The sequence below is a fragment of the Pan troglodytes genome, chromosome 22, assembly GCF_028858775.2.
Source record: "Pan troglodytes isolate AG18354 chromosome 22, NHGRI_mPanTro3-v2.0_pri, whole genome shotgun sequence".
In the NCBI taxonomy this organism is placed as follows: Eukaryota; Metazoa; Chordata; class Mammalia; order Primates; family Hominidae; genus Pan; species Pan troglodytes.
In genome coordinates, this window is record NC_072420.2 from 21,722,372 (window position 1) to 22,875,804 (window position 1,153,433).

General features: G+C 34.8%; 2 protein-coding genes and 5 long non-coding RNA genes across 17 annotated transcripts; 3 read left to right on the top strand and 4 right to left on the bottom strand.

Annotated features, from left to right (window-relative positions):
* Positions 1 to 52,605: 52,605 nt before the first annotated feature.
* Positions 52,606 to 109,980, bottom strand: LOC104005663 (uncharacterized). 7 transcript variants are annotated; one of them, XR_008541424.2, is made up of 6 exons: positions 109,665 to 109,980; positions 89,931 to 90,068; positions 88,973 to 89,112; positions 88,238 to 88,329; positions 88,013 to 88,142; positions 52,606 to 53,532 (listed from the first exon to the last, which is right to left on the bottom strand). It is a non-coding gene; the product is annotated as an uncharacterized LOC104005663 (long non-coding RNA). The 7 variants fall into 7 exon arrangements; XR_010154580.1 differs by lacking the exon at positions 88,973 to 89,112 and adding an exon at positions 66,932 to 67,038 and having other exon boundaries at positions 109,665 to 109,976; XR_008541423.2 differs by lacking the exon at positions 88,973 to 89,112 and adding an exon at positions 92,696 to 92,748 and having other exon boundaries at positions 109,665 to 109,972.
* Positions 109,981 to 140,272: 30,292 nt separating this feature from the next.
* LOC134809223 (uncharacterized) lies at positions 140,273 to 274,550 on the top strand. The gene is made up of 5 exons (XR_010154399.1): positions 140,273 to 140,370; positions 168,508 to 168,646; positions 256,699 to 256,740; positions 270,447 to 270,484; positions 271,610 to 274,550. It is a non-coding gene; the product is annotated as an uncharacterized LOC134809223 (long non-coding RNA).
* LOC107970212 (uncharacterized) lies at positions 175,447 to 184,936 on the bottom strand. Its single transcript, XR_001712598.4, has 3 exons — positions 183,182 to 184,936; positions 179,409 to 179,490; positions 175,447 to 176,765 (listed from the first exon to the last, which is right to left on the bottom strand). It is a non-coding gene; the product is annotated as an uncharacterized LOC107970212 (long non-coding RNA).
* Positions 234,279 to 235,142, bottom strand: LOC134809229 (uncharacterized). Its single transcript, XR_010154421.1, has 2 exons — positions 234,656 to 235,142; positions 234,279 to 234,498 (listed from the first exon to the last, which is right to left on the bottom strand). It is a non-coding gene; the product is annotated as an uncharacterized LOC134809229 (long non-coding RNA).
* Positions 274,551 to 305,618: 31,068 nt separating the features above from the next.
* NCAM2 (neural cell adhesion molecule 2) lies at positions 305,619 to 853,791 on the top strand. 5 transcript variants are annotated; one of them, XM_016938439.4, is made up of 19 exons: positions 448,375 to 448,521; positions 512,090 to 512,240; positions 589,974 to 590,048; positions 593,580 to 593,786; positions 595,658 to 595,801; positions 601,506 to 601,643; positions 633,744 to 633,861; positions 645,163 to 645,323; positions 648,043 to 648,188; positions 683,573 to 683,723; positions 719,925 to 720,112; positions 728,067 to 728,163; positions 741,709 to 741,882; positions 777,382 to 777,501; positions 779,438 to 779,559; positions 788,048 to 788,228; positions 819,523 to 819,727; positions 844,967 to 845,086; positions 848,281 to 850,621. In XM_016938439.4, exons 2-19 carry the CDS (start codon positions 512,111 to 512,113, stop codon positions 848,390 to 848,392), a joined length of 2,589 nt encoding a protein of 862 aa, XP_016793928.2. In that variant the 5' UTR covers positions 448,375 to 448,521; positions 512,090 to 512,110; the 3' UTR covers positions 848,393 to 850,621. The 5 variants fall into 5 exon arrangements, with proteins under 5 accessions (XP_009444495.3, XP_054531088.1, XP_531397.4 ...); XM_054675113.2 differs by lacking the exons at positions 448,375 to 448,521; positions 512,090 to 512,240 and adding an exon at positions 305,628 to 305,938 and having other exon boundaries at positions 844,967 to 845,122; positions 848,281 to 853,791; XM_531397.8 differs by lacking the exons at positions 448,375 to 448,521; positions 512,090 to 512,240 and adding an exon at positions 305,628 to 305,938 and having other exon boundaries at positions 848,281 to 853,791.
* On the bottom strand, positions 772,373 to 773,327 carry LOC107970109 (small ribosomal subunit protein uS5-like). Its single transcript, XM_054675115.1, has one exon. The coding sequence runs from the start codon at positions 773,303 to 773,305 to the stop codon at positions 772,424 to 772,426; it is 882 nt and encodes a 293-aa protein (XP_054531090.1). The 5' UTR covers positions 773,306 to 773,327; the 3' UTR covers positions 772,373 to 772,423.
* Positions 853,792 to 1,058,844: 205,053 nt separating the features above from the next.
* On the top strand, positions 1,058,845 to 1,108,941 carry LOC104005712 (uncharacterized). The gene is made up of 5 exons (XR_679149.2): positions 1,058,845 to 1,058,903; positions 1,060,250 to 1,060,539; positions 1,096,724 to 1,096,804; positions 1,098,032 to 1,098,124; positions 1,108,703 to 1,108,941. It is a non-coding gene; the product is annotated as an uncharacterized LOC104005712 (long non-coding RNA).
* Positions 1,108,942 to 1,153,433: the final 44,492 nt, after the last annotated feature.

Sequence of the window (1,153,433 nt, forward strand, 5' to 3'; positions counted from 1 at the left end):
TAAAAATATACATTTTTTTCTTAATCAATTATTTTGGCCAGGCATGGTAAGAAGCATAGCTAAACAGCATTTTGAGCAAAGCAAACAGGGGACCTACCCTGAAGGAGCTTAAATATAGTTAAAGGAGAAAGATAATAAACAAAATAGAGAAAAATAATTGTATTTAGTCTGTTCTTGCCCTGCAAATAAAGGCATGCCCCAGACTAGGTAATTCATAAAGGAAAGAGGTTTAATTGACTCACAGTTCCACGCAGCTGGAGAGGCCTCACAATCATGGCAGAAGAGCAAGGGACATCTTACATTGTGGGAGAAGGGAGAAGGATGAGGGCCCAGTGAAGGGTGAAGCCCTTTATAAAACCATCAGATCTCGTGAGAACTAACTCACTATCACAAGAACAAGATGAGGGAAACCGCCTCCATGATTCAATTATGTCTACTTGGTCCTTCCCACCACACTGGGAATTATGGGAACTACAATTCAAGGCGAGATTTGGTTGGGAACACAGAGCCAAACTGTATCAATAATACAAATAAAAACTGAAATAACAAACCAGATGATCCAATAAAGGAACATGGTCGGGAAAAACAAGCGTGGCAGACAGATATAAGCTGAGGCCTGAAGGTAAGAAGAAACCACACAGGCAGGAAGGAATACAAATAACAGACCATGTCAGGAAGAAAACAAACTAAACAAAGTTGATGAGGGTTGGAAAGATCTTGGGCTTTCTAACAATTGGTAGGTGGCAGATTTGCTGTCTTGTAGCATGATCAGGAAATAATGATATAGAATGTAGTTGACATGAACGAAAGGAAAACATTCTTCATTGGAACCTATGATGGTTAATTTTATGAGTTAACTTGACAAGTACATAGTACCCAGATATTTGGTTAAGCATTATTCTCAATATTTCTGTGAAGGTATTTTTGAAATAAAATTAATATTTAAAGCAGTAGACTTTTTAAGTAAAGTATATTCTCCTTCATAACGTAGGTAGGCCATATTCAATTAGTTGAAAGCCTTAACAGAAAAAGACTGAACTCTGCAGAATAACAGGGAATTCTGTCAGCAAATTGCCTTCAGACTTAAACTTCAACTCTTTCTTGGGTCTGTAGCCTGCAGGCCTAATTTGCAAATTTTGAACTTGCCAGCCTCCACAATCATGTGAGCTAAATTCCTAAAATAAATTTCTCTATCTATTTATCTATCTACATCCTGATGTTTCCGTGTCTCTGAAGAACCTTGACAAATACAAAATCTCTAAAGATAACCTGAAATTTGAATAATAGCAAAGTGCACGTAGATCCTTCCATTGGAAAGAGGTGAGATGGCTCTGGGACATAGTACAGGATCTGGGAGGCAAGTTGACCAAGACTCACAGAAGATGGGACTGATTTTTTTGGACTTTGAGTTATGAAAATGGCTACATTTTTTGAAACTTACTATTTATTTACAATTCTATGATTCATTTCTTTTATGCCTCAATGATATGGTTTAGCTTTTTGTCCCCATCCAAATCTCATCCCCAAATTTAATCCCCACCTGTCGAGGGAGAGACCTGGTGGGAGGGGATTGGATAATAGAATCAGGCTTCCCCCTTGCTGTTCTCATGACAGTGAGGGAATTCTCACAGGATTTGATGGTTTAGAAGTGTGGCACTTTCACCCGCGCTCCTGTTGCTGCCATGTAAGACATGCCTTGCTTCCCCTTCACCTTCTGCCGTGATTGTAAGTTTTCTGAGGCTTCCTCAGCCATGTGGAACTGTAAGTCAATTTTATTAAACCTCTTTTTTAAATAAATTACCTAGTCTTGGACAGTACTTCATAGCAGTGTGAGAACTGACTAATACACGAAATTTTAATACATTATTATTTAAAGTCTAATTTTGACACGTACATCCACATAAAACAGAAAAAAAAGTCTAATTTCTTTTATCACTTAAGACATTAAGAAAAATTTATGTGCTATGTTTACGAAGATAGTACTTGGAAGGAGAAGAGCAGCCCAAAGAGTGTTGATTGTGAAGTATCAAGAAATATATTAGAGCACCGTCCAATAGATAGAGCTGAAAACAGCTGTCTGGATCATAAAGCAAGAGAATAAAAAGTAGGACTGAGATAACAGATTTTTTTATATATGTGAACATTACCTGAGGATTCCAGAAGTACCTGGAGATGAAGGAATTTCACAAATACTAAGCTACCAGTAGAAAAACTGAATGGTCTCTCAAGCCATCATACTTTGTCATTAGAAGGAAATAAGAGTTCTGGTATCTGATCTAGCAAAGGAGACTAGAAGCTTTCATTTAGTCCTAACAATGAGGGAAAAGCTGTACAAACTAGATCACAATCACAATTTTTAAATACATCACAGAAGTGAGGTCACAGGAAATGACAATTTTCCTGAACAGAAATCCAAAATCAGAAACCTCCATGAGAACCAGTGCTGAAACCATAACTGTAATTGAGGAATTGCTGGAAGCTCCATTTGGACAAATAAAAACTCCATAGGGATGAAGTCGTAGGAGGACCCCACGCTTCTGTGAGTTTACCTCTAGGAGCTCCACCAGAGTCTCAGAGACAGTGCTGGAGAAAAATTCCCTTGTGCTTCCAGGAAGAAGAGGAGAAAAGTAACCATTTTGAAATACACTAGAGCATTCTATTCTTCTTACCAAATCCTGCCCTCGAGAGAAACCGTTTTACCAGAGCCTGTGGGGGACCTTTGACAGAAAAGAAACACACTGTTACTATCAGACTCATCTGCATGAACTTCCAGCAATGATTATAAGCAAGCTTGGGGGCAATGTGAGACTAGAAAATTATCCCCCAGCTGTGAGAATGGCACAAATCTTCACCCGCTGTTCAGACATATTTTTATGCAGAGCAAGAGACTTAATCCACTAGAAGAGGTGCACCAAATCCCCTTGTCCTCCAGGCATAGTTAAAGAGTAAAAAGGTAGAGAAAAAACGGCCTAGCACTGGGAGAGAGAAAAGAAAAACTGTTGAAGTCAAGATTCTAAACTGTTACTAATAGAAATGACTAACCACTGGAGGAAGGGAAGAGAATTCTGTGCCATGTAAGCTCTAACATAGACACAAGGCAACATCTGGATGACCTGGGTAGAAAAAGAGATGAATGCTGAGAAAATTTAACCCCAGGTGCACAGGACTTACCTAAGACTGCGGTCAAAGACAATTGAGATATCTCTATATTCCCCACTATCAGCCTAGCAAGCACTGAGTAATAATAAGCAAAAAATAAAGTATTACTATGTGACAGGGCAAGACAATGGATATAAACGTCCTCTGAGGAGAAAACTTACAAGGACACCTTAAACCAGAGGGATGGGAGGGGGGAAGTATGAATAATTTAAAATTATATGCTCTGAAGACATCATCTTAATCACAGAGCAGCACTGGAGAACTTTGAAGCCAGTAGAATGTTAAAGATAACCATGTTAAAATCAAAGCAAAAAGAAAAAAAACAATAATTTTTAAAAACTCAACTTGAGATAAAATTGTTTCCAATCTCTTCTACCATGTGTGCAAGTACATGTGTGTGCATATGCACACATACCCTTCCCCCCACACACACACAAATGACCTGACAGAAGAGTTATTTCCACATTCGTTCAAATAAATACTATTTACTTCAGTCTCTACCTCATATATCCAAAATGTCCAATATTTCATTAAAAATTTTGAGATGCAGAAAAACAGAATAAAAAATGCTACATATTTGGAAAAATTAGAGCAATCAACAGAATGGATTCTGAATGTACCAAGATGTTGGAACCTTTAGAGAGGCATTTAAAATAACTATGATTAATATATAAAAGACTTAGTGTAAAAGGTTGACAACATGTAGGAAGGCACAGCTATTTTGGCAGAGAGGGAAGCTATAAGAAAGAATTGAATGGAAATAGTATAATTAACATTCATAATATCAACAGTAAATAATTTCCTTGACCATCTCAAAAGTAGACTTGATAGGCCAGGCGCAGTGGCCCACGCCTGTAATCCCAGCACTTTGGGAGGCCGAGGCGGGCAGATCACAAGGTCAGGAGATTGAGACCATCCTGGCTAACACAGTGAAACTCCGTCTCTACTAAAAATACAAAAAATTAGCCAGGCGTGGTGGCGGGCGCCTGTAGTCCCAGCTACTGGGGAGGCCGAGGCCGGAGAATGGCGTGAACCCAGGAGGTGGAGCTTGCAGTGAGCCGAGATTGTGCCACTGCACTCCAGCCTGGGCAACAAAGCGAGACTCTGTCTCAAAAAAAAAAAAAAAAGAAAGAAAGAAAAGAAAAAAAAGTAGACTTGATATATATATATGTGTGTGTGTGTGTGTGTGTGTGTGTGTAGGCTGAAATTATGCAAACTAAAACACACGAGAAAAATATTGGGGAAAAAAATTTTTAAACTGTGGGACAGTAGTAAACAGTCTAACACCATGTAATTTGGAGCCAAAAGCAGAAAAGAGTAATTAATAAGACACTTGGACAGAAACTCAGTAAGGATACAAAGATCTGACAACAGTAAAAAAAAGAAGAAAATAGAATTAAGAACAGATAGGACTCATAGAAACAAACTGCAACAAAGAGACTTAAATACTGTAATATCAATAATAACATTAAATATAGGGCTTGGTGCAGCGGCTCACTCATGCCTGTAAACCCAGAAATTTGGGAGGCTGAGGCAGGTAGATCACTTGTGGCCAGAAGTTTGAGACCAGCTTGGGCAACATAGTAAGCCCCTGACCCTAAAAGAAAAATTTAAAAAGTAGCTGGGCATTGTAACATGGACCTGTTGTCTTAGCTTCTTGGGAGGCTGAGGTGAGAGGATTGTTTGAGAAGTTTGAGGCTGTGGTGAGTTATGATTGTGCCACTGTACTCTGGCTTGGGCAACAGAGTGAGACCCTGTCTCAAAAAAATAATAAATAAATAAAAATGTTTTACCATCCCAATTAAAATCAGAGTTTGCCAGATTGAATAAAACAGTATATCCCAATTAATTAATTAATTAATTAATTAAAATGGTTTACCATCCCAACTAAAATCAGAGTTTGCTGCATATAAAAGAATTCACTTTGGAGTAGAATGGTTGACATCAGATAAAATGGAGGAATAAGAAATTTACAACTTTACTCCTTTATATAAGTAACGGAAACACCGGCCAAATGATTGGAATCATCTTTTTTTCTTTTTTTGAAATCTGGATACTAACCAAAGGCTTGCCGTAAGCTAGGGAGTGCTTATTCAAGGAAAACAGCTGAATGTCAGTAAACATGGTGAGCTGTGCAGTGTTTTAACTTAACCTACTTTTGTCCTCTATTCCCTAGTTCGGCAGTAGCTGTGAAAATAAGAGCTCACATTTCCAATACTAGAGGGAACAGATAGATCTCATTTGCAAATGTTTGTAAACATTTTTTTGACCAGTTTAGTCACCCCTTGGAAGGCCAACTCAAATTCTTAACAATATTTCGCCTTGCTTAGAACCAGGTCAGTGCTAAAGCTGCTTCCAAGGGTATTTGTCAAACACATTTACAGAGTAATGTTTTAGTCACTGCTTCCAGAAATAACGGATAACAATTGAGACAACTAAAGGACTAACAAGATATTCCCAACACACAGAGAGAACTCCTCAGCAAAGACTAGAAGAGTTTTTGATTCCAAGTGTTTAAGGAAATCCTGTCCAAACATTAGCTGATCACTAAGCTAATGGAACAGAGACTTCAGTGACCAGAACAACAAAGAATACAGACTTTACAGAATTAGTTCAGAAGAGTCAATAAACAAATAAGCAAAAACAGCTATATGGACCAACAACAATAGTGAAGCAACAAGCATGTGTCTCATTCCCAGAGTGGCCACAATATAATATTTTAAATTTTCAGTTTTCAAGAGAAAAGAAGTGTGCAAAATAACAAGAAAATATGTCCCATATACAGACGAGTAAAAGCCATCAATAAAAACTATATTTGAGGAAGCCCAGATATAGGAATTTCCAGAAAAATACTTTAAAACAGCTATTTTAAGTATGTCCAAAAAGCTAAAGAAAGTCATCTCTAAAGGAATAAAAGTATGTGAATCATATCTCACCAAATAGGGAATAACAATAAAGATATAGAAATAGTTTAAGTGAACTAAATATAAAGGTTAAACCTTTGAAGTACAATAACTGAAATTAAAAATTCAATAAGAGGTTCAATGGTAGATTTGAGAAGGCGGAAGAAAGAATCAGCAAACTGAAGATAGGACAAACAAGATTATTCAGTCTGAGAGAGAAAATGTAATGAAGAAAATGAACAGAGCCTCAGAGAGTTTGATGGGATACCATTAAGCATATCAACATGCACATAAAGAGAATCCCAGAAGGAAAGGAGAGAGAAAGAAGAAAAAACTATTTACAGAAATTACCCAAACTTTCCATATTTGATGGAAAATATTAACGTTGCCTGCACATCTGGCAAACCTAAACCAGCAGCACACAGAAAGAATTTTACACTATTACCAAATGGGACTTATCACAGAAATGCATACTTGTTTCACCATAGAAAATTCATCAATTTTAAATACATGTTAATAGAATAAAGGAAAAATATTTCAATAGATGCAAAAAAATTTGACAAGATTCAATATGTATTCATATCAAATACACTCAACAAACTAAGATTAGAAGGTAACTTCCTCAATCTGATAAAGGGCATCTGCAAAAAAACCTCACAGATAACATTATAGGTAATGGTGAAATATGGAAAGCTTTTCAGCTAAGATCAAGAACAAGACAGATGTCTGCTGTTGCCCCTTCTATTCAGTATTGTACTACCTGTTCTAGCCAAGTCCAGATTAGAAAGGAAGAAGCAAAATTATTTGTAGATGACATGACCATAAGGAATACACACACACACACACACACACACATACACACCCCTCACATAAAACTATTAATATTAAAGCTAATAAATGATTTCAGCAAATTTGCAAGATTCAAGATCAACATCCAGAATTAGTTGCATTCCCCTATATGAGCACTGAACAATGTGAAAATAAAATTAAGAAAACAAGTCCATTTATAATAGCATCAAAGGGAATAAAATCCTTAAGAATAAATTAACCAAAAAAAAAAGACTTATATACCGAGAGCTATGAAACATTATTTAAATAAATTAAAGATCTAAATAAATGAAAAGATGTTCCAGATTTATGGTTTGGAAAATGATATTGTTAAAGGCACTGTATTTCCCAAGATGATCTAGAGGTTTAATACAATCCCTAACAAAGTTCTAACTTCTTTTTCTTTTGCAGATATGGATGAGCTAATTCTAAAATTAATTTGAAAATCCAGTAAACCCTGAATAGCCAAAATAATATTGGGAAAAAAGAGCAAATTTGGAAGAGTCCTACATTTCAATTTTAAAACTTACTATAAAGCTACAGCAGTTAAGGCAGTATAATACTGACATAAGGAATAGAATAGAGAACCTAGAAATAAATTCTCACATCTGTGGTCAATTGATTTTCAATAAAGTTTCCAAGACCATTCAATGTGGAAGGAATAGTCTTATGACTGGATCAATTACACATATATATGCAAATGAAACCCATTTTTTAAAAGATACCTGATATGCTTTGGCTATTTCCCGACCCAAATCTCTTCTTGAATTGTTGCTCCCACAATTCCCACAAGTTATGGGAGAAACCCTGTGAGAGATAATTGAATCATGGAGGTGGTTTTCCTCATACTGTTCTCATGGTAGTGAATAAGTCTCAGGAGATCTGATGGTTTTATAAGAAGTTTCCCCTTTTGCTTGGCCCTCAGTCTTACTGCCACCAAGTAAGACATGGCTTTTGCCTTCCACCATGATCATGAGACCTCCCCAGCCACATGGAACTGTGAGTTCATTAAACCTCTTTTACTTCATGAAGATCCCAGTGTCAGATATGTCTTTATCAGCAGCATGAAAACAAACTAATACAATAAATTGGTACCAGATAATGGGGTGCTGCTTGTAAAGATACCTGAAAATGTGGAAGTGACTTTGGAACTGGGTAACAGGAAGAGGTTGGAACAGTTTTAAGGGCTCAGAAGAAGACTGGAAAATGTGGGAAACTTTGGAACTTCCTAGAGACTTGGAGGGCTCAGAAGACAAAAAGATCTGGGAAAGTTAGGAACTTCCCAGAGACTTGTTGAATGGCTTTGACCAAAACGCTGATTGTGATATGGACAATAAGGTCCAGGCTGAGGTGGTCTCAGATGGAGATGAGAAACTTATTGGGAACTAGAGTAAAGGTCACTCTTGCTATGCAAAGAGACTGGCAGCATTTTGCCCCTGCCCTAGAGATCTGTGGAACTTTGAAACTGAGCGTGATGATTTAGTGTATCTGGTGGAAGAAATTTCTAAGTGTCAAAGCATTTGAGAGGAAGCAGAGCATAAAAGTTTGGAAAATTTGCAGCCTAAAAATGTGATAAAAAAGAAAACCCCATTTTCTGGGGGAAAATTCAAGCCAGCTACAGAAATTTGCATGAGCAACAAGGAGCCAAATGTTAATCACCAAGACAATGGGGAAAATGTCTCCAGGGCATGGCAGAGACCTTTGCAGCAGCCCCTCCCATCACAGGCCAGAGGCCTAGTAGAAAATATGGTTGTGTGGGCTGGGCCCCGGGCCCTCCTGCTATATGCAGCGTAGGCATTTTTGCCCTGCATCCCACCTGCTGCAACCTTGGCTAACAGGGGTAAAGGTACAGCTCAGGCTGTGGCTGAAGAGGGTGCAAGCCTTAAGCCTTGACAGCTTCCATGTGGTGTTGAGCCTCTGAATGCATAGAAGTCAAGAATTGAGGTTTGGGAAACTCTGCCTAGATTTCAGAGGATGAAATCTCTGAATGGAAATGGCTGGATATCCAGGCATGGAAATGCCTGGATATCCAGGCTGAAGTTTGCTGCAGGGTCAAGGCCCTCATGGAGAACCTCTGCTAGGGCAATGCAGAAGGGAAATGTGGGATTGGAGCCCCCACACAGAGTCCCTATTGGGGCACGACCCAGTGGAGCTGTGAGAAGAGAGCCACTTTTCTCCAGACACCAGAATGGCAGATCCACTGACAGCTTGCACCATGCACCTGGAAAAGCCGCAGACACCCAATGCCAGCCAGTGAAAGCATCCAGGAGGGGGCTGTCACCTGCATAGCCACAGGGGCAGAGCTACCCAAGGCCATGGGACCCCAGTTCTTGCATCAGTGTGACCTGGATATGAGGCATGGAATCAAAGGTGATCATTTTGGAGCTTTAAGATTTGACTGCTCTGCTGGATTTCTGACTTGCATGGGGCCTGTAGCCCCTTCATTTTGGTCAGTTTCTCACATTTGAAACAACCGTATTTACCCAATGCCCGTACCCCCATTGTATCTAGGAAGTAACAAACTTGCTTTTGATTTTACAGGCTCATAGGCAGAAGGGACTTGCCTGGTCTTAGATGAGACTTTGGACTGCGGACTTTTGAGTTAATGCTGAAATGCATTAAAACTTCGGGGGATTGTTGAGAAGGCATGATTGGTTTTGAAATGTGAGGATGTGAGATTTGGGAGAGAGGGACCAGCAATGGAATGATATGGTTTGGCTGTGTCCCCACCTAAATCTCATCTTGAATTATAGTTTTCATAATCCCCACATGTTGTGGGAGGGACCTGGTGAGAGATGATTGAATCATGGTGGCAGCTTCCCCCTTACTGTTCTCCTGGTAGTGGCTAAGTCTCATGAGATCTGATGGTTTGATAAGGGATTTCCCCTTTTGCTTGGCTCTCATTCTTCCTGCCACCATGTAAAACGTGCCTTTCACCTTCTGCCATTATTGTGAGACCTCTCCTGCCAAGTGAAACTGTGAGTCCATTAAACCTTTTTTTCTCTATAAATTACCCAGTTTTGAGTATGTCTTTATCAGAAGTGTGAAAATGAACTAATACAATACCCAAAATGGAAAACATCTCAACCCATAGCTTGCACCATATAAAAACTTAACTCAAAATGAATGACCTAAAGATACAAGCTAAAACTATAAACTCTTAGAATAAAACATAGGATATAATAAAAATACAAAAATAGCAATAATGAAACCTTTGTGACTTAGTTTAGACCATGATTTCTTAGAATTAATACAAATTCATGAATCAGAGAAAAAAATTGATTAATTTGAGTTCATCAAAATTAAAATTTTCTGCTCTTCGAAAAATAGTTAAGAAAATACAAGTTACGCATTTCGTGTACAGAATATGTAATGCATTTTTAAAATTCAACAATAACAATCCAATGTTTAAAAATGGAGAAACATTTTGAGCAGATATTCCAATAAAGAAACTATCCTAATGGCAATAAGTACACAATAAAATGCACAATGCAATTAGTGATATGTAAATTAAAATCACTATAGGAAATCCCTTCACAACTCTTAGAATTAATTGGGGAAAAAAACCTGGCAATACCACATGATGGCACAGATGTTGAGGGTAACTGGAATGCTCATACATTACTGGTAGGAATGCAAAATGGCACAGCCATGTTGAAAAAACAGTTTGGCAGTTTCTTATAATGTAAAAACATGTATATATATATATTCACTATAAAACCCAGTAATCACATTCCTAAGCACTTACCCAAAAGAAAGAACCAAAAACATATATCCACACAATAACCTGTATTTGAATATTCATAGCAGTAATATTTATGATCACCCAACACTGGAAACAGCTTCCTAGGTTCATCAAATTTTTAATGAGTAAGCAAAATGTTATACAGGAATATACAATGGAAGCCTACTCACCAATAAAAAGGAACAAATCATTGATAAACACAAGATGAATGAATCTGTGATATTATACTGTGTGAATAAAAATCTCTCAAAATGTTACCTGATGTATGATTCGCATTAATGTATGAAACATTGTGTGAAATATAAAATTCTAGGAAAAGGTGAAAGTTTGGATGTGATCCAGGGGCTAGGGTTGGGGAAAATGATTCATTACACAGAGACACATATAAACTTTTTGAAGTGATGGAAATCCCCTATATATTGTCTGCATTGGTGATGACACAACTATATGCATTTTTTTTTCAAATTGAGTAGAACAGTATGCCTAAACTAGGTGACTCATATTGTATGTAAATTATGCTTCAGCAAACTTGACTAAAAATAAGTACCACTAAATAATTATTTTCACCACCACCACCACCACCGAAACCACAGTAGGTCCTGTGTTACAGGTAGATAGACATGAGCGTGGCAGGGGAGGGCTCTCCCCACCCACTGGAAACGTCGGGTGATGGTTCAGCAATTATTGCATTGCCTCTCTAAAAGTAATGCATTGGCAGCCAGCACCAAGGAGAGGCCATTTCCTGATGGTCCACGCTTGTTAACATTAAAGTGTTAAAGGTAGACACCCCCCACTCCCCCGAACACACACACACACACACACACGCCTCCCCGGAGTACCAACTTCCCGGGCACTCACATTAAGAGACAAAAATGGTGATGTATGATCTTCCGGGTACACTCCACCAGAAAAAGGAAGACAGCCTTAGAATGGCACTCGTGTAACTCCCTAAACACACTGCGGGTGCTTACTTCCCGAGGGTAAGGAGGGCTCTGTGCATGCGGGCAGCCCACCCTAAGCTAAGGGAAGAATCATGGAAAAGAGGAAGACCTCTCCTAAGATCGTGGTTAAACAGGGCACCTGACCTTCTCTCTCTTCTTTTTTAATCTCTTGCTCTTTTTTTTTTTTTTTTTTTGAGACGGAGTCTCACTCTGTCGCTCAGGCTGGAGTGCAGTAACCAATCTCGGCTCACTGCAAGCTCCGCCTCCCGGGTTCACGCCATTCTCCTGCCTCAGCCTCCCGAGTAGCTGGGACTACAGGTGCCCACCACCACGCCCAGCTAATTTTTTGTTGTTGTTGTATTTTTAGTAGAGACGGGGTTTCACCGTGTTAGCCAGGATGGTCTCGATCTCCTGACCTCGTGTTCTGCCCGCCTCGGCCTCCCAAAGTGCTGGGATTACAGGCGTGAGCCACCGCGCCCGGCTCCCTTTTTTATCTCTTGGACGTTGGTGCCCACTCGGATCTCTTCCAAGCAAACTTTCCTTTCTTTCCTGTTCTAAAGTCTTTTTAATAAACTTCCATTCTTGCTCTGAAACTTGCCTCAGTCTCTTTTTCTGCTTTATGCCCCTCAGGGGAATTCTTTCTTCCGAGGAAGCAAGGGCTGCAGACCCTCACGGACACACCGCAGGTCACTTGGGGTAACTCAGATTCCTGCCAACAGTAACACTTCTTTTGTATTCACCTGTTGTCAAAGTAAGATGTGCTTATTCAAATCTTCACGTTTTTGAGGTTTATGCCCAGGTCAAATAATTTTTTCGAGCTTCTCACCCACGTATCCAACTGCCTACATGTGATTTTACTTTATGTGTCCTATAAGTATTTCAAATTTATGATATTCAAAACAGAAATCATTCTCTCTGCCACCCCTTCCTGAAATGTTTCCCACCCTTTCTTTCTCATCTCATATCACAGAATCAGTTATTCAAACTGGGATTCTGGATACTAGGATTGTTTCCTTTTTCTCCCTTTCTCTGTATTTAATCAGATCCAATCTGTACCTAATACATAGTAGACACTCAAAATATGTTTCTGAATGAATAAATAAAGAATTCTGTTCCTGGGAATAGAACAAATGTTTGAATGGTACTAAAGACAGCCTGTGCTTTCAGAAAAGCATCATGAAACATTAGCTCTGCGTTTAGGAGCAAAACCGTGCAATTAAGATCAGAGTGTGGGGGAAGGGGGTCAAAGTTACTCCGCTGCTGAGATGCACGAGTTAAATACTATTAGAGAAATAAGAATAAATTGATTGAGGCAAAAGTGTCATAAACTCTTCCGTGTTTATCTCCTTAGGTTTTATGCTCTGCATCCTAGGTCTCATTTATAATTCTTATATCTGTCTCTACTTATGAATTCATAACTGCTTTGTTCTCTCAAAGGCACTCCATTTCTCTACATTTTATGCCTGGCTTTGCTAAATCAATTAAGTTCAATTGAATTTAGCTAAATAAGTCACAAAACTAAACCCACAAGACCACACTAACAAAGACATACTGCTGCATTCACTCTCAATGAATATTTAGTAGTATCCATATTTCCTCAATCTGAAAGCTGACCTGATTTATTATCTAAGTCCGTAAATAGAATAAAATTGATTAGACTTAAAATAATAGCCACTATTATCTAAAGGGAAGAAAAATGTAGTAAACCGAAGAGTGGTATTCATGAGTCTGTCCCAGTCACTTGAAAATAAAATTTCAATAGGTGTCCAAGCAGGATGTGACAAGCCTTCCCTGCCTTCCCTCCCCTGTCCTTGTTTCAGCAGAGATCAGTCTGCACTTTGAAGCTGCAAATGGCATGTGAGTTGTTTTCACAAACGCATGATGGATAATGGCTAATGGGTAGTACTGTGGTAACAAAGCACTAAGTTTTGAACAAAATAGCTGTGGGACTTGAGGATATTTTAGTGCTTCTTTTGCTTCACAAATGCACCAAGTTTCCCAGAAGAACTGGCCAATAAAACTGCCAGAACAGGGAAGGTCAAAGCACAAAAGAACTAATAGGATCTCAAGGGAAGAGTGGTACAGCTGGTGGTTATTACCACTCATGCCTAGACCAGGAGGTCTGTTAAAAAAACAGAACTCTTTGCAGCAGGCAGAATAAATAAACTTACTCTACTCCATGTTGATGCTTCTTTCAGTTGATCAAGATGGCATTTTCCATTTTTTAAATTAATGTATTTTTATTGATACATATTAGATGTATATATTTTCAGGGTACATGTCACAATTTTATAATTCATATAACCAAATTGGGGTAGTTGTGATGTCCATCACCTTAAACATTTATCTTTCCTTTCCACTAGGAACATTCAAATTATTCTTTTCTAGCTATTTTGAAATGCACAATTGGTTAATGTTCGCTATAGTCACTACTGATCTATGGGACACCAGGTCTTATTTCTTTTAAGTGTATATTTGTACTCCTTAAGGCTGCACCATTTTCTTCCTTTAGACTGAATTAAAATAGCCATCCTTTCAAACTTTTCTAAACGTTCCCTCAGGGGAGGGCATCTGTAATTTGGGTCATTAATGGCTAAAAAAATCCAAATTAACAAACATTAGATAATGCAGCGGACAATTTAAACTAATTTAAATTATCAGATTATTATTTTATTACAGGCTATGGTCTATATTCATAGATTTCCATGGACAGTTAATAATAATATATTTTAGGGACCTCTTTCTATAGGTTAGATTTTGCATGGATTAATTAATCTTTTCCTTTGGCTATGTATTATTACTTTTTCTTATTTAAAAAAAAATAAGATACTACTAGCTACTGTGTCTCACACCTGTAGTCCCAGTGCTTTAGGAGGCCAAGATGGGAGCATCACTTGAGGCCAGGAGTTCAAGACCAGCCTAGGCAATATAGCAAGAAACCTGTCTCTATAGAAAACATAAGTAAATAAGTTACTAAGAAAGATCTCTAAGAGAGAAAGAATAAAGTCTGCCAATTAAAGTGATACAATTTCTTATTACTTAAAGCTTTTTATAAAAAAATACACTGATTTTATTAATCAGCCATCATCATTGTACACATATAAAATAGAAATATAATTCAAATTAATTAAAGTATTACTAAAATGCATTACTATTCAAAATCTAATTGTTAATTACTTTTCTGTCCTGGTCTGTCATGTGAGTTGACACTATCGTCTTCTCTGCCAATAAGAGTTTTAGTTGTAGGATTTATGAAAATGCATTATGATATAACCAAAAGCCAGTAATGGTGAGCTCTTAAGATAACTTCATCAAAATCCCACTTTGGGATTATTGCTCAACTGCTTGATTCATAATCGCCAGCCTGCCATGCCTTCCCCTGTAAATTCTGAAAATAAAAAGAAAATTCCAGTGTCGTCATTTAGATTTTCTTTAATGCCTCTGCCATCCACATCACAAACTTTGAAACTGGATATTTATTATTTTTAAAAAATTTATAGGCAGTGACAACTATGCCATTATTACTCTCCAGCTGACATCAATTTGAAGACAGTATGAATTCTAACATGCATCCAAGCTGGGCGAGGTGGCTCATGCCTGTAATCCCAGCACTTTGGGAGGCCAAGGTGGGTGGATCACCTGGGGTTGGGAGTTTGAGACCAACCTAACCAACATGGAGAAACCCCGTCTCTATTAAAAATACAAAGTTAGCTGGGCATGGTGGTGTGTGCCTGTAATCCATGCTGCTTGGGAGGCTGAGGCAGGAGAATCGCTTGAAGCCAGGAGGAGGAAGTTGCAGTGAGCCGAGATTGTGCCATTACACTCCAGCCTGGGTAACAAGAGCAAAACTCCAACTCAAAAAAAAAAAAAAGTTCTATCCTTATATCAGATGTTATGTTTAGTGTACACATACGTTAATGCCTAGAGATAGGTAGTTAGTGAAATGGTCAAGTCAGGGTTCAAAAAGAGGCCATCAAGCCCAAGCCCAAGCCCAAGATTAGAGCTATCTTTACACTTGCATATTCAATATTCTGGATGGGGGGAGGGGAATGGGAATTTTAAATAGAATTGGCCTCCATCTCCTTTCCCATAATAATTTCTTCTACACTTCTTAAATGCTATCCTACTACCGTCAGGTACAGAGCACCAGAATATTCCAGCCATGTGAGATTTCCTGTTTTCAACTCACAAGTTCTTCCTTGCTTCAGGTACAATTGCCTTAGACAGGGTATTGCTTGCTGTAATAACAAATAGATCTTTAAAATAAAATAGCTTCCAAAAGAGTTTCATAGAATGATCTTGGTTGGAATTCTATAAAAGTCTTCAGGAGTCACAGATGATGAAACAAATCTGCAACCGATGGTTTCCAAGGCTGTTTTTATCTTATAAATCAGAACAATGGGTGATTCCTAGTCACAACACTTATGGAATTAATTATTAGGCTGGTGCAAAAGTAACTGCGCTTGTTGTCATTAAAAAGCAATGGCAAAAAACTTTGTTCATTTATCCTGAATAAAATACAAAAATGTTATTCTTGGTGAATCAACTCTCTATAGAAGTAAAAAATAGCCCCTCATCTCCACTATAATTAGCATGTTGAAAGCATTTGCCTTTCAATGAATAATTCCTGCTGATCCAGTTAAACCAAAGTAAAATTAGGAATCAATTGCTACTTTCCTTTTTATTCAAGAACATGTCCTCTTAGAAGACAGAAAGGGTTATTTCATTTTTAGTAGATCGGTGAAGATGAAAATGATGGCAATATATGAATGTGTACCTAATTGAAATGATTTAATGAAAAAAGAAAGATTTCTAAAGATATGAAAGACATCTTCATTCTCACGTTTATTGCAACATTATTCACAATAGCAAAGACATGGGAGCAACCTAAATGTCCATCGACAAATAAACGAATAAATAAATGTTATATATATACGCAATGGAATATTATTCAGTCTTTAAAACGAAGGAAAGTTTGGGAGGCCGAGGTGGGCGAATTGCCTGAGGTCAGGAGTTAGAGACCAGCCTGGCCAACACGGCGAAACCTCATCTCTACTAAAAATACAAAAAAAATTAGCTGGACCCGGCGGTGTGTGCCTGTAGTCCCAGCTACTTGGGAGGCTGAGGCAGGAGAATTGCTTGAACCCAGGAGGCAGAGGTTGCATTGAGCTGAGATCCCACCATTGCACTCAAGCCTGGGCAACAGAGCCAGACTCCGTCTCAAAAAAGAAAAAAAAAAAAGGAAATTCTGTCAGCTGCGACAACATGGATGAACCTAAAGGACAGGATGCTAAATTAAATAAGCCTTACACAGAATAACAAATACTATATGATACCAATTATAAGAGGAATGTAAAATAGTAGAGCGTCAGTTTCCAGGGACAGGGGAAGGGGGAAATGGGGAAGCATCAATTAAGCAGCATACTGTTTCAGTTATACAAGATGAATAAGTCCTAAATCTACTGTACATTATAGTGCCCATAGTTAATAGTACTATATTGTATAACTAAAAATTTGCTAAGGTGATAGGCTTTTTAAAAGTGTTCCTATCACACATACACAAATAATAAAGAGTGTAGTGGGAAAAAAATGACATCAAAGAGTATGCCATTCAAGGATATCATAGATCATATAAAAGATATCATATATCATACAAGATCATGTAGATGACAGATGGAAAGATGGGGATTCCTAATGTAGTGATCTCACCCCAAATCAATGAACACTTCTAAAGTTTCTACATAAAAACAGGTTTTCAGGGGATACTCAGGATTGTATACAATTATGTTCTTCAGGGTCTGACAACAGATAAAAATGCTATCTAATAATAATAAAAACAACAGAAATCTATGCATTTTAGAGTACATTCACATATAACATCTCACCCTGGATTCACATCACAATTTTTTTTTTATGTTAGGACAAGTGTTATTTTTATGATTTTACAAATAAGGCAGCTCTGGCTCAAGTCAAACCATGACTGACAAGTTCAAGAATTCAACTCCAAGGTTTTCCCCGACATCATTTCTATCACTACTTCTTAGAGGAGTAAGTCATGGGTGAAGTCATTCATTTGCTTCTGGGAGAGAGCTGTGAAAAAACTGCATGCATCAAGAATCGTCTAATTCCTGAAGCCAATAATACCTGAAGTCATTTTATATAGTTTACTCACCCAGATGTTACCTGCAGTATATGCACCTTGTTTCACGATGGTCCCTGGTAAAGTAATATGCAGTATACAACCATGGTCCCCCAAAACTTGGAATTAGGCCTTGCTTCTTTTCCTGGCTTTAATGGCCTTTTGACTATTTTTCTCCGGCATTGTTTCACATTTACTTCAGTTCTACTCTGCATTCCAAACAAAAAATGTTCTCCCTAATCCCTCTGTTTCTTTGTTGGAAATTTAATGCTTCTATGTTTTCAAGACACAGAGGTAGCATAAAAGCTTAAAACCTCATATTGGTCCATACCTCTTTAGGAAAGTATCATGCCTCTATAAAATTGACCTATTCTGATCCTTCTGACTATTCTTCAAATGAAAGAGGTTGCCATATCATGAACTTTTTCATTGAAAAACTTGGCTTGGTTTAAATGCCCCCTTTCAGTAATTTTGTGGTAAAATGAATTGAATTGTCCAAAAATGACCACAGGAGCTCACTCTAGATTTCTTGGACAAAGAGCCAATTAAGATAGTTGGGAATAACACTCCAGTCTCACCCTATTCTCTCATCAGAAGGAACTACACCCAAATCTCAGCTTCCCACGTAAGAAGTCGCTGCCTTTTCTTAACAAGGGAAATTATAACATCTCATGGGCCCCAAGCCCTCAAGGAGTGTGTGGCTGGTATTCCCAAACAACTCCTATCAATGGCTGGCATCAAAATTCCAGACTGCCTGAGACCAGGTTCCCTTTGTTTTCCCCATGTACAAGATAACTTTCTCACATTTGCTTCATAAAATGAAAATTAAAGGGAAGGCGATGTCTCTCCCCTAGAACATAAAATACCCTGTGGGCCCATGAGCATCCCAGGCCCTGACAAGCCTCTCTGTCGAGGGACCAGGAAAATCTGGGGTTTCTCTTTCTTTGCTGACCTGGCCTTGCAAATAGGACTTCACGGAATTCATCCAGAATCCTACCCACATGAGAAAGTTGAGAGACCCAGAAGAAACCTATTTTGCACAACACAATGGTTTGCAAGCTTTTACTTCTGATAGCTAAATGATCGTGCAACACAGCCAGGCACAGAGTGAGTGATGCAGAAGCAGTACACACTAAATGTTATGGCTTTCACCTTCTAACCAGTATATGGTTACCAAAATAAAAATAAAACTAGCAAATCTCACCGTTTCTCCCTAAGCTACCAATTCCTTTTATTTGCCTAGCTTCTCTAGAATAGTGGCTTAATTAATTAGAAATAATTACCTTTACTTAAGCAGATCATACAGATGTTTTTGAATACTTCCTTCTTCAAATCCTATAGCACTCTGTTACTTTTTTTTTTTTTTTTTTGTTTGAGATGGAGTCTCGCTCTGTTGCCCAGGCTGGAGTGCAGTGGCGCTATCTCGGCTCACTGCAAGCTCCGCCTCCCTGGTTCACGCCATTCTCCTGCCTCAGCCTCCCCAGTAGCTGGGACTACAGGCACCCGCCACCACGCCCAGCTAATTTTTTTTTTGCATTTTTAGTAGAGACAGGGTTTCACTGTGTTAGCCAGGATGGTCTCGATCTCCTGACCTCGTGATCTGCCTGCCTCGGCCTCCCAAAGTGCTGGGATTACAGGCGTGAGCCACTTATTGGGACATTTAAAACACTCATTGGGAAACATTTCATGTTAAGTGCTATTTATAAAAAATTTATGCCATTATTTCTATCCAAAGTAGATGCTTCCTATCACTAGAGAATACATATTTCAACTTGTCATAATTATTACTATTACTATAATAATTTAATTTTGTAAATTTATACATTTTAGTGCTTAGATGCTTTTTGTTATATTTTCTATGTTATATCCTGATTTCTGAAAAAGAATATTACCCAAAATACTAAGAATAGAGAGCTAGAACTGAATTTACACTTTTATAACACATTAATGATACTGTATTTTTGTACTCTTAAATTCATAATAAATTTTTATTGCTACTTCATTTTTAATATGTAATTGATTTTTGTATGCATTTTGAAATAGTTTTAAATTATTTTAAATAACTATTTATCATTTAAGAACATTAAAAAATGATTTAAAAATCCAAAGCTGGCGTCTGGACAGTTTTGAAAAAGATGAAGGCTTTTTCACCAGTCATTATCAAACAATTTATACGAAAATAATGTCTTGACTCAGGGGCTCTGGGAGGAAAGTAACACAGAATATTTAAAAACTAGGACACACCAGATAACTTAACTTTTTTTTCTTTTTTCCTTAAATCTTAACCGAGAGGAGTCAACCACTTTAACTCCCAGGGTTTTAATTTTCTTATTTAGGTACTCACCAAGTACATTCACTACTTTATCACTTTTTAATATCTGAATAATAAAATTGCGATGTTCTTTTTACTTGAAAGAACTACTCTCTTATTACCCATGATTGCATCTAGGTCTTTGCAAAGTAGCACGTATATAACTATAACTCATTGTTTCCTATGTACCAGGAAATAGTGTTTCTACTTGTCAAAAGTACCAAGTTTTGCTTTAATTAGCCTAATTTTAAGGCTAATTAAGATAGGTGTCATTACAATAATTTGCCCAAGGTCACCTACAAGTGAGCAAAAGAATTAAAATTCAGATCTCGTTCTTTCTCCAGGGTCACCACCTGCCAGCTCCAGAGAGTATCCTTCACCCAGTAGCCTAAAGGACAGGGCACCCCCATTCCATCAAACACGACTGCCCTCTGCTCTGACTGTAGAATTGCTGTAAATCCCCTCTCAATATGCCAGGTTGCCTCCTAATTGCAGACAGGCAAATGTGGTAAATGGTCTTGCCTTAGAGCATACTGCTAAGTGGCCAAGTGAGCATAGACTTATCTGCTCCTCCTGTGAATTCATCAACGAACAGACAGCTGCATTATTGTTGATATGAGAGAGGAAGCCACTGATTTAAGGTTGAATTTGCCATTACTCTCTTTCTGACTGACTCAGAAAAATAACATAAAAATAAGAAAGCTGTTTTGTTTGTGAATTCATTTTTGCACAATTTTCTTTTAGGAAAGCCACAATCAATAAAAGTTCTAACATTCGTATTTCCAGCTACTAGCAGGTAGTAAGGTTGCTTAATCTCTGCTGACCGTGCTGTGTGAGAGGCTACGTTCCCTGAGTTCAAACTATCCTGGCAATTTAGCATAATGCTGAGGCTACAGGTCTAGACCCCAGGGAAATTTGCTTTTACTTTGATAAACTGAGATTTCTCAATACTCCTGTAACAGCTGAGTGACTTCCCTCGTTCTAGAGAGAAAGCGCCCTTCTTTAATTTCTTCAGGGGATTTTCCCATTGGGTTAAATGAGAGCCTACTATCTCCTTCAGATAACACCATGTAACTGGCAGTGGGGGAAGTGGGGCCAGAGAAGAAAAGTAAATGGCATTTTTGGCATCAAATAGAGCCTCCAGTAAAAATACTAACCACTTTTTGCTGAAGTATTTACAGAAAAAGACCATTGTTTCAGGAAATTACTTGTGTTGAAAAATGAAAAAAATCTGTATATAGCAGCTTAATACTGCTCTTACTGTTTACTGAACTAATGTATTTTTGTCCCAGAATTTTACTTCTAAAGAATATACTCTAAATATTGCCATCTTTTCTATTCTGACTGCATTGTACATAATGAAATCACATTGGACTAAGAATTAGTAACATTAACAAATTCTAAGATGTTTCAGTACCTCTTATTGATCCTTTTTATATTAAAAGTGATTTTTTTTCATTACAGGGGATTGTAGAAATTATACAAACAGTAATATCAGTAAAATGAGTTTAAAATATTATTTGAAAAAACTACAACTTTCCTCACAACTAGTTACCTCCACTGAAGAGAATTTATTCATACTTTCTGTGGCAATGTGTTCTCTAGGCTCCCAACAGGATAAAGAATCTAGAACAAAAATATTTTTTAAAGTGGCAGAAAGATATACCCACTTTGAGCATTCATCACAATGTTACATTCCATGGGGAAAAAAAAAAGGGATTACACTAAATTTTAATGCACCTGATACCAAGCAACTTCAGCCATGCTAAACAAATGTAGGTAGGGGATGGGGCTGTCTGGTATTGGCAAAGACAAGTGAGCAAAATATCTCACTTTACAGAAACCCTTATTAACCGGTATTGGTGTCTTCCTAACTTAGATGACTCTTTCTCTAATGTGTGTTTGTCACATGACTTTCCTTACCCAGTGGGTTATCCTAAACTTCAGTACAATGCACTGTCCAGCTCATCTCAATATTTCCAACAACAAAAGTTAAAAATGTAAGACCATGATTTTTTCTGTTGTTCTCTATTTCACAAGTAGTCTACTTGGAAAGGGTCAAAACATATCTGGATCAGTTTCCTTCTAATCTGTCCACTTAGCTCAATAAAGTGCTCTGCATTTTTACCAGATCGAACTTTGGAAACAAAAATGGCTCTTACCAAAGTCTAAAATGGAGATTTTAACTAACATCAAGGGTTGCTCCAAGCAGACTCTCATATTTAGAGGTATCCAGGAGGCCGGGTGTGGTGGCTCACACCTGTAATCCTAGTAGTTCCAGCACTTTGGGAGGCCGAGGCAGGTGAATCATCTGAGGTCAGGAGTTCAAGACCAACCTGATCAACATGGTGAAACCCCGTCTCTACTAAAAACACAAAAATTAGCTAGGCTTGGTGGTGGGAGGCCTGTAATCCAAACTACTCAGGAGACTGAAGCAGGAGATTTGCTTGAACTCTGGAAACGGAGGTTGTAGTGAGCCAAGATCACGCCATTGCACCCCAGGCTGGGCGATAAGAACAAGACTCTGTCTCAATAAAAAAAATGATGAAATAGATGTATCCAGGAAAAATTTAGGCCTTTTTTGTGCTCCCCAAATCCCAATAGTTTAAGTTGACTTCTGAAATCTCTTACACTGCTCTACTCTTGTCCCATAGCCCTATTAGACTATTGCTAAAGAAAAAAAAAATCAATGATATCTAAAGCATGGTTAGACTAACTTTTTTCAAGACCATCACAATAGATACAGGGACTATGGCAATGGGGTCTTGCAGTGGGGAGTGAGATTGGGCTTCACTCCAAATATAGGAAGGGAAAATAAAAATTTATGGACAAAGAGAAGGGTGGGGGTCAGTGGATGGAAAATTACTAAGAAATGTCAGGGTTAAGGGGATTCTGATTCAGCTGACCTAACAGGATTCTTGCTGAAGACAGGCCCAACATGATTAGACACCACCTCAGGGAAGGTGGAAGATGAGGAGCCCAACTAGATATCGAGCGTGATTTGATATTAAGTGTGCAGGGATCTTGCTAAACTGACTTAGCAGGATTCTTGCTAAAAGTGAATTTTAGAAGAAAGCAAACCTAGGTGAATACTCAGAGCTTGACTAAAGTTTGGTAAAGGAAGAACCTATGTCACTGCACAAGTCAGTGAGTATCCAGCTTCTTCCTACCTGGTAGGCACTTCTAAATTTCACTGTAAACATGTGCGACTTGAAGTTACAGAAAGGATAGAGGTGCAGCAATAGCTACCACTGTCTTCAAAGAAATAGTACCCTCTGTCCCAAACCTCATTTTTGGTTGTATATACTGGCTAGAAGTGGTTGGTGGATGAGAGTCAGAGAACCTGCTTTTAGCCACTGTTCAGCAAGTCCTGCTATTGATGCTTAAAGAAACTCTCTTGAGAATGTCATTGATTGTCCCTAGCTTTGGAACTTCAGCCAATATTCTGAGTTATTATGAAAAATTTGTCATTTTTTTTACTTGAGAGAAAGACTGAAGCTATTCAAAAATGAACTGGTTCTTAAAAATATATTAGGAAGTTTGAAAATGCACCTATGCCGAAGGCTTTATGCCTCACATTTCAGAGCGAAAAAAATCAGAGTGTTTAGGCACAATCTCTTCTCTCAAAGACAAGACAGTTTAAAACTAACAGGAGTGCTAATAGCAGGAATGAAGGAGACACAGAAAGTCAAAGGAAGCAAAGCAATCTTTTCATTGATCTATGTATAAAATCGTGATTGAATCCCTAAAGTAAGAAACATGATTGACATGGGTATAGAGCTTACTGGTAAAATGCAATTCATACCCTTCATATATATATATATATATATACCCTTCATATATATATATATATATATATATATACCCTTCATATATATATACCTTCATATATATAGCTTCATATATATATACCTTCATATATATATATATCTTCATATATATATACCTTCATATATATATATGTATGTACACACACACATATATATATGAAGGGTATGAATATATATATATATATGAAAGGTATGAATGTATGTGTATATATATATATCTATATATATGCACACGCACACAATATTTTTGCATCAGATTCCACCTCAGAGACAAGAGTCTACAATTGTTCACATCTGTAAAAAAGCTGCAAAATCAGTCATAAGGCAAAATTGAAAAAGTAAAACCCGCTTAATGGTGAAGTGAGGTTGAGGGTAGAGAAGAAAGAGAAGTCAGTTGAAACTGAGATATAAGAACATTTGTATAAAGTCAGAACTAAGAATACAGGGAGAAAAAAACAAAAGTTAGAATTTTCTTAAGTGATGAGACAGTTATCATATCTCAAAGATAATTTAACACAACGGTTCTTTAGATTTGGATTTTTCACTTTGGTAACATTAAGCACTATTCACTGCCTGCCAAAGAAAGAAAAGCAAGTTGACTATTCCTTCAGAAAAAATAGTGTCTACTAAAAAGAATGAAAATAATACTAAAATGCATACTGTGCCCAGATAAATAAGAAGACTTATCAAAGGAGTATTTTGAAGAAAGTTATTTTGGGTCCTGGGATTTATTTTAAAAATCTAAGCCTTTCAACAAACTGCTTTTCCTAAAATTCAGATTTTTTTTTTTTAATGTGATACAGGTTAGAAATTTTAGAAAATCTTTCTCTCTCTCTCTCTCTCTCTCTCTCCATCCACATTTATTCCAAAATGTTGTCCATATTTATCTCTACATCTGGGTCTCTGGAAATTCTGGACTCTATGTTACCGGAATGAGGTATTTAGAACAGCTGAAAAGATAAAAATTAACACATTTTATATAATAACATGAAAGGATAGTCCCTTCATTCATGAATTCATGTATTGAGAGTCGATTGTAAGCTGGATATATGTGAGGTACTGAGAATTCAGTGGTAAATAAAACCAGACTTTTTTCCATCCCCATGGAACCCAGGATTTAGTAAATAAAACAATATTCAGATAATCACACAGAAAAAAATACAAAATTGCAAACTATAGTATCGCTAGAAAAGAGAGATGAATTATGCCAATAGAGTCTTAATAGTAGGATTTGACTTGGTCATAGCCGTCATGGAAGACATCACAGAAGAAGCAACAACTGAGCTAAAAAATAAAGAAAGAATAAATATGAACTAGAGGGAAAGTTGTTCTAGTGTAAGATGTGCTGGGGTAAAGGTCCTGTCTCAGAAGACACATAGAGTGTTTGAGGAACTGAACGCCAACAGGAAGGTGGGAAATATTTGACTGAGGTTGATGACATCATTAGATGCTTGTTTCAAAATGAACAATCTGTTTTGTGATGTGTGGACAATTGATTTTATTGGGCTAATACTAGATGGAAAGTTATTGTTTAGGAAGGTATTGCAATATACCAGGTGAAGAAGATGTTAATAGCAGAGAAAGAAAGATAACTGGAGATACAATTCTGATGTAAAATTGAGAGAACTTAATAAAGAGTTTACTATCAAGAAATCTGAGAAAGGAAAATGTCAAAGAAATCATCTAGCATTCCAGCTTGTTTTTTTAAAAAAATTGACAATGTTACATTAAAGTAAGTTCATATTGTGAATAAAAGGGACAATCATAATTTCAACTGAAAACATGTTGAATTTGAGCTACTTTTGCTCAAACCAAGCAAGGATTTCATACATAATTGACATGCAGATTACAAAATGAGAGTAGAGATCAGGTGCAGTGATTTTTTTTAAAAAAGGGTCTCATGGATATAGGCAAGAGTTTAATTTCTCAGTATTAATGCTATAACTTAATCAATAAAAACTATGGAAGATTTAGATTTTTGAGAAGGACTACGAAAAACATTTTTTGTTTACGCTCTATTTCCCTAAACAGAAACAGAATCTACTTTCTACCACAGTCCCCCCGGTTCAATGGCAAAAAAATGTGATCGAGCCAAATGAAATGGAATGGAATGGACTGAGAGAAATAAAGAAAGAAGAAGCATTTCCTATTGCAAAAACTGAGTAGAAAGGTTTGAGACAATGAAGAAAAAGAGAAAGAGATCATAGATAAGGGACTTCTTTATATCTATATTGGGTTGCATGTAGATATGGATGGATAGGATTTTAAAAATAGAATGATTTCTGTACTTTAAGTCAGAGCAAGAAAGGAGGATAGTTTGATCATCCAATGAGATCTATAGACTATACTTTGCTTTCTTCTAAACTTTAAGGATCAATCTTTAGGGCAAGAATCTATAGGAAAATTGATCTGAAATGTGGTATGTAAATTTAAACTTGAACTCAAGCATACTATAGATCTGAGTTTGATTCAAAGCTCATTATAGAATTAAGTCAGTTAGCAGGCCAGGACATCAACAAAACTGTTACTTATATAATGTCAAAGCAGAAAAGGCCAAAGTAATACTGGTCCCTGGAGTAACTGTCTTTGGAGATGGATATCAATGGAGGACAGTGATTGCAACTATAGAGCTTTGTTGATTGGTGGGCCATATTCCGAAGATATCATTGAACAAAAGTGAATCTTTTGCTTTGTTATGTGATTTTATCAAATAAAGCCCTGGAGGAGACACCTAGGGCAAGGCAGCTAATAGACAATGGTTCACATACATGTATTGTCCAGAACATAACTATTAAAAAGAATACAGTTGCCTCTGCAGAAGGAAGGATGATTCTGAGCAATATTGTGAAGTTGTGGGAAGGACTCAGAGCAACAGATATGGCACAGGAAGTGCCAGGTTTCTGGACTGATATTCTGGAACAAAAGATTGATCAAGTGAAGCAGCTTCACATGGGTCTCCAATATTGACCCCCAGTTTAGTTGTGATTCACTAGGGGAACCCACAGTGCTAAGCATGTAGTCACACTCATGGCAATAATTTATTACAGCAAAAGAATGAAGCAAAATTAGCAAAGGGAAGATGTGCACAGAGCCTATTATTGGCCAAATATTTGTACTTCCCCAAAATTTGTATTTTAAAGTCGTAACCCTCAATGGGATGGTATTTGGAAATGAGTCTTCTGAGAGGTAATCAGGATTTGATGAGGTTGTGAGGATGGGGCCCTGGTCTGGTGGGATTAGTGCCCTTAAAATAAGAAATACCAAAGGGTGCTTTCTTGCTCTCTCTCTCTCTTTCTCTCTCTCTCTTTCTCTCTCTGTCTCTCTCTCACTCTCACTCTCACTCTCACTCTCTCTCCTTCTATCTCTGCCACATGAGGATATATTGATAAGGTGGCCATCTTCAAGCCAGAAAGAGGGCCCTCACTAGAACCTGACTATGCTAGCACCCTAATCTCAGACTTCCAATCTCCAATACTGTGAGAAAATAAATTTCTGTTGTTTAAGTCACCCATTTTATGATATTCTCTTATGGCAGCCCAAGCTGACTAATACAAGGCTTTTCCAGAGTAAGCCAGGTGCAAGCTTCCAAGAGTCCTCCCTTAATTGAGTCACACAGTATATGCTTAATTCCTCCAGCAATAAGCTATGACAACACATGTAAAACATTGTCTACCAGAAAAAAAACTCATTAAAGACTCAGTGCCTAGGGTTTTAATTGAGGGATGCTCATGGAAGCACCCTCTACCCAGTATGTTCCAAAATTTCAGACTCCTAGTAGGAAAGCAGGTGTTCAGCTATTGTTTGTACAAACAGATTAGGCAGAGTAAGCCATTCTTATTAGTTCTGCGAACGGTGGAAAGCCTCCCTAAATCCCATATGCCAGCTAAGGGCCACTCTTTCTAGCAGGCATTTCCAAAGATAGCAGTTTCAAGCCTGTTATGTTAACTCTTTTCTCCATATAGCCCAATCTAGACCCTGCCAGGTACAGAAATCCAAGGAATTTTTAAGGGAAGCAAAGTGAGTGTTGAAAGATGAAGCATTTGAATGGTGCATTGAAGATAAAGAAGAAAAAAAATGACAGCATAAAATCTATAAGAGCTTGAGAAACACAGACAGTTTTTTGTAAGCTTCAGTGGCCTTGCTTTGAGGTGGTACCTGGGGTGAAAGCCAAGACTGCAGTGTTACCTGTACTTGACTGGTTACTGGCATTAGATGAAGAGTTCGACAGCATAGAAATTGCCAAGGAAACATATGTGTATTGTGAGGCCATCTGGCATAAGAAGTTGAAAAGAATTTCAGCTTTGTAATAATATGAAAATATTGTTTGCAAAAGGCAGTGAAAAGGAAGTCTGGGAAATATGGCTCAGAAAGTTAAGCAATGATCACAAATATGTAGGTGGAGCTTACTTCATTTAAAACTTGGTTGTTTTCGCCTCATCCCCAGGCTTTCAAGGAACCTGGGAGCTTCTCTCCAAGATCTCCTTTATTGTTACAATTAATTCGGGTGAAATATTGCAGGAGAAAGCCATAACACACAAACACATTCCAGTCTTGGGATGACAGTATTTTCACTAACTAATAGATACTTTAAGAAAGTACAGGCCGGGCACAGTGGCTGATGCCTGTAATCCCAGCACTTTGGGAGACCGAGGCGGGTGTATCATGAGGTCAGGAGATCGAGACCATCTTGGCTAACATGGTAAAACCCCGTCTCCAAGGAAAAAATACAAAAAAATTAGCCAGGCGTTGTGGCAGGCACCTGTAGTCCCAGCTACTTGGGAGGCTGAGGCAGGAGAATGGCGTGAACCCGGGAGGCAGAGCTTGCAGTGAGCCGAGATAGTGACACTGCACTCCAGCCTGGGCAAGAAAGCAAGACTTCTTGCTCATAAAAAAAAAAAAAAGGACAGTACTTCAGTACTTTATACTGGAGACAGGGAACCACAGCCTCAGGGATACTTTATGATGGAGACTGTGGATGGAGACTGAGGACATTGGAGAAATTGTCTAGCATGGGATTCTCTGAATTCAGGCACATTCCAAACAAGGAAAATGATGCTGAATTTGTTATTTTTAGAATTATTCAAATTGATGGAAGACAAAAATTCAAAGGCTATCCCCGGTAATGTTCAAGGATATTCCTAAACAAGTTATGTAACAGAAATTTAAAAAGCAGAGAATTTTCAATACAGAACAGAGCAGTGAAGTTTTCAAGTGCATTTTCTTCTGTAATCATTCAAAACCGTAAACAATTGGAAGCATCAGTTTCATACTTCATCTCTTCCAATTCAGGAGAGAGAGTGCCCTAATACCCACGCAGAAGTATATAACAAATTTAGGAACTATTTTTTAATTGGTTTATGTTAAGTGTCAGCTTTGGCAGCATAACAATGACTTATATCTATGTGTAAATTCATATGAATAGAGAAATCACGTATACATATTTGTGTATACACATGCACACATATATATATATTTTAAAAATTATTAATACATTGGGTCAGAGAATGAAAAGTTTTGATACAGAAACTGATAGTAATAAGTAGATATAAACTACCAGGCTGCTACTGTGCTGAAAGGTCAATTTTTATGTCATTATGGACTCATTCATTTATATATTAAAAAAATGAAGCCAAAAAGCATAACTAGAACCAGAGTCACGGTTGGAGCTTTCAATTGTTTTCAATTGCTTGTTCAACTGCATATAATCAGTCAACTAGGCAGTTGGCTTGTAGGGAATCTCCTAGGCTTTAGGACACTTATGATAATAGCTATGGTCTGATTGGCACTTGCCCTACCCTACAAAGATTGCACTTGAAAGTCAAACTTTGAGATAATGGAGGTGGAAGCAACTGGCACTACTCAGTGTAAATGTGTGTTTCATACAACCACTACTTCAGGAATGGTGAATCCCTTCTATAACCTGCTATTGAAGGTATAATGATCAAGAGTATGAGGCACAGTCAATGTGTCTAAGTCGAACAAAAGAAAGAACAATTGAATTATGTGAATGGAGGAGGTAGAATTTTAGAGAAGCACAGGAATATCTTCTCACAAATACAGACACAAATATATATATATATATATATACACACACACACACACACACCTACACATACATGTAGCCCAAAACATCAACAAATAAAAATACACAAGTATTTATATCATTAGTCAAATTTGCATTGGAACTGGTTTACAAAAGCTAAATTGAAGTAGAAAAATATATTACATGCTCAGAGAAAAATTGAGAAGTACCTGGGATTTATCTTTGGTTCTTTGTGGATTTTACATATAATGCTTGAATAAAAACTCTTCTTTCTTTTTCTCCCTAACATAATGTAGAAAAGGGATAAAAACGAAAATGATAGTTTTCTAAAAATACATTCTTTAGAATCATAATGTCTTTGGGCTAGTTAATAGGCATTATGCAAGCATACAAAAATTGCTATGTTTAAATATGTGAAAAACGTTAGATCAAACAATTACACAGATTTTCTTGGTGCAGATATGGAAAGAGCTATAATATAACATTGTATACACAATCAGCAAAGAATAATGAAGTTTTATTTTCCAAAATGAAATCTGATGTAGGGAACACTAATAAGCTACAAAAGACATTTGGAAAAATGTTAATCTCAGAAGGTTTTCTCAGGTCTTTTCATACACAGAATGTTATTTTTAGGGCACGTGGTATAAAAATATGTGTTTAGTCATTGTGGTCAGCTTCTGACACAGAGTTCCAAAAGCCCTTGGAATTCCGTGAGTGATAGGAAGGTCTTTTGTTATTCATAAAGAACCCTTTTAGACACACCTGAGTTTCTACTTGAGTTTATACCTTGTTGAGGTCCCTAGTTAGCTTCAGGATGAGGACTGGTCACCAGAAAGACCAATCACATGATTAGAGAACTGGAAATTTCAGCCCTACCCCCTGACTTCTGGAGAGAAGGAGGGGGCTGGAGACTGGGTTATAAAAACTCCTGAACAACAAGATGTGGGGAGCCTCCAGGCTGGTGAACACATTTATGTGCTGAGAAGGTAGAGAGTACGGAAAGGGTATGGCAACTGTGCCACCGTCTGCCTCCTATACATTGTTTTATGTCTTCCATTTGTCTGTTTCTGAATTAATCCTTTATAAAAACCTGATAATTTCAAGGAGAGCACTTTCCTGAGTTCTGTGAATCATTCTAGAAAATTGTGGAACCTGTGGAGTAGGTCCTACGGCTGACTTCTCAATTTTTCTCTGAGCACGTAGGAAGCCCTGAACTTGTGATTGGCTGGACTGGACGAAACCATGGGGAGGCTGAGAAGCCCATTTGCAGCTGCCAGCTGAAGTGGGGGTGGCTTCGAGAGACTGAGCCCTTGACCTGTGAGTCTGCACTAGGTCCAGGACTTAGAGTCAAACTCGAGTTGTTAGACACTCAGTTGATGTTGAATAATTAGAGCATTGGTTGTTGGTGTGGGAAAATGCCATACATTTTGTGTCATAGAAAAAAAGTACCGCCCAGGCGGAGGGAAGCAAAATAAAGAAGCTGATGCTGCCCAAGGTGATCAGTCCCAGCCACCAGTTCTCAGCCAGTCCTCACTGCCTTAAGAACTGGGAATGGTGACTCTTAACCCTGGCAGCACGGAAGCACCATTTCTCCAGGCCCCATTTCAGAAAATGTTACTTTTAATTCTAAATGTGATTGTCCCATAGTATATATAAAGGCCACATTTTATAGTGTACAACTTGATCAATTTTCGCAAGCTATCTCATGCAATCTAGGAAACAGCTTTTCCTTGATTTGTAAGTTTTCTTTATTTGTTCTGGCTATGAGATTTCTACTGGATATATGAAATGTGAAAATCGTTTTGCACTTTGTAGTTTGAATTTTCACTCTCTTCATGTTTTTGATGAATCAATGTTCCTAATTTTAATATAGTTTAATTTGACACTTTGCAAGTTTTGGACCCTGCTTCAGAAATTATTGCCTATTCAGAGGTCAAGGTTATCCCACATTTCCCTCTCAAACCATCACCCCTCAAACCATGGTAATTTTATTGTTAAAAGCATACATGCTATTTTTTCTTTTAAATATTAAGATCTGCACTCCATTTAGATTTTATTTTTGTCTATGGTATGGGGTTGGTGTCCAGATACTATTGCCTGCTCCAAGATTAAAACAAATTTTTCTTCTTGAATCTTTATTATTATTATTACATTTAGATCTGCAATTCATCTAAATTTTTTTTTGTGTACAGTGTGAAGTAGGGGTAAAGATACTACCTTTTCATATATCAATGTCTAATTTACATATATTGACAACACAATTATTTTCTGACTTCATTGAGGTGCCACTATTATCATAAATTAGATGACATTACATGTCTTGAGGTACCTTTAGAATCTATATTCTGTTCTATTTTTTTCTATCCTTTGTCGGAATCATAACGTCTTAGTACAGCTTTATAATTTTATAGTAGAATCACAGTTGTTACTACAGTTTCCCTGGGTTTGTACTTCTATTGGAGATTACTTTGTCTTTTCGTGGCACGTTGTATAAATATATGGATTCATAATGTGTCAATGTCTGAGAAAAAAAGTCTATAAGTATCTTGATGGTTTTGCAAATTTATAGATAAATTTGAGCAGAACTGACATCTTTACAACATTCAGTCTCCAGAATATACATGGTATTTGCTTTGGTCATCATTAACTTATTTCAATTATATTTTATAGATTTTAATGTGATCTTACAAACCTTTGTTTTATTTTTAGATATTTAATTATTTTATTGCTTTGTAAATAGTATTACAGAACTTGTTTACCCTTTATTCTTATCTTAAATTTCCAACTGTATTGTTTTATTTGTGGTAGAAATACAATCGCTCTTTTTTAATATTGACTTGGACCCTGTGATAATTGTAAATTTGCTAATTTAGTGAAATCATTTATAGAATAATTTTAGAGTTTTTTGTTGCCATGTTATAGTCAAGAAATTAAGTTTTGTTTATTTCTTTCCAATCCTTATGTCCTTATATATCCCCCTCCTTTTTTTACTTATTTATTTTTGCCTTATTGCAACGGTTAGTTTCTCCACCACAATATTACAATGGAAATAGTGAATATGCTCATTTTCTTCCCCCTCTACAGGGAAAATATTTTCTATTTTTTTCTTTTAAATCACTGAATGTATACTCACTCTAGGTTTTCTGTAGCTATCTCTTGCCATTTTAAAAAGTTTACTTTTTCTCCTAATTTGCTAAAAGATTTTTCATGAAAGCGTGTTAAATTTTAGTCTAATGCTTTCTTTTGGCTTCTATGATATATTATTTTTTCTCGAATGTTCTTGACAGGATTTAGAATCATGGTTTTGTTAGCCACCAAAAAGTAGTTAGGAAAGGTTACCTTCATTATTCTATGTTTTGTACAAGATTGCGGTTGTAGCTTTCTTAAGTGTTTGGAAGAATTCACTAGTCTTCACCATCTGCTTCTGGAGTTTTCCTGTGGAAACGTATCTAAAATAACAAATTTAATTTCTTTGACATATGCCTTACTACTGAGATTGTATATGTCATCTCTTAACTTTGGTAAGTTTTACTTATGGAGTAACGTGCTCATTTTAACCATATTATCAAATTTCTTTGCTTAAAGTTGTTTGTAGTGTTCTTTTTTATTTATATGTATAGAGCTTGTGTTTATGTGCCCGTTTTTATTTTTGTAATTCTGTTCTCTTTCATCCTGATCAATATTAGATATTTATAAAATTGATTAATCTTTAAAGTTTCAATCATTGCTTTGGTTACATTCTCTATTCTGCATTCTTTCTTTCTTTCTCTCTTTTATTTTTTTGAGATGAAGTCTCACTCTTGTCCCCCGGGCTGGAGTGCAATGGCACAATCTCAGCTCACTGCAACCTCTGTCTCCTGGGTTCAAGCGATTCTCCTGCCTCAGCCTCCTGAGTAGCTGGGATTACAGGCACCTGACACCACGCCCAGCTTACTTTTGTATTTTTTGTCGAGATGGGGGCTTCACTGTGTTGTCCAGGCTGGTCTCGAACTCCTGACCTCAGGTGATCTGCCCGCCTCAGCCTCCCAAAGTGCTGGGATTACAGGCACAAGCCACCATGCCCGGCCTATTTATTTCATTCATTGCTGTTCTTTATTATTTATTTTTCCTTTACGTAGTTTTGATTCTTTAGATGAAAAATTAAATTGTTGATTTTTACCCTTTGTTCTTTCTCATATATGCAAACTGGCTATCATTTTTTTCTTTAAACAATGCTCTAGCTGCATCTCACAATTTTTTATCTTAAAATTTAGTGGAATAATTTTATAATTTTATACTGATTTATTCTTTTATCCTTGAATTGTTTACAAGTATATTCTTTAATTTCCAGGAAGTAGAACTGTTTTTAGTTATAATTTTGTTGGGATTATAATTAATCCCATAATTAGAGGACATATTTTAAATTATTTTGGTATCTTAAATTTTGGTGAGGCTTTGTTATAGCTTATTGCATAGTTGATTCTTATTAATCTCATAATTAAATAACATATTTTAAATCATTTCAGTATTTTAAATTTTTGTGAGGCTTTTTTATAGCTTATTGCATGGTTGATTCTAGTTAAGCTCAGATGTACTCCTAAAAAAAAAGATAAATTCTGTTTTTCTTAGGTGCAGTGTTCTATGTTCTAAATATATCAATTAGTTCAAGTGTATTAATTGTGATGTTCAGATCCATTTTTCTTTTGTCTTATTTTTGTATGACTTTCTATCAACTATGTAAATACTCCAAAGTCAAAAATCCTTCCAGGTGGGCTTCAAGCAAGTGAATGTTTCAATATTGCCTCAGGTGCTTCTAATTTTCAGCCAGCTTTGAGAAGCTTCAGTTGAGAGATTAATGTCTTGGTCATTGATGTAATCCTTAAATAGATGACAGTAATCCATTTAATGCACAAGTTTATACTAAACACACATCTCAGGATGTTCTGCAGAATAATCCATAATCTGTCTTATTTTTTCAGTAAGACAGTTTTCCTGTAAATTTAATAATGCAAAGGCATACTTCCTTCATAGAAAAACATTATTTTCTCTCTAACATTACAACACTTCCTAAATGGTTAAAATAGTAAGGGAGCCTAATTCCATAAAATCTATCTTGAAAATTTCAACTGTTGGAAAAAAAAATTCAAATACAGTATTCTTCTGTTGCTAATTATTCAATAAATCACAAAAGGAATTCTTTATTGTGATTTATTTTTCACACTAAATATTCTCAGCTTATGTTTGGTAGTAGCAACTCATCAAAAAAAAATTTTAAAAGGGAGAGTAAAAGAAGCAAAATGAAATCCCCAAATCAGGCAGGTGTAACTGGTAGCCTAACAGCAAAATTTGGCCCTGGGAATTTTTTGTTTGGCCTATAGAATTTTTTAAAACTTTGCCAATATTTTTAAACTGAGAGAAGTTATATAAAAATGAAGATTCACATTTTTTGAGATGTTAGAAACTTGATGGGACCACTACCATGATTTTATCAGCACCCCACTGCCTCCCATGTTGGAGGAAGCATCTGCATCCTAGTAGTTTTATCCACATAAGGATCTTGGTTGGCAGTGTGGGTAGATTATTTGCAAGCCCAGCTATAAATAAGTTCTATAATTTTAAGCATCCTAATTATCACCATTCATTCCACACTTTGTCAAGTGGAGTGTGTTTGGGGTGCTGATTGGGTGGAAGATATTATAGATCAATCTGTAGTAGAGATTGTCAGAGACAACTGCAAATAATATATGGAGAAATCTGCATCAAACTTGTAAAATCATATGATTGGAGATATTTCTAACAAAGTTGTTAGTGGAATTTTAATTAGATAGATGTTAAATCTGAGGGTTTTTAATTAAAAAAATACAGATATTAACACAATCCTGGTAGGCGGAGACATGGTGTTAGAAATAGGAGTAACAGTGCAAAATAGACCTAGAAGAAAAAACTGGGACCTAGTTGTTGCCTTCTAAGAAATCTCCCTCCCTTCCCCAAGCTCCATGCCATTGAAGCAGAGCAGAAATAAAGAATTTCCCACAATAACCAACATACGTACATATTATATGGGTTTCTTGAAGTAGCCAGGAAGTTCACTATTTAAAATCCAGGGTCAATGTCATGTAGCATTTACTGTTAATAGAACTTAATGAACGTGTTTGGAATGATGACTATCGTAAAAGCATGACATTTCATGGAATCAGAAAATTAGTTCAGAGAGAACTTGTAGGGAAGCTGACTTGATTATAAGCTTCTGAGTTATGTGGAATCTGTTTATAACATCATTCTGCCTAAAAATATTGCTAGTCCCAATATCTAAGATAGAAATACATCTTCAGGGAGGAAGGGGTTAAACTGCCCAACAGCTGTGGCAAAATAAATAGTTATTCACATTATTTTCCAAGATGAGAGAAAGAATTTATTTTGGATTCTATTGCTTCTTTAGATCCAGAGAAACACAGAGGACAACAGAATTTGGATATGCTTTAGAACTAAAAGAAAATCCATAACCTGATTCCTCTGAGTCTGTGTAGATTCTAGAATGTATGTTAACTGGAAAAAAAAAAAAAACAAACAGAAAGCAATATTGTGAATACCAACAACTCTCTCTTTCATTAAGAAAAATGGATGAGATCAAGTCAGGGTTTAAGTGTAAGACAGAGAAAGAAACCTAATTAACACGAGTGTAAAAGCATTCTAGATAATTCGACAAAAGTGTTGAAACACGGAAGAGGGTTTCTCTTTATGAACCTTACAGATAAAGAATAATTTCTTTCCTAACTCAATGCAATTAACTTTAGCTGACAGGAAGGGAAAAAATAAAAAAAATATATGTAGTACAAAAACATTTGAAAAAATACTACAGTTAATCTTTGGATAACAGCACCAATGTAGCTTTAAAATTTGTTATAATACAGAATTTTTCCACCTTAATTTTATATAATTTACTAACATATATAGATAAGAAAAGTCTTTATAATCCTCCAGCACTCTGTTTACTCACCCAGATAGTTCCAGGATTAACTATTGGAGGCCTCCACAGATGTCTATATCTTATTCTTTACCTTCCTTGAAACTGGAAACCATTCCCTGTGAAGAAATATTATGAAAAGTTACACAGATGGCCTTGAAACTTAAATATATAATTGGAATTTCTCTTTTCCTCACCAAGGAAAAGAAACAGTTCTGGTTGGAGGTGGGAATAGCTAGTTATCCATGACCCAATTTATAGCTCTATTTCTAGCCCATTAAATTCTATATAGGCAAAAGTTTAAAACTAGTCCAAGAAGGCAAATGACATACTTTTAAGCACTTAAGAGAAATTACCAAGTTGTCTACTTTCTCAGTGTAGGACTATTATTTTTTGGGTTGTCTTTTTGTAAAAATTTTTAGTGTTGAACAAATAATAAAAGCAATTAAACAATGAGTGAGCATTCCCTTAATCTATTCCTAAGAAAAATAATTTCTTGTGGTACAGCTTCATTTTCATATGAAAAAATTTTACTGATTTTTATAGGCCTTTTATAAATGAACATTTTGGAGAGAAAATGTGGAGCCCGGGGAAGCATGTCTCCAATAATGCAAACAGTCTTTATTATAATATCTTCCTGGATTTTCTCATAGCTTAGACCCCTTTTTGTTTTTAATTGATGTTCTATTTATATTATGCTAACATAATTACTCTTTGATATGATGAAAATTTGATGGCTGTTCTCTTTATCAAGATGTCAGGATTTTTTGGTATATAACACTTTATCATACATACTTTAAAAAATGGATACATGCCCACAGTCAACATGTAAGTCATTTTATTAGGAACACATTTGTTCATTAAGCCAATATTTATTGAGATCTTTTAATGAATCATAAACAACTCTAAAGAATTGCATGATCTAGAAAAGTAACCAGACAAGAAATATAAAATGAAATATACACATGGTATAGTACAGAAGAGATATTATTTGTTCAACTGGGCATGCCTCCCAAAGGGCATGTCTATGCTGAAATTTTAGAGTTGAGTGGTAATTAACACAGGAAAGATTTGGAGAGGCTGTTTGTGGTGATGAAGGCACAGAGGTGCAGGAGGATGGAATAGCTGTATGAATAACAAGTAGTCTGCTATGTATGGCTGGCACAAGGGTCTGAGTGGTGGATTGGTAAGATCTGAGTTAACTAGGTCATCCGAGACCAGCTCTCTAAAGACCAGGTGAAAAGTTTACACGGAAGCTGTTGAAGAATTTTAAACAGAGAGTAACCACCTAAGATTGTATTTAAAAACTAATCCAACAGCTGTCTTGAGAATTAACATTGGAGGAGTTTGAGACAGTAGGCAGAGAAAAATAAGGCAGTGAAAAGGAGAGAAAGAGGGAGTGAGGTTTATTACAGGGATGACAAGCACAATGGAAAGGATTTGGGTAGGGAGAAGAGAGAAAACTATACAAAATATTTATTGGGCAACAGACTGGGCTTAGTGGTGACTTCCTCTGAGGCAGAATATAAAAGAGGAAGAATAGGGTCTGGAGGGAAGACAGAGATGGGTTTTGGGGATACTAATGGATGTTTCAGTATGACCCCTAAGTGGATAATTAATCAGTTGTGATATTAAAAATATTTAATAACTAATGCAACAAAGGCAATGCTTAATACCGTGGATGTTGGCAAATTCCCTACCGTAAAATGCTGGAGGCTTCCTGACTTGCCAAGCAGCAGGGAGGGAGAAAGAAACTTAACTGCTGTAAGGTTGGAAGGTCCATCACACCAGAGCTGGAGAACTGCCAGTCCAGACGGAAGGTACTTAAAGGGTGTGACAGCAGCTTTAACTGACTTGTTAGTGCAGTTGACACCTTCGCAGCCATACCAGTACACCGGGGTGAATATCAGCCTTGTACATGTGCATCTGCGTATCAGGAGAGCAACCTGTATTAGACATTGAGTTTTGGGAGCCTTTTCCCTTTGTGCCAGTTCCCAGAGTTCTTTGTAGGAAGACACTTCCTACTATTTCCATTTTATTATTCAATAATAAATGCTTTTACTCCATTTCTTACAGGTTTATTCCTAAAGAACAGGAGTTTCCCCTTTCTCCATGTTCATATTAAATTAATTAAGTGGTTCTTTTTTATCATAGTATCAAACACAGATTCAAAAATAAAACAAAGACAGACATTGATATGGCATTTTAAAGAGGATTCTTTTAATTTTCTATTTAGAATAATATTAAATAATGACTAAATATTATCTACATTGTTTCTTACTATGTTCTTGATAATTTCTTTTATTTTTTTCATTTTCTCTCTTTTTTAGAAAATCAAAACTGGTATAACCTAACAGCATGTTTCAGAAGCACCGAGTACTGTAAAGATTCTGAGATTGTATTCTTCTTGCAAGCTAACAAGTTAGACTGCCACTGTTTCATGAATTCTGGCAGAAGATATGACACTCTTGAGTGAGGCACAGATACCTTTATGAGTCACAACAATTCCAGTAGCCAGAATATCAGCATTTTCTTGAGCAAGTTTCTCAAGCTCCAATTCCCAGAGGGCAAGCCAAAGACAGTAGGTGAAGCTCGCACACGAAGTGAGTTGTGTTAACAGCAGAAAAGCACAGAGTTTAGGGGAGCTAATTCTTCTATAAAAGCAGTAAGCATGCCTTCACCTTGCTCCAGAGGTAGACATTATTTTACTTTACTGGACAGTAAACAAATCTGCCCTTTGTGCTTGAGGGAGATATTATTCCTATCTTCCAAGGCTGTGCATTGTACAAACATCATTGGAAGGAGTCCAGACCAACATGTACAGAAATAAAAGAGATCATAGGGGGATTGTCTTCGTATGTTATCTGCACATTCCTTTACTATCCTGACTTCTGGACAATTTCTCTGTAAGTACACCTCTTCATTGACCACTTCAGTTAAACTGTCCATTAGTAGCTGGGACCAAATCTGTTCAATTTGTTTCATTTAGCATTTAACTTAGGCCACTATCAACACCACCTCAAGCAGCAGGATGAGGCCGTTCTGCATATTTAAACCACTCCCCAGCATCCTGGTCTTAACCAGTTGAACAAATCCCATAAGCCATCAGGGTCTACCTTGGAAAGCCATGCAACTTTCTCCTTAGGTTTCTGAATTGACTATTCCATAGGGCTGGAGACCTTAATCCCGAACAACAGAATATATTAACAATTACGGTCTCCACCTTTGCATGCAAGAAGGAATTTTAGGGCATTTTTAAATCTAAAATAGGTCACTGAATTGAGGCTGACCTGAAAATCTTCTAGGGCCAAGTAATATTTCCTTATACACTTGAAGTTCTCTTATGACCACATCTAACGAGCAAGACATCTTGTTTGCAGAAAGAAAAAAGTTAACAACTGGCTTCTACTCAAGAAATATAGTTGAGTAGTTCTCAGGGTTCCCAGTTTAGCTTGAATAACTCGGTTTAATCCCTGTTTGCGGACAGCCTGCTGGGGGCATTCAGTTCAAGCTATACCGTATACTGTATTCTATATTATCAGCCGGATGGCATGCTTCTCCCCGGAGAATGACTAAGGAGCAGCTGTAAAAGTAGGCATGAAGCAGAGACAGTACACCTGTGTTGACAAGTTGCTTAGAAGATTCAGAAGAAGGAGCCATTCTTTGCAGTTTCTGTAGATTTCTCCATAAGATTAAGGCAAACAGTGATCAAATTGTGGACAGAGATGTCTGCTGGGCATAGCTAACCCAGCAGGCGGTTAAACTGAAACTTCTTGCAACGGTTCCAGAGAGAAGCCCCACAGTGATTCCTTCATGAGGAAGGCTCCAAAGGCAGATCTGAAAGATGAAGGTCACCGATATTCCTCCTTCCCCTACACCTCTCTCAGGATCTGATATACTTGTTATCTGGCACATTAGGTACCTGGTTGTTGCTCTCCCTCTACTACCACAAAGCCCATGTGCCACATTTCAGTAGAAATAATTTTACCTATTTTCTTGTGAGAATTTTTCTCTGGAAGAGTCAGGTGTACGAAGAGCAGGGACAGTTTTATAGAATTTACAGAGATTTGTTGTGTTCTCTACATTGGCCCACATTGCCAATAGTAGTGTATTGGACCAGATGATCACTATCTTTGTGATCTAGGATTATGCCAGTATTACAGGAGAATACAGGCAACTGAGCCAGAATTAAGCCTAATTTCCCTAGGCAGGCTCAGTGTGCATTCCAATCAGGCTGAATTGGTGTTACTTTTGCAGGAAAAAAAATGAAGCATCAGATCCAGAAATGGTAATGGCAGAAACCTGAAATGCTTATATATAACTTCTGACTTGTTTTGTCCTGATGATTACCCAGAAAGCACTTGAGAGTGGATTATTTCTTTCTGGTGATAGCTACATTCATTCACAAAACTGCCCTGTATGTGAACCAAAAAGAGGTAAGGATGGTGGCAAACTTCTAATGTCAATTTTTAAAGAGGCCTTTGTAATGCTCAGAAAATACTAGATGACTGTGGATGAGAACCATGGATGACCCATTGAATACCTTGACAATCACTTATTTTTTCAGTAGGTTTTGTGATAAAAGGCCCACCACTGCCAAATTTCAAATGGTCCAGAAAATTGAAAATGTGACCCATATTAGTTTCAGGAGCTACAGCGATTTGGCCTGAGCCAGCAGTTGGACTAGAGCTGCAACTCTCTAACCTAAAAAAGTGTCACTGATGCTGAGGCATGACTGATAGTTCCATATGGGGTTAAATGCCTGATATATTCATTCCGCCAAGAATGGGCCAGTGCAATACTGCATGCCATGCAGCTTCGTTACCTTGAGATAAAAGAAAAAGGTCAACACTTCTGGGGAGTCACAAATGTTGCATGTAGTGGTAGCCTCTGCAGTAGAAACACAGAGTTTTTATTTTGTATCTAGTCTACAATGGTGGATGTGTTGTCACGCACATGCATACAGGAAGCAATGGTAACAGTCTAGGTGGTTGTTGATTCCAATTGTTCTTATAAAAAATAGACCCTTATCGGGGGTATCTAGATGACTTACCCAGATCAGCATTCATGATTTGTTTTGGTTTGTGGTTTCAAAGAGGAGTGACTTTAAAATACTAGTCTGCAGCTTTCCAAACAGCAGATCCAACACTAAGCTATTGGAATGGACCTAAGAGTCAGTGCTGGAGAAAGACATTATGTTTAAGATAATGAACTATAAATAACCCTGCACTGTGCTCCAGAAGGAGACACTATCTCTGTCTTCCAAGTCTGTTCACACTACAAACTTCATGAGACAATAGTCCAGAAGAAAGGCAGTCAGATGTGTAGAGATTTCCCGAGGAGAAATAGTGGACAGAGGCTTAACTATTCTAAGGACATAATCTATTAACTGCTTCATATGGTTGAAGTGCCCTAATTCCTTTTTTAACCAAGATAAGTGACAGTGACAACCACCAATTACAGCCTTTTATTCTCTAATTAGACCAATGACAAGTGGGCATCCTCTATTTTCTAAGAGAATTTATTACAAGAGCTGAGCATATACTTTTAAATATATATAACTAAAAGAAATAATTTTGGCCGGGCGCAGTGGCTCACGCCTGTAATCCCAGCACTTTGGGAAGCCGAGATGGGTGGATCACGAGGTCAGATCGAGACCATCCTGGCTAACACGGTGAAACCCCATTTCCACTAAAAATACAAAAAATTACCCAGGCATGGTGGCGGGCGCCTGTAGTCCCAGCTACTTGGGAGGCTGAGGCAGGAGAATGGCGTAAATCCGGGAGGCAGAGCTTGCAGTGAGCCGAGATTGTGCCACTGCAGTCCAGCCTGGGCAACAGGGCGAGACTCTGTCTCAAAAAATAATAATAATAATAATAATAATAATAATAATTTTTTTCAGAGCTTACCATCTATTCGTCCTCTCTGTTTGTTATTATTTATATAAATTATCTTTTGCAAACTTAATATTTGAGTTCGTTTAGTAATATTTGTTCAAGGGTATAGTTGAACAAGCACAACATATCCAGAGGAAGAAAGAATTGTCACATGAGGATGACCAAAAGACTTTCTAGAGTGAAAATAAAGGATTTTCCATGGATATCTAAGACATTCACTCATGCTAATAGTAGGTGTTCTATATTTCAAAGCAATAAATATTTTACATAATTAATGCTAAAATGGTTATTGTGCAACCATTCCTAGCTCCTGAGGTCTCCTATATTATTTGAGCACGGGTCTTCTCATTTCAAAGGTAATTGGATGCTGATAGTTATTACAGAAAGGATGAATAAATTATCTCTTTCCAATGCAGTCATAATTTCAGCTTCCATCATGAACTTCCCTATTTAGCATCTACATTAGTTTGCTAGGGTTGTCATAACAAAATACTACAGAAATTTATTTTCTCACAGTTCTAGGGGGTTGAAGTTGAGAACAAGCTGTCATCAGATTTAGGTCCTTCTGAGGCCTCTCTCTCGGGTTTGCAGATGGCTGCCCTCCTGCTATGTCTTTACATGGTTGTCTCTGTGAACACGTGTACCTTTGATGTTTCCTTGTGTGTCCAAATTCTTATTATGTGGACACTAGTCAAATTGGAGTAGGGCTCACATTAACAGCCTAATTCAACCTTCATTACCTTTATAAAGACGCTGACTCCAAATATAGTGACAGACTGAGGTACTAGAGAGTTAGGACTTCAACATCTGACTTTTAAAGGGACGCAATTCAGTCCATAAAGCATGTTTTTTTTTTTTTTTTGAGATGGAGTCTCACTCTGTCACCCAGGCTGGAGTGCAGTGGCCCAATCTTGGCTCACTGCAAGCTCCACCTCCCGGGTTCACACCATTCTCCTGCCTCAGCCTCCCAAGTAGCTGGGACTGCAGGCCCCCACCACCACGCCCGGCCAATTTTTTTTGTATTTTCAGTAGAGACAGGTTTTCACTGTGTTAGCCAGGATGGTCTCGATCTCCTGACCTTGTGATCCACCCGCCTCGGCCTTCCACGGTGCTGGGATTACAGGCGTGAGCCACCGCGCCCAGCCCATAAAGCATGTTTCTTTAAACATTAGCATTTGAGGTATTCATTTCACCGGTGTTACCACCTCTCACACACTAGGTATCAGGGCAATTTCTGTAACTGCAATGCACGGTCTCAGAGAAAGGACAATTAGAAGCCAAGATTCAGCAAAGAAAGAAAAGGTGTGTTTTGCCCATCTTCCCATGATCCCTCAGAGAGACATGGGGAGTGGAGGCTGGGTGAGCTCCTGATCACACACATGGCTTTCTAGTCGAGTGAAGGGACCTTCGATAAGGTAAGCATGAGAACAAACTGATTCAAAGAGGGATACACACGAGTTTCGGATTTGAGAGCCAGGCTGTCTGCATTGGTTGATAGCTTTTCTTTACAGTTATCTGAAAGCAGGGGTATCTGGGAAATTTAATCCCTCTCAGCATCACAGCAAAATCAATGTCGGTGTGGTTGCTTCCAGGAGAAGAGGAGCGGTGGCTGAGGTCCTGGGAAGCACACTTCAGACGAGGCCAAGGTCAAGGCCCGACTGATTCAGCCAGTGAAAACACAATGGCCTTTTTAGATTCAGACACTTTTATCACTTACATAGACCATGCAAGTAAGTATAGCCAAAGATGCCAGCTCCCTAGCTCCCTATCCCACACACCAAACAGATGACACTGACATAAAAGTCACAGAATCATCACAGTACCAGTTGTGGAAAACTCTGCTGAGATTCAGTTCTTGAATGCAAAATTCCTTTTATGATCTGCAGCTATACCCCGAGATGGAGTGGGGACATAAACCCTCAGAACCCCAGAAACAATGAGAAACTATTTCAAAATAGCCTCCCAGGGAAAAAGAGGATGATTTGGAAATGGCCCTGAGATAGAGCCTCACAAGCCTTCGACCTTTGCCTGTTGAGGGAAAATCACAAGCTATTCCTCCAAGACTCGAAGAACAGTGTTTTAAGCCTTTGCCTGTATGGATATGTGGATAGGTGTAAGGTCTCCAGGCCACCATGCTGATGCTGTTCCCCTACAGATCTCCCTGGCTGACTGTCCATGCAGCACAGAGTGAAGATTCAGGGTCATTTTTAGACAACCCTACCCTTTTATCACAGTTAGATATAGTAAATCAATAGTAAATACAAAATCAACATCCACCCTGAATCATATGCAAAAGAAATGATTTCTGGGTATTGGTTTGAATTGCAAAATGCAATTTAAATATTCTGTAGTCATAATTTGATCCCCAGGTCACAACATAATTCATTTTAGGAAAAAAGAAATCAAGTGTAAGACTGAAAGCAAGGATGCATTAATCGGGGTTGCCTATTATTTCTCCCTTTGATTTCCCTGACCATAATATTACTGACAGGAATTTGGTCATGCAGTGGGAGGTTACAGGGCCGTTTGTAAAAAAACAAGTTTTGTAGATGTTTTAAATTTTAAAACACCACAGTCCTTTTAAAGTCATTTTGCACTTAAATTATTCAATGTTGGCAGATAGTTTAAGTCATCTCATTAATGGCTGTATCTGTGGGTTGTTTTTCTCCCCTTTCATGTAAATTATAACACATTGTAATGATAGGTTAGGTCATGTAGGGTTTCTGGAGGCCAAAAACTTTGAAAGAAACACAAGAATTTTTAGAAATGGAAAGCTTCATTTTACATTTCACTCTGAAATATATATTTAAAAAAACATGAGATTGGCATCCTCATACTGTGATTAAAATAGATTCTTTCAACAAAATATCATTTTAGTTATGATGTGTATATTATCTGATTTTTTTCAAAATATAAGAAACTTCAATTTATTTCCTGCCGTAACAGTATGTGATTTTTTAAAATACATATTCACACTGATAAATTAATATCATTAATCAAATGATCATATAATTTTCATTCATCACCTTTGCAAGTTAAAAAGAAAATATATTGCATCCTAATACCTTTCACTAAAATACTGCAGAAGTAGACAATTTTAATAAGTATAGTGCTCAGGAGACATGAAAAGAGAGTACTGGGAGTCAGCTTGAGAATGCACAATGAGGATTAGTCACATTGCTTATTCTGCCTCATACTCCACAGCAGCTAACTAAATCTGTACTGTATTTGTCATTAACAACAAAACAAGCTCACAGTAGAAAAAGGAGAGAATCATTAAATAGTAGGAAAAGATATGTATTGGTCATCTAATACAACAGTTTGTAATGAGAGGAGCAGAAATTCAAGGAATCTGCAGTATGATCCAGTGATTTGCTGAAAGAAAGTATTAGATATTTCAATCACTTGTGATACATTGATTCCATTTTCATCTTATTTTTTATATTTTAAATGTGTACATTTGTTTGTAGAGGTAGTACATGAATATGATTATACATTATATAGTTGCACATGAATATAATTTATAAAGAATATAAATATGTTATATGTGTATGCTGAATTACTTTCGTTCTTGAAGATGAGAAAACAAGTAAGTTTAGGAACTGAAGGGATAATATATTTCTCTTCTTTTCGGCAAATCATTGAGTTATTCTTCATGTTGTGCCTGGAGAGGGAAAGGGCAAAAAAGGTCACGCTACTTATATTACTTAGGACTGAGTATTCAAAGTGTATTAATGACAAAAATGTTTTTAACCTCCAGTGAGCACAAAAGCCAATTGTTAACAAAATAAATACTTAACTGGCTTCTCACAAAAGTCAGATTTCCAAATAGCACATGGTATTCATTTTTTACTGCTGCTATAACAAATGCCCACTAGTTTAGGGGCTTGAAAGGACACATATTTGTAGAATTTGATCCTTCTGGAGGGTAGAAGTCTGAAATGCATCACCAGGGCTCTGTCCTCTGCAGGATCCAGGGAGACTTTGCTTCCCTGCCCTTCCCGGTTTCCAGAGACTGCCTTTCTAGACATCTTCAAAGCTAGAAGTGCAACATCTTCAAGTCTCATTCTCTACCCCTTTGCTTCTGTAATTACATTGTCTTCTGACTTCAGAGGGGCCCACCTGGGTAATCTTGGTTAATCTCCTCGTTTAACTTTATCACAACTGCAAAGTTCCTCTTGCAATATCAACTAACAGTCACAGATTCTGGGGATTAAGACATGAACATCTCTGGAGACCATTATTCAGTCTCATAAGTCATTTTTAGCTTTCTGAAATCTTCCTGATCAAAAATATTTTCATTTTGTTCTAATATCCACTCAAAAACCTGTCTTTACTCTCTTCCTTCCATTAATCTCTTCAACAGTCATTTAAAAATCAAGTTACTTTTCTACACTGAAAGTGTAATCAAAGTGTCAGTAATCAAAGTGTCAGCTTCAACATTTTCATTTCTTTGAAAATCCCAAGAAGACTTTGTTTGAACAAAGCATTCTTAAGTGATGGAAAATTTACTGAAGCTTTTGTAGAAAAGAAAGAAAAAGTTTACATTATACCTGCCCATTATGCAGCAAAAAACCTTAAATGTGTCTCCTAAAAGGGAAGCTCACCAGAAATCTGTGGCTTTCAACACTGTTGTACCCATGCTCTTCTTTCAACTCTTGCCTGGATGTAGGAGCACTTTAAGAAAGGAGCAAAATGCCCATTTAAATTACAGATGAGCTGGCTCAGTATGTGTTTACAAATCAAAAATAGATAGCAGCTTCTGTATGCTTCTTTCTGGGGTGATCATGAAAGACAGAGCTGGGGAAAATGCTCCCAGTGGGCAGAGTTTCAGGAGCAGCATCTTATCGTATACTTTATACACACAAAAAAGGACCATGGTATTAGCAAGTCTATGGCCTTATGGCCAGAGGGTAAGGCCTGGCTAGTTGTTCAGAGGCTTAGAAAGAAAAGGATAGGAAAATATGAGGCAAGGAACTCAGGGTTAGAGGCATGAAGACAGACACGTGGGAGTGGGCACAGACTATGATGATCTTTTTATAACATATTAACAGATACCAAAGAACATTTTGTCTCAGATGTTGAATTAAATAACCAACTAGACAAAATGACTGGTAGGTTGACATCCATCAGCCTCTGCTGTTGACTGCTTCAGAATTAACACAATAGGCACACAAAAGAAGTGGTCACTGTAGTAGACATGGAGAATAGGAATGGGCCCAACAGAGTGGATTCTCACTTTTCATGGATAATCTAGCTATTTCCATTGCCAAACAGCCAACCTGATAGCAATAAGCACTAAGGCTGACCCCTCACCACGGCACTATTCTTCTAGGCCACCATCCAGCCACTTGCTTGGAAAGTGACCACCTTAGGCTCTTTCATATAAGGATAGCCACCAGTCTATTCTCACAGAAATATTAAAAAAATTCTGGATATCGATTTCTCTTGCCCTAAGAGCCTCAACAAGCACCACTATTTTACCATTTACGGTGTTTAATTTACTAGCCAGGATCCTGTCTAATATCACCTGAGATCAATGGACCCACTTTTCAGGATATAAGTAGGCCCTGAACGTGAGATCCACTGCTCAGATCACATAAGATCACTACCCAGGACCTGCTGACCTGATACAGAACTGAAGCAATGGCGGATACATTTCTGAATCCCCAGTCTAGAGGCCATATTCTGTGGAGATGAGATGCTGATATGGTCTGGGTCTGTGTCCCCACCCAAATCTCACCTTGAATTGTGGTAGTCCCCATATATCATGGGAGGCACCTGGTGGGAGGCACCTGGTGGGAGGTAATTGAATTATGGGGGCGGGTTTTTCCCATACTGTTTTCGTGATAGTGAATAAGTCTCATGAGATCTGATGATTTTATAAACAGGAGTTCCCCTCCACATGTTCTCTCTTGCCTGCTGCCATGTAAGATGTGCCTTTTGCCTTCTGCCCTGATGGTGAGGCCTCCCCAGCCATATGGAACGGTGAGTCCATTAAAACTCTTTTTCTTTATAAATTACCCAGTCTCTGGTATGTCTTTATTAGCAGCGTGAGAACAGACTACTATAGATGCCATCCTCTAGGAGGTAGGATATACATTGCATCAAACACCATTATGTGATTCTGTGGCCTAAAGAAAGAATACATGGTTTTGTGATATAAGGAAGGGAAGCAGAGGTCATTATTCTCATGACCCACCATGGGACTTTGTACTTCCCATGCCTGCGACTCTGGACGCTTTCGAGTAGACATCCAGGTTCCCAAAGGGGTTAGAAAAAGCAAGTTTCCAACTGAGCTAGAAACCGGGCACAGCTGTCCCCTGGGCACTCTGAGGTTTTTGTTTCAAGGACAAGCAGACAAGAAGTGGAGTCACAATCTTGGCAATGGTAATTGACCTTCATGTTGAGGAAAAGGCAAAAGTGGTGTTACGCAATGGAGCAGTGAATATTCGTGGCACCCAGATAATCTAGTTAAGTAGGTCTTGGTAATTCTTCACCCAATTGTGACAATTGCAAAAAGACAGATACAGCAATCTGGCCCGAGAAGCTGTGATGAACAGGAAGTCACACCCTCAGGGATGATGGTCTCAGTCTCATCAAGAGGTAAGTCATCCATGAGGCCAGCAGAGGGAGTAGCTGAGGATAAAGGGGAAAGAAAATGAAAAGTGGAAGAAAGAGTCTATAAGTATCACTTGGTCCCTGAGAATTAAGTACAGCACTAGGGCTATAGTTCACTTAACTAATCTGTTATACTTTTACTCTTCAAAGAAAAGAGTGTCGTGAATTCATGGAGAGCTAATTGCTGAAAGTATATGAAAAAGTGAATCCAAGAGGCAAAGGGAGTGCATTGTGGTAGTCAGGGGGATGTTCCTTCTAGATGCCCCTTCGAGAAAGTGCTCGCTGCCAGGCTTCAGGGAATGCAGTCTGTAGACATCTCCAACTGTCACCTTTCTGTGGTTTGTCTCAGCGGCAGACAGCTGCCTCCCTGAAGGTCACATGTCACCCAGGACAGTCCATATCCAGTTACAAGCGGAGGTGAGGATGTAAAGGCCTGGACATTTCATCTCGATAGGGAACAACACTGGCAAGCGATGTTTGCTCTGGAGTTCCAGATAACATTGCCCAGAACATTGTCAGGCTTGCATTGCTTGTGCAGCTGCCCAGTGGACAGAAAACTGAGGCAAATGCAAAGACATATACCTAAAGGAGCAGTGCTGTGACTTCACGCTAGATTCCCAGAGATTTTCCATTTTCTGCAGAGTCCCTTTAGAAGATTGGTTACCCTTGAATTCTGTGGCACAGCCCTGGATACTTTCATAAAAGCTCCCTGTTTCCCTACTCCCTCCTTTCCATCTTGGTAGAAATGGATTTCTACTAATTTCAACCAAAAATTCTTAAATTTAGGCAAACAGCCTATTTTTCGCTTACTCATTTATATTTTTCTTTCATAAAGTCCACTTTTTATATGAAAAAATATACCAATTTATTTGGGTTTCTGAGGTAGATAACTTTCAGGTATTTGCTTTTTTCATGCATTTTTATGGTATCACTTTCTTCACTTTATAGAAAATTGTATAGGAACTGTACTGCCTTTGTTTTATTATATTAAATTATTTATTACAGATATAGCAAGAAAAATATTTTATTCATATCCATTATTTTCACCAACCAAGAATATATAAGAATATCCCCACCTGGGCATACTTTTTACATAAGCACTGGTTAAATCTAGGCTTGCCCATATCTACACTTGACAAGCTTATCTTTAGAGTACGGTATTCTGTTCTATTCTCATAAGACAATTGCATTCATAGAACACAGGTTTCTTGTATGCAGCCTCAAATAAGATTATTGCTTAGTTTTCTGATAATTTAAAATAAAGAACAACATGATGTTGAGAATTCACTATTTCCAAGAATATTCTCATATCCACCCTGCTGAAAGTGATTTTTTTTTTTATAAAATTGCTTACAGGTTGCAATACTGTAACTTCTACACCATTTTCAGTCTTTCTGACTCTCTGCAGCATTGATTTCTTAGAATTGAAATCCCCAAATGGCTGTAAAACTATGGGCAAGGGTACAAAAACCTCCTCAGAATGTATCAACTGTCCATCATAATGGTAACTATCTGGTTTTCCAGTTAGTAGAAACCTGGGTTCTCTGGGTCAGACTTTAAATGAAATTTATTTCTGTCTTTTGTTGTGGACTCTGCTCCACTACATAAGTAAACTATTTCCAAGTGCATAATTACTTTTCCCAACCTAGTTCCATTAACCTTATAGTTAGTGGAAATATCTTCCAACTTCCAAATTCTGATGTCAGTTATCTCAGTGTTTCTATGCTGGTGTTTGGTTTGTTTGTTTGTTTGTTTGTTTGAGCTAGCTTCTGGTCTGAGGCTACCACAGCTATTTTGAAGTCACCAATTGTTATAATAACCTTTATATTTACCTCTTGGCTTGTGCCAGTTCTTAAGCTATTGTGTCTCTGCTTCAAACTCAGCTTTCTGTATTCAGCTTTGTTATTCTAGGAACTCTACAAACCATCCTTCCCAATTAGCTAGCTGGTACCTCCGAGTTATGAGGAAACATGGATGAAATTTTGAAATGACATCTTTTTGCGAAAGAAGTCAGACTCCCCCAAAATATGCATGCTACATGATTTCATTTATGTGACAGGCTAAAATTGGGCAAAATAAATTTAAGGTAATGGAAATCAGAAAACGTTTTTGTCTGTGATGTGTATGGACTGGCTGTAATAAGAAAGCACAAGGAAATTTTCTTGGATGACTCTATCGCAATTGAGATATGTATGGAGGTATGTACATTTGTAAAGCTCATCAAATTGTATACTTAATATTTGTACATTTCACTGTGTTCAGATTTTAATTCAATTTTAACAATGCCTGATATAATTGAATCAGGGCCAAGAGAAAAATAAATTACAGAAGGTAAAAAAGGCAAAAATTCAGAGTAATAGTTTTTTTGTTTGTTTGTTTGTTTTCTTAAGACCAGGTCTTGCTGTGTCGCCTAGGCTGGAGTGCAGTGGCACAATCTCGGCTCACTATAGCCTCTGCCTCCCAGGTTCAAGCAGTTCTCCCACCTCAGCCTCCCAAGTAGCTGGGATTACAGGTGTGCACCACCACGCCCGGCTAATTTTTTTTTTTCATGTTTAGTAGAGATGGGGTTTCACCATGTTGGCCAGGCTGGTCTCAAACTCCTGATTTCAGGTGATCCACCTGCCTCGGCCTTCCAAAGTGCTGGGATTACAGACGTGAGCCACCGTGCCTGGCTGTAATGGTTATCTTTTGAGCAGGCAGGTAGTGATCTGAATGAAGTATTAAAGAAACTTCTGGAATGTTGGCAGTATTTGCATTCTTGATTTGGATGCTAGTTTTGTGGGTATGTTCAATTTGTGAAAATTAAATATATATATTATATATATATATATATGAAGTTGAAATGGCCTATAAATACTTGTTTTCTAAAGCCAATGATGCAATATTCAAATACTTCTTGAATTATTGTACTAAGGTAATCATTCAATAATACAGTCATCCACAGATTTTATTATTAATAGTAAAAGAAATAAAAAGAGCACACTAGGGGAGATGAGTGACAAACAAGAGGAAAATAAAAGGTAACTTTGTGAGAGGCAAAGTTTTGAATCTCAAGGAGTAGCGGAGTCTGTTCTATGCTTCATGTGATGTGGCAATAAATTTCAGCTCTGCCCTCCTGGCTGACAGCTGTTTTCAAGATGAGAGAGAGAAATAAGAATGATTTTTTCTTGAAGAAAACAGATGGTTACTTAGGTGTGTAAATTTTTTCCAACGGAAGATTACAAAAGCAGAAAGACACGTACTTTGTACACAGTCTTTTGTTTTATACTTTTATTGAAACTGTTAGCTGCATTGCCAACTGTCATTTTCAGTTGTCAGTAAAGTAACCAATGTAAAAATGAGAAATAAATATTGTGGTCACTAAAACTGCTGTTGTGTTTAATGTGTATGTATATTGTCTGTTCGATAGATGTTTCTCTCTTGTTATATGTTTATTTTTCAATTTTACACATCTGTCTATACACATTGTCTTTCCATACATATTAACATATGCACTGTTAAACGATTATTGGCATAACTATTAATAATTGCAAATCTGCTATAAAACCACAGCCAACCAATTTTTCTACACAAGAGAAATTATTTTACTCCAGTTTAGTAACTGAGCTACATTGGTGTATAGTTGTAAGCCCTTACGTTATTGCAAAGGTGTTTTAGCGATTTAGCAATATTCTTTGTGATCTTTACTGGAGAGGAACCAAAAATACTGAGGCTGTTATTCTATTGTAAATCTGTTACCCTTACTCTCTAGATTTCTAGCTAATTCCTTCCTCAGGAGCAGTCCTAAATTGTACTCTGGTACAACAAGAGACTTAGGTGTAGGCCCTTGTTGAACCAGGTTCCTTTAATTCCCAAAAGACAAAAAATAAAGAAGCCATCTCAAACCCTCTCTTCAGCTCTTTCTAATAACATGGAAAATATGTCAGCAACGGGCTTACTTAAATGACATACCAGACAGTTCACACTATCATAAAATTCTCAATATCTGAGTCCCCTCCCTTTATGACAGGAGTAGTGATGGGAACATCAAGTCATTGAGAGTAGTGTTTAAAGTTCATCTTCTGGTTGAGCCAGGGAGATGACCAGTTTCTCAGTGTTTAAAGTTCATCTTCTTGCTGAGCCAGGGAGAAGACCATTTTCTCTGGAAAGTTTAGAAAATCTGGGAAAGACTGAAAAAACAAGGTTAATATCAGAGTAATGCCCTTTAATCTAACCCACAGGCATATAGGATACCTTAATTTGAACAGAATGATCGCATCCATTCTGTCTTTATTAAGCATGACCTATTGAAAGTTCTGTTTACGTTGGCTTATATACCAGGAGACACATCCAGTCACTCTCCAAAAAAACCAAGCACACAAACCAAAACAGAGAAGAAAGAATCCAGTAAACTACAATGGTGTCATCCTACCCAAGGAATTTGAAATGTAGCAAGAGTAACACAGCTGCCATAGGTACCTCAGTGTTGAAACAAACGAATGCTCCCATCTTAATTTGGGAAACATTATATTCTCCTGTTCTTAAAAATAAAGGTTGTTTTCAGTAATTTTCTGTTGCATTATCTCTAAATACTGAAGCATAGTTGGGGTATATATCTACTATATATGTGATAAATATACATATATACTTAGCTTTATGCATATACATACATTCACCTGTAAAAAAATATATACATATATATTTTATATATATGTATATAAAGTATGTATATATACTAAACTTGAATTGGGAACACGATCTTCTAAGAATGTACATAACTAAAGATATCTATGTGCCTAAATACTTCTCTAGATACTTAAATATATATTTCCCTTTTTTTTTGCATTGTGATTACTATAACTCTAGACAACTTCCAGCAAGAACAAATGTTACATGCAGTATAACGATTTCACTTTCAGTATGAAGATTTGAGACTATATTAGCTGAGGAATTATGTCAACTCTTCATTTTATTTTGAATAGAAGTATCAATCACTACATGAACATTTACATGAAAACAGTGTAACTTAATTTCTTTCTGAAACAGAATGTTTTTTATATTAGAGCATTTCATTTGAAATTTAATATCTGTGTATAACTGAGTCACTTTTATAAGCTATATTAAACTTGTATGTCATGGAAATAGACATGAAAAACCATGAATAAAATACAGAAAATAAATTATTATCAAATTTCTTTTTACAAGAATGGAATATTAATAACTAATAATTGAAGACAGATAACCTTTAATCATTATTTAATATGTGCTATGTGTTTTTCTAAGTAATTTATATCTCATAATTAATTTAATCTTTACTACACTCCTGGCAGATAGATGATTTTACAAATGAATGACATAGGGCAGAGAGAGAAAAAATATTTTTCTCAAGTTTACAGCTGATTTGTTGCATAACAGGAATTTGGATCCTGACTTTGCAGCTAGTTTAAATCACAGGCTTAATTCTGTGCCGTGTACTTTCTTTACTTCTCTTGTAGCTGATTATGTTTCTCCAGATTTGTATTTTTTAATCTATATTAGATTTACTTTCTACATCTTTCAGTTAACATGTTATTAAACTTTTCAAAAGTTTTAAAATTATGTGTAATTATATGTCACTTTCAAATTTGGGGAAATAAACTTGGAATGTAAATAAGTATATAATACAATTGGAAACAACCTTGTTATTTAAATGACTTCACTACTATGGATCAGAATTGTTTTTTCATCTTTGAGACAAATATATTAGAGGAAGTGGCAAATGCCCTACTATTTAGATTCTGAAAAATTCAAAAGCAATGACTCAAAACCAAAAATTCAAAACCAATAATTTCCTTAACATGATATGAGGAAATTTTCTGACTTTGCTTTCTGTTTTCGATGATTGGTGATATGTTGGGGAAGATGAAGTTTATGCAAACTGATTCCTGACACTGTCCTATGACTTTAGAACTATTCCTCATCTAGATCTTGCTTTCAAAACACTTTGTAAATTATAAATAGCGACACAATGCCCCAAATAGTAAGTACAATGTAGAGACTTACATGATATGTATTCCCTCAAAATAACAACTACAAATAAAATACCAAGATGAATCATAAGTTTAGCTATTCTTTCTGGAAACTCATTCCAGAAAGGAAATGTAAAGTTTTCGACCTTTAATCTCACCCTATTGCACTCTGTGCTTGAAGTTTCAATAAGTTTCAAGTGACACATGAGACTAGCTAGGAGACACCGTTAAGTGATGTTCACATCTCAGTTCTTAATGGGGACTTTGTTTTTCTTTGGATCTTATAAATGGCATTTCTTTCTTATTCTTCCCTCAGTGATGGCTCTAAATACTTTGAAAGACCCTCTACCAATCACTCTGGTCATACTTCATGCCGAATAGCACTGTGCTGCCCAGAAAGGAAGAAACCAAATGTGTTTGCGGCACCGACATAGAGGCATATGTCAAAATATATATGTACAAAGCCACAAGACTTATTAAAGTCATTGTCAATTTTTTGCCCTTGAAAATTTACAATTAGCTACATGGGAGTATAAAGTCATTCATCCAACTCTTTTGACTCATTCTTCTATATTGCTTTCTCTTTCTCTCTTTTTCCCTTAATGAGAAGGATAAAAATATCGTAATTTAGATGTAATGCAACATTTATCTTTGTAAGGAAAGAGACTGATAACACCGACATTTCAAGTAAAGTCTATAATTTCTTCAGAAAAAAAAGACAAATGCCATATAAACACAGCCTGTCACCAATCTTAATCTTTAGAAAACAAGGCATTAAATTCCACCAGAAAATGATCAATTACACTTTTCCTATTGAGAGACATTAATTTTATTATCATTCATCTGTGTTCTATTTATCTAATTAATATTTAAAATATTACTATTTTTAACAATTAAGTTTCCTGTACACACATATACCCAATTTTCTCTATTTTTGATATTTTTTACCTCTTGAATATCCAAAAATGAGCTTAAGTTAGCATACTAAGATTATGCAACCTTGTTTCAATTTCTCTTGATAATTATCCATGACCAATTCAACAAAATTTATCTCTAAAATATTTGCCTGCTTTCACGATCGTCATCAACGCTGTCCTATAACAATCTCTCATTGGCTTTCACTTGGACAGCCTCATAATTGTTCTTTCTCCATTTGGCCCCCTTAAATAAATTTTCATCAAGCCTCAAGGATGATACACCGAAAAGGATATATACACCTAAAAGGATATAGGTGATACACCTAAAAGGATGATACACCAAAAAGGATATATTTCCATCAAGCCTCAAGGATGATACACCTAAAAGGATATATGATACACCTAAAAGATGATACACCTAAAAGGATGATACACCTAAAAGGATATATATACACCTAAAAGGATATATATACACCTAAAAGGATATACACCTAAAAGGATATATGCCATAACCCTGATTTAAATGTCTAACTGTCACCCTGGCACATATTATGATAGTTCATCAGTGGAAAGGCTTAGTCGGAGAAACTTTTCTTTTTTTTTTCTTTGAGATGGAATCTCACACTGTCGCCCAGGCTGGGTTGCAGTGGTGCGATCTCCGATCACTGCAACCTCCGCCTCCTGGGTTCAAGCGATTCTCCTGCCTCAGCCTCCTGAGTAACTGGGATTATAGGCACCCGCCGTCACGCGTGGCTAATTTTTTTTTTTTTTGTATTTTTAGTAGACACAGGGTTTCACTATGTTGGCCAGGCTGGTCTTGAACTCCTGACCTTGTGATCTGCCCACCTCAGGCTTCCAAAGTGCTGCAATTACAGACGTGAGCCACTGCATCTGGCCAGCTGAAGAAAGTTTTTTCCACTTGAATTTTCAGCCTACCCTACTCCTTTCTCTATTATTATATAGCATAAGCTTAGAAGCTATTCCTTTCAGTAGTCTCCTAGGCAATTCTGCTTCTAATATCATCACTATAACCCTTTAGCCATCCTTTCTCACTCTGACTTTACTGACAACAGTCAATCTGGTAATAGTGACAAAGTTTTTCATTCTTCCATCTCTTTGTATCACCTAGTGTAACTCTCATCACTCTCAAACTGCCACTTTACACATTATTAATAACCAAAGAAGTGGTTATTAATAGGGTTAGGGTTAATTTTCTTAGCAATGGTTATTAATACGGTTATCAATGTTGGCACAATGATAACCAAATAATTAGCTGTTAATAATTTGTAAAGTGGAAGTTTGAGAGTGATGAGAGTTAAACTAGGTGATACAAAGAGATCTCTCTGCAAACCATATTTATCTACCCTTTCATGTTAATATATTTGCCTACAACAAGAGTCAGTCCTCTGCCTGTGTGATTTTGTTAGAATACAGTTACACTTATTGCCACATATGTTGTTAATGTCTATTTTTGCACTACAAGAGTAAGGTTGAAAAATGTAAAGACCAACACATGGTCTTCAATGCCTAAAATATTTGCTATTAGGCCTATTATAGAAAAACTCCCAACCCCTGACCTACAATGTACTTTTATTCCTTCAACTACCTAATCTCTACTTACATTCAAGATCAAGATGCATTAGTTCTACATGAAAACAAAAGAATATGCATACTGCCCATTGAAATGGGGTTACCACCACTTCTCTAAGCAAGCCTTTTTTTCCTGAACAGTCATACTCTTTAAGCACACATTTATTCTATAGAAATTTCCTGTTTATTTTTCTGTCTTTGCTGTATTCTCCTTTGTAAGAGATACTTTTCAATTTTCTATCTGCATCACAAATACCTAGAGCATAGCAAGCAGGTAATATTGTTTGCAGACTTGAAATGGCAGGAATAGTGCTGGCAAGTGAAGATCCCACCATTATTATCTGCCTAAAGTCAAAGGGATGACAAAGTAGTAGGAAAAATGTTGTGATTACAATTTCTTACAATACAGCATTATAATGGCACTGGTTGAAATAACGAGTAAAAAAACAATGGAAGTTAATAAAGAGAAAAAATCTGATTACCAAAAAGTAAGTCTGTCAGGAAAGTTTTGTTCTAAGAGGAAAAAATAGATTTGAGATCCCAACCATGTGCCAAATGCATCTTGCTAGGATGGCATTAATGATCCAATTTTCTTATTTAGCTAAAACCCTAAGAAAAGGAATAATAATATCTATGCCCCCAAACTAGGAAATAGATGAATGTTACATTCTGTCACTTTCTGAAGTTCATGGCTTTTTAGACTAGATGAGAACAAGTTGCCCAAAAATCTCTTTTCCCAAAGCAGTGATGTGGGATCTGAATGGCTATTAAACAAGCTCAAGTGTGGAATGTACACATGCAAAATAGTTCGATTTATCTCTTTTTACTGCCCTAGAATGTACAGTTTTACATTTTCCTTTCCTAATGGGAAGCCGATTCCTTAATGATATCTTAGGATGCTACCATTACTTTTCATTCACTTTGATATTCTAAGGATTCTGCCCAGCCTGGATGAAAATACTAACCTCAACCCTTCTCAAATCCTATCTCCTACCCTTCCCTCAGTAGGCTCGTACTTGGGATTGTGAAGTGGATGAGGAAAGGTAGCTGGGTTTTCACTAGGTTTTGAACTACAGATTGTTAGAGTGGTGGATGAGGGGTGGGGAGGGCATGATTTGGTTCTAGGACAAACTTTTCTCTGTTAACTTCCAGTATCCAGTTCTCTCTTTTTTATATAACAGCATTTTAAGTATTGTTAATATATCTCTATCCTATCTCTCAGTTCCTGCATTAAGAGAAAAAGACTATATACAAATAATATATCCCTCCTAAGTATCAAACTCAATAAATAAATGTACCCAATAAATACAGCATTGGAATATAAGAATATATTTTTAGTATATTTGTTAACTATGTAATTTGAATAGATTAACTGAATACATTTTTAATGTATTCAGGAATGTGAAGAATACATTCACAGAAATACATTTTGAAATGTTCTGCCATATTTTCAATAAAAGACATATGAACAATAATACATCTGCAGGGAAAATAGTCTTGAGTTTTTTTGTTTTTGAATAAGGAATTTATAAGGGCTTTTTACATCCTCTATTGGTTTTTGAAGGCTGTTAATAACTCTGGGTTTGAAGGTATTCTCTCCTCCTTTTTAAGCATACAACTATCCCTTCTCATTCTGGAGACATGGGCTGCTTAAACCAGCATTTCACCCTCAAATATTTCCAGCAAAGAAAGAACCAGGCTCTGTGCTCACAGTTGTCCCCAACAAACAGGTGATACATGTCAAGTTTTCCTATGAATAGTCTACCCATACTGTCCCCAGCCTGGTTATATTGCTAATTCCACAATTTAGCAAACTCCTTGCCAGAGATCAAGATCTCAGTGTCCTCTACCTGTATACAATGCAGCCCTCAAAAAGAATGAGATCATGTCCTTTGCAGGGACATGGATGCAGCTGGAGGCCGTTATCCTGAGCAAACACACGCAGGAACAGAAAACCAAATACTGTATGTTCTCACATGTAAGTGGGAGCTAAATGATGAGAACACATGGACACGTACAAGAGAACAACAACACACACTGGGGCGTTTTGGAAGGTGGAGGGTTGGAGGAAGAGGGTCAGGAAAAACAACTGATGGGTATGAGGCCTAATACATGGGTGATGAAACAATCTGTACAACCAGCCCCCATTACAGAAATTTACCTATGTAACAAACCTGCACTAATACCCCTGACCTATTAATAAAAGTTGAACACATATAAATAATAAATATACATATGTATATAATCTCTTGATACTGAAGAGTGTGTGTGTATATAATATATATTTTATATGTATATATATATATATATTATATATACACAAAGTGTGGCAGTCAGGGCCATAAGAATGCTCAGGGGAACTCAGGACAGAGCAGGGATCTCTGCAATGAGGTGAGACAAGGGATAAAATTAAGGAAATTATGTTATTTCAATGTTAAATGGTGACCCAGAAGGCACAGAGCTTGAGGATGCTCAGATCGCACCAGTTATTAAACTCTAACTCAATATGAACATATTTTCCTCCATCTTAGAGGCTCAGGATCCTTTTTTGTTTTAAGAGAGAAAGTCTTGTTATGTTGCTCCGGGCTCAAATGATATTCCAGCCTCAGCGGAATACATTTTAGTGGCTCATTTTCAAGTCTTAAGAGTTTCTCAAGTGATCATCTATTCTGTTCTGCTACCCTACACACACACACACACACACACACACACACACACACACACACTCTTACTTCAAAATCAAGAGATTGCCCCCTTCCTTGGTTTGGGAAATGGAAAATAAAACATCTCAGAAATCCCAAAGCAACATAATTCTTCATTTACTTTTCCCTAAAGGCTATATAGATGGAGATAGATAGGTGGGGACCTGGGGTGATGGTTGTGGAATACCAGAACCAGCGTGGCCATCTGTTAATAAATTCTCAGAAACAATTATGCTTATAATTTTTATAGTTTCTTGGTCATGTCTTTGGAATATGAAATATTGAGTGTCTCTTTTTCTTCATTCTTGAATTCTAGTTGAAAAAGCCAAAGCAACTGGAAAGATCCATTCAAAATTACATCTTATAAGTATTAACAATACTTAAAAAGAGAGGGGACACTGGTTGAGAAAGTCACATGAATCTGAATAGTAAAATGTACGGAGACACAAAAGGACATGGTGTGTTGAACAACCCTGAATGCTTACAGTTTTGGAATGTAAAAATCAAAAAGTAAAGAGGAGAAGGTGAAGAGGGAAAGGTTTTCAGGAAACAGATGAGCAAGTGTCTTACATGCTCTATTTAAAGTTTCAAACATAGTCAAGAAATTTGTTTTTTTATATTAAAGCATATTCTCATCTAGATATGAGAGAAATTTTCAGAAATGTGTCTCACATTATTTACTTTAAGCAATTCTACCAAAATTGAATATCGTTATCCATTGGATCTAAAGAGACTCATGGCTGGGCGAAGTGGATCACACTTGTAATCCGAACACTTTGGGAAGCCCAGGAGGGAGGATCCTTTGAGCCCAGTAGTTTGAGGCCAGCCTGGGCAAAATAAGGATACCCCAGCTCTACCAGAAAAAAAAAAAAAAAAAAGTAACCAGGCGTGGTGGCTCATGTCTGTGGGCCCAGCTACTCAGGAAACTCAGTGGGGGAGGATCTCCCAGGAGGCTGAAGCTGCAATGAGCTATGATTGTGCCACCGCACTCCAGCCTGGGCAATAGAGCAGATTGTCTCAAAAGATATAAATAAATGAATAATTAAATGAATTATAAAGAGCTTCACAAGTATAAAGGGTAAAATTTATGTAAAATATATTTTTATTATTTTCACAATGTCTTACTTAAAACAGGAAAGATTCTCAACATGATTTTTATACACTTTAAATTTTAGCATCGAAATTTGAATAAAGATGTTGAAAATAGTTCAGTTTACAGCTCTGTGGGGAAACTCCCGAGAACTAGATGGTTGGAACAAATATCAAATCAGAAAGATATTAAAGATGGCTGAACAAGAGCAGACCATTAGGTGGAATATATAGAAATCAGTTAACACCAAAAAAAGTAAGTGTGCTGCATGTTCTGAAGCTATAAATTACCCTGAATTACTCACCTATCTAAAGAATATGATCTCTGTGGGTTTTTAAGTGGATATTAAAAGAAGTCTCATTATGCAAAGAGCAGATTTTTATAACTCTGGAAAGAATATGCCAAATAGTATAAAAATCTGGAGGCATGGTTGAATAACATTATCAGTTTCCAAAGATAAAATAGGAAATTCTAAGAATAAAAGTGTTGTCCATTTTTATGCTACATTCTCCAGTAAAAATAGCCAATGTTTCAAGTGATGACAATAAGTAGGGACTGAGAAGTATAAATTTATTCTATTAGTAAATGATATTACATTGTCAAAGTGAACAATGTATATTTGATTAAAATGTACAAATATGAAGAATCACAAAGTGGAATCTTTATAATAAGACTCAAATATTGAAATTTGATTAAAAATAAATGAAGCATGAACATGATTTTTTTCTTTTTTATTGATAAATATTCTCTGATGGGAAATATCTATTGAAATTTTTTAATGTCTAAAAAGTTGTTTTCATTTGTAATAAAATGAATATTATATAAGCATAAATATTTTAAATATTAAATTAAAAATTTTTATATGCTTCAATATTACATTCATAAAAGTTGTTTAAAGAATCTACTGACAAGATAATCAGTAGAGATACATTTATATTTTACAAATTAAAAAAGGGCCAGGTAAAAGGTAATTTTAACATGCAGATAAGGTTTTGAAAAGAGGTGAATAAGTCTAAATACGTATGCCAATGAAATTGTCTACTCTAATTGGATAAATTTTATTTTGAGATGTTAATATAAACTTTGTTTAACTCAGGAGAAAAACATATTTAGGCAAACACTACAAAGCATAAAACTTGCTGCTCAAAAAATCTAGATGGAAAGCTAGCCTTTAGAGAAGTATTCAATTAAAGTATAATTTTCTTTTTTTTCTTTTTTTTATTATACTTTAAGTTCTAGGGTACATGTGCACAATGTGCAGGTTTGTTACATATGTATACATGTGCTATGTTGGTGTGCTGCACCCGTTAACTCGTCATTTACATTAGGTATATCTCCTAATGCTTTTCTAGTGTGTTATATTTTAGCTGAGAGTAAGAACCTAATTTCTTAGTGGAAAAAAGCAAATGTAGACAGTCAAGGTAAAGTGTTTCAAGTAAAGGAGAAAGGAAAAGGCAAGCATCATGGCCTTTGTATCACTTGGAAGTCATACTTTATGTCATCATCACTAGTGACGACACACGTCTCTTAATATCACTAAGTTCTCTGGCTCTACTTTGTATGTATGGCATGTGGATATCAATCATTTCTAATATTTGAGTTTTGGAAACAACCTTACACATTAAGTTTATGTAATCTCTAATCATCAAAAATTGCAAAGTCTTCATTGTGCCCTGCAAGCCTCTGCTAATCTTCAGGTTTTCACTAGCTCTAAATTTACTCTTATGGTAATTTATATAAAACCATTTCATATAATAAACTGCATATATAATTGAAAAGGATTTGCAATTATGATAAAATAATTATCTAATTGCTTTAATTCTCCATTATTTTCCTAGTATACTACTGAATTCCTGAATTTCCAATTCAATGTGTGCCCTAACTTTAACAGTGTTACTTTCAATGACTTACTCTCCACATAGATTCTCATGCTATTTAATTTTAGTTATGAGCAAATATAACTATCTTTATTGAATCATGTAGGATGTTGATATAAAATTTGTTTGCAGCTTATCTATTATATTTTGAGAATTATAATACAAATCATAATACAAGAGGTATGTGCAAGACATGAAGATCAAAAAATAAACACAAAAGTAAAGTTTTAACCCACAATTTCACAGTCTTACAGGGAAGATAGACACATATCAGGTAGTATAATAATGTGTGAAGTGCAATAACAAAGATTCAGATAACACTGTGAGTCCACAATGAAAATACACTACTCAGACTTGGGAAATCAGAGGCGGTTTTCTAGGTAAGGTGATGACTAAGCTGGCCCTAAAAGAACACACTAGGAGAAGTGTAATGTGGGACTGGAGAGATGAAGGAAAAGGTGTTTCAGGCTGAAAGAGCCATAGGAACAACAAGAAATAATTATATACATGGAAAATGTTCAGGAAATTAAAAGCAGGAACAGAAGCATAAATTCTAGAGGAAAAAGATTCACATAATAAGATAGAAGAGTGCAGTCATGAAGATTCCTCTCAACTGAAGTGGTTTTAGAAACTGAAGGATTGGAATATAGAAAGATATTTGATGTGGGGAGTTAGGGAGGGCAAGGTGATAAACATTACTCCGAGATTTGGACTTTGGGTGGAAGATCATAATGGCAAAAAACCACATAGGAATACAGAACAAAAGGGTACTGCTTACATAGTTTATCCATTAGAGTTGTAAGACTGCAATCAATAGAGGACAATGTTGGCTATCTTAGGTAGAAAGGAAACTTGTTGGGAATAGTAGGCAGCCTCTAAGATGTTTCCCAATCATGTGAATCCCCTAGGATTCACAGCCTTGTGTAATCCCCTTCCACTGACTTGGGCTGAATTTATTGACTTACTTCTAATGAATAGAATAAGCTGAAGTGATGGGATATTACCTCAGGGATTAGGTTAACAAGAATGCTGTGGTTTTAATCATGGATGTTCTCTCTTTCCCTCTTAGATCACCAACCCTCGTAAAACCCAGCTGCCATGCTGTAAGAAAACCTTGCAGAGAGGCCCACATAGCAAATTTGGAAACAAACTTTCTGAGGTCTGCCAACAGCCACATGAGTGAGCTCACCTGCCCCAGCTGGGGCTGGCAATAGCTGCAGCCCCACCAACAGCATGATTGCAATCTCATTAGAAAACTAGAGCTGGAGGAAACCAGCTAAACCACTCCCAAATCCCTGAGCTACGGACACTGTAAGAAACAATCAACGTGGTCATTTTGAGTTGTTTGATTTCGAGGTAATTTGCTTTATATCAACAAATAACTAACACAGGAAGATATCAGACGGGGCATAGTTAGAATAGTAGCCATGAAAATAGGACAGCATCCAGAAAAGAAACCAAAGCAGCAAGAACTGCTCAACCATGCAAGCGGGATGCCATCGTTGAAATAAGTGGACTTCAAGTTTTTGGTCCTTGTATTACAATATCCAGAATGATGGAGAGAGAATCCAGTTGTCTGTTTCAGAAACATGCTCACCCTTAGACCACAATATGGTAAATTAAAATACCTGCGAAAATAGCCTTTTACATTCTCTAAACACTCCTTTTGCATCTGCAGTGAGAGGGCAGAGCTCCTGGACTGACAAAAATGCATTCAAATGAGAGAGAGAGATTTTTCCAAAATGAAACCAAGCAGCCGTCCAGAAAGACAAACTGGTGTTGGGTATACAACACACAGTGAATGCCCACTGTCTGGGGATGAAGGAATCTACTATTGGACAGAGTAACGTTTTTATGACATCTAGGTGAAGATGTGCATGAACAGTTTAATATATGGGTCTAAGCTTAAATGAGAGAAGCCAGGACATAGTTGAGAGTCATCAGCACTTAGCTGGCATTACAGTAAAGATAAATTTATTGTTTCATTTGTGGGAAGCAGGTCAAATAAGAAAAGACTTTAACTGATGGTGGGATGCTATGAAGTACCAACAATGCAAAGAAATATTTCAAAGAAATATCAACATTTTAAAGAAAAAGAGAAGCACATAGAGGTAATAAGAAATAACAGTAACTTGAGAAGAATCAACAGAATCTTGGGCACCAAAGTCAAGGAGAAGAGAATTTCAAAGAAGTGACTGGCAGTATCAGTTGTACTAGAATATTTCAGTAAAATATCAACTACAAAATGGCCTTTACTTTTGGAAATCAATGTTGATAGATACCTTTCCTGAAAACATGTCAGTCATATCAATATCAATATCAAAATCGTGTTCATAAAAGTTGGTGGCTATTCCTTGCACTTAGAATCAAGTTCCAAATTCTAGGCTTACTTTCAAAATTCTCACATAATATATCTGCTCAATTTAGCACCTGTAAAGACTGCTTATCTCCCTGGCAAGATTATATTTCACTTCAAAGATGGAGACTGTATCTTGCTTTTCTATCTACTGTAATATCTACCCTAATATGAAGAATATAGGAAGTTATCAATAAATCCATTTTTGATAAAAGGTGTTTACATTGTTCATTCTATTACATATCACTTATCTTCCTCTCTATTGTTATAAAATCTAGACTGTTAATAAGCCAACTTGAATACAGTTTAAATTAAAAGCTGACACTAAACAAAGTCTTTCTAGTTCACTTGCTCTCTCTCAAGCATGTGTGTCTGAATTTCCATGGAGTCAATAAAACAGAGTTATAGAGTTCACTATATCTTTAATCTTTTCCCTCTTGTCTACTAATTGCAAAGAAAGCAGACTGAGTCTAGATACTGTTAGGCTGTTTATAATTATCCACCTTTGCTTGACTATGTATCCTTTCTAGTACAGAAAACCAATCAACAAACAAACAAAAAAAAACAACCAATTGTCACTGTGTGATTTATTTCCTAAACTAAACCACCATCAAACAGATAACTACACAAATATAAACACAACTTTTTAACAGGCAACATTAAGTAATGTGTGAAAAATAAGCTTTAATATTGAAAAAAAGAAGTAAGCCTAAAAAAATGTTGTAATGTGTGCAATGTACACCATTTCTGCTTTTAATTTAAGAGGTGTTATGTTTGAAGATTTACTGGTCCATTGTAACAGCAGAGCAAAAGGGTTAGAGGAGTACTTGGGGTCAACAAGATTCCAGTTTTTCTTTACTCTTTAAGCCACTTTTCTAATAATCACGCAAACTTGGGGAAAATATTTCATAAACCTAGTTTTAAAAGTAAACTCTTTTTAGTATTTGTTTTAGTTACTTTGGTTATATATTTGGCAGATCTTTTCGCAGTTTAATAGAAATACTGATTTGTTTCAGTGTCTCCCAACGTTAATATTTTATAAGTCTTACATGCAATTTGTGACATGACTTATTTAAAGTTAGCGGGAGAGCAGCCATCGTCCTTTGCCAATTCCAGTTCGCATACTAAATGCAGGCATTCTCATGCAGTACAGCACCTGCATAAATTTGAAAAATTGAGAATCATGAAAATGGTATTTCAATAGCAGTTCAGTTCAGCAAATGGACAAAATTTATCATGCGACATAACACCTTGAACAAGGTTAGTGCCCTGTGGAAACCATATTTCCCTGAAAAAGATTTTGTTGTTGATGATGATGATTTTCAATAAATACATACATAATCCTTCAATTGCACATTTTTTTCTCTCATATCTAGATAGTGCTAAATTATAGGTCAATATCATAAAAAGAAAGAAAAAACTATAGCTACAGTAAAAATAATGTATAAGAGGCATGTAAACAAATAACACACATACACAGCTAAATGGGAGAGAGCCAACAACTCTTTTTAAATAGTGAGTATCTGATGGAATTTTATTTTACAAAATGTGTTAATGCTTGCTAATGTTTTTAATATTTTTATCCATTCCCAAATTCAAAGGTAATGACAATTCTGACAAGACAAGAAATTAGAATATAGTTACATGAATTATACAGCTAATAGTCATTTTGTGCTCTTTCTTTTTAAACAGGGAAAACTGTCCCATTTTAGTACACACAAAGAGAGAGACACACAGAAAGAGTGAGAGACAGACAGAGAGAGGTACACACACACACACACACACGGAGTAAAATAGTCTGCCCCTACTGTCAAGTTAAAAATTATCAATTATGAGGAATTTGGCAAGTGTGGATACTTTGCAGAACTTGAAAACGTGTAATAAACTTTAAAAGTTTGTCTGTAATAAATGGTTTCTTCATCTGTGCTCCCATCCCATACTCATCCTCTTTCTCTCTCTCTCGTACACAAACCATAGAGTTCTTTTCACAAGGAATCAAAGCAAAGCAAATTACTGAAATTTCTGGAAGAGCTCAATCTTTCTTAGCACTGAAAATAACAGATATGGGCAGAAAACTTTATAGGGGACTCAGGAAATAAAATAAATATATTTTTGAACATAGCAATAATTTTTACTTGGCCTGTAAAAATTTGTAAAGTTTCTATTTTGTTTGATTGTGATGGAAGGGTTCATATGGTATAATTGGCCCCTATGTTTAAAATTGCACCTATATAAAATTATAATCTGCAAGGTAATTAACGTAGTACTTTGTAATTCCTATTTTTACAATTTTTTTTTTTTTTTGAGACGAAGTCTACCTCTGTTGCCCATGCTGGAGTACAGTGGCGTGATCTTGGCTCATTGCAACCTCCACCTCCCAGGTTCAAGCTATTCTTCTGCCTCAGACTCCTGAGTAGCTGAGACTACAGGTGCCCGCCACGATGCCCCGCTAATTTTTTGTATCTTTTAGTAAAGACTGGGTTTCACCATGTTGGGCGGGCTGGTCTTGAACTCCTGACCTTGTGATCTGCCTGCCTCAGCCTCCCAAAGGCGTGAGCCACCGTGCCCTGCCTTAAAAATTAATTTTTAAGATGCATGTTAAAAAATAAGCTTAAAGCAGCCGTTTTTCAAAGGAGAAGTCAAAATTCTTTAGGGGGATATAGCAACTACAGTTGTCCCAGTAATTGAGGGGAACGTCTTCCTCTTCAGCTTGATGACTACCAGGGAGATGACAAAAGAAAGTCTGGCAGGCTTTCTACGACCCTTATGCTTGATTTGATTTAACAATTATTTAAACGTTGATAAGTATCTCTGGAACTATTTTAGGAAATTATATATGAACTTTGAATCTTTTTATTGTGCAAGAATGTATCTGTGATAGTATATATAATTTTCTATACATATGTATCTTATGTGTATATATATGAATACACAAATGTATACAGATACATTCATGGGGGATATTGGAACTGCCTCAAGTGCACATATACACACACACTCTCACTTTCTCACACACACAAACACACATGTAAGCCTTCATTCAATGGTTTAAATTTCCTGTGGAATCTTGTTTAAAGGATTTTATGGCATAATTTTTGCACATTAAAATGGCATAAGATTTTGTTTAATAACATTTTATTTAGATACTGTGAACTAGGTAGTATGAGAATATGATACATTTCTCATATTCAACTAATACAGGCATGTCTAATCTTATTAACACTGCATAATTGAATGCCTATGACATACTAATAGGTAAATGTATTATTGCTATTAATACAAAAGTGACCTGAACTCTTATTACATGTGTAGCTTATCATCCTGCCTATCTAAGAAGAATATAGCTTATTATCCTGATGACATAGAATAAATATAAAAATAAAAACAATTTTATAGTTTGATAGATAGTGGAAAGACAGTATTTTGCTTTGGAAGTACTAAGAGATATGAAAATCAATAGTGCCATCTTTGTACCATTTATCTTTAACTATTTCTTCTGTCAGATACTGGTGACAGAAAAAATGATCAAGATGTCTTTCTTCCCTCAGAAAATCTAGAGTCTTATTTTCATGTTCCCTATTTTCTGTCCTTCCCTCCCAAACATATTTTCCCTGCTTGCCAATATTTCACCTTCGTTTCTGGCAACAGACACAAGCACATTCATACAGCAGCATTGTAGAATTTCCTTAAAGTGACCTTGATTGTGTCAAGCATGTCAATGACAATACTTTTGTGGTAGTCTCTTTACATCCTAAGTAATCTAGGACTAGCTGTAGTCAGAGATAATTCATTTATAAGAATAAGAAAATGCTTAGGAGTCAATGTGTTTTCTCTAATGAATAGTTCAAAAATTCATTTGTTTTAGAAATAGATGTGTTCATTTATGCCTTTATTCACTTTAGAAATATTTATAATCTGATCTATCTGGGCTGAACACTCTGCTATGAATTTAAAAATCAGAGGATATAAGAGTCTAAAGTAGAGACAACTAAGTGAACAAGTAAAATATAAAGAAAAAACGGCTACAGAAAATAATTTCAGACAGGGAGAGTGTGCCAACTCTTTCTGCAGTGTTGCAAGAAAGCTTCTGTGAGGAGGTCATAATTGAGTTGATTATTTAAGGTTGAGTAGGATTTTACCAGATGGTACCTCACACTGGGGATGTGGGAGGGGAAGTCACTTCTGCCAGAGGAGAAATCACATGAAAAAGCGTAGAAGAGAGAAAGGATAAAAATTTTAGAGACTTGAAGTATTTAAGAAGAGACTTGTGTGTTAACACTAAGATACATAAATCCTAGACAATAGGAGGTATTTAAAACATAAAGTAAGGAAATGTCATCCTTAATTTTTGTTTTATATTTTAACTTTTAAATGCTTGAGTGAGCATTTTAATTTCGTGTTTTTAGTTATAATCCTCACACTTTATAGGGAAAATATTTTGAGTCATATAAGATTGGCATTCCTCTGGAGTGTTTTCATAATATACTGAATCTCATTTGTCCTTTAATTTGTCAGACTAAATTGTTATTTCTTGCTTATAGCTTTACATCCCTTGTGATTCAAGGATAAGAATGATATTTCTTATACACTTAGAGGGCCCCTAGGATTTCAAATACAATAAAATTGTAACAATTATTTGGTGTATAAATGAATGAATGATCCACTCTTCCTCTCTCTTTGCTCCTGGGAAGTACTTGCTCCTTATCCAGTATCTTACATCTCAGTAAAGGTCACCACAATTTAATCAATTGCTTGGGACATTTACCTGGAATTTTGTTTTTAACTCCTTTCCTTCACAACACACATTAATCCATGAGAAAATCCTATTAGTTTTTTTCTTCATATTATGTCATGAATTTAACAACTTTTCACATGCTCAACTATTGCCTGAACTATTACAATTTCTTACTGACTGATGTTCTCAGGTTACACTTGACAGTTCCCGTAGAGGAGTGTTATCTTTTAATATAAATGTAAATCTGATCACATTGCTGTGTTCCTCAACATGGTTTTTTTGGTTCCACATCTGTCTATGATGTAGAAAACTGAAAAGAGCATCATTCCCACTTAAACAATTAAAGGCCAGATACACTACAAAATTAAAGCTTTCTTTGAACCCATAAGTCAATTTCTACTATTCCACATATAATATTTAACATTCAATAACAAAATAAGCAATAATTAAAACACAAAAAAAGGAAGAAAAAAGGATTACTAACAGACAAAGCAATCACTGGAACCAGACTCAGGAATGACCCCATGTTGGAATTCACAGAGAGACAATTTATAATAACTATAATTAATATGGTAAACTACCAAGTGCAGCATGGAAAAATATATGGGGAATTTCAAAAGATACAGAAAAGATATTTAAAAAGGTGAAATGGGGATGCTAGGCAAAACACAGACACTAGACACTGACAAACACACACACACACATCAGCACTACTGAGAATAGAATTACTTAATTGGAAGCCAAAGCAATATACGTTACACAAACAAAACATGAGAAATATAGTATCTAAAATAAAAGAACTGTGGGACAAAAACACACAGCGTAAAACACACAGTATAATCTGCATGTAATTTGACAGAGAAGAGAAAGGATGGATGAGAAAAACAGGACACCAGACTCCCCCATAAAAGCGCATTCACACACACACACAAAAATAAAACTCTGTGGAAACCACTAATATAAAAGTAAATATAAAAATATTTGTTTTTCTTATGTTCAATGACTCTAAAACAGAGGTCCTCAAGCAGGAAAAATTTTGCCCCTCAGGGCGCATTTGGAAATCTCTGTAAACACTTTTTATTTTTAAGTTGGAGAGTAGGGGGTGCTACTAGAATCTAGTGGGTAGAGACAAGAGATGTTGCTAAACTATATATAGTACTATAACACAGGACAGCTCCCAACAGCAAAGAATTACCTGATCCAAAATGTAAGTAATGTTGGTACTGAGAAACCCTGTTAAAATATAGTGGATGTTCTAAAGGAAAATGGTAGTGTATTATGTGGCTTTATAACATAGTTAAAATTAAAATGTGTGAATATAATAGCACAAAATTGGGATAAATGGATTGGAAATAGAAATCTGTGAAGTTTTACAATAAAGGTAAGATGACATAATATTATTTGAAGAAAGCCTGTAATATTAAAGATGATATTGTAAATCCAAAGGTAACCATTAATATTGTTTTTGCAAAGATAATGTGTGGGTCCAAATAATAAGGAAATATTGGAAATAATATTTAATAAAAAATAAACACACACAACTAATCCACAAGTGAGAAAAAATTTTTAAATGGAGGTCAGGGGATGGAAAAAACAGATCGAATAGAAAGAAGTTACTAAGATGGTGGATTTAAATTCAACTATGTCAAAAATTATATTAAATGTAAATGGTCTAAATACAACAATTAAAAAATATAGATGGTCAAATCAGATAAAGCCATATTAAATACAAAGACATATACAAGATAAAAGTACAAGGATAAAAAAATAAATACTATGCAAACAATAAACAAAAGAATGCCATAGAGGCAAATTTTTAACTGACAAGCTTGACATTAGAACAAGGAATGTTATTAGCAATGAATTGCAACATTACATAACAATAAAAAGGTTAATTCACAAATAAAAATGTTTAAACTTTATAAATGAATAGAACTGAAACTAGAAATAGAAAAATGTACAATTATTGTTGAAAACGTGAACACTTCACTCTTAGTAACTGGTATACCAAATAAAGAGAACATCAGTAAAAATATAGAAGACCTGAACAATGCTCTCAATCAATTGACCTAATTAATATTTATACCATACTCATTCTAAAATATCAGAGTATATATTATTTTTATCTATACAGATCATATTTAAAAGATAGATGGCTTTCTCAACCAAACAAAACCACAAAAATGTCAAAATAATTAAAATTAGAGCAATTGATGTTCTAACTTTAAAAGAATTTAACCAGAATTCAATAGCAGAAATCTGAAAAATCCCCTCAAATTTAGAAGCTGAACAATTTATTTTTAAATGGCAGATTTGTCAAAAAGAAAGACACCAGGGGAATTGATAAATACTTATTTGAATGAGAATAAAAACATATCAAACAATATTAATTTAGTGTTTAGGGAAAATTTTACAGCCTTAAAAGTTTACAATAGAAAATAGGAAGGATAACCTCTCAAATAGAGGTTTAAATGTTCACCTTAAAAAACTTTAAAAAGAAGAGAAAATTCACTAGAATAAAGTGAAAATATACAAACAATGAAGAAAAGAGATAAACTAAATTAATTTTGTAAAAGAAAAATGATAGAGAAAATTTTGTTTAAAATCTGGTTATTTGAAAAGATCAACAAAATTTATAATCCCCTAGCCTAAAGTGAAAAAAATAAAGAAAGAATACATAAATCATCAATACCAGGAATGAAACAGTGGCCACTGTTATACATCATAAAGACACATTAGAAGTATAACAATACACTATGATAAAAAATCAATACCCCTAAACTTGACAACTGAGGTGGAACAGCAAATTTATTGAATGACAAAAATTACCAACGCTCACTCAAGAAGAAATAGGTATACTAAGTAGTCATAAGCCTATTACAGAAACTGAATTATTAAAATATTTTCTATAAAGAAAACTTTAGGCTCAGATGCTGTGAAAGCATTTGCCACCAAATTTTAAAGAAAAAATAATATAAATTTTCCAAAAACTTTTCTAGAAAATACAAGCAAGGAAAATACCATTCACCTCATTTAATGAGGCCATAATTATCCTAATAAAAAAAACTAACGCCATCTACCAAAAACATACAAATACCATATTGTACAAATATTATATGTAATGAAGAAAGACTGAATTCTTATACACAAAGATCAGAAACAATACAAAGATGATCATTCTATACATTCTTACCACTTGTATTCAAAACTGTACAGTGCAAAACATTGATGAGAGAATTAAAGAATATTTAAATAAAACATATTTGTGGATTTGAAAATTCAATATTGTTAAGATGGCAGTTCTTCCACAACTTGTCTATCCATTCAATCCAAATACAATAAAATTACAAAAAATTGTTTGGCTTTTGTTTTTAGAAAACAACAAATGGATTCTAAATTTTATCCAGAAAAAGAAAGGAATTATAATAGGCAAAACAATTTTGAAAAATAATAAATAAGAGTAATCTCTTCAAAGACTCCCTTAAAAAATAAAGTAACAAGCCATTGACTGGAGTAAATTATTTACAAAACAAATTTCAACATGAACCTCTAACCAAAATATATAAGATATTCTCAAAAGTCAATAATAAGACAAAAAGTAGTTCAATTAATAATGGGCAAAATATTTAAACAGAGAATTGATTTCAGAAAAAGATACATGAATTGCAAATAAGTTTTTAAAAAGAGGTTCAATATCATTAACCTATATGGAATTACAATGAAATATCAATATGCTTGCAAGTTCACACAAAATTTTGGCTTGTGGTTTCTTCTAGAAATGTTAGCCTTAACTTTCCCACTGAATTTAGTGATCCATTTTGAGTAAATTGATAAAAGACACGGGTCAAGTCAATGCTTTTTAGTTTTCCATACTGAGATCAAATTTTCTGAGCACCACCTGTTAAAAAGGCTATTGTATTTCCATTTGAATTGCCTTTGCATCTTTATTGAAAATTACTTGACTAAATATATCTGGTCTATTTCTGGAATTTCTATTTATACCATTGTTTTAAGCTTCAATCTTTTTGTCAATACCACACTATCTTAAATATTGCAGCTTTATAATATGTTAGAATCAATTGTCATGACTCCTTTAATTTTATTATACTATTTGCTTTTATGTTTTACTTATTTTTTTCTCATGTATTAAAACACAAAATCCATAATGGCAAAGGCAAATATTGTCTATTTATGTTGATTTTGTTCACTCCATTTTTTCTAGTCACTAGAATAATGCTAGGCATATGACAGATGCTCAATGAATATTTGTTGAATGAACAACAACATATGAAAAGCATTTTTAAATTAGAAGCACCATATGAATGAAGATATTTGTTATCATTGTAATTTTTTAAGAATATCAAGAATCTAAGACTGCTTAGACTTCTAAAGTTTTATGCTGCATGTTCTTCGAGTTTGTTTGTATGGACTCTTTTGGCAGTTGTATGACAGCTTTCATGCCCTTCTCAGAATATTTTTAAATCCTTATAATAAACTTTTAAGAAAAAAACTACAAATACGTTGAAATAAAGACACATAATAATTTATAAATATTTTTGTTATACTAATATGAGTGTCTCACTCTTAAGTACATTAATATGTTTTAGCAAGATGCAGTCTAGTAATCATGATTGCAAAGTAGTGATGAATGTAATTACATGTATATACAATATCTCTAATGGGATAGTACAAGGAAAATATGTATGATTTTCATTGGTAACAAAGTACTCCAAATACCACTGTGATCTGTTATCCTCAGTTATGATTGAAATAAAAAAGATGTTAAATTTCAGTTGAAGAGTGGAGAAGGCAAATGTATAATGTTTTTATTATTTTCCCATCTGAGTTTACGAACTCATGCAGGCGTACCTGGAAGATATTGCAGATTCAGTGCCAGACCATCTCGGTAAAGCAAATATCTCACTAAAGCAAATCACACAAATCTTTTGGTTCCTGGTGCAAATAGAACTCATGTATACAATATATAGTAGTCTAATAAGTGTACAATGGCATATGTCTAAAAATGTATATACCTTAATTTAGAATATTTTATTCATACAAATTATTTAATAATCATGTGAGCCTTCAATGAGTCTTTTGTTGTTGTAGTTGTTGTTGTTGATGGAGTGTGTCAACATAGATGGCTACTGACTGATCAAGGTGATGTGCTGAAGGTAGGGGTGGCTGTGACAATTTCTTAAAGTAACACAAAAATGATGTTTATCAGATCAATTGACTCTTCCTTTTAGGAAAGATTTGTCTGTGGCACACAATACTGTTTGATAGCATTTTACCCATGGAAGAACTTTCAAAATTGGAATCAATCTTTGCAAATCCTGCCTCTGCTTTATCAACTACATTATGGACTATTCTTAATCCTTTGTTGTCATTTTAACAATGTTCACAGCGTCTTTACCAGGAATAGATTCTGTCTCAAGAAACCACTTTCTTTGCTCATCCATAAGAAGCAATTCCTCATGTGTTCAAGTTTTAGAACGAGATTGCAGCAATTCCTTCACATCTTCAGGCTACACTGTCAATTCTAGTTCTTTTGCTATTTCTACCACATCTGCTGTTAATCCCTCTACTGAAGTTTTGAAGCCCTCAAAGTCATCCAAGAGGGTTGTGATCAACTTCATCCAAACTCCTGAAAATATCAATATGAATCTATCTCCCATGAATCACTAATGTTCTGAATGGTGTCTAGAATGGTGAATATTTTCCAGGAGGTTTTCAATTTACTTTTCCACAATCCATCAGAGGAATCACAATCTATGGCAGCTATAGTCTTACAAAATAAGACTTGAACAGAGAAATTACTCCTTGGTCACGGGCTGCAGAATGGATGTTGTGTTAGCAGGTATAAAAACAACAATCTCCTTGTACATTTCCATTAGAGCTCTTGGGTGACCAGGGACATTGTCAATGAGCTGTATAATTTTGAAAGGAATCTTTTTTCTGAACAGTAGGTTTCAACTGTGGACTTAAAACATTCAGTAAAGCATGTTGTAAACAGATGTACTGTCATTCAGCCTTTGTTTCATTTCTAGAACACAGGATATGTAAATTTAGCATAATTCTGAAGGTCCCTAGGATTATTGGAAAGGTCAATGAGCATTAGCTTCAACTTAAAGTCAGCAGTTGCATTAATCCCCACCAAAAGAATCAGTCTATTCTTTGAAGCCAGGCATTGAATTCTCTTCTGTAGCTATGAAAGTCCTAGGTAGCATCCTCTTCTAATAGAAGATTATTTTCATCTACATTGAAAATATGTTGTTTAGAATAGTCACTTTTTATCAATTATCTTACTAAATATTTGTAATAACTTTCTACAATTTCCACATCAGCACTTGCTGTTTCATCTTGCCCTTTTATGATATGTAGACAACTTATTTTCTTAAACCTCATTAACTGATCTTTGCTGGCTTCCAGCTTTTTTTTCTGCAGCTTTCTCGCCTCTCGCAGCCTTCACAAACTGAAAAGAGTTAGGGCCTTGCTCTGGATTAGGCTTTAGCTTAAAGGAATGCTGTGATTTGTCTGATCTTTTATCCAGACCACTAAAACTTTCTCAATATCAGCAATAAGGCTGTTTTGCTTTTTGATCATTTACATGTTAGTGAAATAGCGCTTCTAATTTTCTTCAAGGACTTTTCCTTTGCATTTACAAATTGGCTGTTTCACACAAGAGCCTTGGCTATCAGCCTGCCTTGGCTTTAGACATGCCTTCCTCACTAAGCTTTATTATCATTTCTAGTTTTTTATTTAAAGTGAGAGGTGTGTCCTTGCCTTTCACTTGAACACTTCGAGGCCGTGGTATGGTTATCAATTGACCCAGTTTTAATATTGTTGTGTGCCTCAGGGAATAGAGTAGTTTGAAGAGAAGGAGAGTGATGGAGGATATGACAGTTAGTAGAGCAGGCAGAACTCACACATTTATCGATTAAATGTGCCATATTATATACACACAGTCTGTGGAGCCTCCTCCCTCCCAAATTATAATAAAGCATCAAAGTTCACTGATCATAGTTTATCATAACAGGTGATTTTCATAATGAAAATGTTTGAGCTATTACAGGAATTATCAAAATGTGGCGCAGAGACATGAAGTGAGCATACGCTGTAGGAAAAATGTCACCAACAGACTAGCTCAATACAGAGTTCCCACAACCCTTCAATTTTCAAGGAAAAAAAAAAAAAAGAAAGAGGAAAGAAAAAATCCCACAATAACTTCAAAGGGTAATAAGGCTAAGTTCGTTAAAACAAGATATGCCTATATTGTATTCATAAAACTATTTTTAATATATAATAGAATTATGTAATTCATAAAACTCTTGAATGACTTGAGACTCCAGATTAAGATTCCCTGTCTAATGAAAATGTGTATTTCTTGAAATGCTACTCATTTGCAAGAGTAGAAGATACTGTGTTTAAAAATTTAGCAACAATGATCGATATCATAGAATATCTGGCTATATATATATCCACAGGAATTTTATGAAAGAATACAAGATAGTAGAAATAAAATTCATACAAATTTTCTTACTGTGAGTGAATCAGGGAGACTTCTCTTTCCCTACAAAATGGTGTTTGCTTTTAAAATAGGTATCTTGGGAACCGTAGCTATTTCACAGAAGAAAGATCTGAAACAGTCTAGTGCTTAGGTTTCCAGAGTTGGCTGCAAAACAGCTCTCTTGAAAGCTTCTGATAGAATCCAGAGATAAAGAGCCAAAGGTAACAGAGAGGTCTGCCAAAAGTGTCTATAGAATTGAAAGTATTTGTAGAGAAGTGTCCCTAAGGTCATTGATAAAAACTAGAGGATAGTCCACTGAGATAAGAAACTACCAAGCATAAGAGAATAAAAAATTTCTGCTGAGAAATACCGAGCTAATCCATCAACTTTATTTTTTTTAGTCCTTTTCCATTTCACTTTTCTTCAATACAGTCTTTGTTTTGACACTGTAGAAAGGTTTTCACAAACAGTTAGTAATGGAAAAATAAAACAATCCTTAAATTTACTTTCTAAGACAAGTTTATGCGCTACAAAAGAAGGTAGAAAGTTGACAATTTTTACTATATTTGGGCTAACTATAAGCAAGTAGAGTTTACAAAACCATGGTGGGGATTTATGTAGTTGGTTCAACTAAGTGGAATTCTGGCTTTTAGTGGAGAAAAAAGTAGAGGATACATCAGACAACCAAAATTTATTTCTAGGCGAAGTATGGTGGTTCATGCCTATAATCCCAACACTTTGGAAGGCCAATGAGGGCAGATGGCTTGAGTCCAGGAGTTTGAGACTATCACGTGCAACATGGTAAAACCCTTCCTCTACAAAAAAATATAAAAAATTAGCCAGGCATGGTAGTGTATGCCTATAGTCCCATCTACTCGGGAGGCTGAGGCAGGAGACTCACCTGAGCCTAAGAGTTTGAGGCTACAGTGAGCCATGATCATGCCACTGCACTCCAGCCTAGGTGACAGACTGTGACCTCATCTCAAAAAAATAAAACACAAAATTTATTTCTCTCATCCAAAAAATATGGCTTCATACAATATAACTCATTTAATAAAAGTTTATACATTAAAACTACTTTCTACTTAGATAGGATGGATTATAGAATTGTGAGGGAAATAATCAATATTTCTTGATCACTAATGTTTACCAGATATTTTACTTGGTGTAAACAAATGTACCATAAAAACTAATTGCTGAAGAATGATAGAAAAGACACTTTAGATACTTAAGAATCATAGAAAAGTCACTTTAGATGTTTGCCCCTAATATTCTTGGATCACTGGACACCACCTACCAAAAACAAAAACCTCAGACCATAACTCTGCTTAGGACTCCAGGAATCCCCAAAGTTAGAAATTTCTCATAAAAATCCTACTGTTTGATGGCCTATAGATCTCTGACCTAATTGGTTTTTTTATCATGCTATTGACTCTTCAGTTGCTTCTATTCTGTATTAATTCATCTGCAGCAATCTGCTATGTGAAGAGTGTTTCTGTTGTTTTAACATCACTGAACTATACTTGATCTCTGACAACCTAAGAGAAATTAGTCACTCTGCAGCCACAGCTTTGAGCTCGCCACCATCTTTGCCCATTTCTGTATCTCTGGGTTTACTTCTCTCTTCAGAGCATAGGAAAACAGATTCCCTTTACCATGCTTGACTAGTGTAGGAAAACATTAGAAAGCAGAAGATCTTACCACGCAGTTACACAGGTGTTACAGATCTTACTATGAAGTATTCTTTCCAGGATTCCCAAGGTAAGAATGTCGACAGGTTCAGGAACAACCTTATACTCTATCCAGAATGGCTGCTTCATGCTAGCATGCGGGCCCTCTGCTGAGTCTAGCTCCCTACCCCAGCGTTCTTTCTCATTAATAGGCAAATTTTCTCTAAGGCAGCTCATTGTCTTTTCCTGTAATCCACATTTTATGGCATTTTATTCCCACCATCATTCTGTCAGATGTTTGTTTGTTTGTTTTGAGATAGAGTCTCACTCTTCTGCAAGATCTTGGTTTGCCCTGGCTGGATCTTGGTTCACTGCAACCTCTGCGTCCTGGATTCAAGCGATTCTCCTGCCTCAACCTCCCGAGTAACTGAGATAAGAGGCGTTCCTCACCATGCCTGGCTATTTTTTTTTTTTTTTTTGTATTTTTAGTAGAGATGGGGTTTCACGATGTTGGCCAGGCTGGTCTCGAACTCCTGACCTCAAGTGATCCGCCTGGTTCGGCCTCCCAAAATGCTGGGATTACGGGCATGAGCCACCGCACCCAACCATCAGATGGGTTCTGAGTCTCTCTTTTCCATATTTCATGAGGACCTGTGACTAAATCTGGGAGGGTTGGGGTTAGATACAAGCCTAAAAATTATTACACATTTTATAATAAGGAGTTTGTGCTTGCCCAGAAAAATATTTGGTAATTCTTAGGAGGCAGACTAATGACATTGACCAGCTTAACCAATTTATCTCAAACTCAGGGCAACCTGTTCCACAGTCCCTGACACACACATCATTTCACCAAAGTTCTTGCTATAACTCAGTGTTGTTCTTTAGAATTGTCATCTTATGTTTAATAATTTAAAAGATTGAAATCAAATAAGAAATGGCAAAATTTGAGCAAATAAGTTAGATGTAAATCCCCAAATACAGATACCATCATTCCAAATGTCATCAGCATCATAACAATTAATTGACTAAAAAGAATAATACGTGCAATGTTTTTCTTTGTAACCTCAGCACACGGACTAACACTATCAAATAAACTCAGACTGAGAATCTTTTTTCCTGAGTTAAAATCAACATAATTTTGCTTTTAATTTTGGAAACTCAGGAGAAAAATGACCTTCCTTATTCATCCTGACTCTTTATCAAACTGTTCGATCTCTTTTCAATATTTTGTGGTAGGCTAGTAGTTATATTCATGGTCTCTGGAAACCACAATCAAACCTTATCCAAATTCCACGTCAACTACTGACTGAATGATTTGAGATGAAGTATTTAATATCTTTACCTTCACTATCTTTTTTTTTTTTTTGAGACAGAGTCTCACTCTGTCACCTAGGCTGGAGTGCAGTGGCGCCATCTTGGCTCATTGCAACCTCCACCTCCCAGGTTTAAACGATTCTCCTGCCTCAGCCTCCTGAGTAGCTGGGATTACAGTCAAGCACCACCACACTCAGCTAATTTTTGTATTTCTAGTAGAGATAGGGTTTTGTCAAGTTGGTCAGGCTGGTCTCGAACTCCTGGCCTCAAGTGATCTGCCCACCTCGGCCTCCCAAAGTGCTGGGATTATAGGCATGAGTCACTGTGCCCAGCCAAGTCTTGTTTTTGAAGAAAGAAGATGATATTTATCATCCCATTACTGGGTATATACCCAGAGGAGTATAAATCATTCTACTATAAAGACACATGCACACATATGTTTATTGAAGCACTATTTACAATAGCAAAGACAGGGAACCGACCCAAATGCCCATCAATGATACACTGGATAAAGAAAATGTGGTACATATACATCATGGAATACTATGCAGCCATAAAAAAGGAATGATATTATGTCCTTTGCAGGGACATGGATGAAGCTGGAAACCATCATCCTCAGGAAATTAACACAGGGACCAAGCACCACATGTTCTCCCTCATAAGTGGGAGTTGAACGATGAGAATGCATGGATATGAGGAGGGGAACATCACACACCAGGGCCTGTTGAGGAGTGGGGATTGAGGTGAAGGAACTTAGAGGATGAGTCAATAGGTGCAGTAAACCACCATGGCACACATATACCTATGTAACAGCATAACAGGTGTATACCCCTGCACATTCTGCATGTGTCTCCCCTAACTTAAAATAAATGTTTGGGGCTGGGCTTGGTGGCCCACGCCTGTAATCTCACCACTTTGGGAAGCTGAGGCAGGTTGATCGCAAGGTCAGGAAATCGAGACCATCCTGGCTAATAAGGTGAAACCCTGTCTCTACTAAAAATTAGCCCAGCGTGGTGGTGGACGCCTTAGTCCCAGCTACTTTGGAGGCTGAGGCAGCAGAATGGTGGGAACCTGGGAGGTGGAGCTTGCAGTGAGCCAAGATCGCACCACTGCACTCCAGCCTGGGATTCAGAGCGAGACTCCGTCTCAAAAAAAAAAAAAAAAAAAAGGAAGAAAGAAAGGAGAGATGACCAGAAATCTATAAATAAGAGCAAAAAAGAAGGAGAGATGGGTAGTAAAATCTGACGAGAAATGTTTGAAAGCAGTGATGGGGAGGAGAGTAGGGAACTTGAGGGGTCAGATAGGTGGAATAATAAATTTGCAGAAATGAGGAGCAGAAAAGGAATTGTTCGCTTTCAGGTTTAGTTTTTCAAAAACTTCAGGTGAAAACCATGATCTCAGGTGAAAGCCAAGTATCATTGGAACAAAAATGCGAGGGAAAGATGAGGGGAGATTTTTTTGGCTAAAAACATGTCACTATTTAATAGCAAATCATGCGATTTAAAAATACAATGGAAGAATTTCAGAATTTGGGGTGAAAGTCAATGGGGTCAGGTTAAGCAATTTAAAGATCCACGTAGATATGTGTTTCCAGGAAATGAAGCATAACAGAATTTCATGGTGTTTTATGATACCCGATAGGCAAAAACAAAGGACATAATCAGATTTTTCTTCATGCCTTCTAAGGCTGATTGTCATGGTGACATTGTGGGAAGAAGAAAGAGGCTTTTGCTTGGAACACGGAGAATGTATTGGTTCCATCTAATCTTTATCGTCTTCTCCATCACAAGTGTTGAAGAAGTCAAAAGGGTGTGCGGAGTTATAGGATTTGCGCTATGGTACCAACAAATTCAAACAATAAAATCTTGGGAAGCATTCAACCTTCCATGTAAGATAGCATTCCAGTTTACTAGCAAATCTTACCAGAGTTTATTTTCTATGTGGATGAAGAGCCTAATAAAAGTCCCAATTAGCTTGGCATTCACTTCCGTGAAATAAGCAATGCGTATGTACATAATTAGATGTTAGACTAGAGAAATTACTGGAATCATGTATATGATTCCATTGCTAAAGATTTGTTACAGAGATGAGGTTTTTGCCTTTATATTTTATCTAGCAGAAAGGTTGAGTAGGTAATTATTTTAAAAAATGGATCTATTCAATTAACGGATTAGAATGAAAAGCTGTTAAAGAAGATAGTGATGCAATTGGTTTCTAACCCACTAAATGGAAACTTGAGGAAATAAAAAATTTTTAATCATTTAATTTATCACATAACTTTCTTTATTTTCCTATAATTTAAAAGCCTCATTTTCCCTATATTTACTTTTTAAAAATTATCTACTGATTAAATCAATCTGACTCTTCCTCTAAATTTCAATTATTAGATGTTTATACAGTAAGCATATCCATTGTATATTTCACATGATCAATTAAAAAGTCTACTATAAAATAAAAGGTTTTGAATTAAGGAACTTTTAAAAGAGGAACATTGTACAGTAGCCTTGGAATAAAAGTGTTGTAGTATCTTAAAATTAATTAATCATTTGAAACAGTCCCTATAAATAATATAAAAATGGATATGTTTTATTAATATCCAGGAACGAATCTCAATAAATCATTTCTAAAACTTAATGGTAAAAGAACAAAAAACTGAATAACAATTATTCTGGCTTTATAAATAACGGACATTTTCAAGTCACTTTCTATTTGCCTCTGAAAATCAACCCACAGTGAGATTTTGGTTGGCAATGTGGAATCACCAGGCAGCCTCTCCTATACTTCCAAGACAAAAAATGAGGTTATTTAACAGGTAACCCTTCAGCAAATTTAATCTGCGTGACCACTATATTTCACCTGATTTCTATTTTTAATAAGTGTGTGTTTGCCTGATTAGCTTGTTTATCTAATAAGAGAAGGTCTTAACCACCTTTAAGTAAAAAACATTTAGAAATAGCTCAAGTGGGACATCTGAAATGTACAAGAAAATTAGGTTCATATCAAAAGAGTAAGTGTACTAGGCATCTTCTGTGTGCTTTATTATAGAAGTTTGTGTTCTATGTTTGTAAATCAGATTCACTGCTAGCTGTGAAAAAAATTTAAAAAGAAATAAACATTTTGATATTTATACTCTTTAAAACAGATTTTAGGGAGAATTTGAAGATGATCATGAATATTTTATTTACTTAATTAACTAAATATGCTCACTTGTGGTTAACAAAAATATAATTTATTTCATCTTGAACAAGAGATATAAACCCATTAAACTTAAAACTGCTGAGAAAAAATTCCATTGTTGATTTTTTAAGAGATTGAATGTCTTCAGCATTAGACTTGATTGACATGTGGGTAGGTTGATATTGTACTAATTTTCCATGGCTGAAATGCCATCAACTCAATAAAATCACACTTACAAGAACTGCTGAGTCATTTGTTGGTAATTCAATCACAATTTCAAAAGTGATTCCCTGATTTAGATGGGGAAAATTGTTTAGAATATGTGTCAATGAATTATAAAGCTTCTCTCCTGTATATGTACTTTAGATTCAAGTGTAACTGTTTGAACTAAGAGAAAACTTTTGCCCCAAAACTGATAGCTTATCGGTAAGGTTTGGGGGATAAGCTCATGAATTGAAGAGCTATTTGGAAATTTTTAAACAACTCTGGCTCAGTTTGGAGCTTCTTAAACCTGTTTAACTTTTGATCACATAGAGGTCACTAATGTATATTTCTTATTTTTAAAAAATCCTCCAATTCTCACATACCAGATTATTAAATACCTTAAAGTTTCTTAGATTCTTAAATACTGTCATTTTTCAATGAAATTACTGGTAAGTACCTTTACTCTCATTGAATTAATAAAAACCTATCAATGATTAATATAAACCCTAAAACCACGTCATTGCTAAAAAGGTTACATTTTGAACAGTAAAAGCTATATTTATCCCTGCATCTTACGTAGTTGATTTTGAGTTCTACAACGTTATGTTGCAAACCAATCATGAGTTGTACCTACCCATGCGTTCTAAGCTTATCTCTTCTATATCCCACCTTATTCTTTATATACTACCAATTCGAATTTATTATAATGTCCAGAATCAATCTGATGCAGGATTTTTTGCTCCTTCATTCAGCTAATATCTGGGTTCTTGTCTCATGACCAGGAAAAATTAGGCCCACAGACAATTGAAAGGTGAGGAGAACAGAATTTATTAAAAGAAAGCTCTCAGGAAAAAAGAGGGGGTCTTGCCAGCAGACTCCCACCTCACAGAGTGAATGCCAGGCCACCACACATGAGCAGAAGATGCCAGGCTCCTCCCCACTGCATAAGGCACAAATTCCTGTGGTTCCACCCCATTCTCCCAGTGCACAGGTGGGCCCTTAGTCTGAGCCGTTCCACATTGATTTATTTCACTTACTGTGCATGTGTTAAGGGACAGAATTTTTCACCAAGGGCATATTTAGGCAAGACCCTATGCAGGTTCTCTTATCTGCCTCCTGCCTCTATCATTCCCCCCTCTAAAGAAGTACATCTAACTTCTGTTAGAATAAGGATAAGGATGAAGACTGATCTTAACTGCTTCCTGCTGAAAGCGGGCACTGTTTGGGGAAAACAGCTGTCAGAGCTCCCTCAGAGGCCTAAGCAAGGGTCCCTGGCAAAAGAAGCCATTGTCTGAGGCTCTGGTTGCATGACTGCTTGGAGTTTTATGGCCTGAAGGCAAGAAAAGACAAACCGGGTCATTAAAAAACATGTATCAAAATAAAACAAGGGGGTGCAGTGGCTCACGCGTGTAATCCTAACACTTTGCGAGTCCAAGGCGGGCAGATCACTTGAGGTCAGGAGCTCAAGAACACCCTGGCCAACATGATGAAACCCTGTCTCTACTAAAAAAAATACAAAAAATTAGCCAGCCATGGTGGCATGCACCCGTAATCCCAGCTACTCGGGAGGCTGAGGCAGGAGAATTGCTGAAACCTGGAAGGAGGAGGTTGCAGTGAGCTGAGATCGCACCACTGCACTCCAGCCTGGGTGACAGAGTGAGACTCCATCTCTGAAAGAAAAAAAATTAAACAAGATCAAGGTAAAGACTGCTTGAAAATCTTGAGAACTTTTACCAGTTTGCACAGAGAGAGGGAGTCCAAGAGCCCAACTGATTAAAAAACACTTTTACCCTTTTTGCCAGCAGGTCAGTCTTCTGGGTTCCCTTCCCCTGAGCCCAATCCTAAGTCAACCAGTTTAATGTTTGGGAAATTAACTTTTCCCAGTTTGGAGGATGCATCTGAGGGGAGTGTCCCATAGTACAGAGACACAATTACCTATCTGTGAAGAGAGAACTGAGGAGGAGAAACTAAAAAAGAAGGCTTTTTTTTTTTTCAAAGGAGTCCCAGGGGTTCAGGATGCATTTGAAAGTGGTACAGACTGAAGATGGACGGCTACTCATGTAGAAAGAGGGGAATGAGGCAAGTCAGGTTGCCTTCTCTTCCTAGTGAATACCTGGGGTATGTGAGAAAGTGAGGCACCCTTCTTTCTTTTTTCTGTCCTTACATCTCCGAGTTCTGGCAACTGCCACAAGGGTTTCACCCATGGGTGTCAAAGCAGCTTTCATCCATGTTAACAGGGGAGCTTAGGAGATGGGAATATCTGCTCTTACCCATGTACACCCTATCTCCTCTGTTGTCAGTAGCCTTTGAGTTCCCTAGATCTTATTTATGCCACGGATACTAGCATGAACTTTATCCATGAAACAGGAAGCTTGGCTCAATCGGCAGGAATTAGTCATACTTACCTATGTTGTACATTTTAACTTCTGTTATCATCTGCCTCTGGATCCCTCAGATGCAAGTTTTTTTCCTAGGGCTTTGATCTGAAGCTAGGAATTGAGTTTGAGACAAAAATGTGTCTCAGGGGGTTGCATGGACTCCTTAACATAAGCCAAATGCTGAGATGAGGCTGTGGAATTGAGTTGTGCTCCAACAAGGGAGAGAAAAGGATGTCTTGTGACATGCCCAGGTAACTGGTGGCTGTAGTTATGCTTGCTAAGATTCGGGTGCATGGGGCTTTGCTTTGGTTAGTTCCCTTGGTCTTACTTTCCCAAAAAAGAAACCTCTGGGTGATGGGCACCTTATTTATTCCCATTACCTGACTGGATTTGCAGAATAATTGCTCAGAATTAAAATATTGATCCAAAGTTTTACATTACCTATCCCTTTTGTTCCTTGTGAGCTGCAGCCAGAGATCACTGGTTGGCTCACAGAAATTAGCAGGGTTAGTCCAAAATGTAGACAATAACTTTAAAACAGCTAATGAGTCTAGAATTTAATGACAAATGTATAATAAGTTTTGAAACATAATTTCTTTCTCCAGTCTTCATCTTTGTTAAAAACAAATCATGATAGGACTAAGCTGTTTGCAAAATAAACTTTAGTCCTGTACTTGGCCTGATTATTTGCATAGAGTGTAGCAAGAATAATTATTTAGACATAGGCTTTTTAAATTGGCTTTGATGGAATGCTGTTCCACAAGGAATCTCAGATAGGACTTCCTGAAGCTGAAATCACCTATGGGTTTTTACCCTCGAATACCTGTGAATTGGTAAACTCCACTCTTCTTGAGGTCCCAAGAACATGGGGTTCCTGGACCTGTTAGAAAGTGACATGCTTTACTCACCACAGGTTAGGAACCCTGCATGGGGACTGTGTAGACAAGGTATGAGGCCAGTTTTCCCAAAGGGGTTTTATCAGCTCTGTAAATTGAGCTTGGTTCCTTAAAGGGAAGTATATCCTTCCAGTCAAAGCCTTGGTAAAACAACCAGTTTCTCCAATTGCATCCTGTTGCAAATGAAAATGGATTCTTATTGTACTGATGCAAACAATTATACTGCCATAAGTTAGGAATACTTACAACTAGTTTCCAAATTCTGTAGATGCCAGGCAGACAGAGAGAGACAAACATGCTCCAAATTTTGTTTATAGGAGTATAGCTTGCTCAATTATTAAACGCTGTAAATAGCTCAAAATAAATTTCATTGACTCTGAAAAAGAAAATAAGGATCAGCAATGTTCCAAGCAAGTGTCAAAAAGATTACTTCAGTTTTATATTAGTTTAGTCTGTTTAGTTAACTCTTACTTTGCTTGATATTTGTGAACATTTCAGCTCTTCATGAGTCCTGTACGTTTTTCCTTTATTCCAATGTCACAATCTCCAAAGCTGTCAGAAGCCTGCGTTTGAGAGCACGTGTCAAAATTATATAGCTGATTATAAATCATCTTTTAAAGAGGATAAAAATAAGACAACAATTTTCTGTGGATAACAAAATGTCTAAAATAGTTACAGTCAGAAACATGATTGACAAATTTGAGTATCTCCGTGGTTTACAATAACTTAACGTAACAACCTGCTACGAGAGATCGAGACCATCCTGGCTAAAATGGTGAAACCCCGCCTCTACTAAAAATGCAAAAAATTAGCTGGGCTTTGTGGCAGGGCGCCTGTAGTCCCAGCTACTTGGGAGGCTGAGGCAGCAGAATCGCTTGCACCCGGGAGATGGAGGTTGCAGTGTTAAATATGAATTCTAAATTTCTCTTCAAAGAATTAATATGTCAGTATGTGCAATTTTTTGCCTTCTACTTTTAAACTTAACTTCCTCGTAAAGCAACCTTTTTCGATTACCTACTCCACCCTGACTCATTCCGATCACCTGATCACCTGCTCCACCATAACTCATTCCGGTTACCTGCTACCTGCTCCACCCTGTCTCATTATTCTCCACCCTGTATAACCATTTTTTTCCCGCCAAAGCACTCACTCCGTCGCTCTCTTTAAATTAGCCAATCGGAATTAGTTTAGCCTGTGTGGTCTAACCTTAGCCAATAGGGGAAGGACACAGCAGCAGGGGCCACATGCATCAGGGATAAGAACTCCTTCCCCTCCCTTGTTCAGGTGTGCATGCACCATTGCTCCATCTGTGAGGGCTCACCCTTCTATAGAAGTACCTTGCCTTGCTGAAAATCAAAAAGAACACTTTATATTAGGAGGATATCTCTTTTGCGGCACCGAAACTTTATATATAACAGCAGTGAGCCGAGATTACGCCACTGCACTCCAGCCTGGCACAGAGAGAGACCCCATCTCAAAAAAAAAAAAAAAAAAAAAAGACAGGGTTGGACAGAGGCCAGCCTTCTCAGCGCCGATTTCCTCATGTAATACTTTCTCTTGTATCCGCAGGTGGGTCACTTTAGCCTAAATCTCCTAAGTGGTACATACTATTTTGTTATAATTCTAATTTTATGTTTAATAAAATTTTATTATTTACGTTTTTTGCTATGTAGCTCATTTTTAGATAATTAAATTATTAAACTAAGGACTCCATTTTTATCCATATATGACCAAAATATTTCCTGTACAAAGCTATATGCATAATAACAATTTATCACTTGAATGCATAAAGTTTACCAACAAAAAATCAGGCACGACAAATCCACATGGTTATATCATTGAAAAAAAGCTTTTCTGTAGTTCTAAACAAACATTCCACTGTAACAGGAATGCAAATAGTTGACATTGTGGGCAAAAACATTTTTGTATAAAATATGTTATGTTATCTTTCCATGAATTTTATTAATGTATTTTCCTCACTATTTATATTTTCCAAGACTTTACTAAACATAGTTTCTACGTTATAAAACGAAAACGTCTATTTTCAGTTGCAATTTTTTAAACAAAAATATATATAGGCTTCCAAAAAAAATCAGTTAGCTTTTATTTCACCTCTATCCTTGTGGAACTGATAAGAACATAGTAATTCTAATATTTTACGAACCAGAATATTTGAGAAACAACTGGTCCTCCATGTGTAAGCAGAAATCCTTCAGGGATATTGAGTTCATCCGCCAACATGATTGGAATACAACTGATAAATCCTCATGGAAAATAAATGTGTTGTAGTCTCTGAAATATACTAAAAGTTGTAGAAGATACTGAGTTAGCATCAAAGTAGTCACAATCTATTTGGGAAGCCAACATGTACTAACCTGGGACAAAAGTTTTAGGTAAAATAGAATGCAAAATTTGAAACATAAAGAGATATAACATCGAAGGAAATAGTGATTGAATAGATTATTGTACCATATATACTCTCTCATAGTAGACTTATACATTCCCACCCACTATCGTACAACTTTTTCAGACATTCTGTGGGAAGAAATTATGCACTTATCTCAGTGGTTTTTAGCTTTTTATCATGCAGTGTGCTTTGATCAATGGAATGTGAGTGAATGTGATATTTATGTCAGAACAGACTTTTAAATATGACTGCGCGGTCTGACTCAGCCCTTCTCTTAGTTCTGTATTTTTCCAGGACAGAATACCATGTTCCAGATAGGGGCTGCTTCATTCATTCCAAGAATGGGAAGACACGGGGGAACAGAGCTGAGCGGCACAGCTGCCAACTTGTCATCCTTATTGTACCATGAGTGAGACATAAGTGTTGTTGTAAAATGCTGATATTTTCAGACTGTTGTAATCGCAGGACTCATACAGAAGTTAATACAACAGTAAGAGTGCTACCATAGCACATATAAAATCAATAGGTGTGACTGCCTTTGGGCTGACTGACGGGCAGTGTGAAAACCCTGAACAAAGTTTAGACAAATGACAATCCATGTATTCAAGCCAAAATATTTGATAAGACTGTTGCCTATCATAAAAACACGTAATGGATGTCATGAATTTGTGTTCCTAGATTTGTTACTGGCTGTGTTTGCTATGATACCACAGGAAGGAGACAGGTTTGTAAAAAAGTTAAGCTGTGGGCAGTCAGAGATGAAAGAGACAAGAAGACAATCCACACAATTCAGGACTTGTACATTTGAAAGATGCACTCAACTCCAATCAGTAAGAAGTAAACTTGAGAAAAGACATGAGCCACAAAAGCCAATGAAGACAAACTCTGGGACAAACATCAAATCAAGGCAGCGGTGGTGAGAGGTCATCAAGCTCCTTGCTAAGATTTCCCATTTACTTATGATCAAGGGAAAGAGACCAGATATGTCGTCCCAAAGAAGCCTGTTAAGATCACCATACCTATCACAAAGTTTAGACAAGAGATGTCATATGTCTCAAAAAGAACTGTGGGTGTGACTATTGGCATAAGGAGCTGACTAAAATCAAATAGCTAAAAGCCAACAAGGTTTTGCAAGGTATATATTTTCAAAAATGCTATAAGCCTAGTTTAAAAGGGACTATCATTAGAAGGCAAAACAATCCTTAGGCCCTCAATTTCCTAATGGCAGAAAACAGGCAAAGTTGCTCACCTGCCATGATTGACATATGCTCCATATGCCTTTCTGATATGGCCAAGGAAGGTGAGGAAAAAAGAAGACCTCTCAGAGAGAAGAAATAAAGTTTTGAGAAACAAGGATGGGTAATCAACAGGCAGGGATTGGGACTGGAGTCCAATCAGGAAACATTTCCTACATTCGGAGATTGCAGACTTTTAATTGTCACAGGGGGATTAATTGCAAAGGAGCAGTGACTTTGAGTATCATTTCTTCTTCCTCTATTTGACTGGGAATGTTTATTTTAGTATCCCTGTTTCACAATCAAATATTGGGAATAGATAGAGAATACACTTATATTATTATTTCATGTTTCCAGATCAAAAAGAGCTGCATCTGCACCCGATTGAGATAATGAGCTACAGGACCTCACATATAATGTCTTGATTGAAAGAGCTATTTGCTTTATTCCTAGGGAAGTATTGGGTGTATTTTTCATGCAGGGAGAAATCAATTATGTGCCATCACGAGCACAGATAGGGGTAATTGGCATTATTATTTGAATATTGATTCTCTCTTCTTTAAGAGTATTACATAATAGTATCTCCCAGAAAGTGAAGTATACTTTACTACTGCAATTTGATTAAATTACTCGTTTGGGAGTGAAATAAGAGTAGACCTGCCATTTAACAGGACAGTTCAGCAGGATCTTTGGGTGCAACTATGTAATATATTTCAAGCATTTGCCTTAAGAGCAATAGGTCCCAGATAGTAGTCAGTCCTAGATTGTGTTCTGGAACTAGAAGATACATGGAGACAATCAGTCCAGTCAAATCCAGCCTAATCCAGTAGACCGCAGTTAACCCAGAGTTAACCTCTAACTTACCTTCAGTCAATACATATATAAACACATAGAGTTTTTTTACTATAACAAAAATGAATCCTTCCTTTTACAGTAAAGAAAAAAATAATCAGGAACAATTTGGTAGAGCAGGTGAAACCTAAGCCATATTGTGAAGAATCGTCATCTAAATAAGAAGGAAATGAAGCAAAATATATTTGAAGCAAAAATAAGAGCAATTGCAAAGGCAAGGGACTAGGTATAAAGTTGGCCTGTTAGAGACAAAATACAGAAATAATTCTGATTAGAGAGCCAACCGCATAAGGGAGAACAAAAAGAAATAGATTAAAATGCTAAGTAAGTTGGTAAGATTCACAATCTTGGGGCTTTATGAAACGCACAGTAATATAGCATAGCCAGCCTATATTATATTCATATGTTTCTAGCTTCTGTAGTCTTATGACTTACTGTGGTGGGATGTGTTTTCCTCTTAGAGTGCTCTTAATTGTCGCAGATAGGATCTAGAAAAGGAAGCATATTTCCACTGTTTTCACGTTCATATTGCAATTTGTTAGTACCTGTTCGAATCTGAATTTGTTAATGTGAAATCTTTTAAGCTTTCGTTGACTCTGAGTTCATGTGCTTGGAAATTGGTGTCAATATTGATCTGAACATAGAAAAAACAGTAATGAAGTGGCAGAAAGCAATATTACAGTTATCTCCAGCATTTAACTAGATTTTTACACCTCAATTTAAGTATATATTAGTTTGTGTAACTGTAGTAGTAGTATCTTATTCAGTAAGAGAATAGCACTGTCAGCTACTGAGAAAGGCTATATTTGAACTATGTGACCTAAGACACATAGTCCAGAGGGGAGAGAAATCAGTGACATTTCTTTCCATCTTAATGTCACCAGAGCCAAAGTTTGGGGGACAAGAGTTTATTTCAAAATGACAGGTGAACATTGTAGCAATTTTTCCTTCTCCTTTTCTGAGAAATAACTTTCAGTACAGTTACATTGTTTAATAATAATGTAATAATACTTATAGATAGTAAGTAGCCTACAATAGAGAATTGTATGTTCGTTTTTATTTAACCTGTAAACTCTCTATGCCTTTGACCATTGAACTCATCTTCTAAAACATGCAAATTTATCTATTGCTACAAAGAGGAGTTTTAATATGGACAGACATTAAAGTATTTGACAATGTGGCTCATTGCAATAATTCAGTGATTCATTGATTCAATTTACTTATTTTTTTTATCTCCGACTGAGTGGCATCAGTTCTCTAGATTAAGAGGTTACTTTACAGAAAAATGAGCTGTTTATATTTTCCTTTTCTGTCCAACTGTAAATCTGAGATTGGCTTAGCAAACTACATTTGAAAACTAACAATGCTACTTTAAGCCTCATATAGATATTTACATATATATGAACTAAAAAGTAATTTTTAGAGTACTTATCTAGGCAGTGAGTGTTAAAAATATACTGCATTGGTTTAATGTGCTTAGTAATATAATTTAGGATTTTCATTGTGTAATACTACAATAGACAAAATGCATTTAGATTTTCAGGAGCCCCCTTCAAATGCTTGTTCCTGACTCAAAAAGAGATATTTCCAGAGAGCTAGCCATGCAACTCAGAAAATTCCTTCCTACATCTTCCTGATACCTGCCTGCTCCTCTTACCATTTATCCTGATCCTGTTCTGTGGAGGAAATATGTGAAATTCCAGTATTATAATTTCTATTTAGTGTTTGGATGCTTACATATCTTTAAATTAATACCTTATTAAAACACATATCAGATATTTTAGTACCAACAAAGACTACCCTTGACCAAACTCTGCCAAGCTCCTGTAAGCCCTCTAGACTTTAACCTTAGGATCGATGATTATTGAGCCTGCATTGCTCAACTGTAGCAAGAATCTTGGCTGGGTGTGGTGGCTCACTCCTGTAATCCCAACACTTTAGGAGGCCAAGGCAGGAAGATTGCTTAAGCCCAGAATTTAAATAAGAGCCTAGGCAACAAAATGAGACCCTGTCTTAAAAACAATATAAAAAATTAGCAGGGCATGGTGACACACAACCTATAGTCTCAGTTACTTGCAAGGTTGAGGTGGGAGAATCCCTTGAGCCCAAGATTTCAAGGCTGCAGTGAACTATGATTGTGCCACTGTATTCCAGTCTGGGTGACAGAGCGAGACCCTATCTCAAAAAAAAAAGAAAAAAAAAAAAGTTTAGGAAACTTCACCACCCTTGATACCTGATCACTTTCAGTATATGATCAAAGTTCTCATCCCCCACTACTTCCTGAGCGTTTTCTGATCATCCTGCCCTGCCTTCAGCAAAGAATCCACCTAATTGGTAGAGCCAGAGTCTCCCCTTAGGCATAATGTTTCTGCTTATAAATATTTGATCCACCAACCCTGACCCACTTGGCTATGAATCCCCACTCTTCCTATTATATTCAGATTTGGGCCCAGTTCTAAACCGAGGTCCCTTTTCCCTATCGCAATAGCTCTGAGTAAATCTGACTTCACCACTTTGACTACTGTCCAGCTCTGATTTTCTTTAACAGGACTTATCAAGTGCTATTTAGAACTTTCAGACATTTTCCTTGCTTGTAAGATATATGCCATCCTCCATATAATCTTACTAAAATAAATTATTTAATGATATTTGTTAGAGCAAAGTAAGGATGACTTTATTCAGGACCATCATGATAAGTATATGGACCACCGCAACAGAATCTTGCAGTGCAGGAAGAAGATTGGGTTCAACTTAGAATGTAGCATGGGCAAGTGGGAATTTATAGCAAGGAGCAGGGTAGGGGTCAGTGGATACAAAATTACTAAGAAACTTAACAGAATTTTTGCTGAAGACAGGCCGGAGTGATTAGACATTACTTAGGGGACAGTGGAGGATGAGAAACTTGATCAGATATCAAGGATTAGTGTTCTTGCTAAACTGACTTAGCTGGGTTCTTGCTAAAACTGGATTTTACAGATGGGCCTAACATAAGAGTGAGAAGGCTGCCTGAAGTTTGGCCAAGCAAAGAATTTATATCAACCTGAAATGTCCTGTACAGCCCTGTCTTTGTATCTTTCGTTAGATGTATTCCATGCCACACATCGAGTGGTCCTTTGGGTCTTCTTTTCGTTCCTGGAAATTTTCACATATCACAGAGTCTCCAACTGCTGGAACATTACAGGTCCACCACACTTTGTCTCACTAATATTGCCTCAATCTTTATTTCTCAAAACCCATGTCACTTTTTCTATGAAACTTTTACTCAAGTTTCAGACTAATTTAGGTAACCTTATTACATACACTCTCAGCAAAAAATATCTTGGCTCAGAAAATGATAACCCTAAATATGGTGCTTTGACATGCTAAGTACTTTGGAATAAAGAAAATTGAAAGACCTCAGAAATAAGCCTCAGGATCAACAGCTCTCTCTAAGCTTCTCCTGTCTCCCCATCTCTCTGATTTTTTTTTTCCATAGAAGTAGGAGGGGTTCTCTCTGAACACTACCTTATCTGACTGAGGAAACTTCTTTCCAAAAGAAATGCAATTTTCTAAAGACCTCTTCCTATGTATCTCATCAAATAACCAGAAAAGGTTAACCAGTGGTGAAGAGAAGAAACTGGAAATTATCATCATGACCAGATAGGCTTTTCCTCTATTTTTCTGAGGGTAATTCCTAGAGATTACCTGGAAGAATGTATCTGCATAATAAGATAACCTTGGTTCACAAAGTAGTTCTGCCCCTCATATTCCTGTAACTTGTCTAAAGCTGCTATTTGTCCTTTGGCCCCATTCAGCATCCAAAGAGAAATTGTTTACAAACCATTGTCTGGTCTTTTGGTTCATTCATTTACAATCTCCCCACTTTCCTCACCCCAATGAAAAGGGTATTTAAGTGTCAATTATCTGGTCCTTCCCTGAGTTTGCAACTTCTTTATGTGGCCATCATGCTTATACATGTTAATAAATTTGTTATGCTTTTCTGTTGTTAACCTGACTTTTGTTAGAGAAGTGTTGGCTGTGACCCTTATAATGAAGAGAAAAGGGATCATTCTCTTTCTGAGCATAGACAGTACATCTTCCTAATGTTTATATTTTAATCTTAATTAATTTGTTTATTTATGTTTAACAATATAATAAAGCATAGTATGCTTGTCAATTTCTTCTTATTTTTTTATATCTGGGAAGAATTGCAGGCATCATTAATTCATCTGGAAGTAGTTACCTAAGTTGAAGAAAAGGTTTCTGGCTGAAATGGAAAGGTTGCTAAATTTTAGAATTACAAAATCAAACATGACTCAGGAGAATGTCTAGCACATAGGCAAAAAACATGTGACTAACTCTGCCAAGTATTTTTGGAATTAAGTAAATGCCTTATTTCATTTAAGAGTGATATTTTCATTGAATGCAAACTCTTTACTAGCCCACTCTAATTGCCTATCTTGGAATATATGATAATTGCAATGCATAGGTCAAATAAACTTCCTAACCTGTTCTTGAGCAATTTCAGTAGGCTTCCTGCAAGTTAAGTGAAAGTATCAAATAAAAAATTGTAATACCCTTTTTTTTTCTAATTGGAACATAGTTTTTATTACCACTTTGAGCATTGCTATTTCATCTGTGATCTTGAAGTAACTACTGCTTGATGACTCTGATAAAGGATAAAGGTCATGGCTAACTTTGTATTAGCATCTTGCTTTTGTCTAGTAACAGCGTGACCCCTTGCTCTCTGGCATGTTTAAAGAAAAGAAGAGATCTGTGGTATTTATGATGATTGAGAAACTGTAACAATGCCTGGGTAGGGGGTTAATTAGGAATGAAAATGGCTTGACATCTCTCCAAAACATCTCTTCTGGGAGGTCATTTTCAGAGGAATGCAGACTTATGCATCTCTGAAGTGCTTTATAAAAAGCATATTCTTTTAGAAAATGAAGAACCAGTCAAGAACTAGAAAGGATGCATAATGAGTGAAAAGTAATTTCAAAAATACATTAAGAAATCTGGTAATTCCTGTCTGTTAAATCATGCAATTTGCATGTATTTTACTGCAGATTTGAAAAAATAATACTAATTTATGGAAGATATGTTGTAATTGATTGTTTCAGTCATTTTTCTCAGTTTGCACTAAATGAGAGACACTATTTTGCTTGTATTTATGATTAAATTGTGTTCAGAGTAATGAAAGATAATTATAAATTGTCTACCACAGAGTCAGTTAATTTTATCCTATTCACATCACAAAATATAGACACAGCATTGTTGTGACTACTAAAGAAAGTTTGTTTATCCACTGATTGTCAAGTGAGTATAGGGTATGTTAACCACAAGAGAAAATTAAAATAAAATATAAATTTACAAAAAAATACTTTCTACCTTATAGGATCTTACAGTCTACTAGAGGGTATATGATAGTTTCAAAAATTAATATAAGATAATAGTTGTTTATTTCCAGCAGTTGATGCTAAAAATACTGTCAAAATAACCAGCGTATAAATCAAATTCAAATTGACTCCTTCTGCAATAGGGGAAACCACTACCTTGACCATCTTAGTAAAGTTGCAGATGGGACACATCAATGGTAATATATTCAAAAGATATGGAAGATCTCATTTAAGATGGGTCTTTTCTAAGGACAGACACAATTTAAAAGTAAGAGGCATAATCTTCCATGTTGAAAATAAGGAAAGAGATTTCCCTCCCCTCCTTTTACTTTGAGCATTTTGTTTATAAAACATGTAATGTTAAGTAATTACTTCCCTCTTTGAAATGTATATATATATCATTTTGAAGACCAGATTGGCATTTTGTCAGCTTTGTGATCTAGGTTTGTATGTCTAAAAGACCAAGAACCGTCTCTTTGAAAGGTAGCAGCACCTTCTCCCAGCTTCTGTGGAAAGTTAGGAGAATATCTTTAGTGGGCACCTTGTTCCAAGTTGCAAAACTACCTCTTGTCATGAAGATATGAAAAGTTTGTTTCTTCTTATCTAAAGGTCACCCCAATTATCAAGTAAAGTCAAGAAGAACTCTGTGTGACAAATCATGCTGTCAAGTTCTCTGATTTCAGAACTAGTTATTGTTTATCTTGAAACATGTAGAAACGTTCTCTGACTTACAACAGTTCAACTGACAATTTTTTGACTTTACTATGTGTATATTAATGGTGAATACTCATATAAATATTCTGTTTTTCACTTTCACTGCAGTATTTAATAAATTGCGTGAGATATGCAACACTTTATTATAAAGTTGGCTTTGTCATAAAATGTTTTGTCTAAATGTAGCCTAATGTAAGTTTTATGAGCATGTTTAAGGTAGGTTAGGCTAGGCTATGATTCAGTAAGTAGCTAGTCAGACGTAAGTGTGGCAGGAGAGGTCCCCCTACACACCAAACAGGAATGTCAAATGACCATCTGGTGATGGTCAGGTGGTTGTTACATGATCTCACTAACATAATAATTGGTCACAGCTGGAACCAGGGAAAGGCAGTCTCCCAAAAGATAGAAACACCTAAAACTAGTAATTAGCAGCTTTCTGATGAGATCTCAGGAGCTGGATGAGTGGGCTCAAACATGTGCACTAAGAAGCAACATGGAGGCATTTAACTGGTATATGGCCTTCTACTTGACTAGTAAGGGAAGAATGCCGCAAGTGAGCATGCGTCCAACTCCAGTAAATATACTGCACATGCGGCTCCTCCCAAGTGCTGGAAGGCCACTACGTATACAGATTACCAATGTACAAGACCCCAAGTCAAAGGTCAAACTGCACTCGATCTCTCAATTGTCCACTTGGCCCTCTTCCAAGTGTACTTTACTTCCTTTCATTCCTGCTCTAAAGCTTTTTAATAAACTTTCACTCCTGCTCTAAAACTTGCCTACATCTTTCACTCTGCCCATGCCCCTCAGTGGAATTCTTCCTTCTGAGGATACAAGAATTGAGATTGCTGCAGACCCATACAGATTCACCACTGCTAACAGGTTAGCTGTATTAAGTGCATTTTTGACTTATAATGTTTCCAACATATGATGAATTATTGGAACGTAACCCCATTAGAAGTCAAGGAGTATGTGTATATAATGATATGTGTGTTCTTGACTATACAAAAGGGTGAGATTTCTTTTTGTCTTTGAAATCTTTTAATGGATTGTCTGTAATGCGCATCACATTCTTGTTCAATGCTTATTCGATAATAAAAGTTGTGTCTTTCCCTACTACCTTTGAAGAAAGGAATTCTGGCTGGGCATGGTGGCTCACGCCTGTAATCCCAGCACTTTGGGAGGCCGAGGCAGGCGGATCTTAAGGTCAGGAGATCGAGACCATCCTGGCTAACACGGTGAAACCCTGTCTCTACTAAAAATACAAAAAATTAGCTGGATGTGGTGGCAGGTGCCAGTAGTCCCAGCTACTCGGGAGGCTGAGGCAGGAGAATGGCATTAACCTGGGAGGTGGAGCTTGCAGTGAGCTGAGATTGCACCACTGCACTCCAGCCTGGGTGACAGAGCGAGACTCTGTCAAAAAAAAAAAAAAAAAAGAAGAAGAAAGAAATTCTAAGTTGAGAGATGATTTTGTTTTACTTATATTTCCCCAGAGCTTCCAACGCACAGGGCCTGTTTGGAACTGGGCAAAGTTTGTTATATGACATTTTAGAATTCATGGGCACAATGAAAGAACAGCTCTAAGTAAATTTGGAACTGTAAAGATTTGTTTATTCAGCTGATTTGAGCATATGTTGTTCTGAGGAGGTAAAGTAGACTTGTCTATTGTTCAGATAAATGGACAGTCAGGAAGTTTTTAAGCAAATCATAAAGTTATTACAGTGCTGGCTCAGAAAACAATACTCACAAGTGTGACACTTTGACATGCTGAGCTAAACAAGCAGTTTCGAGGTCTCTCTCTGACCTTCCCCCGCCTCCCTGTCTCTCTGATCTTCTTTATGGAAGCAGCAAGATAAACCCTTCTTGGAATTTCTTTAAGAAAACTTCTTTCCAAAAGAAATGCTATTGCCTTAACATCACCTCCCTAGGGATCTCATCAAATAACTAGGAAAGATTACCCACAGGAGAAGAGAAGACTAGGAGTTTTCACCATACCCAGACATATTTGTATCTATTCTTCTTGGAGCATCTCACTGAGAGATTACCTGGGAGGCTTTATCTGCATAATAAGAAAACCTTTGTTCCCAGTGAAGTTTAGCCCCTCACCTACCTGCCACCTCCTTCAGTGCTGAGAAATATTTTGTCTCATGTCATTGTTCTTTGGGCTTATTCATTTCCCCTGAATCATTGATGCCTACATGCCTCACCTATCTCCTCTTGCCCTATGAAGGAGAGTGCAAAAGCATCTGGAGCTCACTGGGTTATTGAATAACCATTCTTCTGTGATTTTCTCATGCTCTGCATGTTAAATCAATCTGTATTCCCTTTCTCTTATAAATCTCTGTCTGTCGTCAGTTCATTTTCAGTGAACCTTCACAGGGCAAAGGGGAAGCTTTCCCTTGGCCCCTGCAACATCTTCATCTTCCTGGGTTAAAAACTTTTGGACAATTAAATTCTTGTCAATTGCAGGCAGTAGAGTAGTAAATTCATGTTAGTTTAGACAGCAAACAGTGTCTGTGTGTAATGGTTTTAGTCCTCTTCTGTGAAATTGTCATTTGAATGATGGAAGCCAGATGATGTTGGTGTTCAGGGTAAAGAGACATTGTGAGATAGAGCAAGGACCCCCTTTTTAGGAACCTGAAGCCCCCAAAGCATGGAAATAACAGAAAATCCTGAGTTCCTTAAGGATAACTTCAGGTACCAAGCTAGCCCCAGAACTAAATAAGTAACTTGTTAAACAAGAAGGTAATAGTAGCTTAAAACAATAGCCAAGGAAGTTAGAGTTCTGGAGATACTTGCTTTCCTCATAGAAACGAAGGATAGCATCTTAACATATGTCCCTGACTTGTCTTTCAGAAACTTGGACCCCCACTGAGGACCTTCAGCAAAGGGATTCATGGGCACAGATAAGGGCGAAGTGAAGATGAACTTTAACTATTGTCTTTTTCTCTAAATTTCTTCCTGAGGGAATTGGAGAAATCACTCCTCACCCCCAGGCAGTTAATGTTTTTCTACTGACCCCAAATTTTTAAACAAAACTTCTCTTCCTTAACTAATTGCAAATCAGCAGATCTTAGAATCTGTCTACGACCTGTAAGCACCACCATCCCTGCTTCAAGATATCCTGCCCTTTTAGGCCTAAACCAGTGTGTAATCTCCATGTACTGATTTACTATTTTGCCTGTAGCTTCTGCTTTCCTAAAACTTATACCTGCCTTTAAAAACACTTGCCTGCAAGCCATTGGGAAGGTTAGGATTTGAGCACTTAGCTGCCTGGTCCTCCTTGCTGGGTTCCTTGCAATAAATGCCTTTCCTTCTTTTGCTGCAAAACTCCATGCAGATACCTGGTTTTACTGTGCTAAGCAAGTGGACCCCCGTTATGTTCTATAATACAACAATTGTATTTCAGTTATGCTGTGATAAGTATGTTCACAAATTATTGGAATGCATGACTGTTCTTGAAGACTAGAGAGAATTTCAATAGGAAGGAATGAGTAGGAAGGATGTCCCTGGTAGAAATGGCTATTTGGATGACAAATAAAACTATATGGAATGAAAAGGAGGTAAATTTGAATATGCAACTCCACAAAAAAAATAGCCAGAAATTAGGCTGGAAATAAGAGAGAGAACCTGATGTTGACCTAAGAATGTTGGCCTTTACTTGGTAGAAATCAGGGGAAAATTTAAATTAAATGTTGGCTCAATAAAGACATGTTAGTTTAATAAAATCAGTAAATAAACCAGCTAGGATGCTCTTAAAAGCTGGATATATTTTATTGGTTTTAATTATCCAATATTAAAAGATACCTATAGTAGGGGGTTTAAGGGTTAGATATTTCAGCTTCTCAACAATTCCAGGATTCTGGGGCAGCTTCATACTATTCTCCTGTTCACAGAACAGCTATCCTGTAGACCTGGCATACTATACTCATAAAATTAAGTCAAATCCAATATTTAAAAATGTGGATCTCTGTCTGCTTCTCTCTCTCTGCCTTTGTTGTTGTTATTGTTAATCAGGAAGGTAAATCTTTTCAGAAATCTTCCAGAACACTGAACTTTAGGTCGTAAGATGGACAGGATTAGGACACATGCCTATGTCCTTGTAAGGAAAGGAGTATGAAAGTAAAAGGAAAGAAAAAGGAATGAGAAAAAAAAAATTATCCTTTTCAGAAATCAAATTATATTCTACAAAGATAGAATAATATTAAAAAGTTTTATTTTACCTTCAGAAATGTTATTGAATTGATAGACAATGATACAGTCATGATAAGAGAGAAACAAATGATAATGATTAAATAAAATATTAGAGAGGTTGTGATAATAGTTTAATTAGGAAACAAGGTCTGCTCTAATCTCGTATCTTATTATTGCGCAGATTCCAGAGAGATTAGCATAATTAATTGAATAACCTGAAGCCATAAAATAGATTCAAATGAATATATTTTTGATATTGAGATCAGAAATGTCTAATGATAAAAGTGAAATCACAAATGAAAAGAGAGATCACAAATGAAAAAATATCTATCTATCTATATATATATATGGTTTAATGACATGATAAAAAGATTTAAAAGAAAAATGCTCCAAAAATATTTGCCATTTATTTGATGAGTGATTGTATATTATTGCTAAAGTCAAAGAGCTTTACAGAATAATTTGTTTTTAAAAACCCACATAATTTTCCCATAAAGGGGCAAAGAGCAGAGAAATGCAAACCAAAACCACAATGAGATACCACCTCACACCAGTCAGAATGGCCATTATTAGAAAGTCAAAAAATAGCAGATGCTGGTGAGGTTGTGGAGAAAAATGAATGATTTTAAACTGTTTGTAGGAGTGTAAATTAGCTCAACCATTTGCGGAAGATATTCCGCAAATATCTAGAGGCAGAAATACCATTCAATCCAGCAATCTCATTACTGGGTATATACCCAAAGGAATATAAATAATTCTATTATAAAGACACCTGCACATGTACGTTCATTGCAGCACTATTCACAATAGCAAAGGCATGGAATCAACCAAAAAGCTTTTCAATGATAGAATGGATAAAGAAAATGTGGTACATATACACCATGGAATACTATGCAGCCATAAAAGGGAATGAGATCATGTCCTTTGCAGGGACACGGATGCAGTTGGGCGCCATTATCCTTAGCACACTAATGCAGGGACAGAAAACCAAATACCACGTGTCCTCACCTATAAGTGGGCACTGAATGATGAGAACACATGGACACATGGGGAGAGCAACACACTCCAGGGCCTGTCAGAGGTCAGGGAGTGGAAGGAGGGAGAGCATCAGGAAGAATAGCTAATGGATGCTGGGCTTAATACCTAGGTGATGGGATGACCTGTGCAGCAAACCCCCATGGCACATGTTTACCCATGTAACAAACCTGCACATTCTGCACATGTACCCCTGAACTTAAAAGTTGGAAATTAAAAAAGAAAATAAATTAAAAGAATAAAGAATATTTGTACCTCTATTTTTATTTTGACAACTTTACAATACATAGTACTGCAAATGAAAAAATATGTGTAAAGAATAAATTATGAAAGAAAAACTACTAAAACCAAAAATTACAAATTTGAACATGATTATATTTTCTATCATATTGTAAAAGGAGAATAAACATGAATATATAAGGGGTGTTAAGGATGTTAAAAATTGGTCCTTCATATTTAGCATGTTGAAACCAATTACAACTACCACTGTAATCTCAGCACTTGGGAGGCCAAAGCAGGAAAATAGCTTGAGGCCAAGAGTTTGAGACCAACCTGGGCAACATAGTGAGCCCCTGTCTTTACAAAAAATTTAAAAATTACCCTAGTGTGGTGGCACACACCTGTAGTCCTAGCTACTCAGGAGGCTAAGGTAGGAGGACCACTTGAGCCCAGGAGTCTGAAGCTGTAGTGTGCTATGATCACACCACTGCACTCCAGCCTAAGTGACAGATAGGCTGTCTCAAAAATCTAGGAAAAAAAATTTTTAAATTTGTTAAAAAGGTAGCACTACCTCAACTAGTTTCTGGAACATGTTTCAGTAACACATATATTAAAATATTAAAATATGCTTTTGACTTATTAATACTGTGGTCAAAATACTACTCCACATGCTTCGTAAATATTAACCTGTATAATCTTACAAGTCTATAAACTAGTTATTTTCATTTCTCTTCCACAGATGAGAAAACTGGGTTACTGAGGGGTTAAGTAAATGAACTCCGGGCTCACAGTTGATATGTATTAGAGCCAGATTTCAACACCGTGGTGTCTGTCTCAAGAGCTCACATGCAGTTTGCCTCTCTACCTTTAATAATCTCACTTACAGAAATATTTAGAGGCATTATGAAGATGTATGTAGAAGGTATTTGCATAAGGAATTTTTAATGCAGCTAAAACTTTGATATGCAGTAAGTTCCAAACACAGGAGAATTTTGTTTAAAATGTTTACACTCATCATAATTGCCAGTGGTAATCTTATGCTTCCAGCTGGTGATTAATCCCATCAGCACTTTCTATATCTTAAGTAAATGACAAAATCCATGTTCCAAAAGCATCTGATCTGTAGTCGTTTTTAGCAAGAGTTTGGCAAATTCTTGGCAGTATCAGCAAAAGTGTGAATCTCTGGACAGAGGAGGTAGGCTATAGGAAGAAGGAAGTGTTCAAATTGTATGATTGCTTGGAAGACATCTCCCTTTCAGTCTTCATCCTTATCTCTTCTTACCAGCCAAAAGATTTCATTGCAAAATTCTCTTTCTTTCTCTCTCTGTCTCTTTCTTTCGTTCATTCATTCATTTTTTAGATGGAGTCTCACTCTGTCACGCAGGCTGGAGTGCAGTGGCGCAATCTCTGTTCACTGCAACCCCACCTCCCAGGTTCAAGTGATTCTCCTGCCTCAGCTTCCTAAGTAGCTGGGACTACAGGTGCGTGCCACCATGCCCGGCTAATTTCTGTATTTTTAGTACAGATGGGATTTCACCATGTTGGCCAGCATGGTCTCTATCTCCTGACTTCGTGATTCACAAGCCCAGGCCTCCCAAAGTGCTGGGATTACAGCTGTGAGCCACCACACCCAGCCACAGAGTTCTATTTCTGCATTGTCTTCTATTCAGAAAAGATTTTGTCACTTTCAAGTAGGGATCATAGATTCAGTCTGTTTCTCTGCCTAGTCTCTCTTTTACCCTAACCTCTCTTTAGGAGATAGACCAAAAGATAGATAGACCGACAATGAGAGAGAATGAGTGATAGTCTAGAATAGAGAAGGAGAGCAGGAGAACATGGGAGAGAGAGCAAGGCAATTTTTTCTTATGTGCTCTAACTTGATCCCTCTGTTTTATGGACTTTCTGTGTATGCTCTGCTGTCTAAAGTTTAGGAAAAAAACTTTACCATGTTCAGCTTAAGTTAAACATGTTTAATCTCTTAATCTATGTCAAGTGGTAGAACTGATAACCCCAAGAGATTAACCGTCATCTCCACTTTTCCAGCTCCTGGAATACTATATATCCTGAATCACCTAAGACAGGGGTCCCAAACCCCCAGGCCATGGACCACACAGCAGGAGGTGAGCTGCGAGTATTACTGCCTGAACTCTGCCTCCTGTCCGATCAGTGGCAGCATTAGATTCTCACAGGAGTGCGAACCCTATCGTGAACTGTACATGTGAGGAATCTGGATTGTGTGCTCCTTATGCCAATCTTTTAATAATGTCTGATGATCTAAGGTGGAAGAGTTTCATCCTGAAACCATCCCCACCCTCCTAATCTAAGCAAAAATCTGAACAAATTTTATGAACAGATGGGAACACTGTCTTTTGCAGAAGATGGGGATTATAAAAGACACATCATCATGAATTGATCCCCTCACATGTGGAGAGTGAAAATATTAATAAGAAACTGTAGGAGAAAACATGAAAGAGAGAGAGAAAAAAATTCAGAGAAGTAACCATAGATACCAAAACAAAAACAAAAACTCCTCTGTAATGATTAAAATGTCTTGGCAAAAATATAGACGTTGCCCCTTTCCTGGACTACTCTCCGTCTTATGCCCAGAGTATAACAGCTCCAAAGAAGTAAAATAAATATTATGTTTGAAATGCAGATGAAGTTTAACAAAGGGGCATTTAATGGATGCAGAGAATTCTAAAATGTTTGATTCCCTATTAACTTGTTGGGTGATCTCATTTACAAAGAGAGGATTTGTGTTATTTTTGAAGAATTTAGAATGTCACAGAATTTAAAGTTGTAAGCTTGTTACATTAGAATGATGATCATTGATATCAAGGTTTAAGAGTCTTCTGTTTGGGAGACTTCCAAGAAAACATTTACTATATAGAGGGTTAAATTACAGAGCCATATGAAGAAAATTCTAAGTTTTTGAAACATTAGTAAGAAGATTTTAAGCAAAACCTCAAAGCCTAACTTTGCATGCCTTTGTTTTTGTTAACTATGTGGGATTCTAAATTACCTTAAGATTATCTCCTTGATCCCAGTAGGAAAATGCAAGGTTTTGATTGGTATTTGTCAAGATGATACTTAATGTTTATATTACATGTCTTATTTTAAAAATATGCAGCATGATGTATTAGGTTTGTAGGAGAAAGCGGTATAAAATACATAAGCCATATATAATCTATCTGATATGGTTTGGCTGTGCCCTCACCCAAATCTCATCATAAATTGTAATTCCCACAATTCCCACGTGTTGTGGGAAGAACCTGGTGGGAGGTCATTGAATCATGGGGGCGGGTCTTTCCCATGCTATTCTGGTGATAGTGAATATGTCTCATAAGATTTGATGGTTTTAAAAAGGGGAGATTCCCTCAGAAGCTCTCTCATCTTGTCTGCTGCCATGTGAGATGTGCTTTTCATCTTCCGTCATGATTATAAGGTCTCCGCAGCCATGTGAAACTGTGGAACTACGGAAATTTAAGTCAAAATTGTAAGGAGGGGATTTAGAAGTTTTTTTAAAAATGCAAAAATTGTGGTTTTAAAATTAAATAATTGGGAGGTAAATTTGTTTACGGAGCCAGATATCATGTATATACAACTTGTATTTGAAAAATGAATTACGGAATTATAGAATAATACGTGTGCAGCCTTTTGGAGAATGCGTTATTACAGCTTTTCTCATCATCCCTAGGTGGAAAAGAGCCTTATCTCCAGGTGGCTGATAATCTCCACCAACACAAGCCTAGTAATAGAATATTCACTTTTTGTAATACTTTGGAAACCTTCATTTTTTAATATTTTAATGAATTCCAATGCCCTTCAATTAAAAATAATTGAATTAATGCTATCCATCCCCAGTGTGAAAATACGATGAGAAATTCATATGCCACTTCATCAACAGAACTTTAAACATAGGTTTAAAAATATAACATTCAGCTACCAGAAAAATTCCTCAATGTATTACTTTTTGATTGCGATATTACCCTTTGTTCTTCTGAAGAACTTATTTTTTCTTTTTTTTTTTTTTGCAACTCTGTATCTGAATTACCTTTCAGATGATTGCCATGCTGTCTGTGATTTCCCTTATATCTAAACACTTTATAAATATGTGTTTTACGTTATGAACTCAATCTCCATATTTTCAAAATCTACATTTTTGCTTTTCAAATGTGTATTATTATCTTTTTTAAGTTTGTCAACTTGTGAATACAGAACTTTTTCCCCAAAGGGATCCTTAAAGTCCTGGAAGTGTGTGTATTGTGTGCTGCAAAGGCGAATTTACATCAATGTATTAAAGAGAAACTATAAAATTGATCCATTAAGAATTAAAGTTGGAGCCGGGCGTGGTTGCGGCCACCTGTAGTCCCAGCTACTCGGGAGGCTGAGGCAGGAGAATGGTGTGAACCCGGGAGGCGGAGCTTGCAGTGAGCCGAGATCGCGCTACAGCACTCCAGCCTGGGCGACAGAGCTAGACTCCGTCTCAAAAAAAAAAAAAGAATTAAAGTTGGAAACCCCCCAGTTTATGGACAGTAGTAAATTCCCCTAATTTCTTCTTGTATACATATCTTAAATGTTGGGAACAGGGAGGTAGGAGGGAGAATCTTGCTAAAACTATAAAAAGAAAGAAGAGAAAATTTATGGGTTTATTGTTAAATTAATCGTCTTTTAAGAGTATTTAATATGATAGAAGACATTAGTTGTATTTAAGCTTTAAAAAGAGCATAAAATCTGTGTATATTTCCCATTTAATAAAATTTAATGTATATTCACACATGAACATTATGCATTTGGTAATGTTCTATTACTAAAATCCTATGTGTAGAAACAAGTTCATTAACTGATTTGGTTTGGCTCAGGAGCCCAGTTGCAGGGTAACAGAAACACATAAATGAACAATTAACTAAATCAATGATGTTTAAACATCTGTTTTAAAAACTAGGCTTGGGTAATAAAGCCATAAGTAATTCTTATTATTTTTAAATAAAAATGCTTACTCAGTTGAATTTCTGCCCTTCCTCTAGCACTTCTCTAAGATGGGTTTTGGGATATCATTGAGAGCCTTGTACAACCGTAAACACTGTGAGCCCTACCTCCTCTTTGATTTTCTGAGCAGTTGTGTGCTACTAAATGATTCAAAATTGTCTCTCTGAAAAACAGGCAAACAAATAAAAATCTGACTTGTCGCATTTGCCAGTTTCCATGGTGTAAATACTCTTATGATCACTTCTAAAACTTCCAATATGCAATTGTTGAGAACAGATGTGCACAGTTGGCCCCAGGAAGCCAGCGGAAACCTCTGTCATACTTCACTGCTTCTCAGGCACAGTCTGCTCCAAGAATACCTCTCCCATTTCTGGCAGTTTTTGGAGGTGGTTTAATGTGTGGCCTGTTCTTTCTAGGCTTGCTCAGGACTGCTATATTGGACCTTACCTTGTGCCCTGTCAAAGCTCTAGAATAGAGGTTAGAAACGTTTTCTTAAAGGTCTAGAGAGTAATTAATTTTAGACTTGCAGGCAAATGGCTTCTGTTGCAAAAAAAATTAACTCTGCCCTTGAAACTCAAAGGCAGCTGCATAAAATGATGGATGTGGCTGCATCCCGGTAAATTTTCATTTATAGAAACAGGCCCTGCAGCTCTTAACTGTCCCTTGTTCACAAACTCCTGAATTTCTGCTACAGCCTTCGACCAGCTCTGAACCGCAAGCTGTTGACACCATGGCTTCTGTGCAGGACTACCATGAAAAGTTATCTCATCCCTGTATTCGACTGCACTGTATAGTCAAAACCACTCTGCTTTCTTCCTCAGCTCGAATTATCAAACACCAAACCAAGAGCAGAAATAAAAATTTTGGCCACTTACCTTCTCTCTGTTTTCTTGTATTTTCTTTTCTCTTGATCCATGCCAGAAAGAAAAGGCAGTATTATTCCTGCTATGTCATGTTATCCTTCTACTAAAGAACAAAAATCACACAGTCCAGCTGGCATAGGCATCATGCCAGGGTGCAATTCTCTGCTCTGAATCCTTCAAACTTGTTCTTCAGGAGCTTGAAATATCTTTTTGTCTAAACCTGAATTTCAAAATCACTGCCTTGCTGAAGGGATCAAATACTCCACCTGCTTGGAGATGGTATCCTCATGATTCAGCTTTCAATGGGAGATGATTGAAAAGGGAAATTAAAATTCATTTAAATAATTCCTATGATATATGCATATTAATATTAGAAAAACATCAAAATAACAACAGTGCTTATATTTTTCTGGAGTAAGTAACTTTTAAAAATTACACAAGTAATCACACAAATAACTGCAAATTATTTTAAAATCAGAATAATTAAAATCTTAAAATAGTTGAAATTGAGAAGGCTATGAGAAGCCTATACAAAATATTCTACAAGTTATTCCACATTATTTTCATGATAATTAAGTGGAAATTTAGGTAGTAGACTAATTAGCAAATTAAAAAAAGAAAATATGGTTATAGCAAAATGAAATAGATTCTCATGCCAAAGCTTGCCTGAGAGTTTTAGCCACAGACAAGGGGGAATATCTGTGTAATAGGGATGTTGCAGATGGTCCGATTTCCCTGAACCTAAACTAATCACTGCTCCTGCTTTGGTCTAAGAGAAAAAAAGCATCCTTTCAAAAGCATTAGAATGTGTGTTACATAAACCACTAGTTCTTTCTAATTCTTTTGCTCAGTCCTATCATTTAAAGCCTGAATAGATTAGAAATACTCTATTTAAATTTTTACATTTAAACAGTAGTCAAATGTATTTCACTATTGTATGAAGCTTGATATTTACATGCGAATTGAGTTTCATGAGATATCAAAGAATAACGATGTAGAAGATAATCTGTTACATACTCTTTTGAAGTATATTTTTTATGAAAAAATCTCTTGCATTTGGCTTTGTTTGTCTGTGTTTTATTTCAGGGTCATTATATTTTATCCACATGGAACATATTCTAGAACACATTTTCCTTTAACTTTATAAGAGACAGATAAGTATTATATGCATCATTGATATCTGAACATGATTAAGAAAATTAAATTGCCCGGGCCTAAATAATTCTTTAAAAGTATCCCATTAGAAAAATCAGAACATATCACATTGTAATTATTATCTTTTATAAAACATCACTATATTTAGAAAAATAAGTACATTATGGTGAAATAGCAAGGAAAAACCTACACTAATATAATATATGCATACCGATGATATTTCTAACTGAATATTTTTAAATCACATTTATTAAAGGCAAGTTCGGATAAGTACTACTAATATTTTTATTTCAAAGAGTATTCTTCAACTGATGATATTTTTAAGTCTAGAGATACTGTGGCATTTTTTTGAAATATCAATATCAATGAGTACATGTCACAACTTACTAGCATCAAATTAACTGAAAGAAAAAACATAGATAAATAGAAATTTAAAAATTCAAAGATTTTTAACTCATCTATGCACATTTTCTCAATTTATAATTGAGGAAACTCAGGCACCTATGTTCCCTGAACTCACAAGTACTAGCAAAAATAGATATAGCACATGAGTTTAGATTCTTTACATGAGGGTATTGGGGTATAGAAAAAAAAAAGGCATATGAAAGAAGAGGTAAAATTATAGCCAGTAGCATTTTATTGTCATTGTTCAAAGATAAAGAGGTAGGGGCTGCAATGCAGCCCTTTATTTTCTTGGCATGCTTGATTTTGAGATTTTAATTTATCTAAACTGAAGAGAAACCACTGGCTCAGGGGAAACCAAGTTTGTCATTTGATTGCTTGTCTGCTTGCTTGCTTGTTTTCCTAAGACTAATACCTGGGGGAAATATCTCCAGGGAGCACCTAATGATGTAGAGATATTTGTCCCCAAGGGTGTTCCTTCAAAACACTAAAGTGAGTGCTCTTTACTATTTTATATCACTTTTCCTCAGTGAAAGACAATTTTCCAAATGGCCAATCACTTCTCAGCATTCTAATTGTTTAATCTGATTGAAGAATAAAATTGAGACTAGCTTGAGAAGTGATCATTTGATCAAGGCCAGTCACACAATCTTTACAAGACTCTAACTCAGATCTCTGGAATCATAGGTAATAATATGACCAGTACTGAATTTTAGATGTAATTGAGAATTTCTTGAACTACTGTGTAGGTTCAATCTTATTTTGCTTTCATTTTCCTTTATTCCTATATTTATCAGGATAGTCTCTGGTAATTTTAATTTTTTACTTTAGAAGGTTTATTCTTTGTTATTCTTCAAAAGCTCCTTATAGATTTCCCATGTGTCAAGTAAGTAAATATATGCTATCTAAAAAATAAATTGACTGAATATTCAGTTCAATCAAACAACTACATGTAGACAGATTGAAAGGAATACATTTGCTAAGAATAAATGTACAAGTTTCTTGCATTATCAGTCTTGAGACCAAGGTTACCCACAGCTCAAGTACTTCTTTGCTATAATTTTACAACCTCACTTTATCATGGTTTTGAGTAGAGACAATTTCTTTTTTAACCCTTTATTATTTATGGTAGTTACAAATAATGTATAACATAGTACATGTGCTATGTTTAATGGATTTTGTGTGAATAAATGATACATATAATTTCATAAATAAGTTTATATGATTACATAAATTATAAAAGTCTTAAATCAATCACCCTGTTTTACTCTGTCTATAATTTGGTCCATTAATTAATTAATTATTAAGATGCCATTCATCTAAAATTTCAGTAATGGGAGTAAGTCTTCTTATTGGTGTCTTTTAACAATGAAGATGATTTTGGGTATGAAGTTATGGAAGAAATAACAGTTGTATAAAACAGTAAGGAGATTTATTTATTCAAGTAACACGAATATATTTTTGGAGGCTGAGGCGGGAGGATGGCTTGAAGCCAGGAACTGGATACCAGCCTGGGCAAGAAAGTGAGATCCCCACCTTTACAAAAAGAAAAAAAATAAAAGAAGGTAACAAGAAGAATGATCCAGGGAAGGATGACTTTTCTATTGGTTAATTCATGGGCCCAGTGATATCATTAATTACCTGACTCCATTTCACCTTTCTGCTCGGTCATTCCTAGTGTTTTTCCAGTGTGCCTCATGGATGTAAGAGGGCTGCAGCGGCTCCACACAACACATACTCACATTCTAGTATGTAGAATGGCATGAACTGTCTAATCCCTAATGACTGGAACGGAACCACCCATCATGATTCTCCTCTGGACCTGGGGCTAGTTATTGGCTGTAGCGAAGGATTGTAGGGTTAAATACTGTTAGCTGGGAGCATAACTAAGAGTCTGCTGCATATCTGCATTGTACTGAGTTAGAAAGTTATTTTAATTTTCATAGATTGAGGCACAATGAGTGATCACTGCTTGATGAGGAATGATGAAGGCGGCATTCAATAAATGATTTAAGGAAGGTGCAGAGACCAAAAGTTCTGTATTGTTTCCATTCAAACAGGCTGAGAAAAGCCATGTTATTATGTGCAGTCACAATATTAATACCAATTTTTCAAGGTGAGACTTATGAAATTAGCAAGAAATGGGACATTTGACAATATATAATATGAAATGATGATCCGTTGGCCTGAATAAGAAAAGATGAGTTAGAATGCTACAAAGAATCTTTCTGTTCATTGATGGGACAATTATCAAATGCATGAATACCCCTTTCCTACCCATTAATTTAAATCCTCTTTAAGGCCAGGCACAGTGGCTCATGACTGTAATCTCAGCACTTTGGGAGGCTGAGGCCAGCAGATCATTTGAGGTCAGGAGTTCGAGATCAGCCTGGCCAACGTGGTGAAACCCCATCTCTACCAAAAAATACAAAAACGTACCTGGGCATGGTGGCGCATGCCTGTAGTCCCAGCTACTCAGGATGCTGAGGTGAGAGAATCGATTGAACCTGGGAGGCAGAGGTTGAGCCGAGATCATGCCACCACACTCTAGACTGAGCGACAGAGTGAGACCCTATCTCAAAATAAATAGATAGATAAATAAATAAATAATGTTTAATGTAATGTAAATCACTTTATTTCACATGGGTTCATGCAAATTTTAATACATCTTTAAAAAATCAGATTACGTATATATATAAAATTTGCTTATAGTCCACATACATTTGGGTCAGTCCTGCCCAGAAATATGAAAATGGCACTGCATGATCAATAAAATCATATTATCTGGAATCTGCTTTCTAATTTCCACTTCATACTCCACTGCTGTGAGATTCTAGACAAATTAACTGCTTTGTATTTCATTTTTCCTGTCTTCAAAATGGAGACATAATAGTACTTACGTCATTGGAATAGTGCAAAAACTAATAATTCACATAGAGTGCTTAGTAATTATTGGCTATTATTACTCGTTCTACTAGCCTGGTGCACTGATTAGTATGATTAATAGCAATAGTGATGTGGATGGGAGGTTGGAACTTGAAGAGTTGATCAGGGAAAATTTCCTAGAGGCAGAAAAGTTTGAGGAAATTTTAAGAACACATTCTTTACAGTTTAATATGAGACTGCCACTTTTCCAAACTCCTTTGTAAAATTCCTCTGTTGCCTAAAAGTTGAGTAAAGTCTGGTAAACACACAGCCTTGGGTCCAGATCCCTGAGCAGAGTTGGCTTGTGGGAAGTGACACTATGGAGAAGTTGACTTCTGGGGAATGATACCATTTAGAAAACGGAGTGTAGGTGCAGAAGAAAAAAAAATCCAGAAGACAGATAAAGAAGCGCAGGTATGAATTTAGAGGTTGAGGTCAGGAGAAATATATGCAGATGATCCTTCATCCATATAACCAGGGACTTCTAGGAGAATGGGAAACAAAGTATTCCCTCCACCCCCACCATTTATGGAGAGTTGATTTAAGCAAATTTTACTTAAATAATAAAGGAAAAGGTGACACAAGCAAGCAACCTGGAGAACTTGGGAACATACAGCAAGTTGGCATATTGGTTACATATTGAATTATCTTCTGTATTGTCAGAGTGAACAAGCCAGCATAAAGCAACTCTCCACTTGTAAAACAAATGAAACACATATTTGCTATTCTGTGATAAAACATTTTGATAATGTTGAAGGTTGAGTCATGAGCTCAGTTAAGCTTTTTAAATAGTTCAGTCTGATACTTATGACGTTTGTTTCATTAGCATTAATTTGCTTCTGCAATAAAACCTCCCTGAACATTATTTTGTTGCTACTATATATCATGAGGCACCTCTGTGGGTGCAAAGTGTAAGCATTTCAAGGTTTTGGAACGGCTAATCTCTAAGCCAGCATATCATTAGAAAACCTACAAGTTACAACTTGTGACCCTGCTTGAATTTGTCTTATTACTAGCAACAGATATACACTTTTCAGTGGCCCACTCACTGTCCACAGTCTACTATCTGCATTTACAGGTCTAGTTCCTCAATATGCCACCCTGACCTTGTGAAATGGCCCTTCTATTCCTCTGCATTTCTCCACTCTTCATATTTAAAGGCTACTTCCAAACCCTATTTGTCAGATAGTTATTTCTGATTATATCTGTGCACTCATTCATTTATCAACACATACCACTTAGTTTCTAATATGCTAATGCAGGGGTGGCCAACCCCTGGGCTGCCAGCTGGTACCGGTCCGCAGCCTGTTAGGAACTGGGCTAACAAGTGAGCATAACCACCTGCGCTCTGCCGCCTGTCAGATCAGCAGCAACATTAGATTCTCGTAGGAGCATGAACCCTATTGTGAATTGCACATGTGAGGGATCTAGGTTGCACACTCCTTATGAGAATCTAATGTCTGATGATCTGAGGTGGAACAGTTTCAACCTGAAACCGTCCTCACCTGTTCCTCCTGCCACACACACCATCCATGGAAAAATTGTATTCCATGAAACCAGTCAATGGTGCTAAAAGGATTGGGAACTGCTTCACTAATAGTGCTCATTAAACGAATATTTTCTAATATTTTAATAGTGCCGACTTGTGTCATTGTTATTTTTCTCTGCACCTAAAAGTGTTGTGTTCCTTAGCAGATTATGACTTCAGAAGGGTTAAGGTCGTTTTATTAGATTCCTTTGCTTAGCACAGTATTGAACAGATAACACTAATGATGGAAGCCTGATTTCATATCTTCCAGTAAATTATATTGTTTATAATAAGAATGGGGAAAAGCTCTAGCAGGGTCACTGGTGATAGTTCATTAATATGGAATTTAAATCAAATTTTTAGAAATTAAAAAATAAAATATAGATGGGAATTTATGATACAGCACAGTTATATTTTAGAATTAACTATAAGTTCTTTAATAATAAAAAATGCATAAACATTCTCCAGGCATTTCATAGATGAGATGATGAATGTCTTGTCATGTTAATTAACAAATAAGCTAATAAGATGCTGATGAACAAATATTCATCAATTGGAATAGAGATTGGTAAAAATATTGATGGTCACTTAATTGGGAAAAAATGGACAGTTTTGATCTGGAATCTGAGACTGTTTGCAATGGAGCATCTACAAGATGTGTCAAATGTGAATATCAGTAACATGTTTTGTTTTGAAAAAAAGAAAATGTTTTTTATATTTGCAGACTTTTCCTATGATGGCAAAAGGATGTCAGAAGTACAGCAAGCAGCAAATTTATTTGAACATGTCTTATTCAGTATATAAATAATACTATAACAATATGTGAACAAGAAATATCTCTGAAAGAGATATGCTGTGGTGAGAGTATTTTGAAACCAGAATTTGGAATTTCTTTACTATGTGAATTTTATTGTTTAAAATTTTATGTGTATAAGGATATCATATTAAAATTCTAATTTGTGAAGAGTAAGTACTTAAAAATCATATTTTACAGCCTGTTGAACATTTTAATATTTGAAGGGCTTCAGTGTGTTTTTCATTTATTCGTGAAACAAAGAATGATATATATGAAGTGTTAAAATAGCCGATACAATAAGCTATTAAGAATAACTTGTGAATATTTAAAAAGATAGAAATATCATAGTTAAATTACAACTAAAGCCTTTGTTAAATTTTTACTATTTTAGAAATCTAACTGAATCAAAATTGGTTTTCAAGAATTTGACATTTTCTTTCACGTATCCATCTTTGATAATGATGGCCTAAATTAACCAGGCCCCACTGTCCTTAGAAAATAACAGAAATAGATTGTCTGAATTACATGGTCTTGATTCAAAGAAACTATTTGGTAAATTTAAGAAATAAAGATGCAATGCCTTGGCCATATAAGAGGAATTCTTTAAAAGTATCTCAAATGATACATAAACATATCATCAACTCCTGCAAATGCCTACTTGACATCACAAACAATTCAGTCATTACATTTGTTCATGACTCTATATGTTTGGGGCTATGTTAATACCATGAAACCATAAATAGTAAAATCATAAAATCTTGATGAAAAGAAAAATCAGAAAAATGTACAGCTGATCACAGATTGAATATTCATATTGGCAAAATTGAGAGTTGAACAATATAGGATGCTCTAACTTAAATAATATCAATTTGTTATTTAATTACTAAATTAAAACTTTTAAATATATTTCAATAAAAAGTATCCTATTTAGTATGCTTTGGGCTACAAATAACAGAAAACTCAAATCATGTCTTAATGATATGGTTTATTCTCAGAACAAGAAATATTAATACAAGGACAGGGTATAGTTTGCCTCTGTGGTGTACATAGTTCTGAGCAAATATTTTTGGCAGAGACCTTGTCCGTATGAACAATCTGATTTTAAAAAAATAAGTCTTAAAATATCATGGTCCACATGAGGTGTGGTGATTTATGGATGACTGTGTATCCTGATAGAGAAGAGGTCCATAGGTATTTGTTTATTGTACCAACAATGCACTTGAAGATTTGTCGTAATGTCCAGGCACTATCTCTTCTTATGCAGGTCCATAAATCATTTCATCACATAGTTCATCAATTATGCTGTTCCTGGCTATATTATTTTCTATTGCTGTGTAACAAACTGTTGCAAACTTATCAGCTTAAAACAACATAAGTTTATATCTCTGTTTCCAAAGGTCAGAATTGCAGACACATTATGACTTCGTTCTCTGCTGAAGCTGTGGCTAGGCTGAAAGTAAGGTGTTGGCTGAGACTATGGCTCTCATCTGGGGCTAAGGGTCCTCTTCCAACTCACAGGATAATCGCAGAATTTATGTTCTTGCAGTTACAGGACTGAGCTCCCTGTTTTACTGACAAATGTTAGGTATAGATGGCCCTATGCCACTAGAAGCCACTTGGAGTTCAGTACCATGTGACTTCCATAGACAGGTCACAGCATGGATATCTGCTTTTTTCCAAGGCAACCAGGAAATCTCCCTTACTTCCTCTTCTGCACCCAGCCAGAGAAAACACTCAACATAAAGGGCTCACCAGTTTATGTCAGGCCCACCAATAACAATCTCCCTTTTGCTATGTAATGTAACATAATTGTAGGAATAATAATATCTCCTGTGTTCACAGGCTCCACTCACACTCAAAGAGGAGGGGATATTTTAAGGGCAAGAGTCATTGGGGTTCATTTTAGAATTCTGCTTACCACACTGCTTGACTTTATATCCACCACAATGAGAAAAAGGTAGTGATAATATGTGACCACTCTGTAGAAGTGATTTGTATTAAAACAGTAGTGATCTTATTGCCTCTACAGTTCCCTAAAAGCATATTTTTAAATGTTTGACTTCATCATTTTGCATGGTGCTGCATCAAGCATTGTGCCACCCACGAACACTGGCCTCTAGTGACTCCTTCAGAGGTTGCTATTGTGCTTTGTTTATGATGGCCACAAATAAAAGTCTCACCAAGATTATGCAGAAAAATGTGAATGATAGTACAGTTTTAGATCATGTTAAATATAACGCTCTGTATTTTATAGCAGTAAATCTCAATGACACATTTGTCATCTGTATTTTCTCTTGAACTCTTTAGGTCACAATCATTCTATTTCTAGAATTTGATCTTTCTCAATGTTGGCCACATATCTGTCTACCACTACCAGCGGAGAGGCTAAAGAAAGAATGTATGATGCTTATCTATATCTGTCACATGTTGGGGCTTTTTTGTGTTACAGCAATGATCTCAAAAACTCAGAGGACATAGGTGCAGCCACCCTTGGAGAACTGGTAGATATGTCATCAGGAGCCTGAAGCAGTAGTGAGGTCACTGCCCAGGTGCCAGCAGTGGTGGCCCACAGGGTAAGGGATGCTTACTGCTACTCCTGTGCCCTCCAGTGTCAGAGACCAGAGATACAATCATGGTGAACACACACCTTCACTCCCTAACTCATCACTCAATCCATAGATCAAGAGATGAAATGTCAATAATCCAGAGCCCTGCACTGTGAGTCACCTAAATGAGCAGTCAGCACCATTTTGGAGTATCCCCATCACTTGCGATCCTGTGGAATAATATAGTTTTGACTAGTGGACTTATTGGTTCCCTGTGCCACCCCCTGGAACCCAGCTGTCCAAAGGACTTCATGTCTCCCCATAGGGATGAGCCTGGAGCTCTTCTGGGCATCTGGCTGACTCTACTGAGGGGGTTATGAGCATGCCAGAGAGGCTGTAAAGGGGAGAAAAGGAACTTGGACCCATGCAGATCCTTCTCAGTCGCCACAGGGCTGCATGAAAAAACTGCAGGTAATGGCAGGACCCAGACGTTGGAAAAGGCCTTGGAACATTTCAAGGAAGGGCAGGGGAATGCTGAGGACAAGGCAAGCAGGACACATACGCTGATCCTGGGTCTATGCAGGTTCTGGGTCCCCTTTCTTCCACTTAGACTCTCCCACCCGTTCCCTGACTGATTTGCAGTTCATCCAAATGTCTTCCTGGTGATCTGTGTACTTGCCTCATTCTTGGACCACAGGGATTATTCTGTCTGTTAGCTTTCTAAAACCAAAGTGGACCACGAAAATATTTTGCTAAACCCAGACAGTCTTTCTGCATAAGAGAAATTCTGTTACCACTTTCTTTTTTTCCCCCCTCTTGGCTGCATACACTTGTATGTAGCCACGATATTTTTTCCCCACAATATTTCACAAGTGTTATTGGAATTTAAAACTCTTGTTTTGTATATGGTAGAGACTGACTGCGTTAACGTGAAGTAGACAATAATTTCCTTTCATTTTTCTTGCTCAGAAATATCTCAAAATCAAATTCCTCCTCTAGCTGGATTTTATAATGAGGTATAACTTTTAAATCTGATTTTATCATAGCCTACAAAATAAATCTTAAACCCACAGAGTTAGAAAATGTCATTTATATTCATCAGATCTATTATTTTGCCTTTAGTCATAATCTCACCCAAACCATCACCTGTAGTGTAGCTAGGAGAATATTTTATTTTTCTAAAATCCTCTAGTTCTACAAACTCCTTTAGGAACTTACATATTTAACAAGCTCTCCAGTCAAGAAATTCATTTTCCTATTTCTCCCTTTTTTAACCTTGGTTATTTGTCCTTTGAAAATCTCTGTAAAACTTTAGCTTAGCCATTTTTTTTTTTTAGTTTAACTACACATATATTGAACATAGTTAAATGGAGGAGGAAACTACAGTGTCAATTTTAAATTCCTCGAGATTTGATTTGATAGTACTAACCTGAATAAAAACAAAAAGATAAATCCAGCATATGTGATAAAATATTCAGAAAGTTTCTTCTCTCCTTTAATTATCCTTCTATTTGAATACAAAAGTCATATTAAATTGCTGTAATAATGTAACATTAAGGTTGCATTGCAATTTCAGACCATATAATTATTAAACTATGAAAAATTGTAAGACATATATATTTAAGGTAAGCTAAAATACATCATTATTTTACTTATTATGCAGGCAGAAATGTTATATCTTCAACTTACATGTCTGAGTTCTAAAATAATATTTTCCAATTTTCTGTTGATTAAAATGGACACAATCTATTGCAAATAAATAAGATAAAGTAAATATGTGTTAGCTGTTTAGATTTACCTCATACTAAAGGTAAATGAATAGGAAGTTTTCAGGTCCAATGATCTCATTTTATGAAAAAAAAATTAATAACTTGAGGTGTTATGTGATTTGTATCCTGAAATGTACTTGCAATTTAAATCAGGCAAAAACATCTCATACTTCTGTGCTGACACAGCAAATCGAATTATTTGTAAATATATTGACATAAATATACTTTTGTCATTTTCTGATACGTTGTAAAAAAAAAAAAAACCCTGGATTTCATGGAAAAAGCATGAAATTCTCAGCCTTTTTTGTTTCACAACATCATTTGCTTGTACAAGTATTTTATGACCATGTAATTCTTGTTTCATTCCTAGAAAAGCCAGTACTAGATTGGAGTATTTGGGTAAGTGGTAGGAAATTGAAAGTCTCTAGGGTGAAAAGGCAGAGCTAGAAAACAGCAATGGGCTGTGTGAGAAGGACAACCAGAGAGGAACAATGATCCAGAAAATGGTAGATATGGCTAAGGTTGGCCTGGTCTACTTCTCACTGTGTTACCCAACTGCCGGCATCATATATACACTGAGGAAGACGGGAAATAAACACAACTTCCACAAACTTGGACTTGTCAGTTGCCAATTCATTAAGAATATTGATCAGCAATGTGACATACTGATTATAATTGTTCATGATATGAATAAAGAGTGTTTTTGTTATAATAACTAAGTGCTAAGGGTAAACATTTTGTTACTGTTCCAACTTTTCAGTCTACTGGGTCCCTACTCCAAACTCTACCATCATCACATGTGCACATATGGAAAATAAATAAAAATCCAAACAACAGAAATTTTAAGCTTATGAGAGGCTAGAATATCATAAAGATACTTTCAATTTCTTGGAACAAGATAATTACACAAACAGGATTTGCTATTTTTGCCATAGAAAGAATTTTACAGTTAGCTATGAGAAACGAACAATAAATAGCCTAAAATAATACTTCACTGGAGAGCTGTGAGTCGAGTTTCCCAGAGCTGTGTATTCCTACTCACATAGAGTGGGTACTTCGTTAAGACTATGTTGAACCAGACTCAATGTGCTTCCCCTGTCATTATAGCATTGGACAAGCCTGCATTTTATTGTTATTGCTCCTGTGGTTTTTCGGTCTATACAATTTTCCTTTCTTCTCACTTTCCTACGAAAGTTAAAAGAAGGTAGAAAGAACATAAACAGAAGCAGAGGGTATGATGAAAACTGTGTCTTAGTCCATCTGGGCTGCTATAACAAAATGCCACAAACTCAGTGGCTTATAGACAGCAAAAATCTATTACTCACATTTCCTAAGGCTGAGAAGTCCACAGTCAGGGGCCCAGTAGCTTCAGTGTCTGATGAGAGCCTGTTCCTGGTCATAGATGACACCCTCACGGAACCCATGTCTCTATTACTTCAAAGCTTTGGTTAACATGTCTTATAATCCAACTCTAGCTAGGGAAGCAGTTAAGATTTATTTACAAATAACATGTTACACAGAATAGAAAATGGTGGGAAAACTGCTTTGAAGAAGAGGAAATTTTAAAAACACAACAGACAAATGTAAAGGAACAAGTACGCTAATTGTTTCAAAGGTTAAAACACCGTAAGAGGTTGACAGGTGCTATGGGAATGGGACAGTCTCAGAGTGGGATCTTCCTACTTCGAGACTCAGAGTATGTGGGGATGACATGCTTTCTTACTTCTTTTTTATTTTTATTTTTTCTTCCTCATGTACTCCTAAGCATCAAAAGGGAGATGCAATGAGAGTTTGTTCCAAATGGTCATTCAGGAATCCAGGATTCTTCCATCTTGTGTTTTTGTTGTTGTTGTTGTTGTTTTGTTTTGTTTTTTTCTCCTTGGGCTTTTTAAATTACTTTTCACCTGATCAGTTAATTAGACATGAAAATAAGGATTGGGTGAGGGAAGCTTTTGTGATCTAGGCCTGCAAATGTCACACTTCAACGCATAGTCCATTCCACACACCTAATTTTGGGTGAGGCTAAGGCAAGTAGATTAGTTGTGTGTCTGTTTCTACCAATATATTTATACTGTAAAATATCATTTCCCATCTAGGCCACTTCAACAGCCTCCTCACCATACTCCCCTCCTCAAATCTCTCCCCTCTCCAATATCTTCTCCAAAGAGTATTTAGGTTTGGAATCCTTAATATTGACCTGTGATTCCCTGTATGTTCTCTTTTAATCTAATTTCTTACTACACTGCCCTTGCTTTCCAGAACTCAGGACCCTGCGCCTTTCCTGCACATGCTCTTCTCCCACCACAAGTCCTACATTTCATTGGTTAACTTCTACTGACATTCAAATCACATAAAGTAATAATTAGCAAAGTGAGGTTATTAATAGTAATAATACATTTATAGAGTATATACTATTATAATACATGCCAATGCTAAATACTTTACAAATACTAACTCATTCGATTTTCCCAATAACTCTATGGGCAGGTACTGTTATTCTCCCCATTTGATGAATGAGGTACCTGAGTATTAGTAAAATGAAAAATCTACCAAGGTCACTAGACTCGTATGTGGCAGATCTACGATTCTTGAACACAGGCATTCTGGTCTCTGATTCCAAATTTGCAGTAGTTGTGCTATATTGCCCAAAGGATGCTTTCTTGGGTAAGTCTTCCTAATATTCTAGTTCAGGACAGATTTCCATGGTATACATCCTTATGATGCTATACACTTTTGCTTCCTAGCACTAAAGCAAGTAAAGTTTTTACTTAATCGATTATTTGATTGTTGTCAATCTGACCTTTTAAACAGTTTTTTTTTTTTTTTTTTTTTTGAGACGGAGTCTCCCTCTGTTGCCCAGGCTGGAGTGCAGTGGCGCGATCTCGGCTCACTGCAAGCTGCGCCTCCCGGGTTCACGCCATTCTCCTGCCTCAGCTTCCCGAGTAGCTGGGACTACAGGCGCCCGCCACCACGCCGGGCTAATTTTTCCTATTTTTTTAGTAGAGACGGGGTTTCACCGTGTTAGCCAGGATGGTTTCGATCTCCTGACCTTGTGATCTGCCCGCCTTGGCCTCCCACAGTGGTGGGATTACAGGCGTGAGCCACTGCGCCCGGCCTTCAACAATATTTTTTATGGCATCTAAAACCGTCAAACACTTTGGCTAACTTGTATTTTCCTGACACATTAGCACAGTGGCTGACACATAGTATATGCACAATAAATTTATCTATAGCTAACAGTAGCTCCAATTTTCTAAGTTCTAGGTGGATATCATTTCACTGATTTAGAATTTTTAAAATTAAAATAACATGTCAGCCAATAAATAGATAAATATCTAAGAATCACTTGGAAGTCAAACCTGGTTAACTTTTTAAAAATATGTATAAGAATATGTTGTTATTAAGAACATAACTAATATTTCATTATTTGATTTATTTTTTATATTATGGATTGCCATAATTTATGCTTTTTTAATTTTATGGATTTAGAGTGTGCCTGTGCAGGTTTGTTACATGGACATATTGTATAATGGTGAGGTTTGCACTTCTAGTGTATCCCTGATCCTAATAAAGAACATTATACCCAACAGGTAGTTTTTCAACCCTCATCTCCCTTTCATCCTCCGTTTTTAAGAGTCCCCAGGGTCTATTATTCCCCTCTGTATGTCCATGTGTACCCATTATTTAGCACCCACTTACAAGTGAGAACGTGCACTATTTGATTTTCTGTTCTGAGTCATTTCACTTAGAATAATGACTTCCCACTCCAACTATGTGGCTGCACAAGACACAATTTCAGTCTTTGTTTTTTGACTGTATAGTGTTCCATGATGTATGTATACCACATTTTCTTTATCCAGCCGCCTGTTGATAGACACTTAGGTTGATTCCATGACTTTGCTATCATGAATTGTGCTGCAATAAACATATGAGTGCAGGTGTCTTTTTGGTATAATGGTTTCCTTTTTGGTGGTGCATGGGGTTAGATGCCTAGTAATAGAATTACTGGATTGAATAGTAATTCTATTTTTAGTTCTTGGGGAAATTTCCATATTGTTTTTCATTGAGTCTATACTAATTTACATTCCCACCAAGGGTGTGTATGTTTTCTCTTTTCTCTACATCTTCTCCAACGCCTGTTGTTTTTTGACTTTTTAATGATAGCCATTCTGACTGGTGTGAGATGGCATTTCACTGTGGTTTTATTTACATTTTGTGATGATTAGTGATGTTGATTTTTTTTTCATATGTTTGTTAAACACTTTTATGTTTTTTTTTTTTGAGAAATGTCTGTTCATGTCTTTTACCCTCTTTCTAATGGGGGTTGTTTTTTATTTGTAGAGTTGTTTCAGTTCCTTGTGGATTCTTGATATTAGTATTTTGTTGGACGCATAGCTTGCAAAGATTTGTGTGACACTTTAGTTAAATGGATTTTTCTTATTTAATTTTCATAGGAAATTATGATATAGATACATTCTCTTATTAACCCCTTTTTCCTGATTAGGAAATATGGTTAGTTTGGGTAATTAAATTGTTTAAGTTCACATAGACACTAAAGTAAGACAGGGAACACAACCAGTATAGCCAAAATCAATGTGCTTTTTGCCCCTTATTAGCCTTTACTTGCAAAGATCTGGGAGAGAAGACTAGGGCCTGGGGACCTTTCAGATACAAACAAAGATTTGCGCATGAAACACTTGAGGGAAATAGAATCCACGTCATCTAGAACCTAAGCACAATTTCCCCCTCACCCAATCACACCCTGTTTCTTACCACTACACTTAACCCCTGTCTGAGGAGCATCCCAAATGGGGAGGAAGCAGATATTGATATTTGTCAGAAGTGGGCTAAGAACAGATTCCCCCTCTCCTGAGTTTTGGGAGGCTTTTTTAAGCCTCTCATCAATCATGTTCACACACATTCAAAGTCTGATCAAATCGAAGCGTAAACAGGAGATTTGTTTCCAGGCCAAGAAGAAAGCACGGGAAAAGCATAAAGATATTTCTCACCCTCTGAATAACATGTATGTTTTGAATATTCCACTGCCATCTGAATAGAGAGCCCTCTCTGGAAAGACTAACAGCTCAGAGACTGTCCATTCTGAATGTACTAGCCACACAGACATGCTTAGAACATAAACTGACAGTCAGACTTGTCTCAGGAAGAGTAACCTTTCTGAAGGATGGTTCTCTCTAGATATTCTGAATGTCCTAATTCTAATGCATACACACTGAAAACTTCATACACTCCAGTATAGCCATCTCGGATCATGAACATCTCTGGCACATTGGCTTCTTCCTCAATCCCAGCCATCTCCATGATGGTGTGAATGGAGGAAATCTTTACCTAATCCTCATGGGTAACTTATGAATGTTGAAAAAAGTTAGCAGCCCTACTTAGGAGAAGAATAACATAGGATTACAAAGTTTGGTCCACTTACAAAGTCTCATACTACTTCATCAGCTGCAGTTTTGGGTTATTTACATGTTTTGCTGTCCAAAAAAGCATAGAAACTGGCTATGATAAACTAGACTGACCAAATCATACAGCTGTGTGCACATTGAATCTCTTGCACATATTTCACATTTTATGTGGATTCAGCTTACACCCTAAAAATAAAAAAATTAAGATTAAGATCTCTACTTTCGATGTTTACTTGATTTTTTTTTGTTCAACACCTTTTAATATTTAGCTCATTCTTTTATATGGATATTAATTTTTTGCCTTTTCTTTTTAATACAGATACAAATTTTGGCTACTGACAGATACATGTAGTCAATATGTCCCATCAGAAGAGATATTTTAACATAATTCTTCAAGGATATTAGTTCAGTGAAAACTCGCAGGGTCCCTTTTTTTTTTTTTAGATTTTTAAATGACACATTTGACCTAAAAAAAAGATTTTCTTTATATAGAGTTTTTAAAACACATATAATTTTACAATAATGTCATTTCTAAATATATATCTAGAACACTTAGTCATCGGATGTACAGTTAATATAGCTCTCTCACATGGATCTTAGAAAGAACTGAAATTGTACGGATTTGCCTAATCTTAAAAATACTCACTGGGTAGCTTTGAGATATGTATAATATCTCAGCTCAAACTTTTACAAGCTCTAAATCTTTAATAGGATTCTTAAACCTACTCGCTTAAATATACAAATTTATTGAGGATACATTTAACTAAAATAAGACAGTAGTTCTTTAAGGTTAAAATATTAATTGTGCAAAAATTAAGCCTCATTTGAGAACAAATTTGAAAAGTTTACAGTAAAAGTTCAAAACCATGTCTTCTCTCTTGTAATGTCTCTCAGAAGGTGAAAGAAATCTCAGAGACTTTGACTGGATGATGTTCAGTGCATGTGAAAAATGGAAAACAGGGAGTGTCACTGCCCCTGAAGAAACTCCACTTTTTTTTTCCTGGTATTCAAAATCAAGAACCGAAGCTGCACAAATACAGGTATAGCTTTCAGTTCATCAGAGTAATGATTTTCTCTGAACTTTGCAATGGGGATTTTGCCAAACAAAAATGAGTCAAGGGAAGTTTTATTTTAAAAAGTTTAGAAAAAAAAGATAGTCCAAGTAATCGCAAGACATTACTTTGGGTTGCTTTGCAAAAGACCAACAAATCTGTGAAAAGTATTCCTTTGAAACTCTATTTTCTCTTGATTACAAAGAGAGTTTATATATTACAGTAATATTACCACCCAACCTCTGACTTTCCCCAATTTTTCTTTCCAGCCAAATATTTCTCAAATATTTCTACTTATCTTATTCCTCCATGTTCTCGTTCACGATGTTCCTTCTGCCTGAAATACTAATCTCCTAAATACCTCTCCTTCCTTTTATCTCTGTCATTTTTTATTTAGTGTCTTGTCCTCCTACCCTAGCCTTTTTAGGAACTTTTAAATCTTATGAATACAAAATAGTTGTACATATTTAGGGAGTACATGTGATATATTGATACAAGCAAGCAACATGTAATGATAAAACCAGGGTAATTGGGATGTCCATAATCTCAAGAACTTATCATTTCTTTGTGTTTAGAATATTGCGATTCTATTATTTTTACCATTCTGAAATACATAATAAGTTATTGTTAGCTATAGTCATTCTATTGTGCTACTGAACACTGGATCTTATTTCTTCTAACAGTATTTTTGTACCCATTGACCAACCGCTGTTTATCCTCCCTTTTCTAGTACCTTTCCCAGCCTCTGGTAGCCATCATTTTATTCTGTCTCCATGAGTTTGATTTAGTTTTTAGCTCCCACATATGAGTGAGAACACATAATATCTGTCTTCCTGTGCCTGGAGTATTTCACTTAACATGTCTTCCAGTTCTATTAATGTTGCTGCAAATGGCAGGATTTTCTTTTCTAGGGCTAAAAGATATTTCACTGTGGATGTGTACTACATTTTCTTTATCCTTTTGTCTGTTGATGGACACTTAGGTTGATTCCAAATCTTGGTTATTTGAATAGAGCTGCAGTAAACATGGAAGTGCAGATATCTCTTTGATACACTGGTTTCCTTTTTTCTTGATATACACCCAGTGGTGAAATTGCTGGATCATATGGTAGTTCTGCTTTTAGATTTTGAGGAACCTCTATACTGTTCACCATAGTGGCCGTAATAATTTACATTCCCACCAACAGTCTATGAGGGCTTTGCTTTCCCACATCCTCACCAGCATACGTTATTGAATGTCTTTTGGATAAATCCCGTTTTAAAAGGGATAAGTTGATATCTCATTGCAGTTTTTATTTGCATTTCTCAGATTGTTAGTGCTATTGAGCATTTGCGCACATACCTGGCCTCTTGGAAAGCGTATGCTTACATGTCCTAATGACTCCCTTAATTATCATTACACTTGTAAACCGTAACTCTCCATGTTGCATTTTCTATACTCTTTTACAATCTACATTCCCAATTTAAGCTTTTAGTATTTATTTAAACACATTTTTATGTTATTCTAGGATGGGGAATATTTTACGTATCTTTATACTCCCACCCAATGCCCGTTCCCACTGTAACCCTAAACATACAGTGCACATATTCAACATTTAGTAAATATTTGTTTCCATTTACAGACTAAATGACAGTTCCTTTTTACTGTCTTTTTTCCTGTGCTGTTTTCTTTACCTTTCTCTTTTTCCATCACAGTAATTAATATTTTTTAATATAAATGCCATATTGAAGCAATGCAAATAACTTGGGGCTCTAAGAAGCAAGAGTCCTAATTATTAATGTGAAAGTTTCAGAAGCAGGAAGTGACAGGAGTACATTCCCCTTATCAAACAGGGCTGGGATTACAACCAGCAGTTTCCAGCTCATCTTGTTCACATTTGCATTTTCATTACATGACTCTGGAAATCTGGTAAGAATAAGTTATTATTCGTTTCTTTCCCTTCATTCGTATGTTCACTCAATACGGTTATGCATGCATCTCTATTAAGCTTTGCATTTGAAACCAATTGTCCCCTGTAAAAGCTCAAGTGGACAGACATTCCCCCAACCAATACTTTTTATGAAAAGATCAATGTCCTATTATGCTCTACAGAGAAGAAGTATCTAAGCACATTCTCGTTTTTAACAAGCAGTGGGAAAATTACAAACTAAATCAATATGTCCAACAGAATGCCTGCTCATTTGCCACTGACTCAGGCTATTCCTGGAGATTCTTCTGCAGCTGTCTTTTTTCTACATTTTGTTTTCGGAACTGACACATGGAAACTTGAGGACTGAAATACTAAGACTTCAAAGCTCCCACTCTGTGTGGGCAACATCTTTCACTGGCAGCAGGGATGACACAAACACTTTCATCATTGGGCTGAATAATAAGCCTTCCTCCAGGGGGTAACTCTATGGAGAAAGCTCCCTGCACCCATTATGTCAGACTACAATTGAGCAACTTGAGGAATGCTGGCCCACTTGCACATACGATATTTGTATATTTTGCAGGCTTTTGTCCCAGTGATTATCGTAAGGCTATATTTTGAGGTTAAAAAAATAGTCATTGAAATTTCTGTTCTGGGCATTTAAAAAATACTCTGAGTTCTACAAAATGAAATTATTGTTTTGTGCTAAAATATGACTCTTAATTTAGATTTTCCTACAGAGACTATTACAACCATAGAAAAATTAAAACTATTTCTCAAGCCTTTGAAGCCGAAATATTCAGTTTCTTTCTTTCAAAAGCATCAGTTTGGTGAAAAACCGACTTTTTAAAATCCAAATACAACAACAAAAAGCATGCACCACTGCTCGTAAACATTTATGTTTATATCACAAATGGCAATTAGGGTAATAAGAATTTCTGAGTTGTTATATTGTGTTCACATTTTTGGATTATACAAATATAGGTACTGCTTTTAAAGAACTACATTCAAATATATTATTCACAAAATGTCTCAATAATGTAGCTTTCTCTGGACATGGTAAATGCTTTCATTTAAACATTTTGCAGTCTATTTGTAACATTACAATCTTTTACGTAAACCTAAGTCTCCAAGGCAATGGTTTCTGCTACCTTCTTGCCACGTAAGCCAATTGCCTGCAAACTCATTGTACCTTTGATTCAGGATTGAAATATAACCTTGAATTGCAAGACACAGTCAATCTCCCTGTGGCAGGTAGAGGCTTAGCCCTTGTTACACAAGTCTACCTAAAAAGCTCCCTTACAGATTCATTACTTGAATTATTTTCTTTTAATATGAAAGAAAATCACAAATGGTTCTGGAAGTTCTGTGGCTTGTTTTCCACAGCAAATACAAAGCTTTTCTAAGACTACCAAGAGATGAGAAGAGTGCCTGTAATTCTAGTATTATGTAAACATTTGATATGCTAAGGAATTTCCATTTAAAAAACCATAGAACCATTTCAACACCCTATCAAATTGGAAAACCTTTTGGAAACAGTTACTACAGAAAAACAATGCATGGAAGTGAAGTCACTCACCACCTAGAATGAATAAATTAGTATTTATGTAAAGATGTGATGCAAAATACGAAGTTAAAAAATAATAATTCACGTATTTTGGCTGTTGGATCTGAGTTAAATGTAACATAACTGGGATTGAATTGATGCAGAGAATGAGTTTGTGGTTGCCATAAGCAGTAGTAACAGTATTTTTTTTTTTTTTTTGAGAAAGGTCTTTCTCTGTCTCCCAGGCTGGAGTACAGTGGCACAATCACAGCTCACTGCAGCTTCAACCCTGCCTGGTAGCTGCCAAGGGTAAACTTCCCTTTTACCTCCTGAATTTTTGCGAAAAATCAATTCACAAAGGCAGATTAATAGAAGAAAAGGCATTCAAATGTATTAGCATGCCTGGGGGTGGGTGTGGGAGGGAATTACAGAGTGATTTTCCCACCATGCAATAGGAAACCAATGGTTATATAGCTTCCTTCTTAGAGAATAAGAGATGGAGAAGTACGGATGATTTTAGGGGGTAGTAAATAATTTTCAGGGGAATTCAATGGGCTTAAACAACATACAGTGATGTGGGATAAAGTCTGTTGAGCCCAGACAACGGTTTGTAACAAAAGTCTGTCTGGATGTGTTGACAGACTTGAGTCTTTCTTCCCACCATATGATTTCGGTTAATGAAAATTCAGGGAAGAGACCAGAGGTAATTGTTTTCTTATTTAGTAAGTCCAAATTTTAGGCAGATAAGGGAACTTCAGAGAACAATTTGATCCTGTGATTTGGGAGAAACAGAAGATTGAGAGCCAGGAAGTGTGGTGTGGGCAGAGAGATATTGAATCCTTTTCTGTTCAGCATGTCAAATAACCCTATTTTGGGGTATTGGTTTTTGAACCCCAACACTAAAAATGGAAACTTATTTGAAAATAGGGTCTTTGCTTTCCTCTTCAGATATGATTAGTTAAGGATCTCAAGATGATATCGTACTGGATTTAGGGTTATCCCTGAAGTCAAAGTTGCTGTCAACCACCAGAGGCCGGGAGAGAGAGAGGCTTGGAATGGTTTCTCCCTCAGAGCCTCCAGAAGGAACCAACCTTGCCAACAATTTACTTTCAGACTTCCAGCCTTCTGAACTGTGAGAAAATGCATTTCCTTTTTCTTAAGCCATCTAGTTTGTGGTATTGTTTTGAAGGAAGCCCTAGGAAACTAATACAGCATGTAAGTAAGGTGAAAGCTAATAAGAACTATATTAATCCGTTCTCATGCTGCTATAAAGAACTGCCCAAGGCTGGGTAATTTCTAAAGAAAAGATGTTTAATTGGTTCACAGTTCCACATTGCTTGGGAGGCCTCAGGAAACTTACAGTCATGGACGAAGGCATAGGAGAAGCAGGCACCTTCTTCACAGGGTAGCAGAATGGAGTGGGTGTCGACGGAAGGGGAAAGCCCCTTATAAAACCATCAGATCTCTTGACAACTCACTCACTATCACAAGAACAGCATGGGGGATTCTGATAATTCTGATACAGTTATCTCCACCTGGTCCTGCCCTTGACACTCAGGGATTACTGGAACTACAATTCAAGATGAGATTTGGGTGGGGACACAGCCTAGGTCCCCCAAGGGACCTAGGTAATTATAATTAAAGAACCTAGGTAATTATAAAGAAATAAAGTTAAATATTACAAAAATAGAGCTGTTTATAATGAACATCAAAATCTGTGATTTAATAAGGCAGTAATGTTTTATTTGTGTTTATTTTATATTTTTAAATATTCAAAGCTAGGAGTATATTTCTTAATTAAGGTTTTTAAGTGCAAGAACTATATGTTATTCCAAGCATAAACTATGATGTTTGTTGATATATTTTCATAGGTTCATAGAATTTTTGAGCAGTAAGGCACTTTGTAGTTATCTCTTCTGAACTCTTAATTTTGGAGAAAGTTCTGTGACTTATTTCAAAATTACACATCTAGACAGAGTACCTGGTTATGAATCCTTACCCTCAATTTCCAGTCCCATAACCACATCATCAATTAAAATAAGCCTGAAAAATTATTAAAGTCTAGTTAGTAGGTAATAACTCTGGTTCTGGTTGTAGTTATATACTAGGAAACAGCATTTGATTTTTTACTTTGGGAAAAATAAGGTTCATTGGATATTTTTAAATTTCAGTGTATATTAGTCCAGTCTCATGCTGCTAATAAAGACATAACTGAGACTGGGTAATTTATATAGGAAAGAGGTTTAATTGACTCACAGTTCAGCATGGCTGGGGAAGCCTCAGGAAACTTATAATCATGGTGGAAGGGGAAGCAAACACGTCCTTCTTCACATAGCAGCAGCAAAGAAAAGTGCAGGGTGAAGCAGGGTTGGGGAAGCCCCTTATAAAACCAACAGATCTTGTGAGAACTCATTCACTATCACAAGAAAATGATGAAGGTAACTGCCCCCATGGTTCAATTACCTCCCACTGGGTCCCTCCCACAACAATGGGGATTATGGGAACTACCATTCAAAGATAAGATTTGAGGGTGGACACAGTCCAATAATATCACAGTGTTTTGTTGCTTTTTCTCCTTTTTTCTCTCTCCCTTGCCTTCTTTCTCTCTTCCATTTAAAAATTTTTTTCTTTCTACTTCATAGGAACAGCATTTTCCATATATATATATACACACACATATATATACATATATATACACATATATACATATATACACATATATACATACATACACATATATACATATATACATATATACACATATATACGTATATATACGTATATACATATATACATATATATACACACATATACGTATATATACATATATACACATATACGTATATACGTATATATACATATATACACATATACATATATACGTATATATACATATGTACACATATGTATATATACACACATATATACATATGTGTATATATGTATATATGTATGTATATATACATATATACACATATGTATATATATACACATATATACATATGTATATATGTATATATGTATGTATATATGTATGTATATATGTATATATACATATATGTATATATACATACATATATATGTATATATACACATGTATACATATGTATATATACACATGTATACATATGTATATATACACATGTATACATATGTATATATACGTATGTATACATATGTATATATGTATACATACGTATGTATACATATGTATATATGTATACATACGTATACATATGTATATATACATATGTGTATATATATACACATATGTGTGTGTGTATATATATATATATTTTTTTTTTTTTGAGACGGGAGTCTCGCTCTTTCACCCAGACTGGAGTGCAGTGGCGCTATCTCGACTCACTGCAAGCTCCGCCTCCCGGGTTCAAGCCATTCTCCTGCCTCAGCCTCCCAAGTAGCTGGGACTACAGGCACCCGCCACCGCGCCTGGCTAATTTTTTGTATTTTTAGTAGAGACGGGGTTTCACCGTGTTAGCCAGGATGGTCTCGATCTCCTCACCTCGTGATCTGCCCGCCTCGGCCTCCCAAAGTGTTGGGATTACAGGCATGAGCCACTGTGCCCAGCCCATTTTCCATATTTTTTTAGAACTGTTGAGACTATTATGCTAGTTTGCCTGCTCAGTGGCCCCTTAATCAAAGAGACTTAGGCAGAGTAAAGAAAGATCAGGAGGTAGTAAAATTATAGGCACAACAACAGATTTGATGGCTACCAGTGAGCATAAAGTCTGAACTACACTAGATGTTTTTGCAACCTGATAGACAGTAGTCTGAAGAGGCACAACATCTCAGTTCTACAGACAAAACACTATGGACATTACCCAGGTTTCCAATATCACTCTGTATAAGTCTGTTCTCATGCTGCTGATAAAGACATACCCGAGACTGGGTAATTTATAAAGAAAAAAAGGTTTAATGCGCTCAGAGTTCCATGTGGCTGGGGAGGCCTCACAATCATGGTGGAAGGAGAAAGGCATGTCTTATGTGGCAGCAGGCAAGAGAGAATGAGAATAAAGAGAAACGGTTTCCCCTTATAAAACCATTAGATCTCATGAGACTTATTCACTACCACGAGAACAGTATGGAGGAAACCTCCCCCATGATTCAATTGTATCTCACTGGGTCCCACCAACAACACATGGGAATTCTGGGGGCTACAATTCAAGATGAGATTTGGGTGGGAACACAGCCAAACCATATCACACTCAAATTGAAAACATGTATATACCAATTTTCTAGAGAATTATTTTTTGTAATGGCTATGCAAAATACACTCTGCTAATTAAGTTTAAATAGGCCCAACCAAATGTGATTCTGCCCTCCTTCCTCAACCCCATCAGTAAAGAGAAGGAAAGATATTGATGGTCTTCACTGATATGTAATTTTTATGTATTTTTATCTACCAGAATATGCATTCTTTTTGCAGTAATTCTTTTTTGTTGTTATTTAGTTTTTATTTTATAATCATAAACTTAACTCTACAATCCAGCTAGGCATGGAAGGGAACAAGGAAAACATGGAACCCAAAGGGAACTGCAGCAAGAGCACAAAGATGATGGGATACTGCGAGCAAGTGGGGTAGAGGGGTGCTCTCCTGAGCAACAGAAGGAATGGTCTGGTGGTTAAGATAAAACACAAGTCAAACCTATTAGAGTTGTCCACAGTCAGCAATGGTGATCTTCTTGCTGGTCTTGCCATTTGTGGACCCAAAGCACTCCATGGCTTCCACAATTCTCACGCCTTCCTTCACCTTGCCAAAGACCACGTGCATGCCATCCAAACACTCAGACATGGCAGTGCAGATGAAAAACTGGGAACCATTTGTGTTGGGTCCAGCACATTCTCCACGGACAAGATGCCAGGACCTGTATAATTTAGGACGAAGTTCTCATCATCAAATTTCTCCCGGTAGATGGACTTGCCACCAGTGCCATTATGCTGTGTGAAGTCACCACCCTGACACATAAACCCAGGAACAATTCTGTGAAAGTAGGAACCTTTATAACCAAATCCTTTCTCTCCAATGATTAGAACACAAACATTTTCTGCTATCTTTGGAATCTTGTCTGCAAACAGCTCAAAGGAGACACGTCCCAAGAGCTCACCATCCACGGTGATGTCTAAGAACCTGGTGGGGTTGACCATGGCTGATAGAACAGAGCTCCTGGCAGCGGTGGCATCTGCAAAGCCATAGTAATTCTTTTAATTTGTTGGCAATAATTAAGTAAAGTTAAATTTGGCATTACTTATGTTTTATATGAGAAAACAGAAGCAAAGTTAGGAAGGTCATTTACGTTATTTTTTTGAGATTTTCTAGTCACCATATTTATGGATTGTTTTGCTGTTAATTCAGTCTAAAATACGCTTCGTAGCTTTTTTATTCACCATATTATATGGAAAGTACATTGACTACTGTTTCAAATTAATCACTAAGATTTTAGAAAACAGATTGTTGTATGAACAATATTCACATTTAATATTTTACATAAGCCTCATTTTGTCTAAAAGCTGATAAGTAGGAAAGTTATAATTAGAACATTACAAAATACTATCTTAAAATTCAGGTTGAGCTGTCCTTTGAATTCATCTCCACAATATCTGCATACATTCATTAACTTCAGATGTAATTGGAAGGCACATAATTAATGCAATGGTTCTGAATGTTTATCAAATTACCACCAATCATCACGGTTTCTGGATGATGCTCGGCAACAGGGTGCATGGACATCAATAAAATTCTAATTATGAATTACTAATTGTAATGACTCCACCAGGCCTAAAATACAGCATCACTGTTTAAATTAAATTAAGTTAGTTTTATTGACTTCTTTATTGAAGGATGAGCTGTTTCAAGCAGTAAAATTTTGAACTGACATTTTAAATGATTTCTACTGTTATAATGAATGTCAATTCTTCTCAAAGAGGGTACAACAAACAGAAAGATGCTGAGGATAATAGGTCACACGAATTAACACATGCTTGCTTATCAGATGCCGGGAAGAGAAAGGAGTGTTAAAATATATTCATCCATTTTTATTTCAGCTGTTCATTTTAAAAAGAAGAAGCATAAAAATATAGAAGCAATGACCTACCAAGAATTTCTAGACAAACCTTGTTTACATTCCATGAATGTAAATATACATAACATTTATTAAAACAGCAACAAAGACTACCACCCATTCTGTATTGTTTTCGCGTACAGCACTGTTATGCTGAGTCTGCATCTCTCCAAGTTTGAATTCCTCTGCTCTCCATCAGCGAAGCGATCATTCTCTAGTAAGTCTTTTCATATTATAAACTCTAGAAGAGTAATCTTTTAATCAATTAAATTATGAATTTAAGGAACAACTCAAAATTAATTAATTTCAGACCCCATCATATTGAAACTTGCCTCAGAAACACAGGCAAACCCAAATTGTTTCCAACTTCAAACTATTACTTTTAGTTGGAAACACATGTTAATTGTTTAGGTATACCAAAATTAACATCTTAATTATATTTTTCACATTCTTTCTGACAAGTAGAGTACATGTGCCATAGAAGATACTGCCTGTATTAGCAAATACCTTCTGTCTGATATTCACATACTCAGCTCACTTCAGAGGTGATTTATTCATGTGATCTCCAGCTATGAAGCTTTGGGTAAAAATAAGAACAAAACAAACAAACAAGAAATAACTTCAGTACTGATCAGCCTTCGTGGTTTTATTCTTGGCAGTTTCACCACTGTGAAATTTAAGTAAATATTTTCTAGACCTTGTAAAGTTGAAAAAGGCCTCCTAGTTTATATGAAATATGCCCTCCTTCCTCATCTAAATAGTTTTCACTTTGCAGCAAAGCTACCGTATTTACCGACTGTATGTGTTCTTAGTGGTAAAATCAGTCTAAAAATAACAATGTTTTATCTTTCAGATTGAAGTAATCTACCCCTAAAGCTGAACCCATTAGAATTCTGGATCATAATCTTGGTGATTTCTTAAAGCTTCATTGCAAATTTTCCAAGGCAGCAATTTTGACTATAATAAATGCCAGCTGCTATCGTCTTTAAAAGCATAAAATGCTTCAACTTCTCAAACAGCATATGTCTTTTAAAATCTACATTACCCTATTTGCTAATTTGTTACTTCTCTCTTTTGTTGCATCATATTGAGAGAGGAAGGGAGCTTAAATATTCCAAACACAATTGATATCATCATCCTCTGGCCCTGCTTTTTCTTTTCTCCTTTGTTCACAGAAGGCAATGGATAAACCCATGTCTATATCACAATTCCAAAGTAGCCAACTCATCATTGACGCTCGTGGTTCTCTCAACAAGTATCATTCCTTACCAGTCCTTGTGTTGCTAAGCTTCTAGCTATTATTCCTTCTGATTATTTTTCTTACAAAAGAGGATATAGTGGCATTTATACGAAGGCTATTTCATGAAAATTTACCTTGGTGCAAGTGATATGAGCTATTAAATCCATCTTTTGGCCAGATATTCCATTCTGCCTTAGAAAGCCCAATACTAATCCAAGAAAGACATGGAAACATGAAATTCACACTTATTTCTAAGAGTTGTAATTGCTGTGAGTTTTCAGCATATCTTAGCCCATTTGGAAGAATAGCATTTTCTTGAGGCTTTCTTGAACCCAGAGAGCTTTTGGAATAGTACTTTCCAAGGAGTCTGAGATATTTCTTTATTTTATTTTAGGATAGCTTTGGTGCTTTCTCTGAGGGTGGCTTAGGGTAAACGGCATTGAACAAGATGGCCTTAAAATTCCCCTTAGCTTGTCTGAACTTTATACAGGCTTCTTTTTGTCTCCAGGTAACTGACCTCCCTCTCACTCTGGACCAGGTGGGCTAACCACCCAGGAGGATCCTGACCTTCCTTCCCCCTATCCCTTACAGAACCCAGGTTACACAATCACAGAGCAAAACATTCCAAGCAAGAGTCCCTAATCACAAACTTAATATATAACTTAATGTACTTGACACACCCCATTGATCAACCTCCCTGCAACATCCTATGTTACTTTTCCACTAACTCACTACAGCCCTTAAAAACCCTACCATTCTTTGTTACAGAAGAGGTAAGTTCAGACTTCATTATTGCCTCTCTCCCCATTGCAATAGTCTTGAATAAAATAATAATTGCCTGTTTGAGATTGTCTGATGAAATTTTTCTTGACAACCATGAATAAAGGCAGTGATGTTACCATACCTGTTGCATGCAATGCTTGAACAATGATATACAATAGGAGGATTTGAGTGACACCTTGCCAGTGATCACTTCAATAAATATGAAGTGGTGGCTTCTTTGTAATAATTTTAATTCACTTTAACAGATAACTGGAAGTTGTATTAAAAGATAGAGACTGAGAAACACAATAAAAGGATAATAAGAAAGTAATAAGTTTGCCAATTAATAGAAATTCTCTGTATTAAGCTCTTACAGGACCCTTCAAAAGTGTTGAAATGGGAGCTGCAACAATGGACATGCACATCAAATAGAATGTCCTGCTGTAACTCTTATTTACTAATCTCTGCAGTTAATATCAATTACTACACAGCATCAAACCTGTTCTGCACTATATTGTTGATGATAGGACACCTGTATTCTAATTATTTTTGAAGTTAGAGACATGTCCAATGTTTCCTTTCAACAAACCAGTATACTCTGTGTGGACATGCTCCCACTGGCCTACTCTCAACAGGGTTCATAAAATAGGCTTACAACTGAGATTTATTTTTCTCTGTTCAAATGAAAGACATGCTGTATTCTGGTATTAATACCAATGAAGACTTTGGCTCTATTCACTCTGCAAATGATGCCCCCAGGGTAGATGAGGAAGAATCTTCAATCAATGTGTGCATAGTTTTGTATTGGCTTATTTATTTTAATTTCAGTGTCCATAACTCCTGGCACTATTAGAATATTCAATTATAATTTAGTCCAAAGTGCTATAAAAATAATTTTCTCTTAATTACACTATGTCCTTTTATCTGCACATTATTTTAAAAAAATAACTCAACGTATTCCACTTATGGTTATACTGAACAACAATATGACTTTTCGAGTCTTTGGCAAGTCAATGCATATTTTCTAAAGAAACCTTAATGTAATTATTATTTCAAATGTAAGTATAATTTCTTCCAGAGAAACCCAGGGAAGAACTGGAATAAAGTATTAATGAGAAAACCTCAACGAAAGTACACACTAAAATATTCTAATAAATAAAATATAATCAAATTATCAAGCTGGACAGTCTGACTCCACAGTCCTTGCTCTTAATTATTTTGTTCAGAAGATACGTTAAGAAAATGCGCTTTCCTTCAAAAAAACTCAGACGGGGCGCGGTGGCTCACGCCTGTAATCCCAGCACTTTGGGAGGCCGAGGTGGGCGGATCACGAGGTCAGGATATCCAGACCATCCTGGCTAACATAGTGAAATCCCGTCTCTACTAAAAATACAAAAAATTAGCCGGGCGTGATGGCGGGCGCCTGTAAACCCAGCTACTCGGGAGGCTGAGGCAGGAGAATGGCGCGAACCCGGGAGGCGGAGCTTGCAGTGCGCCGAGATCGCGCCATTGCACTCCAGCCTGGGCGACAGAGGGAGACTCCGTCTCAAACAACAACAACAACAACAAACTCACAGATACGTAGGTAATAAAGATAATACTTGGTAACAATGAATGGTAGTAAGTGATTATGGGACATTTACATTTGGTAAGCCTAATATGAGTTAACTAACAACAATAGTAATATCAAAACTAATAATAGTTCTGGAAATAGTAAAAGCTAACGTGTGATTAGCACTAATCATGTGCTGGGCCTTTTTCTAAACACCTTCCCTAAAGTATTTTTATGTAATTTTTATTTAATCCTTTTTAAAGGATACATGAGATTTACGATGAAAAAATGGAAAAAAAGATATGTAGTTTGTCCAAGGTCATATTTGCAGTAAGTGAGAAAACACCTCCTATATTTTCCGTTCATTATTATTACTTCTTTGCAGAATATTGATCTCAGCTTGGGGAAAATTTATACCACACTTTTGTTTCTTTTCCAAGAGTTCATAATTTGGTGTACAGCCACCCTTATGTGTGTGTCTGAAATAGTCTTTAAGAATTATCTCTGGTAAAGTAAAACAAGAATTAACTTACTGAATTCTAAGAAAACGTGCTATTGTCAAAAGTTTAAGGAGATTCTTCCTAACAATCTTCTCACACAAAGACACACACACACAGAGACACACAGAACACACACCACAAAAACACAAACATACACATGTTTGGGATTCTTACATCTCTGCAATCTTCTCACACAAAGACACACCCACACAGAGACACGCAGAACACACACCACAAAAACACAAACATACACATGTTTGGGATTCTTACATCTCTGCAATCTTCTCACACAAAGACACACACACACAGAGACACGCAGAACACACACCACAAAAACACAAACATACACATGTTTGGGATTCTTACATCTCTGCAATCTTCTCACACAAAGACACACACACACAGAGACACGCAGAACACACACCACAAAAACACAAACATACACATGTTTGGGATTCTTACATCTCTGCACTTATAGATTAAGCTATTATTTTTATTTTTAAAAGCATTTTTAATATGTAGCACCAAACACAGTGTCACTAAATACATTTTCTGGATTGAAAAATTGAACTAAAGCCTAGGTGTATTTCACTCAGACTAGAATATCATCAATGACCCAATGAATTTTGCGTTTGTGCCACTCATCACTTACCATTTTCCTTTAAATGTTTTGGAATTCACTCTGAAAATATACAGAGGTTGCATGCTACAGTAATTTCTGCAACAGATAAGTTTTTACTTGATCCAACACATTTTCGGTTTTGTTTTAGTTTTAGTTGTTGCTGTCTTGTATAATTTTGGTAAAGGAGTTACCATGAGAATTCATTAGAGATTTTTTTTCTTGTCAAAATTGTTGCAGGCTAGGTTCTCTCATGCTGATTCATGTTAGTTTTCTCATATTAGAGGAGATGCATAACACATGTGTTTTGAATTGTATCTTCTCTACTACCTAGAAATGCTTTTGTATCTTAAAGGGGGGTAATAGCTCCCCCTTTCACATTATCTATTAAGTCTCTTTTGTGGCTGTTACAGGTATTCTAAAGGCACAGACTTTGATGTACCATATTAGGGCTAACCTCTCAGAAGTGGAGTTTTTTTTTTCAAGAAAGCACAGTTTGAAAAGGCAAAGAAATATAGCTTCAGTCAAAATGGTTTGATAAAGAGCCAATGATTTTCCTTTTAGTGAAACAATCTGAAAATCTTAGAAAATCACATTCTGAATGTCTGAGTGGTTATATTACTATTTATCTCACTCTAATTAAACAGACTTATAAGAATATTTACTACTCTCTCTACCAGATTAAACCAACCAGACCTTATTAGTTCAATATATCTAGAGAAATATCAAACAAGTATATGTATACACACACACACATATTTAACTTTTATTTCAGGTTCAGGCGTACATGTGAAAGTTTGTTACATAGGTAAACTCATGTCATAGGGGTTTGTTATTTCATCACTCAGGAATTAAGCCCAGTACCCAATAGTTATATTTCCTGCTCCTCTCCCTCCTCCCACCTTCCACCCTCAAGTACTCAAGGACACCCCAGTGTCTGTGGCTTTATGTTCATACATTGTCATCATTTATCTCCCACTGTTAAGTGAGAACAACGAGCAAATGTATTTTATCAAAATTAAGACCAAAACATCTTGTTTTAAAATATATGCAAATAGTTACTGGCATTAATTATGATTAGACCTAATGGAATCTTTTTATAATTTTGTGTCTGTTTTAATTTGCATTGCCACTTTCAAAATAATGGTTGTTCTCCATACCTTCTGGTCTGATAGCAAAACTTTTTCTTCTATACTAAAGATCAGCATATAGAGAATATCCTGTATGACAAAATGTGTTACTTCATCTTAGGTTCTCAACCCCATACACTCTTGTCACCTTTGTAAAGTGAGAGAGCTGTTAACAGCAGTGGTCTAAGAGATGCTGACTGAATGAAACTTCATTTTCAAGTGCATTTCACAGCACTTTGTCATGACAAGTCCTTTCTTATTTGATGTGCTCTCAGAGACTGCCAGACAGGCCAAAATGGTAACAGTTCATTATCATTTGGATAAAACTTCCCTAATTATTAAACAAAGTGAACGATACCTAGAAATGTATGGCAAGAAGGGAGAGGAAATGAACAAATTAAGAACTCTAAATAGAACAATCTAATGTGGGGTTTTAATTTGAAAGCAACAAATGACGGGCCAGCGTTTTCAATTAACAAATAATTTTGTTACAATAATTCTTTTCTTATAGTATTTGTTTTGGTTGTTCTTACTTGATTGGGAAAGATGAACCTAATAATTATGTAAAAATTACGAACACCTGAAAATATACACTTCTATTTCACAGGCAGATTTTAGAGTTGTTGTACAAACAGGATTTTAAAAATATATTGCATAGTCGGGTGCTGTGACTCACTCCTGTAATCCCAGCACTTCGGGTGGCCGAGGCGGGTGATCACCTGAGGTCAGGAGTTTGAGACCAGCCTGACCAACATCGTGAAACCTCGTCTCTATTAAAAATACAAAGATTAGCTGGGCGTGGTGATGGGCACCTGTACTCCCAGCTACTCAGGAGGCTGAGGCAGGAGAATTGCTTGAACCCAGGGGTGGAGGTTGCAGTGAGCCGAGATTGTATTGCATACAAGCTAATACTTTTATAGCTTCTCATTGAATATTCTTCATATTCTTGCCCAATTTATGTCCCATTAAAAAAAAAAGTCTTAAAATCCTTCGAGGTTGCCATATAGATTTACAATGTGAGCTTACACGTGTTAGAAAGTGATTATTTTGTAGATTTGTTTTGTTTTGGTTTGATTGCCAGTCATGCAGAGTATTCTGTGTATGAAATACCTTTTGCAAATTGAAGCTTACTAAGAATTAATAGAATCTTAGCACAATAGGCTTGGAATACATATTTACTTTTCCATCAAGGTCAGTTTTCTCAAGGCCTTACTAACAAGTGAGATTCAACTTACAATTGCATAGACAGAAAGTGATCTGTCCTTTTTTTGTGAAGTTTCATTATTCAATATTTGAACAGATAGAACTGCACATGGAATAAATATCAAAAGGCACCAACAGGGCTATATCAACATGCTGGAGTCTCTTCATCGGTATCCCACAGCTTCTAGACTCTAATATCATAGATAAATTTTATTATCAATTCCTCTCTATTTTTCCTGAGATGTAATATGCTTTTATAAATATATGCCTAAGTACTATAATATTTAATGCTTTTTAAGTATCATAGCTTAGATATAATATACTATCAGTATGTAGAAAGCTCTGTCATTTATTTTAAAGGAAGCTTAGTATTTCATTGAAAGAATGAACTTTAATGTGTTTTAAATAAGCATTTAAATATTTTTGCCTCAGGAGGCTGAGGCAGGAGAATTACTTGAACTCAGGAGTTTGAGAGTATCCTGAGCAACATAGAAAGACTCTTTATAAATAAAATAATATGAAGTATTTTTCCCAAAGTTTTCTTTTTACAGACAAAATTGCAATGGATATCTACATTAGTTTGGATTCTACCAGAACCTGATAAAAGGACTAGGGTACAAATAATTTATTTGGTAGTCGTCTCAGAATCACATGAAAGGGATTGAGGAAGACACATGCGGAAAAGAGAGAATCTAATAAAGAGTGTAGTTTCAAGACACTTACCACTGTGGGAAACTGCAGCTCAGTGTTGCTGGGGAACTGAGGCAGACAGGGTAGAACATGCCTTAGGATTATTCCAACTCAGTGGCCAGAAAGCTAAGCATGTATCCAATAATTCCCCATCCACTACAACATTAATTAAAGGAGGCCTACAGGAGGTTTGCTCTCTAGTAGTTTTGGATTTCTTTGTGTATGGTCTGACCATGCTCTCAGAGTCAGAAAAAAATCCTCAGAAATAAAATGCAGACTTTCACATGAAGTAGCCTTCTTCTTGTAAAGATGTAGAAAGAATATAAATAGGGAAATTGAAACTGTCATTTACATTATCCTTATTGATATGTCTTTTTGTGCAGGGGTAGGGCATGTCCATTTTTGGTTTTGCAAATGACCCTCTGTACTCCCACTGGCAATGTATGATTCTTTCCATTCATTTTTCCAATCACAGAAATTTAATCAATTTCTTGATATTTGTTAATCTAATAACTGAAACAAATGTTCTTTTACTTTAGTTTCAATTTTCACTAATTTCATTAAGGTTGACGTCAAGCTATTTTTTTTTAATAGTCTGGGTCACTTTTTTTTTTTTTTTTTTTTTGAGATGGAGTTTCACTCTTGTTGCCCAGGCTGGAGTGCAATGGCGCAATCTCTGCTCACTGCAACCTCTGCCTCCCAGGTTCAAGTGATTCTCCTGCCTCAACCTCCCAAGTAGCTGAGATTACAGGCATGCGCCACCACATCCGGCTAATTTTTGCATTTTTAGTAGAGATGGAGTTTCTCCATGTTGGTCAGGCTGGTCTCGAACTCTGGACCTCAGGTGATCCGCCTGCCTCAGCCTCCCAAAGTGCTGGGATTACAGGTATGAACCACTGCACCCGGCCGGAAGTCTGAGTCACTTTGTTTTTCCATGAACTGTCTGTTCACATATGTGACAATTTTAGAAGTCAGATGGTTGGTCTGTTCCTTACAATTTGTACAAGCTCCTCACATATTGAATAAATGAAATATTTATGATATAAAAGGAATTATAGTTAACTAGCATCATTCAAGTGTTTCAGGTGTTTAAGACTGCAGAAAAAGAGCACGGACTTTCACAAACTGATTGGTACATGGATATTATTCAGCTCAGGGGATAAACTTTCAAATTTATAATATACAAAGTCCTATCACTTTACATTATCTCCAGCAACTTGCATGGTTTAAAAAATTATCTCATACTATTTCCCATGCTCTAATTTTTTAAATTTTATTTTTAATTGACACGTAATAATTGTCCATATTTATGGGATACATAGTGATATCTTCATACTATGTATATATGCTTAGTGATTAGATCAGAGTAATTACCATATCCGTCATCCAATTGTACACTTAATCATCTCAAACATTTATCATATATTTGTGTTGGGAACATTTAATATCCTCCTGCTAGCTATTTGAAACTATATATCATTGGTAACTATAGTCATATAACAGTGCTATGAAAATTAGAACTTATTTCTCCTATCTAGCTATAACAGATCTTTCCCTATCCTGTTGGGAACAAGCCCCCCCCCAAAATCTGGCCATAAACTGGCCCCAAAACTGGCCATAAACAAAATCTCTGCAGCACTGTGACATGTTCGTGATGGCCATAAAGCCCACGCTGGAAGACTGTGGGTTTACCGGAATGAGGGCAAGGAATACCTGGCCCGCCCAGGGTGGAAAACCGCTTAAAGGCATTCTTAAGCCACAAACAATAGCATGAGTGATTGTGCCTTAAGGACAAGCTCCTGCTGCAGTTAACCAGCCCAACCTATGCCTTTAATTCGGCCCACCCCTTTGTTTCCCATAAGGGATACTTTTAGTTAATTTAATATCTATAGAAACAATGGTAATGACTGGCTCACTGTTAATAAATACGTGGGTAAATCTCTGTTCAGAGCTCTCAGCTATGAAGGCTGTGAGACCCCGATTTCCCACTTCACACCTCTGTATTTCTGTGTGTGTGTCTTTAATTCCCCTAGCACCGCTGGGTTAGGGTCTACCAGACTGAGCTGGTCTTGGCACTATCCCCCTTTTCCCCTATCTTTCCAGACTCCAGCATATTGTGTTTTACTTTTTGCTTCTACAAATTCAACTTTGTTTAGCTTCCACATGAGTGACACCATGCATTGTTCATTGTGTTCCTGGCTTTCGTATTTAACACAATGGCCTCCAGCTTCACTTCTGTTATCTCAAATGATGGAATTTTGTTTTTATGGCTACATAGTATTCAAATGTGGTGTATATGCCACATATATTTCATTTGTTGTTGGATCCCTAGGTTGATTCCATATCTCAGCTATTGTGACTAGTGCTGCAATAAACACTGAGAGGCAGGAGTCTCTTCGATGTACTGATTTCCTTTTCTTTGAACCAATGTTCAGTGCTTTGGTAATGGATGATATGGTAGTTCTATTTGTAGTTGGCAGAGGAACCTCCATACTTTTCACCATAGTGTCTGTATTAGTTTACATTTCCACCCATAGTGTGTAAGAGTTCCCTATTCTCCACATCTTCACTAGTATTTGATATTTTTTGTCTTTTTGATAGTATCAATCTTAATTGGGGTGGGATGATATCTCATTGCAGTTTTGATTTCCATATCTCTGAAGATTAGTGAAGTTGAGCATTTTTTAATATATTTGTTGGTCATTAGTATGTCTTCTTCTGAGAAATGTCTGTTCAGATCTTTTGCCTATTTTTTAATTGGATGCCTGGTTTGTTTGTATTTTCTTTTTTTGAGATGATTAAGTTCCTTGTATGTTCAGGATATTAAATTCTATCAGATAAATAGTCTGCAAATATTTTATCCCATTCTGTATGTTGCCATTTTACTCTGTTGATTGGTTTCTGTGCTTTACAGAAGCTTGTTAGTTTGATAAAATCCCATTTGTTTAATTTTGCTTTTGTTGCCTGTGCTTTTGAGGTCTTATTCATAAACTATTTCCCCAGACTGATGTCTTGAAGCCCTAATTTTTAATATCAGAAATATTTGACAATTTAATAGAGTGCTTACTATTACAATAAAGTGGTACTAAAGAATAAACATCATTGCAGAACAACGCAATACAAAAGAAGCAGGGAGAATAGAGGTGTTTGGCCTGCAAAAACCTTAGAAGACTCTGTGGAAACAGTAAGAATTCAACCAAGACTTGAAAGGAGTAAGATTTAAATGGGAAAAGAAAAGTATTTAGAGCATGACTCTTCTAAGAATGGCATAAGAGAAATCATGACTATAGATGGATTAGTATGTTGTACTAGTGAGAAGACCAGTTGGGCATCTATTAAAAATACTGATGAATGATAATGAATTCTGAAGACCTTGAATATATTAATGCTTTGGGCAATAGAAGGTCATTGGAGATTCTTGAATTATGCAGAAGAAAGGTGTTTTAAAGGATATTCTCCAAAACTAACCTGGGATATCAATGTGATTTGTATTGAAAGAAGGTGAAAAAGGAAATAGAGACACCAGATAAAATAATGTATTATAAAATATCTACTTAAAAGAATTGCTAAAGAACCAGGTGTGGTGGTGCATGCCTGTAGTCCCAGCTACTTGGGAGGCTGAGGCAGGAGAACTGTTTTAACTCAGAAGTTCAAGTCCATCCTGGGCAACATAGTGACACTTTATCACTGAAAAACTTTTTTTTATTTTAATAAATAAAGTCCTATGTCACTTAATTATACACTTAAAAATTGTAAAGATCGTAAATGTTATATGTGTATTTTACCTTAATTAAAAAATTGGCCGGCCATGGTGGCTCACGCCTGTAATCCCAACACTTTGAGAGGCCAGGGTGGGCGGATCACCTGAGGTCAGGAGTTTGAAACCAGCCTGGCCAATATAGTGAAACCCCGTCTCTACTAAAAATACAAAAATTAGCTGGTGTGGTGGCAGCCACCTATAATCCCAGCTACTCAGGAGGCTGAGTTAGAAGAATCGCTTGAACCCAGGAGGCAGAGGTTGCAGTGAGCTGAGATTGCACTACTGTACTCCAGCCTGGGTGACAAAATGAGACTCTGTCTCAAAAAAAAAACAACAAAAATTAAAAATAAATGAATAAATAAAAATACCTCAAGATAGTGAAAAGAAAAAAGACTTGGTAAAATTCAAGTGGCTCCGTGATATGTGTACAAAACAATAAACTGAATGTCTTTTAAAATACACATTTCAGAATGATCAGGAAAGATCGCATCATTGTATAATTATTTTATTTAAACTTTCAGTCAAAAACTCAAGGATTATTCTAAGAGTATAATTATAGAAAAGCATTAAATATATATTTGTCATCCCCTTAATATTCCAATATCTCATTGTAAGTGTAAAACACTGTCAAAATTTAATACTCAAACTGAGATTTAGTACCTGTATGCTGGTTTGATTAGGCAGATAAAAAAATGTATTCTGTAAAACTTTATAATGGGGATTTTGAGAAGTATAGTTTTCTAACCTAATTTTGCCTCTGCAACATTCAATCTGCAATAGAATTTTGGGATGATTTCAGTAACCTCTTTCTCATTAGAGAATGAAATATTCAGTCAACTAGAACATTAAAAGAAACTATTGCGCTCTTCCTCTAATGAGAGGAAGAACTTCGACCACTCTGGTTTGAGCTGGATTAATGAACAGATCCCCTTTTCCTTACTGAAGTAGCTGTGATTGACCCTAACTTTTCTTGCCCTAATACAAAATCATGGAGATGTGATTTTCGGGGCATCCCAATTTGCTGGCTCATTAATTCTTATTTTTATTTGATGGGTTCCTAGGCACTAGTGCCTCTGCTTCTTTCATCAATACTACCCTCTCTTTAACTTGATCTTGGTGCTGGCCACTTGAAGTTTTGTACCACATGAGTGTTGATGAAAGCTCATGGAAATAAATCAATTCATCAGAACTGTTGTAATCAGATATACAACATCAACTTTCTCTTTTTGTGAAAAACTAATGGGTTTGGTAACAAAGTGGCTATGAAAGGCAATTGAATGAGATTTTCAGTTTATATTTCTCATTTAGCCCAATGCTTTTCTTTAAAGTATGTGTCACTGAAAGACAGTGTTCAATATAAAATTGCGTTTGTCATACCATTGAATATGTATACTCAAAGTTCTATTGATGATGTAATAATTTGTTTTAATGTTAACTTTATGTTTGAGAAAAATAGTAAGAATATTTAGTTATTTTAAGGTAATTACGCATTATCAACTGGAATCAATGAATATTTCAAAGCCACCAGAAATCATAGAAAATTGAACAGTTGTAGGGGATTAGTTTAATATCAAATAAGAACCAAGAACTTTGACACAATTATTTTTGGTGTGGCAAAGATTGCTAGCTAACCATCAATCCCATTTTTCTTCATTTTGGGCACACAAGCTATATTTTACATCCTCTCTTACAGTTAAGAGGAGCAATATGGTTAAGTTCCAGCCAATTAGTTCTAGCATTAGCAGCTTCCATGTGGTGTTAAAACTTTCAACGCAGACTGCAAGAATTGAGGCTTGTGAGCCTCCGCCTAGATTTCAGAAGATGTATGGAAAAGCCTCAATGTCCAGGCAGAATCCTGGAGAACATCTATTAGGGCAGTGCAGAGGGGAAATGTGTGGTTGGCATCCCCACACAAAGTCCCCACTGAGGCACTGCCTAGTGGAGCTATGAGGAGAGGGCCACTGTCCTCCAGACTCCAGAATGATAGATCCACCAGCAGCTTGCACCCTGCACCTGAAATAAAACGTAACGTGACACACACCAAAAAACTTCCCACAAACTAGAATTCACCTCCACCCCGACTTTGTGACGTTGGAAGCCAGGCTTTAAAGATGAGGAGGCCAAAAATACAAAGGGTGACACAAGCCTTAACTTGCCACTTGAAGTCAATCTGCCTGTCAATGATGCATATTAATTCCGAGCTTTCCATGAGTGAGAGTTTACATTGTTTTAAACGGTTGGGATTTTGCAATTTATTGTTAAACAACTAGTTTAATCTTAATTAAAATACTCAGAAAGAGTTCTTAGAAAAGCTGTCTTAATATATTTAGGCTGCTTTAACAAAATACCTTAGATGGGGTAATTTTTCAATAATAGAAATGTATTTCTTCAGTTCTGGAGGCTGGGACATCCAAAAACGAGGCTCTAGTAGATTTGGTGTCTGGTGAGGGCTTGATCCCTGCTTCATAGATGATGCCTCTTGCTGCATCCACACATGACGGAAGCGATGAACAGCTCCTAGTTCCTCTTTTATAAAGTTGTTAATCCCATTCACGAGAGCTTCACAATCTATGTATTTTTAACAAATTTAGCATTTACACCTGTAATCTTAAAGGTAACTTATTACCTGCAGTCTTTGTCTCCACATATGCACAAATTAAAAGTATACATTCCCTGTTCAAATTACTATGTAGTTTCTGTCTCCTAATTAGACCCTTATTGAAACAATAAGATTAAGTGGATATTCTCTGAGATACCCAGACATAATTCTACAGGATACCTTAATTGTCAGCAGTCATAACTGTTCTCTACAGATAGGAAATATCTGAATGCGCTGCTGGGATATCTAATCAGCCCCAATGACACTGATAACTAAGTTTCTCCAACTAAATAGTTGAACCACATTACCCTACAGTGAGGCACACAGGAGGCAAGTGACATCCACAAGCCTAGGATTTAAACTCAGGTTTTCATTCTTCACTTTAAATGTAAACAGACAACAAAGGATTACGAAATATCTGAGGAAAACTTCTTTAAGAAAAAGGTGAACAAAACAAAGAGAAAACAATTTGAGAAGTGAAAATTATGTAAAAAGGAGAAAAGTTAAAAATAAACTAGCATTAATACTATGAGAGTTAAGAAAACATAACACATGGCAACCATGAAAAAAATGATACTATATAAAAGATCAAAGAACATTTTGGTAATTGAAGCATAAAAACATAAAGCAAGGGTAAAATAATTAATAAATTAAACAGACAAATTGGAATATAAAGTAGACAAAATCTCCCTGAAAGAGAAAACTTTTTAAAATAAGAAAAATAGAAGATTTGATATCAGAAGACTGCTCCAGGTAACCCAGTATTTAAGCATGTGCCATTTCAGAAAGAGAATAGAGAGGGGAGAATAATATACATAAAATAAAACAGAATGTCTCCATAATACAAGAACATAATTTGACATGTCCTGCATAATGTTTGGAAGTGGAACTATATCGGGACCGTCACGGTGGCTCACACCTGTAATCCCAGCACTTTGGGAGGCAGAGGCGGGTGGATCACCTGAGGTCAGGAGTTCGAGACCAGCCTGACCAACATGGTGAAATGCCGTCTTTACTAAAAAATACAAAAATTAGCCTGGCATGGTGGCACGCACTTGGAATCCCAGCTACTCGGGAAGCTGAGGCAAGAGAATCACTTGAACCCAGGAGGCAGAGGTTTCTGTGAGCCAAGATCATGCCATTGCACTCCAGCCTGGGTGACAGAGCAAGACTCCATCTCAAAAAATAAAAAAAAAATAGAACTACAATCAAATGATGAAGTTCCAGGACATTGTGGACAAAGAGAAAATGCCGTAAGATATGAGGGGAAAAAATAGTCACATACAAATAACAAGGGAGCACAATGCCCTCAGGCTCCTCAGTGGTGACACTGGAAGCTACAAACAATGAAACAGTGCCTTCAAAATGTTGGATCCAAGTTGCTTTCAACTTTAAATATTAATCCAAAACTAAACACTCAGGAAAGAATAATTACATTTTTATTTCACATTTCTAAATATCTTTCTCCCATTTGTCCTTTTAGATGGTTCTGGTGTATGTGATCCAGTAAAACAAAGTAGCTAAAGAAGAAAGAGGAAACGTTGGGGTATATGAACTAGATATTAAGTCCCCAGGATAATTCTTAAAGGAAACCTCAAGATTTCATCTGTGCAACAGACATGGAGGGTAACCAGGTCAGAACAGATCAGCCCCAAGTGCTCCAAGAGGCATCTTTAGAAAGATGAAATTGATGAAACGTCTGATGGGTAGGAATGTTGCAAGAAGAGATTTAGATATAAACAAGTGCTGTGGAGCATGTACATTACAAGCTAAGCAAATCACCACCACCAACACCACAAAAGATAACTATGAATTACAGAAATCATAGAAAATTTACAGAAAAATAAAAGTATAATTTACTTCATAACTAGTTATGAATAGTGTTTGCATTGTTTTCATAATATAAACATTGATCTAACCAAAATTACCATGTAACAGGATTGAGAAGACGAGAGCATTTAAGTAAGTAATGGGCGAGGAAGACTAAAATTTAATTATTCTTCTATGTCAAAAATCAATAATGTTTAAACCTAAAAAATCAAAAGTTACCAACCCAATCACAAAATTTAGCAGTGAGGAGGTAAATTGAAAGACTGAACTGATGGAGAAGGAATGATAGAAGAGAAAGGAAAAAGAAGTGGAGAAACAAACCACTCTCTCTTTCTTTCTTTCTTTCTTTCTTTCTTTCTTTCTTTCTTTCTTTCTTTCTTTCTCTCTCTCTCTCTCTTTCCTTCCTTCCTTCCTTCTTTCTTTCTTTCTTTTTTTTTTTTCTGACGAAGTTTCACTCTTGTCGCCCAGGCTGGAGTGCAGTGGCATGACCTCGGTTCACTGCAAGTTCCGTCTCCTGGGTTCAGGCCATTCTCCTGCCTCAGCCTCCCGAGTAGCTGGGACTACAGGCGCCCGCCACCACGTCCAGCTAATGTTTTGTATTTTTAGTGGAGACGGGATTTCACCGTGTTAGCCAGGATGGTCTCAATCTCCTGACTTCGTGATCTGCCCACCTCAGCCTCCCAAAGTGCTGGGATTACAGGCGTGAGCCACTGCGACCGGCCTCCACTGGTTTTCATGAGAAGCCTTGCGGAGTTATTTTACGCTTTGAATTATATGAGTGCATTAATGTCATAAAAAACACTTTAAAAATATTAATGTCTCTGTACTTGTGGATTAAATTTGAAAAATGTTGTTCTAATCACCTGTTAGATTATTTCACATTTATCATACATTTTGTAGCAGCAGTTTGAGGAAATATTGATTATGTTAACTAACTTAAAATATATAATATAATGAAAGAAAAATTATTCGTGTGGTATAGGAATAGTTTTGCTATTTACTGTAAACACCTTTTTCTCTACAATTCAAAGATAGTCTGGCCATCATTTAGCCAGAATGTCAGGTTCTTTAAAATGTGACCTGTAATGACAGAAAAATATATTTAGCTATTCTTCATAAAATATGTTCATCTTTACTAGAGTTTCACTTTTTGTAACCAACAGCTTCATTTTATTATTAGCATAATCTAATTTCATGATAAAATAGGTAATGTCTTCAAGGGGTATACTTTCTATTTTTATTTTTTATTTTTTTCTGGAGATGGAGTCTCTCTCTGTTGCCCAGGCTGGAGTGCAGTGGCGTGATCTCAGCTCACTGCAACCTCAGCCTCCCAGGTTCAAACGTTTCTCCCACCTCAGCCTCCTGAGTAGCTGGGATTACAGGTGCCCGCCACCATGCCCGGCTAATTTCCCTATTTTTAAGAGAGACGGGTTTTGCCATGTTAACCAGGCTGGTCTCGAACTCGTGACCTCAGGTGATCCGCCCACCTCAGCCTCCCAAAGTGCTGGGACTACAGGCATGAGCCACCGTGCATGGCCGCGGTATACTTTTGAATGCCCTTGTTTCAGTCAAATGTTGATGGTATTACGTAAATTGGAGACACAATTTTTTTAAGAGCTGAACTTAATGTGTTTCCCATTACAAAGGTCAATTAATAATAATTCTGTAAGAGATTAGTGGGTATAGTGGGTATACCAGCATAGTAAGCATAGTACCTATATCAGCACACAATTTGTCAATCTCCTCAAACTACTGATCTGGAATTCACTTATAAATTGCCTCTTTATCTATGGCTGTTTATGTTTTAAACTTTTATTTGTCTGGCCTGTGAATTAGTAGTCTCTAGTTAAAAACACATACTTTTAATTTGTGCATATGTGGAGACAAAGACTGCAGGTAATAAGTTACCTTTAAGATTACAGATGTAAATGCTAAATTTGCTAGGATACTATTTATTATTGTAGTTCTTCTATTTCACTTCTCATTTAAAAACTACAAAACCTCTATCCACATGTTGCTTCAAATTAAATTTGGTTGCAGACTAAAAAAAAGTTTACCAGTTAGGTAATGTAAATAGGATTTTTTCCTGTTTATGAGGAAAGAAAGGACAGTTTTACTGCTTTCGCTTTATCCAGTCACACTTTATCTAGGAAATGGATTTCATTAAAAATACTTCTAGGAAAATAAGAGGGGGCTTGTTGCCCTTTATAGCTCCTCCTGAATCGAAAGTTTTTTTGTCTTCTCCACAGCTATTTCTTTTCTGTCCCATTTCTGGCTTCCAGATTTTAAATTAGTAAAACAAAAAAAATGATTCTAGCAACTTGGGTTTTCAAACAATTTAATAAGTTGCCTTAAATATTCTTTATCTTCTTTTCATTGGACTTATTCAAGTAAAGATTGGATAAGTTTTTTTGTCAGAAATCTTTAAGGAAGAGTTCCCATATTTGAAAGGAAACCAAATCACAGTAACTCCAAAATTCCTTCTAATTCCACATCATTATGGTTTTGAAGTCACCAACATTCTTACAAATATTTCCGTATATCAGATGAACCTAACATGATGAGTTTAGGGTGGCAATAAAGTCTAGAATAGATGAATATACACAAGTGGTTATATTACAAAATGTACACTACAACATAGCTACAATACAAGGTGATATTACATGCTTTATGTTTTCAGACTTTAAGTTCATCCTACATAATTTCAATAATAATGAACTTTTAATTTTGGCCAATTAGTACTGTGCAGGATATAGAATAATTTGAAATTATCAGCCATTATCCTTAAGGTTCATTCTACATGAATGTTAGATAATTATGCTTTTTAGCTAATTACAACTGCGGTAATTGAATTTTGGACATCAGTGTCCATATAAAGCATTTTATAAAGAAATAATGGATCCTAAGGTCTTACGAGCTGTTGGACAAAAATCACTGTGGAAAGTTCGATATTTAATCTCGCTACAAGCAAAAGTTGGAAGTAGAGAATTCCGTTGAAAGAGCAGCAATATCTTAGCAGTTCATCTGAATAGAGAATCAAAAATGATCTTGATCCAAGTTGTGTACATCTAAATATAACAACGTCTTGCCACTAACTAGAGACTGCGCAAAATAAATACACATAACCGGTGAGATGAAATCTCATGTTTGTATTGAGACATGCGCATCATGGGCCTGGAAAGGTTTCAGCAGGACTAGTAATATTCTGATATTATACAAAACCTGTGTTCACCTGTTAACCTGACTGAATATGTCATGGCTTGTTGTTTGTTTGTTTGTTTGTTTGTTTGTGGTGAAGAAAATATGTGATTTGTTCCCTTTGTCTTTGCCTTTTTTTAAAAATGTAAACAATGGGTCTATCATTTGGTATTTAAACCCTCTCTCTTTTATTAGCTCACGATTTCTTTTTTAATAGTACAGATGTTTTTGTTTTTCTGTAATGTTTCCTTCAGGGATTTTTTTTTCCACATTTCATTCATTTCTTACTCCTTCAACCCTCGTGCTGATGCTGACCATTCTCAAAGGTAAATCACCTGACATCTAAAACTGCTTGACAACATCGAGAGCATTTCTAAAATCTATAAGAACAGCACTTTAAATTTTAAAGGATTTTTCCCTTCTTTCTGAGTAACGGTAAATCTGGTTGATGTCAATCTTGGACTGATAGTGTTGAAGTCACTTGGAAGACTGCATTCATTAAGTAGTTTTGATGAGAACAGAGTTCTCTTAATGCATTTTCAAAATGGATAAATGCAACATACACAACAGAAACTAAGTATTATTCTCAAAGAAAAGGAACTACTTTTTTTGGAGTTCAAAGAATGTTTGCTAGATTTATGTTTTAGGTCTTTATTGACAAAAAATATATTAAATATTTTTGAAACCTCTTTTAGTTGAAAACAGAATGATAGTTGAATATTCAAGCAGGTAACTATTCATATAAATAGTTTTATTCATAAAAATACCTGATGGCAAACATATATTTCAAATAAAAGGGGTGCAAAATGTTAATTTTCTTGAAACGGAGAATAACTGCTAATGTTGTTACATTATTTATGACATTTATAGTCCAAAATATTTTCTGTGAATTTGGACTTTAAAACACGTAGGAGTCCCGCTGGAAATTCACACTTAATAATTTGCACCCAAACTCCATAAATCTACGGTTTCCACAAAAGCCAGAGTTCATTTGTGTTGCCATAAAGGAATACCCGAGACTGGTAATTTCTAAGGAAGAAAGGTTTATTTGACTCATGGTTCTTCTGCAGGCTATACAAAAAGCATTGCAGTGGTATCTGCATCTGGTGAGGGCCTCAGACTTCTTCCACTCATGGTAAGGGGAAAGGGAAGCTGGTATGCAGAGATTATTTGGCAAGGGCAGAAGCAAGAGAAGGGAGGGAGGAGTCAGGATCTTTTTAACAATCAGTTCTTGTGGGAACTAATAGAGCGATAACTCACTCATTACCTCAAGTACAGCACTAAGCCATTCATTAGAGATTCCCCTCCCATGACCTAAATACCTTCCCTCAGGCCCCACTTTTAACATTGGAAATCAGATTTCAATATGAGATTGGAGGTGACAAGTATCCAAATTATATCACCAACCTTACTTATGCTGATATTTGTTTAATTAGAGTTATATTTGTGCTTCTGTTTTAAAATGTAATAGTTGCTCAGTTAAACTGCAGACCTTACCCCTGAGATGCAATTGTTACCTCTGAGGTCTTAAGTAACTTGTTCAAGATCATGCAACTAGCACATCATCAAAATAAGGATAGAAGTCCAGGCATCTACCTGATGTTTATGCTCATAATGACTTTGCTCTAATCCACGGATTTAAGAAAAGGAAGTTCAGAGTTTTCAGCCTATATAAGCAGAACTCAGTATCAAAGTATAGTTTGATAATGCATGATTTTATAAATTTAACTATACATCAGGTGAAAGATACCTCACTTTAGAGTAGAAAACTCAAATGCTCAGAGAATATGGGAAGCATTCCAAGAACAATCTAAAACAAAATTAAATACAGATCAAGCAAATTTTATCTTTAAAGTAAAATTAAAAGTGAACCAGCTGTCAAATAAAATGTAAGAATGAAGTAATGATTAGTGATATTCATACGGTTTAGTCAGTGGTTGTCACCATAGCTGAAGACTTTACTCATAATTCTACAAATAGTGTTGGAAGTGTGTCTCTTGAGAAAGAGGTAAAGCCAAGTGGTGATTTTTTTTCCTTCAATTTAGGATAAGAAAGCAATGGATGAGGAATTAAAATTATAAAAAAAAGTAATTGATGGCAGAATTTCCCAGTGCAGGCATTAGCATCAATAACCTAGGATTCTGGATTATATTTTCAAAGAGTAATATGGAAGAAAAGAAGAATGAATAAGAATTGAGGAGATAAAGGGGAGCAAATTGTGAATTGCTCAGGCTTGATGTGGATATGTTCAATTAGTTAAAGCGATGTCTTTCATCCTGTGAAATTGTCATGACAGCGAATTGAGTAATCCTTCAAAAAGGAAAAAAAGCTTCTTAATGAATATTTAATTTTTCTCTTGAAAAATGCAAAATCCTTCTGATGTACACTGTTATGGTTAAACCGATAAGTAAGAACAACAGCAACGGAGAAAGGAACATCAAATTTCCATTTGATGATTGCTTTTAAAAATGTGTGTGAACTATCATATAATAGATCTGCTGCCATAGGCATCATTTTGTTTCTATGATTATTTTAAGCAGGTTTAATAAGTTCTTCTCTTTACTTGATAATTACCAGCAGTAGACATGACAAAGTTATTAAAAAGTCAGCAAGGTTGTGTATGAAATCTGACATCTTTGTGGAATCCCAAGAGTATTTCCACCCCATTTGTAAAGTTTGTTTAGCTTCTATTACATAAAATCTTAAAAAAAACTGCTTAATCCATTTTTAAAAATAACAAATAATACATGTTATATGACAGATTAACACATATATATTTCTCGTTTCTCCTTGATTTAAGAATAAAAGTATTTATGCAGCAGGAGTCAGCAGCATGCTGTAATGTAGTAACGATCTGATCAGAGTGAAGTACATATGTTTTCATCCTTAGAACTTGCTCTGTCTAGGCAAAGTGGACTTACATGGTTTTCACTCCTGTGTGGTGGCCCTCATTAGTGGCCACCATAATTTATAATATGTGCAATTATAATATTTATAATATGTGTGATTTGTTTATATGACTGGACCCTCCCAATAGGTTCACTTGCCGCTGCCCAAATAGAGCTGATTTATCAAGACAGAGGAATTGCAATAGAGAAAGAAAGAGTTTAATTCACGTAGAGCCAGCTGAACAGAAGACCAGAGTTTTACTATTACTCAAATAAGTCTCCCTCAAAATTTAGAGAGTGGGGTTTTTTAAGGATAATTTGGTGGGTATGGGGCCAGGGAATGGGGAGTGCTAACTGATCGGGTTGGAAATGAAATCATAGGAAGTCAAAGCTGTCCTCTTGCACTGAATCAGTTCCTGGGTAGGGCCCCAAGACCACATGAGCCAGTTTATTGATCTGGGTGGTGCCAGCTGATCCATGGAGTGTAGGATCTGAAAAATATCTCAAGCAACAATCCTAGGTTTTGCAACAGTGATGTTTTCCCTAGCAGCAATTGGAGAGGTTTTGAATCTTGTGGCCTCTAGCTGCATGACTCCTAACCCATAATTTCTTCTCTTGTAGCTAATTTGTTAGTCCTACAAAGGCAGTCTGGTCCCCAGGCAAGAATGGGGGTGGTTTCAGGAAAGGGCTGTAACCATCTTTGTTTCAAAGTTAAGCTATAAACCAAATTCCTCCCAAAGTTAGTTTGGCGTACTCCCAGGAATGAACAAGGACAGCTTGGAGGTTACAAGCAAGATGGAGTTGGTTAGGTCAGATCTTTTTCACGGTCATAATTTTCTCACTGTTATAATTTTTGCAAAGGCGGTTTCATGACCACCTCTATTTTTGAAAGACAAAACATACAATTTTAAAAAGAGAACATTTTCAAAAATAACTTCTAGTCAGGATTTTTTAAAGCAAAGATGATAAGAATCTACATATAGAACTCAATCTTGTTTGAAATTAGGAACCCAATATTATAAATAGCATGATTTATTAATAAATGTAAGTTCTTGATTAGGTTGGGCCCGACATCTCTAACTTGTATAATAACTTCCCAATTCTTCACATGAAAACTTTATTTTCATTCAAATGAAAAGCGGGCTTAATATAGTTTTGGATCAAATTTTTCCCCAATCTTGGAAGCTCTGAGGCTATTGTATCATGCATGATAGAATCATGTACACTTTATCTGTTCCTGCAAGCAAATTATTAGTATTTTTTTGAGAAACCATTACAGAATGTGTTAATAATGATAAATTACTTAAAATTCTGATTTAAAGGCATACAACATATTATGGATAATAAGAGCTAACATATATTGATTATTCCTGTGTGACAGCCATTCTTCTAAATGTTTTATGTGTATAACTCGTGTAATGCCCACAGCAACCCTGTGAGATAAAGTGCTAGTTCCTGTTGCTGCTGTAACAGATTACTATAATCCTAATGGCCTAAAATAACACAAACTGATTTTCTTATAGTTTGGGAGGTCAGAAGTCTAAAATGATTCTTATGGGGCTGAAGTCAGGGTGTTGATAAGGATGGTTTCCTTCTGGAGGCCTCCCTATAGAATCTGCCTCAGGCCTCTTCCAGTTTCCAGACGCTGCCAACATTCCTTGGCTTCCAGCCACATACCCTAAATCCCCTTCTACTGTCACATCACATTCTCCTCTTTTGTAGTACAGTCTCCTTCCGTCTCCTTCTTATAAGGACACTGTTGATCCAATAGGCCCACCCAGATAATCCAGTGTAACTTCCCTATCTCAAGAACCTCAACTTAACCACATCTGCAAAGTCCCTTTTACCATGGAAGGTAACACATTTACAGATCCTAGGGATTCTGATGTGGGCATCTTTGGGGCACTATTATTCTGTCTATCACAGATAATTATTATTCTCATTTTATAAATGAGAAAACTGAGGTTCAGCTAGAGATCAAATAACTTGTTTAAGATTATACAACTAGTGAGCAGTGAAGCCTGAAATCAAATACAGTGAGTCTCCCACTCTTGGCCACTGTATCATTCTGCCTTTATGTTAGTTGGAGGGGAATAAAAGCACCAAATGTAAAATCTTGGATTATCCAGTGTAGCTCTTATTTCCAGAAAAAAGGATCCTAATACTGAGTCCAGCCTGAAATGGGCTCCCTAGGTGTGGATGACCTGCGGCCCTCATTAGTGTGTACATCAATAATAATGTTAACAATGTCTATGTCGGTTGTCCCCAGGCTCCTTTGGTGACAGAAGTATCTTTCTGGCTCAGGTGTCCTCGATAATGTGCAGCCACCAAGGCAAACTTCCTATGATGCCTTCATTGCTGAGAGTCTACCTTGTGTTCCTGTAATAGCAGAGCTGTGTGTTCCCTCTTCTCTGTGGCAGCCTTTTCAGACTCCCGTGTGTTCCCAAATCACCTGAGGAACTTAGTATGAAAGTGACTCTCTGGACCCATAGCAGACCTACTCGTTCAGAACATTCAGAATCTCCCAATATGGGGCCCAGATAGGGGTGTTATAGCAAGGTTTTCCTGTTTATTCTGATGCATGCCAAATTTTGATTGTCACTCTTGGATTATGTCCTGATTCGTAATCTAAAGCAGTTGTTCACAATATTTTCCCCAGGGAACATTTGCCAACATTTTTTGGAGATAATTTTTGCTCTCTCAAATGGGAGCATGCTATTGGCATCTAGTGAGTAGAGGCCAAGGATCTTTCCAAACATCCTACAATCCACTGAACAGCCCCTGATAACAAATAGTTATCCTGGCCAAGGGGAACCTTCTTAAAGCATGTGAAGAGATGAGGAGATAGTTTATTCTTTAAACTAAATCCAGTATTCTCTGTGTAAATGTGTTTCTTCACATCAATACCATTTAGTTTTGAGTCTGAAGTGAAAAAAAGGAAACAACACGATAAAAATTGAGAAACTTTCTACATGTATAGTGTTAGGAGATATTAAGCTTTCCATGCTAATATTTTTTAAAATGTTTTATTAAAAGTAACTCTGTAGTCTACTGTCCCCCAGAATGGACTCTAGGAAATAGCTGAGCAATCTTTACTCTAATTGTGGTTCACTGTCATTGTATGAATGGTTTCAGGTCTCTGATATAATAAGCAAGAGATTGAGGCTGGGCACGGTGGCTCACGCCTGTAATCCCAGCACTTTGTGAGGCCAAGGCAGGTGGATCATGTGGTCAAGAGATCGAGACAATCTTGGTTAACATGGTGAAACCCCATCTCTACTAAAAATACAAAAATTAGCTGGGCATGCTGGCGTGCACTTGCACTCCCAGCTACTAGGGAGGCTGAGGCAGGAGAATCACTTGATCCCAGGAGGCGGAGGTTGCAGTGAGTCGAGATTGCGCCATTGCACTGCAGCCTGGTGACAGAGTGAGACTCTGTCTCAAAAAAAAAAAAAAAAAAAAAGCAACAGATTGAGAGTGGTCATTTACAAATTTGTACCATTAGTCATTGCCAGAATACCTCAGCTTGATCCCTACAAGCTGTGTGTCCATGGACAGGTTAATTAACCTCTCCAATCTCAGTTCCCTTGTCTATAAAATGAATGCCAATTCAGGAACTCAAATAGCACACAGATTCTTGCATCTGTAAATGACAAAGGAGACGAATATATATATGGAACCCTATCTGTTTTATGGGGAAGTCTTTTTATTGAGAACTTATTATGCATCTAGCACTGTGTTTAAGAATGTATAAACATTCCTCCTCCATTTTTCCCTCAGCCTCATTTTTTAAAATAGCAAACCTAAGAGAAGACAGTATTTTTTAAATTAATTCTGAGAAGCTCTACACATGTGCTTGCTTCCAAGAGACGTAAGGAGATTTAAACCGTAACAGTGGGGGAAAAAAAAAAAATCTCTGTGCTGCTGACTTTCTGGTGTCAGGACAAGAGAAGACATTAGGATTTTATATACGTTGCCATTATCTTACACTGTTAAAAAGTGAGATCTTCAGTAATGAATATTTGTATTTTGAACAGCTAAGAGACTGAAGAATCTAGACATATAAAGTTCGTTAATTAAATTATCCAACAAAATTTCTATTATTGATTTACATTATTCTAGACTATTGGAAATACAAAAAGAGAGGAGAAAAAGCCCATGATTGGTTCGGTTTCTCATCTGAGGCAACTAATCTTTTCTCTGAATACCCACAAAAGTACCAGAAGTAAGATAGTAACCCAGGTCTGTAGGTTGTGAAAGATAAGAAACGATAGCTTTGGATTTTGAAATATGTATGTTTAAAATCTGTGTATTTTAGTCAATGCTGCCATTTTCAACCTTAGGAAACAAAATAATACTTAGGAAACAAAATAATAAACTTTTGTTATTCAAAATTTATAACACTAGATGAAAGTAAAATCACAACTTTCAAATTTTTAAGGTTATAGTATTTCTACTTCTAAAGTTATTCAAACTTAAATCTGCACTAAGACTTTTGGAACATGGATATTACTGTTTCACCCTACTGGCCAGAGTAATAATTGATAATCAAGTATTGCTCTTGACGGAAGTAGAGAAAAAGAAAAGTACTAGAATATACTGAAGTGTATCCAAACAACCTGGTCACTTAACCTCCCCAAGGATTTCTTCCTACCTGTGACTTTATTTTGACACTTGACTCTAAGTCATTTTTGAAGTCATAGCATTGCCTGTTGTGTCTTTAATAGAAGCCATAATAAATGATTCTCATTTTTAATTGTTTTAGGCTCACAGAAAACCTGGGTACCTGAAATACCTAACATTTTATTTATTTTAATTAGGCGGAAGCTGCAATTCATCCCTTGCAAAAATATGCCACAGGCAAAAGCTATTAAAAATCTCTGTGACTCTGCACACCCTACTCTTGTTTGTAAAGGTGGACCATTAAAAGGCAATTTGCTACATGTGGGGTGAATTGCAAGGCACATAACATTTACAAATATAAGCAATTAAATTGAAAACCACTCATTTCTGTTATAATACTCAACCATATGACATTCAATCTATAAATACTAAACTTAAATTATATTTAAGGTACAACCAAAGTTTAAGATGAAGGGGCAATTCCCTAGAATGCAATTTGAAAGTAAAATTTAGAAAAGTAAATAAGAAAACAGACTTGAGGAAAAACTATTTATTAAGCACAATACTCTGCAATTTAAAGTAGAAAATGTATTTATAGTTTGCGGTGTGGACCTCAGTGGATTTCAAATGCTGTCAGTGTAAACATAAACAGAAGTCATACCCTTATGTTTTAAACACCAGAGTGTGGAGAAGCAACCTCAATTTAAAAAAATCGCAGGAAATTCTTCAATGCAACTTTCTTGGTATGGGATAGTCCCTTCAAAGTAAAAGGCATATTTCTCTTTGTATACTGGTTACTGTTATTTAATAATTTTGATAAATTCAACAAGTAAAGTATCTTGATAACTGACAAGGAAAAATAATTCTTACTGAAAAACTTTATCCCATTCTTCGCACCTCATCCCCAATCATATTGGTTGTTAGTTCCAAGTCTTTTTGTTCATGCTTTTATTTTAATACAAAATTATCCTCCTCGTTAAGATGGTTGCTTGTATTACCAAAACTATTGTTGGTAAGATGAAAACAGAGATGCCGGGGGTGGAGTAAAGCATCTGCTTCCAAGAATGACCCTTATCTTATTTGCACAGTACTCTGCAAACATCACGATCCCCATGCAGTCCCTGATTGCTCTGTCTTTGCAGAGACGTTTGTTTTACATGTTGAAATATCTGTTGTGCGTGTTTCTCTATTTCCTGTTTGCAATTAAGGCGATCTCAACAGTGTCCACTTTAGAAATATTACCTCTGCCACTTTCTCCCACATCAGACCTGTTAAGCAACTGTTACAGGAAATTTTAAAACACTCGGTTTTTACCTGTATGATAATGGTAATTACACTGTGTTATAAATAAATATTTATTTATAAATTATTATAAATAATTGTTAAAGGTATATGAATTAAAATAAAAAACTTTCTAAGATTGAAAAAATATTGAAGATGAAGATTGTTTATGTTTATTAGAATCATTAGCAGCCTATCACAATAGCTGATGCTTGGAAATTTAGGATTAATGATGACATTTTTATTTTTTGCCTTCGATGTTGTTGCATTGCCCAGGCATTTAACAAATACGCAAATAGGTGTCTATGTAGATAGATGCACACATGTATACCTGTCTACATAGACAACTATTTGCATATACACGTATATATGCATATACACGTATAGGTACACGCATAATGAGTAAATGCAAATATATGTCTATTTGTGTTTATGTAAAATTATGTATTAAGTAGTCTTTCTTCCATGCTCGATATTTCTTTTTTGTTCTTGTTAAATCAGAACACCTATAGCTAGAAGAGAAGAATTGTAATGTTGCCAACACAAAGAAAAAATAAATGTTTGAGGTGATAGACACCTCAATTGCCCTGATTTGATCATTACACATTGTATACATGCGTCGAAATATCACATATACCCTCACAATCTGTACAACTATGACATAGCAATAGAAGATCTTGAAGAAATTCAGAATATCTAGCTTCTGCTTGGTCTTTGAATGGACTTCACAAAAGAAATCAAAAGTATGGTGGAAACTTATTTTTTAAATATTAAATAAATTTTAGAAATGTACCATACTGCACATAAAAATTGAGTATTCACCTAGATGAGAATATGAATTATTATTTTTCTGCTGGTGAACAAATTTATTCAGTAGGATGAGATGTGTGGGAAATTGCCATTCACTATAAAATTAATGAAACAGAAAAAATTTCCTTTTACAATCTAATGCTTTTTTAACTTAACACAGACATTGAGATTCAAGTTTTTATTAAGTGCAGCTTGATCAAATTTCAGCATGCATACATCACTGTTGTTCATCAATAACTGAAGAAGATTTTGTTGACTACATTTTTATCAGATATTTCATGTGAACATGAAAACAGAGAGAATGAGTGTGGGTTGATATAATGCCACGGGAGGGTGCCAGGCTTTTCGTTCTCATAAGCACTTATTTTCAGATGCTTTGAGAAGGTTAAACGGTTTTCAAAACTTCATTATAATTTGGATTTCAGAAAGCCTATCCTAGAAATAAACGTTTCAATTAAATCTTCTTAAACCCTATGGTAAAAGAGTTTAAGGTCCCCTACCTTATGATTGTAGAAATTAAAATCATCTTATAGGTGGGCTATGAAGAGAAAATTATTATTAGATGTAGTCAAAAAAGTAGAATTTTTTACATGAATAAAAATAATTAAGATTTGTTATGTTTTTAGTTTGTATGGGAGTATGTATGTGTTCCCTTGGGCTTAATTTTTATGATTAATATTTTTACAAAAGATTACATTTTTTTCTTATATGGGACTTATCACAAAATTAAAGCTGAAGAATAGAGACATGATTTGTTTACCATATGCAAGCATTTGGATATTTGTTCTAAAATGGAAATACATTTTACAGAATTCTTAAGGTAGCATGAAAGCTAAGTTTATGCAAAAGAAAAATAACAGGTTCTAGTGGCTCGTAAGAAATGTTTGCTATTTCAGCGCTATTCCAAAAAGCTAATCAAGGGTTCAACTTGTTCCTTCACCATCATATAGGGCATGGTCCTATTCTTCATCTTTGAGTATCAGTATAGCCATATTTTAATTCCAGGCCACAACAAGACAAAGAGAGAATGGAAGACCTCACACATAATGCTTTAAAGTTAAAGCCTGCAAGTGTTACACATTATTTCTGCCCACCCCCAACTGGCCTGAGCTAATTTACGTGACTGTTCATGACTGCAAGGAAAGTTGTGAAGCACAGTCTCCGGCGATGTCAGTTCAAACTCTGGTGGGAGGTTCATTGATTAAAAGGAGGAAACAGAGAATACATGGTGGGAGATGGGAAGATGTATCTGTCACCCAGATGTCTGGCAAAGGTTTTGTTATTTTAATCTCGTGAAAGAGGCTAAAGAAAAACAGAATGAGTTGAATTCAGAATGTTATAATTTGTGCTACAATCAGTTGTCTAAAAAGTTATGTTTATACCTATGCCTATTTCTTTTGTGACTTAAATCTTGGAGGCCAGCCATATTTAGTTATTTTTTGTAAAAGTTACCAAATTACAATATTAGGCACATTTTTCAAAATGATGCTCTTGTCTTCTTATTATGCTTGGATCGTTTATAATATATTGAGGTTTTGCAAAAACAAACTGATGTAAGATACAGTATGTATTGTCTTACATCATACATGCATACATACATATATATGAAAAGGAGAGAGAGAGAGACAGTAATAGAGATATATATGAAATTGGAATCAGGTTAAACATATTTCAACTGACCCCAAATTCCTTAAAAATGTTTCTTGTAGGTATTCTGATTTAAACCACTAGTTTAATGAAATGCAACCACTAATTAGGGTTACTCTGTGTTATTCTTACAGTGATTCATTCTTCTAAGTTCCAAACTCCTCAAGATATTTGTGTGTCTATGTATTTTTTCTCTGTAAGAGACAATTTTGAGTATTCTTAATTAAAAGCAGCCACTGTCACAGTAAGAATAAACACTATCAGAATGTTGGGGAGGGAGGAGAGAGAGTGTGAAGATGCTGGAGCTTGAAGAAGGGCTTATGATTGTGATCTGAAGAACAAGCTCTAAGACCTAAGACAGGTGGAAGGGACTCGGGACCATAATGAAACCACCTGAGCCAAACCCATGAGAAATGATGGAAGTGGCAAGAAGAAAAAAAAAAAAAGAAAAGAAAGAAAGAAAGAAAGAAGGAAGAAAAATATAGACAGTGGGTTTCAGAATAAGTAGGAGTCTGCAACTGACAATGAAAAGTAACAGAATTTTTTTCACAATCATTCAAAGCAAATCCAAACTATTTACGATGCTTTTTGCTATGACAGAAAACCCTTCTCAAACTAACTTAAATCGTAAGGAACTTTTTAATGCAGATGTGTGTGCTGGAATATTTTTGAGATTAAAAACTGATTTATTTTCATGCCTCTAGCTCTATTTCCCTGATTCTCCCCAAGTGCCCACTTCATCTTCAGGTGGTAACAAAACGATAACACCTCTTAACATTTTCACAGAGGGCTAGAGGGAGAAAATGTCCAGAGGAGAATAAGAAGAAAAAAACTTTCCTAAAGTCTCCAGTAAATACCTTTACAATCCACTGTCACGTATTGGACCACAGGCTCATTTTTTACCCAAACGTGACAAATAGTGACCTTACATCCCAGTTTGTCCAAAAGTGTTGTTACCTATTACTCTGTTGTAATTAAATAGTACCTTCTTTCACTTTCAAAACTGACCCAGTTTAAATAATAAATTATGTCACTATTCCAACTAACATCAATCTGGTCAAACCCTGAAATGTGAGATGTGATCAGCCATTTTGGGGGCACATGTGCAAGATGAAGAAGGGATAGAGCTGAATGAAATCAAGGTTCTTTATGAAGAAAAAGAAGATGTCTCTAACAATCAGAAATGTCATACATGGAATCTTTTCCTGAATTTCCTCCCAAATTCAAATGTTGAAGCCTGACCTCCAATGTGACTGTATTTTGAAATAGGGCCTATAAGGATGTAATAAGAGTTAAGTGAGGTCATGAAGGTAAGATCTTAATCCCATTGGAGTGGTGTCTTTATAAGCAAAGAAAGAGAGTCTAAGTGTTTTTCTCTCTCCTTGTTTGCAGAGAAGAGACTACGCAAGGACATAGTGAGAGGGCAGCCATCTGCGAGCCACAAACAGAGGCCTCACCAGAAACCAACCCTGCAGGCACCTTGATCTTGGACTTCCAGCTTGCAGACTGTGAGAATATACATTTCTGTTGGGTAAGCCATCCAGTCTGTAGTACTTTATTATGACAGCCCTCATCAGACTACTACATAGAGTATTCGGGCATTTGTAGGCACTTACCTGCCATGCCGGCTAGTTTCAATTGCGAGTGCTTGGGAGAAACATGAGCTTTACTTTTCTTTTTTTTTTTTTTTCACTCCATCTGCCTCTGTGTTTAGAATTCTCTGTTTTTCTAATTATGGAGCTAACCTCTCAACTCCTTGAATGAAGAGGCTGAATGCCACACAGTCCCCGGGCTTTTAAAATGCCATATGCTATGTGTATATTCTTGGATAATTGTGAACCACTTTAGACTTCCCCTGTGCCCCACTTATGGGTTGACTGATGTGTGGTAACTTGAATGGGCTCAATATAAAATCTCTCTGGCTTGTACAAGGAAAAAACAGAGAAAACAGAGAAGCTTTTAATAAAAGATGAAAGAATGTTGAAGAGGGCTTAAAAGGGAAAGATTCAATCAGAATTATAGTAAACTTCATGGTCCAAATTTGAGAGAGAGGTGATTTTTAAGCCTAACCCCAGCTTGGATTTTCCTCGTGTTTGTTCTAATGTACCTACTTCTACTCACTTTTTTCTCTCCTAATTGAAAAGGCTTTTTGATGGAAAAGATCATTTTTCATATGCTGTCTTTGTCCTTAAATAAACAGAGAACCTCAGGTTAAATCCCCTTAGAGCTATGTTAGATTTGCTTTCCATCAAGTTTGTTATTAAGGCATATTTACCAAGATAGAGAGTACCTGATCTAGGCCCTCATTTTAAATTTAATGTACAAGTTCTGGAAAATGCAGGGCCAGAACGGGTGGAAGATATCCTGGGTGTACATATTTCGGCTGGGCTGATACTGTCACCACCAAATTGTTCGGGCTGCAGAAACATTTGTTTACATATCACTATAGAGGATGCAAAATTGCATTTTTTAAACATGTTCAGGAGAATCTGGGAGAGCAAAATGTAAGTTAACGAGTAATTTTTGCATTAAAACATAAATATTAACGCTAAGTATGCACAGTTCAAGTCAGCTTTTTCTTCCGAAAGAGCTAAGGTGGGGCAGAATTTGCAGCTCTTTGAATTGCAAAAGAAGCTTTCATTTTTCTGAGAGTTTTGGATTTCAGAATTGGATAAGGGGTTATAGATCTGCAATATCTTCACCACCGAGATTTATGAGGAAGAAACTGAGACAGAGAGTAAAGTAACATACTTACAGCTGGTACCCGAGGAAGGCATGATTCAAATCCCTGCAGTGCAGATTCATTATGCCATCTCGGTGAATTGAATAATGAAGCAAGAGAAAGTCTCTCTTTGATGGGGTGAGGAATATGTCTTGGAGGAGGTGGCATTTGAGCTTTACTCTGTTCGATTTTTACAAGTGTTTTAGTTACTCTATGCTTTTTCTCACCAAGTAAATTTAACAGGTTTAGTAAAGGCACGAAGGAAAGAAATTCAAAGGTGACCTGTGAATGAGTTTAACTGGGATAGTTGGAAATAGGACCTAAAAAGAAAAGGGAGCCAAATCTTGGATTAGTGCTTGGAAATTCAAATACTATTCTGAAGTAACAGGAACATAATTGAATGATGAAATGGTATAGTCAGAGTTGCAGGAGGTTAACGAGATAACAATACATGAGGAGAGAGAATGGTAGTGACTAATTGAAATGCCCTCACAATATGTAACTTCCATAACTAAAGCAAAATAATTACTGCCCTTCACCCTGCTCTGTAGGTCATTGCAAAATTCACATGAACTTTTGTTCCTACGTTTCTTTTAACAAAACAAATTTGAACTAGGTCCATGAGTATTAACATATGACATGGTCCTGTTCTCACCACAGTTGAGTCCAACCTGTGGCTCAGGTAGTATTAGAGACACAATATGTACTTCTGGAAATTTGTAAGTTCAAAACTAATTTGAGAGATATTTTTAATAGAATACTAGTCAACATTTGGTATTTAGTTAATACTTTGATGAGTTTAAAGATTCACTATAAAAGACTTTAGAAATGGCAATATTAAGAAGAAATATTTTGAGATACATGGTTATCTCACACTGTTCCAAGTTGTAATTCTATAATATAAACACAACCTACTACATTGAGCCAAGGGTCCTATCTAAAGATATCACTTGTCGAGTGAGTATAATGCATTGAGGTAACTGAAAATGGAATGTTCCTATAAGAGAAGAAGGGAGGAGAATGTAATATAATTAAATAGAAAATATCCTTTCTCAATGTGTTGAAATAAAACAACATTGACTACAGAAAGGGAATCAACAAAATAAGATGTCAAAATCTATAGTAAAATATCAAAAATATAGAAGTAAATAGAAACATGTTAGCTGTAGGTTAAAAGTTACTGTTGCTTCTGTTATCAGTATATAAGAGAATTAACTACAATAGCACTCAAATGACACGAGGGTTATTAAAATTCTGTCAAATTCCTTATTACGAAGCTCATAGTTTCATACTCAGCCATATAACTTGCCTCACAGCTGAAATTTAGGGCACAGCTGAAGAATAAGAAATTTCACTTTCTAAATGGATACCTTGGATAAAAATGTACACTCTCTATGTATGTAGGTGTGTGTATCTATGTATCTGTATGTGTATTTCTATACACACATATACATATCAATTTGAAATAAAAATAATTATTTTAATATAAAGTTTTCAAAAGTTAATTTGATGTCAACACTTTAGAAAGTTTAGTCTGTTACTCAGTAGTCAACACTGTTTATGAGCTACTGATTCTCATTTTTTGTGTTTTTTTTAACTTTTAATTGAAGTTCGGGGGTACATATGTAGGTTTGTTATATAGGTAAACTCATATCACAGAGGTTAGTTGTAGAGATTATTTCATCACCCAAGTACTAAGCCTAGTACCCAATATTTATTTTTTCTGCTCCTTGCCCTCCTCCCATCCTGCACCCTCAAGTAGTCCCTATTGTCTATTGTGTCCATGAGTTTTCATCATTTAGCTCCCACTTATAAGTGAGAACATGTGGTGTTTGCTTTTCCATTCCTGCATTAGTTTGCTAAGAATAATAGCCTCCAGCTCCATTCATGTTCCTTCAAAGGACATGATCTCATTCTTTTTTATGGCTGCATAGTATTCCATGGTGTATATATATTTTTTCTTTATCCAATCAGTTTTCTTTATCCAATCTGTCATTGATTGGCATATAGGTTGATTCCATGTCTTTGCTATTGTGCATAGTGTTGCAGTGAACATTCATGCACATGTGTCTTTATGGTAGAATAATTTATATTCCTCAGGGCATATACTCAGTAATGGGATTGCTGGATTGAGTGGTAGTTTTGTTTTCAGCGATTTGAGGAATCACCATACTGTTTTCCACAATGGTTGAACTACTTTATCCTCTCACCAGCAATGTTTAAGTCTTCCCTTTTCTCTGCAACCTTGCCAGCATCTGTTATTTTTCACTCTTTAATAGTAGCTGTTCTAACTGGTGCAAGATGGTATCTTTATGTGGCTTTGATTTGCATTTCTCTAATAATAAGTGATGTCTAGCTTTTCTTCATATTCTTGTTGGCTGCATGCATGTCTTCTTTAGAAAAGTGACTGTTCATTTTCTTTGTGCACTTTTTAATGGGGTTTTTTTTCTTGTAAATTTGTTTAAGTTTCCTATAGGTGCTAGATATTAGACCTTTGTCAGATGCATAGTTTGCCAATATATTTTCTCCCATTTTGTAGGTTGTCTATTTACTCTGCTGATAGTTTCTTTTGCTGTGCAGAAGCTCTTGAGTTTAATTAGACCCCATTTGTCAATTTTTGCTTTTGTTCATTTTTTTGTTTTTCACCAGAACACTCTCTTTTCAGTGGTGTCACTTTCCTTAAACATTATATTTACAGAAATTTATCGTACATGATTTATAGTCATGCTTTTACCAAGTTTTCTATTTACTTATTACTTGTTTCACTTTTCCCATCAACTCTAAAGGGCATTTTTGAGTTTAAATATTTAATTGTGGGTATTTTTTAATATTTTAAAGTTAAGATCATCCACAAAGGCTGACTACAACAGACCTTGGACTAATCCACCATCAGTCATGCTTATGTGTAAGTCATTGAAAAAAATTCTTAGTCCCAATTTTATCTTCATTTGTGTACTTTTCATTATTGTCCTTTGTTTTACTGATATTTTTTTAAAAAAAGTAAAACAAGAAATGCATAGAAAATTAAAAATATAAACTTTAGTGGTAAAATTGATATGGGTAAAACAAGAAAAAGGAAGATCATGCTGAGCAGGTTTTCCTGGACACTTTTACGTTTATTGTATGTCCCAGCCTCTACAACAGGGATGTTGGAAGAAGCAAGAGACTTTTCTATGCAACATTCTTACAGAAATCATGTTTTGCAAAGTTAAGCTACTTGATTATGTTGAAATTCAAGTACTAGCTAAATATAATTCCCAGATGAGCATATTTATGCATATCATCCATTATTAACTTCTGTACAATATTAAATATAAACTACTTCCAGGCAGCCTGGCATGAATTAAAAATATGAATGCCACCATACTATTGATTATTGTTCTACATGGTTACACTTTAATATGCATAGTAATGCAAAATAAATATGCTAAGAGTTCTTCAATAATAAACATGCCATTCCTCTGAAAATGCTAGGATATATATGCAGTACAAAATTCATACACTATGTTAACTCTTAAATGAAAGAGTTCATAAAACGGTCTACTATTTCAAATATAGTTCTCTATCACAACATATTTCAAATTATTAGGTGTTTTCTCTGTGGAGTATTTTCAATATTTTACAGATGTTGGAATAATCGTGAGATTTCTGTAATACAGAATGCATTCCATTGTTATTATTAATAATAGTCTCTACTATAAATCACATCAATCACTGTGTGAGCATTTTGCACATGTAATCTCAAATTCTCATAGAGAAATACTGTTGGCTACACAGACTCAGTAATTTCAATCATGATACTATTGTTTTAAACCCATCAATATGCTAATCCATTCTGCCAGGTGCAAGAGAAACCAAAGAGTAATAAAGTAATTTCAGAGCCTTCTGACCTCAAAAAGACTATCATTCAACTAAGGAGATAGATTACAAACAAACAAGATGTCGACTAATTCAAGGCTTCTCTATCATGAGTGAAATATTTTCATAGTCTGCTACCTAATAGTTTCACTCTTAATTGCCAAAAAAAAATTACGTGATCTGTATGGGTGTGTGTGAATTCATACACAAACTTAAAAAATAATTACATTTATTATCTTATTAGAATCAATAGATGGAACTACATTAATCTAAAAGAAAAATGGGAATTTCATCAGATTCAATATCAAAGTTAAATTAATCTTTCTTAAATAAAACAAGGCACAAGCATTCAGAGTTTATAATTGGAGTTGCTAGGCTAAAGGATTACTATAGGGAAGGAATAATTTCTAAATACAACCATCTTTATTTCCAGTCAGAAAGCAATGACTATTTCCAAGCTACATTGGGCTGAATTTCCTGCTAACAAATGTGATAATATAGAACTCTATGAAAATTAATGTTCCAATGAGAGCTCCTAAAATGATGTCCTCAAAAAATAATATTGGTGCATTAAAATAAAGAATTACACATTAAGTTCAAAGTTAAAACTCTCATAGCATTAGTGCAAAAATAGGCTGGGATGTATTTACTTAATTTTTTCCTTTTAAACACTTTTTAAAGTGTTAGAGATGTTTATAGAAATTAATCTACACAAAGATGAAGAATGTAGTGAGGCTCATTTAGTAGAAACTTTCAGAGGTATTTCAAGCAAATACAATGAAGAATTTCAGAAATAGTATTAAATTACTATTATTGATACAAGACAACCCTTTTCACTGTCATTCATTCTATAGTAAGTTTCTTGATGAGAGTTTCATGCCACTATGGTACTCAGTTTGATTATACCTGAGCCATCATACGTCAAATTACTTTTGTGTCTCAGAAACCAACCTCCCTCCCTCCCTCCTTCCTTCCTTCTTTCTTTCCTTCCTTCCTTTCTCCCTCTCTGTCCCCCTTTCTTTTTTTCATCTTTCTGCTTTTATTTAGACTTTGAGGCCCTATTAGGTGTCGTAAAGAACATTCTGTGCAGTTAGGAAATGAGCCAACTGTGAAAAACACATATCTTGCCACTACCCTTACTATACCACTACCAACATGTATGCACATACTTCTGTCCAGGTTGATCCTGCTTTAGGATCATATTTGAATAAAAAGAAAATGAATATAAATTAGTGAACAACTTGTGTTAAGTATATCGGTTGTGTTTATTATACAAGTATGTACAAGTAGGGTAGGTGGCGAACATGTTGAGGTGGAGCCTAATAATCAGCAGCATCATGAGCTGCATAGTTATGGTTCCACCTCTATTCAAAGGTCCATATTTAGGCTCCACGCACTGGCATGACTGTGTTCTGACTGACCCATGCCCATTCTGAATGAGTAATGTTCGTTTTGACTGGATGATGCCTTGCTTTACAAGTTGTTAAATATTTTGAAATATCACCCCCTCCTCCGCTAGGTGATATTGGGCAAACCAATTATCTCTCAACCTCAGTTTTTCAACTGTGAAATGACATTTGAACTGTAGAGTCTCCAAAGTCTCTTTCAGTCATTACGATCTATCATTTAGGGCTTAAGTCCACACAGCAAATAGGAGTAATGATGCAGAATGAGAATGTCAGAGAGTAAAGTTTTCAGAATATTCTAATAAAACTAGTAGTTTAGGAAGGTACAATATCAACTCTTTTTTTATGGGAGCGTTTTTATTTTTTATTTACAACTTTTATTTCAAGTTCAGGGGTACATGTGCAGGATGTGCAGGTTTGTTACATAAACGTGTGCCATGGTGATTAGTGCCACAGATTTTCCCCTCATCTAGGTATTAAGACCAGCATCCATTAGCTATTTTTCCTCATACAACATCAACACTTAAACTAGCAATTGAGAGGAGATGTTGCAGGGTCTTCTGGAGATTATCTTCTCAATTAGTTGACTTGGGTCTACATGGAGCTGGGATTTCTCTGGTTTTGTAAAACTAAGCCTAAAGAATATAAAAACTGATGCTAAATATGCTCTAATTCTACAAACTTGCCAAGCAAATTCTGCTTTCTTGAAACAGAGCTGCATAGCTGGAAATTTCCAAAATAATGTCTACATTTTCATTTTTAATTTATTAGTTTTCCTTAAATAAAAGGGTGGAAATTGACTTCAACTGGTTTAATTGATATGGTACATGTAAAAACACTTTAGTAATAATATAAGTACACTAAGCAAACGTTAGTAAGGTATTGTTAGCTGCCATAGTATGCTATCATTCTTGGTTCATAAATATATGGTGTATCTCATCTAATATATTACAGGCATTGAGTTACCTCTTGAGGACACAAATAAACTACTTGCACTCATATCCTTTTCTCAGAATCTGCTTCTGGGAAATCCCAACATAAATTAATATGTGTGCATGCATGCACATGCACACACACACACACACACACGTGTACATGCTAATACATTGAGGGACAGTGTATGACAGTAAGACATTATGGGCAGCTGGAACACCATGTACAAAAGCATATAAGTGACAAATAGAGAGATGAGTTATTGGAAGATGTAATGTTTTACAGAAAAACTAGAGAATACAACATATACAGGGAATGCTAAGAGAACATTCTGTGTTGGATGATATGAGCAAGAACTTAAATGGATTTGTATAGCTCATTAAAAGTATTTTATAATTTCTCATGAAGGGCATTGGAAACCCACTGAGAAAGCATTTTCCAATCAAAGGGACTAGCTTAGGTACAAATCCTATTGCTTAAAGAAGTTTTGTATATTATTTTAAAATAACAGAGTGATCTAAATAGGTTAATGGGAAGATGTTAGATGAGCAATGTATGGATACCACAGTTATTACAATTGTTTAATATTCATTTTTTTGGGTTTATTAACACATACCCGTTACCAGTGGGGGAAAAAACCTAAACTTTTGCTCTTTCTTCTCTTCTTCAAATCCTGCTACACCACTGCCATGGAATCCCCGTCTAAGTCAATAGCAGCTCCATGCATCCAGCTGCTGGGGATAAGAAACCTGAAGTTATCATTTATGTCTCTCTTTTACACTCCATCTATAACCTCCCAGAAAATTTTATTCTTTCCACTTTCAAAATGTAGTAGAATTTAATTGTTTCTTGCCACTTGCACTGACTCAGCCTGTTTCAATCTCCAGTATTCATCTGTCTGTGTACAAGGGAATGGTGGCTTGGACCAGTAACTTTGGAGGCCGAGGACAACCGCTTGAGGCCAGGAGTTCAAGACCAGCCTGGGTAACACAGCAAGACCCAGACTTCGTCTCTAAAAGACTAAAATTAAAAATAAATTATTTTTAACAAGTTCCCCAGCTGCTACCCATGCCTTTCAGTCACTCGTCAACACACTGAAATGAAACCTGAAGTCACGATAACATCATAGTTGACTTAATTTGTTTTTATTGGAGCAGAGCGCTTTCTCCAATTTTACTTTTCTTTACACCCAACTGAAGTTTTCTTAAGCTGTTCAATTCTTTTAAACACCTAGCATATTAGATATTGCTTAAAAGTTAATGTTATATGCTCCTTTTCTCAAAACCCATGAATCATTCCCCACTTTACTCAGTAAAAGCCAAAATCATTACAATTACCTACAACGCCCTCTGTTTCTTTTTATCTTCATTCCTGCTATTCTCACTCCATCCCAGCCACATGGGCCTCCTTGCTTCTGTTTGAACAGACATCTCCCAATGTTAAGGTCTTCTGAGATGATCCCCACGGTGGGGTCCATAATATTCTCTTGGCTAAGCTCTGATGATGTTCTCTTGGCTAATTATTTTTTTCCCCGTGATGTTCTCTTGGCTAAGCCCTGACTGTTCTTCACGTTTATGTTTAAATATCATTTTTTATATAAGTATTTTGGAGTAAGACTTAAATGACAGAAAATCAACACACTGATTTTTTTAAATAACTCAGTATTATTCTCCTTGGGGGATCATTGTGTTGTAATTATGCTTTCATGCTCTTTTATTAAAGATACCTATGGAGAACTTTATCCTTTCCTTCATAAGCCTGCCATGTTTTTCAGTCAATCTTTGATAGATCTTTAACTGATCATTACCATTATTGGAAATAAGTATAGATCTGGGATATAAAATGACTAGGGAAGGATTAAAAGAACAGCGACTCCCAATTTTAAACATACCAGCATAACTTTTTCCTTTAAAAACCACACATGATGTTTTTGGATTAAAATAAATGTATTTTAATACCTTTTTATGGAGGGACCTCTAGGAATGTACAAACAAGTTTAGAATCTGGGGGCTTAACAAGATATATGATTAGGTATAGCCATGTAAGACTACCATTAAACTCTACTCATTATTTATTTTTAATTTAATAAGCAAACTAAAAACTCACTGTCCAACTAGTCATAGTTTTTTATCATTTTATTTATGATTAAGTCATAAAACACTTAACGTATATCAAGACTTGAATTTGGTTTATTAATAGATTAAATTGATGTAACCGAACACTGCACTCGAATTAACTTAATTCCAATAACCATAAACTTGGCCTGCGTGATTTCATTTGTAACCATTTTTTACCTTGTTAACTCAGTGTCCTCTCACTAATGTGGATCAATGGCAATGTACGGGCATATTACCTTTATAAATTCATGTATTTTTTCAATGTAGTAACTGTTTGGTAATTTCTGTTAACCCTTTCTCCTTTCTTTAAATGAAATTAGAGAAATGTCGAATACAACTCCTTTATGTAAGCATATCTTCGAGGGCAATATACAAGATAGTAGGAAAATATCCTAACCCTACTTGGAAGCCCAATGCTAATGTCAATCTCTGTCATCACAGTCTTGTGGGATAATTGTTCGTAACTTTCCACTGCGTCACTGAGATAGGCTCATGTCAATTTATACCAGCTGGTATTCCATGGCTGTGGGCTAGCCACCATCTTTCACACCTCATTGAGTTCCCATCAGACTGTAAAGTACAGTAACTAAGTAATCTCTTGCTCGCTCTCCTTTTTGTTAATGTGTTGCACACTCTGCCAGTGTAAAGATGTATATGAACTGGGGTTTTCTCTAGAAATCAAGAAAGAACATCCCACTGCTCACACCAGCTAAACCACACTGTAAGCAATTGCTTGTCTCCTAATTATAACTATAAAACAATATTGGATACACTGGGTTTTAAATGTCTAGCCCAAATTCATATATCTACTGAGTTTTGAAAAATTACTAGGACAGAGCTGGCACTTAAATGTTTTTGAACAATACCATAATACCATAAAGATATTCTTAAGCTGAGATTTTCTTTTTCTTAAATGAAGCAGTAAGCAAAAATCTCAGTGTACCATGTAAAATGAATTAATTTTAGCATGGTCCTTTGAATCTATTTTAAATATTATATCCATTTATAAATGGGCTGCTGAGCTGATGGGAAAATAAGAAATGGCCTCCCAGGCATTCAGAAATAAAACCAAGAATAAAACTCAGCAGCTTTGTTTGAAAAATAAGATGTAGTACCTCAAAATAATTTCAAAATTTAGTATGAGAAAAAAATTGTTTAGAAGATTTTGAATGAAACATGCAAAATTGGTCTTTGGAGTTGTTACGAAGCTATATTATGAGTAAACTTACGATAAGGATATAGCAGATATACTATTACCTGGACTTTTTCTCCATAATCTTACTATCACACCCTTAAATCTCTAAGGCTGACATTTCTGGAGGAAGGATTTATGAATATCCTGCAGAAGCAAGAATACAGAAGAAAGATTACCTACTTTCAACACAACACTAATAGACTTTTGACATTCTGTTTCCAATCCTCCAGGCACCCTCCACTCCCAATTTCTCTGCTCATAATGTCTTCATTCCAAAATTAAGTTGATACTTCCCCAATTCCCTTCCCACTTTTTACCTAATTATCTACCTATAAAAATATGTTGGAACAACAAAATATAGCTACAAGGGAAGCACATACACATATACAGACACACACTCACTCCAACACTCTTAGGTAAAACAAACAACATTTAGAGAAACTATGTTATTCTCTTAGGTTTTAAAAGTAAAATGAAAATCTCTGTTGGTTTGATTTTGTTTTCCTGAGAGTTTTCCAGAGTGGTTAGCACATCGTTCGCATTTAGGAATCAATATTATTTATGTTATTGGAATCATACTAAATGGTAGACATTGAAGATGCCATAGTCAGTAATGGAATACCAAATATAATATCCTGTCAAATGGTCCTCTGATGGTCACAAGATAGTCTATTCAATTTTTATTTCTTTATTATTATTATTATTATTAAGAGACCAGGTCTCGCTCAGCTGTCCAGATTGGAGTGCTGAGGTGCAATTACGGCTCACTGCAGCTTTGACCTCCTTGGCTCAAGTGATCCTCCCGCCTCAGCCTCCTGAGTAGCTGGGACTACAGGCACAAATCCATGCCCAGCTAATTTTTAATTTTTAGTAGAGATGAGGTCTCGTTATGTTGCCCAGGCTGATCTGGAACTCCTGAGCTCAAGCAATCCTCCCATCTCAGCCTCCCAAAGTGCTGGGTTGACAGTCCATGTTAATTTTCCATTTGCAGAACATTTTTCTTCCAAATCAAAAATGAGTATTATTATCTTCCACTTACCCATATAGTAATATTTGTGCCTTAATGAAACATACAAAACAAGATTTTGTCTGAAAAATATGTTCAAATATTTGAAATGTACTATTATTTCTTATATTAACATTTTCTTTTAAGCTGGTATTCACAATTCAGTGAACTATTTTCATGAAATGTTTCCCTCTGAGTTCAGTAAATTAGTGAACCCTAATGCCATGTTTAATCTTTATTGTCAAATAGTTTTTCCTCTCTGTACAGTATCTAGAACTATGATAATTATTTTTATTACTTATTTATTGTCTCATTTCATACATTGAAGTAAGTTCCCTGCAAAATCAAAATCATCTACTGTCTTCATGATTGACTCCCTAGTATATACAACAATTCTTGGCGCATAGTAGATATTCAAGACATAGCAGTGAAATTAATGAATAAACAGATGTATTGTGTAGCTCCAAATGATCTCATGTCACTGTACACTTAATATAAAGCTCTTATTTGATATGTGATACTGAGCCACAAGACGATAGTGAATTATTTTAAACCACTTAGATAGTTTGCAGCCAGGTTTGTACTAAAATGCAAGCCAGTTAACTGATTCCAGTGCTTCTTGCCTTTTTCCTACACAGCCTCTCCCCTGATAACCAGAACCTGCATAATCTCAGTTAAAATATGACATGTATAATTAGATATGATTCCATATATCATTTCATGCAGCCCAAAATAATAATCACTGCTATGATTGCAATATTTTGTATATAGTCTTCTAAAATTTTGTCAATTTTCTTTTAGCAATTTATGTTCCTGTTGCCACATACTTGTGACTAGCAAACACTCCACGATTTTTAACATCATTTGGAGTTTGTGCATTTTCACACTTCATTTATCCCCATTAAGATGATAGTTATTAGTTTCAACCCATGTTTCCAGGTTCTTGAGATAATTCTAAATCTTGATTCTGACATCTATGATATTACGCAGCAATTTCAGATTTCTGTTAAGCACAAACTTGAATAAAATGCATCTTTGCTTAAGGATGCAAAACAAAGTCTTGAGGGCTAAATTAGATCCACGTAAGCATTTTCATTAGCCAGTATAGGCTTTTTAAAAAAATATATATGAAGGTGTATTAATTTCCTGGGGTTGTCATAAAAAAGTACCAAAAGCCAGGTGGCTTAAAATAACAGAAATTTATTTGCTCACAGTGTGCAGGCTAGAAGTCTGAAATCAAGGTCCCAGCAGGGCCATGATCAATCTGACTGCTCTTGGGGGAAATTCTTCCTTGCCACTCTTAGCTTCTGCTGTTTATCTGCAATCCTCGCCTTCTCTTAGTTCGTAGATACATTAGTCCACTTACATGGCCATCATCTTCTCCCTGTGTGGCTTCAAGTCATTTTCCCTCTGTGTGTGTCATCTCATGTCCCAGTTTTCCCTTTTTATAAGGATACTAGTCATATTGGATTGGGGCTAACTTTAATGATCTCATCTTAACATGATTATCTCTGTAAAGACCTTATTTCCAAATAAGATCACATTCTGAGATATTCAGCATTAGGATATTATAGGTAGCAAAGACACTATTCAACCCCAGACCAAATGCATTTGGATTAGTGATTTCTGTGCAAAGTGGTAGATATATTACAATACTGATAATATTATATGTAATGTGTCATACATATCATATATGTCATACATACATACCTGTTCTAAATGCATGATGTCCATATATATGCACACATATATGACAAGTTTGTGTGTGTGTGTGTGTGTGTGTGTGTGTTAGTGCAAAGTTTTAAACTTTCTAGTCTCCATAAAATTCTTCTTGCTTTGGCAAAAGCCATCGGTTGGTAATTTAAGGTAGTTACTCAGGACATAGTATCTTATCTGATCAACATTTTTTTTTTTTTTGAGATGAAGTCTCACTCTGTTGCCCAGGCTGGAGTGCAGTGGTGTGATCTTGGCTCACTGCAACCTCTGCCTCCTGGGTTCAAGCGATTCTCCTGCCTCAGCCTCCCGAGTAGCTGGGACTACAGGTGCGTGCCACCATGCCAAGCTAATCTTTGTATTTTTAGTAGAGACAGGATTTCACCATGTTGGCCAGGATGCTCTCAATCTTTTGACCTTGTGATCCGCCCGCCTTGGCCTCCCAAAGTGCTGGGATTACAGGGGTGAGCCATCGCACCTGGCCTTGATCAATTTATTTTTGAACTCAGTCTATATGACTTCACTTTATATATCATAATATCACAAATCCTAATGCTTCTTTTCAGTCTTGTAGCAGATTTTAAAGTGGGGCAAAAAGAGGAATCCATTATCCTCACAATGCTGGAGTACTGATGTGACGTAATGTCTAGTAATGTTTTTATAGATCCAATAGCATCCAACAGAAAACACAATTTTGTTTGCATGACTCAACTTGAGAGAAAATAATTCATACATTAGTGTGACTGAATCCAGATATTTTCCAGTTAAAATAAGTCATTTCTCATTTTACTTATTTATAGCTTAATATTGGAAAAAGCAGAGAGCATTAACTTGCATATATGTCTCAGTTAAAAATATAGTAGAAAACAGCATATTCGATTAAGACCTTGCTATTCCTCTTACCAATGGTACACATGGGAAAACACTGGAAAATGGAGCATCACGTCCTAAATCTTTTAAGCAGAATAATATATTTGTCTAATAAATCTGTGAAAAGTATTTTAAATAACATATGGGTTACCATGGGATTTTCTGTGATAGGATAGAATATAATAATATATAGTGGAAGTCCTACATGCTAGAAACTTAGTTTAAATTCCAAACATATTTACTTACCTCATATCTATTAAAATCAAAGTGCCAATCTGTTATTCCCACTCCTGGCAGGTGGTTCTCTGTCACATTGTTCAACAGCAACATCTACTGGCTGCAACGTCCACATCTAACTTCTGTTGTTTGGATTTCTACTGTTTGGTATGTTTCAAATGTTATTCCAGGGAGTGGTTTGAATAGGAAGGTTGGATTACATTGGGAGAAAGAAGAGATCATCAAAAGTTCTTGAAAGCAGATTTCTTTAATAATTTAATTTTTATTAGGTACTTAGAGAAAACAAAATCTATCCATTCAGGGTTTCCAGAGTCTCATTGCTTGAGCCATACATGGAAACCAGCTTGTGGATAGTTGTACATCAGAAAACCATTTATGATTACTGTCTCCGAGTAGCTACCTTACTGAGAGATATGAAACATAGCTATACATGGAAGGAACCACAGACTTTATAGAATGATTAAAATCAAAATACACTCTATCATATAAATTTGTATTTAAAGGATATACTTTACTATTTAATGGTGATTATCACAATGAGCACAAGATTTGGGGGAATTACTCATAACTTTATTCTTTTTCATTATTTTCAGCATATTAACTTTGAGTTCCAAACATAAACTATACAAATTATCTAAAAACATAATTGGTACCTTTTGATATGGTACCTCTCCATGTACAGAATGACTGCACTGCCCTCTGATTTGTATTCCCTGCCAACACTCTTATATAATCAATAGCTTTAAAAATTTTCAATTTGGATATTCAGCTTGTTAGATTCCAACCTTCTGCTTCATTGACATTCTTCAATAATGAACTTTCATTTCTTTTAGGCAGGATGAAATGAACTTGGCATATGACTTTAGCTTTAAAAATTGTATTTAAGGAGAATAAACATAAGCATTTAATATTCTGGAGTTTCTTACTACCACAGTGTAATTTTCATACCACACATTTATAAGGTTTTCCTTTTCTACTTCTACCAAGTTATCATATAGTTAGTTACTTCAGATGGTTTTAAGAAAAAGTTATAGCAATAGATATTACTGGAAAAGTTATTTAATTCACAAGTGATCACTGGTTTACTCATTTATGCATTTTAATGTACAAATTATTTTTTCAAAAATAGAGACACAGGTCTCACTTTGTTGCCCAGGCTGGTTTCAAACTCCTGGGCTCCAGCAATCCTCCTCTCTTGGCCTCCCAAAGTGCTGGGATTACAGGCATGAGCCACTGAGACTGGCCAAGAAAATTGTTACATACCATGTTTTGGGTCAGGTGCTGCCCTACTAGGCCAAAATATTAATTCATTTAATTATCTAAAAACACTAGAATCTCTGGAATAATTCAGATTAATTTTGCTCAGCAAATATTCCCTCCCTCCTCCACCCATTGTGAATGAGAATATGATCCAGTATATGATCCCACCCAACTGAAACTGGGCTTGAATTTAAGACTTGCTTTGGCAAGTACAACACATTGACCAGAAAAGAGATCTTCAGTGTGCTTGCATGTTTTGGCTTACTTCTTAGGCTTTTATGATATATCAGTCACTGTCCCTGTTTGGGTTCCAGAATAAACAAATAAAGACCTGGTCCCAACCTCTAAGTACAGAGCCTGGCCACGCAGAGACTTCCAGCCAAACCCATCCTAGGTCAACTAAACCTTGTGTAGAATTTCACTAAATATAACGTTAATGGTGCTTCCTGGTCATTTGGCCCCAATATTATAGTGAAACAGCAAGCACAAAAAAAGTTATCATTCTTACAGGTACAATTGACTCTGATTATCAAGAGAACAGTGAGTCATTGTGACACAATAGGTGCAGGAGAGAGGATTGTTGGAACTGAGGTGATTCTCTGGTAACCTTGGCATGTCTATGTCTGGTAAAAATAATAAGAAATCATAGTCTGACAAGGGCATGGTAACCAAGTTCTCAATTCCTTGAGAATGAAAGTCTGGGTTGTCTTATGAGATGAGCAACCCAGACCTGATCAAATATAGAGGAAGAATATATTGAGTATTATTGATAGCCTTAGTACCAGTTTCAGCCATGGTTACTACAGATTGGCCTGCTACTTCTCCTTTCACTTTTTTCCCCCTTAGAAATTATGCCTTACCACTCTCACAAAGAAGCATTGTCAGCACAGAGAGAATATGTTGTGAGACACAAGTGGATATAAGGGGGGGTATAAGTGATGAACTTGTCAGCGCCCTAGCATTAATGTGGGATATTCATTACAGTTGATGAACCAATATTGATATATTATTAGTTAATAATAAAGAATTATTATTTGTTATAATTATTAGCTATTAATGATTAGTTAATAATAATGTATCAATATTGGTTTATCAATTGTAATAAATACAGTTTATAGTTTACATTAAGGTCCAATCTTTGTGTTGTATAGTCTATGGATCTTGACAAATGTATCCTGCATACATCCATCATTACAGTATTATACAGAATAGTTTCACTGCCCTAAAAATCTCCCTTGCTCTGACTGTTCAATTCTGTCCACTGAACCCTTGGCAACTACTGATTGTTTTGCTATATCTTTACTTGTGCGTTTTCCAGAATGCCATATTGTTGGGCCCACCATTTCCTTATTTTTAGCTGCTAAAGTTGCTATCACAATGAGTTCAGGGACTCGAGTGGTGACAGCATTTATCCTGGGTTGTAGAGTTGGCTCCTCATGGCACGTCTTTGGAGGCTTGGTATGAGCCGCTGTAGAAAACTGGGAAAATCTTTCTTTTATCTCTAGCAAGTAAGTTATTTATAACTTATTAACTCGTTTTATAAATCTTTAATATTTCAACTGCAGTTGACAACCTGAGCAGCTTGCCTCCATGAAAACAAATATTGAACATATATAAAATATATGTGCGTGTGTATCTACAAATCTACTCAAAATTATAAGTAGAAAAAAATTACAATTAAGAGTCATCGGGAATAGGAATAGGATCCACTATACATAAACAAATCAAGCCTTTAGATTTGCTGCAAATACTGCTTTGAAATTTATTCTTTTCATAAATATGTAAGTTAAATTTATTCTTTTCATAAATAAGTAAATTAAATATTACGATTATAATATTTTTCCTAAAATACATGTTTCATCAATATTTCCTGAGGGTGTTCTCCAATATACCCTGTAGCTACACAGCTGAAATGGCCATGGTCATCCTGCTACGTGTAAAGTACTTTAAGTTTTTAAGTGGTCTTATGTTGTGCTACTTTAAAACATAATTATTACTTTTATTGTTACTTTACCTTCACATTTGGAAAAATACAACAAACAAATCCTGTACCTCTGTCTAGTTTCTTTTTGTTAGTATTATAACCACAAGCAAAGGAAACAGATGTTTTTATCACAAAAACATTTTGTAAATATGCAAGACCAAGAAAGCAACAATAAGCATGTTGTGCAGTTAGTACCATTTTCTCTGATCCACTAAAGTCAGTTGTCCAAGAAAGGAGCTGTTTATACTACTCCTATATTGCTAGGGCAGTTGCAGACTGATGACTTATGATCAAGAAAAATTAATTTTCTCTTGTAATACTGAAATCCCCAAAAGCATGAGTTTTGTATCGATGCCTGAATTTCTGAAGTCATATTTTTGAAATAACATGTAATATGTAATTTGAATTCAGTTACTCCAAACATTATTATCAGTTATTTTCCAAGAAAAATACATACATTGCATTTGATATTGCCTAATTTCTGAAATTGGTTGAGTCTAAAATAATAATGTCAAATATGATTTTCTAACAAACATGTAAAATTAGCTGCAAGCTATATGAACAATTTCATACGCTATAATCTTATTAGGGGAAAAAGTTTTGTCTATATCTTTTTGATTGCCTTTGGATAACAATTATATGTTAGAAGGCAAGGTCTAAGGTTAGCAAGGTATAAGTGAATAATAAAAAATTGTGATGTAATAATTTGAATAAAAATTTAAAAAGTATGAAAATTAGCCATTTTTGATACAATCTATACTTCACTTTGTGAATAAAATCCACATCCATCATATGCAATACTTTTACACACAATGTACCAACCAGCAATCAGTGAAGAAATATGCCATCTCTTTATGTTTATTACTAATTTTCCTGAAAACTAAACCCCTTTCAGATTATAAATTTAATAGTCTACAAATTTATATTGTTAAATACACTTAATATTTTCTTAGGAAAATTCTTATAAATACAACTATCATCCAAAATTTGATTGTATATTTAAATATTTGGTTCACATGGCAAAGAATCTTTCCATAAAATCTTTAGCAATTGAGATGCTTTCCAGAGATCTAAAGACTCCTGATTCCTCCACAAATATACTGATATTTAGCATTATTATTCTTCAATTAGATTCCAACTTAAGAGATAAACACATATTTTACATTTAGTTCAATCATATTTTCTTTGATTAGAATTTGCATCCATATATTCTGTATATGACTATACTTGTCTATGTATTTATGCATCTATCAATCTATCATCTATCATCTCTCTAGTCTTCATTGCAAAGTGCATGACAATATTTCCCACCCACTTGTATCTTCCACTGCTTTTATTTACTATTGATTTAAATTAACTCCTGCATTAGTGATTAAAGCTTTGTATGTCATAAATGTGTCTCTTTTTTTCTCAATTTTTAGTTACCTTTTAATTTTGCTTATTGATTATTATTTAATGCTCAAAGTTAAAATATTTGTTTGACTAAATCAGTCAACTTTTCCTTTATAGTTTTTGTGTTTGGTGGTAAAGATGAATTTTAAAGCAAAAGATTTTCTTTTCGATAAACTTTTATTAAGCGCTTACCATAGCTTAGGAACACAGAGAGTCAATTAAGTGCTTGTCCGGCATGCAATTTCAACCAAGTTGTGGAGATAGAAATGCAAATGTACATTCACACAACATTAAGAAATATTTTATCAACAGCAATCTACCAATAAATGCAAATTGGTATGGTGCAAATTGAGAACATATGTGCTGAGAATAAAGGAATGTGTAATTGAATGGAACTTCTCAAGGGAGGGAAATTAGAGATAATAAAAATCCAAGGCTTTCAGAATTTTTATGACATCTTTTTGTCAGTGATTGTTCTATGCATCTATGAATTATTCTACTTTGCATATATTTGAAGAAGCTGGATCTTGCTATATACATTTTATATATTTCTTCTAGGACAAGAGGAGTTGAAGTTGATATGTTATAAATGCTTAAGCATAAATGCAATTTTCAGCATTATTTTTCTGGGAAATTGAAAGTGAGACAGGAATGGTTAGGAAATAAGAATTAATTATTTTCTTTACTAGCCATGAATGCACTCTACACCTTCAAATCCAGCTATGCCTTCCCACCCTGTTGTCACCTAGTACTTTTGAAGTTTCATTTCAGAAGTAAAGGTATAATAAGAGAGAAAATTATGGAAGTGGTGATAGTATTGTGAGGTTATCAAAGGAATAACAACCACAAAATAAGGAAATAGAACTGCTCATTTTCACTTTCAAATATATACATAATAATCTAGTTATTATTGGAAGTTTGATGCTCATTTTGAGTAGGAATTTAAAAACCTCAATTTTGGAGAAATATGTTAGTGAAAATTTCTCAGTACTTTGTAGTTAAAACTTGATTTTGTTCTAATGCCTTAAAATGACTTCCTGGGAGCTGTTTCTGCTCTCTCTCTCTCTCTCTCTGCAGTTGTCCTCAACACTGATCACTGATATAAAATGAAAAAAGGAAGAAGTGATGACATTGTAACCATGGTTTTCCCTATAGTTCCTGTGTCTGCTGTGCATTTTACCTTCTAATTTTCCTAGAGTTGGATTTTAAATGATCCAGTTCTAAAGCATAATTTTCACTCCTACTTGAAATATCTCTCTTGAATACTTAACTTCCATATTACTCTGATGAGCAAGACAGGCCATGCTAGGGAAAACTCTCAAGTGCATTCATGTTCCTTTCTTAAACCAAAAAAATTCAAATCATGTTTCCCTTCCTTGGGAGTGAATCTACTCCATACTAAGGTACGCGCAAAGCAGATCTTTTCAAGATAAAAATGTATTCAGAACCCATAAAACTATTTTCTTATATTTATATCTTTTCTTCTTTCCTGAAGTTCATGGTCTACAGTTTTTTTTCTCCTCTTCCCCAAACATACAATGAAAAAGGGAAAAAAGACTTTTGTAACTATGAGGTTGCAAATTCACTGAAGAACCAAGTCATTATTCATTTCAGCATGTCTCTTTTGTGATGACTAATGTATGCAATTCCATCATTACCAATAAACATTGGTCCCATGTTGAATTTTAGTTTTTTATAAGATAGTATGCAACAGTAAAACAATTCTCAGTTAACGAAACAGAAGACTAACATTCCGAGAAATGAATATAAATAAATTTTAAGAAAAACCTTCTAATTTTTGAAAGTAACGTTAGTGCAGGATCTGTGTATGAAGTTATAAAATAAACAACACTGGAATTGTTATATAGGGTAATATACAAATATATAGCCCTTAGGAAAAAAATAAAATATTCTTGCTCTTCGCTCCTGCTGACTAAACACTATTTGCCATTTTGGTCTTATTTCTGGTAACTAAACTCTTAAAATCAATGGTCCATTTAATTTTAACTCTTTTCTGTTTCTGAAAAACCCTACACCTGCCCACCTACACTGTGTTCTACCTAGCACACTTTTTTGTTTCCCTTTAATTATTTAGTTCCTGCTTAACCTATTAGTTTGGTATTTCAGGATCTTGAGCCTTCGAATCTGGGTCCGTTCCCATTCCCATTGCACCCTCTGGTGGCCATCTCCATATCCATCTTAGTTAATTAAGCCAATTTTGATTAATTCCATACTCTTACACTGGTGGCAGGTTGGTTCAGAAAAAGGTAACTGATGCGATTCTAACCAATAGAACCAGAAGTAAATTCTACAGGAAGCCGCCTAAGGAAAGTTTTCTTATTCACAAAATAGAGTCACAGGAAACTATAGTATCTCCTCTATTTTCCAAAATGCAGTATTATTATCACTGTTGCTGCTGCTGTTGATGTTGTTTAATTTTGTTTTGTTTGACATAGTTCTGCATCTGCTATTACCATAGTTATAACAGCTTAACATTAAAATTTTTTTAAATGGAAAACTGAGACATGAGAAGAAAGTCTGTTTCTGTTCACTTTGTGACATCAGTGAATCAGCCGGTGTTAGAGGTCAACTTCAGCAGTCATTTTACATTTATTTTGTCCATCCAGAATGTGAATTGCCTTCTACGTTTGCAGAATCTTCCGCTTCTTGAAAAACAGCCTGAAACTCGTTATGAAATCTGAAATGCCTTATATTCACTTTCCTACCCCTCCTTGTGTTGGAAGACATTTCCCCATGGATTTCTTGCATTCCTACATAGTCTGAGTACTCTGAGTAAAAGCACTTACGGCCAATCATTGTATATGGAAACATTCCAAAACAGTAAAGTAGATTTTTTTGGAGGATTTTTTTTACATCTCGGGGTAACAAACATAAAAAATCCTTTCCCTTCTCCCCCAAAGATATTTGCTTATATTCTAGATTAAACCGAATATTCCAGTCTCTCTTTTTCTCTTTGGAGGGGAGGATCGGCAGGACATCAGGGGCCCTACCTAAAATCAGAGTTTCCTAATTTTGAGGATTTTTTTTTCTGTGATGTATTCCACTGAATGTACACATAACATCTGGCTCTCGTTGTGTTGCCCTGTGTGAACTGATGTACAGAGAACCAACATAAGATAAATGGTCTTTGTTTCTGACTAAGGAGTCATCTGTATTATATTAGCCTGCTAAGGTTATATATTCAACAAAGCAGCTACTGTCATAACACTTAGCAGAACGGATTCAGCATGGCAGCATGGTCTGTGTTTTCTGTGACAGACTGACTTGGTAGTTTACAATAGAGTAAAATCACAGATCTTTTACAGTCTTAGTTAGACTTCATACTTAGAACCAGTGTATTGTCCACATGACTTTGAATTCAACAATTGGCATCGCTTGCCCTATATTTTCAACTGGAAATATTGATATGAAAAATCAGGTACCACGCTGAAATTATAAACACATTGGTTGAATTCTCCAGCATCCATCGGTGGTTATGTCTGCAGTGCTGTCTGCCCACACTGTGCCTATGAGCTTTGTCAGCCCTGGGGATTCTAGTAAACATAAGTCAGCTCATGTCACTCCTAAGCTCTTCCCTATCATAAAAGAATTTGTTATTCTCAATAACACCTACTGCAGTTTTGTTTACTTCATTGTATAGTTTCTATGTTCCACACTGGAATGCAGTCTACAAAAAGGAAGGGATCGTATATCCCTCTGTCAACACATGATAGACTCTCAAAACTATTTCTGAGGAAATAAATATCAGGAATTTGAAGAAAAACATTATTGACTTTTAACAGTTTTTGAGGAAATTATCTACTGTGAGGAGTGTATAGATACTTTAGCATCTATAAATTAAAATTTTCACTCAAATATCTGAAGAATAAGTAGAAATGTTATTATGAAGAATAAAATATAACAATATAGAGAGTATATAAAAATTTTAGTACTAAAGTGCCAGTATGATTAGCTGTTGCATTAGTTACCTAGCTGCACATAGATTATTCAAAAACTTAGCATCTTAAAACAGCAAACATTTCATTATCTCACACAGATTTTGTGGTTGGGGAATCCTGAAGTGGCTTAGCAGAGAAATTCTGGCTCCAAATCTCTCATGTGGTTGTCATGATTTGGTTGTGGCTGCTGTCATTTGAAGGCTTGGCTGTGGCTGGAGGATTCGTTTTCATGATGGGCTCACTCCCAGAACTACCAAATTAATCTGCCTGTTGGCAGGAGTACTCACTTTCTCATCATATGGACCTATCCATTGCAGTGTTGCAGTGTTGCAGTGGACTTAATCATAGTAGCTGCGTTCCCCCAAAGGGTGATCTGATAGAACAACGCAATACCAAAATGTCTTCTATGACTTAGCCTTGGAGTCATATTCTGTAATTTCCCTGGTATCATGTTGGTTACACCATTTAGCTTGATTCCACAATGGAAGGGACCTAACCAGGGCCTGACCACTGCAAGGTCGCAAGGTGAGAATGGAGGGGGGCAACAATGGAGGCTGCTTACCACTGCAATAATGCCAGTCTTGGAAGTTCCACCTCCTACCAAGGAAAGCGTGGATCTTACAGGCTCTGTTAAGCATGTTTATATTAATTGACAAAGGGAATGACAAGGACAGGCCAAATAATGAGACTAGCGGATTTAGTTTTGTGGTATTATGTGAGATTTTTAATTTCTCTAGGCATTATTTTTCTTTCATTCCTACTTAAAAGAGCTGTTGTGATAATGAAATTGAACATGTATTGAAAGACTTGACAACTCTAACGTAGTAGTAGTAGTATGTACATAGGATTGATTATTTTCATCATCAAGAACACCCCTTATCCACACAATTTCCAGCAGAGATAATTTAACTGACATGGAGATTGAATTAGTACTATATTCTTGCCAAATGATTTTTTGGATGTCGGCAGGTTATATGTATGATAAACTGACTGAAAACTCAAGACTTCCACACATACAGTAAGTGTTCCTGGTACTTACTTACTAATTCTAATCCCTAGCAGATGTTTTCATTAAAATAATCATAGTGAAAACTAACATATGAGCATTGGTTAGGAGCAACCATCCTGTATTTACATTTTGATCAGTATCAGAAGAATTGCACAGACTCTCATAAAGCATGTTGAAAAGAGACTTTAAAGTGCATTGTATAATTTATGGTATGTTACAAAGAATTTTTTTTCTCAATTTCTAGAAAGTATCTGAAGAAAGAGTATCTGGGGAGAAAATCATTTGTCTTGGATAAACTTCTGTCTCACAATATTTATCTTCCAATTTGATCTCTTTTAGAAACTGTTACTTGAGCTCCATTTTTCCCACTTGGTTACTTAGGTTCTATTTTCCCTACTGTACCAGGGCCAACTGAATCTATTACAAAAGCCCCTTAGCATTTTCTTCTGATTCTGTTATCAAACTTCTTGTAACCTCCAATCATTAATATGTTTCTGAATTTTTAGTGAGAATATTGCTCTACATAGTTAATTAAAATTTAAAAGTACACCTAAACTTATGCCTAATATGATATATATTATATATATTTTAAATTTCAATTTTACTTTAGATACAGTGGGTACATGTGCAGATTTGTCATGTGGGAATATTCCATGATGCTGAGGTTTGGAGTATGGATCCCATCACCCAGATAGGAAGCATAGCATCTGATATTTTGTTTCTAACCCACCCCACCTCTAGTAGTCCACAGCATCTGTTGTTCCCATGTTTATGTGTATGTGTGCTGAAAGTTTAGCTCCTTTTTATAACTGAAAATTGTGGCATTTTGTTTTCTGTTTCTGCCTTAATTTGTTTACAGTTACAGCCTCCAGTTCACTCCATTGTTGCTTCAAAGGACATGATTTCATTCTTTTTTATCGTTGCATGGCATTTCATGGTGTATATGTACTATATTTTCTTTATTCAGTTTACCATTGATGGGCACCTGGGTTCATTCCATGTCTTTGCTATTGTGAATAATGCAGCAATGAACACATGAGTGCATGTGTCTTTTTGGTAGAATGATTTTTTTTTGGTATTTTTTATTAGATAGGTAGATGTAGATACAGACATAGATATACATAGGTATATAAAATACAAGTAATGGGATTGCTGGGTCAAATGATAGCCTTGTTTTAAGTTCTTTGAGAAACCTCCAAACTGGTATCCACAGTGGCTAGACTAATTTACATTCACACCAGCAGTGTATAAGTGTTCCCTTTTCTCTGCAGCCTCTCCAGCATCTGTTGTTTTTTAACTTTTTAATAATAACCATTCTGACTCATGCGAGATGACATGCCATTGTTGTTTTGATTTGCATTTCTCTAATGATTAGTGATGCTGAGTATTTTTTCATGTTTGTTGACCACTGGTATGTCTTCCTTCGAGAAACATCTGTTCATGTCCTTTGCCTATTTTTTAATGGGGTCATTTGTCTTTTGTTTGTTGATTTGAGTTCCCTATAGATTTTGGATATTAGGCCTTTGTTGAATGCGTAATTTGCAAATATCTTCTCCTATTCTGTAGGTTGCTTGTTTGTTCTGTTGATAGTCTCTTGTGCTGTGCAGAAGCTCTTTATTTAATTAGGTCCCACTTGTGTATTTTTGCTTTTGTTGCAATTGCTTTTGGTGACTTAGCCAAAAATTCTTTGCCAAGGCTGATGTCAAAAAGAATATTTCCCAGGTTGTGATCTGGGATTTTTATAGTTTTAGGTTTTAATATATAAATCTTTGCTCTATTTTGAGTTAACTCTTGTATATAGTAAAAAGTAGGGGTCCATCTTCAATCTTCTGCATATGGCCAGCCAGTTATCCCAGCATCATTTATTGAATAAAGAGTCCTTTTCCTAATGCCTGTTTTTGTCAGCCTTGCCAAAGATCAGATAGTTGTAAGTGTGTGGCTTTATTTCTGAGATCTACTCTATTCCATTTGTCTATGTGTCTGTTTTTGTACCAGTTCCAAGTTGTTTTGGTTACTGTGGCTTTATAGTATAGTTGGAAGTCGGGTAGTGTGATGCCTCCAGCTTTACTTACAAAGGTATTCTCACTCATGTCTTAAGGTACTTAAGAGTAAATGTTCTAAAATATCACATATATTTTAAAGATATTTGAAGGTCTTTAATTGCTACTGTTAAAAGTACAGTGATTGTGTTTCTAATACTTAAAACATTAGTTGTGTTAAAATATAACAGATTATCTGAATTTTTTTTCTCAATTTGAATGCATACCCTCATGTAGACCAAGGGCCTATGTAAATTTCCAATTTTATATAGAAGATATTTGGGGCTTAAACCTTTTATCCTTTTACAAATTCACATAGCTGAATTTAAAATTTTTACATGATTCTAAATACATTTGAAAGGAAAATTCAAAACTGAAGTGTTTAATCCTTTTTTTAAAAAATCACATTATGTCTAATGTCTAATTCACTGTCTGTGACTATTAGGTATCTTCTGGCACTGTAATATTCCAGGTTGTTCCCTCCCACTGAAAATCTGTTCTCATATTATTTTTCCCAGATAGCAATGATATTTCATTTTTCAAAGTTCAATCTTGTTTTTCTCACAGTTTTTTAAAATAAAAGTTACTCGTCTTACAAAACTACTTAACAGTTTACCTCTATCCTCATAGTTCACATTTTATGTTGTCTGTCTTATAACTAATTAATTAAAATGTGATAAAAATGCCCCCAAAATAAAACTATTCAAATACGTGACTTGAAGTAACAAGAAAGAGGACAAACATTTAAATTTTCTTCAAAGCAACTTCAAGGTATGAACTTTGTTATGATTCTCTATGTATTCAATAAAACACTGCTCTATACAACTAATTAAACATTTCACACCATGACCTTTCTTTGTGGGATTAATCTATGTACTAAGAGATTTAATTGGATACTGGGTCAAGCATTGGATGATATATAGAAAAACATGTTATTAAGCTACTATTGCGCACACACAGAAATTCATGAAACCAAACAAACAAAGACATCGATTATCTAGAAATTTCAGGTTAAAAATGACCTTCTCAGTTTTAAATAATAGGTTTGTTTTCAAAATTAGGTTGACTTCAAAGTTTTAGATATACTGGCATTATCCTTATTTTAATGTTGGTTATTCATAGAAAGAGCCAAGAGCTATTTTTTTAAAGGGGTTAAATATGTCTCATATGACATCTTTAGATTTCAGGCTCTATTATTACATTTATGAAGTATATTGCAATTATCTATTTCTAGCTACTCAGCTAAATGTTCAGCTCTCAATGTCTATTCATTTAGTATCATCTATGTTAAAAATGCAAAACAATTATTATCTTTCAATTAAACTGTTCTACACTTTCTAGAGGCTGATTTCTAAGCAAATAAGATTACTAAAGAATAGTATTCATTCAAGGTTAGAAACGGATTGTGAAATTTAAGTGAATTTCTTACTTATATATGAGGCCAATTTTATCAAGCATTTTTCATGGTCATATGGCTTATTAATAGAAGGCAAGCTAAAGTATATCTCAATCACACAACAAATTAAGTACCATGCAATATTTAATTGGTGGTACTCGTGAGGTGTAATAATAAAATTAACTTTATTTCTGTCTTCCAACTTAAATCTCTCAGTCTGGATTTTCTTCCCCTTAAACAAACTTGAAAAGGTAGAATGACTCCATGGCATTTCTGATCACAATTAAATAACAAAAAGTCCAACAGCCATTTAATAATAGAAACACAGTTTCAATTCGGTAATTAAAAACATCCAGTATATTAATCGACACTACAATGATCATTCAATGATAAGACTTTTTTTTTCTCAGCTAAATCCAGCTGTAATGGTTGTCAGCTGCTTTAAGGTAAAGGAGGCGTCATGTTTTGTCTCTCACTCATTACTCGTTAATTTTTCTTTCTTCTACTATTTAACCCCAAGGGAACAAAGAGATTGGAGAGAAGAGAGGTGAGGAAATCAAAGAGTTTAATTCACTGGTGCTTTGTAAGATGGCTTTGCAGTCTTCTCATTATTAAATATTTAAAGCTTATTCTTTCACAGGTACTTTCATAAGTCCTTTGCTGAATTCTTCAATTAAGACATGGCCTCCACTTTTCCTTTAGCCAGCTGCTATGGTTTGAGTGTGTCCCCCAGGTTTCATATGTTGAAAATTTGGTCCCTGGTGTGGTCATTTTGGGAGGTTGGGTCTTTAAGAAGTGATTAGGTCATTAAGAGGAATAATGCCACTCTCTTGGAACTAAGTAATTTCTCACAGGAGTAAATGAGAGCAGATAAGTTACCTTCTCCAGAGACCAGATTAGCTACCTTGAGAGAGGGTTGTTATAAACTAAGGCCACCCTTTGCGTTTTGCCCCTTTCAAACACACCCACTTCCTTCTTCCTCTTCTCTGCCTTGTTACAATGAATTATGAAAGCCCTGGCCAGAAGCTCCTGCCATGCTTTTGGACTTTCCAGCCTCCAGAACCATGAGTGAAAACAAACCTCTTTTTTATAAATAACTGATTTCAAGTATATTGTTACAGCAACAAAAAACAGGAAAAGTCAGCAACCACTTCAGATTTTTATTCTTCAGCGTCTGCTCCACAGGGGTCCTATTATTGCTGGGGTCCTACTATTGCTGGGGTCCTACAGCCACAGCAGACTATCTCTTGGGCTGCCTTTCCTACAGTGGTTGCTATTGATTTCAGGAACCACACATCTTTGGTCCACTGTCTGACAGTAGTGTAGCTGCTTTCAAGTTTTTAGGCCCCCTTTCTGATGACTTTGGTCATTACTTTCCACAAGTGCGAATTAGAATTTCATTGTCTGTGCCCTTCTAACTACATAAAGTACGATGTAAGCTCTAGGAATGACCTAGTTAAAACCTTATATGGTCTGAATATTTGTGTCCTGCAAAAGTTGTATGTTGAAACCTAATCACCAATGTGCTGATGTTAAGAGGTGATTAGGTGATGGCAGTACAGCCCTCATTAATAGGATTAGTATCCTTATAAAACTAGGCCAACAGAGCTCCTTAGTCTTTTTAGCTATGGAGGACACAGCTGGAAGACACCATCTGTAAATCAGAAAGCAGGCCCTTGCCAGACACCAAATTTATTGGCACTTTGTTCTTGGGTTTCATAGCTTCTAGAACTATGAAAAATAATTTTCTGTTGTTTATAAGCTACCAAGTTTATCGCATTTTGTTATAGCAGCCTGAACCAGCCAAGATAACAGCCCTCTGACTAGGCTTAAGGTTAGAAAAAGAACCTTATCACCTCCTCTATACTCTTTTTTCAGTGGAGAGGAGGTTAAGGCTAACAGCACTTCCTGAAAATGTGGCTCAAAACTCATCCTTTTCTATCCATACTCTCAAACACTTCACATCATAGATATGAGCAAGGGAACCATTTATCAGTCAACAGCTTTAAATCTCCATATGGAGGAGCAAATCTTTTGAGATAAAACAAATTTTGGACTTTGATAGTTTAGCTAAGAGTTTTGAGTTTAGCTTTTTTTTATAGGTGCTACATATTAGACATTATCATGGAGATGCAATTCTGAACACAAATAATTATGGTGTCTGTGCTCATGGAGCTTAGTGTCTATTAATTGAAGGGAAATTAGACATTATTTAAATAATAATAAAGTGTATAAGTATGGGAGGTGCTTGGAAAGGGAAGCGAATGTTGTTGTGAGACATATTCTAAAGATGGTTGGACGAGTAGAAGGATAAGTGGAGCCTTCTCTAGGTAAGGAAACATTTCTTTGAGATTTAAATGTTGATAACAAATTAATTCCATAGCAGGAAAAGTGGGGTATAGGGAGAGTTATGAATAACATCTGAGGCAGAGGAAACTTCTCTGTAATGTTTTAAGTTGTGACAGACAGAACAAAAATGGTCTATGGGGCTTGTTTGAGAGAGCGAGGAGTTCTTGCGGGAACGATATGAGGACTGAGATTTTCACAGAGAGCAGAAAGTTATGCAGGGCACAAGGGGCCATGTTAAGGGTTTTTTTTTTGTCCTAAATGCAGTGCAAATCCAGCAAAGGGTTCTGAGCTGAGGGTAGAAGTTGAGGATGAAATTAATATTTTGAAAAGAGGCATTGGTTGTAATTGGAAAAAAATAGATTTTTTGTAGAGAAGCATGCAATAGTGGATGAGGAAGACAAAGAGGCAACTGCAACACTCTGTGTGAGATTTGTTTCAACTAGAGTGAGACAGCAAGATCTTGCAACTTCACCATACAGCTTATAACCTCACTTGCCCAGCTTTACTTTTTAGACTGTCTGGTTGCCTGGTTGCTCGAACAGACACATTTTTGACAAGGTTTAGAGTGGCACATTTTATAAAATGATAGGAGGCAAATGTAGCCCAGCAGCGAAAGTCTGCCTAATGGCTGATGCAGAAAGTTCCACTGACTCTATACACTTCAGGTTCAAGTATCATCTATGGTACTTTACTAAATTTGATATTGTTTAGACATTAAAGGAGATTCACATTAGATAACTACTTAAAAACAAACTAAATGGGTGCTGCCTTTATCTTCGTGTCTTTCTTACAAAATGCTTGCATGACTTATAAGGTAATAGCATGCATAGAATAACTCCTTAGTGCAAAAGAGTGTATCTGCAATGATATTTTGGGAAGTTTCCACTACCCACTCTTAAACCTTGCAGAAAAGGGCTTTCATGACATGGATGCTTTCTATTACTAAAACATGCTGTAATCTTCCACTAGTCCCCACCTCACAGTTTATACTCCAACTTTGGTAAGCTATTTTTGTTCCCATGACCCACCATGTAGTTTCATGTTGGTAGAGTTTTCCAAGTCTCTTGGCTTAAAAAAAGTTGTGTCCCTCCCATTCTCTTGGATTTAGATTTCTTCTTCTTTAGCATTTAGCTCAGATGCCATCACAATCAGGAAGCCCCAATATCTCTTGTCACTACTCCAATTCCAACCTCAAAGCAGGTTTAAATATCCTCCTCTTGTCTTCTCTAAAGCCCATTAAAGTTTTATTCATTTCACTTGTCATGTGTAATTAGAATTTTCTCTTTGAATATCTGATTTTCCTACTTCAAACTCTTTGATAGGTTTGCTTTTAATTCGCTTGTGCCTGCTTAGAACTTAGTACACTGTGTAAATGATAGATACTCGGAAAATATTTGTTGGAGTAAACTAAGCTGGTGTCCCATAAAATCTTTTCAGTGTTCACTATGAAAACACTTCTTTGAAAAATGTGCCTCGTTACGTGTATATTGGCTCTAATGGTTATTGTTGAGTGCAATCTTTCATTCAGGACATGCACCTCGACTTTGACACTAATTAGATTGAATCAGTTAATAAGATTGCCATGGCATATTTATGACAACAGTTGTGGAAATAAGTTATTACCCCTGTAGAGATATTTCAAATTAATCTTATATTTTCTCCAGTTTCTTCATATTTAGATATGCCAAATAAGGCAATTGAGCATTCACTTTTTTTCAGAATGCATTTTAGGAGTAATTTTAAAATGTGAAGTGTTGAAATAATATGCATTTATCTTTTTCCTTTTATCTCAGAGCTCAAAATGATAATTTATTATATTGAGATTGTAGGAGCTAGCACTATGGAAATGCATAAAAATAAAGAACATAAAACTTTTTGTAATAATTTGCTTTTTGGCAAACAAAGTTTAAATTGTCTTTAAATCCTAAAAGTATATTTGTAACAACAAGCTTTATAGTATTAATATTTTATGTCAGTATGCATTTGCAACTGATAAAATCTCTTCAAATATAATATTATTTCATTCAGAATAATATTTTTTGTATTTGTGGATCTTTGTGTTGTGCTAGGAACTGAGGCTACAAATAAAAATGAGACATAATTTCTATTCTCCTGGATATTTCATTCTAATTAGGGAGACATATAACAATTAGGATGATGAGAATTAATGGCACAAAGTGCTTGTTAGGGTTAAGGGCAGTGACACTGAGGGTTTTCCTAAAATTTTTGAGGTAAGACAAATAACATTGTCTTTTGGTTGACAAATGAATTCGCAAAGAAATAATGGTAAAAAACCTGAAGATATAAGGAACAAGTTACTGAATGTAGAGATCATATTTAAAGAAGTGGCTACTCAGAACAGAGGTTGGACAGTGGAAAAAGAGGATCATAGAAGCACGCATAGTTTTAATCAAAGGGCTATTTAGAGAAATGAGGATTTTAGTAAAATTGTTTTAAATATTCTAGCTCAATGGCTGTTTAATTATATCATTAAAAGTTATGCAAGAAGTTCATGCAAAAAAAATTTTAAGAAGACCACACACTTTGTAAAGATGAAAACCATAATATATGTTATTTTTTCAATTCTCTTCATTATTGTTTCATGCTAACCAAACACACTTTTTTTTTTCTGAGATATTGGAGACAGGATCTCTCTCTGTTGCCCATACTCGAGTGCAATGAGGCAATCATAGCTCACGGTAAACTTTAACTCCTGGGCTCCAGCGATCCTCCTACCTCAGCCTCCCAAGTAGCTAAGACTACATCCATGTACCACCAGGATCAGCTAATATTTGTATTTTTTTTTTTTAGAGACAGGGTCTCACTGTGTTGCCCAGGCTGGGCACAAGTGATCCTCCCACCTCCTTAGCCTCCCAAAGCAATGGGACTACAGGTATGAGCCACTGTGCCTGGCCTAACCAAGGAAACTTTCATTGTTATGTGGTTTCTAGGTCTCCTACAGGGCAAAAAGTAGTGCTGGTTAGGCCAAGATAAATATTCCTATCTCAATGAAAATTACACATCTCTTTATGTTGACAGATGATGTTCTGATGTGAGCTAATGTGAGCTAGTTTAATATAAAGCTACCATTAGAAATAGATAGGTCCAAAATGTTCTAAAGGAATCAAGTTGCAATACCTGCAGAAGTGGAGACTATGGCAAATTTGACAACATAGAAAAGATTCTAAATGGCAGAGATTTAGGTAGAATTAGAGAGAGATTAGGTAGAATTTGAGAGAGAATGCTTCTTAAGTTCATTTCCTGGGTTAACTACTTGTCATCTTGAAAGATTTGCTTTCTGTTCATCTGTTTCTTTATCCATGTAAAGTGGGGGAGTATGTTATTTACCTTCTATCATTCTTGTCAAGTTATTAATCTATTTTAAAACAGAAAACTATGTTTACAGAATTATAAACAGCAATATATTCTAAAGTCTATTTACAACTTTTAAAAACTTGGAAGGCTGAGCCTCCCTGTGCCTCAATCAGAAAGCTAGGGAATCAATAAGCCATTGATACAGCTGTTGTCTCCAGAAACACACCGTTGTCACTTCGGCCTATGGATCAGAGAGCAACTGCTTCAGTATTTGGTTCTAGAGCCACACCCTCTCTTTTAGATCATTAATTACAAATTGTTATGGTTTGGATCTGTGTTCATGCTCAAATCTCATATCCAGTTGTAATCGCCAATGTTGGAAGTCGGGCATGGTGGGAGGTGATCAGATCATGGGGGCGGTTTTTCATGGTTTAACACCATCCCCCTTGGTGGTGGTGTGGTGATAGTGAGTTCTCGCGAGATCTGTTTGTTTAAAAATGTGTGGCACCGCCTTTCTCTCTGTCTTTATCCTGCTCCTACCATATAAGACACCTGCTACCATGTGGCCATCTGCAATGAGTAAAACCTCCCTGAGACCTCCTCAAAAGAGATGCTGGCATGCTTCCTGTACAGTCTGCTGAACCATGAGTCAATTAAACCTCTTTTCTTTATGAATTACCTAGTTTCAGGTATTACTTTATAGCAACGCGAGAACAGACTAATACACAAATCCTACAAAGTATTGGCATTCTCTGTTTTCTTAAACAGGCTCCAAATTCAGATACTGTGAAATTGCATCTGATTAGCAGATCCTCAATAACACCCATAACCCCAGTCACAGGGGCGTCTACGGAATGAAATTTAGCTTCCCAGACTTTGTAACAGAGGAAGAGAGAAAATTTACTACAGGGGTTTGGTACCCCAATCTACTATAGCAGATGGTACCCTTCTATCTTCTTTTAGTCTTTAAAATTTATATAGATTGGGTAGCCAAAGAGGTCTGCTATCAGTGGATACATATAAAATGAACTTTTAAAAATACATGAATAACCAAAAACTCCATCTCGAGTTACTAGGGTAGCCAAAAACTCTTAGGGACCCCCCAGACAAAGAGAAAAACAGGAATAAAATTGCCGAACCAACATCTTGTGGTATATCTGTTTATTTCTAAGCTAGTTGTATTCGTATGGCTAGAGAGCAGAATTTGAAAACGAAGTGGTGAATTAAGGTTGGAACTGTGCAAATAAGCCAAGGCAAAGCAAACCTTGTAGTCAGAGTAAGAATATAAATTTCATCCTGTAGTCATTAGGGAGCTACTAGAATTATTTTAAGTAGAGAATAACTAATTATATTTGCATTCATGAAATAACACTCCACAGCAGTAGGAAGCATGATTTGGGGTGAGAGGAGAGTTTCCCATGCAGAAGGTAGGCAAGACAAGGGCCGAGACGATCAGGTGAGTATTTACAAATACTGAATCCAAAAAAAAAAAAAAAAGAAAAAGAATGATGAGAATATCAGTGAAGGGTACATAAGTGGTAATGGGGATAGGAGATTTTGTACATTTAGGGAGCTTTAATTTTATAACAGTAAATATTTGGGTGGGTAAGGTATTATAAGTGATAATTTCAAGGTTAGAATAATTTTTCAACATTGGAAACATTCATACCTAGTGGGATGGGTTTGGGGAGAACAAGATGATTTAATTTCCCTGTGCTTAATATATTTATCTGCCCAAAGGGTCTTTCATAAGAAGATACTTTACATACAGTTAATTTTATAGGCAACATCCAGTGGACAAGGGGAATAACTGATGTTACATAAGTACTTGTGAATCTTAAACATAAGCAGAAAATAATGCCATGAGCGTATGTAAGGTTTTACATATGAAGCTGTGCAGAAGGAGCAAATCGGGGGATGAAACCCTCCAGAAAACCAGCTTTTCAGTACAGAAAAAAAGGAGCCTCCAAAAAGACTGAAAAGATGTGGGAGGAAATAAAAGGAAAACACCGCTGCAGTAGCAGAGAACACTAAAGGTTACAGAGAAGTCAAAGAAGATAATATTGGAAAATATTTATAGGGGTAAACACTTGCTATTGCAAACACTGGCAAGAGTAGTTAGTATAAAATGACAAAGGAAGAAACCTGAATTCACGGTTGGAATTGAGGATGGAATGATTAATAAGTGAAAACTAACACTAAAAATAAAAGATTTTCCCAAAATGTTTGACTCTAAAGCAAAAGAAATATTTGGTAATGGCAAGTCAAAGGTCCACGCAAAAGTAAAAGGGCTGTGTGTGTGTGTGTGTATGAGTGTGTGTGTGTATGCGTGTGTATCCGTGTGTGTGTGTATGCATGTATGTGCATGTGTGTGTGCATGGATGTATGTGTTTTATTTGCTTTGTTGATTTGTTTGTTATGATTAGAGAGAATTCATATATTTACACAATAGAAACATAAGTATTCAAGGCTATAAATTCATGGTTTGTCTTGTTGGGTTGGTGTTGCTTTTTCTGGGTTTGTGTTTGGGATAATCATAGGTTGAGAGAAAAATAATCAGGAGGAGGAAAATCAGAACAGTTGATTTTCTTTTTATTTTTTTGAGACAGAGTTTCACTCTTGTTGCCCAGGCTGGAGTGCAATAGCACAATCTCGGCTCACCACAACCTCTGCCTCCCAGGTCCAAGCGATTCTTCTGCCTCAGCATCCTGAATAGCTGGGATTACAGGCATGTGCCACCAAGCTTGGCTAACTTTGTATTTTTAGTAGAGACAGGGTTTCCCCATGTTGGTCAGGCTGGTCTCAAACTCCCAACCTCAGGTGATCCACCCACCTCGGCCTCCGGAAGTGCTGGGATTACAGGCTTGAGCCACTGCACCAGGCCTGAACAGTTGATTGTTATTAGGGAATAGATTGAGAAAGACAAACTGTTAGATGGATTAAGGAATAAGTAAGAGAGAATGAGAAGGTCCCTCTGTTTTTAGCATTTTAGGGGCCAGGGGGTGGCACACAGTTAACACAGTAGAAATTGTGAAGTATTGAAAGGGAGTATTAATATATCAGAAAGTAATAAAATTGCAGTGTAAACTCCCTGTTGCCAAATTTTTAAGTATTTTGGGGTAAGATTTTATTCATATTTCAGAGGCATATCATAATGATATTACTCATTACTCAAGGAATGAGCAAGCTTTTTCAAGTTTTAGCAACATGATAATGGTAAAAAGATAGGAAAAGGGTGAAATTGAAGAAACCGCTCTCTCATTGAATCCTTGCACTGAATTTCAGGTAGATATGGACCTCTGTAAACTATAAATGAGAAAATAGTGACTAGCATAGTTATTAAAGAGGCACAGCCAGGATTAGAAAACAGTGCTTAAAAAATAAAATTAAAACTTTCTCATTTTAACCCATTCATCAATGTAAGACAGACAAAAAATACATTTAGAAATGGCATAATGGAGGCTGTAACTAGTACAGAAAACTTCCTATTCTTTTTTATGTTCTTAAAAAAGGTAAAATGAATCTTTACATATCTAGCAAAATCCCCAAGTTTTACTCCAAAACGTTATTTTTCAGGAACAATGATTTATTGAAAGAGAGGAGTAATAATGGATTGAATAGAACAACTTTGAAGCTGTTTGTAATTTCCTCTGAGGCAAAGACGTTGTTCAGAAAACATTCACAGAATAAATAAATCTTTGCTTATCTAAACGCACGCATGATGCTTACTACACTATGTTCTCCTGAAATTGCAAGCATTAATTCATTTATTCTTTCAAGCGTCTGGGTCTATTGACTCTTTCTCTTATGGGAAAAGAGACTCAATTCAGTATTGTAAATGAAGATAATTTAATCGAGGGAATTTATTACAAACGGAAGTGCTAAGAACCTCAACGAGGGAAGATGAGGCATCCCAGTAAGCAACGGCAGAAACCTGCACTAGTTTTTGAGTGGAGACAAAAACAAGAGGAGCAGAGATTGCCAGAGCCTAGGGCCCAAGTCACCCAACAGAAGCTGGAACAACAGAGGGACTATCCAGCAGTAGCTAGAGCCACGGCCCGCAGCCATTGTCCAGGGGTAGATGCAGCCATGAATGATGCACAGTTGTTAGAGAAGTCAACAAAGGAAGAGAGAGTGTTAAGGGCTGAATCATGGTCCCTTGAAATTCATACGTTGAAGTCCTAACACCCAGTACTTCAGAATGTAACTGTATTTGGAGATAGGGTCTTTAAGGAGGTAAATATGATAAAATAAGGTTATGTGGACAGGCCCTAATCCAGTAGGACTGGTGTCTTTATAAGAAGGAGATATTAGGACACAGACAACACATAGGCTGAGAGGCCACCATCTGCAAGATGGTAACAGAGGCCTTAGAGGAAAAAAATAATAATAAAAATAAAAAGAAAACCACCTTGCTGACACTTTGATCTTGGACCTTCAGCTTCCAGATTTGTGAGAAAATAAATCTGTTATTAATAAGTATTTTGTTGTAGCAGCCCTAGCAATATAACAGAGAGAAGCTAGAACTATACCCTGGCTTCTGCTTTCCTCTAGCCCGACAGCCCCCGATCTTTGCCTCCCGTTGGCAAACAGAAAAGTTGACCTGGATCCTGGAAAGTGTAGCCTACAGGAGTAGATCCCCTGTGTGAGATGAAGCAGAACAGCTAAAAGCACAGGGAAAGCATACATCGTAACAACCTTACATACTGTGCTACGCCTATTTTAAAGAGAAGCAACTGTGAGGCTCAGATAGGTCAAGCTACACACCTGAAATCACAGCTAGTTATGGCTCCAAGTCCATGCCTTAATCAATATCTATGCTGACTCTCAGGGTTAATAAGCTCCAGGATTGTTACAAGTTGATGGGGTTACACCTTTCCTTTGCTACCCCTTTTACCATTTTCAGTAAAAATATTTAATTAGGAAAATCTCAGAATACTAATGTAATGTACAGCATCAAAATGTGTGTGTGTGTGTGTGTGTGGTGTATAATAAACTCTCCAGAATGTTTTGCCAAACTGATTCCACTAAATCAAATATTACCAAATGTTTAAAATGGCTAACATTCTAAATGTTATATCTTGTTTCCTTTTTTTTCTTTTTTTAAATCAATGAGTTGATTATCATGAGTTGATTTTTTTTTTGAGATAGGATATCATTCTGCTGCCCAGGCTGGAGTGCAGAGGTGCCATCATGGCTCATTGCACCCTTGACCTAATGGAGTCAAGCGATCCTCCCACCCCAGCCTCCCAAGTAGCTGGGACTACAGATGCACACAACCACACCCAGCTAATTTTTTTTGTAGAGATGGGGTCTCACTTTGTTGCCCAGGCTGATCTGTAACTCCTGGGCTCAAGTGATCCACTCACCTTGACCTCCTAAAGTCCTAGTTTCTAATCTTTTTCTTTGTTAAGTGCTATGTAGTATGCATTTATTTAAATTGGGAGTGTGTGTGTGTGTGCGCACGTGCGTGCGCGTGTATGTTTGGAAGAATTTAACAGCAGCTTAAAATAAGACTATTAAAATTAGATGTTCTGTGGGATAAAAATTATATTGTTTAAATTTGCCCAAGGGTATTTTATTATTCCTTTCATTGGCTAACCAGATTATCAGATTATTGATGCTTTCACTTCTGTACACACATCTGACTGAAATTAGTCAGTCTTAGTTTTGCCAGAACAATTGGTTAATTAGGAAGGAAACTCATAAATTGCTGAGGGTTATAAAAAGAAAGAAACTAGATGATTATATAACTCTTTTTTTATCTGATCCAAGATTATGAGTGGCTTATAGACAGGGGATCCGTCTTAAGTGTTAAGTGTTTTGTTCATAACAGACCATCTGAACCTACTCTTCCATGATTTATCATAATTCATCAGGGTCTCCTAACTCACGCTTGAGTGGCAGTTTTATTGCTATTAATTCCAATAATTTGGAATTCATGCTTTAAAAGCATTAATGAGACATCTAATAAATGCACTGATTTCTGCCAGATAAGTAAATACAAATTGTTATTGGGTAATATGTTGTGCATATTAATGAAAACGTTTTCAAAGTACATGCTCTATCCAATGATATCATTGATGCAGTCGGGCACTTCATAAATTGTTCAAAAGTACTTATAAATAGTGTTTTTGAACAAATGAGTGGCCTACTGAATAAATAATTTGATTACTTCATCAAAAATGTTTTTTTCTGGAGCATTTCTCTTCTACCAGCATATAATTTGCAATATATCCTCACTATCCTACTTCTATTTAAAACTTTCAGACTCTGAGGAATTCTGATAACTCCATAATAACCTTGAGAGGAAAGCTCAAATGGTCTTTCATGTCTTAGGATCCTGAAGATGTATCACCTTTTTAATAGAATCTCTTGGTTGTTTTGCATAATTCATGGCTCACATAAGACTTAAACAAGGAGAAATGCATACTTTATATGATGTTTTGCTGGCATTCTGCATATTGATTGTCTATTATATTTTATGTCTTGATTGCAATATTTTTCTGAAATAATTCACTTTTAACTGGTAAGACTATAATACTAAGAGTGACTCGAAAATATATATACTAGTAGTTTTTGATATTTGCGTACTCTAATCCTTTGTCATTTCAGATTTCAAAGCTGAGGCAATTCTAGATGCTATATGATTTATAAGACATTAAGAAAGACCCCTTTTGGATAGAGCTTCATGATCATCTGTCAGTGATACTAGAACACCAATGCTTTAACCAAATCTTGCATCAGACCCTCCCCAGAAAAGCACTGGGGCCTGTCAGGGGGTCTTGGAGATGTTAGTGGGAGGGAGAGCATCAGGAAGAATAGCTAATTGATGCTGGACTTAATACCTAGGTGATGGGTTGATCTGTGCAGCAAACCCCCATGGTACACGTTTACCTATGCAATAAACCTGCGCATCTGGCACATGTTCCTGGAACTTAAAATAAATGTTGAAGGAAAAAAATCATTTAAGAGCAAAGCCTTAATAATGTTTATTATAAACTATTGTTATTTCCCCCCAAATTGCAATTATAGTACAATGCAAATAAATATTCATGCAATAAGTTTCAAGATAAAGAAATAATATTTTCATTGATATTTTAAGCATACCTCACTCTTCATTTTCACTTTAGAGGGGAAAAAAACAAAGCAATCAACCTATAAACATAGATAGAATGACTTTCAAAGTACTTGATTCTTTAAAAATGAACTTTAGGCCGAGTGCGGTGGCTCACACCTGTAATCCCAGCACTTCGGTAGGCCGAGGCAAGCGGATCACGAGGTCAGGAGATCGAGACCATCCTGGCTAACACGGTGAAACCCCGTCTCTACTAAAAATACAAAAAATTAGCCGGGCGTGGTGGTGGGCGCCTGTAGTCCCAGCTGCTCAGGAGACTGAGGCAGGAGAATGGTGTGAACCCGGGAAGTGGAGCTTGCAGTGAGCCGAGATAGCGCCACTGCACTCCAGCCTGGGCGACAGAGCGAGACTCCGTCTCAAATTAAAAAAAAAAAAATGAAGTTTAAGTTTTTTTATAATCTACTTTTACTAGTTGAATAATCTAAGCCCCTTTGTATGTGGTTGAAACGGCTATTTCTTATTAGTCATTTTCTTTGTTTCCACTAATAAACAATGTGTAGAAATAGTGTGAAATTCATAGTCGTCTTTCCTACTCTAACCTTCATTTCCCGGTGCAAATATGTTTGCTTTGGAGTTTTCTGAAATTTGATTCAGAATGAATTTATCTTGAATGACAGAAAATAGGGATATGTTAAATAAAGGCTAGTCACAAGGAGACTCAAAAATAGAAAATATATTTATAAAAGATGTATGTAATTCAACCTTTACTGAAAATATATCTAAGCACATTTCTAGGTCACACAATAAATAGAATTGAATCCTTCCAAATGACCACTTAATTTATCCCTTACTCTTCAAGAATAATACTGTGATTGCTTCACCCTTTGAAGGTAAACTCGATGATAAACATAAAAGATTCAGGAATCTGAGCAAGTAGGCAGCATAAAAAAATCAGTAAAAATGGTTATTCTTCATTTTTATGCAGCTGTTTGATTTTTTCTTTTGTTCAAATGATGGTATTGTTAAGTAGATAGAGCCTGAGATGACATGATTGTACGAATATGTGTGAGAAGTAAACAGATATTCAGCTCTGAAGACAATGCTGCCTTTCTTACCCATTTTGGCATGTAAAAGAGAACATTTTGACCTAGTACAGTCTGCAATATGACAATGACAATGAAAGTAATATTTGAGTTAACATGCTAAGGCACAACTCCAGGACACATCGTTTTCAAAGTCACTCTGTTTAAATTTAATATAAAGAATAAACACATTCATAGTACTGGGAAAACTTGTTATTATATCAAAAAATAAAATCTCTACTTTATTTGTCTAATGTGATTTGTCCAGATAGACTTATAGATCATTGCATAAAAATTCACCAAGCTCCTTTGGGAAATACAAATGAAAATTCAACCTGAAAATCTGATATATTTGTTTTAGAGTTGTGGCAAAGCAGTGGTTTTCAACTAAAGGTGATTTTTTTTCCCTCCAGGGGACATTTTGCAATGCCTGGAAATATTTTTGTTTTTCACAACTGGGAAGGTGTAACTGTCATCTAGTGGGTAGCAGCCTAGGATGCTGGTCAACATCCTAAAATGTACAAAGCCCTCTTATAATTATTCAGCCCAAGATGTCAATCATGCTGAGACTGAGCAGCCCTTTCAGAAATAAGTGTTGTTTTGCGGAATGTGAAGATGTGTCTCTCCTTGAAAACTCTGTTGTCATTGTGCTCAGATGTCTCTATAATCTCTAAGTCAAAATTGTACCTCTATCAAATCTCTATGGATCTGTGTTGAGAAAATAATTATATGGCTCTTTGCTCTGTGACCAGATTATGATTTATGGGTAAGATTAAAAAATTCTGAACTACTGCTGCCAGCCAGATGTTAAAAAAAAAAAAGTTTATTTGTAAAGAGTCCACTGTTGATGATTACTTGGGTAGGATGGGTATAATGTAAGAGGGAGAAGAAAAAAAGTAATCAAAACAGTAAATTTGAGAGGTATATCCTAATATTTTGAAATGAATGACAGTGACAGCAAGCATGCCCAGCAACAGTACCCTGTTAGGAAACACTGTGAAGCTGAAATAAGTCCATAGAGCCAGAATCTAACCTCATAAGCTCTGATGTTCTAAGAAATAAAAAGATTAAAATCCACTGGCTAATATCGATAGGCTGGGGGATGCTGAGGGAAGAAATAGATCATTATTTCTCACTATCAGTATTCTAACCACTGTCAATGGAGCATTTGTGCAAATGATGCCAAAGGGCAAGCTCCAAGGTCTGTATGAGGTGTTTTCCCCTTGATGGATAAGAGGAGATAATGAAACAAGTGTCCATGTGTATGTTAGGTGTTTTTTACATTATTCTTCTGGGTTTTCTTTTTAAAATAAAGAGAAATTTCACATTAGTGCTTTTAGTTTTCCACATGTTTTAGATCTTTTTTAAAAAATCAAAAAATAATATAAATGGTAATGTTGACCCAATTAGCAGAATGCTGTAAATTAAAGTTGTCTTTCTAAATAATACTATTTACTGTGGAATCAAAAATAATCTATCATTCAGCCTTCTGAGTGAGTCTTTATAAAATTAACTCCTTGTAAGTTAGCCTCCTACTACTGATAGGGCATCGAGGAGCAATTCATGCCCAACTCGTGTATGACCTATGCAGTCCCATGGGACTCTGTACTCAGTTTAATATTATGCTGACATTGTCTTGAAATTATTAATGATATTTGAAGAAAGAGCCCTGCATTTTTATTTTCCACTAGGCCCTATACATTTCTATAGCCAGTCCTATGGGAAATATTTGGGAGAAAGGATAGTGAAGAGCTGTCTTTGCTCTCATGAACACATCCTGGTAGAGAAGTAACCATAAGGAAGGGTCTGAGTCCTGGTCCTAGCAGATGGGGGCCACTGTAGTCAACGTGACATCCATCCCATTAAACAAGATTCTTTACATGAAGCCATTAAAAAAATGAAACCAAGTCCTTTGCAGCAACATGGTTGGAGCTGGAGGCTGTTATTCTAAGTGAAATAACTCAGAAACAGAAAATCAAATATCACATATTCTCACTTATAAGTGGGAGCTAAACAATGGCACACATGAAAGTAAAGATGGAAATAATAAACACTCAGGGCTTCACAAGGCAGGAGAGTGGGAGGGAGGTGAGGGTTAAAAAATTACCCATTGGATACTATATTCAATATTGGGGTGATGAATACACTAAATGCCCAGTCCCCACCATTATACTACATACCTGTGATGGTTAATACTGAGTGTCAACTTGATTGCATTGAAGGATGAAAAGTATTGATCCTGGGTATGTCTGTGAGGGTGTTGCCAAAGGAAATTAACACCTAAGTCAGTGGACTGGAAGAGGCAGACCCACCTTCATTCTGGGTGGGTACCATCTAGCCAGCTGCCAGTGAGGCTAGAATATAAAGCAGGAAGAAAAATGTGAAAAGACAAGGCTGGCCTAGCCGCCCAGCCTACATCTTTCTCCCGTGCTGGATGCTTCCTGCCCTCGAACATCAGAGCCCAGGTTCTTTAGTTTTGGTGCTGGGACTGGCTCTCCTTGCTCCTCAGCTTGCAGACGGCATACTGGGACCTTGTGATCACGTGAGATAATACTCACATGCACACACACGCACACACATACACATTACTTACTCTGTGTGTGTGTGTGTATATATATACACTACATACTTATATATATTAGCTATACAATTATTTATATTTATTATGTATAATTATATATTTATATATAATTATTTTATATAATTATTATTACTTATATATAAACACATAATTATATATATATATATAATTATTTCTGTCCCTCTAGAGAACCCTGACTAATACAATACCCATGGAACAAACATGCCCATATATCCCCTGAATCTACAAACAACAATAACAATAACAAAACACATGGCGCTTAATATGGGCACTATTAATTTAGTTGCCTTGTTGCGGGGGCTTTCCTGAACACTGTAGAATGTCCAGAAACATTCCTGACCTCCTTCCACCTCACACAAGTAACAACAGCCTCCTCTCCTCCTCTATCCCCAGTGAATTTGTGGGTCAGGTTTGGAACCAGACCCACTTACTGGATGTATGATCATACATACTTGATGGACCTGATGTGGTAAACACCATTGCAGTGTACTAAATAGTTCCAAACAAGACTAGAGAGTAGTTGAATTTTAAGTAGCACCTATCTGTCGCCAGAAGATACATACATAGCTATAGGAGATGTGATGAGAATGTTATAATTCTAGAAATAAGATTTGAGCTAGCTATTTCTTGCTTTTAATTTAATGGAAATTTGCTTTTGTTGCATCCTCAAGTCTTCTAAGCAATCAAAATGTGCGTCTACTAAGTAAAAGATATTTCAACCCTTGCAATTCGGTTTTGTTAGAAGGGTAAATATGGCTATAGAAATAAAACAATTTATATCAGCATAAAGAGGTATATATTTGAGGTATCAAATGAGTGGTAAGAGTGATGAATTCTAGAAAAGTTTAGAGATTTAGAAACTAGAGTGTCGTCAGTTCTTCCAGTCTACCTGCACCCCCACCCCCAAACTTCCAATAAATGTTTGAGTCTTATGGAAAAAAAAGTTATTTGAGGCCGGCCATGGTGGCTCACACCTGTAATCCTAGCACTTTAGGAGGCCAAAGTGGGTGGATCACCTGAGGTCAGGAGCTCGAAACCAGCCTGGCCAACATAGTGCAACCCCGTCTTTAATGAAATACAAAAATTAGCCGCTAGGCATGGTGGCGAGTGACTATAATCCCAGTTACTTGGAGGCTGAGGCAGGATAATCGCTTAAACCCGGGAGGCAGAGGTTGCAGTGAGTTGAGGTCCCACCACAGCATGCCAGCCCGGCGACAGAGTAAGTCTCCGTCTAAAAAAGCAGAAAAAAAAAAAAAGAAAAAAAGGCAGTTGAGTATGGTAATAGTTCTTGAAGTTCTGCAGTCAAAGCAATATTTGTTTTTATTGAGGGTTATATAAGCATGTGTTGGGGGCCATGTGGGTTTGCATATATTTGTATGTGAAAGAAAGAGAGGGAGGAAGTAGATTAATGTCTTTCACACATGTCCAACAGAATCTAAGAAACAATGCTATGTTTCATGATTTTGATATACATTGTGGACATATTGAATATTTTTCTTTTGCCCATTCATTTATTCACTAATGAATTTTTTCATTTATAATTTAATTGTCTGTTGTGTGTCAGGTATGGTTCTAGGCTTACAATAATAATGGCAAAAAATGTACTGACACTTTTGGAATGTTCCATATGCCTTTTAGATTAAACTGGTGTGTAGCAGAAGTAGCATTTGATTAGCATACCCAGAAAGAGTCAAATTCAGTTCAATTTATGGCAGAAGAAATATTTAATACATGCCATTTATTTTGTCATTTTTATGCTAATTGTGTCATAAGACATAAGTTAATGCATTCTATGTTCATTAATACTGCAATTCCTAATTATTCACTCTTATTCCCAGAAAAAGAAAAAATAATTTTTCTAATGGAATCTACTTCACAGCAAGTCAGGTGTTTACACTGAAATGCAGCATCTGTTCATTTTTCTGAAAGAAAGTTACAGATAAATTTTCCCTAGTTTCAGACATCCATGTACATTTCTCTTGAGCAATATTTTGATTGTTATTTTGTATACATTGTGCATACATTGTATCCCTGCTGTGTATTATACACATTATGATTCAGTAAATTAAGTTCGCTGAAAAAGCTCTTCTGAAAATACAAATACTGTCCGTACAATTTTTTGTTTCATACCAGTCTATATATCACATTCTAGGATTTCTTATACCTTGAACCATAAATTAACAACATATGGAAGAATCTATATGGAGGGGCAATGTTGGGGCTATTTTACACACAAAACTGGTTTTCGGCTAATGATATCCAGAACCCAGAAATCACATCTCAGTTTATCCTGGGCCTGGGTTGAAGAGAGAGTACTATTAGCTTACTTACAAATGTTTCTAAACATTGTTGAAATAACAATGTAAAATCATCTAAAAACAAATAAATCTGTATCTTTTAAATATAATTTAAAAATATTTCTGCTTAATTTTTTAAATCTAGACAATGCATCAAGAATATTTATTATATTTCTGCAAATAGTTGGTACAATAGTGATTCCACATAGTCCAATAATTCTTTAGAGGTACCATAGAGGCAACGCTAGAATTCCTGTGGAAAATACAATGGCTAGTTCTGCATGCTACATCTCCAGCTTTTAATTGGCTTAATCTGAATATTACAAGCACACACATACACCTACATGCACACACTAATATCTAGTGTTTTAAGTAAAAATTAATATGAAAAATAGTACAATGATCATAAAGGTTTGAATAAATATTACAATATAATTTCAAATTAATTTGGAAATATCACTTTATGAATATTTTAATGACAAAATAATCAGAATCATTGGAATTGTAGTTGACGTTCTAGCTTATGTTATAATAAAGCTGCTGGGAATCTGAAAGCTGAGTTCTTCCCTATATTTAGGATTATACTTTGAGTGGATTTGGTAAACACTAAGCAGTTGTGTGTGTGTGCAAGTGCATCCACGAGTGAAAAAATAACAATCATGAGTAATTTTTTCAAGTAGCGAAAGTGAAAAAATTACCAATCAAAAATTAGTGTTGTAACCAAAATCGTGTGAGAAAGAAAAGCCTTACCCTTGACGTCTTTTATTTCGAAAGTTTAAAAAAGGAAAATAAGGGGCCTGGCGCGGTGGCTCACGCCTGTAATCCCAGCACTTTGGGAGGCCGAGGCGGGCGGATCACGAGGTCAGGAGATCGAGACCATCCTGGCTAACACGGTGAAACCCCGTCTCTACTAAAAATACAAAAAATTAGCCGGGCGTGGTGGCAGGCGCCTGTAGTCCCAGCTACTACAGAGGCTGAGGCAGGAGAATCGCTCGAACCCGGAAGGCGGAGGTTGCAGTGACCGAGATCACGCCCCTGCACTCCAGCCTGGAGTGCACTCTGGGTGACAGAGGAAGACTCTGTCCCGAAAAAAAAAAAAAAAAAAAAAAAGGAAAACAAGGAAAGCATTCATTCATTTCACGAAGGTAAAATAATAATAAAGTCCATAGTAGAGATGTACTTGTTAGAATGCACTTTTTGAATCTATAAAGTTGCAAACAGAAAAGTTGAAGAATGACAGTTATCTATAAGTTATTGAACTCATCTGGTGTCTGATTTTGTGTTCGGTATTCTGAAAACCTCATTGTTTGAATCTTTTTAACAGTCCTGTGAAGCTGACACTTATCTCCGTTTCACTAAGGAACGAAGACATAAAGATATAATGGAAGTGCCCAAGGTTAAAGAGACAGTAAATACTAGATGTGGGGTTGGAATAAGTTCTACTAGAGTACCTACTCTCTATAAATAAATTATAATGTTTATAATATACAAATATAATGAAGATTCTTTCGGGAGGTCAATGAAATAAAATTGTTTCTGGATAGATTTTAAACAAAAAGTGTTCCTGCTGCTCCCAACCACCTTATATATGTTTTATATCTTCTGCGCCTTTAGAATTAAAGAAATATTTAGGCACTCCTGAAGAATCGAAAGGAGAAAATTATGGAAAAAAAAATATGAGAGAGGGTTGAATAGCAAGCAGCAGATTGTCGAGAGGTCTTGGTTGCAAAGATTTGTAGACTTAGCATAGGTAAATGTATTTTACAGAATGAGAAAATTAGAAGTAGCTGATTCCCCTCTGCTCAGTGCAGCTGGGGAATTGGAGCTTTTGCCCACATTGGCAACTGAGCAGATAGGTTGGAGGAAAGATTCCAAAAATACCACTGCCTAACTAAACCAATTGCAAGAGACTGCGGTACTTCTGAACATGGTACCTCTGTTATTCCCACCAGCTAATTCTGCGCCTTACTGAGAAGGCAGAAAGAATAACATAACCAATAAAAATATTACTGGTAAAAAAATATAGTATCTAAGTTGGAAGAAGTGGTCCTGTGTTCTTTGAGATGAATGTAATTATATAAAGTAATTTTATAACTGTTAATTATATATTTTAAAATAAGCAAGGAACCAGCAAACTGGTAGAAGGGGGAAGAGTGTATAAAACAATTAGGATGAAAAAACTCAGCCAATTAAACACATACAAGAAAAGAAGTGAGCAAAAATGAGACTGAAAAAGTGGGACAAAGAAGAACATAAAATAAAATGTTCAAAATTATCCATATAGATAAGAATTCACAATATATTACATGAAATAAAATTTCTTACTAACAGACTAATAAGGTGAGGTTGAATAGACAAAGAAAATCCAGCTGTATGCTGTGTATAAAGATATACTGACAATATAAGGAAAGAGAAACGCTGAAAGGTAAAGGATAAAAAATGCATGCTAGAGAAATGATAACAAAGGAAAGCTGGTTTAGCTTCAGTAATATAAAAAGAAATGACTTTCATAAGCGGAAATTATTATTAAAAATAATACTATCATATTAAATTCACAGCAATGAGATAAAGATTCAAAAATTATCTGCAAAGGATCACATAGCTCCAAAACACATGGATAAAAATTTGATAGAAAATGGAAGAAAAAAATAGATAATCTAACTTTTTTTCTTTTTCTTGAGAGGAAGTCTCACCCTGTCACCCAGGCTGGAGTGCAGTGGCGTGATCTCGGCCCACTGCAACCTCTGCCTCCCAGGCTCAAGAAATTCTTGCGCCTCACCCTCCCAAGTAGCTGGTATTACAGACGTGTGCCACCATGCCAGGCTAATTTTTGTATTTTTAGTAGAGATGGGGTTTTGCCATGTTGGCCAGACTGGTCTCGAACTCCTGGCCTCAAGTGCTACGCCCTCCTTGGCCTCCCAAAGTTCTGGGATTACAGACGTCAGCCACTGTGCCCAGCCCTAACTTTGTTTTTTAAAACATATTTCTCTCTTATTAAGCAGATAAAAAAATAAAGGCACATATAATAAAACCAACACAATAAAAATTAGAAATTATCTGGTGAATAAATGTAGACTATGACATCAAATGATTTGATAGTACATATTTTTCTCCAGCACAATTACAATATTTGTTTTTAAAGACTATATGTTAAGAGTTTTAGAAGGAGACTTTACAATAGAAACAAAAATACAAAAAGTACACCCACATTAAAAGAGGATTTAAGTCAATGGTTAGATGTACCAAATTCTCAACTAAGAAATATAAACTCAATTCAAGTTTGTTAGAAATTTTACTTGGTTCATAATAGTATATGGTAAGTTAATTCTAAAATGTTTATGAAACAACTACAATAAAAGACCATGAATACACCAAGTACTTTTGAAGGAGTAGAAATAAAATGGTTGGCTTGCTTTAAAATATTTTGGTTTATTGTGGAAACAGAGGTCGGATTTCTTAGACGACAATTAAAAACTCATATATATAATCTAGGGTTTAACTTTTTTCCTGTTTTCTTTTCCTTTTCCTCTTTCTTTCTTTCTTTCTTTCTTTCTTCTTTTTTTTTTTCTTTGAGACAAGTTCTCACTCTTTCACCCAGGCTGGAATGCAGTGGTACAATTTCAGCTCACTGCAACAACCTGCACCAACCGGGCCCAAGAGATCCTCTCACCTCAGCCTCCCATGTAGCTGAGACTACAGGCATGTGCCACCACACCTGACTAATTTGTGTATTTTTTGTAGAGATGAGGTCTCACCATGTCATCCTGGCTGGTCTTGAACTCCTGGGCTCAAGTGATCCTCTCACCTCGGCCTCCCAAAGTGCTAGGATTACAGGCATAAGCCACTGTGCCAGTCCTAGGGTTTAACTTTCTTATCAACACAGGAAACATAGAAGCTATAAAAGAAAAAAAGCATGCTTAGGTGTATAAAATTTAAAACTTTTGTAAGACAAAAGATATGACAATGAAAGCTAGGATATACAAATAAATAGAAACAATATTTGAAACTTAGGGATCAGATAAAAGATTAATATGTTTACTGTATAAAAAGCATATGCAATTAAATCCAACCCAGAATACAAATGGGTAAATTATATGAAAAAATCACAAATAGCAAAACCAAACAGCCAGTTAATAAATGATGTCGAATGGTGGGTCAATCTTCTTGACGGTTAAGGAAATAAAAACCAAATTCGCAATAAAATATCAGTATGCTTCCAGCTTACTACCAAAAAAGAAATAATTCAATAACATTTACATTTGGCAGAGATGGTGAGGGGCTGAGGACTATTTGAGATAGCTAAAAAAAGAGAGTTTAAAAAAATTAAATTTTTACGTAAGCATTTAAAAAATTATGTAAGTGTATCACACAAATGATTTTGCATCAAATAACATAGCATCTGCATCCATAACAACTCCATGGGACAAGGAAAAATAAAACCTGAGGGAATGGAAAAAGAAAACTTTAACCTTCACTATTCTATGACAAAACCAATGAGATAAAAATAGATATAAAAACAGCGAATCAGATCCAATTATAATATATTGTATTATACTTACTGAAAATAGAGATTAGACAGTCTTTTCAAATGTACATGAAACATTTAAACAGTGATTATATATTTTCCTTTAAAAATCAATATATTTCAAAAAGAAAAAATAGTACATAAATCATTCTTTAATCTCAGTGGAATAAAACTGGACATTGTATTAGTCCATTCCTGCACTGCTATAAAGATATCCCTGAGATTGGGTAATTTATTAGGAAAAGAGGTTTAATTGGCTCCCAGTTCTACAGGTTGTACAGGATGCATGATGCTGGCATCTGCTCGGATTCTGAGGAGGCCTCAAGAAACTTACAGTCATGGCAGAAGGCACAGGGGAAGCAGGCTTGTGTTACATGGCTGAAGCAGGAGCAAGAGCAAGAGAGGGCGTTGGTGCCACGTACTTCTAAAGGACCAAATCTCACAAAAACTCACTCACTCACTATCACCAGAACAGCACTAAGGGGGAAATTCACCCCCATGATCCAATCACCTTCCATCAGGCCCCACCTTCAATACTGGGGATTTATGATTTGACATGAGATTTTGGTGAGGACACAGATCCAAACTGTATCAGACATGGATAACAAATCAGAAATAAAAAAGCCCACCACATGAAAATTGTTTGAAAATTCTTTTTCAAGTATCTTAAGTCAAAAGAAAATAAAAACTGAAATTTCATCTGGGATACGATAAAAGTAATTATCACAGGGACAATTGATATTTACAAAAGGTTATATTAAATTAAAAATAAAAATTAACATATAACTCGAAAGCTTAGGAAAAATACAAAATGAAGGTGGAAGAAAAAATAGAAATTAATAGATCAGCATCAAAATAGTGTTACATTTAGTACCTTAATTTTAAAGCCAGTTATTTAAGTAAAACACTAGAATAATTAAACAGCCATAATAATCAGAAATAAGAAAGAACATATAACGCAAATACACAATTATTATGACAAAGTAACCACTTATATTTTAGATGTTTAAAGAAGCTTAGCAACAACTTTGCTGAAAACTACAAAAACAAATTGATATCCTGAACGAAACAGACAATTTTGTATGAACATATACTCCTCTAAGAACTTCTAGTAAAATAAAAATAATAACTATTTAAACCATTCATTAAAAAAAGAGAATTTTTTCAATTCCACAAAACCCTCAAGGTGCAGATAGTATTCACATTTTGAGATAATATTGACATTTTAAGAAACATAAATTTCTACAGCTATTCAAACCATTTGGGAAAAGAAAAAGAAATAATTTTTCATTTTTTTCTGAAGCTTGCATAGCATAGATGCCCAAATTCTTCAAGTTGTAAAAAAATAGAAAACAATAAACCAATTAATTAATATGTCAGAAAAATGCCAAGCATTGACAAATATAAACCAGAAGCATATTAAAACAATAATGACAAGGAACAATTTTTTTCTCCTCACCAATGCAAAATAGATTAATATTTGGCTAAGAAAATATACAAAATTTACATATCTGTCTATCCCATTTTAATAAAAATTTAACATCCATTCATAACAAAATAAAATTAATCAAATATGAATAAATAGTTCTGTAATGAAATTAAATTATTAGAAAATATGATAATGTGTATGAACAGACAGGTAAATGGGTGAAAATGGTACATCCAGAAATGTACCTAAATAGCTATAGGAATTTAGTATATGGTAAAGGTCAGGAAGTAGATTGTTATAAATGGAGGATAGTTTTCTAGAAAAACAAATAAACTCGAATTCCCTATCCATTCCAAATGGAAGAAAACTTGAAAGGTAGAAAATAGAGTCATAAAAGTGACAGAAGAAATCACGAGGACTGCTTCGTAATCTCATAGTGGATGAGACTTTCTTAACTATAACCAAATGGTGCAAAGCTAAAAATGACACGTTTGCCTATATGCAAATCAAACAGTTTATGACCTTACAAAAATCAAAATATTCTACATGAGAACACAAGTCATCAAAAGCAAGGACAATTTGTAAAATGATAAAATTATTTGTAACACATAACCGAGACAATCATGTAATTATAAAAACCTCCTTGGCCGGGCGCGGTGGCTCACACTTGTAATCCCAGCACTTTGGGAGGCCGAGGCGGGCGGATCACGAGGTCAGGAAATCGAGACCATCCTGGCTAACAGGGTGAAACCCTGTCTCTACTAAAAATACAAAAAAATTAGCCGGGCGTGGTGGCGGGCGCCTGTAAACCCAGCTACTCGAGAGGCTGAGGCAGGAGAATGGCACGAACCCGGGAGGCGGAGCTTGCAGTGAGCCGAGATCGCGCCACTGCACTCCAGCCTGGGCGACTGAGGGAGACTCCGTCACACAAAAAAAAAACCTCCTTCAAATTATTAAGAAATAGAAAAAGAAACCCAACAGAAAAAAATAGGCAAAAGGGTAAATAAATAGTTTACAGAAGTGCAGACACAATTAGCTTTTAAACAAAGAAAACATGTTCAACCTCCTAATAACAAATAAATAAATGGAAAAAACTGGTATGATTTTCCACCTATCAGATAGACAGAAACACCAGTGTTGGGTATTACTACGTTGACAGTATGTAGTAGAAGATGCACTCTCATATACTGGTGATGGAATTGCAAAACGCTGCCAACACTTCAAAGGCAAAACATCTTTATTCCTTTTGTTTCCACCTTTATTTAGGTTCGGGGGTACATGTGCAGTTTTGTTACATGGGTAAATTGCATGTTGCTGAGGCTTAGTGTATGAATGATCCTTTCACCAAGTTAGTGAGCATAAGAGCCCATAAGTAATATCCCAACTCATGCTCCCCTCCCACCCTCTCCCCTTAAACAGTCTGCGGAGACAATTGTTCCCATCTTTGTGCCCACGTGTATTCAATGTTTAGCTCCCAAGTATAGGTGAGAACCTGTGGTACGGTATTGGATTTCTGTTCCTACATTAATTTACTTAGGATAAGGGCCTCCAATTGCATCCATGTTGCTGCAAAGAACATGATTTTGTTATATTTTGTGGCTGCATAGTAGCCCATGGTGTATACGTACCACATTTTCTTTATCCAGCCCACTGTTGATGAGCATCTTGGTTGAATGCGTGTCTTTGCTACTGTGAATAGCATTGTGATGAACATACACGTGCATGTGCCTTTTTGATGGAACAGTTTATTTTTCTTTGGTATATACCCAGTAGTGAGATTGCTGGGTCAAGTGGTAGTTGTTTTCAATTCTTCAAGAAATCTTCACACTGCTTTCCACAGTAGCTAGACTAATATACATTCCCACCAGCAGTGTATAAGTGTTTCCTTTTCTCTGCAGCCTTGCCAGCATCTGTTGTTTTTGACTTCTTGATCATAGCCACTGTGATTGGTGTGGGATGGTTTCCCATGGTGATTTTGATTTGCATTTCTCTAATGATTGGTGAGGATGAGCATTTTTTCATATATTTGTTGGCCACATGTACATTTTCTTTTCAGAAGTTTCTGTTCATGTCCTTTACTCATTTTTCAATGGGGTTATTTATGTTATTTTGCTTGCTGGTTTAAATTCTTTACAGATTCTCGATATTAGACTTTTGTTGAATGCATACTTTGTGAGTATGTTCTCCCATTTTGTAGGTTGTCTGCTTGTTTGATTAATAGTTTATTTTCTTGTGTAGAAGCTCTTTTGTTTAATTAGGTCCACTTGTCAATTTTTGTTTTTGTTGCAATTGCTTACGGAAACTTAGTCATAAATTCTTTGCCAGGGCCAATTTTTGGAATGGTTTTTCCTAGGTTTTCTTCTACAGTTTCTATTGTTTTCAATCTTACATTTAAGTCTTTACTACATTTTGATTTAATTTTTGTATATGATGAAAGGTAGGGGTACAGTTTCAATCTTCTGCATATGGCAAGCTAGTTACTCCAGCACTGTTTATTGAATAGGTAGTCCTTTCGCCATTGTTATTTTCAACCTAGAAGTAATGAATAAATTCCTGGAAACACACAGACTCCTAAGATTGAACCAGAAAGAAATTACAGACCAATAACATACTCCAAAATGGAATCAATAATGACAAGCCAGCCACGCCAAAAAACAAAAACAAAAACAAAAACAAAAACAACCATGGACCAGAAGGATTAACAGCCAAATTCTACCAAATGTATAAAGAAAACCTAGTACCAATCCTACTGAAATCATTCCAAAAACCCAAGGAGTAGGGGCTCCTCCATAAATCATTCTATGAAGCCAGCATTATTCTAATACCAAAGCCTGGCAAAGACACAATGGAAAAAAGAAAATTTCAGGCCAATATCCCTGCTGAAGATAGACCCAAAAATTCTCAACAAAATTGAGGATCTGGAAGCACATCAAAATTTAATTCACCATGAATCAATAGGCTCAATTCCTGAGATGCAAGGTTGGTTCAATATATGAAAATCAATAAATGCTATTCACCATATAAATAGGATTAGCAACAAAAATTTCATGATCATCTCAATAAACACAGAAAAGGCCTTCGGTAAAATTCAATATCCCTTCATGTTAATAACCCCCAACAAATCAGACATTAAGGGAACATACCTCAAAATAGTAAAAGCCATCTATAACAAACCCACATTCAACACCATACTAAATACAGAAAAGCTGGAAGCATTCCCTTTGAGATCTGGAAAAAACAAAAATGCCCAGTTTCATCACTCCTATTCAACGTATTATTGGAAGTCCTTGCCAGAGCAATCAGGCAAGAGAAAAAAAATAAAAGAATTTCAAATAGGAAGAAAGGAAGTTGAACTATTTCTCTTTGCAGACAATATAATTCTATACATAGAAAACATCACAGACCCCACCAGAAGGATTTTAGAACTTATAAACAACTTCAGTAAAGTTTCAAGATACACAATCAATGTCCAGAAATTAGTAGCTGGTCTACACACCAATAACATCCAAGCTTAGAGCCAAATCAAGAATGCAATATCATTTATAATAGTCATAAAGAAAATGAAATACCTAGGAATACAGCTACCCAAAGAGGTAAAAGAGCTCTACAAGGGGAGCTACAAAACACTGCTGAAAGAAACCCGAGAGAACACAGACAAATGGAGAAACATTCCATGCTCAGGAATAGGAAGAATCAATATCATTAAAATGGCCATACTGCCCAAAGCAATTTACAGACTGAATGTTATTCCTACCAAACTACCAATGTCATTTTTGAGAGAACTAGAAAAAACCATTCTAAAATTCATATGAAACCATGAAAGAGCCTACATCACCAAACCAATGGAAAAGACACATAGACCAAAGGAAGAAGATATAGAACCCAGAAAAAAGTCACAGACGTACAATTACTTGATCTTCAAAAAAAAAATCTTTCAAAACAACAAATACACCCTTTGACTCAGGCAAAACCCATTGGGGAGTGTATAGTTAAATTATATTTACAGTTTTGAAAGGATACATGAGCATATCAACAGAAGTAAAGACAGAGTAGAAGGGATATAGGAATAAGCTGCATGTAACTACAGAGAAGACAGGGAAATAATGAGGGAATCAGAAAAAATAAGCTCCAAAATATTGCTAAAGGAAAATGAAAGGATAACGACTATTGTATATAGTATGCTTTTTTATATAAAAATACAAATATATGTATCTATGTACCCATCATCCATCCATTATCTATCTATCCATGAATGTCAATAAAATATCTCTGAATAAAACCATAAAAGAATAGATCTTTATTTACCTTTTGAATTTTAATGTGTCACCTCATTAAAATTAGGAAGGAAGTCAATAAAATTTAGTCAAAACTTTTCTATAATTTTTTTCTAGATTGAGCAAATGAAATGCAATACAAATGATTTCTGTTTCGATGACATTACAGATTATTGCTTGATGACAGTTGTGCATCCAATTCTGCCAAGAATATGTTCCTCATATTTCACATGCTTTATTCCTAGAGTTTCATATGGGAATAGGAAAACAGCAAGTGCAGATGTTGAATCAGATATAGGGAGACACAGAGTCACCTTGAGACATGTGAAGCCAAGGGTGAGCCTACAGGCCTCTAGATCTTAGGGTTGACTTATCAAGCCGAAGAAGTGTGACTGTGTGACTTAGTCCTAGTCACATGTCCTCTCCAACAACTTCAGTTTCTCCATCCGATAATGAAGATTATACCCCGCCCCCAACACACACACATAGTCAAATCAATGTCGAGCTTATAGGGAGGCTGAGCAGTATCCCAATGAGTTACAGCAGTCAGAGGCCCTGAGGAGGCAGAGAAGAGCAGGAAAGAGCTGAACGTGAAAGCTCAGGAATCCATTAGGCAGTACAAATTTAAGTATAAGAAACTGGAGAGTTGGGCTGGGTGTGGTGGCTCACGCCTGTAATCCCAGCACTTTGGGAGGCCATGGCAGGCAGATCACGAGGTCAGGAGATCAAGACCATCCTGGCCAACATGGTGAAAACCCGTCTCTACTGAAATACAAAAAATTAGCCAGCCATGGTGGCATGCGACTATAGTCCCAGCTACTCAGGAGGCTGAGGCAGGGGAATCACTCGAACCTGGGAGGCAGAGATTGCAGCTACCCAAGATCGCACCACTGCATTCCAGCCTGATGACAGAGCAAGACAACATCTGAAAAAAAAAAAGAAAAGAAAAGAAAAGAAAAAAAATAAAAGAAATTGGAAAGTTGGAGGAACAATCTGAAATTCTTGATTAACAGACAGATGAGTGTAATCAGGTATAAAAGTCAAATTCCTAAGGAATGGTTTTTTAATGACCAACAACTCATTTACCCATCTTTTGAGCAAACACTTGGGTGTCAAAGAATCTTTGTCTTGGCAATTTCAAAGTTAAAAAATTATATATACACATAATTTTTCTGTCAAGTAGCTGATAAAATATAATTACATATACAATTATAATTAACATTTAATTATAATTATATATAATTATATATATTATATATAATTTATATATTATATATTATATAATTATATATATATACAGTATTTATATATGCATGTATTATCTTTTTAAAGCCTCTTTAATAGCTTAGCATTCCATGGCTTTTCACCGTTCATCCTCAAAATAGATTCCCGGTTTTAACTACAAATTCTCTAAATTGATATTATTCTTTAGTACTTTAAAGAAAATTACTACGTATTTATTACATCACATGACTTTTCCTTCAATGCATGTATTTTTTCTCACTTTTTTTATTTTTGATATAATATATTGTTCTACATTAAGCAAATTAGTCATGGGGAATGTGTTTGAAAGCTGTGTTTTCTGCTTTCTATACTACATGAATTAATGTAAAATATACCAATCTAAAATGTAACATGTTACAAAAATTACATTTATCACATGAAGCCATAAAAAAGTTATATTTATTATTCACCTAAGAAATATTTTATAAACTTGTGCCTGCAGGAGCCCAGTATTTTGTATACTAAGAAGCAAATGTGAATTACTGAAAGGCAGACAACTGTGAAAATATTTTTCTCTTATGATTGAGTTCTGTTCACATCACTGATTTATTTGTAGCATAAAGATAAAGAAGAATTCAAAATCCATATCAAATGAGAATCAACTGGATCTAGTTAAGGTGAAAAACAAAAAGTATTTAATAAACAAATTGTTTCAAGGGCACACAAAAAAACAGGAGAAAATTCTCATGAGATTTACTTCTTTTATTCATTTTGTAAATTGAGTACTAATCTTCTTTGTATATATACCACGTTCTTAGAAAACAATGGTTTCATTTCAGAGTGTGGGCTTTTTTTCGTTTAAATTTGAATGTGTAAAATTTTTTAGGGTCTTATTTTCACAAAGATACTTCAGCAGAGTTAAATATATGATAAATATCCAATGAATTCCTATTTTACTCAGATCTTTTGAAATGTGTAGCTTCTACATGAGGAGGTCAATATGTCAATATTATGAGAAGAATTGTGATATGATTGGAGATCAACAATTTTGAGTCAAACTCCCCAACAACTTCAATTTCTCTATTTAAGAGTGGAGATGAGAATATCATAGGTAGATCAATGATAGATAGATAGATAGATAGATAGATAGATAGATAGATGAGATATACACACACACACTCAAATCAATGTCAAGTACATAAGCAACTATAAAGAGGCTATAACAATAACAATCAAAAAATTGACAAATATTTATTAAATGCCAGTTATGTGTCAGGCATATTATTATAATAGTCACTATTATTTGGCATAAATTAACATTTTACACAAAATAGATGTCACTTTTTAAAGGTATTATCAGTGAGAATTTCCTTTTGGAAAAGCTAGGGAGTTTATTTTTATGAGAACTCTTAAGAATATCAATTGTGTTTTAGCAAATAAATTGTTCTGGGCATCCAAATTCAAAGTAAAATGTGAAAGATTTGATAATTCATTGAATTATAATCAACAAATTATGTCCAGAACACATAAAGGAAGGGAAGAGCAAATTGGAAGCAGTAAGTATGGTAGTTGTTGAAGAAATAAGCAAATGCACGTTGGACTGAAATGTTAAGCACTGATTACTGGAAACAATATGGAAGTTAATTAATTTATTTAGAACATTGTTAAAATGATTCAGATTACAGAGGAACAGTGGGTAAATTTTAGTATTTTTTTGTTATATTTTAAGATCTGGGAAACATGTGCAGAACGTGCATGTTTGTTACATAGATATGCACGTGCCACGGTGGTTTGCTGCATCCAGCAACCTGTCATCTACATTAGGTATTCTCCTAATGCTAACCCTCCCCTAGCCCCCCACACCAGACAGGCCCCAGTGTGTGATGTTCCCCTCCCTGTGTCCATGTGTTCTCATTGTTCAACTCCCACTTATGAGTGAGAACATGTGGTGTTTGGTTTTCTGTTTCTGTGTTAGTTTGCTGAGAATGATGATTTACAGCTTCATCCATGTCCCTACAAAGGACATGAACTCATCCTTTTCTGTGGCTGCATACTATTCCGTGGTGTATATGTGCCCGTATTATTAATGGGCATTTGGGTTGGTTCCAAGTCTTTGCTATTGTGAATAGTGCTACAATAAACATATGTGTGCATAAGTCTTTATAGTAGGATGATTTATAATCCTTTGGGTATATACTCAGTAATGGGATTGCTGGGTCAAATGGTATTTCTTGTTCTAGATCCTTGATGAATCACCACACTGTCTTCCACAATGGTTGAACTAATTTACACTCCCACACACTGTGTAAAAGTCTTCCTATTTCTCCACATACTCTCCAGCATCTGTTGTTTCCTGACATTTTTAATAATCGCCATTATAACTGGCATGAGATGGTATCCCATTGTGGTTTTGATTTGTATTTCTCTAATGACCAGTGACTCTGAGATTTTTTTCATATGTTTTTTGGGCACATAAATGTCTTCTTTTGAGAAGTGTCTGTTCATATCCTCCCACCTTTTGATGGAGTTGTTTTTTTCTTGTAAATTTGTTTAAGTTCCTTGTAGATTCTGGATAATAGCCCTTTGTCAGATGGATAGATTGCAAAAACTTTCTCCCATTCTGTAGGTTGCCTATTCACTCTGATGATAGTTTCTTTTGCTGTGCAGAAGCTCTTTAGTTTAGAGTTGCTGGCAAGATGGCCGAATAGGAATAGCTCCGGTCTGCAGCTTCCGGCGAGATCAACACAGAAGACGGGTGATTTCTGCATTTCCAACTGTGGTGTCCGGCTCATCTCTTTGGGACTGGTTAGACAGTGAGTGCAGCCCACAGAGGGTGAGCCAAAGCATGGTGGGGCATCACCTCACCCTCCAGGAAGTACAAGAGGTTGGGGAACTCCCTCCCTTAGCCAAAGGAAGCCGTGAAGTACTGTGCCCTGAGGAGCCGTGCGCTCCAGCCCAGATACTATGTTCTTCCCACGGTCTTCACAACCCACAGACCAGGAGATTCCCTCGGGTGCCTACACCACCAGGGCCATGGGTTTCAAGCACAAACTGGGTGGCCGTTTGGACAGAAACTGAGCTAGGTGCAGGAGTTTTTTTGTTGTTGTTGTTTTTTCATACCCCAGTGGCACCTGGAACACTAACAAGATAGAACCGTTCACTTCCCTGGGAAGAGGGCTGAAGCTTCACCAGAGAGCCAACTGGTCTAGCTCAGCAGATCCCACCTCCACAGAGCCCAGCAAGCTAAGACCCACTGGCTTGAAATTCTCGCTGCCAGAACAGCAGTCAGAAGTTGACCTGGAATGCTCCAGCTTGGTGGGAAAAAGGGTGTCCGCCATTACTGAGGCTTGAAATAGGTGGCTTTTCTCTCACAGAGTAAACAAAACCACTGGGAAGTTCAAACTGGGCAGAGCTCACCACAAGCTCAGCAAAACCAATGTAGCCAGACTGCCTCTCTAGATTCCTCCTCTCTGAGCAGGGCATCTCTGAAAGAAAGGCAGCAGCCCTAGTCAGGGGCTTATAGATAAGACTCCCATTTCTCTGGGACAGAGCACCTGGGGGAAGGGACAGCTGTGGGCACAGCTTCAGCAGACTTAATCATTTCTGCCTGCTGGCTCTGAAGACAGCAGCGGATCTCCCAGTATAGTGCTGAAGCTCTGCTAAGGGACAGACTGCCTCCTCAAGTAGGTCCCTGTCTCCTGACTGGGAGACATCTCCCAGAAGTGGTTGACAGATATCTCATACAGAAAAGCTCCAGCTGGCATTTGGTGGGTTCCCCTCTGGGACGAAGCTTCCAGAGGAAGGAACAGGCAGCAATCTTTGCTCTTCTGCAGCCTCTGCTGGTGATACCCAAGCAAACAGGGTCTGGAGTGGACCTCCAGCAAACTCCAGCAGACCTGCAGCAGAGGGCCATGACTGTTAGAAGGAAAACTAACAAACAGAAAGGAATAGCATCAATGTCAACAAAAAGGATGTCCACACAGAAATCCCATTTGAAGGCAACCAACATCAAAGACCGAAGGTAGATAAATCCACAATGATGAGGAAAAACCTGCACAAAAAGGCTGAAAATTCCAAAAACCAGAACACCTTATCTTCTCCAAAGGATCACAACTCCTCACCAGCAAGGGAACAAAACTGGACAGAGAATGAGTTTGATGAATTGACACAAGTAGGCTTCAGAAGGTGGGTGATAACAAACTCCTGTGAGCTAAAGAAGTGTGTTCTAACCCAATGCAAGGAAGCTAGGAAACTTGAAAAAAAGTTAGAGGAATTGCTAACTAGAAAAACTCATTTAGAGAAGAACATAAATGACATGATGGAGCTGAAAAACACAGCACGAGAACTTCGTGAAGCATACATGAATATCAATAGCCAAATCGATCAAGTGGAAGAAAGGATATCACAGATCGAAGATCAACTTAATGAAATAAAGCATGAAGACAATGATAGAGAAAAAAGAATGAAAAGGAATGTACAAAGCCTCCAAGTAATATGGGACTACATGAAAAGATCAACCTTATGTTTGACTGGTGTACCTGAAAGTGAGGGGGAGAATGGAACCAAGTAGGAAAACACTGTTAGGATATTATCCAGGAGAACTTCCCCAACCTAGCAAGACAGGCCAACATTCAAATTCGGGAAATACAGAGAACACCACAAAGATACTCCTCAAGAAGAGCAACCCCAATACACACAATCATCAGATTCACCAAGGTTGAAGTGAAGGAAAAAATGTTAAGGGCAGTCAGAGAGAAAGGTCGGGTTACCCACAAAGGGAAGCCCATCAGACTAACACTGGATCTCTCTGCAGAAACGCTACAGCCACAAGAGAGTGGGGGCCAATATTCAACATTCTTAAAGAGAAGAATTTTCAACCCAGAATTTCATATCCAGCCAAACTAAGCTTCATAAGTGAAGAAGAAATAAAATCCTTTACAGACAAGCAAATGCCAGGCAATTTTGTTTCCACCAAGCCTGCTTTACAAGAGCTCCTGAAGGAAGCACTAAATATGGAAAGGAAAAATGGGTACCAGCTACAGCAAAAACATACCAAATTGTAAAGACCATCGACACGATGAAGAAACTGCATGAACTAATGGGCAAAATAACCAGCTAGCATCATAATGACAGGATCAAATTCACACATAACAATATTAACCTTAAATGTAAATGGGCTAAATGCCCCAATTAAAAGACAAAGACTGGCAGATTGGATAGAGTCAAGAACCATTTGTATGCTGTATTCAGGAGACCCATCTCACATGCAAAGAAAAACATAGACTCAAAATAAAGGGATGGAGGAATATTTACCTAGCAAATGAAAAGCAAAAAAAAGTAGGGGTTGCAATCTTAGTCTCTGATAAAACAGACTTTAAACCAGCAAAGATCAAAAGAGACAAAGAAGGGCATTACATAATGGTAAAGGGATCAATGCAACAAGAAGAGCTAATTATCCTAAATATATATGCACCCAATACAGGAGCACCAAGCTTCATGAAGCAAGTTCTTAGAGACCGACAAAGAGACTTAGACTCCCACATAATAATAGTGGGAGAATTTAACACCCCACTGTCAATATTAGACAGATCAACAAAACAGAAAACTAACAAGGATATTCAGGAGTTGAACTCAGCTTCGGACCAAGCAGACCTAATAGACATCTACAGAACGCTCCACCCCAAAACAACGGAATATACATTCTTCTCAGCACTACATCACACTTATTCTAAAATTGACCACATAATTAAAAGTGAAACATGCCTCAGCAAATGCAAAAGAATGTAAATCATAACAAACAGTCTCTCAGACCACAGTGCAATCGAATTAGAACTCAGGATTAAGAAACCGAGTTCTACATGGAAACTACATGGAAACTGAACAACCTGCTTCTCAATGACTATGGGGTAAATAACGAAATTAAAGCAGAAATATAGAAGATCTTTGAAACCAATGGAAACGAAGACACAGTGTACCAAAATCTCTAGGACACAACTAAAGCAGTGTTTAGAGGGAAATTTATAGCACTAAATGTCCACAGGAGAAAGCAGGAAAGATCTAAAGTCTACACCCAGAAGCAAGAGCAAACAAATTCAAAAGGTAGCAGAAGACAAGAAATAACTAAGGTCAGAGCAGAACTGAAGGAGATAGAGACACGAAAAATACTTTAAAAAAATCAATGAATCCGGGAACTGGTTTTTTGAAAAGATTAACAAAATAGACCACTAGCCAGACTGATAAAGAAGAAAAGAGAGAAGAATCAAATAGATGCAATTAAAAAATGATAAAGGGGATATCACCACTGATCCCACAGAAATACAAACTACCATCAGAGACTGCTATAAACACCTCTATGCAAATAAACTAGAAAATCTAGAAGAAATGGATAAATTCCTGGACACATACACCCCCCCAAAACTAAACCAGGAAGAAGTTGAATCCCTGAATATACCAATAACAAGTTCTGAAATCAAGGCAGCAACTAATAGCCTACCAACCAAAAAAATCCCAGGACCAGATGGATTCAGAGCCAAATTCTACCAGAGGTACAAAGAGGTCCTGGTACCATTCCTTCTGAAACGATTCCAGACAATAGAAAACGAGGGACTCCTCCCTAACTCATTTTAGGAGGTCAGCATCATCTGGATATCAAAACATGGCAAAGACACAACAAAAAAAGAAAATTTCAGGCCAATATCCCTGATGAACATCGATGTGAAAATCCTCAATAAAATACTGGCAAACCAAATCCAGCAGCACATCAAAAACCTAATCCACCACATTCAAGTTGGCTTCATCCCTGGGATGCAAGGCTGATTCAACGTATGTAAATCAATAAATGCAATTTGTCACATAAACAGAACCAATGACAAAAAACCACATGATTATCTCAATAGATGCAGAAAAGGCCTTCGATAAAATTCAACACCTCTTCATGCTAAAAACTCAATAAATTAGGTATTGATGGAACGTATCTCAAAATAATGAGAGCTATTTGTGACAAACTCACAGCCAATATCATACAGAATGAGCAAAAGCTGGAAGCATTCCCTTTGAAAACTGGCACAAAGACAAGGATGCCATCCCTCACCACTCCTATTCAATTTCTGTATTTTTGAAGGCATTTCACACAACAGCAATGTTAATATATGTGCAAATTTAACAATAATAAGTTAGTAAGGTACAACCACATGTACAGAATTTTGGCATAGAAGGTTGGGAATTACCATTGCTAAAATAAAGTATAGCTAAGAGTATAATGTAAATTACAAACAACTTTCTTCACTACAGTATAAGTTAAGCTTAATGGTGGAACAAATTTTAAATAGTCAGTATCTTTAAGAACTTTAATAAAACAACAAATAATACATAAAATGCATTAAAATTTACATGTTATATATTTTGAACTAGTTTAGTGAAAATATATAAACAAATCACTGGTATACTGTGACGTGTGCATAATTGTGTGTGTGTGTGTGTGTGTGTGTGTAAGCCTTCTTGTATATCCATCATTAAATGTTAACAAATATCTTGTCTGATCCACATATTTTGACAAGATAGCATAACACAATAATATGATATTTTATCCATATAAAGTTTCAGTTTCTGAAATACAGATGAAAACTACTATCTTGATGTAAATTTGAGTAGAAATTCCTCCATATTGAGCTCTTGGAAGGCTTCCTTCTGTGGTTATAATCAATCAATGAAGAACATTCCCCAACTGGAGTGCACATAACTGAGATCTCTACATGTGTAATGAAATAACAACCAAATGTACATTTGTGATTCTCTACACAAGTGTATATTCATCACCATAAGTTTTACACTTTAATACCCATTGTGTGATTTTCAAGACTGACTTCTGAGAAGACAATAAAAAAAGAAATTGCTCTAATAGAACATTTATTCTGGAACAAAGTAAGGGTTATTGGTTTTTTGCTTCTTTTTCATTTATATTCTGCAGCCTTTACCAAGTCACCTCTACTTTTCCCAAGCCTCTTGTTTTTCTGTGAGGTCCTCTTTGTGGCGAGTAGTCTAGCCATAGAAGGCTAGTCGAATGTCTAGCATGGCATTTGCGATGTCACAGGTTTCCTTTCTCCTCTGAAGAATCTAATGAAAGGGGAAGTCGTTCTTTAGTACAAACATTTCTAATCTATTTAATTATAATAATAAAGTGAATCATAGTGGAATAAGTGAGAGACAGGACTAGTTGGATTTCCTAGGCTAAGAATTCCTAAGCCTAGCTGGGGAAGGTGACCACACCTACCTTTAAACACGGGGCTTGTAACTCAGCTCACACCTGACCAATCAGGTAGTAAAGAGGACTCACTAAAATACAAATTAGGCTAAAAGCAGGAGGTAAAGAAATAGTCAAATCATCTATCAGCTGAGAGAACAGGGGGAGCAACAATGATGGGGATATAAACCCAGGCATTTGAGCAGGGAGCGGCAACCCGCTTTGGATCCCCTCCCATCGTATGGGAGCTCTGTTTTCACTCTATTAAATCTTGCAACTGCACACTCTTCTGGTCAGTGTTTTTTACAGCTCTAGCTGAGCTTTTGCTTGCAGTCCACCACTGCTGATGGTTGTCATCGCAGACCCGCGGCTGATGTCCACCACTCCAGATCCGGCAGGGTGTCCTCTGCGCTCCTGATCCAGCGAGGCACCCATTGCCACTCCCAACCAGGCTAAAGGCTCGCCATTGTTGCTGCACAGCTAAATGCCCGGGCTCGTCCTGATGGAGCTGAACACTGGTTGCTGGGTTCCACGGTTCTCTTCTGTGACCCACTGCTTCTAATAGAGCTATAACACTCACCAAGATTCCATTCCTTGGAATCCGTGAGGCCAAGAACCCCAGGTCAGAGAACAAAAGACTTGCTGCCATCTTGGGAGCGGCCTGCCCCATCTCAGGAGCCCTAAGAACAAAGATCGTCCAGTAACATAAGCACTTTTAATTCACCCATAGCTTTTATTATAACATATTTAATAACATAATAACTTTGTATCAACTTAAAAAGTGCAGTGCTATACAATTTAGAAATAAACTTTAGTTTCTCGGTTTACTTAACAATTCACTCTTTTTAACTTAAAATATCCTCTAAAATCTCTATGATTCAGAGATGCTGAGTATTATATTTCAGCTGGAAAGAATTTAAAACTATTTATGAAAATCTATTTAAATAAATTTAGTAAGTTCAATTGCCAAAATGAAGAAGGTTGCAAAATAAACAGCTTAGATGCTTATTCTATGAATAATTTTAGCTTTGTCTTCAAGGGCTATGTTTTAAACATCGTTTTGTGGACACTCAGCAATCCGTTTTGATTTAGTCATTTATTGGTGATTACCTCTTGATTCATCAAAGTAGAAATCCTGGTTGGTTCTGGCGTGCTTCATTTATGCAAAATTTGGTTAAGTCAAAAAGGACCATTCTTGCAGTGTGGTTACCATCAACATTATTAGCCTCATATGTTTAGGAAAATTACCTGTTTCATGGCTAAAATTTTTGCAAATTATTATACCCATGTGAAATCATATGAAATATACAGTGGTATGTGTGGGGATACAGGGAGACTTATCTGGATCATGGTGACTAACATATAAATATTAGCCATTTCAGTGAGCCTCCACAGATTCAACAGATGTATTTTAACAAGTTGTACTGACATTAGTATTATATATAACATTATATGTAATATATAATGATATATATGATGTTATACATCTAACCAAATAAAACAAAGTAATTATAAATAGAGAGAGAGAGAGGGAATGTACTCAAAATAGAATGAAAAGTAGGTGTAGAAAAAAATCAATGAAATCAGAAATCTCCATTTGGCAATCATGTTAGTAATAATTAACTCAAACATCTATGGATGTTATCACTAGTATACAAAAGTTGGATGAACATTGAAATACTTGCATAGTTTTAAAGTACTTCCCTCCAGAATTCTTATCAATTATAAAGAGGGCAAGAGTAACATCACAGCAGAGATAGCTAGCACACTAGTATAACTGAGTGATCAAAGTCAATATTCCCAGAGATGCGATAGATTGACAGGCAATGATAAGAACACAGAATTACTTCTGTGATATTCCTGCCAAAAATGCGTAACATGAATCTCATCAGGAAAAAACATCAGATAAACCCAAATCGAGGAATATTTTACAAAATAACTGGCTTATAGTCTTCAAAAATATAAGGTCATAAGAATCAAAGAAGCATTGAGGAATTATTTCCTCAATGCTAAAGAGACATGACGATCAATGCAAGGAGTGATCCAGGATCAGATTTATTTTAGGATATTATTGGGACATTTGGCAAATTTGAATGGGATGTCTTGGCAAGGAGTTTTGTGGGACTACTTTGTACTGTGCTTGTAATTTCTCATAAAGCTTGAAATTATATCAACACACACAAAAAATTGAACTGATACTATTATTAATATGTCAAGTGACTCCTAGCCTATTGGAGGGTATACTAATAAAATAAAATTGTGATAAAAATTTGGGACTGAGGGTTATTTATTGTTCAATCCTGTGTTAGGCATATTTCTTTTCTTACATAAAGTAAGTGTTCCAATTTCTTGACTGAAACACAGATACACTAATTGGGGAGAGTTAGAATTGTTCTGTGATTAACCACAGTGCTGACAATCCAAAGGAAAATGTATTAAATTCATTTCTGCCAGATTTTTTAATGAATTACTCATCTGCATCACAATGCTATCCAATTGTATGTCTATTGCACATGAAATATATTTGATTATCTTTTATTTAAAATTATTAGATTCCACCATATTTAGCCATATAACTATGATGACATTTTCTAGCATTTTACTGTTTCACATTTGAAGCAGTCTGAGTAAGATAATATGATTCATAGTATCATTGTTCTGATTAGGATGTTGAGACGAGATTTTCTAACACAAACTTAAAATCACCTCTTGTCACAAATATTACTTTAAATGGGAAAAACTGCAATTACTTTTGCACTAACCTAATATAAATGACCTTACATCACATGTCCAGCAGTTTATTACTTATCAACTTTAAAATAATTGTGAAATTGTAAATGATTGCCATATTGCTTTTTTTATAGACTGTCTCAGGTATAGAGAGATATATAACAATTTGAAAAGACCCAATGAAATGTAAGTGTGTTTATTGTACAATAAGCTTCACCCCATGAAATTTTACTCAGATCACAATGAAATGTATTTTATTCACCATTTCAGGAAAAGAAATTACCAGTAAACCTTCTGAATGTTATGTTTATTCAAGTTCATTATGGTTGAAAAGAAAATAGGTTTCCTTTGTAGTTGCATTTTTTCAATTTCAGTAAAACAAAATGAGATTATATTAGTTGTATGAAAACACCTGAGTTCATGTATACAAATCTTGTTTTCAAGATTAAGTATAAGTGAAAAGTTATTTAAAGAATATTATTATCTTTTGCACTCTACCAGGAATGGTGAAGAAAGGGATACGTAGAAATTTATTTTTAGAATCTGTGCTGCACAATTCTTGTTAAAGCCTAAGATTTACATTTGGAGAAAGAAATCTCATAATCACAAATTCTAGCCATCCCTTGTATTACTTTTTATAAATTATAGTAAACAGATGTGAGGTATTTATTTAGAGAATGTTTCAGATATTGATAATGACAAATTTGATGTACTTTTCTAAAATTTCAAATATAGTTGTAATAATGGACTTTTATGATAGATGCAATGCCATAATTTGATTGGACTGTTTCATTTTTCCCCCTGGCACATAAAAGACTCCATTTTGTTAGTCCCCTATCAGCTGGCTGGGACCATGTGGCAAGTAGAATATGGGCGGAAGTTATATAGTGCACTTCCAGTTCTGGCACTATGATATCATACACATTCTTCTTATACTTATTTTTTAGTAGCAGGAGGCAAAAGACTCAGTGGAGGATGGCAAGAGCCAAAGTGGTCCCAGAACCAATATATGGAAAGTATCTCCTTCCCTATTCACCCCTTGAAGGAAGAATCAGAATGTCCTGAATGTCCTGGATGGATAGAGATGTCCTGTAGATTGTCTGACCAAGAACATCCACATTGAACTTTGCATGAGTGAGAAATGAACTTTAATGATGTTAATCCATTGTGATTTGGGATTGTTATAGCAGCTCATGTCTGTCTAAAGCAGCTTTCTACTTTAATCATGAGGTTACCTGGAAACAAATGGGGTATGTTTGTACAAAAGTACGTCATAGTGTATAAATTTCTCATTAATTGTCAAGCATAGAGTAACTGCATTTTCCCTCCCATTTTTTGCAGGTATTTTGTAAGGATGATATACATTAAAAGCAAAGTATTCTGATGTTGATTTATTTCTAAAAGGAACTTGAATCAACACAGATTTGGCCAAGGTTTCTAACCATCTATATCTATAGTAGCATGCCACCAATGCATATAAGACATTTAACCCTAGGGACAAGACATTATCTGAGATCCAAATTATGAAAATATTAGGTCTAATGTGCCAAATATTATCTTTAGATATTAATACCCACATAAATTATATAAAGTTTAATCTGTAGAGGTTGATGGTTGGCAAGTTCCTCACGCATTGATCCTTCAGAGAGCAATTTAAGGTCTCTTACCACACTAACAGAATACACAACTAATATTTACACAGTGCTGGGCAGTACAGAGAACATTTTCCATAGATTATCCAGTTTACTCCTCACAGCCAAGCTAGAAACTGAGAATTCCGATCAGTTCTATATTACAGGTTAAGAAACACAGCCAAGTGGTAGTTATTCTGAGACAGTCTTATAAGGAACTGCTTTACTTTATTCACCAAAGTAGCTTCAATACTTATTCCAGTGTCTGTTAAATGGTAAACACCAGAAAGAAATTCTCCAAAGAGCTAAATAAGCAAAGAACTAAATAAACAAGGATATCTTTCATGTCCTCTGATCCTACACCCATTCTGTGTGCCCATAACTCCCCTGGTATTTTAGTTGTATATCTTTCCTGGGGCTCTTACTGTACTTTTTTCTTGCATCTCCAAGAAATGTAGACTATATGCCCTATAATGACTCGATGAATAACTTAATTCTCCTCCTAAATTGAGGAAACTGGAACTCAAATGAACTCTTGGAACTTGTTCTAATTTTGTACTGGAGCAACCATAAACTGACAGATAAAGTATCCCAGTGCTTAGCAAACCCCACTACTCAATTTCAACCTTATGAATATTTTCTAATAGTAAGAGATGAAAGTAAGAAAAATTAAAAACATATCTCAATTTCCAACTCTAAAAATTAATGTTCACTCCTATCCAATCTCAAAATGTTGCCTCAGCCTGGCTAGGAAAAACAATGATCTCAGTAGAACCTTCAAGATTAAAAGAACACTGTATTGTCTGAGTTAATCAATCATGTTCTAAGGAGAAACTTTCTTAGTTATTCACTGTTATCTAAGCAGAATTCCTCATCCCATTAATGTTTCAAGAATGGGATTTCAGGTTTATAAGTAAAGGTTATAATGTAAACGCAGCTTTTTAATACATTTAACATTTAGTGGCTTCCTATGCTTAAATATAGGGGAAAAACAGTAGAATGCATTACTTTTCCAGCTTTACTTATTTAGGGAAAAAGAAGAGAAGGGATGCATCTTCAGCAATTGGGGGACATCAAAATAATTGACATTGATAGTAAATCTAGTAGCTATAATTGTAGACAGACATATAGGGAATTGTTTCTTTCAGATCAAAAATTCAATTTCTTTTAACACATCAAAGTTATTAATTTATGTTCAATTTAGTTTGAAGTCTAGCTTTAGTTTTGTATTGGGGTCTTTTTAAAATTTACAATTTATGAAAGGTCTGTAGCCCTATTCTCATCCAGTTAATTCAACAGGAGCTACTTATGTTGTCTTATTTTCCATGCATTAAAGATGGATGGGGATCTACCCCCTACCTAAATGTTAAACTGCACCAGAAGGTGATGTGTACAATTCAAATTAAAAGAAACTCCATTGTCAGTTTGTTTCTATGTGACTGGAAGATAAGGTAGAAAGAAGTTAAAATTCATTTGTATTTTGAGAATTTTACAAGAGTGGCTAATTTAACTCTCAAGATAACATCATATGAAATATATACTGGTTCTCTCTCTTTCTCACCATCTCCCTTGCCCCATTTTAGTGTAAGTTTAGGAAAGTGAAACTTTAAAACTTTAATTATGTCAATAATTACTCAGAGCTTTTTCTGCCTGATTCCAAAGTCACTAGTTTATTTTTTTATATAAGAAAATAAGGAGTTTCATCAATTAGATCCCTGCACTGGGGGCTCCTTCTTATAGGATGACATTGAGGAAAATAGCACAACCTGCTTTGAGAGAATAACTCCTCCTAAATATAACTGATTAATCCTTCTCTTTTGAAGACCAAAAAAGGGATTAAATCAAGATTCAATAGAGAATTCCGATAACTATTTGCATCTTTTACTTGTCCAATCTTTGATAGTATGCTTGTATCTGTTATTCTGGATGTAAAACGTATCATTAAATTGTACTTACATAAAACACGAATTGTGACCTAAACTTCAACTAAACTTTGTCTCCCATCGTCTCTTTAAACAGCATTTGGTGAATATAATCTGACTTGCTCCTTCATGGAAACTCCTATAGATTGATTGGCCTTTCTGCTCTCTTATAGGAAATAAACAAATGTATGATTCTCATTGCCTCAAGAAGTCTGATTTAAGGACATTAAATGTTCAGTCCAAGATGTGAATCAATACTATGAATCTTATTTAATATAAAATCTTCCTCCCTTTTAAGATAAGAACTTGATTGAATTTGAAAGACTGCTGTATAAGACAAGAAGATTTAAGGGTCAGACAGTTGGGTTCAGTGATTTGCATTTATTTTCCTTTTTGTTCACTCCCTCCCCCAAATTAACTAGCCAGCATATCTGTGCACCAGTGTTGGTTGAGTGGGACCAGCTACAGGTAAGGGGACAGGCAACCTTTTATTTGATTGGGTCTCACTATGACTTGGCTGCACTCTCACAGAATCTGGCAAACATTTCTTTAGAAATCTCCTTCTTAGGCTCCTCTCTCCTGCAGTTATCTCACTTTGAAAGGAAACATCTCTGCATCTTTAATAAAAGTGGTTACGTACAACACTCCTTAACCCTAGGCACCTGGTAGCCCCCTGCAGTTTCTTTTTGTTGAGATTTCCCACCTATCTAGGCAGCCTTGTTGGACAGGACAAGAGGTAACTGCTCCCCAGATTACCCCCTCCTACATGGCATGTGTCTGAATCGTGAGAAAAACACACCTTTTGTCTCACCACTCTGGAGTATCAGGGCAGTCCAGGGTACTCCAGGGTACTAAGACTCTCTTGGCCCTGCCCTACTAGAAATCCACAGACCAGAATGATCCCAAATGCAGATGGAGCCGCTGAAGCTCTAGAGAATCCCGCTGCCCTTTAACTGAAAGGGGGATTATCACTCCCTTCTCCTTCCTGGGAGACGAGATGGAAATAACAGTATTCCTTTCTGCAGAATAGCCTCCCACAATCATTCAGCTTTTCTAATTTTTTAAATGTTAGTTGAAAGAGAAAGAAATGCTTAAGAGTCATGAAATAAGTTTAGATGTGTTTTTGTTGTTGTTATTGTTGTTGTTAACTATGCATGTTGATTTGTCTGTTTTGGACTCTCATAAAGGATACTGGCACCTCAATTGAAACTCAGACCACGAGAGTTAAATTTAAGCATTCTATTACAGGTATTTGATAATTTTACCATTTGTCAAGATATCATGGCTAGCCATAAAAAACATGGGTCATAAGTAGAAAAAGCAGGGAGTGAACATATCTGAAGACTGTTTTATGCTAATGTGAAGGATAATAAGGTATTAGATCTCAAACCTACATGTAAATATTAAAACAGGCACTATATATGCCAGGCAAACAAATAACACTCTGCGTATATTTAATAGGAAGAAATATAATGCAGAGAATTAGAAGCTTACATGATATTTTGGAAGAGCTGGGGAATCCAAGTCCCGAGAAACACCTCGCATATTATCTCAACTGCTGGTAGAGCCAAAATGAATAATTTGCTCATCTGGAAACAGAGAGCAACATCTTTCATCTAATGTCTATAGATCTCCTAGTACTTACCTCCATGGAGAATGCACTAAAGAATAATGGCTTTCTTTCTCTTTTTTTTTTTTTCCTTCAATTTTTGAGATGGAGTCTAGCTCTGTCTCCCAGGCTGGAGTTCAATGACGCAATCTCAGTTCACTGCAAACTCCACCTCCTGGGTTCAAGAGATTTTCCTGCCTCAGCCTCCCAAGTAGCTGGGATTACAGGCGCCCACCACCAAACCCAGCTAATTTTTGTGTTTTTAGTAGAGACGGGGTTTCACCAGGTGCCTGGCTGGTTTTGAACTCCTGAGCTCAGGTGATCCACCTGCCTTGGCCTCCGAAAGTGCTGGGATTACAGGTATGAGCCATTGCACCAGCAGGAATGATGGCTTTCAATGCCTCTCATCAGCAAAGCCTAACTTACAGCACAACTAAAAGGGATTACCCTGTGTTCCCCAGGGAAGAGTGTAGGAGGGGGAGAAAATAGTGCTGAGTGAACAACAGACATTCCCACACAGAGATGAACATAACTTCAGTTGCTAAAACCTAGCAAAGATAAAGTGGAAAAAATTCTTAAAACCAAGTTTGGCAGTAGGAGTGAAAAATTATAAATCATCACAGCAACATGTGACCTCAAATAAACACATGAATTAACAAAAACTCTGCAAAAATGCTCCCATACTTTGATATGAAAGAACATAGAATTGAGTTAGTTCTAAGAAAGTCTGTGTACATGTGGATACATAGATAAAATTATCTGAAGGATAATTGCTGTGGATGTCAATCTATCATCTTCAAAAACATGTGAACTGAATTAACCAATTATCATAGTACTTTTCAATTTTCCAGTAAAAGTGATCTTCCTTTAGAGAAAGCACATTATCAGATTTATCTTTTATGAATCTGAGATATGATGAAGGAGAATGCATTGTAACAGGCTTAAACTCATCTACTTTTAATTTTTTTTTGAAAATATTTAATGTGTCATTACTTATCCTGTTCAATATGTTGACTTAAATCTTTTTTTTTTTTTTTTGTACTTTAAGTTCTGGGATACATTGTCTCAGCCCAAAATCTCCTTAAGCTGATGAGCCACTTCAGCAAAGTCTCAGGATACAAAATCAATGGGCAAAAATCACAAATATTCCTATATACCAATAATAGACAAACAGAAAGCAAAATCATGAGCAAACTCCCATTCACAATTGCTACAAAGAGAATAAAATACCTAGGAATACAACTTACAAGGGATCTGAAGGACCTCTTCAAGGAAAACTATAAATCACTGCTCAAAGAAATAAGAGAGGACACAAACAAATGGAAAAACATTCCATGCTCATGGATAAGAAGAGTCAATATCGTGAAAATGGCCATACTCCCCAGAGTAATTTACAGATTCAATGCGATTCCCATCAAGCTACTATTGAGTTTCTTCACAGAATTAGAAAAAACTATGTTAACTTTCACTTGGAAGCAAAAAAGAGTTTGTGTAGTCAAGACAATCCTAAGCAAAAAGAACAAAGCTGGAGGCATCGCACTACCTGACTTCAAACTATACTACAAAGCTACAGTAACCACAACAGCATGGTACTGGTACCAAAACATATATAGACCAATGGAACAGAACAGGGACCTCAGAAATAACACAAAACATCTACAACCATCTGATCTTTGACAAACCTGACAAAAACAAGCAATGGGGAAAGGACTCCCTATTTAATAAGTGGTGTGGGGAAAACTAGCTAGCATATGCAGAAAACTGAAACTGGACCCCTTCCTTACACCTTATACAAAAATTAACTCAAGATAGATTAAAGATTTAAATGTAAGACCTAAAACCATAACAATCCTAGAAGAAAACCTAGGCAATACCATTTAGGACAAAGGCATGGGCAAAGACTTCATGACTAAAACACCGAAAGCAATGGCAACAAAAGCCAAAATTGACAAATGGGACCTAATCAAACTAAAGAGCTTCTGCACAGCAAAATAAACTATCATCAGAGTGAACAGACAACCTACAGAGGGGGAAAATTTATGCAATCTATCCATCTGACAAAGGGCTAATATCCGGAATCTACAAGGAACTTAAATTTACATGAAAAAAACAAACGACCACATCAAAAAGTGGGTGAAGGATATGAACAGACACTTTTGAAAAGAAGAAATTTATGGGGCCAACAAACAAATGAAAAAAGTTCATCATCACTGGTCATTAGAGAAATGCAAATCAAAACCACAATGAGATACCATCTCACACCTGTTAGAATGGTGATCATTAAAAAGTCAGGAAACAACAGATGCTGGAGAGGATGTGGAGAAATAGGAATGCTTTTATACTGCTGGTGGGAGCGTACATTACTTCAACCATTGTGGAAGATAGTGTGGCTATTCCTCAAGGATCTAGAACTAGAATTACCAACCCAGCCATCCCATTACTGGGTATATACCCAAAGGATTATAAATCATTCATTTAATTTTTTTATACTCACCAAACACTTCAGCAAATATCTCAAGTAAATAAAAAAATGTTTTAACAGAAAATGACATAAAAACTTGCTCCTGATAGCAGTGCTTGTGTGTTAGTTGTCTCTCTATTAACTGGCAACACATAGCAGATATTCTTTAAAGCATACCAAAGTAATAGAATAGCAGAGACATCTAACAATTTAACATAGTGCACACTTCATTAACTTTATCAAGGAGCCAGTGACATACACCACAGTATATTCTGGAGTGTTTATTTTACACACACACACACACACACCATGACAAATGGCGTTTAAGAAATGAGACATTCTGATTTTTAAAAGCTATTGCCCTGCTGGAGAACCGCTCAAACCCAGGAGGTGGAGGTTGCAGTGAGCTAAGATTGCACCATTGCACTCCAGCCTGGGTGACAACAGTGAAACTCCGTATTAATAATAATAATGATAATAAATAAAAGCAATTGCCCTGAAAGCAGAATATTTTGTATTCTATTGTTCACAATATTAAACCCAGAAACTTGTATTTGGCAAATGTAAAGCCAAGTGTAACATATTATTTATTGCTCTCTTCAGACTGGTGTAGGGACTTAGCTTTCACTTAAAATGCTAATAGTACCGTTTCTTCAAACAATGTAAAATGAGCTTTCAAGTAAAAAAATGTGTTTTTCTTGGGTGACTGCTATCCTTTAAAAAAAATAAACAGGGAAATATGTCTGCAATTGAAAAAAAAAATTGATTCGGACAGATTTTAAGCATTTTTTGCCAAGAGCTATATTTTGTATCAATGTGTATGTAGAATAATAAATATTATAAGAGTTAAAAAAACTATTGTTTGAAGTTATGCTTTTTAACTGACAGCAATTTCAAAGAACAGTAAATAAGAAAAAAACTTTCTAAGCACTGTGTGTCCTTTTGTTTTATTCTCTCATTTTGCTAGTTTCTTCTGTTCATTATTAGTTTCCATAATTCACTTCTAGCAGGTCCTCATTCCTCTAATCCTTTGCAAAAGTGGTGGGATTTATCTCTGGTTATTGTGTTAGTCAGGTTTCTCCAGAGGAATAGAAAGAAACATTTGGATGTACGTATATACTACTCAACTTACTATGAAGTTATGTCCTGACAAATCCGTCATGAGTTGATAATATCATGTCAAAAATACATTTAATACACCTAACCTATGGGACATCATAGCTTAGCCTAGCCTATCTAAACGTGTTCAGAACACTTAGCATACACTTAGGCAAAATCATGTAACACAAAGCGTATTTTACAAAAAAGTGCTGAATACCTCATGTAATTTATTGAAAACTGTACTAAAGGTGAAAAACAAGATGATTGTATGGTATTTTAGTCCATTCTCACACTGCTATAAAGAGCTACCTGAGACTGGGTAACTTATGACGAAAAGAGGTTTAATTGATTCACAGTTCTCAGGCTGTACAGGAGGCATGGCTGGGAGGCCTCAGGAAACTTACGATCATGGCGGAAGGTGGAGGGGAACAAAGCAGGTCATACCTTGGCAGAGCAGGAGAGAGAGAGAGCGAAGAGGGAGGTGCTACACACACTTTAAAAAACCAGATCTCATGAGAACTCACTCACTATCCTGAAAACGGCAAGGGAGAAATCTGCCCCCATGATCCAGTCCCCTCCTGCCAGGCACCTCCCCTAACACTGAAGATCATAATTCAACATGAGATTTGGGTGGGGACATAGAGCCAAACTGTATCATATGGGTACTCCCAGCATGATTTCTACTGAAAGTATACTGCTTTTGCATCATTAGAGTGTTGAAAAATAATTAAATCAAATTGTCCATAAGTCCATGTTTTTTGTATGTACGTATGTACGTATTTGTTTATTATAAGGAATTGGCCCACCTGGTTATGGAGGCTGAGAAGTTCAGACTCAGAAGAACTGAGGATATAGCTGTCCTTGGTCTGAAGGTCTGAGAACCAGTAGAGCCAATGATGTTCCAATCTGACTCAGTTCCAATCTGAGTCTGAGTGTGAAAGCAGGAGAAGACTAATATCCCAGATCAAAGACAGCCAGATGGACAAATAATTTTTTATTATTCAGTCTTTTATTGTATTCAGGCCTTCAATGGATTGTAAGAGGCCCACCTGCATTGGGGAAGGGAATGTGCCTAACTGTGTCTGCTGATTCAAATGTTAATCTCATCCAGAAACAGCCTCACAGAAACATCCAGATGTTTAACCAAATATCTCGGCAGCCTACAACCCAATCAAGTCAACACACAAAATTAAATATCACAGTTACCCGTATAAAAATACTTGCATTTGTCTGAAAGAACTTTGAATATTAAAATTAAACTTGTCAGGGGGAGCCTGTCAGCCTGACAGTTGACTAAGTGGTGTTTGTGAAGTTAAGCACCTTGTTGTCCCTGTAGTGGGTAAATTGAGAACCAGCATCATTTATCATGAGATATAGTATGATGTTGCCACCTTTTGTACAGTTTAACTCTGCAGTTGTAATAGAATTCCAAAAGTTATGTTCCCTGTGTTCTCCTCACATCTGGGAGATGAAGGAATAAAAGCATTAAATATAAGTATAAGGCTTCTACTTATACTTTAAGTATAATAAAAGCCTTAAGCATAAGGCTTTTATTTGAAGGAACTGTCTGAAACATACATAGAATCCATAATAATTATTACCACTTACAGGCACATTGTTCAGTAAATATTTAGTGAGTGTCTATTATGTTCCAACCACAATTCTAGGGTCTAGACATAGGGTAGCCCAGAATAGAAAATGGCTTTGAGGAGATTGGAGTTTTGCCACACATTTTCTGTAATGAAATAAGTTTAATTAAAATGAAAAATACCACAACTATCGTCGTATTCTGATGAGTTGACAGTTGTACAGAAGGCACTAAGGTCAAATAATATTTGACCAGTACTATTTTTTACAATGTCAGGTTTTAAAATAATCCTAATTCCAACAGTCTTCACTTCTATATCAGGGGGAATGCAGTAAATCACATGTCCTCTTGAGTCCTTTGAACTGGATCACTATACTTTTGTCTACCACTTACAGGTTACTTAATTCTAAAGACCAAGGGCCTTTTCTGTCACCAATACATCACACAAACCTGGTGTTGGGAGTTCAGTATCCACCATCTCTCTATCTTGTGATTCAAACCTATTTAACAATACATGAGAAAGTTTGGCCATGTGCTAAATCAACACTTCCTGACGGGGGAATAAATAAATTCTGGGGTTGGGAAGCTTTGTCAGCTTCTACACGACTTGTGTTGCAGTGGGGACTAGGAGAGCATTGTCAGCAATTTGTCTGACCTGGCCCACTCAGATGTGACTATACTTCCTCAGCTTATCTGTGAGGTGGGAAAAATCATACCAGATAGGGTTATATTTACAACCAGAAATTAAATCACCTACTATTGCATAGAATCTAGAAATGGAGAAATAGCGTCTGTGGAATAGTGGTGTTAGTATGAAATGCAGATGGGACAGTGAAGGCTACAGGTGACGAGGCACTCTATGGTTACATTGAAGAAGTGACAGCAGGACTCTTGCAGTTGTCAGGACTAAAAATAACCCCCACTCCAGAATATTTAAGCAGCACAGAGAAGCTTCATAACCAGCTCTTTCATTTCATAGGAAGAGTTCCAACTAGCATAAACATCTGCCTAAAGTGATTTTTAGGTTATTTATGCCAGTGATTGAAATGAAAAAAGAGTCGACTGTAACTCTGTCTACAAACATTAAGGGGTAATGCACAGACAATTGCTTAGATTATATAATTTATATTCCCAGTTACAGATAAAATGTTGCTCCTGGTTTCTGCTTTAAGGTTCACACATATACATACAGGTACATGTATACATTTAAATTCATATGTGTCAATTCAAATATTTAAAATGTAATGTGACTTGCCCCAGTATCCCAGAATGTCAACTACTTGATTGATTTATAATCTAGTTAATTCTACATGAACAATAGTAGTTGAATTTCAAAGATGATGGCATTGTTTTCACAGCAGATGGCATTTTTGTTTTATTAAGCACCACAGTTCAGACTGCTATGAATCTGAACAATGTATCTGCAGTTACAAATCAACAGTTATTTCAGATTTTTTTTCAAATGTATTTCAGGACTCTTCTCTGGTTTCTTGATGTTTATGGGGTTTTGTTTTGTTTTGTTCTGTTCTGTATTGTTTTTCTGGCCAGCTTACTTATCCAATTTCATGAAGACTTCTGTATATTTACTTTGTATTGACATACAGCTGAGCAATGACAAAAAGAGGTAAAAACATTTTAAATATCCACCAAAGCATGTTTTTACATATTGACAAAAATAGGGACTGGAGAAATAACGGCATACAGATCAGTTCGTGGCTTAGATATCTGAACTGTTTCTTTTTACTGTTAAGCAGGCCGAGAATAGGAGAGCTATTTCAGAATCTTTGTTCAATAAAAGGGATCATGATCCAAATCAAACGCTGTCTCATATTTTCAACAAAGCTTCTTGGCTTTTACAATGTAAGCATTAAATACATTTATTTGTAAGGTATTTTGGTGATCATTTTTTGGTCATGACACACATATGAACTCACATGTAGCTGAGGGTCAAAATACTAGACTGTATTTTTGAAAGGAGCAGAGGCCTCAACTGTATTGTTCACACTTATTTTACAGACTGATGTATCAACCAGGGAATGACTCTCAGGCACAGTTACTTTCTCAATGTTCCTCAGATTCTTCTTAGAGTCAAGGTTGAAACCAATGGGCTAGAGCAGTGCTTCCAAATTTTTAATATGCATGCAAACCAGCTGAGTATCTTGATAAAATGCAGATTCTGATTTAGTAGGTATTGGTTGGTTCATGAGAGTGGGAATTTCTACAAAGTTCCTTGGTGATGCCAAAATCACTGTTCCATATACTTCAAGTTGTATAGTGGGGATCAAAAAAATATGGCAGCAATAATTGAAAGCTCAGCAAAATGCCACACTTTAAACCATAGCTATATTGTCCAATATTCTTTTGAACAATGCAATACAGAAACCTCGACATTTCCAATTACAAATAGATGTATATTACAGTTGTTTGTTTTTTCCAATGGAGATTTATGATGCATTGCCAAATTGGCCTTTAATTGGTTATGCTACCTACACTCATTTTCCCAAGATCCAATTGTTAATAAATATGCATTCTGAATAACTGTTACATGAAAACCTATAAATGTTTAAATATATTATAAAGCCCATTACACTAAATATGCTGTAAGGTAAAAATATAACAAAAATTAACTGGTGTATTATAATAAGAGCAGACTTGGTTAGTTGCTTGGGAGTATACTCCCTGAACAATTATTGCATAAAATTATTACATAAAACATTTAAAAAATTATTGCTAATCAAGATGTTGTCTATTATTTCTTTTGCATTTTCCAAAATATACAACTGCTATACATTTCTAAGTGAATTCTGAAGCATCTTAATCATTTTGTGAATGTAGAAACCATTAGGCATCACATCGAATCTAGAATTTTTCCTCGCATTGATAGCTTTACAGTCACAATCTTCCAAATCCACCAAGGGTTTGCTTTGATTTCATGTTGTGGGAACATCTATTTGGTACAATACAGGAAATAACAAATGTGGTAGTTTGCTCTTATCCATTTCTCAAAATATTTTTTACCCCATATTATGTTTTGCTAGGAGCAAGGCCAAAGTCCTCATTTGTTGCATTTTGGCAATGTGCATTTGGCAAGTTCATTTTATTGCTTGGTTATGACAAGATGTGTTCAGAAAAGTGGTGAAGTTTCATGCTATTTGTGCAGAATTCCTTCTTTGTTAGTGGTGTGTGCAAAGCCATCTGTTCTCTGTAGAGCTGCAGTGATGGCTTGTGTAGGACAGTAAGCACTTGTCAGCGCCTGGAAGATGGTCCTCTGCATAAATCATTATCCTGTCTTTATGTCTCACAAGCAGTGAACCCTTTTTAGGCTGCATTTCTGGCTGAGGTTGGCATACACTGGGGGAAGAGTATCAGAGTCAAGGAGAGTTGCTTATTAAATTACTCATCTCACTTTTACAGAACAGCTGCTAAAGCAAACTGGCTAAAATATCTTCGTTATCCACAGCATATGTTTGAATACAGATGCTCACTCTTAGCAATTCAAAGAGCCGAGGCTGTGGAGGTCGATAAATGTTCAGCTTTTAGATACGAAGCGGAGGTTAAATGGATATGTCAAGATGCTTAGCTTGCCCTGCTTTACTTTTAGCTGAAGAATAAATGGTGGCAAACTTCCGACTAGGCTACCATCTAATCCTAGCATGTGAAAAACATAGTGAAAGTATTCATCTATTGCTTTTAATAATGTCATTGGCCCCATTTTATTGTATTAGTTTTTTAAACGACAAAAACACCTTTAAATACTAGTCAAATCAGGACAAATCATAGAGTGATATATTTATTCGTGCAATAAGATATGCAAGCACATAAATCCCTAATATAATTTCTTGTGGGGCTTACCATATTGGAGGCAGACAGTTCAGTACAAAGGACTACTTATTAAAGGCTAATGCATTAAATTATATAACTGTCACAAGATATGGCAATTTGCCTTCTGGAACTTGAAATCAGACCACTAGCAAATTCTCATGGGTCACTGAATATCCATCAAATTACAGCAACTTTTAGTCATGCTTTATCTTGACAGTGTTTGTATCAGTGACCTAGAGATGAAAGGTTTTATAACTCATTACAAATCCCCAATCAATCAAGTGATTCTGATTTGAGGAAAGAAGCTTCATTTTCTTTTTTTATTTTTAGTCAATACCTAAATTAATTCCTGAGTTGATTTTAGCCCCAAAATGAAGGATAAAGAAAACCTAGTTTTCACTTTGAACTGTTTTTTTTCCTACATAAAGAATTGGCTCAGTTAAAAATTATCATTATTCTTAGCAAATTAAGAAAACATTGAAAATTATGCTGGCATAGGCTGTTTGAGTTAAAACTCTTTTTCCTGATAGGTCTTTATTAAATGCATTTGATGGAAGGTCCTTATTTTTAATACTTATGGTTGCATAAGTATTCAAATCTACAACAATTCCCTAGGGCATATATAAGCCCGTGCAGTATTTAACATATTCTTTGATTAGCTAGATGCTTAATCATTCTTATCCATATTTACTGCTCAATCCACAATATCACTGCTAATTTAAACAAAATTCTGCATCTGATTTCTTTTACACGGTCAGATTCAGTTCATTCTCAATTCTCAGTATTAAGAGAAAGGGGAATAAAGTAAAGCTCAGGGAAAGTTAAAAATAATCAAAGACTGCATTATTCTTCAAAGGAATTCTTAAGCCATTCTTTCAAATATTGTGAGAAATTCTTTTGTGAACACTGAATTTATCATATGTACAAGTTACTGATATTACAGAATATATGGGAATGTGACCTAATACTAGCAAGAAAGATGAACGTAGAAAATTCGAGTGACAAAGGTCCATTCTTCTGTTAAAATATTGAAAACTGGATCACTTTCAAGAAATTGCAACATGAAACTAATTGTCACAAAGCAGGCATAAGATGTGAAGAGGCATAAAGTTTTATAGAATTTTTTAAAAATAATAATCTGTGTAATTTGGAAAATGTCACTTAAAAACATGAGGTGCAGAAAAGATTCTTACTTTTCTTATTTTTTAGAGCTGTTGAGAGAATTCCAGGTATGTGCAAAGAAAGCACTTTTGATTTAAAAAATATGTACAAATGGGAAGAATTTTACCTATTCTACATCTACCTTCATTCTAAGTGTTATATGGACATATTCTCAATGATTAAATGATGGAGTTGGCTACTCATTTCTTCTACTGTTCTTTTCTAGACTAGAAAAGTAACCTCATTGGCTATTGGCAATGTTTGTTTAGCCTGCTCTGTGAATCACTTTTGTTCTAACTCTTCTCTTAATTCCTGAAGGCTGTTTACAATCTGTCTTCTGATGACTGAAATTTTGTGTTTTATACAGTTATTTATTTTTCCTTTAAATTATACTTACCTATTATCTTATAATATTTTTAAAAGAATACAAATACAAAATTATTTTTTCTTGTATTCTCTGCAGTACATCATTTTTTATAATGAAAAATATTAAATTTATGAACTATATACACTATGTTTCCATGACAATTATTTTATGATTGCAAAAATGTTTCTAAAATTTACTATATAATATTCTGTTTTACAGATACATGATAGGTTCAAGTATCACTTCTCCATTGTTAGAGAGTTTTTTCTTTTACTTTTTTATTTTTGCATTTTTAAAATAGTAGAATTATGAATGAACATCTAAGAGACTAAATCTTCATCTGCCTTTGCAAACATTACCTATAGGATATCTTTTAAATTAGTGTATTATTTTTCCACTTCATTGAATCTGTCATTTCAAGGCTTATCAATTTAATTTAGACAAATTCAATGTCATTTTTGAAATCCCATCTTCACTGACTTCTCTGGAGAATTGATTCCAGTCAGTGAATTGACCTTCTTGAGTCTCTCAACTCTTTCACTTTCAGTGGTTAATATTTGATCTAGGCTTGCATACTTCATTTAAGCAGTTGCAGAGGCAACAACTTCCTTTCAACTCAAACTCTAGGGTTGCTCTCTATGTGAAATGAAAGCAAACACTATGAATCTTAGCGTAATAAAATATTGCCTCAAATTTTTATCATTGTGGAACTTCATCTTTCCTAATAATTCACCTCCTGGTCTCTAAATACTAGCATCTAGTATATTTTGTTTAGCCTTATGAATATACATTCATGATTATCCTGACACTTTTTTTTTGTCTTCTTTGTCTTTCTTGATTAGTTTATTTTCCACTTTTTGAGGGTTATCTGTTAGGTGAATCTTACAGACAGAAATGTGCATAAGTCATAAACATACAGCTTGAGGAATGTGGCAGGCAGAATAAAAGATGGTCCCCAAGATCCCCACGACTATGTGCCCTCTCTTGAGTGTAAGCAGGACTTGTCAACTTGAAGAGATTCGCTCCTGTGATTACATCATTTTAAATAACAAAGCTGATATTAAGGTCCAAAATCAGTTGACTTTGAGTCCAAAGGAGATTATTTCAGGTGAGATAACCTAATCAAATTAGCCTCTAAAAAGAGTCCAGACCTTCCCTGAAGGGAGAGCTTTGAGGTCAGGGAGATTTTCCTACTGCCCGAAAGATTCAAAGAGCCAATCTTCAAAGGGCCTTTGGGAATTGTGGGAGGCTTTTTGAACAGCAACCTCCAGATGACCCTTAACAAGAAATCGGAGACACGAATGCTACATCTGCAAGGAACTGAATGCTGCCAACATCCATGTGACCTGGGAAGAGGAACCTCGAGCTCCAGAAAGGAACACAGTCCAGCCAACACCTTGACTGCAGCAAGACCTGGGAAAAGGACCCTGAGAAGTGAACCAGCTAAGCCATGCCCGGACTGCTGGCCTAAGAAAACTGGATGATAAGAAATCTATGTTGTATCACACCACTTAGTTAGTGGGATATTGTTACACAGCAATAAAAGACTAATATAACACACAGGTAACAAACACTCAGATCAGACCACCTGAGAGTTTCAGCACTACAGGAGCCCTTCTCTTGCCCTTTAGTTGCTACACCCCTAGACATATTAATAATGATCCTGCTTAGTACAACAAAGGAATTTTGCCTATTTTTGAACTTTATATGATTGCAATCATATGCTACACACTTTTTATGTTAAGCTTCTTTCACTCAGTATTTGAGATATTTCTTCATTTTCTGTGTAGCAACAGTTCATTCATCCTCACTGCTATATGGTATATAATTTTATGAATACAGAACAATTTATTCATTTGGCAATTGAGAGGAATTTTGGATGTTTCTAATTTGGGGTCGTTGAACATATTATTCTTTAACTTGTCTTGTTTGTGAACATATTGTGTGTTTCTGTTGTATATCTAGGATTAAAATGCCTGGATCATAGGGTTTGCACATTTTCAGCTTTACTAATCAATGCCCAACAATTTTCCAAAAAGTCAGAACAATGTACATCCTTAAATCCTTTTGTCTTATTGAACTGTAGGAATTCTTTACACGTGTTGGATATTCTTATTTTATTGTATCTGCAAATACTTTCTCCCAATGGCTTTCCTTTTCATTCATTCAAAGTTGAATTTTGGTTAATAGAAGTATCAAGTTTTAGTGCAGTCTGCTTTACCTCTTTCTTTCAAATTTAGCTCTCTTTGTGCCCCACTCGAATATCATTTGCCCACTCAGTGTCTCAAAGATATTATTATATAATTTTTTTCTAAACTCTCATTTTTTTGTGGTTTACATTTAGATAAAAAACCCATCAAATACTTTGAGGGGAGTAGTATGGTGGGAAGTAGAGCTCAGGAAATGTTTTATTTTCGGTGTGAATACCCGATATATCTAGCCCCAGTTATTGACAGCATACCTCCCCATTATGCCACAGTGTCAACACTCTCATTGTCAGGGAGCTGTTTATGTAAGGGTATGGTTCTGCAATGTATTCTGGTCCGCTTTTCTACCTATGTATGTACTATGCTATCCCAATTACTATATTTTTCTAATAAATAATGTATCTGTTTATTTCTTCTTCAAGATGGCCTTGATTATCCTTGGCCTTTGCAGGTCTATATAAATTTAGATGGGAACTTGTTTATACACACACACACACACACACACACACACACACACACACAGAGTACAAAACTTGCTGGAATATTAATTGGGCTATCATTGAAACTGCTTATCAAAGCATGCAAAAATGACATGTTTATATCATTGAGTTTTCCCATCCCTCCATTTTTTTGTCTTCTAATTTTACCCAGATATTTTTAAATTTTTATTTATTTTTTTCTTTTTTTAATGTTAGGGAGGGACTAAGCAGAAGTCAAAAACAGGTGCTTAGTCAGAAAGTAAGACTTGGGCATAAGAGAAATAAAAACCTCAATTGAAGATCTGATCTTCAGCTTCTACAGAACAAACTCCCTTTAGAAATTTCAATAATTAGAGAAGTTTCTCCTATTTGTATGTTAAAGAATAAGACACTGTCTGATACAATGACTTCAGGGGGTTGCCATGACCTTCTAAGGGTTATTTTCTGTTTGCATGCAAGGACTAGTTCCCTTCCTTTCTAATTTCTTAGTCAGCTTGCTTAGTTTCCTTTGCTTTTTTCTTTCTTTATCTTTCACTTTTAAAGTAAGCTAACCCAAATTTCCCCTGAGATCTACTAAAAATTTGGTCCCTTCTACCAAATTCCATCCCACCAACCATCAAAAAGCCTTTTAGTACATAGTATGCCTGTAAAATTTCGTAAGAAATTCACCCTGACTCCAAACCACCCACCAGCAGGGCTGCCCACCTATTATTTTGTTATTCCTGGAAATTTGACATTTTTTGATGACAGAATAAGGGGAAATAATATTTTTAAATATATATAGCACGTTTGTTGCTAGAATATGGAAATACAAATAACTGGTTTACTTATGTAGTTTTCCAGGTTTCTGGTGACTTTATTAAACTCTTCTTAATTATAAGTGTTTGTCATTAAAATTCTAGATTTTCTACAATAAATTGGTGTCATCCACAATTAATTGCTATATTAACTTTTTCTTTCTAATTATTTGCCTTTGTTTTCTTCATATTTTATAGTATGAATTCCAGTAAAACCTTGAACAGAAGTGGTGATGGCAGGTATGTTTTTTCCTCATTTCTAATTTCCAAAGAATACATGCAATTAAAAAAAAATGAATTATGTATTGTTTTTCTTTAATTATATGTGTGTGCATATGTGCGTGTGTGTTTTTTCACAACTTAAGAGAGTTTCCTTCTATCCCAGTTTGCTAAGAGTTTATGTCATAAATATATGTTGAATTTCATCTTTAATATTTCTGTATCTATATAAAATTATACATTTTTCACTATTTTGTTAATGAAGGGGGATTGATTTTTCAAATATTAAGACATTTTTATAACTGAAATAAGCCCTAGTTGATCTTTATATTATCCTGTTTGAGTATAGATGCAGGGAATCTTTTATTACAGTTTAATAGTATCAAACCACAAAATTACAACAAATTTAATTTTAAGCTGTGATTGGCTTTTATTTCTGACTCTGGAGTGGAGTAATACCTCAATCTATAAAATAGAAAAAATATTCTAAGGGGCTGGGCAGAGGAGATTCGATGTACACATAGAAGAGCACTACAGAAAGTGGAAACAGGAAACAATTAATTGGATTGGTCCTTTCAAAGTTATTTTCCTTATAGGGTTAAAACAGAGGAGACTTCCTTATTATGCTGACTCAGATTGACTAGAATCTCCTATTTTTTGTGAAAATTGGATCGTTTCAAAGTTCAATGTAACTACATGGCACTTAGCACAACTGACTCCATTCTGGTTTGGTGTGGTCAGCTGGGCATAGTGCAAGAGGCTAGTCCAAACGATGGCCTCTGATAAACCTTAACAATGGCATATCTTTTTCTGCTTTGTAACTTAAGTCTCTCTGTGTCCTTTACTTTGATTTGCAGCTCTTGTAAACAGTATATGGTTGTGTTTATTTTTAATCAAGGCTGACCATCTTTGATCTTTATTCTTAGTATTTAGTTCATATTTAGATGATTAATTAATGATATATTTTGCATTAATGTCTTCCTTTCTAATTTTTTTATTTTACTTATCCCTTTTTATTTCTCTCCCCATTTTTTATTTTGCACTAATAAAAATTCTATTTTTTTATCTTTACAAACTATAGAAGTATTTTAAATGTTAAGGGTTAAACTAGAGATTATATCCTGCATCTTTGATTTATTATTACTTTTTCAAAATAGTTTTATTCTGAAATTTAACCAATCACTTGTTAATTCTCAGTTGTTTGCTTTTAATACAGTTTTGTTTCCAGAATATTTTCCACTTCACAATTGCTTTAAGATTTAATTATCAATATTCAAAATTAGTAATCGCCAGAGACCAGAAATCAAACTTCCCTCTGAGCCTTCCTTCAGAAGTTTGGAAGAAAAATAATTGTTTTACTAGAAAATAATCTTTGGAGTAAAAGCAGGGAAAGAAGGGCTAGGACTGACAAAGACCAAGGCCATAAAAAGGTATTTGTTTTGAAATTCAGACATAGCTAATTCCAACTAGCTTCTAGAAGTTTAAAAAAAAATCATCTAAGCAAAGAAAACCCAGAGAAGGGAATCAGAAATATTTTAAAATTTTTAACTTGATTGATCCTATTCTTGATACATTCTGAGCTTACCACAACAGTTTCTTACTTTTCCTTATTTATAGGTTATCCTTTTCAACACCCTGCATGCACTAAATACTGCTTCTTCAATAATGTCTTTGCCATTTCTACTTACTACACCATTGATATTTTCAAAATACTCATTTTTCTATTTTCCCAAAAATAATTCATGTGCAGTATCTACTTTAATTGAATTTTGTAAATTTCTAATTGCATATATCTTATCAATCAACAATATAATGTACTGTGTCAAAATTACTAATCATCCTGAATTTATCTAGAATGGGAATTCCAAAATTTTCCAACCCAGAATAGTGGCAAAGGGGACATTCCCTCTAATAGCTGTGGTGGTGATCGTGGTGGTAGATGCTCGTTTTCTAAAATTTAATATTGAATAACCGGCCCCTTATCATTTTAGTTTTACATTTTTGCGTTTAACAATATTTAAAAGGTTTCCTTTAAAATGAAAATGTGGTTGCAAAACAAGAACTACTTACTAATAATTTACAAAATATTTTGTAATAAATTACAAAATAATTTTAGGATCTCACAATATCAACCATACTAAGATTTCAAGCTGTGTTTTCAGCAAATTAGGGTAAAAATGATTCAAAATTCTAAATGCTATCTTAGATTAAAACTTGAATACAACTGCATTTCTGTGTCAGGTACTAATTTTATCTCTGAACTCCTGTCCCTGACTGTGCCAATTATCTCTTTTGTACTTATTATAGATCTATAGAAAAATTGCCTAATACATTCAGATAACACAAAATTCCTGTAATTTTTTAAAATAAAATTGTGTGCACTTTGCATCTTTTGTAAGTTGAGGTTAAAGTATGATAATATCTGTAATTGGCATATGAAAGCAAGTGAATTAAAGCATTTATTTCTTTCCAATTACAAATTAAAAATGGCTTCCCATTGAAAAATAATAAACAATATGATATAGCAAAAAAACTGAAAGTTGTATTGACTGTGAAAGAATTAAATTTGCTTTTACAGGACATTTATTGTATATTTAACTGAAGATATTAAACCAAACACATTAAGTTAGAAAAGACCACAAGGACTTTAAAGAGGATGCAAATTTTAGCAAAATATTTAGATGTAAAGCCTGTTTCTTTCAACATTAATAAATTATCATGTTTCAAAAACTTTATTTAGTTTTGCTCTGCAAGTATTGGCACAAGTTTTTCATAACTTATCTAAGATATAAATATGAATTATTAGTCAAAATGAGAATTAAAATTCATAGCATTCCACTGACATGACCAAATACTATATTTGAATCCATAACGTACCACTGAAATGGCCAAATATTACATTTTATAAGACTATAACTTACACTGTTTTTAAGAATAACTATGAAAGTAACTACTATCTTAAAGGGGGTATTTTTACTAGAATATTATTACATATCCTGGTAAAGATCTCCCCAACTTTTTTCATTATTTCCCACTACAGTGTTCTTCCCTATGTTCACAATATAAAGAATAGCAGGTAAATGCTAACAGATGTCATCAAAAAACAAGAAAAAGAAAAATTTCGGCCCTATTGCTTTAGGTAAAGCTACAAAGGTAGCATTTGATTGTTATTCTCATGATAAAGACATTAGGACAGGCTACATATTAGCAAGAGAAATTATTTCCATCACATAAATCTGTGACATAAACACTATTTATAAGGTGTAGGAAATTCTGCATATGTTTAATTACTTTTATCCCGAGGCCTCAATTCACCAATTGTCTTAATTTTCAGCCTAGACAAATTATGCTTGTTTGTTCTAAATTTCATTCAATTTTGGGCAGGATGTTTTGATCTTCCCCAGAAAAATTAAAAATTGAAAAATAACACTTGTCTTTCTACAACAGTACAATTCCAATTCCTTCCATTTCAATGAATCTCTGATTGGAACCTCAGGGTGGAATTTGCAGCATCCAATTCTGGATGTCTTTCTCATATATGGGAATTTTTTATTGTTTTGGAGAAAAAAAAATCTGGGCCGGGTGCACTGGCTCACACCTTAATCTCAGCACTTTGGGAGGCCAAGGTGGGCAGATCACCTGAGGTCAGGAGTTTGAGACCAGCCTGGCCAACATGGTGAAACCCCGTCTCTACCAATAATATAAAACTTAGCCGGGCATGGTGGTGGGCGCCTGTAATCGCAGCTACCAGGGAGGCTGAGGCAGGAAAATCGCTTGAACCTGGGAGGCAGAGGGTGCAGTGAGCCAAGATCGCGCCATTGCACTCCAGCCTGGGTGACAAGAGCAAAACTCCATCTCAAAAACAGACAGACAAACAAACAAACAAATATATATATATACATACACATGCATATACATATACACATATATATATACACATATAGATATACACACACATATATATACATATATATACACACATATATATATATGATTACCTAACTTTTACAAACAATAAAAAATGAAAGTTTGCATCTTTTGGCACAAGAGGTCTCGCTGTACTTAAGCTTTTAGAGACATCTGAATGTATTACAAGGAAACTGTGCTTTATAATAGATGAAGAGGTAGTTTGTTATCCTGTAAGTTTACAAATGTTTACAGACATGTAAAGTTTCCTTTATGCTTGAGAATTCAAAGTTGTCCAAGGAAACATATGAGTTTTTTGTCTTCCTTTATTCTAATAAAACAGGGACAAGAAGAAAAATGTAGTATAAGGATATTGAACTTATTATTTTTAAAGACTTTTAAGAGTCCGTAATTGTAGCATTTGCCTAATCACAATGGCCTTGTTTCTTCTGCTTGTTTGTTTTGCAAGTGAATAATCAAGTAAAGATGGTTATTGGTCTGCTCATTGTGTAATATATTTTGTAATTTAGGACTTTTAAAAATCTTTACTGAGAACTATAATTGTGTATGCATGAACTGAAAACCACAAATTAAGCTGCTGCTTTTATTTTGACGTGACATAGAAATTCAGAGTATATTATGGGGACTGGGGCTTCGTTTCTCCAATCTAGAGTTATCACTTATGTCTCTTCTGGGATAAGCTATTTCATATAGAAATCACTTTAACAGAAGTATCTTTCTGATGTCACTTCTGGAGATCACCCACATATGTGGGGTTCTTCCTTCAGTCAGTAACTCTGACATTATTTTCCTGAGTATTAAAGTTCATTACAATTCCAATCTCTCTCTCTCTCTGTGTCTCTCTCCCTCTAATTTAATCTCTTCTTGTTCTTATATAATATAACTTAGTATAATATAAAATTCTCTACTTAAAGTTTGTAGACTTTAGGAAGACCTTGTTTGAAACCTCATTCTACAATTATTAGATAAGTGTTATAGAGAAAGATCTGACTTTTGTTTTCTCATCTGTGAAACCAAAATACAGGACATGACATACGAGTTTGTTGTGAGGAAGGAGATGTTCAATGCATTGTCCCTAGCATGATACCTAAAAACAAGAACTGGTTAATGAATAATGTATTCATCATTAACCTCCTTGTCTTATATTTTAATCACAGAAAACTTGTTATACCTATGTTATATGGTGTAGAAATTGTAATGAAGTGGTATAAAATATGGTAAGAGAGATACTTAAATTTTTTAGATAAATGTTTTGCAGTAAAGCTTTTCATATTCAAAGACCTAGAATATAGTTTTGTTCTTTAATGAATGACACATTTTCCAATTAATTTGAGAAGACATGAATTTAAGCCTCTAAGTAGCAAGACATCCTTTAACCCTTTATGACAGAATTTTGAAATTAAAGATCAGTTTGTTGCTAGAATATGTTTTCCCAATTTTTAAAAAGACTAGAATAGTGATAAAAAGAAGAATGAAAAGGATTTAATTACCTTTATTTTATACTGTAGGGGGTGTGCAAAGAACTAAAAACATAGGGAAGAAGAAGTAAGAGGAGTTAATAAAAATGGTTTTCAAAGTAAAATTAGGGGTTATGCCTCAGTCAAAGAAAAATTTCAAAAATGAGTATAAAAGTGTCAGATACTAAGCCCTGGAGATAATAAATTTACTATCAACAAATTCCACCTGTATTTTATGGATGATCAAACTGATGTTTAGAGTTTAAGTTGCTTGCACAAAGTGATAATAGTAGGTAATAGCAGAGCTAGATCTATAACTCAGATCCCTTAATATGTTGTCTTTTTTTTTTTGGCATGGGCGAGGACTTCATGCCTAAAACACCAAAAGCAATGGCAACAAAAGCCAAAATTGACAAATGGGATCTAATTAAACTAAAGAGCTTCTGCACAGCAAAAGAAACTACCATCAAAGTGAACAGGCAACCTACAAAATGGGAGAAAATTTTCGCAACCTACTCATCTGACAAAGGGCTAATATCCAGAACCTACAATGAACTCAAACAAATTTACAGGAAAAAAACAAACAACCCCATCAAAAAGTGGGCGAAGGACATGAACAGACACTTCTCAAAAGAAGACATTTATGCAGCCAAAAAACACATGAAAAAATGCTCACCATCACTGGCCATCAGAGAAATGCAAATCAAAACCACAATGAGATACCATCTCACACCAGTTAGAATGGCAATCATTAAAAAGTCAGGAAACAACAGGTGCCGGAGAGGATGTGGAGAAATAGGAACACTTTTACACTGTTGGTGGGACTGTAAACTAGTTCAACCATTGTGGAAGTCAGTGTGGCGATTCCTCAGGGATCTAGAACTAGAAATACCATTTGACCCAGCCATCCCATTACTGGGTATATACCCAAAGGATTATAAATCATGCTGCTATAAAGACACATGCACACGAATGTTTATTGCGGCACAATTCACAATAGCAAAGACTTGGAACCAACCCAAATGTCCGACAGTATGTTGTCTTTTTTCTCCTGCTCCATCATGACACTAATAGCAAAAGCCACTAAACCAGCCACTCACTGCTCTCGGTGCTAAAACAACAATCCAAGTTCAAGAAGTATAGACTGAAATAATACAGTATCAGTCATTTCTCAAACTATGTTCCAAATAAAAGCAGGTCCTATGAAAGGCTTAATGGAAAGCAACAAGAGTGGCTTTGGATTCTAAAATATTTAGAAAACACAAGTATTCCTCTCCACTATGTGCATTTAGTGTGTTAAGGGAGCAGGGACATCCTAAAGTAAATAAAACCATTCAAATTGTTATCACTCCTTGGTTATTATAATTAACACATTTTTGTTTATGTTCATGCAAATATTGAATAAACAACCTAGACATTATTCTATTAAAGAATATGCTTTGAATAATGGAGCTCTTTGTCAATTTCCCATGACTTGTGAGAACCAAACAAGAGCTCAGATTCAGAGACGATTATCATTTCTCTGACTTCCAGTCCTAATAATGATTTCCTTTCACATTTAGAGTTTTCCTTGAACCCATAAACTAGAATATTAGGGCCCTAGACTTTAATTTAATTTACTGAAATAATTTTATTGCAAATATTCATGTGATTTATTATGAATAAGATGCACCATCTTGAAACCATTTAACAAGTCAGGCTTAAAGCACCTGTGTCGTGATTTGTATATCATATTTAGAGGCAACATGTTAAAGCAAGTCTGTGGGGACTTATAAATGTTAGAACCTCCCAGCCGAGCCATAAAACTAATCTTCACTGATTTTTAAAATGTATTTTCTATTTGAACCGTTAGCATATAGAGTTTATTTTCACATGGCACAGTTTATCTGAGTATTTTCGGGTGCCTCTCAGATCACAGTGTAATAATTCAACATCACTTAAATACAGCCCCTCTAGTGTACTGAAGGTGATGTTACTTTTGGCTTAACTAGATTTTTGGTGCAGTGGAATAAATCTTAAATTTAAAATCAGGACACTGTGGTTCAAGTCCTTGCTAGGTCGAGCATCAATTAATGACTTAATGTCTCAGTTTATCATCAGTTAACGCTTTACAAACTCACTAAGTAATGAGTATCAAACAGATTTAATATGTAAAAGTTCTAATTCTCCAACAAACATAAGTTGGCATTTTCATTATAATTTTGTGTAGACATGACCCTTCCATGTTCTGTGAATACCCTGAGAGAAACTCTAACTTTTTTGAGCAACCTAATCCCATATTTATTGCCAGAATCTGAAGGGATACTAAAAATACCAACAAAAATGAGTTAGGAATGAAACAAGAAGAGTGATTAAAGCACATTTCCCAGGACACATGCTTGAAAAGAACAATTTCCTGTTAACACTTGTATGTCCACCTGAAACCAAATGTAACTGCATCCATAAGTGCTCAGTGAATTTCTGTTGAACTGGGCTGTAGAAGGAATGTTGATAACAAGCTTTCAAAATACTTTAAAATTAACAACCTCAGTGACAGCCTTTTCTTTCTGATATTTACTACATTCTTTTAGGTTTAGGTTACCTGTTCCTTTTTCACTTATATAGGTTTCATTAAAGGAGTATAAAACATTATAAAAGCTTTATAGAGTCTTTGTCATTTTAAAGGAATTACATATATACAAGTTTGATCATTTGTATGTTATTCTCTTGCCTCAGCCTCCTGTGTACCTGGAATTGTGCCTGGCTAATTTTTGTATTTTTAGTAGAGACGGGATTTCACCAAGTTGGCCAGGATGGTCTCAAACTTCTGACCTCAAGTGATCCACTCACCTAGGCCTCCCAAAGTACTGGGATTAGAGGCATGAGCCACAGTGCCCAGCAGAGATCATAGATATTAAGGATCTGATCATTTCTGAGGAGTCATAAAGTATCATCTCCATGTAGATAGATTTATTCAAATACAAGTAAAATATATTTTACCTAGTGGAAAAATGGCCTATGTATACGTTGTCCAATATGTTAATAGTTATGTGTGATTATTAAATTAAATTATTGAAAATTAAATAAAATGTAAAAATCAATTTCTCAGTTGCACAAATGACATCTCAAGCACTCAATAGCTATATATGGCTAGTGGCTACTGTATTGGAGAGGATCAATTATAGAACAGTTCTGTCACTGCAGAAAGCTCTATTAGATAGTGGTGGTCTTGTTAGAAAAAAAACATACATCACTTTCATTTAGTAATCAGGTGGTAGATTCTAATATTCTAGTATAGAAACAGTTTTAAAATTTTTATCATTTAAATTGCTACTCATTCATTAATACTATACATTGTGCATTGTGGTGGAGAAAAGGAAGAGAAAAGTGGGACGTAGTGATATTATGATATATAAATCCAATAACCTCCATTCATCTTTATGTGCATGAAATAAAGTATGTGTTGTATACCTGGGATACTAATAAAATTTTCTAAAAATCTATGGCTTTTGTTAAAAAAAATCTAGAGAAGTGGTTAGGACAATACTGTCACTTAATAAACACTTCTGTCTCTTTAATTTTTAAAACAAACAAAAAAACCAATAAATGTAATCCATCACATAAACAGAACCAATGACAAAAACCACATGATTATCTCAATAGATGCAGAAAAGGCCTTTGATAAAATTCAACATCACTTCATGCTGAAAACTCTCAATAAACTAGGTATTTACGGAACATATCTCAGAATAATAAGAGCTATTTATGACAAACCCATTGGCAATATCATACTGAATGGGCAAAAGCTGGAAGCATTCCTTTTGAAAATCAGCACCAGATAAGGATGCCCTCTCTCACAACTCCTATTCAACATAGTATTGGAATTTCTGGCCAGGGCAATCAGGCAACGGAAAGAAATAAAGAGTATTCAAATAGGAAGAGAGGAAGTCAAATTCTCTCTGTTTGCAGATGACATCATTGTATATTTAGAAAAACCAATTGTCTCATCCCCAAAACTCCCTAAGCTGATAAACAACTTCAGCAAAGTCTCAGGATACAAAATCAATGTGCAAAAATCACAAGAATTCCTATACACCAATATTAGAAAAACAGAGAGCCAAATCATGAGTGAACTCTCATTCACAATTGCTACAAAGAAAATAAAATACCTAGGAATCCAACTGACAAGGCATGATGTGAAGGACCTTTTCAAGGAGAACTATAAACCGCTGCTCAAGGAAATAAGAGCAGACACAAACAAAGGAAAAACATTCCATGTTCATGGATAGGAAGAATCAATATTGTGAAAATGGCCATACTCCCCAAAATAATTTGTATATTCAATGTTATTCCCATCAAGCTGCCAGTGACTTTCTTTGCAGAATTGTAAAAAACTACTTTAAATTTCATATGAAATGAAAAAAGAGCCTGTATAGCCAAGACAATCCTAAACAAAAAGACCAAAGCTGGAGGCATCATGCTACCTGACTTCAAACTATACTACAAGGCTACAGTAACCAAAACAGCATGGTACTGGTACCAAAACAGATATATAGACCAATGGAACAAAATAGAGACCTCAGAAATAACATTTACGTCTTCAACCATCTGATCTTCAACAAACCTGACAAAAGCAAGCAATGGGGAAAGGAGTCCCTATTTAATAAATGGGGTTGGAAAAACTGGCTAGCCATATGCAGAAAACAGAAACTGGATCCCTTCCTTACACCTTATACAAAATTAACTCAAGATGGATTAAAGATTTAAACATAAGACCTAAAGCCATAAAAACCCTAGAAGAAAACGTAGGCAATACCTTTCAGGACATAGGCATGGGCAAAGACTTCATAATGAAAACACCAAAAGCAATGGCAACAAAAGCCAGAATTGACCAATGGGATCTAATCAAACTAAAGAGCTTCTGCACAGCAAAAGAAACTATCATCAGGCCAGGCATGGTGGCTCACACCTATAATCCCAGCACTTTGGGAGGCTGAGGTGGGTGGATCACAAGGTCAGGGGTTCAAGACAAGCCTGACCAACAAGGTGAAACCCCGTCTCTACTAAAAATACAAAAAAATTAGCTGGGCGTGGTGGCGGGTGCCTGTAATCCCAGCTACTCAGGAGGCTGAGGCAGGAGAATTGCTTGAACCCGGGAGGCGGAGGTTGCAGTGAGCCGAGATTGCGCCACTGCACTCCAGCCTGGGCGACAGACCAAGACTCTGTCTCAAAAAAAAAAAAAAAAAAAAGAGAAAGAAACTATCATCAGAATCATCAGAATGAACAGGCAACCTATAGAATGGGAGAAAATTTTTGCAAGCTACCCATTTGACAAAGGTCTAATATCCAGAATCTACAAGGAACTTAAACAAATTTACAAGAAAAAACAACCACATCCAAAATTGTATGAAGGATATGAACAGACACCTCTCAAAAGAAGGCATTTATGAGGACAACAAACATCTGAAAAAAAGCTCATCATCACTGGTCATTAGAGAAATACAAATCAAAACTACAATGAGATAATATCTCACACCATTTAAAATGGCACTTATTAAAAAGTCAGGAAACAACAGATGCTGGTGAGGCTGGGGAGAAATAGAAATGCTTTTACATTGTCGATGGGAGTGTAATTAGTTCAACCATTTTCAAAGACAGTGTGGCAGTTCCTCAAGGATCTAGAACCAGAAATACCATTTCACCCAGCAATCCCATTACTGGGTATATGCCCAAAGGATTATAAATCATTCTACTATAAAGACATATGCACATCTATGTTTATTGAAGCACTATTTACAATATCAAAGGTTTGGAACCAACCCAAATGCTCATCAATGATAGCCTGGATAAAGAAAATGTGGCACATATATACCATGGAATACTATGCAGCCATAAAAAAGTATGAGTTCATTTCCTTTGCAGGGACATGGATGAAGCTGGAAGCCATCATTCTCAGCAAACACAGGAACAGAAAACCAAACACCGCATGTTCTCACTCATAAGTGAGAGTTGAACAATGAGAACACATGGACACAGGGAGGGGAACATCACACACCGGGGCCTGTCGGTGGGTGGGGTCAGGGGAGGGAGAGCATTAGGACAAATACCTAATGCATATGGGGTTTAAAACCTAGATGACGGGTTCATAGGTGCAGCAAACCACCATGGCACATGTATACCTATGCAACAAACCTGCACGTTCTGCACATATATCCCAGAACTTAAAGTGAAAAAGAAAAAATGAAAACGAAATGCCCTTAAGATGGCATGAAAAAAATAAAAACAATGAAACTAATATCACATACATGACAGTATAAGGATCAAATATTCATTCTATAAAAGTGCTTTTCTTCTATGTGATTTGCTACATTTTCATACTGTTTGTGCATTAAGCTTGTGGTTAGAAAAACAAAATAATTTAAACTAATGTAAAAGGATTATGTATTATTCTTACTAAAATTGATTTAATGACCTAAAACATCCTCCTTTACTTACTAGAGATTTTTCTTTATTAGTTTTAGCATTTTATCTAAACCTAGTATCTGCTCCATTATTAAACTGCTTGATGTAGCTTATATCTAACTACCTAAAGACACTTTCATACTTAGAAATTCCCTTTTCAAAATGCAAGACACTGAGGTGGTACAGTAACTTCAATCTGGCTGCTCATTGCCACATTTATGAAGATTTCAGCACTATTTTTATTAGTATGTCCTGGCCTGCTAAAATAGCTAGGCAAATTTTTCTTGATATTTGAGATGATGACATGCTTTCAGTTCTCCTGGTTTAGGTGAAAAAGTAAAGGACAATAGAAAAGGCATAGCGATTATCCTGTTGTCTGTATGCGCGCACACACACACATTACATATGTAAAATATTTTTTTCTTTTTTATGTTTAATGTGTTACAATCTTGGAGGACTGAACGTATTTTTCTCCTGTCTTGTCAGTGTCTAGTTATCCTAGTGTTATTACAATGAATAACACTTAAGTCACTAGCCTATTGAAATCATTGTTCAACATAGTTTTAACAAATCCTTGAAAAATAGTGACCTTAATCATTGGATGAATTGCTAACTTTAAACTCAAATTGTTTTCATAAGAACACTTGCTGGGTTTGTTGAGTGTTCTGCTTTCACATCACTGGCATCTTAACTTTCTGCAATTGGAAATAATGTGGGTAGGTGATGCATCGCCCTTGTCACCTCTATCCACACTGAGGTTTTTCTTCTCTTGTTATCATTTGTCTTCATTCTTCAAGACAGTTCTTTACCCAAGTAGCTGTCTTTCACTTCTCTCCATAACGGTTGACCTTGTAGATTTAGTTTTCAAGCTGGTCATTTAGGAAACGATTCGTACTGTAGGAAAATTATGTCCCCAATTTTCTCTGACAACTGTATTATTTTATCAAGCAAAGCACTATCAGGTTTGTCAGATGTGCCCGTCTTCCTGTGATTCAGGCTGATTTTCTTTAAACTATTTATCACTCTCTGAATGATCTGTTTTCTCAACTCTGATCAGCATTTCCTGTTATTTTCAGTGTACCTAAATTCTGACAGAAAATAAAGCTTTCAATTTCTTTTTAAATGAAAATACTAGATTTTTCTCAAATAATGTGTTTCTCATATCTCTTGAATTTGTTATTGGAATAACTCTATGTTTTGTTGGCAAAGGGCTTCAGAGTGGATAACACGGTTTCACGTGCATTATCTCATTGAGATTTACACTTTTTATATGGGTTACAAGACAGTAGTAAAGGAGGTCTTCAGTTTTGTTAAAAGATGATTTTCAAAAAAGTCAAAATAATTTTCAGGAAAAAATATGTAAAATTAACCCATGTTAAAAATGTTATTTAATTTAATGAAGACATCACTCTTATATTCTGGTTAACTTAAACACTTATATTTGGTTCAAAAGAGTAACCAAAAGGTAGAAACATTTATAGATTGGGAATATTGAAATGAATATGTACATAAAGGCAAAGTTGAGTTTTCCACAAAGTGGAAGAGAAAATTCGAACCTCAACTAGAATCAGCAGAATTTGCATGTTAACTGGCTGTGTACAAATTAGTTATAAAAGAGCTCAAAGACACTAAAAACTAGAATCAGATGACTCAGAAGGGTAAGCTGTAGGTTATTCAAAAAAATATAAAAAACAGTTTTTATAAATTAAAAAGTTGTTCTACAGTTTTTATAAATTAAAGAGCAATATTTGATAATAATAGTAACTTTCAATTACAGGCATATAGGTATTAATCAAAACAACTACTAATATAGAGTGAACTAAATTTATTGTAAGTTTTTAGGTCCAAATAAGGTATAAAACAGCCTATAAGTTTTATTTTATTTTATTTTTTCATTAACAGAATTCATATCAACAATGCGAGTCTAGAAAATGCTCAAGGTAAGAGCTTTATAAATCATATGCTATGGCATCCTGATGTGTTCCAAATGGGCAAACAGGAGGGCCGTGAGAAATTGGTACCCAGAGTCTACAGGACACCCTGGTAGAGCCTAGGGGCAGGCAAAGATGATAGGCTGGTCACCACTAATAACAAGCAATCTACTTTGGGAATCAGAGTGACTCAAAAGAAGCAAAATCTGAGGTTGCATCCCACGGACCTTGCAGGTGGTGCATACGACAGTGTGTGCCTGTGGCTAAGAACTTGCACAATCCTTGCATCTTTTTCAGCAGCTAGTTGCAACACTTGACTCTACCCTTTATAAATAAGAGGCCTATGGAACTGTGGAGGAGATGCTGGGGCCCAGGTGCCTAGGCAGTACAGTACGGAACTAAAGGTACAGAGGGTAGGAGTTGGGGATAGAGGTGGGAAGACAGAAGGGCTAAAACAAATGGTGACCTGAAGTCTGTGTCTTCATATATGTAAGACTTCTCTTCATTTGCAGCTATTATATTTTTAAGTGGTACACAGTTTAGCATCATGATTATTTCCTTATTACAACATATTCGTTGTTCCTTGTTAATTGCAAAGTTTTGATTTGTAAAAGTTTGCTTTGATTTGAAAATGCTTCAAGTTACATAAAACATTCAAATATGTCTTTAGTGTAGAAGAAAAAGGGAAAAGCTATGAATTGTGTGAATATAATTACAAATATTTTACATGGTTCAAAAATATTTCTTGTCAATAGGAATTGTTAAATCACTTCACTGATATATGTCCACTTCACGTGACATTATTAGATCTGATTATTGGATCAATGAGGGTCTGATACATACATTCATCTGTTATGAAAACCTATTCCTTTTATTAGTATACACCATGGAATTATAGTGAAGAGTATAGACAGAATCTTTCTTCTATAATTTATATCTGTGTGACCCTTGGCAAAACATTTAATATTTATAAGACAGATTTCTTATATGTAAAATGAGAATTAAAATAATACCTGCTTTATAAATTTGTTATGACAATTGAATAAGTAATCCAGGTAAAGCTTGAAAAACTCTTTGCTCTATGAATTAGATATTTCATTTAGTTACTTATTTTGTAAATCTCATCTGCTTCAGGGACATGAAGGAGAAGATAGCATTTTACAGACTCCTATGAAAGGACACCTTTTAATCTCTCTCCCCATTACACTTAGGTGAGTAGTTGATATGAAGATGGACAAAATTAAAATTTAAAAATGTTTGAATAGCTATTTGACAATCATGATATGTAATACACTCACTATAATTAAAAAACACACTCTGTAATAAACTGCCAAAATGTTTATTATGAATAATAAAAAGTAACAGAGGCACCGATCAATTCCTATTGCTACCAAATCTTTCTGAAGAGGGAAATGACAAATTTCTGAAATCTCTTCACTTCTAATGCTTTAAAATTGAGCTTTAAAAAAAAGTTTTGGCTGGGTGATGTGGCTCACATCTGTAATCCCAGCACTTTGGGAAGATGAGGCAGGAGAATCTCTTGACCTCAGGAGTTCAAGTTTACAGTGAGCTGTGATCATGCTACTGCACTCCGGCTTGGAGGTATAATTGGTACACAAGGAACCAAACCTATCAATGTGTACAATTTGATGAGTTTGAACATATGTAAACACCCGTGATATCATTACCACAGTCAAGGTAACAGACATACACAAACCTCCCAATGTTTCCTTTTATCTCTTTGCTTGGGTGTGTGTGTGTTAAGAACACTTAATATGAGATCTAATTTCTTAACAAATTACGATGTGCACAGTACCAAACTGTTAACTATAAGTGCTGTTTATACAGCAGATCTCTAAAACTCATTTGTCCAGCATAACTAAGACTTTATACCCTTTGAATAATAACCCCTCATTTTTCCCACTTGCCAGCCCCTGCAACTGTTGCTTCAATGAGTTTGACTATTTTAAATACCACATATAAGTAGAATCAAGCAATATTAAGTGTGGGCAAGGTGAGGTAACAGAGAAATTGGAACTCTTGTAGAATGTTGGTGATGGGAATGTAAAATGGTGCAGTTGCTATGAAAATAGTATGAAAATTCCTCAAAATATTTAAAATAAAATGACTATGTATTCCAGCAATCCCACTTCTAGGTATCTATCTGAAAGAATTAAGATTTGGACTGAAAGAGATAATCTGCACTTCCATATTCATTCCAGAACTTTTCACAATAGCCAAGATTTAGAAACAAACCAACTGTCCATCGGCAGATAAATGGATTTTTTAAAAATGTGGTATATACATAAAATGGAATATTATTCAGTTTTTAAAAAGAAGGAAATCCAGCCATTTGCCCCAACATGGATGAACCTGAAGGACATTTGCTAAATAAACTGAGCTTGGAAAACATACGTTTCTTCTGCCTAAATAACAATGGAATAGTGAAACCTCTAAATAATCTAAGGGAGTTCAGTCCACCCTCATCCTCCATTCTTTTTATAAGATGGTGAAAAGGGACCTGCTCAACTGTCAGACGTAGAACATTGTTCAGAAAGACATTTGCTTTAGCATCTGCCTTTGAAACACTGAAGGATCCCCAAACTCATTGTCAAAGAAAAAAAACAAAACAGGAAGGGAGGTTATACTGTTTCCCACTGTGAAAACATTTCCCAAATAAAATATTAAGCACTTGAGTGTCATTATGGATTAATCTTTAATGACATTTTTCTGAGCACTGTGATGACCTGGAATGAATCTGTAATAACATGACCTGGTGATCCCATAGGCATGGGACCTTTGAGATCTACACAAGATTAATAACCAGAGGATGGTCCCAAGGGGTCTATCAAAATATCCATTACAGCGATTATTTGATACCCTATGTAATACTGCATTTTTAACAAATAATGTCCAGTGTATTTTGTGTTTCCCATGAGATCTGTGTCCACACTGTTAGGAAGTAGACTTTAATACTATGAATTAAACTAACAGTCTTTATTTGCAATCCTGTTATCCATTTGAAACTCACATGGAAACTTTCTCACACAGGGGAGAAACAGACTTTTGTATTAAAGATTCCTTTAATCTTGGTTGATTTTTATTAAAAATGTCTTCATGTCTGCCCTTAACAATTTTCATTGTTCTATGCACTTTTTTTTGAGTTTTCAAATTTGATATTTTAATGAATCTCAACTGTTCTTAAAATAGTCTTATTACTTAACTTTTTTTGCTTTTATATTTACTTATATGCTGCTGCTCTTTTGAATTTAGTCTATTTCCTAGGTAGCATTCATAACTCATGGCCACATACTTGTTTCTGAATGAAATGTTTTCATTTTTACTTTACTTCCACAATGAAATGTTTTCATTTTTACTTTATTTCTTGCAACCCACATGCTCTTTTCTCCTTTTAGCTTATTCACCTTATTATTTTTCTATGAGTTGCCATGTGGTTGTGATAAAGTTCAATTTCTTTACTTTTTAATTTTGCTGGTAATTTACCACTTAATTCAAACATATCTTGAGCAATTATGGTCTCATATACCTAAATTTGCTTTATATTTTTTCTTCTGGTATCTGAGCAAGTTAAAAACGACTAAGATTTTCTTATTTCCATGAAAAGTAAACATTTAGGAAATGTGTATAATTATCACCATATTAGTTTGCATGCCAAAGAAGTGAGAGCTTTGGGTATGAAAACTATAATCATAAAAAAGATACAGAAATAATATTAAAAGCATATAAACTTCATTTTTCAGACTTTGAGATTAGCATGCTTCATTTGTATGGAGCTTTGGATATAAAGATTGCTCTGTCAAACTCAATTTTATTGTTTAAACTCTTTAGTTTTTTATGTTTATATCACTCGTTATGATGTTTTCTAAACTACTGACACATATACACACACACATATATATATTTAAGTATAAATATTTACCCTTAAGTTCACTCATCAGTTATTCTGCCTCCATTACATTCTCATATAAATGCAGATCTTGTTTCTACAACTCTGTATTTTTCAGACATGTAAAATGCCCATTCATAACCAGCTTCAATCACTAGGTTGTAGGATAAAAAACCTCAAGAAAACACCAGTTATATTAGATGTTCCATCAAATGTCTACATCTGTGCCCATCATTTTAGGGTAGAAAAAACACTTCAATAGAAAGCAGATAATATTCAGTAACTAGTATTGGAAGATTTTAGACTTATCTTTACTATTATCTACCAATTCCAAGTATGTCTATGACATAAAGCACCTGGAGATGAATATTTAATATGGTTTCAAATTCCCATCAACGCCACTAAACAACTGACCTAACTAAACTAACCAAAATATTGACATTGTCTAACAATTGGTCTAGATTGTATTTGGTATAACTTCATTATCCTTTTTTAAGTTTAGTTTTATATGTATATGTATCTTTTCTTCTGAATTAGAATTGTTACATACTGAGATATAGAAATACTTAAGAAATATTAGCTGTGGCTTTCTTGTTGGGATAGGAGGGACAGAAAATGATTGAAGAAGTTTCTGATATTGGAAACTATTTCACAAAGATAAATGTGTATTTATGTGTATTTATGTACCACATAAATACACATAAGTACACAAAGATAAATGTGTATTATGTACCACATAAAATGTGGTATAAAATTTCATAATATGTAGGAAACATACAATAGTTATTGAAAATAGCTCCACTTGAAAAGTACAAATAAAGAAAAGAAACTACGCTAGATTAATTTTTTCAAATTACAAATGTGAAGCTAAATTTATTTTAGCAATAAAGATTTTTATATTATTAATCACTTTGGATTACCTATCTTGTGGCTACATTCTATCCCTTTTGCTAAACCCACTTTTACTGAATACTGAATTTTGGATTAATTGCTTATCAATCAAAACAATTGAAAAGGAATATGATCTATTACATGGAGAGATTAATTAGCTATTTCCTGACACACCGTTTTGTGTAGGCATTTTGGAATGCATAATAAATGCCACAGAAAAATAGAAGAGAGAACAAAAAGCTACATTTAGTTTCTATATCATGACTTCACAGTGTTAATGCTGCAATTAATTCAGTGTTAATGACAATGAGAGTTTTTTTGGTGTGCTCTTACCCCCACATGTGAGAAGCTGGCTAAACTCTTGCAAGATTGGGAGTGAAGGGGATCTATTTCAAAATCAGGCCTTTTCCAGTTATCCAGGCATAAATAGTTCTAGGATCTTCATTATGAAAGAAAACACAGAAACCCAATTTTTACGGACTGCAGTGGCTTATGCAATCAGCAGTCACTAGCCAAGCATGCTTCCCCTAATGTTTTTCTGCCCATGGCAACCACCTTTTCTGTCTGGATGATCGAGAGTACAGAAGCCTGAAGGGGACATGTCCTAGCACAGCCTGGGTGTGGGGAATTGGATAGACCCGTCCCTTTGCTATAATTGAATGCCACATCTCTAAATCAGTATGTAACAAATGTACCATTTGAATACCATGAAGACACAGAAACTTCTCATCACTAGGAGTTTGTCACATATTTTGAAAAGTGGTTACAGTGTACAAATACCATTTGCAATGAGATTTTAAAAATAGGTTATTATCAAAATAATGTTCAAATTATGGTGACCCTCACTGCTTGATACAGGCAGCTCACAGGCTTTTGAAACTGTTTTCTGTTTCTTTAAGCATGCACTCTGGTTAATATAAGAAAATGATAATTCATTTCAAAAATAAAAGGCATACTTTTTATTGCTGCTTTCTTGCATCCAAATTATGGTAAATAAATATGATATTCTTCAGCACACTGCAACTATTATCAGTAATTTTCTGTATGTATTGCATAGTCGCTCTGTGCTTCAGACTTTTTCCAGCTAATATTTAAGAGGATGACCGTATTTCATTTTGGCTATATTTCCAACACTCATGATACATATTTATTCATCAAGTATTTAAATTAAACTAAGACATATGCTGCCAACAGAAACTAGTAATTCTTTTTGTCAAGTCTGTGACATGTTTTTGAGCATTCAGTTAATATTTTTATGGATACAGTGTTAAACCCTAAACAAGTCATCATAAAATGCTTGTGAATTTAGACTGGATATACTGGGAAATGTACTTCGAGCTGAGAAAGGAATGCTCAGATGCCAAACTGGCTGCTGAGCTAAAAGTGGAAAGCAGTGCTAGAACCATATATGTCACTGTGGTTTGCTAAATCTCAAATCCCAGGTTTGGACTTTTCTATCCTTCTCCAAGTCAGTAGAATAGAAAGGGAAACATCATTGATACGCTTTTAGTTTTGGTTTTGGTCTTTGTTTATTACAATGAAAAATTCAGTACAATGAAAAGAGAAGGCCCAGAATCCAGGCAGCACTGTTTCATGGGAAGGGCCGTGGGGGGCTGAGGCAAGCGTAGAACATGGCAAGTGGACTGTAGCTACACATCTAAACAGCAACTCGTTAGGGTTTAAGGTAACACAGATGTGTGCAGCAGAGTATAAATGGATTTAATATCTCAGTAATTGACAAAAACATACTTCTTATTCCCTTACTACCGAGGAAATGGTCATGTAAAACACATTTCTTACTGATCTGTAATATCTTCTTTGGTATATCAATGAGCTCAATAAAATAGCCCCATCTATGTATGTATCCATCTATCCATCACCTAATCTGTCATCTATCTATCTAACTGTTGATAAAAGTTCGATACCCTATGTTGGAGGGAAAACTTGTAAAGATGAAGCTATTTCCAGTACAACTAGAGTATTCACGTGTAAAAATTTTAAAAATATATCTTATATTTATTCAGTGGCTATTATAAAATATAGTATGCCAAATGTTTCATATAAACCATCCATTACATTGAGACAACAGTGTCATGAGATACGTAACATTTTTAGAATTTACAAACAAGGAAATTGAGAATAAAAATGGTCTAGGAAATGTCATCAAAATCACATGATTAATAGGTATTACCAGTATATATGATGATTTCTTACTCTTTGTTATTGTTGTTGTTGTTTGTTGTTTTTATGAGACGGAGTTTCACTCTTGTTGCCCAGGCTGGAGTGCAATGGTGTGATCTCGGCTCTCTGCAGATGAACTTTATCAATGGACAGAATGCACAGAAGGAAAAATAAATTAATGAAAAGGGTCAGAAATATGTATTATAATTAGGAGGAAAAAGGACAAAATTCATTCTTGAAAGGTGTATTCCAATAATATTGTTTAAAAATCACTTGCAAAATTTTTTAAATTAGGATTTAACAACAGTAATTAAAACGTATTCGGGAATTTGAAATAATGATTTTCAAAAGGAATTGTAAGGGTCTCATATCTGGACTGGTTGTAAATAAACCACAGTTATTTTTTTTCCATCACTATGAAACACATTATCCATTTGCCTTGACAGAATATACTAAAAAAAATTCAAAGACAAAATATGAAAAAAGGAAGGGCATTAAATATCAATGGCAAATAGAACATAATTTTCATATGATTATATGAATTGGCTTTAGAATTATTTGAAAAACATGCAATCAATAGCACTTTTAAGAAGCTGAAAAAGGGAATTTAGAAATTCCTTTTGTTGTTCAAAGGCTGAAGCTCCAGATGTTTGAACTGCAGCCAGTAAGCCCCACCAAACACAAGCTCTCCCTTTCTTTTGCCTGATGTGCTGGTTTCAAACAGACAACTTGTATCACTAAATCATGAGTATGGTGAAATGTTGGCATCTCTATTTTGTTATTGCTGAAGTCCAAGTGAAAAAGCGAATTGTCTTAGCTGTAGATATTTTTTGCATGCATTAATTTTAGGGAAAAAATAAAGTCTAGCTGGTAAAGAGGAAGAAATGGAAAAGGGGCTTACAGAAGGGCTTTGTCATTTATAAAATAATAAAGTAAAATGATAAACTGTGAATACTGTAAACTAATATGTTTTTTAAAATGGGGGAGGGAAATAGACCATGTGCTCCAAGTACACTGAGGTTCAGATCTTAAAGGATTCACAGTATACCTTGTATTCATTTTCTCACTCAAGATTCCAAGTAGTTTTAGAAATTGCTCATGCCTTTGCATAAAAACATTCAAAGTAATTTAAGAAATTGCAGTATTAAATAGTGAAAAATATATGTTGCAGCATATTTTTTATAAACTTCAGTAAATCATTTCTTTCTTCCATTCTTAGCTGTGTTGGGCTGACTCTGAATATTAAATCTACTTATGAATAGGATGACTAGTGATGTCACTTTAGCTCTTGAGAACAGGGTTAGGTAACTTGGGCTCCCTCTGGTGTCGGCCTCGTTCCTTTTTCAGTAGCTAAAAGAAATAGAAAAAAATGATCATCATTTTAAAAAACCAACTTCTGTAATATAAACTATCATAAAATAGTAAGAATAACTTACATTTTTATACTACCTCTCATAATAAGTGAGCACGACTTTAAGTTAATTTGAAACAAGGAAATGTATATTCTTATGATGAATGTTTAATATCCAGAGACTGTTTTTTCTTGGAAATAAGAACATAAGATAAAAGAAATGTAGAAATGTCCTTTAGTAATTTTGCCATAAAGGTATGTAAACTCCACAGAAACATGTTTCTTATTGCTAAAAAAATAAAACAAAATACAAAACAAAAACTTAACTGCTTATACTGATATTTAATATTAAGATGAGCTAATTGGCATCACTGTTAACTATATTTAATCAAAATGCTAGTACAAAAACCACACCACGTTTAACCATGAATACTTGTACCTTACAAATAAACAAAACGTTCATTTAAGTGTAGAGATAATTTTAATAAATGCTAGATAAAATCACTAGTTTTACAAGGTTTATAAACCTTATTAAAGGCTGTTATGTGATTTAGAAAAGCAAAAAAAAAAAGAGGTAACAGTTTAAAACTACAAGGAAAACACTCTATTTTTGGATACTTTACCTTGTTTATTTCACTAAACTCTATGGTTTGAATGTGTGTTAGAATTTACAAACAAGGAGGCCGGGCGCAGTGGTTCAAGCCTGTAATCCCAGAACTTTGGCAGGCTGAGGCAGGCGGATCACGAGGTCAGGAGTTCAAGACCAGCCTGACTAATATGGTGAAACCCCGTCTCTACTGAAAATACAAAAATTAGCTGGGCGTGGTGGCGCACGCCTGTAGTCCCAGCTACTGGGAGGCGGAGGTTGCAGTGAGCCAAGATCGCGCCACTGCCCTCCAGCCTGGGAGACAGAGTGGGACTCCGTCTCAAAAAAAAAAAAAGGAATTTACAACACAGAAATGTGTTTAAATTTAAATTTACATGACTTTGTTATATTTATGCTATGGAATTAGTTCTGAACATTTCAACAGCAATTTGTATTCTAAGACTTAGGCATGGAAATACATTTTACTAAATATTTATTTTTATTATTTTTCATAGTGCCACGTCGTAGGATATAAAGTTTCATTACTTTCATTGCTTCTATAAGCCATATTACTATGCATGTAATATTCAATAAATGTTTATTATTTATATTTAAAAGGTATACATTATTAGAAGTTTCTGCTTTGTGTATACTTATATAATTACTTATATATGAATATACACACCCATATAAATATAAATTAAATATAGCTATATGCTTATTTAAATGACATGTTTATATAAATTAGTTACATTTATACAAATTATGTATATTTATACAGATATATACTTTATAAATATTTGTATAAATGATATATGAGATAAATAAAATAATACTGGCCACTGAAATTTACCTATATGTGATTATCATCCATGTAGTGTTATTTTTAAAGTAAATAAAATTAGATAAAATATTTTACAGAACAAAATTTAATTATTTAAATACAAAGTATAATTGTCTATAACTAATATAATTATCTTTTGAGAATCAGGCCATCATTAGCACACATATACTCCAACTTGAAAGTAGAAAGTAAATTTATAGAATACTAAAAAGAAAACACAGAAAAGATAATGATTAGAACATGACAAAGTACATGATGAAGAAATAAGTAAATAATTTGGGAATATTTTACCGAGAGACAAGACATGCTAGCATAGGGGTAGTTTCATAATGGTTCATTTATTTATTTATTTATTTATTCATTCATCAGTTTAAAAATATGTATTGAGCACCTATTATGCAATACACATATTTTCTGTTGCTACATGATTTTATAATGTTATCTAATTCATTACATGCTGATAGAAAGGAAGAATGAAACATTCATTTTATTTCTCAAGAAAGAAAACAAACAAAAAGCAGAAATATATTTTAAAAACTAAAATATATTTGTTAGTATAGGTATGTAAGCAGTGCTTTAGTTCTGCCTGGTGTAGTTAAATCTGGAAAGCTTAATCAGGCAGGAACTGTTACTGGGTTAAAACAGACATGAAAACAAATTCAGGATCAGTACAGACATGGGAACAATTTCAGGATTTGGCAGAATGAGAAGGTCACAGTTGGCAACTATGACACACAACCAGCATCGGCGAGTTGAGTACCAAGTGTGCACTCTACCGAAAGGTAAGAAAGGGTGATGTTAGATCATTAAGAACTGCAGGCTTCATAATAGCTTTGAGCTAAAATACAGCTGTAGGCTACTTGTGGAGATTTTAGTAATAAGGAAGAATCATTTTTTTTCTTTGTTTCACAGATACTAATTTCCTAAACATGGAGTTAGAGTTTAGGGGCTAGAAATCAGCCTCAAGGACAGAGTGGAGTAGTGCACAGCGTTTTGAGTGAAAAAAAAAAAAATGGTATTCAGTTACTGATATTGGAGCACAGATTAATGCAGAGAAAGCAGCAAGTTAACTTGGAACTTGACAGCCGCCTGTCTTACTATTAGCTACAGCAGCTCATTATCTTCCTCTGCATTTAGGAATGGAGACTGATCAGAAAGGTATAGATCCAAAAGCAGAAGGGAAGGGAAGCGGGGAGTGTGTTGACAGATGTGGGGTATTAGACATACGTTGCAAATTTCAGGTTTTTATTAAGATACAATGGGCAGAGTATCTCAATATATTAGTAGATCATAAATTATTCTCACCTATTGCTATCTGACTTGCCCTTTGCAAGTATTCAAATATTTTGTCCCCACTGAACTTTTAATTTGTAACTTCCCCCTTTTCTCAGTCATGGTGGTAGATGTAATCTGAACGTCTTTCTACAAAACTATAGCAAACTACCTAACTAGATTGATAAGTAGATACACATACACACTTGATTAATCAGAGGAGACATGCAATGTATTCATATGTGTATGTCCATGAATACTTACAAGTGCATACATTCTATTAATATTTCATAATTATATAATAATGGAAACCTTACTTCATTATATTAAAAATGTAGAAAACTTTTCTGAAAAAAGGGTCAAACATACCCAAAAGTTTGATCGTATAGGAATAACCCACAATCCTTTAACCAAGGTTTGGAAAAATTTAAAATTAAAAAAAAAAAAACGATAACAACAACACGCGAAAAAAAGAAAATCTGAACTTGTGCTAATTCTTACAAAGTATGCCTGGCCATGACAGGAATCTAAAGATTCATAATTAATGTTATTATTATAGTTTATTGTTGTTTTAAGAAACTCGGTTGACAAAAACAAAAGGGATGTCTTTTCTTCCTTTGAGAATACGGGGTATTATCTCTGGAAAAAATACAAGTTTTTCTCGGTAAGAAGGGTTTGCTTCTTACGTTAACTATTGAGAAATTCATCTCCAGATTTGTCTTTTGAGAAGAATACCAGAGTTTATTCCCTCTTCCAATGACTCCAGCCAGCATCTTTCTATAGGGATAGCAGCACATATTTGGCAAAGAGGAATTTTTTTTTTTTTTTTTTGAGGTGGGGTCTCGCTCTGTCGCCCAGGCTGGGGTGCAGTGGCGCGATCTCGGCTCACTGCAAGCTCCGCCTCCCAGGTTCCCGCCATTCTCCTGTCTCAGCCTCCCGAGTAGCTGGGACTACAGGCGCCCGCCACCACGCCCAGCTAATTTTTTTTTTTTTGTATTTTTTAGTAGAGACGGGGTTTCACCGTGTTATCCAGGATAATCTTGATCTCCTGACCTCGTGATCCGCCCGCCTCGGCCTCCCAAAGCTCTGGGATTACAGGCGTGATATCTAGCATAGGAGGAATCCTGAAGTGCTCCACATGACAGGGAGATTATACTGAGAGAGCTGGGAAAAAAGGAGTGTTTTGAATGCAGTTGAGCCCAATGGCAATGCCACTTAAAAAAAAAAAAAAAAAAAAAGCCTAGTTCTAAAACTTGTACCCTTTTATGATACAAAAAGCCATTCTGTTAGATAGAGCTGCAAACGCCAATTTCTACATATTGTCCTGCTCACTTGAAATCCATCTGATACTGCAGACGGATTTAAGGTACCTGGACTCAAGTTTTGCATGTTTTTAGACTAGGTTACACAGAGCATTAGGTTCTCAGGTAAGGAAAAGAAAGTCATCTTTCAGGGATTACAGGTAAGATCTTTCTGCCTTCACGCTGGGTTACCATGCTGAATCACCAAAGGTTATTTCAGCAAAGACAAGGAAGGAGATCAGCTTAATAATATTACTCCCATCTCCAGAAGTAAGAGACAGGTGTACAGAAATAGCTTTCTCTGACTGTTAGCAAACCAGTATTTGGACAGAAAGAAAAAGACTTTACAACTCTTCAGCCCTTTTAGATGTTGACATAAATATGGAACTCGTTCTTTGTTTCCCTGAAAGAGCATATATTATAAATTTTAAAATACATGATTTTTAATTGTATTGCATTTAGTAGCTCTGTCTGTTATGATAGTAATGTCACGTATTTCTAGCTTACAGTTTATTTTTTATCTAGTCAAAAACCGACTTCTTTTTATAAGAGACAAACACACTTCAAGGTCGAAGATTTCAATATAAACAGTAACATGACATTTTTTCTAAGTTAAAAACCACCAAAAAAGAGTAAGATAACATGTGTTAAAGTTCAACACATCTTCAGATATTATTCAAGTGACGGCATGTCCATTTAGAAGAGGACAAGCGGCCAGGTGCGGTGGCTCATGCCTGTAATCCCAGCACATTGGGAGGCCAAGGTGGGTGGATCACCTGAGGTCAGGAGTTCGAGACCAGCGACCAACATGGAGAAACCCCGTCTCTACTAAAAATACAAATTAGCCGGGTGTGGTGGTGCATGGCTGTAATCCCAGCTACTTAGGAGGCTGAGGCAGTAGAATCACTTGAACCTGGAAGGCGGAGGTTGCGGTGAGCAGAGATCGCAACATTGCACTCCAGCCTGAGCAACAAGAGCAAAATTCTGCCAAAAAAAAAAAAAAAAAAAGAAGACAAGCATAACTCCACCATATGGATAGAGTATGGAGGCAAACATGTGAGCATCATTACATCATTATTATTATAATTATTTCTTATTTCCAGGGTCATGAGAAAAGGTCCAACAAGTTGTAGCAAACGAATGATAAGCCATGAGGCATTTTTTATTTTGAAGTAGATAAACTCTCTTTATGCAATCCTAAAGAGTCACATTTATATACCACCCCAAACCATAAATCATGCACAATTGTTTGTTTTAAAGAGTTACCTATAATCTAGGACTCAGCACAAATTATAGAGAAGCTTTATCATTCACAGCAAAAAGAAAAAGAAAAAAACGTAAAGAATAGCTTTGTGTGTGTATCATCACCAGGGTTTTAAAATTATAACATTTCATTTGCATTATGGTTTTATTGAAAATAAGATCCACTGGACACAATAATACTACTTTGTAGATCCAAGTACTATGCTCTGAATCCACCATCTAAAGAAAGAAATATTGAAATGCTTGTTAATGTATCTAATGCTACTGTCATTCTCATATTTCACATATGAGTGAATGGTGTGGAGGATCGAATACATTTGAGCCTTGGCTGAGCAACAGAATCCCCAGTGGGGAAAAATACAGGATAGAAATTGTTTCAAAAAAGTGTTCAAAATAAGAAAGGGGAAAATACAGGCATAGGAACGTCATAACAAAATACCCAATTTTCTAACAAATAACTGAATGGTATCCATTGACCAATAATATCATTAAATTAATTTCCGTCTTTGAGAGCAGTATTTGTTTGGCCTATCACCTATCTGAATAAATATGGACAGAGATAAATTCAATTTTTTCCTTTTACTTTTAGTCGACACATAATAATTTATAATTTAATCCCATAATAATTTATGGGATACAGAGTGATATTTCAATACATGTATTCAATGTGTAATGATCACATCAGCATAATTAGCATATCCATCACCTCAAACATTTATCATTTCTTTGTGTTGGGAATAATCAAAAATTCTCTTCTAGCTTTAGAAGAATCCACAATACACAATAGATTATTTTTAACTATATTTACCCTACAGTGCTATGGACACTAGAACTTATTTCTTTTACCTAGCTATCATTTTGTATTCTCCCTATTGGCTCTCTCACCCACCATTCCCAGCCTCTAATAACCATAATTTTATTCTCTCCTTCTGTAAGCTCAACTTTTTAAGCTCCCATTTATAAGTAAGAAGATGCAGCATTTCTCTTTCTGGCCTGACTTATTTTGTTTAACATAATATCCTCCAGTGTTGTCCATATTGCCATAAATGACAGGATTTTATTCTTTGTTATGGCTGAATGTATTCTATTGTATATAATACTTTTCTTTATCCATTTATCTGTTAATGAACATTAATGTTGATTCTGTATCTTTGCTATTGTGAATAGTGCTGCCATAAGCATGGGGTTGCAGGTATCTATTCAGTATAGTGATTTTCTTTCCTTTGGATAAACATCCAGTAGTGAGATGGCTAGATTATATGGTAATACAGTTGTAGTTTTTTGATAAAACTCCATACTGTTTTTCATAATAACTTCACTAATTGACATTCCTGTCAATGGTGTATAAGAGTTCCCTTTTCTCTTCATCCTTGCCAGCACTTATTGCTTTTTGGCTTTTTGTTAATAGCCATCTTAACTGAAGGATGACGATATTGCATTGTGGTTTTCAATTGCATCTCCCTGATGATTAGTGCTGTTGAGAATTTTTTTCATATACTTGTTTGCCATTTCTATGCCTTTTTTGAGAAGTGTCTATTCAGATACTTTGCCCATTTTTAAAGTCAAATTATTAGGTTTTTTATATTGTTGAGTTGTTTGACTTCTTTGCATATTTTGGATATTAGTCTCTTGTCAAACATACATATTACAAATATTTCTCCCATTCTACAGAATGTCTTTTCATGATGTTGATGTTTTCATCAATGCCATGTTGTTCTTGTTACTATAGCTTTGTAGCATATTTTGAACTTAGCTACTGTGATCCTTCCAGCTTTGTTCTTTTGTTAAGTACTGCCTTGGTTATTCAGGGTCTTTTGCAGTTGTATACAAATTTTAGGAGTTTTCCTATTTCTCTAAAGATTGTCACTGGTATTTTCCTTACTTTGTGCACTACGGTCATTTTAACAATATTAATTATTCCAATCCATGAGCATCAGATGTCTTTTAATTTATTTGTACCTTCTTCAATTTCCTTTATCAGTTTTTTTTAGTTTTCATGGTAGACACCTTTCACATTCTTAATTAAATTTATTCCTAAGTATTTTTGTAGCTATTGCATATGGATTTGCTTTTTTTTTTTTTTTTAAATGGAATCTTGCTCTGTCACCGAGGCTGGAGTGCTGCAGTGGCATGATCTTGGCTCACTGCAACCTCTGCCTCTGGGGTTCAAGCGATCCTCTTGCCTCAGCCTCCTGAGTAGCTGGGTTTACAGGCATGTGCCATGACATTCAGCTAATTTTTGTATTTTTAGTAGAGATGGGGGTTTCACCATGTTGGCCAGGCTGGCCTTGAACTCATGACTTTAGGTAATCTGTCCGCCTTGACCTCCCAAAGTGCTGAAATGACAGGCATGAGCCACCACGCCAGGCCTTGATTTCTTTCCTGGCTAGCTTGTTATTAGTTTACAGAAAAGTATGTTAAATTTTATCAAATGCTTTTCTTCCACAACTATGGAGATGATCATACAGTTTTTGTTCTCCATTCTATTGATGTGTTGTATACATTTATTGATTTGCATATGTTAAACCATACATACATGCATGCTACAAACCCCATTAGTCATGGTGTGTTCTCTTTTTGATGTTTTATTGGATTCTATTTGCCAGTAATTCTTTTTTTTTTTTTTTTTTGAAGATTTGTGCATCTGGCTCATCCCAGATGTTAGCCTATAATTTTCTTTTCTATGTGTATCCTTATCTGGTTTTGGTATCAAGGTAATGCTGGATTTGCAGAAGAAAGTAGAAATAAAAATTCCCTCTTCTTTAATTTTTTGGGGTAGTTTTAGAAGAAATCAAGTTAGTTCTGTAAATATTGATAGAATTCAGCAGGAAAGCCATGCCATGCTGCCAGGGTTTTCTTTGTTGAAAGAATTTTTATCACTGAGTCAGTCTCAGCACTCATATAATAACCTGTTCAAGTTTTCTATTCCTTTTTGGCTCAATCTTTATAAGTTATATGTGTCCAGGAAGTTTTCCATTTCCTCTAGGTTTTCCAATTGTTAGTGTATAGTTGTTCATAATAATCTCTAATAATTCTTTGTATTCCTGTGGTATCAGTTGTAATGTCTTCATTTTTGATTTTATTTACTTGGGTCTTCTGTCTTTTATCCTTAGTCTATATAATTGTTTGCCAATTTTGTGTATCTTTCCAAAATACTTATTATGTTATTAATCTTTTTATTATTTTTATATCTATTTCCTTTAATTCACCCTTAGCTTTATTCTTTCTTTCCTTCTGCTAACTTTGAATTTGGTTTGTCTTGCTTTTCTAGTTCATTGTGGTGCATCATTAGGTTGTTTATTTGAAATCTTTCTACTTGTTTGATATATTTATAATTATTAACTGCTTCTTCTGAATCCCATAGGTTTTTGTATGTCACCTTTCTATTTGCTTTTGTTAAGACATTTTAAAATTTTGTTCCTAAATTCCATATAGACTCGTTGGTTGTTCAGAGCATGTTGTTTAATTGCCATGTATTTGTACCGTTCACAAAGTTCTTCTGGTTATTGATTTCTAGTTTTATTTCATTGTGGTCAGAGAATATACTTATATGATTTCCATGATTTAAAATTTTTTGAGGCTTCTTTTGTAGCCTAACATATGGTCCATCCTAGAGAATATTCCATGTGATGAGAAATAAATGTATTCTGTAGCTGTTGGATGAGGTGTTCTGTGAATGTCTGTTAGGTCCATTTGGTCTAGAGTATAGTTTAACTGATGTTTCTTTGTTGATTTTCTATCTAAATGATCTGTCCAATGCTGAAAGTGGAGCAGTGAAGTTCCCAACTGTCATTATATGGTTTTCTATCTTTCTCTGTAGCTCTAATAATATTTGCTTTATATAATCTGGGTGCTCGAGTATTGGATGCATATATATTTACCATTGTTATATCCTCTAGCTGGATGGATTTCCTTATTATTACATAATAAACTTTATTGTGTCTATTTTTGTTTTCTGACTTCTACATATTTTTGGTTTATATTTGCATGGATCATCTTTTTCCATCCCTTTACTTTTAGTCTATGTGTGTCTTTACAGATTTTTCTTGTAGGCAGCATATATTTGGGTCTTTTTTAATTTATCCAGCAAATCCATGTGTTTTTATTGGAGAACTGATACTGTTTACATTCAAGATTGTTATCGATAGACAAGAACTTATTCCTATCATTTTGTTAATTGTTTTATATATCTTTTGTTCTATTATTCTTCTCTTATTGTTTACTTTTGTGGTTTGGTCGTTTTCTTTAGTGATAACATTTGATTCCTTTCTCTCTCATTTGTGCATCTGCTCTGCAAATGTATTTTATAATTTGTGTGTTTTCACCATGGCAGACATTGTTCTTTCACTTCAATATGAAGATTCCCTTAAGAATTTCTTACAGAGCTGTTCTAGTGGTGATAAATTTCCCTAGTTTTTGCTTATCTGGGAAAGAGTTTTTTGTCTTTCATTTCTGAAGGATAGTTTTGTGAGATATAAAATTCTTGACTGGCAATTTTTTTTGAACTTTGAATATATCATCCTATTCTCTCCTGGATGATGAGGTTTCTGCTGAAAAGTATGCTATTAGTCTGATAGGGATTCCCTTATGTTTGACTTGATGCTTTTCTCTTGCTGTTTTTAGAATTCTCCCTTTCATTTTCACTTTTCAAAGCTTAAGTATGATGTGCCCCCTTTTTTTTTTTTTTTAGACAGAGTCTCGCTCTGTCACCCAGGCTGGAGTGCTGGCGCACTCTCAGCTCACTGCAACTTCTGCCTTCTGGGTTCATGCTATTCTCATGCCTCAGCCTCCCAAGTAGCTGGGATTACAGGCATGTGCCCCAATGCCTAGCTAGTGTGTGTGTGTGTGTGTGTGTGTGTGTGTGTGCATGCGCGCATTTTTAGTAGAGACAGGGTTTTGCCATGTTGCCCAGGCTGGTCTTGAACTCCTGAGTTCAGGTGATCCTGCCTTGGCCTCCCAAAGTGCTAATATTACAGGTGTGAGCCACCACGCCCAGCTTGATGTGCCTTTAAAAGGATCTTTTTGGGTAGAAAATATTCGATGAATTTTTAAGCTTTCTATATCTGACAGTCTGCTTTTTTCTCCAATACTTGGGAAGATTTTTAGCTATTATTTCATTAAATAAGTTTGCTATGACTTTTTCAGTCCAATCTCTTGACTTTCTGAGACTCCCAAAATGCGCACTTAATGGTGTCTCACATGTCATATAAGGTTTCTGCATTCTTTTTCTCTCTCTTTTTATTTTATTTTGCCTGACTGGATTATTTCAAAAGATGTTTCTTCAAGTTCCCCAAATCTTTTTTTTTCTGCTTGTTCTACTCTATGGTTGAACCCCCAGTTGTATTTTTTAGTTTCATTCATTAAGTTATTTAGTTCTGATATTTCAGTTGGTACTTTTATATGATATATATATATATATATATAAGTTCTAACTCATGTCATTATCATTTTCCTAATTTCTTTGTATTGTCTACGTGTGTTTTCTTGTATTGCACTGCATATCCTTAAGATCATCATTTTGAATTCCTTTTCAGGCATTTTATAGCTGTTCCCTTCTTTGGAGTCTCTTAAAGGACAGTTACTGTGTTCCGTTGGAGAAGTCACGTTTCTTTGATTTTTCATGTTTATTGTGTCTCTGCATTGATATATGTGCATCTGGTGAAATTGCTGCTTACTTTAATGTTATGGAGTCACCTTCATAGGAAAAGACGTTTTCTGTAGATATATCTATAACATTAGTTTGGTAAGGTGCCTAACTTTGTTTTGGGTGGGCACAGTACTGTAGTATCTATATTATTTCTTCAGTTGTAATCAGCATCAGCAGTGTCTTCAAGTTTTTTAGTGGCTTAGGTTGTAGTTGTTTATGGAGCTGTGGGGCAGTTTTGCTGGTGATGGAGATGTGGGGTGGGTGGATCCTTGAGCCCCTGGGAGGCATGTGACATTTCTGTTGCTTGAGAGGGTGGGGCTAATGTCAGTGGCAGTGACTTCAGTCAGGTGGCTCTGATTCTTGGGAACATGTGTTTTGTCCTGGGGGCAGCCTCCCTAATGCACTGGACCACTTGTTCCCTGGTGTGTAGGGCCATGCATCAACTCGGATGCCAGGGACTCAGCTGTATCAATAGGTCTAGCTGGTATACCAGTGCAGCAGAGGACCTCAGGAATATGGAGATGCAGGGGCTATTGGGCCAAGGCAGAGTGTAATCTCTGATGGCTCTGCTCTCAGAATGGTGCTATGCTGCAGCAGCCTGGGTCTTGGGGGTGGGGAAGACCTATATTGACTTTCCCCACAAATGATTGCAGGCATTTGTGGTAGAAATGTAGATGCTAGGGATCTCCAACTCACCTTTTCCTCTCAATGAGATGTTGCTCTTGGCTCCGAGCCTATCTTAGCTGGCTGCTTCACTTTCCTCTTCCTGCTGCCATTGTGAGTTTGTGTATCCCACAGGGTCTGTGCCACTTCTTTGCTGAGTTTTATTGTTCTCCTTTACATTCTGTATTTTACCTGTGGTTATTTGGGTCCTTCTTTGTGAAGGAGGCAAGAGCTGGGTGCCTCTAATCACCCATCTTGATGGCACAGAGCTTTCTGTTTATACCTGTGGCAGAAAAATGTTTTATTATTTTTGATTTGGGACAAGGTAGCAAAGTGAAAAAGGTCACCTCCCAATCTATGCATGACTTTAAGCATGTCACTTAGTATCTCTGCGCTTCAGCTTGAAGCCTCTGTGCTTGGATGTGTTCTGCTGAAAATTCTTGCATCTGTGGAATTCTATGATCCTAGGGCATGCTCTTTAGGTACTTTCATTGGTTACATAGTTTAAAAGGCCAGTATATAACACACGGATTGCCTAGAGGGCTGCATCTGCTTTGTGAACATCCATGCCAACTTTTTCAGAGAACATTCCAAAACAGTATGGCATGTGGTCCATGTTCTCTGCTCTTTGATCGGCACTTCATTCATTTCAGAATTCACCATTTTATTCTTATATGTTAGAAATAGAAAATGCACTCAGGGGATATATGGAATTTTCCTGCAGGACAGAATCACTCAAGTACAGCACGTTTTTCGTTAAGCTAGTATATTTTCAATAATTCCTAGAAATAATAAATGATTTCACTGCAGAACTGCATATTTTTCTATTACTAAACTGATTTCTACAGATTGTTATTCAACCCTTAGTGAAATTCCAACTGTGTACTAGGTGCTGTCAGAACACAAAGTTAGTCACATATCCTACACAGTGAGCATAATATTCATCCAAATTTCACAGGTACATTCAACTAACACAACACTGACAGCCTTTACAAACAAAGTGATCATTTCTCATCACAAATGAAGCTTGTAAGGTGATGGTATGTAGCAACATAGCTTATTATCAGTTTATTCTCTCAGTTTATTATCATACCAAATTTATTTATAACTGCTTTTAAAGAATATTATAACAAAGTACCAATAATATATTTGGGGGATATTTTCAAATTTTTTTTAGAATTTGAATACAATACATAATATAGTTGGACACTGTAACGTAATTTCTGTTAGTGTCTCTTTAATTGCATTTGCAGTATTCACAGGGAAGTGTTCTGTTTGGATAATTACTCATTGGGTGAAGATCAGCAATTTGGCTCATGAGCACTTCAGAAAATGACTCAAAATTTTGCAAGAAGAGAATTTCCTACAAATACCCCAATCAAAAAAAAAATTCAGTTAAGTGCTTCTTTCATACGGTTTCCACCAGAATATGTTAAAGATTTCCTCCAACTATTTATTCTCCTTTAGGTTATTCATAAGAGTACCATTTTTAGTAAAGAGAGAGCCAACTTTTTTTTAATGTGTTCAATGTATTATGCCATACACTTCTAGAAATTATAAATGTTATGACTTAGGAGAAATTAAAAATATGTTAAATATATCCACAATGCATAATAAAGATACACTATCATTAATACTTATTTAACAGTATACCGGTTATTATTATTTATTTGTACGTTGTTGACATTCTTCTTAATTGTTTACATCCAAAAATAATTTTTTCTAAAATTATTACTTATGCCAGTTAACCTAACATAATATGTACACATATTCCATTTTGTGCACAAAGCTATAAATGTTGCAATGAAAATATAACAAAATATGTAAGGGGGGTATTTACCTTTGCTCAGGGAACTTACAAGCATGCTGTCTCCCTTTGTTTGTGTGTGTAAATCATAATCAATGTCTCTAAACTTTATGACTGTCAGAGATAAGCAAACTAATACTGTGAACTTTTAAAATTTTAGGCTATCATCCTAGAATTTTTGTTGATGGTTTTTGTCATTTTGGCCTCTAAGTACATTGTATTAGTCTGTTCTCACGCTGCTAACAAAGACATACCCAAGACTGGGAAATCTGTAAGGAAAAGAGGATTAATTGACTCACAGTTTTGCATGGCTGGCGAGGTCTCAGGAAAATTACAATTATGGCGGAAGGGGAAGCAAACGTCTTTCCTCATATGGTGACAGGAGAGAGAATGAGAGCAGTGCGAGGGAGGAGCCCCTTATAAAACCATCAGATCTCGTGAGAACTCACTCACTATCTCTAGAACAGTATATGGGAAACTGCCCCCATGATTCAAGTATGTCCACCTGGGCCCACCCTTGACATATATGGATTATTGCAATTCAAGATGAGATTTTTGGTAGCGGCACAGCCAAACCATATCATACATCAAAACTGTAATCTGTGGGAAAAATTTTAAATTTTTTCTACATTTTCCTTTTTAAAAACATCTTTGTTTCCCTAAGAACATTTAGGAAGTAGCTTATGCTTGCCTTATAGTTAAAAGAGATGTTTTAAACTGATTGAAAAAAAAGGCCTTTGCACTCAGGGATGCCTGGGTCCAACTTACATCTCTGACACACAGTGGCTCTGTGATCTTATCAAATCTCCTCCACTAAATGGGAGTAACAATGTTACTCATAATGTTGGGAAAAATACACTGGATGATGTGTTTAAAAGGCTTCAATTAGTACCCAACACATGTAACCTATTCAAATTGACAAAATTTACCGAATGTGGATGTCAGTAAGTTCTTTCGATTTAGATATGACAAGTAGATTATGTTATACTATAAAACATTAATATGTTTAATAGAGGCATTCCTTCTGTAATTATCTTTTACCTATGTCCTTTTTTCTCGTTTGTATTATAGCCATCATAGTAAGAGTTTAGTCACTTTAATTACAGGCAATTCAAATTTAAATTTTACTTTCAGTAGGTATCTATTAAGCACCCACAATGAATAAAGTGATTTTATATGTTACAAACAAAACCAAAATGAGGGTCTATTTAATAGAACTGATAGTACATTGCTTTCTGAATTACCTAATAGCAGAAAACGTATCTCTTCTCTCTTCCCTTTTTGCATTATGCTTTGAGTTGGTTACAGGCCGGGCGCGGTGGCTCACGCCTGTAATCCCGGCACTTTGGGAGGCTGAGGCGGGCGGATCACGAGGTCAGCAGACCGAGACCATCCCGGCTAACACGGTGAAACCCCGTCTCTACTAAAAATATAAAAAATTAGCCGGGGGTGGCGGCGGGCGCCTGTAGTCCCAGATACTCGGGAGGCTGAGGCAGGAGAATGGTGGGAGCCCGGGAGGCGGAGCTTGCAGTGAGCCGAGATGGCGCCACCGCACTCCAGCCTGGGCGACAGAGAGACTCCGTCTCAGAAAAAAAAAAAAAAAAAGTTGGTTACAGCCAATTTTCTATTATTTATTGAGCATCTATTTGTTGACCAGGCACCTTTAGAAAAAATTAAACTAGTTCTTAGGGATTTTTAGCCAATAAATTGTCAAAGCCTGTGATGATTTGGCTCAGTTTTACACTTTTAAATATGATTTTGGCATTTGTAGCTATAGTCACTCTAGTAATTAGAGATGAAAGCTGAATTAAGAAGATAAGAATCTATTAATATATAATAATGGCATCAGGGTTACCAATAAATAAAACTGTTCTTTTAAATTATTAGCATAGAATTTAACTTCTAAAAAATGTCTTAACAGGCAATATTCTCACCCTTCATTTAGGACATAAATTATAGAATTATGTTATGCAGTGATTGGGAAGTTAATCTAACATTTTTTCATTTTTAAGCATTCTGTAGCAGAAAAATCATTACCCTGAATACAAGTTATAGTTTTTCTATTGAAGCTCTATGAAATTGAGCAGGTCATTTAATCTTTCTCTGTGTTATTTTTTTTCCTTTGTAAATTTAGAGTCAAACTTTTATGTTATATCTAAAATCTCTCATACTGTACCTATGACTAATTGACAATAGGGTACCAATGATGATGATACAGAAAACAAAATTTTAAGTACTACTTTTATTTGATTCTTAGTGAAAGAAAACTTGTGCATAAGGTAATTATAAAAATATTATGACTTTTAATTTTAAGGTAAAAAAATCTTACCAATCTAAATAATGTATTCAAGTAAATGGAGTAAAGATGGAAACATTGGATTGGACAATATTTTGGCCTTTGTAATACTGGATAAACCTAATTTTACCATACTTAGGAGTTACTGTGATACTTTTTGTTAAAGACATCACCTGTAATTTGAAGAAGATGTACTTAAAGGTCAAATTTTCTGAGCATTGATTTTTCTTTCTTGTGTGAACAATGAATTTTGAAGTCACATTTTATGACCACTCTTTAATATTGCCATTTGCTAATTTCAAGGTGCGTTAGGTATAATTATTCTTTTAATAAGGGCAGCAGTAAAAAGTGTATTTGAGTAGCAGGCTTCACTGAAGTTGCCATATTCCTAGTTTATCCCTACAATATTTTCCATCTCTGCTCTGCAACCAGTATTAACACCATTTTCTCAGTACCATAAGATTTTCAAATACAACTGCTCTATTTCAAGGTAAGTTAAAAAACAGACCCTCAAGTGTTTTTAAATAATGTTGCTTTAGCTCTGATAAATCAAATAACTATATGATAAAACTTGACCTGTAAACATGACATCCTGCAAGGAGGTGAGTAACCAAGACACAAAGCCATTAATGGAGTAGAGAAACCAAGAAAGACAATGAGGTTTGGCTCATGCCTGTAATCCCAGCACTTTGGGATGCTGAGGCGGGAGGGTCACCTGAGGTCAGGAGTTCAGGACCAACCTGGCCAACATGATGAAACCCCGTTTCTACTAAAAAATACAAAAATTAGCCAGGTGTGGTGGCAGGCATCTGTAATCCCCAGCTACTCAGGAGGCTGAGATTGGAGAATTGCTTGAACCTGGTAGGCGGAAGTTGCAGTGAGCTGAGATCACACCACTACACTCTAGTCTGGGCGACAAGAGTGAAACTCCATCTCAAAAAAAAAAAAGAGAGAGAAGAAAGAAAGAAAGAGAAAGAGAGAGAGGGAAGGAGGGAGGGAGGGAAGGAGGAAGGAAGGAAGGAAGGAAGGAAAGAAAGAAAGAAATGAGGTTTTAAGTGAGTCTGGAGAAATTCCATAGAGAGAGCGTAGGTTCCCATGGATGCTTTCTTTCTGGTTTCCCAGTGCTATGGTTTGAATATTTGTGTCCTACCAAAAGTTGTATGTTAAAACTGTATGACCAAAGTGATAATATTCGGAGGTGGGGCCTTTAGGACACAATGATGTCATGAGAGCAGATCCCTAATGAATGGGATATTGCTCTTACAAAGAGGCCCCAGGCAGTAGTTCTGTCCCTTCCACCGAGTGAGGACACACCGAGTGAGTATACAATTACCAAGATAAGCCTTTCTGGAAAATACGTTTGTCTTTATTTTTAGAAATAAGGTAAGACTTCAGTAGTTTTAAATCTACAGTTCATTCTCAGGACTTTCCTATCACTGTTTCAAAACCATGCTATTGACAAGTATTTGTTTACAAGATTGAGAGGCACTATTAGGTAAGTAGAACTGAGCAGACTAGTCTTCTCATAAATTGTTTAGGTTTATAACTAACTCAGACATTTTATATAAATAATATAGGTATAGGCCCACAAACAGAGGTACTCTAACCCAGGCATTTTTCCCTTTGCGTGCCCCCAGATGATGTAATTTGAGAAAACAAACTATCAAAAATTAAATTTCCACATTATTATTGTCTTTCTTTAGGTCATGAGAGGTCACATCATAACCTGTATAGGATCAACTTTTGCTCTTAAAAGAGATTGTATTATTCAAAATGTTTCTGAGAAGGCTGGACACAGTGTCTTATGCCTGTAGTCTTAGCACTTTGGGAAGCCGAGGGAGGTGGATCACTTGAGGTCCAGAGTTGGAGACTCCAGCCTGGCCAATATGGTGAAACCTGTCCCTACTAATTCAAAAATTAGCTGGGTGTGGTGGCACGCACCTGTAGTCCCAAATACTTGGAAGGCTGAGGAGGAGAATTGCTTGAAGCCGGGAGGTGGAGGTTGCAGTGAGCCAAAATCGTGCCACTGCACTCTGGACTGGATTACAGAGCAAGACTCTGTCAGAAATATATATATATTCATAATATATGTATATATATTTCTTATATATAAGAAATAATTCTTATATATAAGAAATATTTCTTATATATATTATATATAATATAAGAAATATTTCTTATATATTTCTTATATTTCTTATATATAAGAAATTTCTTACATTTCTTATATATAAGAAATTTCTTACATTTCTTATATATAAGAAATTTCTTACATTTCTTATATATAAGAAATTTCTTACATTTCTTATATATAAGAAATTTACATTTCTTATATATAAGAAATTTCTTACATTTCTTATATATAAGAAATTTCTTACATTTCTTATATATAAGAAATTTCTTACATTTCTTATATATAAGAAATTTCTTACATTTCTTATATATAAGAAATTTCTTACATTTCTTATATATAAGAAATTTCTTACATTTCTTATATATAAGAAATTTCTTACATTTCTTATATATAAGAAATTTCTTATATATAAGAAATATATATTTTAATCTATATATATTTCTGAGAAGAATATGGGGTGAGACAGGTTTTGGTTTTGGAGAAACAAACAAATTGTTCATTTTCTAGAGATTCAGGGAGTTGTTCTTATACTCAGCCTAAGAAAAGACAGTTTAGAGTAGAGTTCTTGAATCTGCCATTTTGGACTGGATAATTAACTGCTGTGGAGGGCGCCTGTGTGCATGAGATGTTTAGCCACATAGCAACATCCCTGGCCTCTTCCCGCTGGATACGAGGAGCACCTTCCTCCCAGTCATGGCAATACAAAAAGTCTCTAAATATTGTCACATGTTTCAAGGGGTGTGAAACCCAATCTTGAAGCTCTGGGTTAGAGAAACTCTTCTTTGGGAGGTAATTGGTGCCTAAAAAGTTCATGGGTCCAAGAAAGGAATCCATGAAGGAACTCTGTATAGGGAATCAAAGAAGTAGCCAATAGTCTCCAAGACAACGGGTAGGTACTCCTTACTCAATAGTGGGTTTCCCTCTAATAAGTTATTGTGTCTCTATTACTCTCAATCTTTCCCTAAGCTGTAATAAATGTCTTTGCGGCCGGGCGCGTTGGCTCACGCCTGTAATCCTAGCACTTTGGGAGGCTGAGACGGGCGTAACATGAGGTCAGGGGATCGAGACCATCCTGGCTACCACGGTAAAACCCCGTCTCTACTAAAAATACAAAAAAAAATTAGCCGGGTGTGGTGGAGGGCGCCTGAAGTCCCAGCTACTCGGAAGGCTGAGGCAGGAGAATCGCTTGAACCAGGGAGGCGGAGGCTGCAGTGAGCCGAGATCATGCCACTGCACTGTAGCCTGGGCGACAGAGTGAAACTCTGTCTCAAATAATAATAATAATAATAATAATAATAATAAATAAATAAATATGTCTTTGCTTGAGCCCTGAGGCGTTAAGGCAGGCAGATATATGTTCAGGCTTCAAGTGAGGTGATACAGAAGGAAGGTACAGCCTGGGAAAGCCTGTTATATAAGATGGCCAAAAATAACCGCCAGAGATTAGGGCAAAGATGGGGCCGGAATGAGAAACACCTTCCTGATCTTGTGTGTGAAACACGCCAACATTCTTCAGGCATCTTCAGAGATCCCTACTAGCAAATAGATGGGGATACTTAGACTTTATCTGTGTGATGTAGTACAGAAAGTTGATGCTGGTGAGCTAGAATAATTGAGAACTTTTGGTTACCCCAAATTATCGAGTTGTGCAGAATTTTCTCCTAAAAAATACAGTGAGAATTCCTGGATCCTAGAGCAGAAGAATAAGATTCTTAAAACATAACATATTAAGGTGGAGATGTCTTTCAGTGGACTTTAAATTTGATAAATATGAATATGAAAATTTATCTACAGCCAGGCAGTTGAAGATGATTAAAGGTAGATATTACAGAATGGAAACTCTAGATTAACCAACAAAATATAAAATAAAATATAGTAAACTGTCAATGTTGATAGAAATGAAGTGCTTTCACATCTTCCAGATGACAGTGTAAATTATGTAGTTTGGAAAACAATTTAGGTGATATGAGTTCAGTAGCTACATATGGTCATATGTTTTTGCAAAACTATTTATTTTCTAGTAGTCTAAGAATGTAATCTATAATAACCTCAAAGCTCTATGGATAGAGATATTCACACAGTGGTGTTATTCATCATAATAATTAAAATTACAGATAAACTGTTAACGTCTTAGTCTAAGAAAATTGTTAAGAATATTAGGTTCAGTCCATGTCAACAAATTAATTCATTAAATTTATGTTTGTGAAAATAAAGAGGCAAGGCGCGATAGTTCATGCCTGTAATCCCAGCACTTTGGGAGGCCGAGGCGGGAGGATCACCTGAGGTCAGGAGTTCGAGACCAGCCTGACTAACATGGAGAAACCCCATCTTTACTAAAAATTACAAAATTAGTTGGGCGTGGTGGCTCATGCCTGTAATCCTAGTTACTCGGGAAGCTAAGGCAGGAGAATCGCTTGAACTCAGGAGGCGGAAGTTGCAATGAGCTGAGATTGTGCACCATTGCACTCCAGCCTGGACAACAAGAGCAAAACTCCGCCTCAAAAAAAATTAATAAAAATATAAAATTTATTCCCTTTACAAAAAAAAAATACAAAGATGCCAAATAGCATTTTCTCATTATGTTAAGAAAATGTACACTTATATGAAAGACTAGAAGAAAATATGCCAAAATGTTCAAGAGATAGCCTCTGTCTGGTTGATAGGGCATGGGCATTCCTAATTTTTTTTATAACTAGCATGCCAGAATTTGAGAAGATTAAACATTAATTTATAAATAAACAAGCACAGCTATTTAGTTTTATTTTTCTATTTTTTTTTTTTTACATAGCTCAGCTATTTCTTTTAAAGTCAACTTCTTTCATAGGTGTTGAGTTTCTTAACTTTAGAAAGGTTGTGAAATCCAGTAGCAGGTGTTGGGTACATAATTATTTAAATATGAGGACCAATCATTAAGAATGTTGCTGGGGAAACGTGTTGTTTTCTTAAAAACGAGTTAAGATTATTTCACGTAGACATAAAGTATAAGAGTTTTTCCCATAACATTAAAATTAAAAAAGTGTATCCAAATAATGTGCCTTGGTGGATTATTAGGTAGAATATTAACGGTTTGTGGTTATATAGGAAAGAATCTTATTGCTACTACTAGCTTGCCTATTACTAATAGAACTTCTTATCTAAGTTGAAAATTAATGCAAGCACATCTCCATTAAGGAAAGAACCAAATGATCCTGTGCAATAAGAGATTTTTGAATGAAATGCCTAATTTTATTGCCCTGCCAAAATGCAATGATTAATATTGTGTCCTATCAAATTTATACTTGTATTGGATCAGTTGCCAGGGATGAAGAATTTATTGTTACCTGGTATGTGATAACTCCCCTCCACATGGAAGGATCTGTGCAGACGCCACCTTGGTCAATGTTACCTATGGACAAAAATATGATTCCTGTGTGCTGTGATCAATAATTGGGCAACCTAAATATCGCATCATGATCCTTGTCATATCACATAGGTTCATTGCTATCCGTTGCTTGATTCCTTTTTCCTATCTTACTTTGTCCTGAATATATTCTTGAAATTGTATCAATCACTGTTTTGTCAACATGTTCTAGGCTTGTTAAGTTTTCTGCTCTGTCCATCATTGTATTTCCCAGGGATGTCTTGGTGAAGAAAAATATAATATCCCCTTAGAGTTAAGAAAATATTATTCTGGGAAGTGGCAAATTATAGGCAGTTATTGCATAATTTCTGAGCGAAGTGAGCAGTTATTTGCCCAGAGGGAGCATGAAGTAGCCATGAAAGAAAATGACCCCATGTATCTTGGAAGAAATTAAAAAGTAAGAATCTGTGACAATGAGGGTGCCTCAGTACCATAAATCTGTCTCCTCCATTTCTTAATTTCAAATAGAACAGCTAAGAAAGTAAAACATATTAAAAGCAAGGTGTTAAAATCTAAAAGCTATCGTTAAAGTAGCTGCAGTTACATGCGTGGTAAAGGGTCTAAAATGTTGTGTCAAGAAGTTTAAAATTATTTTCAAAGACACGATCATTAGAAAAAAAGTGGCATTAATGGAGAGGGGAAGGCAGTAGCAGGATCATCTATTTATAGAAGTTTTAGGCTATCTGTCTATATATACGCTGGATATTTTTCTTCCTTTGTGGCAATAAGAAAAGTCAAAACAGGCAATTTTCTAGACAAGTAAATGAATAGTTATAATGGCTTGTGACATCTTAAAAATATAAATGATCACACGGAATGTCCTATTTCTTAATAGTATGATCTTAACACACATGAATTCCATCAACAGAGAGATTAAACAAACATAACATCAGAAGTACACAAATAAAAATAATGTTTAATATCCACAGCTCATCATTCATGCCTAGGCTCTATGTGTACATGATATACCTGCATGATTTTTGCAGGAGCAGATTGCAAAAGTAAGAAACAGAATCTCTCTGAGAAGATAATTTCCACATGCAATGCGCCTTACCGTTTTCTGTCTCTCTGCTACTCCTTTATGTTCATTTTATTGATTATTTTAAATCAAATTTATCTGCTTTCAGTTAACCATGCATCCAGTCCTGTTAGTATTTCCTACTACTCAGCTTTTCATAGATTCCTGAGTTTTGTTCAACTGGCTCTTATTTTTATAAATGAAATAACTATCACCCCAACTATGCCTCTGACACATTTCCTCGGATAGATGAAGAAGTGGATAAATTGTCTTACATGTAAATTATGAGCTACATAGAGGAGGGAGGATGCGTTTCTATACCTTTTATATCCTACACTGCACATGGCTTACTCATGTTCATAGATTTGGTACATTCAATAAAAGTATTCAATGTCTACATAATAGAAAGCACTCCTTTCAAACAGTGGAGGGGAATAGTGAGAAGAGGCAATTTTTCTACATGGTGTCCTCACATGGTCAATCTATTAAGAAGAAGAACTGACTAAGGCAAATGTCAGGCTGCATATTACTTTGTCACTGCAATGAGAAATAAATGTGCGTCTCATAGAGCCCTGGAGAGGCACTTCTACTTTTGGCTAAGAAGCAGTTGAGGCAAGTTTTTTTGAGTATATGACACTCTGCTATTGAGTCCTTATGGCAATATAAATTTAGGGTAAAGATGGAGAGAACCCTTGAAAGCCTCAGAATTGTCTTAGTTCATTTTATGCTGTTATAACAGAACACTACAGACTGGGTAATTTATAAACAATAGAAGTGTATTCAGCTCACAGTTCTGGAACCTGGGAAGTCCAGGCTGGTGAAGGCCTTCTTAGCTGCCTCATTACATAGTGGAATGAATCACATAAATGACAGAGTATGTTCAAGAGAGTGAGAGATGGAACTCACAACCATAGGCCCTTTTATAATCGGCATGAACCCATTCATGAGGGTGTAGCCCTCTAGACCTAAATACCTCCCATGAGGCCGCACTCCCAACATTGTTGAACTGGGATTTCAGTTTCCAACACAAGCTTTTTGATAGACACATTGAAACTGTAATCCTCATGTGGGCCTATGATTCACCGTCAGACCTGTAGCCCCCGGGATGGAGAGAGTCATCCTAACTTTTTCTGACTGTGCATGCCACGACTTACATTGTGAGAGGCTGTGAATATCAGGTTTGTTAGCATAACTCTCTCCCACCTTGTATTTTTCACTCTGTACTTTTTTCAAATTAGACTTCTCTCTGCTTTCCACACATGCTGTGTGGTTTCACGCCCCCAGGCTTTGCTTAAGTTTTTCTCTGCCCTGCCCACGTCCCTACCTATCTAATTTCTCCGCTTTCTTCAAAGCTTCACGAATCCTTTCTTAATCCTCTATTCAGAAATGATCCCCTCCTCTTATGTCACAATAGCAGGGCATTTTCACTCTTCTTATGGCATTTTTTAAAAACCTGATGTATATGATTGAATTGTGTGCTTATGCCTGATATCTTCAACAAGTGGCTATTAACGAATTGAGGGGCAGGATCCATAGCTGTATCACCTTTCTTTGTATATTCCTGAGTACCAAGGGTTTGTCCATTTATCTTTTCCATACACAGAGATGCTCTCTCTCTCTCATCTTCCCTTTGTCTCTCTCTCTCTCTCTGTCTCTCACACACACACACACAGAAGTTTGGACACAGTATAGTCTTATGATACAAACTTCTAATCAGAAATTTCATTTGTGTCTGATAGACTATTGCTACCATCTCCCTAACCTCACTCTAAGAACATTTAATGTCTAAATTACCTTACAGGATACCAGTCAAATTTTCCTCTGGCATGGTTTAACCCATTGCCTAAGAAAAAAGTAATTTGACTTTTTTTTTTTTTTTGAGACAGAGTCTTGCTCTGTCACTCAAGCTGAAGTGCAGTGGCACAATTTCAGCTCACTGCAAACTCCACCTACTGGGTTCAAGCGATTCTTCTGCCTCAGTCTCCTGAGTAGCTAGGACTAGAGGTGTGCCACCATCCCCGGCTAATTTTTGTATTATTAGTAGAGACGGGGTTTCACCATATTGGCCAGGCTGGTCTTGAACTCCTGACCTTGTGATCCGCCCGCCTCAGCCTCCCAAAGTGCTGGGATTACAGGTATGAGCCACGCCCAGCCTGAAAGTAATTTGACTTCTAATAACACAGAGGAGAATTCAGTTGTCAATATTTCCAACTGATTAACAGGTGTGCGTGTATGTGTGTGTGATAGGCACTTGGCCACTCCCAGTGTCAGGTTGAAAAATTGCAGGCTGTGTGAAGATGCTATTTGACACAGAGAGTATCCTTTTAACTGTCTTCTGTGATTGTGTGTGTGTGTGTGTGTGTGTGCGTGTGTGTGTGTGTGTGTGTATTGAAGTCATTCTTTGGTATCCACAGGGGGACTAGTTTCAATACTCTCACAGATCCTTGGGTGCTCAAGTCCCTTATATAAAATAGCATAAATTTGCATATAACCTTCTCCTGCATATTACATCATCTCTGGATTAGGTGTAATACATTATATAATGCAAATGCTTTGTAAATAGTCACTTTGCTGTATTTTTTTATTTACGTTATTTTGATTGTATCATTGTTTCATTTTTTTAAAGTTATTTTTCATCCATGGTTGGTAGAATCTGAGGATATAGAACTGTGGATGCAGAAGGCCTACTGTGTAGCGTTTATCAATGCCCAAGAGAAATGAAGAATTGGAGTAAATAAATGAGTCACTAGTCTTTCACATCTATAAATGTGCTACTTCCACCCTTTCCTGCAAAGAGCTGACCATGAGTTTACTTAAGTGTGGCTAGTGCATTCCAGAACCAGTAAAGGGTGTTAGAAGGGTACCGTGGCAAAATAACTTTCTAAATATATTGTCTGCTATAAGATCAAGAGGAAACAAGAGGTTCTGTAGCTGTGAGGTGCTGAGAGGGCCATTGCTTAAGGCAGTTCAGCGATGGTGAGTTGAGGGCCGCCTTTCCCCTCCTCTCTTCCTGATAACCCCATCCCAGGATGCCAAGTGGGCGAATCATCTGTATAAAGCGCTCTGCCTGGGGAGGACAAATCGCAGACGGTATCTCCCCTACGCATGCTAGCCTGTGTCTACTCTTGCCCCCTGCCCTCCCTGAAGGCAATGCACTGTCCTTTTCAGCATGAAATCCCCAGGCTGGGGCTGGGTTCTGAGCTTTACAACATTACTATCTCCCTCCCCCGGGCTGGATTCTGAGCTCTACAACATTTCTATCTCCCCCCTCTCCAACCCCCGCTATTTCTATCTCCTCACTGATAAGGAAGGAGCTAGGGTCCTTGTGGAGTCCGGGGCGAGGCAGTTGAGTTTTCTAAGGAGCCAGAGAGAAAGTGCAGATGAAAGGACCCATCGTCAGCGTTTGCAGGTCGCGGTAACCCCAGGCCAGATTGACATGGGCTCCGCACCCGGGCCGGTGATTCTGCCTCTTACCGCTCTTGCAGGAGAGGTGACGTTAATCTCACAAACGTTTTCCTACCCTTCTAGGAGAAATAACGATAAGCCCCAATCTTAAGGAGCAGAGAGTTAGTTCCGGGCGTTTGCCACGGCTCCCTCACTTCAATTTACACTCGCACACACACGCGGGTACGTGGGTGTTGGGGGTAGGGCACTGATCTGGGGAAGGTCTCCCCCCCGCGCCCCGACTCATCTTTGCACATTTGCAGTCCTCCCTCGGTGCACTCCTGGCGGGGATCTGGCCAGTGCAGCGCACTGGGACCGAGGGCAGAGCCGGCGGAGTGAGGCCAGGAGAGACTTCAGGCCTCTAAAGACACAGCTGAGGCTAAGGCTGAGTTGAACGCAGCCCCTCCCGCGGCTCGACCCCTCTCCAGTGTCTCTCCCGTAAGGTGCCGCTCCCAACAGCAATGGGTCGAGATGTAGAGGAAACACTCTGTACGTTATTTTTCCGCCCACCCTTTAGCGCCCGAGGAGACAGACAGTGTAGACTTTAGGGTACAATTGCTTCCCCTCTGTCGCGGCGGGGTGGGGAGCGTGGGAAGGGGGCAGCCGCGCAAGGGGCCAGCCTGCTCCAGGTTTGAGCGAGAGAGGGAGAGGGAGGTCCACGGAGAGACAAGAATCTCCCTCCTCCCACGCCCAAAAGGAATAAACTGCGGGGCACACCGCCCGCCTCCAGATCCCCCGTTCACGTTGAGCCGGGGCGCGCTCGGGGCGGTCGCCTGCAGTATCAGTATCAGTATCAGCATCAGCATCAGCATCAGCATCAGCATCAGCTCAGCTCAGCTCAGCATCAGCTCAGCTGTCCTGAGGCGGCCGGCGGCTGTGAAGGAGCTCCAGGCTGCCCCCATCCCCACGCCCTTCTCGGCTCAGGGCGTGCATGAACGTGCGGATGGCCGGCGGGCGAGTGGCGCCTTCGCGATCGCGGCCGCCCCTCTAGGTGGAGGCACCGGGAACCGAACCCGTGGCTTCGAGCTCGACTGCGGACGAATCCCGGGACCGCGCGCCTCGCGGAAGAGCGGCCGCCGTGCAGCGCGGAGGGATACGCCTCGGCCGCACCTCCCCTCGCCGCGCCCCCGCCCCCGCCGCCCTCCCCGCCCGGCTCTGCTGCCGCCGCGGCGGCCGCTGCTGCTGCTTCTGCCGCCGCTGCCGCCGCTGCTGCCTGGATATAGTGCGGCAAGAGCGGAGCTTGCAGTCACTTTGCGAGGAGGAGCGCGCGGGCTGCGGGCGGCTGGGGCACCGCGGGAGCGGCGGCGGCGGCTCTAGCAGAGGCGGCCGGGGCAGCGAAAGGTTCTCTCTCCAGGGCTGGACTTAATAACTTTGAAACTGTCCACCGGTGTCACGTCCTGAACATGAGCCTCCTCCTCTCCTTCTACCTGCTCGGGTTGCTTGTCAGTAGCGGGCAAGGTAGGAGTGTGGTGCTTTATTGCATTTACTTTCCCTCCCCCTTCCACCCGGCCAAGAGAGGCAAAGAGGGAGGCGCAGGAAGAATGAAATGAAAGAACTAAAGTTACAGTTATTGCTGTTGTTGTTATTATTATTTTCGTTCTTTCTCCTAGCTGTCCCTAAAATTGTATCTGTTGTGTGGAGACCCTTAAATAAGAGAAGGGAAAATACCGAATTGGAGAGGGGAATCAGTGAGCAGGATATCCAGGGAAACCGCTTCTTCTTTTTTTTTTTTTCCTCTGGGATTATGGCTTTCTCTTATTTTTATTATCAGAAATTGGATGAGTGTGTTAACAGTGAAATATCTGAGGTTGCGGAAGGAAAGGGCACGATGGTGTTTTACAGAAGCAGCAAAAACTATCAGTGTTAAACTCATTTGCAAAATATCTGTTGTGTGCAAGACGTTCGATTCTTGGAGACTTTTTTTTTTTCTACCCCTTTCCCAAAACCCTAATTCCTGACTATGAAGTGAATGATGATGGCTTATTTCTGTTGGAAACTAAGAGAGGGGCCATGGATATTGTGTGTAAGAAAGCAAATGGATAAAACTAGGGATGTGTTGCAGTCATTCATTTTGACCCCAACCCTTTATTAATGTAGAAAGGTGGAATCATTTTATAACATTACATTGTAATTACACCTGTAGGGGATTTTTGGGGTTGTGGGAGAACTGGTGGAAGCTTTTATCTCTTAAAAAAAAAAATGAATAGCCTGGTAGAATAACCTGAGAGGGAATTTGTGGAAGCTATCACTGTTTGTCTCTAGAGAGATAGATATGAATTTATCTGGCTGTTTAGATAGTAAACACTCACATGAAATATATTTACAATAAATGGAAGCATTTTCAACTGTCCAGACAAGTTTGGACGTTTAATTAGGGACACAAAATGCTAAAACATGCATTGGTGAAAGTCTTTAAAGGAAAAATAAAATCGCACTAATTTTGAGATATGTAATGATTGCAAAGAATATTATGTTGTTAGTGTAGCGTGAAATTGGTTTTTTAAAATAATATAATAAATTACAAGACAAGTTAAAATATCCCCAAGATATTCAGTTCTAAGCATTTTTAGCCTCTTCTGTATTGCTCGTTTGGTCCAGCAGGGGGTGGTAGAACTCCATTTTAAGCCCAGAAGATGGTTTCTGCTCTTCCACAGAGTCCTTCTATCATTCTTCAGCAGGGCTTGACATTTTGGATGTGAAGCCTTCCTTTTTCTGCCCTTCTCCTCCCCACAGCTATAGTGTTAGTGGCGGATGAAACACGATTGGATGCAGATTTAATGTTCAGAAATCAGTATGCAAATGTTGGATATTCCTATAGTTTGTAAAGTGTCTTGATAAGATTCTGCTCATTTTCCCTTCCTAACATAGACTATGAAATATTTCAGTCTTAGCAAAATTGCAGATATGTCCATCTGAAGCTAATACTAGCCCAATTCGTCAATTCAGTGGTTCTTAAGCAAAGATCAACATGCACATATGTCCTACAGATATGCTGCTTTAATTTTCAGATAGCTGCTGATTGTGTTTAACTGTTCATTTATAGCATAGACAGGTATTTTTGAGCACCAAGAAACAATCCCTGAAAATTGCAGTTAAAATACAACTGCAATTAAATAAGTGTAGGTAGTGTGGGGCAGAATGGGAGCATAATAGGAAGCAAGTTTATGCAGACTTAGGATGACATTGTGAGTGGTTTGGAGAAGAAAAATGTCTCAGTTGTGGAATCTGAATTTATCATTGCAGAGGCTAAGTGTGTTGGAATTTGGAGACATAGGAAATTAGAAATGTTTACATATATAGGTTTAAATAGTACACAGAAACATAAAATTTGGATGTGTACATGTAACATAGATGTGAAATTGTGATTCAGCTAATTTGTAAGTCAGGATACGAGGTGGTTATGAAGAGGCACTCTGAGACAAGCATCTCTGAAGGGGAGCCCATATTCACTGTAATGAAACAGGGTAGAAGGAGACCATCATTGTAAAGATCTCTCTATCTAGTACAATTTCACAATGTGTGGCACTCATAGAGACACAGATATATATCAGAGAGACCTAGCTTTTGTGAAAGGGAACATATAGTACTTCTATGCCGTGTGTTCTGATGAAGTCAGAGATGCTTGGATATAGATATCCTCATCCTGGAGTCCAATTCCTCTATGCTAGTGTTTTGCTCTCTAATTAAGGATGCAGCAGCAAGTATCAGACACACCACCGGGAGCTGTTTAAAAAAATAGACCTAGTGTAACTCATGATTTTGTTTATTCTCTTGTAAAGAGGGCCATGGAAAAGCCACCAGTCAGTGATCCCTGGTCTTGCCTTAGAAATACTAAAATCTCAGCTTGCTGATTTATGTGTCCAACAGTATACTTGCAGGGGATTTTATGAAGCATGATTGAAGCTATTGCTTTGGAAAGTGGTGTGCAGTTAGACTGAGGAAAGGCAACAATGATGTATTCCCTTTTTAGGAGTCAAAACGTTTTGAACTGAAGCAGTCGAATAGGAGAAAATGACATTAAGTGAGAAACCGACTAACTTAAGTGAATGCCAATACTATAATTAGCTAACGAGGCCTAATAGTTTACTTGTAACTCTCAATACAACCTTATTGTTGTACAGTAGTAAGACGCTTTTTTTTTTACTGTAGCAGAAATACTCCTTTAAAAGCCTCTAATTTCCACTGCAAGATTAATGTATAATGAAGTAAGGTTAGAATGTTATTGTGAAGTCTGAATTTAATTGTCAATGAAAGAAAATTCTGTAATTCTGTAACTTTTGCAATTATTTTTCCTTTGTGTTCAAAACTTGGTCACAGGCTTTGTAATCATAAATCTCAAGTGATAACTTCAGTTTCTGATTAACTGCATTTGCTGTTTGGATCTTTGTATATTCAAATTTCCAAACTGTTGTATGTATGGATTGCTTTCGTGAGAGTTTTTACATTTTTGAAACCACTTTCTTCTTCCTTTAAAAATTAAACAAGTATGATTAATAAGCATTTTTCCTGGATGTTCACATATATAAGATAGAAGCACTGTTATACTAAAACCTAAGGTAAGAATAATGCTATTCATCTCTCTTGCAAAGCAGTTCAAACGTACCACTTAGAACACTTACCTAAGCCAGAATCGTGAGGAAAGGAGGGGTGAATTGCCCAGTTGATCAGTTAAAGCAGTCATCTGCTTACAGTTATTCTCTTTGGTGAAGTGCTAGTAAGTCATTGTACATTAGAGCAATGTACCTTCTAAAAATAGAGCACAGGTGTGTGAGTGTCTACTAGTTTGAAGATTACAGGAGAGATCTCCACAAACTCATCTTCTGTCTGGGCTGTTACATGGCTCCAGCCTCTCTCGTATGCTTTTTCTATCTGCTCTGCTCTAATTCTTTGATATCAGCCTCTTTGTGCAAAGTTTCTATTAAATCGACTGGGTCTTCTTTTGCACGTGGGGAAGATGTAATGTAAAGGCTAATGTAAATTAATATCTTTATTGTCAGAGTAACCCAGAGGATTTCCCTCACTACTTCATATCAAAGGAGTTAGGCAGAGTATTTTCTCACTTTTAATGCAGAATTGGAGCCCATAGAGCAAGAAGGGAAGTTGGTGGGTCCCGAGAGTGTCAGATGAGTCTTTTCAATGACACAGGGAGCTAATTTTCTCCCCGAGGTACTGTCCTACTAGAGAAGCAATTAATGGAACAAAAGAACCTCATTCAGTACCGAAAGTTAGACTTCATATGATTTTGTAAATAAAATGGCCTTCTTTCAAAAATAGGACTAGTTTGTAACGAAACTGAGAAATGAGCTACGGAGATTGAGGCTAGTAACCAAGCTGAACAGTGTAATTTGTTTTTGCCTGTCCTTGTGTGGAAGCAGTGCAAATAGTAACAGGATCGACAACCTGAAGACTCTGGAACTGGTCCTCCTGCATTCTCTGTCTTTTAACATTTGGGAAATCACTGTAACTTATCTCTTTTCAGGGTCATCTCTCACAGCAATGAATTTTTGAGAGCATGAAGAAAAGTGCTCAATAACTATAGAGTGATTCTAAATTGCCCTGTTTCCCCCCAAAATGAAATTAATCCCTTGAGTGTTGATATGTGCAAAATTAATTTAATAATTTGAATATACTTCTGAAGGGACTATCATTGTTTTTCAAATTTTGTTGTCCTAAATTTTAAATTTATTGTTCCCTTTATACAATCCCAATTAAACTGAGGATAGGCCTATTTAAAAGATTATAAATTTATTTTAATTTTCCAAATTACATGATACGAGAACACTTTAAGATGCAACCAGTGCTTTTATGCTTTTATTAAATGTAAAATTCCTGCACTTTATAGAGCCAAGATATCTCTAATTGTTCAACAAATAAAAGTGCTTCTCTCTGGTGCTCTTTTAAATATTTTAATAACTTTTAACAATTTACAGTTATAATAAGAGTACTAATCACAAATAGATATCAACATATTTCCTAGTTTTCTATGTTCACTTGTGCCACTAAGGATCCATCAAACATTACCAGACATTTTAGAAAGCTATGAAGTAATGAAACATCTTGAATTTAAATCAAGATGTTTGAATTTAAATCATTAAGAAAGATAATGGGGAATTTTGAGAATATTTATAAGCATGGCAATCAAAACATTATAGTTTGAAGAATTTCAGGTCCATTGATCAAATCTTTCTTGGCTCCATTTGATTTATTACAACTCACAGGGATGAAGAAAATTCATTGGATTTGGAGTCAGAAGACCTAGGCTACTAAGAGTCTCTTAACCTTGAAGAAGCAACTTATGCTCTTAGAACCACTATTTGCTTATTTGAAAATTTGATATTATAAAATCTGGCCAGTTGACCTTGATGCTCGGCCATGAGGAGCAATTGTAACAATAAATATGTGTAGGCAGGCACCTTACCAAATGTCAACCCTACTATGCTAGGCTTTGTTTATATTTTTTAATAATGTGTATCCAGATTAATTTGTGGCTTATAAACATTTATTTAGTTTTAAAAAATCATCATAAACTGCTCTGTGATTAGAAAATAATATCAAGGAGACAGAGATTACTTAAGTTATTGATAAGGGCGACTCATTCATCATTTATTCATTTATCTAACATTTACAGAATACCTGCCCTGTCCCAGACACCTCATTAGACAGCATTACTAGGAATGGTTGCATAGACTGTGTGAAGAACAACTCCAGGGGGCGTCACTTATTGTCCTAGTGATGCAACACATATTTATTTTTACAATTTGCCAGCAGATGGCAGTAAAAGGTTTTGAGGAATGATGCGCTTTTTTTTGTATCATGAATCCTTTCTATGGACCAACATCAGGCTGGTGTTAAACACTGAGAGGCTTAGGATGGGCACATAATGAAGATAAATGACTTACTAAAGATCAAACAGAAAAGTAAAAAGGTTAGTTACTAGAGCTCCAGTCTCCAAACTCTTCAGTTCTCCTAACACCAAACTTGTTCATAGATTTTATTTAAATGAATCTAATATATCTTCAGCTCAAAGTAAAATGTGTTTAAATTCTGTGCCATTTTGTCAGATAATCAAATAACAAGCACTTGTTGAGGCCTTAAAATGAGAATATTATCAGCACCTTCTAACAGTACCGACCACTTGTACGAAGTGCTTTCAATCACCTTATAACTTATGATTACCAATGAGTCAAGAGACGATTAGCTTTGTTTTATGGATGAAGAAATTGAGGTACAGAAGAATTATCCAATTTGCCTATATCACTTATTTTTGTAGTTATCTGGACCTGGGAGTAGATTTTCCAACTTCTAGTTGCATACCTATTTTTGATGTATTGTTGATTCATTTGTTTAAAAATTTGCATGTGTGTGGAAAATCAATGTTGATAATTACAAAAACGAATAATGAAAATTTAAAAAGCCAAATAAGCATGAGAGAGATATACAACTTGTTCAACAAAATATTATAAAATGACAAAATATGTCATATAATTAATTAAACACTAAGCAGTCTGAGTCCTTAGCAGTTTAGTGCCTAGAATGAGCTAAAATTGATTGTGTTTACTAACTGACAGGCTCTCTTGTCATAATCCTCTATTAGCTTGTTATTATTATGATTATCGTTCCTTTATCCATGAGGGCCATGAGACATAGGGAGTTTAAATAACTGTCTAAGATTGTACCGCTTGGAAATGAGGGTTTGCATTTGGGACATGTCCAAAGCCTAGCCTCTTACCAGGACATCACCTTGCCATTCAGTGAAACAGAAAGGGCTTCAATATAGTGAGAGTAAATGGAGAAAATTATTAATACAAGGAGAAAAAAAATGAGTGAACAAATTGTAAGAAGGGAGGGGCGTGTTGAGAGAATAGAAATAATCCAGTTTAATGAATCCAAGGATTCACTAAGCAGTTTGGAAAGGTAACCCTCTGCACTCAGTTCTGGAAATAGTGGTGGAAATGGAAGATAGAGTGAGCTGGAGGCCAAGCTGGTTTGACTCTAGTGTAGATCTTTTGGAGCCATTGTTTGGGCAGGAGAGTAACATGGTTAAATTTTGGTTTGTTTTTAAGTCTCCTGGCCATGGCCATGTGTAGGATGGACCAGAAGGAAAGAAAAAGAAGTGGACATGGCACATGTGTCTATGGAAGACTTAATAGGATCTTAGTAACAAATACAAATTGAGAAATTGGTAGGAAGGTGCCACATGAAGTTTTACGTTTATTTAACAGAAAAAAAAGGTTATATCTTAATAGAAATAGTAAAAATAAATGAAAAAGTGCACCCGTTTTCAGTAATTTTTAACTTGTTATTTTTAAAATTATGTATCAAGTTGCTGTATTCATGGCACATCTAGATAAAAATGTCAATAGATTTGAAAATGGAAACTGTTGATCTTTTTATTGGCTAATTCTTCAGAATAATTTCTTCACTTTTATTTGTCATCTGTCTTTATCTTGTTCTTCCATCCCCATTTATACTTTAAATGTTGTGTAGTATACTTCTGGAATTTTGGGTAAAATCTCAGAAGTATGTAGGTAAAATTTGTTTTCATTATATATTCTTCATTTAAGTCATCTTCTCTGCTTTATTTATAGTTTCTTTTTCTTTTTAACACTGGCACACCAAAACAAAATAAAATCCAGGAGAATGCCCCCCCCAAAAAAAACCCCTAAAAACTGACATGAAAAAAGATTTTTGATATTGAATATATAAAATTTTAACATTTTTCTATTAGTGTCCAAGGGAGGAAAAAAAGAACTAATATTTTTGAGCACCTCCTCTATGCCAGAGAGCTGTGTTGAGCATTTTCACTCATTATCTCATTGAATCCTGATTATATCGTATTTTATAGATGACATTCCTGAGATTAAGAGTGCCTGATTTGCCCAGAGATTTTAAGTTCCTTCTTTAGGCTGACACCCACATTTATATCAAAGAGCATTAAATACATTTAAGATATGATTCGGTCTTTTTTGCTACAGTGTTTGTTTCTTGGATGCATCTTATCTTGTTACACCATTGATAAACCAGGGGATGATGTGTTATAATGCAGAAATTGCGTTGATCCATGGGTTGGGAGTGGTGGCTCATATCTGTAATCCCAGGACTTTGGGAGGCCAAGGCCGGCAGGTCGCTTGAGTTCAGAAGTTTGAAACCAGCCTGGGCAACATGGCAAATCTCTGTCTTTACCAAAAATACAAAAAGTAGCTGGGCGTGGTGGTGCATGCCTCACTAATCCCAGCTACTTGGAAGGCTGAGGTTAGAAAATCACTTGAGTCTGGGAGGCAGAGGCTGCACCAAGCAGAGATTGCATCACTGCCCTCCAGCCTGGGTGACAGAGTGAGACCCCATCTCAAAAAAGAAAATAAAAAACATTGTGTTGATCCATACATGATTTTCTCCACTCATTAATTTCTTAAGTAAGAGCCGGGCTTCCTCACAATTACAGAGAAAGCCTTAGCAAGCTATGAAGACATTAAGAAAAATATGAAAAAATCAACTTAAGGCCCTTCCTTTAGTACAAGTATTCATGTACTTAGTGGCTTTAAGAACATCTTGATTTCTGCTGTAATAGGCATCTCGTGAAGTTGAAAGTGCAGCTGAAGAATCTGGGAAGTCATTTTGCCTGCTGAAAAATGATGTTTGTTTTTTGTTTACTTTGTTGTTTTTATTTTTTAAAGGCTACACTGTGGATCATAGTTTGCATTTTAAAGTGAATGCCCTTCAGGTCTTGCATCCTGATAGAGGGTGCAAAAGCTAGGTGCAAATACCAGCAGAGATTTAACTATGGTAGTATTGTAATTAAGACTTTTATGGTTTTTGCTGGTGCTTGTTTACAGATTTCTGCAGGTTTTGAATGTTCTGCCTCCTAATCCTGTCTTTTCCCATAAAGTATGATATTTTTTACTGCACAAGTTTTCAGACCCCAGAGATTTTCAGGGATGCAAATGTGGTGTGATATCAGAAATGCATGTCTTTACTTGTAAAATCAGCCAATGTACTGACTAAAACCTATATTATAATATGAATAGGTCCCAATGTAAGAAAATAAGCACACTTATAGTTTGTTCTCAATATTAATGAGAGGACTTGGGGACATTTTTTCTATTACTGTAACTTGTTCATTCCCAGCGCCTTTTTTTGGTACCTCTGTTACCAGAAAGGGGTCCCAGTCCAGAACCTGAGAGAGGATTCTTGGATCTTGCGCAAGAAAGAATTCAGGGCAAGTCCATAGAGTAAAGTGAAAGCAACTTTATTAGGAAAGTAAAGGAATAAAAGAATGGCTACTTCATAGGCAGAGCAACCCTGAGGTCTGCTGGTTGCCCATTTTTTGTTCTTCATTATATGCTAAACGAGTGGTGGATCATTCATGAATTTTCTGGGAAAGGGATGGGCAATTCCTGAAACTGAAGGTTCCTCTCCTTTTTAGATGATATAAGGTAACTTCCACAAGTTTCCATGACATCTGTAAACTATTATGGTGCTGGTGGGAGTGTCCTTTAGCATGTGAATGCGTTGTAACTAAGGTACTATGAGCTGTGAGGATGACCAGAGGTCACTCTTGTGGCCATCTTGGTTTTGGTAGGTTTTGGCCGGGTTCTCTACTGCAGCCTGTTTTATCAGCAAGGTCTTTATGACCTGTATCTTGTGCCAACCTCCTATCTCATCCTGTGACTTAGAATGCCTAATCATCTGGGAATGCAGATGATTCTTGGCCTTATTTTACCCAGATACTATTCAAGATGGAGTTGCTGTGATTCAGACGCCTCTGACGTTTCTAATACTAGGCTTTCTGATTATTTTTATATCCATTCTCTCACTTAATTTTTCTCTGATTATCATTCTCTACTAATCACTGCCTGAAGAGAGCAGTTGAGTTTCTGTGTTCTAGCAGTAACTTTGTAAGTATCATGCATGAGAGAAATGCCAAGAACAGATTATGTGAAGATTAATATATACAGTGAGGTATGTCCCATATACTTTGATCAATGACATTTACATGCTTTTGATTAAAAAAATTATTTACTTAGATAAATCACTTATAACTTTCTGATACAAGCTGAAATTAAGCACATTTTTAATCTTGTTCGCTCTTTATCATACTATTTAGCATAGAAAAACTGGCTTCATGCTACTTATTCTATAGATTACACACTAATCTTTACACCAGGTAAAACTTTTGAATCGTCAAAGGGTAAGAATTATACTATGGTAATATTTTTGAATGTATATACGATATGTTGTGGGACATATTAATTGACAAAACACTTATAGTCAATTTTAATTTATCTAATGAAGCCCCACAGTTATCCTGAAAGGTAGATAGTATTTCTGATGTAGAATAGGATAATAAACTTCAAAAAGGTGACATTACTTGCCCAAATAGAATGCTTTAAAAAATGGTAGGGCCAGACTTGATATAAATATTTTACTTTAGATACAGCATATATTCCTGTTATGTTTCTGGTTTTACTTAAAGGTTTGTTTTACTCACATCCATGAAGCAGTTACCAAAAATTACATCTTGGTATGAAACATATTTAATATCATTATGTTCTTCAGAGCTTTCTTTTGGACTGGGTTTATAAGATGCGATTAATTTTAATTGGAGATCTACCTTTTGTTTGAAATATTTGGGAGTGTTTGACTTACAACTGTTAATACTTTTGCCTTGTATTCATTGAACAATCCTATTCTCTCAGCCTCATTTCTCATTACTGTGCACACCAGTTCATTCAACAAATATTCATTAACTTGTACCAGTCATTGTTAAAGGCTTTGAGGAGCCAATCAAAGATGAGATAATATACCTGAATTCTGCACTTCAAACTTACGGTACTTTACTGTGACCTTCCATGTGAACTCCATGGGAGCAAGAATGCCTTTCCCTGCTAGTGTCCCATTAAATGCAATGTACTTGAATAGAGAGAATAGAGAGTTTGCTGTAAATTCATATGTGTATTCCTAGAACATGGCAGAAGCCCAGCAAATATGTGCTGAATGCATATTTAAATATTACCCGGCAGGAGCCAAATTGACTGATTTTAAAAAGCATATTTACTTTTGCCTTTGTATAATGATTTGTTTTGTTGAAAATATATGATATGTTGGCCTGTGTATTTATTTCACACATTTTGTTTACATCACTGACATGCATATAGGAGATCTTCCATAAATATATGAACGTCTATAAAATAATAAAGTCACAGTTATTATCTAATTCAGGAGGAATAACAAGGATGAATCACCTTATCCCTGGTCTTATGTCCTCATTGAAAATTAATTAGGCTTGGCATAGAGAAAACTGAAATCGTTCTGTAAGATTTGTTCTTTTGAAGGCTTATCTGAGGCATAGGAGATGGTTATATAGTTGGGGTCTCAAAACTGTTCAATATATATATTGAAATATATAAATAAATGAGGGGGATATAATATCTTGATAAAGGTATAATTAGCTAGATTAGATATGGTCAATAGTAAATGTCTGCTGTGTCGGTAAAGCAAGTATTTAAAGTCCTCAAAATCAAGATAATCCCCCATGGTTAATTAAAAATTGATTATTCATTCTATTGTTATTGGAAACCAATTCTGAACTGTATGTATGGTAAGAGAAGTGAGAAAATACTTGTTTTATCTTAATTTTTAAGAGATACTTGAATGTTTTCTCTGTTTTAAAAAGATGAAATTTCATTTAACCTCAAAAATCCTCCTTTGCCCTCTGATAGCTGTGTGTGTGTGTGTGTGTGTTTTAATGATTTTTATGGTGTTTTCTAGGTCCAACTTCAGTGATAAAAGCATTTAAGTTTATTGGACGGAGTACATTTTTGGATACCCCAGAAAATCCTTATCACCTATTTATCTGTGTGCCTGCCATTTATCTATTAATGTTACCATTATTATATATGATGCTTTTAACTGGAAACACAGTTTGCAATTAAATTACTAGTGCTTCTGATTTATCTATTTTTACTTTTATCTCCCTCCTAAAGTTTACATATAATCACTTTAATTGGTAATCTAGATGAGTTATTTTATTTCAAAGCCCCCTCATACACGCTATGTTAATGCATTTTACCTGTGTGTGGATTGCAGGTGGTTTGCAATTTAAGAACAAAACTTAACCTAGGTTGTTCAATGGCTTATGAGGGCCTCTGTGCTTTATAAAAACCTTCACCACCACATCCAAAATGGATATGAAATGTTCAACTTTACTGTGCTTGTGTTATTAAAATAACACTTCTTAGTACACAATTAAGAGCTATTATGCAATACCCTAAGTTGTTAATGTATTTTTGCTTTCAAGTCCCTGTATCATTTTTATTTTAATGAAACATTTTATGAAAAATAGCCTCCTTCCTACACTGTGCATTAATACAGCGATTGTTTGATGAACAGTGACTTCTTTAATCAGGAAATACCTCTTTCTTACTAGGAAAATCAAAGGATTAAACTATTGACTATGGGAGGAGAGAGGACTTTGTGATTAGTGAAGTTTCACTTGAGCTTTCCTGCTCAGCTGCCTCTCACTCCCATGCCTTTTACCTCATTTTAAAGTCTCTAAGTCTCAGGTGATGGACATGGATGTGGATGTGTGATGGAAGAAGATAAATCTTTATAAGTGTAAAGTGTCATTACTAATTAGAACTCCGAATCACATTCTAACCTCCCAGTAGAAACGCATGCAGGGAGCTGAGGCTGAATGATAAAGGGAAGTGAATACTCAAAGACTAATCACTGTTTTGTTTCAGGGAGGATAATTCATCAGCTAAAGGGGAATGGGAATGTGGGTGGTTGTGTTAGAAGGGCGAAGAGCTTGGATAAAATCTAATATAGTTTCATGCATACAGGGGAGAAAAAGATACCCAGAATGTATAGAATGATTATAGGCAGCCTTGTTTCCTTAATGATCAGTGTGTAGTTTTAAGTATTTGGTGAATTAATTGAATGAAAGAAGGAAACCTGCCATTTACTCTGCAGGGTTTTTTTTTTTTTTTTTCCCATAGGGATTACATCATTTTTAAATTCAAAACATGTAGGACATCTGAACTATTATTTTAGAGATGAGGGAACTGATTTTCATAAAAGATATGTAGCATCTAATAAGGGAAGGATCTGAAATTCAAATTCAGGAATATCTGATTCTAAAATGATGCTCATTTCACTGATGGAAACATAGTCCCTTGAAGAAACGAGGAGTTGCAGAAGGGAAAAGACAAGCACTAGGAGTAGCTCTAGCTTCAGGTTTTTATCATTTTTTTCTGGCCAATTCTCCCCCCGCCTCCCACCCAGCTGTATAATACATATATTTACGGTATATGGCATGATTTTTTGACGTACGTATGTATTGTGAAATTATTATATCAAGCTAAGTATCTATCACCTTATATAGTTATTTTTGTTGTTGTTGTTAGAATATCTAAGATCTAGTCTCTTAGCAATGTCCAGGTATACAATACATTTTTAACTATAGTCACCGTGCCATGCAGTACATCTTCAGAACTTATTCAACAGAATGAAAAGACTAACTATGGAATGGGAGAATATATTTGTAAACTATACCTCTGATAAGGGGTTGATATCCAAAATATATAAGTAGTTCAGATAACTCAATATCAAGAAAACAAATAACCCAATTTAAAAAAAGTGGGCCAAACACCTGAGTCGATATCTTCTAAAAGCTGACATATATATGGTCAAAGGCGTACGAAAAAATGCTCAACATTGGTTTTCAAGGAAATGCAAATTAAAAACCATAAGGAGATATCACCTCACACCTGGTAGATTGTCTGTTATAAAAAAGACAAAATCTAATGTTGGTGAGGAGAACAGAGAAGCCTCGTGCATTGTTTTGGGGAATAGAAATTAGTACAGACATTATGGCAAATAGTATGGAGATTCCTCAAAAATGAAAAAATGGAAATGCCATATCATTGGTTCATTGCTTTTGAATGGCCAAATCCAGGTTAGTGACTGCCAGTTGGTAAATGAGTAACTCTTTTAGAGACTTAAAAGATTAATAAGCATGGAGAACTAGCAGGATTTAGAGATAATAGGGTGGGGTTTAGAGTGGTTGTAAGGTGGGGAAACTCAATTGTTTAGATTAGTGTAATTCATTAAGAACTACATAACATTAATATTTAAATATGAGCTGTATCTTTAAATGGCTTTTCTTATTGTGAATCACTCTAATGATCGATAATTTAGTAAGCCGTCGGTCTGTGGATGACTTACTGAATATTGTCATAGTGAAATTACATCAGTTTAGGATGCTTTTAGGGGCAAAGAAGAGAAGGACAAATTCAGAATGGCTTAAAAATAATCTATTATAGCACAGGAGAGGCCATATAGAGGTAGGTTTTAATTTCATATTTCTACTCCTGGTTTTGGCTGTTTTTACTTAGGTTTGTGGAAGAAACTTGTCTTCAGCAACTCAAAGCATCACATACTTATGTACTTACCTGAAGTTGGGAAATAAAGAAATATAGGCGCAGTTTATTTTATTGTGTTTCCTTTTATTGCATTTCACAGATACTGCATTTTTTTACAACTCGAATGTCTGTGGCCCCCCTGTGTCAAGCAAATCTATCGGCCTCATTTTTCTGATAGCATATGCTCTCCTTGGGTCTCTGTGTCACATTTAGGTAACTGGCAATATTTCAAACATTTTATTATTATTATGTCTTTATGGTGATCTGTTATCATTGATCGTTGATGTTACAATTGTAATTATCTTAGGGTACCTCAAAGCATACCCACATAATCACAAACTTAATCAATTTATAAGTGTCGTGTATACTCTGACTGCTCCACTGACTGGCTGTTTCCTGGTATTTGTCCCTCTCTTCAGACCTTCCATTCCCTGAGACACAACAATATTGAAATTAGGCCAATAAATTAACCCTACAATGGCCCCTAAATATTCAAGTCAAAAGACGGGTCACAGGTCTCTCCCTTAAAATCAAAAGTTAGAAATAATTAAGTTTAGTGAGGAAGGCATATTGAAAGCCAAAATAGGCCAAAAGCTAGGCCTCCTGTGCTGGTTAACCAAATTATGAATGCAGAAAACACAATTACTGAAGGAAATTAAAAAAGCCACTCCAGTGAATACACAAATAAGAAAGCAAAGCAACCTTATTGCTTATATGGAGAAAGTTTTACTGGTTTGGATAGAAGAGCAAACTAGCCACAATATTCTCTTAAACCAAAGCCTAATCCAGAGAAAGGTCCTAATACTCCAGTTCTGTGGAGGCTGAATTGGAGAGGTGAGACGAGACAGGTGAGGAAGCTACAGAAGAAAAGTTGGAAGCGAGCATAAATTAGTTCACGAGGGCCGGGCGTGGTGGCTCACACCTGTAATTTCAGCACTTTTGGAGGCTGAAGTGGGCAGATCCTTTGAGGTCAGGAGTTCGAGACCAGCCTGACCAACATGGTGAAACCCCGCCTCTACTAAAAATACAAAATTAGTGGAGCATGGTGGTGCATGCCTGTAATCCCAGCTACTTGGGAGGCTGAGGCAGGAGAATTGCTTGAAACCTGGAGGCGGAGGTTGCAGTGAGCTGGGATTGTGCCATTGCACTCTAGTCTGGGCAACAAGAGTGAAACTGCATCTCAAAAAAAAAGAAAAGAAAAAAGAAATTGGTTCATGAGGTTTAAAGAAAGAAGCCATCTCCATAACATAAAAGTGCAAGGTGAAGCAGCAGATGCTGATGGAGAAGCTACAGCAAGTTATTCAGAAATTCTAGTTAACATAGTTGATGAAGGCAGGACTACACTAAACAACAGAATTTTAATATAGAAGAAGCAGTCTTCTATTGTCAGATGATACTATCTAGAAGTTTCTTAGCTAGAGAAGAGAAGTCAATGCTTGGCTTCAAAGTTGCAAAGGACAAGCTGGCTTTCTTCTTAGGGAATAATGCAGCTGGTGACTAAGCTGAAGCCAATGCCCATTTGCTATTCTTATAGTCCTAGCGTCCTTAAGAATTACGCTAAGTCGTAATCCCAGCACTTTGGGAGGCCGAGGAAGGCGGATCATGAGGTCAAAAGATCGAGACCATCCTGGCCAACATGATGAAACCCCATATCTACTGAAAATACAAAAATTAGCTGGGTGTGGTGGTGCACACCTGTAGTTCCAGCTACTCTGGAGGCTGAGGCAGAAGAATAGCTTGAACCTGGGAGGTGGAGGTTTCAGTAGGCCGAGATCGTGCCACTGCACTCCAGCCTGGGCAACGGAGTGAGACTCCATCTCAAAAAAAAAAAAAAATTATGCCAAATCTATTCTGACTGTGCTCTACAAATGAAACAAAAAGCTGGGATGACAGCACATCTGTTTACAACATGATTTACTGAATATTGTAAGCTCACTGTAGGGACCTACTTCTCAGAAAAGAAAAAAGTTCCCTTCAAAATATTACTACTAATTGACAATGCCTCTGCTCAATCAAGAGCTGTCATGGAGATGTACAAAAAGATCAACATTGTTTTTATGCCTGCTAACACAACATTCATTCTGTAGCTCAGGGATCAGGGAGTACTCTTGCTTTTATTCTTTAAGAAATATATTTCATAAGGCTATAGCTGCCATCGGTAATGATTCCTCTAATGGATCTGGGCAAAGTCAATTGAAAACCTTCTGGAAATTCACCATTCTACATGCCATTAAGAACATTTGTGGTTCATGGGAGGAGGTCACATGTCAACATTAATAGGAGTTTGGAAGTTATTCCTCGTATTTCTCCATCCTCATGGATGGCCGAGGGTTTCAAGACTTCGGCAGAAGTAGTAACTGCAGATCTGATGGAAAGAGGAAGAGAAATAGATTAGAAGTGGAGCTTGAAGATGGGACTGAAATTCTGCAATCTCATGACAAAACTTGAATGGATGAGAAGTTATTAGCTTCTTATGGGTAAGCAAGGAAAGTGATTTCTTGAGATGGAATCTAATTCTGGTGAAGAGGTTCTGAACCTTATTGAAATATAAACAAATTATTTAGAATATTACATACACTTAGTTAATAAAACAGTCAGAGGGTTTGAGAAGACTGACTTCAATTTTGAAAAGCATTCTACTGTAGGTCAAATACAATCAAACAATATTGCATGCTACAGAGAAATACGTTAGGAAAGGAAGAGCCGATTGAAAACACCGGACATCATTGTTGTGTTATTTTGAGAAATTGCCACAGTCACTTCAACCTTGAGCAAACCCCTACCCTGATCAGGAAGTAACCATTTACATGGAGGCAAGACCCTCTACCAGCTAAAGGATTAGGACTCACTGAAGGCTTAGATGATCATTAACTCTTTTTTAGCAATAAAACATTTTTAAATTAATGTATGGACATTTTTAGACATCATTCTGTTGCACACTTAATAGACTAGTATAAATACAACTTTTACATGCCCTGGAAAACAAAAAAAAATTGTATTACTTAGTTTATTGTGATATATGCTTTATTGTGTTCTGGGCTCAAATTGGCGATATCTCCAAGGTATGCCTGTATTTCTGTTTTGTTTGTTTGTTTGGTTTTGGTTTTTTTTGAGACAAAGTCTCGCTCTTGTCCCCCAGGCTGGAGTGCAATGGCACGATCTCGGCTCACTGCAACCTCCGCCTCTCGCGTTCAGGCAATTCTCCTGCCGTAGCCTCCTGAGTAGCTGGGATTACAGGCACCTGCCACCATGCCTGGCTAATTTTTTTTTTTTTTTGTATTTTTAGTAGAGACGGGGTTTCACCATGTTGGCCAGCTGGTCTCGAACTCCTGACCTCAGGTAATCCGCCCACTTCGGCCTCCCAAAATGCTGGGATTACAGACGTGAGCCACAATGCCCAGTTGCCTGTATTTCTTTAGTTGATTTTCTTTGGAGGAAAAATCCCCTTATCCTGTGTTGTCTAGCCAACTTCCCTCAATACTCATTGGCTATAATCATTTCATATGATCACTCCTAAATTAATTGGTGGTGAGGAGAATGACATTAACATGATTTCCTTTCCCGAATCAACTCCCTTTTGCTGATGGGAAGATCTGCCTCCCTCGAAGTACATGACTGGCCAATCAAATGACGTGTCCATCTTGCAAGGAAGAATGAAGGATCGAGAATATTGTAGTCAAATATGTCTGCCACAGGAATGTTGAAAAGACCATTTTTGACAAAGAATGCAAACAATGTCAAAGCCAACGTTTATAAAGTTCTTACAGTGTACCATATTTATGTGCTTCGTATGTGTGATCTCATATGATTCTCCAAACTTTTGAGATTATCTTTTATAAATGAGGTAATGAGATTTTAAAGAGTTTAGATGACTTGCCTAACTGACAACACTGTCAGTGGCAAAGTTGGGATTTGAACTCAGTCTGATTGGCAAAAAGGGTTGTCTTCTACCAGCCAAGTTGCCGTAAAAGAAAACTATGCATTGTGCATAGTTTTACTCTTGTTAAGTGTAAGAATGATAAGGTAAGGCTATTAACTTGCTTTGTGAACAGGCTATGTTCTGGGCACTTTCCAAAAAAAAAGCTGTTATGCTTGAGCTTCTTTAATACCTATGTCTGCTTATATATTATTATTATTTTAAAAAGTTTTACCAATAAGGAAATTATGGGACAGAGTGATAAGTAATTTGCCGCAGGTCACGTAGCTATGAAGTGGCCAAGGTGGAGTTTGAACTCAGGCTTTCTTTGCCTTTGAAGACCTGGGTGCCTCCCACTACACAGTGCTTGGGGACTATAGTCAATATATGGCAGGAGAAGGGTAATAGATTTGGAATAAACCGAAATGCATACCCTTGTCTAGTCCTCCAAAAGCTTATGATATAAAAGAAGCTAACATTTTTCAAGGTAAATATTTTTATTGTTTTTACATTCTTTTCAAGAGTGTGTAGGAGAATAACATTTTCAAGTGTAAGGAGGCTTAGGAAAATATTCATATTGTTTCTGGAAGAGGAAGAATTGGTTAAACAATAGAAATGGGGCTGGGTGCGATGGCTCACTCCTATAATCCCAGCACTTTGGGAGGCCGAGGTGGGCATATCACTAGGTTAAGAGATCTAGACCATCCTGGCCAACATGGTGAAAACCCGTCTCTACTAAAAATACAAAAAATTAGCTGGGCCTGGTGACACATGCCTGTTGTCGCAGCTACTTGGGAGGCTGAGGCAGGAGAATCACTTGAACCCAGGAGGTGGAGGTTGCATTGAGCAGATATCACGCCACTGCACTCCAGCCTGGCAACAGAGTGAGACTCCGTCTCAAAAAAAAAAAAAGAAAAAAAAAAGAAAAAAAAGAAATAGAAACGGGAACCAGAGTTCTCTGTAGAGGGAGAAGTTGTAACTAAGAGTGGTGATTTGAAATGGACTGATGAGGCAAGTTATATATCAAAGTATGGGCGATTATGCAGACTCACTAATCCGGGTGCATGCCTCGACCAAGGTGAGCTATACTATTCCTCACTTTTGATTTCTTCCAAAAGCTGCACAGTGAATCAAAAGTTAGGGTAATACAAAATCATGGTTTGAAGCACTTGGTGTATGAAACTATGCACGTGCTCCATAATTTCTTTTTAGGATAGCTATGCTTTTTCTTTGCCAGGCACTTGCATTAACACTGTGCAAAATAGCCAAATCTATAAAATTTTATGTAAAATATATTTTTAAAATTTATGTAAAATATATATTTGTTTGTATAGGTCTGTGTATATGTGTGTGTATATATATTTGTGTGTGTGTATATACTTATACACATACAGATATTAAATATATATGCATACAGAAGCTTGGGGAAACCATTCTATGCTGTATCAAATTCTTTCAATGCTCTATCAAAATATTTGCTGTATTTGTTTCATTAGTTTCATTAGTACTGAAATTCATGAATATTTTACGTTATTAGTTCTTTGCTGATTTTTGCTTCTAAGAAGAAAATGTACTTCATTCTAAAACATTGGACTCATTATTCACACTTCGTATAACTGAAGACTAATTAGCCAGTGTTTAATTTCTCAAGACTGCAAAACAATATCTGCTGTCTCCTTGTTACACAAAACGAAGAGCTAAACACCTCTCCCCACTATTTTTTCAAAGAAACTCCCAACACACAAGTATCCATAATTGATGATGTTTTCCATCAAAACATAGTCAGTGAATATAGATAAAATCGGCATTTGGAGTATGAATGTTTTGGTTCCAGCTCAGGAACTGTAATTGAACTGCATGCGCAGACTTGAATTCTTCATTTCAGTTTCTCCAGTTTGTAATTAAAGAGATGAAGGCTGCTAAGTTTCTGATGGTGTTATACTCTCTCTTACATTGGACTGCACAACTGAATTATAACACTTCTTGTTACAGTGCTGCTGAGCAAATTTAACATATTTGTAATATCACAATAAGTATTGGATCATAAAATTATAGATGCATATTCTCTTATATTTCAGTGGTCTATCGTCGTGTCCCTTTTGAGAATTACTAAATAGATTATCTGCTTCTATTTCTGTTGACAGAGAACAGATTTCATTTGTGTAAAGAGCTTTTGTGAGGTATGTTGGTTCTGTTTTTCATATAAAGCATTTCCATATTTTCAGGTACTCAGGTCAACTAAGTGCACTTATTTGCAGCAAAATAAGAATGTTCAAATTAGAGAGTTTCTAGTAACTTTATTGCTAGCAGGTTTATGGTTTTATGGAAATAAAAATATTTAGAGAGGAGCTTTCCTTTTTCTATAACTAGCATTGAATGGTTCTATTTTAAAACAATTCTTTGATTTACTTTTACTTCTTACAGATTGGTGACACCAGTCAAAATTGTTTCTGAGGTTTTCAGAATTCACATCACGTGGTTGGTCATTGAAGTATTCTGGCTGAATGGTTGGATGCTAAATGGATTCCTGCCAGCACATGGCAGTTCCAGGCATTGAGGCCAATGACTGCTTAGTGCTGGGGTGAAACACTTTCCCATGCACAAGTTGCTGGTGGTTTCCTGTGAATAAATTTGGATCCTGTGGCCTAAATAATTTCTTCAGCAGATAATTCAGTGTCTGTGTTTTGTTCCCAGTTCTGTTCCATGCTCAGTGAAGCCTCGGTCTGTATACTTAAATATCTAAATATTTTTCCCTTTAGCTTCAAAGCAAACTTTTTGATAATTATACCTGCAAAAATTTTATTTTTATTTGTAGAGATGCACACTTCAAAATTTATTTTTATTTGTAGACATGCAAACTTCAAAATATTCTTCCATGCCATAGGTTTTATGATGATTAAACAGCACGGAGTTTGAGATCTGGCAGATTTGCATATAAATCTTGCTCATCCACTTGCTGGATGTGAGGTCTTCTGCAAGTCATTCAATGTTTTTCTTAAGAAAAGAATATTAAGAGTGTTCCTTAATATTTTCATCCATAGAATGAGGATAATAATATTAGTGCTATTCACAAAGTATCCAATTAATATTAGCTCTTTTCCTTAGTATTACAATAGAGCCAATTTATAATTAATTTTTTTATTATTTATTTTCCAAGCCTCCTTTAAAAAATATTCAAAGAAAATTTGGATATATCAAAAATGATGTTCCAGTAAAATGTCAGAATGTTTATCTTGAGATAATTATTAGCTTTGCAAAGTTACATTAGCACTCTGCCACTGAATACATTCTATTCAGTTTTCGCATACTTCGCTAAGTGCCTAGGGCAGCTGATAAGTTTAGCCTTTGTGGGCTTTATGGTGTCTAGATCCTTTCTGCTTCTCTGTGTTAGCTGGGTGCCGTCGTGGTGCAGGGCTTCATAGATGAGTCAGAATGTGGAATTGAGGGTAATTACTCAGTTTATTAACTGACCAACTGCATAAATCCTGAATCCAGTAGAAAGTTCAGTTTCTTTTCTTTTTTCTTTTCTTATTTTTATTTATTTATTCTTTTTGAGATGCAGTCTCGCACTGCTGCCTGGGCTGGAGTGCAGTGGCGTGATCTAAGTTCACTGCTACCTCTGCCTCCGGGTTCAAGTAATTCTCCTGCCTCAGCCTCCCGAGTTGCCTGGATTACAGGTGCCCACCACCAAGCCTGGCTAATTTTTGTAGTTTTAGAAGAGATGGGGTTTCACCGTGTTGGCCAGGCTGGTCTCAAACTCCTGACCTCAGGTAATCCGCCCGCCTCGGCCTCCCAAAGAGCTGGGCTTACAGGCGTGAGCCACTGCACCCGGGTGACCAACATTCAGTTTCCCTCTCAGGGCTGTCCTCCACTCTCAAGGACTTTCCCTTTCTTCCCTGACATTACTCGAACTGTTGTCTGGGATCTGGTGGAAGCTTATTGTTGTTATTTTTCTCCACTTCTCTTCATCTGTAACTCACCTGTAGACCTTGGTTGTGCCTCCACTTTGGGCAGTGTCTGTACTAGCAGCATTTCACAGCGTGACCACAGCACAAGCACAGATGTTTCCGCAATTCTAAGTAAGGCTCCACCTCAGCTCCCACTGATCCGGTCATGCCCAGAGGCTCAGCATGCTCTCCCTCGGGACTTGGCTGGTGGAGTTCCTCCCATAACCTGTGTTACCAGGTTTCCTGATTCGAGCTCTAGTGATGCCCCCAGCTAGTTCGGTAACAATATATTCTCTTCTAATGTATTCATCCTATTAAAGGTATTATAGGAACACTTTTTAAATATCTTCCACATTATAGTAGAGCAGTAAAGACATAGGGGAGAGAGAAAACTTGGGCTCACTGTGGCCTACTAGACTTCCCTATCTTTATACCCTCTGGAAGGCAGTCATTCTAGAGTACCGTCCATGCTTGTTGCAAAGACAAAGTCCGTTTATCCCTCAAATCTTTCTGTGGTGGTGATAGTAAAGATTGTGGCAGTAGGGTTGGTAAGGTAGGTTGGCCACATGTCTCCCGGGTCCCACAGAGAATTACAACACAGGAAAGGAAAACATAGTATGCCAAGAGACATTTGATGATCTTCTGCTTTCATCCTTCCCAGCAATTTATTGCATTCTTCTCTTTAAGGAAATGCGAAACTATACTTAAGCAGATGCATTCTTTTTCTATGGATCATTTTTTTTGTAAATTCTTTGTTATGGGCCATTTAGTTATTGATATTTAAATGGGTCCTTATTAAGAAAACATTCATCTCTTTGAAGCACATGGATTTAGGCTTTAAAACCCCAGCATTCAAGGCCATCCATTCTGCCATGCTCTATTTTAAAGTGTGCTGTGAAAAGCAAAGTTGATGATGACTTTTTTGGTTCTCAGCTTTTGCAGACCCCATCAAGCAATGGGTGGCTTAGTTCACTTCCATGGAAAGCCTGGAGAAACAAGCCTTAGAGAACTTGTTTAGAGAGTGAGAAAGACTCAATACATAGACATGTAAGAATGAAATAGAAACAAACAGTAGGAGATAAAATTGAGTCAACGGTGATTGTTATGTTTATAAAAACTAGAAGGATTGATTTGATTCCCAACTTGCAATTCTAGAACAATTTTCCAGGGGTAGCTTTTTTAATCTTTCACAAGCTGGTATTTTTTAATCTATTCATTTATCCCAGTTTATCTTATAAACCCAAGCTCAAGCCATACTTAATTTTTAAAAACACTTCTTAGTCATTTTAAACCATATTTCTCCATCTCTTATGAACTACTAGTACAAAGATTAGTACCGCTCATTTGAACATGTAATCTCATATAATCCAGTGTTAGAGTTTTTTAATTTTGTTAATCTCGTCCTCTAAATTTTATTCTAAGCTTCTTACATTCTAAGCTTTTTATACACAGAAGTTTTATGTCCTGCACATAGTAGATGCTCAGTAAATAGTTGTTGAAAAAATAAATGGATGATGCTCTGATATTATTATTTATACTTTGAATAAAAGAAGAGATTGAAAACAGTAACAAGAAATTTGGTTTATATAAAGTTAAATAAATATCTGGCTGTGATGGCTTTTATAAATGAACATATTATACTGATAAATGTCATAGAATGTAGTCTTGAAAGACTTTAAAGATAAGCGTGCCCTTTTATCTAATTAGAATAGTTTAGTTGAAAATAAAAGTAAAATAAGTTGTATCCAAGTGTTTAAAAAAAATACATACTTAAAAAATTAAACTCATGTGTTTTTCCTTCTTTATTTAGATTAACTTAGTAGTTTATTGGAAACTTAAGAATATATACAACACTTTCCTTCTCAATACTTTACTTCCAGATTGTTAGAGAAGACAGCAAATAAAGGTAATAGTCAAACTCCTAGAAGACTTTGTGTATATAATTTAGTTATATTCACGTCCTGCCTAACTGAATTATTTTAATTTTTGCATGGCTTTAAATGTTCTATAGTAGAATTGATTTCAGTTATAAAAATAGGGAATGGATTTTCAAGTATTACTATTCAGATAAACAATATTTGAATTATTTTACTGCTAAAACTGTTATACTAGTTATACTTACACACAGGCTAATTCTTTGTGACCACCCTCTGTATCTAAAGAATAGATTAAAACATAGGTAACTATTTATTAATACAATTGCAAATTATTTTAACATAATTTCATTTCAATAGTCCATTTGTTTTCATGTAATATACAGTAATAATAATTAATGAGTTTTTTTAATGTTTCACTTGGATGAAATGAATGTTTAAACTTTATAATCTCTTTTCAGTTGTGGGAAATTTAGTTTTAACCGGGAAAAGGTGAGGATGTCAAGAAGTGATTGTCATAGGCATGTAGATCTTACAATAATTAAATAACAAAAGCAGCAATAACAGAGGCATAGCGTCATAAAAGTTAGAGTAGAAGAAGTCAACCATTGTAAACATGTATTTGATTTTACATAAAATATTTACTTTAAAATGAGTTAATATTTATAGTCTAAAAATGTGAAAATACATATATGGTCATAGTCTGAAAGACATATATACATCAGTAAGCTTTATACCTAAATAAGAACATGGGAAGTAAGAAAGATAACTAGCACAAAAATCCAAACTGGCTGTTTTACTCCATTGAAAGTTGCATTTAATTTTGAGTTGACTGAGAAAGGAATAAGATGGGATATACTATAATTCTTATTATGAAATGAGGTAACTGTACTAGTTATTAAGAAGGAATATTAAGGCTGGGTGCAGTGGCTCACGCCTGTAATCTCAGCACTTTGGGAGGCCGAGGTGGGCAGATCACTTGAGGTCAGGAGTTTGAAACCAGCCTGACCAACATGGTGGAACACCGTCTCTACTAAAAGTGCAAAAATTAGCCAGGTGTGGTGGTGGGCACCTGTAATCCCAGCCACTCTGTAGGCTGAGGCAGGAGAATCTCTTGAATCTGGGAGGCGGAGGTTGCAGTGAGCCAACATTGTGCCACTGCACTCCAGTCTGGGTGACAGAGCGAGACTCCATTAAAAAAAAAAAAAAAAGAAGAAGGAATATTGAAATTAATTTATTGTGTGGTTCTTCAAGTTAGATAACTTTAAACAGCTTAATAGATGATGTCTCCCAAACTGGTTTTAGAAAAGATCCAAAACCTTTTTAATAGTATTATTTTAAATTAGCCATGGAAACAGCCTGGAGCTTAGTGGATTGTATTTGCCTATAATCTGATTTACTCATATATGCATACGTGTATGCATATTATAAATATGGATATATTTGTCACAAAGAAAGGAGCATTATTGTTTAGCATTTATTGTTTATGTATTTAGATATGTCATTCATATCTAATTTTTTACATTAAAGCAACAAGTTAAAATGTAATTTAAAGTGATGAATAATAAAACAATTTTCACAAATATGTTTCTGAGGATTTTGGCTTTGATGTCGTATACTCATTTCTATTTGTCAAATCCTAGCTTTGTGAAACCACTGAGCCCTGTGGGTAGTAAAAAGATGTATAAATACCGGATCATTTTCTCAAGGGATTTACCATCCAAGCATCAGTAATAATACACTTGTTCCCAAAGCAATAATACAAAGAATATGTGATATTCCATATAAGTGACGAAATGTGATGTCAGCCTGCGAATGCTATTTGATTGTATGTATGTGCATGAATGCTGACAATCTGATTGAAACAACGCAGTCAAAATGAGTCTCTCACTCAGGAAGAACTATAAAATCAACCAGTTTTGTTCTGACACCTACAGGATATCATTTCCTTTATGATACCACTATTTCTGGGAGCAGACACACACCTTGCTTTTGTACATGCAGTTTTCCCCTGGAACAAAGGAGATGGTTAGGTTTCGTGTTCTCCAAGAAATCCTGGGGAAAAAAAAAAAACAGAGAAAATTGAAGTATTTATTTATAAAACATGCAAACTATTTTAATACAACATCCTGATTTTACAAATGAAGAGAAAAGAAATCCCTTAAAGGTATAAATGACTTCAATTATCCACAGCCAGCACAGAGAATGGCTTGATCCTCAATCAGTTTTCCAACTTAAGTAGAAAAAAACTTTAAAAAACGTACATTGGGGGCTGGGCGTGGTGGCTCATGCCTGTAATCCTAGCACTTTGGGAGGCCCAGGGGATGATAACCTCAGGTCAGCAGTTCGAGACCAGCCTGGCCAACATGGCGAAACCCCGTCTCTACTAAAAATACAAAAAAAGAAAAAAAATTAGCCAGGCATGGTGGCGCATGTCTGTAATCCCAGCTAGCTGGGAAGCTGAGGCAGGAGAGTTGCTGGAACCCAGGAGGCGGAGACTACAGTGAGCTGAGATCACGCCACTTCACTCCAGCCTGGGCCAGAGAGGGTGACTCCGTCTCAAAGAAAAAAAAAAAAGTGTACATTAGGAAAAAAACGTTTTGTTTTGTTTTGTTTTCATCAAAAACTACTTTTAGATCAGAATTTTATATGCTTTAAAAGTTATTTTGAATGTGCTAGATTATTGTTTGCATTCTTTCCTCTAAATACACACTGTAGTCTTTTATTACAAAGGAAAAGGATTTAAAAATTAAGGACTATAACTTTTTTTTTTTTTTGAGATGGAGTCTCACACTGTCGCCCAGGCTGGAGTGCAGTGGTGCAATCTTGGCTCACTGCAAGCTCTGCCTCCCCGGTTCATGCCATTCTCCTGCATCGGCCTCTTGAGTAGCTGGGATTACAGGCGCCCGCCACCATGCCCGGCTAATTGTTTGTATTTTTGGTAGAGATGGGGTTTCACCGTGTTAGCAAGGATGGTCTCAATCTCCTGACCTCGTGGCCTGCCCACCTAGGCCTCCCAAAGTGCTGGGATTACAGGCGTGAGCCACTGCGCCCGGCCATTTTTAAATGATGTTCTGTCTCCCCAGGACTGGCGATTTCTGTGTATGAGAGATGTCATTTCTAAGATAGTGAGTGTCCCGCTGTTTAATATTTTATGATTAGAGAAATTCAATTTCTGTCATTTTAAATGTAGAAATTACTGTTATTAATGGTAAGAGTCTTTACTGAATATGAACAAAATGTATTAATTTTACTTGGAATCAAACCACTATATTTTTTTGTGTCCCAGGAATTTGTTCTCTTATATCAATATTCATTTTTTTCACAAAGAGGAGGCATTTTATAAGAAAAATAATGGAAATAACTAGTACTACTTCCTGGGCAAAGGATATAGTATTGCTGAGATGGAGCTAATAATTGGTGAACTGGCTATACATACTGGAGCTGTGAGCTGTTGTGTCTTTGAATGAGAGACTGGACTCAGATTAACTGATTGGCAAGTATACCCACAAGTATATGAGAAGTCTTGGCTGAAAATTGGTTAGCAAATTGATAATGCCTTTGGGCAATTGATGTGAAGATAGAGTTTAGTGAGTTCAGGGAGGGTCAATATTTTTAATTGAATTGTGAATGACAACAGGAGTCAGGTGGAGAATAACCTAAAGCTTGTTTTATCTAAAGTCATTTAAAAGGCTCAAGGCGAGAAATAAGTTTGATGAGTGCTGAGCACTTGGGAAGTATCAGTGTGACATGGATTTATTCTAGAGGTGTGATGATGGTGGTGAAGAGAGAAACTGACATGAACCTTGGAAGGAAGCAAGAGCCGGGCTCAGCATCTTCTAGCATTGTGGTAAAGGTAAATAAAAGAAGGCAATTAACTAGGGTTTATTTGAGAAAAGGAAGAGGTTAGAAAAGAAGGTCTAAATGTTTTAAAGTTTGAGTTTAAATGCCCACAATGAAAAATCTTCCAAGTCAAAAATACTTGAGATTATCTCCATGAAAACTTACTTAAAAATTTCAAAGTTACGCCAGGCGCGGTGGCTCACGCCTGTAATCCCAGCACTTTGGGAGGCCGAGGCGGGTGGATCACCTGAGGTCGGGAGTTCGAGACTAAAAATATAAAAATTAGCTGGGCGTGGTGGCAGGCACCTGTCATCCCAGCTACTCGGGAACTTGAGGCAGGAGAATCGCTTGAACCCAGGAGGCGGAGGTTGCAGTGAGCTGAGATGGCACCATTGCACTCCAGCCTGGGCAATAAGAGTGAAACTCCGTCTCAAAAAAAAAAAAAAAAATTTCAAATTTAGTATCTTTCCTGGTTATCACGTAGTTTCTCTATTCCTAAGAAATTCTGTTTGATAACATAACCTGTAGTGATGTATTTGTGCACTTCTGTGACATTTGTTTTAACACATTTTGAGGAGAAAATATCTGTATTTTTATTTTCACCATTTTCTTAATCCTATATGAGATTTTTAACCATGGCAAATGTTTTCTTTTCTTCTTCTTCTTCTTTTTTTTTTTTTTGAGACAGCATCTCATTCTGTTGCCCAGACTGGAGTGCAGTGGTGCAGTCTTGGCTCACCACAACCTCCACCTCCCAAGCTCAAGTGATTCTTCTGCCTCAGCCTCCTGAGTAGCTGGGATTGCAGGCGTGCTCCGTTGCCACCCGACCAATTTTTGTATTTTTAGTAGAGACGTGGTGTCACCATGTTGGCCAGGCCGGTCTTCAACTCCTGACCTCAAATGATTCACCTGCCTCGGCCTCCCAAAGTGCTGGGATTACAGGCATGAGCCGCCGCGCCTGGCCCAAAACTTTTATTTTCTGAGTTATAATTTTTTAATTGACTACATGCAGTATTAATTTATTTATTTGACCCAGGCTATCTGGGGTATTAATTTATTTATATTTTCCATTGCTAGGTAAGGTGAGCTCATTCATGTATTTATTTATTTTAAAACATCTTTGGAGAATCAACTGTTTACCAGTCATTATGGTAGCATTATGATAGAAATTTGATTCATAGAGATGAATAAAACACTGTCTTTTCCCGCCAGGAACTATAAGTTTCATTCAGAGAAGTTACTTATGCAGATTGTTCCAATACAATTTCTAATTATAACCATACTCTCATATTTGGAAATAATTTGTAAACATGAAGTAATCCTAATACAGCACTTCGTTATATTATTTGACTAGTCTGCTTTCAATTTATGGTGATTTCTTCAATGATAAAATATTAGACTATAGCTTAATTTCCAGCATGTTTTATCTCAAAGGAAGAACTATGAATAAAAATACTTCTATGGGCTTAACACCTACAGGGAGTTTACATTACAGGTGTTTAGCCTGGATACGTCATTTGAGCCTTCTACACTTCCTTTTAATTACAGAGCCCATTATGCGTTAATATACATTATTTTGTAGTTACTTCAGTAATTTATAATATGTCAAAATTGAGTCCTGAATATGTAATTGCCCTTTCCTCTGAATTATACTTGTTTCTTAAGTTTTTTTTTTTTTTTTTTTTTTTTTTTTTGAGACGTCGTTTCTCTTTTGTTGCCCAGGCTGGAGTGCAGTGGTGCGATCTCGGCTCACTGCAACCTCCGCCTCCTGGGTTCAAGCGATTCTCCTGCCTCAGCCTCCCAAGTCCCGAGCAACTGGGATTACAGGCATGCTCCACCACACCCAGCTAATTTCGTATTTCTAGTAGAGATGGGATTCCTTCATGTTAGTCAGGCTGGTCTGGAACTCCCGACCTCAGGTGATCTGCCCGCCTCGGCCTCCCAAACTGCTGGGATTACAGGCATGAGCCACCGTGCCCAGCCTTGTTTCTTAAGTTTTAAGAGTGGACAAAGTCTTTGCTAAAAGATCTCTTATGCTCACTGGATTGTTGTTTTTACAATTTTGACATTTTCACATGTACCAAATTTGTTGTTTTGGTTCTCATTAGCAATGATGCAAGATTCCCAATTCCAATCATCTTGTTATTGAACAATAATGTTAAAATCATAATCCGATTCAAAAATTTATGTTGTGTGAAGCATATTTACTTATAAGATTCTTTAATGAGGCCTGACCAGCTCTTTCGAGAGAAAACCAAACACAGTGATTCACACTTCATAAACAGACCTTCAATCTAAATGAACTTGGATCATATTTGAGGTCACTTTGTTGTTGTTTGTTGTTCATCTTCTCAGCATCTCTTCGTTATTGCCAGAAAACTTTGGTGTGCAGCCTGCATATAATCAGGGACAGAAAACTGCAGCATAGGCCACCTTAACTGAATTAAAATGAGACAGTGCAATGCAATATGCAGAATTACGCAAGACAAAAATATGAAATTGGCACACAAAATGCCCTAATAGTCTTTTATTTGTGCAATAACATAGATATGATTTGTCTATTATATTCTAATACTCTTCTGTAAAAATCAGTGTTTCCATATGAAGAATCAAAGACACCTGGTCGTATTTAACATTCTGTTGGGGAGAGGGAAACAAACCAAGTGTATTTGGGGTGTGTGTTTAATATTATAATAAACATTTAAAAATTATGTAAGCTATCATCATAGGTATGTAATCCTTTTTTCATAAGTCTGAGTATACAAATTTACATTTAGTGTTAAAATTCAGCATGGAAAACTGTTATAATTTTTGACAGTATTTGAATGCAAACAGAGCCGTTTTTAAACTATCTTGAAATGTGAACTTAGAATGAAATGAGTAACATGTTTTAGTGTAGGTAACAAGGTTATGTGGTAATTCATAAACAGAAACCCACAATCTTTGTTTTAAAAAACATATAAACTGTTCATTAACAAAGATATGCTTTTACACAAATATTTACAATGATCTTCTTTCTTCTTCTGTTTGACTTCCTACATTGTCCCAAATTTCAATTATCTTATTTTTCAGATGAAATCTATGACAGTGGTCAAGGTGTACTCTGACTTAATCACAAGCATTTAGTGCAATTCAGAGAAGAATAGATTCTTTCTGATGTAAAATTCTTGGTTGTCATGTTGCTAGTGTGCTATTTGTGACCAGAATGGCAAGTAGTTTTAATCCATACGTCCTTTTTTCTGTGCTGGGATGCCTGCCAAACCTATGTCTGCGATTAACTTTTGAGGTTGTCAGTTGGAGACAAATTTAGGAGCAGGAGAACTTAGGACAGTGGATTTGTAGTTAATGCATATGTCACAATAGCATTGCCTTTCAGAATTAGAAAACAAATAGTTATCTTCATAAACTTAACCTTTGCTGAGCATTATATTTATTTTTTATTATTGTTTATTTATTTTTTTGTTTTTTTGAGATGGAGTCTCGCTCTGTTGCCAGGCTGGAGTACAGTGGCGCGATCTTGGCTCACTGCATCCTCTGCCTCCTGGGTTCAAGTGATCCCCCTGCCTTAGCCTCCCGAGTAGCTGGGGCTACAAGTGCACACCACCATGCCCAGCTAATTTTTTGTATTTTTAGTAGAGACGGGGTTTCACCATGTTGGCCAGGATGGTCTCAATCTCCTGACCTCGTGATTCACCCGCCTGAGCCTCCCAAAGTGCTGGGATTGTGGTGTGAGCCACCACAGCCAGCCACATTTATTGTTTTAAACTGCCCTATGCTGTTCATGTAAATCTGCAATAAATTTCATGTAAACTTGATTTAATTAAATATGTTGAAATCATATTACATTCTTATTCATAATTATTCATGGTATTCAAATGTCTAAAAATTCCTGCTCTGTAGCTGGGGGTGAAAGACAGCAACATTGAAAAGCACTTGTTATCTGGTTTTCTTTCCTATTTCTTGAACATTTACTATGCCAGAATACTGTCGTAAGTATTAGCCATGTATTATTTCACTTGAGCCTAAACATAATCTTTTAAGGTTCTTTTACTAACACATTTTACAGATGATGAAAGCAATTCTCAGAAATTTTGTGACTTAGTTTGAAGACAAGGTAGCCTGATTTCAAAGAGCAGGTCCTTGACTACCACGATATTAATTTTCTACTGCTATTGTCACAAATTACCATGAACTTAGAGGCATAAATGATACAAACTTTATCTTACTGTTCTATAGGTCAGAAGTTTCCCTCCTCTTCTGTCATCACGTCTTCATCCGAATGACCTGCCTTTTTAAGGGCTCTTGGGATTGTTTTAAACTCACCCAGATCATTCAAGATAATCTCCCCATCTCACGATTCGTATCTTAATCACTCCTGCAAAGTCTTTTTGCCGTGTTGAGTTAGGCAACGTTCACATGCTCCAGGGATTTGGAAGTGGGCATCTCCAGGGGAGTCATTCTGCCTTTCACGATTATTATACTGACTTTTGACAGTGCCTTCCTTTTAAAATGAGTGGTATTAAGGGAGATAAGTTGGAGAATGTATTGCTACTCTCATCTGTGAAGAGCTCCAAAGCGATGATTCAGTGTTAATTGATTAGTCAGATACATAGTAATACCATTTAAACACAGCAACTGACTTTGTTTAAAAGTTAGATTATACAGAAATAAAAAATATAAAGGACTTTAAAAAGCTGCATACGTTGTATGGCAAGGAATTCATCACCATAATTCTAACTCATAAATATTAATATAGTTATGAATTTAAAATAAAAAAAGATAATGACAAGGGCTCAGGTGAATAGATAAAATTTTTCATTTTAAATGTTTTATTTTCTGCAGAATGAGAAAGCCCTTACATTAAGAAATACTTTAACTGCATAGTACTTTATTCTTTTTGAAAAATTTTCTAATCTATGATTCCTTTTGATTTTTAAATAATCTTGGAGTTAATAGAACTGGAGGCTCTTAAAACCACTTTATAAATAATTATCTCTGTTGAGGTCTGGAAGCTAACATGCATTGTTTTACTGTTTATGTTTTGGCCACTTTAAACTTCAAGTTTGCCATTTTATATTGAGTTGTTTTATAACCTGCTCTAATATTTGTAAAGACTAGATGAGGTATTAATCCCAATAAATAAAATACCTTAAATCGAGACATGAAGAGCCTTAGCAAATTCCTCAGAGTCACACAACTGATTAGTAATAGAGCTTCACTGGACATCAGTCTACTTGGTTCACTGGACATCAGTCTAAAGTGGTTACTGTTGGGCCCAACCACCTCCCAAATCTAAGACAGAGATTAGTGAGCTATTGGCCTTCTTATTTTATTGCCTGTGCAGGTTCATGTGTGTAATATACTAATTGGCAATAAATAGTTGTCTATTGGTGTGATCTACACCATCTTGGTTTGGTTTTGGAAGAGGAAATTTACATCTTATAAAGCTGTAAAGTATGTCTCCAATATGCAAGTAGGCAGTGATGGACGTTTATTTGACAAGCAAATTAAAGCCATATTTAATACTATGCTGTAAGCCTTTTCCAAATGAACTGAACATTTTTTACCTTAACATTTACTAAATAAATTTTGTCTCTCTCGATATATCTCTCTCTCTCAATCTCACACACACTCTTACACACACACACACGTGTGCTTGTGCAATGTCTTTATTTGTAAAAGTAAAAGTTAAATGTTTTATATTATTTCTGTGACTGAGGCAGATTTTTGGTTTTTGTTTGTGTTCCTTGTAGAGATCTTAACAGGGAGCATGCTACATACAGGAACATTAAGGCACATGTGGCTTGATAGGTTTTATCATTGATTAGATATATTTTAATCTAATCAAAGATTATCAGGCACCACTATTATGCCTTCTCAATGCAATGGTGAGCGTACAAATTTAGGAAAAGAAATCTAGATGTTCTTGAGCCTTTTTAATTAGTTATTTAGAAAAGCATTGGTTACACTCTAAATAACTCTATAAATAATATTTTCTTAGAAAATGATCTTTAGCTTGTGGTGGCATGCAATAACCAGTGATTATGAAAATGGAAATAAATCTAATGCAAATATGTTTTTTATTTATTATTTAGTAAGTAAATTAAATTGTAAGTTATGTTTTCTTTAGCCTATTATATAAAATGGCTATTTTAAAAATTTAAACTTCATCATGAGATTTCCCTTTTAATGTAGGCTAATAAGTCTCTATGATCTTTCTTCTAGAAACCACTGGCATTAGTCTGTAAATTACAGGGTACCTATGCATTAGCACCAGCAAATGTTATTGTAATTGCCAGAAGCACCGTCAGCAAAGTAATACTAATGTCAACATTACATCAGTTTGAAAAGAAAAATATGTGTTGACTACAGCAAATCAAAATAAACCTTTCCATATTTCACATCTAAATTCTTCATTTGCCTTAGTTATAAAATATAGATTAGTTCTTAGTTTTTTTAAAGAGTATAATTACAGTGCATTATGAAACTATAAGGAATTGTTATTTCAAATACCAATTTACTCAAACAATAGAATAGTCAGAAACATAATAATTATCTTATTTGTTAAGGTACATTAATGGTTATTGGTACCTAGGAACAAGCTCATCAGTATTTTTGTGTGATCTGAATCCCTCATTTTCATAAAATATATTTAAAACTTTGTCTACATACTTTAGCAAAATACTATTTTGTTTCTGGTAGCAAATTTAATTGCTAACAGCACATGGTTTCTTTCTTTCTTTCTTTTTTTTTGTTTTTTTTTTTTTTTGAGACAGAGTTTCACTCTTGTTGCCCAGGCTGGAGCGCAATGGTATGATCTCGGCTAACTGCAACCTCCGCCTCCTGGGTTCAAAGGATTCTCCTGCCTCTGCCTCCCAATAGCTGTAGCTGGGATTACAGGCACCCACCACCACACCCAGCTAATTTTTGTGTTTTTAGTAGAGACGGGGTTTCGCCAAGTGCCAGGCTGGTGTCAAACTCCTGAGCTCAGGTGGTCCTCCCACCTTGGCCTCCCAAAGTGCTGGGATTACAGGCGTGAGCCACTGCACCTGGCTGGTTTCTTGGTTTCATACAAGATTAATATGTGTGCCATATTGTTTTCAGGCACATGGGATAAGCTGGCATGGGAAAGTTTAAATTTGTCCCCTGAAACTTTGATAATTTAAGTCTATAAAACAAACTGATAGAAGATTAACAGGAAAAAAAGGCATACAGATTTATTAGCTTGCATATATAGTCACAGGAGTCATACAATATATATAAGCTCAAAGAAGGTCCAGATGGTGGACGCTTAAATATCCTCTTCACTGAGGAGAGTGGAGATGACAAAGAGTGGGAGTAAATTTTTTTTTCAGGTGAAATAAATGACCCCCCCCAAAACAATGGCTTGAGACCAAGTTTCTCTGGGCTTGGGGATGGCATCACAGGGTCAGGGACAGTAAGGGGAGGTAAGTATGTGAAGCAAAGGGTGGCTTATTAAGCGGATTAAAATGTCTCAGATTATCTCAGAGCTGCCCTCAGAAAGAATAGATGGTAGCCTGACATAGAGTTAATCTTTCCTGGATCTGGACAAGAGAGGAGCCACAGAGAAAGCCTGGCTGTTTATTTCACAAATATAGATTTTTCTCTATAGATGCAAATCTCTTTCACAGAAGGCAGCTTTTCAGAACTATCCCCATCTGCAGGCCCTGTTAATAGTCATCCGAAAGTATGTCAAAGTAATATATTTTGGTTTTTTTGTTTGTTTTCTTTAGTCCCCCATTCGAAACTTTATTTTCAGAAAGTTTTACATATTAAAGTAGGATTGGTACCTTTGGAGAGATTTAGGCTAGAGGTTGTGAGATAAGAGATAGGCAAAGGGGGGAGAAAACAAAGACTGAGATAAGCAGATAGAAACAAGTTTGAGTACCCTAGTTTATACATTCTTGAATCTCCTAGTCCTGAGAATAGGTCAGTTTGTTAAACAGCTATGTCTCATTCTTGGAGTTGGCATTGCAGATTGGCTCCCATCAAGGTTAAGTGTCTGTATGGCATAATTGTCTCTATATGGTGTAAGCATACACCATATTTCACAAGAGATTTCACAAGAGATTTTTCTGTAGGAGCATACAAAAAAAGGTTTTTAAGCTAGTTTTTCTAGAAACTCTGAAGCATCTTCAGTTGGAACTGGCAAGTGGTGGCAATCTGACAGATTTTCCTGGGTTGTACTTTGAATCAGGTATTCCAGTGAACTTTCTCGGTCGTCCATACATCAACAGGCACAAAGGCTGATACTCAGTTTCTGTAATGATTTCCATAGAGGTTTACATCAAGGTGTCTTCCTTCAGTTTGTAGGCCTTCAACAAGAGGACAGTTTTAATTTCTAATGATTTTAAATCAGAAAAAAAGAAGAAAAATTTCAACTACTCATTTGGAAAGTTACAGTCAGGTATTGAAAGAAACTTAAGTTTTAGAATTTAGTTGAGTTAATAAAAAACTGAAAAACAATGGATAGGGCTAGAATCTATTAACTGGTACACCTTAGATTTCTTCTGAAATGTATTTTTTTTCTCTCCAGTCCTTCATCTACAAAACATATTTATGGCAAGTTTAATTTATTTGTGAAACAAGTTTAGTTTCATTAACTTGGCCTAATTATTTGCAGAAAGTATAGTAGAAACAGTGATTTACCATATAGGGTTTTTAAAAGTTACCTTGCTGGAACTTTTCATAAGAAATCTCAGACTGGACTTCTAAAAGAGTCTCTAGGTTAGGAAACCAGGAAGAGGATTTGCCACACCCTCAAACTTGTCTGTAACAACTGTATGAATTGGGTAAATTCCTCTCTTCTCAAGGTCTCTAAAATACCTTGAGGTTCTTAGACCTGTCAAAAAGTAGCATTTTTTAATTTAACACAAGGTCAGGGACTTTATAAGGGAATTGTATAAACAAGGGACCAGGTTAATCTTTCCAAAGGACTATTTATTGGCTCCATAAATCAACCTCAGTCACTCAAAGCAATCTGGATATATCTGAAAATAGCACATCCCAGTCAAAGCCTTGATAAAATAACTGGTATTTCCAATTGTGTTTGTTACAGAAGAAAACAGATTCTATTGAACTTATGCAAGTAACTATACTGCCATAAAATAAGAATACTCATGGATAGTTATTGAATTCTAGATAAATCAGGTAGAGAGAAAGGTAAATGTTTCAATTTTGCTCTCAAAAACATACTTATCCAATTGCTATAAACTATAAATAGCTTAAAAGAAAAGCCTAACTCTAGAAAACAAAACATAAAAATAATCAATGTTTTAAACAAAACAGTCATAAAAATGATTTCAGTCCTTCATTAGTTTAGTGCTGTGTAATTAATTCTTGTTCAATTTGGTGTTAAATCTCATGATGTTAGGTTAGCAATATTATGTCTCCAGTTTTTTTTCCATTGGATTTCTTGAAGTTCTTACCCGGCTCAATTATATGATCTCAAACTTGTCAGAAACTGTATTTAAGAGTATTTGATAAGAGTGTTTGATAAGAGTATTCGATAAGAGTGTTTTCCATAAACCTGCTTGAACACACACTTTAGGATTTGCAAAGAGCTTTTGGAAGAAAAAAGAAAGCATCAGTATAAAGCAGTTTACTTTGGACAAGACTTAAAATAACCATGGTTAAAGACACAATTGACAAATCAACTTATTTATTTTCTGTGGCCTATAGCAATTTAACGTATCAGATTTGGAGCACATACTAATAACCTATCCATACAAATATAACTCAAAGAAAGCTAAACATTTTTATTTGACAGTGAGTGCTTCCCACATAATTTAACATATGAAATAAGCTTGTTTATTCTCTTTCTTTTTGGAGCATTAAGGGCCCTCGATAGCACTTCAAAGTTAGTTTGTAGTAAAAAGACTGAATTTAGAATTTGAAACTTGATTTTGGGAAGCTTGTCAAATATGTCATGGATTTAAAGCACTTGATCAAAATATGATCCCCACTCACTGTGAAATAATAGTCATTGACTTTGCCAAATTGATAACTAAAAGATTTCAGAAAGTGAAGTCCTTTGCTCTTTGACAGACAAAAGTCTCAGTTTCTGAATAACTCAAGGACTTAATAAAAAACAGCAGGAGGCACACAAAATCTGATTCTCTTTCTCTCCCCTCATTTACCTTTCCTGCAGTTTGCCCAAAAATGAGCAAAAATATTTTCTTATCTCTTATGACACCAAAATGGTAGGGAAGTTTAAGTTTTTCCCTGAAACTTTGATAATTTCTGTCTGTAAAACAAATTGATAATAGATTAACAAGAAAAAACCATACATATTTGTTAATATGCTTATGGGCACAGAAGTCATACGAAATATGAAAACTCAAAGAAGGACCAGATGGTTGACACTAAAATACTCAGTTCGTTGGGGAAAGTGTAGATTAGGAGGTGTAGGAGTAAATGATTTTCAGGGGAAATGAATGAAGCCAAAGAACAATGGCCTTGGGACCAAGTTTCCCTGGAGGTGGGTGGCACCATAGGTTATAGGACAGAGAAGGAAGCAAATCACATGAAGCAAAGGCTTGTTATGCAGAAGATAGTATTTCAGATAATTTCAAAGCTGCCCTCAGAAAGAGTAGATGGTAGCCTGAAGTTGAGCTAATCTTTCCTAGTTCCAGAGAAGAGAAGGGCCAAGAGAGGGCCCAAGAGATAAATCCTGGCTGTTTATTTCACTAATACAGGTTTTTCTCTACAGAAGCAAATCTCCTGCACAAATGGCAGCTTTTCAGGGTTATTCCTCTCTTTAGGCCCACTAAATAGCAATAGATGTCAAGTACCTATATTTTGGGGTGAAATACTTTTTTTTGAGATGGTCTCACTCTGTCACCTAGGCTGGAGTGCAATGGCACACCCACAGCTCACTCCAGCCTGGACGTCCCAGGCTCAAGGAATCTTTCCATCAGTCTCCCTAATAGCTGGAACTACAGGCATGCGCCACCACGCCTGGCTATTGTTTGTATTTTTTGTAGACAGGTTTTCCCCATGTTGCTGAGGCTTGTTTTCTTTTATTATTAATAGCAAGCGACTATAGCTAAGGTCATGGTATCAAAAAATATTCATGTCTTTCTTACATATGGAATGATATTGGTTATAAAATATAATTTTATACCCATAGTTTTCCATGTTTTCCTGTTATGTTGTATGTTGTTATTCTACTTAAAAGCTACTAAGCCAGTTAACAGTTTTAAGAAGACAAATGAATTTATGGATGCTATTCAAAGTCTTCAAATGAGAGAGATTAAATGATTTTTAATTGATTATTCACTTAAAAGTAGTTTCAGTTTGATATAATTCTTAGTAATAAGAAATACCAGGAATTTATTTGTAGGCTCTATGTTAGTATGTGTTCAATAAGAGACAACAGATAAACACTAATTTTCTAATTTTCAGCCTAACTGTTAAGGCATCAGGATTACCATAAACCAAAGCATAAAAGTACACTCTAGACATATTACTGGAATTTGGATTTTGCCAGTTAAAAATTTAAGTTTAAGAGTAGAATGGGTGTATAATGTTAGTTTGAGTGGACTGATTCATTTTGACAGATCCTTTATATACTACATACTTGAAGTTGGAATTTTAGATTTACTTGAGTAAAATTGGAACATACATGGAAGAATGGTTTAATTTTTTGATAGTGTTGAAGCAGAACATTCTCTACCTCACAAACAGAATTCCCATTTTAAGGATATATTAATGTAGATAATCTCAACATTTTGTCTTATAATAGCTGATTAAGTTAATTTATTCTGCTTTGCACATGACATTCTGAAAAATGGGAAGAAAATATATTGGATATGATCCCTCCTCTGTTCTAGCCATAATCCATGGCTTACCTTGAGTTGCTTCTGTTCACAAATCTCTTGGGAATTTTTCTGCTGCTACTGTTAACTTACCAGTTAGCATGATCTAAATCTAAATTCATTTAAATAACTGACAAGGTTGACATTTATTTCCACATAAGAATGATGCAGATATATAGAAATATTATTTCAGCTGAAATTTTGTATATAAAAGAAAATGTATACTTACTACTTAGATACTTTAAAATGTTTTATTCTGTGAAAGAAAAAACATATTTGTTGTTTAGAAAATGCAAATCCTGGCTTTCTACTGTCACTCTTTGATATGGTTTGGCTGTGTCCCCACATAAATCTCTTCTTGAACTGTAATTCCCATAACCCCCATGTGTTGTGGAAGGGACCGGTGTGAGGTAATTGAATCATGGGGGTGGTTACCCTCATGCTGTTGTTGTGATAGTGAGTGAGTTCTTACGAGATCTGATGGTTTTATAAGGGGCCTTAACCCCCTTTTGCTCAGTACTTTTCCTTGCTGCTGCCATGTGAAGAAGGATGTGTTTGCTTCTCCTTCCACCAAGGTTATAAGCTTCCTAAGGCCTCCCCAGCCCTGCGAAACTGTAAGTCAGTTAAACCACTTTCCTTTATAAATTACCAGTCTCAGGTATTTCTTCATAGCAGTGTGAGAACGGACCAATACACTTCTGAAATATACTGATTCATCAAATCCCATTTGACTGTAGACCAAATGCAAACTCAGTGTTTGTGATCCCCAGGTTTCAAATAGCATGGCTCTGTGTGAGGAATACGAAGGCCGCTAAAACATGGCAGAACCTCTTTCTTCTACAGGAAGACCTTCTTTTGATATGTATAATCTTAGAATTGTAACCATTTGAATCACCTTTCCAACAATATCACTAAAGGATATATTTATTGATCAGAGAAACTAAGACTTAAAACTATAAGATTTGTTTATTCTATTAATAATCCCCATAAAGAAATATATTTCTCTCACTTGTTATGTAGACTATATGACATGTAGTTAATTAAGAAAGTACATGTAACAGGCCCATTTTTACAAACTTATTTCTTCTAACTATATGTTTGCACCCATTAACCAACCTCTCTTTATCCTTCCACTACCCATACACCCTCCCAGCCTCTAGTACCTATCATTCTGTGGTCTACCTTCATGAGATCAAGTTTTTCATCTTTCACATATGAGTGAAAGCATGTCTTATTATTTTTACAAGATTTGCAGTTCCCTCGAAAAAGATATCCCTTAATAATCCACCATTGGGAAAGAATAAGTTCTAATGTTCAGTAGTAGAGTCGGGTGACTAATATTAACATCAATGCATTATATATTTCAAAATAGCTAGAAGAAAGAACATGAAATGTTCCCAACACATAAAAATGATAAATGCTCCAGGTGATGAACACCACAAATGCCCTGAATTGATCATTACACAGTCTATACATGTAATACAATATCACATGTACCCCATAAATATATGCAAATGAATATTTGTATCAATAAAAAATGTAACTTCAGGGCAAAAGGACTATACTCAAATGTGTGCATATTTTGAATTAATATTTAAATAATCATTTGGGTTTTTCGTGTGTGAAAACATTACAAATGGAAATGAGAACATTTTTCCAGGAAACTCATAACTTTTTTGCCGTAGACATATGCAAATCACTGAAGTTGCCAGAGGGTCACTTATGTGATTCTCTCTCAAGTACAGCACTAAGTGTTAGGATTGCTTGTTGATACCTAATCCTCAGTCAACATCATAAATCAGCACTTGTCAGATCAGGGAAGCATATTAACTAGAGTTATTATATTTCAAAACAGTTAGGAGTGTTTTTTATTCTGACAGCTTCCCAGAGAGGGGACTCTGTGATGAGTAGCTGCGGATATTTCATACCAGTGAGGAGGATACACATTGCCAGTTATTACTGTTAAGGGCAACCTTTGCTGGCACATCGTAATTCTCTCTACAGTCCTCTATTTTAATTTCTGTCATACCGCAATGTTATTTACTCCTCTTACTAGGCTAACAGCTGCCAGCCATGAAGATTTTTATAAAGTTATAGAATTTTAGAAAGAGGGAAAAAACCGTAGAGGATATCTTACTGAATCTTTAGTTTCCTTTTGAAGATACTGATGCCTTTTTATTATTAAAGACTCATGAAGCTTTGGCCGAGAGAAGATGTTTAACTCACTTTCTTACCATTACACAACTGACTCCTCACTGCCAGTTTGAGTTCTGGTGTCCTACTCATTCTCTCTGACTGAATGAACCATGACTTTATGTGTGTGCGTGGGTGTGTATAATTATTTAGATATATGAATATATATATCTTTTCCAGTCTTACTGTACTGGTTTGCATTACAGTATTAAACCAATGGAAACATCCACTATAGAAATGATGCAATATTCTATAGTAAGTGCTCACAAGGATATAGGACAAACCTACATGTCCATCAGTAGATGAACAGAAAATATGGTATATATACACAATGGAATACCATTCAGTCTTAAAAAAAAAAGAAATCTTGTCATTCACAGCAACATGAATGAGTCTGGAGGATATTATGTTAAGTAAAATAAGCCAGGCACAGAAAGACAAATATTGCATGTTCTCATTCATATATGGAAGCTAAAAAGTTTATCTTAGAAGTAGAGAGTAGAACTAGAGGCTGGGAAATGTAGGTGGGTGGGGTGATAGGGAAAAGTTGGCTAATGGCTACAAAATTACAGCTAGTTAGGAAGAATAAGTTCTAGTGTTCTATGGCACTGTAGGTGACTCTAGTTAACAAGAATTTATTGTGTATCTTCACATAGCAAGAAGAGAGGATTTTGAATATTCCAAATAAAAATCAATGCCAAATGTTTGAGGGGGTGGATATGCAAATAACCCTTATTTCATCATTACGTGTTGTATGCATGTATCAAAATATCACTCCATTGCCCATAAATATGGACAATTATTATGTGTCATTTAAAAATAATTATAAGAAAGAAAAGACTGAAAAACAACAACAAAACAGAAACACAAAAGAAAGAGCTATCAATTGAAAAGGGTTTTTCTGGTAAATTCACATTTACAAAGGGTCATATAAGAAACATAGAACCTATGATGAATACAAAATAAGATCATTTCTCTGTAAGAATATTACAGAATTAGTACAGTCTTGCATAACGTAAGTCTTTTGGACGGTGTTGACAACAATAAAAAGCCACTTGGGGAAGCCGTGTTATGCTCTCAACAGAATTTTTTCACTCATTAATTGTATAAGTAGCTGATTTTAAATAAAGCAACTATATAGGGAGCTGGTGACAGAAGGTGGGCAGTCAATTCTCTTTAACTTCTTTGAGAGTGATTTTAAGAAGAGATGGTACAAGAGCATTAAAAGTGGAATTAGGTGAGGAGTCTTTAAACAATTACCTCGTATAAGTGCTTCTCAGCTTCCTTATCTCAACAGGTTACATTAAAGAGTAGTGCCTGAACCTGGTGGGAACATTTTATTATGCAGGCTTTGAAGTAGCTAGAACATCGTGGTGGTGGTGTAAGGATATGACTATTTTGAGTTTTTCACAAAGTAGATGCAGCAAATTGTAGATTTGTGAATTTGACTTTGCTTCAGGGAAAGACGTCAGAATATATTATATAGTAACAGAGAGAGAAAGCAAGAGAAAAGTGTATGTGTGTGTCTATTCACAAACACTTGTCCTGAAAGACAGGGGAGAGATGATTATTCTGATCTTGGTTGACTTCCTTGTTAGTCATCAGACAAATAATTAGGGAAATTCCATATACCTGGTGTATCAAGAATATGAGACCAGCATTGAATCAGCTTATCTTGTGGCTAAGATGGAGAAATATGGACACAATAATCAATTTGTAACAGGTTGAATGACGATGCCAACTTTCATTAATTTTAAGTGCAGTAGAACCCTTCCTAACATATTTTCATGTTTCTTCTCAAACTATAACACATATACAAAGGCAGGGATTATACTATCTATAAAGAATATAAAGTTTGGAAGATGGGTCAATCTGACTCTACATCTATAGACTGCTCTGTGGAATAAATAGAAATATCTCTACTTGCTTTCTGGGGTGAGTGAGGGTTTCTTTCTTTTGCTCATTTTTGCCCAAGCTGGAGTGCAATGGCACTGTCTTGGCTCACCACAACCTCTGCCTCCCAGGTTCACACGATTCTCCTGCGTCAGCCTCCCGAGTAGCTGGGATTACAGGCGTGCACCACCACACCCAGCTAATTTTGTATTTTCAGTAGAGATGGGGTTTCTCTATGTTGGTCAGGCTGGTCTCAAACTCCTGACCTCAGGTGATCCGCCCGCCTCGGCCTCCCAAAGTGCTGGGATTACAGGTGTGAACCACTGTGCGTGACCTTCATATTTTAAGAAATTAATTTAACAGACATAAGGCTCATTTTTCTGAATTTAGAGGTAAATATTAATGTACAAAAATCTCAGGGATTTTTCTTTTCAGTTATCTTAAATTCTTTGAGCTTTAATCTTGCCATCTCTAAATGAGGAATGTTGCCAACTAAAAAATGAGGTCTGAACTGCTCCCCTCAGGCCCTTCATTTCCCAGAGCATCTGTTATACAGTGTTTATGTTAAGCACCTGAAATGGGCTAGAGGTTCTAAAATAAGGAAGAATTGGTGTGGCTAAGTAAACAGAATGCAAGAGTTATGTAAATCTTGTTTTCTGCAAGAACTGTCCTTGATTAATAGGCTTAAATAACAACATAATTTATTTATCTCAGAGAACATATTACTGTACTTTATCTGTTTGAAAGCTTTATAAAAGGCAAGGAAAAGAAAAGAAAATGTGTGAAATCCAAATATCAATGTCATCATTCAATTTTGTTGTAACATGTACTGTCAATATAACTTACTCAAGCATTTATGTTTTCTAAATTATTAGACTAATGAAATGGAAGGCATTCTTTTCAAAATGTCAAATTTCAGCTAATTTACAAGTGCAAATTTTATCTGGTTAAACATTTACATATCAAGCCACTATAAGATTTAGGGGAACTGCTTATTCCTTTAGTCCTGCCCCATGCCCTCCATAAAGGTCTTTCTGTTAAAGTTCGTGCCATTATCAAAAACATAGTAATTGAGTTTATATAGGAAATTTAACTCAGTGGCTAAGAACCAGGGCTCTGGACTCAGTATAACTAATATGGAATTATAGTAACACAGGTCAGAATCTAGGATGAGTAATTTAATCATATGTAAAATAAGAATTGTTATAATAATATCTCATGGGGTTATTTTGAGAATTAGATGAGATAATGTATATAAATTGGATAGCCGCACATATGGCACCTAATAAGGAGTTGTTGCTTTTATATTACCCTTTTATTCTTTTTTCAACCGGCATGGAATTCAGAAGGTAGCTTTTGTTTTAAAGACAAAAATTATTTTTGAAGAAATAATATTATATACAATGTTAGTAATTTTTATTTTTGTTAGATGATGTTATCAAATTATGTTTTCATTTAAAAAGGAAAGTATAGGTGGGCGGGTCACAAGGTCAGGAGATCAAGACCATCCTGGCTAACACAGTGAAACCCCGAATCTACTAAAAATACAAAAAAAATTAGCTGGGCCTGGTGGCAGGTGCCTGTAGTCCCAGCTACTCGGTAGGCGTGACAGGAGAATGGCGTGAACCCGGGAGGCGGAGCTTACAGTGAGCTGAGTTCGTGCCACTGCACTCCAGCCTGGGTGACTTGTGAGACTCCGTCAAAAAAAAAAAAAAAAAAGAAAAAAGAAAGTAAATGTGTGAATCTTTCTTTGCAAATATTAAAATTATTTAAAAATGTAGATTATGAAATTTTAAACAGACTTTACTGGAATACTCCAAATCAAGGATATTTGAAAATTGGTTTTTTAATCATTTTAGCTATAGAAATCATTTTATTTGAAGACTTTGTGTGTGTGTGTGTGTGGCAGAGAGAGAAAGAAAGAGATTATTAATGAGAGCAGTTACTGCAAAACATACTACTAATACATTTTACCTACCAAAATATGAATTTCAGTCAATATATCCTAAGGGTATGTATTTCATAGCTTTGAAGATCTTTAAAAGTATCTTATTGCAGGTTTGTGTTCAAAGGAGTTGATCTTTTCAAGTCTATGGAAGATCTTGAAGAGCAACAGAAGAGCAGGGTTTGTAAGGGTGTGTTTCATAGCTTCGATGATCTTGAAAAGTATGGTCTTATAGCAGATTTGTGCTGAAGAGTTAATCTTCCTTTTCGAGGCTGTGGAAGATCTTGAAGAGCAACAGAAGAGTAGGGTTTTTAATAAATGGTTCCTCTTTGCTGCAATATTTAATATTTCAGTATTGCATTTAAGAATGGTAACTATGGTTCATTATCATAATTCAGAATGCTAATTAAATCTTTATATTGTATAAGTAACTAGTCTGACTTCATATTTAAAGTCTTTCTGCCCAAACAATTAAGATTTTTAGATATATTAAAACCAAATAAAAATCATTCATTTTTAAAGAATAAAAATAAAAGAATTATGTTCTGTAAATGTGCGACCATACTATTGTTTTTTAAAAATCCTGAAAGGATATGGCCAGATATGGCAGCTCATGCCTGTAATCCTAACATTTTGGGAGGCCTAGGTGGGAAGATTGCTTGAGCCCAGGAGCTTGAGACCAGCCTGGGCAACACAGGGAGATGCTGTCTCTACAAAAAATAAAAAAATCTGTTGGGCATGGTTGCGTGCACCTGTGGTTCTGGCTACTTAGGAGGCTGAGGTAGGAGGATCCCTTGAGCCCAGAGAGAGACCCTGTCTTAAAATATGCATGTTTGTATGTATGTGTGTGTATATATGTATACACACACACATACAAATATATATGTGTGTGAATGAAAATACATATATATCTATATATAAAAACACAGATATATAAAAATATGTGTGTGTGCATCCTGAAAGGGTGTTGTAAATGTCAAGAATAAAAATCATCCAGTTTGATGTATTTTATAGTACATTTCTAGAATGTACATATTTTGATACTTAAAAATGTTAACAGACATGAACAAAAAACATACAGAAACTTTAAAAGATTATCATAGTGGAGAAATTCAAGCCCACTCCAGTCCACTCCTGATGTCACTTCAGTCTGCTGTTAAAAGTGAAACACAGACAAGGCAAATAAATAAATAAATAAAATACAAATATCATAGGATTTTTTCCTCAAGAAAGTTGATATGCAATTCCTGCCTCAGAATAGATGGAAACTAGGCTGGGGTTATGGAAGCTCATGCCTGTAATTCCAGCACTTTGGGAGGCCAAGGTGGGAGGATTGCTTGAGCTCAGGAATTAGAGACCAATCTGGACAACATAGTGAGACCCCCATCTCTACAACAAAATTTATAAAACAATATATGGGGATGATGGCCCACACCTGTCGTCTCACCTACTCGGAAAACTGAGGCAGGAGGGTCACTTGAGCCCAGGAGCCCAAGAATACAGTGAGCTGTGATCACACAAACTGCACTCCAGCCTGGGTGACAAAGCAAGAGCCTGTCTCAGAAAAGATAAAAAAGAAACCAGATGTTAGTGGAGCGCATAAGTCAATGTTCTGTCATCTGATACACTGGCATTGAATATTAAAGTAGGTCTATTTAAATGGGAAATAATTATCTGAACCTTCAGCTTCCTTAAATTCAACGTCATAAAATATGTCACATGATGTCAGCCATATTCCCTTCTATCTTAGATATCTTGGGAAGTGTTGCTGTCTTTCAAGACTATTCTCTCTGACATATCTGATAAACCAGCTGTAGAGCAAATTTGTATCAGATATGTATCTTTACAACTTCTGGAGCCACACTGCCTGGATTCAAATTTTGATAGCACCTCTTGCCAAGTTTCTGACTTTGAGCAAGTTACTTATCTCCTCTGTGACTCAGTTTTCTTGCCTAGTAAAAGGCTTATGATCATAATGATACTTAAATCCAAGTATGGGCATGCAGGCTAAGTGAAGTGATATATGTAAAGCACTCCGAAAAACTCTGATCTCTATAGCTGTTACCTATGTTTTTTATATAGCAGTGTCTCATGATACAAGTTTATTCATCTGTATTCAGCAGGACACTGTGAACTTGTTGGCAGCAAGGAAACTGTTGTTACTTATCTTTTTGTATTGAAAGTTTATCTCAGTGTCATGCAAATGGCAGGGGATTAGCATTTGAGTTGTTGTTAGACTTAATTTTAAAAGTGGTTCCTGCAGTTTCATAGGTATTCATAATGTCAAATTGAGGTCGAACATGTGACCTCAATGACCAGTACTAAATTTTGTTCAAGATTCTATTGGATTATCTGTTCAAAATACAAGCATTTAAACATTTAAATCTCAAATTTCCCCCATATAACATTTGTTTTTCTTTTAAAACAGCTTTTCAAATATGTCCTTTTCAACCAACACTTCCAACCAGCACTTACTGTCATACTCCAAACTGTTATTTTACAGTTTTTTCTTTCTATTTTTGCTTCACCATTTTGGCGTCACCTCTTGGTTCAGGTTTTCTTGCCAGCACCAAAAATTCCTGTAGCTTATTTCTCAGTTATGTGACTGCATTGGTACTGCAGTTCAGGGAAACTTAATTCTTACTGGTTTGTTTTGTTTTGTTTTGTTTTTAGTTTAATAAGAGATAATGTCTGAAAGGACATGAGCAAAAGTAAAGAAACAAAAATCTAGTCCTGCTGCTTGACAAAATAGTATGAGAAAAAAACAGACAAGCACCAAACCAAACAATAATAGCAAAATATCTAAGAAAATTTGATAATTGTTTTGTCAGAATGAAAACTTTTTCTCTAAGTGATATTTTTCAGTTATTTTATTCTCCCTAATTTGTACATCTCCTTTATTGTATTAAATAAGAGAATCTGCCTAAGTGTTTATAGCTGCTTTTTGAAACAGCTTATATCCTTTTTTTGAAAGGGGTTTGTGACATCACTTGGTTTGTACAAGTTAGAGAAGCTATGCAATTACTAGTGAAATAGTTTTATTAAGTTTGCTTTAAATGATAAAGATTTTACTTGGAAACACTCTTAAGGATGTTTCTGTTTTTACTGGGGTATTTAAGACAATGCTTGTAAGTGTTCAATGATTTCTTTGATATAATTTAGTGAATTTTGGCTAAACACATATTTTTAAAAACAACAATTATTTGAAAATAGAAAAATATGCGGGAAAGCAAAACTGGTTTTGCTAATGGGTTGCTATTTAGATTCTAAGTATTCATTAACCAGGAGGTGGCTAATGAGCAGATGTTTAATGAGCAACAAAAATGAATTGACAGGTTTTTTTGCTTGTTTATTTCAGACAGACTAAAGGTACAGATATGTTGATGAAACAAACAAAAAAAGAAAAACAAGAAAGTATTCAACTTGATGAGACTTAAGGAAAGATGTTCTAGTAATAGAATTGAATATGGTGTGGAAGCTTGCATTAAAACTTCAGAAAAATATTTCTACAACTGTAGGGATAAATAAAACTAATACACAAAGAGCACTAATAGTTAAACTTATTGAAAGAAATGTAATCAACTCATATTCAATACATTATGCATTTTTTTTTCTTTCATAACTCATTAACTTGCTAATGGCCATTTTACTGCTTATTTTCAGGGGTAAGAAGGTGTGTGGATTTTTATTCTGTTTGCTTTTGAGAACTCAGCTGTGATTTTTTTCATCTTGCCCAAATTCCTACTTTAGAGGTCTGGGAAGTCATGTCCTACAAATCATAAATTCTCATCACATGGATTTTATTTAACACTGTATGTCATAACTTAATTTCCAATCTGACTCTGGTATAACCAGGAAGAAATCAAAATGTTTTACCCCAAAATATATTTCCTTGCCATACTATGAAATTGTCCTGCAATGTGTCTTGTGGGAAAAATCCACATTCTATAAAGAATCCCCTTTCCCCTTTGTTTTCCTTCCTTCCTTTCCAAATCCAGGAGATAATCAACTAAGAGCCAGGCATCCTTTTAAATCCAATAAGAAACATTTTACAACCTGCTGTCTCTGAAGTCCGCTATCTGAGAGCTTCCTCTGTACAATAAAACTTGGTCTCCACAATCTTTTATCTTAACCTAAACATTTCATTTCTATTAATCCCAGGTCTTCAGATAAACTCAACTAGTTGTCAACCAGAAAGTGTTTAAATTTACCCATAGCCTGGAAGACCCCCTTTAAGTTGTCCCACTTTTCTGAACCAACCCGATGTATTTCTTTTTTCTTTTTCTTTTTCTTTTTTTTTTTGAGACGGAGTCTGGCTCTGTCGCCCAGGCTGGAGTGCAGTGGCGCGATCTCTGCTCACTGCAAGCTCCGCCTCCCGGGTTCACGCCATTCTCCTGCCTCAGCCTCCAGAGTAGCTGGGACTACGGGTGCCCGCCACCACGCCCGGCTAATTTTTTTGTATTTTTAGTAGAGACAGGGTTTCACTGTGTTAGCCAGGTTGGTGTTGATCTCCTGACCTCGTGATCCGCCCGCCTCGGCCTCCCAAAGTGCTGGGATTACAGGCGTGAGCTACCACCTGGCCTGATGTATTTCTTAAATGTATTTGATTAATGTCTCATGCCTCCCTAAAATATATACAACCAAGTTGTACTCCAACCACCTGGGGCACATGTTCTCAGGACCTCCTGAGGGCTGTGTCACAGGCCATGGTCTCTCATATTTGGCTCAGAATAAATCTCTAAAAATATTTTACAGAGTTTGACTCTTTTGGTCAACATTTTTTAGATCTGTGTATCATGCATTCTTCTTTGTTGGGTTTAATTCTCCTGACCTTAGATTTCTCATACAGTTTGTAGCTCTCATAAGATAATCACAAAGAACCAAAAAACAAAAAGTATTAGGAAATTATATATACTTTCTATTTACTATTTATATTTACTATTAATTTTTTTTTTTTTTTTAGATGGAGTTTCGCTCTTCTTGCCCAGGCTGGAGTGCAGTGGCATGATCTTGGGTCACTGTAACCTCTGCCCCCCAGGGTTCAAGTGATTCTCCCACCTCGGCCTCCCAAGTAGCTGGGATTACAGGCGCCCACCACCATGCCCAGCTAATTTTTGTGCTTTCAGTAGAGAGGGGTTTTCACCATGTTGGCCAGGCTGCTCTCAAACTCCTGACCTCAGGTGATCCACCTGCTTCAGCCTCCCAAAATGCTGGGATTATAGGCGTGAGCCACTGCACCTGGCCTGGCCCTATTAAATGTTTTAGTTGTAAAATTTGGAAAAATATATGAATTGAGTTTGCATTATAGGAAGAGAGAAAATATCAATATTCAGATGTCTTTTCTGTTTGAAAACTACTATTTCTTCACTTATCTTTTCCTGATTCATCATTTAAAACTAACTGTCAGGTACAGAAAACTAAATTTTGGTCTCCTATATTATAATTTTCAAAGAAGCAAGTCATTAGGTGTTTGTCTTAGTAAGATCTTTAACTGGTCCATCTGTGCAAATATCTTCCTTTTATGGGCCCTTAAGCACTACATAATTTAAACAGTCAGTTTTAATTTTACTCTGCCTTGCTACAGTTTACAAAGCAAAAATCAAACTTTTCTCCAAATTTTACCTCATGCCTGATGATGAAATCAAATTGCTTCAGTTTTAACCACACTCCCTCATTCAAATATGGAACACATTTTGGGATTATTGGAGTTGAATCAATCATCATTTATTCAATAATTTATCCCTATACTTTGGAGGAAACAGTATAGTATTAAGTTTATATTTTATTTCCTTTATTTTTGTATATAATTTATATGCTGATACAATTAAACTATACTGATTAAATACCCTATAATGATCAAATTCTAACATAATTTTTCATGCCCATAAAACACCACTACATTAGGCTTCTAATTACATGTTTGATTCTTTTTAATGGATTCATAATTGATAGCATAGACCCTTCTGAATTGCCTAATAAAAAGAGCATGAAAATTAGAGTCAGCCACTGACTATCACACTGACTACTTTTTTTTTAAAATTTTACTATAAGGAATTTAGAAGTCTTCCATTTCCTTTTAATATTGTTGTTAGCCAGGCGTGGGGGCTCACACCTATAATCCCAGCACTTTGGGAGGCCTAGGTGGGCGGATTACCTGAGGTCAGGAGTTCAAGACCAGCCTGACCAACATGGAGAAACCCTGTCTCTACTAAAAATACAAAATTAGCCAGTCATGGTGATGCATGCCAGTAATCCCAGCTACTCAGGAGGCTGAGGCAGGAGAATTGCTTGAACCTGGGAGGCGGAGGTTGCAGTGAGCCAAGATTGCGCCATTGCACTCCAGCCTGGGCAAAAAGGGTGAAACTCCATCTCAAAAAAAAAAAAAATTGTTAATATTACATCATTATGCATATAAATGGGTTTTTGAAGATGTAAATAATATAAAGTGGAAATGTTATTATTGGGTTAGGAGCATTTGAAGATAGCTTGATTCATTTCCTTAGGTTAATAGACACACAATTATTATTCTACAGTATGCATCAGATCAGGTGACTGATCAAATGACTTCTCAAGTTGACTAACTAGACTTTGCAGAATTTGAATGTTTTTTTCATTTCACATTAAGCACTGTAAAGTTTTCTCTTTAGACTCTGTTTTAATCTGATGTACTCCTCGATTTGCATTTCACACACTCCCTTAATTTGTACCAGACCTAAAAAAGTGAAAGGATTAACTTTCTTAAGGATGCACTGGAGAAACTATCATTTTAGAACCCATGTAGTTCAAGTATGCCAAAACCTGATTTTAGTAGGAGTTAAGTCAGGGGTTATGTACCATTCATATGATTATTTTTGGGGATGGTTTATGAGTGTTAACAGAACTCTGGTAAGTCAGGTGCCACCATTTTGGTCAAAGTAAAGAAGGCACATTGATTGACACTGCTTTCTGTGTTCCTTGTTGACCCATTTTTTTTCCTTCTTTCGTATTCCAACTCAGTGATGCCAACCCTACTTAGCCTAGCACTTCAGTTTTAGATGTGTATCATTTTTGTTTGTCCTGCCAGAATGGAAGATGTTAGCATCAACCACTGTTCTTTATTCATCTTCGGATTCCCAACAACACCTGTCATTGGGGGTCTGATATTGGAGATCTAACAAGGAACCTGAAAGATGTTTTAGTGTTAGAAGTGTTGCCTTCTCAGTGCCTTAATCTCCCGATCTGGGAAATGAAAATGAGCACCATGCCTATACGCCTGCATGATTATAAGATTTAAATGAGTCAGTACTTGCCATACATAGACACTACAAATGTGAACTATTTTAGTTATCATTAGTATTCTTTCTCGAGGTTGTAGGAAACATGATTATAATATCAAAATGAATTTGGCTGTGGAAATAGTTAAATATTTATTTGGGAACAGCATGATACATTTGATTTCCTCTTATCAAGATACTTTAAAGTTGTTATTTTTCAGACCAAAATATCTGGACCCAATGCCACTTGGTGTCCACTGTGATATGTGGTGCAAATACCCCTTCAATAAAAGAAGTGTTTGTCCCAGTTGAAGGGAGGGATGTCAACAGCAGAATTTAATCTCTTCAAGAATTGCTTTAGCTCTAGATGGTCCCATGTCCAAGGTAATATCCTTTTTATGGTTTTTTTCACAGCCAGCAAGGCAGAATATAAAAACCTGACCATCTCAGAAAAAATTCTAAAGCATACTTCAAGCTATGGAACTCCCCATGAAGCTAGCCAAGAGTGTCATTGGGTTTCTGTTGCAGTTTGACTTCTCCTTCCCAATTCTGCATCTTCGCTTCCCCTTTTCACATGTGTTGATCCCAAGGGCACTTCTTATAAACATCCTTCAAGCTAAACCAGCTCAGTTTGTATCCAGGAAACCCAGTCTGGGATACTCACATAGAGTTATAACTTTTCATGTAGTGGATGCTTAATTAAATGGATACCAAATTGCGCTGAAGAACAAAATATAAAACAAACTTCATTTTCAGAATGCAAATTGTTTGCAACTCAGGTTTCTTAGGCTGTGTTAGGCTGGGGATAAAATTAGTAATAATAAGTGTTTTGACTTAGCATTACAGCTTCTGAACCCAGCACAGTATCTTGTGCCATAATAGGCTCATGGCAAACAGTGTTGCTTGCAAGAAAAGCAGACATTTCTGTAAATTTGGCCACATTTGCTGGTTTACAACTTCTGTTGCCTATTTCTTTTCCAAATTTACTTTCTGGAGTCTCATACAATTGTAGGAACTTCTTCATCTCTGTCACTTCAAGACAATTAATAACTTCCCTTTTTGTGGCTCTCTGTAACTGATATTTCTGATGTTGTAATAACAGTGGCACAGATAAGCGACTTCAAAAACCTTTCTCCACAGTTATTACTGTTGCTATCATGCTAAGTTCTCCAGGGAAGAACAGAATTCCTTTTTTTATTCAACTTTCATTTTAGAGTCAGAGTATATATGCAGGATTTTTTTAACAAAGGTAAATTGCATGATGCTGAGGTTTGGAGTATGAACGAATTCATCACCCAGGCAGTGTGCACAGTACAGAATTTTTTAACCAGGATTTTAGTAAGCTGTATCATGAGAACTCAAACTCATGATGGCCTTTTTTTTTTTTTTGAGACGGAGTCTCGCTCTGTCGCCCAGGCTGGAGTACACTGGCACTGGCAACATCTTGGCTCACTGCAAGCTCCGCCTCCCGGGTTCACACCATTCTCCTGCCTCAGCCTCCTGAGGAGCTGGGACTACAGGCGCCCGCCACCACGCCTGGCTAATTTTTTGTGTTTTTAATAGAGATGGGGTTTCACCATATTGAACAGGCTGGTATAGAACTCCTGATCTCAGGTGATTCACCCACCTCAGCCTCTCAAAGTAGATGTTCATTTCTTAAATGTTTTCCAGGTATTTTAGTCCATATTCTATTTCAGGTATGACTTCTATATGTGTCTCTAGCATATAGTAAAGATTCCACAAATCCTAGGCTGGACAGAAAAAAAAAATCTGAGGAATTGTCCACAATACTGAACATTCAAAATCATCTCTTTCTTTAGACCCAAACACTTGATTTCTTGGAATGAATTCTTTCCCCAGAAATATCTCATCCGCTGGGCAAATAGACCTCTGGTGGCCTGTAATCCTACCAAGCAAACAAAGTTTAGACAGATTAGAAACACTGTAATGGACTAAATTTAGGCTCCATCTGGGGTTTCTACTATAGTTAAAAAATCAATTATTGCGTAGTACCTATTTACTCTCTTTTTTTCAAAAGTGAAAATGGAAATAGATAATATTCAACCAGTCAGCACAAAATTTGTGTCCTCTTAAAAAATTTAGAGTAAATAAACTATTCATAAGCCTCATATACTCATTTCTAAGGGTTTGTTTGTTCTTGTATTTTGCTTTGCTTGCTTATTCTCCTTACCATTTCTTACCACTTGCTTATGCTTTAAGAGCATGTATAAATTTATTTTACTTACAGCGGACAAACTTTTTATTGAATAGTTGAAAAAAAAAGCAAAAAAAAAAATTAATTGCTGGTATTTCATTGTGAAGATATTAAATAGTTATTATAATTCTATGGAATTAAGTATTATGGTAATAGGCTCAAAGTAGCATTTAAAATTTGCTTCTGAGTAAATATTTATATAATGATTGTGCATTTTAATGTCAAAAGGACAAATGGTTTGCATTATAAAAATTTGTGGGGACATCAGAATATGGTTAATAGCTTTTTCTCACTCTTAGGTTTTCTCTAATTCCAATATTTTCATTGCATCCATCTTCTTAAGTGAATATGACATGTTATTCCTTACTTGTGTACATTACAAAATTTTTTATTACCAATACTGATGAAACTAACCTGTGAAGCATGTGGACCAGTTACCATTTTAAATAGTTTAATTAATTTTAAATTCTTTTTTGTGTGTTGTCTTTGTTTTGGTTTTTTGGAACTCTGAAGGTCAACTTTGTAGACTATGTGTTATTTAAAAAAATTAATTGTTTTAATTTTTGCCATTTATTTACATAGATATTATAATATTATTTTCTACATATATGCATATGCCCCTTTATATCATTTCTAATGCGCTATCATTTTTTCCCTCTCATTTTTTCATTTTTTTTGTCATGAGTATATTTAAGAAACCAGTTTTATTTTTATTTACTCTTTTTCTGTCATTTTGTGTTTTGTTATGGTAAATTCATCTTTTATCCATCTTAATTCCCCTCCTAAATTTTTCTTGGTTTATATTGTTGTTCTTTTTCTACTTACTTATATGTATATACATACATATATACTTTCATATATGGTATTTTTAATAATAAAACTTTTACTATTTTGAACATTACTATGAGTACATACCTGTTCCTATAGGTTTAGGATTAAGCTATTCTTTTTTTTTTCAACTCTACATCTTTATATAATTTGGTATGTGTTATGATTTCCTTGTAAGTTTGGAAGGTGATCCTTGGAAACACCAATTATTTACTCCATACCAACATCCAAAAGATCACTTGACATTTTCATTGGTTTGACTTCAGAATTAGAAACTCTACTTTTTATAAAATAAACATTATAAACTATAAATTGTGCCTACCCAGTCAACAGTCATTGCCGAAGCTTTTCATGATTTTGTGATTGAATAATCTGCATTAGAAATTTTTTCAATAATGTTACATATTAGGAACCTAGGCATAAGTACAAATTTATTGGTGAATATTGGTTGTTACCACACAGTACAGTATTTCAGATATTCAAACAGATGGGTTATTTTTAAAAATGTGTTTGAACTCATTTACTTCAGTTTGTAAATCTTACTGCTAACGTACTCATGTGGTCTAACAGATTAACGTAAAATGTTAAGGTTGTAACTATGATTTAGTACATGAAGATATACTCCTTACATACTCAAATACTAGCTCATGATAATTAGAACAAAATTTAAAGGCATGGTTTATAACCATAGACTCGATAATATCTATCAAGATGTATTGCCAGAGTAATTACCCAAGTATTAACACACAGGCATATGAAATCAATATATACAGTGATTTACAACACACGTAAATTGATTCCAAAAGATGTGATACCGATGTCTGTTTTAAATTGTTAGAAATGAATTAAAGGTTTGACATAACATACTTTTTGCCAAAATTAATTCAAGTCTCTCTGTTAAATTAGATTTTGAATATTTGTCTCAAAGAGAACTATGAGTATAGGAAAACTGACAAAATCTGAACAGTGTACTGCTTAAAACTAGCCTTTAACTGTTTTAGATTCTTTTCTCTCAGTCCTGCAGAAGTAGTCCAGGATACTGTTTCTGCCTCATAAATTTTTAAATACTTTCTTAGAATGAAGTTTTCTTATATGTAGAAACGAAGTTGGCTTAAGACCCTAAGTTGGGAATATTTTCTTTAGCTTTGAGATCCATAGGAAAGAATGTATCTCACAAACACCCTTCAGGAAAATGAAAGTTAAAAATATTAGCTACAAGAGAGAAATATAAACATGCTATTTCTTTTTGTAACGTCTCTTAATTTTCAGACAAACTTTCTTATCTGTTAGGTATTGGTATATTTTTGATAGTGCTGTGTAAATTCGGAAAGGTGATTAAAACCAAGAAGCTTACCCTAGAACTTAAAGTATAATAATAATAATAAAACCAAGAAGCCACATAAAGTCATATAAATTGTCTCCAAAACACTTAATGACTAAGTGATTATCCTGTGAAATCATTCAGATAATTTGTATGTGTCTGTGTGATTATGCCCACTGGGCACCTTTAAAGATGCTTTAAAAATAACCTTATTATCTCTCGTGATCCAACAACCTATTATCCAGTAAATAACAAACAGAAAACGACATTGACCTTTCCTTTACTAAAATAATGACAGTTTTAATGTATTAATAGGATACTTTTTAGGTATAGGGTAATGATAGGGAACATGAACAGCTCTGAGAGCAGACCTGCTTACCTATTTTCTTCTCAATCTAACTTCTTAATTTGTTTGAATTATAATGAACTCTAAGGAGGAAAAACAGCTTCTTAGTAATATGTAAAAACTAAAGCTCATCTCAACACAAAATGGAGATCACTGGGGAACTGGTGTTCGAGGTTAGCAGTTAGGAGAAGGCTCAGGGACACCCCACTTGAGATTTGAGATTAGACTAAGTGTCTCATCACTTAGTAGCTGTTATTTACACTTCCTAAACCTTACTTTCCCCATTTGTAAAATCAGTAATAATCGAGCCTAACTCATAGATTTGATGTGTGAAGTGAAAGAGGAAACATGTAAATACAATGCTGGCATAATCCATGTTCGGTAATTAGTAGCTCTTGTCACCATTATTATGACACTTACACATCCCTAAATATTATGGGACTAAAAATCCATCAGGATGAATAAAAGATAAAAACAGTACACTCTTCTTAAGGTACCTCATTTTGCTAGCAATATTTTTATAGTCAATAAACTGTTCTCTCTCTAGGTAAAGAAATTCTGGCTTAAGCATTTTTTATTTGCACTGTATTAACTACTGTCTTTACGCATAGCAACAAAATAATTGGAGGAAAAAAAGCCTGTGTCTTTATATATTAGAAATGCTACGTAGTACTGAAATGATGCATTTTAAGATCTAAACATGGAATCAGGGAGTCATATTTATTCATTAAACTTTCCAGTAGCTTTCCCTTTGATTAACAGTGTGTATTGAATATAATCTTGAGGAAAAACTGTGGAATTCCTATTGGAATAAATGAGCAAATAGATTATATTTGACTTTCTTTTTCTCCCCCAATAGCGTAATTTTAATTTACATTGGTAATATTGCCCATTCATCTGACTCAGTTATCAAGTTGCAAAAATTCTTCCAGATAACACTAATATAAATGGGTAATTGACAGTTTAGAGCAAGTGACAGAGGTATGTCTGTGTATGTGTGGGTGTGTGTGTGTGTGTGTGTGTGTGTGCATGAGAGAGGGGGAGAGAGAGGAGAGAGAGAGAGAGTGAGAGAGAGAGATAGTGAGAGAGAGAGAATCTTTTCAATCACAAAGACGATTACTTCTCCTAAAGAAAAAACAGAGGTGTGACATGGCTCTCCAGAAGTCAAACTGATCTGAAAGACAGGAAGAGTCGAAATTCTTCCATCATGGAGTACAACCATGAAATTGTTGCTACTCATAGAAAGTCTTAGTATAGTTTGGTTTAAACATTTTAAAATTGCAAATAAATATAGATAGATAATATCACGATGAGAAGGTCACGGGAAGCCTGGAGATTTCAGGGTGCTCTTTCATAATTGGAGCGAGAATCATGTAACAGTTAAGAAACTAAACTCTTGAGCCTTCATAGTCTTTGCTTTCTCCCCATTTATTTATGTGACATTATATACCCTCTTTATAGACTGGACTGAAATATTTTATTTTTGTTTTATTATAAAAAATCCTACTCGTCTTTAACATGTTCTCTTAAAGAGTGTTTCATATGTATATACTTTCCCCCCAAAATATAAAGAGGCTAACCACTATAGTATTGAAAGATTGAAAGAAAGACCTAGGGTGTCTAAAACCAAATTTAAAGGCTCAGTTCTAAGAGGAGTTAAAATGCTTCTTTTGTAAGCACTTTAAACTTCACCTTTAAACATTGATGAGAATATTATAAAGAATTCACAACAGCAGTTACATGGAGATAGAAAAGAGTGTTGAGAAGAAGGAGGGTGATTGCAACAAATACAAAGAAACTATTGAGATGTAACAAAGACGTGCAATTACCTATGAATGGGTAAACCAGTTATATATTTTGCTGTCACAGCATGAGATTATTTTTAATTTGAATTGGTTTACCATGTAATGACACTTCCATTTTAAAGGTTTTATGCATGTAACCTTAATACTCTCAAGGTTTCCAGACTTCAGAGAGGTAACTCATACTTTCATTGTACAGTGTCGGAGCACTTATATTCCACAAGGATAAGTGCTTCCTGCTGGGACAAAGTCCTCATGCACCTGACAAATCCTTCCTGATCGTTACTTGTCATCCTTCATCTAATCTGTGCTCATAACTTTTCCCCATCATGACTGCTTTTGGGCCCTTCTCCATGCAATTGCCATTCTTACATATTTAACAAAAGCATTTTTAAAGTTGTCATTTAAGAAAGACTTTCCTAAGGGCTGAGGATAATATAATGAAATTACGCTATTGACTAGCTAAAACGGGATATCATCTACCTGTGCTCCTAAAAGCTTCAGGCCTCTCTCTTTCCCTGTGAGTCCTTTAACAGCTATTTCTTCAAATTCTGACCTTCTCTATGGGATATCCCTCACGTTAACTTTCCCTACCCCATATGGAGACTCCAATGCCTGTCTCCTTTAGGCCTAGCCAGTGGCAAGAGAGGAGCATGATATGATGATGTCTCCGAAGAATTTCCTGCTCCCAATGAAAATGACTTCTACATGATTGAACATAATGCTTTGTCCTTAATCAACAGCCATCTGCTCCAGAGATCACTAATGCCCAGTAACTCTGGGTGAATTGATTATATATAATGAACAAAAAGAATGTGCCAAAGTGGGCCCTAAGTCTCTTCAAAAACAAAAAAAAACAAAAAAAAAACCGAAAAAACAAACTAGCTTCCACACTTAAAACCAAAGGGCAAAGAAAAAAACAAGATATTAAACAGCAGTTTGCTCCCACTTTCACTTGATTAAAGTTCGAAATACTGGGACCCACTTGCTATGTGTGTGTGCATATATATGTGTGCTTGTTGTATGACATTATTTCATTGCACATATGAATTCCTAAACCTAGTTTCACATTTATATGTTGGGGTCACTTTGAATATTGTCTACTTTGTGATAAAGCAAATGATATTTTATTTTGTGAATATGCATTAAATATGTGTTAATTTGTGTTAAAGATTATTATCAAATATGTCTGTACTCTCAAGGAAAAATAAAAAGAAACATGTAGCTATTTGCTACAGAGGCAGAAGTATGTTGCCTCAAGTATTTTATTTACCTGTGTAAACCTGTGTGAAGTGTTTTGAATGCTTTTGTTTTGTCAGCCATGGATTCAGGTGTTTGTGGAAGCAGACTTGCATTAAAATTCACACAGGATTCTTTTTTTCTTTTATTCATTGTACTTCTACATTGACCCATTGAGTCATGTAGAAATACATGTTATTTTGCATACATTTCCATATGGAAAATTGAAGAAAAAGAAGAGTTTTTTCTTTCAGAACATTTTATTATTCACTGCATTTTTGCTTTTCCGTTCTTCATTGTATTTCTTACTATTGCTTACTAATACAAATACCTCCATGTGAATTTCTATTAGACTGTTTTTGGACGTTCTAGTGCTTTTTTCGAAGGACTATCCACAATCATCAGTTTCCAATAGCTACTTAAAGTATGGCATTCATAGCTGAATTTAATATCCCAGATATTTCCTTGACAATGCATATCTCTGTCTTGTTTAATATGAAATAGACATTTTTCTTTTAAAGCAATAAGTTTATATTAACTCTTTATTAATCTATCATGTCACATGTTTGACTCATTTTGTGACTCCCTCTGTCTTATATAATTTATATATTCCATCTTCTTTGCATTTCTTTATTTTTTGATTCAGTGTACAGTATTTGAGATATAAGAGAAGTATGTATAAAGGCAGGGAGAGGACTAGATCCAAGCCAGGAAGAAAACTTTCTGCAATGTCATTTGATCCAGAAGAGAATTTTAAAACCACATTTTTAAGGTAAATAAGTCAGAGACTTGGGGACATTGAGAGAGGGTATTGGAAGAAAATAGTGCAGCAGAGATAGAGCGTTTCAGAACTTCAGATAATGCAACTTTGGTTAGCTTAATTTAAATAAAATTAATATTTAACTCTAGACTTTGTGGCTGCTGAGTTGTATATGCCAAGACTGTTTTATAAATAGCCACAATGGACTAAATGGCCATACTATTTAGGGAACCTAACATAAGAACCTTTTTATATTTGGAATATAATAGCTTCTTGTACATATTAATCTAGACTTCATCTTTTACATAGCATTTCTCATACAAGCCACATTTTATTGACAAGTTAAAAATGGTTTTGCACAGTATCCTCTTTGATTTTAGATGAACAGACATTCTCGTTCTCTAAAATAGTGGTTCTCAATGAGGATGTTTTGTCCCACAGAACACATTAGCCAATGTCTAGAGACATTTTTGGTTGCCACACTGCACATGGGTGTTGGGGTGCCAATAGTATGTAGCAGATAGAGACCAAGGAAGCTGCTAAATATGCTGCAGGGAAAGCACCTCCACCCTCAACGAAGTGCAAAATATTAATAGTGTCCAGACAGAGAAATTCTGGTCTAGAAGTTAAAGGGCTGTAATGTTGGAGCAATTATTTGATAATATGTTAGCTCCGATATGGAAATGTCTAACCCTGTGGATTTAGTATCATTATAATTAATTATGTGAAATATAATTTCACATGTCAGCCATTCACATGTCTGAACTAATCTGATAATAAGGTGAGGATTGCGTTTGTACATGCTTGACATGTATTTGTGAGTGGCCATTATAGCTATACTTATCACAGTGTATTTACTCCACTGCTGTTAAATTTAATTGGATTTATTATGCATAATGCCAATTGAAAAAGGTAGTATTTTGATGTGTTTCAGCTTACCACATCACTAAAAAACAGTAAAATGATTATACCATATGTGAAAATAGTCACAATAATCAAATTATATTAATTTTAGCATTCAATAATATGCAAACATATTATGTTTTAAATGCACAAGCATATCTGTGTATGGGTTCTGTGTATTTTTTAGTCTAAATCTTCCAGATTCTGGTAGATTTTTTTTAGAAAAACTATTTTATCTATTTTATCTATTTATCCAAAGTCTGTGGATATATGTTTAATTTTCTTTCCAGATATTTAAAATGTTGTCTTAAGCAGACAATTTTAGAAATCAAAACATTATCAGAAACAAGTTTTCAAGACATATGGGAACATTAATAATACTTAATGCTAATTAAAATTGTCTATTATGATGGAATCTAAATCTATCACACCCTATTAAGCAGGAGTAAAAAATGAGAAAATTGGAATACTGCAGTGTTTCCTTTTAATATGGTGTCGTGGGGATGTGAGTAGCATAGACACACACAGACATTTACCCACACATATAGTTTTATTTGAAGAGCCCATTTTTAACCTATTTGTTGGCTTATTTTAATTGAGCTTAGAGCAGGTACAGTGGAAGAAGTGGAAGATTTAAAAGAGAAAAGTCTTGGTTGATGGTGAATGTCCTTGAATGCAGGGCAAGTCATCCAGGGCCCAGGTAAAGAGATTATTATTCTAGGATAATAGGCATGCAACTAAAAATGCTAAGAAGAAAGGAAGAAGCCAAGGAAAGGTGGGCCTAAAATGAAGATTGTATGTAAGGAAGATTTTCAGATGCCATCTTTTTTCCCTCTCTCTTTAAGGTATAAGTTTGCTGAGAGGAAAAGGAGTAAGGATTGTATAAGGTGTGAAAATATGTGATGTTTCAGAGTAGCAATTTATAGCAGTGAAAACAGCTGTAGGCATTAAGTGATAATCTGAAGAGTTCAGCTAAATAGCATCAATCTACATCATCTGCAGATAATTTGATATTTCTGTTCTAAAAGAGTTAAAGACCTGTGTTCAATGTTTTCTTTCAAAGTGTTCTTGAATATAGTCTAAGTGTCATTTAAAGTTATTGCTGGGGCTTGGCTTAATTACAGCGTGGCTGCTATAAACAATCACAGTTGTAGATGCTGAACACATTTTCTATCATCAGGTGGTATGCTTTAGTTTGTTCCTGTTTTAATGATAATCACATAATTTAGATTTAGATGCATTTTATACTATCCGTCTTGATAAACATTCATGATACCTTTCTTATCTAGGTTTAAGTTGATAGAACTTACCACATAAAAAGTATGAAGCCCCTTCGATTGATAACCTGATTGGAAATATTTAATTAATCCGTTCAGAGATGAGTTAAACAGAAGATACTAATGTTGGAATCATACAGCCTATTCTTTTTGAATCTTTTCTTATGAAATAAGTACTATGACAAAATAATAGAAATCAAGTCGTTTGAATGTTTTGAAATTGATTGAATATTTTAAAATATAAACTTATTTTAACACATAGATATGTCTTAAGAGTATGCCTACTTACCATCCTTTATATGAGCTTTTACTGTTATTTTACTTAGTTGTATTAATCTATTAAATATTCATCATAGGTTTTAAAAATTATGTATTCACTTACAGTGTTGTGATTTTCAATCACCATAACATCACAGGAATATTACCAGTATTTCAATGTCATAATTGTTGTCATCACTTTGTGTTTTTTATGTTGGAAAGCAGCCGTAATGGAGAGGGTAGCATAGAACTGACTTTAAAATATGTAGATTGTCTAGACACCTTTAACCAAGATACACCATCTCTCCTCACTTAAATGATAAAGGGAGGTATCACTCCTATATTTCCTTAATATTTAGAAGTGGTATAATGTAAAGTTTTAATATTAATTCGAAAGGAGAGGAGCTAAGTGAGTAAAATATCTTGAAAAACAGAGGGTTTGTTTCTGGTTTTAAATATTGGCATATACATAAGTATAAACAAAGTTGAAGGATAGTGGGATATATTTAAAATTACTTCCATCTGCAAAATGCTGATTTACAGAAATATCTCAAAGTATTTTGTAGTCGTTTTTATTTTGCTTTTTTTCGCCTAAGTATACAGAAATCATCATCCCCATCCATAAAGTTAGAAGCATAGTATTTCAATTCCAATCACAGTAATACAATCATGAAAGTGATATTTGACTGGTAAATCATAACTTATACATATTTTCACAAATCCCAGTGAGTTACACATTCAGCAAATGTTGGGCATCTATTCAGAGCCATGTGTTAGGCACTCAGGGAACAGGAAGCTTGCCCTTTAGGACTTGCCCTCATAAGGAGCTAACCCTACCGATATCTTGATCTCAGACTTGTAGTCTCAAGAACTTTGAGATAAATTTTTGTTGTTTAAGCCGCCTAGTTTGTGGTACTTTGTAATGGCAGTCCTAGCAAACGAATGCAGCAACTAGTAGGTCAGTTTTTTTGAAAGACAAAATGTATTGTTTGTTTTTAATTTTTATAGTGATAAAGAGGTCAATTATGCCTCATATCTGTGATTGAAAATAATCATACAATGTAAACATTTTCGGAAAAAAATTAAGTTTATCAGCATTTAAAAACATTGTGTCATATGCAGAGAAAGGTGATCATAACTCATATGCAGATGAAGTAATTGAAATACTTGATTTCGGTTCTCAAAATATAAAGCATTTACATTCCAAGTAACTTTGCAGTGTTAGTGTTATGTTGTATCATAATGCAATTCATGCTGGATAAAAGTTCTTCTAAAAGAGAAAATGAACATTAACACAAAACAAAAAATCTGAGTAGTTTTCTGCTAGTACAAAGTCCATCTTACCTTACTTTTTAAATTTGCACCTAATGCTGGCAAAACCAGTTCTGTAGCATAGGTAAATAGCCTTAAAATATCTTTGAATCAGTCCTAAATTTTACCCTGGTCCCTCAAGTCATAGCACTATTTATCTTTACATTCTTTTTTTTTTTTTTTTTTTTTTTTGAGCTGGAGTCTCAATCTGTCACCCAGGCTGGAGTGCAGAGGTGACCTGGGCTCACTGCAACCTCTGCCTCCTGGGTTCAAGTGATTCTCTTGCCTCTCAGCCTCCTGAGTAGCTGGGTCTACAGGCATGCGCCAACACGCCTGGCTAATTTTTGTATTTTTAGTAGAGATGGAGTTTCACCATGTCGGCCAGGCTGGTCTCGAGCTCCTGGCCTCAAGTGATCCACCCGCCTCAGCCTCCCAAAGTGCTGGGATTACAGGCATGAGCCACCGTGCCTGGACACGTTACATTCTTAATGCCAAATGAAATGTATAATTGGGAAGATTAAAAATGAATATAGAAAGTGTCAAAAGAAAAAAAATAAATTTTCTAGTTGTTAAAATCCTTACCTTAGTATGTGTGTAGAACTTTCGAAAGAAAAGAAGGAAAAATAAAGCAAAACAAAACAAAAATCAAAATCATTCAACAACTTGAATATTTAATACACTAATATCAGTGGTTTCTCTGGTATTTATTACTGGTTTACATTACAATTATTGTATGCTTGATTTTTTTTCTGTATGTGTATTAAGAGCTTATTGTTTATTAGTCATATTACTAAGCTCTGGGATAAAATGTTAAAAAATTTGTATAAAGTTTCTTACATCAATTATATTTCTGTTCTGGCCATGGGCATGTGATATTTGCACACATAATGATTTCTTGATAACAGCCAAGGAGAAAGCAAAGTTAATTTGTTTGGATTTGGACATCCAGAAAGTGGCTTGTTGTCTTAGACCTGAGGGATACTGGGTGATTCTTGCCAAAGAATTTGGGGGATACAGATCTTAAGTAGAAGGAGCAGGGTGTGTGAAGGCCCTGAGTTGTGAGATTTTAGTGCATGTTGGAAACAAAATTAGGTCAATGTGGCTACAGCATTGAATGTGGAGGCTTTGAGGCTGGAGATATTGGTGGGGGCAAGGTTCATGCCAGCCACTGAGGGCATGCTAAGAACTGTGACTTCAATCCAAGTACAAAACCCTCTAACTTTAGAGTATAATAAAAGGAGACTCAGTCTAGCTATCTTAAAGAACAATGTTAATCTTCATTCTGGCATTCATAAAAAGGGCTGGCCTAGAACTTCTATGGAATGTGCTGAGCAGAAGGCTTCTTTAAATATCTTGGCTCCAAAGTTTCTCAATCACAGAACTCATTAAGAATTGTACTATATCGTATTATTGATGTCTTGCTGAGGCCCCACTGTTATGGTTTCTGTCATTTATTGTCTTTTCTCCACTGAAAGCATTGTCTTCCACCTGCAGGTGGTCACCAGCTAGGTTAGTCATTCTAGGAATTGCTGTGGGAAGAAGTGTTCTCATGCCCCTCAGGGTTCATCACTCTGAGATGTGTCATTTTTTAAAATCAATTTGGCTTTTTCAGTAGAAATTCATATGGACAGTTTCTGGTAATAAAATCCTGAATCATGCTACAGAAAACTGAGAAACATTAATCTCAAGGCCTCAGTAAATGAGTTTTAGCTTATTATAACCGTTTACATATGGGACTGCTACTGTATTTTTCAGTGTGTAAATCTAGATGTCAAATGAGTTAAGAACTTGATCAGCGGGCAACATGATTACTCTGTGCTCATTTCTTTTCTAGGGTTAAGAGTCTCACTTCCAAGGGTGGGCGCAGTGGCTCACACCTGTAATCCCAGCACTTTGGGAGCCTGAGGCAGGTGGATCACCTGAGGTCAGGAGTTCAAGAGCAGCCTGACCAACATGGTGAAACCCCGTCCCTACTAAAAATACAAAAATTAGCCAGGCCTGATAGTGCAAGCCTATAATACCAGCTATTCAGGAGCCTGAGGCAGGAGAATCGCTTGAACCGGGGAGGCGGAGGTTGCAGTGAGCCGAGATCACACCACTGCACTCCAGCCTGTGCAACAGAGTAAGACTCTCTCAAAAAAAAACAAAAAACAAAAAACAAACAAAACAAAACAAAAAAAACTTACTTCCAAATAAGAGAAAATTATAGAAGTCATAAGCCAATAATACTTCCTTTCCTTTAATTCCATTTAACAAGCAATTATATTAAAACCCTAAGTCATCTGGGTCTTTTTTTTCCCACTTGATTTACATGAGTCTTAAGCTTTATTGCTTTTACTTATATCTGATCTGTGGATAACAAAAACTACCTAATACAACGACAAAAACAAAAACAACAAATACTTTACATAACCCACAGTCTAAGCATCATAAACTGTAAGTGATGTGGCACTGAATGAATACTTTTTATTCTCCTCATTTTTGAATAGGTGAATCTTCTTTACGTTGTGTTTTTAATCACGTAAGTATCTCGTCATTAAAAATGACGCCTTGAAAAATTATTCTATAATCAATATACCGCAGGGTTTCTAGAGTCCCAATTCATTGAGGATGGCTATTTCAAGACAAATTCAATATTCATTGTTTAAAATTCATTGAGTTCTAATTATCTTCAAGGTCATAGAAGTGCTTCGTTATTTTGATGGGAGTGTGTACTATGACTAATATATTTATTCTTAGCCATTTACAAAACGGTTTATATGTAAGAGTTTTATGTCAATAAATTTGAGCAAATTAGACAAAGGAGTGTTCTATTTCAATTCAAAGATAATTTTAATTCACTAACTCTTAGCTAGATTAATGGTCCTACTAAAAATTAAGCACTCCCCAGTGCATGGTATGTGTACCAAATGACCTCATTAAATAGGTATATGCAGAACAGATGCCTCTATGACCTGTCTCCAGATTTACTGAGCAGGGAGTGTCCTTGTTAAGTGCCCCTATGATCAGTGAATGAATTTCAAATTGGAGACACAAGGACGATACTTCTTCATGGGATATTCTATGTAATTTGGATATTTCTCTGTTCAGTTCTCTCTGCAGTTTGGTAGAATTTGAAATGTAAAAGAGATTCATCTTTTGCTGATGAATTTATCATTTTCTTACAAATCAATAGATGCTTGATTTTATGGTCAGAGTTTCGTCTTTGAATACAGTTTTTTGTTAGCATACCCTTGCTTTGCCAGACAATGGAGATTGGTGTTTTAAGTTAATTTTTGTATATTAGCACATTTATAAATGACACCTGATTTGATTTGAATTATTCCATATATAGAATGTATGACTCTAAATGCAGTTTTTTATAACATATATATACACACACAGATATATACACCTTTAGGGCATTTAATTCAAACCATAATTGTTTTACTGTTGCTTCTGCTATTGTTATTGGCATTATGGGACACAGCTAAAAAATGATGTAGCTGTGGAAACACTGCTTGATCTTTTGACATGCTACTATTGATGCCTCTATGTGCAAGAAAGTTCAATATAAGTATAAAGTAAAATTGTAAAATTAATTTTCCAATGATGTATTTTAGGTTGTTGGCTTTTTTGTTGTTTCATCTTTTACTTTAAAATCCAAAGGAAATTTAGAATGATTTTGGAACCAGATTTACATTTGAAATATTATAAATATATATACTTTTAAGCCTATAGCAAGCTAAAATTTGTTTACAAGTGTTTAATGTACCCAAAGCATTATTAGATGAAGTCAGTTTTCTTAATGTTTCTATGGAAATAACTGAATTACTGTGTTATTGATAGGAAGTGATCATTTGATCTTAGCAATGGAGAGAACTACAGCATAACTGTAGCATGTGTTAGAGATACTCATTCCACTGGGGGTGTTACCTTAATGTTAACTAAATGTTATATTGCTACTGGAAATCATTAAAAATATATGCATCTGTTTAAGTAGGTTTATGCAGATATGGAGTATAAATATTAAGAAAGGAGCTGTATGCATAAACACTTTTTAAAATTATTGCTAATATACTTAATGTTTAAAAATACATATATTTATTATAAAATTATATTTAAATATAACAAAATGTATTACCCAGTAAATTTAAAGGCAAAACTTAATTGTTTGATTGTAACAATCTATCTTTAAAGCTGGCATGAGAGAGAGAATATTACTTCAATTAAAAATGCGTTACTAAAAAGTGCTCTTTTCTAGAAAAAATAAACTTCATAAACAAGTATGAAGAGGGGAATTGTGTACCACGTTTGTAATAAAACATGAGAACTATGTTAATGAATATTACAAGTATAAATTTTACAATATGCTACTGACATATATAGACAAATAATGGAATATTGATCTTAAAACATGGGCTACCTCTTTTATATAGGAATAATATGAATTACCATATGAATGTGCATTTTCCAACATTTCACTCAGTTCTTCTCAATATGTATTGAAAACTTTGGGAGAATGCACACTCTGATATTGTGCAATACATTCTATAGTCTTTCTTGCATCATCCCACTTTTCACAGACCCCTCTTTAAACACAGGTAAGACCTTTGTAAAAATCTAACATAATTATTCTACTTGTATTAATTACATACAACTGTTTTAAATTCCTATGAAGAAAGAAAAAAGTAGACTTGCATAAATTATTCTAAGAACATGAGAGAAAAAATAAACTGGCAGGGCCAGATCTATGTCTCTGTTGATAAATTAGAATCAGTATATGTTTTCTTTGCATATAGTTATATAATCAAGGGAATTATGGAATATAGCCCATTGACCCTTTTGTGTGGTTTATAATAGAGATGGATGATGTATATTGGGGCAGAGGAATTTGGTCAGGATACATAAAAAAAAAATAATTTCTTGTCTTCTTGTCTTCCAAAAAGTGTTATATTTTTAAAGCTCAGTTTCTTGATGAAAGAAATAACTTTCTGATTGAGGAACTTGGTTTTCATGTATGTAAGGTGTTCATTTAACTTTTTGTGAAAGATGTACATAACCAAATAAAGACTAATTAATTATGTACTACTAAAATAATAACTTTTTTTTTTTTTTTTTTTTTTTTTTTTGAGACGGAGTCTTGCTCTGTCCCCTAGGCTGGAGTACAGTGGCGCTTGGCTCACTGCAACCTCTGCCTCCCGGACTCAAGAGATTCTCCTGCCTCATCCTCTAGAGTTGCTGGGATTATAGGCACCCACCACCGTGCCCGGCTAATTTTTTGTATTTTTAGTACAGACTGGGCTTCACCATGTTGGCCAGGCTGTTCTGGAACTCCTGACCTCAGGTGATCCGCCTGCCTTGGCCTCCCTAAGTGCTGGGATTACAGGCCTGAGCCACCACACAACAGTGTCCTGTGGTAGTCATGGTATTGCTTTTTTTTTTTTTTTTTTTTTTTTTTTTTTTTTTTTGAGATGGAATCTAGCTGTGTAGCCCAGGCTGGAGTGCAGTGGCGCAATCTCGGCTCACTGCAACCTCCCAGGTTCACGCGATTCTTCTGCCTCAGCCTCCTGAGTAGCTGGGATTACCAGCATGTGCCACCACGCCTGGCTAATTTTTGTATTTTTAGTAGAGAAGGGGTTTCACCATGTTGGTCAGGCTGGTCTCGAACTCTTGACCTTGTGATCTGCCCACCTCGGTCTCCCAAGGTATTGCATTTGTATGCAATGACCAATGACTTATCGTTATTACGCTCCTCTTTTGTATTATTATCTGCGTAATGGGTGCTACACACTTTTTCCAAGTTGTTAATATTCCAGTTTGTGAAGTCACTTTATATATATCTAAAATTTTCATACCACCCATTATTGCTTTTTTCACTGCTAGTTCAACCTTGTAGCTCATACTAAAATATAAAAGTACTGTCATATTTCCATGGCCAAATGCTTTCCTGGAATCACTCTGCTAAGTTGATACTTTCTAGTTTCCAAAGGGATGCAATTTCATGTGACTTTAAAAACTGATTTTATAAGATAATGTACTCTAGCTAATTTGCATATGATTAAAATCCAATTGTAATTATATTCACTATGGAGAATATTCAGAAACTCATGGAAACTCTGGAGAGTTTTTCATACATTGTGTGTTATGTCCCCATGTAAAAATTCGACTGAAGCTAGTTGAATTCACTAATTCTTATCTAAGAAGAAATATAGGTGATTTATTAATATGTACTTAATGCTGAAGTGTCTTTCATTGTATATATCAGTTCATTTCCTAGGAGCAGAGAGAATGTAAATTATATATGAATAATATTTTTATTTAACCTTTAAAATTGCAGAAGAGACCCTTTAGGTTAAAAATGCATTAGCTATCAACATCATCTCCTTCCTTAACTTGACTATTTTCCTGGAGTAGTAATTGCAAACCAAAAAGGTTTAATTCTCTTTCTGATAGCACAGAAAATGTTTTCTGTCATAGACTACCCATAGTATAGTAATACCTCTTTGCCACAGGTAAGTTCTAATACCTGGTGATGATTCCCCAACTGTGTACCCACTCAAACACTTTTCGACCTACCCTTCCTTTAAAAGATGTTTTGAGGAATTCCAGAAATAAAATGTATGACACAAATTGTGGGACTAGGTTAATACCATGATGCCTGTACTTTTGAAGGCGGGGAAGTGGTAAGTGGTAAAAGGAGACATTTCCTAGGGGCAGAGGTACAAAGCTAAAAAAGAAGGAAACCCAGACTGAAGTTTACGTTTCTTATTTCCAACTCCTCTCGATGTCTACCTGGAAAATTTTACAATCTTTAAGCATTCAACTGCAGTGAAATATCCTCTGGGGACCTTCTGTGACATCCCAAGACAGAGTTCATCACCCTTTTTTAATAGTGTCCTGTACTTTTCTTATCTTTCTATTGTTGCTTTTAAAACATATTTTCTTGCAATTACCTTCACATGCACTGTGAACACCGGCAATTTAATGTGTTTTTGTGCATGTGTATGCATGCACGCTGAATAAGTTCCTTGCATGCTAAAAAATGTTTCAACCTACAAAATAAGTAGTAATGTCATTGCCTGGTTCATGAAAATTTGGTGATAATAGATTTCACAGAACCTGGAGAAACTTATAAAGATCAAGCTCCAGACATATTACTATGGAGGCCAAAATATCAAACAATAAAACAAAAAATGAACAACCCATTTATAAAAGTACACACACCTATATAACCTGATATATGTACATAGTGTGTATATATATAATCTAATATGTAAATATGTTATCAATTTATGGAAAATCATGGCACAAACAGAAGATAGAAAAAATAAATTGTTAAATGACAATACAAAAAGTCTTTCTCTAACTGTCAAAATGCCATATAATTAGATGGATGCACTAATAAACAGAAACTAATGAAGGAGGAGTAATCAGCAGTGATAAAAGGGTAGACAGAGGGCAGTGGAATTGAACAGAGGAAGAGGCGGGTGAAATGAAGGCAAGAAAGTAAGGAAAACATGAGTATTTATTTAAAGTGAGTAGTTGGAGGCTAAAAGGGAAGTTGCACCAAGTTTGGGTCTAACATGTTGTGGTAATAACTGTGTTCTTCATGTTATAGGTAAAGAAGTCATTGACTACTTTTAAATAGGCAGATTGGGTGGTCAGTGTAGAGTTGCTGGGTGAGCAGAATGCATAAATGTGCCTGATTAACTAAAGATGGCAAGAATTATGGATATTCAACTAGCCTTTCCCACCTCTGTTGATGATTTGGTAGTAACCTACATCCTGTTGGTAAGTAGTCAGTCTAGCTAGGAATGGACTATCCAATAAATATTGTGAGAGGAAAATGGAAAGTAGTTAGATATTACATTTGAAGAACAATTAATAATTTGAAATGCCTCTAGGGAGCTTGTAAAATTGGTAGGATGACAGTATCATTAAACAGAAGGAAAAGAAGGCAAATGGGAAATAAAGTTTTGAGAGTACATTTCTAAACTTAGTGAATTAAATTGAGGGTTATTAAAGAGGAAATTTGAGCCAGCTGATTACAAACACATAATCAAAGCTTCTGAGCAGTCACAAAATGAGATAAAGGTTTCAGTGTTTTCACGAAAAACTGATATACGAATTCCTGTGAGTAAATTAGATCTTCAAGAAAGAGAATGTAAAAATTGAAGAACTTAAGGCATGTTGTTCAATCTTAGGGAATAGACATTTGAAAGAAAAGGAAGGAACATGAGGAATGAAGGGAACAAATGAGAAACATGTGCCTGCTATCAACTTAGAGTCGGTGAAGCAAATTGGTAAAAATTGGCGAATTTTATGGGGTTATTGATGACCCAAACTCTCAGCTTCTTTGTAAATTGGGAATTTTTCAAAATAAAATGTTCTGGGAGATGGTGAAACAAATGTGGAGAAAGCAAGTCCAGAGTGCAGAGCTCAAGCTAAAAAAAAAGCATTTGATTTTGTGTTTGAGAAGATAACACTTGATATTGAAGATTTTCATGCCTTTAAAGTGAAGTTGCGGGCATTGCATTGAAAAAGGTTTATGCAGCTATAGCATTGACATATAGAGTTAGAAGTTAAATTGAAAAATAAAGTTAGAAGTGAAAATAATTTATAGCCATCCGTCATAATATTAACTTGGTTTTAATATTTTTTTCCTCTGGTTTTTCAAAAAGTTGTGGAAATTGACAAAGTATAATTATTCTAAGATGGAATAATTAAAATGGCATTTTAATAAGCAAATGTTTAAATACCTGCAGAAAAAAGGGAAATGGAAAAAAGATTCAGTAAATGTTAGCTACACAATAAAGTGTATACTGCCCAATTATTTGTCATATCTGTCTATCTATCTATCTATCTATCTATCTATATTTTTTTGAGACGGAGTCTCGCTCTGTCACCCAGGCTGGAGTGCAGTGGCGCGATCTCGGCTCACTTGGCTCACTGCAAGCTCCGCCTCCCGGGTTCACGCCATTCTCCTGCCTCAGCCTCCCGAGTAGCTGGGACTACAGGCGCCCGCCACCACGCCCGGCTAATTTTTTGTATTTTTAGTAGAGATGGGATTTCACCGTGTTAGCCAGGATGGTCTCGATCTCCTGACCTTGTGATCCTCCCGTTTCGGCCTCCCAAAGTGCTGGGGTTACAGGCATGAGCCACAGCACCTGGCCTATTTGTAATATTTTTGAGGGTAGCGAATATGACATGTTTAAATGGAAATGGAATTATCAGAAATCACATAACCCATGCTGGCTTCTTTCTCAGTAATATATTGTAAGGAAAGAGTGACCATGTACATACTGGCTACCTCTAAAATGTTTCTCTTACATCAAAAATCAGCTAAGACCTCAAGGACAAATCTAAGATCTTCGTTTAAGAAATACTTATAGAAAACTTACAGAATTTCTAAAGTTAAAATCAAACTATTATAACATAGAGGAATGGAAGGAAAAATGTTCAGTGGCATTTTATGACAATGTAAAATATCATTAAAAAGTTTTATAGAGGACCAGATAAATAAATTAGACTTTTTGCTGGTAGGGATATTACCATCTACAAAGGGAAATGGATCTGAAAACGTTTCATTGAAACTTTCAAACATGGAAATTCTGCTTGTATTACTAAAAGAATACAAATTGTTGAGTGCTCATTATTAGTGTAAGTTGCCTAAAATTTACTGCTGCCCTATTTATTTTAGTATTCTGATTTCTATTTAATTTTAATAAATATATATTTACAATTTTTTAAAGATTTATTTATAACTTTCTCTCGTGGTAAAATATACATAATATACAATTTATCTTTTAGGAATTTTGAAGTGTGTAGTTCAGTGGCAGTGAGTATATTCACAATGTTGTGTGACCATCCCACCATCCATCTCCAGAACTGTTTCAGCTTCTCAAACTGAAACTTCATACCCATTAAGCAATAACTTTCAATTCCCTCCTACCTCCAGTCCCTGACTATCTCCAGTGTACTTTATGTCTCTCTGAATTTGGCTACTCTGTGTACTTGTTATAAGTGGAATAATGCAATATTTGTTTTTTGTGATTGGATTATTTCACTTAGCCTAATGACTTGAAGGTTCATTCATATGCAGCATATGTCAAAATTTATTTTCTTTTTAAGGCTGAATTATATTCCATTGTATGCATATATCACATTTTATTTGTCCATTTATCTATTGGTGGACACATTTATAAATGCTATTCACCAAGACTTCCTTTTAAAATTCCATAAAATTTTTAGTTCTACCACTGAAAACACTGTAATTGTTAAGATTTTCTGGTAATTAAGTTTTATAGTTTATAGTATACTATTAATAATCTGTGTCTAAAAAAGAGTTACAAATGTAAGATACAGATCACAATATTTAATCAAGTATTTTTTTCAGCATGTTACTTGGAGATGGCCATTTATAAAGCCATATATGACTCTAAAGTTTAAACCTCACTGACAATACATTGCATCCTGTGTTATATCTAATGTATTATGCCTCACTCATAACACATTCAGTGCATCCTGCAAAATTTCAGTGAGCAATTAACCTAGCATTTCTCTAAGACCCTGCACATGCTATGACATGTACAGCAGAGGAGCTGTGTCTCTGATTTTCACTGTACCTTTAACATACCTCAGACCGAGTAATTAAGTAATTAATATCTGGAGGTATGAAGCCCACTCCATACAACCACATTGTCCAATCCAGTTTTAGAAACAGTCAATCAACAATTCCCCTAGCCTGTCAAGTGCAGGCATTTTAGGTCACATAACATGACAAGAAATTCTAATATATGCTCGTTTCCAGTCCTAGTAACCAGAATATATGTTAGGCAGGTTTATCTTCCATATGTTACAGAAGATGAACCTGAGACTCTGATTGAGGATTTAAAGTGACTAGCAGAGGGTCAAAAACTTTTCTTCAGAGCCAGGAAAAAAATTGGGACCTTCTGATTTCCTCCCTTAGCTCTTTCTACAACACAGTGCTCTTGGTAGTTCCTAATATTATATTGTTTTTATTACAAGTTTGTTTGCTTAACATTCATTTGATATAATTACACATCCATAATTATGTAATAAAATTGTCACTGTGAAAATCACATTTAATATCCCTTTAGAAAAATTTCCAAGTATGCTATATTTCTGTCCATCGTATAGTACATAAAGAATTGTAATTTAATATCAATTTAGTCTTAGAAAATTATGATGTATAATATAATTTTAACTATTTTGATGAATATAAAATAAATTTTACATTTATTTTACATTAATTACATTCATTTTACATTAATTTACATTTATTTATTAGCATTTATTACATTTATTATTACATTTATTGATTAATATTTAATTTATTTTACATTTATTTATTAATTTACATTTATTTTACATTAATTACATTTATTTTACATAAATTTGATTTGATAAAATGAATGTGTATGACACATGTTAAGTGTAAAGACACCATGAAGGTTTACTTTCAAATTCAGGATCAGGTGGAAAGGCATCTCCTCTGACCTAATCTTAGACCCCAGGTTAATGTGCTGGACTCTTCTAGATGGACCAGGAACTGGATTTCATTATGGGAGTCAGGTTTGGCAGGTGGAGAAGGTGAGAAGCACTGTTTCACTTCTGCAGAATCTAGAGCCATCCCTACAATTAGATGGGTCAAGCTAACACTCGTTCTTTCTTGCTTCCTCTATCTTTTCTTCTTGTCCGGTCTGATTTTGATAAAATCAAATTCGATTTTTGTGACAGAATCAATGCAGGGAAACTATGAAGGTCATGTCTCTGTTGATGATGGTGGTGATGGTTTTATGTGTGTGAAACTCTTCGTCATTCTATAAAGACATGCACATGTATGTTTATTACGGCACTATTCACAATAGCAAAGACTTGGAACTAACCCAAATGCCCATCAGTGATAAAGAGGATAAAGAAAATGTGGCACATGTACACCATGAAATACTATGCAGCCATAAAAAAGGATGAGTTCATGTCCTTTGCAGGGACATAGATGAAGCTGGAAACCATCATTCTCAGCAAACTAACACAGGGACAGAAAACCAAATACTGCATGTTCTCACTCATAAGTGGGAGTTGAACAATGAGAATACATGGACACAGGGAGGGGAGCATCACACACCGGGGCTTGTTGATGGGTGTAGAGCTATGTGAGGGATAATATCAGGAGAAATACCTGATGTAGATGACGGGTTGATGGATGCAGCAAACCACCATGGTATGTGTATACCTCTGTAAAAAACCTGCACATTCTGAACATGTATCCCAGAACTTAAAGTATAATTTTTTTAAAAAAGGAAAAACAAAGAAATGCAGTTCATTTTCTTATATTGATATTGTCCTGCAACAAAGCTGATTTGATTTATTAATGCTGTGCATGATAAAGATAGTCTTCTTTTTTTAGTATGTATGTTTTTAAATTTTTCTTGGCTTTAGTGCAACATTGAATAGAAATGGTGAGGACAGATGTATTTGCCTTGTTCTTCATCCTAGGAGGAAAGTGTTCAATATTTCACCATTAATTATGTTGTTACCTGTAGAGTTTTCACAGATACCTTTTATTAAAATGAGGAAATTTCCTTTTATTCCTGGTTTGCAAAGAATTTGTGGGTTTTGTTGTTGTTTTATCATGTTTTGTTTTATTTTTATCATAAATGGGTATTGAATTTTATCAAGTACATTTATTTCCTGGGTATGTTGAAATAAACATATAGTTTTTCTCCTTTAAGAAAAATAAATAAAAATCTTCATGTTTAAAATGATGTAGCTTAAGAATATGATTGGCCGAGTGCGGTGGCTCACGCCTGTAATCCCAGCACTTTGGGAGGCTGAGGCGGGTGGATCACCTGAGGTCAGGAGTTCAAGAACAGTTTGGCCAACATAGTGAAACCCCGTCTCGACTAAAAATACAAAAATTAGCCAGGCATGGTGGCATCTGCCTGTAGTCCCAGCCACTCAGAAGGCTGAGGTAGGAGAATTGCTTGCACCCAAGAGGAGGAGGTTGAAGTGAGGCTAGATCATGCCACTGCACTCGAGTCTGAGCGACAGAGTGAGACCCCATCTCAAAAAAAAAAAAAGAATATGACCATAAAAATCAGCATTTTCAAAAGAAGTTCAATAAAAGTATAATTTATATTATAAGGGAAATGAGCTGAAAACTTTCTTCTCTAGTACTTTTATGGGATTTGTTTAAGCTGACTGTGTATTTAATACAGCACATAATGAAACTTGGTCCCTTATAATTTACTAAAAAATAAACAAAAAGCATGTTCTTCAGTTTCTGTTGTGATCTCTTTGAATGCTTTGCTAAGTAATTATTTTGGGCTTATACTTGCAAAAATTTGTTAGAAAATTAGAGCCATTTAATTTTTTAAACTATGTTCTTTTGTGCACATTTTGCTTTGTCTAGTTTTCCCTTTTAAAGATCTTTATAGTTCTGTCAGTTAAGTTTGAAACATGCCATTCCCTCTTCCGTCCTTTGTTTTTTCTCTAATCGTCATTTGTTTTAAAACTGGGTCAGTCTATTTGATCTCACTTTTCTTATTTCCTAACAGTTGTAGATTTCACAATAAAGAATCCTCCTGATATTCACTAGTATATATAAGTCACGAAGTTTAGTTTGTAGCATACTCACAACTAACTGTATGAAGATATAAAACTGTACAGTGTTGTAATCGGCTTTTTAAAAAAAATGCTCAGTGAAAATAACATTTTTGGCTTCAGCTGGTCTTTTGTCTTGGAGCAAAATGGGAAGAATCCAATAAGCCATTTATGTACATAGCTTCTTTCTCAGTTTTCTTCTTTCATTGAACCAGGAAGGGTAGTAGAATTGGAGGACTGCCCTTTGCAGAATGAGTACATTGACATAGAGTCTGAGGTGACTGCAACCTTGGCCCAATTGTTGAGGCTGATTTCTTTCCATTATCAGAGTTTGGTCATAAGAGAAAAAGAGGCAGTGGGTGGAGTGGAGAGGTCAGAAAAGTGAGGTTTTGAATCATTTTCTACCACATATATCATCTGTGATCTTGAGCAAGTTACTCAGCTTCTCTTGTTCTTAGATTTTTATTAAGGAAACTTTTCCTGTTTCCAAGAAAACTTTATGGCAACATCGTTTGGATGAGGTGCCTGTCAGAGATTATTTATTCTGTAATTTGCAACTGATATGGTGATTATTTAATGTAAATTATGTGTGGCTTTGGAATTAACATTTTACTTCATCCCAGTATCTTCACATTAAATGATTTAAGCCTAAAAGAGAAAACATTGTGCCTTCTATTATAACTTCATTTTAGTGATTATTGGTAGGATAGATCCTTGATAAACCTTGAAGGATAATTGAAGGATTATTGAGAAAGAAGCATCTACTGGTCATTGTACAGAAATAAAAACAATAGACCTCTGTTACTCCATCTGTTTCTTGATTTCAGATTAATGAGGCCCACAGTGTAACATTTTGTAAATGAGAATGCCCATATGTAACAAATTTTATATGCTCTAAAAAACCAGGACCTTTGCTTTCATGTTAGCAATGCAAATTTTATAAGTAAAAACTAAAGAGAAGTACAAAATAAATATTATGTTTCTCCTGGAAGAGTAAATAAAATAGTCTAAACAAATAGAGGCAGTCACTCAAAATTTTAAGATGAATTTGAAATGAACTTTCGTTGGCTCCATTAGAAACAGTTTCAGATGTATTTTAACTGTTTTTAAAAATAGATTATTTATAGGTAAACATTTTATATCACATAAGTATATTCATTTATTGGCACATTATTTTACACATTTACTCAATACTCTCTCAGGGAAAAAATTGATATGTAACTTTTACTGGCCAAGTCTCATCTAACATTTTTAAAATAAAGTATTGGTGAGGTGTACCAGTAAATTTTGGAGGTTACTTTATTTATAGAATCTTACAAGCAAATTTTGTTTTTTAGGTAATAGAAATAGTACCAAAATAATCTTAGTGATAGTAGAATTAAAATCAGTAAAATTCTAATGTATATTATACTGTGGATATAGCTTACTTATAAGTAAAAGATACTGTCTCACTTATAAGGGGAGTTTATTTGATTTTGTTTTATGCTAACCTATAACAAAATAGAAGCATTAATATTATTACCACTAGTTTATTCTCAGCCATTTTTATTAGGGAAAAATATAGTGCATTCATGTATTAGAGTGCTCAGGTATATGTGTGCTTGAATCATGTAAAAATTATAATTGTTAAAAGATAAATTAGTTCATTTTATTAATTATCTTGCCATCCTGCTTTGTGCAGACATAGCCAAAGGTGAAGAAGACTATAATATTCACAAACAACTCTTTATTGGTGATGTTCCTTTGGCTGTAGAATGAAACAAAGCTTTATATAATTCAGATGTGTAAAAAATGTCATGTCTTGCAAATCAAAATCACAATGCAATACCATTGCATGCCGGTCAAAATGGCAATTGTTAAAAAGTCAAGAAACAACAGATGCTAGCGAGACTGTGGAGAAATGGGAACGCTTTTACACTGTTGGTGGGAATATAAATTAGTTCAACCATTGTGGAAGACAGTGTGGTGATTCCTCAGGGATCTAGACCAGCAATACCATTTGACCCAGCAATCCCATCACTGGGTATATGCCCAAAGGAATATAAATCATTATATTATAAAGATACATGCACATGCATGTTTATTGCAGCACTGTTTACAATAACAAACACATAGAACCAACCCAAATACCCATCAATGATAGATTAGATAAAATATGGTACATATACACCATGGAATACTATGCAGCCATAAAACAGACTGAGATCATGTCTTTTGCAGGGACATGGATGAAGCTGGAAGCTATCATCCTTAGCAAACTAACACAGAAACAGAAAACCAAACACTGCATGTTCTCACTCATAAGTGGGTGTTGAACAGTGAGACCATATGGAAACAGAGAGGGGAAGAACACACACCAGGGCCTGTTGGTGATGGGGGTAAGGGAAGGGAGAGCATCAGGACAAATAGCTAATACATGCAGGGCTTAAAACCTCGCTGAAGGGTTGACAGGTGCAGCAAAAAACACCATGGCACAGGTATATCTATGTAACAAACCTGCATGTTCTGGACATGTATCCCGGAACTTAAAGTAAAATAAAAAACAAACAAACAAACAAAACGTTTCTTTTGAATTCAGTTGCATATGAACTTCTTACTCTGAATTCCTGTTTCATCTTAGAGATGATTTTTGCTTTTATCTTTCTTAAGAGATAATTTCATTCATTCAATAAACTTTTAATAAGACACCTCTATGAGTGAGAAGCTATGACAGAATTTGTAGAAATGTCAAAGATGAAAACACATTTCTGACCTCAGGAATTTATATTTAGGGGGAAAATAAGACTTCATGAAAATTGTGCTAAAAGGATTTCTTATAATAACATATTTTAAAGGGGTAAACAATGTATTACAGTGATTGGTAAGGAAATGAATATCATGTTTTCTAAATTCTGCTTTAGTGAAAATTCTCTTGCCCCCTTTTTTTTTAGCCACTGCATTCTTTTCTTATTCAGGCCATCACCATGACACTCTTGTGTTATTGTTATAACTTCTTCCACCTCCCCTTTGTTTCTGCCCCCTACCCAGCTACTCTCTCCTTCACATTATCACTGGATTGTCTTCTAAAAGACTCATCTCCTTAAAAATATTGATAAATTCCCATCTCTATGACATTAAGACTATCTAGCCAGCTTACTCTAAGAGTCTGTTCACCATCTGGGTAACACTGCGCCTGTCACATTTTTCAAATACTCAGTGCTATAACTGTTACCTACATGAAACATCCGTTTTCTAACTTTATCCATTTTCTGTTCCTTGTCCTTAAAACATCCTTTGCTTGCTGCTCCTGCCTGGAACAATCATGCTTTTATTTAAAGATGCTACTAATGAACAAAATAATGCCTATAGTTAACAATAGTGTATTATGAACTTAAAATTTTGTTAAGAGGGTAGATCTCAAGTGTTCTTATACATGCAAATGAGCTTCCCAAACAAAACAAAAACAAAAGGGCAAAGGAAACTTTTGGAGGTGATGGATATGTTGATTGCCGTAATAGTAATGATGGTTTTATGGGTGTATGTATTTGCTCAGTCCCATCAAATTGTATACATTAAACGTGCAGTATTTTTGTGTAATGATTGCATCACATTAAAGCTATTATAAACAGATAAAATGTCCAAAAAACCCCTAAAGACATTAACATTTCACCTTTACCCCAATTAAAGACTTCCTGGCGGGGCACGGTGGCTCAAACCTGTAATCCCAGCATTTTGGGAGGCCGAGGTAGGCAGATCACCTGAGGTAGGGAGTTCAGGACCAGCCTGACCAACATGGAGAAACCCCATCTCCACTAAAAATACAAAATTATTCAGGTGTGGTGACACATGTCTGTAATCCCAGCTACTTGGGAAGCTGAGGCAAGAGAATCGCTTGAACCTGGGATGTGGAGGTTGTAGTGAGCTGAGATTGGGCCATTGCACTCCAGCCTGGGCAACAAGAGCAAAACTCTGTCCAAAAAAAAAAAAAAAAAGACTTCCTAAGTTGGAATTGATAAGATCATCAAAAAAAAAAAAAAAAAAAAAAACATTGATTCATACCCCTAACATTTATTACTCTCTAAATTATTGTAGAATTCTTCGGGTAAATTTCTGTTGTGACTATCCGTGAGCTCCTGGAGCTTAAAGTGTTACTAGAGGCAGATTCATACTGTCTTCAGCAAACCTCAGTTCTTGCCTCCTCAGAAGAAAATGTTCGACCAATGGGTATAAGGCAGAAAGGGAGATTGAGGCAAGTTTTAGAGCAGGAATGAAAGTTTATTAAAACGCTCTAGAACAGGAATGAAATGAAGTAAATTACACTTAGAAGAGGGCCAACCAGGCGACTTGAGAGATGAAGTGCACGGTTTGACCTTTTGACTTGGAGTTTTATATGATGGCTTACTTCCAGGATCTTGCGTTACTTCGCCCTGGTTCTTCCATTGGGGTGGGCTGTCCACGTGCACAGTGGCCTGCTTGCGCTTGGGAGGGGAGCATGCACAGTGTGTTTACTAGAGTTGTATGCATGCTCACTTAGGCATTCTTCCCTTACCGGCTGAATGCTCCTAGGAGGTCATTTACCAGTTAAATTCTGCCATTTTGCTTCTTAATGCACATGCTGGAGCTCACTCACCCAACTCCTGAGATCTTGTCGGGAAGCTACTGAGTTTCAGGTGTTTTCTATCTATTGGGAGAGTGCCTTTCCCTGATGCCGGCTGTCACCAAGTATTATTTTAGAGAGACAGTTAACAACCACCTGACCATCACCTGATGGTTGCCTCACATTCCTGGTGTGTGTTGAGGTGGAACCATCTGTCCTGCCTATTCCTGACTAGCTACCTACTGTAACAAAAAAGACAATGTATTACTTATTAAGAATTCTCAACTGGGCATGGTGGCTCACGCCTGTAATCCCAGCACTTTGGGAGGCTGAGGCGAGCAGATCACATTAGGTCCAGAATTCAAGACCAGCCTGGCCAACATGGTGAAACCCCATCTCTACCAAAACTACAAAACGTAGCCAGGCGTGGTGGTGCGTGCCTGTAATCTCAGTTACTAGGGAGGCTGAAGTAGGAGAATTGCTTGAACCCAGGAGGTGGAGGTTGCAGTGAGCCGAGATCTTGCCACTGCACTCCAGCCAGGGTGGCAGAATGAGACTCCCTCTCAAAGAAAAAGAAAAAAAAAGAAAAAAAAATTATCTCATGCCTTTATACCTATCAGAGCTAAAAAGCAAACAAACACCTTATTGATTGCAAAAAGTATAGAAGTGCTCTACGCATTCAATAATTGCTCAGTAATTTCTAATTTAAAAAAAGTTTTGGGCCGGGCGCGGTGGCTCACGGCTGTAATCCCAGCACCTTGGGAGGCAGAGGCAGGTGGATCAGGAGTTCGAGACCAGCCTGACCAACAAGGTGAAACCCCATCTCTACTAAAAATACAAAAATTAGCCGGGCGTGGTGGCAGGCGCATGTAGTCCCAACTACTTGGGAGGCTGATACAGGAGAATCGCTTGAACCCGGGAGGCAGAGGTTGCAGTGAGCTGAGATTGTGCCAGTGCACTCCAGCCTGGGCGACAGAGTGAGAATCCTTTAAAAAAAAAAAAAAGAATTCTCTCATGCTTTATACCTATCAGAGCTCAAAACAAAAAAACAAAACAAAACAAAAACACCTTATTGATTGCAGTAAGTACAGAAGTGCTGTATGCATTGAATAATTGCTCAGTAATTTCTAATTAAAAAAAAAGTTTTGGTCATCTTATGACCATTGCCATAGGTGGCATTTGCCTTAAGTGTCCTGTTTCGTAGACTAAATTCTCTACCACGATAATTAAATTTAGTTTTAAAAGTAGCTAGGTCAATAAAAATTAGGTTTCATTTAAATAAAGTTTTCTGTAAAAGTTACACTGATTATTACTACCACCTATGCTATTTTTACCACTGCTATTACATCATTATATCATTGCTTCCAATACCTAAAATGTTTTATATTTGCTATGCATGTAGAGGGTACTTTGGAGGTAACCTGAGGCTTTGATGCCAACTGAAGGTTTTACTGGGCTGATTTATTATGTTCATCTTTATGTCATGTGTTTTTATGTATTAGAACTGCAGTTTTCTCCTCTCCATCTTTTTGTTCTAGCTGTAGTGCCTGCCTTAGATTTTCACAAATTCACCATCTCTCTTAGGTATTTGAACCTTTGTACTTCTGTTTCCTCTCCCTGAGGAGCTCTTCCACTCTGCGGGACACCTATGTAACTTTCAGAATTGAGGTCAAATATCCAAACATCCTGTACTCTGGAAAGCTTCCTAGTTTCTTTTTTTAGAAATCTGAGTTAGAGGTCTACTGTTTGCTCCTTGAGCAGCCTTTGCTTCTATCAAAGCATTTGTCAGAACAGAATATCTCTGTAAATTTGTCTCTCTTGCTGGCTTATGCATTTTTGAGGTCAGGAAGCTCTATTATAAACAGTAATAGTAGTAGTAACAACAGCAGGAGTAGTAATAATGGCAGTACAGTAGTAGTAACATTTATATTCCCAGCTTCTTAACGTGGTACATGGAACCTGGTCTGTGCCTGATATTTGGATAGATGACTGAATGAATGAATAAAGTTGTAGCTTTGGTATTTGGTGGTACTTATTACTCCATTTTATTATTACTTTGCTGGTAATTATTATTTCCATGTAACAGGGGAGAAAACTGAAGTTCAAATTGTTGGAACTAGTTTTTTATAGATATCCAAGCCGAACTTGGAATCTAGACCCAAGCTGAACACTATAAATCATCTTTTTTTTTTTTTTTTTTGAGACAGGGTCTCACTCTGGTTGCCCAGGCTGGAGTGCAGTGGTGTGATCTCAGCTCACTGCAACCTCTGCCTCCCCGTGATCCTCCCTTCTCAGCCTCCCAAGTAGCTGGGACTGCAGATGCATGTCACCACACCCAACTAATCTTTCATATTTTTAGTAGAGATGAGATTTCACTATGTTGCCCAGGCTGGTCTTGAACTTCTGGCCTCAAACAATTTGCCCACCCCGGCATCCCAAATTGCTGGGATTACAGATGCAAGCCACCACCCCCAGCCTCATCTTTTTTAAAATTCTATTTTTTGAGATAATTATGGATTCACAGATAGCTGTGAGAAATTATGCCAAGATGTTTTTATATACTTTGCCCAGTTTCTCCCAATGACAGCATTTTGGAAAACGGTAATGTAATATCATAACTAGGATATTGACATTGATAAATTATACCTATCTTATTTAAATTTACCCCAACTTTACTTGTATTCGTTTGTGTATATGTTGGGGAGGGTGGATGGTGTCCATTAGGCCTGCTATAACAAAAACACCATAAATTGGGTGGCTTAAACAACAGAAATTTATTTCTTACAGTTCTGGAGGCTGGGAAGACCTAGATCAAAAAGCAGCCAATTTGATGTCTGTTGAGGGCTCACTTCCTGGTTTGTAGAAGGCCGTCGTTTTGCTGTGTCCTTACATGGCAGAGGGGCCAGGAGGCTCTCTGGACTCTCTTTTCAAAAAAGAGTGCTCATCTCATTCATGAGGGTTCTGCCTTCATGACCTAATAACCTCCAAAGGCCCCTCCTCCTAACACCCTTACCTTGGGGTTTAGGATTTCAACATGCGGATTTTGAGGGGACACAAACATTCATACCATAACTGGTGATAAGTTCTAAACAGTTTTATCATCTGTTTAGATTCCTATTAACCACCGTTGTCAAGATACTGAATAGTTACAATGTCACAAGTGTTTTTCATGTTGTTCTTTTATAACCACACTCATTTCTCTCCTTCCTAACCCTTGCTTCAGTTTCTAACTCCTGACAATTACTTATCTGCCTACTATTTAAAAAATTTTGTCATTTCAAAAATGTTATATAAGTAGAATCAAACAGCAAGTATGATTTTTAAGTATGTATGTTATTTAAGTTTCTTCCAATTTGAGATTATTGTAAACAATAATGTAATAAAACATTAGAAATTTACTTTCATTTTTGCATGTCATATATATGGATTAAGAAAGTGTTGTATTTGGACACTTCCTCTTCATGCCATGGAGGTAGGGAATGTTATTTATTCCCCTCAAGTCTTTTCTTTCCCAATTGTCTTATAAGGCATTGATAATGTAATTAGCATTCAATAAATATTTGTTTATATGGATGAATAATTTATAGGAGTTAAAATTATAGAGCTTTATACTTAGGGCTTATAGTAAAAATAGTACCTTTTTGTACTTGAAAGTCTTGCTCATGTTAAATAAAATATAAATACAATGCTTGAATATTGGGCTTCAATAGACACTGTGCTGGTGTGATTTTACAGGAACTAGAGAAACCGATGCACCCTTCCTCCTATCGCCACTTCTGCTCCACAGTTACCATCTTCAGTCAATGGGTCAACTTCTTCCATTAACACAGGATTATGAAAACCTGAAATTGAATCTCTTTATTCAAAATATACTTGATTAAGTTAAAGCCTGTACAAAAATCTTGCAAAGTTATTGTTGTTAATGTTGTTATCGTAATTAACCATTATTTGTGTCTAGTTAGGGTTTTTTTTTTAATTATAAAGAATGGAGAGTTTCTTAATTTAACTTCCTTCAAAAAGGGAGTTTCTTGAAAGGATGCATGCACTCAGGAACCTGGGTAAAGAGCTTAGTGCATGGCAACTTGCCAGAGTGGGCAGTCTCTTCCCTCTACCCCTCCCTGCCCTTTCTGTCATGGAACTTTGCCCTCTGCACATCTGCTCCGATTATCTCTCCACTGGCTGGGTTCCTCAGCTTACACTGGCCTCTTATATTTCAGTTCCAGCCATGTTGCTGTCTCATGCTCGTTTTGCTTGACTTCTCACTTGTCCAGCTGGACTCATGAGCCAAAGGCTGCTGTTCAATCTCTGGATGGGCTTCTTTCTCTTCAAATTTTCACCACCATTCTAGCTGTCGTGGTTGGAGACATGGGGCCCTAGGATACAGAACACTAATGCGCCCTTTCTGCTAGGGTGTGAGTGATTACAGCTTTTTAAAGGCATGTGAAGACATCTTTAAAGACTCTTCCAACAATGAATAAAGATTAGTTTCCAGTTGTTTATTGCTATTTTCTTGAAAGTTAATATCACCTCACTGCTTTCAATCTGGGAGCAAATATTATTCAGCATATTATCTGCCTACTATTTAAAAAATTTTGTCATTTCAAAAATGTTACGTAAGTAGAGTCAAACAGCAAGTATGATTTTTAAGTGTGTATGATTTTTAAGTTTCTTATTGTATATTAGAGAAAATCATAGGAGGAAATAAATTTATTAAGCACTGCAGAAACTATGTAAGACTTTCAGATTTAACTTAATGTGCTTAGATTTATTTAAAGGAAAGTATTAAGGGATTCTAATATTTCATTTGCAGTATAACCTTGTTATAGGAATACACTGAAGGCTTTCCCATGTGACTCAAGTGTAATATGGGACACATTCTTTACATAAGATAGAATATTCTTTGTAATCAGTCCACACGTTTCCTGTAAAAGAGATAAAAAGTGAGGGAAATCAGAAAGATGATGTGTCACCTAATATCACTGATGCTGAGATAGCAATGGATGCTTTGCATGACCATGAAATATAAAAGACAATCTTGAAACAGAAGATGACTTTGGTGACACAGAGGAAAAACCAAAGAAGGACAATTTAACTGAAGGGCATTTTATCCTTGGATTCAACAGCTCGTTTTGCAGACATGAGAGTCTATTCATAACCATTTACACATTTTACATTTACATTTGTATTTACATGAAAGGGACTATATAATTGGCAGAATCACATGCATACAGAAGACATCTGTTCAAAATATATCCTATAGCATACATGGTCAGAGAAAGTTTATCTCTGACACCATTTTATTTGTGTAAAATGAGGCCTGACATACACAGAGAGTTGACTTTAGGGTACTTCAGAGATTAGAACCATCAAGAGAAATGAAATATTTTTCAGTGTAGCAAAATGTAACAACATCACAAACGGTAATTAGACTTTTTGAAGTATTTTTAAAAAAGAATGGTTTTGGGGTACTGAAATGTGCATCCTAAATGAAATGGACAGTTAATTTAACCAGAACGTGTGTGGCAGGCCAAACTTGTATTTCTGTGAAAACTGCAAAGATTATGGTTTAAGAGATTTCAGTTTAAATGCAAGGGTGTGTGTGTGTGTGTGTGTGATTTTCTTCCTATTCTTAATCTTCACAATTTTATTCAGTGTACTTATTATGTCTTGCTAGGATTTTTTCAAATTGAATTTTATCTTTTTTTTACAAATACAGAAATAACTCTATCCTTTTGATAGTGATATTGATCGTTTTGTAGACATATCTAACATTGTAACCTGTCTTCCCAGAAAGGTGACAAGAATGACATGAAAGTTTTTATTAAGATTATGTGTGTGTGTGCGTGTGTGTGTGTGTGTGTGTGTTGTGTGTTGTATATTTTCCCTTAAGTCCTTTCATGGTAATCACTAGCATTAGAAAAGAAATGTCAGTTTGTAAAAACAGTCAAAGATAATCTCTACATTCTGCCTAGGATTTATGTTGTCTATTTTCTGTTTGCCCCTTTGGATTTCGTCTGTTGTCTTCTGTACTATGCACTTGCTTCACGAAACTGACTTGTACTTTTGCCAGTTGAGATTGGCCAATGGTGAGCCAAGTCATGAGACCGAGGAGAAGACAAAGGTCTGAGTATTTTTCTCCTAGCTCCCTGTTTGAGGTTGTGTCCTCATCTACTGTTGCTGCTCCCCTCATCAGAGCACAGTCCACACAGCTCTTTCTCCTCCTGGGTTCTGATAACCTGTTCTCCTATTGGTCCTTTGGACTAAGGAGTCGCAACAGCTTTTCTAGTGCTATCTCTGGTCTCTGACCTCTCCCTTGTGGTTCTTCTGTAGCTTGCCCAAAACTCTGTAATTAGTCCCTTTGTAAATAAGGTGTTATCTTAATTTGAGTGTGCCATCTGTTTCTTGTTGGGACCACTGGGAGATATAGCACTCTGGGTCACAGACAGGAATAGGCATGCAAGGAGAGAGGAAATGGTGGTTTATTGCATAAGGTACTAAGGATGCATCTCATTTAGATCCTGGTCTTGCAATTCAGACCAGTCTGCGGTTTGGCTCTTTCTTTGGCCCCTGGAAGGCTGAAATAATGAAGGTCTGCTTAACATAATCTCTGGCAAATCTGGTACTGGGTATGATCAATTGCTGTGTGGTCACATAGGGAATCGATACAAGAGTCATATTCATATGTCATGAGTAAGTCATGTCATTGCCTTTATCCATACTATCTGAATATCACCATTCAAATACACATAAGCTCTGTAAATTCACCTTGAAATAAGTATTTTCTCATGTGTTTTATATATTGGAATCTTACAGAATGGTGTAGGACTGTAATTGCATATGGCTAGTATATGATGCTATATTAAATAATGATAAAATGCTTTAAATTTGTGTATACAATTAATAGCTTTCAAACAGTTAAATATAAACTGCATTAATAATCAATCCAAATGTAAAGAAAATATGCTAAATCTAGATCACTTTAGGGCGAGCATCATATCCTTTTTAAGCCAAGCATTTGTTAATAAAAATTGAAATAATGCAAAGCCAGATATTAGATTATGCCATAATTGTAATTCCTATATTAATAGAATTGTTTAATATACTACTATTCTTAACATCAAATTAAACATCTTCAATAACTGTATTTAAATTATATGTAATTGTATATATGGCTGTAGGTTTTTAAGAAAATGTGCTGGGTTGGGATTCATAACATCTAGTGAGAATGAATTAAAAACATGATGCCAATTTTGTTTCCTCAAATTTTCACATAAAGGAAGAGTTCAAACCACATATGACAACCTCCATGATCTATAATGTTGCATGCAGACAAATTTCATATAGACGTGCATTCCAGATTTTGTGTTTATGATTTCTTTCTTCAGGATAAAATATGGGGGGTTGTTGACTTTGACATTCAGGGCTTGGCAAACTTAGTTGAGCCTTTCCAGTCTTAAGAAGAGACATTCTTGGGGCCAGGAGCGGTGGCTCACGTCTGTAATCCCAGCACTTTGGGAGGTCGAGGCAGGCGGATCACGAGGTCAGGAGATCGAGACCGTGTCTCTACTAAAAATACAAAAAAAAAATTAGCCGGGTGTGGTGGCGGGCTCCTGTAGTCCCAGCTACTCGGGAGGCTGAGGCAGGAGAATGGCTTGAACTCGGGAGGCGGAGCTTGCAGTGAGCTAGATTGCACGGCTGCACTCCAGCCTGGGCGACAGAGCGAAACTCTGTCTCAAAAAAAAAAAAAAAAAAAAGAGACATCCACATTCTTAGGTACTGTTTTTCAGGCTTCAGGGATCATAGGTTTACAATTTTGGTATTTAGCTAAATTATGTCAATCATTTTTTTTAGTTGTTTTTTGTTTGTTCTGTTTTTGTTTTTAGCAAATCTGGCCATACTTCCACTGAATACAAGGATTACTTCGGAGAACTTATACTTTGTAAGAAAATAGATTCTGTGTTTGAAAATATGATTAAAAAATTACCCCAATAGAAATATTTGGGAACAGTTATTGCTAGTAAATAAAACTGCCTTTAAAATTATTTTTATTATTGAAAAATTTCATCGAAAAGAATTTTGCTGTTCTCAAAGTTATGATGCAATTTAAAGTATAAGTGATTATTTTGGCCCAAAACCTATGAGAATTTTCTCTCCCTAATATGTCTATACCATCTGCTGGCTATTAGTGGCAATCAAACCCACAATACAAAAAATCAAATTTTAAAAAACCACACTTTTTTCCTGTTAGTTCCCTGAGCTCTGTCACTACAAATATTGATGTGGCAAGGCTGAATATTTCTCTGAACATCTATTTCAAATTGAAACTAAATGCCTGTGCCAGAATGACTTTATCTGGGATTTGAGCCTGTGTGTGCCTGACATCTAAAGCAACTGCTCTCTGCTTTCTCTTCCGTTTTCTCTATGTTTATATGGTTCAGTGATTGTGCCACCTGCCCCTCCTTCATTGCATCCTGCACTGAGATCTACCATGACTCTTTACCAAGTGCATTTAAGGTGTCTGGCCATGTGTTTCTGAAAATCAGCTACCAATGTATGAATGGTAAAAAACATGATAATATTATTTCTTCTGAGTTTATACGTATATGGCTTGTGTGCATGGAACAGCAATTCCTGGTTTAAAAATGGCCACTCTATTTACTTATTTTATCCAAGAGACCATATCGTAAAAGCAGGGAATACAAACTCAAAAGCCAACGAACACCAACACAGTCACCCAGCCACACCAACAACAAATAGGTAGGGATGCAAGGACTGGGGGTGGGAAATGGAAACCACAACTACCCTGCAACGACTTTCTACTCAAAGCATGGACCTAGGACCTGTAGCATTGGCAGCAACTGGACATTGATGGAAATGCAGAATCTCAGGCCCCACCCCAGAATCACTGAACCAGAATCAGCCTTTCACAATCTTCCTAGTAATGTGTGTGCACATTCAAGGTTAAGAAGCACTGCTTTTCTCTTATCTATTCTTGTCAGATATGCTGACTTTTTAAAATATTAAAAATATGCAGGTTTTTAATGGAGGCCTTAATTTTAAAAACATTGTCTAATTCAGCTTTTTTAAAAATACTTTCTGGGAACACTAAAACATACTGAAAATGTCAGTAGGCCTAGGGGCCCATTAGTTTTAAAAATCTGCATGTCAAAGAGTGAATATGAATATGGACAGTTTTATTCTTGTTATTTTCTGGGAATAGTGACATCTAAACAAAACTCTTGATGATAAAAAAGCAAGCATTGCCATCAGTAGATATATCTTACTTCCTTTTCAAGAAATATCCCTTGCCTATTTTAGCTATAATGCTGCCTGCCTTCACCACTCTGCCCCCAGTGTGTATATCTATACAGCAGCTAGAGTGTCTCATTTAAAACTTAAGTTGAAAGGATTCGTTTCTCCAGTGGCTTCTCTCTTTCCTACTCAGGAATAAAAGCCAGTACCTTACAAGCTATTTGAGAGCACCTCACTTAGTTGTTCTTTTGGAAATGTATGTCCAGCCACCCCTGCAAGCTTGCAATTGCTTCAACCCCTCTAGACAAACTCTGCCTCAGTATTCTCGCCTCAGATATGTGCCAGGCTTGCTGTCTTACCTATCCCAATCTGTTTCTCAAATGTCATTTTAAGAATCTGAGCTTCCCTGATGAAAACCATAAATCAGTAGACCACAACCCCACCCCTAAATTCTCCTCATTAATGTTTTTCTTCAGAGCATTCACTACCATTGGATGTCTGTAAGTTATTTCACTGATTTATTTGTTTACTCGAAGTCTTTTGCCACCAGAATGTTAGTTATTTGAAAGAAGAGACCTCTGGTCTCTTGTTCATGTTGTTTCCCCAATCTGAGTTCGATGCTTGGCACATACATAATTGGTTCTCAATACTGTGTGTTGCATGAATGAATGATATCCAAGCTTAAAAACTACATGACACTGCTCACTGAGGTTTTTGTTTGTTTTTATTAGTAGTACATAGTTGAAGGTGATTTTATTATGTAATTATATAGTTCTGCTGTAGCTTATTATTACAGTCTTTTTTTATTTTATCCATTAGATACACAACCTACTTCTGGGTTATTTATTTTTCTGCCATCTTGGAAATTTTTCATCCCTATTGCTCACGTCCAAATGTGCCTGTAGCAAATCTTTTTTTCAATTTTTTTAATTGACATACAAAAATTGTCGATGTTCATTAAAGTACATAGTGATTTTTTAATACATATGTATTAGTATGTTTTCACGATGCTGATAAGACAAACCCAAGACTGGGCAATTCACAAAAAAGGTTTAATTGGACTTACAGTTCCACGTGGCTGGGAAGGCCTCAGAATCATGGCAGAAGGTAAGGAGGAGCAAGGCCTGTCTTACATGGATAAGGATTACATGGATCCTTTACTGAGGATAACAAATATGATTCCAGGTTCTACTCAGTTATTAATCTAAGGAAGAGATTTGAAACTGTACAATACTTTCAAGTATACTAATTAGCCTCATAATTACCTGAAACCAAAATAGAGCACTCATATATCTTAAAATATAGAATGTAATTTATTCCTGTAATTAAGTTTCAATATTAGAAAATAGTTTTTTTTTAAAAAATACTCTTCCTTTGACTTTTTTAAAATAAAATGCTGTGAAAATATTCACAGCGACATCTTAAAAGCTAATATTCATTTTTGTACTCTACATTAAGTATGGGCTTGGTTTTAGATACCTCTGTTTTTAGTACTTAAAAGAGGGCCTTACAAAGTTGGTGCTTAATAAATATTTGAAAATAAACAAATGAATGAATCAATGAGTGAATTTCTGTTAGAAATATTTATTTGTGTATGGAATGGATAGACCTTGTACTAAGTTCTCCGTGATACATGAAGAAATTGCCTGTGATCACAAGGGTCTCTTTATTGAAATGAAATAGGTGAATGGTTAGAACTCTTGACAAAGAGTTACTTAAAATATACTCTCCTCAGCTTTGTTAAACAGTTTTATGTGGTAGATACAAAACTTTAAAGGGAGGAAAACTCTGAAATATCATTAATCTACTCTAATGATTTATGAATTTAAGTAGACTTTTTATAATATTTTCATTTGGGTGGAGTATAAATTTAAATATTAAAAATAATTATACATATCTATTTTATCTTTATATAATACAAATTCTATGGCTAGTTTAGAAGAATTTACTGAATGAATAACATTATTAATTTTATCTGTCAGTTATACATATGAATATTTATTAGCTTGAATAATTATTTTAATTTTAAACAATGGTGACTCATAGAAACTACCTGCTTTGATACTAGTAGAAGCCACACAAGTGAGTTACATTTTTCTGAATACTAATATTATGTCAACTGAATATCAAATTGTTGACAAAATATTTCTAAGTGGAAAACAAAATATGAAGACAAAGGAGTGAAATATGCTGGAAAATCTAGGACAAGAACTTGAGTGTCTTGATTCCTAGCTCAGACATATATATAAATGTGATACATAATTACATACCGTAGACGTGTTTCAAAGATGTTGAAATGCTACTTAGCTCAATTCGTATATAATATAAAATAATAATGTATTTATATCTCTTTTATAAATATTTTTCTGTGAATGTCATTAAGCAAAATTTTATTAATAATTATACAAAATATTAGAACAAAGCTAACAATGTAAGTTTTCAAATGTTCTACAGATTTTTGCAACAATGAGTGGAATATCAGTAACCTGACATTGCCGGAGTCTTTTTAAATTTTCTCATGACCTTCATAACTTCGTCAAACCCAAAGAGATCAGTAAATATAGGGATCAGAGGAAGATCAGGAAGACAATTTGTTATGTCCTGGTAAATTATTTAATAAGAATAATAAATTGGGTCAAGGTTTGAATAAGGTGATGCTTAAGAACAGGCAAAGGATGTGAATGACAGGAAGGCAGACAGAGAGTCTGCCAACTGTCTCCTGTGTGGAGACTTCTTTTGTCTCTTCACCCTCTTCTGCCTCCTGGAAATAGACTACCTCTTCTTCAGGGAACTGTCCCTTTATCTTGTCTCATTAGGGATCCCAGTTACAGATGCTATTGGACATTGTCATTAATCCAAGAGCGAGCATGTGCAATTCACTGCCATCCTCAAACCTCTCGTCTTCTAACATTTATGTCTGTGAACAGTGAGTCCATTCATCCGTTGTCCAAATTGACATCTTGGCATTATCCTTGACATCACCTACTCAAAAAATGTATTAACAAATCAGGCAGATTTGACCTGTTGAAGAAAATTGTCTTTGGCTACCATTCACTATTTTTCCATCTTTAAAACTTGCATCACAGGGTAAGCCACCGTGCTGTAGTAACCTTGTAACTGTCCACATCCATTCTACAATTGCAGGTGTGATTATACCAGATTTTTTCTGCTTAAAAAAATAGTGACTTCTCATTAGTCTTGGGGTGAAGTCATAAGCATCTTAATGTAACAGTAATTCCCTTGATGTTCTTTGTCTGCAGTGCCTCATTTCTGCCTCCAAACCCAGCAGCATCTTTCTCTTTGTTACTGACATTGGAGTCTAGGCTCTAAATTACTGCCCTTTTTTCCAGTCCTTTAGTTTTTTCATTTGTGCTTCTTTGCCTAGAATGCTCACACTTTCCTTCTTTTGTTTACATTTTATCTAAAGTGTAATTTTCTCAAGGAAACATTTTCCTCAAGTAAATTTCTCTGAGTGGGTCAAATGCCTCTTTTCTAAGAATTCTTTTTATCTCTCATGAAATTGGTAATTGCAAATTTATATTTATTTTGTTTCCAGGGATATGTTCATGTCCATGAGAGGAGATCCAGTGTCTCATTTTGACACAAATTGTGTACTTAATCTTGATTATATATTTGATGCACTCGATGCTAGGGAACTGCAGTTGAATACCAGGCTGTACATGCTGAATATTGAAAAAAATCAGAACTTGAAAATTAAAATTTGTTGATGAATGAAAACAAAATTCAAATGTTTGTCAGTCTTATATACACAAATATCCATTTGAAATGAAAGAGAAATCAAATTGTTTGAAAGACATGCAAACAACATAGAAAATACATTATCAACTGGATAGTTCAAGAAGGAAATGTAGCAGGAAAAAGATGGAAATAGTATGCCCTAAAACATCCTTCAAAAAAGGTGATATAAGGACAGTTAATCTTTGAGCATTTTTGGTTACCTAAAAGCTAAACAATATACTCAGACATTGAGTATAATAATAGTTTATCTAGAAGATAAACTATTTATCTAGTTTAAACTATGATTTATCTTCTAGATAAACTGTTATTTAGAATTGCATGTGTAATTCAATGAATTGAAATTTTACTGGAGTAAAGCATTTAATGTGATTTTATGAATTTCAGTTATGTCAACATTTCTAAATACGTTCTCAGAATAAATGTATGTAGTGTTTTGTTTTGAACTGTAAAAATCATGTATATTTACAGGGATAACTTTCTGCAAGGATTTTAGATATGACATTATAGGAAGGCTTACATAACGATGTAAGTGGGTCATGTTTAAAGACTTAATACTCAAAAGGTAGATTACCTATGAAGATTTAAGAAAATTTGAATTAAACATTTCTAATTGAAAAAATTCCATGGGGACATTAATCACAATCAGTGCATAATGAAGAATATTGGTATATATTAAAAGCATAATTGTTGACTTTTGAAAGAGTTTTAAGTTCCTCTGAACATTGATGTTCACTAAACTGAAGTTAATTAATTAGCTTTCTCTATATATAGATTAGTTAATAGTTGATTAGTCAAGTATTATAAATATTCCCAGAAGTGGTGCTGCTGTCTTACAGTGTCTTCAAGAAATGTGAAGTCACGTCAGGTTATGGCTTATGTTTTTAAGTAGTAAATTATGTATCAGTTCTAAAATAGAGTTCAGCTTAATTGTTAAATAGTATAAATCAGCAAATTGATTCCTTCAATGCATATGTGCTCCAGTTTAATTTTCATTTGTGGACACATTTTCAACGCAAATCACAGGTGACCTTAATCCAAGAAAAAAATCCAAGGAAAAAATTTATACACATACATACCAGAGACTGTTGATAATAAAACTGAAGTGCTAGTGTAATTGATTATTGATTATGGTAAATGTATGTAATATTGTAGAAGTGATTTAAAGTTACATCTTGATCTGTCATCTTTCTGTCTATCTATCTAGCTAGCTACCTATCTTTCTATCTAAAGACACAGATAATTTTACCTTTTAAAAAAAAAGCAGGAAAAAACATCTTGAAGGATACAGATGAACTGCATGTCCAAAAAGTAAGTATGGAGGAAAAATAAGTAAGTGAGGCTAAATAAGTTCTTTAAGGAAGAAAAGATGATAAGATACTTTAAATATATGCTTATTTTTATAAGGAATGAAGATATTGAATACCTTAGAAAAAATAACTAGAAGCAAGGACGTGTGAATATAATAAAAACAGTAAATTCGGAAAATACTAAGTATTTGATTATCACCTATTTTGGAAAAATTGCATATCAACTTTTACTTTCATATTTCTCAGAACTACTAGCTTTCATGAGGTATCTTTCAGTGAGCTGTGTTTTATTTATCTCCCTTTATATTATGAATCTAGCCCAGTACCTGATGCAGAGGAACCGTTAAGGGTTGGCTGTTGAATATTACTATATGTATCATTTTAAGTGAATTGCGAATGAGAGATAAGAAAGAAGAAACTATTGAGTCAGATATGTATCAAAAGTAATAAGAACAGAACATCTGTTTATGAGAAACAGGAAAGACCTCAATTACCCTATGGGACTATCCATGGAGAGCCTTCATTTATTTTGTCTTTGTCTTTCAGAAAACCTCTTAACTATTATTGTTAATTTCAATTAATGCTTTGGATAATGCCACACATTCTTGTGAGCAAGGGTAACCTTGCTAGGTTCTTCCAGTTTTCTTTATTTTGGAAAGGATAAGTTGTTGACTTTAAATGCTATATATGTATTTTTTTAATTTCCAAAGTGCTTTATTTGCATATGTGAATTTATTACATTTTCACTAGATATTAACGATCTCTGAAAGTGCATACAGACAGCCCTCACTTTGCACAGTAGTGGATTGTTAAAGTGGCAGTGCAAATTAAAACTGTGTAAGCAAATCATTTGAAAACTTACAATTGTTCTGTGACATTTAAAATTCGTATCAAAGCATTAAAACATTTATTCCTCTTAGAAATGTGTAGAAAGATAAAAAACAAATATGTATTTAATACTCTAAAACATTAGAAATATTGAGAATTAAAACTTTTTTTCTCTGTAAAATTCTTATCAATAATAGTTGAAGTAGTGTTTTCCTTCTCCTAGTATCATTTATTATTGGTACCACAAGCAAGAATCTTTTCTATGCCTTGTTCGATGGTTATGTATCTTTCTAAGTTTGGATCAGCTTCCAACATTTTATTCTTTACTCTTTTAATATCATGGAATATCTGCAAGCGTTTATTTAATGTTTTTTTTTGTGTGTGTGTGTGTGTTGGTGTTACTTCATCTGGAATGTTTACATCTTTATTTGCCAGTGTTTATTTAATGTTTAGTTTTTTTGTTGGCGTTACTTCATCTGGAATGTCTATGTCTTTATTTGTTACAACCGGATTTCTCATTTATGCCAATGTCAGCCTTAACCAATTTTCTCTGACTTTCTATCTTAAAGCCTCTGTAATGGAGACAGTGTCAACATCCCTAAGCCAGTTATTTCTTCCATAACTCCATTTACCTTTGATTTCAATTTCACTTACAGCATCATCACTTTTAGTTTCTCCCTTGAACTTTTATTTTTGTCGTCCAATTCCTTCTTTCATTATACGTTTTTGGTAAACATCACGTGGGTTTTTCACTGGGAAACAAAGAGGTAAGGCAACCACAGGCTTTCCCTTCTGCACGTGAATTGAATACATGCTCAGCAGCCAATCAAAAACAGACTATGAAGAAGTGAGGTGATTGGTCATCGGTCATGATAAGCATCTGTTATTTACATAATAATCCATGTGCTGAAGAGTTAGCAGTGAAATTTATACTTTATGCCAGTATAGTCAATATGCCATAGTAACTGAAAGTTGAAATGTGTTATGGGAAGCAGGTATTATTTCACTAAACAGTGGAAACGAGTTTCATGCATTTTAGAACTGCAAAATTGAGGACTGTTTTTATTACTGGTTATGGATATTGGTCATTTTATTATATGTGGACAAATGTAAAACTACATATTTTTTTAACAGAGATACATTTTTTATATGCTTACTATTTTAAATATAGACTTGCTATATTTTATAACTGCATAAAAATTTCAATAAATGGTCCTATTTAAACTGCACAAACTTGTATACATAACAGATATCTGCTGAGTGAGCAGAAAAAACAAGCTGGCTGTTTCAGATCCACCAAGGCTGTTTTGTGCAAGAAAGTGTCTGCAGCTTTGTAGGTCCAGAAACACTGTTACATCAGGACACTCATTGTTTACCAGAACTTCTGAGATTGTTTTATTCTAATCAAAAGAGCAAGAAAGCAATTGATAAGCTAGATAAAAATTTTGAATTGACAATCACAAATATAACCCAGAATTGAACAAACGTTCTGTGGTTGGTTTATAGGACATGCTTTCCCAAATAGGAACCCCAGTTCTGTCTTCAGCTGATGATTTGAAGGGCTTGAATCAAGAGTAAAAATGTGAGTAAATGTTCCTATTTAATAGCTCTCTTGAGAGGAACTATGCTTAATACCTTAAAGTCCATATTCTAAGGTAATACATCCCAGTGATAGCCATTGGCCATATCTATATGATATGATATGATAGCATGAACTATCAAGCACTTGAAATTTGGCTAGTTGCAATTGATATGTAACTGCTGGATTTCGAAGAGTACTACGAAAAAACAAAAAGCTAATGTAAAAGCTTCAATATTGTTTTCTTGAGCATATGCTGGAATTATATTACTCAGATATATTGGTCTAAATACATATATTATTAAAATTAATTTCATATATGTATTTTTGCTTTTAAAAATATGGCTACAGAAAACTTAAAATTGCATATGTGGCTCACATTGTGTTATCAGGCAGCATTGCTTTACGGCCATAATGCCTTTGTTCAAATCCTAACCTCACAATTTATTTACTCTACAATGGACCTGGTACTTAACCTCTCTGTTTCTATAAAGCAATAATGTATAGTAATAATAATGTATTATCAATAATATAGAAATTAATTTAAATCAGTTAATAATAACTATTAAGCAGGTACATACATTGACAGTTGAGCACTGTCAGTTATTATTGAGTATTGATTAGTACAGGAAATGTGCTAAACATATTCTTTCTATGAAACTTTTTTTGCATATTTTGTTCTCTAATAACTAGCTTCATTTGCTCTTTCTAGACATATTGCTATATGATTGGGTCAGATTACGCCTTCTTTACATCAGCCAAATCAAAGCTTGTTTTCATAAGAATACACACAGGACTGTTTGAAAGTGTTGAAACACAGCCCACTTTCATCACCAACATGTCTAGACTTCAACATGAACGAGTTTATGCACAATATTTTTTGTTTACTTCTATACATGACTAATCTTATCCATTGTGTATGTGTATATGTGTGTAAGTTCGTACAAGCGTATGTTTTAATTGTTTCTTTCATTATTAGAGGATGGCCTTTTTGTGACTAAAGAAAGGAAACTTTTTCTTAGCCAACTAAGAAGTGATTAAACTATCTTATTATCTAGTATCAAAAATAATGTAGAATTTACATCAAATATAATATTAAATTACAATATGTAAATATTAAATGTAATTTTATATATAAGAATTTAGGTTTAATACAAGTATGTGATTCTAAACTTTCTATTGCATTGCCAATCACAGGTGTCCTATAAATCATTACAGGTTTATCAACTGAAAGTTCTAAATTTTAGATCTATTTAAAAAATAAATTTTAGTATAGGAAATAGTTTCTAAATATGGTTGTATTAACTAGACTTCTGTTAATAGATTACATTCATTTATGCTTTATGTTAGTACCTCTCTGTTAAATATCTTGAGAAATCAATTCTTTTAGACATTTGGAATATTATTTTGCATTTCTTTGGCATAAGTGATGAGCTGTGTATCAATATTTCTTTTTGGGGCTTTATTTAATGTGCATTCATCATCCTACAACTAGAAAATAATTATCATTCAAAATGCCAGTTTCTCTGTAGACTATAATGTTTCTATATAGTTATTATTCTCCCAAGTCAGGGTTTATAATATAGTCTGAACAATATATTGTTTCATATGTAGCCATACTAATTTTTCTCTATTGTCATTGAGAACACAGATTGTCCCAGCTTTTATCTCATTATGTATTTTTTTCTGTTTGAAATATTTTCATCCTGATGTTATTGCTGTCTCTTCTAAAAATACTCTGCTCTCCTAATTCATTTTAGTTCCATCGCATGGTATTTAATTTACCTATTAATACTGTGTCATGGGTCCTCATCCGAAGCTTTTCTAAAGTCTAACTAGACTTTATGAATTGAATTTGAATTATTTTGGCAGTAATAACTTCAAAGCATTGTAATAGGTTTGTTAAGCATGACCTCCCCTGCCTGAATTCATGCTGGCTATAATTAATCAAGTTATGCTTTACCAGGTGCGCATTTGCCATGCTCCTAAATATGTTTCCATGAGTGAAATTCTACAGTGGATGTTAACGTTTGTCACTCCTGATTCATCTTCTGCTGTTCATTTTATAACACATTCTGTGGTTTAAGTATTCATTTAATGAGCTAATAATATTTCACTTAGTAATAGGAGAATATATTATTTATTCCAGTTGAAGTTACTACTTATTGGAACTGAAATTCCTCAAAAGATTTGATCTTAACTATATCCTTATACTCTAAATTATTATAATGAAAAAATAGGACAATAATTATTGCAAAATATGGTGTTTTTCAAGCATTCAAAAGCCCATTTCGTTTTTTTCAAATTTCTTTTCATTTTTCATCATTTAACAGAAATGAAGGACATTTAAAGCACATTAAAAGACAAAGTAAATGGCAGCTTCTGTAGTAACATTTATCTAAATGATGAAGTATCATAATCAATCACAGAAAGATCATACTTTGTCCTTAGATTCTGCATTGGAGTCTACAGATAATGGAGAATTATTACAATTGTAGCAAATCTTAAGGTGTACTTAATTTTACAAGTTAAGAAAATAAAATTTAAGTTATTTATAATCTGCTAGAAAAAAGGCACTGTGACATATGAAATTGATATTTTGTATTGTTATATATGATTATTATTTAGCTTTGCGACAGAAACTACTAAGAGCACAGAAAATAATATCCCATTTTGTTGTGAAATTTAAATCAAATTCAAAATATTTTTTCTGTTGAAAACTGTATTATTTTCCAGGTGCAAATGATGGAATAAAAAATGTGTAGCCTTAGAAATAAAAAAAAGTACAAATATATTTCTGAGGCTAAGTTTATTCAAATTGGAATTCTTACTAGTAATTTATTTCATTTTCATAAGGATTAATTAACTCGATTTTGTATAATTAATGAATAATGATATTTACAACATGAATTTTTTTCCCCATGACAATGCTGAAATCTTCAGTGTTCTTTGATTTCTTAGCTATTTTCAGGAGGGAATGAGTATTTTATTAATTGAATGCATGATTAGTCATTACTCAGTAGATATGTTAATAGATAAAATATTTTGTCTATTTGCCTCACACAAACATGCATTACACAGACATTCAGATAATAATAGTTATGTTGTAATTTATACTAATATATACTCATGTTTTTACATTTCTCAGAATTGTGACACTTTTAAATCTAAATTTGTTAAAATGACAAGGCAGTGTTAAATCACTGTAGGTTTTTCTTATTATGGCGAAATACAATGAAAATAATTTAGCTAGTCGAATATCTCTTTCAGATAGGCACATCTGAGAATTTAGTTTTATGAAGTTGAATGTACACATATATATGGAATTTAGTTTTACAAAATTGAAGGTACACATATTATATAGTTTTAAACTATTGTTAGTTAATTATTATTGGATGAATACATTTATTTCATTTTGATATTTGGGGCTTTGATGTTTCAGAAGTTAACCTTTGGAAACCTAATATTTATAAAAATGTGCCTCGGTATTACTATGTAAACCCAAATTTAAAGATATATAATGTCAAAATTTTAATATCACTGTATCTCTCAACTGTAAAAGCCTATTAGACCTTTTTTCTGTATCTTCATAATAGAATAGTTTTGTTACGTGATGCAGTTTTTGTGTGAATCTTCAGAGAATCACTTTTATTATTCTTACTGAAACCTGATATTATATTAAACATATCCAAATACATTCCAGAAGGAACACAGTTAATTCTTGAATTTTTTATGGCATGTCAGGTAGTGGACTAAACACTTCGTGCATATCATATTTAGTGTTCACATCCTCTCTATTAGGGAGGTATTATCCCCATTTTATAGACAAGTAAACTGAGGCTCAATATATTAAGCAGTGAAATTAGCTTGACTTAATTCTAAAGCTGAAGTATTTTCTAAGATGTGCATGGCAATGTGAAGGCCTGTTCTTCATAACTTTATCTGAATGTTTATTAACTGTACTAGTATGATATGTGAAGATGGACAAAAAATGATGCACTTTTAAAGTACATATCCTGATGGCAGCAATTTTTTTTTAAAAAATTCAGTTTTGTTCAGGGTCAAGGTGTCATGCAGGCCACAATTTTCAGCAAGCAATTGCCAAAGCCTGATAAAGGGAAATTTTCCTGCCTGAAATGGCCAGGCACGCGATGAGATTGGGATGAGTTTTGGTGAAAGCAATTATAAAAAGCTAAGAATCAAATGAGGAAACCAAGTCCAGGTGATATGACCATCAGTGGATTCATTTATTCACTTGTGTGTCAGTGGACCTCTGTTAATGAGCTAGTGTCCTTCAAAGTGTTAGACATTATCCACGGGTCCAAAGTGGGTGAAAAAATAAAATGAAACAAAATGAATGAGTCAGTAAGTGAAAAAGGCAAAACAAAGGATCAATAATCAGTTTTAGAGCATAGAAAAGTAGATGCTGGATCATGCCTTAAATGGTACTGAGGTTTATACATTTTGCCTTTACTGATCATTGGTTTTGGTGTCACCTGGCTCAGGCAAGCTACACTAAAGGTACAAATAAATGAGATGGGCTTTGTATTAGTTCATTCTCACGCTGCTATAAAGAACTGCCTGAGACTAGGTAATTTATAAGGAAGAGAGGTTTAATTGGCTCACAGTTCTGCATGACTGGGGAGACCTCAGGAAAAATACAATCATGATGGAAGGCCCCTCTTCACAGGGCAGCAAGAGAGAGAAGTGCTAAGCAAAGGGTGGAGGGAAGCTCCTTATAAAACCATCAGATCTGGTGAAAACTCACTCACTATCATGAGAACAGCATGAGGGTAACAGACCCCATAATTCAATTACCTCTCACAGGCTCCCTTCCATGACATGTGGGGATTGTGGGAGCTACCTTTCAAGATGAGATTTGGGTGGGGTCGCAGCCAAACCTTATATCAGGCTTTAAGAAAATGGTGAAGGTTGTTAGCTTTAGCTAGTTTTCAAGTGTCAACAGCAGTATTGCCAGTATTCCTGCTTTTCCCTTTTTCTCGTGAACCTAAAATTTATATTAGCGATCCCAGTTCACCTAACCCACCCTGCCTGTTATGTCATCTTTACTTCTACACTACTGACCGTACCTTACTCATGACACTTGGGTTTATTGCCATTTTTTACTTTTTTAACTTTTGCTTTCTATTGATCAGCACAGATCAAGGAATTAAATTATGTGTTTGTTTATTATTGTGGTGTTTATTTCTAGTGTGTCTTTTTCCTTCCTTTCTAACCTTTCTACCTTTCCAACTGACCATGGTTTTGCTTCAGGAAAAGGCCTACATAGCCAAAAACAGCAAAGAAAATGTCAAATTGTTAGTTTTCAAGTCTAAAATTGATTTTTCAAAATTCGTGGCAGAAACCACAGTTTAAAAAATGTTTGAGTTACGAAGACCATCCTTTTTAGGAAGGTAAAGTTCATGCATTTGGTATTTGACCAAAAAAAAAGAGAAGCCCCAAAGAAATCTATGCATGAGGTTAAAGAGATTATATCAAGAGGGACCAAGGATTTACAAATTGCATTTACTGAAGACGAGAGCCTGTAAAGGAGCTATATGAATGTCAGTGGAGGCCAACCAGAGTAGATGTCAGTGACCCCTCAAAAGCCAAGGCCAAGATAAGGCATATCTTTGCGGATGCTGGTAATGAAAGACAAAGCCAGAAGTACAAGGTGGTGGTTGCCCCAGAAAACATGATGCCGTGTAGAAACGGGGAGAAAGGAGCATGACATTGTAAATAGAATAGAATAGCTAAAAGCGACTGACTTTACCTATATTTCCCTATGTTACATTTCCTGTTATAATGCAGAAGGAAATCTTATAAAAGACAATTACTTCAGTAGTAGAAAGCGGTTTTAAATTTCTAACACTTGAGTCTACTTCCACTGAATATGGCTTGTGGGTGTAGCTGGCCTTTCATTGTGCTTAAACTGCCCTTTAACCCCCTTTCTGTTTAGGTGTCTGGCCTATGACTTCTCCCAGTAATTTTGCTCTTGTCCTCTTCCTTGCCCATGCAAGACCTGTACGCATAGACACATAGCTGTTCTCTTGGGAGCACCCTTCTTTCAGGAAGCTCTGTGCCATTTCATCTCTCTTAATGTTACAAATAGATGCATTTTCCTAGTATCCAGTTTCTAGAGGCTTAGATTCTAATGAATTTGATCTGTTCCATTGACTTATTGACTCTGCCTAAATGTTCCCAATTGTATTCCCCAAATGAAATCTAAATAATGTGGTATTTGAGGACACACTGTGTATGTAATGTATCATATTGTCTATTTTGTGAGGTATTACAAAGAAGAGAATAATATTTAATTCATGGGAGGCTATTATATTTACTCCTTATGCAGTGTTTTCATGTGCATTACCTAATTTTCACCTTAGATTTATGCAAATAAATTGTAAATGATATCTCTGTTTTCCTTAAGATATTAATATGCAGAAATAACATATCCATAAGCTGTAAACATAATAGAAAATAAATATATGTTGATAGAACATGGAAAAATGTAAAAATACAGCAAACACATAATCATAGCTAAATGTAAAATAGAAACTATATTACATTTCATTTATGTTTTTGATTCTGTGATTTTGATAACTTAAGATACTACTTTTTACTTTTGGAAGCATAATGGTGCACACTACCTCATTGATATGGACTCATGCATACTCTCATAAGAATCAAGGTAGAGTCAACATAAGTAACTGGTTTTCTGCCCATGTATAAATTCCACCTTCACTACATACTAGCTGTAACTTTAAAGCTTTCTTTTATTTCAAATCTGTCATTCTGATTTAGTAAACGTGGCACAGTGGTCGTGCAGATAAAAACAGCAAGTTTTCTGTGATTCACTAGCTAATATTGATAAATAATGGATTTAAATGTAACCATTTCTCAAAAAGGTCACAGTCATGTGTTCTTTGCTGATATTTGAGGTAACCAGAAGAATAAAAGAGGAGGGAAACAATTCCTTAAGACCTATACACAAAAAAATAAATGAACAAAATAAGTAAAGTTAACTTAAAATCATTTTGTCTCTCAATCATGCTTTCATCTGTTGATTTTATAAAAGACTACTACTTGAAAATCATGGCTTTGACAATTATAAATAGTGTTTAACAAGCATTTCCAGCTCTCACTGTCTTTGGATATGTGCTAACCTGTTTCTGTTGGGTCTAGCATGTGGCAAGCTTTGGCCAATGAAGTGTAGGAGTAGCTTGTGTCACCTCTTGTCTGAAGCCCTTTGTGCAACATTGATGTTGTGGAAGCACTAGTTAAGGTGAAGGTCTGTCTTCCTGAGTGTCTGAGTGCCATGATGAGAGAGCCCCCTGCTGACCTTAACCAGAGATGAAGCAAGAGTAAAATATGCACACTTGTGTTAAAACACGACTCTTCAGGATTGTAGGTTACTGCGTCATAGCCTCAACAAACCTGACTATTGGAATGCTTATGTAGATTGTGAATCACTGCATATATTTGTATTATAGTTTACTTTTAAAATTGTAAAAAAAAGTACAATTTTTACTAGAAATACGATTTTTACTTATATTTTTTAATTTAAAGGGGTGTGACAACTTGATAATTTAATGTAGTTTAATTTTTTTAACTCCTCACAATACAGGATTTCTCAGGTTATATTTAATATATGGTATAGATTTTATTAAGGTGTTGGCGCATATAAGTATATTTGGGGAAGGTGAATTGATCATTCATAAAATTTTTTGGCACTTAACTAACTAATAACTCATGGATATAAACCAAAACAACTGCAGTCAAAAATCAATGAAGTTCAGGAACACTTTTCACTAGTTAACTATGCGTAAAACTCTGTGATAAGTTTTGAGGGGGGAAAAAGAAAGGAAAATACTTGAAATGAGTTGTTAACATATGATTTTTTAAAAATTAATGATGCTCAGTTATAAAACATCCAGTGGAAAATATCATTAATGTATTCTGAAACAGTTTGAAAAAGCCACTCTGTGAATCAACCTACTTTTGGTTTTAGAATTTATTTACTTATTTAGAAAGAAAGAAAACAGAAAGACAGGCACCATTCTCTGTATGTTATTTTCCTGAAAGGTGTTAAGGCAAAATGAAAAAAAAAAAAAACTCTCCTCTATAATTATGTAATATATCCTAATCTCTTATTATGCTTTATGATTTTATAATTCTGTGTAAAATCTGTCATAGTTTTAAGTCCCATCACCTAATGCATGCATTCTTGTCTAGTCTTTTTATGAAAGGATTCATTCTTGTGAATCAACAAGGCATAGACCCAGACTAAGAGAGCTTTCATCGTTTTTAAGAAAGTGACGCTAGCTTACAGTCTCCTAGGAAACTCAAAAATTCAGCAGCTGTAGAAAGTCCAAGTTTTACAAAACAGCTATTATTGGGGGTGAAATCTCCCAAGGATGGATTCCTGCAATCTCACCTTATTTTTAAACATGGAATAAGAAATACTTTAATAGTATTTATGGTTAGTCATTTGTTAGTGAGCAGAAAAAAATCAGCAAAACCCAGATCTGGACACTTTTCATTTCTTGATCTGAGTGGAACTGCAATTAAACTCAGGAAACTTAACAAAAGGCTGATTATTTGAAGGGAATGGTCATCAAACAAACACTGAAAAAATACAAATCCAGAAAGCACACACAGAATAATTTATTAGGCAGTATAATAGCAATTAATTAAGAGGAATGTATGTATGTACTGGAGAAATAAGTATTCTAAAATATAAAGTGTAAAAATTAACAATACATGAAATAGCCACATTATCTCCATGAAATTAAGAGTTTGCACTAAATGAGCTTCAAAATTGCTATCAAGGGAAAAAAATCCGTAATGCTTCTGTACTTTTATATGTGTGTTGCATGCTCAGTTTGTTGGTTATGTTGTCTTTTGGATGCTAAGAGCAGTACAATGGAATATTGCTTTTAGAAATACGTCTGTGTTTTACACTATCATGCTACTATGAAAGGTAGGCATGCACTTGCTGTCATGAAACAAATAGAGTTTTTGTAATTAGGTGAAACTTGCCTAAAGTTAGTCATTTTATTTTTGTGTGTTAATGACTTATTTATTATCGATACATCTTGATGAGAAACATGCAGAGTTTAAAGATGGAAAATGAAACATGTTAGTACCATTTATCTGACAACAAAAATGCCAAATGAGAAAATAATCGTGGTTGTGGAATTTTCAGTGTATTGACTCAGGCTCACCACTACAGAGTAGAAGAACAAAGAAGGGTGTCTTTGATATCCAGTGGCTATAGGTCAAAAGTTGATTCCTTTTCAGTATTATTTCTTTGCCTTTGGAGACGTTAATTAACTTTTTTGAAACTCGATTTCCACAAGTGAAAAATACATATGTTATGATGATCTCAAAATAGTTTTATAAAGTTTCCGAATTTATGACATGTTATCTTTTCAGTAAGTGTTGTCCTCCCTTCTCCTCCTCCTCACCGTAGAGACGTAAGTTGTTTTCAAGTTATAATCGGATATTTACATGTATTTATTAGTACATTAGTGTATTGTATATATCTGCATGTCAAATGCAAAATACATAGGATGGAAAAATAAGAACAAAGAAGTATTTGCCATACATGTTTTAAAAAGGTTTTCTAGTACCTATTTTTTTTCTCATGGATAGAGATGCTAACACATCGATAACTTCTACTTCATACTTGTTATCTGCCAAGCATTTGTTTCATGCACGACAGTGAACAATGTAAATATTCTTTGCTCTTGTGAAGCATATATTTTAGTAAAGAAGAGAGAATGAGACAGTTAGTCAGTAAACAGAATTAGAGGGGTTAATTTTTTTTTCGAAGAGGGTGCATTTAAGCTAATGCAAAGTTCCTAAGACAAGAATGAGCTTGGAATATGCAAGAAATAGAAAGAAGGGCCTGTGGGTGGGGTGCAGTTAGCAAGGTGTGGTAACAAGCTACTAAGAGTCTTTGGTGATCTCTGCCTTGGGTAGTCTGTTCTTTCATTGTACCAGGATTGATTTGCGTGATCAATACAATATGGCAGAATTGATGGTCTGTTACTTCTGAGATGGAGGCTATAAAAGAAATGGTAGCTTCTCTCATTGTTGCTGTTTTTTCTTTCTCTTTGATCACTTCCTCTGGGAGAAATCATGTTGGGAGCAGCCCAGTGGGGAGGTTTACAAGGAGAAAAACTGAAGTCTCTGCCAACAACCCTGTGTGTGAGCTTAGAACAAATCCCCCAGTCTCAAACAAGTCTTCAGAGGTTGCTACCCTAGCCAACAGCAAGTTCATTAACCATCCTGAGACAGAAATGCTTAGCTAAATTTCTTCCAGATTTCTGACCCTCAAAAAAAATGGAGCAATAAATGTTTATTGTTGTAAACACAAATTTTTGAGGTTGCATGTTTACAGAAATAGATAATGAACACAAAACAGAGAGGTTAGAAATGAAATGACATGAAGTAGGGCTTCATAGACAATAGTAGGATTTGAATGCTGTTTAAATTAATGGGTAGTAATCTGAAATTATGAAGTGTCCATGTAACATTATTTGACTTTGTTTTAAATAAAAATCAATCAATTATGGAGTACACAGTGTTTGAAGGGGCATAGAATGAATCAGGATGTCAAGCTAAAAGGAGTTGTCCAGGTAGATATGAGACATTGATTAGAGTAGAACAGCCAAAATGGAAGCAAGTTGAGAGTTCTGCGATGCAATGGAAGACAGAACTGGCCATAAATATGGGTATCCTTCATATACATGATTGCTTACAATCAACAAGAAAAATACAAGGCAAGTAAATAATGAATTTACTAATGGCAAAAAAAATATGTTTTAAAGATGCTCAATTTCATTAGTATTGGCAAAAACATTAATAATAATGGCATATTTTTCATCCTGAGAAATTAAAAAGACTAATAAAACTCTTCATTGACAAGACTGGAAAATTATTCACTTTCATTTATTGTAGATAAGACACTAAATTGATATAGAGTCTCTAAAGCCAATCTGCAAAGTCCATACGCTTTCTTCTAGGGAGTGAATTTCACGGAATTTTTCCCAAGGAAATGTTTGCAATATTAATGAACACTCATTGTTCATTGTAAGACCATTTATAATAGCGGATACTTGGAAGCACCTCATAGGCTCATCATGTTGTATATAATTAATCTTGCTTATGGCATAATATATAAAATACATGTTCCAAGAGGGTATGTTTATCATTAATCTATATATGTAAGTGTAAAACTATATATGTCCATGTTATATTTCATGGCATGTGTATGTGTGTATGTAAAAAGGCAGTATTTACCAAAAAAAGGACAGTAGCTTGAAGCCAGGAATTTGAGACCAGCCTGAGCAACAAAGCAAGACACAGTCTCTACAAAAAATTTAAAAACTTTGTTGGGTGTGGTGGCATGCTTCTGTAGTCCCAGCTACTCAGGAGGCTGAACTGGGAAGATCGCCTGAGCCCAGGTGTTCCAGGCTGCAGCGAGCTGTGTTTGCACCTCTGCACTCCAGCCTGTGCAACAGAATGAGAGACATGTCTCAAAAGCAAAAAAAAAAAAAAAAAAAAAAAAAAAGGAACAGCCAAATATGATTATTTCTGGGCAATATATTTAAATATGATGTTTCTTTCTTTAGATTTTTCTTTATTTAGAGATTCTTTGTGCCAACATTATTTTAAATATAAAAATAATCCAAAACTGTTGACAAAAATGTAAAATATAAAAAAGCTAAAACATTACCTATATTATGACTTTCTATTATAAGAAATATTACAAAGTTAATTTCATTACATTTGTCATTTTCTCCAAATATTTTCTTTATAGTAATAATTTTAGATCCTTTGTAGTCTTTATGCTTACATCTTTAGGTCTTTAGAAAACATTATTTTTATCTATTGGTGTTAATTAGAACAGAAGAAAAAATCATGAGAATGATGAGAAAAAGTAAAACTACACTGATCATTAATAAAAAAAAATCAGGACATGTAGGAAAGAAAAAAGAATAAAGATAACCACTACAGATTTAGTAGAGTTATCAGTTTCTATGGTTTTCAAATAAACCATAGGCTAGTCACAAATGTTTTAAAAATTGTTAACATGATATTTTTGTTCTGAGTCAATCTTTGAAAAACAGTTTAGTTGTATAAAAACTATTTCTCAAAAATTATTCTCCCACTGAATTTTAGTTTATTCAAAGTATGAGGTAGTTGTGATAAGAAATATCTTATCCATTAAAATACTGCTTTATATTTGCCTTTTTAGAGAGAGACCAAAGATCAAATCTAAAATCAGTAAGAAATTTCTGCTTTTCATATTTATTTGATACCAGTCCATCTCGTTTAGGGTTTATTGGAGTTCTTAAAACGTCTGGTAATAACAGCCATAATAATAGTGTGTTACTTATGTAATTATTAATCCTGTTTACATTTCACATGTATTATTTTATTTTATCATTATCACAACATGGAGTAGCTTTGATTAATGGTTTTCACTTGCAAAATAAGACAACTGAAGCTCAGAAAGATTACATGACCTGTCCAGCACTATAGATCTAGTAAATGGTGGTGCAAAAAAATAATACCAGAGTCCACAATGAAATCATTTCTTCAAAAACTATATCTGATGTTTTTTTCCATGCAAGGTTAATAGACGTAGTCACACAGCTTCCAAAATGTTTCCTTTGGTTTCACTATTGAATAGGGACAGGTCAGTTTTTTCTGAAAAGTGTCATTCCACCCCCGTTTCCCAGCCTGTATTTTTCCCTCTACATATTAACTATCTTAGTTGCCAAATTTCCTATTTAATTTTTGATTTAAATATAACTGTGGTCTTAATTATATTAAAAATAACTTCTAAAAACTTTCAACATATTTTATTTACTGCACGTTAGCATGAAGGGGAGACTCTAATCCTAAAGGGGCTTACTGTGGTAACTCAGGACACAAACTATTTTACAGAAAATTTTGGACAGTAAGAAAGAGCAACTGGTAATCAAATGCATTTGTTATTGACTTGATTCTTATCTGTTTGACACTACCCAGTGGATATGAGCTGACTTTGCTTCAACCACGGTGTCACTGCCAATACTTAATTTATATCTAGTGGGAGAAGAATTATATATTTTTCTTGTTTAATCCTGTACCCTTCAGAAGCTTATTTATAAAGTACCAGTTGGATATTATCTAGTTTTGTTCTACAATTTATTAATATGTATTTGAATATTCTTGGTGTACGTTGTAGGGATTAGAGTACCAAAATTTCACACGATAAGCAGGTATATATTTCCTCTAAAGTAAAAGCAGCTGCAATATATAACTAAACATGTAATTTAATTCTTTAAATCCTGTACTTTAATTTTGTTTATAGTTTTTGTGTGTATTATGTCACAAAAGTCTTTACATCTGAAAAACCAAATTGTTCAACCCAACCATAACTAAATATTTGAAAAATGTAATTTGACTCATAAAGACTTTTTTTTGAATAAACACTTATTAAAATGTACTGTGTGCCAGGCTTTAAGTCTCACCCAAGAATTCTGCAGAGTGAGGGCAGATTTTCATACAACTGGATTTCATTCACGGTTTAATTTCTCTTGTAAAAGTTGAAAAATAGCAATCTAGAATACATTTGGCCATTGACGGCACTTTCAATTTTGAAGCTGTACTGAAGCTGTCACACTACCATCCAAATTGCTGTCAAAAATGAGTATGCTAATTGAAAAGCTCTGGCTGTGAAGTTAAGTGTTGCAGTTTTATCAAGCATAGATAAGAACACTATATAAAACATGGATTTTAAGGTGAATTGAATTCATCAAATTGTAAGGGCAGGCTATAATTTGAAAATCCTACATTAGATGGATTTTTCAAATTCTAATTTGTTGTGAATAATAATGTTCAGCAGAAGAGAAGAGCTGTATTTTCTTGCATTCCTTGGTTTAGGATTTTTAGAATAAGGACATTTCTACCAGGATTCAAAATTCCTTACTAGCATAGCTCATGAATCTCCTCCCTACTTATTGTATTGGAAAAACTATCCAGCACACAAAATGTTAGCATTTCAGGAATTTGTAATCAAACTTATAAATCATAAGTATTTGTTTATAAGTCAGATCATACATCTAAAAACTTATAGGGTAAATCAACCCCACTATTTGCTAACTCTCAGGTATCACCATAGGCTGTTCTGTGGGCAGGAGTCCATATTTTCATTGACTACAGTTATGATAATGGTTTCTAGTTTTACACAAATATTTTTCCTTCTGATGTCTAAATAATTGTGAAAATAGCAAAACATATCACATTTGTGAAAGTTATTTAGATGCTGGGGTCACTGCTGCTATGAAAAGATCAGTCATAATTTGTGCAGTGGTTGGAATATACTTTTAGATGTCACTGGGGGAGAAAATCTTGGCTTTAAAATGCCTTCATAAAGATACGCCAGTTGTAAGGTGTGATTCCATTGTTAAGATTAATAATATGAATGACCAGTTAAATATGGGTCTGTACTGACTGGAAACTCTTGAAAAATGAACTTCAAATATTTGAATTGCATTGTTTTATATGCACATCTTATATATTTTAAATATAAAAGGTAGCTAAATCCATGAATTAGCTTTCACAGGATATGATTATCAACATCTCATGTACCCCACAAATATATACACATACTATGTACCCACCAAAATCAAAAATTAAAAAGTAAACTTTTTTGCTTCATGTGGCAAATTGCAATAGCTCTCTTTTTTCTAAAAGTATTTCTATTTCTTGTGTTTTTCTTCATTTCATTCAATTATTAATGAAATATTTTAAATGTTCATTAAAGTTCAGTGGAAATGCCATTTCCACTAGTTTTTTCTTTCATTTTTTACATTGCTGTAAGACTTTGACAATGTGTTGAACTTCTAAAATATTTGTTAATCATGCTTTCTTGTAAATATATAGTCAAACTGTGATTCAATTACAATATTATTTTCTGTTTCTTAACTGTTAACTGTTTGAGGATAGTAAGAGTGTCTAATTCATCCCTCTTTCCTCTAGCTGTTAATACAAGATTTGGCATGGGTTAACAACTCATTTACTATTTAAAGATAAGAACCTTTAACAGAAAATGCCAGTCATATAATGTAAAGGAGACACAGGGTATGTATTTTCTGTCTATAATTCAAGCTAAGTGTTAAATAGCACAGGCTCATAATTATTTTCTTAATTCGAGTATGTAATGTGTTTTGTCTTGCTGGAGTTGCCTCCAGAGCCGTTGTGGGGGGAGTTCCTTCAAGGGACTGCTTCAAACCATTCCATGAAGGGGCCAGTTGGGATTACAAAGAAGGAAACACTAAAAGCCGGGGTGATGAATCCAAAGCATTTGCAGCATTAGGGGAACTTACATACAGAGGGCTTCAGCGTCCTCATGACAGAAAAAATACGTTCTACCCAAGTATGTCCTTAACCAGAGTGTCACCCTATGTAGTTTATGTAAGAGTGTCAGGAATTTGGCCCAGGCCATTGCTAGATTCTTTGTGTTTGGCAGCATGCTTGATATTTCAGGGCTTGGGAAAACCACCTAAACAACTTCCTGTGGGCCTTGGAGTACTCCTTGATACCTTCCAGGCCCCAGTTTCCCCAGTTTGGGTTTAAGCCTGCAGGGAAAAACATGAAGCTGGCTGGGTCACTGAGCACTAAAGGCACTCTGACTTTCTAGGTAAGGACATAGAAAGAAAATAGGGGACACTGGGGACTCTACATATAAAGATACAATTTCCTCTGTGTTTAATAAACTCTAGGGTATACCAGCTTAATGCAACAAAATATTATGAACAAAAAATAACTCATACAAGGCATTCCCTGGTAGTTTCATGGATCTTTTCATGAGACTACCAGGGAATGCCTTGTATGAGTTATTTTTTTGGAAAAACCTGTATATTTTGATTTTATTAAAACAATTATTTGGAGATTGCATCTTTCTCTACCACAAAACTACCAGTAGACATTGTCCTTTATGAGAAGGCAAAGGATATGTGACTGAATTGGTTCTACCACTTATCGAGGAACTGAACTTAGTTCCTTAAACTAGTAACTTTGGCTTTTAATTCAATTAAATACAGATTATAACACAGAGTCAGTGAGAATATCAAAATGGTAATGTAAGAGGAAAAAGGGCTCCTGGACATGGTGTGCTTTTTAATAACAATAATTGAATAAGGGGATACATTAAAGTTCTGCTTACACAAAAAGAAATCATCATGCATATGTTTCAGGAAAAGTGTATTTGTTGTGTACTATTTTTGTTAAAAAGGCAATAAAATTAATTCTTCATAGAGTACAGTTTCAGGCAAAAAGATGATTCTCCAAACCAAACAGTATGTTTACTTTTACTTATGAGAAGGAAATAAAAAATCTATTGTATTTTATTTTATAATCTATATTTCTAAGAAACTCCAATTCAATAATAAATCACAGTAGCCATATTGTAACAAGTTTTGATTATTCTATTTTATTTTGCTATTCATACGTTACTTCTCTTTTAAAATGTAAGTCTGTATTCAGAAGGGATCAGTACTAGAGTTGTGCATTGAGGATTGAAAGCACAGAGATGTTATTTAATGCTATGGGATTGGTTTTGAGCCCGGAGGCATGGAAATGGGTTGGCAGAAGTGATATCAGGCTAAGCTCTGGGACACCCACAATGCGGAGGTCTGGAGGATGAGGTTAATCCCACAAGAAGATTGAAGACTGAGATGGAGGAGAACCAAGAGGGCAGGGCTCCAGAAGCCGAGTGCAGGCAGTGCAAGGAGAGAGAAGCCTACTGTGACACATGCTACGGATTAAGGAAGATCTGATACAGAGCAGGGATAATCCATTCACAGGAACGAGAAGAAAGCACAGTAGATGGTAACAGAAGCAAGATGCTTGGTAGATTTGGTGGAAGGGGAAAGGTTAAAGTTCTCTTTTATTTCTTTTTTGTTCCCAACAAAATTAGAGGCACATGTATTTTTTGAATGGGAGGAGGTAGCAGGGGTCGTTTCAGGTTTGAGGAAAGTGGGAGAAGACATGGAACATTCCACTCCACTAAAAGACTAGGAGCTCAAATGGACAAGGGAGAATTTCTATCCTCTCATTGGTCTGTGAATTTTTCAGTATTATAGTCATTAGATATAAACTTTCATAGATGGTTTCTGGCATAGTAGATTAATGTTTATTGTGTAAATTACTGAGACATTGACTTAAAGAATCACATAATTATTGCATTAAAGCCTGTGTTGTTAACATGTTGAATGTTGCCCAACTTTAAATGACTGTAGACATTCTCTTATTTTAATTATGATAATTCTTTCATACAACATTTTAGTTTTCCTCTTCTCTGTTAAAAATACTGTGTTTTTAACATTTAAAATAGCTTTTGCTTTCTTTTCCTTTTTAAAACGGCATAATATTCTATAGTGATTCATTGTGTTTTGTTTTTACCCAGCCCCTATCCTCCCTCACACTTTCTCTCCTATTTTTCTTTTTCTCTGAGACATATTTTGCTTCTTTTTCAGTTTGCATTCTGCTCTGAATTCTGATTTTCGCTTAGAGAAATATTTTTCATCTCTGGACAACAGAGAAGCAGTGTGAAAAAAGTAGCTATTTTTCTAAAGACCTGGCCTATCCTTCTCATTTTTTCCCCCTTGCTTGCCTGTTTCTATTACAACTTCTATCAACAGTGTTGGCTTTCTATTTGAAATAAAGTTGAACCATATCTGGTGCCTGGACATACTTTAAATACACCTCAAAATGAACTGAAAGGTTTCAGGTCCTTCTCATCCGTCAAAGGCTGCAGCCACTACTCTGGAAGTTATTTTTTGACACACCGATTGCTGGATGGTATCAGTCCTGATAACTCCATTTAAGAAACCTATGAAGAGAAAACTTTTATCGGTCTGTCACCATCAGGCCTTATCACCCACAAGCAAGTGGTCAAGCTAAAAGAACAGTGCAGATCATAAAGAATGCCCCATCGCAGATTATTATAGGAGATTGGTCAGCAAGATGAAACAAGTTGCACAGGATTCATCTTTGCACTCTCAAGTCAATAACAAGTATTATAGTAAAAGCATATCTTTGAGGCTTCCTTAAACTACTTCCTTGCAGCACTGGCTTCGTAGGAGTGGTAAGAATGGGATGTGTTCTTTTGCTCTCCTGCACGTGATGCTGAACGTGGGGTGCATGTGTTGCTTTTCTGAACAGCATTCTTTTTTCACAAAACTTCGTCTTTTCCAGGTGTTAGCATTAAGTTCTCTTTATATTAGGGGTATTGTGGTTTTTAGAATTTAAGACATATACCAGTGGTTCTCAAAGTGACAATATCCACCAGATTCATGGAATATAGCTTTCAGGGGTTCTGTGAGGTTAAAAACCAAACCAAACAAAACTATTTTCATGATAATGCTCACACAGTAGGTGCGATTTTTCAACTTCTTGACCTTTGCGCTAGTAGGCAAAAGCAATGGTGGACAAAACTGCTGCTCCTTAGCAGGAATCACGGTGGCACAAAATTGTTTTAGTAATCATTTTATTCTTCATTGTCACACAATCACAGGAGGGGAAAAGCCAATTTCATTTAGGAATGTCCGTCAAGAGGCAGTAAAATATACTAATGTTTTATATCTAAGCACTTAACGGTGCACTATTGGACAAAATTGTAACTACATATTAGCCATTTTCTGTGGCAAACAAAGATACAATAATTATCTTGAGGAAGAAGTAAGTGTGGATTATTTGAGTTGTGAGACAAACTAGTTGCTTTTTGTTTCTTTTACACACATGGCCTATTATTGAAAAAAAAAGATGACTGGGAAACTATGATTATTAAGACTGAGGTATTTAGCAGATTTTGTTTTCCAAAAACGCACAAAGTGTGTTTGTCAATTCAAGGAAGTACTAGGAATTGTTATCAACTCTTAAGGTTGACAAAATTTGTATTTTAATCAGTTTATCCTAAATAGAACTATTTTGTATTATAAATGTTTAATGTGTATTTTCTCAAGTTATTTAAGATTATAAGGCTTAAAGCAATGCCTCTTTTTTTTGATTGGCCTCATGATAATTTAATACCAATTCTGGGTTTTTACTATGGATATTTATATTGTTAGATAGTCTTTATTTCTATTTGTATGACCTCAGCTTTATACTAATTGCTTTATTCGGGAGTTAAGAAGGTCCAAAAGTTCCATATAATTCTCTAACTAACATTGAGTTATAATCAATCATGAGTTATAATCAATTTTGCTGTAGCTTGTGTAGCCATCATTTCTCTCTCCCTTTTAGTGTGTGAACGTATATGTTCTCAATAGTCTGTGAATACTTGTGAACAAAGAAAAAAACTATTTTCTACAGTATTTATTAGAAAAATAATAAGCATTTTGAGTATGCTTTTTAACCTAACTCTCAAATATCCTGATATATCACACAAGTTTTAGCAGAAAGATGTGGCAAACTTCTCATGAGACTCTCCAGGCATATGCAAATCTAAAAGAAAGATAAAATATCTGGTATTTTATTTTTTAAAGCCCTTTGCTCTCTACAAAAATTGTATTCTTTAAACAGAAATGTGGGCTATTATAAGCAATGTTTCATTTTCCTATTGTCTGTTTAAAAATATCATTTGTAAATTGCAGTTGGTCTTGCATGAATGTGTTTCTAAAATTGTTTGGGAATACAAATGTAATTATGTACTAATAGACCTCCTGGGATATACTCCTTAGTTTACAAGGGCCGGTGTTAATGTTCTGCCATAGGAAAAGCTTAGTAACAAGAGTGGAGATGTCATCTTTGCCAAAAGCTGTTTCTTAAGTCTAAAGAGCATGGCAGAACAAAGAGCTTGAGCTACTTTAATGATGCCAATAGTACTACAAAAGTGGTTCCCAACAGCTGTTGTAATAAACCACTGATCAGTATCTTTTTGGGGCCCTGTGGGGAACAGAATAACAGACCAAACACACTTCAGGGCTTCCCAGAGCTTCTTCCCCTTTAACATGAGTAATTCTGCTTTTATTAAACAAAACAAAACAAACCTGATTCGCTCATTATGTCTATTAAATTCCGACTTTTTCTTTTTTTTTGAAGTTTCGCTCTTGTCGCCCAGGCTGGAATGCAGTGGCATGATCTTGGCTCACTGTAAGCTCTGCCTCCTGGGTTCAAGTGATTCTTCTGCCTCAGTCTCCATAGTAGCTGGGATTACAGGCGCCCGCCACCACGCCCAGCTAAGTTTTGTATTTTTAGTAGAGACGGGGTTTCACCATATTGGCCAGGCTGGTCTCGAACTCCTGACCTTAGGTAATCTGCCTGCCTCAGCCTCGCAAAGTGCTGGAATTACAGGCATGAGCCACCGCACCCGGCCATATTAATTTCATTTGAAGATGCAATTTTCCTGAGTGAAAAAAATGAAGTCCTGGCTAGTGAGTCCTTCAGGTCAATGTTATATTTGCTTGGGGATATGTTTACTGCTAGTAAGTAGCATAAAAGAAATAATTTTATTAGAGCTTTATCCAGCCTCTCCTTGTGGCATTACCCTTCAGTGTCTTTCTCAGCCCTGAATGTTAAGCCACCATTTAGAATCCTTATTGTTAAATTACCATAAAATAGAGTTTCAAAGTAAAAAATTCTACCAGAATTAGTTAAGTTAAATAAAACATTAAAATCTTCCAGTTTACACTCAGTTTCTCTCCCCACTTAATTCATCACCACTCTCTTCTTGGTAATTAGAATATTAGGTCCATCTTGGTCCTAATGGTTAGGTCAATGTTTGGAAATGCAGCTTTCAAAGATTATTAAGTCCTGTTACCAGCTTTTGTGAATAAGTTCATGGAATGTCCCTGCATTAATTGTCTTTGTTTCTGATTACAGTCTTTTAAGAAAAATTTCTCTAAAATAACTTCCTGGTAGCTATTTTATATACTTCTATACTCTGACTTAATTGTCTTCTTCCTTCAGTAATCATAATTACACAAACCTCCTTCAGAACCATTCTACATTATTTTCCTGGGAAAGTTTAATTATAAGTTCAAAACAGTGGGGATATTGTGCGTGTGTGTGTGTGTGTAGAATTTGCAATGTCTTGTATTTAAAGAAAGAAAATCAATTCAAATTGGATCCCAAATACTGAAATGAATTTTTGGAAATAAGAAGTTCATGGGTAGGACTAGAGTTCAGGGCTTCAGGTCCGCTTCTCTGAGATTGTGTGTGTGTGTGTGTGTGTGTGTGTGTGTGTCTGTCTGTCTGTCTTTCATGCTGAGATTGTGTGTGTGTGTGTGTGTGTGTGTGTGTCTTTCATGAGAAGGGTTTTTTCTAAGTCACCTTGTTTGCACATAGATGTACAGTTCCAGACATCATATTCAGGAAAAGAAAATGTATTTTCTTGCGTTTATTAGTTTAGGATCCATTTATTATTTTTAAGATGCTCCCAGCGGACATGTGCTTGACGAGAAGTGAACTACCTGCCATGTGTGAAGGGATTAGCATAATTGTTTCAATGAAAACACCACTCTGACCAGTGGAGTGTTGAAGGGAAAAATACTTGACTACTACACATTGCTAGATCCCATGAGAGATTATATAAATTAAATATAATGTGGAAAACCTGCTCTTAAGTGCTTTATAGTTTACAGAGAGTTAAATATATGTGTAGCATATGAATAACTCTGATATACCACAAGTAGATATGGCTGACGAAGTGTCTTTCACCTTGATAGGACGGCCTGTTTAGTTTAAGGCCTTACCAGTTAGGCACGCTATCTTAACACCTGCTTGGTCCATTTAGCATAGTAGGTACTCAAGAAATACTCACCAATGTGTTCGGGCGCGGTGGCTCATGCCTGTAATCCCAGCACTTTGGGAGGCCGAGGCAGGCGGATCACGAGGTCAGGAGATCGAGACCATTCTGGCTAACACGTGAAACCCTGTCTGTACTAAAAATACCAAAAAAATTAGCTGGGTGCGGTGGCAGGCACCTGTAGTCCCAGCTACTCAGGAGGCTGAGCCAGGAGAATGGTGTGAACCCAGGAGGCGGGGCTTGCAGTGAGTCGAGATCGTGCCACTGCACTCCAGCCTGGGCGACAGAGCCAGACTCCGTCTCAAAAGAAAAAAAAAAAGAAAAGAAATACTCACCATTGGACTTTACAAATACTTGAATAAACGAAGAAAGCTCAAAAAGAATTAAAATTTTAAGGCAATAATTTTTGGGGAAAAAAAACAATGTCACCAAAATTCTTGTGTTTTTAAATTTTAAAATATTTATTTGAAGAAAAAAGATTATGTATATTCAGTGTACAATATGATGATTTGATATATATCGACATTGTGATATATACATCTACATATAATGAGCATCACAATCAAATTAATATATCCAGCACCACTCATGCTATATATTGGATCCCCACAACTTATTAATCTTATATCTGAAAGTTTGTACCTTTTGATCAACATTTCCCTACCTCCCTCATGCTCACAGCTTGGCAATCACTTTTCTACTCTCTGTTTCTATGAGTTTGACTTTGTAAGATTCTATATATAAGTGAGATCATACACTATCTGGTATATTCATTGTGGAAAACTTTACAGTTTCCTAGAGAAATGAAAATAAAACTATCATACAATCCAGCATTTCCATCTCTTGGTGAAATAAATATCTTGTAGAGGTTTCTGCACCTCCTTGTTTATTGCAGCATTATGCACAATAGCTAAAATATGAAAACAACTTGTATTGATCAACAAATGAATAAAGAAATTATGAATATATTTGTTTCATATATATGATAATGCAATGAAATGTAACAGCAATAAAAAAGTAGGAAATACTACAATTTGCAATAACATTAATGAACCTGGAGAAAATCATGCTAAGTAAAATAAGCCAATATTATTCTTTGACATTACAGATTCTACTCTTTCATTATTTCACTCAGCCTGTGAAGTCTTATTGAGGATTATTGGACCTAGTCTTTTTTCTTCAAAGCATATATCTTTGTTCGTGATTCTGCACTTATGTGTATCTTTCCTTGATTAATCGTGGTCTCCTTTACTTGATTTCAAGTTCTTTGAAGACAGAGCCTTCTCTCATTTGGTCACCAATTTAAACAAGGATATGGCTTAGTATTAGGGTATACTAAAAAGTTTATCTAATTCTATATAATGATTGAACTAATAAGTGGATTTATTAAATTAAGTTGCCTGATATTTATGACTTTTAAATATATTAATAGTGCTAGAAATAACTTTCCATTTAGTTAGGGATAACTTTTCAAATCCTAACGGAAAATCTCTTGGTGAATGCTAAATTGAAGAAAATTTTCCAATATTTCCCTGTTAAATGTTCACTTGCTCAAGCACCTACCTAGACTCTCAGCAACAAATACAGAATATGTTCATCTAATGAAGTTATTTGGTAACCTTGATGCTCTTCAAAATGAGAATGCATCACCTTTTTCTTGTTCAATAGCCGTGATTAATTATATAGACCATCAGCAAGAAGCTAGGCATAGGCGTACAAGTCACTATAATACATGCCTGTCCTAACGAGTTATTTATTACAAACAACCCAAAGATGCAGCGGGGGGGCAGGCTATGATTAAATCTCAAAATAAGCTTAGGAACAAGTGCCTTAGTAGTTCAGGAAGGAGAGAGGAGATCATTCTGTCTTTCTGCAAGATGATCTGAACTGCACTCTGAAGGCTTAGCCAGTTCAGACAAGCTAAAAGGAAGGGGTGAGGGACATTGTAGGTTGAGAGAAAGCAGTAAGGAAGAATGCTCTAAATTCATCTACTTTATGGTCTTGGAACTGATCAGCAGCCATGTTAATTACCGTAACTCTTAAACAAAGGGTATTGCTTTGTTTTTCTTTCTCTTTCATTTCTTTCTTCTACTTCCCCTTACTTCCTTCTAATTTCACTTTTCTTCTACTCTTTTTCTGTTTCTGCCCTATTCCTATCCTTTCCTTCCCAATATTTCTCACCCACATCCATCCTCAACACACGTATTATTTTACATTATCGGAGTTAGGATGTTTGACAGCTCCTTTACTTGGCCCCAACACACACTTCTTAGTTTCTAATATAAGAAGATAAACCTTCCTCTCCCCAGTGTTTTCAGGTGACTGTGTTGGCAAGAACAAAAGTACAAAATTATGTTTAATGTTAAGGTTCTTAATTTTATGTCCATTTCTAGCTTTTTAGACTAGTGAGCACGAATGTAAATATATCTATAGTTATTCTTGTCACCTCCTCTTTTTGTTTTATGGTTTCTTTGTTGTTTGTCTGTTTTACGTTTTATTTTGTTTTGATCATACTGTGCATTACTTTTCAGAAGTTCAACTGTCATTTTTCATTTGGGAGATCATGATAATGCATTTGAAATTCATTCAGAGTCTAGATAATTGGGCATTTTCTTTTAGTTCTAATTCTCTTTTACATGTTCTCCTTAGCATAATGATTACTTCACAGTAATATTATAGTCCTTTCGTTACTTTAATTAATGTCACATCTCAATTCTAAGTGCTTGTTTTCAGCCCAAGGGTACTAATTTCATATCTTGTTTCTTAAATTAGCCGACTATGAGCTCAGATTTCTGGTGGTTATGGTAGTCATACAGCTATTCCATTTCCCCATCAATAAGAATAAATTAGTGTTTTAATGAAGGATTTTTTTGCTATTCTCTAAGGTATTTGATTTTAAAAGAATTGTAGTATTGTTTCTTGGCCTTAAGTTTATGGGAAGCAGTAATTGCTCTGCAGCTAATATATTTTTGTTATTGCTAGAATCACTCATAGTTTATAAAATGGCAGAAAATGTATACAAACTAATTATATGTGTCTTTTAACTTTTACTTGATTATTATTCTGTTTAATAAGCCAATTTAGGAAATAATGCAGATTTCTTAAGGAGCTTTAAGAAGATTTGTTTATGAAGTCTTTTTTTCCTTTGATAATATTATCTAGGAACAAAAGAAAAACAAATTATCTGGAGATATCTTATTAATAGTACTTCTAAACTTTTAGGAAAAATAAGTAATTCTAAATGAAGCTTATGAAAACAGAAATTAGTATTTTTATGTTTATTGCACTGAAAATTTTGAATCTTGAAACATTAATAGATAAGTGTGAATGTTTAAATAAACTCTATTGTTTGTGTTCAAGCATAACCTTTCTACTTTGTTTTCAGTTTTTGTAAAATCCCATTGTGACCTGAACCCACATTGGTCCTTAAGCACTGATACTTCTCCATTACCTCAGTGCTTGACTTCTTGTGCAGTTAGTCATGTTCATAGTAAAGCTCCACCATTGTTTGATAATTGCTTTAATCTGCTGCTTATTTCGTTGGAAAGGTTTCCCAGTTACGTTTGTTCCTTGTATGCTGTAGAGAATGAAAGACTTTGCAAGTTTTATTAGTTTGTTAGGTAGAAGGATAATGCATTTTCTAAGTATATGGGTATTCGTTGGAATTAACAGCTTTATTAATGATTTGCAAGGATAATGACACAGATAAATTCGGAGTCCCAACATTTTCTTTAAAATAAGAAGTTGAAAAACAAGATGATTCCACTTAACTGTTGGCAGTTGTTATATCATGACTTAAAAAAAAAATCAAGTGATTTTCAATGAAGAAGGAAATAATGTTAATTTTGGGATAGGAAACTGATTCCTTTAGTGGCACTGTAGGTGAGTTAGTGTATGTATGTGTCTATCTTTGTGTTTCTTCCTGAGGACGATTTTAAACTGATACTGGCAGCATGGGGTAGATTCGAATAGGTGACTGATTAAGCCTGCGTGTTCACAGGCGGGGGACGCTGCTTCGGCAGAGCCCCTGAAATGAAAAAGGAGCCTGTTTGTTTTCAAGAATGAGGATGAGTCCAGCTTGGTTCAACACAGAGAGGAAAATTACTGTGGTATTTTTAAAGGCAATTAAAGTTTAAAAAAATTGATGTTTATTTGTTTTTTTGTGGGTTTTTTTTTTTTTTTCTTTGAGATGGAGTCTCTCTCTGTCACCAGGCTGGAGTGCAGTGGCACAATCTCGGCTCACTGCAACCTCTGCCTCCCGGGTTCAGTCGATTCTCCTGCCTCAGCCTCCCGAGTAGCGGGATTACAGGTGGGTGCCACCAAGCCTGGCTAATTTTTTATTTTTAGTACAGATGGGGTTTCAGCATCTTGACCAGGCTGGTCTTGAACTCCTGACCTCATGATCCACCCGCCTCAGCCTCCCAAAGTGTTGGGATTACAGGCGTGAGCCACCGCGCCCGGCCATGGATGTTTATTTGTACACTGCAAATGTCTTTACTGAGTTTATATTGTTCTTTATATCTCTGTTGGATTTCTCAGTAGTGTACTACTTCACATGATCATTATTTATAGTATATTTTAATGTTGCAGATTTTCATATAAAATATCTCAGAAGATTATCTTTATGAAAGTATGAGTGATTGCATTCTGACATGTTAATTTCAATAGCTTCTTATTAGTATAGTGAATAACACAGATCATTCCTTCTTTTCTTTGTCCTTCACTTCTTTTTGTCTTTAAACTCTTCCTTAAGAATTGCTCTTCAAAATGTATTTAATAAGACAGTACCATAATCTCTGAGTACATTAACTGATGTCAAGGAGGGACAGGATGAAATCAGTAGTCTTACTTGATATTTACTATTTGATATAAACTCCAAATAATTGAAGAAATTTTGCACCGTAATTTTAGATTCAGATGCCTATCATAGCTGAATATATGAATGACTTTGAATTGGGCTCTAATTATGAAGGCAAAGCTATAAGGGTTTATTCTTCCTTCTATGTCTGTTAATCAACTAATATGTGGCTAGACATGATCAAGGATACAAAATATTCATGATCCTTCTTTGAGGTTCAGAATCCTTATTTAAAGATAGAAGGATTCACTCTAGCCAGTTGAAGCAAAAAAGGATATATCATGAATTATAGCTTGCTCACTAAAACGTTTGGAAGTCTGATGGAAAAGGCTATATATAGGCTGAGCCTTCAGGAATTCCTGCCAGAATCATGCCGTTGAAGTGGCCCATGGATCGATCTGCTGCCTGTGTTACGATTGGGTATATGATAAATCAGGAAGCTGATACCACAGCCGAAGGCTCTAGATCTGCATTTCTTCAAAAGTGATGAGACAGGGTAAGGTGAAAAGGACAATTCATTGAGCTGAATCCAAAAGAGTTATTCTACCTGTTTCCAAGAACAACTGTTAAATGTGACAGTATGAGCTTTCGAATGAGCAGTGCATTCTGATGAGGATTTGGACTGCTGGTTTTAGAGAGAACAAAAATCAATTAATGTTATTACTAGAGGTTTGGAAATGCCTAAAAACTATGAAGTTAGATATCAAAGGCAGCAAATACTGTTAGATTAGGAAAAGAAACCAAAGTCAACCTTTATCCAGAGGAATTTTGTTCTTGATTGTCCTTGCATAATTTGATAACTTAATATTTTAATATATGATGCCATATTTCATTATTTATTAATTTAACCTCTTAATATAATCTGGTAAGGTGATTACTTAGAATGGCACATGGTTAAATATGGAAAAAATGTTCCAGGCACTCCATATACTGTATAAAGTCTGAGTTTTATGAAACAATCTAGAGCCCTAATTTAGTAACAGAAAGAAGATAGTTCTGAATACTTTTTCCCATGATGCATTGTCTCATTATATTCATTGTGAATTTCCACAATAATGCTGTACAAAAGCTGTCTTAATAATTACTGCCATAAAACAACAACTATTTATTATTTCTCACAATTCTTTGGGTTGGCGGGGTGATTTCTTTTCATCTGAGCCCGTATTGTCTAATGTGGGCTGGGTTTGCTCAGCCATCTCCAGTTAGTTGGTGGGTTGACTGGAAGCTGGCTGGGCCATGGATGGACCTATTCAGTTCTGTTTCCTATGGCTTACATCTTTCACCAAGGTAGCCCTGTGTTTTTATATCCAAGGCAGGGGTCAAAGAGTTTTTGGAAGCATGCAAAACCTGCTGTGTCCATCAGAACTGAGCCATTGTGACTTTGGCTGCATTCTACTAGCCTAGGCAAGTTAACAGTCATCCAGAGTTCAGAGAGAAATAAGCTACAACTCTTGACAGGAGGTTGGCAGAGCTGTGGTGCAAATTATCTTGCAGTCTCGTGTACACTTGTGAGAAACAAATCCAGCAAGGTGATTGTCCCGAATGAACCTTCCTCAGCTGACTTCTTCCTTATTGAAACAGCAACTCAATTTCAAGTAAACACATCTCATTGCAGTCTGTGTATTTTCCTTGGTAATATAATTAAACAAATATAATTAAATTTCAAAATATTTAGTGAGCACATATGATTTGAAAATTTTGTGTCTGGGCAGGGGGGGCTCATGCCTGTAATCCCAGCACTTTGGAAGGCTGATGTGGGCGGATCATGAGGTCAGCAGGTCGAGACCATCCTGGCTGACACGGTGAAACTCGGTCTGTACTAAAAATACAAAAAATTAGCCGGGCGTGGTGGCATGCACCTGAGTCCCAGCTACTCGGGAGGCTGAGGCAGGAGAATGGCGTGAACCAGGGGGGAGGAGGAGCTTGCAGTGAGTCAAGGTCACGCCACTGCACTCTAGCCTGGGAGACAGAGCGAAGAGACTCCATCTCAAAAAAAAAAAAAAAGTTTTGCTATGTGAAATGCAGATTTTTAAAAACACAGTAAATTATGTCTACAATTGTCGTCTGTTAATACCCATTCGATATTATCTACCTTTCCTCAGTCTAATCCCACCCCCGTGGTGAGGAATTGTAACACACTGGTTCCCGCGATCAACCTGCAATGTTGTAAGATGCTACAAATGTCTTGAAATACGTTCCTCTTCTGCCTTATTTCTTTAACAAATATGTCTGATGCGCATTGCAATTAATATATTTTGCTGTAGGAATTTGATGAGCTAGTAAATTAGAGGAGGTAATATAAATTAGGTGTTTATATTAATAACCCAAACTTTTCTTTATAACAACCTTATGATTTAGGTGTTACTGTTATCCTCATTTTACTGATGATGAAGTGGAGGTACAGAAAAATAGTGCACATTTGAGTTCATTCTTGATTGCTTTTTTTTTTTTTTTTTTGAGACGGAGTCTCACTCTGTCGCCAGGCTACAGTGCAGTGGCATGATCTTGGCTCACTGCAAGCTCCACCTTCTGGATTCAAGACCATTCTCCTGCCTCAGCCTCCCGAGTAGCTGGGACTGTAGGCGCCCGCCAGCACGCCCAGCTAATTTTTGTATTTTTAGTAGAGACGGGGTTTCACCATGTTGGCCAGGATGGTATCGATCTCTTGACCTCATGATCCGCCCACCTCGGCGTCCCATAATGCTGAGATTACAGGCATGAGCCACCGCGCCCGTCCTGATTGCTTTCTAATAGCATTCAAGTAGATTATCTTTGACAAATGTAAGCGCCATTTCAAAAATTAATCAACATGGTGGCAGACAAGGTAATGCTGACCAAACTCTTGCTGTTTTCCATAATATTTTTAAATTATTTACAATAAAATTATAATTCATTCTTATATTTAGAATGTAACATTATGTGCAAGTGCCTGTGTGTATTGCAATGATCACACAACTTGAGTTTTGCCTGTTTAACATAACAAAGAAATATCAAGAGCATTTTTTCATCACCTGAAACAGTTTAGGATTTTCAGAAGCTGGAGTAGGCTTCTAAAATAGTAAACTTAGGTCAGCTTTCGAGGGCTACATTTGCTAATTGAAATAGTAACAATGGAAAGCAGGAACTATTGTGGAGACATGGAATCAGGGTAAAAACTTATGCTCAGGAAAACTTTGAAACTTGAGCAAAACTCATTGTGTTCAGTTTCTGAATCATGAACCAAACCTAAGAAGTCGTTCAAAACTGAGTCATGCCATAGAAAGTTTAAGTACCTTTTTTTCTTCTCCTAGGCTCCTTTTCTTTAGTCTGTGATAGCACACCTCCAATTCTCACCCTAGTGCTATCACCATCCTAAAACAACTAAGAATAAAACTTGTTTCTGCTTCTCTTATGAAGAGTCTCAATGAGACATGTATGTTACCATTTTTACAAATGGCAGGATATGTAAAACTAGAAGGCAGGGCTATGCTGGAGCCTGATTGTATCATTTTAGAAAAACTCATTGTTACATTTTCTGAAATTTTGTAAGCTGATTGTTAAACACAGCCATTACTAAAAATTAAATTATATAAGCCAGAAATATAAGCTAAATTAAAAGCAAAGGTAATAAATGCTCAAAACTCATCAGTTTCTAAGTATTTTATTACATATACTATTACCTATATTCTGTAGTTGTCTTATGTCTATTGTACATGTCTGCATATGATAGAAATACTATGTAACTCCATATTACTGTGCATTTTTTGAATACCACATTCAGTAATGTCACATTAGTGGCTGGTGTGCCATTTTTGTGTGAGAACCATCATGAAATTTTTTCCAAATGAATACTCATCATTTCTTCATAAAGAATATTTATTCAACTGTATCATACCCCTGATGTGAGATCTAGTTCATCTAACTGCTTCTTGGAAACTGTTTTGAAATTTCAGGGTGGGGAGATAATATTTTACATATATATATGTAATATATAATATTTTACATATATATGTAATATATAATTTACATATATTCATACATATGTAATATATAATATATTACATATATAGAGACAGATATCTATATCTATATATAGATATATATGTAATATATAATATTTCACATATATAATATGTAATATATAAAATATATATTACATATATACATATATAATATACATATAAAACATAATATACATATTTATTAAATATATAAATATATAATGTTATATATAATATATATTTTACGTGTATATGTAGAGATATATATCTATATATAGAGATATATATGTAATAATACTTTACATAGAGAGAGAGAGAGAGAGAGAGATTGAGGTTTTCCAGGAAAAGTAGAAACCACATATTCTTTTTTTTCAAACAAACCTACTTTTCAAAATTGTTAAAATTGAATCGATTTAATGCAGCACAATAGTCTCTGAATTGAAACTGAATGAACTTCATTTTCCATTCATTTTCAGATTTCATGGGAAGAAATGATGGAAGGTTAAGCAAATAACTCATTCCTTTCTTCACGAGTGTATGTAATTTAACCAACCAAAATTATCTGCAAAACTGTTGCTTTAGTATTTATTCCATTTAAGCCAGAGAATTACTAAGCCTGTTCAAATTTTGTAATGTTTGTCTAACACGCACATGAAAACTGGCTACATCCAGTAATGTTTCCTAGTAAAGATGCTCTATTAGTCTTATTTCTCAAGTTGTTCTTCTTAGAAACATAAAGAAATACTTGCTTTTGACAGAGTTTAGTGAGGGATCATTTACGGAGTAGGAGCCATGAGACCAGATCTGACTTCCATTTCCGATACTATCATGGAACGTAAAAAAAAAAAAAAAAAAAAAAAAAAAAAAAAAAAATCGCAGAAAAAGTGTATTTGAATTAGCATATCCTAGTGAAAACATTTTTTAAATTAGTATGGTCCACTTCTCAGATTTTGTAACATGGTGAAATACATCCAAATAAATTTTTTTTGGTAAAGCTAAACATACACATCCATACATATGCACAGGTATATACATTCAGTTTAGATAGAGAAAATGTCTTCTAACTTTTGATGTATTTGTTTATATTCCTGTCACTGTAACATAATAACCATAGTATCAACATATTATTAATTATTTTGAATACCAACCCCATTTCTCTACCTATTTGTGTTTGTGTGTATTCTAATTGTATGTGTGTGCAGATTGTGAAATATCATATATTTGATATATTTGTTGAAGCACACTTAATAAAATCTAATAATGCAAGTGAAATTTCAACAGAAGCTTCTGTGAAAAGAGGAGCTAATCTTATGTTTTGTGAAAAGTAATGACCTCAAACACAGAAACTGATAATCAAATAAAATATCAGTGTGTTTGATTAGCTGTAATGTTGAAAAAATCCAAGATAATTTCTCATACACAGTTATACTTCTGAAACTGTCATACGTGTGTATTATGAAAGGTCATTGTCATTTTTTTGTCAGTTAAAAAACGTTAATGCTAAGTACATAAACTACACAGCAAAGTGACGCTTTTACCTTCTAGGAAAAAAAGATAGAAGTTACAAAAACTGCTTCTAAATTTTACTCTCTCATCTACTTCCCTCATAAGAACTTTCAAAAATAACTGATGCATATACATTTTACCATGTTATTTCATTATATTTTTCATTATTAAAAAAGAATAAGAATCTGTCATAATGTAAATATGTTAAATTTATTCTATTTACATGACTGTTTTATTTGTAAGTAGTTTTTTAGATAATCCTTAAATACATTATTTAAGCATAAAATGAACACTGTAATATATATTTAGAAACTAAATATCAAGAAATACATTTCCAAATGTATTTATTGATACATTACATTTCAATTTTTCTCTGAAACGAAAAACTGAAATGGAACATTTGCAAGTATGGTCAATAAATTTATTTATTTATTTTATTTTTTGATACGAAATAATTGTACATACTTATGCAGTACGTTGATATTTTGATACATGCATAAAATGTGTAATGATCAAACCAGAGTAACTGGTTATCTGTCATCTCAAACATTATTTATTTATTTGTTTTGGGAATATTCCAGATCTTCTCTTCTAGCTGTTTTGAAATCTACTATAATTTCTCTGTAACTATAGTAGCCTTATTGTGCTATCGAACACTAGAACTTGTTTTATGTAAATATATTAATATTTTTATACTCATTAACCAACCTCTCTTCATTCTGCCTCCCTCACCTTCTCAGCCTCCGATAATCACTATTCTACTCTCTACCTTTATGAAATCAACATTTTTTAGATTCTACATATGAGTAAGATGATGTGATATTTGTGTTGCTGTGCTTGGCATATTTCATTGAACACAACGTCTTCTAGTTCCATCTATGTTGCTGCAAATGACAGGTTTTATTTTTATGACGAATATTTCATTGTGTATATATACATATATACACAAACTATTTTTTCTATATTTATGTCTCTAAATATATACATTTAAATTTAAATATACGTTTAGCTTCCTTAAATAACACACAATGATATTAACTAGAAACCTGGCTGACGCCCAGCTCATTGATGAGACCTGCAGTTTGTGATGGCCAGCATGTCACACTTGCCACCCATTGTTACTACCTACCACTTTCCCTTTGTATTTTTTTTAAAGAATAAATCAATAAAAAGCAAGAACTGTATGTAGGAAAGGAAATATTACATATTACATCTGGGTGTGAATTTTAAGGAAGGTGCAATCCAACAGAAAATATACTCTAGGTAGGGGACTGTAGTTCATATTGTGTTAGCTTGTTTGTGGTGGTTGTTAGTTGGTCAAAGAACAAATATAGAGTGAATGAGATTTGTGAGGGTTTTTTTTTTTTCTTTTAAGCAAAGCATCACTGGAATAAGATAAAGTCTCTCTTTACTTTGGTAAAGTAAAGAGAGTTCACATTCCCTAAGTGTGAGCAAGCACAGATGTCTTCACTGATTGTAAGGCTGAAGGTGGAAGAAAAATGTCCTTACTAGTATGCCTTGATCTGCCCCAGACGTTCCAATCTCTCCAGTTCATTCTGCAAACCAGCACTGCAGTACTTTTTAAACCTTGGTGTGATAGTAAAAACAAGACAAAGTCAGGGGTTTCAGAGACAGATAGATGTGTTTGACCTGTCGTTTCTCCACATCATTTTCATTATGTGTAAATTGAAGATGATTACAGTAGTCGTAGTTCCCCAATCTTAAGCTACATCTCTATTTAGTGTATTTATTTGCCTACTACACAGTAGGAATCAATGACAACTGGAAGAGTTGACTGGTATTTCCCTCTCCATATTGTGAACTACATGAATATAAGGGATGCATCTTTTTTTAACATTATTGCCATCCTCTCAAATCTCCAGCAATATTGTAAACAGACAGCGACCCATATATACCTCCATTATGCCCTAACAGGTAACTGATTTTAGCAGTGACATATTTATAATAAATAATTAGTGTATGTTGATTTGAAAAATAGACTTAATAATTAAAACTGAGTTTTATAGCTAAACATTCTGATACCAAAATAGATATATATATTTTTTGCTTCAATATACGACTGACACTTTCTTTGACACTGAGGAAGCCAACTTAGGTAAGGTAAGGTAAAATAACCCTTTAATGTAGTCATTGAAGTAATTTTTTGTCATACATATTCATCATTTTGTTCAGGTTACGGTATTTTAATGATAAATATTAGTTATATAATGCAGTCAGGTGAATGGTGGTCACCCCAGAAGATATGGCCACATCTGGATTCCCTGAACCTGTGAATTAAAGTTTTCTTACTTTGAAAAAGGATCTTCGCTTATGTAATTTAACATCTTGATATGTAGAGAGAATCCCGGATTCTCTGGGTGGGCTCTAAATTCAGACAAGTGTCTTTATAAGAAAAAGGCAGAGGGGGATTTGAGACAGACAGAAGTGAAGGAGGCAGTGGAACTACAGAGACAGAGCTGGAGTGAGGCAGCCACAAATCAAGGCTTGGCAAAGGCCACCAGAAGCTGTAAGAGGCAAAGAACAGATTCACCCCTAAAGCTTCAGAGGGAATGTGTCCCTGCTAAAATTTGGACTTCCAGCCTGAAGAGCTGTGAGAAAATACATTTTTGTTGTTTTAAGCCATCAGGTTTGTGGTAATTTAGTTTGAAATCTTCAGAAAATGAATACAGATGTGTTAATGTCTCTAGTTCTTGGCATCTGTTTCTGAAGATTAAGCACGACTTTTCACAAACAACCTTGATGCATTTTGTTTTCTTTATAGAATACAAGGAGGAAATTAATATACAAACTAACCAGGAAAAACATCTAATTGTAACAGTCTATAGATATTTTATCTCGCTTTCTGTCTGTTCACATGTGATGTAGGATAAATATTCAGGTAGTTTTTTAATTCACATTTTTGGAATTTTTACATTCTAAGGGGAAGATTAAATTGTTTGAAAATATGTGTGCAGAAGTATATAAAATAAATATATAAAATGGCTACGCATATGTACATAAACATACTTATGTGAAAATATTTTAAACATCAATGTATGAATATTTAGTTCTATGTGTGAAAAATACTTAATACCATTATTTATTAAACTCAATTCCTTAATTATAAAGATTTACTCCTTTATTAAAAATAAATCTAAAATATTCACAAGTTCATGTCTTACACATATTTGCCTTGTTGGAAATATTCTGGTAATTTCTATGATAAGAAAACATTCATCATGAACAATTGTATAATTTGCTCACTAATGATGATGGTGTCTCCAAGAATTTAGGACATCAAATTGTCATGGTGGGTTCTAAGATTTATCCAGAGTTTCTGTTTCAAGAGTATTTTTTATGGCTAGAATAAGTTTTCAGGTTACTCTTTAGAAGGTGATTAAAATAAAATTAAGATCCATTTTTAAGTCATTACAATTGGTATCATGTTATTGCTTTGTATTAATTGTATACACCATAGAGTAATAAGTATAAGGAACAAGACAGCTTGAAAAATAAATGACACTGGAAATTTAAACACAGTTTTGTGGGATATAAAGACAAAGAATTGCATCCTTCTAGGCATTGAAGCTAAACATTTCTATTTTGGTAATGTTGGCTAGAGCATCTGAAAATGCACATCAGGGTCTCTGGGCAGAGCAAACACTTCCTGTAAGCCATACCTTCAATAAATAATTCTTGGTGAAAATAAAACCATTAGCAGAAATAATGATAATCTTTTCCTTTTGGGCTTTAATAAATCATCCTACTGATGCTAACAAATGAAGTATATTATAAAATATGAAATAAATATAAATCTTAAAAATCATCTGAGATTGCCATTTCTCCAGTCTAAGCCTCATCAGCTATTTCTCCTAGTAGGAGCACCAGGGTCCAGAATCTCATACCCTGATTTACAGCTGTTATTTTATTCAGAAGTGCTCATGAAGAGCTTATTCTTTGGTTTTCTCTTCTGTCACTTTTGTTCAGACCACCATGAAGAAAGTCCTGGAAAATCACTTTATTTTTCAACAATTTTAATATATTACAGTTCCTGAATCTGCATGCTACTTTTCAAAAATGAACACTAGTGAAATTTGAGGAGTCAAATTAATTCATTGATAAAAATCTCTGAACATTGCTATGAGGCCAGAGTGTAGCAGTTACTCTAAGAAGGCTTACAGTGTGCAGAAACAACAGAGAAAATGTAATTTCTTAAATTAACCCTGATTGAACATGTACCCTGCTGTGAAGGACTCTATATTTTAAAAATGGGCTATTTATCTATGGTCCAGGAGGCAAAGACTCTCCATTCAGGAAGCAGTAGTATCCTAAACAATACATACCTTCCCAGCATTGTACATTTTTGTAACCTTGATTTTTCTATCATGATAAAATTAGAAGACATAACACTTCATAATTTCAAAACGTATAACACTTTTGTAAAAATGGTTTTCAAGTTTTTTGCTAGAAATTTTGTAAAGTTGCTACAGGTACATGTAAACAAACTTGATATGATGAAACAACAAACTTCTCCTTATTTCCTTAGATTGTTCTTCTATCAGGAGGCACATATTTGTTGTCTGGTGTCTCCTTTAATGATGTTAGCAGCTATTGATGATCTTTGCTAGATCCATTAATTCACTGGCAGTTGGAAATGGTTCTGTTTTAATGCCACAATTCTTTTCTCATTTATTAGCAGATATTTTTATAAAAAATCCTCTTATCAATGATATGGTTACCAGTGATATCAGAAAGGCAGAATAAATGTTGGATTTTTCCTATCAATTACTATATTCTAAAATAAAGTTTTGCATTCCTCACACCTTTATTAGTAATTAGTAGTTTTAATAAACATAATTATTAACAGTTAGATATGAGAGCATATTTGATAGATTTCATTCCACTCAAGATGGTCTCATTCGTGCTCAAATTTTCTCCTCCTTTACTCATGGAAGGCTCTTAAATTTAGCAAAGTTCTTTTGACACTGCTCTGGTAGTCTTTTGGAGAGCCTCCACACTATCTGGCATGACAAGGTGTCCCAGGCCTAGGCTGTATATGTACTGCCCTGGACCAGGAATCAGGCATTTGTCTGAAGTGAACCGATTAACTGATTACTTTTAGTGGGAAATTGTATCTGAACACCATAAATTGGGTTCAAGGTATGCTCATTAGTACTGTATTGATCTTTGCTTCCAGACATTTTAGAAAGCAGAGCCAGAAAAATAATAGATACATGAAAGATGATAGATAGAGATAAATGGATGAAATAAGTAGAAAGTTCATCTGAGTGTTTTAATTCAAATTCAGCCTTTAAGGGATTTTTGCATAATCGGTCATGTTACATCTTGATCTCCTTTCTTCTGGTTTATAACACTGGGAATAATTAAAGTAACATTTGCTTTATTCCATGATGCACATAAAGCATTCTCAGTTAGCAATAACGGAAACAACTAATATGAATACTATAAACATTTGTGACTTTTTTGGGTAGTTTTTCCTGTCCATAGAGTATATCTTGCTGTAAAAATACAGTCAAATTACTGTGACTGAAAGGCACTTGGATAGTTTATGTTTGTGCACATGTGCGTATTTAATAACTACAAATATATGTTTAACTTCACTTTTTAAATTATTTGACCGTTTTTTTTTTATGGTTTTTTTTTTTTTTGAGATGGAGTCTCACCCTGTCGCCCAGGCTGGAGTGCAATGGCGCAATCTCGGCTCACTGCAAGCTCCGCCTTCCGGGTTCACGCCATTCTCCTGCCTCAGACTCCGGAGTAGCTGGGACTACAGGCGCCCGCCACCATGCCTGGCTAATTTTTTTGTATTTTTGAAAGAGACGGGGTTTCACCATGTTAGCCAGGATGGTCTTGACCTCCTGACCTTGTGATCCGCCCGCCTAGGCCTCCCAAAGTGCTGGGATTACAGGCGTGAGCCACTGCGCCCAGCCTTGAACATTATTTTTATTGTAATTATGTAAAATGTTTTTTGTGGTTTCTGGGTCAAAAAGAAAAGTGCATATAATAAAGTTGTATATTAACACACATCTGTATTATATGCACTTTTATTTTTTCCCTTATAGTACATGGGTATAAAAACCATAATTAAATGTAAAGTATTCCTCATTCATTCATTTTCAGAGCTATGATTTTTGTAGGTGTAGCGTATTTTATTAAACTGTATTTTTGTAGACAGCAATTTTGGTTGTTATTAGATTTCGAGGGATCTCCCTCTATCTTATAGAATGTCACAATTATTAGCCCTGGTCATACATCTTTATAAAAATATTTTTGCCGTTGTCCATTTTTGTTATATTCAAAGAAGTTATACTGCTTGGTCGAAGGGTAATGATTAAGTTATTTGGTCACACATACCAAGTTACTGTTCATCGGGATTTTAACATTTTTTTGTCTCACTGCAAATGTGTGAAGGTTCATATTTAGCCAGCCCCTGCTTAGCAGACTATATGGTTAGGCTTTTGGGTTTTTTTCCATTGGAAGACGTGAGAAAATGGTATTTTTGTTTCTTTATTATTTTCATTTCATTTTATATGAAGTGTGTGTCAACGCATCTATTTTTATACGGTTATTGAAAATTTTATCTATTTTAGGTGTTCTTTATTAAACATATTAACTCTGATTCTTCAGTTTTGATTTGTTTTAGCTTGACTGTTTACTTGTGGTGTCCTTTGCCCTGTGAATTTTTAATGTAATCAAATGTACCTAATTTCTCATTGCGTCTTGATTTTGAGTTATAGTTTTAAAAGGTTTTCCCTCTCCCACTTGTAGAAAAGTTGACCAGATTTTCCTCTGTGTATAGTTTTATACTTTCACATTTCAATCTGGTCCTTTTGGAATTTACCCTGATGCACAATATGATGAATTCACCCAATTTTATCTTTTTAATATTGTATCTTTTTATTTAAGTATTTTTTTCCCTCACTGTTCTACTATGCTGTTTTTCTATTTTGGCGCCTTGGTTTTTCCATCTCTTCATGCACCAAAAACGCATTATTTAAAATATGTTTGGTGTCTTGTAGGCCTTTTCTCCTTTTTGCTCATTTTTTTTTCAGGAAGTTTTTTTTTTTCCAGCAGTTATTTCTATTTATTTGTTCTTTAAGATAACTTTCTACTCATATTCTTGCAATTCAGGGGAAATAAGAATTGTGATCATATTGGCATTGCTGTCAATCCTGAAATTAGTTAGTAGAAAACTCAATGTGTTATTTGTTTCACAGCGTTTTTTGTCTATTTTCATACCTTTCATCTTTTAAAAAATCCCAAGTTAAATTGTGTATTATGTACCAACATCATACAATTAAAAATCAACCTTTTGGCTGGGCACGGTGACTCACACCTGTAATCCCAGCACTTTGGGAGGCCGAGGTGGGCGGATCATGAGGTCAGGAAATTGAGACCATCCTGGCTAACATGGTGAAACCCCATCTCCACTAAAAATATAAAAAATTAGCCGGGTGTGGTGGTGCATGCCTGTAATCCCTGCTACTCAGGAGGCTGAGACCAGAAAATTGCTTGAACCCAGGAGGTGGAAATTGCAGTGAGCCAAGATTGTGCCACTGCACTCCAGGGAGACAGAGCAAGACTCCATCTCAAAAAGAAAAAAAAAAATCAACATTTCAAATTACAAAAGAAATCAAAATGATAAAATGGCATTCAAAATAACTTAAAAGATAATATCCTTGCCAAATTAGTTCAAGATTATACACTCCAAACCAAAATCATTGCTGAGAGAAAGCCAATGAAATTCAAACACATGGAGAGACACATGGTGATCATAGATCAGAAGAATCAACATATGTCAAGGTCTCAATTTCCCAAAATTGATCTACACATTTCATTCAATCGAAATGTCTGTCTTTTCTTTCTTAAAGTTAATATTTCCATTCTTTTGACATCTTTGAATTCCCCTTGAAATACAAGAGAAATCCTCACCACTTTAAGTCAAACACCTCTGTCCCCAAATATCTGACACATCTTCCTTCATTTATTTCTTCTTTCTTCCACTTACATTCATAGATTTAACTACAGACAAAGCAAGACTAGGAAATCTAGTCTTGCTAGATGCATCTTGTTTAATGAAATGCTTAAGAAATGGAATATAGGAAAATGTAGAGAAACATAGGCATAAAAGCATGTCAACACTAGTACAACTGATCTTTGAAATGTCAGGGGTCGCCGTGTTGTGAAAAGCAAATTAATATAGGACGCTGAAAGAAATAATGATCATGAAGAATTTAAAAATGTTACTGGCACTGATATGAATATTCTTCAAGCAATATTACTTTATACTAAAATGAATCCCTAATAGAGATTCAAGTTGATATCCACTGCAGGTTGCTACATCAAAGCCATTTTATTTTTTTGATTACTCCACCAAATTTTTCATGGTTTCTTACCATTTAAAAACAAGAAAACCTCTGACAATAATGAAACAACAATAGAGTGAAGGGCTTTGAAGCCCATGCTAATATGAATTACAAATTATTTTTATAATAGATTCATTCACTATAACAAGAGAAACAACAAAAACAAAAATATTTTAAATTGTGCTTACTTGCTTTTGATTATGCGTAATGTCCTTCACCATCTTGAGCATTACTTAGATGTTTTAAAATTGAATAGCTAATTTGAAATTGAGTATAAACCAAGAACAACTTACTGCAATTTATGTGTCACAATGATGATAACAATCTTCATAAAAATTCTTTTGTCCATCAAAGTATGCAATATGTCTTATAACAAATTAAATGTTGATCAAAACATTACAGATAAATATGCATACTTTTTATATAATAAAACCTTTAGTTCCTTGTTGTTCTTTAAAATTTTTAGGTAGTCTATAAATCTGTATGTTACAAACAATAAAATGAAGCCAAAAAGAAGTGGGTAAGAGGATTATTGCAAAAGGAAGCTATGGATAGTATAGTATAACCAACACAAGAGAAGGTATAAATTAAAGATGTATTCAGAAGAGATTTAGAATACCCAGTATGCATGGTACAATTCAGGACACTGAGTACAAAACGATAAATAAATAAGATGATTATTTATAATCCATGGATTTAATAGTCTTATAGGGAAGATAGTAACTCAGGTAGAGTGTGATAGATTTAACAATACTACTGTACTTAAGGAGCTTGGTAAAATATTGACGATTGTGATTAAATTTGCCCGAAGGAAGAAGAAAGGCCAGGAAGCCTTCACAGAAGAGCTGGCACGTAGACAGCAAAAATGGCAATGTCTTTAAATAGCAGTTCTGCCTGGAAACTTTTGCAACAGAGAAACACGTTTTTTGACAGTTTTTACAAGTAACAATGGCTAAAGTGAGAATATGAATTTAATAATTTCTATCACAATATGCCATTGTAAAAATTTTAAAAGGTAAGATTTTAGAATATGTGATTATATAAAATACTTATAATATTGGTTACTGAGTAAAATATTTTAAAATATTATAGTTCATACAAATACACTTTAAGAAAATACACTATTTCCATTGGTGTTATCACAGCCTTACTTTTTATTTTATATCCGGGTTTTTTGTTTTGTTTTGTTTTTTCATGGATTATAAAATGTTATAGAGGGAAAATTGTCTTTCTGACATGAATTTTGATCTGATTCTTCTGATCATATGTTTAGGCCTTCTGCAGTGATACTTAAATAATCTATAGGGACTGAAATTACTTGGGTGTACTAGGCAGCATTTTCCAGAGAAACAGAACCAATATATACTCAATAGAATATATATGTGTATGTGTGTGTGTATATGTGATTATATAAAATACTTACAGGATATATATACATATATGGATTATATAAAATACTTACGTGTATGTGTGTGTGTTTTTGCTTTACTCAGAGCCATTTAACGTATTAAAGAACAGCTTTAAAAAAAACTTAAATTCACAGTTTCTTAACAGCAATACATTTAATACCTTCGCAAGATTTCAAGTGAAAAACATACATTATTCATGCTACGGGTTTTAAATTTTCCTTGGATAACACCAAAAACATGGTACTCAAACTGCATGTTTTAACATGAGGAACATGAACTATCATTTTGACACAAAGACAGGTTAAACAAAATAAAGGCACTGTGGAACTACTCCAGCACCAGTGGACTTGCTGAAATCTCGCGCCCTGTCCCACTCCGGAACTCAGACCGCTGCCTTCTACTCCGGAACTCAGACCGCTGCCTTCTACTCCGGAGCTCAGACCGCTGCCTTCTACTCTGGAGCTCAGACCGCTGCACTTCTACTCCGGAACTCAGACCGCTGCCTTCTACTCCAGCACCAGTGGACTTCCTGAAATCTCGCGCCCTGTTCCACTCCGGAACTCATACCGCTGCCTTCTACTCCGGAACTCATACCCTTTGCCTTCTACTCCGGAACTCATACCCTTTGCCTTCTACTCCGGAACTCATACCCTTTGCCTTCTAAGCCAGCACTAGTGGAGTTCCTGAAATCTCGCGCCCTGTCCCACACCGGAGCTGGTACCGCTGCCTTCTACTTCAGCACATGGAACTCTGCCTCCGCAGTTCTTAGTCCGTACCCGGCATTTCAACAAAAATGTAAATATTCAGAGATGTGTCACTGAATGAGAATTACTACAACATGCTAAAAAAAAAAAGGCAATTTATTTGTTGAATGTTGAAAGAAGGGGCTAGAATCAGTTGAAATTTAGAGTAGAAGGAAAATTTTGGAGTGACTCAGTCACTTCACTCTGATTTCATTTTATTTTTTTATTTTTTGAGACAGGGTCTTGCCCTGGCCCCTAGGCTGGAGTGCCGTGGTATACTCATGACTCACTGTAGCCTCAATATACATACACTAATATATATACACACTAATAATGCAGCCACAGTATACATACATGCCGTGGTATACTCATGACTCACTGCAGCCTCAGTATACATACACTGTATATATATGTATATATACATACACTAATACATATCAACAGATATATATTTAATAAATTTATATATATACACACTAGCGCATATGCACACATCAAAAACATACATATTATATACTATATATAATATATAGTAATATAAAAACGTACATGTTTTTGATGTGTGTGTGCATATGCACTGGTGTATATATATATAAATTTATTAAATATATATATATCTGTTGATATGTTTATAAAATACCCTATTTATATAGGATATTTAAATTAGGATAATTTTTCATTCTCTATATAATATATAGGATAATAATAGGATGAATAACATATAGGATATATATAAAGTGAAAAGCCAGTGCTGTGATTCCAGTCTGAATCTGAAGACCTGAGAACCGGGGGCACTGAGGGCAGGATAAGATGGATGTTCCAGCTCAGGCATTGAGGCAGAGAGAGTGCCAATCCTACCTTCCTCCCATTTTCTCCTATTCAGGCTCTCAATGTATCCTATGCTGTTCAGCCACATTGGGAAGGGCCATGTGCTTTATTTACTCAGCACACCAATTCAAATGCTAATCTTTTTTAGAAACAACTGTATAAACATACTCAGAAATTATGTTTGATCAGATATCTGGGCAGCCTGTGTTCAGTCAAGTTAACACATAAAATTAATCATCACAGAGGATGTGTACTTAATTATTTTGACCTCATAAATGAAGGCTTTCTCTAACTTTAATATTGTGGAACAAGCAGGGATATACAGCATGCCTAAGCAAAAATGCAAATAACTGGTGATAGTTTCTACTGGAAGATACTTCACAGGTAGGGGCACGTCTCTTTGACTGCTTTGTCATCAAACAGCCTCTCTGGAAAAATTTATTTGTCCTTGTAGGGAGAAGAAGATACTGTTAAAGTGGAGATTTTAAAATAAACCTAAAGTGTGCAGATATACAGTGTTCAACACCAAAAACCTTAAGAACAGACATCTTCATTTTAAATTTTCCTTTAGAATCTTTAAAAGTAGATAAGAATCCTAGGCCTGAAGCTTTTTTTGAGAGACGCTTTTTTAGGAACTGCAGTAAGAAGTATTCATAAGTACTTAAGTTGTCATAGTTATTAATAGTTCTGAGAATTTCCCTTAGATTTCCCAGTATATTCAGTTGATGTTCAAATCTTTGCAGAGAAGTTGACCTGAAGGAGAATTAGGAAATTAACAGAATTAGAAAATAATTATAATCTGGGAATTATTCTTACAGTAGAAATAGTGTCAGTCTAAAGTTGTATATCTCATACCATATTTACTAAAATTATTTATTTTGCTGGTAAGGCATGCATAAGCCATATTTATATTTCCAAAAGAATATCCAGCTCTTTCAATGACGATTACTAATGTCTCTTTTCAAATTTAATGATTATAGGACCTTAGTTCAAATAAAAATACCGTATATATGTGGTTCTATTTCTGGACTCTATTATGTTCCATGAATCTGTATTTCTATCATTATTCCAGCACTAAATTGTCTGGATATCTGTAAGTTTGTATAAAATCTTGAAATAAGGTAATGCACACTGTCTTTGTTCTTTATTGGAAAAATATTTTGGCTATTTGAGGTCTTCCTTTTCCATATAAATTTAAAACCTTCTTGGCAATTTTCTCAAAAAAAGTCTGCAGTTCATTTTTGGAGAATTACATTGAATCTATAGGTCAACTTGGAGATAATTGATATATTAGTAATATAGATTTTTCCAATTCAAGGTCATGGAATATTTCTCAATTTATTTAGATCTCTTTTAACTTCAGGAACTTTGTCTACTTTTTGATTTTTTATTTTACCTTAAGTTCTGGGATACATGTGCAGAATGTGCAGGTTTGTTACATAGGTATACATGTACCTTGGTGGTTTGCTGCACGTATCAACCCATCATCTAGGTTTTAAGCCCTGCATGCATTAGGTATTTATCCTAATGCTCTCCCTCCCCTTGCCCCCCACCCCCCGACAGGGCCCGGTGTGTGCTGTTTCCCTCCCTGTGCCCATGTGTTCTCATTTTTCAGCTCCCACTTATCAGTGAGCACGTGTGGTGTTTGGTTTTGTTCCTGTGTTAGTTTGCTGAAAATGATGGCTTCCAGCTTCATCCATGTCCTTACAAAGGACATGATCTCATTATTTTTTATGGCTGCATAGTATTACATGGTGTATATGTGCCACATTTTCTTTATCCTGTCTATCATTGATGGGGCATTTGAGTTGGTTCCAAGTCTTTGCTATTGTAAATAATGCTTCAATAAACATACATGTGCCTGTTTCTTTATAGTAGAATGATTTATAATCCTTTGGGTATATACCCAGTAATGGGATTGCTGGATCAAATGGTGTTTCTAGTTCTAGATCCTTTAGGAATTGCCACACTATTTTCCACAACGGTTGAACTAATTTACAGTCCCACCAACAGTGTAAAAGCGTCCCTATTTCTCCACAGCCTTCTACTTTTAAGTGTTTAGGTTCCTTATATATTATGTGAAATTTTTTTCTAAATATTTTGTGTTTTTATTACTGTAAATGGTATTGTTTTTATAGCAAAGGTATTTTTCTTTGTGGATATAGAAATACAATTAATTATTGCATGTTGAGCAGTACCTTGCAAATATATTTACTTATTCTTATAGTTTTTAAAAATGTAATTTCTGTGAGTTGCTTACAAATTATTTGTGAATTAGTTTTACTTCTTGCCAAGATTTATACTTTTTTCTTTGTTTTCTTGCCTAGTCTGCTGCCTAGGGATTCCAGAAAAATTGTGAATAGAGGTGATGAGAACAGATATCCTTGTCTTGTTCCTGATTTCAGGGAGAAAATATGCAAATTTTCACTATCAAATATGAGGTTAAATGTAGACTTTTAAAAGAGATTCTTGATCAGATTGAGGAAATGTTCTTATATTCCTAGTTTGCTATTTTATTATTAATTGATGTTGAATTTTGTCAGATTTTGGAGGCATCTATCTTTATGATCATATGGTTTTTATCTTTTATTTTATATATGTGATAACTTCCATTGTTTGATTTCCATTCTTGGGATAAATCCAGCTTCATCATGATATTGTCTGTGGTATATATTGTTAGATTCATTTTTCTTATATTTTCTTTTGGATTTCTGTGTCTATATTAGTGATGGTATTTTTTTCTGGTAATATATTTTTCTGCATTTGGTATAAAGATAATGATATTTTTATAAAATTAATTGGGAAGTGTTCTCTGTTGATTTTAATTGGGAAGTGCTCTCTGTTGATTTTATGAAAAAGTTTATAGAAGCTGGATGCTATTTTTTCTTAAATGGTTGACAAAATTTATGGCCTATGTCATCTTGGCTAACTTTTTTTTGTGGGAAGATTTTAAAAATATATATATATTTTTAATCGTGATATGTTTGATTGATACCATTATTGTGTCAGTTTTGGTGGGTTTTGTCTTTCAAGGAGATTAGGATGATTAAATTTATATTTTTATTTTCCAGTGTTATTTAAATCAATTAAAAAAACACTTCTGCATCTGGCAATTTAGATATATTTTTATTACCTATTTTGAATGTGATTCCTTAGGTTTAGATAATATAATCTGGAGGATTTAGTCATATTACACTTTAGACTTAATTATGTTCCAGAATATTAAGTATCTTAGATAATATTTAATGTGTATTTTTTTATCATTATACTTCAAATTGTAAGGTACATGTGCACAACGTGCATGTTTGTTACAACATGTGCCATGTTGGTGTGCTGCACCGCATTTAATGTGTGTTTGAAAAGACTATTCAGTAGTTGTTGGTTGTAGTGTATTATTAATGTTTATTAGGTAAAGTTTGCTAATAGGCTAATTCACATCTTCTAAATTCTGACCTAGTTTCGTCTACCTGTTTTACTTTCTCAGAGTGGAATGGTATAGCCTCTACCTATAATTGTTGATTGATTCCTGTTAATTCTGTCAGGATTTCCTTTCAGTTCTTCAGGTATTTGGAAGCGCTGGTAGTGGCATACACGTACAGGATTTTTATGTCTTTCTTGTGAAATGATTCTTATTATTTGAAATGACCTCCGTTATATCTAATCATGTTGTAATAAACTTGGGTCCTGATACTAATAGAGACTTCCCAGCCATCATATGATTAGTGTTTGCATGATGTGTTTTTCCATGCTTATGTTTTTAAATCTGTTTCCATTCTTTTCTTGTTTGCATTATTTCTGATGCACTGTCACCATTGTTCTTATTTGTTCTTTTGTGCATTAAGTGACTTTTTTCTCTAGCTGCTCTCAAGATTTTAATTCTTGATTTTTAGAAATATTGTTATGATATACCTCATTATAATTTCTTTATGTGTATCCTAATTAGAGATTATTAAGTTTTTTTGAATTTGTGGGTTTGTATTGCTTAATAAAATGTGGAAATTTTCCACTATATATTTCTTCAGTCATTTTATGCCCTCTCTTCTGGAACTCTAACTCCATGTATGTTGGACTGGCTGACGTTTTATCACAGTCAATGACTGATGCTTTGCTCATTTATTTTTTTCTCTCCATGTTTCAGTTTGGATAATTTTAATTGTGATGTCCTAAAGTTTACTATTTTTCTTCTGTTAAGCACAGCCAGGGAGCATTTAATTTAGATTTTGTACTTATAGCTTTAAAGTTCCGTTTTATTTTTTCCCAATGGTTTCCATTTCCCTTTATCCTGATTTATATTTTCCTTCAAATCCTCAAATATATATGCTAATTCCATTTTATTTTTCATTTATATATATTTCTGTGGATATATTTTCTCCTGCTTGTGGGTCACATTTCCATGAATTTTCAGTAGTCTACTGTTTTTTGTTATATGTTGGTCGTCGTGATTATCATATTGTTGAGTTTCTAGACGTTGGTATTTTCCTTTAAAGCAGATTGTATTACTTTGTGGCAACAATTGAAACATTTCAGGGTTAAGATGATCTGCTTAAGCCCTGTTTAAAAGTATTTTAGGCTAGACTTTGTGGAGCCAGTACTCTAGAAGTAGCTTAGTTCTACTTCACCGTTTTGGGCTTTTTGGGGTCTGTATTGAATATTCCAGTTACTCAACAAATCACTGTACTCTGCCTTAATGGAACTTGGAAATCTCTCAGCAACCCGAGTTCTGGTAGCGTTCCAGTTTACCACTCTCCAGTAGTTGTTGTTTCCCTCTCTAAGATTAGCTTAGTATTCAACTACAGACTCAATGGGACACTTATGCTGATGTCTGGAGCTCCTTCTATGTAGCCTCCTGTTCTATAATAATCTGACATAAACTTTAGCCATCTTAACTCCTGTAAAGTTGCGTATGTGTCTTCATAGCACATAGAAACCACTGTGCCATTTTCCCCCTCAGTGTTGTGTCTGGTAAGTGTCTCCAGGAAGAAAGTCAGGGTGATCTAGTTTTTCCCCCTTCTCTCAGGGATTAATATTCTCTACTGCCTGTTTACCAGATGTGACAGTATTTATTTTTTATTTCTGTTTTTTAGTTGTTTAGATGAAAGGGATTGTCTGGAGTCAACTATACCGTCATGGCCAGCCATGGAAAATTCACTATTTTTTTTTTTTTTTGTAATAATGTATTAGTAATTGGGTGCCTTTACAAAGCTCTTTCCTTTACATCTGGAAGACAATTCCATTATCATTTTGTTTGACTCTTTCAGATCTTAGTTTAAATGTCATTTTTTTTTTTTCATGAAGCTCCCTGGAATCTGCATGTCCAAATGTCTTCTTTATATGCTGTCAGTATTCTGTGCTTTCTCCATAAGTGAACTTACACTACTATGCTGTGTTTATTTGCCCTTTGCCTTGTATATATGCATAACTGAATTACACACAACATAAATATATAGAAATGTATAATATAATAGAAAAGTATGAAATATTGAGTACCATAAATGTGCATATTTAAATGAAAGTTTGGAGGAGAATGAAATCCATTTTAAGTAGTGGGAAAGCAAACATCATGACTTTTGTAAGACATGGTTGAATGTGAGCATTTTGGAATGGGAGGGAGCCACATTTTAGTCATGGTGGGGGGGACCGTGCGAACAATGGAACCAAAATTTGCAGTTTTGAAAACATATAAGTGAATGTTTGAATATAACTTGGGTCAAAATGTGAAGAGTATTGAATGATGGAGCTATGATGGAAAATTACATTCAATCTATTAAGGGGTTTTGCAGTAAGAGACTGATGAGTTTAGATCATTCTGAAAGCATTTTAAAGGTAGAGGAGGTAGACTTAATTGGGCAGCTTTTAAAGTAGCTAGGTCAAAGTATGACAACCAAATAAAGTGTGGGAGAGAGAGAAGGGGCATGTTCAAAGTGTATTCTTAATTTTTATTTTTCTTGGTTAAATATATGATTAACTTTATAAATGAGATAGAGAATATGTGATAAGTGAAAAAAATGTTTTAGAGAAGAGGTCATATTATTTTTAGCATGCAAATTTGGAGATGCCTGCTGCATGTTCATGTATATTGTCTGTTTGGCACTTAAATTATGGGTTTCCACGATATATGGGGATAGAATAACAAGTTAGATAACATCATAAAGAAACAATCAGCCAAATCCATATGGGGGATTACGTAGATAAAATGACTTATTTTATCTAGCATATCAATTATATGAGGAAAGAAACATTGTTATTGAATAAAAAGTTTTATGAGCTTTGGTAAAGAATGCAGTATGTGAAATTTCTTTAATCATGATATGCACAAACCAACTATAAATATGTTTTGGAAGCATTTAGGGAAATGGAATATGGATAGCATAGTATATGCTATTAAAGAAGGATTTTAACTTAATTAGTTGTGAGGATTTCATAGTGGTTCCATTAGAAAAGAGTTCTATATTAGTTAAAGATGCATAATGAACTTATAGATAAAATGATATGGTATCTCATATTTTCTTTAAAATACTGTAGCAAAGAACAATAAAGGAAAGACACAAAACGAAAACGACAACATTTTGATTATTCTTGAAACATGAGTGGATAGGTACATGGAAATGCTTTCTGCTACACTTTTCTTCATCTGTGTATATTTGCCATTTCTGTGACATTAAAAATAGAGTCTGCCCAGAAAACTCTTAGATATGTATATATATTTAAGCTAAATATTTGTGTGTATGTTTATATGCATGTGTAGGATACTCTGAGTTACAAATTGTCTTAAATACCATTAGAATAGGGTATAAAATTAGAAGGTCAAAACCAGACATCTTGGAGCCAGCAATAATTGAGGTTGTTGGAAAAATATTAGACATAGAAGAAGCCATACCAACATCTGGAAAAGTAGTAGTGGCAGGGAGTGGGCTTTTACTATGGTAATGAAAATTAAAATTATGAAGAAAGGCAAGATGCAAGATGCAGCATTGTCTTGGTAAAATCCAAAAAGTGGCAACAGTTTCATATTGAGAGGAAAAAACAGGGGTAAATGCAATATTGCAACCAAGATTTTGTACTTGGCTGAACAGGAAGGATAAATGGTAATGCCATCAACCAAAATAACAGACAGAGAAAGAAGTGCAGGCTTGGGAGGAACTATGATGGATATTGGTCTTATTGTAAGATACTACACTAAAGAAAAGGCACTTCAGAAAATGTTTGCTATGTGAGCCCTCACAAAGGTGAGTGGCAACCCATTATCTTTTCATACACTCTGAAATTTTGAGTCTGCTTAATTCCACTATTGAAATGTTTTGGTTTAAATATGTTTAAAAATTGTATTCCTGTAAATTTTCTCATTTTAATAGCAGCTCATTACAATGTTAAAATTATTTATATATGTGTCAAAGTCTTGTGGGTATTCCATTCTTTCTTTTTCCTTTTATTTAAACTTAATACTTGCCACTCTGGTTTTGTGTTAGTTACTCATGATTATTCATCACATCACTATGACTAGCATAGTACTTGTTACTCTTTTTATATAAAATGTTCAATTCTTGGTTAAATAAATGGCTTATTAATGTTATAATGTAATCTTGGAGTTAACATTGGCTTTAGTATATGGTATGAGCTCCCTTTTCAAAATAATATCTTTAAATTGATAATGTAATAGAAACTATGGTTATATACAGCGTATACACAAGAGTTTCAGATAATTTAAACATAATTTGTGTAATTGCAGCACAATTTAGTTTGACTGTATTTTTACAAATTAAATGAGATACTGATTCTACTCTATACAACCATGGGAGCAAGTTTTTCAAAATAAGTTTTTAAAAAATATTTTCATTGCCTGTGAAGATGCAGAAAATACTAGCAAATACTTTGGGAAAAACCCCTTAAAATAGTCTAAAACCAGTTAATCTGTAATTAATTTAATTTGGCATGTGGAACCACTGTCATACCCCTTCATTTTCATCTATGTGGAAGGTTCTTCTTACTTTAGTTAAGTGTTCACTGGTGAGTTTGTAGTAGTCATACTGTCTGCTTCCTGCCCTTGACTCAGTATCTGGAAAAGATTCAGAGATAATCCTAATCCATATTCAATCTCCACCAGTTCTCTAAGGCACTCATATACAAGAATGTCAAAATAAAAGAAGACTTGCTACTGTAGCATGCTTGTTCTGTAGTATTTCTGTCTCATTATAAAGAATGAAGCATTTTTTGTTTCTGTTTAGCAACAGAAACAAACAAAAATAAAGTGAATTCCACATTATTCATCTTTGAACTCCAAAGGAATAAATTTATTTTGGACACATTCAAACACTGTTGATGAGACAGTAATACATTCAAGAAGAACAACAATGTTTTGCCATCAAATCATTCATAATAAATGTTTGCCCTACCTATTTAGTCTGGGTATGCAGAGTATATAGGACAATACAAATACAGTATACCTAGTCAGAAAAAAAATAATTGCTTGATAATCCTATGAAAGTTATGTTAGTCTTTTGTTTGCAGGGATATAGTAAACACCAAAATTTTTACTATGGAAGTCAAGTGTAAATAGATAGATTATAGATAGATAGATAGATAGATAATTGTAGATATAGCTTTAGTTATATGTATCATATTCCCAGTATGGTATTCTTTAATGATATTTTTTAGAAACAACAGAGAAAATGACTTGAGAGTAACTGAACTTCATAAGGTAATTTCTTCCAGAAACCAGAATCATAATTATATACAGAGCTATGGATATAAACCTAAACATAAAGTTATAATTACACGTGTAATGTATCTCGCAACAAAGACCATATAGGAAATATGATCCAGGCTTGACTAAAAAGATGACATGTGTTCTAATAAAGGCTTAATATCTTCTTATTCATTAACTTTCACCTCTCTTTTCTCCCACACTGAACTAATAGCTCTTCTTTGTACAAAATCCAAATTATTATTGGTAAAAATTTCAAGTTTCTGCACCCGCAGGTTTTCAATTCATTGCAGAGCAGCAGCTGTATTCCTACAGATTTTTTTTTCACTTTTTTCTAATAGACTGTGTAAGATGCCTGCCACGTGTTCCTTATCCCCAAGGGTGACTACACTATTTGTCTGTGGACTCATGGCTGTATCTTTCACTCAACTGATATGTTACTCATTGTTGGGTTAATAGAAAGGAATTATATATTTCCCTGAATTTTGGCAAGAAGAGCAATTCACTACTTGAACCCGAGCTAAAATAAACTTCCACATTTGGTATAAAAATGAACACTTTGCTGTGTTCTAGGCAATACCTTTGAACATTTTTCCTTGGCTGCTGCACATGGCGTTATAGTCTTAACTATATTGGGCACATGATATTATAGCTTACAGTCACTCTGTGCATTAATGAAAATTCGGCTTTTGTATTTTTACAGATTATTTTGGAAGCCAATTAGTTGGTAGTTTTGAAGATACCATATAGGGTTATGATCAAAAAGCAATTACATATATAAAATTTTAGAAAGTAATCATATATCATCATCTTTGTACATTGTCAAATAAATGAAGGGGAGGAATTAATTTAATTACACTTTGTAATGTGTTCCCTCTTATAAAATCTCCAGAGTGAGATTTTCCTTTATATGGAATCATCTGCATTTAAAAAAAAAACTTCATAAAACATGCAAAGAGCAGCTGCCTATATTTGCAGCTGCAAGACAGACATTTTTACTACACAGTTTCTGCTTGAACCACGACAGGTGAAGTTTAAAAGGATTCATTCTAGGCAAAATGGTTAGTCTTTAAAAAGTTTTGTTGTTGTTGTTCTTGTTTTATTTCTAGCCCAATCAAGCATCCTTTTTGGAAAGTTCTTTCTCCAGTTTCAGAAATGTAGAGCCTAGTTATGCTTCTCATTCCTCCTAATACAAAAGATGTTTGTATTTAATATGAGGGAACCAAGTAGGTGAAAGATTCTGGACTCTGAAGTCAGCCTGGGCCTGAACCTTACTTCTGAAACTTGTTAGCCGTGTAATCTTCAGAAATTTAAATGTTTCTCCCTACGTTTGCTTATTCTGAAATAGTTGTTGAACTGCAGAAGGCATACGTATAGAATACTGGCAAAACTACCCTCTTAAGAATTAAACAAAATAATTTTAAAAACACAGACTGTGGAATATAGTGTGTACTGAATGTAATTTAGATTCTCTTCTATGTTAATCTGATTAATTATATTTTAAAATAGCACATTCACACTGTTTTACTTGAATACAGCTAAATGTGTGTATATATGGACCACATATACAAATATGGTCCCTTAAGATTATAATGGGGCCAGGCGCAGTGGCTCAGGCCTGTAATCCCAGCCCTTTGGGAGACCAAGGTGGGCAGATCATGAGGTCAAGTAATCGAGACCATCCTGGCCAGCATGGTGAAATCCCGTCTCTACTAAAAATACAAAAATTAGCTGGGCGTTGTGGCACGTGCCTGTAGTCCCAGCTACTTGGGAGGCAGGAGAATCGCTTGAACCCAAGAGGTGGAGGTTGCAGTAGGCTGAGATCGCACCACTGCTTTCCAGCCTGGCGACAGAGTGAGACACCGTCCCTGCCCCCGCAAAAAAAAAAAAAAAAAAAAAAAAGATTATCATGGTTCTGAAATATTTATATCACTTAGTGACAAAGTAGCCATTGTAACACCTTAGCATATCGCATTACTCACCTGTTTATGATGACGCTGATGTAAACAAACCTACTGGGCTGCCAGTCATATAAAAATATAGCACATATGTTTATATATAGTACATAGTCTTTGAAGATGATAATAAATGACTATATCTGGCTCATCTAGTTATTACTGTATGCTTTTTACAGTTATTTTAGAGTGTATTCCTTCTATTTATAAAAGAGAAAACGTAACTATTAAAGAGCCTCAAACAAGTTCATCAGGAGGTATTCCAAAAGCAGACCTTGTTATCATAGGAGAGGATAGCTCCATGATGTTATTGCCCCTGAAGACCCTTCAGTGGGGTAACATGTGGAGGTGGAAGACAGTGATATTGATGATCCTCTCAGTAGGCCTATGCTAATGGCTAATGTGTGTTTGTGTCTTAGTTCTTAAGAAAAAATCTTAAAAAGTATAAAAGGTAAAATAAAAAATTGAAAGTAGAAAAATTTGTGAGGATATAAATAAAAATATCTTCATATAGCTGTATAATATGTTTGTGTTGTAAGCTGTTATTACAAAAAGAGTCAAATTTTAAAAAATTAAAAAGTTATATAGTAATAAATTACAGTAAGCTATTATTTAAGAAAGAAAAATGTTTAAATAAATTTAGTGTAGTATAAATTTACCATGTTTATAAAGTCTGCAGTAATATACAGTCAAGTCCTAGACAATCTCATTCACTCAAAACTCACTCACTGACTCACTCTGAATGAGGCCATGTCCTGCAAGCTCCATTTATGGTAATTGGCCTCTTCAGGTGTTCAATTGTTTATCTTTTATATTCCATTTTTGTTGGACCTTTTGTATGTTTAGATACACACATAATTAACCATTGTATTACAGTTGCCTCCAGTATTTAGTATACTAACATGCTATACATGTTTATAGCCTAGGAGCAATAAGTTATAGGCTAGGTGTGTAGTAGGCTATGCCATCTAGGTTTGTGTAAGTCCACTCTGACGTTCACACAATGACGAAATTGCCTATGAGTTTCTCAGTAAGTTTCTCTGTCATTAAGCAACACATGATACTCTCTCTCTCCCTCTCTCTCTGTATATATATGTTTTTTTGTGTGTATACTGTGTGCATATATTGTGTATGTGTGTGGTATTGTTTGATTTTTGTGGTTTAAACATTTATAATATAAAAAAATGAGTATACATATACATGTATATGTGAATTATATTCAACTCCAACATTGGTCTGGGTGAGAGATACGTACTGGGAAAGAAAGAGCCCCTAAACTATAGAAATTTGTTATTGCCTGAGATATGGAAGACATGAGAAAAGTCAGTTTATGCTCATCACGTATTCAAATATTTTGTGCCTTGGTAGATCTCAGTTAGACTCCTGAAGTTTTGATTTAGCATTTCTCAATAACAAGTCTTTTAAATATATGTACCGTGTAAATTTTCTGGCAGACTCAACTGTTACTATATTTTATTTAATTTTTGCAGTATAAATATTTTCATCGTGTGGACATCATGTGGACAAAAAGACCAAAAGATAATGAATGAATGTTTGAAATAAGCATAAACAGTAGCTTACTTAGTAATGTCACTGATCTATATACTTCTATAATATATAATTATCTATATACTTCTTTAATATAAATATATTGTTGTAGCATAAAATACTTGTTTTCAATACATTGCCATTGCAGGCAAGAATTTTACCAATTAGATTTCTAGTGAGTATTTGTGTTGTATTACAACTAAATATGAGAATGGCTATTTTATTAAAGAGTAATATTTATTTATTACAAAATATCCTAAAGTCTTACAATATTTTCTAAAATCTTTAATTTGAAAAAGCTTAAAATTAATTTAACAAACTTTAAAAGTGAAACAACTTAGGGACTATACTGCAGTCTCATATCAGTAAAATTGGATGAATCTCATCTGTGAAATCATTTCTTTATTTCTTACTATTTACATTTGGAAACTTAAATTCTATGCTATAGTGTTGTGTATGCAAGACAATACTGAGTATGGTAAAATTTCTAGGACATTGTATAAAATGTGAAGATACAGTAACAATATGACTTTATTAAATGGAGTATCTGCATTTCATATACACCATGAAATGTGAAAACAAGGACCCAATATCATAATTTTGATATGCAATGACATTCTGCTTTAATTATTCCATTTAATTGTTTGTTCTTGACTATATTATATTTGAATGAGCCCTATAGCACTGAATAATGTTGGAGAGATTTTTCATCCAGTCTAAATTATTGAGTTCAAATATTTCAGTATACGTAAGATCACTCCATACTGTAACAAAGAAGTCCCTGAAATAGTGATTGAGAACTTTGGACTATTAATGTATGTTTAGGTTTCCTGTTGCTATCTAGCACACCTCTGCTACAAAATGAAGGAATAAATTGTCCTGTGAATTAATTTAAACAAGAAAAGTTAGATCCTTGAAAAAATTTATAACACATGAATATTATTTGCGAATAGATAGGAAAAAGATCAATAATCTTAAGACAGAATGAAGATTAGGGAAACCAATGATTATAGAGAAAAAAAGATAAAAAATTTTAAGACGGAAAAAGGACTAAGTTAGAAATACAATGTCTGTAAGGCATTTGGTGCATTTTATTTATTTATTTTATTTATTATTTCATTTATTTGTTCAATAAACACGAACTGTTTACTATATGCCAGATTTCAGATTAAGCAATTGTGTGGTAGGGTTGTTTTTTAATATATTCACACCTAGATTGCCAAAACGATTATTTCAGATGATAGCCCACTGAAGCTGGACTTAACAACAATCTCATAATTGAGAATTGTTGAGAAATGTGAGGGATTGCAGTGCTCTCATTTGTGTGTGTGTGTGTGTGTGTGTGAGAGAGAGAGAGAGAGAGAGAGCGAGATAACATGTATAGGTTATATATGTGTGTATTTAAAAATATTTATGCAATATCCTGTGTCTGTCCTATTAGTGTCATATACATGTGATATATCCATATATGTATCTATATCTATTAGTGTTACTGGAAGGACCAATATATATGCAAACTCCATAGAGTAATTAGAAGAGCTAGGGAGCTGAAGGTGCACTTAGTACGTAATTGATAATTAATGCAGTCAGGCCAGGGGAAGGCTAAATGAGCAGAGATGTTGCAGTAGTTATGTCTGTGAGGACAAGAAGTAGGTTATTGGGTACAGTTTAGGTAATTTTGGAATAATTTCTTTCAACGATATAATGGATTGTAAAATAGTTAAAAATATTTCATTTCATATTTGTTTCTTATTCACTCTCTGCATTATAGCTTTCAGAAATGATGAGGATTTTTGACAAAAGGGATTCTATACTAGGATCTTATTGTGTGTGTCACTGAACCATTCGATAATGTATTTAGAGATACTTATTACTTTGTTGATATTCCCATATTTAATTCACCTCATAGTACTTAAAGAAAACTTTATTTTGCCACATCCAGTTACAGAAACAAATTCAGGGAAGGATTTACTTCACACAGATATTTATCTGTAACACACTTGAAGTGTAATTATATTTTCACAAAATAAATTCTAAGATATGATTTCAAAACCACTTTATATAATGAATGACAACTCTACCGGCAAGTTAAGAAAAATATTTTTCCTATTAAATACAAAAATAAAATGGGTCATGAGTTTGAAAAATATACATAAAACATAAAGATGAATGTTTGCTGATTCACCAGGTTGTAAATTTTCATGAGCAGTTGTGCTTAAAACTTTGTTTAAATACCAGTTTAGCAAATTACTAGCATAAAATATCACAATTTACATATGACTGTGGGCTGTTAAGAGAATGGAGTATATTTGGATCAGCAGAAATTCTGTATGAAAAAGAAAGGTCCTCTCAAGTTCGTACAATTTGTCTCCACACATTTAGTGAAAAAGTCCAAAGTGTGCATTACTATATTCCAGTCTTATGTTTGACATATGTACTTAAATGATTGCAGCCATGGAAAAGAAAAAGAAGTTCTTGGTGATGATTGGCATGTATCATGATTCAGACAAAGACCTGTAAAAAAAAACCTGTCAGATTACCCAAAACCGTAGGAAACAAGTCATCGTTATTTCTAAAAGTTGCCAACATCAGCACTGATCCGAAATATGTCCGTTATTGGTGAAGAAACCGGATTGATGTTTTATCTGTCAAAAGATATCATGAACAGTAGTTTAAGTTTGCCACTTAGAAGAAATTTGGCAGTTCCTGTGAGGAGATAAAACTGCTTTTATGAATAGATAAAAAAAGGGAAGTCCCAATTGCTTACTCAGTCCTTGTGCTTAAAATAATGAAGAGTCCAATTAGCATATTCTTTCATCCCCTTTTCTAAATACTAATGTTGAAGCAAAAAGAGATGTTCATATAATCATGTATTTCTGTCCTTGGTGTACAGCATTGAATTAATGATGTCAGGAATACAGACTAAGGAAATACATTCAGCAATTCCACTGAAGAAGCTTACAGTGCAGTAAAAATAAAGATAAATGCATTACATTCAGTGTTGACAGCCAAAATAGAGGTCAGTGATTACCGGTAGGAGAGAGCAGGTTGAAGTACTTCAAAGGCAGTTTACTGAAAGAAGGGAGGCTCTAGAGAGATGTAGGAAGGTAGAAGAGAGATGAAAAGCTCCAGTATTATCCAGAGTACAGCTAGTTTGTCTGGCCTTCTTCTCTGCTTTGCTAAATATGTTTTAATTAATCAGCACTCTTCCCTCTTGAAAACATTTTCGTTTGCTTTATTTTTTTTGCTGAGGTTATTATTTATTGTTAGATTCAAAACATTGAATTGCCACAGTTTGTCTTTGCTATGCCTGCGTTGCTTGATATAACATACATGAATTAAGCATTAATGAATTAGATCTTTTAAGAGTAGTTTTCTCTACAGTTACCGACATGACATGATAATAATAGTTTCTTGTTTGTACTTTTGTTTCTATTTGTTTGCTGAGTGTCAGGAACCGTTCTCAGAATTTACATGTGTTATCTATGTAATCATTACTAAAACGTTAAAGATAAATCACCATCATCACTGCTATTTTTCAGATAAACAAATTGAAGTGAGAAAAATTTAAGTAAATACAAAAGTTTCACATTTAGCAAGGTGGGACTGAAATACAATGCTATTTTTTTACTCCCAGAGTCTTGTGTTCTAGCTAATAATTAGTACAGTGGGACCAGTTTGGGTTCTGATGGCCCCAGTTTTCTCCTGGCCCAGTCTGTCTTGATTAGACCAATGCAATGGATGAGAATTAATAACGATTCCTGGAATCACTGCAAGTGTACTTGGAAGTCTCAACCAACATCCCAGGACCTAGAAAAAAAATCTATTTATATTTAGCAAGACTGGACAGCTGCCACCAGGTGGCACTAAATTCAGTTAAAACTAGATGGCTGCAGTAGCATCCCTGATCATCCTTGGCTGGGCAAACTCAGCCTTATTTTTGCAGTACTGTAACTTACAGAATTGAAATATTTGCACTCCAATTGTCTTGCTATGATGGAATTTTCTGTATTTTTATTTGACATTGAAAAAATCTTGAAAATAGAGTATTACAATTTCATGGATGATTACAAATACTTTTTTGGAAAAACTATAGAAGTTTGACCTTTTGAAACAAAATGTTAGATTTGCAAAGAAGTTGGAAAGCCACTACTTTTAAATGTAAGGAATGACTGAATTACCTTTGCAAGATATTTGCAAAGAAGAATTGATATTGCCTGACCTTTCTAGTGAGTAACATAACCCCGAGAGACTAACTGGACTACCTTTGGTCAGATGACAGAAGTTAGCAGTTATCAAATGAGTCAAAATCTGTGTTTTCACAACTTTTTTGTTTCTCTACAAGGTTCTAATTTTAGAAACATCATAAAACCAAATGAGGCAATTACAAATTAACTTTTCTTCAGATTTTTTAAACCTATTATGATTTTTAGTTAAGTTTAAGTTAATTTATTGCAACTTCCATGCTTGTTATTTATTTTTTAATTGATTTTCTTATTGAAGAAATGTTAATTGAGTGATTACTCTATGCCTGGTGTTAGGGGTCAAATAGTGAATCAAACAGATAAAAACTTTACCAATGTAGGGTTTACTCTCATGTGAAGAAAAGACAGTTCACAGATAAATAAATAGAGTGACTATCAATTGTGTTAGTTTTATACATGCAACATGTAAGGGCTTAAGGTAACTATAACTACAAAAGTTGATTGAATTTGTATCATATACCAGGCACTATCTTAAATGCACTGTTGTATTTAATTCTCATAACAGCCTTGTTTGAGTTTTGTTTTACTCCAAAACAATCCTTGGTTTTGGCAATTCACTAGAAAAACTCAGAGGACTCAGAAAGCCTGTGGTATTTATGGATACTGTTCATTCAGGGAAAAGATACAGATCAAAAGGGCAAAGGGAAATGGCAGACGGGGCAAATAGAAGCCAGACATACATTTCTCAGTGTCTCTTTCCAGTGTAATGACACTAGGACACACTTAATTTTCCCCTAAATGATGAATGACAGCACATGCAAAGTGCTGTCCACTAGAGTAGTTCCTCTGAGCTTTGGTGTCCAGAAGTTTTATCAGAGTCCCTTACCTAAGCATTTAGCACCCTCTAGACTGATTGAGCTACTCACTCCAGCCTCCTTCCAGAGCAAAAACAGATGTTCACATTAAATCACATGGTTTATCCAACTGCTGCTCTGACCAAAGGCCTCAGGCATGCAAGTACTGGTGGCCAACATAAATACAGTGTGGCCCAGGGCCTCAAGCATACATAACCACGCATACTCTTACCAGGGAGAATATTCTAAGGAATAGGTTGTCTCTGAAAAGTCAACCAATTCTTTCTTTGGAATGTGCAGAGTTGGGGTAACCGAGGCCTGCTCATTTTTTACCTATTCCACCCATCTGGCCCTTGGCATACACTCTCTTACAATAAAACTATCATATTTTCCTGAGCATTTATATTTATTATAACATTTATATTTTAATCACATTTATATTTAATCACAGAACAAATCAGTAAAAATTACAGGTGTATTTTCCCTGCCTTCCCAAATGAATTGGCCCTTGTACATATTCAGGATATTGTTATAAGTCATTACAATTCATTATCTCTGGGTTATAAGTCAGTTGGGGTCAAAGCAGTCTTTCTGCCTTGGTCACAGGCTTGTGCTAAGATTGCTATAATTTAATTTGACTATGCTATGAGAGCTCCCCATAACCTTTCCTGTTTAATGATGGGGCCATTCTCCAAGGGAATTGGGACCCCCCCTGTGATGCCTATTGCTTTATTCCCTGAGAAACCCATTGTATTTTTCAGGTCTGCTTAATAGCTTTTCAGGCACCAAAACAAGGCAATACATATTTGTACAAAGAACACTTTGGCATTTAGGGCATACAGCTTCCTGTTTAGTACATTATAACCTGGAGCGCCTTTAAGCATTTAGTCATCAAGACTTATATTATTTATTTATTTAATTTTTTGAGACGGAGTCTCGCTCTGTCGCCCAGGCTGGAGTGCAGTGGCGCCATCTCAGCTCACTGCAACCTCCGCCTCCCAGGTTCAAGCAATTCTCCTGCCTCAGCCTCCTGAGTAGCTGGGATTACAGGCGCCCACCACCACACCCAGATAATTTTTGTATTTTTAGTGGAGACGGGGTTTCACCATGTTGGTCAAGCTGGTCTCGAACCCCTGACCTCGTGATCCATCTGCCTCAGCCTCCCAAAGTGCTGGGATTACAGGCGTGAGCCACCGCGCCTGGCCTGGTCATCAAGACTTATACAATGATAAGTTTCCCAGAAGTTGTATACCATCATATTCTCTGATGGGCCAGTGGGGAGTAGTTTCTTGAAATATCTTTTCAAATGATATCATTTGCAATGGATGTAACCAGAACAATAAAAGTCAGGAGACTCTTGCTAGAATTGCTACAATTCCACTCAGTCATTAAAAGTTACTTACTTTTAATATTATGCATTGCTAGAATTCCACCCAGTCATTAAAAGTTATTGCAGATCATCATCACATTGTGTGACCACATTGTTACCCAGAATGATGCCTCTAGGTTTACCAGATTTTTATTTGAATTTGCTAGGTTCAAATAAAACCACTCTCTTCCTGCTACATGGATTCCCAAGCAGTAATTTGTCTTTCAACATATTGCATCTCTCTCAAAAAGTTTGGTGGAATAGAATCTTTCTGGTCAGTCACAAAATTCAGACTAAACGCCATTTCATCAACTTATATTGATAACCTGTATACAAATATTTAAATATTTTACCATAACCTGCTGACTACCCTTCTCTAAGTATTGCTTTATCTCCAAATTATGCTACTAGTTTTGTTGTTTTATGTCCTTTCTCTTTCTTTTATGTGATTAACCTTTATGTAAATGGCTTTCTAGATTTTTTTAATTGTGTTTTGGGGGTGATCTGGGAATTACTACTGGGTGAGTGGGTGGGAATTAAAGTGAACGTTCCTGTGTTGTTTGCAGAGAGGACTGCCAGTTTTCTCTCTCTCTCTCTCTTACCCTCCCCTTGAAATCTATTGTGCTTTATTATCAGATTGCTAAAAATTTTAGCCATGATTAGATGTAGATTTTGAAGAAAAAAAGGATAATCCAATATATCTGTTTACTTCTATATAATGATTTACTCTTTGGTTTTAGTTTGAATAGCATAAAAGAGATATTTATAATATATTTTTCTTAAAATTTTATAAGCTTGAACTTCAGGAAACAGAAAAAGAAGAGCACATTTACCTAAAGTAAGCATAATAAAACAAATACATCAATGAAATTTAAAACAGGAAATCAAGAGAGAAAAATCAATGTTTAATAAGATTAGATAAGAGTAATAAGATTGACAAACTTCATTCCATTCGGGGTTCCTCAGAAAATAGAAAAAAGAAACAGATGATTGATATCAGGAATGAAAGTGGAGGCATCACTACAGATCTTATGGACATTAAATCATAAAGGAATATTGTAAAAATTATCTGCTTACGAATTTTATAACCTACACAAAACACACCAATTCTTTGAATGACACAATCTTCCAGAACTCACAAAAGAAACAGATTATCTGACTAGGCCCTTATTAAATAAATTGAATCCGTAAGTAATACAAAATAGAGAGTGCCAATCCCATATAAGTTCATGGGTGAATTATACCAAACATTGAAGGAAGTAATTACACTAATTCTCCATAATCTCTTTCAAAGTATAGAAGCAGAGGGAATCCATCCTAACTAATTATATATGGTCAGCATTACCCTAATACTAAATTACATGAAGATATTATAAGAAAAAAAACTACAGTCCAACATAGCGCATAAACATAGACGCAAAAATCCTCAACAAAATATTAGCAAATAGCATCCAACAATATATAAAAATAATTTCACTTCACAACCAAGTGGGACTTACTCTGGGTGTGTAAGTCTGGTTCAACATTTGAAAATCAATGATTACATTTCCTCATATCAGCAGGCTAAAGAAGGAAAACACAGGATCCTAGATACAGAAAAAAAATCTAATAAAATCCAACACCCATTCATGATAATAATTCTCAGCAAACAAACAATAGAGGGTAACTTCATCAGCTTGATAAAGAACATCTACCAAAACCTACAGCTAACACCATACTTGGTGTTAAATTAGAGCCTTCCCATTAAGATTCGGGAGTAAGCTCAGGATACCCCTTCTCATTAGCGCTTTTCATCATTGTACTGGAAGTCCTTGCTATGCAATAAAAAAATAGAAGAAAGGAAAAGACATACAGACTGGGAAGGAATAAATAAAACTGTCTTTCTTCACAGATGACAGGGGTGTTTATTTAAAAAATCCAAAGAATCAGCAACAGAAACAACAAAAGCTTTCTAGAATTAATAAGCAATTATAGCAACGTTGAAGATTATAAGGTTAATGTGTGTCAATTACTTTCTTACATATTAGCAATAACCAAATAAAATTTGAAACTAAAACACATTACTATATTAATACTTTCCAAAATGAAATATTAGAGTATAAATCTAAAAAAGTCTAAGAGCCATATGAAGACAACTACAAAACTATGATGAATGATATCAAAGAAGAACTAAATAAATTCAGATACATTCTTAGCTTATGTGTAGGAAATCTGAATATTGTCAGGATGCCAGTTTTTTCCGACTTTATCTATAGATTCAACATAATCTCAATAAAATCTTAGCAAGTTACTCTGTAGCTATCAAGAAATGGATAGCTAAAGTTCATGTGGAGAGGCAAAAGACCCAGAATGACCAATTCAATATTGAAGCAGAAGAACAAAGTTGGAAGACTCCATTATTAGACTTTAAGATTTACTATCTATCTGCAGTACAGACAGTGTTGTTTTGAGAAGAGGATACACAAATAGATCAATGAAACCGAGTAGAGATTCCAGAAGTAGACCCACATCATTATAGTCAGCTGATCTTTGATAAAGGGGCAAAGGTAATATACTGGAACAAATACAGTTTTAACAACAAATGATATTGGAGCAACTAGATATCCACTTGCAAAAACTGAATCTAGACAACGACCATAAATCCTTCACAAAAATTAATTCAAAATGGATCGATCATAGCCCTACATATAAAATGTAAATCTATAAAACTCATAGAAAGAAGATAACAGGAAAAGATCTACATGACCTTGTGCGTCATAATGACATTTTAGGTACACCAAAGGCACAATCTGTGAAAGAAATATTTGATAATCTGGACTTCATTACAACTGAAAATTATTTCTCTTGAAAGACCCTGTCAGGAGAATGAGAAGTGAAGCCACAGACTGAGAAAAAAATATTTGCACAAGATACATCTGATAAAGAATTGTTATCCAAAATATACAAATAACTCTTAAAATTCAACAATAAGAAAATCAATAACTTGATTAAAAATGGTCAAAACCCTGAGCAGACACCTCACCAAAGAAAATATACAGACAGCCAGGCATGGTGGCTCATGCCGGTAATCCCAGCACTTTGGGAGGCTGAGACTGGAGGATAACTGGAGCCCAAAAGTTTGAAACCAGCCTGGGCAACATGGTGAAACTCATTCTCTGCAAATAAAAAATAAAATATAAAAAGTAGCCTGATGTGGTGGTGCACACCTTTAGTCCCAGCTACTCAGGAGTCTGAGGTGGGAGGATCACTTGACCCCAGGGAAGTCGAGGCTGCAGTGAGCCAAGATCATGCCACTGCACTGAAGCCTGGGTGAGGGTGAGACCCCGTCTCAAAAAAATAAAATAAAATATACAGACAGCAAATAAGCATATGAAAAGATACTCAACATTATATGTCATTAGAGAATTATAAATTAAAACAATGAGATACCACAGCACCCTTATTATAGTGGCCAAAATCCAAAACACTTGACAACAAAAAGTGCTAGTGAGGGTGTGGAACAAGATGAACATTCATTCATTGGTGGCGTGAATGGAAAATAGTACAGCCACTTTGGAAAACTGCTTGGCACTTTCTTACAAAACTAAGCATATTCTTAATATATGATCCAGCAGTTTTACTCCTTGGTATTACCCATATTAATTAAAAACTTGTGGCTGCACAAAAACCTATGTGTGAACATTTATAGTGACTTTATTTAGGATGTCCTGTAGATTAATTAGTAAATGGTAATACATCCAGATAATGGAATATTATTCAGCACCAAAAAGAAATGAGCAGTCAAATAATGAAAAGTCATGGAGGAAACTTAAGTGCATATTACCAAGTAAAGAAGCCAATCTGAAAAGACTACCTACTATATGATTCCAAGTATATGAGACTCTAGAAAAGGCGAAACTCTGGAGACAGCAAAATGATCAGTGGTTTCCAGGGTTTGCAAGGGAAAGGATGAACAAGGGGAACACAGAGGCTATTTAGGGCAGTGGAATTACTCTGTTTGATACTTCAGAGGCTATTTAGGGCAGTGGAATTACTCTGTTTGATACTTAAGTGGTGGATACACATGTCATTACATGTTTACCAAAATCCATGGAATATATATTCTGAGTGAACCTTAATGTAAGCCATAGACTTTGCATGATGTTGATGTATCAATGTAGGTTCATCAATTGTAACAAATGCATCACTGTGGCATAGGGTGTTCCTAGAGGGGGAAGGCTGTGCTTGGTGTGGGGACAGGACTATATGGGAACTCTCTGCACTTTCTTGTCAGCTTTGCTGTGAACTTGAAACAGCTCTGAAAAATCACATTTATTGATTGCTAAAAAAAAATCTTACGAGTTGTGAACTTCTGCCTTTCATTTAAAGGGTTTTGGAAACACTTTTCAGCTTTAAATTTGATATTGTAATAGATTACACAGTCAATTAGACAAGGGTGTGGTAATACATTTATAATGTGATACTTTCAGCCACTGTTATGATTAATTGCCATGCATTAAACATTGGCTGAGAAATGACACTTGAAAATGATGATGGGATTATTACTATTAAGCAGGTTCTAAGCTGGGGTATGACAAGGACTTGTAGCATGTTTTCTTAAGGAACTATTCCAAACTGCAAATGCCTATGCAGCAATGTTCAGTAAAAAGATGAAGCATATACAATTTAGAAAAAAAATTAGTTAGAACTAAACTGTAATGAACACTCATGTTTGCTAGGCACTGATAGTAAGAGGATTTGCATGAATAATGTTATTTAATCCTTCCTTTATCTCTATTTGGTAGGGTATATTTTGTCTTGTTCTGATATTGAGAAAACTGTGAGGTACTCAGAGGTAAATAAATTGCTCTAAGTCACACAGAAAATGTTGAAGTCAGGTGTCAAATGGTCTCGCCTCTGGAGTGTACCTTGTAGCACTTTTCTCATACTGGTTCCCACTTTGCTGTGTTGTTTTTCTTAACCACCCTTGACTGCCACAGACTGGAATAGCGAGGGCACTGAGTTTTGAAGAAAATATTTGATGCTACCATTTTTCGAGGTCAGTAGGCATCTGACAAGATTGATGGGCAAAGAAACAAAACAATAAGGAATATTTTGAAAATCTTTTCTGTAGCTAAAAGGTAGTAGAGTACAGTTGACTGAATTACAACACAGGATAAATTATTGTACTCGAGAATGCTAATGGGGATAGAATCAAAGGTCAATATTCAATCAACAGAATTATTTTTTTTCGCTTGGTAGGTTAAATGGAAGGAATTATGCTTATAGTGCTATAGCTTGTACATTATTTATATTTCCAAATTGCAAGAACTTCAGTCCCTTATGTTTTAAAAAGCCTAATCACTGTAAGCAAAATAAATAAATTTTATGTCTTTTATTCTCAAATAACCTTAATAAATCAGCATAACACACATGGGCCGTGGCTTTTCCACATTTTGACTTTTTCCCTCATCAAATATAGATCGTATTTTTTTTCCTTTTTTTTTCTGTGTAGTGCCCTATTTAATGGGCATTTGTTTCCAATTGTTTTCTGACAGAGGAATGACAATATCATCAGTTTGGTAAATTAAGAGGAAAAAAATAACAGATTTTCACATACTGGAACCTCAGGCCAAAAATTTTAAAAAAGTTTTTAGATGCACTAGTACCACCCTTATTTAAGAATATTATAATATTTGTAAGATTTTACAAACCTTTAAACCATAAAATGAACTTCCTTAGACATGTGTTTCATTTTGACCTAACATGTTTGAATCATGAGATTTTTTTAAATGTCTTTTTTTCTAAACTTTTTATTCTAGTCATGTGCCATCTGTAAGTCTGAAAAGTTCTGTAAAATGACACTTTGAAATAACTCTTTCTTAGCATATACTTTACATGTACATTGCATATTGCATAGTTTTAGTCATATATAACTATATAATCACTTGATTGCCATTTATAAAGTTTGGCATAATTATATGTGAGAAGCAAGTGCATTGGTTTAAAAGTATTTCAGCATTTAACTGGATAAAGTGTTTTCTCTCACTTACTAAATGACACTATCAATTTTATCTAGAGCTGCAGGCGATTCATTAATACTTTAGTCATTGAATATATGACATTTAAAATATCTAACTGAAAATTGGACACTTATATACTGCATCAAACATGCTATTGGCTGAGATTTTTCTTAAAATTTACGGACATTTGTAGTCTCTTCACATATACTTCTCAACTTATTTTCCAAATGTATATTTTATAAAGAAGAACTACTAAAGAAATAAAAAATAAAATATTTTTGTTTATTTCACTTTTCCTGTTTGATCTTTTACTGCTTTAAAAATTTACCCTGTAATATTATTTATGAGACTCAATAAGGGTGGACTTGACTAATAGTTATAGTGTGAAATGTATCTTCACTTCTTGCAAGGGACTTTGAGAGTGCAGAGTACTGTAAATAATTAATGTAACATTATGCCTGAAGCATAGAGGGTATTCAAATGTTGTAGAAATGAATTAGAAAAATTATTCTTTTTTTGTGTATTTAGTAACACACAAGAAAATTTAACTACTGATGGTAGAAAGATATCCCAGGGAATTATTTGTAGTTAGTCGCTAATTCCTTGGTGTTCATTGGAAAGAAAGTGGACAATGTTCAATGGAATTAAATGTGACAAGTAATGTTATGAAGAGTTATATATAGTATTATACTTCAGAGCAGTTGCATTTCAGAGTAATACAGACTTGCTTAGAGGCACATTAATAGACTTTTTTTTCCGTTTCATTTATAAGGTTGTCAATAGCAATGAACCTTGTATTTAGTTAGAAGTGTACTACAGCAGTGAAGTCTGAAATAATGTATTTTCTGCACCTTCACTTAGTGAACCTTGAAAGACAGAGTAGTGAATGACCATGAGAGTATTCTTATGGAACATGATAAATTGAGTTTATTTAGTTGTTTCCATAGATTTCCTTAGGGTAAGGCAAGAACTTATCTCTAAAGGAAATGCCATAAAACCTCTTTTGAGAGAGGCATAGACAGTTGGATGTAAATACACTCATATCCTGCTGTATTAAATCCTGAATCATCCTACATCTTTGGAATAACGATTAGCATGCTTAGATAAATAAACATCCCAGATACGCTGCAAACTATCTGTCATATATGTCATTTTTTATCAATGAGACCTCTGATGAAAATTGAGGATACAGCATAAAGATTCTGTGTGGCATAATTAGCATACCCAGAGGCTTGAAGGGTTGCAAGACCTAGGATTGGCATACAGGTGTGAAAATTAGAGGTTTAAATAAAACCTGTTTTTTTTGAGATGGAGTTTTGCTCTTGTCACCCAGGCTGGAGTGCAGTGGCGCAATCTCAGCTCACTGCAACCTCCGCCTCCCGAGTTCAAGCGATTCTCCTGCCTCAGCCTCCCAAGTAGCTGGGATTATGAGCGTGCGCCACTACGCCCAAATTTTTGTATTTTAGTAGATACGAGGTTTCGCCATGTTGGCCAAGCTGGTCTCGAACTACTGACCTCAGATCGTGATCTGCCTGCTTCAGCCTCCCCAAGTGCTGGGATTACAGGTGTGAGCCGCTGCGCCCGGCCAACAAAACCTTTCTTTAAAGAGTCAGCCATCCATTCCTTTGCATGGATCATATTATGTGATAGGAGTACTAGATTTAACAAATAAAACACAAGATGCCTAGTTAAATTTAAATTTCCGATATGTGATGAATGCTTTCTTTGAACAGTATAAGTGTCTTTCACGCAATATTTGGAACATATTTCTAGGAAAAAATATTAGTTTTTATCTGAAAAACAAATTGAACTGGATATCCTGTATTTTCTCTAGCAAGCCTAGAGTGAGACAGCTTGGGACAGACAAGGATCAGCATCATTTTTGCCACATGACTAGTGCTGTCTAAGGGATAATGAATTTCCCACAGACTATGTTTCTGGAAGGCAATAAGTATAAATTTTATTTTTAAATTGAATTATAACAGGAAATATTTGCTGAGTGCCTACTTGATATAAGAAATCCTGTTAGGTGCTTGTCAGGGAACAAATAAAATTACTGCCTTTAGGGAGAAAACAAGTTTAGCTAGGAGACAGGAAATTAAAAAAAATAAATAAATACCAGTAATACAATTACAAATAAAGAAAATTGTTATGAGAAAAGAGAGCTATCTTTAAATAGAAAGGCCAGGGAAGGGTTAACTGAGAGGATATGTTTTGAGCTGAGTAGTGAAGATAAAGAATGATCTGAGATAGTCATGTCCAAAGCTAAGAAAAGAGCTTTCTAAGGAATGGGAATCTATACATAATAATACCGTAAATCAAGAAAGAACTTGACATGGAGCGTAATGGATAATTATTTCTAGAACATAGTGAAAAATTATATAGATCCTTGCAAGTCACAGTAATAAAGTTTTTTTTTTCTTTAAAAAGAAAAAGGATGGCTTGAAACAGAAAAATAACATAATTTGATATGTCTTTTTAGATGAGTCTGGTTAACAGAATAGATGGTAGAAGAGCAAGATCACAAACTGGGAAACAAGTCAAGATGTAAATGCAGTAATCCGGGGTCAGTGGGAGGGGAAGGCTGATGATGGTAGACTTGAAAAACTAGGGTGGTGGCCAGGTACCGTGGCTCACGCCTGTAATTCCAGCAGTTTGGGAGGCCGAGCCAGGAAGATCATGAGGACAAGAGATCGAGACCATCCTGGCCAACATGGTGAAACCCTGTCTCTACTAAAAATACAAAAATTATCTGGGCATGGTGGCATGCACCTGTCTTCCAAGCTACTCAGGAGGCTGAGGCAGGACAATCACTTGAACCTGGGAGGTGGAGGTTGCAGCAGGTTGAGATCGCGCCACTGCACTCCAGCCTGGGCTACAGAGCGAGACTCCGTCTCAAAAATAAATAAATAAATAAATAAATAAATAAATAAATAAATAAATAAATAAAACAGGGTGGTAACATTAAAGATAGCAAGAAGTGGATTAATTTAAGGTTTGCTTTGGAATTAGTGAGGAGGGCATGTAGAAACCGTTAAGGGTTTAGTTGTTAGGTCTGATAGAAAATGAGAATGAATCAGGCTGATTCTGTATTTTAGCTGAGAGTACCTAGTGTATTTATTCAGAGAAGGAAGCCATGGAGAGAAGAGATTTGTGAAGTAAAATTCAGTGTTAGTGATCAGTAGTGACAAACCGATTTGTACTGTGGTAGGTATCCACATTACTTCTGGATAGATTCCTAAAATGAATAACCTAACATTTCCATCTGATCCCCAAAACAACCAATTTTATGTGTTTAACCTTTTGTTTCCTTCCTTGTCCCCAGAAGACTAATTCTCTGCAGAAAATGTGGTTTAAAACAGAAATGCCTGCATTAACTTTCACTTTCAGAAACGTCCAGCATTTATTCTAAAAAAGTGCATTAGATGTTCTGTGAGTTACCAAGAATACAGAAAACTAAAAAGAAAGAAAGGAAAAAGAAAGAAAAGCATTAGGGTAGCTGAGATACCACTGTGACAAACTGGGCTCTTTCAGTTAAGAGATAACACCTGTGAATTATTGGAAGCACTAGGCTATTTGTATTACTGTGTTACCATCTCTGAATCACTTGACTGGAACTCTTAGATCAAATTAATCATACATTATAAGCCTGTGTTGATAACACAATGCCATTTCCAATGTATTGGACCAAAAGTATCATCAGAATAATTCAGAAAAAAACATAAATACTGAGAAATGACAGTGTCATAGCAACCATCTATATATAGTTGAAATATCCTCCTAATGGTGATGGATAATCATAACTGCATTTCATTATTAACCATCTATCTTTCATATATATTGCTGATTTGGTGTTCTAACAAATTCTTGCCTAGTATCAATCTAGTTTTTACAAAATATTAACTCTAGAGTTTTTCTATGAAAATGTAAATGGATACTTGACACATTTATTACAATGTAACATAGATTATTGAAACATGAAAAAAATAAGAGTCAAAATATTTTGAGGGAGAAATTAATAACATTTTAAGACAGTTTTTAAGTCAGAATATTTTAAAAGTGTTTTTTTTTTAATTTTGTTTTCCATCAGGAATGTTTGAAGTTATTTCCTAAATAAAAATATTATATATTTCATTTTCCATGTTAAATACAATCAGGAAATTAAACTAAAGCAAAGTTTTGTTTAAATCAGCATTTATCTGTACTAGAGAATTGCTGTACTAGTTACTTATGGCTCAGGATTATAGAACTGTTTGTTGATGGAATAGTTAAAAAAAAAAGGCAAAAAGAAAACAACAAAGGCTGGAAGTTGAAATCTCCTAACAGACATATCTATTATAACCAAAAATTACACCTAAATATAAATGTCTAGCCTGTATTCAATATAAGTGCCTATTTACTTAGAACATTTATAGTTACTTTATTGGATCAACTATACTTAATTTATTCTGTAAAGGCAATTTCAGCCACATTTTAAAAAGTAAGAAAGAAAGAGAATATATTGTAGGAGCAATTGTGAAAGTTATCTCCCAGTGAACTTTTTTTGTTCAAGAAATCTTTAGATACAGCAGAAACTTAAATGAAAATCGTGTGTAGATCCTATGTTTACTAATTCAGTGCTAGCAAATTATATCCTACAAATAAATCAGTGTTAAACCCTGTTTGTTATTTTCTTTTGTATTTACTATAACTACTTTCTAAATATGTATTTGCTTAAAGATTTCACCCATCATATATCTCTGACTGAAAATCCATATTTATTCATTATCTTTAAAAGTGCATTTGCAGACTGTCTAGAAACATACTATTACATGCTTCATTGGGTTTTTATAAACAGTTTTAGAAATATTTATTAATTAGCATTACCAAATGCACCTGAAATGCTCACCATTTCCCATGAACGACAACCAATTATAAGTGAAGTATAGTGTTTTTATTGCATAGTCATCTATGAATAGCACATGTTACATATATATATTTAAAGTCAGTAAAGTGAAAGGAAGCCATGTATGACATTAATTTTTAATGAAATCCTTATTTTATAAAAAGTAATGCCATGTTAACATGTATTCCTTTCCCTTTCCATTTCTCACCTACTCTCTTTCTCTCCCCTCTCCTTCTCTTTTTTCCCTCCCTCTCTCCCTCCTTTCCCTTCCCCTCTCTTCTCATCCCCTGCCCTCCCCCACTTTCCTCTCTTTCTTCCTTCCTTTCTTCCTTCCAACAATGAACTGGACACTTTCCTCTCAATGAAATGAATTGCACTTTATCTTCCTTGTTGTATTGACCATAACTGCTTTTGCCATGGGACAATGTTAATTATAGGTAAGTTTATAAAATAAAAATAGAATATTTTGTTTGATAATGTCTGTCACATATTTTATAAAAACAGTTTATATATTTTTATATTTGATTTTAGATGGAATAGGAATTAAGGTCTGTTTTAATGTCATTGCATTGAAATTAATAATTTAAGTTGAAAATAATTTTGTCTGATTAACTTAAACACAAGGGTATTGACAATTAGTTACAAAATAAAAACAATTTATTGCTGTTTTCTTCTTACAATGAAAAACAATTCACATTTTTTAAATCAAAGCAACTAATATGGATGAATTAATTTATCTATATTTTTATTTCTTATAGAACAGTGATAAGGCTGAATTTCGTTTGTACTCTTGATTTTTCTTCTGCTAAAGTAAGAAACAGAGAGAGAGAATTTGAGACAGAGCAATGGCTAGTTCAGCTAGTGGTAAATATAGTCACTACTGCCTTCTTTTAATTTTAATCCAAACATTCAGATTTTTAAGTTAATTTCTGATTGCTTCATATTTTCCTCTACAATTTTTAATTTTTATATAAATGGTTCACTCAGCAAAGCAAAACCTTAATTTTCTGATTATTTTTCCAGAGAAGCAGATATTTTCTATGAAAGGAATTTAATGCAAGAATATACTATACATTATGTTTATGCTATGAGCCAGACACTGAGGTGGAAAGAGATGAATTAGACATGCTTACTAACTTCATAGTCCAAGATCTCCATATCTGTATTTTTAATGTATGTTAGAATTAATAATATACCTTTACCTATATTAAATTATATAAGCTTTTATTCTAGTCTATATTATTTTACAGAAGTAGAAATCACTTAAAAGTATCAATTACATTTTTAAAATAATATATTTTTAATATTTATTTTCTAAAAAATGATTACTATCACTACCTATGAAATGGTTCTCTTATGCTTGAGCTTCAGGCTTGAAGAGACTATACGTTTTGGCAGTTCATCAGTATCAGATATTTGCATAGTACACGGTGAAATTTTCTCACAAAGGTGGTGTCTACCTTACAAGTCCTTGAATTACTGAGGGTAGATTTAGAGATGAAAGCTCATAATATTCAAATGTTGTTCAGGCCAGAGGGGCTAACACATAAATTCTAATAATTATCAGAGCTTTCAGAGCTGCCTCTGAACTTTTATGCAAGAGTTTCACGAAATTAAGGTTTGACATGAATTCTAATGAATTTAAGGTTTGGAGACTTTATATCTTAATGAATTTAAGATTTAAGATTCATTCTAATGAATGAATGAATTTAAGCTTATGAACCTTTATATCTTAAACAAAGTAATAATTACCAGCTTTATCCTGATTTTTTTTTCAACAGCTACTTGGTAATGTCTACTAACTACATTTGCTGATTGTATTATTAAATTAATATTTTCTGATAGTCTACTTATTTCTTATGCTGTATATTTGAAAGCAGTACAAAGTCGAGTATACCCGAAACAAATTGAATGTTTTGCCTAGATTTCTTTTTTTCCTCCCCTCATATACTGTTTTGCCTTAAGAAATTGTTTTCTTGGCATGAAATCACTAATCAGAAATTCCAGTCAATTCTAAAGTGACATTCTCCCCACATGCTATTGGTGTTAACTATAATTAATCCCAACAGCTGTTGTCTTCTTTTATGTGTGACATTTGTCAAGAAGCCACCCTCATAGTGTCAGCTAATTATTTTGTATCCGGACTGTTTTATTCAAACTAGAAAATATATTTACTTCCTTATAGAAGTAAACATCTCTGGTTAATATATGTGTCATTTTCAAGGGTAATAGACAGTTGTTTTCAGGTCAGTTTTTGCAAGTGCAGATGTAGGACGTCATGGATTGACTCCGGTGTAAACTGCAGCGTCAGACGTATCCCCAGGATGTAGCACAGTGTATCCACAGAGGGAGTACTCATCTGTTGTTTCAGTTTTCTATTGATGTGTAACAAAACAGAACTAAACTTGGTAGCTTAACAGAAAAACAATTCATTATTTCTCATAATTCTGTTGGTTGATTGAAAATTCTCTTTCATTGTCAACTGAACGCTGGACTGCCAGACAGTCCCAAATGGCCTCCCTGAAATGCCTGACTGTTGGTGCCACTTGCCATCTGGGAGATCAGCTGGAGCTTTTGAGCAGGACTTCATTTGTCCTTCCTCTTGGCTTCTCCTCATCACTACTTGGCCTTCCTCACAGACTGATGGCTACCATCCAACAAAGGACGTTCCAATGGGTGCTGAAAAGCTGTGTAACTCTTAAGACCCAGACCTCAAAGTTACACAGTGTTACATTTTTCCAATAAAACAATTAAATAAAAAATTAATTTTATGGATACATAATAGTTGTACCTTTTATGAGATACATGTGATAAATTCTATTTAGATATTTTACCCATTTTTAATCAGATCTATTTGCTATTGAGTTGTTTGAGTTCCTTATATATTTTGATTATGAATCTTTTGTCAGGTGAAGAGTTTGCAAATATTTTCTCCCATTTTATAGATTGTTTCCTCACTTTGTTAATTGTCACTCTTACAAGATTCAATTTGTTGAGTTTGTGAGATGAGATTATAGTCAAATAGGTAAATCTACCTCCTGTTAACTACTCAATAATATAATTTATTTATTCAAAAAATGTTAATTGCTGTGTTGAAGATATAGATGTTTCCAGAGAAGCAGACATTTTCTATGAAAGGGATTTAATACAAGAAAATACTATGCATTAAAGATTAGTTTTTTATCTATTCAAACATTCACTAATTAGTTTTTGCCTTGTTTCACAAGAGGTTAATGTATTTATTGTGGTTTATGATAAAGCACTCTAAAACAATACCATAAAATGAAGCAAGCCATCATTCTAGAAAGAAGGAAGAGTTATGTAGAGAAATGAAAACACTGTATTAGTGTCTCAAGCCTCAAACTGTACCAATGCTGTGAGAAATTCAGGAACAAAAAGTAATTTAGTATGAAGTTATCAACATGATATTTCTCAGAAGTGTGTGGTATGTATGCACATGTATTTTAAAGAATGTTATGATATTCTGTGATCATGCCAAGTACATGAGTGGGTCATTTTCTTTTCTCATGAGTACTTCACCTTCAATGTTGCTGAAAACAAGCTATATTCTGAAACCTAACCTACTGATCAAACTATACATTTGCACATTAGAAAAGGGCTTGCTTCGATTACATTTTTAAAAATGTAAGCACAGTTTTGTATGCCTTTGCCTAGATATTTTTCCATTGTCTTGAGATTTGCTGAAATAAGGGAATATGGCAGTAGGAAGAAAAGGACTTTTGATTTGAGTTCTAATTTTTTATCATCTTTAATATATACAGCTACTGTATATATTTAATAGTTTCCTCTGTAAATAGGTAGTTAAATCTGTCTCTTTACCAACTTACCATTTTGTAGTCCATAAATAATCTCAGCATTTTATACAACTGAAAACCTATTTGGTATGAGAATGGAATAAGTAATGTTAAAGCAGAATTACATAGTTTACAATAACTAATTTGTTATCATGCTTACCCAATTACCAAAACCTTGTTGCGTGCTTGTCGTGTGCGTTGTCAAAAATTAAAATAAAGTCTTATTTCTCTTAAAATATGAATTTTGTGAATGTGCCTATGACTGATGGCCACACATCCTTCGTAGGACAGCTGCTCATCAATTAGACCCTTTCCTATCTTAGGGCCTTTACACTTTCTGAAACTTCTACTGAAAAGCCTTTCTGCAGACACTTTCAGAACTCAGCTTCTTCATTCCTTACTCAGTTCTTTTCTGAAATGTTTTCTTCTTTGTGACCGTTCCTTTAGTCCTTCAGTGTTTCTTATCCTCTTCCTTCGTTTTTTTTCCTGCACAATATTTATCACCATCAGACAGATCTTGTATTAATTTATCAGTCTGCTGCCTGTCTCCCTGTCCCATAGGATGTAATCTCTGTTACCACAGGAAATAATTTTTAGTTTAATATTGTTCACAGCCAGCCTTGGTGGCTTATGCCTATAATCCCAGCTATTTGGGAAGCTGAGGTGGGAGGATTGCTTGATCCCAGGAGTTTGAGACCAGCCTGGGCAACATGGTGAGACCACCATCTCTAAAAAAAAAAAAAAAAAAAAACAAATAAAAATATTGCTCATTACTGTATCCCGAGCACCTGGAATAGCTACCAACACATAGTAGTCACTTAGTAATAATTTTGAACAAATGAATTGATCATTTTTTAGGAAATGATAATTCAGCATTAAAATTAATGAAATATTTAACAAATATATTTTAACTGGTATTGATATAAACCTTCGCATGTTGATTCATGTAGAGTATTATTTAGTAACTTTATAATAGTGTTAAATTCCACAAGAGCAGTTGGAAATATATATTAGTTTCCTCATTGGCACATCTCACACAGTGTAAGAGGCAAACATCTCTACCATGAATTCTCTGCACAGTAGAAAAATGTTTTAATAAATGGTTAAGGTTGAGTGTGGTTACTATTTTCACATTAAATCCAGAATATGTATTTTCAGATGAAATGAATTCCTCCAGTTTTACTCTGGTCTTAAGTTGCAGAGGCAGTAGCTTCAACTTTGATATTCATCTCTATTATCCCAGCTATTAATGTGATTCATGGTACTGAATAACATCTATAAATTTTGTCATGTGTCTGTTTTATCATTTTCATCAGTGTTTTGCTCTAGTTGAATTGGCTTTGATAAAATTTATATTAGCGCTGTCTTCACCAACCCAATTTTATTTTAGCTCTTCCATTTAGAATGTTACTTCTCATGCAATTGCTATCATACCCCAGTGCACTGGAAAGGCAATATCTTTCTAAAATATACTTTGGTTATTATTTTAACAGAGATCAGCACTTGGCAACTTGACATGTTGGGCAGCATTGTTCCTACTAAGATATATGTAGGCCTCATCCAAATCGTTTTAGTCACTTACTCAAAGTGTTCTATGGAACATTTGCTCTTCTGTGAGACAAAATAAATAGTCCAGCAAAAGTAAGATAATTTGATAATTTTTAAAACCAAATTTTGAACGTGTACTTTTATAATGTTTGTATTAAGTAATGCAATACAGATGATAAATCATTTCACCAGCAGTGACTGTGCATACATTCTGTGATAGACTTGTTGCTAAAATATGGCATGGGAATAAGTAGCGGTTTTTGAGAAGTTACTAAATCTTAGGCATGGTGCTAAGAATGTTATATAAATTACTTTATGCAGTCTGTACTACAACCATATGAGACAGGCATTTATTTATTATTTCCATTTTACAGAAGAGGAAATTCAGGGACAACAAGGTTAAAAAATTTGCCTGGGTCACATAACTGATACATTATGAGGCCAGAATTAAAATGCTTGTGGTTTGACTTCAGAAGCAACTCTCTTAATCCTAATGCTGTGATGGCTCTCACATAACTGAATAACAGAGCCACTGTGGATAGTGTCTATGAGAGAGAGTAACAAGCAGATCTGTCTTTACTGTGAAGTGAATTTTGTGGCAGTAGTAAGTAAGAGATGCCATGGGGATATATTAGTGGGGGCAGCTAAATCAGCTTTGGGAGGTAAGGACATGAGGAAATGGTAAGGGGAGAGACCTTGTTAGTCCTTTCACTGTCGTATTCCCCCACCTGGCCATGGCAGTACTTGGCAAGAGAATGTGCTAAACAGGTACTGTTAAACTGGTAAATTAATCAGGTGTGACATCTAAGCAAAATCTTAAAATTTCAATGTATGAAATCCCAAGAGATCTCTTTGAGAAATTCGTATGATTATAATGTAGATGAGTCTCAGACTACTTGTTCTATGCATTGTTATATTCTTACTGTATAGTATCTAAAACACCACCTCAGTGTTACTGACCAAGAAGACTAAGTGTCACTCCAATTTACTATAGTAAGGCTACATTGGAAAAATAACAAAAAAAAAATTAAAAGAAAAACTGACCAACTTCATGATCCCACATTTTCATTTTAAAGATCTAGCAGTTGATACATGTAAAGAGATGGGATTGAATGCTGACCACTACATTTTAATCAGTTTATGATCCTAATCTGAATATGGACACAGGAAGGGGAATATCACACTCTGGGGACTGTTGTGGGGTGTGGGGAGGGGGGAGGGATAGCATTGGGAGTTATACCTAATACTAGATGATGAGTTAGTGAGTGCAGTGCACCAGCATGGCACATGTATACATATGTAACTAACCTGCACAATGTGCACATGTACCCTAAAACTTAAAGTATAATTAAAAAAAAAAAGAATTTACCAGAATGTTTATTATCTTAGGTATTAAAATGGTAAAGGAGAAAAACATTCGTTTTCTAATACTTATATAGTAATACAAATATTACTTGGGGAATGTGTTTGGGCTTTGGAGGAATTTTACTATTATTGTACAATTTTTGTTTGAATTATATACAATGGTTTGAAAAGAGGTAATTTAGCTTATTCTGATAAAATTTAGGTTAGGGAATTTGTGGAGGAAGGAATACAACCAGGGAATTAGTTTCTATAAGGACATGGGAAATGCTAGTGACTTCACCTGCCAAGGGAGTGCTTTAAAGATGGGATTTATAAAATAAAAAAAAGAAAAGAAAAGAAAAGAAAAAAGTAATCTTTTTATGATATCTTCAAAGAGTGTTGAACATTCTCTGTTTTAACTGTGGAGTACATTTTGGTACTTTAAAGGCTGGTAGCATCATACAATGGTTCTCAGAATGGGCAGCTTCTTACAGTCACCTTGGGGATCCTTTAAAATCTGATGCCTGGGCTCCCCTTATAGATTAGGATTTAATTGGTACAGGATGCAGACCTGGGCATGAATACATATTGTTAAGCTCTCCAGGTGATTCCAATGCACAACCATTGTTAATAATAACTAATCCAGACCTCTATAGCAAATTAAAATCAGGATGGTTATTTATTGGAAAGAGTTAATATTCAAATAACAGTGTCTCTATGTCACATCCCAGTTTCTTGCCAATTTTTCATTCTAGTAAATACCTAGAGTATTAATATTGAAAGAATTTGTTCCTTGTTCTCAGTGAACCTCTAATGAAATGAATCAGCATTGAAAACCCTAGGCTATTTCTAGGAAGAGAAAATGAATTTTATTATTTTGAAAATTGTTCACCAAATACTGTCATTTTAGCACTTCCGCAGCCTATTTTTAAAAATAAGTTTATGACTTGGAGTGGGAGGGATGGCTGTACTGTACACCACACTTACAGATGCATTTGTCTGAGGTGATAGGGGAGTCAGCACTAATTTAGTCAGTGTGGACAAGTGACACCGTATTTTCAGTAGGATGAGAGTAATGTGCATATGCAAAATAATGATACATTTCCCAGACATTTGATAGTACCTCAAAGCAAGTTAAAATGACAATTTAATCTTCTGCAGTTATGAAATAAAATCTAACATTTAACACACTCTTACAAAAACCGATATTCACTATAGGTGGGTTTTATTTTTATTTTTCAGATTTATGGCTGAAATTAATAAGAATGCCTGTCTAAAAATCACGTTCATCCATATGTTGTAGATGTCATTTTTGTTCTATACTTCATTACTTTTGAGAGTATTTGGAGATTAGCAAAGACTCATGTTGAAAGGTCTTCAAACTTAAGGCACGTGGTTATGAGCCATTTTCTTCAGGTACTCAATTTCATCTTTAGCTAACTTTCTTGTAATGACTTGTGTCTAGCATGACTTTTGAAATTGCAATCTTCCTTCTAGAATTATTTCTACTTTACTTGTAAAAAATTGCCTTTTCCTTTATATTTTCTAGCTTTTATGGAAAAATAATTATCAACATTTATTATTTGCTTTTCACTTTCAAAGTCAGCCATACGATCACTTTGGGAAATGGTTTAGTCACATCTCCCAAAGCTTGTGTTGTAGTATCACCCAGCTGTTCTACTCTTCCATATACTTGCAGCAGAAATAAAGTATATTCATAGCAGCACTATTAAAAATAGCCCCAAATTGGAAACTATGTGACTGCCAATCAGTATTAAAGTGGTAAGTGTATTGTATCATGTTCACACATAAATTTACTGTGCAGTAATGAGAAATAACATCTAAGGGAATATGCATAAAAGTGGGTAATTTTCAATATATCATATTGAAGAAAAGGAATAAGAAGAAAGTGTAATATATAGTTCCATTAATATACAATAAAAATGCATCCCGAACTAACATTTTAGAAGACAGGATCGTGATAGCCAGGTCAAAGTGAGGAAGCAGGTTGCAGTGGTAATAACATAAGAGATGCTTCTGGAGCACTGATACGGTTCTCTTTCTTGACATAGATTCTAGTTATTTTCAGTCTGTGACAGTTCATAGAGAGGTAACTTTATAATGCATGAGGGTTTTTTGTTGTTGTTAGAGGAGCATTATGACATAGACAAAACAAATTATCGCTAGTCCCATTATAAAGAGAAGTGAATTATGTTAAAGCTATCAAAAATTAGTTTTCAAAGGTCACAAAGGTAATAGTTTTTTGTGTAATAGCTCAAATTTATGTCTTCTTTTTTCATCTCTTTTCTAAGGAACTTAAAATTTGTGCTTTGATTTGGCCAGAAAATTATAAAATGTGATGGCTATTAAATAAATGTTTCAAGTTTACATTTGAAATTAGTTCAAGTCAACAAAATAAAAGAAAATCTAAGATTTTATGGATTCTATGGCATCTAATTAAATTCATAATTTTGGGAATAATTTTATTTTTATAAAATTTTGAAAAATGGATAAGACCATGCTAGCTAATACTGCTAATGGATAAGAAACAGTTTAATTATTGGCAATAATTAATTTAATCCTGTTTTCTGTCTATACAAAACAGTAATACATGTGAACCTCAAGAAATTAAATCATGTAAGTGTTTAAAATAATTTATATTTAGTAAAAGTTTAAAATATGAAAAGAATTATTTGGACATAAACATGATTTATCTGAGTAGATCCTATGCTTGTAATTTTCTACAATTTTTATTCCTTCATATATAAAAGATGATCTACATGATGATTAAGAATAGCTTTATTTATATATCTTTGAAAATACATTAAAAAAGAACAGAAAATTAATTTTCTACGAAGCTTCTGCCTAAAAACAAAAATACAATTGTAAATATACAAATCAGTTTCTTTTTGATTTTTAAAAAAGATAATAAAATTTGGAAAGGGAAACAAAGTGGGTAGGTATCCTTTTTTAAAAAAATCTGAGGCTGGGCGCAGTGGCTTACACCTGTAATCCCAGCACTTTGGGAGGCCAAGGCGGGTGGATCACCTGAGGTTAGCAGTTCGAGAGCAGCCTGGCCAACATGGTGAAACCCCGTCTCTATTAAAAATACAAAAATTAGCCAGGTGTGGTGGTTTGTGCCCATAGTCCCAGCTACTCGGGAGGCGGGAGAATCCCTTGAACCTGGGAGGCGGAGGTTGCAGTGAGCCGAGATAGCGTCACTGCACTCCAGGCTGGGCGACAGAGTGAAACTCCGTCTAAAAACAAACAAACAAACAAAAAACCCTGAATGTATTATACTCACTAATTTGAGTAGCCACAGCTAAAGATAGCACTATTTAATTTTACTAGACAACATCATTTTAAAATTATACTTATTAGTTCACATAGTCATGCTGCACCACATACTTTTTAACATTTATTTCCCTGGTGAGTTTTAGCCTCCAACCTCCATATTGTACTTCTCCAACAACAACAACAACAACAACAACAAAGGGAAATTCTATGTCATTAAGTTACATTTATCAAACTTCATCCTATTCCCAATAATGTGTAGGCTCTGGGTCATGGAGGGCTTTCAAAGGAGAAAGCATCTTTTACTTTCTGTTTTTCAATGAAGTCATTTTAAAGGAAGAGTTAAATAAATGAATTTGGAATTAAATAGAACTATGACATGACATTAAACCATGTAAATAGGAGATCATGACAAAAATGGTGCTAGTTATTAAAACTTTATTTCTTCCTGAGGATTACACCATCCCAGTTTGTATAATTGTTATGCCTTGGGTATTCATTAAACCTGACTCACTACTGAGTGAGCACATTAGTGAGATAACACATCGAACTGTCTTGAGACTAGAAATCTATAGGGGAAATTATGTCGTCAGGGTCAGCTAAATAGTGTGTCTGAACTTCTAGACTTCAAACTTTATTATAAAAATGTACTTTCTGGACAATTTCATCACAAGCTAAATGGGTATGATACATGTAATTCTCACTGTGTTAACACAAATAAGTACTTGTGAAAAAATGGAGGATATTCATTTATTTGACTACGTCTGAGTGTTTTACAGGGTCAAAATGAAGTGTTTATAATTTTACCCAGCCTGGTTACTTGTGATTTAAGTAGCCTTGCCCTTTTATTGTTCTGTAATATTCATATTATATATTTGAAGTAGGACAAGCAGATTTCCTATAAGGAAGTACAAGTAAGGGACTGGGAAAGTGAGCATGAAACAGATAATGCAAACAATAGCAATATTTAAAGCAAATAACTATTTTGATATAGGTTAAGATCTGCTAACAGCTGCAATAGATAATAAATACTTATGAATTTTTGCCAATTTTCCGTAGTATATGGAAGTGAGAACAAATTTGGAGGTATTGTTTTTCATGTTTGATGATGTTGTTATGGTATAATTACATATCCGTAAAAGTTATTTAATAAATATACTTTGAAACAAAATAATATTTATTATAAAAGACTAAAAGTTTTTTATAACTAGCTATGGGTTAAAATAGCACCAAGATTCTCTTATCATTGTGTTATTCTCTAAAGGAAGCTCTTATTAAACATAATGCAGGATATAATTCTACTGATGTCCCCTTAATAGTAAGCAAGACTCTGGACTAAAAGAAGTGCTTGATAAATAATTTCATAGGGGCCCTTGGATTTTTAAATCATGAAGCAGATACTCAAATGTACGTAAATTGTAGATGACAAAATTACATAATGCCAGTGAATTGCAGGGAAGGATAGAGCTAATTACATCATATGCATCTTGTGGATCACAGGATACACAAGACAAGATATGTGACTGGTTCCGTCCATTTAAGAAACAAAGGCATATAAAGAGCTAGATATATTTAATGTGCCTTGAGTGGTAATTAAAAAATAAATTTTAAAAACCTTCAGAGCACAGAACCTTTTCTTCAAGTTCAATTTGATGTAAGGCCCCATTATATACAAAGTATAAAAGTAAGGCAGATTAAATGGGGCAGGTGTCTTGGAAACCAGCCCAGAAACTTATGAGAACCCTCCAGGGATTCCAAGCATTCAACAGAACACATGTGCATTTTAAATTATACAGTGTTAGAACCAAGAAAGCTTTAGCATTTATCTAGACTCACTTCTTTATTGTACAAATGAGTATTAAAGTTCATCAGGTTTGGGGGTTTGCCTTTAATCCCATAGAAAATAATAAGAAACTATGTATTTTGAAGCCAAATCAATGGTATTAAACCATTCTATTTTTAATGTTTTGTTCAGTTGGTCTCTATTTTAATAGCAAATACGTTGAAAGTGAAGTTTTTAATATATAATAAAATAAAAATAAAACTGGATCATTTCTTAAAGGGTGCCTTTGAAGTTAATAATGGCTGAAAATATAAACTCATTTGCTTCTAGATAAGATTTAAAAATTGTGCAAATGAGGATGTCAAGGATTAATAAGTGAATGTTAAAATTTCCAAACTTGGCCAGATGTGTTGGCTCCTGCCTGTAATCCTAGCACTTTGGGAGGCCAAGGCAGGAGGATCCCTTGAACTCAGGAGTCTGAGATGAGCCAGGGCAACATAGCAAGACCTCGTCTCTATTTAAAAAATAAATAAATAACATAAATTCCAGACTTGATTTTAACAAGTTTTAGAAAGTATCATAATTGAAAGTTAAGCAAGATTCACATTTTCAAAAGTGATCTGAAACCTGATTATTTTTATATTGCTCTTAAATCCTCACCCACTAGAAATGATAAAGTGATGAATTTGTTGGATATGTTTATAGAAGGGTCTTTCTGAAATTAATTTCTTTGGGGAAAATTGCCAGTAATTTACTCCATTCTGATGCAAAGGCAAGGATGTGAATTTATGCTCTAGTCTTTTCTGGTCAGCCTTTAACTAGTCTACATAGAAATCCCAGTATGTGTCTCTTAATGTCAGAGCAATGCCGTAAAGTGATGTCTGCCTAGTTACTCAGAAACTTGCCATGATAGATGGGCAAGGTGGTTCTATTTGTATTTGTAATGGAACAAAGGAGAGCAGCTGCTAAGTTGCGATCATTCTTAATTTCTGCATTATATCCAAGAGAAGAATGCATATGTGTTTACATTGACCAAATTTGGACTATGCAGAAGAGATGCATTCACTGGGGAAGAAGGGACTTGATTTAGACTCTATGCAATTGGGCAATGAAAACTGACCAGGCAGAAGTGGGGGAGAAACCACTGGATCCCTGGCTGTTAAAAAGTGAATAAGCAATATCTGTAAGTGGTAGTGCAAGTAAGGAAACATTTCCAAAAACCTACAGAATGTGTGCTCTGAACAAATGAGTTAGTTTTAAGCATCTCCCAGTTCCAAGAATCGAGAGCTATCTTTGGGCATTACCAATCAAATAAGATCTTAGTTGCTTTGCCTCTCTTATCTACCCACCCATCTTCAATGCCCAACTTTTTATCCAGGGGCAAGAGAAGAAATTTCATCACTAAGTAAGTTCAGTGTGGCAATAGGATAAAAATAAATTTGCTCTTCTGGTTTGACTCTGGGTCTTCTTCTTCAGTGTTCTGGTTATTTATTACCGCTGGTGCTAACAATACACTTGGAAGGAGATTAAGTATGCACTATTAGTTTGGTTTAGGAATCTTCCCAGTTCTCTTCCACTGACATAATTCAGTTCATGTATATATTTGAGACAGCCTAGTGCAGAAAGTGAGAAGAGACTCTAGAACAAGCCTGCATGGGATCAAGTTTTAGCTCTACTGTTTACTCACAGGATGACTTTGGACAACTTTTATTTATCTTCTTGGTGCCTTAATTTTCTTACCTGTAAAATGAGTCTAAGAATAGCATGTACCTTATAGGCTCTTTTGAGGAATAAATGAGTTGCAGAATTCCTAGCATATGTAAAGTAGCATATGTAAAGCATATGTAAAGTTCCACAAAATTATTGTTGCTAATATTGTTATAAATTACAGTTAGTTGGATATCTTGTTACTGACAATGTTAGATCAAAGGCCGTGTATATTTACATACAGTATTTATTAGATACTGTCAAACTACCATCTAAAAGCTTTTTACAAATAATTCTCTCTCTAGATATAGTATAAAAAGCTAATTATAAATTGAGGCCATGTGAAGGAAACTGTCAGGAGGTCCCTTTAGCAATGAATGATAGTTTATAGAGAGTCAACCACTTTGAAAGTTATTTGGGAGAAATATACAGAGCAGGTGGACTGCATGACCTGTTTGCCCTGTGAAAATAGGTATTTGAAATGACCTGATTCTCAACCTGAGAATTTTCAAAGTGACAAATTACACTCATTTGGCTTGTAATGATGTTCTGATTATAGGCTATAAGACCAATGATGGATTTCCCTGACTTCTTTTCTTAATGTTCTCAAATCCTGTTGTGACCTTTCCATATTCAAGCATGTAGCAATGATTTCAGAAACAATTAAAATTTTTATAATTATATAGTTAAATATGTATTTCTTTTCTTAGCACAAACTTACATGCTTTACTTTAAATCAGTTATTCTATATGCAACTTAATTTTAATGTTATGCCTTTAGTTTACATACATACAAAACTGTGTGATATTTAAAGCAGTTGTAAGAGTTATCAGATTTCTCTTGTCTTTGGTAGGATTTGTGAAGCTCTGCAAATCAGAGATAATTTAGATAGAGCTCTATGAAACATATTGGCACTATTTGTTTTGGCTTGTTTTCGTTAATTTTAATTATCATCATTAATTTATTCTACATCCTCAGTATTTATTGAGTTTCTTCTGTGCAGCAGGAAATAAAGCCAAGCACTGAAAATACAAAAGAGAACAAGAGAGATGAGGTCACTGTCCTTAGGATGATTGCAACCTAGTGGGGGATGAACAATGTTACATTTTGACTTGTTGACATAGAGAAGAAGGGTTAGGTCACCTAAGCAAAATAGAGAAGAGGACTGGCATTTAAAACCTGAAGAGAGGCTGGGTGCGGTGGCTCATCGCTGTAATCCCAGGACTTTGGGAGGCCGAGGCAGGCGGATCACCTGAGGTCAGGAGTTTGAGACCATCCTGGCTAACATGGTGAAACCCCGTTTCTACTAAAAATACAAACGATTATCCTGGCATGGTGGCGCACTGCTCTAATCCCAGCTACCCGGTAGGCTGAAGCAGGAGAATCACTTGAATCCAGGAGGCAGAGGTTGTGGTGAGCCAAGATTGCACCATTGCATTCTGGCTTGGGCAGCAAGAGGGAAACTCCCTCAAAAAACAAAAAACAAAAACAAAAAAAACTAAAAAAAAACCCGATGAGAGGAGAAGAAGCAAATGAGAGTGAGAAAGAAAAGCAATTTAGATGGATGAGAATCATGACTGTGCTCTAACGCAAAGTGTAGAGGAAACTGTTTCAAAAGAAGGTGGTAAATAGAGCATTTAGAGTAGAGTAAATAGAGTAGATAAATAGAGTAAAGTCCACATATGACATTAAAATATGGAAGTAATTGAAACATTGACCAAGCCTGTTGGTTGCAATGGTGGGTGCTGAAACTAAACTGAAGAGGATTTAGAAGTGAATCAGAGATTTAGAGGCAATACAAATAAGCATTACTTACAAAAAGTTTAGCTGAACAGGGTGCAGATAATTGGGATGTTTGTTGTAGAGAAATGAGGAATAAATGGAGAATTTTGGAAAGGACAGCATAACAAACAAACAAACGAAAAATCCACAAAGGGCTGAGGTTGATGGTGAAGGTAAAAAAACAAAACAAACAAAACAACCGTGAGTGAATAGAGTGAATAAGACATGGTTCTAGCATGGGAAGAGGTCACAATGCACCTGCAAGTTGAGGTCAGCCATTCAGACCTAATAATTATTACACACAAGAAGAGTCTTGAAAGAAAGAGGTTTCCTGGACCAGAACACCAGGTTCAAGATATTATCTGTACATCCTAGTGTCGTGGGGCAAGGGGAATAGAGTGATAGACTAGACACAGGCACACAACTTTACGAAAGATACAAGAATACTTTACACACTTACCAATCATGGGCTATATCCTTTTCTTCTTCAGATTAACTTTTCTATTTAAAATACTTAGTTTTGAATTAAATAGATACTGGCTGTAAACAAAAGCTCCGTTTATGGATTATTCAAGGTAACTATCCCCATCTCTCTGTTTATCCCAGTCCATTGTAACAGTAAAGCTCTCTGTGTCTATCATATCTAGCCAGTCTGCATCCATAATAAGCACTCAGATTACAGTTAAATGAATGAAAGGATTATAGGTATGCAATATTGGTATTTTATTAGATTATTATCTTTTTTAATATGTAATAAAATAAATGAAATTTCCTGTAAATTCTTCCTGTTATGGCCATGCTGAGGGGAAGAAAAGACAAAGCTACTTAGTCATGATTGACAGAAATGGGAAGTTAAGTACAGCCTGTTCTGGGAATAATTGTGGCCATAACAAGGAAAACAAAAGTGAAAAACCTCATAAAACAGTTGAAAATAATGTGAGAATATAGGAACTTTTCCTTTTTTTTTTTTTTTTTTTGAGACGGAGTCTCGCTCTGTTGCCAGGGTGGAGTGCAACGGCGCGATCTCGGCTCGCTGCAACCTCTGCTTCCTGGGTTCAAGCAATTCTCCTGCCTCAGCCTCCCGAGTAGGTGGAACTACACATGCGTGTCACCATGCTCGGCTAATTTTTATATTTTCAGAAGAGATGCGGTTTCACCATGTTGGCCAGGATGGTCTTGATCTGTTGACCTCATGATCCGCCCACCTCGGCCTCCCAAAGTGCTGGGATTACAAGCATGAGCCACCGCGCCTGGCCTCAGTTCTTTTCATTTTTATGACAGTTACAGTTCTATTGAGAAATTCCCAACATATTTTTATTCTTGCATTATTATTTCAAATTTTGAGGAGAATATAACTGTTACAATTAAATATGGGTATTGAATTTAAAATGTTTTTATTAATCTTGATGATACTTTTTTTACTGAATTTTATGTGCCTTGTATTAAAGTGCTTTAATTTCATATGAAAATACCAAAAATATTACACAATTTTCCAAAGACAAAGCAATGAGAAAGAATGAAAATATGATGACACGTACAACCTACATTTAATCTTATCATTAGAAATACGTTCCTAATGTATAGTTCCATATACATGGAATACAATGTACAGTTTCATAATAGGACAAATTCTAAGCTTCAGCAACAGCTCCAATTTCTCTATTATTAAAACTGTAATTGCAATTAGTATATGTTTTTTTCATTTAAGTATATTTTAATTTGCCATGTGGTTATTCATTTCTCTGATTCTTTATCAGAAAATCATTTCAGGCTAGAGGGACTTGGAAACATAAGGATATGAATGAAACCACATTTATAAAGAGAGTTGCTGAGTTATTATTATATCTTAGGACTTGACCTAAACTTTTTACATCTATTAACTCATATACTTTTATTTTATAAAGATGTGAAAACTGAGATAAATGGACACAAAATTTAACTAGTTCAAGGTAGTTTACACTAGTAAGGGGCAAACACATTATTATCCTTATTACTCTGTTGTACACTCAGTGTTTCCATAGAGTCCAGTAGCACTAATAAATCTTACTAGTAGCTGTGGTATTAAATATGTACAAAATTGGTAGCTATGGTATTAAATATGTACAAAATTAAATTGAGAGACACAAACTTGACAGATTTCAATATTTTATTTTATATTTTTAAATTTTAAATATTTGACAAATATAGGCTGAATAAAATATCTATTTTTTCAAGGTATACAATGGGGGTGATTTGATATATGTATACATTGTCTAATAATTACTGCAATCAAATTACCTAACATCCATCACCACTCATGTTGTACATAAGATTTCCTGAACTTCTTCATCTTTTGCCTAGAAGTTTGTACCCTTTGACCAACATTTCCCCATTTCCATCACCCTGAGCTTCTGGCAACCATCATTTCAGTCTCTGCTTCTAAGAATTCAAATTTTTTAGATCTGTATATAAATTAGAATATGCAGTGTTTCTCTGTGTCCAGTTTTCTCTGTGAAATGAATTATAATGAAAGGAGTAGAGAGGATGTTATGAGTTTAAGATTAGGGAATGAGTGTTACAGCAACCACTGAGGAAATATAGGAATGGAGAACAGAAACAAACATCATTCATTTGTTCGTATTGCTATATTTTGGTAGGAAACACATAGAACCTCAAATAAATAAACATGCATAAGTTTATAACATTGCTAAGATGTAGGAAATATAACCCTCAACTTAGTATCCTAAACTATGGAATAAAGGGGAAAAATCTGAATTTTAAAAGTATGCCATGTTTACAACTTTCAGTAAAATTATTCTACAGATAAAGCTTTGAGTATGTATCTCATCCATAAAGACCTAAACAGAAGTACATGCATAAGAAAATGAAATATTCAGTTAAAAACAAAGTTCAAAGGAAGAGCAGAATAATTAATGAATATGCATTCTTCTTTTCAGCATCACTATGTTTTTGCTTCTATTATGACATGAGATTCTGTCTGTAGGAAATCATCCCAAGGGCATAAAACTCTCAAAATTGACATTAATATAACAGCATTAGCAAGAACTAGGTTTTTATATGATAAGTAAAAAGCAAAATCTAGAATCCGAAAGACATTTTCTGTTTTGTAGAAAAGGGTAAGAAAATGATATGACTAAAAATTATTCTGATGTGTGTTTGATCAACTGACTCTTGAACATGTATTTTGACAGCATGTGCAATACTCCAGACATGATTGCTGTAGCTGTAATGCACACTCCAAAGTGTAAAAATGAAATGTTAGTCAGACTCTAGTAATAGTTTCTCAGTTTTATACATTCAAAAGTGCCAAACCTAGGAATTAAGTCACTGAATGAAGAAATAAAACTGTGTGATCTACATTGATCATATGTACTTATAATGAGGATGGAGAGGTAGTTTAAAATTGTGACAGAGGTGATTAATATCTGAGTTTAAATAATTAAAATAATCTTGACTTCTCAAAATATATTTTACATTCTCAGTCAACTTAAGCTGGATCAGTGTATGAAGTTTTTGTAATACTACATGATTTAAATTCTAACCAAAAACTCTTTGGTGTGATTAAGGTCCTATGGCGTGGTGGACACTGAGAAACCCCACTCAGTTCCCACTTTAAGAAAGAATTTGCTGCTCCTCCTTCTGGGAGTTTTGTCAGACTTAGCTGTCAGCACCCCTAAGGACTGCCTCAGCCTCAGAGAGCTACCTCACCAGGAATCATGCCCTTCCTGGGTCAACCCACATCCAATGACTGATTGAGCCTGGGCAAAAAGGACTGACCATTTCTTCCCAACACAAGATAACTCTGGTGAGCCATTTCAGTTCCACAGCTTCCTATGAGGATTGCTGAACCTGTTGGACCTTCATTTTACATCACAGTTGGATTTTTCTTTCTTCTCAATCCTTGCTTCCTGCCCTCCTTTCCACAGGGGTTGATTCTTGAGCACTAGATGTTTCTTGGAATCTACTTCACAAAGAATCCAAATTGTGACGTAAGATGTATGGATCTCATCCACAAATGTATAGTCTAGGCCCTAGGGTCACAAGATCAAATTCTAGAGGAGTCAAGTGAGTAACTTGTGGAGTGAGTGACTTCAAGTATCAAGTAGTGAGTGTGGTGGTGATATGGCAGGGGCCAGAAACTGGAGAGCACAGACCTCTGAAAAATCGAATTTAATCACAATAAAATGTTGTGATTTTATTTTGAAGTGAATTGGTTTGGATCTGTGTCTCCACTCAAATCTCATGCCCACTTGTTATCCCCAATGTTGGAGGTGGGGCCTGGTGGCAGGTGATTGGATCATGGGGGCAGTTTCTCATGAATGATTTAACATCATCCCCTTCAGTGCTGTTCCTGTGGTACTGAGTGAGTTCTTGTGAGATCTCGTTGTTTAAAAGTGTGTAGCACGTAGCACCTTCCCCTCACTCCTCCTGCTCCAACCATGTGAGATACACCTGCTCCTGTGTTGCCTTCTTCTATGAGTAAAAGCTTGCTGAGACCTCCCCAGAAGCAGAAACCACTATGCTTCCCATAGAATCAGTGGAACTGTGAGCTATCTAAACCTCGTTTTTTTGTTTGTTTCATTTTTGTTTTGTTTTTGTTTTTTGAGACAGAGTCTCACTCTGTTATCCAGGCTGGAGTGCAGTGGCACGATCTCAGCTCACTGCAACTTCTGCCTCCCGGGTTCAAGCGATTTTCCTGCTTCAGCCTCCTGAGTAACTGGGATTGCAGGTGCCCAGCACCACGCCTGGCTAACTTTGGTATTTTTAGTAGAGATGAGGTTTCACCATGTTGGCCAGGCTGGTCTCGAACTCCTGACCTCAAGTGATCTGCCCACCTTGTCCTCCAAAAGTGCTGGGATTACAGGTGTGAGCCACCGTGCCCAGCCCCTCTTTTCTTTATAAAGTACCCAGTCTCAGGTGTTTCTTTGTAGCCATGCAGAAACAGACAAATACTTGAGGCAAACAAAATATATTTTATAACCAAAGAGAAGCCTCTCTGTGAAATCTTCCAAGCATAAAGCCATATGTTAAGAGGCATAGAAATAAAGCAGTACTCAGGGATTTCAAATCTAAAATCCTGATGAACACGTTGCATTTTCTGTCTAAAATAGGACTTTGCAAGGTCTAACACATATCGTTTCTGTGTTTTCTCTTATGAGGGATAAGCCTTACCAATTCCCTTCCAACTCTGTGGCCAACGAGTTGAGAATATAGAGATGACTGGGATCATAAGAAACAGTAGACTGAGCTGAGGGATTTTCTAGGCAACTACTGAGGGGGTTGGGAGGGAAGTTCTTGAGCATGTCTAACATGGAGCCAAAATATCATTTAGCCATTGTGAAATGGACAGCATTGCACCTTTGGTGACAAAATACTGAGTTTGAATGTTGCCTTTACTGTTACTATGACTGGAGATATAACCAGTGGTCTCCATGCCTGTCTCCTCCTCTGCCAAATTACGTTAATATTAAAACTTCCTACTTTACCTGGTTCATATCACTCTTATGGGTAATCATGTGAGTTGACATATATGAAAACCATTTTTATGTATTTTTTATATGTATTTATTCTTCAGAATTTTTTCAACTGCTACTTATCTACCTAAACAGAATCTAGTTATTTTTTAAATATGTAAAGAATATGTGTGTGTGTGTGTGTGTGTGTGTGTGTGTGTGTGTGTGTGTGTGTATTCATTTGGTGATCTGTCCTTTCTAAATTTTTAATATAGTTAACTGGATTCTATCAATTTGCATTTTAATGCAATTAAAGTAAGTATAAGTTTCTTTTTTCCATTTACTTTGAGTAAGAATAATCATGTAGAATACAGTGGATGAAAATGTTCTTTCAAGTTGGCCGGAATGTACTTTACTGGAAAGAAAATGATATAAAAAATGCACTGAATTATCACTTTCTTACCTTGAATAGAGAATGACCTTATAGAAAGATGAATTAAAATGCTTTAGAAGTTGAATGGAAACCTGCTAGTTCACTTAATAAAATGAAGCGTTGACTATCCAAGGCTAGCAATGTAGAAAAAATAATTCTTATCATTCTGACTCTTGTCCTCAAGATTCACTTTCTTCTCAAGGTCTGTTGATAATAACTACTGGAGCAAGGCTGTGGGAACAGAAAAAACAGACATCGTGTGTTCTTTAAGACCCCTGCCTACTGTGGCTATAAACTTCCCTGTTTCTCTCTATATTGTCTACAGTACACCCTTCAAATCAACAGCATGAAACTTAGCACATAAAAAAGTACTTGCTGTGAGATTTCTGAATGAATATAAATGTCAGAGACCAGAACGAAGCATTCAAGAGAGTTTTTACCAGTGTCTCAGAGATCAAATAAAAGGATGCAAACATGGAAAATTCACTTTCCATTATGTATCTGGGTGGCAAATTCAGGCTCAGTTAAGAGCTCCTGTATATAGGGTTACCTTCTGTTCTGGTTTGCTGGAACAGTCCCATTTATGATTTTTGTCCTAGGATTAAAAAAATCATTTCTCTTTAAAGTCTTAAATGTAACCCAGTTTGTATGCATTATGTGACCACTCTACATTTCGATATCCCTGTTTTCATTTATAGTTTGTGGAAAGAGTCAGTCCTCCTCCACTTCTGAGGAACATCTAATATCTCCAGGATATTTTTTTGGATTCAGGTTTTATTAATGTCTTTCATTGTAAAATGTTTCCAATTATAAAACAGTCAGAGAGCTCTGCATTAATAAACTTGCCTGTTTTTCATAAGGGCCAGAGATTTTGAAACGCCTGGTGCCCAAACAGACATATGCAAACACACATACCCAGTGCTACTAGCAGGTTGTTACAACCATATCTAAAATATTCCAAATTCGGACTTGTGTGGCTCAAACCTGGTAGAGATGAAAAACCTCACGACTGAGCTTGGAGAAAAAGCAGCTGAAGCTTAGCATCCAGGCCCAAGGGAGCAAGACATGGAGGCACACTGGATTCTTACCCCTTCCTGTCTAGGGTCTTCCTCCAATTCTGATGACCTGTCTAAAGAGCGTCTTCCTGTGAAAATGACTAACCTTGAGAATAGTGATCTCATTCAGACTATAGTCCCAATCAACTTTGAATGATTTTACTTCATGACCTCAGTAAAGAACACAAAAATAATAAAGTAAGATTAATATCTACATAAGAAATACACATTACCACTGCATAGATTATTTCCAGTGTAATAGGATAGGCCTATGTCAGTTTGTAAAAACTTTATTAATGGAAGTTTTGTTGTCCTGTTCTATAATTGTATGGCATTCTTATACTTATGAATGTGAGCTATTTATGTCACATCTCGTGTCTTCTGTTTGTCAAAATGGTTCACCATTAGAGGCTGGCCCTTTAACTACTACTAATTATTAATACAATGGCTTACACACTCTCATAAGTGGCCACTAAAGAGAGAATTCACATGCTTTTAATTATATTGCTGTGCATATTAACACAAGATAATTTTTGCCACTCCATGAAGACTGCCCCCAAATTGTCAGGGATTCCAAGAAAGAAAATGTCTCTGTCTCTGTCTCTCTCTTTTTAATTCTCAAGGAGGCAGCCCAAAAGAGAAAGGGAAGAGAGTAATAAACCAAGGTAAAGTTAAGATGGGACTAACTCAGCTGACAGATAACTATCCCCATGAAACCCAGGCTTGACCCCTAGTAACAATGCCATGAAAGAATAAATAGAAATGCACTTTGAAAAAGATGACACTTTAGAACATAATCAAATGGACTTGCATGGGTCACAACACTTACTTCATACCAGGAAACGCTGCTTGAGGGTTCTCAGAAGTCGCATGACTCATATAGTCCGTCAACTCTCAGGAATGGGTTCTGAGAATTCCAAGTAAGACAACCCCATGCCAGAAAAAAAAAAAAAAGCCTTGAAATCTTTATTGTATTTCATTAAAAGTTTTTCTAGCTGTTACTTTTCAAGGTTTAAGAAATAAAAAAGATAGAAACCAATAGGTGGCCAGATAAAACTGTCAAATGCAATATATAAAGCCTTAGAACTTTCTGGTCACTGTGAAACATAAAAACATAAAATCAGATTCACAGAAAATGCAGATTATAAACTTTTTTTTTTTGCTGTTTAACTTACCACAATGCTATCTTGTATTTTACAGGAAATCATTTGACTCAATTAGTGACAAAAATGAAAACATGATTGTCTTAAAAAATAGTTCTAATTAATGTGGTCCTTCATTTTTTTTTTTTGAAGTGTCAACCCTCCCAACAGCATTTTGGTTCCATCTTTGAGAAATAAAATTAGTCTTATAAACTGTGTGTATGTTTGTGTGTGTGAGAGAGTTTTCTTGTCTGATACTTTTCTAACCCTAGACCACAGATTCTCGGGTGTAGTGATAATATGTGTACAGATCTTTCTTCTCCAACATTATCTATCAGAGTGCATATTAATGAGTGGATAATTGGAGAATACTTTTTTATGATTTTAATGTATATTTTCACTTTCAAAGCAGTTTGACAACAGAATGCCCTAATGAAAGTGAAACTTAATGAGAGACTACTGATACTTCCTAATACCGTGTGTGTGGATTACTAAGCACATCTCCTAAGTGAAACAACTTTCCCATTTTCATCCCATTTCTTTGCCATACATGTGTATAATTTATTTTATTGATTATTAGGAAATACGAGAAGACTATGAATATGAGTTTATTATCCAATTTAGAGAAGTTTATATTTGAGCTGATATGAAATAGTTTATACCTAAAGCAATGCAATTCCCCAAGATCATGATTTTCAGTTATGCTGCTCCCACTGCCTTTTTGTAAGGAATACTCCTAATGACACAGGTGCCATGGCCTGTGACCAGTAGGCGAATGCCAGAATCACAAAACAGCAAGTTTACATCCTGGGAATCCCAGCTTAGGCAATCTGAATATGACTTCATAACAACTAATGACTATGAAATTCTGACAAACTAAAGGACAATAGTGATATGTTTGTGTAGTGAATTAATGGAAAGAAAAGTATTATCCAGAAGGAGAGAAGCTGGAAGACTCAGGCTGATTAAATATTCACTGGATGGATATCTCTGATGCTTAAACTTGGGTACACAATGTAGTTCAACCCCAGTTTTTGTTAATATTCATTGTTGTAATCTTCCACAGCATGTTTAATGAAGTAGATAACGTAAAGCAATGGTTCATTCCTAGCTGCACGATTGAATCCTTTAAGGACATGCGGTCACTCCAGATTTTCTTTTTCCAGTATTCTAGAGCAGCAGGTCTCAAATAATGGTCTCTGGACTTACAGCTTCAGCATCATCTGGGGAATTTTTAGAAATCTGAATTCTCAGATATTTCTCTAGACCTTCTAAATCAGAAAATATGGATGGGTCTCAAAATCGTGTTAAAAAAAGACTTCCAGGTGGTCTTACTGTATCCCAAACTTGAGAATCAGTATCTGGGATGAGGTCTATGCATCAGTGTCGCTTAAATGTTTCTTGCAAGTCTCATGGAATCTGGAGTTGAGAATCACAAGCCTTACAGGACCTTCTTTAAAAGGGGAAGGAGCATAGCATAGTGGTTTTAGAGAGTCGTGAGGAGCCAAGGCTGGCTTTGGAGCTGGAATATCAGGGCTAAAATTCATGTTCCTCCACTTCCCAGTTTTGTGACTTTGTATAAATTAATCTGTGCCTCAGTTTACCACCATATAAATCTGGTGATAATAATTGTACACATTTCTTAGTGTGGTTGTGATGATTAAATAGGCCAAGAAATGTAAAGCACCTAAAATAGTGCATGGCACCAAATAAATGCTCAATAAATGTGAGCTAGAATACTTATCATTAAAGTATTATAATTACATGCCTTGAATATAAAGCAAATATCCTTTTTTTTTTTTTTTTTTTTTTTGAGGCAGAGTTTTGCTTTTGTTGCCCAGGCTGGACTGCAATGGTGCAAACTTGGCTCACCGCAACCTCCATCTCCCAGGTTCAAGCGGTTCTCCTGCCTCAGCCTCCCGAGTAGCTGGGATTACAGGCATGTGCCACCATGCCTGGCTAATTTTGCATTTTTAGTAGAGATGGGGTTTCACCATGTTGGTCAGGCTGGTCTCGAACTCCTGACCTCAGATCATCTGCCCACCACAGCCTCCCAAAGTGCTGGGATTACAGGCGTGAGCCACTGTGCCGGGCCCATGCTTTGTTTTTATGCTATAAAAAGTAATTAATTTTGAATAGGTTGAACTTAAATAAATTAGGTTAAGTTCTCAAACTTTTAACTTGCAGTAATGAAAACTCTTAAATATTTATAAGTGGATATTTTCCATTTCACCTATATCTATTAAAAATATTATCAATGTAGGATGGATGAATTTCTAGGACATATATTTCATCATATTTTTATCAGGGTATATCAGATATGGTTATTTGCCACTGTGACCATCACTATCAATAACAGTTGTTTGTCTCCAATTTCACAGGCTACTCCAATCTTCAGTTTTTAACCTGGAGTCCAAGAGCACCAACTTTAATGGATTGAACTCTATATGAATATAGTTGGTGTTTTTGGAACTCTTTTTGATTTTATAGATTTAAATTACAATTCTGAGTTAGAGTCACTAGACTGTCAAATGAATTCTTGGCACAAATATTTTGAAAATTAAAATATGAAGGACTCCCATGTAAGAGGAATCAGACTTTTAAATTAATTGGCTCCTTTTACCTATGGCCTTTGCTTTGTCTTGTTTTCTTGCCTCTCTTGTTAATTACTACCTCTAGATCTGCTTATTATTCATTTATGCTCACATATTTCACCAAGAAAATCTGAAAAACAAATCTGTTTAAGATAAGAATATGCAGTTTTTGAAAGCCTGTAAGTGTAAACCACCCAGACTTTCCACACCTGGATTTAATGGCATTTGTTTTTGCCTGTACAAAGTTCCTTTGGAGTATCATTTCATATGTACAGTAATGATGTCAGGGTAAGTGAATTTAGAACTGCTTATACAATTGCCCAGTAGTCTGATTTCCTACAGGTTACAAATTTTGTATCATTCATTCCTGGATCACAGAATCTATTGCATTTCCTAATACATGCTATATGCTCAATCAATAGTTTATGATTGAAGAAATTATAACAACTTTAGGAGATGCTGCTTTTCTGTAGAAGTTCTGTAATAGGCAACAGTGTAGATGATTAAAATATCAGTATTTGAAACAGATAAGACTGAAAATTTTTTCCTGATTACTTTTTAAAGTGTGTAGGTATTGAGATCTTTTTATGTTTTATCATTGTGGTCCAGATTGGTTAGTTTATGACTGTAGAGGCTTATTTATAACTTAGGTTTATTAAGTATTCATTTTATATGAGTTCTTCCTTTGAGCTATGCCAATATGTAATCAGTTTACTTACAACCATAAGATTTTTTCTTGTTTGTTTCCTCTTATTAATGAACAAATCACTTTGATATTGTGGCAGAATCCTTACCATAGTTCACATTGAAAGTTACTCACTCATTCAACAAGTGTCTATTGAGTATCAACAAGTGTCTTCTAACATACCTGTTTACCTTTACCTCCGGTTACTGCACATGATCCATCTTCAATTTTGACATAGGTGTATTTGCTGAGTCAGAGCTCGCATATAAGTGATTCTACCTTTATCTCCCTTGGTTCTTACAATTTTAGCATCTTGCTCTTTGACGTCTACTGCTGCTGCCATCTTGGCATAGCAATTATTTATAGACAGCCATGCCATGTAATAAAACTATAAATATTATTATTTATGATGCCCTAGTTATTGCTGGATTTATTTATGTGGTCATATTTTATTTTTGAGATTTCCGGTAGCTTTCTTATACAGGGTACTTGATACAGAACACACTATTTAACCTTGTGTTGCATAATGTTTTTAAATCAATTTGACAAAGGGATTTCTTTGGAAGAAAGATATTTGTTTTGTTCGCTGTTTTGTAAATAACATTTTCAAACTTGTTATGCTTTTTAAGGCTGAAAAGAAAGCCATATTGGAAATTAGAGTTGGATTCTCGCCAATATTCTGACAAGGTGTCATCTAACCTTGACATTCAGATTAACACAGATCCCTTAGTTTCTACCATGAATATTTACATATACCAAAGTTCAACTGTCCACTTTATTTGAAAGAACCTTTATCAGACTGCTGATACATCTACTCTCTATTATATAGAAAAATATTTTAGAAAAATTGGGCTATTGCCAATTTATTCATATCATTGCATATGGCCATCTGGCAAATGTTTTTCTTAATTGCTTTTTGGTGTGTTATGCACAGCAAGGAGCTGCTGTGACTCTCCTGACTACAATTTTCATATAAATATAGAACGTATCCTTTTTAAGTAGATATTTCCACTTTCCGTTCACTCTTTGCCTCCTTTGTGTAAGTTCGAACTCTCCTTTTTCTAAGCACACGTATCATTCACTTTAATAATGGACTTCTGAGATATTTGATGGAAGTTTCTGCAAAATAACATATATATATATATATGCAAGTGAACATTCACATGTATATGTATATGTGTGACATGTGCACACAAGAAAGAGTCTAACGGTAAACCTTATTCATTTCTTGTTCTCCTAATCTACCATTAATGGTGTGGATATTATATTTCACCTGCCGACAAAAATTAAATATATTTTAATACACAAACTGAACATTTGTTTATTTCCTACATGCACCTGCAGGCTTTTCGTCACAATTTTCTCATAAAACTGTATTTAGTTTTTGCATTGTTTGTCAACATGTCAGAATTAACTGTGACACTTTAAAATTATATTTTAATTTACATTAGTCTGTGGACACTACTGCCTACCAGTGGAATCAGAATCTGATGGAGTGTAGCCTTTGTTTTTGGGGCATTCTGATGTATATTGTCTTTGTTTAAGACCTGTTTCGTTGTGTACATTATGTGGCTTATATCTTGTTTTAAGTTTAGATGATTTTTAATAACTAGTGACACATTATAAAGCCTACACTTTTTTTCATTTAAAATGGAAAACAAGGAAATGCAATTAACAGTATAAATTATTTGTGTTTATATAGTTGACTATTTAGAAGAAATATCCAGGATCTTTAATTTTTTTTAAAGAAAAACTTTAAACTTTCAAGAAATGTTAGGAGTGATTTTCTTACTCTATTCAGCAGCTGTAAGAAAATACCATAGACTGAGGTAGCCTATAAGCAGCAGAGATGTATTTCACACAGTTGTGGAAGCTGCAAAGTCCAAGATTAGGTGTCAGCAGATTTGGTATCTGGTGAGGATCAGTCTTCTGTTTCACAAATGGCACCTTTTAGTGGTGCACTCACATGGTAGAATGGACTAGGTAGCTCTCTGTGGCTTATTATGTAAGGGTTCTAATCCCATTCATGAAAGCTTTGCCCTCATAACTTAATTAGTTCCCAAAAGTCCAACTCCTGAAACTATTACATTGGTGATTAGGTGTCAATATATGACATTTAAGGGGACCCAAACATTCAGATTGTAGCAGTACTCTTAGCAACTTATTCAATTTCATCTCTTCTAAAATATGTACTGTGCTTTTTAGGACATCATAGGTGATTAGCAAATGTTAATTAAGTGAATGAAGAGTATTCAGAGTAGCGTGTGGGAGATAGAATGATGGTTAACTTGGATTTTGTTTCCATTTGTAATACATTAAGTTTCATATCACAGTTATAAATTCTTATTTTGCAATAATAAATTCACCATTACACCTTAGGTAGGACAGAATTTTTACAACATAAAGTTGTGAAAGCTCTTGAAAACTTCTATTATCACTTAACTGTTCAAACAGCCTTCAAAAACTTATTTAAATTAGTTGTGTATGGAAGAATATAAAAGTAGATTCACCTAATTATAATTGATTCACCTAATTATTCTAAGCTAATTATAATCCATGATGCTGCTATGACCTTGCAGAAAGACTCCTTAGCATGTTGAAATATCATATAGTCTTACTGGGTTTGAACATTTAATGGCATCACGAACACCACCCACAGTAAATTCATGGGGCAAAACAAGCTTTAAGAACTTACGTGTAGGGAACGGAGTTTGTTTTTATGGCTTTAGGTTACAGGTGTTGTTATATGCTTCTGCGACATAAAATTACATGTTTTATAACTTTTTCAATTTTGTCACAATTAGGAATGTAGGATATCTTAAATTTATACCTTAGTTCTTTGGTATAGAAATTGGAGAAAATGTAACTATTTTTGTAAGCCTTATTAATTAAAGGATGAATGCATGCATGTATTCAACAGGAACCCAATGGAATAATATAAAGTGCTTCTTGGTCTGGTATCTATAACATTTACAGTTAAATCAGATTATTATAGATATTAAATTATGTATTATTAAAACTGTAAGCAAATAATTTGCCCATGGATGAAGAGATGGCTAATATCCTTTTCTTTAGACTATACAAGGTATTTATCAGTATCTCAACAAGCCAAAACCACATCCGTTCACATTTTTAAGAATTTTCACATTTACTTTAGAAAATCAAAAAATAAACTATAGACATTGTGATTATTATTGAATGTTAACATAAAATGGAGATGTAGTACAAGACACCTTATCAGTTATGTAGTCGTAATTGTTTGCATGCATACAGCATTTAACACACATTAATCAGAATATTGTTACGTTAAAATAAAATTTGTCTTATTCATTGGGAAAAGCTTTAGCATTCTCGAGCTTTAAAGAGTGGGAAATAATGTGTACAATGGTAATTTTTGGCACTCAGGAAGAAGCAGAATGTTATCTGTCTTGGATGTTATTATTGCTCTGTATATCTGCACAATTTTCCTGTGATCTACCACTAGGGCAGGTGTTGAGAGATGGAACTTGAATACTCATTGGAAATTAAAGATACTGTGTTTGAATCTGTCATGCCAAGCAAGGATTCAAGACTGTGACTGTAACACAAGAGAACAAAACAGGAATGTTAACTATTTGAACTAAGGTGTAAGTTGGGGCTTTCTCACAGAGAATTTAATAAGGTCCTGACTATTGGGAACAGGACACAAAGTTATTGATGGCTTATAAAAATCCTTGACCTGCAAGTGCAAACTTGAGCTATGGGTTATGTAGACTGATTCAGGTACCCATTCCAAATACCTATTCCAGGATGGCATGAGGACTGGCCAATCAATAGGAGACTGAGAGTATGTGAGGACAGAAAACTAAAACTTTAAATATAGGAAGACACTCCCCTCCCCAAATAGTAAAATATCATATAACTCATATGCATAAAAATTGGCTGACCACTAAATATTACACTTGAATGTAAACTGCATATTATCAGGGCAATACAGATGCTTTAGTCTCTTCCTTTTCATATGCCTTGTCAAGAAGAATTAAACAGAAGCTCTGAAACATTGAGTTAATTGTGCTTTTTAATGGGTTCTGTAAAACAGGTATGACTGTCATTCTTCCAACTTAAATAAGCAAATCTATGCCTATGAATTATTAAATAACTGTTTAATACATTATTAAATTTTTGCTTCTGTGAACTTGAGTAACCAAATTAATTGAAATGCTGTGTTAGATCATAAGCCCCTTTGAAGTTAATTACAATCAGTTGCTAGAAAGAATTTTCCAAGATATATTGAAAATATACCAAGCTATAAATATTTCCAAGGTATAAATTACAACAAAAAATGTTTAAAGTGGAATGTAACAATGGACAATGGTGTATGACCTTGAGTCAACTGACAATGAATAAAATAGAACATATTAAAAGTATGTTTTAATTATCACTTCAAACCATTTAAATGTCTTTAGACTAATAAAATCCAATCTGTACTAGGCAGCAGGGGAGGGTGGAATTGATGTCTCTGTTGTAATATTAATACCAGTTAGAAGACTTTGTAATATTTAGAGCTCAAGTATGCTGACATCCACAAAATGTCATAATTTCATTTCTTGTTTTCAATGTTAGGATGACCTTGGGTAAAAGACAGCATCTTTTAATTTTAGCTTCTTTATGGTAAAATATACATGGTTGTAAGTTTCAGCTTTCATTCAGTGGGTTTATTTGATGATATCAGATTCTGATTCTAAAACCGTGAAAACTTGAAATGTGGAACTGCCTATGTGGAGATTATTGTAGAGGAGACCTTAAGAAAAAAAAAATCTTTGACATTTTCTTCCTGTACCTGCTTAGCTTATAGGCAAAAATCACCACAGAAAAATAAGTGACAATTTAATTCTTAAAACTCCCAATATAATTTTCCCATTGCATCATTTTATGTCATGTTCAGTAAGTTTTTAGATTCAACCTAAAATTATCTTATATTTATAAATATTTTCTTCTTTTTCTTTGTTCTATGTTCAATAACATAAACCTGGTTGAGATTGAACTATAAGATTTGTATCCTTAATAGGCAGGGGTTGAACAGGATCATTTTTTTTTAACCTGGACTGGCACATTGATGCCTCATCTGTGTTGTGATTTAATGTAAAAATAATTCTGAATCTGTGAAATATATTGATTTTTTACTTTAATGTGATTGCTTTATCGACACCTTGATGTTCCCCACTCTCAGCATCCTATTAAGAGATAACTTTGAGAACATCAAATGGTAATAGTCCCTAGGCTAGGGTCAGGAATTTATTGCCATTTCTAGGGTTGATAATGGGTTTAGCTTGGGTTTTATTTATTTACTTACGAGATTGGTCTTGCTGTGTCACCCAGGCTGGATTGCAGTGGCACGATCACAGCTCACTGCAGCCTCGAACTTCTAGACTCAAGTAATCCTCCTGTCTCATCTTCCCACATAGCTCCAACTATAGATGTACAACACAATGCCCAGTTAATTAATTTATTTTTATTTTTTTCGTAAAGACTGGGTCTTGCTATGTTTTCCAGTCTCAAATCCCTTGATCTCCCAAAGTGGTGGGGTTACAGGTGTGAGCCACCATGCCTGGCCTAGCTTGGGTTTTAAAGTATAGTGAGGCATCTGGTATGGGTGGGAGCTTGTGCTGGTCACATGAGGCAGGATGGGAAAAGGGCAGGGAGACTTGCAGCTAGTCATGGAAGTGGGTCCATCAACAAAGGTACAGGTTATTGCAGAGGTTGTCTGTTATAAAATGCTATTCTTTTATAGTCTGCTATCATGAAAGCTCTGATTGTCTGCTCTGTGTTAAAAAATTAAAAGATACATGTGTTCTACACATAAGATGGAATATACAAGGGCTGAGTAGTGTCCCTCAGAAAACTGAGAAGAAGAAACAGTGGCAGACACTAGCCGAATCTTCCTATGTTCCCCAAAAATGGTACTTGCCACATTATTACTTTCCCCTCAACCCCCAAAGACAGTAACATGGCATTATGGTAAGATATTGCGACTAAAACATCCCAGAAAACTTGTCCAAGCACATACTTAGAATTTCTTAGCAATAACTCAGGATTAGTATGGGATTGGAAGGGCTGGCCGACTTTCCATTGTGGAAGTCAAGAGCTCATACTCCATAATGTGTCTTAGAGGAGGACACAGAAAATAAACAATGGCTTTTCATGCCATGAAATAATGGAAATGCATTGATAGATCAAACTTGAATGTGCAATACATTGTTTTCTGTTATCTCTAATCAAATACATGTTACATTGAGACATTTTATTAGAAAAATGGGTTAATTTGGCAAGACTGTATCCATTGCTAAATATTGCCTCTTTTGTACTTACTGAACTTAGGCAATAGATTGAAAACATAAAACGTTAAAATGCAGTGTTTATTTATAAACGGAAATAATTCTAAACTACCTGATCATTTGAGGTTCATAACCTGAAAACACTTTAATCACCTAGATTCTATAAGCTGAGGAATTAATTTATTTAACAATTTTCAAAATACTGAGATATTTAAGAGCACCAGGACACTCCATGACATATTTACTGTAAGAATTCTTCATGAAGTACAAGTAATTAAAAACTCAAGGGGTGTAAGAGACTTAAAGAACAATTTCTTGTTTCAGAGTTATTTGAAGAGTACCACGATGGTGAGATCTGATTCAGGAGGACAAGTTTACCTTGATTATCACAACAGGCAAGGTCTCTTTGTTGACTGGAAATACAACGAAGCACTTTGTCTTGAAGAAGGGCAACCAGAGACTTATTACAGGACAGGTCAGCTGGACCATTGCCCAGGGCTGTAATCTATAAGGAATGTCAAAATGTCATTAAAAGGCAATGAGGTGGAGAACATCTTATTTACTAGAACTCCCCTAGAGGGAGAATGTGTCTTGTAGTTCAAAGGGATACTTTGATAAATTACCAGTGGTGTGGGGTAAGGCAGAGGAGGGGGAGAGTTGGGAGGGTGGGAAATGGGAGAAGCCACTAGACTGGATGCCAAGGTAGCTTCCATATAGGAGAAGTTTACTAATACTCTCCCCAAACACACACACACACACACACACACACACACACACACACACACACACACGCGCACATGGGTTAGTATTATCAAGTGTTTCCACCAGCAATTTATTTCATAAATTGCTAAATACATTTTAAGAATCTTAAACTCTGTACTAAATAAACGTGCAGATTAAATACTGTTTTTAAAATTATACCTTTATTTGGATTCAGTTCCAAGGTCAACACCATCTCCTCCCCGAATACGAACTTAGCAGTTCTTGAGCCATTTCATCTAAAAAGCACAGAAACTTCTTGCTTATCAGAAGCATGTCTGACTTCCAGCAAATTATTTTTACTAGGAGAAACAAAATACTGTGGTATTTACCAGGAATTGTGATACTTCATTTATACACACACTTTATTTAATCCTTACCATGACCATAGATGACTTACATATGCTAAGAGCCAGGACTCTAGTCCAATTCAAATCTGTCTGACCCCAGAATCCTTAGCATTTTCGATGTGTTTCTGGAAATAGCCTTACCATAAACCGCAGTTGCACTTTTTACCACCTAATGTGTTAGTGGGAATTATTTTATTATTACTTTCAGTTACAGAAAATAACTAGGCTAAGTATACTGAAATATGGAATACATGCTGCAGGAAAAACAAAACAAACAACACAACAACAACAACAAAACAAAACAGAAAAACAGGGCACACGTTTTCCAAAAGAACAGCTTGGTCCAACATTGAAGTGCTGTTAGTTTGCTCTATGCTGTGGTCACTGCTTCTTTCCACATGTCCCTTTCGTTTATTTCTCTCATGGAAAATTGACTTCCTTTGTTCCTTATCTCCTATGGTAGAAACATACTGTCCACTGCAGCCTGAGAGTTTCTGGCCTGGCTTGACTATACGCTCCTGAGGATAGGAACTTGTCAAGTCCTGTTAACCCTGATTCCCAGTTCTTTACCTCAACTACTGGCAAAGATTTGGAAAATCTGGATCTATTGTGCATTGGTGATGGGAATGTAAAATAGTACAGCCACTTGTGAAATCTGTTTGGAAGTTTCTTATAAAACTAAATGTACAAATACCCACATAACCCAACGATTTCATGCTTGGGCATGTATTCTAGAGAAATGATAGCATACATTCACACAAAACCTCTACAAAAATTTCCATAGCAGGTTTATTTGTAATAGCCAAAAACCGGAATCAACCCATATGTCCTTCAAGAGGTGAATGGTTAAATCAATTGTACAAAATACATATCACCGAATATTAGTAATAAAAAGTAATAAACTAAACTTGGAACAATTTGGATGAATTTTCCGCGAATTATGCAGAATGAAAAAAGCCAATTCAAAAAAGTTATATATTGTATAATTCTACTTATCTAAAATGTTTCACATGGTAACATTTACGAGATGAAGAACAGATTATTGATTGTCAATGGTTAGCAACATCAGAGGGGCAAGTGAGAAGGAAATGAGTGTGAGTACAAAATGGCAAGAAGAGAGATCCTTGTGATGTTGGCAATGTTTGGTGTCATGCCTGTGACTATGGTGGTAGACATGGAAAGATGTACAGATGATAAAATTATAGGGAGATTAATACACACACCCACACACACGTACAAATGAATACAGGTAAACCTGGGGAAAGCTGACTAAGATAGGGGGTCATATCAGTGACAATATCATGGTTGCAATACTATAGTTTTGCAAAATGTTATCAGTGGAGGAATTGGACAAAATGTACATGAGGTATCTCTATATTGCTTCTTATATTGGTATGTAAATCTGCAATTATCTGTGCTTTTTTTTTTTTTTTTTTTTTTGAAGTGGAGTCTTGCTCTGTCGCCCAGGCTGGAGTGCAGTGGCGTGATCTTGGCTCACTGCGAGCACCGCCTCCCGGGCTCACGCCATTCTCCTGCCTCAGCCTCCCGAGTAGCTGGGACTACAGGTACCTGCCACCACGCGGGGCTAATTTTTTGTATTTTTAGTAGACATGGGGTTTCCATGTTAGCCAGGATGGTCTCCATCTCCTGACCTCATGATCCGCCCGCCTTGGCCTCCTGAAGTGCTGGGATTATAGGCATGAGCCATCACGCCTGACCTATCTGTGCTTTTAAAACGTAGATCACTAACTAGTTGTCCCCCAAATGAGTGAATGTATGAATGAATGAATGAATGAATATTTAGTTGCCTGTTAATCTATAAGAATTATGACTCATCTTCTTTTTTACTTTTTAATTGATGACCTAAAATTACATTTAGATTTGCTAGATTCATTCATACTAGCTGTAGCAAATAGAAAGGGGAGCATTTTTCTAATGGTAATGACATGGATAGTATACTTAACTTCTAACGTTAATACTAAGTTTTAAGGGGGCAACTATTGACTAAAGGTTAAGCTAGGGTTTAAATTATTTTAGAGCTAAAGTCACAGTTTTAGATAGATGATTCCCAATATTAAACAGATTTATGAATAGCATTATAATATTGTTGTCATTTAATATATGATATATAGTTCATGATCTCTTACCAATGTACTAGGAAACTACATTGCCCAAATTCTGAGTCATGCATACTTTATGAAGAATTTTCAAGATAAAAGCCCTGGGTAGATGCTATTAGGAATAATGCTTTAGAGATATGTCACATTACAGCGTTTTTATGCCTTTTACACCGAAAAGGAATCCTGTTCTTCTGTTTACAGTTCTCCAAAGACTCAGACCCATTTGAAACACATTCTGTTAGTATTCAGGTTTTATATGAACATGGCTGCCCATTGTGTTATAATGTTATATTAACATATGGATATAACATCAACTGAAAACATAAAATAACAAATTATACTCCAAGTACTTATAAAGAAGTACATAATCTGCTCTTTGATATCTCTTATAAAATAAAACCTGCCTAATGTAAACACACACATGGTGTTTAGGGGTGACAGGAGGATGTTCCAGGCCTTCCAATCATAGACCTTTTGATCAACTCAGATCAACATAACTGAATATTTAACAACCATATTTTGACGGTTGACACTAAGTACACATTTTTTCCTTGAAACCTTTGTGATTCATTTTGGAGGACAGTACCTGAACACCAACTTCTACTTTAAGCTCAACCTGGTAAGACATAACAAAACTAAATTCTAAATGTTTATTTTCCTTGCTTCTCTGAATGAATTTCACTCATACTAAAGATGTGTAGGAAGTTGAGCTCATGGTGTTGTGTGGGTGTATTTTGTGCTTTCCACTTATTTTTGTGTAGCTTTCCAATTTTTGAGAATTACAGTCTTTCCAAGTAAAGAATTTTATGAAAAATGTTTATAGATTGAGATTGTTGAAATAAGCATGGTAATTACCCATTTTCTGCATTCTTTAGTAATGTCAGTATTTCTAAATAGCTAGCTCCATTATTCTTTCATGATACCTCATTTTGGAGAAGCACTTATTAAATTTTGCAAAGCTTAGTGAAAACTTAATTTGGATAGGGTCACATATGTAATATGGGTGCCAGGATAATTGGCCAATTAACTGCAATGCCTTAAGATTTGATTTCTTCTTACCAATCCAAGTAATTGTCTTTAACTCCTTAGGGACTCCTAAGTGGTGTTTCTGGAGAAAATACAGGATGTGCTATCAGCACAAGGCATTATAAGGAAGAACTACTTACAATTAAGTTTTAGACCCTCAAATATATTTGACATGTAATTTGGGCAGAGATAGTCAATAAATAACCAGTGTGTTTTGACTATGTGCTAGACATTTCTCTGGTATCAGGGGGAATAAATATATATATTCCATATATATATACACTATATATACACATATATGTAATATATATACATATATACACATATAGGTATATATGTGTATCTAATATATGTATATATATGTGTATATATGGTTGAACAGAGTTATTACTGCCTCAAATACAGCAACAAAAATGAAAAGGAAATTAGGATTGTCTTATTAGAAGGACTTAAACTCTGATATAATTAATTTTAGCTTAAAGTAGTACTAAAAGAAACTCTTGGCAAGTGGAGTGATGTAATCCTGGAAATATGCTGATTTTAGAAGTCTTTTGAATACATTTAGGGACATGAAATATTGAAGGTCAGAGGCTGGTACTGAAATTTTACTGATCATTTTATTTGTGATGATCAAAGCCTTAAAAAATTTGTGATAATGGAAATATGGTGCTGTATTGGGAGCCAACCCAGATGCTCCATGACTAGTGAAGTTATATGCATAAAATTATCTGTATATGCATGTGCTCATCATTATGCAAAGAGTAAGGCATACTGCATCAGAACCTTTCAGAATACAATGATTTTGGCAATGCTGTATGGAACACAGTCATAGAGATGTACTCATGTTAGAGCAGCAACATTGTTGAGGTATTTGAAAAATATAAAGATCATTTTTAACACAGAAAGTTTACTAAATAATAATTCTTAAATGTTGCTCTAATAAATAGAGTTTGTACATGTTTCAGTCTCTTCAAGGGTATATGTGTGCCTGTAATCCCAGCACTTTGGAGGCCGAGGTGGGCAAATCTCTTGAGGTCAGGTGTTCAAGACCAGCCTGGCCGACATGGTGAAATCTCACCTCTACTAAAAACAAAAACAAAACCAAAATTAGCCGGGCGTGGTGGTGCAAGCCTGTCATCCCAGCTACTCGGTAGGTTGAGGTAGGAGATTTGCTTGATCCCGGGAGGCAAAGATTGCAGTGAGCCAAGATCATGCCACTGCACTGCAGCCTAGGCGACAGAGCAAAGATTCCATTTCAAAAAAATAAATAAATAAACAGAGTAAACGTGTGTGTGTGTATGTACATGCATGCATGCCTGTGTGTATGTGTATGTGTTGTAAGATGTTTGATGAAGATTCTTTTCATGAACAGAAAAGAAACAATATTGTTTAGCTCCTTTTCCTGCCTTTTTCCACTTGGATGGGAAAATATATAAATAGTACAGTAACAAGAGAGCTAAAATTTAATATGAGCTGAATTCGAATGCTGATAAAATATTCTTTTATAACTGAAATAGGCACTGTTTAAGGAGCTTCAAGGAAAGCTAGACCTGTTCTTTCAAAGACCTGAGACAATATATTTATCAGGACTTTGGGTCTCAGTTTTACTGTACCCAAGGCAATTTTTGACATGTAATTTGGGCAGAGATAGTCAATAAATAACTAGTGGCTTTTGACTATGTGCCAGGCACTATTCTGGGCAACAGGAAAATATCAGATAGTCAAAATCCCAGACCCTTAATTAGCTGGCACGAGGAGTCTCTAACATCTGGGAAAGAAAATACAACAAAAAACAGAAGTAGAAAAATCACAGTGAGTAAACGGAGTATGTGGGGGGAAGGGTGGATTAAAAACTAGAGCAGATGTAGGGTACTGCTGTGTTTTCAGGGATCATAATTAATCACATTTTTTCTTCCCCTGTGAATTACAAACCAACTGAGAAATAGACATGGAGTTGGACAGATGGAGAACAAAACTTTAGCTTTATTACTGCTAAAACTGGTTGGAAGGACATGACCCAGATACGTGGCCACAATCTGGTGTTCTAATACTTGCTCTCTGAGTTGAACTTCTCCATACAAAACTACAGCTTGCCCCAGTAGCATTACTGTGAGATTAGGGAACATAGCCAAATGCATTGTCCTGTCCTTAGCCAGGGGCTGAACCATGCATGCCCAGTTCCTTCTCTCTAGCTTATCAATTATATCTCATCCGTCCTGATTATGGTGAATAAGGGGGCTTTAAGGATAGGTAGACATGTTCTTTCAATACATGACCTTGGTGAGGATTTGAATGAGGATTTCTTTCCTCTGAAAATATGAAGAGAGTTTGCTTCGGGTTCCCTTAGGTACAGGTAGGAAAACCCTGGGTAATAGGCCAGAGCTACATGACACAAATTAAAAGAAAAAAAAAATCACAAGGTCTTCAGCAAGTGTCTCCTGGTTGAAGCAGGTAACTTGGAAACCTTGGTTGCAGTTTTGTCTATTAACTCAGGGCAAGTGATTATCTTTGGCAATCATAAACTCCCCAAAGAAACAAAGCTGTTTTTCAAACTTAGAAGGACTAGCAGTGTAATGATTGAAGGTATAAGGGGTATACATAGCACAGGATAAATGCTGAGGGTGCCAGGGAGTTTTTCTCTGGGTAGAAAATCCAGTTTTTGCTGTCATGGTATGTGAGACAGTCAGACAAGAAGTAAAGAAGTAAACAGTATATCTGACATTTGATCACAATCATAACACACCATACCACCAGGTCTTTGCTATTGCTCAGTACAAGCAACACTTATGGAAAATCAATGCTTAGGTAAATTACGTATAGTGGTCTAAGTCTGTGCACAAACTCCAGAGCACAAAGTCCCAAAACAAGAGCATGCAAGACAGCCCATCTGGCCTAGAAACATAGAATAAAGATTCCTAGTGAGTATATGTTACTGGTACCTAATTAATATTTGGGTATACATTTTTATTTCTCAGATTTACTTAATTATGTCTCTGTTGCAGAAGTGAAAGTTTGAAAGGTGCTATAGAAATGAAAAAAAATCTTAAAAACTAGTTTCTACATGTAGCAGGGAGAATTCTGAAAGTGGTTTCTCAAGATTCCCATACTTTGGTTATTCAATCAGATACAAATCTAGGTACTGCTAGGAAGGGACTTTGAAGGTAGAATTAATTAACTCAATAATTGATTTTAAACTAGAGAGGTTATTCTGGATTATCCAGGTGGATCCAGCGTAGTCACATCAGTGTTTACAAGCAGCAGAGGAAGCTAATGGGTCAGTCAGATAAATGCCTCAAAAAATAATGGCAGAGGTGAGTTGATGCAGAAGGGGAGGGTGCAGGGAGTCAAAAGTAAGAGAAAGAAACCACCACGTCTGCTAGCATTGAAGACGGGACCGAAAACAGGATGGAGGTGACTTTGGGAAGATGGAAGAATCACAGGCTGAAAGCTGGTAGGAAAATGGAAACCTCAGCCCCACAACCACATAGAACCAAATTCTGTAAACAGCCATAGAATCTCCAGAATGAAATGCATTCCTTTCAGCACCTTGATTTTGGCCCTGTGCAGACGGCGAGCTGTTCCATATTGTGCCCATACTTGTGACTCACAGAAACTGTGAAATAATAAATGGGTGTTGTTTAAGCTATTAAGTGTGTGGTCATTTATTACGGCAAAAATAGAGAACACTTTGCATAAATGCGTTTAGGATATTCTGTTAGGTAGGGCTTACTTGGACTTGTGAGCGTGGCCTATTAGCTGATCGAAGAGCTGTTCAAACAGTCCAGTGCGTAGTAAAGTTAAGTTACCAGATTCCATCTAGCATATATTGAAATAGAAATAAGAGAATTAGCTCTCACTTTAGAGGTTGGCGACCAAGTATACTCTCAGAAAGCTCTGTTGGTGTTCAATACGGAGGGCCACAAACTAGATAGTGAATGTTTAAGTTAAAGGTTGTTGTAGGCAGAATAATGGCCCCAAAGATGTCCATGTATCTGGAACTGGTGATTATATGTCAAAAAATAATTAAGATTGCCAATGGAATTGTAATTGTAAATTGGCTGGTCTTAAAATAGAAAGATTATTATATAATAAAAATTAGGTGGGTCCAATGTAACCCCAGGAGTCCTTAAAATAGTTTGAGTGAGATATAACTATGGAAGAAAGGCAGATATTTGCAACTTTACTGACTTTGAAGACTGGAAAGAGGCCTCTATAACCTGGAAAAGGCAAGGAAGTGAAATCTCTCCTAGAACCTTCAGAAAGGAACACAGCCCTGCTGGCACTTTAATTTTAACCTGATAAGCTGGGCGCAGTGGCTCATGCCTGTAATCCCAGCACTTTGGGAGACCGAGGTGGGCAGATCATCTGAGGTCAGGTGTTCAAGTCCAGCCTGGCCAACATGGTGAAACCCTGTTTCTACTAAAAATACAAAATTAGCTGGGCGTGGTGGCACATGCCTGTAATCCCAGTTACTTGGGAGGCTGAGGAAGGAGAATCACTTTAACTCGGGAGGCAGAGGTTGCAGTGAGCTGAAATCACGCCATTGCACTCCAGCCTGGGCGATGAGCATGAAACTCTGTCTCAAACAAATAAATAAGTAAACAAAATAAAAAATAAAATAAATATGTAAATGAAAATTTTACCCCAGTGAGACTTGTGTCAGACTTCTGACATATTTCAAATACAAATTACAAATTTGTGTTGTTTACCAAGCTTGCCCAACCCGTGGCCCATGGGCCACATGCAGCCCAGGATGGCTTTGAATGCAGCCCAACACAAATTCATAAACCTTCTTAAAATATTATGATATTTTTTCTTTGCAATTTTTTTTAGCTCATCAGCTATTATTAGTGTTAGTGTATTTTATGTGCGGCCCAAGACATTTCTTCTGATGGGGCCCAGGGAAGCCAGAAGATTAGACACCCCTGGACTTGAAAGCCACCAAGATTGTGATAATTTGCTTCAGCAGCAAATAGAAAACTAATACAAAAGTAAATTGGCTTAAGTACAACTTAAATTATTTCTACTCAATTTAAAACATTTACAGTCACATGACAGTGTTTTAGTCAACCATGGACTGCGTCTATGATGGTAATCTCATAAGACTATAATGGAATGAAAATTTCCTATCACCTAGTGACATTGTAGACTTTATGACATCATGGTGAAAACACATTATTCATGTGTTTGTGATGATGCTGATGTAAACAAAGCTACTGTGTTGCCAGTCAATAAAAGCATAGCACATACTTTTATGAATACTGCATAGCACTTGATATTGATGATCAATGTCTTTGTTACAGGTTTAGATATTTACTACACTATAATTTTATCATTATTTTAGAGTGTACCTTTTCTACTTGTTAAAAAAAGTTAACTGTAAAACAGCCTCATGCTGGTCTTTCAGGAGGTATTTCAGATGGCAGTTACCATAGGAGATGAAAGCTCTATGCTTGTTATTGCCCCTGAAGACTTTCCAGTGGGACACGGTGTGGAGGTAAAAGACAGTGATATTGATAATTCTGACTCTGATCTTGATCCTAGGCTAATGTGTGTGTTTGCGTCACAGTTTTTAACAAAAAACATTAAACAGTTAAACCAAAAGAACTTTAAAAGTAGAAAAAAGCTTATAGAATAAGGTTATGAAGAAAGAAAGCATTTATGTACAGCTGTACAATGTGTTTGGGTTTCAAGCTATTACGAAAGTCAAAAAGTTAAAAAAAAAAACCTTTATAAAGTAAAAAAAGTTACAGTAAGCTAAAGCTAAATTATAACTAAAAATAAAAATATTTTTAATAAATTGTAGCCTAAGTATACAGTGTATATAAAGTCTACAGTAGGCCGGGCGCGGTGGCTCACGCCTGTAATCCCAGCACTTTGGGAGGCCGAGGCGGGCGGATCACGAGGTCAGGAGATCGAGACCATCCTGGCTAACACGGTGAAACCCCGTCTCTACTAAAAATACAAAAAATTAGCCAGGCGTGGTAGCGGGCGCCTGTAGTCCCAGCTACTCGGGAGGCTGAGGCAGGAGAATGGCGTGAACCCGGGAGGCGGAGCTTGCAGTGAGCCGAGATCGCGCCACTGCACTCCAGCCTGGGCGACAGAGCGAGACTCCATCTCAAAAAAAAAAAAAAAAAAAAAAAAGTCTACAGTAGTGTATAGTAATGTTCTAGACCTTCACGTGCACTCACCACTCATTCATTCAGTCACCCTCAGCAACTTCTAGTACTGCAAGTTCTATTCATGGTAAATGTCATACATAGGCATATCATTTTTTCTTAATTTTTGTACTGTGTTTTACTGTATCTGTTCCATGTTTAGATATTCAAATACTTATCATTGTGTTATGATTGGCTGTAGTATTCCGTACAGTAATACGCTATAAAAGTTTGTAGTCTAGGGGAAATAGGCTATACCATACAGCCTAGGTTTGTAGTACACTATAGTGTCTAGGTCTGTGTAAGCAAATTCTATGATGTCACATAATGATAAAATTACCTAAAGACACATTTTCCAGAAGGTATCTCCATCATTAAGCAATTCATGACTGTATTTAGTTCAGCTCCTTCAATGAACTATTCTTATTTCATCCCTTTCATGTATTATACTGGACCTCCTAAATCTATTTCAATTCCAGTAATTCTTCAAAATCATACTCCTATGTATTTCATAATTTAATGTGCCCATGAATCACTTTCTTATTATCGTAGAATGTAAATTCTGATTCAAACTGGGGTGGGGCCTTAGATTCTGCATTTTTTATAAGCTGCTGGTACACAAAGCATACTTTGCTATCCTGAGCTGATAAGATTGCCACAGGTGGCACTAAAGGCATAACTGGTTTTATTACATCATGCTAATATTGCTCTTGACAGATATTTCATATTTTACAAATTGAATTTTTGTGGCAACCCTGCCTTGAGTAAGTCTGTCAGTGCTATTTTTCCAGGAGCATGTACTCACCTCATGTCTCTGTGTCATGTTTCAGTAATTCTTACAATATTGCAAACTTTCTCACTAATGTATCTGTTATGGTGATCTGTGATCAGTGATCTTTGAAGATAAAATTGTAATTGTTTTGGGGCACCACGAACTGCACTCATATAAGACGGTGAATCCTTCAGTAAATGTTGTGTGTTCCTACTGTTTCATTCATTGGCCATTCCCTCATTTTTCTCCCTCTTCTCTGGTCTCCCTATTCTCCAACACATAATAATATTGAAATTTGGTCAATTACCACCCCTACAATGGCCTCTAAGTGTTCAAGTGAAGGAAAGAGTCAAACAGGTCTCTCAATTTAAAACAAAATATAGAAGTGATTCACCAAATTTCCCAGGAAGTCATGTGAAAAGACAAGATAGGCTGAAAGCTATCCTCTCATTTCAAACAGTTAGCCAAGTTGTTAATGAAAAGGAGAGTTATTGTAGGAAACTAAAAATGTTACTCCATTTAACACTTGGGTGAAAAGAAGGAAAAACAGCTTTATTGCTAATACAGAGAAAGCTTTATTAGTCTAGCTAGAAGACCAAACCAGTGGTAATATTCCCTTAAGCCATTGCCTAATCCGGAGCAATACCCTAGTATTATTCAATTTTGCAAAGGCTGTGGGAGCTAGAGAAGAAAAAGTTTGAAACTAGAAGAGGCTGGCACATGGAATTTTTAAAAAGAAGCCATCTTCATAAAAATGTTAGGTGAATTTGGAAATAGTGATGGAGAAGCTGCAGCAAGTTATCCAGAAGATCCAGATAAGATCATTGATGAAGATGGCTACAGTAAACAACACATTCTCAGTGTAGGTGAAATAACATTGTATTGGAAGGAGATACCATCTATGTGACTTTCATAGCTACAGAGAAGTAAATGCGTGGCTTCAAAGCTTCAAAGGACAGATGTCTCTCTTGGTGTGGGGCAGGGGGTGGCTAATGCAGCTGATGACTAATTTGAAGCCAATGCTTATTTACCATTTTGAAAGTCTAATGCCCTTAAGAATTATGCTAAATCTCCTCTGCCTGTGCATATAAGTGGACCGACAAAGCCTGAATGACAGCACATAGCTTTATAACATGATGTGCTAAATATTTTAAGCCTACAGTTGAGACCTACTACACAAGAAAAAAGATTCTTTCAAATATTACTGATTATTAATTGACAGTGAATCTTGTCACCCAAGAGCTCTGATGCAGATGTACAAGAAGATAAATGTTGTTTTCATGCCTGCTAAAACAACATCCATTCTACAGTTCATGGATCAAGCAGTAATCTCAACTTTCAAGTCTTATTATTAAAGCAATACATTTCATAAGGCTATAGCTTTTATAGATAGTGATTCCTCTGATGGATCTGGGCAAAGTAAACTGAAAACTTTCTGGAAAGGATTCACCACTCTACATGCCATTAAGAATGTTTGTAATGCATGGGAAGAAGTCAAAATGTCGTTAGTAACAGGAGTCAGGAATAAGTTGATTCCACCCTTCATGGAGGACTTGAGATTCCAAGTATCAGTCAGAATGTAACTTCAAATGTGGTGGAAATAAAAAGAGAACTAGAGTAAAAGTGGAGCATGACGATGTGACATAAGACTTACTGCAATCTTATGACAAAACTTTAACAAACAAGGATTTCCTTCCTATGGATGAGCAAAGGAAGTGGTTTCTAGATGGAATCTACACCTGGTGAAGATGCTATGAACATTGTTGAAATGTGGCAAAGGGTTCAGAATATTACTAAAACTTAGTTGATAAAGCAGCAGCAAGTTTTGAGAGGACTGACTCTCATTTTCAAAGAAGTCCTACTGTGGATAAAATGCTATCAAAAACATTGAATCCTATAGAGAATTATTTTGTGAAACAAAGAGTCAATGGGTGCACCAAACTTTATTGTTGTCTTATTTTAAGAAATTGGCACAACCACCTCAATCTTCAGTAACCACTCTCTGATCAGTCTGCAGCCATGACCGTTGAAGCAAAACCCTCCACCAGTAAAAAAAAAAAATGACTTGTTGAGGTTTAATGATTGTTAGTATTTTATAGCAACAAAGCATGTTTTAATTAAAGTATGTACATTTTTATTTTAGACAGAATGCTATTGTCCACCTAATAGATTAATGTAAAGTATCAGCATAACTTTTATTTGCACGGGGAAACCAAAAATTTGTGTGACTCACAGTTTTGTGATACATACTTTATTGCCAAGGTCTGGAACCTAACCTGCAACGTCTCTGACATATGCCTGTACCTTCAACCTGCCAACTGATTCCTACTGAAGCATCTCTATATATGTTAAGAAGTGGCTAATAATATATGTATATATAATTTTGTTAACCACTTCTTAAAACTATGTTATATATATAATATATAACTGTATATCAAATATATGTGTTATATATATTAACAAAGACTCACTCTTGGAAAATTATTATGTAAACTAGAGACTCTAAATTTCTAACTTCCATATTGAGGAAACAATAATTGAGAACTTAAGTAACATTATCAGGATTAGTTTGCTTGTGATAATCTCCAAAACATTGCTCCTCAAAGTACCCACAGTACTAGGAAAAAATGCTTGGGTACTTTTCTGTCTTGTTTACAAAACAAACTTCTTGATAATTGGTGGTTAGTCTCTAGGAAAATGTACTGAGACATGAAAATTTCTTCTGTGTTGTACCATTTTAATTTATGAGTTGTCCAATATTCAATACCAATTACAAAACCAAATGAATCTGTCTGATAGTCTGACTTAGTGCAAAGATCATCACTTCCTTTTGAAATTCAGAATTCAGTATTTACACAGCCATTATCCCCAAGGAGAGGTACAGTTAGATGGTGGTTTAAGAAATAACTTTCTGGTAATTCTAAGAGATTATTTAAATAACGCAATGCACACCACTCAGTTTATTCTCTCTGTCACTCATCCTTCTTCCAGGTAATTCACATGATTTTGCTTGAGTCTCAACCCAAGATTTTCATTATTTTTATCATAAAGGGGCTTTTTAAAAGCAGTATTTATGGTAGAACGATTTATATTCCTTTGGTTCTGTACCCATTAATGGGATTGCTGAGTCGAGTGGTAGTTCTGTTTTAAGTTCTTTGAGAATTCTCCAAACTGTTCTCCACAGTGGTTGAACTAATTTACATTCCCACCAGCAGTATGTAAGTGTTCCCTTTTCTCTGAAACCTTGCCAGAATCTGTACACCAAATCCTGGTGACACGCAATTTAATCATGTAACAAACATACACGTACACCCCCTGAACCTACAATAAAAGTTGGAAGAAAATAAATACATAAAAAGCAGCATTTAAGTCTCATTCCAGACCCTAAAGCAGAATCCCTGGTGATAGACCTAAAGCATTATTTTTGTTTGTTTTTGAAAGCTCTCCAGATGATTCTGTTAGTCTGTCAGCTCAGGGTTGAGGTTCCTTGGTCTGTAACGTCACTGCCTAATATGGTAACCACTAGCCAAACGTTAACATGGAACACTTGATGTTTCAGAGTTTCAATTGAGATATTCTATAAATGCAAAAGTGCACCAAATTTTGAAGATTAATGTGAAAAATGAATGTGAAATATCTCATTTTAATTTTGATCATCTATTGACATACTAATAAGTTTTATATACTTGGTTAAATAAAATATTTTATTTAATTTATCTTATTTATTTTTATTTTATTCATGTAGCTACTAGAAATTTTAAAATTATATATGTGGCTCACACCGCTTGTCTGAGATTTCTATCTAGGACTGGTCTAGAAAGGCATATACTCATCTAATTCATTAACTCACAGAGCACCTCTTTCTTCTGCTGTTATTTCACTTTTCCTTTTAACACACTTCAACGTGCTGGATGCTCAAGTCATCCTCCTGCTACTTTAGTGAATAGTTTTACATCGGGTAAACCAAATCAGCTAACAAAGACGTCTCCAGACCATTCTCTATAGAAATTTTATTCTTCTTATTTCTGAAGTAATATGTGAGCTCTGAAAATGATAATGTCATTATGTATTTCATTGTTGATGGTCATTAGAGTTTCACTATGTAAGTGAGCATGATACACACCAATACTCTAAAAGAAAGTGTTGCAGGAGAAATCCTCCTTCCAAAAACAATAATTGAAGAAATAGATTTGTAAGTACTGGTGAAGGAAAAGTAGAAACATATAACCTCCTTTATTTTGGAAAATGTTCGTAGCTTCCTGTGCGTGAGAGGAATATGGCAATCTGTGATTATTTATACAGTAACTATATTTGTTTTTCCATTCTCTTCTTCATCTGCCTTTTGATTTCTTCTACATATTTAATTTTATTCATATTATAGAGGATGGGGGAATATAAAGCTTTCAAAACTGTATTTTATCTAGTGAGCTGGACAAATTATTTTACCCTTTTTAGGGTACATAGGAAGGGATTTCCCCCTGAGCCAGTTCACTTTCACCGTATGAGAAAATCTAAAGGAAAACATTATAAACTCATTAATTCTATTTTTCATTCATTTTCTGGACTCTTTCTTTGGAACATGCTGTTTTATTGATCCACATGAACCCTGGCTTTTATTAGTAGTATCTATATGTGTCATTACTTTTAATATTCCTTTTAAAAAAACAATATTTTTTGTAATGAATCCATAAATTTTGAAGGTTTTATCTTTCATATTTTTATTAACCAAAATTATATACATTCTGGGAATGTGTGTGTATATATATATATACCCACACACACGTATATATACATAAACGTACACACATATATAAACATACTACACATACATATGTGCTATATATGACATATATGGCTAATAGGCATATGACTAATATATGACCAGTACACACAGCACACACACACATACACACATGCACACTCACACACACATTTATCATGGTTCTCCAGAGAAACAGAACCAATAGCATGTGTGTGTATACACACTTACATACATAGACACCTACATATACATGTATACACCCGTAAATACAAACAAACACACACACTACACACACACATAGAAAGATGTTAAGGAATTTATATTAAGGATATATGTATATATAAAAAATATATATGTGTGTGTGTACATATATATATATAGAGAGAGAAATATACATATATAAATATGTATGTATAAGTTTGAATATATGTACCAGGTCACACTGCCACATGAGTTAATTCCATTGTATATATAATATATAAAATAATAAATATATAAATAAATATATAAATATAAAATTATATAATATATACTTATATATTAGATATACTTCTATATATTAATATATGTAAAGGAATTAACTCATGTGGCTGTGAGAGCTGGCAGTTGTGAAATCTGTAGGGTTGTCTGTCATGTTGGAAACTCAAACAAGATTTTTATGTTAGTCTTGAGGCAGAAGTATTTCTTTTGTGAGAAACCTCAGTTTTGCTCTTAAGACCTTCAATTGATTAGGTAGGTCCCACTCACATTATTGAGAGTAATTTCCTTTACTTAAAGTTGAATGTAAATGTTAATAACATATTCAAATGACATATCTTCACAGCAACATTTAGACTTGCTTTTGATTAAAAAATTGATACCATAGCCTAGCCAAATGGATACATAAAATTAAGTATGTAATTATATTCATATATATGAATGACTTTATTCAGTGTGAATAATTTATAATACAGTGACTATATTCTGAAGTGATTAAAAGCCTCACAGGAAAAAGTGAGTAGTTATCTTAATTTTTCATGAAAATCTTATATATATATATGTGTGTGTGTATACACACACACTCTCACACGCACACACACACACACACATATATACCCTACCACCTTGGCGGAAAGTACATAGTATGAATTGAGTAATCATTTAGTTTAAAAGCTCTAAATTTTCGTGAGTTATCTCTCTATAGAAACATCATGATTACATTATTTAGTATACATTGGCCTATAGAATAGTTATGTGTTTTTGATACAGTCTTACTATAATGAAATGTCAATTAATTTTTATGTATTTGACCTCCTATCAATATATGTACTATATTTGGTTTCCAGCTTTATATTGATCCCCTCTATACTTGGCTATTTCTATTCATTTTGACATATTTCTTCAGTGTCACTCACGTTTTAACCCTTTGCCTTTACTGAAGTTAGATTCTGTAGCAGTGAGCAAGTTAATAAATAGATCTGAACACATGTAATTGCATTCACTAAAACATTAAATTTCCTTATATCTTGGTAATGCCTGTTAAAACACATCATAAAATATTTTTCATTAATGCCAACTGCACAAAAACTAATTGAGTGAATACAGTGGAATGAAAATATAATGAACTAATTGGTATGCAAATCATTAGGAAGATGAACCTGAAAGATTTAAAAATGGAATAGGTTCAGATTTCTATTAAAGGAAAACTTTATATTATACACATTTGATCAGAATCCCATGTATTTCCTATATCCTCATGAGAAATGAGAAAAACTGTAGGGAGGAGAACATCACATGCTGGGGCCTGTCGGGGGGTTGGGGGGCTGGGTGAGGGATAACATTAGGAGAAATACCTAATGTAGGTGACAGGTTGAACACCATGGCACCTGTATATCTATGTAACAAAATTGCACATTCTACACATGTACCCTAGAACTTAAAGCATAATAAAAAGTAACAATTAAAAAAATAATGAACACCCTCTAAATATCCCTTCCCTGTCCCTTTTTACTGAAATTTATTGACATTTAGCAATCAGTTTCCTTTTCCATTAATTAAGATGTGATGCCATTAAGCAGGGAAAAAACAAAATCCCCTGGTAAATGTGGATTTGAGTCCCTCTTCTGGTAGTGACTGACTGTGAGGTCACAGTTAGCTCACTTACTCTTTGTCAGACTCTAAGAAAGGTAATTTTATAAAAATGAGGAAAATAACATTTTCCATCGAGCTGTGATTTAAAACCATGTATAATTCTTTGCATACAATAAATATTCAATAAGTGGAAGCTATACTATTAGATATATAAATGACAAACTTAGATTGTTGATGTTGCCTGAATACATAAATGCATAGAATATAGTTTATGTCCTGGCATACCAAATTATCTACTGTATAATCCCCTCTGCTTAGTGCTTTACATGTTATATTAATGCCCATAAAAACTTTGATGATGTAGGATGATTATCCGCAATATTGATAAAGTAACTGGTGTACAAAAATACCAAGCAGATCTAATCCCTTCAAACGGAAGTGAGGATTCACATGTGAGACGGTCTATGTCTGTTCCTCTGCAGTGTGACATCTGCTTCTTCCAAACTACTGAAATTATTCATTTAAATTTTATCAGTGTCTGAAAGATCACCAAATCTAATGCTTTTGTTTCTGGTTGTGGTTTTGTTCTGTTTTGTTTTAAATTGTCTGGGTGGGGTGGCCCACACCTGTAATCCCAGATATTTGGGATGCTGAAGGGGGAGGATCACTCGAAGCCAGGAATTTAAGACCAGCCTGAGAAACATAGTCATATCCTGTCTCTTAAAAAAAAAAATCTTAAAAATCATCCAGGCATTGTGGTGCTTGCCTATACTTCCAGCTACTTGGAAGCTGAGGTGGGAGGATCACTTTGCCCAGGAGTTAGTTGGAGGCTACAGTGAGCTATAATGGTGCCACTGCACTCCAGCTTCAGTATAGAGTGAGACCCTGCCTTAAAAAAGTAAATTAAATTAAAAATTAAAAAATAAACTAAGTAAGGAATTGTATTTTATCTCAGGGAGGCACTGAACACTCTGAAAGCACTTTTCTTTCTCTCTCTCTTCTTTTTTTTTTTTTTTTTTTTTTTTTTTTTTTAACATTATGGTATTTGACATGCCCTTGGATTTCCTCCTCTTTCCCTGGAAGTCAGATCAGTTTGTTGTGATAATACGTGCTGTGGTAAAAAGATAATGAATTATGGAAACGGACCTGCATTAGAATCCTATGATCTTGAGCAAACATGCTTCTGAAACTTGTTTTCTCATCAGTGCATAACAATGACACCTATCTTGCAGGGATAGTATAAAGCTTAAATGGATAACATTTGTCAAGCATCTAACATAATTCACATCACGACATATCACTTCAAAATTTGGTTACATCACATTACATACTTATTTTTGAGATTGTGGCCACAAGGTATATGGTTTTTCTGAAGTTCTGCCATGGAACCTTTTTCACCCTGTATATTTTATTTCTGTGGTAAATTTCATCCACACTCATGTTTATAAATATTATTTTATTATTGGGCTACCCACAATCATTCTGCTTTTTTGATCCAGATACATCTTTCTCTTCCTGACTGCCTACTTCTCTGTTCTGTTTCCTCTATTTTATGTCTATTCTCTACCCTTTTCTCAAAATATCCTCTTAATGTATATATTTTGTCTTAACGAATAGAGTTCAAAATTATCAGTGAATATTTATTGCTACCCAAAAGACTAAAAATCAGATATATGACTTTTATAGATGAATATATGATATATATGACCTTTACATATGAATTATATATATATTCCATTTATTTGAGAATACCTCTGCAACCTATCTTCCTAATTCATCATAACATGTACCTCTCCTGCAGAGGAGCAGAACTGTTTGTTGTTTATCCAAAATATTTTGCCCAAATCCTGATTTGCTGGCTACATTTTAAACAGTAGACTTTAAAAAAATAGTCTACTGTTTCTGAAATTAAACCCATTATTCAAAGACTAATTCTGATTTTACCCTATAACTAAAGTTACTAAAGCCCCTTCTAAAGAGAATGGTGTCTTCCCTTATACATGTTTACTTCTTACATACTCTGTTGATAACTTGTGTGGATTATTATTCTCATTTTCCTTTTATTTTATGCAACACACATATATGCATAGTCATTTAGCACTCTTAGTCCTCTTACTGTTTACTAAACTGCCTTGATTAAATGTCATATTGTATTGAATCACCTTTACATAATTTCTTACATGATTTTTCATTCTATAAATATAAAATTTAATTAGGTAATTTCTAGAATCACAAAAATATCCATGCAGTAAAAACAGATTCAATAACATTTAGTATTTTTAAGACATTTACTTTCATTTTTCGGATTTTTTCATTTCATATCTGTGAGAACCATTATACATGGTCAATACTCTGCTTTAAAACTCATTACTATCTAGTTATATTTTCTATAATAAAGTATTTCTTTTCCAATGTGTCACAAAGCTCATGATTGCAGGTTATATAAAGGAAATGGTGAATAAATTGCAAGGAAAATATTACCCTTCTTTCTTTCAAGCTAAATATGCATATTTCCATTCAGTAATCGCCAACATAGAGAGTGCCAGTATTAGATTTTTGTGAGCCATGCAGTGCTCTTAAGAATTTATAAAACAGGGAAACATAAAGTTTGAGTGAGTGCACAATGCAATGTTATGTGATATATAGCAGATTTTGTCAGTACTGTGGAAGCAGCCTTTCTCTGAAAGTTCTTTTCCGACTAGAGTTTGATTGAAGCACACGACTGAAAGAGAAAACAGTTATATTAATAAAATTCAGAAGTCAATGCTTTATCTCAAAACACTGCCAAACTGCATACAATATAAACAGAGATAAAATGACATGCCTAAGACGAATAAAACATCATCTAAAAACAGAAAATAAAGCAGAAAAAGCATTTGCTATCATCACATTTCAAACACAACTGGAGAGGCCTGAAAGATAGCCCATATGAAAGAGAAAGCAATCACGGAACACAGTGCATGGCAAGGTGGGGAGTGGGAGGCCCAGAGCTCTCTAGAACATTTATTATCATTGCGGAGCTCAGAAAGTACTTTTCTTATGAAGCCACTGACACTCGGTTTTCAATCCAGCCATATAAATGTGTAGCAATTTGAGAGTCAGCACAGAATGTTAAAGACAAAATTTTCCCCCATGGGTGTTATCAAATACTGCAAAGTCTTTTAAGACTTGAAGGTTTTTCACATTTCCACGCTTCTGTGAATAAGAAAGAAATTTCTCCAAAAAAGAAAAGCAATTTTGTTTGCTGTGAGAGTTAGCGAATGGCCCTCCATTCTACTTCAGATGTTACTGTATTTCCACTATGCTTAAGATGTCTTTGTTTTATCCTAAATATACAGAATGTTTAAAGATAACCCAGGTAGAATATAAACAAATACGTAGATACTATTATTTTATCTATAGCTTGTACTTTCAAATAGCTGTCCTTCACCAATGGATTGTTTTAAATAATTGTTTGTACAAAATACTTGTAATCATTGCAAAAGCACATATAAATATATGTTAAATATGTTTTTAGAGGTAATATAAAAGTTTGCCTCTAAATTTCACACAACAGTCCTCATTTTATATACATTCATTAAATCCCAAATAAAATTAATATAAAGAGAATATTATCTATACAGTGGCAATATTTGGTAAAGTTTCATTTGTAATATATGATTAGCAGACAAAGACTGAACCTGAACAGATGCCCTTATATTGGGAAGCCTATTGTAAAATTAATAGATTTTAATGTTATATGTAGAACCATTGTCCATAGCATTCCTCTTAGCAATTGTAAAACCATTGAAACCAATGATGAAATAGAAAAGTTAGTTGCATATTACCTTGAAAATTATTAACTATAAAATAGAAGTAAGAGCTCTGCTTCATTGTATATTAGAATGGCATGTATGAAAGGATGGCTCCTTTCCAAATCATACAAAACAATTTACAGTTTTTGCAGAGGACTTAGAAGTACCTAACATAAAAGACATGGAATCAACCCAAATGCCCATCAACAATAGACTGAAGAAAACATGGTACATATACACCATGGAATACTATGCAGCCATGGAAAGGAATAGATCATGTTCTTTGCAGGGACATGGATGAAGCTGGAAACCATCATCCTCAGCAAACTAACACGGGAACTGAGAACCAAACACCACATGTTCTCACTTAAAGTGGGAGCTGAACAATGAGAGCGAATTGACACAGGGCGGGGAACAACACACACTGGGGCTTGTCAGGGGGTCGGGAGGGAGAGCATTAGGAAAGATAGCTAATACATACTGGACTTAATACTTAGGTAATGGGTTGATAGGTGCAGCAAACCACCATGGCACATGTTTATCCATGTAACAAACCTGCACATCCTGCACATGTACCCCAGATCTAAAAAAAATACAAAAAAAAACAAGTACCCAACATATATTGTTTCTTTTGAAGGTGATGAAATTTACATATACGGCAGTTTATAGAATTTCTCAAAGCTCACATCATGAATTAATGTCATAGTTGTATCTCAGTGTGTTAATTAAATGATGCTAAATAACTTATTACAGGGGTCAGAATATGTATGCATATTTTATCACTGGTACTAGATATAAACCTGTTTATTTTATTTAAATTTTAGTTTTATATTCTATTTAATATCTTAATATTTACTCATAAATTTCACCTAAAATTAAAGTTGTAAATTATGCAGCAAATTAAAATTAAATTGAATTTCCAGAAATCACAGCATGTAATAATATTCCAAAATTGATTTGGAGTGTGGCCAACACACCAAAGAATTAATGAACATACTTATCTATTGTCATACATAGTAATATCTAAATTGTTCTACCAAAAAGAAACCTGCATTTATATGTTTATCATAGCACTACTCACAATAGCAAAGACATGGGATCAACCTCGGTGGCTATCGATAGTGGTGGTACATACACACTATGGAATACTAGGCCGCCATAAAAAGAATGAAATCATGTCCTTTGTGGCAACATGGATGCAGCTGGAGGCCATTTTCGTAAGCAAATTAACGCAGAAACAGAAAACCAAATGCTGCATGTTCTCACTTATAAGTAAGATATAAACAATGAGCACACACAGACACAAAGATGGGAACAATAGACACGGGATTTCAAAAGCGGGGAGAGAAGAAGGGAGGCAAAGGATGAAAAACTACCTATCGGGTGCTACGTGCACTACTGGGACGACAGGATTCTTAGAAGCACAAACCTCAGCATCCTACAAAATACCCATATAACAAACCTGCACATATACCCCCAAATTTAAAATTAAAATAAATAAAAAATAAAATACTTTAGTTTTGGATTTCAGAATAGGCAACATAAAGGGAAACAGAAACAAATGTATGTGAGTTAGGTTGATATTCATTACCTCAGATTTAATTTTGAGTAAACACAACTAAGAATAACACTTAGAAATCCCTGATACAATTTTCGCTGCAAATACTGAAGAAGATAGTATTTGAATTTTAACACAGGCAGTTTTGTTGGACTACATGCCACAATGTCTATTATGTTTATTTCAGAACTAAAAATATATAAAGTACTACCAAACCTTAAAAGTAGCAAGAAAGCCAACTGCCCTGATGAGATCATAGTCGATTTGCCTTGAACTGTCTGAAGATGTCTGTATCTGTGATTGTTATTCACAAAGGACAGCCTGCTTACAATCAAAGGCTGTATTAGTAATGAAGAGTAATAAACAGTAGAGCTTTTGGAATTCTGTGCAAGTATAGTTGAATCACTTTAGAAACAGAGCTCTTATAATTCACACACTGTCCATCTTCACCTAGGAACAACACAAGGGTACTTTAACATTAGAAAGCATATTAATACATTTGACCACCTTCATAGATCAAAGGAGGAAAAATATACATATGATTATCGAAGTTGATGGAAGAAGAGAAAGAATTTAAAATTCATTTATAATAAGAACTATTAGCAAGTTGGTAATAATATATAATCTTACTCTGATAAAGTCTATGAACAACCTATGGCAAATATAATTAATGGAGAAAGTTAGTTTACATTATCTTTAAAGTAAGGCATAAGACAATGTTACTGCAAACAAGTATTTTGTTGAACATAGAATTAAAGATACTAGTAAGTGCCATAGTGAAAAAATAATAAGTAAAGAATTTAAAAGGACTGGAAAAGAAAAATAATACTATTATTGCAGATTATATAATTGATGACAGTAAATCAAGAGGATCTACAGGCAAACTATTAAGGTCCATTAAAATGTTCACCTAGATCACTGAATCCACATTTCATACAAAGAAAAGGTAGTTACTATAAAAACATAAAAGAAGATTGTTTTAAGTTCAAATAAAAAGATACGTTTTAGAGTTGTAAATATAAGCCATGTAAAAGTAAGGTTAAAAATACAGAAAATGTAGTCAAAACCCCAAGGATCTAAATAATAACAAGATATGTTTATTGTTAGAAAGATCAAACATAATGATGAATAATTTAATAAAATAATATGCAAATCCAAGGCAGTTCCAAACAGCATTTCATAGTTTTTCATAGAACATGAGCTTCCGAATAGAAAATGAAATTGGAAATGTAAATGTTGATGAATAGCAAAGATTATTTTGGAGAATAAAACGAGGTGGTTTATTTCTCTAGCAGATATGTCTAAATAAAAGCTGTATTAATTTCTTGTTGGCATTTTAAATTGTGGAGAAATCATTCAATTAATAATTGATAGAAAATTGGCTATCTGAATGGAAAAAAATTGAGTTATATCCCTGTCTCAGCCTACAAGTTAGAAAAGAAGTCTTTCCAAATAAGTTAAAGAGCTTTTGTGAGTAGCACAATTTTAAAACTTAGAGAAATATAAGTGATCTTTTATGATTGTTAAGTAAGGGAAACAAGATAAATAATACAACTAATGACTTTTAATGAATTTGATTTCATAAAATTTAAAAATTCCTGTGAGATGAGAAAAATGATAAAAGCTCAGACTGAAGGTGAATCACAGGTAGGGAGCGGAACATACAACCCATGCCACTGATAAAGGGTTAGAAAGATATGCATCAATAACAAAAGAACAGGAACCTAATGGAGAATTGCTAAAGAAAGTCAACAGAGAATTTATAGAAAATGAAAACTAAATGGCAAATTATGGTCTCACTAGTAATCAGACAAATGGTTATTTTAACAAAGACATTGGTAAAAAGATATAAGTCTAATAGCATCAAATGCTAGAGGGGCTGTCAGATTAATACATGATTAATGGAAATAGAAAGTCATACAATTTATTAAATTTAGGAAATTAAAGTTTTACAATCATGATACATTAGCAATTTTCTGCCTGATATCTAGTCTGCAGAAACTCTTGAATATATAATTTGTGTTGTTTGTTATTGCAGTGACTGTAATAACAGAAAAGTAAAATCAACAAAAGTATGTTTCTGTTAGAGAATAGATAAATAAACTACAATTTATTCTCACAATGAAATATTATATACTGGTGAAGAGGAATGAAGTACCTCTTCATGAATCATGATGAAAAAAATCTGAAAACACTGGGAGAAGTATTCAAATATTAAATATTTCAAAATTATACGTTAAAAAGGATACAGTTCATGTAAAACTTTAAAACACAGAAATGATATGTTTTGTGTGTTTAGATTGCATATATGTAGACTAAAGATAAAACTCTTCATAGGAACCATCAATATTACTTTGGAGATAGTATTTACACCTGGGAGGCAAGAAAGGAGAAGGGATGGCAGTTGGATATTTGTCATATCTGCTGCAACTTTTAACACTTTGTTTATGAAATAAAAATCCAGACAAAGTATGGCAAAACATTGTATCTTAATACTGGGTCATAATTTTTGTTACATTTTTATTTTGTATTTTTCTTTATGTTTGCATTTAATTATTGTTTTTAAACATAAAACAAGTAATTTCTAAATTATATCTAGAGTTATTTTGTATAAACATATGATTTAAGTTACTCTTTTCTGTATTTCAAAATGTATGTGTGTACGTTCTTGTGAAATGGCTTTAGATTAATAATAATGCTGGACATTTTCTTCTTCCATTATTTTCTCTACCCTATGCTGCCCACAAAACACATTGAACTTGCTTGGAGATGTTAGTGTGGTATTTGAGGGGATTTTAATTTATCAAAATAATTTAAAAGTAATAAAATATACCTAAATGCATTATCAAATGCCTGTCACTTTAATATCTTAATAACCTATGTTTGATTTGCTGCACTGCTTGCAATAGAGACTAGTAAATACGAAGTTATGGACACATTTCTCATTACATAGTGTTGACTTTGTTCATGTCAAAATTATATTCGAAATACATGGAAAACAAAAGATGATAGTGTCTTTAATAAGATGTCGCATAATAATATATACTCACATAATAAGAGAACCATAATAAGATGTCACTTTAACAACTTAGGCATTATAGTATTAATAAATACTTTCTATTGCTTTCTTTGTGTTGTGGACATTTGCAGATACTTTGCATACATACATTTATTTAATCTTCATACACCCAATGGCTCAGCTCTTATAGATGAGACACATAGAGTCAAGAATGTCAAGTAAGTTGCCCAAGGTTGCATAGCCGGGAAGTGGTACATATGGCAATTGCATTGTAATAGTTATCTTCCAGATTAAGTGCTTATTTCATTATCTCATTATCTCATTCTGCCTATGAATCCCTTTTGTTCATACCATATTGTATGTGAATCTAGTCCCTAACTAGTTCAATAAGTACTTGGTGAATCCATTCTTGTATCAGTTATTGTTCCTGGACTGGTAGTATGGAAGCGATAAGGGTTTTTCATGAACCAAAAATATATTAGCCATCTCAGACGTATTTACAAGCCAAGGTTTTTAAGCTTCTCTGAACTGTAAATTGGTCAGTGTTTTGGAGATTACATTAAGTCTTGTATAAAATCAATAAAAATATCATATAACATTATTAAAATATATGCACAAGAACTGTTCTAACAGATTTATATTTATTTGAGAGAAACACACAAGTAAGAGGTAGTTATTATTATTCTCATTTTAACAATGAGTAATCTTAGGCATATAAATTTTATGGACTTTGTCTAAATTCTCATATTCATGACATGCCTGATTTGGATTACTACTCTCTGTCAGTAGTCCTGAAATGCCATTTGTTTGCAAAAAGAAAAAAAAATACAGAAAATATTTAATTTTTATTTATTTTTAATTACTCTATAATGTATTAAAAATAGAAAGAAGCAATCATTTTTCTATATTCATCTCATCCATATTCTTCTTTTAAGTTTTTTAAAAATCATTGTCTCACTTTTTTTTGAGATTATGATGATAAAAGGTAATTTCGGATTTGTTTGATTTTAATGTCCTGTATAAAAAGATAAAAATTGGCCACGCTGTCTATTCCCAAAATATTTATTTTGTTTCCATTATGTGATTTTACTGGACCATGTATTCCAAGCCTGAGGCCCAAAGATACTAAAGCACTCTTTTTCGATCACCATATGCTTTCATCCTATAAGTAGAAATATTATTCTGTGATGTTTCTTCTTTCCTCTCTATCCTCTCTCTTTCCCACTCTCATCTCACCACGATGAAAAATATCAAGTCTGTCTCATTCATATTTGTAAATTGTTTTGCTGTCAGTAGGGTGCTTAGCCATAATCTGTTTTTAAGCATTGTGTCAAAATTGAATCATGTTGCCCTCCAAAATGTTCTCAGGTGATGTTAGGACCAGAAAATGGGAAAATCACACTTTCATGAGTATTCCGTTTAAGGGCTTATAATTTAATCACAAAAATATTGCATAAAATATACTTAGGTCTTGGTTCATTAACAACACTTCTGGTAATACCTATGGAGTTCAGAACCATGGACAGAGTATGCTCTCCTACCTTCTCCCTGTAGTTGTAGGTGACTGGAATATTTTATTATAGAAAGAGATAATGAGAGATATGTAGACACAATTTGGGAAATTATAACGTATTTCCGAGGACATTACTCCAGTGTGTGCTGGATGTGAAATTTTGAAAATTTAAAAATTTGCAGAATTAACAAGCAATTTGTGGCAAGATGAGTGATTGAGAATTAATTATTGCTAAAACCCTAGAAGTGATATATTGATTTTCAGTAAGAAAATTTGAAAGTACAATGCCAAAAGTACCTAGTTGCCTAACTATTGAAGCTATAGAACTGATTTAGTAGATGAGGGAGCAGTAAATTTAGCAGAACTTTTCATAAAACAGAGATGTGCTTGGAACATCCAAAATATTACCTAATAAATTGAACTTCTCTGGGATTTATATGGCAGTTATCCCTTTTATAATTTAATGAGCAAAGTTCTGACAAAAACTTACAGGAATATATGTATCATTATCGTGTACTTCCTGGGAAAACAGTATAAGACTTTCACTTTTGGAAAAAGAAACAGAATATAAAATTAAATATAACTGCCAAAAGACTTGGCTTATTATAAGTATAATTTTATACTATAGAATTAATGCATATTATTATGGACAATTGCTAATGACTCTATGTATTAAACTATGTTTCAAGGACAGATTTAATAGTTTAATAATTGTTAGAAATTTTTAAGGGGCAAAATATAGGAGAGTTTATTTAATATATCTTGGTTCTAAAACCTTGTAAAAATTTCCATCGGAGTAAATATTATACAGAATAATTTTGTTTGATTTGAGGGGAACTCATAATGAGATATTATTTATGGATATTATGTAGGTCATACTGTTTCCAACCAAACACATGTTACCTTAATGTGTCATTTTCTCATCTATTGAGGTTTAAGATTTCCAAACAACTGATGAATATCTCTTTAAATGTAAAACCATATTTGTGTATATAATTACCTCTTTACATAATTATTTTACATTCATTTTGTATGTTTTCTGCCTACATAAACAGCATATGCTCAACACAATGGCTTTTCTTGATATGTTACCATTATGAAAACCAGCTTTCTTAATTGTAATATATTTTCCTCAGTCGTGTCAGTTTTTTAGCTCCTAACTCAGAATCACCCATTCACATTCCACCTCACTCTTAAAGATAATTTTAAATCCGTTCTCCCCAGTTATCTTGCAGGAAGGGTGAACTCTGATGATACTTGACTCATAGAGAGGATCAGAAGGAGCTTTCTGATGCTTGAGGGCTGTAGATTCCTGTCACCCAAGTAATGCTAGAGTTACTTAAATTTTTACCAGTTATGCATGTTTGCATTTTTCTTATACTCAAATTATATGAAGAAAATGTACATAATTTTTGAACAACACATAAATGGATACACATTCATATATAAATTACCAATAAAAAACAGATTACTGGCTTGTGAAAAGCAAATATATTAACTTGTTACATTAATATTAACAATCCTATTTATAAAAACATTGAATTAAATATTTTTTAGGTTTTAGAGGAATCAGTTAATAATCATTTTTGAGTTTCAGTTGTACAGCTGTGTTTGAATATTGCTTGAGTTGCCACTTGATGGCAGTCATGTCTTTGGCATCAGAAGGCCAGTTTGCTTCTCTTCTGGTAAATAGGATTTAGAGTATTTAAAAATACAGCCAATGATCTTAGGAAAATTTAACTTGTTATGGGAAAAATAACATCCATTAATAGGACTAATTTTTGCTAGATATGTAAACGTATATTTCATGCATGATTTTTATGTGTAGACATTATTAAGAAAAAGTTTTCAAAATATTTTAGCTTTTAAAATTATTTTCTGGTGGAATCCCAACATTGCTTTAGTTTTATATGCCATCCTTTCTATCAGTGTCATAAACTGTAGGAGCAACTCACCCTTGTGCTGTATTTGACCCAGACTTAAAAAAATTCCAGTCTTTTGACATATTTAATTACAAAATGGTTTCCAAATGTTGGTTCTTGAAGACCTGAAAACTTCCATGGTCTTAAAATTCTGGGAATTTTGCAGAAAATTTCTATATTTCTACTTTTCCTTTAAGATAGAAGGACTTAGTTGCTTTTCCTGAAATGTTAACTAATTTTCTGATTTTGCACTTTCTATTTTTTAAAAAAATTCTGTTATGTTTAAGAGGTAGTTTTGGGTTTTTTTCTGTGACTTCCTTCTGTATTAAGTTTTTATTTTCTACTTGGCAGGAGAAAGAAGATTGATACAAAATTGGCAAGTTCTTCTTTGTTTTGTTTTGCTTTTAGTTCTGCCTCCCTCTCCAAGACACATTCTTCACAATCAGGATGAAATTTGACTTTTTTACCTTGGAAACATCCTACTGCTAGCAGCATTAAAAAGATGTTCAACCATTCTTCTGTTTCCCATAAAGCTCCAACTTTTACGTTTTTCTCAGTTTATGTCATTTAAACTGGGGTTCCCTTACTGATGACCTCTCATAGAATATGATTTCATTTTTTTATTTTAGTAGTCAAAAATATATGTTTCTTAACTCCTTAGAAGCAATAGAGTATTTTTAATTTGACATGCCATTTTCTCTTCATATAGACATTTTAATCAAATTAATTATTGAAATTATCAGCTAGTAAGATACTACAAAATTTATATTGTTTAGATAAAAATGATCATATTAAATATTTATTGCTGTCTGGAAAATGGTACTGAATGCACTTAAATTTCAAAACTTGTTTTAAGGTATATTGTGAGTACAAACGATGTTTTGGCATCACCCACTATAGATACAAATAACATGTAAAACACAATAAGTTGTATGTCAGCAACGTCTAAAAATGCTGAAATTCAATAACATGTTTCCCCACGAAAGTAGTAATTTGGGTCATAATATAGTTTCTCTTTGCTATCTAAGAATATCAATAAAAATTACCATTTTTGGTTGGTATTAGAGTAGAAGTAATAGAGTGAAATCTGGTGATAATATTATATACCATTATCAATAGAAATACCTAACTTTTGAAAGAAGTTATAATTTTTATGTCATGTGTGATGGAGAGTCCGTTTATCAGTAGGTATATACAGTACTCTATTTAAGAGCGTATAAAAGTTCATAATTTTTACATTTACAAGTGCTCAATTGTCATATACTCCAGTGACAAAGAGTGTATTTAAAATACTCACAGAGATTTTACTAGTATTAGTGTAAGGAAAATTTATTAATATTGGATTGCCACTTAGGTGAAATGTGTGAGGGATATTTCTGCACTATTTTATCCGTCCATTCATTAACAATCTACAATGCACTAGAGCAGCACCTTGCCCTGGAAGTACTCTAGTTAATGCAGGAGTAAAATAGGAACCCTTCGCTCATGAACTTTAAGTCTATAAAAAAAAGTAGTAAATAAATGGATACATATGTACAATGCTAGGAAATATACAAGACACTATGTGAGCACATAATAGATGCATCTTGCTTAGTTTAAAGACAGGATCAGTAAGACTCCTTGTAAGAATATATATTAAATATACACTTACATTTTAATTAAATGGAAATATGCATAGGAAAGAATTTAAATTAACTTAGAATGTGTATAAACTCTTAAGAGAGTGTTGAAGTATCGATTTATTTCCAAATAAACATTTTCTGTGTTAAAGTGCTCAGAGAAAAAAAAATGCTGATTTTCAATTTTATAATAACTTTATTTAGTGAGGACTTTTCTCATTTGCACATTATCCGTGGTGTGAATCATACATGCAATTGTTTTCTCGGCATTAATGACCTCTTAACCCAAGCTTTTCCTCTGAGTTAATGAGTGTCTGGAGTAGAGGGAGCTTTTAAGCAGAGTAGAGGACCCTTGATCCATATGATCATTACCTTACGAGAAATGCCTGACCAACAGGTCATTATTGCTGTTACTGTGCTGAGAATTTAAATGAATGATGAATAAATTGTTCAGTAGATTCTTTTTCAATTCAAGTAGATATTTAGTAATAAGCAAATTGCAGCTGAGGGTATTTTAATTCCATCTTGTACATTTATAGTGCCTACTTTTATAATGGCATAATGTCTGCTATAATATTTTGCAGTTTTAAAAGTGAAACATTGTAGCAAAATAGTTTTGAAGTTATTTCCATATGTCCATCAGGCAAGTCAGAATAGGGCATGGAATTCAATTATTTAAGCACCTTTTTTCTTAGGTAATCTTATGGCAGGTACACAGTTAAAACATTAAAAAAAGTGGGGAGAGATTTAAAATGAATTTTAACATGCTTTAGTAAGAAAGATATTTTTATAAAAGCTTCATATCTTTGCTTTTTAAAATCAATTTTTTATAAGAACTTAATGAAATGAGTTAAATTTTATATTACAGCTTTTGGCAAGGAAGAAGTACTTGAGATTGAAATGTTACAGGAACTTTGCAGGGAAATTTAAGAAATAGTTTTATTTATTTCTTCTCTGATTAAATAATATCAAATTTATTTCTTATGTAATATATGTAAATTAACGTGACCAGCATTTGAAAAACTATGTAAGTAGGTAAACCTAATCCACTTCATTTTCTCAATTCATTATATTTAATTGATTAATTACAAAATTCTCCAGAAATACCTAAAATTATAAACTGAAAACGCTATAGTTCAAGTAGTCAATCTATCCTCAAATCAGTTAGGACCTTTTGTATTGAATATAACAGAAAATTGAAATAAAAATTTCAATTTGATTTATATAGTGAACAGAATTACTTGACTCATCTAACTGAAATGCATAGAAGCTGTAGATGAAACTTTATCTAGCACCTCAAACTCAGCAGAAAATTCACTCCTCCATCTGTGCACAATTGTTGACCAATACCCTGAATTCAGATCTCAGCTTATGGGTCGATGCCACTAAAGACTCATCCTCAACCCCTGTCTTTACTGAAATCAATCAAGGCCCCTTGTTATATGTCCTCAGAGAACCATCTATTGTCACTATTACTTACTGTTAGTATTATTAGTAGTAATATAGTCATTACATTTCATAACCAATTATTTCCTTGGTTGGCATATGAAAGGCATGTAATGTGTACTTACTGAGTTAATGAATGCTTGAATGAAGTCAAGCACCCATTACCATTCTTAACTCATGGAATGACACCAGGGACATAAATACCCTGAATAATGTTCCTCTCTCTTGGCCTTGTTTAGTGCTTGTCATTTCATCTCTGATGAAGTTTTACCCTCTATGAAAATTCCCTGATTATCCAAGCAAATAAATAAATAAATAAATAAATAAAGCGCTTCCTATCTAGGAAATCCCAAGATGTTATCTCTCTCTTTTGACATTGATCATAATCATAAATATAATAGAGTAATTTCTGCTAACTTATAGTTTGAATAACAAAAATTGTGTCATTTTTCCCTCTATTCTCCATGGTGGAGAATTCGTTGATATCACAACCATCAATAAATATTTTTAAGTTAATAAACTAAAAGAAAGTTATGTTATCTTTTATTCGGTGTTGGTTGTTTTAACTGTTTTATAACTATCAGTTTCTTTGTTATTTTTTTTTTTGCAAATGTGAAAGTAATTTTATGGTGATTTGTGCAGTTAGTGGTCTGCAAAATTGTATTTAATCAAATTTGTGCAAATTATAACATAAAAGAGTAGCTTCTTTTAAAATAATTATCCTCTGATAAATAATAAATACATTTTCATTGCATAATAGTCTCCAAATGTCCATTCGTAAATAAAGTGAGATAAACTTGGGTCTTTTTATGTTGCCTAGTATTTAATAAACTTTTAGATACCCATTAGGTAACTTCATAGGTCCTCTTTCCCATGAGTTAGATTCTCAGAGAAATCAGTACATATGTGTGTGTGTGTGTGTGTGTATGTATGCATGCACACGTGTGCATTTTACAAATAAAATTTGGAGTCTTCATGCTTTCCCTAATATCCACAATATCACTAGGAACAAAATAATCTTTAAGCACTTTGGCAGAGTTGGACGTTTAGGATAGAAAACTAGAGTTATGTAGACAATAGTGTTTCATTACAATTCCTCTGTCACATTTGTCTATTTTCAACATTTTTCCGTCTTTTTATTTTCCTTAAGGCCAAACCTGCTAACGTTAGACTTCTGCTCCTTATTTATGTTTTTATCCCTGCTTTCTCTGCTTTTCAGATCATTAATTACTGATTGATATTTAATCCTATTTCTGGAGGCACATGGTTGGCATTTTCACGAGAATGAACAGAAAGAATACAAATATAATCGGCATGACTACCTAATTCCATAATCCTTTCATTAGTCAGGCATCCCATTTAGTAGAGTATTTAATCCTGCAGAGAGCCCTGAGAAATCAGCTCATATTGTCACTGTGGTTTCAATTTTTTTAAGGTTCCATATCATTACCTCTTCTAAGGAAAATTCTACCTAGCTACTTTCTATAATTAGCTCTGTCAGTAGGTAAGATGAAACGTAAAACTCTGGGCAGATTTAAATATTTTATAGCAAATTGTAGTATAATTATGAACATTGTGAGTACTATTTTCTCTTTCTGTCATTGGAACTCAGAGATAAAATTTTTATTTTTCTATGAATTAGGAGGAAAAAATGTTTCTTTAAATGATCTTTTAGCTTACCTTTCAGCCTCAAGATTATGTTTAAATAAAGGATTTATATCCCAGATTAAGAATTTATATTTCATTTTATTTTTCCCTCTTATGAAAGCACCTGTTCTATTTGACAGTTGAAGGTTTACTGTTTTTCAAATTAATTTGAGACTTGTATTTTCAGAAATTTTAGTAAAGGTAAATTCATTTTCCCATAGCTATATTTCCTAATAAAGGGCATTAATGTAAAAAAAGAAAGCTAATTTCACAAATTATGTAGTATAGTTATGGTTTCAGTGGAATTTCTTAACCAATACTCATATTTAGCATTACTTGGTAGTTTTATACTTGTAAAATGCTGAATTGCATATACTAAAAAAAAAAATGATACTTCCTTTAAAGAATCTTTCATTTCTTTGTTAAATTTTGTCCAGGGCATTGTAATTCTTTTTTTTTTTTTTTTTTTTTTTTTTTTCTTTGAGACGGAGTCTCGCTCTGTCGCCCAGGCTGGAGTGCAGTGGTGCAGTCTCGGTTCACTGCAACCCCTACCTCCTGGGTTCAAGCGATTCTCCTGCCTCAGCCTCCCAAGTAGCTGGGACTACAGGAACGTGCCACCACGCCCGGCCAATTTTTTGTATTTTTAGTAGAGGTGGGGTTTTGTCATCTTGGCCAGGCTGGTCTCAAACTCCTGACCTCAGGTGATACGCCCATCTCGGCCTCCCAAAGTGCTGGGATTACAGGGATGAGCCACCGCGACCACCCAAAACAGTATTACTGATTTTAATTTGCCTTAAGAACTGATTATTAGAACAAAAATAAAAAGCTAATTTGATTTATTTCATTGTTTTCATTTAAAATAATACATACATTTATTTGCTTAGCCAAACAGTATTTATCTAACATTATTCACTGGAAGTTTGACAGATTGTATTACTTGATCTGGTGAATGAAAATGTATATTCTGAACATGGAAATTACAGAAGCCCAAATATATTATTACATATAAAACTCAGAAAACAGATAACGTGAAATCATAAAGATGTTCATAACAGTGAACATTTTAGTTTTGGGGGGAAATTAAATTTAAAAATATATTTTTATTTTCAAGTAAAGAGAATATGGTGTGCCAATACTCTTTTTCTTCTTAATATTAGTATTTGTTAACTCAGGCCTACATCAGAGCACTTTTCAAAAGAGTTAAAGCATGTAAAAATAGAATCACTGGTCATTTCGTTAATAAATATTAGGGCGATTTTCTTTCTTGTAAGTAATAAATTGGCCATTTTCTACCGACATAATCAACTAGAAGTTCAAAGAGTTGTTTACGTCAATTTCCTGGGGTTGCAAATGGCAGCTCCTCAAATATGTATTAAAATACTGATGAAGGCTTCAATCACATGGCATAATCTTCTCAGAGCAATTCCCCTCAGTGGGTCATTACAGCAGATAATGGAAGCATTTGTAACCTCTAGATACAATTGGACTAAATGAAATTAGATTCCCAATTTCCTTCAGATAAGAATATTTCAAAACGTTGTCAGCATTTATTGAGCAATAAACAGGGGGTGGGGTTGACATTGTACAAAGATACACAGAGCTCCCTCATCTCCTTTATCTTTGCCTCTAGAATGTTTATTCTTTAAATTAAACATTTATGCAAACAGCAAAATCAGATGTTGGGCAAGCCCAATGCTAAAAGGGTTGGCCAGAAATTTTTCCCTGAGGCATTGGCAACCCATATTAAAAATATATATAAAATGTTTCCGTGTGGAAAGGCAGAGAGCGCCTCCCACCACAGCCATCTTCAGGCAATGCTCATCCAAGTAGACATCTATAGCAGAACATTTTAAAAGGGAAAATATGTGGCGGATGCAGGAGACAGGATGCAAGCAGTCTGATGCCCATCGTCTATATATAGGGTATGGCTCTTTGTAACCAGCAATGTTCATAAAAATTATCTCCCTTTAAAGATATTGCCAGGTATTCTGGATAATGGTTCAATGTTAGGGTGATATTAGTAAAAGTAAGGCTTTCTATTGTTAAACATTGAATTTGAAGGTATTATATACATCACCTAATTATTAAACCCTCCTTTAAAACTTTTAGATGATGTGTTCATGGTCATGGAGTTAGTGGCCATTCAGTAATAAATGTAGACACTGATTCCTAAAAGGTGGAATTTTTTTTTCTCTGCTCTTAAAGCACATTTTATCATAGTCAGTCTTTTCAAAAACTAATTATGAAGACTGTACCTGGAGGATAGGTAGACTTAAAAGTAAAATTCTCTAATATATAAAATATATACACCTTAAATACAGATGGACTAGCATTTTAAAAATTGAGGTTGGGATTCTTTTAAATCTTGTGTCTATATTTATATAAATGCTAATTGTGTTAGGTAACCTCAAGTATGTTTTTTCCTTCCAAAGGATACTTGGCTCAGGAAAATCTCTTTCTCTTTCTCTGTCTCTCTCCCCCTCTCTTTGTCTCCCTTTATGTTTCTGTCTCTCTTAAGCTTATACACACATACACAATATGACACCATCATCTACAAAATAATATTATCACCTATCTTCTGTTTCTTCTAGAAGAAGTTGTGTTTGAACTAAACATATATTTTTAGTGTTGTAAAATGTCTCTACTGAAGAAATGTTAAAAGCAAGATTTAAACTAAAACTGTTTTAAAAGCGACTATGTCAAATGCCCAACAGATTTCTTTCAGCCATTTTTGGATTGTCATGTATTCCCATTGGTGGTGGCATACATTCTTAAAAAGTAATGTGCCAAAGCATACCATATTTTCTCAAAATTTTACAGAGTTTTAACTACTGAAACATTTGCATGCAAAAATATATTATATAATTTTGCTAAAATGCTAAAAAAAAGCAAAAAAGCTACAATTTTGCACAAATTGTTTCTGAGAAAAAAGATGGATTCTTACATAAGATTATTGGATATCCAGCCAAAGGGAAGGCTACGTCAGTTTTCTGTCTCTTTACCAGAGAGCTTCATGGTGTGGTGGAAAAGGCACTTAACCCAGACTCTGGTTCTGACTCTGTCATTAATTACCCATGTTGTCTCTGGAGAAATCCCCTAACTTCTTTGAATGACAAATTATTCTTCTGTGACATTTTGAATTCTCTAATAGTTTATTAATTTTGTTTTTATATCTACCATCTCATATTTTTCTCACATCAACCCCAGTGAGGGATTTGGTGAATCCCCTTGTCCCTTAAAATGACACTGTGACCTGGTTAAGTAAAAATTCTTCAGGATTTATAGTGAATTTAGGCAAGTTACTTACCTTCTGTGTTTCAATTCTCATCTGAAAACAATGGGGATAATTATATATATCTCACAGGATTTTGAAGATTAATTAATATTTATAAAATGTTTAGAACAGTCTTTGGGACAAATAAATATTTCAATTATTATTGTTGTTGATGGTGTTTTAAGAACATCATTATTGTTAGCAGTATCATGTTATAGTTAAAATTGCTTGGACCTTATATGACAATATCTTATATGACAATATTATAGTGATTTGATGGAAGCAAACTATATATGGCATCTGAATGTATCTTGAAGACTATAATATTCTCCATTTGTAAAGTGTGATTTATAAATTCAGAGTACAATAGTATATGATGCAAACACTTTCAATTAAAAACACAAAGTTTTTGGACATTTAGAATGTCAAGAAAAGAACAATGACAACAAAAAAAATGGCTTTTTAAAAATATATTGTTCTTTTGGAAATTATTTCTACTCATTGACCTTAAAAAAAGGTAAGTTCCTGATGATTTATCAATGAAAAAAATCCTTGTCTAAATTATTCTAAATGAGAAAAACATACATTATTTTCACAGTTTATATAGGCTGGGTCTTTTTATATTAAATTCTAAGTTCTCCTTTGAATTATATAGCATATAAATTGTTACCTTCTGTATTTTATAAATTATGGAATTAAATGCATATAAGCTAATTAACTTGGACAAGCTCATTGAAAATATGTGATGGAGTTCAGGCTGTAGCCCAGATTTATTCAGTGCAAATCACATGTGCTTTACCCCACTGCAGTAGGGCAGATGGTGAAGAGGGGTCTAATGGCAAGCAGTCTAGGAAACCATGCCAACTCCATTCATGTGGAGGAACTGCCAGGTTGTAAAGGGCTTATTCCAGGTAAATTAAATAACAGAAACCAAGGCTCTGGTGTTTTTTTATTAATAACATAATCTGTAGTTTGGTACAAAAGGCTGCATACTTGTGAGTTCCATGTTGACCAGTTGTCTGCTTAGAGAACATTTTGTTTTTGATCAATAAAATTTGATGGTGAGTGTTCAAAAACTGTCATTATTTGGTTAGCTTCTACACTAATTGATAGTACAAGTAGGAAGAAAAAATATTGCTCATTATAAAAATTGGCTCTAGCTAGAAATCTATTTTGAAAGCTTGCAGACTAATAAGTAAAAATTCAGAAAATATTAAAATAATGGATCTCAGAATAAGAATGTGGAAAGTAAATCATTCATTCAGTCAGCCATTACACTAAAATTGTCGAATACCTATTAAATTTCTGGAATTATATTAAGTGGTGAAATACAAATTTGATATATACAAAATACATCGACAAATGTTTACCAGTTCTTTGTTACTAAAAAAGAAAACCTCCCTATTGTCTGTATTTTTAATTTAACTTTTTATCTTTCAAAAATATTTTAATTGACAAATAATTGTATATATTTATGTGATACAACGTAATGCTTTGATATATGTGTACATAGTGGAATTATTAAATGAAGCTAATTAGCAAGTCCATCACTTAACATACTTATTTTTTTGTAGTGAAAACATTTAAAATCTACTTTTAAAAACAATTTTGAAATATGCAATGCATTCTTATTTATCATAGTCATTCTGTACAATAGATCGATAAAGCTTATTCCTCATATCTAACTGAAACCTTTTTATCCTTTTAGCAACATCTCCTCGTTTCCCAATCACCTGCGTTTCTATAACTCTGGTCATCTCCATGCTGTTCTCTACTTCTATGGGTTCACTTTCTAACATTCTAGGTGTCAGTGAGATCCTGCCGTAGTAGTCTTTCTGTGCCTGGCTTATTAGCATAATGGCCTCTAGCTTTATCTCTGTTGTTGGAAATAACAGAATTTCCTTCCTTTTCAGCTGAATAGTATTCCATTTTGTATATAAGACCACATTGTCTTTATCCATCTATCTGATGATGGACACTTAGTTTGTTTCCATATCTTAACTAATGTGAATCATACTGCAATGAATGAATATCTTTTTGGCATCATGTTATCCATTTCTTTGTTATTTGTTCTTAACATTTAAGTAGGAGGAAAAGCTTTTGGAATTGCTATGAAGGGAAAGAGGTATATGGGAAATGCATCAAAGCAGAAATGACAATAGCAGGAGAAATTATTGAAGAAAACATATAGGGAAAGATAATTATTCTCTGTGTATTTTGGACTCTCTTATTTCAAAAAATAAAACCAGATGAACTTTCAGCTAAGGTTTCATAAATAATTAAATTAATAATTCATACATAGAATGTAGAGATGAAGCAGGCAATCTTAAAAGAGACACAGAAAACCCATAGGGCAAAATACTTCCAACGTTTTAAGAGCCAAAGAAATAATATAATGTCAGTGCAGGCAGCAGTTGCATGAAACTCAGAGGTTTCAGTATTGTCCCAGAGGTTCAGTATTTCTATTAATAAAGAGCAAAAGTCTTAGAACTATGGGAAGAAATAATTTAGAATGCATAGATATGTTCTCAGGCCATCTGAGAATGAGAGTTACACCTTGAAAAAAGTCATAAAATACTATTACATTTTTTTGTAGGGGAAATATTATAGCTCATAAAGTTTAGCAGAGGTTCAGTTATTACTGATTGAAATGTGTTTGGTGCTATATTACCCTTTTTGGGGTTTTGGGTTTTAAGAAGTACAGACATGCTTGGGCTAACCAGTTGATGAAAATTTATTTTACAGTTAAGAGATGTCGAGAAGGAAGCCTTCAAAGCTGTTGCCCATATTGCAGTTGGCTGACTTTGGCTTTGGTTATGACACCTGGTTCTGATAGTTGTGCCCATGGTGGCATGCCCACCATCACATGACTATCTAGCTTAAGAAACCTGAGACTATTCCTCTAAAAAGAAGTCTAGGCCACTCAAATGCTGCTTAGAAGATGGACGTGTTCCATGGCTTCCAAATCCATATTGCATCCACTAGAACAGGTCCTAAAGCTCACACACATCTGGGAGCCTTATGATGGAAAGAATAGATAGAGGGTGGTGGTATCGGTCCTATTCAAGGAAGGTCCTATTCAAGGAAAGTAAGATAGAGTTGATCTTTAACATAATAAAAATATGAGGAAGATAAACAGCCATGATTCTAGTTACTGTATGCCCATAAGGATCACCTGGAGAATGCTTTTTAATGATTATATTTGTTCCCTTAAATTATGAGTCAGTAGATCAGGGAATAGGACCCAAGCATGGGTAAATTTTAAGAGCTTCCAGTGTAATCTAATGTATAACCAGAGGTGATATCCATTGGTCTAGTTTAGAAAGGATGTTTGTTTGTCTAAGTAACTGTAATAATGTGAGGCTGATTTAGGTTGGTGGCAAGTCCTTGAACAAGGAACACAGGCCATCCTCTTATTCATCTCCTAAAAGTTTTGACTAGCTAGCCAAAAGAATAAAACCCCTTTACTATAAAAGGAAACCTTTTGTTGCTCCCAAGAAGAAAAGAAAAAGATAGAAATAACAAGAATGTCAAAACCCGTAGTAACTGGAAATGTTTATTTAGTATAAATTTGATGAATTGTAGTCAAATACAGTACACAATTTATGCATATTCTAGTAAACCCATCATAAACTCTCAGGTACCTTGGTGCCTTTCCTTCTTAAAAGAATATGAAATTTTGTTATCGATAATACGAAGTTTTCACCCAAAAATTACCTTTAATAATTTTGTTTTTATTTGAATTTATCATGTATGTTGTATATTAAATGCCAAAATTATATATAAACCACAATTAAAAAACAGGCCGAGTGCGGTGGCTCATGCCTGTAATCCCAGCACTTTGGGAGGCTGAGGCAGTTGGATCACGAGGTCAAGAGATCGAGACCATCCTGGCCAACTTGATGAAACCCTGTCTCTACTAAAAATACAGAAATTAGCCGGGAGTGGTGGCAGGTGCCTGTAATCCCAGGTACTCAGGAGTCTGAGGCAGGAGAATCGCTTGAACCTGGGAGGCGGAGGTTGCAGTGAGCCGAGATCGCGCCACTGCACTCCAACCTGGGGACAGAGTGAGACTCTGTCTTAAAAAAAAAAAAAAAAAAAAAAAGGACATACGGTATTACAGCACTTCAATGTGATATCCGTTAACTTCATTGAATATCTGTTTTCCCAACTGCTTCCTTGAATTGAAACTGTAACACACAGAACCAGAAGTCCGAATTCTTCAAATCAAGATAGACATAAAATAACCAGTATTCAAGGGGGTATACACCCTCCAAGGACTGATGTGAGGACTGAGAGTGTTGAGAGACATCTGGGATCACTCCTTACACGTTTCTTCATTTTTCTATGTGGCGGCCGTACCATTCATCACCACTACATTTTATGCACATGCATTCCTCCGAGCTTCTGCTATTGTGTTTGCATAGGTACCTTTTTTTCTCTATATCACTCATTCTTCATTCAGAGGTCAACTATTATCAACTTCTCTGTATGCTACACTCGCCATTTCCATGCGTCAGATAATTAATGGCTAACTCCCTTGTAATTCCACAAACTTTTCTGTCTTACCACATTATATGTTCATATATGAGTGATTGCGTATGTGTTCGACCCTTCTTTTGTTTTGTTTGTAAGTTACTTGATAACATGGGCATCACTTTTCCTTTTGGCATAAGCATCAGTTTTCGCTGTCCTTGGATGTACATGGGAAGTTGTTTTCTCACACAGACAGAAAAGTAATGGCATCCAGCTGCAGTGGCCAGACATGTCCACTCAGGAAGATTGTCAGGAAGACCCATGAAGATAATGTGGGTCAAGGTATCTCCTTCTTTGGACCCAAATTTCCCGAGATTGCCTCTTTAAACATGTGCCTAAATATTTCACTGCACTGATTCCCCAAAATCATGTTGTAAACACCAAAGTTCATAAACTCTTTGTTTCATAATTTAATTTCTCAGATACTTTTTCCTAAAACCCTCAGTTACATTATTTCTTTCTTTCTTCCCTGAGGGAGAGGAAGTTAGGTGGATGGTAGATGATAGATAGGGAGATGGTAGAGAGATAAATGGCAGATGGTTAGTGAGAGAGATAAGGAAGATAAGGAGGATAAGGAAGAGAAGGAAGGAAGGTAAGTAGGTAGATAGGTTAGATATGTGTTGATAGACAGTAGATATGGTTTTAAAATATGTCCATAAATTTTGGATACCTGTCTTTTCAAGTTAGGAAGTCTAATTTCCTCCACTTTGGTGTGGATTGTACTTAATGACTTACTTCTGACAAATAAATTATAGCTAAAATGACAGTGTACTACTTTGAAGACTAGTGATAAAAGGTACTGAGCCTTTTCCTCCCTTGCTGTCTCTTGGATCCCTCAACTTTGGGGAAGTTATCTGCCATGCCACTCAACCAGCCCATGAAGAGTCTCATGGGAATTGAGGTTTCTTACTGCCAGTCATGTAAGTGAGTGATCTTGGAAGTGAACTGTCCAAATGATATCCTGACTGCAAGCTTATGAGCTTATAAGACCCTAGCCAAAATCACTCAGCTAAGCCACTCTTGAGTTCTCGATCTCGGTAAACTATGAGGTAAATATTTGTTGTTTTAGGTGATTATTTTTGGGGTAATTTGATATGCAGAAATAGATAATATAGTGGATGAGAGACAAATTGATAGATGATAAATCAGAGAGAAGTAGAAAAATTAAAATATACCAATATATTTGCATACAAAGAGATATGTTATTACAGAAAGATGTTTGAAAATTCAAAAACATATGTAATAATAAAGTGATAGTTGTTATTTTATGTAAATTAATTTTGCCACAAATTTGAGGTTTTGGTAGTAACAAATTGCATATAAATCTGTGAGCTTTTATTCTCTATTTCATCTTTATTGCAGTTTCTAGATATTCTTAATAATCACATTGAATGAAAATAAGCAAAATAAATCCATGAAAAGTTATCTGTTCAATGTAATTTTCTCACTCTCAATATTTGGTTCAAATTTTAAATTTAAACATGCGTTTTTGAAACTTTTCAGAAAACTGTCAATTATATTTTTCTATCTTCTGAAGTACCGTGGCTATAAACGTACTGTATGGATGGGAAGACTAAGGCAACATAGCTAGTGAGTGGCTAGTATGTAAATTATGGGCTGGCATGTGAATTATTGAACTTGCACTTTATCTTGAATAATAGCATTTAACCTACTGGGTAAACAGCTTCCCATTGCACTGTCTCTGTAGTCTGTCTCATAGAGTTTAATATGTTTAAAAAAAAAATTTTAGACTAGGCGTGTTGGCTCACGCCTGTAATCCCAGCACTTTGGGAGGCTGAGGCGGGCAGATCACGAGGTCAGGAGATTGAGACCATCCTGGCTAACACAGTGAAACCCCGTCTCTACTAAAAATACAAAAATTTAGCCTGGCGTGGTGGTGGGCGCCTGTAGTCCCAGCTACTCGGGAGGCTGAGGCAGGAGAATGGCGTGAACCCGGGAGGCAGAGCTTGCAGTGAGTCGAGATCTCGCCACTGCACTCCAGCTTGGGCGACAGAGCAAGACTCCGTCTCAAACAACAACAACAACAACAACAACAACAACAAACTTTAATTAAACAGAGGGATTTTGCTTGCTTCTAGGGCTGTTTCAAGGAAATCTATTAAAGAGAAACGAAATACAAAATTAATTTCTGAAATTAAAAGTTTAAGATCTCTTTTATCTTAGAATATCTGCATTTCACTAATTATGCTTTGGGTGAATGAAAATCTATCTAGGTATTCCTAAAATTATTACTGTGAAAGTGAAATATAGCTACCCTATAATTTATGGTGAATTATTTTTATCTCATCAGGAATTTTGTGTTGAATGAAATGAGTCACCCTGTAAATCACATTGTTTATCTTAACCAGTGTTTGCTTTAGATAGAGTCATATTTCTATGTAATTACAGTATTACCTTTAAAGGTATGAAGAATGCACACTTGTTTCTACTCACATCTGCTTTATTTTTATTGTCCAGTACATACTTTTTATGATTTTATCATAATAGGAATCAATTATCATAGTAGGAATCAATTTGTCTGAATGAAAATATTTTTCTACTAATGCTCATCACTACCAGTAGGATTTGTTTTCCTGCCTTCTTTCCTCCTTCTATTCCTCGTCCTTTTCTCCTTTCCCTTCTTCCTTCTTTCTCTTCAATTCTTTTAATTTATGAGTTTAAACTGACTTTAAATTCCTGTAGTTGGGGATAAGGCATATACAGAGGACAGAATGTGAGGGAAGAGGCACTTGTGCATGTGTGTGTGATATCTTTGAGTTTCTCAATTCAATTAAATAGACAATAATATTATATAAGTATGTGTATAAATAAGTAAACTCTACTTGTATATGGAATTCTTCCCTGAATTGACAAAACGTATTATTTCCATTTTATAGATGTAAATCTTCAGGAACAAAAAGTCCAATTGACTTGTTTGTATGCTTAATTCTTCTCAGAGCTTATTTTTTAAAAAAACCATACAGTTATGTAAAAGTAACCCGAATTATGATTTCCAATCTACTTTTCTTTCTATTTATTTGATGAATTAAATGTTAATATTCCCTCATCATTTAAATAATTTCATTTTGATTATCATTAAACAATTGAGTAACCTTACTTTTCTTCCTCTTTATAATCTTCCAATGTTCTTTTAAAAAAAATTCCTTGAATCACAGGAAAAAATTGTCCCATCTTAGTCTTTGCTCTCTTATGAAAAAAGTCCATTAAGATTTTTGAATTTCTGCCTGTAATCCCAGCACTTTGGGAGGCCAAGGCAAGCGGGTCACAAGGTCAGGAGATTGAGACTATCCTGGCTAACACAGTGAAACCCCGTCTTTACTAAAAATACAAAAAAAATTAGCTGGGCGTGGTGGCGGGCGCCTGTAGTCCCAGCTACTCGTGAGGCTGAGGCAGGAGAATGGCGTGAACCCGGGAGGTGGAGCTTGCAGTGAGCTGAGATTGTGCCACTGCATTCCAGCCTGGGCAACAGAGCAAGACTCTTGTCTCAAAAAAAAAAAAAAAAAAGATTTATGAATTTCTTTCTTCGGCAAAGTGCTTTGCTCTCACATTAAGGGCATAGACTGATTGAACTTGCACTTTATCTTGAATAATGGCATTTAACCTATTGGGTTAACAGTTTTGAGGCTCCCAAATAAATGTCCAGGTATCTGCTGAATTGTTTGACTGCCTGGGTTATAAAAATATCTTGAAGGTCAGATAATGCTAGTGTTTGAGAAATGCATTTTTTATCCCTGATCTAGCTTTGCTTACCAATTATGAGGTAAAAATTGTAATAAAATAATAATAATGATAAATAATTACACTGTTAACTAATGTTACCTAGAATCTAAATCAAAAAGAATGATTTTCCCAATATCCATGATCCTTTCCTCAGTTACATATTCCAGTCTTTTGAAATAGGATTCCACAAGAGAATTAAATTTATGGAAAACGATTAGAGTGATTATTTTCACATTTCTCTCAAGCATGAACTTTAGCTAATACGCCATGGAATACTATGCAGCCATAAAAAATGATGAGTTCATATCCTTTGTAGGGACATGGATGAAATTGGAAACCATCATTCTCAGTAAACTATCGCAAGAACAAAAAACCAGACACCGCATATTCTCACTCATAGGTGGGAATTGAACAATGAGATCACATGGACACAGGAAGGGGAATACCATACTCTGGGGACTGTGGTGGGGAGGGGGGAGGGGGGAGGGATAGCATTGGGAGATATACCTAATGCTAGATGACGAGTTAGTGGGTGCAGCGCACCAGCATGGCACATGTATACATATGTAACTAACCTGCACAATGTGCACATGTACCCTAAAACTTAAAGTATAATAAAAAAAAATAAATAAATAAATTTAAAAAAAAAAACAATTATTGATGCACGTGAGAAAAGTTACTACATTGCATACAATTCAGCACTGAAGCTTAATTTTTACATAGAACTGTGGTTCATAACTGCTGGAACCCCAAGATACTGAAACAATACCCACCTGCCCCACCTTGCTCCTTACCCAACCAGGGCAGTTAATTCAAGCTCATCATTAGGATGAGCTCCATCTTCAGGTTTATTATAAACATCTTTTCACATTTCTGAAATTTGGATGTGTCTTACAGCCACCGTGTACTTCGGTCAAGTCACATTTTCTTTGTTTCCTGACAAATTTGTGCTAAGATAATGACCTGCCTTACAATAAATGGCTTCTTAGAATCTAGTACTTTCTTTAGCAGACAATCAGCACCCCCACAATTATTTATTTATTTATTTATTTGTTTATGTATTTTTGTCTGTTCTTTAGGTCAATAATAGAGTGTCCCTACAAGGAACAAGAGATTTTCCACAGATGAAATAACGGTTGTTAAAATTTAATATGAATAAACTGTTCATAGTCAGGTTTTCTTCTATTAAATTATTTGAATCTATGAATTTTTCTATGATATTAGACTGCGGTAAAATATGACGTCTGATTTAGCACATCCACATGTATTTAATTGTTGTAAGAGTAATGAATGAAGCATACCACCAAGTGTATCATGCCTCTCTCTGGTCTGGCATTTGAATGATTTCAAGAACCACTGCCCTCAGGTCCTCTTTTGTGCTGTTTGAAAATGTGCAGTAATAGGTTCGGATAGACTAATTTGTGCCTAAGTGATAGCTAATATATCTTCCTCCCAGGTAGTATTTAGCTTGATTAAAATGGACAGGTCAACATAAGGCATTTCTAGTGGGAATTTCAAGCACCACTGAAAGCTAATTGAGCAAGACAAAGCTTATAAAGAAGAAAGTGCACTTGAGTTACCAAAATTCTAACTGGATGCTAGAAAAAATTGTATTTGCATTAAATTTGTTACAAGCACTATGGTCCTTCTCAACTCATGCTCCCTAGGGAGGTGCGTACTTTACCTATGAGTTTAATCTCATTACTCGTTAGCAAATTAGGGAAAAGTTGCTGTTGACATGTCACATAATGCAACCATAGGTGCTATGTATTTACAAAGTTTGCATTTGATGGACAGAGCATTTCGAGGAATGCATAAAAATATGATTAGGCTATTTTTTCTAACAATAAGCAAACAAATTATAAATATATGCAACACATGGGTCAGTAAGTCTAAGGCTTACACAGACTGTGGAAGGTAACAATTATTAGTGAAGAGACCAGGTGGAGACCCCTGCAAATCTAAGTGTGAATGATTTCTCAGAAGTCATATATTTTTTTCAAATTAAAATTCATGTTTTTAAAAAACAACGTTGTGGGACAAACAAAACCTTTCTACTAGCCACACTATATCCACGGATTTCCATTTTGTAATCTATGACAGAAAATTTCAACTGCAAACTTTCACTTGATTATGAGTATATTATAAAGTATATTAAATTTCATTCAGTGGTAAAGGATGATCCTGGAATATGTAGAATAAGTATTTAATGAATTTCTTTCTGGTCCACTTGTATTTTATTCATGGAAAACAGTTTTGATCAGAGATGTTCCTCTGTAGCTATGCTAATATTACATGATCATAATTGCTTTTTGTTTATGAGATTATATGTCCTCCACTAGTGCAGAACCAGATGAAACTTAAGTTTAACCCGGCATGATTCTTTTTAACACCTGGCTTATCTATTCTCTTTCCTGGGGAAAGGATTAAATGTGCCGTGATTTTTTTTCCTTATTGATTATAAGTCATTAGAGAAAGCTAAGTGCTCTTTATCTAACGTAAACCAGAATTATTATTTTATTTTATTTTATTTTACTTTAAGTTCCAGGATACATGTGCAGAATGTGCAGGTTTGTTACATAGGTATACATGTGCCATGGTGGTTTGCTGCACCCATCAACTCATCATCTAGGTTTTAAGCCCCACATGCATTAGATTTTTGTCTTAATGCTCTCCCTCTCCTTGCCCCCCACCCCCTGTGTTGTTCCCCTCCCTGTGTCCATGTGTTCTCATCATTCAGCTCCCACTTATGAGTGAGAACATGTGTGCTGATTTTCTGTTCCTGTGTTAGCTTGCTGAGAATCATGGCTTCCAGCTTCATCCATGTCCTTGCAAAGGACATGATCTCATTGTTTTTTATGGCTGCATAGTATTCCATGGTGTCTATGTGCCACATTTTATGTATCCAGTCTATCATTGATGCGCATTTGAGTTGGTTACAAGACTCTGTTATTGTGAATAGTGCTGCAGTAAACATACGTGTGCCTTTGGGAATATACCCAGTAATGGGATTGCAGGGTCAAGTGGTATTTCTGGTTCTAGATCCTTGAGGAATCACCAAGCTGTCTTCTACAATGGTTGAATATCCTTTACCCACTTTTTGATGTTTTTTTTTTCTTGTAAATTTCTTTAAGTTTCTTTTAGATTCTGGATTTTAGACCTTTGTCAGATGGGTAGATTGCAAAAATGTTCTCCCATTCTGTAGGTTGCCTGTTCACTCTGATGCTAGTTCCTTATGCTGTGCAGAAGCTCTTTAGTTAAATTAGATCCTGTTTGTCAATTTTGGCTTTTGCTGCAATTGCTTTTGGTGTTTTAATCATGAAGTCATTGCCTATGCCTATGTCCTGAATACTATCACCTAGATTTTCTTCTAGGGTTTTTACGGTTTGGGGTTCAAAGGATATGAACAGACCCTTTTCAAAAGAAGACATTATGTGGCCAACAAGCATGGAAAAAAAGCTTAACATTACTGGTTATTAGAGAAATGCAAATCAAAACCACAATGAGATACCATCTCATGCCAGTTAGAATGGTGATTATTAAAATGTAAGGAAACGATAGATGCTGGCGAGGCTGTGGAGAAATAGGAACCCTTTTACACTCTTGATGGGAGTGTAATTAGAATTATTCTTAACAAGATATCTTTGTGTATCCCTGAATCAAACTTTATTTGCTTTATAAGCTATCCAAATATGCCCTTAAAATATAATCTTTATTATATAAAATTATATGATACAATATATAAGATATATACTCTCCTTTATTACATAAAATATAATCAATTGATTATTATATCCCATATAATATATACGATATAATCTAATCACCTTCATTATATAAGACACAATCTAGTCAATCAATTATAGAATATGCCAAAGCACCTGAGAGCTACGAAAGTAAATTTTTCAAAACTGAAATCAAAATGAAACAAGAGTGACATATGTAGAGCTGCTTGATGCTATAAACAGTAATGCAGTTTTATATCAAGCAGCTAAACAAATGAAGCTATTTCCACACCCGTACACTCTTACTACATTTTTAAACACTTGAGAAATTATGCTGGATAAACCAGTAGCCAAAATAAGTAAAGTGAAAATGAATTCATCTCGTGTCAAACCTCCAAAACTGTTATTTTTCTTAATTTTCTCCTGTCTACTCTCCCTCCCCTCATTTCCTTCCTTCCTGTTCTTGCAGGGACATTGCTATCTTACCACTCAGACAAGTCAAGCCTTACATTTTATGTCTCACATATATATTGATGATCATCTCTTTTAGTGAACATCCGAAGTATTATCACAATCTTACTCCAGATTGTCAAATCTCCCAGCACTAAAAGCTAATGGAAAACTGGCCATTTTTCTCATTCCATGTGTTTTTTATTTTACTTTTCCATCTTCCCTTTTCTCTGATCTTGATTTCTCAATAATTAGAAACCGACATCATTGAACTGCTTCTTCTAAAGTCCTTTTACAACTCTCTGCCATTATTACTGTTACCCTTCTTTTTACAACTATCACACTTTGCTTATGCACTTCTCTCACATTCTTTCCTGAATATCAACATGGATGGTTATGTTTCAAGTTTCCTACGAAATTCATTAAGCAATTTGAACGAAAGTGGGTTCATTTTGGTAATTCTTAATAGTATTGAGAACAATTCCTCCTTTACATGGTAGTTCCTCAGTAAGCACTACTTATCATGGTCTGAATGTTTGTCTTTTCCAAATTCATGTGCTGAAACTTTATTACCAGTAGTACAGTATTAGGTGGTGGGGCCTTTGGGAGGTGATTAGGTCATTGGAGCCCTTATAAATGGAATTGGTGCCCTTTTAAAGAGACCTCAGAGAACTGCCTTGCCCCTTCCACAATGCGAGGACACAGCTAGAAGGCTCCATCAATGAACCAGAAAACAAACCTCACCAGAATCTGTGAGAATCTGGAATACCTGAATCTTTGACTTGCCAGCCTTCAAAATAGTAAGAAATAAATGTTTGTTGTTTATAAGCAACATAATTTTTGGTAATTTGTTATAGCAGGCCAAACATACTAAGACATTATTTGGATGAACTAGCCTAAAATTAACCAAAATTTAGAAATGGTTTGTTTTTACACTAGAAAAGTATTCAAACTTAAAATGCTTACACTATGAACTTGTAGATATCAGGGAAATCGCTTAAACACTTGAGTTCTAAGGCCCAGTAGGTAACGAGCCTAGATTTCAGACACAGAATTACTAGTGATTTATATGCTCAGGCTTTTGGCATCAGACCTCAGTGAAATATCCTTGATTTTATCCGAGTATACAGGAATTTTCAAAATGCAGAGGGATTATAAAATTTAAGACCTGTGGAGGATGCCCAATTTTAAGAATCAAAAAGGAGAATATAACAATTTGTCAAACCAAAAACTTACACCAGAAAATAAAGTACCAAAACAAGGGTACAATCTCAGGAGACTGAAAATCAAGGCAGTAAATATTCATTTTATTTAGTTTCATTTGTCTTATTTATATTTTTGTCTCAGCTTAGTATCAAAAGCCGCACTTAGCACATTTAGCGTATTATTCCTTTTATTTCTTAGACAGAATTTATAACATAAATGCTACTCATCTGCCACTTGGCAAGTGAAGAATCTGAAACTGAAAAATCATGAAATTTGACTGAAGTTACACAGCTATTAAGTCGCAACGCCAGCCTATCTACTCAGGTTTGCTGTTGAAACTTGAGCTTTTAATCACTCATAACCCTGGCTTGGAAATCTAGGTCAATTGCCTGCAATAGAAGATGTTCTTTATAGCTTGAATTTTAATCTGCTAGTTAAGTCGTGTTTGTGGATGATCAGAAAATGGCATGTTGATCAATTGACACACTTTTCTCCTCAAGTTTCCTCTTCTTCCTTCTTCTGGAGCATTATTTTGAAAAAAGGTGAACTTTAATGTCTAGACCATAGCAAGTCATCTGGACCATAATCTTCTTACCATGCTAATGGCTGAAGTTGGCCCTATGATATTATGCAGCTCATTTCACCATTTCCTTTGCACATTCTAGTTGTAAAGAGCTGTAATGGAACAGGATACTTCTAAAGCAGGAAAAAATATGCATGAAGTGTGTGTAGGGGTGTTAGAATAAGAAGATCACCTCGGCGATAGGGTTATAGACCCTCCATTTGTGGCAAGGTTGTTTATGGCACAACAGATGTGAATACAGGCAGATGTTACATACGTTATTTCTAACAATATGTACCCACTGGATAATAGTTTGTGTGTGTGTGTGTGTATGTGTACCCACATAGCATATCTATGTGTGTGTGTGTGTGTGTGTGTGTGTGTGTGTGTATAATGTTTATATAATACTGAACGTTATCAGTAATTTTTTGCCTCAAAACAGGTTTGGGTGCCAAATGATATCTTGGATAGAATACATACCAAGCTATCAGAATAATATTAACAATTTGGGAAGGGCACAGGTTAAATGTCGGGATCTCATGGTTTTTTGAAGGTTGGGATTGTAGTAGCCCTTTATGTCTTGTAGGACTGTCTGTGGTCTTAGCACTGGATCAGAGTTATCCCCGAGTACGTTGGAGTACACTGGAACAGGCCTTAGCTTATGAGTAGCTTACAGACATCCCTGTGAGCTGTGCTCTATTTATTGAAGAGACTGAAATGTGTTTCTCATGTTGCACTTTGTTAAAGACTTTGCCTCCCAGGATCTAAGGCTGCCCGTTTAATAAAGCAGGGCTTCACCTTCTGTGAAATCTCTAAGCTGTCTCTGCTCACTTCTGCCTCTCTGGCACCATTGCAAGGAGGAAGTAATCCATTGCTGTCATTATACTGTATCCTTCAGCTGATAGTGTTTCTGCTTCTGTGATGGGAGCCTTTTGGAAGTGTTTGATTGTAAAAATCTTTCAAACTGTTCTGAAGAATGCTGTATGTTTTCTTAATTTCATAACACTAACCAATTCCTAATATATAATCGACTTCTCATATTTCTTTGTCTCCCAGCTACTAGAATGTAAATTTCACAGTGGCAGGGTTTTCCATCTTTTGTCTTGACAAAGGTGACCTAACTGCCTAAGTTCCTCTAAATATTTGTTAAATAAACATGGCCCAACTTAGTTGGTATAGGCTGAGATGTGCCTTATCTACTCCAGGCTGTGATGATTAGGTCTAAGAGTCTCAGGGCACCAGAGTCCCTTGGAAATTGGCTCTTTCCTCAGAATACAGCTTCATTCTGTCCTTGGTGCAGCTTGACTGTGACCTCAACATAATCTCTGATTATGACCAACAACATAGAGAATTATGGTAGTAACTGCCTCCTTAGTGTAAGTCCATGGCCCTGCCTAGGCCCATGTTAAAAGCCAAATTTCAATAATGTAGTGTATACTGGGTTAGGTAGATTAGAATGGAGATATAAAAAATAATATTTCTGGCTGGGCGCAGTGGCTCACGCCTGTAATCCTAGCACTTTGGGAGGCCGAGGTGGGTGGATCACCTGAGGTCAGGAGTTCAAGACCAGCTTGGCCAACGTGGCAAAACCGCATCTCTACTAAAAACAACAAAAATTAGCTGGGCGTGGTGGTGGGCGCCTGTAATCCTAGCAACTAGGGAGGCTGAGGCAGGAGACTCACTTGAACCCGGGAAGCAGAAGTTGCAGTGAGCCGAGATCACGCCATTGCACTCCAGCCTGGGCAACAAGAGCAAAAAACTCTGTCTCAAATAATAATAATGATGATAATAGTAATATTTCTAATTACTAGCCTAGTATAGACACTACTGGGGACCAGGCTACTCCTGTTCGTTGCCTGTAGATGTTTATTATTTTAGCTGGATGGTATAAGTTTGATGATGGACTGTTCATATGTTCTTGCAAATGCAGTGAACTATATTACACACCATTAATTATAAGTCTTCCACACTCAGATTCTGTGAAAGTCCCCCTAATTTGTTGATGACATAAAGCTCCACCTCTACAATCATATGCCTTTTTTAAGGAGTGTCATGAATCCAGATACTGAGATCAGGGACTTACATAAGGCCAATTAAAAAAACCCTTTACAATGTATTTTACATATATTATAGTTTGTAAGTATAAACATTCAACTACTGTTAATGGACTTCTAAGAGAAGGCGAGTCATTTCTGTGTGTTGGAACCTCCTGTGATCATCATCCAGAGGAAGTTTCATATACGCTGGAAATCCAGTTTCATAAAATGTTACCTAAAATGTAATGACCTCAAATGGAGTGTACTCAGTAACTCTAGAATAGGAAGGATCTTCTGATCTTTGCAAAGATTGCAGAGGCGTCTCTGATGAGATAATTGAGTTCCTTCCTCTGATTTTCTGAATTGAACCTGCAGCAATTCACCTTTTTAATCAAGTTGCTAAAGTACAATGGATCTCTGCAGTGATTTAGGATGTCCAGTTCTAGGAAGCATTGTTCTGGGCTTTCAGAATGTAGGAGGAGATCTTTGTACTATTTCAGTCTTTTTGATAAACAAGTCATAAAGAAGAAACCAGTTGTCTGAGATTGCCATAAACTGTAAACTCTTTGACAGTAACATAAAGAGATGGATTAAATTGGAATACAACCAAATTTATCTGGAGGTTCTGAACAAAGGCTAGTCACTGAAGTAATCATAGAATTGACAGCCAAGCACTCCTTTCCATCAGTGAAGTAAAGAACGAAATAAACTGTTTACATGATTTTATCCCCCATTCTGAATGGAAGACAAAAGCTTCAGGAACCCTTGATGGCAGATAAAATGTCCCGTGGAGTCTTCTTGGTAATCGTTAGAGCACGTTGTTTTATCATCTGAGACAGTAAGAACCCAAACAATTTAACAATGTCTTCAAAGGTTTTGCTAGATTAGACAGTACGAAAAATAAACATCAAGAATGTGGAAACTATCATGTACAAGAAAGACCATGCAATGTTGACTCTTTTTTTTATTTTTTCCTCTCTCTCTTTTGAGACAGAGTCTTGCTCTGAGTCCAGTGGCGCAGTCTCTGCTCACTGCAACCTCCGCCTCCCGGGTTGAAGCAATTCTCCTGCATAAACCTCCTGAGTAGCTGGGGTTCCAGGCACCCGCCACTATGCCTGGCTACTTTTTGTATTTTTAGTAGAGACAGGGTTTCACCATGTTGGCCAAGCTGCTCTCAAATTCCTGACCTCGTGATCTGCCCGCCTCGGGTTCCCAAAGTGCTGGGATTACAGGCATGAGCCACTGTACCGGGCCCCCAATGTTGATTGTTATGTGATTGGTCTACTCACACACGTATGGTGAAGAGGTGAGATCCACATATGTAGGCTTGCAGTTATTGGGGAAATCTTAGATAACTGCATCATATTATTGTTCTTGGTTTTTATTTCTATTTAGTTTCCTAATGCCTTGAACTTGTGAGTAAAGGGACTGATTGATGAAGTTTAAAAGCACAAGTTCAGGACAGATTCACACACTTTTCATTATCTGGAAAAACAACTTGGGTAGAAAAAGTGGAACATTACCTGTGAGTCACAGAATGTGTATTTTTTTGCTGTGAATTTTCTACTTTAAAGTATAGGTATTTAATATGCACTGGTAATACTTTTTTCACATCTGCTGAAGTTCTAGGGTAAGTAATAAAATATTGAGGGGATTTTCAAGATGGCTGACTAGGAACATCAGATGCCAGTTCTGCTCAGAACAAAGATCAAAGTGATGAATGGACATTTTCCTAATGGAAAACTAAGGGAAAAGAGCCAAGAATTGTCAGAGTGCCCATGGGAACTAGCTGGGGTGAAAAAAACAAAAGCAGAGAGAGTCTGGTAGAGATTGACTCCTGAGGTAATCACAACCCCACAGAAAGGGTAAGTGGAAGAGCTTCTCTGTTTCTTTCACCCCTGCAACAACCTGCTGACTGCCAATCTGCTGGGGAGACCCTCCACCCTCAGGACCTAAGGAAATACTGTCAGTGGCAGTATAGGAACTTGCTGGGGTCAGAGAACCAGGTGGCTGGCTTGCAGCTGAGCCTGAACTCTCCTCAAACATGAACTGAGGTGGCAGGTGCCATACTGTTTGTGCACACATGGTGGGCCACTGCCCTCCCCAGGGAACCTCCACCCTTGAGTTCCTGCACCCTTAATTCTCCCACAAACATACCCACATGACTCTCTCTGACTTTGGCAAGCACAGTGGACTGGAAGGTGCCTGCGGAGCTGCAGGACCCCTGGACATCTACGTCTAGGTTTGGGCTGCCCCTAAAGGAGAGAAAAGTACAGCTCCATAAAGCTCATCTTGGGACAAAGGAAACACGGATGTGGCACCAATTGCTGAACAGGGAGGTACTGACGGCCACGAACAGATGTGGAGGGAGGGTCATCATTGTGCCTTGCCCCATTCATTGCTGAAGATGAAGCAGTGGTTCTCCCCCTGAGGGTCATCATGTTTGCACCTGGAGAAAGTGCTCTTCACACTTTTTGCGGTGGCTCCACTCCCCCTGAAAATGAGGATGTGCAGCTTGGACTTACAAAAAGAGTGGGGCCCAACTTCCCCTCCCAACACAGTGTGGCAGCATCCCAGCAACAGAGGACAGACAAGCCATAGAGTTGTCTGCTCTGGACTGAGAGAAGAGTCTCTGTGCTGAGCGCATTTTGGTGGTAGCCACCAGAGGGGCATATTCATGGTCCACAGCCACACTGTGGCCAGGAACCAAAGCACAAAAACCATATGAACTGAAGGTCGTAAGTCCTGCAGTAGCAGCATGATAGGGAAGAGGATTTCTATCTTTCCTACTCAGGATGAGGAGCTGGTCCATCCCCCAACCCCTTCTCTGAGACCTCAGTACACCTCAACACAATTTCCCTCTAAACCCCACCCCTAGTCAGGGTGGATGCCTCCACACTTAAACAGCCTACCAGAGGATAAGCTGGTTCCTACTCCTAAATGCCACCTACTGAACTGGAGCCCAAAATTCACCACCAAATAAAAAACCTGCTGCTAGAATGGCTTAGTGCTAGTTCATGTGATAGGATTACTGAGACCTCTGCACCCTCAGCCCAGCAGGACATAGTTTGTTGGATTAAATGTACAATGGATTGCTACAAGAAGAACCATCTGAGAAAGCCACAGCACAGAAGCTGTCCACAACCAAAACACTCGTTACAGAGCCTTGGGCCCCTGAAAGCACCCAGCAATGAATCCAAACAACCGTACACAACATAAATCACAGTCATACCCTCAAGGAACAAAATAATTTTTTAAAAGTTACATCCAAATAAAAATAAGAAGCAACACACACACACACACACGCACACAAAGGATTCAGGATGTGAAAGACAAGATAGCTATATTAAAAAAATAGAACATCTGGAATTGAAATTTCACTAAAGAAATTTCAAAATAAAAGTGGAATTATGAGCAATAGAATAGATCAAGCAGAAGAAACAATTTTAGAGATTGAAGAGCAATTTTACAAATTAACCCAGTCAGACAAAAATAAAGAAAAATAGAATTAAAAAGAACAAATTCCTCAAGAGATGTGGGATTATGTAAAACAACCAAACCCACGACTTATTGGCATTCCTGAGATAGAAGAAAAAGCGAGCAACATGGAAAACATAATTGAGGGAATAATAATTCCAAAAAAAATTCCTAATCTTCCTAGAGAGATAGATATCCAGATACAAGAAATTCAGACAACCACCTGCAAGTTACAGTACAAGATGACCATAACCAAGGTAAATAGTCATCAAACTATCCAAAGTCAACACAAAAGAAACAAAAATCTTAAGGCAGCTAAGGAAAAGTTACAAATTACCTATGAAGGAAATCTCATCAGAGTAACAGTGGACTTTTCAGCAAAAATTTCACCAGGCCAGAAGAGACTGGGGGCTTCTTTTTAGCCTTCTTGAAGAAAAAAAAAAAATGCCAGCCAAGAATTTTATTTCTTGCCAAACTAACCTTTATAAATAAAGAAAAATAAAGTCTTTCCCAGACAAGCCAAGAGTAAGGAAATTTGTCACCACCAGACCACCACTACAAGAAATGCTCAAAGGAGTCCTAAACATTGAAATAAAGGTCAGTACTTCCTTTAATAAAAGCATATGTAAGTACAGAGTTCACAGATCCTGTAAATCCATTACATGACTGAGACTACAAAGCAACTAGCTAACAGCACTATCACAGGAACAAAACCTCACATACCAATATTAACCTTGAGCTGAAATAGTCTGATTTTTCCACTTAAAAGATATAGATTGGCAAATTGGATTAAAAAAAATAACCACCATCTTTTGCCTTCAAGAGACCTGTCTCATGTGTATTGATGCCCACAGTCCCAAAAGATTGAAGTAAAGTTATGTCACACAAATGTAAAACAAAAAAAAGAACAAGGGATACTCTTTTTGTATCATATGTAACAGACTTTAAACCAACAACAGTATAAAAAAAAAGAATGGAATTATTTAGTGATAAAGGTTTCAATTCAACAAGAAGATTTAACTGTCCTAGATATGTACACACAACATCAGCACAGCCAGATTTGAAAAATAACAATTACTACTACACCTAAGAGACAGAAAGCAATACAATAACAGTGGAGGACATCAGGACCCCACTTACATCTCTAGATCATCAAGGCAGAAAACTAACAAGAAAATCTGGACGTAAATTGGACTGTTGACAAAATGTACCTAATAGATATCTACAAAACATCTACCCAACAACTGGAAAATGCTTCTTTTTCCCCCTCATCTGTGCATGGGGCACTCTCTAAAATTGACCACATGCTTGGTAATCAAGCCAGTCTCAATAAATTCAAAAGGATAAAACTTATGTCAAATATTTTGTCGGACAACAATGGGATAAAATTTGAATGCAATACCAAGTGGAACTCTCAAAACCACACAATTACATGGAAGTTAAACAACCTGTTCCTGATTGTCCTACTTCTGAATGACTTTTAGGTAATTAACAAAGTTAAGAAAATAATCAAAACATTTTGAAACAAATGAAAATAGAGACACAACATACCAAAATCGTTGGGATACAGCAAAAGCTGTGTTAAGATGAAAGCAGTAGTGCTAAATGCCTACATCGAAATGATAGAAAGATCTCAAATTTACAACCTAACATTGCACCTTAAGAAACTAGAAAAACAAGAAAAAATCAAACCCAAAGCTAGCAGAAAAATGAAACAGCAAAGGTCACGGAAGAAATGCATGAAACTGAGACCAAAAAATCATACAAAGAATTAATGAAATAAAAAGTTAATTATTTGAAAGGTTAAACAAAGGTGATAGATGGCTAGCTAGATTAAGAAAAAAGAGCAGATTCAAGTAAGAACAGTCAGAAATGAAAAAGGTGACATTACAACTGATACCACACCAATAAAAGAAATACTCAAAGACCACTATGAACATGTCTATGCATACAAACTAGGAACCTTAGAGGAAATGTGTAAATTCCTGGAAACACACAACCTTCCAAGAATGAACCAGGAAGAAGTAGAAACTCTGAACAGAACAATAACAAGTTACAAACTTGAATCAGTAATAAATAATCCACCAACCACAGGAAGCCCAGGACCAGACAGATTCACAGCCACATTCTACCAGATGTACAAAGCAGAGCTAGTACTAATCTTATTGAATATGTTTCTAAAAATCAGGGAGAAGATGTTTCTTCCTAACTCATTCTATTAAACCAGTATTACCCTGATACCAAAATCTGAAAAGAATACACACACACACCAAAGAGAAAACTACAGGCTCATATCCCTGATGAACATAGATGCAAAAATATTCAACAAAATAATTGCAAGAAAAATCAAAGAATACATCTCAAAATAATAAGAGCTATATTTGACTAACCAATGGCCGACATCATACTGAATGAGCAAAAGTTGAAAGAATTTCCCTTAAGAACTGGTTCAGGAACAGAATATCCTCTCTCACCACTCCTATTCAATAAAATAGTGGAAGACCTAGCCAGAACAATCAGTCAAAAAAAAAAAAAAAAGATGTCTTGCAAATAGGAAAAGTGGAAGTCAGATGTATTAGTCCATTTTCACACTGGTGATAAATACATACCTGAAACTGGGCAATTAACAAAATAAATATATTTAATGGACTCACAGTTCCACGTGGCTGGGGAGGCCTCACAATCATGGCAGAAGGTGAAAGGCAAGTCTCAGATGGCAGCAAAGAGAGAAGAGAGCTTGTGCAGAGGAACTCCCCTTTTTAAAATCATCAGCTCTCATGAAACTTATTCACTGTCATGAGAACAGCATGGGAAAGACCTGCCCCCATGATTCAGTTACCTCCCACCGGGTCACTCCCACAACAACATGTGGGAATTCAAGATGAGATTTGGGTGGGGACACAGCCAAACCATATTATCAAATTATCCCTCTTCTCTGACAACATGATCCTATACCTAGAAAACACTGATGATTCCTCCAGTGGACTTCCAGACCTGATCAATGACTTCAGTAAAGTTTCATGATACAAAATTAATGTGCAAAAATCAGTTGCATTTCTATATGCCAACAATGCTCAAGCAGAGAATCAAATCAAGAGCTCAATTTTATTTACAACTGCCACAAAAAAAAAAAAATACCTAGGAATACATTTAACCAAGGAGATGAAAGATCTCTACAAGGTGAACTAGAAAACGCTGATCAAAGAAATTGTAGATAATACAAAGAAATAGAAAAACATCCCATGCTAATGGATAGGAAAAATCAATATTGTTAAAATAACGATACCTTCCAAAGTAATCTACAAATTCAATGAAATTCCTATAAAATTACCACCCAATTGTTCCAAAAATTTTTTAAAAATCTAAAATTCATAATGGACCACACAAGAGCCAAATACCCAAAGCAATCCTAAGCAAAAACAACAGAGCCAAGGGCACCACATTGCCTGACTTCAAACTATACCACAAGAATATATAACCAAAACAGCATATTACTGGTTCAAAAATAGATACATAGATCAATGAAACAGAATAGACAATGCAGAAATATAGCCACACACCTACAACCAACTGATCTTTCACAAAGTTGACAAAAATAAACAATGGGGAAAGGATGGCTATTCAATAAATGATGCTGAGTAAACAGGCTAAATGTATGCAGAAGAATTAAACTGGACTCCTAATTTGAACCACGTACAAAAAGTAGCTCAAGATGGATTAAGGACTTAAATATAAAGTCCAAAAACATAAAAATCCTAAAAGAAATGTCCTTTGGGACATTAGCCTAGGCAAAGAATTTATGATGAAGATCATAAAGCAAATGCAACAAAACCAAAAATAGACAAATGGGATTTAAGTAAGCTAAAGATCTGCACAGCAAAAGAAACCATCAACAAAACCCACAGAAAACTTACAAAATTGGGAGAAAATATTTGCAAACTATGCCTCTGACAAAGGATTGATATCCAGAATCTATAGGGAACTTAAACAAATCAACAAGAAATGAACAAATAACCCTGTTAAAAACTGGGCACAGGAAATGAACAGATACCTCTTAAAAGAAGACATACAAGTGGCCAACAAAGATATGAATAAATGCTAAACATTAGTAATCATCAGAGAAATGCAAATTAAAACCACAGTGCAATAACATTTGACACCAGCCAGAATGGCTATTATTAAAAAGTCAAAAACTAACAGATGTTGGTGAGGCTGAGATGAAAAGGAAACGCTTATACATCATCAATGGGAATGTAAATTAGTTCAACCCCAATGGAAAACAGTCTGGAGATTTCTCAAAGAGCTAAAAATAGAACTACCATTTGACCTAGCAATTCCATTATTCAGTACCTAAGCAAAGGAAAATAAATCACTTTTCAAAATGACACCTGGACTTGTATGTTTATAATAGCACTATTCACAATAGAAAAGTTATAGACTCAACCTAAGTGTCAATCAATGTTGGATTATATAAATGAAATGTGATGTGTATGTATGTGTGTGTATATATATATACACACACACACATATATACACACACATGCACATACATACATCATTTTGTTATGATCTTTGGCATAAGTGTGTATATATACACATATATATATTCCACTATATACACACACACGTATATATATTCCACTTTATATACACACATGCACACACACACACGTGTGTGTGTTCATAGTGGAATATATATGTGTGTGTATATATACACACATATATATACACATATGTGTGTATATATGTGTATGTGTGTATATATACATATATTATATATGTGTATGTGTATATATACACACATATACACATATATTATATATACACATGTATTATATACACACATATTATGTATGTATATATAATATATGTGTATGTATATGTGTTTATATTATACACACACATATACACATATGTACACATATATACACATATATGTCTACATACACATGTGTACATATGTACACATATGCGTATATACACACATGTGTACATATGTACACATATGTGTATATACACACATGTGTACATATATACACATATGTGTATATACACATATGTACACGTATATACACATATATGTACACGTATATACACATATATGTACACGTATATACACATATATGTACACGTATATACACATATATGTACACGTATATACACATATATGTACACATATATACACATATACACATATATCCATATATGTGTATATGCACATATATCCCCATATATCCATATATGTGTATATGCACATATATCCCCATATATGTGTATATGCACATATATCCCCATATATGTGTATATGCACTTATATACCCATATATGTGTATACCCACATATATACCCATATATGTGTATATGCACATATATACCCATATATATACACATATGTACACAAATATATGTGTATATATGTATATATACACATATATGTACACAAATATATATGTGTATATATGTGTATATATACATGTATATATACATATATTATATATGTATATATAATATATGTGTATAATATATATACACATATATAATATATATGTGTATGTGTATATATTATATTATATATCCACATACACATATATGTACACACATATATATGTGTATATATAATATATGTGTGGATATATACACATACACACATATGTGTGTGTGTGTATGTATATATATATAAGTGGAATACTACACAGACATTAAAAAGAATGCAGTCATGTCCTTCACAGTAACATGGAGCTAGAGGCCATTATCCTATGTGAAATAACTCAGAAACAGAAAATCAAATGCCACATATTCTCACTTATAAGTGGGAGCTAAGCAACGGATACACATGGATATATAGATGGACATTGGGGACTTCAAAATGGGGAAAAAGGAGGGGGGGAATGTGTTGAATAATAACCTACTGAGTACTACTCACTGTGTTCACCATTTGGGTGATGGGCTCAAACCCAAACCTCAGCATTACTCAATTACGCATGTAACAAACCTGCACATGTATCTCTGAATCTATAATAAAAAATTATAGTATAAAAGATTGTTTTATTATTTATACAACCAGCTGTGTTATCAGATGTAATGACTGAATGAAAAATATTAATTAATAAGTGAGAGTGTTATTTTGATTTTGAAGCCTATCATAGAACTCAGTGATACAGTAATAATCACCTTTCTTTAGAATCAATCAATTAGAATATATTCAAATGTTTTTGCTTCCTTCTACCTGATATTTTAAAAAAATGGTTTGATTTTAAAAACCCTTTCAAAAATAAGAGTAAAATAATTAACTCCTTTTCTGGGGATGACAGTGGGGAGTAGAGTTGCATCTTTTTATTTGGGAAATTTAGACTTAAACATACTGTTTTTTTACTCATTCGACTAATTCAACTACTGTATTCCTAAATTATTTAAGTAACATTATAGATGTCTGCAATGTTCCAGCCTCTGAGAATGACCATGAGGTTTAATAAATTCAATAAGACATTCTCTTTTCTCAGCAAAAATTTCATTCTAATTAGAGATATGGCCACATAAACAAATAATTATGCGGTACTATTCACAGTAGCAAAGACTTGGAACCAACCCAAATGTCCATAAATGGTAGACTGTATTAAGAAAATGTGGCACATATACACCATGGAATACTATGCAGCCATAAAAAAGGATGAGTTCATGTCCTTTGTAGGGACATGGATGAAGCTGGAAACCACCATTCTCAGCAAACTATCACAGGGATGAAAAAACAAACACCGCGTGTTCTCACTCATAGGTGGGAATTGAACAATGAGAACACTTGGACACAGGAAGGGGAACATCACACACCGGGCCTGTTGTGGGGGAGGGGGAGGGGGGAGAGATAGCATTAGGAGATATACCTAATGTAAATGACGAGTTAATGGGTGCAGCACGCCAACATGGCACATGTATACATATGCAACAAACCTGCACGTTGTGCACATATACCCTAGAACTTAAAGTATAATAAAAAAAATAATAATTATGCCAAAAATGAGCTGTGGGAGCACACAGAGAGACATATGCAGGTTTGTTGCGCAGGTAAACTTGTGTCATAGGAGTTCGTTGTACAGATTATTTCATCACCCAGGTATTAAGCCTAGGTACCCATTAGTTATTTTTCCTAATCCTCTCCGTTCTCCCAGAGATATCTGATGTGTAAATAGCAACTCACCAGGGGAAGCAGTTGGGAAAAGAGTCATACTTCCATGTGACCGAATTTGAAGCATACTGCACGGTTTAATATTTAATTATGTTTATTATCATACTAGTTAGACATAAATAAAGCACTTTTGATACTATTACAATTTTTCTTAGCACTGATTGAGAAACTTGGTGACTCCAAGCATACTTATTCCATTATAATAAGCTTTGTTTAGTACACGATGTTCTTCAAATATTTACTAAGGCAATAGACTGTTTTCATTTTGCTTTATAAGAATAAAACTTTAAATTTTGCACTGCGTTTCCTATTCCTCACCAGGGTAATAGAGTATTTGAACATTTGAGTATTATTTGCATATAACTTCTATAGCTTGTTGTACAACCTTACCCGGGCTGGAAATCTTAAGCATGTCAGTCAACATCATGAAATGTAGGAAAACTAATTTTGTTTAAATAAATTCCATTTAAATTTGGATTGTGTAAAGATTTTTCACAGTTCATTTGGAAGAAAAAAATTGTAGATACAATTTTGATTGGCAATCTCCACTCAGAGGTGTACAAATATGGAGCAATTTTCTTGTGTGAAACAAACAAAAATTACATACATTTGTCTTTGTGAGCTCCTCTAGAGTTAAGAGGAAGAGTTACTATTACAGCATTTAACATTTACTGATTATTTACACTGTGCCAAACACTGATTTAAATTCTTTATACTATTTCTTGTAAATATAATGGAGCTAGTATTGAATTCACAGTTTTATGTAAGAAAGTCCTAAAGACAGAAAGTTTGTTTCTTGCAGTTTATACAGTTAATTGGATATCTCATAGATAGACTCTTGGTTTAATATACCTTCCTGAGATATCACCTGTGTATCTCATGAGAAGGGAAAATGTGCTTATATACCGCTGTGGCTACTGGTGGACCCTTAGATACATGCTCATATTCTGCTCATTGGTTCGGCTGCAGTATTTTTGGCTCTTGTGAATTTCTGACTCTTTGAACTGCTTATTTAGAGAAATTCCTGGTGAATATGTGGTTTGCACGCATGACTCGGTCTAAGTCAAGGGGCTCCCTCATGTTGCCACGGCACCATCTCAGTTTTTCTTGGTGCTGAGGATTTTTCGGAGTTCAGCTCCATGTTCCATCCCACTCGTGGCTGCTGTGCACCTCAAGGTCAGTCACTTATCTCTCACGGAGGAATTTCTCACAGCAAGTCTAATGACTGAAGCTACATTGTGCTGCATGTTTGGGTTTTGGGACATTGCACCTTCCCACACCACACAGGAGCCAAGAATTACCCAACAACATGACACTGCTTCTCTATTGGACTTACTGTGCCACAGTGAATTGTTTTCTTTGCTTCCTTGCAGTGTTTAACGTTGATGCAGGATCACTATCTTGGGAGTTGCCTCACGCTGTTTTCTCTCTCTCAAACACATGCATTCACACTCACACACACACGTATAGCCCCAGAAAATTGTGAGCTCCAATTTCGTTATATCAGCCTTTCTTTCAATATGTGGAAAACCTCTCACTGTTATTTTATCTCAAGCTGGGAAGCCATTGTACATGAGAATATATCTGATATCCCCATAATTCTTATCTCTCTTCTGATTCACTTTGCTTCATAGGAGAAGGGATGGACTGTTTGTTGTCTCCTCCAACCTGGAAGGAATCCCCCAAGCTTAGCTTTTTCTTCATTCTGAGAAGGTACCGAATTTGCCCCTTCACTTAAATTCTTTAGCAGCATCAACAAAATAGCACCAAGTATTTTGGAGATCAAAAGTTGATTCAGGCTAGGAGTTACAGTCTAAGCACAGGTGCACTTAAATCTAACTAATGTAACTATGGATCCTTCAGAAACAAATAAACCTGAACCCTGTCCCCACATGTAACCTGAGATTATTAGACTAGAGATCCTGGAGACACCTTCAGGCTAGAATCATCCAAGATTCTGAGATGCCTGAAATACTTGCACTGAAAAAACTTAAACAAAAGGTTGTTTCTGTATTTAGCCACTCCAATTTCTTTGCCATTTAAAAATTTATCTGTCATCCTTTCCCTATCTTTATGAATACTTTGGAGTGCATTCTTTGTAAACTGTGTTTTCTTTGTATAATACTTAATCTTGGTACTAAACATAAATGTCCCTGGCTATAATATAAAGAGCTCCTGCAACTGATTGGAGGCCTGAGAATCAGAATTGCTGTTTACTACTTAAAACATTTAAATGGTTGATTTTATGGAAAGTGGGAGTTTTTCAGCCTGGTGAAATATTTTTCCTATGGCTACATCACAGCAAACTTCATAGCAGTTCAAACACATCTCCTCAGTGAGTCCATGCATGGCTTTTGAATGAACCAATTAAGTAATGAGTAAATTGTTAGATATTTCTTTGATTATAGATGTCGATTCTATTTGGGTAATCACTGTTACCATGTGCTACTGAAAACCTACACATGCCTTGTAATATTCTTTCTAAATTGTTTATTTTAAAGAAGGGTATGCCTTTAGAAATATTTTGAAATGTGTAATATAAAGTTCATGTTACAGTAATTTTATGATTGGCACTTAACAAAAGAAATTAGTATATTCTCACATTAATGGTAACATCTTTCATAAGTCTCTCATTTTAGTGCTTCTAATTAAAATCATTATTTTTCTAATGTGGAAGAGGGTGTTTTCCTTTTTTTCTACAATATTTTGTAGTAGCATTTGCAGTACTCTGATAAGTTTCACATTTTCTGACAACGTACATCAAAGTTTACTGTTAAGCAATGTAAGTGTTGAATATCTAGTAGTATCATAATTCACGAAAGAAAGGAAGGCAAAACCTTCTGACTGAACCTTTATGTGACAGATATGTTTGATTTCTGATTTGTCAGGTTTCTACACAAGGTGTATGCTAACCTTAGTCTGGAGAGAGACTACCCACATTGGGGAAGACAAAGCACTTACATAATCATCTGGAGACTTAGGTATTAGGCACAGTGCAAACACTCCTATAATTTAATTTAGTACTGCATAATATTAGTGGTGATAAAAAATCTTACACTATGTTCTATGTTGACTTCATCAAGGCAGCTAATAGCTTACATGTCTAAGTGTTGCCTGTTGAAATAAACTTGGATTGGATGTAGAATTTGGGATTAGCTGCCTCTTCAAGATATTTTAGTTGTAATTAAATATCACTCTCAAAGTAAGTGATGAGTGACCTGTTCCTGGTCTCATAATGTACTCAGGGCCTAACTACCACATAAGCACAGATTGGTTGACTCATGACTCAGACAACGTTCCCCAGCCTAATTGGCACTAAGATATATTTCCTACTTTTATTTACATTAAATGATATAAGACAAAAAGGATTTACTTTAAAACAAAAATATGAGACAGGTGGTCCTGTTGCTTACTGGTTTTTGAATCTTAATGTAATGATTTTACTTTTACTAATAAACTAATTGCTAGGTATTTCTATGCAATAATGTTTACTTATGTTTGGAGTTGTGACTTCTATATTTACTTCTTAAATGTATTGCAGCTATTTAATTCATACAATGCGTTTTAGGAAAATAATCATTTCCCTCCATTTCCAAAACAAAAGCATATTCAAAGTAGCGTAAGCCTCATTTCATAAATATTTTCTTTTTAGTATGATGTATTTCACTTTAATTTTTTGGTGAGCCCAGGTTTCTACATGCTTGACATTTGGGAGATTTTCAAAACATATTTGATTTTTTTTTCAGTTCTGTGGCTTGATGTCTGATGGGCCTGTAATGATTATATAATACATTGCCTGACCATCATGGCCTTCCCTAGTTCATCATCTCTGCACTTTTTAAAACAGATATTCTCATCTTCTCTTTTAGTTATTTTTTTTTATTTGAACCTTATTTTTCCATTTTATTCAATTGGCCTCTTTTGGACATCAATTAGTTTTTCAGTACTGATTATTTAGATGACATTTTTGTACATTTTATGTTCACATGTGATATGTGTATGTTTGAAATGAAAAACACACACATACTACTGAATAAAACAAGTCTACTGAGAATGAAATAAATTTAAAATTGCTTTTTATTGGATTCAACTTTTAAACTCAATAAAAATCTAAAAAGAATGTATTTAATTTTTGTTTTATTTTTGCTAAAGTACATAGTCATTTATGCACAAATATTTTAGCATGTATTTTCTTCCAGACCTGTGCTGGGTTTATAGACTAAGATTAATAAGGCAAGACATTGTCACTATTTTCCAAGAGAGTATCATCCAGTGGAGAGACAAATGTGTCAATAAAATTTCATATGTGTTAAGTGCTCCTAGCGAATAGTACAGAAACTAAAAACAAACAGCCTTTTTCAGTTTTAGATTAATTTTAACTTAAATAGCACTAAATTATTTTGTGTAGGGTAATATCATGCCTTTAAATTTTCTTTATGCTTTCTGCATATTAAAATTATGTAATGCTTATCAAGCTATTTCTGTGCAGTGTGTTACATGCTCTAAGACAAAGTATTACAGAATTTTAGAAGACAATGAAAGGCTATTTGGAGTACTATTTATAAGACAATGTGGCTATTTGGAGTACTCATGTATGACTGATAGGAATATTCATAGTTGAGAAAAAGGAAAGAGTTCTAATAAATAAGGAACAAAATGTGAAAAGAAATAGAGTAATAAAAAAGTGGGGCCTTTAGCAAAATTTCCTGATAGTTTACTATTTTTTGTTTGTGTTATTTTGATTTGGTTAGAAATAAATTCTAGTCAATGAGAACACTTGGACACAGGAAGGGGAACATCACACACCGGGGCCTGTCATGGGGTGAGGGGAGTGGGGAGGGATAGCATTAGGAGATATACCTAATGTAAATGATGAGTTAATGGGTGCAGCACACCAACATGGTGCATGTATACATATGTAACAAACCTGCATGTTGTGCACATGTACCCTAGAACTTAAAGTATAATTTAAAAAACAAAGAAATAAGTTCTAGTAAGGTCAGGTGATGTCCAGATTGTTAAAAAGCTTAAATGGTAAAGTGTGAAGGAGTTTGGATTTTATTTATACACAGTGGGAAGTATATTTGTTCTAGAGATTGTAGACATATTAGACTGCCATAGTCCAAATCAATGCTGATCACATTTTAATGTGTGCTGAAATCAACTTAAATTATACATTGTGATTACTCTGAAATGGCACCTGAGATCTGTACTACAAAGAAGCTCCTAATTGAGGTCACTATAGTGTTGGACTGGTAACCACTTTCTGAGTAGCAATGGTTAGCATCTGGAAGTTACTTAAATATGAGACTCCTTGGCCCTACACCAAATATACTGAATCAGAATTTCCAGTGATGAGACCAAAACTAAATTTAAAAACTACACACATATACCAGAAAAAAACATGCACACATACACACACACACACACACACACACACACACACACACACACACACTTCCTCAGATGTTTCTGATAAATTCAATACCTGACCTGACTCAATTTTGCAGAATATTCACTAGAGCAGCCTAGCAATGGGGAGACTAAAACTAAGCAAGAATGAAGAGAGACATATTTAAGGGACATTTAAAAAAAGAATGAGTTGGATATTTTGAGTATTTATATTTGAGAAAAGGAGATATAATCTTATACATTTCTCAGTTATCTGGCAAATAGGCTCAGTGGATAACAATTACATTACTGAAGATGAGGATTAAGGAATAAGGTAAGACAGAAAGAGAATGCTCTTGAATTTTGATATGCCAAATTTGAGACATGTAAATTTTTCAAAGTAATATGGTATTTAATGTATTAGCAAATATGTTTCCAGACTCCAAAATGATAATAGGGACATGCATTCACACACACACACACACACACACACACACACTAGGGACATGCATTCACACACATACACACACACACACACAATCTGTAATTAAAATATAGAAAAGGGAATAAAGGGATAAGGAGATGGTGGGCATATAGAAGCTGAGTCTCAAGTGCTTGAGAAGGACCAAACAAATGGCTGGATTCAAATCTGGTTTCACCGTATATTGGCTGAGTGGCCAGTAGCAATGACACAATCCTTTGCCTCAGCCTTCTCATCTCTAAAACAAGATTGAAATATCTACTTTATAGTAGTATCTACTTTATAGAAATGTTTGAGGAATAAAGTAGTTATTGTGGGTATGCATAGTAAATATCATATCTGTTTGTAGTACAGGAAGATAGATAGAACACCAAGAGAAGAAAACAAAGAAGATATTGCTAAGAAACAAATATTTAAGGGATACATGGTAGAAGAGATACCATATACTACTATATACTATACTATATACTATCCTTACTAATATAAGAATAGTCAGGAAAGTGAGCAAACTATAAATATGGAGGCGTCAGGAAACAGGAGGGTCAAAGAACAAAGTAGTTGGCAGTATCTCATTCTTAAGTCAAATAAAAATGAAAACTGAAAACTATTATTGGGTTGGAAAATGAGAATATTATGGTTTATTTTAAGAACACTAAACTTATTAGTAGAATGGAGAGGACAGAATAAAAAATAAAGAAAGAATGGATACTAGAAAGTTCATTTTTTAAAACAATGTAATGACAAGTAGGATATACCGTATTAATTTGAAAGAGGGTTAGGGAGATAATTTTTTAATATTATCTGGTTATTTTGTTTTATTTTCTCTTCTGGTTTTAAATTTATTATTATTTCTTGTTTAGGATGAAACTTTATTAAAGAGTGTGCATAGCTTGACAGGAAAAGTGCTATAGAAAAAGAATCACTAAGAAGTTTAGGCCGGGTGCATTGGCTCATGCCTGTAATCCCAGCACTTTGGGAGGCTGAGGCAGGCAGATCACCTGAGGTCGGGAGTCTGAGACCAGCATGACGAACATGGAGAAACCCTGTCTCTACTAAAAATACAAAATTAGCCGGGCGTGGTGGCGCATGGCTGTAATCCCAGCTACTTGGGAGGCTGAGGCAGGAGAATCGCTTGAAGCCGGGAAGCTGAGGTTGTGGTGAGCTGAGATCGCACCATTGCACTCCAGCCTGGGCGACAAGAGCTAAACTCCGTCTGAAAAAAAAGAAAAAAGTTTATTCAGTTAGCCCTAGAAGGATTCAGATGACCTAATAGCAAGGACATCTATTTTCCTAATTTAGGATGAGAAGATCCAAGAGGTTTGAGTACAGATATAAAGAGGTATGCAGGTAAAGAGGAACTACACTAAAATCTTTAACTTTATATTCTTGTTACAATTAGAAGAAACAATAAAAATAATTTTTAAAAAATATTCATGAATTCCTAAAATGTTTGACGTTAGAGAATTTCTCTCCTAAGTGATCCAAAACTTCTGAAATTGTTTGAATATTGTAGCATTTTTCAGAATCAAATAACTCACATAGGCTGTTGTAATGCACTGTTATAAAAATCCAATAACAAGGAGAGAATAATTAAATAATGTAAATAATTATTTTACAGCAGATAGCATTGTAAAATATGTTTCAATGAGAAAATTATATTAGTTTGCTATAATCAATTATTTATAAGAACATTTTAAGGAGTAATACTCTGAGATTTTCTATAATTACTAAATAAATATCTTAGTCTTTTAACCCTGTTAATGTGGAAGCCTAGAAAAATAAAAAAAGTGCTTGTTGAAAAATGTTGCAGCTCGTTGTCCCAAGATCAATCTGTGTCTTAAGTTATCTCCACATGTCTCATGAAATTCTAAGTGAACCAAAGCAGGCTCTGTGTCAGACAGTTAGAAGACTGGTTCAGTTGTCAGTTTTAAATCTCTGTAGGTGATAAACTCATTTTAAATGCCACTGCTAAATGTTGTATCAAATAGCAAAGGGCGCTTGGTACCCTGATGGAACTTAGAAATGCTAATATATTCATTATATTTATATTACTATAAATTTTAAAAATCTCTTTTGAATATCTGTTTGCTCTGGGTGCTTACTTATAAATATTAATTTAATCTCTGTTATGATAATGATTATCTTTGATATAATGTTACCTATGTTTTATTTTGAGAAATAATCTTTATTTAAAAAGATAAATTTGGATGGGGCGCGGTGGCTCACGCCTGTAATCCCAGCACTTTGGGAGGCTGAGGCGGGTGGATCACCAGGTCAGGAGATTGAGACCATCCTGGCTAACACGGTGAAACCCCGTCTCTACTAAAAATACAAAAAATTAGCCGGGCGTGGTGGCGGGTGCCTGTAGTCCCAGCTACTCTGGAGGCTGAGGCGGGAGAATGGCCTGAACCTGGGAGGCGGAGCTTGCAGTGAGCTGAGATCGCGCCACCACACTCCAGCCTGGGCAATAGGGCGAGACTCTGTCATAAAAAAATAAAAAGTAAAAATAAATTAAAAAAGAAAACTAAAAAAATAAAAAAATAAATTTATGGCCTTATATTTTCCCCTCCATTAACTGATTATGAGAAATATCCAAAATTCTGTCTCCCTACCTTTCTTGTAGGTAAACACTCATAGTAAAATTCTTCGTCGTATCAATAACCCTTGTGTCAACAGAGGTAGAAAATCTTAACATCTTTGACTTTTCTCCTTTATCACTAATGCTTTAATTGATCACAGATGTAACGTACCTTGAATCTTTTCTTACATCTATTCTCTACCTTTTCATATTCTTTGCCACAGGTCAACTCATATATTTATCACAAGATACCCTCTTGTTTTTATCTCCCTTCATTCAATTTGTGAGTAATTTTACCTCACAACCAGTCTTTACTAAATGCCAATTTTATCATGTATGTTTTTATTTATAAGTAATTTTGGACAAAAATTCAAGTCAGTTGTTTCTGATATTCTCCTGAGTCTTTTCCAAACTAATTTTCCAATATTTCAACAATATTCTAGATGAGATGAACCTTGTCTATACTGACCTACTAATTTCCTAAATGTTCCTTGAACACTTCAGCCTTACCCAATGTGGAATGCCCTTATTCTTTTCTATCCTTTTATAACAATATCTATGGCATTTTTTATCTTTTTATGTTTCATTGTCCTCTATAAAGTCTTCTTGATCATAAATTTTATAATGGGCAAACTTGATACACCCTATCTTATTTTATTTTTCATAATTTTATGTACCCCATAGTCCTCCCAAATACATCTTAAACCCCTTGATATTAGAAAGTATTTCTTGCTATTTTTGAGTATGATCGTATTTAGAAGAGGGATTTGCAAAATACATATAGTTAATAAATACTTATGAGTATAGTACATAATTTTTAATTTACCCAACTCTACTTATAAGATTATTTCATGCACTTCTTTGGGAATTATTCACAGAGAACATATGTTCATCATGCATTTACTTTTGAGTCCTTGGGTTTAAAACTTTTCCTTACCTTAAGTAAGAAATCTGTGATGATATTTCTGGATAGCTATCAGATGTTTCATTCTTGTCCAATTTTCTCCAAACATAAATTTTTGACATTAGGAAACAATTTAGTTTTCTTCTGGCTGCCGTAGGTGATAAACTCATCACCTACATTATATTGATTTGGGTCAAAAATCAGCCACTAAGGCAAGATTAAGGCACAACCTCAAATTTTAGTTATGTAGGATTTACTAATATGCCAATGTTTTAATATATATGTATAGTTCAATTAGAGCAAATCTGGTCTTTGGGAAATATAGTGAAGTAGAGAATTATATTTTCTTTATATATTTTAAACATATATAGCAATGAAATATATCATTGTGCCCATTCACCAAAATGTCCATGAATAATATGGCTTAATTAATATGTGCATTGGTAATTTGTACTGAATGAAAAATTAACCAGATGTTTAATATAAATAAATAAATTAATTTCATGTTCAATTTTATTTTATTAAAATGAATTAAGATCAACAAATCAGTATAAACAGTTTTCAGAACTGTATTTGACTTTTAAAATTTCTGTAGCTTTCAAGTTCTTTTCTATAAACCCTTCCTTAGAAAAGCAAATTTACTCCTAAGGTCAGTGGTAGGCATTAAGTAATAATTCACACACATTTCTTAGATTCCTGATATCCTTAAATGAAGTCATTCCAAAATTATATGTTGTCAATACAGTCGGTGTTCTATAACTAGCACATGATAAGCTCTTCGTAAGTGTCAATTATTCTGCCATTCATTCATATATTATTAGTTTGGGAGAAATAAAGTTTGATGAATGAGCCCTCACTTCCAGAAATTTATATTTAAATAAGGTAGAGAACCAAATAGAATGATCAACAAAATAAGTTTTATTTGTTTAATGGAAATTCCTACTGATCAAAGATACTGATGTATTTATTGATACCATAGATGGGTCTATCACACACTGTTTTGTAAAGTTCATGATATTTTATGTTTTCTTTGAAGATAGAAAGTAGGAAGCCATGAGGGGTTGTATAGAAAAAGGAGATTAGAACAGACAAAACAGTTTGGGCAAATGCACAATGGTAGGCAAGTGTGAGTCAGTTGGGGAGAGGAGAGAGAATGAATCCTAGGTGATCATAGCTGCAGAAGCATTGGAAATGAGTAATAGCAAATAAACTTGGAAAGGCAAGTTTCCTTCCAATTATAATTTGTATGGTAAGGGACAAATTAAATCAGTTTTGAAGATCTTTGAGCAGAAGAGTGAAATTAAACATAGTTTTAGAAATATATGCATGCAGTAGTCTGACAAATACATTAGAGGGAAAAGAGATTAAAGAGGCAAAAGTGAGAAAAAATATGGCAGATGAAATATATTGGATTAAAATTAATGAGTGCATGTATTTAAAAATTAAAAAATGCATACAAATAGTTTATATTGGCAATGCTTGAAAATTGATGGTGACTAAAAATGGGACAGTGAACAGTGAGCAAATTTTGATGTTAGAGGAATGTGTTTGGTTTGCATACAGAAAATTTGAAATTGAAGTATGCTAATGTTAACTGCAGGTTGAAGATTGCAAGATTAGATTTTGAGAAAGTACAGTTTTAGGGGAAATAAGATTATATCTTAAAGAAGAAAGTAAAGGGAAGAAAGAAAAGAGAAGACACATAATTATAATTTCCCCTCCCTTTTTTTTTCAAACTTGTAATATATTTTCTGCTTCTTTCCCTTCTATCCATAAACATTCTCAAGTCTTCTCAATTTATAAAATCCATGCCCTACTGCCCAGAATTGTGGATTCCAGTAACCCCATACATCTCTTCAGATTCAAGCTTCTTATAAGGGCAATCTCAAATTTCTTGAGTTCTGCATTTTGCCTCTGTTTACCTCATTCCACATAAGCTAACTTCAAAAAGAAAATTGTTTAATTATTTAAAGGAAAAAGAAATCTGAATTTTCACTGGAATTGGCATTAATGATTTATCTACATGAAAAGTAGGCAAGGGAGAAAAAGAGAGTACCTAAAATCTATTTTTCCCTTGGCTACTTTTCTTATTCTTTCTGACTTGCACTTTTATTTTTCTTTCTGAAACGTTAGATATATTTGAACATTTATTGAGCCTTTATAATATCACAACCATTCTCTGAGTATTGGTAAATTATGAATAAAAATAGGACCCAGGAAAGTCATGTAGACCCTGCCCAAGTTTTCCGGAGAGGTTTCTGGAAAGGAGGAAGGAATTTAACAATTTAAGGTGGAGACTGTGAGGAAACATATTTTAAAGAGCTTAAACAGCATAATTACCAGGGTTTTATTTTTTTTTGGTAAATATTTTGTTTCTTCCTCCTGTTCTTTATTACACATTTTATTTCTTTAAATACTTTCAACGTAGTTGTGTTATATTCTTAGTCTAAAAATTATGTTAGTTGAAATCTCATGGGTTTATTTCTCCTATTTGCTGTTTCAACTGACTCCTGCTTACAGGCCTTATTTCACCATGTGTTTTATAATGTCAGACTACACCCCCAGATTGAAGACAGCCTCATTTATACAACTATTGGCCAGTATGAGCCTATGATATGGTTCTTCTGAATGGTTTTTGTGATTGCTTTTGCCCCTTAGCTGTGAGCCCTACACGTGAGACTGCTTTTTAGTTTTTCCAGGTTGAAGTTTTCCAAAGAACACATGTTTATAATTAAAATCCCAAACATGGGATATGGCAAAACTTCTGGTTTATCTAATGGGAAACATTTTCCCCCTCCCCAGCTTGGGGGAGGCAAGTTTCCTTGTAATCTCCCTTCACCATTGGGTTGACTGATTTTATACCCTCCTTTGATGGTAAATCTTATTCCAGTCCAGTGTTATCTGGTGTTCTTTTTTGTTTTTGTTTTCTGAGACAGAGTTTCACTCTTGTTGCCAGGCTGGATTGCAGTCGTGCGATCTCGGCTCACTGCAACCTCCGCCTTCCAGTTTCAAGCAATTCTCCTGCCTCAGGCTCCCGAGTAGCCGGGATTACAGGCTTCTGCCACCACACCCAGCTAATTTTTGCATTTTTAGTAGAGACGGGGTTTCACCATGTTTGCCAGGCTGGTCTCAAACTCCTGACCTTGTGATCTGCCGGCCTTGGCCTCCCAAAGTGCTGGGATTACAGGCGTGGTCGTTATCTGGTGTTCTATCACAGCCTGTTGTTCTGGGAAAACTTGGATCCTATCTGTGTGTAGTCTGTGTTCACTGAAATAAGCATTTTGGTTACTATGATCAATAAATTCCCAGTGCAGGTTTGTACTCTAGTTTCAGATCTTCCTTGATTGACCTCTTGCAGCTTTGTCACTTTACCAAAAGCTCAAGTACATGCATTTGAGCACGTGGAAGGTGAGACGGAGTTTGGAAAGTGGTCATGCTCTCTTTTCTACCATATTGTTAGAAATATGTCAATTCATATTAAAATAACACTTTGCTTATCTTCTAAACTTCTAGATATTCAAGTATTTTATTTCGAATTTCACAAAAAAAAATATTTAAAATATCAGGCATCTCCTCTCTTTTATTGTCCTGGGTCCTTCACTTAACTTTTTGATCTTGTGAAAATCAGTGCTGCTTCATCTTACTCTGTGCAGTGCTTTCTTTCCTTTGTATGCCTGCCTTCACAGACATTTTTTAGTAGGTGTCTACATGTAGTTAATTTACGTGTGTGTGTGTGTGTGTGTGTAGTTGTTGTAATGATAATATAGGATTTATACAACTGTTGGGCAAACATTTTTTTTTAGCCATTGCCCAATGTGGTCACACATATAAGACCTAATCTCTGAATAAGGAACAGATTGTCTGAGTGTGAATTTGTTCATTTACTTGACTAACAGAATTTCAGACTATCAGCTTGAAGAAGTGCTGTATTTAGTCTGATGGTTAAATGCATAATAAAGTAATATGTATAATGGTAGATCATGTTTTACAAAACTTTCATTTTTCTTTATAGGTAATAAAAAATTGGGGGGGAATAATCAGCATTTGGACCATGTGGTTTAGACATCATGCATTAAAATCTTAGAAATCATGCTTAAAAATCACCATTAATTGTTTCCCAATTTTTTTTCAGCTCTTCTTCAAGTGACAATTTCACTTAGCAAAGTAGAGCTTAGTGTTGGAGAATCTAAATTCTTCACATGTACAGGTACGTATTTCTGTAAATACCTTCAGATAACGTGGTTTCTGTTAAAATATTAATAAAATGTGTTGGCTAAATTTAACTAGTTAAAAACTCAGTTCTCTAACAATAACATCTTACAGTTGGTTTTTTGTTTTTGTTTTTGTTGTTTTTGAGACAGAGTCTCACTCTGTCTCCCAGACTGGAGGGCGGTAGTGTGATCTCGGCTCACTGCAATCTCCCCCTCCTGGGTTCAAGCCGTTCTCCTGCCTCAGCCTCTTCAGTAGCTGGACTACAGGTGCTCACCATCATGCCTGGCTAATTTTTGTCTTTTTGTATTTTTGTAGTAGAGACGGGGTTTCACCATGTTGGCCAGGCTGGTCTCAAACTCCTGACCTCAAGTGATCCACCCGCCTTGGCCTCCCGAAGTGCTGGGATTATAGGTATGAGCCATCGTACCTGGCCATCTTTGGGTTTATAATGATTGGAAAAGTGTTAATAGCCATAACTTGCATATTAAATGATATTATTTTTATTTTTGTTAATTTGTTAATTTAGACTGCTAATCTAGATCATTTATTTTGAAAATAACTTAGGCTTGCATTATATCTGATAATAACTTAAATCAATTTAAATATTTCTGTCTAAACAGTAATATTAGGATGAATATAAAGATTATAACTGAACCATTTTTGTAAATATGCAATGAATAAATTTGGTATGGCACACTGCACTATAGTTATACTTGAATGAAAATATTAGGCCAAAAATTTATTCTAATATTCATTGAAGAAATAGTTATTTAGTCAGGAAAGCTTTGATTAGATTTTTATGACAATAGAAAGAATCATATGTCATCATGCCTATGGCATATTTTATGGGCCTCATTCAGAATAATAATATACATATGGTTTCCTTTCAAAAGAAATTTAAATATTTCAGCGTCAAAGTTTAATTAAACATATTATAGAACTGACAAATGAATGCATTATTTATTTAGGTACAATATGTTCATTTTTACAAATACAAGTCTTCATATCCAAACTATGATATACCTAAATAATTTTTTAAACCTTAGTGCTAAAATTAGTTAAGAGACTATTTTAGAATTGTTTCTAATCTTGATTACACTAAATCAACTTAAAACTGGATTAAAATAGACACTAGAAACATAAAATGCATTATAAAAAATGACATGATTTATTTAAACCAAGATTCAAATTTATAAATATAGAGATATAATATTTTATAGATAAAAGATATAGTTATAACATTTTATAAATCATATTCAGAGCATATATGTATAACATGTCACATTTTATAGGAATATTAATAGAGCCCATGATTCTTTATACATTTTCCTTCTTAAAGGTGTCAGTTGATAGTTATGTTAATACAAGTATTTGTATATTGACAAATGAAAAAATCAGAGAGTATGGAAGAGATTGACTCAGCATCATATATTATGTCAGCAGAAATTTGACACAAGCATATAGGTTACTGTTTCTAAATCCCATCCATATTTTATTAATATCCTCATAAATTAGAACACACTGAATTGTATCACATAAAGGTAGAATAACAAAATAGTTAAAAAATCAATTTTGAAAATACAATGAAATTGTTGTACTTTTATGGATTTGTATATTACTATGAAATATATTGCACAGACTAATTGCCTGTATGTATTGCATAGCTCAAATTAAGACATACTTTAAAGTGAATTAAGGCCATTCATTGGTGATGAGTTTTGCTCTTAATAAGAATGTAAACTAAGTAAGCATTTATTTTCTTTTATATAAAGATGTATCACCTAGAGCTTTTCTATAGTACTGGAAGTAGTCTTATTTATATTAAATATAGTAGTAAAACAAGATTCTAAAAATAAAGATATTGGAAAACCATGCAAGCCACTCTGCTTGTATGTATTTTTCTACTACAATGCTGACAATCTAGATACTCCTCCAACATTTCCAGACGCCTTAAAAATACAAAATCTAAAACTCAATAAAATAAATATCTTAAATTTAAACTAGAAGGATGTTACACCCTCAAAGAGCTAAAGAAGTGTCATACAGAAAATTGTTATAACTACATTTAAAAAAATAAAGTTTAATGCTATTTATAAATAATCTGTATGTACAAATAGTCCAGCCTTATCAAAATGGAAAATTTTGATAGAAATTATTTGTTAGAGATGCCTGAAAGAAAACAATTATAACAGCTTTATGAAAATCTGCAATAAACTGTTAATGAAAATGAAATGTTCTATTATATTAAGAATGAAAAGACTCAAAATATTTATCAGAATATCCTATTTAACTTACTATATAAAATATTATTTTGTATTATTCAAATGTAAAGAGATGAATGTTTAAATTATTTTTTGTAACTTCTCCATAGATGGAGGAATTAAATAAAACACATCCCTCCTCTTCAAATGCATTACTCTGTAACAACTATGGTTTTATGATTTGTTTAGAAAAAGATGAAGATAATGTAACTGAGATCTTTTTAAGATTCACTAAACTTTCTTTCATACTTTTACTCAAGCATGTCTAATTTCTTATAGAAAGGAGGATAATTTGTTTCTAAAACCATTTCTTCGGAAAAATGAGAAGGAATAATTTTCTTCAAAGAGGTCCTGCAGATGTTAGTTGACTTCATGCATTTCCCCATCGATACTTTTGAGTTAATAGTGTCTGCTGCTTCCATAAATGATATCTGAAGTAATTAGGTGAAATACATCCTTTTGGTGACTAAAAGCAGACACAGAAATCTTCAGCTTTAACGAAAGGATAATAACCTAGATTCTGAATTGGAAAACTTAAATGAATGTTTACCCTGTAATGATTTGGTTGTAATTACCTAGATAAGTATCATTTCAATGCATTGAAATTATCCTATGAATAAATAGTTAACAGTTTTAGATTAAAATAATGAAACTACTTATTTCTCTTGGGAAAAGAGATTAGGACATCATTATAAAAACGGTCGTTGGCCTTATCTATTCAAATTTAGCAACTAGGGAAATTAATTTCAAATTTAGTATTATCAAAGGCCAAAGTTGGTTTTGTGAAAGATTTACATTTTTGTAAGCTCGGCATTATCAGAGATTTAAGTGCTATCTCCTGACCCTAGCAAAGACAACTGAGCAGATGAAATCATGTTAGTAATTGTGGTTCTGTTCAGATATTATCTATAAGTGGGTTGTATGTCTGGCTCAGCAGTCAAGGAAGTTTCAGAACTTAAATGTAATAATCCATTGATTACCAAGGGAAAATTTCAACAATCATAGCTTAAATACTGTACAAGAAGTTTGCTGTGAAACTTTTAGGTATTGCTTACTCAAGCGTGAATCCTCCATGTTGGATAAACAAAGGTGAACATTTGCACTAACATTTGTGTTTACTTTCAGTTTTGTAAGATTCTCAGATTTCCAGTCTGTTACATAATTTTTTTCTAAATGGTTAATATTATTACATAATAGTAAATGCCAATGTTCAAACAAATATTTTTAACAATTTTCAAACCTTTATTTTCCATGGCTCTTTGCAGCGATTGGTGAACCTGAAAGTATAGATTGGTATAATCCTCAAGGAGAGAAGATAATTTCAACACAGAGGGTAGTAGTGCAAAAGGAAGGTGTTAGGTCACGGTTAACCATCTACAATGCAAATATAGAAGATGCAGGGATATATCGTTGTCAAGCAACAGATGCCAAAGGACAAACACAAGAAGCTACAGTAGTTTTGGAAATTTACCGTAAGTAATGTATTTATATGTTTTAGTTTATTCAATTTCAGTTGCTTATAAATAATTGAAACAAAATAAAATGTTTGAGAATAACACTTATTAAGAACTATGTGCTTTGAAAATAAATATCAGTTTATTTATGCTTTACCAGAGTGTATCTTAGAATAGAATAGCTAACAGATAATAAGTGGTTATAAACATATATAGGGCATCAATTATATTAAATAATATTAATAAAAATGTTTTCATTTTCTCAAGCCATTAAGAATTCACTGGGTATATAGAGAATAGTGGTTTATTTAGTGGTATGATATTTATTCAGCGTTTTTTTTCACTGTAAAATAGAAGGTCATGATTAGAATGAAAATGTGTGACAGCACTGACCATTGCAGAATGAGAATCTGGGGAAGGGTCAGTGAGCAGGAGTAGTCAGAAAGTTGAAACTAATCTAGTAGCCAATAATATTGAGTCAGGATTCTTTACCACTAAGTGTTTTTATTAGCAAATCCTTCCACATTTGCACTTCATTTTATGTCCTGGGATGGATTTCTTCCTATGTTCCTTTCTCCTCCTCATATTGAAGAACCATTAACCTGTTTAGGAACATTGAAATCTATTGACTCCTGCATTTTAAAGCAAGCTATCCCAATTACTTTCGTGCCCTTGAGCAAATCATGTAACCTGTCTGTCTTTAGTTTCCTCATATATAAACTGAGGATAATAATGGTACCTATGTGATATATGGAGTTTGAGTACTACCTTAAATTGCATTGCAGAAAGTACTTACAACAATGCCTTACGATTAATAGGTAGTTAGCATTTCTACCAATGATAAATTATATATATATTAGGAATGCAAGCCCTTAAATCATCTCATATCTGTAGCTTTGTGTTTTGTTTGTTATTCTAGAAATAGGATATGAAAAACAAAGTCGGAACATTCCTACAGTAGGACTTCCTGTTTGATGACCAACGCAATTTGTGGGCACATTGTTGCTCTTGTGTTTCCTGATTTGGAATTTTTCCCTCCCATTTGATTCTGAGCTTCCAAAGAAATGATATTTTCCTAGTTTATGTAACCCCCTAGAGTATCTATTTCACAGTATCAAATAATTAAATTGAAATGGTCATTTTATAGATAGAGTGTTTAGAAATACTTTCTTTATTTTAAATGATGCAAAAAGAAGAATCATGACATTTCATTTGCGAAGGTAAAAATTTTTTTTGCAAGAACAATTCATTACTTCTGTGAGAATTTCTCATCAAGCATAAATATCCATGTTCACTCATTCATTCGTTCATTCATTCATTAAAGACACTTATTAGGTGTGTATCCACTATAATTCTGAGTCCCAGCCAGAGACAGACAGACAATAAATAAACTGAAACAAATACGTAGATGCTAGCTAAACATGCTATGGAATTCTATGGAAAATAAATTACCTGGGGTAGAGAGATAGGGAACCTTGAAATGGAAAGGAATATTGCCATTTTATATAGGCAAGTTGGGTAAGAATCTGAATGAATTGAAGGGGGTGCAAATGCCCTGTGGTGAGAACAAACTTGGAATGTTCAAGGAACCTCCAAGAAGGCAGTTTTCCTGAGTGACAAGGAAGAGAGAGGAGAAATTGGGATTGGAGTTAAGGAGATAGACTCCAGTTTATATAGAAACTCATATGGCGTTGAAAGATCTTTGGATTTTATTCTCAGTGAGATAGGAAGGTATTAGGGAGAAGTAGATTATCTAGTTTAAGATTTTAAAGTATCTAGGTTTTCCTAATTATTTTATTATAGTATCAATAGAGTCTGGATTATGTTATTGGGAGAAATAAGCAATGATACTTTTGTGATTTGTGATTTGTTTTACTTTGTTGATACAGAAAAACTCACTTTCAGAGAAGTGGTATCTCCACAAGAATTCAAACAAGGAGAAGATGCAGAAGTGGTTTGCCGAGTTAGCAGTTCACCTGCACCTGCTGTCAGCTGGTTGTATCATAATGAGGAAGTCACCACTATTTCCGACAGTTAGTATTTTGGTAACTCCCTAAGTTATATGTTCTAATACTATTGCAGTTTTTAAAAATCTGAATCTATGTGTCTAGTTGTAGAAATTTGAATTTTTGACCCCAAATATTCAACAACTATTTTGAGAACCTGTAAGCTCTACATTAGGATTTTGCAATCTAGGGATCTCAGGGCAAATTCACTGCCCTTTACCCCTATGTTGTAATCAAAACACAGTTATGCCCATTCGCCACATACTGTCTGTGGCAGCTTTGGAGGCATAGTTGAGAAGCTGTGGCTAAAAAAAATATACAATCATTAGCCTAAAAAAATGTACAATCGTTAGCCTAAAAAAATACAATCATTAGTATCTGGAGATTTACAGAAAAGGTTTGCAGACCTTTGCTCTAGTGTCAAGAAAAGATTAATACATTATAAGCAGTACTAAGTAAATGAAGGAGTACATCCTGCTGCATTCAAATTCTGTATAATTTATACATGATTCTATGGGATCACTAGATGTAAACTTAGTATTGATGTGAATTATGTTTATTATTCTGGGGCAGTACGTTCAAGGTTATCTACAAGTTCTAAATATTATGGAAAGATCCGTATAGATAATAGAAAAGTACATTCATTCAAATTGTCTTCATGATTTTGATTTAGACTGTGCTAAAATTTCAGAATAATATGACATCTGAAATTGAATGTATAATTTGCTTACATTATGTTCCTTTACCATATGCATAGGGAGCATTTTCAATTTAGAATTTTTTCAATGCAACTGCACTGCAGAGAGGTACAAAATAATTGAATCTTTTAAAGTAGTTTCCATCTTCGATGGTTCTGATTTGTGTCCAAGGGATGAAGATTCTACAGCATAAAGGAGAGACAGAAAATAATATCTATTTTTGAATATGTGGGGAGAATGTATGATAATCATGTTCAATAGTCATTTTTTTAATTTTGAAAGAATTTTTCTGAGCTTAGCATATTCAATGCTTGTCAGTTTCCATTATAATACATTAATGAGAAATAACACTTTATTTCCTCTTGTTTTGTTTCAGCATAACTCTGTAGAGTGTATTAACAAGTCACATGAGTAAATGGTTTGATGTATTTTTAGCTCTTTTCCCCTCAATAATAAAGAAAAAGCCGTCCTTTTGTAACGGTGGAATGACAATATCTAAATATTTTCAGACTGTCTAATCTTACACCTCAAGTGTAGGTTTATTGTAAACCTTTATTAATATAATATTTTGAAGTAAATTTTATTTTTAAAAGTCAAATAGAGCAAAGCCTCAAAGCAAAGACTGATGACAACGGGTAGTGGTGATGGAGAAGTGATATTTCCATGCTATAGCTCATACGTATTTCCCCAGCATCCCAGGACTAAATGACGTACAGCCAAATTTCCATTTTGGCTTTCCTCCTTTCCTTGGCCCTGAAGCTTTGAACATCTTTTCTAAATGTTCTGTGCCTAAATCAGACTCTTTATCTGTAAAACATAGATGATTGCCTTCATTTAAAATAATGGCTTTGTGTCATAAATGAGACATTAGACATAAAGTCGTTTCTTGACATCTATGGGTGATTTGTTCCAGGACCTCCCACAGATACCAAAATAAGCCGATGCCAAAGTCTCTTATATAAAAAAGCATAGTATTTGATATAACCTATGTACATCCTCCCATATATTCTAAATTACATCTGGATTATTCATAATATCAAATACAACATAAAGACTATGTACATGGTTGCTATACAGTATTATTTGGGAAATAAGGAATAGCCTGTACATGTTCAATAAAGATGCAGTTTTTAAAAAATATAATTTTCATCAGCAGTCGTTTGAATCCATGAATGTGGAATCCATGGATATGGGGGGTCAGCTATACTTCATTTGTTAAGTGAATGAATAAAATATATGGCTATATATTAGATTCTTAATAAATGACATGTATCGCTCTCATTCCTTCTCTATGAGTTTTTAAATCTTGGAATCAGTTTTGCTAAAATTACATGTGTTTAGGTTATATCTAGAACCAGAAAATCCAATGTAGAAGAAATGGGTATAGTTTAACATGAAACATAACACTAAGTTGTGTGGCAGGCGAAAAATAAAAATATAAAATAAAATCATATTTTTAACTATAGAATTTAAAGTATTCAAGTAAATTATCAGGAAGGACACACTTTTCTAACCTTGAAATAGTGTAGAAACTTATCACATAAATCATTATTGAACAATTTGTACATTTATAATAGACTTATATGAAATAATATTATTCACTGCTTATACCTCATATAGTCCCTTTATTAAAGCTGATGAAATAAGATCAAGATTACAATTATGTATGAGGATTTAGAATAATGCCACGGACCCAGATATCTTTCTTTTGCCATAATCTAATTCAAAAGTAAAATATAGATATTCCAGAGGAAATAATGAAAGCTTGGAAATGCTCATCTTATTAGCTATGCTTTTGATTGTAGCTGCATGGCAGATATTCAGAATTAAACTTCCTGCAGAATAGCAGTGGAGATTTTCCATGTTGCTCATAGAAAGGAGATCCATATGCTAAAGGATCCAAGCATTGTGGGAGTAAAGGTGACATTTTATTATACAAGTTGAATATCCTGACTTTTAGTGTCATCGTGATGGAGGGATATGCTATTTGCTGATATCCATTCAATCTTGGCCAGGTTGGAAATTATCTCTTAAACTTTTTAAATGCTTTGGCCAACACCTAATTGATATACTCCTTCTGCATTAAAAAAACTGATTAAAATTACCTTGTTCAATACAATTTTTATATAACCTACTTCTAGTATAAAATATTAATTCAACAATTATGGAATACACAGGATCTATGCTGTAGTGTAGCAGATGATTATGATTCATGGTAAGCAAGATAAGTTCACTGCCTTCAAAATACTAACAATATAGAGGGAAAGATAAATAGGTAAATCAGTGTGAGAACAAGACACATTGAGTCTATGATAACGAAATTTTGGTAATAAAGGATGATAAAATAAATGTAAACTACGTAGGATAAGAGAGAGTGTCAAAGATGCCTGCCAGGAGGAAAAAGTTACCTTTAAATATACACACGTATTAGCCAGGCAAACGTTGGTGCGGAATTTTCAGGAAGAGGGAAGACCATGTGCAATGGCCCAGAGGTGAAAAGCAGCATGAAAGCATATTTCTGAAACTGGAATAAGTTTATTATTACTAGAACTTATTAATAAGTGCAACTTAGATACTTTTACAAATGAGTAAATCTAACTAGGATTTTTAAACAAAGGACTAATAAGAAAGGAAGCTGAAGAAGGAGGTCAAACCAAATCAGCACAGCCTTGATATCTGCTACTACGGAGTTTGTAATTTATTCAAAGGGGGCATCATTAAAGGGATTTAATCAATGCAGTGACATAAGCTAATATACAGTTGAGAAGAATATTTGTATGTCAGTGAAAACAACAAATTAGATGGGAGTCAAGGCAAAACTCCTGAGACTCAGAATAGTTCAGGTCCTAATGAAATATTGCTGAGGGAGAAGAAGACTTAAATTAAATAACGATAAACAGAGAAGTGATGAGACATGGAGTCTGATTGGGTCTGCAGACTCAGAGAGATGAAGATGTCAAGAATGACTCGTGGAATTTGCCTTCCATGGAGTTCCATCATTTATGGAATATTCCTTTGGCAACTAGTTCCATGTAAAGGCATGTGAAGACAGAACTGGAGAATGCCAGGTGATAAATTTCAGGTGGAGATGTTGAGCTAAATTTTAAATATATTTTTCCTAATTCACATTAAATATAATCAGTAAAAATCATTATAGGTGAAGGATGATAGGTATTTTAGAAAGTTAGAAAATGCAGTAATACAATGATCTAAGTATGATAGTGTTCCTCTTCATTTTAAATTTTATTTATTTATAATTGCCTCTCATCTAAATTTCTGACCACACACTTTAAGAGAGGATTTTTAATTGACTTTGAAACTTTATGAAGTTTCAGGAGTTTCTGGTTATTTCAGGACCACTTATGAGTTATCTTCTAACATTTCTTGTGGATTGGTTTTCTTTCCCCCAGTCTTTCTTTTGATGAGGGCATTTCATGTTTGTGCTTTAATTTACCAGGGGAAAGAATCTGAATAAACATTTTTGTCTCTCTTCTTAGGTTCAACCTAAGGAAAAAGTGAGCATTATGGAAAAGTTTACACCTCATGGGCTGCAAATCATGTGGCCGTAGCATTAGAATCACTATTTTCACTTTGGGGGAGCCTCTGAATCTGTGCATTTCCACCCCTGATTAGTTACCTCTTAAACAAAAAGCAACTACAGGCTTGTCGGTTTAATGAGTATCTATGCCCTGATGACTCTTCTATTTGTTATTTCTAGCCCAGACTTCTCCCCTCTCATTAAGGAACGGCTATGACAAATTTGCCCCCAAATTGGAGTGGCCTACTACCCTAGCAGTTTATGGCTCACTCATGCAAAGTCCAGTTGGCAGCAGAGGTATAGGCAGGATCCTACCATATCCTTTCCACGATCAGGCTGATGGAGACTCTGCCTTTTTCACATGTGGCTTCAGTGGTTTTCCTAACCTCATTATCAAGCCAACAGATAGGGAAAAAAGCAGTACACATTGGAACAGGCCCAAAGAGTAAACAATAGACTGTAGATATGTTAGAGGCCGGGTACCTTAAAATAATCACCTTTCTACCTGATCAAAAAGCCCAAAGGGATAGAGGCGCTGTGTCTCTTATTCATCAAAGTGTCTTATATACAGTATCCAGCAAACAGATAATAGTCAATGAGATCTATGGATGTGTTAATTAAGGAAATTTTAGATATTGCCCGTACAAAGAGTTTCAAAATTGGACTATATGTAAAAGCATTCTTTGAATGATAAGGAGAGAAAAGGTTTTAGCATGGCAGCAAGATTGAGATGCTTATAAAATCAGGGCAGACACAAAAAATAATGCCAGGCTGAGATGCTGCTTAGGTGTCACAGATTACTGTAGCAGATTACTTTACACAATCAGTGAATGCAGGCTGTATACCAGCTTATTTTTTTATATATGCATGTGCACACACACACACACACACACAAATGGAATCTTGAAATAAAATAACAAAATCTAATCTATTTATTCCTAATACAGATTATCTTATTAGCCAAAAAAATCCCTTAAATAAATTTGAGATATAATCTTTTTTATATCCTTTATATGACTTGAATATTATTATATCATTTAGTTGTCTCCACAGAGACGCAAAAATTTTGTTTAATTATTGTATGAAGAAGGATGTTCAATAAATTTTCTAGCCCTTTTCAACCCATGTTGCCACATATTTGCAGTCAAAAGTTTGCACATCTGTGATACCTAATCTCTCTGCATTGTTCTTTTGTGTATCATTTCTGCATCCAAAGTACCAAGGGGAAATAATAGCCTAACCATTTTATGTGGATATAAAGTCTTGAATGTATTTTATTTTATTTTTTTAGGAAAAAAAAAGGTGTAACAAAGCAGTGTAGAGTGGAAAAATTGAAGTCATGAAATTACATTTTACTTTCAAATTTGAATTTGTTTGCTGATGAAAAGCTTGATAGTGTCAGACAGTGCCATATTTTAACTCTTAACAATTTAGAGCACTCTGGACTTAGCCTTCAATTACTGATATCATTTTCTCCCCTTTGCTTTCTTTCCAGATCGGTTCGCTATGTTAGCAAACAATAACCTGCATATTCTCAACATCAATAAAAGTGATGAAGGTATATACAGATGTGAAGGAAGAGTGGAGGCCAGGGGAGAAATTGACTTCCGTGATATCATTGTTATTGTTAATGGTAAGCAGTAAATAATTTGTACATGTTTTATGGATTCATTTTAGCAATGTTTTTTTATTAAATGGCAACCATGTGAACTCAAAATACAAGTCTTATCTAATAAACCTCTTCTATACCAGGAAGAAATCTTTCCATCTTTATTATGGCATCTGTAACATTGTATTACAGCCTCAAGGCAGGATCCATGACTTATGTTACATTGTCATTCTCATAACGCTTTTCAAATAGGCTATATGTGAGTAATTGCCTTTTGCTGGAATTGTAGTTCTTGAAAGAATATCAAATAAACATAGTACAGTATCATACTAAATGTTACTTTTAAATTACATGAATTATTTTTGCTTAAATTTACATATTTTACTCTACATGTTTCTCAAATTTAATAATTAAAATTTTAAGGTTATATTTACAAGTATTAATGGACATTAGTGACTGGTTTTATGAAATCATGATGAAATCTCTTCCTCCAAAGTTGCTTCTCCTGTATAGTTCCTTCCTGTGTTAACGTGATATTCTATGGAGCTGGAAAATACATTACAGTTATCTTGGCTGTCTCCTGTACTAGCCCATTTTCACACTGCTATAAAGAATACTCGAGACTGAGTAATTTATAAAGAAAGGAGATTTAATTGACTCACAGTTCCAAATGACTGGGGAGGCCTCAAGACACAATCATGGCAGAAGGCAGAGGAGAAGCAAAGGCATGTCTTACATGACAGCAGGCAAGAGTGTGTGAGAAAGAGTGAAGAAATGCCACACTTAAAACCATCAGCTCTCATGAGAACTCCCTCGCTGTCACAAGAACAGCATGGGGAAAACCGCCTCCATGATCCAGTCACCTCCCACCAGTTCCTTCCCTGGGATACCTGGGAATTATTAATACAACATGGGATGAAATTTTGTTGAAGACACAGATTTTGTTGAACAATTTCATCTCCATTTTGGCAGTCTAATCTGTTATGAAGACATATCCATTGTATATTTTAACATCTCTCAAACATACTCTATTTTCTCTATCATGTTGTTTTCCATGAGAGTGGTGATCTAATTTTTTTTTCTTGAATTCATACAGCTTGGTTTCTCTACACTTAATCTCACAATTCTACCTTTCTCTCCACCAAGACTTTCAACTGTAATAATTCTTCAGTGTTTCTCACTACTGTCAAGACAAAATCAAAACGACTTTTCATGGCATAGAAAACCCATTATGATCCACCCCTTCCCTAAGCATTCTGCCATTAGATGTCAGTCATAGGGAAACTGGGTCCTTAGAGGAGATCTAGTATTTTTCAATGGTCTTTCTAGAAGTACAGAGTCCGATATTTATTAAGGGTGCCATAATCAGTGGAGTAGTTAACCTTCAGTGCAGGAGGAAGATTTCAGTGCATAAAGGATAGGTTTAAATAGGGAGATGTCTGTATCTAACCTTTATCTATATCAATATGTAACTCTTTCTCTTTATTGTATACAATAAACAAGGGTAATAAATATATAGTGGCTATTTAGTTTGTTAATTATTGAATTGTCTACCATACTTTGTATCCAAAAAGATTTATGATGAAATATGTAAGTGTATTTCATCATGAGCAGTCTTTGTGTTAAGTATGTACTTATGAAAAAGGGAATTATAATAAAAATTAATATATGTAAAATTCTTTAAAATTGGTTAAGTTTATAGGAAACAGTATATAAGTATTTCCTATTATTGTAATTATATATACATATAATTACACTAAAATATTAATTCAAGTTTGATATTAAAATGAAATTTATCCAGCAGGCATAGTAACCCTTTGTTATTCATTCTGCTATTGTAGTTTCTACTTTAATATGTGGTTGGTGCAAAAGTAATTGTGGTGTTTATCATTACTTTTAATGACAGACACCGCAATTATTTTTGCACCAACCTCATATTTTCTTTAATATATTTATAGCATGTTGTAATCTTTTTCCCTACTAGATTATCTGTGATTATTATGATTACATTCATTTTAAAGGAATGATTATTCAGGTATGAATATTCTTTTAATAAAGTGTGAATCTTCATGTCCATCATGGTCTGCATTTAAACTGGAATATTTAGTTTTATATTTCTATACTTATTTTTTTCAGGATGTATAAGGAGACAAATATAGGAATATGTTTTTATGTGCCATTTCTGATCAATCATGCAAATAATTCCTGTTTTGTCTGTATCAGTTGGACCCTCCCAAAAGTAAATTCTTCTCCTCTGTCTCCCACTTTCCTCTAACAGAATCAACCATAGATTCTAATATGAACATCTTTGCTTGGACATTGATAATTAGTCTCATTTTTTCCTTTAGGATCACAAACTCTCGTAGCTTAAAATTCCTGGAATCTCTTTTATTTTAAATAACAGTGTTCATAAAATCAGGTATCAATTGATTTCCATCTGGAGGATGCAGCTGGACACTGCCGAGAGAATGCATTGACTAATGCCATCAGACGCCTGTGCTTTTCTCTCACATTTTGCCTTAAGACAGAAAAACCATTTTACTCCAGTCTTATTGACTTTCACCCTGCTTACTGGCTCCTTTTAAATCTCGAGGTTTTTTTTTTTGAAAGTTTTCCCTTATTATGCCTCTTTTATAAAACTGCTTAAAGATGTTTCAGTGAAAATTTTGAGGCTGCAAAAAATAATACCAATAAAATAAAAGTGCTACTTTTATTCATATTATTTGATCTTTAATTACTTTGACTTTGACTACTGCCCTATTCTGTTCCTCTCAGTTTACATTCCCAGCCCTCTCACTTAATTGCTACCAATTTTTATCTTTACCAATTTGACATTTATTCTGGTCCTCTTTCATTCATCTTCTTCCACCTCAAGTATCCCGAAGTCCCACCCAAATGCCCCAGTCAAATGTTTTTTCACGTGCAGCGCTTCCTTGTCAAATCTTGGCCTTGTAGGAGGACCTGCCCTTTATTCTATGTTTTGTTCTTTGCAAACTTTTCCATCACATTTCTGTCCTACCAATTCATACTCTTTTGTTTCAACAATTAGTTGAAAGATACCCTTGCTGGCTTCCTCTGTAGTACCAGCAATAATACATGTTTAGGATCTTATTACTTACTTTATTTTTTCTTACCTCCCTCTGTGACTTTCTTAATGTGTTTTTCAATGCCTGGGTATTGTTTTTCACAAATATTCTTCCCCTCCCTTGATGAAGATTATACACCAGTGCCTTTGATATGTGAAGTATGGCGCCTCCAAAGGAAGGATTATGCGTCTTCACCCAGTTGATCGTGTGACTTGCTCTAGCCAGTGACTTAGAAGCAAACAAAATACACACCATGACTGAAATCAAACTTCAAGAAAACATCACATATTTTCTCTTTTTCTCTTGTTTTTTTCCTTCCGCCATGAAAAGAGCATGACCCAAATAGGGACTTACCCTTCATCCTGGGCACCTTGAGGAACACAGGAGGAGCAGATTACAGTTGATCTGCAAGTGCAGACAACATAACATGAGTACAAAATAAAGCATATTTTTAAGCACTGAGATTTTAAAGTTGTTATCATACACACACACACAAAAACAGACAAATGCAAAACTAGTGCTTTTGTCTGTTTCTCTCTCTCTCTCTCTCTCTCTCTCTCTCTGTCTTTAAACAATCAATTTAAGCACCATCTGACCTAGGTGTACTTTTGAAATTACTTACCTTGGTGTCCCTTTTCACTTTCCCTGATGGTGATCATTTATGACAAATTTTTATCACCTTATTGAGGTATTGAAAATTTAGCTGAAGAGTTTTTACTGTCATTTCAAAATTATTTTATATTGTTTTCATATATTTATTCAACAGGTATATACAAAGTGCTGGCTATATGTTTTACACTATATTGTGCTTGGACTACTAAAGGGCCTAACACAGCATCATTTCCCTTAAGACACTTAGAGTTGTAGCTCAACAATCTGTAAGAATCAACTTTACTAAAGTCCTTTATTGTTTATGGGGTAGCTGGATTCAAAAGCATTTAACAAATGCAGTTTTCCTAGATATTCACAGACTATTTTATGAGAATGGAAACCCAATGCAGCTGAAGACAGGAGAGTACCTTGGTATTAAAGATAAATATAATGAAGGAAAACTGTTATTTAGGAGAATAGGGCAATAATATGTTGCAGACAGAAAGACCAACACTTGTAAAACAAACAAGAGCATAAGGTGTGACAAAATCCAAGCACCTAACTGTGATTGAAATATACTGTTTTTGACAGGAATAAGAGCAATGGTGTGTTTAGTTGGTTTGGAGATTAGGTGGAGGTGCAGCTGAAAAGCAGGTAGCAGTCAATCATGGATGACCATCGATGCTTTATTAAAAACCTGATTTATGGGACAAGGAAGAGCTGCCATTGAGAAGCAAGTGATCCAGAGAGCAAGGGAGTTGACACAAGGATATTGGCAGGGAGAAAAAGTGAGTTCATGTGAGAGATAATTGGGGCCTTTACTAAAGGGCAAGGAAATGAAGAGGAAGGCATACAATAAAACTAGATTTCAAAGCAAAATCATCATGTTATACCTGTGTCACAGAGGCAAGAGGAATCAAGGGTAATTTTAAGACTTCTAGTGTGGGTTTTAGGGCTTCCAGTTATCCATGCAAGCAAAAATGACCAATACAGTGTGCACAAAAATAGGTGTGCTGAATTTAGAGATTATGAGGTTGCAAGAGACATTATGGTAGATGATACTGCTTAAGTTCTCTGTGTTAAATTCAGATTACAAGGACTCGAAGCATAAAGGTACACATATATTTTTTAAAGGATGAAAGCTAAAAAAAAGTTAAAGACCTGCTACCTAAGGTTTTTGGACTTAGCTATTAAATGGGGAACATCACAAAGTTGAGTTAATGACTATAGGATGTTGTTGAGGCTTTAGGACAATATTAAGGAATATTACCTTGAACATAAGGAGAATATATTTTATATTGAGCCTGGAGGAAATGAGTTAAAAAATGAGTGAGGACGTGCATAAATTCATAGGTAGATTTGGTCAATAATTTGAGAGAAATCCTGCTACATGACTTCAGTATTCTATTTTCAGTTAGCTGGTTGCCCTCACCGAACAAACATTGATATAATCTTGATAGTCATAAAAAAATTTACATGCTTATATTAAACTTTTTATTGGATCTTCAGGTAAGCTCTCCAACCTGCCTAAAACCTTTCTGTTCATGAACCTCTGAGTAAATGCTTTCCTCATATCATCATACCTTGTTTCACTCTGACATACTATGTGAAATCTTTTAAAAACAGATTAACAGAGACATTGACTGAATTGATTGGCTACCTTTTCCATAAATTCATATTCTTTTAACTAGATAATTGTGCTATACATATACACAAACATGCCCACTTACACATCATGGATACACTCTTCTAAAAGAGGATTAATATTGTCTCTCTTACTTTAACCCACATATATTCTCCCACCATCTGATTCCTAGGCTTTAGTTAAATAATACACACTGTACTACTCAAAAAAAAGGCTCATATAGATGAAAGACCTGGAAATAACTTTTAAACTTAAAATGTAGTCAGTAGAGTGTTCATTTTATAAAATGTTCTTCTAACGTATAGTGATTTATTATTTTATGAATATTTTGTAAATTTGTAAAGAGTGATTCACTAACTGCAGGTTCAACTTGGGGTAATGGAGGCAGGAACAATTGAGATTGGATAAAAAACACCTAGTAATGCAATTGTAAAGCAATTGTTTCTTTAGTCGATCTTTGAACAGTAAAATCAACAGTGGGTCATAATGGCCAGAGATGTCCGTACAAATGAGTGTCTGAATGTATAGTGCACTTTGTTATCCCAGTAACCCCCAGGCAGTAATTTTTGTATTCCTACCTATTTCTTGCAATTTCTTAAAGTCATGAAAATGAGGCAAAAAAACTTTCCTATTTATAATAAATGAAAAGTTAAGTCAAAATTTTCTCTTTAAGTTGTATGCAGCGTTTTAGAATGTAAAGCATATACAAGTATGAAAGAGTGAATTTGTCTCTTGTAGTTGAATCATGTAATTGAATCAACCATGCAGACAGCTATTTTAAGTCAGTTTAATGAGTGCAAATTATGAGGGAATTTGTAGTTTGTAAAAATGTTATATAATATACAATATATAATTTACCCAAATCAATAAATATTTACCCAAACCAGAGTATTTTATAGTTTTATTAATTGTGTATCCCTAATGATTTTATTAAATTTCAAGAATAGGCAATCTGGGAACACAAGAAAAGAACAGTATATCTTTTTATCCTTATCTCTTATATAACTGTTATTTCAGAAATTTTTAGTTTATATAAACTAGAGAAATGATATAGATAGATAGATAGATAGATGATAGATAGATAGATGATAGATAGAGATAATCTGCACAGATCTAGGCACATCTTTCTTTGCTTTTCTCTTCCATATAAGTAATTGATATGAGTATTTAATACAGTTCTTTTCCTTGTCTCTATTTCTCTTTTACTCAGATTTTCTAAGTACACTTAGTGTCATAATATCATATTTGAAAAGCTGTAGAAAAGCATGTATTCATTTTTCAACATTGTACTTTTAATCCCTGATTAAAGATGTGGCAGAATTTTCTCATTGTTTGAATTGGATTCCCATTCTGAATTTATCTGTTTCAAGTGTAACAGTCTTCTGCTTGTTGATTAGGGACTGACCTTTGTATGCTGTTCTCTAAAATTTATTTGATGAGTACAGAAGTGAATCCTATCATTTGTGAAACCACAACTTATAGAAATCTATAGGGATCACAAGATACTGCAATAATGCAAATTTTTATCATTTCATAGAATCAATCAGTAAAATAAAAGTCACCATCAAGATGCCATCTGACATTGTGGAGATGAATGGCATTCAGGAAAATTAATGTCTAAATAACTTTGGAGAGACATTCATGGGTCCTGTTCCTCAAAATGTGCTGCACTAGAGGATAACCTATGAAACCATATCAGTATTTCATTCACATTGAAATTCACAAATGACCAGTATCACCACCATCTCTTGCCTTTTTTTTTTTTGCTTGTGTCATATCCTGTGGCTTTTAATAAAAGCATAGGTATTCGGAGAATGTCTGTTTCTGATGGTGAAAGTAATAAAGCAGAGAGAATTCAACTCACGTTACATAAAAATGAAATAACCACTCAGTTATAAGTAAAACTAGTTCCATGTGCTACATCATCTTCTTAAGCATAGTTTGTTTTTCTTTTTATGCAGATATGCTTAATTTCTCTAGGATGAGATTTCACAATCTCCGTCTAAAATGTGATTCTCTCTCTCTCTCTCTCTCTCTCTCTCTCTTTCTCTCCTTCCCTCCTTCCCTCCCTCCCTCCCTTTTTAGCCAGACTGATTGCTATTTGTCTTATAAAACTTAGTCCAAGCATCATTTCTAGAACTAGAAAGCAATTCTAAATATGACCTGCCTTATTGCAAGATTTCTTCCCATGAGATCTCATAGTACTAGGTCCACTCTGTAAACTTTTCAAAGCTTAAGTATTTGAAAGGACTCAGCAGGCTTCACAAAGTACAGTTGTTCCTTGGTATCTATGGGAAGTTGGTTGTAGGACCAACATCCATGGGATACCAAATCCATGAATGCTCAAATCCCTTTATGTAAAAAGGCATAGTATTTGCATATAGCCTACACACATTCTTCCCATATACTTTAAATCAGCTCTAGATTAGTTATAATACTTAATACATTGTAGATGCTGTGTCAATAGTGTTACACTGTATTTTAAAAAATTGTTCTATTTTTATTGCTGTATTGGTATTTTAAATGATTTTTAAAAATATTTTTGATCCCTGCTTCGTTGAGTCCTCAGATGCAGAACCTGGGGATACAGAGGGCTGACTGTATAGTCATGTAAATGCCCTATTCTTAAAAAAAGGATATGGTGCAGCCAGAAAAAGAATGCAAAGTGTCAGACCTGTGAGAGACAATCCCCTGCACAAGATTTCCAGGGGCCCTATTTGCAAACAAGATGATGTGTATGTTCACCTTGAACCACGAAGATCCAAATGAGGCACCTCAAAGAGACTCTCAGGTAGAGTTCTTTAAGTAATTTAGCCAAGCTTCACAAATTGTTTAGGTTGAGTCCAAACTATCAGTGCAGAAAATGACTTTGGAGGTTGCCAGGAAACTTTCTGGTCCATCATAAATTCCAATGTCCTTACCTTGGCCAAAAGTCATCCACATATCTTTGAAGATATTGATAGAACTTTTCCAGCTGATCCAGAAACCAACTGCATTCCAACAGCCTCTTTAACAATGTACCTTTCACACTGACTTGAAATTATCCATTTATGTGTGACATTATCTCACAGATAACACCATTAATCCTTCAAGGAAAAAGGTGATATTTTATAACCTTAAGGTATACTGTAGAGATTTGCATACAGGAGGCGGTCTATAACTTCTGGAAAGATTTCTTTAATTTTTAATTATTTTGTGCAAATATGTGATTATCTAAATCACAAAGATATTTTATTTCATAATTATTACTACTTAGTTTTTTTCTCTATCCCTTTAGATTATATAATCCAAGTTATTTTACTATTATCTTGAGAACATTTCCTCCTCAAACTATCAATCTAGTAATGCACTTCCAGATATCTTGCATGTATTTTAAGTTTGTCATGTACAATAATCTGCATAGATTTAAAATTTCAACATATATTTATTAATGTATGTGTATATATAGATATGCGTTTGTGCGTCTGAAAAATAATCACCACGGATAGTGAATACATCTTCTTTTGAGAAGTATTTGTTCGTGTCCTTTGCCCATTTCTTTAAATGGGATTGTTTGTTTTTTGCTTGATGATCTTTTTAAGTCCCTTAGAGGCTCTAGATATTAGATCTTTGTTGGAGGCATACTTTGTGAATATTTCCTCCCATTCTGTAAATTGTCTGTTTATTCTATTGATCGCTTCTTTTGCTGTGCAAGAGCTCTTTAGTTTATTTGGGTCCAACTTGTCAGTTTTTATTTTGTTGCAGTTGTTTCTGGGGACTCAGCCAAAAATTATTTGCGAAATTGGATGTCTAGAAGGGTATTTCTTAGGTTTTCTTTTAGGATTTTTATAGTTTGGGGTCTTTTATTTGAATCTTTAAACCATCTTGAGTTAATTTTTGTATCTGATGAAGGGCAGGGGTCCAGTTTCAATCTTCTGCGTATGACCAGCCAGTTATCCCAGCACTATTTAATGAATAGGGAGTTCTTTCCCCAATGCTTGTTTTTTTGGCCTTGTTGAAGCTGAAATGATTCTAAGTGTATGATTTTTCTATTCTGTTCCATTGAACTATGTGTCTGTTTTTTCTGTACCAGTACCACATTGTTTTGGTTATGCTTATCATCACTAATCATCAGATAGATGCAAATCAAAACCACAATGAGATACCATCTCACACCACTCAGAAGGCTATTATTAAAAAGTCAAAAAAGCAACAGATGTTGAAGGCTGCAGAGAAAAGGGAATGTATATAACTATTGTTGGAAATGTAAGTCAGTTCAGCCACTGTGGAAAGCAGTTTGGAGACTTCTTAAGAAACTTAAAACAGATATACTATTCAACCCAGCAATGTCTTTACTGGGTATATACCCAAAGCAATATAGATCATTATACCAAAAAGGCATAGAGACGTGTATGTTCATCACTGCACTATTCACAATAGTACACACATGGAATCAACCTAGATTCCCATCAATATTGGATTGGATAAATAAAATGTATTACATATGCAACATGAAATACTATGCAGCCCTGAAAAGAATGAAGTCATGTCCTTTTCAGTGACATGGATGAAGCTGGAGACCATAATCGTAAGTGATCTAGTGCAAGAACTGAAAACCAATACCACATATTTTCACTTGCAAGTAAGGGCTAATCCTTGAACACACATGAACCTCCGCATGGGAACCATAGACACTGCAGAATACTAGAGCAGGGAGGGAGAAAGGGAGGCGTGGGCTGAAGAACGACCTTTTGGGTACTATGCAAACAGCTTGGGTGTAATATGCCCATGTGACAAACCTGCACATGTACCCCTGTATCTAAAGTTGAAAAAAAAAAAGAATATAAAGCTTTAAAAAGAAGTCAGAAATGGAAATGAAAACATAGTAAACTTTATGAAATGCTAAAAAAGATAGTGACTATAGTGAATGTATCTATTATCCATAATAATTTCTAAAAATGTCATATAACCGTGCAATATGTATTTTCTTTTAAGTGGATTCTTACCCTTTTTTCACTCAAAAATTATTTTGAGATTCATTTATGTTATCCCATGCCATAATATGTCATCTCTTTTTATTGCTATTAGTATTCAATTTTAAGAAGATTTCACAATTTTCTTACCCATTCACCAAAATGGCTTTTGGGAAGTTTCAGATTTTTGGCTTACAAATATATACACATTTATATATTATCTTGGTATGGGCATGTTTTTATATCTCTTGGTTAAATACCTGTGAGAGGTAATGGCTGGATCACATGCCAAGTGTATGTTTATCACTTTTAAAAAACACTTCCTAAAAGTTTTCCAAAGTGATTGTACTATTTTACCTTCCCCAAAGCAGTGTACGGGTATTTCACTTGCTCCACATCCTCACCAAAACTTCACATACTCAGGACTTTATGTTTAGACATCCTAATACATGTTTAGTGGTTTCATGTTGTGGATTTAATTTGCATTTCCCTAATGCCTCAGGATGTTAAACATCTTCTCATATACAACTCAGCATTGATCATTTTTGGTAAAATGTCTTTTCAAATATTTAACCTAGTTTTAACTGGGCTGTTTTCTTATTATTGAGTTTACTGAATTCTTTATGTATTTGGAATGTAATCCACTTACCAAATATGTGATTTAGAAATATTTTTATCCAATCTGTGGCTTGTTTTTCTATTTTTTAACCACTGCCTTTCAGTGGGTGAAAGATGTTGATGAGGTTTAATTTTTCTTTTTTCATATGAATCATGCTTATTGTTTCAAATCTACGAATGTATTGTGTAAAACAAATATGTTAATACTAAGATTTTCCCCAATTCTTCTTTCTAGAAGTTTTGTAGTTGTTGTTTTTAAGTTTAGATTTATGATAATTTTTTCTTAATTTCTTACGATATTGTGACAAATTGGCGAAAGGTTTTGTTTGGTTTGTTGTATTTTTTTTGGCATGTGAATGTCCGATTTTTCATCATTGGCTAAAAACACCGTACTTTAGCAACAGAATTGCCTTTTCATTATTTAAAATATATTTTAATATATGTGTTTTAGGGAATCTATTCTGTTCCGTTGATCTATTTATTTGTCCCTTTACACCAACAAAAGCCGTTATGATAAGTTGGAATAATGTATTATAAGTCCTCCAACTTTGTTCATCTTTTCAAAGTAGTTTTATATAGAATAAAATACTCTAGGTTCTGTTCATTTCCATATTAATTTTAGAATCAAGCTTTCAGTTTTTACATATACATATGCACTAACACACACATACACACCCACTACCATAACTTTGATTAGAATTGTGTTGAAGCTATAGATCACTTTGAGAATAATTGTCTTCTTGACATTATTGACCCTTCTGTTCCAGAAACAGAAAATCTCTGTATATTCAGGTCTCTTTAATTTCTCTCAGCAGTGTTCTTAAGTGTTTTTTATACAGTCCTAACTCATCTTTTGGCAGATTTATCTCTAATTATTCCATATATTTTGATGCTATTATTTTATTTTATTTTTTCTTTTTTTTTTCTTTCTTTTTTTTTTAATTATACTTTAAGTTTTAGGGTACATGTGCACATTGTGCAGGTTAGTTACATATGTATACATGTGCCATGCTGGTGCGCTGCACCCACTAACTCGTCATCTAGCATTAGGTATATCTCCCAATGCTATCCCTCCCCCCTCCCCCCTCCCCATCACAGTCCCCAGAGTGTGATATTCCCCTTCCTGTGTCCATGTGATCTCATTGTTCAATTCCCACCTATGAGTGAGAATATGCGGTGTTTGGTTTTTTGTTCTTGCGATAGTTTACTGAGAATGATGGTTTCCAATTTCATCCATGTCCCTACAAAGGATATGAACTCATCATTTTTTATGGCTGCATAGTATTCCATGGTGTATATGTGCCACATTTTCTTAATCCAGTCTATCATTGTTGGACATTTGGGTTGGTTCCAAGTCTTTGCTATTGTGAATAATGCCACAATAAACATACGTGTGCATGTGTCTTTATAGCAGCATGATTTATAGTCATTTGGGTATATACCCAGTAATGGGATGGCTGGGTCAAATGGTATTTCTAGTTCTAGATCCCTGAGGAATCGCCACACTGACTTCCACAATGGTTGAACTAGTTTACAGTCCCACCAACAGTGTAAAAGTGTTCCTATTTCTCCACATCCTCTCCAGCACCTGTTGTTTCCTGACTTTTGAATGATTGCCATTCTAACTGGTGTGAGATGATATCTCATAGTGGTTTTGATTTGCATTTCTCTGATGGCCAGTGATGATGAGCATTTTTTCATGTGTTTTGATGCTATTATAAACCACATTTTAATTGTTAATTGTAGCATCATATATAAAGATAGATAATATATTCTGAAATGTACTAAATTCATTTATTATAGTAGTTCATAATTAGCTTATGGTTCCGTAGAATTCTCTACATAAATGATAATATCACTGTGGGTCAGGCACAGTGGCTCACGCCTGTAATCCCAGCACTTTGGAAGGCCAAGGCAGGTGGATCACCTGAGGTCAGGAGTTCAAGATCAGCCTGGTCAACATGGTGTAATCCCGTCTCTATTAAAAATACAAAAATTAGCTGAGCTTGGTGGTGGGCACCTGTAATCCCAGATACTCGGGAGGCTGAGGCATGAGAATTGCTTGAACACGGGAGGCGGAGGTTGCGGTGAGCCAAGATTATACCGATGCACTCCAGCCTGGGCGATAGAGCAAGACTTTGTCTCAAATAATAATAATAATAACAATAAAAATAATAATATCACTATGAATAAAGACACTTTTACTTATTCCTTTCCAATCTGTATGTTTTTCCACTTTCGCTTATTATACTGGGTAGACAGACTCTCCTGGTGAATAGAAGTGATACAATTGAACACACTTGGCCTTGTCCATAAACTTTGGGAGACAGGGCATTCATTCTTTTAATATCAAATGTTTTTAGATATAGGCTTTTCAGGGATTTTTAAAATCAAGTTGAGAAACTGACCTTTTCCTAAATTACTGAGTTTTTTTTTATCAATAATGAATTTTTCTCTGTCTGCCTCCTTTCTGATCAGACTGGATAGAGTTTTATTAGTTATATTGATCTCTCAAAGAAACAGCTTTTGGTTTTTCTTGATTTTATATTTGTTTTTCCTTTTCCTATTTTATCAGCGTGCCATCTGATCTTTATTATTTTATCTTTCTGGCTTATTTGGAGGTATATTGATCTTTTTTTCTGTTTTCTTATGGTTAAACCTGATAATACTGATTTGAAATCTTTCTTGTCTTCTAATGCATGTATTTAATGCTGAATAATTCCCTATATGTCTACTTCAACTTTATTTCACAAGTTTTGATATATTGCATATACATTGCCATTCATTTTAAAATGTTTTGTAATTTCCCTTTTGACTTATTATTTATCCCATGAAACATTTAGAAGTATGCACTTAGCTTCCAATTATATGTGGATTTTCCAGATATAGTACTGTCATGAATTTCTAATTTGATTCTAATGAGGTCAGAGAACATACTATGATTTAGATCAAGTATATTCCTGATGCACTTAAAAAGAATGTGTATTTTGTTGATGTTGGTTAATGTTTTGGTAATTATCAGTTAGGTTACAGTCAATTGGTAATGTTAATCAAGTCTTCTGTATCTTTTTAACCTACTTGCTCTATTAGTTATTGAGAAATAGCTGTTTAAACTCTAATAAAATTAAGAATTTGTCTATTTCTTTTCACAGTTCTGTCAGTTTATTCTCCATGTATTTTTAAGCTCTCTTATTATATAGATAAAAGTTTAGAATCATGATGTCCTCCTGATGAATTGACGTCTTTCTCATTAGGAATTGATTCTGTTTATTCCGGATAATATTTGCTCCAATACCTGAGTGTTAGCAATATAGCTACCCCAGCATTTTTTGCATTAAGGATTACATGGTGTATCTTTTTTTCCTTTCTTTTAATTTTAACATATTTTAATTTTGAGGGAACATAGTAGGCATATATATTTATGGGGTACATGAGATTTTCTGATACAAGGATGCAATGTGAAAGAAGCACATTCACATGAGAATGGGGTATCTATCCCCTCAAGTGTTTTTCCTTTGAGTTACAAACAATCCAGTTACACTCTAAGAGATTTTAAAATGTGCAATTGCATTGTTATTGACTATAGTCACCCTGTTATGGTATCAAATAGTAAGTCTTATTGATTCTTTCTATTTTTGTACCCATTTATCATCCCCACCTCCTCCCCCAACCCCCTACTACAATTCCCAGCCCCTGTTAATTATCCTTGTACTCTCTGTTCCCTGAATTCAATTGCTTTGATGTTTAGATCCTACAAATAAGTGAGAGTATGCAATGTTTGCTCTTCTGTGCCTGGCTTATTTCACTTAACGTAATGATCTGCAGTTCTATCCATGTGGTTGCAAATAAGCATTTACCTATACTTAAAGTAGGTTTTTGTAGGATGTGTACAGTTGTGGTTTTTTAAATCCATTCTGACAGTCTCTACCTTTGAATTAGAGTGCCACACATCGAATATATTACTGATGTAATTGGGTTTAAGCCTATTACATCTTGCTATGTATTGTCTGATATCTGTTCATAGTTTTATTTTTCTTCTGTTTCTTCATTTTTGAATATTTTAATGAATCAATTAATTTCCTATTTTGTCTTGTTAACTATAACTCATTCTTATTTTAGTACGTGGTTTTCAGTCTTTTTTCAAATGATGTTGCACTACTTCACATATAATGTAAAAAATATCCCCTCCAGCCTTTGTGCTAAGTTTATCAGATATTTTTACATTAATCATAAAACTCATAATAGTTTTCTATTTCTGCTCCAACAAATTACAACAAATATTGTGGCTCAAAACAGCAGAAATTAATAATTAGGTCAGAAGTCCACATAGGCTCTCCTGGGATCTGCTCAGTATATTATAAGATCACGATCCAGGGGTCAGCAAGACTATGATCTTTTCTGGAGGCTCTGAGGCAGAATCCTTCCTAATGTCATTCAGGTTTTTGGCAGAATCCAGTCTCTTTCTTCTGTTGGACTGAGGTCCTGTTGGCTTGCTTGAAGTCACCTGCAGGAGGCTGCCTTTACCTTTGAGCAATTCCCTTCTGAACCTTGAATGGGAATCTCTAAAGCTCTGTAGCAGCAGTATGTTACATCCAACCCATACTTGGAATATTTCCGATACATCTCTCTTCTGCTGCATCTCTTCTGCCTTCCTCTTCTTCTTACAGCTGAAGAGAAATCTCTGCTTTTAATATCAGATGAAAAGGGGATCATGTGATTGGTCTCGCCTAGATAATTCATGATAATTTCCTCACTTAATGTCTGTAACTTTAAAAAACACCTGCAAAGTCTTTTTAAATCATGATATTTAATGTGTTCATAGATGACCAGGTGTTAGGGCATTGACATCTTTGGGAAGAGACATTATTCTTCCCCCAACAACTGTGCTATGCATACACACATACACACACACACACACACGTACACACACTATGTATAGATTCAAACTTCCAATTAGCTCATATTCATAAATTATTACATTAAAATTAATGTTAAGGTTATTAGAAAAAAGTATTTTATATTTATCTACATTGTTAGTATTCACAACGCTTTTCAATACTTTGTGTAAATCCAGATTTCTATCTGGTATAAGTTCCCAGATGCTTGAATGACTTCCTTTAGCATTTCTTGTAGTGCACTTCTGTTGTTAATGATTCAGTTCACCTACTGTATGTCTGAGAAAACCTTTTTTTACTTTTATATATAAAATACATTTTTGCTGGATATAGAATTCTAAATGAACAGATTTTATTTTTTCAGTACTATAAACATTATGAATCATTATGTTTGCCTGAGTTTTTTTAGATACAAACTCCTCTGACATTTTGTTCCTCTGTACATAAAGTATCCCATCCAACCAGTCACCCCCAGATTCTTAGAGATTTTTGCTTTATCGCTTTTCTTAAGCAGTGTGGATACATTATACCTTGGTGAAGCTTTCTTCATCATACTTGTACCCAGGTTTTGGTGATGACCTTGATTGATCATTTTTAACAAATTTAGAAAAGTGTTAGTCATTAGATGTTCACATATTGTTCTCTGTCCCACATTCCTTTGGGACTCCAATTTCACATATATAGGCTACTTGAATGTTCCAACTGATCTTGATCTTATCTTTCATTTTCCGGATAATTTTCAGAAAATAATCTTATCTTTCATTTTTGATCATTTTCTTTCCTTTTTTTCCTTTTTGTATTAATTTTTGGATATTCTCTCTTATTACATGTTCTAGTTTACTAATCTTTTCTTTGGCAATGTTTAATCCACTGTTCATTCTGCTGAAGGCTTCATCTCAGGCACTTTAGCTTTTAATATGTAGACACATGATTTTTAAAATACCTACCCCAGAACTGAAAATGAAAATAAAAATAAGTTAAATTTCTGTGAAGTCTTCAACATGATCAGTCTTTCATCTAGATTTTTGGTTGCATGGAATGCCATCATAATAACTGATTTAATGTTATTGTGTACTATCATCTGTTATTCCTGGGTTAGTTTTCGGCCAATTATATTTTATCCTCATTATATCTTATATTTCCTGCTTCTTTTCATAATAATTTTAGCATGGATGCTAGATGTTATAAATGTTACCTCTTTATCTGCTGTTTTTTTGTTTTCTTGTTCTTTTCAATATTTTAGACCTTTTTTTTCTAGAAATACAGATGAACTACTTGGAAACAGTTTAATCCTTCAGTCTGTGCCTTTAAGCTTTGTTAAGTTTGATCAGAATAGCTCTGGACTTTCTTTGCCCCACCCATGAGATAAGAATGTTTCTGAATTCTTTATCTGTCATGCATTAGGAGTTGATTTTATTCTGGCTCATGAGAGTATGAACTTTTGTTTGCTCTGTTTGAGCTTGGAAGTTGTTCCTTCCAATTCTTTTGCACAGTTCTTTCCCTGGCCTCAGTTAGTTTCCTCTCATGGGTGCACTCATCAGTACTCATCTGGAGACTCCAGGGTTAATCACTGCAAATCTCAGGGAATCCTCACTTTGCCATTCAGTCCTGTCTGGCACTGTGGCCTGTGAACTATAGCCAATATCCACTTCTCTGTACTACTAGCACTACCTCCGCACTCAGAGAGACCTCTAAACTCCAACTGAAATCCTCATTCCTGTGCTGCAATCTAGAAACTCTCTCTAGACAGTAAGCTGAGACACAGCAGGACTCACCTCATTTCCCCCCATATTTTAGGAATTTCTATTGAATGATTTCATTGACTGATTCACAAAGTCTTGAAAAACAGTTGTTTTATACAATGTTTCTGACATTTTTAGCTGTTTCAGGTGCTAAGATAAATTGGGTATACTTTTCTGCATCTTGGTTGGAAACTGATATTTTTAGATATATGTTTCAGTACAGCAAACAAAATTTCAGTGTTCTAAGGTTTTGAAAAATGTATCCTAGTAATAGGAAGACCTGACTTCTAAATATTTTAATCTCTCATTCTGTACTAAACTCAAAGCAATTTCAGATAGCTATGTCTGAATTTCACTTTCTGCCTACTTTATCCATACATCTTGTTCTATAATAAATTATTTTTATTAATTAATTACTTTAATTCTCCCTCAGGTTTGCCAGTGAATTTTTAACAGCAGGGTATCACAATGGTTTTTTCAAAATATGTAGCACTATGAACTGAAACATGGCCCACATTTTAGGTGTCTCAGGAACATGAAGAATATACAACCAGTGCAATCTGAAGTTCATAACAAAGACAAACAGTAGGAAGTGAAGGAATTTTCAGAATACTTTGGATAGATCAGAGCAATGATTTAAAGAAAGAGAAGAGTCTGATGAACTGAAGTAGAAACAGGCATTCCTTGAAGAAGAGTCATGATTCCCTCAAATAGGCAGAATTAAAAATGTTTTTCTGCTTTAGAACAATCAGGAACTGACTTCTCCAGGAGGATGGGCTGTTTCAGAGTATCAGCTTATTGAATCTGATTGTAACTGTTACAAAACACAATGACAATTTTTTAACTATCAATATGATTTTTAATATTTGCATGTTTGTTTTCAAGTTAACATACAGTAAAATTCACTTTTTTAATTGTAGAATTCTATGAATTTTAACGTATACATAGATTCATCTTGGCTCTACTACAGTCAGTATACAGAATTGTTCTTTCACCCCAAATCACTCTCTAATCCCTTTATAGTCACTTCCTCTTTCAACCTCTAAACACTGACAACCACCACTTCTTTCCCTGCCATTATAATTTTATCTTTTCCAGAGTGCCATATTAGCACAGCTTTAGAACAGCTTTATAGTAAGTCCCACAGTTGAGACCTACTGCTCAGGAAATATTTCTTTCAAAATATCACAGTGCACTGGCAATGCACTTAAAATCAGGTAGTATCATTTATCCAACTGTTCTTTTACAAAAGGTTCTAGAAATTATAATTTATTTGCCTTCCATTGAAAGTTTCACAACAATTTGTCTACACAAACATATCAAGCTGGGATTTTAATCACAATTGTGAAGGAGCTTTATATTAGTTTTAAAAGAATTTTACTTTTTTTCTATCTTGAGTCTACAAATATATTAACATGGTATATATTTTTGTTGTTGTTGTTTGCCTAGTGTTTGGGACATCAATATGCTTTTGTTAAATGAATGAACGAATAACAAGAATGACTTTATGCAAAAGATGGTTACAAATATGGGGCATTTTTTTTTTTTTTTTTTTTTTTTTTTTTTTGAGATGGAGTCTTGCTCTGTGGCCCAGGCTGGAGTGCAGTGATGCAATCTCCGCTCACTGCAAGCTCTGCCTGCTGGGTTCACGCCATTCTCCTTCCTCAGCCTCCTGAGTCGCTGGGACTACAGGCGCCCGCCACCACGCCCAGCTAATTTTTTTGTATTTTTAGTGGAGACGGGGTTTCACTGTGTTAGCCAGGAAGGTCTCCATCTCCTGACCTCGTGATCCACCCACCTCGGCCTCCCAAAGTTCTGGGATTACAGGCGTGATCCACCGCGCCCGGCCCATGGTATGACTTCTTATTTACTAAAGTCTTCTTTTGTTTCCGTTATCAGATCCTTGTAGTTTTCAACATTCAGATATCATACATAAATTTTGCTTGATTGGTACCTAAGTGTGATAGTTTTGGAGCTGTTGTACATTTTTTTAAAAAAAATTTTGGTTTCCAAATGTTTATTGCTAATATGCATATAAGATTTGATTTGGGGTGTTTTTCTTTAATCCTTTGACTGTGTTACACTCAACAATTAGTTCTAGCAATATTTTTGAAGATTCCTTGAGCTTATATTGTATATAACAATCTATTTCTAATTTCTGCAAATTGGAAAAGATTTCTTTCTTTTCTGACTGTACGTCTTAAATCTATTTTTACTTGCCTAGTGCTGTGTTGTTCTTTCAGCGTGAGGTTTAATAGGAGAGCTGACAGCGAATTTCCTTACTTGCTCCCGGTCTTACAGATAAAGTATTCACTTCTTTACCTATATATCAATGTTAGGTCTAAATTTTTTGGCAGGTGTTTTTCATCATGATAAGGAAGTCTTCCTTTATTCATAGTTTGCTCAGAGATTTTATCATGAGTGGATGAGGAATTTTGTTGTTTTTTTGTTTTAGCATCAACTCATGTTATTAAATGATTTTTTCTTTAAACTGTTAAGTTGTATAAATTAATTGAGTATTTATTAATATGCTTAATATAGTTAATATAATTTAATAATACTCAATTAATATACTTAATATAATTTAATTATCTTCAATTAATTTATCCACCTAACAGTTTAAAGAACAATTATTTAATAATATTAGGTTCAGAGGTTTCTGAAGCTCTATTCATTAATGTCATATAATTAAATTATATTAATACTCAATTAATCTATCCAACCTAACACTTTAAAGAAACTGTTTGCTGATAACAGTATTGTGTCAGCCTTATATTCACAGGAAAAAGAAAAAAAAAACTTAATGTTGATATATTTCTATTTACAGCTAGATTTTTTTTCCAATTTTTTTATAAAAGCACCTATTTTCATGAAATATTGGTATGTAGGTTTATTTTCTTGTACCATATATGACTTGTTAAATTATCAGCATAATGCTGTGTTCATAAAAATGGGTTGAAAAACATTCCCTCCTCTTACATTTTCTGAAAGAGATTTTACAGAAATGCTATTGTTTCTTCTTTAAATATTTTTTAAATTCAACAGATAAACTGAGTCTGAACGTTTCCTTTCAGGAGACTTTTGATTTATCTTTAAATAAATGTATTTTTTATATTTCTTTAATAATTATAGGATTGTTTTTGTTATATATTTTATTTTGAGTAACTTTGTGGTTTCTGATTTTCAAGGAAGTGGTTCGTATTTTCAACATTGATAAGTTTGTGTGCATAACGTTATCTGGATTTTTTAAAATATTTTTATTAGCTGTACAATCTGTGCTGATATCTCTTCTTTCAATCCTGATATTGGAAATATGTGTCACCTCTCCTTTTTTCATCCTGAGTCTTGCTGGAGGTTTAATCATTGTATTCTTATTCCAAATAAACTTCATTTAAAAAAATTTTCTCTATTTTGTTCTGTTTTCAATTTCATTATTGTCCTTTTATTTTATATTGTTTTCTTCCTCCTGCTTAATTTTTGCTTATTTTGCTCTTGTTTATCTAGTTTATTAGGCTATCCCAAAGAGTAATTGTGAATTTGTTCCAATTTTTTTTTGTCTGTCAGATTTTGCTTTATATATTTTGAAGCACTTTTTCAAGTTGAATGCACATGTAGGATTGTCATATTTTCCTGCTTAATTGGCCTTTTTATCATTATGCAATATTCTCTTTTACATCTATTAATTTCATTTGTTCTGAAACCTACATTTTCTGATATTGACATAGCCACTGCAGCTTTCTTTTGATTAGCATTTGAATGGCATATTTTTCTATTGTTTTTATTTTATTCTAGTTTTATCATTACATTTCAAGTGATTTCTTATAGACAGCATATAGTTAGGTTATATTTTATTCATTATGCCAGTTTCTGTGTTTTTATTCATGAAATTAAGCCATTTACACTTCATTCAGATTTACACATCATTCATTTAAAATGTTATTTTAGTCTGTTCTTTTTGTCTTTCATTCTTCTATTTTCCCTGATCTAAATTCTTGATTATTGAACATTATTTAGAATTGTATTTTACTGTATATATAATGTTTCTGGCTATATCTGTTTTCACAATTTGTGGGGAGGGGGTGTTGCCGTTGTAATTCAATGTCCCTATTTAAGTTAGAATCAATGTTTACCATTTCGATTTGAATGTAGAAAGTATAGCATCATATAGGTCCCTACATCTTCTCTTTGTATCATACTTTTCCTGTGTATTATACCTCCATTCATTGAAAATTCCATCAGAGAATTGGTTTTATTCTTTCAACCATCAAATTACTTTAAATAACTTAAAAAGTGAATAGTGTGACATATTTCTCAGATATTTACCGTTTGTAACTCACGTTTTATTTCTGGAGTTTGATGTTTCCTTTGATTTAATTTCTTTTCTCTTTTAGAAGGCGCCTTGAGCAATTCTTTAGTATCAGGTCTGCTGGTAGGAATTGTAATAGTTTTCCTTTACTTTCATGTCTGAAGGGTATTTTGTTGAACATAGACCTTGCTTTGACGGGTCTGTTCTTTCAGAACTTTACACATTTTGTTTCATTTCCTTTTGGCCTTAATGATTTCTGGTCAAAAAATTCAGTCATGTGAATCATTGTTCTCCCATAACTATTGCATATTTTGGTGTTTGTATATTTTTGGTTTTTAGAAGTTTGATTATGATGTGCCTCAACATGAACTGTTTTGGGTTTATCTTGGGTTTGATGCTGTTGGCCTATTTGAGAAGTTTTCAGATGTCAGATGCATTGATACATATACATATGTACACATATATACCTACATTATTTTGTCCTGGTCCTCTTTCTCTTTTCTTTCTTGGATTTCGTGACATTTTGGTAGTGTCTAAGAAGTTCCTGAAGTCTATTCACTTTTTCCTTTAATATGTTTCCTTTTGTTTTCAAAATTGGATAACTTCCATTTGTAATTCTTTATGTTTGATAACTCTTTCTCTGTCAATCCATTCAGCACATCCATGAATTTTGTTGTTGTTGTTGTTGTTGTTAAGTAGAATGCTAATATTTATTTTGGGTTTTAAAAATATATCGTATGTCTTTGGAGAGACTTTCTATATTTCCATTTATTTCACCTAATTATTTAGAACATGTTTTAAACAGTTGCTTTAAAATAGCTTTTAGATAATCCAACATGTGTCAGCATGCCATTGGCATTTCCAGTGACATGATTTTCCTAGTTCTTAACAGGTAAAACAATAGATTATATTTAGGACTTTGAATATTACATAATCAGACTCTGGATCTTATTTCAGTATTATGGAAAATGCTCACTTTTTTGTTGTTTTTGTAGGCAATCAGTTTGTTTAGATCAGACAACAAATTCTGACCATCTTTCTTGGTTTTATATTCAGACGCCATTTTCATTACCTTTCAGTGATTGTCAGATCTGTCCTGCATGTGTACCAATGGCCATTCCAGGACCCATATGGAGGTTTACCTTTTAGTTAAATTCACAAAATCTTGGCAATGTTTAGAATCCGATTCAATAAGCACAGGTCAGGACAGAGCTCAAGATTTCCTAAAGAACTTGCTGTGGATGCCTTCCTAAGGCCTTCCTACTCTATGATCTCTGACATACTTTCCTATTCCTTAGGTCACCACTTTTTAGTCCCCTGGCCAGAAAGCTGCGATCTTATTTATCACTCTCTGCCCCAACTATGGCCTTATTCTGGTTCAACTGATGAGATTAATGAGGAGGATAAAAGCAATGGGAGATTTTGCTCTTAGGACTACAGTTTATCTGATTGAAGAAGAATGTCATCTCTCAGAGAATTGGGTGTTTGCAGCTTTCCTCTGTTGACATTGTCACTGCCAGATTTCCTTCCTGCTTCCTGAGTCTGAACTGGAAGGCTTCTCTTTCTTGGACATTTCTAGAGCAGTGTTGATGACAACTTCTGGGTTTTGTGATGCCTTCAATCCAGGCCATGGAATTCTGAAAAGAAAATTGTTATCTCACAGTTTGTCTGGTGATATTTTAAATTCTGTTATATTTCTTAATAGCAATATGTCTGCTGCGATTTACTTTTAAGGGTCTTCAAATAGATGACATACATATGCTATCCAAATATATTGGTCATATTAAGTGGGGAGATAGGACACTGCAAGATGTCTCGAATTAATCCAGAACTGGAATTCTGTGATTACTTTTAAACTTGTTGACATATATATGATCAGAGCCTTATTTAAACAATAAGGAATTAATATATATATATTAACAAAGTGATTTTCAGATGCTTACTTTTTTATTGATATTTAATTGATCACTTCAGTGTGACTTTGAACATTTAGCCCACACTTTAGGATTCTTACTGCCTTTTGAAAGCTGTGTATTTAAAGCCATACTTTTCTTAGTTAATGGGATAAAAAGTAAAAGATTTATAGGGGAGAAAAATGAAAGTAGTTCCAATTATTTCTTTCTGGCAGTTTATCAAAGGTGGAAATAATGCTGTTCTTACAAAATTTGTTATTTTATTTACTTTTTTTATTATTATACTTTAAGTTCTAGGGTACATGTGCACAACGTGTAGGTTTGTTACATATGTTTACATGTGCCATGTTGGTGTGCTGCACCCATTAACTTATTTTAAAAACATGCAATAATAACTTGCCAAAATTGAAACACCAGATCATATATTTATTTTTTGCATTATTAAGATATTACAGTAAAATGACCAGTTTTAAAAACCAAGATAACCCTTTCTCCAACATCTCCATCATCTTCCAATTTTATCTTTTATTCTTTTTTTTTTTTTTTTTTTTTTTTGAGACAGAGTCTCACTCTGTTGCCCATGTTGGAGTGCAATGGCGTGATCTCGGCTCACTACACCCCTACAACCTCTGCCTCCCAGGTTCAAGTGATTCTCCTGCCTCAGCCTCCCAAGTTGCTGGCATTACAGGTGCCTACCACCACGCTCAGCTAATTTTTGTACTTTTAGGAGAGACAGGGTTTCACCTTCTTGGCCAGGCTGGTCTCAAACTCCTGACCTCAGGCGATCTGCCTGCCTCAGCCTCCCAAAGTGCTGGGATTACAGGCGTTAGCCACCGCGCCCAGCCATATTTATTCTTGATATATAAATAAAACAAATATAGCCCCTGTATATTGGTCCTTGGACCATTAGCACATAAACCCCCCGGTGCCAAATTCAAAAATTTACACATCCGACTATTTTAAATTACCCTGCATAAGCCTATTTTAAACATTTACAATCAGCCTGCTTTGGAAACCGCAAAACTGCACCTAACTTCTGCTAGCCATACACAGACTCCAAGGGCAATACAAGACACCAAGCCCACAGCTGCCCTTCTACCTTCTGAGAGAGTCTGAGAGACGCTGCTGTACTGTTGATGACATCACGTGGACACATTATCCCCCTCTCAGATTCTTCACTCTTCCAGGAGTTTCCTTCCCCTTCTCCCACTCTCTGAGTGGTGACTGGACATGGTGTCTTTAAACAGCCTCCTGCTATCAGGAACTTCCCATGTCAAGCAACTTGTATGAGTAGCACCTAAGTCAAACTCATTGTGTGTTAATGCCTCCTATCATCATAAGTTTTTCCTTGATGAGTCCTGAAATCTTCACACTTACTTATACTTTCCAACAGATTATTTTCTGCAGAATTTTGCAAAAATGAGTACTACCAACTCTAAAAATACGTTCTGAAATCTTACACCTTTAGATTACTTTTAAATATACATCATGACTTTTATTATACATTATTTTTCTTATAAGTTTTATATGATTCTTAAAATTAATTAATTTTTTTTTTGAGATAGAGTCTTGCTCTGTTGCCCAGGCAGTGACACAATCACAGGTCACTACGACCTCGACTTCCCAGGCTCAAGCTATCCTCCCATCTCAGCCTCTTAAATAGCTGGGAGTACAGGCACACACCATCCTATCCTGCTAATTTTTTCTATTTTTTTGTAGCGACAGGGTCTCATTATGTTTCTCAGGCTCATCTCAATCTCCTGGGCTCAGGTGATTCTCCTGCCTCAGCCTCCCAGATCGCTGGGATTACAGGTGCGAGCCACCAGGCCTTGACTTCTTTTTAAACTTGAATTACCAACTTGTATTCTAGTCCGTTTTGTACCCCAGGTGGTCCCAAAACTTTTCTTTAATGTATAGGTTGACATAAAACAGGTGAATTCTCAGATCAGTTTCTGCAATCAGTCTTTCCTGATATATTTTAGAACCTGAGAAAGACTTTTGGATAAGGAGATAATTGAACTTTTTCTCCATTAGCACAATCCAATAGCTGACTTTCTCAAAAGAAAATCCATCTGCACACAGATACATGGTTGGAAAAGGGGTGACCCAAGAGAGTTTCTGAAAGGTGTTTGGGACCTCAAGGTTTCTTGAAATACTCTGAGGGCCTTCCATGTAGAATATTGTTAACTGTAGAATGTACGCTGAAAGAATATAAAAATTGCCATGTTTAGTGGTGAAATTAACTTTCAAGAATTAAAGGAACATTCAAGCTTGCATTTATTTATTTATGTATTTATTGACTTGAGAGATCTTCCATATTCACTATGGCCTTTTATTTAATTATTATCTCATACTGTGGAAAGACTTCTTTTGACAAAAATAAAGTCACAGTAATGTTTTACCTCCTTTCAACTGTAACTTTTCACTTAGATTTTATTTAATAAGCCCTTTAGATTGGTGGTAAAATGTTGTAGACATCTAGTGATGGATTAGCTTTAGTAAATTGTATTTAAAAATCTATTAAATTTTTTATTTTTATGTTTTTTAATTTGTTCATTTATACTTCTCTGATTATAAAAATAATCCAATGTTAGTATAGAAAATTGTATAATGTCTACTGAGGACAATTCAAAAGAGCTGATTATATTCTTAAATCAACATATTAAATATTCATTTACCACTTTACCTATGAATTTCAATTATGGTTAATTAAATATAGAATTTATTATGTAAACAAATGCTGTAATAAATATGTATCTGGTCATATTTGGCCAGGTGACTTATACTTGCCCAATAGTGTATCCACAGGGTTTGGAATACTGATCAGTTTGAGTAAAAGTGAAGACTTATTTATATATTGACATAAATATGTCTCTTACATGTAATGTCAGCTTGATAAAAGAAACAGAATACAGAAACAGGCATATTTTTAAAAGAAAGAAAAAATATTGAAATATTAATCAATATTTGCATAAATAAATGCATATGCTGGCCAGGCTCTGTGAGACACTCCTGAGGCAGGAGTACTGCTTGAGCCCAAGAGTTGGAGACTGCAGTGAGAGGCTATGATCACACCACTGCATGTCAGCTTGGGTGACAGAGGGAGACACTGTATCAAAAAGAAAAAAAAAAAAAATGCAAGCACAGTCAGCTCTTCATATTCGTGGTCTTACACTGGTGTTTTCAACCAATTTGGATGGAAAATATTTTTTAAAATAGCAATAAAATTAACAATACAAAAATGAAAACATACAAATAAAGAACAATATAGTATAACAACTATCTGAGGGAGTTCCTAGAATCAATCCTCTGTGAATACGAGTTAACAACTGTAATTAATAAAAATAACTAACCAAGGCCGGTGCAGTGGCTCACGCCTGTAATCCCAGCACTTTGGGAGGCCAACACAGGTGGATCACGAGGTCAAGAGTTTGAGACCAGCCTGGCCAACATGGTGAAACCCCATCTCTACTAAAAACACAAAAATTAGCTGGGCATGATGGCGCATGCCTGTAGTCCCAGCTGCTCAGGAGGCTGAGGCAGGAGAATCACTTGAACCCAGGAGGCAGAGGTTGCAGTGAGCTGAGATCATACCACTGCACTCCAGCCTGTCCGACAGAGTGAGACTCCATAAGAACAAAAAATAAACAATAATAACTAACCAGGAAAATGAAAAGGTCAATAATTTTAGTTGCCTCTTATTTTATTTTATTTTTGATCTTGTACATATGATCTACACAAAAAGCCAATTTAAAAGAAACATAATAATCAGGTTCCTTTGGCAAATAATTAGAAAATGGAGAAAAGCATAATTATGAAAATGCAACAAAGCATCAGTTAACAATTTTTCATTGTTTTTGTACTTGCTGTCTAAGGAAGGAAATACTTATTTGATTAAACTGCTGATTCCTCTTATATTAACTTTCACTAAGAATGTAATCGTAAATGCCAATGGAACCTTTTTTTGATTTCTCTTAAACCAACTTAATGAGCCAAATTTGATCCTCACTCTTCTACAGTCTGATGGTACTGTATAAAGCCTTTACTGTGTTGTTCAGATAGGTTTGATTTTAGAAGTCAGTACTCAATACCTTATGGCAGTTAGGTCACGGCTTTACTATATTCACAAATTAGGAACAACCATGTAGAAAATGCCCAAAATTTGCTATTCGTCAAATATGCATAGAAATGCTCTATTGATTAGATTTTGTAACAAGACGGATATACCAAATCAGTTGACACTGAAGATTGAAGACCACTCAGCTACATTTATTTAAAAAGAACTGTATGTACGTATTTAGTTTATAGTAATCAGGAAGATAGACTTTTTTTTCCAAACGAAATTATAAAATTATTGTTCCTTATGCCCATCATTTTATACTTTGCATTTTTAAATTTTGTATGCATTTTGAGTTCCAGAAAAGTATTCTCATTAAATAGCACTTTAAATTGATCACCCTCATAAATTCAGAATGGAGGACTATGACAATTAACCAGAAGCAATATTAATGAAAATTGAGAGCTGTTAGATCATATTACAGCATTTGCAGCAGTAGGGAAGAGCAAAACATACAAATTTTTAAAAAAAGAAAACAGATGGATTTCATTGATGCCTGATATGACTATATGAAAGTAACAATTTCATGATCAAAATCATGATGAATGCATTCTCCATAATTGAGATGTCTTATTGTATATTGAGAGGCTATATAATATTAAAATACTAGTCATTCTTTACCTCATATAAGCAATTAAGTATTTGAAAAATTGTGAAAGATGTAAATTGTAAAATGAGGGTACTTCATTTGTTATCAAAGGAAGGTTCTTAAAATTAACTGAAAACATGTAATTTCTTACTATCCATGAGTAATAAAAATAGCTTTGCAAATGTGGCTTCCCAGGTGTTTCACTTTTCTAACTTCATATAATAAAATGCAATGGAAAGAGATGTGTTAATGAAATTATGGGAAGACCCAAAGAAATAAACTAATTTGCTTTTCATACAGACTGAGAATATAAATAGAGAATGTTAGAACTATCAAATAACTTTGGTGTTAATCTGCTCTATCTATTCTCTTGGCCAGGAACCAAGATCACTTCTGTGACTTTCTAATGGACACACAGCCCTAAATGTAAAATCATTTTTCTGATGATTAGTGATAACAAGCATTTTTTCATATGTTTGCTGGTCGCTTTTATGTTTTCTTTTGAGAAATGTCTGTTCATGTCATTTTCCCATTTTTAATTGGATTATTATTTTTTTCTTGTTGACTTGTTTAAGTTCCTTATAGATTCCGGATATTCAACCTTTATCAGAGGCATAGATTGCAAACATTTTCTCCCATTCTGTAGGCTGTCTGTTCATTCTGTTGATAATTGGTTTTGCTGTGCAAAAGCTGTTTAGTTTAATTAGGTCCCACTCGTCAATTTTTGTATTTATTGCAATTGCTTTTGAGGACTTAGCCATAAATTCTTAGCCAAAGCCAGTGTCGAGAAGTGTATGTCCTAAGTTTTTTTTTATATATACTTTTTTATAGTTTGAGGCATTACATTTAACCCTTTAATCCATCTTAAGTTAATCTTTGTATATGATGAAAGATAGTGGTCCAGTTGAATTCTTTTGCATATGGCTCGCCATTTATCCCAGCACCACTTACCGAATAAGGAGTCAACATTTTGTTAACTTTGTCAAAGTTCAGATGGGTATAGGTGTGCAGCTTTCATCCTCAGAGAAATGTAAATCAAAACCACAATGAGATACCATCTCACACCAGTCAGAATGAATATTATTTAAAAAGTCAAAAAATAACAGGTGCCGTCAAGACTTCAGAGAAAAAGGAATGCTTATACACTGTTGATGAGAATGTAAATAGTTCAACCATCGTGGAAAGTAATTTTGAGATTTTGCAAAGAACTTAAGCAGAACTGCCATTTGAGCCAACAATCCCATTACTGGGTAAATACCAAAAGGAAAATAAATTGTAACAGACACATGCACTTGTACGATTATCACAGTGCTATTCACAATAGCAAGGACATGGAGTCAACCTTGGTACCCATCAACGGTGGACTGGATAAATAAAATGCAGTACCTATACACCATGGACTACTACACTGCAAAAAACAAACAAACAAACATGAAATCATGTCCTTTGCTGCAACATGGATGCAACTGTAGGCCGTAATCCTAAGCAAATTCACACAGGAACAGGAACAGAAAACCAAATACTGCATATCCTCACATTGAATACCCATGGACATAAAGATGGCAGCAATAGACACTGAGGACTACTAGAGAAGGGAAAGAGGGAGGTGGGATGGTCTGAAAAACTACCTATTGGGTATCATGCTAACTATCTGGATGACAGAACCACCTTTACCCCAAACCTCAGAATCATGCAATATACCCAGTTAACAAACCTGTCCATATGTCCCCTGAATCCAAAAAAAGAAAACGTAAAAAGAAGTAAAGAGAAAAAAAGGGTTGTGAGTCTTAAGATTAGCAGTCCTCTGCTAGGTGAAAAATCTATGTGTGCATTTATTTGTTGCTTTATATTTAAAACAGAATTGGAATTGAATTACAAATGAGTATACTTCCTGGCTGTGCTTGAGTGGAGTTAGTTTTCCTTGGCTCAAATAAATTTGAAGGAATTAGTGGGTGCCGGTTAATCTGAACCAAACAAGCTGTGACATGAATAGGCATTTCATGGTTGATATCATCTTTATCTTCTGAGAAATATTTGAGGGTTGAGGAAAGACTTAGAAGACTCAGAAAACATATGAAATTGCTGAATGCCATTATTCATAAAAGGTAAATCAGTCTGTCAAATTAGTGGTATCTCTGTTGCCTAAGCAACCGGTCAGGAGAATTATAACTTGAAGGTAGTCCACCACGTCCATGTTAGTGGGAGTTAATAGAACTACTTCACTATACATCCCCATGTTTCTTCCAGCTAAAGAAAAAATAGAAACTTTCCAGGAAGCGTTGACTACTTAACACATACAGAATACAAATCCATGAAAGAATTCATTTCATTGTAATTCTCTAAGGAATGAAAAACCTTTACTGTAATAAAAAGAGTAATACTGCTCTTGCAACTAATGTATAAATAATGATAGGTAAAACATGCATTTTGTTTAAAATGTTATTTTCCATAATTACAGAGGAAGAAAAACAGGGTACAGATAGTCAAATGACAATGTACTTAAAATTCAGAGTTAATATCTGAAAAAGTTCTATCTTTTGTAATACTAGTAATTATTATGTTACTTTAGAGACAACATGTCAGATTATGTTTCTTGTATCTAAATTCATAAAGGCAGAAACTTGATTTATTGTGTTTAATTACTAAGTTACATACCAGTTCTTATCTCTACCATCAATGGAGGTAATGTGGCATCAACGCTGACCTGAATGCTATTATAGAGATATTTGAGTATAATCACACTTGTAAATGCCTGTCTGGTATTGTTTAGTATATGTAAAAAATATTAATATACTTAATTTTAGGAATATTACTTTATGATATTCAGCTTAAAATTATGAAAGTGTGCATTGAGTCACAATTTATCCTCTACTTTGAAATTTAGCTTCTATTGTGGATGCTAGTGATTTGTTTATTGCAAACAGTGCATTTCAGTAACAGTTTCAACATGTTCCAAATGTGCAGCATATACAGTTTTTGCAATGTAATTAGTTAGAAATTGGAGATGCTTAATTTTAAAATCGAACAGTTCATGAAAATCTATTTCCATTCTCTGTATGGCTTATGCAGTTTCTCTTCATAAAATGTTCTATAGCTGCTTGAAGAAATTAAGTGTAGTTAATCAGAAAGAACATTATGGTTTGACACCTAATTTGAAAGCCCTGTTTTGAAGCAGTGATATATTGCTTATGGCATTACACAGACCAATGAGAAGCCAAATAGGAAATCCACTTATGCTCAAAGTAGATCTCCATATTGATGTAAGTTAGGGTGGTATTGTCTTTTTCTGAGACATAATTCCTAAAAGTATATATGTTTGCTAAAATATGTACTTTATTGTTTAATAGATTTAGTAGTGAAATAGCTTTACAATGAATTGATATAATTATTGCACATTAGAACACAGATCATTGATGGACATTTGGACATATGTAACAAACCTGTACGTTGTGCACATGTACCCTAGAACTTAAAGTATAATAAAAATAAAATAAAAAAGAACGCAGAGCAGTGATAAAGTTATTTTACTGTGAAACCAAATCAGTTTCATTAATATAAATGGAGATGTGAAGGATGACATTTGAAAGCTTAAAATGTAGCAAAAATTCTCTAAATGATGGTAGTGAAGGTGTTTTCGTCTCTATTTATTCTGTATTCATCTCTCCTTCAGTGCCGCCAGCAATCTCAATGCCTCAGAAATCTTTTAATGCCACAGCAGAGAGAGGAGAAGAAATGACATTTTCCTGCAGGGCCTCAGGCTCTCCAGAACCCGCCATCTCCTGGTTCAGGTAGGTTATGCACCCCTCTCCCTCTGGCTTGTGTCCATTATCAGGCTTATGGAACAGTATTGGGATCTTAATCATTTTGGTAAAAAGCAAACCATTGCATTTTAGTTTCATTAAAAAAAAATCCTGGTGCTATCTTTGGGGCGTACGGTGGTTAGATTAAACTGCTAAAGAGATCAACAGTGTGACCCCGCTCTAGTATTCTGAGTCAAAGGCTGTACCCATTATACTTATTCTGTCTGTAAAAGCAGACTTTTGGAAAAATGGGACCAGGAGCACCTGTGACTTATTCAAACATTTTATTATCATTACAATTTATCTTGAAATTGATATTCTAGTGTTATTGACACCACTGTCATATGTATACAATATCATTTTATTAGAATATAATTGTGTATATTTGTATTATACACAAAATGTTGTATTATAGAAAAAAACTGATTTATAGCATTAAAATTCAATGAATTTACTGTGTAATTTTTAAAAATTACCTCATCAAATGAGGAAATTCTGTATTCTAAATCTATAATTTGATAGTTTATTTTTTTAGAATTTTAAAATACTATTTGATTTTTATTAAGTTCAAGAATATTTTTTAAATATTCCATTCTTTTAGATTGTGTCTCAAACTACTAAATTGGAGACGATGAACTTTAAAACTGGACCATCTTGTAAATATGCATTAGTAATGCAGGTTGCTACAGAAGCATTAGCTACAAGTATTTACAGAATCACTTCATAAACCATATAGTGAAAAATTATTTAAAAAGATTAGTAAAATATACATCAGAAGTGCAAAAGTGTCCCTACTAAGTATTAGGTTGTTGTTTTAAAAGTTCTTTGAAGGACAACAATTGAAATCCCAAACTAACTTTTATTCTTTTTTGCTTGAGCATGTACTGATATTACCTTCAACTTTCAACCCTTTGTTTCTACTGCTTATCATTTTAATATAGGATGTAACAATAAATGAGATGTTTCTTCAAATATTATGTGTTTAGATATTCTTTTCAGACACTAATTTTCTTGGGACAAACTGTTGGTATTTTTTAGTAGGATTACACCTTGAATATTAACAGATTCACCCCAGATAATCATCGTCTGTCTCAGTGACTGCTGATTTACTAATGTGGATCCTTAAAAGTCCATATCAGACCTAATTGTATCACAGAAAAGCTACTGAATCATTCATTCCAATGAAAAGATACTGTTCTACAATCTTTTTTCCTATGGTTTTGTATTTCCAAAGAGATATCTTTTTTCTTATTTGAACAGCATTTATTTAACAGATAAAGAAAGTAAAGCACAAAAATAATATGAGCAGGAAATTGAACAACAAACATGAGCTTGAGATACTCATGTTCCACTTTGTATGTAGTGGGAAAAACATCCTAAACTTCAAGCTTATGCCGATCTTAGCTAATGTAATTGATGATTCCACAAACCAATAGTGGGAATAGTAGCTGGTAGGAAAGTACAGGTGAATAAGCCTTGTTTTGAAATAATTTTCCAGTCATTTATTAAGGAATGCTATAAAATGTAAACTGTTCTGTGTAAAGGGGCTAGAAGTCTTCCTGCATTCAAGAGGAAGAAAGGAACATGTATCTTTATCCTGTGAATTCATCCTGACGTGCACTTCATCATTTCTGAGGCAGAAATACATGGAAACTGGGTGTGTGATTGTTACAGTGTTAGAACATATGTCCTTGAAAAATATGACACCAGGTTTAAGAAGAAAATCTCCTTTACTTCTGAGATTACTTGATCACAATGATTCCAAGTTTAATAGTAATTTCAGATTCCCCACCTATTTATGTTGATGTTAAGTTATGCAGATTCCTCATTAGTCGCATCTTTAGGATAATATTAGAACACTTACCATCAAGTCAGAATAGTAATTGTGAGACTAGATGCTTTTAGTTTGGTCAGTTTAGTTGTCTACAGCACAACCCTTTCAAATAACAGCTTACCAATTACTTCTCACCAGAATACCAAGATCCTCCAGCAGCTGGGAAGTGTTAGCTGGCTTGGTTTTTCAGAGAGACTTCTTTTCTGCGGAGATTTTTTTTTCTTAAAGTTTTACATTCCTTCAAAACTGTTTTCTTATATTTAATTAGAAATAGTATTATATAGACTAGTATAAATCAGATTCAAAGAATAATATAATGAGTAATTTAAATTTATATTTTTTCTTCTCCATATCTTCATATGGTATTAGTTTCATCCTTTGGATAGAATGAAATAACAATTTATTGAAAACCTAAATAATTGTTCTAGTCTCTGAATATAAAATATATACTGGGAGGATGAGAATGTGTGGTTGTAACATTAACGAAGGTAAAATTTGTGTTAGAGGGAAATTCTGACCTTTTATCTGTACATATAGACATGTCATGTTTGTGGAAAAGAAAAAAATCCTGAAAGTATCAGGAAATGTAGGGTAGCATCCCGAGAGAAATGTCCAGACTGTTTCATAGAGATAATATTTCCAAGCGAGATAAGTGAAGTCAGTTGTACTAGTCAGCTTGGGCTGCCAAAACCAAATACCACCCACTGGGTAGTTCACACAATAGGAATTCCTTGATCTCTTGACTTCGTGATCCGCCTGCCTTTGCCTCCCAAAGTGCTGGGATTACAGGCGCGAGCAACCACCAACATGGTGAAACCCCATGCATGGTGGTACGCGCCTGTAGTCCTAGCTACTCTGGAGGCTGAAGCAGGAGAATAGCTTGAACCCGGGAGACAGAGGTTGCAGTGAGCCGAGTTCGCGCCACTACACTCTAGCCAGGCAACAGAGCAAGACTCTGTCTCAAAAAAAAAAAAAATTTCTTTTCCCATATTTCTGGACACTAGATGTTTAAGATCAAGATACCAGCAGGGTGGCCTTCCCTCTGTGTACAAACTCATGGAGAGAGAGAGTTCTGGTTATCTTCCTCCTCTTTCAGGAACAGCAATCCTTTTTTGTTTGTTTTTAATAATTTCAACTTTTATCTTAGATTCGCAGGTTTGTTACATGAGTATAATTTATAGAAACCGAAAGTAGATAAGTGGTTGCCTGGGACTGGATATGAGAATAGAGATTAACTGTGAATGGGTATAAGAGATCTCTTGTGATGGTTGAACCACTCAATACAGTTACTAAAACTTCAGCCAACCAAACAAAAACCACCAGTTTTATGGGATTAAGGCCTCACTCTTATACTCTCATTTAAACTTAATGTCCTCCATGGAGGCCTTATTTTCAAATACAGTCATTCTGGGGGTTAGGACACCAACATGTGAATTTGAGGGTTGGGAAAACCCAATTTAGTTCATAACATCAATAAGATAATTAAAGACCATAATAGGGGAATTATAAAACATGTTCACAAAGAGAATCAAAAACACTTAGTGACATGTAAATCCAAGAGGGAGTAAAAGCAGTGACTCTAAAGGTTCCCTCCTTCATTTTCGTTAAAACGGTACTTCTATATTGAGAATACAATATGGATTTTTATTGTTAGCCCATTAATTTTGTAAATTTAATTTATTTTAAAATGTTCCATTTAAACCCCACTTAATCATGATACACAGGCATGCCCAGCATAATGACCTATCAATGACACGCCTCATATGTGATGGTGGTTCCATAAGATTATAATGGAGCTGAAAATGTCCTATTGTCTATTGACATCGCAGCCATCATAAAATCATAGCTCAACATATTACTCATGAGTTGGTAGTTACACTGGTGTAAACAAACCAATATATAAAAGCATATACATATTTTATACACTACATAATACTTGATAAATATGTTACTGGTTTATATATTTACTGTACCATACTTTTAATCATTATTTTAGAGTGTACTCCTTCTACTTATAAAAGAGAGAAGTTAACTGTAAAACAGCCTCAGTCAGTTTCTTTAGATAATATTCCAGAAGAAAGGATTGTTATCCTAGCAGATGACAGCTCCATGCCTGTTATTGCCCCCGAAAGACCTTGTAGTGGGATGAGATGTGGAGGTGGAAGACATTGATATTGATGATCCTGACCCTGAGTCGGCCGAGGCTAATGTGGGTATCTTCCTTTAAAAAAAAAAAAAAATAGTGATAAAAACTTAAACAAGAAAAAATATATATCCTTATAAAATAAACAATAAAGAAAATATTTTGTACAGCTATACAATGTGTTTGTACTTTGAGCTGTTATTAAAAAAGAGTCAAAAGTTTAAAATTTTTAAGAGTATATAAAGTAAAAAAAGCTAAGGTGAATTTATTATTGAAGAAAGAAAATGTTTAGTGTCGCTTAAGTATACAATGTTTATGAAGTCTAGAGTACTATACAGTAATGTCCCAGGCCTTCACAGTCACTCACCACTTACTCACTGAGTCACCCAGAAGAACTTCTAGTCCTGGAAGCTCCATTTACAACATATATATATGTCCTATATATATATAGCATTAATTTTTTTTTTTTTTTTTTTTTTTTGAGATGGAGTCTCACTCTGTCACCCAGGCTGGAGTGCAGTGGTGCAATCTCGGCTCACTGCAACTTCTGCCTCCTGGGTTCAACTGATTCTCCTGCCTCAGCCTCCTGAGTAGCTGGGACTACAGGCATGTGCCACCATGCCCGGCTAATTTTTGTATTTTTAGTAGAGACGGGTTTCACCATGTTGGTGAGGCTGGTCTCACACTCCATGTGATTATCCCGCATCCGCCTCCCAAAGTGCTAAGATTACAGGTGTGAGCCACCACGCCTAGCAAAAAACACTTTTATACCATATTTTTTACTGTACCTTTTCTATGTTTTGATATGTTTAGATATGCAGATATTTACGATTATGTTACAATCGCTTCCAACATTCAGTATAGTAACATGCCGTACAAGTTTGCAGCCTAGGAGAAATAGGCCATACCATATAGTTTAGGTGTGTAATAGGCTATATACCATCTTGGTTTGTGTTAAGTACACTCTATGATGTAAACAGAGCTTCAAAATTGACTGGGAACATATTTTGTAGAACATACCCCTGTGGTTAGGCAATGCATGACTGCATTATCCTTTTTATGCATGGCTGGAATCAATGTGTCAATAATTTGTTAAGAATTTTTTATATTCATGGTTATGAGAAATATTGTTCCATCATTTTCTTGTTCTTGACTTTTTAGGGGTCAGGGCATTACTAGTGTCAGAGAATGAGTAGTGAAGTATTTCTTCCTCTTCTGTTTTCCAATATAACTTTTATGTAATGTTTATTATTTCTTAAATTTCTGGAAAAATTGCCAGTGAAACCATCCGTGTCATAATTTTTCTTAAGTTCACATTTAAGCACAAATTCAATAATATTTTTCATAGAAATAGGGCTATTCAGGTAATTTTCTTTAGTGAGCTTAGATGATTAACGCAATTCCAGGAATTTGTCCATTTCTTTTAAATGGTATTTACTGGCATTGTCATTCATAGTATCCCTTTGTTATACTTCAATTTGCATGTTTTCTGTAGTATTCTCCCCTCTCTCATCTTGATAACCTCATAACTGGTTATTTGTTCTACTGTCTTTTTTATCCTGATTATTCTAGATGTAGGTTTATGTACATACTAATGTCAGTGAATCTGCTTTTGGCTTCACTTATTTCTTTTTTGTTTCCTATTCTCTATTTCATTAATTTCTGGTTTTATTTTTATTATTATTTTCCTCCTGTTTACTTTGTCTTTAATTTTCTTTTCCATTTTTGATTGCTTAAGGTGGACTCATGTCATTGATTCTAATCATTTATTCTAATACAAGCATCTGTTTTTCCTCTCTAAATATGGCTGTAATTGCACCCTGCTAATTTTGATATGTCATATTTCCACTTTGGAGGGGTTTAAATTTTGTTTTTAATTCTCATGTTATTTTTAATACCATTCATTTAGAAGTATGCTGATTTGTTTCTAAGTATTTGGGTATATTTCATAAATATTACTGCTGTTGATTTTTAACTAAATTCTATACTTATCAGGAAATAGACTTTTTAATGGTTTCAATTTATTTAACTTCATTGAGTCTTAAATTAAAGTATGTGTATTCCACTATTATTGTATGGAAAAATCCCTAATATTAAATAGATCAATTCCCTTGATAGTATTGTGGAAGTCTTCTATATTTTTTTGTAACGATTCTTCTCCAACTTTATTTTTAAATGTGTCTATTTTTTTTTTTTTTTTTTTTTTTTTGAGACGGAGTCTCGCTCTGTCGCCCAGACTGGAGTGCAGTGGCGCGATCTCGGCTCACTGCAAGCTCCGCCTCCCGGGTTCACGCCATTCTCCTGCCTCAGCCTCCCGAGTAGCTGGGACTACAGGCGCCCGCCACTGCGCCCGGCTAATTTTTTTTTGTATTTTTAGTAGAGACGGGGTTTCACCGTGTTAGCCAGGATGGTCTCGATCTCCTGACCTCGTGATCCGCCCGCCTCGGCCTCCCAAAGTGCTGGGATTACAGGCGTGAGCCACCGCGCCCGGCCAAATGTGTCTATTTTTATATTCAGTTCTCTCTGTTTTGCTTCATATTTTTTGAAGCTCTAGTATTATATGTTTAAACATTTATTCACGTAGATCAGTACTATGAAAATTATTATTTAAGGGCTTTAAGGATGGAAAAAAATGATACCATATAGAACTTTGTTTCAGTCTTCTTCTGTTTTTCATTTTACCATGTCTTCAAGTGAACTAAGTTACGTCACTATGTCTTCAAGTTTACTAATATTTTCTACTGCAATATCTAATGTTTTTAATCCCATCAGAGTATTTCTCATCATTTTATTTTTCTTCTCTGAGAGTTTCAAGGAGATGTTTTGTATGTCCTCCATGCCTCTCTTACCATTCTCATGTTTTACTTCCTTGAAAATATTGGAATATATTTCTAATAGTTGTTTTAATAGGCATCTACTCACCTACCCTCTGTATCATACCTATATTTTGTAACTGATTGATTTTTCTCCCTCTTGTTTTATTTATTTTTTGGAGACAGATTCTCGCTCTGCCACCTGGGCAGGAGTGCAGTGGCACTCACTGCAACCTCCAACTCTCGGGCTCAAGCGATCTTCCTGATTCAGCATCCCCAGTAGCTGGGACTATAGACATGCGCCACAATGCCCAATTAACTTTTTAATTACTATTTAGAGAATTGGTTTCAGTGTGTTGCCAGGGTTGAACTTCAAATCCTGGCTTCAAGAAATCCTCCTGCCTTGGCCTCCCAAAGTGCTGGGGATACAGGCGTGAGCCACTGTGCCTGGTGATTTTTCTCCTTCCTCTGGGTTGTATTTTCATGTTTATTTACTATCCTGGTTAGTGTGTGTATATATATATATATATATACTCTCTCTCTCTCTCTCTCTCTCCATATATATATATATATATGGAGAGAGAGAGAGAGAGAGAGAGACAGAATCTCGCTCCGTCGCCCAGGCTGGAGAGTGCAGTGGTGCGATCTTGGCCCACTGCAACCTCTACCTCCCTAGTTCAGGCAATTCTCCTGCCTCAGCCTTCGAGTACCTGGGAACACAGGCACGTGCCACCACATGGTTAGTTTTTGTATTTTTAGTAGAGATGGGGTTTTGGTATGTTGGCCAGGCTGGTCTTGAACTCCTGACCTCTGGTGATCCATCTGCCTTGGCATCCCAAAGTGCTGGGATTGCAGGTGTGAGCCACCACACCTGGCCGTATCCTGGGAATTTTTATTTATTTATTTATTTTGAGACAAAGTCCAGCCCTGTCGTCCAGACTGGAGTGCTGTGGTGTGATCTTGGCTCACTGCAACCTCCACCTCCCAGATTCAAGTGATTCTCTTGCTTCAACCTCCCAAGTAGCTGCGACTACAGGCGCCCACCACCACGCCCAGCTAATTATTTTGTACTTTTTGTAGAAACCGGGTTTCACCATATTGGCCAGGCTGATCTGTAACTCCTGACCTTGTGATCTGCCCTGCCCGCCTCGGCCTCCCAAAGTGATAGGATTACAGGTGTGAGCCACCATGCCCAGCCAGGAATTTTTAATTGGGTTCCAGACATTCAGAATTTTGTGTTTTGGGGTGCTGAATATTTTTGTATTATTTTACTTTGTTTTATAGATGCAGTTAAGTGACTTGGAAAAAGTTTTATTTGAGGGAGAGCTTCCATTTAGACTCTTTTAGGTGGATCCAAACCACCTTCAGTCTAGGGTTAATCTGGTTCCATTACTGATGCAATATTATTCTTAGGAGGTGACTTAAGTCCTGTGTTTTAGGATATCTTTTTACTCTGGATGGTTGAATTGCAGATTATTCCTGGTGCTGTGTGAGCTTCTGGAATTATTGTACTTTATATTTTCTAATGGTTCTTTCCCTCATCTGAGAAGGCCTTACTGGTGTACACTCATTGATCAATACTCAGTTAAAGATTTGTTGGGAACCCTCTGCAGATATCTATAGCTCTGTTGTCTGTGCAGCTGTCTTCTCTCACATTATCTAACCTGCACCTTCTGTCGCTTTGACCTCCCCCAACTGCACACTCTGTCTTCCAACCCAGATACATTGCCTGACTCTGTTCGTGTTCTCTGCCTCCCCCAGCTGCAGCCTGAAAACTCTCTTCAGGCAGTCAGCGATGGAGGTACTCATATGCCACTGTCATATGCAACCAGTTGGCTAATGTGTGAAAACTATTGTTTTATATGTATAGCCAGTGTTTTTGTTGTTTAAAGTGGGAGCATATAGTTTATGTTAATACAGTATTGTTCAAAATGAAATTATCATTCAATTCTTTAGTGTTTACATTAATTCTGTAATCCTGACCCCTACATTCTTGTACCTGAAAAAGGGGACGCTTAGAGAAGTGGTTTGAGTTTCAAAGAATGGGCTTAATGCATGTGTCAGAATGCCTTGGAGTGATTTTTTAGACGTTGACATTTCACAGACATGGATTGTGAATAGCAATAGGAGCATTTCTACCTGACTTTATTGGGAGGGAGTAATAAGGTATTTATTGGGAGGGAGTAATAAAGCATTGGTAATATTCCCTTATTTATGATGGCTTAATTATATTTCCTATTGAGCATTTAAAGTGAATGTAATCTGTACACACTTATGTTCTCTAAATATGTTCAAGTTTTGCCCCTCTACTTCAAAGGCCAAATCAAGGATTTTTATTTTCTCATGAAAATTCCCAGAGTAGTACAGCCATCTTCCTTGTCATATCTCCCGTTATAACAGATCACCTCCTGCTCAAAAAAGTTGTAAGTCCACTAATGGAATCTGCATTAACCTCTATTAATGCCAACCAAATTATGGGTTCCTCATGATGGGTGGCAACTAATTTGCTATACATCAAACATTTAGCACAATGTTTTATATGAAGTAAGGAGATAACCCTCTTTTTTAGGAAGAACATTGGAACTTAATTAACCTGCTGCTTTTATTAATGGGTGAGCCTGTCTTTTTATTTGTGAATTGAGGAGTAGAGATATACACATACTGTAGTTCTCTGATTTTGAATGAGTAAGCAGAGGGAAAATGCACATTTATGGGCTAATTGTGAGTGCTGAAACCTCTACCGTGCTATTATTATTATTATTAGGAAACAAATGAATAACTTTCATTGAAGATATTGAGAAATATATTGTATCCCTAATTATGATGAAAACCCTATCTACATATTACATTCTAGACAAAAACTCTGAAATGTCATTTTTATACCTGTTGTAAAGATTGCATTAGTAATAATATCAAAAATATATATAAAAGATACTATATATGCATTTATTATTATTATTTTTTTTTTCGGACACAGTCTCACTCTGTGGCCGAGGCTGGAGTGTAGTGGTGTGATCTCAGCTCCCTGCAACCTGCCTCAGCATCCCTTCGGAGTAGCTGGGATTACAGGCGCCTGCTACCACGCCAGGCTAGTCTTTGTATTTTTAGTAGAGATGGAGTTTCACTATGTTGGCCAGGCTGGTCTCAAACTCCTAACCTCAAGTGATCCACCCGCCTCTGCCTCCCAAGGTGCTGGGATTACAGGCATGACCCACCACACCCGACCCATTTGTTATTATTTTATGAATCCTAACTTTGCAATCTTCCACTCCTCTTAAGAAATGTTGTGTACTTCATGGTACATATAGAGATGTCATGAGAAACTGGAACAATAAATTCTATTGAGTATAGACATATAAAGATTATGTTCATATATGTGTTAGTGGTTTCTGGAAAGTAGAACCAGAATTCACTGGAAGGAACTGTTTAGTGTATCAGAGAAATGTTTGATTTTATTTTAGAAAATAGTTTTAATAATATTTATAGAGATTTTTTTAAATTTACAATTGTATGGACAAGCAAATGTCTCCATCCCAATGGACAAATTCCAGAACTTTCCATTAGTGGTTTTAAAATCAATTCAGTCATGCAAAATACTATTATAAGAAAAATACAGGAGGGGATGCAAAGAAGAGAAAAGAGGAAAAAAAGATGAATAAAATGAAAGGAGAATACACAATATAAAACGATTCCACAAATACTGAGGGAAATCATAGAAATAGTTCAGATTTTAATATATTGAAAATATTTCTTACTGTAGATTATAGTAAAAAATGTTTGAAAGCCATGGTTGGTTTTAAAGGACAACTTAGACTAGAATGGAGCAGAATGAGATGTATTTCAGTAGAGAAAATAAAACCTTAAAAATATTGATAATTATTTGGGACTAAGAGGAAACAGAAAAACAATTTATTTTCCTCATTAAAGAATAAAATTATCACATTCAAAATAGTTTCTAAATTAATTGTGTTTTCATGTAATTCTCTCATCTTACTATTTTATTGGCAGTACTTATATGCAATATACATTTATGATATATTTACATTGTATTTACTTTGAAGCTTCTGTGAAGAAATTTTCTACATAAATTATTTTAAATGTGTCCCAAGAGGGGAGTAAATAAATATATATAATAAATATGTATTGTCTCACCAACATTTAATTGTGTATGGTATTAAAAACAGCAAACAAAATTTTTTTTTGCCAATAATCAAAGTACAAATTGAACTGATATACTTTTTGCCTGGTAACTATTAAGATTTTGACATAGTTCAAATGTTATTCTTGTGTCTACATTCAAAAAAAATTTCAAGTATAATTTTATTGTTTATTCGTTAAGTTCTGAGGCTACTAAAAATATACTTTTGATTGGAATATAGCCCTGTCTTTCAATGATGATAGCCATATAGTCATCAAAGCCTATAGATAAAAAAGGTGATTAAAATCTACTAAATTATAAAGCCAGATCTGTGAGGATGAACCTCTTTTTTCTTCTTTAGGAATGGCAAGCTCATTGAAGAAAATGAAAAGTACATAATGAAAGGGAGCAATACAGAACTCACTGTCAGGAACATAATCAATAGTGATGGTGGTCCTTATGTCTGCAGGGCCACAAATAAGGCAGGAGAAGATGAAAAGCAAGCTTTCCTCCAAGTCTTTGGTAAGTATTATAGCATAGTGGCTAAAACTGTTATGTCTATTGGAAGATCAGAGTGAAATTCTACTCTAATCATTTGAACTATTTAAACTTTCCATATTAAATCTGTTTTCTCTTCTCTGTAATATGTTTTTTTAAATTTCAGCTACCAGATAGAATTTTTTGAAGAATAACGTAAAATTACACATGCAAATTTTTGTAAGTCATTGATATGTTTACAGAAGCTGGAAAAAATTAATTTAAATTACACCTAGTGGGGTTTGTCATCTGTGTCTGTAAGGGTGGATCTCTGTAAGTCTCTAAATGACACATGTTAGGATCAGTTTTACTTACAATATAGTTCAAAAGGGCACATTTTTAAGGCTACAATTTAAAAACATTGACATGTAACTATACTTAAATATTTGCTTTCATTTAACTAAATGAAAATATAAGATAAATAACTTCCATATTTACCAAGAGCCATATTATCTTATTTGGGTAACTTATAGAGCATATAAAACTAGTACTTTACAGAAATATAATGATGTAGCTTCAATTATGTTTACAAGAAGAAAGACAGTGATGGCAGTGGGTGCTTCTAATAGAATTTTTCCCTTTAATTAGTGTAACACTAAAAAATATATGCCCTATTAACATTTAATATGTTTTCTCCAACTTTAAAAACACTGTTATTGAAATGCTTTCACAACAAAAAGGGGAAAAGGAAGGAAGGAGAAATCTGTTAGAATAAGAAGGACTGGGGCCTGTTGTGGGGTGGGGGGAGTGGGGAGGGATAGCATTAGGAGATATACCTAATGTTAAATGATGAGTTACTGGGTGCAGCACACCAACATGGCACATGTATACATATGTAACTAACCTGCACGTTGTGCACATGTACCCTAAAAAAGTATAATAAAAAAAAAGAAGGGCCAGTGTTTGCAGTTGACAGGTGCAGAGTGCCCCTTACACTGACCATGAGATGAATGGTAATCCCTGCGTGGACACGCCCTCTGCAGACTGGCCCTGTAGTCACTGCTGGAAGCATTTTCTGAGCTAGAGAGATATTTATAAAGCTTATTTTCAAGTGGAGTGACAAGGAGAATAAACAGCTATACCAAAATGTATTAAAATAAAAAATACAATTTTAAAAGTAGAGATGTTTTGAGAATGAAATTGGATAAATCAGGAAGCATTGAATAAAGAGAAGTATTGTTTTGGATAGCATAGTGTTGGAAAGTTATTCAGCAGGATAATGTTTAGGTGATGTTCAGAATGATGATCTTCTAATGATCAGAAGTAGGCCAAGCTAAGAGCCTGGAGAAGATTGTTCACTTACAGGGAAAAGTAAATATACTTAACATTTTTAGAAATTATAGAAAGTCTCTAACTTGTTCTAGCAGTGTTCCCCACTTGAAAATATTTTTTCTATAAAACCTATAAAATTAAATAAGTATGATTCAGTATAAAAATAATCATATTAGAAATAGTATTGTGTGAGATTATTCCAAAGGATAGATGGTCTTAATCTGCCTCAGTGTACCCATCTGAAATAGTATTTACATCGTTTTTATCAGGATTGCAGTGAAAAAGAAAAAAGATTTTTTACATTTCTGATATTTTCATCCTTTCAAGTAGAACATAATACATGAAAATTTTACATGTTATGTTATTGTTATAATCCCTTTTGTGTAGTAACATTCAACAAACTTTTGTTGCTCCTGACACAAAATTGTATGCATATTGTGGGAATATAACTAAATCTATTAAAGTTAATGAAATAAAGAGTGAATTGTTAAAAATTCTGTATGCTGTTTTTCTGATACCAAGAATGTTATTTTCTGAGCTTAAGAACAACTTATTTGTGTTTCTTTGTTAAATGTATTAAAATATATAAAAAGTAACTCACACTGAAATAATGAGTACTTGATTGTATCCATTTTATATCTAAACAAGCAAACATTTAGGAAATACAAATAACACAGATTTCAAAAAATAAAGCTCTCTGGAACTATGTAAGTTTATGGAGGGACATATTTTAATATTAAGATAATTAAAATTAGTAGACATAATGCTTTTCTTTTTATACAATTTATGATTAAAAATTAGTTACGTTGTCTAGTATATTGTTAAGTAAACTGAAGTCAAAATAAATCAAGTGGAATAATATATATAAGTAACGTAAATATATTTACTTAGTAAATGTTTCAAAATTTTATATGATTCTACTTGCTACATTTTCAGGATATATCATTTACTTCTTTGGTGAAATTGTTAAAGCTTAAGAGAGAATTAAACCAATTGTGTGTGCATGTGTCTGTATAAATATATTCATGTGTATGTATGTGTATATATACATATATGTGCACACATATGCACCCATATGCATGTGCCTTTAAAGGAAGAAATTTTGATTTTGTGGCTTTAAGATAGGAAAATAAATCATGAGATGACTTTTAAATTGGCAGAATTTTGAAACAAATTATAATTTGGATGTTGGTTTCTAAGTCACCTCAAGTTATTTTGTATAATGATAACAGATGAGTTTTATTTCCTAAATTTTTTTCCTGTGCTATTCAACTGTCCTGGCACATCTGTAAGGCAAAGCAGGCCACTGTAATTCTACAAAGCTGATAATATCATACTATACTATAGTAGACTTAAATACCCATCATGACTTTTGTCTGAGAAGTAATATTTTCCTCCAATACCGGTTGAGTAATATATATATTCTTTACAGTACAGCCTCACATAATACAGCTTAAAAATGAAACTACATATGAGAATGGTCAAGTCACACTCGTATGTGATGCGGAAGGGGAGCCTATTCCAGAAATCACTTGGAAAAGAGCTGTGGATGGCTTCACGTTCACTGAAGGCGATAAGGTAACCACATCTCAATATGTAATGGTTTCCATTACCATGCAATTTCAGTATTTTCAATATCATTAAATCACAAATTAGTCTCCAATTTACCTAGTAACTTGTAGGATCAAATAAATGGTTTGATTTTTAAAAAGGTAACTAACACAATGTCGGCTTTACAACTTTCGTGGGAGGGGAAATGTCAATATGAAATATGTAAAGATGTTCTTTATTAAGTCACAAACGTTTAGGCTATTGGTATTACTAGCGTTGCTTAACTAGACTTTTGTTATACGTTGAATCTATAAAGTATGTTATTGCAATTTTAACCCCTGCTGTGTGAGTATCTGGCCTTTGCAGATTCACTGACCATGAGAGAAGTGCTAGGACAAATAATATTGCCATTTTAAAAACAGGAATAAAGATTTACAAACCAGTACATTTGACTTTAAACCTCAGCAATTTCAGTTTCTTAAAGAAATGATTGTATATTTAGAAAACACTGTGGTGAGTGATGAGCGTTGGGATTGGCGAAGAAGATTTACTTCAAATTAATTTAATGTATTTTCTACTTAGACAGGTGTCAACAAACTACAGTCCATAGGGCAAATTTGACTTCCAGCCTGTTTTGGTAAATAAAGTTTTATTGAAACTAAAGCAAAAGAGTAATTTAAATTCAAAAAAGTCTGACTGTCATTCAATGCTTTACCCTTTAGAAATTGTCTTTCTGCAGTAGAAGTGTAGGTTCTGCTTTCATATAATTTAGAATCTAATGTAGAGAAATAAGTACAAACAAATTACTGCATTGTGATGACCTTTAACCAGAATGCATTCAACTTACTTAGAAATTAATGAAACATTACTATATGTTTCACTATACTAATGGATTTTAATTACTATTATATTTCACAACTATTCATATGAACTTCAAATACAAACAAAAGAGAAAGGAAAAGATGGTGAAATATTGAAATGATAGAACTGGCAATTTCACATAAGTGAAGATTATAACATTAGGCTATTACATTGCTTTTCTCTACTCAGTGTTAAAGAGAAACCTCCTTTAAACTTTTTTCATTATTAACTTTATTTAGGTAAAGAGTCCAATTTCTAAAGTATTCATACACCTCAATATAACTTTGATTTATTAACATTGATAGTAAAAAAGAGAAGAATAAATGTTTGTCCATAGTACACTTTACATCAATCAGTCCATCCCATCATGTTATATTTAACAACATGCTAAACCCATAAATTCACCAAAAAAGTAACTTCTCTGGTCAATTTATTACTTTCCTTTTGAAAGACTGTGTTATCATATATGTTACCCTTTTTTGTTTCATTTTCTCCTCATAATGGCATTTTAAGAGATTATTTGATAATTGTACTATTTTGATATACTTATTTTATATATTCAAGTTCAAAATCAAATTTATAAAATGTGAATGACAGTCATAATCTTCTGCAACCCAGATAAAAGTTATAGTTTGCTTTAGTATATTCTTAACAAAAAATAATGTATGTTACTATGACACAGTTGCCAAATCTGAAAAGAATTAAATTTATGTGAAATTAAAAAAATACAATCAGATATCTGAAACCATAGAGGATTGTTTTTGTTTCAATTTTGCACGTTTATTTAGATTAGATCACTCAAAAGTATTTACTTTCATGCCCTTAGACTTTATCATACCTTCATATTTCTAATGCTGTTTTCTAATTATTTTTCAGCTTACTGTAAAATTCTTAAAAGTTATCTTCTCAAAGATAGTTTTTACTCTGCATTTAATGAATGTTACCTTATATATTATGCAGAGAATGAAAGATAAATTATACTCAGTTATTTCATTAATAAATGTCATCAAGTAACAAGAAAGCTGTTATATTTTATTCTTGGATCTATGCCCCAGGCCACCCCAAACTACATACAGATATTTATTCTGTAGTAACTGTGAAAAATAATCTTAAAGCTTTTGTTTCCTAAGGAGTATATTAAAAAACACATCTTGTTTTAAGAAAATATGACTTGGTTTCTTTGCAAAAAACAATTATAGAAACTCAAATATGCTTTTCTGCACAAGTTTAATCCAGTCAATAAAGAAATTAAGTCTATTGTATTTCTATTATATTTCTCCAAATGTATTTTAAGATCCTCGACTTATTTTTCTATACTCCAGTACGCTTCTTTTCCCCTAATATTTCGAGTTTCCTGAATAGCATAATTCACAAATCAAATGGTTGAGCTGAACTTTGAAGTAAAGTTTATCTAGTTTTGAATCTCAGCTCTGCCATTTATGATGCCTCAGCATGATAAAATTGAGTTCAAAGAGTCCAAATAACATTACCAGTGTTATATGAACTCTTTTTAATATGAGTTTTTAATATGAATTTTTTCATCTTTAAAATGTTGATATTTACCCTCCTGTTATAAGGAAGATGAGCACATTACAAATGCATATCAATGTTTATCATATTATAAATATCCAATAAACTTTACTTTTTACCTTGCCATATTACAAATTTACAGTACAAATTTACACATTTTACTTTGTCATATTACAAATTTACAGTATGGCCTCACATAATACAGCTTAGAAATGAAATTACATATGAGAATGGTCAAGTCACGCTTGAAGCATAGTTTATCTTGTTGCCTCTGTAAAGTATAACACCTAAGGTTTGATTGAACTTTCATGAGATCATATTATTCCTATCATGGAAAGTAGCATGGGATTGTACTTTCCATAAGAATCGCGTGGGAAGACTATCAAAGTGCAGATTCTAGATTCCCACTTCTTGAAGTTGATTTAGTATATGTAGCCCAGGGCATAGGAATGCATATTAAATAAACTCATCAGTTGGTGTCATATTGTTAGTCTTCAAGCCATATTTTGGGAAACAACTTCAAGTAAGGATGAAATTTAACAGCTAATATTTCCAACAGAAAAATGATCTTAACCAATTAGTTGACACCTGATGGGGGCTTGGGAAGTATAAAACAAAACTAAACTAAAATTTCCATTATGCATATATCAGTCAAGTTTTGATGAAACTAAAATATATAGATCAAAAATAGTGAAATATCATAAATGTCGTGTAGTAAAAGCTAATAATTTCATCTAACAACATGGCAATGTATTTAGCAAATATGTTCATCCTTTTAGATTTTTCAGAGAGGAGGGTCTCAATTAACAATATTCTTTTTTTTTTTTTGTCTAAGTTCTCAATCACCAGATAAGACCAAAAAAATGGGGATAAAATACCATGTGACTTAAATGTATAGATAAGTGAATGCTCTTATACTGAGCTCAATAATTAGATAAACATACTCAACACAGTCCCAAGTAGCATGAGACTTACAGCCCTCCCCTGTGTGAGAAGACATGCTAAGATAACCTTGACTGAGGGGGACAATGGTGAACCCATGTTCTCTTTGGGGTGGTCCTTTCTGAAAAGAAAAAAAGGAGTGGTTAGGAAGTGTATTTAATTTTTTGTGCCCCCATAGTTACCTATCAGATATCTCTTCACTTCCCATGGGAGAAAAAGTAAGGGACCTGAAAAGTCCAACTGTGGTATGTTGGAAGACCTTCCTCCCCATGGAATAAATGATTAAGAGTTCATGAGTAGCATTCACTGCCCAACTAACAATATGCTAATAACATTTAAATCACCATATACATAACTATCTCAATTTATCGTCTGGTATTATTACTGCATAGTAAATGACCCCATAATATAATGGCACAAACCAATAATTTCCTCTCACTTCTGATTTTGTGGATCAGAAGTTTGAGTAAGGCTTGGCCAGATGGATATCACTTGGAATCTCTAATGTGCTTGTATCAGATGTTGCTACTAATGTTGCTTGTAGTTGTAGTTATGAGGAGGTTCAACTTTGCTGAGAAGCCAACATGGCTCACTTAAGTGGCTGGAATTCAGTCTTGACTGTGGGCTGCAAGCTCAGGTGGAGCTGTTTTTGGAACATCTATATGAAGCCTCTCCAGTATGGCTATCTAAGAGCAGTCTGCTCTCCCTTGTGGCAGCAGGCTTTCTCCACAGAGAACATTTCAAAAGAATCAGGCCAGACAGACACTATCTGGTCTACTCTGACATAGTCTTGGAAGTCACACATTTCTCACTTCTGCCACAGTATATTGGTTACAAACAAATTATAAGGTCGCCCAAATCCAACATGAGAGGAATTAGGCACTCTCTCTTGATGGGGAAGGATTCACAATCATATTGTAGATAAGTATGTGGGATGGGAGATATTGTTAAGGCCATTTTTGAAAATGCATCTACAATTTATCTCAAAATATTCCCATGACTTAAGTCCAATCATTTTCCCAGGCTTGTAGATGAGGAAACTGAGGCTCAGGAAAATTCAGGGGTTTGCACAAGGTCACACAGGGAGTAAGTGGCAGTGGCAGGATTTGAACTGTGGTCTCTCACTCTGCATAGTGCATGCCCGTGCAAGGGCTTCAGGATTCTGTTAAAGTGTATGGCTGGCACTCTCATAGGAATTTAAATTATATTTCCATTTAATCAAATAATTGAAAAGTCAGAAGAAGCTTTGTTTTTAAAACTTGTTTATAATCTGATATTACTTATTTTAAACTAATTAAAATATAGTGTTCAGTAAACACCAAAACTATTTACTGGTTTTTGTTAAAATACATATATGTAAAAAATTACTTCGTATAATGGGTACTACCAAAATGTTTGAAAACCCATGCCATATAAAACAATCTAGAGGTGTGGGAGGGGAGCAAAATGGCAGAATAGAAGGCTCCACCAATTGTCTCCCCAACCCTGCAAGGACACCAAGTTAACAACTATCTATACACATACACACACACACACACACACACACACACACACACACACACAATCTTCATGAGAACCAAAAATCAGGTGAACAGTTGTAGTACTTGGTTTTAACTTCATATTGCTGAAAGAGTCACTGAAGTGATAGAAAAAAATAGTCCTGAATAAACAACACCAACAAACCTCCACCATCCTCAGCAGCCTTGACATGGTGTAGAGAGCTTCTCTGGGAGCTGGAGGAGAGAGAACATAGCAATTTTGAGGCAGTGAACTCAGTCCTGACCTGTTAGAGCAGAAAGGAAAACAAGACCTAATTCAACTGACACCCACCCACAGAGGGACCATTTAAACCAGCCCTAGCCAGAAAGGAATCACCGATTCCAGCGGTACAAACTTGAGTGCCTGCAAACCTCACCAGTGAGGACCAAAGTGCTCTGTGTCTCCCAGTAAACTTGAAACAACTTATGAAACTCTAGGCCATAAGGACTGCAACTCTTAGGAGAGTCCTAGCGCTGAACTGGGCCAAGAGACAGTGGACTGGTGTCAGGTGGGGAGGAATGTGACATACAGATACACCAGCTGGGGTGGCCAAAGGAGTGCTGTCATCTTCCCTCCCCTAACCCCAGCCTGCACAGCTTGTGGCTCCAAAAGAGACCTCTTTATTCTGATTGACGAGAGGAAAGGAAAGAGTAAGGAGGACTTGGATACTAGCTCAGCCACAGCAAGATAGGGCAACTGTTAGAGTTGTGAGGACTTTGTTCCATGTCTTATCTCCGAAATGGTGTTTCTATAATAGACAAACTCTGGGCCAGATGAGAACACACTGGCTTTCATGAAAGGACCCAGTCCTGGCAGCATTCATCAATGGCTAACTAAAGAGCCCTTGGGCCCTGAATAATCCACAGTGATACCCAGGTACTACGTCAAGGGCTTTGATAAGCCTCTGATACTTTGCTGGGTCCAAATAATAGCACAGCCACGGGGGTAAAGCATGAAGTGGGGTCTTAGGGTCTCCCAATCCAGGACCTGACTCTTGCATGCCATTTCTGGACCTGCTGTGGGTCACTGTCCTGAAATGTGATTGCAGGCCAGGCAGCATTCACCACAAGCTAACTTAAGAGCACCTCAGCCTCAGGGGAACATTGTTGTAGTCTAGCAGTACTCCTTGTGGTCTGGGGTGGTGGTGGCTACAGGGTGAGGCTCCTCTGCCTTTGGAAATGGGAGGGAAGAGGGGGAAGAACTGAATCTTGTGGTCTGAGTGCCAGATCAGCCACAGTACCATAGAACACCAGGTAGACTTCTAAGGTTTTAGACCTCTAGTCTCTGACTCCTAGACAGCACCTCTGGACCCACCTGGGGCAAGGGGGACCTTGCTTCCCTGAAGGGAAGGATGCAGGCCTGGCTGGCTTTGCCTCCTGCTGATTGTAGAGCCCTAAAGCCTTGAGCGAGCATAGGCAGTAGCCAGGGAGAGGTTACAACAGGCCTTAGGTGAGACTCTGTGCTGTGGTGACTTGAGGTCTAATACAGCACAGCCATACTGCTGATGGCCACAGGAGTGCTTGTGTCACTCTTCTCCCAGCTTTATGCGGTCAGAAAATAGAGTGAGACTGTGTTTGGGAGAAAGTAAGGGAAGAGAACAAGAGTCTCTGCCTGGTAATACAGATAATTTTCCCAGAACTTGTCCAAGACTATCAAGGCATTACCTCTATGAGTCTGCAAGAACCTCAACATTACTGGGCTTTGGGTCCCTCTAAAGCAAATACAACTTAGATCACAACGCCCAAGGTTTTTCAAATATCTGGAAAGCCTTCCTAAGTAGGATGGATACAAATAAGCCCAAACAGTGAAGAATGCAATTAATACCTAACTCTTTAATACCCAGACACTGAAGAACATCTACTAGCATTAACACCATCCGGGAAAGCATGACCTCACCGAATGAACTAAATAAGACCCCAGAGACCAATCCTAGAGAAATAGAAATATGTGAACTTTCAGACAGATAATTCAAAATAGTTGTGTTGAGGAAACTAAAAAAAATCAAGATAACACAGAGTTGGAATTCATAATTCTATCAGATCAATCTAACAGAGATTGAAATAATTACAAAGAATCAAGCAGAAATTCTGGAGCTGAAAAATGCAGCAGGCATATTGAAGAATGCATTAGAGTCCTTTAATAGCAGAATTGTTCAAGCAGAAGAAATAGTCAGCTTGAAGACAAGCTACTTGAAAATACACAGAGGAGAAAAAAAGAATAAAAAAAAATGAAGCATGCCTACAGGATCTAGAAAATAGCCTCAAAATGAAAATCAAGAGTTATTGTCCTTAAAAAGGAGGTAGAGAAAGAGATAGGTGTAGAAAGTTTATGCAAAGGGATAATAGGAACTTCCTAAACCTAGAGAAAAATATCAATATCTAACCACAGGAAAGTTATAGAACACAAAAGATTTCCCTAAAGAAGGTACTACATCAAGGGCTTTGGTAAGCCTCTGAGACTTGCTGTGTCCAAATAATAGCACAGGCATTTAATACCTCAAGGCATTTAATACTGAAACTTCCAATGGTCAAGGATAAAAAAGCAAAAAACTAAATCATATCACCAGAGAAAATCACCCTCACTGAAGGAAGACAGGAAGGATAGAAAGAAGGAAGAGAAGACCACAGAACAACCAGAAAACAACAAAATGGTAGTAGTAAGTCCTAACTTATGAATAATAACATTGAATATAAATGGACTAAACTCTCCAATCAAAAGACATAGACTGGCTGAATGGATAACAAAGATAAGACCCATTTATCTGTTGCCTACAAGAAACATACTTCATCTATAAAGACTCACATAGACTGAAAACAATATTCTATGCCAACTGAAACCAAAAAAAAAAAAAAAAACAGGAGTCACTATACTTATGTCAAACAAAATAGATTTCAAAACAAAAACTATAAGAAAAGACAAAGAAGGTTAATATATAGTGACAAATGTGTAAATTCAGCAGGAGGATATAATAATTTAAATATATATGCACCCAACATGGGAGCACCCAGATACATAATGGAAATATTATTAGAGCTGAAGAGAGAGGTCCCATTACAATAATAGCTGGAGACTTCAACACCCAACTTTCAGCATTGGACAAATGTTTCAGACAGAAAATCAACAAAGAAACTTCAGATGTAATCTGCACTATAGATCTAATGGATCTGGTAGATATTTATAGAACATTTCATCAAATGGCTGCAGAATACACATTCTTTTCCTCAGCACATGGATCATTTTCAAGGATATATTATATACTATGATGTTACAAAGCAAATATTAAAATATTAAAAAAATTAATATCAAGCATCCTCTCTGACCACAATGCAACAAAACTAGAAATTAATAATGAGGAATTTTTGAAAGTATAAAAATACATGGAAATTAAAGAATATGCTCCTGAATGACCAGTGTGTCAATGAAGAAATTCAGAAGGAAATTTAAAAACTTCTTGAAACAAATGATAATGGAAGCACAAAATACAAAAACCTATGGGATACAGCAAAAGCAGTAGTAAGAGGGAAGTTATAGCTATAGGAGCCTCCATCAAAAAAAGAGGAAAAACTTCAAATATGCAATCTAATGATAAATCATAAAGAATGGAAAAGCAAGAGCAAACCAAACACAAAATTAGTAGAAGAAAATAAATAATGGAGAACAGAGCAGAAATAAATGAAATTGAATTTAAAAATACAAAAGGCCAATGAAACAATAAGTTGCTTTATTAAAAAGTTCAACAAAATTTACAAAGCTTTAGACAGACTAAGAAACAAAGAAGATACAAGTAAATACAGTTATAAATGAAAAAAGAGACATTACAACCAATACTGATGAGCAACTATATGCCAATAAATTGGAAAATCTAGAAGAAATGGACGAATTCCTATATACATACAACCTACACATAAACAAAATTTAATGACATTTTTCACAGAAATAGAAAAAACTTTCTAAAATTTATATAGAACCCCAAAAGACTCAGAATAGCCAAAGCTGTCCTAAGCAAAAAGAACAAAACTGGACAAATCACATTACCTGACTTCAAATTATACTACAGAGCTATAGTAACCAGAACAGCATGGTACAGGAAGAAATCCAAAACCTGAACAGACCAACAACAAGTAATGAGGTGAAAGCCATAATAAAAATCCTCCATAAAGAAAAGCTTGGAACCTGATGGCTTCACTGCTGTATTCTACCAAACATTTAAAGAAGAGCTAATCCCAGTCCTACTCAAACTAATTCAAAAAATAGAGGAGAAAAGAATATTTCCAAGCTCATTCTACAAGGCCAGTATTACTTTGATACCTAAAACAAAGACACATAAAAAAAAGTATCTGATGAATATTGATGCAAAAATCCTCAGCAAAATACTAGTAGCCAAATTCAACAACACATTAGACAAATCATTCATCATGACATAGTGGGATTTTTCCCTGGGTCAACATATAAAATCAATGTGATACATCATATCAACAAAGTGAAGCATAAAAACCATATGATCATTTCATTTGATGCTGAAAGAGCATTTGATAAAATTTAACATCCGTTCATGATAAAAAACACTCAAAAAACTGGGAATAGAAGGAATATATGTCAAAATAATAGAAGCCAGATACGACAGACCTACAGCTAGTGTCATACTGAATGTGGAAAAATTGAAAGTGTTTCCTCTAAGATCTGGAACACTACAAGGATGCCTACTGTCACCACTGTTATTCAACTTAATAATCAAAGTACCAACTAGAACAATTAGACAAGAGAAAGATCTAAGTGACATCCAAATTGGAAAGGAAGAAGTCAAATTATCCTTGTTTTTAGATGACATGGTCATATATTTGGAAAAACCTAGAGACTTCACAAGAAAACTGTCAGAACTGATAAATTCAGTAAAGTTGCAAGATACAAAATCAACATACAAAAATCAGTAGCATTTTTATATGTCAACAGTGAAGAATGTGAAAAATAAAAAATATCCCATTTGCAATAGCTGCACATGAAATTAAATACCTAGGAATTAACCAAAGAAGTGAAATGTAACTATAATGAAAACTTTGTAAACACTGATGAAAAAAATTTAAGAGGACATCAAGAAATGGAAAAATATTGTATGTTCATGGATTGGAAGAATCAATATTTTTAAAATGTCCATATTACCCAAAGCAATCTACAGATTCAGTGCAATCCCTATCAAAATTTAATGACATTTTTCACAGAAATAGAAAAAACTTTCTAAAATTTATATGGAACCACAAAAGACTCATAATAGCCAAAGCAAAAAGAATAAAACTGGACAAATCACATTACCTGACTTCAAATGATACTATAGAGCTATATTAACCAAAACATCATGATACTGGTGTACACAGATACATAGACCCATGGAACAGAATAGAGAACCCAAAAACAAATCCACACAACTACAGTGAACCCATTTTCAACAAAAGTGCCAAGAATATACAATGGGGAAAAGACAGTCTGTTCAATAAATGGCGCTGGGGAAACTGTATATCCATATGCAGAAGAACAAAACTTGACCCCTGTCTCTCACCAAACATAAAAATCCAATCAAAATGGATTAAAGACTTAAATCTAAGACCTCAACTTATGAATCTACTACAAGAAATCATTGGGGAAAATCTCCAGGACATTCACCTGGGCATAATTTTTTGAGCAATACCCCACAAGCACAGGCAACCAAAGCAAACGTAGACAAGTGGGATCACATCAAATTAAAAGCCTTCTGCACATCAAAGGTTACAATCAACAAAGTGATGAGATAACCAACAGAATGGGAGAAAATATTTGTAAACTACCTGACAAGGGATTAACCAGAATATATATGGAGCTCAAATAATTCTATAGAAAAAAATATAATTATCTAATCAAAAAATGGGCAAAAGATTTGAATACACATTTACCAAAAGAAGATACACAAATGGCAAACAGATATATGAAAAGGTGCTCAACGTCATGGATCATCAGATAAATGCAAATGAAAACTACAATGAGATATCTTCTCACTCTGATTAAAATGGCTTATATCCAGAAACTATGCAATAAGAAATGCTGACAAGGACGTATAGAAAAGGGAACCTTTGTACACTCTGAGTGTGGAGGTAAAATAGTAAAATAGCAATGGAGAACAGTTTGGAGGTTCATCTAAAAAGCTAAAAGTCTAGCTACTCTATGATTCAACAATCCCACTCCTGGGCATATACCCAAAAGAAAGGAAATCAGTACAACAAAGAGATCTCTGCACTCCTATGTTTGTTGCAGCACTGTTACAATAACTAAGATTTGGAAGCAACCTAAGTGTCCATCAACAGATGAAATGGATAAAGAAAATATACACAGTTGGGTACTATTCAGCCCTAAAAAGAATGAGATCCAGTCATTTGCAACAGCATGGATGGAAGTGGAGATCATTGTGTTAAGTGAAATAAGCCAGCATAGAAAGATAAACATCACATGTTCTCACTTATTTGTGGGATCTAAAAATCAAAACAATTGAACTCAAGGACATAGATAATAGAAGAATGGTAACCAGATGATGGGAAGTGTAGTGGGGTGGGGCGTGGTAAGGATGATTAATTGGTAAAAGAAATAGAAAGAATGAATAAGACCTGCTATTTGATAGTCCAACAGGGTGAGTATAGTTAATACCAACTTAATTGTACATTTTAAAATAACTTAAAAAGTGTAATTGGATTGTGACTCAAAGGATAAATGCTTGAGGGAATGAATACCCCATTTTCTTGAAGTGCTTTTTTCACATTGCATGCGTGTATCAAAACATCTCATGTACCCCACAAATACATACACCTACTATGTACCCCAAAACTTAAAAATTTAAAAATTAAAAATTAAAATAAATCTAGAAACTTAACACTATTCTCACTGTAAAATAAATGATTAAGATAGTAAATAAATATTTTCAGAGTTCATCTTCAATGATAATGGGTTAAAGTTTTAATAACTGTAACTCACTAACTACGACATGTTCCTAATTGTTTTTATTTTATTATTGGGCACAATTTTATACTACAATCCAGGACAGCTTCAAATAGTGATAGAATTATATTATTTCACATAACTGCTACTGGGAAAAAAATTATGCCTTTTATATGAAATTTCTCATATTCTACTGGTTTCTGATGCTAATAACCCTTCCTTGCTTTGAGGAAGATATTGAACTGTTGAACTGTGCATATGAATACAGCACAAAATAGCCTTGCATAATGTGATATCCTTCAAAAACAACAACAGAATTCACACTGGTTAAAAACAGAGCTATTTTAAACTAGTGACTATTGTTATCTGTCATCCAAAGCATTTTATGTACATGTAAAATAATATATGCAATTTTTAAAACTGTTCAGATCAATTTCAGATATACATATAAGCGTATCTATTTTCCTTAGAAATGTTTTCTAATATCTAGGTCTGGTGCGGTGGCTCACGCCTGTAATCCTAGCACTTTGGGAGGCCGAGGCGGGTGGATCACGAGGTCAGGAGATGGAGACCATCATGGCTAACAGGGTGAAACCCCGTCTCTAGTAAAAATACAAAAAAAAAAAAAAGAGAGAGAGAAAAGAAAAAAAATTAGCCGGGCGTGGTGGCGGGTGCCTGTAGTCCCAGCTACTCCGGAGGCTGAAGCAGAATGGCGTGAACGCGGGAGGCGGAGGTTGCAGTGAGCTGAGATCCTGCCACTGCACTCCAGCCTGGGAGACAGAGAGAGCGACACTCTGTCTCAAAAAAAAAAAAAAAAAAAAAAGAAAGAAACTTTTCTAATATCCAATATAATTTCAAGATAATTTTTCTCTATTTTATTGAGTTAATTGTCACTAACTTTTAATTATTAGTTTATTTTAAATTTCTAGGCAATTTATTTTAGTGATAACTCAAATATTATTGGCGATATTTCCATTAAAATATAATTGATGTACAGTAGTAGGGCTATCCAAAAATAAATCAACAGCTTAAACTTTTCATAGAAATTTGGCATTTTCTTAAGATGCACTTGTGTTTACAAATTGGAAACCCTGACCTCTTTATTTAATTAATGTTGTGTACTTAATTGTAATATTTAAATGTATATAATAAAGCTTAAGACAAACCAAAGCTCTTTCCGCAGAATATGAAATAGCCATAAATCAAAATTTTGAATTATCTTGTACATACTAAGCAATATATTGTTTTTATTAAAACTTTTCTTTATTAAATTAAACCATGCTTTTGTTCAAAGCCTTGATCTGAGATATATGTGAGATTGTATGTTCAAAGTGTTTTAACATAATTTTGTCACATAACAAATACCTACTAAATATTGCCACTTTATATAAACATCTCTCATCTATTTGTTCATTTGTTTGTTTCTGTTTTGTTTTGTTTTGTTTTGTTAGACAGAGTCTAGCTCTGTTGCCCAAGCCAGAGTGCAGTGGCACGATCTCGGCTCACTGGAACCTGTCCCTACCAGGTTCCAGTGATTCTCCCGCCTCAGCCTCTGGAGTCGCTAGGATTACAGGCACACGCCATCACGCCCGGCTAATTTTTTTATTATTATTACTAGAGACAGGGTTTCACCATATAGGCCAGGCTGGTCTTGAATACCTGACTTCAGGTGATCCTCCCACCTCAGCCTCCTCAAATGCTGGGATTGCAGGCTCTCATCTGTTTTTGAATCAAAGTTGTTTGGTTGTTATTGTTTCCTTGCTTTTTTGAGAAAGGGTCTTGCTTTGTCACACAGGCTGGAGTGCAGAGGTGCAATCACAGCTCATTCAAGCTTCAACCTCCCAGTCTCAAGCATCCTCCCACCTCAGCCTCCTGAGTAGCGGGACTACAGGCACATGCCACCATGACTAGCTAAATTTTTGTAGGTTTCTATTTTACTTTATTTTATTTGGCTGTTGTTGTTGTTGGTGGTGGTGGTGTTTTGTAAAGACAGGGTTTTGTCATGTTGTTCAGGATGGTCATGAACTCCTGGACTCAAGCAGTCCACCTGCCTCAGACTCCCAGAGGGCTGGGATTACAGACATGAGCCACCTTGCCTGGCCCCAAATTTATTTAGATCATCTCTTATTATCATTCTTCTTGATCAATAAATGTTAGTATACATCGAAATCACAGATATTGATGAATTATAATGGGAAGTCATGGAAAGTGTCACACAATTAAAGCTTAATTCTGACTTTCTTGCTTTTGGTGTGTCATTGACCATGTTAGTTCTCATCTCTGATTTCAGTTTCTGCATGTACAAATCAAGATATAAGACCTACCTGAAAAAGGGTTCTGAAGATGAAATGAGATTACATGTAACAATATCTCAGACACAAGCCCAACAACTTGAAAGTGTTTTTCTAGTTATACATTCTTCTAAATGTATAACTAGAAAAACACTTTCAAGTTGTTGCACATGTACCCTAAAACTTAAAGTATAAAAAAAAAAAAGATTAGAAAATTAAAAAAAAAAAAAGAAAGTGTTTTTGTTTTTGTTTTTGTTTTGAGACAGGGTCTCACTCTGTTGACCAGGCTGGAGTGCAGTGGCACGATCCCAGCCCACCACAACTTCCGCCTTTCGGGTTCAAGCAATTTTCCTGCCTCAGCCTCCTGAGTAGCTGGGATTACAGGTGCCCGCCACCATGCCCAGATAATTTTTGTATTTTTAGTAGAGATGGGGTTTCACCATGTTACCATGTTGGCCAGGCTGGAAAGTGTTATTTTCTATTATTCTTGGAGTTATCCTGTCTTCTTCATTCCATATTATACATACTGTTATGTTGCAATTAAATTTTTCATAAAGAAAAATGAATATGTTAACTCCGTTTCAATGACTGCTGTCACACAAGAGACTAGATAAAAATTTTTAAAGCATAGTCATATGTACTTTATGATGGAATACCATCTAAAAAATGACTGAGTCTTCTACCCTTAGTTGTCAGAGATTGTGCTTCCTTATCATAGCTACAAAGTTTACTCTAAAATAATCTCTAGCAATATTAATTCAGTGATTCATATATCAGGTTTTACCACACTAAATTCCAGACCTTGTGACTGTATATCTCATTCCTTTTGGAAGTTGACAATGTCGGAAGTCTGCATTTGGCTCTTGTCATAACCACCTTATGTTTGCCTTCAATCGCCATCCATACAGGCAAGTGCACATAAGGTCTCTCACGTCCTATGCTAGATGAAGATAGATTCTCAGGCCACTCTTAAGTGATGAAGGCTAGTCTCTACCTATGAGGCACAAAATCAGAATAGAAATATAGATTTCTTATATCATCATCTTTTTCTTCCCTTTCTTTCACATCTGTCTTGCCTAACTCCTTCAAATTTTTCCTCTGCGGGAAGTGAGTCAGTTTTTTCCTTCTTTGGGCCATTATACACCTTTCACATTTTATAGCAGTATATATTGATTTGGAAAAGATTCTTCAACATTCTAAGAAGTACCTAAATAGGGCATTAAGGTAGGAAAAAAAGAACATATTGTGCTCCACAAAACAAGTTATCGAAGAATGCTTTGTTCTTCATCTATTTTTCAAACTATGTTTTTATATCATATGATAAAACTGGGTGTTTTTAGAACATTTGTCTAAAAATACTATGTTACTTGTCAATTTTAGTATTAAATTGAAGTAAAAAGTTCTACTGAGGGAGTGACTTTGCCTCTAGAATTCTTACAAAATGATAAACATAACAGTAAGTAATTTTATGTATATGAATAGAATGTTTTATATCACAAATATAAAATGCTTATTATATCATCTAGCAGATGACATCTCCCTTGTATCATTTATCATCTCTTAAGAAACAGAATCTATAATTACTTTATTCCTGTTATACTTGTCCTACCTAGTAAATTATAGACCTACATCCACTAGAAATTAATCCCACTGTACATTGAATAAGTATCTGAAATGTACAGCAATAAATTATAACTATCTTAAGGCAGCATTTCTCAACTTCAGTCATTTGATAACCAGCTTCATCTCTTTTCTGTATTCATGTGCTGCCTGAACTGTTACATGTCCTCTTTCTTCTTTAAATTGAATTGTTTTTATTTATTCTGATCTGTACCCAAATGATCAGTGAAATTAAAAGTATGATACATATGCCAGTTATATTTTTAAATGCACATTAAAATTAATACAAAATATACAATACAATTGTTTTTCAAAATATTACCTAACCTCAGCGTATCCACCCTCCCCCAGTGGTTCACAGATCACATTTTTAGAAATTCTGCTTTTGTGTCCAAACATATTTTGAATTAATGTGATACAAAATTTAGCTATGAAATATTGAGTGGGACATGTTTAAAGATGTTGTAATTAGGACAGAACCTGTTTTCCATCCTCCTATTTGTGGGTCCATGCACTTTTCTCCAGTAAATAATATGCTTCACTTCACTAATGGGCACTGAGTTTATTCAGAAATCATTGTAAAAGAAACTCATTTAATTCCAGTCCTTAGCACTAAATGATTCTTTTAGGATGAGACCAATCAACTGAATAAATAAAACAGCGGGATAAGCTTTAAAAGCAATTTCTTCCCTTTTTTCTGCTAAAGTGAAATAATAAAATGCTGGCCTTGGTCTTAGCCTAGATCACCTGCATAATTTGTAATCAAAATAGTAGTATTTTTTGTGATTTTGCATTTATTGAGAAAATGTGTCTTTCTGTGTTAAATAAAATAAACTGATTCAACTTTAATTTTTGTACTGTGAGTCCAGTTTTACCTTCTCTTCCTTCCAATAAATAGATGTATTAAAACTGAAATTTAAGATTATTTCGTGACCGGGCATGGTGGCTCAAGCCTGTAATTCCAGCACTTTGGGAGGCTTAGGCACATGGATCGCATGAGGCCAGGAGTTCAAGCCCAGCCTGGCCAACATGGCAAAAACCCATCTCTCCAAAAAATACAAAAACTTAGCCGAGCCTGGTGGTGTGCACCTGTAGTTCCAGCTACTCGGGACGGGGCCGGGAAAAGGGGGTTGCAGGGGGCTGAGGCAGGAGAATCACTTGAACCCAGGAAGCAGAGGTTGCAGGGAGCCGAGATCCTGCCACTGCACTCCAGCCTGAGTGACAGTGACAGACTGAGACTATGTCTCAAAAAAAAAAAAAAGGAAGAAAGAAAGAAAAGAAATAAGAAGGGAGGGAGAGAGGGAGGAGGGAGGGAGAGAGGGAGGGACGGAGGAAAGAAGGAAGGAAGGAAGGAAGGAAAAAGATTATTTATTTGAATTTTATTACTGTTATTATTATTATTATTATTTAAGGCGGAGTCTCGCTCTGTCACCCAGGCTGGAGCGCAGTGGCACGACCTCGGCTCACTGCAACCTCTGCCTCCCGAGTTCAAATGATTCTCCTGACATAGCCTCCGGAGTAGCTGGGACTACAGGCGCGTGCCACCACGCCTGGTTAATTTTTGTATGTTTAGTAGAGACCAGCACGTTGGCCAGGCTGGTCTTGAACTCCTGACCTCAGGTGATCCACCCACCTCGGCCTCCCAAAGTACTGGGATTACAGGCGTGAACCACTGCTCCCGCCCTTAATTTTAATTCAAAGTAGGGATAGTCACCTTTAACAATTAATTTTGCATCAACACACACAAATACACATAAATTGTAGTTTTACCAAAGTGGTCCTTGCTGTTTCCGTAGTGTAGAAATAGTATTTCCTCCACGAATTTAGACACAATGATCTGAAGAATACATACTTAAAATATTTTGCAGACTAAAGTACCAATTCAAAAGGAATTTCTCTCAGGAATAAAGATAGGCAGTTCCTTAAATACAACTACATGAATAAAATATGATGCTTTTAAATTTATAACAATTTAAATATCTCACCACGTAAATCTTTCTTACAACACTGCTGCATTCATTATTATATTATTGTTTTATTCTCAATTATATTATTCTTTATTATATACATACAAATATTTTATTGCAATTTAATATTGTCATTTATGGTTCGCGGTTCCTACTGTGGATTTAAGCAAACTTTATATTTTAAAAATTATTTATTTAAGCCAGGTTTATTGGAAGACAGAAAACAATGGAGTGAACTTTTCACAATACAAAATTCTTAGATTATTTTTATTTATAAAATGTGAAGATTACATTACATTTTTTGTTTCTTTTTTTATTCTTAAGAAAATGTAACTTCTGGAAAATAAATTTTATAAAATATAAGCAGTGACTTAATCAGTCATAGTAATTTATGTAACTAACATTTCCTTTATTACTAACCCCAATTCACTTAACAACTATCAACAAATAATGAAGACTTTTATATTGGCATGTGCTAATCTAGACACAAGGAGTGTAGCACTAAAAATATAAGTTTCGCCAGGCACAGTGGCTCACGCCTGTAATCCCAGCACTTTGGGAGGCCAAGGAGGCTGGATCATCTGAGGTCGGGAGTTCGAGACAAACGTGGCCAACATGGAGAAACCCCATCTCTACTAAAAATACAAAATTAGCAGGGCGTGGTGGCACATGCCTGTAATCCCAGCTACTCCGAAGGCTGAGGCAGGAGAATCGCTTGAACCCCGGAGGCGGAGGTTGCAGGAGCCAAGATCGCGCCATTGCACTCCAGCCTGGGAAACAAGAGCGAAACTCCATCTCTAAATAAATAAATAAATAAATAAATAAATAAATGTTTCTTGCTTCATGGTCCATGCAATTTAAGAGGGGGGATGAAACTAAACTACATTTAAAATTAGTAGTCATTTTTTATGAATATACACTTTTGAAATATGCAGTTTTCATATACAAAATACCAGTTTTGAGTATACAAGTGGGCTTTCCCAAGGTCACAAATATAGCTTTGGCATATTTCTTTACACTTACACAGGCCCGTTCAATGCGTATGCCTCACAGTCCTCTTTTTCAGGGTATTTTGCAAACTCTATCACCAAAATATCTCCTCGTAATTTGTTTCAGGCTGACAAAAATTACTTAGACTTTGATTATAAAAAATACAAAACTTAAAAAATGTGTAATGGTATACTTAATTGGGAGCATCTTTATATTATAGGGGGCATTTTAAGATTTTGAACTTCCTTTTTTCACCTCAAATAGAAATCACCAAAAGGAAACCAACAAATCCATAATTATTGATTTAAAATATGGAGCCTGTAGCATTTCAAATATCTGCACTTTTATAAAAAAGCTCTGGTGAAATGAAAAACTAAAATATAAAAAAGTGGCATATTTATAGCATTGTCTTTAAGATTGAAAGACAGTATGTAAGTCTTTTTTTTATACATCCTTGTGAGTAGTTATACTTCTGGGTAAATTTTTTACAACTTTATTTTTATTACTTTTATGAGGAATTTTATTTCTACCTTTTTACCAAACCCTGAAGGGGCATTCTGGGATGCAATTATAGACAATTCTTAGTGTTTGATTCTAAGACAAATAAAAAAACAAATAATACAGAACAAAAAGCGAAGAACAAATGTCAAAGAGAGAAGTTTAATATAAAAATAAAATAAGTAAACTTAATAAAATACTTTAGCAAATAATTGAAGAACAATAATATGTTTGTTCAGATATTTTAGTCATACATACAGCCGAACTAGACACATTGCTTACTTACTGTGCATGGTAGTACATCAACAGGGTTGTAATTACGAAAACGCATAGAATTTCCAACAGAGATTATAGATAATAGAATGCATTACATTCCAAACAAGAAAATGTCTATTCCCTTGAATTTCTCTAGCATAATCTGCAAGATCATCAATGTCTAAGAGAAAATATTTTCATTCGATGTGATGTTGCAGTAGAGGATCTCAAATAATCTATATTTCCCTGATATTCTGTCTTGTTTAGGATTTAGATCTGTGAGTTAGTATTCAGCGTAGTGGGACTAACTCACTTTTGTACATAAGAATCACATCAGGAGCTGTATACAAGTAAACCTGACTGAGCCTCACTCCCTAAGAAATAACTGCACCTACCTTTCAGATCTTTTGATACACTAAATTTCAGTAGGGATTAAAGAATTTCGTTTTGTAAATGGCCAGAAATGGTTCTTGTTTATATGCCCTATAGAGATCCTGTCTTTGAAATTACTTTATTTATTCTATCACAGACACACACACATACACTCAACACACAAAAATACACGCACATCCACTTTCATGAAACATTTGTTACTTAGAAAAATTATTACGGTTTTGATATTAAATACAACTACATATAGAATAAGTTACATAAAACAAATTAGTTCATATGACTCATGTCTTCCTAATCATGATAGTTTTGGCATTCCAAGTTTATATAAAATAGAGCTTAATGAACTAGTATTACGTGGTAGTTTTAACACTGATTTATCTGCTCTGTGATAGCAGGTAAATTGTTATAACTTTTTCTGGTACAAGTCTACCATTTATAAATACGTTTCCTTCAATCTGCAACATTCCCTTATTCTGTAAGTCTTCCAGTTGGCTCGGTAAATATTATAAATTTTTAGATAGTTTTTAATTCATATAAATTAGATATTTACTAACTTTTTAGTTGATGATTTTCTAATAACATTGTATAGTGAGGGAGTGTTTCTTCAATTTTCTTCCGTTTAGCTTTCCATATAAATCAATTAGTAAGGAAAGCCAAGGTTATTTGGATAATGTCTTTAAATTGAAAACAGAAGTCAATTTCTGATTGTAGAGAAGAATGCTGAACAGCATACCACCGGTTCCTGGCACCTGTAGATTTTCACGCTGTGTGTGTGTTTTTCTTTTTTCTTTTTCTTTTTTTTCAACAGAGATAATGGACTTTTCTGAAGGATTTTTTATTTGAATGACATTTTAAAGATCTACCTAATGCATTTTTTCATACTAATGCCCCAAGAGCAATAACATAGGTCCCTGCTGGGCAGTAGGCAAAATGGATACTTCTATTCCCCATCTGATGTAGGTGGTAGAATATAATTAGGCCTGTTAGAAATCTTCCTTGATGCTTCTGAGCTTGCTGAGAGGTGGATTTTCAGTCATTTACAACTTTCTGAAATCTTTTTCTGCACACAGCTTGAATAAAGATTTTCAGAAAAGTCTAGTCATATGTTGAAAATGTCATTTTAAAAATTATTTTTGAAATAATTCTAGATAATATTTTTAAATTGAATATGTCTTTTTAAAAGCATCATTTACTAATGAACTATTATTTTGAAGTCTATAATAAGACCTTTCACTTAAAAAAACTGTCGTCAGTTTTATAAGATAATGTGATAGTAGTTTACAATTTTATGATAGTTGTTTGGGGGAAAATGTTATTTATATACTAAAAGTGATTTTAATAAGGCTTTGCAGCAAAACATATATTATTTTCTTCTTATAAATACCATATTCTACATACAGAATTCAGTTAGCATTTACATCTGCTTATGAAGTAGTCGACTACTACACTTGAAGAAAATATAAAATCGTATCACTATAAAGAAGTCTAAATATATCAGTGAATATTAATAGACTTAACAAAAACAACAAATTTCTAGTAATGTAATTTGAGTTAGGTATGTGGTATTCTAGTGAATAATGTTAAATATGTTTAAACAACAAGATTAAATAAATTTGAATGAATGTATGTACAGCAATGCATTTTGGTTCAATTTTTAAAAATATATAGAAAAACAATTTGAATAAATTATATACAAGTAAGTATAGTATCTATGAAAATATCTGAGCAAACATTTTAATAAAAATTGCAGCAAAAGAATACATTTGATGACTTTCATTGTTGAGCTTAAGCATGCAACAAAAACCAGTGCGTAAGATAATACTGCTTTCACAATAATTAATGAATAAGATGGAATCCATTATAACAAAAATTGCCTTAACACAGAAGTTGCAATGGATTCATTTCTCTTGACTCAGGGATTGACATAATACATTTTAAAAAGATATATTCAATGAACATATTCATTTATAAGATCAACCGTATGTTTAGTAGCTGTGTTTATAGAGGGTGAAAAACTCTTAGGTAAGAATCTTTCTTCGCTATGATATTATATTGTCATGATCTATCTCTTATGATAGCATCAATGCTTCTGTTTTGTAATCCACGAAGTTTTTGCCTGACTATCTAAGTCTTTCTTTCTCAGAAGTTACATGGTTTTTAGATTGACAATAATATATCTACTTATAAGATAATGTATTTCATACTCTTTCAAATAAGTAGGAATAGTAAAATTCTAGTATGCATAAATCCTAACATTTTACCCCTGGTTCATAGCGCTTACCTTGTTCACTCCTTTCAATCACCAACTTATATTTTACTGTCTATTACAATAATCAGTGCATTATGTATATGCCAGTCGTTTTTTTTTTTTCGCTTAAAGAAACATTTCTGGCAAAACACAAGTCATGGTTTAATTTACTTTTATCCTCTTTCTCCACATGCAGTAGCACAGCTGAATATAGCTGAAGAAAATCCCACAGTAATTTTAAGTGGTCTGTATTTAAAATTATGATCCAGAACATAACGTAAATTCTTTCTGCTACCTAGAACTCATCCTACCTTTTCTTGGTTCATTTTCTTGACCACTGTTTTAGATAACTACTTCATAAATTTTTATCTATTCTCAAATTTACAAAACTCCTCTATCACCAAAAAGCTCAGCTGATGATTCACTTCCTCTTTTACTAATTAGTTGGAAACAGAAGAAAATCTTAATAAATCCTGACTACTACACCTGCACACATACCCACTGGAACCTGTATGTTACCATGAATGAAATATCTGAGTTTTCATGTGGAGTCTGGATTTCATCCACTCTAACATCAGTCCAGTAATTCATCTCCCTATATATAATCATACCTCATTGATCATTACCATAACATTTAAAGCTATTCTTATTTCTCTTGATACACACACACACACACACACACACATACACACACACATCCTTCATACGTATGTGTATATTTATGTGTGTGCCTGTTCTTCCAATTATCTCTTGAACATACTCCAGTTAGATTTTACCACTCCACTGAAACTCTCTGGCAAGCTTACCAATAACCTTCACTTTATGAAACCTAATGGTTGACCTAGTTAAACAACCTCTTCTGTTTGTACCATGTTTTTTTTGGCTTCTAGTGAACTCTCTTGGTTTTTTTCTTACTATGCTGTTCACTTCCTCAATCTCTTTTGATCATTCTTTGTCTTCTAATTGACATCTAAATAATTGGGCACCCTAGTCTGCCATTTTTTCTTGGATTTCTCTAATGATGCTGAGTCCTTGGTGATTTCATCTAGTCTTACGGCTTTAATGATCAATTGGATTCTGTAATCTCCAAATTTCAACTGTGGACCTCTCTACTGAACTCCAGTCTTCTATGTCCAATGACTTACCAGACAGCTTCACTTGGATATTAAATAAATCTTTCAAAGTTAAAATATTCAGTTCAATACTGTACTTCTTTTTCCCCTTGATTTGCTTCTCCCTCAATCATCCCATTCTCATTAAGTGGTGTCTTTTTCTGTTTAGGAAAATGCTTGAAAACATCTTTGGCTTTTATTTATTTTTATTCTGGCTAGAAATACATTTTTTAACTGTTACTTTTGGTTCAGACATACACGTACAGGTTTGTTATATAGGTAAATTGTACATTGTGCGGTATTGAAGCACAGATTATAGAAATTCATATTTTTAGCAAATTTTATTAGCCCTACTTTAAATATATCCATAATTCAATTACTTTTCAACAAACAGCTGTTACTGCCTTGGCCCAAACCATTGTTACTTGCCTGCGTTATTTCAATAACTTTTTTTTTTTTTGGATGGGTTACAGACCAGCGTTTGCTTTATTTGAACAGAGTTTGAACACAACAGTGAGTTCTTAATGCATCCACCCTTGTGCCTGTTATTTTCATTAAAATGGTTAGATTGATTCACCTGAAACAAGCCATATAATATAAATGTTCTGTTCAAAAGCCTTTAATAGTCTCATATAATTTGGAATTCTCTGCTCTTATTTAATGGCTTTACATGATAGACCACTTTTCCATTTGCTGTGACAACCTGCTTTTCCTCATATTCTACTTTTTTTTTTTTTTTTAAACCTGAAACAGGGTCTTGCTCTTTCACCCAGGCTGAGTACAGTGCTGCAATCAAGGCTCATGGAAGCCTTGAACTCCTGGGTCAACCAATCCTCCCACCTCAGCCTTCTGGGTAGCTGGGACTACATGCACATGCCACCATGCCCAGCTTATCCTACTCTTAAGATCAATTAATGAATCAATGAAATTTGATGTTTCCTCCATCAATCCTAGGGCATTGCAAACTCTTCAGTGGTAATTTATCCATTTAGAAGACTGCAAATTGCAAGTCTTAAATTCAGTAAAAACTATTTCAAAACTTTAATATGCTTACTGAAGTTTCTAATTATTTTTTGTATTTTCTGAGAGAGTGCTTGAACTGTCAAACTGAAATCTATATGATAGACTATTGATTTTTAACAGGTAATAACTATGAATATGTTTAGGTTAATTGTTGGATTCTTTAGATAAAAACTAAGGATAAAGTTCAGTCCACTGTCATTCAACTTACAAAATGAAAAGTCAATTCAGAGCTTAAGTATGTATATGACACACTATAGTTGATTTTCTATATGGATATTTGCATTTAATTCCGAAGTTCACTATACCCAGTAGAGTGACAAGAGCTTTGATAATACTGGAACCAAAATTTAAAACAAAACACAAATTTATATTAAATTTCTAGTAGCATATTCATTGATAAACATATGAATAAATAGATGTAATTTTTGATTGATTAGTGAATAATTTGTTTATAAACTAGAATCTCTTTTGGGGCCAAATGATAGAGAAAGTGATAATTAACATATCATACACAAGTTTATAGAAGCAAGAGATTAAAGAGCAATGAAACTGCATGCTTTTGTTGTGTGTATTATAGAGAACGTTTTGGAGATTTATTGTGACATAACTACCTCTTTCTATGTTACTGGAAACATGGCTAGCTTTGTTTAGATCAGCATCATAAGTTGTCATATTGCAGATATTACCACTAGGTAGAATACTTTTTAAATACCCACTCATAGAATTTGCTGCAATTTTCCCTGTACTATAAATACTCGAACACTTTTCATACCTGCATATCCCAACACAGTATTACAAGCTGGAAAAAGGCTGTTTCTCATCATTTTTATATCTTAGCAAAGATACATATGATTTTCTAGACCATTTCTGCTTCGTGGGTCTTTAGCGCCCCTGTCACCAGACTTACCTTTAATGAAAATATCCATAGTGTTTTATTAATCATCTGGTGATTGATATACGTTAAAGATTCATCACAGTCTGACACATGATTTTCTTTGATTTTTTATAGAAAAGGTATCATATAGAAAATATACTATTCCTGGTACTGTTTTAATTCTTTTTTTTACAAAATCCATACTGTATCAATGGTTTATGGTTGTTGCAGCATTGTATATTTTATCCCACACTGGGAAGGTGTTTTAATAAGACTCCTGATTTTGCTTAAAAAGCGTAACATTTTATCAACATTTCCAACTCTGTTTCTCCTATACATTATTTTATCTTAATAACTTCTGTTAGATCCTCTCTGAAGAGTTTCTTATCTTTTAATTGAAGGCTTCTAACAATCACAAAAAGCTTGATTTGTATATAGAGTGTTTGTATAAATTACCTGTTCTTCATGGAGGGTTGCTTTACACTAAGACAACGAAAAGCAAAAACAAAACTGAAAAGCAACTCAGTGAAGTTCATCTATTTGTTATCCACACTTTTAGTTTTTAGCCACTCATCTCTTAGAGATAGGTTGTTTCTATGTCTCTATAACAAAAATAATTTGATGAAATTGCGGTTTTCAGATTTTAATTTTTTTAGTATTTTGATGTTTCTTTCATGTTCTGTATAAAATATTTCCAATAAATATAGGCATATTTATTTAAATATAAATCTGTTATCAATTATACATGAGTTAACAAGACAGCCTGAGGATCATTCAAAGCTAACAATATAGATATATTTTACCCTTCTTGAACTTCTCACCCAATGTTTAGTTATAAGGCATCATGACAAATAAAGCATATGAACCATTCAGCATGTCTCCATATTCAAAATAAAACATATATTTGCTATAATAATATCAGCACATACAACAGTAATTATACATATAGACTATATAAGATTTCTTATACATCTAATGACATAGGTATGTTAACATGTATTTAGCATAATGTGATTGTTTAAAAAGAAAATGTATGTGTAGCCTGTATATATACATATATACACATATATATACATGTGTATGTATACGTATACATAAATATGTACATATACATATACACATACATCTATATATGTATATATTGCCAGATACTTTTAATTTTATGGTATCAGTCCAATAAAATTAATACTTTGAATAAGGATGTGTTCTATAACATAAGAAATCTCATATTGGTGACAAAATGTGGTCACTAGATGTCACTGACATTAACTATGGAACTAGTGACAATTTAAAATACTTTTTAGAACTTCCATAATGGATGAAGTGGGGCCTGATTTGCACAATGAACTTAAAAATCCTCAGCAACAACAAAACAAAATGTGCAATATGATGGGCAGCACATTGATCCCCAAGAGAAGAGAAACGTGTGATGTAAGCTCCATTATTGCTCAAGCCTACTGCCTGGAGAGAGATTTCAGGCGGGAGCACAGGGTGAATGCTTCAGTTGTTTTCCCTGTTAGGAGACAGTGTTCTGAGTTTGGGTGACAACGTGTGCTGGAATTCGCACAGTGGGGTAGCTGAAAGGGCAGAGTCCTGTGGAGACGACAGAATTTCACACACACACAGAGAAATACCTCCGGAGATCTTCACTGCTTTCCGTTGGAGATTTGAGCTAATTATTGCTTAGTGCGTGTGTGTGTGTGTGTGTGTGTGTGTGTGTGTGTGTGTGTGTGTAAAAACAATGCAAGGCCTTGGAAAGAATCATTGGAATGCTAGAACTGTTGCTTTGGTTGTGTGGCCAAAATAGCCCTAAACTAAAAGTTGTTCCCAACTCACCTAACAAAGCTTCAAAGCAAACCTCAAAGGAATAAAATTGTTTTCAAGTAACTTAATGTCTCAGAAGAGAGACTGGACATACATAAAGGAATACAAAACATATAGCACTCAAAATATATCAGTTACAATGTCTGGCATAAAATTTAAAAAATCGTGGCATATGCAAGGTGAAAAAAATAACCCATAATAAGAAAAAACAGAAACAGTATCAATAGAAACATACCATCGATGACATACATGATGGTAGTAGGCGAGAACACTACCTGATCCATTGTTTTAATGGGCCCTGCATATGTATTTAGAAGATACAGAAAAGCACAAGCACAACAAGGAGAGATGCCGATGATATAAAACAGCTCAAATAAAAATTGTATATATTGAAAAAACAACATTTTCAATACTGAAAATGACCTTGGATGGGATTAGTAGCATAGTAGATACTGCAGAAAATGACTAGCAAAATCAAGACATAGCACCATAATCTATCCAAAGGTTAAGTGCTATGACTTCCTTTTGGGGGAGTAGGTACCCAGTAGTGGGATTGCTGTCTCGATTGATATATTTAGTTCTTTGAAAAAGCTTTGTACTGTTTCCCGTTTTAGGCAGGAAAAAGGTGAATATATCCTTTGACCTGAACTGTGTCTTTTCCATGCTGAGTATGGGGTGGACAAAGGCTCAGAATGGGACTTTTATTTGTCCTGGTAGATAGAGCAAGAAGCATAGAGAAGAATGTTCCCAAAATATTCTGAGTTTCTTCATAGTGTATTTACTGTATTTTTCCACTTTGGGAGATTTACGTAAAAACATACTAAAGGACAAGCGCAATGACTATAGTTAACATTTGTTTAATAGTTATTATACGTCACATATTGTTACAAGCATATCATATGATATTGTAGCATCTCCTGTAGGATATTGTGCTTCTTGCTTAAAAAAAAACCTCTCATTTGTCTGTAATTTCAACTAGATTAACTATACTGCTTAGGCACTGGGTACTAATTATATCACTGATTTTAACAATATTTATCATGTACCTAGCATGGAGCCTGCCTAATCTTATTTAATTCTCACCAGATGTGGATTAAAGCAACCAGCACTAAATGAGTGTATTAGTCCACTTGTGCTGTCATAATTCTTCAGTAAAATGTCATCAAAATCTCAGTAGCTTTCAATACAAAAGTCTGTAGGTCTCTTTTAAGTATGCTATAGCATCATGCTCTAGACCTGAGTCTGGTTTCTGATCTGCTCCACATATTCTCTTAATTCAGGAAACAGCCTGCAGGGAAAATCCCATCTGGGGTGTGATGTTTGAAAATTTCCATGATAAAATACAAAATGTAATTTTACAAGAAGACAAGTACTAGAGAATAGTGTCATCAAATCCCATGTATATGTCACCCAGCTTCAATAGTTATCAATACTTTGCCCTTCCAATTCACACGTTTTAAGTATCACACTTTATCTGTTTTCCAGTAGGGAATTTTGACTTTGTATTAGATACCAAAACATTTTAAATTTTCGATTTTAAAATAGTTGATCCATATGATGTATGACTCCCTCAAAACCTTGAAACAATGCAGTCAATACTTACTAATGACTAGTTGTATGACTTGAGAGCAGTGTGGTTTAATAACATGGTATCGGTGTTCACAGGGTGAATTCAATTATGTGGCATACATTATCACCATATCTCTGACCGTATTATAACGCACTTTTAAAAGGAAGAGCTTCATAATATAATTTGGCTCATTCTTTCAGATTTCTCTTTGCGGTTTTCATAGTTTTGTGACATGAAAGTAAATTTTACCTCAAAATGTACATTTTAGATCTGACTATCTTCTTGGCTTCTTTATCTATTGGTGATTTTTTTTATAGATTTAGGGGGTACAACTAAAGTTTTGTTACATCGATATATTACATGCTGGTGAAATCTGGGCTTTTATATTAACCATCATCCTGATAATGTACCTTGACACGGAGTTATGTGAAATGTTTTATTATTTATTATAGCAGTTGTCTCCTCCTATAGTAGTTATTTGTCCTAATTGTATTTTGTCTTTTACTAAATATATTATGTATTGGCCATGGAAAAATACTATAAATTATTTGCACGTGGTTCATTGGATCAAGAGAAAAGTCTAGCAGCAAAATAAACTGTCAATTAAATAGAGTATGGGAAAGTTATTATTTTACTTTGAGATGGAATATATGTAGAATGCTTTTGGAAATCACAATGAAATAGATGGGTGTATGAAACTCATATTTATTGCTTAGATCTGCATATCAGTAGCTTTAGCCAATTTATTATGTACTTTACAGATGCTAAACTCCAAATATTCACTCATTTAATCTGCATGGGTATCCTTTGAAATCTGTATTCTTATCATACCCATTATACAGAAAAGCAAACTGAGGTACCACTAAGTAAAGTAGTTAATCTCAGGCCTTAGAGATTATAGGTGCCACAGCCAGGATATAAGCCTATCCATTCTGGTTCTGCAATTTATGGTCCTAACTATTATATTACATTAAAGTAGGTAGGATGCCTGTGCAATAATATAAATACTCAGGTCATGTTTTGAAAACCAGCATTTTGACAACTGTCTGTTGGAACCCACCTAGTCTCTAGTCTCATGTTTTAAATTTAAAAATAATAATCTCTAAAAGGTTTATTCTACTTAAAGCTTTATTATCATAATATTTTAATTTTAAATATTATTTTTAAAGTATTGAATATGAAATACGGAACAGACTGTATACATGTATTAAAATATGGGTACTTATTTTAAAATATAAATGTATACAGCCATAGTATAATTTTATGTAGAGGTAACAATCTACTAATGTAGATAACATTTTATACCTAAAGGGTCTGTGACAGAATGCAAGAAATACTTCTTTTCTCTTTTCTTTCATCAACACTTTCTCATTTGGTCATTTACTAAAAACACTTTCACTTCCACCTTAATATATTTCTGGAATCCACTCACTCTTTTCCATTTTCACTACCATTACCTTTCCCAGCATGTCATCAGTGTAATAATGTATTTCCAGTTGTTCTCCCTCCCCCACCATCTTAGTCTGTTCACGCTGCTATAACAAAATACCGTAAAGTGGCTTATAAACAACAGAAATTTATTTCTCACAGTTCTAGAGACTGGGAAGTCCAAAATCAAGGTGCTAGCAGGATGGATTTGAGGTGTGCTGAGGGCTCACTTTGTCAAAGATGCTGTTTTCTTCTTGTGTTCTTATATGGTGCATGGGACTAGCTAGCTTTCTGTGGGCTCTTTTATTGGGCACTAATTCTAATAACAAGGGCTTTACCCTCATGATCTAATCAACTCCCAAAGGCCCAACCTCCAAAAATACCATCACAGTGGGGCTTAGGATTTCAACATATGAACTTTGAGGGGACCCAAACATTCAGACCATAGCACCCTCTCTAATTTACTTTTTTTCCTGCAGTGTGAGTGATCTTTTTAAATCACAAGTGCATCTACTTTATTCCTCTGCCTAAAACCTATCCTGTCCATTTCCAATTGTTCGTAAAACACCCAATAACCTTCAACTGATATTTACCTTTTCACAGTGTTATTTACGTATAAGTCACATAGCAAACAATTCACCCATTAAACTGTACAATTAAAAGCCTTTATTCCTAGAGTTGTGCAATCATAAACACAATCAATTTTGGATCATTTAATCACTTCTTTTGGTCATCACCCCCCAATCTCCTCACCACCACCTCCCATTCCCTTGCCTGCCCTAAGCAAACATTATTCTACTTTTTGTATCTACAGATTTGCCTATTCTGGAAATTTCAAAGAAATTGAATTATTCAATACTAGTCCTTTGTTATCAGCTTTTTCCTCTTACTGTAACATTTTCATGGTTCATCCATGTTGAAGCATGTGTGAGTACTTCATTTTGGTTTTTTTTGGCCAAATAGTATTCCTTTGTATGTTTATACCACTTGTTTTTTTCAATCCATGCACCTGTAAATAGGCATTTCAGTTGTTTTCACTTTTTGACATTATTAATAATGCTGTTATTAGCATTTATGTACAAGTTGTTGTGTGGACATATATCTTCATTTCTCTTTGGAATGTAATTACAATTCTCTGTTTAACATTTGGAGGAACTGTCAAACATTTTATCCAAAACATCTGCTCCATTTTACATTCCCACTCACAGGGCATGAGGGTGCCAATTTCTTCACATCCTGGCCAACATGTGTTACTATCTGACTTTTTCATGGTAGCCACTCCAATGAATGCTAAGTGGTATCATGATTTTGATTTAAATGTCCTTGATGGCTAGTGAGTTTCAGCATCTTCTCATGATCTTATTGGTCTTTCTTTTGCTTTGGTACTTCTTATTGTAGTCTTGTTTATTTCTCTAACTCTTTCATATCTTACCCCTTCAACTTCATATTTAATTTGATAGTTCCAGTGAGCCCCTTTAAACTCTTTCAACACAGCTTTTTTTCCCTCAAGTTCAAGCCCACATAGCTACCATTTTTTTCCCACTTTTCTTACTTTTTTCTTGGTGAGGGCTGACTTTGTAGGGGTACAACTCATGCAACTGCAGATTCTGCACTCTTTAACGACCCCAAGTTTGAGCTAATATGCTGCAGTCATCATCATCTTGACATTTTAATAGTTTTTAAATAGAAACCCCCACATTAAATTTTGCAGTTGCCCCTTAAAATTACATAGCCAGTACAGTTCCTGACTTATCATTATGACTTGTCCTTCCGTTTTGGCATAAATACCTACGAGAAACTCTTCCTCACCTTTGTCTACCAAATTAGGTTTCCTTTCTGAATGTCATCTATATCAGCATGCATTATAATTTGTCATTTTTTCCTCTGATCCTTATGACCTGAGAGACCAAGGGCTTTGCTTTCTTACCCATTATTCTTTTTTTATATGTAAAAGTAAATGTGCTAATTTATTCCCATTAAAGCATCAAAAATAAATGTTTTGTGTCTAATTTTTGAAACCAAATATTGTACATGCCATCAAATGTTTCAAACATCTTATTGGCATGTTTTGGTGTTTGAAATCCTCATTTAAAATTGAATAACATATTTTAAAAACAAAAATTAGAAAAATCACTAATGAAATAAACACATTTAGTAGGTAAAAATGGCCACTTTTCAATTTGAGTGAATGCGTTTTTCTAGCCCCAGAACCCAGCGAAGTGTCTATTACATAGCTGCGGTACATACATAGTTCAAACTCACAGTTGGTACTCAGGTGGTAAATCATATATCAAAAATAATCAAACATGAACTCCAGGGCTAGACAACCTGGTCATTCAGCTGCTAAAGCTTATAAGCTGTGGGATGTGGGCTAGTTATTGAATATTTCTCAATTTCCTCATCTTAAAATGGAAATATTAGCCTCAGCCTCATAGTGATGTCACGGAGATTAAATACACTAGTAAATGTAAAGCTTTTTGGATGTTGTCTAACAAGTATAATTTATCATATGTATGTATTGCCTTTTATAACTATTACATTCAATTCCTATTTGTTGAATACATTTTTGATTTTATTATCAGAGAAAAGAGAAAGACAGGAGGACCTAATAAGAAAACTACCTAAGTGAAGAACTTTGATTGCATGTATTTATCTTTCTGACATCATTTACACTGCTGGGTGAAATGGTAATTATACAAGAGGTCAGCTCATGAAATTGAAATAAGAAGAAGTTTAGAAAGCTAGGAGCAAATCCAGAGGAAAGAACGTTATTGCTAATAGTAAAGAGAAGAAACTTACAGGGAGGGAAAACAGTATTTCTGTTTAAAATTCTTAGTATGACTGTAGAAACTGGTGGATTTGATATATTAAAACAGTTTTGAGAAGGTAGTTTGGATAAATTAATTCTAATAACCTTTGGAGAGTGTTGGTTTTTCTGTCTACATATTTAGCAGTTATGCATTGTCTTTACCTCAAAGTATTTGAAGTTGAGTTTACTTACTCAACAGAGAAATAATGCCATTAGGAATGAGGCAAACAGAATACCTATAGAAGGCATCCACAATGGGGTGCATATTCTTTTGTGTATCTGCATTGATCTTGCATTCTACCTATGGTCCCTATTTACCTGTCCATCATCAGGAGAACCACATGACCCCACTGTCTTCTGTGCATATTCTTGCTTCTCTCATATCTTTCTTATGTCCTCTTAGGGCATCTGCCTGGAATTCTTCCCTCAACACCACCCTTCTTTCACTATTTACAGATCACAATCCACACTTTGGTTTGTCAGGAAACATACCTACCCCATTCTTCCACTTACTCCTAGAAAGATATAGTTTGCCTACCTGGTGCTTTTCACATTTATTTGAATTGTACTGTAAAATTAGTATCTATCTTGTTTGTTTAACTTTAATGCCACCAAGGGTAGAAACTATTACAGTTTGCTCAGCACTGCATCGCAGTGCCTGGTTGCTTATTGTAAAATAAATGCGCGTGCACACACACACACACACACACACGCTCTGGCACAAAATAATTGTTGAATGGTTAAGTGAGATGATCCATCAATCTCCCAAAAGGCCAAAGGATTTAATGACTCTAAAAATGTTCCATGACACAGTAGAAAGAATAGAAAGTTTTGGAATACTGGCCACCTCAAATGTGCTGTGAACTCTAATTGGATTCTAAATTTGACAATAAACGTCTAGTCAGGTGAGGCCACAAAAAATAACCTATAAATAATGACACATTATATAATTTCAATTGTTTGACAATTAAAATTGTCAACAAAAACTTTTAGTTGCAAATAAACTCAAGAAGTGGTTATCACATGGATATTTGATTAAGGGATTTTTGAAAGGACAATAAACTCTAAAAATAACCATATTATAAAAATATTGAAATACCATTTAAATAAGCAATTCTTAAACTGACCTTCTAGAAAGGCAAAGAACATAACATCAAATCAAATTTCAGAGAGCGCGTTTTTGTAAAGGATGGAATAATAATGTACAGTCAGACACTTTGTTTTCTAATCATCTTACTTAATTCAGTGATAGAACCTGGAAATACTAGATAGACAGCAAAAATGCTCATTAACCTGTCTCAATCAAATATCAGATGTCTTAAATGAATCTTCAGTAGGTGTTGAATCAGAGCCAAGATATAAATGAATTTTCTTTCAGATATTTGTAATGCGTTTCTGTAGCACAAAGAGACATGTCCTTTAGAATGTCAGAAACGAAAATAGAAAATGACCTTGGACTTTTAGTGCAAGTATTTGACTCAAATGCATATTGTGCACCATTACAGAGCCAGTGATGAACCTGAGAATGGCTTCTAACTTTCCTAGGAATCACACACTTGGGCAAAGTGTCTGTTTTTCCAGAATTTATGTTAATAATTTCAGGTATATTGATAATAACTTTTAAATGCAAACATTTTTACTAATAACATCTATATACACCAATAGTTTTTCACAAGTCAAAGCCATATCATGTATGACAGGTAATTACAAGAGAACATGTTTATTTTCAAGCGAATATCATGTAACTTTAAAATTTACTTTTCAATACTGTGAAATAATTACATTTCCTTTATAAAAATGAATAATTTGCTTTGCATTATTAATAATGTATTTTGTTGTTATATTCCAATAAAGTTAATTAAGTACAAGTGCTTAACTCATAGTAAATAATAGCTGAAGGAGTACATTTTCTTTACTCAACTGCATGTAAATTTCACTATAACATAATTTGCTTTCTAAAAATATTAGAATATACTGTTTCTGTCCTAGAAATTTAAGTGACTTTTACATGAAGTACCATAAATATTTTCTTACATTTGTTCAACTATACTATCACACTATGGGATGAAATCTGAAGTTCCAGCAAGACTTTAGTAAAAGCAACTTATTCCAAGAAAATTATGTAGTTCAAATAAGTCATAATTATTTAGGCAATCAGGAACTATTTTTAATACAATGTGAAATTTTGCCGGTAACTTAAAGGATAGAAAGTAGGATGTTGCCATGTAAATATAGAGAGAAAAAAAGGGGAAAAGTGTAAAACAGGTCTGTGAAGAGTGTTTATTCAAAGCACAGGATATTGTGGAGAGTACAAGTAATTCAAAATAATTGGAATTGACGGTATCCAAATTGTAAAGTGTGCTTGGACACAAAGGTGATACCATATGAGAGATCTTTAAACATCAGGCTGAGTGATTGGGTTTTGTTTGGAGTCATTGAAATGCTTTTTATCATTATACAGCCAGGGTACAGGAAACATTCATGAAGCTATGAGAATGTAAAAAGTGTGCTTTTTAAAAAAAAACTTATTCTTAGCTATACAATAAATACTTTCTACATCAGGAACAGTTTCTTTTTTCTTTTTGCCAGAGAAACATGGGAAGTAACATAATGTTATATGTTTGGTCACCATTTTGCACACACAAGCATAAAATCTTTCTTTTTCCTGAATCGATGTAAACAGAGCCCGGACGGCCGTATCGAAGTCAAAGGGCAGCATGGAAGCTCATCACTGCATATTAAAGATGTGAAGTTGTCAGATTCAGGGAGATATGACTGTGAAGCTGCAAGCAGAATTGGAGGGCATCAAAAGAGCATGTACCTTGATATTGAATGTAAGTTACTTTCCTTTGTATTTTCATTAAAATAACTTTGCATGCTTTGAAACATGATTTTTTGATAAAGACCAAAATATATATGTAGTTCACATTTCAGTACTTAATGCATAGCTTTAGAGGAAATATAGGAAACATTCAGTCAGTTATTGGAGACATCTAGTGGAAATCACGGGATATTTCACAGTGCTGTATATTTCATCATTTTGATATTGCTTTTCCTGAAAATGGTCTTTCTTTTTTTGCAACATTGAACTCAAAACACAGTATCAACTGAAAAATATTAATTATCAGTAATTGGTCGATATCACTTTAGATTTTTTATTTCTTTATAATATTTATGATTATGTCTCAAATATGTAGTGTTTACATTTCTTATTCAAATTGTTTTGTTAGGCTATTTTACATTTTCATAAACTATAAATAGTATTTTAAATGCAGTGAAATGTACTAATATGCTGTCTTATCAAAATAGTGTTTATTTTCTGTCTGGAAGAAAGGAGCATGACAAGGATAGTTTTTAAAATAAATTTAAAAATGTACATAACCACGTGAGTTTTGGGAAATGGGAGGGCTAATGTAAGTCAAGCTTTCACAAAACCCCTCTGGTCACTGCATGGAATTTAAAAATAATTTGGTATACATGCTATTTTAAAAGGAAGAAACTTAACATCATTCTCAATAAATATTTATGAAGCATCAATATTGGAGAGTCTCTGATGCTTGAAAGGACATAGCTGTTCTTAGTGGAATGTATGAGATATTCTTATTGACAAAATATTTCTATTGGAGCATGTCTAGTACATTAATATTGATAGAATGCAATGGTAACTGTGAAACAAGATGCATTCTCTTATCGAGAATGCCTTCAGAAAGAAAATATTTTCTCAAGAATAGACATAAGTTATCCATATTATTTTACATTTTTATAGACTGTGCTTGTCAAGAAATTCATGGAAAGACCAATCAGAAACTTCTAAAAGAAAAAAGGACTGTTGTGGGGTGGGGGTAGAGGGGAGGGATAGCATTAGGAGATATACCTAATGCTAAATGAGGAGTTACTGGGTGCAGCACACCAGCATGGCACATGTATACATATGTAACTAACCTGCACATTGTGCACATGTACCCTAAAACTTAAAGTATAATAATAATAAAAAGGAAAGAAATTCCCATAATAGAATAAAAAGAAAACAAAAACAAAAACAAAAAAAACACCCACTGATATATTTGTTAAACTATACAATTCCTGGATCTGTAACAACCTTTTTAAAACTATTCATACCGTTGTTGGAATTTACTAAACTTTGTAACTGAAAAAAAAAAAAAAAGAAAAAAGGATTATGAAAGGCAGTCAACAATAAAAGGCAACTTGACTCTGACACAAATTACTGACTTCATTTGCTGATATTAGGCAGCTTCTAAGAAAGTCGCTTTATTTCCATCACACTTTCTAAAAAAATAAAAATGGAAAGCATTGATAATATTGAGAACACACAAAGGAGGAAGTGATGCCAATAACTTATTTAACCTTTTTCCCTTAATAATTTTTTCTACTTTTTTCCATTATTACAGTATATTTCTTTTTCAGACCAACATCATTAGCAAATTATAAATACTTTACACTTTTACAGTACATTTGTTATATTTTTAATTAAAATTTGTTTATTTAAACCAAAATTTACTTTATGATTTTTTTATTTTTCTAAATGTGAATCTAAATGAAGAAAAAAAAAAACTTAAGCATGCCAAGATATGATTTATATGAGACCTTCTGGCCTCTTCCACTGTCCTACAAAAGTGCTAGGCTGCTAGGCAACATATTATCTTAATGAAACTATATTTAGGACTTTTATTCTTTGCATTTCATTAATATTTTAAAACATTTGCTGTATCATAGGATTAGTTTATGAGAAATGAGCACTATGGATATTTCCAAAGCACAGTAAGGCAGAGTGGCTCATACAAGATATGCTAGTATTAGAATAATAGGACTAGCTAATATGCTAATTAATAGTGTGTTATGTGTCCCTGGGTCCTCAATTTCCTTAGTTATAAGATAAGAGGGTTTAAAGAAGAGACTGTTGGGACCTATTTATACTCAAGCATTTAAAGATACTTTTATTCAAGCGTATCCACATTCTCCAGAGATGCCCTGGGATTTCTGAATTATTGTCCATGCATGACAGCATAGGTATTTGTGTGAAACAAATGAAAACTGAAACTAAGATTATAATTCATATATGTTTATGTTGTAAAACCTCATTGAAAATAGTTTTAAAAACCATACTAGGTCCACCTTAAGCTTCAGGTTTTGTGCTGAGTGATAATGGACACAAAGATGAATAAAACATAGCTCCTCCTTTATCAGAAGTCTACCATCAACGGGGGTTTAAATTAAACCGCAGCATGTATTCAGATTTCAAAGTGAGAATGAAGAAAATATCAAGATAATGTAAAATGCTAATACATAATTACATGAGATTTTTAGTTATTGGTTTTAGCTAGGTAGAAAATAATGGGATAAACAAACAACTGTATATTGCAATTTGAATTATTTGCTCTTGTAATCTATTAATACCATGAATTAATAACTTTAATACAAAAAAAGTACATTGGATACTTTATTTTTCAAGGACTGATTTCTAACAAAGTACAAGGTGCTTTTGATCACATTGCATTCCTTCTTTATAAGTTTAAATATTGGTTTATGTTTCTGCTTAATTATTCCAAGGTAAATGTGCAGACTTAAGCTCACCAGAAAATTATGTAGTTTAATTTATCTTATTTAAACAGGGATGAAAGGTCTTGTTTTCTAAAAGGATGTTTTGAGAATTATTTGAGTATCCCCTGAGATTATTATTGCCGCCGTCTTGATTAGAGGGTAGCTAGATTAATATACTTTGAAAAAAATTTTCTTACTATTAAACTATCATGTAAATATAACTACTTTTTGTTTTCCCTAAGCATTGATTATTTTTCTGCAAATATTGTTGAAAATGAGTTGAATGGCTCTTATAACACTTGATCATTTTTCCTTTTTTTTCCAAAATGAAACATTCAAATTTATTCTACTTGAGTGGGGATAATTAGAAAAATAAATATCATCTCTTGTTAAGACATTATTCAAATATATTTAAGTACAATAAAAGCCCATATATAATGTAAAATATGAGTTTTGACCTATGTATACACCACTAAATCTATAATAATCATCAAGATAAACATTTACATCACCCTCAAGAATTTTCTCAAGTCACTTTAAAATCTATCCCTCCTTTTTACAACTATCCCTAGGCATCCATTTATCTACTTTTGATCACTACAATTTAGTTTACATTTACATGTAAGAATGTATATACATAGAGTCATGCAGTATTATTTTTAATTTACTTTATTATCTTTGAAATATACTTATTTACTTCTATTTAGTTATAGTTGACAAATAAAAATTGTATATATTTAAGGTGTACAAATGTGATGCTTTTAAAAATTTATCATTAGTATTATTTTTGATTGGCCAACAATAATTGTATCCATTTATGGGGTACAATGTGATTTTTGTTATATGTATATAGTGTTAAATGATTCAGTTAAGCTCATTAACATATCCATTACCTCACCTACCTTTTTTATGGTGAGACATTTAAAATTTACTCTTAGTTACTTTGAAAAGCACATTATTGACTGTAGTGATCCAGCTATGCAATAACTCTCAAAACCTATTTCTCCTGTCTATCTGCCTGTCTACCCTTTGATCAATAACTCCCCATTTCCTTCCTCCCCATGCACCCACCCCAGCCTCTGCTGACATCATTTTACTCTGTTTCTGTGAGTTAAACTTTATAAGCTTCCACAGTTAAGGAAGATTATGAGGTAGTTGTCTTTCTGTGTTTGGCTTATTTAACTGAACACCAGTGTCCTCTAGATTCATCCATGTTGTGCAAATGACAAGATTTATCATTTTTTAAATGCTCAATAGTATTCCACTGTGTATCTCTACCACATTTCCTTTATCCTTTCATTCATTGATGGACATTTAGGTTGATTCCATATCTAGGCTGTTGTGAATAATACTGTCATGAACATGGGACCGCAGATACCTCTACCAGGTACAGACTTTTTTTTTTCCTTTGGGTATAAACCCAGACAAAGGATTCCTGAATTATAAGGTGGCTCTCATTTTCTTTTTGGGAGGAACTTTTATACCATTTTCTATGATGGCCATGCCAATTTACATTCCCAACAACAGTGTTCCTTTTTATCTACTTCCTCTTCAGTACTTGTTATTGTTCATCTCTTTGAATAAAGCCATTCTAATGAAGTGATTTCTCACTGTAGTTTTAATTTGCATTCCCCTAATGATTAGTGATGCCGAGCACTTTTTTAGGTACTTGTTAGCCATTTGTATGTCTTCTTTTGAGAAATATCAATTAAAGATAATTTGCCCATTTAAAAATCAGGTTGTTTTCTTGATATTGATTTGTTTGAGTTATTTGTATATTTTGAATATTAACCCTCTATCAGATGTGTGGTTTGCAAATATTTTCTCACATTATTTGAATTGTCTCTGCTGAGCTTTCACAGCTGGCATACATTCACATGTATATGTGTGCATCAATAATTTATACTACTTGTTCCTGTTATTACATCCTACAGATATAACAGAGTTTGTTTATCTAGTACCTATTGATGGACATTTTATGTGTTTTTAGTTATTGACTACTATGACAAAAAACTTCTGCGAAGATTTTTGCAGATTGTGTGGATATATAAGTACTATTCTCTGGAATAAACATTTTTGTTTGATTTCTGAAGGTCAATTTTTCAAAAGCAAAGAATTATAATTTTGCTGTCGTCTAGTTTATTAAATTTATCAAACTGGACTTTTACATGTTATATGGTTCGTGTTTTTTCTGAAAAAATATTACCTAATTTAAGGCCATGACAATTTATGTCTAAGCTTTCTTTTTAAAGTTTTGTAGATTTTGGTTTTACCTTAGGGCTGTTATTAATTTTGAGTTCATTTTTGTGGAGTAGGTGTTCATTATTTTTCCATGTTTATTTCTAGTTGATCAAGCACTAGTTAATAGAAAGGACTTTTCTTTTTCTAGCTAAGAGTTTGACAAAGTTGTTGATCTTTTCAGAGTGTTAGCTTTCCATTTTGTTAATTCATATTTTCTATAATCTGTCTGTTTTCCAGTTTGATGATTCTGGCTTTATCTTCATTATTTCCTTTCTTCTATGTATTTTGAATTCACCATGCACTTTGTTGTAGATTTTTTAGGTGGAATCTTAGTATATGTATTTTAGATAATTCCTATTTTCTAATAGAATCACATAACTCCAGATTTTCACTAAGCAGTGCTTTAACGGAACCCCCCAATATTGTAGTATGTTGCATTTTTGTTGTGATTCAGCTAAAAATATAATTTTCCATTTGATTTCAACTTTGGCTCATAGTTATGTACAAGAATCTGTTTAACTTTCAGATATTTGGATTTTTCCTTGATATTTTGCTGTTATTGATTTCTAATTTAGTTCAGTTGTGCTCAGAAAACCCTGTATTTTTTATTTTTATATGTATAAAGATTTTATTTATATCCCACCATATTAACTATTTTGGTGAATAGACGATTTTACTTGAAAAGCACATATATTCTGTAGTTGTTGTTGTGTTTTAATGTCAGTTAGATCAAGGTAAATTATGGTATTTGCACTCATCAGGATTCCTTAGAGGGACAGAATAAGATATATATACATATATGAGTTTATTAAAGAGTATTAACTCACTCCATCACAAGGTGCCACAATAAGCCATCTGCAGCCTGAGGACCAGGAAACCCAGTCCGAGTCCCGTAGCTGAAGAACTTGTCCAGTGTTCGAGGACAGGAGGCATCCAGCATGGAAGAAAGATGTAGGCTGGGCGGCTAGGCCAGTCTAGTCTTTTCACGTTTTTCTGCCTGCTTTATATTCTGGCCATGTTGGCAGCTGATTAGATGGTGCCCACCCAGATTAAGGGTGGGTCTGCCTTTGCCAGTCCACTGACTCAAATGTTAATCTCCTTTGGCAACACCCTGGCAGACACACCCAAGAGCAATACTTTGCATCCTTCAATCCAGTCAAGTTGACATTCAGTATTAACCATCACAGTATTGTTTAAAACTTCTATCCTTACTGAATTTTTATTATAGCTGTTTGATCACATTAAGAGGTATTAAAATCTTCTACCATGACTGTGAACTATTTTTTCTCTCTTTTCTTTGCATTATGTATTTTGAGGCTTACAATGAGACACATAAACATTTATACTTTGTGTGTTGTGTTACTTTCCTGTTGCAGCTGTAATCAATTACAAAAGACAGTTGTATAATAAAACAAATTTATTGTCTTAACCATTTTGGAAGTCAGAGGTATGAAATGATTCTCACTGGGCTAAAATCATGTGTGGTTTGGGCTGTGTTCCCTTGTGGAAGCTCCAGAAGGATTCTGTTTTCTTGTTTTTTTTTCAGCTTCTCTGAGGCTGCCCACATTCCTTGCCTCATGGATTCCTTCCTTTCTCAGAGCCTCAGAGCCTGCAATGGCAGATCTAGTCTTTCTCACATCATATCACTCTGACTCTGTTTTCTTCTTCACAAGTCCATCTCTGTCTCAAACTTTCCTTGCAATTAGTTGCATCCCCTTGGATAATTCAAGATAACTTTCTCATGTCAACATCTTTACCTTGGTCACAGCTGGTAATGTGTTTGTAGTTTCCAAAGGTAAAGGTGTCAGTATCTTTGGGAGGTCATTATTCTCCCTCCCGTTTGTGTCTTTATGAATATCCCCTTTCATCAGAATAAAATACCTCTCTTTTTCTCTGCTGATCTCTCACTTGACATATCTTAGCTAATAATCAAATATCTACGCTAGCCCTCTTATGCTTTTTGTTTGTATAACATTTTCCATTCATTTACTTTTAACCTGTCTGCATTTTTATGTGAAATTAAAATGTGTCTTTTTTAGGCAGCATATGATAGAATATTGCTTTCTCATTGACTGTAAATCTACCTTATAATTGGAGTGTTTAACAAGCAGTCAGTAATTAACGGTCAGGGAATAAATATTTTACTTTTTCTGGGCTACATACAGTCTCTGCCATATTTTTTTTTCTCTTGTAAACCATGAAAAATGTAAAGACCATCCTCATCTCTAAGTCACATATAAAAGAAGCCCTTGGGCAAGACTTTGCCCATGGGCTATAATTTGCCATCCACTGGTTTAGGCTATTAAGTTTAATGCCATTGTTGTTACTATTTCATTTAGGCCTACAATTTTTATTTATATTCTGTTTTTTTTCCTATGTTTTTTTCACATTCTATGCCCGTTTTTCTGCCTTCTATTGAGTTATTCGAAGTTTTAGTATTTTATTTTAATTTATATATTGGCAATATTTTTGGTTTTTGTTTTGTTTCATTTTGTTTTGTTTTAAGCGATTCTATAGGAATTTTAAAATACAAACCTGCATTTTCAAAGTCTCCTTGAAATAGACTTGAGTTCATATTTTGACACTACATAAAATGTGAAACATTGCAACCATTTGGATTCCTTACACACACCTTATCTAATTATCTTTTTGACATCATGCATTACATCTCAAATCATTAAAAATCCCATCAGGAATTAAGATAATTTTTCTTTTAAGTAGTTACAAATATTTTAAAGAACTAAAAAAAATATGTATTCATCTATATGTGGTTTCTTTATTCTTCCTTCATTTTTGACGATCCCAATTTTTTTTCATCTGAAGAAGTTTCTTCTCCATTTCTTGTAAAGCAGATTTTCCAGAGATAAATTCCATTAATTTATATTTCATCAAATGTCCACTACACCTCTTCCTTCCTATATCTGAAGGATTGTTTTTCTTTGCTCTGGAGAATTCTACATTGCCATTTCTTTAAGCATGGGGTATCACTATCTTCTAGTCTCCTCTGTTTTCAAAGAGAAAGCCATATAAATTGACCCATTGTTCCCTCATATGCCATATATCATTTTATCTAACTGCTTTAAAGCTATTTTCTTTACCTTTGTTATTTATCAATTTGATTAGGATAAGTCTAAGTGTTGTTTTCTTTGAATTTTCTTATTTGAAGCTCAGCTTCTGGAATGTGGGGATTTATATTTGTCAATATGCTTGAGCCACTATTTCTTTCTGGCCACTATTTCTGCAATTTTTTTGTGTATGTAATCTCTTACTCATCTCTGGAACTTTACTTACACATATGTTATACCCTTTGAAATTGTTTCACAGGCTCATGATATACTTTTCAGTTTTATCTATCTCATTTCTCACTGCCCTTCCAATTAGGTAATGTTCTCTTGTTTCCTCTTCAAGTTAACTGACTCTTTACCCCATCATCTCGTTTCTGCTGTTGAGCCAATAGTGAAGCTTTTTGTTTTATTTCAGGTATTTTTTTTTTTTTTTTGAGGTGGAGTCTTGCTTTGTCGCCCAGGCTGGAGTGCAGTGGTGTGATTTCCGCTCACCGCAACCTTCACCTCCTGGGTTCAAGCGATTCTCCTGCCCCAACCTTCTGAGTAGCTGGGATTACAGGTGCGTGCCACCACGCGAGGCTAATTTTGTTTTGTTTTGTTTTTTGTATTTTTAGTAGAGACAGGGTTTCACCATGTTGACCAAGCTGGTCTCAGACTCCTGACCTCGTAATCTGTCTGTCTCGGCCTCCCAAAGAGCTAGGATTATAGGCGGGAGCCACTGCGACTGGCCCAAATATTATTATTATTTTTTTAAGTTCTAAAATTTCAATTTGCTCTGTTTTGTTCTTTCTGTCTTTTTACTGAGAAGTCCTATAGTTTTATCCATTTCATTTTATCAATTTTAGAATATATACATTTTCTTCACCTCATAAATGATAAGCAAAGCTGCTCTAAAATAGTTGCTCTAAAATCTACTATCTGATAAATTTAACATCTAGGTCATTTTAGTATTTGCATGTGTTTGTTGTATTGTTCCTTTACAATTGACCTCACTGTACTGGTTGTCAAAAAATATTGAATTGTGTCCTGGATATTGTAAATATTATGTTGTGCATTCTCTGTATCTTTAGATAAATATGTGGGGATTTTATTTTTCAAGGAGTTAATCACCTCTAAGTTTTGTGTTCCATCCTGTCAGCAGTGACTCAAACCTCAAGTGATTTCTCAAAGCTTTTGCTATGCTGGTTTGTGCGTGCAGAGCTAGGGCATAGGCTAAAATTTCTGTGGGTTTATACACAGAATTTTGACATACCCTTCTCTGACTCCTAGCTGAGATTACCCTCACACTCTCCAACATTATGTATGCTTTTTTCCAAGATACCTCTGTCCTTCTGGACAAGTTTTAGTTACCACGATCACTTTGAACCTCTTCAACTAGGGCCCGTCCCCTGGGAAAAGCCTTAAGAGAAAAACAAAGAAAAAAAATGGAAGCTAGTTTTCATTTCCCATCACAATCTTCCTGATTTTTTTCCTCTTGAGAACCCTTGGATAGTTGTTTTTGAAATTTATTTCATATTATTTTCAGAGTTCTAAATTCTTATTAGTAGTGAAGATGTACTATCTTGGGTTTCAGCTGCCATTATATAATGAAAAATCTTTATATATTCTACTTCTAGTACAACTTTAAAGCATTAATATATTTGGTATGTCTAGTGTCTGGAACCAATAACCTACGTGTTTTAGTTTCAGTTTTCAGCAGTATTTTTATTATTTTTCTTTTTTAAAATTTATTTTTCACATTGGTTAGAGTATTTTACATCATATATTCTCAAAAACATTATTTTTGTAATGTAAGATTGTTTAAACTACAAAATTTAAAGTGTTTAAGCATCTTTTCTTTCTGTCAGTGTATCAGTCCTTTGGACAGTCAATTTTGTTTAATATTTTCTTCATTAGCCTGGTGTTTGTTGACATGTTTACATAGAGACAAAAACTATCTTCATGAAAACTGTAAGAAGTTTACTGGTAGATATATAAGTATTTTAAATTTTAATTTGAAAGATATTATAACTTTAGCTGAATTTAGAGTTATATGTTTAAAGTCTTAAACAGTATCCTTTAACTATAAAACGTTATTTCTACTCATATAGAATGAATTTCACATAAAGCAAAAGAAAATCTTTAAGATCACTAAACAAATTCTCAAATTTTATCATGGATTATGTTTACATATTTTATTTTATTTTTTATTTCTATTGAAAGTTTTTTTTTTCTTATGGATCTAAACTATGCTTGATGAATGCCATTTTTAGACTGGTTATTAATGTCTTACATGTTTGTTATAAATTACTTGTGAGTCTCTAGCAGTCTAGTTTCCTTTTTGATTAATCTAGATTCTTATAGTATTTCTTTACATACATTCATGAAAATTTATTATTTTTCACAATTAAAGTTACTCATGAATTCCAGGAAAATACCAAATATATTGGAAATCTACCTCACGTTTCCAAACTTTTGCTACATATAAGAATAAATTTTTAACTTTAGCATGATACTGACTTGCTCATATATTTGCCTAACCTCTTCACTATTGTAGATACAAGATTATTACCTTCTAAGTGACCTATAATTAATTGAAAGACCAAATCATGTAAATAATGTTTAAAGTAGATGAATACGATGATAGAAAATTCACTTGTGGTAAATTATATAAATATGCTAGTGAAAGATTGATGAATACTTAAGTAGAAAGTAATATAATTCTTAATATTAATTTCATTAGTTGCTACAGTTCAGGTTTTATTTTTTGTAATAGAAATAGAAAAAATATCACTAAATATGTCTACATTTAGTGGGGTATTGGGTTAGATAACCATTTGGAATATGTAACCATGATTGTAATTTAAAATTTAGCCTGTCCTCTCTTTTAGTTACACTCCTTTTAAGCCTGTATGATTGTATTATGAAAGTTGAAACTTGTTTTTTTTTACGTTTATGCCACCACTATTTATTAAATCTTAATTCCCTTTATGTGAAGATTATGACACATTTTTAGTTGTATATTGCAATCAAATGCCCATGATATATGTGGAAGTTGTCTAATAAGTATATTTTTTGGCAGTTGAAGCCTGGTTTGTTATTAGATATTTTATTTCGCAACAAATTCATAATAGTAATAAAACTCTTAGTACCTTATGTGAAAGGCCACAAAAAGCTTTGTCGTAATTAAATATTTACCTATTAATAAAGCTCAGAATACTTTTGTTATGCATCATGGCCATCAAAGTTGTATGGAGACAAAAAATTACAAAGACATTACACAATGTTAAACACACACACACACACACACATACACGCACACACACATACACACACACAATTACCAGAACAGTCTTATACCACCTGAACCAAGCACCTACAGGGTAATATTGCTAAGAGTGAGTAGAAAAGAGTCAAACCATTTATAATTTGATAGAAGCCGCATTTACTGTAATAGCACTAAACTTAAGGTGTTAGAAGATTAAGCCTTTTTTTGCTCAAAACCTCTTTTGTGTTTCAGCTTAAACAGATTTCTTGGCATTCTTCCAGTTCATTTTCAACATTTCCGAGGCGTTACTTTCCTAAGAAGCAGGAATTGAACTAAACTTCCAATTTCTAAAACAAAGGAGATAACAGGCATGTGATATACAGTTTAATGCAGTAAGCACTGGTTACATAGTATGTTTGATTACAATTAGAATATCATTAAGTTTTGTGACTAGGTAATCATTACATAGTAACTATTAGTTAGACTTAATTATTTTATGTATAAATTTAATTTAACAGTTACATACTAACAATGCATGCTAAGAAATATTAGAAATTTTCATTTACATTTTTTTTTCTATTTGAGCTTGCTGCACCTGCCTTTAATTCTCCTTAGACATAATGGTGATTTGTAAATGCATTTTCTCCTGTAGCATAAAAGAGAGAGTTAGCAGTATCAGATACATTCTAAGGTTATGGTTACATTAAATAATCCCATAACACAGAATCATGTTACTTATTTACATGCTGTCCATATAATTAATAGATGTGTGCTTTATTGAGTAATTCTTATCTCAAATTCTCTGAATATAACAGTGGATATACATTCTCTCTATGTAAAGTGATTTTACTAGCATGATTGGTTAGATGTATAGGATGAGGTAAATAAGATGTGAACATAATTTAAACATATAAAGAAGCTTATTTCAGTAAACACTTAGAAATTAGAAAAATTCCTTGGTCATAGCAGACACACATTTTATATCTGTGATTAAAATCTTGTCTTATGACCCTGACTTTTACACTCACCATAGTACATTTAAGCCAATGAAACTTTAAAGAAGATGGCTCATTTGCAGACATAAATTGGTTCTACTGCCTGCAACTATTTAGGTTTTATGTCCAGTATGGTAATTTCAAGGACAGCAACTGAGAAAAATGGAAAGCATATCTCTTCATCCAGAAGATAAAAAGAACAGACCATTAAAAAAGAAAGGTGAAGAGTCTTTTATTGTTAAGCTGTAGATTTTTAACCCAAACTTTATGTGAGCCCCCTGGGAAAATGTGAAATACCACATTCTTCATGTGTATAGATACTGTCGATTGTCCTCGTTTTATAACATTATTGTCTCTCTGACAGGTGTTATTTGATTCAGATCAGATCTTGTTAAAATGTATTTCAGAGATAATGGTAAGAAAATTTTTAGGGAACTTTAGGAAATATTCAATCCTTGAGATGATAAGCCTTAGAAGTGAACAAACAGCAAACAAATAAATAAAAACATATTTTGTAACTGGATTTATCACTGCCTGTTGGCGTCTGTTTAACAGTCAGAAATACTAAAGTCTACTTGAATCTTACCCTTGCTTTCTGTCCTTTCTCTGGAATGAAGACCTTGCCCTGGGAATCCCAGTTCTCACTGGGACAATGAATATCTTAGTTCAAGCTGCTATACTAAAATAGCATAGATAGGGTGGGTTAAACAACAAACATTTATTTCTCTAAACCTAGGGGCTAGAAGTTGGAGACTAGGATGCTAGCACGGTTGGGTGACTGGTAAGGGCCCTCTTTTTGGTTATGCACTGGCATGGCCTTTACTTGGTGCGCACACACACATACACACACACACACACAAATCTGGTGTCCCTTTCTCTTTTTATAAGGGCAGTAGTCCCATCACAGGTGTTTCACCCTCATAACGTCACTTAAACCTAATTGCTTCCCAAAGGCCCTACTTCCAAATACCATTACTTTGAGGGTTAGGAATTTAACATAGCAATTCAGGGAGGACACAAGCATTCAGTGAGCTTTCTGGGTTTAACAGAGAAGACACCTCATGGATAGGACAAGTACAGAATTTCCACAGCGTGAGGGGACAGCAAGTCATCTGCCACAAGGTCTTAGTGTATCTTTCAGGATATTCAAGACCAAAAAAAAACTCAGTGAAGTCTGTAACGGCTCAGTATGATGTGATCTCAGCCTCACACTGTTCATATGGATCTAATCCTAAAACATTGGTTAATTCATTTAAATTACCAAGTTTCAATTTCCCATTTTGTAAAGTGAAAGAGACATATCTATGAATTAAGGCATACTGAGGCTAGGGTTGTAATTAAATTTTTTCAACAATATGAATCAGCCGTATGGTACACACCAAGCCCTTTTCTAGGATTTTAGTGTGTAGAATTGAATAAAGCAAACAAACACCCCTGCTTTCATGGACATTGGCAAGAGAAACCAATGACTTTAAAAAATAAAGTAGAAAAATACATAATGTGGGAAACAGTGAGAAAGTCTAAGGAAGAAAAAAGTGAAACAGTGCAGTGAGACACATCAGTCAGCTTGCCATAATAATTATGTGTCATAAACACCCAAAAACACAGTGTCATACGATAATTATCATGTTGGAAACTGCTGATCAAAGCCAGGTTTGAATAAGGAGCTTGGCTTCAAACAGCAGTGCTTGACTCATTGGTATGGATCCAGTAACACATACAACCAGGCTGAAGAGGCAATAAGTACAGAGAGGATATCATCTTATGGTGACGGCAGAAGCACAAGAAAACAAGCCCGACAACAAAGACATATTTAAAGTGTTTGTTCACATCACATCCAAAAATGTCATGTGGCTAAGCCAAACATCAGTTTGTCAGGGTAATACACTAGCGTTCTATTTGGAGGTCTTTTGGAGTGAAATTTTGCTGAACAGTTTAATCCATATCAGACATATATGCTTGTGGGTGAAATTTTAGGTAGATAAAGAAAATATGGTAAGAGAGGGACCTGCTGCAAATGTAGGAAAAGTACATTCCAGGCAGAGGGAACAAGGGCAGATTATTCAAGCAAGAGCAATTCTAGGAAATTCAAGAGGCAGCGCAGAGGCTAATGTTGCGGAAGCTGAATGAGCAAGGGTCAGAGAGGAGGGGAAGATGAGGCCATGAAGTTAACAAGTTGCCAGATGTTATAGAGATGTGCTGTCCAGTCCGGCAGCCACTTGTTACATGTGGCTATGGAGCACTGGAAATGCTGCCGGTACAACTGAGCAACTGAAATTTTGATTTCATTTTACTTTAATTAACTTAAATTTAAAATGTGATGCTCGATTTAGTTATTGGAAAACTTTTAAGTAGTTTTGGAACAAATTGAGTATGTGAATCTGTGTATTCGGTTGTACATTATATAAAATCTAAATGCAGAAGAGGCTTTCCCAATACAAATCTAGTGGCTTATTTGAGATATGCTGTAAGTGTAAAGTACACAACAGGTTTTGAACTCTTAGAACAAAAAATAAAGGATATAAAATATCTCACTAACTATATCTCACTAATTTTGTTACTTATTTTTAATTTATATGGATATGTATTAGTTGTATGTATTTAAGGGATCCATGTTACATTCTAATGCAAGCAAAAGTGTGTAATCCTCGAATCTGGGTAACTGGGATATCCATCACTTCAAACAGTTATCATTTCTTTGTGTTGAGAACTGTACGAGTCTGTTCTCACGCTGCTAATAAAGGCATACCGTAGACTGGTCATTTATAAAAGAAAAAGATGTAATCAACTCACAGTTCCACATGGGTGGGGGGAAGCCTTACAATCATTGCTGAAGGCAAATGAGGAGCAAAGTCATGTCTTACATGGTGGCAGGCAAGAGAGTGTGTGCACGCGAATTCCCTTTAAAAAAGCATCAGATGTTATGAGACTTACTCAGTATCACAAGAACAGCACTGGAAAGACCCACTCCCATGATTCAGTTACCTCCCACCAATCCCCTTCCATGACACATGGGAATTATGGTAGCTACAATTCAAGATGAGATTTGGGTAGGGACACAGCTAAACCATATTGGGAACATTCTAAGTCTTATAGCTATTTTGACATATACAGTAAGTTATTGTTAACTATAGTTGCCCTCTTGTGCTACCAATCACTACGTCTTATTCCTCCTATCTAACTGTAATTTTGTACCCATTAACCAATCTCTCTTCATTTTTCCTTGCTCAATATCCTTTCCAGCCTCTGGTAACCACCATTCTATTCTTCCTCCATGAGATCAGTTTTTTCAGCTCCCAAATATAAGTGAGAACATTGTCTTTTACCGCCTGACTTATTTCACTCATTGTCCTCCAGTTTCGTCTATATTGCTGCAAATAATAAGATTTCATTCTCTTTTATGGCTGAATAACATTCTATTGTGTACGTGTCTCACATTTTCTTTATCCATTCATGCACTGGTGAACACTTAGGTTGATTCCATATTATGGCTATTATTATTATTATGAGGTGGAGTCTCACTCTGTTGCCAGGCTATAGTGCAGTGGCACGATCTTGGCTTACTGCAACCTCCACCTCTCCGGTTCAAGCTATTCTCCTGCCTCAGCCTCCCGAGTAGCTGGGATTACAGTCACGTGCCACCATGCCCAGCTAATTTTTGTATTTTTAGTAGCGACAGGCTTTGACCATGTTGGCCAGGATGGTCTCTATCTCTTGACCTCATGATCCACCCGCCTCAGCCTCCCAAAGTGCTGGGATTACAGGTACGAGCCACCGCGCCACCTGGCTATTATTTTTTTTATATTGACTACGTGTTGAAATTATACCACTCTAAATATATTGGCTTACATTATGTTATTACAATTAATTTGACCTTTATTCTGTTTCTTTTTCAGTATGGCTCTTAGAAAATTTAACATTGCATAGGTGGCTCCCATTGCCATTGTCTATATTAGACAGCACTAATATAGAGCTTTATAATATCAAGGAGGACTTTAAAAAGGATGAGAGGCCACTGGAGAGTTCTGATCAGAGGTACAAGCAATCTTCTCAGATCATATTTTAAGTGAATGACCTTTGCTTCAGAGCTGAGAATAGACTGAAAGGGGTACAAAGGCAGAAGCAAGGGAGGAACACCAGTAGGGAGACTATTGCAATACATCAAGTGAATTTCATAGTATTATTGTAATTTACATCACCTTAACATAAATGTATATAACTATTAGTGAACATCGTTTTAAAAAGAACAAATAACATATTCAGTATATATTAATTAGAATGGATTACATTAAAGACAAGAATTGAGTTTGTTATATATTTTTCTTTATTCAAATCATTTCAAGAATTTATAAAAACAACTCGACTGTATTTTTAAGAAATGCATGCAATTCTAGAAAGCAAGAGAAAAACATTAATCACAGGGAAATATTACATTCTAGGTATAATGTAAAATTGTGCTTTTTATGCTAAAAGTATGGTCAAAAGAGTAATGTGCTTAGTTTTAAAATAGTATTCACCTTTGTGAAAATATGCACACCTATATTTTTCTCTAAGTGGTTTCCAACTTGCTTGGATAATCATCACATATTGATAAGAAAAACAATATTTCTGTAAGTTGTCTTAAAGTTATTCAAGAAGAAAATGGTATTTCTGTATATTCGTTTAAAAACCTTTGATTTTAGTTATTCAATTTAATAATATTTAGTCGAGTGTGATAGTGCATGCATGTAATCACACCTCCTCAGGAGGCTGAGGCAGGAGGATCATTTGAACACAGACGTTCAAGACCAGCCTGAGCAATACAGCAAGACCCCATCTCAAGTAATAATAGTAATAATAGAAATAATAATAATATTTATTGTACAACACTAGAAATAGACTGTTAGTATTTTTAAAACATGCAAATAATTGAACATACTTACAAATATTTCAATAAGTCTAGGGAACCAGAATCTACTTATGTAGAATAGCTTAGAAAGCATCATAAATTAACATATAACTTAATGTGCTTATAAGAAAATATGTGTCATAGATAGTATACAGATGAGCAATAAGAGAAAAAACTCTTTGAAAGGTAACATCATCACAGTATTTTGAAGTAGAACCTAAGGAGGAGATAATATTGAATCTGAGTCTAATACAACATTAAAACAATAATGATCAGATAATAATTAATCTGAATCAAATGTGATATTAAAACATACATGACTAATTCAGATTAGTGTATTTATTCACATAGATCCCTTCATCGCAAAGTTACAGCTCACCAACACTAACATGTCTTCTCTCTGCTTTAGTATTGTGGACATGAAAAATTTCCTGCCCTTGGAGTGAAGATGAAGGCTTAATCAGAGCAAATCTCCTCTTTAAATAATTATTGTTAGTACTCTTGGTATCTCAGAATTCTTCACATGCAACAGAATTTGAAACATTGCTGGTTAGGTACAAGTTATTTTATGATAATCCTCTTTGTTTAAATGATCTTTGATGTTTCTTGGGCTGCTAATAATTTTGCTAAGATTGTAAGAGCAATTATCAATGAGTTCAGTCTAATGCCAAAAAAAAATTCTTATTTTTAAAAAACTTTTAAATTCAGGGGTACAAGTACTGGTTTGTTACACAGGTAAACCTGAGTCAGAGGGTTTGTGTGTGTGTTTGTGTACAGATTATTTCATCACCCAGGTATTAAGCCTAGTACCTATTAGTTATTTTTCCTAATCCTCTCCACCTCCCACCCTCCACCCTTTGATAGTTCCCAGTGTGTGTTGTTCCCCTGTATGTGTCCATGTATTCTCATCATTTAACTCCAACTTATAAGTGAGAACATGCAATAATTGGTTGTCTGTTCCTAAGTTAGTTTGCTAAGGATAATGGCCACCAGATCCATCTATGTCCCTGCAGAGGACATGACATCATTCTTTTTTATGGCTACATAGTATTCCGTGGTGAACATGTACCACATTTTCTTTATCCAGTCTATCATTGATGGACATTTAGGTTGAATCCATGTCTTTGCTATTGTGAATAGTGCTGCAGTGAACATACAAATGAATGTGTCTTTATACTAGAATGATTTACATTCCTTTGGGTATATACCCAGTAATGGGATTGCTGAGTTGATTGGTATTTCTGTCTTTAGGTTTTGAAGAATCCCCACACAGTCTTCCACAATGGCTGAACTAATATACACTGCCACCAACAGTGTAACAGTGTTCCTTTTTCTCCACAACCTAGCCAGGGTCTGTTGTTTTTGACTTTTTAATAATAGTCATTCTCACTGATGTGAGATGGGTATCTCATTGTGGTTTCGATTTGCATTTCCCTAATGATCAGTGATATTGAGCTTTTTATCAAATGATTGTTGGCCACATGTATGTCCTCTTTTGAGAAGTGTCTGTTCATGTTCTTTGCCCACTTTTTAATGGGGTTGGTTTTTTTCTTGTAAATTTGTTTAAGTTTCTTAGAGATGCTAGATATTAGACCTTTGTCAAATGCATAGTTTGCAAACATTTTCTTCCATTCTGTAGGTTGTTTTATTACTCTGTTGATAGTTTATTTTGCTGTGCAGAAGCTCTTTAGTTTAATTATACCCCGTCAATTTTTGCTTTTGTTGCAATTGCTTTTGGCATCTTCATCATGAAATCTTTGCCCATGTCTATGTCCTGAATGATATTATCTAGGTTGCCTTCCAGGGTTTTTATACTTTTGGGATTTACATATAAGTCTTTCATCCATCTTGAGTTAATTTTTGTATACAGTATAAGGAAGGGGTCCACTTTCAGTCTTCTGCATATGGCTAGCCAGTTATCCCAGCACCATTTATTGAATAGGGAATCCTTTTCCCATTGCTTATTTTTGTCAAGTTTGTTGAAGATCAGGTAGTTATAGATGCGCATTCTTATTTCTGAGTTCCCAATTCTGCTCCATTGGTCTATATGTCTGCTCTTGTATCAGTACCATGCTGTTTTGGTTATTGTAGCCCTGTAGCTTTTCTGTGATTTTTTTCAGATAGTATAAAATGTTTAATTTCTATGATGCAAATACTAGGGCGATCAATGCTAAAACGGTTGTCCTGTACAATTTTTTCTTACCATACCAAAATTTTTTCCTATGACTGTTTATTTTAATTATTTTAAGAGATCTTTATTAACCTAATAAGTATTGGATATGTAAAATTTAAAGATAATATCTTAATAAACCAAGATTTTAATTTTATTTGGATATATGCAGGTTTGTTTTGAAAGGCAAATTCTGAAAAAACAGGCATTATATTATTTATGAAACAACTTGAATACTGATATATCTATATCACCAGTAATTCTTCCTTTGATAACTCAGAAATTTTTATGAAAGAGGTTCATTTAATCTTTGTTTTCTAAATACATAGGTGAAATTATACTTAAAAATGATACAGCTATTCATGAAAAATTCAAATATATAACATAACCAATAGAAGACAAATTAGCCATTGGAAGTACAGCTACAATATTTTTATTCATATTTTATGTATGATTTGATGAAGGAAAGATATTCTGATTAGAAAAAGGAGAATAATATTAGAAATATGAATAATTCACCTTACTTATCAAATTTTTCTTATGGCTAGTAAATGTTTTATCATGAATGAAAGTCAAATTAGAGAGAAAGCCAGTATGTGCTAAGAAGTCACATATAGGTATTCCTTAATAAAAATTACTCTTGTGACTCAAGGATCATAAAATATGCTGAGATGTATGCATAACTTGGCTGTTTAAAATTAGAACAAAAACTGCATATCCATTGTTATGGTTAACTGGCAATAAGCACACATCTAATTTAGTATTCCACATAGCCATTAGAATTCCCATGGTACGTGGACTGAATCCAGTTAATTGCCATAGCTTTTTCTACATATGACAGAACACAGAGAACTGGATCTATGAAATCATTAATTGAATTACCCTTTAAATGTGCCAAAAGATATATTAGTTTTTACTCCCTTGGTAGTTTCCCTCAGCATAAATCAAATGAGAAAATTTAAATGACTGAAAAAAAAAACAGTGAGTGTTACAGGTTATTTTAAATGTGCAGTTAGACCTTAGTTAATTTAAGGGGCCAGCTTTTTTTTTTTTTTTTTTTTTTTTTTGAGACAGAGTTGCGCTCTGTTGCCCAGGCTGGACTGCAGTGGTGCAATCTCGGCTCACTGCAAGCTCCGCCTCCCGGGTTCATGCCATTCTCCTGCCTCAGCCTCCAGAGTAGCTGGGACTACAGGTGCCCACCACCACACCCGCTAATTTTTTGTATTTTTAGTAGAGACAGGGTTTCACTGTGTTAGCCAGGATGGTCTCGATCTCCTGACCTCGTGATCCTCCTGCCTCGGCCTCCCAAAGTGCTGGGCCAGCTTCTTTACAAAATAATTATAAAGGTCTAAGAAAGACAATCTATTACAATAGATATAACACTGGATTGAAGTCCAAATTTCTGTGTCTTTAGAAATATCAAACAAATGTGGGTGTATTTCTCATCTTCTTTTAAATGGAGTGATGACATCTGGAATACATACTTATCCTGGTTTTCATTCATCCATTTTACTGTTATTGACTGAATAGCTACTTATATTCAGGTGCTGTAGAAGAACTGTGAGGCAAGTAACATTGTTCTTTCCCTCATTGAATGTATAAATTAGGCTGGCTGGGTGTGGTGGCTCACACCTGTAATCCCAACACTTTGGGAGGCCGAGGTAGGTGGATCACCTGAAGTCAGGAGTTCGAGACCAGCCTGGGCAACATGGAGAAACCCCATCTCTATTAAGAATACAAAAAAAATTAGCTGGGCCTGGTGGCGCATGCCTATAATCCCAGCTCTTGGGAGGCTGAGGTAGGAGAATCACTTGAACCTGGGAAGCAGAGGTGACAATGAGATGAGATCATGCCACTGAACTCCTGGCCCACAGCCGGGACAGCAGAGCAAGACTTTGTCTCAAAGAAAAAAAAAGAAAAATAATTTTTAAATTAGGGAGATAGAACATACATGGGTACATTAAAATGAAATATATCAAAGGTGGTTAGGTTTTGACCATACTGCCAAAAGCAGTCTACAAATTCAATGCAATTCTCATCAAAATAACACCATAATTCTTCACAGAATTAGAAAAAATAATTCTAAAATTCATATGGGACCACAAAAGAGCCCTCATAGCCAAAGCAATACTAAGCAGAGAGAACACATCTGGAGGCAACACGTTACCCAACTTCAAACTATACTATAAGACTATAGTCAACAAAACAGCATGGATTAAATAGGCACACAGTCCAATGGAACAAAATAGAGAACTCAGAAACAAAGCCAAATACTTACAGCCAACTGATCTTTGACAAAGCAAACAAAAACGTAAAGTGGGGAAAGGACACCCAATTCAACAAACGGTACTGGGATAATTGGCAAGCCACAAGAAGAAGAATGAGAATGGATCCTCATCTCTCACCTTAAACAAAAATCAACTCAAGATAGATCAAAGACTTAAATCTAAGTCCTGAAACCATAAAAATCCTAGAAGATAACATGGGAAAAATCCTCTAGACATTGGCTTAGGCAAAAACTTCATGACCAAGAACCTAAAAGCAAATGCAACAAAAACAAAGATAAATAGATGGGACTTAATTAAGTTTAAAAATTTCTCTACAGAAAAAGAAATAATCGGCCAGTAAACAGACAACCCACAGAGAGGAAGAGAATCTTCACAAACTGTGCATCCGACAAAGGACTAATATCAAGAATCTACAAGGAACCCAAATCAGCAAGAAAAAAAAAAATACCATCAATAAGTGGGCTAAGGACATGAACAGGCAATTCTCAAAGAAGATATACAAATGGGCAACAAATATATGTAAAATTCTCAACATTACTAATGATCAAGGAAATGCAAATCAAAACCACAATGTGATACAACCTCCCTCCTGAAAGAATGGCCATAATCAAAAAAATAAAAATACAATAGTGTTAGCACATACATGGTGAAAGTGGAACACTTTTAGACTGCTGGTGGGGATGTAAACTAGTAACACTGTCATGGGATCTTTACAGTGTCACTTTGCCAGCCAGAAACTTCTGTGGCTGGTAGTACCTCTGCTTGGGTTTTGCTTGCTTCCACTGGGCTCATTCTGCCCACTCAGCTCATGCTATTGGCCTAGATCCCATACCCGCCAAGGGTGAACCAGGTGGGGAGTGGTGAGGGGTGTATCGGTGGGCGAGTGCAGGGTCCAGCCACTGGGCCCAGCCAGGCACTCCAGCTGCTATGGTGGGACAGGCAGCTCCAGGTGCCACTCCATGCAAGGCTGAACCAGGTGTACTCAAGGGGCTTCCACTGTGGGCACAAGCATCTGGACCAGGGGAATACAGTGGTGCCCGAAAGCTCAGAGACTTCAGGGAGTGAACAGCCCCAAAGATGGTGTTACATCACGCCACAGCCCTGGCATGGGGAGCCCCAAGGTCTAGGCTCCCAGAAGGACCACAGCTCTTCTCTCCTTCTCATTGCATGCAACGTGGCAAGTAGGGGGCATGTTTCAGTCCTGTTTGTGTTACAGCTCTTTCAGTCCTGCCATTCTGCAGATCCTGAGTTCTTGTCTCATGTCCAAGAAGAATGAGGTATGCAGACAAGTGGTGGGTTAGCAAGGAGGAAAGCAGTTTCATTGAGCTACAGAAAAGCTCTCAGGACACCCTAAGTGGGTAGCTCTATCCACTGGCAGGTCATCCTGACATCTGTCCAACTCTGGCTGAGTCGGGGTTTTATGGGCTCAGAGGGAGGAAGTGCTGATTGGTCCATGGTTGGCCATGGGTAAGCCTGGAAAAAGCACCAGAAGTTATCACTCTGGGCCACGATTCCACCCAGAACTTATAGCCCTAACTCCAGGCTTCAGGCTCTCCTTGGCTTGAAGGTGGTGTTTCACAGGGGACCCTCAGCTTTCTGCCCAGAAGGCTGTCTGCCTCCTGCTGCCATGAACATGCTGTCTATGGCCCCCAGGCTGTTCATGCCAAGGGGTGCCTATAGGCCCCTGCTGAGCCACGTTTAGTCTTCCCTCAGCCTCCCTCCTATGCTCCTAGGTGCCCAATGTCCAGAGGGGGTTGAGGTAGCAGGGGTCTGGTGTGTCAGCACCTCCTTGAGTGTGCACACACCTAGGTGGGATGGGACGGCACCTGGGCTGGGCCACAACTTTGCTCCAAAATCAGAGCAGGCACCAGGAGTGGAGAGAGGTCAGGGATGGGAGCAGGCACTTCCCAGCCTTTGGGGGAAGGGGGAGTTCCTCACTTCCTGAGAGCAGAGCGCGACTGTGCGGCTGCACATGCACCAGGGAGTGCAGGGCTCCCACCCCACCTACTCGGTAGGAGGCAGGGCTTCTTCCTGTTCCTGGCCCCTGCCAGCTCTGTGCAGTGCACAAACCTGGCCAGACCTCCCCAACTGCAGCTGGCATCTTCACAGTGGCTGCTCCAGATGGGCTGCCACTGCCATCACAACCACTATGGAAAACTGTGTGGAGATTCCTTAAAGAACTAAAAGTAGATCCACTATTTTTCCAACAATGCCACTACTGGGTCATTATATGAAATAAACACTTGCACATGCATGTTTATAGCAGCACAATTAGCAAATGCAAAAATATGGAACCAGCCCAAATGTCCATTAATCAATGAGTGGATAAAGAAAATGTAGTGTGTGCGTGAATACTATTCAGCCATATGAAGGAACAAAATAATGGCATTTGTAGCAGCCTAGTTGGATTTGGAGACCATTATTCTAAGTGACGTAACTCAGGAATGGAATGCCAAACATCAAATGTTCATACTCATAAGTGGGAACTAAGCTATGAGGATGCAAAGGCATAAGAATGATACAATGGACTTTGGGGACTGAAGGGAAAGGGTGAGAGTAGGGTGAGGGATAAAATATTAGACACTGAGTACAGTGTATACTGCTCAGGTGATGGGTACACCAAAATCCCACAAATCAGCACTAAATAACTTATCCTTAGAACCAAACACCACCTGTTCCCCAAAAACCTATTGAAATAAAAAATTAAAATTAAAAAGAAGAAAAAAGGTGATTAGGCAGATTGAGACAGCTAGTACAAAGCACTGAAAGCACAAAAGAGTTTGGGATGATTAAGGTTTAAGAAGAAGAGTTAATTTAAATGTGTGCAAGGTCACAAATAAGCCTAGGTTAGTTTATGTGAAGCTTTGTAAAGAGTCATAAAAGTTTGGATTTAAGGAGTGTGAATAGGATCTTTAAAAGGTTTTAAGCAGGATAGTTACATTTGCTTAAATTAGAAACTGATAGGTGAGTAAGTCAGCAAGGGGCTTCTAAAACTGACCAGGTAGTGACTATGAACTGGGCAAGAGAGCTCATACTAAATATTGAGAGACATGAATGGTATTTCTATATATTGTGCTTTAGTGGTGAGAAATCAATGACAAAGCTTTTAAAATTGACACCCTATTATAACCAAATCTAAGTTCAGCTGCTCATCACTTGAAAGCCAAACATGAGAGATGAGAGTTGGCAGGAGGAAAAGCAGGTTTATTCTGAGAGCCAGCAAACCAAGAAAATGGTGGACTAAAATCCCAAAGTACCATATTAAGTCAGTACAAATTTCAGCCTCTTTTTGGTTAAGGGCAGGGAGGGGGAAGAGATGGGGATTAGGATCAAGAGGTGACCAAGGGTGGCAGACATCTGAGTGTCAGTGAGGATCCAATGGGGTTGGAAACTTTTTTGTCTTTGGTCAAGTCACAATGCTCCCATAAATATTTAATGAGAAATATGGTTAATTTGTACATACTTTTCCTTTAACTCCAGAATTCGTTTTGAAAATTATGATTGCTGTCCTTGCGTATTATGAGCGTTATTAAATTATTCTAGCCTCCATGTAAGAATGGATAAAGGCTCCTTAAACAAAAATGGAGTTAGTTATGACAGTTCTTTTGCTGTTTCACTGTTACACTATTACATGTGAAAATAACTCTTTCTATTATTTGTAGTTCTTAAAATATAATATTAAAAAGGACATTTGAAAATTGTTTGCCACAGAGTATTATGACTGAAAAAGAGGAAGATATTTCACTCTAGTATGTGAATGCTTTGAAGAGTATGTAGGATGTAATCTACAATACAATCATAATACAGTTTTACAAGGACAATGCCTATTCTTATTCTCATCAATATGATTTTTAAAAACTTATTTTTATTATAAATTATTTCCCTAGTAATGCCTTTTCAATTTTATTTAGAAAATAGATTGTATATGATGAGTTTTATAGTCAGTTACCTGGTTCTAATATTCATGACCTAGTGGAAATTCAGGTCAAAGACTTGTATATTTCAGTTCCCAGAGCCTGTGTTATGCTTTATTATCAGCTTCACCCTGCTCAGACACAGGCAGAATTCAGTAATGCAGGCCAGCACTGAGCAAGAAATAAGACTTTTCTTAGGTCACAGTTACCAACCACAAATAAACTAGGCTCAGAGAAAATATTTCAGAGCCAAAGGAGGAATTACAAAAGAAAGTAGAAAGCTTGCATTAAGCAAGTAATCAAGTCAAGAAATCTCATACTGCAGGAGAATGCAGTGATCAGTACTGACTCCAAGTTCACCTCTAAATCTCAGAATAAGAAAAAAAAAAGAGGCAGGGAGGGGGCATTTATCAAAACAAGTATAACTTGGTACCAAGTCCAAAGACATGCTTTAAATTGACACCCTATTATAGTTTCTTTGGTGTCTCCTAGTATGGAAAGGATTGGGCTGGAAATAAGCTTGTCCTGAATGAAACATTGAGGAAGGTGACACATTCAGATGCTGGCATATGTTACTGTTTCATGTGATGCTGGCAATGTAATGTCAGAGATTCAGTCAAGGGCATGGATTTAAGAATAAATGTTCTAGGTCAGACTTCTGCCTGTACAGCTGCCATTTAATTAAATCTAAATAATTTATCATTAGGGATCATTTCATTGTGATAACAGCTAAAAGAGCATAGTTCCTTGTTTTTAATGTCTGTAGACACATTACATCTTGTTTGCAGTCTTCCTTTTCTTATGGTCTATATAGTAATGCACAATTTTTATTAATTATATACTTATTAAGAAGATTTTGGAGTCTTAAGATAATACATTTACCACCAAGGACTACTGCATTATTTACCCTCATGTAGTCTCTTTTTGTCTGTTTGAAAGATATTCACTTATTAAAATATTTACCAAAAACTTTTCTTTTTTTTTGAGATGGAGTCGCCCAGGCTGGAGTGCACTGATGCAATCTTGGCTCACTGCAACCTCCATCTCCTAGGTTCAAGTGATTCTCATGCCTCAGCCTCCCAGGTAGCAGGGATCAAAGGCACCTTATTGTACAAACATATGCATATCAATGCCTGCATTTGTATGTAGTAAACTACACCAGAGGCTTTTATAAACATGAAATAATTATTATCCCAAGTGGCTTACATAGTTCTTTAGAAAGGCAAATGCCACCTTTTATATGGTCTAGTGCTACTTTATGTATCCTAAAAGTAATATGCATGTTTATTTTTTAAATTTGTCCCAGGGTAATTTTAAAGAACTCTTAGAGGTTAAGGAATTTGGGAAGAATTTATCTAGTTCAACTCCTAAATTCTTTAAAGAAGAGAAAAAAAGGCCAAACTTAAAAGCAGAAACTCAAGGTCACATCTTTTCTACTTGACAGAGTTGGCACTCAATTTTGATTGCAAGCTCAATGCTGTTTCCAATACAAAATTTTGCTTATGAGCACCAGCCACAAATTTTATTTTGTTTTCATCCACTATTCTCTGTGTGTATGTGTGTGCACATCTCTAGACCTTTTTAATTTAGTTGTATATATTTATGGGTCACAGTGTGATATTTTCATATATGTCTAACAGTGTGGAATGATTAAATTCTTCACCTCACATACTCAGTCTTTTTCGTGGTGAGAACATTTGAAATGTACTGTCTTAGCAATTTTTAAACACATGATACACTAACTGTTGTCATCTTATTGGGTAATACATCTCAAAAACTTACTTCTGTTGTCTAACTGAATCTTTGAATCCCTTGGCCAACATCTTTCTATCCCTCTTACCACCACAACCTCTGGTAACCACCAACCTACTGTCCTTTTCTATGAATTTGACTGTTTTTTATTCCACATGTATAAATCAGATTATGCAGTATTTGTATTTCTGTGCCTGGTTTATTTCACTTAAGATAACATCCTCCAGATTCATTCATGTCATTGAAAATGTCAGAATTTCCTTCTGTTTTCATTTTGTATATATACTATGTGTTTTGTATCCATTCATCTACTGATGCACATTTTAATCTGATTTCATGTCTTGACTATTGTGAATAATGCTGCAATTAATATAGGAGTATGGATATCTTTTCTACATACTAATTGAAGTTCCTTTGGACATATACTCACAAGTAGGATAACTGGATAATATGGTAATTGTTGCAGGAAGTCAGGGACCCTGAACAGAGGGACCGGCTGGAGCTGCAGCAGAGGAAACAAATTGTGAAGATTTCATGGACATTTATCACTTCCCTAATAATACTCATAATTTCTTATGCCTGTCTTACTTTAATCTCTTAATCCTGTTATCTTCGTAAGCTGAGGATGTAAGTCACCTCAGGACCCTGTGATGATTGCGTTAACTGTACAAATTGATTGTAAAACATATGCGTTTGAACAATATGAAATGAGTGCACCTTGAAAATGAACAGAATAACAGCGATTTTAGGGAACAAGGGAAGACAACAGTAAGGTCTGACTGCCTGCAGGGTTGGGCAAAAACAGCCATATTTTTCTTCTTGCAGAAAGCCTATAAATGGACATGCAAGTAGGAGAGATATGGCTAAATTCTTTTCCTAGCAAGGAATATAATATTAAGACCCTAGGAAAAGAATTACATTCCTGGGGGGAGGTCTATAAACGGCCACTCTGTGAGTGTCTATCCTATGAGGTTGAGATAAGGACTGAGATAGGCCCTGGAGTCCTGCAGTACCCTCAGGCTGACTAGGATTGGGAAACCCCAGCCCTGGTAAATTTGAGGTCAGACTGGTTCTCTGCTCTCAACCCCTGTTTTCTGTTAAGATGTTTATCAAGACAATACGTGCAATGCTGAACATAGACCCTTATCAGGAGTTTCTGATTTTGCCCTGGTCCTGTTTCCTCAAAAGCATGTGATCTTTGCTCTGCTTTTTGCCTCTTGAAGCATGTGACCTACTCCCTGTTTGTACACTCCCTCCCCTTTTGAAATCCCTAATAAAAACTTGCTGGTTTTGTGGCTCAGGTGGGCATCACGGACCTACCGATATGAGATGTCACCCCCAGTGGCCCAGCTGTAAAATTCCTCTCTTTGTACTCTTTCTCTTTATTTCTCAGAGTGACTGACACTTAGGGAAAATATAAAGAACCTACACTGAAATATTGGGGGTGGGTTCCCCTGATAGGTAGTTCCGTTTTTAATTTTTTGAGAAACCTCCATATAGTTTTTCCTAATATATGTACTAATTGACATTCCCACCAAAAGCATATAAGGGTTATCTTTTCTCTGCATCCTTGACAATAATTACCTTCTGGGTTTTTCGTAATAGCCTTTGTAACTGATGTGAGTTTATGTCTTCTTATGGCTTTAATTTGCATCTTCTTAATGATTAGTGATGTGGAACATTTTTTCAAATACCTGTTGGCCACTTATTTACCTTCTTTTGGGCTAATTCAGTTCCTTTGCCCATTTTAAAATCAGATTATGTGTTTTTTTTGCTATTGAATTTTCTCCAGATTCTTGTTGTAAGACTTGTGACAAGTTGTGAGAAGCACTATGCCTGGGACATTTTAACTGCTCACAAAATAGTAGAGATTTAAGTTAATGTTCTTCTGGGAATCTTTCTCTGGGTTGCAGTTATATAACAATATATTTATTTACTTTTGCATCTGCCTCATCCACTAGAATGTTTCCTGTTGAGATGAATACCTTGCATTTAAACAGTAATTCGCATGAAATAAACTACCAGTGATAATTTGGGACAGTGGTTGCCCTCCCAGAGCTGCAGATGGAAAATCTCTAAGATTAAGTTTGAGACATTCATCTTTTTCCTCCACAAACTCTCAAGGTGCCAGTTAATACTCAGGGAAGAAAAATTTTTATACACAAACAGTTGTGTCCAGCATCTGCTAAATGGCTTACTATTCATAGACATAAATTTTGATATTATTTTGAATTATTAGTGTACAATCAAATATATCATTCTGATTTGGAGGATTTTAACATTTTATTTGGCAAGGCAACCCATGATGGCAGTATATCATGAAGAAGTTAAATTCCTTCAACATCTTTTTGAAAGTGAAGGTGGAATAAATGTACAAATAGGTAAATATTAGTTTGAAATCAAAACAAATAAAACCAAAACATAAATAAAATGTTAATTATTCACCATACATTATGGAGTATGATTAATTCTAAACAAGTTATTGTAGCATTGAAAAATGTGAAAATATAGAATGTATGAGCTCTGTCATTAAAATATGAGTTCAATTTAGAAATTTAAATAAAAATAAAGTCACTATTTAAGGGGTCAGGCTTAATATATGGTATCATAATACTGTTAAAATTTAATATGAATTTTGCCCTCTTTATGATAAAAATAATTGATATTGTTTTATGCTTTCAAGTGTCTTACTACATATGGAGTGTCTTGACATTTTTAAAAATGGAAATAAAGCCTCTTTCAATTTTAATTTCAAATAATTATGCCTCTCAACAAATAAAATAGATAACTCAATATTTCCCCTGATGTGAGGCATACGTGTTTACTGTAGAGTGAATATATGTGTGTAAACAATATCAACATATGTCAATATATTTTATGTATATGTGTACGATATGGTTTGGCTGTGTCCCCACCCAAATCTCATCTTGAATTGTAGCTCCCATAATTCCCACGTGTTGTGGGAGGGACCCAGCAGAGCATAATTGAATCACAGGGTAGTGAATAAGTCTCACGAGAGCTGATGGTTTTATAAGGGGTTTCCCCTTTTGCTTGGCTCTCATTCTGTCTTGTCTGCAGCCAGGGAAGATGTGCCTTTCACTTCCCCTTCTGCTACGACTGTGAGGCCTCAACAGCCAAGTGAAACTGCGAGTTTATGAAACTTCTTTTTCTTCATAAATTACCCAATTTTGAATGTCTTTATCAGCAACATGAAAACGAACTAATACAGTATACATTTGTGTATATGAGTGTATATATGTATATATAGTATGTATGTGTATATACCATACATCAATATACGTCAGTGTATCTATATATACACAATATATGCCATTAAATGTATATTTGTATACATGAGAGTGAATATGTATATATTCATATGTGTGTTTACACATACCCACTCGTATATACATATATGTATATATTCACTCATATATACATATATACATATGTGCACACACTTTACAAAAGTGAAAGTAAAGTTGCTTTTTTACAAAAGCAACTTTACAATAGTAAAGCCTACATAATTATTTGAAATTAAAACTCTAAGGGTTTTTATTTTCATTTTTAAAAATTTAAAGAGACTCCACATGTAGTAATGCATTTTACATTTTTAAAGCCATACATATGGCTTTCCAAAAGTTTGTAACTTTACCGGGACTGAAAAACATCAAAATTAGAATACACTATTGAGGAAAGTACAGTATAACAAATATATTATTATTATACTTACTATTTTTAGACTATCAAGATATTTTTGCAGTCATGTTTTGTATTTTTGTTATTTATTTATGGTATAATTACTAACAAGACTCTTTTAGTTTTTGTTATGTTTCAGAATATTGATTTAATAGAGGCTGAATATTCTCAATGAAAAAAATGTGAAAAAAGCATACACAATATGCCTACTGCCAAACACGTTAGTATTAACAATGATGGGAGCATTGTAATATATTTTAACCTCTTAATGCCTCAGCAGAGACTTGGGAAGAGGTAACAACCTAATTTCTTCATAAATGTCCTAATTGAAAGTTGATTATAGAACCTAACTTTGGCGAGGTCCAGATGCATATTCCTGATGTAAAATTATACAGTAAAAGTATTTTAAAATAAAAAGTATAATTTAAAAAGTGTCTTTAAAATCAATTATTATATTTGAAGACGTTGGTAAGTATACTTATTTGGGTATTCTTTCTTGAGATGTCAAATGACATTTTCCATTATTTTAGGCAAATATGTTTTAATGCAGAAGTTTACTTGTTACGATCAAGGGCAAAAGTTCTATGAATCAATTTATTTGTAATTTCTTAATCACAACTGTGCTAGAGAGTACAATTTTGAAATTCACCTTTGAAATCCAAATCTTGTCTGTAAACAATATTGCAACAAATTTTCTACACTAGTTTAAAAATATTTCTTATTAATTCAAAATGGAAGGCATTTTAACATTTCTAAACTGCAATCTAGGGAATCTTCTTTGACTTTCTGATAATGAAGCAAGTGATTAACTTACCTGCCCATTCATAATTTTAAATTAACTGTAGCTTTTTATTTTAACTCTCATATTTCAAATATACAAATTTTACCAAAAGTAACCCACTATCTCTTATTACTGATGCATCTGCTTCACATCTGTGTCTCTCATTCTCTCTTTAAGAAAGGGAATCAAGCTTTCTTTTTAAACACCTTCTTGGGGTTACCCTCATTCGTCAAACAGAAATTATTCCGAGACCTGTTAAAAATTGTAAGGAAGACTAGTCATGATTACTAACACAATAGTGCTCAAGACTATTGCAATAGAAGAGAGAGATTGAGCTCAAAGCCAAATACAAGGACAAATTGGAATGTACAGCCAATGAGTAGAGTGAGAGATGGCAGTGGATGAAAAGTTATTAAGAGGGACCTGGTAAACTTCAGAGGTATTGACTTTCTTGGTAACCTGGCCTAACAGGGTCCTTGCTAAAGACAGGCCAAAGACTTAGACCACAATTGTGTTGAATGAAGAACTTGGTCAGATAGCAAGAGTGATCAGAAATCAAGGGTGCGGGAACTCTTATAAATGGATTTGGCAGGATTCTTTGTTACTGGCAAGCCAGGGACAGTGCCAAGGTCAAGGCCTAGTTGAAAAGTGGGCTAAGAAGAACCTGAGTAAAGTTTGATCAAAGAGGGTGTCTGTGTCACTTTCTTGATTGTCACTGGCACTGGAGGCTTTCAGAAAGGAGATCTTTTTCTCCACCTCCAGTGAATGACATACTTCCATCTTTTCACTATTCAGATTTATCTTAACTTTTTTCTACTCTGCTCAGATAAAAATTAATTCTTCCAATAAAGTCACTTCTTTTCATTATAATTTGTAGAATCATATTTTGGTTTTGACTTTGATAAGATTGATGGACACATAACTCCTTAAGATATGCTTCCATAACTTCATATTTCATGTAGTCAGGAATTAACTTTCCCCATGCATAGTATATTGGGCACAAATCCTAAGCCAAAAAAATGCAAGTTCAAGATAAAAATCTTTCCATGCCTATTGCCTTTTTTCTTTCATATATATGTGAAAGAATATAGCATAGGCAAAAGTATCTTTCCACTTCTGCTTATGCTATATTCTTTTCTCCTTTTTCCCCTGTATGTGTTTCTCTAACCACCAGTGTTTATTTCCTCTGTACATTTGAAACCTTTCATGATGTAAAGGGCCTTCCTGATTTTGAAAATGACTATTTTTGGTACACCAACATGACATATGGCTACATTCTTCAGCCACTTCAGATGGTGCTATGCAAGAGTCACATCCCTCATACCACACTGGCCCAGTACCAAGTTGTTAATTGCATTGACATGCTAATCTTGTGCCAGTGAATATCGCTGCCTTGCTACTGTATTGATATTTACAAAGCATATCCTGTATAGACATTTAGTTTCTGTTTTATTATAGACCGGCATTATCAATATTTTCTTGCTTGATACCACAAATACATTTTTTAATGTGGCTTTCAGTATCGCATGTATTGCCTGTAGCAAGTATTGCATTCAACACTGATAATTCTGAGTAAAATTCACACTGAGATCATCAGGCAAGCAATTAGTGGCAATTGCTTTCTGTTATGGAAAACAACAAATCTTACCCTCAGTTTATAGTTAAATTACACTATTAAAATACACTACATGCAGATGCCACATTGTGGACAGAGTGTGACTGCAAGTCAGCTATTAATGTTTCCATTAGGATGTATGAATTTCTTATTGGATTGAGTTTATTTGTAACTATATTTTCCTTAAACCTCTCCATGAAATAGTATAATGCTAAATAAGTTATATTTTACATACCTTAACAGTTGTAAATAAATTTAAAGATAAAGATATAGATGTATGAATTTCCTGTTGGATTGAGTTTATTTGTAATTATATTTTCCTTAATCCTCTCCAAGAAATAGTATAATGCTAAATAAATTATTTTACATACCTTAAGGGTTATAAATAAAGATATAGACGTAAACTTAGTTTTTGACTTTGAATATCAAGAAATTTGGCTTCTCTTGTAGTTGTTCCTTTAATCAGTTGTGTGTTCTTAGATTCTTCATGTCCCTGGCTTTTTCAATTTAGTTGAACTGTTGAATTAAAATTTATTTGACTATTTAATTTCCAGTCAATTCAATGTACAGTTTAAAAAACACTGTATAAGCCATTAGGTAAATAATTGTGACTGAGATACATTCTGACCCCCAAATGGACATCATTTGGTGTAGAAACGATCAAATAGATGCTTCCATTGCCTAATGACCATGATGAGGGAAAGCACAGAATGCTGTGGGTTCCCCATTTAGGGCACCTCATCTAGAACTGAAGAGTGTGGAAAGGCTGTGTTTAGAAAGTGAGGTGCTTACTTTTGAACTCAGTCAGTTGAAGGGAAGGGCAGGTATATGCCGAGCTAATGGAAAGCCATAGGCAAATGTATCTGTGTAATATTTAGCACACCTAAGTACAAAGATGTACCACCATTTATGGGATGTTAAGTTGTTTTCAGTTTTTGTTATTAAAATAATAGTGCATTAAAAGTCCTTTAAATAAACTTTTATAATATTTATAATTATTTTCTCTGGATACATACTGGATTGCAGAATCAAGATTATAAAACTGTTTTATCTTCCTGAGAATTGTTTCAATTATATTCCCTTTAATAATAGATGATAGGATTCACAGCACCAAAATGTTTCAAACCCTGAAAATTATAATTTTATTTCTGTATTTGATTGGGCATATAATAGACGTTGGTTAAAATAGCCCTATATTGATATCTGAGCCCTAAAACTTATTGTGGGAATGAGCTTGGCATCTCTTAACTCAGATCCCTTTTCCATAGAACAGAGATTATTCCTTCCTTACAAGGTTATTAAAAATATTAAATATAATAAAGTATATAAACAACTTACCTTCATATAGAAATGATTCAGTAAGCATTTCAGACTTGTATGTGAGATTGTCATTAAAAAATTCATTAAAGTAAAATAGGACAAGGACTTTTAAATGATTACTTCTGCATTTGTACTACAGATAAGTTACATATCTGATATTTATATAATTAGTAGATATAACAAAACTGGATATTGCTTTTTTAAGTAGTTTGCAGTAATAAAATATTTAAAAGTTAAATGACTTAAATTGATAATTTTTGATGTGATATTAAGTTCTAAGTAGTTAATATTAGTAACAATAATCAGCATAAATATGAGCAAAATTTTAGCTACAGCTTACTTGAGAATTATGCTTTCATGTAAAAATAATTATAAAATCTTCTCAAATAATTATGCAGGCAGGAAATTGAGAGGTTACAATATTTGGCATTTGATTTAGATCATAGTCCTGGGGTGGAGGAAGAGTGAAAACAACGTTTGTATGTTTTCACATTTAGATTTTTAAATAAAATTATACATTGTTTTCTCTTAACTTTTGTGACAGACATCTAGAATACAGACCTGAAAAAATTGATAGGGAGTCGTAAGAATAGGAACTGGTTACTTTTCAAATTAATTATTGTTGATTAATTTATGACATCTGTGGTTTAGTAAAAATGGGAAATATGGATACTTTAGGGAAAAAATGTTTAGTTATGTTGTTGCCATTCCAACTTAGATTTCATACCTGAGTCTTCAAAATAATTTATAGAAAAAGTGACTATGACTTAAACGAAATAAAAAGTGAGGAAAGAACCATTTATTAGATTTTATCCTAAACTCTCACTTTATAGTTTGTTCCAGAAATAGTTTCTACACAAGTAGAAACTTGTGTATATAGTCAATATATATTTTTTGTCAGATTAGTAAGAGCAAATTTAACTCTGGTTGTCTTATATTTTAATAATTGGTAATTTATGAGTGTATGTTAATCCTATTAAATTATGTGATAAAAGTATTCAAATGACATATATTTTCGTGAGTTCTGATGCACTATGTTAAATACACAAAATTACGCTGGGAGCGGTGGCTCACACCTGTAATTCCAGCACTTTGGGAGTCTGAGGCGGGCAGATCTCGAGGTCAGGAGATCGAGAATCACGAGTTCAGGAGATCGAGACCATCCTGGCTAACACGGTGAAACCCCGTCTCTACTAAAAATACAAAAGATTAGCCTGGCTTGGTGGCGGGCACCTGTAGTTCCAGCTACTCAGAAGGCTGAAGCAGGAGAATGGCATCAACCCGGGAGGCGGAGCTTGCAGTGAGCGGAGATTGCACCACTGCACTCCAGCCTGGGCGACAGGGCGAGACTCCGTCTCAAAAACAAACAAACAAAAAATACACGAAATTAGAATTATGTGGCTTCTTTTTATACAGTAGAAATTACTAATGCTTATACTACTTAAATGATTATTTAACTTAAAGAAAATGCCTATAATTATTTTATTATATTGTATTACAGATGCCCCCAAGTTTATATCAAACCAAACAATTTATTACTCTTGGGAAGGAAATCCTATCAATATAAGTTGTGATGTGAAATCGAATCCACCAGCAACAATTCACTGGAGAAGAGATAAATTAGTCTTACCTGCTAAAAACACGACCAATTTAAAGACTTATAGTACAGGAAGAAAGATGATATTAGAGGTAAGTCCACATGTATACATCAATAAATTGTATTATTTTAACAACTATCTACTATTTCAGAATATATTTAAATATCTTCATATGCATATATATATATATATATATAATAAGAGAGAGAAATCATGGTGTATATATTTTACAGTTATTTACTTAAAGGTCCATGGCTCATTAATGATGAGTGTATGAATGTCTATTCACTTACATAGCAATGTGGCTATATAGCAAAGACCATTATTTTTATAAATGCACTTTTAGGAATAAAAACAATTATATGGCCAGGCGCAGTGGCTCACTCCTGTAATCCCAGCACTTTGGGAGGCTGAGGAGGGCAGATCACAAGGACAGGAGACTGAGACCATCCTGGCCAACATGGTGAAACCCTGTCTCTACTAAAAATACAAAAATTAGCTGGGTGTGGTGGCATGTGCCTATAGCCCCAGCTACTCAGGAGGCTGAGACAGGAGAATCACTTGAACTTGGGAGGTGGAGGTTGCAGTGAGCCAAGATCACGCCACTGCACTCCAGCCTGGTGATAGAGCAAGACTCCATCTTAAAAAAAAAAAAAAAAAAAAAAAAAAAAATATATATATATATATATATATATATACACACACACATATATATATATACACACATATATATATATGGAAAAATCTAGGAAGAAAAAATTGGTAATGTAATAGTTATTGAGGGATAAAAATTTTTCCATATTATATATATATATATGGAAAAATCTAGGAAGAAAAAATTGGTAATAGTTATTGAGGGCTAAAAATTTGTCTTCAATGTTGATGCTTTCATTGATTCCATGTGGTATAGCTTTTTTTCTTTTCAGTCTGGCAGGTATAAATGCTATCTGTTGGCTAGATTTTTACAATTCTAGTGTAAATTCCAAAATAAATGAAATTTACTTGTTCAGTATCTTTTGTTTTATTACTAAAAATAAGATTTTGTATAATTATTTTTATATTGCCAAGTAATTGGCCTTTAAATACTGTCTGAATAAAGTGCCTCTTATTTATTAATTGGAGTGTGAGTATGTGTGTATCAATTTCCGAAACATAAAAAAATCTATGAAAATGATCATCACCCTTTCCAAATTATGATGCGGTTAGGAAAATTGGGAATCTTTTTCACACAGCCTTATTTGCTGAAAGGTTGCTACATTTTATTCACTAATTCAGTTTGCATAAGCTAAAATGAAATGCACGTTTTAGAATACCGTCTAATATCCATACTGCCTTAACTTAAAATATCCTCATTGATGCCATTTAGACTTAAAAAAAAATTCGTTTGATAGGAGGATTTAGCCATCATGTCTGCAAATACTTGCATAGCTGACTGGTTGGTAATTAAACCGCTATGTCTAAATCAATTTCAATATAAATAAGTTTCTTTGGAAATATTTTAGAAGAATTAGCTATTTGTGACTTGACAGGGATGTCAATTTCATAAAAACATCTGGACAGTTTTAATCTAAATTTTATGTGTTTTACCTTAGTGAAAAGCTCAGGTTAGATTTAACTTGTTTTGTGTAGTGTGTAGTCTCCTTGAATACTTTAATAAAATACTATAGACAGGATGCTTGAAATCACAGAAATTTGTTCTGAGTTCTGGAGGATAGAGGTTCAATATCATGGTGCCTGCCAGGTTGCTTTCTATAGAGGACTCTTCCCTGGACTTGTACTTGGCCGCCTTCTTGCTGTGTCCTCACATGCCCTTTCCTCTGTGCGCACACAGAGTTCTGGTGTCTTCCTTTTCTTGTAAGGATACCAGTCCTGTTGGATTAGGTCCCACTCTTATTACCTCGTTTAACCTTAATTACCTTCTTAAAGATCCTATCTCCAAATTCATTCACACTGGAATTTAGGGTTTCAGTATATGAATGGGCAGAGTGAGGAGGCGGGCAGTTCAGTCCATAGCAAGTAGATTGAATTTCATGAGTAAATGACAGACTAATGTGTAATTTCTGCTTTACTTCATCTTGACATTTTTTAGTTCCTCAGCCAACTCATAATTCTCTATATTTAATATGAAGGGACATTTTATACATACAACATAGTATATAGTGTATGCTATTTAAACTTCTGCCTAAAGACATCCCTCTGCACTCCAAAATAAAATTTTAAAAAACCCACAGTTTTTGCTTACTTGACACACAGCCAGGTGATCTGTTGGCTAAACCACTGACTTTAAACAGACATGTTTATGTGTATACTCTCACAAATTAAATTTAAATTCTGAATGAAAAATATAAATGTGTGATTAACACAACTTGAAAACATAGCATAACAAAATAACAATAACATAAAGAGAAAGCAACAATGAGCATTACTAATATTTAATTATTAGTATATACAGTTGCTTGAGACAGTTACTTTTGTTTAGTAATTATTGTAAAAGTCATATATGTGCTAATTCTTTAGAATATAAAAGGAAATATAGGAAAAGTTTACACTTAACAAATTGTCAGTAATAAATTTATTGAATTGTTTTAAAGATTTTTTCTTTAAGTATATATATTCAAACTTTTAAAATGGTGTGTTTTAAAACATAACCAAATATTCAATAAATTATTTAAGTTACTGCCAATAAATGCCTCTGTAATCTGTAAAGGTCAAGGTCATCAAAACTTTATTTTTTTAACTGACCACATCCTGAGGAAATTACAAAACTTTTCAATATGTGGGCAAACATTGAAAGAAGGATTGGTTTTAATAGGTTTGTTAGAATAATATTGTACTTTGCATTGTCTGTATCTTTGTTTCATATCCTAAATAGGGGTGCTTGCTGTTGTGTCCATGACTTTCTTATCATGGAATACATAGAAGAAATAAATATTTTTAGGTTTAAGAAAAAGACTAGCAAGCTTCTTTATTAATATTATACACTTAGCTTATATTTAGATATTCAAAACTATATTTGTTAGTTCACTATACTCTGTCCAAACCTAATATCATTAATTAATATCAGCATTTTTAGCTGGATACAGATATACCTTGGAGATATTGCAGGTTTAGTTCCAAGAGCACCTCAATAAAGTAAATATCTCTATAAAGCCAGTCACACAAATTTTTGCTTTTTTCAGTGCATATAAAAGTTATGTTGGCTAAGTGTGCAAAAGCACGATGTATAAAAAAGGTCTACATAACATAACTGAAAAATAATTACTAAAATTTTCTGGGAATAATTTGAGATTTAAGCAAGTTGTAACATTTTTCATTGGTGAAGCGTTTTGTCGCGAGGTTGATGGCTGCTTACTGATCAGAATGTTGATGGCTGAAGGTTGGAGTGGCTGTGGCAGTTTATTAAAATAAGGCAACAGTGAAGCACTTTGTTAATTAACACTTCCTTTCCTGAAAGATCTCTGTGTAGCAGGTGATGCTATAAGGCTAACAGCATATAATACTGTTTGTTAGGCATTACCTATAGCAGAACATCTTTCAAAAATGAAGTAAATCCTCTCAAACCCTGTCACTGCTTTATCAACTAAGTTTATGTAATATTCTAAATCTTTGGTTATCATTTCAACATTTTTCAGGCATCTTCAGCAGGAGTAAATTCTACCACCAGAAACCACTTTATTTGCTCCTCCATGAAGAGCAATTTTCCCATCTGTTAGAGTTTTATCATCAGATTGCAGCAATTCATTCACTTCTTCAGGCTCCATTTCTAATTCTAGCTCTCTATTTCCACCGCATCTACAGTTACTTCCTTCACTGAAGTCTTGAACCCCTCAAAGTCATCCATGAGGGTTGGAATCAACTTCTTCCAAATTCTTATTAATGTTGATATTTTCACTTTCTCCCATGAGTCACAAATATTCTTAATGGCGTCAGCATGGTGAATCCTTTTCAGAAGATTTTCAGTTGACTTTTCCCAGATCCGTCAGAGTAATCACTGTTTTATGGCAGCTGAAGCCTTAAATATTGTATTTCTGTTTTTTGTTGTGTTTTTTTTGAGACGGAGTCTCGCTCTGTCGCCCAGGCTGGAGTGCAGCGGCACGATCTCCACTCACTGCAAGCTCCGCCTCCCGGGTTCACGCCACTCTCCTGCCTCAGCCTGCCGAGTAGCTGGGATTACAGGTGCCTGCCACCACGCCCGGCTATTTTTTTGTATTTTTAGTTGAGACGGAGTTTCACGGTGTTAACCAGGATGGTCTCCATCTCCTGACCTCGTGATCCGCCTGCCTCGGCCTCTCAAAGTGCTGGGATTACAGGCGTGAGCCACCGCGCCCGGCCACAAATTGTATTTCTTAAGTACTGGGACTTGAAAGTTGAAATCACTCCTTGATCCACAGGCTTCAGAATGGATGTTGGGTTAGCCAGCATGAAAACAACATTAATATCTTTGTATATGTCTATCAGAGCTCTTGGGTGACTAGGTACATTGTCAATGAGCACGACTAGTTTGAAGGGAATCTTTTTTTTTTTTTTTTTTCTCAGCACTATATCTCAACAGTGGGCTTAAAATATTCAATAAACCAGGCTGTAAACAGATGTTCTGTCAACCAGACTTAGTTTTCCCATGGATAGAACACAGGGTCGATTTAGCATAATTCTTAAAGACCCTAGGATTTTCATAATGATAAATGAACAATGGCTTGAACTTAAGTCACTAGCTGTATTGGCCCCTAACAGGAGATTCAACAGGTCCTTGGAAGTTTGAACCCTGCCCTTTACATCTCCTCTCTAGCTATGAAAGTCTAGATGGCATCTTCTTGCAATAGAAAACTGTTTCATCTACTTTAAATTCTATTTTTTAGTGTAGTCAATTCCATCAATGATCTTAGCTTGATCTTCTTTTTTTTTTTTCTTTTTTTTTTTTTTGAGACAGGGTCTTGCTCTGTCGCCCAGGCTGGAGTGGAGTGGCGCGATCTCGGCTCAGTGCAAGCTCTGCCTCCCGGGTTCACACCATTCGCCTGCCTCGGCCTCTGGAGTAGCTGGGACTACAGGCGCCCGCCACCACGCCCGGCTAATTTTTTGTACTTTTAGTAGAGACGGGGTTTCACCGTGTTAGCCAGGATGATCTCGATCTCCTGACCTCGTGATCTGCCCGCCTCGGCCTCCCAAAGTGGTGGGATTACAGGCGTGAGCCACCTGGCCCGGCCCTTAGCTTGATCTTCTGGATAACATGCTGCAGCTTCTACACCAGCACTTGCTGCTCCACCTTGTATTTTTATGTTATAAAGATGGCTTCTTCCCTTAAGCCTCATGAACTAACCCCTGCCAGCTTCAAACTCTTCTTCTGCACCTTCCTCACCTCTGTCAGCCTTCATTGAATTGAGGCGTGTTAGATCTTTGCTCTGACTTGGGCTTTGGCTTAAGGGAGTATTGTGGTTGGCTTTGTCTTCTATCCAGGCCAACAAAATATTTCTCCATAACATGAGTAAGGCTGTTTAGCTTTCTTATCATTTGTGAGTCCACTAGCGTAGTACTTTAGATTTTTTTCAGGAACTCTCTCTTCACATTTACCACTTGGCTGTTTGTTGCAATAGGCTTCTGTTTTAGCCTATCTTGGTTTTGTCATGCCTTCCTCACTAAGCTTCATCATGTTTAGCTTTCGATTTAATGTGGGAGATGTGTGACTCTTCCTTTAACAAGAACACCTAGAGACCATTGTAGGATTATGATTTCGCCTAATTTTAATATTATTATGTCTCACAGAATAAGGAAGCCAAAGAGGGAGAGAGATGAGGGTACGGCCAGTCGGTGGAGCAATCAGAACACACATTTATCAATTAAGTTCACTGTCTTAGGGGCACAGTTTGTGGTTCTCCAAAACAGTTACAATAGTACCATCGAAGATTACTGATCACAGATCACCATAGCAAATTTAGTAATAATGCAAAGTTTAAAATATTGAGAGAATTACCGAAAAGTCAGAGAGACAGGACATGGGCAACTGTTGTTGAAAAAATGGTGCTGTTAGATTGCTTAATGCAGGATTGCTACAAACCTTCAATTTGTGAAAAAAAAAAAGAAAAGAAAAAAGAAAAAAAACACTATCTTGCAAGCATGGCAAAGTAAGACACAATAAAACAGGTATGCCTATATTTAAATATGAAGAAATAGTTTTATCAGTAGATGTTTCTAGTAGATGTTTATCAGTGGATGTTTATCAGTAGATGTTTCTTGATTAATATTTTCAATGCTTTGCACATTTTAAACATTTAAATATTTTTACTTAATGGTCTATAATATACCCTCGTTATATTATCTTATATTTTCATAAAATTATATAACATTTCATTGTGCTGGGTTTAAGTGTAAAACCACTATTGGACTTTAGTTTTATATTGCTTTCCTAGAATACATCAAATAAGCTTCAGGGTACATGATTTGGCCAGATTATATCTAGAGCATGTGTGTGGATGTGTGTGTGTGTGTGTCTTAATCTATGCCGTGATGGGTGTTTTCTTTATTTATTAAGCATACAACATGATAATAGGTTGCTTATTTAAGATGAACTTTTATCTGTTGATAGCTGAACTCCCAGGAACAACAACAAAAAAATGAATTGAGCTTTTAAGAAATTGTTCCAATGAAAATGGCTCTATTTAAATTATTAATCTTAAGGAGCTGTGTAATAGTCACATTTCTTTGTTGTGGCTATCCTGTCTTGGCATTATATTAATTCAGTAAACACATTCTTCGCTGTTGAATTTGCAAATAACTTTCTCATATGCATGTAGAATAAGAATTTTTTTGTTAAATCTCTTTCTCATTAGAACAATTAGTTTAGAGTTAAATTAGCCTTGCTTATTAAAAGCTCCACATAAGGAAAATGAATATTTTAATCACTTAGCAGTAATTATGTAAGAGCTGTTACAAATTCTAAGCTTATTCCTATGATCTGTTTCTAGATGGACAGCTGACTAGAAAACGAATGACACAGCTTTTCTGTACTCTTTCAGAATTATCATCTTCAATGGACCTCAAAATTGCACTCTTAGTTAATAGCCTCCCATTACCACAAAATCATTTTTCCCTCTTTTGGGATAGAGTTGAAATTAACAGCAACTCTTGTAGGCATATTCTCTCTTAATAATAGTTACAGAGATTGAAAATTATATCTATTACTATCATCAAATCTCTTATCTAAATTGATACTTCAGAATTTCTGTACATTGGAATTACAGGGTTTGTCTCAGTGTTCACCAATAGAATCCCCGAAGGTTAACTTAATTATGGATTTCAAATGTATAAGGATAGAGGTCAGCTATTTTCTACCTAGAGTGAAAAAGAATGGTAGGAATTGAACAGAAATGGAAGCAAGATACTGTTATTAGATAGCGAGAAAAAGTGCCTGTCTATGAGTATTGTTGCAAAGAGGAACATTTTATTGCACAGTATGTTCCTGGAAAGATTTCATTAAGAATGATCCTTCCTCCTTCGTTAGTATTATATGTTCAATAAACTCAAAACAGGGAGAGAAATATCACATATCTGGAGACTTTGTTGAACATTAAAGCAAACTGATCTGAGGCCAAAACATAAAAAACAGTTAACAATGCTTTTATTACAAGCTTCCTGTTTTCAAGTTTACACCTACATTGATTGCAAACTATAGATATATATATATATATACGTATACATAAATATATACACATATATATTTCAAACTGTGTACTACTTTCTGAGCTTTACATATATGTAGATATAATGGTTATGCTATTTAATAGATACATCGAAGTGGTGCCATTTGTTTACTTAATGAATTAATAGATAAATTCTGATTTGCCTAGTCCTGTGGATATTATGGGCTCATGGATACATCATAAAAGGATTTGTATTATTTAGTAATGCTTACTTAATAAAGAAAATTAAAAATATATGGTAAGGAGTTGTTGGGTAAAAAATGAAATGTGTGAAAGTGGTAGTCATACTGGGGTTTATTATAAAACTTCTATGATGTTTTAGAATTGTAACATTTGTTATTATAATTATTTCAGATTGCACCCACATCTGACAATGACTTTGGACGCTATAATTGCACAGCCACTAATCATATAGGAACAAGATTTCAAGAATATATTCTTGCTTTGGCTGGTAAGTATAGCACAATAATTTTTGAGATCGCACACAATATTTCTGAAAGCAAATGAAAATTTAAGTTGATAAAGTGGTCTCATTTACATGTGGGATTTAAAACAATGGATCTCTTGGAGATATCAGGTAGACTGTGGTTACCAGAGGCTTGGTAGTATATTGGGAAGGAGGGAATAAGAGGGGTTACTCAGGGAGCATAAAACTACAGTTGATTACAAAGAATAAGATATGCTGTTCAGTAGTACGGTAGGGCTATAATAGTTCACAATAAGTTATTGCATATTTCAAAGTAGAAGAATATATTTGGAATGCTCCAAGCACAAAGAAATGACAATTGTATGAAAGAACAGACATGCCAGTTACTCAGATTTGATCATTATATATTGTCTGCTTATATTAAATAGTCACATGTTCCCTGTAAATATGTACAACAATTTTGCATGCATAAAAATTTTCCAAAACCTTAGACTTTAGCGTGTCTATAACAAAAATATGAACTTCCAAAAAGTGGGTGTCATGTAATTTTAAATGTTAGCAAAGAATATATTTTACATTTTTATAGGTAACAATACAGATTGCTTTTTATAAAGAATGAATCACTTTTAAAAACTTGAAACCATTGTATCTGCTATACAGTGAGCACATAGAATGTATTTACTCATCAGGATTGATTTTAAAACCTGATTCTAATCCCTCCAACTTTAAAAGTCAGATATTTGTGAAAGAAATAGGGAACTTTTTTTTTTTTTTTTTTTTTTTTGGATGTTAGGAACGGTCATGGTTTTTTTTTCGATTTTTTTTTATTATTATACTTTAAGTTTTAGGGTACATGTGCACAATTTGCAGGTTTGTTACATATGTATACATGTGCCATGCTGGTGTGCTGCACCCATTAACTCGTCATTTAGCATTAGGTATATCTCCTAATGCTATCCCTCCTCCCTCCCCCCACCCCACAATAGTCCCTGGAGTGTGATGTTCCCCTTCCTGTGTCCATGTGTTCTCATTGTTCAGTTCCACCTATGAGTGAGAACAGGCGGTGTTTGGTTTTTTGTCCTTGTGATAGTTTGCTGAGAATGATGGTTTCCAGTTTCATCCATGTCCCTACAGAGGACATGAACTCTTCATTTTTTATGGCTGCATAGTATTCCATAGTGTATATGTGCCACATTTTCTTAATCCAGCCTATCGTTGTTGGACACTTGGGTTGGTTCCAAGTCTTTGCTATTGTGAATAGTGCCGCGATAAACATACGTGTGCATGTGTCTTTATAGCAGCATGATTTATAATCCTTTGGGCATATACCCAGTAATGGGATGGCTGGGTCAAATGGTATTTCTAGTTCTAGATCCCTGAGGAATCGCCACACTGACTTCCACAATGGTTGAACTAGTTTACAGTCCCACCAACAGTGTAAAAGTGTTCCTATTTCTCCACATCCTCTCCAGCACCTGTTGTTTCCTGACTTTTAAAAAATTAAATTATATTTCAAGTAAAGAGAGAATCCTGATGAAAAAATTAAAAAGCAAAACACTCTGAGAAAAAATGAACTATAATAATATATTTTAAACTTTTAGACTTGAAAGTACGAAGAGCTATCTTACTTCTGAAGGAAAATAGAAAATTGAAGGTTACATAAATTTGTTGAAAATATTTTATTTTGTAGGTATATGTTAATATTCTAGTTTTACCTCTAAAACTTAAAGATATAGAAATAACAACATATAGAATAAAAAATTCATACAAACCAGAAAGCCAGATATTGTTTATTTATTTATAAAATTTGCCATTATGTTTTACAAGACTGATAAGGAATCCTAAAATACATTTTAAAAAATAGTTTATGTAGCTCAAATGGAAAAAATGCGATTTACAGTCTTCTAAGACTAGGTAAAGTAATATCAGAAAATTATTGTAATATTATATTTTAACAGACTTAAAAGCATCTGTAAAGAAATTTTATAACCTTTTCAGGTAGAGATTTTATTTATAACTTTAATTTTATATTAAGTTCAGAAAAATGTTCATTTTTACTGCTGTATAAATATATTCTAAATATTAATGTCATTGATCGTAAAGGCCAAGAAGGGAAATTTTTAAGCTAATAATGTCAAATTATTATGTAACTTAGAGAACCTGCTATTCTCCAATTCAGGTTTTACTACATTGATAGAGAAGGGAGAAAAGAGATTACATGGAAGGAATTGATGGAAGAAGGCAGGGAGAAAAAAAATCAAGATAAGGGAGTTTAGAAATGTGAAGAGACTGTTATACCAGCAAACTAAATTATAAGAAAATGAAGTGTGCTAATTCTCACCAAAATGCATAGATAATAAATTGAAGAATCAACTGTACTAATAAGAAACATTCACTACTCAAATTAATTCCAAGCCTTTGGAAATTATGCAACTTTTCTTTAAATTAGTATATAATTTTATAAATAATTAGATATAGGATCAATATATGTATATATAATATTATTAATATTGATCCAGTATTGTATATTGCCATTTCGTAAATGATGTGTTTTTCGATTAGGTACAACTTAATAAATGACCAGAATTTTTAGGAGGGTGTATTAATATTTGGTATTTAAAACATTATGTTGATTAGGTTTAAATAATTCCATGAAATTCACAGGTAGTATTTAATGTGCATGTACCTTTGTATCTCACAATACTTACTGCAATATTGTTCATTGAAAAATATATTTGATTCCTATCCTTCTAGTGACTATATTAAATTACTGAGTTTTCTTCTGTCCAACCATAATAAAAATTAAAGTTTTTCATCAAAGCTGAGTTAGAAAATATTGGAAAATTTTTTGAATATTTTTCAGCAATTTTCCTAATATTCCAAATTTTATACAATTCCAGGCTAAGAATTTGTTTTAGAAAAAGGTGGATTCAGTTGAAATTGTAATGAAGATATAAAAATGATTCAGACAGTCAGCCTTAGATGGGAAATATGCATTTAAATATCAACATGTATAAATATGCTTTATTTTATGGTACTCTTATTTAATACTAATATTTGGTAGAAAACTTAATCTGTCCTGCAGAATCCTAACACTGAAACTGTACTGTGATTTTAAATAAGATGTAAGACATTTATTATATAAAAAATTAAATATTTCCTAATATATGAGGATACCACAATTTAAGATTTCATTGGCCCATTTGCCTTGTAAAAGGTCAAGATCATTTGGCATATGGTATTTTACAGTGTAAGAGAATACCTTACTTCCAAAGGGAATTAATTAGAGCCAAAATGTAGTGTGAAATTTTTGTACACATTCAGTGGTAATATAGGAAACAATTACTTTTTCAGCATTCAGAAACATTTTTTCCTTTTTTCCTCCCATTTGTCCTCCTTTCCTTCTTTTTTCCTTGCATTTTCCCTTTTTAATAACTCAGCCCTACATCAGAATGAGGTAGGCATCTGTGTAGGAGTAGGGTGAAGCACAGAAGCCTGGCATGGGGTGTGAAAGCCTGAGCAGAGTGAATGGAGTGGAAGGAGTGTTGCAGGGGTCCAGTGTTGAGTGTTGGGATCCAGAGAGGGTAAAAAGAGTGCCCACTTGCCAAGACAGAAACAGCAACCCAAAGAGGCTTGTTGGAGGCCATTCACCTAAGTGAAACAACTGAAAAACAGAAATTCAAATACTGCATGTTCTCACTTGTAAGTGGGAGCTTAACAGTGTGTACACACATGGAGAAATAGACACTGGAGACTCCCAAAGGTGGGAGGCTGGGAGAGAGGGGAAGATTGAAATATTACTTGTTGGATGCAATGTTCAATATTCTAGTGATGGATACACTAAAAGCCCAAACTTTGCTAGTACATAATATGTGATTGTAACAAAACCCCCTACACCTATAAAAATAATATAAAAATGAAATATTTTTGAAATGGAAGTAAAATGTATATGTGTTTGGTTTAAGTCAGTTAACCCTAAGCAAGGACTTTCCATTAAACCCTGACTTCCTATTAATGAGCAGGAGTTGACGTAGTCTTCTTTTACCTATCTCCTCTGTCTTTAGAACATTGGGAGGAAAAAGTAATCTTTCTATGTTGTTACAGAAATATGAAATATTTCACATATGTGCTTGATAATTTTGTTTTCTTAACTTTTAATCAAAATATTAACTAGAAATATAAGACAGACAAATACGTATATATTTTAAGACTTCACCATAAAGTTGGTTTTTAAAATGCACCTCCTAGGTGTTGATCCTGCTTTCTAGTAGGAAGCATTCTCTATTTGGATTAAAGTACATATCTTGAATCAAATTAAAGTTGTACAGCATGTAAGGCTAAATAAAAGTTTGACTATATAGTGTTATTTCTTCCTTACAATTTTCTACTTCCAAAAGATGATTATCTGACAAGGCATTCTGTATATTTATATGCATATTTATTATTTCTTTTCTTAAAAAATCATTACCCTACATTTTAAATATTATTATCAAGTAATTTCATTTATATATTTTTAAATTTCTTAATTTGTTTCATCATTGTTATATTTTTTAACTGTTGAACTTTTTTATATTAAACCTTAATCCTAAATAAAATAATCCCACCTTTGTTTCATTAATTGATGCAGGTTTCTGATAAAGTCACCTTCTCTTGAGCAATTTTATGGGAGGGACTTGGCTGTTAGCTGTCATCAGGTAGTATGTCCAGCCCCTGGGGAATGAGAGCCTCAGCTCTTTAAGAGTTTCTGTGCAGTCATTCCAAGAGGTACCTGGTAACAGTATTGTGACAACTAAGTGAGTTAATGCATTCAAGCACCCAGCACATGACAAGTACTCAACAAATATTAGGTAGGTATTATTATGGCCTCATTATAGTTCATATTGGTCACTTTTCTTTTGGATAGAAGTCAGTACCTTGATACCTCTTTAGTTATTATACATCAATCTAGACTTCAAGGACCAAGGCTTAGTAAAATGAAATAATGACCTTACTTATTCTGAACATTATACTTCTATTAAATAATGTTAAATTCATTTGACTTTTGTTATTTTTTTCCATTTAGGAGCTTGTACTACCAATTTTTTACACAAACTGCTATTAAGGGAGGTCTCTGATACTGTGCTTCACAATTGATTTTTTTTAACCTCAGTTCAGGACTCTATACTTACCCCTATTAAATCTCATCTTGTCAGTTTTGACTCATTTTTTAACCTACTGAAACCCTGTCAAATTCAATATTTTAGCTCTTTTTTTCAGGATTGATTTAAGTCACAAGTACAATATCATGAAGCACTCATCTGTATTTTAACCAGAGTCAGGATTAGCCTGTATAAGTCATCCTTGAGAACAGAGATTGGCTTACAGGTTAAACTGGATCAATTGAATAGAATTCTAAGATATGGAATTATGGCCGATCTACTGGTCTGTGTACCTAGATTTTATCTTAGCCAGACCTTTGCTCCATAACACTTGAAAGCATGTTAAAATTAGTTCATTTGGTATCACACTTTCCTCACCTAAATATAACGCCAGGATTCTTTAACATAATCAGTTTTATGATCTAGCCTGGACAAGTCTACATCTTGATTTTTCAAAGAACTCATTAAGCAAACAGTGATATTCAGAAACTATTCATAATATATTCTTGATTTTCTCATTCTCATATTGCTATGAAGGAAAGGAAATCAGGATAACTTGACATTATTTTCAGAGAATCCATGTTTGCATCAATTCCTAATCACTTTTTAATTCATTCACTCAAAAAATATAATGAATTTCTAGTAGGTACTACACATTGTTCTAGATCTTGGGAATCTGAAGGTAAATAATACATGGCATCTGGTCTTTACACATAAGTTGGAGTTCAAAAGATATAAGGTTGCTGTAGAAGTGTGAATCAAAGGTTTGGGAGAACAAAAATGAATTCTGATTGGAGTTCTTGGAAAAGGCTTTCCAAAGGTGTCAACTTTTGAATTGAGTCTGAAAGAGGGAGTAGAAACAGGTCCAGGGAAGAAGAAAGGGAAAGACTCAAAGAAACATCAAGGTTACACTTGTACGTAGGCACTATGCTCTGAAAGGATGGGACTGTTAATGAGTAAGGCATTTAATGAAAGACTGGAAGGGTATATTGTATGAGAAGACCAGTGTTGGTAATGTGCGTAGAGAGGTAGAGAGAAGTTAAGTTATAGATCTTAAAAACATTCATCATGTTTGCAGGGCAAGGTGGTTTACGCCTGTAATACCAGCACTTTGGGAAGCCGAGGCGGGTGGATCATCTAAGGTCAGGAGTCTGAGACCAGCCTGGCCAACATGGTGAAACCCCATCTCTACTAAAAATACAAAAAAATATTAGCCGGGTGTGGTGATGGGTGCCTGTAATCCCAGCTACTCGGGAGGCTGAGGCAGGAGAATTGCTTGAACCCAGGAGGCGGAAGTTGCAGTGAGCCGAGATCACACCATTACACTCTAGCCTGGGCGACAAAAGCGAGACTCTTCCTCCTCCTCCAAAAAAAAAAAAAAAATCATCATGTTTACATTCTGTCTGGTATACAACGAGGGAAATTTGGAGATTTTTATTCATAAAGCAACATAATTCATGTATCTTAGAAAATTATCTTGGTGGTGTTCTAGAGACAGATTTCAACATAGAATAAAATGTACGTATGTAACTAACCTGCACGTTGTGTACATACCCTAAAATTTAAAGTATAATAAAAAAAAAGTGACACAACTGCCAATTTCCAAATTTCTCCAAATATCTAAAATATATAAATTTAAACTCAAACACTCTAATGTTCACTCTTCAAAATTTTTTTCTGGCTCATAATAGCTCTAAATTGAATGTTTGAATGGTTCATTGTGTTATATTTGATTTGCTTATGAGCCATTGTTGAAATGCCCAGTACTAAAGATAAGTGAATCTGGGTGTCCGTGAGTTGTGAGAAGGGTCAAGACATACTCATATTTGGAGGAAATAATTTCCATTGATATCTTGGTAGTGAATGAACACTGCTATGGAGAATATTAGAGGTAAAAATGGGAAAACCAACGTCAGATCTCTGGACGACTTCAGTTTAATTCATGGATGTATAAGAACAAAAAAAAATGAAAGAAATTTTTCAGGGAGATAGTGTATCTATTTTGAAGGACAAATGTAAATATAATTGGTCAAATATTGTGAAAAAGTCTAAATAATAATTTGGATTTGGCAATTGGTAAAAACTAGGTGAGCAGTGAAATGAGAAGGAATTTACAGCATTTCAGATGTATTGCAGGTTGGCTATATAATATTAGATTAAGCTCACAATGTTTCTTGCTCTATTCTGGATGCTATAGCAAAATATATTAGACTCTGTAATGTATTACCAACATAAATATATTGCTTACAGTTCTAGGGGCTGGGAAATTCAAGATCAAGGCACCATTAGATTTGGTTTTTGGTGTAGGTCCAATAACCAAATTGTTTTTATAGATGGTGCCTTCTGTGTTTCCTTATATGGTGAAAGGGGCAAACATACTTCATTCAGCCTCTTTTATGGGGGCACTAATCTTATTCTCGAGGGTGGATGTCTCATGACTTTATCACATCCCAAAAGACCCCACCTCTTAATAATATATTCAACATATAAAATGTGGAGGGAAACCAGCATTCAAACCACAGCATGATCGAAACAAGAAAAATGTATATAAAACGTTATAGAAGTAAGGTAGCCACTCAAAACAGAAATAGATAGAACCTATCTCAGCATAGAAGTCCTTGAGTTGTAAGCAATTATGGTGACATTGCATGTAACAGTGTTACTGGATCTAGGAAATTCAGTTACTTATGTTCCAATTCTTTTAGTATTTGAGACTTTTACCAGATAGAAATTGATGAGGAAATCAAGCAGAAACTGATTTATGATAAAGAACAAGCTGGTTATGAAATCACTGGAAAGGCAGAGAAAAGACCAAAGACAGCCACCAATATTCTACCTTCAAGGTCACAAAATAGCATAAGCGTGGTCCACATGTGAAGTCTGCAATGACTAACTAGAGGTCAGGAAGCCCTCCTGCCAAGTTACCCCTCAGCTAATAATCACAGCCACACCACTCCAGAAACTGGATGAATAGGCTGTGGAATGGGGAGTTCGGATGCTACTCTCATTCATATCTGCAGAGCCTCTTGTCCATGTGCACCTCCTGAGAAAAGTGGGACTGACATTCACACCCCTCCAGCATTCTAAACTGTATACATGTACCTTTCATTCTAGATTCACTACATGAAACTTAGAACCATAGCAGCAAGTGAGTCTAGGAAATGAAGATTTTAGCCTGCAATTTCTTATGATAAACAGGAGTGTCTTAAATCATGTAATTTGACTCTGAGTGTTAATAGAAAAATATCTAGGATAGGGTTTAAAACACCATTCTGAAATAATATTCATGCTAGCACTTCCTTTTAAAAGAGAGTTTACAAAAATCAAACTCTTCAGATTCCTGGATCTAAGTTTAGCAACACCACAGCCTCATATGTGTAAAAAGAGCACAGTTAGTGTCTATGAACTATGCGTGCTGGGAGAGCAAATTCTCAGAAATAAAGATGTTGGGGCAGAAATTAGAAATAATCTATTGAAACAGAGTAACAAAGAACAAAAGAAGAGTATGTTTCCTGAGAAGAAAGTGGGATTGAAAAAAGAAAGAGATCTTTATAATTCACAGTAATAAGACTGAGAAGAAAGAATAAAATTCCAAAGAAGAAGAAACAGGAAGAGAAGAGCTATCTGATAAAGAAAAATTTTGGAGAAGACAAAAGGAAAAGACATGTCATTCAGAGATGAAGGGTTTAGTCTTGGAAAATAAGAAGATAGAGTTCCATTATCAGTTAATCAAGACGTGATAGCTGTCCAAGACATTGGTTACATTGAAGCATTACTCACAATAGCCAAGATAGCCAAGATATAAAGATGTACAGCATGATCTCACTTATATGTGGAATTCTAAAACAGTGAAAGCCATAGAAACAGAGAAAAATGGTAGTTGCCAGGGGCTGGGGAGTGGGAGAAATGGGAAGATGTTGGACAAAGATTAAAAAGTTTCAGTTATGCAAGATGAATAGCTTCTGGGAGTTTAATAAACACAAGTTCATTCAGTGACTCCAGAGATTGTATCCATCTGACTCCTAGGTCATGGCACCAACTCCTTGCCATTACACACCTCAAAAAATTCTGAGCTGAACATCGATATTGTATCCATTACCTGCCATTTGACTAAAACATTGATACATGTCAATGGATACAAAAGTATGTAATAGAAGGAGGCTGATGATCATGGAGGGATAGAAAAAATTACAATGACTGACATTTGCTAAGAGTTTTAACGTATTCTAGGGTTTAAGTGCTCAACATTACCTGATATTTCCAACAACACTCGCCGTGGTACTATTCTAATCTCCATTTGAGAGAGAAAACTACTTCGATGTGAAAAGATTAAGGGCTGTAGTTGACAAAAGTGGCAAGTCCAGGTCTTGAATCCATGGACTCTCATGACATATCCAGTCTCTTAATCCAGCACTTTGCCAGCACTGTTAGAGGTGAAGAGAAAGGGTAATTAAACAAATAAGTATTTGCACAATTGCTTTTCTATTCATTTATTCATTCATTGAGTGGTGAATGGTATTCATCAATTTTTGGGATATAAGATACTAGAAAATAGTTTAGAAAAATATGGTAACAATGAAGGAATAATAGTGTGTAAAACTGAGCATCCGATATGAGCCTCAGTTGAAATATTGGGCTGTGTCTGAAAGTCTTTTAGAGTAGACCAGTATATTTGCATACACCCAGTGCATTAGATAATCCAGGATCCTGAACATGAGGCTGAAAAGATCGAGACTAATGTTGTAATGAAAATGAAGCTCCTGAATACCATTGCAGGGAAGTGATGTGATCAGAGTGGTTCTTTACAAAGATTGATTTTGCATTTGCATGCCTCGTGCATTGATGTTTTTGTTAGACATCCAATAGAAAAGGAAGCCAAGAGCCACTAATGGCATCACAGGAAAAGTCAGATAGGGCCAGGGCTTGGGAGGTAACAGAGGAAATGGGAAGGAAGAAATAGATACAAGAATTATAATGCAGGAATTATTAAAATAGTGTTTTGACTGATTGTGATGTATAAGATAGATAGGAATCAAGGGTGAAGACAATTACAGATTACAGAAAAATCCAGAAAGTGAAGAGAAGAATTAGAGATGTTGATTCTAGGCACATCTGACACTATTCACTTAGATATGTTCTGTATCTTTGTATATAATTTTTCATTACTGAAATATTTAATTCATCAAGTATTTCCTGAGAACTTACTATATTCCAGTCACTTTGTTCTATGTTACAAGTATCTATCTGTATGCATGTATAAATACATGTGTGCGAATGTGTGTTTGTAAAGTGTTTTATCTCTTTCCTCAAGAAACTTACAATTTAGTAGTCAGTTGACAGTTGGACTTATAAAACCAAAATGTAAAAAATATTTAGAAAGAGAATGAAAGTCATAAGCATGCTTTTGCTTTAAAAGAAGTAATAGAAATAAGAGGCCAGTGGAAAATAATATGAAAAAAAGGCTACAGTAAGTGCCAGCAGATCTGAAAACGGACTATATAACTAGAAGAGACTAGGCACTGGCCCATATTTTGATGATGGTGGCTTTGTGCTGAAAAAAAAAAAAGGGCTCTTCTTTCTCTGCAGGTGCACCATGTCAGGGTGCACAGTTTGTGAATGGTGCAACCTCTGCAGTCAGAGTAAAAACAATCATGTTTATACCATATATTCAAAGATGGAAGCCCAAGAGGATAGATAATATCTCCTTCTCATCCCCCAGAATATACTACCTTCACTTTTGACACATGTCCCCAAACTGGAGTGTAATGCCTATGACATCCAACTTAGACCTAATGTACATTAGGGAATCAGCCACTCAGCACAGATTGAAGAATTGGCATTTTTTAAGGGGATCCGTGTGCATTTGTTTGCCTTTCTCCTATACTTTGGATCAAACTTATAAGTAAATTTTGGATCAAACCTACAGCTGAAAAGACATGCAGATTTACCTGGAGATTAAGGAAACATGAAAATTATTAGAATATTTGAAGGCCAAAACATTATTTAGATATCTTAAAATTTGTATTTCCAGATATGATTTTAATAGTTCTAAGACTTTTGGATGCATCAGAATTCTACAAGTGTGTTCGAACCTTAGAGTTGTAACATCATGTACTTCATAGGCTCTCTAAATAATTTACAGTTTCTAATTAGAGTTGAAATATATGCTGTGGCATTTCTTTACAGTATTCACATGTGAAAGGCCGTAAAGCTGTGCTCCTGGCTCTTGCTCAGTACTATTTATAAGGCATATTTTTATATGACCTACAGTGACCTTTTTTAACTCTAGCAAAAAGAGTACATTTGACTTTTGACTGCCATATGAGATTTTTTATTTGTATTTATTTATTTTTGAGATAGAGTCTCTCTCTGTTGCCCAGGCTGGATTTGCAGGGGCATGATCTCAACTCACTGCAACTTCTACCTCCTAGGTTCAACGAATTCTCCTGCTTCAGCCTCCCAAGCAGCTGGAATCACAGGCACACTCCACTACACCCGGCTATTTTTTTTATTTTTGTGGAAACAGGGTTTCACCATGTTGACCAGGCTGGTCTCAAACTCCTGACCTCAAGTAATCTGCCCACCTCAGCTTCCAAAGTGCAGTGATTACAGTTGTAAGCCATCATGCCCAGCCCCAATTTTATGTAAATGACTGATATAAGAATTGAAATTCACATGTACTGCATATTTATCAGTCAAGTTTATATATATATATTAGCCCATTCTCACACTGCTATGAAGAAATATCTGAGACTGGATAATTTATAAAGGACAGAAATTTAATTGACTCACAGTTCTGCATTCCTGGGGAGGCCTCAGGAAACTTACAATTATGCTGAAAGGCAAAGGAGAAGCAGGCACCTTCACAGGGCGGCAGAACAGAGTGAGTGCCAGCAGGGGAAATGCCAGACCTTTATAAAAACGGGAAGAGCCAGACCATTTATAAAACAATCATATCTCATGAGACTTATTCATTATCATGAGAACAGCATGGAGAAACCGCCCCCATGATTCAGTTACCTCCACCTGGTTCCACCCTTGACACATGGGGATTATGGGAATTAAAAATCAAGGTGAGGCCAGGCACTGTGGCTCACTCCTGTAATCCCAGCACTTTGGGAGGCCAAGGTGGGCAGATCACGAGGTTAAAAGATTGAGACCATCCTGGCCAACATGGTGAAACCCTATCTCTACTAAAAATACAAAAATTAGCTGGGCATGGTGGTGCGCACCTGTAGTCCCAGCTACTCTGGAGGCTGAAGCAGGAGAATGGCATGAACCCGGGGGAGGCTGAGGTTGCAGTGAGCTGAGATCATGCCACTGCACTCCAGCCTGGTCAGAAAACGAAACTCCGTCTCAAAAAAAAAAAAAAAAAAAAAAAAAAAAATTCAAGGTGAGATTTGTGTGGGGACACAGAGCCAAACGATATAATATATGTGTGTGTGTGTGTGTGTGTGTGTGTGTGTGTGTATATACATATATATATATTCCCTCTCTGAAAAAAAATTATTTTTTATCCAAAGTTTAAGATTATTTCAGATGTGATAGGAACAAAAGAGGAAGAGATTCATAGAGAAATTAATGTTAATGTGTCTCTAAATCTTGATGTTTCTGGAGTAGAGTTTTCAAAAATCCCTCACTGGGATTTTTTTTTTTCTAGTTCTGCGTGCTCTGCCTTTGAGATAATTTTTCCGAAATAATTTTTTATATTAGACACTAAATTAAATGTCCACCCAAGATACCTTATTGAACTTGAAATAATTTAAGTAGTGCATGGATTAAAATAAAACACACAAGAAGAATTTTATAGCTATTTTGAAAATATGGGAATAGCATTTTAATATCTCAACTAAAGGTTTAATTTAATTGGATAATATATAAATGAAATTAGACCTAATAGTTTACAGTCTTACTTAGTTCATAATACTGACATTTTTCTCAAAACTTAGCACTTACCTACAATTTAGTAATATAATTGTGGTGAATGCAAAGAAAATACATTTTGTATTTTCACAAGGCACCATTATTTATGGTGATGGTTGAATAATTGATTTATGTATTCTAACGTTTTAACTACCCTCTTTATCTCTCTTTTATTTTTTTTTCTTAAACACACATGAGATTGTTTTCCTGGACCTCAATAAAATGTTTATATCGTATAGAAAATGCAGAAGTAACATATTCCCTCAGTAATTAAAGTGTGATTTTAATTTTACTGTCTATTTTCTGAGGTAATAAAAGTTGACTCATGTATACTTTCTTGTAATTTCAAAAGAACATTCAGGTGTTTCAGGAAGTTCTGTAACTCAAACATATTAAGTGATACAGGTAGCAATTTTCCTTCACTCCTAGTTCTCATAACACCATAAGCCTTAATAATGGCCATTCCCATTCCCTTGGTTATGTTTTCTTTATATTTCTTTGTCCATAGACGTGCCATCCAGTCCCTATGGAGTGAAGATCATGGAGCTGTCACAGACCACGGCCAAGGTTTCCTTCAACAAACCAGACTCCCATGGAGGTGTGCCTATTCATCACTATCAGGTGGATGTCAAAGAAGTAGCGTCAGAAATCTGGAAAATTGTACGCTCCCATGGAGTTCAAAGTGAGTCAACAATTTCCAAATGTGTTGGTTAATTCAAGCTGATCTTCAGTATACCTGTATGATTGGCTTTTTCGGTTTCCTCCAACATTTTCTTTTCTTTTAATAAAATGGTGTTGGGAAGATATTTCCTGTGCCCCATTCTTCTTGATAATAACTCGAATACAGAGTGAATAGTTTCCATCTTCAGTAAAAATGAAAGAGCTTAGTAGAATCAGCAGAGTTCAATTCTGGAGGAAGAAGTCACTTTAAAAAAATTCGTTGGTGGAAAGGCAATTGCTCACATACTAGATATGATGGCTGGATTTTATGAAATGTATGCTCATGTTTCATTTATTAATATTTCTCTCAAGAATAGGTGTGAAAATGATACTGCAAAATGTAGTTACCTTCTATACTTATGAAGCCATCTATAAAAATCTGTAGAATTTTATATATTTGTTTACTTTTTGTATTTTTATATTTTTTTACTTTTATATTTCTATTAAAAATCAAAATAATTTACAGAGCTTCTTTTCACTTACATAAAATTTCATCGTCTTATGAAAATGTAGTTTGTTTTCTCATTAGGAGGAGACAAAACTAAAGCAGGAAATAATAAGAATTACCAGCGTTGGCCTCTGTTGTTTAAGACACAGAACCATACTGAGTGTTCCAAAAGGGAAGCATAAAATAGTGAGGAAATTAATGTTCCATAGGTCTGTTCTCTGAGGATCCTACCTTGACCCTAACACATATGGTGTAGGGGTTCAGTAAAAAGCAAGAGCCTTCCTGAGAAGGAAAGAGGGAACCAATTCTAGTGAACATAGAGAGAAAGCAAATGAAATCATCCTGGTCTCGTCTGTGTTGACCCTACTTTATCAGTTTGCACTGAGCGTAACTATGGGTTTTTGATAGAAGTATCAGAAACATTAATCAGTCATCTATCATGTACCATATACTTCAAATAATGTCCTCAAACTGATGAGCTCATATTATTTATTTTAATTATGAAATACTTGGATTATATTATCTGTGCACATTGTGTGGTTTAGGAGAGATTTATAAAGACAGTGCCCCCAAAACAATGAGTGAGACGAAGGACTATAGTTTTTTTTAAAAAAATTTATTAACCTGGATGCAGGAATATTGTGCTACTTTAAATTTTGTTTTGTTTTATTTTATTAAAAGAAAGAAAGGGCCAGGAGCGGTGGCTCATGCCTGTAATCCCAGCACTTTGGGAGGCCGAGGCAAGTGGATCATGAGGTCAGGAGACCGAGACCATCCTGGCTAACATGGTGAAACCCTGTCTCTACTAAAAGTACAAAAAAAAATTAGCTGGACGTGGTGGCAGGCACCTGTAGACCCAGCTACTCGGGAGGCTGAGGCAGGAGAATTGCGTGAACCTGGGAGGTGGAGCTTGCAGTGAGCCGAGATCGCACCACTGCACTCCAGCCTGGGCGACAGAGCAAGACTCCGTCAAAATAAAATAAAATAAAATAAAATAAAATAAAATAAAAAATAAAATAAAATAAAATAAAATAAAATAAAATAAAATAATAAAATGGTGGTAGGTAAAAAACAGAAAGAAAAAATGCATTATTTCCTAAACTGCATAAAACTCAGTGTTTGTGCTCAAGCACAAGCACGCAGAAAATTAATATTAAGTCTGAATATTACAGAAATTGAACACGGCACAAAAGTGCTGCTGCACCCTAGCCCTGGCAAACCCAGGAAAAGGTTAATAGGCTCCCTCCAGACTTCTTGCAAAGGTGCAGCACGATGGAGAATTTATAGTGCCCTTGATCTGGCCAAGTTGATCAAGGTAAAAATCCTGACATTTTATCTCACGTGTCCATCTGTCAGAGGCAGATCACTATGTTTATAAAACAGAAATATAATAACAAAGCACATTCGTTACTTTGAAATGAGAAATAACTGTCACAGAAATTAGAACATTCAGAGTCTATATAAGTACATACTTTACCTGTTGGTATATTATGAAGATACAAAATGAGAGTCAGAAACTTGTTTGGTGAGTCTAGAATATGAACTAGGGAAGCTGCGTGCATAGAATGTTTAATGGCCTCAGACTGGGACAGTTTAAAGCTTGCGAATGAGAATAAAATATTCAAAAGTCTTGTGGCTAGGGATTTCTCACTTTGATTTAAGGAAAATGACTGCATTAGTACTTTTTTTCTGTTTCCATTGTTGATTCATCTTCCATAGGTATGTTAATGAGTACCTTAAAATCAAGTTACAGTTATGTAATCAAACCATTGTATGATCTCAACTCAGTGCAGTATAAACATGAATTTTAAATTTGACTACTACATTAAGCTCTTCTTTTTGATTCTCCCTTTCAGTTATTTAATAATATATTTGGCAGACATTGTAGATATATTATCATATTCCAGTATTAGAAAAAAAAAAGTTCAATATTGTTGGTATAGCGGTGAGCATAGCTGCCTTCCAGAATAAAAAGTTCAGCCATGCACAGTTTAAAACTTATAATAATGTTTAATTTTGCGTTCACATTGTCTCTGACCTCCATGAAAGATAAACCTCAACCTGGGGAGCTTAATGGTGAAATGAACTACATCTTGTCTTGGGAAGGTGAAAGAGATCAAATACCTCTTATGTTTCTGGTGCTGTTGACCTCATTGGGCTGTCGCTGTCACCTGCCCTCTGTGGGACAGGCATCTAAGTACCTGCCCCTTGGGGATGTGTGACTGGAGTGCAAGCACACCAGAAGGAAATAGAATATTTCCTTTTTGGAGATAGAATATTCCTTTTTGGAGATAGAATATTCCTCATGGGGTGCTGCTTAGCTTGAGCTCTTTATACCTTTCCTCACCCTTTACTTCAGCAGGATTTCTTTTAAGTGTGAATGTCACCCACTAACGTTATGCAATTTCCACTTGACCAAGAGAAATGCTCCACATTCTCACTTAGCTAAGATGTAAGAAACTGCATTTCTTTGCAGCTTATCTCTTTCTCGTTTTCCTTCTCCTCATTTTAAAGAGACATAGTAGATGAATCCTCTGTAAAAGCAGAAGTCCAAATTTCCAAATTGCGATGCAAATATCATATCTCTCCTCTCATCTCTTGTGCCAAACAATTCAGTGGGTTCTGTTCACCTCTTGGACTTACCTTCACTTACTGGGAGGGAAGTATCACTGCGCTTTCTTCTGGGTAGAAGACTTACTAGTTTCATCAGTGGATTTTTTCCTACGCCTAGTTTTCTGCTTACATTGTGGGGAGTGGGAAGGACAGGGGGCATGGGAGTTGATTCTCAAGGCTGGGGTTGCAAACCCAGTTTAGCATCTTCTTCTCCTTATCTCTGCAGGAGGTGCCTGACCTCTTCTCAAATCTTAGGTATTTAATGTTTTTTTCTTCTCTCTATGAATTGTCTCAGTTGAAAATTCCAGCACTACAGAAACATGCCCGCTACATGTTTCCATACAGTTTCTTATGGCTGTGCTGGTACTACTCTTTCTACTTGAGATTAAGAGTACCTGTGTAATGGGATTTATTTATTGCTGCATTTACACTTTATATCTCAAATGGTGATGTGATCTCACTTTATATATAAAATCATGTTTTGGAGAAAACCAAGTTTTTAAGGATTTCTTAGTGTAGACTCCATATTTGTATAGCAGGCATGAATGTAAATATGTAACTGTAAGATCAATATAAATGCAATGAGTACCCAGGGAAAGAAGCTGAGTAATTCCATTGGGACCACCCCTAACGTTGTAAGATATGTGTGTCTGGCACTTATTCTTTCTTTAGCCAAGAGATGTATTATTTTGTAAAGACATAGTAAAGATATTCATCAGAATAACATGATTTTTGCTGATAGAAATATGAAATGTGATGTTAATAGTCATAATTATATTTACTGCAAATTGACAGGAATGATTTGATTATTGAAACATATGACATAGTTTTGACTGAAACGTTCTACTTTAACCAAACATACTTTCATTTTGTTTCTGTGATTTCAATGAGTCACTATGTCCTTTAAAGTAGCATTTCCACCTTACTCACATTTTCCCATCTGACTGACTTAGGTCCTTTTAATACTTCCCAGAATGATTGTTTTACCCTGAACCACTTACAACGTACTTTCACAATCAGTCCTTGAAAGTGCTCTCACAGTAAAATTCCCTCTTCCTCCAGAATGAGTGACTGCCAAGTGGCACTGTATTTCAGATGTTATATTGTATTGTGCATATTTTAATATATAACATATTATATTTTATGGTACTCCTCTTACATTATAACTCTGAAGGATTTTTTCTCCTAGTTTATAAACTCCATGAGTGGACCTCGTATGCCTTGTTTATGTCATTGTTTCAAGTACCAAAAGCATATTAGGGTAGAGGGAATACTGAAATTTGGTGGAGGTAGGAGAATGGAAAGGATTATTTTATAGCACCTCTGACTGGGTCTTAAGTGAATCCATTATACATCCCCTTCCAATAAATATGTGTCTACAGAAGCAACTTTTTTTTTTCTTTTTTTTTTTTTTGAGACAGAATCTTGCTCTTGTCCAGGCTAGAGGACAGTGGCGTGATCTCAGCTCACTGCAACCTCCGCCTGCCGGGTTCAAGCGATTCTCGTGCCTCAGCCTCCCTAGTAGCTGAGATTACAGGTGTGCACCACCACACCTGGCTAATTTTTTTTTTTTTTTGTATTTTTTAGTAAAAATGTGGTTTTGCCATGTTACCCAGGCTGGTTTCAAACTCCTGAGCTCAGGCAATCTACCTGCCTCATCCTCCCAAAGTGCTGGGATTACAGGCATAAACCACCACGCCTCGCCAGAAGCAACTTTTAAATGGAAACTAAGGTTCAAAGTGTTTATGAGAGATTAACACACTTTTGAAAAGAGTGAAGATGAAGCAGAATTCAGCCAATGGAGTGAGCTACATTTCAGGCTCCAGTGGTATGCCGGGAGTTGTCGTTGTTGTTGTTATTGTTGTTTTTAAGGTACACAACTCTGCACTGCATATAACATTACCTTGATCAAGAAACCAGAAGACTTTACTGTAATTCTTCCACTGGGGCATGCCAGAAATTCCACACAACATTTCTTCCAACCTCTATTGTATTGACGAATATCAGCCTCACCAGATCGATCATGTGAGCAATTTATACTATGTGAGCAATTCAATGGTTATGAATTTTCAAAGAAGTATTTATCCAATCCCCCACCAGGATTCTGTGTGTGTGTGTGTGTGTGTGTGTGTGTGTGTGTTTCTAGCACACCCTTTTATTTCATTCTAAGGATATTAAGGGTCCCGGTTTATGCAGGGATCCCCACTTCATCTCCCCATTTTGAATCTTTTTTTAACCCACTGAGGCCATTCAAAACCAATCTTGTACATCAGAGACCCATGCAAAAGCTCTGAGAATCTGAGTTCCAGAAAACTGCCACAATTTATAGAAAAAACAATTATATGGCTGCTCCTCTAGCTCCTGGTCTTTCCACACACTTCATTTTTGATGTTTCAGAGTTTGCTTTCCTTTTCTGTGAGATAATCAGTGGATTTGAAAAGATTTTTGAAAATGATATGCATAATTTCTAGGTGTACTTAGAAGGCTTGTTTTTCTGGCTATCTAGGAGAAGATATTGTTGAAAATTAGAATACATATTTAAAGCACATATTATATATATATATATATTTGAATACTAAGGAAAAGCTTGTTTGTGCCTTCGTTTTGTAAATCACAGGTTGTGTTAATCATATATCTTAAAGTTTAAGAATTCTATGTAAGCACAATTATACTCATTCTCTTTGAAGCATTTGTTAGAAGATAGATTTAGGTTTATCTCTGAAAATGCAGGTACATATGGTCTCAACATTTCAGCTATCTTTTCTCTCTGAGCAGCTTTATTTATTCTAATTTATATGAGTTTAATGTTTAGTTACTTTTCCTTAGTAGTAAATATATATAATTTTTTAATACACTTATTGATGTGTCCAATTATAATTGCTGATGTCACCACCCAGAAATAATTATCAGCTCTTGGTGGACTACAATGCTATTTAAGATGAATATTGTAGCATAAATACTGTCCTGTTAGTAGATTCTAATCTTAAATAAATCCTTAACAAATTCTTAGTAATTTCACCTTCTCACTGTGCACCTGGTCCTAGGTTTAAGTTACAATGGAAGCCAGGCCTATTATTATATTCTTCTTGAAGGTTTAGCTGAAGCCGTACTAATTATCCCAACCAATGATGTGACATGAGACTAATTTTCAAACTGTAAGGAATTGTGAACCAGTCACATATCAACAACTCGAACTACAGAGATATAGAATGTGAGTCAGTGTGACTGTTCATTTTGAGTGAGAAACATGTATCACAGCTGTAGCAAGACTTTTTGGTTGGGGAAGCTACAGGATGTATTCATTGCCAAATCATATAATATTTTATGGGTTTCATACACTTCACTGGCCACTTAATGAAGAGAAAATACTAATCTTACAAACAGCTACTCTTTTTTTTTTCAGTTTTCTTAATAAAAATGACAATATCAATATTTTAAAATGTTAGGCCAGGCATGGTGGCTCACGCCTGTGATACCAGCATTTTGGGAAGGTACGGAGGGAGAATTGTTCAAAGCCGGGAGTTCAGGGTCAGTCTGGGCAACAAAGCAAGACCCCGTCTCTCTAAAAAAATTGTTTTTTATTAGTTGGGTGTGAAGGAATGGGCCAGTAGTCTCAGCTACTCAGGAGGCTGAGGCAGAAGAATCACTTGAGCCCAAGAGTTTAAGGCTGCAGAAAACTATGACTGTGCCACTGAACTCCAACCTGGGCAACAAACACAACAAGATACTGTCTCTAAAAAATAAATAAATAAAAATAAGTTAAGTACTTTCTTTTTTTTTTTTTTTGATACAGAGTCTTGCTCTGTCCCCCAAGGCTGCATTGCAGCGGCGCAATCATGGCTCACTGCAACCTCCGCCTCCCGGGTTCAAGCAATTCTCCTGCCTCAGCCTCCCGAGTAGCTGGGATTACAGGTGTGTGCCATCACATCTGGCTAATTTTTGTATTTTTAGTAGAGATGGGGTTTCACCATGTTGGCCAGGCTGGTCTGGAACTCCTGACCTCAGGTGATCCAATCACCTTAGCCTCCCTCAGCCTCCCAAAGTGCTGGGATTACAGGCGTGAGCCACTGCGCCCGGCCTTCAGGTTTAATTTTAGCAAAAGTTTTTATTTTAATAGAAATCTGGAGGAAAAAATATTTATGGTAGAGAAACTTATTTCAGTTTGGTAGAAAAGTAGTGCTTTCTTGTTTTCTATATACCTTTTTTTCCTGATAGGGTTTTGAAATATAGATTTTGATTTATAATCAATATGCCTGTTCTTGATAGGTCAGAAAACTAATTTTGAATAAAGGCGTGAATTAAAATATAGTAAAGTTTAGTAGATCAGATACTGAAATCTTAGGTGCAAATATGCCAAGTACCAGCAGTAAATATAGCCAGCATTCAAAAAACAAATTATTCCTATTTCTTTAAATGATATGTGTTGAAATGTTTTTATACCTATGATACACATTGTCAAAGAAAACTACTCTTGCATCCTAATAAGCAGCTGGGGATGTACAAAATGTATTCATTTATTCAAGTATAGAACACGTGTATGTTCATTCATATACTGAGTCATTGGTTTCATTAGTGAAAAATAAGAGGAGGCTAATGAAACTTCCCAAATCTCTTAAAACAGAGGAACTGACTCATGGAATATGTGTAACTCCTACTAGCCTAGTTGTGCAGTCATAAAGTTCTGCGTTAGGGCTAAAGTTATGGTAGAATTTTTCTTAGTATATTTGGCTCAACAAACTTTAGTTCACTGCTGATGTAGAGATTTCATGCTTACATATTTCTAACAGCTTGAAATTTTAAAAAATGTGTCATTAAAATAACCTTTTACTTAAAAATAATTTGATTTTTATATATGAGTTCAAAGATGGTACCAAAAGTATTCAGACACCCTTCACCCAACCTTCCTTTATAATAACATACCACAGTACATGTATCAAAATTAATGAATTATCATGGGTATATTAGTAGTAAATAAACTACAGAGTTTATTATGAAATGTCATTTTTAACAGCCTTCCTCTATTGTAGTTATCTTGTATTGAAAATAAATAGGCCTGGCACAGTGGCTCATGCCTGTAAACCAAGCTCTTAGGGAGGCCAAAGTGGGCAGACTGCTTGAGCTCAGGAGTTCAGGACCAACCTGGGCAACATGGCAAAACCTCATATTGACAAAAATACAAAAATTAGCTGGGTGTGGTGGCAGGCGCCTGTGGTCCCAGCTAATCTGGAGGCTGAGATGGGAGGATCACTTGAACCCAGGAGGCAGAGGTTGCAGTGAGCTGAGATTGCAGCACGGCACTCCAGCCTGGGAAACGGAAGGAAATCCTACAACAGCAACAACAAAAAAAAAGAAAAGAAAAGAAAAGAAAAAAAGGAGAAGGAGAGAAAAAGAAAAAAGAAAAGAAAAAAAATGGATTAATAAGAATGCAAACATGGAAAAGTTCATATCATTTTTACCTGTTAAAGATTTCAGAAATTCTATTCAACAAGTAAAAGCTACATGTACTTACCAAGCTTAGTAAACATTTTAGATGAATTTTACTTTTCTGTTTGTTTAAGACAATTTTTAGGTAGAAATATAAGTCAAGTTAACAATCAAACTCATTTGATTGACTCATTTAAATGACTCGAATTAGCAGGGTTTCAAATAAAAATTAATGAAATTCTTCATAACCCTGTAGTCTTCCAAATCAAAATTTTCAAACATACTTTTCTCTCTTGCTCATCATACTTCACTCTCAATTTGTAGATTTTTAAATTCTGGAAGTGTTTCTGCTTCAGCAGTAGTTAATATTTACATCACCTTCAGGTAAACTTTAATGCAGTTTTCATGAGAAACCCATACATGTTTCATGTCTACAAAACTAAAAGACAGTTATTATTTTACGAAGCATGGAATACCAAAAACAAAAACAATACCTTTTAAGTGACATCCTAGTGAATCTCCATTTGTCATGAGACCTCAAGCTTTCCAGTTCTGGCACAAAGTGATTACTCATACCGTCACTTCAAAATGATGATTATCTTCATTTATTTTAGTTATATTGAACAAAATATACATTTAAAAAATCTAATTACTAAATATTCTCCAACAAATATGTACTTAGTATATACTATTAGTGATGCATGCTTTCAAATATTTGGACTATATCAATGAATGAAACAAAAAATTATTTGCCCTTCAGGAGCTTAGATTCTAACAGATGGATTCAGATAATTTTTATGCCTTATTTCATAGGTTTAAAAGAGCAATGGGGAAAAGGTAAGAAGAGAGGGATTGAAACTATTGAGAAGGTTGGGAGACTTAGCAATTTTAAGTAAGGTAGTGAGGGTAGGTTTTATTGGCAAAGTGATTTTTCCGCAGAGACTGGGAAAGATGAACATGGTATCCTGGAGGAAAGCCTCCCAGGCAGAGTAAGCTGCTAACAAAAGTGCCCTTAGGCTGGAGTGGGCTTGTTTGATTAAGGAACAAAGAGGTCAGCATGGTTGCACTAGAGAGAAAAAAATCAGATGGCGTAAGGAGATGCAATCAGAAAGATACGAGGCTAGGCAAAGGAGTACTCTATGTAATGAATATGACCTGGCAGTACTGACATCTCCTGAGGGACTGTTAGAAGTGCAGACTCTTGTATCTTTTCTCAAATCTATGAAATCTAGACTTCATTTTAACAAGATGACCCGATATTTACATACACGTTAAAGTTCCAGAAGCACTGATATAACACATTGTAAGATCACACAGGACTTCAGTTCTTTTTCTGGTTTTTAGAGGGAGTCCTTTGGGGTGTTTTGTGTAGAGTATAATGACCTGAAATATCTAGTATCACTCTAGCTGCTGTCTTGAGAGAAGAGTGCAAGTAGGCGGAACAGTTCAGAGGCAAAGGTGGCCTTCTAAATGAAAGACGCACAGCACTCAAACCAGGCAGTTGAGGAGGGATGGGAAGAAGTTGTCAAATTCTAGACATATTTTAAAGGTAGTGTCCAGAGAATTTCCTTAGATGCGTAGGAACATGGAGGATAGGACATAGGGTGGAAATAAATGAAATAAAGAAACTGAAGCTGATTCTGACATTTTAGACCTAAAATCTCAACTAAAAGTTGCCAAGATGGGAAAAACTAGGTGCATCTTGCTTGGTGAGTGGAAATCAGCCTTGTGAATTAAGACTGAAACTGATGTCTTTAATCCCATAGAAATACCATGAAGGCAGTAGAAGATGGCTAAAGAGAGGTCTAGACTGTAGGTACAAATTTAAAAGTCACTTGCATTTGGATGTTTAAAGTCAGGATATTGTGAAGTCAACAGAGGAATAAATGCAGAGAGGGGAAAGAAAAGGCCCATAGACTGAGCCATTGTCTGGTTTACTTACATATTAGTATATATTTTCTTAAAGATGTTTGCTATATAATAATGAGTTACCTAAAGTGTGACTTTTCTAAATTTATGGGGAATTTTCTACATTGTGTTATGGCACTACTAAAAATAATAAAAGAAAATATTGATATGAGTCTATGTTACTTGAAATAATTTTTAGGGGGAGATGTACCTCAAAAGATATTCCACAAGAAATGATCTTTCTCTTTATCCCACCCTCGCCCCTCCTACAAACACTGGATTACTTTAACTATACAAAAATTTTCCTGCTTTCTCTTGTGGGCATTTAGTGCTATAAATTTTCCTCTACACGCAGCTTTAAATGTGTCCCAGAGATTTTGGTATGTTGTGTCTTTGTTCTCAATATGCAGCCATAAAAAAAGATGAGTTCATGTCCTTTGCAGGGACATGGATGAAGCTGGAAACCATCATTCTCAGTAAACTATCACAAGGACAGAAAACCAAACATTGCATGTTCTCACTCATAAGTGGGAGTTGAACAATGAGAACACATGGACAGAGGGAGGGGAACATCACACACCGGGGACTGCCGACGGGTGGGAGCCTGGGGAGGGATAACATTAGGAGAAATACCTAATGTAAATGATGAGTTGATGGGTGCAGCAAACCAACATGGCACATGTATGTATACCTATGTAACAAACCTGCACATTGTGCACATGTACCCCAGAACTTAAATGTATATATTTTTTTCTTTTTTCTTCTTCTCTTCCCTATTGTGCTTGCTTTCTGTGTTGTGGAAAAATATATTACTGTGTATTTTTATGTATATTAGCAGACATCTTTTATAAGCAATGAGTAAAGATTCATTTGGTCCAATGACATGAATCAATGACAGGTATTGCATTTTTCAAATGCTGTAGCATACCAGATATGAAGCTTCTTTGGATAACAGTTCTGATGGGATGGGTCTAAATTTCTCTTTTTAAGTACTCAGTGAGAGAGAGCCCTTTTCCATTATAGTAGAGGCAGTTGTTCTGTAGGAGGACCTATAGATTTCTCAGAGCTTCAAGGTCATTGTAAAATAATTTCCACTTATGCTTCAAGGTGTTTATCCTGCAGCATTTCTTTGAAACTAGTTATTTACAATTCCCTGGAAGTAACTGGATTTCCCTCTATCATACTACTCAACTTCACTGTTACAGAAAACTTTAAGATAATCAGTATTTGTACTGGTTATCAAAGGGAATAATTCCAGTTTTTGCCCATTCAATGTGATATTGGCTGTGGGTTTGTCATAAATAGCTCTTCTTTTTTTGAGACGTGTTCCATCAATACCTAGTATATTTAGAGTTTTTAACATGAAGGGATGTTGAATTTTTTCAAAGGCCTGCATCTATTGAGATTATCGTGGTTTTTGTCAATGGTTCTGCTTATGTGATGGATTACGTTTATTGATTTGTGTATGTTGAACCAGATTTGCGTCCCAGAGATGAAGCTGACTTGATCATGGTGGGTAAGTTTCTTGATGGGTTGCTGGATTCAGTTTGCCAGTATTTTATTGAGGATTTTCATATCGATGTTCATCAGGGATATTGGCGTGAAGCTTTCTTTTTCTGTTGTGTCTCTGCCAGGTTTTGGTATCAGGATGATGCTGGCTTAATAAAGTGAGTTAGGGGGAGTCCCTCCGTTTCAATTGTTTGAAATCGTTTCAGATAGAATGGTACCAGCTCCTCTTTGTAACTCTGGTAGAATTTGGCTGTGAATCTGTCTGGTCCTGGGCTTTTTTTTTTGGTTGGTAGGCTATTAATTATTGCCTCAATTTCAGAACTTGTTATTGTTCTATTCAGAGATGTGACTTCTTCCTGGTTTGGTCATGGGAGGGTGTATGTGTCCAGGAATTTATCCATTTCTTCTAGATTTTCTAGTTTCTTTGCATAGAGGTGTTTATAGTATTCTCTGATGGTAGTTTGAATTTCTGTGGGATCAGTGGTGACATTCCCTTTATCTTTTTTATTGTGTCTACTTGATTCTTCTCTCTTTTCTTCTTTATTAGACTAGTTAGTGTTCTATCTATTTTGTTAATTTTTCAAAAAACCAGCTCCTGGATTCATTGATTTTTTGGAGTGTTTTTGGTGTCACTATCCCCTTCAATTCTTCTCTGATCTTAGTTATTTCTTGTCTTCTGCTAGCTTTGTGGTTAGTTTGCTCTTGCTTCTCTAGCTCTGTTAAGTGTGATGTTAGGGTGTCGATTTGAGATCTTTCTAGCTTTCTGATGTAGACAATTAGTGTTGTAAATTTCCCTCTTAACATTGCTTTAGCTGTGTCCCAGAGATTCTGGTACTTCATCTCTTCATTCTCATTGGTTTCAAATAACTTTTTAATTTCTGCCTTAATTTCATTATTTACCCAGGAGTCATTCAGGAGCAGATTGTTCAATGTCCATTTAATTGTGTGGTTTTGAGTGAGTTTCTTAATCCTGAGTTCTAATTTGATTGCACTGTGGTCTGAGAGGCTGTTCGCTATGATTTCAGTTCTTTTGCATTTGCTGAAGATTGTTTTACTTCCAATTACGTGGTCGATTTTAGAATAAATGCCATATGGAACTGAGAAGAATGAATATTATGATGATTTGGGGTGAATAGTTCTGTAGATATCTATTAGTTTCACTTCATCCAGAGCTGAGTTAAAGTCCTGAATATCCTTGTTGATTTTCTGTCTCGTTGATTTGTCTAATATTGTCATTGGGGTGTTAAAGTCTCCCACTGTTATTGTGTGGGAGTCTAACTCTCTTTGTAGGTCTGTAAGAGCTTGTTTTATGAATGTGGGTGCTCCTGTATTGGATGCATATATATTTAGCATAGTTAGCTCTTCTCGTTGACTTGATCCCTTTAGCATTATGTAATGCCCTTGTTTTGTATTTTTTGATCTTTGTTGGTTTAAAGTGTGTTTCATCAGAGACTAGGATTACAACTCCTGCTTTTTTTTTTTCTTGGTAAATTTTCCTCCATCCCTTTATTTTGAGCCTATGTGTGCCTTTGCACGTGAGATGGGTCTCCAGAATACAACACACTGATGGGTCTTGACTCTTTATCGACTTTGCCAGTCTGTGTCTTTTAATTGGGGCATTTAGTCCGTTTACATTTAAGGTTAGTATTGTTATGTGTGAGTTTGATCCTGATCAAGAGTCATCATGATGCCATCTTGTTATTTTGCAAACTAGTTGATGCAGTTTCTTCACAGTGTCATTGGTCTTTATATTTTGGTGGTTTTTGCAGTGGCTGGTACCAGTTTTTCCTTTCCATATTTAGTGCTTCCTTCTGGAGCTTTTGCAGGGCAGGCCTGGTGGTGACAAAATCCCTCAACATTTGCTTATCTGAAAATGATTTTTTTTCTCCTTCAGTTATGATGCTTAGTTTGGCCGGGTATGAAATTCTGCATTGAAAATGCTTTTCTTTAAGAATGATGAATATTGGCCCCCAATCTCTTCTGGCTTGTAGCGTTTCTGCTGAGAGGTCTGCTGTTAGTCTGATGGGCTTCCCTTTGTAGGTGACCTGACCTTTTCCTGGCCTTAACATTTTTTAAAATTTTATTTCAATCTTGGAGCATCTGATGATTATGTGTCTTGGGGTTGACCTTCTTGCGGAGTATCTTAGTAGTGTTCTCTGTATTTTCCTAAATTTGCATGTTGGCCTGTCTTACTGGGTTAGAAAGTTCTCCTGGATAATATCCTGAAGTATGTTTTCCAGCTTGTTTCCATTCTCCCCATCTTCTTCAGGTACTCCAATCAATCATAAGCCCAGTCTTTTTACGTAGTCCCATATTCTGTCATCACTCCTATTCCACATAGTATTGGAAGTTCAGGCCTGTGCAATCAGGCAAGAGAAAGAAATAAAGAGTATTCAAATAGGAAGAGAGGAAGTCAAATTGTCTCTGTTTGAAGATGCTATGATTCTATATTTGGAAAACCCCATCATCTCAGCCCAAAATGCCCTTAATCTGATAAGAAACTTCAGCAGACTCTGAGGATAAAAAATTAATGTGGAAAAGTCACAAATATTCCTTTACACCAACAATAGACAAGCAGAGAGCCAAATCACAAATGAATTCCCATTCACAATTGTTACAAAGACAATAAAATGCCTAGGAATATAGCTAACAAGGGAATGTGAAGGACCTCTTCAAGGAGAACTACAAACCACTCTCAAGGAAATAAGAGAGGACACAAAGAAATGGAAAAACTTTCCATTCTCATGGATAGGAAGAATCAATATTATGAAAATGTCCATACTGCCCGAAGTAATTTCTACTTTCAATGCTATTCCCATCAACCTACCATAGACATTCTTCACAGATTAGAAAAAAAATACTTTAAATTTTGTAGGGAATCAAAGAAGACCCTGTATAACCAAGACAATCCTAAGCAAAAAGAACAAAGCTAGAGGCATCAAGCTACCTGACTTCAAAATATACTACAAGGCCACAGTAGCAAAAACAGCATGTTACTGGTATCAATACAGACATATAGACCAATGAACAGAACAGAGACCTCAGAAATAACACCACACATCTACAACCATTTGATCTTCTACAAACCTGACAATACAAGCAATGGGGAAAGGATATCCTTTTCAATAAATGGTGCTGGGAAAACTGGCTAGCAATATGCAAAAAACTGAAACTGGACCCCTTCCTTACACCTTATACAAAAATTACCTCAAGATGGATTAAAGACTTAAATGTAAAACCCAAAACCATGAAAACCCTAGAAGAAAACCTAGGCAATGCAGTTCAAGACGTAGGCATGGGCAAAAACTTCATGACGAAAAGCCAAAAGCAATTGCAACAAAAGCCAAATTTGACAAATGGGATTTAACTAAACTAAAGAGTTTCTGCACAGCAAAATAAACTATCATCAGAGTGAACAGGCAACCTACAGAGTGGGAGAAAATGTTTGCAATTTACCCATCTGACATAAGTCTGATATCCATAATTTACAAGGAACTTAAACAAATTTACAAGAAAAAAACAACCCCATCAAAAAGTGGGCAAAGAATATGAACAGACACTTCCCAAAGAAGACATTTACGTGGACAACAAACTTACAAATAAAAGCTTAACATCACTGATCATTAGAGAAATGCAAATCAAAACCATAATGAGATACCATCTCACACTCGCCAGAATGTTGATTATTAAAAAGACAAGAAACAATAGATGCTAGAGAGGCTGTGGAGTAATAGGAATGCTTTTACACTGTTGATGGGAATGTAAATTAGTTCAACCATCATGGAAGACAGTATGGAGATTCCTGAAAGATCTAGAACCAGAAATATAACTGGACCCAGCAATCCCATTACTGCATATATACCCAAAGGAATAAAAATTATTCTACCCTAAAGACACATGCACACGTATGTTTATTGCAGCACTATTTACAATAGCAAAGTCACGGAGCCAACCCAAATGCCCATCAATGATAGACTGGATAAAGAAAATGTGGTACATAAACACCATGAAATACTATGCAGCCATAGAAAAGAATGAGAACATGTCCTTTGCAGGGACATGAATGAAGTTGGAATCCATCATCCTCAGCAACAGACACAGGAACAGAAAACCAAACACCTCATTTCTTACTCATAAGTGGGAGATGAACAATGAGAACACTTGGACACAGGGAGGGGAAAGATACACACCAGGGCCTGCTGAGGGTGTGGGGGCAAAAGGAGGGAACTTAGAGGATAGGTCTATAGGTGCAGCAAACCACCATGCCACATATATACCTACGTAATGAACCTGCACCTGTATCCTGGAAATTGAAGTAAAATAAATAAATAAATAAATAAATAAATAAAATAATCAGTATTTGGTCTTAGCTTTAAACTACTACAGATTTTAAAATCTTAATGAGTTATAGTGCTTTTAAAATTTTTCTACTAGAGTATTTTCTATGATTACACTATTTCTAACATAAATACCCAAAGAAAAAAGACTATCATTTCTAAATGACTATATTTCATATGGTAAAGGAGAAATTGACTATAAAATTCATCTGACTATGTTAAATGAAACTGCAGTAAACTTATGAATTGCAAAAAAGAAGAAAAGTAATCCACACTAATTCCATATTTTCAGTGAAAGAAAATTTGTTCTGATTTGCATGTTGTGGAAAGGTTTCTGTATGTTAAAATTCGGATAAGAATATCTTGGACTGTGTTCATTGCACCCATAAAGAGAACCATAGCTAAATTAGGATGTTGTATGTAATTACACTCTTAATGAATTTAAACCATGTAGATCAAAGTATACAGGCACTAAGCTAAGAGAAAAATTAGGCAAAATAACAATTTTAGGTAAAATTACTTGTCTGCTAGAAACCTCCTCACTTATCTTAAGATGAAGACACAAATTCATACATAATTCTATACTCAGCCTGGTCTCTGCTATATGTTAAGGAGAACTTCTATGCAAATACTTTTTCAATTTTTCAATAAAATTAATGAGCTTTTCTGTGCATGCATAATTTTATGAATCAAATAAATAGTACAAATAAATGATATTAATTTATGTAAGAAAAATGTTTGTGAGTAGTGAGAAAACAAATGTGAATATTTCATGAGTGTTTTATAGGAGTTTAATCCACGGGAGGAGAATGAAAGTATTCATAGTGCCCAGAAACTTAAAAAAAAAAATTAGAGCTCATCTGACTGCTCAAACATACACTCTTAAGGCAAATTTAAAATTCAATGTAAATATGATGTTTGCTAGAATGTAGCTTTTAAGTCCCTAATCCCAGTGAAGAATTCTTGTGGGCTCTCATGCACATTTTGAGAGTGAATTTTATTGATAGCGCATTTTAGAAGACATTTAAATATAATAACTATAAAATTTTTGAAATTATGCCAACATATACTATTGTATTAAACATTATTTGACTTTTTGATTATTAAAATTACTTACTATAAACATTAAATATTTTATCTATTATAGTATATAAATGTCTTCAAAGGTTAAGGAGGGGTATAGAGCCATTCCATTATTCACTCAATGGCTTAAGATGCTTATATCAGCAAGATTCTAATCTTCTATTTCAATAGTACCATCCTATAGGGAGTGATGAATGCCACAGACTGACATGTACAGATATGATTTCAGAGGCTGGTACTATCTTGGTTCTCATTGCTTTTACTTTATGTATAGATTATGGAGATAATATTATTAATTTTTCTTATTTTTAGCATCTTGTATTCGTTCTTTTTCTGTGTATCAGTGTCTGTTCATCTTTCTTTTAATCTTTTAAACTAATGTACTGTTTTGATTTTTTAAACTAATGCACTGCCTGATTTGCCTTTTTACAAAATCTCCATTGCACATAACAGTGTTATTTAAAGATGCACCTATTCCAGGGTATTTGAAAGATCAATCATCAGGGTACACAAAGATAAATCAGAAAATATTTTCAATTCATCTAATCAAATAATATAAATTACAATTTAAATAATCACACTGAATAAATGATTGACAATACTGTGTATATATACACATTATATATGTATATGTATGTATGTGTGTATATATATACTATTTTAATATATGCATGTGTGTGTGTGTGTGTGTGTGTGCCTCATGTGTCTTAATATCTTAGTCTCTTTTTATAAATTAGGAGACAGGGTTTCGCTCTATCACCCAGGCTGGGGTACAGTGGCACAATCATAGCTCACTGAAGCCTCCAAAACCTGGGCTCAAGCGATCTTCCCACCTCAGCCTCCTGAGTAGCTGGGACTACACACGGCTAATTTAAAATTTTTTTCTTAGAGAAGAGGTCTTGCTGTGTTGCTCAGGATGGTCTCAAATTCCTGGCCTCAAGTGGTCCTCTTGCCTCAGCCTCCCAAATCACCGGGATTATAGGCATGAGCCACTGTGCCCTGCCTTAGCCTTTCTTTTCTGCCTTACCTCATATCTTTTCTCTACATAAATACTTGGCACTTTCATGTCTGTCCACTTATTATGTCCAATATGTATTTTACTTTCTTACAGTCATGCATGAATTTGTGTTATTCCTCCTCCCCATCATGTATGTATGTATGTATGTATGTATATATACACACACACACACACACACACACACATATCTCCTGTCACCAAAGGGGATTCCCTTTTGTCTTTAATGTTAGAATACGCAGTAGAAGTAGCACATGTTACACACAGGTTAAATGCTGCTTTTAATTTAAAGGGTGGGGGAAAGAAGTAGGAATATATATGTATAGGTCCAATATATTCCAAGCGTTTATATGAGAATTCATGAGATTCATTTTTAGTGGAAATAGTTTTCTCTTCCTTTGGTACCCTATAGGAACTATTGCTCATACAGGTATTTTGCCAGCTGCTCACTTGTTAAGCAGTATGACATCAGTCACGCCTCTCTGTCTTGACTGCACATTGGAGGGCCTGTTTACCGTTCATTTGGCTCTTTGAGTCTTCCATATCATTTGAGATGAATAAATGGATTATCTAATTACTGTTTGTTTACACTCAAATAAAATTAAATAGTTACTATTTTCAAACATCTATAAATTATCAACATGTCCAGGTCAAATCAAATTAAACCATCTAAGCACATTGATCGTTTTATTCTTTCTTTGGAATTTGTAGAAAGAGAATCCACAAGCTTTTCTGGGAAGTAATGTTATGTAGTTAGCTGTTCTTCAATATTAATTCTTAATGAACATGAGTAAACCTTCATTCTACTTACCAAGATTTTTAAAAAATTCCATTGCAACAATTTATTTTATTCTAAGTGCAGACATAAGTAGACATTTTAGTAAAATTAAAATAGTAGTTTCTCTTCCTCTAAAGCACAGTCTTAGTTGTTACTACTTCTTTCTCGCACCCTTTAAATTAAAAGCAGCATTTAACAACTGTGTAATATGTGCTACTTCTACTGGGTTATCTAACATTAAAGACAAAAGGGAATCCCCCTTGGTGACAGGACAAGCCTGTGCCGTTCTGGTAACGTGGGCTTGTCAATGAAAAATAAGATAGATTTCACATCACAGAGAAAATAATGGGCTTCATGACGCTGCTTCAACTTGGAAACCTCACCAGACATCTTCATCTCCACAGTTTATTATGACACAGAAACACGTAGCAAAACATGTAGGTTTAAGTTTCAAGGCCCATGATTTTCTGTCCATGGTAGTGTTGTCTTTTTTCCCCATCTATTGGTTGGGCCACTCATACTACATTCTTTATCTTCAACTCTTTCTTGACAAATGATTCTCACTTAATTCTACAAATATTTGTCCTGCCTACTGTATTTCTTGATGCTCAGATTCTGAATAGCTTTAAAGAACACTCCTTTTCTTTCATTTTAGGATATAGTTTATTAGTGACTTTAAATCTTATGTTATGTAATTTTCAGGAGGTTTTTTATCTCCTCTGATTTATAGATGTGAACTGAGCACACACACACACACACATAGATGTATGTACACACACATATATATTATATACACATATATACATACATATTCTAACACAAATGACTTCCTACTTGGTCATCTTAATTGAAATGATATATGTCCATTCATTTAATTTAACAAAAACTGAAAAGCACCTACTATGTTTAGGGAGATTTTAGAATTTTGAATTGCTAGAGATTCCATAGTGAAGAAAGTAATACAATGTTTGTCTTCATGGAATTTACATTGTCGAGGGGGAAGATGTATTTATAGATGCATCAATAGATAAAATATCAATTTATATATAATGTATAAAATATAATATATATTATAAATAAATATATATAAAATATATTATTTATTATAAATAAATATATAATATATAATATATACAATTATATATTGAATATATAATTGTATATATAGTATATATAGTATTGTACATATAATTGTATATATAGTATAATATATACAATATATTATATATTATATACAAATATATATAATATATTATATATAAATATGTATAATATATTATATATAAATATATAATATATATTTAATATATATATATTATATATTATTTAAAAAATATAATATATATAATATATAATATATTACTTTATATATTGTATAATATATATTATGTAATATGTTACTTTATATATTATATAATATGTTACTTTATATATTATATAATATAATATATAGTATAATAAATATATAATATATAATATATTACTTTATATATTATATAATATATATTATATAATATATAATATATTACTTTATATATTATATAATATATATTATATAATATATTCCTTTATATATTATATAATATATATTATATAATATATTACTTTATATATTATATAATATATTATATAATATATTCCTTTATATATTATATAATATATTATATAATATATTCCTTTATATATTATATAATATATTATATAATATATTCCTTTATATATTATATAATATATTATATAATATATTCCTTTATACATTATATAATATATATATAAAATATAAATATATAATATATAAAAATAATATACATATATAAAAATATAAATATACTTATAAATTATATATTATATATTTAATATATTATATTAAATATATTATATATAACAAAATATATGTAGTTTATGTATAATGTTTAATATATCAAAATTTATAATTTTAAAACAGTTAATGATATAAAGTATGAAGAAAAATGAAGCAGAGCAAGATGCTGTGTAAGTGGGGGTGGGAGTGGGGACTAATTTTATAAAGAGGAGTCAGCAGGGTCTGTGATGTTTAAGCAGAGTCCCATATGAAGTGAGGGCATGATCACATAAATACCTAGGGAAGCCTAGCCTTGGCAGAGGTCAGTATGAAGGGCGTCCTGCCTGGAATGGCATGATCAGAGAGAGGAATTAAATGAAGTAGGAGTAGACAGATAGCCAAGCCAATGTCCCATGGGGCCTTACAGGCTGTGGAGAAGACTTTGCATTTTATTCTTAATGTCATGGAACCTTATTGAAAATCTCGTAAGTAATTCTAGAAAGGAGTATAGGAGAGGTCATTTTTAAGTACTGACATTATTAAAAGGGATCATTTTGAGTAGGGAACAACCTTTCTCAAAATCTCCTTTACCACATGAAGCAAAATTCTGGGGTTAGAAAAGTAAAAGTTACCTTCTGCCATATGTTTAGTAAAGATGAAGAATCCTTAGTGCATTGTATCACTTGATATACATTTTCCTTCTTTTTCTAGATTAAACAAATGATTCTGTGCTATTTTTGAAATTCTCATCTTTACTAGTTCTCAAAATATTGAAATTTAGTTTCCCCCTGTATTATGTTGAATTAGTCCTTAGAATATAAGGCGATGTTTATAGTTAAGGTTTGTTTTTGTTTGTTTCTTTCTTCGGTATGGTGTTTTTATTCTTGAAATACAGAGGTCTACCATGACAATAGTTCAGCGTCCTATGAATGTTCTTTTTGAATTTTTAAACAGTATGATGAAGGTAAGTTATGATTTACCATGTCTAGGATTTCTAGTTACATATTGTGGAAATTAATTGATCTAACTTTGTAGAAATTTGACCACCTACCCTTTTCTAAATATATATATAGACACACACAGAGAAATCATACTTTTCCTGTACTAATTACAAAACTCTAGAGTGATGTTAAATTTTTCATGCATTAAACCACTAAAGCCTACAGTGTGCCAAGGCACTGTTCAAGGAAGTGAGAATATAATCACAAAAAATTCTTCCCTAATTCATATTAAATTGTATATATGGAGTGTGTATGTTTGTGTATACCCATTGGAAGTTTGTTTTATTCTGCCAACTGATCTAATTAGATAAACTCAGTCAATATATTTGAATCCCACATTCCAGCAGCTATTTTCTCCATTTGCTTTTATTGCTGTTTGTGGTGAGTTTGATATATAATTTTAAGGTGTTAACATCCCTAACTTATGTATGGGTACAGCTCATAAATACGAACCCGTGTCATGCAACTCATATATGACTGTGTTCAAAATAATGTATATTAGACTGTAAAACGATTTTAATATTTTAAATAACTTTCCTGCATTTGTCGGTTTCAGCAGGAAAGTTATATTTAATAACTTCCCTGTATTTGTTGGTTTCAGTATTAATTAATCTCATTAATGCTAAACTTTGTGATCCTAGGTTAAAAAACATATTCAAGATAGCTTCAGGATGTTTGGTATACAAATAGGTCTGGCTAAATATAAGTGTTAGCTTTCTCAAGCATCTAAATGCTGACGGGCTTTTAAAAAACCAGGGCTTTAAGGAGAAAACACCTGCTCTGTGGTTTTGTAGCAGATATGAAGTATTCAAATTTCTTAATAAATAGAAAAAGAAATATATAACAGAAACAGGTTGCACTTGTCTTTCTCATTAAGCAGGTGGTTAGTACCATTATTTGCATTTTCATAGCCTTAATATACATTTTCCTTCTCTAGATACAAGGGGAAATTATCACAAATTTGCCTAAGGATAGCAATTAGGATTACTAATTTATTCTTCTTTGCATTTTATTAAGCTTTAACAAATACAAATGAATTTCATAAGGGAAGATTATATGTGTTTTTACATCTACCATTATAAATTTGTATGCCAAATAAGATCACATGGTTTCTTTCCCAAATTCTAACATAATCTTCCACTCAGAGTCCTTTTAAAAGGAAACCTATTGGCAAAAAAAAAAAAAAAAAGTTTAATTTGTCCTGTTTGATGACTCAATACAGCCAGGGTATCCCAAATAAAAAGTTATTGGAATAATATGATTTCATCGTTTTTACATTTATACCTACAATTAATTGTATTCACTGCAACTTTAATTTAGAAATACTCATTTTTTTGAGCTCTAAAATGCAAGGTTCAAGTGATTTTTTTTCCTTTTAATTTAGGAGGAGATCCAATAGAATAATTCAAATAAGCATTTTCAGGTTCTATGACATGCTCATAAGAAAATAAATTATTTATAGAAATGTTTATTCATAGAATTACTGTCCTAATAATTTAACTTCTCCAGAAAACGTGTTTTAAAATGCTATATATCAAAATAACGTGTAATCTTTCAAAATAGCATTAGAAAAATATAATGCAATATTTTCCTGAAATATTTGAATTATTATTTAGGAATACAATTCTTGTCACAAATATTTAGTGATGTGAAAATCTCGGCAAACCATTCATATTAATTCATTTAAAATATTTAAATAAATAACTTGAAAATGAAAAATGTGTATTAAGCAACAACAAAGGACAGAAAGAAACATAAATGTTTCCAAATATCTAGAGAGATTAGAAGGTTTTTATGGCTTGAATTTCATTGAAAAATAACAAGCAATTTATTAGAATTAATGGAGATATCTGGGTTAACTATAGAGAAGAATGGCTTAGCAAAGACAAATTTTAAATATTATTATGAATTTCTTCCCAATATAATATTAAAAATTCTTTCAAAATAAGAGAGAAAACTTTAAAAAAAGAAACAAAAACCTGCCTAGTGTTGCAATTGGTGCATTGATCTCAAATCTTGTTCACATTCTAACAAGGCCTCTGGGCTTTCTGTGTGATTTGGTATGTTCCATAGTAGAGAATACAAATGATATAGCAAGAACAGTTCATTCATCATTATTAGCAAATTTGTCTGGGAATCTTGAATTGGATATATGAAATAAATAGGTTGATTTCATAGTTTAAGAAATGACAGAATATGCTGGCCAGAGTGTATAATAGTAACAAAGTGGCTGGTACATGCATCTTTACTACAAAAGGCCTAAGAATCAAATCTCTAATTAACCAGAGAATCTGATTGACTTTATTCTGAATCTCTCTTCTCTGTATTTTTAGTGTGATTACAATTTGTTCCTGTGAACTATAAGGAAAATGCTGAATTGTATTCATTTTATAGTGCTAGCAATTCATGTGGATAATCAGCATGGATTTACATTTTTTTAGTCTAATGAGAACTCAGAAACACGTAATTAAGTAAAATATTCTGAGAAAGACACTGTGTCCTCTAATAGTTTAAATTAAATTTTAAAAAGATCTTACACCATATGCAAAAATCAACTCAAAATAGATTAAAGACTTAAAGGTAAAACCTGAGCCCATAAATCTACTAGAAGAAAATTTCTATAGAATGACTGTTTGGCACCCTCAAAATTTATATATTGAATCCTAGTCCTCAATGTGATGGTATGGGAGGTGGGGCTTTGAGAGGTATTAAATCCTAAGGGCAAAATGCTCATGAGTAGGATTGGTGCCCTTTTAAAAGATATTCCAGGGAGCGACCTAACTTCTACATCTATGTGAGGGTGGAATGAGAAGATGTCTATAAGCCAAAAACCAGGCCCTCATCAGCTGTCGAATCTGCTTTCACCTAAACTTGGACTTCTCAGGCTCTGGAACTGTGAGAAATTTCTCTTGTTTATAAGCCACTTAGTCTAAGATATTCTCTTATAATTGTCTAAATGTAATAAGCCAGAAATGGGCACCAAAAAGTAGAGGTGCTGCTCTAACAAATACCTGAAAATGTAGAAGAGGGTTTAGAATTGGGTAATGGCTAGAAGCTGTAAGAGTTTTGCAGTACATGCTAGAGAGTGTTGGCATTGCCTCAAATAGACTATTAAGGGAAATTCTTATGAGGGCCCACAAGGGAAAAAAGAGAGCTACATAGAAAGTCTCAATATTCTTTGTGAATACTTAAGTAATTCTGAACAGAATTCTGTTGATACAAATATAAACAGTAAAGGACGTTCTGATGAGGTCTCAGACAAAAATTATGACGTGTTGGACAATGGAGGAAAGGGCATCATTGTTAAAAAGTGGCAAAGAGGTCTGACGCGGTGGCACACGCTTGTCATCCCAGCACTTTGGAAGGCCGAGGCGGGCAGATCATGAGGTCCGGAGTTCGAGACCAGCCTGGCCAATATGGTGAAACCTTGTTTCTACTAAAAATATAAAAATTAGCTGGGCTTGGTGACATGCGCCTGTAATCCCAGCTACTCAGGAGGCTGAGGCAGGATAATTGCTTGAACCCAGGAGGCAGAGGTTGCAGTGAACCAAGATCATGCCATTGCACACCAGCCTGGGCAACACAGCAAGACTCCTTCTCAAGAAAAAAAAAAAAGTCGTGAAGAACTCAGGTACACTATGTTAGTATGCTAGTGTTTTTGGTAAGTTACAACTTGTGTGTGATGGAATCAGATATTCGCCTGGAAATTTCTAAACAAAGTGTTGAAGAAGCAGTCTGATTTTTCCTGACTGCTTATATTAAAGGGCTAGAGAAATACATGATTTAAAGATAGAATTATTAATCAAAAGGGATGCAGAACTTAAAGATTTGGAAAATTTTTACCATATCCATTTTGTAACAAATGAGAAAAACTGGGAAAGAACGTTAAGGGTTTGGCCAGGAGGACATTGGATATAGAGATTGATTAGCGTGGATCAGCCATCTCAGTCGAAGCTAGGAGTTATTTTTCCAGACAATGGAGGAATGTCCATGAAGCAGATACAAAGATAATTAGAGCTGCCACTCCCATCACAGGATCAGGATTCAAGTGCCTAGGAGACAGGAAGTTTCAAAGGAAGGTTTGAAGGTGCCTACAGGATCTCCTAGTGCCATCTCACATCGTGGGCTCTGCTCCTGTTATGCCAGCACTATGCCTCTCATTGTCCCAGGTGTGGCCCCATTGGGGCCTGGTCTTGGGTAGGACATGGTGGGTGCCCCTTCAGAGAACATAGGCAGCAAACTTTGGTCATGTTCCTGTGGAACCATCTCCACCAGGGCACAATGTGCCCCCAGGCCCTGGGAGCGTGGCTGCCTCCACGTGGATTTCAGAGGAAGGGCCTCTTAGCAGAGCTGCAGGCTCAGGTCCCTAGCTCTGGAGAGCCGCTGGGCCCCAGCAGAGAACTGGTGTAGGAGTGGGGCTCAGGCACTGAGCACACTTAGGGGCAGTGTGGGAGTGGAGCAAATCAATGGGAGTGGAGCCTTCTTAGCCTTGGAAATGGTGCCTTTATTAGATAGACCCCAGAGAGCTGCTTTGCCCCTTCTGCAATGTGAGGAAAAAGTGACATATGTATAAACCAGGAAGCAGGCCGTCACCAGACACTGAACCTGCCAGCTCCTTGGTCTTGGACTTCCCAGCCTCCAGAACTGTGACAAATAAAATTGTGTTGTTTATAAGCCTCCTAGTTTATGGTATTCTCTTTTAGCAGCCAGAATGGACTAAGACAGAAATATAGGGAAAAGGCTTCTTGGCGTTGGTCTGCACAATGATTATTTTGCATATGACAGCCAAAGCCTAGGCAACAAAAGCAAAAATAAACAAGTGGGATTGCATCAAGATGAAAAACTTCCGCACATAAAAGGAAACAACCAACAGAGCGAAAGGGAACGTATAAAATAGGAGATCATATTTGTCAGCCATATACCTGATAAGGGGTGAGTCTCCACAAATATATGAAAAATTCATACAACTCAATAGCACAAAACCAAATAACCCAATTAAAACATAAGCAAAGGATCAGAATAGCTATTTCCCAAAAGGAGACATACACATGGCCAATAGGTATATGAAACGGTGCTCAGTATCACTAATCATCAGAGAAATGAAATCAAACCACATTGAGATATCAACTCACACCTGTTGGGATGGCTTTTTTTTCAAAGAGAGAAAAGTTAAGTGTTCGCAAGCATGTAGAGAAAAGGTAAAAGTGTACACTTGTACACTGTTAGGGAAAATAGTATGACATTTCTTAATTCAGCAGTCCCATATCTGGGTATATATTCTCAAGCGAAATGTGTACGTCTATGTTCTTTGTAGCATTATTCACAAGAGCCAAGATATGGAAGCCACCTTAATGTCTATCTGTGAATGAATGGTTAAAGAAAATATGTATATACACACACACACACACACACACATATGCCATATTTATAATATATATACACACATATAATATTCCTGTATGCATACATATGTGTATAGAATGTTTATATATATTATATATAATATTGTTTATATATTAGAATATAGGATATTGTTATATATTTATACATATGTATACATTTATATACATTATTTATATGTACACACATATGTATATAGACATAAAAAAGAATTGCTGCATGATCTCACTTATATGTGGAATTTAAAAGAATCATACTCATAGAAGCAGTGAGTAAAATGGTGGTTGCCAGGAGTGAGAGATAAGGGAAATGAAGAAATGTTGGTCAAGGGATACAAAATTTCAGTTATGCAAGATGAATGCATTCTAGAGAGATAATGTACCGCATTGTGACTATAATTAATAATGCCATATTAATGATACATATGGATATGTGCTAAGTTAATAAGAAATGTAACTATAGTTAACAATACACATTAAAATGTACTAAGAGGCTACATATTAAGTGTACACATACAAACATATTAAAAAACTGGTAAATATGAGAATTGGTAGATATGTTTAATTAGCTTGAATTTGTGGTGATTATTTCAGAATGTATGCATATATCAAAACATCAAGTTAAACCCCTTAAATATATATAATTTTATTGGTAAATTATCTCTCAATAAAGCTGGGAGAAAAGCATATACAGTAATATCATTTTTCTTATTTATCATTTTTATTTTTGTTTGTATTGAATGTTTTATTGGGAGATAATACATTTTCCTTATAATTCACGTTTATGAGGATTTTCATTTACTACAAAGTGCTCTCTGTACTCTAGTTTTATATTAATAGGTCAATATAAAGCTATGGGTCATACAAAGCTTTAACTTAAGCTAGAATCATGTTCAAATCCAAACTCTGATGCTTAGTGGCTAGTTCATCTTTCTGAGCCTCCCTTTACTGGTGTAGGAAATGGAGAATGTAACCAAACTCTGTTAGTTCCGGTATTAAATGAAATAGGATCAGATAGGACTTGAATAGTAGATTTTTCCCTAAAACAAACTTTAATTTGGAAAAGTAAAATTTGTTTTCAGTGTTCAGCAACAAGAGCAGAGTGCATTTGTAATAAAGGATAACTACTATAGATTTAACAAGTGCCCTCATTGGGTCAGTTTTCTTTAAAAGTGGTGTTTCATTTGGTATAATTTTTAAAAACGTAAATTCAAGCACTAACTGCTGAATTATTATTTTACATTTAAAATGTGTAGGCTAGATGAGGGCTGAGGACAGTATTTATGGTATGTGATATGTGTCCTCACAAGATCCTTATAATAAAAAGATTCTCACAGTATAGTAGCCAAATACAATAATGAGGGCATGATCAATAACTGAGAAAAATTGTATAGAGATGTTATTAGGAGGTTAAATAGCTAAAATGGAGGTTAGAGTTTCTGTCAGCACAGAAGAGAGAGGAGCATTTAATTACAAAACCTTAACTCATCCCAGTTCACCTGGCTAAAAAAAAAATTAAAAAGTTTGTGGCAGAAAGAGAATTTGCCAATATGGACATTTAGGGAAGTTAGCAATTTTGTGAGTGAAAAAATTTAGCAATTTTCTGGTTATCTGACATCATGAAGATATTTTATGAATATTTTATAAAAACCTACGTATTTAGACTATAGAAGGAAATGTTTAGTAATTACACATTTATGATATTTTACATACTCAATGGACCTTGAAAAAACATCAGTTGAATTTTTCTTGAATAAATAATTTTACATATACTAAGAAGTATTATATTTGAAATGAAAAATACTATAAATTGTTTATGAAACATTTTGTTCAATGAAACTGTTATGTTTTTAAATTAATGTTTTTATATAAGGCAAAGTTTTTCTATTTAAATAGGAAGCCATCTGATTTTAAGGGTAATATGTACTTCCTGTATAAAATCTCACAGCAATTAAACTCCAATTGTTAAATTGTTTATTTTGAGTATAACTTATACTCATGATGGAAAGTTACATAAGCAGTACAATAAATATATTGTAAACATTTGGATGTGCTGAACTGTGATCTTAAAATAATGCCATCAACATATTGTTTTGATGAAAGTCCTAGACAAATGACACATCATTATTAGATTAATTTTTCTTTCCACTGTTCATCAAAATATATATCCATATAAATGTTTTATTAACCAATAATCTATCCATAAAAGTTATTTATACCAAAATATGTATGCATACAGGTAAAAGTATGATTCATAAAATATTTAAAGTACTGTTAAAAAAACTAAGAATTATATTATTAATATTATGCAAGTAATGAGAACTTCAAACACAATATAATTTGTGCAAAAATGCAAATGTAAATTTCAGAAGTAAGTGAAAATATAATTGAACTGAGATGATTACATATCTAAGCTTCTAAGGAAACTTAAAGACAATTTCATTAATAATGGAATTACCTCTGAAGTCATTCGTACATGTGGAGCTGGCATCAAAGTATTAAAATGTTCTGCGTGTGTATAGAAACAGTAAAAAATTATTTTTATTTTGCCTGTTGCTAACTCCTGCAGAAGTCAGTCAGATAATTCTCTCAAAAATAGACCTGCTTTTGCTTCTTTTAATTGTTTACAGATCAAAAGCTTTTTTAAGTGAGAAAGTTGAGGGACTTCATTGTGTTTTCAGATCTATCTGAGGGGATTAACACCAAGTGTTATTTTGGATGGTCAGTTTTACCCTTGCTAAGCTTTGTGATTTCTCATAGCTCTCTGAGTTGTTGCACAGTACTTGACAATATGAACAGTTCCATTGGGGTTAGGTGATAAAGCAGTTCTACATCTGTGGAGACTGTAATTGCTTACGTTGAATAGGACAAAAACCCCACGAAGAGAGCCAGGGTTTGAGAAACGAAAGAGAACATGAATAAAAATAATCTTACTTTAGAATTTTGCTGATCTTAGTTACCAAATATGTATTTAGTTGATGTCGTTGCTGCAATTGTTGTAAATATTCTATAGCCTCTACTTCTCTTGACAGCCAACAGGAAGTAATTTATAATGCATTATAGAAACAAAAAATTATTTTGTGTAGTTCCCTTTAATAAAGTCTGGTTCTCTAATAAAAAGAGAATAAACTTTCTTTTTTTTTTTTTTTTCACGCTTAATTCACTTTATTTTTCTTGTATAAAAACCCTATGTTGTAGCCACAGCTGGAGCCTGAGTCCGCTGCACGGAGACTCTGGTGTGGGTCTTGACGAGGTGGTCAGTGAATTCCTGATAGGGAGACTTGGTAAATACAGTCTCCTTCCAGAGGTCTGGGGTCAGGTAGCTGTAGGTCTTAGAAATGGCATCAAAGGTGGCCTTGGCGAAGTTGCCCAGGGTGGCAGTGCAGCCCCGGGCTGAGGTGTAGCAGTCATCGATACCAGCCATCATGAGCAGCTTCTTAGGCACAGGTGCGGAGACGATGCCAGTGCCCCTGGGTGCAGGGATGAGGCGCACCAGCACAGAGCCGCAGCGGCCTGTCACCTTGCAAGGGACAGTGTGGGGCTTGCCGATCTTGTTCCCCCAGTAGCCTCTGCGCACGGGGACGATGGAGAGCTTGGCCAGGATGATGGCCCCACGGATGGCGGTGGCCACCTCCTTGGAGCACTTAACACCCAGACCGACGTGGCCATTGTAGTCCCCGATAGCAACAAATGCCTTGAACCTGGTGCGCTGGCCGGCACGGGTCTGCTTCTGCGCTGGCATAATCTTCAAAACCTCATCCTTGAGAGAGGCCCCCAGGAAGAAATCAATGATCTCTGATTCCTTAATGGGCAGGGAGAAGAGATAGATCTCTTCCAGGGACTTGATCTTCATGTCCTTGACCAACCGGCCCAACTTGGTGACGGGCATCCACTCTTTATCCTCGGCCTTGCCTCCGCGAGCTCCGCGGCCTCGGCCCCGGCCCCGTCCACGGCCGCGACCCCGGCCCCGGATGCCACTGCCGAAACCTCCGCGGAAGCCACCGCGGTTCCCCATCCCCGGGCCACCAGGGCCTCCGGGCCCCACCGCTGCACCGGCGTCATCCGCCATTTGGTGTTTTGTCGGAAAAGAAGAAGCGAAAATAAACTTTCAAATTCAAATTTTTCTCTCTACTATGATCATTTCCAAACTTATAAAAAATGTAAAAAGATTTATATTTTTCAGTCATTTTTAAGTTAAAGTGTTTTTAATGTATCTTGACTTTTTTGTCTTTTTTGCCTTTATAGACAGGTGATAAAGCATTATTTCTAAAATTCAGTTATATATAAATGATGTAGAAATATTAGTGCAGGAAACTAGATTCTATAGAGAACTCATTTCTGTTGCCGTGTTAAAGAAAAAATCATGATTGTTTATAAGTTTTGGAAGAACCGTGTTAAGATTTGTAAATCGTGCTGACTAAATATAGCTTTAAAATACCTTAATTTATACTTTGTCCTTAAAAGCTTTTACTAGTTTGTAATCTAGATCTGCTTTCTCCTAATTCTGGAGTTTGAATTTCTAATAAATTACAAGGCAAGAACCCATCCCACACTTCAGTTTAAGGTTCTGTTGTTTTATTTATATATGCAGATTTAGGGAAAGAAAGTCTCACATTAACTAACTTTGTAATTTGAGGTACAACTCTATTATTGAGTACACAGCCTTTCATTTTCCAAGTGGTAGTTTTCTTTCAGTCCCTACCTTGGGTGTTCAGAAACTCTTGTTTGGTAAAATGCCAGTAAATTACAGATGATTTGATGTATATATCCTCTCATTTAAGAAAGGCAAGTCAAATTACAGATCCAGGCTTTGCCTCCTCCAAATCTTTTCCCTCTCTCACTTTAATGTAGTCTCAATGTGTGGAGTTCTATTTCACACAATAATCTTCATGTTCACGCAGTGTTAATAAGCCTCATAATAAGAGTTATTGCATCAAAACCTGCATTCAGAAATCAAAAACAAACTGACTTCTTGTATATAAACTTTGCAAAACTTACATCAGTAGGTTTATTTTATACCTCTTCCCTATAATTTTAAAGGTTATCTATAAAACCTCTCTTTGGCCAGCTTTCAGTTTTCATGTTTTAGCCCAGGACTGTAATAACAGTTTAGCCATCAGTGTGCCCTCTTCGCTCCTTTCTTCTGCCAACTGATGTGAAACTCAGTCAGTACATGGGTAAGCCTTGAATCTGAGAACAGAAACATGTGAGGAAACAGGGAAATTCCATTCTGAGTTGATACAGTGTAACTAAGGAAATACTTACCCTTGGCAGAGGTAGTGGGGCATGCAAAGCTCCTCATAGCGCCTGTGAAATGTTAAAGGAAGGGGATTGCTGACAATACAAGCCAGAAAGAGCTTTTGCCTGAAATACTCAGATAATTCGAGTAAGATCTGCACTTGATTTTTTTTTGCTGGGGTATGTGGGGTGAGTATCGTCTTTATTGTTTAACCTAAGTAATAACCTCAACTCTTCTCACAGTAGATTTGCCCTGGTACTTTGGTAGCTCTGCTGTTATCAATTTTTAACCTACAAAGATGAAGAAATCATATCTAGAATAATGATCTCTACACTTCTGATTTATGCAGGATTTTATTTGCAATGAAAGTGTATGTTTAAATTCTTTTGCTTCTCTTTTTGCCTTGTATTAAGAAATACAATTGAATATAAGCATTGCCAGATGCCATCACCAACGCAGCCAAGTCACAGACTACTGAATGCTCTTAAAATGATGTTGCAGCTGCACCAGGATATCACAGAAATATGGAAAGGCATACCATATATCAAAGTTGGCTGTTTTATAAAAGGGCGTTTATTCTTCAAGTCTTATTCCAAAACATGTTAGGCCTTAGGACAGTCAATATGATGTTATAGCACAGTCTGTGTTCTATTGCACTCTTTACCCTAATGAAGCATGACTAGATACAGCATGGGGCGTATAAGCCTAGTTCACCTTTGCTTTTGCTTTTAAAAATATTTATTATCTGATTAAATTAATAAAATATTGCGATTTTTAAACTCTTGTTAAAGGAGTTCAAGACCAACCTGAGCAACATAGTGAGACCCCATCTCTATTAAAACCAAACAAAATGCTAAATAAATGCCTTGATTGTAAACATTGAGGAAAAGAATGGAACAAAAGGAAGCATCAAAACAAGTTCATGTTATGCTGACTTTCAGCAGAGGCTTTACATCTTAAAGACAGTAAAATTCCAATTTACTAGCATTTTAGCAACCTTGGTTAAATTTCCTCTTCTCATTCCATAATCTATATAAACAACTCTTTATCTATGCACTCAGCTTCTCTTCAGTGTAACTATATACTTTTCTGGGGCTTAAATTATATACCATTAACTACCAATTATCAAGTCGGTTTGGGTTTACTGAAAAGTTTGCAGGTCATTACCCTGTCAGAAATCATTGAATTCAAGCCTTGGCTATGCCATTTATCCTTGCAGCTTCTAATCTGTAGGATTTCTGTGCCAATCAATCTATTCCCAATTGGCCTCCCTTAAATCTGAAATAATGTATCATAATCTGAGGCTTCAATAAGGCAGTACACTCTAAAAAGCAAGTTCAGTTTTCTTATAAGGTTGAGAAATTGAGAAATACAAAATTAAATTTTGCCATTTGGAAATTTAAATTTTTGTTGATTTTAGAACATCCGTACAGGATTAAGTAATGTCTAGTTGATATGTGTGTTGTGGCTATTAATATTTATCTGGTATTAAGTAATTTTTATATATTTTTTCTTTTAATTTTGGACACAGTACATTCAACAATGTATTTTTTTCTTTTCTAGAATGTGATAATATAGATTAAATGATTACAATACAAAATGCTAAGCCAGACCTAGTGGCCCACTCCTGAAATCCCAGACTTTGGGAGGCTGAGGTGGGCAGTTTGCTTGAGCCCAAGAGTTCAACACCAGCCTGAGCAACATAGTGAGACCCCATCTCTATAGAAAACAAACAAAATGCTAAATAAATACCATGATCATAAATATTGAGGAAAAGAATGGAACGCAAGGAAGTATCACAACAAATTTATTAAGTATCCTCATATAATACAGAGACTATGTTATCTAGTAAATTATAATTATTAGAAATAATATTAATAAATTATATTACAATATTATTGCATGTATATCATTTCTGGTCATGGTTTATGTAAAACTATAGTTCTGCAAAGATAATCCTAATTACCTATGATTTAATCTTTTATATCTCCTAATATTAATTGATTATGTGACTTGGAGTTACTGTGTAAACCAGACATAACTTCCTTTTGATTTTCATCAAGATATTGTTATATCCCCTAGCTGAGTTTCTGCTTTCTTTAGCAAAAGCATTTAAAGAAAGTGGCAACTATAAAATTCTGGTAGCTCCATCAGATGAATTTGTGAAGATGTAATATTTTGAAATCTGTAATTGCATCCAAAATTATCAAGGGTCAAATAACAAGGGTTGACATGACCCAGATATTTCTAGTAACCTTTATTTCCCTGTGCCTTTTCATATTCTTCCTTAGTGTCTTATTGAATCCAGGTCTGGTAGAGTATGTAAATGAGAAGAAACTCAGAGTGAAAATACAAGTTATGAGTAGGCTTCAAACTAGAATTAAAACAACTTGATTTGATTTGAAATTGTAGAATAAACTATTTTTGCTGTAGTTTCAACTTTGTCACACTTGTTTGACATGACTAAATCACCTGACATTGGAAGCCAATCTGCATATTAAATTCCATGGTTCTATTAAATACTATAGAAATAATCTATGTAGAGTACTTCTACTTGAGACACATACAGAATATATGCATTTTAGCATCATTAACATCATTCTTGGTTTTTGGATATTAAAAAGATTTAACTTTCTACTTTGAGAATGTGTCACAAATGAAACGGGTAGTTTTCTTTGAAAGTACGTGGCTTGGAAAGCTAAAATAGAGGTGAAGAAGAGAACTATTCACAAATCATTTTCTTCTTATATGACTTATCTATTTTTTAGGTATTTCATGGAAAGATTTCAGTGAAATTATTCACTCAGAATTGTAATAGTTTGATTTGTTTTCCTTATTAAAATGTGTCCAATTAGATATATATGTATATATATGTTTTATTTTGTTTTGTTTTGTTTTTCTTCTAGCAATGGTTGTTTTGAGCAACCTGGAACCAAATACAACTTATGAAATCAGGGTTGCAGCTGTAAATGGAAAGGGACAAGGAGACTACAGTAAAATAGAAATCTTCCAAACATTACCAGTTCGTAAGTAATCATCTCTATTTTTTATTCTCTTTTGTCATTTTCTTCACTTGCAAATTTAATAGATTTTAAAATGTAGGGAGATGTTTCAACACTTTTGAGACATGAATTATGTCTTTGGTGAAGTGGTTTCTGAAGACAGTGACATCTCAGATTTATTAACATAAAAATAACTTTGCTTTAGAGCAAGGCAAAAAAAAAAAAGAGTGCACTAGAATACACACAGTAAAAATTGTTCCCGGGAAATTGTCCTCATTGCAAAAGTGTCCTTCTTACTTATGGTCTGATTAATTGGATTGTAGTCTTCAGACTATATTCTGGGAGAAGAAAAATGTCTATGTAACATGTTCAATATTTTGTTCTTTTTGGAGGCCTGACTATTGACCTTGTTCCACAAATTATATGGGCTCTAAGTGTCAAAAAAGGAATCATTATGTTAATTCATTACAACAGTGACTGCAGGAGAAGCCTTGTTCTGGTAACTATCATATTTTGGGGAATTGTAAGTTAATTGAGTTTACATAGAGTGAAGATTAAATTTTAAAAGACTTAACATTTCCTTTATGTTAAATAAATTACTTTAAATGTGAGAAAACATAATAAATATGACTGAACCACTGTTATAAAAATCTATGCATAACACTGCCTGATATATATATCTTTTTATATATATATATATCGTTGTATATGTGTATATATATATCTTTATATATATATATATGTTAGGACAGTCAAAATGGCTGCAATATATTATCTTACAGAGTATCTCTCTATTGGTAATCATAAAATCTGTCAGGTAAGTTTCTTTTCTCCATTCCCAATGCTAGTGGTTAAGATAACCAGCCAGATATGGTGGCTTACACCTGTAATCCCAGCATTTTGGAAGGCTGAGGCAGGCAGATCACTTGAACCAAGAAGCTCAAGACCAGCCTGGGTGATATAGTAAAACCCTATCTCTCCAAAAAACAATAAAAAAAGAATCAGCTGGGTGTGGTGGTATGCACTTGTACTCCCAGCTACTTGGGAGGCTGAGGTGAGAGCTGAGAAGATCACCTGAGTCTGGGGAAGTCAAGGCTGAAATGAGCCATGATCACACTATGGAACTCCATCCTGGGTGACAGAGTGAGACCCTGCCTCAAAAAAAGAATGAAGAAAAGAAAGAAAGAAAAAAGAAATGACAATAACCTGCTGAGAAGAAATAACAGGTCATTCCGGTTTAGAGATATGAAATCCTTTTCAGTGCATGGTCTGTTTTTCTTGGCCCTTCACATAGAAAATTCTTGCACTTTGGTAGATCCCTGTTCTATTCAAAACAATATAAGCATCATTGTTATATGGCTATCTCTATGTTGAAGTATAATATCAAAGGCAAGTATATGAATGAACCTAGAAGAAAATGAAATATTGAAACACAGGTCTATAAAATTGGATACTGCAAACTTTATTCAAATTTGCACCCAGGAAAGAAAATGCTTATTAAAGCACGTTTACTAATTGCAAGTCATTATCTTTACTGGTAGGTATATATTCCATACAGATTGATGTGTTAATGTATTCTTATTAATAAATGCTTACAAAACATTTACAAACTAAATTTACATTAAGAAAATAAAAATGATTTAATACTATTAATAATAAGAGAAATAAAATTTTACATTTGTGCAATGCTATACTTTTCTCAGAGCATTTGCATATCAGTGAAAATAATATATTTGGTCCTCAGGCTACAGTTTTGGCATGACACTTCTAGATTTATAATGTTGCTGCTTCTTGGATGGGGAAAATGATCAGAAATTATATCACAAAAGGGCAATGTCAAATGGTAAATCCAGGATAACACCATATATTTTGATTACATTACTGTTCTTTTTATTAAAATATAGTTTCTCTAGGTATCTGAAATGTGTGCAAATGAAGAAATGTTGTATTGTATATCTAGGTGAACCAAGTCCTCCATCCATACATGGACAGCCAAGCAGTGGAAAGAGCTTTAAACTCAGCATCACCAAACAGGACGATGGAGGGGCCCCTATTTTGGAATACATTGTGAAATATAGAAGTGTAAGTACCTTGTTTATTATCATATCATGCTAGGTTTTTTCAAATTAAATTGAGTTGCACTGAATTTATAAACGTATCAGGAGAGAATGTGTATTTAGTAATTGTGGTAGTAAATGCTGATCTTCCTTCCATTCCTGACAGTCATCATTGTGGTTTTTTTTTATTTTTTTTGTAAAATCTAAGCATGGATCATCAAAGTATTCTCATGGTTTTCATCTTATGATTTTTAGGTGTGAAGTGGGACAAGTAAACATTTCAGAAATGAGATATTATTTCCCCTGTTTTGCTGACAAGCTTCTCATTTTATTTGATATTAGTAACTTCAGGCTAAGTCCCTGGCAATCATATGTTAGGTAATATTATTAGAAAAATCATACCTCAAAACAAATTAATCAAATAATTTGACTTACTTATCCATAATGTTTAACAAAGAATGGCCACGGTGAACTTGATGAAGAGGGAATCCTTTTCTTCAACTTTAATTAGCACTATCCAGTAAGGATGTTTGGAGAGCTAAAAACTGCACACAGATTTTTGATAGCGGTTAGAGGTAAACAATGTTCACTAGTTGCAGAGTCATAGAGTGACACTATGGACAACTGCGTTTTGCCTTCAGAAAAGATGATTTCAAAAGCCACTGAAAATAATTTCTTCAACATTTTTTTCAATAAGTACCTTGGAGTATTGGTGTCTACTGTAAAATAAGTTAAAAATGAAACACAATTTTAAGTTAAATTTTCTAAGATTCATACAACATGCGTTTTATGCTTATGTTGACTGAATCCATATTAGTGCTATCCAAATTAATTATATTTTAGCAGATCATGTTTAAAATAATTACTCCATAGTAGTGTGTGGGTTAATTTTCAGTATTTTCTCACATATCCCCAATTTTCTAAATTATAATACTGCTGCTTCTAAATGGAAAGATCTACATCCTGAGGGGTAATAAAAAAGAAAAATTTGATTTTGAATGGCATATTTTAATAATTAATTTTAGATATCAAATCAATTTTTAAAATTTAAGATTAATACTCCTTTCAGAGGACAAGTTTTTGTCCCAGCTTTCATACTCAAGTGAGGTCTCTTGGCCATTCTCATTTGCACATTTATAAACACGGTAGAAGGGAGATAATCTTTTCTAGGGAGGTAGGCTTGGCCAGAATTCATGAATTGGACAGTTAGAACAGGCTTTCCATGCAGATTGTTGCTCACAATTCTAGGATGAAAAAATTTATTGTACAAAATACTGGGGGATAGTAACAGTTTATAAGGAATTCTAATAAAATCCCACAGTGAACTCTAAAATGCAATGACTACTTGTGAGACAACGTGTTGTATATTTTTATTTGTACTGTATTGTCAGTAGTGGCCCCAGTCATTGATGTAATCAAAAATATTTCTTGAGTAGCGCTGCATCTATTTAGAGCAAAGCAGAGTCACAAAATGGAAATAACGACATTTTAGGCAGCCATATATTTATGTATACATATACATAGTTTAAAACATAAATTACTATTTTAAAAATCTGACTTCAAATTCATATTGATTTCTTTAAATGTGGGTTAGAATTAATCTTTTTTGAGAAGTTATGTGTGAAACACAGATGGATAGAAATAAGTAAGATTTTAAGCATAATGAGATTAGTAAGATTGAAGAGACTCAAGTTCGTATAATGGTACTCAATAAATTTTACCTTTGCACATAGTTGGTAAGGTATAGTTGATACGGCTTACTGACAAAGTTTAAACAAGAACAAATTTTGTCTCCAGTAAAGTTACTCCTTCCATTTTCTTGCCTTTCTCTTTCTCCTCCCAACCTAATGGTAAAAGTGCCTGGTTTCTTCCCAGTTACCCAGTGTCTGTGCTTACCACACCAATAAAAGTATGTCATTTTCCCTCCTCTTCTTTCTAATTTCCAACCCTTTCTAACTCCAGAAGTGCTAGAGGATCTGTTTTTCATAACACATTGGAAATGATTGATTGTATTAATTATACATAACTATAATTGTCTGATAATCAATCAATTACTAAGTTATCCATCTTAGAGCTACTATCATTTTAACAGGGGACATTGTTTTAATAGTAGAAATTTAGGCACCTATGGCAAATTTTGCAAAGGGAATGGTTCCATATCCTTTGTATTATGAGATAGGCATTGCTCACTCTTGGATATTTTGTATTTTGTAATTAATCAAATATAAAGTGATACTTTTTCACATTTTTTTCAAGCGCCAATGGAAAGTTAGAGAATTTGAGTGACTTGGTGGGGAGAGGGAGCAGACATCAGAATGTAATTCATAACAGTCTAATATGGATGGCAGCAGTACTGGGCAAGAGGCAACCCCTCAATCAATATCTCATCTCAGCTCAACTGCCCAGCTCTTGTGCCTTCGGAAACAGCCATCCTGGCACAGTTTCTCTTGACCATATCACTTGATAGTATGCCTTCTAGTTTCATCATTAAAATACTCTATATATCCCTATTTTGTTGTTGTCTCTTCTCTTCTCCACCTCCTCCATCCTGTCAACATCATGCTCTGAGGATCCAATTGGAGATACCATGATTGAATAAAAAGTGAAATAACTACTTCAAAAAGTTCTTGATCATCTGTTCTCTTTATATGATTCCAAACTACTTCATCTATTAGTTTCTCAAACCACATGAACTCCACAGTGGAGTAAAGTGCAACTGAATAACTTGAAAAATGGTTTAGACATATTCAATATATTTTTAATAAAAAATGAAGAAAAAAGTACATAGAGGAATCTGGAAAATAAGGAACAGCTCTAAGATTTTCACTTCTTGATTTCTTCTTTGGCCACATCTTTCAACTCCAGTGTGCACAGGGCTATATTCTGAGAACAATGTAATTTAGACAATATATTCTTTATATGACTTGATTTCTAGCAGACACTGAATCTAAGCCTTTAATTTGGGTTTCACTGGGAAAGGACAAGAATAGCTATATCCTATTATAGAAAGTGTAAAACTCCCTGTAGATTATGAACCAGGAAACACCATTATTCTGTCAGCCTGTAATACAGCACATGGCTTTGTTCACTCACCCATTACAAAGACAGAATTTATTGGAACAGAACTAGAGTAATAAAAGCAGAATGAGATATCTCTGTGGACTCTTCATGAAAATTAATGTCTCTAACAATAAATCAGTAAGTTTAAACCGTGTGTTTGGAAAATAAAGACAAATATATTAATCTCATGAAATGTTTGGAAAAAATCATGAAGTTATTTTTACATCTACTTTGTACTTATAGTGTCAATGTAACTTCATATAATTTAGTACATAGATTTTTACATGTTTCCATGAGTTTTTCACCATTTTATTTCTAATTTGATGATAGCTATGGGATCATAAATATCACTTAGTGTTGGCATATTAAATACATTTCCTTAGCTAAAATAATTGGTAGCTTAAAATCAATTGTGAGGAAGTACTATAGGGACTAGCATTTGTAAGTCTTAATTGAACTTCTTAAGTAAGTTGGAGTCCACGAGGTTGTACACTATCTCAATAGCCACAGGATAAGAAAGATAAGTTTGAAAAGGGCATTAAAATAATAAATAAGTAAAATCAAGCTTTGGTTCTTAAGAAAACATATTTTCCAGTTAATAATGTTTATGTACGTACATGGAAATTTATTTAAAGCCATTATTGTTTAAGTTTTGAAGTATTTTTAAACAATGAATACTTATGGACATTAAAGAGTAGCAAGCATTTTAGTAATTTTTCTTTGCCGTAAGTTAAGAGGATGAGTTTTATTCTTCTTTGTATAGATAGACCTTATGTTGTCTGAATGAACAAATACAGCAAGAAATCAATAAAGAAATTAGCTCACTATGCAATTATAAATAGTATTATAAATAGAATAATTAATATGAGAAATAAGAAACATAAGAAAAAATGCACTGCCAGTGTTTATAGATATGAGAACACAGAAGGTAATGAATAGGAAAAATTAGATTTATTTTGCCTTAAGTACTATGTGGGTGGTGGAGACTAGCAACAGATTATGTGGGCCTAATTTTAAAAAGTTTACCAAGCGTCAGCACGTGGAACAAAGGCAAGTAGAATCTGTTATGATCATGGAAAAAGAGATTTAAATTTAGAACTCGGCTCAAATCTTCAAACCTTTAAATCTTCCAAATGTGTATATATATATATATATACACACACACACACACATACACACACACACACACACACTTATATATACTTTTATATACAATTCAATGTTTTAAATTTAAGATTAATATCTTTCTCAGAGGACAACTTTTTGTCCCAGGTTTCATGCTAACAATGATGAGTACCTGTTTGTTTCTTCTGGATATTCTGATATGGAGACTTTTGTGCCTCTATCCAGGACAGCTCTGAAGGACTCACTGGTCTCTCGATGAATCCGACAGTGCCATGGTATTCAAGCCAGGTCCCTTGATGCTTCTCATTTGCCCATTTGTAAACTCTTCTTGAATTCTGTAAATGGTCTATCTGTATATATATTTATAAATATATGCTTGTGTGTATATATATGCAATTATATATAATATACAAAATATATGTATAAATATATATATATTATATATATAAAATCCAGACTGATCAATCACCTCTCTGACATTGAGAGTAGCAAATGGAGTTTTAAATAATTTCTGGGCCTTCTGTGAGATCATGTAAGTATGAATACCTGAACCATGCTACCAGGGAATCCAGGAACCGGGAACTGCTTTATATACATACAAAATCTTAAATCATAGGACATGAGAGTCAGAAGAATCAAAACTTCATCTTGCTTATATGAGCTCACCTTCTCTATTGTCCTCTCATTTTATAATTGTTCAGTTTATATTTAAAATGATGCTGGTAATACATTTCATGAGACTTCAAAAGGAGTCAGTAAACTGTTTCTTGTTATGAATAAAAGCATCAAGGAGCCCCTGAAAATAAGAAAAGTGACCCTTACACCTTGCCTCTAATCTCCTCCCTATAGAGATGATAGCCAATACTTTCCTGAATGCTGATAGTATGACTTCAGAATCACTGTTAAGAAGTACCCTGAATTGCCATATGGCCCTGCTATTTTCTGACCAAAAAAAAAAAAAAAGGAATTGCTTAAGAGAAGCGATACCAAAGGCAAATGACCATTTTTTTCAGTAGCTGCCCTTCAACATTTAATTGGCTTATTAATAATAGCCATATTCAGCAAATCATCTCATTAAGTTACCTAGGGGAACATTTTGCAACTAGATTATCTTAAATTGTTCCCTAGGCATTTCAACCTTTGTAAATTAGACACTCTACAGATATGCATACTTGAGATTTTGATGCCAGGGGAGTATTTGGTAACACCCACTTTATTTTTTTTCCTATTCCCTAGGAATAGCAATTAGGGGATTAAAATGCCTTCTCGCCTAATGTTGAAAGGAAAATGTAATTGATTTATATTGGGAACATGTTAGAGCTCCCTTTGGTTTCTTATACTATCAGCCCAAATACTTAAAATGATGGAGGGCCCTTTAATTTATCATATTAAGGGCTTCAACAAATAAGAGCTAAATGATTGTTAATTTACAAGAGACTGCCTTGTGTTTGTACAGAAGTTTCACCTTAAATGTCTAATTTCCAAAAATGGTATTTTTGAAGCATTACCTGAAGGACATGACATCTATCTATCCCTCTAAAGAATACTTTTTTTTTTTTTTTTTGCCTGGGGTAATTAAGATCTCAGTTTTGGGCTTATTTTCTGGCTCTTTCGCCCACATCTTCACTCAGATACAAAACAAAACTGAATTCCAAGTATTTCCACAAAAATATTTACTCACATCAACCACTTCATCGTTACATAGAAAGTACTGAATAGCTGAGGTAATGCCAGGGCCACAGGGACATGCAGCTGTCTGCTGCCTCATGGGTCCCTTGTCTTCATACCACCCTTCAGTGTCGTTGCCATACACCCCTTCCTTCCCATATATGTGTGTGTATACGCAATTTATAACATAAAAATACATGCTATATGTATATATGTGCATATTCATACTGAATATGCTATACATAGCATTTATAATTACATGTTGTATGTGTTTGTGTGTGTATATATATACATACATTTAATGTAACATCTCAAATTACTTTTGGGTTGACTTCTTAAGCTTTTTTGTTCTATGTAGGTCTATATATATAACACATATATAATACATTATAAGACATATATATAATACACATATATAATGCACATATATATACACAATTTTTAAAAATTTATATGAAACAGCTACAGTGTTTGCTTATACATCTCCCAGTGATTATGCATCTAAGGCTTAAAATCACTGTGTTTCTTTTTGAATTTAAAGCTGTGTAAAAAACTGACACCTTCTTGTCATTAACTCAATTAGGACAAATGAAGAGAAAAATGGCGCTAGAGTGTATTATTTCCAGGAAGGGTGATATCACCTCCCCACCGGTGACCTGCCCAGCCCTTGACTTTATTAGGTATTATGTGCCTCCATTGCACCTTCTCATTTTTCAAAGGCCTCATGTCTTTGTTCTGGGCTGGTTTGTAAACTCCAACATGAGGGTACTGCACATGTCTTGGTCACTATTGTGTTCGTGCCTTCTAGAAAGTCCTCACTAATCAATTAACTGAATAAATAATTGATGAATGAGTGGGTGAAGACAGAGGGTGTTGTGATAGCTGTGGCTTTTTAGCATAGCTGCCCTACGCATTTCAAAATTGCAACTAGGTTTCTTTCTTAACCTTACTGTCCATTGATTAACTTAGAAAAGTTACAACCTCTCTTCTCAATTATTCCATCCTTCATACATCTCATAATACTTTAAGTAGTACTGGCTACAGGCCATTTTTATAAAAACAGATATTCATTAGTTTCAAAAATCAAGGCAAGTGCCTCTTGTGTATATTGATAACTTGTAGTGCTTGTTCATTTAAAACCAGGGCTTCGTTAGGGGTTCTAATATCTTCATTTTTACACGAAATAGTAAAACAGGCCGAACTTTTCTGTTCCTTTGTAATGGAAGGTCTACGTCACCAAAAAGTTTATTTCCTTTGTAATAAAAGTTCTATGTCACCAAAAAAAATATTAACTAGAAAAAGAGAATACTAGTATGTTATCAAAATTACAATATCTTCTTGCCTCCTTCTGAAGGACACTCCATGTTTGAGTACTGTCAATTTAATGCAATCATGAATTTAACTTTCACAATTATATTTTAGAGAACAAATACTTAATTGTCACCAAAAATGGAGAATACATCGTTATTCTTTATACTCAAAGAAGCAGTGTTAAATTTTGGCTCAACATAGAGTAATATAGGGCTGAGCTATGAGGTTAAAAGACATGTCGGCATCTATTGTTATAGACAGGCTGTATTTATATTTATACCCTGGGAAAGTGAGATTTGCAGTTGCAATGATAGATTATTAGATACATGATTTCAGAGAAAATGTTTCATTTCCATACAGTTTTTATGGAAACAGTTATATCCTAAAATAGCTGTTATTTTTTTAAGTGGTTATGATCTCTAAGGCCCTGAAATACACAACTTACTCAATTTTCCTCATTGCTTTTCCAAAAACCTGACAGAAGCAGCTGCTACCATCATTTTTGTTATAAAGAGAAGGAAGACAAGCCAGAAAGGTTAAGGAAGCTTTCTGTGTTTAAATTTTTAATACATGGCACAACCCAATAATCACACTGTTTTAGATAATTTAATTTATAATTGTATCAATTTATATTTCATTAGTAATTGTAGTTCTAATGGTAATTTTTTCAAATAAAGGGAAATTCAAATGTCATATGGTCAAATTTATATTTTAGAAAAAGAATGAGATAGTATTTAAGTGTAGAATGTTTGAGAATAGGATGGCATTGTTTTATATTCTTATGCTAATGATATATTTAAAACTTAGTAATTTTGTTTGTATATTATTTTATGTCATAAAACATCATAGTAGCAAAAAATACCAGTGATAATATAAATCTGTCATTCGTATCCAGACTTTATTTCAAGATACTTTATCTTTCTTCCCCGCAAAAAGCTTTAACAATAGTCCCTGGCAATTCTTTTAATGGACACACTAAGTTTTTTCTGTGTATCATGTTTCATTTTACCATTCACATAATGATGAATAATCAACAAAATGGCCAAAAAACAAACTGATATATGTGAAATAAAAAAAAAATCCTAATGGAGGTAAATTGTCAACCACTGAATAAAGGATTAATTGCTAAACCACTTTTTGGCTAATATAAACAACATTATATTTTATATAGAAAAATGTTGGAAATAATACTGGCTTCATTGACACAGCAACTTCATGTATCCCTGTGCCTATGAAAATTGTTCCAATATCCAATATAAGTATATTGTTCCAATTCCAATATAATTTTTTTAAAAGGTGTCACTTTAGTGTATGGATATTTACAAAATGCATTTTTATTGCTTTCACAGAAAGATAAGGAAGACCAATGGCTAGAGAAAAAAGTGCAAGGAAATAAAGACCACATCATTTTGGAGCATCTCCAGTGGACCATGGGGTATGAAGTTCAGATTACAGCTGCCAATAGATTGGGATATTCTGAACCGACAGTTTATGAATTCAGCATGCCACCAAAGCCCAACATTATTAAAGGTAAGCAAAACTATGTTCTTTTTTAGACTGAACAATAAATATGATACCACCTTTTTATAACCCTTACTGACTTTTCTTATTAATAATTAAAACAAACTGAATGTAAATTCCAGGTTCTAATTATTGTTGTGACATATCATACACAAAGTTTCTCATCGCTCTTGCTATAGGGTATTGCTTAATTTGTAAATATATTTTGACCCCATTAATAGTTGGAGTGGTGGAGAAAGAATGAATAGGAGAACATAGAGAGTAAGAGTGACTGATGATAATCAATGTGAAAAGTGTCTATTGAGGCCATACGAAAGCTTTGCTGAGAAGACAATTTATCTGCCAATCATGTGGAGACTGATACTCCAATTCTTGTTAGATTTGACCAAAGGTAATGATGAGCCAACCTATGCCTGACCAAGCAAGTTGATTTTGGAAACATAAAATTAGTCACAAAGAAAGGCAGCAACAGCCACAAATATAATTCCATAAAGACCTATACCTAGAGTTTTAAGAAGGCTCATAAAATGGAAGAACACTGTAAATCAGCTTTTGCAACACACCGGTTAGATTCTACCATTGATAGGTAACAGTGCTTACATTGTTACATCTTAGTATGTTAGTAATATTATGAAAGTTCACAACAGGGATGTTAAAACTTTTATTCAGATAAATGCTCTTGAAGTAAAGATGCAAAAATATATTCTGACTCAAAATAACATTTAACTCTGTTCATGAGTTGCTAAATTGGTCATATTTCTACATTTATTTTCCCTCAGTTATTACTTTTAATATTTTAATTTTATGCAGACATGTACAGATATTTATGTATATATAGTATATTCTTTATATGTACATATATACAGAAAAGAACAGCATATTAATCCATGAAACCAAGATTTATTTGTCTTGTTATATTAGAGTATAAGTATAGATATATAATATTTTTGAAACTGGAAAACTAGCTAGTTCAATCATGTCATTAAACCCTCTTGTAATTTCAAATTGATGTTAATTTCACATATTATGATTTTGTTATATCATACATCAGTTGTTTAGTAATTGAAAGCAGTTTTATATGATTAATCTTTCAATTAAAAAGTAATTACTATTGGTTATAAGGTTTAAAAAGTAATTGATATTAGAGCTTTATATTGCTAATGTTAATAAATTCTACCAAATTATAATTTTAAATTAGGAAGTAAAAAGTCTCTGGAAATAACACGGGTATCTTATATTTTAAGGACGTTTTTTACTATTTTCAAAGCCCTTCTGCATTGATTATGTCATTTTATTCTTAAATCTGAGCTGGATAAGGAAGCATTATTCTCATTTTACAAATATGATTTTAAGAGGTTTAATGACATGTTTGAGGTCAGAAATATTTCTAGTTATATGACAAATCTGATGCCCTTACAAGATAACACATCTAAATAAGAATGACTGAATGTACTATTGAATTCATTACCTCTCTATGTTTGAAACATCAGAAACCACTTCTACAATTGTAATGAATATGTATGTGGTAATTATATTTCATGCAAATATCAGGAACATGCTATACGTATTCCCATACTGAGCCAGCGCCCCCTCCAAAGGAAAATTGCAACAGTATATACTATAATCTCCCAAATCTTTAATTTAGTGTATATATTTTGAAACATAATGAATTAACTTAATCCATTTAATTTAATAATGTATTAAATTTAATATATGAAGTAGAAGGCAAAATTTTAATAACATAGATAAAACATAAAATCAAAAAAATAGATTTTACACAGATTACTAAATGTCATACCCCCAATGACTCTGCTATCTTTGTAAGAAATTGTTGGCCGGGCGCGGTGGCTCACACCTGTAATCCCAGCACTTTGAGAGGCCCAGGTGGGCGGATCACGAGGTCAGGAGATGGAGACCATCCTAGCTAACACGGTGAAACCCCGTCTCTACTAAAAACAGAAAAAAATTAGCCGGGCGTGGTGGTGGATGCCTGTAGACCCAGCTACTCTAGAGGCTGAGACAGGAGAATGGCGTGGACCCGGGAGGCGGAGCTTGCAGTGAGCCGAGACCGCGTCACTGCACTCCAGCCTGGGCGACAGAGCGAGACTGCGTCTCAAAAAAAAAAAAAAAAAAAAAAATTGTTGATGATAAAAACCAACAATACGTGTAGACAAAAGGTTGAAAAAATTAAAAGGTAATAAAAGCAGATATGAAGGCACCAAAGTAACCAAGACATGCTGTAATTCATTTCCTCTCTCTCTATATATATTTTTCAATTTGAGAAACTCGTGTCCTGAGAGCTTGTAGGCAAGACCTGGAAAGAAAATGGATAGAATTCTGGTTTATATTCCCAGATTTGTTCCTGTCACATAACTTGTCAAAATAACTGTTTCCTCATCTCTAAAGTGAGTTCCTTCTGGTTCTGCAATGTTAAGATCTATCATTTATTAATTTAAGAATTATTTATTGGAGTACTTCTTTGTGACAAACCCTTGAATGAGTACAAAGGATTTATCTGTGAAAAATACAGAACTGACCCCTGTCCCCCAAAATCTCCACAATCTAGTAGGGAAGACAGATATTCAACATGAGTTAGAATAACTGCAACTGGCCGGGCGCGGTGGCTCACGCCTGCAATCCCAGCACTTTGGGAGGCCGAGGTGGGCGTATCACGAGGTCAGGAGATCGAGACCATCCTGACTAACACAGTGAAACCCCATCTCTACTAAAAATACAAAAAAATTAGCCGGGCGTGGTAGCGGGCGCCTGTAGTCCCAGCTACTCCGGAGGCTGAGGCAGGAGAATGGCGTGAACCCGGGAGGCGGAGCTTGCAGTGAGCCGGGATTGCGCCACTGCAGTCCAGCCTGGGCGACAGAGCGAGACTCCGTCTCAAAAAAAAAAAAAAAAAAAAGAAGAATAACTGCAACTAAGAGAGATTTTTCTTAGAAGGTGAGTTTCCAAAGGAAACATGCAGGAATGAACTTTCCAGGGAAAATATGTGACGTGGAAGGTATCTCTGGGACAAGAAAGAGCATGATCTGTTCTAGGAGCTGGAAAAGGCACGTGTGGAAGAGAACCTGGAAGTGTGTGACTATAGATAAGGTCAGAGAGGGAATGCAAACCAGATAATTCAAGGGCTTTTAAAAACATAATTGTAAAACATCTTCCAAAAGAAATAAATAATTGTAAGCAGAAAAGTTGTATGAAGAGATAGGTATTATAAACAGATTATTCTTTCTCCTATGGGTAAGAGCAACTGATGGATGAACAGCGGTAGAAAAAATAAAAGAATGAAAAATTTCCTGACACATTGTAAGTGTAGACTAACGCTGCCTTTGCAATAGATTGGATTCAGTCAGTAATGACTTTTAGGTTTCTTGCTTGGGCAACTAGAACATTGCTGATGTCATTTCTCAAGGTGAAGAATTTTGTAGAAGCAAGACTTGGAGAATGAGGATCAAACATCAGATCCATTTGGTATTTGTTAAATTTGAAATATCAAATCGTTGGTTAGATATGTGGGGGTATGGAAATGAGAAGATAACCATGGCTTGGAAACATACACCATGATGCTGTCAGTGTTAACAGGTGAATGGTATTTGAGTGAGGGTAAACCCGTCTAAGCAATGCCTAAAATATCTGAAGAGGGGTTGATGTCTCTAGTACTCATTTATGTTTGCCAGTAACTAGAAGGGTGACTGGCACAGCAGTGATTTCCAGAGAATATTTCTTGAATTACTGAAGAGTAGAAAGAAGTTTAGAACTGAGTTCCAAGGAACTATAATATTATACTAGAAGAAGAAACCAGTTCACTCCACCCCTCATCATGAGACTAACACTTTACAGACTTACTGGAAAAACAGGAGCGTAGTATCTTGGAAGTTAACAAAGGGTCATATTTCAAGAAGAATAGATGTAAAGTGTCAAATGCTGCTGAAAGGTCAATGGAACTGAACCAGAACAGATGTGAAGTATCCCTATCACGTGCAGCTTTGCTGACGTCATTGAAAGATAAATTAGGTACAAGTGGGCAGAGAATTGTATGTGAGGTTAGGGAGTTTAGACTCCATATTTATTTAATGCTTTCAGGAAGTTTTTCTATGAAGGTGAGCAGAGGAGGGAAAAAGCCAGTGTTAGAAGGTCTTTTATGATGAAAAATGCTAGATGAAACAAATCAAGGAGTCATGGAGGAATCACACATACAAGCACACAGACAAAGCCATCTGAGAAGGTAGGAGATGGTATTCACCCCTCTAAACCATATAGCTGATACAAAGCCAACACAACTTATCAAAAAAAGGGGAAAATGAAATATTTATTTTATTTGTAAAAATGTCACAAATTCAGCCAGGCGCGGTGGCTCACGCCTATAATCCCAGCACTTTGGGAAGCCCAGGCCGGTGACAAGGTCGGGAATTTGAGACCAGCCTGGACAACATAGTGAAACCCTGTCTCTTCTAAAAATACAAAAATTAACCGGGCATGGTGACACACGCCTGTAATCCCAGCTACTCAGGAGGCTGAGACAGGAGAATTGCTTGAACCCGGGAGTTGGAGGTTGCAATGAGCCAAGATCGCGCCATTGCACTCCAGCCTGGGTAACAGAGCAAGACTCCATCTCGAAAAAAAAAAAAAAGTTATAAAATCGTGTCTAATTTACTGTTACTGAATCCGGATTGCTAAGGCCTCATAGAAAGTCATATCAGAAACAAACCATAAATTAAGAATTGTTTGATTTAGATCTAGGTTTTGTGAGGCAATTTTAAAGGCTGTAATGATGGGGAATTTGAGAACCTTTCAGATCTTATAGAGTTAACATTATATATTTGCAAAATATGAAAAAAGATCATATAATTTTATAACATCTTATTTTTCATTTTAAAATGAAATATAAATTCAAACATATTAGAAATAAGTTATCTGTAATAAACTAGCACATCTTAAGTGTTTTCATTTAAGTTAGAGAAGATATAGAGTTTAAAGGTTAAAGTGGTTTTAATTTATTTTTATATTTCATGCATTGTAGACTGTCAAAATAAGTTTTCTGGAATTTTGAATTTAAAAAACCCATTACTTATGTACATTAGATATATTTAACTTTTTGTAAACAATAGGGTAAGTCTAGAGAACATTTATTTGTTGGACTAAAGCACTATTTTTTCGTTTTTTATCAACCTACTCCCTTTACATTCATATAAAATATTACATTGATAACAATAATTTTTCTTGTAAGTATGCTAGTGGATACTACATTTCTTCTTAGTTTATAATTATTAAAAAATAATTTTGTAATTAATATTTTTCATTTTTAAATTCTTATTAAAGATGTGCTTATTTTGAAAGATATGTATTTTGATTTATTTAAAATGGAGTTTCCATAATCAATCGTGTTCCTTTTTGGAATATTCATGCAGCATAACTCCATCTTATTTTATTTTATAAGAAACAAGAATATTGGGAAACTATATCAGATCAATTGTTATAAAATGACTACCAAACTATGGATTTCAAGGCTGATAGCATGGCATTTATTGATTTGTTCTGTAATTTTAATGACTAAAAATACTACTAAACTGCTGGACTGGATATAATCTAATGTTTAAAAAAAAATCCTTGGAAATAAATAAACTTACTTTGAAAAACATTTTCACCATTTCTTTTGGCCTGCCACATGTTTGATAACATTTATATTTAACCAAAAAAGACGTTAGTGTCTTTCAGTAACTGCTTCCTTCTTTTCCTGAAGACATGTCTAATTTTAATATTGACTATCAATATAATTTGATGACAATAATTCTGTTCAACATTTTTTATATTCAATGATAAAATAATTCTACCCTCTGGGAACATGTAATGCATACACAATACATACAAAATAGTTGTTTAGATTTAACAAGCTAAAAAAATAATATAAATCACCACAAAAAATATTGCTAAAATATTTCAGTTACTTTGTATTTTCATGGGCTTTTAATTTGTACTTCCAATGAACTATACAGTAAAATTATTTTGATGACCTCAACTCTAGCTTCAAGCAACACTAATAAATCCTTCATCACTAGATAATTCAACATGAACAGAAAACAACTTTCAAACACATGGCGAATATGAAAATATTATTTTAGGATTACATTTATGGTTGTTTTAGAACATAAGTTTAAAAATTCTAAAACAATGGTGAAATAGAAGTCCAATTACCTGGGGAAACTTCATCTTAACCCTCTGGAATTTTCAGTCTAACCTAAATATTGATACTACACCTGCAACAGCATTTAGTTTAGCATGTAGTGAAAAAGTAAGTCTAAAAAATATTTTCATAATCTTTGGTTCCTAAAATTGTTTTAAAAGATATGCAGTGACATATGTCTGGAGTTTGCTTATGGCCAATAGGTTAATGCTTCTAGCTTCTATGCTTATTACAAATTTTAATTATGTGAATATGCAATTTTCACTTATATTTGTTGGTACCTTGTTTACTATTAAAATAGAATGGCTTTTATTAAATATATCCTAGGAAATTACAGTAGAAAAAATTACCATCAAACATTGTAGGATATATTGAGATCATATTAAAAGTAGCACTGTGAATTCACCAATAGCACAGTGAAATGACTGGTGACTTTTCCCTTGTAATTTACATTTTCAACTTATAAATGAAAGATATTCACATGTAAGGGATCAGTGACAGAATTAATTTCTGAGTAATGCAGAATAAACATCAATATTGACCTTTGTATGTTTTTAATATGTGACAATATATACAAATGTTTTATACAAGATTTTAGCCATTCTTGTTTTGTATGAAAGTATTTTTTGTAGGTTTGCATTAATTGTAAATGACTTTGTGTAAATCTTGCATTAATTATTTTCTCTTTTTTTCTTTCCTACTGTCACGTTTTTTCTCTTTTGATTTCCTCGTTTGTAACTCCACCCTTTATTTTCTTAATTATTTCATTCTTATTCTATTTTCAAAAACAATTTTCATCATGCAGATAAATGCTGTGAAGCGAATAAAGGCGAAAATGGAAGCCAGTCATGGCAGCTGAATGCTGCTGGGTTTTCTTTCATTATAGCCATAAGTTTGTCTTGCGTGTTTTAATGTCATTGTTATATCATATGGTATATCCTCTTATGCCCTGAAAATTAAAAAAAAAAATAGTAATAGCAAGGCTTATCTAAAATTATAATAAAATATTTTCTAAGGTCCAATTAATTATGCATGTATCTTTACCCATGAATGATTAAGCTTTTTCTCCTTCCCCCAATTGTCAACCTTTTAAGTGGATAATTTGTCAGAAAATCAAATGAAGGAAATTCAATCGGGATTGCTACTTTCAGCTACCAGTTCACTGCATAACATACTTTATTCTAAAGTTTCCATTAATTCCTAAAGTTGACCTTGTTAAATAGCATGTCACTTGTACTTGAAACTTAAGCCTTTGCTACATCTAATCTTTCATTATTATTTTGCAAATAATTAAATATCCATGGCCATACTTTGTAAAAATCATAATTTTATTATGTAGAATTGTGGATCACTACTATTGCTTTTTTTACTGTTACTTTTAAGTTTCCAACTTTATGAACATTTCTAATATTTCAATGTTTTTACCATTTATATAAAACATAAGCATTATATTTTATTAGATGTGTATCCCAATTGTGCTGCTTATTTTCCCTTTGTTGAACTAAAATGTCTTAAGGAATAAATGTGAAACAGTTTCCTATTTTAAATTTGAACACCGATTAATTTTTTCCATTAAGTGAAAATATCTCTGCAATTTTCCCAGAATGAATGTTAAATTAAATTTGTATATGTCTAAAAATTTACACCCAATTCACTGGATTTAGATTACATTTTGAGCTGACCTCAAGTCCTATTGTTCTAACATAAGTAGTTATTTGTTACATTTTTCTGGACATCTGGTAGTCAGAATCCTTGCAAGCATTAGAGAGAGAGAAGAAGATATTATAGACACTCCTTTAAAGAAGTTGAAATCAAGATGGGAAGAAATTGAGATTGGAACTAGATTCCAAATTTCAAAGGAATTTCGATTTGAGGGTGTAGCATGAAGAATGATTTTTGGTTTTTGCAAATTTTCATTATGTGAATATGCAATTTTCACTTAAGTAATCTTTACCTAAGTAATTTCAAAACAAGTAAAGAGTGTTTGTGTTTTTCACTTGCAACCACATCTTAACAAGTGACTTTTACTACTTATTTATTTAGGACAATAGGAAACAACCAGATTTACATATATGCATAAAAGTGACCATAACATACTTGGTAAATCAAATGATTGGGTTCTGGACTCTGTGATTCATTCATCAAAAGCCATTATTTTGTTGAACAGAAATATTTTTCGTGTCTCTTTTTAAAGAGATAGCTACAGAATCTTTTCATATGAGGGCTAGGCCTCTCTTTCATAGTAGATTTTCTTTTAACTTATCTTTTCCAAACTCCTAGCTGTCAACTGCTATCCTTTCTTGTAATCTAGTAATAGACCCGTAGACTGCAGAAGCAACCCATCAACCGATAAAACACACTTCTGGCCGGCTGGGCGCGGTGGCTCACGCCTGTAATCCTAGCACTTTGGGAGGCCGAGGCAGGTGGATCACGAGGTCAGGAGATTGAGACCATCCTGGCTAACACGGTAAAACCCCGTCTCTACTAAAAAATGCAAAAAATTAGCCGGGCGTGGTGGCGGGCGCCTGTAGTCCCAGCTACTCGGGAGGCTGAGGCAGGAGAATGGCGTGAACCCAGGAGGCGGAGCTTGCAGTGAGCCGAGATCGCGCCACTGCACTCCAGCCTGGGTGACAGAACAAGACTCCGTCTCAAAAAAAAAAAAAAAAACTTCTGCTTCCCTCCTTTCTCCCCTGCTGAGATAAAACGATATCTCAACTCACACATTATGGAAATATAATCCATTTATAGGGAAAGTTTTGTTTTTAAATAACCATAACCAATATTCCGTTTATTAAATAACTATCATTGCATATTAAATTTCTTGATATTTGAGACTGAAGAGTTTATATTGGTTACTAATTTGTAGAAAGCGTTGATAAAAAGATTTCTAGTAACACCTCCAGAAACTGTTTTTCACATTCATTGTAACGTTACTTGATCTTTCCAATAAATTAGAGACATTTCTGCGAGAATTTCATGCAGAAATGATCTTGACTTAGGAATGACAAAATATTTTTTTGGAGATCACGGAATACTTATTTAGTAAGTTAGTGCAAAGTTTATTTATCTTGAAGTTTTACATATCATAACTCAAGGTCACTAAGTGATATAAAGAACATTCAAAGTGAGGTATACACAGAAATTAGATGTATCAATTTGGCATTTTGAAAAGAACCTAATATTAAAATTATGTTTGCAGAGTTATATATATTTAAAGAGTTGTTTGTTAGATTTTAAGCATCTAAGTGTGGATCTAGTTTTAGTCCTTAACTTTATAAGCAATCTGTCATTTGGCCAAATGTTTATTCTCAGATGAACACCTATTTCACAACTCTGAGATACGCATAAATTCTTCTAAAAATATTCTCAGAGATGGTAAAATAATAGGCTTTGTGCTCTGCCTTATTTCTCTAAGAAATTAAAAAGTACAAAACTAAACAATAAAGCTATTGCATTCCAATAAGTAAAACCTTAGACATATTACATCCTAGGATTTTTTAAAAGTCTTAATAATATGTGTTGCTGAGTTATCTTTTATATTATCTGAACAATACTGTTGTTATATGCAACCATAAAAATCAGACAGTTTGCTTTTTTATTTTAAAAATGAGTTTATTACTTTTTTGGCCTTACTAGTATTTCATCTGTCTACACATCTAAGTAAATGTGATTACTGGTAAGCAAGACATAAAAATTTAAACTTATTTTAAGTATCTTCCTAGTATCATCCAATGATTTTTTTTTTCATACAATGGAGTTTTACGTAAAAGTCTGTCTCTGAAGATGTATAAATTTGAGCTTGTGTGTTAAGGTGAGTGTAAGATTAGTCATTATATATAATCAGAAATATATGTCTATGTCCAATAGTGTGTGTATTGTATCGTTCACTGTTAAAATATTTCAAAAGATTGTTTTGACCGTATTACCAGTTATGAAGCTAGATTGATTTACTTATGCATGATTGCCATTATCTGCATGTGGAATATCAGGATTTTTAAAATATAGATCTGGATATCTCCTTCTTTCTCCTCCCAATCTCTTCTAGTCTATCTTCTTTCCTCCATTTTACAATCAATGTTACTGGCCTCTCTACCCCAATCAAAACTATAATTACTCATCAGTTCACAGTAAGACCCACAAGTACCATGTTTCAGATATGCTAACAGAGTAGGCCTAGGAGGTAGCAGTAAATTCTTTCCTATAAAATGTATTCTTACGTGGAAAAACCTTAGGTAAGTTGCTATTTTTGTTCATTTCTTTCCTAATACTATAGGTCATTAGGACGGACTAAGTTTAATTTTATAAACTCTATACTCATATTATTTCCAGAAGCATTTTGCAAATGCACGTATATGCCTTCATTCCTGGTATACATGAACAAGATTGAAATTAAAATATGTAAACATTTTAAATATGCCTATATATAGAAGGGGTTAAATTGATGTTTAATATATATGCAGTTTTCACTTATATATAGCAAATACATATAAAGACAAATAATTTTATTGCAAATAAATTTGACTTTTTAAATATTCAAGTTCTTTTTAAATTAACAAAGTTACAAGTATGCATCATAGTGCACATGTTACACACAATAATATGCAATTTGTGTCAATTGGGAAACCATTATAATTTAATTATAATATTTTCTGTGTAAGAATACTCATTCATTATGTTTGAGTTAAATTAAAGCTAAAATAAGAAAAATTCCAAAGTAGTTTCAACCACGTACAATTAAATTTATGATTAGTCATTTATATTAAATGAAATATATTGTACAAGAAAGAATTAAACCATGAACTTTTGGATCTGGAGGTATTCTTAGATAAATAAAAATAATTTTAAATATTAATATGGTATATTTACCCTGATAATGGAGAAATAAAACCTTAAAATTACAAATTATTTTAATAATTCAAGATGGATACTGATATCAATACAATAATACAATATATTTGGGTCTAGCTTTCAAGAATAATAGCCAGTATTATGCATGATAACATTTGAGTTTGTAGTAATTAAGAAACATCCCTAGTCATGTAAAGTTTTCTTTAAAGGTTTAAATTTGATATTAATATGATATAAGCAACATTAAGAGCTTGAAATGATCAATTCTGGTATTAAACTAAATATTATCACATATATTTTTGTCTGGCCCTGTAGTATTATGATTTCACTCACTGAATAAAGATAAACTATAATATTGATCATACCTAAATATGTAACTTTATGTGTTTTATTATGATTAATCTATGTAAGAGATAATGTAACATCCTTTAAATGATCTTTTAATAAGTCCAATTTAATTACCTTTTTTTTCTATTTTAATTTTTATTTATTTATTTTTTTATTTTCTTGAGACAGACTCTTGCTCTGTCGCCCAAGCTGGAGTGCAGTGGCCTGATCTCAGCTCACTGGCACCTCCGCCTCCTGTGCACAAGCAACACTCATGTCTCGGCCTGCCTAGTAGCTGGGTGTGCTACTAGGCGTGCAGCCACCACACCTGGCTAATTTTGTATTTTTAGTAGAGACAGGGTTTCACCATGTTGGCCAGGCTGGTCTCGAACTCCTGAACCCAATTGATCCTCCTGCTTCAGCCTCCCAACATCCTGGGATTACAGGCGTGAGCCATGGTGCCCAGCCTCATGTTTTCACTTTTTTAAAATTTATTTTCTTTTATCCTTTCTTACTTTCTTCTAATGCTTTATTTTTAATTTTCTCCCTTTTTCTCTATTTCTGTCTCTTCCTCCTTTCTTTTTCTCTCCATTTCTCTCTTTTGTTCTGTCTGTCTCCCTCTTTCTCTCTCTATCTCTCTTATGCTTCCTTTCTAAATTTTTGGCCATGAATGAATGGAATATATTTCCTCTATTATGTTTCTGTTCATTGTTTGTAAATTTTAAAATACTAACCTTTGTGGTATAGAAATATGTCATAAAAGCTTCAGCAAATCTAATATATTGGATAGATAGCTGAAATCTGCATATTTCAAATGACTGAATATACAGATATTCTACAAATTGTCTTTAAAATGATTACAACTTATGTTGAAATTGGTGACGAGGCATTTCCAAATTAATCTCATAAATAGTATTGTTTAATCATTAATACTTGATCGTTAAACATAATATTCAGAATATATTTCCACAGTAAATTTTGGGACTTAACTAAAGAAAAAAATTAACACTTATTAACTCGTTCTCTTACCAATTACCATATAAATTGGAGTATTATTCTAAAGTTAATATGGTTTGTCTTTTAAATACAAAGTTGTATTATTCCTTCTACGTGTTATACTTACATAATCCCAATTTTTATCTAAGGAAAACATTCCCTCAGTTTAAATCTAATTTTATTTTTTTCAAAATTAGACAAAGATGAGAGTTTAATATCCATGCTTTGTTTTCCAAAAACCTTTAGTTTTGTTGTCTAAAATTAAGAACTCAACAAAGATCTCTTGTAATAATTCAACATATTCCCTGGCTATTAACTAATTTCCAAGCCTGAACTGTCAGTAAATGTTGCACATAGCCTGGAATAGTCCATAACATCTGTATTAGCTAATATTCTGTAAAACTAAAAAAAAGAAATCCAAGAAATGTAAAAAATAATTATGTTTAAGAATTCTATTAGTGTATCTGAGATGGTCTTAACTGCATTTCATCTCCTTTGTTGGTAGACTATTATTTCATCTACTTTTTAAGGATACTTTCATCCAAGTAGAATTCAACTTAATTTTAATTGTGAACTAATCTAATATTGGTTGTATTAAATTTAGATATATTGAAAGTTCTAAAACTATGTATGCTTAAGTTAAATTCAATTAGTCTTTATCATTTCATTTTAGTTAGTAAAAATATGTTACACACTGTAAAGAATGCATAATAATGAGACACAACTTCAGTTTAGAAAATATATTTTTATTTTTATTCTATGTATGTACTGAATAGGGGCTATGACATAAATCTAGCTAGTCTTATTTTTTTCCTAAAAACTAAGCAATTACAACTACTGTTTTAAATAGTGTACACAATTCATGTACCCCTTTCAAGAATATTTTTCTCTTACATTTTCATTGATGTTATGTATAACGCTTCTGTTTTAAAGTACTTCTGATCATTTAATTGCATTCGTTTTCATCATAGCTTATTTTCTTGGAAAAAACTATGCTGTAAGTGTATTGTCCTCGTATCATCTTATTTAAAACCCTCAACATAATATCCAGCACTGTGTGTAATCCTATGCATGTGTTTCATAGTATATTAAATGTCATTTTATTTTCTGTACCTCTGTGTCTCCATTGTTGTAATAAAGAAAACTGAGGAAAAGCTTTGTTATACGTGTTTTCTTTATTACTGGTACAACCTTTTTTGTCCTTGTCGAGTGTTGTCATATCTAACTTGATCAAATTTAATACAAACATTTATTTACTTAGGGGCAGGTAATAAACTTATACTCATTAAGTTACTCAATTTTTGGATAACCCATACATCATCAGCAGATTCATAACAATTGTATATTGTAAAAATAATTTCGTGACAATATCAAATATTGTTACTTCCATTGTAAACTTGTTCTAGTGTCTTCATAAAAAATAATTTTTGACATAGATATAAACACAAAAGTCATATTTTTCTCTTAGAGCAAAATGTTACATTGCCTGATAAATATGAAATGATGCCAAAATTCAAAAGAGAAAATGTTCATTTTCAGGATTTTGGATTGTTTTGGAGCATATTTAATTTCTCTTATTCCATGACAGTCCAGTCCAAAATGTATATTTTAATATATACATTATTATACACCTTTTGAAACATACTTGTGTATATTTCAAAATGAAAATTTTAATACATTTATAAGTCTTATATATTGTAATACTTATACTTCTTTTAAATGATACAATAGTTATAGTAATTTGAAACATACACCAGAACAGTTATTTCTTTTTATTATTTTCGTTTTTATTTTTCCTGAATCCCCTTGACAATAGGATGATATCAAATGGAGGTTATCTGGGAATTCTTAGGAATTTGTATGATTACTGTTGTAGTAAATATATATTACTTTATTAATTTTTTATTGTTCTACTATTCTGGGCCATTGTGAAGAAACTAAAGAGATTTGAGAAAATCTGAAGCTATTATAACCAAACTCTATTATTTTATTATATCAACAAACTGAGGATCAGAAAAACCAAATAGTCATTGATATAGTCAAGCAACTTTGATTCTCAGTTTTCCTCCTATCTTTGTTGTATTACACTAAATCAAAGTTGGTAGAAGTAAATTTCTGGCCTATAAGTTATATGGTCATATGTCTTAGGTCTAGTTCCTTTGCTATTTTCTTGATTGGCCTGTGGAGAACAACAACAAAAAATCCCTATGTGTCAGAGGAAAGGCTATGTGTACAACAACCACAGTTTCATCCATTAATCACAGTATTTCTATTAGTCAGCTTTTATCTTTCTCACTCAAACTTTTACATATAGCTGCTTCCCTATGACCAAGGTAAATAAGCACACATTACGTTTATGGTTTTAAATGAATACCAAATTAAATTTTCATCACTTTCTTGTTTTTTACACATATTTTGATAACACCTTACTAAATTACTTATTTGCATTGTTGGTAGAGATAGGTAATTTTTAATTAATATATTTTTATTTACTGTCCACTAAAAGTAAGATATTTTCATCTCAATATGCATCCTTTTTATTTTAAGAATTCAAAGTAAATAGTTTCAACACTTACAATTTGCATAGCAGCTATGTGTTTGCTTCTCTACTGATTTCTTATTTAATATTACAAAGAGAAACAAAATGTTAAAAACAAGTATTCAAGATAGAGGACTTTATTTTTTCTGTTTAAATGTGGTTAAATAAAAAATAAATTGTCTTCAAATTGGCATTTCTGTTTTAAAGAATCCATGAATAACACACCTAAATTTTGCTATTGTTTCTAGAATATAATTTCACAATAGCTGAATGGGATATACTTGTTACATGTAATGTGAAGTGCAAACTACCCGTGGCTCTTGAAAAACATCCTATTTCTTAGTGCATGTTGGCAGAAAACATTAAAATTTGTATGGAATTTTTATATAATAGCCTGTGACTCACGGTCCTGTCAAATGGCTCAGTCGTGAAAGAAAGTTTAAGTGAACAGGGAAAAATATTTATCTAAAATAGGATGTGGTATGGTTCACTGCTGAATTCTATTACATAAAAACAGGAAGCTAAAAACATTTAAAGCATCTATATGTGTTACTCCTCACTTAATATGTGGAGTTTTTTTAGTTGTTAAAGGACAGAAAAGTAAAAGTTGTTTTTATAGGAGATTCTCAATCAACCTAAGCATACTAGCCCTTTCCATGCAGGTAATAGAGATATCACCATTGCATGTTTTCCCTTTTAAATAGACTTTAGTTTTTCGAATACTTTTAGATTTACACCAAGATTGAATGGAAACTAAGGAGGGCTCCCATATACCATCTACCCCAGTCAGGCACAACCTTCCTGATTATGAATATCTAACACCCAAGTGGTACCTATGTTACATTTGATGAACCCACAGTGGCACATTGTAATCACCCAAAGTTTACAGTTTACATTAGGGTGCATACTTGGTGTTGTACATTTTATGGATTTGGATAAATTAATAATGACCTGTATCCACCATTTTGGTAGCATACATAATAAATTCACTGTCCTAAAAATCCTCTGTGTCCTAAAAATCCTCTATTCCTCCCTCCTTTCTCCACTAGTTCCTGGCAATCACTGACCTTTTTACCATTTCCTAGGTTTGCCGTTTCCAGAATGTCACTTGTTCGCAATTTTATATTACATAGCCTTTGCAAATTGACTTCTTTCAATTAGCAATATGCATTCAAGGTTTCTACGTGTCTTTTTATAATTTGATAGCTGGTAGCATAAAATGTCTTAAGTCAGATGCATTATATAATAATGGACGTTTATAAACCCTACATGCTTAAAATATGTAGTTTTAATAATGTAGAATTGATGTTTTTGTATAACTCTAAGCAGAAATTGAAATATCTAAGATAGAATGCAGTGAGTATCTAAAACTGAAAACTTTAAACATCCTAATAAATTACCATAGATTCCAAGAAAAATAATAATACATATATTCTATGTATTTGCTTACATTTTTCATTTATTCTGTTACACGATTAGAAAACATAGAAGTTTTATAAATAGTTAGGAATTTTATATTGGAGAAAATTAAACATTTTGGACTTTCAAAAACAAATTATAAAATATGAACTGAAGTATAATCATATAGAGATATTTTTCAATTTTGTAATATAGTCTAGGAAAATAATTTTGTTTGTACAATGAAAATATATTTTTCATTTTCTATATATGGGGCAGCCTTTCAATGTTGACAGAAAAATAAAATTGGTCAGGTGGGGGATTAAACAAAGAACTAAAAATAAAATTATTCAGTTCTTTTACACTGGCTAATACATGTTTGGGTCATATTCATGCAAATCTTTGAAGCTGCCTTTTCTACTAATCAATACAATCACTAGTTGTTTTATAGCAAACAAACTGCATCCATTAAAGTCAACCAGAAATATAACCAAATTTAAACAGTATTTGGAAAAGTTTAGAGTTAGTAAGATAATAGCAAACATCAAAAGAAGAGGTTCAACTGGATGGGTTAAACAACACAAAAGATATTTTATATGTGCCAAAATGATCTCAGTTCCAACATACACAATAATTTGAAATGTCAGTGTAGATAAGATAATAGATATTTTGTTGTGCAAAGACTTTAGATATTTTATGATTTGTCATGGTTTACAGTTGTACCACATTTATTAAAATGATATTTTAAAATATTTCTAAAATTTTTAGTACTTTGTGATATTTATCACAAAAGAGCTGTTACGTATGAACTTGTTTTTAGCCAATATTTTTTTCAAAGTCAGCACAGCTCAGTTTCTTTCCTTTTCATATGTTAAAATCAGTTACTTTAAAGGATAACAAGAATTTGACAAGTTCTCATCAATATTTCTATACAAGCATAATAAACTTCTATTTTAGTGGTTCACTTTTTACACAAGATTGTTCTAAAAGGATAGCTAAAACTATAGGAGGGATTGTGTAGATATTTTAAAAAGCAGGGTGGCCATGGGGGGGGCTACTTAAAATTCCATTCCAAATAAATATATATAGAATAGTTATACATAAATATAAATGTATATATTATATAATTTCATAGTATTTTTATCTTATTTAGTTTCTATTTTTAAAATATACCAATAGACCTTAATTATGTAATGTTAATTCAACAACTAATCATATATAAGGGGCTGAGTCTATTTAATTCCTCACCTCTTCAATCCAAACATTATCCAAGGAGTTCTCATTCTTATATGGTGTGTGGAAATGGGCATGGAATAGGAGAGAAGGAGAGAGGGAAGACTGGACAGACATTTAATAGCCATTACCATAGCCCAGGCCTCCTCTAGCTCTTTCCAAACCACTGTGACGATTCTGCTTCCCTCCAATAACCCCCTACCATCTTTTGGAAAATGATCACAATTTCTAGTTTGTTTTTGGTGCTGTTTGTCCATTTTGATTTGGTTGATCTATTTATTTGTTACTGAATTCACTTGCAAGCTCCATCCTCTTTAACAGCATCCTTCACCACTAAAATCCCAACGCCCACCAATCACCTCTAATATCCATGTATGTTTCCTAATGTCAGAATCACACACAGTTTCATACATCTTTTTTTATTCAAGTCATGTTCAGATTAAAATGGACTCCTTACACCAAATGGGAAGCTGATTCTTATTCTCGAAAACCATCTCAAACATTATTTTCTTTATTATGTTTCCTTGACCATTGGCCACTAATTTATATGCTTCTCCCTCCTATTTGCTAACCTCACATTATTTTTTTTGCCAAGAGGTAAACAATAAATTACACTGCATATTAATTTCTAAATGATGTATCTTACTCTTCCCAATACATTACCCAATGTATGTGTGTGTATATATATGAAATATATATATAATATATAAAATATATATATGAAAACGTGCCCTTTAACAAAGTACAGCACAATGATGAACATATGAGTGCACGTGTCTTTTCGGTGGAATGATTTATATCTTTCAGGTAGATACCTGGTAATTGGATTACTGGGTCAAATGGTAGTTCTGTTTTAAGTTATTTGGGAAATCTCCAGACTGCTTTCCTCAGTGACTGGACTAAGTTGCATTCCCATCGACAATGTATAAGCATTTTCTTTTCTCTACGGCCTCACCGGCATCTGTTGTTTTTTGACTTTTTAAAATGATTATTCTCATTGGTGCGAGATACTATCTCATTGTGGTTTTGATTTACATTTTTGATGATTAATGATGCTGAGCATTTTTTCATATGTTTAATAGCCACTTGTATATCTTCTTTTTGAGAAGCGGCTGTCCATGTCCTTTGCGTATTCTTTAATGAGATTATTCATTTATTGCTGGTTGATTTAAGTTCCCCATAGATTCTGGATAATAGACCTTTGTAGGATGCATTGTTCGTGAATATCTTCCCCCATTCTGTAGATTTTCTCTTTGCCCTGTTGATCATTTATTTTGCTATACAGAAGCTCTTTAGTTGAATTAGGTCCCACTTGTCTATTTTTTGTTTGGTTGTTATTTCATTTGGAGATTTAGCCAAAAATCCCTTGCCAAGGCCAATGTCAAGAAGAATATTTCTTAGGTTGTCATCCAGGATTTTTATAGTCTGAGGCCTTATATTTAAGTTTTTAATCCATCCCGAGTTACGTTTTGTATATGGTGAAAGGTAGGGATCCAGATAAGATCTTCTGCATTGGGCTAGCCAGTTATCCCAGCATCATATACTGAATAGGGAGTTATTTCCCCCTCACCTTGTTGTAAGTGAGGTGGTTGTAGGTGTGTGGCATTACTTTGGGTTTTCTGTTCTAAGAGCATTCAAGCCAGGTGCCTATCAGTGGTAGATTGTATAAAGAAAATGTGGCACATCTGCACCATCTAATTCTACACAGCCATAAAAATAATAACATCATGTCCTTTGCAGCAACATAGATAGAGCGGGAGGCCATAGTCCTAAGCAAATTAACTCAGCAACAGAAAACAAAATATCACATGTTCTCACTTATAACTGGGAGCTAAGTATTGAGCACACATGGACATAAGTATGGGGACAACAGACACTGTGGACTACTAGAGGATGGGGTGTGGGTTAAAAAACTACCAATCAATCAAGCTGTGTGCTCGCTATCAGGGTGATATGACTTCCAAACCTCAGTATCATGCATTTTCGCATGTAAGAAATCTGCACATATACCCCCTACATCAAAAATAAAAGTTGAAATTCTAAAAGGTATACAGTTTTACAATTATAAATGCCATTCCTATAATCTACTTGTTTATAGTTCCCCCATTTTTAACCAAATATTCTCAATTAGCTACTTTTTCTTGCCCTGAATCAGATATTAAGAAAAAGCAAATAAAAGGATATGGTTATCGGTGCTACCTTTTTACTGTTCCGAATCCCTGATCAACTTCCTAGGATTTTGAAGTGATTTGAAGGAAAATTTTGGATTGCCACTGAGTTTATTTACAAAACAATTATTTATACGTGTAACAACATTTTGACAAAACATTTAAAATCATTAGAGAATGGAGACTCAGTACTGAAGAATAAGTGTTGGAAAATACATACATCTACCCCCTAAAGAATATGCATTCTGGGAAAAGAAATTCGGTAGTAAGTAATAAAATGTCTACATCAAGACTGTTCAGCAAAGTACACATAAAATGGTACATTAAAACAACCTTATTGAAAGTTACCAAAAATAGCCTGAGGATGTAAAACATATATAAATAAACATTAGCCTTTTTTTATTTAAGTAATGTTGAAAATTGTTGATGAATTTTACTCAGAATTTTTAAAACCTAAAGTTTTCAAATTCCCCAAATAATATGTGGATGCTGTAAATAGTATTGTAAGGGACCAAAAAAGCTGGAAATTATGTAAAATGATTTTGCACAATCTACATCAGTGTATTAATGTCCAACATAAACTTTTATAATTTATTTATAGATCTAAAAAGAGTTCCAATGAACTCATTATATACCTATGTGAAAATAGAGCAAATAACTTGTGTGTAATTCTAAAAATGAAAAATCCCTCCAACTGGCCACATAAAATCCATAAGCTGGTGTAATTTCATAAAATTAAGTGCTGTATTCCTGATTATAATTCAATTTTGATTTTTAATGTTTTTAAGCATTATTATTTTTAATATTCCAAAACTCATTTCATAGAATTTATCTCTTAAAAAGACACTCTTTGCAGTTTTCTCTTAATGGATAACAATGCTCTTTTCACAGCCATCACAGACATTACTAGCATTACATACTTTTTCTTTTCAAATTATTCATTGAAAATTACAGGAGATTACATGTTGTACCCATACAGCTCTCATTCAATTATTTCTGTAACACATGTTGTACCCATACAGCTCTCATTCAATTATTTCTGTAAGCAGTTTTATATATGATGACTGCAAACTTGAGTGAACTTAAAAAAGTTGCTAATAAGTGCATTTTGTCAGGGAGCTGAAAGATGCAATGCCTTTTTATAATCTCATAAATACTCTGAGCTGTCCAGAGGGAGCCGAGCTATACCAGAGTAAAAGATTAGAACACAAAAGAAGTACAGTCTTTATTTTGGGGAGGTGATTTTGATTCACTTTGTAACAATCTTTTAAAAGTTATAATTTTATGTTTTATTACAGTGAAGATGAATTGATCTAAAATATTGGACAAAATAATAATACAATAAATATGTTAATGATCACAATAACGTAATAATGTACTAGGGGGCAAAATGAATTATAGAAGAAGAGAATGCCTCCCAAAATCCAGTATCTCCTTATCTCAAAACTGAGCAAAAGCCAAAGTCATATATGAGTTACAGTAAGAGCATTAGTAAATTATATGGACTTTCTCCATCTTCACATGAGTTTTAAAAAGATGAAGAAAAATTTTAAAGCGTCAATTAGGAATATAGCAATGACCAAAACCAAAATTTACTAGCTAAGATGTGAAGAAATAAAAAAGGAATAATATTAAAAATTTTAAAAACTTGTTGATTCTGGCCACAGTAAAATGCGTAGCTAAAAGTAGAAGAATGGAAATGATCTGAAGCCTTAAGCCTTAATGAAGATAACATATTAAACAAATAACATAATGTTTTGTTTATTTGTTTGTTTGTTTGAGACAGAGTCTCGCTCCAGGCTGGAGTGCAGTGGCGTGATCTCGGCTCACTGCAACCTCCAGCTCCCAGGTTCAAGCGATTCTCCTGCCTCAGCCTCCCAAGTAGCTGGGACTACAGGCGCGTGCCACCACGCCCAGTTAATTTTTTGTACTTATAGTAGAGACAGGGTTTCACCGTGTTAGCCAGGATGGTCTCAACCTCCTGACCTCATGATCTGCCCTCCTCAGCCTCCCAAAGTGCTGGGATTACAGGTGTGAGCTACTGTGCCTGGCCAATAACAATAAATTTTAAAACAAAATGTTTGTACTTGCTAAAATCTAGGAAGGTTTTGTATAAAAGTGGAGAAGTTCTAGTTTAAAAAAAATACTACTATAAGCAACAAGTAACAAGAAGCTACTCTAAACTGAATGTTTTTAAAATAATAGGTTTAACAAATGAAATAATAACATATGTATATAATGACTTGGAATTCCCAAAGTACTTTCTTGCTTGAGCCTAAAAGAGCATTTTCATTAAGATAACTAGATATGTATATCACCATTTTACCAACAATGAAACTGGGAATGAAACAACAATATTATTTAGATATTTCCAATTGTATTATATGGGCCACAAAATGGGTGAAAAATATAATTCACTCTGAAGATATAAAATGTTAGAATTTCCAAGTGCATTTATATCAACTCATTTTTCTGTTTTATAATGTGCATTACATATTTCAATATATATTATAAAATACTACCTGTTTATAATTTAAAATAAAAACACCCATCTTGGAAGTGGATACTCAGCTCTTCTCTAGATATATACAGGAAACAATTTTAAAAGTTTTCTAGAAGGAAGGAAGAATATAAAATTCAATCATGGTTGCTGTTGAGTGTGCTGTTTATTTTTTTAAATTTTGAATGAATGTCAAATGATATTTTTAATCATCCTTGCTAATGAAATTTGCCGTGATTTTTCTCTTTTTTCTCTAATTGATACAATTAAAGGAGTATTGACTAAACATTGGAAACCTCAAAAGTTCAAACACTTCTTTCAAATAAGGAGTTTTAACGTGAATTAAAATTGAATAAATCTATCCATTTAGGGATGCACTACAGGTAGCAAAAATGCAAGAGGCCCCACCTGGTGTGATGCAGAAGAGAAACCTGTTCAGAGAAATGGAAATAGTGTTACATTGTGCTCGGATTGCTAGTATCAGTGGTTCCATATAAAATTCAGTGAATTTTATAACTTGCGTAAATCAAAATTTTCATTTTCCTTTTTTTCTACCTGTAATTACAACATATGCAAATGCGATCTGAAAGTCATGTTCTTTCAAATATATAAAGATAAATATTTTGGAATAATTTTTTTCTTACCACCCACAAATATATAAAGAAAACATTTATACATATATTTCTAATTATCTATGTAGTTTAACTGAGAGAAGTCTATCAAAGTCCAAACATGAATCTTAACTCATTTAAACTATTTGGTAAGTAAGTTTGTGATTAACATGTATGGTCTTCCCTGTAGAAGATAGGAAGTTTTGTTAATATAAGACATCTCTCTTCACAACTCCATAATGTTGAAGAGTACTATTTTATTTCTTGACAAGTGGCTTCTGTTAAGAAATGTAAAGGATGCTGTTTGGTTTTATACTGGAAGAACATTATGAATACAGTTTATTCTCAATATCCCCACCATTTTTAAAGCCGTGAGCATTTAATTTTAAAAAAAATATTTTTGAGCACTATTTTGCTCACCTAGTCTAGTATCTGCTTTGATTGATTCTTTCGACATTCTGCTACACATTGACTCTTTGAACTACATTTTACTCTTTGTATATTCAAGGGAATTCTATGGAAAATGCCACAAAACAAACATTTAATTCATCAATTTAATATGATATCCAGGTCTATAAGGAATAGGTAATCTTGGTAGACTGCTTGCCTAACATAACACAACAAGAAGCGTTGTATAAATCTCAGAAATGTTAATTGGTTTTTAAATTAGTGCAATGCATTTTTCTTTAAAACTATGTATTATCTCAGAATGTGTCTTCCATAACGCAAAATTTTGCCGTAATGTTAACTATTACCAGTATGCCCTTGTTAATATAAATATCATATCCATTAGCTCCTTTGTCGTGTCTTTTGTAATCCAATGAATGAAATTATATAAGGGAATTTATAATGCTTCCTAAGTAAATATGGACTTGAAGTATAATATTTCTAAAGAGTTATGCTAATTTTATTAATTCTATTTTAGTACATTTTAGGCAACCCTTCTGGTTCTGCACTATTTTATTAGACAGTCAATCAATATTTGTGAAGCATAGATGGATTAATGTTCCTTCTTTTTTTTTGCTATGTAGCTGCAGAAGTCTTTAGACTATCCAGATGTTTGACTTCTTAAGTAGCTGTCAATTCTGACCTAGATGGAGCCCTGCTGCATAAAGATGCCTACTCCACCTTTCTCCACACCACAAATGCAATCAAAACAAGACTAATTGACTGTGTTCTTGTAATTTTTGAGAAATTGCCCTTTAAGTTTCAGTATACCAAATTCAAATATTAAAAATTACAATCATAGTTTTACTTCAGTAATTTACAAAGCCATTCAAATCCAAATCAGCAATATTTTAAGAAGTATCCCTGTGAAGTCCAACACTGATAATACATTTCCTAGAAATTGGTAAATGAGAGTAATTAGATACCTTCCAAATTTTTAAAAAGTCTCTATCCCCTGGAGGAAACATTTCTACTGACTAAAGTATTTTGCGAGAAAAATTTTGCCTAGTTGTTTTGCTTGACTATATTAAGTAAATTTAATGTTTTCAACATTTTGACACTTTATATTAAATATTTCTCAAACCATTTTGAATAGAAGTTAGTGAAACTTTAGACTATACTCATGCCTCTCAAAGAAGATACTTTTGGGGTATGTTTTACAATGGATAATTTCTAAAAATATTTTTTGAAACTCTAAAGAACAGTTATTAATTCTCTCAATTTTCTATCCATGTATCAAATTTATTTAATTGTAGGATTAACTCTGCACTATTTAAATGATTCAAATTTGAGGTAATTTTGAAGAGTATGTTTTAAAATATTCTTAACTTAATTTCACTTCATAAGATTCCACAAAAGTATTGTTGAATTCATGTCTATTGACCTTAATCTACAAAGCAAACTAAAACATCCCCCATGATTAGATATCACCAGGTAGAATTTCAAGTTGCAGGGGATTTTTAAATCTTCTTTAGTTTTTCCTCATATACATGTATGTATTTGCTATAGACTTAGGCCAAAATTTTCCATATATCATTTGATGTTAGGGAGTATATTGTACTACAAAGGACGAAGTAAGAACATATAATTAAGAGTCATGTAGACTTATCACCAATGTGGAAAGATATCGTACGTAGTAATATCATCAACACCAATCAGAGTTATTTAATGTCTTCTCTTTTCATATGCTTAACCTACTTGCCTGCTGCATCCAACAATATCTCTTATGAAAATAGCTACCAGTATTCTGGAAACAGCAACCAATCACCATCTTAGGACTCTGACTTTTTTCTCCATGTCTTTATTGCAGGTTTCCACGTCCTGAAATTAATTTTCAGTCTACCTGGAGAAGATGATACATGCACATAGAAAAAAATTAAATAAAACATTGAACTATATAAGGAGTCAAAAAGCATGGCTAGTTTTATGAATCTAATAGTGCAGTGGTTTTTGAAAAGCTAGTATTATCAAATATAATACATTTCATGGACAAATATTTTAATATTTCAGTTGGGATTTAATTTATACAACAGAAACATGAAAAGACGCATACAATAGTCCCTGCTTTAGCCAGAGATACATTCCAAAACTCTCAGTGGATGCCTGAAACCTTTGATCGTACTTAACCCTACATATACAGATTTTCCTCTACGTACATACCTATGATAAACTTTAGTTTACAAGTTAGGCACAGTAAGTTAACAATAATATCTGTTATTAAAATAGAACAATTACAACAATTTGCCAGCATCGCTAATCTTGTGTATAAGGGCCATTATTAAGTAAAATAAGGGTTATTGAACATGAACGCTTTGAGACTGTGACAATAGAGGGCTGAAACAGCTCCTAAGTAACTAAGAGGTGGGTGGTGTAGATAACATAGACATGCTGGATAAAGGGATGATTTGTGTCCCTGTCACGACAGAGAGGAATAGCAAGATATTTCATTGCACTACTCAGAATGGCCTCAAATTCAAAATGTATGAATTGTATACTTGAATTTTCCATTTGATATTTTTGGACCACAGTTACTATAGATAACCGAAACTTCAGAACGCAAAACTGGATGAGGAGGGACTACTGTATATAAGACATTTGAATGAAGCTTGGATTCTCATATTTTAATACTTTGATTTTATGCTTGGCTGAAAATTTGAATGCAATTATAAGAAGATATGGGGAAACAGATTTAGAAAGTCAATTTCCAAATTTCATGGGGTTAGAGAAAATGCAGCTCAGAGGGAAACTGATTCTCACAGTTGCTTTTAATAGTAAAATATAAACCAAATATATTTTTAACTTTTTGTATTCTAAATTATTTATTCTTATTCAATCATGAAGCCCATTTTTCATAACAGCAATACAAAATGATCATTAAAGAGGAAGCTTAAAGCAGAAATATAAGTTAGATAAATAATTTACATTGATGTTTTTCATTTAAATAGTTGTTAAAAAGTTGTACCTCCAAATAATATTAAAGGTATGTGGATATTGACATTTTTCTATAAGAATAATACATATTTTAATGTATTTGCTGTATTGCTGTACTGTATTTTATCCATATCTTTTCATTACTCGTTGGTGAATATCCAAGATAAAATGTTGACTCTAGCACAAGTACAAAAAGTATACAACCTGGAGTTAATTAGTGATTCACGTGTACAGTTCTCATTTTAGGGGTTAGTATGTGACTTAGGCCAATGACCTCTCTGGATCTCAGTTTTCTTTTATGTAAATTAGAACTGATAATATTGTTTTCCTACCTTATAAAGTTACCATAAAATTTACACCATAAGTCGTAAGTGTAAGTATTCTGATGATCTTAAAAAATAAAAAATGGATTTACAATTATTTAAATTATTACTTATGCTCAGGTTTGATTTCCTAAGTAATAAAACCATGATTAACTAATAAAAATGAATGTTCTGGTTGTTATTGTGAAAATACATCATTAGTAGTGCCCGAATCTTAATGATGTCATTTCATATGTGCTTATGGTTTTATTTGTGAAACTTCCAGAGTACAAATAGTGGACTTTTTATGCCAGAGTAAATTGGTGAGAGAAAATAATTAAAATACTTAACTTTTATAGTTGTAACAGCCTAACCTCATGAGATATGAGAAAGTATAAGCATTTAAATACATCCTCAAGGTGACATTTAATATATATATAATATGTATATACATATATATAACTTTCAAAAGACAAAACTTATAAAACTATTTTTTAATTTTAATTTTTTTTCAGAGAATAGTGCATTTGTATATTTGTGGGGGTACATGACAACTTTTGATACAGGCATACAATGTGTAATAATCACATCAGGGTAAATGGTGTATCCATCACCTGAAGCATTTATCTTTTGTGTTACAAATAATCCAATTATACTTTTAGTTATTTTTAAATGTATAATTATTATTGACTATAGTCATCCTGTTGTGCTATTCAATACTTGATCTTATTCTATTTTTAACATAAACCTATTTGAAGTTCACTTCTATCCTCTGCAATGACAAAAAGATACTTATTTTTTCATAAAAATAACTTCAAGCAACCTACAATTGTAATAAGTTTATAAAGTTAATTTTCTATATATAGAAAAAAGTACTAGCTATTAATATTTTAGCAATTCTTCACCATAATAAAATAGGGCTCCTATATGGTTAAAAAAGAGTAGGATCTTAATCTGATGGGATCAATGGCCTTATAAGAAAAGGAAAAGAGAGTTCTCTCTGAGTCTCTGTCCCACAAGTGATCACACAGTGAGAAGGAAGCTGTCTGCAAAGCCAGGAAAAGAGCCCTCAGCAGAATCCAATCATGCTGGTACGTTGACCTCAAACACTAAACCACCATAACTGTTAGGAAATAAATTTCTTTTGTTTAAGCCAAAAAATGAAGATGTTTTACATATATAATTTTTCTGAAAGCTTTTCTAAAGATAAAAATGAAGCACATAATTATACTAGTTTAATGCTAAAAAGGTCACAGAATGAAATACTTTAAAAGCTAACTAGCCAAACCTGAATTATTAAAAAAAAATTTACTTTAGCCTCAAGAGAATAATCATTACTTAATAAGAGATAGTCTTCCACTTTAGATTACTGCTGAAAAGATGTGCTTACAGAATAGTTTAATGTTTAACATTAGATAATTTTTAATTGAAATATCTTTTTTATAATATTAAATATCAATTTTATAATATTAAAATAATTATAAGCAGTACTTGCTAAATTTTTACTTTGTACTGGGCAATAAGTGCTGGAGGTTAAATATATTACCACATTCACACAATCTTCTCAACAAACTTGTGACCTATTTTTGGTTGTTATTTTTATTATAACTGTCTCCATTTTAATAAAGAGGCACTTCAGTCTGAGAGATACTAGATGGCTTACCCCAAAAGCTAATGATGGTAAGTGATGAAACCAGGCGTTTCTTACTCCTGATGCAGTGTTTTTAAGAACAAAGCAAGAATCTTCATACTTAGGAAAGGTAAATGGGAATGTGTATAATAAATCAGATATATTGTCATTGATCTATAGGATTTATTGCCTAGAACTATCTGCATGTGAGAAGAACCTAAACGAAGTAGCAGAAGAGTGATCCGTTCAAACCTATAGGATCATCATCTGAATGTATACATCAGGGCTAAACCACAATTGTATATTTTTTTCCAATTTTTTTCCTGAGCTTTAGTTGTTGAGTAATGTGCAACATATCTAAAATGAATACATTTGAAATTGAAGAAAATATTGTATTTTCATATAATCAAATATGTTTCATAGGTAAGTTGATTTCACTGTATTGTAATGATAGATTCAGAAGTGATTCATTTATATTTGGAAATGGATAATGGAAGAAAATATATACCATGATTTTTTTTAACTGCAAACAGAAATTCTAGCTTGCTTGATATATTATTTTTGTAGCATGAGGTAATAGTTCTTTTTTAAATCATGCATAGAGATATACCTTTGAAAAACTGTTAACTAATCTTTGGAATCTCATTCTACACTTGTTTATTGAGATTTTGCAAACTAAAAAAAAAATTAAATCCCCATGGCTGAGAAAATACTATTCTTTCTCTGGTTTCATGTGCAAAGATAATAGTTCTGTCGAAACCAGAAAATTTCCCAGATACTAGCTAAGCAATTTTACTAAACTATCACCATCTAAGAAGCATGTTAAAATTTGGTATAGGGGCCGGGCGCGGTGGCTCACGCCTGTAATCCCAGCACTTTGGGAGGCCGAGGCGGGCGGATCACGAGGTCAGGAGATCGAGACCATCCTGGCTAATACGGTGAAACCCCGTCTCTACTAAAAATACAAAAAATTAGCCGGGCGTGGTAGCGGGCGCCTGTAGTCCCAGCTACTCGGGAGGCTGAGGCAGGAGAATGGCGTGAACCCGGGAGGCGGAGCTTGCAGTGAGCCGAGATCGCGCCACTGCAGTCCAGCCTGGGCGACAGAGCGAGACTCCATCTCAAAAAAAAAAAAAAAAAAAAAAAAATTGGTATAGGAAGGTATTGAAATTGACATGAATACATTATTTTTTTTCACTACCTTGTGTTTATCACTGGTTTTACTTCATGAAAAACAAAATAATTTCAATAAAAATTATACTTGCTTGGACATAAGCATTCTAAACTTGTTAATTCAGTGACTAAGTAATTCTTATTTGCCGTTATCATGATGACATTGTAGAAGTATATTTGCAAGTGTGAACCACAAAGTTGCTGGGATGAAGTGCCAGGCAACATCACAAATTGAATGATTTTTTTTTTTCAAAACTGAGCTGTTTGCTTTTAGAATTATAAGAATTAAAAATAACTTAAACCTATTTTTTGAAAAAAAATAAAATAATGTAGACATGACACTCAGTCATCCTACGGAACTGGTATTCAGACAAGTCTGACATACTCAAAGTCGACCTGCTAGTGCTTGCTTTTGTATGTTAGCAGTTGTTCTGATTCCTTTGGATCACTATTTCTTCAAGTCATTATTAAAATATTAAACCTAAGTTTAAAAATATCACATAGGAAAACTTTTTATACATATGTAAAACAAATACAGGTTTTATATACATATTTTTTCAGGAGTGGTTTTCTCACAATTCAAATTTACATCTATACCTATATCTGTCACTTGTGTTTCACATCAGTTACATATTTGAACTTGCCGTTATTATGCTGAGGAATAAATGCATTTTGTCATTAAAAAGACTAAACTGGGCTAGGCACGGTGGCTCATGCCTGTAATCCCAGCACTTTGGGAGGCCAAGGCGGGCGGATCACGAGGTCAGGAGATCGAGACCATCCTGGCTAACACGGTGAAACCCCGTTTCTACTAAAAACACAAAAAAATTACCCAGGTGCAGTGGCGCCTGTAGTCTCAGCTACTCAGGAGGCTGAGGCATGAGAATTGCTTGAACCCGGGAGGTGGAGGTTACAGTGAGCCGAGATCGCCCCACTGCACTCCAGCCTGGTGACAGAGCAAGACTCCATCTCAAAAAAAAAAAAAAAAAAGACTAAACTGTTATGCAAGCTAGTTCTTAACATGTGTTAAGAATCATTTTGAATGCCTATCAAATTATATTTCTTCCTTATTCTTCTAGATAATACATTATCACCAGTTTCTTTTCATTTTTATTATTTTCTAATCCATATTGTTATAGCTGCGGAGTCTACCCTCAGATTCTACTACAAACACGTAACACGTGATTCATCTTCATTACTACTTGCTCCACTTGCCATTTCAATTTTATCAATCAGAATACTTCATCTTCTTCCTATTCACCTCTTTCATGGTTACTTTCTTTATGTCTTTTGGGATTTCCTGCAACCATATGCCAAAGAAAAGTGGTTTCCATCTTCTCCTACCTTCGCATGATAGAAACTAACAAAAGGTCATAAATACCATAGCTATAAAATGTTGCCTTTAATCTAATATATTTGTTAAAATATTAACTGGAGAAATACAGGTGATCCATTTCTTGCCAAATGATGATTCCTAAAATATTCATAAAAAGGTATATTTAAATACATTCTCTGTTAAAACAAAGCGCTCAGAACCATCCATTTTCAAGTTTAAGTTTTAAAACTAACATAATCTCATATAGAAGATCTATTTAACACTTTTCACAGAAGTTTTGATTATAATTTTCTTTTAACATTGTGATGATCTATTAATGGGTGTCATTTTCTGATAAAGTACATTTAGGGATATGATAATATTCATTATCTTCCCCACAGGGATTCAAGAGGTATATTTAAAAGAAGAGGTACTTAGACACTTTTTCTTTGTTAATAAAAAAAAAAGAAGTTTGAAAAAGATAGTCACATAATTAACAAATCAATTGCTTAAAATATTGTTTGAAACCAGGGAATAGGTGTCAACAATCATGAAATGGAATTCTGCCAGTTACTATGACTTCATTCTGTCTCTTAAATTGAATTATTGGAAAAGATTTATTTTTAAAATAATCATCTAATAATTTCTAATTTAGAGGTTTAATACTTTTTTTCCTTTTTTTTTTTTTTTTCCTTTTTAAGACACGCTGTTTAATGGTCTTGGGCTTGGAGCAGTCATTGGCCTGGGAGTTGCTGCACTGCTGCTAATTCTTGTGGTAACAGACGTCAGCTGCTTCTTTATTCGGCAATGTGGGTTGCTGATGTGCATCACTAGGAGAATGTGTGGAAAGAAAAGTGGCTCCAGTGGCAAAAGTAAAGAACTCGAAGAAGGGAAAGCTGCATACCTGTGAGTATCAGGCATCTGCATCATGTCATATTAAACAAGCGCCACAGTCAAGCTCGAGTACTTTACCTGAGGGCGTTGTAGGGTAAGGAGTAAGGTAAAGAGTTTGATTATGCAACATTGGACACTGCACTGCCTGCTCTCTGACCTTGAAACTATGTATCCTTAAATATAACCTAGAACAAAGTGACTTTGACAACAGTTTATTCAAAATTAAACCTCACAATGGGATCTTCACTGAAAAGAATCACTACCATGATTTATAGATGATAAACATATAGATGGATGGATAATTGTGCAAATGTATTCCATTTTGATTTATTCCACCGGTTTTGTTTATATGAAATAAAAGAAAGGCTTCAACAATAATCTGAGCTAAAATCTCAGTTGAACTGAGTTAAAAACAAGAAAATTGTGGCAACTTCTACAAACGTAAGGCATGACTACAACAGGCTTCATGATTTTTTGTATAGAAAATATGATATGTGCTATAAAATACAATATTACAGATTCTGAATATACTATTCTAAAATTTGATCAAAAGTTGATTACTTGTTAGAATTTGGAACTCTCTGTGTAGTTCTATTTAGTTAAGCAGATATAATTTTCAAGAAAGTATGTAGATCGAGTTTTTAGAAAATTATTTTGTCCTGTAAAAGGGAAATTATGATGTTTTAATATTTCCATTTTGTTTTATTGTGTTTGTCTTTACATACATATAGATCTAATTTCAAAAGTAGAATATGATCAATGCAAAAAATTCAGCAAGCACAGGAAATCATACACAAACATATGCACACACGTTTGTGTGTTATGTGTGGGTTTGTATACATATACATGTGTGCATTAAACACAGCAATCAAAAAATAAACAGTCTTAAGAGTTCAGGACGTTCCCTTTATTATTATTTTTAACCTTAAGTCCTTTCTACTGCATACTTTTTCTGACACATACAAAAGTGTTGAAAGACTTTAAAGCAAACAACTAGTTGGGTTCCACAATTAACATTTTGTGCTATTTTGTCATATGTTTATTCATACTTTAATCCCTTATATTTTCTTGAATTTCAAAAAATCATCACACAACCCCTGCATAATTCAACTTGCATATCATTACATACAGTCTAAAAGGTGTTTACATTTATGTAAGTAAAGCCACAGAATAAAATGCACCAAATGTTTCAGCTGAAGAGTTTTGACAAATGTTTTTATACGTGTAACACAAAGCCATATCACAATTCAGAACCTTACCACCACATTCTGGAAGTTCTCTCATTTCCTTATCCAGTCCACCCACATTAACCTCCCTCACCCAGGCCATTGCTATTCCTGATTTTTCACCACAGATAGTTTTTGCTTATTTTGGAACTTCATATAAATGGATTCCTGCAATGTCTACCCTTCTGTATCTGACATCTTCAAAAATGTTGCATTAGGGCCATTCATGTTTTGTATTTCAAGGACTGATGCTTTTTTATTGTTGAATAATTTATATTCTTTTTCTGTGCATCTGTTGAAGCATGGAAGGTCTCATACTGTTTTATAGACTCATTTGTCTTGGCTTTATCATATAATTTTGTTCCATTATATCATTTACACCTTAAATTTTAAGGATAATTCTTTTATTTGAAAAGTTTTTACTTTAAAGTTTTGGCTTTTAAAATATATGCCAAAATATATATCATTTTTTACATATTTCTGTATTTTTGCTAATTGTTTTAACATTTTTACTCTCATGGAAGTATAATATTCTAAAAGGCTTAGCTATTATCAGTGTACAGTTTAATAAATATTCACAAGCTGAGCATGCCCATTTTTAACGCTCAAATCAAGAAAAAGAACTTTATTATCTACGTCGCCTTTCCTGTCCCTATTCAATCTCGTGCTAAGCAATATCCTGACTTCATAGCACCATAGATTACTTTTTCCTGTTTTGTATTTTACATAAATGAGTTTATACTTGTTGCATATGGGATATTTTGATACAGGCATACAATATGTAATAATCAAATCAGAATAATTGTGGTATCTATCACTTCAAACCTTTATCAATTCTTTGTGCTAGGAACACATTCCAATTCTACTCCTTTAGTTATTTGTAAATATCTGATACATTATTTTTGGCTGTTGTCAATCTATTGTGACACCAAATACTGAATCCTATTCATTCTGTCTAACTGTATTTTCATACCCATTAACTGTTCCTACTTAATCTCCCATTCCCCCTTCCTTGTTACCTTTGCTAGCCTCTGGTAACAATTATTCTTTTCTCTTTCTCCATGAGTTTAAGTTGTTGTTGTTGCAGCTCCCACATATGAATGAAAACACACAATATTTTTCTTTCTGCACTGACTTATTTCACTTAACATAATTTTCTCCAGTTCCACCAATATTTCCACAAATGATTTTCCATTGTGTATTTAGCAAATTTTCATCCATTCATCCATGGATGGACACTTAGGTCAATTCCAGATCTTAGCTATTCTGAATATTGCTGCAATAAACATGGGAGTACAAATATCTCTTGATTTTTTTTTAAATTTTTGATATATACCAAGCAGAGGAATCACTGGATCATATGGTAGTTTCTATTTTTAGTTTTTTGAGGAAGCTTCATGCTGTCTTCCATAGTGACAGTATTAAGTTACATTCCCACTAATCCACAAGTGTATAATGGTTTTCATTTCTTCACATCATCATCTGGATTCATCTTTGCCTGTCTTTTGGATACAAGCCATTTTAACTGGGATGAGATGATATCTTATTTGGTTTTGATTTGCATTTCTCTGATGATTATGCTGAGCGTTTTTTGTATACTTGCTGTCTACTTGTATGTTGTCTTTTGAGAGAAATGTCTATTCAGATCACTTGCTCATTTTTAATTGGATTATTTGTTTTGTTTTTTTCCTGTTTTGTTTGAGATGCTCGTATATACTGGTTATTAATTCCTTGTCAGATGGGTACTTTATAAACATGTCCTCCTATTCTGTGGGTTGTCACTTCACTTTGTTAATTGTTTCCTTTAGTGTTCAGAAGTTTTTCAGCTTGGTGTGATCCCATTTGTCCATGTTTGCTTTGTTTATGCTTGACAGGTATTACTCAAAGAAATTTATGCCCAGATCAATGATCTGAGGTGTTTCCCGCATGTTTACTCTAGTACTTTCATAGATTTGGTCTTCGATTTAAGTCATTATTCTGTTTTGATTTGTTATTTGTATATGGCAAGAGATAGGGGTCTACATTCATCATCTACATATGGATGTCCAGATTTCCCAGTACCATTTATTGATGAGACTTCCCTATCTCCAATGTCTTGGCAGCTATGTTAAAAATAACTCTACTGTAAATGCATGGGTTTATGTCTGGGTTCTCTACGCCATTTCACTTGGTCTGTGTGTCTGTTTTTATGCCAGTAGCATGCTTTTTTGTTTATTATACCTTTGTAGTATAATTTGAAGTTAGGTAATGTCATTCCTTCACTTTTGTTCTTTTGAGTCAGGATGGTTTTGGCTCTTGTGGGTCTTTTGTGTTTCCATATACATTTTACGATTTTTTTTTCTATTTCTGTGAAGAATGTCATTGGCATTTTGATAAGAATTGCATTGAATCTGTAGATTTCTTTGAGTACTATGGACATTTTGACAACATTTATTCTTTTAATCCACCAACATAAAATGCCTTTTAATTTTTGTGTCATCTTGAAGTTTTCATCAATGTTTTATCGTTTTCATTGTAGAGATGTTTTACTTATTCACTTAAGTTAATTCCTAGGTATTTCAATTTATTTGAGCTTTTATAAATGGGATTACTTTATTGGTTTCTTTTTCAAATTGCTTCCTGTTGACATGTCGAAATGTTACTGACTATTGTACGTTGATTTTTTATCCTGAAACATTACTGAATATATTTGTTAGTTCTAATAGTTTTTTTGGTGGAGTTTTTAGCATTTTCTAAATATAAGATCTGTCATCATAAGAAGGATTATTTGACTCCTTCCTTTCCACTTTGGATGCATTTTATTTCTTTATCTTTCTTAATTGCCCTGGCTAGGACATCCAGTACTATGTTAATACCAGTGGTGAAAGTAGACATCCTTGTCTTGTTCCAGATCTTAGAGGAAAGGCTGTCCATTTTTCCTGGTTCAGTATGATACTAGCTTTATTATTTATTTTCTTCTACTAATTTTGGGTTGGGTTAGCTTTGGCTCTTCCAGTTCTTTAAGATGCATTGTAAGGTTATTTAGTTAAAGTTTTTCTGCTATTTTGGTGTAGGTGTTTATTGCTGTAATGTGCCACTCAGTACTACTTTTGCAGTATCCAATAGGTTTTGGTATGTTGTGTTTCCATTATCATTTGTTTCAATAAATTTTTAATTTTCCTTCTTAATTTCATTGACTTAATGGTCATTCAGGAACATATTTTTTTAATTTCCATGTGTTTCTATTGTTTCCAAAGTTCCTCTTTTTATTGACTTTTAGTTTATTGTTTTCCGTTGTCAGAAAATATGCTTGATATGATTTCAATTTTTTGGAATTTTTCAAGAATTGTTTTGTGGCCTGACATACGATCTATTCTTCAGAATGTTTCATGTGCTGAGGAGAAGAAAGTGTATTCTTAAAAACGTGGATGAAATGTTCTTTAAATGTTTATTAGGTCCATTTGGTCTGTAGCATATTTTAGGACTTATGTTTCTCTGTTGATTTTCTGCCTGGATGTCTTGTCCAATGCTGAAAGATGGGTTTTGAGGTTCACAGCTACGATTTTATTAGGATCTTTCTCTCTAGGTCAAATACTATTTGCATTATATATCAAGGTTTTCCAATGTTGGGTGCATACATATTTATAATTGTTATATTCCCTTGATGAATCAACCCCTGTATCATTTTATAATGACGTTATTCATCTATTTTTACAGTCCTTATTCAAGCATTTTAGTCATTTTCTATTAGGTTGCCTTTCTTTTCCTTACTGTTATGCAGGTGTGTTCTTTTATACAACATGCTCTACATATATAACCTGGGCTATACATATAAATTATGTATATACAATTTATTATAAGTATACGTAAACCTATATATGGTATAATTAAATTTATATTTATAATAAAATAGTTACATATGAAATATAATTTTACATATAACCTCTTTTCTTATTTTTTTAACTGGCAAAATGTTGTCTCTGGGGAGGCTGAGGCGGGTGGATCACCTGAGGTCAGGAGTTCGAAACCAGCCTGGACAACATGGCAAAACCCCGTCTTTACTAAAAATACAAACATTAGCTAGGCATGGTGGTGGGTGCCTGTAATCCCAGCTACTCGGGAGGCTGAGGCAGGAGAATCACTTGAACCTCGGAAGTGGAGGTTGCAGTGAGCCATTGTACTCCTGGCTGGGCAACAAGAGCAAAACTTTGTCTCAAAAACCAAAAAACAAAAAACAAAATGTTTTCTCTGGTGAACAGAAGTGCCTGATCTTCATGTAGTTTAATATTTTAATTTGTCTCTTTTTTGTCTTATTTTTTAAATATTTGCCTATCCTGAGGTCGGTAAGGCCCTCTATATTTTCCACTAAATCTTTATCATTTCGCATTTTACCTTTAGACATACAATATACCTGAGTTAGGACTCCACACACTTTTCAGTTAGTATTTTTTAAATTATGTTTAGAAAATAGCACTAGTAATTGTAGTAATTGAAAATGTCATTCTTTTCTCATGAATAGCAGTGCCATGGTTGTGACATCTCAGATGACAGAATTCAAATAGGCCTGTTTCTGTTCTTCTTATTCTATTCCACTTTTCACTTTCTCTATCCTTTCACCAATGCCAGACTTTATTAACCACTAAATCTTTGCCGTGGTTGTTTTCTAACTGATAGAATAAGTTCTCCAAGTTTGTTGTTCTTCAAGATCATTTTGCTAGTCTTGACTCACATATCCATTTAAAAAATTTAAATTTTTTATCCATAAAAAAATTTGCAATTCCAAATTTTAAAAATGTTACAATTTGTATTTGGAGTGTATTAATTTTGCGGATTCATTGAAAGAGAATCAATATCTTTGCAAGATAAACTATTTTAAGCAACAAGCCAATAATAACTTGTGTGAGCTTTGTAAATAATCTAGATTTACTTATGAAGTGAAATTTTTAAAGTACCTTATTATTTTACATGCAGTCCTTTTGGGTTGCTGAATATGTTTAAGCAGATGGTGTTCTGCACGAATCCAAAGAGGGCTATTCATGAGGGTCATGACACCACTTGACTTACGAGAAAATGAGCGCAGTAACCTTAGGACCAATTCCCTTACTTCAGTAAAGAGTTATTCATTAGAATGCATTATAACTAAACAATAAATTTTTTAAAAATATTTCTACCTATAACCACTTGTCTTAAAATACGTGTATTCATGAAACATAGTGAAATCATCAAGATAGTCTCTAAATTTTAAACAGAATTATTTTTATTTTTTGCTAGAACCAAAGCAAATTGCTTTCCTAACAAGATATTATCTCTAATGTACTTTTTAAGTTTGAAAAAATGCTGACTTTTCCCAATTCTCATTTCATTGAATAAAGTAATTTCGATAGAATTAATTCAGTGGAAAATTTAATTTACTACCTGTAATACCATAATTAAAATCCAATATATTATGGACATTCACCCTGGGTATGACCATGAACTAATACTGATAAGACACTATAAACAATGACAGCTTAAACCCGTGTAAAGTGCTGTATAATGACCACACTTAGCTAGAATTAACTGTTGGGTTTAGGTGTTTGAAATCTTATTAAATTTTATCATTTATAACTGAAGAAGACGTCAATTTTAGAGTTTTTGTATTCCTTGCCTATAAAAATAGACCATGGGCCATGTAATTTTAAACTTTCTTTACAAATCTAAAATTATGTCACTCCAATTATGAATTGTTCAGTAAATAACTCTACAGTTGATAAGATCTCAGGATTTTGAGGGAGCCAGAAGCATACCGTATGTCCATGTATCGAATGGAAGTAGAAATGACAAAAACACAAGTTTTAGAAAACAAAAGGAACAAAAGGCATCCTACCCTTGCAATTACTCCCCAAAGAACCACATCTACAGTTTGTACTCTTTCGTGTCTGGCTCCTTACAGAAAAGCTTGTATTACTCAGAAAAGGAGAGTAAGGTCTACAGTCTCTGAGAAATAAGAATAAAAATCCTTGCACAGGCATTTCATAACATCAGTGCTAACAAATGGAGAGACCATTGAGATAAAAATTAGTTTGGCAAATAATTATTAGTTTGGGAAATAATATATTTTAATAATCTAATTATAAAAGTCTTTTTTTCAATTCTAAGGCAGAAGTAATCATTACTTTTCTTAAAATGAAACCCCATATGCCAACTGAGATTTATTTTTCAAAATTGAAAAACAAAGGCTTTTAATCCACTTTTTAAATATTGAAATTCTTCTGAATTTCTATGCGCCTAAAATTCAAGAAACTTAACTGTTAAATGTTCCTGTAATATCACATTTTATTTTGTATACCAGTGTTTTTCTCTCTTCTCTTTTTTCGAATCTGGCTCTTTCTATTGAGAAAATCTAGAAGTCAACCATCTGTATTTTTTTTCCACTTTCAACTCCCTCCCTCACTGCTTAATCTCTTCTATTTTTGGCTTATGCTTCACTAAAGCTGCTCTTTTCAGTCGAGAGATTTTATGTTGATCAAATCTCATGTCTTACTTTGGTTTTCAAATTCTCAAACCACCTTGGAGAATGTGATATTGTTTACATGTTCCCTTACCGACATTCTACCATCCCCTTCCAAGACTCTGTATCATCTTTTTTCTCTATGTTTCCTCCTCAGTTCTCTTCCTTTATGTATAATTTATCCCATAACTCCAAATATCACCTCTACATGTGTGAATACCAAATAAATGTCTGCGTCTGGTCCTTATCATTCTCTTGGGCATCAGGATGCCTGTGTGTGTCTATTTCTAAACAAAATGGCAGTAGTTGAGAATGTCTGAAATCTAACTTAGAGTGATTACTCCCAAATTATTTTCTGTTTCTGTGGTCCTCATCTCTGTCAATGGAATAAGTATATTTCCAGTTCCACTTCAATTCCACTTCAAATGCTTCTAGCTCAATAAAGATTTTCTATTTCATCAACTTGGCTAAAATCCTGTTTTATCTGTGTACTCCTGTTTCATTCCATTTGTCATATTCTTATATCCTTTATTACATATTTTTATATTCATTTCTTAGCATTGTTTTAAATAAGCCATTCTGAATAAATTACAAGCTCATTGATTATGGCATTGGCTCATAAAACATTAAAATTGTACCAAATGGTCTTTTTCTGTCACATGTAAGAAGACACTAGTTTCTTCCTTCTATTCTGTAGATAGTATGCAAGGAACTAGAGGGATAGAAAGCTATGTGTTCTTCTTGTGATATATTGTTTTCAAAACCTAACTCAAAAGTCTCATCAGTTTTCCCTCAGTAAGTACTGACTTGAAACTTTAACACGGCCAGGGGCGGTGGCTCACCCCTGTAATCCCAGCACTTTGGGAGGCCGAGGTGAGTGGATCACCTGAGGTCAAGAGTTCAAGACCAGCCTGGCTAACATAGCTAAACCCTGTCTTTACTAAAAATACAAAAATTAGCTTGGCTTGGTTGTGCGTGCCTGTAATCCCAGCTACTCGAGAGGCTGAGACAAGAGAATCGCTTGAACCTGGGGAACCAAGATGGCACCAATAGACTCCAGCCTGGGCTACAGAGCAAGACTCCATCTCAAGAAAAATAAAAATAAAGTAAAATAAAACTTTATCACCTTGTAAGAGAGTACCATTTTCAGCCTTTTAAGTAGCTGTGAAAAGATTCCAAGAACCAGTGGAAAAATAAATGAGCTTGAATCCCAGTACACTTGGAGAAGTCATTCTGACTTCTGTGAACATTAGTTTCTTTATTCATAAAATGAGAATTTACAGTTCTGCTCCACATGTTGTGTGACATAAGTAAAGAAATGCATGCAATATATATAAAATTACCCTTATAATGCCTGGCATTTAATAATAATTATGCATCAGGTTTCGAAATACAGGAGAATCAATTCTTCCTAGCTACATTTTTTTTACATCACCAAGCCTATTTCAACTTTACTAGACTGTTTGTCTATGACCATTTGTTATGTATGTTCTGTAAGGGATATTTTTACTTCATGAGATGGTAATTAGACAACATATTTCCGTTCAAAAATTAGATTCAACTGTTCTCAAACAAAATGCAAACTGCATATTTATTGGACATGGAATAAACTAAAGAACTAACATAAATTAGCCTCTACTGCACACTAAATGAGATACAAATAAGAGACATGGTAAATACAGTGGAATCAATTCATTTCCAATATTTTTTGCTTTCTTCATCATTGCCTTTTATGCCTCCTAAGAATTTTCTGTACTTTTACATTGTCTTCCTAACTAAACAAACAGATCACAAAGCTTAGTTTTAGTTGTTTTATTTAAATAGAGGCACAAGATAAAAACACATAGAATAAATATTATATATAATAACATCATTACATATACTATATATTATGCTATTATATATAAAGGTATAGATAGAGATATATATTAAATTTTATAAGTCTTCTCTTTTGCCCATCCACTGAGCAAATATTTATGGAATAAATTCCAGGTTATAAGCACTTTTATAGCACTTAGGAACAAATTAGTGAGCAAAGCAAACAATAATTTTGTTCACATGGAGTTCAAGTTATTGTGGAAGATGGCAGTTAATAAACGTTAACTAAAAATGAAATGTCCAGTAGTGATAAGCACTAAATGAATGAAAGGCAGGATGTTAAGTTGTTATTTGATACTGTGTCATAAATACCTCTCAGGGAGGTGACATTAAGCTTAGGGGTGGGTAATAAGGAGCTGGTAATATAACAATCAAGGGACAGAACATTCTAGGCAGGTGTAAAACAATTAATGTAAAGATTCTAACATGGGAATAAGCTTGCTATGTTCAAAGGCAAATGAAGCTTATTGGTGAGAGTCAGAGAAAGAGAAACTGCTATAAATATCAGATTGGGAAATTATCTAGGGGCCAAAGTATTATTCCATCTTCTTGGGTCAATGAAAAGGGTCTGAATTTTATTTGAAATAGAAGACTACTAGAAGAGTTTTAAGAAGATGACTTTTGCTGTTGTGTGAAGAATGGGTTATTGGGCATAATAGGTTTAGGGGAATGATTTAAAATCAGGGAGACCAGGTAAGAGGAGCTTGAAGTAATCCAGATGAAAAAAGTTGGGGTTTTTTGGCCCAAGGCAGTGGTTATTACACTTATATAAGAGTGAGTATATTTCAGATATAGTTGGGGTAGTGTCAATCACCTGATTGATTTTATATTTGGATTAGGGAAAGAGAGAAATCAAAATGTACCTTCATGATGTTGTTTGGTTGTGCAGACAACCAGGTGTATGCAGTTGTGCTGTTTATTTTTATATAACCCTGTTATTTGTTAATTTGTCCACCAACACCTCTGTTTTTAAAACCTGCTGAGTTTAATTAACCTTAAGGAATTGGGAAAATGAAAATATGTGGTTAATTCCATGCTTGTTATTGATCACACAATTTTTATATAAATTTCTTCTGCTTTGGAAAAACAGATTTCAGCTCTTTTCAAAAATGTAGTGTTCAAGTTTGAAAAAGATATAAAATCTTAATGAGGAATAGGGTTAACTGATTTGACTGTTCGGATTTATACTATCTTCTACACATGATCCCAAGCATTCTGAGACTAGCTCTTTCATGTTTTCAAAACTTATGACTATGATGATTTATTAAAACCGCATTAATTACACCTAAAGCATTTTTGTTTTAAGAGCATCTCAAGGCAGAGAAAAAAAAATTAAGATCAGTGTCATAGAGGATAGTATTAGTGTAAAGTTCTATTTTAATTTGGTTCTTATCAATTTAAATTACTATATATCTTGCATTCTCAAGAGTTTTTCTTATCAAAATGACTAATAATACTTTTTAATCAAATTATCTTTTTACTGTTATATACTCAAGCATAATTTACTAAGCATTAATATTAAAAATATTTATTAAACATCTATACAACAAGAGACAACTCTAACTTCTGTGAATACAACTTGTGAAAAAGCAGACTCATTCCTTTCTGTCAGGAAACTTTTATTCTGGCAGGAACCACATTTTAATTTTAAAAAATCAAATGATAAATAATTTTTATAAATTTTATGTAAAATAAATAATTTACCTACTCATATTTATGTAAGCAAGTTGTGAAGAACTAAGGCATAAGGAAGAGTAGGAATTAACTAGCTCGTGTGTGTCTGGTGGGGTGTGTGGAAGATGGTTCTTCAGGCAGAGGGAATGGACTGTGTAAAAGGCTTTGTTATAAGAGAAAGTAAGATTTGATACAAAAACTGAAGAAATATGTATGAAATATCAATTGTATTTTCTGAATAACAGTGACAAAACAAACCAAAACAATACTCCTGGTTTTCAGCCCAGCATGCAAAGAGATTAAAAGTTGCCACTCTCTCCTAACAAACCAAAAGCTAAACAAACTGAAATTAACAATTCTTAGATTCATAAGAAAAATGTGGTGTTAGTGCAAACTACCGTCCTGAAAATTGAAGAGGCAGAGAGGCAGATGCAGAAAATCACAACTTATCAGAGCAGAAACGTCTGTGAGAACCAGTTCAGGAATAGGAAAAAAATGTAAAATGTTATTGATGAATTGGTAGAGGCTCGATGTGGACAAATCTGTGAGTTGAAAACTCTAGGATGACTTAGTCATAGGAGGTCCTATACTTCTGAGAACTTTACCTTCAGGAGCTTAACCTAGTTGTTACAATGATTATTGGAGAAGTATCTCCTTATGTTTCTGGAAATAGAAGGGGGAAGTAACTACATTAAAATATATCAGACCATTCTGTTCTTAACAAAGTCTACTCTCAGAAGAAACTGTTTAACCAGAGCCTAACATGGGGTTTTTAACAGAGCCTAACTGACCCGGAGAATGGAAATAGCCAACACCACCCGGCTCTATGTTTCCCCCTGGAAATCCCCAACTCCAGCCCACTCTAGTCATTCTGTCCCACCAAGGCTGTGGGAGGATCTGAGAAATGCTTGTGAAGTTTACAGCCAGAATCACGGACTCACTAAAGGACTGAGACCTAATCATGGGATGATAGTCTCTTCTTCTGCCCCACACATTACCTCCAAATTACTAAAGGCCTATTGATTATATTTACCCCTACTCAGTATGTTATGTCCAGCTGTCAGGAAAAAAATTACAAGAAGTACTGAACAGCAAAAAACACAGTTTGAAGAGAGAGGCAGCATTAGAACCAGATTTAGATATGATGGCGATGTTGGAATTATCAGACTAGGAATTTAAAATATCGATGAGTAACATGCTAAGAACTCTAACAGGTAAGGTAGACAATAAGCAATAACAGATGTGCAATGTATGCAAGCACAGAGATGAAGATTCTAGAAAAGAGGAATGTCTTTGATAGGCTTATTAGAATAGAAACAGCTGAAGAAAGAATCTCTGAGCTTGAAGGTATCTCAGCAGAAACTGCCAAAATGGAAAGGCAAAGAGGAAATAAGACAAAAAAAGACTCAAACAAACAAATAAACTAACAAAAGAAACAGAACATAATATCCAAGAACCATGGAGTAAATACAGTTATAATATGTGCATATTGGTCATATTAAAAAACAAAGACAGAGAGAAATAAACAGAAGAAATATTTGAAACAATAATGACAGAATTTCACCAAATTAATGTCAGGCACCATACCATAGATCCAGAAAATTCAAATGTGTAAATTCAAACATGTAAAAAGAAAATGCCCATATATATACATCATATTCAAACTGCAGAAAATTAATGTGTATATATCAATATATAAATATAGATATGTATTATTCATATTCATATATATGAATGAATAGTATATATATTTTATATATGAATATCCATGTACATGAATAAGAATATATATGAATACTATATTTATATATAAATATGAATATATATGAATGAATACTATATATATGAATGTGAATATTTATGAATATTATATTTATGAATATGAATATATATGAATACTATATTTATATATAAATATGATTATATATGAATGAATGATATATTTATACATATATATTCCTTATCTATATAGAATACTGAAAGGAGCAAGAGAGCCAGAGGTAAAAACGCCCTTACTGATGGAGGAAAAATAAGTTTTACATCTGATTTTTCTGCAGAAGCCATAAAAACAAGAAGAGAGTGAAGTATTTTTAGTGTTGAGAGAGAAAACCCCGCTAGTATAGAATTCTGTCTGTGTGAAATGTGAAATTATCCTTCACATGTGCAGCAGAAAGAATATCCTTTCTCAGACAAACAAAAATAGAGGGTATTTTTTGCCAATAGATCTGACTTGAAAGAAATGCTTGAACAAGTTCTTCTTTTCTTTTTTCTTTTTCTTTTTCTTTTTTTTTTTTTTTTTTTTTGAGACAGAGTTTTACTCTGTTGCCCGGTCTGGAGTGCAGTGGTGTGATCTCGGCCCACTTTCACCTTTCCCTTCTGAGATTCAAGCAATTCTCCTGCCTCAGACTCCTGAGTATCTGGGATTACAGGCGTGTGCCACCACGCCTGGCTAATTTTTGTATTTTTAGTAGAGGCGGGGTTTCGCCATGCCGGCCAGGCGTGTCTGAAACTCCTGACCTCCAACCACCTCGGCCTCCCAAAGTGCTGGGATTTCAGGCGTGAGCCACTGTGCCTGGCCCTGAACAAGTTCTTCAGAGCAGAAAAATGCTTTAAACTAGAAACTCAGGTCTCCAAATCATTTGATCATTTTTAAATTGGACTTGTTTATGTTTTGTTGTTGTTGTTATTTGTTGTTGTTTGTTGTTTTGCTATTGAATTGAATTCCTTAATATATCCTGGTTATTAATTCCTTGTTAATTGAATAATTTGCAAATATTTTTTCCTATTCTGCAAGTTGTCTCTTCACTTTACTGATTGTTTCCCTTGCTGTTCAGATCCTTTTAAGCTTGATGTGATCCCATCTGTCCATTTTTTGTTTTGGTTGCCTGTGCTCTTGAGGTCTTACTCAAGAAATCTTTGCCCAGACCAATGTCCTGAAGAATTTCCCCAACTTTTTCTTCTAGTAGTTTCACGGGTTCAGATCTTAGACTTAAGTCTCTAATCAATTTTGATTTGATTTTTGTGTATGGTGAGAGATAGGGGTCTGGTTTTATGCTTCTGCATATGGATATCTATCTAGTTTGCCCAGCATGGTTTATTGAAGAGGCTGTCCTTTCCCTAATATATGTTTAAAGAAAGGAAATGCATCAGAGGAAGACTAAGTGAAGGTAAATTAAAAACTTTTACTTTTCTTATTCTTATTCATAAGATTATTGAAAATAATGGAAACAATGTATTGTATTATATTATGTGTATATACTATGTATAAGATAAATGAATGGTAACAATGATATAAGGGATGAGAGGAAAGACTTAGAAATAACTTATCATAAAGAACTCTTGCTACCCATTAAGAAGTACAGTGTTATTTGAAAATTGACTTCATTCAGTTCATTGTAAATGTATATTGAAAATTCTTGAACAACAAATAAACAAGTTAAAGAAAGATAACTGATATACTAAGGAAAGAAAATTAAATCATATAAAATGCTCAATTGAAATCGCCAAAGACAGAAAAATAGTGAAAGACAAAAACTGAAATAAAGAATAAGGGCAACAAATAAAATAGTTACAAATATAGTAGATATTAATCCATTGTATCAGTAATTACCTGAAAATTATAATTATCTAAATAGCTCAATTGAAAGGTAGAGACTGTCAGAGTAAATAAAAAAAAAAACAAGACCCAACCAGATATTGTCCACACACACACACACACACACACAATAAGAATAATGACACATGTGAATTAAAGATAAATAGAAAAAGACATACTATGCTAACACGAATCAAATGAAAGCAGGAATGGAAATATTGATGCCAGATGCAGTCAACTTCAGAGCAAGGAAAGTTATCAGGTTTCTAAACGAGTATTACCTAATCATAATGGGGTCATTTCTCAAGGAAAATATAGTGATCTTTAACATGTATATGTTTAACAACAAAGCATAAAAATATGTGAGGCAAAAATTAATACAACTTAATGAGAAATACAGGTGTCCACCTTTATAGCTGGAGACTTTAACGCTGCCCTATAAGGAACTCATTCAGCAAGCAGAAAAAAAAAATGGAATACATGAACCCAGGAGGCAGAGGTTGCTGTGAGCTGAGATCGGGCAATTGCACTCCAGCCTATGCAACAAGAGCAAAACTCTGTAACAAAAAAAAAGGGGTGGGGGGTGGGGGGAGAATACAAAGATAAAAAGAAAAAAAGTAAGAAAAAATGGGAAAATTTGGGAAAAAAGAGAAAAAAATAAAATCAGTAAGGACGTTGCTTAACCAATCAAGTTCAATCAACTATATATGTCATCTGTAGACGAATTAATCCAATAACAGCAGAATGCATACACTTCTCAAGCTTGCCTAGAATAGGCACCAAGATAGATCACACCCTAGGTCATATGACACACTTTAAAACATTTTATAAATAGGAATCATACTATGTCTGCTCTCATACCACAATGGAATTATACTACAAATAAATAAAAGAAAGCTAGAACATACTCCAAATGCTTGAAGATTAAACAATGTACATTTAAGTAACACATAGGTCCAAGAAAAAATCTCAGAAGAAATTTTTAAATATTTTAAACTAAATGAAAATGAAAACACAACAAATCAAAATTTGGGGGATGAAGTGAAACCAATGTTTAGAGGGAAATTTCCTTGAATACATATATTAGAATATAAGAAAGATTTAAAGTGAATTATCTAAACTTCTACCTCAGGAAACTGAGAAAAGAAGAGCAGATTAAGTTCAAAGTAAGCAGAAGAAAGCAAATAATAAACATTGTAGAAGAAGTAAATGCATTTCAAAACAAAATCAATAGAGAAAATTAAAACTGAAAGCTGGTTCTTTTAAAAGATTAACGAAATTGCTAAGTCTATACCTAAGCTAACTCAGAAAAATAAAAGAAGACAGAGATAGAGAAAGAAAAAACACAAGAATATCAGAAATAAAGAAGGAATAACTACTATAGACAGCATTGTCATTCAAAGGATAATAAAGTAATACCATGAGCAACTTTATGCCAATAATTTGATAACCAAAGTGAAATAGAGAAATTCCTCAAAAGGCGCAATCAGCTAAATGTCACAAAGGAAGAAGCAATCTGAACAGACCTTTATATCCAGCAAACAAATTGAATTAATAATTTATAGTCTCCCTAGACAGAAAGCACCAAGCCCAGACAGGTTCACTGGTGAATTCTACCAAACATTTAAACATTAAATTATATCAATTATCTACATGCTATTTCAAAAGATAGAAAGAGAGAGAATACTTTCTCATTCTATGAAGCCAGCATTACTGAAATGCCAAAACCAGACAAAGATATGACAAGAAAACCACAGGCCAATATCTTTCTAAACATAGATGCAAACACCATTTACAAAATATTAGCAAGTCAAATCCAACAATTTATAAATAAACTATATATCATACCCAAGTGGGATTTATCCCAGGTATGCAAGTCTGGTTCAACGTTAAAAAATCAATGTAAATCCAACACTTCAAGATAATAAAGAAAAATAATCATAAAATCATATTAATAGATACATAAATTATTTCACAAAATTTGATACCCATTCATAATAAAAGCTTTCAATAACAATGAGGGGTGGACCTTCCTTAACTTAATAAAGGATATCTAAAAAACTACAGCTTACATCATTTTTTACATCTTAGTGAGTAACTGGAAGCTGTCTCCACTATATCCTCTCTCACTAATTCTTTTCAACAGTGTACTGGAAGAACTAGCAAAAGCCGTTAAGACAAAGAAAGGAAATAAAAGGCATATTGATTGGGAAGGAAGAAATAAAACTCTCTTTGTTTGCAGATGACATGATAGTCTATGAAAAAAGTCTGAAAAAACACCTGGCTATAGTCAATGATTATAGCAAGGTTGCAGGATAAAAGATTAATATGCAAAAATCAATTAATATGCAAAAATCAAAAGTATACCAGCAATAAACAAGTGAAATTTGAAGTTGAAACAAAATTATTATTTTAATTAGCACCCCGCAAAATTAAATACTCAGGCGTATAGCTAATAAAATATGTACAAGATCTATATGAAGAAAACTATGTAACTTATGATAGAAAATAAAAGAAGAATGAAATAAATGGAGAGTTATTTCATGTTCATGGATAGAAAGACTCAATATGGACAAGACGTCAGCTCTTCCCAACTTGATCTGTAGAGTCAGTGTAATCCCAACAAAATCACAAGTCATTATATGAATATTGACAAATTGATTCTAAAGTTTATTAGAGAGGCAAAAAGACCCACAATAACCAAAGTAATATTGAAAGCGTAAATGTGTAGGATTGACACTATCCAACTTCAATACTTACTATAAGCTACAATAAACAAGACATTGTGATATTGGCCAAAGAGTAAACAAATAAATTAATGGAACCAAATAAAAACCTCAGAAATAGACCTACATAAATATACTCAAGTAAACTGACATGTCACACATAGTTAAGGCAGTACTATGGTAAAAAGATGTTATTTTCAACAAATGGTACTGGAACAACTGTAATCCATAAGAAAAAATATATCTAGCCACAGACATTATGCACTTCATAAAAATTAACTCAAAATGTAATATTGACCTAAATGTAAATCAAAAAATTATAAAACTGCTAGAATAAAACATGGCAGATAATCTAGATGACCTTGGTTTTGGTAGTGAATTTTTGGATTCAACACCAAAAGCACAATCCATGAAAGAAAGATTTTTTTTTTTTGAGATGGAGTCTCGCTCTATTGCCCAGGCTAGAGTGCAGTGGCCTGATCTCAGCTCACTGCAACCTCCACCTCCCAGGTTCAAGTGATTCTCCTGCCTCAACTTCCTGAGTAGCTGGGATTACAGGCGCGTGCCATCACGCCTGGCTAATTTTTTGTATTTTTAGTAGAGATGAGGTTTCACCATGTTAGCCAGGATGGTCTCGAACTCCTGACCTCATGATAAGCTGGACTAGTATAAAATTAAAAATTTATGCTCTGCAAAAGACATTGTTAAGTGAATGAAAAGACAAGTCACGGAATGGGAGGAAATATTTGCAAAACACATAACTGACAAAGGACTATAACATGATGTATACGAATAATTCTTAAACTCTATATAATAAAAAGAAGAGCCCAATTAGAAAGTGGGCCAAAATACTTAATACGTACCTAATTAAAGAAGATATACAAATAGTAAATAAGCCTATGAAAAGACATTTCAAATCCTATGAATCAGGGAAATGAAAATTAAAATGAGCTACTGTACCACTGCAAGCCTATCGAAATGGTCAACATCTAGAACATTGACAACACCAAATGGTAGATGTGAAGCAACAGGACATCTCATTCATTGCTGATGGAAATGCAGTGATACAATCACTGTGGAAGACAATTTAGCAGCTTCTCAAGAAAATAAATATACTCTTACCTTAAAATTTATTATTTGAGCTCCTTAGTATTTACCCAAAGAAGTTGAAAGTGTATGTCTACACCAAAACCGCACACTGATGTTTTCAGAAGCTTGTTTCATAACTGCCAAAACTTGGAAGCAATTAAAACATCCTTCAGTAGGTAAATGAATAAACTGTGGTAGATCCCAGCAATGGGCTATTATTCAGCACTAAAAAGGAAAGAGATAGCAAGCCACGAAGAGACATGGAGGAAACTTAGATGATTATTACTAAGTGAAATAAGCCAATTTTAAAAGACTACCTACTTTATAATTCCAACTATATGACAAATATAGTTTTGCTTTGAGAAAAGCAAAAGACACTAAAAAGATCAGTGGTTGCACATGTTGGAAAGAAGGGAGGAATAAGTAAATGGAGCCCAGAAGATTTGTGAGGCAGTAAAACTATTCTGTATGATAAAATAATTGTGAGAAAATGTCATGATAAACATTTTCAAACACATAGAATGTACAACCCCAAGAGTGAACCTTAATGTAAAGTATAAATTTGGGGTAATGACGTATCAAGGTAGGTTCATTGGTTGTAACAAATGCACCCCTCTGGTGGGAGATGTTGCTAATGGGGGAGGCTATGCATGTGTGGGAGCAGGGGATACGTGGGAAATCTCTGTATCTCCCTCTCAATTTTGCTATGAAATTAAAACTGGTCTAAATTAAGTCTATACAAATGGAATTTTAAAATTATTCTTTGTAGTTTATAATTGCTGGGCATCATAGCAGAATGTTTTCCTGATGTTAAAAAATTACAATGTATATGGTTAATAGTTTGTAACAGTGAATACATGTACGTGGGAAAGTCAAAAGACTAAAAGAAAAAGAAAAACATTAATAAACAAGGTTTACCTTCTAGTAGACATATTCACATGTGTGTCTGGAAATATTTATCATTACTCCATGACAACCACACATTTATCACCTGAAAGACTGGCTATTATACTGAATTACACTAATCTAAATAATACGGAAGAAACAAGAAGCAGCATAGATGTTGGGGAAAAGTGAATATACAGAATAAAATCTATAAGAAATATAATTATATAACTTCAAATATTCCAGAAAAGAAGTTATATACTTCAGCAGTTTATTTCTAAACCCTGGGAAACAAATGGCACACAGATTACAAAAAACGAGTGAAATTTTGCTGTTCTCTAATTGGCATATTTGAATCATTTTCATCCTTTCTATAATATGTAAAATGAAAATATCATGGTTGATTCATAAAAACACAGATGAATGAGGTCTTATTGGATGTTCAGTCCTAATCTCCTTTTCATTCATCCCTCCTTATGAAAGTATCATGACAGTAAGATCCAATGGTTATTGTGAGTGAAATATTACATGAATACCCGCTCCTCAATTTTAGCTATATACATGGGCCCAAACTTGAATCACAAGCAATTAATCAGAAAATCTGAGAAAGTAAAGAGAATATGAAGTCACATGATGATACCTCCTGTCCAACGCAGGTATAAGGAACATGAAATTTTCAATATTAAATTTGTTTTGGGATGTGTTTTATTTGGATTATTTTTGCATATCCTTCCATTGCATTTAAGTTAAAATTATTTGCAAGTAAGTTATTCTACATAGTAGAGTTAAACTTTCTATTAATTATGCATTCTGAAATAAAACATACAATACATCAATATTTTAAAAACCTTACAGCCATATTTGTATTTTAAGGTAACCACAGTATACCCTTTTACTCTTCCCCTTTCTAAACTAATCATTCTCAAAGCTGTTTTCATGATTTATTAATTGCATGAAATCCTTACATTCTGGCAGGGTGTGCTTATTAATTAATCAATAATATCACCTCTCATGATATACCAGATGACATCTGACAGGGGCAGAGTGCATGGACATTTACTGTCTTTAATGTGGAAACTCTCTCTCTGTGTGTGTGTTAATATTAATAAAACATAACATAGTATTAGTGTTTCTTTAAGTAACTAAATATTTTAGTTACAAAAGCAGTACCAACATATATAATTTATATTTAATAATATCACCTTTTATGATAGACTGGATGACATTTGACAGGGGCAGAATGCATTTAGACATTCACAGTTTTAATGCAAAATCTCTCCCTCTCTGTTGATAAAACATAACATATATTAGCGTTTCCGTAAGTAACCAAATATTTTAGTTTCAAAAGCAGTATCTGTATGTAATTTTATATTTAATTAAATAAAATTATATATACTTAAATTAAATTATATATAATTTTATTTAATTAAATTATATATAATTTAATTTAAAGTATATATAATTTTATTACATTAAATTATATAATTACATTAAAATATAATTTTATTACATTAAATTCTATATAATTTTATTTAAACACTCAAAAATCAAAGAAATGTAAAAAGTAGAAATCAAAGACCTTAATCAATACTGATCCTATTTGCTGCCTCATACATAAGCATTAATATTTTTTTCTTTCCTTCCCAATAATTTTCCATGTGGTCTATAGTTTGTAAAAAATAATATCCTAGGATACACACACACTCACACACACAGATATTTCTATGTACTACATATATACGTATATAAATTTTAGCAAATTTATGTCACATAGAAATGCAGCTGCAATAATGTTCCATTTCATCACATAAATCTCTTCCTCATTCTTTTCATAAATGAGTAGTATTCCATAGTGTTAGATATAATAATGTATTTCTCTGCTTCTTTATTGTTACACTTTAGAAGAAACTTTCAATATTTTTATAATGGACTGTTCTGTTTTGAACATCCATATATATAAATTTTGTAAATATACAGTAAGATACTAGATGTAGAATGGAAGGCCAAAACTGAAAAATTCTGGCAAATTGCCCACAGAAGTCTATTCCAATTCATGGCTGCAATAAAAGCAAAGAATGCATATTTCTCTACAACTTCTGACATATTAAATATCACCAATTTATTTTTTGACAATCTGATAAGTAAAAGTTTTTATTTTGATGTTATTTAAGATTTGCATTTGTCTATTTAGGTTGAGTCTGAGCTTGTTTCTTTTTTTGGTTACTTTGTTTTAATTGTCTTTTAATGTCTTTACACACTTTCATAGAGTTATTTAACCTTTTCTCTTACTTGTTGCTTATATCATGTGCCCTATAATCATTTGGTTTTGTATTCCTTGCAAATATTTATTTATATGATGCTATTTATTACATGAAAGTTTATATTTTTATCTGCAAGTTTATGAATTTTATAAATTTTTTTCAGTGTTGACATTTTCATTTTTAAAAAACTTCTTAAAATTGAAAGTTTCAGTAATATATTTCCAAATGTAAATTATCCATGCATGCCACGACAGTGATGCAGGTAACACTGATTGAGTGTGGCACATGCATCAGCTATTACAAGTAACCTACAGGAATTAGTTTGGCACTATTACCATCTTTGTTTTATTAACTAAGCAATTCGAAGGATGGGGAGTTTTATGCAATGAGTTAGTGGGAGAACCAGCTAATTTAGTTCTGGTACACCTCCCTTTAAACATTATGCTATGCTTGTTATTATTTCCTATTTAATAGCAAGTTCTAAAATATGGCAGGAATTTATATAATGTTAACCAGTCTATACATTGTGAAACTTATCCACATTACATTTTGTGACTATTTTGACAAACAATTGCCTCATTTACTCTTTTTAATTCTACAGACAATATCAATAATGATTCTGGTATTACTTAATATAACTTACACGAGGTCAGGAGATGGAGACTATCGTGGCTAACGCGGTGAAACCCCGTCTCTACTAAAAAATACAAAAAAAAAAAAAAATTAGCCGGGCGTGGTGGTGGGCGCCTGTAGTCCCAGCTACTTGAGAGGCTGAGGCAGGAGAATGGCGTGAACCCAGGAGGCGGAGCTTGCAGTGAGCCGAGATCACGCCACTGCACACCAGCCTGGACGACAGAGCAAGACTCCGTCTCAAAAAAAAAAAATTAAATATATATATATATATATATATATATATATATCTTACAATGGATAGGAGATTTGACATGTAAATTATGTGTGTTTCAAATATAGCCAACTAAGGTTAAGTAAAATATTCACTTGATAATACTTATGGTATTTATTATAATAAAAAAGTTAAAAATAACCTAAATGTTTGTCAGTTGGTGACTGGTTAAATATATGGTGGTACATACATACAACAGCATAGTATGCAGCATGAAAAAATAAAAGACAACTCTAAATATTCTTTTATAGATTATAGCTAAAACTCAGTGTTAGTTCAAAAGGCTCAATTATATACAGTTAGTATATTATCATTTGTGTAAAAATAACTATATGCATTTCATTCATATGTGCTGATATCTGTGTAGAATGTCTCTGGAAAAAAATTAATGTAATAAAAATTAAAATTAAAAAGATCACCAAAAACAAAAATAAGAATTGTAAAGGCTACTAACTAACCATTTTCTCTTGTTAATCTTGAATGTCCTTTCAGTAATATTTATTTAATTATTTTTAATTTAAAGATATTTGTTTGCATATTAATTTTTAGTAAGGAAAAGAATTAAAATCAGAATTCACTAGTTCTGTCTTCTCTCTGCATTGTGCTTTAGTTCATCGTATATTTGTACCAATTGTTAATGTAAGAAAATGTTTGAATCATTTTCTTGCTAAGAATCATCAATAGCCACATTTCCACAAATAGTATACTCCTGTATGTCATCACAAACACTGGCATAATGCAGAATTTTTTAAAAGAATCAATTGAAGAATACCGAAAACTAACACACAAACAGACCAAACAACATTAAGATCCAGTAGTGGTGGGCTCTTCATCCATCTTTACTGACTCTGTAGATCTTACTTACTTGGGGCCCCTGATCAGATAATGTTGCTAAATCTGTGTGAATCACTGTCTCTTACAGACATCAGACTTTCAGAGCTAAAAAAGTTTATTCACTTCTAGATTTCTTCTATTCTTATCAACACCCATTCTTCAAATTATGATGCATGTGTATGTGAGGTACCTACATACTCAGATAAGAGGAATGATATGTAACTGTGATCTGATCAAAAGTGTTTTATATCCTTAGTATTTTTTTCTATATAAGTCTCAGCATTTGTAGAGTCTGTTCAATCTTTGGACCATTGTAGATTTGTTGTTTGCTTGCTTTTTTTTTTTTTTTTTTTTTGGTAATCCTAGTTTATATGCTTCTTAAGAGCAAATTTTAATATCCTATATCCACCATTATGATAAGAAACATAACAGTTTCCCTGCTCTGAATGTTCTAAATGTCCCACCCTTCCTCTAGTCCCTGGCAACTACGGACTTTATTATTGTCATTATGGATTTGTCATTTCTGGAATGTCATATAGTTGGAATTAGAAAGTATTTAGTCGTTTCAAACTGCCTCAGTTGCCTGAGTAAACATATTTAAAGTTCTTCTATATATTTTCATGGTAGTTAGCTCATTTATTTTTTATTAGTAGTAATTTTCAGTTTTACTGATGGACCACAGCTTACTTATCCATTACCTACTATCCATTCACTTATTGAAAGACAAGTTGGTTACAATTTTTGGCAATTTATAAATAGTGTTACTGTAAACATTCATATGAAGACTGTTGAATGAATACAAATTGAAGTCCCCAACCCTTCTTTAGTTTGTTTTTTTTTCTGTACCTATTTGAAATCTTTATTAGGAGTACCTCATGCCCAATTCTTCTGTCTCACTTTACTCCTTGTCGTCACCAAATAACTTCCTTGTTACTCTTTTTTTGGTTGTTGTTCAGTTGTGAGGCATGAAACATTATAATATGTTTTCTAGTTTTCATCAATTGTGAAAAATTACATTCACTGTCATATATTCAAAATTTGATAAAGACGACATTGGAGGATGAAGTTATAAATGAAAAGATATGCATATATGTTACAAAGATTATTTTATTTAAACTATTTTCTTGAAAAACGTGAATAAGTTAGAAGTCCCTAATCATTTTATAGTTAAGATCTTTCATACAAATGGATAGACATATTTAAAAGAAGACAACACATACAAATTTTGTCTTCTAAATTTTGAAATAAAAGCAACCCTTCTGAAGTATTTCAAATATTTTAAAATTTTAAAATGTTTTCTTTTTTATTATTTTAAAAATGTTTTGAAATATTTTGATAGTTTCAAATGTGGCTAGTTAGAGGAAAGAAACCTACTTGATGCTGTACATTTTATTAACAAAATATTTTCATTTTTTCAAAATAGAATATATACAATAGGATTTAAAATGTGTACCAATTTTGCAAAATAATTGATACAGTTTTGATGAGAAAATATATCGAGAAAAAATGGAATTTCTTCCTTTTTTTCTGAGTGATAATATATGGTGAAACAAATTTAAATGGTAAAGCATTTCTCAGTGGTTTTCTTAAATTAACCAAGTTGGATTTATTTGGAGGAAGGTAGAATTGGGTGATTTTAAACTCTGTTTTTTTCCATAATGCATCCATTTTTAAATTACACAGGTGAGATGTTTCTCTTTATGTTTCTAGGAAAGATGGATCAAAAGAACCAATAGTGGAGATGAGAACAGAGGATGAAAGAGTTACTAATCATGAAGATGGGAGCCCAGTAAATGAGCCAAATGAAACCACACCACTGACAGAACCTGAGTATGTGGCTTGGAGTGCTCACTTATGTTCAAATGGGTATTGGCAAAATGATAACACATTATTATTGTTGTATTACATATTTAAATATTAATTATTTGTAAAAGAATTGTGCTTTTACTTTTTTGATGAAAGTACATGTGAATATCTAAAATCCATTTTCTAAGGAGACATTTTTCATGAAAACTTTTTATGAGTGTCAGAGAAAGTCTGTTAAACCATATATCTGTAATTTAATGCAAAAGTATAAAAAGGTAAGTATCTTACAGAGTTTGAGGTTTTCAACAATAGTCTGTCTTTTTAAGATAGTGTTGTTTTCTCTTTCAAGATAAAATAATTATATTTACTGAAATAAGGACATGTTAGGAAATTTGTCATCACTTTGAATATAAATGTCATTGAAATATACGCACGGCTATTTTAAAAAGAAATATTTGTGCAGAGGAGAAAATAATATTAAAGTGTTTATCATTGCAATATCTATGTAGTAAATGATGCTTGGTTTCCATTATTGATGTTATTTATTTTGCATCTCTAATAGCTCTGTTAAAACTATAGTAGATATCAAAACCTGAAAAGATGAATATACGCCTAGATTCATGCACAGAATAATTAGAATAATTCAAAGCAAAGGCATTATTACAAAGTAGTAATAGTAGTATTCTATTGGATGTATGTGGTACTAACAAAACCATGGTGATCACACACTTCTTTACTGTGCACCAAAATAACTTTTTAATTTTATTATTTTTCAAAACAAATATTTATTTTTGTAACACCTAATATTTTCTTGCAGAGTAAACTGATTTAGGTTTCTCATCCTAAATCAAAGAAAAAATGTTGTCACAGACGAAGAAAATGATTTTATTTTCATAAATTCCCTCTGTCTACCCACAAGGGGCTGAAATAATTAATATTTACACAAATGCAAAGTACTACTCTATAGAAAAAAATTTAATATAAATCCTCAGGCCAATTTTAGTGGTTGCATTTAGAGATTATTACAATGTAAATTCAAATTAACTGTATTAGATGTGGGTTCTACATTCTCCACTTTAGAAATAAGAGGTGTACATGAAAACTAGTTAAGAATATGCTCTTGGACCAGGTTATATTTTTGGAAAAAAGGGTAATTTAATAACTATGTCACAATTATAGAAAATTAATCACCAATATAAAATAATATGATTAACAGTGATCTTAAACATATTTTACCTATACTTAAGTGGTGAGAAATTCTATACCCAGAAACAAACTATCAATTTGGTGAAAGCACTGGGTCATTAAAAACTTAATATCTATTTCATGAGTAAGAGATATATTAACTGTTAATGCAAAACTTACTATCAGAACTCTAATCAGAACTCTTTCTCTACAGTTTGATGCTTGAGGTGACACATTGCTTTTATGACCTTGTATTGTCAATATTTTCAGTACTTGTGAATGCTAAAAAGGAATAACTGAGACTGCACTATTTATAACATATATAAAATAGCCTGCTCTCATTGGTACAATGTTTTTTAATGTTTTTTTCATTCCCAGCAATGGATATTACTAGTTTTTGCCTATTACTTCCTTTGATTAGTTCTGATAGCTTTGCTCTGCAGAATATGTTTTACCCTTCTCATTCAAAAATATAAAATAAATTACAAATAAATCCCAGATGAACTAGCATTGTAACTTTCACTCCATTATAACAAGGTAAGGTTAAAGTCACAGAGATGGATTGGAATACTATTTCTTTCTTTTTTTTTTTTTTCGAGACTAGTTTCGCTCTTGTTGCCCAGGCTGGAATGCAATGGCGCAATCTCAGCTCACCTCAACCTCCGCCTCCCAGGTTCAAGCAATTCTCCTGTCTCAGCCTCCCGAATAGCTGGGATTACAGGCACACGCTGCCACACCAGGCTAATTTGGTATTTTTAGTAAAGACAGGCTTTCTCCATGTTGGTCAGGCCGGTCTCGAACTCCTGACCTCATGTGATCCGCCCGCCTTGGCCTCCCAAAGTGCTGGGATTAGAGGCGTGAGCCACTGCGCCTGGCCTGGAATACTATTTCTAACTTAATTTTCTTGATGTGGAAAAAGTATGTTGTTAAGGGAGAAAAACTCATCTCCAAATGTCATGTACACAATGGTAAACAATTGAATTTGCAAGTTTTAGGAAAATCTAGAAAGCACAATTCATTGTCATCAAAGTAGGGTTTATGACGCTGTCTTGATATTAAGAAATAAAGTTGTTATTGCTTCATAAGTTACAATTGCAAACAACTCAAAATCTGTGTTGCAAAATGACATAAAAGTGACAAGAAAAACAATGTGAAAAGAGACAAAAGAAAACATATACAATAAATACTAAAAAGTGAGCAAGTCCTAAAATATGTTCATTTGCATTAAGTTCCAAGTAATATTGTTAATTCACTTAGTTTCTGAATTTTATTTTATTTTATTTTAATAATAATTATTATTATTTGAGATGGAGTCTCGCTCTGTTGCCCAGGCTGAAGTGCAGTGGCATGATCTCAGCTCACTGCAATCTCCACCTCCCGGTTCAAGTGATTTCCGTCTAATTTTTGTAATTTTAGTAGATACCTGGTTTCACCGTGTTGGCCAGGCTGGTCTTGAACTCCTGACCTCAAGTGATCCACCCGCCTCAGCATCCCAAAGTGCTAGGATTACAAGCATGAGCCACCACGCCCAGCCTGGTTTCTGAATTTTATGTAACAGAATATGGCAACAATTATTAATTGTTTTCACTGGAGAAAATGTAGTGCTAATAAATCATATCATTGACATTTAAAAATATTTTGGCATTTTACCTTCCATAACATGTAATTATATTTTGGAGATCAACAACTAGTTACCAAATCGAAGCCACCCTATAGTGAGCAATTTGGTGCATCTATATCTACAAATATATTGTTTCATTCATCATTCTGCATTACAGTTTTAAAAGGCCAAGTAATTGTTTTTACTCTCTTTTAGATATTTTTAAATCTATTTTATATTATGTTAATAAATTTAATTTTTCCTTTCTAATTATTGTAGCATGTTTTCTCTACAAAATAGTAACTTATTTAGCATATATAAAATGTTAGCATATTATTGGAGCATATTTTCCTTACAAAACAGTAACTTAAATGTTAAGGTATGTCTCCTTAAATACCTCAGAAAATGAAGCTTATTATTTTTTATCTTCCAGAAAATTGCCTTTAAAGGAAGAAAATGGGAAAGAAGCTCTAAATCCAGAAACTATAGAAATTAAAGTTTCTAACGACATCATTCAATCAAAAGAAGACGACAGCAAAGCATAACAACAATATTACAGGGGCTTGAACAACACTACGAAGAGTATTTGGATTGCGTGACCCTATGACCAAAACTATTCCATTGACCTTAATTTCTTGGGAAACTTCTAGCTTGGAATAGCTTGTACACATATACATATGATCAAATACTCCTGCCCATGATCCATTCCCTTTTGTTATTGTTGTTGTTGTTGCTGTTGTTGTTAATTTTGTTAAGAATTTCAATATCAAGACTGGCACCAACACTTTGGTATTCAATTTGATTCTATGACTGAAGTACTGGAATTTATTATGTGGCTAAAGTGCTCTATTTATTAAGAACTATATTTAATACCACCAACAAATATAGGGGTTAAGGAAAAAAAACGTGAGCTACATGTGTAAGAAGGCCCTGCATGTGTATGAGTCCTATTCTGGGCAAATAGATTCTTAAAGTGGCTTTCAACTTCAAGATGAAGGCGCTTAATAATGGTTACTCATTTTATCAGGGGAATTTCAGGGAACGTAGGCATCAAAGAACCAGTTATCTTTAGCAGATATTAAAAATTGAAAACTTTGGAGAACTCATTTCAAGTTATGATTCAGTGCATTTTCAACATTGATTTTTGATAGACTGAAGTGCCAGATCAAAATTGTTACCCATTTGAAAGAATATTAGTTGTATATAAAATTAGATTAGAAAGACTTTCTAAATCTCTATCTCTTTATATATGTCCTACTCATTCACAATGGATTATACAAAACAAGTGTATTGCAAGTGAAATAATATTGATTTCTGCCCTCAGCTTCAAATAAAGTAAATTGAAATGGGAACAATATCAATATGGTGTCTTGATATATTTATAAATATGTGATTATCATTTATTTTTAAAATAATTTATCAAAAAACAAGTCTTTAGTGTTCAAATACTTCAAATCATATCATCAGATATATTTTTAGCCCATGGTTTTATATAATCTTTAAGAACTAATTTTACCACTGTTATAGGTTCACCATTCAATATAATTGGCTAATAAAAATTTTAAGGTTGACTAAATTAAGAAGAAATTATTTAACATTTTAATGTGCCATAAAAGAGTAAATGATAAACAATTAAATGCCACTATGTGTTCTATTCTGGATGTTCTAGCTAGAAGTCATTTTAAGATTTTGATAAACAACTTTGGTTGAAGAAATTCCTTAAGTATTCAACACAAACTTTCTAATATCTTTTGTTAGGGTTATACCAGAATAAAATGCTTCTTTACTTCCAAGCTATGCAAGCTCCCAGAGGTAATAGAGTGACACATGATTTAACTTATATGTAAGGTTTAAAAAAGTATTTATGATTATAAACATACATACCATTTGGGAGCAGGTTTATTAACCTTGAGAGCCAAAGGTTTCCTTAGGCCCTGTAACATTCAGAACCTTTGGTGTTTCAGGTGGTATTATAGCTCAAATAGTGACAGGACAGGGAATGCGTTCCAAAGGAATATTGGAGCAATTTTAACATTGCAGAAACCTGCTCTGGGTGTGTCTCTCTGTAGAGATAACCTGATGATTATTAAATGTAAAATTAAGGCAACTCATGAATATTTTTATTTACAAAGTGCTTGAAACTCAGCCAAGGAGAGAAAACTAAGTACTTTTATATAATTCATCACTTTTCTGGCTACAGCAGGACAGAATATGACCATCTTCATTTGAAGGCACCAAATCGTCGCAGTGTCTTTGCCATAAGTTGCAGGGTTAAATGCGGGAATCTCTCCTTGCGTTCCTGTCTGGCATATTCTGAAGAAAAGAACAGAATTCTTGTGCCTACCTAAGAATTTGAGTAGTGTCTAAACAAACAAAGCAGTTAGGTCATTTTAACTGACTTGATTATCCAACTGGTCTTTGACAGATTTGACTGTTCATATTTGGTTTATGTTTGTCTGATCATCCAGTTTGCTTTATTTTGCTGTGTTTTATTTTGTTGTTTGTTTTGTTTTGTACCAGTGTACTAAAACTAGTCAAAATACTTGAATTAGTTTGTTTGTGCAAAGTGTACAAGCTTAGTAAAGTGTCCATGAAGCAATAGCCATGAATGCTAATTATTTCTAAATAGGGCCACATGGTTTTAAACTAATGATGGTGAAAGAAATACGATGACTGAGAAAGTCATTTCGCATGTTTACTATTGTTATATTTGTGCTTTACTTCAAGAGTGCAGAAATCATAATAAATAACAAACTATTTTTGTGTTTTCTCAATTTGACATTTCTGTTTCTCTCATTTATTCGGATTTTCCTTGTAAAGAAATTGACATATATTTCATATATATATATACACATATATATATACACATATATATACACATATATATATGATGTTAAATTTCCTGCCACTCATGTGGAGTAATGATCTGAAATTAACAGATAATCTGAAGCTAATTATATTCAGACTATTTCAAGTGCACTGTTTCAGTTGCCCGGGTGGTCCTTACCTCTTGTCCTTGAAATCCATGCCATGCTAAAGCAAGGCAATACTGTGATAAAGTATTTTTTTTAATATTTCAATGGAATGCTCCAAATGATTTATAAAAATTTCAAAATAAAAGATGGCTTGTAGTAAATTGTAAAATATGAGTAGAACTGAAATAACCTGTTTCATTCTTATTCTAGATTAAACAAACATATACATATAACCATATAAATGTTATTTTTATTGTCTGAGAGTACTCTTAAATATTAGTATAAAGTGTCAAAAGAATTGACTGAATATAAGTACTGTTAAAATAATTTGAACCCTATGATATTTTAAACCAAGAGGCAAAGATATCACCTAAAACTTGGTATTTCTTGATAGGTTAGGTGCAATTAGGCAGTGACAATCTGTATTCAACAACATATAAGAGGAAAGAGTAATATCAGAATTTTGACACAAATTAATGTGTCAACATATTTTACAATGATTGTCAAAGGAATTTAATTAAGAATTGTATTTTTAAAGATTTATTTTTTATTTTTGTGGGCTAAGACATTGTCATTCTATTGATACTAATGTCTAACATTAATGTTTCTTGTTTTCTTTTATTTTTAATATTAATAAATATAAAAGCATTTTTCAAAGGCTATTTGATCCAGCACACTTCATATGGATCTTAGTCTTTGAATTAAATATTTATATAAATAGATTTTATTAATCAAATTATTTATTTGTGTGCCAACAATTAATTGTAACTTTATGATCATACCTTTGTTTATGCTTCTTATTTTAAATAATTAAGATGTATCTGTGCCTTTTAATTAGCATGACAGTCTGCTTTATTAAAAGAAAAAAACTACAACTAACATCATTACTAGTATATTTTGCTTAGATTTGAGATACTCAAATGATGCTGTCTTATTTACAGTCAGCAAATAAGTTCAATTCAAACTATTTTACCTTGAATATAAAATCTAAATATAATAAACTATACTGTATAATTTACTTTAATTCATGTCAAAACAATTCTTTTTATACACACACATAAAATATTCTTAATCTGTTCTGTATTGTTTTTCTAAACAATAAATACATTCTAGATATTGTTGAAATTAAATTTTGCCAGTTGTAAGACAAAGACTACAGATAACTTTTGAAAATCAAGCAAATTACTATGGTGTTTCTTGGGTCTTCATTATTCCATTTATATATTTTTTTTATTTCGAATAATAAATCAACCTTTATTTTTGGCAATAAGATTATCACTGATGAAAATATGTACAGTTCAAGTAGTAGAAATAATATTTTCAATTAGTTAATTTAGGAAATATTGGAATAGCATATTATAATTATTTATGAGGTTCCCAATGTTGTTTTTCACAGAAAATAAGGTAAACATTCAACTTAAATCCCCCATGAAGTTTTTTCATGCTCATACTCATAATCATTATCACATAATGTGCTTATTCAACAAACTTTGTATCTGGATATATTTTTAACAATAAGTTTGTTAGCATTATTTATTTATCTTTAGAGAGAAAATATTTGCATCTGTTTATTAACCCTTTGAAGCATTAATACTTAGTCACTCACATTGAAATTGCATATGGATGTATCAACATAGGCTAAAATTTGAATTATGGATGTCGCAGAAATGAAATACTTCATCTTAGAAGGTAAAATTTTCAAGAAAGTATTTTATTCATGGACTTAATAATGTCTTAAGATGAAACAATTTTATGTCCAAATGAGAAATTTATAAAAAGACCCACATATAGTAGTTGCTGAACAAACATAATTTTCTTCCAGCTCCCATCCTTCCTTTTTGAAAAATTGAATTTACCCATGTAGATGCAGCTATTTACAATTATACAAGAATGCGAATAGATTAATTATATCCTCTCATATAAAGGCAAAGAATTTTATATTATATATAATGCTAAATATTTATTTGATAACACACTTAATATTCTTAGAAAAATAGTTTATTACTTTAGGATTTTATCTATAACATAAATATATTATTTGTTATTACCTCTTTAAATTTTCATTTTATACAATTTTTGAGATTCTGGCCACACAACATTCGGAATTATTGCTCATGTAAATTTAAATATTGCTACTTATTTTTTTTCTTTTCTGAAATGAAAACATGAATCTTTTGGCATCTGTTTTTAGCCTCCCATGGAAGACAGTAAGCAAAACCATCACTGTTGGAGAATTTCAAATCACAACCCGACATAGGAGAGTAGAGAAACAAAGAAATGAGTGGATCTAGAAAGGCAAACTGAATTGCTATATTTGGAATAGCTAAGAAGGACCTGACTTTGGGAAGTGCTAGACCAAGGACTAGGAACGTTGCTTAGATAAAAATTATGGCCGATTACACTGATGCGAAGGAGAAAACAGTGTAACACAGAGGAGAAAGTTAACAGAGATAGAATCTATGATTTAATTTTGCAAATAGTTTTTTTAGAGAACAACATGCATACTATAAAAGAAATGATACTATTAAGAACAAACCTACTTGTTCCAACTCTTAAAGAAATATTCATGGTTTAGCATTTGCCTCTAAACCCTGTTAGAAATATGTGAAGTTAGAAATAAAGGTTTTTTTAAAAAAAAAACTTTTTTGGTATGTGAACTGTATGCTGTGCTCAGTATGTACTGAAACATACTATCTTTTATTTTCTTTAATTTATATATTCCATTCAAATTCTATATTCTTAAGTTAGCTACCACAACGTTTTCTTATTGTTTCAATATGGTATGTCCCAATGAAATGCTGTATATATATGTCTAAACTGTAAAAATTATACTGCAAATGTTGAAGTTTTGTATTTATGAGAGACATTGAAAGTATGGCTTACAGTATATCAAACTTGTCACACTTCACCATTTGTATATTAATAGTAAAGATACTTTTACTTTAATAAAGTGTTGCATTTTATGTTTATTTTGAATAACATTTCTGCAGTGAGCAAGCTTATGGCTTTTCAAATACTTCTGTGTTAAGAAATTTCCAAACATATATCTAGATATTCTAAAGAAGAGAATGCTTTCTGCCGTCTTATCTCTCAATGAGTTACAATCTTTTGGCTTCTACACTGAGCAGAGCTCAGAGAATTAATGAATAAACAGTTGGTTTAGAGCAGTGGTTCTCAAAATGTGACCCCCTAGAGCAGCATTACCTGGGAACTTGTTCGAATTGTAAATTTCTAGACCTCACCAGAGATTCGATCAATCAGAAGGTTGTAGGAGAGGGCCATGGTAATTTGTGTTTCAATAAGAATTTCTGATGATTCTGATGCACGCTAAAATTTGAGGTCCAATGGATTAGAGACACTTTATTTTTTCATTTACCAAATTGTGTTGATCAATTTATAAATGCTAGGCAACCAACTAAATATAGCAGTTATGCTTTAACGCAATGTATGCATTCCCCAACAGCATCATATTCTGCAAAATAATGCACTTAATAATAAAAAGACTTGAAGGAAAAATAAGTTTGGAACAAACCAGTCAAAATGTAAACAACTGTGGAACCAGAGCATTGTCACAAGTTAACAGCAAACAACCATTCTTTAAAAGAGAGTATAAACATTGAAACATATTGAATGATAGTCTAGTATTAACTTCTGTTTCAAAGCTAATCATTTCACACATGATTTCACAAGTACTTTTCATTTTTTAAAACTAGTATAAATGTGACTTACTCTTAAAAACTAAAAATCTGAGTGCCAACTTTTCACAAGGGGGCAATTTTCAATGTAAGCTTTACAAATACCTCAAAATACATACACATATAGAATAAAAATAACATCAAACACTTTGAAAAGTGAAGAAAAATATACATATTGTGCTTGGTATTTCAGAATTCTATGTTTATTATAAAGACAATTAAAATAAAATACAAACTATGCCTCATGAAAGAAGCCAAAATTAAGTCTCTGATGTATTTTGGAAATTGTGCAGGTAACCCTGATAATATTTTAGAGAATTTCTTCTACATTTTTTTCTAACCCAAGGCATTGCCTAAATACAAATTCTCTTTATTATACATTAAATAATGAACATATTGCTCCTAAGTTTCATGCCATATATGGCCTCAGCATTTTAAATTTCTTTTTTAACATGAGTTTTTAATACACAAAATGTTCTCAAAACATAAATATTATTTTATATTTTATATGAGGTGTCATATATGTAATCGTCTTTGGCATAAACTTGTTCTTTAATAGAATGCATACATTTGTGTATTTTAACTTTTCTGGATAACTTAACATCTTCCATAGATAGCCTTTTGCATTTTATTTTTTGGTAGAGTGGCCACTATAATAATAAAAAATGTATTACACTTTAATTTAGTCTTTAATTTAGATTTTTATTAATATATGGGCTGTAAAGTCAGATATTTCTAGTATTTAAATGTCTTCATATTTGGAAAACAAGATTAACTTGATTATTTTAGTTTACATCAACCTTTCCAATTCCACCTCCAATTTCCACACTTCCTACTTCTCTCATCTTTCTTTCATCTATCTCAATCATGACCAATGTCAGAAACTGGCCTGAGAAGTTTGAGATATATAAAGAAAAGGATATTTACCAAAATCAGTCCAAAACATTTGTATACCATCACATCTGGAGATGAAGCAAATACCAATTATCTTGGAAGAGTCATTTTTGAAAATAGAGTTTTTGAAGGAAGTTGCAATTTTCTTTGTGTTGGGAAGCATTGGCTGAAGAGAAGGAAATAGGCATCTAGTTTGTAAGCAAGGACACAGACTGAACCCACAGAGGGGATGCAACACACATCCAGGGTTTATTCAATGCTGTTTGAGGAAGCTTTAGCACTAGGTTTGACTATGTGAAGGTCCCCTACTAATTATAAGGGAAGTACTCTCTGAAAAGCATAAATAAAATTTTCACCAATTCAGAAACCAAGTGATCCAAGAGATCCACACATTTACTCACCAGAAGAGAAAAGAATTTCCTACGTCTTTGCAACCAGGATGCAAAACTGGGATCCTCGGAGTAATATTGAAAAACAGATGAGAACCGAGATATTAGAATTAGAATAAACCTAGGTTCACACCCCAATTCTGTTACCTATTACTAGCTCTGAATGTGATAAATTTAGATAAAAATTTACAGCTTTATTTCCTCATGTATAAAATTGTTATCCTAAAGTAAATAATATTCATCTTCAAGAGATGATTTAAAGATTTATTGAGATCATATTTATGAAGTTCTTCATGCAATGTCTACCACACAGAAAATACCAATAAATAGTAGCCATGAGTATCTTTATATCCGCCATATTTCAACATCGATTCTCAGAGTAAGTTATGTTAGACAGTAGCCTATTATTGAATAACAAATTGAAATGTAGTAGTGACTTAAAACATCAACAATGTATTATTTTTTATGAATTCACACATTGATTTGAATAAATTCGGTAATTATTTTGCAACATATGATGTAGCTGAGCTCCCTTAAGTGGCTACCAGCTTCTAAAAGGCAACCTTCCAAATGGAAGTCCCAATATGCAAATGCTCCCCAAGCCTCTATTTGCATCATGCTTGTGATGTTCAGTCAGTCACATTAAATCATATGGATAAGCACATAGTCAATGTGTTTGCATAGAGGGTGTAAACAAGGGCATAATGCACTGAGCACAATTAATGTTACAATGTAGCTCAATATTCCTTATGTCTCCTAATGTTTCACATCTTTTCCACATGCTAAACTCACTCAGACCCTTCCTGAAACTTTCAATGTATATTATTGTGTTATCATGATAAGATTTGAATTTTAGAATTTATTCAACTAAGTTAAACCCAGGTGATCATAGCATCTCAGGGATTACACCTGGGTTCAATTCTTCAGTGCAGAGTTCTGTCCACTAAAAAGATAATGTAACTCCTTCTGGAAAACTCTACAGATAATTATAAGGCAGGAGCAGGATATAACAATAGACACGGCAATTCAAATAATAGGGAAGGAATTGGAGACGTTTGACAGTTATGTGTCTGTAGAAATTTTGAGATCCAGTCAGAAAAAAATGACCAATTCCATCACCCACTGCCCCCCACCATCAGCACAGGGAATTTTCCTTAATTAGGGTTTGATTCCATTCCAAGGGTAAGATAACTATCTATATTGTTCTTCGTATTGTTAGGGTCACTCTTTGAGATATTCCTACTTTTCTATAGGAAAGAGTACATGATTATAGCTGGGTAAATTTCTTGGCTTGTTTCTTGGCCAGATATATTTACTGCCTAGAAAACTATTTTCATTTAAACTTCTTAAGTCCCATTAAATTCAAGCTGATACAACTTTTTTAAAACAGTGGGAGTTCTAGATAGATAGACACACACATATAAACATGTATGTATATATATGTATATATATACATACATGTTTATATATATATACGTATGTGTAAATGTATCAAATTATAGTCTACTACATTAGACAAGAACCACACTTAGGAATGTTTTCAAGATAGTTACTTCTCTGTGGGGCTGCAAAGGGGGATCTTATCATATGATTCCCTTAACAATTTTAAAAGCCCATTTATCCAGTTATAAAAGCCTATAAGGCACGGCCTTACATTCCCATGTGATCTAACAAAGGACACCCTTGATTTTTTTTTTATCCCCAAACTATGTTTTACTGACAATACCCAGACTTTGATCTTTAACTCTATGACATTTATTACTTTTGAGAAACTTTTGACAGCTAGAAAGTGTGGGAAAGAGAGAACAAGTCTTTTGTAAGAAATAATCCTCTGAATGCTGCTTGAAAATTGAGCATATATCTCTTTAGTACGTATGTCTCCTGCAACACCCTATCATACTTGAGAAGAAAAAAAAAGACAATTAGCACTTTCAATATGCTGCCTTGAAATCTCCTTAGTCACATTCACAAACACATTAGGTACATTTTCTGTTTTCCAATTTATCATAGGCAACAATTTTCCTAAATATCTGCAAACACGGTTTTCTTTGTCTCCAGTCCCTAACAGCAATTTTCTCACTGCTCTAAGAGACTTCACTAACAGTCTTCTTTCCTCCATTTAGGCCTTTATCTCCCATATAATCACAAAGCTGATGACAGAAGTGATATCGTTTTGTTATAATAAGAGCCCGCTTGCATTTTCCAGTTTCGGTTCCACTTATCTATGCCTGTGTGTTAGTTTCCTCTTGCTACTGTAAGAAATTACAATGAAGTTAGTGGCTTTAAAAGACCACAAATGTATTATTTTACAGTTCTAGAGGTCAAACTCTGTTATGGACTTCACTGGGCTAAAATCATAATGTCAGCAGTATTACATTACTTTAAAGGCCTCTAGAGTCTGCCTGCATTCTTTGACTTATGATTCTCTTCCATCTTCCAGGCCAGCAATTGCCTTACTCTGAGCCTTGCTTTCATCGACACACCTCCTTCTCTGACTCAGACTCCCTGATTCCTTATTTTCTTTTCAGGAGCTTTGTGATCACATTGGGTCTACCTTGATAGTCCAGCATAATCTCATAATCTTCCCCTCTCTTGTCCTTAGTTACATCTACAAAGTGTTTTTTTTTTTTTTAGTGGTGGTGGTGGTGGTGGTTTTTTTGTTTGTTTGTTTGTTTGTTTGTTTGTTAACATGGAGTCTTGTTCCATAGCCCAGACTGGATTGCAGTGACGCAATCTCGGCCCACTGCAGCCTCTGCCTCCCAGGCTCAAATGATTCTCCTGCCTCAGCCTCCCAAGTAGCTGGTACTACGGGTGTGCACCATCATGCCCAGCTAATTTTTGTATCTCTACTAGAGATAGGGTTTCAGCATGTTGGCCAGGCTGGTCTCAAACTCCTGACCTCAGATAACCCACCCGCCTCAGCCTCCCAAAGTGCTGGGACCACAGGCATGAGCCACCTCCCCTGGCCTAAAAAGTCATTTCATTCCATGTAAGATGAATATATTTGCAGCTTTCAGTAAATAAGACATCCTTTGGGGTACCATTATCTTGCCCTCCACTGTCTACATAACAAACCACTGCAAAATATAATGACTAAGAGAATCCCACTTTATTTTATCTGGTAATTCTTTGAATTGACTTGGGTTGATTTTATATTTTTTTTCCCTACCTTCCTGGTGTGTTGAAGTCAGTCACTGTATTAGTTGGGGTTCTCTAGAGGAAACCCCTACTGATACTCACCCATTGGTTGCCCATGGGTGAGTATTAAGCCTCTACTAAGACCCAGTTTTGGGCCAAAAGCTGTTTCTCAATAGAAGAATAGCTATCTTCAGATAATGCCAGGGTTGTGCTCTAAAATCCTAAAAGCTCATGCTGTGACTCTCTTATAGAGTCCTGCCAAAGTCTCTAAAAAATATCCCTATCTGCCACTGACATTTCAAGTACCATTGAATCTGCTGGATCATATGGCCCATGTGGCCGAACAGCTTGCCCAGAGCCTGGACCTGTCTTTCTTTTGTTCTAAGCCCTACCAAAAACTAGCAGCTTTTTGGGGTCCTATTTAAATGGGCTGAAGTAGCATACTAAACTGTGGATTGTGTTGCATTCACAATCTAAGGAAGCCCACTAGGCATTGTGCCTCTTTATTTATTGTGGGAGACACCAGGTGCAACAACTCATTCATCACTTTAAGATATACCTTAACATTATTCCTCCCAGTGGACGTCCACAAATTTGTTAGATACAGAATTCTGGATTTTAGTAACATTTATTTCTCATCTTTTAACATGTAAAATTCTTATCAATGAGTCTGAATAGCGGCTACTTCTTTCTCACTAGATCCAATTAGTAAAATGTCATCAATGTAATGGGTCTGTGTGATATCTTGCAGAAGGAAAAGAGGATGAAGATCCCTGCAAGCCAAATTATGATATAAAGCTGGAGGGTTTATATACCCTGAGGCAAGACAGTGAAGGTAAAGTTCTGGTTTTGCTAGCTGAAAACGAATCACGTCTGGTGGATAGACAGTGTTGGAGAAAAGGGCATTTGCTGTATCAGTAACTGCATATCACGTATCAAGGGATGTGTTAATTTGCCCAAGCAATGAAATAAAAACTCCAATGGCATCTGCAATTTGAGTTACCACCTGATTAAGCTTATGATAATCTGCTGTCGTTCTTCAAGATTCACGGGTCTTCTGCAAAAGTCAAATAGGTGAGTTGAAAAATAATGTTGGAATTACCGCCCCTGCAAACTTTAAATCCTTGATGGTGGCACAAAACTCCGCAGTTCTTCCAGGAATATGATATTGCTTGTGACTTACTATTTTCCCAGGTAAAGGTAGTGATAATGGCTTTCACTTGGTCTTTCCCACCATAATAGTCCTAAATTTAAGAAGAGACAAAATGCAAGACTGGGCCTTTGATTTGCATCGTACTTCAGCCAGTCACAGGATGAGGTTTTGAGTTTGATATTCAGCAATTTCAGCCCTGTGACTACAGGAAATAAGATTCTCCTTCTGGGTATACATTGAATGTCTTAAGTTGTTTACTTGATGCTTGAGCTGAGAACTCAAATGTCTGAGCTCATCTTTTATTCCCCTACTTTGTCCAGTGACATTAGAAAGAACTAACCCATGTTATTATATTTGTTAGTTTTCCAAAAATGTTTGAAGGTGTCATATACAGTCATCCATCTCCTTACTTTTTGTATTTGGTTGATTAGTAGTATATATTACAGACAGTTTTCATACCTCTATAAAGAGTTCATGACGTGAACTATCAGTGCTCTTTACATTACTGGAAATAAAGACATTGGTATCTTTAAATCTAATTGGATTAGAAAGCCTATTCTGGAAACCCCAGTATAAATTTTAAAACTCATTCTCAAAATTATTTTCCTCTAGAACCTTTCTTGGTACTGAAATTTGTGTTAGTCTGGGTTCCCAGATAAACTAAACCTTGAGTTACACTTTTCAGACTTTGCAATAAAGAAACATTACAACAATCAGCTATACCATTGTAAGAGTATGCCTAATTACTGTATATTTAAGTATAAAAAATAAAATACGTATAGTCTAAAAATATAAGAAAAAAATTTATAGAATATACTTTTGGGCATTGTGATTTAGAGAGAATTCCTTAACCTCAAATAAAATTGATTTAGATAATCACCTACCTTGTTTTCACACCAAAATGATCAGAAACTTTCAAAACTTAATTCTTCAGCCAAAAAGGTAGAAAATAAATTAATTTTAAATAAAAGACAATCATGCTTAAGAGAAATGGCTACCTTGTTTACAGTTTCTGTTATGTCTCCTACAATTAACAAAAAGCTATTTTTTGTTAAGTGAAATATATATAAGCATATATATAATTTCTGATTGAAACACACATATTTCAATGTGTATTTTAAATACGTGTATTTATAATTTGTGTGTTGGAACACACATATTATTGAATGTGTGTTTGAAGCATGCATACTGATTGAAATATATGCATTTATGTGTTTGAAATATACATGTTTCACTGATTGAAACATACACGTTTATAATAATCCATGTTTCTTGAGGGTTTCAAATTATTTAACAATATTCAGATCCTAAAATATTCTATCTCTTATAAATTGAGAAACATTTATTATTTTCAATTGCACATTAATAGGTGAGTGAATAAACAAATTATGTTCAAAGAGCATACATTGTAGGACTTGAATACATTTCAATAGTCAGAATACAATCTATCTTGGCAAATGTTCCATAGAAACTAGCAAAGAATATGTTTTTTGGTGCCGTTAGATTGAGTGTTCTATGAATGTTAATTATGTCACTGTGGTTAATAATGCTATTTATGTGTTTAATATCCTTACTAATTTCCTGTCTCATGGTTCTATCTACTACTCAGAGTGGTGTTAATATCTGCAACTATAATAAAGAACTTTTCTAGTTCTCCTTGCAATTCTATTGCTTTTTCCTTATTTTACTTGAAGTTCATTATCAGATATAGAAATGTTTCAGATTGTTACGGCCTCTTGATGAATCAGCTCCTTTATTACTATAAAAAGATCCTATTATTTTAGGTAAAACGCTCTGCTCTAAAATTTACTTTTTGTGTGATATTACAATAGCCACTATAACAGCTACCAACAATAGAAATGAACTATTGCTATGAACAATATAAATGATTCTCAGAATTATTTGTCTATATGAAAAAAGCCAGTAACAAAAGACCATGTGTTTTATGATCCCATTTATTAATCATACACACCCGCACCACACACACACACACACACACACACACACACACACAATCTAGAAAAGTCAAAATAACAGAAAATAAAATAAAGATGATCAGTATTTTTCTGGCCATGGGGAAAATGGGATGTGGTAGGAGAGAGAGATTTGAAAGTGCTACAAAACAACTTGGGGATAATAGATATGCTCATTATCTTGATTGTTTTGTTACTTTCACAGGTGTGTACATCTGGTAAAACTGATCATATTGTGTACATAAACTTGTGCAGTTTATTGTTTATCAAATGTGCCTCAGTAAACCAGTGTAAATGCAACTCACAGTCTTATTGCATTAGTAAAGTATAACAACATTTGTTCTGTGAACAATTGATAAGGTCAAATAGTAATTTCTCTGAAAAAAATATGCATTTTACTCTGAAGACATAAAATTATTCATGTAGTGCATTTTAATTTTTATATATAAAAATCCAAACAATTAAGAGTAACTGATGAAATTTACTTCAAAATATTTACATAATCTGTTGTTTAAGTTATCCCACTTTGATATCTTTATTTTCCCAAAGGCACACTAAAATGAATATATATTTGTATTTTTCCATGGGGAAATGTAGATGCCTGTATGTAGATGCTGTTTTATTACACAGAGTAGTGAAAGGTTAGAGCTCAAAAGGGCTTTGGTTTTACATATGAAGAAGATAAGGTTTATTGAGTCTTGTTAATAATTCTGTACTAATTGATACTGAGCCTAGACCTTGTGTGCACTACGTATATATTTTTAAGGGGCATTCCGTAAAAGGCCTACTTTGAAAGATTACTAGCATTGCTTTTTCAGGTTTTCTCACTGATATGGTTTGGGTTTGTGTCCCCATCCAAATCTCATGTGGAATTTTCATCCCCAGTATTGGAGGAAGGGCTGGGTAGGAGGTGATTGGATCATGGTGGCGGATTTCCCCTTTGCTGTTATTGTGATAGTGAGGTCTCTCTATATCTAACTGTTACAGAGTATGTAGCATCTCCCCCTCCACTCTCTTCCTCCTTCTCCGGCCAAGTAAGACATGCCTGCTTCCCCTTCGCCTTCTGCCATGGTTATAAGTCTCCCGAGGTCTCCCGAGTCGTGCTTCCTGTATAGCCTGCAGAACTGCCAGTCAATTAAACCTATTTTCTTTATAAATTACCCACTCTTGGGTAATTTTTTATAGCAATGTGAAAATGAACTAATACACTCACCTAGTGAATGACCCAGGACCAGAACTCAGTTTTGCTGAATCTGCATCCACCTTATTCATTCATATTGTCTTCATTATGAATGAAGTATGGAGGATAAGGTCTGCATCCACCTCATTCATTCATGTTGTCTTCATTAGGAATGAAGTATGGGGGAATAAGGTATCATTTCGTTTCTTTTGTATTTCTTTTTCTACTTTTATTTTAGATTTGGGGGTACATGTGCAGGCTTGTTACATGGGTAAAGTGCATGTTGCTGGGGTTTGGTGTATAAGTGATTTCATCACCGAGTTAGTAACACAGTACCGGATAGATAGTTTTTACACTCTCCTCGGTGTCTACTATTCCTCTTTTGGTGTCTATGAGTACTCCACTTTTACCTCCTACATATAAGTGAAAAAATACAGTACTTGGTATTCTGTTCCTGCTTTAATTTAATTTAGCATAAAGCCTCCAGCTACATCCATGTTTCTGCAAAGGGCATGATTTCATTCTTATTACGGCTCTGTAGTATTTTATGATGTATATGTACCACATTTTATTTACACAGTCCGCTGTCAATGAGCATCTAGGTAGAATTCATGTCTTTAGTATTGTGAATAGAGCTGCAATGAGACTGAGTTCATTGCAGTATACCCCAGTTCACTGCAATATGAGTGCATGTGTCTTTTTGGTGGAAAAACTGATATGGTTTGTATCTTTATCCCCACCAAATACCATGTTAAAATGTAATATCCAGTGTTAGAGGTAGGGTGTAGTGGAAGGTGTTGGGATCATTGATGAGGTAGATCCCGCAAGAATGTCTTAATGGAATCTCCTTAGTGATGAGTGCGTTCACACAAGATCAGGTTGTTTAACAGTGTTAGGTGCCTCCCATTCTCTCTCTTTTGTTCCTACTTTTGCCATGTTATGAGTCTGTTCTCACTTTGCCTTCTGCCATGAGTAAAATCTCACTGAGGTCTCCCTAGAAGCCAAGAAGATGCTGGTACCATGCTTGTACAGCCTGCAAAAGCATGAACCAATACGCCTATTTTCTTTATAAATTACCTAGAATTTCTTTCTAAATTCTTTATAAAATAAAACCTATTTTCTATATAAATTACCCAGTCTCAGGTATTTATACCATCACAAGAATGCCCTAAAACAACAATTTATATTTGTCTGGGTGTGTACTTGGTAATAGGATTACTGTATTGAATTGTAGTTCTGTTCTAATTGATTTGAGAAATCTCCAAACTGCTTTCCACAGTGACTGAACTAATTTACATTACCACTGTCAGTGTATAAGCATTGCTTTTCTCCACAACAACGTCAACATTTGTAATTTTCTGACATTTTAATAATGCGCATTCTGACTGGTGTTAGATGATATTTAATTGTGGTTTTGATTTGCATGTGTCTAATGATTAGTGATGTTGAGGATCTTTTCACATGCTTGTTGGACGCATGAATGTCTTCTTTTAAGAAGTGTCTGCTCAAGTCCTTTGCCCATTCATACATGGGGTTGTTTGTTTTTTGCTTATTGATTTGCTTCTGTTCCTGAGTCTCAGTATTAGACCTTTGTCAAATGCATACTTTGCAAATATTTTCTCCTGTCCTGTAGGTTGTCAATTAACTCTGCTGATAGTTTCTTTTGCTATACAGAAGCTCTTTAGTTTAATTAAGCCCCACTTTTCTATTTTTGCTTTTGTTGCAATTGCTTTTGGGAACTTCATCACTAATCTTTTCCAAGGCCAATATCCAGAATTATATTTCTTAGGTTGTCTTTTAGGGTTTTTGTAGTTTTGAATCTTACATATAAGTTTTATTCCATCTCAAACTGATTTTTTTTCTTTCCCTATGTTTTTAGGACACCTCAAGCCAGTGAGTAGAGTTGATTTTGTGTATGGTTTATGTTCTGTGTATGGTACATGTTCTGTGTATGGTACATATTTTGTGTATGTCTCAATTTCAATCTTCTGCATATGGCTAGCCAGTCATCCTAGTACCATTTATTAAGAAGTCCTTTTCTCAATACTTGTTTATTTTGTCAAAAGTCAGATGGTTGTAGACGTGGGGCTTTATTTCTGGGTCCTCTGACTTGTCCATTGGTCTATGTCTCTGTTTTTGTACTAGTACCATGCTGTTTTGGTTTCTGTAGCCTTGTGATATAGTTTGAGGTAAGGTAGTGTCATGTCTTTGGCTTTGTTCTTTTTGCTTAGGATTCCTTTAGCTATTTCGGCTCCTTTTTGGTTTTATATGAATTTGAAAATAGTTTTTTTTCCAGTACTGTAAATAATGTAATTGGGAGTTTGATAGGAATAACTTTGAATATGTAAATTGCTTTGGGCTCAGTGATCATATTAACAATATTATTTCTTCCTATTCATGAGCATGAAATGTTTTTCCTTTTTTGTGTGTCATATCTGATTTCTTGCAGCAGTGCACCATAATTTTCATTGTAGAGATCTTTCTCCTACTTGTTTAGATGTATTCCTCAGTATTTTATTATTTCTGTTACTATAGTGAATGGGTTTGCATTCTTGATTTGAATTTCAGCTTGGATATTACTGGTGTGTAGAAATGGTAATAATTTTTGCATATTGATTTTATATCCTGGAAATTTACTGAAGTTGTTTATTAGTTCTAGGATTCTTTGGGCAGACTATGGGGTTTTCCAGGTATAAAATTATCATTAGTAAGCAGGAAGTTCAACTTTCTCTTTTCCTATTTGGATACCTTTTATTTGTTTACCTTGACTAATTACTCTGGCTAGAAATTTAATACTTATTGATTAGAAGTGTTGACAGTGAGCATTCGTCTTTTTTTCCAATTTTTAAGGAGAATTCTTTTGGTTTTTGCTCATTCAGTAAGATGTTGGCTGTGGGTTTGTCATAGATATCTCTTATTATTTTGATGTATGTTCTTTCAGAGACTAATTTATTGTAGATTTTCAACATAAAGTGATGTTGAATTTTATTGAAAGGCTTTTCTGCATCTATTGAGATGATTATGTAGTTTTTGCTTTTAGTTCTGTTTATGTGATGAATCACATTTATTGATTTGCATATATTCAACCAACCTTGCATTCCAGGAATAAAGCCTACTTGATAGTGGTGGACTAGCATTTTGATGTGCTGCTGGATTCGATTTCCTGGTATTTTGTTCAGAATTATTGTGTCTTTGTTCATCATGAATACTGATCTGCAGTTTTCTTTTTGTGTTAGGTCTCTGCCAGATGTTGGTATCAGAATAATGCTGGTCACATAGAATAAGTTAGGGAGGAATCTCTCCTCCCTGATTTCTTGGAATAATTTCAGTAGGATTGGAACCAGGTTTTCTGAATACATGTGGTAGAATTTGGCTGTGAATCTATCTAGTCCGTGGCTTATTCTAGTTGGTAGGGCTTGTTTTAACTGATTCAATTTTGGAATTCATTATTGGTGTGTTCAGGATTTTAACTTCTTACTGGTTCAATCATGGGAGGTTGTATGTTTCCAGGAATTTATCTATTTTTTTCTAGGTTTTCTTGTGTCTGTTTATAATAGTCTCTGAGGTTTTTTTTTTTTTTTCTTTTTTTTTTTTTTGGATTTCTGTGTGGTCAGTAGGAATGCCCCCTTTGTCACTGCTTATTGTGTTTGTTTGGATCTTCCCCCTTTTTTGTTTTATTTATCTAGCTGGTGGTTTGTCAATCTTGTTCATTCTTGCAAAAAACCAAACTTTTGGTTTCATTAATCTTTTGAATGGATTTTTGCTTTTCAGTTTTAATTTAGCTCAAATTTTTGTTATCTTCTCCTTCTAGCTTTGGGATTTGTTTGGTCTTGTTTTTCTAGCACCTCTAAGTATGATGTTAGGTTGTTAATTTGCAGTCTTTCTAATTTCTTGATGTAGGCATTTAGTACCATAAACTTTCCTTTTAAAAGTACTTGAGCTGTGTCCCAGAGATGTACTTACATTGTGTATTTTTATTAGTTATAATCTTTTTTTGCCTTAATGTCATTTTTTATCCAAAAATCATTCAGGATACAGTTATTAAATGTCCGTCTCATTGTATGATTTTGAGAGATCTTGGTATTGGTTTCTTTCTTTTTTTTCTTGAGACAGAATCTCTGTTGCTGAGGTTGGAGTGCAGTGGCACAATCTCAGCTCACTGCAGCCTCCACCTCCCAGGTTTAAGCAAGTCTCTGCTTCAGCCTCCCAAGTAGCTGGGATTACAGGCACCTGCTACCACACCCAGCTAATTTTTTTGTATCTTAATAGAGATGGGGTTTCACCATCTTGGCTAGGCTGGTCTTGAACTCCTGACCTCATGATCTATCTGCCTCAGCCTCCCAAAGTGCTGTGATTACAGGCTTAAGCCATTGCACCCAGCCTTGGTGTCTATTTTTATTGCTGTGGTCTGAGAGTGTGGTTGATATGATTTCAGGTTTTTTTGGATTTGTTGAGAATTGTTTTATCACCAGTGTATGGTAGATCTTAGAGTGTTTGCTGTGTGCAGATAGGAAGAAAGTATGTTTTGTTGAGGGTGCATGGAGTATTTTGTCAAAGCCTATCAGGTCAGTTTGATCAAGTGTTAATTTTAGATCCCAAGTATCTTTGTTAGTTTTCTGCCTTGATGATCTGTCTAACACTATTAATGGTGTGTTGAAGTCTCCCACTATTATTGTGTGGTTATCTAAGTTTCTTCATAGGTCTCAAAGAACTTGCTTTATGAATCTGGGTGCCACAGTGGTGGGTGTATATATATATGTAGGATAGTTGGGTCTTCTTATGTTGAATCTTTTGTCATTATGTAATGCCCTTCTTTGTCCTAATTGATAATTGTTGGTTTAAAGTCTATCTTGTCTTAAATAGAATAGCAACGCTTGCTCTTTTTGGTGTTCCATTTGCTTGTTAGATCTTTCTTTGTCCCTTTACTTTGATCCTATGCATGTCATTTCATGGGAGGTGGATCTCTTGAAGACAGCAGAAATTTGAGTCTTGCTTCTTTATTCAACTTGCCACTGTGTGCCTTTCAGGTGGGACATTTTTCCTATTCACATTCAAGGTTAACACTGATATGTGAGGATTTGACTCTGCCATTGTGTTCTTAGCTTGTTATTATGTACACTAGGTTGTATAGTAGCTTTATAGTGTCAGTGGGCTATGTACTTAAGTATGTTGTTGAGGTGTCAATTAATGGTCTTTTGTTTACATGTTTATGGCTACCTGAAGGACCTCTTATAAGGCAGTTCTGGTGGTAATGGATTTCCTTAGTATTTCCTTTTCTGAGAATGATTTCATTTCTCCTTACTTTATGAAGCTTCATTCGTCTGGATATGAAATTCTAGGCAGGAATTTATTTTCTTCTAGGATGCTGAAAACAAGCCCATAATCTCTTCTGGCTTGTAAGGCTTCTTCCAAAAGATGTGCTGTTAGCCTGATGGGATTCCCTTTATACATGACTTGCCTTTCTCTTTAGCTGCCTTTAAGACTTTTTCTTTTATGTTGACTTTGGAGAATTTAATAATTATGTATCTTGTGTATTGTTGTCTTGTATAGTATCTTGCAGTGTTTCTCTGAATTTCCTGAATTTGCATGTCAACTTCTATAGCAGTATTTTGGAAATTTTCATAGACAATATCGTCACATACTTTTTTTAAGTTATTTCACCTCTCTCTTTCTCTTTCAGGAATGCCAGTGAGTCATAGGTTTGGCCTCTTTATACAGTCTCATATTTCTTAGAAGTTTGTTCAATTTTCAAATTCTTTCTTTTTTATATTTTCTGCTTTCTTTGAACTGGAGGAGCAGTCTTTGTGCTCTGAGATTCTTTCTTAAGCTTGGTCTGTTCTGTTATTAATGCTTCCAGTAGCATTCTGAAATTTCTGTACTGAGTTTTTCATTTCCAGAAGTTCAATTTGGTTTCTATCTTAAAAAGGTCATGTTGTCTTTCAATTATTGAATCCTCTGATTGGATTTGAAGCTTCTCCCATATCTCCATGTGCTTCCTTGCTATCCACATTCTGAATTCTATGTCTGCCATTTCAGCCATATCAGACTGGCTGAGAATCATTGCTGGAGAACTATTACAGCCATTTGGAGGCAAAAAGACATTGATATTTGTAGTTGTCAGAGTTCTTGTGCTGATTCTTTCTTGACTATGTCTCTGGATGTTCCTTTGATCTTTGAAATTGCTGTCATTAGGGTGGGGCTTTTGCTTTTATATTGTTTGGTGCCCTTGAAGGTTTGACTATAGTATAAGTTAGGTTTAATTGATTGGCTTCTGATGTAGTTTGGCTGGGTCCCCACCCAAATCTTATCTTGATTTGTAGTACTCATAATTCCCACATGTTGTGGCAGGGACTGGGTGAGAAGTAATTGAATCATGGAGTGGTTACTGCCATGATGCTGTTCTCATCATAGTGAGTGAGTCTCACGAGATCTGGTGGTTATATGAAGGGTGGTTTCCCTGCACACACTCTCTTGTCTGCCACCATGTAAGACATGACTTTCTTCTTCCCTTATGTTCCTCCATGATTGTGAGGCCTCCCCAGCCATGTGGAACTGTGAATCCATTAAACCTCCTTTCCTTTACAAATTATCCAATCTTGGTAATAATTAATAATTATTAATAATTTTAATTAAAATTAATTATTAATAATTAATTTTAATTAAAATTAATAATTATTAACAATTAATTTTAATTAAAATTAATAATTATTAATAATTAATTTTAATTAAAATTAATAATTAAAATATTAATAATTAATAATAATCAATAAAACATTAATAATGTCTTTATTAGCAGCATAAGATGGACTAATATAGCTACATTTCTGGAGGCTCAGCACTCCTGGGCTGCATGCTCTAAACTTCAGGGCTTGGACCATGCCCACAGCTTTGTTGTTTGGCGCCTCGACGTTAGACACCTACTCCACTGAAAGGGCAGAGGTTTTTTCATGCTACTGGCATCAAAACTCCAATGGGGGCTGCTGACTAAAGCACTTCAGTGGGTCAGTGGTGGGTTCCCATGCATGTGTACACCAGCAAGGCAGCTGGGGGAGGCCAATGGTGAGTGCTCACAGGCTCCAGAAGGCTGCAGCCGGTGCATGCCTGTGGGAGTCCATCTGGAAAAGCACTTTGATGAGTAGGAGGAGTATGCCAGTGAAAAAGCTATGGCAGTGGCCACTGGCAAACTATGGCTGTGTTGCAAGCATATGCAGCCAGGCAGGAGCCCTTAGAGAGGTCAGCAGGGAGGGGAGACACTAAGATTAGACTACCCCATCCTACCAGCACAACACCCCTGCTTTGTCCAGGTCTAGCATCTAACAAAGGCTAAAGGCACCTAAAGCAACATAGCAAGCATTCAGAGATGTATACTCATGGATATTCTCCACTATAGCTGTTCCCATGCCAAACCTGGGCTCCACATAGGCTGAAATTCAGTCTCTTCCAACTGTCTGGGAACTTCTTTCTATAAGCTAGTGGGGGTTGTGGGGTCTCCCACATCTAGGATCTAAAAAGTTCATTTTTTGGCCTCTCCATGCCTATGTTACTCACCTAATACCTATGAGCTGCTTAAGGTCAGGAACGGGTCATAGTGCTCAGCAATCCCATGCAGAGTCCCCAGATTCCACACCAGCTGGGGGTCTTCATTCTTCCTGTCTCCACTTTCAATACCTTCTTTCCAAAGAACAGATTAGAGTGTGTTGCTCTGCATGATGGTATCCTCTATCTCAGTGGGAGAAGCTCTCTCTGGCTGAATCTATTAGTTTTTGTTGTTGTTGTTTTGTTTTGTTTTTTTGAATGGAGTCTCACTCTGTCACCCAATCTGGAGTTCAGTGGCACGATCTTGGTTCACTGCAACCTCTGTCTCCTGAGTTCAAGTGATTCTCCTGACTCAGCCTCCTGAGTAGTGATTATAGGTGCATGCCACAACACCAGCTAATTTTTTAATTTTTAGTAGAGATGGGGTTTCATCATGTTGGACAAGCTGATCTCGAACTCCTGACCTCAAGTGATCCACCTGTTTCGGCTTCCAAAAGTGCTGGGATTACAATCATGAGCCACCACACCCAGCCAGGCCATTCACTGTTAATCCACTTTGACATCTTATCTACTAAAGACAATTTTAATGAAAATACTCTTCCAGATGATCAGTTAAATTATTTCATTTATATTATTTAGATAAATTTTGTGACCTACAAGCAGTGAAAATACAAATTTTGAAACTAGTTATAGAAATAAAAGTGACTCCAACTTGGATGCTAATCTGCCATGTTGACTTCTGATTAGCCCTACTCCTGTGAATACTTCCTGATTTCTATTTTATTTTTTCACTGTCCTTAGTGTAAGAATAAAGCAAACTTGATGTTATCACATAAATATAGGGTAGAGGCATGCAGCATTGTTACCTAGTCTGGAGGGTTGTCTTTAATTGTGTTGCTCAGACCACATATATGTTTCCTCTATGGTATATAGCCCTTGGTACTGGCGAGTATCAGTGTGGAGATATATCTGTCTTGCTACCACCCAAGACCATGTTTCGCTGTCTGTAAGTTCCCAGATGAACTATCCTTTAGAGGCAAACTAAATATGTCTGTCTTGTTCTTTTGATTCTAGACTCCTTTGGCCTTTCATGGAACACTATTCAAAATTGATTGTAGAAACTTGACTTTTCAAAAGTATTAATAAAATACAGTGAAAATGACAAGTAGAAATTCAGATGACACAAAAATTATTAGGACATCCAAGCAAAGCTGGGTTAATTTTTTGAAATATAAAATAAATCATGAGTTTCTACACAGCCAAAGGAACAGTTTATCTTAACATAGGCCAGAAAACAGTTACAGAGAAATCAAACCATCATTATTACAACTACCTTGCCATAAACTGAGATAACTAAAGTGGAAAACTTGAAGTTTTTCAAAATGAAGTGGAATATTTATTTTGCATTTTGGAGAAATCTTAATGTAGCTTTGCTAGAAAAATAAATTTTAATTAAAATAAATGGGCTGGGCACAGTGGCTCATGTCTGAAATCTCAGCACTTCAGGAGGCCGAGGAGGGCAGATCACCTGAGGTCAGGAGTTTGAGACCAGCCTGGCAAACATGGTGAAAACCCTTCTCTACTAAAAATACAAATATTAGCCAAGGGTGGTGACACATGCCTGTAATACCAGCTACTCGGGAGGCTGAGGCAGGAGAATTACTTGAATACAGAGGCAGAGGTTGCAGTGAACTGAGATCCCACCACTGCACCAGAGCCTGCGTGACAGAGTGAGACTCCATCTCAAAAATAAATAAATAAATAAAAAGAAATAGACAAGTGGTACCTTAAAATTATATGTAAAAGTAATGGTTGTGAGAAGTTTGAATCATAGTTTAAAACACAATATGGATAAAAATGAAATAAATAATGTTTGTCACTTTATTAAGAATAAATGAAGAAAAGAAAGACGAAAGAAGAAAAAAATAAATCAATAAATTTATTTTTTTGCTGCTATTGTAAAAGGGGTTAACCTATTGATTTGATTCTCAGCTTGGTCACTGTGGTGTATAGCAGAGCTACTGGTTTGTATGCTGAAATTTTGCTAAATTCATTTATCAGTTCTAGGAGGTTTTTGGAGGAGTCCTTAGGGCTTTCTAGGTATATGATCATATCATCAGCAAACACCAACAGTTTAACTTCCTCTTTACCAATTTGGATGCCCTTTATTTATTTCTCTTGTGTTATTGCTCTGGCTAGGACTTTCAGTATGATGGTTGAATAGTGAGGAATATACCTAACCAAGAGGTTAGAGAACTCTACAAGGGAAACTACAAAACACTGCTGAAAGAAATCATAGACAAAACAAACAAATGGAAACACATCTCATGCTCATGCATGGATAGAATCAATATTGTGAAAATGAACATACTGCCAAAAGCAATCTACAAATTCAATGCAATTCCCATCAAAATACCACCATCATTCTTTACAGAACTAGAAAAAAAATTATAAAACTCATATGAAACCAAAAAACAGCCCACATAGCCAAAGCAAGACTAAGCAAAAATATCAAATCTGAATCTGGAAGGATCACATTACCTGACTTCAAACTATACTATAAGGCCATAGTCACCAAAACAGCATGTTACTGGTATAGAAATAGGCACATAGACCAATGGAACAGAATAGAGAAACCAGAAATAAAGCCAAATACTTACAGGCAACCGATCTTCAACAAAGCAAATAAAAACATAAGGTTTTTTATGTTTTTAGTAGAGGTGGGGTTTCATCATGTTGGACAAGCTGGTCTTGAACTCCTGACCTCAAGTGATCCACCTGCTTCGCTTCCAAAAGTGCTGGGATTACAAGCATGAGCCACCACACCCAGCCAGGCCATTCACTGTTAATGGGAGAAAGACACACTATTCACAAATGGTGCTCGGATAACTGGCAATCTACATATAAGAGAATGAAACTGGATCCTCATCTCTCACCTTACACAAAAATCAACTTAAGATGGATTGAGGACTTATATCTAAGACCTGAAACTATAAAAATTCTAAAAGATAACATTTGAAAAATTCTTCTAGGCATTGGCTTAGACAAAGACTTCATGACCAAAAACCCAAAAGCAAATTCAACAAAGACAAAGATAAATATGTGGGACTTAATTAAACTAAAGAGCTTCTGCATAGCAAAGTAACAGTCAGCAGAATAAACAGACAATCCACAGAGTGGGAGAAAATCTTTACAATCTATATATCTGAAAAAGGACTAATACCCAGAATCTATAAGGAACTCAAGCAAACTAGCAAGAAAAAAAACAAACAATCTCATTAAAAAGTGGGCTAAGGACATGAATAAACAATTCTCAAAAGCAGATATACAAATGGCCAACAAACATATGAAAAAAAAATGCTCAGCATCACTAATGATCAAGGAAATGAAAATCAAAACTCCAATATGATATCAACTTACTCCTGCAAGAATGGTCATAATAAAAAAATCTAAAAATAATAGATGTTGGTGTGGATGTGTCAAAAGGGAACACTTCTACACTACTGGTGGGAATGTAAACTACTACAACCATTATGCAGAACAGTGTGGAAATTCCTTAAAGATCTAAAAGTAAAACTACCATTTGATCTAGCAATCCCACTACTGGGTATCTACGAAGTGGAAAGGAAGTCATTATAAGAAAAAAGATACTCGCACATACATGTTTATAGCAGCACAATTCACAGTTGCAAAAATATAGAATCAGCCCAAATGCCCATCAATCAATAAGTGGATAAAGAAATTGTGGTATATACACACAATAGAGTACAACTCAGCCATAAAAAGGAACAAATTGGTGGCATTTGCAGCAACCTGGGTGGAACTGGAGACTATTATTCTAAGTGAAGTAACTCAGGAATGGAAAACCAAACATCAGTCATAGGTGGAAGCTAAACTATGAGCATGCAAAGGCATAAGCATGTTACAATTGACTTTGGGGGCTCAGGGAAAGGGTGGGAGGAGGGTGAGGGATAAAACGCTACAAATTGCGTTCAGTGTATACTGCTCAAGTGATGGGTGCATCAAAATCTCAGAAATCACCACCAAAGAACTTACTCTTGTAACTAAATACCACCTGTTTCCCAAAAACCTATGGAAATAAAAAATTTTTTAAAAAGACGGAAGGAAGGAAGGAAGGAAGGAAGGAAGGAGGGAGGGAGGGAGGGAGGGAGGGAAGAAGGAACTAAGGAAGGAAGGAAGGAAAGAAGGAAAGAAGGAAGGAAAAGAGATAAAGAAAGAAAATGTAATGAAATAATTCCACCAAAGAAAATATTATCTAAAGCAGCAGTTAAGATATTCTTTTCAGACGTTCAATTATTTATGTTCAATTATTTATGTTCAATTATTGTTGAATATATTTAGAAATGGCAGCACAAAGCAAAACCCAAAGGAATTCAGACAGTCTAAAACTATTACATCTGATTCACTAGGATTTTTTAGTAATTTTTAAGGTTTATTTTAATGCTACTGACTGATATGACTTAATATTCATGACTAGAGTTCTGATGAATGACATTTAACAGTCATTTGGGGAATTATAATGACAACAAAAGTTAAATATCCAAAATTTAGGAATGCTCATTCTTAAAATATGGATAACGTGTCTTATTGATCATTTCACTTATTTTTTCTTATATGTTTATGTACATATTCTCCTCCAGTTCCAAGTGTCCATAAGATAAATCAATACATACCATTTCTTCAAACCTTGGTTACTGAAGGTTTTAAGTACACATTTGGATCATTTCTTCTCCCACTTTGCTATATGTTCCTAAAATGTAAAAATAGTAATATCTGAGTCTCTCCTGTGTCTCTTCCCCAGAAATTCTGATTTAATTTGAATGAGATACAGCCTTATTCAATTGAAACCTCTTGAAGCCATTCTAACCTACAGCAGTTTTGGAGAGCATTGACTAAGAGCTTTAGTGTATAATAAGAAAACAAATTATAAGAACACCAGACACCTTAATAGAGCCTGGCTTTTTTTAGTCATACTCTTGGAAAATGTATGTTTGCATGAAAAAAAAAATGTATGCAATGAATTCTAGAGGCTTCCTCTTTGGACCTTGGGGTTTAAAAACATCATGTCAAAATAAGTGTGGGAGAAATAATCATAAAAATGGGAAAGAGAGAGTCGAAATCAATAAAAACATTTTTATCAATTTTCTTTGAAAGTACTTTTTCTAAGGTTCAAACTTTAAATTATAAATTTACTTTATTTACCATGTTTTAGAATGTTTTTATATAGTTTTATAGTGTTTTTTCTGTGTATTTATATATATATGTGTGGTATGTAATAATCTACTGGTATCAATATTTTTCAACTTGATGTGAAGTATAGAAACCTCAATTCCACTTAGGGCCATTTACTTCTGTTTTGCAAAATTTAATTATGATATGTCTGTTCTGAATTTCTTTGTGTAAGTTTTGTTAGGATCCATTCAGCTTTTCAGATCTGTAGATTTTTATATTTTATCAATTTTGGAAAGTTTTGAGACATTTTCTCTTCAAATACTCTTATAGCTCCATTCCTTTTCTCCCCTTCTTTTGATACTCTGAAGATACGCAAGTGAGATATTTTATTATTGTTCCACAGGTCCCTATGGATCTCTTCAATTTTTTTGCGATCCTAATTTTTTTTTCTGTTCATACTGGGTGAATTCTATTGTTCTGTCTTTTTGACTATTGATTCTATTTGCTATCATATCCATTGTACTGCTGGTTCCATCTGGTATATTTTTATTCTATTTTACATTTTAATTTTAAAACTTTCATTTGTATATTTTTATAATGTTTATTTTTGTTGGAATTTCCCATTTTAAAATTTCTTTCAAGATAATCTGTAATTGATAATTGAAATGATTTTAGATAGCTACATTAACATCATTTAAGATAATTCTGATATCTGATTCATTTCAGTGATAGGCTTAGTTGGTCATATTTTTTCAATAAACTTATGAATTCTTAAATGTTAGTATGATGGGTTATTTTCAAATGAATCCTAGTCAGTTTGTATTATTTTGTTAGCACTGGGTCTTTAATACCTATCTTTATAATTTTGTCTTGAATACATACATGTGGTGTTGTATTAGCCCATTTTCATGCTGCTGATAAAGACATACCCAAGACTTGGCAATTTACAAAAGAAAGAGGTTTAATGGACTTATAGTTCCACATGGCTATGGAGGCCTTACAATCACGGAGGAAGGCAAGAAGCAGCAAGTCAGGTCTTACATGGATGGCAGCATGCCAAAAGACAGCTTGTTCAGGGAACTCCTCTTTATAAAACCTTCAGACCTCATGAGACTGATTCACTATCACCAAAACAGCACAAGAAAGACCTGCCCCCATGATTAAATTACCTCCCACCTGATCCCTCCCACAACACCTGGGAATTCAAGATGAGATTTGGATGGGGACACAGCCAAACCATATTATTCCACCCCTGGCCCCTCCCAAATCTCATGTCCTCACATTTTAAAAGCAATCATGCCTTTGCAACAGTCCCCCAAAGTCTTAATTCATTTCAGCATTAACTCAAAAGACAACAGTCCAATCCCTCATCTGAGACAAGGCAAGTCTCTTCCACCTATGAGCCTGTAAGATTAAAAGCAAGTTAATTACTTCCTAGATACAATGGGGGCACAGGCTGTGGGTAAATACAGCTATTCCAAATGGGAAAAATTGGCCAAATCAAAGGGGCTACAGTCCCCATGCAAGTCCAAAATCTAGCAGGGCAGTCAAATCTTAAAGCTCCAAAATGATCTCCTTTGACTCTATGTCTCACATCCAGGTCACACTGATGCAAGACGTGGGTTTCTACAGTCTTGGGCAGCTCTGCCTCTGTGGCTTTGCAGGGTACAGCCTCCCTCCTGGCTGCTTTCAGTTGTTGGCATTGAGTGTCTGCGGCTTTTTCAGGAGCACAGTGCAAGCTGTCAGTGGATCTGCCATTTTGAAGTCTGGAGGATGGTGGACCTCTACTCACAGCTCCACTAGGCAGTGCCCCAGTGTGGACTCTGTGTGGGGGCTCTGACTGCATGTTTTTCTTCTGCACTGCCCTAGAAGAGGTTCTCCATGAGGGCTCCACCTCTGCAGCAAACTGCTGCCTGGACATGCAGGTGTTTCCTTACATCCTCTGAAATCTAAGCAGACGTTCCCCAACCTCAATTCTCAACTTCTATGTACCCACATGCCCAACACCATGTGTAAGCCACCAAGGCTTGGGGCTTGCACCCGCTGAAGCAATGGCCCAAACTATACGTAGACCCCTTTTGGCCATGGCTGTAGTTAAGTAGCTGGGAAACAGGACACCATGCCCTGAGGTTCCATTTACCGTTGGGGCCTAGGAACAAAAAATGGTTTTGTGGGCCAGGCTCAGGGGCCCCCTGCTGTGTGCACCCTAGGGACTTGGTGCCTTGGGTCCAGGCCCATAAAACCATTTTTGGCTACTAGACCCCTGGGCAGGTGATGGGAGGGACTCCTGTGAAGGTCTCTGACATGCCCTGGAGAAATTTTCTCCATTGTTTTGGTGATTAACATTCAGCAGTACCTTACTTATGCAAATTTATGCAGCTGGCTTGAATTTCTCTTCAGAAAATGGGTTTTTCTTTCTATCTTACCATCAGGTTGCAAATGTTCTGAACTTTTATGCTCTGCTCCCTCTTGAGTGCTTTGCCACTTAGAGATTTCTTCCGCCAGATACACTAAATCATCTATCTCAAGTTCAAAGTTCCACAGATCTCTAGGGCAGGGACAAAATGCCACTAGTCTGTTTGCTAAAGCATAAGAAGAATGACCTTCACTCATCTCCATCTGTGACCACCTCAGCCTGGACTTCATTGTCCATATCACTATCAGCATCTTGGTCAAAGTCATTCGACAAGTTTCTAGGAAGTTCCAAACTTTCCTATATCTTCCTGTCTTCTGAGCCCTCCAAGTCTCCAGGAAGTTCCAAACTTTCCCACATTTTCCTGTCTTCTTCTGAGCCCTCTAACCTGTTCCTATCTCTGCCTGTTACCCAGGTCCAAAGTCGCTTTCACATTTTCAGCTATCTTTACAGCAGCACTCCACTCTATGTGATACTAATTTACTGTATTATTCTGTTCTCATGCTTCTATAAAGGCATACCTGAGAGTGGGTAATTTATAAAGCAAAGAGATTTAATTGCCTCACAGTTCTGTATGGCTGAGAAGACCTCAGAAATCTTACAATCATGGCAGAAGGCGAAGGAGAAGCACGCACCTTCTTCATAGCATGGAAGGACAGAGTGAGTGCCAGCAGGGGAAATGTCAGATGCTTATAAAACCATCAGATCTTGTGACACTCCCTCATTATCAGGAGAATAGCATGTAGGAAACCACCCCCGTGAATCAATTACCTCCACCTAGTCCCACCCTTGACACGTGGGGATTATGGGGATTACAATTCAAAGTGAGATTTGGGTGGGGACACAGAGCCAAACCTTATAATGTAGTAACCTTGAAAAGAACCAAGGTCAACATATTCTGCATCAACTAGGTGTAATCTTCATAAACGAACATGGCCATGTTATTTTGTATTTACTTGATATTGTATGTTTGAGCCTTTCTGTAGAAAAGCAAAGTAAAATCATATTCTAGTTAAAAGTGTAAGTAGGCTGGGCACTGTGGCTCACACGTGAATCCTACCACTTTGGGAGGCAGATGTGGGTGGATTGTTTGAGCACAGGAGTTTGAAGCCAACTTTGGCAATATGGAGGAGCCTTGTATCTACAAAAAATACAAAAATTAACTGGATATGGTGGTGTATGCCTGTAGTCCCAGCTACTTGGATAGCTGAGGTGGAAGGATTGCTTGAGGAAAAGAGGTCAAGTCTGCAGTGAGCCATGATACCATTACTGCACTCTAGCCTGGGTGACAGATCAAGACTGTGTCTCAAGTATTAAAATAAAATAAAAGTATAAATAAAAGTTTCACTGTCATTTAAATTTAGGTAACAGTGGAAAACATAGAAGACTTTATCCTAAAATGTAGTGTAGAAATACAGAACAACACAAAATAAAAACAAACTCAGCAAAGCATTAACATTTCAAGTAGAATATCACCTACCTGTGGTCCTTTGCCTCACTAATGTGTAGCTCTTTTTTAGGAGCAGTAAATACTATACAATTATTATATTTGATGGGTACATTATTAAATTGATTAGCTCCTTAAAATAATGGAAACAGATAAAAATTGTTTTATAGGATATATAATCATGTCAATAATGAAGACATCTCAAAGGAGGTTATATATTATTTTCTGAATAGACAGGACCAAGAAAAAAGTGAAATGCAAAACCTACACTTTACTTTCAAACCCAACACATTGAACATAACAGTTTCAATAAAGCAACAATATTCCTTGAATGAATTCTGCTAGTTCAAGTTTTTTCGCATGGTGATTTTGTTTGTAGTTAATTAGTCTTTTTGATTGTTTTACATGTGGAAAGGAACCATAAGCATAAAAGTTATTTTTGTGACTGCTATGGTGTGAATGTGTCCCCCAAAATTCATAATGTTGGAACCATGATCCCCAATGTTGGTGTTGGGAGATGAGATATAATGGGAGTTGCTTGAGTGGTGAGAGAACTGCCCAATGGATAGATTAATGCCATCATCCAGGAAGTGTCTTTGTTATTGCAGGGGTGCATTCCTTATTAAAGGACAAGTTCCTGTCCCCCTTACTCTGCCTTTGCCCTTCTCTCTTCTGCCATGAAATGATGCTGCCAGAAGGTGCTTGCCAGGTGCCAGCTCCTAGATCTAGGACTTCCCAGTGCAAGAAATGTGAGAAAATACATTTCTGTCCTTTATAAATTGCCTAGTTTCAGGTATTCTGTTATACCAGCACAAAATGGATTAAGACAGTGACTGAAAATAACATTGTATAAAAATATTACCTTGGTCATTTTCAATATTGTGATATACAGAAAATTCACTTTCATGCAATCAATAGTTAAACCAACTACCCATCATCATAATTGATTTTCCATCACTGAAAAACTATACAAAGGATCTGACCCCTAGAATAATCTTGAAACTATTTTAAATTAATTTAATCATTGAAGAGTTCTAGTAAAACACAAAACTAAATAAATCTATGCTATGCAAAATGAACAATGTCTCTTCTTGCCCAGCTCAGTGTATTGGGGAACCAGAAACAAACCAATAAAATAAAGGCGTGGAAAGGCTACTGTGAGAATAGAAAGGAGCAACTGGGGCACTGAAACAAAAACAACCTGCACAGAAATTAAATTGAGCCATAACGTAAAGAACTGAAGGAAGTGTCTGATACAGAGAAGAGAGAAAGTACATTTAGGCCAAAAGAATCATCACAGGTAAGGGCCGGAGAGGGTTTGAGGTATTGAAAACAAGAATAGGAATTCCCTCATGAACTGAACATATAGAGACTGGGACAGTGGGTAGAGAAGAGGCTAGGACAGTTTTAACAGCTTTATATGTATCAGGATGTGGTGTGTGCAACCAGTCATGTAGACCTCTTTGAAAGAGAACTGAAATGGACAGGCTGAACAAAGAAGGTTGTCCTTGGCATGGAGCTGAAACATTTCCAGATGAGCTCTCTGCTGGCAACAGAGATAATATACTTGTTTGCCATTGAGCACCCCTGCAGAATAATTATTATGGAAACTATTAGTATGGTCATTTAGTTCCTCAATGGAATAAAAGCCTGTCACTGGGTTTGATACCACTATGGCTGTGTGACAGCAAGGTGACACATAAGGCGTGAGGAGAGATCAGGTATTTGATTTTATTGGTGAACTGTCTAATAATCTACAAGCAATATCCATTTGAATATAACTAACTGAAGCCAGAATATAGCTAAAGAATAAAACGTCATTTAGTTGTTTTAGAATTGCAAATCTGGAAAGGCTAAGCAGCATAATTATCTTTTAAATGTTTCAATTTTAATATAATTTATGTCATTGAGGCAAAACTTTTTATGGTTTATAATACAAGTATATTCTCCCTTAACCCCATTCCCACCTTAGGATGTCCTTTATTTAGTGTAAAATTTTAAATAGGGAAAACTTAATGACTCATTCATTTCCATAATCATTTATGGCCATTATAATATAGGTCACTCACAGCTTCTGCTATTATCAGAACATTAAAGACCTTGCTGGGGCCTCTCATTGTTATTTGCTTGACATCCACTTAATATTTACCATTGGGAACATCACAGATGGCCCACTTTTCTTCTGATCCTAGTAATGAAGAATAATCATTATTTTCATGGGTCCTTCTGGGGTACTCTATCTGTAAGTAAATAGCTTATGGAAAGAGAGAAATTGTATTTGAAGAGGCATTACCAATTGACCACCTCCACAAAAAAAAGCCTGCAGTTAAATTGGATCCAGATTCTTCAAACTTTAATCCATGAGGGAAGATGTGACTAAAGATAATGAGATAAATAAACATGAAATCACTTTGTAATAGTTGCATCACTTAGGTATATTTGTATCCAAAATATTCCTAAGTAATGCGACTAATAACAAAAAAAAAAACCTCACTCAAACTGGTTTAAGATAGGGAATTTACTATCCTCTATCACTGAAGATTCCTTATCTTCAAAGGAAGGGATTGCTAGGGATTTCTTCAGGTACAACTTGTTTTAAGTGTTCAGGCTGGGTGGGTTGACTCACGCCTGTAATCCCAGAACTTTGGGGGCTGAGGCAGGAGGATTGCTTGAGGAGGAAAGGAGTTTGATAACAGCGTGAGGAAAGCAGCAAGGACCTGTCTAAAAAAAAAAAAAAAAAAAAAAAAAGCCTTCAATATTCAATAATGTCATTAAATTTGGTTTCTCTGTTACTTGTCTCTGTCTTTCTAGATTATTTCATTTTTACACATGAAGCTCCATGTGGTTGCAATATACCCAATTTCTGAGATTACATCTACATTTAGTAGGAAAGTGGTTTTACCCTGACAATTTCTGTTGAAATGCCAGTTGATTTCTTTGAGTCAGATTGTATATTACGCCCATCCCTGAACATAGAGCAGTGCTCTAGATGTTGTGAAAACTGATCACTTCATCACTGGCTAACGCAGTGCATATATGCCGAAACAGGAGAAAATGGAGAAGAGACCCATACTTATGCTAGGTAGCTAAAGTAACAAATCACAATAATAAATACAGTGAAAAAAATACCTGATGTGGTTGTGATCATTAGTGGATAGTTTGGTCATCAGTCAGTTAAAGCTAATGTCTTTGAAAATCATAAAACCACATTAAAACAAATTTAAATTTAAATCTTATAAAGGTATGTATTTTAAACAAATCTTTTGATATAAAACTATTATGGAATGGCATGCAAAGCAAATCTTAGAGAATGGTGTATAAGATTGTCTTTCTTTCCTGAAACACGCTAATAGTATATATTCTGTAATTTCCATTTCTATTCTTTAAGGTAAATATGCAAAGATACTTGCAAAATAATCTGATTCCACAATTGTTTTTGACAATTTTCCTTCTAATGTTGTAGTTGTGTCTTCCACAGTGTTAACACTGGCTTTTTAGATATTCATAGAGAATGATGTCACAGTTGTCCTCTTATCCAAAAACATACATGAAGTATATATTCTTGGATTTCTTTTTTTAATTTTTATTTTTAAATTTTGTGGGGGCACAGTAGGTACATATATTTATGGGTACATGAGATATTTTGACACAGTCATGCAATGCATGATAATCACATTCTGGAGAAGGGGGTCTCCATGCCTTTAAGCATTTAACCTTTGTGTTACAAACAACCCAATTATACTCTTTTAGTTATTTTAAACTGTACAATTAAGTTATTATTCATTATAGTCACTAAATAAGCCAGGCACAGAAAGACAAACATCATATGTTTTCACTTACTTGTGGAACATAAAAATCAAAACTCTTGAACTCATGGGTTTCTATTTTTGCTGCCTTTGAAGTACAGTGAGAAACTTCCAGTCCAGAGAAAATGATCTAGAACTATTCCTCTCTGTTCTTCCCTCCTCTTCCCCACTAAGCACTATACTATGACCCCTGAAATAGCTCAGCAGACAACCCAAAATGTACACTGAAATGTGATAAAAAGGTGACCGGGTTACAGAGACAAGATTGGAGAAACTACACAGTGACATGTGTATGCATACGCATGTGCATAAGCACACACACACACAAGGAACACACATATACACGCACACACACAAGGCCACACAGACACATCGTTTACCGACCTAAGCCTAGCAAGAGAGGGCAGCCCACATAAGTTCATTTCTCCCCTGAATAAATCAAAAGGTCCTTCAGACAACATCAGAAATAAGGAATCAATTAGGAGTCCCCCACTTTCCCAAAATAAAGAAGAGGCTTACGGCAAGCATTGTCCTTTCCCATCAAATGCAAGACTACTTTCCAGTAAACCTCTTCGTCTATATAGGACTAAAACTACCCTTCACTTCCCAGAGAAAGCTTGCCTGATTAGTGTAGGAAGGAAGGGGAGTTACCACTTTCCCCCTACCTACCAAATCTGGGGAAGCCCCCTCTACCTCCTCAAGCAACACCAGCAGGACAAAGTAGAATGCCAGCTGCAACCAATAAGCCAGGTAGACTGCTATGATATGAATGCTGTATCTCCACTTAGCTTATATGTTGAAACTTAATCCCCAATGTGATGGTGATAGGAGGTAGGGTCTAAATACCTATCACCTCCCATTAGAGATTAGTGCCCTTTTGAAACAGGTACCCGAGAGCTCCCGTGCCCCTTTCACCATGTCAGGACACAGAAACCATGACTTTCTATGAACCAGAAAGAGGACCCTCACCAGACAAGGAACTTGTCATCTCCTTGATCTTGGACTTTGGGGCCTTCAGAATTGTGAGAGATATATTTTTTTTAATGAGCCATTCAGTCTATGGTATTTTTTCTTAGGGCAGCCCTAACAGACTAACACACAGACGGAAACAAAACTGCAAAAGTTCTGAAAACTCCACTGACAGCCTGTAAAAGTAGGCCAAGCTGTGGGCTAAACCTAAATAAGGTGACTGCCTGCTGAAATAGTAAATAAAAATAAAAGTAGTTAAACAGACCTAGAGTTTCCTAACTGTGAAGAAATAACACTGCCCTGGATTTCTCAGAATTTCAATAAGTCATAGTTTCCTGAGACTCTTTACACACCATGAAAATTAGATCTGCAGCCATTTGTCTAATTAATTGTTTTGATTCAAAAGGATAGTGCAATTTCTTCTATCTGCCTGAAGGGTTCAAATGATTCTAGCACCAATACATTCCTAGATTAAATCACTGAGGAGCTAGGAAGATTGGGGTTATCTTCTTCAATACTTACATTCCAAGGAATAATGAGGCCGTTGGACCTTGGAGAGAGCTCTAGGTTATAATACCTGCAACATGAAAGCTATGTGGTGCTTATCAAAATTTTTGTATATCAAAATTTTGTATATGTCAAATTTCTGAAATAAGGAGATGCTTTCAGTGGAGTAGGGACATCAATTTTTCCCCTTCATAAGCAGATACATTTTTTTCTTCTCTTTAATCTATGACAGGTGTGCCCACTCATGTAGGAAAAACCCCATTAGCTTTCACCTTGTCTCCCTAGGGGTAAGAAAAGTCCCTTAGAAGAGCCTACTGCTTATTATTTACTGTTCTAATTGGAAATTTAACACCTGATATGGTTTGGCTCTGTCCCCACCCAAATCTCATCTTGAATTCTCACATGTTGTAGGAGAAGCCTGGTGGGAAGCAACTGAATCATGAGGGAAGGTCTTTCCCCTACTGTTCTCATGATAGTGAATAAGTCTCTTGAGATCTGATGGTTTTGTAAAGAGGAGATCCTCTGCACAAGCTCTCTCTTTGCCTGCTGCCATCCGTGTAAGACATGACTCGCTCCTTGTTGCCTTTTGCCATTATTGTGAGGCCTCCCCAGCCATGTGGAAGTGTAAGACCATTAAACCTCTTTCTTTTGTAAAGTGCCCAGTCTTGTGTATGTCTTTATCATTAGAATCAATAAATTGATACCAGTAGAATGGGGTGCAGCTGAAAAGATACCCAAAATGTGGAAGTGACTTTGGAACTGGGTAATAGGAAGAGGTTGAAACAATTTGGAGGGCTCAGAAGAAGACAGAAAAATATTGGAAAATTTGGAACTTCCTAGAGACTCGTTGAAAGGCTTTGACCAAAATGCTGATAATAATATCGACAATGAAATCCAGGCTGAGGTGGTCTCAGATGGAGATGAGGAACTTGTTGGGAACTGGAGAAAACGTGACTCTTATTATTTTGTAGCAAAGAGACTAGTGGCATTTTGCTCCTGCCCTAGAGATTTGTGGAACTTTGAACTTGAGAGAGATGATTTAGGGTATCTGGCAGAATAAATTTCTAAGCAGCAAAGCATTCAAGAGGTGACTTGGGTACTGGTAAAGGCATTCAGTTTTAAAAGGGAAACAGCACATAAAAGTTCAGAAAATTTGCAGCAGGACAATGCAATAGAAAAGAAAATCCCATTTTCTGCGGAGAAATTCAAACTGGCTGCAGAAATTTGCATAAGTAACCAGGAGCCAAATGTTAATCCCCAAGACAATGAGGAAAATGTCTCCAGTGCATATGATTGCATATTACAAGCTATTTTTTTTAAGCTAATTTTTTTTTCTTTTGAGACAGGGTCTCACTCTGCCACCCAGGCTGGATTGCAGTGGCGCATGATCTCGGCTCACTGCAACTTCCGCCTTCTGGGTTCAAGCAATTCTCTGGCCTCAGCCTCCCGAGTAGCTGGGACTACAGGTGCCTGCCACCATGCCCAGCTAATTTTTGTAATTTTACTTTCACCATGTTGGCCAGGCTGGTCTCAAACTCCTGACCTCAGGTGATCCACCCACCTCATCCTCCCAAAGTCCTGGGATTACAGGCATGAGACATCGCACCCAGCTGCATATTACAAAGTTTTGATCAATCACCTTACCATGTTGATTTCCTGTAGCTACTCATTGCACCTGTCTTCCATTTTCAGAGAATGCAACATGAGGTTCTTTGAGTTATTCCCTTTTATTCAGCAAGTTTATCAATCAGTCAGTACATACTTCCACCTGTTTCCATATTTTGACTGTACTTTTCTCTGTGTTTAGCTCCCTCAGATTGGGAACCACTATTGTGAATCTGAAAAGTTATGAGTGTAATGGGAAGACCATAGTAAAAGCAGAAGAACATTATAAGACATTACTTACCCTCAATGACAAGTCATTAGATATCTGGTATTTAAATGGCAAATAATTGAACATTCTTACATCTAACTTTTTCACTTAAAGTGAATTACTATTATATATTTCCATCATTTAGTTTTTCCTCTAATCTATTTTTTCCTAACAGAGGAAAAATTAGACTTCAATAAAATCCCATCCTTTTTGAATTCCAACATTTATTCTATTAGAATGTGGATTTTATTAACTATTTTTCCCTAAGCCCATGTAACATAGTGTTTTTAAATAGCCTCAGGGTAAATGTTATGGTTTCAAAGGCTTCAGTTTCGTTAAGTTTTTATGTCACCCTCAGCCTGCTGTAAGCCATTTTTCTCAGAGTTAAAAAGTCCATTCCTTTAAAGTTAATTGGCACTGACTCATAATATAATTTACAGTTATTTTTGCTGTTATGATTTATACCAACTATGCCCTAAAGAATATTAGGATAATTCAAAGCTACAAAACAAACATCTGAGGAAGTACTGGATAGACAGAATAAACGAAAATATTTTATAGGGTATTTGAGACTAAATGAAGAGTCAGTTAAAAAATGAAAAGAGGCTATTCCAAAATGTGTAAATTAATTGGGATAAGAAGAGTCCTTTTATAATAGAAGAAAGCTGCTGAATTTTTATAGAATTATAGATTTGCTAGAGAAAAAGTAACTATTTGACCTCTTCTTTCTTTTTTTTTTTTTTTTTTTTTTTTGAGATGGAGTCTCGCTCTGTCACCCAGGCTGCAGTGTGCAATGGTGTAATCTCGGTTTGCTGCAACCTCTGCCTCCAGGGTTCAAGCAATTCTCCTGCCTCAGCCTTCCAAGTAACTGGGATTACAGGTGCAAACCACCACACCGAGCTAATTTATTATTTTTTTGTATTTTAGTAGAGATGTGGTTTCACCGTGTTGCCCAGGCTGGTCTCGAACTCCTGAGCTCAGGCAATCTGTCCACCTTGGCCTCTCAAAGTGCTAGGATTATAGGCGTGAGCCACCGCGCCTGGCCCTATTTGACCTCTTCTACACTGTAGACCAGACATGGTCCCCGGATACATGTCACTACAGGTTTATGTGACCAGTAATAGAGGTGACCAAGATGGGGGTGGGTCAGTGAAATTGATCTGCCTGTGGTGCTGGAAATTAGGGGATATGTTTTCTGTAGAGAATTTTAAAACTACATTTAAAAAGCCAACTCAAATTTGTTTTGCATTTTTATTGTCATTCTATTAGTGTCAATGATAAAATGTTCCTTTAGGACAAGGCAGACTGCCCCCGTGTTCTCTCTCCCTTGGCTTGCCATTAATCAAGTGTCAAGAACGAAGCCTGTCTTGGGCGATACCAGTGGTGCATTTGACCATAGGATAAAGTGGAATCCAGTGGCCACTGTGATTCTCCTTTCCACTCTCACGGTTACGAGTTGAGGCGGAAGGAGCTGCTGCTGTTTCCCTGGACAGTACTACAATGAATTTCATAATAGCATAGTATTTCTTGATGAGAATGGGTAAGCGTAGAGCCTGAAGCAAAACTGGAACACTGAAAAATTTGTTTCAGAGCATTTAAGATTTTAATTTCTTAGAGTGTTTAATTTGTTACTAAGAGACATGGAGAGTTGGGTTAAAGAGAAAAAAAAAACTTGAATCTTTGCTGAGGTAGCTTCTCAAGGTGTTGCAAAGTAACAAATGTATTTATGCCTTAGTTGGCTTTGATTTTGGCTCAGAAAGTTTCATATTATCAATTTATGTTAACCTCTTCCAGGTATTCAGTTTATTTTCCCCTTTTCTTTTACACACAGACACAAAGTCGCAAACATTAATTTAGGAGCAAGAACAGAAAATATTTTTTGAGATGTTACTTTACAGAGAGCTATTTTTGCTTGACACCTTTCCTTTCTACATGCAGTGAAATACATCGTGATTGCAAAGGGTGAAGAAGTGGGGTTTGTGCACTTTTGAGTGTGCATTGATAAATATTATTATTCATTTAGTAGCTTTGTATTACTTGACAGGCTGTATAAATTCTGACATTTCCCAGTACAATTACATATAATACAGGGATAGTCAAATTTACAAATATATACAAACATCTATAAATGATCATCATCAAAAAGGCAAATACATTTTTAAGAGATAACCCATGACTTTTCTTATTATTTCCATAAGCAATTGTAGTCTTTTCTTTAAAAATTCCATGACTCAAAAGAATTTCAGAAGTACCTGCTTCAAAATCCACTTAATACTGGAGTCACTGTCAATACCAAGAATACACAGAGTAAAGATGGAATCAGTTGCTCATAATATTCTCTACCATCACTGTTCAATAGAAATCTGTGATGTTAATAATGTGCCATGTGCTGTCTAATACAGTAGCTACTAGCCACAGGTGACTATGAAGCACTTATAATGTGGCTATGTAACTAGCAACTCTACTTATAACATTTTAATTTTAATTACCTTAAATTTAAATTGTCACTGGAAATTAGTTGTTACCATATTAGCCAATGCAGTATGTGATGTTCCATTTAAATGGACTCTGTATGATGTTTATTCTCCTTGCTTTTAATAACACCAGGAAAAGGTATTGTTTTCCTTTCTATATTTTAGCTAAGATAGGCTGTTCAATGACCCAGTATATCTTGAAATTACAGTGGCTTAACAAAGCAAAGTTTGATCTCTCTCCAAGTCCAGTGACATTTGGTGGATATGCTCAATAGGCATTTATGATTCAAAGTGTTTTACTCCATTTGGGCTACTATAAAAATAACATAAACTTGGTAGAATATAAACAATAGAGATTTATTTCTCACAGCTCTGGAGGCTAAGGCCAAGATTAGGTGCCAGCATATTCAGTGTCTGGCATGGATCCGCTTTTTGGTTCAAATATGAATGGCACCTTCTCACTGTGTCCTCATAGTGGAAGGGATGAGGAATCTCTCTGGGGCCTCTTTTATAAGGACACCAATCTCATTCATGAGGACTCCACTCTTATAAACTAATCACTTCCAAAATTTCCACCACCTAATACTCTTACCTTGGGGGTTAGGATTTCAACATGCAGCACAAACATTCACCTGGTAGCACAAGGTAGAGGCCACTTCTATCTTGCAGCTCTGCTAAGTCATCTCATGGCCACAGTAGCTGCAGCATCAGTGAAAGAGAAGTTGTGGAGAACGATCACGGCTCCTAAGACTCCCATCAGAAGTGACACACGCGACTTCCCTTCACTGTACACCAGTCAGGACAGTCACAGGCTTCCAGAAACCTCCAAGAAGTCTGGACAGTCTTCTTAGAGCCCAAGAAGCATAGAGACAGCTTTGCAGTGAGCGCAAGTAATCATTATTCCTCCATATGTTAGCTTTGAGATCAGGGACACATCAGTGAGACTCTCCAAGTTTCAGTTGCTTTATCTCCTTGAAACAGGGATATTACCACTGATTACAGAAGATACTCAAGGATTACATAGGATAATCTCACAGAAGTTTCATAGCACAGGATCTTCCTCATAGTAAATGTTCAATAAATGTTACTTCTATTGTTTTTCAATCGTCATTTATTTCCAATGCCATTTTCTCCTTTGGCTTAAGTTTAAATGCATACACCCTAATATTATTCACTTTTAATTTCATTTAGTGCTATGTTTGCATTGCATTTTTTTCTTACAGAAGATTATTTAGGGGAAAAATTAAAGAAAATATAAAATATGATAAAACTCTTAGAATACCTATAGATACAAAGCATTTATTACCTAGTCATGGTATGCATGTTTGGTAACTGAATTAAGGCAGAAATGCAGATTAAAATTTAAAAATGTATTGACAGAGGCCGGGCGCGGTGACTCATGCCTGTAATCCCAGCACTTCGGGAGGCCGAGGCAGGTGGACCACGAGGTCAGGAGATCGAGACCATCCTGGCTAACACAGTGAAACCCTGTTTCTACTAAAAATACCAAAAAAAAAAAAAAAAAAAAAGCCAGATGTGGTGGCACGTGCCTGTAGTCCCAGCTACTCAAGAGGCTGAGGTAGAAAAATCTCTTGAACCTGGGAGGTGGAGGTTGAGTTGAGCCAAGATTACGATTGTACTAGCCTGGGCAACAAGAGCGAAACTCTCTCTCTCTCTGTTTCTCTCTCTCTTTCTCGCTCTCTCTGTCTCTCTGTCTCTCTCTCTTATTCCTAGAGTGTGTGAACATTAGGGTAATATTTTCCTGTCCAATTTTAGCACAATTTACAGGATGTAATGGCTCCCACCTGTAATCCCAGCACTTTGGGAGGCTGAGGTGAGAGGATTACTTGAGTTCAGGAGTTCAAGATCAGCCTAGGCAACATAGTGAGACCTTGTCTCTACTAAAAATAAAAATTAAAAAAAAAATAGCCAGGCGTGGTGGTGCACACCCATAGTCCCAGCTATTTGGGAGGGTGAGGTGGGAAGATTCCTGAACCCAGAAGATTGAAGCGGCAGTGAGCCACGATCACACCCCTGCATTCCAGCATGGGCCACAGAGCAAGACTCTGTCGCAAAAAAAGCCAAAATAAAATTAAAAAGTTCAATCTAGGAGTAAAATAATTTTTTCTCCTTACTTTATTTCAGTAATAAAAATTCTGTAAATCTAAAATGCCCTAAAAAACAAAACCATAGAGTGTTTTCAGGCATGGTATGGGCAATTTTGCATGTGTGGGGTGGCACTAAATGAGAATTCACCATGTAAAATGAATACTTGAGAAAATATTAGAATCAAAAGATGTTTCTGTAACTAGAGGGCAAGTTCCAGCTGCTCCCAGGCGTATCTAAATCATGCGTTCTTGCTTTAGGGGATATGTGACCTTCATATTTGCAATTTTTAAGAAATGTCTTTTCATGCTTTTCGTAGTAAAATACCCTGTGTTTTTAAAATTTAATTGTGTGTAATCAGTTTCAAACTAGTATTCGTGTCCTGCTTGATTAGTGTCTTTCATTTTAATCAGAGTTCAACACAAACTGGTTACATTTTTTATGTGAATATGCTAGAAAGACAAAAGCAGAGACAGTCATCTAAGATTGTGACTAAGACTGATTGACCAATGTTATGTCTCATTAAAGTACAGTGCAAGCTGAGAAGAGTTTTAATCCAATATTTGAGAGCAGAAGCAGATTGTGGGGTTCCCCTGACGTTCTTTCTTTTTCTTCCTGCACAATTATTCTCATGCCCACCGTCCTGTTTTACACACACACACACACACACCCCAGTACATACTCCTCTCTGTATTTTTTTTTCTTTTTACATTTCTTTGATGTGGTTATTAGCATGGAGCCAGTTTCAATCCTGACTTGGGCATGGATATGTTCCAAAAGTGCCTGTTATTTTTATATGATTTTGGCCGCCATTCTTTCATTCATAAATAGTTTGAGACTGAGAAAGTATAAAGAATAAGCAAAGTCTAATCCAGAAATATCACCTATCAATTGGTGTATTCCATCTTTAGCAATCTCCTTTCCAATAAGCTGCTATTTATCTATAACTGTCCTACCTTAAATGTAATAGTTTTTACCATGTCCAAATATAAGGAAGAAATTAACTTGAGTAATTTTACATATGGCTCTAGTTATCTAGTGTGGGTTTCACAATGTCTTCATCTATTAACTTTTATATCATTTTGAATGTAAGTATTCTTTTATGAAGCAATATTTTTTCAACATATAATTGGAAATTAGAATTCCATGCAACTTCATAAATGCCGATTTAATATCAAGAACTTAATTTAGGTTAGTTAGAAAATTGAGCCTCCCGGTTGCCACACAATGCATATGGGTGTGTGTACATGGGTTTCATTTACTTTTCAGCCCTATATAATCACCTTGTTACTCTAAACTTTACACCTGAAGCACTGAGCATAAGAGACAGTCATTAACCAGAATGAGCTTGTTTCCCAAGTTCTTATAAAATTAATTATCCCCATAATTTTCTTGTTACTACTTCTAAAACTTATTAAGATATGTCTTTGTGTTTACCTCAAAATTACAATTAAATGTGAAGTTACATGCAACCCAAGGAGTCTCTAATTTGTTTCTTTTCTAGGTGGGAGGATTTTCAAATTAAATTATGTTCTCTATACCTTAATTTCATGTTGACAAAATCAGAAAAAAATAAGCAAATATACAACAGATGGACAATGCTTTTGTAAGCATGGTGTTAATATTATCCAAGGAGACACTCCAGCAAACCATGTTTTTCAAATCAGTCTGTTCTGGCATAAGTTTTTAGGCAAAATTACTCATTAGCATTTAATCCAGATGGTTTTGGGCAGTGCATTTTCCTTCAGCAACTGTCAAGGTGCTGTACTTCGAGTAAGTGACAATGGATACCCGGATTCTTCAAAGTCAAAAGAGTCAATTTTAGAATGGAGTGTAAACCGTTATTCCTAGAGTGTGTGAACATTAGGGTAATATTTTCATGTCCAATTTTAGCACAATTTTAACACCATCTCATAGTGATAAATATATGAAACATAAATTGAAATATGAAATATTTAAATCCATGTAATACAAAGGATGCATCTAAGCATAATTTTCATAACAATATGTATATTTGAGCTCTACATGTTTTATAATTTTTTATAAAACATGAAGAGATATATATATACATATAATTTTTTTTTTTTTTTGAGACAGAGTCTTGCTCCTGTCTCCCAGGAGTGTAATGGCACGATCTTGGCTCACTTCAAACTCTGCCTCCCAGGTTCAAGCGATTCTCCTCCCTCACCCTCCCAAATAACTGGGATTACAGGCGCTCGCCACCATGCTCAGCTAATTTTTGTATTTTTGGTAGAGACGGGGTTTCACCATGTTGGCCAGGCTGGTCTCGAACTCCTGAACTCAGGTGATCCACCTGCCTCGGCCTCCCAAACTGCTGGGATTACAGGTGTGAGCCACCATGCCAGGCCAAGATTTATATATTATATATCAGTCTGAGTACAGCTATCCACTTACCCTCCTTTTCAAGGTCTCATTAAATGTCAGGATTTCTGAAGTTCAATGAAGGCCACAAAAAAAGTATACTAACAATGACAGTATAAAAAAATAAGGCCAGGTTTTGTGGTTCATGCCTGTAATCCCAGCACTTTGGGAGGCCCAAGCAGGAGGATCACTTGAGCCCAGGCGTTCAAGACCATACTGGAGAACATAGGGAGACATCATCTCTATGAAGAATAGCAGGGAGAGGTGGTGCACACCTGGGGTTCCAGTTACTTGGGAAGCTGACGTGGGAGGATCACTTGAGCCAGGCAGGTGGTGGCTGTAATAAACTATGATCACACCACTCTACTCCAACCTGGGCAAAAGAAGGAGACCTTGTCTCAAAATAAAACAGATATGTATCAGGCAAAGGTTGTTTGCAAGTAAAAAAATCATATCTACATACCAATTTAAGCAAAAATAATTTACTACAGAGAATTTGGTAAACACAAAGATTGTTAGAAAGTCTAAAATAGCAGGCTTTATGTTCGCGTCAAGTAATGAGTCCCCAGACTATAATTGAATCCAGCATAATAACTGTTGCCTGTTGACCCCAGGAACACAATTCCTACAATCTAAGGATTAGAAGATCATCATCAGAACTGGGGTCTTCAGAGCAAGATCATCTATGCTACAATTCTCACCAGCAAAATGAATTTCATGATTACCCAGCCTGTCTTTCTGCATTCAACTCACTTTTGAATATAATTTGTGGAACCCAATTTGCAAGGGAATTTAGGAAATTTAGGTTTTAATTTGTTTTGCTTTTAACTTTCCAGCCTCTTCAGTGGAGGGAGGCATAGTAAAAGAGTATTGGGTTACATGACCACTGAGTTAATTTTCCATTGCTCTCACAGGCTGCTGAAAGTGGTATTTAGAATATTTCAGAAAAATGGAAATTAACAAGGATCAGATCAACTGATGAGCTACAGCAGAGCCCAGCACAATACACCAAAGACAGAGTAATTCTTTACTAGGTAGAAACAGAAAACATTAACTGAAGAGTGCTCATATAAAATGGGAAACTTAATTGTAAATGGGTATGCTTTCGACCTCTCCACTGACCAGTTATCCCCCTCATCTATTCCGTCTCCTCAAGTATTTATATTCTCTATTCCCTGAGACACAATATTTAAATTAGGCCAATTAATAACTCCACAATAGCCTCTAAATGTTCAAGTAAAGGGAGGAATCACATGTCTCTCACTTTAAATCAAAAGCTGGAAATGACGAAGCCAAGTGAGGTGGGCATGTTGAAAGCTGAGATAAGGTGAAAGTTAGGCTTTTTTTTTTTTTTTTTTTTTTTGTGCCAATAGCCAAGTTGTGAATGCAAATAAAAAGTTCCTGAAGTAAATTAAGTGTGCTGCTCCAATGAACACACAAGTAATAAGAAAGTGAAACTGCCTTATTGCTGGTAGAGAGAAAGTTTGGTGGTCTGGAGAAAAGATTAAACTAGGCTCAACATTCCCTTAGCCAAAAAGGTGATGAAGCTGTAGAAGAAAAGTCTGAAGCTTGTTAAGATTAGTTCAGGAGGTTTCATCAAGGAAGCTATCTCTATAACCTAAAAGTGCAAGGTGAGACAGCAATGCTAAAGTAGAAGTTGCAGCAAAGTCATCCAGAAGATCTAGCTAAGATAATTGATAGAGGTAGATATCTTAATCAACAGATTTTCAAAGTAGATAAAACAGCTTTCTGTTGGAAGAAGATGCCATCTAGGACTTCCATAGCTAGAAGAGAGAATTCAGTGCCTGGCTTTAAAGCTTCAAAGGACTGGATGACCCTCTTGTTAGAGGCTACTGCACCTGCTGACTTTAAATGGAATCCAATGCTCATTTACCATTCTAGGTATCTTAGTACCCTTAAGAATTACACCAATTGCCTCTGCCTGTGCTCTAGAAATGGAATAAAAAAGCCTGGATGGCAGCATGTCTGTTTACAGCATGTTTTACTAAGTTTTTTAAGCCTACAATTGAGAACTCTTACTCATTCAAAAAGATTTCTTTCAAAATATTACTGCTCATTGACAATGCACTTTGTCACCTATGAGATCTGATCAAGAAATACATGAAGATTAATCCTTTCATACCTGCAAATACAACATCTGTTTTGCAGCCCATGGATCAAGGAGTAATTTCAACTTTCAAGTCTCAGTTTTATGAAATACATTTCATAAGGCTGTAGCTGCATTCAATAGCGAGTTCTTTAGGAGATCTAGGCAGAGCAAACTGAAAACCTTCTGAAAAAGAATTGCCATTTTGCATGCCATTCAGAATATTCCTGATTCATGAAAGGAAGTGAAGATATAAACATTAACACTGTTTTGGAGGAAGTTGATTCCAAACCTCCTGAATGACTTTGAGGAATTCAAGACTTAAGTGAAGAAAGTAACTGCAGATATTGTGGAAATAACAAAACACTCAAATTAAAAGAGAAGCCTTAAGATGTGACTGAGTTGCTATAACTTTATGATCAAATGTAAATGCATGAGTTTTTTTTCTTATGAATGAGCAAACAAAGTGGTTTCTTCAGATGGAATCTACTCCTGGCAAAGATGTTGTGAACTTTCTCAAAATGACAATAAATAATTTAGAGTGTTACATAAGCTTACTTGATAAAACAACAGCAGGGTTTCAAATTGACTCCAATTTTGACAAAAGTTCTCCTGTGAGTAAAATGTTATCACACATTATTGCCCACTACAGATAAATCATTTGTGAAAAAAAAAAAAAGTAAACCCATGAGGCTGATTTAATTGTCTTATTTAAGAAATTGCCACAGTCACTCCAATCTTCAGCAACCATACTCTGATCAGTAAGAATCCATCACCATAGAGGCACAATCCTCCAACAGACAAAAGAATATGACTTGCTGAAGGCTCAGATGACGGCTAGCATTTTCATCAATAATGTACCTTTTTATTAAGACCTTTATATTGTTTTTAGATATAATGCTATTGCACACTTAGTAGACTACAGAATAGTGTAAACATAACTTTTATATGCACTCAGAAAACAAAATATTTATGTGATTCATTTTATTATGATAATTACTGTATTGCAGTGATCTGGAACCAAACCCACAATATCTCCAAGGTATGTGATATAGTTTGGCTGTGTCCCCAACAAAATTTCATCTTAAGTCGTAGTTCCCATGATCCCCATGTGTCAAAGGCAGGACCAGGTGGAGGTAATTGAATCATGGGGGTGGTTTACCCCATGCTGTTCTCATAATAGTGAGTTCTCATGAGATCTTATGGTTTTATAAACATCTAGCATTTCCCCTGCTGGCACTCATTATCTCTCCTCTGCCCTGTGAAGAGGTGCCTTCTTCAGATTGCAAGTTTCCTGAGGCCTCCCCAGCAATTCAGAACTGTGAGTAAATTAAACCTCTTTCCTTTGCAAATTACCCTACATAGCAGTATGAGAATGAATTAATACACTAAATTGGTACAGGAAACAGTGGGTTGTTGCTATAAGGCTACCCAAAAATGTGGAAGCAACTTTGGAACTGGGTAATAAGCAGATGTTGGAACAGTTTGTAGAGCTCAGAAGAAGATAGGAAAATGTGGAAAAGTTTGGAACTTCCTAGAGACTTTTTAAATGGCTTTGAACGAAAGGCTGATAGTGATAGGGACAATGAAGTCCAGGCTGAGGTTGTCTCAGATAAAAATGAGAAACTTGCTGGGAACTGTAAAGGTCACTCTTGTAATGCTTTAGCAAAGAGACTGGAAGATTTCTGCTCCTGCCCTAGAGATCTGTGGAACTTTGAACTTGAGAGAGATAGTTTAGGGAATCTGGCAGAAGAAACTTCTAAGCAGCAAAGCATTCAAGACGTGACAGAGTATAAAAGTTTAGAAAATTTGCAGCCAGTCTATGCAGTTGGAAAGAAAACTCATTTTCTCTGGAGAAACTAAAATCTGCTGCAGAAATTCACATAATTAATTAGGACCCAAATGCTAATCACCAAGACAATAGGGAAAATATCTCTAGGGCATGTCAGAAACCTTGCAGGCAGCTCCTTCCATCACAGGCCCGGAGGTCTAAGAGGTAAAAATAGTTTCCTTCCTGGACCATGCCAAGGGCTCCCAGCTCTGTGCAGTCTCAAGACTTGGTGCCCTGTGTCCCAGCTACTTCAGCTCCAGCCATGGCTAAAAGAGGCAAAAGTACAGCTCAGGGCATTACTTCAGAGGATGCAAGCCCCAAGCCATGGCAGCTTCCATGTGATGTTGAGCCTGTGGATGCACTGAAGTCAAGAATTGAGGTTTGAAAACACCACCTACATTTCAGAGGATGTATGGAAATGCCTGGATGTCCAGGCAGAAGGTTGCTGCAGGGGTGGAGCCCTCATGGAGACTCTCCGCTAGGGCAGTGCAGAAGGGAAATGTGGGGTTGGAACCCCCACATAGTGTCCCCACTGGGGCACTGCCTACAGGAGCTGTGAGAAGAGGGCCATTGTCTTCCAGACCCCAAAATGGTAGATCCACTGACAGCTTAACACCATGCACCTGGAAAAGCCACAAGAACTCAATGCCAGCCTGGAAAAGCAGCCAGGAGGGGAGCTGTAACCTGCAAAGCCACAGGGGCAGAGCTGTCCAAGGCCATGGGAGCCCACCTCTTGCATCAACGTTACCTGGATATGTAATGCTGGAATCATGGAGTCAAAGGAGATTATTTTGGAACTTTAATGTTTAATGACTGCCCTACTGGATTTTGGACTTGCATGGGACTTGTAGCCTCTGTGTTTTGGCCAATTTCTCCCATTTGGAATGGGTGTATTTACTCCATGCCTGACCTCCATTGTATCTAAGAAATAACTAAGTTTGCTATTGATTTTACAGGCTCGTAGGTGGAAGGGCCTTGCCTTATTTCAGATGAGACTTTGGACTTGGAAATTTGGGTTAATGCTGAAATGAGCTAAGAGTTTGGGAGAATGTTGGGAAGGCATGATTGTATTTGAAATGTGAAATGGAGATGAGATTTGGGAGGGGCTAGGGGAAGAATGATATGGTTTGGCTGTGTCCCCACCCAAATCTCATCTTGAATTACTGGGATTAGTTCCCATAATCCCCACAAGCCAAGAGCAGGTTTAAGTAAAGGTAATTGAATCATGGGGCTGGTTTCCTTCATGCTGTTCTCGTGATAGTGAGTGAGTTCTCATGAGATCTGATTTTTTTAAGTGTCTGGCATTTCCCCTGTTGGCATTTATTCTCTCTCCTGCTGCCCTGTGAATAGGTCCCTTCTGTCATGATTGGAAGTTTCCTGAGGCTTTCCCAATAATGCAGAACTGTGAGTCAGTTGAACCTTTTTCCTTTTCAAATTACCTATTCTCAAGTATTTCTTCATAGCAGCATGAAAACGGACTAATACAGTATGTCTGTATAAAAAAATTAATAAAAGATTCAAAAGCAAGACCCAGATGCTAACTTAATCATCCTTTATGAGATGGGGTTTAGTACGTACTGACAAAACTTTATATATTAAGAAATAGAAGAATAGTTGTTAAAGAAGCAATAAAAACTAATACCATTAACATAGGTCACTTCTGTGAATTGAGATTAAAGGTATAGTGAAGAAAGGAAATGATTTAGTTTTCATGTGTATGTTGTGTATTATTTATAAATTAGAATAATCTGAAACTGTTTCCACTGACCTCCCAGTTATTCACTTTTTTTTTTTGCCAAACATATGAGAAGTGGATTTTTTCATTCAACTGACTCCATCCATAGGGAGGAGAAGCACAAATATTTCAGCAGTTACTTGATCTTATACTTAGATCCTATACTTAGTTTTGGTCTACTCGTTTACACGAAGTGAGTATATCCATTACTTGAATTTGGTAACTACTTCTCTGTGGATGAGTCCCCTAGTCTCTAGTGTAGTTCAGTGTCTTCTCCTAAACTTCAGACTCAGTACAGAGCTCATCTCCTCTTTACTTGAGGAACTCACAGTCATCTTTTTTTTTTTTTTTTTCTGAGCAACAGAATTTTTATTTTTATTTAAAATAAAAGTAGCACAAACATTTGCTTTTGTTTCTCTTTCATAATGCACCAACACTACCCTAACCCCCAACATAATCCTTTTGTAGATTTGTTAATATATTCAGACAGGCCATATTCCATATCTGATCCTACTTAGTGGTTTGATGGTTGGCTAAAAGGCAGTATTAATATCTGTTATTTCCATGCTATTGAGGGATATCTCACATTGATCATCCTTGTATTGGCAATAGAAATAAATGGTCATCTTAAACTCATATCCAATACTGACTATCTAAGTTGTTGGAATCATCAGTGAACTAAAAGAATAATTAGTCTTAGTTGGTAGTTCTCCCATACAAATAAACCTTCAAGTTCTTTTTATTTAATTTTTCCATGCAAATATTTAACCTTGTCTTCTATATATTTTTATTCATTGTTTTATTTTAGCCTTTCATCTTTTCTGATCTAGACCCCTACTTATCATCTCCTCCCATATCCTCTGCTCTCAGACATATTTATAACATGGCCACCAGAGATCTACCTAAAAGTAAAATCCAAGTATGTTTCTTCTTTGCTGGAAAGCATTCAATGGCTCCCCTTAACCTAGAATTTATAGGTGAAAGCCATACTGCAATGATTATGTGACCCTCCATGTTATCTGTGTCTTCAAACCTTTTTAAACTTCCTCCGTTGCATTTTCTGTTTGGACAATTTTGAATAACTTATCCTATCCTACTATCCTACATATATGCAAATACCACATTGTTTCTTTTTTCCACACCTATGTTATCTTCTCACTGTCTTGTTCCTTAGGCTCTTAACCTGCCTCCCAAGTGGTCTGTATGACTTGTTGTCCATGGCTGGTGATGTACACTTTCTAAATACTCACATCCACATATGACCATGTGTACTTAGTACACATTTTACTTTCCAGTTTGTCTTAGAATAATCTTTTCTGTGGATCTATTTTTCAACCAGATTGCTGAATTCTTGGTGTCTGCATATATGTCTTGATTACTCTCATCTTGTTAACAACATCAAATCAATATCAATAATTAAATAATTATTTAATGAACAAATGGCCCATTGGTGGTTCTGTTATTAATGGCACAAAATAACTCTTACATGTCAGAAGGGATGTTCTTAAACTGTCAGTACTTCTAAGCACTTAAATGAACACCTTTAAAAATAATCATAGCTAAGTGTATTGCATGGAAATTATTTTTAAGAGATTGAAAATGATAACTGGAATATTTAATGCAGAGGAGGGTAAATATGAAACTTTTTTTCTCATTTTGTGGGTTGCTCCAGTCGTAAGAAAACTGTTTTTTTGAGCAGGTGCCTCCAGTTGTTAGTCTGCAGGAGGTTATTCAAAACTGGGGCACACTGGGTTAGTTTCCATGGAAGCAGAAATTAACCCCCAGGAACCTCATACGTTTTTAAGACCATCCGGAGGACATCTGGTATAGCACCCATCAGAAACAACAACTGAGGCAAATTCCCACTATAAAATACAAGTAGAAGGAAGAACAGTCACCTTCATAATCATTTCTTACACTACTATAAATCTTCCTTTGAAATGATGTATGTTTTACCAGAATATTCAGAGTAAATTGCTATAATTTAATTTTTTGAAGTATTCTTTTCCCAAATCATAAATTATCTCATTGTAAATTATTATAGACTAGTCATAAATATTTAAGATTGATAAACTTTTTGGCAAATACTTTATCCGTGCTTTTACTCTTCACATGGATAAATTTTAAATTTTTCTTTTTTAAACATTTATATATGCCTTAGCCATATTTTTCAAGAAATGTTTCAAGAACTCAGAAAAAGATTGGACAAGGATTATACACTTGTTAGGAAAAAATTCTTCTAAGGATTATATTGAATTTATTTAACAATCTCTGCCAGGCATTGTTGAAGTGTTTTGTAATACTGTCTCATTTAATACTACATATTTGTAAACATTAACTTATTTAATTCTTATAACAACCATATAAATGGAAATATTATCATCCACTCCCTTTCACAAATAAGGAAGCTCAGGCTGAGACTGATTATGACATTTTGCTATGTCAAACAGTTAAATGGTGGCAAAGTCAGAATTTTACTGGTCAGTCTGGAACCAGAGTTCAAGCCACCTACAACTATATCATGTTACTTCCCTCTTGTTTTTGTCAAAGACAGGAAATGAATGTTCCAAGAAGCAAAGGATTAAGGAGGGCTGTATGGATCTCATCTCATACAGAGATTTGAGATTTTGAAAAAATGAAAAGGACATGAATGGAATTCTTATCACAGATTCTTCCTCTTGTATTTTTTCTTGTTTTCATCTGGAATCTGGAACTTCTTAAGCTTCTCTTTCAGCCCTTTATTTCTGTGACCTTCTCTGCAGTAAGATTGCCTAGTGAACCTCTACATCATAAAGAAATAATTTCATTTAATAACCAGATCTGTAGCAAAACTGCCTCTTGCTTTCTCACATCTATTTTAACATTGACTTTGAGAAGTACAATGAAAGAATTAAGAATTTAAGCAGAACAGTATCCTGTTGCAGACATTGTAAATGTCAATATATTGCAAAATTAAACTAAATTCAAATTAGTATTTTTCCAGCTATATCAATTGAAATGTCCCGGGATCAATTTTATTCCATGATTCATACAAGCATCTGAATTCTTGTTTCTAATACTGTTTCCCACTAAACAGAATCACGACTCCTTAGAGAAATGGCTGATTTGATATTTGATATTTGAAAGGTACAAGGTTAGCCTCAAACACATTGCTATGTCAGAAACCAAGACGTCTTTTAAGTATAAAAGGTTCATGTTGAAGGGCCAAGCTAAACTTACGGAAACATTGGCCAAGTAGAGACAATTTTAGATTAAAAGAATATTGAGTTTGTCTAATTTACAGTGAATATGAAAAATTATAAATAATGAAACAAAAAATACTATGTTAACCAAGTGTATTAATGAAGATGAAGAAAACAAAATGCATTTCCATTGAGTCTTGTTCGTTAACCATTTTGTTATCACTGACTAATTTATTTTACCAAGAAAATGTAAAAATTAGTAAATATAAATAAAATAGTTAGAAAGCATGGTCTAACTTGACTGACTTGGAATGACCTTCTGTTTTCATGGCTGGTCATGCAAGTATCCTAAATTCAACTGGATACAGTTTTAAGTACCTTTAAGAGTTTTATTGCCCTAAGATAATAGAATGGTGAACATTTATGAGGTTCAAATGAATTTATAATTACATTTTTTAAAGCTAGGACATTCAGAATGGCAGAGTGATGATGTGGGGAGGTTGGAAGACACTCTCCCTACTAAATAGCCATTAAGGATGTGGAAATCATAAGCAACCATTTGAAGTCTCTGTAAATGGTGCTAAGGGCATACATCAAATGGAGAAACATTTATTTAGGAAAATCTGCTCTGTCTCAGTAGAAACAATGCCAGTGGCGTTTGGCCACAACTTGTTCCTTTCAACTGCAGAGCGGTATGATGGAAGCTCTACTTCAGCTTGGTGTAATCAAGAAGATGATCTCCTTCTCCCTATAGGTTTCATCACAGTTTGGGACTACAGTTTTATCTAGGGAGGGACAGAGAGCAGAAACTCTTATACCACCTAACCCTGTATTGCAGAAGCTGTATTTCAGCAAATCCATTGAAGAGCGGAGCACTGGTGTTCATCTCCCCTACAAAGCCCTCAAGAGTAACATAATACAAAAATACTGGACTCCAGTCACTCTGACATAGTTCACACTTTCGATGAAATTTCCAAGACTGACTAATGTTCCCTTAAAATAAGGAATAAGGCAAGGATGTCATCACTCACCACTTACGTTCAACATTTTATTAGAAGTCCTAAACATGGAATTTAGGCAAAACCATGAAATAAAAAGCCATTTAAATTGGAAAAGAAGCATTAAAATTATTTTTATTTGTATATGGAATTATAATATATATTAAAAATTCTAAAGTAGGTACATATGCCAATACATGCACATGCACACAAATTAGAATGATCTCAATAAAATTAAAGGAAAAAGATAAATATATAAAAATCTATTGTATTACTATAGACTAACCATAAAAGTCCAAAAATGAAATTAAGACAATAATGCCACTTGTAATAGTAGGAAGAATAAAATACTTAGAAATAAATTTAACAAAACAAGCTCAATACTTTTACACTGAAAAGTAAAAATAAATATTGAAAGAAATTAAAGAAGATCTAAATAAATGGAAACAAAACCCAAGTTTTGAATCAGAAAACAGTATTTTTAAGGTGGCAATATTACCAAAATCAAAAAATCCATGTGAAAACCTTGGATTTGTTATATGACAAATTGATCCTAAAAACCATGCGGATATGCAAGTATTATGGAATAAATTTTGTTCCTCAAAATTTATATTAATAAAGTCCAAACCACTAGTATCTCAGAATTTGACAGTATTTAGGATTAGGGTCTTTAAAGAGGTAATGAAATTAAAATGAGGTCACCAGAGTGGGTCATAATCTAATATAAATTATGTCCTTGTAAGAAGAGAAAAATTGAACACAGGTAGACACAGAGGGAAGACCATGTGAAGACATGGGAGAAGATGGACATCTATAAGTCAAGGAAAGAGGCTTCAGGAGAAATTAACTCTACCAAAACCTTGATCTCAGATTTAAGTCTTCAGAATAGTGAGGAAATGTTTTTAAGCCACCTAGTTCATAGTACTTTGCTTTAGTAACCCTAGCAAATTAACACAAAAAGAACATAGAATACCCAAAACAATCTTGAAAAAGGAAAAAAGTTGGAAGTCTCATACTTCCAGATTTCATAACTGACTGCGAAGCTACAGTAATCAAAACAGAGTGATACTGCAATAGAATAGACATGCAAATCCATGAAATAGAACTGAAAGTACAGAAATAAGTTCTCATATTTACAGTAAATCAATTTTTACAAAGGTGCCAAACCAGTTCTATATATAAAATATCCCTTTCAAAAAATGATGCTATGATGACTGGATTTACACATTGAAAAGAATATGTAAGAGTCCTTCTTCACACCATACACTGAAATTTCCCAATCATATATTGAGAAGTTAAATGTAAGAGATTAAAGTAAAATTTTTTATTATACTTTAAGTTTTAGGGTACATGTGCACAATGTGCAGGTTAGTTACATATGTATACATGTGCCATGTTGGTGTGCTGCACCCATTAACTCGTCATTTAACATTGGGTATATCTCCTAATGCTATCCCTGCCCCCTCCCCCTACCCCACAACCAACCCAAATGTCCAACAATGATAGACTGGATTAAGAAAATGTGGCACATATACACCATGGAATATTATGCAGCCATAAAAAATGATGAGTTCATGTCCTTTGTAGGGACATGGATGAAACTGGAAACCGTCATTCTCAGCAAACTATTGCAAGAACAAAAAGCCAAACACCGCATGTTCTCACTCATAGGTAGGAATTGAACAATAAAAAATTTTTAGAAAAACAGGAGTAAATCTTAGAAGAAAACTTAGGAATATATGATTTTAAGTTAAGCAATGATTTCTTAGATCTGACACCAATAGCACAAATGACAAAAGAAGAAAACCATAAATTATACATACTCATAATTATAAATTTTTGTGCTGTAAATGATAGTATCCAGGAATTGAAAAGAAAACAAAGATAATGGGAATCAATATTTTAAAATTATGTATCTGATAAGCCATATGCTTCCAGAATACATAAAGGGCACTTACAGCTCATTAGTAAAAATATAAATAATCTAATTAAAAATGGACAAAAGATCAGAATAGAAATTTATTCAAAAAATGTATAAATAGCCAATAATCACATTAAAAATTGCTCAACATAATTAGTCAAATGGGAAAATGCAACATGAAACTGCAGTGAGATGATGCTTCATGCCTCCTAAGATGGCTGTGATGAAAGACATCTAACAAATGTTGTCAAGGATGTGAAAAAATGTTATCCTCATAAATTCCTGGTGGTAAAGAAGCGCAGCTGTTTTAGAAAATATTCTGGCAGTTCCTCAAAGGGTTAAACATAAACTTACCATATAACCTAGTAATTCCACTTCTAGGTAAATCTAAGAGATATAAAAACATTTGTCCATTCAAAAACTTGTACATTAATCTTCATAGTAACACTATTCTTAATAGCCAAAAGGTTGAGACAACCTCAGTTTTCATTAACAATGGATAAATAAAATGTAGTATATTCATACAATAGGATAACATTAATATAAGAAATAAAGTACTGAAGTATGCTCCAACATGGATTAATCTTGAAAACATTATGCTAAGTGAAAAAAGTCAGCCACAAAGGACTACATATTGTATGATTCCATTTATCTGAAATGTCCATTAAAGGCAAATACATACAGGCAGAAATTAGACTGGTGGTTGCCCAGGGCTGGGGATTTCAGGTGCAAGAGGAAACAACTGCTAATGAATATGGAGTTTCTTTTTGGGGTGTCAAGTACGTTGTGAAATTTTTTTTGCCACGATGGTTGTACAACTCAGTGAATATATATTTTAAAAAACACTAAGTAGTACCCTGTAAGGGAATAAATTGTATGTTAAGTAAAATATCTCATTAAAATTGTGTCAAAATAATACTTCTAGGATCCCTTTAAGTTAAAATTTTTAGGGCTAACAGGAAAAAACTTTATTAATATGGTTAGAAGCTACAGTCTTCTATTAAAGGAACTAAATAACCTGAATAACTAGAGGTGGCATAATAATCATTCCCCTTTTGGAGTTATGGAATAATTCATAGAATGACTATAAACAGAGCTTAGCACATTCCATAAGGGTCTCAAACAAGGATTTGGGAAACCTCAGATTTAAGTCTTGGTAGTTGGTAAAAAACAAATAGAAAAAAAACAAAAAATGTGGTAAGTAGTCTCTAAAGATAATGATAATTATGTGAGCTCAATTTAATTGACAGTGGGGCTTACACCATATTCTTCCAATGCTTACAGTCATTGCTCAAAACTACCTTCTCTTTTGACGTCCTTTTCTTCAGAAGTGAGGGCTTCTAGACAAAGGCTCGACTTCACACCATCATAGCCATATCAGCTGAATCTTCTGTCAATTAGTAATACCACAAAAATATGGAAAGCCCAGAAGGACAGTGTTATGTTTCTAGTACACAAATAGAAGCTTTAGGATTGCAGTTGAAAGGGAGAATAGCTGTGGTATCCACAGTTAACTGAGTGAAGACCACAATAAAGACTCAAAAATGGTGTAGTGAAAAAATTACTGGACAATAAATTCAATATGGCATTTTACAATCTTGTTTTCAGTTGAGCGATTTTAACAAAGAGATCTTCTTTTGACAATATTTATTTTCTTCAAATAATTATACTGAAGAATTACTGTTCTCATGTAATATGCAACAATGTCACTGCCTTTGTGGAATTCCCTCTCCTACAATGTGAATTGGATTTAGAGACTCCCCATGTAACAAATACAAAAAATGAGAAGTTAGTGGATGTCAGTCCACTATTAGGACATTGTATTAGTCCATTTTCATGCTGCTGAGAAAGACATACCTGAGACTGGGCAATTTACAAAAGGAAGAGGTGTAATGGACTTAGAGTTCCACATGACTTGGGAGGCCTCACAATCATGGCTGAAGGCAAAGAGGAGCAAGTCATATCTTACATGGATGGCAGCAGACACAGAAAGAGTTTCTGCAGGGCGACTACCATTTTTAAAACGATCAGATCATGTGAGTCTCATTCATTAAATCACTAAATTTTGTGGTAATTTCTTATGTGGCAGTAGATAATCAATTCCCCTAATAAAGAAATTATAATAGACTAAGGAGAATGAGCTATAAATGTGTACATTTATATATCCACAGAGGGAAGAATGATCAGTTATTTTTTACTCCCCCAAATCAATAGGAGATTATGTCACAGATTCTGACATTTCAAATCTTTTCAATCTTTACTTACAAATACTCTGATGATTTTCTCCCTCGCTGTAAAATTCTTTTGTTTATTCTTCTGAACAAATATTGTGAGTCTCCTTATTTTCACACATATTTGAATCTTTTTGTTAACAAATATAAGTTTTACAATATTTAATTTATCAGACTTGTTTTTGAAATACATATTTAATCTTGTTTACTCTGTCTCCTTTCTTCAAATATACATTTAAAATATCTTTAAAAATTCATATGTACTTGACTTTGTATCTTTACATTCCTCACATTTTCAAACTGTATACTTCAATCACTTTAAATATGTATATACATAGATATAGATATTAGCCAATTCTTTTATGTTTGTGTATTTGTGAGTAAAAGAGCCTTCTTATTCTATGGATACCAGAATAAAAAGGCAGGAGGTGATTGCTAGTATCTTGGATTTTATTTATGTATCAAATAAAGACAGCTACGTGTTAAGACATGGTGTGTTCAGTATTTGTTTCTCCCTCTTTCAATCTTGGGAGATTGTGTGTTTCCAGGAATTTATTAATTACTTGTAGGTTTTCTAGTTTGTATGCAAAGAGTTGTTCACAATAGTCTCTGATGGTGTTTTTGTATTTCTGTGAGGCCAGTTGTAGTGATAATTTATCATTTCTGATTGTGCTTACATTAATCTTCTGTCTTTTGTTTTCTTAATCTAGATAATGGTGTATCAATTTTGTTTATTCTTTCAAAAAAATTTTTGTTTTCACTGAAAGTTTGTGTGGATTTTCACATCTTAATTTTTTTCAGGTCAGCTCTGATTTTGGTTTTTTCTTTTCTTCTGCTAGCTTTGGGTTTGGTTTGCTCTTGTATTTTTTGTTCCCTTTAGTATGATGTTAGGTTGTTAATTTGAGACCTGTAACTGTATGGTTTTGGGAGATCTTCTTGATATCGACTGCTATTTTTATTTTAATGTGGTCAAAGAATATGGTTGGTATAATTTTGATTTTTTGGAATTTTTGAGACGTGCCTTGATAATCTGTCTAACACTGTCCGCGAGGTGTTGAAATCTCCCACTTTTATCATGGTGGTTGTCTAAATCTATTTGTAGGTCTCTTAGAACTGTTTTTAAATGTGAGTGCTCCAATACTGGGTGTGTATATATTTAGGATAGTTAGGACTTCTTGTTGAGTTGAAACCTTTATCGTTATGTAATACTTTTCTTTTTCATTTTTGATTGTTGTTGGTTTAAAGTCTGTTTATCTGATCCTAGATATCAAGCCTTGCTCTTTTTAGTTTTCCATTTGCTTCTTACTTCTTTTCATCCCTTTACTTTGAGCCTATGAGTGTCACTGCATGTGAGATAGATCTCTTGAAGACAGCATACAATTGAGTATTGATTTTTTATTCAACTTGCCACTCTGTCTTTTAGGTGGAGGGCTTAACCCATTCACATTCAAGGTTAATATTGAAATGTGAGAATTTGATCATATCATGTTGTTATCTGGTTGTTATGTATGCTTGATTTTTTTAGTTTGTTTATAGTGTCAGTGGGCTATGTCCTTAACTATGTTTATGTTGTGGCAGGTAATAACCTTTTATTTCCATGTTTACCATTCCCTCAAGGACCTCTCATAAGGCAGGTCTAGTGGTAATGCATTCTCTTAACATTTGCTTGTCTGAAAAAGATTTTAGTTCTCCTAATCTTTGAAGCTTCATTTTGCTAGATATGAAATTCTTGGTTGGCATTTATTTTCTTTTTTGTTAATTTTGAGACAGAATTTCACTCTGTCACCCAGGCTGGAGTGTAGCAGCGTAATCTTGGCTCATTGCAACCTTCACCTCCTGGGTTTAAGTGATTCTTATGACTCACCCTTCCGAGTAACTGGGATTACAGGTATGTGCCACCATGCCTGGATAATTTTTGTATTTTTAGTACAGATGGAGTTTCACTATGTTGGCCAAGCTGGTCTCCAACTCCTGGCCTCAAGTGAACTGGCCACCTTGGCTTCCCAAATAACTGGGATTATAGGTGTAAGCTACTGCTCCCGGTCAGAATTTCTTTTCTTTAAAGATGCTGAATATATGTCCCCAAACTTTCCTGTCCTGTAGGGTTTCTTCTAAAATGTCTACTGTTAACCTGATAAATTTCCCTTAGTAGGTTACCTGCCCCCTCTCTTTAAATGCCTTTAACATTTTTTTTCAGGTTGGCCTTGAAAAATCTGATGACTATGTATCTTGGGGATGGTAATCTTGCATAACATCATGGGAGGGTGCTCCGAATTTCTTGAATTTGCATTTTGACCATTCTAGAGACATTGGGAACATTTTCATGGACAAAATCCTCAAATATGTTTTCCAAGTTGCTTACTCCCTCTGGTTCTCTTCCAGGAATGTCAATGAATCTTAGGTTGAGTCTGTTTGAATAATTCCATATTTTTCAGAGGTTATGTTAATCTTTTTAAATTCTTTTTTGTTCTTTATTTTTGTTTGCCTATATTTATTCAAAGGTTTGAACTTCAAGCTCTGAGATTCTTTTGTCAGGTTAGTCTATTCTATTATTAATACTTCTAATTGTATATTAAAATTCTTTTAGTAAGTTTTTTGATTCCAGAAGATCATTTGTTTCTTTCTTGAAAGGACTATGTCCTATTTCAGATTTTGAATTATTTTATCTCACGAGCCTCCCCGCCATCCAAATTTTGATTCTATGTCTGTAATGTTAGCCAGTAACAAGTTCAAAAATTGAAACAGTAATAAAAAACCTTCCAAACCAAAAAAGCATGAATCAGATGGATTCACTGCTGAATTCTACCAGATGTACAAAGAAGGGTTAGTACCCATCCTACTGAAATTATTCCAAAAAAATCAAGGAAAAGGGACTCCTCCCAGATTCAGTCTACAAAGGGCGCATCAATCTGATACCAAAGCCTGCCAGAAACATAATAAAAAATAAAACTTTAGGTAGGTCAATATCCCTGATTTACATAGATACAAAAATACTCAACAAAATACTGGCAAACCAATCCAGCAGCACATCAAAAAATTAATTAACTACAATCAAATAGGCTTGATTCCTGGAATGGAAGGCAGGTTCAACACACATAAATGTGATTCACCACATAAACCAAATTAAAAACAAAAACCACATGGTCATCTTAATAGATGCAGAAAAGAGTTTTGATAAAATTTAACATATATTTATGTTAAAAACCTTCAACAAATTAGGCATCGGAAGGACATACTTCAAAATAATAAGAATCATCTATGACAAACACACACTAATATCATACTGAATGAACAAAAGCTGGAAACATTCCCTTTAACAACTGGAACAAGACAAAGATGCCCATTCTTACCACTACTATTCAATATAGTGCTGGCAGTCCTAGCAAGAGCAATCAGGTGAAAGAAAAACACAACTGGCATCCAAATAAACAAAAGGAAGTTTGCTGATGATATGATTCTATACCTAGAAATCTCACTCTGCCAAAAGCCTCCTAGAAGTGATAAACAACTTCGTTAAAGGCTTGGGATACAAGATCAATGCACACAAATTAGTTCCATTTCTGTAACTAATAATGTCTTGGCATTTTGTAATTTAGGAATTTGAAATTTGAGTTTGATGAATGAGTAAAACTGATTCTCACACTGATCTACAGCAGTCAATGTTCTTGTATACAAAACATCAGAGATTGTATTGTATAATTTGTAAACCAGGAAAGTAACTTTTAGCTAAAGCAAATATGCATAAAATTTATTTTAGTATCAAAAAAAGTAAAGTCATACTTGTAGGATTATTTATTCTAAATTATTCTAGTAATAATTTATATTCATCAACTAGATAAGATATTGTTAGAATTAAAATGGAAAACATAATGATTATGGATTTAAAATTTTATAGTTAAAATGTCCTAGAGATGTATGAATATTTTAGTATAACATTACACCAATGTATTACAACAAACTTGGTTTTAAAAATAAATAGGCTAATTTTAAAACAAAACAAAAAAAACTAGAACAATAGAATTCAGGAATCAAGGATTCCAGTGAATAATTCATTTTTTGGTGGATCCAAATGTCAACATATTTATAAATTTGTTTTGACAAAAACTTATCTGGAATTCTCTACTTTAATTAAACTTGTGTAAAGTGATAGAACATATTTCAGTCTAATACATGATTTTCACAAGTAAAACTTTTATTTTGGGGCTAGGAAAGTAATTAAATACTGAAGAATTGATCACAAATAAAGTGGAGTATATTTCAGTGAAAAGAAAAAGCTTAAACAAGAAGCATGATTAGCACAAATCACTTGAATGTATGAATATCTGGAAAAAGTTTAGTTAGGGTCAGAAAATAGAAAATAGAATGTGACGTGTGAAATCATTATAAAGATATTTAAATGTTAAAATGTAAATTGAGGCTAAGACAACTGAAACAATTGAAAACAATAAAATAGCTTAATTTTTTCAAAATAAATAATAGAATCAACTTACTAATTAAGAAAGCTAAAAATGATCCTCCATGCTCAATTAATAAATAAACCAAGAACCTGGTTTTGTATATAAATTAAACATAAACTTTGTACATATTTTTATCTGATAAAAATATGGCATTTATATATGGGCAAAGCCAAATTTTAGATTATATTGAAAAGCAAATTTTCATAGCTTGGTTAGATCCTGTTTAATGCTAAACCATTTACTTGTTAGAAACGGCTTTATTCTCAATCCTCATTGATGTTTAGCAAAAACAAGCTTAAATGTTGCCCTGTCCATCTCCTGTACTGGTCATTCACTTCGAAAAGATGAGTCCTTGGCTTTAAGTTGACAGAGTGTTTATTATCCACTAAAAGCAATAACTAACTAGTCCACAAGTACTAAATTCTAAGGCAGATTTAATCGACCCTGCTCTGCTAACAGCACGTTGCACTCCTTCATTTGCCGTTTTCCACATTATTTTGACTTGACATTGTCTTTCTTTCTCAGTGGATCATACATCCAACAAAGATAGAGGCCCTTTTTTGCTCTTCTTTATAACCTTACAACTAGGTTAAATGCCCGAGACATAACAGATATGTAGTAAATGCTATTCACTGGTGAGTTCAGTCAAAGTTCTCAGGCTATTTATAACAGGTTGGCACAATTTAAGGACCCTTTTGTTTCCTTAGCTCATCTAGATAATGCAGTGATGACTTGCTTTATGTTTTCTCATTGCTGCAGAGGCTTGAAACATCCTGAGAGATTCAATGACATTTGCTCTTCAAACATTTTTGTTCCAATTAATAGCGGTGCTTCTCAAGGGGAAATGCAGCACAAATGACTGGTCTCAGAAACATTCCCTTTTTGGGATAACTGAAGAAGAAAATCAAAATATGCCATGGTTTTAATGAAAACAGTCTGCATAACTCTCAGTAGAAGTGGGAAACTGGGAATTATATTGTGATATAGAGCGTGTCAGACAGAAAGTGACCATTGCTCTCAGCTACTATCATTGGAATAAATCAACAGCACAATCAATGAATTGACCTAGTTAGCTTTTTAACAAACCTGTAAGGATTCCATTAGTTTACAGTGTTATTCTTTTAAAAATCAAAATGTATGCATGCTTCCTTTAAATTTCCTACCTGTTAGCAATAAAGCAAAAATAATTTAAGTAGGTTGATGCAAAAGTAATTGTGGTTTTGTCACTACTTTTAATGGCAAAAACTGCAATTACTTTTGCACCAACATAACACATTAAACTCACTACCATCTTATAGAAATTTAGCTCATTCACACAGACATATTATCAGAACATATTTGTGAGGCACTTTAAACGTATAAAATGCCACTTTTGTTTTAATGATGTCAACCACCTAAGAAGGCAGTTTGAAGAAGTATTGCTAATTGTATTTAATATTAGAGTCAGCAGAATCACAAATAATTAATGTTTTAATGTTTTGAATTTTACAAAGTAGTAAAGAATCAAAATTGGAAAAAACTTTTACTTCAAAATTGTCCTTTTGTGAGCAAAATAGATTTAATTTTAATTAATTGAAGAAACAAATCTTTATGTTACCTCCTCCTTTCTTTTTTCTTCTATCATTGAGCATCTGGTTACTTACTTAACTCAGAGTTTTAGTTCAGGGTATCAAGGAGTGTCATGGAAACTTCTAACCCTAATTTCTAATGATAACCATGTGTGAAGAAAGGAAGACATTACCCATGACTAAAATAAAAAGCTTTAAGGTGAGAATCATAAAGAGTATACATCTCATGGTTTCTCAAGTGAGTAAAGTCTAAAGGGGTTTGCAGCCTGAGATGAACCTGGAGTTCATTGTTAGATATATGTTTTAGAGAAAAATCATCCTTCAACTTCATAGCACAACATCACTCATTTATCAATTAAATTAATCAATTTATTCACCCATCAATATCTTCATGGAAGTGTCTGCTATCTTCCAGGTGTCATGCTAAGTTCTGGCTACATGACGGTAAACAAAACCATCGTGCCTGGCTCACTTTTGTGGGAGATACAGATTTTTAGCAAATATACACACAATTATAAATTTTGAAATTGTAATAAATGTTACTGAGAAGGGGGGGAAAAAAACCCTTAGATTCCCTGTAAGGAAACAAACAGAAAAAGCAGGGAAGGGAAAGATATTTAAACAGAATTGAATGGCAAGCACACTAAGACAATTAAAGAAAAAGTCTAAGAAGGGTGAAGGTGTGGAGCACTGAGGAGCTGCTGGATGGTAGGTAGTGTATCCAAGACTGCCAAGAGGTAAATCTGGGAGTGGTGGGAGAAGCCAGGTCACATAGAACCCTGAAGACCAAGTCAGAGGATCAATTTTATTCTAAGAGCATTGAAAATCATGTAGACAGATTGTAAGCTGAGGAATGACATGTTGTAAGAACATTATCATGGATGCTATGCAGAGACATTGGAAGAATGGAAATGAGGAAACAAGGATGCAAAGCTATTGTAATACTATAGGCAAAAGATTTTTTTTTGACTCAAGTTATTCTGGAACCATGAAGGTGAGATGAACTATACACAGTTTTAAATTACTTTGGGGTAGAATGACACAAGGTGAGAGGTTGCATATGGTACTTGAGAAAATATATTTATATCAAGCACGACTTACAACTTTCTACATTGTATATAAAGGATATCTTGGCGGGGCATGGTGGGTCACGCCTGTAATCCTAGCATTTTGGGAATCCGAGGAGGGTGGATCATCTGAGGTCAGCGGTTAGAGACCAGCCTGGCCAACATAGTGAAACCCTGTTTCTACTAAAAATACAAAAAAAAAAAAAAAATTAGCTGGGCATGGTGGTGCATTCCTGTAATCCCAGCTACTACTCGGGAGGTTGAGGCAGGAGAATCACTTGAACCCAGGAGATAGAGGTTGCAGTGAGCCGAGACTCCAGCCTGGGCGACAGGGTGAGACTCCTCAAAAAAAAAAGGCGGATATCATTTACTTTGAATACTTTCTGAATTCCTAGGAAAATTGTTATGGATGGTAGTAGCAATAATTCAAGTGAGGACACATTCTACAACATGGATGATACAACAAGGATAAGCATTAAAGACAGCATGCTAAGTGAAATAAGTCAGTCACAAAAGAACAGTTGGATGATTCCACTTATATAAGGTGTCTAGAGTCAGAAAGTAGTTTGGTGGCAGTCAGGGGCTGTGGCAGCAGGGAATTAGTAGTTAGTGTTTAACGGATACAGTGTTTCAGTTGGGGAACATGAAAAAAGCTCCGGAGATGGATAGTTGTGATAATTGAACAAAAATGTGAATTACCTATACCACTGAATTTTACATTTAAAAATCATTTCAATAGTAAATTTTGTGTTATAGACATTTTACCACAATAAAAAAAATAGAAAAAAATGTTGAACTCAGCGAGAGACTGAAATTTATCTGGATGAATTCATAAAAACTACCATGCATATTTAAGAATATATTCCACATCAATTTAATGTATAAATTTAATGTGTGTGAACTAAAACACAATGTAAGAAATTTTGCCCTCTTCCTGTGGCTGCATTTTGAATTTTATCTGGAAATTTTCTGAGAATGTTTTGCATGCTCTGTGTGTCAGGTTTTAGGTAGTCTTTTGTCCTTGTTAAGATCTGGTACTCCACTTTCCCTCATTTTAAATAACTTTCACTTGACTTTCATTTCCATACCAATAAGTTCATTCTAGTAATAAAATTTTATTGTCACTCTTTCCAAGTTTTTATTTTCACTGTTTTATGAATACTATCAGGAGACAAGAAAGAGCTTTACCCTTATATACCAATGTGCCACTCAAATTTATTTTCTGAAGTTAATCAAAAAGTTTTGGAGAATTTATTTTCCCCTATGATTATCTAAATGTGTCAATTCACATAACATATAGATATTCCAAAAATTCAGCACCACAGAAGACCACATTAACACCATTGTAATATTTTAATTATTGGACTGAGTGGATCTTAGTCTTTTTAAATGAAAAGAGGATTCCACCACTCTCTACCCCTTACCCTGGCTCAATATCTCTCACATAATAGATGCAGGAAAATAATTTACTGATATGGTAGATATGTGCCATCTGCCCATCGGGGATAGTAGAGGTGTCTGGTGTTACGAACAGCAGTAAAGTTCAAGTTTCCAACTCAGAAGTAGCATCTCTGTGGGGTAGTGGTGATTGCAGAACAGTCAAGGTCTTTGTATTTTGTGCTAGGAGGTAGCAATGACAACTTCAATAGCATTTTTATTAGAACACTTTTTTCTTTTTTGCATTCTTTCACATTTTTTTTTCCTAGAAGCAGAGCCTCAATTCTGTGTTTCCAGGTTTCATAATGATTCTCTGCACTATTTAATACACTTTTAATTAAGTATGTCTCGGTTTCAACCAGTAAAAATCGATTCTGTTCTTTAGAATAACCTGACTGATAAAATTGATAGAAACCTTCATTCATTCATTCATTCATCCAGTTGTTTATCAATTGTAAATGGCATTTATCACTCTATCATTCATCCAGTCACTTAGACAAACGTTTATTTAGCATCTACTTTTTCCCAAGGTCTGACTTGGGTAAAGAGTAAGAAAAGAGCTAAAATATATATGTCTCCTTCAAAAATATTTACACCTACTCAAGGGGCCTGCTATATAAGTGGACAATCACAGTAATAGTGTGGTGAGCATTACAAATAAATACTCAGAGAGCAATATATGAAATAAAGAGGGACAACCTTGCCAAGCTTGAGTGATCAAGGAAGACTTCTCAGAAACAACAGTGTTTCTCAAAGTGTGATTTATAGATCATTTGCATTAGAGTCACCTGCTGGGGTTTAAACATCCCAAGTTGATTGCCTTTATCTATATCTACTGAATCAAAATATTTGACTTTTTACCCAGGAATCCATATGTGGAACAAAGATTCTAGAAATATAAGTAAGTTGGGAAAGAATCTGGAAGATGCTTTTTCAAAGTCCTGGAAGTAAGAGAGAACAGTCGAATGTTTAATATCCCAAGAACAAAGGAGCCAGAGGGACAGATACAGTAACTTCAAGTATGTCTGGCTTAGTATATTTTGACGTTTATGTGAACTATCAAAGTTTGGGGTCAAAGAGATGTGGATTTGTATCTTCCACTAAGTACACTGGCCATGGTGCTTCAGTTTTGCTTGCTATAGTTTTTCCATCTTGACAGGAAGAAGAGTGACAGCAACTCATAGGGAGATAGTGAGAATTAAATTCACTTAATTGTATAAAGACACTCACTCTCAACAAAGGTTAGTTTCATCATATTCATATGTATTTTTTCCAAAAAGAGTTGTTTGTTAGCTTGGTTAAATATCATGCCAAAGAAGTGTTTATGGTCATTCACTTTATGCAGTGTACAGAGAGCAGCTGTGCAGATGGAAACTTAATAAATGGCTTTTTAACAACAGTCATGATAGTGGTTTGTACCTTCTTAAGTTCTGTTTAATGTTATTGAGTTTGTATTACATTCTGCTAAAGAAACACGGGCCTTTGAAAAGCATATGGGAACGTATTTGTTGATTATATGAAAATTGGCTCTGATTTTGCTTGCAAATAATAGCAAATGAAACATAGATATATTTGGCCAAATGTCAAACCAAATATTTTTAAATGTATTGGGAATATCTTAACAGATGTTTCCCAATGTTTAATATTGTTTTGGTGAAGTTTAGTTTAATATTGTATTTGGTGAAAATAATATTGGCATAATATTTTCATTCAGAGCTAAACTACTTTTTTTTAAAGAATGTAAAAACCGTATCCCTCCCATCTGATTATGACCCTTTTGTTATTGATTTGAGTAAAAGAGGACTAGAACAATTATGCTTGAAATCACTCTTCATTGAGGCTTTCCATTTTTGGTGTTTCATGCTGCTCTTGTTTTCTTGATTTCCCATGAAATCAGATATTATTTTCTAATTATGGCAGCACAATAACAGCTGAGCTACAGCAAGCTCTTCTTGCTCTGGGTTTTGTAAACAAGGTATTGATGATTTCAGCAGATGTCCCTGATTTAAGATCTTTTGCTTCTTTCTAGGCAGGGGATGCTCAAACCATAGACACAAATCTGCTTTTCCAGGAATAACGTGCTAGCAACATGGTCAGCAACCCCAAGATTTTTAGCTATTACTCCCGAAAACCTCATCTGCTCAGTAACTACACTAGCCATCTGTTCCCCTAAAATTGTTTTCATTTCTTCTAACATTCAGTTGTTACTTAATACTAATCTATTTCAATGTTTTATGGTATTTACTGCTCTGCATAACAACTGTACTTGTTCACTAACATTTGTTATCCGTTTTACATCATGAACATATATGTCTTCTTATTGTATGTTTTTTTTTCTTTTTTTAGTTGGGAGTGGAATTGCTGTTTTTATTATCTGCGGTCCTCTGACTATATATTCCTCACCATGTCGTGCAAAGCCTTCTACAATTTGATGTTAACCGGCCCTTTTACAGGCTGAGTATCCCTTCTGTAGAAATGTTGGAGGTCCAGAAATGTTTCAGATTTCAGATGTTTTTAAATTTCATAATATTTTCATATATATAATGATATATTTCGGGGATGGGACCCAAGTCTAAACAGGAAATTCATTTTGTTTCATATACCCTATATAACATAGCCTAAGGGTAATTTCATACTCTCTGTATGTATATAATACATATATATAATTACATATATATTAAATACATTGTATATAATACATATATATATATATATAATACATGTATATGTATTATATACATATAGAGAGAGAGACAGAGTCTCACTCTTTCCCCCAGGCTGGAATGCAGTGGTGCAATCTCAGCTCACTGCAACCTCTACCTCCCAGATTCAAGTGATTCTCCTGCCTCAGCCTCCAGAATAGCTGGGAATAGAGGCGCATGCCACCATGCCCGGCTAATTTTTTGTATTTTTAGTACAGATGGGGTTTCACCATGTTGGCCAGGCTGGTCTCAAACTCCTGGTCTCAAGTGATCCGCCCACCTCGGACTCCCAAAATGCTGGAATTACAGGTGTGAGCCACCGCACCCGGCCTCATACAATATTTTTAATACTTTTTTGTCATGAAGCAAAGTTTTGACTGCATTTTGGCTGTGAGCCATCACATGAAGTCAGGTATGGAATTTTCCACTTGTGGCTTCATGTTGATGCTGAAAAAATTTCAGATTTTGGAGTATTTCAGATTTCAAAATTTTGAATTAGAAATGCTCAACTCGTACCACATATTACATCCTTTACAAATCTCTCATTCCATCGGAAGTAGGTTCTTTCTAAAGATGCCTGTATTTTTTCCATCTTTATGCCTTTGCTTATTCTGTTTTTCCCTCATGCACTTTTTTCTCACAGTTCTACAAGTTTCAACTTTAAAACAATTATAAATGGTATCTTCTGTCCATGGATATTTAGAAGATATTAGCTGGGATAATCTGCACTATTAACACTCCAGCTGCCAGGCTTCCAGACAAGGACTTCCCAGTCTTCCTAATCACTTGAGGCAATACCTTACAATAAGTATCTTCATATGTATTCTACATAGTTCTGTTTTTCTCTGCGTAAACCTGTCTAACACATTCTATCTTGCTGTAACACAGAAGCTGTAGTGGACAGTGTTGTCTATGTCTTCATGTGTGAATGTGGAGCAGTTCCATTGGGAATACACTCACACATATAGTATATGGAATTATACCATGTAAATCCTCACGTTTACAAATTATCTGGAATTTGGTCCTGTGTAGTTGAACAAATTTGTATTTCTACCCAACAGTCAATGATAGCTCCCATGGCTCAATATTCAATGTTTAGTAATGCTAGACTGTAATTATTGCTGAATTTTTAAACATCTTAATTTATAAAACATTTCACAAATGTGGTACCCTGTATGAGAGTTTATTTTATGTGACAATTTGCTTGCCACAAGGGATGCCCAAATAACTGATTAAACATTTCTGGGCATGTCTGTGAGTTTGTTTTCAGGAGAGATTAGTATTTGAGTTGGTAAACTGGGCAAAAAAATGGCCTTCTACAATGCAGGTGAGTGTCATCTAGTTCTTGAAAGCTTGGATGGAACAAAATAGTGGAGGGAGGTTGAATTTGCTCTTTACTTGACTCCTTGAGCTGCATGAGTCTTCTCCTGTTCTTGGTGCTCCTGGTTCTCAGTCCTTCAGACTTGGAATAGAATCTGCACTATTAACACTCCAGCTGCCAGGCTTCCAGACAGGGACTTCCCAGTCTTCCTAATCACTTGAGGCAATACCTTACAATAAGTATCTTCATATGTATTCTACATAGTTCTGTTTTTCTCTGCGTAAGCCTGTCTAACACATTCATAACCTCATTGTGATTTAATTGCATTTCCCTGAATACCTGTGACATTTGCTAAATATCAGAAGAATGGATAAATTGTATTCATACAGTAGAATAAAATAGTGTAATTAAGACAAAGAAACTACACCTATGTTATCAACATGAGTGAGTCTTAAATAATAAAATTGTTATTAAAAAACATGTGTGGAATATTTATCATCTCTTACTACATATATAGTAAGATACCATCTATATAAAAATCTAAAAATAGACTAATCAAGCTTATATTGGCTTATTGATGCATTTATAAATAGTGCTGGCACTCAGAAACTGATATCCCAAAATATGAAACTTTGAATGACGAACTAAAGAAGAAGCCACATGGTCTCTCTGACCTTTCCCTCATCTTGTCTCTCAATCTTCTCTCTCTCCCAAACCAGAGAATGAAGTTATTCTCTGACATCTCCTTATCTGCCTAAAATCTGGACCCACCAAAGAAGAAAACAGTTACCTCTGCTCCCTTCCTGAATCTTCATTCACAGGAAGAGTAAAGTCTGTCAACACACCAGGACAGACTTTTGTCATTGTATATTCTCCAAGCCCACAGAATTCCCCTAAAAATCATTTACTACTCCCCCTAAAATTATTCACACTTTCCCAAATCCCTTTCCCCTAAGAAGCATACATAAGCACCTGTCCCCTGTTGGTTTGGAGTTAATCACTCTGTGATTTTCCTCCATGCACATTAATAAAAATTTGCATGCCATTTCGCCTATTAATCCGCCTTTTGTCAGTCAATTTTCAACAAACTTTCAAAGGTTTCTCTTCACCTTTACAATCACAAAGGTGATTACTTCTGGGAACAGTGGATAGAGACTGACGCTGTGTAGGGATACACAAGACTTTATTTGATTCTGGAATAGTTTATATTACAGATGGGTTCACAGTGTTTTATTTTCTCAACAGTTTTCTAGCTCAGAAATACTTTAATGATTAAAAACAAAAAAAAAGGATTGCATATAGATGATTCTATTTTATTCTCTTTATTTGTTTTCTTACAATAATTTTTTTAAAATAAGAAGTGAGAACTATGCCTAACTCCTTTTCACTGCTACATTCCTAGTCTAAGCCATCACAGTCATTTGTCACTATTACTGCAGTTGGATGCTAAATGATCTCCCTCTTTCTATCCTCCCCTTAAATGGTCTATTTTATTTTGAAAATTACCATCAATTCTTCAAATATTTAAGTCAGATCATATCCCTTTTCTGCACTAAAACTTACAATCAATTTCTATTTCATCAGAGCAGCAAATAAACAATAAGCTCCATACAATGGCCATAAGACCTCCTGCCAATTATCTGTCTTTATCTTCTACTAATCTACTGATCACAAATGCAGGAGAATATCTTAGAACTCTTGTTCTAGATATCCATTTTGCTTGGAACACTTTTTCCAAAGATATGTGCTTAGCTAGTCCCTCATCTCCTTCAGGTTTTTTTCTCATGTCTGACTTTCTCACAGGGATCTACCTAAACCACCAAATTTAGTGCTATAGCAGGTACTCCAGTGACACCAACATGCTGCTGATCTTTCCTTATTACACTCTATTTTTTCCATTTTCAGTAGCTTGCGCATTTAAACGTGCCACATAATGTAATTATTTGTAGGTGTACTGGTTATTGTGCATCTCCTCCACTAGAACATATGCTCCCCAAGGCAAGAAATCTTTATTTGGTTCAGCAACGATCTCAAGTAGCTAGACTATGTGTCACTCAATAAATATTTGTGAAATGAATACATCAATACATAATTGATAAAAGAGAAAGTTTTCATATTTTAGCTCACACTTGTTTTGGGAAATTTCTCATGGAGCACAAAAGTCGGCAGAGTAAGTGGCATCAAATACAGTCATGCATCAATGAATGACAGGATACACTTTGATAAACACATTGTTAGATGATTTCATCATTGGGTAAAGATCATAGAGTGTCCTTACACAAGCTTAGAAGGTAGTCTATATATAGTCTACTATAAATACTACGTATATAGTCTATATGTAGTATATATGTATATACTATATAAATAGACTTATATAGTCTACTACATACCAAGGCTATATGGTTTATCCCATTGCTCTCAGTTGACGAATCTTTACATTACAACATGTTCTTATACTGAATATTGGAGACAATTGTAACATAGTGATAAGTGTTTGTGAATTGAAAAACCGCCAAACATAGCAAAAATACAGCAACAAAGATAGTATAAAAAATTTTTAAAAAGTGGTATACTTGCATGGGGCATTTACCATCAGTGGAGCTTTCAGAACTGGAAATTGTTCTAGTAAGTCATTGAGTGAGTGGTGAGTGAATGTGAAGGTCTAGGACATTACAGTGCAATACCATAGACCTTGTAAACAACGTACACTTAAGTTACACTAAATTTCAAAAGAATAAAGTAATTGCACTATGATGTTATGATAGCTACAATGTCACCGGGTGATAGAAATTTTTCAGTTTCCTTAAAATTTCATGGGGCCACCATAGTATATATGGTCTGGGGTAGACAGTAAAGACATTATGTGGCCCTTGAGTATACTTTCTCTCTCTCTCTGTGAATATGTGTACATTTACAACTTCATATAGCTAAATTTGCCCAAAGTCATATGTGCATAATGGTGCAAATCCACTGAGAATTTTCTAGGCACTGTACTAAAGATCTAAGGTATAAGGATTCTGAAATTGCATAAAATAGCTCCCTGCTCTAGGGGAGCACAGTTATTTTGTTCTTAATTCCTATTTACATGTCTTTGGCTAAAGTAAGCCATGTGATCCTGCCTAATTTCAAGATACAGAAGTGCAATACCACCATATTGCACAAGGAGATCCAGAAATATTTGTAACAGCAATAATGATGACCTGATTGGTCATATATAATTCCAGGCATTCTTTTCTACTCCATAGCCTCCTTGAAAATCTCTTCAATAAATAGCATAGAAAAGAAAACGGTCAAGTTATGAGTGTCTTGTGTTATCTCACTTTGAACATTGAATATACTTGTTCACCATTGAGAACTTCACCCTTATTTCTAAACATCAATGCCCCTCAAAAACATCAAAGCATTGAGTACTCTGGAAATTACTTTTTGATATGATTACAACTAGGAGAATATCTATCCCATGGTTTCCATTCCTGACACCCTTTTGGGATTACTTCGAGCACTTATTAAACATAGACCTTTGGTATCACTTTAGAAGATTAAGACTGAGTAGATCTGAGGTGAATATCATAAAAATATTAAAATAGGCATCCCATCCAACAGGGTTCTAATATAGCTATGTGGGGACTATGGCTTGTATGAAAAAAAAAAAGCATTTGTAAAATGCTTCTGTAGTGAATGACAGTGACTGTTCACAGGACAATTTCTGCTCTTGGGGACTACAGCCTGTCTTGGGCTCAACCTGCTGCCTCTGAATTCACTTGATGCATTTTGGATATTTGTACCCTCCAAATCTCACCTTGAAATGTAATCAGCAATGTTAGAGGTGGAGCTTATTGGGAGGTATTGGATTATGGTGGTGGATCCTTAATGAATGGTTTAGCACTGTCCTCTTAGTGATGAGTGTGTCTTTGCTCAGCTAGCACCTGCAAGATCTGGTTGTTTAAAGGAGTCTGGGACCTCCCCACCTCCCACCCCCTTGCTCTTGCTCTCACCATGTCATGTGCTGGCTCCCTGTCATGTGCTACCATGATCCTAAGCTTCCTGAGGCCTCACCAGAAACATATGCCAGCATCATGCTTCCTGTAAAGCCAGCAGAACCATAAGCCAATTAAACCTATTTTTAAAATAAATGGATTACCCAGCTTCAGGTGTTTATTTATTACAACACAAGAATGGACTAACACATTTGCTTTGTTTCTGCAGCGGGCCTCTAAATCTCAGTTGTTTACCATCTACCTTTGATAGCTTCTATTGCCCAATTCTCAGTATTCTTTTAGGCTTCTGACTCCCAGCTGCTGCTTGCTGCTATTAAAGGAAGCAATTTCCATACTGACTTAGAGTATTTCTGCTCAACATTATGGATAAGTGGAAAATAAGAAATTTTGACATAATAAAAATTAAAACATAAGACATTTTACAAAGTTGTTTAAAAAAGTCAAAGTCTTGGACATGAAGTCCTTGCCCACGCCTATGTCCTGAATGGTAATGCCTAGGTTTTCTTCTAGGGTTTTTATGGTTTTAGGTCTAACGTTTAAATCTTTAATCCATCTTGAATTGATTTTTGTATAAGGTGTAAGGAAGGGATCCAGTTTCAGCTTTCTACGTATGGCTAGCCAGTTTTCCCAGCACCATTTATTAAATAGGGAATCCTTTCCCCATTGCTTGTTTTTCTCAGGTTTGTCAAAGATCAGATAGTTGTAGGTAAGCGGCGTTATTTCTGAGGGCTCTGTTCTGTTCCATTGATCTATATTTCTGTTTTGGTACCAGTACCATGCTGTTTTGGTTACTGTAGCCTTGTAGTATAGTTTGAAGTCAGGCAACAAAAGCCAAAATTGACAAATGGGATCTAATTAAACTAAAGAGCTTCTGCACAGCAAAAGAAACTACCATCAGAGTGAATAGGCAACCTACAACATGGGAGAAAATTTTCGCAACCTACTCATCTGACAAAGGGCTAATATCCAGATTCTACAGTGAACTCAAACAAATTTACAAGAAAAAAACAAACAACCCCATCAAAAAGTGGGCGAAGGACATGAACAGGCACTTCTCAAAAGAAGACATTTATGCATCCAAAAAACACATGAAAAAATGCTCATCATCACTGGCCATCAGAGAAATGCAAATCAAAACCACTATGAGATATCATCTCACACCAGTTAGAATGGCAATCATTCAAAAGTCAGGAAACAACAGGTGCTGGAGAGGATGTGGAGAAATAGGAACACTTTTACACTGTTGGTGGGACTGTAAACTAGTTCAACCATTGTGGAAGTCAGTGTGGCGATTCCTCAGGGATCTAGAACTAGAAATACCATTTGACCCAGCCATCCCATTACTGGGTATATACCCAAATGACTATAAATCATGCTGCTATAAAGACACATGCACACGTATGTTTATTGCGGCATTATTCACAATAGCAAAGACTTGGAACCAACCCAAATGTCCAACAATGATAGACTGAATTAAGAAAATGTGGCACATATACACCATGGAATACTATGCAGCCATAAAAAATGATGAGTTCATATCCTTTGTAGGGACATGGATGAAATTGGAAACCATCATTCTCAGTAAACTATCGCAAGAACAAAAAACCAAACACCGCATATTCTCACTCATAGGTGGGAATTGAACAATGAGATCACATGGACACAGGAAGGTGAATATCACACTCTGGGGACTGTGGTGGGGAGGGGGGAGGGGGAGGGATAGCATTGGGAGATATACCTAATGCTAGATGACGAGTTAGTGGGTGCAGCGCACCAGCATGGCACATGTATACATATGTAACTAACCTGCACAATGTGCACATGTACCCTAAAACTTAAAGTATAATAAAAAAAAATAGTAAATATTTGCTCTTTTGCACCTCTGCATCACCATGAAAATAGGATGAACTAACCTTCTGGTTCCAGGAGAAAGACGCGGGACTTGGAAACTGAATTGTCCCATCCGCTGCAGCTGAAATCTGCCACCTTAACTTCCTGCAGAGCTTCAATGAGAAGCAGAGATCAGCCAAGGGCCTCTGAGCACCTAGTCAACTCACAGATGTGTGAATGATGATACCGAATTGCTGCTTTAAACCCCTCAGCTTTGTGGTAGTTGCACGGGAATAGCTAATACAAATAAGTGGTGCAGACCCCGGACACAGAGCTGATACACAGGACGTCACTGGGAGAAACAGAGAAAGAGTGTGGTTGTCTCCCCATATCTACAGTTTCACATTCTGGGATTTCAGTTACCTGCATTTAACGGAGGTTGTCTGAAAATATTAAATAAAAAATTCCCAAAGTAAACAATTCGTAAGTTTTAGAATGCATGCCATTCTGAGTATCATAACTAAACCTCATGCTATTTTACTTTGTCCTTCTCAGGATGTGGTTTCAGGTATCCGGTGGGGGTCTCAGAATTTATCCCCTGTGGATAAAGGAGGACTACTGTAATCAGAAAAGCAGAAAGAGATGGGGTAACTGTTAGCTTAAGCAATTATGGAAATAAAAAGTTAGAAAATAACCAATACCAGTTCCCAAACATTTATCCAAAAGTCTTAGGACTATATGTGTTTGAACTATAGAACTTTTCATACTTTATAAAGTTATTAGAATGCATACACACTATATGTTTTAACAGTCACCAGCAGGTTCTGGGACAATGCCTCAATACATCATTCTGGAGAAAAATAAATGAATATTCTCATAAAGCAAAATAAACAGACTATAAAATTCATGTCATCTCAAATTAGGTTTGGCTTCTAAATGAGTTGGGAAAACTATTTTAGATTTTAGTGCTTTCTGAATTTCAGAACTACAGGTGAAGAACATGTAATGTCAACAATGCAGAAAATTATAAGTATAAAAATAGGAGTATAAAAAGTAGGAGAGTCATTGACTTGGATGTTAAAGCAAATTCCTTGTTGGAGTAGTTAAGGTAAAAAAAAATCCACAAATCTATGAAGTAGATATGTTCAGTGAATACTTCAAGCTCTTAAATAATTAGTTAAGGAAGATTATACAAACACCCTCCTCTGATAGGCAGTTGTCCTAAGGAATTACCCGTTGCCTTCAGTTCCTATTGTTGGTATCATCATTATTTTTAAAAAATTAGATGTAAAAAAATAATTTACTAATTTACCTCTGTACATAGTAAGAAAGGTCTGCTGAGCCTCAGCCGAGTGTAATATAGAGAGTAGCAGGGGGATGTGAAGGGCCAGTTTGAGTAATCCCACTCCCAACTCAATTGTGTGGCTATTGTCTCTGAGTGGCTTTTCACTGTGTGTTCTAAAATAGACTCTAGTTCATGAAAGACACAAAAATGTCATTATTTCCATAAATGTAACTAGAACTGGCAGAAAATATAAAATTTTGTGGAAACCACAGGCTCAAAATGAAGACTCTTGTTCCAGCCCAATTCACATATATCTGATAAATGAATAGTATGCTACAGGCTTAACTCACATCTTCTCTAGTTATTTGTATGCCAATGACAAGAATGGTTCAGAACAAGTTACTGGGTCATACTGCATGGTCTCTATAGTCATATTTTTAAAATTCTGTACATTTAATTCTAATCATATTATAAAACACATTATCATTACTAGTATTATTATCACTGATATTAGGATCTTAACATTAAAATTCTGTAAAACTACTTTGGAGTGGTATTAAATTGGATAGCATACTATCTTAGAAATGTTAAACTGAAATAAGTAGTATTTTTCAAGCAAATAAATGCATGTGGAAAATTATGCCCCATTTGATGTTATTCATTTATTTGTTTAATAAATATGTATTTGTTGACTAGATGAATGAATGAACAATATGTTTTTAACCATGTACTCATATTTTGTATCTCTCAAATAAGAGTGTTTCATTTGTTATTTAAGCAAGTCACGTGTATTTGAATGCTAATGTATTTCTGTTCTTAATTTGCAGTATTGTTCTTCAATATTCTTGTTGATATAAATTGAACTGAATGGTCATATCATCAAATTTGTGTGGATTAAAAAATTTTTCATAGAAGCCAATAGAACAATTTTAGTCTGTATTTTGTACTTGTTAAGTTTGTTTTTATGAAGGCTGTATGGACCCTTAAAACTATTATATTTCGATGCTTGCTTGGCTTAAATGTAATGTTTTACAAAAATTCATTTCTGCATATAGTGTTTTACAAATAATTGCCTCTTCAAATGTGTGACTATATTAGAATCCAAAATAATTGTGATATAAGGTATAATTCTCATATTAAGGCATTCAAAAATACATTTTATATTAAAGAGTTAATATTGTATATTATCTCTTATAAGGTTAGTCTTCCATATTATCATTTTCCCCAATTATATTAATACATGAAAAGGCTCTCTAGTGTGTCTTTTTTTTCTAAAAGCTTGAGAATATTTTTGCGATTTCTTTAAAATATAAAGGACTTTAATCATTTAGCTATGTTGCATTATGAATGTCATTATTTCAGAGAGATGGATATATTCTAGGAGTCTGTTGAAAATGAATCTAGTTTAGAAGAACATGAAACATAATAAAAGATACTTTTCACCATGCTGTAAAGAGTAAGAACAGATTTGAGGCTTGTAGGAAATCAGTTATATGAAAAATTAATCATTCAAGATATAAAGAACAGAATAAAAATGCTAATTTTTGAAATTCAAAGATAGACTTCAGAATAGAGAGAATACAATAAAAGGTAGCAATTATAAACAAAAGAAATACAAACTCTTTAAGCCTTTTCTAGCTCTGGAGCTTGCCAAAAGTACAAAACAGGAATTAGGGGAAAAAAATTAATTGTCGACATCTACAGATAACATAATCTTTTTAAAAGAAATTGAAAAGTTTATCTTAAAAGGAAAAAAAATTTTATTTTTAATATGAGCTTTGTTTTCAGATGTATACTTTCTTTAAAGATGTAAAATAAACTTTTGCTAGAGAGCAGAACTTATCTAAGAGACAGAAAAACGAGATTTTGTATTTTATTATATTGTATCTGATTATAACCAATCAACTGAAACTCGTAAAGTACCATTCAATTTTAATAAGTGATCCAGAACACCAGCCTCTTAGTGGACAGAAACAGAGGCGCCTTCCTGATCAATCAGCAAAGAGAACAGCAGAGAGTTAATCTTCATTCCGACTCCTGCTTCTGAGGCAAAAGTAGCTCTAATGCTGTTCCTATTTTAGCAACTCCATGGAGAGCCCCCACAGTTCATTTGAAGTGGTCGAAAATTCTTTCCTTTGAAGAATTCTTACCTTCAGAACCACTTTTATGTGGATCAGGGCCTGTGAAGGAAAGGTCAAGAAAGCTCTGACCTGTGACTTATTTGTGCTGCTAAACTGTAATTATTAAAAAGATAAAAGTATGATTCTATGAATATGGAATTAACATGTGTTAAGCGTTTTAACTCATTAATTAATGTAGGAACTAGTAAGATGTTAAAACAAGTTCAAAGAAGAAGTTGAAGAACATTGTATAGTTCGTGTGTGTATACACACACCAAATCAAGAAATCTAAAATGAATTTGCTAAGAGATAGAAAATATTTCATAGTTTATAGGGAAATGAAATGCAACAGTTGGGGTCATATTTTCTAAGAGCAGAAATCCATTTTACCTTCCCTAGAAAAAAATCATTTTGTTGCTATGAATAAGAATAATTTCAATTTTCATCAAATTTTACAATTCAACCTCTACCGCTACAGGGTTTTTAAATATCCTTGTGAATATAAAAAAGATCAAAAGTGAAAAACACGTAAAATCTGATAATCCTTCAAGGTCTACTAGACACTGTCTTGAATCTCAGTGAAAGAAAACCCAGTAAGCTTGTTTGCCCATTTACATGTCTTAGAAAATTTATCCCAAGAGCCTTTGGTTGGGTCTAAAGCTAAAGTTTTCTTGATCTGAAAATTCCAGTTGGGCTAATACATGTTTTTTTTTAATTCCTCCTCAAATCCATTTGTTAACAAATTGTGACAATATTCTAGAGTTTCCCTCCAAGTATATTTCAATGCACAAAAGCAGGAAATCAGTTGTCCAAATAATAGGTTTAAAAGTTTACATCTCGAATGATTACAAAATAATTAAAAACGTAAACCTATCCTTTGGCTTAAACTTAAATGACAATTTAATTTCAAGGAAGATAAACTGCCAAAAAGTTATAAAAGTTTTAGTAATAATCTTCCATGATACTACACATTCTCAAATATAGAACTGGAATTTGGAAAATGCAAATTTTATCAACCTCCACTCTCAACACTTCAGTGGAATCAGAATTGCTTGAAAAACTCAAAAGGACACAGGCAGCCCATCATAATACACACAAAACAGTAGCTAGAATTAATAAAAGAAAAACCATACACTTCAAACACCTGTTGTTGAGGCAAGGTTTCACTCTGTTGCCCAAGCTGGAATGCACAGGCGCTATCATAGCTCAATGCAGCCTTCACTTCCTGGGTTTAAGCAATCCTCCCACCTCAGCTTCTCAAGTAGCTGGGACTACAGGCGCCCACCACCACACCTGGCTAGTTTGTTAATTTTTTGTAGAGATGATTACCCAGGCTGATCTTGAATTCCTGGGCTCAAGCCATCTGCCCACCTCAGCCTCCCGAAGTGCTGAGATAACAGGTGTGAGACACCGCACCCAGCCTAACTCAGCATTTTTGACTGCATACCTTGCTTGGCACAAGTTGCACTTTGATAAATATTTGGCAAAATAAAGACATGAGGACTCTGAGAGGGTAAAAAGTTGTACAAGTGAATATCCTTTACTCCTATGGCATTCATAGAAAACAGTTGTTTTATAGAAATGATAGAAAGTTATTTTCAGTCCTGTGTCTCCTGAATTGGAAGCATAAAGATTCTTAGAGATACGAAGTACATATTTACCATTAAAACTAGGCATATTACATCAAGAGTGGCAAAGTGAAGGTAACAGAATGGTGTAAGGAGCACCAAGTGGTTCAGTTGTATAAACAGAAAGTGAAGGCGAAGGCAAAAAATAAAAAATACAATGAATATCATTTTCAAAGAAAAGACAAAGGATCAGTAGAACAAATAGAATAGTTACCATCTCAAAATGAAGTCTAGTTTACATCAGTCTATGTCTGAGACCTTTCATAACGTCTATAACGTCTGAGAATTCTGTATTCTATTAAATTCCCAAGTTCAAGTGTACACACAGTCTGTTTATTTAGTTGTAATGATGCACAATATAATTCTTTGCTTCTAGAACAAAATAGACATGAATAGGTTTGATCTGTGTTTTCAGTGGTCCTTTAGTTGAATAAGAAACATGGTGGGACATCAGGTAGAGGAATATTGAGAGTTCCAGAGAGGAGGGGGAGAGGAGAGAGAGTCAGCAACCTGGGGTTGAAATAAAAGCTGGAATTTAAGAACAGAAACACACAGCAGTTCTATGTGGCATAGATAAGTTATACACATTATACCTAAGCTTATAACCTCAGGCAAGTCTGATGAGGGAAATGAGCAGAGTGTCTAAACTAGAGCCCTTTGGGTCATAGGTTTAAGTAATAAGAATCGTAAACATGTTCACAATATTACAAAATTGTGCTACTGACAAGTTTATGGTTTCAAGCCCCAGTTGAATAAATCTTATTGTTTTAATCTTTTTCTTCTATTGTGTCCTAACTTCTGTGAGGTGATTTCAAATCACTTAAAAGTACCTACAAACTTTCTTCACTCTTGCTCACCCACAGAAGATAAACTTGGGGACTAATTCAATAGGAAATAAAAACTCTGAGCTATAATACAGCTCAAATTCAACCACCCTGCCATAACTAGCTGCTAAAATGTCCAAACTCTTCTGCACTTACAAGTTCCAGGAGAAATGGCAGAAACTTAATTTCTAGAAAGCAATTTAGTTGAAAACAAATTGATAAAAACAGCAAGTTGATCATAACAGAGTACTTACAATATGTGGGCTTTCATGTAATAGTACCTTTTAATCAACAGAGAATATTTATTTTAATGAGTCAGAAACTTTTAAAACATTTTTAATATATTCAAATGTAGCATTAAAAATTTTTAAATGTATTTTAGTCAAATATGACAATATTTTAATGACATTATAAATTCTACTTTCATTTCAGTGACTTTTCCAAAACAAGTTTATTAAAATAAATGCTCTAACCATTAAAACTTGTTTAAATAAAATTTGAGCAACCTAGAGTAACACAAGATTTTAAAATATTAATACATTCTTAATAATTACTATCTTTTTAACTTCATGTAATTGTATGGGACCAATAGTTTGCATTTGGCCATGTTTGTTCTCTTATATTAAAAGCTTTTCACATTTCTTCAATTAGCATACTTTGCTTCTATCTGATACAATTAATACTTGCAATTAGATTAATAATGTAATTTCTATTTTTAAGAAAATGTGTTCAAAATTTGGAAATAAGCAAAAGATTAAAAGATTCCAGGTTTATAAATGGAATAATATTTCTACATTGAACTTACAAGAAGTCTTGTAGTAAGTTAAATTTTGGTGTTTGAAAATTTAATGAATATTAATTTATGAGGCTAAAGGGTAATGTGTGAATACTATTTTCTACATTGAAAACTACACTCAGGAGCATTAAAAACAAATTAAAAATCACGTTGATACTCTCCCACACCTGTTTTTCCCTAAAAGGATATAGTAGGAAATGTTGAATTTCTTTCAGCAAATATAACTGATATCTATACACTGAATTCAGAATTATTAATGGCTTTTTTCTGGTTATTAATCAAGCTACAAGAATGACTCCTGCTATTTATTCTATGAGGGAACACTGATATTTCAGGAGAAAAATTGTGCTGGGAATACTTTTTTATTGTGATGAAATATATGCAACATAAAACTTACTGTGTTAACCATGAAGTGGACAATTTAGCTGCATTAAGGGCATTTACATCATTGTGCAGCTATCACCACCAAACATCTCCAGAACTTTTCTACTATCCCAAACTAAGCCCTGTAGCCATTAAACAAAAATTCTGATTCCCTCCTATCCATAACCTCTGGTAACCACTCTGTTACTTTCTGTCTGTTTGAAATTGACTATTCTTAGTACCTCATAAAAATGAAATCATGAGATATTTATCATTTTATATCTAGCTTATTTCACTTAGTATAATGTTTTCAAGTTTGATCCACGTTGTTTCATGTACCTGAATTTCATTCCTTTTTAAGGCTAAATAATAATCCCACTGTACGGATATGCCACATTTTTTTTCCATTCATCCATTGGTTGACATTTTATTTCCACTTTATGCCTATTGTGAAAATGCTGCTATGAATATTGGTGTACAAATATCGTGGAAGCAAAGGTGAGTAAATATGTCAGGATGTTTCTTACCATTTTAAAGGTTGCTTTTTCTTGATTAAGCATTTTCCTGGCAGCTATAGAGCTGTAATTGTTTTCCGGAATTCTTTAAAGGTTAGTCCAGCTAGTTCCTGGTTTCTTTTTCTTAAATGTTTCTGCAAAGAAATGAAGGCTTGAAGCTGCTTAGTCAGCCATTTTGCTCTGCAAGAGGAATTTTTATGCAGCATTGTCTGAACAATTTTTGACCTAAAAATGGAAAGTTGTGATATTGTGATATGGAAAATAATGTACCTTGCATTTTATGAATAAGTTAAGTGTTTAATGATATTAACATTTCATATATATAATTTAGCATGTTGTTTATATACCAGAGAAATTTTCAGTATGTTCAAATAATGCCATACATTTTGTTGTACAGGCACTGTGTGATGACAGGTGGGGTAGGTACTATTATCACTGTATCAAATAAAAAATAATTTAGTCTTGGAGACAAAACATTATCTGCATAATTCTAAAATGATAGAGTTAGGAAGACTTACTGTGTGATTTTTCTTTGTCAGCACATTTTATAGCAGCCTTCTCTAATTGCCTGTGTGTGTTTTCATTTACACACTCAAAAGTTTAGTCAAAACATTTCTGGCAATTATCATGAAAGCACGCAAAGGATATGGTCAAGGACAATAATCATTTAGGACATAATCTTCTTGGTCTTCATAGGCCCATAATAAATTATGGAAGCAGAAATATTGGTTGTAGGTAGTTGCTTTCATCTACTTAAATTTAAGCACTATAAATTCCCCAAATCTCTGTTCAATTTTAGCTAAAAGTCAGCTCTCAGGTTTAGATCAGGATCTGACTCACAGGAAACTGAAATAATGGGTTAGCTTTGGTCTTGGGATAAAAGGTAGATCAGGATGAGGCAAGACAGGATTAGATGAAACCTAATCAATAAAAACTTCATTTAAACAACACTGGTTTATCATATTTATTTTTCACTTCTCAATATAAATATGAATAAATGTGCCTTAACGTACAATAATATATTTTTATTTTTAGTATCTAAAGATTTAAATAAATCATCTATCTCATAAGGGCCAAACCCTTTGATTTTGTTATATGCTCATTTAATTGATGTCCCTTGGCATATGAAGCACTCTTTACTTTGGTTCGCCTTCTTTCTTCCTACACCTTCTCACAATCTATTGCTGACTCTTCTTCTCACAAACTAGAATTTGTTGATATTCTTCCAGTTATCTTTGTTAGTCTTCTCAACTATCTTTTCATGATCTGCCTGATAATCTATCTAATCTCATAGTTTCAAACATGATCTTCATTCTGAAATGTATAGTCTTTCCTGAGATTTAAAACTGTAGTTGTTCATTCACTCATTCACATTATATACTCATTTAAAAATTATTCACAAAGCATCCTCTTCAACAGCATCTCTGTAGTGTTTCTAATTTGATTTCCACAAGAAGCCCAAATTCTCATTCTCTGTACTTCCGGTCCACTCCCCTTTCAGTTTTCCCTATCTCTGTTACCAGCATCTTCATGAGTTACTCATCCTAAAATTGTAAGTTTTTCTGTTTTCTGCTCAGTGTAAATTGAATCAATGTTGATAGATCCAGTCTCCATTTCAGGGAATTTCGTTCATCATTGCCCTCACTAGTGAAAAGGAAAAAGAAAGAATGTATTTGCTGTATAGAAATGATTTACTTACCATAAATTAATTAAATCACTAAGCCACAAACAAGCTGAATCATGAGGTGTTACCAAGAATGTGTAAAATTTGAGTTCAAAATTTATACTTGAATAATTAGAAATTGTCTAAAAGTTTCATTAGGCATTTCAAATATCTTAGATCTTAGAGCCTTTATGTGGAAGTTCATTTAGAACATGTTAGGATAACTAAATACCAACCAATAAACAAAAAAGCTATCCAAAGGCAATGTGTTTGAACTTCTGGAACCAATCTTTAAATGATTCTTCCTAAAGTCCCATTATATTGTTTTCAAATGGCATTTGAGAGTGAATAAAGGGAACAATAAGATTTTACAAGACTGAAAGCATTTACGAAACCATGTAACTGCCAAAGAATGGATGTTAAAGCATCCTAAAGAGTCTGATTAATGAATAATTTAAAAAGTCATTGTAGCTAACTACTCCATGTTATACGACCTTTACCCCTTGGGCATCTGATAAAGAGAAAGTTTCAGCTTTAAACAACCTTAGTTGAATTAGAAATTTACTTGCTTATCCTAAAGCCATCCATTTTATGACCCAGTTGATTACGTTTATTTTTCTCTCCTTAGATTTCTTCATGTCTTTTCATACAGAATGAATCATATGATGATGATAGGCAGCTGAGAAGGGAGTAACAGAGAAGGATTCTTTAATAACCCACACATGTCTGTGGTAAAAGCAACTGGGACTTTTAAGCTGTGTGTATGATTCCTAAATGTCAAAACTTCTTTGTGGCTGTGCCTTTGTTCTGTTATTCTCTATGTTTAGATGATACTTTCCTTTTCTATGTCTAAATTCTACTTATCTTTCAACACTTAACTCATCAGTCACCAACATTGTGGAAGCTAACCTGATGTATCCTTTTTATAACTAATAATGTAATACTTCAATAAATGCTCTTCAGTAACGCCTTGACTAGAATACTATGACATGTATAATATTAATGTGCATTACAACTGGTTACATACCTTTATATGAACTTAGTATCAGCAGGTCTGTGTCTCCTTGGAAATAGAAAAATGACTTGAATATAACAATTGCATTAAAATGTTGGCTTAATTGAATTTCATGTTCCACAAAATTAATTTACTGCTCAGAGCAACTGGCCTAGGAATCTAAAATTTTCATGATTGCAACTCAGCTTAGTTATAACCATATTTTGATGTTAGCCCAAGCAAGTATTATTTTATGTAATTTTAAAAAGTTAAGATTATTAAACATATTATGTTTTCTACTTATTTCATAAAACTGCATATTCATATAGAATTTCTATCTCCTTATGAACACTGCACAAATTATAAAAACATGTAAAATAAATGTATAAAAACTACTTATGCCAAAACAAAGGAAACCTTTCTTATGCCCCTTACACCCTTTGTGGATATTAACCACATTCAGAATATTCTTGTGATCATTTCTCCAGCTGGACACCTACTGAAACAGACATGACTTTAGCTTAATTAAAGTCCCTATTGGTGCAATGGCCTTCAAACTACAGGGTGATCCTTGTGGAAAAAGCAATGGCCATCCTACTCATTGCAGTGGCTGGGGGTTTAATCCTGGAAGGGTTATCTACTGTTCACCCTATTTTTAACAAGAAATCACCTCCATTGGGCTACAACTCTCTTTTATACCTCTGGAGGTTGGAAATGTGGATATTTATTGCAGTTAAGGAACTAAGAATTTTAAAGAGGTAATTTGCCAAAGCTGGCTGAAAAATGACCTCATTCTCCTTCAAGTTTATTGTCCACACAGCGCTGTGTTGACATTCCAAGAAGGATAATGTGGTTCAAGTCTTTCAGCACAGGTTTCAGGGATATAGCTCTCAACAAGGAATTGCGCTTGAATAGCTGATTTTATTTACTTACTAAAGATTATCTCTTTTATAATTTAACAAGTAGAAAAATAGTTTTAAATACTCAGATAATTACAAGTTAAAGCATCAAAACATAGACTTTCTCCGTGGTCAGGGTGGGTGGGTTTCATGAGCTTGCAACCTATGCAATCACAATGGCCTCATGCTTAGAAGAACCCTGTGAATGGTCTTAGGTTATGCTATCACTGTCGTGAAATTCTTGCTAACTTTTGGACAAAGGGTTCCTACATTTTCTTTTGGTGCTGCCTTTGCTTACTGGTTTAGAATTAATCAAGAGGTTTTGGCTGCTGAAAGTGGCAAGTACAAAGCACTTAGGTAAAGTGAATAAATCTCCAATTTTCTGAATTAGCAGCTTATAGGCTATGTCCCAGAAAATTGTATTGCAAACTTTTGTTTCAGCAGAACTCCACCACATTTTTATTTTCTTCTAGTGAAATGTTATGCAGAAGCCCAACCTTTGAAGCCAGTAAAAGTGAAGCTGATGTGGTTCGAGTGCAGTTGTGAGGAGAGAAAGGTCCAAGGTTCTCTCGGCATAGAGTTGAGGAGGGTGGTTGGGGACAGTGAGGTAACATTAAAGAACCTTAATATGAGGCAAAACACAGTGTGAAAGCAATAATGATCAATAAAGGGTATTGGAATAATTGTAGGGAAGTGTAGGCTTATTAATATTCAGAATCAAAGCACTTTATCTAAAGGACTAACGAAACACCTGAATTGAACAGGGCTTAAAAATGATACTATTCTTGGGTGCTTGATATAAAAGGATACAGAAAAGTCTTTTCAGAGGCTTACAATATAGTGAGTGTTAGAACTGTAAATCTCACGTAACTTTTGTCTTTCCATCTGAATGTACAGTAGAACAGATTGTAAAGTGCACAATTATATGATATACAAACTCTAAAACATTGTCATGGTAGTTTTGAATTTCTTGAGGAAATATGACATATACCTGAATATCAGCTTTCAGACTATTGCTCTGACCTTTTGCCCAGTTGTTTAAAATTTTCTCATTAGAACTGGGTGTATAATACAGGTCTGTTTCCCTTTATTGGAATTAGAAATAGCTCAGACACAATGCCATTAACAGGAGATCAACAGGCTATTCCATCAAGAATGGACTTAGAATATTGGTAAACATTGCTCAGAATCCAAATTGAGCTGTAGACTCAGTATCTTATTATATAAGTGCAAGGCGTGAATTTTATGTGCTGAAGCCATGTCAAGCACTGTTAAACTGACAAGGGTATAAAGAAGAAACAATACAGACCTCTTGGAAACTCTCATTATCAACAGGCGATTAGAGGTGTGTAGTTTCAACAGAGAGAGACGGAGGAATTCTTGAATGCTGTTCAACAATCAATATTCTAAGTCTACATGTTTTTTAGGAAAACACAAAACAGTGATTCTTTTTTAATATGCTCATCAGCTTGGTTATCAAAGTCATATTTCAACATTGCCTGTGCTCATTAAATTTGTACTTGAATATAAATGTTTGAATATACATTTTTATGTGGAAAAAGTCTTGAAATGAATCTAAAGTGGTTTCAAGGACACATTTTACAGTTCATAATTTACCAACTAAAGATATGACATTTTGATGGTCCCTCAAATCTGTTTCTCAGGACACCCAATGCGCTTTTAAAGTGGTGTTGTGTCTTAATGCCTCAGTCACACCTGAGATGACTGGCTGGGTTTCTTGAGTGATAGAAATGATAACAATTACACCAGTTTCCCTAAAAGCCAACTTCAGTAACTTTGATGGCCCTGATATTTTTGTCTGTGGGAGCAATTACTGACCAGCTAAATGCTGCTGTCCACAAAAAAATTGTAAATTGTGTCCTATAGAAGTATTTAGAAAATACTATTTGAACCAATGTGACAGTTAAGGTTCTCATCTTGCTCTGAGAAATATTGGACCTTATTTTATCCTTTGACAATAAGCTATCTTACTGTCAAGGTTAGTCCAGCAATATAGTCTACTGTTCAATATTTATTTTTCCTTACTTTATCTTACTTTTAAATTTTACTTATTTTTTTTTGAGACGGAGTTTCACTGTGTCACCCAGGCTGGGGTGCAGTGGTGGGATCTCAGCTTACTATAACCTGAGCCTCCCGGGTTCAAGTGATTCTCCTGCCTCAGACTCCCGAGTAGCTGAGATTACATGAGTGAACCATGATGCCTGGCTAATTTTTGTATTTTTAGTAGAAATGGGGTTTCACCATGTTGGCCATGCTAGTCTCCAACTCCTTACCTCAAGTGATCCCCCGCCTCGGCCACCCAAAGTGCTAGGATTGAGCCACTGCCCCCGGTCTATTTTTTCTTATTTTAAATAGATAAATATTTGGAATAAAAAAGATAAGTGTCCAACTGAAGGATAAAACAATCCAGTAGCAGAGGCTTGAATACCAGAAAATTAAATGACAAAAAAGGCTGTCTCTAGACATATTCAAAGTCAAATTCAAAGCCAGAGTGAAGGTCACCCAGAGGCGGCGTTTGGTATCAGAGCTGATGTTTGTTTAGGTGAAGTTTGTTTAGGTGAATCTCTCTTTCATATTGCAATAGTTTTAAATAGAGTCTTCCTTGTCTGTTTAAATCTGTCCAGTACAATTTTTCTTAGACTATTGATAACTAAGTGTTGCTTGGCATGTTAAAAAGGAGGCCTTAGGTATGCTGCCGTGGGGAGGTGCTGGGCAAAGAGTGATAGGTTAATGCTGCTGGTGGTGAGATTTAACCACTTGTTAGCTTTGTTCACTACGCATGCACCACACATATCACTAATGGTGATCCTGGCAAGAACAAGAATACAAGTGGATTTCTACCAAAACATCTCCCATTAATTTTCATGCAACTACTAACAACATTCCTTTATTAAAAAGTATAAAATCCAGGTTCAATGCTGGAGAAAAGTATAAATCAGAAGTGCTCCAGGAAAACTACCTAGAGTAGAAAAGAAATCGTGGGGATGAGTAATTGTCTGTTACCTCCCAAATCTTGTAGTGTGGCCCACTGGCATGAAACTCAATTATCATCAAAAATGTGATAGAAAAGGTCACTAGAAATCAACAACCATACTGTCCTAAATCAGATACCAATTAGTTCTACAAATTTAGTGCATTTTTTGTGTTGGAGTGGATGGTGATTGATGACAAGGCGTAAAGGTCGAAGGGGCTACCTTTGATATGTATCAGTTGTTTTCTAGAACATCATAACAGAAACACATTTTTAATTTCTCTTTGGCGGTTTCTATCTCTGTGTCCATGTTGGAAAAGAGAATAGAAGAGAAAAAAGGAGAGAAGACAGCTACCATATTTTATAGTTCTTTCTCAGCTTTCATTGGAAAGCTTACTGGCAAGTCAAGAGCATAGAAATACGAAATGAAAAAATAGTAGTGAGTAAAACATGTATTAGAGAATAATTAAGTATGATCTATCTGTTTAAAAATAATTTAAGACATCTTTATAAAATGCATAGTTCTTACTTCATGGATCAAAGAAAGGCAATGGAATGTTTCCACTCTCTCCCATTACTTTCAATCTGTTGTTGCATACATGTCATGCATCATTATTAGGTATGTGAAGCTCTTCCTTCTTTAAGTTACTTTATATCAAATATCGGCTTGATTATTAACATTTTAAAAATCTGTTTCATACAATCGGTGAACAGTTGAGAGTTGCAGTCTTATTTCCTAAGTATTTGCAAATATATTACATATAAAACTCCAGGAATTGGTTTAGTGGCGTTTTATAGGCAATTTTATCCTGTTCCTGGAGTGCAACTATAAGGTGTGCTGAGCTATTCCTACTAGGCAAGACAGTAGTTTCCAACATTGCCAGAAAGCTCTGAGCAGCAGTCAGTTTTATATGCCTATGTGTGTATGGAGGAACTGGAGAAGCCTTTAGGTATATACACACTTTAAGGAATCTTGAACTCTGAAGCCTGCCAGTCTACAACTGGGTTAAAATTCTGCATCAGCCACTTACCAGCTTCATGACTTTAGACAAATTAAAAAGTTACTTAACAGTAAGAACTCTCATTTATTGCAGGCAATAATGCAAAATGGTATAGCCACTTTGGAAGACATTTTAGCAGTTCCTTACAAAACTAAACTTACTCTTGCCACACAACCCAGCAATCACACTACTTGATATTTACCTAAATCAATTAAAAACTTATAGCCACAGAAAAAAATCTGCTCAGAGATGTTTATAGCAGTTTCATTCATAATTGCCAACTATTTGAATCCACCAAGATGTCCTTCAGTAGGTGAATGTATAAATTCACTGTGGTACATTCAGAAATTGGGATATGATTCAATGCTGAAAAGAAATGAGCTATTAAGCCATGAAAAGATACAGAGGAATCTTAAATATATATTACTAAGTGAAAAAAGCCAATCTGAAAAAGCTCTATACTGTATGATTCCAACTATATGACACTCTGGAAAAGGCCAAACTGTGGAGACAATAAAAAGATTAATGGTTGCCAAGGGTTTGGGGGAGGGAAGGATTGAAAATGCAGAACACAGAGGATGTTTAGGGCAGTGAAACTATATTCTGTATGATAGATACTGCAGTGGTGGACACATGCCATTACACATTTGTCCAAACCCATACAATGTGCAACACCGAGCAAGAGTGAACCTTCATGTAAATGATGGATAATGGATGATAATAACATGTTAATTTAAGTTCATCAATTGCAACAAATATACCCCAGTGGTGGGAAGTGTTGATAGTGGGGGAAGATGTGGCTGTGTCGAGACAGGGGATATATGGGAACTTTCTGTACTTTCTGCTCAATTTTGCTGTGAATCTGAAACCTCTTTAAAGTTTACAAATTTCAAAGCAAAGTGACTTAACCTCTGTAGGCTTCAGTTTCATCAAATTTAAATTGTAGGTAGTAATAGTATCTATTTCATAAAGTAGTTTTAAGGCCAAATCAGTTTGAAGACATCGTTTGTATACAGCAGTGCTTATCACTTTACTCACATATTAGCAGTTATTAGAAAGAGGTTATAATTGAGATTTACAGTTATTAAAGCCTTTTTCATTTCTATGATCTTGATTGCCACCAAACACCCATGATTAACCTGTAAGGTAGACTGAATGGAAATCCTTAGGCCCTCTTTATATTGGGAAACAAAGGGTCAGCATTCAAATGAATTATGTAGGATCATAAGTCAGAATTGGAAATAGGTCTTGTGATTCCTAGAGCAATCATTTTTCCATTATGCACATTTGTCTAAAGACACTCTTATAGACTTAAAACTGTAGGCAACCCTCACCTTGCACAGTACCCTGTTAGGAGAAACCCATTAATGTCAGATCCATGCAAGGCAAGGAATAAGTATATTGAAGAACCCAAAGAACTTCTGTGTACCTGGTTTATATCTTTGGATGTTCACTGTATTACACATTTATATTAATATATGTAAAACTCAAATAGATAAGCACACAGTCCATTAGTCCTCAAAATGATGACATCTTCATGCTATGAATCTCTGGAAGAAACCCACTGTATTCCTTTGAGAGAATAAGATTTAAAAAGACAAATAACATCTGGATATTATTATAAATTTATGCCCAAAAAAAGTCAAATTAAGGATGGTACGTTTGATCTCTTGGATGATAGGGAAGGGACTTGGAATACCCAGGGGTCCCCAGACAACACTTTGAGAATGACTACAATATATTATATGCCATAAGACCACCTTTATACAGGTTGCCCTCTACCCCGTCTTTCTAATCTGCTGCCTAACAGTCTCCCTGCCCTTTTGCAGCAGCTTTTCCACATTCTCCCAGTCATTTTTTAGCTTGATCATTAATTTCACACTAGACAGATTCTGAGTCCCTGTCCTCTTCAGGTCCATTGAGACTTTTCCTGCAGGCATATTCTCCTTCAGAATTAAATGGGATGAAAATAGGCCATAGAATGTCAGAGCTTTCTGCCTATACCAAACTCTCAGCTCAGTTCATGCGGAGCCGAGCCAGGGATGAGAAGCAGCAGCTCAGTTCTCAGCTGGAGCAGAGCCAGAGAACCTTGAGCTGTGAGCTGGCTTCAGAAGCCACAGCCATGGCCCCGGACAAGCAGGAGAATGAGGTGTGGCTGCTTTGGATGTGACCAAGTGAATGAAAGTCACAGAGGACTGCGCCAGGCAGGGCAGGGTCTGAGCCAGATGAGATTGATCCAGATGACTCATGAATAATCAACAATGTGGAGAAGCAGTGGTTGGCTACTTAATGCAGTTTATAGAATGTAATTTCCTTTGTTTTTAGAGCATCATGAATGTCGATGAAATGCCCTTTCATTTCACATTTAAGCTATAAAATGTCACCACAATTTCCAGTTTATTAGATGATGTGTTTCTTTAAAACATTTGGTTTTACAAATACCATGCTCTATTGTTGCATAAGGTCAGAATTATTTTCTGCCTGTTTATATGCAGCTTTACCAACTAAATCAATTTTTGGTTTTTAGGAGAATGGAACCACAGTTAATAGGTTAGAATTTGTTGTACATAACATTTCTTCGTAACAGATCCTTACACTGAATATGTGATGTTTACTGAAACATCTCATCATAGCCTTTCATGCACAAGATGGCATAAGATATGCTGATTGATTACTAAACATCCTTCCCTATAATTCTGCATTATCCACAAATGTGTATTGAACCCTTCTTTGGCATAGATAACTGAACTGGTAGCTGCATATAAAAAGTAACTATAAAACGTAGCCTCCCATAAAGACTTAGGGTCTAGATGAGAAAACACATATGCATTCATAAACATACATGAGCAAACACAATGCATCCACAGTAATATAAGCTAAATGTTAAATGTCAGATAATGTAAACCGGATATATAGAAGGGTAGAGGAGGGATCTAATGATGGAATTTTGTCTTTTGTCAGCTCAGTTTTCCTTTGGTAATGCACTTCATCATTCTTCATACCATTGTGATAAAATAAGATTAAAATGAACCTCAAAAACCAGTAGGGTGTTTACATGACTCCTGTTTGGTTAATTAGCATATTCTTCCCCTAGCCACACTGCCTCAAGTTGGACCAGTGAATAATCTGCTTTTTGATTTACCAGAACAATGTGGAAGGAACTATTTCTTTGTCGGTTATAGGCTGGTAGGAGGAAATCATGAAAGTTCTCCTGGTCATATTTGTCTCTTAGTTACAAAAACCTTCTGAAAACAAAGTCAAGACTGAAAAAAGCAGGATTAAGAGGTATAGAAGGAAGGATTCCTGGATCTAGCAATACTTGGAATCTCTTCCACTCCTGGTCTTTTCCAAGGATGTGAGCTGATAAAGCCCTTTTATTTGTAAGCTGTTTTAACTAGGTTTATAGCACCAGTAACTGTAAGGGTCCTAATTCACACAGAGGCAATGATAACTTAGGACTGCCATTCTCAAAACTTCTTCAAAGAATGTTTTGAGCAGAGCCCTGAGTGCTGTTTAAAACTGTTAAAAGAAAAACTTCTACTGGCAGCTTTCATGTGCTGGCATTGAGTGTCTCTGGCTTTTCCAGGTACAGAGTGTAAGCTGTTGGTGGATCTACCATTCTAGGTTCTGAAGGACAGTAGCCCTCTTCTCACAGTTTCACTAGACAGTGCCCCACTGTGGACTCTGCATGGGGGTACAGACCCCACACTTCCCTTCTGCATTGCCCTAGCAGAGATTCTCCATGAGGATTCCACCCCTGCAGGAAACTTCTGCCTAGATATCCAGGTGTTACCGTACATCCTCTGAAATCTAGTAGGAGGTTCCCAAAGCTCAATTCTTGACTTATGTGCACCCGCAGGCCCAACAACTTGTGTAAGCTGCCAAAGTCTTGGGGCTTGCACCCTCTGAAGCAATGCCTGAGCTGCATGTTGGCCCCTTTTAGCCATGGCTGGGATGCAGGGCAGGGCACAAAGTTCTGAGGCTGCATAAAGCGCAAGGCCGTAGGCCCACTACACAAAACCAATTTTTCCTCCAGGTCTCTGGGCCTGTGATGGGAGAAGCTGCTGTGAAGATGTCTGACGTGTCCTGGAGACATTTTCCCCATTGTCTTGGTGATTAACATTTGGCTCCTTGTTACTTATGCATATTTCTGGAGCAGGCTTTAATTTTTCATCAGAAAATGAGTTTTTCTTTTCTATCATATCAACAAGCTGCAAACATTCCAAACTTTAATGCTCCGCTTCCCTTTTAAGTATAAGTTCCAATTCAACTATCTCTTTTTGGATGCATAAAACTGAATGCTTTTAAGAGCACTGAGGTCATCTCCTGAATGCTTTGCTGCTTAGAAATTTCTTCTGCCCAATATTCTATATCATCTCTCTCAAGTTCAAAGTTCTGCAGATCTCTAGGGCAAAGGCAAAATGCTGCCAGTCTCTTTGCTAAAGCATAACAAGAGTCAATCTTATTCCAGTTCCCAACTAGCTCTCCATCTCCATCTGAGATCACTTCAGCCTGGATTTCATTGTCCATATCACTATCGGCATTTTCGTGAAAGGCATTGAACAAGTCTCTAGGAAGTTCCAGAATTTCCCAGATCTTCCTGTCTTCTTTGAGCCCTCCAAACTATTCTAAACTCTGCCTGTTATCCAGTTCCAATGTTGCTTCCACATTTTCAGGTATCTTATAGCAGTGTTCCAGTACATTGTGTTAGTCCATTCTCGTATTGCTTTGAGAAAATACCCGAGACTGGGTAAGTGGTGAAGGAAAAAGCTTTAATTGACTCACAGTTCAGCGTGGCTGGGAAGCCTCAGGAAACTTACAATCAAGGCAGAAGGGGAAATGGAAGCAAGACACCTTCTTCACAAGGTGGCAGAAAGGACAATGAATGCAGGAGGAACTACCAAACATTATAAAACCATCAGATTTTGTGAGAACTCACTCACTGTCACAAGAACAGCATGGGGATAACTGCCTCCATGATTTAATTATCTCCACCTTGTATCTCCCTTGGCACATGGGAGTTATGGGGATTAAAATTCAAGATGAAATTTAGGGTGAGGACACAGCCAAACCATATACCCTTATAAGCAATTGCTCAAATTTCCCTTTCAGCATTTCTTGTGTTTTAAAAAATATTATCTTAGTGAAAGTAACACATTTAAGTACATAAAAAGTATGTTACTAAAGCTTACGTGAAACTAGCTTTCTTCTGCCTGTTCTATTTTTGCTTCTTTCCACCAACACTTTCAGTACTAGAGAAAAATATTTTCAAGTCTTTCAGCTCTTCTTTCATATATTAGCTCTATGTTTTCAAATAATATGTTTATACTGTTCCTTTTTAAGTTTTCAACTTCAAATATATATAGTCTTCTTGTCAAATTAGTTGACAATATTAACCACCTACTTCCATTTTGCCTCAAATAGAATTTTGTTTTTGGTCAAATTATGAATTAGTATTTGCTTGAGCTATGTAAATATTGAGACTATGTTAATACTTCCACCAATGAGTCACATAGAACTAAAAAGAGGGGAGGCTATAATTATGATTCATTTTTTAGTTAAATAGGTTTTGCCCATCTTCTGCATCAAAACTGTCAAATTGTTTTTGGAAATACTGTTTCCCAAATGCTCAAATGTGTCTGATAGTCTTCAATTTCAATTTTTCTTCTTGACTCTTCTGGCGCCACCTCCCCTGATTCCGTTTGCATTCTCAACTTCAAGCTGCCAGTTTTCATTCTTATGTTCAAGTTACCTGGCACCATACGTGCTGAACCTTCCTGGTATTTGATGGGGCTGGTTTGCTCATAGATGATTTCTTCTTTAACTCTGCCATGTCAGCTACTGTATCTCTATTGGATTAAAAAAAAGTTGAAATCTCATTGGGGTTTGTACAGTTGACCCCAGAGCAACATGGCTTGAATTGCACAGCTTCACTTATATAACGATTTTTTACAAAATAAGTTTCACCGCGTGTGCCTACCTCTCCTGCTTCCACTTGCATCTCCTCCACCTCTTCCAGCTCTGCCATCCTTGAGAAGGCAAACCCAACCTATTCTTTCTCCTATTCCTCAGTCTACTTACTCAATGTGAGGACAATAAAGAGGATGAAGACTTTTAAAACAATCGCTTCCACATCATGAATAGTCAACGTATTTTCTGTTTCTTATGATTTTTGTCATACATTTTATGTTCTCCGGCTTACTTTATTGTAAGAATACAGCATATTATAAATTTAACATACAAAATGTGTTAATAACTATTTATTTTATAGGTAAATCTTCCAGTGAATAATAGGCTATTAGTAGTTAAGTTTGTTGGGAGTCAAATGTTTTATAGGGAATTTCGACTACACAGAGTATCTGCACCCCTACCCTTCACATTGTTAAAGGGTCAGCTGCACCTATTAATTTACATTTTTCTTTAGCTTATTTTCTTTATTTTAATTTTGAATAGGAGACAAAATAATTGCATGTTGTTCATCTACCTAGATTTTCTGGAAAGTTTTCTATTCGTTTTAATTTCTGTGGTTCCTGTCATAGTATATTTGAATTTCATATTTCATATTCCCTTTGGATTTTTGGTTAAAATAACTTTTTAATTTAACATTTATTTATTTATTTAGTGAGTTGAAGTTTCACTCTTGCTGCCCAGGCTGGAGTGCAATGGCACCATCTCGGCTCGCTGCAACCTCTGCTTCCCAGGTTCAAATGATTCTCCTGCCTCAGCCTCCCAAGTAGCTGGGATTACGGGCATGCGCCATCATGCATGGCTAATTTTGTATCTTTAGTAGAGATGGGGTTTCTGCATGTTGGTCAGGCTGGTCTTGAATCCCGGCCTCAGGTGAGCCGCCTGCCTGGGACTCCCAAAGTGCTGAGATTACAGGTATAAACCACTGTGACCAGCCTTTAATTTTATTTTAATTGACATATAATATTGTACATATTTATTGAGTACATGGTAATGTTTCATCCATATAATGTAATAATGTATAGCGATCTGATCACTGTAATTAGCACATTCATAATCTCAAACATTTATCATTTATTTGTGTTGGGAACATTCAGTATCCTCCTCCTAGCTCTTTGAAACTAAATATTATTGTTAACTATTGTCATCCTACAGCACTATAGAACACTAAAATTTATTTCTCCTACCTAGCTGTAACTTGCATTGTTTAATAAATCTCTTCCTATCCCCCTTCCTCCTACCCTCCCCAGTCTAGTATTCTCTGTTCTACTTTTTACTTCTGTGAGATCAACTTCTTTTAGCTTCCACATGTGAGTGGGAACATTGCAGTGTTTAACTTTCTGTTCTTGGCTTATTTAACTTAACAGTGTCCTCTAGTTAGATTCATGTTGCCACAACTTATAAAATTTCATTTTTTCTCATGACTGCCTGGTAGTATTCCATTGTGAATATGTAACACATCTTCTTTATCCATTTATCTGTTATTGGACACCTTGGCTAATTTCATATCTTGGCTATGTGAATAGTGTAATAAAATGGGTGCAGATGTCTCTTTGATGTACTGAGGTTTTTTTAATTTGGATAAATCTATAGTAGTGTGATTACTGGTAGTCCTATTTGTAGTTTTGTGGAGAACCTCTATACTGTTCTCCGTAGTGACTGTACTACTGTACATTCCCACCAACCATGTAGAAGAGTTGCTTTTTCTCCACATATTCACCAGCATTTTTTATTTTTTGTCTTTCTGATAATAGCCATCCTAACTGGACTGAGATGGTACCTCATTGTGGGGTTCATCTGCATTTCCCAGATGATTAGTGAGGTTGAGCATTTTAAAATATATTTGATGGACATTTGTGTGTCTTCTTTTGAAAAACGTCTGTTCAAATCACTTGTCAATTTTTATTTGGAATGCTTTTTTTTGCTACTGAGATGTTTGAGTTCCATATATATTCTGGATATTAATCTTCTGTTGGATGAATAGTTTGCTAATATTTTCTTTCATTCTGTAGCTTTTCTTCTCACTCTATTGATTTTCCTTTGCTGTACAGAAGCTTTTTAGTTTAATGTAATCACATTTGTATATATATTTTTTTGTTGCCTGTGCTTTTGAGGTCTGATTCATAAAATACTTTCCAAGGCCAGTATCCTGAAGTGTTTCCTTTTTGTTTTCTTCTAGTAGGTTTGTAGTTCTGGGTCTTATATTGAGATCTTTGATCTATTTGGGGTTGATTTCTTTATAGTGGGAGAGGTGGAAGGTCTAGTTACAGATTTTTTTTTTTTTGCATTTGAATTTCCAGTTTACCCAGTACCATTTATTAAAGAGATTGTCCTTTCTCCAATGAGTGTTCTTGGCAACTTTGTCAACAATCAGTTGGAATTTGATACACAGATTAATTTCCATGTTCTCTACTCTGTTTAATTGGTCTATATGTCTATTTTCATGCCAGTATCATGCTGATTTGGTTACTACAACTTTGTAGTATATTCTAAGTCTGGTATTGTGATGCCTCTGGCTTTGTTCTTTTTGTTCAGGATTGCTTATGTGTACATAGTGTATTTGATTATTTCACACAATTTTAAAAGTTTAATTTTACAAAAGTTAAGATTTTTTCTGTTTCTGTGGAGTATATTGATAGGGCTTGCATTGAAGAAGTAGGTTGCTTTATATATTATTATTATTATTTTAACAATACTAATTCTTCCAAAACATGAGCATGAGATATCTTTCCATTTGTTTGCATCCTCTTCAATTTCTTCCGTCAGTATCTTCTTGCTTTTATTGTAGAGGTCTTTTGCCTCCTTATTTAAATTTAATCCTAAGTCTTTTAACTTCTTTGTGGTCTTATAAATGGCATTGCCTTCTTATTTCTTTTCCATTCACTTTGCCCTTCATGCTTAGAAACACTAGTATTTATCAATATATAACATTTTATCAATATACAATATTTGTATATTGATTTTGTATACTACAACTTTACTGATTTTATTTATCTGAAGAGTTTTTCATAGCATCTTTAGATTTTTCTAAAAAGATTGTATTGTCTGCAAGAGGGACAATTTGAATTCCTTTTGTTTAATTTGGATGCCCTTTCTTTCTTTTTCTTGCCTAATTGCTCTGTCTAGGTCTTCTAATGCCATGCTGAATAAGATTGGTGAGAGTGGGCATCCTTGTCTTATTCTGGTTCTTAGAAAAAAAGCTTTAGGATTTTTCTCACTCGGTAAGATGTTACCTGAGGTTTTATCTCATATGGCCTTTATCATGTTGAGATGCTTTTCTTTTACATATAACTATTGAGAATTTTAACATGAAAAGGTTGGGCGTGGTGGCTCACGTCTGTAATTCTAGCACTTTGGGAGGCCAAGGAAGGTAGATCACCTGAGTTCAGGAGTTCAAGACTAGCCTGGCCAACATGGAGAAACCCCGTCTCTACTAAAAATACAAAAAAAAAAAAAATTATCCGGGTGTGTGGTGTGTGCCTGTAATCTCAGCTCCCCGGGAGGGTGAGGCAGGAGAATCGCTGGAACCTGGGAGATGGAGGCTGCAGTAAGTCAAGATCACGCCATTGCACTCCATCCTGGGCAACAGAGCAAGACACTGTCCCCTTGCCCAAAAAAATGAAGAGTTGTTGAATTTTATCAAAGATCTTCTCCATTTATTGATATGATCATGTTTTTTCCTTCATTCTGTTGATGTGCTGTATAACATTTATTGATTTGTGTATGCTGAACCATCATTTTATTCCTGAAATAAATGCCACTTGACCATTTTTCTAATGTACATTGGATTCAGTTTGTTAGTATTTTGTTAAGGATTTTTGAGTCTATGTTTTTTAGGGATTTTGGCCTGTAGTTATGTTTGTTGTGTCTTTATCTGGTTTTGGTATCAGGGTTAAGCTAGCCTTATATAAAGAGTTAGGAAGAATTCCCTCCTGTTTAATTTTTTGAAAGAATTTGAGAAGAATTTGTAGTAATTCATCATTAGATATTTTGTAGAATTCAGCAGTGAAGCCATTTGGTTCTGAACTTTTCTTTGTTGGGAGAATTTTTATTAGTGATAATCTTTGGATTTATTTTAAATGTACTTTTTTTTAAGTCACTTTTGGTGTTGAGTGTTGTTTCCAAACGGACTGACTTTTCCCCCTTAAAATCTTCCTTTGCATTCTCAAGAGTCTTAGCATTTTGTAAATGTTTTATTAAAGCATACAAAGAACTCAGAAATTATTTGTAGGCCCCTAAGTTTCTGCTCACAGATTTTAGTGACATCCCTGACTTGCTTCATAGTCACATATAAGAATATATAAATCACTTTAAAACTGATTTTAGAATATTGTCTATGCTTTAAGAAGCTTCTTAAAATCAGTGGTCTACAAATATACACAGGTGTCTTGTTAAGTTAATCAGCATTTGTTCTTGAGAAACAGTCACCCAGGAGGCTGTGAGATATTGTAACTTTGGTGGTTGGAAATTTAGAACAGGAAAACTTTAGGAATAATAAGTTTAAAATCATTTTGTATTCACCCTGGTGCTCCAACTTCACCGAATAGATCCATTGATCAGTTAGAGATGGCAGCCCAGATTCCATAAAATACATATTGATTTTACCCATAGACTTACCCTGGTCTGGGAATGCAAGTTTCAGATTAATGCTTCCATACTTTTTCTCTAAATTCCCTTTTAAATGGTATTTGTCCCTCACAAGAAGAAAACAAAATCAAAACAAAAAAACCCTCGTCACCAATTTAACTATTAAAAAATGGTTACAGATGTGTTGTTTATTTTTAGTTGTTAACTATGGTCTTTCATGTCTGTGTTTAATGATAGAGCTCTGATTAATTTACTCTCAACAAGTATGCGTCTCATGTGTTTTTTTTTTTCTATTTTGAGGTCTTTCAAGTGCTCTTGACAATAACATAAATTCTATCTGCCCGTGTACATTGGAGCTCTATTATCATGGACTGTGAGTGTAAAAAGAGAAGCAGTAGATCCTCATTATATGCGGATTCAGTATTTGCAAATTTGTCAATTTCCTAAAATTATTTGCAGCCCCCAAATTGATACTTCCAGAGCTTTGATGATCATTCACAGAAATGCCCAGAACAGCAAAAAACTTGAGCCGTCCAAATTACACATTTTCAGCTAAGGTCAAATGTACCACTCTCTCACTGAATACATTTTTGTATTGAATTTTGTGCATGTTTTTTGTGCATGTTTTCTTCATTTTTTGTGCTTTCTGTTTTTGATTTTGCTGTTTAAAATGTTCCCTAAGTATAATGCTGAAGTGCTGTCTAGGGTACGTAGGTGCAAGAAGACTACAATGTGATAGAGAAAATAACGTGTAACATGAGTTTCCTTCAGGCATGTGTTGTAGTGCTGTTGGTCTTTCAGTCAATGTTAATGAATTAGCAAGATATATTAAATAAGACCCCTTTAAATATAAACACACATAACACAAGGTGATGTAAAAGTTTGATGAAAATATTGTGAGCAGAATCTTGCAGCAACCTAACTCTGTATTTTCCTTAGGAGCAATGATTCTGTATTTGCTATACCAGTGTTGACAGTATAAAACATAACCACTGTGAATAATAAGAATAGATTGTATTTAAATATTACCTTTGTGGATGCCTATTCTATTATAATTTGGAAATCTTGTGGTGGAAGCTATTGTGGTTTTTGTTTTGTTTTGAGACAGGGTCTTACTTTGTCACCCAGTTGGGAGTGCAGTTGCACAATCTCGGCTCACTGTATCCTCCACCTCCTAGGCTCAAGTGTTCCTCCTGCCTTCCCAGTCCCCCGAGTAGAAAAAACCACAGGTGTGCGCCACCATGCCTGGTTAATTTTTGTAGTTTTTGTAGAGAATGGGTCTCACCATGGTGCCCAGGCTGTTCTTGAACTCCTGACCTCAAGCCATCTGCCCTCCTCGGCCTCCCAAAGTGCTAGATTACAGGCATGAGCCACTGTACCTGGTGTGTGTGTGTGTTTTTTTTTTTTTTTTTTTTGCCATTTCAAATCAAAGTTGGATTAATGGGTTGCCCTCATCTAATTTTTATTGTTATTCTAAGATAAATATTAACTAAGTTGATTGTCTTATTTTCATTTCTATTTGCTCACTTTTATAAGCCATAAAAAGAGAAAAAGACCAAGTTTTATGTTAAAATGAATCTGTTTTGTTCTTATTTACAGAATTGTGTATATACTCTTAAAATCATCCCATTAAATTGCTTTAAAACTGTTTCTCCTGGGTTTTTTGGTAATTATAATTATAGCAATATCTGAACCCTTAAATCCCAAATAGTATGTTGTTTACCTGCTTCAGTGAGGATTTCTGAGTTACTTCGCTGGTAAAATCAATTGAAACATTTCTTTTTCTTGAAAAATTCTATCATCTTTCTTTTAAGTGATATAGAAAGAAATATTGACCTTCGCTTTTAAAATACAAGATTATCAACCAACTATAATCCTTTACAAAACTAAGTGTGTTTCACTATCATGCCATATGCAATAATCAAATGATAATTTCAGTTAAAATAAAACAAGCTATAACTGAATATTTCAAATTATTATCCCAAGCTTTGACTTTATTTTATTTTCTCACTAAGAATTACAGCTTCAGCAAAATATACTACAGACTAATACATGGATAATAAGTTAGTGATTTAGATAGTTACTTGGATTTTTAAAATATTTAACTCTATGTATTTGTATACATTCAAATCAGAGTCTCTTTTTTGTTGTTGTTTAATGTTAATGCAAATGAGTTTTGCCAACTATAGGCCTTTGAGAACTAACCTTGTAGTTCCATTGTAGGTCCATTATCAATAATTAAGGTCCACTATCAATAATTAAGATAAGATTGACCTTTTCTTGCCTTTCATATTTCTATTTTGGTGCAAAAATGACTCTTCTCCCATTAAAAAAAATCTTTGCAGTTGCTGAAGCAGAACAATTACTTTATTTCCACTTCAGAGAAATTTCTTTTTTGGAGGTTGAAGCACCTGCTATGCATACATTATGTAAAGAACATACCAATCATTTAGAATGAAAGTTTGAATATAAATGCCAGACATTACTGAAAACTGTTTCATAATGTGCTTATGCATCAATTTCATTGTTTTACTATTTTATTGCTATAGAAGCAGGCAGATATACGACTGTGTGTATACATATATTTGTATACGTGTGTGTGTGTATTGTGTGTATGTAGGTGTGTAATTAATAGACAAGTATAACAACTAGTAATTAACAAATAAATAACATCAATTATTTACCTGTTTTAACATCACCTGGCCATAGTTCCACCTAAATGATGGCAACATGTTTCCAATCTGTGGCTTTCTGCTACGTTCTATTTGCCTTGGAATATTTGCATTTACTCATCAATGCTACAAACTCACTTACATATTGTAGGGGCATGCAGATGTATTCCATGAGCTTCAATTAATAAATTGTTGGGACTAAAAAGGAGAAAGTAGAGAAATTGAAATTTGACCTGCAGCCCAAAGCTTGCTAATTGCTTATTTTATTTCAGTTTTAATCTTCAGGTCCTGAGCAAATTATCCATCATAACCAGCTGATATGGTTTGGCTGTGCCCTCACCGAAATCTCAAATTGAGTTATATCTGTCAGAATTCCCAAGTGTTGTGGGAGGGACCTGGGGTAGGTAATTGAGTCAGGGGGGCTGGTCTTTCCCGTGCTATTATCACGATAGTAAATAAGTCTCAAGAGATCTGATGGGTTTAACAGAGGTTTCTGCTTTTGCTTCTTTCATATTTTTCTCTTGCCACCACCATGTAAGAAGTGCCTTTCACCTCCCACCATGACTCTGAGGCCTCCCCAGGCAAGCAAAACTGTAAGGACAATTAAAACTCTTTTTGTTTCCAGTTTCAGGTATGTCTTTATCAGCAGCATGAAAATGAACTAATACAGTTAGTTGGTACCAGGAGTGGTGTGATGCTGAAAAGACACCTGAAAATGTGCAAGAGGCTTTGGAACTGGGTAAAAGGCAGAGGTTCTAACAGTTTGGAGGGCTCAGAAGAAGACAGGAAAATGTAGGAAAGTTTGGAACCTCCTACAGACTGGTTGAATGCCTTTGACCAAAATATTGATGGTGATATGAACAGTAAGGTCCAGGCTAAGGTGGTCTCATATGGAGATGAGGAACTTGTTAGGAACTGGAGCAAAGATGACTCTTGTTATGTTTTTAGCAAAGAGACTGGCAGCATTTTGATCCTGCCCCAGAGATTTGTGGAACTTTAAACTTGAGAGAGATGATTTAGGGTATCTGGTGGAAGAAATTTCTAAGCAGCAAAGCATTCAAGAGGTGACTTGCGTGCTGTTGAAGGTATTCAGTTTTAAAACGGAAAAAGAGCATAAAAGGTCAGAAAATTTGCAGCCTGACAATGCAGTAGAAAGGAAAAACTTGTTTTTTTGAGTGGAAATTCAAGCTGGCTACAGAAATTTGCGTAAGTAACTAGGACCCAAATGTTAATCCCCAAGACAATGGGAAAAATGTCTCCAACCCATGTCAGAGATATTCATGTCAGCCTCTCCCATCACAGGCCCAAAGGCCCAGGAAGAAAAAGTGGTTTTGTGGGCCTGGCCCACAGTTCTTGTGCTGTGTACAGCCTAGGGACCTGGTGCCCTGTGTACCAGCTGCTCCAGCCACGGATGAAAGGGGCCAAAGTAGACCTCATGCTGTGGCCTCAGGGGGTGGAAGCCCCAAGCCTTGGCAGCTTCCACATGGTGTTGAGCCTGTGGGTGCACAGAAATCAAGAACTGAAGTTTGGGAACATCCACATAGATTTCAGAAGTTGTACGGAAAAACCTGGATGTCCAGGCAGAAGTTTGCTGCAGGGCAGGGTGCTCATGGAGAACCTCTGCTAGGACAGTGCAGAAGGAAAATGTGGGGTGGGAGCCAACACAGAGATCCTACTAGGGCACTGCTTAGTGGATTTGTGAGAAGAGGGCCACTGTCCTCCAGTCCCCAGAATGGTAGATCCACCAATAGCTTGCACTGTGTGCCTGGAAAAGCCGCAGACACTCAATGCCAGCCCATGAAAGCAGCCAGGAGGAGAGCTGTACTCTGCAAAGCCACAGGGGTGGAGCTGCCCGAGACTATGGAAACCCACCTCTTGCATCAGCATGACCTGGATGTGAGATCTGGAGTCAAAGGAGATCATCTTGGAACTTTAAAATTTGACTGCGCCACTGCGTTTCAGACTTGCATGGGCCCTGTAACTCCTTTGTTTTGGCCATTTTTTCCTATTTGGAATGGCTGTATTTACCCAATACCCGTATCCCCATTGTCTCTAGGAAGTAACTAGTTTGTTTTTGATTTTACAGGCTCATAGGTGGAAGAGACTTGCCTCATCTCAGATGAGACTTTGGTCTCTGAACTTTTGGGTTAATGCTGAAATGAGTTAAGACTTTGGGAGACTGTTGGGAAGGCATGATTGGTTGTGAAATGTGAGGACATGAGATTTGGAGGGGCCAGGGATGGAATGATATGGTTAGGCTGTGTCCCCACTGAAATCTTAACTTGCATTGTATCCCCCATATTTCCCACATGCTGTGGGATGGACCCAGGGGGACGTAATTGAATCATGGGGGCCGGTCTTTCCCGTGTCATTCTCATGATAGTGAATAAGTCTCATGAGATCTAATGGGTTTATCAAGGGTTTCCACTTTTGCTTCTTCCTTATTGTTCTCTTGCTGCCATCATATAAGAAGTGCCTTTTGTCTCCCACCATGATTCTGAGGCCTCCCCAGCCATGTGGAACTGTAAGTCCAATTAAAACTCTTTTTGTCCCCGGTTTCAGGTACGTCTTTATCAGCAGCATGAAAACTAGTACACCAGCTGTATATAATTGGAACTTATATATGCATTGTTCTTTCTTAACTTCTTTATCTAATCATTTTTCAGAGTCAACCACCTGAGAAGGTATATATACTTACTACTTTTTTTTAACAATCTGTTTCAGTCTGGATTACATTCTCATCTCTCTGTAGAATGTAGTGTCACAATTGTTAACTAACATTGGAGATCAGGTCCCAGATTTGATCCTCATTAAAGTCCTTCTTGAAACAGTATTTTCACTTTGCTTTTCTGATAGCACATTCTCCTGGTTTTCATCCTGTTTCTTGAACTTCTCTCATCCTGCCTTATCCATCTCTACCTAGACATCAAATATTCATGTTGCCTGAAGCTTGGAACTTTAGTCTGGTTAAATTTGCCCTATTTTCAAAGCAATTTTTCTGTATTAACTGCTTTCTTTCTTTCTCTACTCTTATGACTCCCAGCACTGACTTGTTTTTGAATATCCACACTCATTTGTTCCAATGTTCATTTCACATCTCCACATTTTTTCCAGAGGCACCTTGAATTAAACCTATCCCAAAGTGAATCCATGAAACTTTATCAACAGTCTTTCACAGCCAATGTTACCAATGACTTTACAATGATAAAATTCAGAAAAGCTGCAGTTCTCCCAGTGTCCTCTTCCGTGCTCTATTTAATTCATTACCAAACCCTATTTATTTTACTCATTAAATATCATTGGAATATGTTAATTGTTTTCTGTATGTTTCAGTCTCTCCTGGTTCATGTTAGTATCACTTCCTGCCTAGACTACTACAGTGGTTTACTAACTGGTTTCTCTAAACCTACTTTTGCTTCCTTCCTTTAAATTAATTTTCCACACCTACATATGTAGTTAATATTATAAAATGTGATGTCGAAGATATTGAAAAGTCAATTAAGTATGTAAAGTTTAATGTTGTTATCAGATCTATCCTAGAAAAATATTTCGTAGCAGTGAAGCATTTGAGTGAAAGGAAGATTCTCGCTTTAGGAGAGTTGAGCTGATCTTAAGAGGCTCATGTAGTAAATGGTAACAGGAATGAGAAGGAGAGTTATCTAAGTATTAATCTTCTGCATTGTGCTTGGTGGTTAATAGGATATGGTGAAGAGTGAGATGCCAGGCGATGTGGGCAAGTACAAAAAGCAATAGCTGCCCTTTGCTAAAAAATTATTCATGATATTCCTAATTAGATTTAATGCATTGTTCTTTACAGCTCTCTAAGAAAATTATAACACTCTCTTTGTCACCTATTAGCCATTATATATTTATGTGGGCACGTGGGTATATATGCATGCACACATGAGGGTATATATGTGTATAAACCTATACATCAGGTTATGACAGTATGAGTGTAACTTCTTCTATTGGTCTTCCTCAGTGATCTACTGCTTTCTAGGAATATATTGCATCTGGAAACGTATTTCACAGATGAATCAGCCAATAATTTCTGAGCACATCAAATATCATTATCTAGAAATCATTTTCTTTGACTATAAACTTTTATACCTAACAGAAGTTTATTAATTTATTTATGATGATAGCTGAAGTTATAGACTATATGTCAGAATTTATGAGTTTAATATTTTCTGGGCTTAAAAATTGCCAAGTAAGTCATCTTTCATGTGTTATATGGCCTAAATTAGCACTCTGAATAGCCCCATCTGTTAAAAAAAAAGTGTTCAAATATCTAACAATAATGAAAGAAAAGAGAACAGTTGTGACTTAGTAACTTAGTTAAGCAGAAGACTGAAAATCACATATATTTTGATCATCTGTTATTTTTCTTTTTATGTGGTTATCATTTGTAATATTTGAAATTTGTTAAAGTCTGTATGAATACTTTCTAAATATGTACTATTCATCAACGAGGTGAGTAATAAATGTAAGCTATTTAATTTACATATCTAATTTACTGGCATTTGTCTTTGGAAAACACTTTTGTATAAAAAATTACTTTGAAATGTAACAAGTATTTCATAGGCATTTAATAAAATTTCTCCATTTTAATAATTATTTTGAATATCCTTGAGAGAAATTTAAGAAAAAGAATAAATACATTTTTCTTCTTATTTAACTTGTGTAGTTCCCCTAGATTTTTTACTCCAAAACTTTTTTATATGTTGTCCGTATTTAATAGAGATATATGTAATCTACAGTAATCATATGGGAAAATATTCATATTTATAAGGATATATATATTTAGTGTAAAATTATTTAGAAAATAAAATATTTTCTACTGTACCAAGGTACAAATGTATTGAGCATAATATTTATGTAGTTTACATTTTTCTTAAACATATAAAAAATTATTGTAGCAAAATGGAAGGGTAACCAAATTTGACTTTCAGTATAACCAATTTTATATCACTGTTAACTAGAATGACATTTGTTCAATTAAAATGGATTGAGTCTGGATTCTCTAAGAGAAAGAACCAATAGAAATATATACATTTGTGTGTTTTTATATGTGTGTGGAGAGAGAGAGAGAGAGAGAACGTTATTATAAGAAATTGGTTCACATGATGATGGAGGCTGAGAATTCTCAAGATCTTCAGTTGTTGAGCTGGAGGCCTAAGAGAGCCAGCGATATCATTCCAGTCCAAGTCCAAAGGTCTAAGAATCAGGAGAGCTGACGGTGTAAGTTCCAGTCTAAGTCTGAATCCAAAGGCAAGAAAAGACTGATGTCTAAGCTCAAAGACAGGCAGAGTGAGAGAATGATCTTATTTTACCCTTTTATTCTATTCTTGCCTTCAAAAGATTGGATAATACTCAACTGTATTGGGGAGGTATCGGGGAGGTCCATCTGTTTTAATCAGTCCATACATGAACATGCTCATCTTTGCTGGCAATATCCTCACGGAAGCACTCAGAAATAATGGTTAATAAGTTATACGCTCATCCTGTGACACAAACTAACACATAACAGTAACCAGCAACTCATGAGCACAGTTTTTAAAAAATATCCTTGTCTCAGAAATTGACAAAGATCAAGGCATAAAATAATAACGGTTAAGAGCACACCCCATGGTGGCAGACTCCTTGGATTTGAATCTCAACTCCTCCACTTGTATAATAGGTCAATGATCACAGAAAATTTCATTATCCATTCAAAATGTTAACGTATTTATCTCTAAGAGATTATTATAACTCTGTCACAGAGCTATATTAAGTCTCAGTGATATAACCATGGAATTTTTAAAAATAGGTAGCCTATTATAAGTGTGAATAAAAATTTTAACCCTTTAAACATTTTGCTGAATGATATAATGGAAATAAGTATATTGAGTCAATTGAATTCTACTTTACAATAGTGAAGTGGAAACTTTCAGTTTTATAATTTTTATTTACAGTAGGGTATGGAGGTTTACTAATCATCAAATTTACCTAGGCAAATCCAAGCCACCAAAATCAACATTTAATCTGACTGCTTAATTTATATAAGTGTGTATAAATTATGGACACAAATACACTTTTAAGCAGACATCTACCATTTTATTGTAAGTTTTGATAGTTTCATTGAGTTTAATACTTAGCACAACATGGATATTGACATTTTAAGATGAAGGTCTTACATCATATCTGTAAATATTTCCAATGGAATCAAAACACAATAATTATGTAATATCCAGAATTATCTGCTTTCAAAAAAAAATTAACAATGTTTGGTTTAACAGTCAGAAATTTTATCTTTTTCTCCTCAAACCAATTTCACTCAACTATCACTATTTAATAATCATTATAATGTATATATATTTAAAAATAAATATTTTCTTGATATAATTTATTATTTGTGACCATAAGCATCTGTAAATAAAAAAAATCAAGAGTAAGTTATGCTTCTAGTAATTATTAGTCCCTGTTATAAATGATGTAAATTTATCATGTTTTCATAAACAACTTTAACAAATTAAAGTGATTTTTGAAAACATAGCTCTCTATGAGAATGTAATTTATATTAATGATTAATTTATTATTAGAATGGGACAGAGTTTACCATACATTCTATTCTTACTATTTTTTAGGTCATTGGCATGGTCTGGCTGTGCGCTCACTCAAATCTAATCTTGAATTGTAACTCCCACAATTCTCATGTGTCATGGGAGGAACCCAGTAGGAGGTGGTTGAATTACGGGGCAGGTCTTTCCTGCACTGTTCTCATGATAATGAATGAGTCTCACGAGATCTGATGGTTTTAAAAATGGGAATTTCCCTACACAAGCTCTCTTCTCTTGTCTGCCACCATGTCAGATGGACCTTTCACCTTCTGCCATAATTGTGATGTCTCCCTAGCCATGTGGAACTGTAAGTCCAGAAAACCTCTTTATTTTTAAATTGCACAGTTTCAAGTGTGTCTTTATCAGTGGCATGAAAATGGACTAATACAGTAAATTGGTACCATTAGGGTGGGGCACTGATGAAACAATACCTGAAATTGTGGAAGCCACTTTGGAACTGGGTAACAAGCAGAGGTTGGAACAGTTTGGAGGGCTCAGAAGAAGATAAGAAAATGTTGGAAAGTTTGGAACCTCCTAGAGACTGGTTGAATGCCTTTGACCAATATGCTAATAGAAATATGAGCAATAAAGTCTAGGCTGAGGTGGTCACAGATGAAAATGAGGAACTTTTTAGGAACTGGAGCAAAGGTGACTCTTGTTATGTTGTAGCAAATAGACTGGCAGCATTTTGCCTCTGCCCTAGAGATTTGTGGAACTTTGAACTTGAGAGAGATGATTTAGGGTTTCTGGTGGAATAAATTTCCAAGCAGTAAAGCACTCAAGAGGTGACTTGGGTGCTGTTGAAGCTATTCAGTTTTAAAAGGGAAGCACAGCATAAAAGTTTAGAAAATATGCAGCCAGACAATGCGTTAGAAAAGAAAATCCCATTTCCTAAGGAGAAATTCAAGCCAGCTGCAGAAATTTGCATAAGTAACTAGGAGCCAAATGTTAATCCCAAAGACAACAGGGAAAATGTCTCCAAAGCATTTCAAAGCTCTTCACAAGCCCCTCCCATCACAGGCCTGGAGGTCTAGGAGGAAAAAGTGGTTATATGGGTCGGGCCCAGGGTCCCAGTGGTATAGCCTGTTTACTACCATTTGGTGGCTCTCCTTTTTTTTTTTTTGAGATGGAGTCTCACTCTGTTACCCAGGCTGGAGTGCAGTGGTGCAATCTCGGCTCACTGCAACCTCCTGCCTCCCAGGTTCAAGCAATTCTCCTGCCTCAGCCTCCGAAGTAGCTGGGATTACAGGCACAAGCCACCACACCCAGCTAGTTTTTTTTTGTATTTTTAGTAGAGACGGGGTTTTGCCATGTTGGCCAGGCTGGTCTCGAACTCCCGACGTCAGGTGATCCGCCCGCCTCGGCCTCCCAAAGTGCTGGGATTATAGGCGTGAGCCACTGCACCTGGCCTGTGGCTCTCCATTTTAACAAGGCACTCTAGAAAACCCTGAAGACCTCAAGACTCGCAGGGAATGAATCTGGAATGATAGAACACTGGGAGGCTGGAATGAAACTTGAGAAACCAGAGGGTCCCCTTAAATCCAGCACAGGTCACCCAACCTGAAAAATGGCAATCCTGGGCACATCTGTGCATGTCAGCAGGGCTGCCAGGCCATGGATACACCCCACAAACAGCATTTTACCCTCACCAGTGGCCAAAGCATGCAAGGGCCTGGGCTTCTCCCGGCCTCTGCTGTTGGCAGCAAGAGATTCAGTGGTATCGTTGGACAGGGCTTCTCTTCTGGGCCTTTTCACTGAGGCCAGTCCCTCCTCCGCAGCCTGTGAAGAGAAGACCCAATCAGCTAGAATAGGAAGGAACAGGCAAACCGCTACCTCCTCTTCCTGGTGTGAACAGAAGAAGCCAAACCACGCTAATTCACCGTGCACAGAGTCACCTGGCACCCACTTCAGCCATGCCCACCTCACGTTCCCTCTTCTCGCTGCTAGCTCCCTCTAGCTGCTCCCCATCCATGTCTCGGCTGAGGTGCTTGGGTCCAAGGTTGTCTGGGTGTATTTCTTTCTTCCATAGGAATTCTGTGATTCCTAATGACTCAGCAACCTGAAAAGAAATGGGCCAAGAGAATAAACTTCACCCAAACAGCACACACCCCCAGAAGCACATTCACATGCAAGAATTAAACGACTTCATAGAATTAAATCTACAAAGTTCCTCACCTACTGTGAGATGCCATCTCAACAATGAGAAAGATGAAGATCAATATAATGTTAGATGGACTAGCTGATGATAAAAATGGATTATAAAAACTAGAAGGTTCTATGTGAGCACAATTTAGAGGAGGAGACCAATCTTTTTTTTTTTTTTTTTTCTGAGACAGAGTCTGGCTCTGTCGCTCAGGCTGGAGTGCAGTGGCATGATCTTGGCTCACCACAACCTCCGCCTCCCAGATTCAAGTGATTCTCCTGCTTCAGCCTCCTGAGTAGCTGGGATTACAGGCATGCACCACCATGCCTGGCTAATTTTTGTATTTTTAGTAAAGATGGAGTTTCACCATGTTGGCCAGGCTGGTCTTGAACTCCTGGCCTCAAGTGATCCGCCCGCCTCAGCCTCTCAAAGTGTTGGGATTACAGGCGTGAGCCACTGTGCTCAGCCCAGAACAGTCTTTACAAAACATTTAAAACACTCTCTTTAATGCTATCACGAGCTTAATAATGTTAGCTGATACCATGGTAACTTTCTTTCCCACTATCCCTCCTTTACTGACTTCTCACTGGTCTCTTGAGAAAAACGATCCTGCCTATCCCACACCCAGATCTCCCTTCCCAGCTGGTAAAAAGGCATGGGCTTGGGGGCCTGAGCTGGATCCCAGCTTCTCTGCCCATGGCCTGGGTGATCTTGGTGAGCCACCATCTCCTGAGTCTCCCTTGTCCATCTCCCTGACTTATCCAGACAAGAGGTTACAGCTACCTGGAAAGGCTTTTGTGAAGATGAGATTTGACTCCATATGCAATGCCTACGTAAACACCAGATGTGAAAGTGTTAAGAGACAGCTGTTATCATTTATACATGGATGTTATAAAGAGAACCCCACAGAGCATGAGATGGGGGTGGGCACAGCAGGAAGGGCGGCAGAACAAGGTTAAAGGAGAAAACGGGCCATGTGGGTTCTGCGCAGACCAACCTGGATGGTGTCCCCTCACAAACTGAGCCACTGTCATGCTCCCAAGAGGCGATGGCACAGTCTGAGCTGCTGAAAAAGCCGGATTCTGTAGGGCAGGCACAGTGTGTGTGTGCCGAGTTCCGCCTCAAAGCAGGATGATACCCACACTTGCTAAACTCAAGAGTTTAAAAAACACACAGGTGACTGCTGTGGAGGGCAGCTACACGAGGCTTAGCAAAAACCTTTTACATTTTCATCATATATAATTTAAGAAAATAAGGCAGGGCATGGTGGCTTATGCCTGTAATCCCAGCACTTTGGAAGGCTGAGGCGGGCGGATCACTGAAAGGGGTACACATAGAGCTTGGGCTATGGTTTCAGAGGATTCAAGCCCCAAGCCTTGGCAGCTTCTATATGGTGTTGACCCTGCTGGTACACAGAAGTGAAGAATTGGGGTTTGGGAACCTCCGCCTACATTTCAGAGGATGTATGGAAACGAGTGGATGCCCAGGCAGAAGTTTGCTTCAGGGGCAGGGCTCTCATATAGAACCTCTGCTAGGGCAGCATGGAAGGGAAATGTGGGTTTGGAGTCCCCACAGAGAGTCCCTACTGGGGCACTACCTAGTGGAGCTGTGAGAAGAGGGACATCATTCTACAGAACCCAGAATTGTAGATTCACTGACAGCTTGCACTGTGAGCCTGGAAAAGCCACAGACACTCAACACAAGCCCATGGAAACAGCCAGGAGCGAGGCTGCCTAAGACCACAGGAAGCAATCTCTTGCATCAGCATGACCGAGATGTAAGACATTGAGTCAAAATATCATTTTGGAGCTTCAAGATTTGACTGCTCTGCTGGATTTCAGACTTACATGGGGTTGTAGCCCCTTTGTTTTGGCCAATTTCTCCCATTTGGAATGGCCGTATTTACCCAGTGCCTGTACCCCCATTGTATCTAGGAAGTAACTAACTTGCTTTTGATTTTACATGCTTATAGGCAGAAGGGACTTGACTTGTCTCAGAAGAGACCTTGTACTGTAGACTTTTGAGTTAATGCTGAAATGAGTTAAGACTATGGAGGACTATTGGGAAGGCATGATTGGTTTTTGAAATATGAGGACATGAGATTTAGAAGAGGCCAGTGGTGGAATAATATGGTTTGGCTGTGCCCCCAAGCAAATCTCATCTTGAATTGTACTTCCCACATGTCATGGGAGGAACCTGGTGAGAGGTGATTGAATTATGGGGGCGGGTCTTTCCTGCACTGTTCTCTTGATAGTGAATGAGTCTCGCCAGATCTGATGGTTTTAAAAATCAGAGTTTCCCTACACAAGTTCTCTTCTCTTGTCTACCACCATGTGAGATGTGCCTTTCAACTTCCGCCATGTTTGTGAGGTTTCCTCAGCCACATAGAACTGTAAGTCTGATAAACTTCTTTCTTTTGTAAATTGTCCAGTCTCGGGCATGTCTGTAACAGCAATATGAAAATGAACTAATACACTCATCTTTATAGATGTAGGTATTGAAATAACTTGTCCACATAAACAAATAGATGAGGATAAGTGTGCTATTCTAGCAATGACATTGAATTCTTTCAACTCTTTTCAGGTGTTTGTAAATGTCTCATTCTAATTCTTCAGCAAATATTATTTTTAAGTGGCCTATCAACAAACAATCCAAGTAGGTAAATTCTTTAGTTTTGTTGAAAACTGATAGTTGGAATCATTTTATTTTCAAATGTATTTATTTTTTATCCTGTCATTAAAATTCTTTATTTTTTCAAAATCATTATAAAAAATTTTGATTGGTCTCACTAGTGATGCGTAGGATCTTTGTAATTTTCTGGGGCAATCACCCTGCTAGTTTAGTGCTGGGCGACAGATATTTTACTTTGAAAAATTGGGAGAGGTTTATTATAACATGGCAGAAAATTAGAACTTGGGCTGGGCATGGTGGCTCACACCTGTGATCCCAGCACTTTGGGAGGCTGAGGAAGGGCAGATCACGAGATCAGGAGATCGAGACCATCCTGGCTAACATGGTGAAACCCCGTCTTTACTAAAAAATACAAAAAAAATTAGCCAGGCGTGGTGGCGGGCGCCTGTAGTCCCAGCTACTTGAGAGGCTGAGGCAGGAGAATGGCATGAACCTGGGAGACGGAGCTTGCAGTGAGCCGAGATCACGCCACTGCACTCCAGCCTGGGCGACAGAGCAACACTCCGTCTCAAAAGAAAAAAAAAAGAAAATTAGAACTTGAAGCTCCATCAAATGGCCTTAGGAAATATTTAACATAAAAGATGAAATTATTTAAATTAGAAATTAATTCCCTTAAATTATCTGTGCTCACACCCTTGAATGCCTCCAGGTACTTCACTGAGCACCCAAACTCGAAGTAGTAGACTAATGAGCTAACCACCAACAATACATTGGCTGGGCAAACAACTTCACAAAGCTTTTGTTGGCTGAGCATTCCAGATTTCTATTTCTAGGGTCTTTCCTAAATAAAAATTCTAGGGACTGACTAAGGAAACTAAAGAATAAAAAGTCTTTAAAAACAGGTGATATATAATATTTCGTAAATCTAATCTAAAATTCATTAGGGTTGTTCTTTACCAAGGCTGGATATTCTCTTGGGGCATAGTCTCTTTTGTGTACAGAACAGTTTCTTATTTTAATTTCCTCCATAATTTAAATCTTGATGAATTGATTTCATTAGCACATTAAATCTGCATAGCACTTACATTGCCCATCTCTCTTAACACAAACTAAAGTAAAAAATATCCTCTGTTGTTTGAGATTTCATTTGGGTAGATTGGGTTCTGACTGATTGCCTGCTCTTCATTACCTCATCACAAGTTGCATTGATTAAGATTAAAGCAGCTACGCTTACATCTTTTCAACATCTTATTTAAAACTTATTTCAAACTTTTGTTCATTTTAGAAATTGTGTATTATATATACTGGGAAATCGTTTCCAAAAATTATTTCCACCTACAATGTATTCACAAGCTCTTAATTTTCACCTTGCCTAGTCTAATGCCTTTCAATCTAAAGCAATTTGTAAATAACTTGATCTTTACCTTCAAATGATAGTTGCAGGAGCTGATAAAAGCAAAGATCCATGGGCCATCTCCTAAAGAAAGGGGTAGTTTTCCTGTCCCAAGATCTTCCCTGCCCCCAGAGCCAGATTAGATCTCTATTCAAATGGGTGGCCATCAAAAGTGATAAGTAGTAAACAAAATACCACAGGTCCAAGACCTCTCATACAAATAAAACTCATAGTCCCTTGTTGATTTGAGGAACCAGGTTATGATGTTTTGCATACACATTGTGTTTTAAATATCTCAAGTGTATAGATCTAAGGAGGTTTGGATTATTATTATTGTAACTGAAAAAGAAAAACTTAAAGCAACCATATTATACTTATCTTAAATTCATGGCATATATATCATAAAATTCAAATAATCTTATCACATTATAAAGAAAACACCCATATTGGTGATAATTTGAACAACTGAATTTTCCATTTTTCTGTGAATTGTTGAATAATTAGTAATAAGCAGGGTTTACCCACCATTTAGTATGTACTGAGCACTGGGTAAGATTCTTACCTACATTATAACATTAATAAGTGTAAGTCCATGAGGCATGCATTTTAAACAGATAAATCTGGGATTGACAACACTGACCCACATGGCTCTAAGATCTGTTCAAAACACCTTCCTCTCTGAAAATAATAAATCATTTATTCTCTTTAGATTGATTAATATTCTTAAGAAAGATAACTAGAAAGAGGGACAAGTACAATGGCAGAAGTAATTAAAATGAACATGGTCATGTTTTTGTTGCCATAGTTTTTGATGGAAATAATAGTTTTTTCCTCAGTTGCCAACTTGGTTTCCAAGTTTCAGAGGTCATAAGACGTCTGGGGAACACATTTTTTCATTACAAATTCAATGTGATGTGATTCAATATGATGTTACATTTGTGAAAGTTTAAATCAGCCCTTAAGAGAAGAAAAACAAAAATGAATTATCTTCAAAAAGTCATAACAGAGAGTGAATGATTGTATTTATTATTTGAAAACACCACTCACCTACCACCAAATATTTACTGATTTGAAGCAGGGCTTTTTGATATTTTTCTTGAAGGTTCATCCTTTTGGTTGGGTAAGGGATTGGGGAAGTTTCTCTTATATTCAAGAAGGCATAATCTTACCTGGGTGGGTTGAAGTTGATGGTTCAGTAGAATTATGATAGCTTCAACATTGGATTTCTATATGCATATAAGAGGAGCTCTAATCATAGGAAAGAGGTTCTTTTTACAAGATTTAACATAATGCCTTAGCTTGTTTTCCTTTACTATAACAGAATACCACAGACTGGGTAATTTATAAAGAAAAGAAATTTATTTTTTACAGTTCTGGGGGGAGACTGAGAAGTCCAGGAACATGGGACCAGCAACTGGTGAGAGAAAGGTGCAAGTTATCACATGAAAAGAGGGCAAAGGCATGAGTTTGAAAGTGGCAAAATATGAAGAATGTCGTTGCTTTATAACAACCTACTCTCGCAGTAACTAATCCAGTACTGTGACGGCAGCATTAATCCCTCTTAATTACCTAATCATCTCTTAAAGATACTGCCTCCCAAATCACCACATGAGGAACCAAATTTCCAACACATAAATTCTGGGGGACACACAAAAATCACAGCATATAGTTACTGTGTTTGTCATGAAAAGACTAACAGATACAGACACTGCAGAAATTCATTAACTCTGAATATACAACCAGAAAAGCATATGACAGAAGCCATTCCTCATCAAAAGCACCTATCCTCATTTAGTTCTTCAATTAGGACAGTCAGCCAGACAATCAGTATTTGATGAGTATCATGCATGGCAAAATATAAGCAAAGCCTCTCTCCTCTTAAATATATAAATTAAAGAAGAGACTTTATGAAAACCATCTTTTTACACACAGCTATTATATTGTTCTTCAAAATCATTAAAATGAAAATCTCTGTGTAATAATATTGTATATAAATAATGAGATAAGAGTTTCTAGTAAAAGGTACCTAGTATTTCCTTCCCAAAGCACCTTGCTCTGTTTGTTATCTCATTCCAGAGATGAGAATAAAATGTTAACAGCTGATAACAAAATGTTAACAGCTGCTTCACTGTGAGTTTCTTATGTCAAAGATCAGGTTATATGCAAATTTATTTCAGGGACACAAACACAGTAGAGACTGCCAAGGTCTAGGATAACATTGTATTTATGTGTAATTCAAGACCACATACACAGTAGGACTCTGTAATTGATTTCTGAATAAATCATTATCCCATTAGTTTTATTGGTAACTGAAAATTGTCATTTATCAAATGAAGATTTAGTAGAAAAGAAAAATAAATTATACTGAAAAGTTACCCCATTGTCCAAGATATATTTAAGCTATATTTTAACTCCACCTTTAACAGGTGGGTTCAAAGATGCTTAAGTAGTTTTATAAAAAGCTAGTATTGATGCATCCAGTAGTCACATTCATGTTTAACTTCAGAACTTATTCTCCTCCATGGTACTATAACTTAATGTCTTTTTAATGCATGTCTGATAGAGAAATATATGAGATTAGTAATATTATTATACAAATATTCTCCCTAAATACTGATTAAAAAACATATAACCACTGAAATTTGCTTCTAAATGATTCCTGTGCTCAGTGGTTTTACTATGCAGGCATCATACAAAATCTAAATTCATCCATCTCACCTTCCAAGTTTTTGTTAAAGAACCATGAATATGTCAAGATATTATTGAAAAGGAAAGAAGTTATTTTAATTCAGAATGCTACATTAATGCAGCGTGCCATTATGCCCCCTACCAGCCTTTTTTGTACATCCATATATCTTTTCTGAACTTTGAATATCCTTTGAAGTTAAAAGGTGTTTCATGGACAGATGAGATGGATGGCTCTGTGGAAAAGTTAAAAATTGGGGTGATTATTAATTTTGTCTCAAATTCTCGCATGATATTTCTAGGAGAAATCTGATGCAATAACATAGTTCTCATAAAGTGGAAGTTCAATCAGAGCAAGAAATTGATCATGTACATGTTCAATCACTAAACTTAAATCTTGACAGAAAAATAATTTAGATTCCACATTTTAAAAGTGGTATGGCATACCAAGTATAATTCTAAGCTTATTCCAGCAGCCTTGAACTCAATAATTTAATAGCAGAGTTACCTAGTAATTGGAACTAAAAATAGTTAACATGCTGTGTTTTCATTTTACTTACACACGGCAAATTATTTACATCACTTGTCTTCAATTATGTAGGCTGCCTTGTTAGGGCAGAGTGGTTTTTCAGAAGCTGCTTCTGGGAATAAAATAAACCAAAAGATAATTTTTTTTTTTGGAAACTCTCTGTTGTAGAACTATACTGCCCATTTCAAAATATAAAATATCACAGTAACAAATATTTGGTGTTATTAAGAAAAACAATAATTTTTGTGATATCAACACCCTTAAGAACTATAAACTATTGTGAGTGGTGCCGCAATAAACATACGTGTGCATGTGTCTTTATAGCAGCATGATTTATATTCCTTTGGGTATACACCCAGTAATGGGATGGCTGGGTCAAACGGTATTTCTAGTTCTAGATCCCTGAAGAATCACCACACTGTCTTCCACAATGGTTGAACTAGTTTACAGTCCCACCAACAGTGTAAAAGTGTTCCTATTTCTCCACATCCTCTCCAGCACCTGTTGTTTCCTGACTTTTTGATGATTGCCATTCTAACTTGTGTGAGATGATGTCTCATTGTGGTTTTGATTTGCATTTCTCTGATGGCCAGTGATGATGAGCATTTTTTCTTGTGTCTGTTGGCTGCATAAATGTCTTCTTTTGAGAAGTGTCTGCTCATATCCTTCGCTCACTTTTTGACGGTGCTTACAATAGCAAAGACTTGGAGCCAACCCAAATGTCCATCAATGATAGACTGGATTAAGAAAATGTGGCACATATACACCGTGGAATACTATGCAGCCATAAAAATGATGAGTTCATGTCCTTGTAGGGACATGGATGAAGCTGGAAACCACCATTCTCAGCAAACTATCACAAGGACGAAAAACCAAACACTGCATGTTCTCACTCATAGGTGGGAATTGAACAATGAGAACACTTGGACACAGGGAGGGGAACATCGCACACCAGGGCATGTTGTGGGGTGGGGGAGGGGGGAGAGATAGCATTAGCATTAGGAGATATACCTAATGTAAATGACGAGTTAATGGATGCAACACACCAATATGACACATGTATACGTATGTAACAAACCTGCATATTGTGCACATATACCCTAGAACTTAAAGTATTTTATATATATATATATATATATATATATAGAACTATTAACTGTGTGTTTTATATTCCATTGTCATCTGGAACTTGTAGGAATCTGAAGATTAAACATATTTACATAGCTGTAAAACAGACAGAATCCTTCAGGGCTGTTGTTGAACTCTTGAAATCAGAAGCTGAGTTTTGAGTGGTGTGAAGAAATTAAACATAACCTGAAACAGGAGAAAACAATGGTATAAAGATAAACTGTCCTTTCTGTTGCACCAATTTTTCTATGGGTCTTTCAAAAATAAGGAAAGTTATAGAGAAGAACATAGTTGCTACAAAATTACAGATCATACAAGCCAGAAAGAAATTCTGTGACTTTTCACTTGCATAAACCAATTTAATTTTATTTTTCCAGAATGTTAAAATTCGAAGTACTTAAATATTTACATAAATTAGATTAACAATAATGTGATTATTTCATTGAAAAAATATAAATACAAATGAATTATTGAGCATTTATTAATTCTCTGAGAAAGTTAGGAGTCTTTTTGGTGATAACATTTAAGTATGGGGTTTTCTTTGGTTTTTACGTATTGATACAATTACTATTTTTGTCCAGTTGATGAAGTAGCTGATGTAAGCACAGTTGGATTGAAAAAAGAGATGGGATTGAGCAAAGATGCTGGAACACTCAGAAAAGTTTTTTTTTTTTTTTTTTGGTCAAGATAATAATAAAAATAAAATTAGATTATATATAATTTGTGAAATTATAATCTTTTTTAGACAGTTAAAAATGGGCACAAAACTTCTGCCCTCCACACTGCATACTTGCTTTCAGTTTCCAATGATGCTGAAATTTAAATCTCACTAATACTTTTTCTTACCAATTTTTACAATAATAAAATGTTTTATACAAAGAATCTTAATAAATTCTTAAATAATTCCATCAATTTTCTAAGAAATTTATGTATTAGTCAGGGTTCTCTAGAGGGACAGAACTAATAGGTTAGATGTATATATAAAGTGGAGTTTATTAAGGAGTATTTACTCACACAATCACAAGGTGAGCTCCCACAATAGGCTGTCTGCAATCTTCAGAGCAAAGAAGCCAGTCCGAGTCACGAAGTTGAAGAACCTGGAGTCTGATGATCGAGGGCAGGAAGCACACAGCATGGAAGAAAGATACAGGCCAGAAGACTAAACCAGTCTACTATTGCCACATTCTTCTGCCTGCTTTTATTCTGGCCATGCTGGCAACTGATTAGATGATGCCCACCCAGATTGAGAGTGGGTCTGCCTTTCCCAGTCCACTGACTCAAATGTTAATCTCCTTTGGCAACACCCTCACAGACACACCCAGAAACAATACTTTGCACCCTTCAATCCCATCAAGTTGACACCAAATATTAACCATCACAAGTTAGGATAAATTTGATGTCACATTCCTGTGTATGTATTTCTAGAGGGGGAGTACTAGTCTGACTATAGCTTACTGGATGACAACCAAAAAAAAAAATTAGTATAATAAAGTGGAGATTGGAGTAATAGCCATTGACTCCAAGGTTGAAGTATTTTGACAATGAATATGTACAGTAGACAAGAATCAATAATGAAAGTGGTGTGATAGGAATATTAGCATCAGGAATTAGAAGACTATGAAAGGCAAATAATAAATGTCCGACTGCCAAGCTCAGTTTAGCTTATTGATTAATTTGGGGGTATGTCAATCTACATCCTTGTCTTGCTGGATTAAGTAATTTGTACATAACCACACTATGTAAGTATTGGATAGAATACATGGGCACCTTGTACGTACTATTCCAATAACCTACATAGGTTTTTACTGACGGGAAATTTAGAGAAGCACAATTTATGAATGTTGATAGATATGGTGTCCACCCTAGGATTAATGATAACCGGAACTGGGATTTAAGAGTTATGAACTATATACACTCAATCTAAACAACACAAGTTTGAACTTCACAGATCCACTTTTATGCAAACTTTATTTCACCTCCACCAACCAAATACAGCAAATCATCCCATACTCTTCTTTCTTCTCTTCAGCCTACTCAATGTGAAGATGATGAGGATGAAGAACTTTATGAAAACCTACTTCCACTTAATGAAATATATTTTCCTTTCTTATCATTTTCTTAATATTTTCTTTCCTCTAGCCTCCTTTATGGTAAGAATATGGTATATAATATATTTTACATACAAAACACGGGTTAATCAACTGCACATCTTATTAGTAGAGCTTCTTGACAATAGTGAGCTATTCATAGTTTAGTTTTGGGGGATTCAAAGTTATACATAAGTATTTGACTGTGGGGGAATCAGCACTCCTAACCCCCATGTTGTTCTAGGGTCAACTATACTCATATAGTCAATCAAATGAGAAAGGAGAGAAAATTTTTTTTAAAATTGACAAAATGTAACTAATTGCTGAAGTGGGGTCATGAGCACATGGAATTTTATCTGCTATGAATTATGCCAATCTTCCCATTTTTGTGTATGTTTCAACAGTGCCAGAATATAGGCTAACTTACAAAATATTATATGAAGAATGTTTTTTGTAGAACAAATAAAGACTAAAAACTTTCTTCATGTTTTTTTAATTGTAATAATATGGCTCAGTTTCAAATAAGCAAGGAAAAAGATAAAACAAAAAAACTAATGTGTGGAGATATTAAATTTTATTTTACATTTTATACTACTCTGAGTAGTATAGAATAGTTTATTATGGGGAGATTCTATGGAAAAAAGATAATTAAATGGGCCTTAAAGAATATAGCTTATTAAAAAAATTATGAGCAAGATGAGCAAATAAGATATAAAAATCAAAGTTTTCGAGTTTAGGATATGCTTGCAATTTGATCAAAGTGTCAAATACCTAATAAAATACTGAGAGAGGAAAAAAACTTGGCATCTGTAACCCAAATTCTACATTCACACTTTTCCATCGTTTCCTATGTATCTGACCTCTTCTCTGCTTTTGGCCTCTCATTTTGCTTCTCATTCAAATTTTAGCATTTCAGGACAGCATGGGACTCAATTGTCCAAGTCACTGCTTTGTTATTTCCAAGCTTGTCAACAAGACGTTTTTAGGATTTCAAGAATGTTATGAAGCCAGCTTATTGTTGGCTCTGCCTTTTGTGAATTCCCACATGTATGAAAAGACAGGCTCTTTCCCAGCCATTTTGATATCAGATACTTAAATCAGGGGATTTATGGATCATTTGTGAATTTTTAAAAAGTGGTTTGCAAATATCACTTTCTTAGTAGTAAAACTAGCTAGAAATAGAAGACGACAATCAATTTTAAATGATTCTCTTATATCAATAATTAAAGCTTATCCTGAAAATGGTAAGTATCCTCACATAGTAAGATGATCCCAAGTAATAAAAGCTATCGACTTTAAAATGTAAGCAAGAGAAGCATGATGTAAGACAGATTAATCATGAAGGCTGTTAACAAAAAGGAGCAAGTAGGCTTACTCTTCAACAGGACTCTGATTAGGCCACACTGTAAAAGAGGCAGCAGAACTATTAACCAGCCACCTTTCAGCATAGCTCCTTTCATTTTGCTTGAACATTACAACTCTTTAAAAAGGTCAACAAGCTAAATAATGGAGATTGTAGAAGAGGCTATGACAAAATATATTTAGATAGGATTTGTCTGTGCAGACAAGATGAAAGAAGCATTTGTAATCAGTGATTTCCCAGTTTGAGAAGTCATTTGAGGCTCTGGGCAAGTCCTGTCTTATTTTACTTTGATTTAATACTTGCTCAGGGTCTTCTCTCTGGAGACTGTGGTGCGCTTTCTCTCAAGTGGCATGGGAGGACGGGAGAAGCTGTACATGTTGGGGAATCTTTCCAGGTGTTTGGGATCAGCTCCCAGTTTTCAGTGAGAATCACTCCAGAGTATCAAATTATGGAATTCTTGGGTCCAAATAAAATCACCATCCAGTGTTTCACTTACTTCTAAATATTAAAAGGGTTAAGTTAGGGTATTACACTGAAAACATTGATTTATAGTTTCTTCTGAAGTTGAGAATGATATTATAGCAAAGGAATAAGTAAAATATAGCTATAAAATCACCATATGGAATACAGATTGTAAACACATGGGATATTTTTAAACAAATCAATGGAATTAAGAGAGGGCAGGAGAATGTAAACCGACTGCCAGAAAAAATGAAGCCGTAGTCTGAATATTTGGGGAATGGGAAATTCTGTTTGGGACAGGGCAATAATTCTACTGGTGAAATCCCAGGGAAATTATTGTTGAAGTGAAAGCAGGTACCAGGTATGGCAATAGTGAGAAGTGAGTCCCAAACCATAGGAATCAATGGGAAAATTATAAATGGGGAATTGATCTCCTTTATTTCTCACCTCAACCTTCCAGAAGATAAGAAGCTCCATCAGTAAAATAGCTAGGTATCTATCCATTCATCGAATCTGCCACCAAAACAGCACTGACAAACACATCTCTGATTTAATTTTTAAAAATAAGTTGGCCAAAAAACATATGCATATTTTAAGAGGTGATTTTAAAAAAAAAACTAGAAAGAACAAAAAGGGGATAATTTACCTTAGTGTTATTAGAAAAAATTGAGAAACAAACAAACAAACAAAAAAAGCTTAATTACATCCTGAAAAAGCTTGATGATAATGCATCCATGAACCAAAATAGGAACTGTTTAACATGAAGCAACGAACCGTAGCAATAAAGGCCACTTTGACTTCACTAAAACCAACAATAAAAGAAAGTTGGGAGAGATAGCCAAGAAAATCTAGTTTCAGAAACAAAAACAAAACAGAACAACAAAGAGATGGGAAATAGGCAATAAAAGAGGAAAAAACATACGGATAAAATACGGAGACTCCATGCCAGACATAAAAGAGTTACTAAAACAGATAATTAGAAAACAGAGGAGGGAAAAATAGATGAGGGAAGAATAAATAGAGATTTTTTTCCATTGCTTAATAAGAACTTATGCCTTGGATTGAAATAGCCTGTTAATTATTTAAAACAATTACGGGAACAACAACAGAAAGACCTAGTCATGATAACATTGTGAAATTTTCAACTACTTAAGACTGAAAAAAGAGTTGATGGTATTCAGAAAGTAAACCAAAGACCTATAAATAGTGGTGATAATCAAATTGGTATCAGATATACCATCAGTAACACCAGAGGCTAAAAAAGGGTAAATTGTCTAAAGATTCCTGGAAAAATAACTATATATCTAAATTTCCATATTCTTCCAAGGAATCAGTCCAGTGTGATAATAGAAAAAAAATCCATAGGTGAAAATTAACATTTTATGAAGAGAATGAAACAATTAATACTGAAGAAAGAAAACATGAAAGTAGAGGATAGAAGTCTCTTGGTGTGTCAATTTCAACTCAGTGCTTAAGATAAAAGTGTCTCGGTAAAAGTAAGGCATGGATGGAAATGGTATGTAGCTAAGCACCCTGAAAATCTTGAGGACAGATTGAAGGTATTTGTGAGGTATAAAAAGCAGAGATGCAACTTAAACTTGTTGACAGCAACATTCTCCATGAGTGGCAGAGACATAACATTGAATTTAAAGTGTAACAAGTAAAATCCTCTGCTCAACTTTGAGAAATATTCATAGCCATAGGCATGTGAGTATTTTCTGTTGGTATGAATGTTTTTAGACTGATTTCATTAACGCATTCTAGAAAACATAACTGTGGTTTTAAAACAGAACACAAATCTTACCAAACTTGATGGGGGAAAATGAGAGCACAACCAGCTGTGTATGAGAGCTATAATTAGGGGAAGATTGTAAAGGAAAAGGATGGAAACATGTATGTCTACTTTTTAGAAAAAGATAATCCAAGAGGTACTACTTTCAGTAGAGTGGACAATATTGGGCTTTAGGCAGGAGAAAACCAGTGGGGCAGTTGGGTACATGGATATAATCATAGGGAAGGATTATGTATAGAAGAGCAACTGAGGCACAGAGACAGGAAGGTGAGAAATATCTAACATATTTTGAGGGATTTTTTGTCAAACTATTTAGAATGTTTTCCTGGTTAAGATATTAAGCAATGTTGGGCATAAAACATCAGTCACTCTTTTACAGTCACTCTATTTATAAAATAACGAGTTTCAAGAAGATTAAGTAACCTGCCACGTTGATACAGCTAAAAAGAGATATGACTTACATTTGAATGTATTTCCACTGCTTACAAAGCCGCCCACGCTTAATAAACTGTGCTGTACTCCTTTCACCATGGGTCATATCTTCAGCAGAAAGTGCTGGGACATAAATCAAGAACTTCTGGTTCCCAAACTGACTCACTTGCTGCCTTACAGTTCACATTCTGAATCAACTGCTGTTGTGTTGGTGACAGTAAAAGCACAAAAGAACAATCAGGCTTAATTTTTTTTTAAAGAGTCCATTCTTGGTATCAAGACTCTGGAGTGTGGCATGACAAAAAAATATACCACTGTTGTTATAATTATATGAAATCACAAAAGTCAAAGCTGACCACTATTAACTTCAGTAAAAATTTGACCCACATAATGAAATTTCCAAGCTTTAGGACAATATAGATATTAGATTGATCCAGAGGAAATAAATTAGACAACATTTTCTTTTAAAAGTATATGTGGCATTAATGTGGATTTGTGAAATAAACATTATACCTTTGTATTCATACAAAGTCTTGTATAAATAAATACATATTTTGTTTTAACTTCTGTAGTCAACCTCATATATTTGTGGAAATTTATGACAATACATTTCATAAATAATTCTGCTTCATTAGTTTTAAATTATCTTTTAAAGATATATTTTTACAAACATTGTCTATTATTTTCACATTATAATATAACAAAATGAAAAAATAGGATTGTTCATTTTGTGATACCTCGGACTCTATAAGTTGGGCCTGAACTCTATATGAGAACTGATTAACAATTAAATGTCAAAATTTTATTTTATTTCATTAACAAAATGTATTATATTGAAAATTTTTATAGGAAGCAGTAGCCAAAAGAGTTCATATGTTCATATGTGTAGCTGTTTTTCTTCAAGTACTTTTAAATCTTTATACGTCAGTTCCTGAATACCATTGGCCTTGCTGATAATACATTGACAGAATTTTCCCTGCAAGTAGCAGATATACAATTTTTTCGTAACTTACTTGTAGCATATCTATATTCACATAAGGGTTTATGGGGATAAAGAACCAAAATATGGGCATTTTTATTATACTAAAACATTATAACATGCTATCTAAAATGGTCATTTTAAATTTGTGCTCTACCTTGCTTTTGCATGTATAGTAACAAAAATCAGGAGAAAGAGAGTAAAAATTGTGGTCACCTAATGTTTAATCTATAAGATTTTATGTATATTTCTAAATAAGAGAAGTAGATTTTTTACTAAAACAAAGTTACGTGAAGATTTATAGTGTGACATAAGACTGAATTTGAAGTAGATACTATTATTATTATTGCGTGTAATCTAATCTTGAAACTCATTTGAATAGGAAGGCCAGAAAAAATATTAGGATATGAAAACAAATCAACTCAAGAGATTTGAAATAGCATTTCTGGCTTAGTTTATTGATCAGAGAACTGGTAACAGAATTATGGAAATAATTTCCTGATCAATATTTTTGGAATGGAGAAACCTTGAGAAAGGGTTGTTGGTGAATTAATAATTTTGTTTGGGACACTTAAATTTGAATTTCCTATTGGATAGATACATCACAATGTCTTCGTTTTTAAGGCACCCAGTAAGGGAGTCTATAAAGAACTAATTTTCCCCTACATTGGAAGGTGGTGACAGGAAGGTATTTTAATCAGGGCTCTGGTGGAATACAAGACAGAAATAATTTCCAGGGAGAAACTCTTTTTTCAAACAATTCAGGCAGAAGAGAGAATGGCAAGATGAAATTTTGGATTCTACATGTGCTCACCTATCATTTAATTTTCATTACCAACACCAAGTATACACATTTTTAAAAATGATGAAGATAACATTTCAATTATGTAGTGTAAGGATGAATTAATCACTACGTCATCATGCAGAAAGAACTGATTTAATCATTAAAAACAAAACAATTACAAACTCTATGGTTTCTTTCACACCAGGAAACTTAGAAAGCAACAAGAACAAGAAAAAGGCAGATGTTATAAAAGCAAAGCTAAATACTTTGGGTATATATACATGTAAAACCTCTGTGTAATGGAATATATTATAAAAAGTGGTGAACAATAAGCAACCATATTTCTTAAATACTTGTAATATATATGAAATATAAAGATTTGAAAAGAAAATATGTAAAGATCTCTTATAACAAAAGACAGACTTTCTAATATGTTTATTACACTATTCACACTGGCAAAGACACGAAATCAACCTGTGTGCCCATCAATGGTGGATTGCAAAAAGAAAACGTAGTGCATATATGCCATGGAATTCCATGCAGCCATAAAATAGACCAAAATTATGTCTCGTGCAGCAACATGAAGGCAGTTGGAAGCCATTATTCTAAGCGAATTAATGCAGGAAGAGAAAATCAAATATTGCATTTCTTCACATATAAGTGGGAGCTTAACACTGAGCGCATGTGGACATGGGAACAATTAACACTGTGGACTACTACAGTGGGGATGGTAAGGGAGAAAGGGGGCAGTGGTTGAAAAACCATCTACTGGGTTTTATGCTTACTACTTAAGTGATGGGATCTGTACCCAAACCTCAGCATCATGCAATGCACCTATGTAACAAACTTGCACGTGCACCTCAAGTATCTGAAATAAAATTTGAAATTAAAAAAATTGAACCATTGTTATGCCAGAAAACATAAAAGAAATACTCATCAGGAATAGTATGTTCAAATGTTTGATCTAATCAGAGATCCAAGGAAGGCAAATAAAATAGCGATGAAATAAAACAACAAAATAAATTCCTCCTGTTTGTTTCGAAAATAGATTGTCCCTTCAACTTGTGGTTAAAGTTTAAATTGGTACAAACTTTATGATGAGAAATTAGCTGAAAAATGCTTACATTGCACTGAATCAGCCAGTTTGAGAGATCTTAGAAAGCCTTGGCTACCAGAATGATAATTACAATGTTGTATGAAATGAAAAAAATTGCTAAGCAGTTAACATTTAGTAGAAAGTCATTGATTAAGTAATCTATTAAGTGAAATACTTATAAGTCATTAACATTGCATTAGAGATATAGTGAGCATCTGTTGTGGCTGCTGGAACCCCATCAATTCTACTATTTCTCTACTCATACTAATTAGCCTTTGTTATCTACTATCACTGCCCCCGACATAACACACATATTAGACAGAATCCTGAAGAATCCTGAGTCCTGATAGGAAGTGTCAAGGTGCCCACCCTTCTCTTGGATCTTGAATGGAGCAGCATAATCACTTTTAACAGTGAGAGCTGATGAATCCCAACAGAGAAACCTGGAATCAACTGTTTCTTGGTTTCTGTTAGTTAGATTCTTGGAGCTACCCCAGTTTCTATTTTAAATATGAAAATGAAAATAGTATTTTTAGCTTCTCTGTAAGTTCTATCAGCCTGTCTATCTACATAAGATTGTATACTTGTTTAAAGGACCCTACTTTGGTTTCTGTTGCTTGCAAACAGAGAGCTAAAAAAAAAAATCTAGATGTATTTACCGAAAAAAGATGGTCACCAAATTTTGGTGACTATATTAGTCTGTTCTCATGGTGCTATTCAGACATACCTGAGACTGGGTAGTTTATAAAGGACAGAGGTTTAATTGACTCATACTTCCACATGGCTGGGGAGGCCTCACAATCATGGCAGCAGGTGAATGAGTACCAAAGTCATATTTTAAATGGTGGCAGGCAAGAGAGCTTGTGCAGGGGAACTCCCATTTATAAAACCATCAGATCTCATGAGACTTTTTAAACAGCAGGAGAAAAACCCACCCCCATGATACAATTAACTTCCGCTGAGTCCCTCCCACAACATGTGGGAATTATGGGAGCTACAATTCAAGGTGAGATTTGGTTGGGACACAGCCAAACCATATCATTCCAACCCTCCCCCTCCCAAATCTCATGTCCTCAAATTTCAAAACTACTCATGCCTTCCCAACAGTCCCCAAAAGTCTTAACTCATTTCAGCATTATCTTAAAAGTCCATAGTCCAAAGTGTCATCTGAGAAAAGGCAAGTTCTTCTGCCTGTGAGCCTGTAATATCAAAAGCAAGTTAACTACTTCCTAGATACAATGTGGGTACAAGCATTGGGTAAATACACCTGTTCCAAATGGGAGACATTGTCCAAAATGAAGGTGCTTCAGGCCCCATGCGAGTCCAAAATCCAACAGGCCTGTCAAATATTAAAGCTATGAAATCATCTCCTTTCACTCCATGTCTCACATACAGGTCACACTGATGCAAGACGTGGGTTCCCATGGTCTTGGGCAGCTCTACCCCTGTGGTTTTTCAGCATACATCCCTCCTTCTGGATAGTTTCACAAGCTGGCATTGAGTGTCTGCAGCTTTTCTAGGTATGTAGTGCAAGCTGTCGGTGGAACTATCATTCTGAGGTCTGGCGGATGGTGGCCCTCTTCTCACAGCGCCGTTAGGTAGTGCCCAGTAGGGACTCTGTGGGAGGGCTCCAACCCCACATTTTCCTTTTGCACTGCCTTAGCAGAGGTTCTCCATGAAGACCCTGCCCCTGCAGCAGACTTCTGCCTGGACATCCAGACATTTCCATACATCCTCTCAAATCTAGGTGGAGGTTCCCAAACATCAATTCTTGATTTCTGTGCACCCACAGACTCAACACTATGTGGAAACTGCCAAGGCTTGGGGCTTCCACCCTTTGAAGCCATGGCCCGAGCTCTACCTTGGCCCTTTTAGCCATGGCTGGAGCAGCTGGGGCACGGGGCACCAAGTACCTAGGCTACACGGAACAGTGGGGCCCTGGGCCAGGCCCAGGAAATTATTTTTTCTTCCTAGGCCTCTGAGCCTGTGATGGGAAGGTCTGCCACGAAAGTCTCTGACCTGCCCTGGAAACAGTTTTCCCACTGCTTTTGAGATTAACATTTGGCTCCTCATTACTTATGCAAAGGTCTGCAGCCACCTTGAATTTCTCCTCAGAAAAAGGGTTTTTCTTTTGTATTGCATCTTCAGGCTGCAAATTTTCTGGACTTTTATGCTCTGCTTCCCTTTTAAACATAAGTTCCAATTCCACACCAAAGCTTTGTGGATACATAAAACTGAATGATGTTATAGTGAAAAGCAAATAATTTGAGAAGATGTAGGAAGGTATGAGTGCTGTATGAAAAGAAGTTTTTTCAACAGAAACGAACGTGAAACTTAGGTAATAGATATATATTTTCATACTGATTTTCTTAATTGACATTTTAATTTGGCCCACCCAAACATCTGGATAGCCAGGCTGTCTGCTTCTTCAATGGAAGTAGGTTTCGTTCTCTGTGTAAAAGAAGGGTACCCCATTACCAGTGTCCTCCCTTCCATAATAGCTGAAGAGAGTGGCTCACTTAGACATGTTCAAGAGCAACCAAAATGGCCTCAGGTTGTGGTTGGCTCCACAGTCCCTGCCAGGGGTGCTATCTTTATTACTAACCCCAGCTGTTACTATTTCCCCATTTGACATTGCTGAATCTCTTCTATCTCTATTTCATTCTGTGCCGTTCTCTAGGTGTAAACAGGAGTTGTGCGGATTTAACAAAAGGTAACACTCTTCTTTAATTTTTCTGTTGAAGATCTAGATACAGCTAAAGCTTGATTATGAGCTGCATGCACAACAATTGACATATTGCATATCAAATCATTTTCTAATAAAATGTAGATATATGATGTTTTGATTACCGTAATTTTTGTTTATTATCAGTGAATTATTTTCCTTATAAATTGGGACTATATTTATTTTTATAGTCCCAATTATAGTAAGGGATTACAGTAAGAATAACTATATTGTTAATCTTAAGATTGAAAGGTTGAAGAGTATATTTTAATATCATGGCAAAACTGAGGAAACATTTTAAAAATCCATTTGAAACAAACTGTGTACTGCATAAAACAAATTATTGTGATGTTCTAAGATATTACTAGAAAATGTATAAGTACTTTAATAAGCCAAAGCATGCATGGGTATAAGTATTTACTACTGTGCAATGCATTACCACACACTTAGAGGTTTAGAACAAAACATCTTAATTATCTCACAGTTTGTGTGTCAGAATTCCAGGAATAATATGGCTTGGTCTTCTGCTCAGGGTCTCACAAGGCAGCATTTAATGTATTATTAGCAAGGTTGCATTTCTTTCTGAAGCTTGAGGTCCCCTTCCAAGCTCATATGATTATTGGTCGAATTCTCTTCTAGCTACTGTAGGAGTATGGTCTCACTTTTCTGCTGACTGTCAGCTGGGAGATGCTTTTATTTCCCAGAGGCCACTCAGAAATTTTTTCCATGTGGCTCTTTCTCAGGTTCTCTTACAGACCTCTGAGAACATGACAGATTATTTCTTCAAGACTAGCAAAAGTCTTTCTGGCTCTACTCTGTTAATATGGGGTCTTATGTAAGAATCACAGGAGTGGCTACCCCATCACCTTTGCCATATTCTTTTGGTAAAAACAAGTCAGAGATTTCACTCAAACTTATGGGGAAAAAAACTTTTCAAGGGTCAGGACACATAGGGGTCACCTTGTATATGCCCAGCACAACAGGTTACCTTATAAGTCTTTGTTTTAACATCTTATTAGCCTTGCTTTTAAGATAACCAAATTGGAGTGGGACTAACAAAGACTAATTTATTCATATGAGATTCAGTCTTGTGGTTTGGCCAAGCCTATCACAATGAGCAAATTAAATATGTTCAGGTCATTTGAACATGGCATTGTGGAGACATGCATGGGAAATCCAATTTGATACAAAGTCCTATGTTTAGACAGTGGTCAAACTTGCGAACTATCTTAATCAAATATAATAATATTGACATAATCCTCCCTAAGGTGAAAAAATTATTAAATTATTCAGCAAATACTTGATCTGAGTGTGTCATAACTAAATGTCCTTCGAAAAAAGAAATTTTAAGGTATTTTTGGAAGTAGTTTAAAAAAAGATAAGATTCAATCAATCTAAATTGAGACTAGAGGGAGATTTTGGTTAAAATAATACAGGATATTCATATCCATTCTATATTTATATTTCCTTGAGCTAAAAATCAATTGAGCCAAAATCATCATGTTTATTTATATAGAAAGGATATGACATAAAGGCAAATATAATTTCTAACCTCATTTCGCTTTTTCAAAGAGTAAGCATAAAATACACAAATAGAACATACATTTGAAAAAGTTAATATTTAACATGAAGTATAACAATTTTTGAAGTAGGTATTCTGCCTTAAGGACTTTTTGTATAAAATAAAACCTAATGACTATTGAGATCCACCTGAAGAATATGACAGAGGACAGGTTAAGGTATCCTCAAATAAAAATGAGAGTTTCTTGTAATAATTTTAGTGCCTATAATTCCTCTAATCAAAGTTGTATTTGATGGCTTTAGCAAAAACAAAACGACTTGACTTTCTTCTCATCTTTATTATGTGATTGCCACTTATGAATGGAAAAATCTTAATTGGTACTTGCTTACAGAGTTTACTTTTACGTTTTAATTTGTTTAGATTATATAGCTCAAATTCATCAATTGGACATATGAATTGTCCTGATTTGTAATTTTTTCCTAAATTTTATTCTAGTGTATAAACACATAAACTGTCCCACATGAATGTCCTTGTCATTTTTGTGCTAAAGATGCATTTAGAAGTATCAAGTAATTGACATATGCTCCTTTGAATACAGGTTAGCACAAACGTTTTAATAGAAAATGTAAAGAGTGAAGTGATCACTGAAGGGAGCACTTATAGTATATATAGCTATTAACAGAAATAGTTGCTTTTATGATATATGTTTTTCATTACAAAAGATGATTCTTTGATGACTAGTCAAATACAAATGAATAAAAACTCATGTTTAAGATAAACCACAAGTGTTTAGTCACCAACAAATGAAAAAGACAAATATGTTTAAATTACACCGTTTAAATATTTCATATTTCATAATATTGAATGATGATTTTCTTTTAGAGAAAGTAAAAACAATTCATAAATGTCTGAACCGCTATTCAGTGTAAATTGGAGAGGTATTGCATCTTTGCTTAATTGAAATGCTGTTATATGTGGAAATACAAAGTTTGATATACTTATAAATGGTAAGTTTCAATAAAGTCTCAACTCATAATAGCTGATAAAAAGTGTGCAAATGAGGCTGGGTACGGTGGCTCACGCCTGTAATCCCAACACTCTGGGAAGCCAAGGTGGGTGGATCATCTGAGGTCAGGAGTTCGAGACTAGCCTGGTCAACATGGTGAAACCCCATCTTTACTAATAATATAAAAATGAGCCAGGCATGGTGGCACATGCCTATAGTCCCAGCTACTCAGGAGGCTGAGGCCACAGAATCGCTTGAACCCAGGAGGCAGAGGTTGCAATGAGCTGAGCTCTTGCCATTGCACTCCAGCGTGGGTGACAAGAGGGAAACTCCATCTCAAAAAAAAAAAAAAAAAAAGAAAAAGAAAAAAAAAGTGTGCAAGTGAAATGACAAGGCTGGACTTCCTACAAGGAAACAAAGATATTCAGTAAAAGTTTTAGTTAGGTTCCAGACATCTACATAATTACACAAAAATGCTTGAAGAAACAGAAGTTCAATAGACAAATAATCATTGTGAAGGCAGGGGAAGAATTGCATGATTAGTTATGAAAGAAATGATTTGAAGAGGAATTAGAAGGATTTTAAAAGTTATTTCCAAGATAAAATGTCAAAAGCCTCTTATACATTCAATACAGCTTTTGTTTCACTTAGGGCAGTGGATATAAGGTGACCAAATGTCTCCATTAACATAGGACTAAGGGCTTTCTCAAGAATGGTAAAAGTAAGAAAAATCCATGGCCAAAACACGACAAGCTGGTCAACCTAGCAGTGGTTCTTACCATTAACCCAAATTATCTGAGGATGTTTTTTGTACAAGAAAAAAATAAATTTAAAACACACCCAAGCTCCTACAAATAGATTATATTTGAACTGGTCTGAGATCAAGTCAGGTATTGTATTGTTTGTATATTAGTTTTCTATTGCTGTCATAACAGATTTCCAAAACGTAGTGGTTTAAACACAAATGTATTATCTCATTGTTCTGTAGTTCAGACATCTAGGTGTAATGTGGCTTGGCTGGTTTCTCTGGTTAGTCTCACAGGACTGAAAGCCAGGTGTCAGCAAGTAGTATCTTAGAGGCTTTGGGGATGAATCCATTTCCTTACTCAGTCAGGTTGCTGGTGGAATTCAATTGCTTGAAGAGGGTAATAGGAGTGAGATCCTTGTGTCCTTGGCTAGCTGTAAGCTACAGACTGTTCCCAAATCCTAGAGTCCGCCCACATTCCCTAGGTGGTGACTGCTTATCCCTCTTCAAAGCTCATGATGCCAAGTTGAACCCTTTTCCTGCATCCAATCTCCACGGTCTGCCCTCCCCCGGACCCCACTGCTTCATCTCTCCTACTCTTTCATCCACATCACTCTGATTCTTTTCCATCCTCTCCTGCTTGTTTCAGGCCCATGTAATTACCTTGTGCCTACCTGGATAACCTAAGACCATCACCTTATTTTAAGGTGAGCTGACTGGTAACTTATTTTCACCTAAAGTCTTTTTTACAGCAGTACCTAGACGAGTGTTTGCTTGAATAACAAAAAGATGGGAATTTTGGAAAACATCCTTAGAATTCTGCCTACTCCAGTTTGTTCTACTATGGGTTCTCTGAGTAATTCTAACTTGGCAGCCAGATTTGAAAAGCATTTTTCAGGCATGCATTCTTGCTATTGTGCTACCTGATCACACCTACTTCCATATCTCTACAAGCACCAGATATTCTCAATATGGGGAGAAATAAATACTCTCTCTAGGACTTTCAATTTTACTGTGACATATAAAGAACTTAGAAGTTAAATTAGTTTCCTATTGCTGGTATAAGAAATTACAACAAACACAGCGCCTTAAAACAGTGTAAATTTGTCTTACATCTCTGGAGTCAGAGGTTCAAAAATCAGTCTCACGAAGCTAAAAACAAGTGTCAACAGGGTAAATTCCTTCTTCAAGCTTTGAAGGGAAGAATCTATTTTCTTGCCCTTTTACCTCCTAGTGGCTGCCTATATTATTTGGCTTGTGGACACTTCCTCACATCACTTTAACCTATCACATCCATCATCACACCTACTACAGACTCTGAACTCCTGCCTCCCTCTTCTAAGATCCTTTGTGATTACATCATACTCACATGAATAACCCAATATAATCTCTGCATCTCAAGATTCTTAACTTAATCAGATATTAAAAGAGCCTCTGCCATATAACATTCAGAGTTTCCAGGAGTTATGACATGAACATCTTTGAGGGGTAATTTTTAAGTCTACGATAAACATGATCATCTTTACAAAAAGAACAAGTAGATGAATTTTAAGACACAAAATTTTAAATCCTTCAGATAAATGAGGTTGTAGAGCAGAATGCTGTGCCAAAATCTGGAGACACAGGTGCATCCATGGAGTCACAGTCGAGATCAGCTTACTGAAGCAAATCACTGAGCCATAAACTGATAGAAGTATTTCAACACTAATTTTTATCAATTGATGGAAACTGAGTGTGGTCCACTGTGAGAAATTTCCAGAGGCCACAGTTTCAACCCTTGGTGGGCATCGTCTCTAGTAACATCAACAATTTATCACTGAGAAGGTCTAAGAAAGATGCCATTGTTGACTCCTGCTGGTGAGGGAAATTAATTGTGAAACATGCCTAGAGGCTTCTCTCTAACAAACGTCTATTCTCTATGGAAAAAGACTTCTCCAGTGTCTTTTTCAAGCAGAGGGAAAGGCATTCTTCCCAATCTAGTCCCCGCTAGGCTTCCTACATCACCTGTGGGTGAAAATGTAAACAAACGCTAGGGCTGACTGCACAGAAAGCCAACCACTGAGATTATGAGTATTGCCAGGAAAGATGGCTTTATTATGGGTAACATCAGCTCGAGAGATGGGAGGCAAGACCCAAATTATCCTTTCTTTAACTACTAATGTTTGGGATTTACAGAGTGGGGAAGGAAAACTAGAGAGGCAAGGAAGAGGAGTTGGTCAAAGACAGCAGGTGGTCCAATGAGGGGTTTAGCATCTTATTGTAGCCACATATGAAAAAACAGGAATTAATGAGGGGTAAGGAAGAGGGCAGCAGGCAGCAGATAGATCTCTTTTTTTTTTTTCGAGACAGAGTCTCACTCTGTCGCCCAGGCTGGAGTGCAGTGGCATGATCCCGGCTCACTGCAATCTCCGCCTCCTGAGTTCAAGCGATTCTCCTGCCTCAGCCTCCAGAGTATCTGGGATTACAGGTCCCCGCCACCATGCCTGGCTAATTTTTGTATTTTTGGTAGAGATGGGTTTTGACCATGTTGGCTAGTCTGATCTGAAGCTCTTGACCTCATGTGATCCGCCCACCTTGGCCTCCCAAAGTGCTTGGATTACAGGCGTGAGCCACTGCCCCTGGCCCAGATGCGTCTCATTGTACATAAGTAAGTTTCTCAAGCTTCAGTTTTTTGGGTGTCAGGCATGTAGGAATATTGTGCCAGTGTCAAAAAACAATAGTGAAAAGGAGTCAGAGCTTCAAGGAAATAGATCGGGAATACTGAACAGATGAGGGGACTAGGGAGAAGGGAGTTTTAAAAAAAATATATTCTCAAGATACATGCCCATTCAACTACTGAAGATTTAGAATTAAGATGGCCTCATTCCTCCCCGACAATTTGTCACCAAAGCAATGCAGTGTAATAACTAAGGTTTGAAGCTTAAAGAGCTGCAAGACATGTATTGTCACTGAGGAGTACTTAGGGAAGCCAAAAATCAATAAGAGACTAAAATAAAAACATTAGAAAACTGTAAACCACTGGCACCTATAGCTACAACAAAACTTAAACTAGCCCATCTCTAGCAAGATTTACATCAATACTAATATAAAAAGTCTATTTACCTCAGTTAATATTACAGGTAAAAAATGTCAAGCATTCAACACAAATTAGATGGAATGCCAAAGGCAAGAAAAAATATCCTTGGAGGAAATAATACAATTAACAGAACAAGACTATGATATGATACAGATATAATTATCAGATGAGGGATTTAAAATAACAATAATCAATGTGCTGAAGGCTTTAGTGAAAAGTAAAAGAAACAAGTTCAAGATCATATGGGTAATGAAAACAGAGAGATGGAAACTGTAAGAAAGAATAAAAAGAAAATGCTAGAAATAAAAAACATCCTGACGAAAATGAAGAATCCCTTCTATTGCTCAACAATAGATTTGACAAAATTGAGGAATGATTCAGTGGGCTTGAAATTACAATACAATTTTGTAAAGTAAAATTTAAAGACAGAAAGAATAATAATGTAAGAGAGAACTCAACATCCATGAACATGGGATGATTTCAAAAGGTGTTTCATAAACAGAATTGGATTATCAGAACCAGAAGAAAGAGACAGGAAGACATATTCCAAGTTGTAATGTGTGAAAACTTTCCAAAATTAATTACAGATAAAATCCTATCAAATCCAGGAAGTTGAAAGAATAACAAGCAATATAAACACCAAATTTTTGATTTATAACAATAATATTACTATAACAATAATATTATAACAATAATATTACAAAATTTATCAAATTGATTTTCATAAGTCAAGCATTGCCCTAAGTACTTTTATTTTATTTTGTTTTGTGTTTGGGGGTACCTGTGCAGATTTGTTATATTGGTAAACTGTGTGTTGCAGGAGCTTGGTGTACGGATTATTTTGTCACCCAGGTAATATGCATAGCACCCGATAGGTAGTTTTTGGATTCTCACCCTCCTCCCAACCTTCACTCTCTAGTAGACCCCAGTGTCTGTTGTTTGCTTCTTTGTGTCCATATGTACTCAATGTTTAGCTCTCACTTACCAGAGAGAACATGCAGTGTTTGGTTTTCTGTTTCTATGTTAATTCACTTAGGATAATGACCTCCAGCTACATCCATGTTGCTGTAAAGGACATTATCTTGTTTTTTTTTTTTTATGGCTGCATAGTATTGCATGGTATACATGTACCAAATTTTTAAAATCCAGTCTATTGCTGATGGGTATTTACATTGATTTCATGTATTTGCTATTGTAAATAGTGCTGCAATGAACATATGTGGTGATTGTAGACATCAATTCAACGCTATTCATATTAAACTACCTTTTGGTTTTCATCAGGATGAATACCATCTTGATGGTAGAACAATTTATATTCCTTTGGGTATATACCCAATACAGGGATGGCTGAGTCAAATGGTAACTCTGTTTTAAGTTCTCTGATAAATTTGCCAAACTGCTTTCCACAATGGCTGAACTAATACTCATTCCAACCAGCCGTGTATAAGCATTCCCTCTTCTCTGTTCCAGCATCTGTTCTTTTTTTAACTTTATTCAATAATAGCCATTCTTATTGGTGTGAATGGTATCACATTGTGGTTCTGATTTGTATTTCTCTAATGATTAGTGATGTTGAACGTTTCTTTAGATGTTTTGTGGCCACACACATTTTCTTTTGAAAAGTGTTAGTGTCCTCTGCCCACTTTTTGCTGTGGTGGTTTGGTTTTTGCTTGTAAATTTGTTCCAGTTCCTTATAGATTCTGGATATTAAACTTTTGTCACATGCATAGTTTGCAAGTATTTTCTCCCATTTGTAGGTTTTCTATTTATTCTATTGATTTTTTTTTTCTGCTTTGCAGTTCTTTAGCTTAATTAGGTCCCATTTGTCAATTTTTCTTTTTGTTACAGTTACTTTTGGTGTTTTCATTATAAAGTTTTTGCCAGGGCCTATGTCCAGAATGGTTTTATCTAGTTTATCTTCCAAGGCTTTTATAATTTTAGGTTTTAAACTTAAGTCTTTAATTCATCTTAAGTTTACGTTTGTATATTGTGTAAGGAAGGAAGGAAGGAAGGAAGGGGTCCAGTTTCCATCTTCTGCATATGGCTAGCCAGTTATCCCAACAACATTTATTAAATAGGAAGTCCTTTCCTCATTGCTTACTTTTGCCAACTTTGTGGAAGATCAAATGGTTGTAAGTGTGTGGCCTTATTTCTAAGCTCTCTATTGTGTTCTACTGGCCTATCTGCCTGTCTTTGTACCAGTACCATGCTGTTTTGGTTATTATAACCTTATAGTGTAGTTTGAAGTTGGGTGATGTGATGCCTCCAGCTTTGTTTTGTTCTTTGTTTTTGTTTTTTGGCTTAGGATTGCTTTGGCTATTTGGGCTCTTTCATGGACCCATATGAAATTTAGTATAGTTTTTTCAAATTATGTGAAGAATGTCATTGGTAGTTTGATATGAATAGCATTAAATTGTAAATTGCTTTTGGCAGTATGGCCATTTTAACAATATTGAATCTTCCTATTAACATATATGAACTGTTTTTCCCTTTGTTTCACTCATCTCCAATTTCTTTGCACAGTATTTTGTAATCCTCATTGTAGAGATCTTTCACCTCCTTTGTTAGCTGTATTCTTAGGTATTTAATTATTTTGTGGCTATTGTGAATGAAATTGTGTCTTGACTTGGCTTTAAGCTTGTACATTGTTTGCTGTTGAAAATGCTACTGATATTTGTGCATTAATTTTGTATCCTGAAACTTCACTGAAGTTGTTTATGAGATCAAGGATCTTTAGGGCAGAGATTATGGGGTTTTCTCAGTATAGAAATAAATAATCAGTGAAAAGAGATAATGTGACTTTCTATCTTCCTATTTGCATGCCTTTTATTTCTTTCCCTTGCCTGATTTCTCTGACTAGTACTTCTAGTACTATGATGAATAGAAGTAGTGAGAGTCAGTATCTTTTCTTTTTCCAGTTCTTAAGGAGAATTATTCCAGCTTTTGCCCATATAGTATGATGTTGGCTGTAAGTTTGTCACAGATGGCTCTTATTATTTTGAGGTGTGTTCCTTCAATACTTAGTCCGTTGACGGTTTTTAACATAAAGGATAAATTTTACTGAAAACCTTTCCTTAGTCTATTGAGATGATCATGTAGGTTTTGTTTTCACTTTTTTTAATGTGATGAATAATATTTATTGATTTGTGTGTTGAATCAACCTCACATCTTATTAATAAAGTCTACTTGATTGTGATGAATTAGCTTTTTCATTTGCTGCTGGATTCAGTTTACTAGAATTCTGTTGAGTATGTTTGTATCTATGTTCTTCAAGGATATTGGCCTGAAATTTTCCTTTTTTGTGTGTTTGTCTCTGCTAGGTTTTGGTATAAGAATGATGCTGACCTCACCAAATGACTTCAGGAGGATTCCCCCCTAGTCAAGTTTTTGGAATACTTTCAATATTAATGGTATCAATTCTTCTTTATACATGTGGTAGACTTTGGCTGTGAATTTATCTGGTCTTGTGCTTTTTCTGGTTGGTAACTTTTTTTTTATTACGTATTCCATTTGGGAACTCATTATTGGTTTGTTCAGGAATTCAATTTCTTCCCTTTTCTATCTTGGGGAGTTGTATGTTTCATTAAGTTATCATCTATTTCTTTCAGGTTTTCTAGATTGTGTGCATACAGGTGTTCATAGTAATCAGTAGTCTCTCAGTTTTTGGGGTTTTTTTTTTGTATTTCTGTGGGGTTGGTGGTAATGTCCCCTTTGTCATTTCTGATTGTGTTTATTTGGATCTTTCTATTTTTCATTAGTCTAGGTAGCAGCCTATCAATCTTATTTATTCTTTCAAAAAATAAATTCATAGGTTCATTGATCTTTTCTATAGTTTTTCACATTTTAGTTCAGCTCTAATTTTTTTTCTCTCCTTCTGATAGCTTTGAGGTTGGTTTGCTCTTGTTTCTCTAGTTCTCCAAGTGTCATATTATGTTGCAAGTTTGTCTTTCTAACTTTTCAATGTGGCTGTTTAGTGCTATAAACTTCTGTCTTCACGTTACTTTAGCTGTGTCCCAGAGGTTGCAATATGTTGTATTTTTGTTCTCATTAGTTCCAAATAATTTATCGATTGCTGTCTTAATTTTATTGTTGACCCAAAAGTCACTAAGGCAAGGCTGTTTAATTTCCATATAATTGTATTATTTTGAGTGATGTTTTCATTATTGATTCCCATTATTATTGCACTGTGGTCTGAGAGTGTGGCTGGTATATTTTTAGTTTTTAAAAGTTTGCTGATAATTGTTTAATGACCAATTGTGTATATAATTTTATAGTATGTGCCATATACAGATGAGAAGAATCTATACTCTGTTGGTTTTGGGTGGAGAGTTCTGTAGATGTCAGTTAGCTTCATTTGGTCAGGTGTCAAATTCAGGTCCTGAATATTTTTTTTATCTTTCTGCCTCTCTATTCTGTCTATTACTCTTTGTAAGTTATTGAAGTCTCCCACTATTATTGTGTGGTCTTCTAAGTCTCTTTGCAGGTCTCTAAGAATTTGTTTTATGAATCTAGGTTCTACAGTGTTGGATGCATGTACATTTAGGATAGCTAGGTCTTCTTGTTGAATTGAACCCTTTACAATTATGAAATGTTCTCCTTTGTTCTTTCTGATAATTATTGGTTTAAAGCCTGTTTTGTCTGAAATAAGAATAGCAACTTTTGCTCTTGATGGTTTTCTATTTGCTTATGAGATCTGTCTCCATCCCTTTACTTTGAACCCATGGGTATCATTGCATGTGAGATGGATCTCTTAAAGACATCACACAGTTGGTTCTTGCTTTATCCAACTTTCCACTCTGTGCCTTTTAATTGAGGCATCTATCCCATTTACATTGAAGTTTAATATTGATATTTGTGGATTTGATCATGTCTTCATATTGTTAGCTACTTATTATGCAGACTTGATTGTATAGTTGTTTTATAATGCCAATGGTCTATGTACTTAAACTGTATTTTGTCTTGTCCCGGAATGGTCTTTCCTTTTTATATTTAGTACACCCTTAAGGACCTCCTGTAAGACAGGTCTGGTAGTAACAAATTCGCTTAGCATTTGCTTATCTGAAAAGAATCTCATTTCTCCTTCACTTATGAAACTTAGTTTGACTGGAAATGAAATTCTTGGTTGGAATTTCTTTTCCTTAAGAATGCTAAAAGTAGACTCACAAACTCTTCTGGCTTGTAGGTTTTCTGCTGAAAATTCTGCTGTTAGCCTGATGGAGTTCCTTTTGTAGGTGACCTGCCTGTTTCTCTAGCTGCATTTAACATTTTTTTCTTACATTTCAATGTTGGAGAACCTGATGACTATGTGTCTTGGGGATGGTCATCTTGTGTAGTATCTCACAGGGGTCCTCTGCATATCCTGAATTTGAGTGTTAGTCTTCTAGTGTGGTTGGGGACATTTTTACAAACTTTATCGGCAAATATGTTTCCCAAGTTGCTTGCATTCTCTCCCTCTGCTTCAGGAATGCCAATGAGTCATAGATTTTAATCTCTTTATATAGTGCCGTATTTCTCAGAGGTATTCTTCATTTTTTCTTTTTTTTCTGTTTTTTTCTGACTGAGTTATTTTGAAGAAGAGTCTTTAATCTCTGATATTCTGTCATCAACTTGGTTAATTCTACTGCTAATTCTTGCAATTGTATTATAAAATTTGAAGTGAATCTTTCAGCTCCATCAGATCAGTTTAGTTCCTTCTCAAAATGCTCATTACTTCTTTCAGCTTCTGTATTATTCTGTTGTATTCTTATAGTCCTTGGATTGGATTTTGACTGTTTATTAAGTCTTGATGATCATCATTCCTATCCAGATTTTGAATTCTCTGTCTGTCATTTCAGCCATTTTAGCCTGGTTAAGAATCATTGCTGGGGAAATAATGTAGGTATTTGGAGGAAAAAAAGACACTCTGGCTATTTGAGCTGTCGTAGTTCTTGTGCTGGTTCTTTCTCATATCCATGTGCTGAAGTTTCTTCAGTCTTTGCAGATGCTATACTTTGGATAAGTTTTTTTGCTTTTATTTTATTTGATGCTGTTGGGGGTTTTATGGTGGTATAAAGTGGGTTACAGTCTTCATTTCTGGAAGATTCTAGTGGGTCAAGGCTCAGCTCAGCACTCCTTGGTTGTGTGTTCAAACTATCGGGATCTGGTACTGAGCTCTGGCTTTATTTTCTGGACCCCCAAGGTTAGAAATCTGCTATGCTATAGGGGCCAAGGTGTTCCTAGTCCACCGGCCCCAACACTCAATCAGTGGTGCCGGTGTTGGCATAACTTATGTATTTGGTGCAGAAATGTTTACCTAGGAAAATAAGCCTGTAAATTAGTAAACACTTTTATATTTTCCTAAGAAATTTTTTCAAAGCCATTTTATTTTTCCTCAAGTAAAGAGTTAGATAATTTAGGCAAGCAAGTCTCCCCTCAGGCAATAGATTGTTAACCTGTCCAAACAGCTTGCTTATTTTACAACAGTTTACTTATCAAGGCCATCATCTAACTGTGTCCACCAATCTTAATTATGTCACCATCTTTGCACAAACCTAATTAGCTTCTTTCTTTGAATGAACAGAAATAATCTGCAGTATCACAGATGTAGGCATCTTGTAAATACCCTCCTCCGTCCATTCCGTTCTGAAATGCTGCAGACTCAAGACTCTCTTTTCAGTAAGAATAATTTACTTATCTTTCTTTGGTGAACAGTTTTCTTTGTTATTGTTGATCTTTTGATGGTACCAGCGGTCAAAACTTATTTTATAGCAGATATAGAACTAAGTTATAATCCATGCTTTGACTCAAAGATCTCAACAGTCTTCAGTCATCTTATTGAATGCATCTTATTAAAATACATCTCCACTGTATATTTTTCTCTATGGAGATGAGCTTCCTTAAAAACTCACCCACTTCTATGCAACAGAATAATTCATCTTAATCTCTAGTTTTTACCATTCTTTGAACTCTAGTCCTGCATTTTCTACTGCCTGCAGGACTTTTCCACTTGAGTGCATTTCTATCATCTGACACCATTTAACTGACACTATTTAAACTAAACTCATCTATGCCAAAAATGTAATTCTCTGGACTTCATTATTATACCAAAATTTGACAGACGTTTTAAAAATCTTATGCACACATTTCTTGTCACCCTATTAACATTGTAAATGTCCTGAGGAAAAGGATCTCATAAGATACTTCTCAATATTATCTTTCTCTTCTGCTAAGCACAATGCAGTGCGTGAGGTGTTCAGTAAAGAGAGAAAAAGTGAAAAATGAGAGAGCTGTAAGTCATTTTAATTACTACATAAAATTAGGTTTGGCATGATATTTAAAATTACAATTTAATTTGATTCAATGGTCATGAGCTAGTGTCATCAGGACTGCTCAAAAAACCCCAGGGGTACTTATAATGAATAATTATCATACACTGACCCCTAGGCAGGCTGTTCTTAGGTTGTGAGTGTCATGAAATGAACCCTGGAGGTGATATTAGGGAAAAGAGAAAAAATGAAGACAGCTTTTTTCTTTCTCTCACTAGAATAGTCTGCTGACAACAGGCAATTAAAGTTCAAGGATATTTGAGAGAGGAAGCCCATTTTAAATATGGAAGAGAAAGTTGAGTGATAGAAGGGTTAGATAAATTGAGTCCAGCAGTACAACCTCAAGAATAAGTTCTGAAAGGAAATCCTTGTGAACTGTTTGGTTTTCTTTTATAGAATCACCTAAGTTGGTCACCATAGAGATGACACAAGCAAAGACAGTCCTCTCTTCCTCTAAGCTTGCAAATGCCTTTGTAAGAATGGACACCGGCAAATTTCACCCCCAAAAAGAGAGATATAATAGAAACAGAGCAATATTGTCAAACACCAGGACTTCTGATCTATGTTCCAGCAGTAGTGGTAAAAATGAATCAAGACAACAAATGTAATTTTTTTTCTTTCTTCCTATAATATAATTGTAGATAAACATGAGAAGTCATATATTATTAGGTCAGGGTTAAGTAAAAATGATGCAGCATTCATTTTCATTCAATTTAATTCAACAAATACTTAGTAAAAGTCATGTGGTAGATACTCTACCAATATTGTGGATACACAAAAGGAGTTAATACATAACCTATTCCCTCAAGAAGATGCATTTATTTGTAGTTAGAAGCCCCAGTACTATGTGGAAATTCTATATACTTTTATTCCATTCCTCTTTCTACTCTCTTAGGTCATTTCACACTTTCCCATTATTATTAAACTTCTCAAAAATCATTCTGACAAGATAACTCGTAAGTTTCTCAGAACAGAAAATATATAACAAAATGAATGTGTGAATGAAGTAAAATAATTTCAATGTTTCTGTGTAATGCAAAAAATCAAAAAGACAAAGTTCTCCGGTTTTCACTTAATTTATTTGGCAAATAGCTCTTATTCTCATAGCTTATTCATTTTTACAGAAATATTGCCATAATTCTGGTTGCTCTTTTACACTAACCATCACAGAGGTAAATGAAAAAACCTTTCTTGTGTAATTTCAGAAGGTAATGCATTTTAATGTAACTCTATATTTTAACATTTTGATTTTAGAACAGAGCTTTAGTGTTGATAAGGCATAATTATATACATGTATTAATAATTACACACATGTAGAGGTATTATATATAATGGAAATTGAATATACTCTACATAAAAATAAAATTATAGGCAAATGAACATTACTGAAATGCATTATTAGTAAAACTGATGCTGTAGGTAAAACTAATTATAATTAAAATCAAAATATTTACTGAACCTACTTACTCCTATAATTTGCGCTGCTGGTTAAAACCCAGCTATAAAAATTTTGATCAAAGATTTTTATTTTGTAAATGATCTGACACAGCATAAATGTTAATCACATTTCTTTATTTTATTTGCAGATTAATTTGAGTAATTTGAAAAATTATTAATGTTACTTAATTACTCTCAACACCTTACAGTGTCTCCTGTAAGCACTACTGGTGATACTGAATTTAAGTTACATTTAACAACTATCAGAAAATAGTTTTTAAAGTAAAAATTATGATTTGGAGTTTACCAACTAAATCTTGTTAGCTTTCACTGCCTCTATTGAGAAGAGCAGCAGTTCTTATCTTCCTCCTTTTTCTTCTTTAATTAACAAGAGATTATGTGTATCATAGCCATAAAATCAGTTCAGGTCTTACATGAATGACACCCCTGACTGCCATGGTGTAGTTTATTGTATTAGTCCATTTTCATGCTGCTGATAAAGACATACATAAGACTGGGTAATTTATAAAGAAATAGAAGTTTAACGGACTCACAGTTCCATGTGGCTGGGGAAGCCTCACAATCATGATCGAAGGCAAAAGGCACATCTTACATGGCAACAGGCAAGAGAGAATGAGAGCCAAGTGAAAGGAGAAACCCCTTATAAAACCATCAGATCTCATGAGACTTATTCACTACCACAAGAACAGTATGTGAGAAACAGTCCCATGATCCACTTATCTCCCACTGGGTCCCTCCCACCACACAAGGGAATTATGGGAACTGCAATTCAAGATGAAATGTGGGTGGAAGCACAACGGAACTATATCATTGATCAAAGCATTATTGTTTTCTCCGATAAGCTGATCTAGAAAGTGCTGCTTGTGATCAGCTTTGGTGACCATGATCAGTGAAATGGTTAAGGAAATCTACAGATTTTGTAGGTTTGTGCCTTGACAGACGACCGGTATCTGTTTCTCTTTTCATGATGAAGTATCTAACAAAGCTCTGTCCAAAATTTTGAATTTCTCATTAAATGCATCATGATTATAGAACAGAGGTTACAATCAATTATTCAGTCACACAATCACTCTCATCAGTCATTAAGGTGCGTACCTGGTGTTCCAGTTATTCAGTGTGGTATAACAAACTACCTGGAACTTAATGGCTTGAAATAGTCACCATTACATTATGATTGTCCATTCTCTGCATCAATAATTAGGATTTGGCAAAGAGGGAATGGTTTGTTTACAGACAGACTCCAATGTCTGGGAATAACTTGAAAATATAAAGATTTCTTTTTAAAAATGTTATCTTTAAATTTATTTTTATTCCATATATTTAAGGTGTACACAATGATGTTTTGATATACACATGAATTTGCATCTATGTTTTAAGATCACCGTCTGTATCTGGTGAGGGGTAGGAGAGAATAGAAGAATGCTGCTAGAGATGGCTCCTTAAACAGACCAGAGAAAAGAGTCTGAAGTAGTAACTTAGCTAGCATGTTTAATCTACATAGAGTATAACTAGAAAATAGTCATATCCTAGGTTGAGATACAAGAAATGGGATGTGTAAGAGAAAGATAATGAAGATGCAGATAAATTCTCCATTTTCAGTGTCATTTGGTTCTACATAGCATATTGGTAAAAGACTACGACTACTTATTTTTCTATTTATGATAGCATCATTGTAACACATTTTTAAACCCAAATGCATACATTATTGTAGCAGTTTGCTTAATAACTCCTTTTTATTCTGAGGCTTCCCAGGCAAATGCTAAGTGAACATAAAATGAATGTATGTTATCTACACATTTAATATAAAAAATAAAATAAATGAATGAGTGGATAAATGTAGAGTTTTTAAAACATAAATGATTTAATGCATTCAATAAAACATTTTTATTATAAATAGTTCAGGGATAATTTTTAATTCCATATTTCCCTAAAAATAATTCAAGATCATTATTATAAAAATATTCAACAAACCACTAATCATAGGATTAATATGAATGTAGTAATCCCTTCTGTACCTTGGAAAGAGTCAAAATCTACCACATAATTATTAGGCAATTAATATTTTGGAAAAAAGTTTAAATATGCTAATTAAATTGTTTGTTTTTAATTGTAAAAGGTCATTACCAAGTAATGTGCTGGTAAGTGTCACTTACAAATGGTTAGGAAATGAAAGTTATGAACAATAAAATTAGTTCAAGTTCATTTTTTATCTAGGAATATTAAATGCTTTATCATTACACTTAGTTGTAACTTCACTTCATCTGACTCCATATTAATGATGGCAGGGATTTCAGAAAAAAATAAGTATGATATTCCTCATGGATTGCTCATCAGAGATATTGATTATGCTCAATTATTTCCTGTAAAAGCAGGATTAAAGTTTATGAGCATAAATGAGAGAGCTTGGTTTACTCTACTGAACCTTTACTTGAGAATATGTATATCATATATATATGTAAATTTTTGTTGCTGTTCAGTGTTATTTTGGTCAATTTAAATAGTCAAATATGGTTGTTTTCTGCTAAAATATCAAAATATCTTAATCCTCTGTATTATTATGATCGTTCATTCATTCAAAATTTCTCGAGCCCCTTTTAGGTACTTGAAATAAACCACTAAACACAACAAAAGTTTCTTTCCTTCTCTTGTAGAACAACAAACATAAAATAAGTAAATTATATGATGTGTTTATATGTGATAAATATTATGAAAAATAGAAATATTAGATGAAATAGAGGTTTGGGGAGTCAAGGATGTGTATCGTGGTTTATAATTATAAAGATATTGATCAGAATCAATATAGGCCTCATTGGGAAGATGTCATTTGAGCAACAACTAAAAGGAGGAAAAACACTAATTTGTGAGGATATTTGCAAGTTCATAAAGCAGAAGTGTGCCTTCCCTGTTTGCGAAACCTCTGAGATGTTGGTAAGCCTGAAATGAGATATTCAAGGAAAAGGTACTGAGGGAAAGAGGATGGTGCAGTGTGCAGATATATGTAGGAAACTGTGGGCTACTGTGAGGAATTTGCTTATACTCTGACTGAAATATGGAGCCAGTATTAGGTTTTGACATGATCTGACAGAGTCACTCTAACTACCGGGTTAAGTGTAGGTTTGTTAAGAGTGGAGTTAGGGAAATTAATTAGGAGGCCATTGCAGAAATACAAACGAGATGACAGCGTCGAGGACCAGCATGTTAGTAATGGAGGTGGTGAGCAGTGGCCATTTTCTGCATATTTGCAATGTAAATGCCGCAGAATTTCCTGGTGGATTGGAAAAGAAAAGAGATATGTGAAAAAGGAAAAAGAAGAGTCAAGAAAGAGGCTTGTTTGGGCCAAACTAATTGGAAGGGCCGTGTCGCCATCAGCTGAAAGGATGCATAGAAGACTGCAGCGGAGCAGGTGTGGCAGGGAGTGGTAGGGAGGAGCAAAGCTTCTGTTTTAATTAAGTATGAAAACTTACCACATATGTGGAAGTTTCTGTTCATTCAAAAAATGTTTTGTTTGTTTTGGTAAGGCTAACACTGATTTTTTAAAAAGCATTTGGTTTAATAGTCATAGAATTGAGTCAATTTCTATCAGAGCATTGGATTGTGGAAAGAATTTGCCACGTGACTTGTTTTGGTTCATGGAAGAAGAGATGAAGTAACCCACGGCTTGAAAAATGCTCACCCAGTGAGACTTGCCCCACTCTTCTCTCTGAGATGCTTTTTGTCATTGTATGAACAGGTCGGGGATAATATTTTAAAAGATGAGAGACCACTCAGAGAAAGTGCCTGAGTGTCTTAGTTCCAGCTGGACCCTGGAGGGAAAACATCCAAGACCACCCAACCCCGATCAAACAAACAAACCACCTAGCCAAGTAACAGTCAAAGAAAATCTTGTTGTTTTGTTACGTGCTACTAATTTTTTGAGGGAAATTGCGGGGCACGTTGTGACGTAGCAAAGGTTAATTGATATAAATACCAACCAGGTTATTTATCTAGTTAACGTCATTGATATTATAATCTAGATGATTACAAAATCTCCAATTCATTGAAAAAAGACGTAACTTTTGAGACCAGTAAGACCTGACTTTGAATCTGGACCTTGATACTTTGCAGTTGCCTGACTCTCATCTCTTAATTTTGCCGCACTTCATTTGGGCCCTAAGAAAAAAATGGGAACACAACCTTGTACAGCTTTTGTAGATGAAATAAACTTTATAAATAAAATATACTCAGTATATACTACATGCTCAACAAACTATTATTATTTTTATTAATTACGTGTCATTATTTAGACATCATGTAATGTACTTATTCTGTTGTTTACATTTATATTATTATTCTTATTTTTAATATTTTGCTGTCAAAGCTTTAGAGCTTAGTATTGAGATTCTCAACTGTCATTAATTACATTTTTGAGCATTTTACTAACATTTTATGGAATTCTAATCAGCATTGCAATTCCTAGAAAAAAATGATTATCTTGCTTCCTTCCTTGTATATGTACCCATAGTTGATCTTTCTTTCCTGGCAGAATTGTGGAGAAATTGAGTGGCCTTTGAAGGCATTCATGACAGCATCTGTAAAAGATTTACAGCACTTAATCTGTCAGAGATTTGTCCTTAGAATTAAAGAGCAGTAGGATATCTTTAGACCACAGGTTGCATGCTTAGTTACATTCAAAATACTTGTAAAATTAGTTTCAATGTCATCATACTAATGCCTATGTCAGCTTTTTAAAAAGAGTGGCAATGATATACAGCCACCTAAACTTTGACTGGAGACTATAAAATAGATGGAGTGGTCAAATTTAGTCCTAAGTAACCTTTTATTCAATGACAGTAATTACTTATTTGAACCTTTAATTCATTTAAATTTGCTTGAACTTTCAAGGGACTACCCACGTATTTTCCATTTTGACAGATAAAATTCAATGACTAATATGTAGAACAACCTACCTAATGCTTTGGTGTGATTGACAGTTAAAAATCATAAAGCACCTTTTCCTCTGACAGATTTGAAAAGCTAAATCTTTAATAAGATCAATTTACATTTATTACTTTTTTCACTATTTTTACAGAAACATTCTGCAAAATAACAATTAATGCTCCATGAATGAGATTCAAGAGATTTGGGAAAACATGAAAATGTCTTGTATATATACACTTTGCTTGTGAGAATTCCAAAGTTTTCATCATTTTTAAAGTTTTTTTTTTGTGTGACCCTGGTGAAATTACAGTCACTGCTTTAATGACATTTTAAACATCTGTTAATCAAATAACAAGTGACCTTACCAAAAATATATTACAAATGTATCGCTCCAGTGAAAGAATCATATAGAAATATTCTTCTTAATTTTTCCTCCCAAATATTTTTCTCTAAATCACTTGCATCGGTTATAATGTATGGACATATTTATTGACATAAAATGGATGTATTTATTGAATAAAATCCTTTGAAATGGTTTGCTTTAAGCGGGCTGCTAAAAAAAATCATGTTTTAGTTTTACATTTGTATTTTTGTCATTTCTCATAGAGCAGATGACAAATCAGCCATATATTGTCTCACCATCCCGAATTTTGGAATACTGACTTTGTCTTTGAACACATTCGCTGAGATTGTGTTAGTGCAGCCACATTTTCTCCCAGAACTAATACTCAGAAAGTCGATGGAATTGCACTGTTTTTGAGAGCTTTCAGTCAGGTTGCTATGGGAGTGATTATAAGGAGTAAAGCTTCCTATGGTTTCACTGAACTATTTGAACAGACTCCCTCCCAACTTACTTGCCATCTCTCTGTTACTGTATCTTAAAGTCTAGCTCTATACTAACCTGAAAAATCTTGCTTTAGCTATAGAACCACAACATTCTTTCTAAGTTTATCAATTTAGACTCCTTTAACTTGGAACCAGTGGTCATCCAGACACAGAATAGATGACTCATGGCAGATTTGTTTAAAAAAAAATTAAAGCAGGTATAATGATATCTGCAATTAACCTGTAATTTCTGTTTTTGTAGTTATTACTGGCTGCCATTTTTTTTTTTTTTACTAATTCTAATTACAGGTTGTTCTCAGATTTTATCAGTAACGCTTGACCAATTTACCATAAATGATGATTATTGAGATCCAGTGTCACTTTCTAATCCAATAGATCTTGGATGTAGCCCAGGGATATGCATATTTTATGCGCTTCCCCTAATGAGTCTGCCTCTGGTTTTCGGAAGATCCTGGTTTGAGAAAACTGTTTGAGAATTTAAGTTGGGTCTCTCACCTAAGAGACTGTTTCTTTTCCCTAACCTTCATAAATTGCAGTCAGCAGATATATCCAATAAATCTTGTACAATCATGGAGAAAATTTAAGGCATACTTTTAGAAATGAGGATTCTTGTTTTTGTATGTAAACTTTCATGCTGTTTCTGTCACCATTCTCCCTACTTCTATTTTTTTTTCCATGGATATTCAGGTTTATTATTATTTAGAATCAGAGGATAGTACAACTGGAAGAGACATTTATAATGATGTAATAATGCCTCAATTACATATGAGAAACTTGAGCCTAGAAAAGATATGACTTTTACTTAAAAAGTAATGACTTTTATAAGGTCATTTACCTAAAAGTTATATATAATAATACTAGTTTTATTAGTAAAGATAGATTTACTGGCACTTATTTTAGTGCTATTTTTACCAGATATTTTTAGGATCTTGCTATTAGAACTTTGTTCAGTGATAAAATTTAATTTTACTTTTAATTATGGAGCAATACATGCTTGTTGTAAAAGCACGAATATTTCAAATATTCCACAATAAAGAGAAAATAAGAAGTAAGTAATGTTTCTTAGTTTTCCAATGTTAGTGTTCAGAGATAAAGTATATTTTCCATACTTTTTTTTTTGAGTCAGAGTCTTGCTCTGTGGCCCAGACTGGAGTGCAGTGGCATGATCTCAGCTCAGTGCGAACTCAGCCTCCAGGGTTCAAGTGACCCTCTCATCCCTCAGCCTCCCAAGTACCTGGGATTACAGGCCTGCAACACCACGTCCCTTTTCCCAGGCAGTGTTATAACTTTGTCAAGCCCATGCTCTTCCATACTACAGCAGGTAATAAACTCCACTTTTGGTGATGAACAGGCTATTCTGATGCTCTTTGGGGAGCCACATTCTATATTTTTTATGTCATATTATTACTATAATATTAAAAAATAATCATGTATAAGCCAAATAATTAGTAAAATTAAAATTTTCCTGATTGTGATCAAATATTTCATTAGGCTGTAATGGTTTCCTTTTTATTGTCTAAGATTTCTTCATTTGGTCTCATTTCTGCAATGCAAATTATTTTGTAACCAATTGTTAATTCACAATAGTCTGCAATTAAGCAGTGGGTTCTTTTTATCATTGTTGAAACAGTTATTACAAAGAAGTTGTCTGTAAATGTCTTCTAAAGTTTCCAAATCTTACTTCATAAGCTATCTTTTTTCCTCTACATCAGATATTTAATTTTTTCTTTTATGCTATAGCTCCCAGGTTGTTAATTTCTGAATTGCACAAGGCACACGAATAATCAAACTTCACATCTCCTACTAAATTATTCTGTTAATAACTTAGTAATAACAAGTGCAATTACTTTAGCTATTCGTGAACACCTTCCACAGCTTTCAACAAGAGGACTTATTTTTAAGACTTGTTTTTTAATGCTAAGCATAAGAAAGATTATATGTAGGGTAATTAATGTCTAATTGACTTCGGCAAACTCTAAAAGGGCCTCCAATAATTCTCACTTCAAGACATCCACAGCCTTGTGTTATATGTTCTGCCTGAGTAACTTGCTTCTAGCCAACAGAATACAGCAAAATTGAGGAGATGTCACTTCTTGGATTAGCTTACAAAAGATGGTGACTTCTGCATTGCTAGTACACTTTCTCAATTACCTTCTCAACTTGCATGCTTTGATAAAGCAAACTTCCCTACAGAGAGGCCGTTATGGCACAGAAGTGCCAGCAGCCTCAGGCCAACAGCCAGCAGAGAATAGAGGTCCAATAGTGTGTGGAGCAACAAAGTGCTGCGACATTCACTGAGCAAGTTTGCAAATGGTTTCCTCCCCAGTTAAGACCTGAGTGAGACCACAGATCCTAAACCAGCATCTTGATTACAGCTTCCTGGGAGACAGTGAAGCAGAGGACCTAGCTACAGCATAGCTGGATTGTTGACCCATAGAAACTGTAATATAAGTATGGTTAATTGCTGAATTTGGGGGTAATTTGTCATTCATTCATCAGTGACTAATACACTCATAGATGAATTAAAACCATTTTTTGGGTTTCTTCTGATGCTCCTCAGCTTCTGAGTGCAAAGATAGTTTGAAAAATTAGGCTTTCTAATGTCAGAGTCTTCATGATTTAATCATTTAGAAGCCATAGTAATCGGTTTTATTTGGAACAGATAGAGCTCTAACTGATTAAACAGAAGGGGAATTCTTTGGTTTTCTTTTTGTTTGTCTCTTGATAGTCCATGGAAGTGCTGAGGACAGGAGAGCCACACTGGAGAGAAAGTTTGCTAAAGCACAGAAGAGGATGCTAAGGAAACTACTCCAGCTTTGCTGCCTGCTCTGAGCTCTGGAAGAAACTCCCATAGCCAGTGCAGACGCTGATACAAGAAGGGGCTCAATTTTCAAATAACTAGAGCCTTCGAAAGGTGGACATATGCTTTCTTTTACCAAATCATCCCCTCCAAATTGAATTATCTTGTGAATTTATCAGACTAGTAAAGCCAACGTTATATCTCTGAATCTTGAGTCCTACAGAAGCTGATATTTTCAGTATTTCTGAGTTTCATCTCTTGGGATGATGGGACTTGTGAGGATAAAAAATTATCCCAATATAACCAGAATTAAAAAAAAATAAATAAAAGCACAAATTTAAAGAAATGAGAACACATGTTGCTAAACCTGTATTATGTTATTTAATGAATAGCTACTAAGGGAAGAAATGAGGTGGTTGACCAACATCTAGAAACAGGGTATTATTTCACCAACTATAAACATAATTCATATAAGTACATTTCCAAATCGTTCCACATTTCTAGTTATTATTCTGAGACTGGAAGGAGGAGAAAAAGCCCTTCCATTCCAGACTAAAGGAAATTCCCACACCTAATAATATACACTTGGAAAGTTGTTCAAATTTGCATTTTTGAAGAAGCAAAGGAAGTCAACAATGTAAATCTACGTCTAAAAATGTAAATATTCATTTAAAAAGGAGAAGCTCAGTAAATAAGGTAAAACATATATCTGAAATTCAAACACATATTTGAAAAGGAAGTGAATCACACTACTTTGAAGAAAAAGGAATATAACACAAAAGAACTAAAAACTGTTAAAGATGTCGTTTAATAGTTTAGCTTCAGGTGTCATAACATTCTGTTAATTATGGATGGGTGGTCCTCCCTCATTACCGGACAGGCAGAAAACATTGCTGTTGTCAACTATAAAAACTCTCATATGATATAATATATTCATACCATAATCTAGTTTTCTAGAAAATGTTAAGTAAGGTAGCTGCTCTCTGTCTCCAACCCTGGAATATGCGTTCCTCTTCTTGCTTCTTATATACACTTTAATTTTTAAAGTAAAACTGTGTTATATTTTCCTGTTTACTTCTCTAGAATTCCATTTAACTATAAATTATTTTAGGACACAGAATGGTTCTCATTTATTCTCATTTATCCTTATAACCATATTTGTTACCAAAACCTGAAGCAAAAGCTCACAGGTGCTACATAGATTTCTGTGGAAAGTAAAAATGTGATTCACCTGACATTTTCCATACATTTGATAAACTAAACCATGTCAATCTATGAAATAAGAATACCAGAACTTTTTTAAATTATAAAATCTATAGAAGAGAAAAATAGCACTTAATAAGTGATATATTAAATGCATCAGATTTTAAGATGGTGATTAACATTAGATTAAAATGGAAATACGAACTTTGGAAATCAGTTCTTAAAATAGAACTGATCTATTCAAAGGAATAGATCAGTTTTTGAAATCATTTGGTATTCATAATTATTCGACCGAGTTTAGCCTAAAGCTGCCTCCTCACATACTTTAAATTCATCCTAAAGATTTTCCTGTATATAGTGAACTATAACTTAAGTGGAGGTGTAAACAGACTGTAACCTTTTGTGCCAATCACCGAATTTTGGCTAACTAAGGAGGACCAGTTGTTTAAACCATGTCCAAATGAGGTAAAAGCTGTAACCAATCCGGCTGTTTCTGTACCTCATTTATGTTTTCTGTCTATACTCATTTTTCCTTTTTCTGTCTATAAATCTTCTTCCAACGCATGGCTGAGCTGGAGTCTTTCTGAGCCTACTCTGGAACAGGAGGCTGCCCTATTCACAAATATTCTTTTTGCAAGAAATTCAACTCTGTTAAATTTCATGTGGCTAAAAACTTTTTAACATAAAAAACGCATACATTTTTTTTCTGATTGCACAATTAAGAGATTTAAAAAAATTTAAGAACATGTGCTGTCTGAAACTGACTTTTCCGTTGTTTATTGATAAACTTAATTGGAATGCTCCTTGCAATTTTATTATTTATTTATTTATTTAGTGATGGAGTCTCGCTCTGGCTCTGCTGCCATGATGGAGTGCAGTGGCACAATCTCAGCTCGCTGCAACCTCCACCTCCCGGATTCAAGCGATTCTCCTGCCTCAGCCTCCCAAGTAGCTGGGACTACGGGTGCCTGTCACCGCCCGGCTAATTTTTGTATTTTCAGTAGAGATGGGGTTTCACTGTGCTAGCCAGGATGGTCTCCCTCTCTTGACCTCGTGATCTGCCCGCCTCAGCGTCCCAAAGTGCTGGGATTACAGGCGTGAGCCACTGCTCCCGGCCTGCAATATTGATTTTACATAGAGGTTATATGCTAGCATTGGAATTGCAATGGGAGTGGTAAGGAGGGACTAGTGGAAAGAGGCCAACCATGCCTATAACCAAAAATCTAGTAAACTTGGGGTGTTCAGGGAAATAAAAAACAATAACCGAGGTTTAACTGCAATGGTGGAACTACTGAGTATTTGTGTTATAGGATAGTTGGGAAGGATAGAAATATGGATATAGAACGCACATAAGGCTACCTCTCCCTTATAAATGTCTTCTTAAAATGTAGAGGCTCGGCCGGGGGCGGTGGCTCACGCCTGTAATCCTAGCACTTTGGGAGGCCAAGGCGGGCGGATCACGAGGTCAGGAGATCGAGACCATCCTGGCTAACACGGTGAAACCCCGTCTCTACTAAAAATACAAAAAATTAGCCAGGCGTGGTGGCGGGCGCCTGTAGTCCCAGCTACTTGGGAGGCCGAGGCAGGAGAATGGCGTGGACCCGGGAGGCAGAGTTTGCAGTGAGCCGAGATTGTGCCACTGCACTCCAGCCTGGGCGACAGAGCGAGACTCCGTCTCAAAAAAAAAAAAAAAAATGAAAGAAAAAGAAAAAAATGCAGGCTCTTCTTTAGCTCATTTGTGGTACTCAGTCTGTAATAAATGTAAAATACTGCTTAACATATATCATTATGTTTTAAAATTGTCTTATTTTCAAAGAAAATAAATATTTCCTTTTTTATTTCTTCATATATTTACTGAAGAACGTTAACTGTGAGCCTAGGTCAAGTCCCAAAGATACCATCAAAATTACCCTGAGTTTATTGGTTACTAAAGCAAAAACTATTATTACCTCTGTAGAGTCTTGGTAGCATATGGGGAAGAGAGGTTATAGTTATGATACTTATAAGAGTTTGGGACTGTTATAAGGTAGATTTTTAAAATTAGTATCTTAATCAGCATTTGCAAAAGAATGATTTACAAATAGTGCTCAAAGTGAGTTGAGTTGAACATTTTGATGTGAGGTTCAAGAATACAACCATCTATTTCTCTGAGAAAAGAATGATGGCCGTGACCGTGCAAGGGGTCTTGTGTTTGGGTAAAAGGAGATTCAGACAGTTCTTAAGCAATGTTATTTGCAATTTCATCTTGCAAATGTTTTTTGCAATTTATCTGTCTGGATTAGAAATTTCTTGGAATAATAGAATCCCACCAATGTAGGTTTTTAATTAGAAATTTAACTTACTGTAACCCTTGAGCTTTGTAGCTGTAGATGGTTTTAGTTTGCACATGCTATCATAATATGTAACTTTATGGAACTAACTCTCTATAACAGGAGAAGACTGGATGTGTGACAAAGTCAAGGTCACATATAGAATGTACAGGAACAGACAAATATTTCTTGCTGGATTCTACCTGTATGTACACTTTAATTATAAATCTACAATATTTATTAATGATGTGAGTCATAGTGATTTATCAATAAAATTTATCAAAATAAATACAGAAGAGACACTGGCATATTTGTTTATTATTCAATAAAGTCCTGTAAAGATTTTTCCACTGTCCATATTTTCCTGTTTTGGTTAAGGAACCACTTCTTTCTCTCTCTCTCTCTTTTTTCTCTCTTTTTTTTTTTTTTTTTAAGACAGAGTTTCACTCTTGTTGCCCAGGCTGGAGGGCAATGGCACCATCTCAACTCACTGCAACCTCTGCCTCCCGGGTTCAAGTGATTCTTCTGCCTCAGCCTCCCGAGTAGCTGGAATTACAGGCATGCGCCAACAAACCTGGCTAATTTTATATTTTTAGTAGAGATGGGGTTTCTCCATGTAGGTCAGGCTAGTCTCGATCTCCTAACCTCAGGGGGTCCGCCCATCTCGGCTTCCTAAATTGCTGGGATTACAAGTGTGAGCCACTGCACCCGGCCCCTCTCTTTTAAAATTAATTGTCATATGTGCAGTTGCTGGCTAATTTCATATTATTCACATTTTAAAAGGGCAGCACAAGGTTGTGGCATTTCAGAATCCATATTATAACAATACAGATCTTGCCACGTACATTCCCTTAACATCATTGCCAGTTACTCATTACACCATTACTCATGGGGCTGCATTATCCAATATGCAACCGTTAAACATCGGTTTCTATGGATTCACTGAATATTTTTTTACTATGACATTAAATCACTCAATTATATAATGAGCACAGACTATGTGCTAGGTACTAAAGGTATTGAATAAGTATATCATCAAAAACATTTATATAATTTCTAAAAATTTATATTGCTTTGATAAATTTTACTAGTGGTTTTACTAGTTAAACCATTATTCTATTTAGGTCTGGTTAAATCTATTGATATATTTCTTAACATTTATAGTTTTTGAAACCATTAGCTACCTAAATGAACTTTATTCAATGAATAACAAGAAGCGTTTCCTTAATTATTCAATCACTTAAATATTTAATAAACATGGGAGGTTTTATCTTATCCAATGTACTACACATTCACAAAGAGAAAAAAAAGATTTGTTTCTGCTTTTGTCTGATTTGATATAGGCTAGAGATAAGATATATGGTTAATGGATATTTCCGTATTTTATAGATCTAGAAGAAAAATTAAATATTACAAACTCTACCTTATCATTTTGTGATTGAGGTAACTAAAGACCAGAAATTTTAAATGACTTGTGTAGAAGAAGACACAGATCTTTTCAGTGGAAGAACAAGAGATTTAAACTCAGGTTTTATGACTCCAGGTCTAGATCTTTGTTTACTGATTAATATTTTGCTACAGGAAAAAGAAGACAACAAAAAAAGAGGGAAAGTGTGTTCAACATTAGTGTCTTATCAAAATGGGCTATTGGTTGTAATACCTAGAGGGAAATACCTTCCATTTTAATAGCAAATAGAAATAGAATAATTTATAAAACATGGCAACAATCATTTTAGCCTCTACTGAAAGGACTAAGCAATATCTAGAGTTGCCATTCATTTATTAATTGTGGAGTCAAAAGAAATAGCTAAGAAAGTAAATATTGATGAAGAAGAAAAGAAAACTTGAAAGCAAATTGAGAAAATAATATTAGCTTAAGTCAAATAGAAGGACATATAACATAACATAAGGAAATTTTCTTTATCTGAGATAAGAACACTCAGTAAATTGTATATAACATAGCGATACAACGAAGAGCAGGGTAGCAAGATCAGTGGCTGATGGCAAATATAGATATTGAAAGATTGATTAAAAATCAGGAAGGTGATTATGGTGGCAACATAAAAGAATTCTAATTGAAATAGTAAAATACTCAGAATGAGATATGAAAGGGTGAAGTTATCAGAAATGCAATGTTATAGCATAGCAATGCAATGTTATAACATAATATATGCTATAACATAGCAATGAAAACTCTTTTCCTCATTGTTCTTTGTTAGAATAGAGTAGCTGTTCTGCAAAAGTTCTTAGGGGTTCAGATATTATTTGAAAAGGAGTCACATATGATAGAGCCGTCTGAGGAATTTGGAAGATCTAGAGATGATACTTCCAAGATCAAGATCTTACATGAAGTGCAATTATTTCAGCAACATATCAGTTGCACAGTCAGAGTTTTAAAATAATATTGTATTACAAGACTTTTTAAAAAGTTTTACTTTAAGTTCTGTACAGCATGTGCAGGTTTGTTACATAGGAATGCATGTGCCATGGTGGCTTGCTGCATCTATCAACCCATAGAAGACAATTTTAATCACATTTTTTGGCATACATGTATTATAGAAATATTCAAACTAATTTGTAAAGTTACTTGAAATATGTGTATTTGTATCACCTTGTGGTAGATGGCTCTACTCCATATATAACATGTTTCTCCAAGTACTAGCATTGGGATTACAATGGGATTGGTAAGGAGGGACTAGTGGAAAGAGACCAACCACGCCTATAACCCAAAATCTATTAAACTTGGGGTGTTCAGGAAAAAAAGCAATCAATTAGCGAGGTTTAACTGCAATGGTGGAACTACTGGGTATTATAGAATCATTGGGAAGAATAGCAAACATCAGATTTATTTTAAAGACATTCATGGATCATTTATAATGAGATTAATAGAGTTGGACAAGAGATTAAAAAATACCAATGCAAAATGGAACCGAGGTGCAGATTTTGTTAGTATTAGCTTAAAGGTCAGTGTTAATATTGACAAAGACTCTTTCTTTGACCAAATTCTAGACAGGTTCCTCTGAGTTTTTCTTTGACTAATTCTCATTCTTGGGCCTTGATCTCAAGAGACTAGTTGTAGCATGAACCTCGTATAGTCAGTTTAGCAAGAAGCCTCACCCTCAGTATCTGCTCACTCTCAATATCTAATCAAATTCCTCATCTTTCGCCACCCCCCAGGGGTGTCTGATCACCCCGTCCTGTCCTCAGCAAGAATCTTGTTTATTTAACCAGAATGTACCCTTATCCCTGATGTTTCTTTTTAGTAATTTTTCATCCACTGATCCTCTCTCTGTTCCTTGGATATAAATCCCTCTTATTCATGCTGTATTAGGAGTTGAGCTCAATTTTTCTCTTCTACTGCAAAACCCTATTGCAGTAGTCCTTTGTATAAAATCTTCATTACCATCTGTGACAAGTGTCAGAATATATTTTTCTTTAACAATATCACTGGAAAATTGCCTGAGGGAATTAATATAAACAAGCATGACAAAAATGACCTAAAATTAATACCAAGATGTACAACACTAGGAGGTAAAGAGAGAATGTGGAATTATGTCCATGTATCTTACAAGGCATTTAGGTTCTTTTTTTTTCTTTTTTTTTTTAGCCTAGCCCTCAAGAGCCTGTGGTGAAAAAGTGTATTAGAAGCCAAATAGTTACAGGTTAAAATCCTGTTTTTTATCTTACCAGCTGCTGCTTCTTGAGCAGGATTTAGAGTCAATTCTCAGACTGGAGTTTCCTCATGTAAAGTGGAAATAGTATCTTCCCTTCCTATACTAATACTAATTTAAATGTTAGGGTTTTATTTTATGTAAGCACTTAATTAGGAGCTCACAAATACAGGTTTTATGAAATGCCTTGAAACCACTTTTCCTCTGATCTTACAACTTTTAAAGACAGAATAGACGATGTGGGTTGGATCCTAATGGCCCCCATGCATTTCTAAGTTATTTTTGTAGAAAATTTCCAGGTGCTGAAGTGGTAAAGGCAATTGTCATTTCTTCCCTTGAATGAGGCCTAGTAAAGATTTTATGATTAGGAATTTGGCCACCTACCTCACATCTGGAAACCATGGCTATGAAAACAGTAGGTGACCCATTTGAAGATGTGGAGTGGAACTTTAGATAGAATAACACACTATTTTCAGTCTTAAAACAGCCCATTGATTCAGACCCTACATCTCCTTATTTAAAAAGTAGGCCGGGCGCGGTGGCTCACGCCTGTAATCCCAGCACTTTGGGAGGCCGAGGCGGGTGGATCACGAGGTCAGGAGATCGAGACCATCCTGGCTAACACGGTGAAACCCCGTCTCTATTAAAAATACAAAAAATTAGCCGGGCGTGGTGGCGGGCGCCTGTAGTCCCAGCTACTCGGGAGGCTGAGGCAGGAGAATGGCGTGAACCCGGGAGGCGGAGCTTGCAGTGAGCCGAGATCGCGCCACTGCACTCCAGCCTGGGTGACAGAGCGAGACTCCGTCTCAAAAAAAAAAAAAAAAAAAAAAAAAAAAGTACATGAACGTTTTTGAAGACATCTCTAAATATCCTAAGTTTGGGAAAAAAAAAAACTATCATCCTCATTTATATGTAGGGCTGCCATATAATGGAATGTAATACTAGTAAAAGGAAAATTCGGATTAGAATCTCATCTATTACGGACTAAATCTTTTCTTCCAAAATGAAAGTGTGGCATTTTTCAATGAAATGTCGTTTCTTCAATATTTAGAATTCGATATCTGCAAAAGCCAAATTAAAAGGAGCTTAATTGCCAGAAAGGCAATGTGAAGATGACAATGGAAAGGAATAAGACACTTGGCTCATTTATTTTTTCCCCACTTTCAATGGCTTTGTTTTGTAATGATTATCTTTAGGTATCGGCATGTATTTTTCTTCTCAATTATAAAATCTTTAATCATTTCCTGGGGTGTATAAAAATGAAATGATTAGATGCAACTTTAAATTATGCAGGGTAATGATCAGGAACTGTTTACTGATTCTGCTATATTATAATATTCAAATTATATACAATAACATATATAACAAAATTATATATAATTATATTATATATAGTTTGATATATTTAGTTTGATACAAAAAACTTGATATATAAATATCAATTTTATGTCAAATTAATATATAGAGATTTTATATAATTACATAATTTGATATAAATATGATATATAAATATATAAAAATATATAAGTATCAAATTTATATCAAATTGATATATAAACTATATGTATAATTTGAATATCATAATATGGCAGAATCGGTAAATACTTTTGGCCATAAGACTGGATACAGAGATTCTATCCAACACTCAGTTGCCTACCCTAGCACACATATTCAGCTACATTTCTGTTCTTTTGTACTTGCATCCAACTGCCTTAAGCCTCATCCTTTTGATTGAATTCCCAAAAATCAAGTACTGAAATCAGTTTATAATTTATATTGACCACAGAGGGGCACACCTCAAAACCAACGTAAGCTGATGGACCATTTTCCAAAGCATAATTTATCATCATCATCATCAGTGCTACCCTTTGGCCCCTGTCTAAACAGGCCAAGGCTATGTTAAGATGGCTTATTAAATGAAATATGTATCTCTGCAATTGGATGGTTTATTACTCTCTTGAGATTGATATTATCTATACTTAAAGGAAATTTGCATTTTCTTACAATTTCTTTCTTTCAGAACATTTTAGTTACACATATTTTAGTGTCTTTTGCTCATGTGTGCTCTTTGTTATAATACATGCATGCTCCACACCAGGTAGTTGATGAAAGTTTTCTTTCATTCTTTAACTAAGTTCTTTTTCATATCTGTGCATACCAAAATATGAAACAAAGGAATATAAAGTTGAGAGAGATTTGATTTCCTAAGTGTCTACACTAAAAAAAGAAATGTAGTCTAGTTGACAGGATATTTGATTTCTGTTAGCTCTGTATGTTGCATGTAGATCAATCTACTTCTGACCTTCTCATAAGTTGTTAAAAAAATTATCTCTACACATTGTTTGAAATATCTTTTTTGGTTAAAGCAAACACATTGAAAATCCCTAGATGTGTATTTAAGGCAATACGACAATTATGATTCCTACTAAGTTTGTTTCTAGACGTTTTAGGCACGTAAACCTTCACTGGAGAGGGCAAATATAAACACCTGACAAAAATTCTCTGATTGGAGAAAATCACACAGTACCTCAGCCATCAACATCTTTTCTCTTTGCTAAATTTAGAAGAGAAGACAAATGGAAAGGCTTTAAAACTTTGGTAATTAGCTATGACTGGAGCAATTCAAAATCACCACTTTATGGTAATTCTGAAATGGTTTACATTACTTAAAGCAAAATCTTCTCATATGAATCTGTTGTCCAATAAATCAGAGATATTAATAAACACTATTTAAAATACAAAGCTTAATTGAAAATTAGAGCTATAGGAGATAAGTGCTTCTAGCTGAGGGTAATTTTTACTGCCTACTTGGCAGAATATATTCTCAAATCCAGAGGAAATATTTCTAGGAGATATTTCTAGAAGCATACACCAATTTCCAAAATGAAGCAGACCCAATGGCTACTTTGTTTTCCAACTCTAAGTGACAATTAACTCTATCAAACAGAATTTGACAAAGAATCAAACAGATCTATGCCCTCTTCCCTTGCAGGAGCAAACTGAAAGAATACTCTGGTTTCAAATATATATCCTAATAAAATGTGTAAATTTTATAAAAGACTATAAAGACTTCCTTTCACATGAAGACCATAAATTATTTTTTATCTTTTTGAGTAACTGTGAAGTTCTTATCCCAGAAAGTCTATAATAGCAAAGCAAAATATAAGTCTTTCACTCCTTCCATTAAAAAAGTTAAATATTTTTAATAAATGACTTATTTTTTAAAATGTTAAGGTCTTATGTCTATATAGTATTATAATGCCTTCTATAGTATGGTGCAGTTAATCTAAGAAGGATATAGAACATAAAAATATTTGCTTAAAATAAACAAAACATGAAGGAATAAACAGTTGAAAGAGAAGCCTGTCTATAATGGTAGAAATAAGATAGGACTTTGATTAAAAAAAAAACTATGCTTTTTAAAATAGTATTTGTTTTGTAAATTTTATTTGTTTTATTTGAATTCATGCTAATATTGCATATAATTATTACACAAAATTAAATTTAAAATATCAAATAATACAATCAAAATAAAATGCAATAAACATAAATTTTCACCCAGTTGGGCATATCCACACATGTGAAAATTATGCCAAATGGATTTAAAACACCGTAATTTGACTATAAATTTATAATGGAACAAAAATAGGTATAAAAATTTTAAACAATCATATTACTTATGGTAGTATTGGTATTTTTATTTTGAGATGGTTGTAGTTTTCTTTTCCTTTCTTTTTTTTTTTTTTTTGAGAGGAAGTCTCACTTTGTCATCAGGCTGGAGTGCAGTGGCACAATCTCGGCTCACTGCAACCTCCGCCTCCCAGGTTCAAGCGATTCTCCTGCCTCGGCCTCCTGAGTAGCTGGTACTAAAGGCACCCACCACCATGCCCAGCTAATTTTTTGTATTTTTAGTAGAGACAGGGTTTCACCATGTTGGCCAGGATGGTCTTGATCTCTTGACCTCGTGATCCGCCAGCCTAGGCCTCCCAAAGTGCTAGGATTATAGGCCTGAGCCACTGCGCCCAGCCTGTAGTTTTCTAAGGTATACAAATTAAACAATAAATAACTGTGTAATCTTTGAAATCTTTTCCTCCCAATGTCCTAGAGAAATGAGCTTCTCAGCATAGGTAAAGGAGACACAAATTTATAAGGTAAAATGGATTGAGTATAAACCCTATAATCTGCATTTTAAATGGGAAGTATTATCATAAACTCATTTTGCACTTTATTTGGAAATCAGCAAAGAAAAAATAACAACAAAAATTTCCTAATTTTTTACTGTAAACACCTAGGAAATATGGGCTATCCCCTATTAATAATACTTTTACCGAGTGCCAAGGTACAGAGCATAAATTACTTACTTAGCTACGGACAAGATAATATACAAGATGAGTTTGCAGCAGCTGATATATTCTATAACAAGGATGCTTTCAAAGAACCAGAAATCTAATAGAAGTTTCCATTGACAAAAGATGGCACATGCTTAGTTTCACAAAAAAATCAATCAAATGTAATTATATCTGTAATTTGATTATATTTCTTAAAAATACTTTATTTTTTAAAGCTTGAGAAAAACACTATTTTGAAACCTGATAAATTCAAAGAAAGAAGTATTTATTCTAAATTTTTCCTTAGGAATTATACCACTTGGTAATCAAGCAGAAATTGATGATAATTTCTATTTTTTTTTCTTTTTGAGACGGAGTCTCACTCTGTCGCCCAGGCTGAAAGATTTTGCAGATAAAAAATAAAAAGAAAACATTTGGATTACAATATTGACTTTTTGCAATTTTCAATAAAATAATCTGTGCAATAATCACCAGTAGCTGGTAGCACCATAAAAAGATGATAACCAGCTCATATGTTTCTCCTAATACAAAATATGAATTTTCTGATTAAAAAAATCAAAACAGTGCACATATGTACTATAAAATAATTGTGTCAAAATATATAAAACCTGCATCTAGATTCATCTTTCAATGCATAAGGAATACAATGAACAGAGAATACAGTTTCATTATTTTACATCAATACAATCAACAAAATCCAGAATGTAAGAAATGCTACAGAAACAAACTTTTTAAAATAAGAAAACATTGAATCTATAAATTACCTTGGGCAGTATGGCCATTTTCATGATATTGATTCTTCCTATCCATGACCATGGAATGTTCTTCCATTTGTTTGTGTCCTCTTTTATTTCGTTGAGCAGTGGTTTGTAGTTCTCCTTGAAGAGGTCCTTCACATCCCTTGTAAGTTGGATTCGTAGGCATTTTATTCTCTTTGAAGCAATTGTGAATGGGAGTTCACTCGTGATTTGGCTCTCTGTCTGTTATTGGTGTATAAGAATGCTTGTGATTTTTGCACATTGATTTTGCATCCTGAGACTTTGCTGAAGTTGCTTATCAGTTTAAGGAGATTCTGGGCTGAGATGATGTGGTTTTCTAGATATACAGTCATGTCATCTGCAAACAGGGACAATTTGACTTCCTCTTTTCCTAATCGAATACCCTTTATTTCTTTCTCCTCACTGATTGCCCTTGCCAAAACTTCCAACACTATGTTGAATAGGAGTGGTGAGAGAGGGCATCCCTGTCTTGTGCCAGGTAATTTATAGATTCAATGCCATCCCTATCAAGCTACCAATGACTTTCTTCACAGAATTGGAAAAAACTACTTTAAAGTTCATATGGAACCAAAAAAGAGCCCACATTGTCAAGACAATCCTAAGCCAAAAGAACAAAGCTGGAGGCATCATGCTACCTGACTTCAAACTATATTACAAGGTTACAGTAACCAAAGCAGCATGGTACTGGTACCAAAACAGAGAAATAGACCAATGGAACAGAACAGAGCTCTCAGAAATAATACCACACATCTACAACCATCTGATCTTTGACAAACCTGACAAAAACAAGGAATGGGGAAAGGATTCCCTATTTAATAAATGGTGCTGGGAAAACTGGCTAGCCATATGTAGAAAGCTGAAACTGGATCCCTTCCTTACACCTTACACGAAAATTAATGCAAGATGGATTAAAGACTTAAACGTTAGACCTAAAACCATAAAAACCCTAGAAGAAAACCTAGGCATTACCATTCAGGACATAGGCATGGGCAAGGACTTCATGTCTAAAACACCAAAAGCAATGGCAACAAAAGCCAAAATTGACAAATGGGATCTAATTAAACTAAAGAGCTTCTGCACAGCAAAAGAAACTACCATCAGAGCAAACAGGCAACCTAAAGAATGGGAGAAAATTTTCGCAACTTACTCATCTGACAAAGGGCTAATATCCAGAATCTACAATGAACTCAAACATTCAGGAGCAGGTTGTTCAGTTTCCATGTACCCAGTAGTCATTCAGGAGCAGGTTGTTCAGTTTCCATGTAGTTGAGACGTTTTGAGTGAGTTTCTTAATCCTGAGTTCTAATTTGATTGCACTATGGTCTGAGAGACAGTTTGTTATAATTTCTATTCTTTTACATTTGCTGAGGAGTGCTTTGCTTCCAACTATGTGGTCAATTTTGGAAGCCAGTGTGGCAATTCCTCAGGGATCTAAAACTAGAAATACCATTTGACGCAGCCATCCCATTACTGGATATATACCCAAAGGATTATAAATCATGCTGCTATAAAGACACATGCACACATATGTTTATTGCAGCACTATTCACAATAGCAGACTTGGAACCAACCCAAATGTCCAACAATGATAGACTGGATTAAGAAAATGTGGCACATATACACAATGGAATACTATGCAGCCATAAAAAATGATGAGTTCATGTCCTTTGTAAGGACATGGATGAAGCTGGAAACCATCATTCTCAGCAAACTATCGCAAGAACAAAAAACCAAACACCGCATGTTCTCACTCATAGGTGGGAACTGAACAATGAGAATACATGGACACAGGCAGGGGAACATCACACACCGGGGACTGTTGTGGGGTAGGGGGAGGGGGGAGGGATAGCATTAGGAGATATACCTAATGCTAAATGACAAGTTAATGGGTGCAGCACACAAACATGGCACATGTATACATATGTAACAAATCTACACGTTGTGCACATGTACCCTAAAACTTAAAGTATAATAATAATAAAATAAAATAAGAAAAAAGAAATAAAATAAAATAAAATAAGAAAACAAAAACAATTTATTCAACAAATAAGTGGAAAGGAGAGAAAGGGTCAGAAGGCAGGAAGGAAGAGAGAGGAGGGAGAGAGAAAAAACAAAAAGATAAATAATCTTTGGAGTAAAAAACCCTTAAAAAATCATGAATTTAAATGTCTTCCAAAGTATGGTTAAAAATGTGTGACAATTTTGACACAATTGGAAATGTGAACATTGACATTGAATATTAAAGTATTTGCAGATATTTTAGGTATACTACTAATGACAGTGGGTATGCTTTCAAAAAGGCTTGCCTTTTAGAGATTCATACTTAACTATCTGTGAATGAAATGCTGTGATGTCTGGAATATATTTTCTAATAAAAATAGAGGGTAGAAGTGGGTGGAGATATAGATTAAACATGAATTGACATAAAATATAGGTACCATCATAAGCTGGTAACTGTGAAATGTGAGTAATGAACACAAGGAATCCATTATATCTTTGAGTCTATTTTTGAATTGTTTAGAAATTTTCCATTATAAAAGTTAAAAACAATGTTAACATTTAGAGAAAGTGATAACATTGGTGCTTACTTTATCTTTAAGCAACATTTAATGCACTAGTCTGGAAAGAGCAACTTAAAGACGCAAAGTCAGCTAAAATGGTATCCACTACCCACGTGTATCCACTACCCACGTGTATCCACTACCCACGTGTATCCACTACCCACATTTCTCTTCAAGTGAAAAGTGTGTAATTCAAATTGAAATGTAATGTGATATAAACACACAATGCATTTCTTTTGTAAATATTATTTTTAATTGATAAATTATAATTGTAATCATTTATGGAATAAAATGTTATTATTTTGATGTATGAATACAATGTGGAATGATTAAATAAAGTTAATTAATATATATCATCTCACCCATCGTTTTTTATGGTGATAAATTTGAAATTTGCTCCGTTAGTTACTTTGAAATATACACAATGAATTTCATATATAATATAAAAATGTAAAATACCTCATTTATAATTTTCTATTGATTATATTTGACATAACATTTTGAACATATCAGTTTATGTAACATAGCTTACTATGTAAATTCCCCGCTCATTTTACTTTCTTAATATGACTACTAGAAAATTAAAAATTAATTTTTAATTAATTTGCATGATATTTTTATTGGTCAGTGCTGTTCTAGGTAATATAAGAAAGCAGATTAAAAGATACTATAATATTAGGGACCTTTTGAAGTTTTTCTCTAAGGCAGAAATATAGTTGACTTTAAATATACAGATGATTATATGTGCTTAGGACATTTAAGCCATCAAGAACAACAAGACTGAATAACATTACTTATTCAGATAGCAGGATAAAAACTATAGAAATGAAAAAAATGAATAAACGCAAAAATCTGAACTAGAATAATTATCATAATAGCTAATTTCTTAAATATTGTCAATTAAGCATAGAATGATAAAATATTTTGTTATACATTATTTATGGAATGATTGATAGGAGGGCATATTCACAATTTTAATAAAGTTATATGTTTTAGCAAATCACTATGATAATTATAATATCCAAATGCTTCAGATGTTTAAATTTCAGTATTCAATATTCCAAAAAATAAGCCACTTTATGCTTAATATTTTTTATAAATATCATCTGACTGTAGCACTGCATCATTTAAGATGGAGTTTGGGGGGTTAGTTTATCAGTAAATTTTATTCTCATAAAAGTTTAAACGCTAATTTGGAAAAGAAATAAAACAACACTTACAGGTTCAGATAGAAATGATGCCTTGTTCATATTAATTTATTTTACTGTTCAAAGAAAGGAATATTTAGAAACCATCTTTACTGATAATTAATTTACTAAAATAACTTTCCAGAATTGACCAAAACTTACTCCTTGTATTTAATCATGTATCATTGCATATATGTACCAATATTTAAAAAATAATCCTTACTCCTTTCAAAAAGGATACAGTTCATTCTACTTTCAGTCACTCTTTCTCCCCCTCTACTTATCTGTGCACAAAAGTCACAGTGGACGTGCTCTTGACTGAATCTGAATCCGAACTCTATTTATCTGCTCTACGTACGTTCCCTGACCCTGTGGGCCCAAGTTCTGACTAGCTGCAAAGCATTGGGATAATATTATCTACTCTGATTTTTTAGAAATATGTGACTACGAGAGACAGAATGCTTTGTCAAATGTGACATCCAAATCCATATAAAACTTAGGTCTTTAAGACGATGCTACTGTGTAACCAATGTTTAGACTTTAAGACCTTGACTTTTTCCAAAATGTCAGAAGCTTTACTTCTGAGTGTGACACTTCATCAGGAGGCAAAGGTCTCTGATAAAAAGTCCTGGCATGTAGCAATTCTGCCAGTATAAGAACTGCGCCCACAGAACAATGTGGAGATAATCTTGTGTGAAGAATGGAAGGGAGCAAGCAGAATCTTCAAGCAGCTGTTTTGACGCAGGTGATTGGGGAATTATTTTAAGCAGCAAGAGGAAAGTTCTTTGGGGATTCACAGTGACAGCCTCAGTCAGCCCTGCTCTGTGTCTGGATTATGGGATGGAGGATAATTGCAAGTGTCAGTCGAGATTGGTATTCAACAGCCGGGGTCTGAAATCTTCTACTTGAGCAATTTCCCAAACCTATGAGATAAGAGTGTACTACTCATGTCAAAGCTCAGGTATACACAACAGACAACGATCCAAAGTCTTAATGGATAAACACTGCCTTGTGTGGTGTTCACTTTGAAAATGAAAATCATCAATATCAGAATGTATGCCCATCTACTTGTCTAAAAGCTTACAAAGCTGATTTATTAACACAGAAAGGAATCAAATGTCAGGCGTCTCTGGGTTTACCACAACATAGTATGGACCTCTTGTTTTCCGTCTGTGGATGTAAGTCTTCACAGGTTAGAGAATCAAGAGGAATATTAAAATCACGCAGTAATGATGGATAGGGGTCCTTGACTTATTTAAAAAAAAAAATCACACAATTCCAGAAAACTGGCTAGAGCTTTGTAAAAGAAAAAAGAATGTAAATGTGAACTTATCTAATTCTCATGTAAATAATAGTAAACTTGAATATCTATAGGGACTGTGTTATAAAACAGAGGGGGATAAACTCTACTGGCTAAGCTACCTCAGAAAATAAATTGCCTTCCTTCTATTTCATTCTTTCTTGGACATGACTGCCCTACTACACAGAATGATTGAACTAGATAATCGTGTGTAGGCTGCATGACCAAATAGAGAAGGTGGGGTTGCATTTTCATTGTCCAAGGAGTAGCCTATTGTTCTGCATACTTCTTTGCATGGCTGTGTTAAAAATTTTCCATCAAGTAATTATTTCTACGCATTACTGAAGAACACAGGGAATATATTTGAAGCCAATTCAATTTTTAATTCATTTACAAAGGAATTCAAAATAAACTACTCTTCCGAGATTCTTGCATTTTCTTAGGAAAATCTCTTTTCAAAGAAGAAATAAAACTAGAAAGAACATTTCAAGTTCATTTATATCAGCTTCTCACATCCTTCCCCTTTGGCACCATCAGTGTAAATGCATCTCATTCTATTTCAGTTTTCATTGGCATGGAAAAGGACTAGCAGTTCTTTTCTGGCAGCCAGCAAAACAGAAAACACAGCAAATCAGTTATCAAAATTTAAAGCACTCTTTTTTTTCTTGGCAATTGTAACTGTGACTCACAGTTCAGGAGAGTGGTGAAAATGTAAGTGTGATTTAACATCATAAAGTTTCTCGCTTAAGACCAACAATTTCACAAACTCAAGATGCCTTTTAAAAAATAAATCTAGAGGAAGTTCATTTCCTGTTCTAAATAATTTTTCTAATCTCTGATAAAACCTTCAAGTGTAATCCTAAAAAACAAAATAAAGCTCTCGTTTCTTATTTAAAAAAAGAAGAGAGAAAAGAAACAACATCACAAAAATAACTTACTTAGAGGGAAACTGTTGTAAAGTACAGCCTGCCTGCTATTTCAAGATCCAATACAATTTCCTAGGTTTTATATTATAAGCATCCACTTGCAGAGGAACAAAGAGAAACTTCAGTGCCAAATCAGCCCGTTGAAAAACACATATCCTCTCAAGAATGATGATCTATAATTAATGCCAATCATTTGAGAAAGATTAAAAATGACATACAGCAACCCAAAGGAAAAGTGTAGTGATTTCCACCCACTATTTTGATGGAGAGAAACTGTGATTACATTCAATGCAAGAGCAAGTTTGGGGGTAATGAGGATGATGAGGATGGTGACTCAGAGCACTCCAGAACACAGTTTGAGTAAAGATGATATAAAATAATAAAAGCCAATGAGATACTCAATTTAGGTTAAAATAATAACTGAAATAATTATTTGTTATAATCTTCTGCTCTCTCGACTGATTTTCATTTTATTGTACTTGCCTCGGCTAAACCTTAACGTTAGATTAAACCCAACTAATTTTCTTCTTGCTCAGGGCCCATACTTAGCTAATGACTATAGCTGGATGGCTTTATATATGGAGAGTTTACCTAAATAAACACCTTTTTAGACATTCAACATGTTTTATTTATCTTACGGTATTCTTCTTGTTAACCTGCTCTAGCACCCTGCAAAATAACATATTCAATGTTATTCTAATTATTTATAGTTGCATAGCAAACCATTCACAAAACTTAGTGGTTTAATCAATAATTTATCATATATATGTCTCATAGTTCTATGGATTGCCTTTGTTCAGCTGAGTAGTTATATCTTTTCCTTGCATATGGATAGTGTCTGGGGATAAAGTCATCTGAATTCTTAATTGAATTGTTTAATTGCAGCCACATGAGTTGGCTCCAACGTGGCTTTCTTACTCACACATTCGGTATTTTGTTGCTCCTTTCTTTAGCTCTCTATGTATGGAATCTGATCTCTGGGATCACTTGTCATAGCTTTGGCTTCTCATAACATGATGGACTCAGGACAACCACACTTCTAACATGGTCCTGTATTCCAAGAAGGAGAATCAAAGCTGAATTTCCCATTATAGGATATATGTGGGATTGGCAGCGTCAATTTGCCTGTGTTTTATTGGCAAAAGCAGTCACTGTAACTAGTGAGAATCAGGAAGGCTGAAAAATCGACTTCAGTTCTTAATTGGAAAGTGGTAAAGCCACAGTGCTGAAGAGCATGTGAGATGGGAAATACTGTCTCGTCTCTCTTTGAAAAATTCACCTACTATCCATTCTCTAGGATTTCAAATTTCTCAATGTCATCCCTACTTTCCTCCTCACCTATACACCATTACCCTTATAAATGCTGTCACTTCTTACTTTACAGTGAATATTGAAGTCATCAGGCGGATGCCAACTCAAATTTCCACTGCCAATTCTGTAAGGCTTTCGGCATCTGTACTCACCTCTTTCTTTTTCTCTCCCATCATTAATGCAGGAAGATCTGCTTCTAGCAAAGACTCACCTCTCCATATCTTCTATAAAGGTCATCCCTATATTCCTTTCTGCACCTTGTCATGTTGCTTAACTGCTTTTCTGCAAGATCCTTGACTTCCAAATTTCTACTATTGAATTATGTGTTCACAAAACATGGCTCAATTTTCTCCCATCATTAAAACAAACAGGCAGACATGCACCAAAATACAGCGGAAGCTTCTTGGTCTTCAATGTACGCATTCAATATCCATGAGGACATAAACTTACTTGTTTCCTGTGTTTTACCACAGAAATTTTTGAAAGAGTTGTCACCATTCACTTTCTCCATATATTCTAAAGGAGCTTGTGTCAGGGTCAAAAATAAAGTATCCGGTTTCTAAATCTAAAGCCTACTCTTTAGTCTTTATCATATTAGATATCACAAGCTGCCTTTGACAGAATAGACCATTTATTGTGGCTTAAAATACACTGAAGTATTGCTGTTTCTGACTCAATATCTTACAATGGTTTTTAGAAAGATAGCTCTTTCTGAATTTAGTTGAATTTGCCCCAAGGCCTAGAGAAGAATCAGCAGGCAGAATTGATGACCTTTTCGTCCAATGTAAAGGGCTCAGTTAGGTCAGGTTCATTGTGCCTGGTTTCCTTATCCTTTAAGATGATTTCGCTCCCAGGAATTTCCTCAGTCTCTTAGCAGAATTCTTGTGGTTCATCCCACCTAGCGCATTGGAGAGCTCTGCATCACAGTTCAGGCTAAGCTTGTACCAGCAATGTACTGGGTGAATTAAAAATATATATATATTTCATTCATGAAAACACATTGGACAGTGGACTTAACATAGTCAAGTTAATAAACACTAATAAAATTTCATTTCCTTAGAAATGTAAAATGGTCACTTTTTAACAAAAATATTTGGCCAAATAAAGGACGATAAAAGATAAAATTAAGTGTCTTAAGGCTTTAATTGGAAATCAAAATTAAAAATGCATCAATAACCTGATCGTTTTTTCATGAATTGTTTAAAATTTAGCTATAGAAATAAATTCATGAGTCTTTAAAAAATTCTATAATTATGTTTATAATGGGGAAAAACCTCAAAAGTGTATTAAATTATCTTTTTCTTGTATAATTAAACAACTGTGGCATGCTAAATTGCTCAGACCTCAATCAACTCTTTGATTTAATGCTTCACTGCAATTCTAGCAGGTGGAAATAGAAATCAAAAATAAAATTTGGTACATTTTGTGCTCTGAAATGAACTGTAATTATATATTCTTTTATAAAATTTAGTAAATAAAAAGGAAAAAACCAGAAGCTCCGTTGGCCAGCTATTCAGAAATATCAGAAAAAGCAAAAATCTAGAATCCTGATTAGGATTCAGAATTCTCAATAAATTAAGCTCTTTGTTCAATGATGTTAGAAGTATAAGAAGGTTTATGGGACCCCAGTTGGCAGAAGATGCTAACATTTGGCTCATTATTACTTATATTCAAGAAGCAGTGGTGATATATAAACACTCTAAAATATTTGCTTTTTTTGTAACACCATATCTCTAAGGTACTGCACATGTAAATCATTAACATGTAAAGAATAAAAAAAGATAACATTTAATTCTGTATTTGCATTATCATTAATTAGTAAATTTAGATCAATATTGTGTGAACCATACATTTTCTATTCTCTATTATGGGATATTCATGTAATTATGTGTGAATATAGACACAGGACCTGGAGAAAATCAATAACTAGGATAAAAATCACATTAAGAACTAGAATATTGAGAATTTTGAGAAACTGAGAAAATTGAGAAGTTATGTGAAATGGAAATTTAGAAAATGAAGCAGACAATGTTGCAAAATATTACTTTATGTACCTGTTTTTGTGTTTTACATAACTTACAGCTACTTTCTTTGGGAATATAATCATAATAAATGTCTATAAAATTTAAGGCATATATCAGATTATACTGCAAGTACTATGAGTTTCTATATGGTTTTGAAAATCCTAAAGGTTTTCAAACAGTGTAAAGACATTAAAGACTTTTTACTAATATTATTTTAACTATACATATATATATAGTATAGTATACTTATATAGTATATTATGCTATACTTTATATACACACATACGATATAGAGTATAGTATATAGTATATACTATATTATATGTAAAGTATATATACTGTATACTCATAGTATATACTATACTCTACATACTCTATATACATAGTGCATATACTATACTCTCTATGCTATGCATAGTATACAGTATATACTATATTCTATGTACTCTATATATAGTGTATATACTAGACTATGCTATGCATAGTATATAATATAGTTGATATAATCTACATACATAATATATATAATATATTCTATATACTGTATATACATAATATATATACTATACTATATACTCATAGTATATGAGAATATATACTATACTCTATACTCATAGTATATATTATACTCTACATAGTATATATTATTCTATAAAGTATATGCTATCTAATCACACAGAACTGTACTGTTTCCAAACAGGAAACTTTAACATTTTTGTGTCTTTTTATTCTATCTCATCCTACCCCTTTATCATACTCTGTATAGTACATACTCTGTATTGTATATACTATCTATATATGGTACATACTTTACAGTATATACTCTAGACTATCTATGATTCATTATATTATATACTATATACTATACTCTATACTCCTACTATATACTATACTCTGTATTCATACTATATACTATATTATATATACTATACTCTATATAGATATTATATGCTATACATCATAATAGTGTATATTTCATCAATTATTTAGTTGCAGTTGTATAAAAATGTTACAACAAATGCTAGAGTCCTTCCCTTTCTTTCTCAGTTTACAGAGGCATTGGTTACCTAATATTCACCAAATGAGTATAAGGAGTTTTTATCAAGTTAAAATAAATTATCATTTTTCATCAGTAATTAATTTCCACCAACTTTTCAGTAACGTGAAGCGATGAAGTATACACTACTATGGTATACTATAGTGTACAGTATACTATATACCATTTACTCCCATCATTAATGGGGTTATATACTATATACTATAATATATAGTATAGTACATTATACCATATATATACTACACTATAATACGTATACACACATACTATACAAATTATACTATATACTATATAGTATCATATACTATACTGTATATACACATATAGTATATAGTATAGTATGTTATAATATACAGTACAGTATTGTATATACATAAATAGTTATAGTGTATAGTGTAGTATAGTATACCATAGTATGTATCACACATAGTTAAAATATTAGAAAAAATTTTTAATATACACATATATGTATACACACACATATATACACACATATTTATATATATAGGTACACATATAATGTTATTTAGTTTTTATTTATATCTAAATTTGTGCTACGGCTAGCCCTCATGTCACATTTTTGTGAGAAAAGACTTTAAGAATCAGTTCTATGGTGAACTGTTTGAACTCTCTGTTAACTTTTCTAATAATACAGAACAAAAAATATAGAGATCATAAAAATCAGCTGGGAAAGAACTGACTTGGAAAGAGAATAAAGACATAGGCAACATAAAACGTAACCAACCTAATCCATATTTAAGCTTTTTTTTCAGCTGGTTATGCAGCAGGTAGAAAAGCATAGGCTGTAATGTGTTTGTTACAAATGATTTTTTAAAGATTATTAGTCAGACATATTATTCAAATTCAAATAGCTTGTAAAATCCATAATATTAAGTCTTTAAGTGAAGAAAGACAAATTTGATAAGTTAATATAGTTTTTGTGTCTGATAGTTAAGTCTAAAAGTAAAGGCTCTACAATTGAACCATTCTGGGTCTAAATCTCAGTTTGTATTATTTTGTGATGGTGGACAATTTGCTGAGCCTTTTTTTCTGAGTCTTAGATATTTTTATCTGTACAAGAGGCTTAGCAATAGCACCAACTTCACGAAATTGTTAGGAATATGACATGGTAAATGGAAATAAAGCAGTTATTCTAATGTCTGACAGAAGAAAGAGCCCAAATAAATTGTTAACATAGCTTTAATCAATTAGCTACCTCATGTATTCCAAAATTATATGATTCAAATTTACTTTCATAGAGTAATTACTTTGCTTGCCTCTCTTCACATTTGGTTAATTACTATCTTTATGTTTATTTCTTCCATTTTCTTCATCCTTTTTCTCTCTATTGTCCTTCTTACACCCACAGGCAAGGCTACGACACGATTACTATTGACTAAGTTATGCCAGTGCCCAAATTCAGATGTTGAAGTCCCAACCCCCAGCCCCCCTCAGAAGGTGACTGTAATTGGAGATAGGACCTTAATGAGGTATGTAATGTTAGAAGAGGTAATGTGAGTGAGCCCTAATCCAATATGACCTGTGATTTTTTTAAGAAGAGGCAGAACCACTACAGATGCTTGTTCACAGGGAGGTCATGTGAGAACACAGCGAGAAGGCAGGGCAAGGAGAGAGGCTTCAGGAAAAAATAACCCTGATGACACCTTGATCTGGGACTTCCACTCTTAATGACACAGAACGGCATCACTTGCAAACCGAAAACTTTAACGTTTTTGTGTCTATTTATTCTATCTCATCCTTCCCCTTTATCATCTGATCATGTTTAGTGCATCTGATATTTTCCTTCATCTGATCATGTATTCTTCAGAAATTTTCCATGTATTAGTTTTTCATTCTACTTTTAGTCTTAATTTTTTTTCTTATCCTGTCTACATTGAACCATGTCAGTTGTCCTATCCAGAGCACTCTTGATTTTCCTCTGACCTTTAATGAGATCAAACATAAAACTTGCTATGTTTGGATGAGCCTTTCTTCACTTACCACTGCATCACTGCTAACGGTTGCAAAGGAAAGTTGTAAATATAGATGATTGTCTACTTAAAATTCCTGTCACTCAGAATTAGGTAATTTCTCATTGTTAATTTTTACTCATTTAAATTATTTTACTTAATACATAATCTAATATGTCCTTTTCCACTTTTCTTAAGCTCCCAAATAAGAGTTGAGTTTGTCTTTTCTTTCCTTCCTTCCTTCCTTCCTTCCTTCTTTCCTTCCTTCCTTCCTTCCTTCCTTCCTTCCTTCCTTCCTTCCTTCCTTCCTCCCTTCCTTCCTTCCTCTCTTTTTTCGACAATGTTTTGCTTGGTAACCGGGGCTAGAGTGCAGTGGCATGATCGTACCTCACTACAGCCTCGACCTGCTGAGTTCAAATGGTCCTCCCATCTTAGCCTCCAGAGTAGCTGGGAACACAGGCACCACCACAACCAGCAAATTTTTGCATTTTTGTAGAGATGGGGTTTTGCCATGTTGCCCAGGCTGGGCTCAAACTCCTGAGCTCAAGTGATCTGCCTGCCTTGGCTTCCCAAAGTACTGGGATTACAAGTGTGAACTACAGCACCTGGCTAAGTTTGTCTTCTGAATAGCTTCCTCAACACATTGCATAAGACAACAGCTTGTCTATTTAAACTTACTAAGTACACACATGCACACATACATATAACAGTTGTGAATTTTGTCACAGATCTTACAGAATTTCTATAAACTTTATGTTCTACCCACCACATTTATTTTGGTTTCTCAAGATTATATTTTATTATCTTCCACCCTTCCCAATTTCTCTTTATGTCACCTTTATAGAGTGATTGCCCTATTGGAATGTATCCCTGGGTTTAAATCTTAACTTTTCTATAAAGCCATTTATCTTATTGTTCCTTTGACACCACACACAACAGCCAAGAACATGTCCTTCCCCACTCGTGTATCCAGGCCAGATACATGAAGCAACACAATCTGGTTCTCTGGGCCCAGTGGAAAAGGCTAAGTCTTCTTTCTACTGGGGAGATCAGTTACTTGACTTCCTTATTTCACCCTGTTACTTTCAAAAGCTGACCTGGGTTCCTAATTAATTGAAAAAATGTAAAACTTATTTTTAGTATGTACTTTCAGAACTTTCTTTATGCATGAAACTTCCCTTTATGTTCATCCACCTTCTCTTTATTCTGTTCTATCTTTGAGTGAGACGTTGACTGTCATTTCACCAGAGCCAATTCCGCCATTTGTATCCTCTGTTCAATCTATTCTATCTCTAGGGATTTTGTTCCATTATTTCCTTATTCTGCCATGCTTTTCAAAACTTTCTCCATGGAACCCTTTTAACTACAAAAATTCTTATGATTTTCTAAGCTTCAAACCCATTTTCTCTTGCTACCACTCTAATATAATATCTTCTCTATTTCATTATAATTGACATCAAATTTCTCTGTCTCTCCTTTAACTCTGCTAGTCTTTCATCTCATTACTCTTTTAACATTACAACAATGACTTCACAATGGCAACTTTCATAGCATTTCCAGAAACCTCTTCCTTCTCAACTACTTAGTACCATTTTATAAAAGGCTCCACTTTTCTAGGTCTATAATCTCTTACACAGGATTTAAAAAATTGCAGAATGCTAATGAGAGTCACGTTCTAAAAATTACTTTCTGGGAAATAAGTAAGCTAAGGAAAGAGAGAATTGAAACCCACATACTTTAAGAAAGGATGAAGATTTAGAGTTCAAAATGATGATGATTGTAAGAGCGTGTATGTCTCATATGAATCATTTGATACCAGGTGATGATTTCATAGAAATCATTAAAAGATAGCTAGGGCTTAAGAATATAAGAACAACAACAAAAAAAAGAAAGCTGTTTTACTGTTAACTCTGTAAAACACTGAAGCACAAATCAGAATACATTGGTTCTGCAATAGCAAAGGAACAAAGAGTGACTGGCAATCTTCGTGTTTCACAAACTATTAGAACATGTGTTCATTCTTCATAGAACTTACAACATAATTAATGTATGAGAGTCCATTATTTTGTAATGTAAAGTATGAGAGTGTCTACACACATTTTTGTTTTTTTTTTTCTGGGGACTATTATTAAAATAAAAAATACTTTCATCTTTAGATGTAGTATTGACACCTAAGAATCTATACAAAAGAAATAAAAGTGAAGTCATGTAAAGGTATATGTACAAGGATGTTAATTTCAGCATTTTTTAAGTAGCAAAAATTAGAAACAGAGATCTTGTCATCAGTTTTAAAAAATAGACAAAGCGTGGTGTATACACCAGGAAAATACATGCCATAAAAATTACACAGCCATTAAAAATATTAATTTCCATTATTCCAGTTTAACTAGAAGAGTTCTCTAAGTCGTTTTTTTTTTTTTTCTGTTTTTTGTTTTTGTTTTGTTTTGTTTTGTTTTTGAGATGGAGTCTCCCTCTGTCGCCCAGGCTGGAGTGCAGTGGCGCGATCTCGGCTCACTGCAAGCTCCGCCTCCCGGGTTCACGCCATTCTCCTGACTCAGCCTCCTAAGTAACTGGGACTACAGGTGCCCGTCACCTTGCCCCGGTTAATTTTGTTTTTGTATTTTTAGTAGAGACGGTGTTTCACCGTGTTAGTCAGGATGGTCCCGATCTCCTGACCTCGTGATCCGCCCGCCTCGGTCTCCCAAAGTGCTGGGATTACAGGCGTGAGCCACTGCGCCCGGCCCCTCTAAGTCATTTTTAAGTTAAAAAAGTAAGGTATATCAAAAGTTGTGTATCATTTTAATAATTTTTTTAAAAGGAAGGATGCTTACTATGTGTGATGGTTAATGTTGCATGTCAGCTTGACTGAGTCACAGGGTTCCCAGACATTTGGCCAAAATCTATTGTGACTATTTCTGTGAGGATGTTTCTGGATAAAAATAGCATTTGAATTGATAGGCTGAGAAAAACAGCTTGCCCTCCCTAATGTGGTTGGACCTCATCTAGTCTGTTGATGGCCTCAATGGAACAAAAATGCTAACCATCCCACGAGCAGAAAGGAACTGCACAGACTGCCTTGAGCTGGGATCTTGGTTCTTTCCTGGCTTTAGACTTTAACTGAAATTCTGGCTTTTTCTGGGTCTTGAGCCTGCCAGCACTGGGACATTAACTGCGCCACGGGCTCTTCTGGGTCTCCAGTTTGCCAACTTCTCTTTGTGGGCCTTGTCTGTCTTTGTATATGTACATCTTATTGGTTCTGTTTCTGTGGAGAACCCTGACCAATACAAAGTTGATGTAATCACCCAAGGCATCGAATTCACACAAATTAGAGATTTTAACCAAAATTAAGTTTCTATAATTCCAAGTACGTAAGTTATCACAAGGAACAGGGAAGCCTCAGGAAAAGGAACACAGCTCTCCAGGTGCTTCATTATGATGTTGAGTATATTTTATGGCCAAAATTAAAATATGTGTCTTCCATGTAATAACTGTGGCCACATAAATTAAACACACACACACACACACACACTCTAAATATTTCAGTCAAGAAACATCTACATTTTGCTCAGATGGTAACAAAGCTTTCATGACATTTTCCCAGAAGCCATGCCTAGTCAATGTCACCAACTTGTTTGACAGGAAGTGTGCCATTACTATGCTTACAAGCAGCATAGATCAGGGTGACCGTCTGTCTTCTTTCCTGTAGAGGTGAATGCCCTCCCGTCATTGAGGACAGGTGGCAGAGCTGCTGCTTTCAACATTTATTTCCAAGTGCTGATATGCATGATCCCATAGGTAGCTGAAGTAGGGGCAAGCAAAATAAATAAGTAAATAAATAATAAAGCTTTATAAAAAAGAAAAACAGGTTATAGGATAAAGCTTCATTTGTGCAAAATATTTATATAATGAACTATATGTACATTTTTATATTTAAAAAATGCATACTATATATGCATTTTTAAATGTTTCACCCATTACACTTGTTACAGAGCTTTGCATATTATAGGTATTCAGTATGTATGTATGGAAAGAGTGCTTAAATCTACTGTTAAAATAATACATGAAACAATCAAAAACCATATGTCATATATAATAATATAACAGTATTTCAAAATTAAATGTTGCCCCAAAACCCCATGAAAGTTATTCTTTTGGAAAAATTTTGCTGGAATAGGTGAGACTGAGTAGAAAACATTTCACAAAAATATTATGGGGTTCTTATTTACCCATGAACATTAATGGAGGGCTGAAAGAGAACAAAAAATATCAATGCCCATTTCATAAATTGCTGGAGAAATGTGCTATGAATATTGAAATCATGAGTTTTATTATTCTTCTACTTCTCCTAATGCCCATGCATATTCCATCTTTGGCTCACATTGTGAATATTCACTACTCTCAACTGATTTTTCTCAAAGAGTAAAAATCTAAAGGTGATATTTTTGGTTAAGGGTGTTATGAGAAAATCGAAATACTTCTTATATGATCAGATAAAATAAGAGGAAATCATGCAAATATAAAGTTTAATAACATTTAATAAAGCAATGTTCCTCTAAAGTTTAACTCTAAAGCTTAGAGTGTAGGAAGGAAAAATAACTTTCAAAATTTGCAAGAAAAATGGGTGCAACAATATGGAAGTTTGTATCTTTCTTCCCCCTTCTCCTCCTCCTCCTTCTCTTTCTCTTATTTTTCTCCTGCTTATTATGCTGTTTCTCCTCTGTCCCCCAGCATTCTTGATTATCTATTGTTATGAGAAAAATATCCTATCAGATTTGATGAATAAATAACAGTAACATCTCTAATTTATGTGTTTTTTACACTGTAAGAAAATTGGCTGGCAGATTTTTATTTTAGATATCTTATTTTTGAGCATCTATAATATGACACACAATGAATGTGCCTAATTAAGTGAACCAAAATGTTATTAAGAAGATGTAGTGAGTTTTTAATGACACTATTTCATGAAATATACTTCCTGTACACTACATCTCATTGAAATGTAAGAAAATTGTTCAATGAGTATATCATTCTACCTAGAACTTTTTTTTTTTTTGAGCTGGATTTAATGTGGTTAGGAATTTATTGCTTGTAAAACATATTTGTAATTCCTGGAATTAGTTCATTAATGTATACAGGTAATTCTCAAAAACAGAAAACAATTTGAATCTCTATTAGAAAATATTATGGAGGAAACTGTATTTTAAAACCAGAGAGTAGAAAATTTAAGAGTGAATTAGATAGAATATATTGTTCTCTCATAGTATGTTTTTATATTATCAATTTTATTCCATTCATACCATTCTCTGTTCATAGACTGCAGTGTCCTCTGTCCACTTCACACCCTACAGGACATACAAACATACTTTTTTTTTTTTTTTTTTTTTTTTTTTGAGACAGAGTCTCCGTCTGTTGCGCGGGCTGGAGTGCAATGGTACAATCTCGGCTCACTGCAACCTCCGCCTCCCGGGTTCAAGCGATTCTGTTGCCTCAGCCTCCCCAGTAGCTAGGATTACAGGCACCTGCCACCGCTCCCAGCTAATTTTTGTATTTTTAGTGGAGACGGGGTTTCACCATGTTGGCCAGGATGGTCCCGATCTCTTGACCTCGTGATCCGTCTACCTCGGCCTCTCAAAGTGCTGGGATTACAGGTGTGAGCCACCGCTCCCAGGCATACACTTTTGCATTAACATTCTACTTATCTACAGCATTAAGAAATGTCAGAGAGGATTCTTCCCTGAAGTATGTACCTTTTATTACATCATTACTTTTTAAAAACAGCATTTTAAGATTATTCAATCATTGGTATGCATTCCCATCACATTTATTTCTAGTTGTTTTGTTGCAAATTAGTATTGCACTAATATGCTTTCAATATCCCATAAAGTTTCTGCAGGGATCTCTTATATACAGTAGTCCCTCCTTATTTGCGGCTTCATTTTCTGCAGATTTAGTTAACTGCAATCAAGTCCAAAAGTATTAAATGGAAAATTCTGGAAATAAGCAATTCATAGTTTTAAATTTCATGCGGTTCTGAGTAGTGGGATGAAATCTCACACCATCTATTTGGTTCTCCTCCATCACAAGAAGAAGAGTGAGTATAGTACAGTAAGATATGTTGAGAGAGAGAGAGATCATATTCATGATCTCTTTCATTACAGAATGTTGTTATAATTGTTCTATTTTATTATTAGTTATTACAGTTAATCTCTTCATGTGCCTAATTTATGAATTAAATTTTATCATAAGTATGTTAGTATAGAAAAAAATATAATACAGTTTATATAGGGTTCAGGACTATCTGAGGTAACAGGCATCTCCTGGAGGTCTTGGAATGCATCCACCAAAGATAATGGGGGACTACTGTAGTAGCCGTATTACCTTTTTTACAAGTGTTTTCTTACAGAGGTTGAAAATTTTTTTCAATGGCATTAAAATGTAGTATTTAATCTGTTTGAATTTCACAGATTTTTTTCAGATTTTGAGTAACTCATATTTCTATCGTATTAGAACATTAATATATGAGATGATCCCTGTTTTTAGTTCTTCACACACTCCCACCCAATCTGGCATAATTATTCACAGCTTCTTTTATCTTAGGAAGAAAAAGCACAACCTAGTTTCATGCATTCCTCATTTTCTCCATAGAATATTTCATAATACTTGTTGAAAAAACATCATGTACTCTAAATTTCACCTAAGGATTCAAAATTATTTGGCCTTACTTAAAAGATATTTAAGTACTCATTAAAGAAAAATAACTGCCATGTTATAATAATACTTTCTGTGTTATTTTTGAAGCTTGGGAAATATACCTTTCTGAAAATTGAATAATTTAATAATTTTCTTCTATTAAATTTTTAAAAAGTAACTGATAAAATGCAGCTGGGTGAGTTTTTTTATTAAAAGCCTTACAAACGATTGTTAAGATGTTAGTGATAGTTAAAACTGAATCAACTTTCAAATCAACAGAAAAATTACCTTAATAGATTATATACATAAAAATATAAACTGTTTCATAAGCCACCTGTCAATCAATGATCACAGAAATGTTACTCACCAAAACAACCAAAATATTGGATACTTCCAAAGGCATTGGTAGTTCAGTGATAGAATTCTTGCCCAAATATTGGAAACAGTTTTATTATCTGTTTTTATAATATTTTAGTCTGTTATTTTTCAACATTAAGAAATATAAAACTGAAGAAAGATTGCGTATCAACACAAAAGTCAGCATGTCTTTTACATGAAAACTTTTTTAAAAAAATAAACATTTTGTTTCAGGGTTACATGTGCAGGTTTGCTATATGGGTAAATTACCTGCGGCCAGGGTTTTGGTGTACAGATAATAAGCATGGTACCTGACTGGTAGTTTTTTGGTCCTCAGCCTCCTCCCACCCATCACCCTTAAGTTATAATTTCTGGAAATTCTTTAGGTTTGCAAATCATTGATGTAGGAAAAATATTCTCCAAAAATTCCCTGATTCCATAAATCATTGTTCTTGAAGCCAAAAAAAGTAAACTGATCAAACCACGGTTTTATATGATTGGAAAAATGTTCACTTGAACATTAACAAAATAAAGATTACCTAAGAGATTACATACTTTTAAAATTAAAAATATCACTTTAACCTTTCTCTTATTATTTATTTACACAACGTTATGAATCAAGATTCAGAGAATTAGTATTAGAAATCCATCCTCAGGATGTGCACACCATAACTGGTGAATCTGGGCTCTATTAAAACATATTACATTATTCAAGATGAACAGTCATGAATCACATGAATCATAAACTTAAATTTTTTAAAAGTTAGAAAAGAAAAAAATAATAAAGTACACATTTTGCCTATTTCTAATGTCTTTCCTTTATAGTTGTAAAGGGATATAAACTGTATGTTAGTTCATACATAGCCTATATGAACAAATAAAATACTTCCAAAAATACACTGCATAGCTTAGTGTCTCCTGTGGCTATAATAATTCTTTATTTTGAAAAGAAAAAAAAACTTTTAACCTCTATAATGGAGTTTAATGGTTCAATGATTGAACCGCTGAAAGAGGCTGCTGAACTTGAAGCTATTATACTTGGTATTTCTGTGCTTTGTTTAGTGATGCTGGGACTGCATCTCAGCAAGACACATCTCTTTTTGTTTTACTCACCTTTCAATAGATTCTGTTAACAAGAAGACCCACAAGGAGATTGGAAGGCAGGAAGGTAGAGAAAGGACTGAATCTGTTTCATTTGTAAGCTGTTCCTAACAGCTTCTCCCCAGAAATTAACGTAAAAACCGGCAGTAGCTTCTTTCAGCTCACCCAAGGTTAGTCTCATGCATTCTCCCCCGAGGGATGCCCGCAAGAGCCTGGTAACATCCTGTCCTGAAGGTCTTAGCCCCATTTCATGGGATCCCTTCTCCAATTTTCTAGGTTTCCAGAACCCCAACTTCCTCCTGTTGCTCCTCTAGCCTGACATCTTTCTTTGTTACCTGAATGATTCTCTTTTGCTTTGTTAGCTTTCCAGCACCCATATAACAAATTACACTAACTTACTTCTGTGAAAATGCATCATCTGGTTTCTGTTTTCTTGACTACATCTTTACCAAACAAACTATTCTTCCTTTCCTCCTTATTACAAATTTTCTCCTTTCCTCTCTGTCTTCCTGCCCTCCAGTGAGGCGTTAGGATCCTTGCCAACACATACTTGCACTCAAGTCATTATTCCAAACATTGCTCCTAGGAACACAAACTAAGAAATATCGTAAAAATATTCATGCAGACTGGTTCAAGTTTTGCTGCTTTCAAGATACAAAGGTAGTGCCTGGATATTTTGCAGCAGCAGCTATTTTGATTTTGATATTATGGGACATCTGAAGGGTAGTCAAAATTTAGTTTAACACATACTTGACTGAGTTTTAATCAGGTGTCTGGCACTGCTCAAAGTGTAGAAGGAACATAGGTAAAAGACAATCTGTTTTCAAAAGCCTGAGAAGGAAAAGAGGATGGCCTATATATATATAATTTTTGTTTTTTTTTTGTTTTGTTTTGTTTCGTTTGAGGCAGAGTCTCGCTCCGTTGCCCAGGCTGAAGTGTGATCTAGGCTCACTGCAAGCTCCGCCTCCCGGGTTCACGCCATTCTCCTGCCTCAACCTCCCGAATAGCTGGGACTACAGGCGCCCGCCACCAGGCCCAGCTAATTTTTTGTATTTTTTAGTAGAGACGGGGTTTCACCGTGTTAGCCAGGGTGGTCTCCATCTCCTGACCTCGTGATCCACTGCCTCAGCCTCCCAAAATGCTGGGATTACAGGCGTGAGCCACTGCGCCCGGCCAGGATGGATTATTTTTTAGCAGAAATGCTGGGAATCATGGCAGTGCGAGAAAATCATGTTGTAAATTAATTATTATTTAAGTGATTATTAACATAGGTGGAAATAATTCAAATAAAACATTTCTACTTATAGCTAATATGTTTCAGAACACAATGACGCTGAGGTTCAGGGGAATGATACGCTCATAGTTGTAAATACTGCTTATTCACACTATTGAGGGCTACAATAATATTTAATTAATTTAATGTAATTTTAAGTAAATGTCGATTAAAATGTAAATTTTCGTTTTTAATGTTATCGTAGCCTCAATAGTGTGGATTTTTATGATGCCAGTTAATTTTTTAGATTAGAAAACGGGATTGAATTCTTAGAATATTTGTTTAATGAAATATTTTTATTTGAGACATACTTAAGTCTAGATCCAGGTTTTCTCACTTCAAATACATTTTCTCTCAAGTATAATTATTATCTTAAGGAAGATGTCTTACTGAGGTTCATTTCTATCACATTATGTGGTTGACAGCTCTCCATGGGTCCTTCAGATGACCACATACAACAGCATATGACAGACACACTTCGGGCCACCAGCTTAACTTTTATTATATCCTTAGGTTGTTCATGCCTATTTCTGAATAGCTTGCCTTACTGACCTTTTTGAATCTCTAAAACACAGACACTTTGCCCTCACTTGTTCTATCTTCTACTACTTTCTGGCCCTTTGATATTGTAAGCCCTTCGAATCATGTTACAAACTTTCCTTTTCTTAAATTTCACTTCAAATTTCCATTGCGTTTTCACAGCCTCAGGTTACTTTAGATTTTTTCCTCTTTCGTCCTGATTTGAAAAATCCACAGGACTCCCTTCATCTGGTTTTTTCATTCTTGTGTACTATAGATTATCCTCCTTCCTGGTTTACCATGATCTTTTGGACAAAACTCAGATGTAATATTTTACTCATTTGAGAAATAAAAAGCTTGAAATGTTATTTCCGATTGTTCTCAATGCAACATATTGCTCTTATGTTTGGATTTAATACATTTAAATGTATTTATCTCTAGTGATTTTTTTACCTATAACATAAACACTAATTTTAGCAATAAACCACTAATTCCGAGTCAAGTTATTACTGATAATAATACTTTAAAACATTCAATTAGTTTTGAAAAGTATATATCAATATCATTGAAATAACCTTCATCTAACTTTTCGAGGGTATAATAGTTGGCAGGTAGAATTTATTTTTTAGCTTTGTAGTGAAAGTACACATTTATATACTACAATGTCATCATCTTTTTTGGAGATAAGGATTGCAGTGTTTTTAGAAATACAGCACATGGACTAATTGTTGGCAGCATTCCTTCTTGGACTAATATCTTACTCTCATCAGAGCAAGACTGAGAAAGCTTAGGTCATCCTTTATTTCCCAAAGGTCACTATTTCCAACTGTGGATGCGTTTTTAAGACTAACACGACTAAGAAAGAATTTCACAGGCATGGCACACTTCCATAAATGTTCTTTCTACACTCCCACAAAAATTATTTCTCTATCCACTTAGTAGAATGTGACCCATCGATGACTTTTATAATGTTGTTGTCCTCTTCTGTGTGCATACTATGCTAGAGTTGGCTGTACCTCTACATTTTGTTTTCATCCCAGAATTATTTTCCAAATTACTCTAATAAGTTTATCATCTGAATATTTAAAATAATACACTTAAATTTTTCTTTCATCCATACATTTGTTTATCCAACAGATATTTATTCAACTCCTACCATTTACCATGCATTGCAAATATTTGTAAGTTGGTTGTTAGGCACTTTTTTGTCTTTTTATGGGAAACTATAGAAGAGTAATTGAGTAAGAAGATGGAAAATAAGAAGGAAGAAAAATTAGAAATGAATTAGTCTAATCCTTCCTATGTTTGTTGTTGTTGTTGTAACATTGTATTACTAAAGCCCATGTTAAGTAACTTGTTCCAAGTCAGTATAGGGATTTACCAGAAAAATAGCAAAGGGGACTCCACATCTCCTAATTCTTCATCCAATGTATTTTCCAACAATCCAGCACTTTCTAAACTCATAGTTGGATTAAGTCAATATCAATACCATTATTTTAAAAATTCATTCATTCATACAACAAATATTTAGTGAATGCTTACTGTGTGACAACAACTGATTTGTTAACATGGCATACAGACAAAACAACATTATCATTGCAACTATTAAATACATGAATTATAGTGTGTGCCAAATGGTTTTATGTACCATGGAAAAAGAAAGGCAACAGATTAAGGGGGATTGGCATGCAGGGAATGAGTTTGAGGACTACAGAAATTTGAAAAATGTAGTCCATGAACTTCATCTAAGAGGTATCATTTCAGTGAAGAATTAAAGGAGATAAAAAGTTGAGTAAGTGGACATTTAGGGGAACAACAGCTCAGTACAGGAAAAAGGCAGTGCAAAGTCTTCGAAGTGTGCCAGAGGAACAGACACACGGAAGCCAATGTAGCTGGAGCTGAAAGAGTGAGTCATGGAAGACAAGGTTGAAGAAGGAGTGGGTAACCTGGAAGCCTTTGGGTCATCGGAAGGGATTTGTGGTTTACCTGGATAGAATTGAGAACTACCTCAAGGTTTTAAGCCAAGGATTGACATGACTTACATCACCTTATTTACTGACAAGACATTCTAAAGGCGCAACAGTGAAAGAAGGTCAACCCATCTGGTGGTTTGTCCAGTAAACCAAGCTCACGTCAGGGCAGTCAGATTAGGTTGCTACATCTTATGGGGAGTACGGAGGCAAGAAAATAGTTTCTTTCAGCAAAATTATAGCATAAGAACTCATTTCTGTCACTACAAAGGCAAAGACCCTAGTGGCATCCCAGGTTTCAAATATGAAAAATGAGACTTTCCAAAAAGTGAAATAGTGAGCAAAATGACATCCAGGTAGATGTGACTTTCAGGGGGGATAGTACTAGATGTAGGTCTAAGGTCAGAATGGTTCTTCGTAGCTCTGGTCTTGCAACAAATTGCTCAGAAAGGGGAGCTATATGAAAAACTTCAGACTCCTTTTATTTACTTACTTAAGAATACTGTCCCTAAATTCATACACACACACACACACACACATATATATATATATATATATATATATATATATATATATGTCTTTCTGAAGCCCATGAACCCAGATGTATTTTAGAATTTAGAAATTTGGAAATACTTTCGGAAGCAATATGCATATCTACTGTGTATTACATACCAATTCTAGTGAAGTCTGCAATCAAGCACAGCTTTATGTTCACAGCAAATCCTATGAATATTCACACTAAGTGGGTAGGAAAAACTATAAATAATCTCAAATCTATTTATTCGCTAAGTGAATATAGAGCAGGTCAAATTTTACTGCCCATCGAGGAATAAAAACATTCAATTTTTTAGAGGGTTTTGGATTTTGTAATCACAGATAAGTGATTAAGCCCTTGTATTTTATAAGATATTTTATCTCAGTTGCTGCAAATGTATAGTCACTTTAACCTAGCACTAGCTTAATTAAAGAATACAAATGTACATTGTAGGTTAAGCCTTAAGTTCATGCTCAATGTTATGCACGGTCTTGACATCTGGTGAATGCAGGCTGCCTAAAGAATTAGAAAGCAATTTAGAACTTCTTCGAATAGAAATACTGTGAGAAGACTGAGATTTAGTTTGACAAGTCTATAATGAGACTAACTGTATAGAAAAGCTTAAGCTCTTTGATTTTTAGCTGACCTGTGTTTGAATATTGGCTGAGTTGAAAAAAAGATATTGACTATCTTTAATTTGCATCTGATCACCAGTTGAATAATGAAATATACATAAAATACATAGGCTATGCCCAACTGAAACTCGTTCAAAATGTGGTAGTTTGTTAAAGGATGTGTTTCTGGCAGAATGAGAAACATAAAACACATACAGACATGTTAGTATATTTTTTTAAATGATGTCCAGAGAATGATTCACAATGTATTTTGTGTTGCCATAATTTTATAATACTGGAGATACTTGCTTTCTATCATTTTTAAAATATATTATTCTAAAGCCTCTGAAAGAGAGAAACTTCAGTCACTTCCACAAAAGTATAACTCACTTGACATTAGATTTATTGAGGAAAAGAAGCTATTATACATGTTTAATATTTATGTTCTGGGCTACTTTGCTATTAAATTTAAATATTTGGAAGGTAGATTCATAAAATATGGGTGTGATAAAATATTTATTCTATGAACACTTTCTACCAGTTTATTTTGGTAAACGTTGAGTTACTCCAATTATTTTTACTTTTCAAATAGAGCATTTTTATTAACATTGTAAGCAGTAAAAACATTCAACTGGAATTTCTTTTTCTTTACCTATTCTTAGATGAAATACAGAAAAAGATGACTTTTTCTTATACTACTGGAACTATTATGATTTTTTTCCTTCTGCTACATAAATTTAAGGTATTTTTCAAAGCCCATCCTTTTCAGCAAGAAAGCATTCTCAAATTTAGTGATGTTTAAAATCTTCCTAATATTCCTTAAGTCCTTGGGAAGAAAAGACAATGAAAAACATTATCAAAGATAAATATTAGCATACATTTAAAAATCTATCTTCGCCTGCATTTGTCTCAAGATAATTGTATTGATGTTATAACATTTTTTAAGACACTGTCCTATTTATTGCGGCACTACTCGTAATAGCCAAAATGTGAAATCAACCCAAGCATCCATCAATGGATGATTAGATTTAAGAATGTGATGTATATACACGATGGCAAAACATGAATGAACTTAGAGAACATTAAGTGGGATAAGCAGGGAACAAAAGGACAAATGCTGTATGATCTCACTTATATGTAGAATTTTAAAAAATTGATCTTGTAGAAGTAAGGAGTAGAATAGTGGTTATCAGATTCTGGAGAGAGTAAGGCGAGAGATTGTTCTCTTAGTACAAAGGTACTGTTGGATAGGAGGAATAAGTTCCAGTGTTCTATTGCACAATAGGGTGACTATAGTTAACAATCATATATTGTATATTTCAAAAGAGCTAAAAGAGAGGATTCTGAATGTTCTCACCACAAAGAAACAAGTGTTTGAGGTGATAGATATCCTAATTACCCTGATTTGATCATTATACAATGTATACATATATGTAAAATATCACAATGTATCATAAATGAGTAGGATTATTCATCGATTAAAGACATTGACACTTTAAAAAATTAAAAATATATATTTTTGGTTCTCAGACAGATGTGAGGGTTATGTCTAATATCTTTAAACACATCTTGGCTTTAAACATGTTTACCAACTATGACTTATTTATTCCCAGATTTTTCAAGTTTCTTCCTTTTTCATCTAACCTTTTGCCCTCTCTATTGACATTGGTCTTTGAAAAGTTTGTATAAGAATACCAAAAGCATTTTTATATGAGTTCTGCCAACTTCATTTTGTAGTCTAGAAGTTATGTATCACGTATTTAAAAGTGCTTGAAAATAGCTGATGCATCCCTTTTTTCAAGATGATGCTAAAAGTCTCATCTAATTTAATGGTTGGAACAGTTCTTTACAAGTTATGTTGTAAAAATATTCATTAACATTGATGGAGAGTACTACTCAAACAGCAAAAATGTGTCTGTAAAAGCTTATTAAAATTCAGAGGCTCAAATAATGTAAGAATTCAAAGTCTTTAGTAAAATTCAACTGCAGAGGTTCTATCAGATGCACATTTCAAAACGGAATTTGTTACAAATATAATTCGTTTCTAAGTAACAATTAGTTTGTCGTGGTTTTAAATATAAAAGGCTTTCACATTAAAATTGACATTTGCAAAATGGTCGTTAATTTGCATAGGTTATAAAGCTAATGTGAAATTCAGATGGTCTTACTTAGTTCATAAGTGTAACCTAGCATGTTATTTAAAATTATTTTTCACTAAGATATTTTACTTGGGCTATAAAAATAATATTTCACACTTTATATAACTCTAATAAATTTGTGATAAACTGTGAAGTCTCCATATAATTCTTCCCGCCAAAATGCATTTTTCAAATTTTGAAATATCTTTTTAAGTACATATTATGCATTCTATTTTTAAGAAAATTACTTTTAATTATGTTTTTACATTTGCACATCTACTTCTCATGTACTGAATACATGTAAATATATATGTGCTTTATTACTGCTGGGGAAAATTATACTTTATTGCTATGTATTAAAAGTCTTGTAATGAATTAAAATTTGTTCTTTTTATAAAGTACTTTTATGTATTTGGAACAGAAAACTAACTTATTGCCTAAGTTTTTTTCTGCCATATTGAAGCAGATTTACTTTTTAATATATAGATAAGGAAAACAGGTCCAGAGAAGCTAACATTCATAGCAGAAAACCGTAAAATTATCTAATATTGCTAAATAATTAAGAATTAAACTAGAATGCTGTATTGTACGGGAGGTTACGTTTTTTAAATAATTGTAGTCAAACACTCTGACTGTAGTTATAATACTGGTAAGCCCAATGTTTCCAATAATAATTTGATAATGAAAAGCATTTCTCTCCCATTTCAGCAGAAAATTATGAAGAATGTCTTTGCAATATTGAATCAGATATCACTTTATGACAGAAAGTCTTACTCTTCAGAAAATAAATTATTCCTTAGTAAACACGGAAGATAAAATTATGGCTTGGAATACAAAAGAAATCACTATCAACAAATTTGTATTTTGGAGGAAGTAAAATCATTATTTATTCTGTTAGCGCATTTTCATTTCTAATTTATTTTAACCTTTCAGTGCCTTTTTTCAAGGAAACCTAATGTGGTTTGTTAAGTTTTTTTCATTTAAACCTCTTTAACTGAAAGTAACTAAAGAAATTAATCAAGGAAATGACAATTATGGTGAATTTGTGTTTTCCAAAGTTTTCAGTTCGTTGTATAATTTTATGTAAACATAAATTAATGCATATTTATAAAATCCTGCATTAATAAAATTTATCTTTGAACCCAAAAGTTAGTAGGTTATTAAAGAAAAGTAAGATATCTTGCTAGTTCTCCTAAAGCTAACACTAGTTTCTCTCAACTAAGTCCATAGAGTATGAGGTAATATTAAGAATGGAAAAAAATACCACTGAGAACGCTGGCATGAGATTTCCTTAATGTGCCCCCCAAATGACATTCTTTGGTACTACTTTTATGCTATTTTGTTTCTGAAAACGTGCAATTCTTATAGTATTACATGAATTTTTAAAAATTCTGATCTGTTTAATATCAGCTAAAGACGACGTCTCATAATGAAAACACACACACAAATACAAAGAACTGTGTCTATCTTAGATTTAAAAAAAAAAAACAACTAAACAAAAACAACAATAATGATGACAGTCAATCTCCCTCTCTATTCCTCTAAGAGGTGAATAACAAATGGGGAATGTGTTTGAAAGCCACACTACCTCACAAACAGACAATATCCTCATAACTTATTCTCTGACTTTATTCTTCATGATTCTCATGTCTACACGTGGTCTCTCATCCTATTGCCCAGATATTTTAAAACTTTACAATTTTTAGTGCAGTCATTTGAAATAATAAATGTTGTCTTAATCTGCCCCTAGATGCCCTAATAAAATACCACAGACTGCCACATCAGATTATTTTCTCAAAATAATCTGTGTGCTTTAAACATCAGATTATTTTCTCAAAGTCCTGGAGAATGGAAAGTCTAAGATTAAAGTGCCAAACAACTTGATTTTTGATGAGGGCTTTCCTTCTGGCTTGCAGATTGTAGTATTCCCCTGTGTCTTTACATGGAGGGAAAAAAACAAACAAACAAACAAACAAACCAAAAAACACCAATCTCTGTGCTGTTTCATCTTATAAGGACACTAATTCCATTGTCTCAAAAGCCCACCTGTATTAGGCCGTTCTCATGCTGCTAATAAAGACATACCCGAGACTGGGTAATTTATACAGTGAAGTGGTTTAATGGACTCACAGTTCCACATGGCTAGGGAGGCCTCACAATCATGGCAGAAGACGACCGAAGAATAAGGGACATCTTACATGGCGGCAGGCAAGAGGGCATTTGCAGGGGAGCTCCACTTTATAAAACCACTAGATCTAGTGAGACTTATTCACTATAATGAGAACAGCATGGCAAAAACCCACGATCATGATTCAGTTACCTCCCACAAGGTCCCTCCTTAGGCATGTGGGAATTATTACAATTCAAGGTGAGATTTGGGTGGAGACACAGAGCCAAGCCATATTTAACAACTTATTTTGACCATATTTAACATCAATTACTTTCTTACTCAAAATGCAGCCACACTGCATTTTAGGACTTTCGCACATGAACTTTGGGGATGGAGGAGGGACACAAACACACAGTCCCTAAAAATTATAAATTCCAGAAACAATATAATAATTTAAAGAATATATTTCCACAATAGTATTTTTATTACTTAGGTTTCCATTAATTTTTTCTATTGTTTATATTGCCATCATTTAGAAAATTGGAACATAGATTATCCTTATATTAAATTTCCCAACTTCAAGTTTGTGTCTAATTTCTACACTCTCATTGTTGTGATGAAATTTTATTATAACTCTACTAAGGGCATTGATTTCACTAATCTTTCCCCCTTTTTTAATATACTTATGTATTAATAATGTTACAATCTATTTATAGGAGACATTATTAAAACACAGCCAAGAGAACTCAAAACCTAATGATCTGATTGATAAAACGTATGTATAAAGAACAGTAATCTAACTATCTGTCTTAGTCTGATAGGGCTGCCATAACAAAATACCATGGACTGGATAGCGTAAAAACAGAAATTGTTTTCTCACATTTCTTTAGGCCAGAAGTTGAAGATCAAGGTTTCAACAGGGTTGATGTCTCATGAGGACTCTCTTCTTGGCTTTCAGACATTTACCTTCTCACCGTGTCCCCACATGGCCTTTCCTCTGTGCACCTAGAAAGAGAGAGAGAGAGAGAACTCATTTATTGCTGGTGAGAATGCAAAATAATTGTCACTTCGGGAGACAATCTGACAGTTTCTTGTAAAACTAAGCATACTGTTAACATACAAGCCAGCAATCATGCTATTTGGTCTCTACCTAGAGGAGCTGAAAGCTTTTGTCTGCACGAAAGCCTACATGCTGATAATTATAGCTTTGTTCATAATCCCCACTACTTGGTTGAAGCAGCCAAGATGTCCTTCAGTAGGCATATGAATAAACAAACTGTGGTGCATCCTAACAATGGAATATTATTCAGCACTAAAAGGAAATGAGCTATAAAGCCATGAAAAGACATAGAGTAATCTTAAGAGCATATGACAAAGTTAAAGAAGATAACCTGAAAAGGCTCCACACTATATGATTCCAACCACGTGACTTCCTGGAAAAGTCAAAAACATAAAGACACTAAAAGGATCAGTAGTCACTAGGGTTTGGATTGGGAGAGAGGAAAGGGAGATGACCAGGCAGAGCACAGAAGTTTTTAGGGCACTAAAAATCCTCTATCTGATACATAATAATGGATTCATGTCATTATATCTTTGTCCGACCCTATAAAATGTCTAACACCAAGAATGAACACAATGTAAATTCTGGATGATAATGGTGTGTCAATGTAGGTTCATCAGTTGAAACAAATATACCACTCTAGTGGGGGATATTGATCATGGTAGAGATTATGCATGTGCTGAGACAGGGGAAATATAGGAACTCCGTACTTTCCTCTCAATTTTGATGTGAACCTAAAACTGCTCCAAAAACAAAATCTTTTAAAAAATATCAGAAGCACTGAGAATATAATTTGAGAATCATATTGTCTCTGAGTGTATGGTTCCTACTTAGAATTCTGCACTGTATTTGCTTTCTCCAGAGCTGCATCACTGATCATGGCTAGCTTGTTATTTACTATGACACATAGCTGTGTTTCTGTCACACTTGCACATATTGTATTTTTGCATTTTAAAATTATTTTCCTCTCTAGTTATATCTCCTTCATCTTATCTTTAATGCATCTTGTCCTGTGTGTCTTTCTATTCTTAGAGGTCATTTTAATTGTTACCATATCCTCTTAGTTTTAAGCCACATCCTTTTTCTCTCTTGCTGTTTAATGTTATCTGAAGTTAAGGTGCACAGTTGATATTCTACTACCTTGATTTCAGAGTTTTTCAGTTAAATGATTCACAGCTTAACACTGACCACACATTTCTAAAAAATAAATGTAATTGATGCAGTAATCATTCTGGTTCACTTTAATTGATGACAGCATAGAACTTAAACTCATGTTTTTGTGTAAAGACTTCTAAATTTTTTCAATGGCTCCACACTACCGAAGTAAGTCCAATTTACTTTTGTTCTGATATTTGCCATTGTCTATTATTTGATCCCAATGTGTTTTTTTCAACTTTACCTATCGCCACTTTTCTAGCCCATGAAGACTGGTTGGTGAGAAGTTGATGGAGAAAGGAAATTAAAGTGGAATAGATGAAACAGAGGATTTCTTTCATTAATGCATGCATTCACATATCCACTGAATATTTATGAATCATCTGCTGTATGCTAGACATTTTGCAGGCCTTAGAGACAAAAGAATGTAATGAAATGATTAAGTTATGTTTTGGATGGAAATTATTGGAAATGCAGTTGGTTTACACTGTAGAGAGAGTGACCAGAAATATCTAGCCTAGGGCATTACACATGAATAGAAGTTAGTTGGAAGGGGACAGAGTTTAAGAGTGAGCAGAAAAAGGGAATGACATGAACAACAGTTTGGAGGAAAAAGAGAAAACGCCTCATCTTTAAAACTGAAAGAAAGTTTTAGTATCTAGTGAAGAGTGCCATGAGATGGAATAGGAAAGGTCAGCTCATGAAATCCTTCATGAACTCAGTTAAGAATTCAGAATGTGGAACAAGAGCATCTACATAAATGGTTGTGCCATATACTGAGATTAATAGCACAAAAAGAAAATCTTCTTTGGATGGCGATGATGTTTACTTTAGTTTGGTGGAGGGAAAATGAAGATGAAGTCATTGTTTCAACTGGAGATGCCAAGTAGTTTATGAACTATATGGGTCTGGTATTTGATCTAGATTAGAGATAAAGATTTTATTACCATCAAGCTGCTAATAAAAGCCATGCTAGTGGAGGAGATGCCACAGTGAATGTGCTTGAATTTCTCATGTCGTATTGAAGTCTAGAGGTCAGCAGAACAAGACTGGAAAGTTCTATCAGGGGTCCAGGCCTCATGATACTTCTGTTTTTATTGCCCTTTAAACGTGGCCACTGCATTGGACATTATGAGGCACCATTGAGATCTCCACTATTGAAAGGTTTTTTTTGTTTGTTTGTTTTTTTCCTGGTTGTTGAGCTATCAGCCCCTTAAGGGGTTGTTTCAGCTGTGAAGAGCTTCTTTTCCCATGGTCACATGCCTTGCCAGGGTAACTAACCCACAGCCAGTGAATAAGCAATACAAGAGTATAAAGCCGTGACCACTTCAAACCACCATGAAACTGTTCTGAAGGGCAGCTCCAAATCCACAGATCTCCAGAGCCTGCGAGGGGTTATCATGGGCCTCCATCTCAGTTCGACTTCTTCCTCTGTCCAATCCTGTTTCTTTCCCCACATTCTACTGAGAATGATATAACAAGCCCTATTAATAAATATTCTGCATGCCAAACTCCATTTCAGCGTCTGCTCAGGGAAAACTCAACCTGTGATTTCTGAAGTCCAAGATGACTTCTCCAGCTGCTAAAATTAGGTCCAAATTCTAATCAACAAGAAGGAATAAAAAAGGGATAATAGCTGAACTCTTTCTTTCTACATTTCAGCAATTCCAAAGATTATATAGACATATAGCCTGCTGTCCAGAACTTAGTTTCAGGACTGCAGGTAGCTGAAAACTAGACCGAAAAAAAGTAATTTTAATTTTGATTGACCATGTACCCAGATAGAATTGTCTCTATGATGTCTCTTTTCCTTTCTTCATTATGAGAAAATGTCTTAAGCCCTTGTCAGTCATCTGAGTGATGTTTGTAAAGTCAAGCTGTGAATCGAAAAGGTGGGAAAAAAAATGAGGAGAGTCTACCTTTGTATCAGTGGCTAAATACTGTTATTTTTCCAAAGAAAAATATGACAGTTTCTTATTCAGCTAAGAATTTCTGATATTGAGTCCAATGTTTGGTTTATTTTAAAAATAAGTTATTCAGCTGTATACAGATGAGGTTTTACAAATTGCATTAATGACATATTTAATATACTTTTACTCATTCTTTACTATGTACCAGATGCTTTCCTATGCATTACAATAGGTTCAAAAGCTTTGCCTGAGTGATTTTAGAACACATAGATTCACTTTGAACTCTTAGGTTTGCCATTGTTGAAAGGGAAATGATATTTCTCTCAGAACATTTATTGCTATGCATGATTATGTTTTATGCCTCAGCCATGCTCTATCCCATGAGGGACAAAAAAGCCAGTTGAAGAGATAACATATAAATATATGAGTAGTTAATTAACAGATGTCATCACGTAATAGCCCAATTTGCGACACATTTACACTGAGGTTTGTGTCTCTATAAGGAACTTATGAATGTCTAAATCTGCATACTTTTCATACAAAAATAAGCCCATATCAAAATATGCCCAGGTCTCTGATGCCAAAGGGTGTATTTTTCATTTGAACTCATTTGAACATAATCCACCTACTGAGACTGATTTGTGCTTTTAACAAAACACTTTATTTTCCTCTACTGCTATCTAACAGATACCAGGAGACCAGCTTATCAATCCAAACTGTTAGGCTACATATACTTGCAATGAGATCAATCATCAACTGTATACATATTTATATATATACAGACACACACACATAGACAGACACACACACAAAATACTTTTCATTTTCCTCTACTGCTATCTAACAGATACCAGCAGATCAGCTTATTAATCCAGACTGTTATGCCAGATATACTCGCAATGAGATCAATTACCAATTATATATATATGTGTGGATAGATAGATGTGGTTATATTTGGAGGGTTCATTATTCAGCCTACCACATTATGTAAGGCACATGATAATCTAATAATCTAAAAGTAATAGCATATCCTGGGAAAAGGTATTTCTTTTTTTTTTTTTTTTTTTTTGAGACGGAGTCTCCCTCTGTCGCCCAGGCTGGAGTGCAGTGGCGAGATCTCGGCTCACTGCAAGCTCCGCCTCCCAGGTTCAAGAGATTCTCCTGCCTCAGGCTCCCGAGTGGCTGAGACTACAGGCGCCTGCTACCACGCCAGACTAATTTTTTTTTTTTTTTTTTTGTATTTTTAGTAGAGACGGGGTTTCACCGTGTTAGCCAGGATGGTCTCGATCTTCTGACCTCGTGATCCGCCCGCCTAGGCCTCCCAAAGTGCTGGGATTACAGGCGTGAGCCACCGCGCCCGGCCAGGCAGAGGTATTTGTTTACCAATATTCCAGGATCCTCTATTACTTTTTGCAAACATTACTCTCTTTGCATTTTTGAAGCACACGTTTTCTTGATGTTCACTTAACCTCCCAATATTCTGCTTTCATCTTTATATTTCTACTCTTTTGCCCATGGGCACACATTTGCTAGGTAGTGTCCTTGACATAAAAGTGCTGTAACCTGGAGATGCTCACATAGTTATCAGTTATGAGAGATTTGTAAGTAAAGGAAGTGACAATCCCTCAGGGTGGAAACCCAGCCTCTATTTTTTTATATATTTATAGAAACATGTTTTTCTAAACATGCTCCTTTTAGTCTGCAAGTTTCAGTATGCTCCTTTCAGTTTGAAAGTTCTCAACTATTAAGATTTTTCCTTGCAATTTACTTTTTATACACTAGATAAAGGAAAAATTGCATACGATAGTAAGTTTTAGATTATTGTGTGCATTACATAATGTAGTAGGTTGAAAAATGGACCCTCCAAATATAACCACATCCTAACCATGGAACCTGTGAGTGTTATCTTACATGGCATAAAAAGGGTTCGGAGATCTGATTAAATTAACAATCCTCAGATAAGGTGATTATTCTGAATTATCCAAATGGGCAGGCCTTAAATGCAATCACATGTACCCATATAAGAAAGAGATTTAACACAGAAGAAGAAAACCATATGAAGGAATCAGCGGGAAACAATCAGAGTGAAGCTATGCTGCTGACTGGAAGATGCAGGAAGGGCTCATGGGTCAGGGAATGCAACCCTACAAGCTGAAACAATTCTCCCTTAGTGCCTCCAGAGGTAGCATAGCCCTTGGTTTCATCCCAAGGAAACTGATTTTTCACTTCTAGCTTCCAGAAATGTAAGAAAACATATTTGTCTTGTTTGAAGCCATAGAATCTGTGGCAATTTGTTATAACAGCTATTAGAAACTAATATACTTGCTGTATAATAAATGAACACTGTAAACTTAATCCTTACAGGTCACAGAATATTCAGAGAATAAATTTTCATAATTTTGGTTTTAAGAGGTTCTTGTTGTTACCTTAGCTTTTCAGAGAGTACACAGTTAAATTCTGATAAAAAAAATTCTAGTATATACTCCAGACATCTCTACAGTACATGGAATAATTCTACATTGAAGCACTAACTAAAATAATCATTATTACAGAAGGACAATGCATCTGTGATTCTGGCACAAACAATTTAGGTACAATTTTCCCTCACGTCATCCTTCTGATTGTTGTACATGATTTGCGTCTGAATGTTCTTAGAACTTCTTAGAAGATTCCATAAACATATGTTTTGTTAAAGCTCTACATTAAGTTTAGTTTGTATAGAAATGTAAAAAATTATAGACTTACATTTTCCTAGTACTTTTTATGTACTTTGCAATGCCTAAATAAATTAGATGCTGCTAGAAGCAAATTTTAGTTGCTTTTTCTCAGTTTTAAATGATTTTCTTATTTTGTTTTCTGACAAAAGTTGTGTAGCCTATTTCGGACACTCCAGCATGTGGAAAATAGCTTCATAAGATAAAAATTAAAATAATTAAAACCGTGTAATTAGAAAAATTAAATAAAATTTTTGAAAGTTAATTTGCAACACCTATAATTGCCAATGTGTGATAGAGTAACAGTGAGATTCCCTACAGCCATTGAAACATTAATTGATGACAAATGATTCAGTGATTGACTTTATTGCCTTCTTGCAGCTCCAATGTAGATTATGGTAATTAATATTAAAAATCACTTCCTATTTAACATTTTATGCTGACACAAATCCTTTATTGGTTCATTTGAGAGCTCTTTCTTAAATTATGCCATTGACTGCCTACTTAGCACAACAAGTAATGGAGCATCTAATAATTACGACAGTGAAACATGAACCTTATTTTAAAAATTTTTAATGATGGAAATGATTAAAAACCATAATCTTACTTTAGATAGCAAGCTGACCAATAGATACCACAGTCTTTATTGAAATGTTTCTCTTGCTGATCCTCTGACACACTTCCGTGCATGGGCTATGCCATTTTTTTCAATATTTTCCTCCTGATGCGGTTTGACTGTGTCCACACCCAAATCTCAACTTGAAATATAACTCCCAGAATTCCAATTTGTTATGGGAGGGACCCAGAGGGAAGTAATTGAATCGTGGGGGGTTGGTCTTTCCCATGCTATTCTCATGATAGTGAATACGTCTCATGAGACCTGCTCAGTTTATCAGGGGTTTCTGCTTTTGCTCTTTCTTCATTTTCTCTTGCTGCCACCATGTAACAAGTGCCTTTCGCCTCCTGCCATGATTCTGAGGCCTCCTCAGCCATGTGGAACTGTAAGTCCAGTTAAAACTCTTTTTCTTCCCAGTCTTGGATATGTCTTTATCAGCAGTGTGAAGATGGACTAATACCGTAAACTAGAACCAGTAGAGTGGGGCATTGCTGAAAAGATACCCAAAAATGTGGAAGTGACTTTGGAACTGGGTAACAGGCAGGAATTGGAGTAGCTTGAAGGGCTCAGAAGAAGACAGGAAAATGTGGGAAAGTTTGGAATTTCCTAGAGACTTGTTGAATGGCTTTACCCAAAATGCTGAAAGTGATATGGACAATAAAATCCAGGCTGAGATGATCTCAAATGAAGATGAGGAACTTGGGAACTGGAGCAAAGAGAGTGGTGACATTTTGCCCCTTCCCTAGAGATTTGTGGAATTTTGAACTTGAGAGAGATGATTTAGGGTATGTGGTGGAAGAAATTTCTAAGTAGCAAAGCATTCAAGAGGTGACTTGGGTGCTGTTAAAGGCATTGAGTTTAAAAAGGAAAGCAGAGCATGAAAGTTTGGAAAATTTGCAGCCTGACTATGTGATAGAAAAGAAGAAACCCATTTTCAGGGGAGAAATTCAAGCCAACTGCAGAAATGTTCATAAGTAGCAAGAAGCCTAATGTTAATCTCCATGACCTTGGGGAAAATGTCCCCAAGACCACAGGAAAATGTTCTCCATGTCAGAGACCTTCGCAGCAGCCCCTCCCATCACTAGCCCTGAGGCCCAGGAGAAAAAAGCAGTTTTGTGGGCCGGGCCCAGGGTCCTCGTGCTATGTGCAGCCTAGGAACTTGGTGTCCTAGGAACTTGTGTTCCAGGAACTTGGAACACAGCCTAGGAACTTGTGTCCCAGTTGTTCCAGCCATAGCTGTAAGGGACCAACATACAGCTCATGCTGTGCCTTCAGACAATGGAAGCCCCAAGCCTTGGCAGCTTCCACGTGGTGTTGAGGCTGTGGGTGCACAGAAGTCAAGAATTGAGGTTTGGGAACCTCCCCCTAGATTTCAGAAGATGTATGGAAACACCTGGGTGTGCAGGCAAATTTTGCTTCAAGGGCAGGGCTGTCATGGAGAACCTCTGCTAGGGCAGTGCAGAAGGGAAATGTGGGGTTGGAGCCCCAACACAGAGTCCCTACTGGGGCACTGCCTAGTGGAGCTGTGAGAAGAGGGCCATCATCCATCCTCCAGAGCCCATAATGGTAGATCCACTGATAGCTTGCTTCAGGTGCCTGGGAAAGCCACAGACACTCAACACCACCACATGAAAGCAGTCAGGAGGGAGGCTGTACCTTTCAAAGCCACAGAGGCTGAGCTGCCCAAGACCATGGGAACCCACCTCTTGCATCAGCATGACCTGGATGTGAGACATGGAGTCAAAGGAGATCATTTTGGAACTTTAAAATTTGACTGCCCTGCTGGATTTTGGACTTCCATGGGCCCATAAACGCTTTGTTTTGACCAATTTCTACCATTTGGAATGGCTGTATTTACTCAATACCTGTACCCCCATTGTATCTAGGAGGTAACTAGCTTGCTTTTGATTTTACAGGCTCATAAGCAGAAGGGACTTGCCTTGTCTCAGGTGAAACTCTGGACTGTGGACTTTTGGGTTAATGCTAAAATGAGTTAAGACTTTGCGGGACTGTTGGGATGGCATGATTGGTTTTAAAATGTGAGAACATGAGATTTGGAGGGGCCTGGGTGGAACAATATGGTTTGGCTGTGTCCCTACTGAAATCTCAAATTGAATTGTGTCTCCCAGAATTACCATGTGTTGTGGGAGGGACCCAGGGTAAGTAATTGAATCATGGGGGCTGGTCTTCCCTGTGCTATTCTCGTGATAGTGAATAAGTCTCACGAGATCTAATGGGTTTATCAGTGGTTTCCACTTTTACTTCTTCCTCATTTTCTCTTGCCACCACCATGTAAGAAGTGCCTTTCATATCCTGCCATGATTCTGAGGCCTCCCCAGACATGTGGAACTGTAAGTCCAATTAAAACTCTTTTTCTGGCCGGGTGCAGTGGCTCATGTCTGTAATCCCAGCACTTTGGGAGGCCGAGGTGGGCGGATGAGTTGAGGTCAGCAGTTTCAAGACAAGCCTGGCCAACATGGCGAAAACCCATCTCTACTTAAAATACAAATATGGGCTGGGTATGGTGGTTCACACCTGTATTCCCAGCACTTTAGGAGGCCGAGGTGGGCGGATCACAAGGTCAGGAGTCGAGACCAGCCTGGCCAACATGGCGAAACCCCGTCTCTACTAAAAATACAAGAATTAGCTGGGCGTGGAGGCGTGTGTCTGTAATCCCAGCTACTCGGGAGGCTGAGGGAGGAGAAATGCTTGAACCCAGGAGGCAGAGGTTGCAGTGAGCCGAGATCATGCCATTGCACTCCAGCCTGGGGGACAAGAGCAAGAATCCATCTCAAAATAAGTAAATAAATAAAAAAAATAAAATAAAATACAAATACAAATATTAGCTGGGAGTGTTGGTGCGTGCCTGTAATCCCAGCTACCTGGGAGCCTGAGGCAGGAGAATCGCTGGAGGCGGAGGTTGCAATGAGCCAAGATCTTGCCACTGCACTCCAGTCTGGGCAACAGAGTGAGACTCTGGTCTCAAAAACAAACAAACAAACAGACAAAAAAACCCTTTTACTTCCCAGTCTCAGGTATGTCTTTATCAGCAGTGTGAAATGGACTAATACACCTCCATTCCTTGTTTTAAAAAGATAAATTTATCTCCTACCTTGCTGAAGTCCTTGAGCTTAAAATGTTTTAGATCCCTACCCTGTATTTCCTAATAAACCTTTCCTTATCCTAGTTCACTCCTGACCTCTCACATCAAGATGGGGATCTCTGCTCCCATCACGCATGTCTCAGGGAAGACAATCCATTCAGCATCTTCTCCTCTACTTCTGTGCTTACATTTCTATTAAATTAATAGAAATTCATTAATTTAAATTTCTGTATTACTTCCTGTATTCCTGCCTCTAAATATTTTCTAGTTTGTCTTATCCTGAAAGTTTTCTTCTTTAGATCCTTAAATTTCCTTTATCTGTTATCTTTTCTTTCTCTGAAAACATTTTGAAATGTAGACATATCTTGCTTTCACTGGGTCATTATCTACTCACTTTTCAAACACTTTTTTTTTTTTTTTTTTGTGAGATAGAGTCTCGCCCTGTCTCCCAGGCTAGAGTGCAATGGCGCGCTCTCTGCTCACTGCAAACTCCGGTCCCGGGTTCCTGCCGTTCTCCTGCCTCAGCCTCCCAAATAACTGGGACTACAGACGCCCGCCACCGCGCCTGGCTAATGTTTTTGTATGTTTTAGTAGAGACGGGGTTTCACCGTGTTAGCCAGGATGGTCTCGATCTTTTGACCTCGTGACCCGCCCGCCTCAGCCTCTCAGAGTGCTGGGATTACGGGAGTGAGCCACCGCGCCTGACCATTACCCATGCTCTTAATCATGATTTGTGTTTCCTCTTGGCCAAATCCTATGTTGGCCTCTCTCACTTATAATAAGACGGGGACTGCTGTCCTCCAGAAAATGTTAACTAAAAGTACTGATTTCTTCATGGCATATGCTGAATACATGGGTTGATCATAGATACAATTCACATAAAGGTGAGCTACGGGACACTGTGGACTGGGCTGGCTAGATAAAGCTTGCAAAAAGAGTGGGAACTGATAGCGCTTGGGATTAGGAGTAAAAGTCATAAAGTAAGGGTGAGGGAAAGGATACGGGGTGGGGGGGGGGCATTCCATTTGAGAACTTCAGAAAAGAGGTGACAAGGTAGGAATATAAAAGGAATATTTAGAGGTCAGCCTTGGAGGAGATAATGATTTTTATGCCTAGGAATAGTGGAAAATAAGTTTGGGAATGTAGTTGGGGCGTAGATTTGGAAAAGTGCGAGAGTACACATTTGAATATGATATTGTAGAAAACTGAAGACGGTTAAAAGGAGTGACGGCAAACAAGCAGGAATTTGGAAAAGTTAATGAGATGGGTTTTATTTATGCTTTTTGGGTAGGTCTACAGGGAGAGTCTAATGCTTGGGAATCGTTAAAGTGGTCATTACAACAGTCTAAATGTGGTGTTGGAAGCAGACATTTACCAGCAATATAGATGCTTTAGAAGAGAGTTCATAGTTCTTGAGAAATTTGTGTCAAGGTAAAGTGAGGTTTTAAAAATAGATTCTGGAATTAACCTAAATGAATGGAAGAATATGAGTCCTACTGAAAGAAATGGGATTCTCTCTATATATTATAAAAATTTGACTGATGACTACAGTAGAAATTGTGCATCAGTTGAAGAAAGAAATAGCTAATGCTCATAGTAAGAACTGCAGCCAGTGGCTTTGCATATTTATCACCAGAGCTTCTGAAAATTATTTTTATTTTTCATTTCTTTTTTCTCCTTCTCCTTTCATCTCTTTCTTCTACTTTCCTTCCCTTCCCTCCTTTCTTTAATTTCCACTTTTCCTTCTTCTCTCCATTTCTCCCTTCCTCAGTATTTTTAATTTGTGTTTAAAATAAATATTTATTAAGCGTTTATTCTGGGACTGTAGTTTTTCTATTTTATCTCTGGGTCAGTAACAAGCCTTGTAAATTACTTCAACACTGGGACTGGGTATTTGAGCTTTGGATCATGAAGTCAGCCTGTTCAGTCTGATAAACTACCACTTCATTTACATAGATAATGAAAATATCAACTCCATTACTAAGATAAATTAGAAATGAATGTATGAATTATTGGGTGCAATAAATAAATCTGCATATTAAAGAAATCTGTGGACCAAAATGTATTACAATCATATATCAAAAATAAAGCATGTGTACATGGGTGCATGTGCGTGTGGTTTTATCTTGTGACTGTGTGGGGACACAAAACCAATTATTGTCTTTTGAATCAATTTTCCCTGACAGTTTAGATTTAAGCTTGATGACATTTTGAACCTATTTCAGCCCATTTGGAATAAATTTATCAATTTCAACTCACATCTTCTTGATAAACCCAAATTTGTATCCCTATTTCTCCACTAATGCATGGACCATTATTGATGTTCCTTCTCTCCACTTTGCAGGATCTTAAAGTTTTTCCTTTTATGCTTCTTAAGATTTAATTACTAGCATTGTGAATACTGTATGTTTCTCCTCATCTTTCTCCAGGGTAAAGATCTGAACGTCTTTGTCAGTTCATACAAACTTTGAATGTTGTTGCCAAGCACATGATAGATATCAGAACTGGGTGTATTTCATGATCAGGTGAATTGAATTAGCTTATCAGATGAATGGTTACTTAATTTGTTTTGTGAAGGAAAGCTAACTGGGTTAGGTGACTTCCAACCAAAGGTGAATTTAAGGACACATGATTCAAGCCTTGAAATATTACAGAAAGTATGCCATGTTTAGAAATAAAACTGAATGATTTTTATTATAAATACTAATATCATTTTTATGTTCTCTGTAGTTCACTTCCTGCCTTGCCAACGCCTTTAGGCTATTTTGCGTTCCCCATATGTGGGAATGGATATTTTTAGCATTAAGCAGAAAAGAGTCACAGATAACAGTGATTTCCAAGTCCCAGGGTGAGAAAGAAGCCAGAGATGATGCCCTTGGCCTTTCAATTGGCTTGAAAGTGGCAGCAAGCGCAGCAGAATCTGAATGAAGTCAGTAGACAGGAAAGGAGAATGCTTTAATGACAACCTGAAAGAATGAGTGACTGAAGACCAAATGGGATCAATAAAATCTCAGAAGATACTCAGATGGACAGATTACTTCAGGGCTAGGAGATTCCAACAACATCTCAGTACTAAGTAAGCACCCCAGTTTGAGTGAGTTCGGGTTGAAATGCATATCAAATTTCAAAAGAAAACAATAGGCTCATAAGGGTTGTATACCTTATTGCCATATTCTAACTGGGCTTTGACAGTGAAATATTGAGTTACCACTTTTTAAAATGACCTGACATTGCAGTGTCTATAGTTTTTATTCAAATGACCTAATTTCCTTTTTATTCATTTACTAAGCATTTCTTATTTTCCCTTCTTTTGCAGTGTAGGTTATGTTCGTCGTAATATTTACTATAAAAATTGTATTATCTGGTAATGGCAATAGTAGTAATAGTAGATAATAGGGGTAATAGCAATTATAGAAATAGCAGCAATAGTGCCAAAGGTGGCAGAAAAACACCTAAAAATTTTGAACAGGCATTAGGCGAAGCACTTTCTCTATCAACTGTGCTAAGCATTTTCTATAGAGTAACTCATTTAATATTCTCAGCAACTCTTGAGGTAGGTGAGATTTTACCCTGTTATATAAATGAGAAACCTTAGGTTCAAAAAAATTAAGCCACTTCCTCACGTTATTCAGATGATGAGTGTGAGCTATAATTCCCATGGAGAGCTTGCTCTCCCAGCCCCCCTAGTAGACAGCATGATATGAAGGAGAAAAATTAGGCAGGCAGCAAATGTTAGCTCTTTCCCTGACTGTTACAGTGGCTTTTGAACTTTGGCAGGTCACCAGTATCTGAAGAACTTCTTGAAATGTGGATTGCTGGGCTTTTCCCCCAGGTTTCTGATTAATTAAGACTGGAAGAAGGCCCCAAATGAACATTTCTAGCAAGTTCCCAGGTGACACTGCTGCATCTTGTCCAAGGCTCACACTTTGAGAACCTCTGTTATAGGTTTAGATACGTGAACGAAACCCATGAAGGTAAAGTGGTCTTATTGAAGGAAGTGTCGGCACTATTTATACTTGGATAAGGGCATGTGATCATCTAATTTGATCATATCTATTCACACAGTTACGACCACTTCTGTATACATAAATATAATATAAAGATGAAATATATGGTGCTTGTTGTTAAGAACCTTAAAATCTGGAGAATGAAGGCAAATCTATAAGCAAATAAGGCACCAAAGCTTATACATGTTTTGCAAAAAGGCAAAAATGTATATATGGCATAAAAACAAAGTATAAATTTTCTACTTGAATTGGAGTATGCAGTGGGGAGTAAGATAGAAAAGTTAGATAGAGAATTTGATGTCTTAGCTAAATGCTGAAAACCAAGAAGATTTGCACTAATCACTAATCACATAGAACAAGGGCTTAGGATAAAGTGTGGGATGGAGGGAGAATGATGTTATAGATAGTGAAGAATGTGAAGGCACCAGATTAACATAGTCATGTATTTAACTAAAGCATTTGAACTTCATGCTGCACACAATAGTGAACCTTCAAATGTTTTTTAATGAGTGTAAATTATTATCCACTTTGTAACTTATACAGCATGGTCTGACAAGTTTGAAGAGTTTACTGTCCAAGAGGCAGATCAAGATCAGTATGATTAATTTTACTAATGAATTAGTCCTAAGGAAAGATGAATTCCCACACAAGGAAGTAGTAATGTATACATAACAAGGATTGAATTTGACAGCTGATTAAGAAATGAGATTGACAGGATTCTTAAAAGTGTCTCTCACTGGTGTTGATAGGTACTAAATAAAAAATGAATCAGGTTCTAGCTGAAAATTATGTAGTCCAGTGGTTCTCAAACTTCAGCATATTAGAATTATATGGGAACTTAAAGCATACTAATATACAGGCCATACCACTTTCAATCTATTCAGAATCTTTGGAATCATTAGTAATTCCCAAGTGATTCAAATAATAATGGTGCTATTTAATAAATAGAGAACAGATCTGTAATATGGATCAGACTTGTAAAGAATGCAGAGAGAGGAAGAGTTGGAAGATATAGGAGAGGAAATGAGATAACTGAAAAACAAATGGCCTGGAGACAATAGAAGAATAGAGAATGAAAAACACAGGTCGAAATACTAAACCTCAAATTCGAGAAGGTATGCTTCAGTTTCTGAGATTAAAGGAAAGTAGGTAATGCTCAAGCACCTAGAAAAAAACTAATAGGAAACTTTATTTTCATATATTTGGAGTCTAGTCTTGAAAGTCACCTCCGATGCTAGAGCACAACCCAAATTTTGTATTTTCCCTTATAAACTTAATAGGTGATACAAATATGTGTTAGAAATCAGTCTAGGATACTTTGACATATGTCAGTGACTGAGGAACGGGCATGCAAGGAATGTTTAAGCAAATATTTAATTTTTTGAAAGAAGCTATAAGCATAGCAGTTTATGTAAAAAAGAAAATTCCAATAAAATATACAAGCCCAAAGTATACTATATCCATGGGTGTCTTTCTGCGTGTGGGTTGTATTTTGTAATCACTACCCAAAAGCATTGTTTTCAAGCCTATTTTTTTATCAAGAAAAGTTTGTCCAAAAAGAATTACATAAAAATATAAAATAACAAATAAAAAACCAACTAGAATGGCTCTAGCCCAAGCTATGAAAGGAAGTCATTGCTCCTACCTGCCCATATCTCCACTACAGATTGATGGTCAGTGACTGAGAGTATATCAAGTTTTTTTCTGAGAAATCAATTGAATAAAACTTGGGATTGAATGAAACCTGTCTTTTTTTAACAAAATGCGGGACAAGCATAAAATTTACAGCTATTCTTTTTAATATGGTAGCTACTAACTACATGTGGTTATCAGGTCTTTGCAATATAGATAGTTAAAAAGATAGTCTGCACAGTTGATTTTATAAACATGGTAAAACAGAAGGATAAAATGCATTAATAATATTTACTGTATTGATTACATATTGAAGTAACACTATTTTGAATATATTAGATTAAATGTAATATATTGTTAAAACTAAGTTCATCTCTGTCTTTTCTACCCTTTAAATGCAGCTGCCAGAAATTTAAAATTAAATATGCATCTCGCATTTTGTCTTTATTAGACAGTGCTAATCTCTAAGCATTTGGGCATTAGGGAACATCAATGAATATTAAGTTGGAACTTAATTTAGCTTATGGAGGATGGTCCCAATTAGCTGTTTTCAAACTCTTTATATATTTTTAGGATTGAATCAAAAGTTTATTTAGAGAAGGAAATGTTTTAAAGTTATTGCTGCTATAGAATACTTTAAAAATTATGAATTACCAGTACAAAAGGTACATTATATTTTTCTTTCATCTCTATTTTTCTTCAGTAGCTTTTGTGATTTTTAATAAAGTCTTGCCTCTCCATATGTATATAATTTCGAACATCTTTTTCTTTATCCCTTTTTATCCTCAGAATAACTGTGTGATAGGAAATAAATTATCTTCACTTTATCTTTACCTTTCCTTTACTAATCTGCCTATATGCAGGGAGCAGAGCATCTTACAGCAACATTTCTTCATTATAATTTAGACATTCATTCAATAATCAGTCAAGAGATTTGTCTTATTTTTGCATAATTGATATAATTTTGAAAGGCTGACTGTCCTCAGTATTGTTCTTTTGGAGCCCAACATGCTACTTATTCATCTACAGGAATTCACCGTGCCAGGCAATGCAGTCATTGAACTTTGGATAGTACATCTGTGCCTATTAGAGATAATGCCATTGAAAAGCTCCTCCTTAGAAACACTGAAGACAAGAATGTACCCCAAAGTACGCTGGGGAAAAAGATGATATTACGAAGTCAAAAATTTCTAACTTTCTTAAATAATGCCCCACATCTTCAAAAAGCTTGGCTACAGCTCTGAATTGAGGTCTTCTTCAATGAAACAATCTAGAAGTTCTAGCTGTGTACTAAGGTCACCACTGAACCAACTGAGCTGTGCTCACAATTGCCTGCTGGTGGGAACTATCAGTGGTGTGAGCCAATACTTGCATGTGCTAGATGACCTTATTTGAACAGTGCGTTTTTAACTTCATAGACGTGTCTCCATAGCATAATTACTTTGAAAACCTCTGTATCAGTTTTCTAATGCTGCTGTTATAAATTACCACCGACTCATTGGCAGAAAACAATACAAATGTATTATCTTGCATTTCTATGAGTTAGAAGTCTGACATAGGCCTCACTGGGCTAAAATCAAAGTGTCAGTACCTACTGCATTGTGTTCTGGAGACTCTGAGGGACAATCTATTTTCTTGCTTTTTCTGGTTTCTAAAAACCATTCGCATTCCTTAGCTCATGGTCAGCTTCCATCATCCTCAAAACCAGTGCCTTTGCATTTCTCGACTCTTCCTCTGATTACAGATGGGAAAGGATTCCTACTTTTAAAGAGAGTGTGTGTGTGTGTGTGTATGAGTGTATGTGTGTGTGTGTGATTAGATCAGACTCAAGCTAATTTCCATATCTCAAGGGCCTTTGCTTATTTTTACAAAACCTTTTTTTTTCTGTATTGGATAATATATTAATATCAACAATATCTAGTGATTAGAATGGGGACATTTTTTTAAAGGGGATTGCATTACACTGCCTACAGCCTCCTCTGCTGCTCTGAGTATTTTGATAGGAACTATATCTCTCACTAGCAGTGATCCTTTTTCCTTTCATTTTATATAGATATTCTGTCAGAAAAAGTCTCAGCCCATAGGACAATAAAATACCTATTTAAAAGCCATTTATCTTATAATGGCACCCTTAAGTCATCTAAATATCCATTGAAACCAAGATTGAGCTTAGTATAATTAACATAGTTATATAAGGAAAGTTGGTTAAAAGTAAAATTGTGTGGGTTTTTTTTTTGTTTGTTTTGTTTTGTTTTTTTGTTTGTTTCTGAGGTGGTGTCTCCTCTGTTGCCCAGGCTGGAATGCAGTGGCGCGATTTGGGTTCACTGTAACCTCTGCCTCCTAGGTTCAAGCAATTCTGCCTCAGCCTCCCGACTAGCTGGGATGACAAGCACATGTCACCACGCCTGGCTAATTTTTTTTTGTTTTTAGTAAAGATGGGGTTTCATCGTGTTACCCAGGATGGTCTGCATCCCCTGACCTCTTTATCCGCCTGCCTCGGCCTCCCAAAGTGCTGGGATTACAGGCGTGAGCCACCACACACAGCTTTAATACACATGTTATACATATGATATTTCATTGTCAAAAGCAATTTTCTAAAATTCCAAAAGATTTATCTTATTTGAGGTTCAAAATAATGGGATTAGGACATTCTTTACGTCTCCTATTGGATTGACCATTTTTAGGGCAGAGTAAATATTAAGCCATCATCAATTAAAACTTACTCACTGTATGAGTTAGGGTAATCCAGAGAACCAATAGCTCTATCAATTTATCATCTATCTAATCATCTTTCTAGAAATATATTTTAAGAATTGACTCTAGCAATGTGGGGGCTAGTAAATTTGAAATTTGTAGCCAGCAACCTGGAAATTCAGGTAAAGGTTGGTTTTGCCATCTTAAATCTGAAATAGTCTGCATATGAGTCAAGAGGCTGGAAACTCAGGCATGGTTTCTATGTTGCCGTCTGGAGAAGAAATTACTTCTTCTTTGAGATTCTTCCATCTTGTCTTTTCATGCATTCAATACATTGAATGAGGCCCACTCTCCTTTTGGAGGGTAATCTGGTTTTCCTTTAATTCTTCTGATTGGAAATTTTAAAAACACACACAAATATCTTCACAGCAATATCTAGAGGGATGTATGACCAAACAACTGGGCATCATAGCCTAGTGAAGCTGACAGATAAAATTAACTGTCACATTTTCAGAAAGTATTATGGAATTAAAGCTTCCTTTGAAGAACTCATTATTTTTGTGAAAGCCTTTTAAAATCAAATACTATCTTACAAGCTATTGCTTCAATAATTTTCTATTAAGGGCTTACTGCACTGTGTGTGTATGTGTGTGTATATGCACTAAATGTATCTCTTCAGTTTTTACTGCATGCTAGTTGCTGCATTTGGTTATATAAATATGAATGACACACTGTCCCTGACTTCAAGACAATTGTTGTTAATTATAAAGGTAAATGCATATAAAAAAATCACAGTACAACATTCTTGGTGTTAAGAAGACTGAGAATGCAGTGGCAGGGCTGCAGCATGAATGGAGTGCAACTAACACATCCTTGGGGAGTCATATTTGAAGGAACTGAAGAAACTGCAAATGAACAAAATAGGAAGTGGCTACATAGGCAGATCATAGATCAAATAGCATCACATTCTATTGCCGGTTTATATAACTGAGTATTTTGGTATATCACGAAAGCAGGGCGGGATGTTAGGAACATAAGTGGAGTCGTATTGTGAAGAGCCTCGGATGTCAGACCACATTTTTCTTACAGGAATGAGAGGGCATTAAGGTAGTAGCTGTTAACCAGTGAAAGACCCAGATTTGCCTTTGCAGTTCTTGAAAAGGCCATTTCCTTTGCAGAAAGAGACTCAATTCTTGCTCTTTCTCTGTCTTTGTGCTGCTATAACAAAATATCTGAGACTGGGCAACAGATAATGTAAATATGTAAATAAGTGGATATAGAAATGTTATAAATTTATTTCTTGTAGTTCTGAAGGCTGGAAAGTCTAAGATCCAGTCACTAGCTGTTCTGGTGTCTGGTGGGGCTGCTCTCAGCTTTCCGGGATAGTACCTTGCTGTTGTGTCCTCTGAAAAGGACAAACACAGTGTCCTCACATGGCAAAGGCAGAAGGGCAAAAAACAAAACCCAAAAATCCTAGAATGAAAAAAAGAAAAAGCCGAATGCTGTTTGAAGCCTCTTTTATATAGGCCTTAATCCCATTCATGAGAGTTTCACCCTCATTGACTTAAACTCGTCTCAAAAGCCCCATCTCTTAATACCATCACAGTGGGAATTAAGTTTCAACACATAAATTTTGGAGAACACGTTCAGACCATGGCACTCCCCACACACGGTGTGTGAAAAAGAGAATGTGAACATTCGCATTCAGCAATTCCAAATATTAAGGGTTGAGTCTAATTTTTAATTACTATTGTAACTTTTTAGTAACTTACAAAGACACTTCTGATTGATAGTACTGCCAAGAATGACAACATTTAGGGCTGTAAATCACGAGAGAAGAATAACTCCTTTTCTTTGTCTAGTCTCATGCTAATTCTAATGGATCCAGGGTACAAAATATAGAAATGAAATAATTTCCTCATTAAATATGTCTCCATAAAATGTGAAATGCATATTAAAGATGAAAGTTTCCTTTTTTTCATCGTGACTGGTTTCATAAGGTTCAACTTTACTGAAATGTTCTACTTTGGCTATATGCACGTTAATGTATGAGTGTATTAATTTCTATGCTTCATAACAAATTATCATACACTTAGTGCCTTAAAACAACACACATTTGGTATTTCAGTTTCTGTATGTCGGAACCCCAACTATAGCTTAATTGGACCTCACCAGGCTGCAATCCAGGCATTGGTCGTGGCTTTAGTCTCATCGGAGGCTCTGCTGGGATCAGAGTCACCTTCAAGCTCTCTCTGGTTGTTGGCAGGATCAATCTTCCTGGATTTGTAGGACTGTGATTCCCATTTCCTTGACGGCCATAACCTGCAGGCCTCTCTTGGCTCCTGTAAGTGCCTGAAGTTTTTATTTTTATTTTTATTTGCCACATGAGCCACTTTATAGGTCCTCTCACAAATGGAAGCGTACTTTCAAATCCAGCAAAGGTGAATTTTCACGTTCAGTCTGCTGGAATGAAGTCTTACATAATGTAACCACGGGAACCATGGCATAGGCGTTCCATCAACTTTGCCATATTATGTAAGCAAACCACAGGCATGACACGCCATTACTGTTGCCATGTTTGCCATATGCTAATGGTTAGAAACAAGTCACAGTTGCCACCTCCAGCCAAGGGACAGGGGTGGCAGGGAGAGCACACAGAGGTGTGATATACCATGAGGTGGGAATTACTCGGGATCCTCTTGGGGAGGTCTGCCACAGTGAAACATAAAAACAGGTCATGTTGGTTATGTTGAAATATTTTGGAACCTCCATTCTTGAAGTATTCTGGATCAATATCTAACAGTTTTTTCTAGAATGCATTAATTGAGAAATATTTTTTTTAAATGTCCCAAACAATACATTCATCAAACTGCTAGGAAAAAAAAATGAGATTATACAACATTTTATTAAAAAGAAACTTAAACTTAATAAGGATTAGTAATCCGGGGGAATTCCAACAACAATCAACACAGATAACTCTTTTTCTTTCATAGTCATATTTAAATTATTTTATTTCAAACTAGATATTTTCTTTAATATATGTACAGCTTGGTTGCTTGGCTTGATTTTACATATATATGTATTCATGTGTATGTGAATGTGTGCATAACTTTAAATATATATTTTTCAATATCTGAAAGCACTGAAATGGGAACTTCACTGTTATGGTGAATAGATATTTCTATGTTGAAATTTTGACTATCACAAATTTGCATTAAGAATATGTAAATCCAAAACAAGCTATATAATGATCCCAAACATTGCTTTTTTGCTACATTAAGTTTAATGGCTCAATCTCAAGCTCTCTGTAGGAGGGCAAGTATTTCCACCTCTGCAAGGCTTTGCAGAGAAGAAAATTTTGGTAGAATGGCCACACTCATATGCATACCTGGCAGCCAAGGGTACATGTGCTATATTCCCTATAACATAATGTGTCACTTCATAGTGAGAAAATGTCCACAGAAGAAGATGACCAATGCCCTACCAGGCTTCAAGACAGACAATGATTATATCTAGAATGAGATGGTCCTGGAGCTTGTCATTGGAACTTATGCATCAGTAGAAATGCTGTCTTGTTAACTATTAGATCTGCAAAACTATAACCAACAAGCTAAAGCTGTTCATGTTCTCCTGTAGAAATGCATCTTTTATGCTGTATTTACAATTATTATGCTGTGAGTCAGGATTTCCATCTCACATCCATCACCCAATTGTGTAAATCCTGATTTGCGACAGAATTCCAATATTTATATGAAACATGAAAATGTGGATCATTTCTCTGTTGTTATGATATTTATCCAATGGCTCTGTTTTGTTCCACTTAGGGAAGCCTATTTAATTTTAAAAAAGTGCTGATTTGTGCATGATTTTGTCAGGAAGTTATTTGTTGTTATGGCTTTGTATTTTTGCTGTTATGTATGTACTCTCTCGGTACCTGGCTACACAAAATTAATGCTCCTAACTTATCCAGATCACTGTGTCCTGGTAAGCTTCTCCCACACTGTTTCTCTTACTCTTCTGTGCCCATCTTCATATATGAACTAAAACAATCCTCTAATTTGCTTAATGTCTTTAAAGTGGAGTATGCACCTGAATCAAACAGAATATTTGCAAAACTTGTCACTCATATTTTGAGTTTCTACTTTAGTGTCTTAGTGCTTTCTCGATATGGGAGAATTCATGTCCTCCATTCAGAAGTATGCACTAAGTAAGAGGTATCATGTCTGGTTCTTGATTAGGTACTAATCTTGAAATATTATCCTACAATAGGTTAGAGCACGTATATCTCCTGATAATATATTGAATATGATAGATTTAAATAATTGATTAACTAAATACTAAAGCAAATTGCTGCACGTATCATTTATTATTCATTGTGTAGAAAGTGCCTGACTCAGTGTTTGGAAATTGTCTGACTTTTCCTCATATATAGTGTGGTTTCATGTTATTGTATATAAGACCTGACATGAACTCTGTTTACAATAATCTCCCAGTGCCATAAAGACCATAATAAATGATATAACCAATTGGTTTCTTTATGCTGTCATTTATTAGTGCATATAGCATTAGTGGAGGATTACCTTGTATTACCCATAGTGCTTAGAGTATGAATCACACATGCACCTTGAAGGAAAAGAGGTGCAATGTAATAAGAAACCAGGTATTGAAAATGCAAGTTTTGTTATGTTATTCTGGGTATGTTAACCTTTATTCCTGCCCTCCATATGCACTGTAGCAAAGTCTGCCTATTCATGCTTCATCCCACCACTTCATAGCTATTGCTCCATCTGCCTTAGTGATTAAACTTCATACTACATGAACTAGACTTCCCCTCCATGATCACACCAAAGCATTCAATTCAATTCACGGGTACTTACAGTCTACAGAATGGGATTTGAAAGAGGATAATACCTAAGCACCTCTTGTTTCATAAAAATTTGAACTCAGGCTATGTAACTATAGTATAGTATAGACATTTCTGGAAGATCATTAGTTGTATTAGAATAGAGAAGCTACTATCAATCACGTTTCCCTGAAGTTGGAAGAGCACATTACTCCCCTTTAGTGTCTGAGTTACATTACATATGTTGAGGACTGTTATAAGTAAGTTGGAGTTAGTTGACTGGGACTCTGCTAAGCAAGAGAATCTTAGCAGGTATAGTTATTTGAGTAAACAGGGATGGGAATAATTTGTAATAACGTAGAATATGGATTTTCTTTGTATAAAGGTAAAATGCTGAAATATTTCATGCCTGATGATCATTACACTGTATGTGATTTATACCAGGAATAAGCTGAACCTCTTCCCACCATGCCATTTCATATCAGCCATAAATGAGGAAACAAATGAGAAAGTTATTATTTGCCGTGTGATTAAGTAGTCAGTCAAATCCATTCTGTCTAACAAGCGATTGATTGCTTTAGAATGGGAGCCAGAATTTATAAGGGTGGGGTGATATACTTTGGAGTGTGGGGTATGTAATCAAAATTTTTGTGGTGTATTGCATTTTTCAATGAAGATCACAACAGTATCTCCATTCCATAAGTTCTTTCTACAGTGCAACCTGTGATAGGGTCTTTGCCCTCTCCCTTTGAAACTCACTGGCTTTTTGTGACTGCTTCAATATATTACATAAAAATGCCATCATCATCCACTGTGATCTTTTGAGATGTTTGCTGTAGAAAAAGAGCCACCACGCTGTGAGAATGTTCAAACAGGCAAAGCAGTGAGACTCCATGGAAAGGATGTATGCATGAATTTTGACTGACAGTATAGCTGAGATCCCAACTGATAGCTAGTACCAAATCACCACCTATGTGAGTCAACCATTTTGGTAGTATGTTCTCCAGTTCTGAGATCAATTGCTTTAAACTGACCTCTTGAATCAAAGGCAAGCTCCCTACTAAACCCTTCATGAGCCCTGCCTGAGGAATAGATACAGAAACAAAATAATTGTCGTTCTTTCAGGTCAGTAAGTTTTCTGATTTTTTTTTAGCACACAGCAATGAATCATACAATCAGCAACTAATATATTGTGCTTTCTGTGATCTTTTAAAAAATTTTTTATAAATGGAACTTACTAGAATAATACCCTTGAAATGAGTCTTTAAATGTGAACAGTTGTCCAATGGTGGAAGGAGACATTCAAGGGGGGAAAAAGGAATAGATTATGAAACATTTATTTTTGGAGGTTGCAATTATTTAAGAATCACTAAAGCTGGAAGTCCTAAATAGGACACAGTAAAAGATGACATTGGTGGTAGAAGCAGAAACCTTATGATGGAGGTTATCTATCTATCTATCTATCCCCTTTCTACTAAGGTTAGATTTGATTTTGAAGGTAATACAAAATCATAAAGGATTTTCTGCAGAGCAAGAGATAGTTGGATTTGCATTTTAGGAATATTTCTGGAGACAGTGATGAAATATCATCACCAGGTATATATATCATACATACTCTAACCGAACCCGAACCCAAACCCTAACCCTATCCCTAACCCAGTTAATAGATGCCTGGTAGAGATCTGACACAAAAATATTAAAACTTATAATCAAGTGGATCTGACTATTAATTAAATGTGAAGAGTGAAGGTAATAGAGTCTGGAAAACTTCAAATGAATGACTTGCCAGGTAATAGAGCAAAGGGCCAGACTGGGAGGGGTTGAGCAATAATAAATTCAGCTTTGCCCATGTTACACCCAGTCACATTCTTCTTCTTACTTAATTTCTCAGACCAAAACCTTGGGCACATCCTTGCTTTTTCTTTCTCAGTTACAACACTCTGAAGAATATCAAGTATGATTACATTCCAAGTCAAGGATACATCTTGTCACCTTCACCAATGCATCTTAGTCTTCAAACTGTCATCAGTTGCAAACCGATAAAGCATGTGTGTGTTAATGTTCTACCCTTTACCATGAAATCAATATTGTTGGAGCTTGTTGAATGAGAAAAGTACTAATGGAAGGTGATGTCAGAAAGACAAGATTGAGCATGAGTTGGCTTTGCAGGCTATAGTAAATCATTTGGAATTTATTTTATATTTCAAAAGAAGTTACTGAAGTCCTTTCACTAGCCAAGCAAAGCATCTGATGATGTTTTTCAACAAATGCTGCTGTCTGGAGAACTGAATGTAGGATGGTAAGGATAAATATAGCTAGAAAACTCTTTCTGTAATGTAAACATGAGGCTGGTAATTCTTTTTCCTTTGTCAAATCAAACTCATTCCAATCAAGGCACCGTCCTTGTTTATTTATTTACCTAGACAGTCTTTTCCTCAGAGTTTCATGTCTTGTCAATAAGATGTAGGACATATCAAGATCAAAGAGTTCTTCTTTCAGCATATCCTTCCAAAAGTAGCTTTTCGTCTTGTCATACATTGACCGATATTTTTCCTTTGAATTTTCAAAGCACAGAGCACTCTAAGGAGTTAAATTATTTACTTAATTGTTTCTATTCCATATTTTCCCATTAGAAATGTAAGGCATCTGAGGATAGAAAATATATTTTTCTTACTGACATCATAGTCCTAATGTTCAGCGTAGTACTTAGAGTGAGATTTGTATTCAACATGTTTGTAAATTAGCTAATGAAAATAAAATAAGACATAATTTAAAATTTGGGAGATATTTTCTTGGAGAGAAAAATTGAAGGAGATTTTCTAAATTGAAGATACTGCTTTAGACTTGATGAGGGGGAAATTTTTGACATCCATCATCAATTTATGGATTTACAGTAAATTAAATTATCTTTTAAAACATAGCAGAAAGTAAATCATAATCTTTAATAAAGAAGGGAAATTGAAGGAAACATGTCTCCATTGAGTATTAGGCATTCTGTGAGGTACTTAATATATTTAAACTCATGCAAATCTCCAAGAGCCATGACTTTAAAAAAAATTCAGTTATTAATAAAATATTTATGTTTAAAGCATGAAGAGTTATATTTGTTAAAATCCATGTACTTACAGAACAATAAAAAAATCATGTGTAAAACACACAACATTCGGTGTACTCAGTTTTGACAAATATTTATCTTTTTTAGCATTGAAAATAGGAACGTTATTTGCATTTGGAAAAATATTTCTCGGATATATTGGTCACTAAACAATGAAATAACATGTCATGGTTGTTTTATGTTTACCTGTCTCGCAAAAAGCTAGATTTGACTAACAATAAAAATGTCCACTGTTAAAATGCCTGCAGAAACACTTTTCACATTAAATTATAACCAGATACTCACGTTCACATTGCCAGGGCATCAATAAAACAATTCCAAGTTTATAGCACAGAGGTACATTGTACCCAGTGTTGTTATTGTGACATATTGTGCTGCCTTCTGCTGTGTCATATTGTAATTCAGACATTAACTTATGTGACTACCACTCTTTATGTAGAAAATACAGTGTTCTCATTTGTTCCAAAAATTGTAATATGCATATTTCAAACTACAAAATATATCTATTTTCATGGTAGTATCAATTATTTATTGAGCTTCTTCATAATATACTAGTAAGCATATTTTAAATTAAGTTGTGAAAATAATGAATAAATAAATAAAATAAAGAAAGAGCTGCAAGTTGCTGAGATTCTGGGACATGTGAATATGTTATCTCAGTAAAGCATGGCCTGTGCAGTATTACTCCAGTTCCTTTCTATTTATGTTCCTCAGACTTGATTTTTTTAAGCTTTAAAATAATTAGATTAAATATTTTGTCAAACTTTAGAAAACACTTCTTATAGACAAATTGTTGGACAAAGAAAGGAACAATAAGAAGCTGTGGGAAGTAAAAGTAATATTTTGGGAGTCAAAATTGTCATTTCTCTATGCTAGGATTGAAGATGTATACACATCATCATCAGCATTCACACACTCACTCACACACACACACACACACACACACACGCAATCTGTACCTTAAAATACTATACAAAATAAAATTGGTGCCTAGGAAGAGATATAGAGTTCAAACATAATTCTCCCATAAATACATCCCCATTACTATTTTAAATATGAACTCTCAGGAGGATTATAGTGTTGGGGAAAAAAATGTCAAATCAGCAGGTGAGCTGTTGAACTTTCAACTCATTATTAAATAAAACCAGTTTTGGTTTTTATGTGTTTCACACTTTGTTCATCCATAATTCCCTTTGAACTAGGGGTTGTGGGACTGTTGTGGGGTGGGTGGAGGGGATAGCATTAGGAGATATACCTAATGTTAAATGAGGAGTTAATGGGTACAGCACACCAACATGGCACATGTATACATATGTAACAGACCTGCACGTTGTGCACATGTACCCTAAAACTTAAAGTATAATAAAAAAATGAAAAAATAAAATTGAGAAAATCCAAATTATTTGTGGAATTCAATATTAACCTAAAAACCGAAAAAAAAGACAATGTAGGATATATCTGAAAGACAAAATGATAAAATCTAATAATCAATGTTGTATTATCTTTTAGCATAAATTAATAATCTTGAGTAAGGTTGCTAATATATATATTTCAAATGATACATTAAGATTTAACAAATAATTAAAATTTTTGGGAAGTGTTATAGGAAATTTAAATCTATTATTTCTAATTCATTGATACGTTTAATTTAAAAACCTTTAGTCTCTCTAATACTTCCATTTTAAGAAGGAGATGGACACTCATAGAAGTAAAATAATATACCCAATGTTACACAGTTAATTAATTGTTGGAGATATTTCAAAGCAGCTCATAAATGCCTCAGAGTCTATTCTCTTTGACTACATTACACTGCTATCAAATTTCATGAAAAATCTCAAAAACTTCTGTTACAGTAATTAATTCAGTTAAATGGATACTTTTATTTTCTCCAAAGTTCCTTCAACTTTAGAGAGACCAAAGTAATTACATAAGTGAAATATCTGGAAGAGTAAAGAATAAATAATAGAAAATGCTTCAGGAAAGGAATATTTTACTAGAGTATTTACCATGTCTTTAATTTGTAGTTATCGAACATGAAAATACATGGGAAAGACTTGGAGACCTTTCATAAGAGAGCAAATATAAAAGTAATGGAAAATATAATATGTAAAGAAAGAGTAGAATTGATAATACCTTGCCTGAAAGGCCTAGGCAGATTTAATAACTATCCCAAAACATGTAAATCGTTATGCTTATTAGAATGGTTCCAGGCATTTTACAGGGGAAGCAACAGAATAAAACAGCTGTATGGTCTTAAAGAATGAGAAAAAACATCCCCTGCCTCTCCCCTGTAACTGTATCATTTGATTTGAATTTTTTTATTGCTTCTAGAATTCTTCATAGAACAGTATCTGGAAAAGAATAGTACTATAGATAAGAAAACATATATTACGGTGGTAATTTTGTAACTACCTGTGCCATTTTATTGGTCTGAATTTTACGTGCCTCATTTGAAAAGGGATAAAGCTGAACTGTAACAATTTCTTTTGATCTTTTTGAGTCATGGACATTTTGAAAATTTGATTAAAGTTATATCTTCTCTCTATAAAAATGACTTGCACTTTGTATTTTACTTTTAATTTCAGGAATACAATGACACCCTGTAGCTCATTCATGAGTATGTCCTAGAGGTTCCTGCTAGTTAAATAATTTTAGATTCAGAGTCTAAAATTGCATACAATTCTAAAATTTCCTGGTGTGCTGTATTATCACTATTTGGATGTTTAGATATATTTTTGCTAGTATCTCTTTTTTCTAGTAATAACGCAAGCAAAACTTCCCTGTTAAATAATTAAGCATTGATCAATTTTCTAATAATTTCACTGGAATAAGAGTGAAGAAATTCAGTCTACTTTTACATTGACTCCTTAAGTGTCTGGCACTGACTTTAACATAAAACAACAGACAGTAATATATTTGAAAAAATCTGTTGCTGAAACATTCATGATAGTTTATCTTGATTAAAAGACTCACTGTATTTTTAAGAATTATGTGTAATTTTAATCATTATATCTTTCTCTATTAATTTTTCCATATCCCTTTTAAAATGAGAGCACTGAATAAAATGTCTCCCTTCAACTGTAATTTTTGTGATCAATTGAACGTAAAATTTCAGAATCCCTCTCATGTACACATTTAATCAATGTAGTTCTGGATCTTATTTATTCAGTTTAACCCCTCATTTTTAAAAAAATGTTCACTCTCCTATTTTCAATGACATCGTGTTATTATATACTTATTACATAATCGGTTTATTTTATTCCTTTAGAGCTACTTATCCTCCTTTTGTTTCCTAATTTGAGGCATTCCAAGAGCTCCGTTTTTGAGTATTGCTTCTTTTGGCCTTTTTCTTTCCCTTAGAGATTTTATTCATTCTCATTTTTGTTCCAACGTTCTACATTTATTTTGTCAGCCTTGTTTTTGTGCTTTACCTCTAGAACTAAGAACTCAGTAAACTGCCAAAATAAATAATCAAATATCCCTGTGGCTTAACACAGCAAACGTATATGTTTTGCTCTTCCTACATCCAATGTAAATTTGCTAAACATGCAACTGTCTTGCACGGCGCTTTTTAAAGAACTGAGATACAGGATATATGTATTCCATTAAGTGGTTCCAACATCCTTCAAAAATATGGAGCTCTCCACAGACTCATTTCCACCTTTCCAGCCTTCAAGAGGAAAGAGGGAAAAAGAAAATTTAGGTAATAGACCAGGAAGAGAGATGCCTCATCTCTGCCCATATTTTATCAGCCAAAACTTGATCCCATGGTTTCACCTTTCTACAAGATGGTGGTTGTAGGCAAGAAAAGAATAGTTTAACTTTGTGTGTAGGATTGAAAAAATGACTTGGTGAGCACTTTGGAGACTCTGCATTGCAGTGCTTCATCATCCTTTAATTAAATCATTTCCTTCCCATATTGGTTGACTCTGAATTAGTGCACCTCTTTTATTATTTTAATATGTTCTCAGCAACTGGCCTTCTCCATCCATTCTGCATTATGGCCAAACACTTCCTTTGGCTTCTCTCTGTTTGTTTCATACACACTAGTCTCCCTGGATAATTCCAAACTGGAAATATAGAGGAGATCCTTGACTGAAAGACCTGTACCTCAATGACTGAAGTCCTCTGTAGTACTGAGCACATGTATGTGCTCTTCCATTACACTTTCATTTTCTTCAGTTTCAATCAGCCTTCTGGGTTTATCAAAGGCCTTGGTGAAGGACCATTTGATACCTTTGCCTAAATCTTAGAAGGGAAATGTGCCTTGATAAAAGAAGTGTCAAAATGAAGAAGAACATTGTATTATGGAAATTAGGGCTAATCTTAATCACTGGATCCTTTAAAGTACAGAAGTACCTTCTTACAAGGTAATCAAAGGTAACTAATAAATAGAGATAGCTCTGTTCCTCAGTTCTGCATTTTAGCAACAACCATGCTGAACAAGATGGTTTTAATATTCTTTTCAGCTGACTAAATCTTGGACAGACTTCTTTCTGATTCTAAGACCCTGAACTCTCATTTCTTAGAGCATATAGTTTTGACAACATGTAATTGCACATTCTTCCTCTGCTTCTTTGAGATTTCAAGCTGTTTCAAAAGGACTGTCTTTTTCAAGGACCTGGGAGCCATCTCTTTGAAATGTAATCATTAAGGAAGATAGAGCCCCCATCTCCCAGTCTCTATCTGAGCACAGAAGCCTAAATGTAAGTTGTAAATTTTCCTTCAGTCATAAAAAGAGAGTTTACATTTTGCAAATAATAAGCCATTATTCTAAGTGAATCAACGCCGTAACAGAAAGCCAAATACAGCATGTTCTTACATATAAGTGGGAGCTAAACACCAAATACACGTGGACATAAAGATGGAACCCTACAGACAACTAGAGGGAGGAAGGAGGAAGAGAGGAATGGGCTGAAAAATTACCTATGGGGTACTATGCTCACCCGCTGGGTGATGAGATCATCAATACTAAAACCCAGCATCACACAATATACTCATCTAGCAAACCTGCACATGTACCCACTGAATCTAAAATAAAAGTTGAAATTACGTTTCCTTTGAATAAGGCTAATTTGAAAACACACACGGCTTATAATCTACCACCCCAGCTCTTCAAAACTCTCCAGGCTTTTGCTGCAGCAGAGTTCAGTCCATACTGCCTTTTGTTTTATCTTCCCTGTTGCAATAGTCTTGAATAAAATCTTCCTTAGCGTTTTTATTTTGTCAGGTTTAATTTTTCCTTGAGACTACCTGGGGACTTTCCTAATTCTTGGTGCTTCAGACTTCCTGAGTTCAGTTCAGACTGCCTTTTGTTTTCTTTCCTGTTGCAATAGTCTTGAATTAAATCTTCCTTATCTTTCTAACTATGTACCTTTTAATTTCCCTCGACATTACCTGGGGACTTTCCTAATTCTTTGCCCTTCAGACTTCCTGATTATATACTCTGCTCCTGCCTCTGCAGAAGTAGTCTTTTCTTATTCTTTTTACCTTTCCAGAAACAGAACCTAAGTTATCCTACCTTGTTTGCCTCCTCTTCTGTGGCCCTTGTCTTTGTAAGACTCTGACCAATGGCTTCATTAACTTTAACTTCATATATTTTCTATTTTGGACTAGGTGTCCTTCCTAGCCTGCTGTTTCCACGGGTGATGGATTAGGTGCGTGGGTTCAGCTTCCTTATTGTAAGATCTTTTCTTTCCTTTCCCACATTTGTAGACACACTTGTTGCAAATATTCTTCTACTTAGCATATTTTTCTTACCTGTTTTGTCCTATTTTCTTTAGATTCCTGAGCCTTTACTTAATATTTTCCTGAATTAGAAATGGAAATGTGCATATCAACTGTCAGAGACGCTGGAACATAAAAAGTAATAAAGTGAAGCTATTTGTGGGCTATTACTTCACTGAGTTGGATTCTTCTCTTATTCCCACTGAGTATTTCAGTGGATTTCTGAACTGAAGAATAAACTAATTCATAATTCATATGAACTAATGAATAAACTCATTCATAATTCATAACCTAATAAACTAATTCATAATTCCCATGATACATTGCAACAAGAAGAACTCCTTTCATCTTTTAACTTTTTGTGTTACTGCATTTACTACAGGTTTTCCATCTCCAGACATGCTTACTTTACAAGTTGCAATTTTTGAATGCAGGCAGAATAAGATATATTGATGAGGGGGAAAAAGAGGGAGCGAGATATCAAGATGGACTACAAAAAGTATTATATCCTCCCTACAAAATAAGTATCTCTGTTGTGGAAGAATAAGTACACAGTTTTAAGGTAGACTTTGGGTCTTTAAGACAAGTACTAAATTTTATGTTTTTTTTTTTTATTCAGTCCTGCTGATGGTCAGCTTTTCTCAGAAAACATAATGATGTAATGTATCAATCCAGATCCATTGATCAAGGTGAACTCTTTCATGATTATTTTTTCTTACGAAAAAAATGAATTATTCTGCACAGAGAGAATATTATAACAATCTTCCAAATATACATCATTCAAATGATAAACATTCTTCTAAACTTGTTTGATATCTTTTTAATATCTTCTTTGTTTCCTCACATGTTTTTTTCTTTTGGTGATAAAATGTTTCAAAAATATCCCAGACTTTGTGGCCTTCCACTTTTCATATGTAAATGTAATGTATAGCTAAAAATGTATAATAATTCCTTAATATCCAATCTATACAGTAAACTTTTGATAGAATTTAAGTTTTTTCAGAGGTCGGTGCAAGGTGATTTAAATCAAGATGTTTAGAGTTCTAATGTGGGCAATGTCTGTTTTATTTGACAGCCAGGGTGAATCACTTTTTAGCATCCTCCTGGTCTATAGGACAACATTATTTTCTGGGCTATTAATAAGATGAAATAAGTGTGAATTATGGCAAAAATTTGCAGGGTGAGCATTTTATGTTTCTGAATTTCATATATGTAGAATTATGAAAGAAAAATTCAAAAAAATATAAAATCCGGAAGGAAAATAATGGATAGTTTTTAATTGCAATATCTTTTTAAAAAGGAAAAATATATGATGTACGGATTTGTTATATTTATAAATATTACATTTTTTGTTTTCAGCCTTAACTTATGTGAATTTATCAATCACTTTATCAAAGTTGATCTTCTTCATGTCCTATAGCTATAATAACCAGATTTGTCCTTCTTCTTTCTCTCCTTGTTGGTGAAAGAATACTTATTATTAATTTTAGTTTTGAAAATGTTCTATTACACGAAGAAACAAGGAACACAAATTATTAACAAAAGTCTTCAATATAAAGATGAGTTTTGCAGAAGTTTATAAATATCCTATTTGAAATACATATTATAATGTTGTTTTCTTTCTTGCTCTTACAAAATTTCCCATAAAACATCTTCAACAGAAAATACAACATGAATTTTAATAATTATTAAAATATTGTTACTTTTTTGTCTTTTATAAAAATTATAGAAACAGCTGAATAATAGCAAATATTGGCGTTATTAATTAATCAATTTAGAATGAGTATCCATTTATTAAAAAGAACAATCTAGGCAATAAACCATCCCACTTTTAAAAATCTTTGAATATATAAGATGAGCACCTTTTTCAGTTCTCTTGGTCTTCTTCTTAGCAACTTGATTCTACTTTTCTTTGGAAGGATCCATTCCCTTAATGTTGTGGCTGCATAATGTTCTACTCCACAGTTTCCGTGTACTAATTTTCAAAGATTGATTTCAGCTTAGTGGTCCACTGTATATTTTTTTCAAGACTAATTCTGGCTACTTGCAAATACATTTTGCTTCTGATTAACCTCCTTTAAATCTTTACATTAGGGGAAAAAGATAACTTATAAAAGAAAAATTGCATACAGTTCTTGCACACAGAGTTATATGCTTTTGGGGTTAAAGATACAAGATGAATTTAAGGAAGGTCAAACAATTATGGATTCTTACAAATTTCCTCTCAAGATGAACATGTGTAGGTGAATCTCCTTGCATTCAGGGTTGACTATATAACTAGGGATTCTTTGAATTAAATTTCCCATAGGATATAATGTTGATTAAATGATAAGTAATACAAACTTGCAAGTTGTAACTGACAGATGTATTATTAAAACAACATTAATCACAGCAATTGTTTATAACTTAGGTTAACAAATATATCTTCTGATATGTTTTAGCATTGTCAGCTAGTATGAAAATAAGAAACAGACATTTAGTCAGTTTTATTATTGTTTTAAATTTCTCCACATAAAATACACCCGCTTATTGCCTATACCCAGAGTAGACTACTAGTATTCTACTACCTCCTACTAATCTACTCTTGGCATACAATCCGATGAGGGTCCATAAGCCTTCCCTTGGTTTTACTGTGAGAAACTAGGAAAGACTGAACTAGGACAGCTAGTTGGTGTCTCATCAGCTCTTGTAAAACTTCCCGTTGCTGTCTTGAATCTCTCCTGCATTAAGTCCACTTCTTACACTGAACCTAGACTTTGAAAAACACAAATCTGTTCACAAATCTTCTAGTCACTTCCGTCGGCCTGGAGCAAAAATTTTGAACTCCTTAGCACAGTATCTCCCCTGACTTCTCAACTCCTTACACTAAATCTCCACTTACTCCCTCCCCTACCAAGCACAATCCTTCAGTCTGCCAGAACCCACCAAGTTCATTCATATCGATGAGTCTTTGCATGGGCTGCTGGCTTTCATTTACTAAGAAACTTCCTAATTTTGTGGCAGGGCTAAGAAAATTATTTTTCAAATTTAAGACTCAGAAAAGACTCCTGTTTGAGGAAATTCTTGACTCATATCACATAGAATACTTTTATCTGGGTCCACAAATTTAGAATCATTTCTTATTCTGCTTTAAATCTTTAGTATGAAGAATATGTATACCACATGTGCAAGAAATGCTTTTTGTTTTAAAATATATGAAATGGGATTCTGTTCAAGCAAAACACATTTAGATTTTTCGAGGGTATTCTTTTTTTTATTATACTTTAAGTTTTAGGGTACATGTGCACAATGTGCAGGTTTGTTACATATGTATACATGTGCCATGTTGGTGTGCTGCACCTATTAACTGGTCATTTAACATTAGGTATATCTTCTAATGCTATCCCTCCCCGCTCCTCCCACCCCACAACAGGCCCCATGGAATACTGTGCAGCCATAAAAAATGATGAGTTCATGTCCTTTGCAGGGACATGGATGAAGCTGGAAACCATCACTCTCAGCAAACTATCGCAAGGACAAAAAACCAAACACGACATGTTCTCACTCATAGGTAGGATTTGAACAATGAGAACATATGGACACAGGAAGGGGAACATCAAACACATTTAGATTTGTATAAAACCTTTCAGAGATTATTTCAACATGAAAATCAGTAACATCAAAAATGACTTTAGAAATGTTTTAAATATATAAGACTCACCTACTATCTTGAAAAGCTTATTTGCTATATTCTGGCTGTGCTAAATAACAGTATTCCTTCCAACTTTCTGTATCTCCCTATATTTTTTATTCATTTTTATTGCCTGTTTCTTATCATTTTCTATGTATCTGTGTTTACAGGTATATAAATAATGAGTTCCTAGAAAGGAGAAATATTCCTTTTCTTTTTGAGTAAAATAATAAAATATTTAGAGATGACATGATCTAACCTATGAGATTTGCTTTAAAATAATATGCTAGAGCATAAGTGGATGAGGGTATAAATGAAACAAGATTAATTATGTGTTGACATTTATCAAAGCTGTGTGAGAGATCCGTGGGGATCCATTATATAATTTTGCATATGATTAAAATTTTTCATAATACAAAGTTTTTTAAAAAATATAAAATGGGTGTATATGTGTGAATGTATGCATGCATACATCACAAATTATGGGAAATTTACATAATATAAAGGTAATACACACACATACACATGCAAAGAGAGAGAAAAAAAGAGAAAAAGAAAGTGCACAAGTGCAGTTTTGTGCCTAGAATTATGCTCATGACTGCAAAATTCATCATGTCTAGTACAGTGTCAATGAACAAAATCTTAGAAATCTTCAAAAATGGAGATATATACATCCTCACTACTATTTTACTTTTGTCCTCAAAACCTGTATGCTTAACTAAATCCAGGTTTAGAAAAAGAGCTTAGTCCTAAGTAGGGTGGAATTGATATAATGTGACTGAGTATATAACTTAATCTACATTCAGTATAAAGTATTTTAAAGACCCCTAATGTGCACAGTGTACTTTTGCTATGTGCTGAGTTCATAGTCAGTGTCACAAGATGATAGGCTGGAAACCCAAGGAGTTCACAGAATGGTGGCACTGAAGGCATTTGCAGTCCTCCTGTCGCTTTCTCCAGAAAATATTTTCAGCATTTGCTAGTCCAACCTTGTGTGTATCTCCATCATTGTAGTGTCCTCATTGTGTTAGAGTTGTATTATGAGATTGGTACAAAAGTAGTTGTGGTTTTTGCCATTGAAAGTAATGGAAAAACCTCAAGTACTTTTGCACCAACCTAATGTAATTAAATAGTTCACCAGAACGTGAAGTCCTTGAAGATAGGGATAATAGATTACATCATTTCCACCTTTGTTGCCAAGAGTCTAGCGCATAGTATATTTGCACCAAGATGAGTGAATCTATCTATCCATCTATCTGCACACACACATATGTATAGATACATACACATATACATATATATACATATATCTATATAAGTATATATAGATATGATGTACCTTAATTTTTTACCTTACACTTTAGAGATTAGAAAGAATATGTTCAATTGCCTACACCTTCTGTGATTTAAAAATTCAAAATTTTATCACCTATAAACTACAGTTATAAATTTTATTGTAACAGCAATTATTATACTTTCTTAAGTATAACATTTAATTGTTAATTACAGAATATAGAAATTACAGGAAAGAGCATAATAAGTTACTCAAAAGTCAAAAAGGATATATATTATACCAACTTGTGTATATATATAAGTTTATGCAACAGGGAGAAATATATGTATATATGTATATTTCTCCTTTATACAACAGGGAGAAATATGTGTGTGTATATATATACATATATATATGTAAATATATTTCTCCCTGTTGCATAAACTGTTTGCTTTTTTCTAAAAGCTCCTAACACATGAGCTTTTAACCTGTAGATAAAATATGTTTTGTGTTTCATTTTGATATTGAGCTGATATTTAATGTTTACTTTCAATGTTTTGAGTGTAAACTGTTAAGTACAATACACTACTTCTTTATTTTCAGCAAATCAACTATTACAATTATTTGTTGAATTTTAAAAATCATGTTTTCTATGTATCTTGTAGTTTTAAATACTTTATAAATCATGGGCTTTCCTGATAATTTGTTAAAAACTCTTAATCTTTTTCTCATCAGTTAAGAGAAATGAACATAGATACAATATTTAGTGTGCATTGTCATGATATTCACACACATATTGCAATTCATTAATTGAAAGTCTTTGGAAATGAAGGTAAGGAAAGAACTTAAGTTCCTAAACCAAAACATCTTCAACTTAACTCTAGGTAAATAGTATTAACTAAATTATTTCTTTATTACCACTTTATTATTTCAAAGATACAGGTAACAGTATTAAATAGTATTCAACAATTCTTAATTTATTCTGAATGTACACCATAACAGATATCATTATGTAGTGTTTCCTATATTCTGATAGCTATTGAATTATTTTATTATACATTCTTGTAAGTATACGTGTAGACATGAAAATAAACATGCACGACCTATATGACATGCTATGTTCAGTGATGACAGCTGTCTTCCCATTTTTTTGATGTGTTAAATGCAAGAGGTTTATTTCTTTTTAAAAAGTTGTTGTGGGTACATAGTAGACATATATACTTATGGAGTTCATGAGATATTTTGATACAGGAATGGAATTCATAATAATCACGTTATGAAAGATGGGTTATCCATCTTGTCAATATCTATTCTTTGTTACACACAATTCAGTTATACTGTTTTAGTTATTTTGAAATGTACAATTAAATTTTTACTGACTATAGGCACCCTATTGTGCTATCAAACACTAGGCCGTATTCATTCATTTGGACTATTTTTTGTACCTGTTACTAAGCCTTTTTCCAACTCCCCACTACCTTTCTCAGCCTCTGGTAGCCATCCTTCTACTCTCTATCTGCATGTGTTCAGTTGTTTGGATTTTTAGATCCCATAAATACATAAGAACATACGACATTTGTCTTTTTGTGCCAGGCTTATATTACTTAACATAATGACCTACAATTCCTTCTATGGTGTTGGAAATGACAAGGCCTCATTCTTTTATATGACTGAATAGCACATCATGTCTATACATACCACAGTTTCTTTTTCTATTTTTTTTGTTTGTTTGTTTGTTTTGCTGAGATGGAGTCTTGCTCTGTTCCGCTAGCTGGAGTGCAATGGCACAATCTTTGCTCACTGCGGACTCCGTCTCTGGGTTCAAGCAATTATCCCTGCCTCAGCCTCCTGAGTAGCTGGGATTACAGGTGCCCACCACCACGCCTGGCTAATTTTTGTATTTTTTAGTAGAGACAGGGTTTTGCCATGTTGGCCAGGCTGGTCTTGAACTCCTGTCCTCAGGTGATCCACCTTCATTGGCCTCCCAAATGCTGGGATTATAGGTGTGAGCCACTGTGCCGGGCCATGTACCACAGTTTTTTTTTTCCATTCATCTGTTGATGGACACTGAGGCAGCTTCCGAGATTTGGCTTTTGTAAACAAAGCTGCAACAAGCATGGGGTTGGACATATCTCTTGCATATGTTGGTCTCCTTTCTTTTGGGTATTGTATTCAATTGGGTACTGACTTACAGTCCCATGTGGCTGGGGAGGCCTCACAATCATGGTGGAAGGCAAGGAGGAGCAAGTCACGTCTTACATGAATGGTGGCAGGAAAAGAGAGAGAGCTTGTTCAGAGGAACTCCTTTGTATAAAACCATCAGATCTTGTGAGACTTATTCACAATGCTGAGACGCACACAAGAAAGACTCACCCCTGTGTTTCAATTACCTCCGACTGAGTCCCACCCATGACATGTGGGAATTGTGGGAGTTACAATTCATCAAGAGATTTGGGTAGGGACATAGCCAAACCATATCATTCTGCTCCTCATCTCTCTCAAATCTCATGTCCCCACATTTCAAAACCAATCATGCCTTCCCAACAGTCTGGCAAAGTCTTCACTCACTTCAACATTAACCCAAAAGTCCACAGTCCAAAGTCTTATCTGAGACAAGGCATGTCCCTTCCACATATGAGCCTGTGAAATCAAAAGCAAGCTAGTTACTTCCTAGATACAATTGGGGTACAGGTATTGGGTAAATACAGCGATTCCAAATGTGAGAAATTGGCCAAAACAAAAGGGCTACAGGGTCCATGCAACTCCAAAATCCAGCTGGGTAGTCAAATCTTAAAGGTCCAAAATAATCTCCTTTGACTCCATGTCTCACATCAAGGTCATGCTGATGCAAGAGGTGGGTTCCTATAGTATTGGGCAGCACTGACTCTGTGACTTTTCAGGGTACAGCTTCCCACCTGGGTGTTTTCATGGGCTGGTATTGAGTGTCTGTGGCTTTTCCAGGCACACAGTGCAAGCTGTCAGTGGATCTATCATTCTGGGGCCTGGAGGACAGTGGCCTTCTCTCACAGCTCCACTAGGCAGTGCCCCAGTGGGGACTCTATGTGGGAGCTTCAACCCTGCATTTCCCTTCCACACTGCCCTAGAAGAGGTTCTCCATGAAGGACTCACCCCTGCAGCAAACTTCTTCCTGGGCATCCAGGCATTTCCATATATCCTCTGAAATCTAAGTGGGGGTTCCCAAACCTCAATTCTTGACTTCTGTACACCTGCAGGTTCAACACCATGTGGAAGCTGCCAAGACTTGAGGCTTGCACCCTCTGAAGCCACGGCCTGAGCTTTACTTTGGCCCCTTTTAGTCATGGCTGGAGTGGCTGGGACTCATGCCACCAAGTTCCTAGGCTGCACACAGCACTGGGACACTGGGACAGCCCAGAAAACCATATTTTGTCCTAGGCCTCTGGACCTGTGATGAGAGGGGCTGCAGTAAAGACCTCTCTGACATGCCCTGGAGACATTTTCCCCATTGTCTTGGAGATTGTCATTGCAGCCAGCTTAAATTTCTCCTTAGAAAATGGGACTTTCTTTTCTATTGCATTGTCCAGCTGCAAATTTTCTGAACTGTTATGCTCTGCTTCCCTTATAAAACTGAATGCTTTAACAGCACTGAAGTCACCTCTTGAAAGCTTTGCTGCTTAGAAATTTCTTCTGCCAGATATCCTAAATCATCCTCTCAAGTTCAAAGTTCCACAAATCTCTGGGGCAGGGGCAAAATGCTGCCAGACTCTTTGCTAAAACATAACAAGAGTCACCTTTGATCCAGTTCCTAACAAGTTTCTCATCTCTATCTGAGACCACCACAGATTTAATCTTATTGTTCATATCATGATCAAGATTTTTGTCAAAGCCATTCAACAAGTCTCTAGGAAGTTCCAAACTTTCCCACATTTTCCGGTCTTCTTCTGTGTCCTCCAAACTGTTCCAATCTCTGCCTGTTACCCAGTTCCAAAGTCACTTACACATTTTGGGTGCCCCACTCTACTGGTACCAATTTACTGTATTAGTCAGTTTTCATGCTGCTGATAAAGACATACCAGAGACTGGGAAGAAAAAAAGGTTTAATGGACTTACAGTTCCACGTGGCTGGGGAGACCTCACAATCAGGTGAAAGACAAGGAGGAGCAAGTCACGGCAGGCAAAGAGAGAGAACTTGTGCAGGGGAACTCCTCTTTACAAAACCATCAGATCTCATGAGACTTATTCACTATCACAAGAACAGCATGAGAAAGACCTTCCCCCATGATTCAATTACCTCCATCTGGGTCCCTCCCAGACATGTGGAAATTGTGGGAGTTACAGTTCAAGATGAGATTTGGGTGGGGACATAGCCAAACTATATCAGGTATATAATCAGCAGGGGATTGATGGATCATATGGTAGTGGAACATTCAAACATTTCTCCATAGTGATTGCACTAACTTGCATTCCTACCAACAATGTACAAGAGGGTTCTCTTTTATCCACATCCTTGCCAGCATTAGTTATTGCCTTTTTGATAAAAGCCATTTCAACTGAGATGATATCTCATTGTATTTTTTTATTTGAATTTCTCTGATGATCAATGATGTTAAGCACTTTTTCATATGTCCATTTACCAATTGGAAGTCTTTTCTTGAGAAATGTCCATGCAAATCTTTTGTCCATCTTTTGAGCAGATTATTAGACTTTTTCCTACAGAGTTGTTTGAATTCCTTATATATTCTGGTTATTAATACCTTGTCAGATGGTAGTTTGCAAATATTTTCCCTCTTCTGTGGGTTGTCTCATCACATTGTGGATTGTTTCTCTGCTGTGCAGAAACTTTTTAACTTGGTATGACCCCATTTGTCCATATATGCTTTGATTGCCTGTGCTTGTGAGGTGTTACTCAAGAAATATTCATGCAGACCAATACACTTGATAATTTTTCCAATGTTTTCTTGTCGTAGTTTCATAGTTTGAGGGCTTAGATTCAATTCTCTAATACATTTTTATTTAATTTTTATAGACGGTGAGATATAGAGGTCTAGTTTCACTCTTCTGCATATGAATTTCCCAGTTTTCCTCTTTTATTGAAGAGACTGTCTTTTCCCCAGTGTATGTTCTTGGCACCTTCATTGAAAATGAGTTCACTGTATGGGGGGTTAATTTGTTTCTGGGTTCTCTATTCTGTTCCTTGTGTGTGTGTGTGTGTGTGTGTGTGTGTGTGTGTGTGTGTGTGTGTTTTATGCCAGTACCATCCTGTTTTGTTACTGTAACTCTGTAATAAAATTTGAAGTGAGGTTATATGATTTGTCCAGTTTTGTTCTTTTTGCTTAGGATAGTTTTGGCTATTGTGGATCTTTTGTGGTTTCATACCAATTTTAGGGTTTTTTTTCTATTTTTGTGAAGAATGTCATTGATAATTTTATAGGGATTGCATTGAATCCGTAGATTGTTTTTGGTGGTATAGACATTTTAATAATATTGATTATTTCAATCCCTGAACATAAAATACCTTTCCATTTTTTGGTGTCCTCCTCAATTTCTTTCATCAGTGTTTTATACTTTTCATTACAGAGATCGTTCATTTCTTTGTTGAAATTAATTCCTAGATATTTATTTTATGTGTGGCTATTGTAAATGGGATTATATTTTATTTCGTTTTTACATTGTTCACTGTTGGTATATAGAAATGCTTCTGATTTTTGTATGTTGATTTTGTATCTTGCAACTTTATTGAACCTGTTTATAAGTTTTAATAGCTTTTTAGTGGACTCTTTGGTTTGCCCAAACATAAGATCATATTAATTGCAAACAAGGATAATTTGAATTCTTTCATTTTAATTTGGATGCTCTTTCTTTCTCATGTCTGATTTCTCTAGCTAGGACTTCCAGTACTATGTTGAATAACAGTGGTGAAAATGGGCATTCTTGTCAGATTTTAGAGGAAAGGCTTTTATGTTTTTCCTCATTCAATATGATACTATTCTGTATGACAGCTGTGGGTCTCATATATATGGCTTTAATTATGATGAGGTATGTTCCTTCTATACTCAGTTTTTTGAGGGTTTTGATAATGAAGAGATGTAGAAATTTATCAATGCTTTTTCAACATCAGCTGAAATGATCATGTGGGGTTTTTTCCTTCATTCTGTTGATATGATGTATCACATTGATTGATTTGTGTATTTTGAACCATCCTTGCATGCTAGTGATAAATTCCACTTGGTCGTGATGAATGATTTTTTAATTTATTTTTGAATTTGGTTTGCTTATATTTTGTTAAGGAATTTTGGATCTCTATTTATCAGGGATATTTTTGTCTGTAGTTTCCTTTCTTTCTTTTTTTTAAGTATGCCTTTGTCTGGTTTTGGTATCAGGATAATATTTGCCTTAAACTGAGTTTGGAAGTATTCCCTTCTCCTATATTTTTTGTAATTGATTGCATAGGCTCTGTATTAGTTCTTCTTTAAAAGTTTGGTAGAATTCAGCAGTAAAACCACTGGGTCCTGGGCTCTTTTTTTATTTTTTATTTTTATTTTTTTTGAGATGGAGTCTCACTCTGTCATCCAAACTGGAGTACAGTGGCACTGTCTCAGCTCATGCAGTCTCTGCCTCCCAGGTTCAAACAATTGTCCTGCCTCAGCCTCCTGAGTAGCTGGGATTACAGGGATGCACCCCCAGTGCCTGGCTAATGTTTTTGTATTTTTAGTAGACATGGAGTTTCACTATGTTGGTCAGGCTGGTCTTGAACTTCTAACCTCAGGTGATCCACCTGCCTTGGCCTCCCAATGTGCTGAGGTCAAAGGCATGAGCCACCGCACCCAGCCCCGGGCTTTTCTTTACTGGGAGATTTTTATTACGACTTTGATCTCATTACTTGTTATTGATCCTTTCAGGTTTTGAATTTCTTTCTGGTTCAATCTTGATAGGTTATACATGTCTAAGAATGTGTCCATTTCTTCTAGATTTTTCAATTTACTGGTATATAGTTGTTCATAGTTGCTATTAATGATACTTTCAATGTCTGTGGTATCAGGCATAATGTCTCCTTTTTTATCTTTGATTTTTTTTTTATTTGGATAATCTCTTTTCCTTAGCCTGGCTAAAAATTTGTCTATTTTGTTTAACTTCTCAAAAACCACCTTTTTGTTTCATTAATCTTTTGTATTGTTTTCTTCATTTCAAATTCATTTATTTCTGCTTTGAAATTTATTATTTCTTTTCTTCTACTAATGTTGGGTTTGGTTTGCTCTTGCTTATCTAGTTCTTTTACATGCATCATTAAGTTGTTTATTTGAAGTTTTTCTTCTTTTTTGATGTAGGCACTTATAGCTATAAACTTCTTTCTTATTACTTCATTTGCTGTATCCCATAGGATTTGGTAGGTTGTGTTTCCATTATCATTTATTTCAAGAAATTTTTCAATTTCCTTCTTAATTTATTTACTGACTCACTGGTCATTCAGCAGCATACTGTTTAATTTCCATGTATTTGTATAGTTTCCAAAATTCCTCTTGTAATTCATTTCTGCTTTTATTTCATTGTGGTTATAGAAGATGCTTGATATTTTTTCAATCTTTTTGAATGTTTTAAGGCTTGTTTTTTTGAACTAACATATAGTCTATCCTTGAGAATGATCCATGTAAATGTTTATTAGATTCATTTGGTCTATAATGCAGATTAAGTCCAATGTTTCTTTGTTGGTTTTTTGTCTGGAAGATCTGTCCATTGCTGAAAGTGGGGTGTTGAAGTATCTAGCTATTATTGTATTGGGGCCTATCTCTCTCTTTAACTCTAATAATATTTTTTTTAATATATGTGGGTGCTCCAGTGTTTGGTGCATATATACTTAAAATTGTTATATCCTCTTGATAAATTGAACACTTTATTATTACATAATATCCTTCTTTGCTCCTTCTTAGAGTTTTTGTCTTGAAATATATTCTTTTTCTGATAAGAGTAGCTACTCTTGCTCTTTTTTGGTTTCCATTGGCATGGAATATCTTTCTCCATCCCTTTATTTTCAGTACATGTGTGTTTCCCTCTTTCTCCGCTCTAAGCCACCCAGAGCTGGGGGTGAATTGACACAAGAACCCTGTGGCCACCACCCCTAAGTGTGTACTGGGTCACACCTGAAGTCTGTACAGCACTGGATCTTACCCAAGGTCTGCTGTAACCACTCCCTGGTACCACCTATGTTCGTTCAAAGCGCTGGGTCTCTAGAATAAGCGTTGTAGCCATCCAGTCCTATGTCCTTTCCTTCAGAGCAGTGATTTCTTTCCCCTGGCCCCTGGGAAGGTCTAGAGGTTCAGTTAGGGAGCCAGACACTAGAATCAAAAACCTTAGAAGTCGTCCTTGGGTTCTATTGTGCTGCGGCTGAATTGGCACTCAAACCACAAGACATAGTCCTTCCCACTCTTCCTTCCCCTTTCCACAGGCAGAGGAGTCTCAGTAGGTCACATGCCACCCCAATCCACTATCTCTAGGCCCAGCTGAGCCCTAGGACATGACTTGCCTGGGTGTGGCAATTCTTGTGGCCTAGACTCCCTTTCAGGTTTATTTGGAGCCACAGACCACTTTAGCCTGCGGTGAAGATCCTTACGACAACTCAAATTCTGACCTCCGGGATCAGTCATTCTCCTCTGGATAGGGCTGGTTTAAATGCACCCTCTGTGTACAGGCATCAACTGAGTTTAATCTAGTTTTGCTTTCTTCTATAAAGAAGGGCAGCATGGAGTTCAATGGCTCAAAATTGCTGGGTCTCCCTCTCAGGGCACAAAATCTCTCTCTAAAGAAAGCTGCTGCTGCTGGTGGGTGGGGAAAGGGTGGTGTCAGTGATTCAAGGCTGCTTTTTCTACTTCTTCAGTGCCTCTTTCAGTGATACAAAGTAAAAGCCAAGGATTATGAATGGTCACCTGATTTTTTGGTTCTTATGAAGGTGCTTTTTTGTGTGTAAATAGTTGTTAAATTAGTGTCTTTGCAGGGGATGATAGGTGGAGCCTTCTATTCTGCCATCTTGCTTCATTCTCAATCTATCTTTCCATTTAAAATTACTATGGTCTTCATTTTTGGAAACAGATGTAACAGGAATCAACAGATGTTAACGGGAAACAAGGAATTTTCCTGATGAGACAATTTGGTATTAGAACTGTTTTAGAAACCAAGTAAAGTGCAAAGTTTCGCTAGGGCCCTCAAATAAAAATGATGTAAACCAACAGATGACAGCTTAATGAGTTCAGGCAGGAGGATGGGGCTATATAGTATCAAGATAGATGATGTTGAATCTCATGGATAGATTCGGTTCCTGACTCTACAGATAAATAATGGCAATCATGATGATGATTTACTGTTAGGGAAACATATTTTGGTGGTATCTCGGGCTTGTCTGACAATGCATATTCAAAAGATAGATTGAATGCCCTAGAATGTTAACCTTGTCACTGATGATTTTAGCATTTTCTTGAGACGCACTAAAAAAGACTGTTTTTTTTCCTTTTAAAATTATTGGGCTGAATAATCATATTTAGTTATTTCAATTCTAGCTGAAGAATTTGGTATGTTTCAAAATACTACACTAAAGTTAAATTGCATTTTGTTCAAAAGGTCTCATATTAATTTTTATTATTTTAAATGAAAACTCACAGTAGCTTGGAAAATAAAGTGGTTTCACCTCTATTTAGTATACTACAAACAGTAAAAGTGATATTGAAGGATATTCATATAGTAAAATCACAAAATGATATATTGCATTATATTCAGGGAAAGCATCAGGATTGTGCGAAGTTGGACACCCTTGCATCTTTTAGGAAACAGCCATTGACATCTTTACTGTAAGAAATAATGCACTTTTTTTTTGGAGATGGATAAAAAAGTAATTAATCAAAATTCAATTTCAAGGCATTTGAAAGTTTCTCCACCTTTCTCCAACATAACAAACAAAAGGATTTTCATAACTTTATTCCCGCAAGTTGTCAATTTTTTAAGTATTTTTGTATATTGCTACATTTTGCATATTACTATGTTATATAAAATAATATTGTAAATAATTTAAACAATTTGAATACCACAGTTCTTTTTATTTGTCATTAAAATTAATTTTTCCTGTGTCTATTGTTCTACTCACAGAGTGATACAGAGATGTGACCCAAGGGGTCTACCTACCAGGGAGGAGGTGTGGTTTTTACTGGAATATTCTGGCAAGCAAAAGTGAGTAGCTTAGTTTGAGGCCTGGAACTTCTCTATACCAGGAAGTCATTTCATTTATCTGTGCCATTGTTTTCTTATCAGCAAAATATGAACTGGGCTATCTACTTGACAGTTTTTCCATGACAAGCAAGTGAGCTGAGCCAATATGAGTAAGGGAAACAAATGCAAATCTCCAATGCCATTTCAGTGATGGGTATTAACTTTCAAATGAAATACAAAAATTTACAGCATTTCCTCAATTCAATTTGATATCATTGAAACAGTCTTTATTTTTCATAATGAAATACTCAATGATTTATTATAATATAATCCTTAATTGTGTTTCATGTCTTTGAAATGACAACAATTTTACTCTTTCATGACAAAAATGTTTATTACTTTATATATTAGCAATATCTAAAACCTCCCCATAATTTTCATTTCATCCAACCCACTCTACCACCAGATCAATATAAGGACCCAGGTTTAGAATGAATGTATCTCCTCTTATTCCCTTGTTTATGCCATTCCGTGACCCACCAAACATACATTTCATTGATTCTACATACCACTTTCTTTTTCAACTCCTCTTCGACATTTTGATGGTTTTTCTCTCTTGCTTACTAGATTTAATGGTATAGTTAGTCACGACAGTCATTCTCTTGCTTACATTCTCAAATCTCCTTTGTCTCTTGGTTTCAAACATTCATTTTGAAACACTTGATTAATTTCACCCCCTGACTATTTCATGCCTGTATTGCATGTAGCTGAATGTGACTGAAAAGTAGTGTGCCAGCAGGTAATTCTAATACCCCTTTTCTAATCTTCTTTTATTCTCTTTTTAAATATTCCCAAAACACCTATTGCTTTTAACATATTACATCATTTACCTACTGCATCTACTATTTACTAGGATGCATGTCCTTACAAGGCTAGGATCTTTGATGTTTTTTCCACTGATATATCTCAAGTGCCTAATATATTAAACACTCAAATATGTTTGTTGGATATATGTTGTTCAATATTTATGTCCTTCAGATTGTCTATATGATTTAGAGTTTCCAGAAAACTGTTTAACTTTGCATCCACTGACAATGGAAAGACCACATTTATTTTCCTGTGCAAAGGGTTATATGTGTTACAGATAAAATGTTGATTCATTTTTCTATCTCATTCCCATTCTCTATTCTAGGTGAGTATAATGCTAGTAAAAACTCTAACAAAGTAATTATAATGTGTTCCGGACAGGTTCTCTCCTTTTGGCTTTCTCCCTGCTTCTGAAACACATCCCTTTCCAGGAATGCATGCTTTCTGAGGCAGACAAAAGAAGAGTTGTTCAAGGTATGTCAAGATGAAATGTCAGTTTAGTGAATTGCAGTTTCTACCTTTTTTCCTATAAAACACTTCTCAATTAAATGCTTAGCTTTCAGTGTCAATAAATCTGATATTATAATTGCTACAATCCTAATACATTTCTAAGTGCCTCTATATCATATTTTTTTCTTTTCTTTTCTTTTTTGTTCTTTTGAGACAGAGTATCACTCTGTCACCCAGGCTGGAGTGCAGTGGCGCGGTCTCGGCTCACTGCAACCTCCATCTCCTGGGTACAAGTGATTCTCCCACCTCAGCCTCCTCAGTAGCTGGGACAACAGGCATGCATCACCTTGCCAAACTATTTTTTTGTATTTTTAGTAGAAACTGAGTTTCGCTATGTTGGCCAGCATGGTCTCGAATTCCTGGCCTCAAGTGATTTGCCCAAGTCAGCCTCCCAAAGTGCTGGGATTAGAGGCATGAGCCACTGCACGTGGCTAAATGCCACTATATCATTTTCTTACTTTAAAAAATTGATTTGGGGGACACATAAAATCCTTGGTTATTCACATAGTGAGGGGACAATTTTGCTTCTATTTCTTACTTTACAGATAAGGAAACTGAGGCCGTGAAAAATTAGGAAATTTGTACAAGGTCACAAATATAAAGCACTTTTTACTTTGAAATGGTTCTTGAGACTTCTTTTTAGAAGCTTAATATAAACATTTCACACATGCAGGAAATTATACCTTCATATCTCTTTGGGGAAAGAAAAAATTACAATAGAAAATATTTCTCATTAAGATAGCCTTGATTCTATTTGACACTTTAACTGTACTATCTTTATCGTGTATAATAGATGGATTATGTAATTACATTACTCTATAGATTGTATTAGAATAGGGAGACATTTGAATTTGGGAAACCAATCAGGCTTAATTAGAAGAACTTAGTTGAAATAGCCGGAGGAAATGAAAAATAGAATTTCTTTTACGTTAAGTCACAGATTACAAAATTATTATCTACATTGTTAAGGCTTTTTAAAAAAATTATTTTATTCAGATTATAATATACACTACTACATTTTAAGCCCTATAGCGTGTCATAGTTTTCTTCCTTGTTACCTGATATGGTAATTCTCCTCCTTTAATGTAGTTAATAAAAAGGTCGAGATTCCCTAGTTCCTTCCTATGCTCTTCCTTATTATGATACCCCATCACTTGAGACTGGAAGCTAAATGAACTTCACCTTTCAGATTTTTTTTCACCTGAGAATGTACATCATATGGTAATGGGCCAGCCCACTGTGTCTGTTGGATCTGTGACCGCCGCTGTGATTATTCATCTTAATTTGCTTGTAAAAGATGGTGATTATTTCATAAGACATTCTCTTATAAAATGGAAACCAAAGCAAACAGAAGCAGGGTTTTGTTGACATGTTTTAAAGTACAGAAATAATTCCAATTGAAATGTTAATTAAAATAATACATGATGTCTTTTAAAAACTTAGATGTTCCAGGTTTATTTGAGATAGTCTTCAGTCCTTGGAAAAATATTTATAGCTCCATCAAATTTGGTTTCTTATTCTATCAAAGAAAGGAACATAATCAATGAAACTTAAGCTCAGATATGTGTGTGACACACATACAATGTCAGATCTAGAAGAGTCCATATTTAAAATATATATATAGCTACTTTGGAATATATAAAGAAAAAGCTCTGTGCTTTAATAGATAACATCTAGTGAGCACTGACTACATCTTATATTAATAACTCATTTTCTTATCAAACCATCTATGTTAGGAAATTGAGAGTTTAACTTTTTGAAAATATTATGATATAGCTAAAGTCTGTAACCAGAAAGTCTGAATCCAGAACCCATTGCTTAATTGCTTGTGTTACTTGCCTTTCGACTAGAAGCTTTATTGATTCTGATATTGCAAAACTCGATATTCATTTTCAGATTGCGAAGATGTCTATTTTTCTCAAAGTCTTTTATCTGAGTTTCACATGTTTAAGACAGTTTCAGAAATAAAATGATGTTTTGTTTCAGAGTGTTTTTAAATGTATATATTTATTCCTAACTGACATTAACAAATAATTGTACTGGTAATGTCTTGTGATTAGTGGCACTGTTGAACAATGTTTGGACTATTTTTTTACCAGGGACGCATAAAATACTTAGAATTTAATTAATTGAAATGAAAAAAATATTTTTCTTAGTGTATAATGCCTGAAAGTTTATTGTTGTCTAGAAATTTTGTAAAAAATGTATTTTAAAATATTAACCATTTAGTAATCTTCATAGATTAATTAACCTAATGGTTTAAGAAAGTGCATAACTGCTTAACTACTTTAAAGGTTACTTCAGACACAGGCTAGTTCAGAATAAGTTTATGAATTAAATCTCTTTCTAAAACATAAAGTCCTGGGAAGTAAGCCAAGGTCAGTTTCTTAAAGCTAACCCAGTAGGCTAATAATAAGAACTCTTACATTAGCCAAACTGAATTATTCAGATGTAACCAGTAGTGTCTAAAATTTCCAAATTTATTGGAACAACATCAATGTGATATTATGCTCTAATGTCTGGCTAACTTCTGGAAAGATTTACTACATATCCACACTCTTTGGTTATTGCATTCTTAACAGGTGAATAGCATTTTTGATAGGACAAGATATTGGTCCATCCTGAAGGAGAGAAGAGGATTATTGCTACCACATGAAAACAAAGAGAAATAGATGTGTAATTTTCAGTGGGTTCATTGCATTATGTAAACCTATTTAAGCACTTATTCTTATTACACCTTAAATGTATTTATTTTTAAAGCACATAAGAATCAAATTCCTTCTCCCTAATCTTTGTGATTCTCATGAAGTACTTCTGAGATGTGAATCAGGACTTTGCATTCTTAGCAAGCATCCAGGTGATTCTGTCGCAGATGAGTCACACATTGTATTTTTAGAAATACTGAGAGTAGCTGTGTTTTCCAATACACATAACTGTAAGTTTTCAGCAAGACTTGGTAGTGGGAGACATTTAGTTAAAATGGGTAATGTGTTAAGGGATAAGCCTGCCCTAATATTTGGAGTGGCTGAATTGGTTAACAGTATTCTATCAGGGAAAATTTCTTTACTTGACCTTCATTTTCACCTTTGATATGTACATACAGGTTAAGAGTAAGAATGGTGATTTGAATCCAATTAATGTGCATTTGCAAAGATTTAGATGTTAAGAAGAGAATGTACCTTGACCTTGGACTAGAGAAGGAACGGAAATGTTATAGAAAAAATGAAAGGGTTATACAAGGAAACTTAATCCTAAGCAGAGCTTTACCCATGGGACTAAGCCTGGAAGGGAATAACTGAAACTGAGACTCAGAGGAAATTGAAGCTTGTAGCAGATTTGTGCCCAGGATAATGGCATGATTCTAAAGATTCTGCTTGCACAAACAGAGTAAGTAAAACCTGGGCACTTTGGCTCACACCTGTAATCCCAGCACTTTGGGAGGCTGAGATGGGCAGATCAAGAGGTCAAGAGATCGAGACCATCCCGGCCAACATGGTGAAACCCCATCTCTACGAAAAACACAAAAATTAGCTGGGCGTGGTGGTATGCACCTGTAGTCTCAGCTACTCGGGAGGCTGAGGCAGGAGAATCATTTGAACCCGGGAAGCGGAGGTTGCAGTGAGCCAAGATTACACCACTGCACTTTAGCCTGATGACAGAACGAGACTCCGTCTAAAAAACAACAAAAAAAAGGCCGGGCCCAGTGGCTGACGCTTGTAATCGCAGCCCTTTGGGAGGCCGAGACGGGTGGATCACGAGGTCAGGAGATCGAGACCATCCTGGCTAACACGATGAAACCCCTCTCTACTAAAAATACAAAAAATTAGCCGGGCGTGGTGGCAGGCACCTGTAGTCCCAGCTACTCGGGAGGCTGAGGCAGGAGAATGGCGTGAACCCGGGAGGCTGAGCTTGCAGTGAGCCAAGATCGCGCCACTTCGCCCCAGCCTGGGCGACAGAGCAAGACTCTGTCTCAAAAAAAAAAAAAAAAAGAGTGTATAAAAGGAGGTGAAAAATTAGTGGGTTTAAAAAAAATTTTTTTTTCTTAACAGTCTATCTCAAATGTCATTTATTCCAAGACCTAAAGGAAAAAAAGAGGAGCAAGATATACAAAAATCAGAACAGATCATTCCAAACAGCTGTAATAAGGTAATAGATAGTACAATGACCCATAGAGAAAGTGAGAAAAAAAATCAAGATGCTTAAACATCCTGAGAGAAGCAAGGAAAATAGTAGAAGAGGTTAGGTAATCAGGCAAGTATCAAATGATACAGGACTTTTTTTTTTTTTTTTTTTTTTAGAAAAAGTAAGTAGTTTGAATTTTATTCTAAGTGTGAGTAATTCTTTTGGAAAATTATAAGTAGGGGTGCTTATAACTCCAGATCTCTGTGGCATCCAAACGTAAATTTTTTTCTTGCTCAATTACTTGTCAGCTGAAGTTCGACTATAATTATGCCACCTGTCTTCTTTAGTTTTGAATGCAGGTTGCAGAAATGCTTCCCTCTGAGATAAGACATTCTCATGGAAAAGGAGAAAAGAAAAAGAAAATAGAATTGCAAAAGCACAAGATGGTTTAAAACTTCTACTTAGATGATTTAAACATGGCATATATCATGTCTGATCACCCTCCATTGGTTAAAGCAAGTCCTGATAATCCAGATGTTTTGGGAGGGCCATCATCTTCTTACAGGAAAGGTCAGTGAATAATTGGGGACAATATTTTCTTCTGTATCAAAAACACCCACAACGTCATTGAATTTGAAGCTATATAGACAAGTGAATAAATAAATTAAAAAGCTGAATGGAGATAGAAAAAAAGAGGAAAATCCAGAAAAAGACCAAAGAGCTCCTCTGTATTTAGAGGCAAAGTGGTGGAGAAGGAGTTCGCAAAGGTGATTGAGGAGTAAAATCCAGTATAGTAGCAAGAAAAACCAAAAAAATATCTGCCATGGAGAAAAAGAAAATGTTTCCAGAAAAAGAAGATTAACCATGTGCAATGCAGCTGAGAAATAAAATACGGTAAAAGACATGAAACAATTAGATTTGTATTTGGCAACATTGTATTTGAAATGGCAACAATACGTTTACCGTGTTGGTATTATTTTTTTTCCACCAGCAAATATTGTGTACTGGGTAAGGAGATGTAGGATAAAGGAAAATGATCTCAAAGAAGATGGGGGTGAGTTAGGGAGTAGACGGTAGATAAAAACAACCCAGAGAATCAACGATGGTGGTGATAGTCGCGCATATTATTGAATATATGGTTTAGGCTGTGGTGAAAGTAAAGTGAGATTTCAGGGGATAAAATATTCCAGGAAATAATAAAAGTTAAGGGATGGGAAGGGTTTCAGTTTCTTATATAAAGTTAAAGCCCCAATATTAAGCAGGCAGCCCACATGAGTTTGATATTAATCAGAATAGTGACAACAGTTGAAGTGAGAAAGTCTTTAAAATAGATCTGTAAGTTCCTGGTGAATGAAGAGGTAGGACCACAAGGTTGGCAACTAAAGATGTTGTGTAGTGTGTGCACATATGTGTGTTTATGAGTAATCATGCCATTATTCTACATCACAGAATGTTTACATATTAAATATAATGAGGTACCTTGGCAGTTATAACTGGTTTATGTGTTTCATTTGTTGAGAAATGTTGAAGGTACAATTCAGAATGCTGGAAATATTTATAACGGCAATCCCTCTACATCTTAAAGTTAGATGGTATGAACTTTCCCAATTCATTAAGTGATGTTCAGTAAAATTTTGCACTGCTTTTTAATGGCAATTTGCATCATAAAGGAAAGAATAGGAGTACGTTAATTGGCTCAAGAATTATTTTCCTAAGTAACTGCACTCATTTCCATTTTGGAGTGAGGCTCCAAAACTGAACTCAAGCTCTCTATGTCCTAGGTGACCTTGTTAGACTGCATGGTTATAATTATACTGAATAATCAATGGAAAAACACGAAACTTCAAAGGCTAATGAATAGAATGCTCTATAGTATTTAAGGTTTTTAAAAAATGACTAGCTTTTCATTTATTTTCTTTGTGCTTTTTGCAAAACTAATTCTCACATTTCACCTGCATGAACTCTAACTGGGGCGTATGATATTCTGTTGATCATATAGGCTCGTTCCATTAATAACTCTATTGCTCACAAATTTATAGATTTCCATTTTCACCCACCACTTATCACTATTTATTTTTTAAATAACTTTTGTGTGATGCAAATTGCTTTTATGCTTCATCAAGACTGAAATCCTAAATAAAACAGTATTTTGTGATTTTATGTTAGAACACTTCATTGTCTTTGATCATATCCTCTGCCCTAATCTAACTTATTACTACCATCTAATCTAATCTACTACAAATCTAACATTAAATACAAAAAAGTAAGAATTATCATTTTTCCTTTACACTTAAAAATCCCTTTGGATTAACTATAATATTTGTCCTATTTTTAAAAAGTGCTTGCTTAAAAATATAGTTCAGAAAATTATGGTCTTAATAATTTATTAAACAAATTATCTCTAACAACCAGATAGGAAGAGTAAGTTCTATTGCTGTATACCATTGCAGGATGACTATAGTTAACAAAAATATATTATATAGTTTGAAGATAGCTAGAAGGAGGATATTGAATATCCCTAACACAAATAAATGATAAAAGTTTAAGCTGATAGATATGTAAGTTAATCCTCATCTTCTCACTATACATTATGCGTATTGAAACATCACTAATACCCCAGAAATATGTACAATTATTATTTGCCAATAAAAGAAGATAAACAAAAACTAACACATGCTTAAAATTAAAAAAAAAACATAGTCTTCAAAGATTATAGTTCATTCAAATTCTTCAGAATATACCTTTCATTGCTATCAAAACAATAGATTTAAAGGACACTTGTTGGAATTCAGGCTGTTTACTGAATATAAGTACTTTCTTTTTTTTCTTTTTCTTTTTTGTTGAGACAGAGTTTTGCTCTTGTCGCCCAGGCTAGAGTACAATGGCTCAGTCTCGGCCCTCTGCAACCCCCATCTCCCAGGTTCCAGCGATTCTCCTGCCTCAGCTTCCCAAGTAGCTGGGATCACAGGTGTGTGCCACCATGCCTGGCTAATTTTTGTATATTTAGTAGAGACGGTGTTTCACCATTTGGCCAGACTGGTCTCGAACTCATGACCTCAGGTGATCCACCCGTCTTGTCCTCCCAAAGTGCTGGGATTACAGGCCTGAGCCACCGCACCCAGCTGAATATAAGTACTTTCTTAACAGATCTGAGTAGTTTTTAAATCTGTGCATGTGGATGATAGTAGGAAACAAATAATAAAATGTTTTAGTGAATAATGTAGAAAAATCTAAATCCACAGAACACTTGGTAAATAGCCCTGTTAATATTAAAATTTAGGGGAAAAAACTGGAAACAATAAAATAAAAAGAACATCTATTTACTAGATCACAAGTATCATGTGAAAACCCAGTAGCTAAATTACCAGACTTTAAGCTGTGATTATAGGGGATTTGGTTTCCGGCATTCTCTTGGTTCCTCAGGCCCACCAAGTTTCTGGCACCCTGGGCCCTGCTTTTGTAGCCATTGCGACTTGTGTCTCCGCCCCCTCTCTCCACCTTTCTTGAAGCAGTCATCTATTTAAAATGAACTTACCGAGTGCCTAACTTTTTCCAGGCAATTGTGCTAAGCACAGTGTTAGGATTCGCTAACTCCCGTGAGGCATCATTTTTCTTTGAGAATGTGTTTTCTTCAATTGCCTGGACATGGGCAGCTTCTCCTCCCCTTACAGTCAGAAATCATGGAGAAAAGCCTTTAAACTTCCTGCGATGATAGATAACCACAGAGCACTGGACTTGAGAACAAAGATTTTGAAAATAGAAAACTCTGCGATTGAATCTTCATGTAGTTTTGTAATGTGTCAATGTAGCTACACTGAAATACGTTTTTAATTATTTCCTTTTCTGTATGTTTCTGGCTAATTGGATCACAGAAGAGACTGTTGGGAGAGATTCAGAGGGTGAAAGTGAAGGGGCAGCCATTCTGTAGCTCTCCACTGTGTCACTCACTTGCTTGTTTCCTTACTTTGAGGCAGTGGCCAAGCCTGCAAATGTTCCACCTTCCTTTTGTTCCTCTTTTGGCTTCATAAACTCCTATGTCAGCTGTGTGTGTTAGGTCTGGCTTATGCAGAACACCCATACCAATGAGGTTCAGAGGCAGTAACAACTGACCTAGAGTTTAGCCTGTTCTCATTTGCTTGTGCTTTTGGGTTTCATTTACTGCTTGTTCTCACCCACCTAACATCTATCCCTCCTTCCCTGCTGCCTGTGTCCTGTGTACTTCAAGGTCCAACATCAAATACAAAGACAAAAGATTTACAGATACTACTTAACCAGTTTGCATATGGTCAAGCCTCTGAAAATACTGCATGAGGTCAAATCTCTATTGATTTATCTATTTCTGGTTCTCTGACTGAACACTGAGTGATATGCTTGATATCACCAATGACTAGCTAAGTGATTTGGGAGTAATAAGTGATTTATCTTCATTAAATCTGTTTTATTTACTACAAAATGGGAGTTTTGTGTGAAATAAAAATTAATGTAGGTACTGCACTTAGCAAGAGATCAAACATGTTATAAACACTCAATCAATAGTAACAATTATCATTACTCTGTCCTAACAACTATCGTGTTTTCATTCTCTTTGCTATTGGACTAAATACAAAACAAAATACAACAACAGAAAAAAATAAACAACCAACAAATACACAAAGAAATTGCTACTATTCCCCAATGGCAACTTAATCTTATTATTATTGTTTCCTTCCAAGAGCCTGCAAAACAAGAAAACTAAAAAAATCTGTTAGATTCAGTATTTATCTCAAGCTCATTGCACATAAACAAATTGTCCCTAATAATCAATATAGGAAGCATGCTTCTGTAGAAAACATTTGAATTATTTAAATAGCATTGGTTTTTGCCTATGTGATTCTTGTCGTAAGAACATTCCTTGCATTAGTTTGAAAATAGGAACATCTAGAAAATCTACTAGATGATATTTAGTGTTTTTTAGTATTTCTTAGTTTCTCAAGTCATGTAAAAAAGCATGTTTTAATGTTTTTAACTTGGGATAAAGTTGACTTGGTTCCAGAAACCAATTAATTACATGGGAAAAGATAGAAAAATTAAAAATTGTGAAAATGAAAAATAATTTTTACATTACTATATATAAAAAAATCATACTTAGGAATATAGGACCTATACAATGGAGAAAATCATTAGTTGCCTAAAACAGTTAAATGTCCATATCTTTCTGTGGCTCTGATTTATTAGATATAAAATGGTGTATTTATTAAAATATCCTTGGAAGTGTCAAAATATTATAAAAACATTATAATAGAGGTGATATATCCTGAATATAATTTAATAAAATTTATAAATTTCTTAACCTGTATATTGTATGTGTACAAAAGATATATACAGAGAGAGAAAGAAAGAGCTATAGAGAGAAGAAATAAGAACACTCAAACATAGCTGATAGAAATGTAAATTGGTATAGCTTTTAAAGAGTTAAGGAAGAAAATGTTTTAGTATATGTTAAAACAAATGTGTATTTACATTTGAATTAAGCAATTTCATTTTTTGGAGTTAAGACAAAGACACATTTCCAACAATATGAAAATGCACCTGCAGCAGGTTGTTCATTGCTTTTAATAGCAAGATGTTTGGTGAAGATGCATTCATAAACATAAGAGATTGACTGAATACACTATTACAATTACACACTGACGTCTACGTTTCTGATTTAAGAAAACTTTGGGAGGCCGAGGCGGGTGGATCATGAGGTCAGGAGATCGAGACCATCCTGGCTAATACAGTGAAACCCCCTCTCTACCAAAAATACAAAAAATTACCCATGGTGGCGGGCGCCTGTAGTCCCAGCTACTCGGGAGGCGGAGGCAGGAGAATGGTGTGAACCTGGGAGGCGGAGCTTGCAGTGAGCCTAGATCGCGCCACTGTACTCCAGCGTGGGCGACAGAGACAATGTCTCCAAAAAAAAAAAAAAAGAAAAAGAAAAAGAAAAAGAAAAAAGAGAAGAAAACAAAAACTGAGGGAGATCTGTTTTGCCAATAGTGGAGAAACAGTCATACAATGTTAAGTGAAAAAAAACCTTATAGCGTATATATAGTGTGCTATCATATGTGTAAAAGAAAGAGGAGTAATAGGAAATATACATATATTTGCTTATTTTTGCAAAACAAAACCCAGGAATGATAAATCTAAAACTAATAATATCGCCCATATTAGTGGGTTGAATAGTGTCCCCCAAAATTCATGTCTACTGTAAACCTATGAATGTCATCTTATTTGAAAATAAGGTCTTTGTACATACGGTCACGTTAAGATGAAGTCATATTGGATTAGAGTAGGCCTTAAGTCCTTATTTTTCCTATAACTTTTTAGAGTAGTAGTATAGAGTAGTAGCAGAGTAGTAGAGTAGAGGTTCTTTTATTTTTGTGTATTTTTTTTTTTTTTTAGGAGAAGAAGACTTAGAGACACAGACATACAGAGAGGGAAGAAGGCCATGGAAAGACAAAGGCAAAGATTGGAATTGTACTGCCACAAGCCCAAGAATGCGGAAACCACCAGGAGCTAGAAGCAACAAGCAAGGATTCTTCCCTGGATTGATCTTTCAAAGGGAGCGCAGCCCTGCTGACACTTTAATTTCAGACTTCTAGGCTGCAGAACCATGAAAGAATAAATTTCCTTTGTTTCAAGCCACGCTGCTTCTGTTGTTTTCTTATGGCAGTCCTGGGAAACTAATATATCTATTCATACATAGAAATGGAAATGGGGAGAAACGGTGTTAAAGAAAGAGTGAGCTTCTCAGACTCCCCTTTCTGGTATAGGTTTTACTTTTGGACCTATGTTAATATTTTACATAATTAATAAAATAAAATTAAGAAGTTTGAGGGAAACATCTTTAAAATGAAAAACAAACCAACAAACAAATGAACCTAACAGTATTTCCATTCAAAGTATTGGAAAAAGGCAACCAAACTGAAGGGTGGAGCAAAGAAGGAATCCAAATAACTTGCAAATACATTAGCACAGTATTTTGACTATAATACCTTCAGTGTAAAGACAAAAAAGACTTTCTAAAAGGTTCTGTAACCTCATTAGCAATATTTTTGTATTGGCATGGATTGATACTTTTAGAACTGCTTTCAATGTAATCTAAGACTGACAAATGAGATTATATACTGTGGACAATGGTTGCACTGTTGGAAAAGGGAGTAACCATATAAAAAGGAGTTGGGGAATAGAACAGATCTAGTGTGGAATTTAAATTGGGAATATCAGCTTATGAAATAGTTAGATAGATACATACATGTACAGATGTATGTATACATGTATGGATCTGTGTATATTATGGACATATATTAATATATTATCTATTCTAGTGCTCTAAATATCAATTCTGAGACAACTGGAGTTATTCAAGACTTCTTCCATACACTATATGGTCAGTTTCATTTGGGTCTCAAAGTACAAGATCCTCCAGTTACTTGTTATTAATTTTTCCATGGCATAGTCACACATATTTTTACCTGCTTTGAAACAGCTTTTATGATGTTATGTTTTAAAACTTATGAAAATGAATATTTGCAGGGACAAATGATTATAAAGTATTTAAAAGTTTGATGTAATATCATACAAATTGACAGATCATATTCCGTGAAAACATTACAGCTAATTAGAGGACAATATTTCTTAGATTTCTACCCCCAAAAAAGTAATTCATTTTATCCTCCGTTTTGAGTGGTGCCGAAAAAATGTATTAAACAGAGTTCTTAAAATATGCTATAACTAGTAGAAATTATTTTTTTAATTTCTAGTGTTTTCATTTTTCAAAGTAAAATTTATTTAAAATTTATATCAAAAATTAAGATTTATCAGACTATGTCTACTTTGGCAAAATAAACTGTTTTTGTGATCATTATGTCTTTCACTATGAGGCAAATTATTAAGGTGAGTTTTCTTTTCAGCTTATTACAATTATCCTAATAGACAGCACAGGATGCTGTCAAAGTCTTAGTTTTGAGGGTTAATATTAAATCACCATTCTTATATTTCTCTTCCTCATTAGATCAATAATGCAAAAGGTCTAATGTAATGTCAAAGGACTTGCATTCATCAAACTGGAAATATCTTGTGGCTGTTCATTAGGGTTATGCCTTCCCCGCTTTTAGAAAATATTACTGAGGGATTTTTATTCAACCAATGAATACCTATAGGATATTTTATGAACCAAGTTAGAAAATAGACTGGGGGAAATGTATGGATAATTGGTAACCGGAACAAAACAGAATAAGTCCAAGATTATGAAACACGAATTCCTTTCTGTGCTAGAATAAAAATTGTACAAATACAATATTATTCAAAACACATATACTGTAGATTTGGAGACTCTTGTTTATCACCATTTGACTTATATAATATTTGCATTTAATAGAAACCAAATAATTTGAAATTAACTTTGTAGTCATATTTTATTAATTTTACATTTAATTTTTATTTATTAGTTGGGTGATACTCAGTGTAGTGCTTATAGTCTGAAGCAGTTTTTTGAAATCTGTATTGAAACATTTAAAAAATGTCTAGTGGAGCTTCTTTACATCATTCTTCAGTTTGCCATTTATTTTTTGTCAATATGCTAACCTCACAAATGCTTTGCCTCATGTTATAATAGTCCAAAAATTACCCTAATGTTTCCTTAAAAAGTAGTTTTTTAAAGAATCTGCTACATTAATAACTTCATGTAACATTTAACATGTAATTAAACAACATATTATGGATTTACTGAGTTATTGAGTTAGGAGATTTTCACTGAAATAACAAACTGTATAGCCGATTCAGTTATAGCTGGTATGTTGTAAAAGCAAGAAACAGACAGACTTATAGTCACTTAAAGTCATATAAACTGCATAATTTCTGTAATGTATAATGTTATGTAAATTGAAAGTACACACATTAAAAGATGCTTTACATCATTAATTATTAATAAAATGCAAATTAAAAACCACAATGAGATACTATGACATGCTTGTTTAAATGGCTAATATGAAAAGAGGCTACCTGAAGTATTGCAGAGAAGAGGGTGGAACTGGAACTCTGATCCTCTGACTATGTGTATGTAAAATGACACAACCACTTTAGAAAAACAGCTCAACAACTTGTTTTGTTTTGTTTGCTAAGCGTATGTCAGCCATATGGTATAGCCAGTCTACTCCTAGATATTTACCCAAACGAATAAAAAGGAAATATATGTCCGTATATCATGTATCATTGTAAGAGATACTTGTAATAGTCAAAATCAACCTAAATGCCTATGAATAGGTGAATACATAACACATTATAATGTACCCAACAAATGGAATATTAGCAACAAAAATGGGGGAACTGCTGATAAAATCAACACCATGGATGAACCTGAAAATGTTCCTGAATAAGCAAAGCCAAGACCTTCCCCTCCCCCAAAAAGAGTATGTATTAGATGATTCCATTTATACAAAACTCAACAAAAGGGAGACTAACTTGTATTGATAAAAAGCAGGCAATGATTGTTTGGGGATGGAACGGTACGGTAGAATGGATGAGAGACAGGTATTACCAAGAAGCATGAGGAAATTTTGGGGGATGATGACATGTTCACTATTTTGATTGCGGTGAGTATTTCACAGTGTCATAATTATTCAATTTTATCCTTTAAATCTTCGCAGTTGCAAAAGGTTTTACAGAACAGGTGTTATTTTAAAGCATCCTTTAAAAGAGTGTGTTTTCATTCTCTGTTGTCACGTGCCCCATGTTGGGCTCCTTGAACCACAACTCTCTCAATGCAGACCATGCCTCTCCTTCACTGCCTTATTCCAAGTCTCAGCCACCACAGGCTGCTCTAGTCAAGCTCTCTCCTTCATCTTTCTCAGGCATGCGTCAGACATCAATTCCCCAAATCTCCAGCTGCCGGAAACAAATATTTAAGCTTTTCAAGTGGCACTGCACCCATAGACTTTAAGCAAATGGCACACATTCTTCACCTTGTTGAAGATACGAATTTAGGTCTTTCTAATTATACCTTTTCTGTTAGATATAAGTGAGTTCTCGAACTGGTTCCTAACCACCTACCTAGTTGGAAATGCAACACTTACTATTTTTTGTCTCAGACAAAGCTACTTGGAAATGCTACTTGGAAATGCGATACCTATTATTTTTATGTCTCAGATAAAAGTGAGTTAGGAAACTTCCCTTTAACAATCTGTTACAGATATACTGACTCAAGAAATATTTATTCAATATCTACAGTATTTAAGGTAATGTACCTGGTTCTGTAGAACATAAAGAGGTAAACATATTATATCCTCAAATACCTTTAATATAATCTAATATGAAAAACTAGATATGTGGTATAATTCAGAGTGGCATGCTACAAAAAAAGATACAAATGAAGTGCAATGGGAAATTATAGACACAAAGGTGTCCTTTATTCTGGATTTTCAGGATTCGGGCCAGTGGAGAGAACAAGAAAGAACATTCCTGCGGAAAGCTTATGTGAGTAAAAGATGAGTAAAATATGAAGTATGATAACTTTGTAAGTAAAATAATTCTTTACCACTGGTTATTTCCAATTAGAATAATAATTCAATTTTACAACTTCAGACCGCATGACTTTGGTGTTATCCAACTATCTATTAGTATGTTTCTGAATACATTTAAATGAACCAGTTGAAATATTTATGTGCATATTAAATTCCAAAAATATAACAAATCACAGAGTTTCATTTACAGTTTATTAGTGAGTAGATTACCTCCTCTGCTTCCTGGCTGCTTTCATATTGATCTGAGATTTAATAGCCAGATAGAAATGATACTTACACATTGAAATTGCCCATAATAATGAGGTTTTTTTTTTGTATTCTATGAACAGCATAACAATGTCTTATGATAATTAAAATAATCTGCCATGTCATGAAAAGCACACAATTTAGAGATGACAAAACCAAAAAGAAAAAAAGTTACATAATGAATGTTATGTAATAAAATTTTCTTAATTCTTGATCTAACTCTATGAGGATGTTTATGAAATGAGAATATGTAAATCACGCTTGAGATGCCAGGTACTTTAAGGGTAAGATTTTTCTGGTAACAATGGTTGGTCGGGGAGGCTGTCAGTCAGGAACATGCTGCACAGTAACTGATCTCTGAAGGCTCACACTTTAATGACACAACCAATAGAGTGTGTATTGGATATAAGGAAAAAGAAGAAACTATAAAATTGTGTGTGTATGTGTCTGTGTGTGTGTATTCACCTGTATCTGTGTACACACATTCTCTTATTCCCGAACAGGAAGCAATGGTCATTGTCCTGGCTCCTTGCTACTTCTTTGCACCACTCAAAAGTGCCTTCCCTCGGAATGCAGGCCACATTGTTATTTAAACTGGACTTCGCTTTCACTATCATTATCTGGCATCTTTTAACATCTTCTTCTTCTTTATCTCACTCAGTCCTTTCATTTCAAAGAAGTTCATAGAGAAGCAGTAAAATCAAACATTTAGATTTGGTGGCAGCAAAGAGGTGAGTATGATTAGCATTTTGACCTAGTAAATGACACGTTTGTTATAGCCTATCTAGGAAATTTGCCTCTCATAATAATTATTTAAAATATATCACTAGGGTTGCCATTGCTAAATTAGGCATTGTAACTTCAATTATATTTTAATTACATAACAAAATGATAAACCAATTTTAAAAACTATTGACATATAAAGTAGTATACAAAATCAACATTTTGTTTTAAATTATTTAGTAAAATTTTATCATCTAGTCAATTAGTTGGCATGACAATAATTTTTAAATATCTGATATTTTTCAAAGAAGACTATAATATTCACAGTTCTTTGTGGTTTAAAAACACTTTTATCTGTTTTTCCAGTTGAAATAATTATAGTTTAGGGCTGGGCATGGTGGCTTATGCCTGTAATCACAGCACTTTGGGAGACTGAGGCAGGTGGATCACTTGAGGCCAGGAGTTGGAGACCAGCCTGGCCAACATAATGAAACCCTATTTCTACAAAAAATACAAAAATTAGCCGGGTGTGGTGGTGTGCACCTGTAGTCCCAGCTACTTGGGAAGCTGAGGCAGGGAATTGTTTGAACACAGGAGGTGGAGGTTGCAGTGAGCTGAGATCATGCCACTGCACAAAACAAAACAAACAAACAAATAAAAACAAGAAAAAAGAAACAATTATACTTTAGGATAAAGTAGGAAATGGATTTTTTTTAAATATTTGAAAAAGGGTGCTAACAAGCTCAGAGAAATTAAGAGACTTATTCAATGGTCTTCTGACTCCATGCCTTTTATTTTTTCTATAATATTTTAAACATGATGATTGATATGGTTTGGATTTGTGCCCCCAACCAAATTTCATGTTGAATTGTGAATCCCAATATTACAGGAGGGGCCTGGTGGGAGGTGACTGGATCATGGGGGTGGATTTCCTCCTTGCTGTTCTCGTGATAGTGAGTGAGTTCTCAGGAGATCTAATTGTTTAAAAATGTGTAGCAGCTCCCTGCTTTGCTCTTCCTCCTGCTCCAGCCATGTAGGGCATGCCTCCTTCCTCTTCGCCTTCTGCCATGATTGTAAGTTTCCTGAGGTCTCCCCAGACATGCTTCCTATAGAGCCTGCATAACCATGAACAAATTAAACCTCTTTTCTTTATAAATTACCCAGTCTCAGGTATTTCTTTATACGGTACAATAACTGACTAATACAATGATATTTAGAAATAAGAGACATGGATATTTTGAATAGGTTGCCACGTAGAAAAACAAATTGAAAAACAAACTAAAAATATGCATTTATCTAAACAACTATAAAAGGTATACAGTCAGTAAGAAAAGTACATTTGTAAAGGAAATTAATCACTAATATGAGACTAAAATGCATGATGATAAAATGACCTCACAAAACTACAGATGAAGTAGATCTAGGAAGGTTATAATTGGCCATAAGCTTAAGTAAAATACTCACTAATCTAACTTTCTGCTGGGTATAGAGGGATTTATTTAATAAGTGCAAACATTGTGTATTTTCCTTAAGAAGTCTAATTGCTGAAGAAAGTCTAATAAATTGAAATGAGCAGTATGAAGTTAATTAAAAGCTAAATCCTGGGATGCATGTGGTGGCTCACACTTACAATCTGAGCACTTTGAGAGGCTGAGGCAGGAGGGTCACTTGAGACCAGGAGTTCCAGACCAACCTGGACAACACATCAAGACTCTGTCTCTACAAGAAATTTTTAAAAAGAAAGAAAATTAGCCAGGTTTAGTGGCACAGATCTGTCATCCCAGCTATTTAGGAGCCTGAGATGAAAGACTACTTGAGCCTAGGGGGTCGAGGCTTAAGTGAACTATGATTATGACACTGAACTGCAGCCTCGGTAAGAGAGTGAGTCTCTGTCTCAAAAAAGAAAAAAAAAAAGAGGTAAACTGTGAAGCTCGGAAATTGTAGCAGAGAGAGAGATAAAAGTATGCTAGTATCTAGAAGTTAGAGGCTGACTTAAATCTTAAAGATCAGTCGTAGTAGGATTAGAAAAAAAATGAAAAGAAAGATGAGGTAATTCATAAAGAAAGACAAAAATAAGCAACTATGCAACACAGTGAAGAGATTAATATAAGTATAGAAAATTTATGTAGAGAGGAGATAGCTATTAAGGCCAAGTGGGAGATGGGCTTAGACAAGTATGATAGATCTGGATTTTGTGAGAAGGCTTTGCATTCTGACTCTGAATGCAGGTTTCAAATAGATACAGAAAATTTGTGAAGAGGTAAAAAGAAATCCTATACATCTACCTTGGCAGTAATCAGGAACATGATCCTTTTATTTATCTGTTGCTGGATATATATATGTATATATTTTTTTGCATTGGGCTTACAAATTTCCATTTCTGCTATGGGCAGGGGAAGTTTGTAAAATTAAAGTTAAAAGAAATTCAGTGGCCATCAGAGAAATGCAAATCAAAACCACTATGAGATATCATCTCACCCCAGTTAGAATGGCAATCATTAAAAAGTCAGGAAACAACAGGTGCTGGAGAGGATGTGGAGAAATAGGAACACTTTTACACTGTTGGTGGGACTGTAAACTCGTTCAACCATTGTGGAAGTCAGTGTGGCGATTCCTCAGGGATCTAGAACTAGAAACACCATTTGACCCAGCCATCCCATTACTGGGTATATACCCAAATGACTATAAATCATGCTGCTATAAAGACACATGCACACGTATGTTTATTGCGGCATTATTCACAATAGCAAAGACTTGGAACCAACCCAAATGTCCAACAATGATAGACTGGATTAAGAAAATGTGGCACATATACACCATGGAATACTATGCAGCCATAAAAAATGATGAGTTCATATCCTTTGTAGGGACATGGATGAAATTGGAAACCATCATTCTCAGTAAACTATCGCAAGAACAAAAAACCAAACACCGCATATTCTCACTCATAGGTGGGAATTGAACAATGAGATCACATGGACACAGGAAGGGGAATATCATACTCTGGGGACTGTGGTGGGGAGGGGGGAGGGGGGAGGGATAGCATTGTGAGATATACCTAACGCTAGATGACGAGTTAGTGGGTGCAGCGCACCAGCATGGCACATGTATACATATGTAACTAACCTGCACAATGTGCACATGTACCCTAAAACTTAAAGTATAATAAAAAAAAAAAAAAAAAAAAAAAAAAAAAAAAAAAGAAATTCAGTTTGTTTTAATTTTAAAGTGGTCTCCTTTGGGGAAAATGCTAAGTCTTCTAATAAGCCCTCTGCTCCTCATTATTGCTGACATGTAGAAGATTCTTATATGTCCTCATCATAATGGGACAATGGACCTATGCTCTGATTTGGATCCTTGTGCTGTCCTCGGGCTCATGAATTAATACTCCTTAGCAGTAAGTGTCTTCCTGTCATCTAGGCTGCAAGAAGTGGCCGCAATCAGAGACTTCAGGGCCCTCCTAGTGGGTCCATCCCCACCATGACTCTTGCAGATCCTGTTGAATCCTGAGTATTCAAACATGTCCTTCATTCAGTATTTGTCCTAGGCTCTTTGTGATGATTAATACTGAGTGTCAACTTTATTGGATTGAAGGATGCAAAGTCTTGTTCCTGGGTGTGTCTGTGAGGGTGTTGCCAAAGGAGATTAACATTTGAGTCAGTGGACTGGGAGAGGCAGACCCATCGTCAATCTGGGTGGGTGCCATCTAATCAGCTGCCTGTGTGACTAGAATAAAACAGGCAAGAGAAGATGGAGAGCAGACTTGCTGAGTCTTCCGGCCTTCATCTTTCTCTTGTGTTGCATGCTTCCTGCCTGATATGGTTTGGCTGTGTCCCCACCCAAATCTCATCTTGAATTGTAGCTCCCATAATTCCCTTATGTTGTGGGAGGGACCCAGTGGGAGATAATTGAATTATCAGTCAGTTTCCTCTATACTGTTCTCATGGTAGTGAATAAGTCTCATGAGATCTAATGGTCGGGAAACCCCTTTTGCTTTGCTCTCATTCTTCTCTTTTCTGCCACCATTTTGAGAGGTGCTTTTCACCTTTCACCATGATTGTGAGGTCTCCCCAGCAATGTGGAACTGTAAGTCCATTAAACCTCTTTATTTTGTAAATTGCCCAGTCTAGGGTATGTCTTTATCAGCACTGTGAAAATGGACTAGAACATCAGACTCCAAGTTCTTCAGCTTTTGGACTCTTGGACTTACACCAGTGGTTTGCCAGGGGCTCTCAGGCCATTGACCACAGACTGAAGGCTGCATTGCTGGCTTCCCTACTTTTGAGATTTGGGGACTTGGAGTGATCCACCACTGACTTCTTTGCTCCTCAACTTGCAGATGGCCTATCATGAGGCTTTACCTTGTGAGTGTGTGAGTCAATTCTCTTTAATAAACTCCTTTCATTTATAAATCTGTCCTATTAGTTCTGTTCCTCTAGAGAACCCTGACTAATACACTCTTTAAGCTGTAGCCTTGGTAATGGAATCAACACCTACCCTCAGTACAAAACAGACCTACCGGTTCTAAACTATGTCTACACAACACTCAAGATTTGATGCTTAACCTTATAGGTGGCATTTTCTCCCAAATTCTTAAGTCCCTCTCTGAATTTAAACAAACCAAATACTGTTTCTCTTCTAAAATTATGTAGGTATATGACTTTCTTCAAGGTGGTCCCAATTCTCTAATACAGTCAATTAGTTGGCACTATAATAATTACTCAATATTTGATATTTTCAAAGGAGAACTTTGTTTTTTATAGTTCTTCTTGGTTTAAATACACTTTCATATACTTTTTTCTATTTTGAATAATTTTAGTTTACGATAAAGTAGGAAATGAATTTCAAAAATATTTTTATATGAACAAATAAGCAAAAGTCCTGCTGGATCCAATCTCCTTCTTACTCTGGGAACATCTTATAGTGTTGTGGCTCTTTCTCTATGAAGTTATGACCTAGATGAGAGTTAAAAAACCTCAAGTCTGACTGTGCTCTTGCTCCTTCTTTCTCTCTGCACAAACAGTTAATTTCATAGGGGCTACCACTTTGCCTTGTTCTCCTCTTTCCAAGAGATATTCACCCTTCCCACTTTTATAGGATAGACAAAAGTTCTCATTTGGACATGACTAATGGCCTACAGAATAACATGAATTATGAGAGTATTTACTATATATTAATTTAATACTTTCACAATATTATTTGTATATTAACTGACTTTTGTATGTATTTTGTTATAAAAGATATATTATGTTAGCACTAGCACGAAATTCCAGGCTATAAAGGTGAAAGAGTAAATCAGATAGTCTATGTTCTTAATGAGATTACAGTAAGGCAGGAAAGAAAAATAATTGAATAGAACCTTACAAAAAAGTGTTACAAAGATTTTGAAAAAGGAGAAATCTTCAGCGGCATACAGCGGAGTAGAGAGAGCTCACCTTCGGGCCAGGGATGAAAGGGGAAACACCTGGCAACTAACCAGAAGAGCTTTGACTTCATGTGACAGTTAACAGGGACTGGCTTCATACTGGATGAAGGTATCTGATGCTACATTACGAAACTAGTCTGATGGTAGAAGATAAGTGCATTGGAGGAGAGTGTGACAAGGATAAATGATACTGTCAGAGACCCCAAATTGTTGACGTAGAAATGAATTGCAAAGAGAACATTTTGGGGGAAATGCTATCCATAAGGTTGAAAAATAATAATTACTGAAACTGGCATTTATGGTCATGGGGAAATGTCATGATAAAATGTAATCCAATAAGATACTGAGAAGTACTAAATAATTATGGCAGAAATGGAAAGCAATCTTTCTGCTGTTCTACATCAATCAGGTTTCTATAATTGTGTCTAGTTTTAGATGCTGACCTTATTTAAGAAAGGGTGAAAAAGGAGATGGTCAGAGAAGAGAAACAAAGATAATTAACCCTCTGGCAAATAGTAATATTAAATGAATTAGATTTGTTTAGCTTAGAGAAAGGAAGGACAAGGGTAATCTGATTATAGAAATGACTCATACATAGAGTAATTAGGAGGGAAATGCAGTTTTCTATGTCCACACAGGACTAAACAAAAGGAAATTGACTTTAACAAAGCAGTAATTATATTTCTAGATTGGTTTAAAAAGAAAAAACACCGTTTAAACACTACTACTAATCAGCTACTGCTCTATATTTACCATGTTTGTGTAGGTTCCCACAGGACTGTCTCTTGAGTCTCCATTAGCATCTGTCTGTGCTGACTGCTCTACTCATGTGGTTAGGGATTTAGGACTAGATGTACTCATGGGTGTGTGATTTAAACACATTTGCAACAGTTTCTTAATTTGATTTCATAGATGTGCTCTGACAAGTGATTGAAAACACTGTAACTCTGCTCTTTTAAGTCAATAGCCTCCCCACAAAGTGTGATTTAAGTTTGCAGGGAAAGAGAAAAAAGATCTGTAAGTTGTTTTGTTAGTTTTTATCTTATTGCAAAAAGTGAAAATCAACTCCTTATAAATATATTATTAATCAAGAGAGTTTTTAACATATTTTTAAGAAATTTTATAACTCACTTTATGATTTTTACCTGTTTTAGTTATATGGAAAAATCTGAAGTTACTAAAAAATTAAAATAGATATTTCTAAGTGACTCGAGAAAGTTCACGATGACTGATTTTATCATTTTTTACAAATACATAGAAACTTCCTGTGTATCGAAACTTTCTGTACCCCCTTTCTATAAACTCCTATAAGTTCCCTGTCCACAAACTGTGTATGTAATCTAGGGTCAATGGAAGGAGCTTAAACTCTACCTATAAGAGAGGAACATCAATGTATTTGAGAACATAAGTTAAATCCACCACAGTACTATACATACATATATTTATGAAAAATTTTTGTATGGTGCTAAAAAACCTATTTCTTGCATGCTCCTTTAACCTTTAAATCTATAAAGGTCCAGTGCATTAAACAAGTCATATGTGTCCAGGAGCAACAATCAAAATGGTTATAGTAGCAAGAACTTGGGAGAAGGTTGAGCTTTGAGTGTGAAGTATTGTAAACAGTTAGTCTGGAAGAAAATTGCATAGTGCATAGCACAGGAAGATCAGAAGGTGGAATCACAACTTTGTTTGGAAGGCACAGGTCGCTAACACATTTGTTTGGGCTTGCTTGTTTGCTTCTTCTTATTATTTACTATGAAAAGCAGGGATGCCAAGGTGACATGTGCTTAAGAACTGTAGGTTAGGTAGTCTCAGTGGTAAGCTGGTGTGAGTCCAACATTAGGATTAAGGGGGACTGGGTGCGGCGGCTCACTCCTGTGATCCCAGCATTCTGGGAGGCCGAGGCAGGAGGATCATGAGGTCAAGAGATCGAGACCATCCTGGCTAACACGGTGAAACCCTGCCTCTATTTGTATTTGTAAAAACTACAAAAAAATTAGCTGGCCGTGGTGGTGGGCGCCTGTTGTCCCAGCTACTCTGGAGGCTGAGGCAGGAGAATGGCGTGAACCCAGGAGGCGGAGCTTGCAGTGAGCCGAGATCGCGCCACTGCACTCCAGCCTGGGCGACAGAACGAGACTCCGTCTCAGAAAAAAAAAAAAAAAAAAAAAGGAGTAAGGGAGACATTTTAATGGAGAAGTTGAGAGATATTATCATCTTACCTTTGTGGGTCAGCAGTGTATTGCAGATGACAAAGAAACATGGGTTAATGGAGACAGATGCTTTGGAGGTAAAACTCACTGGCTTAGTTGACTTAAGATGTAGGAGGTGCCATGTTCTAATACCTAAATCATGGCCTTGTCTTTCTGTTAAGAAGTTTTCTCTAAGGGTCAAATTCTTACAACCATTTACATTATAATTGCTCCTTATTATTAGATAGTACGAACATTTTAACAGAAAGTCAATTTGTATTAATTTGTATTAAATATTATATATGTTAGCATGATATCAGTATTTTCCTAAGATTTCTAAAAGGTTTAATATTTTTAAAGTACAATATAGCCCTGTTTTATTCCTCTCATTTAAAACATAAATTTAAAATTTTGATTGAAAATTTAAGAATTTTACTCTTCTCATTCAAAAATAACAATAAATACATTAACTCTAAGTGGGAAGTTTAAAGAGTTAATCTTTGGTGAATATAATATAAAATATGACAGCATGATTTATTATTCTTGTGGCTATTTCTTAGGTTTTTCTCAATATATTACTAACTTTTAAATAATAAAGTCAATTATAAATACTGCATTTTAAGTTGACTACAAAACTTAGCTAATTTTCTTATAAAATTTATATTTTAAAACCATAAATATGAATAAACATGTGCAAATATTTTAAAATATGCAATATTATTTAATTGTAATTATATATTGTATATTCCAACAACAATATTTTAATACTTTAGAGACATAATTGTGTTATTCTAAAAATGCTTCAATTTTTCATTAATCAGGAGCAATATCATGCATACTGATGTAAGAATTTGTATATAAAGTATTCACTATTTAATAATGTGTAGTACAAATTATGTACTGTTTTTATGTTAAATATACCAATTTAAATATGATATAAAAACAAGCTTTTAGAGTTGAAAATCATATCAGTTCATTTATTTATAAATATGATTTAACTGCTACCTGAAGACATTGTTTTTATTTTTGTTATTTGGTTCTTCACATAATATTTGAGGGCTTTATTTTCATATTTGTACAATATGATAAATTAGTCTAATTTTACCTCATGTTGTAAGAAAAACTAGCTAAACATTTTCCAAATTTTTGTTTTTAATATGGGTCTTTTGGCAATAATGCAATCATTTTATTTTTCTGCACGGTACTGGTCTGTGTAATGGATTTTAAATATTTATCAAATTAATCAATTGCTTGAATAAACAAATTCCATTAATGGCTTGAGATTTATGTGAATACCATATGTAGATTATGAGCCTTTCATTGCCAAACCATTTTACTCATGCACCTGTATTTCTAAAATTTGTGAGCACATACTCCAATATATGTATGATTTGCTTATAGTTTATATACTTATACAACTTATACTGCCATACTGATATGTATGTATATTGCAAAAATGTACAAAAGAGAAATTAAAATTAACTAAATAAAAATAAAATGATAATGAACAAACACTAATGTCAAATGATTTGATATTTTATATCATCCATTATTTTCACAAAAATTCACAATAAAATAAATTTTGATACTTATTACTCTCAATGAAACAATCACTGACACTTAGTGCTTAGTTCTTAACAATTTTGCTAATGATGATAGGTAAATGGTATTATTAACAAGCATCTCAAGGCATAACACACAATCTCATGACATTAAATACATGTTTCCAATTAGTTTAACTTTATTTCCATTTTTGTTTTCATCCCTTGAAATCTTCTTAAATTGGCATTTGCTTTATCCTGTAGTTCTTGACAAAGTTAATATGCTCTAACTAAGAACATATATGCTCCTCCATTGCTTGTTTGCTTGTGTTTATACTGTGACCGACATTGTCAACTAATGGCTCTTTGCAGGGATATTTTTCAGCTGCTTGTTCATGTTATAAAACTTACTTTTGTTAAAATAAAATAATACTATCAGAAATTCACTAAACCTGAAATAGGAATGTTGCATGCATGATAACTTGTTAGGGGAAAAAGAAAGTAAGATTGTCACTTCTCTTTCTTTAGGGGATATTTACACAATGCAGGACAACCCTCCATCTGTCTTAAGATGAAGTGAGAACATCAGTATTTATCCATATATTAAATATTATAAAAATAATATTTCTCGACATTTAAATATTATCCATTGTAATGTTTTCTTCTTATACCCCAGTGGATCATCTTGATGCATACACCTCACTGTGGAGACAACTAATTTCAGGAATACACAGGACAACTGTGCCCCTGCAAACAAGGGGTACACGAATGGTGTCTGGAGTCTTCCAAACCATCTCAGGAGTATAGCTAGTAAATCAGATTTTGGTAATTAGGAAGTTGTCTAACTCCAGGCTTGCAATGGACATAGAATACTTATTAGGTTCTACCCCTACCTATGAATAGAATATGACAAAGTTGTTCCAGACTTTTGCACATCAAATTGTCCAATAATTGATGATATATACCACTCAAATAAGCAACCAATTTTGTCAGTTTCCTTTGAAAAGAAGACTATGCACAACATGGTAAATATTATTTCAGCTTAGTTTAGCTTAAGTATATGGATAACTCAGAATGCTTTCAGTGTATGCATGGAATATTAATTTGTTCTACAAATATTTGATAAATATCTGGCACTCTTCTAATATTAGAACAGTGGCAAAAAAAGGAAAACTCACCCTGAACTAAGGGAGTACTCAGTTACAAAGGATAGAATGTCAAGTAGCAGAGAGAAAAGACCAGTGTTATTTTCTGCAGGGTGACCAGGAATAGCTTCTTGAATAAGATGATAGTTGAAGAGACCAGAAGGAAGAGAGGAAGCAAGACAAGCAGGAGGGTGTACTAGTAGGGCCTATAAATAAAGATTATGGCACTTGCAATACTATAGGTGAGACAATGGTGGCTTATAGCAAGTCAGTAACTGAAGGCCATGAAAATTGATTACATTCCGACTATATCTTGAAAGTATGACAGTAGTTGTTGGGAGTATGCATTCTGGAACCAGACTACTTTGGTTTAAATCCCAAAATTGCCTGTTTCTTGCCACATAGCAGAGTACTACTTAAACTTTTTATGATACCTTATCTGTATAAAACAGGTTACTGTGTTACCTATCTTAATCTAGTTGTGAAAATTTCTCCTTTCTGTGTGCATGTCTGTGTACTAGCTAGAACACTATTTGACACATAGTAAACACTGTTAGCTTTTGCAATTACTGTGGGAGGAGAGAAAAAGAGATGAGTCTAGGAAGACCCCAAGGTTTTGGTGTAACCAATATAGGAAGAGTGGGATTGTTTTTTACTGAAATGGGGACAACTGAAAAAGAAGTAAATTCAGGAGTGATTGAAAATCAAAGTGAAGAATCAAACATGCTAAATCTGTGATGACTCAGAGACATAGAAATGAATGCTTTTCATAGAATATCTCAGGTGAGAGATTCAGCCTGAGGCAAAGAAGTGAAGTTTTCAACATTTATATGATTTTTAAGGCTATGGAAATGGGTAGGATTACCAAAAAAGTCATTGTAAGTACAGCAAAGATAACTCAAGGCTCAGCTCTGGACATGAAAACTTTAGAAGAAGAATCAGCAAAAGTGCCTGAAAGGTGAAATGAGAGAAAAATTATTAAGTCATGGGTTTTGGTTACCAAAAAGTAAAACCTGTTTCTGTATGAATGAGTGATCATCTGTGCCAACTGCTTCATATAACTCAAGTAAGATGAAAGCAAAAAAACAATATATCTAGTAGATTTAACAAACAAATCTCATTGGAAGCTTTAACTATAATTGTTGTATTACCAGACACGATGGAGTTCAAGGGAGAATGGAAGAAGAAAAATTGGATTCAACAATACAGACAACTCAGGAGAGTTTTACTCCAAAGTAAAGTGTGTAGAGCAGTGTTGTTGGTGATAGCAGAGAGACTGTGCAGCCAAAAATATTTTAAAATTCATTCTGCACTGAGTTATTTCATAATAGAAACTGTAAAAGTGTACACAAAAAAAATCATTTGAGAGAGGATAATTTCATTGTACAAGTTTAGGATTTGGTCTTTGGCGTTAGATAGTTATATACATAAGACAAACTAAACCAGGTGGAAAACCAGCGAGTAGAATTGCAGAGATAGGTAGATAGCGCATGAAAAGGTATTGTATTTTACTTCTGATTCATTGTCCTTTTCAAGTTTACGAAGATAATGTTTTAGAAAAAAACTAAGGTATGATATAGTCCTTGAGATTAGAACTGTACAGTAAATATACCAGGAATATTGAGTAGGGTCTTTGAACAGAAGGTAAATGGAGGCTGCTAGTCATAAGTTAAAAGCAAGATGAGTCAGTGTGGGTGGGTGTGTTTTTCTTCAACTACTTTGAGTTGCTCAGAGGCAGGCATAAAACAGGGAGAGAGCTTGACTTAATTAAATTTGGGTTTTTTTCAAGGTGGCAAAATGCAGAAGGAAAAGGGACAAGGGGATTACAAATACATGCAACAGAATGATTATAATGATAGCTCATAGAAACCAAAGCAGGTAATGAGAAGAATGAAGACATAATGGAGATGACAAACAGCAGCAAGTCAAAGGATTGAAGGAAGTTCAGGTAGGAAGAAAATGGTCTTGGAATTCTCAAGTAATAAAGAATTTGGAAAGTTAGAAGTGGTGGCTGGAGAGTGTGAAGGTTCGAGCTGATATTAAGGAAGAAATGTAGTCGCTGGAAATAACAACAACTAGGGCATGAACAGAGAGTCAGTAACTGAAGGCCCAGATCATTGGAAGTGAAGAAGTCTCAGAACTCTAAGGTTAGGGGACTAAAAAGACCTTTCATGTTAATAGTAAATCACCAAATTTTAGCAGAAATTCTACTGGGGGGATAGTGTAATAAGTGGTACATCTTTATACAGCAAACATCTGGGAAATAAAGGCAGAGTCATTCTGTTGGGTTATTATCTTCTAATTCAACAAGATAATGAGCAGAGATTTTATTATTTGGCAGCAGAAAAGTTCAAGATGCTAAAGGTTATCTATGGGGCACACAGTTTAAGTGGCTAAGGCAAAACATTCCATCAGAGAAACATTAGTGGAGAATATAAATGAAAAATTCCTGTAAATGGTTACTTTATTAATAATAATACCTCAATTATTTTTCTTCTATAAAGCAGTTGACAGTTTTTAGAGCATTTTATTTGATCCTGACAACATCTGTGTGAAGAATATGGAGACAGTGTTATGCTTCTGGGGAAAAACATGAGGGCTTTAGATATTAACCAGTCCTGACTGAAAACCACTAAATTAATGGCAAGCTCCAAAATATTATATGGCTTTGCTGAGTAAATGTGTTGCTCTTTGCTCTGAAACATTATTCCTATTTCTTTTTTTTAATATTTATTTCTATTTTATAGCATGTCTACTACAGGTGAGTCGAGTTTTATTGGAATAAACCAAAATAGGATATTACAAACACCTATCACGCTCAAAACAATGATTAGATTCTGTTTATTTCATGAAGTTTCCAATAAGTACAATAAATTTTGGCACATATATGTGGAAAATATATACATACGTGAAAAATACATATATGTATGAAAAATAGATCTGGACCTTCAATTGAGGGGAATATGTATGAAAAATAGATCTGGACCTTCAATTGAGGGGAATATCTATGAAGAGAAAATATTTTTTGAAATTTTATATTATTCAGAAAGTTTAGATAGCACATGATTTTTAAAATTATAGGATCTTTATTACAGTATTATATGACATACAGCAATATACTGCAGAAGAGAATTATTAAACACTTCAAAACATTTTTAACTGTTTGCCTCAGAAAAAATATTTTCAAGTTCATCCTCTTCCAGAATGCTTAAATATTTCTACGATTTATTTAATTCATATCAGAGTAATGTGGGCACTTTCTATCACATGGTCAACCTACTGAATGTATTGAAACTTCAGATTCCTCATCTGCAAAACAGAGGTATCAGTGCAACTCCCCAGGGCTATGAGGAAAAGTGAAGGAGGGAATGCATGAAAAGTTCTGAGCACTATGCCTTTGCCATTGTAAGCACTTGATCAATGGTAGTTGCTGTTGTTATACTTACTAGATTTTTATAATTTGTTCCCCTTTCAAAGTTACAAAATAAATAATATTCTGATATTGTAACTCTTTTTTTAATGATCAAAGCACATGCCTGAGTATCAAATATTCCTCCGTGATTTACAACTGTTTTCCTGTCTCTTGGACAGGTAATTTGAAATCATACTCTAGAATTGTTTTTAAATGCTTGCTCAAGTGTATTTAACATATATAGATTTTTTTATCCTCTTTGTATTGCAAATGCATTTTCTCTCTAAAATTAACTTCAGGCTTCCTTTTCTTTCCTTTGGGTAGAATGAAGTAAAGATAAAAGTAAGTTCTGAAATAATAAATGTCGTCCCAGTATGTACTCCAAGCTATAAAGAAAATTATAAATATAGAGAACATAAAAAAGGCAAAATGAGATGGTGAAAATAAATTCTATCATATCAAAAACTCAATACATATAAATATGAATATATTTCCTAGGTAACAAAAACATTGGAACTTTCGAATTTTCCGTTGGGTTTTCTCAGAAGCAGACCATGAGAAAAGGATTTGAGTACATGTAATTTATTTGGTGTTTGCATGAATACAAGTAGGAAAGTATGAAATGAGAAAGAAGCCAATAAAAAGATGCATTTAATTGCTCTTATAGATGTCAAGTTAATTCTAAAGGAAACCTTTGGGAAACTATGCGAAACATACATATCAGAATTTGCTCCTAAAGGGCTGAGGGGGCTGGAGTACACAGACATCCACTTTGCAAAGTCAGTCACTGAGGGTTTCTTCGAAGCTGGGTTTGGAGAGTGGGTATTTCATTCCCTGTATCCAGCAAAGAAACTTTTAGTTTTTATCGATATATTATAGTGGTAGTGCAATGTCTTCTGATGCTGAATTTGCTACATTAGCTATCGTGTGTGTGTGTGTGTGTGTGTGTGTATGATCTAAAAGGGTGTAGTTATATGTCATTCAAAGTAGAGACAAACAACACACCCAGAAGATAATACAACCAAAATTTAAAAATTAAAGATGGAATATACACAGAAAAAAAATTACCAGGCAGTTAATAATAGCTAAATAGCAAGAAAGCAAACAAAATACTAGTATAAAGAGTATCAAAATATCTCGAACTGAAAATTCAATATGCCAGATTTTAAAAACATTCCAAATTTCATGTATCTAACACTATAGTTTCAAAATAGGTAAAGAAAGATGAAAATACAAGGAATTATTGGCTAATCCACCATCTTATTGGGTGGTTTTAGCACACCTTATACAGTGATTGACAGAAAAAGTAGACAAATTTAGTGAAGCTATAGAAAAAGTGAAGACATTATAAATAAAATTCAGCTAATAAATAACCACTATAACTATATAGATACCAATACATATTATATTTATACATTACTAAGCTTATATATATAGCGATCTGCCTATGTCTCAAGTTAAAATTTTCATTCTCAAAAAACATTCAATTAAATTATTGTATTTAAAAAAGAGATAAAATTGATTCAAGGGTAAGGATGTTGCCATTTTTGGGGGAGTCTAAAGAGTTCTGAAGAAAATGTAAACAATGACAATGTATATAAATAAAATATAAAACAACAAAGAATAAAAATTAACAGAGCAAGTCTTTGCAGCATTAAATTGTCAAAATTAGAGTTAACAGAAACTATTTCATACACTTTTTAATAGTGGATAAGACGTTTGAAGCAATGAAAACCCATATGATATTTGAACCCACGTTATCATATCTGAGTCTCATCCCAAACAGTTACAGTTTATGTCAAATGAAATTACAGGCAAAAATATTATACGAGACATTGGTCTGGAAGACAATGGATCTGATTCAATCTGACAATTACCAGGATTTTATCAGCAGAATTGTCTCTTGATCTGGAAAGGAAAACATACTCTCGTTTTATTCATTAGTCTCTCTGGAATGGCTTCATCAGCATGATTATGTAAACCTGGTCTGGATCCAAATTATAGAATGCACTGGAGTGTGTTTCAAGAAATAGATGGTCTCAGATTTTGCCAGTGTTGTAGGCTAAAGACTTTTGATACTAGAACCATGCCATTATTAAGATATATGTAATTTTTGAAGAAAATTTTTATTCTTGGGTAACAAGATGTTTCTAAGCAGATTAAATTTTATCACTAATGTAGTATTAAGAGAGGAGTACTTATATATCCATGAAATGAATTCACACAGGATTTCATCAGGACATGCAATCAAAATAATTAAGATACTATCTATAAATTAGGATTTGAGACACAAATCCTTAGGATTCTGAGATACAAAAAAATTTGAAATACAAAATGAGTGAGAACCTGAAAGGAAATGGAAGTAGAGCAAGCAACATATAAAGCAAGTAATTTGTATTGGTAAAAATATCAATGGGCTTTACTATCATTAGTAAAATTGGCCAAAAAATATTTTAATGTATTTTTAATAAAATCAAAGTAAAGATTGACAATGAACAGAAGCAAAAACAAAACTCTTATGTTATACTGGAAAGGTCATCCTTATATTTGGTGATGAGCAATTTTCAATTTTCTTTACATGGATTGAAGAAAAAAATGTACTTACATTTGTAAAATAATTGGTGGTAGAAATTATGTGATTTCTCTATGTTAGAGAAAATAATATATTTTATATTCATTATATAATGTGTGATATAATTTGATTGTGTTACATATCATTAAAATAACATAATTCTTTAGTCAATATTATTTAGAAACTTTGCTGTCCTTTTCTGTTTAATTATCATATAATCATGCAGCTCATTCATACAGAGTTAAGAGTGATTGTCAATTTTAAAACTTACCAAATATACATCAAAAAATTTGTGAATATAATTTGAAACAAAACAAATATTTTACTCTACAGTTGCATATAATTTGGTATAAAATTACCTTTTGGGAGAAAGATATTTTTCCTCACCATATTAATTTCACAAAGAACTAGTAATCATATGGATTCCAATTTTCTTTTTCTTTAGAGACAGGGTCTCACTTTGTTGTCCAGGCTGGAGTGCAGTGGAGTGCAGGTCACATTGATACTGAATGTTGATAGTGAATTCACAAGGATACTTATGAAATAGCCTAAAAAATTAGGCAATGAACATAGAAAAAGGAAAGTTGGGTTGCTTTAGGGACTGTCAACTTGGAGGATATGCATCCTAGAAGAAAGTGAAAAGAAAAAACAGTAGAAAAAAATGTTAACAATGGTGTAACCTGATATGCAGATTTTTGCTTCAGCAAATCACAGTATATATGAAATGTGTAGAGTAGTCAGAATAATGCATCCATAAGATCCAACCCCGGATGACTCTTCCTTTCTCATGATCTCCTCAAAAATCTGCCCACACTTTGTGTAAACCTGTACACAATGTCTTAATAGTTCATCTTTGTTACTGTTTCTTACCCACTGTTAATGAGTCCTCACTAATGGTTTCCAAGACAGAGAAGCTAATAATATAATCGCAGCTGTAAAATACTTTTTCTGGCTTGCATAAAAATTATTGTATAGAATTATGGAACTTGGTGACTTTTCCTCTGCAATGCTGGCAAGATTATTAGATACACAAGTATCTAATACGTGGCCATGAGACTAATCCTAGCTGTATCTAATAATTTCAAATACGACAGGTGTTCTTCAAGTCGAATTGTTAGAAATTATTTTCTTAAATTAAAAATGTAGTTGTACATTCTGGCAAGAAACACATATTCTGGCAAAGTGAGCCTATTCACTGTTAGAACCAGAGTCCTACACACTATAGGAATGTGTAGATACACATCTTAGGATATTGAATTGCTTAGTATTCTTCACATTAGGGAAGATTCGTAACTTAATCATGTTTGCCAGTTAAAATTGGAAAATTGTTCTGGGTAGAGGGGAGGTTAGACACAAGCCTGCCTTACAGGTTTCTGGAGCCATAAGGGACAGCACTTGTACGGCATAAAACCCTAAGCCTAGAATTTAATTTACAATGATCACATGTGGTTAATCCCCATAGATGCTAAGCAGATGCACTTTCAAGCTCTGCCTGTAGGAAAGCAAGACATCTGTCATTATTTTGTTATAAGGTAAGAGGGGTGAGGGATCGAGATAGAGCAGAGAACATTGAGTTGAAGACAATACACTTCAGAATTAAAATTATGTCTAGTAATAATATTTGGATACTTTTATTCACAATTAAACTGATTTGAAGCAATTAGACAAGATGCCTGCTAAGACTTCTTTAATAAACTTTATGTTAACAGAATTTTGGATTTACAGAAAGGCTGCAAGGTGAGTAGAGAGAGCTCCCAGTCTCCACTGCCACTAACATCGTGCATTAGTAAGATCATTTGTCACAATTAATCAAACATTATTGAATTTCTCATTAACTACAGTCAATATTGTGTTCACATGTTTATCATTTTTAATCTCTTGTTCTTTCAGTCAATATTATGTTCACATGTTTATCATTTTTAATCTCTTGTTCTTTCTTCTGTTCTAGTATCCCGTCCAGGTTGCCATACTTCATTTAATGACCATTATCTCCTTAGGCACCTCTAGAAGATGAGTGTGTCTCAGACATTCCTTGCTTTTGATGATCTTGACAGTTTTGAGGAGTACTGGTCAGATATTTTGTAAACTCTCCATCAATTCAGATTCATCGGGTGTTTTTCTTATGATTAGACTAGGATTTTTGAGAAAAACATCACAAAGGTAAAGTGCCATGTTTATCATATCACCAACACGGTATCATTTTTTTATGCTATCCTTGATCACCTGGCTGAGAGAGTGCTTGTAACATTACTTTTCTCTTCCTCTTTTTTATATCATGCCTTTTAGAGGTAAGTCACTAGGCACAGCCCAACATTTTAAGGGGTGGAGACCTTAAGTCATTCAAGTTAATTATATTAGCAAGGACACCAACAGCTCGATACGCGGAGCCTTTGATTGTACAATTAATAAGCAACTCCCAGGACACCAAACCTACATTCACCCCCCAGGAAGATATTCTCCAATATCCTCTTACTCTGACCAGGGCAAATTACTATACAAGGAAAATTTCCCAGGGGGACAGCCAAAATGCACTCAGGACCATGAATAAGGGAATTACTTCTGAGGTGCGGTGTCCTGCTTAGTGACATTTCTTAAATACTTTGAATAAGGCCTATTGTTTCCTCTTCCACCTTTTTACAAATCAGATTTTTATTGTTATTCTATTCCAAATTCAATGGTTTTTGACATGGGGAGTGTAAACTTGTCTTTTAGTTATCTAAACTAAGTGTCCATATTGGAACTTCCAGTATATTATCCATTGTTCATTAACATTTAATGACATTGTAATTTAGTAGGGAAGGGTTGTTTGTTTTGTTTTTGTTTGTTTATTTTTTGCTGGAGATGGGAAGAGTTTGTATCATTTGTGAGAAGCGAGCGCATGGATATTTGGCCACAGAAATCAATGCAAAAATAAAGGACATTGTCACCATCTGTTCTTTCATAGTAACAGAACTTTTATTCTGGTCACAGTATTGCCCAGAAAAAAAAAAAAATCACATTCCTTTCACTTCTAAGGAATTAGGTGTGTTCATGGAACGAAATTATCTTCAATAAGAGATGTACGCTGGTGGGAATGTAAATTGCTACAGCCACACAAAAAACAGTAGAGAAATTTCTCAAAAAAAAAATGAAAATAAAACTATCATGTGATCCAACAACCCTTCTCCTGGTTATAATACAAAAGAAATGACATCAGTATTTTGGAGAGATATCTACATTCTCATGTTTATTATAGCATTGTTCACAACAGCTAAGATATGAAAGCAAAGTGTTCATCAATGGATGAATGAATTTAGAAAATGTGGTGCATATGCATAATGGAATAGTATTTAGCCTTTAAAAAGAAGGAAATCCTGCCATTTGAAACAATGTAGATGAACCTGAGGACACTATGTTAAGTGAAATAAGCCAGGCACAGAAAGAAAAATCTTGTATGGTCTCACTTACATTTGAAATATTAAAAAGTTGAACTTATAGAAGCAGAGTTAGAAGAGTGGTTAGGAGAGGCTGGGGATGGAGTGGGTTAGGGAGATGTTCATAGATAATACAAAATTTCCACTTAATATGAAGAATAAGTTTAAGAGATCTATTATACAACATGATTACTCTAGTTAATAATAATATATTGCATCTGGAAAATGACTAAGGGAGAATTTGTGTTCTCACCACAAAAAATAAGTGTATGAGATAACGCATTTGTTAACTAGACTAATTTAGCCATTCTGCAATGTATACATTTTCAAAACATAATGTTGTACATGATAAATATGTATAATATTTTCAATTAAATAAATAAATACAATGTTTTAAAAATGTAACATGTACAGTTTAAGGGTTAGGTCATAAAGGAAAAGAATTTAACTCCTACCTTGACTTCCCGGCCTTCTTTCTGTCTGAAATGGAGATGTATTTTTGAGTCATTTTTGAATATGTAAATTAAAAAGTCTGCATTTTTCATTTAAATGATTCAAGTTGAATTTATGTGGCTTGCAGCTTCTTTTCTATATCAATAAAATATTGTTTTGGCTATAACAGAATGCACAGCTAATTGTGACTCATAAAATAACCACATTCAGTTATCTCACATAACCAGAAGTCTAATTATGAGCTGTTTTGGATTGGTTCAGAGCCCCAGTAAGCCCTAGAGCACCCAGGTTCTTGCTCTCCATTCTTCTATCTTCCTTGTAGTGGCAATATCCTCCCTCATAGTATAAAGTGAAATGTCTTGTCTCTAAGAATTGTATCCAACTATGGCAGCATTTGAAGCAGGAAGGAAAAGAATGAAGAACGAAGTTTTCTTCTTTTAATACCTTCATTTATTAAAGTGGAAATATTTTTCCAAATCCCTCACTACTCCAAATAGTCTTCCCTGAAAGCTCATGGAAGAGAACTGAGTTGTTTTGGTCACTCCTATTCAAAATATTAAGAAGATACACTTCAACAATCTTCAGCCTCTGTCAGTCTCTGTTACAGAAGGTTGATTTGGGAAAGAAAAATACAAATGAGAAGGCAAATGGCTGCTAGGGAGACAAGTATCTGTTTCTATATTTTAGTGTACTTTTCTGTAAGAAAGTCCTTTATAGTTCAGACAGTCAAAGAAATGGGAAAATGTCAAATGAAGATGATGACTCCTCACTTTTACAAATTCCCTGAAACTTCCCTTTCTATATACTCAAAAGATGAAGTTTGGTGTACAGATAATTCCATCACCCAGGAAGTGAGCATAGTATCTAATAGGTAGGTTTTCAGCCCACACCCCCTCCCTCCTTTTCCCTTCTAGTAAATCCCAGTGTCTGTTGTTACCATCTTTTTGTCCATGTGTATTCAATGTCTAGCTCCCATTTATAAGTGAGAATATGTGGTATTTGGTTTTCCATTCCTTCATTAATTCACTTAGGATAATGGCCTCCAGCTGCAACCATGTTGCTGCAAAGGACACGACTTCATTTTTTATGGCTGTTTAGTATTCCATAGTGTATATGTGCCATATTTTCTTTATCCAATCCATCTTGGATGAGTATCTAGGTTGATTCTACGTCTTTGCTATTGTGAATACTGCTGTGATGAACACACGGGTTCATGTGTCTTTTTGATAGAACTATTTTTCTTTGGGTTTATACCCAATAATGGGATGGCTAGATCAAATGGTGGTTCTGTTTTAAGTTCTTTGTGAAGCCTCCAGACTGCTTTTACAGTGGCTGAATTAATTTACATTCCCATCAACAGTATATAAGTGTTCCCTTTTCTCCACAGCCTGGCCAGCATGTTATTTTTTGACTTCTTAATAATCACCACTCTAACTGGTGTGAGATGGTAGCTCACTGTGGTTTTCAATTGCATTTCTTTTATGATTAGTAATGTTGAGCATTTTTGCATATGTTGATTGGCTGCCTATATATCTTCTTTTGAGAAATGTCTTTTGCCCATTTTAGAATTTGGTTACTTGGTTTTTGCTTGTTGATTTGTTTAAATTCCTTGCAGATTCTGGATATTAGACTTTTGTTGGATGCATAGCTTGCAAATATTTTATCCCATACCATAAACTGTCTGTTTACTCTGTTGATAATTTATTTTGCTGTGCAGAAACTCTTTAGTATAATTCGGTCTTCTTTGTCAATTTTGTTTTCGTTGCAATTGCTTTTGGGGACTTGGCCATTAATTATTTATCAAAGCTGATGTCAAGTGGGCATTTCCTTGGTTTTCTTTTATGAATTTTTGTAGTTTGAGGTCTTACATTTAATTCTTTACCCATCTTGAGTTAATTTTTGCATATGGTGAAAGTTAGGGTTCCAGTTTCAATCTTCTGCATGTTGCTAGCCAGTTATTCCAGCACCATCTATTGAATAGGGAGTCCTTTAGCTATACAGTAACATGATGTGCAGGTTTGTAGTCTAGGAGCAATAGTTCATACCATGTAGCCTAGGTGTGTAGTAAGATGTATCATATGGGTTTGTGTTGGTACACTCCGTGATGTTTGCGCAACAATGAAATCCCTAATGATGCATTTAGTATATGAATACTAAGGCAGGTCTTAAAAATTATGTATTTAATAAACAATGTACCTAACAGGGTTTCTATAAGAACCAGATGGCATAGTCAAATTTGAAGTTTGGGCACAGTTTATTGGATGCAAACAAGGCATGTATGACTGTTCTGTGACCTGAGCTCGGTAGCAGTCAAGAGACACCAAACCACAACCCTTGAGGAAAGGAAGCAGTGATAATAACCTGATAGAAGAAAATTATGGAATGGAGGATCTCTTGAGAGCAGCAGTGACATTGGATTAATTGCACAGTTCAAATCAACCTCACAGAAAAGGAAATCAGGGGAATGAATACCCTGACCTACTATCTTCCCTCTTTTTTCCTCTAACTCACAGCACCTAGTAGACTGAGCCAAACTAGAACAGCAGGACACAAGGGAGCCCATTGATCCATATATTAGAGGTCAGCTTCATGTAGTAGATAACAGAGCTGAAAAGTCTGTAGAGTGAAACTAAAGGAGCAAAGGAAAGGTACCCTGCAAAACAAGCAAAACATCCCCATGGAAAGAAATTCAAAGGGAGAAACACATTTGTTTTGACACAAGCTCGGTATTTCAGTTCACTGATCTGGAGGTAGCCACAATAGGTAGCCAACATACAAACACTAAGAAAATTGCCTTTAGATTTTTGTTTTAACAACGGTAAGAGTTGATGGTTATAAGAAGTAAATGAACCTAGACAGAGAACACAGGATTCGAGATATATCACTAGACTAGGGGTGCGTGGGTGGGGTACCGGAAATATTATATTTGTAGGATTGGGAAGATCTTTGCTAAGTATTTGGATTTATATGTATCAAATATGAACCAATTAATTGTATAGCAAGGCTTGCTTCAGGCCCATATTCTTTCACTGATGTAATTTAATTAGAATGATCTTGCTGATTCTTTAACTCTTGTTGTATGTTTTATCTCTTTATACCAACACATTATACCCTGCCAAACTCAGAATCTTTTTTTTTTTCCTGTGATGGTTTAGAAGTTACACCTAGTTCTTCTACTCTCTTAGTTGTTACTTTTAACTTATATATCTAAAAAGTATTTTTATAATTACTGCTTCTAGCCCCTGGCTGTTAAATAAGACACTGTTAGCAAATTTTAACCAGTTAGGAAACACTTTTTCACATTGTCCTAATTGATTCTATTTAGAAATTAAATTCTAATGGTTTGGTCACTATTATTGTTTTCACACGTGACAGTTAACTTGCTAATATATTTTGGTCTTTTATTGTAGTCATCTCTTTTGGCAGCATACTGCTTTCATATAGGTTGCCATTTACCAAAATATGTCTTGCAGATTTAAAGTGAGGGGTGTGTGGTATGTGAGTCCTCTTCATAGTTACTTATCCACATCAATTATGAATGATGGTACACCTGGATGGATAATTTTTGGTGACATTTACCTTTTTTGATGTAATTCTTAAACTTTTTTGTTGTTGTTTTGAGATGGAGTCTCACTCTGTCGCCCAGGCTGGAGTGTAGTGGTGCAATCTCGGCTCACAGCAACCTCTGCCGCCCGGGTTCAAGCGATTCTCCTGCCTCAGCCTCCTGAGTAGCTGGGACTACAGGTGCCTGCCACCATGCCTGGCTAATTTTTATATTTTTAGTAGAGATGGGGTTTCACCATGTTGGCCAGGCTGATCTGGAACTCCTCATCTCGTGATTCACCCGCCTTGGTTTCCCAAAGTGCTGGGATTACAGGCGTGAGCCACTGTGCTGGGCCAACTTTTTTTCAGTGACCCTGCGATACATTAATGATTAAAAACTTACTGTCAATCTAATTAACATCTCTAAAATTTCTTTTTCTTTTTATCTGGGAGTTCCTATAATTTTCCTTTTAATTATACCTGGTCTTCCATTTTACTGCAAAGGGCCTCAGAGTGGTTTTCTTTGTAGTTATATTTTGGCACTGTCAATCTGAGACTTCTTAGTATTTTAAAATGCTAAGAAAAGCATAATTAATTTTTATCTTCATATACTGTTTCTTTGACATTTCCTCTATTATCCTGTGAAAATCCTACTAAATATGTGTTGCAGTTCCTAAATCTTCCTTATTTTTATTTTTTGGCAAATTACTTTTCTTGTGTTGCTTTCTGGGCAAATTCCTCAGAACTGTCTCTAGATGCACTCATTATTTCTTTACTATATGTGGCCTATAATTCCTTCCACTCATTAATTTTTTTAATTCAGTGACTACATTTTCTCATATTTCTGATAAGTCAATCTTATAACCACATGAATTTATTTAATATATGCCTTTTAATAATTTTATTCTTTTTATTAATGGGATTCCATGTTTTATCCCTATGAGATATCTAAAAAATTTATAATAAAGTCATTTTAAGTTTCATTGTTATGATCTGAACGCTTGTCCTCCCCACCCCCGCAACCCATATTCAGATGGTGAAATCCTAACCCACAGCTATCATGACTGGGAAACATCCCTTTATAAGATAGGCCCAAGGGAGCTCTTTCACCCATTCCACTATGTGAGGACACATACAGAAGGTATTGTTTTCATAAACCGAGAAAAGGGCCTTTGCCAAACACCAAATCTGCTGGCACCTTGATCTTGGACTTCCCAGCCTCTAGCATTATGAAAATACATTTCTGTCATTTATAAACTACTTGTTTTATGATGCTTTATTATAGCAGCCTAAAAGGACTAAAAAATCCTCTATTATTTTCAATTTATCTACTCTAAATTCATCTTTCAATTGATTTAGTTTGCTATCCTTATTAATAGCAATTTGAGTTTCCAGCTTTTGGTTTGCAAGTTAGTACCAAGTTGGGGGTTGTTTATATTTTTATGTTTTTCTCTCTTTATCTTCGTGTACTCACCCCTTCCTATAATGTGGTTTTGTGTGTTATAAATTTCTTCTAACCAGAACCAGAAAGTTCTAACTTAGTTGGTTCAGAATCCGTGTTCCATGGTGACATTGGTAAATAATATAAACAACATGATTAGCTGCATGGCTATATCTGCTTCATTCCACTTCATTAGGTGTGAACTCTATAACCTCAGCCAAAACAGCCATCACAACTTTTTTTTTTTTTTCAGTCTCCTTTCAAAGTAGGAAACCAGGCTCACGTCTTGATTTCAAAAAGTCAGGAATGTTCTCCATTTCAGGGAAACCTTTTAATAGCTATTATACCCAAAGATAACTCATTTTCTTCTTCCTCTGCTTGTTTTCTGACTGTGATACTAGCAGGCCTGCATATTTAAACCTGCTTATTGCTGTGTGTTTATATTATTTTTGGTCCTAGAAGACATCTGTTGTAAGCTTAGATTCTTCTAATATCATTATGCACTTAGAGTGGGGCAGAGGGTGGTGGATCTCAAATCATAACCCTTGATTCAGTGTTTAATGACTGATATTTTTGTTCCCATTTATAATTATTTGTATGTATACATATAGATATGAAGAAATGAATATGTTGTTTCACTGATGGAGAGAAAATAATTTAATAATTAAAATGGGTATTGCTTTGTTTTCTTTTATAGATAGGTGAAGCATTTACTCTTGGCAACTCTGTTACTTAATCCTGTGCATTAGATGATATATGACACATAGCTCCTATAATGAATAAGTTGTTAATTACAGAGATGTACAGATTAAATTAGAGAGAATGTATTGCATTTGGCAATGTAATGACTATCATAAATATTTAAAGTAATGCACTACATATTTTAATGGTGCCAGAAATTTTTTTACAGTGCTGAAGCAATTATCTGTAGGTAAATCCAATTGGGCCACCTGGGTCATCACTTTGACATGCAGGGTGTTCTCTACAGTATATTCTTAGAACATTTGCAAGTTGCAAATGATGTAAGCTGTAGTTCTTCATAAATGACTTCATAGCCAAAGTAAAGCTTCTTTCATTTAATAGTGCTCACAGTGAGTCAAGTAATATTATAGAAGTACGCAGATTGTATTTTTGTCTTTCAGTGTAAGAAGGGATGAGTACACACAAATAAAGTTGCACAGATCAGCTAAATAGTTGTGACTATCAGCATGCAATCAGATTTGGAAGTATGTCATAAGATCCGTCTTAAGATCACCTTCTATATCTAGGGAAGAGAAAGGTTTATGTCTACTCTCTGAAGGTTTGATAATTGATTCCACAAAATAAACTGACAGTGGTGAACTCAAAAGCATCTGAGACAGGTTTCAATCAATTTAGAAAATTTATTTTGCTGAGGTTAAGGACACACAGGTGACAAAGCCTCAAGAGGTCCTGAGGACATATGGCCCAAGGTGGTTGGGGTATAGCTTACTTTATGCTTTTCAGGGAGACATAATATGTCAATCAATACCTGTAAGATACTCATTGGTTTGATCCAGAGAGGTGGGACAGCTCAAAGCGGGGGTATCTAGGTTACAGATAGATTTATAAATGTTCTGAAAGGCAATTTATTCAGTTAAGTTATTTTCTAAAGATCTGGAATCAGTAGAAAGGAATATGTGGGTAATGATGATAAAGGGTTCTGGAGACCAAAGTTTTATCATGCAGAAGAAGCCTCCAGGTATTAGGCTTCAGAGAGCAGAGAATGTAAATATTTCTTACCAGGTTTAACTTATGTGGTGATGTCAATGCTGGTTGGCTTTTCCTGAATTCCAAAAAGGAGGTGGGTATGTTAAGGCATATCTAAACCCCCTTCCCATCATGGCTTGAACTGGATTCAGGTTAACCTTGGAATGCCTTTGGCCAAGAGGAAGGTTCCATTCAGATGGTTGAAGGGCCTTAGAATTTTATGTTTGGTTTACACAGTAGACAGATTAACAGGAGAAAAAAAACATGCATGAGAGTTCCACAAAATGTGAGACTCAAAGAAATGTCAGATGATTGACGTTTATACAGCATCCTTAGCTATAGAAAGGAATGGGAGCCTGGAGCTTCTGTGGGTGTTGATGGTGACATGCAGGACAAACAAAGTTTGTCTGTTATGCAGATAGAAAGTCTCCCAGGTAATAAGTGGTCTCATGAGAGCCCATCAGAAGAATAGATGATAGTCTGTGACAAAGTGTGTCTGTGTGTGGTATCTCCTCTGAGTTAATCTTCTCTGGTTAATGAGATTCTTGAGAAGGAAGCTCTAGAAAATTGAGTTCCCTTTTGAAAGATCAGTCTTTAGGTAGGTAAAGGAAGTTCAGAGAGAGTTCCTCTCCATGCTTTGGGAGACAAATAAAGGAGGGCAGGAAAAGGTCAGCAAGATCTTGGTTATCGTTTAGCTTAAAGCACTCAGCATGCCGAAGCACTATAGTTTGGGATGTCATTTTCCTGAGCCCCAATACAATTTCTCACATCTGAAAAAGAAAAATGAAATTCTAAGCCCCTCAACTCCCTCCTGACTAAGGGGACTCCAGAGAAACTTTGCAAGCTGAGTTCCCTACCATGGTAGGATGGGGCTTCGGACGCTTCTCATTACATCCACTCCCTCGCTAACTGCCATTAAGCATTCTTCCCTAAGGGATAAACCAGAATCAGTCCTTTCAAAACACTCCACCCTGATCATGTTAATTACTATCTTATCTTTCCAGGTATAGAACAAAGACGAGATTCATCATTCCTTCACCCCTCTCTGAGATGTCTGCTTTCTCTGTTCCCTTTTTCTTCCAACATTCAACTTATCTTGTAAAATGTAGATGTAATGAGCATTAACTAAAGTCTCAGAAGTATGTAACTATACACCTCACATCCCTTTCTGAGGAAAAATGTATAAATTCCAAACCTCCTGGGATCCTTTTGGAAAAAAGCAGCCACCAATGTGTGTGTGACTCGCATTTTTCCCAGATGGACCATCAAACAGGCTCAATAAACCTCCATTGATTGAGACACCAGCCTCAATTACCGTGACATCCTTCATAAAACATTTCCAATATGTGGTAATTCAATTTGAGCATCCACATTTTCAAATCAAATGATGCCACAGTAGGGGACAAACTGATCCATGGGGGTGAGGTGGGGATAATTATTAGAAAGCTTTTCCAAATTGTGACTTCCGATTTTTCTCATCACAGCTATGCCAGACAGCATCCAAATCTTTATATAAAATGCCATGTTTTCAAATATGTACCACAAATTATTGCTGTTAAATGTCTTTTCTCTGTATTTACTATCATCCATGCCCCCCAACAATTTGTTAAATACTATGGCTTTACTTGTCTTCATTATTCTGTGTATACTTCTAGAGAAGAGGTAATGTAGTACATCATCATTTTCTTAAATGTATTTCATCAAGAACTTAAGGTAATATTTCAGATGGAAATAATCAGCACAGAAAAAAGTGTGCTTATTATCCTCTTTGCCTTATGCACTGTAATTTATTAAACTCGACCATGACCTTTCCAAACCTTCCCTAATTTGGAACATTTAGGATTTTCATTACTTATTTTTTCTAGGTACCCAAGGCTCAACTAGTTGATGCTGAGTTTGCAATCTTGGACGTGGTCAATATGAAGCTCTAGCTAGTCTGGGGTCTAGACTTAACTTTCTCCTCTTAAATATTCAGTCTACATTTTTTCATCTTCATTTGGCTTCCCATCATTTCTCAAAGATATTTGACATAACTTTAATTAACTCTTTTTGAAGTTTGTTCATTGCCCTGAGATGTAATTTGTCTGAGCCATGAGTCAAGCTCATTTAGTAAGCTAGTTGCTCTCTTACAATTTTTCTCAATACATTTGATTGATTGTGTTAATCAATTTTTCTTCTTACCAATTGGTTTCAATCTCATTTCCAAATTACAGAGAAAATAGAAGCAAAATAACAATTAAATACCTTATTTTCTTATGTTTCAGTTTGTTTTTTGACCAGATCTATGGTGTCTCTGTTCATTTTCTTCCTCCAGACACAGTCAAGTTAACCTGGTCCTCTCCTCTGCAGAAGAGGTGGGTCCCCGACAAAACCCCACCCTCAAGTCTGAAACCATGACCCAAAGTGAGAACTTACACCCGTGCTTTACTGTTCTACTGTTGCCTTTTTCCTAAACCATCCATGGCCCCTCCTCCCATCCTGTGCCTGTAAAAACTGGCAGAGAGGAAGGTAGCTGGACATTGAAGCCTACGGTTGGATGTCAGAGAGAAGCGGCTTGACTCTAGAAAGACAGCTTGGTGGCATAGCTTCGGAGAAGAATCTGGTCAGAGATGGTCGGAATTCAGGGGAAGGTGATCATCCTGCCCCATCCCCTTTTCAGCTCCCCTTCCCATTGAAAGCCACTTTTATCAGCCATAAAATCACCTGAATTTACCATCCTTCAATTCATGCAACCTAATTTCTCTTGGACTCCGGACAAGAGCTCGGGAGACCCAAGTATGGATACAAAAGGCAGAGGGCCCATTGAGCTGTTAACATTTAAGCAGTCCACGGATGGCAGAGCAAAAAAAGCACTGTAACACTCCCTCTGGGGCTTCCAGGGTTGCAGGCACCACCCCCAGATGCTGCCACGGGGCCTGCACGGAGTTTGCTCCTGCCGCCGCCCAAAAACGCTTGCCCTGACTCCTGCAACGGCTCACCTGTGCAGCAGGTCCCAGTGAGTGGAGTTCGGCCCTGCTGGCGTTGAAACAGCTGGCTGCTTCCAGCGTTCATGCACTCCAGTTCCACGAGGAGTTGAAAACTGCAGTCTAGGTAAATGAGACCCCCTTATTGAGAGTCCTGTGAAGGGGTCAGAGAAATATAATATCCTTTATCACATAGGCTATATATATTAGGTATATGTGTGTGTGTGTATATATATATATACACACACACACACATATATATACATACACAGTCATGTACTACATAATGACATTTTGTCAGTGACATATTGCATGTATGATGAGAGATATTATTATGGTGCTGCCCTATATACTGTCATGTTTATCTTTTATAACATATTTTTACTGTACTTTTTCTATATTTAATATACAGATAAAATTGTGTTATAGTTGCCTACAGTATTCAGTACAGTAACAAGCTGAATAGGTTTGTAGCCTAAAAGCAAAAACTATACCATATACCCTGGATGTGCAGTAGACTACACTATCTATACCTATACATATACTAGATTTGTATAAGTACACTCTGTGATGTTCAAACAATGACAAAATCACCTAAGGACACAATTTTCAGAACATATCCCTATTGTTAAGTGATACATGACTACACACACACACACACACATACATATGGAGAGAGAGAGAGAGAGTTATCATGGAATTTATTTCTTATGAGAGAAAGAATTGGTTCACACTATTTTGGAGGCTGACCTCTAGGGTGAGTTGATAAGCTGAGGTCCCAGGAAAGCCAATGATTTAATGTTCAACCTGAAGGCCAGCAGCCTCAAAATCTAAGATCCAATGTTTCAGTGGGGTCTGCGGTGGGAAAAACACTGATGTTCCAGTTTGAAGGCAGTCAGGCAGAATAAATTCCTTCTTGTTTAAGGGACGGTCATCCTTTTGGTTTCATTCAGACCTTCAGCAGATTGAATGAGGCCCACCCACATCAGAGAGAGCAAGTGAGCTGCTTTACTCAGTCTACTGACTTAAATGTTAATGTCACCCAAAAACACCTCCAGAGCAATATCCAGAATATGTATCGCCAAATACCTGGGCACATATTGGCCAAGTCAAGTTGCTCTATAAAATTAACATTACAGTCCCCTAAGACTAACTTTATAGATTCTTGAAATTTGTATTTTCTTTTGGTTATTAACTATTTTTTTAACCTTTAGATGTGTTAATTATGGACCTTTATGTTAGACATATTAATATCATTAAATCATTTCACATCTTCACTCTCATCCAACTCATTTAAAATTATATTTACAGAGTTTAGTTTTCAAAGATCTTTAAGATATTTTAATGATACATTTAAAATTCAGACATTGTTTTTATAACGTCATTTTTTTCTAGTTAAAATCTAGGATACTTGTTCAAATCATTCTAAAATTTTGGTCCCCATAAGTCACTAATTTCAGGTTATAGTGATCTCATTTTCATTGGATTTTTACCAGATAATTAATTTTTGTTATTAAAAATTGGTCTAGTGTAATAGTAGCCCTTGTTTTTTCAATATTATGGAAAATACAAAAAGCATCAGAAATATACTAATTATTCAGACCACTCTAGCAGTTTGTCTTTTTCCACTGTTATTTCCTATTCCTGTTCTAATTTGGTGAGCTTCATTAAAAACACATTACTCATTTCAGTTCATTTTACCCATTTACAGGTGTTTGCCCATTATGTTATGATCTTGCTCCTAATTCTAGTCTCCCCCTCCCTCTCTCTCTCTCTCTCTCTTGTTAACCAACATCTCTCTTTTTCCCTCCTAAATCAAAAATATCCATGGGGACAAAATTTCTTTCTGTTTTTGGGAGGGGACAAATCTACATCCAAAAGAAGGAGCACCCTTGTTATTTCTGTTCTGGCAATTTTATTCTGCTGCGCATATACCATCTGTTCAGTATCCGGTATTGCATATAGCACACTTTTGATTAGCTTGTAAGTTTTTGTTTGTTTCTTTTGGCTGTCTTAGCTTATAGCCATGATTTCACTCCAAAAATGTTGATTGGCAGGTACTATTTCTTTTTCACCAGTGTGTTCCTGGTTCCAAGAAAAGTGCAGGAACATATAGTGGAATCTCAGTATAAACTTGTTGAAAGAATGGATGATGCTTCCATCATGTTTTGGCTGTGACTATAGGATTAGATTTGTCTCTGGAATTTTCATTTTAGCATATGTGTTGACTATACTTCATGCATTTATTAGAGATAACATATGGTGACCTGGATCATAATCCCCTTTTTATATTAATAAAATCCAGATTTATAACAAAGTAGTGGAGGGAAAGAGGCTATAATAAAGAGATAGGAGACAGAGATAACTCATTTCTCCAATACAAGCAAGTCATCTGTGGGAAGAGAAGTGGGATGTTCCTAGTTTATAGTCCTTTAGTGATAAGGCATGCAGTCAGCCCTCTGTATCGCCACGTTCGGCACAGCGGATTTAACCAATGACAGATGGAAAATATTTTTTAATCTCGATAAAAAATAATACAACAATTAAAAATATTAAAAATAAAAGCAATACCATACAACAACTATTCACATAACATTTACATTGTGTTAAGTGTTATAAGTAATCTAGAGATGATTTAAAGAATATAGGAGGATGTGCATAGTTATATGGAAGTACTGTGCCATTTTATGTCAGGCACTTGAGCATCTTTAGATTTGGGTATCCCAAAGGTTCCTGGAACCAGTCCCCCATGGATATATACGGAACACTGTACAAAAAAATGGTTCCAGGTTTCTTCCCGCTTTGAAATGTAAACATGTCTGTCCAGGGATAACTCTGTATTTCTCTGGAGGTTTTTATCTATGCAATTATCCCTTAACTTCCAAGATTTTTCTTTTAGTGCAGGTTTTTGTGCAAAGTTGCTTTGGCCACTCCAGGTCTTTCAGATTTTCAAATACTTGTTTAGAATTAGCTTGAGAACTTAAATAGCAACAAAGCCTTGATGGGTTTAGAGATTGCATTGAATTTATCAGCCAATCTAGTTGGGGGGTGGGGGTGGGGATTGAATGTTAACAATATTGAGACTTCTTGATCTATGACCAAGGTATCTCTTTCCATTTCTTTGGGCCTCCTTTAATCTCATTCAGTAACGTTTTGTAGTTTTCACTGGACAGGTAATGCACATGTTCAGTCAAATTTATCCCTAAACATTTAACATTTTGAAGCTATAATAAATAAATTTTAAATAAAATAATTCTGATTATTCATTGCTAATATTTATAAATACAATGGATTATTGTATATTGGTGTTGTGTTCTGTAAACTTTCTAAAATCACTGGTTAGTTCTAATAGCATTGCTTTTTATTTCCTTTTAAAGATTTTATCAAGTTCCATCAGATATTCTTTATAGACAATTATGCTTTCCACAAATAAGACAGTAAGACAATTTTCCTTTTTGCATAAATCTAGATGCCATTTATTTCTTTTCCTTGCTTTTGTTCTTTGGCTAAAATATCCAGTACATGGTGAAATGAATATCCCTCTATTGTTCCTGATCTTAGTTGGACAGCATTTAGCATCAGTTTCGCCATTAATTATTAATGTTGGATGTATATTTTGCATACATTCATGTATTAATTGCTTGTTACTCCTGTAACAAACTACCACACACTTATTCACTTAAAACGGTACAAATGTATTATCTTACAGTTGTGAAGATCAAAAGTCCTAAATGATTCTCATTGTGTTAAAAAACAAGGAGTCATCAGGACCCAAAGCTCCCATGCCCTCCTGAGGCCCATCACCCTCCAGGAACTGAACGAAGGATGTGTTCTGCTATCCAGCAACTCTCCAAACCCAGTCCTTTTTGTTTTCTATGGAGGTCTCATTACAAGCATGATTGATTAAATCATTGACCATTGGTGATCAACTCGATCTTCAGTGCCAATCTTCTCCCCAGAGTTTTAGTGTGGGGCTGAAAGTTCTAACCCTCTAATAATGCCTCATTCTTTCTGGTGACCACCTCTCATCCTGAATCTGTCTAAGGGCCCCCAGCCACCAATAAACTCATTAGCATACAAAAAGAGAAACAGGGACTAAGATCAAATATATATTTCACAAAATCACAGTTAATGTTAACATGGTTAATTATATTTTATGATTTTGAATGTAAAACAACTTTGTGTTTCCAAGGTAATAATTATGGTGAAATATTCTTTTTATATATTTTTGGATTCTATTTGCTAAACTTTAAACTTTTTTTGCATCTATATTCATATAACATGCTGAACTATAACTTTCATTTCTCACAATATGTTAGAATAATGTGGTTCTCATAGAATGAGTTTCGTTCTCTTCAATTTTCTGAGTTTCTGTAGAATTGCCATTATTTCTTCTTTAAATATTTGCTATCATTCTCTTGTGAAAAATTTAGTAATAAAGAGGATTCTTTGTGAGAAAGTTTTTAACTAAAATTTTACTGTTTTCAATAGATATGAGATATCTAGGCCACCTATTTCTACCTCAGTAAAATTTGGTCTTGTCATTCAAGGAAATTGAAATATTGAACTTAATAAATTTATTGAGTAAAGTTCTTCCTAAAGTCAACTAAAATACATTTTTCTAAAGGAGAATAATGTTTATTGGGAAACAGGGTATTTCAATATGAATACACATGCCGTATTAAATTATGTGTGGATTTAGAAAGGTAAAGGACAAAGCTTTTAAAGGAAACATGAAGATTACATAATTGTATGGACATAATTATCCTTGGCTGCAAAGATCAATAAGATCAATAACAAGCGTGATGTCAGTTCTAGGATGAACAGGCAATTGCTGGGCAGATGTCTTTGGAGAAGTATTTTTTGTGTAAGTTTGTGATGGCCTTTGTGCAAGGCTGCAGTTTTCACAGTCTTTTTTGATATTTTTTGTTATTAGGCACACAGCATGAGAACTTTAATATGCTTCCCAGGTTCTATTTGTCAGGGTTTCTTTCCCTCCCTTCCTCTCTTTCTTCGTTTTTCTTTCTTTCTTTTTTTTAAATTTTTTTTATTTTCATAGGTTATTAGTGAACAGGTGGTGTTTGATTACATGAGTAAGTTCTTACTGGTGATTTGTGAGATTTTGGTGCACCCATAACCTGAGCAGTATACACTGCACTCAGTTTGTAGTCTTTTATCCCTCACCCACTTTCCACCCTTTCATTTTGATTCTCACAATTTTCACAATAGTCTCTAATTGTATAATCACCTAGTTTTTTTTTAACTTTCTGATTTTTTAAATGGATTATTTGTGACTCTTCTCTTTTTTATTGATAAATCTGGCTAGAGATTTATCAATTTTATTGATTTTCTCAAAGGACCAGTTTTGTTTTTGTAGATGTTTTTACATTGGTGTTGTGATTTTTACTTCATTAAAATCTATTCTGATCATTAATTTTTCTTCTTATTGCTTTAGTTTGAGTTTTATTTATAGTTCTTGTTTTATTGTTTTGGAGTCGATGACAAGGGCATTGATTTTAGATTTTTCTTCTTTAATGTCATGACTTTCTCCCTTAGTATTGCTTTAGCAACATCACACGAATTCTGATATGTTGTTCTTTTGTTTCCATTCTGTTCAAAATACTTTCTAATTTCACTATTATTTGGCACATATATTATTTAGAAGTGTGTTCTTTCTTTCCATATGATGGAGACATTTTTGTAGATCTGTCTGTTAATTTGCTTCTAACTTAGTTCCTAGGTTACTTCCAGGGATTACAATCCTCTTTAATTACTCGAGACTTGATTTATGGTCCAACTTGGTAAATATTTCATGCATACATATGAAGAATATGTGTTTTGCTGTTGTTGATTGGAGTATTTTATAATTGTTAATTAGGTTAAGTTGATTGGTAGTGTTGTGTAAATATTCTATGTCCTCATTCATTCTTACTCTATTTGTTCTCTCAATTGTCAGAAGAGGAGAATTAAAATTTCTAACTACATTTGTGAATTTTCTTGTATATTAGTTTTAGTTTCATGTAATTTAAAGCTATGTCCTCCTGATAACCTGACACTATTAACATTATAAATTAATCTTCTTTATACTCAGTAATATTCTTTGCTCTGAATCACATTTTTTATATTAGTATAGTCACTTCATCTTAATTTTGACAAGCATTTGTATGATTTATCTTCTTAACCTCTTTTAATTTTAATCTATTCGTGGTTTAAACTAATAGTTCTTAAAGTTTTTTTTCTTGCAAGCAGCATATGATTAGAGCTTGCTTTTAAATGCAATCTGAAAATCGCTGCCTTTTAATTGAAGTATTCAGGCCATTAAATGTGATGTGTTAGTGGTATAGTCAGACTTATGTTTTTCATTATGCTATTTATATTCTATTTGCTTCATCTTTTCTCTCTCATTTTTCCCTCTTTCTGCCATATTTTAGATTAATTATTACTATTGCTATAAATCAATTTGTTTCTCTTCTATAATTTACTTAGTTATAGCTCTTTATTTTGTTATTGTAATGGTTACTTTAACTTGTCACAGTCCAGATGAAAAAGATATTATAACACTCTACACAGTTCACAAGATCATAGAATAATATACAGTGAGTCCTCACCTAACGTCATCAATAAATTCTTAAAAACTGACTTCAATCCATCTTGAAGTAATTTTTTATAAGGTGTAAGGAAGGGATCCAGTTTCAGCTTTCTACATATGGCTAGCCAGTTTTCCCAGCACCATTTATTAAATAGGGAATCCTTTCCCCATTGCTTGTTTTTGTCAGGTTTGTCAAAGATCAGATAGTTGTAGATATACAGCATTATTTCTGAGGGCTCTGTTCTGTTCCATTGATCTATATCTCTGTTTTGGTACCAGTACCATGCTGTTTTGGTTACTGTAGCCTTGTAGTATAGTTTGAAGTCAGGTAACGTGATGCCTCCAGCTTTGTTCTTTTGGCTTAGGATTGACTTGGTGATGCGGGCTCTTTTTTGGTTCCATATGAACTTTAAAGTAGTTTTTTCCAATTCTGTGAAGAAAGTCATTGGTAGCTTGATGGAGATGGCATTGAATCTATAAATTACCTTGGGCAGTATGGCCATTTTCACGATATTGATTCTTCCTACCCATGAGCATGGAATGTTCTTCCATTTGTTTAATTCAAGATGGATTAAAGACTTAAATGTTAGACATAAAACCATAAAAACCATAGAAGAAAACCTAGGCATTACCATTCAGGACATAGGCATGGGCAAGGACTTCATGTCTAAAACACCAAAAGCAATGGCAACAAAAGACAAAATTGACAAATGGGATCTAATTGAACTAAAGAGCTTCTGCACAGCAAAAGAAACTACCATCAGAGTGAACAGGTAACCTACAAAATGGGAGAAAATTTTCGCAACCTACTCATCTGACAAAGGGCTAATATCCAGAATCTACAATGAACTCAAACAAATTTACAAGAAAAAAACAAACAACCCCATCAAAAAGTGGGCAAAGGATATGAACAGACACTTCTCAAAAGAAGACATTTATGCAGCCAAAAGACACATGAAAAAATGCTCATGATCACTGGCCATCAGAGAAATGCAAATCAAAACCACAATGAGATACCATCTTACACCAGTTAGAATGGCAATCATTAAAAAGTCAGGAAACAACAGGTGCTGGAGAGAATGTGGAGAAATAGGAACACTTTTACACTGTTGGTGGGACTGTAAACTAGTTCAACCATTGTGGAAGTCAGTGTGGTGATTCCTCAGGGATCTAGAACTAGAAATACCATTTGACCCAGCCATCCCATTACTGGGTATATACCCAAAGGACTATAAATCATGCTGTTATAAAGACACATGCACACGTATGTTTATTGCGGCACTATTCACAATAGCAAAGACTTGGAACCAACCCAAATATCCATCAATGATAGACTGGATTAAGAAAATGTGGCACATATACACCATGGAATACTATGCAGCCATAAAAATGATGAATTCATGTCCTTTGTAGGGACATGGATGAAATTGGAAATCATCATTCTCAGTAAACTATCGCAAGGACAAAAAACCAAACACCACATGTTCTCACTCATAGATGGGAATTGAACAATGAGAACACATGGACACAGGAAGGGGAACGTCACACTCTGGGGACTGTTGTGGGGTGGGGGGAGGGGGGAGGGTTAGCATTAGGAGATATATCTAATGCTAAATGACGAGTTAATGGGTGCAGCACACCAGCATGGCAAACATATACATATGTAACTAACCTGCACATTGTGCACATGTACCCTAAAACTTAAAGTATAATAATAATAAAAAAAACCTGACTTCATATGAAACAACATGCAGAAAATGCTTGAATAATGTCATCTAATTCAGTATAGTTTCATTACAATATTGATGAGGATAAAAGTTGGTTTCCTTATATATAGTTTATGTTAAAGTCACACTCACTTTTCAAGAACATATCAATGAGATTAGGTGAGGATTTACTGTACTTTCCTTTCTTCCTTCTAGGTCTTTATGAAAATGTTGTTATACATTTGACATATACAGTTGATCCTTGAAAAACACAGAGATCAGGAGTGTCAATCCCCATGCAGTTAAAAATCTCCTTATAACTTTTGATTTTCTAAAAACTTAACTACTAATACCCTACTGTTGACAGGAAGCCTGACCAATAACATAAACAGTCAATTACCACATATTGTGTATGTTATATGTTACTGTAGTCTTACAATAAAGTAAACTAGAGAAAGAAAAGCATTATGAAGAAAATTAGAAGAAAAAGAGAATGCATTTACTATTCATTAAGTGGAAGTGGATCATCATAAAGATCTTCATTCTTTTTGTCTTCAATTTGAAGGCTAAAGAGAAGGAACAAGAGGAGTTGTTCTTACTGTTTCAGGGGTGGAAGAGCCAGAAGAAAACCTGTGTATAAGTAGATCTAAGTAGTTTAAACCTGTGTTGCTCAAGGATCAACTACTGGATGTGTGAATGTGTATGTGTATGTGTATGTATGTGTATTATATGTGTGTGTGTGAGAGAGATATATATATATGTATTTGACATATATGTGCTATAAACTCCACAATATTTTAAGCTGTCAATTACCTTTTAAAGAGATTTAAGGCATGCAACTCATATATTTATCCCTGTAGTTATAATTTCTGGTGCTTTTTATTCCTTAAGGGTTATCTCATATTTTCATCTGGTATCATATTTCTTCTGCTTGACACTTACACTTGTTTTAACATTTCTTGTGTGTGTTTGTTAATACTGAATTATTCCAGCATTTGTATATGAAAAAATATATTTACTTCTTTTTCATTTTCAACAAAATTTTATTTTGAAACACTCATGTATTCCCAGAGAGTGAATATATATTTCCTCATGAGCCCTTTGCTATGTTTTCCTCAAAACATCTTCTAAGACTAGAAAGACTATAAACACAAAGCAGTAAGTGTGTTTAAATTAAATATGCAAGATCGCTAGTTTCAAAGTCAAAAAACAAGCAGAGAAAGAAATTAGAACTCTATGAGTAATAGGAATGAAAAGTTTGACCTATGATGTGAGATCTTGCTGACCTCTTGAAATCAAGGTCTGAGATACTTTTCCTGCTCTGAGCAAAGACTGCAAAAAGGCAATGATGGATCGTATATAAACTCGATGCTTAATGAGGTGGAATGAAGCAGATACAGCCATGTATCCGCAATGTCTGGATATATTATACAACCGAAATTCAAATCTAATGCATCTTATTCTCATTTAATATTTCCTATTTCTTATCTTCTATTTTATCTTCTCATGTTTTTAGGCATCCAC

Bases quoted from the DNA above. Each gene is read 5' to 3' on its own strand.
- NCAM2 (XM_016938439.4), top strand. From the start codon at position 512,111: ATGGTGAGATCTGATTCAGGAGGACAAGTTTACCTTGATTATCACAAC. The intron at 788,229-819,522 runs GTAAGCAAAACT...TTCCTTTTTAAG, and splicing joins AAAGCCCAACATTATTAAAG to ACACGCTGTTTAATGGTCTT. The intron at 845,087-848,280 runs GTATGTGGCTTG...TTTATCTTCCAG, and splicing joins ACACCACTGACAGAACCTGA to AAAATTGCCTTTAAAGGAAG.
- LOC107970109 (XM_054675115.1), bottom strand. From the start codon at position 773,305: ATGGCGGATGACGCCGGTGCAGCGGTGGGGCCCGGAGGCCCTGGTGGC.